Source organism: Temnothorax americanus, unplaced genomic scaffold (genome assembly GCF_048541705.1).
Source record: "Temnothorax americanus isolate GAGA-0224 unplaced genomic scaffold, ASM4854170v1 Scaffold21, whole genome shotgun sequence".
NCBI classification, from domain to species: Eukaryota; Metazoa; Arthropoda; class Insecta; order Hymenoptera; family Formicidae; genus Temnothorax; species Temnothorax americanus.
In genome coordinates, this window is record NW_027509349.1 from 1,128,552 (window position 1) to 2,251,464 (window position 1,122,913).

The 1,122,913-nt window shown below is 39.4% G+C and overlaps 49 protein-coding genes and 6 long non-coding RNA genes across 117 annotated transcripts; 31 read left to right on the top strand and 24 right to left on the bottom strand.

The window, feature by feature from the left end:
• Positions 1-10,267: 10,267 nt before the first annotated feature.
• Positions 10,268-51,174, top strand: Myo10a (unconventional myosin 10A). Its single transcript, XM_077406491.1, has 34 exons — positions 10,268-11,148; positions 16,578-16,669; positions 22,523-22,633; positions 24,838-24,926; positions 25,003-25,066; positions 25,155-25,264; positions 25,987-26,271; positions 26,386-26,563; positions 26,697-26,975; positions 27,187-27,516; positions 27,646-27,933; positions 28,016-28,173; positions 28,405-28,782; positions 29,042-29,385; positions 29,508-29,976; positions 30,050-30,252; positions 30,326-30,597; positions 30,731-30,907; positions 31,253-31,703; positions 31,947-32,743; positions 33,240-33,344; positions 33,606-34,084; positions 34,155-34,439; positions 34,522-34,733; positions 34,823-35,018; positions 35,115-36,087; positions 36,216-36,458; positions 46,485-46,855; positions 47,544-47,847; positions 48,294-48,874; positions 49,366-49,498; positions 49,583-49,787; positions 50,029-50,165; positions 50,261-51,174. Exons 2-34 carry the CDS (start codon positions 16,649-16,651, stop codon positions 50,492-50,494), a joined length of 9,462 nt encoding a protein of 3,153 aa, XP_077262617.1. The 5' UTR covers positions 10,268-11,148; positions 16,578-16,648; the 3' UTR covers positions 50,495-51,174.
• On the top strand, positions 20,357-22,193 carry LOC143897801 (uncharacterized). The gene has a single exon (XM_077406714.1). It carries the CDS (start codon positions 20,370-20,372, stop codon positions 22,191-22,193), a length of 1,824 nt encoding a protein of 607 aa, XP_077262840.1. The 5' UTR covers positions 20,357-20,369.
• Positions 50,838-57,467, bottom strand: LOC143897677 (uncharacterized). Its single transcript, XM_077406492.1, has 7 exons — positions 57,318-57,467; positions 56,516-56,753; positions 55,776-55,902; positions 55,321-55,418; positions 53,884-54,097; positions 52,794-53,301; positions 50,838-52,184 (listed from the first exon to the last, which is right to left on the bottom strand). The coding sequence occupies exons 2-7, from the start codon at positions 56,552-56,554 to the stop codon at positions 51,872-51,874; spliced, it is 1,299 nt and encodes a 432-aa protein (XP_077262618.1). The 5' UTR covers positions 56,555-56,753; positions 57,318-57,467; the 3' UTR covers positions 50,838-51,871.
• A 5,046-nt stretch (positions 57,468-62,513) lies between these two features.
• LOC143897825 (uncharacterized) lies at positions 62,514-249,553 on the top strand. The gene is made up of 5 exons (XM_077406754.1): positions 62,514-62,955; positions 63,861-64,339; positions 64,791-64,991; positions 67,579-68,390; positions 249,413-249,553. The coding sequence occupies exons 1-5, from the start codon at positions 62,748-62,750 to the stop codon at positions 249,429-249,431; spliced, it is 1,719 nt and encodes a 572-aa protein (XP_077262880.1). The 5' UTR covers positions 62,514-62,747; the 3' UTR covers positions 249,432-249,553.
• On the top strand, positions 66,425-89,381 carry Adsl (adenylosuccinate lyase). Its single transcript, XM_077406755.1, has 6 exons — positions 66,425-66,676; positions 85,629-85,832; positions 86,001-86,283; positions 86,553-86,704; positions 86,846-87,244; positions 87,494-89,381. Exons 1-6 carry the CDS (start codon positions 66,521-66,523, stop codon positions 87,755-87,757), a joined length of 1,458 nt encoding a protein of 485 aa, XP_077262881.1. The 5' UTR covers positions 66,425-66,520; the 3' UTR covers positions 87,758-89,381.
• On the bottom strand, positions 68,906-73,916 carry LOC143897824 (uncharacterized). Its single transcript, XM_077406753.1, has 14 exons — positions 73,724-73,916; positions 73,467-73,624; positions 73,258-73,369; positions 72,758-72,970; positions 72,336-72,529; positions 72,113-72,267; positions 71,651-71,771; positions 70,997-71,320; positions 70,766-70,858; positions 70,606-70,681; positions 70,438-70,521; positions 70,246-70,347; positions 69,959-70,045; positions 68,906-69,885 (listed from the first exon to the last, which is right to left on the bottom strand). Exons 2-14 carry the CDS (start codon positions 73,622-73,624, stop codon positions 69,808-69,810), a joined length of 1,797 nt encoding a protein of 598 aa, XP_077262879.1. The 5' UTR covers positions 73,724-73,916; the 3' UTR covers positions 68,906-69,807.
• Positions 74,934-79,421, bottom strand: LOC143897830 (uncharacterized). The gene is made up of 4 exons (XM_077406764.1): positions 79,033-79,421; positions 78,153-78,366; positions 77,496-77,681; positions 74,934-76,143 (listed from the first exon to the last, which is right to left on the bottom strand). Exons 2-4 carry the CDS (start codon positions 78,243-78,245, stop codon positions 75,919-75,921), a joined length of 504 nt encoding a protein of 167 aa, XP_077262890.1. The 5' UTR covers positions 78,246-78,366; positions 79,033-79,421; the 3' UTR covers positions 74,934-75,918.
• Ssk (smooth septate junction protein snakeskin) lies at positions 82,477-85,593 on the bottom strand. Its single transcript, XM_077406766.1, has 4 exons — positions 85,269-85,593; positions 83,597-83,803; positions 83,157-83,276; positions 82,477-82,934 (listed from the first exon to the last, which is right to left on the bottom strand). Exons 1-4 carry the CDS (start codon positions 85,317-85,319, stop codon positions 82,833-82,835), a joined length of 480 nt encoding a protein of 159 aa, XP_077262892.1. The 5' UTR covers positions 85,320-85,593; the 3' UTR covers positions 82,477-82,832.
• Positions 87,856-92,517, bottom strand: C1q-vp (C1q-like venom protein). The gene is made up of 3 exons (XM_077406765.1): positions 92,358-92,517; positions 90,220-90,385; positions 87,856-89,970 (listed from the first exon to the last, which is right to left on the bottom strand). Coding segments are annotated over exons 1-3 (489 nt in total). The 5' UTR covers positions 92,360-92,517; the 3' UTR covers positions 87,856-89,649.
• LOC143897723 (uncharacterized) lies at positions 93,105-103,950 on the bottom strand. Its single transcript, XM_077406572.1, has 11 exons — positions 103,833-103,950; positions 103,076-103,365; positions 101,154-101,297; positions 100,755-100,900; positions 100,356-100,528; positions 99,968-100,238; positions 99,722-99,844; positions 99,333-99,503; positions 99,107-99,267; positions 98,754-99,004; positions 93,105-98,551 (listed from the first exon to the last, which is right to left on the bottom strand). Exons 2-11 carry the CDS (start codon positions 103,131-103,133, stop codon positions 94,257-94,259), a joined length of 5,793 nt encoding a protein of 1,930 aa, XP_077262698.1. The 5' UTR covers positions 103,134-103,365; positions 103,833-103,950; the 3' UTR covers positions 93,105-94,256.
• On the top strand, positions 112,967-118,312 carry LOC143897911 (aconitate hydratase, mitochondrial). The gene is made up of 9 exons (XM_077406880.1): positions 112,967-113,127; positions 114,059-114,213; positions 114,494-114,660; positions 114,738-115,490; positions 115,572-115,774; positions 116,120-116,408; positions 116,520-116,793; positions 117,015-117,363; positions 117,544-118,312. The coding sequence occupies exons 1-9, from the start codon at positions 113,095-113,097 to the stop codon at positions 117,685-117,687; spliced, it is 2,367 nt and encodes a 788-aa protein (XP_077263006.1). The 5' UTR covers positions 112,967-113,094; the 3' UTR covers positions 117,688-118,312.
• Positions 118,448-126,358, top strand: LOC143897914 (B9 domain-containing protein 1). 2 transcript variants are annotated; one of them, XM_077406883.1, is made up of 5 exons: positions 118,448-120,740; positions 121,888-121,999; positions 122,165-122,273; positions 123,579-123,697; positions 124,113-126,358. In XM_077406883.1, exons 1-5 carry the CDS (start codon positions 120,615-120,617, stop codon positions 124,160-124,162), a joined length of 516 nt encoding a protein of 171 aa, XP_077263009.1. In that variant the 5' UTR covers positions 118,448-120,614; the 3' UTR covers positions 124,163-126,358. The 2 variants fall into 2 exon arrangements, with proteins under 2 accessions (XP_077263009.1, XP_077263008.1); XM_077406882.1 differs by having other exon boundaries at positions 124,376-126,358.
• LOC143897912 (trehalase) lies at positions 126,188-150,899 on the bottom strand. The gene is made up of 9 exons (XM_077406881.1): positions 150,564-150,899; positions 143,643-143,759; positions 138,253-138,554; positions 137,296-137,474; positions 136,925-137,106; positions 135,734-135,980; positions 135,057-135,297; positions 132,247-132,446; positions 126,188-127,544 (listed from the first exon to the last, which is right to left on the bottom strand). Exons 1-9 carry the CDS (start codon positions 150,674-150,676, stop codon positions 127,380-127,382), a joined length of 1,746 nt encoding a protein of 581 aa, XP_077263007.1. The 5' UTR covers positions 150,677-150,899; the 3' UTR covers positions 126,188-127,379.
• Positions 173,394-186,802, bottom strand: Asta-r1 (allatostatin A receptor 1). 2 transcript variants are annotated; one of them, XM_077406498.1, is made up of 5 exons: positions 184,527-186,802; positions 181,441-181,570; positions 181,080-181,340; positions 180,726-180,974; positions 173,394-174,691 (listed from the first exon to the last, which is right to left on the bottom strand). In XM_077406498.1, the coding sequence occupies exons 1-4, from the start codon at positions 184,967-184,969 to the stop codon at positions 180,726-180,728; spliced, it is 1,083 nt and encodes a 360-aa protein (XP_077262624.1). In that variant the 5' UTR covers positions 184,970-186,802; the 3' UTR covers positions 173,394-174,691. The 2 variants fall into 2 exon arrangements, with proteins under 2 accessions (XP_077262624.1, XP_077262623.1); XM_077406497.1 differs by having other exon boundaries at positions 181,080-181,358; positions 184,527-186,705.
• On the bottom strand, positions 192,718-221,191 carry LOC143897684 (uncharacterized). 3 transcript variants are annotated; one of them, XR_013256976.1, is made up of 6 exons: positions 214,637-214,904; positions 214,381-214,543; positions 195,352-195,446; positions 194,817-195,046; positions 194,539-194,722; positions 192,718-194,349 (listed from the first exon to the last, which is right to left on the bottom strand). XR_013256976.1 is itself a non-coding variant. In XM_077406501.1 (4 exons), the coding sequence occupies exons 1-4, from the start codon at positions 220,589-220,591 to the stop codon at positions 214,905-214,907; spliced, it is 222 nt and encodes a 73-aa protein (XP_077262627.1). In that variant the 5' UTR covers positions 220,592-221,191; the 3' UTR covers positions 214,770-214,904. The 3 variants fall into 3 exon arrangements, 1 of the variants encoding a protein (XP_077262627.1); XR_013256975.1 differs by lacking the exons at positions 192,718-194,349; positions 194,539-194,722; positions 194,817-195,046; positions 195,352-195,446 and adding exons at positions 214,978-215,113; positions 218,322-219,458 and having other exon boundaries at positions 213,819-214,543; positions 214,637-214,910; XM_077406501.1 differs by lacking the exons at positions 192,718-194,349; positions 194,539-194,722; positions 194,817-195,046; positions 195,352-195,446; positions 214,381-214,543 and adding exons at positions 214,978-215,113; positions 220,419-220,467; positions 220,561-221,191 and having other exon boundaries at positions 214,770-214,910.
• On the top strand, positions 196,000-199,020 carry LOC143897683 (uncharacterized). The gene is made up of 5 exons (XM_077406499.1): positions 196,000-197,176; positions 197,252-197,439; positions 197,595-197,689; positions 197,995-198,224; positions 198,319-199,020. Exons 1-4 carry the CDS (start codon positions 197,165-197,167, stop codon positions 198,033-198,035), a joined length of 336 nt encoding a protein of 111 aa, XP_077262625.1. The 5' UTR covers positions 196,000-197,164; the 3' UTR covers positions 198,036-198,224; positions 198,319-199,020.
• On the top strand, positions 230,255-235,639 carry LOC143897827 (lipase 3-like). Of its 6 annotated transcripts, none has more exons than XM_077406759.1 (11): positions 230,345-230,360; positions 230,671-231,052; positions 231,632-231,926; positions 232,190-232,391; positions 232,911-233,025; positions 233,559-233,802; positions 233,953-234,111; positions 234,317-234,401; positions 234,651-234,793; positions 235,071-235,191; positions 235,319-235,639. In XM_077406759.1, exons 3-11 carry the CDS (start codon positions 231,729-231,731, stop codon positions 235,432-235,434), a joined length of 1,383 nt encoding a protein of 460 aa, XP_077262885.1. In that variant the 5' UTR covers positions 230,345-230,360; positions 230,671-231,052; positions 231,632-231,728; the 3' UTR covers positions 235,435-235,639. The 6 variants fall into 6 exon arrangements, with proteins under 6 accessions (XP_077262882.1, XP_077262886.1, XP_077262888.1 ...); XM_077406758.1 differs by having other exon boundaries at positions 230,671-231,029; XM_077406756.1 differs by lacking the exon at positions 230,671-231,052 and having other exon boundaries at positions 230,255-230,360.
• Positions 235,930-248,572, bottom strand: Ziz (dedicator of cytokinesis protein Ziz). Of its 7 annotated transcripts, none has more exons than XM_077406746.1 (29): positions 248,133-248,572; positions 247,747-247,863; positions 247,272-247,450; positions 247,118-247,187; positions 246,570-247,010; positions 245,969-246,454; positions 245,651-245,817; positions 245,357-245,518; positions 245,175-245,254; positions 244,580-244,833; positions 244,260-244,501; positions 244,024-244,123; positions 243,569-243,940; positions 243,251-243,448; positions 242,938-243,084; positions 242,662-242,848; positions 242,531-242,578; positions 241,993-242,171; positions 241,634-241,845; positions 241,133-241,540; positions 240,659-240,959; positions 240,177-240,336; positions 239,870-240,030; positions 239,410-239,739; positions 239,153-239,303; positions 238,774-239,036; positions 238,340-238,697; positions 237,910-238,201; positions 235,930-237,836 (listed from the first exon to the last, which is right to left on the bottom strand). In XM_077406746.1, the coding sequence occupies exons 1-29, from the start codon at positions 248,325-248,327 to the stop codon at positions 237,602-237,604; spliced, it is 6,495 nt and encodes a 2,164-aa protein (XP_077262872.1). In that variant the 5' UTR covers positions 248,328-248,572; the 3' UTR covers positions 235,930-237,601. The 7 variants fall into 7 exon arrangements, with proteins under 7 accessions (XP_077262872.1, XP_077262873.1, XP_077262871.1 ...); XM_077406747.1 differs by having other exon boundaries at positions 239,162-239,303; positions 244,018-244,123; positions 248,133-248,571; XM_077406745.1 differs by having other exon boundaries at positions 244,018-244,123; positions 248,133-248,369.
• Positions 249,471-250,818, top strand: C12.1 (spliceosome-associated protein CWC15). Its single transcript, XM_077406763.1, has 3 exons — positions 249,471-249,606; positions 250,079-250,382; positions 250,498-250,818. Exons 1-3 carry the CDS (start codon positions 249,476-249,478, stop codon positions 250,738-250,740), a joined length of 678 nt encoding a protein of 225 aa, XP_077262889.1. The 5' UTR covers positions 249,471-249,475; the 3' UTR covers positions 250,741-250,818.
• Positions 250,819-255,489: 4,671 nt separating this feature from the next.
• Gbb (glass bottom boat) lies at positions 255,490-274,001 on the top strand. 3 transcript variants are annotated; one of them, XR_013257041.1, is made up of 7 exons: positions 255,490-257,411; positions 260,626-260,812; positions 264,028-264,179; positions 268,815-269,006; positions 269,210-269,283; positions 269,469-269,803; positions 273,595-274,001. XR_013257041.1 is itself a non-coding variant. In XM_077406930.1 (6 exons), the coding sequence occupies exons 1-6, from the start codon at positions 257,012-257,014 to the stop codon at positions 269,727-269,729; spliced, it is 1,266 nt and encodes a 421-aa protein (XP_077263056.1). In that variant the 5' UTR covers positions 255,490-257,011; the 3' UTR covers positions 269,730-270,019. The 3 variants fall into 3 exon arrangements, 1 of the variants encoding a protein (XP_077263056.1); XR_013257040.1 differs by lacking the exon at positions 273,595-274,001 and adding an exon at positions 269,916-270,019; XM_077406930.1 differs by lacking the exon at positions 273,595-274,001 and having other exon boundaries at positions 269,469-270,019.
• LOC143897932 (uncharacterized) lies at positions 272,306-280,617 on the bottom strand. Of its 2 annotated transcripts, none has more exons than XM_077406929.1 (7): positions 280,283-280,617; positions 277,829-278,109; positions 276,041-276,674; positions 275,715-275,792; positions 275,052-275,185; positions 274,030-274,226; positions 272,306-273,685 (listed from the first exon to the last, which is right to left on the bottom strand). In XM_077406929.1, exons 2-7 carry the CDS (start codon positions 278,027-278,029, stop codon positions 273,610-273,612), a joined length of 1,320 nt encoding a protein of 439 aa, XP_077263055.1. In that variant the 5' UTR covers positions 278,030-278,109; positions 280,283-280,617; the 3' UTR covers positions 272,306-273,609. The 2 variants fall into 2 exon arrangements, with proteins under 2 accessions (XP_077263055.1, XP_077263054.1); XM_077406928.1 differs by having other exon boundaries at positions 275,990-276,674; positions 280,283-280,613.
• A 4,864-nt stretch (positions 280,618-285,481) lies between these two features.
• Positions 285,482-292,336, top strand: Egr (TNF superfamily member 12 eiger). Of its 4 annotated transcripts, none has more exons than XM_077406925.1 (7): positions 285,482-285,861; positions 287,282-287,790; positions 289,592-289,887; positions 290,016-290,321; positions 291,000-291,183; positions 291,292-291,648; positions 291,983-292,336. In XM_077406925.1, exons 2-7 carry the CDS (start codon positions 287,431-287,433, stop codon positions 292,181-292,183), a joined length of 1,704 nt encoding a protein of 567 aa, XP_077263051.1. In that variant the 5' UTR covers positions 285,482-285,861; positions 287,282-287,430; the 3' UTR covers positions 292,184-292,336. The 4 variants fall into 4 exon arrangements, with proteins under 4 accessions (XP_077263051.1, XP_077263050.1, XP_077263053.1 ...); XM_077406924.1 differs by having other exon boundaries at positions 287,321-287,790; XM_077406927.1 differs by having other exon boundaries at positions 287,321-287,790; positions 291,361-291,648.
• Positions 292,337-292,430: 94 nt separating this feature from the next.
• Positions 292,431-302,936, bottom strand: LOC143897929 (armadillo repeat-containing protein 3-like). Of its 3 annotated transcripts, XM_077406919.1 has the most exons (14): positions 302,723-302,936; positions 302,326-302,567; positions 296,258-296,579; positions 296,018-296,185; positions 295,725-295,928; positions 295,440-295,605; positions 295,238-295,356; positions 294,909-295,067; positions 294,228-294,466; positions 293,903-294,067; positions 293,675-293,790; positions 293,482-293,596; positions 293,068-293,392; positions 292,431-292,996 (listed from the first exon to the last, which is right to left on the bottom strand). In XM_077406919.1, exons 1-14 carry the CDS (start codon positions 302,741-302,743, stop codon positions 292,784-292,786), a joined length of 2,574 nt encoding a protein of 857 aa, XP_077263045.1. In that variant the 5' UTR covers positions 302,744-302,936; the 3' UTR covers positions 292,431-292,783. The 3 variants fall into 3 exon arrangements, with proteins under 3 accessions (XP_077263045.1, XP_077263046.1, XP_077263048.1); XM_077406920.1 differs by lacking the exon at positions 293,903-294,067; XM_077406922.1 differs by lacking the exons at positions 295,725-295,928; positions 296,018-296,185 and having other exon boundaries at positions 302,723-302,935.
• Positions 296,586-302,295, top strand: LOC143897930 (uncharacterized). The gene is made up of 5 exons (XM_077406923.1): positions 296,586-297,824; positions 298,776-300,166; positions 300,869-301,106; positions 301,188-301,255; positions 301,490-302,295. Exons 2-5 carry the CDS (start codon positions 298,798-298,800, stop codon positions 301,576-301,578), a joined length of 1,764 nt encoding a protein of 587 aa, XP_077263049.1. The 5' UTR covers positions 296,586-297,824; positions 298,776-298,797; the 3' UTR covers positions 301,579-302,295.
• A 228-nt stretch (positions 302,937-303,164) lies between the features above and the next one.
• On the top strand, positions 303,165-307,101 carry LOC143897920 (transcription initiation factor TFIID subunit 6). The gene is made up of 9 exons (XM_077406897.1): positions 303,165-303,381; positions 303,686-303,912; positions 304,068-304,386; positions 304,547-304,950; positions 305,029-305,232; positions 305,376-305,558; positions 305,991-306,207; positions 306,301-306,707; positions 306,889-307,101. Exons 2-9 carry the CDS (start codon positions 303,763-303,765, stop codon positions 306,982-306,984), a joined length of 1,980 nt encoding a protein of 659 aa, XP_077263023.1. The 5' UTR covers positions 303,165-303,381; positions 303,686-303,762; the 3' UTR covers positions 306,985-307,101.
• Positions 307,102-307,265: 164 nt separating this feature from the next.
• On the bottom strand, positions 307,266-310,171 carry Oxa1l (OXA1L mitochondrial inner membrane protein). The gene is made up of 8 exons (XM_077406904.1): positions 309,986-310,171; positions 309,350-309,599; positions 308,888-309,064; positions 308,653-308,796; positions 308,472-308,557; positions 308,126-308,392; positions 307,794-307,956; positions 307,266-307,531 (listed from the first exon to the last, which is right to left on the bottom strand). The coding sequence occupies exons 1-8, from the start codon at positions 310,049-310,051 to the stop codon at positions 307,371-307,373; spliced, it is 1,314 nt and encodes a 437-aa protein (XP_077263030.1). The 5' UTR covers positions 310,052-310,171; the 3' UTR covers positions 307,266-307,370.
• Positions 310,172-310,492: 321 nt separating this feature from the next.
• LOC143897921 (LIM/homeobox protein Lhx9-like) lies at positions 310,493-396,039 on the top strand. 5 transcript variants are annotated; one of them, XM_077406902.1, is made up of 7 exons: positions 310,493-311,040; positions 311,216-311,262; positions 371,910-372,273; positions 372,449-372,860; positions 388,685-389,211; positions 391,535-391,752; positions 394,388-396,028. In XM_077406902.1, the coding sequence occupies exons 3-7, from the start codon at positions 372,036-372,038 to the stop codon at positions 394,601-394,603; spliced, it is 1,611 nt and encodes a 536-aa protein (XP_077263028.1). In that variant the 5' UTR covers positions 310,493-311,040; positions 311,216-311,262; positions 371,910-372,035; the 3' UTR covers positions 394,604-396,028. The 5 variants fall into 5 exon arrangements, with proteins under 5 accessions (XP_077263028.1, XP_077263029.1, XP_077263027.1 ...); XM_077406903.1 differs by having other exon boundaries at positions 371,913-372,273; XM_077406901.1 differs by lacking the exons at positions 310,493-311,040; positions 311,216-311,262 and adding an exon at positions 357,388-357,983 and having other exon boundaries at positions 371,910-372,201; positions 394,388-396,039.
• Positions 379,072-504,427, bottom strand: LOC143897925 (uncharacterized). 2 transcript variants are annotated; one of them, XR_013257039.1, is made up of 3 exons: positions 503,299-504,427; positions 502,828-502,856; positions 379,072-381,738 (listed from the first exon to the last, which is right to left on the bottom strand). It is a non-coding gene; the product is annotated as an uncharacterized LOC143897925 (long non-coding RNA). The 2 variants fall into 2 exon arrangements; XR_013257038.1 differs by lacking the exon at positions 379,072-381,738 and adding an exon at positions 448,620-448,749 and having other exon boundaries at positions 503,299-504,426.
• Positions 443,752-457,626, top strand: LOC143897923 (LIM/homeobox protein Lhx9). Of its 8 annotated transcripts, none has more exons than XM_077406905.1 (7): positions 443,752-444,996; positions 445,406-445,745; positions 448,416-448,770; positions 450,151-450,324; positions 450,978-451,216; positions 454,542-454,789; positions 455,061-457,626. In XM_077406905.1, exons 3-7 carry the CDS (start codon positions 448,463-448,465, stop codon positions 455,310-455,312), a joined length of 1,221 nt encoding a protein of 406 aa, XP_077263031.1. In that variant the 5' UTR covers positions 443,752-444,996; positions 445,406-445,745; positions 448,416-448,462; the 3' UTR covers positions 455,313-457,626. The 8 variants fall into 8 exon arrangements, with proteins under 8 accessions (XP_077263031.1, XP_077263032.1, XP_077263035.1 ...); XM_077406906.1 differs by having other exon boundaries at positions 445,479-445,745; XM_077406909.1 differs by having other exon boundaries at positions 443,752-444,302; positions 445,479-445,745.
• LOC143897629 (otoferlin) lies at positions 481,088-502,428 on the top strand. Its single transcript, XM_077406436.1, has 27 exons — positions 481,088-481,258; positions 482,019-482,163; positions 482,445-482,598; positions 482,720-482,888; positions 483,096-483,285; positions 483,928-484,130; positions 484,546-484,723; positions 485,183-485,376; positions 485,687-486,001; positions 486,574-486,906; positions 487,214-487,330; positions 488,593-488,727; positions 489,009-489,200; positions 489,899-490,120; positions 490,418-490,634; positions 491,504-491,730; positions 492,424-492,489; positions 492,541-492,675; positions 492,915-493,059; positions 493,504-493,633; positions 494,417-494,751; positions 496,598-496,728; positions 499,838-500,025; positions 500,678-500,913; positions 501,299-501,471; positions 501,632-501,732; positions 502,191-502,428. The coding sequence occupies exons 1-27, from the start codon at positions 481,088-481,090 to the stop codon at positions 502,369-502,371; spliced, it is 4,983 nt and encodes a 1,660-aa protein (XP_077262562.1). The 3' UTR covers positions 502,372-502,428.
• Positions 504,428-505,425: 998 nt separating the features above from the next.
• On the top strand, positions 505,426-680,156 carry Sk (small conductance calcium-activated potassium channel). Of its 4 annotated transcripts, XM_077406894.1 has the most exons (13): positions 505,426-506,387; positions 506,828-506,880; positions 563,137-563,710; positions 569,223-569,493; positions 582,743-582,964; positions 633,042-633,446; positions 653,179-653,274; positions 666,063-666,484; positions 669,643-669,778; positions 672,388-672,498; positions 676,167-676,294; positions 676,401-676,470; positions 676,815-680,156. In XM_077406894.1, the coding sequence occupies exons 3-13, from the start codon at positions 563,181-563,183 to the stop codon at positions 677,460-677,462; spliced, it is 3,039 nt and encodes a 1,012-aa protein (XP_077263020.1). In that variant the 5' UTR covers positions 505,426-506,387; positions 506,828-506,880; positions 563,137-563,180; the 3' UTR covers positions 677,463-680,156. The 4 variants fall into 4 exon arrangements, with proteins under 4 accessions (XP_077263020.1, XP_077263019.1, XP_077263021.1 ...); XM_077406893.1 differs by lacking the exons at positions 505,426-506,387; positions 506,828-506,880 and adding an exon at positions 522,255-522,754; XM_077406895.1 differs by lacking the exons at positions 505,426-506,387; positions 506,828-506,880; positions 582,743-582,964 and adding an exon at positions 522,255-522,754.
• Positions 680,157-691,241: 11,085 nt separating this feature from the next.
• LOC143897671 (uncharacterized) lies at positions 691,242-697,833 on the bottom strand. Of its 5 annotated transcripts, none has more exons than XM_077406480.1 (8): positions 697,476-697,833; positions 695,660-695,865; positions 695,124-695,546; positions 694,728-694,876; positions 694,422-694,629; positions 694,152-694,313; positions 693,912-694,059; positions 691,242-693,822 (listed from the first exon to the last, which is right to left on the bottom strand). In XM_077406480.1, the coding sequence occupies exons 2-8, from the start codon at positions 695,837-695,839 to the stop codon at positions 692,792-692,794; spliced, it is 2,301 nt and encodes a 766-aa protein (XP_077262606.1). In that variant the 5' UTR covers positions 695,840-695,865; positions 697,476-697,833; the 3' UTR covers positions 691,242-692,791. The 5 variants fall into 5 exon arrangements, with proteins under 5 accessions (XP_077262606.1, XP_077262605.1, XP_077262601.1 ...); XM_077406479.1 differs by having other exon boundaries at positions 695,660-695,888; XM_077406475.1 differs by having other exon boundaries at positions 697,169-697,833.
• Positions 697,834-703,258: 5,425 nt separating this feature from the next.
• On the top strand, positions 703,259-708,148 carry LOC143897800 (alpha-tocopherol transfer protein-like). Of its 2 annotated transcripts, none has more exons than XM_077406713.1 (4): positions 703,259-703,512; positions 704,936-705,235; positions 705,537-705,900; positions 706,232-708,148. In XM_077406713.1, the coding sequence occupies exons 2-4, from the start codon at positions 704,952-704,954 to the stop codon at positions 706,490-706,492; spliced, it is 909 nt and encodes a 302-aa protein (XP_077262839.1). In that variant the 5' UTR covers positions 703,259-703,512; positions 704,936-704,951; the 3' UTR covers positions 706,493-708,148. The 2 variants fall into 2 exon arrangements, with proteins under 2 accessions (XP_077262839.1, XP_077262838.1); XM_077406712.1 differs by having other exon boundaries at positions 703,260-703,512; positions 704,923-705,235; positions 706,232-708,147.
• A 529-nt stretch (positions 708,149-708,677) lies between these two features.
• On the bottom strand, positions 708,678-710,851 carry LOC143897641 (uncharacterized). The gene is made up of 3 exons (XM_077406445.1): positions 710,443-710,851; positions 709,695-709,863; positions 708,678-709,646 (listed from the first exon to the last, which is right to left on the bottom strand). Exons 1-3 carry the CDS (start codon positions 710,802-710,804, stop codon positions 708,867-708,869), a joined length of 1,311 nt encoding a protein of 436 aa, XP_077262571.1. The 5' UTR covers positions 710,805-710,851; the 3' UTR covers positions 708,678-708,866.
• A 3,354-nt stretch (positions 710,852-714,205) lies between these two features.
• On the top strand, positions 714,206-720,897 carry Pins (G-protein-signaling modulator pins). 2 transcript variants are annotated; one of them, XM_077406570.1, is made up of 8 exons: positions 714,206-714,573; positions 715,289-715,654; positions 715,834-715,976; positions 716,063-716,302; positions 717,014-717,488; positions 717,754-717,971; positions 718,090-718,234; positions 718,343-720,897. In XM_077406570.1, the coding sequence occupies exons 1-8, from the start codon at positions 714,529-714,531 to the stop codon at positions 718,544-718,546; spliced, it is 1,836 nt and encodes a 611-aa protein (XP_077262696.1). In that variant the 5' UTR covers positions 714,206-714,528; the 3' UTR covers positions 718,547-720,897. The 2 variants fall into 2 exon arrangements, with proteins under 2 accessions (XP_077262696.1, XP_077262695.1); XM_077406569.1 differs by having other exon boundaries at positions 714,207-714,573; positions 715,286-715,654.
• A 1,344-nt stretch (positions 720,898-722,241) lies between these two features.
• Positions 722,242-723,290, top strand: LOC143897835 (uncharacterized). Its single transcript, XR_013257007.1, has 3 exons — positions 722,242-722,255; positions 722,400-722,963; positions 723,040-723,290. It is a non-coding gene; the product is annotated as an uncharacterized LOC143897835 (long non-coding RNA).
• A 261-nt stretch (positions 723,291-723,551) lies between these two features.
• LOC143897834 (androglobin) lies at positions 723,552-727,879 on the top strand. The gene is made up of 3 exons (XM_077406767.1): positions 723,552-723,899; positions 724,154-726,090; positions 726,222-727,879. The coding sequence occupies exons 1-3, from the start codon at positions 723,689-723,691 to the stop codon at positions 726,807-726,809; spliced, it is 2,736 nt and encodes a 911-aa protein (XP_077262893.1). The 5' UTR covers positions 723,552-723,688; the 3' UTR covers positions 726,810-727,879.
• A 3,013-nt stretch (positions 727,880-730,892) lies between these two features.
• LOC143897717 (fibrillin-1) lies at positions 730,893-759,465 on the top strand. Of its 5 annotated transcripts, none has more exons than XM_077406562.1 (43): positions 730,893-731,057; positions 731,445-731,743; positions 732,974-733,283; positions 739,974-740,056; positions 741,054-741,161; positions 741,305-741,439; positions 741,565-741,667; positions 741,827-742,011; positions 742,261-742,509; positions 742,696-742,851; positions 743,184-743,468; positions 743,661-743,783; positions 744,014-744,262; positions 744,523-744,642; positions 744,998-745,213; positions 745,420-745,619; positions 745,959-746,139; positions 746,242-746,547; positions 746,811-747,152; positions 747,496-747,621; positions 747,748-748,081; positions 748,303-748,469; positions 748,684-749,012; positions 749,370-749,796; positions 749,873-750,226; positions 750,431-750,544; positions 750,741-750,899; positions 750,977-751,191; positions 751,505-751,862; positions 751,969-752,114; positions 752,261-752,369; positions 752,454-752,732; positions 753,616-754,041; positions 754,362-754,610; positions 754,720-754,923; positions 755,000-755,125; positions 755,190-755,429; positions 755,709-755,881; positions 755,993-756,187; positions 756,725-756,829; positions 756,944-757,096; positions 757,161-757,361; positions 757,455-759,465. In XM_077406562.1, exons 3-43 carry the CDS (start codon positions 733,144-733,146, stop codon positions 757,665-757,667), a joined length of 8,583 nt encoding a protein of 2,860 aa, XP_077262688.1. In that variant the 5' UTR covers positions 730,893-731,057; positions 731,445-731,743; positions 732,974-733,143; the 3' UTR covers positions 757,668-759,465. The 5 variants fall into 5 exon arrangements, with proteins under 5 accessions (XP_077262688.1, XP_077262687.1, XP_077262689.1 ...); XM_077406564.1 differs by having other exon boundaries at positions 730,895-731,000; XM_077406561.1 differs by lacking the exon at positions 731,445-731,743.
• A 4,807-nt stretch (positions 759,466-764,272) lies between these two features.
• LOC143897642 (galactose mutarotase) lies at positions 764,273-767,191 on the bottom strand. The gene is made up of 7 exons (XM_077406447.1): positions 767,094-767,191; positions 766,707-766,837; positions 766,176-766,369; positions 765,921-766,094; positions 765,171-765,412; positions 764,972-765,073; positions 764,273-764,450 (listed from the first exon to the last, which is right to left on the bottom strand). The coding sequence occupies exons 1-7, from the start codon at positions 767,189-767,191 to the stop codon at positions 764,273-764,275; spliced, it is 1,119 nt and encodes a 372-aa protein (XP_077262573.1).
• A 7,274-nt stretch (positions 767,192-774,465) lies between these two features.
• LOC143897718 (uncharacterized) lies at positions 774,466-779,743 on the top strand. Of its 2 annotated transcripts, XM_077406567.1 has the most exons (3): positions 774,466-776,860; positions 777,092-777,150; positions 778,412-779,743. In XM_077406567.1, exons 1-2 carry the CDS (start codon positions 775,880-775,882, stop codon positions 777,107-777,109), a joined length of 999 nt encoding a protein of 332 aa, XP_077262693.1. In that variant the 5' UTR covers positions 774,466-775,879; the 3' UTR covers positions 777,110-777,150; positions 778,412-779,743. The 2 variants fall into 2 exon arrangements, with proteins under 2 accessions (XP_077262693.1, XP_077262692.1); XM_077406566.1 differs by lacking the exon at positions 777,092-777,150 and having other exon boundaries at positions 774,860-776,860.
• On the bottom strand, positions 779,729-920,235 carry LOC143897719 (uncharacterized). Its single transcript, XR_013256981.1, has 4 exons — positions 920,197-920,235; positions 846,609-846,746; positions 811,681-811,758; positions 779,729-779,928 (listed from the first exon to the last, which is right to left on the bottom strand). It is a non-coding gene; the product is annotated as an uncharacterized LOC143897719 (long non-coding RNA).
• Positions 867,826-913,614, top strand: LOC143897742 (uncharacterized). Its single transcript, XM_077406605.1, has 5 exons — positions 867,826-868,236; positions 879,163-879,434; positions 891,762-891,956; positions 899,442-899,587; positions 910,356-913,614. Exons 1-5 carry the CDS (start codon positions 868,232-868,234, stop codon positions 910,902-910,904), a joined length of 1,167 nt encoding a protein of 388 aa, XP_077262731.1. The 5' UTR covers positions 867,826-868,231; the 3' UTR covers positions 910,905-913,614.
• Positions 920,236-924,511: 4,276 nt separating the features above from the next.
• Positions 924,512-1,008,508, top strand: LOC143897736 (uncharacterized). Of its 2 annotated transcripts, XR_013256986.1 has the most exons (6): positions 924,512-925,241; positions 925,323-925,413; positions 925,705-925,749; positions 995,498-995,652; positions 1,004,701-1,004,748; positions 1,008,369-1,008,501. It is a non-coding gene; the product is annotated as an uncharacterized LOC143897736 (long non-coding RNA). The 2 variants fall into 2 exon arrangements; XR_013256987.1 differs by lacking the exon at positions 1,004,701-1,004,748 and having other exon boundaries at positions 924,513-925,241; positions 1,008,369-1,008,508.
• LOC143897734 (transcription factor SOX-14) lies at positions 983,203-994,486 on the top strand. The gene is made up of 2 exons (XM_077406600.1): positions 983,203-984,748; positions 991,739-994,486. The coding sequence occupies exons 1-2, from the start codon at positions 984,492-984,494 to the stop codon at positions 992,556-992,558; spliced, it is 1,077 nt and encodes a 358-aa protein (XP_077262726.1). The 5' UTR covers positions 983,203-984,491; the 3' UTR covers positions 992,559-994,486.
• Positions 1,008,057-1,020,561, bottom strand: Pex1 (peroxisomal biogenesis factor 1). 2 transcript variants are annotated; one of them, XM_077406582.1, is made up of 16 exons: positions 1,020,345-1,020,561; positions 1,017,129-1,017,344; positions 1,016,936-1,017,050; positions 1,015,680-1,016,066; positions 1,014,997-1,015,600; positions 1,014,596-1,014,810; positions 1,013,959-1,014,115; positions 1,013,523-1,013,685; positions 1,012,920-1,013,079; positions 1,012,290-1,012,612; positions 1,011,899-1,011,963; positions 1,011,753-1,011,812; positions 1,010,957-1,011,143; positions 1,010,699-1,010,872; positions 1,008,344-1,008,456; positions 1,008,057-1,008,232 (listed from the first exon to the last, which is right to left on the bottom strand). In XM_077406582.1, the coding sequence occupies exons 1-16, from the start codon at positions 1,020,435-1,020,437 to the stop codon at positions 1,008,160-1,008,162; spliced, it is 3,105 nt and encodes a 1,034-aa protein (XP_077262708.1). In that variant the 5' UTR covers positions 1,020,438-1,020,561; the 3' UTR covers positions 1,008,057-1,008,159. The 2 variants fall into 2 exon arrangements, with proteins under 2 accessions (XP_077262708.1, XP_077262709.1); XM_077406583.1 differs by having other exon boundaries at positions 1,014,997-1,015,582; positions 1,020,345-1,020,560.
• A 651-nt stretch (positions 1,020,562-1,021,212) lies between these two features.
• Positions 1,021,213-1,027,520, top strand: Cycb3 (cyclin B3). Its single transcript, XM_077406590.1, is given in 8 exon segments — positions 1,021,213-1,021,383; positions 1,022,683-1,022,936; positions 1,023,379-1,023,696; positions 1,023,952-1,024,428; positions 1,024,535-1,024,690; positions 1,024,795-1,024,839; positions 1,024,841-1,025,082; positions 1,025,272-1,027,520. Coding segments are annotated over 7 exon segments (1,503 nt in total). The 5' UTR covers positions 1,021,213-1,021,383; positions 1,022,683-1,022,723; the 3' UTR covers positions 1,025,324-1,027,520.
• A 27-nt stretch (positions 1,027,521-1,027,547) lies between these two features.
• Positions 1,027,548-1,035,316, bottom strand: Rubicon (run domain Beclin-1-interacting and cysteine-rich domain-containing protein rubicon). Of its 4 annotated transcripts, XR_013256985.1 has the most exons (10): positions 1,034,992-1,035,314; positions 1,034,428-1,034,609; positions 1,034,003-1,034,154; positions 1,033,497-1,033,680; positions 1,031,669-1,033,251; positions 1,031,156-1,031,338; positions 1,030,892-1,031,074; positions 1,030,652-1,030,805; positions 1,030,041-1,030,359; positions 1,027,548-1,029,849 (listed from the first exon to the last, which is right to left on the bottom strand). XR_013256985.1 is itself a non-coding variant. In XM_077406587.1 (9 exons), exons 2-9 carry the CDS (start codon positions 1,034,605-1,034,607, stop codon positions 1,030,159-1,030,161), a joined length of 2,817 nt encoding a protein of 938 aa, XP_077262713.1. In that variant the 5' UTR covers positions 1,034,608-1,034,609; positions 1,034,992-1,035,316; the 3' UTR covers positions 1,027,548-1,030,158. The 4 variants fall into 4 exon arrangements, 3 of the variants coding, with proteins under 3 accessions (XP_077262713.1, XP_077262710.1, XP_077262711.1); XM_077406587.1 differs by having other exon boundaries at positions 1,027,548-1,030,359; positions 1,031,156-1,031,335; positions 1,034,992-1,035,316; XM_077406584.1 differs by having other exon boundaries at positions 1,027,548-1,030,359.
• A 991-nt stretch (positions 1,035,317-1,036,307) lies between these two features.
• LOC143897738 (uncharacterized) lies at positions 1,036,308-1,038,479 on the bottom strand. Its single transcript, XR_013256989.1, has 2 exons — positions 1,038,119-1,038,479; positions 1,036,308-1,037,972 (listed from the first exon to the last, which is right to left on the bottom strand). It is a non-coding gene; the product is annotated as an uncharacterized LOC143897738 (long non-coding RNA).
• Positions 1,037,712-1,045,360, top strand: Mtpalpha (monolysocardiolipin acyltransferase Mtpalpha). The gene is made up of 11 exons (XM_077406588.1): positions 1,037,712-1,037,921; positions 1,040,071-1,040,177; positions 1,040,320-1,040,592; positions 1,040,685-1,040,935; positions 1,041,413-1,041,796; positions 1,041,874-1,042,044; positions 1,042,125-1,042,347; positions 1,042,589-1,042,798; positions 1,043,012-1,043,207; positions 1,043,393-1,043,595; positions 1,044,133-1,045,360. The coding sequence occupies exons 1-11, from the start codon at positions 1,037,846-1,037,848 to the stop codon at positions 1,044,334-1,044,336; spliced, it is 2,298 nt and encodes a 765-aa protein (XP_077262714.1). The 5' UTR covers positions 1,037,712-1,037,845; the 3' UTR covers positions 1,044,337-1,045,360.
• Positions 1,045,361-1,050,441: 5,081 nt separating this feature from the next.
• LOC143897732 (uncharacterized) lies at positions 1,050,442-1,054,685 on the bottom strand. Its single transcript, XM_077406593.1, has 3 exons — positions 1,054,402-1,054,685; positions 1,053,522-1,053,722; positions 1,050,442-1,052,899 (listed from the first exon to the last, which is right to left on the bottom strand). Exons 1-3 carry the CDS (start codon positions 1,054,453-1,054,455, stop codon positions 1,051,922-1,051,924), a joined length of 1,233 nt encoding a protein of 410 aa, XP_077262719.1. The 5' UTR covers positions 1,054,456-1,054,685; the 3' UTR covers positions 1,050,442-1,051,921.
• A 7,513-nt stretch (positions 1,054,686-1,062,198) lies between these two features.
• On the top strand, positions 1,062,199-1,064,965 carry LOC143897735 (endoribonuclease LACTB2). Its single transcript, XM_077406601.1, has 3 exons — positions 1,062,199-1,062,556; positions 1,063,316-1,063,955; positions 1,064,112-1,064,965. The coding sequence occupies exons 1-3, from the start codon at positions 1,062,429-1,062,431 to the stop codon at positions 1,064,238-1,064,240; spliced, it is 897 nt and encodes a 298-aa protein (XP_077262727.1). The 5' UTR covers positions 1,062,199-1,062,428; the 3' UTR covers positions 1,064,241-1,064,965.
• A 17-nt stretch (positions 1,064,966-1,064,982) lies between these two features.
• Positions 1,064,983-1,101,065, bottom strand: Nfat (nuclear factor of activated T cells 3). 5 transcript variants are annotated; one of them, XM_077406577.1, is made up of 10 exons: positions 1,100,747-1,101,065; positions 1,075,653-1,075,984; positions 1,073,945-1,074,248; positions 1,072,035-1,072,547; positions 1,071,391-1,071,849; positions 1,070,579-1,071,160; positions 1,070,040-1,070,417; positions 1,069,401-1,069,816; positions 1,068,302-1,068,676; positions 1,064,983-1,068,091 (listed from the first exon to the last, which is right to left on the bottom strand). In XM_077406577.1, the coding sequence occupies exons 1-10, from the start codon at positions 1,100,823-1,100,825 to the stop codon at positions 1,067,486-1,067,488; spliced, it is 4,044 nt and encodes a 1,347-aa protein (XP_077262703.1). In that variant the 5' UTR covers positions 1,100,826-1,101,065; the 3' UTR covers positions 1,064,983-1,067,485. The 5 variants fall into 5 exon arrangements, with proteins under 5 accessions (XP_077262703.1, XP_077262699.1, XP_077262700.1 ...); XM_077406573.1 differs by lacking the exon at positions 1,100,747-1,101,065 and adding an exon at positions 1,087,056-1,087,958; XM_077406574.1 differs by lacking the exon at positions 1,100,747-1,101,065 and adding an exon at positions 1,087,056-1,087,956 and having other exon boundaries at positions 1,069,401-1,069,786.
• On the top strand, positions 1,092,670-1,095,718 carry LOC143897737 (uncharacterized). Its single transcript, XR_013256988.1, has 3 exons — positions 1,092,670-1,095,230; positions 1,095,305-1,095,380; positions 1,095,474-1,095,718. It is a non-coding gene; the product is annotated as an uncharacterized LOC143897737 (long non-coding RNA).
• On the top strand, positions 1,095,600-1,096,336 carry LOC143897630 (zinc finger BED domain-containing protein 4-like). Its single transcript, XM_077406437.1, has 2 exons — positions 1,095,600-1,095,643; positions 1,095,703-1,096,336. Exons 1-2 carry the CDS (start codon positions 1,095,600-1,095,602, stop codon positions 1,096,325-1,096,327), a joined length of 669 nt encoding a protein of 222 aa, XP_077262563.1. The 3' UTR covers positions 1,096,328-1,096,336.
• A 3,117-nt stretch (positions 1,101,066-1,104,182) lies between the features above and the next one.
• On the bottom strand, positions 1,104,183-1,121,008 carry Stai (stathmin). Of its 5 annotated transcripts, none has more exons than XM_077406595.1 (6): positions 1,120,665-1,121,008; positions 1,118,593-1,118,639; positions 1,107,306-1,107,661; positions 1,106,986-1,107,126; positions 1,106,489-1,106,629; positions 1,104,183-1,105,716 (listed from the first exon to the last, which is right to left on the bottom strand). In XM_077406595.1, exons 1-6 carry the CDS (start codon positions 1,120,991-1,120,993, stop codon positions 1,105,606-1,105,608), a joined length of 1,125 nt encoding a protein of 374 aa, XP_077262721.1. In that variant the 5' UTR covers positions 1,120,994-1,121,008; the 3' UTR covers positions 1,104,183-1,105,605. The 5 variants fall into 5 exon arrangements, with proteins under 5 accessions (XP_077262721.1, XP_077262723.1, XP_077262722.1 ...); XM_077406597.1 differs by lacking the exon at positions 1,120,665-1,121,008 and adding an exon at positions 1,120,268-1,120,415; XM_077406596.1 differs by lacking the exons at positions 1,118,593-1,118,639; positions 1,120,665-1,121,008 and adding exons at positions 1,109,744-1,109,833; positions 1,113,460-1,113,758.
• Positions 1,121,009-1,122,913: the final 1,905 nt, after the last annotated feature.

Here is a 1,122,913-nt window from a genome sequence, read left to right on the forward strand (position 1 = left end):
GATGCGATGTATATCCCCTCTTTGGAGCGAAAGCTGAGGGAGCGAGGAGCAGATCCAGATCATACGTATATAGAGGAGCTCGTGTGGTTAAGGCACCGCGATTCGGGCAAATGTGTTTCACGCTCCGCTAAGCGACGGCTCGATTGGAGATCAGAAAGATGTGCGGCGGCACGACTGCCTCTTCCGAATATAAAACCGTGCATACAACCGAAATGAAAAATTCTGTACACTCGCCGCAGAATTTTTCGCACGAGCTTTTTATTCTTGAGATTATATATCATATGCGATTTATATCACGCATCAGTCACTAATATATTACAATAAGATAAAGATTGCATGTGCAAGAATAACTTTATATTCAAATATAAAAAAAGAGTACTATTTTGTGTTGATAAAATTTATTATATAATACATATATATAGATATATATAAAATAAGCCCAACAATAAATTATAAAACTGAAACTGAATAATGTGATCACTAATGTGATTGATTAAGAAAATCGTATTATACGGTGAATTGTATATTGCAAACTTCTCCGAATTTTATTTTTATTTTGAAGTCACTTTGAGGTGGTACATTTAAAAGGAGGGAATGGAAAATTTCGCGCTCGATGCGGGATTTTCTACCGGAACTGTACGAGGCAGGGCCTCTCGGTTATTTTCGCGTATATCCAGACATCGTTTCCGCATCACGTCTCCGCTATTCGCTTCGGTTCACCTGGAAATAAATATGCACTTCTTATCGTTTCTAGCCAACCGATCAAAGAGCAATGATCCTGGAAGTATCGCATCGGGTATCCGATGAAGGGTGGGTGGTGAAAATGTTTGCAGGAACTACGCCCTCGATTACGGTGCGTATTAAGCAAGAATATGAGGGCGAGGCACGACTAATTTTCAGTCTACGAAATAGCTCGACCGCGCTCCAAAATAAGTTATTGCACAAACTAACGATATATATAGAAACATACAGGATTTTCGTTAGAGTTAATTTATTATTTTGAAATAAACAGAGGATTAGGTATATTTTTTAATAAGGACAGCTATAATTGAAAACTAAATTTAAAAATATATTGATTTATTATATGGTTCATTTTAGACTATCACATTAGATAAATCTAAAACTTCAAGATAACGTAAAAATGCATTTATTTTCGGAAAAACCTCGAAAATATATGTCAAATCCCTCGACGTAATCGAACGAAATGTGTCAATAGTACGCGAATAGAGTCGCTCGGTTCGCCATTAAGTTTAAGTTCGCGGACGATCGATCGATCGATCGATCGCTCGGCCGTTTCGACGATGTTAAACACTTACGCGGGCCGTTCGTGCGCGCGCGATACGCGCCGCGGATAGCGATTAATTATCGGTGGACCGTAATCCGGCCGAGTTTAAATGCTGTCGAACGGGGCTTCCCGAATCGCGCTTATACGCGCGCGCACGACGCGACGGCGGACGGTGGCACGTGATTTGTGGCGAACGTTTAGAGGACGAAATTGCGAGCCGCGCGACCGAGCAGGATCGACTCCGCGCCGAGGTGATTAGACGTTATTGATGCCGCGAGATCTGCACGGCGGACGCCAATGAGCTAACTAAATCATTCCGAGCACCACTCCGCGCGAAAACGGGGAATTCCCGTAGGATTTCTTTGCCCGTGATTGTCGGCAAACCAATAATAGATAGACGCTTCGCTCGTACTGAAAAGTTTGTATCGCGATGGATGAAAAATGCGTTTGATAAAACGAGACGTTTGTGTAGGATAAAATTATTTTATACGGTAATTGCTAATTTCTTTAATCGTTCCATCCTGATTTTGTATTTATCCCATTTCTTAAACCATTTATTTACAAGCAACATGACAACGACAAATAATCTAATAATTCAAGATCTTTCGACGAATTTTCTCTAAACATGTAGATATGAACTCAAGAAGAATTTCAACTTAGAAAGATTTTAATTATGATTTTATCACACGTTCTATAATAATAATAATAATAACAGTCATAATAATAATAATAATAAATGATGCCGTCCATACAAGATTATATAAAAAAAAAGGAAGAAGGAAGGAAATTGTACATGCAAATAAGCATGTGAGGTGCTAGAAAGGTTGCTGATGCAACGCCTACTACATATAGAAAGATAATAGAGTGAATAGTTGATGAACATAAAAGAATGTGCATACAGTGTTCTAGCAACATGTATACACACATTTATATGTTTGTACTTACACACTCACACGTATACAAATATATGCAAAGTGAGATATATTGAGCAAATATATAGTAAAATTAAGTTTTATGCACACGTATAACGCTTTATTTATGTCAAAACCAGTACGATAATATAATTATTTCAGTTGGTAAATGAGGAAACATAAAGTTGGAATCTTTCTAAAGTTGAGATTCTTCTTGAGTTTATATAATCTACATATTTAGAGAATTCGTCGAAACGTCTTGAGTTCTTAGATTATTAGATTTATTGCTCGTCCGCGCATTAAGCGGGCATTTATCTCGCTTACGTCATCGCGCCGACACTTCCGTCGTTATTTCAACGTTATTTCGTCGCCATTTCCGACACACGCTTAAGCAAAAGTTACGAGTGCCACGTTAGTGATCCTCGTCCTTCTTTCGCGCTATAAACCATTCGAGTGAACGGGAATTATAAATACTTACTGAAGTAACGTTATGAAGAGCGTGAAACGTTAAGTAACGCACGTACTGCTTTTTAAGTAAATTTTACCTCTTAAAATTTGACGACCAAAAAATATCGGATAGAACTAAAAATGTTCAAAAAACGTTATAGAAACGTCAATATATTTTCTCGGAACGTCGAAAGAATTGTATATATTTAGATTTTATTTATAATTTATTTATTTTTTCATAAAAAGTTTTAACCGTAGTTATATAACAATCGACAAAAATATAAGAAAAGAAGAAGAAAATGTAAAAAAGAGAGAAATAATGTTTCTTCATGCGGTACAAAAATAAAGTTTTTAATTAAAATTAAAAATGCGGATATATGTTCCGTGATTTTTCTATAAATAATATTATTAAAATAAGTGTTATAATAAATATATAATATTTAATGTGCAGACGAGACATTATGAAAAATTTGTGTTAAATATAACATAAATCGCATGTCTCCCAAACGGTCCACTCAAATTTTTGTGTTAATTTAACATAATATAGACGTGTTAAATGGTAACACCAATATACTATATGTTAAAATATTTCAACAGAAAAAAATGTTATTCTAATCATAATTTGAGGTTAATTATGTTTACAATTAACATAACTTTTATGTTGAAGTTAAGATTGCAAGATAAATTCAACACTTTTTTTCTGTAAATTTTTATTCCTACTTCTGTTGTAGAGTAAAATCAACACTCTTTTTCTGTAAATTTTAACACATTTAATAAATACGTTCAAATTGTGTTACTTTAATATATTCTTCAAACTATACTTTAATAATTTTACATTGTAAATTTGTTAAGTTCAATTAACATAGCAGGCATATGTTAAATCTACACATGTATGTGTTGATTATTTTACACAACAATTTTAACAAGGACCTTTTTTAACAAACCTACAAAAATTTTCCAACAGTGCGCATGTATAATAATAACGACATTTAAGAATTTTGAAATTTTAATTAAATAAAGTATTTATAATTAAGCGAAATAAATTAAAGTAAACATAAAGTACAATTTAGCAGTTTGTATAAACATCGAACTGGAATAAAAAAAAGAGAGAAGAATTTTTATTAGGAACGTTTGAAAAAAAAGACACGTTATCCTAGCTAAAGATATTGTGCTATAAATACGAATATTTTATATGAGAGGACGAGAGACGATCCCGATCGAAATAAATCTGCGTGATCGTTCCGGCGCGGCGTGAGGACGCCGAAGGGCTCGGAAGCGGATCGAGAGGAAGCCGCCGCGCCGCCCCGCTTCGGATCGATCGGAATTAATCGAACTCATCGCACGCAACGGGGAGAGAGGAGGATCAGCCGCGAGGGCTGAGATTTCTGACAATTTAATTCCAGGTACGAGTTTCCATCGTCGCGCGCTCGACAGCCGTGGAATCTCCCATTCGGTTCTGCCCGCTCATGGGTCGCTGCTGGGCACGTTCGATCTCGGGGTAAGTCGAGGACGCCGCGGCGGCCATTAGTAACCGAATTAATTAGGCGAATCGGTAGCGGCTGCGATGCAGTTACAATTAATCCGCGACGCCGTTCCGCACGCCGTAATTATCGCCCGCGATACTTGGGATACGCTCTGAAACGGCGTCGGAAGATATACCTCGCTTGCGATATCGATCGTTTTCGATTCATCTTGAATATTGGTTTCCAATAAACCGCGTTCAAGCCAAGTAATGTCTTCCCAAAACATATTCCCAGATTCCTAAGACTTTATGTGATATGTTATATTATTGCAGGAATTTAAAAGATTTTAAGTTTTGTATTATATATCTATTAAAGTTCATCATATATAAATTTTTTTGATATCTTCATTTCTTTTAGGTTTAATATTTATAGGTATACTTTCTTAATTTTTGGAGACAAGCATATCGATGCTACTGATCCCGTCGTGATTGCCCTGTCGTGCAACGGTGGGGGGGGGAGAAAGGAAAGAGAGAAAAAGAAAGAGAAAGAAAGGATTGCATGCGAGCCCGCTTAGCCCTATAATTTTTAGCATCTTTGACTCCTTTCGGAACGGACTTTTGGCTTCGCCAAAGCGTGTTTTCTCGGATGCGTCACGGTGCTCTCGCACGATGCTAATCGATTCTTCACAGCATCCGCGAGACGCCGAAATGAGCCGGTCCCTCAGTAAGGGAGCGGCCGGGCCGCGCGAAGAACGAACAAAACCGCGTCAAGATGGAGATTGCCTCAATTACGGGGATAAGAGAGACGCGCGCAGTATCGAGTGGGAATCCGTAAAGGGCGAGCGTCGAAATAAATTGATATTAGAGTTGTATCGTAAGATGGGATTAGATTGTATCAAGAGAGAATTTCGCCTGAGTTCGAAAAGAGATATTCAATATCGACTCTGTCTCTGTGTGTTGATATCGAAACGCGCTAATTAAATAATATTTCTTCATTTTTACCGATATCTTGTTCTTGTACATCAAAATACCGCAGCGGGATACTCCTTAAGAGAATTTAGATTGGTGATAAATTAAAATTTAGATTATTGATAGAAGATACTGAAAGAGAACCGATCTCGATATATCACGTAAGGGTGAAGGAGGCGAACACAGAGATTGGCTATATTTAGAGTTTTATCTTTATTAATCCCATCGCATATCCTCATTCTAATAAAATTCTTCCGATCAAGGTTTACCGTCACCCTCCGATTATACCTAGGTCCACACCCTCCTTTACGAGATTATTGTCAAAGATGGGCGAGAGGATATCGTCGAAATGAAAACAAATGGCGGAAACAGGCCGGCTAATACGAGGCTGGCGAAATTAAAATAACGATTTGATTTACGGGCGAACTTTCCTAGCGGTCTTCGGCGTACGCAAAACTTTGGAACTTTTTCCCCTCGCTCCGCACCATATCGTCGTCGTCACGAGAACGACAAGGAGGTGGCTCTCTCTTCCCGCGCCCCTCCCCCCCTGACACCCTCTCGGCCGACGTTTTTTATTCAAAGTTGTAATAACGTTTGGCAGATGTTTCTGATATAGTGGCGCTTTATTCCACGAACTTTTATCGAGTCAATTTAAGTTGCGGCGAGGGGCTACAGTGTTAGCAAAAGGGCCAAGCCGCCCCCGCATCTCACCCCCTCTCCGACCCTCTTTTCTCTTTCTGTCGGAATCTTTTCGCTCTTCTTTTTTCTCCTCTCTCCCCCCCCCCCTCACTCCTCTCTCCTCGTCCGAACTTGCCGTGCATATTCATTCCGAAGGAATGCTACGCGAGTCGCGGGACGGAGAATTGAGATAAAGTGAGAGCGGCCGCGTGAGAGCGCCAGCGAAAAGTAGATAAAAGAGGCGGATGAGCAGAGTAAATTGGTTTACCCCCACCGAAGCGGTGTGCGCGAAGATTTCAGAAAACTTGCAGATGTCTTGCGTAATTTGATTTCGTTACTTTCGTATACGTAACATCCCAAGTATAGGACAGGAGTCACGATAAAGACAAAATGATGTCGAAATGATTGCCAATTATTATCGACGATAAAATGACGATTTTTAAGTCAATTTTGTAACTTTCTGTTCTACCTGGAATAGTCTCAACGAAACAATGTGTGTATTTCAGTCAATCAATAGTAAATAAATCTGCAATCGAGAAACGTTCGGTGGTGCAAGTCGGTGAAACATCGTATCGTTTCTCAAACTGAGAAAAACCAGTTACACTTAATAAAGAAAGTTATCCCTAACAATAAAAGGAGTCACGCGCACGGTATTTCGCGTGAATCGCTGGAATGGTCGCGGCACATATTCCGACGCGCATATTGCGCGACAGAAGGCGAAGTGGCATGGCGGTGGCTATATACGGCCCGACAATGTAACTTTATTTCAGCTCACGTGCGAATCCAATCCAGGCATGATTTTCCATTTGAAATCGAGCGTATATCAAAAGTCGAGCCGCTTCATCCATATCAATCGAAATAAGAGAGCGTCGCGTCGTTCTTAGAATTACGAAGGAACCCGGTAGAAAAATCCTTACTCGATACCCTATATGGCACATACCTACTTAGCACCCGTCCCTTTGTTTAGCCTTAAAACTTTTATCCTTATGCGCGTCTCTCCTTCCTTACATGCAACGTTAAAGTAACACAAATAATCGCTATAAGTTTCACTGGAGACTTCGGAAGAATTCAAATTTAAAAATCTTAGAAATCGAATAAAATATTGGAAGAATTTGAATTGAAAAATCTTATCGTAAATTCGAATAAGTTGATTGTTCTTCAGTGAGAAACCGGAAAAGGCTCGGTTTTCATCGAAAGTTTTCAATTTTTTAGTATTGCCCTGACAAGAAACAAAAGCTTGAATTCTTGCTGAGACAAAACCAAGCTTAAATATAACTGACAAGCAAGATTTTATTACGTATTCACTTCTTCTCGTTTCTCTCGACTTTCATTTTTAGCTCGTCCTGTGTGTGCAAGAGTGTTGTTACGCACAAGTTAATAGCACGGCGGCTTGACATCTTTAAACGCGAATGTTTTTGTTTGCCGACTTTACTCGTATCATTTAGCGGCTGAGTGTAATTCGGTGTTGATTTTATCGCACACTCGAGTGACATATGCTCGTCCGTCGCGACCGTTTACGCAACGCTTTGAAAAGCCACCGATAAAAAAAATCATATCTCGCCCTTTATCGCAACTGATGAGTTCTGTCAAGTGTTCCGTGACGTTTTCTCGCGATTTATTAAATAATGGATGGCAAAAGGAGAAGTTACCAATTATTATAAGATATTTTTTACAATACACAAAAAAATTACGTAACGATTCACAAAATTTAAGAGAAATAAAAAATAAAGATCTAATAAAAAACAGGACGTCGATATATAAAATTGTAATATAAAATTTCTAAAAACGAAAAATATAAATGCATAATTAATTTTATTTTTAAGCAATACATATGTTTAACAATAGAAAAGAAAAGATGTCCATGGAGCTTTCAATGATATTCAAAAAGAAACACGCTTTATTACATTGAAGTGCACTCTATTACATTTCATTGACTCTCGATCGCAATAATAAATAACTTATCTTCGAACGTTACATGGTTACGTGATGTTTTCAAAATTTAATAAAGCTGCAACTTACATAGCTTCTGCTAGTAAGTGAGTTGTACGAAATTTGTTTCGTCTACTGACAGTATGACTCTGCTTTATCTGCTGTCGGAAAGTTCCATCCGCAGGACTTCTTTATGCATTAGCGATAAAATTATCTTTTATAACATTGCAATTGTCTTATGTTTCACTTTCATTATATTTTTCTTTACTTAACACTGTTATTTCATGTTGCAAAAAGAGATTAAGGGCCGGTATCACAGTCTCCGATTAACGTGATCCTCCGATTAAACTCACTCTTCAGTCTCTTTGTCTCTTTTCATATAGGGGGACAGTTAGAAAGAGATGCAGAGTGAGTTTAATCGGAGGATCACGTTAATCGGAGACTGTGATACCGGCCCTAATATCAACATTTTCAGTTGAGACTGAAGGCCGTAGCCATCTTGATCCTCGTTGACCATGGCATCCGTGAGAGGCAATCCATACGCACAACTCGCGTTATCCATTACCTTCTACAATGTACTTTCGTTAGAAATTTTGTGTCCGTTATATTTCCCTGCTTCAACGTCGCTCGATGCGGCGAATGTTTTAAACCGTCGTAAACTAGTAAAAAAAAAGCGGGTTAAGCTGTTTTTTTTTTCTGGTTGAAGATGGAAACTGGAAACGCATCGCTGATCACCGTCATTAAGGAATTCCTTCGATTGCCGAAGGCTACCGCGTATCCTTCGCTCGTGAAATCGAAGGAACGGTGAATGGAAAACCTACGGTGCATTGCTCGCATACCTGTGATATTACGGTGCATGCGGTCGCATTGCTGAGCGGCGAACCAGGAGTCTGAGAGATCGATCGGTGGTAGTCAATTAGATTTCGGGCAAGCTAATTGGCAATCGAAACTTAATTACTACTCGAATATTTATTTGTTTTAACATTCGAGATAATGAAGGAATTAAATAGGAATTAAAAGGAAATATAGGTTCAACATCGCTTACGTTTGACTTCGTCCTTGTAAGAAATAATTATCATAATTACCTTCTTCTGTCCTGACTTGGAATTTACAAAACTTTTAATTTAAGTTTAGCAATTAAAACAATATGCATTTGGGATTAACGTATTCCCTCTTTAAATCATCGTTATAATTTGAGTTTGTTGTCAGAGATTCTTTATAGACTGAAGAATTTAACGGTAATTAAAACGTGACGCTCTGAATAAATGTGTAAATAATGTCGCATTTTGTTACTGTGGCGATAAAATTAGTGGAACGTATGTCCCATTACCCATTTCCCCCATTCCCATCACGTCCACGGAGGTGGACTTGGTTTAATTCGCTCGTCACATGATCATCAGGAATGCCTGCTGCAAAAATAACGGCGTCGTTACATTCGCATTAGATAGAAGTTAGCTAAATCCGGAGGATAAGCCTTGAGCAGGTACCTCGCGCGCGATGATAAAATAAAGTGAAACACATACGAAAACTGCAAAAGTAAACAAAACAAACAATTCCGTTTTAGACCGTTAACATAGCGGGATTTCAGGAGGCAAAGCGCCGCTTTTGATAATTTATTTTTACTTATTTTCCTACTGATAGAAACACGCTATTAAGAATAATTCGCAAGGATATCTGGAGAAGTCTATATAGAATATTCTTTATTTTATTAATTATTAACTATATATTAATGTCTCTTAAAACAATAACAAATATATTAATTAAAAGACAGGGTTTTAATATTTTTAAACTATTTTATTCTGCAACATATTGCATTTACATAAGTTCGAATAATTGAAAGCAATTAATAAAGCTTCGCGCTTTGATTATGTCGATTACTATTCAGTCATGAAATATTGTCTTATGCTAAAACTGGAATTTCAATATTAAAACATATAAAACTCCCAAGAATTATTATTAGACATAAAATCCTGTCCGATAATCGACAAGTTCAATATTTATTTATTCTGAATTATATACATATATATTGGTCGCTACTTACTTATTAATAAACGATTATCATTAAGAGATAAAATGTCTTCCGAATTTTTATTTTTTTGTCTTTAGGATACAAATCCAAATCTTTTACAGTTTCAACAATAAAACTTAATTATCTGACATCGGTATGCGTGCGATATATTGCACGACGTATATTGCCTAGGCCAAAGATTCTAAATCACCTATAGCATTTCTCGAGAGATTATTATCGGGTCCCTCCCTTCGCTCTAATTGCCAGGAATTCCATCAGTTTCGTTGACGAGTGGTCAAGACTCGCTTACCACGAAAGTGACGCCGAAGTTACGGAGACTTTTTTATAGAAAGGATTCTCCGTCTCGTTCGATCAGGCTTCGGGGACAACGGCCCCCGGGGATTAGATTGACCTCTTTGAGGGATTCTGGTGACCGCGCGCGCCCAAGCGCGAATCCTATTCGTATATTATACGTTCGTTTTGATTTGGAGAAACGCACACGCAGATGCAATGGGGCGAAAAAAACGCACCTGCAACGTGGCGCACGCAATGTGACGTGCGCGGAGCCAAAAGCGGCGTACTTCGAGGAATCTTCATTGGACCAACGAAACGCGAGATCTCTTTGCAGCCACTTCCTCATCCGAACACGTTTGTCCGCGAATAAATTAACATGCATTACACACAGGCACGTTTCACGCGCACGCATCGCACGCGCGGGCCTATAGATCGTTGATCATATTTGTAAAACGTGAGACAAACCGCGATATGTAAAAAGAAAATTAAAGTACAACGAAGAAAATCAAAAGGTGCGCGTGCACACTCTCTTCGCTGGTTATTTATAATTTTTATGTTAATCTCGAATGGAATTGAAGCGCAGGATTCCGAAAGTGTGGGTACGCTGCTGTTCCGCGTCGGCGATTTACAGGACGTTTCAAACCTCGAGACGGCGGTATACCAGGTAAACCGGTCGCTCCACAGGTTTCCTCCAGGTCTCTGGATCCACCTGTACCCCGATACCGCGTGCGTAACGGTACAAACACGGCGTATGGTGGCTCCTCGTGGTGGCGGCGCGAGCTACCTTCCTCTTAGGCGAGGTCGAGCGGCCGCATACCACGATCCGGAATCGCGTCGTGGAAGCCAGTCGTTGCTCGATCGTCCGCGACGCGCTCGGATAGAAATAAAAAAGAATTGAGAGATCGCGACGACGACGACGACGACGGGGCGGGACCGCGGTTCGCGCGCAGTTTCGAAGCCGTACCCCGCGAAATAACGTGTGCGCGTTCCAACGTACCCTCGCTGAATCGCTGCTCCCGCATTCCTTTCCGGAGCCGCGTGGATCCCCCCCCGTGGAATTTCAGTCACGTCACTCGACTGAAAATTCGTCTCTTCTGCCGGTTCGATCGTTCCACCTGGCTCGTGCTACGATCCTGTCAAAAAGCACGGCGACACACGTCCAGAGGTGAGTTCTCGATGCTGAGAAAGTAGCACCGCGATCGGCGTCGTCGCGATCGATCTCTCTCGCATATAAGCGCGGTGTCGAAGACGCCGCGCCGCGCCGCGCCACGCCGGAGACATCGATGCCCGTCGCGGCGATATCGTCTCGCGGATATACGTGTCCCGCATCATCGCGTTCGTCATCGATATATCGCTGTGATGACACGAGATTAACTCATTTTGAAATCAGCTTCTATAATTTGTGTTTCGTAAAATTTTGCCCTGACGTCAAGTTGAAGCAACGACAATATTTCGGTATAATTCACAAATTGAAGCACTTATTGTAAAAGCAGTCTAATACAATATTTGATATAATAAATAATAAAAAGGTACCTGATATAATATTTGATATAATAAATATTTACGAAGATCTTTTTTATATTTTATCATATTATATTATTAAAACATATTCTCTGTATCTCTCAATATAATAAGATAAATAAAGAAGAATATATACATATATATGATGTGATTTTCAATGTTAGAAGTGGAAAGTAAAATTTATGAATACATGTTCGAAGAGAAAAGACTGTAATATAAAATATAAATTATAAAATGTGTATAGAAAATTTAGAAATATAAAATCTCTGGCATTGTTTTTTTTTTCACAATATGAATTAAACTTGAAACAACGATATGTTGTTTGTTGATAAAAAATGATATAAATATTAATCGTACCTCTGTGAAAATCTACTTTCTAATTTTAATCTTCACGAATAAACTTTTGGATTACATTTTCGATCTCCATTTCGTTAATTGTAAGGAAAGCAAAAGGTTTATCTACTAACAATAAAAAGAGAATCAATGCAAGAGTTGTCTTTTAAATATCTGTCACTAGACACCTGTCAAATTGCTTGTTTTTGGAATTTTAAAAAAGGTGGCATTCAGGTACGTCTGATCTGACTAAACATAATGTGGTATGCGTGTGCACGTAAAAGAGCTTCAGTTCCCGATCTGTATACCTGTTCTGAGCAACGAGCGAAGGTTAGCAGTCGGCTCTTATGCATCGGGAGCTCACCAGGCCAGTTGAGAATCAAGAAAATTTAGCTCGAGCTCCTGGCTTAGCCTTGCGTGTGCGCGTGTGCTCGTATACGTGCGCGGCTCGTTACTCGTGTCCGTTGTTGACCGTGTAATCATGTGAACAGTGTAACAAGAATAAATAGAATACGAGAAACAGTTAAGTTAATACCAGAACAAATATAAATCGATCTCGCAGATCCACGGAGAACGATTTCGGGATGGAATGACTCCTGGTCTAATTGAGGGTACTCGAGTCAACTCGAGTACCGCGACGGATCCCCGTCTCGCTTCGCAAATGTCGGAACAAAAGTTCATGCGGCTGCAGGCTTTAAAATGGCGTGCCGCGGTGCGCGACATTCCGGTCGACGCACGATTAGGCGAAAGTATTCAAGGACAATGCATCCGTCTGGCTACCGTGGAAGACGACGTTCTCCCATTAATGGCGCCTACCCATGTCGCGGAAAATTGAAAAGAATACGAACACTTCTCAGCCCCTGGCCCTCCTTCTACTCTAATACAGAAATATGTGAAAGCGGAAACGAGCGTACGACCACGAAATTAATGCAGTTACATAATATATTTTTGCTTTAGATAGTAATTTCTACATGAGTATAATATTACGTGTAATATCATTAGTAACGCGCTGGAAGATTCAAAAGTTTTTTATGCTGTATTTGCGCAAGTTGATTTACAAAATTTATTTTTTTAAATATGAAACAGTAAAAGGAAGGAAGCTCTTAGTTTCAAGACATGACATAACATGTTGAATTGAAAAATTAAGTAGTGGCATTAAATATATAGTGGCGAATACTAAATTGGAATTTTAATAGATTAATCAAAGTACTACATGTACTCGGTTGAAATGTTACCGGCATGCCAGCAAATGCGAGCGGAATGTTGCGGTAGACTGGCATTAACCGCGTCTGCATTAAACTCATGTTCTGCTGGCGAAGCCTGTCGACACACTCTGTCAGAAGATTGTCAACGGAAACCGAATAGGAGTCTATAATACCCCATTTCGTAAACGTTTAAAACGCATCATTCACAAAATTGCAAAAGTCAAATTGCTCGGTTTCTGCAGAGTCAATCCGATCTCATATTCTATTTGCAAATTCTGTTATATTTTTATCGGCATTCTGCAGACAAAATTTGCGGATACTTTGCAAAATCTGTTTTCGACAGATTTGGCAATTTGGATATACAGGGTGTTAAAAATAGATCAGCAAGATTTTTAAAATCAAATGGGACTTTTTGACATAAAAAGTCGCTTCTAACTTCAAGAGAATTGAGTTTTGGATTCGTGTTTGTTAGGAGTTTTTTATTCTCCTTGAGTGAATACTATCTCACATATGTACTGCATTTTTTTTTTAATCCTGCACATGCTCGAATATTATTTGCAATTTTCCCAAGATTTATTCCTTATCGGATAATAATAATAATAATATTGAGAGATGACACTATATATAGAAAAGATGATACTAAAAATTTAGAAATCCCGACGCTATAACAAATCTCATTTAATTCTAAAGATTCGTAATGGTCTTTTTATGGACAGGCGCGGAAATGATTGACGCCGCGGAAACGCAGTGCAATCGCACGCGAACGGTTCGCCATGGCGTAGCACGAAAGTCCGATTGTGAATGATACGGAGCGAGTAATAAAAAAAACTCGAAGAGAAGAAAGTGCTTCCTAAAAGCTGCTTTCTTATCGGCTAGGTCGGTCGCGGGTTGAATATTGTTCGAGAGACCGTGCCCCATTTGAAACGCGGCGGGTCTCGGTCCGGTCGAGCGGTTTCGGCTGGACGCGACGGTGACTTTGAAACAAGCCGGTTGTATGCACGAGCGACAGGATCACGCACGATTAATCTCCCGGCTGACTCTTGCCTCGATAGCCGCGAGCCGCGAGAGAGGCGCGATTATGAATTACATAAGATCCTTGTATCACCGCGCGCGGCCGGGCTGCTGCTTTCTCTGTCTGACCTGGATAACTTGCATCGCAAAGTTCCTATTCTCTCGCCGCCATTAACGCTCGCTGTAAGATTGTCGCTGCAGAAAAATAGAGAGAGAGAGAGAGAGAGAGAGAGAGAGAGAGAGAGAGAGAGAGAGAGAAGGAGATTTATTATCTCTCGAGATTTTATCCCTTAACTCGCACATAGCGAAGCAATATGCATGCATGCGTTAACCTTAAGAGAGCTTCGCGAGGGGATTTAAGTAAAGCTTGAAATTGTTCGAAAAAAATTATGTATAATTATGTAAATATGTATATGTATTTAAATATTTCGAAAGTTTCATTTGCACAGCATGTACCTTTTAATTAATATACTGTACATAATTATACCCATCAAGTATATGAGCATTATGAGCAACTTTAGAAATCAGCTTTGTACGTATTAATTTTCACTCCAGTATTTTATTAAAAGTAATTAATATGTTATAACCATACAATTATATCTTTTAAGTAATGAAGATTTTATATAACTAAAATAAAAATTAAAAGTAGATATATATATGTTCAAACTTTTTTATCACATTGAAACTGGGCATTTCTAATATATATTTGATACGTAATAGAATTGTTTTGATTTCACATACACATTATATTTCAACTTTCGTTCCAGAGACGGAAGTAACAATTTTTAAAATTCTACGAAGTTCAACATTTTCTCCAATTTTAAAGTAACGCCTAATTCCAATTTTCCTAAGTAATCTCTCTCCAATTCCCGTTACAAACGTTTAGAGACTCTTGCACATGCGAGAAACTTGATCTCGGCACTAAATACACTCATGTTGACAGAAGAAGAGGATGACGCGCGCGGCACGAATATCGTTTCGCGAAACCGGTTAGCATCAGTTTTGCCGTTTCCCGGTGAGCCGGGGTCGCCGAAGGAGCCGACGATAGAAGACATCGCGGCGTGCGGCAGACAATGAACAGTCAGCGGTGTCGAAAGGCCAAATCGCCGTCGCCGCCATTGTCTTCGCCGCGCCGTATCTCGCTCCGTCGAATCTAACCCACGCGCGTCCTCTGCTCGCAGCCGCGCTCGCGAGTCGCGAGCTCGCCGCTGATCGAGCAGGGTGACTAACCAAATTAGCATAAAATTGCGAAATGCATTCCGCGGTGAGCACGCCGGAGAAGGACGCCGGCCGTTTGCTACTTTTACTGGAAGTAGCCTTAGCCGCAGAGATTTATCCGCGTCGCGCTTGACGCGCGCGAGTGTGTGCTCGCTCACACACCGCGACCGGCGCGACCTGCGAAGCGCAGGGCCGAGTGGCTTGCACGGTAGGTTTACGAGCCTGCCGTCTCAAACCTTGAGAATAACATTTTACAACCTAAAAATTTATGTTTAAAAATATATTATAACTATTTAAAAAATAAAGAAACTAAATAATGAGAAAACTTATGACTTTGAAAATAATAATTTTACAGCCTGATATTTACATAATCATCTGAAAATTAAAGAAGTTACAATCACGAGAATGAGAAATGATAATTGTTAGAAGGAGTGGTAATAGTACAATAACTGACGAAGTTAAGCATATGCAGAATGTCAATTTCTAAGAGACAATATAATTAATGGAATTGAGAGAGAAAGTAACTTGGTTTCATGATCTCTTTTGCATTTATAGGGAGGGGAGGGGGGAGTTTCCGCTCCATAATCATTGAAACATTTTTAATGTGTGTAAAAAAACAAGCTTATTTTTGCGCAATTTGCAGCAGCTGAGTGATGTCATGTACAGTGGAAGGTATATATAAATGATATTTCTAAGTATGCATCTTGTACACGTCGTAGACATACAGACACGCGCGTGGTCGTGTGTATCTCGATCTTGCGGAGCTGAATACTCGTTGCGACACTTCCCATATTTCCGAACGTGCAATTATATGATCGATATCAAGCCGCGCTCGCGCGCCGAACTAATGTTTTCTTCGACATAGGCCGGAGTTGTAACATTTATGAAGATTATCTGAATTTTAATAAAAGTTCTTTGTATATCTCGCGACAAGAAAATCTTTCTTTTTACAACTAGAAGTACGACTTTAACTTTACAATCAGAATTGTCCACTCTGAGCAATTAAATAAATATACGATATATATATATGCATCGTTACAAATAAAGAACTCAGAGCTGAACATTAACATTCCTCGAACTGTGCCGGAAGTTGCGGGATCGATTGGAAGGGATAGCTGGACAGCAACACTGGGCGATGTTTCCGTTACAAACACGATTGGCGTAATATTTCTCGGCACGCGCGTAAGATATCTGACATTGAAAACTGATGGACAGCTCGAACGGTATATCGCGTCCAAGTCAGCTGACAATCTATAAGCTGAGACTCAAATGATAATAATCAAACTAATGAGTCCGAATCGTTTAGTTTCAGGACAGACCGATTGACACAAAATGCCGGATACTTTCACACGGAGGTCGATTTAACGCCGTTCCAAGATGTATGCCGACTGGCAAAAGGTGAGTTGATATTTATTAGCTGATGGTGTATCTCGAAAGGCCGGACTTTTCGTGAGTGGTTTTTACGTGGCTATAACAAACACACGCTTGCGGGGTATTGCGTGAATTAAGTACCGAGCGTTTCTAAAGTTACACGATAATCTTATCGAAGAAAGTCTATATAATCGGACCGAATGTCGGCGAAATCGAAGGGAACACGACGTTGTGAAAGAAGAATGGGTCGTTCCCGGAGCTTGTCAATCGTTCGTGTTAAGGCGTTGCGATTCCCACTCGTAGATTCGTAGACTCGCAGACCGTAAGACGGTCACTTTTGGATTGTCATGGCATTGCACAATGTTTACGTGGTCACGACCGCCGCGGTGGGATCTCGCTGCGTGGTCGGAGTCAATGATCTGCGCACACGCAATTGCATCGCCGCGCTCGCAGCAGCCACTTTCCAACGCCTCGTCCGACGGTCTTTCGACGCTTAGTCAACGATCGATCCGCGCGCCGATCGTTTTCGACTTTGCAGAATTGGAAAAAACACTGAAGCCTGAGAAATGAACTTTTTAAGGTTGCTGCAGGGAAACTCTAAAAAGAAGTGAGAAGAATAAAAAACGTGTATATCGACCGTTTGGAGTGTGATGCGCTTTTCTAAAACGTTTCAAGTAAAAGAAATTAAACAAGTCTTGCAAAATTAAAAAATTCACTTTTAAACATAATGTATAAGCATCTTGAGACATCAGTAAAGCTTTCGAAATGCGCTTTTTCGAGTGAGTTTTAACGTAACTGCATGTGTACAAGACTTAATCCGCGTTAGAGCTTCTAAATTTAGCATCATAACCTACGAATGACTATAGCAATGTAGAGGCTAACATTATTTTCTTTTTGCGATGGATGCGTTTGGAATGCATCGCGAGCGGGCTGGCGCAATGGCGGCTTCTCACTTTTACTTCGCTCCCCGCGCATCCAATCGCGGATAATGAGCGGCGGAATAATTAAGGAAGCAATCCTCACGTCGAGGAGCGAGTGCAGTAGAAGGGCATTAACGAAATTGAAATGGATATTAAACAACCGGCATATTATCAAAAATGAAGACATGAAGCCGCCGGAGATTTAATGAGCTGTGCCGTGTGCTTCTTTTATAGCCCGGATATATTTTGCCTTCTATCCGCTGGCCAAGAGAGCAATTTTCAAACGAAACGATTATGTCGCAAGTCCGTTTCCTCTCTTTTTTTTCTTCAATTTTAAGGAACGAAACACTTCAGAGACGTTACGTAACGCCGGGAAATCTGTTTAATGTCGATAAATCAATCCGACATTTCTACAAGAAGATGAAGAAAAGGTAATCGTGTCCCATCTTGCGGTTGCGCTCGCCGCGCTCCGCAATCGACAATTTCTATCGCTCTTCTGCAACTCGCCACGGCCGCTAGGCAGAGTACTTAGCTTCCCTTCGTGCGTTCCTGCGCCTGCGTGTAAGCCACCTGTACGTAATACGCGCGTATACGTTGCATGTGTACATACGGTTGCGCGCGCGCGCGTATTTAGCGCGTAATTTATATAAGAAGAGACGCACGCTTGGTTCCACCCCAAAGCGCTTCGATCCACTGGCGCCGGTAGCTTATGATTTCATCGCGCTAAATCCCGGCGTGACGGGTTTTAAACGCATATATGTATATACAGAGAAGACTCCCGTCCGAGATTGGGCGCTACCGATAGGTAGCGGACAAAACGGCGAACGGGGGAAAGCGCGATATGCGATCCGGCGGCGCGATTAGAGCGACGCGTCCGATCGGGGAAATATGGGCCGCTTTCGGGCACGGCCTAATTAGCGTGTCTCAATTAAAATTGCATATACGCCACTGCGTGTATCCGAGGCAATTGTTGCGGAGAGGGAAGGAAGGCCCCGCAACTTCCAGTGCCGCGTCGAACATCCTAGCGTCCGCATCGCGCGCGATCATCCTCGGCCTCGCGAGGGAAAGGGGGCTTTTCCCTCCCGAGGAACCATTCCTTCCGCGAAAGGGTCGATTTTGTTGAGTCGGCGGATTACGGCCCGGGGGGGACGACCGAAGAGGATGACACCACCGCCGCGGGCACCGTTAACGAATTCCGCGTGTGCCGCAGCGGACTTTTGCCCACTGACCCAATGAGCCCGATAGACGCCTGCGTGGCCTCCTAACTTCTTTAACCCGAATTTAACATGCGCGCGACAGCGCGGGCCTCGTCGAACGACTTAGGCCGCGATCGCCGATCGTGACGGGACTCCTCGATAAAGACCCGGTTGCTGTAAATAAACCCGAAATGCGGGGAAAAGCCCGCGGCGGACGGAAGGCGGAAAACGGTACACGGAAATGCGCGTCGGATGGAGGCTAAACGTGGAAGAATGTGAAGTCTCGACGGACCGGCGATAGTTCATTATAGTTCATCCTGAAGATATTCGACCCCGCCGCAGGTTTCAATTGGAAACGCGGGAAAACTTTATGCGACATATTGTTTCACTGGTCGCAAATGCGACCCTGTAGCCGCACGAAGCAGTTTTCTCGACATAGCTAGATAACAGATAACTAAAGAAGTTTGGGCGATCGCAACCTGCTTGACCGGCTTTTCGCTTTTTTTTCGTATGATAAACGGTGTTAAAATCGTGTTACGCACGAGTGATTAAATTTCACAAAAGAGAAAAGAGAGAGAGAGAGAGAGAGAGAGAGAGAGAGAGAGAGAGAGAGAGAGAGAGAGAGAGAGAGATAGTAAATATTAAATATAATAAATAATATCAATGACTAAGGCACACCCTGTTTACTTGTATTAATAAATCTTTGTTTGACCGAGTAAATTTATAGCTAATAATTAAAATTGTAAATACGTGTGAATCATAAAACGCAGTTGACACGATTTGACTGGGGCGGAGTGATTCGCGGGTTCGCGTGGAGTTTTGTACATTTTCCCGAACGACCGGCCGTCACGTCACGTCAATTTTAAGCGAGGCATCGAATCTCCTGACGATCTCGCGAGTGAAAGACGTGTGTGTCTCGATACCTCGGTGCGGATCCGAGAGAGTTGCGCAGCGGGCATTGACTTGAAACGCTACATGCGTCCATCATCTCCACGACGAGGTTGTTATTTAAATTGAGCGAACTTGAAAGAAGGAGATGCAATCGAAAACTCGACGTTGCTATAACTGAGGAAAAACGCGATCATACTACACGCGATGTTTTAAAAAGAACGAGGGAAGAAGAAAAGAAACGTAAGATATTTGTACACGTAATCGTGCGTCTTGAACTGTGGGAATAGCCGGAACGCCGAGGATAAACGCACCTTTCTGTTTAAAGATTCATACGCGAACGTCCTCGAAGATTGTATTCGGTAGAAATCGCGATTGTGCGTCTGTAATCACGCGAATTGCGTATTATGCAATTATAAGCAAAGGTGAGCATCAGAAGTGAAATATTATTTTCATGGAATACTCAACCAAGGAAAATTAATCACGATTTTGTAAACGGAGATTCTTCCCGAATGCATGTATTATATTTGAGACAACTGTGCAAAGATGAATGTTCGAAGCTAGTAGAAAGTTGGTAAAATCTGGTAGAGGGAACCGAGCTGTCAATACAGGCGACAACGAGATCTTCGGCGCGATTACGCGAAGAGGGAAGTTCTCAGCGAGAAGGCAAGTGGCGCGTTCGCACATGAAGTGCGCGGCTGATCGCCGATATCCCCGGCAGCGATGGCCAATGTGGGATCGAGCGCGAAGCAGCAGCAGCAGCAGCAGCAACGACGACGCTGGTCCGTGGGTCGATCGTCGACCCCGCGGAGTCACTTTTCGCTGCACTCCTCGGAAGCTTTCTACGCGAGCGCGGAACCGTTATCCGCCGGCCGCGGCGGACGCGCGTTGCATAATGCGAGCGGCAGCGGCCCAGACCCAGATACAAATTCCGCCCTGGATTACTGCGCGCCGGAAACGGTTAACAGGCAACAATGCCGCGCTTCCACCTGGCGACCATCTCCGGACGCGGGTGATCGACGCGAGACCTATTACACGGTGCCGCGCGGCCCGGCGGTCTCCAGAAAGGAGATCCTGCGGCGCAGATGTGTCAAGGACGACGACGAGACGCTCCATTCAACCCCAGAGAAGAATCAGGTCGAGAAAAGACCGAGAACGTTGCCGTCGATCGGTAGACGAACTCGTCAAGACACCGAACGTCAAGGCACTTCCTCACTCTTGAAGAAGGTTTCAAGGCAGGATATCCTGCGACGTCACGCGAGCACAGAGGCGAGTTCGCAGTTGAAGGATGTCGCGAGGACGTCATCGGGTTTCCCGAGACCGAGTTCCGGTCGCTCGGTTAAAGAGGATCGTGATCTCCCGCGGCCGTCGACCTTGCCGAAGATCGTGCACGCCTCCAAGACGTCTCGACTGGAGGAGTACTCCTCTTCGAGGACGAGGGAGACTGCCGGAAGGGAAGCGCCGATCTATGGGAGGATTCGGCGACGGAAAATATCGCTACCGACTGGCGCCGCGACATTGCGCGACTCCGCGACTCCCCCGGGCACTCTGACGAGATTTTCCAGGACGAGGGCGAGTGGAGAACGCGCGGACACCTCGACGAAAGTCGTCAGGCATCTGCGAGATCCCGTTCCCGATCCGCTTGATCGATCCAGATGTGCGGACGACGTCACTCGTGACGATATTTATGTCAAGGTCGCCCGCAAAACCTCCAGGCAACCGTCTCACGAAGAGAGACTAGAGCCGATCGACAAAACGATCTCTAGGCGCAAAATAATCAGCAACGTGGATCAAATGGATTCCTTAGAGCGACGGATGCACCAAGATCGAGATCAGGACGTGGTCAGGGTTAAGCATGACGCTATATTAGTCTCCAGAACGGATATCGATCGGCTGCGTAATTTTAAAACGGACAGAAACGATCTCGTGGACGGGAGGACGGCTTGTCGCGCGGACTCTGCCTGGTCCGCGAGAAAGGATTCAAGGACGGACTCTTGGTCCCGTAACAAGTGTCCTCGCAGAGATTCCACGTGGACCAGCGAGAGGCAAGCGAGATGTCGGCCGAAGTCGCAGAGCGAATTGTTGACGAAAGGACAAGCGGAAGGCTCGAAAACGGGGATGAGGTCGACGACGTTACCGAGCTACATGAAGATCGGACGGAAGACGTCGACGGGGAATCCGACGGCGCGGAACGCGGACGAGCAGAGAAGACCCTCGACCAGCGGAGTATTGACGAAGCAGAGCAAAGAGAGGTCGAATTACGTGAGGAAGACGGCGACGCGTGTCCCGACGCACGTCAGAGCGCTCAGCGACGCGAACAGCGCCCGTTCCAACTCTCCGGACACGTCGTCGTCGATATTCGGTTTCTGCACCGGAAAGAGGCGAATGCAAACGTCTTCCGTGGCGCGTGGATCCCCGTCGTGGAACATGAAAACGGTTTGGAATTGTCTATGGATCGATTCAAGAAAATATTCGGTTGTAGCGAAGCTTCAATTAAAAAAATATATATTTTTTATTTCCGCGGCAATATATTTGAAATGCATATAAACACAAGTTATCTTGATTAGCGAGGAAGTTAAAATCTATGAATATTTTTCGAAAGGCTGGTTATTATTTACAATTAAGTGAAATTGCAGCGCAGCGTTCTGAATCAGTTTCTATACTGAAATTTGGACACCAAGAAATTTTCTATTGCAAGTGGAAGTTGATTTAAGTTGTATAAAAGACATAGTTTGATTTAGTATAATATAAAAAGTATTTCTGATATTACGTTTGAAGAAGATTTATTGTAATAATTTCACGAGTTATTGAAATATTAGCAAGCTGCGTTATTAAATCGCTTATTTGAATTTGAAGTACAGTGATATTATTTGCAGGGTGAACTGGTGTGGTTCGACCCCGGTGTCGGCCATGTGCTGCCAGGCGAGGTTCTGGAATACCACAGAGCCGCCAATGTACTTTCGGTCCAAGCGGTGATCGCCGGAAAGGTAAGATAAGACTGTCTAGAAAGCGTTTACTAATCGTCCATATCTTAACCGTGTATAACTACGAACGGTAGACGTGAAAGAACTCAAGTTGAGAAAAGATAGGCCAGACGTACTCTTTCGATTGGTAAACAGACCTTTCTATCGACAATACGCAGCTACCTCGCAGCTCCAGGCAACCAATCACTTTGAATTTTCTAAAAACGACGTCATTCGAGCCAACCTATCTCACGTATGACTCACGTATCTTCGCCAAAATGTTTGCCTAAGTGTTGGATTCCTTATTTTAAATTTGGTTTTTTGAAACAAGTACTTTAACGTATTTAAAGTTGATTTTACCGTTTGATCACTAATATTTGAAAATATAATAATGTACTTGACTCCACTTATCTCCACCAAAGTGTTTAATTAAATGTTGCGTTTCTTCTTTTAATTAATTAATTTAATTTATTTAATTTTTTCCGACTGAAGAGAGTAATCTAAATGTATTTAAAGTTGATTTTATACCGTTCGATTACTAACATTTGGAAATATAATAGTCCAACTAGTTCTCGGAGCTAAATGCTGAAGACAACTTGCGCTTCAACTTGGCTCGACTGTCAAGCGATTAAGGTAATCCAAACGCCGCCGTCAGATCGAGCAGGAACGGAGCAAGTGCGTGGTAGCGCACCGAGTGATCCGCTCGTCGGTTCTTGACTTTCTAGCGCGACCCTCGCGCGTTTGAATTCGTTTCATTAGGCGAGATCGAGAGGGGCAACTCTCACGTCGTGCGCTCGGCGTCCGCGTCAATCTGGTTTCCACGTTTTTCATTCGCTTTTTCGTCCTTCGCACGCGCAATTTTCAAGTTCGAGCTACCGGGCCTTGAATCGCACCGCCGCGCCGCCGCCGCGCCGCACCGGTCATCGATCTCCCGGTCGTGGGTGACGGTAGAATTTTAAAGGAAGTTACGGCGGGGACGATTATTCGCACATACGTCGTAGTTTCCATTAACACGAGGGACCCGCTTCATTATGCAACCGACACCCATCGCGAGTCATTTAACAACGCGCAATTTTTCCTGCCCGCCTACTTTGTGTTCTCCGCGTTGCATTGTCGTGCACCAGTTGCAGCACTGGCACTTCACCGGTGTCCCATTATAGATGACGACTCGCATTTCGCATTGGCGTAATGCACGCCAATCACTTTTAAAAAAATAGGTATTATAGGATGTCTTAACGGGTGTAAAACGGTACTCGCAATCCGATCTTGTGATTTAATGGCATCTTAAGTGTAAATTTCTTAGATGCTTTTAAGATTCCATCCACAGCCAATGGAATGATCACATAGCATCTCGAGAAATCGTACTAGAAATATATTTTGATTCTGACAGATTAGAAATCGATCTTATGAATCCTGAAGTCAACAATATGTCTTTCTGCATCCTGAACAATTTCTTGTAATAAATAATAGTTTTAATAAGTTTAACTTTTCGTATTCCTTTTAGAAATAACAGCTTCGACATTTTGCAACAATGGAGACATCCATTTGTTTAATTAGAAAATCAGAATTATAAAATTTGAGAAGGTTTCATTATTCTCCATTGCCTCAGCTTGCATTACTCAAAGTATCAGCATTCAGCATCAAAGTAATTTAGAGGTTTTTCAAAGAGAGAAAGGAATATCCTCAAAATGGATAGATTATAATTTACACTTTTCTAGTTTATCGCGATTATTTCCCGTAAATAGAACGGTCGCAAAAATCTTATGGTAAATAGTAACACAAAATTTTTTTTTATTTCTTTGAAATATAACGTTAAAATTTCGTTAATCTGCCGGAAATAACTGCTACCGCCGGCGCCAATGGAGAAGCAACTGCAAACGCAGACGGGCTAGTATCCGGTTAAGTCTCACGTGAGTGGCTCTCTCGCTTCTTATGTGAATTCGCACGAATCTTCCTTTTTTATCGGGCGTTCTCCTTAGAAACCGCGGCGAGAAAATGTGGCAGGAACGATCGTAAAATTCGTTTCAGCTGGAAAGTCACGTTTTTAGGCATTTCCCCGTGTCCCTGCGTTGCGCCGTTAGAAATTGGAAAGAAAGTGTCGCCGAGCGATCGCGGGCTCGTGATCTGTCATCAAAATTATACAAATGCATGTTGTCAAGCCCGCCGCGGCCACTCTGGATCTTCGTGCGGAAAAACGACGAATAATTGCATACAATTATGTGTTTAAGCCGCAAATCTTCACTCTCACCAACCTGAGCGGAGTGAAGCCCAGGCAGGACTTGGGTCAAAATGGTGTGGAGGACATGATTCAGTTGACGTAAGTCGCGAAATTATCACGTGTCTAATCGCGTAATTATCACGCACCTGTGTTAAACAAATTGAATAAATTGCAGGGATCTGAACGAGGCGTCGTTATTATGGAACCTGAAGATCCGTTACGACAAGGAATTAATTTACGTACGTCGTGTTTTCCGTCGATTTAATTTATTTATTCCTAAGTGTGTTAATAACTGGCTTTAATAATCGTTCGCGATGAAATTTTTAGACGTACACAGGAAGTATTCTCGTGGCGGTGAACCCGTACAAAATGTTCGACATCTACGGATTGGATCAAGTGAAGCTTTACGAGGGACGAATCCTTGGTACACTCCCACCGTTAGTATATATTAATTCCTTTATCTAATTTTTGAAAAAAGTATATTAATTATTAAAATACAAGGAAAAATATACCAATCTTTATATATAATCTTCTCGTTTTACATGAGCGAAACGTTTCATTAGTTGATTGATACCATCGGAATAAATTTTATTTGATTGTCTTTCAGCCCTATTGCTTCCTTTGCCTTATTTTGGCAAATTTTGTTAAAGATTGATTTATCTTTTCTTTATTTTAATACTTAACCCTCCGTCACCGCCGTTATTTTTACTGCTTTCGTTACCCCCCTGGATCCATTTTGTCCAGCCTGCCGGATCTTGGCGTCCCTTGGCGAGTGAGTTCTCACAACTAACAACTATTTTTAGGGAGAGGAGCCAGACCTCGCCCTCTCTTTATTTCGGAGATATTTGATAAGCTCAAAATTTCGCTTGTGCCCAAAAAAACCCAGGAAGGACGGAGGGTTAAAATACATTTTTTTTTTAAATCCCTTTATTTTTTTAACTTTGTATAAAATGCTAAGACGAAATTAAATACTGACTAATGATTAAGTAAACATCAATTAAGTAAAGACTGTGGCAAACGATTTATTTAGACACATCAACAATACTTAATTTATTACTTTACATTTATCTCGCTTTTATATAAGTCTTGCAACTTAGGTCGTATTTTGATCGACTTACGTCTGAAAAAGTCTTGCTTACCATTTTACTCGATTTTGCAGGCATTTATTCGCCGTGGGCTCTTCCGCGTACAGTCAGGTGACTGCAGCCAATAACTCCAGTGCCAATCAGGTGGTCGTCATTTCCGGCGAGTCTGGCTCGGGGAAGACGGAGTCTACGAAGTTGGTGATGCAATATCTCGCGGCCGTTAATCGCGCGCCGAACAATCTCGTCACCGAGCAAATTTTAGAAGCGACGCCGCTCCTGGAGAGCTTTGGGAATGCAAAAACGCCGCGGAACGACAATAGCAGTCGATTCGGGAAATACCTGGAGGTTCACTTTAGAGAGTGAGTATATAATGTTTAAAAATATATACATTTTAAAGAATAATGAAGTACAAAATTCATCGATTCTGTTTTGTGGCCGCACATCACGCAAACAACACTTTTTCTATTTCTCAGCGGCGCAATCATAGGCGGTAGAATAACGCAATATCTTCTAGAAAAGAGTAGGATAGTAACTCAGGCTTCGGAGGAGAGGAACTACCACGTGTTCTATGAACTTCTAGCTGGACTCGACCAGCAACTCAGGGACAAATACGGCCTGCTTACACCGGACAAGTATTTTTATTTAAACCAGGTATGCGTGCGTGCGAACGTACAACAAAATCCCTGCATCTCAGCTTAGAAAAGGGGATGGTCATATCGCAAAATTAATAATAAGATACTTAATAATGAAATAATATTAAAGTTTTTTTCCGCATTTGTTCCAGGGTGGAAACTGCGAGATCGATGGCAAGAGCGACGTGCAAGATTTCAAGGCGCTCTTGTCGGCCATGCAGGTCCTCGGCTTCTCGTCCGAGGAACAGGACACGATTTTCAAGATTCTAGCCAGCGTGCTGCATCTGGGGAACGTTTACTTTCACCGGAAGCAAATGAGGCACGGCCAGGAAGGCGTGGAAGTCGGTTCCGACGCTGAAATACGCTGGGCGGCGCACCTTCTTCAAGTAAATTCCGATGGCATCATTCGAGCACTCACTACCAAGACGACAGTAAGTTTTCACTTCGGTACACATCTTTCAATCCTTGAATCTTCTTGAATCTACGATTAAATCCATAATTCATGTATACATGTCGCGGAGACATCATAAGGATGTTTAAAAGCAAGTTTACGACGGTTTTAAATATCTGTTAGTAAACATTCTCATTGTTCCGACTATCATCAAATTAACAAGACATAAATCTGTTTGTTTATCGTCGCAGGAAGCACGAAATGAGAGAGTCTTCACGGCTTTGAATATTGACCAAGCCCTCGATGCCAGGGACGCTTTCGCGAAAGCGCTATACAGCTCGCTCTTCTCGTGGCTAGTCGCGCGCGTCAACCATATCGTCTATAAGGGCACAAAGCAGACGGCCGCCATTTCGATCCTCGACATCTTCGGCTTCGAAAATTTCACGGAGAACAGTTTCGAGCAGCTATGCATCAACTACGCGAACGAGAACCTGCAGTTCTATTTCAACAAGCACATCTTCAAGCTCGAGCAACAGGAGTACGCAAAGGAGAAGATCGATTGGACTACCATCAACTATACGGTGAGGTTTATTTGGGCAATATGAATGATTGTTTCGTAGCATAAAAATTTCGCGAAACGCGTTAGCATAAGCTAGCATTAGCACATATGAGTCGTAGAAATAATTTGATTGTTTGTTTGTCTGCTTCAGGATAACTTGCCGGTGATCCACCTGATCGCGAAAAAGCCGGTGGGCATTCTTCACCTGCTGGACGACGAGAGTAACTTCCCTAAAGCAACGGATCTTTCTTTCCTGGAGAAATGCCATTACAATCACGCGCTGAGCGAACTGTATTCCAGGCCAAGAATGAACTCCGCTGAGTTCGCGATCAGGCATTACGCCGGACAGGTCTGGTACAATGTGGAGGGCTTTTTAGACAAGAACAGAGATACCTTGAGACCGGATGTAGTCGAGTTGCTGATCAGTAGCAAGATTTCGGTGAGTTCGTATCTATAGTTTATGCTGTTAAGCTGGAGGAGTCTTACACAGTAATGCGGTAACACGGTCATGATGATTACAGATGGTTAGCAAGATGTTCCAGCATGTCAGAAACACTCACGAAGCTAATAAAACTATGAACAAACCGAATGGCAGATTTGTCACCATGAAGCCGAGAACCCCGACTGTTTCGGCTCGATTTCACGATAGTCTTCAGCAACTCTTAGAATCGATGTCTCAGTAAGCATTCCAGGTTCAAACGATAAATTTGTCGTGCAATATTACAAAAATTGCAAATGTAAATTAATTCGACAAAATAATTTAATAATTTAAAGTAAATAATTTTAAAAATCTCTAATAGGTTTAAATAAAACATCTTAATTGACATTTTTATCAATCTCTTAGAGTTTTGTAATAGTTATATTACTGTCATGATTTGGCTACAGTTACAGTTAAAGTTTTTGCTTGCAGATGTAATCCATGGTTTGTTCGTTGCATCAAGCCGAACACCGAGAAGGCACCGATGAAATTTGACATGCCTTGTGTGCTTGAACAATTAAGATACACGGGCATGCTGGAAACGATCCGCATCAGGAAAACTGGCTACCCAGTTCGCCTTCTGTTCGGACACTTTGTAGATCGGTATCGATATCTTGTCTCAACGCATTTGCCTAGGGGAGCGCCCAACAAGGAACTCTGCAGATTAATTTTGGACAAAGCGGCTCCGAAAGAGGCGCAGTCGCAGTATCAGCTCGGACTTACACGAGTGTTTTTACGCGAATCATTGGAGAGAGCTCTAGAATATAACAGAGCGTTGATTCTGGAGAGAGCGGCCATCACAGTCCAGAGGTATGTGTCAAATTATGCAAGAAAGATGCAGAAGAATATTTATACACACACAATTTTGTAATTATATTAATTATATATAACATATATTTATTAATTATATATATATACATATATACATGATTCTCTGTGACGATTAAATGTCTCACAGAAATAAATTTTTTCAATTTATTTCACTACAGCTGCCTCTTACAAATAGTGAGATTAATGTGAATAAATGTGTGAATCTTTCCCGGACGTTGCTCTAACGGTTTCGTTGCAGATACACAAGGGGCTTCTTGGCACGCAGAAGATTCCTCAATATTTCTCGAAGCACAGTTCTGATACAAGCGGTGTATCGCGGTTACCGTGAACGTAAGCAGTTCCGTGCGATGAAGAAGGGCGTTCTGATGGCGCAGAAACTGTACAGAGGTAGGAAGCAACGAGAGACATTTAAGATATTGAAGGACGAGATGGTGAAGAGAGCGGAAATCGAGAGAGCCAGTAAGGAGCGAGCGAAAGCGAAGCAGCAACGGGAGGAACAGGAAAGAACCTCGCGAGCTGTTGCCGGTGTAAATCATTTGGAAATTCCCGCAGAACTAGCCTTTATTTACAGCAAACTCGATGGTACGTTTTTACCAAAATAAATATTAAAACAATGTTGTGAAACTCATCCAAGTCTTTAGACGTGTTTCATATTATTCACAAATCATTTTTTGGATTATTATATATATTTTTGTAATTTCCAGATTGGCAACCCACGCACACCGAACGAAATCTCCTCAAGGTCGTCGGCCAAGTCATCCCAATGAACTACACCTACAATCTGCCGCCCGACATCGATCAGTATCAGTTCTCGAAGTTCACCAACATTTATTTCAAGAGTCACATATTCGGGATGAAGCGCGAGCCGATTAAGACGCCGTTCCTAGCGAAGGCTCGCGATCAGGATTACACGGACTCTCTGATGATCTTTAAAATGATATTGCGTTTCATGAATGAAAGTAATCTCAACGGCAAACGTGAACAAGCGTTGGGCGACTACATCGTTAACAAAGGCATCGTGAACGAGAAGCTGAGGGACGAGATACTGTGCCAGTTGGCGAATCAAACCTGGAAGAACGAGAACGACGCCAACAAAGAGAGAGGATGGCTGCTGCTGTCCAATTGCTTGTCGGCGTTCCAGCCCAGTGCCACGCTCTTCAAGTATTTTCTGAAGTAAGTGTCTTCGTTGCACACCGGACGCGCGATACATCATTACAATTATCTCTAATTAATATTCTTTAATCAGATACGTCTCCGATCACGCCTACGACGGTTACAAGGCTTACTGTCAACGCAAATTGCTGCAAGGCGAGAGAACGGTGTACCGTATGATGAATAATAATCAGCAGACGGTGCACCAAGTGCCTAGGAATTATCCACCGTGCGTCCTAGAATGGCGGGCCAATAGAAATCGCGTAAATATGGCGCTCAACGTTGGTTTCTACGACGGTAAATCTCGAATTCGCAAAAATAAAGAGTGCTACCATGAAAACTCCATTGTAATCGATAATTTTTCTTATAGGTGAGACAACTACATGCGCGATGGATTCCTGGACCACGTGCGAAGAGTTGGCCAATCTCGCGGTTCGAAACCACGGGGTGGAGAACACCGGCTGGACCATCACGCTCTGGAATCAACTGGACGGCCCGGACGCCATCGTGACGGAGACTAACGGTTTCGACTACGTCCTGGACTTGATCTCGGAGATGGAATTGGCGCCAGCTTTTCCCGCCGCCAAGCACATGTTCTTGGAACAGCGCAAGAACAGTCTGCCATCCATAAAGAAACGAGAAGTAAGAAAATTTTAGCGTTGACCTTAAATAGAGGATTCTTAAGGGATAATGAACTTGAGAATGCAATAGAATGGAAGTAATGGCTGTTAAATTGTTGTTTTTGTATTGTAAATAATAGAATATCTTTTTCCAGCACGTCCAAGTTATTCGGGAGTTGGAACAAGAAATGGAAATTCCTATCTTAAAAACCTTCCAGCCTCTGGAAAGAAAATCAGCGCCAAAACCAGTTGATAAGCCTGTTGAGTTAGAGATTCAGGTACCCAGGCGACCGGCAGTTCCTCCACCGCAGCCACCCGTTGTAAAACCACCCGTATGTATTAGTTTAATTAATCTTGTGATTTTTTACACAAGCAAATGAAGAATTTAACTAATATTTAAATACATAGTTTTTTTTCAAGATATATTAAATCAAATTATAACATTCAATTATTCTAAGATAATTACGTAAACTAAGAAATTTATTTAAAAATATGTTTTTGTTATATTTCTGTTAAGAAATATTAAAAATCACTTATTCTATATTAGTCAATACGTTTGCGTATGAGTGTTGTTTTTATATTTATTTGTCTTTTTCTCTCAATCCTATATTTAATAACTTAATAAATAACTTTTTTACCAAACATAAGTCTAGAAATATGATACATATTACATACAGATACGAAAGCAATCGCACGAGGTCATTTTGGACACCACGACGGAAATGGGGTTGTCGAGGAAATCCGCTTTGAACGACCGCTATTTCGAAAAGGAGAAGCAGCGTAGCCGAAGTTTGGACAATTTACTTCAATCGGAAATCGTATCTTCACCGGTAAAACTCGCCAATCTCGGGCTCTCTTCGTCCAAGTTGAACGAACGGTATCACAGTTTGGAAAGAATAGGCGAAACTCCGGCGGTCAGTAACGTTGAATACATGACGCGTACTGATATCACGCAAGAGAGGAAGTACAGCAGGGTTGCAAGGACAACGGAGCCCAACATCGAGGAGGAGGATCTCACGATTGACTTTGAATACCCGGATATTCAGTCCGTTAGTCAAACCGGAAGATCGGAGGACGATAAGAGCTACATAAGGTCGCAGACCAGGTTCATCAAGTCGCAATATCCTGGTAAGTCATCGGGAAGAAATCTCATTCTTTTTATTATTTTATCTTTTTATTATGTTTTAAGGGATTTTTTTAAAAAAATTTTTATAGCATATACGCATTACGTCATGACGTCAACGATAATTCGCTGTTAATTACGTAAGACGTATTTTACTTAGAGAATTTCTATCGTGGAGAAAGTTGGCAATTATGCAACCTAATTTTTCCGTATCGACCGCGTATTGATTATTCCTCTCGCGTTTACAGGCAAACGCGCGCTGCCGGGAAGCCAGTCTAGTCGCGCTTACATCGAGAAGAGTGAATACGGAGTAAAATCGTCCGCCATGTCGGACACCAGCGAAGCGCCTTCCTTGGCGTCGCACGTGCGACGCGTGAGAGTGCCCAGTCAAGCTTCTGACGTGGATCAGTTTCTGGACGAGCTCTTTATGCCCGTGTTGGACGGCAATCTTGACGAACTATCGGATGCCCGCAGTTTGGCCGCTTCGATAAAAGGTTTACATGACACTAGGCCACCCGGCGACCAAACGGTTCTCGAGAATCTACAGAGAATTGACAGTCGAGCTACCAAAATAGTCACGGTCGATGACTTCGTTGAGGAGATGATAGCGAGAAACGAAAATGTAAATATCAGCGCGAGCGAACTATCGAAAAAGATCAAAGGTGGCGGCAATATGGACATCCCTAATCAGAACGCGGCCTTCAACTTCAGTCCGATCGCGCAGAGCATGATGTCACCGCCAATGATGATGCCCATGTTTAGCCCTACACAGCAGGTCCCCTCCACGCAGAATACCAACATGAGCATGGGCGCGAGTTTCATGCCCATTCCGATCTACAGCATGCAAGGGCTCAACTTACCACAGTACCCCAATTCACCGCCCGGACAGAGCAACGACATGGTGGCCTACCAACAGAATCTTCAGCGAGCCTTCCTGCAGAGTGCAATGGCGCAGAATATTCAAATACAGCAGCAGCTGCTAGCACAGAATCAGGCTCTGCAGCAGTTGTTGGTCCAAAGCCCGCAAAACTCGACACAGCAACCGGTAAGAAATTAATAAAGAAAGATAGAAGGGGGGCAAGAAATATCTGTACAAAGTCTAATATCCGAGGTTCAAGTGATTTAACAGGATGATTAATGGATTGATCTTTTATCGTGATTCAAATTAAGACTACAATTGTTGAACACAATCTATCCAGAAGAGTTTTTCATCTTCTAGATTAAGATTTTAGATATGCTTCATTCTTTAAATATACTTTTGATTTACATTATTTGAACAGATAATATTGAATTCCTGAACATTGAATCACGGTAAATCGATCAGAGGCAGACGTTGCATGTCGAGCACGGTTGCAAGAGGTTCATCGCCGCTCTCATTTCACGGTCACTTAACTATCATTAACTCGATGATCCGTCATCGGTAACTGAAATCGGCGATATGCACGCTCAGTGAAAACTAACTCTCAACGAATCTATCGTCGTTCCGGGCGATGTCCTATGGGTCTCTGAGCCGCACTGCGGTATGGGGTGTGTGTTTCCAGAGCACGGTGTTACCCGCTGGCTCCTCAAGCATGAATCTTGTTCCCCCAGCCCCCTCAATCGGTGCCCATATGGGGCCCAATGATTCTATCGGACGCTGCTCCAAGGTATCTACTGATTTTAACTAACTTACACTGTACCTTGTGGCTTCCCTACGGTATGTACATATTATCATCTAGCAGAAATCGAGGAAGATATTCGGGATTATGGCCAACCTGATCAAACAATGTCGTCTCATTCGTCAAATCGCCGCGGCTTTCTTCCGAATAAATTTTTTTATCTTAAATCAATCCTCCCGCAAATCACCTTGCTGTAAATAATTTTCTAAATTAATCAAGGACTCTCTAATCTAATTTTTCTTGGATTAGGTCTCATTTAGAGAACCCGACGACGGCGAATTATGGTCAACCGAGAAACGGGGAACCCCCTTGCTGACTTCCACTCCAACGACGCGGCAGGAAACGATGACGGTAAAGGCTCAAATTCATCGGTCGCAGAGTCCGCCCAGAAAGAATGCCGAGGCCGCCAGGAAGACGAGCGTCGATTACGCGCGGAAGATCAGCGTGGATCGAAAAGTGGTAGACAGAAAGCCGTCATCGGCACAGGCGGACGTGAAGAGAGCCAATTTAAACAAAAGTAACATACAGAGCAACTTTACTAACGTACTCAGCGAGCTGAAGAACCGGAAGAGCAGCGTTGACAGCAATCCTTCAAGTTTGAGCAATAACAAGGGTGTTCCACCGCCCCCGCCGATGCCTCCACCTTTGGAATCTCACGATCCTTCCGAATCTAGACCGTTCCTCGATCCGTACGGCAGGGCGAAGACAGTGCGTATCGGGAAATGGAGGTGAGTTCAAAATCCAACAAATTGACAATAAATCGCTAATCCAGGCGACTAATTCTTTTTATCTCGATAGGTGGCCACCGCCTAGCGATTCGAACGAGAATCAAGCACAGGATAGCTTCATAGAATTCAAGATGCGCCAGCAACAACAGCAACGCAAGATAACGCCGCAGTATCAGGAGTACGACCAAGGCGATGGTGAAGCTGCGACGGAAGGCGGTGTCGAGTGGGAAGAATTCGAGATTGAGAACATCGTCAGCAACGAAGATCGGTCCATGATCGCGCATCCATCAGCGACCGCGGCAAAACACGAGAACGGGTACAAAGAAGAAGGGGAGAAGAAAAAGAAGAAATCGAAGTAATTAACATCGCGCTTCTTTCTCGGTGTTTATATTCGAGCTGAAAAGAGCGATGATGCAAACTGTCGAATTCTTTCGCAGGTCGGCTTTGGAAGTGGGCGCGCAGAGACCGTCGCCGGGAAGTATAGGGAAGTTGAAACTTAGCTCGGAGATGAGGCAGAGATTGGAGAAAGTAACGGCGAATCATAGCGTGAGATCCACAAAGACGGCTGAGAAACCCGCTCTCCCGCGAGAGGACGGAAAAGTTAAACGGTTGGAAGATAACAGGAAGCTCTTGTTGGAACAACAACTGGGTAATTAGATCTTTTGTCGTGCATTATGAAGCCACAAATGCTATAACTAGGTATAGACATATATCTAATCGAAAAATTCGAATTTTAAGGTGGCAGGTGGGATGATTACGCTTCCACTGTCGATGACACCCAGAGCGTTACTTCTAAGGGCACTACCGATATGATGACGCAAGCTCAAGTGGTGAGGACGCAGATCGAGAGAATGGAACGGCCTGTTCCGCCCCCGCCGCCTGTCACGCCGCCGCAGCCCCCGAGTCCAAGAGGCGGCAGTGTGTACAGTAACAGGTATAACAGCATCAAATTAAACATTATTGGAAATTATTCTAAATTAAAAATAGCAAACACTTTAATCCTTGAAAATCGGCAAATGATTTGTTCCAGCCAATCCGGTGTGCCTCAGCCGCGATCTCCGCCAGCGCCGATCGAGCCGAAAACACGCGACTCCTTCCGCACGTCTCCGGACTCCGAGACCTACGATCACTTCCCGAAGAATCAGATGTTCAGTCAAAGCCGCGACATCTTCGCGTCGCAGCAGCATTTGCGCGACGGTCACGACTACCGAAACGACTTCGACAAGGCTCGCGGTCAGGACAAGTCCAAGGACTTCTACGGCAAGGACAGCACCGATCTCGCGAGTTCGGTGCGCGATCGCAGCTCCGACTTCGACTCGCGCCGCGACCTCAACTCCGAGCTTTTTGACTCCAAGTACGCGTTCGACGGATCGACCGGGAAGCGCGATCCCTTCGGCATGACCCGGGACGTGTCCCCTAAATCCCGCGACAGCTTCGGAATGCCGTCGCCGCGCGACTTCGGCGTGATCCCGAATACGAGGGAGTCCTTCACCGTCGCGCGGCAGAGTTTCAACAATCGGGACGTGGACAGACGGTCGAGCGTAGCTTCAACCCACCGCACCGACAAGATGGAGAGGATCGAGATCGAGGAGTGGCCGGAGTTTCTCAAGCCGGTATTACCACCGGCGGACAAGCCGGAAATCGAGAAGGTCCAGGAAGTGGTGAATACCAAGCTCTACCCGCAAACCTCCAACGCGCATTTCACATATAACAGAGTCACGTGGACCTTGAGAGTCAAGAAAGAGGTTTTCGCGCCTAACGAGACGCTGAATAGCCCCCTGGCATTGCACCTAGTGTTCTGCCAGGTCGCGTACGATGTCCTTGCGACCTCCAGCATAAGAATCACCAAGGAGGACCGGCAAAACATGCTAAAAATGCTGGACAACTATGGCGTCACTCTGGACAATCTCCAGAGCACGCAACATAAAATCACGATCAAGAAAAATATCGTGGATATGGCGAAACAATGGCCGTTATACTTCGCCCGAATATTTCCCGTATCGGTAAGTTCATGCTCGTTCTAAATTATTCAAAAGCATTCTTTCTCTGTCGGTCGATAAACGCTGACCGAAAAACAATCTAAAAATTATTGTCATCATTCTCAGTAATCTTAATTTGAATCCTGCCGCAGATCGGTCCTCAACACCCGGAGACACAACACGTGGCGGTGTCGCATCACGGACTTCGTTTGATCAAGCGCACGCTAAATGGCGACCTGATCATCCTGGAGACCCTGCCGCTGGAGGACATTGTCTCCGTGAATTCGTCCAGGTCGGGAGTGTGCGTACTGCAGATCGCGTCGGGTGTCAGACTGCCGCTGCACACGAATCGCGCCCCACAGCTGTCGGAGATGATCGGCAGATACATCAGGCTGGTGAGCGATGATCCTGTGTCTCCTCCGCGGACGGTCAGAGCCATCGCGCGCTCGTCCACGACCAATTAGCGATGGTCGACCGCGTAAACGATAACGGCACACACGAGGATGTGCCACGCAAGCCTGGATGGTAGTAACGAGGCAATCCGCGGGCAACGCCTAGTGTAAATTGCGTTTCCAGTGAGCGGTCATATGTGCTGGCCAATGCCTCCTCCGCCGTCTCTCTTCATTCTTCCCCGCTTTATCTCTCCCCCTTTTCGCCATCGGAGAACGTCGGCATCAGCGATCCATCACGCCGACGGGCGCCGCGCTCGATACTACCTCTATTCTTTTACGCTTCTTCATTTTTCGACCCAAACTGCGCGATGTCGACATTCCGCGGGAATGCCGTCGGGGATTCCCTGCGAACCGGTATTCTTTCCGTCGTAATCGTTGCCCAAAAAAAAGAGGAGATTTCAATCTTTCGGATGTTTTGATCTTTGCATTCCGATGCTGTCAAAGATGACGCAGGCAACCGCTCTTAAAGGCAAAAGTTCCATCTCTGTCTTAAACGCCGTTCGAGATCGAGTCTATCCTTATAGTGAATCATTAAGTCCGCAGAACGCAGAATGCTTTTTTTGCGCTCGGATGAGAGAGCGCGAGAGAAATAGGAGAGATAGAGACTCTCGTCTTTACGTCTTGTGCAAACGGAGAGATCGGATTTCTTATAACACGCGCTACGCCTGTTCATCAGATACACCTGTGCATGCATCGTCGCCGCACGCGATTCAAGAAGCCGATTCGTTCAGCGTGACGGACGTTCTCCCGAATACCGATGATGACTGAATGCAGAGAGGAGCTCTTCTTGCTGCAGATTCTTGTTGAAATTTTTCGATATATACACATATTCCGATACATTTTTATGTGCATTCAAGATTTCGCTCTTAAATCACACACGGGCGAGATCGTTATTCTTTCGGGGAAAGAGAAAGCTGGAGAGCACAAGGCAAATAACCGTCGAATCGGATTTTCAATCTCTGACATTCGTTGATGATTTGTTACAATGTCACACGTGTCGTATAATTACGTTTCTGGCATTAAAAACCAGGAATGCGAATACCATCCATAAATGACAGCCTAGAAGGCACGTTCGTGTCGCAATTCCCTCAACTCTTTCAATGTTATCTTACTTTCACGTCGTTGACAATCAAGTAATTTTTCCCCAATTATATCTCGATTGAAGTTTTCCGTCAGTCGGGATAATCGTCGAATAAACGAAACCTTTACTGAGGCATGCATGCAATTTAAAATTCCATTACGGATTATATAACGGTAAAAAGAAGAGCTTTGCGCGCGTAATCGCGAGTGCGCTGTGCGCCGTGCAGCAACGTTTCGCGCAACGTTGGAGGACGGACGAGTCTGATGTGTTTCCTCGCGGCGTCTAAAGATGTGGAATGATGTCAAAGGATCGGAACGGAGGAATGCCGCGAGCCGTGCGTAAAAATTCGCGATTCGGTATTCATGAAAACGTATATCGCGTGTGGCGTGGAAACCAGCCGCGGCAGTCGTAGAAAGCCGGTTTAATTAGTCGCATAGCGACTCCCATTGTCCAATGCGTTTCTTGAGGGGAGTTTTTTGCATTACAAAGGAATGATAATTTCATTGCATCTTTGACATTTCTCTTTTATTATTGCTAATTTTAATTGGAAACAAGTATAAGTTTCGCGTAAAATCAAGAGTACTCGAACATTAAAATCTTATACAGATTAATTCTCGTTTCACGTCTTTTCGGAATTAAGTGTGCGACAAAAATAGTGTATTTTTATCTCGCAAAGTAGTTAAACCGCCTGACAATTTCTTAATCGTCGAATAACGCAGCTACTCCAATTTTCTGCATCTTTCTTTACGAGACGAGAGTTTCGATAGAAAAAAAAATAAGGAGAGCGCGGATACTTGGGTTTCTTTCAGGCGATTCTCAGTTCAAGCAACTCGTATTTACCGGAGGCGGCAGCTTGCTCTCCTCACGCCAACACGGACACCGGAAGTTGTTTGAATTGCTAATGCGAAACGGTGCTCATTATTTCTTTCTGCCACGTTAGCCCAAATCTCCTTCGCGCCCTTCATTCCCCTGTAATTTCGATTCTTGAGCAAAGGCACAGAAATGTTGAAACATTCAAAATTGAATTTTTATTTGCATGTTCTCCTATTTGAAGCCTATTAAGAAAGTCGCTGCTGCAGTTATGAAAAGCGCGTTTCGTAACACATTTTTCAACGGTGTTACGCACGCTGCTCTGCGGGATAAACGTTTCTATTCCGCATCAAACATATAATTGACATGTAGTTGTATAATTGAGACTTGTCGCATAAAGTGAGTTGGCTTATTATACGTTATCCTCGGACGACTTATTTTCTGAGTTAAGATAATTTTTCGAGATAAAGTAATTTATCATATATGTTTATATTATAGCAATAATAATTCTGGGGAGATATTTTTAGTTAAATATTTGTTCTGTTGTTTAAATTTTAAAACTTTTTTGACTTTTCTTAATCAGAAAAATACTATAAAATCCTTATACGTGAAAGAAATTTGCGGAAGATAAAAATACTCTCATGTCTAGTGGAGAATGCTTGGCGGATAAAGGTTCGATATAATCGCGCTGTCTTTGCCGAGCCGACCGTCCAATCAAATATCCCGGAGCCAACAAACACCTTTCATTAAAGTAATAGGCATCGTGTTGCAAGCGCGCAAAGTGGAGGACAACAATTTCAATTTCACTGCCTCGCGCGCATTCCGCGTGTCCCCCACGTGACATCTCGTGGCGGCTAGAATTGCGGAACGAAAGAGCAAGTATAAATAGAAAACGTAAAAGCAGGAAAAGTGTTTTCCCCCGCGTTCGCTGTCGCTCGACCGGTCCGCGGTCTCTCTAATTCCGGACGAGCGGGGGGGGGGGGGATAAAAAGAAGAAACGAATCTCGCGACGCAATCCGGATTGCGGAAAATATTTCGTTTCTTCCGCGTGCGAAAAAAATGTCGCTCTGAAAAAAACGGAAAGAACGCGGAGTGAGAAAGTGCCATTTCTCCGGGGACTGATATCGATTCGAGTTTCTCGACACTCGACACTCGATCGAACGCCAGTCTTCGAAAACTGGAACTTTCTTCAACGATTTCTTGAAATAAAAAAAAAACGCAAGCATTTTCGAACGGAAAGTGTTTCGAAAGGAAAGTATTATCTGGACGACGAGATTTAAAAAGAAGTTATAGATATTTATGATAATGAACTGCAGCGAAATTTAGACAAAATAAATCTATTTATGAGTCATTTATAGTTATAGAGAACAATTGTAATTGAAATACCTGAAGGATTGAAAAGACCGAGTACACGCAAAGTTACTTAAGGACTATGGACGACTGGATTTTAAGGGCCCCGCGGATAATCGGTCGTTTCCGTTAGCGGCGCAGGTGCATCGACCGTGTGCACAGCCGTGTGAACTTCAAAAGCGGTTTCCGCGGGACATCGAAAACGTACTCCACGGGTTTTGCTTTTTAATAGACGAGGACACGGGAAAAACTGAAGCCGTATCGCGCGCGGTAGGCGTGGGATTGAAGATTTTGCGGACGGGATCCCCCATTGAGCCGCAAATCACAATAATCCGGTCTAACGAGCTATCGCTTCCGACTCCTTTCCTCCCTCTTCCGGTTCCGATTTCTATTTCATTGCCGTGCGCTCGCGGCGCGCATTGTCGTCGCGTGGAATCGTATGCAGCTATAGAGACCGTACAAAAGATTTCCTCCCATCCGTGGAGCGATCTTTTACCAACAAATTTATTCTTCGGGAGAAATATCTCGAGCGACACGCCGGTGGTTTTAAATTATCGATATAATAAGGGACTTCTCTCATGAGAATATTAAACTCTAGAGACACTGAAATTTAAATTTAATATTAAGAAGACTCTCCCCCTCCCCTCGCCGAGAAAGGTGGATAATAACAGGTGCGAAACTGGGACGATCCGTGTATCTGCATTGCAAGTGTTTTCACTTTATCAGTATTCTTCATTAATTTCGCCGATGGCAAGCAAAAAGGCCGCCGCATTTGGATAAACACTTTCTTTCTTGCCACTCGACATTTACCCGCGACCTCGGGAGGTCCTGTCGTTCAAACGAGGGGTGGGGGGCAGGTCCCGGCGATGGCAAACGCTCCCCTCGAAACGCGCATATCTCGCTCGACAATCGGGAACATAAGTATACACGTTCTTCCGATCGGACAAGATCGAAGCGGTATAAAGAGCGGCGCAGCATGATTTTCCATGCCCATAGCGTATGCGCCACGCATACCGCCGCGCGGCGGGGAACGTGGTGGGGCCCCGACCCAGATATCCGTCTTCCGAAGGGGCATCGGCTAACAGAATACAGCCGGCAGGGAACGGCGGTACCTTGGAATCGGAAGCCTCGCGGCCGCGGCTCTTCAGTTCATCGACTGCCGCCGTGCCGTGCACAGGTGTAGCAGCGTGCCCGCGAGTCTCGCACGCGTGTCCCATAACGGCGAAAGCCGCGCGAGGTCCGAAACGATCGGCGCGAAAAGTCCCGCCGATTCAAATCTGTTCGCAAAGAAACGAATAATCCGATTTTGCTACGCGAAGCGAAACGGCAGGAAATAACAGTGGCTTTCTCTCTCTCTCTTCCGGAGCTAATTTTCCGGAGAGGAACATCCGCTAACTCGAAGATATTAAGGGAAACATGCGCCTTCCTGTTCACAGCGCGCAACGCGTGCTTGAAAAGTTAACGAATATACTTCTGAAACGAAGCTACGTATTTCTTCGACGTTCGTCCTTTAACCAGCGAAGCTGATAATTATAAGAAAACGGGAGCGCAATTTTTTTGAACGGGAGAAGATATTGAAAGGAACATACTTACATGACTTTACAAGATGGACAAACATTGAGAACTTGACTACATTAGCTCTTATATACAGTGGTAAACGACTCGATGATTGTGCCCGTTCGTCGAGAGACTTTCGACTCTCGGCGTCGCACAGCTGTAATTCGCGGATCCCGACAAGGTTAACACAACGATAATGACCGCCGATCGTTAACGCGCAGCTCTCCGCATCGAATGTATAGTTAATCAGCGACGATTATTCCGCCGCGGATGAGACTGTGCCTTTCACGCTCCGTGTAAAAGCAGCGGCGTAAAAAGAAGCGGCGGTGAGTAATGATTATAAACGGAACGGCGACGGCGATCGCACGATCGCTAACGATCTCGCGCGAGTAAGGTCGGAAGGGCCTGGCTCACTTGCGTAAGTGAGATCACGATCGACCTCGTCCGTTGTTTCTTCCTCCTCAGTTGAGATCCAACGGCCGTCGCGCGGCGTTCGTCAATGAGTGTAATCTGGAACTCGATACGAATATCGAAATTCCGGATATAATAAGTGAAAGGTGAAATTCGCGAACAAACCGCCAATTAAAGACGAAAATCCGAGGCACGCGACCACACACGATCGACGCGACGATTCCAAGAAAGCATGAAAGCTTTCTCGTCGTGGCAGAGGGGAGAGTCTCGCTGGCGCGAAGTAATTATAATTAAAAGTGCGCATTGTTTCGACGAGGGTCCCACGAGAGTCTTCTTCTTCCGGGCGTTTTCTCACGATGTTCCGCGGACGGTCCTTCATCCGTGATCTACATCCTTCGGAAGATCCGAGTGAAATTACGATTGTTTGACGTTAGAAAAGGTTGGGGTACAGAATTCGCTAGTCGAACGGCATCGAACTGGCACACGTACGAGTCGTGGCGATAGCTGCAGGCGTTTTCTAAGCGTCGGCCATTCATGCCTTCCGCGCGCCGCGCGCGCGTTAAGGGCTTCTCTTCTAGCTCTATCATGGAGAGAGAAGTGTCCGATACCGAAGGAGTGTTCTCCAGGAGACTCGTCAGCAACTGGGCCGAGTTGCCGACGACGCTGAGACGTCGACAGAAACACCGTCCGGACATTCTGAATCAGTTCACCGACTATTCCGAGTCCTCGGAGAACGAGTTTCACAAGTTCGAGCCGAAATCCTTCAGCAACGTGCAGCGAATCGTGCGTCGTTCGGAATTCCTGCGCAAATTCGAGTTCGGCGATCTCGCGCGGAAGGGCGTCTTGGATCCTCGAAAGGATACGAGAGAACGCAGACCGACCTCCGAGAGTCCCTTCAGCCGTCTGGACGAAGGTTACTGGAAACACGAGGTCCAAGACTCGAAATTAGCTTATCGAAAGAAAGGTAACTTCATAAGCAGGCACGATATAAGGAACCTCTCCGACGAGGAGCGCAAGACGAACTCTCCCGATAGTCTTTTGATGAAATCTTCCGAGTCCGAATTGAGCAGCGACGAATACGGGCACACCGATGATTCCGGAGCGTTTCTGGAGAAAGCGTCTCATTCGGACCGGCAACCCAAGACGAAGAGAAGCAGCTTCGTCAAGTTCTTCGCGAAAGACGGCGGCAGGGAGAAGAAGAAGCTGGATTCCGAACATCTGGACGTGAACAAGAACGTCAGGAAGGAGGCCTTCGGCCAGCAGAAGTTCGAGTACGAAAATATTCCCAGGATAGACGTGTCCAAGCTGGACCAGAAGACCTTCCTGCATCCGAACGTGCGAGCGAACGATCGTCAGCCGACTATCGAGCAGCTCAGGATCGAAGAGGGCTGCGAGCTGAGAAATTCCAAGAATACCGCGGCCTTGAAGAACGCCCGGGAGAAGAAGCCGGTTCAGCAGAAGCCGAAGGATGAGGAGCCAAGGACGAACGATAATTTGACTCAGGAGTTTTACGACGGCGAACAGATCATCGTGCGCACTAACGGTGAACGTAGCAAGGTAGCGAAGATGGAGACCATCACGGAGGAAAACGCGGACGGGAGCAAGCTGAGCGTCCGGGAGATATTGAAGAGATTCGAGGAGCTCAGAACGCAGGCCGACAACGCGACGACGACGCACAACGACAGCAGCGAGATGCAGAACGAGGACAAGACGAGCGACAAGACGCTCAACACCATACAGGAGACCTTGAAGAAATTAGACGAGAAAGTCAAGAGCTATCAGGTCGCGTATATTTCATTCGTCACGTTTATTATTATCCAGGAATCTGAGGCGTTCAAGGCACCGAGAGAGACCACCGTACACGGGATAAATTAAATCAAATGGACTTTTAAATGAAATCAAATGGAGCGCGAATGTTTCGTATTATGGTTAATAGACCCAGGTGTGTACAGCGAGGTACAAGTAAAAAAGCTTGCATTAATCAGGTGATGCAACGGTACTTGACTTTTATCGAGAAGCAACTTGCGTAAATTCCTTAATAAACATCTCGAGGATGTCTCCAACTTTTTTATTACTTATGGTTATAAAGAGAGAAGAAGTTATTAATCATTTTAATTACTGAATAAGAAGCAAAAGAGTGTAAATACTTTTCAAAAGAGACGATTCAAGGCTGCTTCCTCCGTCAACGTATAAGGTGACGATCGAGAAGTTGTTGGAGCTAGATAGTTATTTCGTAACGATCGAGTTGACAGAGTTAAATCAATTATTTATATTATACTACAGTAAAAAAACCTATCATTGTTATTAGCATGTCGTGCAAAAAGAACGTACGTATGTGGAAATTAATATTATAAAATAAAGAGAGAGTTCGGCTGATTGCATAACTCAGTAATATATATATTTTCAAAATGACGATTAGCTGAATTTAACGACACGTTTGAAAAAACTATTGAATATATTCTATATATTTCTTATATATATATTTTGTAACATTTTAATAAATGTAAATGTGTCTTCGAAGAATTCAAGAATTCAAAAATCGTGTCGTAATCTTTTGATCGTCATATATCACTGCGCAGTTAAATTTTGTGAAACATTTGTTTTTACAAGTTCATAAATATACATTCTTCTCGCACGAATTTATGTGCTAATAAAAATGACAAGTTTCTTCTGCGCGGTAATGTTTAATTCATTTTATCCTGTCCACTCATCATTCGAAAATAACAGCTATTCAGTTTCAACAACTTCCCGATTATCATCCAGTAGTCCGTTTTCGCAACGTTTGTCACTCTTTGTACCTCTTCGCCTGCCTGAAACCCCGCCGCTTTGCGCCGTACTTCGCACCTCTTTACATCACGGTTACTTATGCCACGCGATAATAACAGCAGCCGCCGCCGCGGAAATCGTTAGACCGTTGCGCTTATTATCTGTCGCAATATGGCTTACTTGGACGCGCGTAGCAACCGCATCAACGTCTTACGTCGCGTCTCGGTGCATTAAACGATTATGTAGGTCAGGGTCGACGTCTGCTTATATCCCGCTCGCGCATTCCGCTCTCGTCGATTCCGAAGTATCGATATACCCGGTGTGTCACTTACGCGCCGAGACACCGCGTACACCGCTCCCTGTTCAGAGCGAAATCGCGACTCAACATTCCGTTTGATGGATTCTCTCAACTTCGTTCTCGCTCAGAGGAAAAGCGGAATGAAATTGAACGATCGCATCGAATAGGTTGCCCGCTTGTTTTCGCATAAGTCAATGAAAAAATGGCGCACATTTCAAGTCTCGCTGAGAGCTTTTATCAACCTGTCGCTGTTGACCGTCCGGTTTTGCCCCTGGTTCCACCGGATTTCTCTCGCAAAAGCCGTTTAGTGTCGATTTTTTTCCACATTTCCCTCTATATGAATTGATATGACAGGCTCTACCTGTTAGCTATCACGTTGGTGAACCTTTTCCACTTGATATCTGTCCGCGAGCATGATCAATCTTTTCCATTTGCAAGAAAAACAGAAAGAGAGAGAAAGAGAGAGGAGAGAGAGACCTCATGTAACACACGCGAGGCGTCGGGTTTCTACCAGATATATCGAAGAAGCCGTCGCTGTCGTCAACTTACATTCTTGAGGATATTAAGAAATGCAGGATGCAATCACCTACTTTCCGTCGCGTATCTTCGTAATCATAATCAACGAAAGCGGAAAGGAGCTAAAAAAGAGTGATCCGGCACCCCTTTCGCCGAAGTGTCCGGCATCCGCGCGTCGCGGCAAGAACGCTCGAGAAATCGCGCGCGTTGTCTCGAAAGTCGCTGTTAATTTACGCCTTGCATTTACGCCTCTCCCCCCCCCCGTCCTTTTTTTGGTCTTTTTGCGCGGCGAGGCCTGAAAAGAAGGAATCGCCTACACCTGATGATCGTGTCACGTCGCATTCCTGTACACCAGGTTGCGGTACACGACCGGCGCGCGGGGAGAAACCCGTTTACTTGCGTGCTAAAAGATCGATCGTGTTTCGTATCGCGCGCGGCTAACATCGAGGAAAAGAAGGAAACGCGAGCGGCGCGGAAACAGAGAAATAGAGAAGCGCGAAAAATGTATTCGCCTTGCCAGCTCGTAAACGAGATCGCTTCTCGCGATTACCCGATGTATGCGCCTCGAGCGATGCAAAGGGTCTGGTTCGCATCCCTGTATACTTTTAGAAAACGATCCGTCGCTAACGTCGAGTATTTATGAGGGAAATGATAAACGCGATAGATATGAAAAACTAAATGCAGGCAATATACGTAATTGAGTCCAAAAGTTTCCGGCCTAAGAATATGAAAAAAAAGTGATAAAATATAGAACAATTATTTTTATTTTTTTATATAATTATTTATTTCAATACATTTTTAAAGTAATAAATGTATTTTTTAAAAAAATTCTGAATTTTTGTCCTTAAAATGGTTTAACACCGCGGAAATCACTTCTTCATCACTGGTAATTTTTTTCCACGCAAATCGAACTTGAATTTTGAAAATACAAAATAATTACTACGAGTTAAATCAGGGGCTAATGTTAAACTAATGATAAAAATTCAGTATATTTTTTTGGTAATATAGAAAAAGTCATTCATTGTTTTAAAAAATATATTGAAATAAAGGATATATACTGAGTAATAATAAAAAAGATTACGTCGTTGTGTGAGTCAATCAGATGTCGTTTTTTAAAATAATAAATAAGGTTTCCAATTGCTATAACAATCGATATACGAATTGCTCGTTTGATCTGCAGATCGATCAGAAACCACATCAGAGGATCAATCATCACGAGAATCACGTGTCCCAAATCACGAAGACGATACAGTCGCAGGCGAATCACGCGAATCACATTCAGTCCCACAACCATTCCAATCACGTAATCACCGAACACGAGAATCACGTACCGATCGGTCGCGTGCTCAACCACGTGTCGGCCGTCAACCAGGCGAACCATCAGAAAAACCTGCAAAACCAGCAGCTGAGCCCGAGCCAGGAGTGGCGGCAGCCGGAGGATAATGTCCGACTCCAGGACGACGGCATCTACGAGACCGGGCCGGTGGTCAACGACGGCAAGCATTCTCTTTTGCAGTACGCCATGCTGAACTTCCGTCAGAGCACGGAAAAGTGAGTCGATATTTCTGACATAATTTACGCAGCGCGTTTGTATAAAGCGATCCCAGATTGAGAATGCTCTCGGAAAATCGATTTTATTTGAAGGGTGTTAAATATATCGTTAAATGTCACAATTCGAACCGCTGAACAACTCTAATATCCATTTCTACTAATTATGGATTAAATTTAATCTCGGCTTAACTTTACTTTTTTTCTAGTTCTAAGAATTAGAAAAAGAGGTGAAAAGTAAGATTAAAGTTAATCTATATACCCCAACGTATACGTTGGCAGAAATGGACATTAAAGTCATATTTATTACTCATTTTGTTAATTAGGATTAAAAAAATGATAAAGATTTATCTGCTATCGGAGAAATCGCGACGGGGCGAGACGTCTAATTAATTAAAATGTGATCGTTCCTTTCTAAATTCTGGTGATATATTAAGTGCACACGCAAGCTCGTCGATCGTATGGAAATTAATGCGAAACAACTATTAACGGTGTTACGCAAGCGAGTCGTGTTGAGAAAGCATAACGCGGCCCGTCGTGCGATATCATTTCGACCGTGCACCGCGGTGTCTCCTTTTTTTCCGTATCGTTCCTGGTTCCGTATTTAGCACCGACCAGTCGGTGCTTATCGCGCGCGGCACGAGCGAGCGAGCGAGCGGGCGGGCGGATTTAACGAACGCGTCCTGCGCAGATTCGAGATGTTGAAGACCGCGGACGGATCGATCAGCGGATCCCTCAAGGTGATCGAGTCGTTGAAGAGCAAGAAGAAGAACAAGAAGGGCAAGGGCCAGCAGGACGGCACCGAGTGGACCTGGAAGGAACAGGTGGACCTCGTCAAGTATTCCACCGTCCCCATCGAGCAGAGCTTGCTCAGGCTCGACGCGGATCTGAGCGTCCTAGCCGTGGAGTGCTTCCTGTGCCTGATGAGATACATGGGGGATCAACCGTTGCCGCCTGAGACCAGCGAAGTCAAGTGCGTCTACACCATCCTCATGGTAAGATTAAACTTTGAATAGAATTAAAATTATTCCTAGTTTATTTTTGGATGTTAACTGGAAGAAGACCTGGGCAAAGGTTGAAATTGGAGACTTAGAAGTAAATAAGGAATTCAAATAGAAGAAGAATGGAGGCACATAAAGAAAAAAAAGAGGGATTAAAATAGAATTATTTTTGATTTTGCCTCCTTCTAGGAACGTGAATGCGAAACGAAAACTATTCCGTATTTTTCTGAGTGTTGAGTCACTTTCGTACAATGCCGTTTCTTTGTGGATTTACCTTTGAAATCCCTGGGTAAGAAACGGAAATTGTCGATTACCTATTATTATCCGTCATTACCTTTGTCTTCTCGCGCTAATTTTAGCGACCGCGCGCTATATTCTTTCCATCGCGTTGAAGGACGCGATTTTTCTAACAAACCTACATCTTCGCGCACTGTCCACAGCACTGTCACAAATACGAATCGCTGCGCGACGAGGTTTACTGCCAACTGATGAAGCAGACCACCAATAACAAGAGCCCGAATCCGGAGAGCTGCCAGCGCGGCTGGCGGATCTTCAGCATCATCGCCGCTTATTTCACGTGCAGCGACGGCCTCAGGCCCTACCTGACGAAATACCTCGAGACGGCGGCGTACGACAAGCGTCGCGCCTATCACGGCACCGCGATGGTGTGCCTGCAGAACCTGCGGAAGACCGTGAAGTACGGCGGGCGCAAGAACGTGCCCAGCGTGGAGGAGATCATGGCGATCAGCGCGGGCAGGAACGCGAAGAGGCAGATCTACCGGCTGCCCGGCGGCACCGAGCGGGTCATTAACACGAAATGCACGACTGTCGTGCAGGACGTTATTGAGGAGATGTGCAGCGTCATCTCCGTGAGAAATCCGCACGAGATGGACGAGTTCTCGCTGTACTGCATCGTCGACGGCGACGCGTTCACCATGCCGTTGGCCAGGGACGAGTACGTCCTCGACGTGACTACGGAGCTCCAGAAAAACCACCAGGTGTTCTACTTATTATTTTGCAGGTACGGTAAATTTCCGCTGTTACAAATCTCGGAGTATTCTCTTTCCCAAGCTCATAGTAATTCCATAATTTTTATTTATTTAATGTGCGCAGAAATTTTTCTTCCACAGACAAATTTTTTGTTCATACCTATAGAAATATTTTGCAAATTAACGGGATTATTATTATTAAAAAAATAATAATAATAAAGCTCTAAAGTCTAATGTGATTCAAGACGCGATATGTCTGAAGTATAAAGTACAGAGAATAATTGTTTTGGGTTTATAGTGATAAAAATTATTCTGTTTATTATATCATCCTGGTATCAAAATAAATATATAAATAATGCGGAAAAGGTGAGAAAACTCACGGGAAAATATTTATTTTAATATAAATACGACAAACACTAAATAGTCTTTGCTGCTACAAAACCGTTTTCAAAAAATGTAAAATTCTAACAGCATCCTTTATGTGACTTGGTCGAAAATAATGTTATCTAAAAAATCTTTTTAGATCTGTCTGGTACTATCCTTTGCGGCTGGACGCAGCGTTGTATATAGAAGTCGTGTTTAACCAAATCATTCCCGATTACCTGGAGGGACTTTTGCTAGTCCTACCTGGAGAACATTTACCTCAGGAAATAATTGTAAGTACTAACGTCTGCCTGAGAGCTCGAGCTCGACCGCGGAGGAAAATAAACGACGCAGTTAACGACGTGCCTGTTCCGTAGTACGACATGGCGCAAATAACAGCGCTATTACACAGAGCGGCTGACATGACGCACGAGCCCGCGACGAAGGAGATTAAATATCTGCTGCCAAAACCAGCGCTGAGTTTGAGGGAACCCAGGCCGCAACAATGGTCGAACATGGTCCAGCAAGCCTGGAATAACGTTCAGCACTCTTCGGCGGCTGTTTGTAAGGCGCAGGTGCTCGGTAAGTCGACTTCGAATCGAGATTACGTTTCGAGACTGGAAAACTTTCTACCCCATTAAATTAGCTTGTAATAATGTGAACGATAAAAGGAGGTATTACAAATTTACTTTAATATCTATAATATACAAGCAAAAACTCAAACAATAGCAGTTTAAAAAATTGTTGTTTGGCAAAATGGCAAAAATTGGTCGTTCGATTAAGTGCATATATATACATACATATGTGTCTTCTTTTTCTTTAGAAATATTATCTAAGTGGCCACTTTTCGGCTCGAGTTTCTTCGCGGTAAAGAGAGTACCCGAGGGCAAGGAAAAGAGCGCCGATCACATTCTCGCTCTCAATCGACACGGAGTACACTTCATAGATCTGATCACGCATGTAAGTAGCTCATCCGCTCCTTTTGTCTTTTCTCACACGTAACGGTGATTTTCCTCCTCCGCGTGTAATTTAATCGTGTGTCCCGCGTCTTTTAGGAGACACTGTACCATTACCCCTACTCCGAGGTGATCTCCACCAGGAAGGTCAAGTCCGAAGAGGGCACGCTCTACCTCGACATGAAGTGCGGCAATCTGATGCAGCAGCGTATCACTAGGCTGCAGACGGAGCAGGCCCATGAGATCTCCCGCCTCATCAGACAGTACATCACCATGGAGCAGAGGACATCCAACGCTCAAGGTGGTGCCGGTATCGGGCTCGGCATGAGATAAGCATCCTCGCCTAACGCGGCGCATCCTCCTTCGCGACTGATATCCGATCCGGATTAGTCATTCTGCACAGGGCGGTAACCAAGCCCCTCGATTAATGTACCGTAACGTATAGCGTGATGCCGCGAGTGTAGCCAATATGAATCACGGCGTGGTTCTTAACGTGACCTGCGTGAGGTATACCGACCTTGAGTTCAAGCTACATCGGGTACCAAGTGGGATAAGCTCGTTCCAATGTACCAGCCCGTGCCGTAACGGACGACGGTGCAGCTAATCCGTCATCAGGGATATTCGTAGGACTCGCTGGAAGGAAGGATCGTGAAGGGGAAAAGAACGAATGCTCAAGTATCTAAATCGTCCATATCGGGTGACTTGAAACGATGGACTTGTATAGCATTTATTTATACGTTTTAACGAGTTCACACACATGAAGAAAACACAGACAAGGCGTAAACGCGAATATAGAAATTATATCAATCGCGACGGTGTAATATTAACACACTGATATTAACACACGTCCCGGATGAGTGTTGAACGGATGACTAACCATGCAGCGATTATATGTTATCATCAGATTATTAATAATAATTGTACGTATATGCATATAGAAGTATGAGATGTGAACGAAGATATTAACTTTATATTGAAATTTTTACGTGTAAAAAAAAACAGATGTGTTATTCCTTCCCGAGTTATATCTCGCAATCCCGACTATTGCACAGGTCTGCAAAGTAAAACTTTCAAAAATAACGCATATGTAAACTAACAGAAAATATTGAGAGGCTTATTAAGGCTCCGAAATTATTTCAGTTCTGTGATACAGCTATTCTTCTAATTTATTTATAATGAACTATTTAAATATAAATGCGTTGTGGCATCTCGCGTGTTCCCAATACACAATAATTAAGTCCAAAAATCTACATTTTGCTTCATTATCTTGAAATTGGAGCTTGAGTCGAATCAAATGAGTTTCGAGTCAATTATGTACATACAAAATTTTTGTTCAATTTTATAACACCTATTTTACGAGAGTGTGAAATCGTTTTGGACTTAACGAGGTTTGTCTCTTGTTATTACGTCTCTATACAAAAATCTTGTAAAATATCGAAGAGTACATATAATATCAACGATTATTGCATCTTGCTTTAATCCTTTCATGGCTAAATTATTTGTGAAAATATTTAACAAATTAAATTACAGAGATAACAGAATACAGATAATAATTATAAGAGATAGTACTTATTAGTGAAGAAAAAATCTTCAAGTTTTAATTATTAATTTTACTAATTAGAGAAAAAAAATAATTAATGTTCTTACTAAACTAAAATTGGCCAATTAATTTGTAATTAGAGAAAGAGTGCCCGCGTGTGCATGAAAGGGTTAAATTCTCGAGTGTTCCGGGCTAGGTCTCGGCGTGCTCGACTTAACGTCCTGCGGCCAGTTACTTGCAGTGTGCCGAACGTATCCCGGATCGGTCGGCGAGGACGGTGTCCTTGCAGTCTGCGTCCCGGTGGTTCTCAGCACGCCGAAATATTCGTCCAGCATCTCAATGTCGTCCTTGGATCTTTTGGATCGATAATCCTTGGGCGGAGGTGGCACGTTGAAGGGCACGTCGCGTTGATGACCTTTCAGGATCCCGGAATGTCCGCGCATCCTGGTGGGCACGTTGTCGTACTGGCTGTTGTCCGAATATCTGCTCGCCGTTCAAACAAAATTATATTTAAGAGCCGGCACTCTCGGTGCGTCACGCATGCTTGAATCATAACGTCGGAAACGAGGGAGCGCGAGCGATTCTGACGACTCACGTCCGCGCAAGTAATTCTCCATTTCGATGTATCTTAATTCCGAGCAAGATTTCCAGTTCTTAATTGTTTTGTGAATATTGGAGGAAGTAGAGTGAGAAATATGAGACGCGCAACAATTATCTTACACAATTTAATGTCAATTAATAGAGGTCTCCTAGGCATTTTAGAACTGATTTCTCAATTCTCACTTCAAAGATCAAGAATTCATAGCCTGGACGAAATGCGCTCGCAGTTATTTTTTATATATATATATAGTGCACATTTATATAAATATATTAAATATTAAATAAAATAATATATAAATAAATTATATTAAGTATTAAATATAAATTTATAAATGTTACATTAAAAATAAATTATTCGTGCGAGAGGCAAGAATCGTTCGCGTGCGTTTTCGTGGCCCCAACAGCGTGATCCAAGATGACTGACGCCAGGCATTGCCGGCGCTTAAATGAAATTTCCGAACCGAGGGAGTCTCCGTACGCGAGAGAAATCACCTGTTGTAGTTATCGAGCGCCTCTTCGACGTCTCGCTCGACCTTCATGATCTTCACGCTCGGATTGACGATCCTCGCGAAGACCGGGTCGCCCTTTTCGTACTCGGTCGGGAAGCGCGGCGTGTCGAGCTCGTCGATCGGCCGCTGATAGATGTCCCGGCTCTTGTATATTATCCTGGACTCCTCGATCCTGCGATCGGGATCGTACGCGACCGTGCGCGGCACCTCGATCTCCCGGTACCGCTGCGAGTCGCGCAGAGCTCGGCCATTCTCGAAATTCTGCGCGCGTTCCCGCGGCTCCTGATCGCCGCGAAGCTCGCGATCGTCCCGGGTGTCCCGCGAACGCGGACCGGGCGATTCCTGCTGCGATCTCGCGGAATCGGAGCGACCTTCCGCCTTCTGGAAAGCATCGTTCACGCGACCGTTCTCGTCCTCGGGGATCTTGACGACGGTTGGTTTCGACTTTTTCGCGTCCTCGGCGGTCACCACCGGCGTCACCTGACGTTTCTCTATTTTGAGACATATTATTTTTTGAAAATAGATAAATTTATTGAAAAATCTTACTTGGAAGTATAAACAAAGTAGATAAAAAGATTAATAAGCCGCAATAATTGCATTGGGATGTCTTCCATGAACAGAGCGTTGCGTCAGAATTTTTTTGGTATTCAATATATCTTACTAACGGAAATATTTTGCTGAAAGTACTATGAAATTGGTGAAAAATAAGATAAAAGTTGTAGAAAAATTACTGAACATATTTCAAAATAAATCATAATTTTTCTTATGAAATGTAATAGTGTGAAATATAAGGAAAGTTAAAAGTTATACTATTCACACAAAAGTAATAACAAATTTTTTAAAATATTAGATACTATGAAATTTATTGAATTTAACTGAAACCCGAATTTTTACTGAAATATTGATGGAAATAATGAAATAAAGAGAAAATTTCAAGTATATACATTTCAGTAAAATTGCATTATATTTTCAGTCAAATATTCCCATCAAGGCATATATACATATATATTTATGTATAGTCCAATTTAATCTAGTAATTTTTTTCATCAAATTGATTTAATTAATAATCGTACCTTTCTCGAGGATTCGCGCTTCGTCCTGCTTGTCCTTCTGGCGGGGCGGGCTCATCAGCAAATCCCCGATGAACACCAACGCGGTGATCAAGCACAGCGCACCCAAAACCGCGGCATTGTCAACCAGGTCCTCGGGAACGCTGTCGATGGACGCCAACGACAAGGCGCCGACTATCCCGAAGAGAATCACACCCAGGCCGAGTAGGAAAAATTCCTGGGATTCAATCGGGCTTGTTAGATCCGTTACACCTGCGTGATTTTTTAGCGCCGCGCCGACGCGATCTATTTACGCTTGGCGCGGCCGATTGATTATGCATGAAAACTCATTATCCAACAACCTTGCGACGAAAGGAAAAAAAAAGGAGGAAAAGAAGAAAATAATCGGTACGAAGTAAGTATTGCGGGCTCAGGGCTGTTCGGAACGCGAAGATCGGTATATGCGTGCCGTTGCGGTTTTCGAACGATATATTTATTTTGTATTGCGGGACACGGCGGGAATATAGGAAATCTATAACGCACATTATGCAGCCCGTTCAAGATCGGCCGGTCCCAACCTCAGTTATGACTCATTTAAATGAGTTACGTTACGTGTCGCGACTGACCAAGGCTGCGATTACGTGTACGACGGACGTTGCGGCGGGGCGAGTCCCGCACGCGTTGAGGAGAATATTCTCTTATCCTTGGCCCCCTCAATGGCGTGTGCCTTCGTAGTTCGCGCGCGTCGCGCTACCGATTTTCTCACGCCACCGCTATCGCCGCGATTTACGCGGTATATTTTCACTTTGCACACGACCAACCTCGGAATAAATTAAGAGCGCCTGGGAAGGATCTCGGTGCGCCGTCGGCGCGGTCGAGACGAGTCCCGCTCCCGCCATCGCTCTTCTGCAATGCGCTGCACGTGTGGAATTTCTGTCGCTATTCCCGCGGCAAAACGTCTTCGCTCTTGCTGACAGGGATGACTCCGCGCGATTTATTTATTAACGTGGTTTATTATTAACGATAGAAACTGATAAAAAGAAGCGAGATAAATCCTATTTTACTACATAAATATCTTTAGTTCCCCCCTTTTTTAACAAATTCTAGAGAAAAAAGCGTAAATATGAAAAGCTTGTCAGAGCGAGCTTGCGTCAACTTTCTTTTTTCTCAGACGAAGACAGAGACATATCTTGACGCCCCATCTATCAATCCAGAAAAGCAACTTTATCCAAAATAGATTCGTAGCTTTTTGGAAGTACAATATACGCCGCGATTTCTTTTCCTCTCTCTTTTTTTTTTTAACATTTGCTCTCCCAATCTCTCCCGCTCTTCGTACAATCAAAACGCTGCCGCGTCATTATGGTTCCGTTGACACAGTGTTACGAAACGCAGCTATACGACGCATTCCGTGTCACAGAAATGGAGTGAGGAGTGAGAGGAAAAAAAAAGGAAAGCAATTACCGTCTTTCGGCCGCGGAGCTCCCCGGTCGCCGCGGCGATCAAAAGACCCGTCGTTACGATGATGTATCCGCCGCAGGTCGCGGTCGCGAGGGCAGCGCCTGAAATACACGGAAATACGGAAAATGAGTGTGACTCGTCAGTGACTCGCGAGTCCGACGCTCGACACGCGAGAGAGCCAGGATCCGGGTGCCTGAATCATGCGAGTTACACGGAAAAAAAGAGGTGTTAAATCAAAATGTATGGTGTATATTCGTATATGTATACAGGCAACAGTCTATAATCCTGAAATGAGATCAGAAATTATATTGCGCGAAGAAAATTATTTATATTTTAGTTTGGTTTTTGATCAAAAGAAAAAAGTTGAAATTCTTATAAAAAGATTATAGATTGTTGCGTATATACGATCAGTGTATAAGTTTTGATTTGACACTTCCTTTTTTTTTCTACGTAAGTACCTATGCTGCCCCACGTCACGTTGTTCAGCAGTGACCACTCCCTGCTGCGATTCCTCAGGTAATGGAACACCCTTCGGCTCTCATCGTCCGTCACTCTAAGCGCCACGACGCACGCGACGCACAGGAGCTGCAATTCGACGCACACGATTTTTCTTCTCGTCTAATCGTAACTTCGCAGGTGATACGGGCGAATCATGTAATTGACACCGAGGGGTTTCGAATCGATATTGTTTCGATAAAATATTTAACGTTTGAGGCGACGCACGGGAGCTGCAATGTTTGACGCACACGCACACAGCTCTCCTAATTTTATAATTCTGCAGAAGATGTCGGAGAATCATGTATTCGAATCGATAGGTTCGATAAAATATTTGCCGATAAAGTTTGAGTTAACATACAAATATATAGGAAAATATATCTTGCACTAGTCACTGCCTATTATAGTGTCACGGATCGTTACGCAAATCGGTAATTGTTTTAGCACAATTACTGCTATTATAGAAATGTAGACATTATAGACTTAGCTGACTCTCTCTTTAGACTTGGCTATCTTTCCAGAAGCAAAATTGAAAAACTAAATAGAAAATTGATGAGTTTATTTTTTACCTAGTGTGGACACTGTGGACAACTTTAAAATCTGAACGCATTGAAATTCCATTAATTTCAACTCTCAGCAAAAGCTAAATTAATAAATGGGGAAATTAATTTTCACACGTTAAACTGAAGATACATCTACGTACCACTTCGATTATTCTGATGAACACCTTGCGGTTCCACATGATGCGATCACTAAAGACGCGCTACCAGACGAACTAAAGGAACGGTGAACAAGCGGCCGTTTGCGAAAGTGTCGTCTCTTTTCGGCGAAGCATTACGTGATTTCTCAGGCTATTAACAAACCGTTCTCATTTTCCTTTGAAACGCCAGTACTTATTCGCCTTAACAATCAGTTTCTGTCGCGAGGATACGTCGCATTGTCTGTAGGGACGAAAAATTTAGTCACATTCTGATAGGAAACGGGATAAAAATTTCTGTACCAAGCGTTTCTTACGGCAAAGCACGTAATATAAATCAGTTTCGAGATTTACTGTTAAAAAATTCGCAATTTAAAAAAATTAATAGTATTTTTTTTTTTACATCGGCACAATACTGTCCGTTTATCTGTGAACATTACAAAAAATGACAAAATTTTTGACGACAGAAAGTTTACATACACTTCATACATGAAATACGTTTTTAAATTACAAATTTTGGTTTTTAAAAAGAAAAAGATTATTTTACACACAGAAAGTAAATTAATTTGAATGAAATACAAACTTGAAAATTGTATTTTGATGAAAAATTAATTTTCGCGAATTAAATAACGCGCATGTTGTACTGTATAAACTAAACAATACGACCGTGCTTTTTTCACACTTTTTCGAGTGCTAAAAAGTGTTATTTTTACAAATAAATTGATAGTTTTAGTCGCTTGGAACGTTCTACCGTTATCGCTAACGTTCCAGTTGACTGTTCGATAAATGAAAACCAGTATATTATCACCTGTAGCAGTCACGAGACTGGTATAACACACGGAAAAAGAAGGCTTCGCGTCGCGACGCGCTCGAGCGACGACTGACAAGAGAAGATATAGCGAAGGCGCAGTTGCCCAGGTTGGCGGCACCGTGTGTCATGTAATAAGGACTGGCTGCATTTTCGAACGACACAAGTAACAATGCTATTATCACACGGTGCAATGGCGCAGGACGATGCGAACCTGCGGATATGTGTCACGGAGAGGCTCGTCGCGCGCCTCGCACCTTGAACCCGTTCGCAACGCGCGTTCAAGTACCGTCTTCGACGCTCCTTGACACAGTCGACGCTTTACACCTCGCGAGAAAAGGCGAATTAAGCGATTTGAATCTCCTCATTCGCGAGAAAAGACGAGGCGATTTGAATCTCTCGAAGAAAATGAGCAGCGCACCGCGTTTCATAAAACAACTTCATAGAAATTTCATTTATCTAAATGTAAAAGAGACAATTTCGGACAAATAGAAGTATATAAATTAACGTAGAATGTACTTTAATAATTAAGAAGAGTTATTTACATTCACAAATATATTCCCGAGCGATAAGAGTGAGCGATGAAAAGTAATGAGAAATATAAAATTACGCGATCCGATATAGACACATAAAATAAATATAAAGTATTAAAACACATATTACACATAATATCAATGATTATGATTGACCTCTAGATAGAATATATACATATGTATCTATATAAATCAAGAGACACGGTAGTGTCTCGCGCCAAGTACACGCGGAGCGAGACCGACCGTGACTCTTTTACGCGACGCGACGGGTTGCGAGTAGTCGAGATGTTGAGATCTCGATAACGAGTGAACGGATCAAGTTCTAAGTAGGCTTGATCGATAGCTTGGGGTCCAATTAGGGGGGGGTTTCTCTCATAATATTCCGCTACGTGCCCTACGAGCGGAGATATTGCGACGCAAAGTACAAATGTAAAAATTTATTTTTAAGATACTACTTCTAACGCCGACGTCTGATATGATGACGTCATAATCAGAAACGTTACTTTCACTTTTTCGACGCTGGCGGCGCAGGTATCGCCAGTTTCGATATCGCGCGCGTATTTCGAAATTAGGTCGATAGACTTATCGGTCAGAAGGAAGATTTCTATTTAGGTATAAATTAGGTATATATATAAATAACATATATTGAGTTAACGGAAAAGAAGGTGCTCTATGCGTGGCAGAAAATGCCGCTAGGGAATTTTTAAGTCGCTTCGTATGAATCAAGCTTGAATTCGATGTCCACGTGTCCCAGGTTGCCGATGACGAGGTCCACATAGTGCGCTCCGTAGTTTTTGGTGTCTACGTGTATTAATACCTTGAATTCGATGTCTAGGTGTTCCAGGTTGCCGATGACGAAGTCCACATAGTGCGCTTCATAGTTTTCGGTGTCCAGGTGTAATAATACGTTGAATTCGATGTCTACGTGTCCCAGGTTGCCGATGACGAGGTCCTCATAGTGCGCTCCGTAGTTTTCGGTGTCTACGTGTATTAATACCTTGAATTCGATGTCCACGTGTCCCAGGTTGCTGATGACGGGATCCAGATAGTGCGCTTCAGAGTTTTCGGTGTCCATGTGTAACCGTACGTTGAATTCGATGTCTAGGTGTCCCAGGTTGCCGATGACGAGATCCAGATAGTGCGCTTCATAGTTTTCGGGGTCCAGGTGTAATCGTACGTTGAATTCGATGTATAGGTGTCCCAGGTTGCCGATGACAAGGTCCACATAGTGCGCTCCGTAGTTTTCGGTGTCTACGTGTATTAATACGTTGAATTCGATGTCTAGGTGTCCCAGGTTGCCGATGACGAAGTCCACATAGTGCGCTTCATAGTTTTCGGTGTCCAGGTGTAAGAATACGTTGAATTCGATGTCTACGTGTCTCAGGTTGCCGATGACGAGGTCCACATAGTGCGCTTCGTAGTTTTCGGTGTCCAGGTGTAATAATACGTTGAATGCGATGTCTACGTGTCCCAGGTTGCCGATGACGAGGTCCACATAGTGCGCTCCGTAGTTTTCGGTGTCTACGTGTATTAATACCTTAAATTCGATGTTTAGGTGTCCCAGGTTGCTGATGACAAGGTCCAGATAGCGCGCTCGGTAGTTTTTGGTGTCTAGGTGTAATAATACCTCGAATTCGATGTCTACGTGTTCCAGGTTGCCGATGACGAGGTCCACATAATGCGCTTCATAGTTTTTGGTGTCTAAGTGTATTAATAACTTTAAATCTGAATGGGTGCGTTCAGCCGAAACTCCGCTAGCCTAGCAATTGTGAGCAGTCGCTCGTTTTCGCTCGTTTCCTCTCCTTTTAATCCATTAGGTCAAAAGAAGGGAAACGAGCGAAAACGAGCGTCTGCTCACGATTGCTAGGCTAGCGGAGTATCGGCTGAACGCACCCAATGTAGGACACGTAGATATCGAATTCGAGGTATTAATACATGTAGACACTGAAAACTACGAAGCGCACTATGTGGACCTCGTCATCGGCAACTTGGAACACGTGGCCATCGAATTCAAGGTATTAATACACCTGTACACCGAAAACTATAGAGCGCGCTATGTGGACCTCGTCATCGGCAACCTGGGACACCTAAACATTGAATTCAAGCTTGATTCATAAGAATCGACTTAAAATTCCCTAGCGGCAGAATTAGAATTATGTCATGACATAATAAAAATCGCTGAATTAAAATTATGTCTAGACATAATAAGAATTGGACAAAAATTATGTCTAGACATAATAAAAATTGGATGAATTAAAATTATGTCTGACGTAAAAATAACCTCGAAAAAAACAAAGTGGTAGTATTATACCTCCAAATAGCTTTATCCTGTACATACTGTTTATAAAATGCGTAATATACTACAAAAAGGCGTGATATCCGCACAAAATTACCTTTTTTAAAAAAAGGTAAAAAAAGGCGCCAAGTACACGTATAGTAGTGTATATGTTGTTACCTAAAAAAAAATGAAAGTGGTAGTATTATACCTCGAAAAAACCTAAGTAACAAGTGGTAGATTTTTATATCTCGAAAAATCTCGAAAAAATCTAAGCAGTAGTATCTTTATTTCCGAAAAATTATAACCCAAGTGATACACGTCACAAAATTATGTTACCTTATCAAAAAGAAGAGTCGCGCTTCAAGTGATCTATTACAATTACAAAAAAGAAATGATATCTCTTTAAATTAGAGCGCCAATTACAGAGAGAACATGTATATTGCCTCAAAAAATAATTTTTGCATTACTTTGAAAAATCTTTACATTGTGTCAATTAGAAAAGAATGTTTGATAACAATTTTATAAGATTAAAAAATTTTATTTAAAAATTTAACAAGGAAATACAAGATATTTAAATACAAAGTTTACATGTGTAGTTTTTAATGGTCACAAAGAATTACAGAGGTAACAGTACAAAATACAAATATTTTATTAAAATATTTAATCCAACGAAGGAATACAATTTGTATTTAAATATAAAATTTATATATGTATTTTTCAATAGAATAAAATATTTAATCACAAAGAATTACAAAGGTAACAGTACAAAATAAAAATATTTTATTAAAATTCATAAATTTTTCTTGTAAAAAAACTTGGCGCTGTTAGACCTCGAAATTTTAAATAAATAAATAAACTTATTCTATACTTAATTATAAGCCGCATTATCCGCCGTCCCCGTCGTCACGCACACCCATATTATTCACTCCCACATCCACGCTGATAATCATTTAATATTACTCCCATCGCATTTTTCTCTGAATTATTTTTATTTACTGTTGTCCTTATTTATTTAAAATTTCGAGGTCTAACAGCGCCAAGTTTTTTTACAAGAAAAATTTATGAATTTTAATAAAATATTTTTATTTTGTACTGTTACCTTTGTAATTCTTTGTGATTAAATATTTTATTCTATTGAAAAATACATATATAAATTTTATATTTAAATACAAATTGTATTCCTTCGTTGGATTAAATATTTTAATAAAATATTTGTATTTTGTACTGTTACCTCTGTAATTCTTTGTGACCATTAAAAAATACACATGTAAACTTTGTATTTAAATATCTTGTATTTCCTTGTTAAATTTTTAAATAAAATTTTTTAATCTTATAAAATTGTTATCAAACATTCTTTTCTAATTGACACAATGTAAAGATTTTTCAAAGTAATGCAAAAATTATTTTTTGAGGCAATATACATGTTCTCTCTGTAATTGGCGCTCTAATTTAAAGAGATATCATTTCTTTTTTGTAATTGTAATAGATCACTTAAAGCGCGACTCTTCTTTTTGATAAGGTAACATAATTTTGTGACGTGTATCACTTGGGTTATAATTTTTCGGAAATAAAGATACTACTGCTTAGATTTTTTCGAGATTTTTCGAGATATAAAAATCTACCACTTGTTACTTAGGTTTTTTCGAGGTATAATACTACCACTTTCATTTTTTTTTAGGTAACAACATATACACTACTATACGTGTACTTGGCGCCTTTTTTTACCTTTTTTTAAAAAATAAATACTAACGTAAAAGAAAAAAATGTTGACAACTATTCACAGTTCATGAAGAAGTAGGATACTTTTATCTCTAGTATTTCGTTAGTACAATTCGCGATTGAATATCATTAGCTAACAAGACATACATAAAAAGTTACATTTTTTATACGTATAAACAATCTCCTTGGAAGTCGTAATGGCGTAACATCGTTTCACCAGTTTCCCCGAACCTTCCGGATCTATTTGGATTGGAAGCTACTTATGTAATCGTAACGCACGTGCGTGTCGCCGATATACACACAGGCACGTGGCACACAATAATACCGATTGTTTGGTGGCGCGCGCGCGTGTGTGTGTGTGTGTGTGTGTGGCCCGTGGAATCTGGAATCCCGACGTGGCGACGCGATTGACAGATGAAAGTCGAGCCGCCGGCCGGCGATCGTACCCCTACGTTCCCCCTGGGAGCCGGAGGAAGCGAAATAGCGAAGTGCCGCGGGGCGCGGGCGGAGAGGAAGGACGGGACGGGAGACGAAGGCAAATTCTATCCCTTCCACGCCAAATTGTCCGCCAATCCCGATACATCCGAATTTATTTTGTCCCACCTCGACGAGCGCATAATCGGGCATCGGGATCGGGATCGGGCTTATCCGATTCGGCTCGTCTTCTCGCCGGGCTGGCCGGGCAGGATCAGTTCCTCCGGTTCCTTGCATCGCGACAAATAAATCGATTTTACAATTATCACGCGGTCCCGCATCGACGCGCAGAACAATTATATTATGCATATGTACGTTTATACGTAAGCATATATACATATACATACGTATGCATATATGTATATATCGAGATCGTTCTGAAGCAGCTGATATATCGATTTATATTGATCGGGATTGTGTGTGGAGATGGAGAGCGCTAAATCAAGGGATGGCCGCAAAGGAAGTAACCGGAGGAGAGGCGGCAGGAAGGAAGAAAAGCGCGAGCTTCGGCGGATGAAGAACGCGAAGAGCGAGGAAATCGCGTCCTGGCCGCAGTTCTCCGTCGCCGATATCGAGAACGCCGTGGGCATCGGCGAACAGGAGGCGTCCCTGGATCTGGAAAATTTCAACAACGGTAAGTCGAGGTTGTGCTGCTTTGTTCTTCTTCTTTTTTTCGTCTACGTCAATTAGAGAGCGCGTGCTTTTTATTCGCACGGAATATTTATGGACGCACGCCTGGGGCACTTCGAGGTAGCGTTTGTTAATAAAAACAGATCATTTTCGGACAAACCAGATGTGTGTTTTATGTCATTGTAAATTAACAAGGTAATGATATTCTGAAATTGTTACAATTGCGAACTGCCAGAGGTCGAAGGGAAAGTAATGAAAAATCGACGGAGGAAAAGGAAGAGATCCGCTTGTTTCCAGAAGTTTCTTATTTACACTGTTTTCGCATTCCCGGTCGACGTCTCTTTCGTTCTTCATTAGTTCTTCATTCGAAGTGTTTTTCATTATATAGACTCGATCGAATTAAAATGTGCCTTCCAGAATAGCATTTCATGAACGAGTATGTACAATAATGTGCGCGTTAGTTCGAGCAACGTTTCTCCATAGATACAGTGACGCAGTATTTATTATTATCTAGTACATCGTACCGCAACACAAGAGAATCGCCTATTCAACACATTGTATACAAGCCGTTTCATATCTCATTAAAGTTATGGTTATGGAAAAAAAAAATTGTCATTTTTTTATATTTGTGCGTTTCTAAGATATCTAAATTTATTCCATTTTAATCTCAAAAGCAATAATTGCATTGTTATCGAAAACTCATTTTTTTTCCATTGTTTTTAAACAATATTACTAATTTCTAAGATAATGGTTGCATATATTTATGCCTATAAATTGATATGGTTCTCCGGATATCTCTCTCAAATATTTCTTTAACGTAAAAAGAAGTCAATATTCTTTTCTATTGAAATTTATCTCTATGTGTACTACTGATATATTACATTTATATCTTCAATAATGTATATACAGGAAGTGAGAGGATCAACGTGAAGCCGTCGCTTATGTGTCCCGCTTTACGACGGCAATTGCAAACGCACAAGAACGTCCTTCGGCTTCTGCACGAGCACAAGCTGGCCTCCACGCAGATCAACGGACAGAGGATCCTCAGCATCCAGCCGATGCGCTGGAGCGGGCCGACCCCCGGCATAGACTGCGAGATCTTCGTCGGCCGGATCCCGAAGACGATCTACGAGGACACCCTGTACCCGTTGTTCAAAATGGTCGGCGAGGTCTTTCAAATTCGGCTGATGGTCGACATGGCCGAGCTCACGAGGGGATATTGCTTCATCATGTATACAAATCCGGAGGACGCGGCGCGCGCCATCGCCGAGCTGGACGAGTACGAGATCTCGCCGGGCAGGAAGATACGTGTCCTCGCGAGCGTCAACAAATGCAAGCTCTACGTCGGTCCCCTACCGTGGCACATCGGGTCGGAGGAAGTCGTCAGAGTAAGCCTTTTAGTCGTCTTTTATTATAATTTACGTCAAAACAACAGTATATAATTTTATTTATAATTTTATATGCCGTTTATTTTGATGTGCATATTTTAATGCGCGTGCACGCATGTGTATATTGTGTATTTTCATTGTGCTTTCTATATCGCGTGGCACATGAAATTATAATTACAATTCTGTCTTATTTGGCGTGAATTGCAGATGATATAAAGTGGGCAAGTAACATTATTTATGAATAATTAAAGTTTTTTGTGGAAGTTGCATATTTTTTTTAGTAACTTCTCCAAAGATATAAAAGATTGCTTTGAAAAAAGTAGGTTTCACTTTTTATTCCTTTTTTCATACTGAATGTATTATTACGTAATACCGTAATTTCTCTAAATTAATACACGCATGTTGACTCGATTAATTCTTATTCTGGTTTTTTTTTTCATTATGCAATTAGGTGATTTATGCGTCAGCATGGGATATCGAGTACGTATCTATCTATCGATTTCCGAATCATGACGCGGCCTATGCTATAGTTTCCTTCAAATCGCATCGCAACGCAGCCTTGGCGAGACGAAAATTGAGGCCTGAAAGGCTCTTCAAATGCAACGACGTGCACGTCGAATGGGCGCGTGTCGATTGGAATCCTTCTAACGTGGTGAGCAGGAAATTTATAATTATAACTTTTATTTTTCCAATGAACAAAAATGATATCAGATTTCAACGATCGAAATTGAAGCACTTAATTCTACTCCAATTTTTTGCGAGTCTGCTTTTTCGACCGATTTTTATTTGAAAATCAATCATCATTTTTTTTATTAAATTTACGTGCGTGGTAATTTTCATGAATTCAAAATAGTCACGATTTATTTCAAGTTTCTTACGATTATAATTCGATATAAATCCTTTTGCACTGCTTCAATTTAAGTTGTAAGAACGAAGAGGGACAATAATGAATTACGATAAGATTTATAGAATTTTACTTTTTTCGTTGAACTGTACGTCATATTGGGATGCGCATGTCATTGTTATTGCCTTGATTAAAGTGCCGGAACGATGAATTCCTGCCGAACAAAGTCCAATTAGCAGGTGAAAGATTTGAAATAAAAATCTTATAAAATGTATTGTTATCGTCGTTTAGTCAGCTCCGAAATATCTAGTTTGAATTATATCCTGCCATGCGTATTGTCACTTAATTTTATTTCTTTTTTGGGACTGTTCAATTTATATTGTATATAAAACATATACCTGTGAAAGCATGCAATTTGACGTAAACTCTGAATTAACGCCTATAATTTTTTCTTCTTTTTTTATTTGTCTGAAGAGGCTGCAGCCCCAAACTGCTCACTTGGAATCAGCACTATAGCGTTACTAAGGCTGCATTCCGATATTCACTGTCAGTACTGAAAATCTATAGTTTACGTGACGTAAAATACAGAAAAATATATATTTTCAGTACTGACAGTGAATATCGCGGAACGCAGCCAGTAAATATCGCAATGCAGCCATAGGCCGGTATTCATAGTCGGTTCTTGTATTTAAGACCGTCTTAAGTACAATCTTAAGATGTCATTAACCAATCACAGAGCCGTATTAGCATCTTAAGATATTACTTAAGACGGTCTTGAAATAAGATCTGATTATGAATATACCGGCCATAATTTCATTGTTAATTTGTTGCTGCGTTCATTCGTTGCTTGCATTCATTCGTTGTTGGGTTTATTTGTCGCTTCGTTTACTCGTTGCCGCGTTCATTCGCCATCGCGTTTATTGAGTTCATTCATGTAATTAACGGGCGGTGCGGCGGTTATTCATAGTCGGATCTTATTTCAGGACCGTCTTAAGTAATGTCTTAAGTTGCTAATACGGCCATTTGATTGGTTGGACGGAGTCTTCAAATATAAGATCTGACTATGAATACCGGCCTTATATCATAGAGTTAATTCGTTTCCGGGTTTATTCGTTGCTGGAGCATCGGCGGAGCTGAACGGCGACCCGTTTGAAGCAGGTTCGCGTGCCATCCAAGACGAGGCGCGCTCGTACGCTGCATTTTAATCAATCGCCCTCGGTCTCGGCGACTCGGCCAGATGGCGAGGTATCATCAGCTGATCGCACGTAGTTTCATTCACGCGGTCGCGTCAGACGGTTCCTCTTGCGCTCTCTCTCTCTCTCTCTCTTCGATCAACCATGAGTGCCTCGAAAGTGCCGAGCGACGATCATTGCGACTATCGCAGCCCTCTGTCGACCCGGTACGCCTCGAAGGAGATGCGCTACAATTTCAGCGACCGGAACAAGTTCGGCACGTGGCGCAGGCTCTGGGTTTATCTGGCCAAGGCTGAAATGGTACGTGGCTCCAAACACAAGCCGACCGGTCTGTGCCTGTGTCTCTCTGTTCTGTATAGAGTCCCCATAATAAGGAACTCCAATTTTGTTACTGTATTGTTGACATTGCTCGTAGACGTAAGAACCAAGATCGTAGTATTTGCGCGAGCGAACCTTTCTTCTCGTGAACAACCGGAATTTATATTTACACGGTTGGTTGAAAACAAATTTCGATCGTCCGCGGCAAACAAGTATACGGGGCGAGTAGGCTTCGCGAGAAGATTACGAGACTTATTTTTTACCACGTTATATTGCCACACATCTTATCGATTGACGCGCTACATTTCGAAAACACAGTTATCTCGGTCCACGAAGGTTGTTCGCGTATCATTTTTACCATAAGAGAATTATATGATTAATTACAATCTAATGAGTGGCGTGTGTTGAAATGCGTGTCCATGATTTGGATCTTGATATCAATGAGCTACGAGAATTTCAGGAAATTGTGAAACAATGAAGGGCACATTCCAATATGACGTTATTTCACTGTATTATACGTATATAACGTTTTACAATGAAAAAGACAGAAAATATCTCGCAGATGATTTTCACGATGATGATGACCTCTCTCTTCGTATTCTGGCAGACATTTATTCACGCTTCGATTACACTGAAAATAGTTGTCAATTAATTTAAAGTCAAATATTTCTGCTCTTTTTCTGTATTATTTCTATCACGTTTTTCTTTTGTGGAAAAAAAAATATATTCCGTAGACAGTCATACTATCTATATCTATGGAAAATCCAGAATATTCTCCATTAGATATTTTTGTATTGCTTCGGGATTATGTCAGTCGATTCGGCGAATCGGTACATATCTAATTTCTTGTTCGCATGAATCGTAATATCGTGCCGTGTCGTTAGTACGAAGATCGTGGCACGGTCGACGACAAGGGCGACGTGCAGATCACGCGGAAGTACCTGCAGTCCAAGAAGGCCGCGTCCACGCCGCCGGCACCGCCGACGCCGAACGATCCTAATCGCGGCCGTAAGCAAATTCCGCCGATCTGCCCGCCAAACGGCGGCAACGGCGGCAAGACCGACGGCGGACCGTTCAGCAAATCCATCAATCGCAACTGCAACACCACCCGCTATTCCACTATGCTGGCCATGTCGTCCATGGACGATTCCTCGCTGGATGGCGACGACAAGAAGCCGCAGATGGTGTTCATGGACATCAACGACAACGTGCAGCCGCTGAACGGGTATTGCCACTTCCAGGACAAGGCGCAACGGAAGAAGGACGCGAACAGCTTTCCCAACTTCGACATGTGGAACTCGAATCTGGTGCCGCCGTTGCCCAACTCGCCCACGAGTTCCGGCAGCCCGAAGACCTCGGATGAAAGCTCGTTCCTGGATAAAATGGCGAACAAGTCGCCGCGCGATTGGGAGAACGGCACGACGTATCCCATGTCGCAGCCTCCCTTGCTCAACGGATACCAATACTCGGGAGATTCCAGCGTCTCGAATTGCCCGACCTATTACAATTTCTTGGCCAACAAAGTGGCCGATCAGACCCGGCCGATCGCGGCCGTTCGCTATCAGAATTATCCGGCGTGTTACGTACTGCTGCAGCAGCCGCCGACTTATCTCTATTCCAAGGACGTAGTAGCTTATCCGGAATCCTCGCTCGTCTCCCATCGCGCTCGCGACGGCTACGAGTGTCGGTCGTTCGGGCGCAACGAGCAGATCGGCGTCCACGGATCGATCGCGTCGACGGATCCGAGCCCCGTCCAGGTCGGCGAGAAGCTCGGCAGCGACTACGAATTCTGGCGCGCTGGAGTCCTGAAAGCAACGGGAAGCAACGACGCGACGTCGCGTACGATCAACAAACCCGCCGCGTCGTGCTACGCAGCTCAGAATTATTCGCCTCTTCTTTTGAACTTCACGCCGATCTGCGCGAACGCGGAAAACGCGACGTCCTGCTTTTTCCCGCTCGACGGGAACGACGAGAAACGCCCCAGGCCGATCTTGAAGCAGGAAACCGTTCGCGCCCAGCTGTAATTTTTTTTCCTCTCCGCCCCTTTTTTCGTTCCTCACTTTTGAGATTTTACGTAGGTTTTACAGAGAACAGCGGCGTTTTTATGTTTATTTATGTTTACTAATGGGGCACTCATTAGACACAATTTTTCGTTTTTAATTATTGACCTTGCTGCCAAAGAGTTACTAGTAGGTAGCTAGTAAGTAGCACAAAAATTTCTTTTTTTTTTTTTTTTTAGTGTAAGTGTTAAACTCGTCACAGTTTTCTCAACCTACAGCTCAATATGACTCGCGCAATTTTTTTTATTTTATAGCATTTTATCAATGCCATGTTACCATTTTTTTTTTTTTTTTTTTTTTTTAAACCACGTATAATCGTTGGCAGTATCTATTTTTTAACGATCTAATAGCGATTTAAATAGCGGCTCGCTTGCAAGGCACGTTTGCGTGCAAATTTATATTGGATTAAGTGTCTCGCGTTTAAATATTTACTACATTTATTTTGAAAGTGAGATTAAGAAGACCACCCACGTGTATTTTCTAATCGCGTAGTTTTTAATGGGTTTTAGATTTTTTATCGCCATATTTTTTGTTATCGTCACGCGCTCGGAGTGAGAGAAGAGAGATCCGGGATCTCCCGAGAAATTAAACAAGCCGCATCCGAGAAATCACGCTATATTTTAAGAATACAAGACCGAAGACGAAAGATAAATGATAAAATCGACAATTAATCGACAAAGCTAGCGCTACGTTTAAATAATGTTTACAGCAGATTACGCGGAGCGACGCGCATTCCGCCGAAATTTGGCGGCAATTGAGTACATCATGTTTCATGAGGAATGTCGCAAAGAAGTATGAATCATGTTCTTCCGATAGTATTATCTTACACATTAAGTTACAGCTAAATAATCAACAACGCGATCAGCGCTGCTTATTTTTTTCTCAGCATGTTCCGCGCGAGGACGAGTATTCTGTGTGTTCCTTAATCGCCGTTCCTAATGACTATTATTGTAAGGAATAAAGATTTTTAACGAAGCGATCACGGTCGACATTTCCGGTTGTGACACGCGCGATATCGCCGCGATGTATCTGTAAGTTTTAATGGCAACCTATTCACGTGGAGGAGGGAGAAGCCGCGTGTCTTTGCGATCGACCACATCTCGGGCAAGTGTCCGATTTCGGTTTAACATTCTGCGAATGGAAATTAATTTCTGGTCATCGAACTTTAACGATCTTTTATGGAACCATTTATATCGACACTTACAGTTCTGACTCCTCGATCACGGAAATGCAATCGACAATTGGTACACCGTAGCTTTCTTAAATCCGTGCCTTCGAGCCTGCTTGTTATCTGAAGTCATTAAATAGTTTTAATCGAATCAATTTAGTTAAGTAAAAATTCGTTTGCCCTTTTCCCAAACTATGATTCTATGATTTTATTTAGCAAGCTGCACGCAAATAATTTTTTTATTGAAAAAAAAAAATTATATTAGGCAAACACGTGCCTGTGTATGTGTTTAGTCAATTCGTAGTAGGAATAGAGTTATTTACCTTTTTACTATCCAGCGGGGCGCAAAATTCACAAAAGTATTTCCCCCTTTTATCCTTGAAGACGATGTAGCATCTGGAATTGTCCGAAGTTGGCGTTAAGATCTGAAAAGTGCGATTGAGGTATAGTACGAAGCAAAGTACTCGAGAAATGTTTAGAATAGTGAGATTATAGTATTGTCGCTTCAAAATCACCTTCTGTCGTCTACAGAGCGAACAAGCATCGTTCAACTGATCAATTATGGAATTCGGCGATCCAGCCCTCGCTGGATGCTCGCTCTAGAACAGGAACAAAGATTGAGATGCATTGCTGGAATTTACTTTCCAGAACTCAATAGCTCAATAACAGAAACATTTCTATACTTCTTGAGCGGCCTGATTGTCAAGTGTCGTCTTCAATGCTACCTTTTCGAGGGCGCGATCTTCATCGGATGTATTTCTAAATGGCAAGTGAAGTTCGTAAATTAAGTACAAGCTCGCGTCGAAGTTATTATCGCGTTTACGAGGGCTTTTGATTGCTTACGCGTTCTTGATTGGATCCACTTTGTTCGACTTTAAATGCAACAATGTTCGAGGTTTCGTCCTGCTGCTCAGCGGCGTGATTAACGTTCCTCCCCTAAAACGATCATTTCCCGTATATTGAATCATTCGTTTCATCAGACCGTGCAACGACAGTCGATTCAACTATGCGTGTACGAGACGCATGGCTGAATCGATTATCGTATATCGCGTTATGTAAAATGATAGCGCCTACGTGTGCATCGACGACTCCTCCGAGTTTGCTACGCTTCCTTTTTCCGCGCGCATAAATTCTTGATAGATTCTAGCGCAGTGTTCTCCTCCTCCTTTGCTTCTTTCGATCTTCTCGCTCACTCCGATTGTCTGCTCTTCTTCGCTTTCTTTCGCGTTGTCCTTGGTCCTTTTCATTACATGCTCAAAGATCGCCTCTTCGACTGTCTCGGGCCTTTTAGTTTTCGCGATCTTCATTATAGTTTCTTCCGCGAAGTTTCGATCAACGTCTTCGCTTGTCGGCTTCGCCCCCTTCTTTATCTTTGTTGCATCCATTTTTCGTTTGTAGCTAAGATTGATTGGACCGTAGTATAAATCGTAGTTTTCAACTTTTAATTTAGACCTTTGTTACGTATATTTTTTTATTTTAACTATTAGACGATAATAACAATAAATTTCGCAAAAATATTTAAATTAAGAAATTATTTAATTTTAAATTAAATACTATCGAAAGATAGCCTTCAATTTTCTTTAGAGATGATCCAGAAGATAGAAAAAGAATTTCATTGAAGGTGTGAGGAATGTCATCAAAAATCTTTCTTTTACGTTTAGGGGTTAAATACTTTCGGATAGAGTAATTGTTTTCAAAGATTGTCGTATAAATTTATGCCACACGTACACAATATCCGGTACGGTCTGCATTTTCTTATCCGAATCATAAAATGCAGCGACGGTATACGTGGTGATTGGTTGGGTCTTCATCAAGCTCGTAACATTGTCGTTGTTTTCATTTTCGGTACCTTTAGGCGACATATATTTGTAAACGACAGTAATGTCACCGCGCGAAATTCAGAGTCAGATCTGAATTATTGCACGAATGAGACAGAGTAAATCGGGTAAATGTTTACAATTAGGGCCCCACCTCCGATGACCTTGACCTTGACATATGTTGCCAAGGTCAAGGTCATCAGAGGTGGGGCCCTAATTGTAAATATTTACCGTAAATCGGGCTGGAAATCGCTCAAGACAGGTGGTTATTAAAAAAAAATCGCTCCGCTCTTTGAAGCCACAACTTTTCATCACATCTCTGACTCTGAACAATAAGAATTCCACACAATTCCGTATGATGTATCAGATTTACTCGCAACCTGCTGTGTTGTCTCACTCGTCAACGTTTTGCTAGGATTTGACTTCACTTTTGGCGTCAGCCATCCCGTACGTTTTTGCTCTGGTTTTTGCTGCGTTGATTCCTGCTGCTGCTGCTGCGTCTGTGCCGCGTCCGTTCCGCATTTGCATCTGCGGGAGGATCCGTGTCACTTTCCAGAGATTTCCTGGATATATATATATAACAACTAGAAATTTACCCGGGGCAACACGGCACGCCCCCTCCGCGAACGAACTGCACGACGGCGGGGTAACTCCATTGCGATGACGGTTGGTGGAAACAATGCGCACCGGGCACGACAGCCCCTTCGACGGGGAGTTGTATTTGTTGTTGACAGAACTCGCATTTGCTCAACGTCTGCATCGGCGTCTCCTTCGTGACCGCGCTCGGAGTCTGATCTCGTCCGGAAAACACGGCGCGTACGAATTTATAAGAAACGGTATTAGACAACAAACGCCAGGAGCGCTAGGTTCTTCTCCGACAAATCACGACAAATACAAAGTAAATTTACGGCCCCGGGACATCTCTTAAAAATCTCTCACAGGCAGATTTATTTTCGGGTAAAAAGAAAAAAAAATCCGAGTTGATAAGAGTTGGAAATAACGCTTGAATCCGACTCACTTGAATTTCCACGACGGACACCTTTTTCGTTTCCGTTTGAATTTGGGCCTCGCCGAGATTGCACAACGACGGCACACAGGTAGGACAATCGACGTACTCTCGCCGTCGGGCGTTCCCGACTTTGCGGTAACAGTGATCGGGGATTGCGACGTTCTCCAGCTCGCGTGGTACTCTGACGTCACTCAGGCTGGTCGTTACATCGTGCCTCATTATCTACATTTATACTCGAGAGATATGAATTAGAATATGAAACGGTAAGTGACTTTTAATTTACGGTACGGCGAAGTTGAGATAAATTTATTCGATACGCGAAGGTCGCCTCCGAGAAATCAAATTATTTCTTAGAATTTATATGCGCACACACACACACACACACAAAAACAAAATAATTTAATTAAATTAAAAAAAAAATTTTTATTAATTTGATTTGATTAAATTTAAATTCTGTGATCTATAGAACTAAATGTTTTAATTTTACGTTTGTCTCCACGAGTACTCACTTCGGTTTCTGGTGAAATCTCTTTCTTTGGTTCTTCGTTTTTGTGCGGCAAAAGTTCCGGCGCGGTGTTATCACAACATCGTTTACAGGCCGTGCATCTTCTTTTCCAAAATCTGGAAACGCGTATGCTTTTATTATATTATAATTCTATCTCTCTGGGTCTTTTCCTCGCGCCCATCTCTATCTCAAAGATTTAAGGTCGAGACTCACGCGAGTACCATCGTGATGTCAATCAAGAATAACAGCGCCGCCAATAGACACAATGCCATCGCCGTTATTTGCACCACGAGCTGTGTATAGGCGTTAAAAATCATTAAAATCCCGGCAACCCCGAAAAATACGAAGCCAAGAAAGGAGAATATGCCCATCTGAAAGATTTATACAGAAGAAAAATATTTCTACTCTCGTAATTAATAATAATAAATATACTTATTTCTTTTTCAATGAAATCAGAAAACACTACACACTTTATGAAATTATTATTAACATTTATTAATAATAAATATACAATGCGCGCAATAAATATTCTTTCATTCAATTTGTTGATGTATCACGTTTTGGTAAATGTGTTCTTGAATGCGTTTGGTTTGCGTTCTTAAAAGACGCTTAAAATTTTAAAGACGTCAAGTTTCAAGCGGTGTTTCTTCTTACGCGATTCTGATTTCACTGAACGAGTAATGCGCACAGTGCGGCGTAAATTACCGGAATAACGTGCAAGGCGCCCCCGGCAAAGTGACTGATCAACTCGACGGCTAAGACGAAAACGTATACGCCTGATAGGACAATCAGGAGGATGCAGGCGAGGGCGCTTATCGGCATAGGATCCATAACGATCATGTAGATCGTGAACGCGAACACTAGCAGCACCGCAAACTGTCGCGAGGGAGAAAATTTTATAGCGCGAAAGATTATCCATTCTGATATTTTTCTGACATTAATTATTTCATTCAAGCAATTGAATGAAATAACATCAAGATTTCTAATACGCACGAATTGAAATATCCTCAGCGGCTTGATTATCACTGATACGCATCTGCTGGTTTTGTGCTGCAACAGCTTCTGCTGGTTTGAATCATGCATATTTATTTCTGGTAATTTCACCCTCGCCGCTCTGTTCTTTCCCGCTTTGCTTCTTACCATTTTGCCCTTCACGGATATTCAACGTAGTAATATTTATATAACATATGACATTGTGTCACGACATAACATGTTACAACGTAAAACGAGTGCTTACATATACGCACACGTGAAAAGATTCTATTTCAAACTTTTTGACATTTACAAGGACATGTTTTGCATATTTTTGTTTCCTCGATTAAAATTATCGACATGCTATATAGAATGACTAACTTCGTGTATAAGAAGCATGGAGAAGAGAAAGAATGACACTTATGCTTTCCCATTTTTTACTAGATTTTTTTTTATATCCTCTTACATACAAGAACATTTTTACAAATTTTATTACAACATTTTGTAGAAATAAAACACTTTAGGTACAAAAATGGACGGATTTGTGGATATTTTTTTTATCCGAATAGCAAAGAATGTTTCGGCAATCGATATTTCGATTTTATATAACATCTCTTTTATATCGTCTGCATGTAAAACGCACGTTAAAAGACATCCAAAAATTATTCTCCATATAGTTCGATGAAATAAGATAAATATTCAATAAACTTTAATCTTTACACCTTTATATTTATTTTATTTTTATACAAAATACAAGCATTTGATAAAAAAGAAAATACATATAGAACATGAAACTTTAATGAACAGGATTTCGCATGTGCATCATCCTTATCAATGTTGCTGCAAATTTCAAATTTATCAGCTGCAACTTGATAAATAGACATAATTTACATATAGAAAGATGCATAAAGAAACACAGATAAGTTACCGTTAAATATAAAATACGTAGAAAGAGATCCTTTTGATTCCACACTTAAAAACATAGCTTATAGTTTGTATATTGCAACATTTTGTAGAAATAAAAAACGCTCTAGGTACAAAAATGGACGGATTTGTACGCGAATGGATATTTTTTTATCCATGTAGCAAAGAATGTTTCGGCAATCGCAGCTGTTGTGCGCGAAGATTGCAATTTCGCAGTTGGTCTCGTTACTCGATAATTACTGTAACTATACTAATTGTACTAATTGCTAAATCTTTTCTAACGATAATTACACGCATATACACGACCTTACATGCTACTACTGTGATAACAAATATAATATTATATCATATATCATTACTACGTCTAATATGACTTTAGATGAATAATGTGTTCGGTAATTTTACCAAAATAATACTTTTAAAAGAGTTTACAATTCATTTCACCACATATCTCTCCTTGCAATAGACAATATTGAAACCGTGACAAAAAAATTCAACAAATACAATATTTTTTTTATCTTTAATTTTTTTAATTTCTCGATTTATAAAATATTCAAGCATCAAGTTGACGGTCGTTGACGTAAATTTCAGAAAGCTTGGTGAAACACTGCTTATAATAATAATTACAATAAACATTAAGAGATTAAAATCTTTTATTTTTTTTTCTTCTGTCTGTTTTTTAAAATGGACTATCCATAGCTTTGGCGACACTCGCGAGTCCTTCAACTCGTTTCGATCAACGGACTTTCTTCACGCGAGAAGAACGTATTCACGCCGCGTATCTTATAACGGCGATAATTTCCGCGACAAATACCGCCGCGTTCACGAATGTAAACACGGCCGCTGATACAAGCATGTCCATGTACTGCTTGCTGGGATGGATCTCATTGTTGTGCACGTAATAGTAAGGACCGTTCATCTGGCGCCAATTGTGGACCATCAAGCTTCCGGCCACCACGTGCATGAACGCGCCTACGGCCGCGAACATCAGCAACTGTAACAGGTCAATTAAACGTGAATTAAATGCACGTTTTGCATGCATTTGACGTTAGCGTGATGAGAAACTCCGGGGCGACTCGCTCTATGTTTACTTTTTAATTACCGGCGGAAATAAACCGGAGGACGCGCACGCAGATGCGCCAGCATGACGCTGGAAATTTAATTTCGCGATTATTTGCAAATCCTGACAACTCTCGGCAATTTAGCCAACTTTCTTTTAGTAAGTTCAACAAGAAACTTTAGCCTAGTCATTCAAACTGAAGAAAAGATATTACTTTTCACGCCAATCTCTGAAATGTACTACGTTTTTCACTTCTGTGTTATATTAATGCGATAATTTATCAATTTTTTTTTTATAACATCGCGATTTAATTAATCATTAAATCAAATTACGCACATCGGAAAAGCTTGTTATTATTTATCCTCGCGTCTGCGGTTACGAGGCTGAGATATTTTTTTGTTGTTTGTTCAAGATAACGGCCGCAAATGCCATCGATTATGCATGCTGTAATACAACATGTCGGCGCATACGTAACGAGATTTGCATGCGGTTGAAAAGTTCGTAATGATTCACGAGCGACGTATCGCGATAATGTGACCGATCTCGTTGCGATTTTCGCTCGGCGACACATACTTAAACGGCGTGTAAAACGTAAAACAACATTCGAAGCGTAGCGTGCCTCGCGCAACGAGGCCTTGATGCGTCTGCTAATTAACGCACACACCGCGCCGCAGGCCGCCGTAATGACTCAGCTGTACAAATGACTAGGTATCTAGTCGCGGCCTGTGTGGCGTTCTTCGCTATGGACATAATATAACCAGGACACATGTTTACAGTAATAATGCAACAAGGATGTGTTTACAGCATCGGTTATTGTTAATCTTCGCGAGGACGCCTGCAGAAAATTGACGAAAGAATATTCCTCAAGAAAATTCAATTAACACAAGTACTTACGTGCTACATATTTTCCTCGTGGATATTTATTTTTTTGAAAATTATTCTTTACAAAGGAAAGAAAATTCGACGTGTGCGGAGCGAATGTTGAATTGAATCATTTTCAAATCTCATCTACGGAAATTTCACAAATTAATTCGAAATCGATCTCTGCCCTCCTTATAAAAAATGCTGAAATATTCAGAATTGTAAAGATCATCCTTGGAATCATCTTATAGTCTTTTACTCTTATACCTCGCATGTACGAGGATGCGGGGAGTATAAACTCAAGTTTCTTCTTTGCGAGGAGGCCGCGGATGGCAAATGCGCCACAAGGGCGAGGCGCAGAAGTTTAAAGTATATGTTACTTAAATTGTAATGAGGAGTTATGTTTCATAGAGGAGAGGCATTACCGTTCGTTTCGGCACGCGATCGCCCAGCATGTGGCTGATGATGAAGAGCGCATTGATGAGTATATAGCCGGCGACCGTGACGTAGATCGTAGCTGCGTCGTCCAGCTTGAATCGCGGCCTGTTGAAAACGCGCTGGAACGAGTTCATCGGGTCCACCGCCAGACCGATCGCAAAAATGGCCAGTATCTGCATTGAAACGTATTAAAACGTAAGAAAAAGTGTTTTGAACAGCTATTTACGTTGGACGGCGATCGAAATAATGAGGAATAATATAGGACGAGTGATGCATATATAACGAATGAGAAGGAAAATACGTCGCGCGTCATCGTGTTATGTAGATCAAGAGTCGAGATACGAACCAAGAAATCAAGAATTAAAACACGGGGAAACTTCGATGGAAATTGCGATTCCCGCCAGTTAAATCGATACTTTATTGTATTTATCGAAGTTTCGCGCGAAACTTTCAATGGGATACGAAGCGCGTTGTATACTGTTAAATTCGTAGTGTCAATTTGAATCATGTTAATCATTATCGCCGCTGCTCCTAATACTCAATATTTAAAATAATACTGTTTAAATTCCATCCTTTAATACTTTAACAGTGTATAATCTACGCTACTCTCTATTTGAGTTAAATTAAAAAGGTACTCTACTCACCACTTCGAGCACTTTAAGGGCGATGGGTAGATGACTTAGAATCTTGTGCCTTTTGGTAGTCGGCTGCTGACTTTGCTGCGCTTCGTCCGCCATTCTTACCCTTCGATGTTTTCCTCTTCCGTCGCCCAGTTTGAAGGATTTTTCAGTTCGATTTGATGACGATCGATTCTTTCTTCCCTGTGCGTGCCAATTCTACCCCTCGGTCTCAGCGACCCTAAAACGAGAAACGCGCGATAGACATCGTCCTTAGGGGAGCCGCACGTAAATCGGAGGGTCGAAGGCGCGGTGTATACGACGCAAAAGACTATAGCACGGATTATTCGCGCGATAAGATATTTCACTGTGTTTTTCGTCCATTTCAGGTCGATTTTCCTTGGCGAAATGCGTCGTAAATTATATTAAAATCGCAAATCGCTGAATATCGCGATATCTGGCACTAAATATGATTCTAAATTAAGGTGCTAGAGTAATTAAATGTAAAGTATTTATAGTAATTGAAGTAGTAGTAATAAAAAGTAATGACACTCCTCGACACTTGAGGAGTGTCGCAAAAACGAACATTAACATATAGCATAAAATAAGTAATTAAGCGCGATAAAGATAATTCGGTTTTACATATATATTTCAGGTGTATAATAGTTTATCTTCTTCGTAGAGGAACAAAGTGCGACATTAATACGGCGCATTCCTCTACGACGTGTTTCGTAACTTCGGAAAATGGATTCCACTCGTCTAATTTTTTCCCTTTTTTTTATGGGAATGAATACGGAGTTACGTCACGAGTCGTGGCCTGCCGCGCGGCTGAAAACTCGTTGTATCTAAATGGGGCTCAGGCCGCGCGCGGTACGCTGAATAACAAATGCTCCGTCCATTGATTCACCTGACACGCGCTCCGTCCACGTGTACCGTCACCTCCTATCGCCTCGCCAGAGCGATACCCGCGATTTCACTTCGAGTGTCTGCTACACGAGAAACACGAGTCGAGCTGGGTCAAACGAAGTCTTGGATCGTCAGGAATGCGTCGCGTTCTATTTTCTTTCTCTGTTATCTTCTATACTTCCAAGTCCAGAGACTTCACTCTTTCACTCTTCACTCTTCACTCTTCACCGCACGCGGCCGATCGCCGGAAGCGCGAGGTTTATAATAACGCGCGCGGATCGTCGCGCGTCGCGACGCGACGCGTGCGTCGTAGTCGTTGGAGGAAGAGGGAACGTGCCGTGCCCGCGTCGCGCAGCGGTGCAGCTCGGACTGAAACGCGGAGAAAACGTACGGCGAATATACGCGACACTTTACGATAGCTTTACGACTCCCCGCGCGCGCGCGCAGGCGAAGTACATCGGCGTTACGATCGAGTCCCACGCTTGCGAGCAGGTCGTACGCGCCTTGGGCGTGCGGTCGCCGCCGATGGAATCGACGTTTCCGATACTACTAGGCACTAGCCAGCGACGCTGTTATAACTTTCGCTCGTCTCGCGCCGAAGATCACCAACCAACTTTCGGTAAAAATGTTGTCGCGTTGCGCGGTCGCAACCGGGCCTTTTCTCTTTTCCCAACTTGGTATCGGCGCCGGGCTTTCTTAAATGGATTTAAAAAAAAAATGTCACACCTCTCTAAGACGTTATTTGGCAAAGGAAACGCAAGAAGGTCGGGGCTCCTTATTCACGCATGGTAGCATTCCACGCATCGCCATCAGATTTCCGGCCGCGTTTTTGCCTGCCTAAATATTTGTTCCGTATATACCGCCGATGTGTCACGGGCGCGCGCCAAGTATTTTCTTCTTCTCGTGCACGCCCTGTTACGTCATCGATTGAACGTGCGTACTTAATGACGGTGCGTTGTAAAGTCAGGCGCTCATTGAGAAATCTTCGCTCCAGCTTCCTGTAGTGATTTAATCATGAAAAAAAAACAGGCTCTTTAATTCGTATAAAATTCGTATATAACAATTGATTTTTAACGAAACATCAGGGAGTTCCAGACTGAAGCTGGGTAGAAGCAGAGCGTGAAATAATCGCTCGTTATTTAAACAATCTTTTTATTCTTTATCTTTCAATTTTCGAAATGTATTCTTCGTGTTGATACTCTCGATTTTTAACGATTCAGCTTTGCCGTCCATTTTTTAGTAACTGACCATACTCATGTATACTTATATCGAAACGCAGTTGCACGCGATAACAAATACAGCGCGAGCTATAAAATTCACAATGAATTTCCGCGAGAGCGACTTCCTTCGCTGGAAACGCACTCGATCTTATTTCATGACGTTATATTTTGACGTTGCAGCGGTGCAAGGACACACGTAATTCTGCGGGCTGCCTGCCTGCCTGCCTGCCTGGCGTGCGTATCGAAAAGGCTCGCTATCGCATTACACGCGAACGCGCGCTTATTGCTGCTTCGCATAATTATGGCGACGCAGTTATTTTTACCCCGCGTGATTACCAAACATTCCGGATTACTAGAACATTTTGCTGCACTGTAATTGATTAGACTCTTTATTCGGAGCGCGACAAGTAGAATCTCCATGAAATACGACTGGAATGTCAATGATTGAAAAACGTTAATGTTATTATGGTTTTTAATCACATCGAACTTCAATTAATTCGAGTTAACGAATATATCTGAGCAATTGTGTATCGATGCATCGCATTTCGTCATGTTTTATCAGCGCGTGTTGCGTCATATGAAAAATTAATTTCTCAAGAATTGTTACACGCGCTAATAAAGACGAAAAAAGTTAAGGGAAAATTTTAAATAATTTATAAATTAATTTAGAATTAATTGATTAATGTAAATTAATGTACTTTTCATCTAGAATTGAAACCAATCCGCACATTTCCCCAAAATTAGCTTCTTTTTCGCTTCTCGATATTTGCGTTGTCTATAAAAAGAAGGTTATTACAAAAGCGTATATACGACATCAACTTGTAGCTTTTGCAGGCTATACTCACTTTAGCCGCAACATTGCCAGAAACGAATCGCCGTGGTATCGATCCATGGTAGAATGTTGCACGACGAGCTGCAATCTCTGACTTTCCATACATCGCGATTACTGAGTATCTATGTCAACTCGTCCTCAATGAAACATTTACGAAGCGTATGCGATTGCACGGTTACTTTTCGACGGGCATATACAAATGCTGAAGTAGTAATTTATCTGCCGACAATACGCATAATGTCAGTTTTTTTTTTATCGTATTGACTTGTTCATTAGACTACTTTAGAGTCTTCAGACTTACAATGGCATATGGGATACGTAAACCGGAAGAGACGGAAGATTGTCTATAGACATGCTTATGTCTTTAGATTTAATTGTCTTTTATTCCGTTTTTAGTAATGAAAATAATGCAAGTTAATTACGATAGTGGTGTTATTAAAGATTTGCAGGATACCAGAAAAACTTAACAAATTCAATTCTGAAATTCTGTATTGTATACTTAACAGATTGTTTTTTAAATACTGTCCAATATTATTGTAGGAGTTGATTCTTGAAGTCATATTTTATGAAAAAAAAAGTTTAAATGATCTTAAAAGCTTTGTTTTTTGGTGTTAAAAATTCTATAAAATTCTTTAAACAAAAAGAGGTTTTTTTTTTTCAAATTCTACCTAGTAAATGAACAGAGTATTACTTTCGACTATGCAATTATGTGGAATGCAATTTCGAATAATAAAATAAGAATACAAGAAAAATATATTTAAATTTAAGATCTTAGTTAATTTTCAGCACCCTTTTCTCTCCTCTCAGTAAGTAGCTTATTCTTATTCAAGGGATATTTATCCTGTTATATACTAGGTTTACAACTTAGTCAAATTAGGCGTGACCTCCGTAATTAACGTGATTACGTGCCCGGCTCGTGGGTGGGTGTGTAATCGCGCCGGTCATCCGCGACGATCGCCAGGTCAAGTAGATTAATTGGTGCGCACGACGGGATCTTAAAGGGCCCATGATGAAATCATCCGGTGGAACGTTACGGAGCTGTGTTTGCCTCGAAAAGGGCGTGAGTCATATTTTTCGTCGCACTGTCTACGTTTCTTCCTCCGCATTTCTTCCGTTTCCACGATTGAGCCTCGTTAAGTAAAGGAGGGCACGCGCATAATAATCGCCCGATATGTATTATCGGTCGTTAAACGCGGAAAAATGTAACGGACATGTCAAGGAGAAACAAATTTTCATAGGCGTCGCAACGCGAAGATATACCTAAAAATGCTACCCTGAAAAAAGTCTAAAAATGTTTATTTATAAGATATAAATAATAATAATTGAAGAGTATTTCTGTAACGAAGATTTAAACATGCACGAAAAAATGTATTTTAAGCCGTTTTATTACAAATTTTGTATAATAAACTTTATTTCGTATACGTTACATGTATTTTCAATGGAAAGTATATGTCTGTATGAATAAATATGTATAAAAACGTATAATGGGGAAACTTTGTCTCTTCTCGAAGAAGGACAAGGTTACTTGCGTTTTTCGCGAAGAGAGAAACCTCCGTACAGAAACGTGACTAACAATATACCCAGAGACACAATCGAATTTAATCGTAATAGAGTTTTGATACATGAAAACTTCTACTTCTTAGCGTATATTGCTAGTATATTGTAACATGATTTGATGGGAATGAAACGGAAGTTTTTCGTAAATATTTTCGCTATTAAAACGATGTTTATCTCGCAATACTTTCCCTTCTATTGAAATTCATCCTTAGCGTAATGGAGGAAACTTAATATTAAGTCCATCAGGTACGCTGCGCCTTCTAAAACGCACAACGAGCCCACAGCCAAGCCAATCTGGAATTACAGAATTTTTGCGGTTTAAATACGACGCAGTTGGTCGTTGATTTTAGTGGAGAAATAAGATGGTAAACGTATTTCGTAAGACAGATTTCAGCAAATTTGTTTTTCTAATAAAACGGATGTTTATTATAATAACTATCTGGAAATTTACGCCAACAGCTTTTAACTTTTCAGTCATTTTTTTATAATTTTACCTTATAAGTTAATTCGACTTACCTGCCTCTCTGGCGCATCATATACGAATTTCTGCTCAGGTTGATAACCATGCCAGTAATGAAGGGCCGTTCCACCCACGGCAACGAACATGAAAGTCCCGACGAAATTCATGATGATTTCCTGTAAAGATGATGACACGTTTTGATTAAATTGTTTCAAAATTGTTTAAGATTGTTGAACTTTCACACAATTTTGCACGATGTAACACTACCTTTGGATAAAGAAAAAAAATGTATTGTACATTCGATATTTGTCAGAAAGTCTATAAGTTGTGAAAAGAACGCTTCTTCTGATATGTCTTATATAAAAAATGTTATTTAAAACTTTGGAATTGAATGTGCGATACATGATGCATTACTTCGTTTTCACTATATTTAACATGAACTATTCAATCTCGAAATCCGTCGCATCCTGTCAAGTGAAAAGAGCAAAACACTTACAACTAGAGTCTTTTTATGGTCGGTATTGCCAAAACAGTAGCTGATGAGGACGACGCTCGTGTAGATGAAGAACCCGACGAATACGCCGGAAGCGACAATCTCGGCATCGGGATTCTTGTCCTCGTTCAAGTTCCAAGTTCCACCTACGCCTAGAAACTCACCGCCGTATCCTGTACGGTACAGGATGAGGATGATGAGGTTGATAACCTGCGGCAAATAGACGAATTTTCAAAATATATACACAGATACCCCAGAGGTTTGTCGTAAACATCTGCTGCAAATTGTATTAATAGACTGTTAGGAAAAATGTAACAGAATATGCTAATAGAATGTGAACAGATTAACTGCAGAAATCGAATAAAATCTGCCATTTTCATTCATCAATAAAATCGAATATTATTTCAATGATTACGAAATGACAGATTCTGCTGGCATCTGCTGTTAGATTATATCGGTACTCTTCGCTGGCAGAATATGAGCTTGATGCGAATCCAGTTGGTGCCAATCTGCTGCAATATTCTGCTGTTAATAGTGTTAATCTTGCTTGGGTATTTACGAGTGTGTGGAATGTCCCAGAAACTTATGTAATGATAGTGAAGCAATATTATCTATAAGCTTCAAATAAATTTACTTTTCTAATTATATAACCAGAAATGTTTTGAAACGTTAGAAACGAATAAAAGTTTAGGGAAACTAAGTTTTAGGAAGATATGTGAGTGATAATGACTCACTTTTTAAGTAAACGTAGTTTTATATTTGTGTGAACAAGAAACTCTTATCCCCCGAAAGATTGATGTCGAAAATTTAAAATTTTATGGAAGAATTAATCGAAGAAAAAAATTGTCTCAAGATGTGATAGAATCTTATTATCGCCATAGATTTTCTGGGACACTCTGTAGTTCCACGCACTAAAAACGACGGCAACGTAGCGTACGTATCGCTTGCTAAACAACATGCGTTATCGCACGCCGATAAGGGCGATAGAATGATTCATACGTCTCGTAAGAATGTCCCTTGAATGAGTGTACGATGATCTTTTTCAGTCTACGCCTTTTTATTATTAATCGAATACATTGACCGCGTTAATTAAACGATTTATGACATGCGTCACATTGAAACTACGTTTCCTGTGCCGAAGTTTTATTACCTCGTTAGCATTTTATTCTTTTCGATATTTAATTGGACCCGAGGTTTTAATCTCAGACTATTTTATCTCTGCGTATGTCATATCACAAGAAAAAAATATCCGCTTTTACACTTTACATAGCGAAGAAGAAGTTTATCAAATTGATCGTGAAGCTCGTCGAAACTTGTTGATCGCTCAATTTGATAAGTTTTTTGTATTGGTGAATATCCGATTAACAATTCAAAGAATGCCTGCAAATAAATCTCGAGATAAAATCTTGTTAAAAAAAAAATAGCCGTTTAAAATTAAATAAAGAAAAAAGATGATATTATTTATTTACAAATTAATTACTGAAAATTCCTATATTTTGAATTGGTCAAAATTTTATATACACTGGGTTTTATTTCAAATCAAGAATTTGTCAGAATTGATAAGAAGAAGATATCGTCGTTATGGGATACTTTATCGAAATTTTCTTTTTCTCTTTTTTTCTGTTAGATATACACTTTTCACGATTACGATATACGAAAACCAAAATCTTCTCACCAACTTTAGCACTTTGATCACTATACTCGCAATAGTCTGCAGGGAAACCATGCTTGCAGACTTCTCGGCACCTTCCTCTCGCCGTGAAAACGCACGTAACAAAATGAAACTTGCGCCGTGGTTTTGATGATTCCGAAGCGGAACCAAGCCCTCTTTATCTAATCAGATGATACGGGAGAGTACGTTGAAAAGGGGATAAGAATCGTAGAGGACAGCCGCACATGCGCGATCTAAATCTTATCTAAATGATAATTTCAACTGGACGCATCGTAAAATTATCACGTTGTACTTCTTCATTTTCGCAATAATAGTGGTTTTCTAGACGGTGTCACCTAGAAATGTTTATTGACGATTTTTCAGGAGCTCGGCCTGGCGATCAAGCCGGAGCAGATCGCCGAAATGGAGGCACACGTGGACGACATCGACTTCGAAGCCGCCGCCAAGGAGGAAAGGTTGACGAGGCACGATGTGATGGCCCACGTTCACGTATTCGGCAAACAGTGTCCCCTGGCTGCGCCCATCATCCATCTTGGTGCGACCAGCTGTTATGTGGGCGATAACACGGTATACCTCCCGTTAATTCTGTCATAAAAATATTCTCCTTTATATTATCTTGCTAGCAAGATATAATTATATTTTTAATTACTGATAACCGATTGCCACACCTTTCCATGTGTTTTCGCTCAACTAATTGGTAGTTATCTAATTTGTTAACGTTATCTTTTCTTGAAGGACCTCCTGCTGCTCCGCCAAGGTTTCGACATATTGCTTCCGAAGCTAGCCAGTGTAATCCAGCACCTCGCGAAATTCGCTCACGAGTATCGCAGTCTGCCCACTTTGGGCTTCACTCATCTTCAGCCCGCGCAACTGACGACGGTCGGCAAAAGAGCGACGCTATGGCTGCAGGACTTGGTGATGGACGAGAGAGCTATCCGTCGCGCCAGGAACGATCTGAAATTCCGCGGCGTTAAAGGCACTACCGGCACCCAAGCGTCTTTCCTTCAGCTCTTTAACGGTCGGTCCGTTTAGCCTTTCTCTCTGTAACCCTTTGATTTTTACCAGGAAAAAATAGTTCGTGAAACATGATATTGAGATGATTTTTTAGATGATCTTCATTAAAGAACGATTTATTAGCTTCTAGAAAAATAATTACAGAATTTTGATTTGACTTTGAGTTTCAAGAGAAAGCTAAAGCAATTATGACAATTAGATGTCTAGAAATTGTAAAAAGTAAATGTAACAGGCGTGTAGGTGACGTGTAATTTTCAAATTTCACATCAATAGGCGATGAGAAAAAGGTGAAGCAATTGGACGCTCTCGTGACTAAGATGGCCGGTTTCGAGAAGTACTACGCCGTCACCGGACAGACCTACAGCAGGAAAGTTGACATCGAATGTTTGAACGTTTTGAGCTCACTCGGCGCGAGCGTTCACAAGGTGAGCGCGAATTGATTGCATCCGTGCCAGTTATATAACCGTGGCGGTTTTAATATGGGACCCATATTTAAACATCTATTTCTTCCACTGCGAAGAAATAACTCGGTCTCGAATTAATCTTTCTCTTTCTAATTTCCCTAGATTTGCACGGATCTTCGTCTTCTCGCTAACATGAAGGAGATCGAGGAGCCTTTCGAGAGTACACAGATAGGCTCCAGCGCGATGCCCTACAAGCGGAATCCGATGCGCTCCGAGAGATGTTGCAGCGTGGCACGTCACCTGATGGTTCTCGTGAACGACGTCCTCCATACCGCGGCGGTTCAGTGGATGGAACGAACGTTGGACGACTCGGCGAATCGCCGACTCGCCCTGGCGGAAGCCTACCTGTCGGCCGACACGATCCTGATGACTCTCCAGAATATCACGGAGGGATTGGTCGTTTATCCCAAGGTCATCGCCAGGCATGTAGCACAGGAGTTGCCTTTCATGTCGACGGAGAACGTGATCATGGCCATGGTGAAGGCCGGTGGCGATAGACAGGTGTGAAATGCACTTTATTAGATATTTTTGGAGAATAATTTTCATTATTTTTTTTAATCGAGAATATCTAGTCAATGAATATTGAGTTATGAATAACTGATTTTAATCAATCAAAATATGAAATTTTGATCTTCAGTTGATTTTATAATCAATCGTATATTTGACGTAATTTTTTGTGACTTTAATATTTTAAGGAATATTATAGATAATTAATGTTGCACATACATCACTTTAATATATTTGCTTTAGGATTGCCACGAGAAAATCCGCGTGTTGTCGCAAGAAGCCGCAGAGCTGGTTAAACAACACGGTTTGGATAACGATCTGGTTGACAGGATCAGAAGAGATCCGTATTTCGCGCCGATTTTGCCACAATTAGATGCTCTGCTGGACTCGTCAACCTTCGTCGGCAGAGCGCCGCAACAAGTTGTCGAGTTCCTCGAAGAAGAGGTGTATCCCATTCTCAAAAATTACAAGGGATTGGAAAGTGGAAAAGTCGAACTACATATTTGATTGTGTTATAGAAAGTTCCTCATGTTCCTTCCAAAGAAGTTTGTATGTGATGCCGACTTATTATTCGGGTATAAGAATATGATTGACTTTTAACGAAATTTTGTTGGTGATAAGAAATACGTGCACAACTTTATTATTCATCGCGTTAACATTTCTTATTATATTGATACATTTAATAAAATTATAGAAAAATAATTCGCACTGTTCGTCGCAGTTGCGCGCGCGCGCGCGCGTGTTCTCTCTTGTCTAATGAGTTTAATTAATCGGTAATCCTTCTGTTTTATTGCCGCCATCTCTCTCTTCTCTTTTTTCGTTTTCTGCCGATTTCACAGGTCTTCTCTCAGACATAACTGCTGTGATAGCAGGCAATTATGTATATTTACAGTATAGAAAATACAAGAGATAGATAAATAGATAGATAGATTGATAGATAGATTAATAGCTGGATGTACAGATAGATAGACAGATAGGTAAAGACGAAAAGAGAGATAGAGCAACCAATGTATATAGACTAGATTGGAAACCGAATTGAAAATAAAAGGAAACGATATATTCAAATTATAAAGATAAAAATGAAGAGACGAGAGAACAAGGTGAAGAAAATTCAGAAAGAACGATAATATGTCTATTTTTTTTAGAGAAAGAAGACTAGAAAAAAATGAAGGAACTAATAAACGAGAAGATAAGTTTAAAAGAGAAATCTATGACACTGAAATAAAAGGAAATAATAGAAGTAGAAATTGTCGATAAAGCGTAAAGAAAATTTCAATGAAGAAAATGAAAGAGAAAAGATAAGTCAAGACACTGCAAGAAGATAATAAGAAGAAAGATAGTATGTTTCTAAAGATAATAAAGGTGTAATATACCGACGTAAAAGAGCTGAAGCTTGACAGACTAAAAGCATAATATCGACAGAAATAAAGGAAATAAAAGAAGAAAGAGCGAAAGAGATAGATAAAGAAGCAATATATGAAATAAAAATATAGAAACTTTAATAGAAATAAAGAAATGATAAAATAAAAGACGAAGAAGGCAAAGAGGTAGAGGCAAACCGAGTAGAAATAACTAAGAAAAAGAAAGATAGCGAATAGAGGAAATTATAAAGCTTAGACAGTACTAGAAACATAAATCAAAGAAATATAGAGAAAGAGGAAGAAAATAAGGAGAAAATAAGTAGCGAAGAAAATAAGGAAGCGATAAAATATCAAGAAAAACGAATCGAGAGACGAGGTGAAAGTAGTAAACAAAATGTAAAGAAAAAAATGTTAGAAAGCGAACCGAAAGAAATGCGAAGCGAAAGCTAGAAACTGGAGACATTCGTGTTAGTTTACGAAATAATTATAGATATTTTATCATTCTAAAGAAATTATAAAATCAATGAAATTTTAGCCAAGTGAAAATAGCTATCACAGAATGTTAAGTCCATTGAGAAGTTTTAGAACTACGAATTAGAAACTCTATTTCAGCACACAAAAAAGCTCTCGTTTGTAGAAAAAAATCTAGGACTTTGCAAATCCTTTTTTTCTTTTATATATATATACTTTTAAATGCATTTAATGACAATCTGGCGATTTCTCGGTCTAAGAGCATGACATGTTTTAGAATCTTATAATTTCAATCGGGTGTAATATGTGATGATTTTAAAAAAATATAATTAAAATGTTACTAACCAAAAGATAAAAGATGAATCATAAAATATAACAAATTTTTACAATCGTTTCTTGTTAAACATATCTTTTTTAAACTAAAAATGGGGTATTTCAAAATTTTTGATTAAATATTTCAACCTTGATAATCAAGAATCTTTCTAGACTCAGTTTTAGTTTATAATTTCAATTTTGTTTCCTTGAATGGTGGTCCTGAATTCGCCCAAGATTGTTGTTTAATGGTCCTTATCTTTTATAAACGCGGTGACCAGTAAAACTCGCTCCATCGGTAATCTTCCCGGATTCAACGAAGACGGCCAGTTGGTCGCCGGCTTCGACGTCCAACAGAACGAGATTGCTCCCTCCGCCTGGGCCGGCGCTGATAATCGTTCTCCAACTGTCGGATTTGTTCAGTTTGCGTTTCAGTGTCAGCCGCAGATCCGTGCTACCGTATCCGGCGAAGCTGAATTGGTAGAGGCCTGGACAATGCGTGGTGAAGATCCCGGTTTCCGCCGCGTAACCGACTCCTTTGTCCACTAGTGTCTGGGCAAGGACGAGCTTAGCTTCCTGTATACATTTACACGTACATTACAATATTTTCTAAGTGCACGAAAATTATCAAATTTAGAATTATAAAAAAATCAGATCAGTTTTTCCTGTCTGTCGTCAAAATTCTTCTATTCTTATTAAAATTAATATTGATTTCAAAAAGAAACATTCAAATGAAACAAGACAAAGAGCTCTTAGCAATAAAAGTCATATAAAATAATAGACAATCGAATCTTGGTTCGCAGATATATTAATTATTGTACTCACATTCACCGATCCTTGGATGGCAGAGAAAGCGACAAGTCCGGCGCAATCGGCGGCGGTTGCCAATTTTTTGGAGCCGACCGTGGTGATGCCAGAATTTTCCGGTGGATCTGGTACCGCTGCATCGGTCAACACGACCGCTGCCAATATCAGCACCGCCCACACCACCCTGTTTATACAAATGAGCGAATGTGCATTACTCAGCGAAACTTGACTTGATCCTACACAAATGCTTGAATAAAATTCTTGCAAGTTTTATCTAAACAATTTTTACAGAAGTTGCAGGCGCGCGTGATTGATTTTTCCTTAATGATTTATTATGTGCAAATTAATATCTAATATCTATACATAATAAATTAATAAAACCATTGTATATATAAATTTTATTAATTTATTTCATTAATTATTATATATATCTATTATATATATATATATATATATATATATATATATATATATCAATATAAATATTATATATATAATATTTTACGTTATGCTCTTGAAAATTTGTTTTTTATTATTAAATCTCTTGCTAGTTGAGCTCCAAATTAATATATTGCAATAAAAAGTAAATTTATGTAAAGAGAATTCTTTTAAAAGTGAGTTTTAAAAAGTAAACATTATATATATAGTTGTTAAAGATCTCATTTGTTTGATAAGAAAGGAGTGTAAACTAATTAGTTGGATCAGAGTTCTGATCCACAAGTAAATCCAAGGTGAGAAAAGATGTAACTGCGATTTGAAATTACGTGTAATTAGCATCAACGCGGACGAAGCGACAACACGTTATTGCGCAACGCGTCACGTGGGCGTGCAAAGGCGTTTTTTGCGCTCGTATCGTATTCTTTTTCTGCTCGGCTGACGTTTAATCGCCAATGTGACCATTCTCGGTAAAGTTCAGTCGGTGGTTTGCGCTACTTTCACTGCTTGCGGCTACTTCTCACAATCAGCCAAGTTTCCAGGCTCGTCCTCTATCTCCTTTACACGTATCTTTTATTTTTCTCTCTCCTTTCTCCCTTCGTCAAGTAATTGCAAATTCTATCTTTTATTTTCTGTTTTCTGTTATAATGTCTTTCTTTCATAAATGTTTTATGAAACTTTTTTGAAGAATATATTGTAATATTTTAATGAAATTAGAAATTAATTTTAACAATCAATTGCTTTATACGAAACTTAGATGTCTCTACTTTTAATAAAAAATTGTATAGATTACTATTTGCAAATGTAAAATGTTTAGATTATTTTTACCATATTATTTATAATTATAAATCAAATACTCAAATGTTGCGATTATAAATAAAATTACGAGAGATTCAGTGTTTAATATTTAATAGAAGAATAATACTTTCTCGGGTATGAGATATAAAATTTGTCCGCAAGATGAAATGGATCAACTTTCACCGTCATAAGAAAGCGAAATATATTGATACGCGCGATTGAAGATAACATCAGTAAGTTGTTGACTATCAGAACGAAACGCGTAGTTATACTTTGAACTTGCCTTTCAATAACGTGATTACAATATAATGGAAAAACTTAGATCTCTTGTAATAGCAGAGAGGATATCATTTGTATTGATTTACTGCCGGAACTGCAAAGTGAAGCCAGTTGGAAGGTCGTCGATTATCGCATTTTTATTTTCTGCACTTACGTAATGTGACAAGGATTGATTTGCATTTAATCGTATTGCAAATCTATTTACGAATACTTCTTTATGTAAATCAAAATCTTGCTGTGTTTACTAAGTTAATTTTTGCTACAGGAATAACTAACAGAATGTTCGATTAATATTATTTAACGATGTCCATAATTATAAACTATGTAATGAGACAAATATAAATAATATAGTTAATTTTTTAAATTAAATCTTTGTTTATTAAAAGCTTTTAAAAAATTGTTTGTATATGATCGTAAACATTAAAAAACCTAATGTTAGAAAGCCTAAAGATAAAAAGTCTAAATTATTATTTAAAACTTATAAACTGGGAGAATAATATTAATTTTAAGATTGTATGTTTATCAAAATGAAGAAAAAATACGTTCGTTGCAATGTTTAAGAGTAAAATTACAATTAATGCCTAACACAACTGATGGAAAATAATAAATTGTTTATCATATAACAATAAAATAAACAAACTTACATGATGGTAAAATGTGGTGTGGCAGCGACGGATTTTCCCCGCTATCAGGCTGTTCCCTCAGTTGATGTTACGGGCAAATCAGACCGAATCGGACCCCTGTACGCCTTTATATCACCTCCTAGCCCGTACTAATGAATCGCACGTCGCGGCACCAGCCTTTTCTTTCATTTTACGTCTCGTTCCAACCGCGACAAGTGCTCTCTTTCTCGCTGATTGGTAATCGCGTCCCCTCTCCAGTCGCCGATTGGCAAGTTAAATTGGCTGGCTAGGTAGTGACAGAGAGTGACAGCTTCCCACCATCATCAGCGAGAGGAAAGCAAGTTTCGAGAATAAAGAACTATCATTCTTTTTTTCTTTAATACGAGCGATCTAAATATGTAACGGGATATTCGATAAATTGTCGATCGGCGAATTTTGAGAAATAAAACTGAATAAAATGGAATTAATTTCTCCTTTTAAAACAACATTTAGTTAATTATTGAGCTGGAAAACTTTATAAGTAAAGAGGTACAAACACGTAATATAATCTTTTATAAAAAAGGAATATATGACATATATTTTTAAAATAATTTTTTCAAAATTTGCTACGTTTCTAATATATTTTCTAATATTTTTTAAATGTAAGTAAATTATTCTAATTCTAATTAAATCAATTTTCTGATATTATACATTAATAGTTTCTAATATTTTTACTGAAATTGCAATAGAAGGATAAAGGTTAGTTGGCTAATAAATAATTAGGATGCATCTTGATCACGCAATTTATTTTTTATTAAGATTATAACAGTACTCAATTAATCGCTCGACAAGTGCTCGGCACGATATAATTAAAGCGCTGTCAGAACCGTAGAAAGAGCAGACGTTGACATTATCGCTATGTTTTCTTAATAAGCGACGAATAAATTATATTTTGCGAAAATACGAAAGATAAAATAGGAACGGAAAACTCAAGGGGCAAGCGTGCGTGTGTAGTATATAATAAGTAACTTTTGAACAATTATCTGAGGAATGCCAGGAAGTTGTGGGCACCCGGAAAGGAAAGCGCAAAACTCGATCAGGAAGAATATCGCGCAGCACGCGTTATCGATATCGTTACGCCAGGGAAAGGCAATGGACCACCCGTAGTAGGAAATACTTGTTACATGTACAATATAATTCTTGAACACAAAATTTCCATAAGATGAATGACATTTAAAAACGAAGAACAAACGTCATTATATATATATTCATGTCCTTCGACTTTCTTCGCACGTTGTTAATTTTATCAGAGAAAAACATACCGCTAATATATTATTATTTTTATTAGGATATCGAGATGAGCGGATGGATTTTTCTTAAGCGACTCATTCGATATCTTTCACATAAATTTAGAATATAGAAATATGAGTTATATACATTGATATCTCCAGCGGTTTTTCGCGATTTGGATCGACGAGCACGGACTACTTTCACTCTGATGGCGCTTTCCTGTAGTACCTCGATCGCCTTGGATTCTCGGCCTTCTTCTTAACGTCTCAACAAGTTTCCATCTTCCCACGACTCCACTCTCCGACGCTAGAAGATTCACTTCAACGAGATATTTATCGACGCTATTCAATGCAAACGTTCGGGGATCTGGGTGTCAAGATAAATCCCGAAAGAAATCCAAGGCCGGGAGACCAATCCGCGTGAAAGTAACAATCGCTCGTTTATTTAATAACATACCACTGCACTCCGCAACGTTCCATTGTGTAATAGCAAATTGATCTTCCGAAGTGACCGATCTAAAAAATGATTTCAAAATGTACAATTGGACCTTGACTTCTTCTATTTATTATGTACAAAAGAATTTTCGAAGAGACGCCACGAGGATATAAAGAAGACCGCTAATCGACCGATGATAAAAGCCTAATGACGCATTTACACTAATAAGTTATTGGCTTGGCAAGCTGGTCCCTTGCTGGGCCAGTTGCACGCGCCCGCGCTTGAATCGAACGTTAAATGAACCGGACAATTAAAGATGTGAAGGGTAAATTTCTTCTTCCACTGGTCCCAGTGGCAAGCGTAGAACTTATTACAGAGGCCGGGGTGTCTGAAGAGGCCTGGCCTGGCGCAATCGGTGGCACCGTTAATTACTTGGTCAGGATCGTCGTTATAATATTTTTCTTTTTCTTCTTCTTCTTCTTCGTTCTCTTCTTGCACTTCGTACTCCAATTTCTTGCCCATTCGACGACCCGAACGGAGCTCGTTGCTCCTCGCCGATATTCCAGTACCTGTCGCAGGTAAGTAAGAGGACGACGGCAGATTGGTCGAGACGCTCGTCGTTTCGTGTGGACTAATTTTAAAGGGTTGCGCTGGGAAATTATCGTAATTGGTAGAATAGTCGTCCTCTTCAGTAGAGCCGTCTCCAAGATCGACGTAAATCTCAGAAGAGTCGTAGTTGGACAGATCTACCTTGCCCTTGGAAGACTCGATCAGCTTTCTTGCTGGGCCGCGAATATTGGCGAAGGGATCACCCTTGCACGTGCACTCTGCTCCGAGTTTACCCAGAAGAAGTGGATGAAGATCGCTCCACTTGATAATGACCTTGCCTTTGCCTTCGGGCGATTTTGTGGTAACTTCATATGAGAAAGGAGCTCCATATGTCAAGGGACGGACACCGCTTGGCGTTGTGACAGCGAAACCACTGCCGAATCCTGAGCTCGTATAGGTGTCGTATTTAGTTGGCGTGTATTTAACGGTGCCCCTGTCATAGTTTGTAATTAACTTGTCGATCTTATTCCTTGAAATATCCAGGTTTGTCGGGGAGCCGCCGCTAGGGGTTGTCTGTAGAGAAGATGGAGTGTTTGAAAATCCTTGGCCGGGGTAGCTGGAGGGCCTGAACGTGGTGGGCGACTGGAACGTGGAAGGACCTCCGTACGAAACGTCGGGGACCGATGAAGGTTTCTTGTATGTTACCCCGATGAACTCTGGTCGCGACGTTACCGTAGATCCCTCGTACTTCGTGGTGGACGAAATTACGCCGGACTCAGTCGACTTTGCCGGAAGGTATCCCAACGACGGGCTAAAACCTGTCGGGCCGCTTGAATCGGTCCTTTGGAAAGGCACTCCATAATCGTAACTAGACGTGGATACCGATGCAGTTTGCGAACCGCCCGTTCGTTGGGTGAACCGGTTATCAGTTGACACGGACACCGGAATGGCCGTCGAGGAAGTTACCGTCTTGTAACCGGTGTCGAAAGGTCTGACAGTCGATACAGCTACCGGAATCTTCTTCGATTCGAAAAGAGTCGTACTGTAAATCTCTGGCTGTTCAGTGGTGTAAATTACGGGTCTGGCCGTTGACGTTGGTAAGCGGCTGAAGAACGGCGTCGATGTCGTAACCGGTAAATTATTTCCAATTGGTACAATCGGCGTTGAGGAGAACGTGGCGCCGCTAGTTCCGAGTTGAACAGTCGGCTTGGGATACGAATAACCGGAAGTAACTGGTTGTATGGTGAAGCGACCACCTGGTGCGGCTGTCGAGGAGTAGCCAGGTGGAGTCAAGGTGACGGACAAACGGTCAGTGGACGATGTTCTGGTATACCCAGCGACGTTCCCCTCGAATGCTTTTTCGCTGATATTATCGGGACTATAAGTAGGCCGACGATCACCTGTGCTTACCGAGAAGCTACCGCCACCGCCGAGAACAGCGGTGGTTATACCCGTTCTGGTTGGACCAGTCTTCGTGAATCCACTTGGAGTGAAAATGGATTTACTCGAGGAATATCCCGGAGCAACGGTAGTCGAGCCTCCGAAAGTAGAACCAGAAACACCAGCAGTACCTTCTTTTCTATCAGGAACGATTGAGTCGGGACGAATGGAGCTGGTTGGCCTGTAGTCCGGAATGTCGTTTTCTGTATACTTGCTAGTGTCGTAAGCGACGTTGAATGTACCGCGTCCTTTATCGGTTCTGTAACCCTGAGGAGCCGTAGGTATTGGAGTGCTACTCGAATAGGTAATGGAACCGCTAGCAGGGCCGCTGATGCCGTGATAAGTTGATTGTGACTCGTACGTTTTATGAGTCGAGCTCTCGATGGTCGAACCCGGTTGAATGGAACCTCCTATAGATACTCCAGGAGCGGTTTGTCCGGAGATAGCGACGCCTGGGGTGGAGTCACCTTTGAAAAGGACACCGGCTGTCGAAGGACCGCTTATTGAAATCGCAGGACTCGGTGTCCCGTATATTAAAGTTCCCGGACTGGCTGATCCGCGATCTACGGTTTTCACTCCATCGCTGATCGCATAGCCCGGTGTTCCGGAAGAGGTGGCGACATAGCCAGATTGGACTCCTCCGGTTAGGACAGTGCCCTGGCTAATGGCAGGGGTTGATACCGCTCCAGGAACGTTCCCGTGACTGAATACGGTCCCCGAGAAAGAGTCACTGGTAATAATATTTCCGTCCACGCTACTCCCAGTTTGAATCGCACCAGTAGAGCCTCTCTGAACGTCGTAGCCGGTAGGAATCTCATTGCCGTAAATACTGATGTTCAAGCTAGGTTTCGCGAAATCAGGTCTCCCGTAGCCGCCTGTTAAACCGACTCCGCTCGTTCCAGTCGAGGCGTGACCTCTCACTCCGGCTCCTGTTGTTCCAATCGAAGGATAAATCGGTTCTCCGTGCAGTATGAATACAGGAATCGTGTATCCTTCCTCACTGTTGTATTTATAGCCTGTCGAAGATGCGCCTGTTGGTCTAGGAGTAATGCTCACGTGCCCTGTAGGCTGTGAAAATCCTGAGGTTTCCAGTTCGGGTTTTGAAACACCGCTAATGAAATCGGTTCCTGGATCACGACCTAAACTCGTTGTGCCGTACAGATTTGATTCTATCCCAGAACCAGACAGATTAATGTTACTTTCGGTAGAGCTGATGCCGCCCGTAGCTTTGGAGTATCCTGCGCCAGTCGATTTTCCGTACCCTATTGTAGTTGATCCCGCGTATTCTCTATCAGTCGATCCTGTGATTTCAACATTGCCACTAGCGCCGTGATAAGATACAGATCCAAATGATGGGCCAGTTTGGCCGAACGATGGCTGACGTCCAGGTGCTCCCGAATAAATACCGGTGGAAGCCGAATAACCATCGGCATTAAGCGTGCTAGAGCCTGCGTATATATTCGTCGATTCGACATATTTAGGACTAGTAGATCCTACTTGGATATCAATGGATCCTCCTGGAGCTCCTCCCGGAATTCTAGAATAACTTGTATCTATTATCGGATTAGTCGTACTTCCTGTATAGCCTCCCGCTACCGAACCAGGATAGTTTGAAATAGGTCTTCCCGAATAAGTTACACCTTGCTGCGTCAAATGACTTCCAGTAGCAGTTCCGGAATATTCTCCCGTTGTAGATCCGGAAAAACCTCCTGCAGTAACTTCTCCCAATGCTCCCGTATTTCCTGTATAGCCTCCCGAACTAGGATAGCTCGAGATAGGTCTTTCCGAATAAGTTACACCTTGCTGCGTCAGGTGACTTCCACTAGCAGTTTCGGAATATTCTCCCGCTGTAGATCCGGAAAAACCTCCTGCAGTAACTCCTCCCAATGATCCCGTATTTCCAAATCCAGTATTAAATCCACCAGATACGGAGTATCCAGCACCATCTTGACCAGATACGGTATATCCAGTATCGCCAATTTTACCGCTCGATGTAGAATATCTCGTGTTACCTTCTCCCACGACGATCGTACCAGATGGTACCGAACCGATCTGTATACCGGGTGATCCGCTGTACGTCGGAACAGAAGATACCGCGCCTCCATATGGGGTGGATTTAGAATAATCGACACCGGCTTGGCCGGACGATCCTACATGTCCGGGAACTGTTCCAGCGCCGGAAATCGAGATACCAGGACGTCTATCGACATCTCCCGCGGTGGACCCGAAGTAGTTTGTTCCGTGGATACCGGCACCGGTCGTTCTAGAATAGTCCACGTTGGAGTAATCTCTTCCCGCCGTGACGGAGTATCCCGGTGAACCGCTGGTGACGTAACCACCTACTCCACCGCGAGTGGAGGATCCTGCGGTATATCCTCCATAGTTGTATTCCGTTCTGCTGTAGCCTGACCCGGATTCCGAGCAAGCTGGGACCAGCCAAGGCCACTCGCACACCAGCTTCTGCTCGTCGAATACCAAGCCGTACGGACAGCGGAACTCGAACGCCATTAATTCCGGTCCACCTGTCAATACCAATAAAATTTATATCGTACATTTTGTTTAATGAATTTGAATAGAATGGATGAAATAAATATATGGATATTGCAAGGATTAGATAATGCGACATGTTCTGTAATTATAACGTTCTTTTCAATGAATATAATGCATAAGGTCTGTGTATGAATGCATATATGAATAATTCATTACGCAAGAATTGTCGCGCACCTAAATCCATGCAGGCGAAGAACCAGCGGCAATTTTGTGGATTCGCGTAATAGCCGGCTTGAGAGCACTCGAATCTCTTCGGTGCGACAGGCGCAATCTCGCTGCTACCAGGACACGGCGAGCCCTCGGGCAAGGAGCCCGGCCAGACGCAGACCTCCGTGCGCTCGTCGAACGACAGTCCGGCTGGACAGTCGAATTCGAAGACGGAATAGTCTTCTATCGCTTGATTGAATTTTACGCAACGATAGAATCTGTAAAACAAGTTACTTATTGTGTATCCGAGTTTATAATTGTGATTCTTCTGGCTTAATCAGCTTAAATGGTCATTACTGCTGTTAGCTATGTATAATTACCTATTGCAACTCTTTGGATGGACGAAGTAGCCTTGCCGTCTGCAAACGAACTCGGTTTGCGTGCTTTCGCGCACGGCTCTAATGTGCCCCTCGGTGTCTACTACACGAACGACACGGAAGTTGGACGTTTTCGCATGGTTTGGGTACGAAAATTGCATTTGCTGAAATTTCCGACGAATTATCGTAAATATGGAAAAAGTAACTTAATAAAAACAATCTTACATACATGAAGCTCATCTTCCAGCGCGTTAAGCACGGCTTGTCTCGATTTTCTCTTGAACTCCGTGAAGGAATGGTGAATTTCTTGCGCGAGTGGTTCTTCGCACTCGGTCTCCACGTCGTTCTCTATATCTCGCACCGCCAATCCCGCCAAGTCCCGCAGCAACGCGTACTTCCCCTGAAATCAATTCTGTCGTACAGACTAAAAACGTCGCTTGCTTCGATGAAAACTAAATAAACGCTCTAAAAGACGTTCTATTTAATCGCAACTGATTTTTCTGTCGTACAGAAAATAAAACATCGTTGCTTCGACAAAAGCTAAATAAACGCAGAACGTTTGTTCCATTTAATTTCGAATTTTCTTTACATAGAGTGAAAATCCGTGTGTGTACGCACCTTTATTCCGACCGAAATCTTATCTTCGAAAGCGATCCACGTTTTGTTTTGAAACGCGTACGGCGCCGTGAGATCCTCATCTCGTTCCACGGTCCATTCCCCGCTGTTTATGGCTTCGCAGAGCTACGATAAGGATCGGTTAGTTTGCGGATAGACACGCGATATTTAGCGGACACACGCGCCCGCTTTCGGCTAAACTGCTGAAATCGTAAGCGGATTCAATTCGAGAAAACACCCGTCGCACACCTGTTTACGATCGATCGGCACAGGCTCCTTCTCCGTGGTTTCCGATCTCGGGGCGTTCTCGTCTTCGTTCTTCAAAGTGAATTTGTACGCACTGGCCGGCAAGGTCATCAAGATCTTCTGCTTGGGTACTCCTAATCCACTTATCAAGTCTACCAAGCTGTCTGTGTTCAGCATGTCGAAAAGTCCCATCAGACGCGAGGGGTGAAAGGTGACGAAAGCTCCGTCTTCGTCCGTCATATAATCCGTTGGCAGCGTAAACAGATCGATGTACCTAATTAAGAAAAAGAAAGAATTATAGATAAAAAAAAAGAACGGAATAAAGAATTTATCGAACGTTTCATCAGAGAGCGGGTAATAATACGTCACGTCAGTCGGGAACGATATTTACTTTATGAGTTCCTTAATATCAAACTGCTTGGCTAAATCCCCCGATCTACTGGGCAAAGCTAGGAAAATCCTCTTGTCGTAAGATTTGCGGATCATCTCGTCTTTCAGACTCTTGACAAAATTATAAAGGCGCTCTCTCGAACCCGCCGTCACGTTCATCTCCACGCCGTCCACCTTGAACAGTGAGGAAAAACTTAATACCTTCGCGATTTAACATTTGCATTTACATAATTTTGTTTTACGAGTTTGTCTTAACTAACATTTCTTCAGCTACTTAATTATTCATTATTTGTATATTGAAATATATATCCACTTGTACTGTAATTGTTCAATTCTCAAGTCATCTTATCTTCTCGGGAGATAAGATCTTGCTTCAAGATGACAATAGAAAATACCATACCTCTTTCATAACGGCAATAATCCGAGCGATAGCTTCCTGCCGTACCATGGCGGAGTTTCTGAGCGTCATCGCGGGGTCGTATATAGAAATTACAAATTGAAGAGAAGGATGCATCTCTTTCAAGGACTTTCGCAAGTCGGAGATATCTGGAACACCATTTTACTCGTAATTAATAATCCACTTTGGGATAAGTTTAACTCCAATTTGTCGAAAATTCCGTTCAAATCTGTGTCAATCATATTCCTGTCTCGATCATTGATATTCGATAATGCTAATCTTGTCACTTCTATCACAAACTGTCTCGTTGAATCTTATACTTCTAATGGCGATGCGCAATTTCGTAATGGCTTGAATGGCCGAGTTATAGAGTTACGATGCTTCCCTTGCTGTTGCGCTTACCGGAAACCGAGAGATTCCGCACGTCATGATTTTGATGCACCAATGTGGTACAGCTGCACACGGAGCCGGCTAAAAGCTGCGCGTCGAAGGTGGAAGTATAGCAGAGAATTTCTCTGACGGGCGACGTTTTCCTCTTCGGACATTCTGCAACAGATTAAAAAGTACGCGTTATCGATTTCACTTTGCTGTGTAAGAAGTGCGTTTGGTTGAAGAGAGCCAGAGAAGCGGAAGTTTCAACGGTTGACATCATCGGTCACAGTGCGTTATTGTGATCGTGATTATGCCAGTTTTTTTGCATAGTCACGCGAGTTCGCTATATCCACTCTCTAAAAAAGAAAGAAGCAACTCGGAGAAGATGATCCACGGGAGATTAAAAAGCGGATTACACGTGTCTTATTAATATAATAGACAGTCCCGGATACATTAAAATAATAACCGTGCAATTATCGCGCGTATGATTGAGCGTATAAAGTTGCGTACGGATTGCGCGATGCTTGCGAATTCTTTGCATAAACGCTATTTCTCACATGTAAATATTACAAATGTCATTTACGCCACGTGCGCCGGACTCGCGCATTCGTTGAATCAAACGGGGAAAAGCGAAACGAGTTATCTCTCACTGAAGACGGACGCAAAAAGATTTGTTTGAAAGCAAAAGCGTACCGTACATTTTAATTAGTTTTGATAACTCAGGCATTAATTTTGATAAATCGGAGCACGCGCACTCCATTTTATTTGTACGACCGATTTATGTTAATCCGACTTATGTCGGGCTCGGAAGTACGAGAGACACAAAATCTTCGTATCACCGACATGTGATCCCGTTAAAGCGGTTTCTGAATTTCGAACGCACGCGAATGCATACGATATATAAATGGTATCGTCCTTGCGGATGGTCGCTTCAGTTGCACGTGGCGTAATTCAATCTTAAAGGACGCGGCGTATCCGATACGCGCTGTGTAATGCAATCGGCAGAAGATCGCTTTTCGCGTCGCATTCGTTCACATTTCGTCGATGCGTGCTATTTAATTCTTTGAATGTATAATACCATTCAATTTTCACTTTACGGAAATTGTACGCAACGTAATCAAGAATCTATTTTTTTTTTAATATCGACAAATGTATTCTTTAAAATTATATAAAATTACATTATTAAAGAAAGACATTTCGACGTTTATTGATTTCTGTGAAGATTTATTTGCAAATGTATATAATCGAAATGATATGAAAAATAAAACGTTTTGTTCTTCATTTGTTCCGAAGATTTATTTGCAACAAGTTTTTAATTTTCGTTGCATAGAAATGATTTATATCCAATTATCAAGAGACACGGTAGTGTAACGTGTAACGCGTCAAGTACACGCGAAGCGAGACCGCACCGTGACTCTTTTACGCGACGCGATTTTGATTTATATTCAATTAACTTTTCTAGTTAAATTCTGCTTAACAGAAGCATCTAGATATAAACAATTTTTATATACAATTAAAAATAAAAGCTTTTTGTAAGTATAAGACTAGACAGAAAATTTTTTAAGCGATGAGAAACAATAACATTTATTTTATATAATATATAATTTAACATTATTCTAAAATAAACTAATGAATAGATTACTAGCATGGATTAATAGTTTAATTTTATTACATTAATTAATAGATATTTTTAATTTCTATTTAAAAATATATGATTTAATTTTTATTTAAAAATGTTAATTAAATTGTTAATATATAAATTGTCAAAACGCAAAAATGTATTATTAAAATTATTTTATAATCTCTCTTAATATAAGATATAAGCAATGAAAAAAAAAAACAGAAAACATTTTTTCTTTAAAATACTTGAAGATATATTGAGAAGAATTGCTTTAATTCTGAATTTCAAAAATAAAATTAAAAAAAAAATGGTTTTCAAGAATCACACTTACTCGCTGCTCCGAGCGCTATGAGCGCGAACGATACTAAGAGAACACCACGACTCCACATTGCGTTTTCCACAGGGACCCCCGATCAGGAACACCGAAATCGCGACGGATCACAGCCGGGGTCGATGCTGAAGACGCAGGAGATCACACTCGAACTATTGAACGTCGCATATCGGCATCCCGCATGAGTTAACGAGTTAATCTTCTCTTTCTTTCTCTTTCGCACCCTCTCCGTAAAAGTGGAGAAATCCTATGACCCTTCGAGTTCGAGCGCGCGTTTTACACTGACGTATCTGGAGGACGTGTGCTCTCTTAGTAAACCCTGTCAGTCTCGATCGCGCGGATGGCTGCGAGGACCAAAGACCGAAAGGGAAGGCACCGCGAGAGTACAGGCCGTATGGTGAGGCGAAAAAAGAGGGAGAGAGGCCGGAGGCCATCGGGATCGATGGATCGCCGGATCGCGGGTGGGGTACCCGGACTGTGTCCCAGATCGGGACACTTTCCGCGTTACGCGTAACGATGCACGTCGCGAAATAAGGTAACGCACGCACACCGCGCGAGTGCGCGCGCGAAGCGTCTTTCTTCTTTTTCTTTTGTCGGGCAAATTAAGCGGCTAACTATTAGAAATCGCGGATCGCGGACGGTTATGGACAGACAGTTGGTAGCAATTAGCCACTCAATTCGTCTCGTAACGAGCTGTCGTCGAGGCATCGTGGGAGGAACGCTTCGCGCGATAAGATTGATTCTCGTAACCGAATACCGGCCAGCGCGGTCTCGGTGGGCGTCAAGTTTCGATAAATCGAGCGCATCAGGTGATCGCGTCGGAGGATCGCACTCAGCGATTATCAGAAACGCGCGCCGCGGTCGTTCGGATGGAACTACCACCGTGCGTAATACAACTCCGTTCTCCCAATGTAACACGAGAGTCGTCCAGCGGCTTGGTATCCGTGTTGCTATATTAGCACTGACGTATGCTAATCGATGATAAATTCCTCTTAAATCCAGACGGTTGCATCATTGAATCATCGCCGTCGTATGGAAACGCTAAAACTTCCACGAACTTTTATTTTTATCGGTATTTGATCCCTTTGAAGAGAAAACAGCCTGCAAATAAAGTCTGACATTCCAGGGCTATAGAGCGAATTTTTTTATAATTTTCTTATATATTGGAGTAGAAAGATTCTTAATACGACTTAATGAGATACTTAATAAGACCTTTTTCAAGGCTATCTTTTTGCCCAGAAGCCCATTCAATGTATACTGTTTATCTTTAAGAAAATTGTCATTTAATAGTTTCGCATGGCATCATCTGAAAAACTTGTAACAAAGAAGATCGAATGTCAGTTGATTTTGAAACTGATGTATGATCTGAAGTCCAGGTCGGCGAACGAAATCGAAAGGACCACCGAATGAATCAACAATAAGCCTGATTTGCCGATATGCCGTTTCTGCGTATTGCGTCATTGTTGTCAGTGAGCGAAGCTACTATTACAAAGGCATTATTACGATAAAGATAATAAATTACTTTAATTCAAAGAGAGAAAGAGAGAGAGAGAGAGAGAGAGAGAGACACACTCGACGCTGTAACAACGCGCTTCTGCTTTAATGCTTTCATTGTTATCTATGTTGTTGATCACATTTTCCACACTTTATTTCTTCGAGTCTAAGAGTATTCGCCTTGACTCGCGCAATAAGAAAAGAGAAAGATTTAGAATACCTTAAATCTTTTTGCAGTAAAAAGATTATATTATCTATATAAAAAAAGTCCACTTAAAATTACATGACAAATAAATAAAATGTTTATTGCTACTCATCGCTCATTGGTTGCATATAGAATTTTATTTGTAAAAAATGTTTTGTTTCTAATCGCGCATAAAATTTATTTATATCCATCAAATATTCCTGCTAAATAAAAATCAGAAAGAAATGTGTAGATATTAATAATTTTTTATGCGACGACGGGAAATGAAGACCTTTTTGCAAATAAATCTTCGGGACCAGCGAAGAACGAGACATCTTATTTTTCATATATAACTTAGAATTAAGTAGAAGCTTAACGTATAAAGTCCGGATGTAAATGATTTATAACATTGTGAATTAAAGGGTTTACATAATCGGAAAAGCAGCTATCTCATTTCAATAATCATCCGTGACTAATTTATTCATCGCGAATTACCAAGCGGATCGATTATTTTTCCTGAAAGATCTATTTTTAACCGTTGCCACAAGGAAAAGATTTTTATAAATTTGGTAATATATTATCGGTATAGGTATGTCTTTAATAGATCGTAATTTATGATAAAAATTGCATTGTATTTTTTTTGCAACAATCTTAAACATGATTTGACCGTTTTGCAACGTATTGCAAACCTTCTCTGCGACGTACAATCGTTTTGCGAGAGCAAGAAGCTGAACCGGCGACACACGTGGGAAACAATGAAGTGATAATGAAGCGATACGTAATTCGGATTCGCTGCGGGCGATCTGGTGCGATCGTAATGGCTCACGTATATCCCGCTTTTGCGCGATGAGGGAAAGGTACCTTTCTCGGAAAATTACGAGTCGCTCGTAAAAAAGGCAGCGGTCACTTGAAAAGGAGACACACTTGCGTCCTGGTAGGCGTGCGGAGGCCTTTTACAAAAGCGCGATCGTTGCACGCTGACGGCTCCAGAATATGACGCGTGTGCGTTCCTCTCTATGCATTCGCGCATGAGATCGGGGGTACTTCTGCGGTACCTACACTCATACTAAAGAGTTCGTGCATTTCGCCAAATCCGGCGTGGTGCGTCACGCCGACATGTAACAAGAAATTCATTAAAAAAAAAAAAAAATGAACGCAGTACAATATTATCCGGCAATATTATATTCCGTAAGGTTTTTTGTTTACACGCAAATTATTCTTAATATATTCAATGATTCTCATATCATTCTTATCCAATGAGAGTGATTCGTCACGCAGCAGGAGGCTTTCTGAAGAAATCTCTTTCCGAAGTAATCGAATTTGATAAAAAATAACGATAGGAAGGTAATTATATTGAACTAGTTTTTTAAGTAAGTGGTCTGCCGTCCTCCGGCCGTGAATTCTTTCTAGTCTGTGATAGTTGGTCTCTATCATCACTACCGGATCTAAAGGACAATTGAATCACACGATTCGTGAGAAGATTCGTAACCCCGTGATTTAAACGCGCCTAAATCTCTGTGTCAACGACAGACGCCAAAATTATCTGGGAAAGAAATAAGTATAGAATATAGTAAGGTCAAGATTATATATAAAATAACCGTAATTAAAAGAGCGTCGAGCGAATGTTTGTTCCTGAATTGCGAAGGATGTTCTTAGGAAGGCACGGACATGACGGGGGGTTTGATCAGTATTAGAGAAGGAAGAAAAGGCAAACAAAAAATCATGCCTTATGGCCTTATCTAATTTAAGGCATGCATTTTTGTTTACATTTTCTTTCTATTAAGTTTATGCGGTTTTATTTGTGATAAAAGAGCAAAAAAGGGATGAAGCCTGCGTCTATTGCACTCCGCACCTTACGCAACTTAGAGGAGAGTCATATGTTGTAAAATCATATATTGGAGAGTGAAAAAGCGCACGACGTTTAAGTTATAAATAAATAATAATTACATCTGCGTGAGAGGACAGAAACGAGCGAGGACCGTATTTCATGGGGGGCAATATATCTTTGCCTCCGTTTACGTAAGCGACTTTATGGCGGTTTGGCGAAGCCCGAGGGTACAAACTACAACCGCGGGCGTGGTTCTTTTGCCGCGACAAGTGACTGCTATCGATGCGGTGGAGATATCGATCGATTTACAACTGTCGGCGAGAACAAACCTCGCGATTTCTTCGTCTGAGGAATCGCCTTGGTATAAGCAACCTGTTGTGAAAACGCGACTTATTATTAACGACAACGGTTTACACTATATTCCGTCTTCGCTTCATTTCGCTTCGCATCGACATGGATTCCTCTGAAATTCCATGCAAGAGAATTGTAGGAGCTCCTTGTACCACAAATGGTACAAAAACACGTACAAAAACCCACGTTCCCGTATAGTACGACGGCATTCTTTTTGCAGCACGAGAATAGAATGTGTAAAATTTCAAGTTTCAAAGCATCGCGTCTATTTTAGCTTGTTGTCTGAAGGTAACGCGATACAATAAAAAGCTGAAAAAATTGCATATTGTCTTTTAAACTTTCAATTGCGAACTGAGCTTTGAAACTCTCCGATTCCATATCAGGCTATTTTTATTTATGCTGAATTTTAGTACTCAAGAACGAGTAAAATCGTATTTGAAACAGTTTTAATGCGTTTCACGCACGCAACGATTGCTCAACGGGAGTCCGTTAATTAGCGTCACGTGGGTTTTGTAAAGAGAAGCAAAATAGTACTTATTTATAAAAAGGATTTCCCGGTGACTATATGAATTTCTTCGACCTCGACTTTTACCATCCGGAAGTCATTCTTCTCCGCGTTGCTGTTGAAGTAATCGCGCGACAATTTTGTGAATTTTATTGGCCTTCGAGCGAGTACACCGTTATGCGAAACCATCTTCTTCATATCACACGAGCCTCATATCCTGCATCGCGCTTCTGATCTTTTTTGTCAAAGTGCTGGTTACCTGAGGACGGAAGATAATAAGAAATCACAGATGGAAGAAAAGAAAAGCAAAAAGAACTTATATATATATATATATATATATATATATATATATATATCTTATATCTTTGTTTATATGTCTCTTGCTTTAGACATCTAGAATAATTAAAATTCTAATTTCGCTTGTAACAGACTCTCGCGATAAATACACTGGAGATTTAATCTGATCTGCCGTTTTCATAAACTAAGTGGATATTAATGCCGTATTGGCATAATCGCGCGTTCGACGTTCGACAGAATGCCGTACAGGCAGTTATCACGCCGCGGTGGATTACGAATCAGCGAGGCACGCGGCAGATTATCGCATCGGGAGGATTCCTGCCACGCGACGTCATTGACGAAGTCCGGCAGGAATCCTTCGCGGCTCGCCCCGGGGGTCATATGTCTCGCGCGATTATACGCGTCTCCGCGGACACGGAGACTAGTAGGAAATAATAATCCATATAATTGACGGATCACGCGGGAGAGACGAGAGGCCCGTCGCGCTCTTTTTGCGGAGCACACGTCCACGCACGCGCGTCCGCTTTCTCCAGAATTACGTCACACCGGGGCACCCCGGTTTCTTTCGTCCGGTTACGGGACCAGACACGCCCGATCCCGATGCAGTCGCGTGCAAATTCGCCGAAATTCTTTCCGTCATCGGTACAAACTACTTGAATACTCGAGTACTCGTGATACTAAATTATTTATGTATTCAGGTACTCCCCGGTACTCGAGTACTGCAGCACTGCGCAAATCCAAGTGTGTTGTTTTTACACGCATAAACGTGTCTAAAAATAACACGTTAGACTGAAGCGCTTTTTACATGTTTCTTTATGTGTTAACTTACGTCTACATCGTTTAATTGTATTAAATTAAAAGTTAATACGTTCAATCGTGTTAAAATGACATGATTTAAAACGGCTAGAAATGTATAAGAAGAGCTTCATCTAATTTAACACTTTTGGATTTGCATTGAATGCATTTGCATGGTAAGGTGCTTAGTAAGATGCTACCTAAGCATATTTGTGTATCTCAGTTCTCTTTCACATGTTGTTAAAGATATAACGAAGTGTTGTTAAAGATATAATAGTAATTATCTTTTGCGACTTTAATGGAACGTATGTATCCATACTGCTATGAATAGCATTATGCTAATAATGAGGGCTAATAAAAATATTTCATATAATGGAACATGCTTATTCCACAAGTGTTAATGTTCCATTAGCATTGCGATATTTCTTAAAAGACGTATGTACTTTTCTAGAAAAAAATTATGCGCAATCTTCTTTTATGTCAAGTCTTCGTGCGCAAAACTCTGTCATAACAGGCTATATACGTTCGACGACTCGTACGACCTGTTCCTTTCGCGTGAGTCAGTTCGATCTATGGGTTCGATTTTTCGACCGATTTTGTGGCGAAGCTCCGGGCAACGTTTACGGCTTCGTTACGTCGGAACGCTCGAAGGAAATCGCCGCACTATGGCATATGCCAAATAAGGAAATATTGACACTGCGAAGAAATTACTTTTCCGAATCTCTTATTAAATTTTTTAATTTTTTAATTTTTTAATAATTAATTTTTTCTTTAAAAAGAGTGAGAAACGGCGTGAAGTTTTTTTTAGAAAACACATTTGTCTATTTCTTGTTTGTATAGTGAATAAGATACACTTAGAACATGAAAACGATGAACCTGATAATTTAAGAATTAACATCCTTTAAGTATATTATACCTACATATATTTATAGAAAATGAGTAGCAGTAGTGCGTTGTTTAAAGGCGGGGGTGTGTAACGCATAGTGTAGCCTCAGGGAAATTGGAGCGAACCATTACTTTCGCCACCATCGCCCGCGGCGCGTCGTCGGTTGGTTAGTTGAGTAATGTTGAAACAACGGAATAGCGTTGCTAAAAACTTGCTATATATATATATATATATATATATATATATATATATATTAAATGTGAAATATTAATTAAATATAATAATGTAATTAGATCAACTTTTTAATAAAAATCTGATTTATCTTTATAATTTTAATCACGATTTATTAAATTAGTATAATTTATAAAAAAATTATTCTAACGCATTCGCGTCTTTTTCAATTTCTGTTAACATAATAAAATCTTATTTGTAATATCTTTTGTAATCTTTTGAATTCTCGATGAAAAATTCTGTTATTAATGATTACTCTAAAAGATGACTATAAATTAATCTGATGCAGCTTTTTAATGTAAAACGTAAAATCGCAATGCGATTTCAAATGGCTCTGAAATTTGAACATGCCCTAGTTTTACTAACCCAATCAATCACGTCTGCGTTTGACAAATTCACAAGGTCGTCTTCTTTACTTTCATAGACGACCTTCGGAAGATAACTCAGACGCGTGATAAATCCGTTGCACGCGTTTTTATGAGCATACAATGAACAATGAACTCTATTTTATTGCAGATTTAAGACATATGAAGGGATGAAATCGCCCCGCATCTCTCAGGTCTTAAAGCGCATGATTTAAAATAAGCGATCGGCTCTAAAAATTTCAACAATCAAAAGATAAGCATTTTATTTTAAAAGTATAGAAATAAACAGTCGCGCGAAACAAATAAACTTGACAAAATAACAACTCTGATGTAGTTTCATCAATTATCTTCTTATGGGAAAATTAGTTTTAAACTGGTCGAAGAACTTATAAGTGCAAAGGTGTAGTAACAGTTCTGAAACTGTCTATACAGGGTGTTCCGGACTTATCGCATTTTTCTTCTTCAAAAAATATTTTGTGGACAAATCCGAAGTTAATTTTTCTTCTCAATAAACATGCGTTAAGTTGGAGTTATAAATAACAAAAAAACTTTAACTTTTCTTTAAAATGAAATTTTAAGCAAAAATTATCTTTGAGACTTGATTATAAGACATTTGATGTTAAAACGTTAGAAATTGTTTAAAAAAAATAATTTACACACACAACACACAAAAATCAGGGAAAAATCTATGAATCAAACAAAGCGCATTGGACCACCTTATATATAACGCACATTTCTCACAATCAGTAGAAATCTTTTTCTCTCGGAAGAGAACAAGACTTCCTGCTCCTTTTTGTTTTTTATTTGCTTTATTTTAAGATAGAGTTAATCCGTGGATCTCCGGCTAGACTACATTTTTTTTCACTCCGAGAGACACAATGACAGTGTAACATACAGTTTCACCTACGTTATCCGCGATCCAATTTGGCAGAGAGAGAAAGAGAGAGAGAGAGAGAGAGAGAGAGAGAGAGAGAGAGAGAGAGAGAGAGAAAGAGAGAGATAGCGTGATTTTTCAATTAGAATCCCGCTCACCCGAGTTTCTCTTCTGCAATGGCGATTGTTGTCAGTTTGTCGTTGCGTATGTCATGAATAACATTATGTACAGGGAACGTTATGTTCAGGGAACAATATGTCGCCGACCTTCCCGAGTGATTTACCTTGCGAGGGCATCCCACGTAAGACCCGACGACACCTTTAATGGACGATGAAAGTAAATCCCCGTTTGGGACATTTGTTCCGATGTGCCGCTAATCGACAAACGCATCGTTAGTATAAACACGCTCGAGTTCGGCGAGGAGAGCACTTGGTGTCGAAACTTGCACCGGCCCACCTACAACTGATTAATCGTGTCAAGGACCCATCGCGCCCATAATTCTCTTTTCACCTCGTATAATGTTCTTTTAACCCTGCGAAGGTTCCTGTTCAGATAACCAATTATAACATATTGATATAATAAAATTTAATTTATTATTCAAATATATAATATTTATCTGTTTCACATTCGTTTTCAATTATTTTGAAAAGAAAATTATTCAATAGGAATTGACAATGTAATGGCTACATTTAATAAAATATAAACATAAAAATTGCAAAAGTATATAGTTTTATATTGATTGTAACAATTTTGCTACAAGAGAGTGAAATATTATTACTTTCGTGAAATGGCAATTACTAATATTTTTAAAAATAAAAACTGATTTTTATAATAAAATTTTTTTAACAAAATTATCCTTATACATATAGTATATAATTTTAAATAATCTCCTTTTATAATTTAATCAATATTTAATTTACAAAAATAGTTTACTTCTAATTTTTACATAAAATCCAATGATTTTAATCCTGCTAATAAAATATAATTTAATAATATCAATCTACTACATAGTAGTTTACACATCAAGTCTTTATTATCCAGAGCATCTAGATATCTTTTATTTAAAAGACATCGGGCATGCTGTCTGGGTACCGATTGCTGGTAACCACAGTAATAGCTTTAGCAGCAACACACACAATCGTTCTGTCTTGAGTAGGGAACGTTCTAATACAGTTACCGATTTTATTAATTTTAAACTTGGGAATGTAAATAATATAAAAACAATTAATAAAGGTATTAGTATTATGAAAGGTTCTGTTCTAATTAACTAAACAATATTTTTGAATATTGATCAAATAAAATAGAAAATTGTTTGAAAAATATACAATATAAAAATAAAGAGTATTTGATAAATATATATAGTTTGAATAATAAAATTTGTCAAATAGAGAACAAGTTATTCTTTTATTTTAAATATTTTCTACTATATTTTTTATATACAACAAACTATTACTAACGTTTACGCGAGCGTTACTTCTGTAGTAACTTACGATAATTCCTTCGCGTAAACGGGATTTTGTAGTAACCTACGATAATTTACTCCGCGAAAACGAGTAATATATCGTAAGTTACTACAGAAGTAACGCTCGCGTAAACGTATGTAGTATATGACAAACAGAAAGTAAGTTTTATTTAATAATAAAGAAAAATTTTTGTCTTTGGCTTTGTCTAAAACAATGGCAGACGCTTTTAATTGTAAAAAAGATACAAATCAGATGATATCTTTGTCCTAGCTCTCTCTGAATTTTTTCGCCTTTTTAACACCATATGACGGATTTTGGGACTCTAGGGGCCCTAAACGTAATTTGATTCAAGGGTTCCTACAATACCGAAGCGAAGGTCTCTAGTTCTCACTTCGCCGAATGGAAAATTACGACAATCTCGCGTAACTCGTGCAATAATACTCAGAAATCTTGTGTATGTCACTTTTTTATTTTTTTACGATGTGATATCTTTTGCTGAAATTGCGTTTCGGATAAACGATCGACTTTATAAATACGATTCAAAACAAAAGCGCACGATAATTCGTGCGCAAGCGCAAAAATTTAGAACCGACGACACGAAGAACGAAGAGCACTGTGTGGTAGTGGCCTTAGTTTCTCTGTAGTGGCCGGTTCGAGAAGAGCTGCCACGAGGCGAAGACCATCCAGCCTTCCCACACGCGTCTGCGACTTCCAAATTAATCAGCTGATCGCCAATTCGATTCGCCATGTCGTGTTGCACGCGAGTTCTTCGCGCACAGGTAAAAACGGAAAAGAGAAACGGAGCCGAAAAATCTCCGTCGCATGTGACATAAGGGCGCTCCGTGTCTCTTTCCTCCCTCTCCCACGGGTGAAGGTCAACCGATTGACCTCTATTACTCGACGGAGCTCCCTTACATTATAATCGCAATAATTTTCCTCAAAACTGTGCCGCGAGTGGGTAACATTTTCACTGCTTGAGCGTTTACCTACGCGTCCCACTGCTCCGATTTTCTGGAGCGAAGTGAGGGATCGAGCGTGAAAGGGGAAGGGGAAGGGTCCACGCACAACGTGGACGTGTCAGTGTTAAAAGAATGAATGTACGCAAGTATATGGAACGTACGTTGATCCACATGAATCTCGGGAAAGAAATGGACAATATACGCAGAAAGTATAACGCATAACAGCGTTACGTAATGCCAGACTGCATGTATATATATATCGCGGTCATTTTTCGGGGGCGTTAGGTTAAAATCTGCTCGTCATGGCGCAGGTGTTCGACGAGTGCGCGGAATTTAAGCTTGAATTTAAACGTTGGACATTGTATGGGGGAGGGGGGGGGAATAATATAGATAATATAGAGAATTGTTAAGAGAACGCACATTCCGTTCTGCATTCGCACAATGATTGTACTTGTTTGTTTGTAATTCTTATCGCCCCGACGCATTGTCTGAGCGTTATCGGCGTAAATAGATTTTATCTGAACGCATTTGCGACAACGTGTATATCCACGGATAAATACTGCAAGTGTGATGAGCGTGTCACGTATCTCAGACCTAATTACGTAATTGAGATCGCACACAGAAATAAACGCGTATTGCGCAGCATATATTGCAAATTGGCTGACACCGGCCAATGTCATTGTTTCTGGTCTACGCACACACGTCTTTTGGACAATTAGAAGATCAACCGAGTGATTTAATTATCTTGCAGAGACTGTCCGCTTTAACGGCGGATGTACAGCAACGATGCTTCAGCGCGAGTCCGTTGAGCTTCGCCGCGGCGAAGGTGGCGATGTCCAAATTCGATTCGAACAGCTACCTGCCCTACGACAAGCTGGACGAAAATCTTAAAGTAGTTAAGAAGAGGTAAGAACAAAGCTCTCGTTTGCATTATTTAGTGACAAAGTAATTTGAGACGGTCCTAAAAGTAGTTAAATATATTCATGAATGAGAGAATTGTTATTTATATTTCAAAAGGCCTCCTGTGTTTTTCCTTCGCGCTACGTCAAGTAATTATAAACTGGTCAAAGTCTCTTTCAAATGTGAATATTATATAGCCTTGATTTATTTATTCAAGAGAATTTCTGATGCTCCAATTCGATGCGAGCTATCTAGAAATAATCCATCTTCTAAAATGACTTTTCAGATTGAATCGGCCGCTAACTCTGTCCGAGAAAGTTCTATATTCCCATCTCGATGAGCCTGACAAGCAAGATATCGTTCGCGGCACCAGCTACCTGCGATTGCGGCCGGATCGTGTCGCCATGCAGGACGCGACTGCTCAAATGGCAATGTTGCAGTTCATCAGTTCTGGTAAAATAGTCTTAATCATCAAGTCGAGTCTTCTTGATTATATCGCGATGTCAAATAGAGAGAATTCTTTCTTTCAGGTCTACCGAAAGTCGCGGTACCTTCCACCATCCACTGCGATCACTTGATCGAGGCGCAGACCGGCGGTACGGAGGATCTGAAACGCGCCAAGGACATCAACAAGGAAGTCTACAACTTCCTGAAGACCGCGGGCGCTAAATACGGCGTTGGCTTCTGGAACCCCGGTTCCGGCATCATCCATCAGATCATTCTTGAGAATTACGCCTTCCCCGGTCTACTGATGATCGGTACCGACTCGCACACCCCGAACGGAGGCGGTCTAGGTTGTCTGTGCATCGGTGTCGGCGGTGCCGACGCCGTTGACGTCATGGCGAACATCCCGTGGGAGCTCAAGTGCCCTAAGGTCATTGGCGTGAAGCTCACAGGCGAACTAAAGGGTTGGACCAGTCCCAAGGACATCATCCTGAAGGTGGCCGGTATTCTCACTGTCAAGGGCGGTACCGGCGCCATCGTCGAGTACTTCGGACCGGGCGTCGACAGCATCAGCTGCACCGGAATGGCCACCATTTGCAACATGGGTGCTGAAATTGGCGCGACCACCTCGATCTTCCCGTACAACTACAGAATGCAGGATTATCTGAAGGCGACCGGGCGCTCGGAGGTCGCTGGAGCCGCCGATCAATATAAGGAGCTGCTGACGGCCGACTCTAATGCCAAGTATGATCAGATCATCGAGTTGGACCTGTCGACTCTGGAGCCGCACGTGAACGGACCTTTCACGCCGGACTTGGCACACCCGATCTCTAAATTGGGTAATCAAACTACACGGGTGAAGTTTTACTTATTTTATTTCTATCTCTGTACAAAGATATCTATTTTTGCGATTGTTACAGGCGAAGCCGCTAAGAAGAACGACTGGCCAAACGAGATCAAGGTCGGCCTGATCGGTTCTTGTACCAATAGCTCCTACGAGGACATGGGTCGATGCGCAAATATCGCCAAGCAAGCTCTGAAACACGGCTTGAAGGCGAAATCCGCGTTTAACGTCACGCCTGGATCTGAACAAATTCGCGCGACAATCGAACGCGATGGAATCGTAAGTTCTAATTATATTTCTTTTAATGAATATTTTTACAAGAAATATATTACATTCGTATTTTTAATATAAGTGTTCCTTCTAAATGTAGAATGTATCGTTTACACCGATATTTTTCTTACAATTACATACAATATTACCTTAAAACTTCTCAAATTTTTTTGTACAAAAAATTATTTGCAATTATCCATCAACAAAAGATATTTATTTTATAAATAGTTGAAACCATAATAAAAAGAAAAGCGCGAAAGACTATCCATTAACGAAATAAATTTATTCAATAAAAATGTCGAATTGTTTACATTATATAACTTGTTTATACGATAACACTTTAATTTATTCTAGGCACAAACACTTCGTGAATTCGGCGGTACAGTGTTAGCCAACGCCTGCGGTCCTTGCATCGGTCAATGGGATCGCCAAGACATCAAGAAGGGAGACAAGAACACGATCGTCACGTCGTACAATCGTAACTTCACGGGTCGGAACGATGCCAATCCAGCGACACACGCGTTCGTCACAAGTCCCGAGCTCGTTACTGCTCTTTCCATCGCTGGTAAACTTGACTTCAATCCGCTGAAAGACAAATTAAAGGGCAAAGATGGAAAGGAGTTCCTCCTGGACAATCCGTACGGTTAGTCGATAATATTTTTCACATGACTGTGCAGCAAAAAGTACAAGATTTATGATACGTATACAAACGTATATGTTACTAAGTGTTAAGTGTATTTATATGTGTATATAGGTGACGAGTTACCGAATCGCGGTTTCGATCCCGGTATGGACACTTACGACTCACCACCATCAGACGGTAGCAAAGTTAGGGTCGACGTGGATCCCAAGAGTCAAAGATTACAGTTACTGGAGCCCTTCGACAAGTGGGACGGCAAGGATTTGGAGGACCTAACGATCTTGATTAAAGTCAAAGGCAAGTGTACCACGGACCACATCTCCGCGGCTGGCCCGTGGCTCAAGTATCGTGGACATCTCGACAATATTTCCAACAATATGTTCATTGGGTAAGCATCGCTACCTGAAATAATGACTAAAACAGCCAAACATTATTAAGAAACATTACTGAAAAAAAGATTCGAGAAAAAATTAAATTTAAAAAATGTATATTGAAATATTAAATTTTTTAATATATGTAAATGAATTTTTCTCAAAATTCATATTCATAGTAATAATGTGATAATGTCTCAATGATAATCAACCGCATTTGATCATAATATTTTTTTAGCGCCGTCAATTCTGAAAATAGCGAGATGAACAAGATCAGAAATCAACTGACGAATGAATGGGGTGCCGTCCCTGACGTTGCACGTGATTACAAGAAGAAGGGCGTAAAATGGGTTGCGGTGGGTGATGAAAATTACGGCGAAGGTTCTTCCAGGGAGCACGCTGCCTTGGAACCGCGTCATCTTGGCGGCCGCGCTATCATCGTTAAGAGTTTCGCTCGTATACACGAAACGAATTTGAAGAAGCAAGGTCTCTTGCCCTTGACATTCGCCGATTCTGCTGATTACGATAAAATTCAGCCTAACGACAAGATCAGCCTTCTCGGATTGAAGGATCTGGCACCTGGCAAGGTTTGTAAAGTATATTTTGCTTGTAGAGCGAAAATATGTTAAACAAACAAATCCAAAAACTTAAGGAAATACGATACTGTGTATTATTGTACATTTTAATCTTCTTACTTTTAATATTCGGCGTATAAAAATTTCGATTACTCAACTTATCTTTTCTTACGTTTGATATGACTCTTTCAGCCGGTCAAAGCGCAAATCAAACACAAGGATGGCAAAGTGGACACCATCAGTCTGAATCATACAATGAACGAGCAGCAGATCGGTTGGTTCAAAGCCGGTTCCGCGTTGAATCGCATGAAGGAAATATCGAGTGGCGGACGATAAGCTAAATCGCCGATTGGATATCCATTCGATCGGGGTCACCGATTGTCATATAGCGCGTAAACGCAATTGCGAAAATGGGAAAGAAGAACATGCCGAATGTGGGCGAAGCCGATCACGGTAGCGCAATCGTCATCGTGTCTTATTGTCCTCTCGGATAATAAGTGATTGATACGATACGGTGTCTAGCCAGTAGTTCAAACAACGCAAACGTCTAAAATATATAAAAGTACTTAAGATGTACTTCTAAAAAACCTTGGATATACCTTCCTAGGTATATTTTAGATGTGTCGTGTTGTTAGACAAGCTTAGTTCATCGTTGCCTTTTCCCTCACTTTTGCTCGACAATACTAATCGCTCACATGACGCGAAGAAGACGTGCGCTTGTCAAGTTAAAAACTCTGACGGACAGAGCCTTATTCCCCACCAATGCGTAGTCACGGTCGCGTATCGGCCGACGCGCTCATTTCAGAAATCGTGAACAGCTCGAGGCGTTGCTACACATGTACATACAACACCAGCGAGGAAGCGCCATCGTCATTTTCTAGTTGTTAACTCATTTTAGAAGAATGTACTGTTTCGACGAAAGCCAAATAAACTATTAGCGCAACGAGTGGCGCATCCTTAATTGACCTTAATTAGTTCCCCCGTTTCAAGTGTTCTCTTGGAGATAAGCTGAACTGTTTGAATAACTGATTTAAGACGTATTTTGGAAATAGTATCGTAAAAGAAGATTAGCTCTTGGAGTGATTCTTCTTTTAAACCGGTTTTTCTGATAAAGCACCGGCCATTCTTTTACAGACTTAACCGTTATTGCAGTACACTTATTCAGTATTCTTATCTAGGTTCTGTTTATATTTTACTTGATTCATGTTCTGTTCTGCGATCTGTCTATTTTCTTGTTCCACCTTGTTTACTGTGTTTCTGTTTTACGACTTATCCATCTTGTGCTCTGAACATCTTGTTTTTATCAGCTACATTACTGAAGCAGCTGTGCGGTGTTTTTCTTTTGCGTGTACGTTTCTTTCATTCAGCTTTTGTACAATTATTTATATTATATATAAGATAATCTTATATTATGTACGCACTAAAGTTATTATTATTATTATTATTACTATTATTAAAAATATCGGTTAAGCTAAAAATGATCGCTTTAATCTGGAATAAATACTCCAAATATATTCTCCAAATATTTAAAGAAATTTACAGGAAAAAGAGAAAACATCCTTTAAAAAATGTTTCGCACAAGTGTTAACTGTTTTATGCGAGTTGTAACGTAATATTTTGAAGTATTGAGAAAGATAGGATGCAATTTTTTTTACGATTTTTTATTCAGGTAAGATTATATGTATTACAATGCGTCGGATCGAAGATTCTCGTTCACTGTGAGTTATTGACGAGAACTGAGTCTGAACTTACATAAGACGAATTTTCGTTTAATACGCAGAATGTTTTTTTCTTAAAATAATCTATAAATAATCTTAAAATAAACTAAATAATTTGATATGTCCTAATATCAAGAATAAAGAAATTAATTTTGCAGGACAAATTTAAAATTTCTAAAAAAAGGAATAGGAATTGGGATACCAATTAATGATTGAGAAAGACGAGATAGAGAAGTAAGTTCTAATTTCAGAAGTAAGCCGGACGATTTCGGAATAAAATTAAGAAGCTATTTTTATTTTTAAGATTGCAACACGAATAGCGCAATAAAAAAAAAGATCTAATATTATTTAAAGATATAATACTATATAAGGCAATAATGCGCAGTAGGTCGCATAAAAGTTATTGGAAATCGTAAATTAAAAAAAAAAAAGACAATTTACGATTGGCTATTTCGGATATTGCTCCAAACATAAGAAATTATTGGTTCCATGGGAGCACATCTATCTTATTAAATTAAATGAAAATTTATTTGCATCAAATCTTTTAAGAAATCTTTGAATTGGCTTTACAGAATTGCAAAATTCTTTTACAGAATTAAAGTACGCATAAAAATCTAGTTCGCGACACACGATTTCATATCGGGAACGAAAAAAAATTAAAAATTTTACTAATTTGGGCACATACAGCTGTCATCTGACGACAATAACAATTTAAAAATACTGCAGTTTATATTAAAATAAAACAATGTCGGTAACTACTGCCACTATAGGATCCCCTTAATATACAATTTATTTTAACTATAATTATAAAAGCTATAATATGTGTATTTTTGAATATAAAAATGTTATAAAATTTTATGTATACATAAACTAAACGACTAATTTTTAATTTGAAGTTGAAAGCTCTGACAATAAATATTCTCAGGTAATTGGTAGCGGGCTAATTAAGAAGTTCGTTGTCAGCGCAGTAAGTAGTGCGCACATTGTTCTTCTTTGTTTGAAATGTATTGAACACGTTTCGGTTCTATAGTTTTGGACCATCTTCAGCAACTATATCAATGTGATCAAATTAAATTTTAGAATTTTGGTGTAAACTCGAAATACGATCAAAATTACAATCCGAACGATTAAAATTTTAGATGAGGTATATATAGTATAGAGTACAGTGGTCAAATGTACCAATGGTATGATAATTTGTAAAATTATAAATAATTATCCTTTACTTATAAAAATGGTAAAGAAATTAATGGGTTTCGTCCGCACTGCTATTATAATTAAGGCATTATTTATTAGACAATTATCTCGAAGAAATTCGAGAATACTAGTAATCTACATGTTATAATATGGTAGCGACACGTAACATAACGCACGCAACGATGTGTTACCACAATACACATGCGTCATTTCCATGGTAACAACTTGCAGCTCGACCATAAACAGAGGGTTAAGTCTCAGTTGTTCCGCAAATCGCGATTTATTTGAGTATATCGTCGGTCGTAGGCTCGAAATAGGGAACGAAGCTAATTTTATGTTTTCGACGATAGTATGTCAGTGGAAGGACAATTTTTCCTCTCCGTTACCGGCTCCATCGAGCACGCAGAGTTCTACGATGTCAATAACGTTTATTGCAAATATAGCTTTCATTTCGGGCCAGAGTGGAGCGTCGTTGCGGTAAGCCCTCGGTCTAATAAAAGAAACTCGAAAGAAACAATGAAATTACATCATAATTGCCACAAAGGTATCGCTAGCACGTTCCAGCCCCATATATTGGATTACGTGATAAAAAAAGAAAGAACTTTATACAATCTCATCTTTTCATGCTCAAAATATAAAATATATTTCTGAACGATTACGGCGTTTTCTCCCTTATCTTATACACGGTCGTATAATCTCATACTTATTGTTTATATTTCTTGAATTGATAAAATCCTCAATTCATTTTATTTTAATCGAATTTATTATTTTTCTATTATTTATACATTTTATTTCTGCTTTAGCTATAGTGATGGGCATAAATTGATTATTTTATGACTTTTTTCTGAGTTTAATTGTAATTAATAAAAGACCAATAGATTATGCACAGAGTATAATTTTATCCAAAATTACAATGTAATCATATTACATGCATTAGTGTGATTCATTAATGACAAATTGTTTTACATAACGTGCAGCTTTGGGAAATTTAATTAATTATAAATAATACGATTAAATAATACGATTAAATAATGCGATTAAATAATACGATTGACGTCCTAATAATACGTCAAAGCATTGAAATATAATACATATTGACATATTGGTAATTTAATTGTTATCTTTCTGAAAAAGAGGAAAATAATTATTTTTTGTTATTTTCGTTAAATATACTTTTATCGAGTTTCCCTTTTTATTTTATAACAACAATTAATAAAATACAGGTACGAAAAATCAAGACCTCCTATTTTTTGTTTGGCTTTAATAAACAAACAAAGAATTCTCATTCTCCGTTGAATGACTAATGTTTCAATTTCCTCGTTTCTGATGACGTAATATAATGAAGTTCCCTTGGAACGCTTATTGTGAAAGTAACAGTATCAAAGAATATATTACGTCGTATTTCCTTTGCCACGGTAATCTTATTAGAAATTAAAATGTTTGACAGTTAAACTGCTTTATAATTAATTAATTTTCTGCACTGTTATCCCACATCCTTTCCCTGCTCATTCCGTTACGCGAATAAGAAGCCTCTTTCCCCATGACACTCCAGTTTTGAAGGCAGATGATGAATTGAAATCCCGCTTGTTAAACTCTGAATTGAAAGTTGAATGTCCTTTCACAGGGAATCGAGGAGGGATTGACGCAGATGTGCAAGTGCAGTAACGATCCAAGAAATCTAGCAGTTTGGAATTTTCCCTTGGACATTACGTTCAAGAGTACAAATCCACACGGATGTGAGTTGCGCGTAGAGAATATTTTTGTAACGTGCGTCGTGCGTCATAAAGGGAACGATGAAACAAGTGCGAAAAGTGCGAAAGCGTAAAAAGATTTTTCGCGGTGTTTTTTGCTTCGTAAGTACTTTATTTAATCTACAAATAGTGTAAATTTTCGTCGTATAGGGCCGCAGCTTATCATGTCCATATACGGTTTGGATTTTTTCGGCCATGACGTCATCAGAGGATACGGAGTGTGTCATTTGCCTCTGACAGCTGGACGCCACGAGAAAAGGTATTATTCGCCCAACGGCGCGATAAATGAGAGAAAACATACTGAATAAGAGAACATGCTGTTCCAATTATTCACTTGTTATTCATAGAATAACAGACGGGATAACAACCGAAAATGTGATACTAAAAATATGGGTGCACATCATATAAAGTCTTTTATATTCATAACTTTTTCTCGAAGACATTTGTTTTGCGGCCGAGACGAATCACCGTTGAGATAGGTCGCGTTCGCGGTTGTATTACATTATTCATTGATTTATAGAACAGCTCTATTTTTCGTTGTTGACCTTTTGTGAAATTCCTTCAAGCCCCGGCTATCGATCAGCGAGCGAAAATAAATTTCAAATTTTCGGTGGCCCGGAAACGTCACTTTTTTTTCACATTTAAAGCATTTGCAAGTGGCATTATAAAATATCAAAAGTGATATTTTTGAAAAAAAAAAACCCCGGGCTGTATGACAAAAAAATATTTTCCTATATATGCGTGTACTTCAAAAATATCGTAATACCGTAATTCGGACGGTATGTTTTCTCGATTGTGTTACATTTTACAATATTTTCCCGAGTTTCGAACTTACATTCGTCATGATTGAGATAAACATTCCCCATGCATTACATGCACAGCACGTAGCGCGCATTGGAGGAAAATATTTTTCATTCCATGTTGTTCGACCCATGTGTAGACGCATTGTCGCGTGCATTGGCAAGTGCATTCAGAATTTCTCGGGAAAAAAAAACTTGTCCGACGATGCGACAATATAATATACAAACGTAATAAATTATGTAAAACAGGAAAGACACAAAGACGAAGACAAGAAAGGGAAGAAGAGAGAAGGATTCATTGTATTTGTAAAGAAAATGATAGATTTGCCTTAGATTCATGACTTAAAAACGAAACACTAGATTTCTGACTCTGAATTGAATTTTTCACCGGAAAGATGAAAATTGTGATATTTTCTGATTTCAAAAGTATTACATGAAATAATGCTCGACTTCGCGAATGGAAAAATGTGGCGTTACAACAGTCGTGCTCCGACGTATTCAATAAAGGGACCGAAATCCGCGGGAATGTCGGATGATATGTGCGACGCGGAAACGGTAAATCTTTATTTCTTACTCCTGCGCGTCCAAAGGCGTCCAAAGGCGCCCAAAGACTCTCGTGGACAGATACTCGATCGTAATTCCGCATCTACGTCGGTGTGCCACTTGGCATCTACCATCCCCTTTGAAATGGGGCGCGCCACCCTTTGATTGTGCCGCTTTCAGCTTTTAGTCTCATACTCACAAAATCTCAAAAATGTCGAAAGGGTGTCGATCTACGTGCCGGCGTCGTCGTCCATGCTGCAGAACTTCGTGGAGTGGTTAACCGGAAGAAGACCGGAATTAATTGATCCCACCATACTGGCATCCGGCGGCGGCAGAGAACGTAAGGAAATGCATCGAGAGACATTTCTCGTTAGTGGGCTATTGGCGTTAAATTATAATTACATACGGGAGGCTGGAACTGTAATGGAATATTAATCAACGTTGCCGTATTTGCGTATGAAATTAAGTAGTTTTTTAAAGAAATAATTTTTATGAAAGGGACATAATTTTAACGCGTTGACTGCTATACACTGAGAAAAAAATTGTTAATCCCAAAAAATTTTTAGTCCGATACGTTCAACTAAACATTTTAGTTGGTTCAACTAAACATTAGTTGTTTCAACAATTTATTCAGTTTCTTTAATCAAGAATTAATTGATATCAACTAATGCTTATAATTAACTAACTTATTTAATTATATTACACAATATATTATTTATTATCATATGCTTACAATAATGAAAATTCTATTGTAGGCAACGCTGGCGGGCAACGTGGTAATAATAGAAAAGAGAATTACGCGTAAAGATCGATTAAATATGATGAAAACTTTTCGGAATACGGCGGAAAAGGATCTCCCTCTCCACTTGGAGAAAGTTTGCGTGATGTTAACAGCCTTAATGATAACAATACTTTTGAAGTTTACTAACTTTCGGAGCGCTGCTTTCACGCGCGAGAAGTTTCTTCGCTGCCGCTAATGCCTTACCCTCCAAGTCGTATTTATTTCGCAATATTACAGTTACACGTATGAGGGTCGAGGGAGCTGTTACCGTAACGTTCAACGTCGTTTTGAAGGATTTGTTCAAGCTGGGTTACGACAACGGCGAGAAATGGAAGAAATGATAACGCTCTACTGTAAACCTTTCTCTCTCACAGCCTGAAGAGGATTACCTCTCGCCGAGGTGGATTATCTTATCAAAGAGCTACAATATATAATCCCCGCTTTGATAAATAATATTTTGATGAATAAACGAGGTGTGACTTATCTGCCGTCGTTTTCCATTTTCGCCAATGTCAACGGCGGGGAAATGTAGAAGTAAGAAAATTAGAAGCGTATTTTCACGTTAATGGGGATTCCGTGTAAAAAAAAAGGGATGAGCGAACGAGCTAAATCCCTCGCGACGGGCTTATTAAGTTTCCCCGTAGCTTTAATAACAATCCGCGAGAGACGCGAGCTAGGGATGCTTCAGCCAGGGTGACGTGCGGGCGTTTGCGATAAGTGTGTAGCGAAGAACCGGATAGTCGGTCCAGAAAACCCTTCCCTCCACCCCCTTCGAAGGCGGCGGATTAAAAATGTCATTTGCGCGAGACGGCGGCCGTGCCGGAAAAGCCATCCGCCCGCTGCAAGCCTTCGATTTTCCGCGCGATTACAGCTGTACCGAAGCAGCCGTTTTGCATATCGTCGCTGGAATATTGCGCTCGAGATTTTCATCGAGCGGCGCGGCGAGGGGTGCGCTTACGCTTCAGTCACCGAAGACGTAGTCCAGAAAAATTACACGTGACTGCATCCACTCATGTCAGCCATAAACGATAACATATATTGCGAATGGAATATGCATCGAAGGATACACTTAACATTTGCGGACTATGATATAGATATATGTTCTTTGAAAATATATACGTCGTCCCCCGGCGGGAGATTCATCGTCGGAAAGTATATAATAAAGCTGCGACGAGGACGGTTATATCTCTCCCGCAACATTTCAATTTTCGACGTGCATTAATAATAAATTCCCAGATTAAAAAGTGTCAGCCAGAGAGCGCACGGAGTGACGTAATCTCTGATGGGTTTCTCGACTCACCGCGCGCCCGCGCCCCGCGCCGAGACGATAACGCAATTTTATTAATGATTCAATATAACGCGCGCGACGTAAAATCGAGGGTCGAGGTGGGCCACTTTTAATCTAAACGTATCCGCGCGCGCGCGGCACTATACACGTATACGATTGTACCATATCCGCGCAAGCCGGTGAGTGCCCGAGGATGACGTCGTCCGGCGTTTTACGAGCGGCGCGGGCTAAAGGTAGCTAGATACAACTGCAAACTATACGAGCCGTCGTAAACTATACAAGCCGTCGTAAACTATACAAGTCGCGAAATAAGCGCGAGCGACGTCGAGCGCACGGCAATGAAAGGACGCCGCGCTACTCCATTATTGTTGTTTTCTCACGTGAACCGGGAACAAGATCGGTTTCCGGGCGACGATTAAATTATGCTAATACGTGGAGTACCGGAGCGCCTGACTCGTGCTCGTCTCGCGCATGCAGGAATTCTCTCTCCACGATTTGACGACGAGGGAGGAAATATGAACGGAGGGGAGATTTACCAATTTATTCTTGTTTATCCTTGCTTACTTATACTGTTCTTATTAGAAGGCTTACCCTATAATTTTAGTAAACACTCCATCTGTTTACTTATTCGATTTTTCTTATTCGTTCACTGTATATTCGATTCTCGTACAAATTGGTTAACTACAATGACAGTACTAAGATGACATGTGGACTAAGGAGAGGGTATAAACATATATCCGCACAGCAAAATCGACGCAGGGTTTAAAAGCATTATTATTCGTGTTTATTCAACAATTTGTTACATCAATGTGCGATAAAGTGCGACTAACAAGTTATTTGTTTTACCGTCAAACGGAATTAGCGAAGTGGTGTAACTTGACCTAGAAAAAAACGTGCTCTAGCAACACCAACAACACTCGTGCATATAACGACGTGCGACAACGAAAAAGTGACACGCTGCGAAAGAGCAGTAACATTTTACAGTTCTAAACGATTCAATGTCCGGCCCATTGATCTCCGTAACGTATTTCAGCTGCTTTCGGAAAAAAATAGAGATTTTCGATCGCGGGTCGCGCGTGCGACAAACGAGGCGAAAGGTGACGGTCGGCGAGACGGTACGCGCGATACGAGGACGGAAATCCAGCCCTCAACTCGCGTTAATTCACGCGATACAAGTAATTATATATATGCTCGGTACGTAGATGTTTAATGAGATTTAACATTTTCGCGCAGAAAAATTGAAGGAACAAAAAAGGAGATGAAACGCGCGTCCTTGTTAGTTGCAACCCTTTTGCGCCGACCTGAGTGTGTCCTTTGTGGACTCATGGAAACTTACTGTAATTTAGAGTACGAGAGTACTCCCCGCAATGAGAGTACGACGGGTATATCTTTGCGCTGCCCTGGTTTTTCCTCTTTTGTAGACTAGACTCGTTACAAGTTCTCCGCGCGTTGTCTACACGCTCGTCATTAAAAAAAAAAATGTCTAATAAATATTTAATACCTAAATCCCGCTAGGTTCTCAATGTATTTAGATAACTTTTTAGTGGTCTTTAGTAATTTTTACTTTAGCGACAATCATGTTTGCCGTAAACATGGAATTTTAATACAAAAGTAGCTCAAATAAATTGTCCTATACTGTTTAAAGAAATATACAAATTTTTGTTAAGTGTTTGCAAAATAAAAAATCAAATACTGTACCGTGAAAAAGACAGAGGATTGCAGGAGATACAAAAATTCTGTGAAGCAGACTGTTTTGGCGATACGAAGAAAACGTGTTCCGATCGATCTCTAATTTTAAAAGTTAAGAATCCAATTTAGAAAAAACTGGACGCGGATTCCGCGTCAATTTCTCTCAATCCGTTTTATCTCGATTTACTCTTTTTTTTTCTGGAAAGATACTTAACTATAGCTCACTCCTACGGAGTCAATTAGCTACTGATCCGTCCACGTGTATTATCTGTCAATGCCGTTGCCGCCGTCGAATGAGGGGTCATCCGCGTACTTCGCTCCCGGGAAAAGACGGAGGAACTCGAAGACGATGCCGTTCGTCCAACCGAAGCCTTCCTGCACGTTGTACTCGCCGCCGCCGCCGCTCTCGCCGGGATGTATCGCGTTGTACTAGAAAGTAAGAGATTAATTATTCCGTGTAATCGGGCGTTAACCCGGTTCGCAAACCAAATCGTCGGCGCGTCGCGAAAGTAATCAAGACGCACTCCGGATTGTCGCCTCCTTCGCGGTTTCCGCCGCGTCACCGCGCCGCGCCGTGCGGCGGCGAGTTAATTCCCCGCCGGTGGAATACCTATCCCGGGGAAATCTAATTTCTCCCGATCGCGAGAGAACTTGGATGAACTTTCTCGTCAGTTAGTTAAACGACGCTTCGCTCGTCTGAGCGATCGCGCTATATACGAAGGGCTCATCGTCGTGAGCTCGGCGTAAAAGCGTCATTTCCTTTCCGTCGGCGACCGTGTCAAATATAATATTCTCCCGCGAGTCCACGGGCCTTTGTCTCTCTAACCCGTCAGAATTTAATATCGAAAACGCAAAACGCGTAATCCTCCATATATAGATCATTTTATGCTGCCCAACACATTCTCCTTTTGAGAGAATTTTTCACTTCTGCATAGAAAGGGCAAGACAACAGAATATAATTAATAAGCAAGTTTATAAGACTAAATTAGGATTAGAAGTTTGTTGAATTTTTCCGTTAATGAAATAGCGCGGATAACGAGATGCGATTTATCAAACATATAACTTTGTCAATTTTGTCTCGAAAGATTTTCTACACGATGATAGCTGCGAGAGATTTGGAATTCTAACGGGGCATTTTAATTACAATTTATACAATACAATATATTTATATTTAATATATTTATTTTCATCAGTCGTCATATATATCGCGTGTGATAAATCACTGCGCCGAATCACCTCGCGCGGTTGACGTTGTTATAACAATTTCCGATATGAAAGCGATGCGATATAAATCGAATGGGCAGAGAGTAGAATGCTCTTCGTTATTTCCCCGGTTCTCTCTCGTATGACTGGGTGCGGGACGCCGAACGAGACAATAAAAGGATACTCGGTGTACGGCGTACTCTTCTCTTTGTCCGAGACAATGCGACATTTAAATTGTTACCGTTCTTATCGCGCGCCTTACAATGCCGGGAAACAGCTTCTACATACGGATCGCTACTCACTTCGGAGAAGCAATATTATAAAATTAATAATTAATATCAGAGAAAAGTTATATATTTTATACGAGGTTATTTAAATGAAATTAAATATGTAAGAATGTTGGGGGAAATTGCTGCTGATGTGGAAGCGACATTATAAAATTAATATCGTAAAAAATTACATTTTAAAAACGAAAACAATAAGAACTTGATTCGCCAGTGAATAATTAACAATTAGCAAAGGTATTATGCTCGACCCAACCGACCAAATTTTATTATTGATTACAACGCTACGTTTCGACTGCAGATTTCGGTCCTTTTCAAGCGTATAGAAACAGCTCACAAATATTAATTAGTCAGACATAATGCCCAAACTACGGCGAATCTAAAAACTAAACATCAAAAATTGAAGCACGCAACGATAAGTGTAAATCTATAAATATTTATATAAATCAGAAGCTTACATATTTACGGGCTTTTTAGCTCTTTCTCATTACTAAATACGCCATAAAAATGCGATAATAGACTCTACGTGTCTCATTAGATATCACAGTTATTAGTTTCATCAACTGAAAGCAGTTCTACTAATTCTAATGCGAACAGCATGCGAGCCTGTTTACACACTTTGCAGGTTCAATTAATACAATTGTTATGCAAAAATAGTTATACCTATTGTCATACACTCCTTACGTAATAATACGATATGTCGCTCAATTAGTAGCGAACTAATTAGTCGCGCTTTCTCAAAAAGTTAATTATAAAGATCGAGCCGCGGATGACAAACTGTTTCTGCAAATGGAAAATATAATTTCAATTCTCTCATGTCGACGCGCGTAAAATTCTCTCTCGCTCGGATACCTCGAGGGCTCCTTTTCATCCTCCAGTACGCGACAGGCGCAAGAAACCTTGATTGAATCGATTGAGTATATGTTTGTTCAGCAAAATGAACCGGATATTTCCTGGGAGAGAGAGGAGAGCTCGTTACTGATATACCCGGTATCGACACGACATGATTTGTACAGAGTACCGGAGTGTAAATTTCACCCGCCATTCTCTCGTGACGCCCATAATTATTGTGACTTAAATTACGCCATTAGAATAGTTTTATTGAACAGCCGCGATTATCAATATACGGCTACGCCATAAGTATTAGTCGTCTCGTCTCTTAAATCATGATATACGAACACGAGGAAAAGTCAGTTCATTAATATTGGCGAGAAATGCCGGAAGAAATGAAGCAATTTTCTCACGTTAGGAAACATTTATTTTACAAGCTTGGATTCTTTTTTATTTGAATAGCGTTATTAAATTTTCCTGAAAAAAAAAAATACTTGTACAGTGAATTTACATTTTTGAGCGTTGTAATATCATAAACGTTGTATATAGTGATTTTTATTGAATTGTTTAACTATTGAATGTTTTAGCGTGAAAAATTGTGACAAACATAATCATAATTGTTTGCGATGTAATGCCGGGTTTTAAGAGATTAATACGGCTAGTAATACGGCTTTGTAATTAGGTGAATTCAATAATTAAAAGAGTACCTATACAATAAAAAGTAAAATATCTTCGTATATATGAGCATAAATATAATTTGTAAAAGGGTAATTGCCAAACACAATTTGCGGCAAACTACTTAATTACGAATGTTTCAACGTGATAAGTTGAAATAAATGTTATATAATCGTTTGTGATTTAATGTCGAGAATCAGTAGTTTAATATCGATTTGCGATTAGGTACATTCAATAATTAAAAGAGTACGTTAAAAAGTAAATATCCACGTATATAATAATGATAATAAGTACAATTTGTAAAAGGGAAATTGTCAAACACAATTTGCGGCGAACTACTTAATTATGAATGTTTCAACGTGATAAGTTGAAATAATTGTTATTATCGTTCGTGATTTAATGTTGAGAATCAGTAGTTTAATATCGATTTGCGATTAGGTATATTCAGTAATTAAAAGAGTACGATAAATATCCACGTACACAGTAAAAAGTAAAGATTAAAGATTTATAAACAAACACAATTTTCGGCGAGCTATTTAACTATTGAATGTTTCAGCGTAAAAAAAATTGCAATAAATAATTGCTCGCGATATAATGGGTCATCAATAGTTTAAAATAATCTTCGCAATTAGGTAAATTTAATGATGAAAAGACTTCAATATAAAAAATAAAGAGATGTCGTGGACAGAGACGTCGACGAGCGTAATTTAAAAACAAGATCTTTCTCTTTTTATCGCAAAATGCCGACTGTTACGGGCACTCCCTCTTCTCAATATGCATATGAGCGCACCGTCGACAAAGTGTTTTTCTTTTCTTCTTTTTTCCCCCCGACCGAAACCGGGTGTATATACAATACCGTGCTTCTAATCTGTCCTAATCGTACCCGTTCCCGCGCACGCAACCGTTTTGTATTTTCCTCAACCGTAAGCGAAGAATGGCGAAACACAAAATAAGACGGATTAGAATGAGCCACATGCACGCGCGCATACACGCACGCCATATACATTGAACGATATTTTCCCGTGGCTTTTCATCCCTCTCTCGCTTCCCGTTCCGTTGTTCCGGGTATAAGGCAGTCGAGATACGTCAGGGCGACAAAGGAAATGAGCGAGGTCACTCTCGCGCACGTTAGACGCGTCCGAGCCGAGCGACCGTCTCTCGGGTCCATATCGAAATTCGAAACTCTTCTTCGAAATACATACCCCATGTCAAGTTTCCGTATCAAAAAGATACACGAGAAGATGCGGACAGCGCCGCCGGGACAAAAGTGTTTACTGTAGCGGAGTATTAAATAGCGCTCTGTGTCACTATCCGCATTAAGTTACCTGTGTGCACCGCTATTTTTTAGCATCGATATATTAGCCACAAATGTATCGGTATATATTTGGACGCTAATATATATATACAGATAAGAAACGTTTAGCACGAAATAAATTTCGCGTAAATAAAAGAGAGAAATTTTATATTACGGAGAGAGAGATGTGAAATTAATGTTGAAACATAATGTTCAGTTAATTAAAATACTAAGTGTTAAACATTACCTGCGCCGACATTTTTAACATTATATTAGCCACAAACATGTATATGTATCAATATTTGATTGCCAATATTCGATAAAAATATATTAGCACGAAATAAAACAAAGAAATAAAATAAAGGGATTTTATATTACGAGAGAGGTGGGAATGTGAAATTACTCTTAAACATTATTAAATCAATTAAAACGTAAAAAAAATATTGTGATTACAATAGATGACAAATATTAAAATATAAGAAATATTATGAAAGCCACAAAAACATATATAAATACAAACAGTTATGTTTATGTATTTATATATCTTTATGACAGCTCTTTTTTCATAAAAGAGCTTCCTTTTTGCAGACATCCATTTGTACACTTCATTGTCGTGAAAGACACTTCTTTTTGATCGGCGAACTATGTCGATAGAATCCGCCACCGCGCCGTTCCGCCGGAAGATTCAATAGTTCTGACGCATGTAGTTCGTGTAGGACATCAGTCGCGACTTGTCGGCAAGAAATGTCCTCCCTTAATCTTTCAGCTCCGACGGTGAACGGAGAAACGTTTCGTAGAGCGAATATTAGAGTCGGTCTTAAGAGAAAAAAACGATCGAGCTTACCTTCTCGAACATCTTGCCGTACTCGTCGTAACCGAGGTAGTTCGATCTAAGCCACCTGTCGGCCAGTGTCTCGGCCAAGTCGACCGCTTCTTTCACTCCGGTTTGATAGAGACCCAGAATCAGGAAAGACTGCAACGGCGGCCAGGCGTTCGGGAAGTCCCATTGTTCGCCGGTATAGTTCACGGAAGCTGGCGTGCCACCTGCGACGAGACAAGCGTATCGTTTTCTTACGTCTGTAGCGTTTCTAATGCAGCTGGCTGTTGCGCCCTGATTCGGGATACAATCGCGCCCGGGAGATCGGAATCGATAAGCGAGGTCACGCGCGGCGTGAGAAAGTGCGTCTTAACCCTTTCGCACCCGGTGACACCGATTGTGTTCAATTTCCGATTTAGTTGCTCTTTATTCAAATGTTTTTTTCTTTTAGTCGAGATTTCTGACAATTTTCTGACAAATTCTGGCTGGCAAAAAAATATTGGTAATTTGGAATTTTTACATAAGAAATCCGATTGCAGTCAATAATATGATATGCTCAGAGATATTTGAATGACTTTCTTAAGTTATTAACATTTCGCGATATATCATAATATCATGCACATCCTTGGCGCTACGTCTATTATGTAAGCAATTACGTAATTTTATTCAATCAAAGTGAGTCGCAGAGCTAGAGAAAAAAAGAGAGAGGAGAGGAGGGGAATTTAACTTAACTGCATTAATAATGAAATAAGGAAAAGTTACCCCGAATGTAATCTGAAATTCAAATATTCCCTAACAAATCACGATCGCGACGAATTGGAACACTGTGGTTCACTCAGTGTTCCAATTTACCGGAACTTCTTTCATCCGCAATCTTTTGGCGGGTCCTTTCGATTCCAGTCCTAATAAAAATTTCATCGAACATCTCATCGACATTTTTTCTCAATCTCAATTATTCGCGGCTAATCGATACTTCGTAAAATATATAATTAATTCTTTCCGTTGTCTATATTAGACGTGACAAAAATTAAATTTCTCTTTTATTACTTTGTTGCGAAATTTTTAACTCATACTCTCTTCTAGAGAACAGCTCTCCCATTATTTTGCGAGAAAACAATTCTATTGGCTCAGAACCAGTGTTCTAAAAACCGATCCCCGAACTTTCCGGTGTGAAGTTTAAGGGTCGGTAACGCAATCGGGGGTGTGTCTTCTTGGGGTCAAATATCATCGCTAAAATAATTCGCGATATTTTCAAAGTCAACATCGGCGAGCAGTAAGGTGCTTACGCAGAGAGAAAAAGAGAGTAATGCCGCGGCACTTATATGTATACGCACGGCGAAATTCATTTCGCTTCGGATTTTCCGCGAGTCACTGTTGATAGCAGCCGCAATCCGATTGAGAGATATTTTCTACGCGACCGTCCAATTTTCCCGTTTGCGGATCGCGCGCGATGCGAACGATCCGACCATTGATAAATTATAAAATTTCTCAGTCCCGCCTGGCATCCGGAAATCTCGTTCGCCTTCCCACCGCGGCACCTCCGTTATATGCCGTTATTGCGAATTATGACGCTTTTCACTCGATCCAGCTTGTCTTAAACACTCAAGATGTTTGCGTAAAGAAGATTACTCGTAAATAATGATGCTGTTTAGATTCGCATTCGTCACTCTTGACTTCATGTTCAGAAAGTATAACGATATAAAGAATAAAGCACACAATGTGGTCGCTAAATTCTCTGCTAGCAGTTGACAGAAAGTACATTACACAAAGTACTAATTTAATCCAGCTCTCAATTGAAGCTAATTATTATATATTAAAAACAATATAACAGTATATTAATTACAACAATGGCCTGCAACTAATTCAGTATAGTTTGTCGCTTTGCGTGTCTTATATTAAGCGCAGAAATAACCATTATATTGCCGTTCACCGAATCACAATCGAATTGCAACTCTCGCGTATTAAATGCTAATTCGCTGCTAAATAGTTCGGTTTAATTATGATTTTTGATAGTACAAACGTGTTGTGTGGGTTGAATTTATGCGCAACCCCGATTTCCTATACGAATTGCTATAACATTGTTAAGATTCTCTTGACCGCATTCCGTATATTATACGCGGAATACAATATGGCGGTTTGACGCTCATCGTGATGGTTACGTATATAGCCGCCCCCTCGGATTTTCTAATAAAAGCGGATAACTGGCAGAGTCATTGTTTGCTCGATCTAGGAAATAATCGGGAAATAATCTGGGATAGATAGAGAAATTCGCGAACAACTTTAGCAACTTTTGAAAAAAGAAAAATGGAAGACAAACGTTCGGGCGGAGGCATATATCCGTGAAAGAATGTAAGCGAAAGTTAGGATTAACTCGTAAACTCCATCCAGCAGGGAGCGTGTGTCGATCGAGCCGTCGAACATTCTTTCATCTTTGAGTTATCTTCATTTATTTTTATTACTTTTGGTACATTTTTATTTATCCTATTTTTATTTGCTTTGAACGCGAAAAAGCGCTTAAAGGTAATGGAACGAATAACGAGGCGAAATTTTTAGGATTTTCTCGATGAGAAAGTTTTGCATCTATCGGCCGGATTTCAAACGATAATAAAATAGCGAACGGCTTGTATATGCGGAGAGGAAAAATATTTTGTGAAAGTGAGGCGTTTCGAACTCTCAGCTCAAAACATATACTGTTGCAAATAGACTGCACGTATTAAAAAATTCAATTGACATAGTTATAGCGCGTTGTGTGAAAGAGTTTGTTATTCTCTTTAGGCTTTGTGTGGTAAAAAGAGCAACATTTCATCAATCGGTACAAATACAATCGTTCGACTCACCAACGTACGAATCGATCTTGTTTCTTTTGAGATAACGAATGGATTGCATCGCATATTTAACCCTCTTATTCCGATCGTAGCTCATTGTGTACAGAGGCGCCAGATTCGTAGGGTAGAACGAATTCATGGACCGCTTATTTCTCGTGTCGTAATCTAGCCAGGTTCCCTTATCCTCGTTCCACAGCACATTGTCGATGGCAGCTTGATAGTTCGAGGCAATTTTGGTGTAATACCAGACTTTCTGGAACGAGAGAGGAGGGAGAAGTAGCAACAATGTATGTGGACACCGTGGCGTTACGCAATCAATAACAAGCGAACGGAGGCAAAATGGTAAACGGTGTTATATGCCATTTATCTGACCGAGTCCAAGCAATTTCTTTTTCGGGTTCCAGATAATCATTCAAAGTTAACATCTGTGCGATCAATCGATACTTTGACCACTTCTCGCATTACCGAGGCTCACTTGTATCAGCTGTGTAATAAGTAAGGATTGGGAATATTATTGTCGCAATTTGTGAAGCAATATTACCGTATCCCTCTTTAACGACATTGCGGTAATAAATGCAGCATTATTCGGGAATATGTTTGGGGAGCGAATAATGCTGTATTTATTGCCGCATTATTCCATGTTTGAGAAGCGATCGGAGCGGAAGGGCGGTTTAGCGAGAGGCTTTTACCCTCAGGTTACCCAGGACACCGTGAAAGTAGGCGAGTATCCTGGCGTTCCGCTGTAATATCGCATTCAATTCGACGGGTATGACGTCGCTCGTGGAGACGTTGACGAGACTGAGATTGGCGGCCTTGTCAGTCCGTATGCACCATCTGTAGGAGAAGTCCCAGCCGCTCTCCGCCGCGGCTTTCAAGTCGTTGTAAATCGGCCCTCGCGCCTGCTCCGGCACTTGCTGCGCCAGCTGATAATCCTCCCTGTGAGAACACGCACACGTTTCGTTCTTACCTGCTTGGTCCTTTATAATTAACACGATGATGGAAGACCTTTTTACTCCCGGGTGATCGATACAAGTGTCGAAACGGAGCGAGAAAACACGATGGACCGACGACCAGAGTCGTTACGTTTCGCCTTTCGATTAAGAGCTAAGAGACGCGGCCGGCGGAGAACGTGATCCATTAAATGTCAAAGAGAAACAATTGTTTCTTTTTATCTTGAATTTCCCCGATAAAGATCACGCCAATTCCTCCCGGATATATAAATAACTGAATTGCAATTTTTATCTTACATGTATCATGTCAATGTATATCTGTACCTTAGAGGTAAAGAATGTCGTGCGTCTCCATTATTATGAATTCGGAGAAAACAAGATTTAAAGTTTCAAATAGGGAAATGATATATTTTCTTTTTTAGATATATAAAATAAAAGTAGCAACTTGATTCATTAAGTTTTGAATAAGGAAATTTAATGATGTAACTGCCAATAACACGCTGGTTAAGAAATTAGGCACTATAAATATTTTCAAAACGATTTTTTAGAAAAAAAAGAAATGTCAAATCAAAACTTACGTATATACGCAACAATCTAAGAATTTTAACTTTTTATCTCTATATACTTTTTTTTTATTCAACTATATAAAATTTTATTCAGGAAAATTTTCTTTGTTTAACGCAATATAATCTGATTTCCAGATTTCCCTTTGAAAGATATTTAAAATAAAAAATATTCTCTTTTCCTGTGTATAACTTCAAATTTGAACATTTTGCTTCAGACATATTTTGCAATTATACGAAAGAATTTCAACTAGTTAACAGTTCTATATTGTTCAAAATTTTCGTTTTCCGAAACGTTTCGACGGTTGTATCGTTCACTTGGAAAAGCTTCTTGACGGTATCTTCTACCGAAAGAGAATTAACTTACTTGTAACTTTCCGGTCGAGGTCCGTTGCTGTTTACCACGTAACGCGCCATCTTGTACGTCCTACCCTTCTTCGTTACATCCATCGTCTTCTCGTTTTGCCAATATTCAAATTCCTTGTCGAGGAGCGCTATGTTATTTTTCAAAAATTTCCTATCGTTCGTGTACTCGTAATACTTGGCGACCTGAAAGACATTTGCGTCGTTAATGGCAAACGGACTTCGGAGTTCCTCAAGAAATAATTCGGAGATAAAGAGATCGTTCGGGAGAGATATTGGCTATTGGCAGGGATTTCTATATACGAGATACAGAAGACCGACTCGAACGTTTCGAGACAAAAGCAGAAACGGGGACGTTGTTCGGGGGATACGTACCATCGGTATTAACAAGGGCGGTTGGCTTCGCGATAAGTAATAAACTCTACCGCCATTCGGTACGAAGCCGAATCTGTCCACCATAGAGAGGAAGTTCTCGATCATCCCTTTAACGGTGACGGGCATCTCGCATAACAAGAGTCCCTCGATTACCCAGTAGCTGTCCCAATAATAAAACTCTGCGGCAAAATTTGATCCTTTTATTTCGCGAACTCTTTCTCCGTTTCCTCCCGCGCGACACATTGAATTTTGCTTTTAGCTTATTGCGTATTATCCAGAAGCGACACGCATAATATGCGACGGAAAAACAAAGTTTGGAGATCACACAAGCAATTGCGAGGAGGAAATAAATTCTTGTCTTAATTTAAAATTACAATGTCCCTCAGAAATGGATGGGTCGCAAAAGCGGACGAGCGCTTTCCTCGCAATGATTCTTCAAGGATCCGAAAAGTTTTCCCACGCAATGGAGAAGTCTATAGAATTCGCGTACAACAAATGTAAATATCATAAAAATTATTATCGCTTTTTGATTCTTAGCGGCGTAAACACATATAAAAGTACGTAAACGAGTTCTTACTCCCCGCGCTAACAACGCAAACACATAAAAATAGGTGAGCACAATGTGTCAGAAAAATGTCAACATTCCCGCCATCAGGAATACAGAAGTTTCTGCGGGCGCAATTTTTCTTAAAGCTTTACGAGGTACAACATTTTTATGTATGCAAGTCAAAGAAGAAGCTAACTCGAGAATGTAAAAGAGTAAAGCCAAGCTTTTAAGACCTATTGCGTGAAATCCTTTTTATGCGGCAGCAGTAAGAATTTAAGGATATGCAAATCCGAATTGGGGCTAAATATTCATTTCACTTGAACTGACTGAAACATCTTATGGATGAAACATTCAGATGCCATATTGACTTTTAAAGAAACACACATTTTCGCGCGTATACAAACAATCACCTTTAAATCGTCCACCGGGAATGATGAAAGTATTATTCACGTAAATTAAGCTGTGTCGCTGCGGATTGACCACCAAGTCGTTATTTATCTTCCTCGCCAAAGTTTCCCAAATGCGGTTCAAACGTTTCGCCCATTCTTGATACTGAGGATCCTGAATGGATTTTAGGATGGCGGGATTTTCCTTCCAGTCCGGCAACGTTGAATTATCCAACTCGTCCTGCATAGCAAAGTTTTGCGCGACAAACGCAGCTACCTCGCTGCGATTAGGGGAGTTGTTGGTAGCCTTCATCAAAGCATTGAAGCTAACACAAACCGAATCAAATTAGCTCTGATGCACTGTTCCAGTACCACCTATGCCCTTTCTCTCTTTCTCCGGGACGGTCGTTTTACAAGTTTGGCTTTCTAATCTGACCCAATATAACGCGGTACCCGATAAAAATAACGGCAAACATTGAAATAGATCGGCGTCATCCACATGAATAATTGTCCGGGCCTCCTGGATGCGTAACAAAAATGCCTCCGCGTCGCTGCCGCGCTGTCCCGAGAAGTGGAGATTCCACTTCCGCATCAAGTTACATGCCTCGGCCGCGGATCCGCGCGTATTTCGCCGGTCGGTCACGTGCGACGAGTACTCGGTTCGCGGGGTTGGCGCATGCTGGTATTTTCCCCTCGTGGTCTCGAAGGCCTCGATATTGCGACGATCTTACTTGTACGTAGCCTTACAAGGTAGTGCTCGCTCGTCAGCAGCCGGTCGTCCACGATGGCAGGGGATGGTTTCTTGCTCGCAAGCTCGCACGACAGTGCCGATCTTCCGGCCTGGCGGATTGTTCCGATCGGGGCTCCCGTTTTTGCGCATACGCTTCGATACAGCAGATAAGAAAGCGGCGAAATGATATGCAGCAGTAAAATGTTATGGGCGCATGTATTAGCGGTTGGCGCATTGAAGGGCAGGGCGGACACCGGAGTCCGGTTTAGGGCCAATTTCAACAACCACGGTTAGCTTAACCGACGGTTAAAGTTAGCAGTGTTGACCAATACCAAGCTAACCGTGGTTGTTGAAATTGGCCAGGTTAGGTATATATTTATATTTATATAAATAGAAATTAGATTCGCGTATATATATATATATATATATATATATATATATATATGTATATATATTAAATTATTAAAATGGAAAAAGGAGCTATTAGAAAAAGAAAAAATCGAGATTTTCGTTTAGCATGGTTAGATGAGGATAAGGTTTAAATGTTATATTTAATATATATTAGTATACACTACACACACCATTTATAAGTTTGGAACTTACGATTTTCTCGCATTTCATGAAAAGGTTAAATTTCTCGATAAAAAAACTCGTAGAAAAGTTTCAAGAGGAGAGATAGAGCTTAATATTTGTCTTTTATTTTCTTATTCTCCATGATATTTTGTGCTTAATTGAAAATTGACATATATACAAATATATTATTAAATTTATTATTAAGTTTTAAATATCTTGTATTATATATATAGTATATGTAATTTATGTACTTATGTATATATTTATATGTATATTTATATGCAAATATATATTAACATGTACACACATACATGTATATATGTTACATTATGCATTTTTAGCAAATTTTTAAATAATTTGAAGGGGGTGTGAATAACGGTACATCTTTTCGTCCGTGCTAGTTATTGTACTGATATCGTTCTCGCCGCATATGTGCGAAAAAGAAAGCGATCGGAACACTGACCACGCTGGGCCCGCGTGCCTGCGCGCCGGGGTTGCGAGCCCTGATCGCTGCTCAACCCTTCGCGAGCGCTGCGCCCGACTTGGCGCCCCGCGCGTTTGCCTCTACCCTCCGGCGATGGTTTTGAATGCTGTGAGTCTGGCTGCGCACGTCACACTTTTTATCTCGCAACGCATAAAATTATAAATAGAATTTTATGGATATCTAATTCTTGAATTGTATAACAGAAGTTACACATAGTAAACGTGTTATTAAAAGTAAAAATAACTGAGATAATGGGAGCTCATTGCTTCGCGTGTATATAAAACAATTGATAAATATATTTTTAATTTCTATTACGCAATTATAAATATTTATCATGGACCTCTTTAACGCGCGTTATCTCGCAACGGAAAATTTACGTGATAACAGTCCGTGATAGCGGATATTTCTGATATACTGTTAATTTAGTACTTTAATTTTATTAGCTTTATTCTTATATCTATTACAAGCAAAGTATTTGACTCTAAATTGCCGCTCTACTTGCATTTTGTTCTAAATAAATATTTACTCAGCTTTTATGAAAATAGTATATAACACCATTTTGTGTGTGTGGCTTCTTACCCGCAACATGAAGCGAGTGTACGACGTGCGAATTATGAGATTTAGAGGATTTATGTAACACATCTGCAGAAACAGGCGCGAATCCGGTAATCCGAAACTGTACACTCGTAATCCCGGTACTCTCAACTCGTTATCCTTTATCCTCGTTGTCTTCGTTATCACAATCAGGATGAAGTCACGAGGTTCGATCTGAGAGAAGAGAGAGAAAGAGCATTCTCCTGCGCGGCGGAGAAGAATTCCGTAGGTCGAATTGAACGAAAGTAACCGCGGTGTCGTAAAACGGAAGCCATAAATATCTCTACACAGGAAGCGATTTAACGCGGACATTATAGAGCACACGTGCAAGGGTGGTCGACAGATTTATTCTCAACGGGATCCCTTAAAGAATCTAGATGATGGAAGGCGCCGTCGAAGGCGAGACGCACCTTTTTGTCGATTACAGACATAATATACACGTAAAGTGTAAAGTTCATACCTATAGCGTCCGAGCAAAATCTAAAATCGTTCACAAATAGCGCAAACGGTGGAGAGAGGTAAACAGAGAATATTGCATATAGAGTTGTTTTGGACATTATTTGGTCGCAATTTCTGTGTAATAAGCAGCGCGAGTTAATTGGTAAACTTAATTGGTAATTAATTCAACCGGTGAACGTGCTTATGGCAAAATTTCGATCTGTGTAATTCGCTGTCTTTAATCCGTAAATGGCAAAAGATTAATAGTTCGATCTGTATAATTAACAAGTTTATCTATATTAACAAGTTAATCAAGTTAATCAAGATTTACTCGAAGTCACATCGACAATCAAGTTTACGAAAAAAATCCCTTATATAGCAATATGACCATCCATTTTGGCGTCGTGCGAAAATATTGTTCGATTAAATTCCTAAAACTAAAAAGTTTCGCCGATACGCATCGAATATACGAGTTTGCTTTTAGGAAGTAAAGCTACGCGAATTTGCTCTCAGCTGCCGTTGAAGCAATTGAGATCCCCTTCATACGGGCGACCGCGAAATTTGATTATATTCCGTGCGAGGAAGACCTAAAGCGACACCCTCGTGCGCTTCCAATCCAAATGACATGTTTATGAAGATCGAACGTCAAGTGTGCACGAAATTACGGATCTCGTTGAAACTGCGTGGGTATGTTTCCGCATTTCAGATAACAAGATTTTCTACTTCGCCATGTGACGAATCACTTTATGATTCTAAGGATAGAATCTTGTATTTTGTCAAGAAAAAGAGAGAGAGAGAGAGAGAGAGTGGTTTTTTATACAAAAAGTATAAGAATAAGTGACAGTTTTTATTTATTAAAAGTAAATTAATTATTATATCCGTAAAATCCATATTAAAATTTTCCATTTGGTTTTTAATATTTTATCTCTTCAGTTATCTAGATTACCTTGGTTCGTTTCGTTTTTTAGACCATTTTAATATTATTTTAAAATTACAGAGAAGTTTGTCTCTCGAGAAATTACTCTTGACGTTCCAAGTATTCTCGACATTTTAGGAATAAATTAATGTAGGATTAAACTAAAGGGTAGAGAGGAGAGAGAGAGGAGGGAGAACTGTTTTAACAGTCATTTATATATACCGTGGGATCTACTCTTCTTTGTTTGTCGAGACAACATATTAAAAAATAATGCTCTGTCGTCACGGGGTTTACTTTCCACTTTGTAACAAATAATAGCGTTATTTAAACAAAAAGAAAATTGTGGGGGAAGATATTTGACATATATAGAGCTTTCATAAAATACCCACTTAGACATTCTTAAAACAACATCTGCCTAAATTGGTTTGAGACATAACGATATCAATTAATTCTCGACTTGATAATTGCGGTTAAAGTGTTAATCATAATATTATTAGCTTATATACGTAATGACTGCGGCTAATGTAATGACTGCCTGAGAAAAAAAATGGGTATAATATATGGTCAGATGTAAAAATATATGTTATTTTAGATATGAAAAGATTTAATTTTATATGAATTTTATATGATGATATATAATCAGATCCAGGCGCGATATGATCATATCTTTATGTAATCATATTCGACTTGGTCTTATTGCATATGACAACAGATCTGTTACATATTTTTACATCTGACCATATTATACCTATTTTTTTCTCGGCTACGGCTAATATATGACTTAAATTTATTGTAATTAAATTCTTTGCGCTGAAGATGATCCCAAAAAGGGTCGAAACGTACGCTATATATTGTTTTATTAAACTAATATATAATAAATTTATAAGAGCGCATTAATTACCGCGCTTGGCTCTTATTGCCAAATTTAACTAGATTTGATTTTTCATGAAACAACATTTCACACTTTGTGAAAAATATATAGAGAAATTAAATCGTTGCGTATTTCGCAAAACAGATCTCTTTCAAAGAAATATTAATATTAGTAACACTTATGTAAATTTATACATTTAAAATGTGTAAACTATTTTTAATTACGTTTATTTACATTTATTTCTACTTTCTTTTTAGAGCCTTAATTTTCATCATAAATGTAAATGTATATTTATTGCAATTTGTCACATTAAAAGGAAATCAAGAATATTAGAAAGAAATTCGGGTAAAATTTTTTTTCGGATTTAATTCTCTTGTAATTTGTAAAGAGTGGTATATTTATACATTTTATTAATTTCTTTGAAAACGTATCTTTTTTATCTTATTTATCGTTTTCAGTGATTTTATTATACGCAATACGCACACAGATAATTGGCACTGTGAGAGAAAGAGAGAGAGAGAGAGAGAGAGCGAAAGAGATTACTTATCTTATTTTTATCACTTCAACTTACTTGAAGTGATTTCAAGTGGCGCAAGATATTTCAAAATAAGTTCGAGACGAAAACTTATTTCACACATACAGCCGTATATATAAAATACATAAAAGAAATAGACTGCGAGTGCATTGAGGAAGGCAGCACAAAAAGATAGAAATAATAATTGTTCATCTTATTCTTTAAAAGAGAAAGACATTAAGTTTGTTATACGTCTCGATCTTTTTCGTCTTTGTAATACGGATGTCAACTTACTTTCCGACGGTCACATCTGGATCGTGCAGCTGGTAGAGGTCTACGAAGGTTTTGCTGTCGTTAAAAATTCCAGCGAGCTGCACCGTATACAACAGCGGCCCTTCGCAGTAAACTTGGCTGAAAATCAATACAAAAGCGTAACTAAACCTATAATTAACAAACATCGTCAATTAGATAAAAATGATTAATTTAACGTTTGTTTGTACGCGACGTTTGCAGTACGTGATGCAGTATGTGCGTTCGACAGGTGGATAACGTTAAATTAACAGATTTTGTCAAAGTGCATTTGATGTAATTGTGTCAACGTAATTACGGATAGCGGCAAACAGTTGTTGTCATTGAAACAAAAAAAAACAATGCACAAGACATCCCGGAGGGGAATTAACATAAAATCATTACGTCATGCACAACGGCTAACGATTTATTTTGGGGCTACGAATAATTACGGGATAACTTAGCGTCAAGAAACAAACACCTTTGATTAAAATTAAGCCCAAAAGAATGAATAAATAATAAAACTTTGCCTTTCAAATGTGCCGTGCGCATGGTATGGGGTCTCGCTGTTGTAGGTTGAAAATAACACTTTAATGAATTCATGCGCTCTTCATTTGCCGTCCGAACGGATTGGATACTTAAACAAACGCACATAGTCTTTGCGTTCGCAAATTAGATGTCAAACGAATTGTGGATGATTTAAGACCTGGAGGCATGGAACGCATGAATTAACTTTTTACTTTTAAATTTACGAGGCTTAGTTTTTTATCACGTTATTTAACCTCAATGAAACAAACGTGAGAAGAAGAGAACATATTTACATATTTACATTTATTACGTACATATTTACATTTATTTATTTTATCTTACAAAACGTATATAAAATTAAACCCGATATTATTTTTCAAAAGGGTATCTCACACACAACTTACGTACATTTTCCGTTTTACTACGCTTTGTTATAAACTAAGTAAGTAGATAAAACTAAATTTGAAAACTTTCTCCTCTATACACATATTGAAAAAAATTAATCCGGTGGTTTATTATTGAAAATATTATATGATAAACTTTCGATTCAAGTCAGTTTTCCCCGCAGAAGAGCGAAATTATTAAAATTTGCGTCGTAATGCAATTTGCAGTTAAAAAGTTATCCGATAGATGTGGAGTGTTCTTACACATTCTCTCTTACTGTTCTTTAGGAAAATTTTCCAATCAACTGTTTTATCTTAAGATACCAAACGTCGATATTTTCCAACGATGACCAAGGGCCTGTCCCAACAATTTCAAGCTGGACGACAACTTTAAGTGAAACTTGGACGAGACCGTTATTTTTCCGCGACAGCCAACGACACGTCAACGGGCTGATGTCGACGGGACGTAAACGTCCCGTCATTCTGAAACCGACGAGCCATAAAATCAAGCACAAAAATCACGCGCGTTTCGAAAGTCGCGATGAGAAGTTACTCGCAGCTTCATTGCGTGGCTCATTGTTTTCTGGCAGATACGAGAGCATCGAAATACAATGGACGCCTTTGTCTTTGTATCAACAAGAAATAACGTCGATGTGCGCCGAGAGACCACTTTTCATTTTTCACTTCGAGCATTTCTCATCGAACGTTCTCCGATCGAAAAAACCAAACGAGAACTCGGGGAATAATAAAATTCGTTTTGTTTTTTTGTCGTCGGATAAATTCTTTTTAACATTTGATATATGACACTAATTTGATGATAACACTAATTTTCAATGCAGACTCGAAGATTTGTATAGCATAACAATATCGAGGTCTGCTATACCAAAATAGGAAACAAAATTTAAGACTTTGAATTGTTCTTTTAAGACAAAAAAAAATAGAAATCTAAGAATTTTAGAAACCACTTGCATAATATTTATTAAACTGAATTTAAATAATCACATAATATTTACGTATATACTTATGATTTTGATAGATTTTGTACAGAATCCGGCGTTGTGACATAAATTTTACTTTTCCAGCGTCCCCAAAGAAATGAATTTAATGGAGGAAAATCAGAAGATCTTGTAAGCCGCTCAATCGGATCTTCTTCAAAAGATAGTGGATGAATGCCGCGGAATAACATCGGAAATGTTTTAAAATCCATAACAACTTTAAAAATAAAGACTTTATTATTGAATAAAGGCTGATGGAGGACATTCTGAACATTTATTAAAGTAAATTTTTCTGTAAATTGCAAACTTTCAGTTTTACTACTTGGAGACTTCTCGAAAAACACTCACCTAAAAAAAAAGAAAAAAAAAGACAATTGTAAAGATAATTAAAAGAAACCTTAAAAACGATGTTTTACTTGATATTTTGAATAGGCATTCCCAGTGCCTTTTAAGATTTTTAAAAGAGTAGCTAATCTAATTAAATAGGGATAATGAAGAGGTGAAAGAAAAGCACGGTTGAGTTTATCACAACTATACATTTACCTTAAAAGCAAATTTGGTATGTTTCGGCATAATTTGCAGAAATAAGTCGGTTATAAAAAAAGAAAACAAGGTGGAAAATTGTTGTTAGCTCATCCTGCATATGTATATGTACCTACATTCATATGTATACATATGTCTATATATAGAGTGTTCTAGATTTTAACGATCAAACTGTGCCAGTGTACAGTAACTTTTTAATAAAACTCCTATCTTTACATAACATTATTTCTTATTTTTACATAGTACACTCTGGTAACCGTTAAAATCTGGGACACTTTGTATAAGAGAAATAAAGTATACCGACTGGCCATTCCTTCGCTGTAACTAACTCTAGATCGTTAATAGATAAGCAGCGCTTAATTTATCCTGTATAAATACTTTCCAGATACTTCGAAAGTGTTTCTAATTAAAAAAGTTGACTCCAACAATATTCTTTAATTGATTATCCGCTGCAGTGTATTCAGTGGACGCGTTTCACTTTGAATTTATCCGCATTAATCGTCCAAACTGAACGAAAGTCTCAAGTGGCCTGTTTCCTTTATCATAAAATGGCCTCATTATTTCTATGAAAATGCTGTTAATATCCGCTCCCATTTCCTTCTATGTGATTCATGTTGATAATCACTAAAGTGAATCTTATCGATACGTCTTAACCCGAGTCTTAACCCTATCGCGTGAGCTTAGTTTCCCAATGAATTGAATGGTGACGGTGTCCATATAGCTGCACATCGTAGAATCTTATCGGATTAAAGGATATACGAAGGAATCGAGAGAAGTCGAGAGTTTCTCCCAAGAAGAACTGCGATATACATGAGAGAGAAAGAGAGAGAGAGAGAGAGAGAGAGAGAGAGAGAGAGAGAGAGAGAGAGAGAGAGAGAGAGAGAACTGAAAGTAGTAAATCCGTAATTCTCATTTTTCTCGCAAACAGACCGTACGGACAGAGACTGCTCGAACGTTTTCCAAAAGGATAAAACACCATTAACGGACGCCCCATGTTTCCCTCCTCGTGAGTGAGCGGAAAAGAAATTTTGGTTACGTGCCTAGAATGTAACTTTAATGAATCGGAAAATTTCGTGCTTGGTCTTGACGTTGCTGGAAAAATAACTGGCCATCGTCCAGTTTTCTCTCTGAAGTTTGTTTCCTATAAATGCAAAAGATTGATTTCATCCACGTCGACTGAATCCTGTTCCTCTGTTCGTACGGATATGTTTCAAGCATTCTTTTGTTATTGCTAAAATAGCATGTTTGTAAAAGATGCGTTCGAAAATTATTGTTTTCAATATTTCTTCGGTTCTAGTTACTGATACAGTCCAAGAAAAGGCTGTTAAACTGTAGTTACAGTTAATCGACGTTGATGAAGAAGGAAACGTGAGGTATATCCATGATGAAAAATTATATTGTCATTAACTATCGATGAGTCATCAATAAACCATACACGGAAGGTTTCACCTAACCGAAAGAAAGTGAAACAAATGACTTTCGCTCGCGGCTCTATCGATCATTAGAATTGACGGTGGTGACGTGATGATGTGATGCACGCCTACCAAGCGCGAATATATACTTATGCGAACGTTATCAGGTTACTAGCAGAGATAAGCCGTTATCGTCGCTCATTTTCCGGAATAATTTTATTCGACATGAAATGTGAATAGAGAGGGAGAGGAGAGAGGGAACGAGGGGGAGAGCATTATCATCAGAAGGCAAAGATATTATAAATGTTAAAATGCATATATATATGAAGAAAACGAATATCGCATACTTGTGCTGTAAATGCTATACGTTTCTTAAGATAAAACAAATGTGAACGTTTGTTTGTTACATTGCCTCTGAAATAATTAAACGTAAAGTAAGGAGTTAATTTTCAAATTCTACGCTCTAAAGTCTTGAATTACTACAATTTCATTGTATTTATTTATTTATTTGTACTTTTAGAATATTTTAAAGATTATATGTTAAAACGATAGTGCTTTTACTGCCTACGGCTTGATGAGCTAAGTGGTAGACAGAGAGAGCATGATAACCAGAAGTCGTAGGGCAAAGATGGGTTAAAGTGCATATATAAAGAAAACGAATAAAGCATACTTGTGCTGTAAGTGCTACACGTTTCTTAAGACAAAGTAAAGTGAACGTTAGTTTGTTCCCTTTTCCCGTTGCTTCCGAAACAGTTAAACTTTATGGTAATAGTAACCTTATTTTAATTTTAAGACGTTAATTCAAATTCTACGCTTTAAACTCTTTAATTACTACAATTTAATTGTATTCATTAGTACTTCTATCTTACATATGGCTATATAGCCACATATATAATGAGAAGTAAGACCATTACACGAGCATATTAATAGATGTTACGGAAAATTCATATCAAATTTTTATATGTATTATTGTAACACATTATTCCAACTATTCACTGTGCTTTTCCGTAACATCTATTAATGCTCGTGTAATGGTCTTACTTCTCATTATAGCCTTTGCTTCAAACGAGCGAAAAATAAGTTTCTTATTGTTAAAAGACAATAAAAGATTATATTTTTAAACGGTAGAGTGCTTTCACTGTCTACGGCTTGAAGAACTAAGTGGTACTACAGAAGAAGAGAAATTACAGAGAATATAGTAATATTATAATAGGATTAAGTTTCTTGAAAGCGATATATAATCCATTTTCCATGTTTATTACAAATTAGCTAATAATGCTGCTATTATAACGCTTTTAATATAAAGAAGAAATTGTGCAGGGATTTTCTTCGTTTATTCTATACGATAGGTGTATCTTGATTTTAAGAAATACGCATTATATTTTTTAATTTAATTTTTCACATTTAATTAATTAATTAGTTTTGTATTATCGTACGATAATATACTTTATATTATTATATCATAATTAGATATAAAATTTTTTTATTCGTCAGTGAAAAATCCCATACTAAATATATTTCAGTTTCTCGACTTAACTGGCAAAGTTTCGTACATCAAATTTCGCACGACGTTTCGGCCCTTGGTTTGGGCCCTTATCAAGTGACTAAATCATCTATAAGATTCGTCGTAAAACATCACAAGACATCCGTAATATGAAGTTGTTCCAAAAAAATCATAAAAATGTCTTGTGTGTCGAGTGATAAGATATATACAAGTCAACTATAGCCGAACGTGACATGTTCGCAAGAAAGCGATCGACCGACTGTTTATTCCCATACTAAAGATTAGCCGCACATAAATTTGACAATTAAAGTGTTAAAACTGCAAGAAATTTATGTGCGGCTAATCTTTAGTATGGGACAGTAAACTCTTGAGAAGTACACAAAACTAGTGTCGAAACGTTGAATGAATTAATGTAATACTATATACGATATTAAACGTCAGTTTGGTCAAATAATTACTCTTGTCGATATCATAATTACTTTTACAATATCGCACAATCAAGGAGGAGATTAATCAATTAATGGAGCTTGTAACTTCTCGATTAGCCTTTTGCGGCTTATAATCCTCAGCAAACTTAAAATAACTAGCTTAATTCTCTAACTAAATAAGGGACAATGCGTTAACAAAGCACGCAACATGTTCGAGTATTCTCCCATCCGCTTGATTGGCCATAAGTAATTATGAAGAGCGGCGACAAAAGTAGTATCGTAATGTCGAAAGTTGCAGAAGGTGTATGATGTATAAAAGTACCTATATACGTATCGGATAATTTTATACAAGCAATCATCAAGAAGTTATCTCCCGCGGCGTGCGATAAGTAGTCCAAACGAGGAGCACAGTTAGTGGTTGTGTCTACTCGCGACAGACAATGGCGAAAGTTTCACCTACTGAATAATCTGACTGTCGAATACAACGAGAAATTGTTAAAACAGCCCAAGTGACTGCATAAGAAACTTTATAACGGTACCACTTTGCGTGGGCACGTGCCAATTTCGCGTTTGCCTTTGTCGTTCCCAGATAATTTCGAAACAATTTGACCGATAAAAACGATAATTCTTTGTGTGATAAGTCGAAAGGGTTATTACCGAGGAAGAGAAAACTGTTGGATTATTCAGAAATTATATACGCTATTGAATAATGTCAACACCGCTCTTCCTGTAAACGTTTATACGTTTATTGAATTTGCATGTCTATTTTCTATCCAAATATTTTCAGAAGCCTCCTGGTGAAGGAGATAAAGAAAAATATTTAAAGATAAATGTGAAACTGTTTATGAGACCGAAAAGAGATAGGAACCTCCTTTGGAGCCGCCTGAAGAAACGAGATGCGGAACAGGGATCGACGCTGGCGAGGAAGGTGCCAAAAGTGTAATGTTCCACTTTCGAAAAATCAACACGGAAGCGATCGATTGAACAAACGATCGATAAAGCAAATAATGAAGCTTTGGTTAAGTTTATGCGATACGGGACGCGGAGGAGAAGAGACAACAGTCTTCTTCTTTCGCTTCGCGCGAGCGCGAAACACATGTACACGCCGCGCCGACGTCTCGTACTTTCACTCACCTGTGGCAGAGATCGGGTGGTCCAGGGGGAGTGGTGGTGGTGGTGACACGCACGATCGAGGCCGCGTCGATCAGGGCGATCGCGGAAAAGATTATGAAAACCGCGACGCTCATGGTCAGCCGTGTTCGGTTCGACGCGAATAATATATGTCGATCGCGTGGCGCGCGCGCGCGCGCGCGCGGAGAGACGAGCGAGATTCGAAGGATATCGATCGCGAGAGAGCGTCGATCGTGACACGCGCGCTTGATCGACGATCGACGTCGCCGGGCGCAAAAATCGGCCAAGTTCCTGCCCCCGGGACGTATCTCGGGCGCTATAGCCGAGCGCGTACTCGCTGATCCATTATATCTCCGTCGCGTGCTCGCGCGTTCGCCGATAACGCGCCCGTTCGGCGAAGGCGAGTGGGCGACTTCCCCCCCGGCCGGCCATTGATTACGCGCACCGTGCGCACTATGCAAATTTCGGGAAGAAAAGCACGCGCCACCGTGTCGCTCAGCGGCACGGCGCGGCGCGGCGCGCGGTTTATCCAGCGGCAGATAAGCCGCGCCGAAACGAGGCCGATAGCGGCGGCGAATAATGTGGCTCAAGGAAAGAAAGCGGCGCGCGATCGCCGTCAAGATAGCGTCATAAATCATTTAAAAGTGTCATAACAGTAGTGGCACGCGTAAGACCGGAAGTGTGGTCCTCTCTGATACGATAGTTCTTCCCTAGAGAGGTTTATCGCTCCTCAACGGAACGGATCGGGCGACCTCGTGGAGTCGGGACCGTGGGAAAATCTATTTCGTGTATAAAATTAAAGAAAAACAGCGCTAGATGTGTACGCGTTATATCCAAAATGCCCAATTACGCTTATTTCTCGCGATCAGAAGTGGACAAATTCTAAGAGCGTGAAATATAATCTTCAATTATTAATGAAGATAAGTATTCCACACAAAGTGGAAAAACATCAAGGATAAGAATAATAAGTGGAATCCTAGAGCGCAAAATATGTTTAATTATTGATAAAGATAAGCATTTTACTCGAAATAAAAAAATTTCAAGGATAAGAGTAATAAGAGGAAAAATTCTAGAACGCATAAGGCTTTAATTATTGATAAAGATAAGTATTTCACTCAAAATAGAAAAATTTCAAGGAGGGAGGTAATAAACGTGTTGTAATAATAAAAGCTACCTAAATGTTAACATTGTACATTTATGACAGTATACATTTATTTATCCTTAATGCTTTTAAACTTTTATACCAGACTATAATTGTTCTTTTATTTTAAGAAGCGTAAAGACGGGTTTGTGTAACATAAATCTGTTCTTATAAGTTTTATAACAAAGCGATGTTCTGTAGAGAACTTCGACGATTGGAGTTTTCGAAGGACGTTATTAGAAATAACAGAATTTAGTAATGTGTTTTAAGATAAAAATTGTTTACTTAAGCTGTTCTTATCAGGTCAAATGATAAAAATGATTAAAAAGATATAATGTGTTCTCTCATTGCTATATGATATTATTGCATGCAATATTTTTTATTTAATATTTCGATATTAATTTTTATATTTAATACGTGTATCACTTTATGTAAATTGATCTAATTATCGACGTATAAATAATAGGGAGCCAAGCGCAGTAGTTCACGCACAATATTGTATATTACAAAACTAACGAAATTCGCGGACGTTTCGATTCTTTTTTTTTTGGAGTCATCTTCGGCGCAATGTGAACGTTACAACGTATAAGTCAAATTAGATAAAATACAAAAGAAAATGTGTATAAAATACGGATCAATAGTGCGGTCTTTCATATTTATTGCAGTTGTTTCTCAGGTGTCGATCCGTATTTACATCTGTCGAACTTTGCGTATGAGAAACAACTGCAAGTATGAAAGACCGCACCATTGATCCGTATTTTATACACATTTTCTTTTGTATTTTATCTAATTTGACTACGTTGTGACGTTCATGGAATTTATTTTCCGAAAGCTGCGCCCTCCGTGCGAGAAAGACTCTTGTATGCGGAACAAACTGGGCTCCGTCTTTCGGGAAGAAACGTTAAGCCGTTGGTCCAAAGGGTTAAATGAGAGGAGAAGGGTAGTGCGATGAATGAGAATTGTAACTCTACGCGGATCGATTAAAACTTCCATTTTACTCCATTTAACATTATGCATGAATCACTGTGCTTGGCTCTTATTGCCTCCCTATTACGTCGATTTATTCAAGAGAGCCTCGATATACTTTTAATTTGAACTAATTATATATCGTTTCTTTTATAAATATATATCAATAACTGCATTTGTCTTGACCCTCTTTAAACAATTATATATCTCAGCTTATAACCAATTTCGAAACCCAATGAATAAGTATATAATTAATATAGTTAGTGTCAGAGCTTTTTAAAAAAATCAGAACTGCCTATCAATTTCAGTAATTAATATTGAAATAAACAATAAAATATTAATTTTTTAATTAAAAGGTTCTGTTTATATATTTAGTAACTTTATTTGTATGTTTTATAAAAATTATATTTACACATATAGCAATTTTAATTTGTAACATATAGCTTGGCTGTTACATCTGTAATCTTTTCTACTTTGTCATATTTTTGACGGGAAAGAAATAATGTTCTATATATGAAGATATATACTTATCTTTATGAATTGAAGGGTCCCGAAGGGCACTGTTTCGGATTTGATAAAGATCAATTCTTTAATTTGAAATTGATTTCGGAATGTTAAAGGATATATGTGATGGAATATACATTATTATTGAAATACAACGAGAGAAGAGAGAAGCTCGATAGAGCCGCCTGTGCTCTTGGGAGTACACTCATATATTGGGAAGACCGACGAGACCGAGAGGATGGAGAGCGGATGAATAAAAAAATTAATTGGTCGTGGTTCTCCTCCCGCAGGAGGATTACGTTCTTTTTTATCTTCTTCGTGGCTTTACGACATATTTCCGTACACTAATGCGGAATAAAAAAAATTGCAACCCGATAATCCGCGGCGCCGTAATCCCGCGTTTGTCACCAACTTTATAACGAAGTACAGTGGCTTTAGTTGTATTCGTCGAACTTTTTTTGACAATCTTAAACTTGCGCATTATCGTGTTGCTCTTGCCACAAGAAACAGCTTTGCAGTACACTCGCAAAATTAATTAAACAGTCGAAAGTTTTTGCAGTTTTCTTCCACTCTTTTCCCGTATACTGCCGAGCTCACAAATTCTAGCGATCTTTTTATCGTCTATCTATGGACAAACATTGAAACTTTCGGTGAGACGCAACGTTCGCAAGTGTGGGTATCTTCTCATAAATTTTAACGATTTGACAAACAAACATATTGCGATGTTTACGGGTTCGTTTTTATAGATTAAGCTTTTTCAATTATATTTTATTTACAGACCAAATTTTGCATACTAAATTCTTCTTGACATTTTTCCAAGTTTATGAAAAGTTTTTGTAGTTTTCTTCCACCTCGTTCGCTCTCATTTTTCTCGTCATATAAAGTGAACAATATTTCTTATTATGTATTAACGTTTGTAGACTTATCACGACAAATTTATTCTCCACCTTAATTTATTCCTGTCTCTTGAATATGCAGAATGTTTGTCACCCGGAAAAACAAATACGGAAGAACAAAGTACAGGTATGGTCTAATTAGCAGCTGATGTCGGGCCGAAGTTCCATAAATTTCAAGCGGCTGATAATGTGCTGGAGCGCAAAATAATTATACGAGATAACCTGCTTGTGGAAATGCGAAATTCAGAGATTACGGTGATTCAACGGCGAATGTTATCTTTCACGAGTCCCTACGCACGAGTCTAACACACACCTACTACGTATACGCGTATATCGCACATCCTGTAACATCACGTACGTATCACCACGCACTCGTTCTTGCCAAGTGACGCCGTCGTGATAATGCACGCAAAGCCTGCCGCTGAAAACATTTTTCTGTCAAACAGTGTTTTAATCTAGACATATATATATATATATATATATATATATATATATATATATATATATATATATATATATACAATTACATATCGGAATGTGTACATATTAATAAAACGCGTAATTTTCTCACGTGACATTCGCTTATCGACGGTGTCCACGTTCGCGGAGCCGGACGCTGCGGCCGCGTTGCGCAGCGTTCGTTGAGAAAAAGCGAGCTCGTAGCATAAAATATGAAAATAGGAAAAGGGACGGAAGAGAAAAGGAGAGCGAACTTCATTCGAGGCGAACTCATAGTAATATTTTACGCGCCAAGTACAAGGCCGTTCTCCGTCCCGGTGCACAGTGAACAAAGTGTATAGGGAACTAAATTGATCCTCTGTCGGCGGATATCAGGTCCATTGGGACCCATCGCTGTTGAATGCCAGCCGTCAAAGCGTCAATCGTCGTTTGTTTCGTCCCTTTCTCCCCACTTTAACTGCCTAAAATGCCGATCGGGGAGAGGAACTAGGGTAAACAGAACAAACGGCCAGATTCACGCTTTGACGGTTGACATTCGGCAGATTCGGCAGAGATTGGGTCCGAATGGACTTCATATCCGCCGGTTAAACAACATCTCTCTAGCATCAGAACAAGCACTTTAGCGCCGCGCGGTGAATTAATTGAAATCCCACTGTTCCAATCTAATATTTATCTATAACTTTATTCATTAGCTTCCCCTTATTTATTAACTCAAGTGATTGCCAATATTTGTTTACCTTCAATTCGTTTATCTAGCTCCAAATGTATTTGAATAACGACATTCGTGTATCTTATACCTGCTTACAGCTAGACTGAAATTGAATATGGATCACTAAACTCTAACTTATTTGTATTGCGATATGCAAGCGCCAAGTTATCGTACTATTAGTCTAGTTGTTATCACGGAATGATATATAGCATCTCCAAGAAACGGAATCAAGTGTTCCAAGAAATGACCCACATTCAATAACTAAATACTTAGAAAAACTGCTTGTAACAAATTCTTCGCAATTAGTTTGCCCGTTTAAATATTTTATTTTACATATGTACGCGTGGCATACGTTTAAAGAAAAATATGCGAGTTTTTGTCTTTCGGTAAATAAAAAAAAAACTCCCTTATCTAATACCATCTTACTAATTCTCTTATCTCATCTTTTCTCCGATTAAGATTTTATTGACAAAATTATAAAATGTGACAGAAAATCTGTCATTACGTCAATATACGTCACGTATTTCGTGATGTAGAATGCCGTCGAAAGGGCAAATCGCTGTTTTCAATTGTTTTGACAGTTCTGCATTTTCACTGCAGTTTTCAATATTTATTTCGATATTTTAGAGATATACGCACTAAACGGAAATGAAAACACGCGCGTATCGAACGTTCGAGGTATTGTATAAGAGTTTACTTTTTCCATTCTCTTTTTTTTTTCTTTCTGTTCGACCTCGAGATACCGTCTTAGGTAAATGATCGGAAGGTCTGATAAATAAGATTGAATGTGGAAAGACGCCATCGCGTGCAGTCTCACAGAATAGAGCTTCGGTAAGCGGGCTCCAGGGAGATATCGGGGCGCGCAGTGCTTCCTCCGCATGGCTTCGGAGAAATTTAGGACACCGGCTGGATATTGGCCACTAATCATCATTAATGCTTCTCCGCAAAGCCCTCCGAATATATTTGCTTAATAGCTTTCGGGCGAATATAAGCGAAGCTCAGCGAAGCCTACACGGCTATCTCGTGTAAGACGTCACGTCAAAATAATGAGACACATGTCACGTGCCGTATTTACATACAAATTCGACAACCTTTGGCGTCTTATCTTTTACTATTTCTATTGTCATCGCTGTATATATCGCCGCGTGGACGCTTCAAATTAACAGTCTTGTTGCCACCCATTATCTGTTTTGAATGACGGGGAGGCGAGAGGAGGAGACTTTGCAACGTAAAGAGAGAAAACGTATAAGCGCAAGTAAACATGTTCAGGGGCGAAACATAAATTCAACAACGTTGTACGCGCGGCGTTTCGCCGCGCGAATAATTATACGTACTTAAATTTGCGCGAAGTACAATAAATACAAATATATTATATAATAGCGGTGTGAAACACGAGCGCGCCTTAAGTGGTTGACGAACATTCGACCGGAACGTAACTGGAGCGTGAATATAACATAAACGACCCTTTATACGGAGAGTGCGAGTTGATATAAAGCTTAAATGGTGTATATATGCCGCGGTAGAGCGCGGAGCTACTTCACGACTTTAATGATCGCGCGATGTAAGATGTCGCGAGTTTGGAAACAAATATCAAACGAAGCGGCGAAAGAATTAAAAAGCACTCGGAAAGAAACGTATTTTCTCTGAGCTATTTTCGTTAATTCCGAGTAGCTTTTAGAATTGCAGCTGAAAATTCCACATTTGTTAAATATCGCGCTGCGACAGGACAAAATAGACAGTCGGCGGATCCGTTTATTTAATTATTCCTGCCTCTCTCTCTCTCTCTCTCTCTCTGTGTGTGTCTTTTTTTCTCTCTCTCTTTCTCTGCCTCTCGCTCGCTCGCTCGCTCGCTCGCGGAAATTACAGAAATCTCGACTCTCTTGGACAATAATAATTAAAGCTCCGGTGCATATCGATTCGTGCGAGCGCGGTGGCCGCATCGGGTAACTCCGGCTAGCTCGGATTATCTCTCTCCCTTTCCGTAATTAGCCGAGATGTATCCGCGCGGGCATAAACGATGAATTGTAAGCGAAAGGTCGAGAGTCGTGCGCAAGATAATCAGTACATGAATAATTAATGCGGAAAGGGAAAGGTGCGGCAAGGAGCATGCCGTTGATCGATATCCCTTAAGTGTATAACGCGGATACCGGCAGCTTGTTAACATTTCAGTACGTTTTCGTGCGAGCGTGAGAAATCACTGCCGCCGCTCGCGTTCGAGGGGCCACCCTTCCAAATGTGCCAAGTGAAGGGTGAGATACTCGGCAAATAAGGGACGCAGCTAAAGATCGAGCGGCGGGGCGAAGTGAGCTCCAGAGCGACATATGTTTCTTTTAGAAAGATTCCTCTATGAATTTTTCATACGAATTCTATCTTGGGGGCGCTTTTTATGATATTCATGGTGAAAAAATTCAATTCTGATCGATCTTGTCTAAAATTAGTTTTATGACAAATGAATAATTGAAAGAAAATTAAGAGGCAAATTTAAAATTAAATTTATTTAAAGATATGGATTTCATAATAACATATGCTGCTATATTAATAACATATGTATTTAAGTAATAACATATATATTTTTTTTGTCGTATTTTTTTTGTGCGTGTCCTTTGGCTCAAATAACACAGATTGACTCGTAACAACCGCAGTATTTCAATTGCGTAGATATTAATTAGAGAAAATTTAGGATGTATAAACAAAATGTTGCCATAAAATAACTTATAAAATTATGTATTCAGGCTCGTAACTGTGCCTACTGTCTACCGGCTTGTTATCTATTATTGATTTCCGAATAATATCGATTTTTTACCGTTTGGCTGATTTTGTCGTTTGATTTCTTATCGACATTGAGTATAATATAGTAACGTTCAATTAATATATTGACTGCTAACACAAAATTTTAATCACAAGTTGAAAAATCTCAATTGAGAATCGTTATCTTGGGAAACGTTAATGAGTTCGCGAAACATAGCGGAAATAATGCGACAATATAATCTATTTGTCGGAATCAATTTAAAATGGGAACGAAATATTCGTCCTGGATTTAATTTGTAAAGCACGACATATTTTGGAACGGCAACGAATTGGCTGGTGCGCAGCCTTGGTTTTTCGCAGTTTTGTTTCTGCGTCGTGCTTTTGCGTACGTAAATTCGTACGTCGTTTCTCGTTCTTTGAAACGTGATCGTTCATTGTTAATAATTTGCTTTAATAATTAATTAATAATTAGCTAGTTAATAATTGTCGACCCGCGCAATTAATCACCCGCGAATTAATCAACTCTTATTAACAATTTGTAGGCATATCAAGATGATTAATTGTTAGCAACTTCGCGCATTTGAAGCGTGAAAGCGATATAAATTACTTTATTTTTTCGCGCGATATTTATGACAGTTATTTTTTTTAACGATTTGAATTCAAATATATATATATATATATATATATATATATATATATATACGTATTTCGTGTTTTAAACACTTCGAATTTTTCGTTGAAATTAAACGCATTTTTACCATCACTTTTGGTTTGTGAGCACGGAGCAATCATATACTATTACTCGTCGACTGATCCGGCGATTAAAGTACATAACGGAAAATTTTCATGTATTTATCGAACATTTATTAATAATACATATAATCACTTAAACGAAAGTTTTAAACTATTTTTTTTAATAAACACTGTTTTATTAGAGATATTTTGCTTTTTCGCTTATACCTAAAAGCAACACAAGTGACAATATTTCACGAACGACTACCGAAATCGCATCTTATTATTGCACATCATTGAAAAAATTGCCATAAAATATCTTATAAGAGTGTAACTTTATAAAATAGATATATATTATGCCATTAAAAAATGAGATTGTTATTTAAAAAATAATTTGACTTTTGTTGAAACTGTTACATAGTTCTTTGATAACAAAATAACTTTTATTCGAAAAATTTTTCTTCTTTATTATTTAAGAAATATAACTGAATGTACATATTTAAATCAAACACATTATATTTTGCAGGATTTATGCTTTTGAAATGCATATTGAACATATAACATGTAACAATAACTGTAAATAAAGCACTGACATTTTGGAAATGTCAGAGTGTGTGAACTTTTTATTCAATTTTTTTCCCTTTGAGGTGTTTAAACCTTGCAAACAACGAAGATCCAGAGACAAGAAATATTTCTCGTATTTCATCATTGACATAAAATAGAAAAAATATGAAGGTATATCAAATACAATCTGTGATAAATCTATGATCGTTATTATTGAAATATCAAAAAATATTTGCTTTATCTTCTTTTCTCCGTAAGGAAAAGACTTATGGTTTCTTCTTTATACCGAACGGGAAAAGAGAAAAAAAACAGAAAAACGTTACTATATGAGCTTTATTTTACAGAATACATCTGGATTGATGATCGATCTATTAATCATATGAATCGCGATGTATGCTATGAGTCGACATGATTATACTTGTACTTACACCTACTCATTATTCAAGAGGGTGAATTCGAACAAATGTTAACTTCGCTAACCAATAATTATTGTTCAAACTTTAGCCTTTGAACGATTAATTATTGTATGAAGTGTAAGCGTAAGCTTTTGTAAATATGTATGGGTTGATAATATAATCAAAGTTCTCTCTTACATCTTCATCGGTTATTGATATTCACTGTTAAAAAAATTTGGAGACAATGTTATATTAATAAAGTAATAATAGACGACGCAACATCTTTCATGCAGATTCTATAACATTTATCTTTTGTGCATTCGAAAATTAACGGTAGCTTGATATTTTCGAACAAACTTTGATTTTGAATATGTGAAAATTAATCTATATGGAACTTCATTTAATATTTTTATTTTGTGTTGAATATTTTCAATTTTATTTTAAGATTATAATTTGTAACAAAAAGAGATGCCCTATAATATACTGGAAGGGTCGCTTTAGCTTTATTACAAAGTTTCGTAAACTTGAACTTTATCAATGACAAAGTATCTGCTAAGTCCATTCTAATCCCGCTGTAAAGACGAGTACCTGCGGTAAATTCGAAATGCTTCGGAAACATTATCGGGTTTTATGACCGTTCTATCGAAACTTTAGATATACGGGCAAAACGCGAAGGAGCACTTCGTGGATCATTAGGATCATGGGGGATCAATGGGGAGCGTATAACCGAGCGCAAATATCCCAGCGACGGTTTTCCACACACAAACAACTTAAGGCGACCGACCGACGGATGGAAAGTTACAAACACTTGCGGGGATTTACGGTTGGAAACCCTGCGAGGAGAGTCTATCTCACTCTCTTATCTAGCTTCCATTGTCAAAGAAGTTGCTGCGAAAGCGAGAAAGTGAGCGTTAGCAATGGCGGCGAAGCTTTACGGAAAGTCGTTAATGAATTTGACAATTTGAGATGTGTGCCGCTGGTATTATCTGTAAAATATTAAGCGCCTCTCATTTCTTATTATTCAACAAATAAAACTCAAGCTGTAATCGTGTGCGAAATCTCGCGTATACTATTTTATCGGATCGAGTTAGCTACTATTGTTCCGGTCAACGATTTATATAGGAAATCTTTGGTTTATTGTCAAGTCCATAAAACGATAAAACTTATTCACTGTGATTAGAAACACCGAACGTTACCTCGCATTATCTCCAACGATAAGTTTTCCCCAGCTTGCATATTCTTCCGTTCCATAATCCACCTTCGGATACTTCCACGAAGGTTACTCCCGCGAAGTACTCAGCGTCTCTCGATTTCGTGAAATTGAAGACCTCACCTTACAGCATCCCGCTTTTAACATCCCGATCGGCTTACGTTTCAAGTAAAGTTTCAACCTTCGCAAAAATAACTCGAGGGAGCACTAAGTCGCGCGGTGTGTCCGCGAAATTGTATTATTGCGCGGAAGCACGAGGAAAGCAAATGGATCTGTCCCGGGAGACGAGCCGGGAGGAATACACCTCTCTCGAAATAAATCACTGTAATTTATCGTGCGGCGCCTAAACGTCGCGGTCGTTTAAGGCCGCGCGAATATATTTACGATTGTAACATCGTCGCCGATCTGTGACTCATGGCCGATTCGTTTTTATTCACGTCTGGTGAAGGGTCTCTTGAACCGTCACCGACCAATGTCTTCTTTCTGTCGACAGACATCACGCGCCGCCACTTTTATTACTTACCGATCCATGCATGGAAGCCTTATAGTGAGAATTCTACAATTAATTCATTGTACAGAGAACGTAGGTGTTTTCAGTGTAGCAAGAGGCAAGTTCATCTAGCTCTAATCCAATTAGCTAAACGCGTTACAGCGCGGCAACACAGGGATGAGATAGGATGAGAAGCGTCAGCTCTCATATTAATAAAGTCAATGCTTTATTCTAAATCTCAATAGCGTTACGCCGCCGTGACGGTTGCTGGTGCAAGGGTGCCGAACAATCAGGGGAAAAATACACCTCATGATTACATCGCGTCGCGGCGGTATGTTGAGTGCGCCAGACAATGGTCGGGCAACAGTTGAATAGGGATAGAATCCAGGTCTCTCGGGATGCGACGCTAATCACATCCAATTACTGCTGCCGTCTCAGCACCGAAAGAGCTCGTTGCCGAGGCTTGGTTGTGGAAATCGTCCCACACGTGGCGTCGTAAAAGCATTGCGGGAACCACGGCAATATATTCGGGCTGTAGTAAGTATACGCGAGATTCCCCGCCGACGTTTCTCATACGTTGTAAACTCGGGGAACCTTAGCTCTCCGTAAAATCGAGCTTTGGAAATGCTTATTTCTAAAGCGGATCCTGCCTCCCCCGCGGCCTCGCGTTTAAGAGCCGAGCGATATCATCCCCCGCGCACTTCCGATCGACGATGACGAGTTCGAATCGGACGCAAGGAACTCAGCGAATATCAGGGATCGCGTATACGCTTTACGTTTCGGGTCATCGCATCGAACTGAACGCCGACGACCGAAGCTACGTCACTTCCCTCGGTGCTTGTTCCAGCATATGGCCGCTGGTAATCGATCATCGTCCAGGGAAATTTGTCGGTTAATGGAGCGAAAAATTCCATCTCTGTCCCGTGCTCTTTCCTTCTCTCTATTTGTCCCTCTCATCTCTCTCTCTCTCTGTCACTTTCTCTTCTTCTCCCTTCTTCATTTTCTCTCCCGCATCCTCTCTCTTTCTTCTCCTTTCGCCCTACAGATCTTCGTACAGATGAATCAGTTCATGTCTACGAGATTTGTGACTTGTCGCCTCCTACTTCGTGACCTGTCCAATTTAATCAAGGCGAGCATTTGACATGAATTGAATCGGGATCATCGGGATTAATGGCCGCGCGCCATTTTCGGTGCTGTGTGAGCTGAAATTTAATGAGGAATATCGACATTCTTTGATGTAGGCTTTCTCAGTAGTGAAGTATTGATAGTATATCCTACGTACCGCAAGCATCCCCGAACGTGAGGCGGCTCGATAATAGAAGAGGGAGGATTCGGAATCGGGGGGGGGGGGTGTATATGTAGAAGTATCCAAAAATACATCGAGCCGATAACGCAATAACGTGGTCGTTGTCCTCTCCCTCTCTTCAGGGTCTCGGACGGGAGAGAAGAATAAAATTGGCTCCTGGAAAAATAGATAAATGTTTCGATATACTTAAACCTTAAACCATCGTTTTTCTTTTTCGGTTAATCTCGTTTATTGATGGTAATATATATATATATATATATATATTTCCTTGCTCATTTCTTTTTATTGATTTGCCTTCTGGCCGTTTATATTTTTGGCAATCTCTTTTCTCGTTCTTTTATTTTCACACACTCCAAGTAATTTAATGAATTCGTGTATGCGGGCGGCTCTCGTTGCTGAATAGAAGAAGAAAAAAGAAGTTAATCCTATATACTTTTTAATTATGTTTATTCGTGTGATTCCGTTTTTTGTTTGCTCTGTCGGTTTTCATTTGTTCTGCAGAATTTCCTTTTTTTTTTGCAACGCTATAAATCTCTCGCTCGCGTTCTCTGCCCTTTCTTTTGAGCGAAGTATCGAGATGGACAAATATACCGGGAGAGATATGGCCAATCTTTAACCCCCGCGCGTGTTAACGACGATACTTCACCGTGATTTTTTTTACGACGGAGATATAATGGTTTCCGTGACAGCGACAGATTTGGACATTACTTCAGTCTTACAGACCTTTTCCTAATGCCGAGCATCAAATGACCCATTTTCACTCTTCTTTTATATATCGTTCAAGTCCACCGTACGTGAAATCCCGGATACGGGACTTTCGTTAAAAACCGACACCGACAGTGTCTCCTTTTGACCGAGGTAGTCGCGTAGAATGTGTAGATAATGAAGGGGTAAAACAATAGACCATTGTCGGACCATTATAAATTATAAAAGGAAGAGGAGAGAAGCCAACTGGTGTTCTCGCGCGATCGTCGTCGCGTCGATTTCCAACTTTTATTAGATCCGACCTTCGGGGAAACGGCGACCTTCGGGGATGATTGCTGCCGCGCCGGGTAGACGGCCGCAGAAATTACACGACTCATTTTCTCGACTCTTCGTTTTTCGCTGTGCTCTCTCTCTCTCTCTCTCTCTCTCTCTCTCTCTCTCTCTCTCTCTCTCTCTCTCTCTCTCTCTCGAAATCCGACGAATTATTCGAGACGCGCGATTATTCCCTCCGCGCATGGAAATATCTCAGATCGCTACATTGTGCGACGTTTAAGTACGTCACGTTGCGTCTAAGTAGAATCAGCAATCGACTGTCTTAAAATAGAAATGCAAGACGCGTAAGTTTGTATACACGCAGAAAAAGAGAAAATATTCTTGATTTGAAAATATCTTTAGTTTCAACGTGGCAATCCTAAAATGAGATTATATTGCGTTAAACTTGCTTGAAGAAAACTTGCTTGAATGAAGTCGTTTGTATAGTTCAACCAAGAAAAAAATGCTGAAATAAAAAGTTGAAATTCTTCTAAAGCCATCTTTAGATCGTCAAATGATAAACCTGGCGTCAATTTTTATTTGGCAAATTTTCAAGTTTAGACGTTAAATATTTTGTTGATTAGGAATCTGAGTATTAAATGTACTCGAAAAAAATAAGTCTAAAGATCCGAGAATTAAAATTACTCGAAAAAACAGTTTCTGTTGATCGCTTAACTGTTAAATGAATTTCCATGTCGTCGATATCTCGACGAATACAGTTTGCCTCAATTTCACCCGCGCGGCGCGGCGTTCTGCGTAATCGAAAGAATGACATCGCGACGTGTTGTTGTAAATTGTGTAAACAATTCAAATTTATGATAACAATGGAATTCTGAACCGTCAATCTCGAGCCTTCCGGACCCATAAACTCCGGGATTTTCAACTTCGAGCTCTCGAGTCGGAATCCGGCGCACGAGAGCGCTTTATCGAATTCTTGATTGCCTTGCTTGCGAATATTGGAGCGTTGCGTTGCTGCGATAGTCGCGTTCCATTTGCGTCCCTTCGCATCGTCGCACGTACAGCTCGTTAGACGGGGCAGCAAGACATGAACAGCGGTCCACACCTGTAGCGTGTCCGACCGTGGTATCGGCGTTATTAAAGCGGCGCACGTACGAAACGTTCCCGATGTAAACGTCTCTGTCCTCATCCTCGTTGTCGAGTTTGTTTTTCGTATATATAATATACGTAAACCGGAGATGTTATTCGAGATATCCTCGGCCTGCATCTTCGGCATCGCGCGGACTGGATCTATTTGAACGATTTGTGGAAGTTTTTCTCCGAGATTTCTACTCGCCACTGAAAGGAAAATTCAGATAGAAAAGTGGAACGTCTTCAGCATTGGTATTTCTGCTGGATATCATTGTTGCTCCAAGATAAACGCTCGGGGAGATGGCCGCATAAATAACCGGAAATTTATATCGCATGGCACAGCTTTATGCGTCAGTCGAAAAGCTGACGAATTTACGCAGGCGGGATCGCAAGTTCTTCCGATAATGTTTATCGTGTGCTTCTCTCCCGCAGCAAATTTATCGATTCGCCAATTTGTTTCAATGGGATTAGCGCCGCAGTTGCGGCGAGCGGGAGGTAAATATCTATCCGTTTAAGCTCCGTCTCCGCCGTGTAATCTGTATTAATCTATGTTAATCGCAGTTGATTGCCTTCCAATGCAGCGCTCAACTGAAAATATATATCACGTTTTAAATAATAATATATGTTAATTATTAAAAGACTCTTGATAAGCGCGCTACAGGATTTAATACGATCCGCCCGCGCGTTTCAAGTGGCTCTTTCGACCTACGCACACAGAAAAAAAAGAATGTTCTTCATTTGAAAATATCTTTAGTTCCGACGTGGAAATGTTGAAATGAGATTATATTGCGTTAAACGAAGAAAACTTGCTTGAAGTCGTTTTATATAGTTCGATCAAGAAAAAAAAGTTGAAATTTTAAGAAGATTTTAGATTGTTGCGTATATAAGTTAGTATATAAGTTTTGATTTGATCTTTTTTTCTGTGTAGCGAAGTACATCTTGGATGTTTGAATAACAAAATTTCACTCTGAATTCTAAATTATTTTATTTTTATGTTATAATGTATTATCCAAATTGTTAAGGGACACAAAATGTGTTCTCTTAGAGCTTAGAGCCTCCGCACAAGACTTTCGTATCGTAACGTAGTGTAACGAAACGTGGGTCAATGCACAAGAAACGTATCGGTTACGGCGTTATACGTCAATACGTTTCTTGTGCGTTGATCTACGTTACGTTACGTTACCATATACGAGAGTCTTGTATACGGAGACTCTTAAGATGCGTGTCCACCTGCGAGTAAGAACTCTCGAGAGCAAAAAGAGAGAAAGAGAAAGAGACTCTCGAGAGTATCTCTTTCTTTCTCTTTCTTTTTGCTCTCGAGAGTTCTTATACTCTCAGGTGGAGACGCACCATTAGAGATTGATAGGTATACAGAAGAAGTCGATGGACGAAAACAAGTCTCTTATGCAAACATTTTATTTTATTTTATTTTTTAAGCATTTAATTTGTTACGTTACGTTGACATACGTTTTATAACATCGCGGATTCGAGATGCGCGCTCGATGCGTTCTCAAAAATACGAACTTTTTCTATATCTGTGCGCTTACGTCGTTGTGTCAGCATTTAATTTGTTACGTTACGTTGACATACGCTTTATAACATCGCAGATTCGAGATGCGCGCTCGATGTTCTCAAGAATACGAACTTTTCCTATATCTGGGCTTACGCCTTCGTGTCAGCTCGTTGCGATACCGCCGCTCACGTGCTTATTAATTTAATTTCTTACATATGCGTTCTTTGACTACTATCACTGAAGAAGGCCCAATTCAGGGCAGAAACGCGTTTGATAATTTTTAATTTGTTAATATTTTAATGTATTGACTAAGAATTTGTTAATTATAATTTTCGCATATTAGATCCTGCGTTGGCTCTCATAGCCCATTATTTACCTTGTTTTTCTGTTCAGAGCCTTATTATATTTGTTGTTTATTTTTTAAGTTTCTTAACGTTTTGAATATAATGTTAACCATTCAGGATTACGAAAGCGGGATTATTGTGTTGAAATTAAAGTTTTAAGATACGTCCACATGTTTTGCAAACAAGAAGGGGCAAAATTGAATTTCTTTGGGATCTAAAAGACTTCGTATGTCTTGTTGAAAGTCATTAAAACTTAAGACTATAAGACTTGAAAAATTGAAGGCAAAAATGTAAAGTTCGAAATAAAGAGATATGCATTTGTGGAACTTTAGGGACCATCAGTAAGGGAATATGGCAGGGAATATATCGTCCACTTACCTAATACCATTCCGCCATTCCGACTGCATCTGCATGCTGCGCATCTGGGAAATGTACCTATCCTGCTGCACTTGTCCGTTTTAGTAGTCCACCATGTCATAAAGCATGTCACTCCATTTTACTGCGCGAAATGTTATTTTAAGTTTTATCGAATTGCGAGCGATTTAAAACGTGACTCGTCGCTTTCGTTGCTCCTTTTATTACATGATTGATTTAATTGTACTTTTCCAAATCGATGCGCTTGCCGTTAACCATAAATTTCTGACGTCATATCGTCGCGTGACAGTCGTCCTTTATCGGGCGTTCCGTAAATACTCGAGTTTTCTTCCGCGCGGAGCGTCTGGGACTTTTGTTCCCGCAATTCGCCAAGAACTTTTATTCGGATAACGGCTCAGCTCGGTTTAACGCGTTATTTGTTGCCTAGAGGCGCGCGATATATCGAAGCGTTGCACGAAAGAGAAATAAAATTTCATTAACGGCGACGGCCGCGTGCGATATTAGCTTCGTCCCGTTAGCCCTGTTTTCATCAGTTAACCCGTCGAGTCGCTTACGCGCCACGCCGAGAGAATAATTCGCAAGGCGTGTACGTTTATTAGGCTCATTACGTTGGGCTTTTCCTGCAGGACTTAGCGCGTGGGGCAGAGTAATCGTCGAGTGTCCCACGCGCGTCGTAACTTATTTTTAGTTGTACTCGACTCTCGTACGACATCAATACGAGCAGAAGCGCTTCGAAGAATCGAATTATACACGCTAGAAATAATTTACGATAAATCTTAACAAAAGAAAAAAATGCGTATTTATATATATTTAATAAAAATTACGCGTTGAATTTGAAATTAAATTATATTTATGCGTGAGAAATTTTAATTTATATGTATGAAAATGTTATTGAAGATTTGTCGATATCTTTCTCCATATTTTGGATCGCGTGGCATGCTATCGCGGTCAAGAATGTTTTCCAATTTCCTGGGATCTTTTGAATTTTTCGACGACAATCGGCGGAAACTCCTCCTGCAGGAAGAGCATTTGAGTGAAACGATTCTCCATGATAGCAATCTCGGGATTCCTCTGTCGGCTTACTTTCCCGGCGAGCGTTCTTCAAGATCAAGCGTGCGGGAAGATCTTCTATTGCGAAACCTTTACGAGGTGTTTCTTATTCATTAGCAATTACCCAGTTAATCTCCGGCCATTTTTTAAATCTAATTTCCGATATTAGCGTGCCATCTTTTCCCGCGGCTTCTTCATCTCGTCAAACAAAAGTTTCGACTTGAGATTTTAAGAAAGCTTACCTACTTAGAACTAAATAAATGAAGAGAAGAATTTTAGTATCTCCGCCGGTGATACTCGAAACTCTGCAACTTATTTCGTGTGAGATTCTGAAAATTTCGCGCGTAGGAACTTATATACTGACGCCTCGTCGTCGGAGACAAAATAAGATTGCCTATTTGCCGGTTGGTCTAAAAATCCACGTATGAAAATAAGCTGCGGAGGAACTCGGCGCAGAACTCATATAAAGATGATAAAAACCCGCTATTTTTTTTACCCGAAGCATTGTCCCCGCGGACCAGAGCGCGTTAACCGCGCGGGCTAGCTTATGACTTGGAAGAGGGTTGGGCGTCTGGATAACGCACGCGGCCGATGAAAAGCCGCTTTCTGTATACGCGCCTCGCTATAAACGGCCGGGCATTTTTATGCGCTCGCGAGTATGCCGGAACGGGAATTTATGGAACGAGGTCATTGTTACTGCGTCGCGTCACGACGCGTCATCGTCATGCCGAATATAGATGGCTGAAGAGATTAAGCGACGTCCTCTGGGTCGATAAGTCCTGCGGATAATAAAACGGAGGATACATCCCATTCGCCAGGAATCTGCGGATTGTCCCGAATGGATTTCTGGCTGTTTGTCTTTCCTAAAGCATACGGCAACGTTAACAAGTACGTACGAAAGACAAACACAATCATTTATTTCATTAAGATAATGGCTTCAATCTCGCGTTGTTTAATTTCCTTTTCACGATTTCGGCGCCTTTCGGGAGGGAGAAGGAGCCTTAATTTGCTTCAATCAAGATAGAAGCTATAAAATCAATTTTTGGGCGGATACCCTACGTACATAAAGCCGCGCTATGAGCACTCCTGCAATACTGAAACGTGTCGAGATGGAATCCCGTTAACCGAAATAGTCCGATAACTGAATGTATCCCTATATAAGTACTTAACTCTCAACCGCCATCGTGGGCTCTCTAAGAGCCCATTGATTCCTTACTGCCAACGTCTTTGACCGAGCCGAAGATTAGATAATTAAATCTAAAATCTCCGAGTTGTAAGGCAAATTAAGTAAAGAGCGTTTGCAAGAGCAATTATACAGATTTTAGAAGTTGAGAGAATCAACGTCAATTTCAAACGTGATTTATTTCTAAATTAAATAATATTTGTAATAAAAAGCTAATAAGAGTAGAAATCTGACGTAGGAATATATGTGTGTAATGTGGAAGCGAGTGCTGATAATTTTAAAAACGTTATAATTTAAATATATCTTCGTGAAATATATATTTGTTATTACTTATTTATTCTTTTTTTTGGGCGATTTTAGAATTTTTACTTCTAATTGTCCTCTATTAATTGTAACTGAACGTGTAGAAACGTAAAAACCATTATTTCAATATTGAAAGAATTGAAGCAAAATCATTCCAAGTGGCAATAATCGATGCATCTGCTTGACTCTTCCAAGTGCAATTAAGCAGAGATGAAGGACACAGGGACTCGCGCTCCGCGTATCCGCGAGCATCGCCTCAGGACGGGAGGATCATTGCTTTCTGCCACGCGCCCTTCGGAACTCGAACTCCTCGTTTCGCTCCTCGTTTTATACCAGGGCAGAAATCCCGTCCGCCTCCTATTGTTTCACGCGCGAGGACAGGGTTCATCGATCCTCCGACAAAAGGGAACGTGAACGAGCGAATGGATGGAGCGAGTAGGTATTTTCGCCTTTCACCAACGGGAAAAATGTTCCCGACCATTTCAAGTACTCATTCTCCTCTTTCCCCCTTTCTACGCATCTATTTTTTCCTCTCCGTAATCTCTGGCTACTATTCCTTTTTTTTCCATCCCTCTATGCCGAGATGGTCGCGCGCAAACGCATCTTCGCTCAGCACTATCGTTTAACACTTCACAAAGCTCGTAACGGACTCGCGAATTTTCTAACTTGTCATTTAATTGAAAATAATTTGAATTAACCGATTGTATATTCGTGCGTCATAAAATGCGATAACAGAATTTATCTCAAACTTGAAGATATAAAGATTGAAAGGATATAAATCCGTGGAATATAAAATTCTGCGTTTTCACGCTTATCTCTTACGGTATATACTTTTACTTTAATAAACTTGTACATTTCTTCTCGTGTACTAGCTTGTAGTCGGATTGTAGCAAGACGTGTAACCTTCCATTCCTTCGAAGGAAGAAACTTCTACATCAGACATCCACAAGAAATAAGTTTTGTCCGTAAACTTCCAGACTCAATGATAAGGCTCGGCGTTGTATATTTTATTTCCAATGCCAACGAGAAGGTATTCCGATCTCAAAGGATTAAGTCTATTATTCAGTCCTGTTTCGCGACCTAGCCTTAGTCCTTGAAACGTATGTCAAGTTGTATCGAGTCTGCCTCGCGTCTTCATGGTTTGCAGGATGAATTTTCTGCCACTGCACGGACTAGCTTTTACTTTATGACGAGCGAGCTATGTAATTTTGTTCGGTCGTCCTCAAGCGTCGCGATGTATGTATGTATACACATATGTATATGTATTATATATATATATATATATATATATATATATATATATATATATCGTTCTTCCATCTCTCTTCATACGAAGATGAGTCGATATTTTATACGCGTGTTGCACTCATAAACCGTAAAATCCATTTAATTTTACGCGCACTCGTAAAAACGTTCTTTGAGCGGCACGCTGCTATACTCGGCGGAATAATGCCTTTCGTATTATTCACGTATTATCGTGCGCGAGAGCGACGGCGATGGACATATATAATGCAAAAGATTAATGTCTCTTGAGACAAAATGAAATTTAACCGACCGCGGCCGCGAGATAAACGTGCGCGCACAACTTGGATTTTTCTCGTCTCCGTCCATATATTTTTCATTACCGAAAGCACAAAATAATATCTCTCGTATCTGGAAAAAAAAGCTTCTGAATTGACATTATTAAATAGAATTTCTACCTTCTTGAATATAATATATCAATCTGCAGATAACACGCCTGAGAATACGCTTTTTTCTTTTGCTTTCCATCGGTATTATTCAGTAAAAATATAAAAAAACGTCACATTACGTTCTGCCAGTTTAGATTTTTCGAGTAGCTATAATTTCAAATCTACTTCTTAATATTTTTAAATAAAATCCATATCTTTTTCATTTTTAAAAGCAGAAAATAAGATCTCATTGCGTGTATCCGTAAAAATGTTACATAATTGACATTATTAAATAGAATTTATCTCTGAATATATAATATCAATCAAATAACACGTCTGAAGAATACGCTTTTTCCTTTTGCTTTCTGTCGATGTCATTCAATAAAAATAAAAAGGTCACATCCCGCCGAGTTAAGCGTAAGATTTTTCGCGTAGCTGATATTTCAAATCTACTTCTTCTTACAATTTTAGCGGATTCAAAAAGGACAAAACGGAATGAAGATCAGAGCTGAAGATTGTCTCGTAAAGCTCTTTTACTTTTCTTATGAATCTCCACGAGTGCAATATTTCACTTTGAGTGACCGCTCAAAGAAGGACAAAAATAAGAGATAGTCCCGCTATCTTCCGTTGTTGAATGGACGAACATTTTACTGATTCATTTACGCCACTCACCTTTCTTCCACGTAGAACGATCCCTTCAAGATGATCATCAAGACGGAAACCATGAAAATCCGTGAGCTTCTCTATGCAGGAGATCCAGGAGGAATCCATGGAGATCAACGGTCTTACGGGGTGAAAATCCTCCTCAAGAACGACCGGCGGCGACGGTAAAGCGCGACGCCGCCGCCGCTCGCGCATCAATTAACTTTATTAACGTGATTATCGGAAATATTCGCTCGAATCCTCGAGCGTCGAGACACTCCCCCCATAGGGGAGACGCAGTCCTTTTCCAGTACATTAACTTATTCCGGAAAGAAGATCCGGAGCGATTCGATTTCTTCTCGTTCGCCGATCATTAGACTCTTTAACTCCACCCCGCCCAGTCTCGTTAAGCTGCTTACACCCGTCGCTACAGGCGATGTTCTCGCGTTTGCATATGTAACCGAGCGAAGGAAATTCATTACACTATTCGCGACACGACAAAGGGCTGTAGGACGGCATCGAACCGGCGAATACAGGATTATTACGTCGGCGACGAAAAAATTGCGCATTTACTGAATTAGTAAAACAGTGAGACACTTTTTTTTTCTCACGACGTAATAAGTCCTACGTAAAAATTTTCTCTCTGCAGGCCAATTTAAGAGATTAAATTTCATAAATAATAATTAACAATTGTAAAAAGAACTTTTAGTCGACTGTCATATAGTTGCACGCGGGGGAATATGTATATAAGTAAGATACACGCGCGGGTTAAACCCTTGCCCTTTTCTCTCGCCGATAAGTGACCCCATTATTTTCTCGATACGAGGAAGGAAAAGCTCGAATGTTATCCCCCCCCTCTCTCTCTCTATCTCTCTCTCTCTCTCTCTCTCTCTTTCTCTCTTAATATCATCACCCGTAAATCTGCCTCTCGCATGCTGCAGCTCAGGGGAAATATTATTTCGCTTTGTTTGTTTGTCGATCAGCGAAGCATAAATCATACTGCTGTTTCAATGCACCAGGTTATTTGAGATTTCTCGAATCACGATAGCCAGGTTTGAGAGATGACTCACCGCTTTTCATACCTTTTATTAATCCGTTAAGCGATTAATTCCGTTGAAATTTCCTTCATTACACAGAAAAAAAATGTTAAACAAAACTTAAATTAACGCGTTCGTTGCTTCGTATATATACGCAACAATCTATAATCTTCTTATAAAAATTTTAACATTTTATTTCAACTTCTTTATTGATTGAACTATATAAAATTATTTTATTCAAGCGATATAATTTTATTTCAAGATTTCCACGTTGAAACTTTATTTTCAAGTAAAGAATATTTCTTTTTTTGTATATATATCCGTAAACACAAAATAATACGCGACTTAATAAAATTATATCGGACTTAGATCTCTATTATATTTTTATCAGATTTTTTTGTATCGTTTTAATACCCGGTTGTTACAAAAGAGGGAATGTCAAACGTATTCTCGGTTCTTATGGATGCTCGAATAATGTGAACAAACGGCGTGGATCTCAATGTTTTTATTGATACGTTTTACAATATTCGTGGATATAATTTCTTGACAAGGCTCTTTATAACGAGGCCCTTTTTTTTCGAGTTAACAATCGTGAGCGAGCGTCGAGAAAATGCGCGTCCGCTTTTTACATTCAAAGATATTATAACATTTATAACACGCACTTATCACATTTATCAACGTGGGGGTTCGTGTAACGTAATCCGCAAAAGCACGAATCAAAACTGCGAAAACTACCGACGGGCGGCGGAGTCAACGGATTTAAAATGCATACGTGTTTGCGGCGGAATTGTTAACACTAATCCCGCCAACGTTTTTTCCGCCACTTAATTTCTCCAACCATGCATTTTCGCCTGCCTCTGAGCCATAATAGTGGAATGTCAAATTTTTTTTTAACGACAAAAATATTTTAAATACGCTTAAGGGGATCCTAAAGCCGTCTGTAATACGGTTTTTTTCTTAACGCATATCTTTTTATTGGCTTTATGAATTTAAAAATCCTTCTCCGAAGTTAAAGTACGCATCAAAATCTAGGTCATGGTGGTCGAATTTATATAAAAAACAAAAAAAATTAATATTTTTTGTTAATTTTTGGTATACATGACGACAATATTTGCTTTGTACAAAAATTTCACAATAAATATCCACAAAATTAGACCGGCATGATCTAGGGACAACATGTAAGAACAATATCGTGCAATTGGAACTAAGAATAAAAGCCTACAAAAAAAGATTAATTTGTAATGAATGCAATATAACCTATAACCTTGTCTATCCTTGTCTACTATCATTGTCTATACAAGGACAGATATAGAATTTGGTCGGTAATACAAACGGCTTTAGAATCTCCTTTACACAAAAATACATTTCTCACTTACACACAACACTGACGTAATCCTCCAACCATGCACTTTCGTGTCCCAACGCGATTTTGATTCTTTGTCGTTTCGAGAACAAATGAGCTGTGGCTCTGAAATTTTTGCCTGATGTTCCTTACTGCAACAACTTTTTTTAGGGCCGGGGGGGATGGGATTATCTCACGATCGTTGGTTTCCCGGAACGAACGACCGTTAGAAACGCGTGGGACACGAAAGTGCATAGTTGGAGGGATTAGGATTAAAGGATCGGGAATAACATGCGCTCGGCTGTATTTGCCAGGTGACATCAAACATCGAATATTCTATAGACCGTAAAGTATTCGTCGTTTTAAACCGGGGGGGAGGAGGGGGGGCGAGAGCAAGGTTGTGCCAATCAGCTTGATGCCAATCATCGTCATCGGTGAATTTATGTCTGCAACACAGTAAACAACATTTAAATGTGTAAAACACAAAACGTGTTCCTACAAATTGAACTAAATTTTTCCACTCTTTGCTAACTAAACTTTTCAATATTTATCCTCCGTCTTTCTATTTTTTGTTATTTTTCCGCGTTAAACGTGAATCCGGCATTCTCTTCAAAAAAACTCTGTTTAATGTCTTGTCACGCGTAAAACGGGGTGGGGGGGGAGGTCATAAAAAATGCAATCGCTCAAAAGCCTTTTAAATATTCATTTTCCCCTTAAACCGCGGGATCGACCTTTAGGACTTTTATCGCTACCGGTTCGGAAACATTTAAATAATTAGCAGGATTTTATCTCCGAATTTAACATTTCGACGGTTCTCACGGGATTCTTCAGCTCCTTCGGTTCACTGCAGTTCACTGGTCTCTGATCTCTCTCTCTCTCTCTCTCTCTCTCTCTCTCTCTCTCTCTCTCTCTCTCTCTCTCTCTCTCTCTCTCTCTCTATCTATCTATCTATCTATCTATCTATCTCTCTCCCTCTCTCTCTCTCTCTCTCTCTCTCTCTTTCTCATTCCTGTAGGAGGTGGGAAGCTTCGAAAAGTAGGCTACTTCGTGAAACAAGCGGAAGACTTTTCTCGTTCGGGAGAGCAGAATCGAGGCCGGCCGGCGCGTACTTCGATCCTTCCCTTGTCTCTTCCTTGAGCTCGCTTCTCGGCTATCTCCCTTCTTCTTCCTTTTATCCGTCTTTTGATTTCTGGCATCTTCCCAACGCCGTTGATCGACCTTCTCGTCATCGATCTGTGTGCCCCATCGTCGAATTTGCATATCTCTCGCCTTCATCTGCGCTCTCGTTAGATCGTTGTATATGTAAAACACTGCATTTTGAATATTCGAACGTTGCAGTGCGTTCTTGCAAATAATCTTTTTTTTTAACCAGATTTTACACACATTTTATTAAAGCGACATGTTTTTCTATCACCTACTTGCGAAATTTAATTTTTTCAACAGACGTCCCAGTTCTCAAATAATCACGGATACGGTAAAAAGTAAATAATTAAACAAATCGGCACGTTCTTTTTATTTATTTAAGTTGGAGCGCAGCGTGTTATCTCAGTAGGTGCGATAACGCTCTACACATATATAAATCGGAGAAACAATAAACGCGGGAGAAAGAATTGCGTATCATATGAAAAAGTATAAAAATACATAATATTTAAAATTGGAAATATGCTGGTAATAAGATAAGCTTATCCGTTTTTAATCTATTTAGTTTTTAAAAATCCCTGTATTGTGCCGCGGGACGAGATTATAAAATCAATTGAAAACACAGAGAAAATACAGGGAAATTTATTTCTTCGATATTAATCTGAAATATATATATCGCGTTCGTGCGTAATATTAAAATACTTTACGTGTAGAAATTGTGTGTAAATTATCTTCGCTATTTTCCACTACTTTTTTTTGCAGAACTCTTTTATTATAAGACTCAGTTTTTCACCTTGGACATTTGTCAGAGCTCCAATTCATTTCCAGTTTTGCTCTATTTATTGAGATAAGGTCTGCGAAGCGTTTCTTTTGGCAAACATCCTGCGTACCATTTATGAAAATGTCAACTCTATATACATTTGGAAATCCTTGCCAAGCAATTCCCATTTATCACGGCGGCAGCGGCGACAACTTTTTTGGACATATCTTGAAAAATTACGGCACTCAGCGTTTATCCGTTCTTAAACTGAAACAGCGCGATATAATCGCGACCTGTCTGGGAGCTTCTCAAAAGCTAATTGTGCGAAACGATGAATGTGCGGAGTGGCGCGATTCTCGAGATAAGGTAAAAAACTATCGCTCTACATGCGCATTATAGTACTATATAATTAGATTTATATTCATTTCTAATTAATTTATTCATTTAATGTGAGCGGGTTTTATGTTGCAAGAGGACGCCAATGTGCTATTTTTCCATCGTATATCATTGTCAGAAAGGATATAATTATAGCCGCAAATGTGATAATATAACTCGAGAGATATTTTACAAATATTCGAGGTAAAATATCAAATTTTTCAAAGCACAAAAAAAAAAATTATTATTTTACAGACACGAAGGTAAAAATCGTGATGGAAAAGTCGTGTTTATTTATTGGCCGTATTATTTTTAGCTCATTTACAAGTGATAAAAGTCGCCGGTGGAATAGAAGCGCCTCGTCTGAAATTAGTTTCGCTTGAAACACTTTTATCGAAGTCTACCCCAGGTAGCAAGCACTCGTCATTTTGACGTCAATATTTGGTCATAATTGGTCAGTAACGTCATTCGTCGATTAAGTGACGTATATTTAACGTCATGTTTTAATACGTCAAAAAGACTTTGTAAAATGACATTATATAGACGTTTACGTGACTACCCAGGTAGCAGACAGTCGTCATAATGACGTGATTCTTACGTCATTTTATGACGCATGTTACGTCATTTATTCCTAAAGTTTAACGTAAAAATTACGTATTTTTCACAATATTTTTTACAGGAATATTCCTACATTTATAGAGTATTTCGTAACTTTATGATTGAAGTGGTGAATTTATGGTATAAGTGGATCTAGTTGCGTGTGTAATTATAGTTTTATGACAACTATTTCATGCAGTGTTATAACTATCAAGAAAATATCATTACAAGATTTCTGAACACTTCAAAGATGTACCTGTTATAGACAAGTACAGTTAATAAGGAAGCATCAGGGTCAGAAGATCGTCACTGTCCACTGGATCATCGAAGTCAAGCGACACGGGCGCGGTACTGTACTAGGATGGGGGTGAGACCGCCTTGAGAGAAGCGGGCTATACACACACGATATGTAAAGAAACAGTTAAAAATGCGTTTTTTTTCTAGATATAGAAAAAGAACGTTTTTTTATAAACGTTTATCAAGTGGACACTTTTTAACATTTTAATTTCATAAAAAAACATTTCTAGAAACCGGTATGTCGTACATTAGACCTATTTTTGCCGTCAATAAAACGTCAGAAAATGACGTCGTTGGGATGTGCATGACTTGCAATTAGAACCGTGAAAAATACCGTCATTTTTACGTTAAACTTTAGAAATAAATGACGTAACATACGTCATAAAATGACGTAAGAATCACGTCATTATGACGACTGTCTGCTACCTGGGTATTAATAAATATAATAATGCAGGGGATAATGACAATAAGCAGCTTTCGTAGTCGTCACGCCGTCGTGCAACGTGACCGATTCTAATCCCGCGGGGAATAGTTAAGGTGACTCCGTGTATTGACAGCAAATCGCTGGTATTGACGGCGCAAATAGAGTCGTTAATATCGGCACAGAGCTTAGCCGAGATCGAATCGGAACGACGGAGATATCGGATTACCATTACGTTGCTCACGGAATACATCTACTTGATTAAGATTTGTTTGCACTAGTCAACGAGCGGCCATTTTTACGAGCGTCCGAGAGCCGTCGTCGTCGTTCTCGAGCGGCGCCGTCGATTACCGGATCCGCTTATCCTTTTCTAAACGTCTCGTCCGTAAAATACGGCATTTTCGTCCGACTGCGCAGCCAAACAGCTTGGAACTGCCGTCCGCTTGTACGACACGGCCGCGTCGTGTCATTCTTGTGTCATTTCGCAGTTTATACGCGTCAGGATACATTCTCGGAATGACTGGACTCGAGTCATTTAACAATATCAAGTAAATGCATCTGATAACTATCAATGAAATATTTGAAAGATTAATTTTTATTATCTTTGTCTATTTAATTATTGTCTATCTAATTATTGTCACCTAATTACTGGACCGATTTACAAGTGCGCACCCTTATTTACGCGAAAAGGTTGATGCAAATCATTTCGGGTCAAATCTACCTTGGCCCATCTGTTTAACGGACCACGAAGCGAAGTTAAACTGATAATTTCAAACGGTATTGATAATTCCGACCGGTTCAAACGAAACATGCTTAATCTCAAATTTGGGCCATTGTGGTGTAAACATTAAATATTATAGCGGGTCAATTCCAATTAAATACCACGTTGCAGATCCTAAAAGGCCCGTCATCACTGCGTTCGGAATGCAATAAATGCAACGCGTCGACATCGCGCGGTAACTTTTTTCCGCGTTTGTCCGTTCAGGGCGGAAGGAAGGGGTGAATGGAATAGGTGATCGTCGCGGGGGTAAGGGATCAAAGAGCAAACCGTCACAGTGCGAAACAACTCACGGCACCGATAACAAAGAATGGTTAATCGAATTTCCGTCGAGCCGTCAATCTCCGGTAAAAGCGTCGATCTGATTAAGGTTTGTTTGTCACCCGCGACGTGTCACAATGCGGTTTTCCGAGGAAGAGAAAAAAAGTACCTTCTCTCGACGCGCCACGTAAACGATGACAAGGCGATAACGAATCAGAAAGCAAATAGGACAGAATTTTGTTGACGTGACACCCCAATTTTCTTTTATGCAAAACAGAGATCTTACGTAGGTTGTAAAGAAACTTTGCCTGTAAATGTGGAGAAAAAATGTAGACTAAATCAAGGAAGAATTGCGCGGAATAAAGAAGAACCCAGTTTGGATTTATTATTCGATCTTAACATAATCCCGCGGGCAAACACAAGGAACAAAAAAAACTGGAAAATATAGTAATTCTCGGTAATTCTTTTGTAATATTCTTTCTTTCTCTTGCTCGAAAAGATTATTGTCTCACTAAATGTGAATTCTATCCGTTTAATATTCCAATAATAAAGAAACAAATTGATCGCGACAAAGTAAGCTTAAAATATGTTTTAAGTATCTTTAGAATTGTTCGTTATTGCATAAAACGTCATGTAAGACGAGAAGCACAAGAATATTAGTTTATATTTATATATATTTTTACGTAATAGAGTTTCTTGCAGTCAATCTCCCTTTGCAGTTAATCTCTTAAGAAGTATTTATATGAGAAATTTTTGTGAGATTATTATCATGCTCGACCAGATTATCCTGCTACTGCCATTCACTCGAGGTATTCGCGCGATTTAAGAAATCGGCTTTAAATGCAAATTTTCCATTCCACTCCGCACCCGCTCCCAGCGTTTTTTTTTTTGTACTTAACATTAAGTAATGGCAATGCTTTGCGGTACAAGATTGCGTTCGTCGCTATATTTTTGCCCGCTCGCTTTTCCCTCCGTTTTATTACCCCTTTACCGATGTCCGTTTGTAGATGGGAACAGACAAAAATGGCAGTGAGGGTAAACTGGATGTGAAAACGTCACCGTGTTAATGGCAACACACCACGCTGCGTCCAGGGAGTGGTCGGTGAAAGACCGGGGGGGGGGGGGGGGATGAAGGAAAGCGAGCAAGGGGAAAAAGAGGAAAATTTTGTTACGTGTCCGCGTAGCCGTGCCGAACTGTGCCGAACCCGTAAGCCCGGTAAGTAAATCGAGTAACGTCGTTAAGTGCCGGCACGATTCCGCTCGTCATCTTCCGAAGAAAATTACACATTGCTTCGGGAAAGGGCAGAACGCGCGCGGAGATAACGACGATGTCGTGATATATCTCCTGAGGATGTTCCTGATTCTCACCGTCAGGATCCACCGATTAATCCTCGAAATTCAATTTCACTTTTCCATATCCGTAATATCCGTCCTTGATCGTCCTTTTTTGTCATTACTCGCTTAAAAGCCGTCGGATTTTTACATTACCTTTTAATTTAACTTTTTGAAAGCAGGAAGCAAAGATAGGGCAGCGTCGAAAGGCAAAAAATATTTTCCAAATAATTAAAATACTTACTAAAATAAGTAAAAAGAAACACGGGTTCAAACATTTTTTGAATAGCGGGCCGATATTTCAAGGGATAAAAATTGGAGGTGAAAAAGAATATATATATTGAGGTCCTTTGCGCAAGGAGCAATCGCAATATTCGCAACAGTTTATTCGCCAAAGTTTACGATTGATATGAAATATCTCAAAAGGGAGCAGGTCGGTGTATTCTTTGGAAGCTTACGGTATTGGCAAAAAGAAAGATGGTTGTTTCTCACCTAAAGAAACCCCAAATAAATTCTTACCTAAAAATTATTGCCGGAGTTGGTGGCTCTAGTAGTCTTCGTCGGTGGTCCCAGCCGATTGTTCGCCTCCGCCCGCGGCCGCCAATAAATGATCTTGCGGAAGGCTTTGCGGAAGTGATCGCTCAGGAAGGCGTAGAGAAAAGGGTTGATGCAGCTGTTGGTATAGGCGAGGACATGACTCACTATCTGGACCATGATCGTCGCCGTGGTAAGCGGAAACGCCCCCAGGGACTTGGTCACCAGTATTACCTGCAACGTGACGACAACGCGGACGACATCGTGGATGACGGAGTATCGAAAAAAGGGAAAAGAAAAAGAAAAATCGGTTCCCTCCAGAGAGACAGGTCCCTTTACCTGTATGGGGCACCAGCAGACGGCGAAGACGCCGACGACGACGAAGACGAGCCTGGTGGCCCGTCTCCTACCGCGTCGGCTCTCGGCGCTGTCGCGCGCGCTCCGCCACAGGCTGATCAGCATCGACATGTAAAAGATGCATATCAGCACTAGCGGCAGCACGTAGCTCGTTAGGAAGAAGGTCATCTGGAAGACGGTCCAGTCGTACTGCTCATTCAGGAACCGGCAGACCGTCAGATTTTCCGACTGCCCGTTTGGCTTCTGGAACACGTAGGTGATCTACGAATGCGCGATGCATCGGCGAACGACGGGCTGGATTCGCGAGGTCGTGGCGTCGGGGCGCCGCGCGCGGCTCGCTTACCTCGCCGTGAATTATGATCGCGGGCATGGACACTGCCAGGATCAACGCCCACATGATGCAGATCGCCTGGATGGCGTGATTCTCCGTCCTCCACGACATGGACGCGATCGGATGGACCACCGCTAGATACCTGCGAGCAGTTTCTCCTCTCAGCGGATATTCGATTAAACATTACACACAGAAAAATATCATTCTACAGCCGAGGAAAGCAATTATTTATTTTATTTTATTTGTTTTAAGTAATAGTTTTCTTCAACAAAGAATATTTTCTTAATAACAGTTTTAAGATATACTTGGCACAAGTCCTAGAAGAGCTCGACACTTTGTGTTCAAAACAAGAATTTATTATATATTCTTTCAAGAATATTATATATTTAAGTACATGCTTCTCTTCCGTAGACTGTATCTAGTAAGTAAACCATGTAAACCGCATTTCTCGTATTAATTGAATATCTAGTTTGAAGTTACTGATCTTGCTAGCAATAAGATCTCGAATATATTTTGAGTAAATGTGATGCTTGTGATGACTTCACGGTAGATTTGCGGATATATAAAATTATCAAACACTTGGAACAAGTAATACTTACTTGCAGGTTGCAGAAGTTAATTCTCGTTTCGAGCGTCAGCATTTTAAAAATGAACCTGCAGATAAAAGGCCCCGCCTTTTTTGCTCTCGTATTCGCTTTATAAGGGAGAAAAAAGTTAAGGCACGAGGGCGCTGAAAGGCGCCTGCTTTTGCGTCGTAGTTTAGTATCGTTCTGAAAGTAGGATGCAGAAAATGGAAGATCGTTTAACGGCTCTTGCACGTGAATTTTTAACTTGACATCGACGGACGAGATATTAACGAGGATGTGGGAAAGGGTTGCGAGCATTAATATTAGAATACCGTGGTAGTTTTTTTTAATAAAAATGCCCCTTTTTATATCCTCTCGTTTAAACGATACAACGTCGATTTAATCACGAAACCAGCATCATTATTCAACGTTGCATTATACATTATTCATCAAAACGACATATATGAGATTAACAACGCGGTATAGTTTGATCTCGCGATGCAAGATGATATGTTATCACAAATAATATTAGCAATTCGTGTAATGGCATCTCGTGAAGCTGCATCTCCGCAACCGGAGATTGAATAATGAAAATTGAAGTCGCTAATTCAATCGAGTCCTCCGTTACCAGGGGAAACGTATATGGGCGCGTTCGCCAGATGAAATATCGCCGGCAGATATTGGAGCTAGGCGACGAATGTCTACAACGGTCTCTACGCTTGAAATTGGCACGTTCGAATTGCCTGAGATGAATGTATCAAACGGCGTGTATGCCGCGCGTAGTCTCGCAAAACCCGTAAGCATCGCGATTCAAAGCGCAACAATGAATCAAATGTCAAACGAAGAGCCCGGGGCGTTTTACAAAGCTTCAGGAAAGGTCCGTGCTGAAAGGCTGCGAGGGGCAACTCAGAATAAAGATAACAGGAAAGCTTCCGAGGATAAAGGACAACAATATAAGGAAACTATTGCACGCGCGATACGATATATTTTTTTTCGCCTTGTTATCATACATCACGGGGCGAGCGGAAAATTTATATTATCTCATCTTTTAGTCAAAATATAAAACATATTCTTGGAATAATCCTTTAATCTATTTGCAACGAATATCTGCAATGCTAGGAGATCTGATTTTGACATAATTTTAATAAAACAAAAAATTATTTGGTAAAAATTGATGGCAAAATTATTTAATATTAAGATAAAATATACACAGAAAAGATACACCATTACCTGCAAGTAAATATTACTTGTTCCAAGTGTTTGATAATTTTATATATCCGCAAATCTACCATAAAGTCATCACAAGCATCACATTTACTCAAAATATATTCTAGATCTTATTGTTAGCAAGACCAGTACTTCAAAATTAATACGAGAAATGCGGTTTACAGGGTTTACTTACCATGTACAGTCTACGGAAGAGAGAAGCATGTACTTAAATATATAATATTCTTGAAAGAAGAATAAATTCTTGTTTTGACCACAAAGTGATGAGCTCTTCTAAGACATGTGCCAAGTATATCTTAAAACTGTTATTAAGAAAATATTTTTTGTTGAAGAAAACTATTACTTAAAACAAATAAAATAAAATAAATAATTGCTTTCCTCGGCTGTAGAATGATATTTTTCTGCGTGTAATGTTTAATCGAATATCCGCTGAGAGAAAAATAGGCAAAACAAAAATTTTCGAAAATGAAGCGCTCGCGTACGCTCGAATCAATTATTATTTCGCGTTACTCTGCTACACATAATTTCTATCGACAAAATTCGTAATCTATAATTTATATTTTCTGTGAATCGCTCACGTTTATATCAAAATCAATTTTGATCAGTTAATTTAATAAAGCGAGGCGAATGCTTTTACTTGTTGAATGACATACGTCGAAGAAAAGGAAAAAAAATTAAACTGTTTACTACAGCATTTGCGTTTAAAAAGCTGGAGCAAATATGTGACCAACAATAGCCATTCCCTAGGTACATTTTACTGTTTTTCATAAAAAGATCTGCCTTTATAAATCTGCCGTTTGAGAGATTCTTCTCAAAAAGCATTTATATTTCTATAAAAGCATTTCGCATGCTTCAAATACACAAAGTCACCAACATATTACGAATTGTGTGTTGCGATTCTATTCGTTCTTGCATGATTGCAGTATTGATTCTGCCATGACAGCGAAAACAAGCAATATTTACGTAAAAATTCTTCTAACAAAGAAAAAAAAGTCAAAATATACAGAAAATACCTTTGCCCCACGTACAAATGCTTCTGCATCTATATATCTTCCGCCAATAGCGAACGTCTCGCTTTATTCCGGGCTCGTATATCATTTTTGTTCCGTACTTGTTGATAAGCCATTATTGTCTGCACGTCGATACATCTCTGGGCGGGCCTTATCTCAATTTTTACGCGCGACTTACTCCTCTATCACAAACTCTGTTTCGCGACAAAGTCTAATTCTGAAAGTTTGCGTGCAGGCGAAGCGCTATGGCAGAGAACGCGGTCGATATCGTAAACAATGATCTTGGCATACCAACCTGTCGAGACTCATGAGGACCAGGGTGTACACGCTCGCGTAAGCGGTGACAATGATCAGATACTGTACGGTCTTGCACCAGACGTTGCCGAACGGCCAGTACGGCAGGACGAAGTCGGTGGCCGTGAACGGTATACAAAATATAACGAACAGCAGATCGGCGACGGCGAGGTTGATAATGAGGATGTTCGTGGTCGACCTCATTCCGGGATTCGCCGCCACGACCACGACCACGAGCAAATTCCCGGCGAAACCGAGAATGCCGATTATACCGAAGAACAATGGCACCACCACAATTATGATGCTGTGCACCAGTTCGTAGTCGAACCCCAATTCCTGGGTATAAGACCTGCAGGCCCCGACTTCGCCCGCGAGCGAGGTAAGCGAGCTGCAGTTGAGGAACGTGTCGTTCGCGTTAGTCGCGTTCGCCACTTCCGACCTCATGTTCGAATCTGTGGCCCTCGCGATCGACCCGCGATCTCGTTTGCGTTACAGTTAAACTTGTTTAGCCCGGCACCGAGTCGGATGAAATAGGAACTCTGCGGTGATATATATTACAGCGATAATAAAGTCAACGTGGATCGCTTTAGGAGAATTCGCGGCCTCTGTCGGTGCCGAGGATACCGAGAATATCCTTTCTTCCCGCGAAGCTCGTTTTCCTTACCGAACAGCATCGAGTGTTCGCAATTGTCGATTCGGTACATAGCTCGTCGTTTCTTTTTTTCTTTACGGCATTATCTTTCACTTCAAATTTTTCTTCGAATACTGAAAAACTTCAAGAATCGAAAGCTCCACTTTTCGCATGAGAGAACGTTAACACATATTATTATAATACGATATTTTATTTTAATTCTGTCTTCGGTTTAAATTACTAAAAATGCAAATAAAGTATCGGTCCACCGCGATAATAATCTTGATAATAATTTCATTTATTCATTTGGCTGCGAATGAAGGCGTAAACAGCGCGATGGTTATTGACGTTTCATCGAACGCGCCGCGAACCAAATTGAGGAACGCCGCGCTAAGAACTTCGATCGAGGCAGCGGATCAACACGGCGATACGATAATCGATCTCTAAATATATAACTTGGGTCATAAACTTTCCAACATTTGTTTACCGCCGCACGATTGAACTTGACAAACTAAAGTTCGCGCAAATCACGTCGTGCACTTTGTCCGCAAGTGCGCTGGCCAACTTCTTCGAATAAAATGATATCGTAACAAGCACATTATATTCCACCTTGATAGAGTGTCATTTATCTCATTGAAAATAAACGTTTGACAACCGACATTGTGAGTCAATTTAAAATATAGTCTCTAACTGTCTTGTGTTTTCAGTTCCATATGTTGGCGCACGTTAAAGAAGCGCGACTTTACATCAAACATTCAAAGCTCTGTAAGCCACAATTGCACTGAATATTTCGAGCGAGTGTTAAAGTAACACAAAATTACGATAATCGAGTTTTTAAATTGCAGTAGGCATCACGCCTCGCGTTTCATATATTCGCCGCTTACCGCCAAATGAGAAGTTGAATTGACGGACTGAAGTTTGCACTCACATCTCGTCCACTCGTTCTTTAATAAAACAAGCCGTTTCTTGAAACAAATTTCGTCATTTTTAACAACACGCACGAAACTGTCTGGAAAACAATCTTAAATGTTCGTTTTCTAATCGTCGATCGCTAAAACGATGCGCTGAAAAACGCGGCAAAACAAAATCGAAAATTCGCGGTTTGGCAATTCGCGCCTCGACACTTTCGACAAATCTCTTCAATTGAAGAGTAGCTTCACCATTGAAAATGGCACTTCCGGCGAAGTTGATTGATAAAGACGTTGGTAGAGCGTATTGGCCGAGTCGCGGGATGTATCCGCGTACCATCGCCCACCAGCTGGCGATAAACCACTGCTAGCTCCGGGGGTGGTTTTGTACTGAGGATCTCCGATGGTCGACGGTGCGGCGCGGCCAGGAATGGATGGGGCTAGATACGCGCGAACGAAACGGGGGAAATTCGCGGCGCCATCTGCTACGCGTGTCGATGTCCCGAAATAGGGATGCTTACACATAAAAAAAATACATACATAATTAAGTACATATAATACAAGGTAAAAAGATACTTATTTTATAGACAGAGGATTTTAGATAATTAGAGCGAACCGAGGACGATCATTAAGAGTTAATTCTATCACAGTTATAAATGTAAAATATGTAAATAGATACTCCCTTTTTTTATTTAAAACACTAATTTATTTCTATTGTTCCTATTACTTAATTATTTATTTCCGACTTTTGTTGATCAGTTTGCTCTTTCTTTCACCAAATATTAGATGTTAATTATATTGTTATGCTAATTAAAATTATGCATTTTTATGCCTATTTTTTTCAAGTTTATTAAATATTACTTTGACACTACGCGGTGGTTAATTTTTTGGTAGAATTAACAAATAACACACACACACATACATCATATACAATGTTAAATTTAAATGTTAGATTTCTTAGTTTCTCGTTATAGTCTTCGTTTTTAAAGAAATGTGTTTATAATTTGGCGAAACAATTTTTATCGCTCAATTTGTTCTTTCTGTAATTTTATATGTCACAGAGTCTAATATATATATCACCAATTTATTTTTATTCTTTTCGCAATATACAAGAGCCTTACACGTGTGTAACACGTTTTAGTTGATCAGAGAAGGGAGAGATAAAACAAACAATTATTATTTGACATATAACAGAACGGACGGAGTATATCCACTATAGACGAGAGTTAAAATGTAATCATCCGCTGTATAAATGCCAAAGCACTCAAGACCTAAATTCCAAATCATTATAGGCATTTTCACAGATTTACTAATTAGTTAAGACGTATACTAATAATATTACTTTAATAATTACAATTATTATTATAACGGTGTATAAAATGTATAAAAAGCTTGGACCCGTTACACGATAATTTATTCTTTATAGAATTTTAGAGATAGAGAAGATAATTATCTTCTTATCACAAACTTGAAACTGTAGTCTAATTAAGTTTCAGCAAATAAAAGAGCTAAGGCAAATTTGATTTACTCTTTACTTAAACCTAAATAAAGTTTATCTTTATTTTAATCAGTATTTTCTAGAATTTTAATTATTTATTAATAAATAACAATCTATACATATCTTATTAGAAAGTAATTTGACAAAGTTTTGAGTTTTTTAATGTTATTTAGAAATTTTGTGTATATAGATTATTATCAGTTAATTTAATATATAGGGGAGACCGGGGCTACGTATCTACACTTTACGCTTTTTTCAAGTTTACTAAAAAACTAATAAAGATATTTGGCTAAAATTTTAATGGTATAACCTTTCAACCTTGCTATTAAAAAAAAAAACAATTAGAATCGTTGATTTTTTAACATTTTAAAGAGGCGAATTTTTTAAGTGGACAAGTCAAGCGTAGACAGATAGCCCCATATATGCGGGGTTATCTGTCCACATAATAAAAAACACATTATTTATATTAATTTTTATACTTATTTATAATATTATTTAATATTAATATATATATAATATTGAAAAAACTGCCTAGTCGTTGGAGTCAGTGAAGTAGTAGACACTTTGTGTAGATTTTTTGACAAGTTTCCTGCGTAGAGCTGACTTTTCTTTATATACGGTGGCATCAAACTGATTTTGAGTCCGTTGCAAAATCAATGTAATGAGTTTCTTTTGTCCCCTCAATTCTTTAATTTTTTTTATTTGGGGCCTCTACTCATCCTCGGCAGCGTTTGAAATAGAAAATATTCAATAATTTAAGACAAACTTATATATTTAACTTGACGTGTATTTTTAAAATAAAAATTTGGTAACGATTCTTGAACCGCAGGATCAAGTAGTTGCTCGTAGGTCACTTTTTTACAGTAGCGAGTGACAGTTCGAACATTTATTCCAAAGTCTAACACTGTTTTTACGAAAAGATTTTCTCTCAATTTTTATTCTTTTAATCGCTTTAAATATAATTTTATTGGATATATGTCTACCTCATCCGTCTTAAGGAAACTCTTTCATTTGTAGTTACGCATCATTATCTATTTATAAAAGAACAATTCGTTATATTGAAGTGTGGACACGTTGCTCCATCAAAAATAGGACATCAGATAGCCTCGATCACGTTTTTCAGTCTTTAACATGTTGCCAATTTTAGATAATGCGGAATTAAGATTTGACGCTTCTCACACACCTGGTAACTATATATTAATTGATAATATTATGAAGTGCTTACTTTAATTTGAGTTAAACTACTGTCGCACAGCAAATTTTTCGATCGTCAAAAAATGTGAATAATTGTTTTCGTTTTTCTTTTAACGTATATAGCGTTGCGAGAGGCATCGCAAGAAAACAAACAACATTTAAATATCTTAAGTAGGGCATTTTTCAACTACTTGTTACAATGGTAGAGACATCTGTCTCTTAAAACTTGAGATATAGCAGTACTGTGGACACAGCCCTCGTAGACAGATAGCCCCGGTCTCTCCTACGCATATATATTAGTATAAATTTTTATATTTTTATACACATATACAAAGATAAAATATATTTATTGTTTTCCTAAGAAATTACAAACTTGATACACAGTAAATTTACACTCGTATATCCATCCATAAAGAAAAATATAACGATCGTATACTCGCAATATGCAAACGCAAATATCGTGAGCTCCAACATAACAATTTATTTTAAGCAATTAAAAATAAAAACAGAATAATAAATTTCTTTCGCCAGTATAGAATAACAATTAAAGTAATTTAAATCGATTGTGACTGGCAATATATAACGTCTTTCCGATATAAACATTGAAAAACATTGAAAAACTGTGAGACAACTTGGTTTGTCGGATTCACAAAGCACTTTTTTCGGATCCATCATCGAGACATTATTAATTTCGATCATGGGTTTTGGTCAGTTGATATAATTTCTAAATTAAATAGTTTTAAATTTTTATTGCAAAAGAATATTACCCCAGCCAGGGTAAAAATAAAAACGTTCTCATTGCTCTCTATATGCATACCTTGTCGCTCATTTTTAATACGACCTCAGTGGTCGATTATAAATTTGTAAAAACGCCTGTCACGGATTTATATATGTATATTTTTATAATCCTGTAAAACATAATCTGTCTGTCTTCCATCTCCTTTTTTCTTTCCCCTCTCTTCTCTATATTTAAAAAAATTATCCTATATGTCAACATTTCGAATGTATTTACAGTTATCGGTTAAACTTTTTACAAAACCAACTTTCGCGGCTATTGATCGTATATGTATCGTAACGTATCGACTGAATTGTTTTGGGTACAGATATTGCATGCCGCATGTATGTGTATGTACAAGTACCAAGTACTCAGCTAAAATAACATTTTCCGAAGCAATGATTTACGTTCAATGGTTAACACTATGATAGCTAAGAAATATACTTTTTCATTTATCATATAATAAAATTGTACGATTTAACAATGATGCTCGCAAAGAATAGAAAGATTCGGTGAGTTTTACGAGTGTAAATTGTAAATTCAATCATGCTGAATCATATTAATAGCCTCCAATTATACGTTATATAAATGTTTTTTTATTGTATATACATATATTAATTATTAGAAAAGGACCTGGTAGCGCTATCTGACCTATACTTGTAGTAAAATTGAGCTTTGACAGCACCATCCTGCTCCAGGCAAAAGAATTAAATAATACGTCTTCAGTCGGTAATATATAAATGGAATTTATATAATAAATTAACTCTTTTAAATAAAAAACAATTACATAGAAATATAATCTAAATTAATATTTAGATCACCATCTAATAGAAATATTAAGCGCATTTTAGTATTCGACATATTTAGTATCTAATTATTACGAGAAACTTTTTGACATAAATTATCTAAATAAAAGAAGAACCGAGAAAGCTGTTCAATCAATTAATCCTTCTAAAGTTACTAATTTAGTCTCGAACTAATATCATACACGTACACGTAAGTTCTTAATTATAATAAGACTATAAATTATTCTACATTTAACACTGATAACAATTGAAAAAAAACCTTTTATATGAGATAATTGATAGTTTTTTTATTGTGCAAAATAAAAAAGTCTAGTTTCTTCCAAGCAGCTAAAACGATGTTGGTTACGCCATCTGTCAGCTTTCTGTCACATATTTTAAATAAAAAAAATCGGCAAAAACACGACATGAGAAATGGCGAAAGGGTCTGTTTTCTATTGCTGAACTGACTGCACCAATTCGAAGTTTATCTTTTTCCTTCCAATGTGTGGAGTAAAAAAGATAAACTCTGAACTAGTGCAGCCAGTTCAGCAATAAAAAACAGACTCGCAATTGCACTGGTTGTACATATGACATAAAGTTGTCATAATCGAATTTGGCTAAAAAATAAAAATGCAAAAAGAGTTATGTGTACATCATAACGCAAAAGCTGCTAATCCGACAGAATTAATCTGTTCTCGGTCGGTTGCTTGCCATCAACGTGTCGCAGACTTCGATTATCCATAAACTTCTCGATTAACCCTTTCGTCTCCGTTATCTCTCCTCGCACCGACCAAGATCTACCCTATCAACATTTTTTGTCGAAAAAGATGGGAGTCCAGAATGGAGTTATGAAGCTGCGCAGGTGGCAAAAGGTTTTGAAAAAAAAAACATCAATACATTGTTTATTAAGTTTCTTACATATTAAAAAAAGTTTACTCTTTCTTATTAAAAATGTCGACATTTATACTTTTTGGCTAACTTTATAGTTTAATTAATACTCTTTAGCAGATAAGACACTTCAGGAAAATGGCAATAACAAAAAGAGCATAAAATAATATTGAAAATTGTATAAAATTACACATGCAGTAGGTTTATAAAAATAAATGCATTGTTGGCAAACAGCTAATTTTGTCGGAAAGAAAACTCAATAATGATAATCCAGCAATATTAGTAATCGAAATAATAATTAAATAATAATTAATAAATCAATAATGGTAAAGTAATATCATCAATAATGGTAAAACAAAATAATAAAAAGCAATTAAAATTATAATTAGATTCCTCTTTGCTTCAACTTCAGCTCTGTTATGTACTCGACCTTCTATTTCTTGTAGAGGATATGCTGCTTCTTCATTAATCACTAGCAATGCCTCCAGGTCGTTTTTGATCAAACATATGTTGTGCAGTACACAACATGCTAAAAAATAATAAGGAATTTGTTTGACAGATCGACAGATCCCATTGCCAAATAATGAAGAATGCTTCTCCAGCGTTCCTTGAGCAAACCAATAGCTCTTTCCACAACCATGCGAGAAGAAGACAGACAGAAATTATAATTTTTTCACGTTGCGTGAGATGACCGTTGTCTGTATATGGCACCATCAATTGAGTTAAAAAAGGGTAAGCGGCATCTCCCATTAGATGGCTGTTAGGAAATTTAGCTGGGTCTGCGATGTAATTTTGCAATCCTGATAATCGAAAAACACGTGCGTCATGTACGGATCCAACATTTCCAACATATACGTGTGTGAAGAGACGCGTATGATCACAAACTACCTGCAATCAAAAAATAGTTAAAGTATATCTGTATAGATATAAGCGCATAAGCATATGGATAAAGGTCTATTAGCAAATGCATAAGAAAATTGACCAATCCATTTTCTCATGTATATGTTTATGCGCTTGCACAAAAGTCTATGCTCAGAGGCACTCAATTCTTTACAAGTAATAACAATGAAAATAAAAAATATTAAACAATTGGATAACTTGTTAGATCCGCCAGTGCGTAGTTAAAAAATATTAACTTGGGCTTGAATGGAGTGATGGCCTTTCCTATTTACATAAGCCTCAGGATTTTCTTTTGGAGCTGGTATATTGATATGTGTGCCATCAATTGCTCCAATAGTTCTTGGAAAAGCACCAATTTCGGAGAAACCCTGCATAATTCTTTCAATCCTTCCTTCTGACGGCCATTGTATGAATCTCGATGCAAGACAACATAACGTACGAGTAACTCGACGTACTGCTCTAATGGCTGTGGCTTTTCCCACTCCAAATCTGGTGTGTATTGATCTGAAATAATGATTCAAGTTTAAAAAATGACAATAATGTATTAAAATAAATATTAGTAATATAAGTGTAGAGTAGTTTATACCTATATGAATCTGGCGTTGCCATACGCCACAAAACAATTAAAAATTGTTTTTATGGAGATATCATTTCATTCCCACTTGTAGTTCTTTGTAGTTGCTCTGCAATCTCTCCCAAGATGAATTCGAACGTTTGTGGCTACATTCTAAAAAGTAGATGGTGATAATGAAATAATAAGAAATGATTCTTGCATAATGATGATTATTATTATTATTGTACATGAGAAATAAAAGGAAATGAAGACTTTACCTGAAATGACTCTTGAATTTCATTGCACTAAGTAACGGTACAATACGTTCTACGTAACCTTCTATTCTCGGTATGTTGTATCGAGATTTACGTTTTAAAGCTTGCGAGTTTATAAATGCAAGCATAAATTCTTCTAACCTAACCCAAACCAATTGTTGTATGGGTAGGTCAGATTTTTCAAATCTCACTTATTTATAACTCAGTGCACGGTAAGGGAAGTAATTTATTGAATGACCGTGTGTAGACAGTACACAGTACACATGTAAGAGCTACTGTCCCTCTTTCACAAGCAAGAGTGAGTGGGGGTAGACCTCGGTTTACGTGAAAAATTGAAAACCTGAACCGTACAATAATAGACCTGGTTTTGTCCTATATGAAAAATGGGATAAGATTGGGTAAACTTTGCTTCGATCCACCATATATCCTACCTCTGCTTACAGGGCGAAACAGGTCATTGGGGCTGAATCCATTATTGTGCACTTTTACCAAAAAATGTTAATATGTATTATGAAAGATAATAGGGGTACTCGCCTATTTGCATTTTGCCGGTTATGACGGGTGTCATATTTCCTGTCGGTATGACAGGTATAGGACAAAATCACTCCTATTGCACCATGCAGAAGTTAAATTTTACATGTTTGCAATATATGTAGAAAATAGTCACGGCAACAATAACGGGTCCCAATTAACTAGCATAGTATAACCATTGTAAATCTGAAATAATACTACCACTTTGTTTTTTTCGAGGTAACAACATAATACATATACCTATACTATACTATGCGTGTAATTGGCGCATTTTTTTACCTTTTTTTAAAATAGAAGATATCTGCAAGATTCTTCTGTTCATCAAATCTGTAACAATAAGAATCCTCTTATAACTTGATTTCTCAATAAGTAAAACACTTTAGTAACTTACGTCTCGACATATTCGTACTTGACGTATGAAAGATAACCGTTAAGAATAATTGAGCATATTAAAAGTAGACTCAATACAGCGACATAGAAGTATCTGAAATTTATAATATATTTATTCAAGTATACTCGAAGAAGACTTCAACTATAATAGTTGGTTAATTAACATACCTAATTGAGAAAATAAACTACGCCATATCAATTACATAGAATTGCATATCATTAGACAAATACCAACTTCAACTCATGCACTGTATGCAATAAACATTTTATAAAAGTTTTATGCGTCTTCAAGTATAATTTCAAATTGATCGTAATCAAACGTGTTCGTACCATTGCATCCCATCCAAAGAAATTATGTATGTACAAAAGATTTCTCCACCAATATTTCGCACAAGTTTCGTGCGACCTTTCGTACATGTAAAATTGTGATGTTTTTTTGTTCCAAATCGACCTTGATAGCTCTATTAGTAACACCGTCATGTAAACCGGTGTCAGCCTTAAAACAAAAATGTTATTACAGACGCGTATAAAAAAAAAGTTAGTATTTAGCTTACATTGAAATCAATATTCAAATTTCTTTGTAACATACCCTCTTATTTTATTTATTACTGCAATAATTTTATTATATTGTTTGTATTGTTTTTTGTGTTCTTTAAATATATCACACCATATAATAAAAACTTACCGAAAACATTTTTTTAATACGCGATCTCTTAATTTGATTAATTTTTCTTTGCGACCAATCGGCTTCAAATACATATACGTCCCTAAACATCCGCTTGAAAGAAAAAAAATATCAACTGCTATGAATTCAATGTCACCTATGAATTTATAACTCTCAAGGAACCTCCACAGCCATACTTTATTGTCTGTCAATACAAAGCAATTTTCGTTATGCGTAAAGAGTAAAAAAACAAAAGAGCCAAAAATGTCTATTCTACAGATTTATTATAAATTACTTACCGAGAGAATTAAATGTATAATATACACTATGGAACATGATTATCGAACACATGCTTAGAAATTTTAAGCCGTGAATAACGAGTATTGTGCCGGCGTCCAACTTTGGGTTAAATATTTTTCCTGAATTTGTATAAGCGGAAAAGCACATTAATATTTCTCCAATTTTACTTTTCCGAAATAAAGACCGATTTATACTTCTATTTCTATTTCCTCGGAGATATTTTCAGTACCTAAATCATAATTCGACGTCTTTAGTATAGTAATACAAAAATCTCAAAATGCTTTAATTAAGTAAGATTAATATTAAACAAAGAAAATCTATACACGCGAATAAGCCATATGTACACAAGATGTAGCTACAAAATATATTTTATAATTAATTATTAATTACTTAAAGTAATAATTGATTGCAAATTATTAATAATTTTAACATTGAAGACGAAAACTTGATTTGTAGAAAATTGTAGCATATAAAAACAGTAAAAAGTCTGTTGTAATGGAAATTATTTCTATAAGTTTTAGATATGACACTTACCGTCATCATTTTCCTTTACACGTTTTTGATATATAAATTTATCATATATTGTTCCGATTGATGTTATGAGAATAGAAAACCCTATTAAGCCAGCACTGCAAATAGAATATTTCTCGGTTGAAGCTTTATATTCTTTCGGAGGATTAAGATTAAAATTACTTATAATGTTATTAATCTTTTCTGTCATATAATATTATTGTTGCGCTTGTATTGTCAAGTAATTGCAATTTATACATTTCTGGAGACGTACCAGATGTAATACACCCAATGAGGTAGCCTTTTATTATCGTCATTTAGATCTTTAACCTCGATTAGCTGAAAGTCCGCGGAGTATAGGGATCATTGAAGATAACTCTGTCACGACATATTTCCTCCAAAATTAAGCTTAGATTATTTGTAGGGCATGATGCTGGTAAACAGAGTCCGAGCGTAATCACATTCTAAGATAAAACTTTCTGTATATATTTAAATATCAAACACATCCTTTATATCACATAAAGATTTTACAAACTTACCTCGTCAAACATATTTACGTGATATTGAATACTACTGTTGTGTCTCAAATAAGCTACAAAATAATTCATTTGGAAAGGTGGAAAATCCATTCGCGGATCGCGATAATGCGTGTTATTTAGTATTTTCTGCTGTGAGATCTGTAGAGGAGCCGTATTCATTGTATCTAAACACTTATGCAAAAACAATAAATAACTAATTTTTATTTATAATTAATCACGCATTGTAGCTTCCTCATTACAGGAAGCTGTTTCCGTAAACAAATTTTTTTTTTTAGTTTTCTGTGCCAATGTGTTCAGAATGTTCTAAAATTACATTTTTACAAAATGTGTGTGTGTTTAGATATCGGACTCAATTTTTTTTTAATGCAGAATATTATTATTATAAATAAAAATTCGACACCATAATTATAAAGCTCGCCTTTGTACTTATACCTGTGTGATGGTCCCCCTCGCCGGCGACGATGTCATCCCCCTCGCCGTCGAGATTTCCTCGCCCCGCACCCCGCGCGGAGCACCACATATTTATGCCAATATTTAATTTTAGAAATTACATCATTTATATAGTTGTAAAAAAAATCAGTTTATTTAACTCTTTTTACATAATATTTCATACTTCATACGCGACGACCCGGCATTAACTCTTAACTAGCACGCGGGGTGTCAAACACCCCAAAAGTCACCAATGACACAATCCAATACGTTCCACCTGGCAAAGATCGTCAGTTCCCTTCCAAACACAATTCGTATCAGACGTATAGAATTGCTGGGGTGCTAAACAACCCAAGTGTAGAACTTTTTTGAAGCCTCAAAACTAAAAAATTTCATAGTTTAGGCTAATGGGTATCATTTTCCAGTATTTAATGTATGTACTTGGATTTTTTCAAGCCTATTCGAGCCTCCATTTCGCCGTACCCAACGTTCAAAGTGTGTGGGGTGTACAACACACCGTGTGCAGATAACGTTCGCTCGCGGACGTGTGCTAGTTAAGGGTTAATAAAGTAGAAAGTTTCCAATCTGTTTGCGTAAAGATACACGGTATTTGGCGCGAAACATTATCGTGTCTCTTGACATAGTCAGACAAGACATTCACCGGATATTAGACTCCAGATAGACACATGTGGATATTTTTCCTTTATCTGAGCAAAGAAGGTTCCTTTACGGAAATAATTATTGGCTGGGCAGTCGTAGCCAGTGTTTAGATACGATGAATACGGCTCCTCTACAGATATCACAGAAAAAAAAAGAATTATTTTGTAGCTTATTTGAGACACAACAGTACTATTCAATATCACGTAAATATGTTTGACGAGGTAAGTTTGTAAAATCTTTATGTGATATAAAGGATGTGTTTGATATTTAAATATATACAGAAAGTTTTATCTTAGAATGTGATTACGCTCGGACTCTGTTTACCAGCATCATGCCCTACAAATAATCTAAGCTTAATTTTGGAGGAAATATGTCGTGACAGAGTTATCTTCAATGATCCCTACTCCGCGGACTTTCAGCTAATCGAGGTTAAAGATCTAAATGACGATAACAAAAGGCTACCTCATTGGGTGTATTACATCTGGTACGTCTCCAGAAATGTATAAATTGCAATTACTTGACAATACAAGCGCAACAATAATATTATATGACAGAAAAGATTAATAACATTATAAGTAATTTTAATATTAATCCTCCGAAAGAATATAAAGCTTCAACCGAGAAATATTATATTTGCAGTGCTGGCTTAATAGGGTTTTCTTTTCTCATAACATCAATCGGAACAATATATGATAAATTTATATATCAAAAACGTGTAAAGGAAAATGATGACGGTAAGTGTCATATCTAAAACTTATAGAAATAATTTCCATTACAACAGACTTTTTACTGTTTTTATATGCTACAATTTTCTACAAATCAAGTTTTCGTCTTCAATGTTAAAATTATTAATAATTTGCAATCAATTATTACTTTAAGTAATTAATAATTAATTATAAAATATATTTTGTAGCTACATCTTGTGTACATATGGCTTATTCGCGTGTATAGATTTTCTTTGTTTAATATTAATCTTACTTAATTAAAGCATTTTGAGATTTTTGTATTACTATACTAAAGACGTCGAATTATGATTCAGGTACTGAAAATATTTCCGAGGAAATAGAAATAGAAGTATAAATCGGTCTTTATTTCGGAAAAGTAAAATTGGAGAAATATTAATATGCTTTTCCGCTTATACAAATTCAGGAAAAATATTTAACACAAAGTTGGACGCCGGCACAATACTCGTTATTCACGGCTTAAAATTTCTAAGCATGTGTTCGATAATCATGTTCCATAGTGTATATTATACATTTAATTCTCTCGGTAAGTAATTTATAATAAATCTGTAAAATAGACATTTTTGACTCTTTTGTTTTTTTACTCTTTACGCATAACGAAAATTGCTTTGTATTGACAGACAATAAAGTATGGCTGTGGAGGTTCCTTGAGAGTTATAAATTCATAGGTGACATTGAATTCATAGCAGTTGATATTTTTTTTCTTTCAAGCGGATGTTTAGGGACGTATATGTATTTGAAGCCGATTGGTCGCAAAGAAAAATTAATCAAATTAAGAGATCGCGTATTAAAAAAATTTTTTTGGTAAGTTTTTATTATATGGTGTGATATATTTAAAGAACACAAAAAACAATACAAACAATATAATAAAATTATTGCAGTAATAAATAAAATAAGAGGGTATGTTACAAAGAAATTTGAATATTGATTTCAATGTAAGCTAAATACTAACTTTTTTTTTTATACGCGTTTGTAATAACATTTTTCTTTTTAAGGCTGACACCGGCTTACATGACGGTGTTACTAATAGAGCTATCAAGGTCGATTTGGAACGAAAAAACATCACAATTTTACATGTACGAAAGGTCGCACGAAACTTGTGCGAAATATTGGTGGAGAAATCTTTTGTACATACATAATTTCTTTGGATGGGATGCAATATGGTACAAACACGTTTGATTACGATCAATTTGAAATTATACTTAAAGACGCATAAAACTTTTATAAAATTTTTACTGCATTACAGTGCATGAGTTGGAGTTGGTATCTGTCTAATGATATGCAATTCTATGTAATCGATATGGCGTTGTTTATTTTCTCAACTAGGTATGTTAATTAACCAACTATTATAGTTGAAGTCTTCTTTGAGTATACTTGAATAAATATATTATAAATTTCTTCAATTATTCTTAACGGTTATCTTTCATACGTCAAGTACGAATATGTCGAGACGTAAGTTACTAAAGTGTTTTACTTATTGAGAAATCAAGTTATAAGAGGATTCTTATTGTTACAGATTTGATGAACAGAAGAATCTTGCAGATATCTTCTATTTTTCAAAAAAAGGTAAAAAAATGCGCCAAGTACACGCATAGTATAGTATATATGTATTATGTTGTTACCTCGAAAAAAACAAAGTGGTAGTATTATTTCAGATTTACAATGGTTATACTATGCGAGTTAATTGGGACCCGTTATTGTTGCCGTGACTATTTTCTACATATATTGCAAACATGTAAAATTTAACTTCTGGCGCAATAGGAGTGTTTTTTGTCCTATACCCGTCATACCGACAGGAAATATGACACCCGTCATAACCGGCAAAATGCAAATAGGCGAGTACCCCTATTACCTTTCATAATACATATTAACATAGATAATGGTATTGTAATAAACTATTTTTCGGTAAAAATTGAAGCAAAGTTCACCCCATCTTATCCCAGTTTTCATATAGGACAAAACCAGGTCTATCATTGTACGGTTCAGGTTTTCAATTTTTCACGTAAACCGAGGTTTACCCCTACTCACTCTTGCTTGTGAAAGAGGGACGGTAGCTCTTACATGTGTACTGTCTACACACGGTCATTCAATAAATTACTTCCCTTACCATGCACTGAGTTATAAATGAGATTTTAAAAATCTGACCTACCCATACAACAATTAGTTTGGGTTAGGTTAATTGTGTTCAATTTACTATACATAAATAGATGAGTAAAGCAGTTAAAGAATACATTACGTGAAACGTACATGGTATATGCAGAGAATTATATGTAATTTGTGAAAATTCTTTTGATTTTTTTTACGACTGAATAAATGATGTAATTTCTAAAATTAAATATCGGCATAAATATGTGGTGCTCCGCGCAAGGTGCGGGGCGAGGGGATCTCGACGGCGAGGGGGATGACATCGTCGGCGGCGAGGGGGACCATCACACAGGTATGAGTACAAAGGCGAGCTTTATAATTATGGTGTCGAAGACCATTTTTTCTAGGTCTGCGTTCAACTAAAAATCTATAATTTAAGTCACGTAAAATATGGTTTTTTGTTAATTTTTTTTTGTTGAACGCAGGACCTTGAAAATGGCCTTTGGCACCATAATTATTTATTTTTTTATTTATCTTTTTATTTATCTATTTATCTATCTATTTATTTATCTATTTATCTATTTAAAATTTTTCTATTTATCTCTTTATTTTTTTAATTCATCTATTTTTTATTTTAACTATCTATTTTTTTAATTTTCTATTTATTATTCTATTTATATATATATAATTATCTATTTATCTATTTTTTAGAAATTACGCAAGCAAATACAACTCGATCATTTAAATAATGTAGAGCGCGAAGCGGTAGAATAAATCTGCGATGATTATTGCGATGTATTTTATTTAGACGACGAAAAACTGAGCGCGAATACGGCAATAGAGCAAGAAATAAATACACGACCCAATAGCGCGCCAGGGTGAACGTAAAACCATATCGGTTACCGGAGAAGCATAAAACCGAAGTGAAAAAGCAAATACAGAAAATGCTAGACGACGGGATAATTCGCCGAAGCGCAAGCTAATGGAACGCGCCGATAATAGTTGTCCCTAAAAAACCTGACGCGTCCGATAAAATAAAATTTCGAGTCGTGATCGACTTTCGAAAGGTAAACGACCTAACAATGGGAGATTCCTTCCTCATGCCGAACATCACCGACATACTCGACCAACTAGGCAGCGCGAAATATTTTACGGTGTTAGATCTAGCATCGGGATATCATCAAATCCCGATGCACGAAGATGAAATTGTTATCATATATTCTTTTTCTAATTGACACAATGTAAAGATTTTTCAAAGTGGTGCAACAATTATTTTTTGAGGCAATATATATATTCTCTCTGTAATTGGCGCTGTAATTTAAAGAGATATTATTTCTTTTTTGTAATTGTAATAGATCACTTGAAGCGCGACTCTTCTTTGATAAGGTAACATAATTTTGTGATGTTGTATCACTATTGGGTTATAATTTTTTGGAAATAAAGATACTACTGCTTAGATTTTTTCGAGATTTTTTGAGATACAAAGATTACGTCTACCACTTGTTACTTGGGTTCTTTCGAGGTGTACTACCACTTTCTTTTTTTTCGATCATCAAATCCCGATGCACGAAGACCATAAGAGTAAAACAGCATTCTCTACCCCGAACGGACATTTCGAGTTTAACCGAGAATGCCGTTCGGTTTAAAAAACGCACCAGCAGCATTCCAACGGCTGATGTACGCAGTACTAGCCGGACTATTAGGCATGAATTGCTTTTTATACATCGACAACGGTTTGATCTACGGAGCATCGCTGAAGGAGCACCTCAACCGATTAATCGCGGTGTTAATCAGACTCCGGAAATTTAATCTCAAGCTACAGCCAAATAAATGCGCGTTTCTGCGAAAAGAAGTCGTCTATCTAGGGCACGTAATTTCCGAAGGAGGGATATCGCCGGACCCGTCCAAATTACAAGCGGTAAGAGAATTTCCGATCCCGAGAAACGTGAAAGATATTCAGTCTTTCATCGGCCTCGCCGGATACTACCGCAAGTTTATAGAAAACTTCTCGAAAATAGCTAAACCCTTGACAAGGCTCGCGAAGAAGGGCGAAAAGTTTAGTTGGTCAGTAGAACAGCAAAATGCGTTTGACCTGCTAAAAGAAAGGTTAACGACGGCACCCGTGCTGAATTATCCGGATTTCGATAAGGAATTCCTGGTGACGACAAACGCATCAGATTTTGGAGCCGTCCTTTCACAGGGGCCAGTAGGTCAGGACCGACCGATCGCTTACGCCAGCAGAGTGTTATGCAAGGCGGAACAAAATTATACACGACCGAAAAGGAGCTACTAGCAATCGTATGGGCGGTAAAACATTTTCGTCCCTACCTATACGGCGTTAAATTTAAAATAATCACCGACCATAAGCCACTGATCTGGTTATTTAATACTCCTTTCCGCATGTTGAGTTTAGAACATCTGCCTTGGAAGTAACCAACCCCATTTAAGAAATGGCAATTCGACAAAAAGACTAACAAAGATACGCGACGAGGTACTATTACATGACGAGACAGTACGACGCGGACGGTCGAAAAAACTCAAGTCCCAATGGATTGGACCATACATAAGTGTCGAGAAACACAGCGACGTAAATAATACAATTATAAGATCAAACGAAAGACATTACGCGTCCACGCCAATCGTTTGAAAGCTTTTATCGAAAATTAGATAAAAGAAAAGCGAAAGCATCAAAATTTAAAGCACTTATCAAATAGACGCGGAAATACACAAAACTTACCTTACTCATGAAAGGGAGCACCATGCCCCCGACCTGCCATCCGAAGCGCCCGCACGGCGGCCGCAAACTGCGCGCGCCCCCCCCTATTGAATATTGATTTCAAGATAAGCTAAATACTAACTTTTTTTTTATACGCGTCTGTAATAACATTTTTCTTTTTAAGGCTGACACCGGCTTACATGACGGTGTTACTAATAGAGCTATCAAAATCGATTTGGAACGAAAAAACATCACAATTTTACATGTACGAAAGGTCGCACGAAACTTGTGCGAAATATTGGTGGAGAAATCTTTTGTACATACATAATTTCTTTGGATGGGATGCAATGGTACGAACACGTTTGATTACGATTAATTTGAAATTATACTTGAAGACGCATAAAACTTTTATAAAATGTTTATTGCATACAATGCATGAGTTGGTATCTGTCTAATGATATGCAATTCTATGTAATCAATATAGCGTTGTTTATTTTCTCAACTAGGTATGTTAATTAACCAACAATTATAGTTGAAGTATCGAGTATACTTGAATAAATATATTATAAATTTCAGATATTTCTATGTCGCTGTATTGAGTCTACTTTTAATAGGCTCAATTATTCTTAACGGTTATTTTTCATACGTCAAGTACGAATATGTCGAGACGTAAGTTACTAAAGTGTTTTACTTATTGAGAAATCAAGTTATAAGAGGATTCTTATTGTTACAGATTTGATGAACAGAAAAATCTTGCAGATATCTTCTTTTTCAAAAAAAGATAAAAAAATGCGCCAAGTACACGCATAGTATAGTATATATGTATTATGTTGTTACCTCGAAAAAAACAAAGTGGTAGTATTATTTCAGATTTACAATGGTTATACTATGCGAGTTAATTGGGACCCGTTATTGTTGCCGTGACTATTTTCTACATATATTGCAAACATGTAAAATTTAACTTCTGGCGCAATAGGAGTGTTTTTTGTCCTATACCTGTCATATCGACAGGAAATATGACACCCGTCATAACCGGCAAAATGCAAATAGGCGAGTACCCCTATTACCTTTCATAATACATATTAACATAGAAAAATCAAGCAGATATCTATTATACCAAACTATGGATGAGAATAAATCCATATATTATTGGGATAATTACGGGTTACATTTAAAAAAAAATTAAAGAATAATTTTGTTTTAAAAAAGGTAAAGTATTTTTTTGTGTTTTATATAACATATTAAAAATAGGAGATAGCGTACTGTCGACGCTCCCTATAACGATCCCTATAACGATGCGATCTTATAAATATAAATGAAATTTATAAGCTCAAATAAAACAAGAGCGAAAATAAAATCGATCTAAGAATAAGACATACGCTCATCATACACTTACATAGTCTGTTAACAAAACAAGGTCGCGAGATAGACCAAAAACCAAGGACTGTCGCCGTCTCTTATAAAAGAGAAATTGACAATAATAAAAAAACGGATGAGTTACTGGAAGAAGCGATAGCTTGCACCCCCTAAAAATAAGAAAGATGAGAGCTTTACCAACAAGACTCACCAATGAGCAGCCGTAAAAATCGATATCTATATCTAGCTCGCCATAGATAGGCGAAAACCAAAATTGTACAATAAGCGGTGATGCTCACACGTAGAAGCTTATTACCATTGAATTTTACCAAAACTCAAATCTACATCCCGGGTGAGAAACAGCTAATCAACCAAAATCCGTGAAATGGAAACCTGACACATCCTACGACAAAATCCACCATATTAACCTACTGTCATTAACTTAATATATAGTTCTTATCTAGTTTAGTCCTCTACTTGAGCTAACCAACACACCTGCATTTGCTCAAAGCTCAATTTAGGTAGTATTAATTAATTGAATGTCAGTATTAATGTCAGTATTAATTAATTAATCAACGTCAATATTAGTCAGTGCGTCAATATAGATTCTATGCGTAAATTTAATTTGCCAAGTGCCGACAAGACTCTTGAAATCCAGCCTAGGAAGCACATCAAGATTATTTTCCCCACCCTTAAAGTGTACACTTTAAAACCAAAATGTTTAAACTAGTATTTAAGAAGAGCTTACTTACAACTTGCACCAAGCTATATGGTGTAATGCTTATCGGTATATCAGATTTGATCCTTTCTAGAAATCTTAACAAAAATTTATTTCGTTAAACGAAATCTGTTAAAAAAAATTAACTGCAAGTACTCTCCATACCATGATGAGCGACGAGGACGATTTAACCATCGCGGTGTCCTCTTCATTTTTACTGACAGAATTTACAAACAAATTTCTAACAGCCGATGTCCGGCTGATAGAATTTCTAAACAAATATCATCTCACACTTTGTAAGAATTTGTATTTAAGTAAGAATTAAATCACATTGCCCTTGTGTATCCAAGAGTTGTGCGATTCATCAAATGTCAACCATTTCACGTAAACCTTGTCACCCTTCCTGCGCAGTACTTTCTCCATGAATGATTTTATACGATGGAGAACACAGTTGTTGTTATTGTTAAAAAATACATACGAGTTGGATGACATGCCAACAGGATTTTGATTGGTTCTGAATTAAAAGGAAACGCTTTCAGCTGCTTTATCACTCGAAAGTGAGACATTTCGAGATGAGCACAGAGGAACTGTTAACGGCTAGGGCATCCATCTTCGACCAACGGCCCGGAAAATTCAAACTTAGAAAACAATTCAAAGCACGTGAAGGGCGAAAGAGTGAAACCTTCAACGATTACTGCCACCAGAGCAGTAAGCTCTCCGAACTCGCCAATGGATAACCACTAATTATGAATTGCTTCATACGCAAGGATTTTTTGATAACTCGCCAAGAGATAAGCGGAAAACCGAAATCTAAGCCACAATCGGAAGAAAACTCCACCAATCAAATCATCCTAAAGATTAAACCCGCTTTCTTAATTTCCTATAAAAACCGTACTCTATGTACTTCGAGACATTTCCAATCTGAAGCAGTTTCCGTTTTCATCGTACTTTGAGTACACAGTATCATCATTGCCGTCTCGACACGTTGCCTCATTTTAAACTAAATTCTGTGTTTAAAAATTCTATCCATCGCTGAGTGTAAAGTTTTTCGATCCTTCCACGTTAAGCTATATTTTAGCTCATAACCCTTTTATATAACACATATTATCATCAAAGAAGTACCTATCTACAGTAACCAAAAGATAAACAATTTATTTTAGAAAAATTGTGCTACAGAAATGTTGATATTAAAGATTACAAAATATTCAATTGTTATTTTACACACACAAATGTAAGGAAATGATATTTGGAACATATACAAATATTTATATATGTAGGTGACGTAAGCGTTGATGGTGAAAATAGGATTAATTGGAGTTACAGGATAAACAGGCGTCAAAATACGTCACGTCTATTTAGATTAAAATCACCGGTTTTCAATAGTTCTTATTGAAGAGCGTCTTATAAGTAATGTATTAATTTTATATAATATAACATAAGACATATAACTACAACTAATAATGTGTGCTTTTCATTTAGCAACTCAAGTCGACACAAGCGTCATTCTGTCTCTTTTCAACATCTAGTGAGCAACAAAGACGGAGTGATGCTTGTGTCAACTTGTGTCGTTAACTGATGGAAAGTACCTAATATAGACGAAGTGCGAATGTTGTGAGATATCCAAAAATGTTGACGAATTTACTGCGAGTTGAGACCCGAATACGAGCGACTCAAGATTGAAAAGTAGACGAAAGATATATATGATACTGAAACAAACATTTGTGTATAATTATACTCTTGCATTATAAATGCATTATATACAGAATATGTACAAGGTGTCTACAATTTTACTTTTAGATCAACGCCGCTTTCAATGCTGACTTCGACAGATTTCCATAGCCACGACGAAGCGCGCGAAGAGTTGCAAATCTCAATATATCGTCCCTGACAACACGCATATCTTAATGACGCCCTTAAAAAAGATGTCTTTAAGACATTACCAAAAAAAACGTCTATAAGACATCTTAGAAAAATAATTGTCTTAAAAAAACTTTATTAGAGTGACGTTTTTATGACATCTTAGAAAGACGCCTTTAAGACTTTGTTAGAAAGACGTCTAAAAGTTGTCTTTTATGAGACTATTTTTGGAACATACACAAATATTTACATTATCGACTAAAATACATATGACGTGACAATTTGTACATAACATGGCGTTAGATGGCATCTGACGGGATGCCGTTTCTCGTACGTAAAATATGATAAACGGTATATAAGTATATAAGAACTATAAGATATATAAATTACGGTTTGGCACAATTTAATTATATCAGTTATATGTAGAGTCTACTCTTATAATAAAGTGGCATTTTTTTAGATTAATATTATAATTATTATAAGCAACGTTAACTTTTTTTTTTATTTTTCTTTTTGTTAACGCATTTTCCTATTATATTAATTTTCATTTTACAATATACCTAAAAGTGGTCCAAAGTTAAAAGTCTCTGAGATGTTTCAAAAACATAAATTGGGAACATAAGACGTCTTAAAGACGTCATAATGACATCTTTGGTAGTTTTATAAAATGTCTTATAAAATATATAACATTTTTTCAGACGTCTTTGAGATATCATAATGTTTTATAGGATGTTATGCGCAATGAGATATAACCGCACATGATGGATTAGCGTAATCGAGTTTTTTTTTTTTTGTTTTTTTTTTGTTTTGTTTTTGTTTTTTTTGTTTTTTTGCTTTTGTGTTTTTTTTTTAAGTCTTTTTAATCGATACACCAAGTCCATTAACAAATAACTAATATATAAAATTCATTACACTTATTTGCGAAAATATGTACACGAAAAGAACGGTTTTGCTAAAGTATCTAAAAATTTAGCATCTAATAATTTAAAGTATCTAAAGTATCTAATAATTTTGTTGCATCATCAAAATAATTAATTATAGTAAGTCGCTGATATATGATAATAATGTTGTAAAAAAAATTTGACATTTTAGCAATCAGTTCAAGTTTTCTACATAATTATTTTGATGGTCGAACAAAATTATTTTCAGAACTGTTTCCAGTAATTTTCAGATATACTTCAGCAAAACCATCTTTTCCGTGTACTGTGTGTGTATATATATATATATATATATATATATATGATTTTTTAAATAAAAATATAAATTAGATTTCTTCCTTGCTACATGCAGCATTGAGAATGCAGCAACGCAGTGCTGCTTGTTAACCCGAAGGTATACACAGTCTCTAAGACCCCAGCCCAACTTCCTATTTTCACGTTTCTGGACTTTTGTCCCATATATTCTTTTCTTTGTTACTCGTATATCTCGAAACTCTTTAATTCTAGCGACTTTTATACATTATGGGCCTATTTCTTTATCGATTAAAAAAATTAATTAATTAATTAATAAACTACAATCCATTTTTGCTGAAGTTACGATGACAAATGTTGATAAAATCTCCGAGACCGCACAGTGTATAATAGGCAAGATAAGACTAAGACTGTGTATACCTAGGGTACAATATAAGTAGATACAGTAAGTCCACTCCGTGTCGCGTCTTTGATCTAAAGTGAAGTGGTCCGCCATGATGTTGAGGAAATCGTATGTCTGTCCTTTTCCATCGCTCGCAGAGAAAAACAGACATACGATCTTTCTCCTTCTCCATCTTATTGACCGTCATATTGTTGAGTGTGCAAACCATTTCACGGGTTTTGACCTGAGTGAACATACTGTATCTACTTTACTGTGCCTAGGGTTAAAAAATAATATATATATGATAGTACGGGTACAAAATTCGGTTTTGTGAAGCGCAAACGAAAGCCAGAGCCTTATTCACGCATCAAAGTTTCTTACTCACGCATCATGAAAATGTACGCCCTTAATCTGTACACCATTCTTCTGTACACCCTTTACAAATATAGAAAGAAGATATCGAAAGATAAAAATGCGTTAAACCATTACAAAGTTAAATTTACGTGAAAATACATGTACACGGGGAACCTCGAGATTTTTAGAACCTTTTTTTCTCTCTGCGGTAACACAAGCTCACGTTTTCACGGCAAACGTGTACATGATATCGTGTTAAAACTTACAGTAAATGATCGTTTCGGCTAAACAAATTCAACCAAACTTCAACCAATGACATAATGTGCGGTCGATAGCGGCACCAATTTTACGACTATTCGGTCATATCATGTCAGTTGAGGTAGTCTTGATGGTGATTACCCGGATGCAGTCATCTTCATTGGAGTGCATCTTAACCACGCGAGCAAGTGGCCATCGGCTTGACGGGATCATTTCGTTCCGCATGAGGCATAGTTGGCCCTTTTGAATGTCGAGGCTTTTCTTCTACCACTTTGCCTTTGGTTGTAGCCCCTGCAGATATTCGTGTGACCAGAAATAGTCGCGCATCTGTTGGAAGAGCTTCCAGCGGTTCAGACGGTTAGTGGGTACTTTGCTCGACAATGGTTCGGACAGTGCCTTCAACAGGGCTCCAATAAAGGAATGTCCTGGTGTGAGTGCCTCCAAGTTCTCCGGATCGTCCGCAATCACTTGCAGTGGCCTGTAGTTAAAGCATGCCTCTTACCTTGTCAAGGAACATAGCTATATGTGAGTGCTGCCTCGCCAATAATACGCCGAAAGTTAAGCTTCAGTGATTTACCGGCTGCTTCCCAAATGTCGCCGAAGTGTTGTGGGGGATTGAATCGTCATTCATCTCCCTCTTAGGCGACCTTGTCCACGATGTTTCGTGTCTTTGCGCTGGCGACTCGGAACACGTTCCAAAGCGGTGCATAAGCTCCGACAAAGTTTGTACCGCAATCGCTGCGCATTGTTCTGCAAGCCTCGGTGAGACACGAACTTGCAGAATATTGCCACGAATGCGTCTGCGGTATAATAGTCCAAAACAGCCTCCAGGTAGACAGCTCTTGTGGCTAAGCAAACAAATACCGCAAACCCTATGCGGTTCCTTTGTTATCGTCCGGGAGTCATGCGCAGTGCGACATATCTGGCGTAATCTACACCAAAAAAGGGCCGCCCGAGGTGACTCTTTTGTGACGCATTTGCGGATGCGTTGCGTCATCATTATCCTGCCGCATGAGACCCAGAACTACTGTCTCGGCGGTTTCAACATCAACTGTAGAGCGTTCAACGATGGTATGCGCCCACGCACCGTGTGGTAAAGTAGGACTGTGGAGGCAGTATGGCTGGATGCCGCTCGTCAAAGCCCAAAAGAAAGTGCTTCAGCCAACCAACTCGCATGATGCCATTCGAGAAATGGTGTCAGTTTGCTGAATTGTCCGCGGATGCAGTTGGCCTTGCCCTCCTACAACAATCTTACCTCTAGAATGTATGCCCATCTCTGGCTGACGCGAAGCCACTACTTTTGTGCTTCTCAAATCTCGTCGATCGAGAATGGTTACCGGTAGTGCCGCGTCTTTAACTATCGGAGAGCCCAAACTATAACTCTCAATATTCGGTGTAGTAACGAGAGCCGTGTAAACTCTGCTGTCTGCTCGTCAGACTCCACTTTGTTGACGTAGGAAGTGGATCTCGTCTCAGGTTGTTGGTCCAGAAACTTGAAGGAAGGACTTCCATTGTGTTCACGGATCTGCCGCCGATGCCATCCATGGAGGACCATATACCACCAGTGATTGTGTTCGAGTAGGCCACCAGGTGTGTGCTCTTGGGAAGTACAACCGGCGGGATTCTTGTTGTCCCTTACATGGTGCCATCGTGCACTAGGCAGTGTTCTTTGTACCTAGGTAACTCGATTGCCAGCGTAAGTTTTCCAACAACCGGGAAGACCCTGAATCCAACTCAGCATAATCGTTGAATCTGTCCACAGAGTCGCGGTTCTCGGGATCCAACAGCTATAGATACATTTTCTCGATGTCCGTAGCTATAACGAGTTGATATCGTTTCCACCTCATAACGACATCCGAGATGGCCGACCGAGCAGGTTCGGTCCTACTGCAAAATGTCTGTTGAGACTTGCCGTCCATTCTCAGTGAACCGTTGAAGACGACTCTCAACTTGGTTGTGGTGCTGGACTCGTTGAGGGCCCCATGACGCGAGAGGAAGTAGCCACGTTGATCTTTGCTGAGTGGTTCGACAAAGGTCATGTGACCCAGTGCCTCGTGTATTTTTTTTACAAATACTTAGTACTTGTAACGTCCCTAGCGAAACGTCTTTATCGTACATAATAAAAATGTACATCATACGTTATTTGCTAAATAGACTACACTAAAGATCTATCTTAGTTTTACATGCAACAAAAAGCGACTATGAATCTGTGAAGTAGATTGATTGCAAAATAAAAGTTTGTAAACTAATCTTACGTAGTAACACACCAAAGCCGGTATTCATAGTCAGATCTTAAGGTTTGTTTTTTATTGTTGCACATAAGACTACACTAAAACTTCTCTTCTCGTTTTCGTCAAATTTCAAACATATACCTATTTCACTTTAAGTACAGAGAGTGTACACTAAATCAGCTATTATCTCAGATAGTCTCAGGTTTATTTTCAGATATTTAATTCGTAACCAATAAAGCGAGTCGTAGTATCTGAAGATAAACATGAGATCGATCTTCTCTCTCTCTCTCTCTCTCTATATATATATATATATATATATATATATATATATATATATGAGTACCGCTCCAAATCTTCAATTTAACGTATATTAACTCTTATGACACCTTAAACTACACTGTCGCTTTGTGTGTTAAGTTAGGGATTCATCAGCTAGTAATTCCACTGCTGTCCGTTAAGTTGTAACATTTAATAAGCTAGATATCGTGATGTATTGTCCCACTATCTAACAACATTTGCACTTTCTCTACAAATTTGTAAATTATTTAACATGACGTACATATAACTGAATTGATAAGATTTTGTTGACCTATGTTGGGACGTGTGGGATGTTTGGAATAAAAGGTGTGGATTGAGAGAATGGAGATGAGTAATAACATATTTGGGTGTATAAGTGTTACGTCCTGTGGACATCACGATTCTTTTCTTTCGTAAGAACCTATCGTGGGAACATTTCGTAAGAAATTTTTCCAATAAAAATTATCTTTAGGATAAGAACCAGAGCGGTATTTGTCGATCGGCAAGCGAATTATCTTTATAGGTGTAAAATCGAAGAGACGAATTTCTCAGACAAAATTAAGCAAAATCTATTTCTTTTAATTGTTTACTTTATATACTATTATTGTAATGACATAATTATAAATACACGAATTTAAACTTAATTACTTACTCCACATCGGCGCCTTACTACCGCCTACCGTAAAAAATAAGACAATAGAAATAAGTGACATTAATGCGAGCGATACAAAGGCAAAAGTAGCATAAGTACATTATTCTATTTTACATTTGGCCTTTACGCTGCCGATCTGAGCGCTGACAAAGAGTGTGGCGAGCAGAGTGTGGCGGATTGGCTTTTGAGCATTGACGAAGAGTGTGGCGAGCAGAGTGTGGCGGATTGGCTTTTGAGCATTGACGAAGAGTGTGGCAAGCTATAAAATTCATTTTCGAGGATTCGAGTTAGATGATAAAAAAAGGAGGTAGACGAACTCAAATTAAAAGAATTAAGTTCCAGATTAAACAAGCTGTCATTTCTAATCGAGATCCTCTCCTCCTCCTCCAGCAATTGCAACAATTAAAAAACGCACCTCCATTTAAACCTATTCCTGTCGATTTCGACATCGATTATCCCCATTATCATCAGATAAATAAAAGTGATCCTCGTTACAAAGTTTATAAACTCAGATATCTTTTCGGTCCCGAATAACGCTAATAATAATAATATCCTTCACACGACTTGTCCAAATCCCTGGTAAATTGTTTAAATACATTGACCAAAAAACGGACGCACAATAACAGTCAGAACGTGACAATCACAAAAACGTTTCAAACGAAACGAGATCCCAAATTTAACTCTTCTTTCTTTAGGTAAAGCTCTCTCTCTCTCTCTCTCTCTCTCTCTCTCTCTCTCTCTCTCTCTCTCTAAGCCCATAAAATACAAAAAAACACTATCATATAGCCTTGCCTATCAGTGAAGGACAACGGGAAGGCCCGACCATGACTCTCACACAAATCACTGCAGCAATAAAAGATTTACGAAGCACAGCCGACAATTTAAATTTAGAAACACTCAGTATCGCAAAAACAGATTTTGTTAATAACGTACCGTGGAGTAATATCAAATATCTCTTACAACTGACCTTTATCAACTCAACAACCAAATTAATTATATGCAATGGATTAATAAAATATCCTCCTAAAGATCTCCGATCCACCATAATTGCTGAAATGCATTGTTCGCCTACCGGAGGACACTGGGGCGTTACGAAAACATACAATAGAATAAAACACAATTACTACTGGGAAAATTTTAAATCCGATATTCAAAGATATATACAACACAATATTTGCAATGTCAATTGAAAAGGTTAATCAGAGTAAAAACTAAACAACCCATGATAATCACTGATACCCCATCAGGATCTTCTTTTGATAAAGTAGCCATGGATATAGTAGGACTTCTTCCCACCACCAAAAAGAGGCAATGAATATATTTTAACATTTCAAGATCAACTAACTAAATTTTGTATGGGAATACCTTTACCAAATCAAACCTCAGAAACAATAGCAGAAGCATTTATGGACAGATTTATCTGTGTATTGGGAGCACCTAAGGCAATATTAACCGACCAAGGAAGAAACTTTATTAGCGATCTAATGAAAAGAATCGCCAAAATATTTAGAATCCGTAAATTTCGCACAACTGCCTTCTACCCTCAATCAAACGGATCGTTAGAACTTGTGCAAAAGAATTTGTGCATTAATAAATGCATTTGTGTAATAATTTAATTTGTTAATTTAATTTAATTTAATTTAATTTAATTTAATTATTGGTTTAATAATCCAGATATTGAGTTTAATAATAATACAATTAAATAAACTTGTTTTTGGCACCCCGTGATAGCATTTTAATTGAAGCAACAGCTTTTTTTCTCAATGAAATAACTAATTAAAATTAGAAGAAATTAATAAATAAATTGGATAAAAAACACTTTACATATTATAGCTATAAAGATTTACAAAATCAGAATAACAGGTGTACGGATAATATTTCAAAATATAGCTTTAAAGAAACTGGAAAGCACAAGCTTGAAAATATTAAAGTAATAGGGATAAGATAAAAAGAAAGGAGAGAAACGAAGTAAGTATTACCTTAAGAGCACCGTTATACTTGGGCACGGGCAAAAAGATAACAAAAATTTAATTTAATTTAATTTAATTTAATTTAATTTAATTTAATTTAATTTAATTTAATTTAATTTAATTTAATTTAATTTAATTTAATTTAATTTAATTTCCACGGGGCCATTATCGAATCCATTTTTATCGAGTTAATTTTTGTTTTTTTAGGATAAGTATAACAAAAGAAGATTCTACTCGACTGGATGAAATTGCATCCGGAGGTAGCCAGAGGTAGAATACGACAGAAAGGAGAAAGTAAAAACAAAATGGTAAATATTATATACAATTCTTAATATGTATAATTAACACTAAACTTACCGACACTTTACGTCTACCTATTTTTACCGCGACAGTCAAATGACTGGTCTTAAAAAAAGATATATTTTTTACAATTAAATGTAAAAATAATTTAGTACTGGGGAGTCGATTGTGTATCTTGAAACAAGGTGAAAATTACAAAAGTGAACAGATTTTACTAGATTTCAACAAATAAAATCGTAGATACACTAGTGAATTTCCTCACTTTCGTAATTTTCACTTTAACAAAAACTTATTTTACAGAAATTATTTAACTGACCTTAGTCTTCTGATTTCTAAGCTTTCTTCCTCTTCTTTTCGTCCCACCAAACTTCGAACAATTTGAAAGCTGTATTTTCTATTATCTTCTTATTAAAATCCTTCTTTAGAATTTGCTTTAGTTCATTTACAACTCTGCTCAACACTCCATTGACGGTAGGTCCCTAAATAAAAATATTTTAAACAGTTTCCTAATAAACAAATCACGGCAAAATGCAAAGGTCAGTTTTATACGTCTACGTAATAATAAATCTTACCTGTGGATCTTTTGTGATGTTATAGTTTGCCATAGCATGTAACCGAGATTGAAAAGAAGAATAATATAATTTGTTCCTTGATGATTTCCAATTGTTGCCGACAAAGATGCCGTATTAGGTTGATAATGGCTCTGTAAGGTTGTTCCATAAAGATAAGGATCCTGCGTCGGTCGCGGCCAATTATAAACGTCATTAGAGGGATAGCGAGTCAAATGTCCTGGGTAGCCAGTGGCCGGATATAGTTGATTCGAAGGTTCAGTCTACGCTATTACCCCTACAAGAAAATATGATTAAAATAAGCATATATACAATGAATACTACATTTCACATAATAAACTCACTTTCTCGATTTTTTCATCTCCCGAACTTAAAGGACTCAGAGATATTCTGTCGTCGTCAGGTGGTGAAGGCGGAGGTGGTTCTTTGGGTGGCTCCGGTTCATTATCATCGGGTGCTGGACTGTAACTTCCTATCAATCTGCGACAGATTAAATCACACAAAAATTAATAAGTTAAACAACTATATCTTCTACATGTATAAAATATTTAGAGGTTATCCTTAATAAGAACGGTGAGGCTGCTGCATCGCTGCGAGGACTGTGTGGTATTTCTTTCTTTTAAGTAAACATAAAAAATACTTCAGAAAAAATAAATTTCTTAAAAAAAAATGTTTTAAACAAAAGTTATTTGTTTAAAAAAAATGTAAAATAGTGATAATCTTCTGCATTTGATTCAATCCAGATATTGGGTCTAATAATAATACAATTGAATAAACTATTTATGTTTTTGGCACCCCGTAAAGCACTTTAATTGAAGCAACAGCTTTTTTTTCTCAGTGTTTTAATTTAAGTTTGCATATACATTTATGTTAAAAGTATAACTGAATATCCTTTTTATGTAAAAAAAATTACAAAAATTTAAACAAAATGTTTCTAGGAAAAGAAATTTTGTATTATTTACGAAAAAGAATATTGAAACTTAAACATTCTATTGTACAAATTATAAGTCAAAAGTGACTGTCTTCCTCTCTTTTACCTCTCTTTTTTCTCTCTGTATGTATGTTTCAATTTATAAATCTTTGGATTATAAATAAAAATGTATATTGAATTCTTGGAATAATAAAACAGAAATTAATTCCTAGGGGTTTAATTTTATGTATGTACAATGTAAACCATTCTCAAAAAATTTTCATAAAAATTTATTTTTTCTTTTAAATTGCATAACTCTATGAAAAAAAAGATATCGACATTTTTTAAGTCGCGTTTGAAAGCTAAAAAGTTGTTCTTTGAAATGGCTGAATTCGTTTTTTGATCCATTCCAAAAAGTATATTTTTTTTGAACTATGAAAATACCCGTTTTTTTGCGATAGCGATATAACGTTACTTGCTTGATTTATCGAAATAACGCAAAAAATAGTATATTATACTACAAGGGCCGAAAGTTGAATTTTCGGCTTCGCCTCGGGGCATCATGACGAGCAGGACCGAGATTTCAACTTTTGGTCCGCGTAGTGTATACGATTTTTCTTCATAGCCGGTCAAAAGTACGTTATTAATTTTACTTTTTTTAACTTTAAATGTTAATAAGCATGTTTTTGATGCCTGCCCCCGACATTTGCGGCACGAGCGAAGCGAGTGCTGCTGGTCGGGGGGGCAGGCATCAAATACATTCCAAGAGTCAAGTCAATACCAAGGACTCTTTCGGTTTGTAACCTTTAGAGTTATTTTTGACTAAAGCTTTCAAGTTAAGAAAATTACCTATGTTAACATTGTCTCTTGAATTTAATGTGCTTTTCAAAATTGACCAAACACTCCATAAAGTTGACGGCTTTAATTTTTTAGATAGGTCCTTAAAATACACAACCAAATTATTTTCTTCACAGTTTGACAGTGAAGTTTTGTGTTCTATCTGCCATTTTTTATACGTGTCGTAAACAAGATTGTATCGATCAACAGACTTCTTTGGCAACGTATCTGTATTTATTATCAATCGCGCTTCTGCATCGAAATTTCGTATAACTTCTTCCTCGTCTACGGATTCATCAGATGACATATTGACAGAACAATATTGATGACTATTTTTAAGATTAAAGGGCGTTAAGGTTTAAAGTTATAGAGAGCGCGCGTGTACTTTTCACAGGGAGTAAATGTTAAACTTTCGTCCCTGCTATTAGGGACGAAAGTACGTACTTTCGACCGAGGTATAAAGAAAAAATATTTTAAAGTAAAAATAGTTCTTTTGGATGTTGTTGATTAGTATAATATAAATAAATAACAAAAATTGATTATTAAATAAAATTTTTATTGTATAAAATTAAAAAAAAAGAGAATTACACGGTGTTGCACAATGCACAAAAGTATATTAAAAATAGTAAATTATACATACCAGAATACTCTACTGCAGCAAACACTCGAAAAACACAAATTTTTTTTCGGATTTTGTAACGTTCCGTACGGACTGGGTGTAGACTACCCAAGTTCAATTTTCAAACTCGTATACCTCGAGCACCAAGCGTAGACTGACGCTGCCCCTTGGCGCTCACATAGTAGCTACCTCAAAGATTCCCCCCCCCCCCCGGTACGGACCCCCACCATTCACTTCCTTTAAAATAGCGCTACTTTCAAAATTCGCTCGGGTTACGCTGACCCAGTTCGTACCTTGAGGGAAAAATTTGAATTGTTTATCAGTTTTTAAAATTTTTAATTTTTAAATTTCAATTTCAAGTTTGAAGTTTTTATTCTATTGATGCACACTTAATTTATATAATTTTTAGAAATTGTTAAAAATTGAAAATAAAATCTAAAGATCAATAATTTTTAAAACTGATAGACGATTAATGTAATTTAATCCGCGAAAATCATAAATAGAGACAATATAGTGATATATGTAATGATGACTACACTGTTGGAAAATTTGTGTTAAATATAACATAAATCACATGTTTTAACGGTCCACAAATTTTTGCGTCAGTTTAACATAATATGGATGTGTTAAATGGTAACATCGATACTATGTTAAAATATTTTAACAGGAAGGAAATGCTATTCTAATCGTAATTTGAGGTTAATTATGTGTACAATTAACATAATTTTTATGTTAAAGTTAAGATTGTAAGATAAAATCAACATTCTTTTTCCGCATGCAAATTTTTATTCTTACTTCTGTTATAAAGTAAAATCAACACTCTTTTTCTGTAAATTTTAACACATTTAATAAATATACGTTTAAATTGTGTTACTTTAACATATTCTTTAAATTATTTTAATAATTTTTTACATTTTAAATTTGTTAAGCTCAATTAACATAGCAGGCACATGTTAAATCTACACATGTATGTGTTGATTATTTTACCCACAAATTTTAACAAGGACCTTTTTTAACAAACCTACAAAAATTTTCCAACAGTGTATACAAGTATAATCTCTTTCAAGTGTTACACGCTAAATTTTTCATTTTTTGAATTTTGATTTAAGACGTCAGATGATTTTGCATGCAAAAAATAAGGGTTTAAAATTAACCGCGTTTATACACCGCGTTTTATTTTTAATAATGGAATAAAATACTTCAAAAAAAAAAAATAAATTAAAAAAAAAAATGTTTTAAACAAAAGTTATTTGTTTTAAAAAAATGTTCTAGATTGTTAAAATCAATTAGAAGACGCTGTCACAGCACTCGCAACTTTGTACCTTGCAGATTCTTCTCGGTCTCCCAGAACTTCTGCAGCTCGGTAAAATACTTGTCCAATATGAAGACTTTGGAGAGACCGAGCGAGGGTAGCCATTTCAGGTGTTCGAGTCTTAATCCCGTCCAGAATTTTCCCCACTAAGCCTTCCTCCAAAATCCTCTATCTAATCTAACGTTTTTGCGGGTCTAACGAGATAGGACATCTCAGAGTTCCCGCGTCTTCGTATCCTCGGAGTATTCGTCACCGCACTCGCACATTTTCCACCGAAAAAATTTTTCAATACAGAAAAAAACACTCAAATTTACATCACATTACACTGTAAAACAATTATTCGATCCAAGGGTTTATACACAGAAGCATATAAATTAAAATGCTTGAGATTCCGGATAAATACGTCGCGAATTAAATTCTCAAGAGAATCGCGAGAGAATATCGCGATAACCAGATCTCCACGAATAGAGAGTCAGTCGATCAATCCGGATCAATGCACTGACGTCGGCACAATTTTTTAACCGTGTAAACTTAAACCGTGCAAAGTTAAACAGCCGTATGCACTTTTCAACATACGAAGAGTGGCGAGCCGTCGCGTTCAACTGGGCGTCATTGTTGCCTGAGACCCAACTTCTGGGCTTTATTTCTCCTAAGGTCCCTTTGTCCCTTTGCCGTAAATCCGACAGGTAAGAGCCGCGGCGCTTATTATACCTAGTCCACGGGTAGTTAGGTGGAAGACACCACACGGGCATGTCGGGGTCCAGGATATCTGCCGAATGGAATTAGTGGAAGGTGGGAGGTAAGGCGGAGAGAGAGGAACGAGAGAGAGAGAGAGAGACTTATCTCCTTCTGGGGTGCAACTTCCCCTACTTCTTGCGCGCAAGTGAGCCTGTTACTCCCCCCACTCAGTCCGTGATGCAAACTGGGGAAAAGCCCCGCGAGTGGTAACATATATGGAGGGAGGAAGGCTCTGACAGGGGCCGACGACTACTACGAGTGGATCCCTACCACCAAATACGCTCGCTATCTACGAAAGTATGCGAGAAGTTAACTTTGTTCGCTTCGTTACTGTTGCGAAAACGATAAGAGAGTCGGCGATTGCTGATTTAATGTAAATGGCGAATATTTTTAATGAAAATTAATAATTTGTTTTACGCACAATTTACAGTTTGTGAAATGATATTTATTTATTAAAAAGTTAATACAAGGTATTAAATAATAATGCACGTAATATTTTAATGATTTAAATACCAAATTTAATGTCTTAAATTAATCAATTATTAAAGATAATTTTAGGAAGCTAGATTTACGTAGTTATAATGTTTTAATTTTTTATAAAAACAGATTAAAATTAGATTATGTTATAATATTTTAATATTTTGTTAAATTAAAACATTACTTTCTTATTAGAAAAAAAATTAAACAGTTTAAATAGAATTATTAGTATGAAAAACTATATTCAATAAACCTTTATATTTATAAATTATTATATTTTGTTCTTAACAATTTATTCCGAAAAGTAGATAAATTATTGACACAAGAATCCATTTCGTAATTTGAAAAATTTTGAAAATTTTAAGACTATAATTCAAAATTATATAATTATTGGGTTATAATATAAATATTAATAAGTATAAAGAGAAAAAGAATATGAAAATATCAAATCTAGAATGTGATAAAGAAATGTTTAATATATATCTCGAGTGAATCGATTTAAGGCATAGCTCTCGGCCGGAGGAGAAAGAGGATTCGTTCTTAGCAGCGAAATTCAAATCTATCCGTAGAAAACCGGTTTCGATGTGAACGCGATGGACTCGAATGAAAAACAGGACCGCGGGGCCTTTCGCAGGTTCGATTCTCGAGTCAAGATCGTGACTCCGCTTCGTTTGATTCTGTACCGATCTTCGAAATATGGTCTTTGAAAATGTGTTCCTTGCTCGAGCGATTTATTACCGATCATCCGAAAGGTTATCCCAAGATCCTAAATTAGAGCGTATCGATACGCATGCTTGAAGCAAAATCTTATATGAAAATAATTTAATATAAAGTAAAATTCAATTTATTTTATGAACATCTCTTACGTTACAATAAGGAATATAGTACTCACGCCTTCCTTCGCACGTCGTCCGTCGCCAGAGCACGGATAGAGAACCTAGCTAGAACGTATAGATAACGTACTCAATCTCTAGCGTGTTATTAAGATTTTTCCGTTCCTACTTTGCGATTCAACTTGACGCATTGTTCCATACCATTTAGTCTTTTTTTTTGCTGAAATAGCATTTTACGCTATTTTAGCTTGACTCGGGAGCAACGCAGGCTGACCGTAAGTGATGGATCTCACGGACTACGAGTGGCGCCATTGCTATCCGCCACCGCGGCTGCAACGTATATATACACACATCGACGTCGTCAACGAACGCTAGACGGGACCAGAGGCCAACTTCCCGATGGCCGCGGGCCGTGGCGTCGAACCTTGAAAAAGTGAAACTCAGCTCGCTGCGCGTGTAACCTAGAAACGGGGAAGCGGTGCTCAACTCTGCGGGCACCCGTACGTTCGACGCTCGTCGCGCGACCGACGTTGACGGCGACGACGCAATCGACGCGTACGTCTTATCGCGACACGCGTTTTTCTAACGCGACCTAAGCCGGCGCGACCCGTCAGAGAAAAAAAAATGCAGGTATCGACCTGCCACCGTGCCCGATAACGCGCGTTCCGGGATTTGCTCCAAATGTAATACGGATGTAAACCGAAGAATTCAACAATTTTTATGTATCTTTAAATGTAAAATATCTATTTTTGGAAAAATAGATTTCTAAGTTTTGTCAAAAATGAAAAGATGAGCGTCTCAAAATAAAATAGGGTCTTAAAGAGTGCGTGTCGTTTGAAAGTAATGATACGACTGAAATAAATAAAAAATATATATATTTTCTTCTAAAATATTAGAGACATCCAGTTATCCTTGCCCAACTAGAATTAGTCAGATTCTCTCGTGTAATCCCCTGTTCTTAAAGACACGCGATAACTCGCCCGCATACACAGGCAAGGAGCGTACCGCAATCCCAGCCCAGGCATGCCGCTTCGCGCCTTCGGGAATAGAAAAAAAGGGCAACGTGTATTTCGTTATAGTGTCGGACGTGATACAAAGACATGTATCATGGTGTCGGATCTAACGGGACCGCGCGCGCGCGCGCGTGACGCGATGCGGTGAAGAAGCAAAAGCTGGTACCGATTGAGAGCCGTTTCTGTGCTAGCGGTTTCCAACGTGACGGAAACTCTGTGTCTATTGCCTGTGTCACTGTTTATTCTGCATTTATACATGATTTCTGATTTCTTTTCTCTGTTCCTAATTGCCTGTTGCCTAGCATTGTGCGCAAGGGGCTTAAGACGTTCGCCGTCGCTGCCGATATATCGGCACACGGAAGTTGAAAGCCACTGAATGCTGACTGCCGCCGCACTCCGCGCTGCTCGGAGATCGGGCCCGGAGATACACGGACGGATCGAGTCGCGAGTGTTTGTAAAAACAGGATCGCTGGTATGCGGTAGTTCCATGTTCCATACGCTACCGCATACCACCGAGTTCGACAACACTGAACGTATGCCGAGCAAGCGAGAGAGAGAGAATATTATTCTCTCTTTCTCGCTCTGATTCAGCTGATACGATCGACACGGATAGATTTATTTTTGTTTAGATCGGGTATTGCAAAGACTAGAAACGAATATAATTTCAAATTGAATTTTAAAAAGGCCAAATTTTGTTGCTCTGAAGTTCACTTTTCAGGTGTTATCTTGTCACGAGAAGGCATACACGCCCGGATCCTGGCAAAATAATGGCTATAAGAAATTTTAAAATCCCCGCAAATAAGACTCAGTTGCAGTAATTTGGGTCGTGTAATTTTTATAGAAGACTAGAACAATACAGGCGCGCGCTACGCGCCCCTCCCCCCATTTAGCTTTTTCATTTATCACAAAATACTACAAAACACGCGCTTAAACATGAAATAAATACAATACTACTACATTATAGCTTAAATATATACACGCGCGCCATTTATTCTTTAACTGTACATTTTTAATGATATACGTACATAATTATATATATGTCAAAAACTACTTTTATATAAAAATTTAAGAGGAGAAAAATCATACATATATTTCTTTATATACGTAGTTTTTGACTTGTTTATTATTTCGCTGACTGCCAAGATAAATTTTTAATGCTTCCCAAGAACGTACTCGTGAAAAGGCAACATAAAGTTGTCCATGATTAAAAACATCTTTACGAAGATCTATTCCTACTCTGTCAAATGTTTGTCCCTGTGACTTGTTAATTGTCATAGCAAAAGCTAATTTTATCGGAAATTGTCTTTTTTTAAAAGTGAAAGGATATACATTTTCGCAATACAAAGTTATACGATTTAAAAAAACAATATATCTCCTACTTTATCACCCGTTAAAATTTTACATTTCAATAAGTGATCGGCAAGTTTTATAATAATTTAAAAAAATGTCAATAAATTAAATGCCAATAATGTATCAGATAAGCATCTTAAAGCTTATATTTATTTTATTTTTTTCTCTACTCACATCTTTATCAAAAAAATTTTTGGTGATTGTTATTGAAGTGAAAAAGATATACCTGACGTTGAATGTATATGGGGATTTTTTTGAAATTGTTTTATTATGCTTTTGAAAAGTTTTAATGAATAAATATTAGTTTATACCTACAATCATCGTCACGTTAATTGGCGATAATGTCATCTTATCTTTTTCATTATTTTTTTTGTGAAATGTATTCTTATTCTTTTGCTTTCTAGGAGCTCTTCTAACCAAATTTGACATCCGTGATATTTCTGTGGCAGAGAAAAGTGCTGCAAAATGGCTAATCAACAGCTCATGGAGAAAGCAGGAGGATGGTTCTTTTGGGAAAAAGACTGAACGTGTCTCTGAGTCTTTAAGGGAGAAAAAGAAGTCAACATAAAAAATAAGGCTATTTTTCAAAGATTTTATCTGATCATATGAGATTATATGTTATACACAAAAAAGTTGTAAAGATTCTACAAGATTTCTTAGTTAGCTTTCCTGTAAATTGTCTTTTTTTTATGTTAGACAAAGCAAGTTTGAACAATTTTACTTATTCTTTTTTGTCAAATTTTATTTGTATTTCATATATTCATGTGAAATAATGTCTCAATACACCAAGCATTAGTTGCATGATATTTTTGTTATAATTTCCCATCTACTTAAACGAATAATATATAGAAATAATTATTTTGTTTTTGTCTATCTTATAACAAAAATAAAAAAATTAATAGATTTTTGGAAATGCTGCAAATCCTTCCAAGTTTCACAGTCCCCACATTAGCAATTAAGAGGTCCATCTACAGCACCTGTGGTTGCACTGTAGTATATTGAATTCGCACTACTTTTGATATAAAAAATTATTCGAAATTTAGCTGTTTTTGATGTCGAAAATTACTTGAAATCGAGCTAATTTTGATGTCGAAAATTCTCGAAACCATCAGGCCCGTTTAAATCTCGAAACGATGTTGGATTTCGATGTCCATATTTCGATATCATTTCGACTTTTTATTTCTCACTGGGTATTGTGAGTGACCACATTCCAGACGCTCAATGATTTATATCGAAAGCGACGACCGGCCCGGCAGGCCCGGCCTAGCCGGAGGAGCGTCTCTTTCACAATTCGACCATTGAGGCTGATATTTTTAAATTTGACTACCCGGGAAAAAAAGATATATCTATAATTATATATAATTATATATAAATATATATGATTATATGTGATTATATATAAAATTTGATGCTTTATATATCTATATATATGAGCATATATGTATATATATATATATATATATATATATATGTTTTTGGTATATTTCAAGGACATTTAAAAAGACATTTAGAAGCAGTAAATATTGATTAATCAATATAGCTACCTTTAGCAATCATCTATATCGTTTTTCTCAAAGCTATAAATGATTTAACATGTACGGTCTATTTTAAGGACATATAAATATTAATAGGCAATGGGTTGATATGAGGACATATACACATTTTACGTATGGACTATTATGGGGACACGGATATATAAAATTGAAACTTTATATATTTTAATCCACTTTGAACTCAGTAATATTACCTTATAGCTATAATTGATAACTATACCATATTTTGCATAATATCAACAATTTTATATACATGGGTATTTTTGAGGACTTTTAAAATAAATACACAGAGACAAGATTACCTTAACACATAAATTCATGCGCATATTCGGAGTGTGTACTCGTATGTGCATTTGCTTGTATCATTGTTGGTTATTCGAGAAATAGCAATTTAAACAGCTGTTTCAAAATAACTAGAGGCTGACTGACATTTTATAGTTTGATATATCAACATTTGATTTATGTGAAAACATCAGATTTAAAAAGTAACATAGATAATAGATTACTTTATATACTAGGTATAGAGCACATAAAATATTAGTTGCATCAAAGATCAATCCTTTCCCCTCCCCTCCCCTCAATTCCTTATGCATATGTATATGGATTAATTAATTTTCTTGTGCTTATGTTTATGCGCTATGCAAGTTTGTCTAAATATACGATATACCTTTATACCTCCAAATATGTCCCGATACGCGCGAAAAATTTATGTGTTAAGGCAATATATTGTCTCTATGTGTACTTTAAAAGTCCTCAAATGGATATTTATCCATGCATATAAAATTATTAATATTATGCATAATACAGTGTAGTTAGCAATTATAGCTATAAAGTTATGTTGCTGGATTTAAATTGTATTGAAATATATAAGAATTTCAATTTTATACATTCATGTCCCCATAATAGTCCATATGTAAAATGTATGTCCTCATATTAACCCATTACCTGTTAATGTCTATATGTTCTTAAAATAGACCATACATGTTTAATTATTTATAGTTTTGAGAAAAACGATATAGATGATAGCTAAAGATAGCAACATTGATTAAACAATATTTACTGCTTTTAAATTATGCTCCGATATGTGCATGATTCTGTGACGAACGCTGCAAAAACTATTCTATTTTTACTCATGTACATTTTTCTCAATCTTTAAACTTTCTCACCTCACTGCAAATAATGTTTCTTAACGTCTAATATTGAAATCTACATTCTATACAATGTATCAAACATATCTTTTTTTGAGAAATATTCAGGTTCTTACAATGAGAATATTAAAATCGAATGGTGTATGTATATACAGTAGTGCATTAATTTGATGGGTCATAAGCTTAGTTTACACCGATCTCTTGATACGCATATCAAATAGTATATTTGATTAGCCAATAATGACCAATCAAACTAATTTACTAGTTATTTACTATTTAAAACATGTATCAAGTGATTGGTGTAAACTAGGCCATAGCGGCCATAGTAACCTGACTTATTGGCTGCTGGATCTTTAATAATCAACATATGCGCAGTTTATCTCAAAATATTAAAATATATATTGAGAAAAATAAAAATTAAAATAAGATAAATCAATTAGTATTAAAAAAACACATGCTGTTGCGTCTGCAGCATGATGTAAAAATATATAATGCGCTTATACTCGAAAGAAATTTCTTACAGTTCTGCACAAATGCCAGATATGGCAATATTTAAGTGTTTAGATCAAAAGTTATACTAATTGTAAGTGACTAACATATTTGTCTTTTGATCTCTGAGTCCTTAAAAAAAAAAAAAAAAACAGAAATTTGACAGATCATTTGAACATATAACATCACACTCAATAAAGACTTATAAAAACGTTTCCCGAAAAAATTAATTTAAATTGTCGCAATGGCGGTATCTTACATCATTTCTCATTGGCCGTTAGAAATGTTGCATACGCATGAACACATCTTGTATAATTTACATCATGACGTATGGTTTATAGCGGAAAACACAGACTTTTGCATAACCATAAGAAAATTGAAGGCCATCGCACACAAAATTGCGTAGCTTAGCATAAGCGTAACATAAGACCACTAAACCAATGAGCATCCAACATAAAGTCGCCATATTGATTTGCGTAAGATACATCTTAATAAATAAATACATCTTAATATTAAAATGTATTTGGTCTATTATAAGGACTTTTTTCTTGGCAAATTTTATGTCCTTGATTTTTACCAACTAAAAAACTTGTAATTTTAAGGACAGTCCTCAAAATATACCAAATTGAAAAAAAATAATGAGAACGGTCCTCGAAAGTACCATATGTCCTCAAAATATACTGTGTGTTGAAAAATGTCCCTAAATAGTACCAAAAACATACATACATATATATATATATATATATATATATTTATAAAATTGTAAAAATAAATTTTGATTGTAAAAATTTTTATAAGACAGACAAGACTCGCCAATTAAGAAACGAAAATTACTTCAAGAAACATATTCTGCGAACAAATATGCCAAAATATGTTACGCTCTTCGTGAGAAAATGTTCAGTATTAAAGATAAGAAATTAGAGGATGACAGAAACAGAGACATAACGCAAAAGAGTTTTTCATAAAACAAGTGACAACAATTTAAAGATTAGAATTTTAAGGTCCCTTACAAAAAAGTATTACTAGCTGGTTAGTAATAAATACTTATTTTGTGTATTAATAATACTAAAATTAAGTATTTATTAGTACTTGAATCACTGTGATCCAAGTATTGCATAGTATTTTATTACTGGTCAGTAATTTATGAAAGTAGTATTTAATACAGGACGAGTATTGAATACTTAGTATTAAATTTCTGATGAGAAAGCATTTAATACTAGGTGAAAAATACTTGTGTAATAAATACTTGTGTTGAATTACTGATGAGTATTTCAATGTTAGTACTGAAGTACTGAACCAAGGATTCCATGTGTAATAAATCACTGGCCAGTATTTTAATATTAATACTCAAGTACTGAACTGAATATTCTATGTGAAATTAATCACTGACCAGTACTACAATTTGTATAGAAACATTATAATGGGTGTAATTCCTGATAATATTAAGGAAAAGAGATAAAAGTAAGGCACAAATACATTTTATAATATATGAAGGTCTGTACTAATTCGTCGTGATAAAAGTGTACAAGTTTTGAAATAGTACTAAAGATATCATTTTAATATCCAATTCAAAATTTTATTACTCTTTTTAAACTGAATTTGTTTCCTAAGATGATTTTTGAAAAATTATATATTTGTGCTGGTTATGACACATGTAGACTATATATAACACTTACATCAAATTAAGAAGTAGTCTACCACGTAAGGCAGTTGGCTCACGATCCAGAGGTCCCGAGTTCGATCCCACCAAGGTAAGTGTTTTTTAAATACGAGAAAATATTTATAATTATAGACTGCATCTTAAGAAACAAATTTAGTTATAAAATAGCAATAAAATTTCGAAAAAAAAAAAAATTTTTTTTATGCCGGGTAAATATCGGAAATCGAAATATCGGTGAGTAATTCAATACTAAGCACCAGTAGTTCTGTGTAGTATTAATCACTACCTATAATATTTATTACTACCAGTATTTTCTCAGTATTTCCCAAATAAATATTGACAATATTAAATCACTGAGATTTTAAGTATTTAGTCAGTAATACTTTTTTGTAAGGGATTATTTTTGGATTGGACCTTTTCAGAAATTTTAACTCACTTTAAAGCTTCTAAACATATGATTACTGTGGCAAAGAAAGTAAAAGAAGAAAAAGGGATTTTATCAATCATAAATTTAAAGAGAGGAAAGCAATTGAGTGATGCATTAGTTGAAAAAATCTTACAATTTTACGAGTCAGATGACATAAGCCGCATAATGCCTGGAAAGAAAGACTACGTCATCATTTATGAAAATGGACAGAAAATTCATGGACAAAAACATTTAGTGTTGTGCAATTTGAAGGAAGCATTCACAGAGTTTAAGAAACAATTTTCCGATGAAAAACTCGGCTTTAGTAAATTTGCCGAATTAAGATCAAAATATTGTATCTTAGCTGGAGCAAGTGGTACACATACAGTTTGCGTGTGTGCAATTCACCAAAATGTAAAATTGATGCTTGATGGTGGCAAAATTGAAAAATTGTCTCAAAGTATGACCAAACCTATAACAACGTATCGCGATTGCTTAGACCAAATTATTTGTAAAAATGCAACAGCAGATTGTAATTTAAATCGTTGCAAAAAATGCCTAGGAACAACAGATCTTATTAATTCATTACAATCAGCTTATGATGAAGAATTTACTGACACAGTTGTATATAAACAATGGAAAAATAAAAACATTTTTCTTTATATATCGACCCCAAGCTATCGATCAAGCCTACTTAGAACTTGATCCGTTTACTCGTTATATAAGATCTCAACATCTCGAGTACTCTGGTCGAGAATCATTCTAAAATTGATGTAATTTTAGATGCTGTGATGTAAGCATGTTGTCGAAAAAATGAAAGGGATGCGACTCCAGATAATAATAAATATGTATGAGAGACCTCGACGTATCTTACGCGTATCTAACATAGTAGTAAATTTTTCACATTTGAACTTTGCGTCGCAAAATCTCCGCTCGTAGGGCACGTAACGAAAAAATAAAAACATTTTTCTTTATATATCGACCCCAAGCTATCGATCAAGCCTACTTAGAACTTGATCCGTTCACTCGTTATATGAGATCTCAACATCTCGAGTACTCGGAACTCGTCCGGTCGCGTAAAAGAGTCACGGTCGGTCTCGCTCCGCGTACTTATTGGCGCGAAACACTACCGTGATAATTAAGCGCCAGACACTCTTGATAATTAAATTTTATTGCGAAAAAGATTACTTCAGCCAGGTTTCGAACCTTGAATCTCCTTCATTCCGTAAATTTCGAAGCTGTGTTTCAAGTCTGACAAATTTAATCGGCGCGCAGTCAAAATTGAAAGATATGTAAAATAGTAATAAAAATAAAATTTTTGCGCATCAATTTGGGACTGCGACGAAAACAAGGATGTCAAGGACAAAGAGGAAGAGGCAGAAGCATGGCACGACAAGAATAATTAAATATTAAAACCTGTAACAATTAAAAATAAATGTGCACACTAAATTATTAAAAAAATTAATGTGTCTAACAAATTATTTAAAAAATAAATATGTATAATAAGTAATTTAATAATATTTATACGAATATTTATATACTCATTGGCTTCGCCAGACGAATTCACATTGCAGTCATAACGTACGTATGTATATACATTGACCAGCAGGAACGCCTGGACATTTCGATATGTATATGACATATATGTACACTGTTGAAGGTTGGAGGATGAAATTTAAACCAATACCATGAGTTAAATTTATTTTGTTATTTTTAACTACCATGTGCGTCAAAATTTATTAGTTTGAAACAAAATAGGATTATTTTAACTCCATTGATTTAGGCAAATTAACATTGTTTTAGTTAAATTAACTACATATTGAGTAGGAGCAGTGGCGACCTATGGAATAGTTAAAAATTACTCAAAATTGAGTTGAATTTAACCCTATAAATTTAACAGTGTATATGTATATGTATATTGTATATGTACATATGTATATGTAAATTTTATGGCCGGTTTGAGGTTCTAGCTTATTCCCTCCCTCTCTAAGTAATAATAGTATTTAATAATTCCTCTTCTCTTTTCTTTCAATGAAGAAAGAAGGAGAAGAAGAACGCTCCAAAACATTTCTAGCATCAAGTGGACCGCAGCCTAAAAAAGGCGAGTAAAGTCGATACTCGAATATACACTGAGAGAAAAGATCCGTTGTGTCGACTGATAAGTTCAGTAGTTCCAACTGAAGTAGTACAGTAAAACGCATGTTCAGTAACGCGTCAGCAGCATTACGTCATAAATATGACAGAACCATCTACAATAACCACAACTACATGCTTCTTCAGTAAAAACTACTGCAGAATTTATCAGTAGATATCGGAACGCGGTGCTGTTTTTCCCACTCCACGCGCGTGCTAGCGGCCGAGCGCCGCAAGAAGCGGTACCGTGTATGTACGCCGCGCCAGTCTACCAATTTAACTTTTTACTTTTTTCTAATATTATTTGTAATATCAAAAACGTTAAAGTAAAATGAGAAACTTGATTAAAAGTTTTTAATATATATACAACTTTAACTTCAATGTTTACAAGAATAGAACGGCATATACGAATTATATAATACATGTATATGTAGGAATAAATATATATATATATATTTAAATTTTCCATTTAAACAACTTAAATTCCACTGTGTCAGAATATTTTCAACGAATTCGTCCATATCTTTATTCGAAAACACGTACACGAGAAATGTTGTAGCCTGCACTCAAGTGACGTGTCCACGCAGCCTAACTAAGTGCCTTTTCATGCTGACGCTCGACGCTCATTTTCAGCAGCAAGAAGGTCGCATGACGCCGGCGTCAATTGAAATTCATGAAAAGGAAAACAGCGTCAAAATTTCGGTGTCTTCGCGCTGCTTTGGCTTTGACGCTTGAAGTTGAAAATATCCAACTTCTCTTTCTTGACGCTGGCATCGTATGATGTCACGTGACGATGCTCAACGCTGTTTTTCAGCGTCCCATGAATTGGCATTATTGTTGCCTCTTTTCCGCGATGCCGATTTATTCTCTCGCAGCGCTTACTTCGTGAGCAGCTGTGCATTGTATATTTTGACAGTTGTGTGTATCAAGGGGTTTTAATAGTGTAATAGTAACAGTATAATATTAATTGCATACAAGCATACAATGCATTTGTATTCAAGCATTTAAACATTTAAATATTTTAGCATTTACTGCTACGTCAACAAAGATTTCTCTTTTCCTTTTGAATGTATTCAAGATTATTTTCCAGATAAGTTTTATAAAACATTTTTACTTTTTTTATCATTTTTATTATTCTTAATTTTTTAAGAATGATACTTTGTGTTATATTTTATTTTCAGTGAGAAGTATTTGTTTCTCACCTGTGTTAACTTTGCTTATGACATGTTTTTTGTACAACATATACAAATGTTTTACGATGATCATTCTACTTTGAATTATATTTTTGTAAAATGTGACTTTAATAATTCTTATTGGAAAGTTTATAAAAATTTAAATGTGCTTGTGCATATGCATTTTGATTATTATCTTCAAATCCGTTATTCTTCAAAGTTTGTTTGTAGAAATTTTTTAATATTAACTACTTTATCATTTCAACGATGGAAAATTGAAACTCTGTTAAAATAACGTTTTTAAATTATTGTCGATTCCGCACTCATCGCGATTGTTTCTCATTGCAGATCGCATTGCAGGAACAAGTTCCCTCTCGAAAAGTATTTTAAGTGACATTGCCAACAGTTAAGACTTTTTTTACAATCTACTATACAATAAATTGATATGATGACATCAATAAAATTCATGTTGGTTGCATTTTTAATTATTATGACGTTCTCCGAAGGAAGATCGCAGAGCATATCATCATTGTTTCTACAAAACGACATGTTAAATTTTTTCTTCCCTAAGGACACTGGTTTAGTGAGAGTAAGAAGAATAGATCCAGCCGAAAAAATAAACAGTGAAAAAATATTGGATTTTGTGAGTAACAATTGTTTTCGATTTAAATCTTGAATTTACATTTACATGTAGGTATTTTATAATAAATGATATTTATTTTTCTAGTTCTAAGGTGAATATAGATCAAACTATACAATTTTGTCGTCTTAAATTGTTAAGCCAAAAGTGTATTATGTTTGAATATTGTGTAAATATTTTTTTAATTTAGAATACATCGAAATCGAAATAGAGATAAAACGACCTTGTGGATGTTACATATCATATCATGCTATTCTTTAACATAGATTGGCCTCGTAGAACAATATAATTATCCCGCTGAAGAGCACAGCGTCACAACGGAGGATGGTTACAATTTGAAAATACACAGGATACCTGGAAGTCCATTGTTGTCGAACAGCAAAACAAAGAAGGAAATTGTATTTGTGCAACACGGTCTTTTGGTTTCATCTGATTCCTGGGTACTGTACGGTCCTGGAAAAGACCTCGGTACGTATTTATTGATGATATGTAGTTGTTAACGTAACGTGCGAATCAATTCAAAGCATCGTGTAAAATTTTACCATCATAGTGTTTTTGTGAAAAACATTTTTCCTTCAAGTCTTATAAAATTTTGAAAATTACCAATGCTGTGATGTTTTTCGTAAATATGTTATTTTAAAATTTAGTCGAATCTTTTTTTTATATATACAAAAATGTCGAGGCAACAATATTTAATGTTATTTTATCATCCTTCAAGCTACTGAAAATGAAAAGTTTTTTCTTGAATTACATTTTAAAGAAGATTACAAAGACATAATGGAACATTAGTTATTCTTCAATTTGAAATGGAATTGAATAGAATTTGAAGCTTAATCAAATATTAAAGTTTTAAAAATTGCGAAATATAATGTTTATGAAAAACTAATTTTAAATGTTAGCATGCAATGCATTTCGATATGCATTTCGTCGAGTTAATTTATATATTCTACTAATAGTGCACTAGCTTATTATTATCTTATGTTGCAGCATTTTTATTGGCAGATCAAGGATATGACGTATGGATTGGAAATATGAGAGGAAATAATTACTGCAGATCGCATGTGAATATGACGACATACGATCCCAAATTCTGGCAATATAGGTAAAACATTGTCATAAAAATTATTTTGAGAGAACATCAGATCTTAAGTTTAAAAGTCCATATAAAATCGAAAAACGACCTGTCTAAAAATTAGATATTTATGAAGCAAAATGATAAAGTAATTGTTACTTGTGTGTGTGTGTGTGTGTGTTTGTGTGTGTGTGTGTGTGTGTGTATGTGTACTGAATAATGCTAAATAGATATATACTTACCAATAAGTGATACGAATATAAAGTCAGGAATTTCTAAAAGAGTGCATTATATTGCAACGAGGACGTATAAGACATACATGAAAATGAAAGAAGGATATTATATTTATATAACATGTTTTGTAAACGTGTGTGTGTTAAAATTTGCACAGTATTCTTTTCATTAGCAAGATTTAAATCTTTTATTTTTCACTCTTTTTCTCACTGTAAATTGATTTCGTGCATTTGTCAAGTAGGGGGAGAACGAAAAAATATGTTTGAAATATATTATTTTGAGAGAATATGTTGTGAAATATATTATTTATCATAATTTTTATTTTTCAGCTTTCACGAGATTGGAACAAAAGATCTGCCGGCCATGTTTGATTACATTCTCAATTATACAAAGCAAAAAGATTTATACTATATCGGTCATTCAATGGGGAATGCTGTGCTACTCACTCTTCTGTCATCAAAACCGGAATACAATATAAAAATAAAAATGGTCATTTGTCTGGCTCCAACTTCTTTTTGGGTGAAAACATCACCTGCAGTTAACGAATTTGCTAACATTCTTCCAACATTCAAAGTAACTGTCGAAATCTGTGATTTTTTTGCTACAAGTAGTAGTGTTTAAAATACAAGATTAAATAATCATATTTTTTATTATTTAATGCGCTAAAAATATTTGTTATCTAGTATGAGCTAATATTTGAATTCTTTGTTTTACATGTTTCAGGAAGTTTTACGAAAGCGTGAAATATACGATGTTTTCCCACAATCTTTAGCGACTGTTACGGTAGGAAGAACGTTATGTAATGACAATACGATGACTCAATTTATTTGTGTCACTATATTATTCATTATAGCTGGTCCTGATTCAGCACAACTTAACATCGTAAGTTTTAATATATATAACACACAAACGACGAACTTAATACTATGTCCATAATATATGTGCGTGAATACTTTTTATTATATTACATAAAATTTCCAATTATTTATAATTAAATAAATTTACGGCTTTAACCACCCCCTATCCTATTCTTGTTAATTACTCATTGCTTTATGGCTTTTCATCTATAAAATTATTTCTGTTATAGACAACCTTGCCAGATATATTCTCCTATTTCCCAGCCGGTAGTTCTGTACAAACATTAGAGCATTTTTACCAAAATATTCGTACAAGTGAGTATTCCCTCATTTATAAAACAATAATATTTCCTTTTATAAAGTAATATTCCGGTTGATGGTAATGTAGCAATAAAACATTTCTTGTCATTTAAAATAAGATATCGTTAAAAGATCTAAATTAATTTTTATAATTTTCTACAGATTTATTTATAATTGTATGCACATGTAGATAATTATTTTTTTGCAAATATACTTTCAAGTTTTGGATATTTATAAATGTATGATTAATATCGATTGTTGCAGAGGACTTTCGAAACTATGATTATGGAATAGCTGAAAACTATAAACGATACAAACAGGAAACACCCCCAAGTTATGATCTGAAAATGATTACAGCTCCAATAATTTTATTTTACTCAGCAAACGATGTGATCGTCTTAGAAGAGGTAATAGTTCTCCGCGTTAGGTTTTTCATTGTACAATTTTTACTCTGAAATAAAAGCTAGAGAAAGAAATATTTACACAAACATAATGAAATAATGATCATATATAATATTTTAACAATATAAAAGAATCCGATTGAATATAATTGCAAAGTGCGTAAAAGGGAAAACAGCTGATTTGTATAACAATCGGATCTATATATATTTTCTACTCTTCATACATTTAAATCACCACGTCATTAATTAATACCATTTCTTTCATCATGTTTTTAATTTTTAGAATGTATTGGAACTTGGCAAGCACTTACCAAATGTTCTTCTAACTGAGGAAGTTCCATTTAAACTTTTCAATCACTTCGATTTCATGTGGGCAATCAACGCGAAAACTCTTTTATACGACCGTGTGTTAGAACTATTACAAAAGTTTAATGCTGACTAAAATTCATTTACCGTGGCTATCGTAAAAGTGTTGTAAATTTCATATCTTTTTTAACAGTGTAGATATATATTCATGCCTTTATGTTTTAGAGGAGATTGTTGTAGAAAGGAAGCTGAGTTCGGCACGCGAAGAAAGACAGGAGACAAAGGAAGCGAGAGGCCAAGGAAACAGAAAGGGTAAAATGGAAAGGGAGGGGGGATGCTAGTATGTAAGGTCGCAAATGGCCAGGTCTTGCACTCCAAGAATGATTTTGTAAAGGTTTGGGTACGTTCCTGAAAAACGCCAATGTTGTGTTTGTGTAGAGAAGGAGGTGGAGTGGGAGGATTGTTGTAAGGTTTGGGTACGTTCCGCAAAAACGCCCTTTAAGGCCCCTTCGAGGCAAAAATAAAGTACCTTTTGAATGAATGAAATATTCCAGAGCTTATTCTCGTGCGTTTTCAACTCGGTATAATTTTGGTAATCCGCAGATTTGATGAAATTTACTACGAGATTTTTGACAAGATATTTTTAAAAATTTTGCACAAATTTAGACGTTTATCTAATGCTTCTAATTTTCATGCGCGGTCGCAAGTGTTAAACCATTTTAACATCTGTTAGCCACATTGTGTTCATTTTCTACATACGGCTGAAAAAAGAAGATAAAAAATATACTTAAATTAAAGTATTGTACAGAGTAATATATATTATAGGACATTCTGTATATATTTATATTTTCAAACTTTATTTTATATATCCAATTAAAACAGATTATTATAAATGCTACATAAATTTTCGGTTCAATTTTGCGGAATAAGCTGAAAAAATTCTCGCAAAATATTAACTGAAGACACAGCGTTAGATGTTATAATTAAACAAGCTTCTTTTTAGAATTTTTACACTCGTGCATATCCAATTATGACAAAAGAACATTTAAACCAGTACTTGCAAAATATATTCAAAAATTTCTCACTATGTCTCACTATGTATATTGTAATATTTATTCTTAAAGCTGTTACTAAACTACCAATATTCGCATCGATTTTGCTGCTTACACAAATAAATTTACACATACATACTTTTCCGTTCATTCTCACGATTTATAAAATTTTATTTCGCACTTTCACAAATAATTATCAATATGTAACATCACTTTTGTGCGTATTCGCAAGGTATCAAAGTGGTCGGACTTGTTTCCCATCGATAAACTGTGGCCAATGCTACAGCCCTTTCTTCCTCTCTAAAATATAAACAAACTTTCATTTAATTCTCTATAAGTTCCAATAATTGGCATAGAAGTTACTCAATCTGTATCGTCTTTGTACTACTAATTGTGTGCAAGCGCATACGTAAGTTCACATAACTGCTGGATAAAATATTCGACGATCTATAGCGTTAAAGGACCTAATACTTTCCCTTCAATATTTCTAAAACAGCCGACTACACAGCACTTATACGCACGCAAGAAATTAATCAAGTGATATATGTACAAATATCAATTTTTACATAAAGTGTCTAAATACGTATTTGATAAATCATTTATACATATTGCAAGAAGCACTGGGTAAAAAAGCTTATCCCGTACATTCAGTGCTTATGGTTAAAGCGAAAATTTAATGTCATTAGTAAAATAAGCACAAACAGCAATTGAAATCTGTTTGTTAGATTACAAAATAATGTGACAAAAAAAATTTAATCGAGACACGTAAAATATTAATCTTATTGTGTCGATTCTCCACAAGTATCGCAAGTGGATAACTTCTTCTTATTTCGTTAAATTATTTTTGTCGATTAATTAATTAGATTATAGTTTCCTTCTACTAATTGATAAAAGGATAAGGACAAAAATCCTAATAAAGTTGATTATATACGGACATCAAATATAAATGCCTTATGAACTAACACTATCCATAGTGAAAGAACTGAGGTGTACCAGTACATTTTTACTCGCCATAGATATACTGTACAAATGCCCTAAAAGTTGGTATATAAACCAACTTATTCTACTAGTTGAATCGCAACTTATCGAACTACATCATCCATATTGCGAGCTTAATAGATAAAAGCAGTTCTCATTGGCTTTGTCGAAATTTTTGAACAATTACAGATTAACTATAATTTATCCTTACGTATAATCGGGACTTTTCTGGGACATTCGTAAACGCCTCGTCTAAAAGATTTGGCAGTGATTAGAAAGTCTTCTCCATTAGGCCAGTGCAAAAGTTACAAAATTGATACAGACACTTGTTCATAGATTTGTAATTAAGGAGAATAAAAATACAAGGCGATATAAATATTTCGCAAGCTTGTACTTGCGAAGGAAGAACCTTAGACATATTATACTAAAAAATAAAGGAGTCTGAGGTCTGTTGGATGAACTTTCTAAGATTATTGACTTAGGCTGTACTGGTATGATTGTTAGCACCGCTGATAGCGCTGAACAGAGCAGCGCTATTGCGTTTGAAACTTCCTACTTGCTCGTCCGGCCATATTGGTTCCCCGAACAAGGACGACAAACTCTGACACAGTTTTTGGTAATTCTCACGTAACACTTCTTGATATTCGTGTTGGTCCGGCGTGATCAGTTTGCTATTAATTTGTAATGCTGTATAACATATCTTGACAAATTCCCTGAAATCCCAAAAGGACTTATAAGTGATTGCGATATCGTGTACATAAAAAAGTGTAAAATGACAAAACGTACCTAAAGACATCCTTTAATTCTTCTACTTTGTCATCGGGGTATTGTGGAGACAGCGCAGGATCCAGAAATGCGGAGGCATAGGCTAAAGGACCGGCATTTACCGTTACGCAAATGCTACCTTGGAGACGTAACTGCAGTTTCTTCACATCCGTCGGTCCGATCAAAGCCACATCCTCCAATTCCTGAACGCGTTGCCTCATCTCATCCAAAGCGACCTCGATAGGGCTGAGCTCCACTATTCGTTTCTCGGCAATCCCGATGCGCTTCTTCACATACGGAAAAGCATATTGCGCTGCAAGAACAAGCATATACATCTTCATACTTCTTTTTCAATAAAGCGAGATCTAAGATAATCAAATAAATAGGTAATTATCGGATTATTAGAATTTTTAGAATTATTAGAATTATTAGATTTGATGTTTGACAGTACTTGTGAGAATAGTTCTACGTTTCCATTGATCCTCCGGATTGCCTCTTGCCTTGCCTTCCTTAGTAAATGGCGTCTCAAACATGAAGCAGGATACGTTTTGATTCTGCTCGAACTCGGTTTGTCGCACTTCCAACTCCGTCTTCTCAAAGTAGGGTGTGACATGCGTTACTTGAATGTACGCTATCTTGGGATCTAATTCGCTTACGTCGACTGGTACAGAATCCATTATTATCTTAACGTTCTCAGATCCGAACTTTTCGCTATACAAATGCAATAAACGTTCCGATATTTCAGATAACGATGTCACTTTTGGCTCCTTATAAATGTATTCTTGACCATTCTCTTCCTCAAAGTACGCCTAGATAATAATACATGTGTGGATCAAATTTTTTTAATTATAAAAATATACGCTCTCTGCTGATGATATATCTTACCATGCCAAAGAATGCCACTCTGTAAAACCTCCCGAGCAATCTCTTTCCAGTTCGTGTTACCTCTACAATTTTATTACAGGCTTGCGCCAAATGCGAGTAACAATTAGCCAAAGCTTCGTAATTTCTCTTCTTTTCATATATAGGAACAATTAAACGATATAAATGCCCAAGCAATTCAAAGCGCTCGGCCTTCTCCAATGTGTCGGCACAAATTTCCAATTGCTCAAGAAGTAAACTTTCGTTATAGTGAATATCCTGAATGCCTGAAACAAGATCGAAATTTCTTGCATCTGTTCTCAATTCAGATGTATACACGACACGATAAAAATGCAACCAAAATAGTAGAAATGATAAACGTAATGCAATAAAACAAACATACAAATCTCACCAGCATCAAGTTTGAGATTACGCTCGTCCTTCGATATGTTCACAGATATTTGATCGAAAGCCTCTGCACCCCACGGATGAATTTTCCGCAATTTTAGATATTCAGCCATTAATGCCGCGATATGTAGTTGACAACAAGCAGCCTTAGAATGAAAAACGCGTGTTGACATATCCATTATGTAAGAGCCTCAGACAAAATATGTTTATATAAAGTGATTCTTTGTCAAGATAATTCGTAAAAATGAGTACCTCGGAAAAATTGCCATCTCTAGCGTGGTTCCTAGCCATCGTTTCCAGCCAGGTATGCCTCAATTCGGGCGTGCTAGCATAAGAGTTAGCCAAACTATGTTGCAAATCGACCAGCATCTCAGGATCGTTATTATGCTCCCGCATTTGCGCAGTTGCCATTAAAACCGTTCGTATTCTTTTATTGAGGTCCTTCACTTCAACTGGGAAACCTGTGCCCTTCATAACTTTATCAGAAGAGGCGTAACTGTTGATTAACGACAACGATTCTTGAAATCGTGAATTGTTCAGACCGATTACATTGCCCAACATTTGGGACACTGAAATTATCACCTATAGAGAAATAATAAGACGTGTTTAAAGCTTGTACGATTCAATTAAAAATCAACGATAATGATTATATAAAGATAAGTGGCGTTAAATAAACTAAACTTAAAAATTGTGTTCTAGAAAAATATTGTACCTGCAAATGTACTCTAATCAATCCTTTCCTACTAGTAAACTCAAAATTACTTCGCATTAGCAAATACAGCAAAGCGCAGGACTCCTGCCTTATGGAACTCAACTTGCTGTTACAGCAACGCAGCAACTCATAACACAAACGTCCGCAAAGCACAGCATTGCCTGTAAAGAAAAAAAATATATTCAAGCTTTGTGCATGTTTTACATGTGCCTATCATACATGCTCTCTACCATCGAAGAGTAGTTATGTATTCATTCTCATTCTTTACAAATAAAACTTTTTTGAAACTTTGAAAATTAACAATTACCTTGGAAAAGCGCGACGGAATAATTATTCAAAAAAGCTCGGAGTCCAGCGAAAACGTGACGTAATAAAGTTTCGGACTGACCGACTTGAAGAAACGACAAATAAATATTGAAAAACTTTCGCATGACTGCGTTGTCGCCTTCATTTGCCAAGAGAACATCCTGCAAAAAATGAGCTATGTTAACGTTTTATGGTCACAAGCTTCTAGCTATGTTTTGATTGGTTAATTTGGATAAAAAATGCCACGTGCACTATATTTATATTTAAATTTATATATTTTAATCTTCAAAATCTATGTGAACTTATATTGGTTTCTTGACTTTCTTAAGGTCCCTTACTTTAAACTATTCAAATTTTTATTTATTAAAATCTTGTTGCCTAAATTGGTCAATCAATGTTTTAATATCTTATTGTATATTATTATATATTTTACACATAAAATAAATAAAATAAATAAAAGTATGATAAAGTAAACATGATTACTTTAAAATGAATACAGAAGAGACCCAAGCAATCCAACGCAATTAGCCCAACTTCCGTTGCCATATTTGCCTCCAGTAAAGCTTGATATATTTTGCCGCAATCATTTTCAACCAGATTCTCTCTAGTAACTGTATTGTGAGATTGCAACGTGCTGGTAGCGGGACTTTCAGTGGTAAAGTCTGGCGGTGCCATTCTGGCGGGTAAAGTCATTGCTTTGACAGTGCGGGGCTTTCCAATATTACTCGCAGCATTCGCGGCTATTTGTCTCTTACCGATATACTTGAAATGATGTAAACTCATCCTGAAAGTAGAAGAAAACAAGATTGTACATGTAAAATCTAGTATGAGTATATTAAACACACATCAATACATTTTATCATACAATGCATTCGTATAATAAGAGAATATAGCCATATTTTCTCAAAAACAAGCAATATTTATATTATTTACTACACCGTCAGTTTTGCTACTTACTCGATTACTGTGAAGAAGTTCAGTATTTCCGTATCGTTGCACTGTTGCCACCAGGCGATCACCTGATGATCACCCAGATACTTGACAATGAATAGGAAACAAAGTAGTATATCTTTCACTTCCGAGGGCTGCAATTTATCGCACCTGGGCGACGATTGCGTCACACTCAAAGTACGCGAATGTCTGTTTCTCTCGCCCGTTCCGTTTTCCGGCAATTCTCTGACGATGGCGGTCTCTTGGGAAATGTTCGACTGTGACGCACCGGACACCGTTGATGTATCAGATTCAACGCTAGTGCAAGAATATCCATTTACCAACCCTTGACCCGCGATAGCGGCAAAGTAAGTAGAATCTCGCAGATGCATAGACGATCTTATAGGCGATTGAGTGTCCAGGTGAAGAGTCAGTCTGCGTAACATCAAAATTTCTCTTTAACTTTCAATTAATTAATAATTATCTATTGTATTATTAATATTGTTTTATTAATATACTGGCATATACCTGTGAATGGATTTTGGTGTACCCGCGGTAGTGGAACTGGCAACGGTATCCTTCACTGTCAAAAACGAACTGCTGGTCGACACTCTGTTAGTGCCATTCTGTTTGATCTCTATCTTGATCTCGTTCTCCTCTACCGACTGCAGTCGATGCAAATTCTCCAATACAATGCCAAGCCATGGTATGTAAATCGATGCTATTCTGCTCAGTTGACCCTGAAATAATTAGGATTCAAAAAACGTGAAATACCTATCAATAAATTATATGAGAAGAAAAATGATCATTCCCAATTTTTTCCAACAATGCAATTCCTTAAAGACTGCTAGGAGCAGCTTGTAATCATAAACGTTTAAAAGTCGCACCTTATTTTGATATCTATCATCTAACTCGTGTTTCGCCATTAAATCCCGTAAAGTACCAATGGCGACCTTACGGATCTGCACGATTTCGTTGAGGGAAGTTCTAACTTCTTGCATCAGAAGACCAGCCAGGAAGTGGTGCTTACAAAATTCCTCCGTGAGACAATACTCGTTCATTAAATCTGTCATCAAATAAGCACTTCACAGTTTTATCTGCTTTTAATATATACTATCTCTAATTGTGTAATGTAACTGAAAAAATGGTGCTATAAGTGCGTATAAAATACAGATGAGCAAAATATATATATAAGATTTCAGTGCATGATCCTATAAAAATACAAAAAACGTGTAGAAACGTATATTTCGATCTGAGAAACCTCAATCCTTGAATCAATGATGCTTTTAAACTGATTAATTATAAATTATAACTAGCATTAACTATATATTGCTACAAAAGAGAAAATATGTAACGGATATTTGCTATAAACGAGAACATACACATAACACACATACTTGTGTACGAATATAATTATAAACGTACCAACGTCGCATTCTGGTTCACTTTCACAATCAGTGTCATTCTCAGTATCTTTTGAACACGCGAAACAATTAAGTTACAATAAATTAGTATATTTTCACCGTAATCCTTGTATCGCTGATGTAAGAATTTACCTCTGGAAGCAAGACGCGACTGCATCATCGGCAAGTTGAAGGATACATAGTGCTCGTGAGAGCAGATGATTTGCAGAAAAGTAAACTTGAAATCGTGTAGCGTGCGTTGGTCGCCAGGCGAAAAGTTGTCCAGGTAAGAATTGATGAGACGAAATACGAAGCCACGGTCCATGAATGTGAGACATCGCTGTGCCGCGATAATCAAAATCAAAATAGTGATAAAGATATATAGTGTACGATACATACTGTGTGTGAGAGTTATGTGATATTATGTACCTTTAAAAATTGTGCGAGACTCTTGTTCAATTCGTGTGTCTCTACTGGCATTTCTCTGTACTTGGTCATTAAGTATGGCATAATCACGTCTAATAACATCTTGATCTTCTCGTGATAATCTTTTGAGAAACGCTCATTTCTATGCATCTAGGAAAAAATTAACTGCTCAAGTAATTAATTTTTATAAGAGACAAATTGATAATTTATTTTGGTAAATATACAAAACACTTTGAAAAAAGAAGCAATATGTATATCTATGGATATTAATAGTCGCCAAGTTTCAAGTTAAAGTATATAATCTCGAAGAATTTACCTTTATCCTACCAGTACTCAGTAGATATTGCGCCATACTCTTGATCATTATTTCGAAAAAGAAGCTCGAGTGATGCATGAATTTGTTCACAACCAGAAAATCGGTATTGGTCGGTTGTAGCAAAGTTGGCAAATGCTTCGCCAGTTGCTCGTGAACCGCGACGTTACCATTTCGTAGAGGAGGCAGTACAAACACGAACTAGAATCAGAGAACTAGGGTAGAGTCAGACCAAACGCAAAATATATAAACCAAAGTTATTCAAGAGCTAATAAAACTGGAAATTGAATATTTATCTTTCAAACATACTCTAGATCCTACCTTGATGTACGCTTGTAGAATTTCCTTACGCCCGGCTTCGTGCACCATGTTTATAAAATGTATTAAGACCCTGATCACGTATAATCCGACTTCTTGGCTGGTATTGCACGTCAACAACACGAACAGTTGATTCAATATAGTTGGGAGAAACGTGATAACGGTGACTAGTTGAACCGCGTGTGCAGCCTTCAGGATTTTGCACGTTTCCGAATCCGAGGGCGACGCCGAGGGCTTTGTGTCCAAGATGCGTTCAGCGTGGACGAAAAGATTGTGCAGATGAAGGTCCCGCGTGAATACCGTCGAAATTAATTGGAAAGATACCGTGAAGATTGGTCGTTGGGAATCAATCCAAGTGATATCCGGCCCTGCGTTCTACGACAACATACAAGTCACCCTCATGTCGTCCAAATGATGTCATTAATTGACACAATACCAATGATCGATCTTACTCTTACCCCTTTCCCTAGTCCAAGGGGTTGTATGGATAGGTATCCCGACGGTAAATGCGTCGCTACAGGCAATACCTGGATATTCGATTCTATATCCACGTTCAGTCTGCACAAAGTATATAAAATATCAAAAATATATTTTTCTTCTTTCTATTTTCTTACCATCGTTCAAATATTATAAGATACAACAATATATGCTAGTAGTTTAAATGCTCATCGATCATTGATTTATCGAGTCTCACCTTCCTTTATGCAGCAAAGGCGCCCATGCATAGCCGACACAGTTTTCAACGCCGTTCTCTTTCTTTTTGTTCATATCGCAACTTATGTGATAAAAGGAGAATAGTATATGGTGTTTTGCGTGCAATTTCGTGGGTAGCTTAATCTTGATTTCTTCATACCAAGAAGGCACTGCGCTGTGATGTAACACGGCGCACGACGCTCGTAAGCATAGTAACGGCGAACCCGGTCTCCCATAAATCGCCTATTAGAAATAGTAGAAAAAAGATGAAGCCATTTAGATCCATTAATCTTCAAATAAGTTGATTTTTTTATCACATACTCGTAAAGGCTTGACGTTTTCGCCGTCGTCGTCGCGGAGTTCCATGATAGACGCTATGTTCCTAGCTCGGGTAAACATTTTTTGACTGTCGAAATTGAGTGTCTGCGGATACACGTACAGATGATTGACATACGTCGTGTACGGATGCACATCCCTCTCGGAAGTGCTCTCGAATTCGGCGACCTCGATCGTCGGCTCCGCCGTTGGTGGGATCGGAAATGGCTTTAATGGTGCCAGGCAAGTCGACAATGTATCTAGAAATCATATTTTATGTATCATATATCTGGAATCGTTCGAAACTATTGACTACAATTTCTCTTTTCGAAGTGAGAATTATTAAAAGCCTTTTTACTCATTACGAAAAATTCATTAAATTACTTAGAATCAAGTTACAAAAATTGTGTAATTCTTGCATCTTTAAGTCATTATTGTTTCTTCGAAACTTATTCTTAAATCTTCGGCGCGCAGTTTGCCGAGTTATAAGAGTATACAAAATTCACACATAGAAATATTATTATTGGGCTACCACGATCCAGCCCGACCGAAGATGATATCTTCTCTATTTAATTATAAAATATATTATTCGACTACGCACTTTCAGGAATGTCCGTAATAGGCTCTATTTTAATTTTCAGCCAACCAGGTATCACAGTCAATTTGCTAAGCTTCTCAGGCCTGCGAAAAAAATTTTGCTGATATAATGTTTAATAATGCACGCATGTTGAGCTCCATGTTGTATAAATTTTTGAATCATATTAATTTACAATTAATACATACTTTCTATACTCAGAAAGAAGTTTTAGCAGCTCCTCATCTTTTATCTTGTGACCTTCCTGCCTGTATATTGCTGGGAAATCCGAGGATGTATCCAGTTCGTTGCTATACAATCTAAATAGTGGCCTTGCAGCCCATGCAAATGGCATTCTATAATTTCCCAGTCTGGAAAAAAAAAAGAATAATCGTATTGTACAATCAGGCTTATTTGTAATCTTTTAATTGTTAAATATCCACTTAAAACATGAAATTTGCACTTAATATTATATTTAAAAATACTTGAATTTATAATATTACCTTTGACAACATGCTCGGACTTGTTTGTGCACCTTCAAGCCCAATCTTGGATCCTTGGTAGCTCTCAAATATGGCTCTGAGGTCTGATATATGTTTCCCTGGAGTAACTTGTCTATCCTTACGACGAGGAATATATCTGGGTGAGGATTACTAATGTTGAATATAGCCTACAACAGCAATTATCTTTATAAATCCTCATTCTATTAATAAATCCATAATAAATTAAGCGATTAACAAATTCTTATCTTAGACATTTATATGTACTAGAATTATTAACATCTCATTTTTCCTTAGATTTTCGTATTTAAATAATCTTACTTGTTTCGGATATTTGATCCAATCCGAAGGAATGGTCTTCAATTCCCCAGGAAGAGTAATATCCTCTGTTTCTGTTGTAATTCCTGCAGGACTAAGTTCTCTCGTCATATTTCGCACTATTTCATGATTAATATCGAAATGAAAATTCTCTGTAAGTTTTCTGCCATTCCTCGCGTCGAAAAGGCTCAACACTGTATGATAAGGTTCCACTTGACAAAGAGATTCTTTTTCGTCGATAGGTGCTTGTAGTCTAAATTTAAGACTTTCGCACTTGACGATGATCCTGTGGCCGAATTGCTCCTTGTAAGGGTCCACGTTATCGGCAGATTGTACAGGTGTTTTGGCATGGGGTATGTAAGGATACACGCTGAATAGTCTTTTTCGGTTCTCTCTCCTCGCTAAAGCGATGCTGGTGTCAGTCTCTCTAGAATATTTTATTAGTTGGGGATTCATACTCTGCTCGAGACCTTTCAGTGTGCCATAAACCTAAAATCAAGAACATTAACTCCACTTTAACATCAAACAATTATCTTTTATCTTACCATAAATAATTTTTTATTTAAAATAATTTAATAACAATATTAAGATAATTTTGTACTACCTGCATAGGTTGCGGCGATGGCGGAGGTGTATTACAAGTTCGTTCTAGCGATGCAGCGCGCTTTTCTTCCTGCTGTTTGTAATGTTGCAAGACGGAACTGAGCTTCAATAACCAATCTTGCATATCGGCCTCGCTATCAGCAGCCAAAGTATAAGACTTGTGAGTGTCACTCATCCGTAGTTCAAAGCAGAATCTCCCACGCTTCGAATTTCTAACAACTTCCGTGCAAAAGTCCATCACTATTGTCAGTTTCGCCTCGCCCTTCCTCTCGTCTTTGAAAAACTCGAGTATATAAGTGCCATCAACCTCCTGTCTGAGATGGCAGAAACGTCTTTTGAACGATTTCGAGCCGATATGAGCAAACATTCTATCCGTACTCCCAATCTCAGGACCTTTCATCAAGTAACCTTCCTTCGTTATACCGTCATTCTTCGTTAAATCCTATGAAAATACAGATTACACTTAGCTCTAAATATGCAACAAAGTACAGTAACCAAGATGATATTAAACGATCCGAAAAATCTTGTAGAATAAAAGAAGAACATTACCTCGTCTACCTGGTCTACCTCGGTATCGATTTCATACACCTCGTCCTTTAGGTCGTCCGCTTTCGATATTCTGAAAATTTAATGAAATAATAGCATCTATAAAACAGGCAGCTGTCAGAGATTCCAATTAATCTCAAGCATTAAACTCGCATACCTTGGCAACTCGAGATAAGCTCCGCTATATGCCGCGTACTTGTAATGTACAAGATTCCAATTGGATGTATAACTGGATAGACACTCCTTCGTTAGGAGATTCTCCTCTCCTTCCTCACATTCCGTAATATGTTGCGCCGTCGGTACCACACTGCGATATCTCCTTGGCAGAACCACTTGCTGTTGAAAAATGTAAATTTAACAACAATAATAATAATCACGTATCAAATATCATAAATATTTAATAACAATTCTAATTATTCTCTATCTTGGAAAATATAATTTTTTTCAACAAGATATACTTTTAATTTTACTTATTTTTAGAATTAATAAAAATATATTAATTATATTCTTCATGTACTTCACATTTTTATCTCGTATCCTATTGCTATTCTTGCTTTGTTTGCTTATCTATAAATGAAAGGCATGTCGACAACACGCTGATATAGATAAGCGGTATGAAAGCAGTAACTCACAGAAATATCATCCTGGGGGTACAGCAGCAGCTCTCGCTGAGGGTCATTTTGCAACAGCGTCTTATTCTTTAGCACAAAATTCTCAAAGTCAATGGGCTCGACCAAGTGCGGCTTACTCTGCAAAAAACATGTGAATTTTGAAAGACAAAAACTATCGTGGGCACAGAAAATCCTAAAATACTTTTAAGCCTCAATTTCACGAAATCTCGACTTCATATTCGACTGACACTGACGAACACGACGAAATTCCGCGATGTAGGACGACTAGGAATATAAAAGGAACATAAAATCTTCGAGCTCCCAGTGATTGTTTACATCGCGTGTACGTCAAGTACGACGAGCCGGCGTCCTGATTTCAACGTTCCCGGTGGGATCGGTGGTCTCACCTGTACCGTGCTCTCGCGGACGACCTGGGACACGGTCTCCCGCAGCTGTGCCGCCATGCCGGGCTTCCCCAGGCCGCGCGTGAACTTCCTCTCGCTCATCCTGGCCAACGCCGTCGTGCGACGCCGATCGGGCCTCGGCTCGGTACCGCCGTCTGCTGATGCCGCCGTCGCCGCGCCGGCCGCGTCAGGTCGCATCGGTCACCGTTGCCCGGCTAGGCCGGGGGACGATCGGGCACATGCACCGTCACCACCACGGGGGTAACCGCCCCGGCCGCCTCCTCGTCGCAAACTCACAATCGATCAAGATCGCGCGACCAACTCCCGTCGGCCATCACCAATCGCGTCCCGTGCGACGTGCGACGTCTCCCGTCCTGCTGTCGCGCCGGGCCGCGCCGCTCCCGTCTGATTCTTCTTCTTTCAAGTTGCTGGCACCGCGGACGGTACTTCGCCCATAAATCCATAAAAAGATTTAATTGGTAATTTTGAAATTAGTTGTGTATTTATATTTATATGCCGAGTAGTTTGTCCCTCTTGTTCTTTTTCTGATGATATATATAAACGTTATACTTACTTCCTTGCCGACCATATAAGACTGTGTGTGTGTGTGTGTGTGTGTGTGTGCTAGTGTGCTCGCGTCTGATCTCTGAATCCTGTCAATTCCTCGCGGAGAGACGGTTCTCTTTTTTCCTTTTCTTTTTCCTTCTCTTTCAGAGCCGGGACCCGCGCGAATTTTTGCCACGCGCCGCTTTTATCTAGCGCCGATTGGGAAATCGACGCGACGCGTGAAACTGGAGCACGTCAATGTAAAGTTGATAAGGTCGCGATACCAATACGGAGATAATCGGGCGTGTGAAACGAAATCGCATTTTCCCGCGTATTTCCCACGCGGCGGCGAGGTTAATGGCGGATCGCCCGACGGAGATTCTTCGAACGGCGCTTGAACGTCGCACGAAATTAAAGACTCTGAAAACTCGGGGAAGATTCCGTGGAAAGAGCTTTACAAACGGAGATTTATAGATAAGCTCCCACTGTCAACAGTGTCAACGTCAACGAATATGCCTGTCGACTGTCGACAGTTATCGAGAGCTTTTATCGAGAACTTTATCGATAGTATCGAGACGGGCTTTTTGATACTCGATACTCGATACTCTCCTCCACAACCCTCCAACCTCCAACGTCTCCAACTGGCCCAAGGCGAAAGGCCCAATCAATCCAACATTGGCAACAATTGGCAACATTTGGTTGATTTGGTTCTGTCGGTTCGGTCGTTTGGTATCCAGTATCCAGTTGTGTCTGTGATCGATCAAGTTTGGGGTTCGCTCGAGTGATTTTTATGCGAAAACATGACGACGGCGGCAAGACCGACCTTCGAGCCTGCCCGAGGAGGGCAAGGACGGGGCGAGAAGGACCTGAGCGCGATCTCAAAGCAGTACAGCAGTAGGGATTTGCCGTCGCACACGAAGCTCAAATACAGGTACACGAGTCTGGAAGTCGATTTTCCGCGATTAACAACAATTACGTATATCATTTTGGTGTATCGATGCACGAAAAAGCAGAATCCGCACTCCTGCTGTTCATGTTGGCGAAAATTATTTTGAGGTTATGACGACCAAGACTTGTTTAATGATTTTTGAATCTGTCTTCTTCTCTCTTTTTTTCTTTAAAAGATAAACGTGTCTCTCCTGTTTAACAAACGTAATGAGCTTGGTCAGATATTTATATTATTAATTGAAATAGTTGATAATGCCTATATTTTTCAATTATAGTCAGGCTTACCTACAAGATTCACTTGATAATCACGTAAACTTTGCCATAATTGCCATTATATATCATAACTTATCAAAAGACACGATAAAGTATTGCAATATATATGTAGGAAAGAAATTAAAGAATAAGTATATAAATATAATATTTGTGATGTCAATTTTAATGTTGTTTCTCGGCAGGGAACATGGCCAAGGAACAGTCGAGGAATTGCGAAATCGGGACTTCAGGAAGGAATTGGAGGAAAGAGAGCGAACAGATAAGGATAAAGGATCGAGCCGTCGTGCCATTGAACCTTCCAGAGAATCGACTACATCCAGTGCAAAAAGGCAGAAGTTAGACCAGGTTCCTGCGGCCAGCTTAGATGCGGACGATCCACTTGATGATGAAGAATCAGATTCTGATAGTGACGAGGATGATACTGCTGCGCTCTTGGCCGAACTTCAGAGGATTAAGAAGGAACGAGCAGCAGAACAAACTAAGAAAGTAAGTACTGAACCGTACTATTGATTAAAATATCTTGACTTGCTCTGTCTTTCTTCTTTTCACACATCCTTTATGTCTAGAGAATAAAATAAAATATTGTTTTGTATTTTTGCAGGAAATGGAGAAGCGCCAGGAGGAGGAAAGAATACGTATGGAAAATATTCTTTCAGGAAATCCTCTGTTGAACTATTCCTCACAGAGCGGAAGAGTGGATATGAAAGTACGAAGACGGTGGGACGACGACGTCGTTTTTAAAAATTGCGCGCGCTCCGAGCCGAAGAAGAAACATGACGTGTTCATCAACGATTCCCTACGAAGTGAATTTCATCGTAAATTTATGGAGAAGTATGTTAAGTAATCTAGTGATTATAAGCATTAGCGTTGTAAATAATTGTTTCATGCATGTTATTGAATAAAAGTACATTTCCTCTCATCATTTATGTCGCCATTGATTGATCCTAAGCCGACAATTGAGCAAAATTATGTGATAAAATTATCTGTGTGTAATTCTTTGTTATTGTAAAAGAAACAATTGAATACAGATGTTAGACAATTATTCAACTAAATTGAAATATTAAATTATCAAATGTTTTCATTGATATTTATATTCTTTAAATACAGCAGGAATACTGTATTGATATTTTGCTCTTTTCTTTTTTATACCGACACTACAAATATGTTATAGCTTGTGAGAATAGAGAACGATTACAATTCTCACAAAATTACTGAGATATAACGTTATCTGAATTCCTATTATCCTATTATCAACGGAATTTCCGTTTTCGTTCGTCATCGCGTTAACTCTCTTGATCTAACGTGAATCATCCGTTTTGTGAGGATAAGCTCTTAGAGAGAAAATGTTTTCGGAGAGGAAAAACAATTTTTGCTTCCGTAGATCCTTGATTCCATAACTTTTCGAGAGGTACGTACGCAGTTGAGTAATGAATTAAAAATAAGTTAAGGAGCGTATCTCCTCGGTGGTTTATCTGTGTACAAACGTCCGTCTCTGGAGCCGCGAAGTTTCATATATCCCCGACAGTGAATTCCTGCCAATCTACTCCCTCCGCTCTCCCTGTGCCGAGTCGACGTCCACCCGTCTTACCGTTCCTGTGACTTGTATATCTGCGCGATCCGCGCGCCTTCGAGCCGCGCTCGTTGCGTGCGCGTGTGTGTTTTTCGGTAGCGCGGACGGCGCGATCCGGTCTCGGACGCACCGTCCGCGCAACGAATCGCGCGCTGGGTCAAGTATAACCGGTCCCGGGGGTCCTGCGGGGCCCCGCGGGGCCCGCGTGCGGGCAGCAGGCAGTCTACTGGTGCAGCTGGTTATCGCGCGCGCCGGTAGACTTCTTGGCACCAACTTGACACAGACATGGCCCGAACCAACTTGACGCGCCCAGCCATCCCACAAAGAGACGGCGCAGCCCGAAGAGCGTATCCGAAATTAACGCGGATCGACGCGAGCACCTCTCGCTCGGCAGAATACTTAATCGTCCGTAAAAATCGGAAGCACCGCGCGCTTGGGACGACCTGTAATTCGCATCAAGAATTCAGGAATTCGTGTGCTGGAATTCTATTTATCGTTTTATGTGCCGTGTAATAAAACACTTGAACTTGAAGCGATCAAAATATACGATATAAGTATGTAAAATATATATTAAAATACAGGTCGCATAGAATAATATAAATAATAATTGTAATAAAATTACAATAGAATTGTATCCTGAAATGTAGCAAAATAATTGATTGTTTAAAATGCGCTTTACATCTGTAATTTAGGATAGAGTTCTATTTATAATTTTTTTTTATTACACTGTGTAATACGAGAAACATTTTAGAAATCAAAACACACGCACACAATATATTAAAATACACATAGGTACGTCAAAATACATATAAAATTATAAACGGAATTTTATTCTGAAACTGACGCGGATTATAAAATCGCCCAAAGTGTGATTTAAAACATTTGAACAGCTTTCCATCTCTTTCTTAATTCTCCCAACTAGGCACTAGATAATTTATTCAAAGATTTCTCAATTAGACTCTACAATATATCGTGTTATATATTTCGAAATGGATTTCCATATTGGAGATTCTGGTGGAGCAATTCAGAAGATCTGGAAATGGGAAATGGAATCTGAAAAACTGTAAAATTGATCCCTAATTATGAAAATTTAATTTCGCAGATAATTTTTTTAGTCTCTTTAATTGAGTTATAATGCGATAAAAAATCCATTTTCAGACACTCCCTCTGCAATTACGTATTTTTTCAGAAAAACATTATCAGTAACAATCTATTCTCTGTCCTTTGTTCACGTAATCTTTGAATGCGCAGTCTGCTTTAAGTAACTTCCCGCGTATTGTTTTCGCAATGACAAAAGACGAGTCATCGAAAAATGGAAATTGGGAGGGAAAAAAGGAGTTTCCGATAAACTTGAAAGCTTCTTTCTTATTTGGAGTATTTTTTTACACTTTTTGTGTTAGATAAACGTGAGTCAAAATGCAACGTGATGGCAAAAATATGCGATGAATGGATTTTTCTTACAACAGACTTTTCCTGTGACTTATGTGTGCCTAATAAGGCAACAATTTGCTTTAAGATATTATCTATTAGTATATTTCTGCCCATCGTCATGCGTTTTATCTATTTCCACACGCTTCTACAAAGGAATGTACATGGGTCCAATGAAAATATCACTTTTCGAAGAGACTGGAACCTCAAGATCGATTGCGTAACTTTCCCGTGGGTGCGGAAAGGTGAAGTGTGAACATTTCCATACTTATTTTACCGAAATCATATGCCCGACTTTTTTGTACCGTCCAACAATGCGTATAAGATTTACATTTTTAGCTCGCGCACCCTGTTAAATTCGTAGTGTCAAATTATACTCAATTTGAGTCATTGTTAACCATTGTTATTGGCACTGCTCTTACTCAAAATATGTTGTTAATTTAACCAAACCAACGAAGTTAAAATAATACTGTTTTGTGTTATTTAACTTAAGGTATTGGTTTAAATTTCATCCTTTAATATTTAACAGTGCAAGATCGAAAGATGAAAACTAAAGAATAGAAAGTTTGTACGTTTAATTGCTTAATCGTTCGAATTTTATATTATGTCCTATTTTTCAAGTAATTTTACACATTTTTACCAGAAAGATTTTCCAAAATCGCGAAACCATAAAAGAGTGCGCTTTATATCTCAGCGAAAGAAACTTTTAAAATCATTTAACATTTAATCCATCAGGCAGCTTCGACGATCTATATAATGTAATTCGTGTCAAAATTTAAGATAGAATTTTACTGATAGTTTTATACGTCGTGTAATCGCATTGAAGAATTAGAATACATTGCATGTAAGTATAAAATCTATTCGTCGAAGTGCACGAGATCAAAATACGCGCGGCATATAAAATCACGATTAGAACTCCGTCCCGAAATCCGAACGTGGATTGTAGGCCGCCTAAAGTGGGCTTTAAGGTTTTGAGCGCGGTCTTCGACGGGAAGCGCTGACGTACCGGATTCATTTTCGAGGGGATTAATTCGGCTCCGCGGATTTGAATAGACGCCGAGAAAGCTGGCAAACAGGCAAAGTTAACGGGAGTCGATATTTTTATTCGCGCCGCTCATAACGCCTTTATTTGATATTTGCGGCTTGAATTCACTTTCACCACCGGCCACTAATCTCTCAACTTCGCCGTTCCTTTTACAATTTGTCAATTATACACGGCGTGCACACCGTATATGATCCATTGGATCATACTAATCGCGTTCATATAAATATTTATGTAAATATTATCTTCCCTAACAGCACATGTATATAGATTTTGAGAATGTGCGAAAGATATCGCAAAAATATAAAATATAGGGATGTTCTCAGTATATTAGGTGTATTCTCGACACATTGTATAAAGAAGTACTGAATATTCAAATATCACTTGTTAGCTGCGTGATCGGTAATAGTTTCAGTCTGCTATTACTCCGATTTAACGTGCGAGAAACGCCAATAATAACAGACGTAACATTTTCGAAGAGGCGTTTCATAAAAGTTAGCACGTGAATTTTATTGGCGGTTTTATATGTTTATCTTTTAAATTGCTGAACGCCCTAAGATCGACCGCCCTATCTCGCCAATGAAGAATACGATCCGCGAGCTGAAAAATATTAGCTGCCCACGTAGAAAAATCTTTTTCCTGCCTCGCAGAGGCCGCCATCGCGTCCTCTAGTCCTGGAGCACGATACCACCTCGTTAAAGAGTCGAGTTATCGGCGACCAGTCCTGGTTGCCAATACTAACCGCCTACTCGTTCGTCAGGGGCGGTCCTACCTCTATGATCCAGGAACGTGCGAACAACGAGCCAAAAGCTCTCCATTGTTCTTCAAATCAAAATATTCAAAATAAATCCGTATAATATATACTTTATATAATTATGATATGTATTACACAATATATACACATTAAACGTACAAACATGTATATTAAAAAGTTTTTTCTGTTACTTGACAGATTATTTTAAACAAGCATTATAAAATTTTAGTTATCGTACTAACATTATTCTGTATTTAATTTAATATTATGGGCGGATATATAATATTTAATGTTTAATTTTTAATATTATTATAATTAACAAGTATATTAGAAAATAAGTTTATAACTCTCGAATAACGTAAAATTAAATTTAGAAAAAGATAAAAAAGAAGGAAAGAGAAATTGTAAATTAATTTTTATGTAAATTAATTTTTATACTGTTTATTTGTCATCATTATTGTCATTCTTATTATATTTATGTAAATATAAAATCACAAATGTTGAATAACTTCCGCTCAAACTTAAGATTCCGCCTTCGCGGAATTGTCACATTAATAAGACGACAATAAAGCATTTACATACCGAATGTAAACGAGGAGGAGGAGTAGGAGGCCTTGTCCGATGTGCCGAGGGAGAGAGAGAGAGAAGAGAGAAAGGGTCAACGTTGGCGATCGAGCTTCGGGGAGCGGGGGATCGGGCGGGCCTCGGTACGGGCCTGGGAGGCGGTGAGCTCGCTAGAGAGACGACTCGGGACGACGACTGGCATGGGCCAGACAAACAGACTGGCACTGGCATCGCGAGAGTCGCCAGGAGTCACCCGCGGTGACCCACTGTCATTCACGGTCCACCGACGACGGGCGTACGCCGTACGCCGCTGGTTCCCCCGAGTCTGCATCGACAGTCGTTGACAGACGCTCGATCGCACCTATAGCGGGCTAGCGAGAGATCGTCCCGGATCTCGATCCTGGGGTGTCACCGATCCCGACGAGCGCCAATCGTTCCTCGTCACGTCGACGATCGGCGATCAACCCTGGTGTTGTTTGTCAGTTTTGCGAGCACCATACTCTCGACAGACTGCCTCGGAGTGCTGAGCAGTGTATTGCAAAGTTCCAAAGAAGCGCCCGGCAGAAATAAGGATATTCGGGAGAAGTGATCGTTTTGTCTGTATTTTGTTTTTAATATTAGAGATTAATTCGAATTAATAGTTGGATTTTTAAATTAGTAAAGATTTGGACAGTTATTGCGGAGTTTATAGCATTGACGTTTCGTACTGTTTGTTGCGAGTGAGAAGAGCTTTCTTGAAAGGCAAGAAGATTCAAGCTATTAGATCTGGAACCTATAGACTTAGCGGAGTTGTTTCGCGATTCGCGACGTAAACTGGAGTTGCTATTGAGGAAAAACAGTGACCGTACCGTGATTCGACAGAAACGCGCGACGCATCATCGGGGAAAGCGCGATGCACGGCAAATTTCCCGCTTCCCTCATCGAAGTCGTCGAATCCCGGCACAGTCGTAGCGACATAGAATTTCTGGCGCGCGCCGACAAGAGCGACGATCGGGACAGCCGCGGTCACCGAGATTTTCATGGTACCAGCGGACGAAACGGCGGAGCGAGTCGTAGCACGAGGTCACCAAGCCGCTAAGGACACTCGAGGACGAAGAGCGCTGCCTGTAGCCGCGTGTGTGTACGTGTGTGCGCGCGCGCGCGCACGCGATGTCCATTCCTGACAACGAGACCGCAACGCGCGCAATTGCCGTGCCGGGGAGCGTCGTTGATCCAGATCACCGTTCACCAGAATCCGTATCGATCAAGATCACCGTTACTCAAGAATCTCATCGACCGTCGGCTCGCGATGGGATCGTCGAGTCCCTAGATTTTCAGCCACTTTAGATTCTTCAACTTGTTTAGCTACTAAGCACGGACACTCTCCGTCTCGGTGACCCTTGAATCGTTCGCTCGAGGTGCCCGATGACGTTCGAATAGTTCCAGAACTTTCGTGCCGTCGCTGAAGCTGCGGGAAGATACGACGCCGCGGCGTTGAAGAAAACACGGGAAGAGAAAGGTGAAGAGCCTCCCTTCTTTCGCAGATAAATGAGCGGAGGAAAGTGAGGAGAGGAAAAGAAAGAAGAATTTATACGAGACGGAGAAGAGGAGAGAAGTCAGAGAACTCTGTTCAGTGATTAAGGCACGAGCCGAAGTATCTTGCGGAGTGAAAGAGAAGAAGGGAAAAGAAAAGTCGATAGGAAGAAGAGCAGAGGCTCGAAAAGGGAGGCAAAAGGTCGGTTGCGATTAAAAGATACTGATCTCCCCTCGATATAATCATGTCAGTCCAACCCCTTTCCGTCCTGCTGATCCTCGCATCAATCCTCGGCGATTTGACCGTTGGTAGCGCCGAGAAGATGAGCGGTTTATACGTGGACAACGGATACGATCAGACGATAATCCACCGTGTGGTGGATCAGCGTGAGAAGCGCGAGGTGGAGCACGAGATCCTGAATCTGCTGGGACTCCCGGAACGTCCGCGGAACACCGTCGGCAGACCTCCCCAAGTCAGGAGGTCGGCGCCCAAGTTCCTGCTGGACATCTACAAGAACGCCCTTGGCGAGGACGAGGAGGAGAAGCCCATGGCGCATCGTCACAAGGCCGGGGAGTTCGACCTCAGCGGTCAAGATCTGAAGGCGATCGATCAGAGCGATGTCATCATGACTTTCATGACACACAGTGAGTATGAATCAATTCGATTGAGAGGACCTTACCGGAGAGTAACGCAGAGCGAAACTGATAGATTTATTGATTAATTTGAAGTCGATTTCTTCGTAGCTGGAGTGTCGAAGCATCTATTGCTTCTTAATTATATATACTTTATATTTTATATATTTTATCTCGTTTATATATATATTATTATATGTTCATGGCTTTCGTGTGAATTAAGGATGCGTAAATAGCTTTGAAAGCAAAAAATAATTATTTAATCTTAAGCAAACTGTTATCTTCCCCCTTACTTTACTTTGAAGTTTAAGCTAAGTATTATATATGGAACTTTACACATATATTACTAATTATTAACGTGTGTATATATATATATATTTAACGTTGAATATTAAAATATTGAGAATGCAGATCAAATCAGGTTTTCGTCAAGATAGAACCGGCGCTAAATTGCTCGAAGAATCGGCTCGAAGAATTAATTGAAAATGAGATTTTGTGCGATTATGCGATACACATTTCACTCGAATAAATATCTTCTTCGCGTTCGTTCACCTGCAATCGTTCGCTATTCACATCAGGATCTCAAGCGCGAAACAGTTTATTCAACGCGTGGCGATTTCTGCTAAGAAATATGAACATCCGCCATCGTAAAAAGTTGCGCACGTTCAACGCGGAAACATGAAAAACAGGGAATAGATTTCGAATTATTCTCCCCTTTTTTACAAAGGTATCATGATCGTTCCTGCATGCGAAGAACTTTAGGTCGAATTTACTGCTGCACAAAAGAAGGTCCTTTAGACAGCCTTTAAGGTTCTTTATGTTTCAAATGCTAAAACATGGCGCATCTCTTTGCGATCTCCGAATTCCTCGTGCCAAGTAGTCCCCGAGAAATGTCCCAGCGCGGCAAAGTCCTTTGACAAGACAGATTAAAGCACAGGTACATAGTTTTCCATCTCGGGCACGTTCCTGGGGTGTGAAGTCACGAGGAGGAATGCGAGGCGCACGTAACGAGTTCTCGAAAATCGACCGCGTTGTCGCCGTTTCGCGACTCTGCGATTCGAATTAAAAAAAAAAAAAGAAAAAAATCGTCAACCCGATGAGGAATCTAAGAATTCTCCATCTTCCCTTTTTTCCTCCTCGCTCATCAGATTCCCCGGAAACCCGTTATTGCCTCCTACCCTTCCCCCTCCTCTCGTTCTCTCTGCGCGTTCGTATGTCCGGTTTTCTATTTTGCTGTCGTCCTCGTCGGGGAAACGGTGAGGAATGTTCTAGGCTGCTCGACGCGAAATGCGGCGTGCATATAAATCGGTATAATTATACCTGCAAGTGATATCCGCTGTAGGTGCGAGATAACGATGAGAGCGCGAGGTGAAGACAAAGATGGTGGTCAGGTCAACGCGAGGGAGACAGAGGGACAGAAACGGAGGATCGAGATCAGAAAAAACAAGGATAGAAAGGATTGATTTGGAGTGCATCAATCGCCACACGGGTTGCACAACACGCGAGCGCGGACCCCGCGCCGTGTAGGCCCCCATACGTCTTATATGTATATACAAAGTCACTTCTCTCCCTCCGTTCCCCTCTCACCGCCGTGTTTCATGGGATACCCCCCTGGGAAAGACGAGTCAATAAGCATCTTTCTTTCCTCGCGCGCGAAGCCACAGGCAGGTTAAAATGTCTCAACTTGGGGCCCGGGCTCGTCCCCTCCCATCCTTTTGCTCCTTTTTCCCCTCCGCTCCTTCTTCACGCGGACAGCGGGAACGGGCCCGGTTGCCCGGAGGGAGACGCGCGGCTACGAATTATGAAGATTAGGATCCTGCTGGATCTTGGAGATGGATGGATTCGCGGCGGAACTGAATGTGTGTAACGGATCCGTGCGACCGGGGGGATTTTTTTCGGCGCGATGTCGATGGCCGTTTGATCTTTCCATTCATTCGCAATATACGAACGTGTGTCAATTAAAACCCCCCTCCCCCTTCTCCCTAGTTTTGACATCGTATCGAATCTGAACGCATGACGGCAGAAATCTGTTTTAGAATCTCACTTTTAGAAAAGATTATACATATAATTTTTTTCCTTTTCTTTTTTTTTTTTAAAGATTCTATTGAAGATGTGATCAGAATTTCGCCCGCTGTGTCTCAAGAATTAAGAAAATACGCGGGTAAGACTTATTCTACCCTTCTCTCGCCCGGTCTCGCCGTATCGCGTGTACTGACGCACGCATACATACACATTAGGAAGACACGGCGGAGGGGGAGACGACGGGAAGGTACCGCGCGGCGGCGGCGGGCGGCGGCGTAAAAAACAAAAACGCGCCTCGCCACAGAACGCTCCACGGACGGTCCCAAAAGCTATTTGAGACCACCCCGAGAGCCGAGGAGGCCCCGGCAATCTGGTACCGTTGGAATGCGACCGTCGGAACGAAAAAACAAAACAAATTTTTATGTCCCCCCTTCCCCTCCATGCCCGCTCGCCTCGCGTCCCCGTTCAGATCCAAGCCGCCCACTTCAGCGGAGGCATTAGGCATTACTTAGAACCCCCCTTTCCCCCCCCTGAGTCTACCGCGAAGGAAGGGTACTTCTCCCCTACCGCCCTTCCTTCGCTCGCAGGGCGGCAACCACTTTGACGGTAAGAAAAAGCTCGATTTCACGCTGCGAATTGTCCACGGTTCATTTCTAAGGGCCTCCTCGGAGAATTCAGGTGGGACTCACCAAGGGTCCCATTATCGGCCCCGGAGCTCTCTCGTAGAAATTTCGTTTCGCGATAACGGAACGTTATCTCCTCGTTGGGAAGAAGGACTAATTGACCGCCCGATGTTCCCGTAAAAATGGTTCGACCGAAGTTCTGAGTCATAAGTTTCAAAGCTTTGCGCCGATAATCTAGGCTGACCATTTACACGATCGTTCTTGAAGTGGACTGCATTAGGTAGAATCTTCCGGTGAGGACGGAGAGACAATTTGTCAAGATACATACCAAGAACGTGCAAAATACGTCCCTTTCTGAAACCTTGTGCTGTTGTAACTAAATCATTTTCGGATCGTTTTATCTCTGTTTAACTATTTTCAGCAAGAATGAATTTCAGAGCGCCCCATTCAGTAAAACTTAGAAACCTCTAAAATCGAACGTGGATATACGTGAGACATGATTTTTGTTTCGTGATTACTATTGTGAGCGGCCACTCTCCGAATGGTGCCCGTGCTGATCGCAGACTTGTAATTTAAAATAGATCATCACGTCCCGCCGGTGAGACACGAACGTGGGAAGAGGCTCTGGTTCGACGTGTCCGAGGTACCACCTGAAGAATACTTGATCGGCGGTGAGCTTAGGCTGTATCACCACTTACACATGAGGAATCGGAGGATCCATAACTCCTACACAATCACGGTGTACCGGGTGTTGAAGACTGAGAACGGGTAAGAGAAGAATTATCAATTTTCTATACTTCCAGATAATCTCGCCGGAGTATTTAAGCGAATTTAAGAATCGCCAAGTAACGCAAGAAACTGGAGATAGGATTTTAATGAAATTTTTTCAAGAGGTTTAACGAGAGTTAAAAAAACATCTTCGTGTTGCGATAATAAGACCGAAATGAAAGACGCGGTACTCGCGCTGTTCGCCCGTTTTGCCTTGTGCCAAGGACGCCTAAGGTTAGACCAATTTCACGTTCCTCCGGGCATCCTTCGCGGTTTTTGACATCGTCATCGTACCCCTAATTAGGAGGTCCTTAATCCTTCGCCGAAAGAGTCTCAGGCATTTGTTCTACCTGGAACGTTAGGGGGAAAAACTCCGAGTATTCCGCCGAACGTTCTCCCTCGTGTATCTTCGACTTCTCCATCTTTCTCGTTCGTATCGTATACATCTTCCTCGCTTAAAGGACGAGAGAGACGTTTTAGCTTCTTTTCGTATTGTGTGTGTATTGCAAGATGATATTTATCTTGCGGTTTGGCGGTTTAGGAAACAATTGTGCGCGGATAACGCGCAGAGCGGACGAGCGGATAATCGGAAATACATCGTGGATACAGATGTAGCCGTTAGCCGCAGGGCCACCGGCGGGGACCAACCCGTCCCGGGTGGGAACTGAATCGTAAAAAGGAAAGCGTGGTGAGTTAATCCGGGAGGGCAAACCTCCACGCCGGCGGTAAATGGCGACGGTCTGTCTAGTGACGCTCTATCTAATGAACGTGCAGCTCCGTCCTACAAACCGTGAGTCACGAGACGCTCCGTCGCCGCTAATGGCCGTCGTAACTGTGCTTTTTAAGTACACTTTTCAATGACCCTTTTTATTCGAAGGGAATTTAATTCGAAGAGAATTGTCCCTTTTCACAGATCGTCGCTGCACCCGGCATTTCTCGGTACTCGGAATCACGCGCGTCTCTATAGTTGTCTTCAAAGTTTGACATTCCGGAGAGTAAGGAGCTCAAAAATTTCTTAGATTCCAATCAGCGGCTTTTTCGCTGAGAGAGTTAAACGAAGATGGTTCTACAACAAATTTGTGAGACCGCAAACTAAGCCTTCCCTGAAATTTTGCGTCGAAGATCTACGGAGACGTTCGCTTCTGAAGTAGCTTAGCGTAATCGGCCTCAGATCGAGGCATTAGACCCCGCGCTAAACTCCTCTAACACATCAGATACGAAGGTCCATGCGTTATCCGAGGTTTGGATCTTTCGTTTCGCAAGTTTCGGTCACCTAGAACGACCTCTTCTAGCCGTTTGATTTACTGCCGGGGGGGGGGGATTGAGGAGAGTGACAGGCCGAGTGCGCGTCTCGCGTCGTCCCCGTTTCTCTTCCCTCCGCGGAGACTTTTGGCACCGGCGACCTGAGCCTGACCGATATACAGGCCCCGACAGGAAACGCTATTCCGTAAATTGAGGTAAATTAGCCGTGGAGACGGGCTAACAGGCTCTCCTCGCGTGTTTCTTCGTCTCCTCTGCCTACGCAGTTGCGCTCGGCCGCTGCTGCGTCTATCTTCTTCTCACCCTCCTCGCGCCGGCTCTTTCGGCTCTTTCCATCAAAGTCAAACTATGCGTGACGCATTCTCTACCTCCTCCTTTTTCTCCTCCCTCCCCCTACCTCTTCATCCTCGCGAGACAAGCTGGCGACTCGTTGCTTTCGTAATGAAACCTCTTCGCGGCACATCGTTACGAACATGAATGCGGAATTTCAACGATAAACGTCGATAAGCGTTCTCGAAAAGTTACATTTAACAATTGAAACGACAGGATTGATCGTCTGTAAATGGAAGTTGAAGCGAAGCTTCGAGAATTTTAGAAAATTTCTTCTATTGATTCGGAAATAGAATCCTTTTGTTCTTATTTAATTATTTTTTTAATAGATATGTATGTTTAACAATTGTTCATATGTTGCTGGCAAGAGCCATAAATATGTTCGTGCAAATGGATATATAAATCTATCCAATAAAAACCTTATTCATTGTCCAAGAAAGTTTGGATGTTTAATCGAAATTTGGGTTCGTCAAATTTGCAAATCGATTTCGTTCGATCTCGGTTTCGTCAGATGAAGGGAAGCCATCGAGGCTCGACCCCGAAGAAAGCAGGGAATCTCACAGTCTGTTCAATTACGATAATCGATTTGCGGAAAAACGATAAGAGTTAGACGCTGCGAAGATCATTTGCTTAATGAACAATGATCGGCGTGTTTTCTCTGACTGAGGATCTTATTGATACGCGGCACGCGCGCGGCTTCGCGATTAATTAGAAATTACAATACGTGGAATCACGACGAGGCATTCGAGCGACACGTCGTGCGTGACGATCGATGTTGTTGAGCGTACAGCATTGGCTTTACATCGTGTTTACGTGCACGAAGAGTATACGTCTATCTATTCACACTAAAGAATACCTGTCGTTGCACCGTAATCAGTAATGCCTGTGGCGATTTTATGAATGCAGAGACTGAAATTCTCTGCATTTCTTGTGTCCGTTTATTTCTAACAATGTAGATTAACTTTAATCTCGGTTCAACTGCTTTTTATCTTTTTCTAGAATTAAGAATTAGAAAAAGATAAGAAGAGTAAGTTGAACCGAGATTAAAATTAATCTACATTGATGGAAAGAGACATTAAACGAATCGGAGCTTAAAAATATGTTCTAGGATATATCTTACATAAACGTAGTTTTAATTTGAAGAATTTCTGAGTATGAATAGCTATTAGTAAAATATTAGTGCGTATGTGAACATCCGCATTTGAGGATACGTAGTCTTTCGGAATCGCTTATTCATTCGTGTACAATCAGTCTTTGTCGAATCGTCCGAAGTCAACTTTCGAAATAGGCTATTAGTTTATATTACTTACTTTAACTCTTCCTAACTTGTTCGCATTTTGGCCTTTAAACTTCTTATATTGCTTTGCTTCCTATATTACGCACGAGCGTGACTTATTTACTATTTAGGCTGTTGATTGTTGCAACTCTTCGATACTAAGCGTCAAATATATTTTTCGCCATCGCATCTCGAAATAAGATTCGTTGAAATAAGTTCTCGTAAATTTAGACGAACCGTCAATTAGAAAATTCACTACGACGATAAATTCGTACGCATTCCTATATTGTTTGTTGCAAATTTATCCCGGGAGCGGGATAGAGATACAGCTCTCTCGTCTCAATTTCAGGATTCGAGAATTACAGTACATCGATGCCGTAAATGTTACGGACAGCAAGAGGGGCTGGCTGACATTCAACACCACCGAGGCTCTTGATCACTGGATAAACAATCCGGAAGGAAATCGAGGACTGTATCTCTCCGTACGCGATGAACGTTCAGGTAAGCGCTTTTATCTTTTCTAATTTCCTTCCATTGGATTGTTTTGGTCTTGAAAAAAATGCCGCAAGATATTTGTTTGATATTTGAAATTGCAAAATAAAAAATTTTATTCTCATCTACGCTATTCCCGTAAAGACAGATGTAGCTGGATGTATTATTAAAAGACAAAAAGAAGATATTTATAAAGAAAAGAATAGGCGGAACGTCCGAGTAAGAACTCTAAACGCGAATTAAATCGCAAGTCTCTCTTAACGTGTTTCCGTCCGAACTTCTTAGCCCGACTTCTTAGGAACGGCGTGCTAAATATAGAACGGCTTCCGGTTTGATAATAAACACGTTCGATATTTATCGAAATCGGGTCGCGAGCGAAGTATGAGGAAACTCAAATCTTAACTCTTGATTGTCCGGAAATACGCCTTTCATATCTATCTATTTTAGGCGACGAAAGTAATAATAATTAAAAAGAACAATCGATCGATTTCCTATATACGAGTCTCTCGGAAGCCAAGTTAATCAACTCAACTTTTTGCAAATTTTAATATACATTATTAGTTATTTCGTCGATTTTCTTAATCTTTTATTTGAGTCGATTCGGTTTGGCTTCCGAGAGCCTCATAATGGCTGCTTTCCTTTTAGTGACACAAGTCGACACGAACATATCGTTCTATCCTTCTTGGCATTCAATAATGAATAACAAAGACAGAACGACACTTGTGTCGACACTTGTGTCGACTTGTGTCACTAAAAGGAATTAAAGCAATATTTTAAAAATGTAGGTATATAGGCTTCAAGTGTTTTATTTGAATTAGAGGAGCGTATCTCTCCTCGGTTCTCAACTTCTCACACGCCTGGCGGTCATGTGTATTCGTGTGTTTTTTTTGTGTACTATTACCTGTTCAGCGCTCTCACCGCGCCATACCTTTGTGCTAAAGCGCGTGTGCGTGACAGGAAAGATTAGTAGCGAGTTGACAGCTCTTGAATCTCGAATCTCTTCCTAGTTTTTCTGCACTTGCGACTTACGAGAAGAGACGCTTACTCGTACTGCGTCTCATCGCGATTTAGATTGACGAAAAAACGCATTTCGTAGCGTCGAAAATATCGAATCTCCTTAATACCACGAGAAATGACACTTTTCATTAATTCAAATCATTAATTAAAGACTTTATTACATTGAAGTCAATATTATGAATTTGCAAATTTGCAAATTTATAATTGGAATGTCGAAGCTATTTAATTTCGGCGTAAAGTTTTTTTGTAAGTTTTGTGGCTTTGCCGCGCTTTCTTGTTTTTACAGTTTAATATAATTATATTTGAAAAAACTTAAGCTTGTTTTCTATTGCATTTGAGAAGTTAAACGTTGTTTGGCTTCTCTTGATCTTTCTTGCGATTGACTTGCACACTTTGTTACCACACTGCACACATCATCTGCGATGGCGTCGCCTTGTCTTCCCACGCTGATGAGGTAGACTCACTCGAGAGGTGCTCACGTTATATTCAAGAGAACAGCAGTTCTCTTGAGTAGGACAGGAGAGAAAAAAAAACAGAGAGAAAAAGGTGAAGGAAAAAAAAGAGATACGACGAAAAGGATTGGGTTCGATTTTGTCATTGAATTTCTAAACGAGAATTGTTGCCAAGGAAGATAGATGATCTACATCTGTTTGTTAGATTATCACGATGAAAATTCCGCTCGATTTGGTAACACAACACAGCTGCCGAGCAGATCGTAATCGAACTATAGTCATAAGATATTAATCGTTTAGGAATAACATAAAACTATTTGACTGCGAGAGTAACTCTTTATTCATTTAGTTTCAAAAAGATCGTTCTTTTGTTATTCGAATTGTTATTTAAATATTAAAACGCTTTTATCTCGGCATTACGGTCAAAGTATATTAACGCGATTTGCCAACCAAAATGTTCCTACACATTTAGAAATGCTTTTATCGCGATTTCAAAATTTTGCAATAAATAGTAAATGCCAAAATTTTTCAGGAAAAGTAATAACAGTATAAAAATTGAAGAATTTTATGTTTGCAATAACTAAGCTTCATTTGTAATTCAAAAGATATATTAAAATGTTTTGTATATGAATATTTTGCCTCTCGTAAGCTGTTGACAGCTTCTCTTAGAAGAGACCAGTAATAATCATCACTCATCATGTTTTCGTCTCACTATTCTTGATAACGAGTCTCCTCATAATTGATATAAGTTCCATTTAGTCCAAATTTTGTATTGCCAATATATATATATGGCCTAAGATATTTTAAATAGAGTATATTTATTGATTGAACAAAAACAAAATAAGAATTTGTAAACTAGCGTTATATTACATTTTGTATGAAAATTGTAATAAGATAGAGATGGGCAACGTTGGATATTAATGTGGATATATAAATATCGAATCAATCACAAATAGCGCGTACGTATTCAAGCATGTTACATCTGTGCACGTGTGTACGTGTGTACGTGTGGTTTGTTGTTCGCCGCGCCTAGATTATTTCATTACTTGCTCTCTTTCTCTTTCATCTGGCTTCTCTCCTCGTTCCTCTCGTCTCGCTCTTCAGAACCCGCAACCGGTTTACCTTTGATCGTTCAATATAAAACGCAAGATCGGAGAGTCACATGTGCCTCTCACGAATCTTTACGCCTGATTCCTGCCTCTCTCTCTCGCTCTCTCTCTCTCTCTCTCTCTCTACCCCTCTCTCTTTCTCTCGCCGCGTGTTTCTCCGCGTGAGAAACTCCAAGGATACCCCACTTGTGTCCAAATATAAGCTAATTCTAAATATAAACCAACAATTATGCATTCTTTAGACACATCCGTTTCTTCGACCGCACGAATCAAATTGGCAGTGATTCTTTATTGAAGAGATGAAGCATCACCAATGACGCGCTGATTATTTCGGCAAAGTTGTGAGTTCGAAGATTTATTTTAGATAAAAATTCAATCCATCGTCCATGCTGATGGTAACAATTGGAAGATATTCTCGTCAGTTATCAGGTATCGAATAAGACTTCAGTTTCCGAACTCAATTTACCTTGCGCGAAGAGGAATGAACGCGCAAAGCTGAATGAAGAGTTTTATTACTCCGATGTACCCTAATATATCCGTAATCGCTTCTTTTCTCTCTTTTTTTGGTCTTATCCTGCGCGAAACCGCTGAATTCTCTGAATGCGGATTAATAACGAAAGGAGAAACACAGCGAGATCGTCCGCGAATGATCCCGACGACGTTCACCAAGTGTAATCAACCTTTTAATTTGCAGCTACGATCGGCGTCGGCGGCATCGCGTGTCCGCTTTCGAAAACCGTAATTACGTTCCCTTATGCGGCTATACGCGTATATGTACAGGAGGTAGAGCGTGGGTTTAATGGCCATTCATCGCCGCGCCGATGCGACCAGCCGATGCTGGACGGCTGGAGCGTACGGGAAGGATGACAAAATTACTTTTGACACAGAACTTGAAATATACGTCGCCTCGGAGAGGCCATCAGGCAGCCGTGCGCGGCGGTGCCCGGCGCATTCCTCAGGAGCAGCGCAAAGTGCAACAACTGCGGCGGCAGGTGTCCGCCGCAATCACGGCGAATGCGCATTCCTGCCGGTCAATTTACTAGCTTTCTCGGGCCCGCGCGCACCGCGGTACTGCGATACTAGCCGGGGGGGGGGGGACGGTGGACGGTACTCTCCGGGCGCGAGTGCGACCGGATCGTTTGCATGCACGATCGTTCGAGCGGCGACGAGGCGGCCTCTCCTAGGCATTCCCGATCTCGCCGCGATCGGGATCGAGATTTATCGCGGAACTTTTCTTTTTTCTTAAGACTTCATTCGCCGAGAGAGATAGGATCGCGAGGAATAATCCGAGTCCGAGTAAACGGGCGCGATAACTTTCCAAACGAACGAATTATCGGCGTAATGAAGTTGTAATGAAAAAAATATCGAGGGATCCTCCGGACCTCGATCGTGAAAATCAAAGAAAAAAAAAAAAGATGGATAAGCACGCGTGTCCGCTCGATGAATCCGATTCGCTCGAACGGACACGAATTTTGTGCGAGGACCTCTTGTGCAACAATCCTGGAATTTTCCAGAGCAATTAAAACGAGACGACTGAAACGCGCGTTGGAAGTGAACGTCTAAGATAAGCCGGGCTTGACTTTGCGCCGGGATTCTTGAGCGTTCAATATTCATGAAGGTTGACTATTAATAATACCCGAGACGCAGGCCATTCTAATAAACACGTATACCCGATACATTCCACTTACGGAACAAAGATTCGAAATATGTGAGCCTCCTGTTTTCGCAACGCGATTTTCGCAGAACGTCTCTCTCGAGCGCGTCAGGAGTAACGATGCATCGATATTTCTAGCGGCTTTCAACATATTTTCCTTCTCTTTATGTATTTATATATATATATATATATATATATATATATATATATGTATGTATGTATTCTCTCTTGTTTCCTCCTCTATTTCAGATATGGCTCTTTCGTATATCATTATGTTACTCTTCTGTATTGCTTCAGTCGATCGTATCTCTCTGTCCTTTGAAGAAATATATTCCTAGAGAAAAATAAGCTGTCATTGCTGCTACCAGTTTAATGACTTCATCCGTTCATTCCTTCAATTGATGTGTTGCAGCGCACGAAGTGAAACCGGAAGATATCGGGATAGCGGTAGGACTCCGTGGTGATCCGGACAAGCAACCCTTCATAGTGGGTTACTTCAAGAGCTCGGGCGTAAGAGAGGCCAAAGTCCGACAGAAACGCGATGCTAAGAGGAAGAAGAAGAGCGAGGTAACTAGTTGGGATTACCGAAATAATCCTTACACTGGTAAGTATGGGATACAGCAATCCCATTTAACTCTTATATGTACATTTACATATAATTAATTTATATGTGAACATGAAATATAAATTTGATTTTTTTTCCTCTTTCTCTTTCTTCTTTTTCGTTTCTGTTCTCTATGTCAATCGGCAAAATTCATAAATGAAGAAGCTATACGTGTAGTGACGAAAGATAATATGTTTTTGCAGATCCTGGAGCGCAATATTCACGGACCTGCAAGATCCAAACGTTGTATGTCAGCTTTCGCGATTTGCAGTGGCAGGTGAGCCATTAATCAGCGTATTTTAAAGCCTCTGGTTCCCTCGCGGCAGCCGTGTCGGATTACACGGTGTCACAAGCGAGGAATCGTGTTTTTTCTACGAATCCGACGAGTGCGCGCGGTGAGGGACCAGCAGGCTAAGATCATACATGCGTCATTCCTTATATACCTTTTATTTCGTTACGCAGGATTGGATTATCGCGCCGGATGGATATGACGCGTATTACTGCAGCGGGGAGTGCAACTTTCCGTTGAACGCTCATATGAACGCGACCAATCACGCGATAGTTCAGACTCTAGTGCACTTGGTGAGCCCAGGCAAGGTACCCAAGCCGTGCTGCGCGCCCACTAAGCTTTCGGCCATTTCGGTTTTGTATTTCCTGGATGAGAGCAATGTCATCCTGAAGAAATACAAGAACATGGTCGTTAAGAGTTGCGGCTGTCATTAGATTGCGATTTCCCGTTCACAATGGAAATTGAAGAAAACACCACTCTTTGATGCAGAGGCCAGCGAAACCAGACGGTAATTTGGTAGTTGAATAAACAATATATTTCCCGATTGCTTTCGAAATTCTATTATTCGGGTTCGATCTTTCGGACCTTCCGAAGCCTAAAGTTAATGATAATTCTTGAAGGACTAGCAGAAGGTGACGTTAAAGGGAACACGTGACTTCCTGCTTTTGAAAAAAATTAATGAATATTGACGAATGTAATGAAAAAATAATATTCTTGTGTGTTGGACCCACGATTTTACCATTTTACCACAAATCAACGTGCCTGAATAGATTGGTTGTTTAATCGTTATACAGGGTTTCTCATAATTTGCGGACTACCTCTTGTGGGTAGACTCGAAAAGTCCTGTGCTATTTTTGCAATAATTAATGAGATAATAATCAGTAAAGAGCGTGTGTCTGCGCGATTCGGCGAGAAGAGATCTAGTGCTACACAATGATTGTGGTTGCAACGCGTAACGCGAGGAACGTGCGTCTAGCAATCACAAATAATGCGTAACGCTGTCTCTTGTCGTTGAATCACGTGGATGCACATTACACGCTTTTCGCAAGTCTTTGTTAATTAACTTCTCATTAATTATTGAGAAACTCGTAAAATGGTAAAGGGCTTTTCTATCCAGTTTAATCCGCTCTATCTGCACAAGAGATGAGACGGTAATTATCAGACACCCTGAATACACAGTGTCCCATTAAGATTTTCGCAACATTTAAGGATAGATTTTTGTGGTCACTTTGAGACGAAAATCTTAGTACAAAATGTCGAAGCTGTAACAGTTTTTGTGTATAAGTATAAAAATTAGCGAACACAGAGTCGTCTAAAATTTACGCGCTCAAATGTGGTACAATTCACAGTGCTAAAAATGATAGTTAACTGCCGCCCATCTTGTCGAGATAGAGATTACATATGCAAAGATAGTGAGATCGCTCTTACTGATATTTGCACAAATGCATCTTATGTGTGTAAAATAAACAATAAATCTCTGAAAGAAATGTCACCCGACAGTGTTTTTTTCTTCTGTTATTTTTAGTAAGATGTTATTATCTATATAGACTGCGAATTTTAGCAAAAGTGATCTCACTATTTTTGCATATATGTAATCTTTATATCGATATTGACAAGAGAGGTGACGGTCAGTTTTCGTCTTTGATACTGCGCATTGTACAATAAACTGCGCGGATACTAAACATCTTTGAAAAACATACGATCATAGTTTGCTTGAAAATGGGAGTGCTCAAACTATTATTTGAGAAACTCTAGCGAAAAGGCATCAGACGTTTTCTGTACCTGACTGTGCGAACCTTAGGCGACCTGATCATTAATGTTAAATGCTTATAATTAAAAAACTATTACAGCTTCAATGCTTTGATATTAGGATACTCTCAAAATAATTTCAGAAATCTGTCCTTAAGCGTTGTTACGATCTTTACGGGTCACCCTCTGTATGTTTAATTCTATTTCTAATAATATAAAGAACTAGCCGTAAGAGTTTTAGTGCATAGAATGATCAAATCAGTCAGATAAATTTTATAATAATTAAGACACACGCGAGATATAGCGGTTCAAATGATGAAATCTTTTGATATCCCAATTTTTATGACTTGATACGTTAATTTGAATTCAGTTACATCGTATCGATGATACGCGCTACTTCATAGTTTTCTCATCGCAGGTACAATCGAATGACCGTATTACGAAGTCATTAGAAAAATAATGTTCGAACAGTATTCTTATTGCAAAGCTTCCTGTCATCAATCTTATTTTAGTAGTAATGAAAATATCGTGGCATGCTTTTTCTCTCGCTCACTCTCTCATTTTGACTTGATCGTTATTGCAAACGTGAGTATTAAGAGAGCGACGCAAGAGGAGAACATCGCTTATTTACGAGCAGTCAGCTAATTCACGACACAATAAGATATCTCAGTAGATGGATATGTCAACCGTAATTCTGAGTTTACAAATGTCAAACTTTGCACGTGCAGAAATAACGCAAAAGAAAGAGAAGCTGTTTTCGTAAAAAGATTTCTTTAAATAAACCGATTTAATTCTTGACAAAGAATCAGTACTCTCTTGGTGGTACCAACGATTACCAAATAGTTTTTGTATTTATAGTGTAAGTCGTGAGCGCGTAGGTGTATTCAAGTGGCGTAAGTTATTAATGACGAAGCTCGCGTATTAGTCACATAAGCATGTATAAAAGCGTACAATTATTATATACTCATATTAATTCGTAAGTTTTGTATATCGTCATTGTAAATACACTGTTGTATATATACTTCCTACGTTTCTGTAACTTTATATTTGTACGCATAAATATAAATAAATTTTAGAAATGCGGGGACAATCAGAAATAAAATTCGTAATTTTCTTTCTCTCTTTAGTCCTCTAAATAAAATCAGAATAAAGTTCAACAGATCCGTAATGCGCTGTTTGACAAAAAATGTCTTTTTTTAGCATAAGAATGAGGGTAATCGTTTCCTTTAATACAATTTAAATTGTATACGAATAGCATGGGTTCTCTCAATATTTTATTAAAATTCTTTTTACATGCATATTCATTCACTGACAGAATGTCAAATTTAATATTTAGCTATAACATAGCTATAACATACAAAGATAACAAAAGTTTTCTTCCCCCAATATCATTTACAAAAGTATAAAAAATGTCTGGCAGATACCTTAAAATAAGAAATGAGTAAATTTGCGAATATCACTAATTATCAATAATACTAGTAACATCACATCTGTAGAAGATTCCATTTTTGGAGTACAATATGCAATTTATAAATATATTTTCTTGAGAAGAAATATCTTTTATATAAAAATATGTATAACACACCAGAATCTTCCACATAACATAGTGTAAAACTTATGAACGAATAAAGTAATGAAAGGAATTTGCGCATGTTTCCATTTTCACATTTGAAAAACGGCGTATTTGTCTGAGTCAGTATTAAATATTAAAAATATAATATGCCGGATAAAACCTGAGAGTAGGAGTCAATTAATTTATTACAAATATGATTGACTACTATTTCTTATCCTTTGTCTTAGAATAGCATCTTACACTTCATGCTTTTTCAAATGAGTAGAAATGACACTTGTCGCGTTTCATTACATTCTTATAACCTTGATTTTCGGTTATTACAATAATATTCGAACATTACAATGATAATTTATGCTACCACGTGTAACATTCCTGTTAATAAGATACAGTTCATCGAATGTAGCAGCGATATGATATCACATACATGTATGCAGAGTGTTTCAAAATTACCGGACGTCCTTTTCACAGATTCTGTAGATCACTCTAAGACGAAAACTCTTATGCGAAAATGTTGAGGGGCCTTTGATTATAGAAGTATTTAAAGGTTGAGGCTAATCTAATAGTTGTAAATGGATTTTATGCAAAAATGTCAAGGCTATAATAGTTTTTAAATGGGAAGCACTTAAAGTTGACCATTGAATTTGTGAAAATTTATACGCGTTTAAATACGTTACACAGTACTAAAGCGCCAAATTAATTGGTCAACTTTAAGTGCTTCCCATTTAAAAATTATTATAGCCTCGATATTTTCGCATAAAAGTTTTTCGCCTTAGAATATTCCACAGAATCTGTCAGTGAAAGAACGTAATTTTTGGACACCCTGTACACCCTAATATGTATTTTAAGTTACGTCGTAGGCTCAAGATTTTTTATCTTAATTCTACTAATCACAACCGTTGACTTATAATCATTATAAACATTACACTTGTCACTTATATACGGTTGGCTTAATGCGTATATATTTATATCTATTTCAGAAGGTCATATAAACTCTACATTGAGCGTCTTCTATCATTGGCAAGCAGCGTGATTTGTATTTGACTATATCCCTCTTTCATATCAAGTGCTCTAAAAGTGCAAAATGTTATTTTGAAATTTATTTTGCATCCTGAAGGCATCACACATCAATTAATTGCAAAATGAACTGTCTAGATCGACAATTATTAAAGTAAACAAAGTTTCCAAGAATCCCAGAAAGGTTTACAACAATATGTATGTATAAAAATATTAAAAGATTTAAATTGTTCTTGAAATAAGTAAAAAAATATTGGTAGAATATACTACGTATAAACGAACGTCATAAAGATGTCTGAACAAGTGTCCAAACATTTTCAAAACTAATTAATTTTCACATTGTTGGAGTTCTGAAAAAAAAAAAAGATAAGAGTATTTACACACATCTTCATATTTACCTATTCTTCTCCACTTGTTGCAGAGACAATCTGTCTCTTTTCTTTAGATACTTAATTATACTTGTGTAACATGACACTCTGTTACCGTTTTCAGAAGAAACGGCAGAACATGTAATGAGCATTTCTTTTTTCGATGCACCTTCAGATTTTAATAATATCCCATAAGAATAATTTGGCGGTGTTCCATAATAAGTAATCTGTAATAAATATGATTTTTTATTTATGACAAGTAGAAAAATACTTCGATGTGATAGATATTTACATAGATCCATTGAATTATAATAATACTGGCATACGCACCACACACACACACACACACAGTCAATAGGGAGCTTTCAAATGACGATATGTCTCTTTCTCAGTACAATTCCAAGGAAAAAAATTATTTGAACTTTTGCACAGATATTATATAAGAGTCTATGGAATTATTGTTCTACAAATATAGTATTACAATTACATATAGCATAGATAAGCATATAGATGTATATAAGTAGACTGCGTGTTCATAGGCAACATTGAACGACATATATATCTGATCAGATATTTTCTCCGTCTCACAATATACTGGATAAGGACGATGTAAGGGAAATATGAGAATGAGAGAGAAAAAGAAATCCACATTTCTTTAAAAGCAAAAAAATAATTACTTTTTGTATAAACTACTCTTCTTTTTCTGTCCACCAACTACACAGATAAAGACCGATAAGGAAAGCATCTAATTTATTATTGTATTCTTTTTTTATACTGTCTTAACGCCTCTTATACTGTTTTAACGGGAGCATGCAATTTATCCATATAAATCTATATAAAGCTATATAAAGCTATGCATATAATCTAAGCTTATAAGTAACGAAATTTTGATGAGAAATGTATAAATTTTACTATGCAATGAGAATGAAAAGAGACACATCGTGCCCACTGCCCTCTCTTGGCATAAAATTTGATATATTATATAAGGACATATATGGCTAATACTCTTATAATATCTTCCCAATATTATAATTCAATAAACAGGTCTCTACCTGTACAGAGATCATATATAAACCATTTATGGCAACTTCGATCGCCATATTACCCTCCACCAAATGAAACTTTGTGAACTCATATTGATGGTTGTCATGTTCGCTTTTAATCCAAGGCCCGATATTATAGCTATCTAAAAAAGAGAGAAATAAGTTTTTATTTTTAAGATGCAATGTGCAACACGAATATCTCGTATTATATATAAGAAATAGTTCAGTTGTTGAATTATATATATATATATATATATATATATATATATATATATATATGAGCTCGAAAAACACTAGAATCATGAGATTTTGTTCTTTAATAAGAACTATACTAATCCAGACAGTCAAATCTGTTGAAAACAGATCTATTTCCAGAATTTTTATTACAAAATTCGTCGGCAAAATGCCAATAGAAACGTAACAGAATTTGTCAGTGGAATATAACAGTAGACTGACGTGTAACAATTTAAAGAATACATTCCGCTTAAATGGTTACAAAACGACAGATTATGCTCGATTCTGCCGACGATCTGCTGGCAATCTGCCGTCAGATTAAATCAGCAGATTGCCGGAAGAATACAAGTTTAACGTAGGCGATTGGCACCAATTTGTCGTAATATTCTCTTTGAATCTGCTATCAATGCTATCGTACTGCTTTAACATTTTGTTTACCTGTAGGAGTACGTGTTAGATTAAAATCTAGTGTGTCCATTCCACCTTTGAACGTAGCTACTAATGGTAGTAACGGTTCTGTAAGATAAATTGAAATTATTTCTTGGCGGTAGTTATTCCTTTCGTTTTCAGATAAATTGCATTGAGTTAACTCAGCGTTAATCGATTAAGCAAAATCGATTAACCGGCACAACAGTAATAATTCATAATTCAGTTTGTTCGTTCGATCTCACGAATGGAAAATATTAAAATTAATATTGATAAAGATAATATACTCGATCTGTGATTGTGTTTGTGCCCTCTTCTGTTCTGTCGCCGTTTTTCACCTTTTTTCTCGCTCCGTCGCCGTGTTCTATTACTTTTCTCGCTTTGTCGTTTTTCACCTTCCTCCTCGCTCTGACGTTGCTCCTCGCTTTCCTTCCTGCGCCGTGTTTCATTCTTTTCCTCGCTCTGTCGTTCTTCGGTATCTCTTACCATTCTTCGCAATCTTATCATATGCGGTTCATCCCATACGTCACGGTTCAATTCGTGATCGCTGCTTATTTCACCTTCCGACGTTATATAATTTTTCATTTCAAAACGCGGGAAATTTCGCTTGTTGTTGAAATCCAAGAACAACATTTTTATCAATTTACTTATCAATCTCTTTGATCTCTTTGAAAGATTACTCGCATTTCTTTTAATTGTATTCTTTTTATAATATGTTGATCTACTGACATTTCTTTCAATTGCATTATTATCATGAGATGTCGATTGATCCGAAACTGTCTGATCGTAAGGCATTAACGTAACAGTGTCGTTACGTCCATCATCTCTTACTTTTATTTGATTGGGGTGCTCGAATAATGTAAAAAGGTTAACAGAATCGTTATAATCTGTTGCTCGCTGGAATCGATTTAACTCTTCAACACGATTATTTTGATTGCCTTTGTCTTGACACATCAACATGAGAGATTCCACCTGAAATATATATGAAAGAGATAAAAATATTGTGTTAAATACTGAATGTTTTACGCTTTCTCATGATAATAAAACTTCTATTGCAAACATATAAAACTCACTGGACAATATATTAAAGAGACATTAAAAATTACTGCATTAACCCTAGTAAAAAAAATTTTTTAAACTTCATCTTCACACAATTTTTCAAATAAATTAAAAAAATTTTTTAGATTCTGTACATATTAGAACTTTACTTTTCAGAAATACTGCGAAAGTCTATATCTTTACTAGAATTCTTTATATACGTAAATTCTGAAATATTCTAAGATTTCTCGTTCTATAATTTCCGAAAAAGACATAAAATTTGAAGATGTTTAACCCTCGAAAGCTACACTGAAACAAAGTCTCAGGGATCCCAACGAAATTTGGAACTACGTTTAGAACTCATTTATATTTTTTAATCGTGTATTTTTTGGCAATAATTTTTTTTTTTACATATTCTAAGATTACCATCATAATTCTCAGAAAATTTACGAACGATTGAAATAAAAAACACAATACGTTGATTGTTTCGAAAGTTAAAAGTAAAAAATGTTCTCCAGATGTAAGTGTGTAACTTACACGCGGGCAAAAAATAAGCGTGGCCTATACGAGGGGGTTAAGCTATTTCTTTTAAAACTTTGTCAATTTAAAAAATATAAAAAATTCTTAAAAATCTTATGAGGTATAAGATTTTCTTTCAGGAAAGCCATCATTTTTTAAGAATATATATGCGCTTTCGAAAGAAAAGGATAAAAGTTGGAAATTACATATAAAGATGACGTCAAATACTTTTTTACGTCCACGATTTGTTATCTGATACATGATTATGCGCGCTAACGCGATCGCTAAGTAGAGCAGTAGGCTGCAAAATAATTCGTACACGTAATATTCGTCGTATGCACATTTCGCACGATAAAAAGAATGGATGATTAATTCTCAGAGCATGTCACAATATCGCACTATCGTGCTTATTCAGAATCGTTAGGTTTCAGACGCGTTCCATTTACGTAGTAAACATGTAGGTGACACAGAAGCATATATCTATAGAGACAAAGAGATGAAAGGCTGACAATTTTCGACGCAAGGAACATCCGAAAGCGTCTCTTATTACCGAAATAAATGTTTCTCACCTGCATTCGTAACTCTTGCAGTTGTAGCGATATTATCGCTGATACGCCCATCAATAAAACAAATGATGTGATAATTGAAACGTAGAAAAGCTTGGAGAAAAGTTCGGGAACCTTCACGTTGATATTCAGGTTCAAATTTTTAGGATCCGCGTTAATCTTTTCTGCATTGTTTACTGACGGGGAGACGTTTATTAATGTCATCTTTCCCTCAATCGTTTAATCCGTTTTAAATCATGCAGAAATCTCCTTATCGATTACTCAGGAATTACATTAAGACGGGTCTGAAATATATTCAAATGCAAAGTTATGCTAGCAATTAATCGACGACTATGATTAATTTCTTATCAATATAATTCTAACTTCTTACGCGTATAAAAAAATTCTTAGAAGAAATGACATGAACTATATATATATATATATATACATATACGGCATTGTAGATTATAATGTAATTATAATATAATATAATTATTTTTCATATTTATATATAATGCAACGCGATTAGACAACCAAATCTATTAAAAACGGATTGAAATATTGATAAATGTTGGCTAAAAGGCTCATGCGGGATTTGCGTTTATCTGCAATGCGCGGATGGAATTTATTTTAAAATTTTATAAACCAATTATATTTCTCTTCTCTTCTTCTCTTGAAGAGTAATGCTGCATGATATATTCGCAGATGCGGAAAAATGTTTTATGACCAATCATTCTTTTTTTATATTCAGTTAAACGTTAAACCTCAATTAATTATGTTAAGGAAAAAATATAGTTTTTAAGTATTAGATAAATCTTACCGTCGAGTACTATTAAAGCATTCGACACTACTATTATTATTCAATAATTAATAAATAATCTGTCGTACGTTTATTAAACACATACTTGTATTGATGCCTATACCTGCTTTTCTCAGTAAAGACTAAGCCCAAAGAAAAGCTTCTAAGAATATCATGCCTAAACAGAAACGAACCCTAGTTTTCCTTTTTCTTTTCGAGGAAAAAAAAACAATTTTTCACTTTGGGACATTCTAGAACACTTCTATTTGTCATTTCGCAGATATACTGCTATTGCTTTATATTTAGTGTAGTACCTCGGAAAGAAAATCTGTTATTTATTTCAATAGAACCAAAGATCTTTTAAAGAAAAGGGAAAAAATCGAAATAGGAGGAAATTCAAATAAATGCAAAAACATGTGATATTTTGTCCTATCACAGTTCACGTTTTTGTAAGAACCCTCGTATTCAGATTTTAATTGCTTTTTGTTGTTATTTAATTCCCAGAAAGCCTTTTTTACGTTCGATAATTTCGGAATTATAAAATTAATTAAGAACATATAAAATTTCTTAGTAATTGAGTCTCACAGGAGAAAATAAATAATAATAATATATCCCTCGGTTAATTTTAAGAGTATTTAAATAAAATGTTAATTTAATCTCAGTTTCAAAAATATGTAATATTAAAATTTCGAAAATATTATGTTAATGAAATGTTAACGAAAATATATTAAATTGACATATAGTAAAATGAGATACAAAACAGAGGTGTGTGAATTGTGCAGATTGGTGTTGAATTGTAATTTAATCATCAGATTCACTATAAGACGCGATCGCAGATTATTTTTCCTGACCCCAACGCCACATGTAGATCTTACTCTACGAAACTCTACCGGCTGAGTTTACGACGTTCATTGATAAAAGCGACGCGCACGGACATGATTATGCTACTCGGAAACACAGCTGCAACTCGATGTCGCGAACAGGTAGCTCGGATGTTCAAGGGTGTGAGGGACTGTTATCAGAACTCGCTTGGGACGCTCAGCTCGGTAGCAAGCGACACCATGAGGAACGCGTTGCTCGCAGAGAATGTGACACGCTTCCCCCGCTATATTCCCGCCATAAATAAACAAAATCTCATTATATGTCAAGATTAGACCACAATTAGAGACAGTTTACCCGTCTGTTGTATACGTTACTAAAATACGTATACAATTTATTTAAAAAAATATATATTTTTATAAGCTCAGGCATATCGAAATAATTTCTACAAATTCTGAAATATTCCCTAGCTATGTGTAACACCACGTGTTTCATGTTCACGACTTAATAATTACTTAACAATTAATAATCCCTAGAAAATGTTCAAGTTATTGACAATTTGTGTTTTTTTAACTAAAAATACACGTGAAAATTTTTTTAATTTAACAAATTATGAAAGAGGAATTATTATATTTGTCACGATGTGAAAATTATTTCTTCGAAAGTCGAGATTTTTTATTTATTCAGTCAGTTAATTATGCAAAAAATTTATATGTAAATTTTGAGAGTTAGAAAAACAGAGAGCATAATTTAATGGTTTAACTCGAGAACTTAAGAAACTTTAACAATCAGAACAAATTTAACTCGAGAACTTAAGAACCTCAATGATTAAAACAAATGCAAGTGACATGTGTACTTACCTGAAGGACATTCCAGCTTTATTTTGTGGATCATCGATCAGCAGGTATCAGATCCCTCGGAGCCGACCCGCCCGAATGAGAGACGCGCCAGATCTTTTGTTTACTTGTGTCCCTCGCAAAGTTGGGTGACGCTCACGCATGCGTGGTAAAACAACCGCTAGCAGACGCTATTGAAATTTCAGTCGCGTACATATTTTATTTTAATAAGGAGTATCGTCAGAACTTTCATCGAAAAGAAATAAAAATTATTAACGTAACAGTAGGAAATCTCTTTTACGGAGTATATATATCACAATTTATGGATAGAGAAACGATCAAATTTATTAGTTCGTTGCGTTTAACCGGCTTGTCATAAGAACTATACACACATTTAACGCAAGGATTAGAGAAAGTACACGGAAAATTTTCCTAGTGTTCAAGTAAATAATATAAATTATTACAGACTATATAAATTATACATATTTTGTAATTTTAAATATTAATTCAATAAATAGTTTGATAATTTGCAGGGCACATTATGCGTGTGAAAATTAATGTATATAAATAAATTACACACAATACTAATATATAATGTTAGCTAAACATATATATATATATATATATATGCTTAATATAATATTTAATATGTACAAATTGTATATTAAATAATAAATAATACATAAATAATTTATACGATCAAGAAGCACTCTCTGAGCAGCATCAGAGCACGAGTCTGTGTGCTCGATCACGTGGTCAATGATGTCTTCACGCATGCGCGCCATTGCACGGACTGTTGTGAGATTTCTCCCACAATCTTCCAACACTGATAATCTTCCGGTCTTCCGTTATCTTAGCGATGCGATGACAACGCCACACTATATAGTCAATGAAACATTATCACCTCAAGCTTACCAATACTCGCTAATTTCGTGAGATACTGACCACTTTTATGAACAATATGTATAATTTATGTCTATATAATAATATAAAAATATTCTACGTATGTATAATTTTATCTGTGTAACGTGGAGCACTAAATTATTTTTTTAAATAATAAAATTATAAAAAAAAATTTCGAAAATAGTTTTTTGTGTCAGAGAAAATTTATGATAAAGGTTTAAAAATTAATTTTTTTAATATCTTTCATAACTGTGTGTGTGTGTAAAATCTGTTATCTCTTTTTAATAGGGTAATGTATTTATTTTATTGCAGTTTCAATGTATAAGGTATTTTATGACAAATTTAATAATAGCGTAATTTTCGTTGATATAGATACGTATTATTCAATTTAGAAAAATAAAACTGTCATTAGAAACATTTAAAAAAGATAATTTCACACTTTCGTTTGAATCATTATATAGACCTTAAACAAAATAATTTTTATCTAAAATCTTTTTAATTTATTCTTAAAAAAAAATAACTGAGTGTATATATACTTAAGTCAAACACAATATATATTATAATTTATATAACAATATACATATATACATAAATTATACATATATACACAATTTATACAATAATACATGTATATAACACTATTTTACTATTTTATATATATATATTATATGTATAATTATATATTATTATATATATTCTGAAGATGGACAGATCTATCCAATATTGTGTTTACAATATACCTGACCTAAAAATACTGAACGAGAGAGAAAATATCGAATTATCTCCTATTCTTATCTGCGAATTTGCCCCGAAATTCCTATCATAGAATATCATAAAATAAATAACAAAAAGAAAACAACATTCTTACCTTTTTTCTTTCCGTTTCTACGATATGTAACTCAAAGAATATTGCAAAAAATTATATTAAACATCGGTTTTATTGGTTTGTCATATATCGATTAAGGCATGAGTTTTGAAATTATAGAAAATGGGAATTTTATAAGCACGGACCACGCGTGATTCTGTTTTTTAAGTGGTCGATTTGTAGTCGGCATCAGGTACCGGATTCGATCGCGACCCTCATTCCATATATATCTCGAGTCATAACAGGCTGTTTCAAAGAGTTAAAAGATTTCAGATGAAAGAGATCTTAAACCGTTTCTGCAACAATATGGAGCTCGTACATGTTAAATAAAAGTAACAACAACTTTATCTTAAGTCTTAAATTACCAGGCTTTAATTCTTTACAACTATTTCACACGTTGAAATTTTCGTCAATTGACGACACACAATCTTTTGTTACCTATTATCTCCATATTCGAACCGCTCAACGCCTGACTGGCCAAGTGTAATTATCACAAGTCAAAATACAATCCTGGCAATCGTCAGTATCAGTATCATGGCAGATTTCTGTCCTTCTTTTTCTCTCTCCTTCCACCCCCATATCTTTCCTTTCTCTCTATTTTTCTTTTCCTTCTGAGAATACGTTCGCTACTTTTCCGAAGATGATCGATTGTAATCGGTACGGCAAAGAGAATTCGAATGATAATCACAAGAGCCCTACCCCGAACCAAGTTTCCATATTGGCCATTTGTCGTCTCCAAAAGAAAGCAAAAAATAGAAATTATATAAATGGGGTTATCTTTTATTTTCTTCGTTTTCTGTATCAGTCATCAGTATTATTAGACTCATACTTTTTATATTTGCTCCGCTTTTGTTTGGTGGATTTAGACGAACTGTCAATTTTTCAGTATTGAACATTACTACTGAATATCATTACAGATAAATAAAAATAAACAAATAAATAAATATAGTATAACTAGACATTGTCACATATAGTAAACTCCATCATAGCTTCTGCAAGGAGGCATTTTATCACGTTTTTATACTTAAAGTCTCGAACACTCACGTAAGTCCCGTTATTAATATCGTGTCAGAAAAAATTCTACAATGGCAATACTAATTAGTCATCATGCGATGCTCCGAACACGTATTAAGGCTCCTGTTTCCTCAGTAACCATATCAAATTATGACGTCAAAGAAATGAATTCTTTTCTCAGAATATATGTCGAAATAATATTATCATATATGTAACGCTCCGTTTATTGATAAAATATTTTATTGATGAAATATATATCACAAATTTTCTTGTTCACATTATTTTCCAGTAGTAAATTTAATGTGTGTCCCATATTCTGAAAACTATCACAGGGAAAATAACTATTTATTAAACCAACAAAATGAAAATAGAGTTTTCAGGGTATTTTGCTAATTTATTATATCATCCATCGAACATGCATGGTGGAATAAAAAAAAATATTATTTTATGTTGATAAAAAGATTTATATTATTTTTTGTATTGTCTTTTTGCATCTTAATATGGTTACATTGATAAAAGAGGAGTCTTAAATTACTTGTTTAATTATTCAAAATATATTTCACATGTGTTATCCCACACATGCATATCAAAAAGAGGTCCAGAAGATATCTCGAAGATATATTTAGGAGACATCGGATATCTTCGGGACATCTTCTGAACGTCTTTTTGATATGCTTGCTGTGTGGGATTAGAGCGTATGAGTGAGAAACAAAAAGATTTTCCCATCTTTCTTTTCCCGGGTAGCGGGGATATAGTTAAATATGAGACTATAGCTATTCTGTTAAAAAAAAAGCTTAAGTTTATCAAAAATGCAGTATAAATTGTATCTAAAGAGTCCGTATAGTATGCTCAATACATTTATAGAAATAACTGCGGTGGTGGGTAAAATATAGATGATAACGACGATTATATGCAATTACGTTCGTTACTGCCGCACGCTTATTAGATGACTGCCGGTTAGTCATGGGATTTCCAAGTTAATATTATCCGATATTAAGTACTCGAATATGTCGCGGTGTCTGCAGTGAAGATAATTATCATTCTTTTGCCTACTGGAAAAAATTAATTTGGCCAGATGTTCAATTATGCAAATATTGTTTAATCAAATATTGGTTTATCTGCACAAACGTCGTTACTAGTATCCGCTTGTATTGATTAACGCGCAGTATATAAATGCGACAATTTGATAGCTGCAACAATCAACAATAACAAAACGCACCGGTCACGTTTGGCTCACGAGAGTAGCATTAGAGAGTTCTAAGAAGCTTTTATTTTATCGTCTTAATTTACCCTGCGGTAAGCCGCGACTACTAACAATAAGTTTTAAGTGCAGACGCTTGCGTGTGATGTCATGCCTGAATTATTTAATTTTTCAATACAATGAACACAAAAGACAGACAGCCATGTATTTTTTCACCGTGTAGTTTTAATATGATGTCACTGAATACCGAAGAAGAAAAAGAGAAAAGATTTTACATTTGGTGATCTATATATATCTATTTTTTAGTATAAATTTTTGACAAAATTAACTTTATTAACTAATTGAGATATTTAATATTCAAAATGATGAAGAGAAGAAGAAAGGAAAAGATACATTTATAATTAAATATTAAAAAATTATGTAATTATGGGGTAATATTACTCAATGAGACACACAATTCTGTTTGCTCTGACAAGCGTTAATATATAGATAACCTTTAGAGTAAAAGTTATTTAAATCTATTAAGAGAAAATCAGATACAAAATTTTCAAGACAAAAGAACAAAAAGTCTTTCTTTATTCTGAAAATTGAAAAGCTCCTCCCTGTCTTGAAAATTTTTTTTATCTGATTTGTTTTTCTTTAACTGACTCAAATAGTCTCTGCTTAACCCTATACAATATAATATATCTAATTATGTTAAAAATATTATTACGCGAGTAGCTATATCACAACTCGCAGTTGCATCTTACATTTTTCATGTTTATTATTATTAACTCGAGCAGAGTAAGCGTAACTGGAGGCCTGCAGACGTGGTCAGTGCGAAGTTCTTAATTGCGGCCGTCATTGTCTTTATTTCCTCACCTTGCGTTCACTCGGTTCGTCTTGCGCATTCACTTATATTCTCTCTTATGCTTTTTTGCATCTTCATCTTTTGTTCTTTCTTCAAGCTTCATTTTATTGCATTTACAGTTCAATAGTACTTTATTGTAACATACTTTTTATAAATCCCTAGAAAGACTTGTTAGGGCAAATAAAACACATATACCGTGTATATTATTATTACACCCGTTAGTTTTCTATGAAAATACGTCATCAACATATGTAATATATGTATACAAGTTCATTTAAGTTTAACGCTGCATGCGATAAATATATACATATCTACAGCGTATCGTGCCGACTGACAAAAGATGAAGGCGACGCGGTGATAAACACGTATGTGCTTCATTCTGTTCTTCAGTATGCTTGTGTCGATCGTAGGCGACGGATGTACATTGTCGTGCACGCGTTCCTCTGAACTCGAATGCTCCGGATATATTAATAACAAGAAACGAGACACGCTATTTTAGACAAAAATAAATTTTATCTCACGACAGAAATTATTTTTTATTAATCCCGAAAAGTGAATTCTAATTCGCGTTCTACGTTAATCATTGAAATTTACGAAAAGTGAAGTTTATAGAATGCGTGTGTGAAACGAGAAGAACGTATTGAATTAATGGGCCAAAGTGTAATTTAAATTGATAAAATGTGTTAATTATAATATAATAAAAATTCTGGTAGTTCTGTTCGAAAGTTAAATTATAAAGCAAGGATCACCCACACACAGATCAAGATGAAGTACGTTTCTTTCAAAATATTGATAAAAGATCGATAAATAACGTTTTATATATTTATGATAAGATTTTAAGACTTAAAATTATATTAAACTGATTTAGAAAACCGCGTAATTATAGTTAACTATTAATGTGAATCAATAAAATTTTTAATATCATTGAAATAGAAAGATTTGAATTGGAAAGAAATAGAACAAATTTTAAGTAAAAAATCATTAACAGAGATAAATTCAAGATGTTGCTTAACAAATAGATTATAAAATAAATTTTTGCTGCTCTCATATTGCATTTATTCAACAAAAATCATGTATCGTGCAGATAAAAATCTTTATTTGATAGAAAGTGATCTGATTAAATTAGATTTTGTCAGATAAAAATAAAAATTAGATTAGGTTATCAATTTAATTTCAAATATACCAAAATCTCAATCAAATGTATGTTTTATTGTCCAAATTTATTGAATTCTCTCTATATGGAGATTGATACATTCAAGAGTTTTTTCGGGACTAAATCGAGGTTTCCTCTTGACCTTTCTATTTTGATTTCAAAATAAAACGTAATCTGCTCCATGTATCCACTCTCTTACCGCAGGACAGGAGTGCGGAAAAATGATGGGACTCGGAGACAAAAGAGCGAAAGAGAAAGAGTGAGGATAGAGAAGGTCTTCTTATAGTTCTCTGCCTTTAGGGGGGAAAAAAAACTCGCCGGACAGGTTTTAAAGCGGGACAGGACCGGTGTGGGATATTTAACGTCTCCGTACATCGTAAATCTTCGAAAATGTACAATTAAGTAGGTGAACCGCGTCTATTCCGCGAATGCGGAAAGGCTTCTCACGGTTTTCTTTCGGTACTTTTTTTCCCACGGGTATAACCGATCGATTCAGACAGAATCTTTACACCCTTCTACGCGTTACGTCACATCGCAACGCAGAATAAGCGCGGTCACTCGGAGCACAAAACAAAAGACAGAAGTCACATCTCGGCGCTATTATTTCCTATCTGAGTCCAATTGGCTGAAATAGCATCCTCTGCGATGATTAAAGTGTTTATTCGTACAAACGTGCCGTATCACATCGATAACAAGACAAGATCTTGTCAATTGACCGTAATAAAACTCCGATTATTAGAATATCGTTTAGTTAAATCAGGCATACGCTCTCTTTGGGGCTGTAGACGCAATACTTTTTAATATAAATTTGCAATATATAAATTTAAATAAATATAAAACAGATAAGCATTATCTGAATTTAAATACATGAACCATATGACATGTAAGTCCATTGGTTTAATTAAATTAACATTGTTTTAGTTAAATTAACGACATTTTGAGTAAGAGCAGTGATTATAGGAATGGTTAAAAATGATTCACATTGAGTATAATTTGACACGAATTATACGAATTTAACAGTGTAATGTAATTTTTAGATTGCTAGTCTTTAGTAAAAGAAGATGAATTCTCTATAGAGTGGAAGCATCGATGAACTAGAGAGCAAAAGAATTCGACATGTACGATGTCGTCGAATTTGCATAAAGAGTAATAATTCTCCCGCCGAGAGAATCGTTCGACTTCCGCGATGACGTCGATGCTGTCCGGGGAGGAGAGCAACGCGGCGAGGATGAAGCAAAAGCTGATGAGGGACGCGCCTGCGAAGGAGGAGACGAGGTCTTTCCTCAACTTCTCGCGGGAGAACCTGAGCATCTCGCACTCCGACCTCGAGCGGGGCTTCAACCGATCGCGGCTCCTGAGACCGAGCAGGACCACGATTCTGAGCGTGGCCGCCCTTCTGGGCGTCGTTCTCTGCCTCGGCCTTCAGAGCTGGAAGCTGTTGTCGAATACGCGCGAAATCGAGCAGCTGAGAAGAGACGTCGATATCCTGAAGCATCGGTTTCTGGAGCAGGACCTCATGAACGAGTTGAAGGCCTTCGAGGAACAAGTAGGTACCTTCGGCAAGTGAAGCGAGTTGGCTCGCTTGACCGCTGAATCCTTCCTCTCTCGTCATTCGGGAGAAGAAAAAGCAAATTACGTTTCTTTTTGTCTTATTCGCGAATTTAGCCAATGATCGTCGCGACGTGCGCCGGCACGAGAAAATTTAAGTAATGAACGAGCCATTGAACTCTCCATTTTATGTGAATCCTTACGTATATATGTATATATAAGACAGACGTGATTTATCTCTCCGACCTTTACTTCGATCCATCCTTCCCGTAATAACTTTATTCTTTTTTAATTAAAGATAAATAAACAGAGTTGGATTAGCGATTTTCCATAAGATCGGTGGCTTTCGCATTTCGAATAAAATATAAATGCAATGCGCCTCGAATTATTTTGATTTTGATAACAGATCTAAAGTTAGATTTTTTTTACTAATTGTGAAGCGAAACAGATAGTTAAGAAACAAGTTTCTCTCGAAACATCACTTGCTGGCCGATACTGAAGAAATGCATATATGACCAAAGGGGAAAGCGTATAACGGGTTTATTGGACAATTCTTTCTTAACTGTAAAATTGTAAAACAGGAAAGAAAAGAAATCGAGGCTGTGTGCTTACTGGTCCCAGAAATATCGCGTTAATATTTAATTAGTATTAGCTCTCTATATGAATTGAAATACTTTTCAGAAATATTGAAAAAGTCATGTTTTCTAGAATCCTTTATATATGTAAATTCTGAAATATTCTGAGATTTCTTATATTCTATAATTTCCGAAGAAAACTTATAATATGTGTAGAGAAGTTTAAGATATTTAAAGAATCTTTATAAATATTTAAAATATGAAAAACTCTTAAAAGAGAAACTAAAATAAATAACTGAAATAAGAATAAAAAAGTATGAGAATTTCTCGATGATAAACAACTTTTGCCAAAAGTGATGGGTTTTATTTTTTATATCGAAAAAAGAACTCTTCTGAATCGATTAGCCCAGAAAAAAGATAATCACCGTCCCGTTCTCAAGATATTTAATTTGCCAAAAATGTCTGAACAATATATATCGATGGAAAGAGGACACTGTGCGAGGAAACTTATAGTTGAAGATGAACACGATCCACCGTAGTTTTTTTTAAATTAATAATTAAAGTTGAAAACTAGTCAAGCGACGCGTTAACACACACTTTATTTAATCTATTTCAGGCAAAATATTATTCTACAACGTAAAAATTATTTACTAAATAATCTCTTTACGTCGTTACGAAGCTTTGCGATACGTTATTCTATTTTTTTATAATCATAAAAATAAAAAAATTATAAACATTGTTTTGACTTCGGCCTTTCATCATCGAACTACCTTAATATTCGATTCCACTTATTGCACCGATAATAAAAGTTTGATTGATTCACGAGACGCTTTGACTGTATACAAATACATAATTAAATTATTATATGTATAATGTATATATTATATATTAGGTATAGGAAAATTTGCGCAGTTGAAATTGCTTCAGTCAATAACAAAATTTCTATCTTTATCGGGATTCCCCATTACACAGACGCACAGAGCATTGTTCGTGCCGCTTTTAGACGCAGCAATTAATTTAATTGTCTTCCAAAAGGAAACCATACCACAATTGCTTATTATTGATGCATTTCCTCGTATCGGACGTTCGTCACTAATGGACAATACTGATTTAACTATACGCGATCATAATTGCATCGCTCGCGACGGAAAATTTTTGTTACACACATCAGACCCTGAGAACCTCGCGAAACATTTTTACATGCGAATGCACAACGCGTTGCAGCTATACGCCGAAGAGTCTACCGAGGATAATGATCCAGGCGAGACGGACATTGATAACGCCGATTACGACTCTAATTACGACGATGATGGTTCCGCATCGCACGACTATTCCGGCGACTACCGCACTCCGTTGACTTACGGCGCCAGGTCGTCGGATTTCCTCGACGTTACGACCACGTCGATACCGATACCCACGTCCCCGGACCCCGGCGCCAATGAGGACATGGTCAAGCTGCTGGCAGCCTTGCGCAAGGTCGAAGCGAAGCACTTCGAGAGGAACGTACGAGAGAATCACAAGTGAGATATTGGCAATGTATAGTAGCATTTTGTAATAAAACAGGTTGATAGAACGAAGAAGAAGAAAGGGCAGATTTTTGTACTAAGACTTTTAACCAATCGCGTTTAATTACGTTTATCGCACGCAGAAGTATCGAACGGGAGCGTCCTAAGGGAGAACACAAGAGGCAATCGAGTCACGAAGAGAAGACGAGCGACGCAAACAGCACCAGTCACAAATCCGATGTCGCCGTCAGGGAGACCACGAGTTTGGGATACGTCAAAGAGAGTGTCAAATCGAAGCGATCTGTGAATGATGGTTTGACTGACAATCCCATGAGAGACGCAACGAACGAAAGGCGACGTAATAACGGAAGAATCGTTGTATCCAGAACGCGTTCTTATGCGAGCGGCGAGAGCGACGTGAATAACGACAATCCTGGGACGGAATCCCCGTAAGTGCAGGTGACCCAGCAAACACCAAGTAAAATGCAACTTGTGTGCAAATTAGAATTTCCTACTCAATACTGTAAATGCAATATAACACATGTGTTATTTGTTGAGTAGAAAATTCTGACTTGCATGTTACTCGATGCTTGCTGGGGACCCTCGAATAATACGGTAAAAAAATCTTACTTTTTAAAAGTTTTTTTGAATAATTCCTTAAAACCAAATTTATATTATTAGGGATTATATTGCCCAATTTTATATGGTATTTACATGAGCAGATAAAACGTGAGCAATCTTTCGTTCAAATGCCGGCTGAGCGTGACAAAATTTTAACGGAGATGTTGAAAATTCGAGAAATCTCTTAACAAATTCCTTTCAACCTTATTAAGCTGACTGACTTTAATAAGCTGAATTCTTAGAAGTGTATGACGATCGTCAAGATTAAATTAGACCAATTGAACCTTCAAGAAATAGATAGAGAGACCGATGTAAAATTTGACATTTTTGATCAAAGGGCTCCACACAATTCTTATGGAAAATGAGTGACGTTAACTTTTGATCAACATCACATAAACTATAAAATAGCGAAGCTACAGCCAATTTTGCCAAAAGCCATTTTTTTTGTAAGAATTACGCGGAGTTCTTTATTTATCCTGTGTTCAGTCGATCGTTTTCTGCGACAGACATCCCCCGAAAAAGTATCACGCTCTGGAGACGATTCCCTCGGCGCGCCGTGACCGAAACGAAGAGACCACTCAGCCTGACAGTTATGGGAGCGACAGCACGGAAATTGCAGACAACAGAAGAGTCAGCTGGCGAAGTCGCGACGTCTCGAGCAACAGAACCGAGATTCGCCGGCCCGTTCAGGTGGGTAGTAATTGCCAGGGGGTCGCGTCGCACACGGTAGATAAGAGCCGAGCATGAAATTCTTCACGGTGGTCGAGTGAACAACACAGAGCGTTGTGATTGAATTAGAACCACGAAGTGGCTGCACGGGAATATCGCCGGAGATTGACTCGAAGACATTTGCGTGCACCACGGCAGGTTTACGCGATCCACTACGGGGCGGATAGCAGCCTCTTCTCGACGCAGGACGAGCACACCGGCAACGGGAGGGCGCGGCACTACAACGGCGTCTTCAGGGCATGGCAGCCGAGCGAGTGGGTCGCCGATCTCGGCATGAGCAGGCACTTCACGCTCGCCGGCGACGGCAAGCTCACCGTGCACGAGCCGGGATTGTATCTGGTGTACGCGCAGATCCATTATCTGGACGAGCACGACGAGAACGGCTTCCACATGCTGGTGAACGGCAAGCCTATTCTGCAATGCATGGTAAGGATGAAAATGTAACGCTGAGAAAGGTACTTGTGTGTTGCACTGTTAAATATTAAAGAACGAAATTTAATCCAGTACCTTGAGTTAAATAACATTTTGTTATTTTTATCTACCATTGTGTGTCGAAATTTATTATTTTTACTCCATTGATTTAGTTAAATTATTAACATTGTTTTAGTTAAATTAACATATTGTGTAGGAGCAGTGGCGTCCTACAAGATTAAAAATAACAGTGTAGTTGTAATGCGATAAAAATTGGCATAAACATATATCGAATGCTGTACACTTAACAAGATGTACAGAAATACAAAATAACAAATACAATTTTCAGGTGTACAGCCCGGGTATGGGACACAAGAGCCGCTCGTGTTTCTCAGCCCAAGTGACCGTTCTTCAGGCAGGCGATCACTTAATCCTGAAAGATATCGGATCAGCGAGATACACTCTTTTCCAGCATGACAAAAGTTTCTTCGGCTTAGTAAAAATTGGTGAACCCAGACAGCAACAGAGACATCCACCGACACGCCAGTAATTTTAAACGCTGTAGAATTATCAGCGCTAAAAAAGTGATATGCGATTTGTAGTCATTGATTTCCTCTATCTTTAAAAGTTATCTGTGAATTTTCACACAATTTGTAATATAATACATCTAATGTAATATAATACACTTGCGGGTCATACTGTTTCTTATTGTTAGTATAAATTTGTTTCGTATAAGGTTGCATGATCTTTACTGTAGGATTTTTTTATATTTTACTATTACGTTAATTATACTTGCTACGAATTGCCACGAATATGTTTAATTCATATTAAAGGCATTATAAAGTATTATATACGTATATACGACAAGCACTATAGGTATTAAATATTTATATATAAGAGAAAATAAAAAATATATTCTCTGCTTTATATATGTATATATAAAAACGAAATTTTCGTAAATTATACCAATCAAATCCAGAACCTTTCTGTAACTTTCTTATTAAAATATTCTATAAGACTTATAACAATAAACTGCTTTTAAATATATCACTTATTTTATTATAAAATAATAATGTATTTTTAACAGATTTATTAAAATTAAAATATTATTTTATTGAAATATTGTTACAAGACTTATATAGTAAAGTTTTTAAAAGCAACACATTTTATTGTAACTCATTTCTTTAACGCAATATAACTTTGAGCGAGGACTTCCAATCGGGATCAAGTCTCCCGGTGTATTCATCAAATCAACAATGAAATTCAGTCTCATAAGCTTGATTGGGTATATTATCGATCGACAATCTTTTGAGAGAGATATTTTTTCCTCAAATAATCCTCCTTTATTCATTGAGTCTTCCATCTGCAAGACACGAATTGAATTATTATAATATGTAAAAGAAGCAACTTTAACGCAAGTGGTACACATATTACTTGGGGTATGGCTATCTCGATCCACGAGACACCGTACTCTCCGCGTACGAGAGCTGCTGGAAGGCATATCCTATCGGCTATCGCTTTGAAGAGCAAAGCTCGCTCGAGATAAGAGCCTACGCGAAGTTGCCCGAGCGGAATCACGCTCGTTTCCAAGCATTCTTTGATCTGCTTCAAATGAACCTCGAGCTGCCGGTCGATGCATCCAGTTGCCGTTGAATCGGCACCGGACATTTGACGCGCCACGAACCGAGCTAACATCTTTGCGCGCGAGGAAACATACTGGATATTCGTCGATCCAACATCTGTATTTCTCTCTTTTGATCTGCATAAGAGATTTGTTACGTAGAAATAGTAAATGAGATATACAAATTGTCATTTCAAATATATAAGATTTTTGAAAATTCTACTAACACATTTTTTGGTTCCGTTGCTAAAAGAATACTTTTAAAGAGTTCTACGTATTCGACAAAATGTGGATCACGTTGCAACCGACCGAATTTTGAGTCAACCCACGCATTTATGTCTTCTGCAAACAAAGACATTTCTTTTTTAAGAGATAATACCTTTTTCTACATTACTCGTACAAAACATAAAGTCTTATTACTTTCGAAAGTCTCGTTTTGTAAAGTGCTCGACCTTGGTAATCGTTCGCAGTTTACTACATAAATGGGCTCTAAGGGACAAAATTTAAATCGGAAGACGTCATCCAATATGGGAAATCTAGAACAGATAGTTCTACAGATGGAAACAGTACAAACGGTAATGTGTCAATTTCGATTAAATTGGATTGATCATACAACTTTTATTATTAAAAAGTGAAAAATATATGTACGGGCATACGTTGGTTCTTGAGACATAAAATCCATCCTGAGTAAGATCGTGTATAGACAAACGTCCCGTGAGAGCAAATTTAACCGGTAAATGCGATTTAAGAAGAATCTCGATGCAAGTGTTCCATAAAGGAATCACTCTTGAGAATAAACGATTATTCAACATGCTGCAGAATATGAGTTACGTGATCGCTATATATACGAAAACTCAATATAATAATTTTCAATCGGTATATTTCGAAGTTTAACATTAATTATTTCTCATGAAAGAAAGATATCTTTTCCCCAAAAACGTTATAAAACTGCAAGAGAAAGCGTCGAACTTACTGTGAAAGATACTTATTTTCTACGAAGGACTTCGCTACTGTTAAATCTGCAGAAATTGCTTGTACAACCTGTAGCGCAGCGTTTCTTACTGAAATTGGATGGGCGTCAGTAATGAGAGCGAACATTCTTTGGGGTCCATTTGCTTTGAGAAAATAATATCTTCCATTCTGCTCTAAGCATAGTGCCGAAAGTAGATTGCAGCAAGCGATTTTTAATTCGTCGATAAACGGATAGGTCGACTAAAAGATCAATACTTCTTAATACTGTATATGGATTTTAAAATTTGATATTTTTCTGTAAACACCTTGAATGTTATGATTGAATGTTATCATCAATGATCGATGCTGTAACAATGACATACATATAATTGTAACTAATTGCATTTGAACAGTTATATGTATGTAACATGTTACATATTTGTATCAAAATTCGCGTTTATTATACACTAAAAGATACTTAAAACATATGACTAATTGTAAGTCTAATATTGTTTTCAAATTTCTTCAAAAATATGAAAAGTTTTTAAAGAGTTCGAAAATACATAATAATAATTTGTTTCATCAGAGTATTGCCAAAAATATAATCTTTAATTGAGCTTTTAAACGATAAGTCGAAATCAGCGCGGCTATTCAATGTGTTTAAAAAATATCACAAGAAAATAAGATGATATTTATTTTTTACCTCTAAAAGAGAACAAATTGTATCAATAGTGTCAAAATTAATCAAGGTATCTCTGAGAGTTAGATGACGTGCTATAGCAAGCAGAGCTTCAAGAGCGACAATACAAGTTTCTACAGGAACTTGTTCTACCGAGGGTTTTAACAATTGCCACAGATAATCCTTATTAAAGAACGACATTATTATTTATACATTTACTAAATTTAACGCACATATGTTACCCCAGATAGTTATAGAGTTATTTTACAATAAAATATCTCCACTCTAATACTCAATTTAGAAGCTACTCTGAATAAATATTTAAAAAGAACAAATTTACAAAATATAATTACTGGTCCATTAATACTTAAAAAGACACTGCAATTTTTAATATCGCTCATCAATAACCGTTTGATCGCGAAACTTGCGGCGTGTCTTGCGGACCACTGCAAGTCCTCTTTTCTCAATAAGCCTGAAATAGTATTATATCATTTTTTCCAACTTTTTTCTTTACGTGTAAAAAATCCTTATTTATATGTTATTTATTTATGTAACCTAAAATAGTTTTGACAGCCTCCGTGCTCGCGAGTTCTCTTGCAGCGGGACTTGTAAGTAGCGCCATTTCCGCAATTCCATAACAAGTAACTTCCGCAATGTCAGATTGCATTGATTGTTGTAAAGCGTCTATTAAACATTCAACAATCTTGTAGGAATGTAAAACCTATTTTAAAACAGTAATTATAAATCGAGTACAAATATCAGTTTAATGTAATATTTTATTAATTTTCAAAGAAATGCATTGTCTTCTATGTGCACATGTTTTTCATTGCACAAAATTACTTGTCTTCCTTTGGAGGTATTTGCGATATGTACAGCGACTTGGAGCGCTTTTGCAAAAACTGTTGGATTTTCTGAATGTTTTATGTAATTTAATATTTGTAAGATATTTCCACTGTTAATAAGTTCATCCGCGATAACTGGATTCTCGGCAGCAAAACATAATATTTCTAAAGCTTTAATGTGCAAATCATTCCACTCATCATTCTAGATAACAATTGTTAGTATTAATATTTAAAGTTGAATAAGCTTAAAATGTATATTATTATAGTTGTTCCGTATAAAATATCTTTTACTTTAAAAAAATCTAGTAGCGCTTCAACTCCGTTTGTTTCGTAAAATAAAGATTGTATATCTTCATCTTTGTTTCTACCGATCATATCGGCAACTACGTCTAACGCAAGATGTTGAATCTCTGGATACGGTGACTCCAAGTGTTGATACAACAAAGGAAAACTAAATTTCTAAAGACAATGAAGATTGTGAATTGAGCAATCTCAAACTTTTCGTACAGCATTATTGTACGTACAACGAACCTCGCTTTTCGAAATTTTACGCGCAGCTACGGGATCCTGCATTAAATTATGCAGAATCTCGAGATTATGCTTCTTTACATCTGGATCCGGCGATTGTAATCCTTCAAAAAGAAACTTCACGTTCGAGCAATAGTTTGCTAGAAGAGCATTCCCATATGGATCTTCGGATAGCTTCGCGAGCATCGCAGAAAGATATTCTTGCATGAAGGTATCTTTCTCGCTCATTAATAGCTTTGCAAAATGCCTTATACAATCGAATTCGATCAAATAACTCGTCATGTCTGGCACTGCCATCAATTCTGTCAATAGTTTCCCAGCAAATCTGTATTGCAGTATGCATGAATATTAGTTACATCAGATATATTGAGAAAGTTAAATTAGCTTTTACGTTAAGCTTTTATAGTTTTACATTAACTCTATTACACTAAAAAAAAAAAAATAAGAAAGAAGTTAATCGTTTTCCATAGTTTTTGGGGTGTTAAATATATACGATCCTATTTATATATTATCGCTCGAAAAGAAAGTCATTTTAACATGTATTAAGTTTAATATTAACTACATAAACTTAATATTAGAGTTTGAGTATTAGTTTTAGTATTAATTTTTATGTTATAAGGTAAATGTCCCTATATTTGTGAACATGACTCTTTGTGAGCACTCGCGGACTTATTAAACTAGTCAGAAGTTTTAAGTAAGTGATTGATCTTCAAAAAGGATATATATATTTATCATGTTTTGCGATTATCTATAATAAGCCACGGTTTGATATCATGGTTTCAGTGATATTTGACTACACAGAAAATAGAATGTGAATCTTAATTTGAAAATATCTTTAGTTTTAACGTAGAAATTTTGAAATTAGATTATATTGCGTTAAATTAACTTACTTGAAAAATTTGAAAAAAACTTGCTTGAATAAAGTCATATTATATAGTGTAATAAAAAAAATGTTGAAATAAAAAATTGGAATTCTTATAAGACGATATATATAGATTGTTTCATATAACCAAGATCACTATAAATCTTAAATTCTTATAAGAATTTCAACTTTTTATTTCAACATTTTCTTTGGGGAGAGGGGGTTGCACTATATACTTATGAAAATGTGAAATAAGGGGCTCGTGGCTCGTGTTCCATCGGCGTGCACCATCAGCGGCAGCAGAGGAGGATGAGAGTGGTCATGCCCGCGCGTTTTGGCTGTTGCGTTCACGATTTTTTGTTTCTCTTCCGTTAGGTTTACAATTTTTTTTTTTTTTTAATGAGAAGAGAATCGAAAAATCGTGGACATAGCACGGAAGAGAACCACAAAATCGTACACATTACCTACAGGATTCGCTAACAGCCAAAAAGCGGGCATGACCCATCTCGCCCTTCTCTGCTTCTCTCTGCATGGTGGCAGATCGAGCGCATGTTTATTGTTTACCGTCACGTTAGTAGTTTATCACGGCACCGTCAGTACAGTCACAGTTTTGTTACGTTGTCAAAAACAAGTGTTGGAGAACAATTTTGCGCAAGATTATCAGTGAACAATTAAGGAGCGTTGTGCTATTCGCGGATTCTGAAAAAGGTTGGTAGTTTTAAGTATATAGGCGAACGTTACAAAATGGTACAACAAAACACGCATGTTTCCATTTGTGCCTGGCTCAAGAAAATTAGTCATAACAGTAAATTTCACTGCTTAAAAAAAAAAAAATTATAATTAATACTCATCTCCATACGCTTCTAGACGGGTGTGAGTTGTATTTGTACGAGTAAACGGAAAAATATTCGATGTACTCTCGAGGGAAAACTATCGCGACCACGCTATCATTTGGGGTTAGGTTGAGTCACTAAACGTGCGTTCCACTTAACGCCCGCAAACTCCCGCAACATCATTCGTCTTTATTTGACATTTGACAAACAACTAGGATGAAATAATTCTAAGGCCGGTATTCATAGTCAGATCTTATATATAAGATCTGGAGCCCTATTATCGAATCGTTTTTATGTAACTCGCATGCGAAATTCAATGCTTTTCAAATAAAAAGTCACATACGAAAATCATAAGGGCAGGCTCGAGAATACGGTCCCCTTGACTATATGAACTTGACACTTAGAATCATTTTATCCTTGTTGTTTGTCAAATGTCAAATAAGGGCGAATGATGCGAACGTTGCGGGCGTTAAGTGAAACGCACTAACCGTAACTGGGACATCGTGTTTTGTATCGATTTGTGGCCACGGCTTCAAATTACTTACATACTTATTCAACTATTGAGTGACGATTTCTTTATTTATCAAATACAATAAAATATTTTATTCTAACGAGGTCACTTGACCATTCATCCCTAATTAGAAAACAACTAATGTAATAATCCGATTATAGCGCAAAAACGAGATCACTATAATAAGTGCACGAAAAGTCTGTTTTGAAAACATTTTTCATTATTTTGCGTGGAAATTATAACGAAAATGTTTTTTCCTATTTCCGAATTTTGATGGATACTTATATTCACGAGATTTCGAATTCTGATTTGTAGATTGAAGTATCAATTCAGCATAATGGGCAAACTCAGAAAAAAATGGTCAGACGAAGAACTCATAAAAGCACTCGCTGATATTCGTTCTGGACAGTCAATAAATAGTACTAGCAAATCGAGTGGTATTCCTAAATCAACGCTAATGTCAAAAGTGAAAGGAAATCGGCCAATTGGACGGAAACCAGGTCCTCCAACTATATTATCTACCGAGGAAGAGGCAAAAATAGCGCGCTGGATGCTTTATCTCAATCAACGAGGCTTCCCAGTCACAAAAACTCAACTGATTTATAACGTTACTTATTTAATCAAACAATTGAATCGAGAAACACCGTTTACTGATGGACGACCAGGGCGTCATTGGTACGAAGGGTTTTTACGTCGGCATCCAGAGATTTCTATTAGTGCGCCTCAAAGCTTACCTAAAAGTCGAGCGTCAGTGACAGAACTGACAGAAGATATTCTGCACGGTTGGTTCAAAGAAGTCAGGCAGCATTTAGCTGAGAAGCAGCTAATAAACATCGATGGATCCCGGGTATTTAATTGCGATGAGTATGCTTTCTGTCTTTCTCCGAAAAATAACCATGTTAAGCTAGTCAAAAAAGGAGATAAGGCAGTTCATAACTTGACGCAAAATCGTGAGAAGGAATTCTTGACGGTGCTATTCATGACGAACGCTACGGACGCATTGATTTCCCCAATGATAGTTTTTCCGTATGAAAGAATTCCTTACAGCGTATCGCAAAGTGTACCAACTGATTGGGGTATTGGAAAGTCGGAAAACGGATGGATGACAGCCGAAACTTTCTATAAATATATAAGCAACATCTTTGAGCCGTGGTTGACGGCACAGAACGTCGAGAGACCGGTTATTCTGTATGTCGATGGACATTCTTCGCACATGACGTTACCGGTTGTCGAGTTTTGTATGAATCATAAAATAGAGCTTAGAGCATTGTTACCGAACGCAACACACCTGATTCAGCCGCTTGACGTTGCTCTGTTTAGGACGTCGCTTGAATCGAGCTGGAGAGACTGCATAAATGACTGGCGAGTGCAAAACCACAGAAATTTACGAAGAGAAGATTTTGGCCCGCTCCTCAAAATCGCTATTGAACGCGTAAAACTTTCAAGTGTGATGAGCGATGGTTTCAGGAAATGTGGCCTTTTTCCTTTTTCAGCCGATGCACTCCAATGCAATCAATTGCCGCAAAAAACGAAAAAAAGATCTATGACTCCAGTGACAGCGGAAAATCATTTATTGTTTTTTGAGAGTATCATCGATGAAAATTTATTGGGCGAATTTAGACGTGCTAATGAAACTGGAACCTATAGCGGCAACGTTGAAAACCTTGGCCTTTTTTTTTACTGGCAGAAGATTTTGAAATTATCAGGTAAATAAAGATAAGAAAATAAAGAAAATTTGAAAAAAAATATATATATATGTATATATATATATATATATATATATATATAGAGGGGTAAAAACCAGAGTGGTGTAAGTCAAATTTTTAAAAATATTTTCTCGTGTGCATATATACAATTTATATATGTATTGTACAGATTGCATCTATGCACACGAGAAAATATTTAAAAAAATTTGACTTACACACTACTCTGGTTTTTACCCTTCCATATATACACACACTTCTAGGGATGATTATGATTATTCATGAATTTGAGATAAAATTGTCATTGATGACACAAATGAATTATTGGTCAATGTTTATCCAATCTGATTGAATTAGACTGGTCAGCTTCTTCTTTTTTCAAGACTTAATTAAATTAAGCCTTAAAAAACAATCAATTAGGCAGTTACGAATCCACCATGATGACTTGATTCGATGGGGTGAAAATTGACTCATACGCGTGTTGTCTGTCTGATTTGATTTTGAAATAAATTAATTTTTTTATTCGTATTTTAAATTGGTTTTCAAAGAGGTAATTCCAGTGTTCCAAATGCCAAAGATTCTAATTCTAGCGATTAAATCATTCTTGTCATGAGTAACTCAAATCAGAGTCTTGACCCCAATGCTATAGTCATGTAACTTGTGCCTCAAATTCTAGTTTTGATGTTGCATTTTATCGACTACTAGATAATTCAGAGTATCAAAGCATAGAACGCATAGAAGGAGAAGAAAACATTTTGCCGCTAAAGAATCCTGAGAACAACTTGACGGACGAATCACTCTCTCAAGAGTACCCCAGCCTTCAGTTTGCAGATGACTCGATTGATATCAAACCAAATGATTTTGCGCAGATCGTGGTGAAAGACGAAATAATCCCTGCAGAACCCTCACAACTCTACACTGATGAGGATATGACAATGAACGAGTAAATTTTATAAACTTTTCAGCACTATTATTTTTAGTTGTTACACTCAATCGATAAAATAAAATTGTTCTATTTTTTCAGAGCATCCAATGCTAATACCACTGGAGATATGCAACTAGTTTCAGTGTCTGCTATCGTCAATGACAATGGTAGGTACAAGGTACAACTACAGTCGCGGTCAATAATGCCTTCCACCTGAAGTTGCGTTCTATAATACATGTAACGTGCACTATAGAAATCCCCAGAACACAGCTACTTCAGGTGGAAAGCATTATTGACCGCGATTGTACATGTTGAGTGATATTTCATTAAAAAATTGAATATGAATTGTCTAATCTCTATTATCTCTCACATTACTTGAACGTTCCTTCTGTTATTCCCAGATGTTTACAAAAAGACTACATTTTGGCCCCGTATTTTTGCTCCAAAAGTTGAAGTACCTTCAGTGGCTTGTGAAGAATATTATCACTGATTGTGAGTGAAAGAAATGGAGAAGAGCTAACGTCAAATTGCGGTCGAAGAGAGGAAAAAAACGTCAAGAAACGGCTGAGGAGAAAAAAACAAGAAGCAGAGGAAAGGAAAAAACAAAAAGCGTTGCAACAAGCTGAAAAAACCATTAAAAAAAAATTATAAATCGAGCAGGAGAAATGGACATAGAAAATAATGTGCATAATACTTTAATTGTTTTCCAAGAAATAAAAGATGACCTCTGGTACCTACTTTACTTAAGATTACTACGAATGCAAGATAATTTTTTATTTTCTATTTGAGTACCACAAATAAAATATTTATATGAAAGTATAGCTTAACAACTCTTTTCATTATTGATATTGCATTCTTTCCCAATTTTATTCTCTAAGTAGCGAGAAAAGCCAAATTAACTTTACTTCATCAAGATCGAAAATTAAATCTGTCAGTCACTTTAAATGGTACATTTGATCTGATGCACCGATCGCTAATAATAGGGCCAAAATTAAATTAGGTGGTCACTAATGCGTAACATTTACATAGTCTGCAATTTCTCTTTTAAAACTCGAGTAAAACAAGTTTTTCTACACAAAAATGATTAATTTTGAATTTGGTATAATTTTTTCTCGGTTTGAATCAATCTAGAGAGTGCTTTCCTCTGCCTAACTGCCTAATTGATATTTTATTAATGTGAGAATCTTACATGGTCACAAATAGGAACATTTACCTTGGCTTTAATTGCTGAACAAACCTTTGAACAAATATATCTTCATGCTCGATAATAGGAAGAACGTTATTTACGACTCCGAGATGAAGAAGTGTTTTTACATTGTCTTTCGATTTACCAGCGTACTTTGACAGAGCCTCTACGGCTGCCAATAAAGTAGATTTGTCTTCAGATTGTAACAACGATACTGCTGTTTCCGCATCTTTAGCTTCAGATATAGATGAACGGAATGGGACGCTTTCAGCTTTTTCAGCTTGTTCATCATTCTTTTTACATAAATATTATGAGATATTGCAACAAAATGATTTTTTATGTGTGATTTTTTTGAGAGTCTTGCTTGTACATACAATAAGAAGATTGCACAATTGCATTTTATTTCGCTCTTTGAATCCAAACCATAAAAAAATTAACCTGATCTTACCTTTGAATCGCGTGGCTGCATTATGACAATTTATAAATTATATAATTCTGCTGACAATATTATAGCTAATTAAAATAGCTTAATAAAAATAATTATCCAATATAAGAAAATATTCAGTCAAATTTTACTATTTTTCCTCACATTTTTAGCTTTCTTTGAAATCGACGCGTTCAACGCGTCTGTCAGCAACAACTTTCAGACTGAAAATCTATAGTATACGTGACGTAAAATATAGATTTGCAGTACTGACAGTGAATTATATATCGGAATGCAACCAAAGCAATTTTCGGAATTCCGGCGTCCAATAAGAGACTAGGTTTTCTAGAGACTTTTGGGAGATGCATTTTGCTATTGGTAATACTGGGGATTCTTATCTAACGACCAATCAGCACGCTCAACGTACAGCTTGCAACGCGTGTAAATGTCAAGCGGCTTTGTGACTCGCTGGCCATCGCTGGCTGTGACGCCGTGAGTAGTTATGACGCGATTTGTAGTCGGAATTGGTGATGTGGTGCAATGTAACCTGATATAACCTCATAATAATTGTAAAAAAAGTGTTCACTATGTCAGAGAAACAAATTGAAAATAATGCTGTTCCTGTAATTTTAATCATCAAAGATTTGCTGCATTTTGTTTCAATGGGCATTTGCAGATGTGAGGTAATCTTTTGCATCATTGTCATCGTAAATACTTGTGTTTTTAATCGTGTTTGAAAATTTATAGCATTTTTAATTTTTATTGTATTATTTACTGTTTAGTAAATAATTTGTATCTTTTTAAGGTAGCATGTACATTGTCCGTAACGTTCATTTATAAACGAAGTATACCAAGAATTTTGTATCTTATTTATTGATATCTAAACAGGCAGAGAGATATGTTTATGTTATTATTGCGTCAATATTTTCTTAGCAGTAAATATTACTGTATTGCAGTGATATAATATTACGTTGTATTTATTTGTAGGAAGCTGTGAAAGTTAAGCAGTAAGCTTATTTGTGAAATCAAGCTTTATCTACTGATATTCACAAAATAATTTCAAGATGAGCGAAAATGAATCTATGTACGGGACAACCTTGTCTCAAGAATCTATCAAAGTGATAGCGGAGAGTATTGGCGTTGGCAACTTTCCAGATGATGCTGCAAAGGATCTTGCAGAAGATGTCAGTTACAGGCTAAAAGAAATTATTCAGGTTGGTTAAATAAATATGTAAAATACCAAAATATATGTAATATTGCATGTATCCTTTTTTATTTTATTATCGACTGTATAAAAAAAATGTTATAATAGTATGTTGTAAATTATGTATATTGTTATGAAATGGTTATAATAATATGTTTCTTACAGGATGCTGCGAAATTCATGAGACATGGAAAACGTCAACGAATGACTGCACATGACATAGATCATGCGCTGAAGATTAAGAACATTGAGCCGACGTACGGATTTTTCGCCAAGGATTACATACCATTCCGCTTTGCATCAGGTGGTGGTAGGGAATTGCATTTTGTCGAGGAGAAAGAAATCGATCTTAATGAGGTTGTAGCTACGGCTGGCGGACAGTCGTGGCCGAAGTTACCTCTGGAAATTACATTACGAGCCCATTGGTTGTGTATTGATGGAGTACAACCTACCATACCGGAAAATCCACCGCCAGTATCAAAAGGTTTTTATCTGATTCCTTGGGATTCCTATGGGATGCAATTATATATGAAGTTTTCCTTTGTTATTTCTAACATTAAAGAAAAGTTTAAGAAAATATTTCAAAAAATTTGGATACATTTTGCAAGTACTCTTAATTTTCAATCGCTGTAAATTTTTAATAGATGCCCAGAAACTAGAGAGTGTTGATCCGACGACTAAGCTCTCCAGCAAGAATCAGAACATCGGCGTTGGTAAACCAGGCGGCGGTGGCAAAAGTCAGAAGCTACGGAATGTTGAGACCGTTCATGTAAAACAGCTCGCGACACACGAGCTCAGTGTGGAACAGCAATTATATTACAAAGAGATAACCGAGGCATGCGTTGGGTCCGACGAAGCTCGTAGAGCCGAGGCTCTTCAGTCGCTCTCGGCGGATCCAGGTCTACACGAGATGTTGGCGCGTATGTGCACCTTTATCGCCGAAGGTGTGCGGGTCAACGTAGTACAGAATCACCTCGCGCTGCTCATTTACCTCATGCGGATGGTTAAAGCCCTACTCGATAACCCGAGCCTTTACTTGGAAAAATATGTAAGATCAATTTTTTTTATGTATTGATAAATTTGATGTTATTTTCATTTTGATGTAATAAAATATTTCAATGTTTAGCTCCACGAATTGATACCGTCAGTTGCGACCTGTATAGTTTCTCGACAATTGTGCATGAGACCGGAGGTGGACAATCATTGGGCATTACGCGATTTTGCTTCCCGACTGATGGCGCAAATATGTAAAAATTTTAACACTTCCACGAATAATGTGCAAACTCGAGTCACCCGTATGTTTAGTCAAGCATTGGCGAAGAATAATCAGGTAACAACTACGTGAATAATATGGAAAAGTACCAAAATACGAGAAGAAATAATTTCAGAATAGCACAGATTAATTTTGCTATCCGATCAATCTCTAACTCAAATACTAAAGTACCTATTGTACAACATTTTTATTTATTGTAGACACCATTGGCGTCTTTATATGGGGCGATCGAAGGGCTCTGTGAATTAGGACCAGAAGTGATCAAAGCTCTGGTTATTCCTAAAATTAAGTCTATCTCTGAGCGTATCGAACCGTACATCGAGGGTCAAGGGCTACCCAGTGTGGATAAAAATGGAGCAGGACATATCAAAACTCTAATTGTGGTAAAACTAATTTTAAAAGTTATTTGACGTGTATAATGAAATACGGATATGTTCTCGAACCGGGTTATTATTCATCTTGTACTTTTTAATCTGCATAACTTCAACTCTTTAATCAACCTGATATAAAATTGTGGTATATACGTGTGGAATGAGAATTGAAATCAAATTCGGAATCGCTGAGTCGACCGTTTTCGCATATAGCTAAGAGTATACATTCTTTTAATTTCAGCAAAAATTCTCTACGAGTTTTTAAAAAGTTAATTTATTATTTTTTATATCTTCCTGCATAAGAATCAAATCGTTTTAATATATTGTAGCTCCTCTATTTCCGTGGAAGATTAATGTGTCTAATATCTTTTAATAATATTAATTTATATTCAATGCTGTTTCTCTTAATTATGCATACTAAAGATTTATGAAAAATGTATCTAGAAATCAGTTGCTCCAGTCTTGAAAACGATACGATCGCCACCAGACTATACGGAGGAGTACAAACAGGATTATGGATACATAGGACACGCATTGTGCATGGCAGTCGTAAAAGCTCGCACACAACCGGCTGCTTTAACAACCACAGCTACAACTACAGCACTCACCACGAATCAGCAACAAGGTTCTAATTGCACAGGAAAAACACTCGTGCAGACAGGTGAGTGAATCGTCATTGATGATGCATGTGATACATATGTGATATGTGTATTATTCACATATGTGTTATGAATAATTGCATGTTATGTTATAGTAACCAGTTCGAGTCCAGGTCAGCAACCCGGTCGCACATTTATGCTTGGCGCAAGCAGAACTGCTACCGGAACTTCCGCCACCGGTGGACAGAAATTTGTTATCTTGCAATCGCGCTCACAAACACCTACTATCTCCAATATAAATACCACTATCAATACCAATGCAATTCAGCAGCAACAGCAGACACCGACCCAAACACAACAACCACAGCAACCGCAGCAACCACAGCAGCAGCAGCAGCAGCAGCAACAGCAACAGCAACAGCAACAGCAACAGCAACAGCAACAAATTAAATTGACGCAGACTAATGTCGCCCAACAGAAGACACATGTACAGAGTTCTACACCGAAATTAGTCGTAGTGTGTATGCCCACCAGTAGCCACACTAATACACCAGTGACGCAGGTATAATCTATTAAATTTATTCATTAGAATCATGCACATATATATTTTGGTTTTAAAAAATTATAGGGATACTTGATAAAATTCTCTTCTATAATAGTAACAGTGAAATATTAAAGTTAAATAGCGTGCGCGTAGCGCGCGTCTATGATGTCTAGTACATTAAAAACTTCTCTTTTTTTAGCAAGCAAATCTTACGACAAAAACACAAAGTGTCTTTGCTACACAGCAGAGTGTCGAAAGATCACTCAGTCCAGAAGAGGAACAGGTGTTTCAGTGAAAGTATATAAGTGATAAGAGACGAAAATAGAACTTCCAGAACCTTCCTTATACATTTAATACATTCTTTAGAATAAGAGAAAATATTTCTAAACAAAAATAAACTTTTACGAAAATATTGGAGTTTTATATGCATAAATTTTCTGTCTTTTATTTATCCAACTGTGAATTTTTTTATCTATTGATTATATAGTATTTTTATACGATGTATAACACATTTTTTTATTAGGGAAAATATAGAAGATTCATTATGTTTAGCAATTTATATTATTAAAAATAGACTTTTATATTAAATAAGATTTACTTTATTTTACAGTTATAATTACAAATTTAGTTTATTGTGTTGCACGTTGTGTAACCAAATATACATTTTAACTATAAATTCAATTAGTTTCTACTTTTTGTAAGGACCGTTGCCGATTGCTTTTGCTTCGTCGGATCATATTTAAATGTTTTTATTACAGGACCCTTACCAGCGCTATTAAACTGTACTGTATCTGCTCGTTCTCTATCAGATAATTGCTTCGTTATCTTCATGTTTGTCCAAGCTGAAACAAAATTAATTCAGATATTTGTATTATACTTTAGTAAAATGGATATATGTAATATTTTTTTTATATTATTTGCATTTGTGCAATTAAATTATTAGTGTATGCGTTATATATTAACAGACTTTCGCAAAACATTGATTCTCCAACACATGTGATGATATATCTTGATACAACACTATAATACTGTATTATATATATGTATGTACATATACACACACATACATACATATATACATATATGTATAAAGGCATTACTTACATTCTTTGACTTCTTCGACGAAACCTTTTTTGCTTTTAGCTGCTGTAGCATTGCGCTTTATTAGAACAGGTATATTGAGAGCTTTTCTTACACGTGGAATCTTTAGAACACCAGTTTGTAACAGAGATATAAGATTCGCTGTCACCCAATATGTTACAACAGTCTATAAATGTAGAGAAATGCGATAAAGAAAATTTAAAAAAAGAAAAGCAGTATTTAAAATGAAATTATATGTATATATAAATAGTTATTGTTTAGCTTAAATATTCTATGATATATAAGTGTCGTCACATTCATTCTTCTCATAAAAGCAATATCGATATTATACTTACACCAGGAAAGTATATCATGAAAGGCAACGCAACGAATGGCACAGCTCGCAAGACATATCGGAACATGCCCATCGCGTGTATGTTAGCGCCATCCGAGCCGAGCTCGATCGTGATAAACATTGTCAGGCTGGTAACTATCGGCATTATGTAATAAGGATCATATACCGTGAGATCCTTTAGCCACAAAAAGCCGCCATCTTTCAAGCTCTCCACAGGAAAATTTGCCATCTTTTTCAGCGCGAAAAAGAAGGAGATGAACACTGGCGCCTGAAATATTGGGATTATAATTAGGAAATGATTTTACGTCATCCTTTTATGCACGTCTATGAAAGCGTGGATTACACACCTGGATTAACGGCGCCATAATGTTCCTTGCAAGACTAACGTTGTTCTTCTTCATGTAATGCATCATTTCTGTCGCAATCCGTGCACCTGTTTGGAACAGAACGGTTTATTCTACTTTCTATTAATTATAGCGAGTTTGACGAACGCAGTTTTCGTCGATGTGGCAAACCCTTCTAACATACTTTCCATATGGTCCCCGGATTTTCTGGCTTCCGTCAATTTTACGTGCATCTCTTGTACTACTGGCATGTGATTTGTAAGTTGAATCATATTCCTTTGCGCCCTTATCACCAGGGGAAATATGAGAACCCTTGCACAAACAGTACCTGAAGCAAAGGGATTGGATTTGTGCTAATAACCATACTAGAACTGTTATTGAAACAATACTAAATATTGCGATAAAGGAAGAAAGAGTACCTGTGACAATCGCCAACCACCAAGGCATATCTAAACTTATGTGCATAAATTCCAATAATTGCTGTACAAGCCCTGATGGAGTCCAACCACCCAGTCCTAGACTCTGAAACGTTGGTTCTCCATTCGGATGCAATTTAACAATATTTTCCATCAATTCCTGTATCGGTGTGGGTGGATCTACATACATAAACAGGATTACAGATTAACAAATAAATTTCGTGAAATAATTTTTATAGTTTTAATTTTCGTTTTTCATATTGTAATTACAATAATATAAAATTTTAAGAATAAAAGCAAGTATGTTTACTTAGAGAGATATGCCAATTAATATATAATTAATAATTCTAAGTAGTAATTTGTTCATTACAGCAACTAGATACTTTTTTCTCGATATTTATACACAGTAACGTATCCATCAAAAATCTAAGAAATATTAGTTTTAGAAAATGTTTCTATATAAACCTGGTATTTCATCATATGGACTGCTTGGCAGTGGCGTTTCATTTGCGCTAGCATATGGACTGCTTTGCGGCGGTGTTGTATCTGTGCTAGCATGTAGGCTGCTTTGCAGTGGTATTTCGTCTGTACTAGCATAACGGATCGAAGAGATCCCTGTAATTCTGTAATTCCTCTGCAGGTCCAGTAAAATATTGCTTCTAAGAGTCCTTTTTCCTTGAGCGACTACATGAATATGTCTATATGCAACAATTTCCTAAAAAAAAAGAGGATATGCTTCTTCGAGTAAAAAGGTATTTTGAAAAATAAGCAGCTATATCTTCCAAATAAAACTCTTATACAGAGAAAAAATAAAGAAGATTAAGTAAATAAAGAATTATGAAGAAAAAAACAGAAATGTAAAAATGTTTTATAAACCCTATAATACTATATTTGGATGTCAATAAAAAATAAAATAAATGTACTTAGTACAAAATTGTTAATATGCACGCGCATTTTTTTTTTTTTTTTTTTTTTCAGGATTTGTATCATTTGGACACCCATTGGTGACTTGTCTTTCTTTTTCTAGGACGTGGACTTGTCTTATATTTTTCGCCACCAGGTAACAACCTAACCTCTAAAAAGCCGCTAAATGTGCTTTACCTGCGAAATCACGTTTGATTTTAGTAGCGCTTGCCGGCGAACGATTGTGGACGCCCGCATCAACATTTCTGCGTCTTTCAATTAATGTCGCTGTGATTCTTAGCTAATTTATGTATATGAGAACTTCTCATATACGTGGGAGCTGGGACGAAACTCGGCATGGACCATCCATAAACTCCGAACTCCGCAGTTATGTGTGTGGATATATATACATACGTATATAATGTACTAATGTGTATGTATAGATTACACGTGTATGTATAGTGCATACAGCTATATACTATACTTGAACTTATTTCTGTGCACGTCCATTTCTCTGAAAATTACATAGAAAATTAAACCGAAATTAAAATTAATCTACATTGGTAGAAATGTGGACACATAAAATATATGCAATATATCGGTCCAAATTAAGTGCATTGAAGAAAAAATGAGGGAGACATGAAAAAAATGAAAAAAGTTCATTTACAATTAAAAGAGCTAATGTATACTGTTTTATTTCAATATTAGAATTATTAATTTTTTATTGTTTAACATATAAAAAAATTAGAGCTGACAAATTATGCAGTTGGAAATTTCTGATCGGCGCGCGATTAATTCAAATTTTTGCGGAGTTTCGTCATTCTAACGTATGAATTTAGGTGCTTATTGGAAAATACATCTATATACACCGCTTCGATACGCGCATAAATTCATGCCGTGCAGGCAAGCAAAACGGCCAATCACAGTCAGGAACTTTTTTTAGACAACGTATAGCGAATCCAAACTGTTGATTTCCTTACTGCTTAAGTTTTTCTATGTGCCCGAGCCTTTATAGGAGGGTATTGACGATTCCGCGTCATCCGCTGTGCGTATCGTATCTGCAATTGTTTATGCGTGTCAATAATATGTGCGTTTTGCGCAAATTTGAACTCGTTCGACGTGCATCGCGATGAGTGTGTGGTAAACTGGACCTTGCGGTTACTTTTTCGTCAATTCGGCGAATTGTGCAGATCGGTGTGAAGAGGAAAAAGATCTGGGGAGAGGCATCGGGCGCGACTGCGGAGCAATTGCGGGTTAGTGGTTTATTTATTAAATTATTATTTGTTACTCGCAGAATTAATTGTTAACGTTATTCTTTGAAATATCATTTATATTTTGGGTATTAGTTTAATATGATGGATATATATTTGGTTTGTGTTTTATGATATATATATATGTATGTATATATAATGTTTATATTTTTTACAGACCAATGTTGCGTACTACACACTTCCGTCATTACGCATCGCGCACCGGTGAGTGTTCAATTATTTATCTTAATTTTGCTCATATATTGAAATAGGTTTTTCCTACAGACATATATGTCTCTGGTATTTCCCGCGATTATCAATATAATATTTAAAACTTTTGATAATAATGTGCAGCAATAAAATTGCGCACAGCGTTAACTATAAATTTATTTTCTATATTTAAACGTATATAAATATATATTATGAGAATAGAATAAGTTTTATATTAAAATATACATATATCACATATATACATATGTAGCATGCACCGAACATTACCGATTATCGATTATGTCAAAATTCTTGGAATATGTTTAAGTGCCTGATTCGGACTCGCTTAATAATTAAGAAATTTTGCCACAGATTATGATGAGTCTTTACAATATTACAAATTAGTTTTATATAGCTCGAACTAATTAATTGCATCAAGGTTTGTACATATTGCAGAATTTATTGCGAAAGGTGCAAATATATAGTATTTGACTTTTTTTTATCTATCCAATATTTGGTAAATTATCGACATTGGAAACTATTAAGTTCACGATATTTAAATTTAGATGACGCTACTAGAAGGAAACTGGTAGAAAACACGATTTTGTTGAAAATATATGATATTAACTAAATCAATAATTTGAAAAATACATCCGCAATTATAAAAGTTGATAAAAAATAAAACTTTTTCTTACTCTGTCAATATTGCAACACGACAACTGATAATAATGAGTAGATATATTTTTTTATAAATTTTTGAGACACTAATAATATAAAAATATACCAATACGATACGAAAATATAAAAAATATCAAAAAATTATTTAACGTCTTTTTTATTATTTATGTTTATATTTTTTTATTATACTATATTTGTATCAAGCTTTGCTGTGTCTTGCAAGAAATTCAAATTAAAATCAAATTAAAAATAACTATTTGTATAAATAAAACCTAGTAATCATTTAACATTTTTTAAAAAGTCTGTTTACGTGATGTGTTACGTGATGTGTTCTCACAGTATATAGAGTATACAATCTTTTCGCATATATACAGAAATCTGTATGAATTATCAATGCTTCGACCGACGACGAGTGAACTCGTATCACCAAATCGCTCGATCGAATATATCGTCGTCGAACATCTCCCGGTCGCGCGCTATATCTCGCGGGAGTCCAGCACCGCGTCGATCGGCTAACGCCTTCCTGCCGTACGAACAGTGCCGAGTCACGTGATCGAATCTACTGCAATGACATTCAGTTTGGGGCCCGTGTGCGGGACGTGGGTTATTAAGCGAGACCTGTTATTAAAGTCCCTCTCTTCGGTTGCCCTGCCCGTAGGAGCTGCAGGTCGCCCTCTCCCTCTCCCTCTGCTCTCCTCGCGACCTCAAATCCTCCGCTCCCTCTCGCCGTTCCTTCGTGCCTTTCCACGCCGTGCCTTCGCCGAACCACCTTCGAACCGGAGGAGCGGCTTTGTTGATTTAAGGCGATAATACGGGGCTGCAAGAGATTTTACATGAAAAAAAAGGAGCGAAAGCACAAGACCGGCGCGCTTATAATTACAGATTCGCATTGTCCCGGAACCCCCTTTAAACCCTCCTTAACCATCGCTGCCTGTCAGTCTCGCCCCCTCCCCCCTCCCCCTTTGTCCCCCTTTCCCCCCCCCCCTCAACTTGGAAATGATTCTGTAACGTACGTAAGGGCGCGAACACCGCGTCCGCGAGGTGATCGTTAACTACTGCGCGCGCGTTCCTAGCACTTAATTATTTATTCCACCACCATGCAGCAATAGAGTTTTACGATTCGCTCCGAGTGTGCGCGAGAGTAACGTTTAATTATATACGTCTGTCGTCTTCCAGCTCCGATCGCTCGTCTTCCTCTCCTCATTCGTTTACCTAATCGCATTAAATAACGAACAATTCATCCCCGCGTCGCCGCGGATTAATTATTCGCCGTATGCAGGCCACCGATCTTTAATTATTTATTTAATTATCGCGATGTTATTGTGGATCGATAGCGCTTAATTATATTTCTGGACGCCGCGCGCGGTTGCGCGTGCCCGATGCTGGCGGAGCTTATTTATTTAACTCGATTGTAGCGGTGTATTATTGACGATTTCAAAATGACGCAAACCTTTGACCGATATAAAGACCAGAATTTCGAGCAGACGCAAGCTCCGGAGAGGAAATGCGTTTCGATTTTATTCGCATGATCCGCTTTGGAGCTATACTGCATCAGATTGCTATAAACTATCCTTCGCGAGGATAATGTTTAAGTCCATGAAGAGGAAACAAAATTGACTTTCCGGAGCTGAAAACCCGTGGAGGTTTATTGATGAAACGCTCTAAAGAGGATTCACCGAGGGAGGAAGACGACTTAATCCACGCTTGCAATTATCCCCGGAGTGACTTCTCACGCCGAGAGAAATCGCCGAGGCGAACCGAAACACAAATCTCGGCGGCGTGCCTCTTCGGCCACACTAAACCGGCCGATCATAGCTCCATCAGTCTCCCATGGATAAACGCTTAGCCACCTGAGAGATCCCGCAGATACGAGGAAATCACACAGGCACTGAAAAAAAGGCCGTACCTGCTCCGACGGTCGTGTTAACAGCCGGGACTCATAAAGACGTTTAAAGTGGTCCAAGAGAGACGGAGAAAGGGAAGAGTGGGAGAGAGAAAGAGGATGACACTCTTTCGCGTCTTCTTCGTCTTCCTCTATCTCTCATCTCTCTCCGTTTCTTTCTTCATTTCCGAAATCGTCGACTTTATATAGGCAACGACGATAAAAAGGGCATTAAAGGAAACATATATTTATACTGATTGATGCGCGAATATGATGACATGTGATGTATCAAAATCCTTTTTTTTGTCTCACATATATTATAGATCAAGGGAGAAAAAGGTACTTTCAGATAATATAGTTACGTGGTAATTTGACAATCTGTGTACTTGCCGATTGATAAATAGCGAACGAAATAGTAAATCGTAGCAAAAAAAACGAATCGTCTTGATCCTTATATATATATAGAAGAATGAAGATATAAAAAAATGAAAATAAAAGACAAATGAAGGTAAAAATGTTCTAAGAGAGTGACACAATTTCTTAATAGATGTACTAAGCTGCGAATTACGGAAATCATTAATTCTCTTGTCATTTTGAAGAACAGTGTGGATACTTTGCTCGACTTTGGTTCACGATCAGATACCGTGGACAACAACACAAAAATCTTTCGCCGGTTTATCGGTGAGATCAAAGAGCGTGCGATGCGCCATTGACATGAGCCGGAGCTGAAGTACCATCCCTTTTCCTTGACAACTTCACCACTCTCTTCTTCAGGAGGGAGGGATCGATCCCATTATCTACCCAGTTGACCTGTCGGGCGTAAAGTGGGTAGTCCTGTCCAGGAAACGGCACCCCATCAATTTTCAAGTCTCGAGAATCTTTGACGAGTTTCGGTCGATGCGTTATTGTCCTACCATCATCCGTATACGATCTCTATACCGCCGGTTCCTCAACCCTTTCGATACCAGACCGAGAGCGTAATTAATTATACAGCAGTCCTGAATTTCTCCTCTCTCGCGTCTCGCGTATCGAATTAAATGAAAATGTATAAATTTGCGGTCAGTTTATTTTTCCTAATAAATAATTAACACTGGTAGCACAAATATTAATCCATCTATTACGTCGGTTTTGATAAAATTAGTTGAAAATTACAAGATTTGTAATGTTCTTCATAACATTTTATGGCTTTTACATGGATAATTTATATAAGTTTATTACTGTATGTTTTAAGTAGTAACAATAGCTGTGTGCCGATTACGTATATACAGTATCATATTTAAAGAATTAGCGATGGTCACTTTCTGAAAGTTGAAAGTTGCCGGTAAGATAGCTATAACGTCATTTCCGGGCCATGTCCGGTAGATTGCAACTTGCAACGGATTCGATTATCGCAATCGTGTTCTATAAAAATTGCTGGCCAGACTAATCGTGCAAGTTGCAATTAGAAAGTCGCAATTTCTGCTATCAGAACGACGTTTGTCACGCGCTATCGACAGCGAAGATTACTATACTGTTCTGTCGTGCCGCGATATTGCAGATGTGTTAATATATATTAGAAATCATTCTATACAATAATTAATTTAGTTTTTCGCTGCAGAGCAATGTAAGTTCCTACTAATCTAATTAAAATATTTTGCTATTTTATATGTTATTTATAGTATATGTGTTTATGTTTCTCTGAAAAATTTGAATTAATAAACTGAAACTAATCTCGGATAAAATCTTATTCGAAGGAATTAGAAATTTCAGAGAAAGGAACTGATAGTATCGCTTTTTTCATCTAAACTGAACTTTAAGACCAATTTCGTTTTCGCGAATACTTTTGCTGAGATAATTTTTGTTGACAATTAAGTCATTGTTAAAAAACAGATTTCGTGCGTTTTAAAGAGAAAAAACTCACCTTCCATTCGACTAATTTCTATTTTGTTGAATTTTTTTCGACCGTTTTTTTTTGTACGGTACTGTCAGTAAGTAATCATTTTCAAAAGCGGCTGCTTTTTATCTCCTTTTAAACAAAATATGAAAACGGGCAACCGTGGTATCTTAATTTCTTCATCTCTGTCCATCTCGGCATGATCGGAAGCAATTTTTCCTCGTCGCTGACAACCTGTGCTCTTTTCGGCTCGCGTGTCTGGTAATGATACCAACGCGTTGGATAATCTGGGAGATAGCTCGCCAAGCGGCACGGTGTGGGATCATAATGTGTAAAAGGAAATCGCTTTACTTTAAAGTAAATGCTCGACGCGAGCATGCATGCGTGCGTGCGTGCGTGCGTGCGTGCGTGCCGTGCATACGTGCGTGCATGCGTGCGTGCGTGCATGCGTACCTGCGTGCGTGCGTGCATGCATGCGTGCGGCAGCCTCGTGTGAACCGCCGCTAGTTTCCTTTCATTCAGTAGTTTCTTCATCGGGAATGTCGCACGATTTCTGCTCGCGATTGCGTACATCAAGAGCCGATCTCGCTCGAGAAGGGCAGATCGATTGCTCGCTCATCGAACGCGGCCGCACGCGGACGTGTGTGATGTGCGTGAGAGAAAGGATTGTTTTAGGAAAAATTATGTCTGTCTCTCGTAAGGATAAAAAGGACAAAAAAATCCTGTGTCTTATCAAGCGTAATTCGGATCTGTCACCGATGCCTTTATAGTCATTATATGATTTATATATATATATATATATATATATATATTTTGTGTAATATATATATATATATATATATATATATAATATATAATATAAAATATATATATAATATGTATATATAATGTATAATATATAATATGCATATATATATATATATATATATATATATATATATAATAGGTATATCTGATGAATAAATCAATTTTTTAGAAACATTTTCAAAAATCCTGTTTGATTAGAAAAAGAATATTTTAAGATTTAATATCAACGCGATTTTTTCTTTTCTGTTGTTGACAAACGCGGATGGAAAAAATTGCGCGTGAATAGTCGACGGGGACCCGATGGGTGCCCGCGGAGGGCCCGTGAGAGCCGGGGACGCTGACTCGCCCCCGCGTAGTTATCATAATGCTTCCTTAATGCTCGTCGCGAGGAGTTCGCGTGTAACTAGCATAACGCGCTCTCGTGAGACCAACAAGACCTCTTTCGCTCTCTGTCTCTTCGACAGCGATGCACATTAAGGCTTATTTACACGGTTGGCTACTGTGATGTTGCTGTGATTCGAGAGTTGCTTCAATAAACCTCTTTGTATCATGCACAAAAAAAATACTGATAATTTTCCATCTATAATTTGGTCTGATGACCTTATTCTTTATGAAGATAATAATAAGTAGCCAAGATTTTGGAATTTTTTTAATTATATGCAATGATGAAAGTAAAGAATATATATGTATTTTTTGAAACCGTAATATCTATATTGTCATAATTATGCAATTATGTATGTAGATTGAATGGAGATAAAACGAATAAGAAAACAATTTTTAATTTGTAAAGACATTTGAATCCAATAATCGCTGCAAATTTAGAAAAAAAAAAACATTAGCAAACATTTCAGCCGTACTTAACCGCATCGAAATATAGTTTTATCTTGTCGTCGGTCAAAAGTGAACCGTGTAAGTTTGCCTTTACGCTGTACCTGATGCACGGGGAGGAGAAGAGTCGCCTCGTCGGCACGCATCGACGAGAATATTCCCACAAATTGGCAGAACCCGGCCAGATCGAACCGCCGGAAAATATTCCGGCCGGATGAACGCAACGCGGGATTAACGACCGAAAATAGAAGCAATCGTTAGCGGTCGTAATGTTGTTTATCGGCGAGAACGCTGAATCAGTAAAATCCGGTAACAATGTTAAAACGGTGACGGACAGAATTTTCCAGTTTACACGACAATGCTGTGTAAATTCTATTTTCACCTATTTCTAAGTTTGCAAAAAATGTAGATTACTTTTGTTACTGTGTTCTAATTGCTAATTAAATTTAAAATTTAAAATTTTATATTATAATATTGTATTAAAGCTTTATGATATTATAGCATTAAATCTAAATAACCTTCAAGTTTTATATAATAGTTCATAAATATTTTAAATAGAACACTTTTAATTAAAATATTGTACATGAAATATTTTGACATTATTTCAATTTGCATCAAGAAGCACAAATAAATTTTTTTTATGTTAAAAAGCAAGAAGTTCTAAAACCGTTGTTATATATAAAAGAATTCGAGTTTGAAATTTTTAATGAAATATGTGACTATCTGTAATATATAATATTTAAATTGATAGAATAAAATAAAATAGTAATTGTATTATTCTGCGATATCGAATGAATTAAAAGCATGTAGGCGTAATTTTGATTGTTCCACATGAATTTCTATCTCCTTTTCGACTTCGTTTGCATTCGCTCACTCCATCTCGCGTTGCCTGTTTGCGAAAAGAGCTGGTTAAATCTATACAACGTAAAGTTATGTAGATGCTCATTCAAGCCTCTTTATGCTTCCACGAAAGTCATATTTCGTATCGTAATACAGCTACATGGTGCGTTGTCTCACCGCGCGGCGAGACGCCCATTCATTCTCATTTTTTTTTTATACTTTCATGCAAGTCAAACATTTCGCGTATCGTTTAATTCAGTCGTTGGCGCGGTTAGTTAGCGGTTACTATTGTTACTAAGTAACCCGCTCGTCAGCAGTTAATCTAGTTTGCGCTCGTTATACACGGCGCGCAGTGTAACTAGGAGGGGGACGAGGGGGAGACTTATCGCGCCTGGGCGCGCGGGCCCCCGTGAGGCCCCGGCGCGTTGCGCGATGCGACGATGCGAACGCGCGTTATTATTATTATTATTACCGTCAGTGTGCACACACGGCGCGCACATCGTGCGGCAGGTGAGGCGGAGGGGGCGTGGCGCCGGATGCGGCGTGTATCATAGAAACACGTGCATTTCCGGCCGTCAGATCTAGATCGATGCACGTATCGAGAATCGTTGCAACGTTGCTCGCCGCACGCACCGAAAGATCATTGAAGATTGCCGCGCGCTCGCGATAACTCTTCATTGGCAAAAAAAATTGCCGAAAATATTAATCTGTTTCTTATTTATTAAAAATAAGATTATCTTTTATATCAAAAAGAAGATGAAGAAAGACAGGAGAAGAAGAAAAGAACAAAAAAGAAGAAAAAGAGACCGTTTTAAACAGATAAATATTAAATTTTTCTTTTATAAAAAATAGAATCCAGATTAAGATCAAAATTACGAATTGGCAATTAATCGAATTTTGACCGAATTGTTGCAACGCGTCATTGATCAAGACCAAATATATATACTAGAACATTTTTTCATAAAGTGGCTAGAAGATAATTGCTCTCCGTACTAATCCGCACAACTATTATTTTCACACGCGGTGCTGGTGTCGCTATCAGCTCGGGCCTCACGGGCCCCGCGGAGGTCTCATGCCCCGGTCGCATAAAAAGGCAACGCAGACCCATTAGCATATCAGTATATAAGCATATTGTTTCCTGGAGGAGCCGAGGGTCGCTTGCATGCGTCGAGCGCATCAGTCGACGGCATGCACCTTCTTTCAGCCGTCCTCTCTTGCTCCCTCTTACACCTCCTTATTCTTCCCCTTCGCCAGCGCGAGTCGTTGAAATCGCTGGGCAGACACTAGTTGCGTGTCGCCGAGCTGTAAACGCGGCGTTACTCGATTAACGTCGATCGTCCTGGTGGATGGGCACGCGTATCGCGCCATGGATCGATGGACAGGCGATGATAAAGGCACCGCGCGCGGCCATCGAGATGGGCACGCACCACGTTGCCCGGGCAGTCACCGGAGATACCATCGGCTGCCTCGCAATAACGCGCGGCCTTGACTCCGGCTGCGCGATACTCAATTGGACGCGGCGCTTCTTTTCTTCCTTTCCCCGTCTTTTCCTCCCTTCGAGAAAATAGGGGAAGTGCGAATTGCACCCAACAAATTGCACCCAACCAATTTCCAACAGGTACGTGAGGAAAAACGAGATTTAATTCAGCGTAAAGTGAAAGCGATTTGTCCGGAGGAAAATGTGATATAAATTAAACAAAAATCAAAAAACGTGTTATTTATATTAGGGTGTGTTAAATAAATCAATTGATTTTCTCTTCGATTGATTCTCTGCTGTGAGTCAACTTTGCTTTAGATTTAAATTTTTTTTGTGATGTTCTTGGAAGTTATCGTACACATTATAATTATACGTATGAAGGGAGCAAATTAATGGATGCTTTGAATACTATTAGACAAATAATTATTTATTAATTGACTTTTTCGTTTTTTAAATCAAGGATACACGCGTAACTTTTAGAAGATAGAAGAGCATCCTTTCGCTCTGTGCGTGCTGCACGGTAAAGTATTAATATTATAGCGCATAAATCGGAAACAGGATCGAAGGCGCATTTGCATCATCGCCGGCGATGCTCTCGGGATGATCGCGACCGGATGATGGTCAAGGATGCCGACGAGGCGCGTCCTCGTCGCAACGATCCAGACGCGCCACTTTGTCATGGGGTATTACGCTCAGCAGCGGCGCCCGATAAGCCTCTGCTTCGTGGCGGCGCTTCCTTTCGAAGGCGCCCATTACTCGGCTTAATGCGCCGAGCTCGTTCGTTTTTATTATGCGCGCGATGCGTTCGTATACGCATATATATACGTACGTTCGTTCGCGAACGCCACGCGACGACGGCGCGGAGAATTTACGGCGGAATTGGAAAATGCATGGCACCTGACGTCTAAAGACGCTGAGTTTTCGATAATATCGCGACGCTGAACCTCGGCGGATATATTTCTTCACGTCAACTAAACATTTCGAGCTAATAAGACTTTAGCTCGGAGGAATATCGAGCGGAACTTATCGGCGCGTTATAAAGGAAGATGTGGCGAATGTGTCGACCGTGTTAATAGCTGCCGACAGTCGAGTCTGTAAATTGAAACCAGCGTCACGCGAATTAATATTGCTAATGTATTACAAAGACTTTACGGGGTATCGTCATTACGCCCGCAAAATTGATATAACAATTTAGAATGAGAAATGATTCGCCGAATCTCATTTATTATCGTGAAGATGGAGAAAGAGAAAGAGACAGAGAGTGAGTGAGAGAGAGAGAGAACTCTAAGAGATGTTCTCGTCAATGAAATTTCACCTCCCCTCGCACCGGTCGCTCATTTCTCGCTTCTGATGTTCAGTCGAGCCTAAAGTTGCAGCCGTAACTGTAACTGCAGCCATCGTCGTCGGCGCAGTTGGGGTGGCACGAGACGATGAAGGGGAAAAGTGTGACGGTAGCCAAGTCCTCATTAGCGCATTCCGCCGCGACGCCCGCGACTCAAAGCGTCGTAAAAACGGCTGAGATGTAGCGGGACAGGAGCAAGAGAAGCTGTCGTAGGAGGGAGGGAGGGAGAGAAAGATAGTTTCTCAACGAGCGGAACTGTTGCGTACACAGAATATCTACAGATTTCGATCGCACGATGATCCGACTCTCTCAATGGGATTAGTTAATAAAATGCGTGTTAGGAAGCTATTTCTTCGCGAGCAAAAATCTGAATTGAAGTTTGATTGTGAATTCTTTTTCTCGCAGAAAATTATCGATACTTTACATCGCGCGACAATTTGAACAAAGCGAAAAAACTTGTAGTTTATTCCATACGCATTTTTCAAAAATAAACCGCAAATGCTTTAAAAAAAACTAAATATAGTTATATTATATAAAATAATATCACCAAACTCTTCAATTGACTATAACTGGCATATTTATTCACAAAAAATCACAACGTTTCGGTTCAAATTCGGACCCTCTTCAGGTGAACTCTTACACAAGCATTCGACAGGCAATTCACGACACTGTACCCGCAAGTCAGAAACTGAATACTATAGGCAGAAAAAGGATATCGTTTTTGTTATTGCGATCGCTTAAATATTATGAATAACAAAGGAAACTATAAAAGTAAAAAATCTAAGTGACTTACATGATTCGTGCGTTGTCAGTAAAATATAATAATGTCAGTGTTGGTAATGTTATGATGTACTTATGCTAGCAAAACGGAATATTCGAAAAATTACGAAATAGAAAAAAATTGTAAAATAGATTTAATACAAGAAAGACAGAATATTGTCTTGGTTAAACTCGAAGTGTCGTATATATTTGAAGATGTAATATTTTAAACGTTTAATGTCCATTTCAATACCGATGTAGATTAACTTTAATCTCGGTTTAACTTCCTTTTTATCTTTTTCTACTCGTAACTCTAAGAATTAGAAAAGGATAAAAAAACCGAGGTTAAAGTTAATCAGCATTGATCATGATAAATATGGGTGAAAAAATATCTGAGAATCATCAGGTTGTCAAGAGTTCAGATCGTCAGATCTTCAAGCCTTCGGAATCTCAGATTTTCAGGCCCGTATTGGCGTTGAAATTTCAGGTCTCCGACAGTCGCGGTGCAAATTTTTTTCTCCTTTCCGTCAGAAAATCAAAAAATTGATTTCTCAATTTCACCAGATAGAAATCGTACGCGATCGCACGCGGATGACCGGTGCTTTCTAGAGCAAAGGGTTTCTCCGGAGTATTCCTCTACACTTGTCGGACGATCTCGTAACTAAGATTGTAGATGGCTCGGAGAGAAATCCGGGTGATTTATATCGCGCGGAGAAAGAAAGACGAGCGACGGACTCGCGTCGACGACGCGTTGCGCCGCGCCGCGCCGGTATAAGAAGCGCCCGGCGAGAGACGGCGCTTCGTCACCGCGCGACGGCTCAGATTCATGTAGCATGAGAGTGTTTATAAATACGGGAAGGCGGGCCGGATTTGTCAAGTCGCCGGGCGCTCGTTCCTTTGCGGCTCCTCGTCCGAGACGAGGGACACGTGTTACAAACGAGCAGAGATGAGTGTCGCCGGAGAGAAAGCGTCGGCTTTCCGTGATTTTCGATGTGCCCATGTCGTGCCGACAAAAAACGGAAATCCTCCGACTCGTTTACTTTTGAACTTGGAAATCTAATATGGGAATCGATCTCCTCCTCTCCTCTCGCGCAGACAACGAGAAGAATCCGAATATATTTATCTATACGCGACAGGTTCATGTACGAGGCACCTTTGTGAATGTAACGAGTAGACGTGCGTGCATATCTGATACCCCCTAGCTGTTTTCAATATCTTATTTTTAAAATATCTATAAAGGGATGCACCCCCCCCCCGTAATGCCGTTTTCAAGTGGATTCCACGAGAGCATTAAATTCGCGAGCTCACCCTTCTGTATCTGACGGGGGGAACCCCAGCTCCCCCTCGGACGCCTTATTATCGCCTAGGTTTATTTCGGGGACGAAGTTAGCGCTGCGCGCACAAACGTTTGCGGTCATGTTTGTTCAGCCCTGATGGGCAACGTAAGCCAGTTTGATGCTTGGCTGCGTCGATTCGGCCAGATACCAGCGGCGTATGGTCGCGAGGGTCGCCGTGTAATACGCGATTATATGGGCAACCCCTTGAGCGGGGCTCTCTGATATAGCACCCGACTGGGGGTAAACGAACCGGGGGTTGGTACCCGTAAGCCGATGCTCCGAAAGGGAAAGGGGGGCGAAACGCGGCGCAGCAGTTAGCAGTTTCGATCATCCGAACTAATTGGGACGCACAATGTTTGGATAAACGAATGATTACATTTTAACATAATCAAAGATCACGTACGTTGCGCGTAACTCCCCGATAATAATCCCGAAACGAGAAGAGGCAAAACGAAAATTTTACGTATAGGTATATACGTGCGATCTACATATACAAGCGCGCCAATCCGCATACAATCTACAATCACGCATCTACACGCGATCCGCGTACACGGACATTCCATTATTCTTAATTAAAAAATGAAATTTCGTGAAATTGATGGCCGATCCTCGCCGGCGCGGCCGCCGTTTCTCCGGTGAATCTCGTAACCGTCCGTCACGGGCGAGATTTATGACGGCAATACGAAATTCGGGGTTATTATTCCGCGGAATGTTACGGTGCCATGAAACGCACACACGTACGCGCGCACATCCTCGAGAGACGGCATTTCGCCGCGTCCGGCCATAAACCAATAAAACGATCAGCCTTTTCGGCTTTTTGTCCGGCCGTGTTGCCACGGGACAAAACGCGTATTGCTCTCGTCTTTTTGTTTCCCCCAAACAATAATGATCGGCTAACAAACTGACTCGCATCAGGGCGCTAGTATGCGAAACAAGGAAGAGGGATTTACGAGCTGTTACATGCTCGCCGAGACCCGTGCGGAGGAACCCGTTGGAACGCAGCCTAGGCCTGACTATCCGATTCATTCGGGGCTGATTTATTGGGAAACGTAAATATGCATCAAGGTGTAATTTAATGCTTGTAATCTAAAAGTCCGAACGTCCGCTCGAACAGCCTATTTCCGAGTCCTTCTTTCAATATAAAAATTATATATGTGTGAACACTGCTGTTGAGAAATTCATACATAGTGTCAAATTATACTGAACTTGAGTCATTTTTAACCATTTCTGTAGGTCGTCACTGCTCTTACTCAATATATATCGTTAAATTTAACTAAAACAATATTAAATCTAATTAAATCAATGGAGTTAAAATAATACTGCTTTGTGTTAAAGTAATAAATTTCGACACACATGGTAGTTAAAAATAACAAAACGTTATTTAATTCAAGGTATTGATTTAAATTTCATTCTTTAATATTTAACAGTGAACTTATTGAGTCTTTTATAGCTAACACTTTATTTATTTATTTTTTTAATAAGCCCGGTAATATTACTCTTCCGGAGATCTCTTTCGCGTAAAATCCAAGTGCGAAACTTCCATCTTCTTCCGCCAACCGGGTCTTTTTTCTTCGCGCAAATACGCTTTGTAAGTCCCGCAAGTCCGCTCATACCATTCTTTTGTTCGGCTCCGAGGAGTACGCGGGGGACTGGCCGCCCGGTGTGACGTACGATTTCGCGCGGATATTAATTGCGCTGCTAACAGCATCCGCCTTTTTACCCCTGCGCAGCCAAGCGGCCCGTGTAAAGGAGAATTATTGCTACAGGAAATTCAATCGGAGCGGCCGCATATATCGCCGTAGCGACCCGTGAGTAGCGTTGATTTTCCACCGCGTAGGCCAGGGAATTCCCTTCGCCTTCCTCCTTACCTCTCCGGGCCCGCTACATCGCGATATCTGCGTTAAGGCCACTTACATCGTGCCCTCTTACAACGCGTTGCGGGCCCTCTGTGTGCCCAACACGCGTAATTACGCGCAAAAATTGATAAGATCGATCCGTCGCTATCGTGCTGATCACCCTTCGATCTCCCGTGCCGTATCGATTCATCGGACGAGGCGCTTCGGAGAGGGGGAGGGAGAAAAGAACAAGAGAGAAGAGAGAGAGAGAAAGAGGGAACGGCGCGACCATTCAATCGGGGTGAGAATGTGTTCTATGAAAGGATTGATCGGTTCGTTAGCGCGAGAGGCTCTCGGCAATACAGAATTTTGGCGAATGCAAGCGCAATCGGCGATCGACATCTGCGATCGAGAAGATACGTAAGGGTTGTGCGGTGGGAATGGCGGAGGTTTGAAATTTGCGTACCGAGATTCCTGCAATTGATTTCACCGATTTACGATGAACTCTTGATCCTGAATTCTTGACGAAAATAAACGAATCTGACTCATTCATATCAAATCTTAAATCTACAAAACGCGCCTATTTAACGATAATATAAAACGTTAATAATAATATTAATTTCAAGATATGAAAAGAGAACTACACAGTATTTTTAGGGATAGCGTTCTATTTCGTCCAGAGAATTGTATTTCGAATTCATCAACTGATATCAATATCATCTTTTCTTTCTTAAAATCCATCTCGAGATCGCATGACATTCACCGTTCCGTTCTGATCGTCAATAATCAATTGTTTTCAAATACTAACAAATAATTTCTTTTAAAATTCCATGCGTTACGCCTTGGCGTCTTCAAGAATGAAACAACAGCAATTAATTCATCTTTAAAAGTCAGGAACCAAACTCGTGGAAAAGTTCCGAGTCACTTCTCGTTATACATGTTTTCGCCTCCACCATCAAAAGTCACCTCCTCGAAAACTGGATTCCCGATCCCGCGCGACTTCCCTATTAGGTATATACCTGCTCTCGGAGCCGTGTAGGACGCTCGACATACCTGCCTAGATAGGTCTCTACCGGAATAGGTACACCGCACAAAAGCGAACGGGGAGGCTTATTGGGGCGGACGGCTCATCAGATAGCGCTTAGAGGTGAAATCTCTCAAAGAGCCAGCACCCGTGCCAACTTGGCGTACGCGGCCGCGTAAAGCGTGTACGTATACGTGTGTGTGGGGTGTCGTCTGTGCATATGCCAGGCGCGCGAGCGTATGGTAAACGTAGGTAAAACGCCACGCGACCGTGGGGCCAAACCTCCCTGTCGACCTAAAAGCCCCATAGTTCGCACTGGTCGTAGATGTCCGGCGGATAAGGCAAGTTGAATTATATTCACCGGTATGCCAGCGGTATCCATCCGGATGAGTTTCAGGACCGGAGAGATAAAGTTAATAGCTTTATTAACTGTGGGAAAGCCGCGCGCACACGGAGGACACGTCTCTCGCTCTGTCTCCCTTCCGCCTCCCCGGGTCCCGTTTAGCCGCGTCTTCGTGTTATTCCATTCTTTTGAGCGAGGAACACTTACCGTGGACCAAACGGTGACGATGAGTTTCATCTGGACTGTTCGGATGACGCTTTTACGGCTGTAACGGTTGTACGGGCGAGAGCTGTGCATTTTGTGATGTAAATGTACGATTCGAGGATTTTTAGGACGAAATTATTAGAACTTTTAGAAAGAAATCTGATCTATAAATTAAAAATGCTTCAAAACAGCAAGGAAAACATTCAGAAAATTTATGGTAAATCAAACAGCGTAACAATTAAGCAGGAAATACGTTCCAGAATAAGAAGAGCTTTAACGCGTCTAAAAGCAAGAGGCGTGTGTATAACGATAAAGGATCCATCGGCACGAAAGCGGATGCGAATTTGTCGCGGGACAACTCCGCAAGGGGTTGCAAATCGCGGCGGCGAGCAGTGGACGATGTCCTTTTAGCCTTTTCCACTTCTTTCAGCATATCGTGTTCCTTCTAAACGCGCGAATAATCGTTACAACGGTAGCACTCGTAGATCCCCCTAATCCAGCCATTTGCAGGCTGAACCACGAAAATGTGTGCCCCTTAAATGTTATATCCTGGCGTGGCGCGCGGCTCGTTCTCGTTCTTTTCGGCTTCGGCACGGGAGAGAGAGGTGTACTCGTGTGATCCCGGATAATCTCTCTCGCCGCCGGAAAATAGAAAATCGCCATCCACATCGCGCGATGGTTGGCTTATCAATGGGGTCCCGAAGCGATTCCCCATTCTAATTATGGTTACCAGGTGGACCAGGAATCCTGCTCGAATGTGCCGCGGTTAAGAAAATTCCTGCGCGTGCTCGCGGGAAACCGATCGTTACAGTCTTTTTCCTTTCAAAGATTATATAGCGACGGTATGCAAAGCCGGTGACTTATATTAAATTTTCACTCGCCGCGCGCAACGATTCCCGGCACGCACGTCGTGTAAAGCATTAATTATAAATTACATTATAATAAAGATTGGGATCTCGTAGATCCTCGATCGCATTTTCTTCCTCATGGGTTGCAAAGCCCGTTGCTTGTATATCCGACGGACGACAGGCTTTTCCTATCTCCGTAAAAGTTCCCCCTTCGCCTGCGCCCCCCCTCTCCCTTTTCGCTAATACTAACTAATGCTTATCTGATGATGACTGCGCATGTTTAGGTAAAGCGATAGAGGCGCGATAAAAGGCCGCGCTCGCGCAAGCGTGCCTATGTTTTCCCCGCCACGAAAAATTCACTTCTTTCACGAATTAATGGAATAGTTTGTTTGGCTTCGAACAGACGATCTTATCGACCCGGCAGACCATTTTTTTTCTGCTTGGAATCCCACGTGGAGCGCGCTCGCGCGCCTGCGCGTTGCTCGCGATTCTCAATTTTCACGGCGTGGCAACGGACCGATCGGTCGATCGAGACCGGGAGGAAGTGGAGAACCGTTAAAATGTAAACGGAAGAGGGATGAGAGCGTCATAGCTGGTAATTCCGATCTTTTGATTCGCGAGAAATTATTACACGTAAGTACGTTACGTAGTACGGAATGTACAATTTTCTACTTTTTCTCGTATTAGGCAATCGAAAAGTCTGAAAATCTCAATATTTGAGAATGCAAGGAACGAGAGGGCTTGAGGATTAAGCATCTGAACGTATTTATATATCCCAGATAGCACAGCTGATCTTTATGAATTCATAAAGATCAGATTCGGATCTTTTTGAATTCATATAAAGATCAGCTGTGCTATTGCTATCTGGGTACCTACTAAAAAATGATGCACAACTTGGAAAATGGATATCTGACAATTTATAGATATCAAAAATACTGAAAGGGTCGAAGAACTCAAAAATCTGAAAATAATTATAAACGTTGGAAAAAATGCTGATTGCGATGAAAACCAAAACTGTGTATATAATCGATTGTTTTGTTATTTTTGATTTTCAATTGATCACGCTAATCAGTAATAAATCGTGCTGATTGAATAGAAATTCGACGAACACAATGCCAGATTTGAAATATTGAAACGCATGTCTTCCGGTGAATGTATCGTATTGTGTTACGCTGTGATTAATAATTTGATACAATTGCGTGTAATGTAATATTTAACATTTATCAATATAGGTTTGGTATAAACCAGAATTTATTTATTTGTGTAGTTTAATGCTTCGGTTATTTCCTGCCTGTCTAATTGTATCCAAATTATTATTTCCAGTTTGTATAATTGTGTCCAAATTGTTATATCTCTCGCAGAGAGAATGGGTGAATTTATTAATTACAAATATGTAATTTCTCTTTTGACAAAAGATTCATCAATTTTGTAGATTAATTTTTGTCGCTTAGATACCGAGATATTTAAAATGAGATAATTATTAATGAAACTTTGGCGGGAGAAGAATCGAAGTTTCTAAAGGATAAAGATCACTCACCGGATATCTTCTCATACTTGTGCCATCTCGAGCGACGCTTCGACGCCTTTTTTTTAGCGGTCTCACGCGATGTGCAAACTACAGCGATTCGCATAAGCAGGTGATACAGGCCAAACTCGATGATGATCGATCGGCGAGGCAGATACAGCCGGGGCATGTACATAAGCGGGGCTGTTATTTAGTTCTCAGGATGTAAGCAGTTCCCCGTTCCCAGCTCGCCGATGTGCCAACCAACCGCATTCATTAAAAATCCGGGATCTTGTTAAGTTCCCGTGGCACCGATCCGGCAAAGCATGTCGAACAGTCGTTTGTTCTGCGCTTCGTAACAATACCTTGAATTAATCAACAGCTATTAGCTCATTCGGAGCGTCTCGGTACACACACTGGTACACCGGAATCACACTATTTTCACTATCCAGCATTAACTTATCTCGGCAATAAACTTCTCGAGTACTTACAAGTTTTGAGGCTTATGAAGTCTGCTTTGGATCTAGATAAGAATAAAGCCCCTCTTGCAGAATGCTAGGCAATAGGCAATAGGAACAGGAAATAACAAAAAAAATCGTTAATTACCACCTAAAAAATTCGAATGCTATGATATTGGTTGGCAACAGGCAACAGGCACAGAATTGTGTCACTGTTTATTCTGCATTTCTACATGATTTCTGATTTCTAATATTCCCTGTTCCTATTGCCTATTGCCTAGCATTGTGCAAGGGGCTTTAGAATAAGATTAGAAAAAGAGCGGTGCGCAGAGGGGGGGAAATGAATTCGTCTCTCTCCCCGCGGGTACTTATATATCGCGCCGCATTATTTATTCAAATTCACTATTAAATTATGTATCACATATCTAATACGATCTTTACATAATACCTGACTTGACCCACTCTCAAGAATACTTAATTATTCACAAATTTATCTTTATTCTGGAGTGCTACCGACGATGCACGACCGTGCGATGCTCTTTTTTAGCGTTAGGCGAGCTATAAATATTTGTCACAGCCGTTCACCGCGGGAGAACGCATAATTTGCGATGAAATTTGACAACGGTCAAATTCAACAGAATAACCGTTGATTTCTAAAGAACGCACATTATGCGTAAGGCTCGCATGCTACTTGATCGTTTAGTATTAATCGCGTATCGGTTTTGGCAGGTGGTTGCCACTCACGTACCGGATAAACATCTCCGCGCAATGACCGGAACCTGATCTCGTCCGCGTGCAAATGAATAATTATGAAGTTCACCGTATGTGCTCGCCGCGACAAGCGTATCGTCTGTTGGGCGCCGCCTAAATGCGCGCGAAATTTACCCTCGTGTTCCGCTTAAACGTATACCTATACCTGCTTACGCTGGCGCTCGCTATTCGTGCAAGAATAAGCCACAAGTCGCAACAGTTTTCCGTAACACAAATTTATGTTGCGTATATTTATATACTGTCGTTCCTCTTAGTACTACAATTAAGCTTGCAAAACAATCGAAAACAAAATCCACAATCGATGTATATATATATATATATATATAACGTGTTATAATTTTTTAAATATTATTTTAGTATTATATTTGGCTAAACCCGAATTCTCTCTTTCTCTCTCTCGCGTGTTGGTGCTAACTTTGATCACGATTGAAAAGTCTTAGATATTCTTTTATATATTATCAAATTGGATAATCTTTTAGTTACTTTCACTTTACTCTTGTGTGAGATGCGGTTAAATATCTCCGGGCGTCACTTCGCAGACTTTTCTTGCGACTGATCTCGAAATTACGGTCTTTTTCCGGAAGTGAAATAAAGTCGAAAGCGGCTCGAATGATCCCTGGGACAGTTTGTGCAGCTTCGTGTTGATACTGTACGCGTATCGCTTCTTCATCGTCACGGCGCATCATGGCGCGTCACGGCGCGTCACGGCGCGGCAGGTGCCCCGCGATGCGCTACGTGGTACATGGTCCGAGCCGGTCAACGAGCCGTCCACGTATAGGCCTCTTTAATAGAAGCCTTTATGGGGCACTTAATACGGGCAATTTCTCTTTGATGCCCGTTGTTCATTCTATCGAGTCACCGCGTGCACCGACCTTTCCTTCATTTCTCGAAAGAACGCTATTTAATTGCGCCGGCACGTCGCAGATTCATTCATCTTTTCGATGTACGAATCCCTGCTCTATTTGTTTGACGTTAAGCCGAGTTACTTACAACATTGCAAATATCGCTAATAACTAGCTAAATGTAAATTACGTACTTTACCTGATGGAATTTATTTGCCTGGAGAGTCAGCCAAGCAAGTGGAAATTAGGGGGAAAAAAGTAAAACTAAATATACGCGGTGTAAAAAAGTTCATGTTTCTTTATTATATTTTAAATGCGAGGGAAAACTTGAAGAAATTTGATCAAAACTATGGATTTTGAATCTTTTTCGAATGTCCTGCAGAGTTGTAAATTCTGGTCCCTCAAATTTCCGGAAGCTCTGCGACTTCGAATTCAAGCTTCAGACGTTTATGACAGAGTTTTATGTTTTTGAAAACTTCGGATCTTGGAAACTTGGAATCCTCGCGGGCAATTCATTCGTCAGCGCGGCTCGTTGCTGCATCCTGTCGCGTTTAATGCACGTCGGGCATTATAAAACGGCAATTAATTCCGCGGTATGCCACGCGCACTCGCACACGACTCGCTCACTCCATTTTATTATCCATCGATGAGCGCGACGCAATGACTTGCGGCACTTCAAGTTGGCCTGATCCGATTTTCTGCGTTATCGCTATATTCTTCTTCTTCTAGAAAAACTCGCGCGTGTTGCTAGGAATATGTCACGAATCGCATTTCAAGCAACAAGTTATGACAGAGATATTTGTGTCAGTAGTTACCTGATTAATTTTAACCAATAAATCTCACGACGTTTTATCAAAATGCTTTTTTTTCGTCATCAGATTTGATCGATCATTATTTTCCTTGTCAACCGAGCTTACACGAATTTGTATGCGATTTGTGCAAAATGTTTGAGATATAACGCTACACTTTGGCGAGCGTGCGATTTTTCACTGTTAACGAATTCATCATATACCCATAAAGATTACCTGCTTTACAAGGTAATGTATTAAGAGGGCGCGGGAATTAAGAAAATACACTATTTTATCGATCGTAATATATGAGGGACTTATCTCCCCTTAAAACCACCATATATTGGGATACTCGAAGCCACTCTGAGTGCCGCGTATATACACTCGCTTATACGCGGGTACCTGTTACATTTTTCTCCGCTTAATTGCGCGCGTATATGCATTCGCGTTGAGGACGGCCACCGTATCGCGAGGTAAGCGCGGTAAGACGAAAAAGAGGGAGGAAAGAAAGAGGGACCGCCGTATTATACCGACGTCCGGCTTATGCTGGGAATGGCAAAAAAGGGCGGCGCGAGAGATTCCCATCGTGTGTGCGCGCGCGCGAAAATGCCGAAGCATAATATAACAATTTTATTCACGGTGGTCAATGTAAATATGCGAGATTATGAGCGCCGTGCAGCCCGGAACGTATAACCCTAGGCGCGCGTTCGCGACGCGCGTCTGCGCCTAATTCCGCGAGTCCTCGGTCCTTCCAGTGGACGGACCACAAAAATCTCACGTGTGGTTATGCAATGTGTGACGTAGAAGCGAGTCTAAAAAACGACGTTTCAATTCAAGATATCTATACTATTATCTATACTATTATTATAAAGCAACAGGGTTTGCAGTTTTTCTGTTCGCTATGATCTCGAAAACCAATGGACTAAATTTTTACCAAGCATATATGAAATAGGGGTAGAATTTTCCGGGAAGTGTTATAGGGTGTATAATTTTTTGTTACCGATCTTTTTGGAAATCGGTTACGAAATTTTTGTATACTATCTTTACTATTATCTTTACTATTATAATAAAGAGACAGAGTTTGTAGCCTTTTTTTTTTGTTTGATATGATCTCGAAAACCATTTGACCGAATTTTTACCAAAAGTATATAAAATAGGAGTAGAATTTTCCGGGGAGTATTATAGAGTGTATAGTTTTTCGTTACTGATCTTTTTGGAAACCGGTTACCAAAATTTTTTCAATTATTCGGGAAATAATTGACCGAATCTTCCTGTGATGTTATTTTGTGACCCGGGTATTTATTCTTTTTGAGTAGATAGCAATATAGCAAAAGCTATACGCGTATGAGAGCCATGCATGCATATGAGGTCGCGAGCGAAGTCGCGGGGCATGCTAGTTATATTATAATTATACTTGAGAATCACGCGATTTATCTTTAATACGTTTCATCAATACGGTGTATTAAAAGTTTTTTTTTCAGTTAGACAGAATTAAATACAAAATTAAAAGTTCTGAACTGTAAAAGATTCAATCAATTGTTTTTTTCCGAAAAAGAATGATAAATAACGAAAATATAATACGTTTATTGCATATTCGTTAAATTATAACAGATATATACGATTGATAATGTATCTATATTCCCGCGTATGTCTCTTATCTCTTCGACTCTCGCGTCTTCGAGATGGGATCGCGGGACGCCCACGGGAAAGGAAACAAATATACGGCCGCGTACACTTCTTAAAGCGCGCGCTAGTTAATCGCGCAACGCAGGTAGCGCGGAGTCACATCGGGAGCCATAGAAAGAGCTAATCGCGATCGCAGGTGGCATGGGAGACTGCGAGCCGAGAGACGCGAGAGATTCGCAAGCCTCCTGGGTCCCACATACCCACATAATCCCGTTCAACCGTGGCTCTCTCGGGCGCGACTTCGCGATATACGAAGTCGCCTCGATGTGCCGAGTCGCCGACACGCTGAGGGATGGACGACCCTCTGGCGTGCGTGCCTCGCGGCAATTTCCCCACGGAACTCGAGATTCGCTCGAGATTTAATGTGGAAGGAAGCGGGCGGGATCCGCAGGTGATATTTGCCGTGTGCTTTACGCTCGGCGCATGCAAGGATGCAAGTGGAGAGTATACGACCGCGGCGTCTGCGAAGAGTACATGCTCCGCGAGAATCGCATTTGTAGACTTATATAGACGGACCGCGCGCTCCCCCGAAGACAATAATGACGTGATCCATTAGTGGAGGAAAACAATAATGAGTCAGACGCTTTTTTTGCTCGACTTGTCCAGTTGATAGGGAGAAGTAAAGGGAAGATGGAAGAAGCGATCGTTTTTCTTGTTTTTAGAAAGATATATGCATTATCCTCCCTTCTTCACCCTCCCTTTCTCTCTTACTCTCACTCTTCTACTTATGTTCCTATCCAGTGTATGTTAAGGCCATGGCACATAGAAAAACTTGAGCCGTTGCCGTGATTTTAAATACCGTGTCAGAACACATACTGAAGATTGAGGATTACGAATTGAGAATTCAACCAATCAAATCAAAACGGATTAAATTAACAAGCAAATATATAAGCTTTGTGAGAGTACAACGTGGTTAACGGTGCGTTAACGTTATTAACAATTTTTAATTAGTAATAAGATACATCCACTTCTAAAATAATCATAAATCGGTTTCGGCTCTACTTTGAGCCATCATTAGCGATGCCGTAACAGTTAAGTCAAAATAAATTAAGGTTAAACTTGTCTGATTGATCGAATTCTGATTTTCCGTTTGCAGTCTTCAATATATGGACTGATACGAAGGTAACTTAACGAGTTTCCCGCGAGTCTCCTTCAATGTTCCGAGATCGAAAGTATCCGCTTGATCGCGACTTTCGCGTAAAGAGATCGCGGAAAGTTGATGCGCCAGAGCAGAATATTATCAACGGCGAGCGACCACCTCCGTATACAATCAGATGAACGAACAGGATATCCTCGGCATACAGATGCCGATGCAGATAGCGCCGAAGCGCATATGTGTTTTATAGAAATGTCTCTTCTGAATTCCCCTCGAGAAAGGGGCAAAGAATCCCGTTCGCTGATGTACACCTTCCGCGGCCGGGCATCCCGTCTGCATTTATATGAATGCGCGTATTACAAGTGCGGGAGCTCGTATATAAAATGCAAACGCGCGATGCGCGAAAGGACACGGTTCGCACTGCCGTTTAATAGGGAGCCGCGAACTAGATCGGTAACTCCTGGCAGCTCGTATTTATTGCCCGCCGCGGTCATGAAGGATGGCTCGCACATAAAATTAGCGATACACGTAATTGTTATCGCTTGTAACGCTTATATACATTGTGCACCGGACGGCGCCGTGATAGCGGCTAATGTACGCGCGCCTTTCGTGCGAACCCGCGCGTATTTCATATTAAATGGAAAGCAGTGCAAGTGTTCTCCCTAATGTTTTCACGTGCATATATATAGCGCATAAGTTTGAAGCTCAGAACTTGTAAATCCGAAATAAAAATCTCCCGACTTCAAGTCCCGAAATAATGTGTGCGCCCGTGTTCGCTAATAATTACTAAATCTCAAATCTCTAAAATCTCTTCTTTCTTTTCCTATGAGTATCTTATTAAATTATATGCGGTACAGTTTCTATATAAACTATAGATAGGTAAACGAGAACATTTATATATTTTATATCATATGTAAATTAATACCGTACGAATTTCACACTGCGCTAACAAGTGGAAATGTGAAAACGATAAAAATCAGGAAATGCAGATTTCAGTCTGGTCTCCGCTCCATCGTGAATGGCCTGCACGCTCCAACCGCTTTTTGGGCATCGATGAGCACGCGGCTGCTCGCTTTTGGATAAAGAGAACAATTAAGGAAACGCCGACGTCCGTATGCGAGAAGCGTGCGGCATTTTTGTAAACGATAATAAGCAACGCGTGTCGGATTCCCGAGAAGCTGAATAAATTTGTGTTGGTCCCGTGGTTCGCAATTACGCGTCGCCGTTTTCATTTATCGTCAGTTAACCCCCTCTTTCCAAGTCTAGCCTAGTACAGTAACATCGTTATAGGCATACACAGAAAGCGGATAAAGGCTTATTAGAAGCATCGGAAATCGTAAAATTTGCAGCGAGCAAACTTAAAATTTGACATCGTTCACTTAGAAAATTAACGATTTAAAATTTGCAAGAAATTAATTCTATATTAGAAGATCGACGTGCGTATTACGTGATGATATCAAAAATGGCTGGTAAGAGATTTAATGTTAAATACATTGCAATTAAATCTCAAATTAAATTGTCGGGAATAATTACAAGCAAAGGTTTTAATTCGAAAAGAAGATTCGACTAGGAGATAAGGAGAGTGAATAGAAAAGTCATGAAAAAGCAGGCGATGAAAACGCGGTCGGCTGTCATGCGTTTAATTACCAATCAGAGACGCCAGGTTATCGCGTGGTTGATTCCTGCCGCAAGCTTCTGCCGACTTCCTATATATGAAAGATGAATACGGGGTGACTCGAAAAAACCAAGTTGAGGATTTACAGCGGAAATAAATTCTTTCGTGAATTCGAATTCAACTTATTTACTTCTCTTTTTCTTGGGCGGAAGAATTTAATCAGTACTTTCATCTCAGTGAAGTATTTATAATTCAAGATGAAACTTGAAGAAGTGGAGTGTAATGATAAGAGTGCGCCTACATCTTTCAAGCTGACATTCTTTTCGGAAAAAAGAATTTAACAGGAGACTCATTATTGGAAGATATATGTCATTCAATATATAATTTAAAGAATTTTTTCCCAATAAAAAAAGTGTCCGAATAAAAAAAGGACATGTATGATTCTATTTCTTTCTTTCATGTGACTTTTAATTGATATAACATTTAAAATGCGTTCCGTCAAGTTGACAGAGGAAAATCGGAAATCTTCTTCGAGCTTCTCCGAGCCACCCAGTATAACACAATACGTTCACATATAGCGCGTTCGCGGGACGTGCACGCGAATGCAACTAATGCATATTTGTTGGCCGTGCGTTAAGACGCGCCGGCCTTTTTATTATTATACATTGTTACGCGCGCACACAGCTGTACGCCGCTCGCATAATCACCATCAGATAGCGAAACGCGATTCGTCGATGACAGGAACACGGTAGACGCACCCGAGCTGCTTCCCATTCTCGCGTTCATGCTCGGAAATTACCTCTCTGAAAATTACCTTCCTCCCTTTAAAGTCATCCCATCTCGGCTCCCCCTCCCCTTCCCTTCACGGGCGATAATATGATGCGACGAACGGTGTGTGTCTGCTTCGATGACGCGCACCGGAAATCCTTTTGAAGAACGTACAGGAGCGCTTCCGATCTTGATGAGGACTGAAGCGTGCAATGAGAGGTTTAACGTGCAAATTCTTATAAATTTATAGAGAACGTCTCGGTGATTAAAGACTAAAATGAATTCTCCTGAATTAAAGGCTACAATGAATACCTGAGACTATGAATGAATGCTTTGAATACCTTGAGAGTCTATTTAACGAGAGTAGCCAGAAAGAGAGAGAGAGAGAGAGAGAGAGAGAGAGAGAGAGAGAGAGAGAGAGAGAGATTGATGTGGTTTATTTAGCCTCAGCGGCTACTTTAACAATATACATTTTACAAGTTATTAATTGTCGCTTGCGAATTTACATGTGGTCCAACATTTGTTGCAAGGATTGGGGAAACCCAAGAAAAACCCAACCAGACCAGGTCAATTAGTTCAATAAATAAATATTCGATTAACAGTTTGTACAACTCTCTCACACATACACCTCTTTAACATATTTGCTCCCTTTTCTTCTAAATGCATTAACATTGTCAATTGATTTTATATCATTAGGTAAGTCGTTATAAATTTTAAAAGAGGGAGAGAGAGGGAGAGAGAAGGGGGGGGAAGAGAGAGAAGAGAGAGAGAGAGAGAGAGAGAGAGAGGGGGAGAGAGAGAGAGAGAGAGAGAGAGGGGCATGGGAGAGGGAAAGAGAGACCCATTTAATTCATGGGAGTTGGCCTGCTTGTTCGCACTCGGATTCGCCTTTCGGCCTGAAGACGAAATTCGTACGTTTGGCCGTTACGCAGGCCGTTAGAATTCACGAACGCGCGAAGCAGTGTGTTCGCCTAATTAATATCTGCAGTTAAATCTGGGATCTAGATCTGAACGAACCGCTAGTTCACCAGCCAGCCAAGGTGTACCGGCTCCCTGATTCCGTTGCTCGCTGCTGTTGTTTCCAGCGTCGTCGCGGTGCTGTTCGCGTGTGAATGTTCACTGACCCGACCGGCTTAAGTCCGGCTAGATCTGCAAGTCCCTGAGAGATTCGCAATCAGACGACGGAGTATGCTCCGAGACACGTTGATGCGTAAAAAAACGCAAACATGCATGCATTATACGTTAATCACTTGCCGAAGGTACATCTATGAGCTGACTCTTTGAATCCAAAAGTTCTGAAAATATAGGTACTGTAGCTATCATCCTTTGAGCTTAAACTTTCTTCTACATCGAAAACTTCCACGTTTCCCCGGACTTTTGGCTTCCATCCCCGGAGCTTGTAAAGTTCGGAGCTTTCTGAATTCCGTCTTTAAGTTTTAACGAGAACAAGCGAGGCGTCTCTCCCCGGAGTCCAAAGGTAAGGCGTATCGGGGAGAGATCGTAAAAATGTTTCTTTCCAACGTTTTTCGTTTCTTCCCCACGAGGCGGCAAAAAAAAGAGCCGGCCGATACACGCTCCGCCCGTAGATTTCACGGTACAGCTGCAACGAGGCGGTTGTAGACGATAAATCCTCGCCGCGGTTGCAGCAGGAAACGCGCGGATGTATATCCTGCACGGGAGTAAATTCGCGGCGCGAACGAATCGCAACGATTGCGCGCGATAGCTTTTTCTAGCGAGCGAGCTATTGTCGGCGATGGATCGGGGCTGGGAGTTCGCGTTGAGGGATTTCCGGACGACTGAATATTCGAATAATCGTAATATTTTTCCTCTTTCTCGGATTTTCCGAAAATACCTCTCTTCTCGTGTGCTTTCGATCTGTCTGCATTATTTATCTCTCGCTTCGATTTAAAAAGATCAAAAGAAGTCACGAATCGACGTTCCCCAGCCTTGAAAGTTCGAGGAAGCGTTTCGGCGCGATCGGCGAGGGCCCTCATCGGCATCCGAGATGGACCTGCTGAAAAATTCTCCTGCGTAAAATTCAGCGGTATAACACTCCGTGTAATATGTCGCCGACGATACGTCGTTCGCATACTCGGATCGGAGTTGCCGGAGTTACAAACGACACCGCGCCGCATCCGTGGGCATATAATCGCGGCAGCAACAAAATGTGGCGGACTCATTCAGCGCTTCTCAAACCGAAGTGTGTTCGCGCACCTCGCGCGACAAACGGCGAAACAGAAAACGCGGGTCGAAATCAGTAAACTCGCTGCTTTACACTCGGCTAATTTAACTCGACAATTCTCACTGCGTTTTGCAGTAAGTACGCTTCGGGATCTATCTTGCGGTCTTTAATCAGATTACAGTTGCAGAAATTTACGCGGTTTAAGGAAAAACAATGCAGCTGACATTTCTTAGGTAAAGAAATTAAAATTAAATACTTCGACATTATTAAATCCATATCTTCGAGTAAGTATTGCACGTGGAAATTAATTTGGTTAATTAAACTTTTTTTTACCTAAAAGAACAGGTTGCTATAGGAAAGGTATATATATTTATTATTCAGGAGAGATATATAATATGCGTGCGCAACTGCAAATATTTATAATATAAAACAACTAACTTAAAATAATCGACTTTAAAACCTTTAGACTTTAAATTAAAAATTGTTTATAATTTAATCGACACGATTGCGCGTGCAATGTGCCGTTATGCCCAAGTACAGGCGACGTCCGCGCGATTTGAGTATCACTGCGCTATTGGGACCGCATTCCCACCACGGGGCCCCGACGCGGCGTTTGAAGACTGCATTTAGAGCGGCGACGCTCAGTGCAAGGAGATAACCCATATGAAGAGCTGTCGGTCCGACTGGCGGTTATGCTGAATAAAATGTCTGATTTGCTGTACTGCCACCGATTCCGATTCCGTGCTCGGGGCGGCACGATGACCAACATTCCGTGCCGCGCGTTTATGGGGGCCTTCCATGTCGATCACGGATGATCGCTGTCCTCCTCCTCTCACAAAAAGTCGGGAAGATGAAGAGAGAGAAAGAGTCGGGGGTGGGGGAGGGGGGGGGCAGAAAAAGTGAGAAAGAGACGAAAGAAAGGCACGTCGACTGAGAAAGGACGGGAAAACGCGCGTCTGCTCTTTATGGGATATTTAATAAGAAGCCTTATCGTCCAGCGGTGAAGTTAGATACAGAGGCAACGAGGCATCCGCGTCGATATACGACGATGATGCACGTTTAACTGCCACGGCTGTCATCGGGCATTACGTCGACGAAAAATACGACGGGGCCCCGAAGAGATCGGCGCGTTACGTCGTGATTTGTGCACTCGCTCGGGCTTGATGACGATCCCCGTGGCAATCGAGAAATTCCCTCCTCTTAATATCGAGGCGGCAATGTGGGTGCAAGAATCCGAGTATCCAAAAATAATCAAGCTTATTAAATTCTGTAGCGTATATAATAGATAAAAGATAAAAAAAAAAAGAAAAAAGAGAGAGGGAGAAATTTCGACATTTTTCATAAGGATCGACTGATTCTGATGAAAAATCTGATCGTATCTTTCAAATATTTTTACAATCTTTTACAAAAGGATTGATGACTGATCGAGTACCTTAGATAAAACGATCAATTCTTTTCTACTTCCTACGTATCAAATAAGCATTTGACGTTAAAAAGTCATTTTGTTCTGCCTCATCGAAAGGGATATCTATATACACCTTTCACAGTTTGTTTTCGAGCAAGCGAGCAGGCTCGAAATCCAAAAAGCCGTCGAAAAAAAATATGATTCCCGCGCGAGTCAGTGTTAAAGTTAGGGCGCACAGGTATAACGGGGGCATCAAACTCTCAGGTCCCGGACGGCGGACCGGGCCCGCTGCAGGGGGTCCAGTCACGCTGACATGTTTATCACACTCGTTCCCCGGACTCGTGCCATGCGTTATGCGAGAGCTTTGTGTTATATCGGAGTGAGAAAGAGAGAGAGGGAGGGAAACCCATGAGGTTTCACGTTACTGGCGACACAATGACGTTGTACGTGTCTCTTAACATTTTTCATCGCCGGATGAACCGCGGGAAGATGCCGCGCGCGGGATCTCGGGTGATAGCGGGATCTAGCACGAATATATGTGTTATACGAATATATATACGCGAGGACTGGAGGGTTTAAAAATTCAAATTGAGAGAACGGGTGTACCAAAATGGACGAAATTGTCGCGGACGTTATAGCTAAAAATATGTATACTTTTCTGTATATTTTTATAATTATATATATATATATATATATATATATATATATGAAAATAACAATATATAAAATAATTAAAAATAATTAAAAATGTTGCGTTTTCGTCGCAACGTTTTTTTTTTCATTTTGATCGAAGTTTCCTCCGATTTCTCAAATAAAAAGCTCCATTTATCTCTATTCGTTATTGTTGGACAAGCATGTTAATTGCGAATACACAGACCACAAAGTCTGCAATTTCTCGTTCATTATTTAAGCGAAGCCGTGCTAAAATTATTTGTAATTTCGTAATAACAAGGCGAGACGGTTTATGCAATCGCGTCGAGATCTGTCGATGCGCTCTTTCGCGTGTTCGTGTCCCTCGGGTGCAATAAATAAAACTGTATTATTCATTTCCTTATCATCGTCGGCCATCTATATTCCGGTCGCGCGATACTCGCCGCTTATCTTTCTCCTCACTAAAACACTTCTCTAATTCCTTCTTCGAGCTGCTTCGAGCGTTGTCTCGTTCCTCTCTGTCGATCAGATTCTATAAACAGATACAACGTAATACCGCATTAAATTAAAATCAAATTAACTGAGAATATTGCATCGTATAATGCTATTTTTGAAAGACACTATTAATTTTACATACGGTAAAATTGATTTGTGACATTAATAATTTATCTTCTTCGATCAGTTTAGAGTTGTGTGCGAGTTGTGTGTGACTTTTTCTTAACGAAAATCCAATTGGATATCAGCAATTTTCTTTTGTATGTTAATATTTGTATAATTAAGACATATCGTTTGCCTTTGATTCAGCTTGCTACGTGCATTTAAGTTGCAAGGCCTGTGCTTCCGGGAAACGTTCACGGCTAGAATTCTCTCAAAGCGTGGTTATATGAATTATACAGATACGCGGGTATATATATATATTTCAGTCAATGATCTGTGAGGCGAAAGACGACGCAGATAAGCCTTGACAGTCTCGATTCAAGATAGTCACACGTCTCTTCAAAGCTCGCGCACGCTTCATTCTTAGGGCCGTATTTATAGTCGCATTTCCACCGAGAAACTCAGCTAAAACCAGTTTTGAGACACGATACGGTTCAATAGATGAATCTTGATATTTAATTTGATATTCGTCACATATTCGTCACATTTCATCGCATTTCAAGAAGCGAGGAATTCCGATGAAACATGATTGGTCTTGATATCGTACACGATAGCAGTTGTCTGTTTCTCGCGGTTTAAAAATCTGTCTTTGAGAAAAGATCGGATATTAATATACATGTGTACATATACATATATAAATATGAATATACATAGGTACATACAATATGTTTTAAATTTTGAATTATTTAGGCGTATTAAGATGAGAAATTAGATATTGTATATTATTATCTAGTGATTCAAAGATGACTTGTGAAAAAAGATTGCGCTTAAATATAAACATATCTTATAATAGAAATGGTTAGATTCCGATAACTCTGGCGCCTCAATTTGACGATGGTTTCTGGTAGTACTTTCAATGCTGAACAAAAAATTATATTGGTCTTATAGGGCTAACTGCTCTGGTTTTCGAGATATACAGTGTTAAAGTTAAAAATAAATAATATGAATTTTTAAATAATACTGTATATCTCGAAAACCAAAGCAGTTAGCCCTATAAGACGTATATAATTTTTTGTTCAGCATTAAAAGTACTACCAGAAACCATCGTCAAATTAAGGCGCCAGAGTTATCGGAATCTTGCCATAGAAATTGATTTGATTAATTAAAAGATTATAAAGATTATTGACAATTTTTTAGCAGAGTCCCTGCCTCTGTCGGCCCCTGTACCCCCATCCCTAAAAAGTTTTAATATAACCAAAATTTGGAAAGTTGAAAATTTGTGTGCCGGTACTGGGGTCAAGCAGGTCATATGTTTGATGATTGATCAGGGTTATTCACATGTCAAGGTAAGGAAAATGGACTAAATTCCTAATCTTTTGTGTCAAGAATTATCCTGAGTGCAAAGTTCCTTTCACATTATTTTCCTTTCTATTCGGTCACCTTTCTTCATCTACTTATCCGCTAACAAAATATTTTTACATGTTAGTAATGGAGATAATGCTCAAATAATTGTTTTGACATTTCTCCTATGAAAATAGCAAGACGTCTTTTAACAAGTAAGCTAAAACAGATCTCGGTAAAATTGTATAGATGAGGGGGACCACCTTGGATGACCTTTATATTTTAGTATGTTGTCAAGGTCATCCTCCTGAGTGACCTTCAGAAGGTTTCAGCCCGCGCTCGTTATTCGTTAAAAAGTTATTAACAAAAAAAGTTTGGAAAATATAACAGCTATTTTGAATATTAGAAGGCATAAATGACTAATATATATGTCGAAATAGTTCACGCATACACTTTCCACGCGAAACGAGGTGCCACATGTAATGGGTACGTGGCGTGCTTTATAAACTTGTTTATATATATATATATATATATATATATATATATATATATATACATGCTTGAAACGCGTGCTATTCAAAACAAGATCACTGGTTGTTTTGAACAGTTAATGTAGGATAATGTAGGAAAAAAAGCACAACAGTTAAATACTTTTAAAGCGCGTCACTAACCTACATAGGTTAGATGACGCGCTTTAAACAGTTAAATATACTTTTAAGTTTTGGTAAAGCAGCGACTTTCTCGCGAAATAAAGTATTCTCTGCTTTAACGAAAAGACCTCAATTTATCAACAATTTACTGCTTTAAATGTTGTGTTTTGGTAAAGCAGCAACTTTTATGCGAAACGAGATATTCTCTACTTAAAAAAAAAGACGTAATATTAGTCATTTATGCCTTCTAATATTCAAAATAGCTGCTATATTTTCCAAACTTTTTTTGTTAATAACTTTTTATTAACGAATAACGAGAGTGGGCTGAAACCTTCTGAAGGTCACTCAGGAGGGTGACCTTGACAACATACTAAAATATCAAGGTCATCCAAGGTGGTCTCCCCCATCTATATAATTACCCAGATCTCTTCTTGCTTTATTGCAATATTAGAAGATATATAACAATACTTTGATTTTAAAATTCGAAGTATAGGTTTCAATGGAAACCCGCAATTTAATTAGGTGTAGGGGGGGGGAATTTTACTACTCCAACCGGAGCTGTGTATCAAGTCTGACAAATCTAGTCGGCACGCAGTTAAAGGTTGGTAAAATACCTATGTAAAATAAAAATATAAATAAAACTTTTGCACATCATTTACCGCGCCTGGTTCTTAGTTAGCCCGTTTTCTATATTCGTACGGACTTCGATTTTAACACGTTTGGAAATGAATTTTCATTGATTACGCAATTTTTAGGCCACTTCTTTCTTAATCACATAACATTTTAGAAACAAAAATGTGAAAAGAGAGGTAAGAATAAGAAGCGATAAATAGAAATCCAATAATTGGCAAAATCTGATTTCCACGAATAAGAGTTCGCAATCTCTTTTCCAATTAACAATCTATTTTAATTTACCTACTGTCTGCTCTTTAGAATAGTTTCCTCAAAGAAGAAAAAAAGGTGGAATTGTTGCCTATCATTTCCAATAGACGAATAACTTCCGTTATCGTTAATTCAACGATCTTCTTCCAGATCGGATGTTACTCGATCAAGTTGTAAATTCACGATTGCTCACTTATGTCAAAGTAATCTTCGCGACACGTGCACGCAAAACTGTTGAGCGACTTGGCATGATTTTAATGCAGACGCGATTTCTTATCCACGTGATCTGTGACATGCCTAAGAACATAGGAACATGTATACATCGATGTTTAATGGCTTTCAGGCTAGTTGAAGAAGACAGAAAAAGAGAGAGAGAGAGAGAGAGAGAGAGAGAGAGAGAGAGAGAGAGAAAAGGTAAAAAGCGTAGGGAAGAAGGGAAAAAGCGAGAAAGGCCGGTCGTTAAAAAGGATTTCCCTACGATATATCTTCATTTACGCGCGGTAAATAACTCACGTGTCCGCGCGTGTCGCGCCGCACTCTCGAAAAAATTGTGTCAACGCGACGGCTGGCTTACTTTTTCGCCGCCCTTCCGAAGAGGACTTGCAACCGAACGATGCGCGGGAAATGGAACTTATATTGTTTTTATCTTCCTTGCACTTTCTCACTTTTGCTCCTTTTACCCGAGTCTCTCAAAATTTTGGTTTCGAGTTTCTACTACCCAAAATTCATAATCCCAGATACGTATCACGTATCACTGTGACAAAAGAAGAAGAGGTATCTTAAGTCGCACAAAAGAGTTTATATGTAACACGTGCATGGAAAGTGGCCCATTGCGCACGCTACGCGTGTGTGATAGACCACTTTCCACGCACTTGCAACATAAAATAGGGTGTGCAAGCCGTGCGTAATGATGAAAATTCCCGAGTGCGGTGACCGCACCCGGTCAACTCCGCACCCGTGAATTTTCATCTTACAGCACTTGTTGCACAAATAACTATTTCACAACACCTCCACGGAAAGTCCGACTTTCCATGCTTGTAGAGCGGGGCGAAAGTGACTAATTGCTCTCCAGGGCTTTCTGCCCCGTTAATCCCGTATAGCAGACATTATTTAACACCCGTTTGTGGGGTGTGTGGTGTGTTGTATTATATTGAAACATTAAAACGATACTTATACAGTAACACTGTTTAACGAGGGGTAATCCTCAGGTCTCAAACACACTTTCCAGTGACGTTCATAAATAACAACCGCAGCTCCAACGCGAAAAGGGGGACGAAAAGGGAAGGGACGGGAAGGGAATGCCGGCACGCGGGAGAGTAAGAGACATCGCGAGTTGTTCAAGTCACATCACTACCGGCCGTTTGATAAGGCCGATAAAGCGCATAAAGAATGCTTGTCCCCGCGTCTCCCCCTCCCCTCCTCAGCCCCCTTTCGTTGGTATCTTAATGTCCGCGCGGCCGACCTGTCTTCCTCTCGCTCTCTTACTGTTAATCTTCCTCCTTTCTCGCCCTCACACTCCCCCCCTTTTCGCCCCGGCCTCTCCTCGTCGATGCCATAAATTATGCGACTGCAGCGTGCGCGCAGCTGCGCCGATGCCTCGGGAACGATCCTCCCGATCCTCCCGATCCTCTCCTCGGTGTCGTACCGGTGGTCCAAGATCGAGAAAATCGACCGCCGAACCGGATTAAGGGGGAGATTAGAGCCGGATTAGAGAGGCGGATGAGCTGAAAGTTTGGATATGAGATACGCGCTAGGCCGCGGAATTTAATGCCCACGCAACACATCAGATCGCCACATTCTAAAGCGTGTCCTTCTATCAAAACTTCTGTGTATGTGACTTGTCAACAAGGAAGTTACAAATAGAGCAAAAATTTAATTTTAGGAGGTGCGAAGACTAAAAAAAAAAGCGAAAATAACAATTCCTAAATGTCTATATACTCTAAAATTAATATCCATAAACATCTGTATCTAGAATTCATAAATATCTGTATATAAGGGTGTGAAGAAAATGATCTATGCAGATATCTATAGATATACACGCTCACAAAGTATTCAGAAATTCTAAAAAGATTTCTAGATTAGATTTGGTTTTCTTCGAGTCAGCTGGATCTAACGTAATAATTCTCGCATATAAATCGAATATCTTGATATTTCTATCTATATAATAAATCATGTATATGTAATTTAACTATTTTAACGTTCGAATATCTGTGCTTTTACAATTATTCACCAAAAGAGGCTAGCGGAGATAGAAACGTAAACAAATATAATAGAAGCGGGGAAGTATTCGGATCTTTTGTACTTCAAAAACGGACGACAGGTATTTCACGCGTTACACGCGTGGAAACGAACACGCCCCGTTGGATTTTCCACATGGATGACAGGTGTTATTAATGCCACCGTGAAAAGTCTCGGGGGCAGCTGCCATTTTATTGGGGTCGGCGACGTGTCGAAAAAAAAAAACATTTTACGATGCGAGTGGTTGAGCAGCGGATTCTGAATGAGAGAGTTTCCAGTTATGCTCATTTATAGTTCAATCGATGCACACCGCCGCCGCCGGTTCTCGATTGCACTCTATACACTCGTCGAACCCGGGATAAAAATCATAAATCCCGAGTTAGGAATGCGTCAACCGGAAAATAAGCGATTATACGGGGTTTATTGTAAGCTTTATGTCTTTCTCGTTGGATACATCTACACAAAGTTAGGGATGTATGTTATATTTGAATTGCATTGAGTTTTTTTTCCGTCAACAAGCACACACACACACACACACACACACAGTCACACACATCTAATATTTCCGTCTAATCTACACAAACAGGTAATTTTCTATTATTTCAATTCGTCCACTTCTATCAGATTAACGTTTAATCTCGGTTTAACTCACTTCTAATTCTTATATGCATTTCTATTAATGCAGATTAATTTCAATTCTGGTTTAACTTGCTTTTCATTTTTTTCTAGTTCTAAGAGTTAAAGTAAAAAAAAAACATAAAAAGTAAGTTAAACCGAGATTAAAGTTAACATACATTGGTAGAAATGGACATTATATAGAACTAAAAAAAAAAAAATAATATATATATATAAAGTAAGTTGAATCGAAATTAAAGTTAACGCGGATTAATTTTACTCTTGGTTTAACTTACTTTTTATCTTTTTCTAGTTCAAAGAGTTAGAAAAACATAAAAAGTAAGTTAAACCGAGATTAAAATTAATCTACATTGGTATAAAAAAGGACATAAAAGAGGCTTCCTGCATAAATTATCTTGATTGTGTAAACTTTATCTCGAGATGGCCAGTTGACCGAGAAATAAATAAGGAAATAAATATCGGGAAGAGATATCGTTGACGTTTGCATGCATTTTCGTCGGCGTTGCGCGCACTCACGTAACCCTCTGTAACTCTCTCGGTCGAGTGCATCGAACGCGTCGCGTCGCTGCAACCGCGCCGACGAGGATGCGCTCCTCGCGAGGTGCGTCGGGAAGAAGTGCGGCGCAACGTCACCCTCTTCACTCTCTCGAGGGGCTGCGCATCGCGGGCTGGCGTCTGATTGATATACGGACTGTTAAGTGTTTGCAATAACCGACGTTTATATCCACCTCTAATACGTCCATCCATAAATAACTGGCCACTTCGAGGTCCGCCCGCGAAAGCCGTGCCCTCGAGAGATCGAACAAGGCACACCAGCGCGAAAACGTCGAGTTCCTCCTTCCTTTTTTGTCCTCTTTCGCCACGTATTTGCGAGCCAACACCGGCTCGCGCAGTTGAAAATAAGACGAACGTTCCGAACGTAAAGCTGATGTGAATTATGTAAAAGCCTGCGAACTCCTCTAAAAGGTTGTAGATCTTCGATTTTTGGAAAATCGATCCCGGAAATAAATGCTCCCGAATGCTTCCCGATCCCGGGAATAAAAAAAGTAGGCTTTTGTTTCTTCAGGTTCTTGAATCTTTGAATAAACAATGATTTTTGGAACTTTTTGATTTTGGATATTGGCAATTCGGCAAGTTGGAAAGAAAGTGAACAGAAAATAAGGGCTGGCTTTAGGGTTCACAGGTGCGTTGCCGCAAGAATCTTTTAAGAATGGCCGATTTCTGAGATTCGAAACAGCATAAAAGGGCGTGACGACCCGTGTGAACGAATGATTTCACACAAATTAACAAAGCATGACCGCCCATTTAAAAGAATTTCCAACGAGGAATCGGCTCGTGCCCCATGCACTCTGTTATGCTTCTATTATATTTTATGAAAGCCAAAAGGATGAAGATCACTTTCTGAACGTTCGTTGTTGTTCGCCGCAAATAAAAACCTAAAACCGTTGTCTGACTGTCTACCATATCGTCGATCATATATTGCTTATTATATTTGCAACAAAGTTTAAAAACTTAAGAAATTTGTAAAAATTCTTAAAATTTTAAATTTCCAGAAATTATTAAAATATAAAAAAATTTAATCTATATAGATACCACACACACACACACACACACACACACACACACACACACAATTTCCAAAGAATATAAATAATTTACAAATACTATAGCGCATACAAAATTAATTACAGATTTTTCCAAGATTTTAAATTTCTAAAATTTAAATACATAATATCTCTCTCAAAAATTTAACCAGATTATTGTCACTGACATGACACATTTTTTTGCGCAAGAGTGTGGCGGCTTGAGATGTCGGGGTTGGGTTAACTAATTTGATGTTTTATCAATCACAAGCTGCCACGTCGGCGGTTTCATTGCGACGGGGCTTTTTCTGGCATGATGGATGAATCCTGGAAGTCTGTAATATGAAACGGACGGGGTTCAGGACACACGTCCTGTCGCGCACGGGCTGATCGCATTGTTTATGAGATTTTTATAGAGGTGAAATATTGGGGGAAACACGCACCCTCGCGATAAGCCGGATGATAAAACGTCATGGAAACGTCCCATTTTTTTGCCTAAGCGCTCCGCAATTAGCCGCAGATCTAATTTTTGGAAGAGTTATCGCGGCGTACAGGAATAATTAAACTAGAAATAATTAAACATTTTTTAAAACAAAAATAATAATTGGCTGCTTTTAGAGGACGAAATATATGCAGAAAGGATAGCAAATTCTGAAAGCTATAACATTAAACTTCAACGCACCTTTTTTTATATGCCTCATGTGTACGGTATACATAAATTATATGTGTGGAATGACGAACATTATGTTATGCTCCTTCTGTACCCGTTTCTCCCAAATAGCTATATTCGCAAAAAAAATCGTACGAGGGTAGATCGAGCTCAGAATATTGCCGCTTTTCCCACAATAATAGCGCACGTGAGCTCATGGTAGGGCGTAGAGCCCATTTTTTTACGAGTATCCCTTACACGTCAGATCAGTTCTCGTCAACATGTCGTGTTACTTTACACGGCGGATTTAACCGTCAAGCAGCTTGCATCGCACAAAACAGCTTTGCGCGCTTTCACCCTTTTATTTTCATTTTATTTCAATTTTCGCTCGGATTTATCGCCAAATTATTTACCATTCATCAATTATTTTATACATTTTATACAATTGATGATACTCGAGATTTGTGCCATTTATTAATTTTATTTGCAAATTGTGCAACTTGCGCTGTCAATTTTTGAACGTTTTAAAAATTAAAAAAAAATTTTTAAATTTTTAACAATTAGAAACTGATATTTTTTTTTATATATTTATTGGTAGATATGAATCCTATAGAGATTAAGAGCACAGATTTAAAAAAAATACGAATTATTACGGGTGAATAATCAAAATATTAATTGTTTCACTTGTAGCGTCAGATGACAGTCACTTTCCAAGTTTTAATCTCGTCTGAGAATCGAAGCGATTTGTATTCGCAGAGCTCGAAACGCTCTGCATTCGATGCGACGAGGGATAAGGCTGAATTCGGGCTAAATCTGAAATAATAGGCGATCGGAGCCCAGCAATTGGCCCGTGCCGGATTTCAAAGCCGGCGGCGGAAACGTGACGCACGCTTCGAAGTCGCGAATCTATCTTCGAATCTGACGTGCCTCGAATCTCGCTTAATTAATAGCCTTATAGAATCGCGTTGAAGGAACCCTCCTTCGATCTCGTGGAACTAGTCGGCAAAAGGGCACGTGCTAGCCACGTGTCGGTAAGAGGATATCCGTCCGCGCCGTCCTAAGAGAGGACGCTTTCGATACAGGAGAAGGAGGAGGGAGAGAGAGGATTCGAATCGTTACCATTGCCACGAAATCTCACACAGGTGCCATTTCCTTTATAATCAAATTTCCAGCAATAGAGATCCACTCTTAATAACTCATTTTTATAGCCAATGGTATTCCCGATTTCACAAATTTTTAAGATCTCAGGACTTTAATGAACGTATAGCTTACATCTTACACATTTAGATCTTCTATAAATATTTTAAATATAGTCTCAAAGATTTTTTTTTTTAATTCCTTCCGATGCTTTTCATAAACTTATCAAATTTCAGTACCACTCGAAAAATCATTGCGGAAATATGTTTTCAAGTCGAAGACTCTCACAAACTCAAAACAGAAAATTTTGAAAAATATTCTTATTCGTTTCCGAAGTATCTTAGCTCCTTGTCAGGAATCAATTTCATCCCGCCGATGTTTTCCTCTCTCCGCGGATTTTTTCATCCTCTCCGCCGGAGCAAGGACCGCTCCGCAGAAAAAAAAGGCCCCGAGACATCGCGCATACTAATTTCTCGCAAACTGATGCCGGTCAGCGCGTCGAGCCCGCGTCGTGTCGGCGCGAGTGGCCCGACGAGATTTCCAATTTTTTTCGCCGCCGTTTTGTCCGAGCCCTCGCGCGCGCACGGCCCGCAAAAGCACCGCGGCTCGCCGTGCAGTTTATTGCGATTGCGAGACTCGGCGCATACGAATCGCGCGCATTAAGTACCGCGAATATAAACGCGCGCAGAGTTCATTCTCGAGAACACTCATAGACGGGACGGCCGGCATCATAGCCGCTCGCCCGAACGAGCATTTTGCATCGGGACGGCGCCAGACGAAGCGCCGTTTTCGCATCGATAATTTTCGAGGAGCTCTTTGCGAACGATGCGTATATAATGCACGTTGGAGAATTGATTTACGCTTCGGGCAATCGAGCCAAAATGATCGAACGGCCCAGGTTTCGAACGTGTAGGTATATATTAGATAACGAACGAAATGTTTTCGTACTGTGAACAATTTAAAAAAATTAAATCGTATATATAATTTTATTTATTTTACACAAGATGTTTTAATATAAATATATATAATATATTTTGTTACAAATTATATTTAATTATTTTTTTATTATATATTATATTTATTGTATACTATATTACATATTATACGTATTATTATATTTATATTTATTATATTTATTCCATATTAGATTTATTATACAAGAATCCCTTCTGTTTTATAGCTCAGCATATTCAACAGTACTCGCTCGCTTGATATATGTATAATATGTATTGTGAACGTTGTTGTAAACTGAGAGATGAATAAATATTTTGCGCGTGAAAATGAAGCGGGCGAGCGCTGTCGAATGCGCTGAGCTATAGAAGAGAGAAGGGGCTCTTTAGAACCATTCCGTCAGTCGGTCTGGCTCTCCCTTGTAAAGCCCGTCGTCGAGCAGGCACGTGTTACCACGGAACACGTGCCTCCTCGACAACGAATCACCCAGCTCTCATAATCCACGCAGCGCTCATTGATCGGCACGCGCTGCTGCTCTACGACCTGGAAATCCCGCCAATAAAGTGACCGCGTTAGGCGAGAGATGTGAGTCGGCCGGGTGACGTATTATTACAAATAATGGCGCGCAGAACGATTGATTCCGCTCCGGCTTTACAAAGTTTTCGGATATTTCCTCGATTAAAGGTATCGCGTAACGAAATTTGTCCGAAACAAAATAAAAGTGTCTGTGCAATGTACGTGGTGTTAAGGATATACAGGTCAGAGCGGTTCAAGTAGTTTAATAGCAATAATAATAACAGTTTCTGGGATAGAAAAGTGCAGTGCAAGATTAAGATCCGCTTCTAAGTTAGTCAGTAGCTTGAAAATAATTCTAAGTTGGAATAATTCTAGTCCTATAAAACTCAAAACTTTTTGTTAGAGATAGCTTGTCTTGAACTCTACTTTGTACTTTATATTTAGAAAATACAGATACATGATGCATATAAGGTCATAATAGCTTATTCTCCTTTTGAAAACACAAGATTAGTATGCATAGCTCGCAAATTACTTCCTACACTGTATACCGCTTACGAAACTTAAACCAACCTTTTGGATACAAATTTAGTTTCCGACAAGCGGCAAGCAACCTCACTGAAAAATCAGTAAGGGTTTCGTCTAGAGCTGTAGAACATCGGTTAAGGATTAATCGATTGATCCTCTGTGATCCTCCTACGAACTAAAATCCTAGAATATTCTTCATTCGTGAAAGAGGTGCTCGTGAGGATTGACAGTAGTGATCGGCAGCGTCGGCGGTGGCATTGCCTTGAATGTGAGCATGTAATCCCCCGTAACTATTCAGTAGGGTGCGTTTCCGATCCGTCTGAAACATTCTCTGTTCGTTGCTTCCACAATGGGCAAGCGGCGTTTTCTTGCCAGACATTTACGAGTTTCTTGTCCATTGTAATGTCGTTGTCGCCCTACGTATTAGTGTTTCTAGTTTTCGCCGCTCGCACAGAATTCTGCATTCTCTATAATATGTCCATTACAAAAGTTGCTTGGTTCGGGAAGAAAGACAGGAATATCAGTGATGAGTTTGATCTTGAGTATATACGCGTAAGCGTCATGTAAAAATTGACTTGAATATTTTTTAAGTACACAGAAAAAAATGATGTATCAGCATCATTTTTTGTATCAACAGCATCAGTTATTGAGATAAAATTTATCGATGCAACATCAATATTTTAATAAACAAAAAACATCAGATAATTGTTTTAATAATTTGAATATTTCGTCCAATAATATCCAATTGAATTAACTATTTATGGTTGTGGCAGCCCGTGCACGTCGACGTTTAATTGAAGCAACTTCATTTTTTTCCGTGTAGAAACCCATTGTTTTTTATATGACAGTCTTTATCTACTCATGCATAAATCCTAACAAATTTTCAGCCTAACGCGGTCTAAAACTTTACTTTAATTAGTCAACACATTTTCAGATTTATATATATAATATTTTAAATTCATGTGTGTTTGTATCATTCGATTTAGGTATCAATACATTGTGAGCACAATAAATATTCTAGACGTTGCAGAAATTATTTCTTAATATTCTAACGTCACTGAATTTCTTCCTTTTTTCTTATTTTTCTTTAAAAATTGCTATTCTACAATTTAAAACACATTATCTCCTTACCTAGTTTGCAATAATGGTATCATATGTCACCTTGGTAATATCGTGTTTATGTATGTACACCGATTCAATTGTAGACGAAAATATATGAAGATTTATGTCGCAACTGTCACACTTAGAAATCGAGGGTTCTATGCGCACGCCTTGGTTCGTTTGTGCTCCCGAATGTTCGCTGTCCGAACATTTATAAAGTCCTGCTCATTGTAACGCCCGTTGTGGACCCCGCGTGTAACCGGCCCGACCGCTCATTGTCGCGTCCTGCTTCTCTATACACGCACGAGATTCGCGCGTGCCCGCGGCTTGCTAGCCGCAGACAATGGCGACAATGACCACTGGGTGGACCATTTAGCTTAGAGGCGACCCGAGAATGACCAGCCGGACTGCGGAAAGCGCGGACCTTTTCCGCAGCTCAAGGTGCGACCTTTTAAGCGTCGAATTGCATTGCTCGCCAGGCATTGATCTCCGAGACTCGATATTTCTCTGTTCCCTGATGTTAGACATAGAAATGTTCATATAATGCTTGATTATCAATCAAATCTTTAATTCGTAAATTATGCGTGCAGAATTTTATCGCAAATCTTTGGAGTTTGGATTTTTAAGTGTTGGATTTCAAAGTCCTTGAAATCATTGCTTTTCAAGTAACTTTAAGTTTAAATTCAAATTTATTTTTATTTTATAAACAAGTTTTTCCTTTATCGAGTTTAAAAATTCTTGAAAGGTGTTTTGTAATCTTATTTTAGTGTTTTCTGTTAAACAATCTACTCCCAACTTTACTCGATTCCACTCAAGTTTGGAGTTTCCAGTACTCAATTTGAATTTACGATCCTGGTTTCTCTGTCTATGTTACTGCTCGAAGCCGGAAGACTAAAGAGCGAAAATTCAGCAAACGCAAGCCCTTTCAACTAGGATCGCAAGGGTTTTAGCCAGAGACAAAGCTCAAAAGCGCCAGCGGCTCTCTTGAACCTGACCACCACTTTCAATTCGGAAGCTGCTTTACGGTTTACCGCTCGTAAACCATTCCCGGGTTGTGAAAGAGAATAATACCGAAAATATTGGGGAGTTTCAAATGTCCAAGGATATTTCCGCGCGCTATTTTGCGATGGCGAACAAAGGCATATGATCGCGATTTACTGGAAGCAGACAAAGTTCTTTTTAAGTGAAATTTTTAAGTGAATATTAAGCATTTTAAATGAACAACGCGCGCAAAAATTACAAAACAATTTATATGCAATTACTCCATTTCTCATTACTCTATATTTACTCCAAATCTACAAATTATATAAAATCTTCAAATTATACATCTTCGAAAATTTGAACGCAAAGCCATCGACAAATAGTTACATTAAATAATGATTAATTCATATTTATTCTTTCTTTCTCTCCTTTATTTTGCATTATCCTCCCTAGTTGATGCAACACACCTTACGCAATTTTACTTGCGACAATACTGCAGTTTAGATGGGACGTCGTTCATCTCGAGGTTGCTCTTTATCAACGATTCATCTCGCACTAGAATTTGAATACACAGTCTCGCGAGACGCGACGTGGTCCCAGGGAGTAACCTAGGAGTCCACCTCGTGCACGGAGCGACGCCGCAGCGTCGACAGCTCACTTCGTCGACGTGTTTTTCTGCATTTCGCTGGTCGGCCTGTAAACACTCGCCGCGGAATAAGGCGACTGCGAGCAACGATGATGACGACGCGGCGCGGGTCAAGCGGGATCGACGCGAGTGCTGTTTTCGCGGATTCCATCATCGGGACACCACCGGAGCATCGCATCAGGAATTTCTGATCGGAGAGCGACGGTTTCCGTCTACGTTGTGACGAAACCGGTTTCTCTTTATGACGGGATATCGAATGGTCACTCTACGGTCTCTCTTTCTCCCCCTCGGCTCGGAACTTGTCTCTCTCCCCCACTTCCACGTCGTTTTTTGAGCAAAACGCAACCATGATGAGAGGGTAAAGGGTTTAAACATTACGCTGGAACAGAAAAAATGCTGTTTGTTTTTATTGTGTGTATATTTCTTTGTAAGAAGTGCCTGATGTTGTGAAAGCTTAAGGCGGAATTCTGTTTGAGAATCATATAAAAATATGACGATAGTCTCTATCGTGAGTAATGTCCATTGACAGTAATGTCCATTTTTACCTATGCTGACTAACTTTAATCTCAGTTTCACTTACTTTTTATCCTTTTCTACTTTTAAGAATTAGAAAAAGATAAAAAGTAAGTTAAACCGAAATTTTTTAAAGGTAACGCGGATTAATTTTAATCTCAGTCTAACTTACTTTTTACCTTTTTCTAATTTTGAGAATTAAAAAAAGATAAAAAGTAATGTGTTAAACCGAGATTGATGTGTTAATCTGCATTGGTAGAAATGGGCATAAATATAATATCTAAGAAAAATAAGTCATTATTCCGTAGCACCTGTTTTGTGTACTGATGAGAATTATTAAATAGGAAAAGAAAAAGTATCAATTATATTGTATATATATATATATTTATATATATATAAAATACGTATTTGATTTATATATCTGGACATCTTATATCTCTATAAATATATGATTCATTTTTCATATTTTAGAGTAATATTGATTGACATAGTATTAAGTTTTAATATACATATAAATGTCTTCTAAGTTGTCATAAAAAAGACTTTGAAGAGATTTTGGAGGATATAAAACTCTCTTCAAACGGTTATAAAAAAACCTTTGAAAAAAAATTTTAGAAGAAACATTACTGTAGAAAGATGTATTTAAATTCGAGGTCTTATTTCGCTTTTAAAATGTGTAACCGTAATAAAGTTTTTACATGGATATGCAACAAACTTGCTAAAAATGTCAGAGAAAACTCTTTTAATCATAAATTTCACGTTTCAAAGCGGAGGAAAGCTTATTGGAGGAAAGAGATGTTTTTCTTCTTTTGTCGAGGAAGAAAAGATCTTCTGGTATTTCAACACGCACAATTTATGATTACCCTGGAGGTTACGACAATGCGTGGCGCAGCGGCGCCGGCTTCCTTTTCTCCCTCGGTCTTCCTTCTGCCCTTCTCGAAGCAAACCCGTTCGCCGGGAATGAACGCTTCATCACAGCGCGCGCGAGACGCAAAAGGGGTGGTGCCCACATATCGCGCAACGAGTGGGGTGGCGTGGGAGTGGCCTCACGCGTGCCCAGTGCCCGCCCCCTTTCGCGATGTTGCCACTGATTCCGATTTCGTCGCCAGGCGGCGCTGCCAAACACCCGGGAACTGGACTCGGCCTTGCCGGTACCCTCACTCCGTATCGCGGCTCCGGCTCGTCGGAACCGTTCGGAACCTTACCTTGGCGTAGCAGTCGTTCCTCGTCTCGTGCGCATCAAAAGCTCCGTTCGCCGTCGCGTTTTTCTCACGGAGCACATGGTCCCGGAAGATCACCCCCTTACACTGAACGTTCCTCCGGGAGTAAAGGAACAGTTACGAATGGGTGATCCTTCATCAGTGTGACCAGTGGGCGAATTTGTTCAGTGCGAGTGCGCGAACGCTCAATTCGGTGGTTCTTTTTTTTTCTTTTTGGTCGTCGCAGTGCACCGGGGGGCGATATGGGGTATGGACCGCGAAGTACAAATTCTGGATTGTCGATGACACCGATGACGGATAGCGGACTTCAGTGCTAATTTGTGAAGTGGCATGGGTGTTCCTCGCGTATGATAATTCGCGGACTGTCGTCGATTTCGTTATAAAGAATCGCGAGATGCGCCCGTGAGGGTTCCTCCCTCGACTATTTTCAAAGGTGTCACGGAGGGATTCAACCCCCTCTGCGTTAGTGTCGTGATATCAGGGGAGTGTTTGCGGGGGGAGGTAACGCGAGAGAGGAGAGGACTCGAGGGGTGGACGGTAGAGGTGGAAGGAAGAGAGGACTCGAGCCACAGCGGACGCCATCTCCGCGTTATCGGCAAGCGGACCCCTCGGGACTCCCCCCCGAGCAACATCGGCGTCGCGCACCCTCGGCGGGAACTACCCCGCGACAGCGGCCACCCTGATGGGAGTGTATGAGGAGCGCCCTCCTACCACCGGCATGCACTGGGTGAGTGTCATCCCTGTGTCCGCGTTGCCCATTGGCCGCTGCGCACCAGCTGGTACACCCCGCCGCCCGGGGCGGAAGCTCCTCGCTCAGATTGCGAATCTGCGATAGCATCTTTGCCTTCGCCAACATTTCTCTCTATCGAATTCAAAATGGTGAATCTAGGGCTGCTTACGCTTTTGCGAGTGCGATTGAATTTTCAAGAGCTTGCTCTCTAATTCGTAATTTTAATCGGCGTCCAAGTATATCGGGATTTGATTCGTGCAACGTGACAGGGTCACTTCTGATAACGTGCATTGTGAGAATGCAAGAGACACGAAATGACTTATACTTATACGATATAGATATAATCAGAAGAATAAAAACTTAATTAAATTATTCGTTAATATTTTTTTGAGAGGCGAGGAGGGTCTTACTTTTGATTGATGTTTCAATTGTGAGTCGTGTTTAAAAATCAAACGCTATTAGAAAAATGGATGCCAATTCTGAGTTAATTTTATACAGTCAAATAAAACTGACTGCTCGTTCTCCTCTTTGTTTCGGCAAAGATAGCATAAAATATTTTGTAAACATTTGAGATAACGATACAGAAACGGAAAAAATTAATCAAAATTATTTGTTCAACAATCCCTTTATCTCAGTTGATTATTATTGTAAAATTTGCTTTGACATTTTTCAGTTTGATATTATAGGAAATTGGATGACAGATTAATATTGAACATAATTTGTCTAGATTGAGAAATATAATCAATTTTTATTTATATATGTTTTTACCGGTATTTTTAAATATATACTGCCGCAAAACTGTGCAAAAATTACTCATTACATTTTAAAATAATAAAGTAGTGTTTATACCTCGGTTCATATAAGAATGGAAAGTATTCATATATTATTTATTTAATGTGTACAAGTAATTTTTTTTTTTAAAGTAATAGACTGAATATTTTTTCTGGTCTTATCAAATAATTATGAAGAATAGAGCTAGAATTGAAAGAAGAATTATTTCAATAAAAAACTTTGTCATTTTGACTAAAAAAATGTGCATTTTCTTTCACTTCCCAATCTTTACATGAATTGTTTGTATCTCTAATTTCCTAAATAAATAAGAGAATTAACAATTTTACTTTAAACTTACATTGAAATAGTCAGGAAATAAAATTACTTAGCTCAGTTACAAAATAACGTTGCAGCAACAAAATAGTTTAATATAGATTCGCATGAATATAGAAAACGGGCTAACTAAGAACCAGGCGCGGTAAATGATGCGCAAAAGTTTTATTTATATTTATATTTTACATATTTACCAACCCCTTTAACTGATGCGTGCCAACTAGATTTGTCAGACTTGAAACACAGCTCCGCTTGGAGTAGTAAAATCCCTCCCTCTACACCTAATTAAATCGATTCGATTTAATTTTTGATGCTATATGCATCTAAATAACTGTAAAGAAATCATTGTGAAAAATATTACCTCAGCCAGAGTTCGAACCTAGAACTTCCTTCATTCCGTGAAGGTGTCGTACCAATTCGACCACTATAGGCATGTATTATATGTAAAATAAAAATATAAATAAAACTTTTGCGCATTTACCGCGCCTGGTTCTTAGTAAGCCCGTTTTCTTTATTTGTACGGATTTCCATTTTGGAACCTTCAAATTTTAATATAGATTATTTTGACGGTTTTCTGTAGCAATCAAATTATACAATGTAGACAAATTTATGTACAAAATCTTAAATTGTAATAATGTCAGTAATAATACGAACTGTCGTAAAACTGACAGGTCGTCTCTATTAATAGATTGTAGTTTTCTCCCTCTTGATTCTGCGATTTCGCTCAGCTATTTTCATAACATAGTCCACACATATTTTCTGTTTCATCACAGTAGAATGTGCGCGCGCGCACGACTGACATAAAACTATATAATACAGACTCTAATACTTGTTAGGTGTCCATATTTACGGAATGATATATATCAAAAGTCTAAATATAACTTTTAAAACGGCGTCAATTTTAAAATCTATACGTCAATGGAGAAATCAGTAAAACGTCTGAAAATATGATTATTGAGGAAATATCAATTCGGATTAATCGATGATTATTCACGTAACAGCTTTGGAAAAACCGGACTACAGCTTCAGATTCATGTGAGAATATGGTTTTGTACGAGTGTTTGATGAACATATAGATTTTGATGACAACACAGAATTTATGTGCATATAAATAATCTCTCTGATGCCTTTGCCAGCGCTAGGATTTCATCATTATTATCACCATCAATGGTGTTGAAGTCCGATTTGAACCTTGCAGGCCTCCTACAGAAAAAGCTATCTTATGTGGACTTTGGCTTCTTTCTGAATTCATTACAATCGCAATTTTTATAGGAAATTCTCATAAGCATCTTGTGGTTCGATCTTTGAGAAGGGCCAAATTTTGTTTTCGAAACTTATTCGTTATTGCTGCTATTGTTTGAGGGTTTTCTGTTCAGGGACGACGCAATACCGCGATTTGTTTATCCCCAGTTACTTTAAGTTCACATTTCAGGTATTTTCTTAGCGCTGCAGAAATTTACGTGTTTCAAATAACATTTTAAATTTGTATTCACCGAGTTTATTTTACGGTTTGTTATAACAAACCTTATAATCTCTTTGTCGTAACCGTCGCTGCAGTATGTCGAATCAGCTTGATTTGAAAGCATAGGTATATGACAGAACGTCACGTAGGTTGAACTTAGCTCGCACAGGTGCGATTCCGAGATGTGCGACGGGCGCACTCCAAAGTATACATCAGATCTGACCACAAAACGTCTTGGACTTTATAAAATGAATAAACTTTATGATACTATTCTAAACGACATTTTATCAGTATTAGGAGTTGCTCCTAATATTTATATATATTAATAGTTACATATAAATTCTTTTGCAACAAGCTACCATTTAAAATAAAGTCTAAAAATTCACTTTTATTGAACGTGAAATCAATGTGAAATGTTAATTTACGCCACTGCGAGAATCGCAGTAAATATAAACGAATTCGTTATTTTGAGAAGATTATAAACCGTAAACGACTTTAATCATTAATTTATTGAACTGCAAATATAAATTTATGTTCGATATACTGAATTATTGATAATTCATCATTTAGGCACATGCATATCTTCTAGTTGGGACGTGGACTTTAAAGGCGTAATTATATCGCAGTTTGACATTTGGATAGATTATCCAAAGGTCATAGTACGTTATGTAGAATGACTGATTCTGCACAAATTTGATATGATTAATTTACCGCCGGCAGATACACGCTAATTAATATTTTAATCTCTTGAGATTAAAAGACAAAATTACAGATAGGAAAGTAAGATTGTAAATAACTTACGTATTAAATTTTTATGTGGGAGTTGTCCCGAGAAATTTTGACGCCAAAATTAATTCCTATTAAATTGACAAGCGCAACAATAATGTTTTAAAGATATATTTGTTACGATTTAACCATTCTGATGACAAAACTATGATCCAACCGAGTGAACTAATAAGAAAGTTCAATAGGCGATTTATTCGGAAGTTGAAAGCAGCGGGATTACATGGCCAGGTGTGATAACATAGTCCACCTTCAAGTAACATTAATTTGCTCTTAATCAACCGGTTGAGGCCGTCGCAAGCAACGAGTACTGCTTGTAAACAAACGTAATTGATTGTCCCTTGTCGACGATTAATTAAACTGACGCATTAATCACGTGTGCGCCAATGAAAGAAGCGTAAAGTAACATTGCTGAGGAAAATTAATGCGATGTCTCTTCCTTTAAATTACGATACACGAAACACTATTAATCAACGTTCGATGAAAAAAATATTTATGCTTCTTCGAAAATCTCCAAAAATTGTATATTATTAGTATTTCATATTATAAATATAAATTATCGTTTTATATCATGTCGGTCTATTCAAACAATTATGTGGAATTTTAAAACAGAAATTAAACATTATACACAAAAATATATTTGCATTTTATAATTTGGATGTCAAGCTTTTAAAAGCGACATAAGCGATACACAAGAAAAGTATATATGTTAGGCTTTCTGTTGTGGAGCAATAATTTACGAATATTTTCCGTCTTAAGCAAACGGAAATATAATTAGCATAAAGATATTACAGTACGAAATTTCGTGCAAGCCATATATCTTCTCAACTTTTTATAATGCTCTTTCCTTTCAAAAGAAAGTTTTACAATATAAATAAATTCATATTATGATAATAAACGAGTAAATCAATAAATTTATTTCTGCTCGTTAAACGTGCATAAACATAATGAAATTAATAAATACAACTAATTTAGATTTAAAAATGAGTTTATACATTTTCATTGGCAATTAATCGAGGCCGAAATATGTGAGTTCCAAGGACTGGTTTTGAGCTTTCATTATGCATAAGTTACACGCGTTTATCTGGGTTTAAATAATTTTTGTTCGATTTATGTATAATTTAAGTAAAAATAATATTTCTCTTATATTCGACATTTAAGATTTAAGATCATTTTCAGCTTATATAGTTAAACATTACACGCGTTAGAGAGAGATTGGACATACGTGTATGCGTCCATTGAATATTCCATGCACGGATGCTGATAGAGCTTCGCACCGTTCGGAAAATCGTTTAATTCACAGTTGCCGTCTCTTCCGGGAAAGCGCATCGAGCTTATCAACGATATCATTCGATTTGGCGTCGATTAGTCTCACAGCGCGAACTTTTCCGAGCGCGTGACAGCCATGAAGAGAAAGTGAGAGGGGGACGATCGATGTATAGCTTCGACGAGATAAAAGGATATCTTGCTGCGAACGTATCTTAACTGCGAGATAGCGCGCGCCGTTTGTGACGAGTATAATTTATTATATTCCGAGATTATATCCATCGCCCTCTCTCTTCCTATCCTCCCCGCCAGCCAACGCCCGTCGCGGCAACCGTCGTCGCGGCCGAACGCTCGACGTTTAACTTCGCACTCGAAGCTCCAACCTGGTCGGCTTCATCGCTGCACTTGTTGTTGACGTTATCACTTATTTCAGAAATGGATGCACGGGTGTGTCGTTAAGAGAAGCGTTTCGAGCGTTTGAGGAGGCAATCGACGAATGGCGAAAATACTTCGCGCGCTAAAATACCGACGCAGTTCTCATTTGATGATTTCTTTAATTTCCAACGTTACGTAAATCCGTGATATTTATATTTGATAGTTTAAAAAGTGACGCTCGTTTTTCAAGATAAATCGTGTAATATTAGTTGAGCCGATGTATCGAGGGTTTAAGGTCGGAATACTGTTGCAAGCTGATTGACGTAATCGTGGATTCGCGAAGGCAAACCGCGGTGGTTTAAAGAGAAAATTGATGGCCCTCGCAGTAAGTTGCGTTTTTAAATTTTGGAGACGCCATTCACGCTCGCGCCGGCGGATTATTTCACTTATTAATAATATTGGTTCGGAATACCTGCATGCGTATTATACTTTACCACGTTTATTCGGTTTAATTTCCCGGCGGGATAGAATTTCTCGGCCTGATGCGATCTCGATATGGGAATCAACTCCGATAATACAAAGAGAGGAGAAAAAGCTCGACGAAGCGGACGACGCCATATCGACGCGACGAAGAAAATGTCTTACAAAAGTTACTCGTTATTGATTGTATAGATATCGGAGAGAATATAAACTATAAAAAGAAATTACCAAATTCTTTACTTTGTCAGTGAAAAAATTGTATCTTTGACCAAACTGACATTTATACTCAAAATTCTTACATTAGGGGTATTCAAATAAGTTAAAGTTTAACGGTTTGACAGGTTACGTCGGGTTAAAGTCGAGTAAAAAGTTAATTAATTAACTTTGGGCGCGCTACTCTTTAAGGTTATGCAAAATACATAAGTAACTCATTAACCTATCGCATTAATCTTTGGGTTAAAAGTGTAAAAATTAACTTTTTACCCGACTTCAACCCGACATAACCTGTCAAACCGTTAAAACTCTAACTTATTTGAATACCCCTATTAACTCGACGTTTCGACACTGGTTTTGTGTCCTTATCAAGAGATTTCTAAAAGCAGTATACAAAACGAAGTCATTACAAGCACATTGTTACAGGAACGAATGTCGCACGAGAAACAATAAAGGAAATATCTACCTATCTCATACTGTTCGCAAATTGCATTAGCCACTCACAAGGTTTTTGCAGTTCTACTAACATTGTCAAATTTCTTTATTTTAAAAAAGTCGCACTCCAGAGCGAGCCGCAGTCATATAATGTGAACGGAACCGACCGGTGACACGTCGTTTCGAATCGAAAGACAGCGACTAATCGCCGAAGTATAAATAATCGACTAGGTCAAACAAATAAAAATAACGCTTAGAGAGAAATTGTTACGTGGCTCTTATGATTCTATCGTATAGCGGATTGAGATTCTCAGTGTCCTTCTTTAAATTGATCGTGTTCTTTTATTCTTTTTTTATTTAGAACAACTCTGCAATCTCCCTCTTCCTTACATATTTCTCTTTCTATGCATAATCTCCGTATCGGACCATTTGAAATTATGCCCGTGTGTAAGTCGGTGCTTGCTAACCACGGAGTGCTTATTCACATATTTTTTTATGTCAACTGAATGTTCCTTAACACGAGTTTCCAAATGTCTTAGAGTTTGTCCAATATAAGAAACGTTATATTCGATTTTGTAGCTCGTTTTGTAGACCACTCCTGTTTCTTTCATATTTTCGAGCTTGTCTTTGCCCCGTTTTATAATTGAATCCAGCTTTTTGGGGATCGTGTAAAGGACATCAAGGCCACATCGGTTTACAGTACGGCGAATATTCTCACTCAAACCTTTAATGTAAGGAAGCGCAATGTATCACCGGGCATCTCGAAAGTATTGCTTACATTATTACAGTCGGTGATGTTATTGCGATGATTTAATTCTGTTAATCTATTGTTAATTTGCTTATCAATCAGCTCTTCAGAGAAGCAATTATTTCTAAGGATGTCCCTCACAATTTTAATATTAGAACTGTGGAATTGTTTATCATGAAGTAAAATTGCATGGTCAACAAGGCTTGTGATTGTATTATATTTGTATTTTAGTGGATGGTTGGAAAAGTATAAAAAGAAACTTTTCGTTTTAAGAGGTGGTTCAAAACGCGTTGATAATATTGAAGTTATTTCGTATTAAAGTTAATGGCGAATTTTGAGGAACACGTAAAGTTCGGTTTTTTTTTTTAAATCAATTTCGTCTTAATTGCATTTTAAGAGAGATTTAATTTAAAGGTTGCCATGGCGTCAAAAGATTTACCGCTGTAAAGATTAAAAATTCTTGGTGGCCACGTCGAGGGGTCAATGTGATTATCGCGCGATTCTTTATTCTTGTCGATCATGTCATGTCGTGTCACGCATTGCACTTAATTTATCTCGATCCAGAGGGAAGCCAGATTTCGGAACCACAACGTTCGCGTGTCGAAATCATTTAGCATGCAAGCGCGCATTGAATGGCGTCGATGAGCCGCACGCAAATCCACGCTGGCAGCGAAGACACTTAAACTCAACCTGTTTATTAGATGCATATAAAGATATATAACTGTATGACAATAAAAGGGGCAATTCTACACTCGCATCCTCCTCTTTACCGTGGGCAACTTTCGACATCTTGATGCGAATCATGCTTTTTGGTTGACGCAAACTTTTTTGTACGAAGATTGAAATAATTGTCTTTGATTTAAATATTTTTTAGACTATTTTAGAAATACTGAGAGCAAAATTTAAACGTTAACGTTGCTGGGAATGAGTTTTAAACGTTAGCCTCGCCAAGCTCTGTGGGAATGTTAACGTTTCGCTTAACTTTCGTTTAACTTTTCCGATCCACCAAGAGGCCCCGAAAAGCTTATACGCGCCTGACGGTATACCGTTGAGCATAATAATTGAATTGATATAAGCGTCGCTAGCTGCCGGGCGATTCTCGTGGAATGCGAGAGAAGCAGGATGATGCCCATCTAAAGGGGGACCGCTAATCTCCCGGGGTCAGGTCGCGATTCTTGGCCTCCTCGGCATGCGACACTCGCCGCTCCTCCAGCGTGTTAACAGAACTCCGTTTATCAGGGCAATCACGGGATGAGGAGGGGCGAGAGGGAGGGGGAGGGGGAGGGGGAGGAGAGGAGAGGAAGAGGAACGGGTTTAAACCTCGCGGGAACTGGTAACCGACTATTTTTCAAACGCCTCGTGTGTTTTGGCCGCTGCGAGCTTTGAAAATACAGCCGTGATTTATGTATCCATCGCTCTCGTTCGTGATTTATGCAGCGCTCAGAGCCATTTTTACCGACTGCAAATGAGGATGAGGAACAAACAAAGAACAACGACAGTTAAATGTAGAGTAAACAGACGCATAACTGAACGCATAAATTGCATATTTGCAAATCGTCTCTCGTGAAAATACGATTCGTTATTATGTACCAGAAGGCTACGTATAAAATTATTTATATATAAAATTCCATACATATATATATATGTATATTAAATATGTATTAAGTTCTTGGGAGTGAAGTTCCGATTGCTGCACAGTATAAAGAGGAAAACGAACTCACAGGGTGATAAGTTACTTCAAAGTGAAGTTAATTTATGAGCCGCCTGATATATATGTACATTCTATTCATAAAGCCGAAGCTGTTAATTGATTCTCGGTTCAGGAGATATTTTGCGAATAAAATTAGCAGCGCGTAAACCACACTCGCGCGATGCACCATCGATAACTCTTTAGGGCGGTCTAATAATACGCTTCAAAGTGGAGCGCGATGTGGCGCGAATCAACGATCCGGCTAATTTGCGACGTACACACGTCACCGTTCTAGAGAGACAACGCTTCTCGCTTTGGCTTAAGAAACGGTATCAAAGGAGGTTACACCTGCGACACGCCGGGCGACCGATGTGTATTCGCCGAAAATCGCTGGGATAAATTTGACTCCCACAACGCACATCGAATCGCGCCGCGATTATTTAATCTGTCACGTGTCTGGCGCAATTCTAGCGCATTATTGTTCGTCGCCGTCGCTGAAAATAAATTCGCGCGTATGCGGGTATAATGACACGAAAGTTTGGGAAGATATGCTAGAAGTCAATATGACAAAAGTGTCGAAAGTTTTATCACACATTATGTATAAGAGCTGTATACGTTATTTGAGCATCATTAAATTCTGGCAGCGCTGCATCGTGAAAAATCCGCCACCTAATATAGTCAGTGAAACAACCGGTAGCCCTTTTCTCCCCTGACCTTCAGTATCTGCGATCGGCGAGGATTTGGCGACATCCCATATATGGGGCACCAGTAGCGCGCCATCCAATATTCCCGTGGCCGTTCCCGCGATGTTCTCGCCAGCCCGATCGTTTGGTAGCCCGCAACGACAACGCGGAGAAGTGCAGATAGCCGCCGGTTTATCGGCTCTCCGCGGTGTTAAGCGTCGCCCACGCGTTTTCAAGAGCGAGAAAGAGAGGAGAGAAAACCGCGGTCGGCGCGACGGACGAGGCTGTTTATTGTTATCGCTATCGTTCGCCGAGGGAAGCTGATACGCGCGTCACCAGCACACGTGCCGCTCCGCGCGTGCATGAGCCACCGAACGGCGAGACGCGAACGCTTCCAGTTTTAACGTTTTGCTCGGGAACGCTCACCGGTTTTTGCTGTGGAGAAACCTATCGAAGAGATGCTCCGTTTTCTTCTCGCATCTTGAAGAAGACCTTATGAAAGAGAAACTATCGGGAGAGATATCCTCTCTCTCCGCCGGAAATAACAACACGTTTATTCGTGAACAGACACTGTTATTCGCAGTCGAATATATCTAATGTGTTTCTTTTGCGATTTAGATGCTATTAATAATATTAGATTGATCATCAATTTAATAACGTGATGTTACATTTCCAATTTTGTCATAAAACTGCGTTTCGAGACCAAATGATAATTGACGCATTGTTCAATTAAATTTACAATTATTGTTAGGCATAATATTCCGTCCAACCATTAAAAATATATTTTTTGCGTCATGTACTTGTAACATAAATGTTAAAGTACGTCTGAGATTTTGCATCTTTTTAACATTTAAATATTTTTGTAAAAGAAAAATAAAGATACTTTCTTTCTTTTGTTAAAAAAATGACAGAACGTTTCAAAAGCATCGGGCGATTCTTTTTTCAGTCGTCGATACAGAAAGTTATTTGCGATTCGGTATATCGAGGTTCGGAGTTAAAGTCGAAGAACTCCGACGTCGGCGACTGACGGCTGCGCCACTGATATCGAGGACGAGCCATATCCCGATAATTTTTTACCCGTCGCCGTCGTTGTCGATGCTGAAAGAAATTTCGCTGACTCAGCCGCAGCCGAGCCGAGCCGCGGGCTTCTTCTTTGGGCTTGAGCGCTGAAAAAGAGAGCCGAGTTACAATTTACTGCGATAACGCTGTATCTCGGTAGGTCGTGACGTAAGGTTATCGTGCATGCTTTTCCGTGGTCGGAACGCGCGCTCGGTCTCGCGTTTTCAAACAAATTACCGTCCGCGACCGGCACGACGGCTCCATTTTTCAAGCCCCGCCGCTGCGCCAACGTTTTCTAACAACACGTTTGTTCTCCGCTGCGTCGTTCGTCGTTCACCAGGTATCCCGTCGGATGTCCTTTCGATTAGCGGCGGTAGAACTTCACACAAAATTATATAACTTACCTTCGCACGCGCTTAAAATTCGAAGCGTCGAAATCAAAGGATGAACGTTTGACCCTCAATAAAAAAAATATAATAATTATTCTATTATGCTTTTACATTTGACTTTACGCTTTTTACATAAAGTTAATAATATTCGAACGTTTAAAGAAATTAAATTGAATTACGTAAAAATGTTATTTTATATATTCAACTCCACATTTTAAAGTGACACTGTTTTATCGTTACTTCGTTTTTACGCACGGTACTATTCTTTACTTTGTTTTTTTTTTCACTATGAATTTCCTCAGTTACGATAAAACAGGTGCTTTTTCTCGTGTTCTTTCAACTATATCGCGTCGCCGTCGCGAAGTGGCACTCGCGCGGGTCTCGCGCGTAATATATACATATGGGGGAAAGAAAAAAACAAACAAACAAATTCGCGCAGGTACGAAACGGTAGGACACTGCGCTTTCTGCCGGCAGCCGAGCGACATTTCTGACGGCATTCTAACTCGTTTCCGTGCCGGCATTCTCGTGACCGCGGATTCCGCGCACGCGCGCGTTATTTACTCCGCGATTTCGCGAAAATGAGAGGAGAAAAAGGGGCAAGGATGGGAAAAAAAAGAGGAGACAGAGAAAAAGAGATGGAAGGCGAGCACACGTTTGCTCTTGTGCAAGCTTCGCCGGCGCGCCGGGTGAAAGTCTGTTTGCAGTCCGCGAGAGCACGTCGCCGGACCGCTCTCGAGATGGATAAGGATCTCGAGGATCGATCGGCGCTCGCCCGTCGATCTCGTGAGAAAATTTATCGGTCGATCTCACGTCAGTCCAGCCTTTTCCCGTATTGTCTGCTCTCACGTCGCAGTCGCATAGTCGCGGGAGACGCGGAATCTCGGAGACGAGAGCCGCGGATTGGCAACGTTCGAGCTCAAACTGAATCTTTCGGAATCGTTATTTATTTTACGTCTCTCTTGAGATTTTACGAGGGACGTTTGCGAATCGCTCGCGAACGTCGCGTGCGACTGTGACGCACCTATTTTTATTATCTTTTCCGTCAGCCATCGTCGGGGGAATTAGGGATGAGTCACGCCCGCAGTTGAATTCGTTTCCGTGCGGGATTTCCGTAAAATTGCATACGTGCATATCGATTCGCAAATAATTCGCAGCGCGGCTTAACGAGCCCGTTACCGCACACGACGGCGGGTTCATTATATGGGATAGGACAATGCGCGGGGAGACACTTTGAGGAACGCGCATTCCTGTAATGCCTGCGCCGAGTCGATCCGCCGTTACATAAGGATCAACAGCGTGCACGTGAAGATTACGTCGCGTCGCGAAAGCTTGCTGAAATAAAGTCAACGGTTAAGTAAAGCCGGGTCGGGGAATTAGCGATTCCAATCACGTCCCGCGCGGTGGTTAAACGCGATATGATCGCCCTACGTGTGGACTTTTATTCCCCGTTATTCCACACGGAATGCCTTTAATATTTATTAATTAAATCTTGGAGAGATTGGAAACTAATCCTACTCTAGCTGGCAAGGTCTTTGGGAAATTGATTTTTGCGAGATCGGAAGTTGACTCTGTTCGACCGGAAATTTTTGAGAATATACGAAACTTTTTGACTAGGAAAGGAGGCATTGAGGATTTTTGGAAAACTTGCAAGAATCTTCAGAAATTTCACATATTACTAAAGACTTTTACGATTTGTTTAAAACTAATTCAAAATGTTGACGGTTTTTGACATTTGTGAATCTTTGGACAACTTTGAATTGTGTGCAAAGAAATAAGATTTAAAAGAAATTGCAAGTTTTTAAATTTAGCAAAAAATATGATCTATCATACCTTCTTTTCGCATACTATCAGTGTCTCGACCTTCTTGCATTTTTTTTTTACAATTTCTCTTTTTTTCTTTAACGCCTATTTCATTTTAAGTGCGGAAAACGCAATGTAGCGCAGTTGCAAAGAACAGGCTTTGTGTATCGGATTTAAAATCCAGCATTCTCGCAGCGGGACGTTCTGAATCTATACTTTCCCCTCGCGGTCCCAGGAGCTAAAACAAGAAACATTGAATTAAACAAATGGATAAATAAATCGAAAACAGAGTATAGAGAAAAAGGGGGCCAGAGAGAGAGAGAGAGAGAGAGAGAGAGAGAGAGAGAGAGAGAGAGAGACGACAAGGAGGCAGCTCGCAATTTATATCTACGCAACCAGCGGCGGGCGCATTGCGAACACTTGAAACTTGAAACACACGGTGTCTGCCATCGGATTGGCCGCCTTCGGGCGCCTTATAGGGCCCCGCGCACATGCGCGCGGGCGCGCGGTGCGTCTTGCGACATCCATCAGAGGCGACCGGCGGCGGTGGCTACCATCGCCGGTGTGTGTGCTACTCTTTCTCTCCGCGCGTTTCTTCCCTCCGGTGACAGCGGCGGTTGCAACCCGTCGTCACTTCACCTCCATTCCATTCGCGAGCTCCGTCCTCCGTCCGATCGGGCCTCCTTGTCCTCGCCGTGTCGCCATGCACGTCCTTTGTCCTTTTACCTCTCTCTCTCTCTCTCTCTCTTGGCTCTCTTCTTCTTCTAGTCCTGTTGGTCCCTTTAATCCGTTGATCCCCTTCGTCTTTCCAGTCTCCCTAATTGTTTTAATATTTTTGCTCTCTTGATTGTCTTATTTTTATGATGCCTTGGTCCTTCCGTTAAACTTTCACGTCCCTCTTTTTTGTTCTCATTTGCATTTCATCCTACTTGTCGTTTTTCTCTTCCCAACTTCAACAGTATCTTCCCTACATTCATTCCTATATTTTGGTATTCCCAGTTCTTCTGTGCCTAACCCGATTCTCTCTTTTAATATTTTTTATCTTAATATTTTTTATGTTGATAATCTTTTATCTATCACATAATCTCCCTATAATCAACTACAATCTCCTTTCATGGCCTCTTTTTAAATTACACATCTCGATCGCTTAAAGGAAGTCACAAAAGTGCTTAATAACCATAATGTTACTTTTACTCGCAAATTCCCGATAGAGGATGTTACGTATAAGAGGGACTTTTTATTGGTTCTCAATTTCAAGAAAATTGACAAGTCACGATTAATGCGGATTTTTCGCCGAATATAACGTAAGAAATATGTCTCGTACTTGCGTCATACTCAATATTACCGGCTTCACCTCTCGCATGACAAAACACACACGGACACCCGGCCGATTCGATGCGCCAACTAAAGTGTCGATACATCGATTTGTTCCAGCAGCCGCCCAGCTCGCAGGAGCGTGGCAGCGGCTTGGCTGTGGGGCGCCAGGTGGGACCCGGCAGCACGGGAGGGCCCGGCGCGGTGGACCAGGCCCGGGATCTGAGTCCCTGCCTTCCCGCGTCGATGGGCGATGCTGCGCGACCCACCACTCTACCGTGCAGTCCTCCTGCCGCCCATCACCACGGGTCCCATCATACGCCCCTGCATCAGACCCACTGCGGCACCAATAACAACTGTTACGACGGCTCGACCACCCCTTATGAGTCGAGGGACTACGACTCACCCGGAGGTACGATTATCTCTTACCTGTCGGAGGGGGTTGGAACGGAGATGTCAGGATCCATTAAGAAGAAGAGACTCGGTTAATAGAATTATCCATTTTTTTCCTATTCTTCAGATTTTTTGTTGTAAGTCTCTAAAGTCCTTTGAATCTTCTTGGATATCAAGATTAGTTAGTTTGTTAATATGGTACCAATAACGCTGGCGATGAATAGAAACAAAAGATTAATGACGAATTTTTCCGGCGTGCTCCTCAGCGGGCGGACAGGAATACCGAGGCAGCGGTGGGAACTTCGAGAACGCCAATGACCTGAGCATGCCATCGCAGACCGCGCACCATCATCACCAGCATCACCACCACCATCACCATCATCATCCCCATCTGCAGGCGCATTCCCAGGAACAGCAGAACACGACGGAGCAGCACTTGCACGCCATCCCGAAGCTGGAACCGCCGCCCACGCCACCCTCGCAGTCCGAGGACGTTCCGGGGAACGTCGTTTGCGCGGGATGCGGCCTCAAAATATCGGACAGGTTCTACCTCCAGGCCGTCGACAAGAGGTGGCATGCCGCGTGCCTCCAGTGCTCGCACTGTCGCCAGGGCCTCGACGGGGAGGTCACCTGCTTCAGCAGAGACGGGAACATCTACTGCAAGAAGGACTACTATCGGTAAGCGAATATTTTTAAATTTGCGTTAACAATCTAGACGACGTAGGCCTACCTTAGCGCGATTAGCTCTCCTATCTAATCGACGTTAAAAGGGAAAGAAGGATTTTAATAATACCGACGTTAGCCGTGGGCGAGATTCGCGCGCAAACCGATGTTTGACAATAAGAGAAAAACGCGCGCAGAAAAAAGAACGTGCGTGAATCGGCGACTCGAATAGAAGAAGATACGCGAAGTCGCTATTTAACGCGCTCGCAATTGCACTTCAGGCCCGAAGAGGCCCCCTCTCAGCTCGAGGATCGCTGAATACCTTCGCGTAAGAGAGGGTCCCGGCGCTCGAGGAGAGAATCTTGATTTCTCCAACGTGGACGATCTTATCGATGCTCCTCGCGACTGCCTTGAGCGATTTCGTCCTATTTTCGATCGGGACGAGGCCGCGACTCGTTACGAAGTCGTCGAGAATAGCCGTCGCGCCGCTCACGCGAGCAAGTCAAGCGCGAAGTAATTTCTGCCGATTTGAAGAGCCGCGCGCTGAAGAAAAAAAAAAAGGAGTCGCGTCCCGCCTGTTGCGTAACCACGCGTTTCTCCGCGAGCGTGCACCTGTGATTTCAGTCGTTACGAGTGCCCGCAAATTGCGGAGGATAATGCGGAGCGCAATTTTTGAGCGAGTTTGCCTCCTCGAGGCTGGTCTCGCTCCGAGAAATACGCGATTCCCGGAACGTCCTCGAAGCCTCGGGGTTGCGGAGTTTTCCGGAAATTTTCGGATTTCTCGTGAAACGATAAAGGAGTGTGTATATTTAAATTGAATCGTATATATATGTTTATACATGCGCATCTTCTACACTGTTAAATATTTAAGTCAGTACCTTGAGTTAAATAACATTTTGTTATTTTCAATTACCATGTGTCTCAAAATTTATTTTGACTTATATAGGAATTAAAATGATTCAAATTGAGTATAATTTGACACTATAAATTTAACAGTGCAGAAAGAAGAATGATTGACTAAACTCTAACTTAAAGTTTGTAAAAGTAGGCCCGCAGTGAAAGTAACTTCCGTCAGTTTGTCGTAGGGATTCAATAAATGAATTCTGATGCACTCTCTTACAATATATCGACGACCACTTGGCGACGCGTCGTTATGCAGGGCCTGAGACGTCGTCGTGTCGGGATCCAGTCGGGCCTCACACGGTGTCGATTCGCGCACGTTGTCGCTTCGCAGGTACGGGGCCCCCGGCCCCATACGTACCGTGGTCCACGAACTAATGGTCACGACTCGACCATTTACCTCCGGCGGAGCGTCGATTGTTGATAAGTAAATCACCGGCCGATCTACATTTCGCGAGCGGCGGACGTGTACGTACACGTGCATCGGCGTCACCCCCGCCGATGCACTCGATTGGCCGTTTTCGTGTGACCTCTCGGGCCACGTCAATTACCGGCAATTCATCAATCGCCGAGTTTCCAGATCGCTTGGCGGAACGTGACATTTCCTTCGTCCAACGTAGATATTCTCTCTCACGTCACTGACTCGCGTAGTAATTGCAAGAAGAGAAACAATTAAACAGATAATATTATAAATAAATGGATAAGAAGGCTATTAAAATTAACAAGGAAGAAGTGGGCTTTGAGAGTCAAGCGCGATTAGTTGAGGTAACGTTATATGTAACATTTAATTAACAATTTAATATAAAGTTGTAAATCGCACGTTTTGGTTCTACTTCGAGAGAGAGAGAGAGAGAGAGAGAGAGCGGTGACAAATAAATTAAATATATAAGCTCACGCTCTCCGACGAGCATCTTCTATTAGACAATATAATTACTCAGAGGAGATGTATAATTCGTAGTTTGACTCGCTATTAATAAATCCCGCTGCAAATACTGTAAAACTTTGAATTTTTTGCGAGTTGCGGACATCGAGGCGCCTGCCCCGCGTTGCATGGATTTAATTTCGGCGTGTCCGCCATTGCGGCGTCGTCACGCCACGAACTCATCAATTACTGTGGCTTCATCGGTGTCTCCTTAATGTCTTATCGTCTTAAAATCGTCGCGAGCGAACATAACTCGCCCGTTGGTTCTGTCGCAATTTCGGGAACTCGCCTCTCCGCGTTTTCCTCTTCTCGCGCGCCGCGCCTTCCAAAATCGCATTAGCCGATCTTAGAGAGGGTGAACCCGAGATCCTCGGGATAAGCAGCTGGTTCCGTCGTCGCGCGTGCTCCGACTTCGCTTCGCGGCCGAGCGCGCGGGCAAGGAAGAAGGACGAGCGAGCGGTCACATGCACATGCACGCAGTTCGGCGAGCTAAATTAGCCAGCGCTCGTCACTTACGGTGATTCGGTTCGTTGGGTACCTGATGCGATCTTAATAGCATAATAATATAAATAAATATGTAATATGATTTACTTTACGCCTAGATATTCGGGGGAGACGTCGTGCGAGATCCGTTCAATTCTCTCGACGATTCAATCTCGTGTTAATTATGATTAGGCAGCGTCGCATCAGCGATAGCTTGTTTCGCTTCTTCAGGCCAGGTACAACGTTCTCCATGCAGGGAGACGCTCCATGCTCGAGACTTGAGCTTTTTGTTATGTTCGCGACTTTGTACGTTTCTTGTTTGGGAAACGCGACATCCCGGCGCGGAGAAGGCGTGCACGGGTCGCTCCGCGTCGCGTTCACACGTCACGTCGCGCACTCGTGCACGCGAGTTCCGCGGTGCGAGTGCGTATGCGGTGCCGCATACGTATAGCCGACACCGAGGATGGAATAGCACAGACATCCCGTCACGACACGGTTTTAGCCCAAAGCCTTATCTTCGCGCCGCATGCGCGTTTGCGACGACCGGCTGTTATTAGCCGGGGACGTCGCACGTCCGTGCGACGAGCTCGATTCTGCCGTAACATCCATTCGAGTGTTCTCGACAGCATTAATGAATATCTGTTTGGACCATTCACGTTCTCAGACAATATCCCCGAAAGCACTCTTTCCAAACAATCAATAGGGCTCAAAACAGTCTAAAAAATATCTGAAAGAAGTTTAAAAAAATATCTAAGAGTCCGTATATATTATATTTTATATATAATATATACGAATATATATATATATATTTTATATTTTAATTTGAAACCATTAAAAAATTTATCGTCTGTTTACACTGCTGAATTTCTTGTGATTTGAAATTTGGCATAGTTTGCTGTATATATATTGTCACTTTGATATTCCATTATAATAATTTCTTTGTTTCACAGAGAGCAAAAAAGCTCTCGGAAATTTGTTTCGAAATCTTTACCTCGTAAAATCGTAAAGAGATAAGTGATATTAAGCTCAAAATTTCGCCCGAGTCTTCAAACAGATGGCCATTACGATACGATTCACTGATTGTCCGGTCGCCCCGAGGCGATCGCAAGGCCAAGGATGGGCCCTGCGTGTCGACGGCTCTTAAAGCCTTAACGAGTCACTTTCCGGGAGAAGAATACGAATATCGCCGCGTTACATGTCGAAAGTACCTCGTCACCTTGCGTGTTACCTCGGCCCGCCCGGGTGGCTTCGTCGTAAAAATTGCTTGCCCGTAAAGAGATCGTTGCACGCCGAGGAAGTAAGAGCTTCCTGGACTGTTCCGTTCCTTTCTTGCTCCCCTTTCCCCTTGTTTCTTTTTCCGTTCTACCTTCTCTCGCTCTTTTTTTCCCCTCCTTCTTGCCCGTACATTTTTCTCGAGCGCGCCTTCGTCGTGCTTCGATCCACGACGCACGGCGAACTGTACATTTGCTGTTAAGGACGTTCTCTCGTCCTTATACCAAAGAAGATCGATTTTCTTAGGATTTTCTTGAAACTGTGAATATACGTTAATTTAAGTGTGCTTTATGCGTGGTATAAATTTCAGTACCTCTACCGGTATAAAAAATCAAGATACTGAGCTTCAAAATTTAAAAAAAAAAATTTTTAATTTAATTTTTTTTAGTTTTGGCATGTTTTCCTTATAGAACTCGACGAGAGCAACTTTGGTCCTCTTGGCCAACCTCGTATCTCTTACCGTTTGGCCTGGAAAACCTTTTCATTAGTAAAAGTTGAAACTTTGAGTCTCAGTATCTTGATTTTTTATGCCGGAAGAGGTACTGAAATTTATACCACGCATAAAGCACACCTAAATTAACGTATATTCACAGTTTCAAGAAAATCCTAAGAAAATCGATTTTCTCTTAGTATAAGGACGAGAGAACGTCCTTAATCGAGGCGTGAATGAAAGAACACAAAATTGCAAAAATTCACGTTTCCGTGAATTCAGGTGAATGCAACACACATCAAAGTCGGCACATATATACAGAGATCTAGAATTATGCCAGAGAGTACCAAAACGCGAAATTATGTAGGTATATGAGAATTTAAATTTGCTGCAGCTTCAACATTGCAGAATTGTAAAGCCATAAAAATGCCAAAGCTTATAAAAACTACGAGCTTCTACAAGATATAAAGTTCTACAAAATTTATAAAAATCTAAATTTTGAAAGTACCGAGAGAGTAATGGAGATGCTTGATAATTCAAATAGATATTAATATATACATATAAAAATTATGCAAAAATTTTTATGATTTCTTTAAGAGTTCGAGGAAAATTTATATAATAATATATGGATATATAAGCGCGTAGCGTTCTCTCTGAAAATTCCCGGGCTTCCGCGTGTCGGCCGCGGCAGCGCGAAAAACGAGAGGGACGAAGTCGTTAAACTTGCCGACGATTCCGAGTAGCGAAGGATGCGTCGGATCGGATTTGTTAGAATGTAGATTTCGCGGTAGGTTTATTTTCGTTATGGATAGCCGTTGAAGTGATCGCCGGTGTAGGGCGCTCAGCCCTCGCACTTTCCTTCGCCACTGGTTATTTATCGGCCGCACTCTCGCAACCACGTGGGACGCTGGACACGCATAATTTATCGAGCGCGACTCCCTTACACATGGCGGTCGTAAGGAAACTCCACCGCTCCACCCGAGTCGTCGTGAATCCCGATCAGCCTCGCGTTCCCGTTTTACTCTCGATCATCTTTGAATTTGTCGAGAGTCTTTATTTCTTGGATCAATAATTAACATCAATGCCACGGTCATTGCACTCGCTATATAATGATTAAAAAACTGGACCGAACGATTAGTAGATTCGGGAAGCGCCTTAAAAAGCATACTTGATTAGTAAGTGCGCTTAGATATCAGAAAGTTGGGTGTAATCTCTGATGAACCTCCGCGTTTGATCCTTTACCCCTTAATGAAGCCTTTATTGCGCAATGTTAATTTTTCATCGAGATGGACCACGGGGGGGTTGTTATTCGATGATTCCAGTACCTCCCGTACACCATCATAATCATCTGCACTCATTCGTAACTAATTTCACGCAGCACTTAACGTAAATAACGCTCGCAGCTGGTGCATTTACCTTCCCTTCATAAAAAAAGAGAGCATCGAATGGCACACGGAATTCAGGTGTACGTACCACCGGATCTGAAACGTGTATCTGCTCATTCATTAAATGCATTAGCGCGATTCATCAGCGATCAAGAGTATAGACACGCTTCGATTCTCATCCGTCTACAGTTGCGTCGACGAACGGAGCGGAAAGGACGAAAAAAAGTGGAAGAAAAGGGGAGAACAATGTGATTGAGGAATCCGTGGCTTTTCAACTGCAATGTGTTTCTTCGAGCCGCGATTCCAGGCCTCGCCCAGTTTTTGACCCTATTGCTTCTTCATCTTGAAACACAGACCTTCGAATTTTTTTAATCTTTCGAACATTCGAGTCTTGCTATCTTCTGACAATGTTTGAGCCTTTGAATAAGCTGTACTTGAAAGCAAATTTGAGCCACTTGACACTTTTAATAATCCTCCTGTTTAATTACTTTGGAAACTTCCAAAGATGCCCGATTTAGAATCCCAATTCTCGTAATTTTTGTCGAGGCATAAATACTTTTCTTATTAAGCATTTTTAAATGTTTTAGCACGAATAATATAGCTAAATAGTTGTGCTCTGTCATTCAGTATTATTAGGTTTACGAATCCACGTTTGAATTCTCCTTGGTTTTGAAAGCGAAACTGTTTGATCGTTATCAGTAACGGGGATCTTGTTAAAGAGACGGCGAAACAAGTTTCTCGCGCGAATTCTGTCGTCCGCGCGGCGATGATCACCGGACGCTGTTTCCGTTGTGGGAAGTTGCCGTTTTAAATCAACGGCTCGCAAAGGAAATAGCGAGTGGTAATTGAGCCATAACCCTCGGCTGGCGAACACACAAATATTTCAGCGCCGGGAACCCGCTCATAATTTAACCCTTATAATTAAGATGCGCCGGCGACTCGCTGCATCTCGCCTTCGTTGCACTGCGCGAGAATCGCGCTGCTCCGATAAAACGAGGATCAGTATCGCGATACCCTTGCTAAAATAAGCGTAATTTGTGCTCATGAATACTACGTTATTATGGAAAATAAACCGTAGCTTTCCAAGGGTCGACTAACTTGAAGTTCACGATGCGTTCCAAAATTGAAACAGAGCTAAATTCGCAAATACGCAATCTCGAAGCTTCAATAAAAACTCGAAATGAAGACAAACTGTTCTGAATATTACAAATCTCCCTAATCGCGACGCTATATCGTGGCACTGTAATGGACCGTACAGCTGTGAAATCTTGAATTTGTTAATTGAATCTAAAATTATGAAACTTATCTGTCGGGTTCACTTCTAGATTCCAAAGTTTGACTGTGAGTAACGAGTTTCAAATTCCTTATATTCGGAGGCATTTGTCTCTTGAAGACAAAAGACAGTTCTCTAAAAGGGTGTAAAATCCTGAAACTTAATAGACTTCCAGATTTGTACTTATAAAGACACCTTCGGTGATGATTAAGCCTCGATAACGATAACGGTTAAGCTAACGCGCTCGAATCTCCGCGGTGTCTCCCGAGAATTTCAACGTTCTCTCTGGCCCCGAAAGGGTACAGAAACGTGGCCGTGGGACATAAATATGACGACGGAGTCACGACCGCGGCCGGCACACGTGTCGCGGCACCGACGGAACGAGCAGGGTAACATAATACACGCGCAACGACCGGCCGGGCGACTCTCGCGCACCGTAACGCATCGCGGGGACGCATGCATCATCGGTAGCCATTCCGGTGTCGCAGTATCTCTCGACCCTTTTCTTGGATCGCGGTAATCGGTACCGCGCGGCCCGGGCTTATGCCTCCTCTTCGTCATCGTGACTTTGGAACTTTAGAACTTTGGAAATTTTATGGTATAACCCCATCCCCCCTTCGCGCCCTTGGAATTTCCGGGGACTCGATACGGTGAGAAACTGAAGCGTCGTTTTCTACCTGCGAAACTACTTCGACACTCGAGGAAACTGGTGATTGCTTCCTTTTGACATTTCGAAACTTCGGCGCTTTAGAACTTTCGGATATTGCAAATCACCCTAATCGCGACGCACTATATTGTGGCACTGTAACGGACCATAGGTACAGCTGTGAAATCTTCAATTTGTTGAAGTTTAAAGTTATGAAACTTATCTCTGTCGGGTTCGCTTCTAGATTCCAAAATTTAATTGCGAGTAATAGGTTTCAAATTCCTTGTATTTGGAAGCATTTGTCTCTTGAAAACAAAGACAATTCTCTTCAGTTTTCACAAACGGCGGCGTCCAGCTGATTGAGACATCAAGGCGGGGGGGGAGGGGGATCCTCTTGGAAGTCCTCGACGAGTGAATTATATCCGCTCAGTTGGAACACAGCTAGTCTCTTTATTACAGATGACAGGACGCAAGTGATCGGCGCGATACTTCGATGTAGTAGAGATCCCGTGAGATAACAGGCGTATTTGTACAGGCGACACCTGCACGCGCGGGGGCCCCGCTTTACGCATCGCCGAGGAGAACGCGGACGAGGTCGGTCCTTCCCCGTCGGCGATGTACCAGCTCGCGTTATCAGATTCACGGACAATGGCGCCCCGCTAGTATCCGTTTGTCCGTCCGCACCACCGGACACCCCTGCGATATTAATTCGGCGAAACGCGGTGACCTGAGCTCGAACATGCTCAACATCGCCCCGTATTATCGAAGGGTACGCGCTACCTTCCGAAAGAAAAATTCGATAACTTAATTTAACTTTACCTAACTTTACGCGAATTATTGTATCCGGAAAACATCTCACGTGTCATAAAGAAAAATTAATTAGGAAAATTGCCGTTCTCGATATTTTCACAAATACATAAATGAAATTTTTAAAATGTTTTATTTAACATTTAAAAAATTTTTTTAATCAACACCGAATAACAGCAAAAAAATTCAGCTCGAGGAAGAGAACCGCGGATATAAACTCCGTTCTCGCGTCTCGGCGGGAATTCGTTGGTGGTTTTTACGAGCGGCCGGTCGTCGCTCATCGCCGTATATTCATCGGGGATTCGGCGCGTATCTCGGCAGGGGGTGCGGCGGTGCGGCGGTGCGGCGTTCCCTCCGCGAACGGAGGTCCCGGGGGCCGACGGGGGTCTCGCGCCGTTCGCCAGCGGAATCGCGAGCGTCACCGCATAAACCATCCCCTCCTCCCAACTCGTCCTTCTTCACCCGCGAAAGTATCGTGTTACCGTTGCGGTGAGCCACCGCCGCGCAAGATGGACAACTGGAGATTGCCAGCTTGCGTCGCGTGACTTACAGGCCCGCGACTTCGTAATCCTACGTGTGCATGGGTTACATCGCGCTCGGCTCGGCTCAGCTCGGCGCTCCCCCGTAAAACGGGGGCGGAGATTTATGGCGTAAAAGGGCGGGTTACATAAGTGGCGCTGCAGTAGACAACGAATACGAGGAATGCGAGAGGGTCTCCGGCGCTTCGTTGTTCCTCCGGAATGTGGCATCTTCAGTCTTGGGATCCTCGCGGACTCTGAAACTTAAAAGTTTCATTAATTTCGACTCTATTAACGAAAGAAATCTGTGGTCCAAACCTACACGAGCTAAAATGTTTCTAAGCGGATATACACTTCAGATGAAGTGTTTTAAAATGACTCGTAAAATTATCCTTGTGTCCTGCTCTGGAGTGTTCTTCCCGGATAAGAGAGGCTTGGTCATCCTTTTATCAGGTGGAATCATAAATTACGTTTGAAATGCATAGTTGCCATCGGTGGCGAACGCGAGAAGCGCGTTCCGGATAAATTACAACTTTATAATTTCCCGCATCTATTACAACGTCCGATGAGATATGATACAAGATTGTCTCCAATCGCGGAAGCATAAATCCACGCGTCCAGCTCCGTGTAAAGCCATGTACTCGGTGTACGAGCAGCGAGATCGTTCCTCCGCTGGTAGATCGCTACTGACTTTTATTTAATGTAGCAGGTAAGTTAAGTTGGAAGCTGGAGTCACATTTCTGCGATGACTTTGGTAAAGAAGGAATGAAACATTGGCTTCTCCTTATAAAAGGAATATAGCGTGCAGAAATTTGCTAAGATTTGCAGTGATCTACAAGTCGTAGAATTCAGTCGAGTGGAACCAATAATGGAGTGGAAATCTATAAGAATACGAGAATGGAAGAACTCGAAAACGTGAGAAAAGATATAAGGATTGATTTATTATTTAAAAAATTTTGTTAAAAGAATAAGGAACATAGCAAGAAGAAATTGTCTATATTTGCAGGAGTCATCATGGTTAGGATTCAGTCGAGTAAAACCGACAATAGTACGGAAAGAGATCTAAGCATCACAGGAAAATCAAAGAATTCGGAAAGAAGCAAAGATCGACTTGCTAATTTATGAAATGCGATAAAAAATATATGCACGTTTACACAAAAATATTTTAGAAAAAGGAATTTTAATTAATTACTCGCATGTTTTTTTTTCACAATATGCGGAATATTCCGTGGATACCTAATTCCGATCAGAAGATCTGCCAGGAGCAGCCAGGGATTCAGGACCCTGACATAATATAAACGGAATCGAGATGTCGCCGAGGATAGGAACGGGCGTCAATGTCTCGCAATATATTATTTGTACGTTAACCGAAGGGAGAAGGCCCTGCTCATTCGCGTGGTATGCCAATAAGAAGGCGGTCGGGTGATATAGCGCCCGTGATCTAGATTAATGCGAGCACATGCACTGCCGGTAGCGGTCACGTAGAGCGTCCCACGCGCAGCGTGTGTCCGCACTGTGGTTGCGCGCGAAGCGTCCCCGGGCCCCAGGCTGGAACGTCCGCGGGCTGTCGCTACATTATTCATAAAATAAAACGTGCGAGGAGGTAGCGGGGCCGAAGGAAAGGAAAGGGAAAAAAAAAATACTCGAGCGCGTCGAACTCCGCGCAAGCCCCAGCGCCGTGTCGAACGAGTCGCTCGGGATTAACGCTAAAATCATTCATCAGGTGTTCTTTCGCCGAGCACTTCCGGCGAGCGCGTCTGTGTCGTTAATAACGCCGTATACACGCGAGCGCGCCTGTTTTGCCCGCTGTTAAGACTACGTTATTCGCTGACAGCGATTTTCATGCACAATCTTCGATCGTCGCGGGAACGTTAGTTTCTAAATTGATGATTACGCCAAGTAACACGAACATAATGAGGGGATGGATAAGTAAGAGTATCAAAATATTACACATATACGTGACATAGTTCATGCGAATTATCTTTTTGAGGCGCTTGGAACCCAAGGCTCTTGGGATTTTGAGTTTATTCCCCCCTCGGGAATCCTCGTACGAGAAATACGAGTGTGGAAAATACAAATTGATGTTGGAAAACTTGAAGTTTTCACGGGAACTAGATAGGTATTCGCGAATCGGAAATGCTGACGCGTCGTTCTGTTATGTCGCGTAGAGATATGGTCAGCAACCTTGATACAGATTCTGTACGCACTTTATGGTGCCCCGTGTTTCTGGTCGTATTAGTCAGCGCTTGGATATCCAAAAGCAACGAAGGCCTGACGACGTTTATCCGTACATGCGCGGTTCGCTATATACGCAGTGTCCAAACAATGCGAATAGTTCTGCTAATGTATAACATGTAACACAATATAAAATTTAATATATTTGTAGATATTTTATGATGGTAACATTTTTGCTAGCAAACATTTTACTCGTACATATATTCGCATTATGTAATACATATATTACGATTAATATAAATAATTGCCGATATAAATACCGTAGAATAAATTTTGGCTTACATAAAAACTGTCAAAACGATCATTATCAAGACAAATAGTCAGTACTTTCCATGTAAATATCGCCAGCATTATTACAAGAGCAAATATCATCGGGCATATTTTTTGTCACAAATTTTTTCATTGATTAATTTATTATCTTGATGTGATCGGTAATGATGCCGTATTAAAATAATAGGAGCAGGTACCTGGTTGATCCCGCGCTAAAATTCCCTGTCCCTGGGAAAAGACCGGCTCCGAAATCGCGCGTGTATGTGTATAACAGCCGCGAGATCGCATCTCGGGACACCCTGTATCGCGGCCTCCGATATACATTTTCTGCGCGGCAACCCGTTTTCTGCGCGCGCGTTCGGGGATTAAGCGGCTCCGGCCTTGCCTGGCGACACCGATGCCGTAAATTATTATTTCCACGATAAAAGCCGTCGAGAGAGGCAGCGCGGAGCGCTGCTGCCGAGCGGAATTCCCCCCGGCTACACCCGTAATTAATGCATCTGACGATAACCGCGGCCGCGCAGATCTAATCGGGCAGATCCGCCGATTGTGGCGCGGCGCGCGAAATAAATGTGCGCGAGCGGTTTGAGAAATTCGCCGGCGACACACGGGCCGACGTAAAAAAGCGGATGAAACGGATGCATGGGCGTAAGGACGCTAAAGTGTGACATCGATACTCCGGTTCCATTCGCCCGGCATCGCGAATGCGTCAGCGCTAATGTCGCCATGTAAATGGCGAATCTGGACCGCCGTAAGAATCGGCCTCTCGCGGTAGCCAGATGCGGTTGTTTGTCTCTCGCAGCGTCGTCGCGAAAGAATGAGGAAGTCGTTCGGCGATACGCCACACGTGAACTCTGACCGTCAATTATCATACTGTGCTCAAGACTCTCAGGAGTCGCGACACGTCGGACGTTACATGGAAATGCGAATAAGGAGTTTCTGCGGCCGATCTCGCGTGCATGAGAAGAAATCTCTCTCTCGTTGCGCGACGCGCCCCGCTTCCCCTCCCGGAAAACCGGGAGAAAAGAGAGCGACCGTCTCTCTCCGTCTCTTTTTCGGGACCGGAAGAAGAAAGGACTGAAAGAGAAGAAAGAGAGCAAGGCGAGTCCACGTGGTCCGAGTGTGCGAACGCGCGGCGAGCGGTCCGCCGCGCTTGGCGCGAGCTCCATAAAGGATTTCCGCCGCCCTTTTCTCCCCCTTCGGAGGTGAGAGCGACTGTGGCGCGCTTAGAGCGCGCCTCTCTCTCCCGCATTGTATAATAATGTATCGCATATGGTGCATCTTGTAAAACTCTGCGGGCGTTCCTCCCCTCCTCCCCCTGCCTCCACCCCTCTCTCCCGCTCGCCGCTCCGTCTTGTCCCAAGCCGAGAGGATGAAGACCCGGAATGAGATTGTTCGCCGGGGCCCCGGTTCATTCATCCGGCTCGACGGGGCCTTAGAGGTGACGAAAGGTCCCGAAAAACCGCCTCCAGGTCACGTTCGACGGGGGGGCCCCGAAGTCTGCGGATTCCCGGATCGCCCCGGCGAAACGTTTCATTCGGGATGGGCTGGTCGGATCGGTCGGACGCTCGCAAAAGCACGGGGTGTGGTGTTTCATTGAGAGAAGTATAAATAAGGGGGGGGGGATGAATGTTTTATGGGATTTTGAGGGTAACACGGTTGGGTTGCGAGGGCTTTGGTTCGCGTTATATGCGTCATATCGCGACTGTCTCGCACTGTTTCACGCCACGTCTCGTGTTTCCGCTTGTAGTAGCCCCCCCCCCGGGGGGCGTGAAATACACTCCTTCCGGAAAACGCCGATCTCACCTGTTGACGATGGATTAGCGGCAGAAAGTTATCTAGTTGAAACTCTCGCGATGATAAGTCCGTTTTGATTGCGCTGTCTCCGTCACACTTATAGGTTGCAGTCCATTTGATGCTACAAATGCTTTGATAAGAGCTAATCTTCTCCTTCTTTCTTCATTTTCTTCAAAGAAAAGAGAAGAAGAATGCTTCGAAGCGTTTGTAGTGTTAAGTGGACAGCTTTAGTATTTGAATTGTTAAATTGTCTGTCGTTACGGTACCGTTCTTTTGACTTCTCTTCTAATCCTTTCTCAAAATATCGTTAATATTGTTTGTATCTTTTAGAAAAATATTTTCATATACTTATTATATGTATTGGCTCTGTCTATTGGAAGAAACGTTAAGCTATTGTTCTACGCAGCTGACAACTGCTTTGTGTACCTTCCCAGTGCCACCGTGCTAAAGTGGCCTAATTACCCGCATATTTAAGTTTAAAGCGAAGTTAAAACTTCTTAGGAGGCTTCCTCTTAGGATATTCTACTTAGGAATTAAAGGAATCTCTCTCATCATCATCGTGATATATATTGATAAAATATTTTTTTAATAGCTTTGCTTGTTGTGTGTTTCTTTCTTAACTGTACATCTATTGTTACCACGTATTTTTCACTTTCAATTTTCTTCAACCAGCGGTATCTCGCTCGATTAGCGAACAGGGTACGACAGATCCGATTAGGTGAAAATATGCGGTCTTACACGCCGTTGGAGACGAAGCAGCCGCACCCGTGGTCATCGCCCCATTGGAGGGTAGGGTAGTCAATAGGATCAGAGACGATAACAATGTGTCTCGAGTCAAGAGCCCCTCGAAGGAGCGGGAAACCTAGTGCGGTTAGTCTCACACAACACAGCCCTTCGAATTTATACGATTCTCTTTCGTTCTGGAACTGTCAGAAAGAATATCCTATACCTTTATAAATAGGTATCGTCACTTCAAATTACTTCTTTTTGGAAATCTTAATCGTATATGTGTGTATTCGCATTTTCATATATTTTAATTTATTTTCATTATGGTTGCAAAATCCAGAATACATTTTTAGCAGAATAACTATTTTCATCTTATTCGTATTTCCGTCAACGGTCGATTTACGTAACTTTTATTTATGCAGATTATCCTGTTCCAACAGCCGTTTCTCTTGTGCGAATGTATTTGTTCCGCATTTCTTTATTTTCCAATCATGCAGATTCTATCGCGAGCGGCATTTCATACATTCACATCCTCCCTTTGTCCTCATCTAGGTATCTCATTCTCGTCGATCTGTGGAAATTTCACTTGCAACACCGCGAGCGTATCCATCAATCGTTCAAGGGGCTTGACGACGACCGAAAAGTCTGGAGTGAAATCTTCGCGTCGAATAAGATGTGAAAAACCGTAAATGTCAAAGTTTCGAGATTTCAGAATCCATCAATTTGAAAATAAAATCAAGGTCTCTAAATTAACCCGGGAATGGGCGCCTGGGGTGAATTTTACACCCCCAGTATCGAAAAAATGAATTTTTTTTTATTTCTCCTTCCTTTTTTTTCAGAAAATATTGAGTAATTCTATATACATTTTATCCTCAAATACCAACAAATTAGAACAATAAAAAGTATGCAATATGTAATCAATAAAAATGACTTTTAATTATACGGTTTAAAAATTATCCCAAGTGACCACTTATGTAAAAAAAAGAAAAAAAAATCAGGCGTATGCTCCCGGGTTAAGTGCAACAAAATAATGAGGAACATGGAAAAAAAATGGAGGTTTAGCGCACCAAGACAAGATACTTCATCAATTTAAACGTGAACATGTAATGACCCACGAGACTCGCGGCGGAGGTTGAGGACCGCGCGGAGCTTTTCTGCCGCGTCCTTTCTCTCCGCGACGGAACGCGCGTATCGCGCCGCTCGTTCTACCGTCGCGTCCCCGAAATCGTCCATTTCCGATCCGATACCCCGGCACCGGGGGGACGTCGTAAAGGGCCGCGCGCGTCCGCGTACCGGGGGAGGACCGGCTTCGGGATCGGCGTTATAAGATCGGGCCACGTCTTTATCTAGGTTCTTTAGTAGGGGTGCGCGCGGGGGGCGGGGGGTGGTAATATATTTGGAAGGCGCGGAGCGAGATAAGTGGTTAGGTAGGTAGCCGCGGCGTGGTTGTCGGCCAGATAGTCGACCGGCTCCGGTAATGGAGACTGCAGGGTGCCGCTAATGCAGTAGCGATGTCACGGCGTCCGGTGCATCGGTATATTCCTTCCTCTCTCTCTCTTTCTGCCCTTCCGCTCTCCCCCGTTCGCGCGAGGCCACCGGACGTATCTTCGCCGGCCTTCGCAGATCGGCCGACCTGCACGTCCTTCTCCGTTTTTCTCTCTTTCTTTCCCCTTCTCGCTTTTTCTCGTCTTTTTCTCACTGCCCCCGTCGTCTCTCTTTAGCGGAACTCTATTGAGGACATTGGTCGATACCGACACGGGGATATCGCGATAGCAGCCGGACGTGCGGAATGTGTTTATATTGGATAACGCTGCTGGTCGCGATGAGGCTCATTTTCGTGGAGATTATTTTCCTCCTTTTCTCTCGATTAACTGAGCGCGAGAGGTTTATTGAAGGACAGAAGCCCTGCCTGTAGTTTTAATAGTAGGTGTGTGCGCGCGTCGTATACGTTTGTCTCGTCCTCTGATCCCGCGAAGCAGAAGCTCTTTTCGTGGCGTAATTTTTATAATCTATCATCCTAGTCCTCCCCAACGTTCAACTGTGAAAATCAAAGGAATATTAGAAATGTAATCATTAACGTATACTGAAACGCGACCTTCGCTCGACATGGATCCGCGCAGCGTGCAGCGTGCGTTACACGGGTATAATATTGATCTCCGCTCTCTGTGTTCGCAGGATGTTCGGCAGCATGAAGCGGTGCGCGCGCTGCCAAGCGGCGATCCTGGCGTCCGAGCTGGTGATGCGCGCGCGCGAGCTCGTCTTCCACGTGCGCTGCTTCTCGTGCGCGGCGTGCGCGGTGCTCTTGACGAAGGGCGACCACTTCGGCATGCGGGACGGCGCCGTGCTCTGCCGGCTGCACTACGAGATGGGCGCCGAGTTGCATCCGGCCCAGAGCCCGCCGGTCCCGGTCTACCCGCCCGGGCCGCACTACCCCGGCCAGCCCTTCCCCTCGCCCGAGTTCCTCCATCACCATCATCACCATCATCACGCGCCACCGCACCCACATCACTCGATGCACCCCCAACACCCGCACAGCCACGTCAGCCCGGTGCCGTTGCAGCCCTCCACGCCTTCCGACGCCTCCTCGCCGCCGAAGGTGCCCTATTTTAATGGCGCCGCCGCCGTGGTCCCGCCGCCTAGGCAGAAGGGCAGGCCCAGGAAGAGGAAACCCAAGGATCTCGAGGGTATGACCGCGAGTCTTGGTAAGTGCGACTTTTTCTAATTATATTATACACTTTGTATATAGCAATGCGAAATCGAGGAACGCAAAAAGAATTGGTAACGGAGTTTCTCTTTCACAAAATTCCAAAAATCGGAGTCTTGGAATGTCTAATTTAAGTTGCAAAATTTTTAATTCCGGAAGTCTCGTGGTCCCGCAGTTTGGAGGACCATTCGCGAGCCCGAGCACGGCACGATGGTCCGCAGATCGTGAGGTCCAGATACGTCGGTCGTTCTCGAAAAGTGACCTCCGATCGCGTCACGCGGGGGAACGCATGACCGACCCGGCGTGATTTACGGGCGTGCGTGGGCGCGCGACGCTTGCCACCGATTAAGCCTGATAAAAATTTGTCGGCGAGACATAAATTCCCGAATCGAGTCCCCCGACGGAGTGCGCGGCGCGGCGCGTGGGCAGCGCGCCGGTTAGGCTGGGAGAACTCAATTTCCGAGTTGATTGTCGAGAGACCGATCGTGGGAACGAGCCGGCGGGTACCGGCTGGTGGCTTTGGTCCGAAGAACCACGGCGGACGTCGAAACTTTTACTTGCCACCTCCTCGCTGCGCTCTTTTTTTTTTCCCCGTTCTCGCTCCTCGCTGGAGGAGGTCGCTCGATGTCGCCGTGTCGCCGTGAAAAAGGATCGTGGCGGCGCGCAGGTGATCGCCCGGTACCACAAGCTGGTCTCTGATCTATCGTGGATCATGCCGGCAATTTTTCATGGCCATCGCTAAGGGCCGCGACGAACCATGCTTCCGAGACCGAGATAAATGGCCGTGTGTTTAGTAACACCTGAGTTATGGTTGTAGTTCGCAGCGTGCGGTCTTGCGCGGGAACAAATCGTTCGTACAGATTGCTTGTATTAATTGTTTAATAAGCGAAGCCACGGTCGACTGGATAACGAGCGGATTTCGTGTCGCTGGATTGCAACACTAAAAAGCGCAACTTGTTACGACAGAAATAGGAAAGGGCCAGGAGAGATAACTACAATTGAAGTTAGGAAAAAATTAACCCTTAAAGGCTAGTCTATATATAGGCTGCGTTCGCTTGGGGCGCTTTCGTGATAAAAGCGTTATAGTCATCTTTATTGCTCATTACATGTTGAAAAAAGATGGAGTGATGGTTTCAGCACGAAAGCGTCCAAAGCGAAATGTTTTCAAAAATTGATGGTTTTGGAAAATTTAATATTAATTATTGGCAATTACTCTAATTGTGAATGTATTATATACTTCAGTCTCTTCTACCCCTATTTCATATACATATAATTTTTTAAAATTTAGTTGATTATATCCAGAGTTATGCGCGATCAAAGTTGCGAGATCATATAGTGGATAGTGTAGCCTCAAGAGGTTGAGACTTGAATTGTGGCCTTTAAAGAGATAATTTTCCGAAAATTGTCTAAAAACGACCGTTTACTTCACGAATCCATCAAACATCCTGCGTCCGTCACCTTGTCTCGGAGATTCTCCATACAGTCCGTGATTCTCGGCTCGACTCGGATAGAGTTATCGACTAGGTTTGGAGTACGACGATCACGCTGAGTCGACGCCGTCGAAAGCGGGTTCTAACGCTGTTTGATGCGTATCACAGCTCATTAGCTCCTCGAGCGCAAAGAGGCGGATTAAAGGCCTCGGGGGAAGGGGTAAGGAAAACGGCGAGATAGCGTATGCGAAAGGCCGATGGATACACGGCCAATTACAGCTCTATGCAGCAAATAGTTTCCAGGCACGATACACCTCATTCACAGCCACGCCGATCTATCGCGACTCCTCTACCTACAAGGATGATACTGTCGACGTTGCGCGTGCGAGCTCGAGCAAATTGATTCGGTGGGATAAAATAACATGAGTTCCTTCGTATCTGACTCTCGTTCGGTTCTTTTTTTAAATTCTCCTCGAGATAGATCTTAGATGGTTAAACTTTAACACGGCTGATTGCCGTGATACGTCATGCTTGTCGTGCATGACTGGCACCTGATTCAATGACGCCCTGACGGTCATTGGTGATCGAAGGTGTTTAAAACGTTTATCAAAAATATAAATGCCATTTAATATAAAATTTTAATATAAAATCACATAAATATCTAGATAACAATGTAAAGTAAAGAGTGTGCAATTTAACATACTACCCATGAGAATAATAATCTTATTTAATCATATACAGTATTTTTATCATGCATGTTTATAAAAATTTTGTTGTCGCGTAAGACACGTTAAAATTCGCTGGGCAGACAACGTGTTAAATTCTAGAATAGCTTTCAGTCGAACTCCGACCAATCTCGATGACGGTGCCGTTTCTGGATTTATGTTGCAGACCTAAACGCGGACTACATAGACATGCCCTTCGGTAGAGGAGGCCCCGGGACCCCCGGCATGCCCGGCTCCAACAGCCGGACGAAACGGATGAGAACGAGCTTCAAGCATCACCAGTTAAGGACGATGAAGAGCTACTTCGCGATCAATCACAATCCCGACGCGAAGGATCTCAAGCAGCTTTCCCAGAAAACTGGCTTGCCGAAAAGGGTGTTGCAGGTAAACAGAGACCGTCCGACTCATGCCATTCGCGATTCCGCGTTTTCTCTTAATGCGAGCCGACCGCGCGGTGTTGAAACTGGAATTTCCTCGTTTCGATTTCGTTATAGCTCTTAACCGTGTCGCGTTCAGCTCCGAAAGTGGTTACGCGCTGATGTAATTACAAAATTATGACTTTTAGTCGTATCTAATCTCGATACAAATTATATTGCATTGTATATATAAGATCTAATTACGTGCAATTAAAGTTTGAACGAAATCCTTACATGGAATTTTAAACTTTTGAAACGTTGGGTCTCTCCCGTGAATCTCCAAACAAAATATCGGATTTTAGAAACTCTGAGTGTTCGTAACTCTATCTATTTCAAATTGGATTTGATATGACTTTAGATTTTCGTAAAACTGGGTAAAATCCACTATGTAGGATCTTATTAGATCCTTCATATATATAAATCACCGTGAAAAAATAACGAGATCACGGCGACCCGAGCGCAAAAGGAAAATCCAAAGATGGATAACCGGTGGTTCTCGCTCGATCCTTTTGCCTCGCTCGCATTTCGGGAGGGTGCGCCCTATAAAAATATTCACGTACGCGAGCCGCGCGTAGACACGCGCGCTTCTCCCAATTAGTGCGGCGCGTACGGCGTGGCTGCGAAGTTAAAAGAACCGCGCGGAACGGAGCGATATTTCCGTCGACGAGGAGGCTGCGGCCTTTCTCCGTAATTACGAGCCGGCGTCAATCCGGAGACAGTCAAAACCCCCCGGCGGACGACTAAGCTCCGTCGTAACGCGTCGGACCCGCGCTCGCCGGCTCGCTCTCGTTAACCCACTACCGTTAAATTATTAGGTTGTTACGAAAGTTTCGCGCGCCTTCCTTTGTGAAGCGTGCCATAGACGCGCGGATGAAAAGGGAGAACGATTGAGTGCGGGAGATACTGACGATTTAAAGGTAAATGAGGCGAGGCGAAACGCAGCGGCATGGAAACGAGGAGCTTAGGTCAGGCGAGGTTCCCTTCTATATTCGGTTTGACTTTTTACAAATATAGACTTAATTTCAATGAATGTTGAATTTCAGTAATTGTAATGATCGAATGCTAGGGAGCTAGGCTGTAAAGACTTTGAGTCACTCAATCAAGAATTCCAAAGTACCAAAGCTCGAATATTCTTTGAAGTTTCGAAGCTTTCAACTCTCGAGGTCTCACAACGCGAGGTTCCAGAGAACAACAGAAGATTTAATTAGTCACTCTTAGAATATGAAGTTTGTAAAGGGAAAAATCTAACGTATCGAATCATGCATTATCAAAATATGAAAAACAGTTCTATTAGCTATCAATTTTCAATTATTGTATATATAATCATACTTTTTATTTCAATACATTTTTAAGACAATGAATTAATTTTTCTAGACCATTAAAAAATATTCTGAATTTTTGTCATTGAAATGGTTTTAGTCGTTTCATTTAAATGGTCAAATCAGATTTTAATAAAAAAAAGTGATTATTTTTTATTGTTAAAATTGAAACTTAATTGCGTGGGAAAAAATGATGAAGCAGTGATGAAGCAGTGATCTCTAGTGTTATAAATAAGTGATTATATTAAAGAATAAAAAGTATTGTTTTATTTTTTGCATGCCTTGAGGCCTTTTAAATCTTGCTACGTAATTCTTAACGTAGATCTTAAATCTAGTCTGCGTATAATACACCTCTATAACAAAGCTGTCTTCTCTAAAGTACAAAAAAACCCAGCAATTTTAAGAGGAAAATGACGTCATTTAAAACTGATCGCCATGTTTTCTCCGATCTTCCTCGATAACAATCATTCCAGTTGTTACATCGCCTCGCTTCTGCGCCCATTCGCCGAGCCGAAGGAGAGGGTTGGAGGTGGCCGCGCTATTGTATTCGTAGGGTTCTTGGTCGCCATCTTGCTTGATATTGATCGCGAAACGCACGAATACTTGTCCGCCGCGCGCGCACACAGACGCCGGCGCGCGCGCGCACGCTCACGCACTTGAGGGGGGACACGCACGAGTAGTCGGTTCGCGAGTTCTTTCGTTGGAAGTCCGCGGGGGAGGAGACTGTCTTGAAAATGGCGACGTCGGGATCGCATCGTCTTTCATCTATTGTGAACATAGAGAAAGCCTCGCGGAGGCGCGCACGTGAATAATAGGAGGAGGAACTCTTATCTAACGTACCGCACGTTTGCGGATGCATATGAAGAAGCGCTCATTCTTTTCAGCATGGCATAAACGTTGTGTAAACTTAATATCCCTGTTATTCTTCAAAACGTTTACGTTGTGCCTATTAATTAACGCTTAAAGGCTCAATTGCTTGAGACTCTTCAAAAATTAATGTTTTTGGACAATTTAATATTAATAATTGGCAATTTTTCTAATTCTATATTATATTCTTCAGTCTTTTCTACCTCTATTTCATATATAATTTTTTAAAATTTGGATGATCAGACCCAGCTTTATGCGCGATCAAAGGTCCATATGGACCATGCAGCCTTTAAGGGTTAATTAAGATTAATCGCGTCCCCCCCCCACAATTCGATTTCTCGAGCTCGCGCAAATTTCAGCGACGACTCAAGCCGTCGTATACGTAACGGCCGAACCCTCTGCTGGTCTTGTTCCCAGGTCTGGTTCCAGAACGCGCGGGCAAAATGGCGGCGCATGGTGCTGAAGCAGGAGGGCAAGTCCGACAAGTGCGACGGCGGGGTGGACGGCGGTAATCTCGGCGACCTTGAGCTCTACGGGAACAGCACCGGAAGTGGTGGGCCGCCGATGAGTCCGCCCTTCATGCTCGGCGGTCCCCACAGTCCTGCGTCCCTGGCATCCCTGGACTGCGCGTGATCCCTGACGTCCGGATTCGTCCTGTCTGGCTAGCGTCGCGCGTCCACGTCCCGCGACGGGACATCGGTCGATTTGGATGTGCACCCTTCCGGATGGTTTCTCGCACGTGAGTGATAATCGCTCGCGAGTGCGTGCGTGAGGACGATGAATTGTGAATAGTCGGTGAGCGTGTAAAAAAAAAAAAGAGCGAAAGAGGAATAGCGTTTCCGCGAGCGAAAATTCGCGGACCGGATTAGCGACGACCGATCGAGCACCAAGACTTCGAGGAGTGCATTTTTCGAGAGCGCCGAGTTGCGAGTTTTCCTTTCAACCAGTGAAAAGCTTGCTTCTCGTTATCGTTCCGCGAGCCGAAAATTGGCTTCTCGAGGCGCTCGCTTCGGATCAAGACGATTGTAAAATTTGACGCGCCGATGCGTAGATTTGTTTTAATCAATAAAATCGTTGTATTTATTGTAGCTCGAATTGCGACGCGAATTCGCGTCGCGGAACACTAAAGTCGTTCGTTGAGGGCAATGTAATTAGTGAACGAGATCTATTTATTCGCCTAAGTCTAATTAAGGATCGCGAACATTACCAGTGCTGTGTGAAAATCCGGCGTTTCGCGAGTTCTCGAAGAGCTGTCGGTTGCTGTCATCTTTAATTTATTGAGGAGCGTAGTGGCTACATTGGACGGGTCAATTAACTTGTTGAATTATTAATTATTAATTATTTATTTTTTATTTCTCTATATATGTCTTTTCCTTAGTATTTGAAACAGGTTTCTAAATCTTTTGATATACTACTGGTCGATTGACAAATAATCGAGATTTATATTTTTCTGATCGTGTCATGTTTTTTGTAAATAAAAGAGATTTATACCGTCATAAACAAACTTGAAGATCGATCAAAGCTCTATCGAGCGCTCGAGCGAAACGCTGGATTTTAACGGGAGGATATAATTATTTATAAAAGAAAAAAAAATGAGCTGCGAACGCGAGTTATTGTAATTATTGCTCAAGATCAGACCGCGACAGACCCATAAAAGAAGCGACCCACGGTTCTACCTGGTTATTAACTGTAAATAAAGGACGTTCCTCGTGCGTTTCTCTTAAGGCACCGTTATAGGTTGTAGGGCCCTATTAATTGCATTCGGTAGCGGTCGTGCTTCTCTAGGCGAGAGGTAAAAGTAATAGTAAATGAGGATTACGCAGGACACTACTGTTATTATTGCTCCTACTAATTAGTCCTCCTTGTAACGATGCGGAAGGATTGTCCAAACTTTTGCAAGATCATTTTTTCATTGAATATATTTTGACAATATACGCCGCGTGTCTGTATGTGTCTGTATTTCCCTATGTCTCTCCCTCTCACCATCTTCCTTCTAATCGCGAGTTTTCTTTAAAGCCGCAGGTTTCAATTAACACTCTTAAAGTTTCTTCGGTGTGGATTTAAGTTAAAAAATAGCCACTGAATAATAAATAAGAGTTATTGCGACAGTTTATAGGAGAATATAAATGTGACGACGAAAATTAAAAGATTCTTGTATGATTTTTTCGCGCAGAAATGCCGTTTAATGTTTTTCCTTCGGGACACATAAACTGGATCTATTATAGAATTGCATATTTTATTCTTCTATTCGCGCAGATCATAGAATCGGCTCTCGACAAACAGAATCCGTGATTTTCCGCGAAGGAGACGCGATGGAAAGTCGCGCGATATGGCGTGCAATCCACGACGGTGAACCAGAATTTCACCCAACAAAAACCGGCGCGCACATTGTCCGTCCTGTCTTACCAGTTGGCCAACTGGTAGGCTGGATTCACTGACCGGCAATAATGGCGGAATATTCCAACGCGCTCCATTTATACGCGTGCAAAAAAAAATTAAAGAAAAAGAAAAATACGTAAAAGCCGTTTCAACGTAATATAACGCATTTTTAAATCGGTCAAAGAGAAAGACTTAAAACTTGTAACATCGTGTCTCAATGCTTCTATTCACAATTTTAGAATGTAGATCTATCGCTTGGAATCTCACAAAGTATTGAGAAATAAATTCAGACGATATCATTCATATTTCCCATCTTATTTACGAGCTTTGTCCATCCCGGATTGGCGACACGCGGCATTCATCGGATTTCTTCTGGACGGCCGCGGCGCGTCGACGATTTAACGGCACGATTTATGCGGAGCTATGAAAATGCGATGCGTCCCGCGGCTATTAAAGCTGAAATTATATCCCGAATGGCGGACCGAATTACGCAAGACTGGATACCCAACTTCGCGCGTAAATTACGCGCGTCGAGCCACAGAAACGGAATTCTGTACTCGGCCAAGATAATTTTTTTTCCGCCGACGAAGGCTCGCAACGAGCGCCCGTTATGGGACATCATAAACATCCTACTTGCCGGTCTATTATGTCGTGTTATCGATTTATATCTTTTCTTCTCTTTATCGAAAAAATCGTGACGCGAGAAACACGAGTTGACAGATTTAACATAAAAAAAAGCATGCATATAAATCCGCCGCTTTGGTCACACATTCGTAATAATAATGCAAAAATACAATAAATAAATATACATTTTTTCGAAGATTTTTATGGACCAATGACAGGAGTAATCGGTAAATTTAATATTAATTGCGACATAATAGCTATATAATTTATGATACACTAAACCTGACAATCGAGAGAGAAAACAAGAGGTCTCGGTGATTTATTTATTTGCTTCATGCTGAGATTTTACTTGTTCGTTCGGGCCACGATTTCCTGTCCACTCGTCGAGAGCTGTAAAAAAAAGGTCTATATAAATGTTGTTTCACGAACGTCGCCCCGCGTTCTGATTTCTAACAGAACTCCGCGTTCACACAGGATTGCGACGCGATCGAGCAGCAGCGGCGAGCGGCTTTCCTTCGGCCATGCAATATGCATCGTGCTGCATTCAGGACGCATAGCGAGCGCGCCGATGCGATTTCAGCGCGCGATTATTCGTTGAATTTCTATGCCAAAAAAGGACGACGGCGGATAAAAGGAACGGCACTATGGCGTCATCCGCGTCGACGGAGAGAGAGAGAGAGAGAGAGAGAGAGAGAGAGAGAGAGAGAGAGAGAGAGAGAGAGACGGACACCCCCTTCGCAACCAGTCTTAGGTTCCGTTACTTTCGAAAAATAAAACTGCTCATCTAATAGTTATCTTTAACAAAATTTATTATGTTTTCCTCTCTATTCTTTATCATTATTTATCATTAACTTTAAGTTGAAAAATATTTACAATTTAGTCGAGAAAAAATTGAATTCTTTTTTGCTTTATCTTCCGAAAACAGAGCTTTCGGAAACAGAATACGCAAACGTTTTTACGATATTCTCTGCGGCAGTCTTATCCTGCGAGGAACCCACGAGAACACGATCGGTGCCACGAAGGATCGCCCTATATTGCATTCGACGAAGTAAATGAGACGTCGATGTTCGACACCGTCGACACTGTCATCGACGATCTTCAGTCCGCGTAGTCTGGCATCGATCATCCGTGTTATCGGTATCTCGATCCTGGAACCGGTCAGAGGACAGAGGACAGTAAACGAGCCTCTCTCGGCATCGGCCATGGGGATCTAGGAATCCATCGGTCGCCTCCGTCACGCCTCATCGGCTTTCAGAATGAACGATCTTCGAATGTGACTGAAACACGCGCGAGTTTGTTCTCCTCCCCATTGATTTCGATAGGAGATCGAAAATAGCTCACGATTCCCGGCGCCCTTCTCGATCCCGGACTCGTGCGCCTGTGAAACTGATATTTGGATGAATATCGGATGGTCGTTGAGAGCTTCTCGGAATCGATACATATCGATAGAGTTCTGTGGGAAATATAATGAAATCGTCTACAGGATCTGCGGTTTTAATAAATTTTTTAATAAGTTTGATAGCGACCGATACGTATATAGTACAGAATAAATAAATATTGACATATTTTCAGTCATCGGGCGGGATCTTGTGTTTAATAATAATTTGTTTAATAATAATGTTTAATAATAAGATTTAATAATAATTTTTGTGATTTTTATATTTCCCGCCTTTCTACTTTGAACCATGCGTCGATTACTATTCAATTTTGAAATGCAATTTTATGTCAAAGTTGGATTTGATATTTTAAAGTTCCAAAGCATTCCAGATTCAAAAAAGGCCAAATATACCTATATAAAATTTATAAAAACTTATTATGCGTAAGATTCAGCCCGGTGACTGAAAATATATTATTATTTATTCATTTATTTTTCAGTTCAATTTTTTATAACGACTCGTGATGCTTACGCATTCTCAAAACTCGAGAATATGAGGACAGATTCAAGTTGACGAAAATACAAATAATTCTATAAATATACGAAATTTGTTCTCACTAAAAAAAATATCAGAAAAAATATGTGAAAAAATCTCATCAAATTTATCTAAATCGACGAATAATGCATTTATTCCTGCATATGGTATAAAGTATTTAAACTATATCAATGGAATTCTCGTCTGGTTAGACTGTTGGACAGTTTTATTAATGCGATTATCTCTAATACGTCTCATATACCTACTGGTATTTATGTCATCGATGATTTCATTAAATTTTTTGCACGATAAACAATTGCACACGTTTCGATAAGAATGATTGAAGTTGAAATTAAAACCGACGTTTCCAAATTTGAGGAGGACGTAAATTATAAAAATTTATATCCTCGATAAGAAGACGGCAAGTAGCAAGCAGGTGAGTTCGGCACATCAAAGAATCCTAGTCGCCTAGACCGGTGGCGATAAAAAAAAACGCGCGCAAACAATCGTGAATTAATTAAGACTTTATTCCGAATGAGTAAATTCCGATTGCCGATGCCGGCGGTGGGTCGGCATAAAACGCGCGTTTGGTTAATTAATAGCCGCGAACGGCGGTGGGAGTTATGCAAGCTATGTAGATAACGACGAGCCGAGTGATAACGCGCCCGTCGGCATTGTTTATTTTCATCCGCTGCTCTGATTGCAGAAATTTGGCGCCCGCTTCGACAAATCTTTAAGAGCGTCATTCGTTACTTTTAATTGCATGTCTAATTACACCGCTCCTGTATTTTATATTTATGACGTAAATAAGTATATATATATACTTTCGCGAATGCGTTCCGTAATCTCAAATGCATTTCGCCGCGACTGCGTGTCGCGTCTAACTTCTCCTATCTCTCCTCTTCCATCTTCATTTCACTTCGGCTCCCTTATCGCGATAAGAGATTCTGCGAGGCAGGTCTTTCCGCGACCGAGAAAGTGTAAAAACGAGCTCGTCGTTAACACGCCCCCCGCCACGTGACATTATTTCCTGGTGCCGGTCGCTCATTAGATTCCGCTTCCTGATTTTTTTAATGCCTCGTTCTTCCGCCACGCGCGGATACACCTTCGCTCCGGTTTCACTTTCAGTCGGGGCTCGTCTCGTTTCATCTCGTCTTAGCTCGTCTGGTTACCGAGCTCTCCTCCTCGAGCGATACACCGCACTCGCGCGGCCGTTCTTTCGCCGAACCCTCTTTTTTCATCACCCCCGTGCTTGAATCGCCGCGTCACGAGAGACCCCGAGCTTCGACGCGACGCGTTTGTGCGATTTCTCGTGAAGCAGACTCCTCGACGGAGAGGAGTGGTGTTTGTAGTGCGCGCAGGCAGCGAGTCCTCATCCAAGACTTACTGACGCAGCTACCAAAGTGAAACACGCGGTTGTCTCTCTCGCCGGACTTGTGTCGAGCTGCGCTGCGGCAGATCTGATTTCTAGGCTTTTCGTGACGGAAGCTTAAGTTTTCAAAATCTGAAGCTGCTCAACGCAATTATCGAATCTAAAATAAACAACCTGTTGGCGAAGTAATCGTGATTCATTGACGTCTCATAAAACGAAGATTACTCGAGGACCACAAGCGTAGATTCACGGATAATCGATTATTCGTCAACCTGCGATTGTTAATCCAACCGTTGGATCTTTTGGGAAAGATCTGACGTTTCTCGTACACGCTGTTCTTCTCTCCGCGGTTCATCTCCCTCGTCTACTCTTTTTCAGTCCCGCGGAGAAAGGGAGTGCGAGAGAGCGCTCGTGTGCACGCGTTTGTGGGATATTTGCGGGCTCCGTTTTTCTCCGCCACCCACTGGGTGCTGTTGACGTCACGCTCGGATACCATTCGACAAGGGGCGCCGCTCTTCTGGGCCAATAATTCAGACTTCAAGGCGCGGCCGCGAAGATCGCCGTGACGGAGTATCAAAAGCCACGTGCTCACCCTCCGCTCTCGTTCCCTCGCCCTTCGTCCCCTCAGCTGGTCAAAGCGGAGCACGGCGAAGCGAAAGAGAGTCGGAAGAGCAAAGGGAGGCACGGGGGAAAGAAGGAGAGAGATGCAGGAGCACGATGCTATTTATTCATACCCCGTAGCAGCGCAGCACGTAGTCCCCTAAATACGTTGGATAAACTTGAATAGGGTGCACCGTGAAAGCTTATAGTTCAATAGTAGGATCTCTCCAACATCTAAAATTACCAGCACTTTAATAAATCCGCGATTTTCATATTGGCGAGGTAAGATGAATTTAAACATTTTACAGATCAAAATTAAAAAACCCCAAAATTTCAAATTTCAGAAGTCCAAATCCTAAACTATTATTTGTTTAATTTTTAATCGAGCAACCATCGATTTATATAGAATATACTTCTCCTATATTTTATCCCGTATTATATTTAATCTTATAGAAGCGATATATATATATATATATATATATATATATACGGTTCGTTTGGTTTTAACAAATATTACTATCGACAGAGGAAATTGATAAACAGTCAGATGCAAGGAAGACCGCGCGGTAGCCGCAACGGCATCAGACGAAGCGAAACGAAGGAGAGCCGTCACTAAGAACTGCAGAGGAAAAAGAAGGCGACTATACCGATTCTAGCGGCGCGCAGACGGTGTGCGTTAGAGAGCCGCGCGTGGAGAATTCTGGAGGAACACGAGATGAGGTAAAGAAGCAGGGAGAAGAGGCAGGAAGAAAAGACAGAAAGAGAGGAAACTTCCTCCGGGTGACAAATAACCGCGCGGATTCCACGGATCCGCGCGGCGCGCAGAGTCCCCGCTAATTAGCGGCTCGCACGAGCACGCCGAAAAGAGAGACGGCCGGGGCGGAAAAGGAAGGCTGGAAGAAAAAAAAGGCGAGGCGCGAGAGTCACACGTATAGACCACGGGCGGCAAGGGCGGGAGGGAAGGCACTTAGACCGAAGAGAGATGGCAGAGCGAGGGGAGGGCCCCGTCGCAAGATGGCAAGCCGAACGGCGGCGGCGGTCGGGCATTTGAATATATCGGCGCGGGGACAGTGAGCAATGTTGCACCTGCCGCCACGAGTCAGCGTAATAGCTGCGAGATGTCACGCCGGTACAAGCTTGAACAAAATTCACGTGGGGGCAACCAACCCTTTCTCCGGCCGGGGCAAGACCGTCCGATCCTTCGGCGATAATTCTCGTGATGGAGTCGATGAATTCTCCGCGTTTTGCGCTAACGCTGAATTGATGACGTTTCATTAATTTCCAAAAGTGCAGTCTGCGAAGGATTGTCCACCGTTCTGCCCACGCTTCGACTATATTATGAATTAGGATTGCATTTTAAGCGTGAACGCGCCGTATCGCGGGCATTATCGCGATATTAGTTGCTTTCCCCCCCCCCATATTTACATGAAAACTCAGATAATTCTCACGTGTGATATGTTATTCTGTCTTCGTTATTCATTAACTGCCAAAAAGGATAGAACGACGTCACAAGTGAGAATTATCTGAGTTTTGATGTAAATGGAAAGCACCTATCAATATTCAGTATCACGCGCAATTGGTATACCTTGACAAACAAGCGGTATATCGATCATCATTACACGCAGATCGGCCGCGTAATAGTTTGGTAAATCGATGACTGTGAGTACGCAATCGATCGCGCGCGATTGATATCGCGCGTGACAAACGGGCGCGCGCGAGTGCGTCGGTACGTTTCTAATGCGTGACGACGACGACGAGCAAAAAGGACTTTTGCGTCGCGGTGTACCTACGTCGCTCGCGATATATGTAACAGTACGCATCGCTGCCGAGCAAAGTCGGTAGGCGGGACCACGGGAAGACACGCATGGTTGTTGCACTCCCTTGCGTATTTGTCATCGCGATCGCCCACGTGGTAATCTGGGCCAGTCAACGTCTCCTATACCACGCGGATCCTAAGATCGTGAGACTGAACTGCAGATAGAATTTGCCAACGGCGGTAATTGCAACACCCAACTTCGAGTTTGGCGTCAACGAGACGAACGGTTCCCCTATAGTCCTGCGTTTAACATCAATTTCGGTCTTGACGCAACAGGGTAGTTGAAATCGAAACTTTTTGACGAATACTAATGTAAGATCCCGAAATACATTCCAAAGCAAAAATTTTGGAATTATTGTAACGGTACCCAATCGGGTATTCAATTCGGGTTGGGATTTTTAATCAAGTACCCATCAATTTGCAGAAATTCTATATTATTTGATCGTATAAGCGCTACATATTGTTAAATTCGTAGTGTTGAATTATGTTCAATTTGAGTAATTTTTAACTATTCCTATAGTCGCCACTGCTCCTAATCAATATGTCATTAATTTAACTAAAACAATGTTGATTTAACTAAACCAATTAAATTAAAATAATACCGTTTTGTATTAAAATAATGAATTTCGACACACACGGTAGTTAAAAATGTTATTTAATTCACCAGTATTGGTTTAAATTTCATTCTTTAATATTTAACAGTGTACGGTCCGGTTTTAACAAACGTCGCTACAAAAAGAATTGCCAAAAATATAATTTCAAAGTTTTCCCAAGTTTCATCTTTGGTTCAGGAATCGCGTTAGGGGATTGTTTATGAGAATCAAGCCAATCTCCAAGTAACCGGTCGCGATCGGCGACGCGGGATTATGTCATTAAAGCTGTCACGGTTCAGCGGACTGTCATTCGCGATCGATCGCGGTGGCCGGTGCACCTGTGTCGCCCTTGTTATCCGCCGCTTTTGTCGCGTCCCCGATACCTGCGTCGCCTCCTCCGCTGATGCCGAAATAACGCACCACGTGCGCAAACGCCCGGCCACGTGTGACGCTCGCGCACGCTAACGAGCCCACGAGCTCGTTCATAAGCTGCCAATTAACGACGTACGAGTCTTGCGCGGGATCGGCCGTCAATTAATTAGAATTTTTACTCCCTTCGCTCCCCGCCCTGTCCGGGAGGGATCGTCGGGAGCGATCCCTTTCTGTTGGGATGTTGCTGGAGTGCATGTGGTTTTCGGGCGCATATCTCTCTTGCTTCTAATCGATTTATCGGATACGGTGCCGGCGCGATTCGAACGCAGTCTGATATATGGGCTTTTCACAAGTAATGTTTTAATAAAGGAGAGGGCGGGTATTTTCTGGACGTGATATTACTCATCGTTGGCGAGCATCCCGCGTCAATCTCGCGGCGATCTTGGGAAGAAGGAACAATGTCGGCGCCGCGACGGCGCGTCGCAATAACGCATCTCGACATAATTAGCTAATAAGCCGCTTCGTTAAGAATAAACAATGACCGCGACGTTGGTGGCGAGTGGCGACTTCGAGGAGTCACGGGCGGTTACGTCATGCGCGACATTTTTTGCGTCAGTAGAAAAATCGACGATATATGACGTCCTATAAGACGTGCATTGTCGGGCCCCATAGAAAGAAACGCGATGAGGTCAGAGGGGGAGAAGTCAGGCGAAAAAACGTGGAGTTTACGAAATCTGAGATAGATTTATTGTTTAAGGTTCTTAATATATTATTTTTGGAATTAATTAATGTTTTCTCACACAAGTTTCACTAACTGATATTAATTGATATCGTTTTACATATGCCGTTAATAGAGATTTTGGAGTATCATAAATCACAATCTCGAGCTTCAAACATTAATCGGTAAAACAAAATTATTCTTGATTATTCTGAAATACGCACAAATATACAAAATTGTATAATGACATTCGAAAGTTGCAACAGATCAAAGATCTGGCGCTTAGGAAAGTCCAATTGCGAATGTTAGAGATCATTATTTGTAATGTAGGTATCTCGAGATCGTAACAATAATCGGAAAAACACATTCGCGGAATAAACTAGAAAATTGAGATGTTCGAGTTGGAAAATTTCTCGCGGAAATCTTCCGATGGAGAGGGAGGAGGAGGAGAAAATAGATTTCTGCGGGATTGGAGCGCAAATCCGATCGCCCTCTCGCTCATTTACCCGCCACCTCCTTCGGGCAATAAATCCAGGCGAATGGTAAACAGCGCGGTCGACCGGCGAAGTGCATCGAAACCCGAAACCCTAAATCACCGACGACGATCCTCGCGAGAGGATGAGAGAGAGAGGGAACACGCATGTGTGTACGCTTCGCGGTCTTCCCTCGTTGTCCCGATGAATAAACAAATACAGATTAGTTCCGAGGGCGCGAGGTGCGTAAATCATCGCGAAACTTGTTAACCCGCGAGCATATATGCGATACGAGCACGGCCGTGATTTGCTCGCCGATCGACTCATACGCGACGTCCCTCGAAGTCAAGTAAAAAGATTATTGCGAACAGTTGTTGCGTAAGTATATACGTCGAGACACGTGTCGCATCCATCTTCTCTTTTATTATTAATTTGTTTAGAATTACTGATTACTAATCCAATCACTATAAACACATATCGACAGCATTAAAATTCAAAAGTTTTTACATATTGAAGTTGTTTACGCAATTATATTTCCATTGCGAAATAGCGTGAGAGACAGATTATGTAAATCTTTATATACAAATTATATTCACGTCGCGGATAGATTTATGAATTTTGAATAACCGAAATCTGAATGTCGTCGGTATTTTCACATAAAGTATGAAAGAGAAACTTTAATCGAGGAACATCTGTATTTCACCTTGAAGACTGAAGGAAGAGAACACGCTCCACAGTCCGTGGACGTCTTGTCGATACCGAGACTGTCTCGCATCTTCGTGAGAGACAGTCGTTTCAGACGCGTCTCGATCGAAGCCTGCATGGTGTTTTCCTCTTCCTGGAAGCGACCGAGGATCATTAATTCTCGGGCCACATCAATTTCCCGTGAATGCGAGCAGGAGGAGCGCGAGGCGTCGGTCTCTCCCGAGGAAGCTGGTAACCAGATGGCACGGGGACTGCGCCCGGTTGTTCCTCATTAGGTCGTCACCGGACCTTCGCGCGCTTCCTCGGTGTGCCTTGCGCGAGACATCGCTCCCTGGTCGCGCCTACATCTGAAATCCGACGACGACGACGGAAGGGGGAGATATGTGTGAAAACGACGCCGCGCGACAACGAGCCGCGCGTTCCATTCAGGAAGCCGGGGGAGTGCGCTTTCGTGTCGGACCACCCAGCGCGGTGCCACGTCGCCCCCAAGGTGATCATCAGTGGCCCGGTGCCCCTCTCACGCCCCCCCCACCCTACCCCTCTGGAGAACGCGTCGCGTGTGATTAGTCGCGTGAATGAGATACCCGCCTTTTCGAGGACTTACGAGATGTAGGACGCGTCTCATTCTGCCGTATCGCGTGACGAAGTGTTTTCCTCTTGAAAGGGAAATGTACTATGTCTCCATAAAATATATTCAAGTTTCACCCTAATATAATTAATTAAATGGTATATGTGTGTACTATATATGTATACTTGCCGTATAAATATTTTCATCGAATTTCGGTCGATTAACGTAGACGTAATTATTTAAAAAAAAAATCTTCTGGGGATCTCCGCATCCCGTAAATAAAATTCTGTGCCAAATACTTTTTTTCTCAATTTCATCGCCCATCGAAACGCTATCATTGATCACGGGTCGAAACGTTAGTCTCTAGGAGCGCAAGAGGTGAAGATTCGAGAGTGCTCTCGGCCGGACCGTTACCGCTCCGCGCCTCCCTCTTTTCGGTTTAATTAATTGGCCGTAACTCAGGAAAACCGTAAATCTCCGATCGCATTTATACAAGCACACGCGCCGCTGGAACGAAAGAATGGGCTCGTAGGTGGCGATTGTCTCGGGGCCCACGCGACGCCATGTAGGTGTGCAGAAACCGGCTCGACACGAAAAATGTTCGACCGGCCGGGTAAACCTGATGACTACTTTGTTGCGCCGATGCGCCGCCCCATCGAGGAATGACTTTTAAATAAATGCAACGTATATCTTTCTCAATGATACATCTATATGTGTCTACGGATTCTCGGATGCAAATCTGAGAAGTTAACTTTTTAATAATGAATATAAATGAACATTAGAGTCATTTTAGCTTTGGTTAGCAAATAAGAATAAAGAGCTTTTTATGTATTAATTTTTACGTACTTTGAGTAAACTTATAGAACTTATAACGATTAAAAATGTTAACATTTTTACACACGTCTGTATATTAATAATCATCAATATTAAATTGTATTATAATATTAAATATCATATCATACTTTTTTGTTGATCGTTCAAACATTGATCACCCAAGAACTTGTATTATACTATATTCTCTAGCAACACATATTCCAAAAAGATATTTCTTCACGGAGGATGATAAGCGACAGATCGAAAACGGCGAGGGGGAAGTTAGTAGCTGGTTTCATGTCGTCCGGTCCGCGGCACGACATCGTCGATCATATCTCGAGGAACACCGTCGGGAAGAATGAGAAGCAGCACGAAGCGAACGACTAAGTAGGACCAGAAGGATAAGAAGAACTTTTGAAAGTTTCGAGCCGAAGAGAAATATTGTATCACGTGTTTAGTGGACCACACGTGATTTCGCCGACGTCCCTAATATTCAAGAACATTAATATAAAGAGCTATCCATAGCTCTTATACGTTCCACGTTCCACGATGAATCCGGCTTTTGTAATTAATTTGGATTCAAAAATAAATTATCCACGGAATGTTCCCCACATAAATGGATATATATATATATAATTAATATAGTTGATTCAATGTGCCGTTACAATTTTTTTCCAATAAAACCATCACGAAGTATTTAGAAGAAAAAAGGAAAAAGAGGTTGTAAAAATATTTTAATTTAATATATTAAAAATTAAAATCTCGGGTTGATTTAAAGAATCGAATCGAATCGCGCGATACAGAGAGCATGTGTTTTACAGCTGGGAGAGGATGAAATGGCAAGACACATCTATCGGGATCGCAACAAAGTTTCAGTTGAGGCGTGAGCCACATCGATGCCTGGACGATCTCATCGAGGGGGGGCCCTGGCGGGCACACCACGGGGTTCTCGCTACCCGCCAACTTTACAAACCTCTTTACAGATCGTTATTCGTCCGATCACGGGGCCACACATAAATCGGGATCCGAACGAACGGGCTGCAGGAGGGTGGGAAGACGCCTGGTGCGCGCCACGCTTGTAGTACGGTCGGTCGGCGCGTATTGCGAGCGTCGGGATCCCGTGTGCGAGGATATAACGCCTCGCACTCCAACGGAGTAGAAAACTTATTCCGATCGGCCGGAGGTCAAGGCTGTCGTAAATATGATACGCGCCGAGCACCTGCTGGGCGCTTCCCCCGACCTCGAAGGAGGGCCCCGTCGCGCCCTTTACGCGGCGCGGTTTCCCGCGGACGAAGCGTGAAAGACGGGATACGGCGAGGCGAGAACGGGAGCGCAGCGGGTTGGCGCTTCGACGGAATCCAGGAGAGGAAATACGGCCTCGATGCAATAAGAATATAAAAGATATTTCGCGTCCGCGTTAAGTTCTACAAGTACGTATCTTAAAAAACCGACGACTGTCCGAGAATCATAAGACATATGTAACTTGAGAACAAAAATTTGAAAATTTAAACATTTTGGCAAGCGAGAATGTTTGGAATCCGGGAATAAGAAATTCTGTGTGTGTGTGTGTGTGTGTGTGTGTGTGTGTGTGTGTGTGTGTGTGTGTGTGTGTGTGTGTGTGTGTGTGTGTGTGTGTGTGTGTGTGTGTGTGTGTGTGTGTGTGTGTGTGTGTGTGTGTGTGTGTGTGTGTGTGTGTGTGTGTGTGTGTGTGTGTGTGTGTGTGTGTGTGTGTGTGTGTGTGTGTGTGTGTGTGTGTGTGTGAATTCAAGAATGTTAAATAAGTAAAGACGCTGGAATTAAATATCTGAGAGTTAGAAGATCTCAGAGTGCGCGACGCGCGCGCGTCCAAAAAGTAAATCAAGAAATGAACGATATTTTTATTCGTTAGCTTGTAGGAATGCCGTTTTTTATTACTAACACTCGTTTTTGGTTTTGTTACTTCTCCGACGTAGAGTTGATTCGGTATAACGCCAGATACATTTCGTCGCAGGAAATCGTTAGATCGCGGATCGGCGTCGTGACGGTTCACTTGATGCCCGCCGGACGTGTAATGCCTCCACCACCGGGTAAAACCGAATGGACTCATAAAAGTAGAACGACGTAAAAAAGCGAGGAACGCCCACCGTACGCCTCGCTCGCCGGCGAGCGTTTCTTGCCATCATTATTCATAAAATGCTGGACGAGCCTCCGTCGTGTCTTTCTCCTTTTTTAGTCCATCGCCGAGATCCGCCGTGCTGACGCATGCCTCTCGCGAACTTTCCCCTCGTTTCCACATCTGGAGATTCGGAAAATTTTGGTAAACTAGCGATCCAATAACTCGCGGAAATTAACGTGAGGAAAATTGTTTCTTTATTTGTTTCTACGTGGCAGAATGATATCGCGTGATATTGCACGATTTAATAAAAGAGAAAGTGAGAATGCGAAATATTACGTAATATTTCGTATCGCATTACTTAATTCACAAAATTGCACGTGAAGCTTTATACACTGTGATCACCGTCATAAAGTATTTTATAAAAATATAAATTACATTATTTCAAAGTTGCGATAAAGACGAATATACCATAACACTTTACCAACCCCATCAAATTGATTTCAAATTTCTTATTTTAAATTACAGAAATGATTAAGGTGCTTTTGTCGGAATTTACGTTGACTTTTGTCGAGATGAGAAAATAATTATATATGCTGGTTATTCTAGTGTTAAAGGCGTTTTTAAATAAAACACTCGCGAATCAAATCAACGATCTTTAAAAAACACTTTGCTGCTTTAAAATTTTTTCCCATTCATGTCAGGATATACATTCAGACTTGTTGTTAGACCGAATATCGCGATATCGAAAAGCGCGACGAGAAGAGAAAAATAAATTACTCGTCGCCGAATTGGTTGGCTTGATATATAGGAAATATTCACGCAACCATAGTATATTTCATGGCGAAAGTGCGGATTTTTTTTTGTTATCGATGATAACAAGGTACTTGAAGTGAGATATAATACAGAGAAATGGGCTTTTCTTCGGAAACTCCGCTCCGAAATTATCTACTCGAAGAGAAAGCCGATGTGATTCCGACAACTATTATATCGCGATATTTCGTCGAAGAAGCACTCCTTGTTACGGTATTATCAAAAAATCGACGAGACAAATAATAAATAAGGATATGAAATGTAGTTATAGATAACACGATTTCCTTTCCTTATATTGTCCATTCCCGTTACTGTGCGATCATCGGAGGGTTAACGTCATGGAAGTGACCTCGACAGCACGTGTGCCCCGATCATTTTTGCGGGCCGCCACAAAGGGCACCGAAACGGACTACCGCGTGATGATCCTGGCGCCAGCTCATTGCGTGGGTGACACGTGATATGTCTGCGGGGGTGTGAACCCCGTTGGTTCCTCGTGGTCTCACCCAGCTTCATTCCCGCAAGAAGGGCCCTCCTGCCCTTAGGGACGCTAATGACGCGTGGAGGAAAGGAAGGCAGGGCGTGCCGTGGAATCTGAGCTATTTTCAAAAGACGCCGTTCGAGTAAACGGAGGACGAAAAGGAGACCTTCCGTCTGGACGGCTCGTGACTAATCATTTGTTACAGCCGGTGTTGTCGCGATTCTCTCGGAGCGACACCGCGCGAGAGCTCGAAGAGACGGACGAAACTGGGTGTGAGGTGTGAATAATGGAAAATTGATGCACGTGTTTGACAATCGGATTATTGATCTGGCGATTATTGACGTGAGTCACAATGATACAGGTGACAACGCTGACTTTCGCCACTCCTTCTCGTTTATGTAAACCAAGCTATCGATCAAGCCTACTTTGAACTTGATCCGTTCACTCGTTATTGTGATCTCGAAATCTCGGGTACTCGCAACTCGTGGCGTTCGCGTCAAAGAGTCACGGTGCAATGCGGTCTCGCTTCGCATGTACTTGGCGCGAGACATTGCCGTGCTTTTGATATTTCCGTTATACATATAAATACACTACCGTTCAAAAGTTTGGATTTTGGAAGCACTTAAGAAAAACACCAGTGGTGCCAATACTTCTAAAGAAACATGTTTTATATGAGAAATTTTACTGTGTGTTTTAACTATATTAAACACAGCATTATTTGTTTCTAATTTTCCAAGAAAAATTTTGTTTCATTTTTCAAGGAAAAAGTCAAAAAAAAATTTCATTTAAAGAATTTTATTGGCACCACTGTAATGTTTTTCTTAGGAAAATAGTACTTCCAAATTTTTGAACGGTAATGTATACATGTGTATTTATATATAGATACAAAGTAAACTTTAAACAGAATCTTTTTTTTTTTATTAGAAAACCCTCTTGTGTGTGTGATTGAGAAATATATTGTATAAATATATAAATCTTCTTTTTGAAGCGTAAGCAACTGAGATCGGTCTAATTTGAATGAGATAGAAGATGGCCCAATCGCCACCCGTTCCGCCTGTTCCCTAACGCGAGTAGCAAATCTCCGCGTAGCAGATTTGACAAGGTACTTTCGTACAATGACGTGATGATTCCCCCCGGCGCGCGCGATTGATCGTTCATCAATGAACTCCATTTATCTTCACGAAGATAATAATCCTCATCGTGGGCTAGGGACCCTCGTGTCCCAGGTGCGCGACGAAACCGGAACCCGTGTAAGGCAGCATCCTTTTGTTGCAGCGTCGCGTCGGTGGCGATAGATATTAGGGGGGTTCGAGAAGGAAAGTGGAACTCGAATGTCGGATTCTGGGAATTATAGAAATCTCAAAGTGATCTCTGTTTGGTATACCCTTCCCTCCCCCACCCCTCTTAATATCGCGTACACAATCTAAGTGTTGTCTAATTTACTTCCCCGGCAAGAGGTGGAATAACCTCCCGGGTATCTCCCTCCTTATCGTCCCCATCATCGCCCGACAGCCTTGCTTCCACCTTCTTCCCTCCCTTCTCGCGCTCCGCGCCAGAGCGCGCGCGCGTGTGCGCGACACAGCGTTGGACAGAAAATAATAAAAAGTCGTTGTCACGACTGACCATAAATCCCGAGCGTCTCGTAGCGACTCGGGTTGCTTGGTCTCTGAAGGAACCATTACTTTCGTAGCATCATCCCCAAGGGCTGTTCGGAGGAGGTAGCGAAAATAGCGCAATAAAATTCTCCTCTTAACGCCTATGTGTATACATATAGGTATACATCCATATTTTTTTCTTTCTTAAAAAAAATATATATATTTATTATTTATTAACCCGTGTGTGTGTGTATATACATATATTTCTTTCTCTTCTCTCGGAGCGATATATATTTTTTATATGTATGGCGCTTCGGGGAAAAAAAAGGAAGCGACGAGAAGAGTAAAAGGGAAGAGGCACTAAAAATAAAAAGAGAGGGCAAGTTCGATACAGGGGTTGGAACGAGCCGAGTTTCGCGTAACGAAGGTAATTTCACTCTTCGTAAGGAAGGTTAGCTCTGACGGATGGGGAGGAGAGAAAAGGGGGAAAAGAGCGGGAGGGGGTGAGAACCGGCAATGGAAACGGGGTGGAAACCGGGCGAGCAAGAGAGAGTCGCGAGGGTTACGCGATGGGTGGAAGTCGGGGGAGGAGAGGAGGGGGAAGAGGCTATTCTGACAAAGCAGAGGGCTCAGCAGGCTGTGTCGAGTTTCTCGGGATAAAAAGAGACTTCTGCAACATAACAAACTGCGAGGGGAGGAAAATGGCGGAAAAGCTTATAGTGTCGGGGGTGGAAGGAGATGCGCGAAGTTGGCGTTATATAGTAGGATGATAAATTGACTTTATAAACGATAAGATGGCGCGTATTACGACATGTGAGAAACCCTACAAAATATCTGTTTTTAATCTAATTAATTGTTCTTAATACGCGATCTTTCAGTTATTAATATTCAACATCTATTTTTTCTACCGCGATAATGTTGCGGTGATTTATGGTACAATAATTACGTGGACGACTCGATGGTGGAACACACTGTCGAACGACCCTTCGACGTCGGCAGTCACATATTTACAAACACACGTCACCCCGCGTTAACCGTCGGCGCACCTTTTGTGTGTACGCCGAAAGCTTAACATAACACAAAACGCAATAAACCTGAACCTGGGAGCGCGCGATGCGTGCCGTGGGGTGAGAGGAACACGCAAGAAACGTTTCACGCTTTGCCGAGGCTAACGCGTGGACCTAATGCGATCACTTCCGCTATTTATGTTAAGCATTCACCGGTGCAATGGCGAATGATTTTTGTATACGTTTTGAAATACCGCGAAATGGGGCGGAGAGGGTCCAGGGAGAAAAATCGATCCGTCGAACTGAACTGCCAGATCTGTTTTGAAATATACTTGCAGATAATTATCTTGCGATTTATAAAGAAATAAAATGCTATAAAATAGATATAGCAAAAAAATGCGAAGACTCAGAATGCCATCAATTTAATATCTTCGAAAAGAAAACTTCAAAACCGCAAACTTTTATACATTATCCGAGATTTACGAAATTCGAAAATTTTGAAGATCCGGAATTCATAATCATGTTATTAAAAAGCAATTATATTTAAAGGCCCAAAGATTTATATTAATATTTCCGAGTTCCGATAAGCGTAAAGAAGCATTTAATTTTTTTAGATTCCAGAAAACAGAAATTTCGAGCTTTGCGAGTGCAATAAAAAAATACATCGAAACGTTCCAATCTCTGTCTCTCTCTCTCTCTCTCTCTCTCTCTCTCTCTCTCTCTCTCTCTCTCTCTCTCGTTTTTTCAACTTCAAGAGTTAGCCCCTTTTTGCGAGCGTGTCTTCAATCGAAAATCCTATAGAGCGAAGCACGCAATCGGTCACGAAGAAGAGGGTGCTTGAAGAGGACGGTAGCCGGGGATTTCATCCCCGAGCGCCGGTCGCCGTCGCACCCCAATTAGAGAGGAACTTCGCTGAACGTGGTTCAACTCCCGTCCGTCTCTCTTTCCCTCCTTCGCGCGTCTCTTCTCGCGTTCTCTCTTTCTCTCCTTCCGCTTACCGCCACGGTGACGTCGAACGCTCTCGATTTCACTCAAAGCCGACGCTAACGAGCACATGGAAGTCACGTGGAAATACGACGTGAAAAATGTAGGTGGGTGCGACGTATTCGCCCCCGGCGCGGGCGGTCACGTGAATCTGACAGGTGAGCGCGACAGCGACATTTATCCGACGTCGCGATTGGTCTCGCCAAACCAAATGAAAACGACTGCCTGAAAAAGTATCAGAATTATTGTTGCGCGGTTTTCTTCGCTATTCCGTGAAGAAAAGACATACATCAAAACGATAAAAGAATTTATCGAAAATATGAAAAAGAACGTTTCAAATGCTTATAATTCGAAGATAATTTATGCTTCGTGATTTCAAGTCGAAGAAAAATCGATACAAAATTGATTAACTGCTAAAGAATTTTGAATGAATTATTTTCACAGAATAATAATCTCTTTAAAATTTTGGAAAAATAAATAACTGCGATTTATGATATAGCGTAACTATAAGATACAGGTTTATATCTATTACACGCGGAACGAGTTGCTCGTTTCGATAAAAAAGGAGCTAGATGATAAAGACAGAAGGGGAGAGAGAAAAACATAAAAGAAAGAGAGAACCGTGAAGAGCATATGTTAGGGGTTTTCGCCGTCCCCCTGGGGGTTGCGGGTAGAGTGGCCTACCCCCCAATTACTGGCTCCCCTCTGGCCTCGTCTTCGCTATGTTAGGTGGGACTCGACCCTCCAGAAACTACTTCATTACGCAGACAGCCGTGTTGACTTGTATTGTGCCCATGCTCCACGAGGGAGCCCCTTCAAATAATATCTGTGACGAATCGCTTGCACTTCCCTCGCGCCCCTTTCACGCTCCTCGTTTTTACACCGTTGCTATCTGGTCCGTCGTTTTGCCGATTTATCCCGAGGTTGAAGGACGCTTACGTGGATTTTGCAAGGCTTTTAGTTTAGTTACGTAAACGCATTTACGCTTATATTTTTAGCAAAACATATTATTTATCGTATTATGATTAAAAAATATAATAAATTTATAGATTTGAATTTAAAAGCTGCTAAAAGATCAGGATTAAACAACTGAACATATCGCTCTATTTTTGTACAACCAATCTTGTAAAAAATTACTTTCTTTGTGCAAAAAGTTTAATGAAGCTCATATTATACAGTATCAGCGGAAATATAACTTAGGCTTAGGATAACATTGTTATAATCAGTAGAATAATTAAATTCCATTTAAATCCACTACCACGCGATTGCATTTCCTCGCAATCCATCAAGTACAATGCCACCAAATGGCTGCAAAAATCGCTTGTTTATCCCTCTTCCGATATCAAGCCGGCGGATCGTGAGCCGCATTATGCCACCCTCGTGGATTTAATGCCGAAGAGCGACAGAGAGAGAGAGAAAGAGAGAGAGAGAGAGAGAATATGTCGGGCATTTGTCCCAGCGGTCCCCAACCCTTCCCCGATTCCGATCGTCGCCATATGAAGACATTAAGCGAATTTATGGTCGCCGCAATCAGCTGTACACCCCATGTAGGTACTCCGTTTTTTTCCCCGACGCGGACATCCATCGGGAAACCATGATCCTTGATTGTCGCGTTTAGATCCCGCTCTGCGTTTCACCAGCACTAATTTAATTTTACACGCGGGTAAAAAAAATCCGACACCGATTAATATACGCGGAGACGTTTCTCACATTAAGATTAAACGACGGCTAATGAATAAAAATAATCGTAGCCATTTGAAGAGGAGAAAATCAATACGGAATAAGGACAGAATAAGTTCAATGCGTTGACAGGAATCGCGTCCGAAAAAAGGGGAGCGATAGCCATCGCGCCACCTGTTCAGTTTTCAAACAAAATGCAACGCGGAGCGCAGATAAAATCCTTTGAGCTGCGCAAACGGATTGCGTTACGCGCGCGTTGCCCGCCCGAGTCAAATCCTTACAAAACGGCGTCGATCGGCGCATCGAGCAAACAACGGGGACCCGATAAACGAAACACCCCCATCTTAGCGCTACTAGATTAGACGAGCGCGACTAAGTATTTAACCAAACACCGTTTGATCCGCCGTGCAAACATTGGCACAATGGGACTGGTGTGCTCGGAGAACGATTGATGGCGCGGATTGCTCGGGTTCGAGTCACGGATATAGCGAATTATCGTCACTTTCATGGCAACAAAACAGAACTTGTGAGTGTGTGTGTGGGCAAACTTGAGCGGATAATTTTTTAAACGGTCAGGATTGGATGTTTGTTACCTAATATTATTATTTTTGCCAAGGGGAAATAAACGTAAAATTCACTCTAATAATAATATTAGGCAACTAAGACGGCCTTTACCTTAATTTGATTGCTTATCGATCGTATTTCACTTATTTATTGGATAATGTTAACCTCGCACTTTTATTTCGCACATGAAGATTACAATCTTCCGCGATCTCGCATGTGCATCTCAAGCGAAATATTTCCGACGCGTTATCAATCGCATTTGTAACACCGTGGTCGTCGTATCTCGAGACTTCTCTCGTCGTGTCCGTCTCTACGAGACGGTGAAAAATGCACGAGTCGCCCATGGAGATAGAGAGACAGAGAAGAAACGGGTGGGAAAGGAGGCGAGGGGGAGAGCGATCATCAATCATCACTCGACGATTCGGGATTTCGCGAAGCGCGCACCGATTTGCGGCGCGTCCCGATATATAATTAGACCAAGAAAGGACTCAATTCCGTCTCCGGGAGGGAGAGAGAGCGAGAGGGACGGGGTTCCGCGTTAACGTGGCGCGAGAGGTAGCGCGAGACACCCCGCTGATTAATGATCCGCAATCAGAGCCAAAGGTGGAGGTTCGGCGCGGCGCGGCAGCTCGTAAAGGCGGCGTTTAACGTCGCGCATCGCCTCATCATCCCCTCGCTATAAATCAATTTAAGCGCACGCCGAAGCTCTTCCTTTTCGACTAGTTCCGACTAGTCGTGTAGGGAAACGTTCGGAGAGCGTTCGCCGCGCCTGGGAACCAGCCTACCGGGGATTGTTCCCTATTCAAAAAAGCCGAACGCGCTACGTCTCTCCGCTCCGCTCGCTCGTCGGAGGACGTGTCCGGAGGACGATTCGCGATGAATGAGGTAAATCAGGTTTCGCGCTCGATTTTCGATTCTGCGGAAAAGCGACTTTTCCTCGTGTAAAACTTCTTGACGAGTGCCGACAAATTCTGGGCTTCGGTGACTTTTTCTCGCTGTTACGTCGTGGATTAGGTAATTCTCGATCTCGGCTATGTTAAGCGATTGACGATTAGCTAATAACTGAAACTGATTCACGATCAGGCATGGCGTGTATATGCGCGTCTACGCAACGTGCATGACGACGTACGTATGAACATTCGGACGAACAATCGGGGACTAACGAACAGCGGATCCCGAACGCTTGTCGCGGTTATCAGCTACCAAAAGCACGCGTAGCCCGGTACAAAATCGTTAAGAGCATTATGCCGCGGAATTAAGACGTGAGTGTTGCGGCCCGAGAACCGGCGGCGTAGCGGCGACGCATTAATCATTCCGATGCACAGCCGCCAACGATGCGACGATGACGACGATTCTCCTCTCTGTCGCTATTGTGGCGATATGTGGTTTCAATGCCGCGTGATTATACCACGTGTTATTCTCTCTCTCTCTCTCTCTCTCTCTCTCTCTCTCTCTCTCTCTCTCTCTCTGTCTCTCTCTCTCTCTCTCTCTCTCTCTCTCTCTCTCTCTCTCTCTGCACGTGGACACTCTCTCTTTCCGTCGAGAAAAGGCTTGGCTGCTCGTAAGCCGTCATTATCGGCATGAATCGTCGGCCAACTCCGCGCGATAGCGTGATGTAAACCAGCAGGTGGCGGCAAGGGGTTTGTTTCCTTTCGAGGTGTCGGCGATATTGCGAATATCGAATCCCCGAGTGGGAGATTAGGTGTATTCTTTAGGAGCAATGATACGCACCTCCTGAATGCGCCATTTCATTGAACGAGTGATTGCGAACGAAAGCAACGGCTTTTATATTACGCGCTAATTGAAAAACCAAGACAATGATCATTTTTCTCTATATAGTCGGACGCGTTCGCAATAGCCCTATTTATTGAACAATCATTTTATCATTGTCACGGTCAACTTTATAATAATTAGAAGACGGAAGTTTGTGAAGTTTTATACGATTGATCTTCTTTTACGATTGAGTCGTCTTAAAACATTGTGATATTATATTAAAAAGGACAATGAAATACTTAATTTATAATATTTACATCTCTTTTTTAGATATGGAGTGAATTTATTGTATCGAGTTCCACAAGAATATGATTATGTGATATTTATTTGATACATGTGATATTGATTGTCGCTCCATAATGGTCACCGATAAGAGCGATAAAAAAATCAGGGTTAAGGTCACAGGTGATTAATTTAATGTTTGTAGCTTCTTTTGTAATCGACTTGGCGTCGTCCAAAAGATAATACATCTCGCAGGATGGATTAATTACGCCCAAGTAAAAAAATAAATATTTTGCGTAACAAATCTTCAATTTTATACTACTTCCGACGCTCCATTTTTGAATACACGCACATATACACAAATTTCAAATACTATTTCAATTCTATTTTCTCGCATTTTCTCAGCACATCTCCAATGCCACCTGCCACCTGCAAGAGAATCCTTGTCTCCGCGTTATTGGCCGACGAAACGTTTCTCCTTCTCGTTCAGTTCCTAACGAGTGAAGATTAAAATGTAAGAGAGGCCCGCGGACGTGATTGATGCGCGTAGGTAGAGCATCGAGCCCCCGGGCCCTCGATGCGGCGCGCTCGAATCGCGGTTTGTCTCCCCGATTCCGCCTGGATCATGCCGCAACAAAGAACAATGGCGCACGGTGGCCGCGCGGATAGACCGTCATTGTTCCCGCCTGGGAGCCTCGTCCCAGGACTGCCCGAGACGTTCTGACCCCGTCGCGAGATAAGGGGATCGCCGGCGGTCCCTTTGAGTACCAGCCCGGACGCGCACCGGATCGTCCAAGGAAGATGACTGTTCGACCGACTTTCCGGCGGGACGATTTCTCGATTCACGGCCCGCGCGCTCTCGCCGTGGCAGGTCTTACCTTGCAGATATCGATACCGCCGCGGAATTGTTCTTCTCGGTGCGCTCGATCCCGCTGCCGCGAAGGATTGTTCCCTTTATCGCTGACCGAGACGCCCGCCCGAAATCGTCGGCGGTAATCTGCGACTACGACGATGATAATTTCAGATAAAGTTTCACGATCGCGCCGGCCGCCGCGCCGAGCGGATCTCCGTCGTTGCGCGCGGCTTTTAATCTACCGTAGCCCGCGTGCGTCAAATTGCCGGTACTTTAAATGTATTGGTAAATACTTTCGAAACCTGGAGTTGTCTTACGGAGAAGAAACTAGAAACGCTAGAAAATATTATCGATAACAAAAATATCGGAAAAGCTATGCATAATACATTATATATGCGTGTATATCTAATTTATCTAATCGAGTAATAGCTTCATCTTAAAAAGCAGTCGTCATGCCAATAATTTATAGGTATTATAAATTACCCTCCAAGTGTTAGCTTTCAAATTCATTGATTGCAATTCAGAAGACTTGAGTTGTTTGATCGTTTGGAATTTTTATTTTGATTCATACGTAGCAGCTATGCTCTTCTTTTTACTTCTAAATAGATTAAATATATCATATCTAAATTTCTTCGTGCGCTTTACACTCGAAACTTTAATCCTTTATAAAATATTATAATTGTGAGATATATATGCACCATGTATTTTTGAAGTCTGATCTAGTTTTTATGCCATTGTGTTCCAGTATGTGATTTGAAAGTCAAGATATCGCTATTAAACAGTCCCTTTAGAGAAGATATTAATTCTTTACGCACTTTTTCACGTCAGAGTAGGTATAAGATTATTTATTCGACAAACAATTAGGTTTTCAGAAGATTGAACTTTTTACTTGAAGTTTGCCTTGAATAACATAAAATTTTTCAAGATTTTTGGGTCCTATAACGATCAACCTTATCGCGCCTGGCAGAGATGGCACCCAGCTTCCGTTCACGGAAGGTCTCTCACGGCCGACGCGACGGGACTTGCCTAAAATCGCTATCGCTTCGTCACTGTACAGGTCCCGACGGCGACGCTGACTGGCATATTCTTGTCGATGTCAACGGGTCTCAGAGGAAGATTCTTCTCAAGCCCTTCTTCGCCTCTTCTTCGCCGCGGGAGAGAAAGAAAGGCAGGGAGACCGAGAGAGGGAGAAAGAGAAACGGAAACGGAGAAAGAGAGAAAAAAGAGGAAAGAGGAATACAGAAAGCGATCGTCCTGCCGATGGCTGGGGTGTCATGAGTCATCGTCCAGTCATCCTTAAACTGCCTTTTAATATCCCGGCTGCATCCGTGGTGACACGAAAAGAGGTGAGAGGGCATACGGTGATTGTGACGGCGACTACCTGACTCCTCGGCGCTTCGTGCCTGCACGACGCCAACTGCAGCCGCCTCGTTGACTCGCGGGGCACGGCGCGCGGCGGGGAGATGAAACGGTGGAAAGCTTAATAATCGGAGGCTCGAAGATATTACGAGGCGAATTCTTTCGTGGTCCAACACACGCTCGCGGTGTACCGGTCCCGTGATCCCGGTTGACAGTCATCGCCATTGTCCTACCGTCCGGTCTACTGCGCGTGTGTCTCCCTTTAAATCGCCGCAAAGAGCTCTGGGTCCACGACGTTCTCAGTGCGTTTTATTTTGCGCTTCACGAAATTAGCTCGCAGTTCTACATATATATAGTTAAATTTGTGCCAAAAAATTAGATAAGAACGCATTGCATTCAGAAAAATCATTTAAAAAAGAAATGAAAAGATCTTTTTAAGTAAAGTAACTTGAGAATTTTTAATCCAACTAAATAATCCGACGACGCCAGTGAAGAGGAAAGAATCGGACGAGCTGTTGTAAGTTTCGATCGCCTGTATCGCGGCTGAAATGAGCATCGGAAACGTTTTGGAAACGCGGACCCGGGAGCGACCGTGACGGATCGCGTGCGTTGTGGTCTTTAAACGCCCGCCGATACGAAATAACCGCGTCCTCGGAAAAACATTGTACTTATGCCCCGCGAGAGTCAACCTATTCTGTGACAAGGGGGCCCCCGTACTTTTCCGGTTGCACCGGCAATTACCACGCGCCCCCCCGCGCAGCGGCATCGACACATTAGACGCGCGCGCACGCGATGCACCGCGCTGTAATCCCGCGTGTATCATTAGCATCGTCTTTTTTTCTGTCTCTCTCTTTCTCTCGCCTCCTCTCGGCTTGAATTATAAGAACGCGCGTTCCGGGAAGCCGAGCGGGGAGAGAGAAAGAGACGAAACCGGGACCCGGGCAAATTTTCGGGAAAGGAGGCGCCCGGTCGCGTCTTCCTTCGGAGAGGCACGCAACGCCGATTTCGATGGGGGGGCTCTTTCGAGAAGGACCCTTCAAAAAATACCTAAATCTACCGAAGAATGGGCCCCCGCACCGGCTACGATAGATAAACAAACTGCGTCTCGGATCGCGTGCCCCTTCCCTCCACCGCCGCTAATTTGCGAGAGCGGAAAGCGGAAGGGGGGGGAGAGTGACGACTATCGTTATCTACAACAATGTGTGTCGGTTAAGAATAGGGTTACGTCGGCCAGATCGGAAGCATCGCACTCCCTCGAGACGTTCTAGCCGCAGGCTCACCACCGAGATCCATGATGTTCCTAATGTAGGTCACACGACTTCTCCCTTCCGCCTCTGTTCCTGCCACCCCCCCCCCCCCTGCCTCATTCACGGTCCTCGCGCGGAATTGGCTTCGTTACGCGCGATTGCCTCCGAATAACGTTTTTCGATGATTAACGTAATGATTCGTGGAAGGAGCGAATCGGGAAAAAAATATGGCAAAATATGGGTAGAGCGAAATTATTGGCAATCTATAAATTAGAGAGATGTCGTCTCTTTTCTTTATTTATTTATTATTATACGTTATATATTGTACAATACATATATTATTATGATATGTAATACTTTATATATTCTACTTCTTTCAACATTTTTTTCAATTATTTTTCCTAATATTTTATATCTCTAAGAAGTAGCAATATGTTAAATACCAAGTATATTTTCAGTGTATTTGTGAACTGTAAACGACAAATTCTACAGTCTCATGTTATTATGATACAAAATTCACCTTGTTGAATTAAACTCTGCTACTTGGAACAGTTTTTAGTCACAAAATTCTTCGTTTTCTTTCGAATCCACTAAAAGAGAAGCGCTTGGGGGCTTCTCCGTGATTTCTTCTTTCTCCGAAAAGCTCAACCGGCTGCAACAATGTCGGCAAGATAAAAACAGATTGTAACGGAAAGGTAAGGATTAACAGAAATTTGTGTAAATGATGAATCCTCGTCTATTTCTTTGACTCCTGTGCCGGTTCTAATACTTCGCTAAAGCGAGTACTTTAAAGCGAATACTCTTTAGGTGAAACTTTTTTGAATAAAAATATCTCTAATTAAAGAGATGTCAACAAAGATTAGACCCCTCGTCAGTTAGCAAAAAATAATTTAGTCAAAAGATTGTCAATTTAAGTAGATTTCTATAGCAAAAATTTCAGTTAGTTTTTCGTCAAAATTTCATTCAAAATCCCTCAAAGTGGTGACAGAAGGATAATAAGTCTATTCTTCACAGAATAAAACTACAAATACATCTATGCCTTGGTAACTTGAAGAATCGTATCTCGATTATTATAAATTTAAAGAAAAGGATTTAAAAGAAGCATTTTTAGTAATTTCTGAACCCTTTTCTATACGGTTAAAATGTGGTTAAAATTTATATTTATTATAAAGTTCTGTTATAAAGATCAAAAGTTGTTAAGAAAGTTTTTTCTGCAGAATGTGCAGGAGAGGACCTATTGTCCTTAAAATCCTTTGTTAGGAAAATTAATCTTCGTTTTGTTATTAAAAAATTATCATATTTTTTTTATGTTATCCTAGATTTAAACCCCGGTAAGGCCCCGCCATTAGGTTCTATCAACTGCATAACAATGCATGCTTGTATGCTGTTGGTACATGCTTGTCTCAGTACCTATTCTATACTTATTCTTAAATGGTGCTCTATGTATTTCATTTATTTCATTTATCACTATGCGCGAAATATTTTTATATTGTTACTCAACAATTCTGACAAGGCCCATAATGAGGACGCCTCTGTGGCGACACTAATAAGAAGTGTTGATTCGGCTTGGGCTTAAGTTCTTGAGCTCATTGTGTTACTTCGCCGTCATTATTTCAGATTTTAGTGACATCAGTAAATTCCCTGTAATAAGGCCCTCCTCACGAGAGGGAATAGAACGAACGTATGGGGACCAGCGGGATCCGTGCGGATTCAACTTGAAACAGAAATATTATGCTAAACGTTTGCCACTTAAAAAGTATGACAGGAGACAATAGAATCACTCGAATCTGAATACAATCACAATCATTCTGGGAATACAAAGTACTTGGTTTATATCTTAATTGTTAAGCCTTAGGCAGCTATCAGTATAAGAATGATATTCGCAGTGGGTTGTTGCGCCCACGTGATGACAATACTGTGATATTCAGGATATAGTAGACATTTCTCATCTATTCCACTGCCAGCAAGCTTCCTGGATAACGTGCCTGTAACCGTAGAAAGTAGCGATTCGAGTACTGAAGAAAGCGTTCTATAATTCGCACTTCGTCCTGTTCTAATGTTCCTAATTCCTCCCCTGCATTGGCTACAAATTTAAGCTACTGGTTACGTTAATCTTTAACATATGTTTTCGAATAAACCTTATTTAATTGTGTTTAAAAGGGCTCAGAATGGTTTCCTTTCAACACGACATTTTCTAAACATTGTATCTTAACACTAGCTCGCCACGTTCCGGTCCACTAAATGTTTCTGTCTAGTTTTCACACAATCATATAATTTTCCAGTTTCCTTATAATAAGTTCAGTTTAATTTCAAATAATTTTCTTCACCTGATATTATCATAAATATCTTATGCACATTCTGTATTTCCAATTCCTATATCACAAGTTTAAAAATATTAATTAGTAATGAGAATAACGACAAGGTCTAGCGACCGTACGGACTCGAAAATAAATGGCTAGTCAGGGTTAAGAAGTTGTAATAATAAACATACAGTAATAGGACCCTTTACCATTATACAATTTAAACTCTTGATATATTGGAAAAAGTATTGGGTAATTCTAATTTAGACACAAACTGTAGATACGATTCCTTATTTCTAAAGTACAGATATAAGGAAGGAGAGAGAAGAACACGCGATGCCTTTGTTAACGTCCCGATCGTCGTAGCTACCTTATTTACAGTCTTACTTTACTCGCTCGAGGGTGCTCGAAGTCGCTCATTGTTTGCGCCGACGATGTAATAGCCGTCGTTAGACCGCGGTGCTAGGCGGAGGGGATGGCGACGAGAGGGTGTGGACTTGACAGCTCGGCGATGGTGCGAATCGACGCGGCGAGGAAAGACATCGGCCACCCCCGCGGCTGTACAAACACGCCGACGTTTTTCCGCTTGACACCTTCCGCGCGCGACACACGTCGGAGGCGTACGACGCCGATGACGCCGCTCGCGCGGCGTCGGCGTCCTTCTGATGTCGTTCCCCCTACCGTCGTAATGAGCTACGCTTCGCCGACGTGCACGTCGCTACGCAAACAACGATCTTATTTTCAGAGAAAAAATCCACTGTCAGCCAGCTGGATGGATCCCCGAGCATTTACAAAAGTCGCGTACAAAACGTAGAGCACGCGAGGTATAACCTTCGGTTTTCGGTAAAGAGCGGCCAGAAGAGAGTCGTGAGACGAATCGAAAGTGTGTTTTATTCAGAGGTCTGTCCTTCTTTTTCTCAGGACTTTACCAACTGGCGGAGCCACGGATCCTGAATCATCGTGAGTCTCGGTCTTGTCGCGCCGGAGCTTGTCGGAGAACGGAGTAAGAAGCCGCCGAGAGGAACTTCTCGGCCTTCGCCTTCGCGACGAAGACCTGTCAGATCGCGCGGCTTTCGTCCGCGGAATTATCGGTTTGATAATTTTAAGTCGCACGCACGCGCGGTATCCCCCTGGAGATCGTTACGCGACTCGCGCGAGCGTACTTTATACGCGTATGTCGTTATGTTACCTACCGGCGGCCCCCGGTGGAACGGGTTCGGGACGTTATATCCTTCGGCGCGATTAAAGGACCGACGGTTTTAATCCCGGCGGGCATCCTCTCGGGGCCGAGGCGCGTCGGAATACGATTCCGGCATAAAGCGGCGACTTTATGATTATTCGTCGTACGATTCGCTGACGGGCTCACTTTGTGGAAGACAGCTACGAGAAAGGGGAGAGAACGACGACGACGACGCGAGGAAGAGGTGGCGGAGGTGGAGAAGAAGGGAGGATAAGGATAAGGTGGAGAGAACGACAAAATGCGGCAGCCGCGCCGGTTTCTGCTACCTGAATCTTCGCCGAGCGCACGCAAATTTTCTCTTTTGTAACGTGCATGCGAGACGCGGCATGATTAAGTCCTTTTTAGCCATTTGTCGATTTTAACGTACACGTGTTATTTTCGAAGAATTCAGTTTCGGGCTATTTTTACGTATGCATATTTTGGCGCGGCGTCGTTCAATTGTATTTGCAATTAAAATTGAGGAGGGACGAACGATGACTGAATAATAACTCGTTTTAAACGCAGGTTTCACAATTAATAGCGTTTCGTTCAAGCAACAGTTTCTCAACCAAATTATTTTATCACAAATAAAATATTGCAAACAATTTATCAATATAAAATCGCTTTCAAGAGGGACACCAATAAATCGTCGCACACACACACACACATACGCACGCACCCGCGTGACGTCCGTTACGAGGTGTAGGTTGCGGAGAGAACTTGCGGCGTTAGAGAGTTGATGTGTGGCCATTGTGACGGAATTTTGATAACGACAGACGGCACCGCGGGATATCCCGCGGGATTCGGACCTCGGGCATAATTCTCGTAAAATTCTCGGCTTTATGGTAATGTATCTCTCCCTCCCTTCGCCGTCGCGCCTTTCCTCTTCTCTCTCTCTGTCTTTCCTCTCTCGGTCCCCGCAGATCTCACTCCGAATTTTGTTCCTCGTCCGGCGAGCCCTTCGAAACCGCCTGATATTTCTTTTTCTCTCTTATCGCGATCACTAACCGCACGGCGGCGGCCGCCGAGATGGCACGCCGGTGGAGAACGATTTTCTCGTAAGCGGTTGTAATTTTCACGGCGGTATTTGCCGTTACGTCTCGTAAGTTTGTCGTAAGTTTGTCACCGCCGGGGCCCGCCGCGGGCCCCCGATTTTACGTGCTGATTAAGCGCGAGGGTATCGCCACGACGGGCCGCATCGTTATCTTCCCGAATTTCGGACTCGGCACGAAAACGGGATTTTCAAATTTCGGACACAGCTGCAAGACCGACCGAAGACATTCATATATGCGCGTGTGAGACAGACCGAAAAAGAGGAAAAGAAAAAATGGAATAGGAAAAAAAATTTACTTCTTTGTCTGATTATTACGTAGTATACATGCAATCGAGAGAGAGAGTAATTTTCCAGTCAAGCGTACAACAAAAGGCGAGGAAATTGTAATTATTATATTCCGTACTTAAATTATCGTTATAAAATCGGAAGGATGAATCGCGCTTCTAAATTTAGTTTACCCAGCAAGCAGGTCGGCGAAACGATCGCTCGCGTTTCACACGCGAGGATTACCTCGCGTATCTATATCTGTGCTGCTTCTCTCTCTCTCTCTCTCTCTCTCTCTCTCTCTCTCTCTCTCTCTCTCTCTTTCTCATCTCTACCAAATTTCTCACAATCGCTCGTCTACGACGAGCTGTGTTCTCTACCACTGTGTGCACCGTTACCAAGCCCGATAAGATCACTCTCGCGGTGATTACATGTAATGTTGGAAAGCCGCGCGCGCGCGCGTTAGCGGTCTTAAGCCAGGTAGTATCAGCTCCATCTTTATCATCGTCCGCGCGGCGACACCGCGGGATGTCGAGCCCCCTTTCGAGTTCTAATCTCACCGGGTCCTTTTACGTAGAGAGGATCGCGCGGGGCGCGCGGGGGGAAGGCTCTCTGCCCCGACACTCTCACGGCTGCTTCTTCCGGCGAGAAAGCGAGAGACGAAGCGCTACGAAAATTCTACGGAATTTCTGCTCCACGGAATGCTGTAACGCAGGATGTTTCAATCTTTGACGGTTTTAATTTCTGGGAATGTGTTTTTTTCCTTTGTTTTTTTTTTTAATTTTTGAGAGTGTGTATAGAACTGTTTGTTTCACGAAATCGCGCGATCATAAATTTTCCTAGACTTTCGAGATATTTGACGTCTCTATTTCGGAATCTTCACGTTTTTTTCGATCACTAAAGTTTGAAACACGTGCATGGATTTGTGCTATTCATCATAAGGTTTATGACGGAATTTCTTCTCCACGGAATGCTGTAACGCAGGATAATTCAATCTTTGACAGTTTTAATTTCTGATGGGAATGTGTTTTTTTCCTATCTTTTTTTTAATTTTGGAGAGTGTGTATAGAACTGTTTGTTTCACGAAATCGCGCGATCATAAATTTTCCTAGACTTTCGAGATATTTGACGTCTCTATTTCGGAATCTTCACGTTTTTTTCTATCACTAAAGTTTGGAACACGTGGATTTGTGCTATTCATCATAAGGTTTATGAATTAATCATAAGATACAATCACGCACGTTTAAAATAAGCTATATAAATAGCGTGCAGAATCTTGTCTTCATTTTTTTTTCGATTCTTTCTACAAGTATCTCGAGAGAAAGAATATTCCAAGTGAAATGGATCTCGAAAATCAGCAGAAATGACGTTTGCAATTCAGGGTGCCCATTCCGCCACCTCGGATCTTGAATCTCTCGGCCGTTCCGGCGGGGCACGAGGGCTCCAGGACGTCTGGAATCCCGCGCGAAGAGCGCGGAGCACCATATTCCGCATATGGTTTCGTATGTGGCACGAATGGGTCGTGGCGCTAGCCGTGGGTTTTTTGCGTCGCTGAAAGAAGCGGAGCTATTTATCAGTGGGCCCGCTCCGCGCATACAAAACGAGTCTTAATCAGCGCGCCGCTGATTTTCCCGACGCGCCGCGCGCGAGAAAAGGCGTCAGAAATGAAAGAACGACGAAATTTTACAAAAAAGCGTATATGTATATATTCATATCTATGCGTCAAGTGCATTTATGCATCACTGTTATGTCATTAATATTAAAGCAATCTGTATTCTTCCCCAACATCGGCATCTTTCGATAACATTGACTTATTTAAAAAGAACAATAGTTTATTTCAAAAACTTCTTTTTTCTGTAAAGATACGCTATACCCCGCTGCCGTATCTCTTGATTGCCACATCGTACGCGATGACTATATATAGTCCTGAAATCAAGCCGATCTCTTTGTTTAAAAAAATCGACACAAAACCAAATTGATTTTTATTTTTTATTAAGATTATATAAAACTCAAAGTCAAAATCTTTGAAGAACCAGGATTATAACTGTAGAAATATTTGTGCCAGAAAGTTAATTCCCTTTATGTTAATTAATAATTTTATGTCCATGTTATACTTGATTATATTATTTACATTTATAAAGAATGTGAAGGTAAAGATTTAATATACGCAAAGTGAATCGGATTTATTAATATCTATTAATACAGCGATTTTAATTGCATGTGATTGCATAAACGATTTCTAGGAAGTTGAATGAGTTTTTCTATCATTGCGACAGTTAGAAAATAAGTTTCTACTACATAACGTTGAACTTAATATATATAAAAAAATATTAGAGAATTATTATGATGTCTCTATGCTTTTGTTTGAGATCGCGATCAATCGCATCGCAAGGAAATCGCGTTCGGATGCATGTCAGCGCAAGCACGCTTTCTATAAAATACTCGTCTAAATATATAACCGCGTCAAAGGAATAATTTTCGTCACGTTATAGCATGAATCTTTCGTTACATTCCGGAAAGTTTGCTAATTGTTAGCAATAACACAGCCAAGGTTGACCGGTCGCGCAAATAAAGTCAAACAACAACGCTCTCACAAACGAAAGATCCATACTGTAAAACGAAGCAGTCAAAACACGTAACGTTCCCGTCGGGTCGTCACGTGAAAACGGTGACGTTCCACACGATGACGTAGGGCTCCGATGGCCAATCACCCTCCCGAAATTCTGGGAAATCTGCCGGGAGGAGTTTCGCCTCGGAGGTGATAAAAGGACCGCCGCTGCGCCGCGGAATCGATTTCGCTCGCAGATCACCGCTAGTGTACCGCTTTGCTATACCGTCGCGCTTATCACCGCTTTTTTGCAATTCGCACTTGCGTGCATTCGCGCCGCTTGCCGTGCTAAACTCTGTGCGCGCTCGCGGCACTCCGCCTCTGAAATAAACCTGTGGAAATACTTGTAAATACGTTTGAATATACGGTGCTTTATTTTCGTTTAATTCTGGACTTGCTGTTTTCGTTCCTTGTGGTCGTCTTCTACCTCGCGCTATACCGCGCTACCGCGCGTGCGTCGCGTCGCTCTCGAACAGCTTTAATTAATATCGCATCAAATATTAAAATTTTTGAAGGTTTTTTTAAAGCAATACATCTGCATTTTTGTACTAAAGTTTACGGACCTTTAATTATATAAAAAATAATTGTAAAAAATCACATCTATTCTAAAGACGCGGTACAGGGGGGCCGCTGGATGAAGAGGAAATAAGAAAAAAACGAGGACTCGGTCGGAAGACGGGTCAAAATCAAAACGCGTAGAAGTTCACTCCTGCGCAGTAAATAAGCGACGGAACGGGACACACTGGGTCCCACTCATTCCTGCGAGAGGCTCCGAGGCTAATAATTAAAATGCATTCAGCCGAGTTATAAAGCCTTAACGACGTGTGTGCGCGACCGATTTTTTGCCACGTACCGGGGACTTTACGATACAATTTACTGCGTATTTAATTTTACCTTTCCGCTTCATTGATTTAGACCCTGCCGGTAGTATCGGCCGGCGTCTCGAACTTTTAGAAACGCCATCTTCCCTTCTGTCCCCCCCCCCCCCAGGTAGCGTCGCCGGTACTCTCCTCTTTAGAATCTCGAAACCCTTCATCTTTAAATTACCTGCTGATATTTAATTTTAATGTTTCCTCGCAAGAAGGGAAGGAATATATTGCGAGAGCGTCACTCCGGGGCCTCCGCGCACTTTTTTTTTGCGCGCGACGACTTTACGACACGTGAAAAAAAAATACGGCCCGGACGCTTCCGTTCGCTTCCACGAAAGGTCTTTTTCGGAGAGAAGTCGCTTCGAGGAAATTAATACCGAACCCCCTAATCGCTTTCCTGCGGTCGAAAGGACAACCGGCGAGCTCTTAACTTGACTTCGGGCTTAATGGTAAGTTTTTAAAGCTAATTTTCAACTGGACGATTATCAGGCAGCCAAGTCTGTTTAGTCGCCGAGCGGAGGACAACTATTTCGAGCGTTGCGCATTCATTTGGCGATATTAACGCGGCGCCCTCGTTCGCGCCGCTATCTTCCCCGATATATATATTTTTTTCAATTCTACTCGCGCTTGAAGCGGCACGACGCGTAGAATTGCCTTAATGCATTGCGCGAGAAATCACGCGAGCTTTAATCGAGGCCCTTAATAAGCGGACAGATAGGACGGATCTCGCGCTGATATTCCGAAGGAATATGCCACTCTCCGCTTCTTATCTGTATCCTTTATTAGTTCACTGATGCGGCTTAACGTCAGCACGCAGAGCGAAACGCCGCATAAATGAATTCCTCGGGTCGTAATTATTTAAAGGCACACTGTGGATCCGAATCCCGGATAGTGTTTTCTGTGATAATTTCAGATGCAACTTACTTCGACGATTATTTAACTCTCAATATTTCGGTCTTATCTTATTCGTTCTGCAATTCCCGCTTCAATGAAGAGCCTCGAAAATTTCGGCTTGCAAAAAGATACGAGACGATTACGTGTTATAAAACGATACGTAAGAAAATGCGAGAATATGCGAGTTTCGTTATCTAAAAACTCAAGTTAGAGGAATATCAGAATTTCACAGCTTTGAGGCTTTAAATATTTCACAATGTAGATGTTTGCAAGTCTAAAATTATAAAAAATCTGTAAGGTTTACACTGTTAAATTCGTACTGTCAAATTATACTCAATCTGAGTCATTTTGAACTATTCATAAATCGTCACTGCTCCTACTCAATATGTCATTAATTTAACTAAAACAATGTTGATTTAACTAAACCAATGGCGTTAAAATAATACTGTTTTGTGTCAAAATAATAAAATTTGGCGCACGTGGTAGTTAAAAATAACAAAACGTTATTTAATTCAAGGTATTGATTTAAATTTTATCCTTCAATATTTAACAGTGTAAGGTATATAGAGGATTTGAGAATTTATTATGAGATACTAAATATATATACACAGAGATTTGAAGGATTAAATCGAAGTAAAAAATTTGAAGACTCGCGTTTTGAAACATATAACAGTTAACTACCACAGCGCATAGTTCTAATTTCTATGATTACGTGGGCGACCTGTGGCGTGCAGTTATTACGAGCATGCAAAGTGAAACGAAACATCCGAGCTACAAGGATCCCGAGATATAACGACAACGGCTGGCATTGCCGATGCGATGCCCGGGCGTCTCGCGGGATGATAAATCAAGCTGAAAGCCTGATCGATTCGAGAGAGCGGTTGCGCGGAAACACGAAGCACCGATATTCCCAACAGCATCGAACCAGACGAGCCACGTTACTCCGGGGCCGGCTTGGTTTCGTGCTCGTTTTTCTTATTCCTACTGGTCCCCCTGGTGCCTCACCCTCTTCCTGGTCGCCCCGCCTCGATTTCTTACGGATACGTCTTGAGGAAACGATAAATCATCTCGTTGCACGGACGGTCCGCAGTTCGGTGAGCATTTTTATTTGACGGCGGCGACCGCCGCTGGAAGGACTTTTTGAAGTCGACGTTACGCGTACAGTAAATTCTATGTGCACGATTGAACTATGAAGCAATGGCGAGACAAACGTTTCCTTCGATCGTAGAATCGCCATGAAATAAAAGATTCGAGTTTTCTAGGTTTAACATGTTCGAAATTTTTTAAATCTTTAGACTTTTATATAATTTTGTCTTCTTCTGATATTGAATCATTGTACATTTTAACAGCATGGTATTTTTTTTCTAGAAAAATTAACCGCGCAGATTTATAAATTTTGAAGAGAATCGAATTTTTTTTCAAATTCCTTTCCAAATGTTCGTGGGTAAAATTTGATGTTGAAAGAAACAAAGTATCAAGCTGTAACTTCAGAATGGCTAATTCTTGTCAGATTCATCTACGAAGAAGGAAAGTGCTAACTGCACGGTTGTTTCGAGGATGAAAATATATCAGGACGGAATTAGCGGATATCGGCACGCACGCGAGTGTATTTAGAATCGCTTAGGTATGCGTGTTAGGGATGCATGGGGCACGGTCTGCTTCGAATAACTTCTGCGGTGGCGCCTTGCCGCGTGAATGACTAACCTCTGGCCCCCGTGAACCGGGGGTCTTGACACAGTGTGGGTGGCGTTGGCATTTTTTGCGGGAATATTCGTCGGCATCGGTCTCGGAAACTGTGAACCCAGTAGTATAGTTATTGCCTTCCTGCCCCCCCATTCGCCCCCCTTACCCCGACGTGCACCCAGCCCCTTTCAATTCCCACCGCTAATAGAGCATCCTTTTCTTCTTTTTAATGCTGGCGAGAAGCGGCGCGTTCTCAATTTTACGCGAATGCAACAATACAAATAGTGTTCTTGTTCATCTAACCAATTGGATTGAAAGTGAGTTTATTGAATCAATTAAAAAACTGAATATTCTGACAGTTATCGATTATTTTCCCGTAAAGCGACAATTGATTGAAAGAATATCGATGAATTGGCACGTTTGTGAAATCTTTTGTCGCTGAAATGTGCCTCTATATCAGCAATTTGAAGTAACCTTTAATACAGATTCGAACTGCGAGACTTAAAAAAAGTCAGCCTAGCTTGACTATTGCCTCATTTTTATTATCGTCAAAATAAATCTTCCTCGCGCAAATTTTTCGCGACAGCTTTTCAATCCGTGCAGATTTCCATAACGACATTCCCCCTTCACGTCTTTCATACGTGAGCATGAAACAGAAAAAAAGGTACATGAAGAGTCTCGTAAAACGGGCGGAGGGAGGTGGAAAGGGGGAGAGGAGGGATGGGGTGTGCGAGACAGACACGGGAGCCCGAGATCACGAAAGGCAGCGCGGCGCGGAGGCTCTCGAGGTGAAAAGAGAGAGAATCGCGCGGCAGCGCAAAAGTGCCGAGTAAACATGGCACTGGAATGACTAGGAATAGCGCCGGTGTGCCGGCAGTGGCTTTCCAAGCCAACGTGATGAGATGCGAGGCAATCAATGCGCCATCAACTCGCCTCGATTTACGGCTACATCGTCACGGGGCCTATTCCGCCGCGCGTCCATTGCTCGCCTCTCCTCACTGCTCCTCACGCGCGTTTAAAGCACTCCTGCGAGCCCGTCCGATTCCACTTCGGACTGCCCGACGGCTATTCTCCTCGCTAAGAATTATTTCAATTTACTTTCCTACTCCTTGTCCCCCCCGTCCTCCCTCCCGCGGTCCACCGTCCTTCCTTCCCGCCCTCCCTCCCTTCGGCCTTCCACCTTCGGATCCTCGTCAGCGTGCTCGAACCCAACCGCGACCGGGGATGGATTTACTCGCCCTTTTTCGCGATCTTTTTTCGCCCAGAGCACGTCGTGATTTATGGAGACGCGTCTATTAATGTCGCGACGCGCCGTTTTGAATATTAGGTTGTTACGAGGGTCTTGTAGGTTTTTGCACGGCCGTGAAGATTGAATATGGTCAGGGGAGGGGAGGCAGAATAAGGATCGGGCAGATAAGAGACAATTGCTTCGATCTATATATATGAGAGTCCTGATATTTAATTTATAACACAAAATTGAGCCAAGATGACAAAAAGAATCTCTGCAAGATCTCAAATAAAATTTAGAGATTTTAGAGACGTTGCGCTCTGTGCACAACAACACTGTTAAATATTAAAAGATTTGATTTAAACCAATACCTTGAGTTAAATAACATTTTGTTATCTTTAACTATCATGTGCGTCGTTTGTTATTTTAACATAAAGCATCAGTATTATTTTAACTTCTTTGCTTCAATTAAATTAACATTGTTTCAGTTAAATTAACGACATATTGAGTAGGAGCAGTGATGACTTATAAGAATGATTAAAAATGACTCAGATTGAGTATACAATTGACACTATACGAATTTAACAGTATAGAGAGGCGTATTTTTTCGATACAGGCAACATTATAGTGATATTATCCTGCTGAGTTTTAGTTTAGTTTTCCATGAAAAATGTGCCGTGGTCGCTCAGAGAAGCATATCCGAACGACAAACGACAAGCTCATTAGTGAAATTATGCACATATCGCGCGCAACAGAGAAATGACGCTCGCGCGAATGAGGGAGAGTCCGAATGTTGAAGCGGCCGGGGTACCGCGCGAAAAACTCAGTCTCGATTACCCTCCGACGACATAAATAATGGCGGATAGACAAACGAGAGCGAGTTATTTACTTTAGCGATGCTCCTCGTATCGTTTAACTCATTTCTGCATCCTGCCATCAATATTAACCGTCGAACACCCCGACGGTCGGCGCGAACAGGCATCGCGCGCGCACACACGCGCATACGAGCGCGCAAACCCACACGCGCGTGCAACCGCGAGCGTCTAAGCGCCTGTCAGCGTCCTCGCAAAGAGGAATATTTAGTGATAGTCGCCCGGAGCGAGAGCAACGGACGTTAACTAATACACCCCGGGTTCGGCCCGGGACCCAGTGACGTATGGGCCTCGGTAAATAAACTATTAATATTATGGTAACGTCACGCATTCCTATCCATATTGGCTGGCGAGGTCCTCCTCGGCGCCTCCCCCTCGTACCGCCGCGCCGTCGCGGAAGGCCCCGGCGAGATTTACAGGCTCCAAGAACAAATACGTAAATTACTGGGATCCGGAGGTTAACGGCCATGAGTGTGTTAGAATGACCGTTCCGGTTAACCCATTCATACTATATATACCGAGCTGTTAACACACGATCGCGCTTTGCCATCGGCCACTTCCGATCGATTCTACTATTATATTCTCTGATAAATGACGATCGTTGTAATTTGCTTTCATTCTTAATGAGAAATCGTATATACGACTGTGATAGAAACGTCATTTTTGCTTAGCAGGAAGATAGGTTCAGCAATAACACTCGCCTAGTTATTTAACAACGGATCTTTGCGTATAAGGTTCTTAGTACTCGAGAATTCGAAGATATTTCGTGATGCATGTTATATACTGAGCTGTTCCAGAATTATGAAAGACGCGATTACATCAGTACGCGATTTCAAGAATATTGCGGCTGCGTTGAAGATGTCCTGTCATTCGATCTCGGTACACTATTAAATTTATATTGTCAAATTATACTCAATTTGAGTCATTTTTAACTATTCCTATATTTCGCCACTGCACACTGCTCCTAATCAATATGTCGTTAATTTAACTAAATCATCAATAGAGTTAAGAGAATACTATTTGTGTTAAAATAATAAATTTCGACACACGTGGTATTGGTATTGGTTTAAATTTCATTCTTTAATATTTAACAGTGTAAATTTGATCTCAATTAATTAGGCTTCTTGTTACATTTTTTAGAATCCGCAATGTTCAAGATTTTCGCGAGACCGCGTGCACACGATGGTCCATCACTCGATAAGATCGAGTGACATCTTCCACCCATCTCAGATGGGGCTTCCGTAATATACGCGCTCGTTTGCTCGCTCGCGTGATAATCGAACCGAATCAATTACCGGGTCTGTCCTGGTTACAATTATCGCGTGAATTGGCGCAGTGACTACACAACACTTCGGATCGTTCGGCCGAGACTTCGGGGTTCAGGCAGGTGAGACGGCGCGTTACGCGAGGCGTCTCGCTTCATATTAAACGGATAATACGGGCGCCTGCTCGCTCATTTAGACAGAGTGCGATGAGGAGCATGCGATTCGGGAAAGGAATCATTCTAGTCGGCGGATGTCTTTCCTTCTTCCTTCTTCCTTCTCCTTTTTCCCCTCTCGCTTCCTCTTCTCTCTCTCTATCTCCATGCATCTCTCCCTCCTTTTCCTCTTTCTCCTCCGTTCGTTCGTGTCGTTTTTATTGCCTGGCGAGTACTAGCCGAACGCTCGTATCTGCGGATCTCATGAATCTTACATGCACTGTATAATTATTCGTGTGTAGAAATACAGAACGCCCGTCTGATCAAAGATGGCGAACGCCGTTGCCTGGCGAGAGCGATCCGCGATTTCTCCGTTACCGATTAAAGTCCCCCCCTTCCCGGCTGTCTTATTTCCGTGAGATATGGCCGATAGAGATTAATCAGCGACGTAGATCGAATTTAAAATACGTTCAGGCGGCCGATAATTACTTTATTATACCGGCGAACCGATAAAATGACCGTCACGTATCGTTAATCTTGACGTATCGAAACATTGCGACAATTACATTTTCGATTACGATACAAAATTATACCAAGACAGCTTTTTTAATTCTTTATTCGTCGCTCCTTCGAACCAGGTCATCGATAAGCGAAGCGTCCAGGTTTAAATAATAAAATGGAAGTTCCTCTCCCTTGTTTTTTCTTTTTACTCCAATCGTCGCGCCTCTTCTCGTCTTCGAGAAGTCGGGGCGTTAATAACGACAAAATGAAGAGCGGGACCGTGCGTCGACCGTGTGGCATCGTGGGATCCGCGGGCCTTCGAGCATCCCTCGTCGACGTTGACGTGCGCCTCGCTCGCCTTTACCGAGTGTGAGATGCGTTTTTCAGCTTCCATTTGCAGACAATCGACGCGGTAATCACGGGTTGGGCGCCGGAAGCCCGAGAAGATATTCGCGCGCTCCCAATCAGATAACCCTTCCTCTAGCCTGCCTTGCGAAGTCTGACCTACCTCGCTTCCCCTCGCCACCTCCACTTTGCCCCCCTTCCACCGCCCGCTTGTCGATCCTCTCTTCCCTCGCGTGGATTATGCGGGAGTTATGCGAACAATGAGAGACAAAGTTAACGCGATCCCATTCATATCAGCTACCTCACTCTACTTAATTCACTTATTATTATTTTGCATAATACGCTCGTTCTGCCGATCTTTTTTTTTTTAAAGATATGTATTTTTTAAAGATCTTTTGCTTCCTCATAGAGGAAGCTTTGTTTTCGTAAATTCGTATATGAACCTTTGATTGCGTATAAAGTTGGCTCTAATCAACCAAATTAAAAAAAATTATATATAAAATAGGGGTAGAAGAAACCAAAGAGAAAAGATGGTTTTTTGAGTTTTTAATGTCAATATGTTCAGTGTTCTAAAACGTCGAAATATTGCATTAAAAAAATGTCGGTATGTGTGTATGTGTGTATGTATGTATGTATATGTATGTATGTATGTATGTATGTATGTATGTGCCAAATTTACAGAAATTTCTATAACTGCAGAACTGATCAACCAAATCTTAACGAATTATATATGAAATAGGTGTAGAAAAGACTGAAGAATATAATAGAATTAATAAAAATAGTTAATAATAAAGGGGTTACCGACTTCTGTTAAAAAAAAGTTCCAAAATTTTTTAATTTTATTATATTCTTCAGTCTTTTTTTTTTTTTTTTTTTTTTTTATTTCTATTTTATATATAATTCTTTAAGGCCGGTATTCATAGTCGAGCCTTATATCCAAGATCGTATTAGATATAATCTTAAGGCGTCATCAGCCATTCAGAGGGCCGTATTAGCATCTTAAGACATCACTTCCTCTATGAGGAAGCTAAGTGCAAATTTCTAATTTGCACAATTTTTTACATTAGATTGTTTTAAATATATTTTTCTTCATAATTTTGAAGGTACTCACATTGTTGAAGTTCCCAATAATGGCCCTGTTCTGGGCCTTTATGTCCTTTCACAAATGTTTTTAGCATAGAAGTGATTAAATCTTGCAGTGCAATTTCCCGTGCATAACAATTATATCATTTGGTACACAATTTTATCGATAAAATTCTTTCAGATAACAGAAGTCGTTAACATGAAACGTACACGGGTTGCCTTAAATTTTAGATATGGATATTATTTTATATATAATATATGTTAATAACATCTAAATAAATAAAATCTACACTGAAGTAAATAAATTCTATTCTATTATTATATAAATATACTATAAAATAACATTCAAATGAATGTTTATTAATCCTTCCGTATTGGAAAGTCGAGGAAAGCGGTACCAAATATATCGCGCGCTGGACCATGAATTAAAAAAGCTAAAGTACAATTGAAGCTATCGTAGGTTTACGGGATCGCCCTTATACAGCAGCAACAACGCGTGTTCCGGAAGACCGCGGCGACTACCGGAACAGGCCGTCTGACATTCGCGCGGAACGCGCGTCTCGTCTTTTTGACAAGATTCCGCGTAAGAGCGAGGAGGCCGAGAAAGGCGGGCCTTTTTTACGGGTGCGCATGTTCTCGCGATCGTCAATTACCCGGACGACAAGCGGCGCTGTTTTTTGCGAGAGCCAGCCGTGGAAGAGCGTCGCCGCCGCCGCGCCGTCGTCGTCGTCGTCGTCGTCGTCCTCGTCGTCTTCCTCCTCTTTCTCCATGTCCTTCCCCTTCTCCTCCTCCTCCTCCTCCTCCTCTCTTTCTCACTCTTTCTCTCTCTCCCCACGTCCTCGTGATGCTTCCTGAAGATCTCTCGCGGCACGGAGGGCCCGATCGGCTGTTGCACCGAGAGCCCGGAAGATCGCCTGGGCGCGCGTCTCCCGCGGGGAAACGCGCCATTTATCCACGTCAGCCTCATTCACCGACACGCACGCCGGGGCCGGCTCGCAATCTACGATCCTTACCCACGTGACGGTGCCGCGCATAAATACACTTCATGCGCACGCATTTGTGCCTCCTTCTTCCTTCCTTCCGTCCTTTCCTTATTCTTTCTTCCCTTCGCTCTTTCACCTTCTGAGAAGGCGAGGCTTTTGCGTACCGCGGAATAGGCGAGGGGACTTGGGGAAAAACTAAGAATAGATTTGCGGATAATATACGGAAATATTTACACGGTCTCGGGAGGAAACAATATGCTTTTGAGCGCGCACATGAAGCGGTAGGAAATAATTGGGAATGCTGCTAGGATGAGATGTCTGACGCATCGCGAACGTACCTTACTATATATTTTATTAAACGCTGTTATAAATTCCTAGCAAAATACTTTAGAATTTTGTATTATTACTTTCTAAAAATCTTAACATTTCACATTGTGTCCAATCTGATCTGAAACCCGAATTAACCGTTCAAGAATATCGAGTATGTTCTTTCGCATTTTTTCTAAAATATACGTAGAAGTCCTATAAATTTTTTCGATTTTCTCGAGAACAGACGAGAACAAACGTGAACGGGAAACGGGAAAAACCCGGTTAACACCCGTTTCGATTAGTCGTGGAAATTTTCGAGGGCAGTGCACGCGCAGGACGCGCGTTCCGTTTAACTCCTTCTGACGTACCCGCACGTAGCGTCTTCTTCAGGGGTTCCCCTTCGCGCCCCGTCGCGCCGCGTCCTTCCTACGCGTGCGTGCGAAACGACACGCATACGCTGGCGCGGCGAGCACACGGCGAATTCACGGTGGAAGCAGCGGGGCATCCTGCCGCTCGCCGCGCGCGGATAGAGCGTCGCGATAAAACGCGGTTAACGCGGAAATTAACCGTTATATCTTTGCACTTATTTACTCTAACGCCGAGAGATAACCTCCGCGCCGCGCCGTACTTAACATAATGCAATCGAGGGGCGGAGGGGCCGCTTCCCGCCCCCCATCTCGTAAACGCACGCCGAGGAACGATCTTAGGATCCGTTAAAACCATTCCCGCCAGGTGTCTTGAATTATTTTCGTGCCGCGTGCGGCATGAGGGAAAGACCCACTTTTGTTCGCCGAACGGAGACTGTAACGGGGAACCAGAGCCGTTCCCGCGCCGCGCCGAGGCCCCGCTAACGATGCCCGACAGTCTCCATTTTGCGGTCGCGCTAAGTTCCTCCGTTCGGTGTCGTCCCCCGTTCGATGATCGATGGCGTCCGGGGGATTCCGCGGTGACGCGGCCGATCTTTTTAGCGGAGCTAAAATCGGGGGGACTTCAAACCCGGGCCTCAGAACGCTTAGAAATAACTTCGTTTGCGTCACACGGTCGAGCGAATAAACGGACGACGGAGATATATCACACGTCCGATTATGAGTGCGCTGCGCGCGCGAGTTGTTCGCCTAGATTAATTGTCACATCAATTCCGCATCGCGATAGCCCTAAATGATACGGCGACGGGCGAGCTCGATCGGAGTGCTAAGTGGGCCGCCGTAAGCGTAACTGTGGCATTGTTCCGCGTCTTACATTCGTATCTATGATGGTATATCAAAGATAACTCGCGAGCCGCCGGAGTTGCCGAGGCGCTCCGGGAGGACCATCTTTTTTCCGCGCTGGTCATTGCAACTTCTCGAGATGAGGCTTCCACTCTCCATTCAGAGACGAGAGAATCGCGGTCGGCCAACAAAGACCGATCCTCAATCTTACACATTTACTTCATTCATTCATAATACGGCATGTCCCTCCGACACCTCGTCCCATTCCCCTCCTTTCCCGCGTTCTTCTCGACCGGAGAGAACCAGATCAGGTCCTGAATGTCCCAATCAGAAAGGAAGAGAGAAACACAGGAGTATAGGACAGGTCCTAAATGTCCGCCGCTCGTTCGTGCCGAACAGCCGCAGCCTCCGTCAGCGTTCGCCAGATGACTCCCATTTTCGGCAGGATCCTCTCGGTGATGCTGGCGGGAGCGTTACTTCCATCTCCATCCGACTCTCCCGGTCACCCCCCACCCCTGCGATGTCGATGCGAACCGGCCGCGTCAGCCAATGAAGTGACGGCCTTGTCGTCTCACGGCGATCGCTATTGGCCGGCATCGGGCGGGCTTCTATCGAGCGGGCGTCGGAAGGCCGCGCCTCGCGGAGGCTGTTTCCGCCGAGGTTACTGTACCCTTCGTCCACCCCCCCCTCCCCGCGAGATGAAGACAGAGACGAAGAGAAAGGAAGAAAGAGGAGGAGGAGGCCGAGGGGGGCGAGCAGGAGAGAAGCCAGCGCTTGGCTGCTGCTGCTGCCGTTTCTTCTTGTTCTATTACTACCAACTGCTTCTTCTTCTTCTTCTTCTTCTTCGTTAGTATCGCTTCCAGCCGTCTATCCGTCCAGAAAGTCTCTGATCGATATGACAGCATCCTCCTCCCTCGCCACAATGACAGCTCTCTTCCTTGGCGCACTGCGCAACGCGACCCCTTCGCGCCGACTCAACCATCTGTGGACTTGAAGGGTTCTGGCGGGAAAGGGGAGGAGGGCGGCAACTGTATGTGATTGAATTAGGGTGGATTTGATTGAATTGGAAGGCACTCCTCGGAGTCGACCTCTCGCCGGCAGCGGAAAAGGTATTTGCCCCCGGAGATTCTTCAACCGGAAATTATGCACGACATTCAGATCACGATGACTAGTAAGCTTAATTCAACAAAAGGAACAATCATTTGGAAGTGGTTCAAATTAAATAAAATGTAACTTTTAATTAATTCCAAATGTAAAAAAAAATTTAAATGTAAAAATTATGTCTCTCAAAAGTCTAAATAATCCTAAATATTATTCTAAACAGAATAATCAAAGTCAAGACACTGTTTTAATTTATTGCACGTAATGTTGTGGAGTTACGGTTTTTGCAGCTAAGAGATTAACTTGACAAATTCCGGAACGTTGCTCGCGCCTCGTTGCTTACGATCGCGAGTACCGGCGCGGCACGCGAGATTAACGAGAGCTCGCCGTTTAACGGGGGGTTCGATTTGTAGCGACGGTCTGATCACGCCACCCACGGTTAATGAGCCTAATGGGACATCGGAAGCGAGAGAAACGACTTTGTCGCACCTTAGACGCGATGGATTTTCGCTGATTCCGCGCCGTCGGTCGCGTCGCGCGTCGGTGCGGCCAAATATAGTTGACCGCGCGCAAACCAGGCAAATCTAGAAGAACTGGTCGTAACGGACAATGTATCTGACTCTCACTCGCGTTCTTTAGCTGCAATTAAAAGGCGCTTACGCCGTGCGCGGCGAATTGCGCACGCGCGCCTGGAACGGAAGCGCGCCTCGCACAGTCGCGATTTGCAGTAGCATATAATTCACATCGTGCGAATTTGAAGCTATAGAAACACAAATAGTTTTATCTCTCACAGATCTAAAAGTCGCTACGTGAAACTGATGTTGAAAGAGCTTCACGCAGTTCTTAATAAAACTAAAATATATATATATAGATATACAATTTTATATTTTAAGAGTCTGAAGGTCTCATAAAAAATCAAAAGTTCTTAGAATCCTAACGTTTATCTCGTGTGCTGGAAGTTGCAATTACGTCTTTGATGTGATTTCTCGCGCGAGGGAACTCTCGTTAGGAACGAGTCCAATCGACGGTGCTCGAAAAGACGGAGTGACAAACTGGTGGCGATATTAAAATCGCCGCGGGAACACGTTTTTCGCCAGCTGGCGTCGTTTAAGTAATAATTTGTACCTGTACGCGTGACTGACGCGTGACTAACCGCTCGCATGTCACGTCATTTCTCTTGCCGAGAGCGCTTCTCTTCCCATCGGGATACCCCGATTGCAAATTAATTGAGACTGAAATGTGAGCGTGCGCGGGCGAGTGCTTTGCGGGCGAGACGTCGCGGCTAATCATGAATAATGAATGTCGCTCTAGCACCGTTCAGAATGTTTCCGGACGAAATCGATGATGTCACCGGAAGACGAGGATGAAGTGGAAAATTGGGAGGAGAATTCGAGTCCTGTGTGATATCTTTTCGCACAAACGTTACACTGATTTGCTAATTCGACGTGAAAGATTTTTTTCCGAGAGCAAAAATTAATTTTCTTCTCGACATTTTTAATTAATTATTAATGATAAAGAAATTGACGTTTGCAACTGATCTTATTTTCAGAAAAATTCATAAAATTGAAATTTTAAATCAAAATTTCCTTTTTTTACAGAGAAAATATAAAATGCATTTCTAAGTTTCTTCTATCGCTTCTTCTATCCTTGACTTTTTTAATGTTTAAAAACTAAATTGTAAGTAATTCTGTGTTTTTAATAGCAATTTAAAATTAGAAATCCAAATCATTAAACATTGTATTCTCGAAATTTTCATTTAAATAAAATTTCAAAGTAATAGAAAACGAATAATATACATATAATGTGGATAATTATAATAATAACTATAGCAGAATTAAATTGAAAGAGTGAGATAAATTGGATAAAGCAGATTGTACATAAAAATAACAAAGTCCCACAAAATATTTCAATCGATATGTTTTTCAAATCTTTTAAGAAAACGCAGCGATGTACATGACAAACCACATTATCATCAACACCAATGCCATTATCATATATATACATGATATCAACGACAACCACCAGCCGATACCAGTGAAAAAGAGACAGAGCGAACTATTTTCCCGCGGAAGACAAAGAGGAAAAAGAGAGAAAGAGCGGGATTGAGAAAGAAGAAGACACAAAGGGAGAAAGCTGCAAAGGCGCCGGCGCAGCGCGCAGACGCCCGGCGTCCCGACGTCGCTACCCCTCGAGCCGGGATCGAAAACCCCACCCTATCGCCACCCCGGCGAGATCGCGGTACGAGGGGGCCAACCCCGCTTCCCTGTCGCGGCGACGTCCGTCCCTGGCCCTGGGTAGCCGTCCCAGGATCGTAATATTATGCCGACGGGGAGCAGCTTCCATCCCGCACGAGTCTACCGCGTCCTTCGAGCTTTCCTTCTCGCACTTCGGCGAGACGCTTTCGCGAGTTTTCGCGCACCGCGAGTTTCCGGCGCGCCAGTTTTCCGCACGCAGGTTTTCCGCGCGCTCGTGGAAAAATGTCCCTCTCTCTCTCGTCAAATTTCTATTTCGCCGCGGAGACTTCTCACGTTCGCGACTCTCATGCTCCCGTAGAGTTTTGTTTCGATAGTTTTTTCTTCCGAAAGTTTTTCTCGTGCTTGCGAATTTAGAAGAATCCCGTTCTTATCAATTTTTTGACGGTATAATGTCGCTGTTGGCCAGAATCCGTTTAATCGTCAGAAAAGTGTGAGAGAAGTGCTCGAAACCAATAAAACAAAGGTGGTGATTAGTATTGTGACGTGCTAATGACTTGCATCTTGAGATCCGAAGAAAGGAAAGATCAATGTGAATCGAAGGGATCGAGAAGTCTAATGAGGATGCTGTGCCTTGAGAAAGGGATGAACTGTGTGTGTGTGTGTGTGTGTGTGTGTGTGTGTGTGTGTGTGTGTGTGTGTGTGGTGGGTGTAAAATATTAAATAATTAAAAAATTGAGTGGCACAGTTATCCGACGAATCATGCTAATGACGAATGAAACTTTGTTGTGTGTTATTCCTCGTGAAAAAAATCCAGGTTTCGAAGATCAGGAATGTAGAAACCTAAAATATCGTGATTCGAAATATCAAAACAATGACATACGTTCTTCGACTTGAGAATTTAGAAATCTAAAGTCACGACGTCTCATTGTCTAAAGCTCTTAGGTTCTATTGATCCAGAAATGTGAGATAAAAATAGATAATCTGAAGACTTATGGTCTCAGTGATTTGATTTAAAAAATACAAAAATTCTAAGGTCGTAAGATTCTGTAAAGTAGATTTATAGACCCAGAACCGCATAAAAAAATTATGTTTCGCTTTTTTGAAATATTTTCAAGAAACTAATTAATGCATATAATTATAAAAGGGAAAATAATACAGAGCGCCAGGATAGAATTTGCATCGTTGTGCAGCAGATTATATTCGATACGAATGTGCAACGGAAGTTGAATTCGGAAACTCTGCTAACCGCAATTGCGTGATTCAATCAGCAGCTGTCTCTAATTGTAAAAAAGGATTAACCAACAGTTTACTCTAGATGATCCTCGAGATGATCACTGTGGTCACTCTTTTGCTTAACGGCAATCGAAGCTTATCTCATTCGAGCTTTCATCACCCGAAAATACTGCTTTTGTTTCCATTATTTTTAGATTTAAAACTCGGTTTAAATCAGTTTAATATATACATTCCACTTAGGTTTAATATTTTAGAAATGGGTGTTTAAGTTTAATATTATTTAACTTTAAAATCAGACCGTGAGAGTTGAGAATCTATAAGCTAAAGGAATTTTAATAAGAATTAAAGCTTCTCTAAAGAACAGTTTGACCGCGTGTTAAATTTCTTATTCGAAGTAATTCATACGCGAGCGGTACTTCAGAGCAGATACAATAATTTTGCGCTTCTCTCGTCGTGTAGATTCTATTATCGTCGAACCGATGTCACGTAGAGAAATTATCTTCTCCGTCCATGCGGCTTTTCGCTTGTCCAGAGCATGATTGATGACCGCAACGACTGCCTGGTCGGTTCGAGGCAGCCGAGATCGTCGGAGCGCCGGTATATCCGGGGTTGGAGCCGCGCCGCGAGCGAACCGAACTCTGGAAAAGTTAACAGGTCCAAGATGACCACGATTTAGATGAAAATAACCGAGCGGCAATAATTTTGGCCGCGGGTGCTTCGTCGCCGGCGAGCGGAGAGAAGCGAGGGACGGCCGACAGTAGGATTCGTCGTCGCGTTCCAGCTATTTAATCGATTGCAGGTGAGCAGAATATGGAAGATAAATTTAACAATCGTTAAAACTTCTCAATCCAAATATATATTGTATTTATTTGATAGCGTTTTTCACTGGCAGAGCCGGTGCGCACTCAGTGCACATTAAAGCCGTCGTACACAAACCAACGTAAAGTGTATGTTTAATATAATCGGGTTAAATCATAAAATCCTCAATATTCTTTATTGCACTATTTGGTAAAATATGTACTGAGTATTTTATCAGTCGAAATATTTGCATTTTACTTTAAATATTAGAGACTTAAATCAGTGTACAACGGCTTTAATGTGCACTGAGTGCGCACCAGTTCTGCCAGTGAAAAACGCTATGAAATGGGAGAATCAAAGGTTTTTATTTTATTTTGATAAGACATTGGCTGTTTAATAATAGATTTTAGAAACTACCAGTGTTAGAAGTATTAAATGTATAAACATGAATGTAATATGTTAGCAAAAAAAAATTTGAGCAAATTACTGAGAAACTATACAATTATCAATATTTACAGATATAGTATTATTGCGTTGAGTAATAATTTATTAATCGTTTAATTTTACTCGCCGATATGTTATGGTACACACAAATATATATGCAATATATATTACGTTATATTTTATGTATTTTAAAGATTTCTAGAAGTTTTTATGGTTAACCTTTACTTAATAATGTGTAACAATTTATGTATTTAAATGTTTAATAATTATTAAGGTAAATTTATTATCGATACTTATATTATCTTCCAATATTTTAATGGATCAATTTGTGTGATAATTTTGGATATTAAATAACGTCATAATTTTCACATTGCACGATTCTTCAGTCGCTGTAACCTGCAGCAGACATTCTGATACAAATACAGTTGCTGATGTATGTAACTGTATATATATGTCAATATGTGTATTTCTCGCTACGGAGATTCCGTTATCGAGGGATCAAGCGAATCGATTTTATGGAAATATGACTCGCGATAATATCGAATCCGCGTGCTATTGCAGACGTAATGCCACCGCAATGCAAATCTGCGGGGATGGTAAGCACTTCGCTTTTCACCTCAAACAATGCTGTTTTCAAGGATGAATTAATTAACATCGACGAGTCGTATCGTTGCGATCGACGTTGCGTTACGCGCGGGCAATGCTTGCTTGAGACGATGCTTCCGGTACTCGACGTTGAATAGAAATGACAAAATAATGTGTTACATGAGTTGTATATGTTTGTGTGTTTCAATATAAATCCATTTCATCTAAATCTAAATCTGATCAATTTTTTTAAATCAACGATCTCTGAATAACTGACCCTAAAACTTAATTCCTACAAATGCTACTTGGAAGTGGAAAAATTATTTCTATTTGCGCGGAGATAACGAGCATCATCGTGACGATGCTTTTGCAAGCGAAAGGCACCACCTCGCGTTCGCGTAAATCGTGATTCGAAGGCGAGAGTCGTTTGTTAACGGATTCATTACCGTCGATCACGAATTGTTTTCATTCATCGGTTTCTGGCTTTCGTCACCTGGGCAACGTGTCCTGAATGAACTCACCTGCGCGCGGAACGATTTGTAAAGGTTCTGATCCTGAATTTTCGAGCCTTCACCTGGCGATGATAAGAGGAAGGACTTGAGGTTTTTTTTTCTACTCGCGATTATACAATGGGGTTTATTATAGGAGAGGGATTTTAAAGTGCTTGTATAACGTAAACTTTCTTTTATACATGATAAAATTAATCTGTAAGAAACTTGAATATTACAACTTGGCTAGTAAAATTTAATATGTGCAGTCATGTGCAGTATACAAATCATGATGTGATTCTGAAATTCTACGTTTAGCAATTGATATGTTGAATCACATTAGCTATCCCAGTCTACAGATCATTTACAAAGAGAAGTTTTATTGAATAAATAATACAGGTGACGCGTGGCTTTGCGTGAGAGCGGTCGATTAGATTGTGAATGAAAGAGCATGAGAAATAATTCCTGTTTTAGGAACAGATTTCAATAATTTTAATATGTTTCCATAGAAAGAAATTCAAATAGGCTCAAATCTGATAAACATGGCTGGTGGTCAAGCGATCGCACTATCTCTTTTAACTCTTAGAAAAAGTTTTTCACAAAGATTACTCCTTAATACACGATAAACTTTATTTATCAAGTTATATGTATTGTATATAGACATATATGTATACAGAAACTAATATAAGACTGTCAAAGACCTAAGCTTGAATCGCATGGCTTTTGATTCTAATTGATTGTATATTTATTTATCAGATTACAATTCTGATATTTTCTGCAAATTAGTTTTGTCATTTATAGAATGGAGAAGTTGTGATAGTTCAAAGTTGCACATGGATTTTATAACTTAAAACTTAAAGAGTCGACATGCAAAGGACTGGAAAGTGCCATATATACTACTCAATCCTGCGTCAAGGTCGACGACTGCAGTTTCGTCATCCATGAAATTACAATGTAATACAAAACGCTATATAGCTTCCGTCCTATTTTCACGCCAGTATCATTCGGAGAAACTCGAGATTGTCATTTTCAGAAAATTTACTAAATACAATGGTCGATCGCAACTTTCTTCGTACCCCTGAAATCGCGCCTCGTCCATATAACGTCTACGGCACCGTCATACATCACGAAGACTTGCGATAACCACTTTACAGAATGCAACGGCATGCGTCGTAGCGGCGCGCTGCGCGCGTGAAGCGAGATGCTGAAGGAAGTCGGCTGCAGCAGCACCACACCCCCGCCGGGGGACGGAGGCGGGGGGGCGAACGGTCGGCAGATCGGTGCGAACGAGAGCAGCGGCGGCGGGGGCGGCGGGGGCAGTATCACCGAGGGTGTCCTGAGTTGCGGCGGCTGCGGAAGGGAGATCGCCGAGCGTTGGTACCTAAGGGCTGCCGATCGTGCATGGCACTGCGGCTGCCTGCGCTGCTGTCACTGCCGGGTCCCCCTGGCCGCCGAGCTCACCTGTTTCGCCAGAGACGGTAACATTTACTGCAAAGAGGATTACTACAGGTCAGTTGAAGCACGAATGATGTAAAAGAAAAATCGTTGTCTTAAGTGAAAATAGCAATCGCGCAGTTTGAAGTTTATTTTCTAAATATATTTGCCAACAAATTTTTTTATTGTCGGTTTCGCGGAAAGAAACGAATCTGACTTTACGTCAGGATGTTCCGCGACGAATTACTTGAATGACACGTATATGGAACTGATGCAGGACTGCAGGATCCATTAATAGATGCTCCCTTGTTTCGATATTTATTGGGGATAGCGTTGAATTTACATACGAGAAGCGGTTCTCTTCTGCTCTCTTTTACTAAAACGCCTTCTTCCTTAGACCACACAAAATGTCCACTAATAGTCGTTTCCAAATACACAGTTCTAGTCGTTATTCAGGAATTGGACCTTGAATTCCACACTCGGCGCGGCGATATACTCGGCGATAAGGAATGCGGGTAGTCGTAAGAAGAATGAGAAGAAAGCCAATTTCAAAGAATTAAAGACATCCTGAAGACTATTGCTTATTAAGTTATTATTACATTCGAAAGATTTAGTAAACTCAAGTTCTAAAGATTTGACAAAAGTTTCAACATTTATAGCTTTGATATCCCTGTGAAAAGCTGAAAGTTGGAACGCGAGTCGAGCACATAAGCAAGGAAATAAATATTGTTTATCTTGCGAAATAGCGCGCTTACGCGATGACGTCCGACATTTCAGGACGAGAGAGGGTGGAATGAAAGGCCGAGAGGCGAGTTCGTTAGAGCGAGCAGGGGAGGAATTCAACAGCCGTCCTCCATGCAATATGCAACAAGCCCTTTGTTTCCGTCTACGCGAATGCGAACGGTCTGCTTCGATCCCTTGCGAAATTCACCTCAAGCGGGAATTCGCAATACGTTCGGGAGAACGTTCAGGAATACAGAATTCACAGAACATATAATATATCGTTAGATTTCCAAGAGCGTATAGTTTTTCCAATTTTTTAAACAAAGTTAATATAAAATTAGGAATGCAGGCAATAGATAAAATAAAATGCAAAAGACTTTGCAGTACTTTGCAGATTTTTAGTACTTCAGTCAAATCATCATATTGGCGTCAACAGAAAGAATGAACTAAATTATATATATAACATTGCAAATTTAATAATAAAAATGCACATGCAGTTATAAAGTTCATGAAAAGCCATAATTCTTTAGGCACACTTATATATACGTGTCTCTTAGATATTTTGTGTAACAATATATTTAAGAAAAATAAAATATATTTCGGAGAGTTGCGATATGTTTCTTGTGAGATGGTCTTCCCCGACGACAAGAGATATTAAAGAAATTCAGCGACGTTTCCCGAATTTGACGATCTGTATACCGAAGGATAACTCTTTAACTGTTTTGATTGCAGATTATTCGCGGTGTCCCGGTGCTCCCGATGTCGCGCCGGCATTTCCGCCTCGGAGCTGGTGATGCGAGCGCGCGATTTGGTGTATCATGTGGCGTGTTTCACTTGCGCCTCGTGTGGCACCCCGCTGAACAAAGGCGATCATTTCGGCCAGCGTGACGGACTGGTGTATTGTAGGTGAGAAACAGGAGTGTCTGATCATTACTATCTTTCAAAGGCCGTCTCTCCTTGTTATCAACGAGTTCGATGACGAGGTTGACAGGAGCACGAGGCGCTTTGTCGCAACGAGTCATTCTTCCTCTTTTACCTCCCCTACCCCCGCGCTAATGACGGTTGTTGAGTGCTAATGACGGTCATTGGAACGAACGGGATTCGGGTCTCGGGTTCCGGAAAGACGATCGCGACGACAGATATACCGCGAGATGTGAGGATGCGAGAATTTACGAATGCCGAGAGACTTGTGAGAAGGGTTTCGTGATTTCCTCAAACGCTTACGAAATGAAATATTTTAAGATTGTGCGCACTGTATAATAGAATTTTACGACGATCGAAAGATTCCCTGCAACACTCCAAAGACCGAGAGATTTCACCACGATGGAATGAGGAAACCGGATGCCTCGAATTCGTACCACCCAACAACTCGCCGAGTTAACCGTCTTATCCTCTCGCTTAACTTATAATCCCGCCGCTCTCGCTAAATTCCGCCCCGCGTGGTACCCGGTGTACAAGTCGAACTCGTTCATCGAACTCGAACGCATAACGCGGAGGTCAGGTCGTCTATCGACTACTTGACAGAGAGGTTGACGACTGACGAGCACGTCGCTCCCAAGACCACACTACGAGTTGCTGTGCTGCGCCGGCGAATACGGGGGTGCCGCCGGCGGCATCGAGGACCTCGGCTCGCCGGGGGTGTCGCCGCTACCGGCTTACTACGAGCAGAGCGGGATCGCCGCAACCGGCGCGGTGCAGAAGGGCCGGCCGCGGAAGCGGAAGCTGTCGGAAGTCACCGGCTCCGAGCTTCCCGTCACGATGAGACTGGCCGCTGGAGCGCTCGGTGAGTCAAGCCAATGTATGTTCCGCAATCTTGTATCGATCATGATCTTCTTAATTTCGCTCCCCGTTCCTCCTCCTCCTTTCAAAAGAGTCACCTTTAGACTCTTCAGTTTGACATTTGTCTTTTTAAACTTACTAGACTTTCTCTCTCTCTCTCTCTCTCTCTCTCTCTCTCTCTCTCTCTCTCTCTCTCTCTCTCTCTCTCTCTCTCTCTCTTCATCCTTTCCCCATTCTCTCTTTCTCTCTTATGTCTTCTCTTTATTCCACGCTACAGCAAACGAGTTAATCGGCGGAGTTGCATTATTTACCGAGCAACGGGTATAATGGCGGGGCGTTCCTTCGTGCAAACATTTGCTCGGGCCTGCAAGAATCGCAGATGTTATTTCATTTCGCCCGCGCGATTATTCGGCTCGTTAACTGGAGCATTCGACATATATCGGAGAGCGGGATTCTTTGACGAAATCACGCGCGCCACGCAGATGTCTAATTGCTCGATGATTTAATATCCCCGATAACAAAGGCTTATCGTAATCTCGAAGCACACTCGTTTCATCTTTAATAACTTCATTTCTTCGAAATAACAAATGGTAGTGTAAAGTTACAGCGCGATGAAAATCGTCATCGTGCGTGAATGATCGTCGATGCTCCACAAATCCCGGCGGTAATACTATGAGTTTAGACACACGTAAATCGCGAAGTTAATCATCGCACTTATGTCGGCATTACGACCTCAATGAAACGCGGACGGGTGACTCGCGGCACTTCGCGATCGAGAGAAATTAAAAAAAATAGTGATTCTCCGCTCGACTCGTGTAATTTGCCGGCCGGCTCGCACTCGTATCGCGTTTCGATATGATTTCCGCCGGATTTTACGATCGTTTCGGCTTCGGGCGCAGGCCAAGATGGCGATCGACCGGTGATTCCCAGCCGCGCGTGATTCCCAGTTATTTTATAATCGACGAAGAGACGAGGATCACTCTCCCTGGGACTACCGACCGGAATTTACGACCAACAGCCATAAAATCGTCCATGAAGTCCTGCGTGCGCGGCCACGGGTGGGAACGGCCGGCCTGGGAGAGAGAGACCATCTCGCGGTGTTTTATTGTCTTTATATATAATTGGGACAGTTTTTGCGAAAGGGACACGCCGACGACGAACGGAGCGATTCCATGGCGAGACGCCGCGCCGAGCGACCGACGGCGGATCACAGAGGCACTCTCGCGATAATAGTACAGAAGCAAGAAAACGATAATCCGGACTATTCCCGAGCCGCGAGACATGCCGCACATCTAATGCTTGACACCGGAGCAGTTGATGTATTAGATTACGATAAACGGAAAATTAAAGTCATTAAAACTGTTCTAAAGAGTCAAGAATTTTAAGCTTCCCATTTTCTAAAACTCTCATTTATATATGAGAAATTGTAGTATACAAATCCTGAAGAAAAATACATACTCTTTGTTGAATAATAAAAATCAAGAAATTATATTAAATGTTGAAGGATAGGTATACGATGCACTGCGATTATTAATTTCTGTCAAGACAGTTTATAGCGAAAATGTTGGCACAATCCCTTCAGCGAAAACATACGTTAGTATATCTTGGAATTAAGAAGATATTGTCCTTTCTTGCGAGGGAAGGACCACATGCGAGCCCTATAGGAAGTTTCTCTCTCCCGAGCGACTCGACGGCGGGAGGGTGGGTGGGGCAGATTTGGCGGTTTAAGAATGAGATTACAATTTGTCAGGGCGAGTTAGAAGCCAAAATCGCCGTGGACTGAGAATCGACGACGATACGAGAGAGGGATTCCGATGCCGGCGGCGCGGCAAGAAACTCGCGCAGGCGGCATTATAGCGCACCGGTCGGCCATTCTGCTGGCAGCGGCCACGCATTGGCCGCAGCAGCATTCTTTTCCGGGCAGATCGGCCAATCGATGCATCTCCCGGTGCCGATATCTATCTGTCACTGTCCACCGATGCCCGGAGCCGTTTCTCTTCGTACAGAGACAGAGAGACCCCGCCGGAGTCGAGAGGCGCTCTGGGAAAATTCTAATTTCGATTCGATTCGCGTATAAAATCACGCGCCAGAACTGGAGGCTTCTTTTCACCCTTTTTCTTCTTGTTTGATTGCTCTTTTTTTTACATAGATTTTCGTTGGGATGGTAGAACGTTTCATGGTATTTTTTTTTCTTGGCGGATAGACTCGCGAGAAACGAGAATCGAATCGAAAGTATAGGACTTTCCGGGAACAGGAAGAGGCTTGCGACATTTTTCGGACGAAAATTTCCCTCTTTAACTATGGAGGAAGAGTCTTAATTGATCAATTAGCTGTCATGCCATTCCGTATGAATTTAACTGAATTATGATGGACGAAAATAAAGAAGCGCGGAAAGGGAGAAAGAGAGTCGGCGGAAAGACGAGGAGCGTGGCTGCGGTTGTGTGCTCAGTTGCAGTTGTTGCGCGCCGGCGGAGCGAAGGAACGCATCCAATAAATAAGACGACGAGGGTAACCATTGAATTCAATCGGGAGAAGAACGGGTTCCAGTCGACGAAGCGGCCACGCGAGGGGCGAAGGGGTGAGGAGGGATCCCAGAAGTAAATCCCCGAGCACGTATGCGCCATTACTGTTTATTGTTCCGAACTTCCATTCCCAACGGACGACGATCTGCTGGTTCGCCAACGAGAGAGGAAGAGAAAGAGCGAGAGGAAGAGAGAAATGGAGAGAGAAGAGAGGAAAAGGAGAAAAACAGTTTTCGCGAATGGTTCCACGGCACCTTCGGAATTCGTTTTCTTGATCGAGGTGAACGACACGGATTTCGTCTTTTTTTTTCTTGAAGACGATCAGAAAGCACAGTTATGTTCGCAAGATCGGAAAGGACAGCAGGGGTCGACGAAAAGGGGTCGACTTCTCTCGCGCGGACTTCACGGAGCTAAAATTCTTCCAACAATAAGCGTGAATTAAAGAAGACCGCGGAAGTATGGAGAGATATATATTAAGTCGTCGCAGAAGTTACTTCGATTTTTATACATTCTTTTGGACTAGAAAAGGGTGTCTAACGCGTGGCGATCGTAGTGATATTGATATACTTAAAGTTTTGGAAGTTTTTCGCGATTTTTTCAACATCCGATGTCTCCGAGTTTTAAAAATTTCACATTTTTTAATTCCTTTTTTTTTTATTCTGGAGCTTGCGATTCCTGAAAACGCACGAATAAAAAAGGGATTTGATAAATAAATTTAAAATACGATGCGATCCAACGTTGCTCGCGCGCGACATCGATGGTTGAACGCGAAACTAAATTGAAAAAGAAAAGAAAAACTTTCTAGCGGAAATGTGTTGCAAGTCGCCGTTGCAGAACTGCTGCACCCCACGGAGCTGTCCTCGTCGATGGAGTCGCTGGCCGCGTACGACGCGTCCGTGGGCTCCCCGGGACCGGTGCACCAGAACCAGCGGACGAAGCGTATGCGCACCAGTTTCAAGCACCATCAGTTGCGAACCATGAAGAATTACTTCGCGATAAATCAGAATCCGGACGCCAAGGATCTCAAGCAACTCGCGCAGAAGACCGGGCTATCGAAAAGGGTGCTGCAGGTACAAAGTCTTCCGTTTACATGAATGTTTATAAGAAGTTAACTGATCGTTGCTAAACGATTACTTCTTTCCTAACGATTTTCCTTTGACAAAGTATATATACGCAAGAGTATACAATATATAAGTAAAATTAACGACGTCAATTTTTCACATTGTTTCACTCTTTCTACTTCTAATTCTTGAATAGAACAAGTAGTCACACTTCAATTGTGATCGATGTTGAAGAATCAGTTGCGTTTTTATGTGATATCTTGATCTTGCGACTGTTCAGGTGTGGTTCCAAAACGCGCGCGCGAAATGGCGACGGAACCTGATGCGGCAAGACGGTAGCAACGCCGGTAGCAACATCGGCTGTTCCGGCACGGCGGTGTCCTCCAGCACCGGCAATTCTCCAAATGTCGGGCCGGCCGCCATGCTCAGCGACAGCAACAGCATGCCCTCGACCTCGATGGAGGAGTTACACGCCCTTCATCATCTGCACTCAGGCGTCTCCTCTCAGGTCTCCTTTTCCGACATCTACTGACGACGGCTTGAAATGGAAGAGGACGCACACAGTAGCCTCTCCAGCCATCTTGGATGAGGGATTGTCACACGTGAGCCGACGAGGAACTCGGCAAGTCGATGACACGGTGGTCTTAGCAAGAAATCTCTCTGATGAACATTGACGTCGCTGACGTATCGTGGCAGCGGACATTTAAGCCTGGTCTTACTTTCAAAAGTCTAGAGTGTGATTCTTGCTAGTCTTGAGAACAATTACTTAAATTTCGCGGAAGTCGAAATGCGCGGTTTAATCTCGCGCGGGAAATAAACTTTGACCGCGAGATCGGTCAAGATTAAATGCCTGGTCTTCCACCAAGAATTGGACGAAACCGTATTGCCGGATTTAACGAAGGAGAAGGAAGTGACTCGTCCGCGAAGGACTTTCCCGAAGGCAGCCTAGTCAGGTAGAATCTATAGCGGGTAATTTCAAGGACGATTATGGTTAAATAATCAGTGATAATAATCATAGTTCCATGCACATCCGAATTACCAATGATTACTAGACGAGAATAGTTAATAATGTAATCTAGGTACGTATGCAAAGAGGGTGTTTCATTAGCGATTGTATCGATAATTAACGACGAAATTTCGGGCACTGTTCGACATATGGGGTGTTCCAGAAAGATGTATACCAGATACGTGGCAGACATATCTAAAGAAATTTAGAAGAAAATTTTTTAAATAAACTTTTAATGCAATTGAATGTCTAATTTTGATGTTCTATTTATAAGATATTAGATATTATTAGATATATCGCGCACTATTGATACTTGAGGTATGAAGCAATTAAAAATTTAGAATTTTCGAAAGTCTTTTTACATCTTCGATGTAACATTTAGCGAGCATTCTTAAGAATGCAAATTCTTAAAAATTTGAAAATTTAGACGCAGGGTGAAAATATATTTTTAGACATCCAAGTAGTTGTCAAACGATATTTGAGTATTTTTAACAATTTGTCAGTGTTTTTAATGGGATCTGAAAATCTTCGTAAGTTTCGAGAAAATCGCACAAAAAATTTTTTGAACATCGTTCAAATTGTATGTTTTATAAAATATATCAAGGCTTTCTCTCTGGTTAAAATGTAAACTGTAAAATGTTGTAAAAATGTTGTATGTATGCAACTGTTGAGAACACCCTATACGATGTCGCAAGGGCTGCTAAATTAAATGAAGACTCGCCCATGCGGACGGACACGTACATTATATACATGTGCAATCACGTAGGGAAATTATTTAATTTGTCTTCATTGATTTTATACGAGACTTCGCGCGCGACTAACTTTTATCGACTTCGCGCTATTATACTAATTGGCCAAAGTTAATCAGTTGAATACTGATTAATTGAACTTATAATCAGGCGGTGATGATTGGCAACATGTTAAATGTATAGTTTTATAATTTATCATTGCTAAAAGGCAAAAATTGCAAAAGAAAATTGAATCTAATAAATAAAATTATGCGAAGCTCGATAAAATTGTAGGCGAGTGTCTATGAATTTTATATTAGCGGCGTAAACGTACGAAAGTTTTTCTTAAAAAAAAAAAAAAAAAGGGAAAAACGGCGTTCCTCTGCTCGTGCCAAAAGACTTACAATTAGCTAAGGAAAAAAAATTTTTTAACGAGCTGCTGGAATTCAAAGGGCATAATATATTTTTGCAATCCGCGGTGCCGAATTACCGCATGCCATTCGGAGGACGAGATATTTCGCCTTGATCAAGCCTTTCACATTATGCGTTCTTGCATTCACGTTTCCCCTCCAAATCGTCATCTTTGAATTCGAGCAGTACGAAGGCACACACATACGTACATACGTGTTTTGACGCAAGTTTGACGCAATCCCGCGCACGTGGTTGCGTAATGAAGATTAGATTGTTACGAGTTCGCGAAATTTTAATTACGTTGAATCTCTCGGGCGGACATAGTGCGTCATAGGAACTTGATTTAATATTTTTTCTGATATTCAAATATGTGAAATTTGAAATATTGGAGAATTATTCAAGTTAAACATTGATGCCATTGATTAATCATTTTGTTTCTTCCGCTCTTTCTTTCGATCGTCGATAAAGTCTTTATTTTCTGTTTATATTTTTTTAACATTTAATTCGAAACTATACTTGAGGGACAAGGTAACAACAAGGTTTTGCGAAAACTTGAGAGTATGTTGAAAGTATCGGAGTGGCAATTTAATTATATGACCGGTATCTAAACATTAATTTAATAAACTTATTCATAACGTCTATACATAACTTTGTACTCTGCTATATTTATATCCTTTATTTCACCTTTATTTCACGTTTTTTTAAAATAAAGTGAGTCCAAATACTTTACGGGCATCTCTTACGACGTCTCTTGTCATGTAATGCTCGGCAGGGAAAATCGATAGGTCGCACGTTAGATAATGTGTAGCATAGCGATCATTAAGCGTACATGTTAAAGAGCGAAGCAATTATTTCCAACTCTGTAGACAAATTAATGTGCTACGTTCGAGTGCAACTATTATCGCATAATAAATAGTTACATACGTCTCGACTCAAACGCAACTTGCTCCCTTCTCTAATTTGCTGTACTTTCTCTGTCTCCAAACTGTATAGACCAAGAAGAAGAAAGGTAAGTTCGTGTTCTAATTAGTACGAAATATAACACGAGACATGTACGCCTCTCCAATAAATCTCCATGGTTATTTGAGTATTTTGCGAATTAGCTTTGCATATTTTACTATACAACATACCCAAATTTTCAACTCGATAATCGAAGTCCACGTAAAACAATTCAAGATTTTTTATTTTTATCATTTGCATTTATCGAGATTTGAATTGATAAAAAATTTGCAAGCATCTACAGAGGAGCATAACTTTTTAATAAATTTTGTCAAGAACCAACAAAAGAATGATTGTAATCATTTTAAATGGAATATTGAAAGTTAAAGTTTTTCTACAAATTGTCTGGAAGAAGAAAGAAAGATTGAAGATATTGGAAGAATATCATAAAGATGTAAATACTTCAAAGTTAGGTCTCGAAAACTTTCTTACGTTTAATTGCATTTGCATTTTTAATATTTATAATCTAATTTTTTATAAACACTGAAAAATTTAAGGTTCTAAAAATCACAAACCTCAGCAACTGCGAATCGAATTTAGCTTTCGGCCACGATAAACATATATCGTATGAGTGTCGAATATTTGCGAGATTTCAAGGAGCCTCGCAGAAAATCGATGACTCCGAAGTTACAGACACTTCCAAGTTTGAAGCTGAGAAGATTCAACCTGATGCTTCATCGACGACATGTTTCACCATCCATCATACACCACTATCCCCAGCACACCATTAAACCTTCTCGCCACACGCGAGCACACCGTTTGCCGGTCTCTCGCGAGGCGCAAGTGTAAGTTGTAATTAGCATCAAATTAGGTATTTAAGGATTTCACGTTCGGGTCAGAAGTGGATAAGCCGAAAGGCAGATACGACGACGACGACGAGGAAGAAGAAGAAGAAGACGAAGAAGACGGCGACGAAAGAGAAGAAGTAGAAGAGAAAGAAGAAGTAGAAAAACAGGAAGAGGGGCGCCGGGGGGGACGAGGGTTCTACTTAGGGGTTATACCAACATAGCGAGCCCTCGTGTAAATTGTAGGCCTCTTGAGTCGTATAAGTGCACCGCATGCCGTATATATTTTGTCGGCGCTCATATAAGTTAATTTTCAATCTATATGCGGGTTCTCTCGGATGGCGCGCGGCGACTCATCAACGAAATGAAGAAATTGAGACTCTCGTTAATATTTAATGAGCAGAGGCGCGCGCGAGCGCGAGCGCGAGCGAACGCGGATACAATGGCTGTCGGTCCCCGAGGCCCGACGTCGGCGGACCTCGAAATATCACCTCTCCGAGAGTCGCGTCGCGCATTTACATGCGCGCGGCTCTCGGCGGACTCTCGAGCGAATAAGAAGTTTCGGTCGTATCCGTGTGTTCCCGCTGTATTTTCTCCGGCAAGGGAGACCTTCTTACGGTGCCGCAACACGGCAGGTGCGCGCGCGGAGGTATCGCGCTTCTCCTTTTTCGACGGGCGATCGTGAAATATAAGCGATTGGAGCGTTCTGCCGATTCTCCCCTCGGAGCCCATCTCGGCTTTGTTCGAAACGAATATCTCGTTGCCTCTCGTTGACGACAGAAATATTTGTACGCTCTATATCGCGGGATGCGTGGTTGCTTCTTATTTTAACGACGCATTCAACGTGCCTGCTTAAGGCTGAGCGAGGCGTATGCCTCGAATGAGGCTCGCATTAACGTAAATTACGAAGAGAAGCTATTTAAAATTTGTTTGGGAAGATACTGAAAGAAGTAATTATCAAAAATATACGATTGATGTTCTGTAATATCTAAAATTCAGCGTAACAAATATCAAAATATATGCATATCTCTAAAAGACTCGTCGTTAATCGATTATTTTACAAGTGTTTATATAAGTTGTCAGCGTCATTTGAAGATTGCCCGACCTTTGGCGTTTCCATGCACAGATAGCGGCGTGACGGTTGGGAGTAACAGGTTGTCACAGAGCTCGCAATCACTTGCACGCCGTCGAGAGTCAGACAAACGGAGAAAGAACGACCACCTTCCATGACCGATCGAATTTTACGTTAATTAGCCAAGCGTCGTTAAGTCACACGCGAGGCCGTCCGAGTGTCACGAGCAGTATAAAGGGCCCTTTGTAACGAGAAACACGTTCAAGCGAATTGGTATTTCCGTAAAGAAACGGTCCTAATAGAATTAAACGTAATCTTAAAAAAATGCTTGTAAGAAAATGTTGGCGTCTCTAAAAGAATTTTTTGTAAGTAGACTCGAATATATCGAATAAAATATTAAAGTTCTCAAAATAAGAGTTAAAATTATATAATACGAAATGTTAGAATCCCGATGAGCGTCTTTAAAATCATCGTTATAGACCGTCGGATTCTTGTTCGATAATCGACGAAATCCGGTCAAATCTAATGTCCAAAATTACCCGCCGATCCTCGGCAAATTAGTCGCACGAGCCGCTCCAATTTTCTAGGACTCGGAAACTAGTGTTAAATTTCGAAAATCGCCAAACCGACAAAAACGATCTCGCACCCGAGGGAGCCGGGCCGTGTTACCGCGCGCCACCCCGCCGATAAAAAACGCGTCTCGAGGACGAAGGGACAATAGGGAGAAACTATGGCGGTTATACCGACGTCAGGAGGTATCCCGGAGTCTCCTCAAAAAGTGGACCAATTTTCGGTAATTTGTACGCGATGGCTCATTGGATGTGCACGCAGGAGAAGAGAGGTGGTCAGAGGAAAGGCATCCCTCCGCAGTCGTTCTCAACCCTTTCTCTCGTCGAGACGAGATGATAGCCGGGCGAGGACGTGTGGCAGCTCGGAGGGAGCGCAAAGAGAAAGAAGGATTAAAGACGGGGAGAGAACGCATAACGCATGCAGGGGAGGCTCGCGAGAGTCTATTTTTGAGGGAAAAGGAAGGCTCCGAGAGAGAACGAGTCCGGTCGATAGTCTTTTGTTCTGTCAAACGTCAGACGCGCTTGCTCCATGAGGCCGCGAGGGAGCCTTGAGGAGAGAGGAAAACGAGGGAGAAGAAGAGAGAGAGGAAGGACGAAGGAGCGAGAGAGAAAGGGTATGGGAGACGGGCCAACGAGGAACGAGACTAGAGGAGTTTTTATCGCGGCGGTTGTGAAATCGGTAAGACCGCAGCGAGCGTTCATCGTCGGTTCGATACATACAGGGTGTTTGGTAATTGATGGTACAAGCGGGAAGAATCGCGATCGTTCGGTGGGAGAGAAACGGAACGGATTCGGACATGTTTTTGCACGCAAATTCCGTTTTCAGGTCGCGAGCTCGAAAAATTTAAAGCTCCAAATCTCGGGCCGCTGAAGCATCAAGGATCTCGCGGTCGCGAACGGTCATGAACACTAAAAGAAGGAATTCTATCGAGAAGCGCGTGTTAATTACGTATCACTGCACGTACAAATATATATACGTGTATGTGTATCTTTTGATTCCCTGGGCAAAAAGAACAGCCGGGCAGCTGCTACTCAGCGCCATTGCTTCCGCTGATATCATTGGGACGTATTTCTTCATCTTTATTTCTCCTCTTTTCCCTCTCTCTCTCTCTCTCTCTCTCTCTCTCTCTCTCTATTTTCCTCTTCGACTATTTCGTGGATCGTTCCTCCTTTTCTTACACGACGAGCATCAGGGTCGTCGTGATGCGGCCGCTTATACCTCTGCGAATTCGATTGCTCGATGGAGGCTGCTGGACGCGGCAGATGGCCGCCGAGAGGGTGACAGAGGCACGCGTTACCAATGTATGTCGGTACGCAAGAAAATGCGGTGCGCGGAAACTTCTTGTTTCGATGCGGCTGGACCCTCCAGCGCATCTCCCTCGGTGCACGGAACGACGAGGCGGTGCAACGCGCGCTCGTCGTACCTTTTGCTCATAAAATCGGGAAAAAGCTGGGCGCGTTGACCCGGCCCGATCGCCGTTACATTCGGCCTTTTTTGCTCATTCAGGATGATCAGCGCGAGGCAAAATCCGCTCCATTTCGTTCGGTAAAGCCCGGTCGCGACGATCCGAAAATCGATCCACCCAAATTTGTCGCACCAACTGACATCCCGCACACACAGATCGACAGTCTCGAAAAATATCGAGAATAAATACCGCGCGTGTTTACAATAATTGCAATACTGCACATTTCTGAAGCGTCAGGTTTCAAAAACGCGGCGATGTAACTGAAGAAGGTATCGCGAATATTTTTCGATCAAACGTTTCACGGCGCGACAGAACCTTTGACGATCAACGGCGAAATAATAGGGTCTAATGTAGAATATAACGGCAGACGTAATAGTTCGATAATTATATTATCATGCGCATGTATATATTGCAGGGGAGGGAGCAGGTTTAATGGATATCTGCAACGAGAGAGAATATTTTATACACGTGTAATATACGCCCGTCGAAATGGTCATTATGAATATGCATGACATTTTATGTTCGCGTAATTCGCGGCCTCCGGAATACACTTAATAGGCGCTCATGAAGAATCTATCCCGACAGAATATCCCTTCGAAAGGATGGGCGACAGCATCCCATTTTGTTTCTTTGCTTTCCTAAAAAAGACTCTTTCTTTTCTCTCTACCTCGTATATATTATTCCAGGATACAAATTATCATTTATATAAGTATTTATAATTCGAATCACCATTTTATTGGGATGATTAATTAAAATTGCGATCCACATTTAAATATCAATATCAAAGATGAGTCATCACCTCTGCCGTGCCTGCGAACGTTACGATGGACTCGAGTTTTCATCAATAAGAGTTTAATTGGAAATTACGGAATTACTTCGTGGTGACAGTTATTAAGTGTAAGTAATCTGCCTACCATTTTAATTAATTTTACGCGTTACATTCGAATTAATGTCAGGTCTGTTTGAGAAGTGAGATATATCATTCTCGTTATCAGGTAAATCCCTCGAGGGAAAAGATATATTACTTATTTAAATGTTCGAAAGTTAACACGCCAGAAACCCTTTAACTTCGAATCATTTATAATCCAGGTGTTATCGCTATCTTATTGCCATCTTCCTTCATTTCTTCGACTGTAACATCTGCGGTTGAAACGTGCGGCGACAAGTCTGAGTCTTTTTCTTTACGTTAAAATCCGCGGTAGCGGGTAAGGTAAAGTGCATATTATACAAGTAAGGACGTGTTCTTTCTTCGTGATTCTTCGCGAGTTTATGATAACGATAGTGAGCAATGTATGATAGGCTGCTCTTCGTACAATAATGAAAAAAAGAGAACCATACGCAAGAATAGAAAAGCAAGAGAATTTTCTGAAGATATTTCTGCACAAATGGCCGTTCTCTTTAACATTCTAGATAAAAAAAGATAGATTACAGTAAGCAAAATTCCAAATTAACGATGTTCAAATTTTGTTTGAAAGTATATGATATTTATTTATTTATAACAGAAAGAATAAAAAAAGAGAGGAGGGGGGGATAGGAAGGCAGAGCTTCCTGAAGGAACGGTCGCAGCAGATGCTGTCGCATATAGAAGACAGAAAAGGAACGAAAGATGGCCGCGCGGCTACCCGGCATTGTCTACCAGGGACTTCGTTGTAAATAATGCCTCTTCATGGCGGCGAACCAGAAGGTCGGGAGAGTTGGCAAAGTGTACGATCTGGTTGGCCCCTCGCCATCTCACTCTCGCTCTTCCCTTCTTCTCCCGGTTACCCTCTGTCGCTTCCGCGCGTACCCTCTTACCTCCGTCGCGTATCCCGTTCTCTCTTTCCCTGTCCCCTATCTCTCTCCGGAACCTGTCGCGCATAAACTGATTCGATCCCGATGTCTCCTCGCGCGAGACTCCCATTGGCCACCGTATAGTCACGCCGCTCGCCTTGTTCGCCTCATCGCTTCCCTCTGCCCCTCCTGCCACCCCGCGGGACCAAGACCACCCTTTTTCTCGTTCCCCCAAGGTCCCAAATATCCGCGAAAGTTACGTGACCAAACGGTCCTCGACGAGTAAATCCTCGTCGCCGAGAATTACCGAGAGGGAGGGAAGGTAGCGGACTCTCCGGTCCTTTAACGAATCACTCGCCAGACTCGCGGTTCTCCGGGATCCACTTCCAAGATAGCGTGAACCTTCGAAGGTCCGGAACGAGCCCTCGATTCAAGGGGCGCGTGGCAATTAATCGAATAATCGAGAAAACCGAACTGCGAAACGTTGAACAGAGAGTTAAGGTGCCAAATTGAAGCTAAAGCTTCAATATTCGGTGTAGAATAAAGAGATACTTCGCGATATAAGATAAGTTAACAACCCATCTGTTCAAAAATGTCATTAAATATTATCATGGATTCCAAAAATAGGAATTTGTGAAATGCAATTTAGAGCCAACGACCGACTCAAGACATTACGTAAATGTTCATACTCCAGTTGTTAGCAGAATATGATTCGCATCCAACTTTTCGAGCGTCAAACTGCGTTGGTTAATGTTACGAATAATCATGGAGTACTTGCCGATTATGGCACCGTTTGGAAAATCTGTCGTGCGAAAGTACGAGAGTGCCGTTTGGATAACGATACCCACAGCTTCCTTAAACAAATCTGATCTTCGTCGCAGTACCGTTTTGCATATCGTTGAATGCGAATGCATTAAACATGCGGTAGATATATACGCGTCTTTCGTGTTTGTCGTGTTTTACGCTATCGGAGTTTTAACGATGCGCGCGTAGCGTTCAATTAATTCATTGAAGTTAGCGCAGTTAATTTATATAGTCGTCTGTTTAAGTAATCGCCGTAGCATTCTCAGATAAATTGTTTAATCATTTTTCTCGATTGCATTTTGTCTCTGGTCTGTTTTTATAGATCAATCCATCTCCATATCGAAAAAAGGCATGTATTGTAAAATTACCACTGCATAATGATTTTTTTCATCACAAATATTGTATTAGATAAACCCTAATATTTTATGCTAAAATTAAATATTTTCCCATTTTTTATGTATTATGCAAGATTTTTAAGCACTTATTATAATATAAAGTGATTGTAGTATGCACATATAGCTGATTTAACTTTAAAAGTATCATCTAAATCTTGAAATCTGGGTGGGTTTCCGAAGATGCACCCTATATACATGCTCCTATCTCGGATGGTTAGGGACAGGGTGGGCGATGGTTCGCCACAGTGCGAGTTCACGTTTCGCGTCTTTTTTCTCGGATTATCCAACCGGCGCATCGCTTATTCGTGTATCGACCTTTTTCGCCTTTTTGGCCCTTTTCTCTCTCCCGAGAGGGCGTAGGGAGGATTCTTTGTTTGCACCGAGTTTCTCTCCAGGAAGAGCAGGCGAGCCGGTCGGGAGAGAGAAGATAGTGGCCATTGTAGCACGATCTGGACAAAAGTCGCTATAGCGACGGAATTCAAAGGAGCTGAAGAATGGCGGCCGATGCAAATTGAAGCTTTTTTCTCTCCTCGCCACTGGCTGGCACAATATTCATGAGCTTTTCGCGAAGAATGGGCGCGTTGTCTCTAATAAAACGAAAAGGATTCTTTTAAAACTACGATATATGTTATAATATCTCTTATGTTTGCGCAAAAAGTTTGCAGTGTCTGGCATTTTATACTTTGGAACCTAATCTAAAAAATATATATTTGTTTTTGAACTGTGTGAATTTTCAATATCTTGAGTTTTAATTACTCTTAAATTGTTGTAAATCTCTATTATATTTTTGATGTCTTAAATCTTAATAGTTTTAGTAAATGCAATTTTTAAAACTTTGGATTTTCGGAGAACAAAAGGTTTATAAAACGTTTTACTTTTTCGTATTTTAAATTGAATTTGATTTAAACTTAAAATGTTACAAAGAAATTATATTGTTATCCTTATAATACTCGTTTGTTGACAAATGAAATAAAATATAACGAAATATAAAATGCTATTTCTTTTGGATGCAAAGTCTCTTCCGATCGATTTCGATTCTTGAAAGATGCGTTCTATCGGCGAGCCCGTGTCGCTAGGGAGAAATTTTGTGAATGGAACCTCCTAGGAGGCACCATTTATTTCGGAGTTAATTCGCTATCGTGCCTGTCGAACGCTGCCTGACAGTGGTCGAAAGATTTACTCCCGATCGGTTGATAACCCAGCAGTGGCCATGTCTGCTATGTCTACAGGGTGTTTTTCAAGCAACGCTCCTCCGGCGCGAATATACCCTCCGGTGACTCGACCGGCCACTAAACGGACGTAGATAAATATCCTGCATTTTTTCATTCGCCGTTTGTTAATGCGCGTTCGTGAAAGTAAAACAGCAAAACGCATCGCACGATTGTGACACCAATAAATGTCAGTGTCCGTTAGGGAGCTGAGGATTTATGTTAGTACGATTGAAATAGAATTGCAATATATATGTCAATAAGATTAAATGCATTTTGTGCATAAAAATATTATGGATTGATTATATAAATACGAAAAATTGAACCGTGTTTTTAAGTTGGAGATGAAATGAAAAGGCTGTAACATCAAACTAAAAGAACGATCGTTTATTAATTAAGCAAAAAAGGATTTGAAACTTCGATTAAAAATAAAATTTAAAGGCTTAAGTTTTGGAAGGCTTGATAACTCGAAAGTTTAAATTTTTATTTTAAAAACCCCCCTAAAAAATCAACAGTTTAGACAATTAAAATATCAAAATTTTGCTTTAATAAAATATAATTAACATTCCAAAGGGTTATTTAAGATTTAATGATTTGTAATTCAAAGCCGCGATGGTTAAAAGTTTTCAACATTCAGAAGAACAAATTTTCAATTCAAAAATATACATATAAGTATATCTTTGCCAATATCTCTATCAACATCGATCGTTAATGAATCAACAGATTATATCAGAGAATTTTTCATTGATTCTTTGACGCATCAACATTCATGTGATTGATCATACCGCTCGATAACCCATTGACACGTGCAACTCACATATATCAAGAACTCGTGATTCCTTAAGCCAAGACGGGTCAGCTCATTTCCCGTACGAGTCAAGAAATTCAATCTTTCTCTATCTTTCTCCCTCTCTCTTCATTTCAGTCTTTTTTTCCTTGCCGTCTTTCCTTTGAGTGGTTTAAGGGGATCCTAAAGCGAAGACCGAACTTCCTCGATGTCGGTAATGTCAACATTTCTAATCCTGTTTTCTATATGTCATATATCTATATCTGTCCTTGTCTAACGAGAGGCATCTGTCCTTGTGTAGGGAGCAGTCTACACATGTTTCGATTGCTGCGCCATCTCTCGCTACACGCAATATCAACCCGAATGTGCTTTTGCACATATAAAAGTTTATTTAAACTAATCTTTTTTTCTAAGCGTTGAATCTTAGTTCTATTTACACAATATTGTTCCTACATGTTGTCCCTAGGTCATGCCGGTCTAATTTTGTGGATATTGATTGTGGAATTTTTGTACAAAGCAAATATTGTCGTCACGTTTATCAAAAATTTACAAAAATATTAATTTTTTTTGTTTTCGATATAAATTCGACCACCATGACCTAGATTTTGATGCGTACTTTAATTCTAGACAAGAATTTTGCATTTCTATAAAGCCAATTAAAAGATTAGTGCTAAGAAAAAAGCCGGTATTACAGACGGCTTTAGGATCCCCTTAACGAAGCATTTACACGCGGGGGAGCGGTAGGTCATCGACGAGAAGCTATTCATCACTAATTTCATCTCGCCTTCCGACCGGCTTCTTTCGTCGTGGGCGCGATTTGTTCCGAACTGGCGTTTAGGCCCTTTCGAGGCGAGCGGTCCCGAGAAGTTCGGCTTCCTTAACGCGCTATAACTCAATCGGATGATGAAATATGGGACACGCCCCCGACCCTGCGCCTTTCCCATAACTTTGGGACTTTTCCCGATGGTAAATCCAGAAACGCAGCGGTCGCGAACGGTAAATTTCCTGCGCAATTCTCCCTCCCCCTAGTGCATTGATTCTTTCATTGTTGACCTTCTTAATTTTTAATTTTGATGAAATGTGATGAAATATGATGAAATGTGTTTAATCACGATGACATTGTAAAGAGGAAATTATTAAATTCAAGGGAAAACTATTTCGCGAGTCATACTCTTTACTTCGCGAATTACTTAAGATATAAATGAACCAAGCGCAGTATAACACATAATAAATATTTAAATATCGTATTGTCGGAAGTATGCACAAAGGTATGTATATGAAAATTTTCATCCGAGAAAAGTGCAGGAGTTTTTCTTAAACAAAAAGGAATATACATACCGAAAGGATTAACTCGTATAACTAATATTTAAGCAACCTAATGGCAATTTAATGCACTTTCTCCGCTGTTTTTCTCCTCTAATCCCTCTCTAAACGTACACACGCGCATAAAGTATCGCTTCCATGTGTGGTAACCACTTGCGTTCCTTAACCTTCGCCCTTCCTTGCCATCCGAAGGCGAGGTTTCGCGAAGGGGTCAGGGAGAGAGAGTTTACGTCGGTGCCCGGTCGTGATATATACTCGCCGGATGGGTACGGGTGTGCAGGGGCGGAGGTGGTGAGGGGCATGGCAAAAAGGGCGCAGTCCACCATCGTACGGGCGTAGGTTTGTTTTAACAAGGCATTTAAAGCGTACTCGGTAAACATTCGACGAGAAATATTGGTTGTTTATGGCGCGGTGATTTATCACCTCGCGCTTGGACGAGCCTGGCGTATGGGCTGGGAGTGAAAATAAGTTCAGGTATGGTTCATTTGGCGCGAGCGAGCTAGGAGGAACAAGGGGGAGTGGGCGATGGGCCCCGAGGGCGGACGGGGCTCCCTCCCCCCCTTCCTGCTCCGATCTTCCGCCGACGCGTTCACGTTTTAGCGCCGCTTAGAAGCGCGTTTGGGCGCTCGGACGCGCGCATTTGTTTCGCGATGCACGCGAATAAATTTCACCGGGGAGAGCTCTAATAATTGTCCATTATTTACTCTTTCCATTTCCCTCTTCCCCCCTTCCCTGCAGCTATTCAGTTCAAGGTTAATTAAATAGCCAGGTTTTATATAGAGCATTTTATGAGTATTTGCATGCAAAGCACTAAAATGTTGAAGTAAATTCAGAGAATGTAATAAGTGTACTTATTCTTAAATTACAAACAAAAATCTGACAAAAATCTGTCATTTACAAAAAGATCAGTGTTTATAAAATCCGTGATTCTAAGGACCAAAAGCTATATATTAAATTATCCAAATGAGACAATTTTAACAAAGTTTGAATGTACAAACTTGTAATATTACAATATTTATTATTAAGATTTGTGAAGTTCTTTCATTCACTAACAAATATGCATGATATAATACCACCGCGTGGCGTCGGCAAGGGGGTCCTATCAAATAAAACATCTGCTACCTTTCGAAAAGGAATACCGACGCTCTTCTCACCGTGATCCCTTTTCTTCCCAGGATCTCCTTCTGTCTCACGCCCATATTCCTCTCGTTAACTCTTGAGACCGTTACCGCAACCTTATTAAGAGGTTCGCGACGTTTCTGGGCTGAAATATTACAAGACGTCCGATTCCAGGAAGGGACACGAGGAAGCGTTTGAGAGACGTCCAAAAAATTCGTCGAGCTATTAAGAGGAATCCTTCATCGCTACCGTTGAAGATGATAATCTCAGGTGGCTACCGTTGCGCGTCCCGTATCCGTTCCGCGATGACGGCCGCAGGATAAATTTGACCTCGGGGATGGCCAAAGTTTCGCCCTAGGAGGTCCTGCAGGCTTGACACTGTTAGATCCCCGCACGGACAATGGGAGATCCTTGGGTCGCGCAAGAATGCGCGGCGTTGCGGGGTCGTTAGGGGGCAGAGATGTTTTCGAAATGAGGCGAACTCTTTCGCCGCGACCATTCTTAATCTTCATTAGTTCATTTAGGATTTGCATACCGAGGCTCTGGTCGTTTATCTGATCGGGGAACGCGATCGCGCTGAGCGAGGGGCGAGCCTTCGTCGTCGAGCTCTTCTGTTCCCGAAGATTCCCGAAAAATATATTTAAACACATCGGGATAAAAACCGGGAGTCCTGGATCCAAAAATTTCCATGGGACGAGAGAAATGTCGTAATTTTCCAAGTTAAAGACGGCAAGATCTAATGTTCTATATGAAATTTTGAAAACTGCAGAGAACGTCAAAAACTTCAAAAGCTCAAAAATAAAAAGTTAGAATTTAAAAGTTTAAATATTAAATATATAAAAATCTATAAACTTCAATCAAAAGATTCAATAATTAGCAAAGTTCTACGCTTTCGGAGAGTTCAAAATACTACAAACTAAAAAACGTACCAAAAAGACAACTAGATAAATAGAAAACGTTCGATTGTTTTTGCTATCATCGTTCGACAGCTCGATGGAGCAGCCGCATCGGGGACTCAAGGCTCATACCATAGAAAATGGATAATGTTACGCAAACGATCGTAAAATAATTTTTTTCGATCCGTCGCAGGTCGACGTACCCTCGGTGAAAGTTCTGCATACAGTCCCCGGTTATTAGGCCCACCCAATCGGTACTTAATCGTGACCTAACCTCCACAGCTCACAGCGAGGAACGAAGGGGGGCCAAGAAGGTCAAGCTTAGCCCTGAGATGCGGCCACGGCAAAGCTCACCTTATCGCGCTCCTCCGAGCCCGGGTGGCCTACTCGGCCTTAATTGCAGGCCCATATCACGATCCAATATGGCCGCCCACCGCGAGTATTAGACCCCGTGGCGGACGTCAATGTTCGCTTTATGTAAGAAATACGGTATCATGCATCGCGCGCCCGACAATACAGACAGCCAAGGACACGCGTGCATCAACACGGCGATCGTATTTGCGTGCGGCAATAATGCACGGTATATTTCGTCGACGGTGAGATTTGAAAAAATTTGAAGAGAAATTAAAGAGATTTTGAAGAAATTACATTTCCAAATAATTCCATCGGTTCAAAATTATAAGAGCCATAAAATTCAAACGTGGAAAAATTTAAATTAATGATGATAATGTGCAGCAGTTTTGAAAATAATGAAAAGGGGATATTTCTCGCACGCTAATCTAAATATTAATTATTCGCACATGTCAAAATAATACTCAAAGATCTATACATTCAAGTACTATAAAGTTAAAAAAAAAGTTCGAAACGGGAAGTAATCGAGCGCTTTAAAAATGTTCTGTCTTGTATCAGTTGAGCGAGAGGTGGCTCTCAGAAAATAAAAAGAAAGAGGCAAACTCCCAAACATTCCGCGCCGCGTCTCTCGTCGTGCGGAGATTCGCCGACAACTGGTTCGCGGCGGAAAAGGGACGAGTGTCTTGAGCAAATAGCAAGGTATCCTCTGCGAAAATAATTAATCACGGCGCCGATAAGGACCGTCGATGCTGACAGGCGCGGATTGGTTTCACGAGGCATGCCGCATCCTCCGCGCTGATCCACCAGTTATGCCGTAGGGGAAGGAGGAATCGGGATGCCATCTAGAATATGTGAGACTAATGGTCGGCTACCTAACTCAAAAAAGGACGAGAGAGGACGAAAGGATGAACCGGGAGAATCGGCGTTACCAATCTGATGGAAAAGTGACGGGTCACACGTGATCAGCACCGCGGCGGCAGGATGTCTCTCCTTTCTCTCTCTCTCTCTCTCTCTCTCTCTTCCTAGGACGTGGTATAGATTGAGACACCGAGCGGCCAACTGATTGTCGATAGGCCGATGGTAAAATGAACATCGGTGTACCAAGAGTCGACCGCGAGATAAGCATCATTTTTCAGCGCGTTACACGTTGAAGGGGCCCCGCATGATGAATGAACGTGTCGCGACTCACCGCGATTTTCCACGGTGCGAACTTGAGTGACTGGACCGGTGCGCATCGGTCGCGGTGGAATAGAGACGCGGAAGGGCAACGAGGAGTCAAGTTAAACGAGGAACACGAAGGTGTACGAGAACACGAAATGTAAAATACCAAATATCTCGAAGACTGTGCACTCTCAGAGAGAATCAAGTTATCTCAAAGAATCAAGAGATCAACTTTTTTTTAAGAATTTTTTTGAGATACTTAAATCTCTGAAATTTCACCCTCAAACGCTTAGAAAAATTTAAAACGAATCTAATAAGAAATCAAACAATATTATAATTATTATATATATAGATAAATCTTTGCCATTTTCACTATCAATGATCTTTCAGATAACAAATTCAGTTTTAATTTACCTGTTTTGTATTTTTTCTTACCTCTCCTCGCGAATCCCCTGCAATTGTACTTGTCAAGCAAATCACTTAAGTGGAACTTCATTGACCTCCGCGGCGAATGTGAAAACATCTGAGTATATTCTTTTTGTCTTGACACTTCATTTCTTTATCGGAAACTTTTCAACGACGACAAGATTTCAAGTCAAATCTAACGAGGAATCGGAAGACTATTTCATCGACCCTTAATTTTTGTTCCCCAAAATGATTTCGAACGATTAGATCACAAACGGAGATATTGAGGGCTGACAACATACGGATATCGTTTCAAATAGTTTGTTTCACAAACAACCAACACGACCATCGGCACAACCACTACCACCATCTTGAAAACATTTTCCCTCGCACGCGCCGTCGAAGAACACCCGAAGGGAAGAAGGAGGAAGATAGCGAAACGAGCAGAGCGAAGGCGGAGGGTCGCAGGTGCAATTTCGCGCGAATGTCGGCACGCATGTCGGATAGCCGAGAGGGGCGATCAAGGCAAACGCACCCTGGAGGACTGGGCGACGAGAACAAACTAGCCTCCGAGCATCAGTGGTGGCCGTGTTCGCTTCCTCTCCGCGGAGCCGAAGAGAGAAGTCGCCCGGTTATGGCTACGCCTGCTACGCCAGAAGAGGCGGTTAACGAGTCTAATTAGCGACGAAAACGAAAACGAGTTTGACCCTTTTTTCTCTCTTTCTCCGTTCCTCCAGCTCCGGGCTTCTCTTCTCGTCTGTCACTGCCTCCTTCTCTCTCCCGCTCGATTTCCCCCCATGCGTACGTCCTTGTCCGCCAAGTGTCTCTCCTTTCTTCGTTCGTATCCGTCTACTTTCATCCTTCTCTAAGCACTCTTAGGATTTAAGAATTCCAAAGTCCAAATATTTAAGCGAATTGCATTATTTCAGAATCTGCGGATTTGATTATCTAAATAAATTCTAAGAATCAGACAATGAAAAACTTCGAAATCTATAGATTCGAAAGATTCTATGATGACTTCAATGATGATCAGTTTTCAGGAATTTAAAGATTAATGATTGAAATATATGCGCGAGAATGACAATGTAAAGTTTTGAAAATTGTGGAATTTATAGTTTCAAAAAAGAATTCTGGAGCTCTATTCAACAAAAATAGAAAAGTCCGATGATATTCCGGGATATCAAAAAATCCGACAGTTCAGGAAAGCTAGAGATCTATGAGTCTCCTCGGATATCGGTCTTCGCATCTTTTTCTGGTTGTACGATCGTCCCTCCTTCTCTTTAAACTGGATGGATCCCTGACCGACTCGAATCCTTCGGCGTCCTTTTCGCTCGACGGAAGTGAGGAGAAGTGCGAGAGAGGAAATGAGGTCAGTGGGACGCAACGAGGTAGGTCGGCTGACGAGACTTTAATTTGCGTGCTTGGCCTGATTACGCTACTAGGTCGCTACTCGGCGAAGTCTCGCAAAACGCGTAGCTGAAAAGGAAGTCGAGGATGCGGGGAGAAAGCGGGAGAGAGAAGGAGAAGGAAAGACGGAGAAAGGAGAAGGGGAGAGAGAGAGAGAGAATGAGCGGGCTTGAAGAGGGGAACCGAGGAGAGCAGGGGCACTATCATCGTCGACACGAGAGCGAGAGTAAGGACGCGCGGAAGAAGACGAGAATGGCCATTAATTAAGAGGAGGATAACGACCCCTGGATTCGTTAGTATGCCCGTGGGCGGTGTCCTAAGACATTCCATTCGCTATACCGATCTGCTCTCCGTGTACCTTGCTCCTTCTTCTCCGCCTTTATTCTATCATCGCGCCGAGAGAAATTTTTAATTCGACGACGGAGCTATCGTGCTCCTTGCACTCTCGAAATAGAATCATATATATATCTAACGGTTCTCTGAGAGCATCAGTGAGAGGAAACAAAAAGAATTATTTCTTATTAATAAAATATTTGTTTTAATTATTATTATTTTATGGAAATAGAAATATATAATTTAGACTTAAAATAAAACTTTTTCTTTTTATTTCATTTTGAACCATATTTATTTTTAAATTTTATTTTTAATATACAGAAAATTTTACTCTTTTTTTAGGTTTGGAAGTTCAAGATTATATTAAATTATTTTTTTTATTTTGTGTAAATTTAGAATAATCTTGGATATCGTAATTCAAAAATTAAATTCACTTCAGCTTGCATTTCTCCATTCTTTCCTCGTTATGTTACGTTTCAATACGATCCGATCACGCGGTTCGCGCGGGCTCGACCCGTTAATTCTTTATGATCCTAATCGGGACCTAAACCCGTGGCATTTTTCAGGCTACCGTATGGCTTGATTGAGCCTCGGTGAAAAGCATTCGATTTATACGGAGGATATCTTGATCGGCGGTCGAGGGAAGAATGTACCTTCATTAAGGCAACCCGAACGTACACGGTTTCGCTCTCGGTTCAGACCAATAATGACATTTTTTCGTAGAAACATAGCGGTCCCAGGAATCATCCGAAAAATTTGTTTAATCACGCCGGTATAACGTAGGACAAATATACGAGGCGGAATACACGAGGTCCGCAACAGAAGCTAATTCGCGTCTGCAGCGGAAATTCCCCAAATATGTACGACAGCATAATAATCGATAGAATTAAATGTATAAATGAAATAATTGTTTATCTATATTAATTAAAATAATTTATGTTACAATATAAATGTAATAAAAAGATTGTTAGACAATTGACTACTTTTTAATACACTGCCAGAAAGTTTTGTGCATCTTACCGTGTAAGTTTACAGTTTATCCACAATAAAATCTTCATCGTTGTAAGCATATACAATGATAAAATATTATGTAATATGATTAAATAAGACTCTATCTTCATGAGTATTGGGTGGGAGAATAGCGCATTTTTACTTTATATTGTTATCTAATTTCTGGTATTATTAAAATTTTTATACTAGCTGGTGTTTACTGTTTACAAACGTTTTAAAAAATTTTCTGATAGCGTAGTCATCACTGACCACGTCACTGAAAAGTCAGACGTCGATCACAGATGATCAACGTGTCCGGTCAACGTGTTAAGATTATTGCATAGATATTCTAATAATTTTCCAGAACTGTGTTACTATTACTCGTTGTATCCTCAAAAAGGATCGATCGAGATTCGTTATATTGGCGGCCTTGAGTAATCACGTGTTTGCAGATGAACGGGGCCATCAAGTTCATGAAATGACAGACAGCTGGATAGACTGGCAAACTCGTGCGGATAAGATAAGAAGGCGAGATAAAAAAAATATTATATTCTGGGAAAACTAAACGCGATCTTTTACGCATCTTTACTCTGCGTTCGGTACGTCAAGCGTATAAACCTTGATATCGGCTGAAATGTCAGATATGATCCAATAGGTCACCGTGTACATCATTATAATAATGACTGCAGTCACGATCATATCAGAGACATCAAAATAAAAACAGAGATTATGCGAACTATGTAACGGTAATATAACCGCAAACAGTAAAGTAATAAAAGTGATAATAGGAACAATAAAAGAAATGATTTATGCTTGAAGTTTCCAAAAAAAAAATACAAGATATGTCAAGCGAAGAATAGAATGAAATTACGAGCGTTTAAATGGTTTGGATGGAAAGTAGATCGTTGCAAAGAATTTATTGTAAAAGAAAGATTATATATAGTTTTAGTTTGAACGAGATGAGAGAAAGGATGACAGTATTGGAAATGCAAATACAGCGTATTCGTCGCGGGCGCGCGGCGATATATACGCGGAGGCGCAGGAGAAACATTGTCGGCTTGTAGCTGTCGTCGGCCGCGGAGAGCACTCCGTTAGTTCGAGAGCCCGTTGTGTCTGGCTAACAAGTCGACCCTCGTGGCCCCTCGAGGGTGGTCGGCCCCCGGGAGGTCTCCCGATCACGCGCCCGGTATCGGCTACTCGGACACGCCCGCGGTCCGTCATCCCATCATCTGCGTTCGAGCGGCCGTGCACGACACGCCGAGCCGAGCCGTTGCCGAAGTCGTAGGGAGGACGAAAGGGGGTTTACCGACCGAAAGGATCGAGAGACCGAGTGTATGCCACGCGGTGTACCCACCGCGCGGGAGATAGGATAATGTTCCGCTATTTATACGATGCGGCCCACTTCTCGGGGCTGCCTCCAGCCACCCATGAAGAGCGAAGTCCCGAAGAGAAGGCCGCGCTGATGGCTCGCGACCCGTCCGATTGACATGCCATATTGTGATCGTGCAACGGCTCAATTAAATCCGATGGTACATTCGGATGTTCGAACGTGGACGACTGAAATCGATATCGCCGATATCGCGTCTCATAGAGATCGGCGCAATCTTGCGAGTCCAGTACTCGCGACTCGCGACTCTTTTTAGCATACGAATGCGTAATCTCTTTCTATATAAAATATGACGACGTCTTGTTGTACTATAGGGAGCTTTGGACTACCATCACTGGCCGATCTTGAAGAACAAATTTGAGGGAAGCTATATCTAACTGTTTTTAATTTTAGTTTTATTGAGCGCTCTGTTTAAATGCTAATGTTTATCGCTTAATTTAGTAGAATAAGAAAAATGAGAAGAGTTCGTAGGTTTAACGTAATTTAGATATCAGAGCTATCTCCTTTAGGTATTCATGATATTATTATTATATCATAGAAATGGCGCGTTGATGAAGTCATCAAAGTAAGAGAATCGAAAGGGTTAACAGAATTGACGCGCGACAGCCGCCTTCTCGCATCCCACGATGTTCGAGAGAAAAAGCTGTGTCGCGCCCAACAAAAAAAAAGCCACGACGTTTCCCACGTGATCCGTCGAAGCGAGGGAGGCCGAGTCCACCCTCCTGCAGATTGCGAGTGCTCATTGTTTCACAGAACAATAATAACCCGCCGCTTGTAATAATAATCCGTGCGACAAGTGTGCGAAAACTCGACGAACGGAAATTGCAAGGAGTCGAAAAAAGAGGGGGAAGCGCCCGGGGAAGCGAAAGAAAACAAAGAAATATATATATGAGCATAAGAAAAAGAAATTGACAAACTTATTGTACATAATAAAAAGATAACGAGATGTTTTTAGGTAAAAAATAATTAAGACGAGTTTAATGCAGAAGCATTAATACGATGCTTTTTTGCAGCTTAATGCCTTGATTAATTTGTGAGAAAAAATAAGATGTAAAACATCGAGCAGCGTTTTTGTTAAGTGTTTGCAAATTAGTCGCGCTAACGCTGGCTGTAGAGAAAACAGGGAGAGAAAAAAAAGAAAGGTGAGAAAAGGAAATCGACAGGAAAGAGAAGAAATGGAGAATAAGAGAGACGAGAAAAAATATGGAAGGAAAAGAGACGAGGAGGAGGAGGAGAAGGAGGAGAAGGAGGAGGGTGAGGAGGAGGAAAGACGAGACGGATCATGTAAGGGGTGGAAGCGCACAAAGACTGCGCAAAACACACAAACAGACGTATTACAATAATGACCGTGCGTGTTGTACAAATACGATATCGGCTTGAGGGGTCCGCCGCACGGGCACGTGACCCTCTCAAAGGGCTCGTAGCATAACGAACACCCCCAACGGCGAGGGCCCCCCGTCGGGGACGCTCGTGTTCCGCGACCAGTTAGCGGGGTTAACTTACAACCCCGCGGCTAACACGCTTGTCTCGACCCCTGAAAGTTAGCTTTTTTTTCCCTCGTTTTATTACGTTTTTTTCTTTTTTTTTCCCCGTCGCGTCATTGCGACGATTACTCGGTAATTTCGCCCGCTTTCCGCATTTTCGGGGGAACGAAAAATTTACGGCGCGCATTGCGCCATTGTAATTTGGACCTTCGTTAGAGCCAAGTTGGTTTTAAGTTGATAATGATGTTGTAACGCGATAATGAATTCGCCGAGCGAAATCTCAAATAATTGACCCTACGAAACTACTTTTTGCTATTATTTTCCCTATTCAGAATTATGCTTGAAAATTGGACAAGAGACGAAAAGCGATAATTTGATCCGTTATAGGAAACCTTAAAGGAGAAAACTTATTGGCGAGTCAGTTAAAGATTATTTTGACAATTAAGTCAATGTTACCAAAGTTTGAATAAATTACTCTTTACATCCTTCAATTATTATAAATATGATTAATAATTAAAATTTCTCTGCTAGGAAGACAAACTATTTGTTACACGCGGTAGGATAAAATAACTGACATTGGACTTCAAGTTATAATTTTTCACAATTTTCAACTTTTTGTTATATTAAATAAATTCAGAGGATTAATTAATTCGTCGATTATCGTCTTTAATATAAACTTTAACATTGTCAATTTTGGCGAGTTCTTCATAAAGATAGAAAAATTAATTTTGCGGAGATGCGCTTGCATGGGAAAATTTCATGCGCCGAACGAGTATACCTATATATTCACTCTCATTAACAACAATCCGCATTCTCGGCCTTTATCGTTCGTTTTATCGTGCCGAGGGCTCTTTTTCACGCTAGATTTCCATAATAATAAAAAGAAACGCGCCACGATATCGATGACGAACGTCGTCAATACGTTTCGCATAGTTGGTAATTCGTAAGGGAGGAACAACCATTCGAATGAACCAGTAGTAAGGGCGTGTAATGGAGGGTGTATATTCGGAAACTATTACGGGCACGTCTCGTATGTTTCGCCACGTGCTGTTGCAAGTTGTAAATCACTTATGCGTGCGTTTCCTGTAAGTTCAGCCGCAAACCAGTCCCTTTTGTCAAAGGGACAAATGGATAGAAGAACTATTTTACATATTCAATATATCTAAATTAGTTTTTTATAGATTAAATATTTTCTAAACTATATATATATATATATATATATATATATTCTGTGTAAAAATAAAAAATTTCTTGCTTCTAAAGCTTCAAAAGATCCATAAACAGCAAATATTTTAAAGTTCGTACATCTTCAATTTTATGACAATTTTAAATTTTATATGAATAATCTTGTATATTTAAGATAAAATAGTTTTTCAACAAATTAATAAAATATTATGCTGTTCATGGATCTTATTTAATTTGTTGAGGAAATGCATTTATATTACACTGATTGAAATAAAATTGTTTTAAGAAAAAAAAATTTTTAGAAAAAAATTAATAATGTTAATAGCACGCATCACACACACACACAAACACACACACACACACACACACACACAATAAAATGCTTATCTTTTTATGAAAATATATTTATGTATTCAAGGAGTGGTATTCCTAGTTTAATTATAGGTCGATATTTTAGATTACGACTGCATTTCGATTGCTGTCAGAACGTGAGATAAGTACTTTGTCAGGTGAGGCCTGTATTTACACGCACTGACATAAAATTGACGTGTGAAGCACGCACTTGTGTCTGACAGGGTGGCCTTCGACGGGAAACGACGTGGAGTCGGAGCGGAATCTATTTTCCGAATATGCGCAGTTTCTGTTTATAGAAAAATCGTTATGAGATATAGATTACGTGTTACATAGTTCAATCCCGATTCGAAGAAACACTTTAATAAGTTAAGGTCACATATTATCAGAAATTCGTATTTTATAGAAATAGCTCCAGACTGCTTATTTTTTCAAATAAAAGCAGCAAAATTGATAAATCAATTTTGTCTTCAAGTTATTTGCCGTACGGCGAATTGAAAATAGGAATGAAGCAAACTTTCACAATTGTAAAAAAGTTATAAAAAAATTAATATAAGTGACACAGCTAGCGACTTAAATCTCCAGAATCCAAGAAAAGAATTGCACTGCTCTGATCACATACGCATACGCACTGCAGAACAAGTTTCAGATTTAAAAATGGAATTATAGAATTATAATATCGCACGGTAAGTACAATTTTATTAATTTCGAATTTTATTTCCCAAATTTGTCTTTAAACTTCATATATTTAATAATAATACACATTTACATTAAAAAACTTTTTTTTTTTTTTAATTTATATCTAAATTAAATAGTTAGCTATATTTACATAATTTTTCTTTTAGAAATAAAATTACAATCAAATTTTTCAAAATTATAAATGAATTATGAAAGAAGTGGCAAGCGATGGAACTTTTAATCAAGTTGAAGCGAATCAGCAGTAGGTAAGCACGAATAAAAGGACTGCTGTATTTATCGATTACAGTTGAGAGTATATCATCAGTTAGTATTCTCACACTATATATCATCTAAAGATCACTGAATATATCATCTGAAGATATAAATAAAAGTTTAAATCTATAACTGATAAGTTATTTTGTTTGCAAATATACATATGTAAGTATAAAAAAAATATAAGTTTGTGAATTTAATTGCAAAAAAACATAATTATTATAGAAATTATGTAATATATAAGAGAAAGAATTCAAATCATTTTAATAATAGAAAACAATTATTGATCTCGCTATGCAACAAAATATCAAAAAAACTTCCACGGAGAATTAAAAAAGGGAATAAAAAAAGTTTTAACAAAAGAAAGTTTTTATCGAGTGTTTTTATCGCGTTGGGAGTGTTCTCGCATTTTGTTCGCCGCCTTGTATTGCCAGCAAAAAAAAATTTGTAGATATATATTAAATAAAAAACCTATTGAATACACGAAGAAAACATTTCGAACAATTAATATCTGAAAAAGAAATTTTAAGCAAAATATAAAAATAAACTTTCACAAAGAATTACAACAAGAAAGCTTTTATCGAACGCGTTGGGAGTGCTCTCGTATTTTGTTCGCCGCCTTGTATTGTGCCAGTAAAAAAAAATTTGTAGATACATTAAATAAAGAAACTATTAAACACGAAGAAAACACTTCGCGCGATATTTAAAAAAAATATTTTAAGTATCAATAGAACCCACTGAGAGTTACAAAGGAGAATGGAGAAAGGTTTATATTGACGAGAAAGCTTATCGAACGCGTTGGGAGTGTTCTCGTATTTTGTTTGCCGCCTTGTATTGTGCCTGCCGTGCATAAATTCAAAGCCGTCGCACTTGAAGTGTCCAGAAACAAACAAACAGCAAGTTAAACAAATGCGAATCGCATCTGGCATGCGGCCAATATCAACGATCGATTTTGCGGCCCACGATGCCTTTCAAGAAATTCAGGCCGAAGTTCTCCATTTACCAAGTTTGCGTAACTATACTGGAAGTAAAGCACTTGCCGCAAAATGCGAATCCGATGGTCGTCGTCAAAGTTGGAAATCGCAAGAGAAGGACAGTGATACGCGAAAGGACCGATAATCCTATTTATAACGAGGTGAAGTTATTCAGTCTCTCGAAACTGATTTGTATGTAAAATCGCTCGACTGGAAATTATAACGGTTAAAATTTGAAACGTCAGTACGTTTTTGAATAATAAAATATTCCTTTTTAATTTAGGTTTTTAAAATTTAAAACTTAAAATTGAAAGATTAAAGAAAATCTTTCAATTTTAAGTTTTAAATTAGACATCTGTACGTCTTTGAGTATAAAAATATTTAAATCCTTGTTAATGTAAGTTTTTAAAATTTAAAACTTAATACATTAAAGTTTAAAGACTTTAGTTTTTTTTTCCTGGAATTCGTGGATTCTTATAAATGACATATTGTCAATATAAGATATGCAACTCACATATTTTTTAAACTTAAAACATATTCAAAGTTTTGTAAATTTATGTTATGTAAACTCTATCGACATTTTTAAAAATTACTAATTTTTGATTTATAAAAGTCGTTTATTTACCTCAATTAAGTAAAAGTTTATTTATTTACTTCAGGGCATTTACGACTTATAGTAAAAATTACTGATTATTAAAATTTTAAAAGTTCAATGAGTTCTTCAGTATATGTATTCTTATTATAAAGTTATAAATCTCCAAATTCAAAGAAGTACATTAGAATCTATCAAGATTGTAGATTTCAGTCTTTCTAAAATTTCCTGACATTTTGACTTTCGGAATAAACTGACGCTTTTATAACGAATATATTTTATTCGCGTTGAATTGTATGCACATTTACCCCCTGCCCTTTGAAATACAGTACTTCGTTTTCGACTTCACGTGCAGTTTGGAAAATCTGCTAAACACGGGCATCACGATAGCGGTGTACCTGCGGAACTTTCTTCGGCGATTAAAGTTTCACGGAAGCATTTCTTTCGAAGTTGCCACAGTATGGGAGCAACCAGGTTACTAAAAAGAAAAAATGAAAAGAGAGATAAAGAAAATGCGGATGTTACCTAGAGCTTTGTTACAAGTTGAATACGTGAATTAAAGGAAAGAGATAAATTCTTCCTCAATGAAAAACAGCTTAATTATCTTCGCAAAGTATAAACATTTCCGTTTACAAATAAAAATGAAGAAATATGTTAGATATCGGAAAAATATCGTTACCAGAGATGTAAAAGAAACACGTTCGAGTTTTCAAGAAGCATTTGCCAGATATATGTTATTGCTCTTCTGCACATAGATCGTCAGTACTACCACAAGTGGGCTGTGTTGACAGACCCGAAGGATCTGACGGCGGGCCCGAAGGGTTACGTAAAATGCAACATCACGGTGAACGTCAAGGATGAGAAAGTGAGGGTGCATCCAGAAACGTTGGATGAAGACGACATCGAAGGGTAATCCCTCCCGAGATAAATTATCTTATTATTGACATATCCGTAATTTATACTAAATGGCTTGTCAGAATTTCCGTCGTTTGTGCCTGAATCTCATGGGATTGTGTTCAAACATATATAGGAATCTACTGCTTCCTATCGGTGGTGAGAGGCTGCCTTTCAGGCAACGCGCTCGATATATCTTCATCGTTTATCGGGCCGACGGTTTGCCCGATATGAGCAGCTTGTGCAGGAAGACCGACTTCGAGAACGTTAATCCCTATGTACAAATATCGTTCGCTGGAATGAAGGTACAAAAGAGATAATTTCTGAGCTCTCAGTTCCGCGCGATAAAGTTAAATTTTGAAATGCCTTTAGTTCCTACGAGGATGATTATATAACATTACAGACATTTAATGCATCGTAACGCCGTTATTATCGACGAGAACTATTTATTTAGAGCCGATACGGCCTTACGCGGTCGAACACAAAACGATTACAAACTGTAAGGCTTCCAGGGATCGACGAGTGAGGCATGGCAAACCTACTCCCCGAAATTCTACGAGGCCATCATTTTCAAGGAAACGTTTCCCGTTCTCCGCCACCGCGTGAGAATCACCATAAAACACCGTATCGACAGTTGCCGGACTTGCATCGTAGCAGTTCATATCCTGGACACAACGAAGATCTCGAATTCCGGGGAGTACGGTAAGATTGCTAAATAATTCCTTGCCAAGAATAAAAAACGGCGTGGGGGGTACGCAATTGCTTCCGGAAGAAATAAATTTGGAATAAATATCTTTACATGCCTTCCATTTGTTTTAAACTTCTTTATCTCTCACCTCAATATATTTGCTTTAAATTCGATAAACTCATACAATGCATATAATATTGTTTAAGATTATACTTTCCATTTCTTATATGATCATATATAATCATATTTCTACTAATATGAACAAATAAGAGGTATTTTTTCGCGAGTAAATAATCATAAATGCTTATATATGGCCATATAATATTGTTTAAGATTATACTTTCCATTTCTTATATGATCATATATAATCATATTTCTACTAATATAAATAAACTAATGTGAATAAATAAGAGGTTTTTTTCCCGGGAATAGACTCATATATTTTTAAATTATTTTTATATTATGATAAATTCTTCTTAAATAGAGATAAATATTTATACATATAAATTTACGCGTAAGTATGATATCAATCATCTTTAACCTGATTTGAACCAAACTCGCAAATGTGTATAAAATTCAAATAAATGTTAGAAAGTAATAAAGTAAGAGAGCGACGTGTGAGAAATTCCGAAAGATAGCATTTGTCCTGTCAATAGGATTCCTGCCGACTTACGGGCCGTCTTTCATCCACTTTTACGGATCCGGCTCGGTGGAGAAGAACGGCTGCTCGGGCAAATGCTTGACGGCAATGCCTTTGTATCGCGGAAGGGTGCTTCTGTCGCTGAAAACTGAAATGGATGACCCAGAAGCATCCCCCGGAATTGGAGTTGAGACTGTTCCAGTATTTCCCATTATCGAAGTGATTAGATTTATTGTTATGCTCCGATTTCACGATTATATATTTACTTTATTTATAGTTAAATTTCATTTATGGTAAAGTCCAATTTACAGTTAAATTACAGAAAAATCGTTTTTCGGTAAGGATAATTTTTATAATTCTGTCAAAATTTCTAACGTAAATTTAATTTATTTTATAACAGTAAAGACAAATTTTCAGCAAGTTAAAAAAAAATGTCTAAAATATCTTCAAAATCTAATTTATTCTAATAAATTTCTTTTTTTTTAAATAAATAAAAGACTGATTAAATAAAATGTAAAGATTGATATGAATTTAAAAAATTACAAACACTAGAATTAAAAAAAAAATAATAATTTCTTAGTTTGAAATAATTTTTAATAAAAAACCTATAAAAATGTTATTTTAAAAAATTTAGAAAAGCTTGTGGTCGACCGAGGAATATCTTCTGGTCGGAGTTTTGTACGATGTATGCTTGATCGACCGCTCTCAATTCGGATCGAAATTAATCAGCTTCGAACTGAGCTTAGGAAACGCGGGAAATCAACAATTTCCGTATAGTCAATGCGTTGAAAACACTGATGACAGCCAGTCAGGTGCTCCATAAACTTTTATTCTTGCTCATCACATTATCGCGATTGTCGTAAAAACATTTTAGCGCTAAATGTGACTATAAATGGAAACGGAAATGATAAATTAGAAACACTTTGTTTCAAGTACCCAATTATTTTCTTTTACCTTTTGCAATTCCGGCAATGCAGTCGCCATTGATTGCGATTTCTAGAGAATGGTCCTCGACAAGGGAGACAAATTCTCGAGTTTATTGGAGAGACGACTGTTTTATAGGGCGAAATTTATGTTGCGCGACTTGTTACTTTTCCTCCTCAACTTACAACGGCATCTCTACGGATTTGTCGCTGTTGGTTACAGCCACTCTGTATTTGTCTGACGTGAAGTATGCTTTCAACGTCAACGCGAGATGGAAATCAGGAGGTCACATTTAACAATAAAATGATAAAAACATTCTTTTTCTTCTTTATTCTTGACTTCGGCAGAAAACGAGTTGCTGGAAAAGCGATTAAACTTCGAGAGTCAATCAGCTCCGCGAACGACCGGCACTTTGGATGGCAAGTATAATTATGTACCTTTGGGATCCAGAAAGCCCTGTCTGTACGTGAGATCTTGGTGGCCAAATTTGGAATGGCGGATGTACAACAGCAATAATCTACGCTATATATCCAACTTTTTGGTATGCCGTAATTGCGTGACATTAAAAGCGAGTAAACTTTTAATTACTGGTAGACCTTGGAATTTTAATAGCTTCTATTCATTCAAGACAAAATTTCAAAGTCTATCAGAAGTTGATTACAGAGCCTTTAATTTTAACTTGTTTAATTTTCAAAAAACATGTAAAGTTATTATTAATTTATTGTTAAATACTAAAGCTAAAATCAATATAATAATAAGTTTTGATGTATCTTAACTTATCAGAACTTTTTAAAGCATCAAGTGTTATTTGTGCGAATTAAGAACATCAGAAGTCATTTCAATCTTTTCAGGAGATAAGATTAGAGAAACTAGAGGCTCTCATGGTTATGGAGAATCCTATAGCTTTCGAGGCTTACAATGAAACGATTCGCACATTAAAAGCTCACTGCACGCGTTACTTACACGCGTTGGACATCGGCAGGTACGAAAACGAAGGAGGAACCACCCAACTCGATCGCCATCGGGTGAGTTTGTGTCGCAAAAATGTCGAAGACATACTCAAGAGAATTAAGATCAACGGCGAACTCCCTAATAACAATTATATGAGAATCGCGATGATCCACGCATATCAGTATTTAAGAAAATTGAGGAATCTGTGCGATGACGTAAGTTAACAAATGCGTGTCTAACGTATAAACATCCCTTTCGTAAAATTTCAGAATGTTATGAATAGCTAACACGTTGTTTGCCCAGCGATTTTTGTGACTTACCGTGAAAAAAAACCGCAGTAAAATTTTTATTATAAATATATAATGATAAAATATTATGTGTATAATGATAAAATATGACGTAGTATAAATTATATATTTTTTATTTGATGTATTACGTTGTTACCTATTTATGTCATTCAAAGTTTTATATTAAATGGTATTTAATTTTTATACAAACGTTTTAAAGAATTTCGATATAGCGTCGGTTACACTGCAAATCCAAGTGTGTTATTTTAACTGAAGCTCTTCTTACACATTTTTTGCCGTTTTAAATGACGTCATTTAACACGGTTGAACGTATCAATACGATTAAACGTGTTAATTCAACACGCAACAAAACATGTAAAATGAGCTTCAGTCAAATGTGCGTCATTTTTAAACGTATATGCGTGTAGAAAAGTCAGGCGCTGAGACCGAGTGACTTAGTTAAACATTTTCTTAATTCACTTGATGTATTGTTTAATTAGCCCCAACATAGTCTCCCGGACGTCTTCGTCTGGATGATTGCCGGCTCGAAACGGGTCGCTTACTCACGACTGCCAGCCGAGCAGATCATCTACTCCGAGGAAGCGACGGAAATGGGCGGGAAATGCGGTCGGCGAGTAAATCTATTCCCCAGGAATCCGGACGACGAAAGAGAGCCTGTCGAATACAGTGCCTGCAAAATCGAGGCGATTCTGTGGCTCGGCAACGCGAGGTACGCCGCAGCGTGTTGGAGCGCGATTCCGCCTGGATACGAGATCGACCACGGCAGATACGTCGACACCTTCCCGAAGTACATCGAGTACAATCAGTCCTCGGTGAGAGATGGGTAAAAAGATTCGCGGAAGGGCATTACGATGCACGGAAATGCATAACCCGAGACGTCTATGACTTCGCGGGAGAAATCAGATTGACGCGCCTCGACAAACATTACATCAAGAGACACGGTAGTGTCTCGCGCCAAGTACACGCGGAGCGAGACCGACCGTGACTCTTTTACGCGACGCGACGGGTTGCGAGTACCCGAGATGTTGAGATCTCGATAACGAGTGAACGGATCAAGTTCTATCGATATATACGCGCGTGAAAACGACACCGCGATAATATGCGACGTGATCGTTACAGACGTTCCAGTTACGAGCCCACATATTCCAAGGTCGCTTCGATCCCGGAATGGACGCTTCCGGCTTGCTGGATTCGTTTATACGAGTCGCATTTCAGGGACACATGGCTTCCACGCAGGTGATTAATATTTAATAACATTGATTAATATTTTATTATATGCGTATATTCGTCGCTTGTAATATATAATTATAAGCACTAAGAACGAGCTTTGTTCGCTATACCTCCTTTATTAAATTATTTATATCAAGCGAACATGACAAACCAATTGTTTATTAATATTTAACGTTTTAAGGAAACGTGCCACTTTCCCGATTTTTGAATTTTTTAAAAAGTGAAATTTTGAGCGAGCGACGGACAGCGCTCGCGCACACGCCTGGGATGTTCTATCTCCGCCGTGATGATCATATACCGCATGCATATACACGATCATGATACCGTGAAATTTCTGCGGCGTGTATATTCCTATGACATTTCACTTGAAACGCGAGAGAGTAATGACCGATGTAATACGAGCGTGATTAATGTTGCAGCCGCAACATTTCGTACCGTTTCGTGCTACGTGGTTGACAATTATTAATATAAAATATAGTTAGTTACACGTGCTGTGCGCTATACTTAAAAGCGCGCCGTAATACCGTTGGACTCGAAGCCGATTCGTTCCGCATTAACGAGGTAATATTATTCACGCTCGACAAGTTTTAAAATGACGTCGGCAACGTCATTTATTATCGTCACCCCGATATTATGCAATGCGATTAATAAGGCCGGGTTAATGATCAATTAAGTCGTGATAGACCGTTGGAAAATGTATGATTCTGAATTCATCCTGGCGATTTAACTTTATAGCTGACGACAATTGTTAGAAATCAAATCTATTTTTTTTATACAAATTGCTCTACTTTTACTGGATTATATTTACTAAATGTGTCAAGTGACTTCGAATTTTTCTAATTAAATCAAACTGATCGATCTTCAGTTTTAATTTTGAACTGAAGTTTTATTCAGTAAAAACAACCCAACTATTATATATACTTCTGCCGATTTCAAACTTATTATTGCGCATTTTTTAACTTTTTGCCATTTATACAATTTATATTATAATGCATAGTGCAATAATGCATCAAAATGTACAATTGAATTATTTATTGCAATTACATTTATACGTTGTAACTTTTTTAATATTAAGATTCATAATTCTAATTAATCTTTGAGATTTGCATTATCAAAATATTATATACAGTAATCGTATAACAATTGGCAAAAAAAATTATTTGTATATAATCAGACTCAAATTGCTTTGAACGATAAAAAATCTATTTAAAAAAGGAATATTCGAACTTATATTTAGTAAGTTAAATCTAATTTTATAATTTTTCCAGACAATAAGACAAAGTTTAGACCCGTTTTGGGACCAAACGTTAATTTTTCCTCCGATTATTTTGCACGGTACTAAGGAGTATATTAAAATTCTACCACCCGAAGTCGTCTTGCAGGCTTTTCAGCAGGATTTATGCGTAAGCAAAGACCAATAAATTTGTCAAATTTCTTAGTAGTATATATATATATATATATATATATATATATATATTCTCCAAAAAATAAAAATAAAATAAAATAAAATAATATGTCTTAAAAAGGAATACGAGTATGAAATAAAAATGACAAAAATATTGTTGTTTATGTACAGATGTAATTATTCTCAGTGTTTTCAAGTAGAAATTGAAAAAAGAAGATTTAGTAGTGTTCCAACTGAATTTAAATGTTACATATCTCTTGTATACGAAAAATAATGCAGGGCACGAGGGAATTCTGTGGCAGGTGTATCGCGGTGCCATTAGTAAAACTCGTCACGGAAACTTACTCGCCGCCCGATTTCCCACCGAAATTAGAGTGGTACAAATTCGAGTCGCAAAAAGATTGCACCGGCTCAATTCTCGCAGCTTTCGAGCTGATAGAAGTGAGTTATCGACTTTCCTTCTCGACAAATGTCAACGATGTTCCAACAGATGTCATCTCTCGATCTTCTTTCATACAATACATTCTATTTAATGATCTACCTCTGTTTTACTTTGAAAAGACATCGTAAAACTCGATATAAAATGTATACCGAGTGAGCCAACAAAAATTTCCTTCCAATTTTTTTGAATTTTCAATTTTTACTTATTATCGACTTCCAAATGCGACTTTTCGAGAAACACTCGAAAAAAACTTAAATTATAAAAACAAGACTTACACATTACGGGGTGAGCCAACGAAAATTTTTTATCCTGTTTTCTCGTAATCGATTGATTCGTGCGACATGTGCTAAAATATTTATGATAAATTTAATTGTGTTGTACACCTCCTTAATTAGGTAGCTACCCCTACAAAAATTTTAAATGGTAATAAGAATTCTTATGTGTACAACACACATGTGTATTACAACATAGGAGGTGTACAACACAATTTAATTTATCACAAAAATTTCAGCACATGTCGCACAAATCAATCGGTTACAAGAAAACAGGATGGAAAATTTTCGTTGGCTCACCCCGTAATGTGCATGTAAGTCTTGTTAGATAATGCATCGAGTTTTACGATGACATTTCTCCAAAATTGAAAAACAAAAAAAAAATATATATATATATATTACCGCAGACAGAGAACAAAGAGATTTCGGATGTTCCGATGAACATGTCAGCAGAGGACAAGATTTACAGCATCCCACTGGATATCAGGCCGAAAATGACGGGTTACAGGCTGGAGGTAATCTTTTGGGGTGTTCGCGACATGAGGAAGATAAAATATATGCCGGTACGTAAGCCGAGAATTATAGTGGAGTGCGCCGGAGTGCACGTCAAGTCGGAGGTGATGAAGAACGCCAGGAGATTCAGCAACTTCGAGGAACCGCACATTATGATCGAGCTGGTAATTCTGAAATCATCCCACTTCCCAGGAATGGTTAATTAGGGAACTTTGCGCATTATGTGTCCGATGTCTAAGCTATAAATTTCATACACGCGCGATTTAACAAAGATTAATCAAAGATCAATAAAAGTTTGATTGACGTTTAATTTTGGTCGTCAAGTCTCTCAGAGATAGCTTTTAACGTTGATTGTCTGAAATGGTCAGAAATCAGAGTACGATTAAAATAAATCCAACGTGATGTACGTTATTATTAATGGCGAGAAAACGGAAGCGCTCTAAAACGCATTAATCATCAAGGAAATGCCGGAGCTCGACATTTACTATCCGAGCATCACCATAAAGGCTTACGATTCGCGCGGATTTGGCTGCTTCAAGTACGCGGGGATCTGTATTATCCCTAACATTCATGTGTTTCTGGAACAATTAATAACCGAGGAGGATTATGATGCGCAGATATACGAGTCGAAATTCATGCAGAAATTCCGGCTGACGAAACGGCAGACAGCGATAGTGTGTTAGTTGATTTATTATTATTGTTATTTAAATGGTATTCGCATATTATAAAAATGTATTATATTCATTAAAAGAAAGATTAATTCTTCACTTTTTATTATCTCTCATAATTTTCTAGATACTGCAAAGCTAAAGAAAAAAATAAAACTCAAAAAAAATATGAAAAAATGCGTGAATCGAATTTTGACCGAGTTTCTTTTTATTAGATTAGATATATAGGATACTTTATTTTCCCAAAGGGATCTAAAAGGGCGTTTTGTGTAGGGACGTATAATACCCAACCCTGTACACAATTCAATCTTACAACTCTTACAATTCTTTCGCTTATTCTTAGTTTTTGCCTGTACACACATACACGCCTCACACGCCTGTCCTTAACCTTATTTTCGCATTATTCGCTTGCTCGCTTGCTCGCTTGCTCGCTTATTCGCTTATATGCCTATATTTGTTTATCTTCGCTTTTATATCTAATATCTTATCTCAAAAAACCCAATCCGTTTTCCCCCCTATTTGGACTTCCGTTTCCGGCGCTATCGTGAATGACACGTGTGCGAGTGACTGGGCGAAAATCAAGCAAAGAAGAGTGTGTGAGAGGGTGTGTAAAAAAGCAGCGAGTGGGTGAGAGAGAGAAGTGGAGGAGTGAGAGAGCGTGTGTGAGTGGACACAGGTCAAAGGGAGAGAGGATAGGGTTAGATACAGGAAAGAAAAAGTGGCGTAAGGGCAACGGTCAGGCAGGTGGTAGGCTAGGAATAAATCAAAAGAGTTTCTTTTTATTATCATTCGTATTATCATAAATAATTTTTTGATTACCCTGTACACAAATAATTGCAGGATTTTTAATATTGCTTTCAAATTTTATTATTGGTGCAGTACCTTTGCCGATCGATTATAGCCCTTCGAAGGAAGAGAGCAAAGGTCTCATTGCATATAAGAGAATGGCTGCAACGGACGTCCACTCCAAGTTGAAGAGACTGTTCGTAATCACCAAGAGGATATTGAAATTTAAGTTTCTTACCAAGAGAAAGAAGGTGGAAATTTATAAAGAAAGCGATGACGAGACTCTCGATTGGTGGAATAAATATTTCGCCTCCCTCCAGGTTTGTAAAGTTATTTTAAATGTAAAGAATAATTATTGCCGAAGTTATTTCTTATCACTTTGCACGAGAAATTCATTGATACGGAAGAAAGCGTTATATAACGCATTTGTAGTTAAAAACGTTTAAAAAAAATATATATACATATATATATATCTACTTCTTTAAATTCTTCAAACTTAATTATTTTTCCATGCAATCTTTAAGGATTTCCGATACTATAAATCGTGTGAATGTAACTGTGTAATAGATACTAAATTGCTGAAATACTTAGCTGCTTAGGTGCGCTCAGAAATTTAATTAACGGGTCAGGGGCTTAGTAACTTAATTGCTTAGATACTTAACTGTTTAAACGTTTAGCTTATATGATTAGAATGCAGTTTAACGATAGATATATTTGTCTTTGCTTTCTTATTTCTTAAAATTTTATATGGCTTATAAATTGCAAAAAAATTTTAAATTATAGAATTTATAGAACTTCAAAAATCTTTTAAGTTTCTCTTTTATTTTCCTGAATCTTCAAGAAATTTTTAAAAATTTTCCTCGATTCAGCTTTATTTCGCGATCACTGATAAATCACGTTACTGATAAATGAACCGATTCTAAATTGAATGTAAAACACGAGTCTTGATTGACTAGATCCATTCAATCGAAATATTTTATAATGCAAATTATTGAGCGTCGTTGAATCCGTAGGAAGAGAGAAACAGAGAATTGGGAATCACGATAGCATTTCGTCGTAAACCCGTGGCAACGTTCAAGGTACTATTTAATGCACTTGTCAAAACTTGAGTGCTCAGACACTGAAATCAGATCTATTCCACGGAGCTGGAGACGCAGCCGCAATTCGAGGGGTTTCAAGACCAACTCCGTACTTTCGAATTGTGGCGTGGAAGAAAAGGTGAAATTACCGAGCACGCTGGAGATAATTACGCTGGCAAATTCAAGGTTTACTTCATTAAAAAAAATTATCTTTAAAAAATATAGAGACTGATTTTATAGGATAAAAATGACAGAGAGAAAGCTCTTTATCGTGAAAGAAATTTTATCTAATTTTCTTTAAACAAATTATAATTAATGAAGTATGTTAATTAAGTGTAATTAATTAAGTGCGACAAATATCAACGGCGACTGTAAATAAAACCACTCAATTTATTTATGTCAAAGACTGTAAATTGTGATTTTAGGGGTATATTTCTATATACCGATGGCCGCATCCTGATAATTTTCCATGCAAAACGAGAAGCGGGAGAGACGCGGCTAATGGCCTGTGCAACGATTATCCGCCTCAAGAGCCTGTTAAGCTTCTCGTTAGACTCTACGTCGTAAAGGGTTAGTTTCCGCGTTGTACCATGTGCGTCGAAAAAAATGACTTGTTTTAAAAACACTCTTTTCGTTTGCTTTTATATTAACTTACAGACTTCTCAACAAAAGTAAATTCAAAGCTACGCATTGTTGAAATATTTATTCTTAATTATACAACCGTAAATGGTCGTAGATTCAATTTTACCCAATAAAAATTAACCCAAACTTGACGAAGTAATTATGAAGTAATTATGAACGAGAGCGTGTAACGGGATACCTCATTTTCTCCGTGTAAACATCCTGTGTAAACATTTTTTTATTATAAAAAAAGGAAAGTTTATAGAGGGTGGTTTAAAGATCCCTTTCCGTTTTATTCGCGGGATTTTCTGGTACTCCTTATATTCCTCAGGAAAGCTATAGAAAGCCCATCTCTGCGGCATCGAGTCGACAGTAAATTTGCTTTTCGCGCAGGCATTAACTTACAGCCTAAGGATCCCCTCAGCGGCAAGTCTGACCCGTATCTTTGCGTGAAGCTGGGAAAAAATTCTATCAGCGACAGGAAGAATTATAAACCCAATCAATTAAACCCTACGTTTGGTCGGTAAGGTCAACAAAAAGTTACCGTACCTTCTTTCCATATAGCACACCGCGGTATAGCTGCCACGCATGCCCCTCAGGCGCTACCGAAAAATATTTTATCGATATCCATCTGTGCAACCGTGCATTATCGGCTTTTTACAGGTCTCAAACTACATGATCGAGTTTTCGAGCTACTTCACGTAACAACCTAGCGTATAGATGTAACAGGGATCGATATTATTTTGATAACCATGTTTTTCATTTTTAAAAATGCAAAGAAATAAATAGCCTCTTAAGTTTTCTAGCAATAAATAAAATAAAATTTCTTTTTTAGTACCGTGTTACCCAAAAATAATGTGATAACTTAGACCATAAAAAACAAATTGCCCTAGATTTTTTTTCCCAAAGCATATAGTCTCTGTGATTGATTTCGACTAAAAAAAAAGAGATCAATTAGCACGATTTATCCAACCTGCACGATTGGATTTTCTAGCTATTTTAAATAATAACATAGCATAAATATAACAACAATTAAAATTATTTTGTTGATCAATATAATTTTTATTTTTGAATATGCAATATTAATAAAAAAAACAGTCTTAAATCCTTTAAGGATAATAAATGAAATATAAAATTTAACTCTTTCATGCCATATCATTTTTATCTAAAATAATTAATATCTATTCTCTAAAAAATAAGTTGTCAAATATTCTTTTTTTTTTTAAACAGTACTTATGGTCGATTTCGAATAAACATAAAAAAGTATTAGCGCGATTATCTTCAAATAGTAAATATTATCTGGCAGTGTGTTCGAGATCGAGGCGAGCTTCCCGCAAGATTACATGTTAGAGATTCAAGTGTGGGACTTCGACGCTACGACAGCCGATGATCTAATCGGCGTGACGCGGATTGACATCGAAAACCGATTTTACAGTCGGCATCGGGCGCTTTGTGGAATCGCGAGCGCCTACAGCACCGTCGGTTACAATGCTTGGAGAGATCGCGAAAAACCGACGCAGATCTTGGAGTTCCTCTGCAGGAAGAACAATCTACCGCCACCGGAATACGGGGAACGAGAAATTAAGATTGGGAAGCAGTCGTTTCCCTTTCATGCTGTGATCGAGCGCGAAGACGAGATCGGTACGTAATATTTCCATTGATCGAAGATTATCGTAACTGCTAAGTGATAACCCGATAGAGAGAGTTTCATATCCTGACGCAAATCAAACACCAGTCATTTGTAATTTACAATTCAAATAGAAGATTTAGGTTTACATTGATAACCGATACTTGAATCTCATTTCACAAGCGTGACGGATGAGATATTTTCAATAAAAATATACCAAAGAAATTTCTGGTTTGCTTCCTTTTATATAACCCAGTAAGATGACGTCTAAAGACGTCTTAATGACGTTTTATTGACTTTAGAGATGTCATTAAGACGTTATTAATACGTCATTTGACTTCACTCTGCTACCTGGGAAAGAGGCCAAACGCAGATCTTAATTTTCTTAAAATCAACAAAATTTTCTTAAAATTTAAAGTCCCGATTTTAAATAAAAAATAGAGAAAATAATAAATAATATAAATATTAAATTAGTAAATTACTGATTATTTCATTCTTTCTAGACTTCTTTTTCTCTTATTTGTTTATTCCACAGGCACAATGTTTATTGTGAAAATTAGGATTAATTACAATCTCAAATGCCCTAATAAAAATACAACAATCGCGCGGCATTTCCGATATTAATAATGCGAATAACAAAAGAGGCTTGTGCGAATGACAATAAAATAATTGTGTACCTATACATATAGCTGGCGTGTGCCAGCCACACACTGTCTCTCTCTCATCGAAACGAAACATTTAATAAATAAGGAAGCTATAAAATATGAATTAATACATCGTGCAACTGGTATATTTGCAAATTGTTCGATATACTTGCAAATTGCTAATCAGAGTTAATTAATCGAAAACTGAATCGCTAATCGTTTGGAAGGAGAGATCGCGTTTTATGAAACAAAGTGCCTCGCTCAAGTCTCGCTGTGCGAATGATAACGTAGCGAGTAGCGAGTTTGTATATAAACATAGCGCGCTGTACCTAATTGTAAAAACAAGCACCAAGACCGCGTGCCAGCCGATCTGTTATTACCTCGAAATATTTAATGCTATATCAATTCGCAACAAAGATTCGGTTTCTTACATTTCAAATTTTAATTAATTTCAGGTAAATTATAGTTTTTAGACTAAATACTTTTTCGATGAAATTATATATAGATAACTTTAATTCATCTAATAATGTTAGATTTTAAACTACTGATACACAGTTAAAAAATTAATTTTAGATACTCACGTACGCTTATTATATTAATAATTAATATGCAATATAAGAAATTATTGTCCATTATTTATACAAGGATGTAATAACAGTTTCTAGTTGCAAGATTTTAACAATTTATTCTTGAATTTTAAATCAAGTTTTTTTTATCTCAATAATTATTTCATTTTTTAAGTTATTGTAAGTGACCATTTAAGTTATTTAAATACGCAATTTCTTCAACTATTTTTAGAATATATGCTTGAGAAATACGGAATTCTTCCCGATTCAATACATAACTCTGATATGAGGTTAACAAATATAAAACATGTGCACATACAAGTTTCTCTCGGAATCGATTTAGAACTGCAAGAAACAAAGTTCGGTTTACCTCAAGACAAACTCTGAGTTTCTCAGTTGAATCACGATTATATACGAACGTGACGTTACGAATGTTGAACTGACTCTCATGATCCATTTATTAAATCGTATCACGTCGCGTGATTTAGCTTTGGCCGAGTTCTTCTGGATCGGAAACACGACTGTGTAAACACGCGGTCTTTATATAAATAATTATCTAATCACATATAATTAAAAATTTATATTACATGTAAAGTAAAAAATAGTTTATTAAGAAACTTCTACTAAATATTCAATATGTGCGCCGACAGACAAAGAAGAATGCATGGCTCTCAACGTACTTCATCACTGGCAAGATTTTCCTATCTGCGGATGTGCTTTGGTACCGGAGCACGTCGAGAGACGGCCACTTTTCAACGTTAAGAGGCCCGGTCTCGAGCAGGTTGCATGAAATTCATCGTCTGAATATGAAAAGTAACTCCGTTCGTTAGAAAACGTGACCGTGATATATAGACATTGTTGTGCCGCGGAAGAAAAATTCTTTTTATATCTTAATTAAATTTTGCATTACTTTATCAAATGAGCTACATTTCTCTTATCAGATTAAAAATTGTCGCGAAACACTTTTTGCCTATAAATATAATTACAATATTTTCCAACATCTACTGCAATATATGACATAATAATGCAGATATTCTGAAGATTAATTAAAATCGAAAACTTTGATGTAAAAATATTATGATTACAATAGTTTTCAAGAGCATTATAAGCAATCAAAGTGAGTTTGTGATATTGCCTCGAGAGATTTGCACATTAATATATCATAAGCAACTGATTTTTTAAAATTCAGATAATTAATTTTTGCTGCTAAACAGACTTTGTCTGTTCATTTTTTATGTGTACTACGCATACTGTAGTAATCAATAATATTGACAATTTTATTTTACGAAGAAAAATTTTTTATTGTTATATGCAAATTATTTAATCTTTTTTACTAAAAATTATTAATTACTCTACTTTGAAGTAAATTATTAATAACTCTAAATAACAAATATTGAAAATATTTCTGAATATTGCTTCATACGTAGCAGTATGTGAAATATTTACATAATTCTGGAGAAATGTAGAAAAAAATCATCTCAATTTTTCACTAAAAAAATATTTACGAGAGAAAAAAAGGAAAGTATAGAGAAACACATCTAAATATTAATATATTTATCATGTTCTGAAAATAAAATAATTTATTTTATTTTATATCAATCAATCATCACATCATCATACATATAAAAACAAAGCTTCCTCTATGAGGAAGCTTAAAAAATGTATGAACATTTATTTTAATTTTCTATAATATATAAACAATAAAGAAATTATAAAATAAAAGAATTTTTATATTTTAAAAAAATTAGCATTTTATGTCTTATTATAGTGCTATTTTGCTTACTATTTTATTTTTTACTATTTATCTGAACAATAACATCATAAATTTGAAATCAATTATAAATTATAATGTACTCGATATTAAAATTGATATTTTTTCTGTATATTGATATCCTTTCGTGCTATATTCGGTTGCATGCACAATTGAATGACGGACGTTATGCATGTTCCAGAATTAAATATTTTCGCTAATCTATTTTTCAGCCCATCCATTACAAGTAAAAATGGCTTAATAAATTCACTCACAATATTTTTATACTCTTAATTTAAACTCTTAATATTTGTATTTTTTAATTTTCAACTTCTCCATTGCATTCTCCTCTTTTTCTCTCAGATCGTTTTTCCTTTGCCGCTCATTTATTTATGGTATTTATTTATACGACGTCCATTCATGAAAACGTTAATTACGATCGCGGGTACATTAATCATCAGAATATGATGAATCTCCAGTGAAGGATTTGATCAAAGCGATATACATACATTCTAACCAAAATTATACCGCGCCGCATGCAGCAAATATTAGAATACGGAATTAACTGTAATTATGCTTATTAATTAAACACGCCACGACGTTGTTAAATCCGAAATCAATTTGTTCTACACATATACACACGACGTTCCGTTAATAAACGAAAAATTAGCGACATTGATATCACGTGCAGTGACACAACGCGGTAAAAGTCTAGTTAATTAAAGCGCGATGGAACGTTCGAAAATGTCCAATTGGGATTCAGTATTGCACACGTGCAACATTGGACATATAAATCTTGCGAGATACACCAGTATTATTAATAAACGATATATAACACACGCGGCTCTCTCTGTAACTCGAATCCACCGACACGAGTATCTTTCCGTGTTCCCAATGCGAAAATGGTACAGCGAAATTGCATTTAAATCGATGCGAATTTTAAAGCGCGATGCGCGATAAACTCGAATTTGGACTGAAGAAACAATTACCATGCGTCAGTAGCACGAGGCGATAATTTAGAACTCTAGTGCACATAGTCGTTTCGATTTCGACGTCACGCGAATAAATCGCACGAATACGTGCTTGGGATCGGCAACCCTTAACTCCAGCGCGTTTACAAATTGTTAATCGCGGCAGGTTAATTAATAAATAATCGCAAATTATTCGGGGGGATTAATCGTATTCTGTGAGGTGATAATGATAACGCGACGACACGCGCCGCTGCCTACCCGCTCGAGCCTGCGAATGATAGCGCGGCGATCTTACGTATATATAAACACCGCGCGCGCCGTATATACGTCGCGATAACAAATACCGAGCCTGCGTGTCAAACGAACGTGAAATATTTCGATGTTTTACAAAATAAAATCACACCGAATATTCTATCTCGATCAACAGGCGCGCGTTAATTCCAACGCGTTCACTTAAAGAATAGAATTCATGCGAATATAAAAAAGACATTTGCATATATTAAATTATTAGAACACACACATCAACTATTATTATAACACACATCAAATTTTAACGTTTCGTGACGAACGTGAAAACTCTACATGACTGTATTAATTTAAGAATCTGTCTCGTGAGTTTAATAAATTAAAAAATAAGATTAAATCACCTTGTAAAATGTAGCGACTTCTTTTCTTGGTTTCTTGAAGTCACGCAGCTGGATACTTAATAACGTTAATGTCGATACTATAAATGTAGATACTAATAATTATTATTATATTATTTCTAATTTTACTAATTACAAAACAAAGGTACACTTTAAATTTAGATTAATAGTTACATTTAATAATTATTCTAAATAGAGTAATTAATTATTCAAATTTTTATTATAAAAAAAGATCAAATAATTAGTCAGTTGATTACGATAGTATATAATGTTTAGCTAATATAAGAAAATAAGAGACAAAATTATATTTGTAAAAAATATCATATTTTGAAAATCAATATATTATATATAATAAATACGGAGCTCAATGTAATTATAGCATTGGTTACTTTGATTGCTTATATAATTGCTGTAAATTATTGTAAGCACATATTTTTACCTTAAGATCTCTTCAGCATCAATCTGCAGAATGCATTAAGATATTGCACAATTATATGAGTTTCCCGTATAAAAATGACATTTTAGGGCAAGCTTGAAATATGGATCGATATGTTTCGAATTGGACAATTGCCACCGAAACCGGCGGTCAACATTACGCCCCCAACATCGGAGGAATATGAAATTCGTATAATTGTTTGGAATACCGAGGACGTGCCGTTGACCGAGAGCCAATTCCTCACCGGAGAAAAGTGCTCCGACATTTATGTCAAAGGGTATGCCATCGCAAACATGTGAGACCAATAAATAAAAGTATTTTATCGGGCTTACCTAACAATTGCATGTAATACACAAAAGATATAAAAAAAGCGTGATATGAAATAGCAATTGAGTTCGACTAAATTCAGAATTTATTTTATTGTCCGCGGTTAATTATAGCTCCCTTGATTAATTATTCATAAGCGACAATATTTGTCAATTGGCAGATATTTTGCGCGATTTATTCGGTCGAAGCAGAAATCGAAGATAGACAATTGTAAATTATTGTGTTGCGATATTTACAAGCGAGATTAATGACGTTTTGTGCTGGATTCAAATATATCTCGTTTTAAAATTTTCAATTTAAATGTGATTAAAAACATCGCAAATCATATCGGTATTGAACTTTAATTCCACGTAGTTGGCTGCAAATAAATTTTCTTTTTTTTTATTTTATTATCGTAATGAATCCTATATCTGCCGGCAGTAACCTTTTAAAACCACTAAGGCTCTTAAAAGTTATTAAAATCGAACAAAAATTTAATTTTTAATCAATTCTTGGAAATAATCAGTTTTAATTGCAATTAATAACGGATTTAATGATTATAGAGACGATCAATAGATATATGCTATTAACGGGCTCGTTATCTGCTCGAAATAATTACGTAGATGGATTCAATACGAGGATTACCAGAAAACCGACATCCACTATAATTCCCTGACCGGCGAGGGCAACTTCAACTGGAGATTCGTATTTCGCGTCGTGTACTCGAAAGGCGAGAATGTCATGATAGTCCGCAGAAGAATGTCAGTGTTCGCGAAAAACGAGATCGAGGAGAAGCTGCCTTGCAAGCTTCGTTTACAAGTCTGGGACAATGATCATTTCTCTTCGGATGATTTTATAGGTAATTAAAATATACCATCGATCTGTTTCAGTACGGAAACGTTTAAAATGTGAATTGTTGATTGGAAAACTAATAAAATTTCACATGCGATATAATATGGAACAATCGCGTAGAATAATTTGATACTCGATTTTTAGTTATTTTTAAATTAACTGGGATATTATTGTATATATGTAAATTCAATTTGCTATTCAGTTAAACTTTAGAAATTGTATAGTTCATTTAAATCTCAACTGCAAAGACATTTCTAGAAAACAAAAACTATATAACAGAGAAAATATATAACTGAAAAGCTAAATTACGCTAAGATCACATAATTAATTAACGTAATGCGTGACATATTGTAAAGTTACGCGTCCTCTAATTATTAATTAACGTGTTGCAGGAGAGTTGACATTAGATTTGTCGAAAATGCCGCGAGGCAGTGCAAACTCCAAAAACTGTACGCTGAAATTACTCGAACCGCAGTTACCCACAATAAATTTGTTCAAAGTTTCTCGAACTAGAGCTTGGTGGCCTTTTGCACGTACTATTGATGCCGGCAGATATATTCAAGCGGTAAAATATCGCAAAATCATAAAGAACTTTGTCGAAATTTTTTGGATAAACTATGAAGCGAATATATATAATTATATGAGAATAATTCTGCAAAAAAAGATAAAAATAAAATTAGACAATTTTTTTCATTGTCTAATAATTATATCCTCTTTCACTGTAGGGTAAAATTGAACTGGAAATGTCCGTTTTAAAAGCGGTAGACGCGGATAATCAACCGGCAGGAAGAGGAAGGGATCCGCCTCAAAATCTTCCGTCTCCGAGGTTAATCCCTTCTCATTCTGATTCTATCAGTTTATTTCTCATATTAATTTGCAAAAACAAGTTACTTTTTAAAAGAAAATAATCACATAATTTAGAATTATACATTTTGAACTGCCTAGTAATGATTAATGTGACAATTGGTCTTATTCCTTAATTCCAATAAATTAGCAGGGAGATGTAAGAAAATTGTAACAATCTATAGATTATTTCGAGATCTATTGTTGACTATTTTATATTATTCATCTTGTTATTCGTACTACTCTTACATTAATAAAACATGCTATTTTTCTGGCACAATTATTTATATATTATACATAATTGAATATTAAATTAATACATAATAATTAAAAATACGCGGTTAAATATTATTTCTCTAATAATGTTCGGTTTTAATAAAAACATGCTCTTCCCTCATCTATATTTAATATTTCCAATTATTGATTGTTATTGGTTTGCAGGCGACCCGATACCTCTTTCTCCTGGTTCCACAATCCATGGAGAGCATTCTGTTTCGTCGTTTGTCGTTATTATAAATGGCAAATCCTGTGCTGCTTTACGTGTACGCTATTCGTGCTTTTAATAGCATGTGGAATTTACGCTTTCCCCGGATATTTCGTTAAACGTCTCTTAGGTGCTTAGTTCTTGATTAAGTTTAGTTTCTAGTTAAACGGTACGCACAATAAACCTTTATAAGCTTAGAAATTGGTATTATTGTGATTTATGCGTAGAAAATAAAAAAATAACTCGCTTTCAATTATTTAATCAATTTTTGAAAAAATAATGTAGCCAATTAAATTAATAATAAATTATTCACAAAAAATATATGAATATGCATATTAATATAAAACGTATAAGGGCGGCAGTGTGGTCTAGTGGGGGCGCCAGCTTTCGAAAAAACATTCCATGGCTCTAGTGGACTCGAACCTGATGGTTCCTCAGATTACGAGTCTGGCGAGTCTGGCGCTCTACCACTGGAGCACACACTGCCGCCCTATATTTAATATAGTATTTTATATACATAATATATAGTTCTTATTAATTTCCATTTTTTATATATACTTCGGGAATAAAATAAAAAAATTATTTCAAACTTACCGGTACGATGCGCAGCGGAGTTGTCATATCTGTAAAAGAGAGCGTATATTTAAATTACAACTGTGCTTCACAGAATAATTAATATTTAAAAAATAATTATTATCTCGAATTTCTTTATTTTTGGTTTCTTTAAACAGATGTCTAGCAAAATAATTACATAATTCTTAGAAAAATTTTCTTTGTTTAAAAAAATTCAGAAACAATCTAATTATGTAATAATCTCAATAATTATCGATCTTAAAAATGTTGACAATACAGATGTGCACAAATATTGAATTTTATACTTATATAATCTTTTAAATGTATTTCTGTAGATAATATGCGAAAATAATCTAAAATATCGTATATGTATTGTACAGCATTATATTATGTAAGAAAATAATACTTCATCGCTGAGATTAATAATAAACACGTATGAAATAATGTCAGGAGTAAAATAATAAATTAAATAAGTCATAATAAGTTGGTTACCCCACGGTTGCTCTGCCGTTGCCCGATGCCTCCCCGGGCCACCTTCTCCTCCTCTCTTTTCAGTCCGTTGGTACTGATGCGATCATTGCGATCGTTTATGACACACGCACTAGAAACTCGCAAAAATATGATTACTTTGATCGCGCACGCACCGATCAATATTTAACGCAATATTTAACGATGATATTTCGTTGCTTTGTTTGTTTTTTTTTTCGCAATATTTCAACATTTCGCGACTGTGCTCCAGCCTTTCCGCGCGCACTTCCCGCACTTGGAATGAAAATGATACACGCGAAAATGATTTCGTATTGTAACAAGAACGAATAAGTATGCGAAGCAAGATCGATACGAAGAATAAGTACCTACACGTCCGACGTCCGCGTAACGAAATACTGCAAATATGGCCACCGTTTCCTAACGAACGTTCTCGGCGCCGGGTGACGGCCACCTTGGCCGAATGAATCTCGCGAAATACGCAATATATACGCACCTCGACTGATCACCCGACGGACAAGTACGCCTTACGAATGACGAGCATCAAGTCACGCGGCTAATTACGGTTCTACTTACTAATCAAATGCGTCGCGACGGCCGCTCGGCTCCGGAGCGCGATCCGTTTCTCACCCGAGGCGTAACGTGTAAAACCGAAATATTCAATTCCGGTGCAACTTCACATCGATGCCACGGCGACCGGCGACGCGACGCGACTGATTGCCTCACGAAAACGCGACACAAACAATAACTCACCCGCGTGTGAAACGGAAATCTAATGACGGGAGATATACGTTACTCCGGCGCGGCGAGATTCACTCTCGCGTTAAACGTGGGACTTAACTTCTTGAATCCGACGATAAGTCAATTAATTCGACGCCACTTGCGCGAACATCGAGAGACGCGAAATATACGCAACAAGACGATCGACCGTGGCTCAATTCCGACACTCGTTCGCGGACAAAGATTCACGATCTTTCTTCTTTAATTACAATGGCTCCTTTTGGAGCGCGATATAACGGCCAAAAGATTCACGACCGACAGGTTAGAAAACGCGAGAAACACGGGCTGCTGAGCACGAGCACAGCCTCGAATTCGCACTAATTTTACTGTCCGCGAGCGCGAGCGCAACTAGGCAATAGGAAAGGAAAAATTTGGAGAGAGTGGGGGAAGTACGCCGGCCGCGTCGGGCGTCTCGCGATTTCCAGGAAAGCCGAGCCCGAAATCGTAAACAACCTCGGCGACATAATAACGGCAATAGATCCCGCGCGTTCGATTTCTTCCTACGAAATAATAGGTAAATGATAGTTATCTGTGCGTGCAACAAGTGCCGTAAGATTACGCACGACTTGCACACCCTGTTTTATGTTGCAAGTGCGTGGAAAGCGCGCTTTCCACGAATTTATATCGAAAACGAAAAAAAAATTAATATTTTTTGTTATACGTAACGACCACCACATATAAATTCGACCACCACGACCTAATGGATTTTGATGCGTACTTTAATTCTAGACAAGAATTTTGCATTTCTATAAAGCCAATTATTGAAAAAAACCGGCTAGGATCACGGCTTTAGGATTACCTTAAAGCGTTATTTTGATTCAGTTGCATATGCATATTATAAAGGCCGTGTCACATAGAAAAACTTAAGCAGTAAAACTCAAGCGGTAAGCAAAATCAGCCAATCACAGTAAAGAATTTATAAAGCCGTTTTGGGGAGGCCCTAAGGGTTGGTTTATAATAGCCGTAACAGTTAATTTAAGCCGTAATCTTTAAGAAATTGACCAATCACAGTCGATTATTCTTCTCACATTCGACCGTGATTGGTCAATTTCTTAAAGATTACGGCTTAAATCAACGGTTACGGCTATTATAAATCAACCCTAAGCCGTTGCGAATCCATACCGTTGATTTTTTACTGCTTAAGTTTTACCACTTCAGTTTTTCTATGTGCCAAGGCCCTAACTCATTTCTAGAGAAATTTTGCGAGTTTATACTCGTTTTCGCGTAATACCGGCTCGTGTTCAATGAGAAGCCGACGCGGGGCGCCGCTCGCGGCGTAAACGTTTCACGAACACACCTCCCCTCCCCTCTCCTTCCGATTTTTAACGGCTATATGTTATATTCACTCCGAACTCCGATAGCGTAGCGCTCGGGCGGCGCGGGCGCGCGGGTCCAAAGTCCAACGCGACGGCGACGGCCGCGGCGAATTGCGACTGTTACGTGCTTCTCGCGTCTTTTCATCCAGCACCAGATGTGAATCTCGCGTGCGAACGAGGCTCGGGAGTGTCGATCGTTTCGAGCACCCTGATGGTCCGCACGATCGCGATTAACGCGTCTTGTGACAGTTGCGACGCATCGAAGGCGGTGGCAATACAATCATTACAATCTACCTGCTCGACTACTGCAAATGGCGGAATTCCGGTATTCTGGTTCGACGATACGCAAGTGCAAGTCGCAATCGCTTTTTTTGTTCGTCGGAAATGAACCTTGCGTATATAAATAGATAAACGGTACGGAGTGCTATATATTTTTTGATAGACGGTCGGTTATTATTTTCGATTATTTCGCTTGGCTTTTCTGAAAGGTATACGTTCTCGGCGTTCTCGCTTCTCGCCCCGCTCCCCGCGCTCTGCCAAAATTTTTTTTCGTGTATATACTCTAGTGGTCGCGTTATGTTAGCGCGAGATCGTGTCGCGCCTGCTCCGCGTTTCTCACGTGTCTTTTTGCCTGCCGAGAAGAAGTTTTGCGCGCGGACGCGAGTATCCGCATCCGCGAAGTGTCGGAGTCGACGAGTGATCGATCGTCTTGATATACGTATACGTATGTAAATCCATATACTATCGCGATTAACGAGCTTGGCGACGCCTGTTGCTTCGTAAACGGCGTCAAAGTATCGCGTCCTATCGCGTCACTGCACGGTGGGATTTCGAAGGTTTCGATTTCGTGGGACGCGAGTGAATTATACGCGCGGGGAAGCATCCTTCGTAATTAATCGGTTTTTCCGCGAGTGAGTGCGCCCAGCGACGAGGGAAGCCGAGAACCGAGAGGAGAACGAGGTCTGGGGAGGCATCGGGCAACGGCGGAACGACCGGACGGTAAATAAATTATTGTTATTTATGTATACGAATGATGTAACACGATTTGTTGAATTACACATTTTTACTTTTATATTATTTATATATAATAATTCATATAATATATAATTACTTATACTATATATTTATAATATTTTTTGCGGGTTTTTAATCGTTTATTTTCAATTTTTTTTCTGGAACGAATAATTTATTTATATGAAAGTTATAGAAAGAAAGATTTCTATGTATAAGTGTTAAAAGAAGCTTGCATCTAACAACAATTAAGGTTTTTCGTAAAAACTGTATGCAAATATTTTAATAAATATATTCACTTGAAAGAGAATAAAGGTTTTGACGCGCGCAATTATCGTTTCCTGAAATAATCATTGCGCACATATGTATGTGAATATTGATTATCTTGAGCGATGCTATAATTTGATTTGTACATTTGTATTTTACAGATCACAACGTAGCGACGATGCAGTTACGACTCCGCTGTTGCGCATCGGTGCCGGTGAGTCATCTCTTATTTTATTATCTAATTTTAAGAAGTAATGGATTTGTTATTGCTGATACAAAATAATTACATCTTACCGAGCGACATTTATGTATAAATCTATCCGTTATAATCGCCGGTCTACTACTAATAATTATTGAGCCGTCTGACGTCACTGGCTGACAATCGTTAATTGTTTATAAAAAATAATCACATTTTCTTTTAGTATCTATCGTGCGTTTCGAAAGGTAATGCGACCGACGCACAGAGTTGCTCGCATTACCTGCCTTCCGGCTCGAATTTCGTTTTGCGAATAGAACGACGACCTTAAAAATATTCCGCTCCTTGCATTTCAGATTAATTTGCCACATAAATAATATTAGAAAGTAGTATTTAGAGTAATTGGGAGAAAGAGTAATAGAAAAAAAGAAAGAAAAAAAGAGAAAGAAGGAAAGAAAAAAAATTAAGCAAAACTGGAACTACTTGTAATACTTCGATATGCACACGTTTTAAAAATATATATTTTCAGAGTATTGAATATTCAGCAATTTACAGATAAAAGTGTAAAGCTGATTACTCCTATTTCTATGATAATTTATTTTATATTTAATACTCAATTTTTATTTCATAAAAAATTTTATAATTATTTACGTTATATCGTTTTGCTCGACGTTTTTATGACATCGTGCATCTTAAACTAAAATTAATCTCTTTCTTTCCTCTCCTTATCTTTGATTTGCTTCGAATTTGTCTGTTTTGGACTAGTGGACTTCGCATTCAAAGATGCGAAGATGCAAGAAAAATACGTTGGGATAATACTGATAATAGTGCAACTAATAGCAACTAGAACGCCAACCATCCCTTTTACCATTTTCGCTTCTGTCCCTTCTTGCGCGCCGTCAAAGTCCGAGACTCGGATCCCGAAAACCCTCGATTTCATCGTTTTTTGATGTTGCGCCGGTGATTTTTTTTCGTTATTTAAAATAGAATTAAAAATCCCCCAAAAATCACACATTATCTGAAAACTACAAAGAATACTTTTCATGGTGTAACCGATTTTTTAGACCCTTTTTCTTTAGTTTGTATAGCTATGTAAACAAAAAATTTTGATTTTTTGGACTAGTCTTAGTTTTTCGCTGTTTTCAGGCCTTAGAATTTATTTGAGACGAATTTTATCGTATGCATCTTGTTGTGGACAAAATTTGCAACAAAATAGGACCCTCGTATTTTTTTCGTACGACAAACACTGATTTTTTTATTGACGCGCAAAGTTATTCAATATTGCGCACAGGTCGGATAACGTTTGTTTTACACGAAAATAATTATTTTTTATTAAAATTCACGTAATTTTTCGCGAAGCAAAATAAATCCCAATATAGCACCTCAAATCAAAGCGATTCATGATGGTTGCAACCTGGGAAGATTAATTGGAAGGTTCGATGTTTAATATGACTAGCCTATAGTTCTCGCTGGGCTTACCGCGCTCCACCCAAATTTTTCGCGTATACCGTAGTCGCGTTATATTATCGCGAGATCATGTCGCGTCTCTGCGTTTCTCGTGTCTTTTTGCCCGTCGAGAACGAGTGTCCGAAGTGTTGGATCAATGAGCATCTTATAAAAATCAATATTGAGATTTTATGCTCATTGCCTCATTGGTTTAGCGGTCTTGTGCTACGCTTATGCTAAGCTATGCATTTTGTGTGCGATGGCCTTAAAATCGCAACGTACATCGCGCGCGTGACAGAAGTCACACGGAGTAGTGTTTCGCCGTGCGTTTCGCGTTATTTTGTCATTCAATGATTCAATGCGCGCTGTGTGTGCAATAAACGTCGAGAGTGCTGTGGGAAGTGACGGCCGCGCGTCATATATCGTCGTGTTAATTAGTAGTACGCGAGATTTCAATTATCGTGTTTTCCCGATGTGTCCGCCCGATCGACGAGCAGAACGAGCGTCCAACTCGACAATGACGAATGGAGTCAGGTGGGCGCATCGATCGGTGAATCAATTTATCTGTTAACTGCCGCAACTAATTGCTCATTTATTTTACTCGCAATAATACATCGTTTCTTGTTCTCTAAGAACAAACATACAAGCACGCACACATGTATGTATATGTATATGTGTGTAACGGTAGGTCGGAAACATCACATATATATGTAACAGAAAGGAATTAGATTAATTCTCATTCCGCATCAAAGATGCAAATTATTTCAATATAAATGAACGGCCCAGGCCTTAGAAACTAATAATCAGCCTTCTGAATGCGATGATTTCGATGCGTAATTGGTGCATCTCGCGCAGCGAGGCGACGCAAAGTTGCCGTCGTGTCATTCGAAATAATATGGCCAACATCACACGTGTAAATGAGAACGCCGCGTGCGCTCGTTGTGTTTCGCGTAATTCACTCGTTCAAAGTAGGTACGTCGTGTGTGCGATAAACGTCGAGAGTATAATGGAAAATGGCGAGTGAGCGGCATATCATGCATAACGTGAAAATCAGTGATTTAAAATAACCGTATTTTTTCGATCGACAAGTTCGACAAGAACGCCCGTCCGATTCGATAATAGAATCACCCATAGGTATTCCCGGTGGCGCATCATGATCGTCGACGTGTCAATTTATTTGTCGAAAGTAATTGGTCATTTATCATTTATTTCATTTGTATATACAACAACAATTGTGACTTTATATTACATTATTTTCGACACTTGCGAAGAATGGAGAGAAAAAAAGAATATATTATATTCTATTTATATATATGCACACTGCACACGGCGTCATAAATGAGTGAGCCAATATTCCCGGTGGCGCATCAATCGTCGACGTGTCAATTTATTTGTCAAAAGTAATTGGTCATTTATCATTTATTTTATTCGTATAATATTCGGTAAATTATTTCCCGAAAAATTAGAAAAATTTTGGATACCGGTTCCGAAAAAGGATCGGTAACGAAAAACTGTACACTCTATAACACTCCCCGGAAAATTCTACCCCTATTTTATATATTTTTGGTAAAAATTCGGTCGAATAGTTTAAGAGTGTATAAAGAACAGACATACAGACATACAGACATTCTATTTTATTTATATTTTCGACACTTGCGCGCGCGCGCGCGAAGAATGGAGAGAAAAAAATATATTATAGGTATTCTTTTTATATGCACGCACGGCGTCACAAATGGCTTCCCACCTGAAGATAGCCGCATCCAAGTCAAATAATAGATAACTTTTATTATGAGCTCTCTTCAGATGGGAAGACATTTATGACGCCGTATATGTATTTGTAGGTATATGAAAAAAAAATTCAAATTTGTTTTAATATTTAACTACAAGTGCAAGTTATATTAATATATACGGCCGAGTGACGCGCCGCATTATGGGTCTTTTCCAGTCTTTAGAGATTAATAATTAATTGGCAATTAACAACGAGCTTTTTTAATGTTGCGGCTTGTGGGTTTGCTGTTATGCAAACCGCTTTGAGTATATTTTTGTGGAAAATATACACGATTTCTTCGAAGCTCCAATTTTTTTTCCAGGCTTTCAATCTCAATTTCAACGGTACGTTATTGTTTGTGCACGTATTCTGAAGAGTGGGAACATTTCATTTCGTACATATAACTTATACAACTGTTTATATTAGAAAATATGGTTATGAGGTGACAGCATTTTTTATACATTTTTTTTCAATTATCACTAATTTTTTAAGGGGATCCTGGACAGGGGACAATTACCGACAAAAACAGTCAGAAGCTCGTTCTTTGAAACGGCTTTATAGATCGCAAAATCCTTTTACAGGAGTAAAGTATAGGTACTAATGAAGAGTGGGAATATAAAAAATTAGTGATAATTGAAAAAAAAAATGTAAAAATGCTGTCACCTCATAACCATATTTTCTAATATAAAGGCCGTCACTCCAGCATCCCCTTAAAGGATCCCTAATCGGTGTACCTATATCTCGCCCCGCGTGGCGATACGGCGCGACGCGCGACGCGGCGCGGCGGCTTGTGTATCGGCCTGCCGGCGCAAAGTTGCTGCCCGCGCGGTTCGAACGTAACCGACGTCTCAGTGCTGTACTTCGCGCGAGTAACGAAAGTCGGGAGTGTCGCGGCGCTCGTAGCGTTTCGAGTTTATTTACTCGTTCAAACGTTCAAAGCACGTTGCGCGCGAGCAACAAGCGTCGAGGGTGCAGCGCGAGATGACGGACGGGATGTCGCGTCGCGTTAATTAGTGCGTGCAATCCTAATTAGACGCGTTTTCGTGGATCGACTCGTTATTATCCACGCGAACGAACGTGCGGAACAACGATGGAGTCAGACAGAAGGCAATGACGGCGTATCGATCGGTGAGCAAATTCGTCCGTTATATTATCGTTTGGTTATCGCGCAATTGCATTTTTAGATAGCATTAATTTGATTTCTTCGATCGTTATGCGAGAAATAGCAAGAAATTTGTTTGCATTAGTGAAGGTAACGATATATATTATTAAAGAATTATCTGTTTTTTTGCATGCATTATATAAATATAATAAAATAATTTTAGTAAATAAGTATAAACGTTAAATTATATATATTTTTAAATGTAATTTACACACACGCGATATACATATATTTGTCAAAGCAACAAAAATTTCAGACAAACGTTTATTTCTGTTTCTTCTTTCTTATAAAGCATCAAATCGTGATCTACTGTAACAACATTAAATTAAATCTACTGTAAATATTAATTTCAAGTTTTGTAGTAATCGAATGGTGTGCTTCGGTAATTGCTAGGATACATGTTTGTAAATGTTTTATGCAACAGAATATTCACTCCGCAAATAATAATTATTGTTAAAGCTCTCGGACATTATTTGCTTTTTATATTTGAACGCAGCGCGATACACAAAGAGTTCATGATATATGCACGGATAATTATTTGTTTATCCACGGTTAATCGTTTGTCGATGAAAATTTGCAGCCAGACATGCAACGCATATTAATGTTGCGAACAGTATTTGGACGATTTTTATAATTGTTTATAAAATTAAATGACTTCAATGCGTCTACAACTTGATGTATCCTAACAATATATTTAAAAAAAGTGCAAATTACAAACTTGCACATTGCTTCCTCATTATTACAGCTCGCTACCATTGCTCCTATTTTATTTCGCTTATAAAGCTTAATTCTTGAGGAAGCTTTTATTTTATTTAATGTATAATTATTAGTATTTATTTTTTTGGCTTCCTCATAGAGGAAGCTTTGTGAGCAAAGGGTTCTACTTGCACACTTAAAAACTATAAAGAAGCAATGTGAAATTTCTCAATATTTGCGGAAGTTAGAGCAAATTCACCGAAATTTCTATAACTCCAGAACTAATCAACCAAATCTTAACGAATTATATATGAAATATATAGGGGTAGAAAAGACTGAAAAATATAATAAAATTAGAAATAGATTGATATCTCCAAATTCAAATTTACCGAAATTTCTATAACTCCAGAACTAATCAACCAAATCTTAACGAATTATATATGAAATATTGTCATGAACCAATCACAGAGCCGTATTAGCGTCTTAAGACATTACTTAAGACGATCTTGAAGACTATGAATACCGGCCTTAGTGTTGAAAATTTTACGCTTATTAATGATTACTATTGCACATCATTGTTATGTCATGGCGATTTTTGGTCGTGACTGGATAGGGATAGGTATTACATGTCGAGATACCTTTTGCTCCATGAATTAATTAGCAACTCATAATGAATTGCTTGTACTGCCTTATATAAATATAAATAACAAATAACATATTTAATGTGCCCAACTTACAAGCATTGCAATTAAATATATTAAATTCCCTTTTGCGTATTATTGTGTTGCACATTACGCCCTCGCGTGTCTCGTTACTAATTACTGCGCCGTTGATCGATAATAATAGATTAACCGCGATATGATGATGCAATGGATTAGATAGATGCCATTTCGACGTTTAGCAACGAGATTTTAGTTAAATTTACTTATAGAAGCAAATAATCGCAGATTTACCACGAAAGAAATCACATTTATTACATATACATTTTTGAAAGTGTAGTTCTCAATATTACAAATGTAAGTGAATAGTTAATTGTATTAGAAATTTATTTTGTTTTTGTGATTAACTGCAGTTTTTCGCAAAAAATTGTTAACATATTATTTGCAACGATGCAATACATCGTAAGACATTTACAAATTAATTTTTTTACACGCTAATTAATTAGCGTAACTAGCATGTTTTTTAATCCTATAATTAAACTTTGAATCTTTCTCTTCTATGGTTTAAGGACTGAAAGATATCTCACGCAATCGCACTTTTATAAATTAAAAGCCTTTTATAATAATTTCCTATAAAACCGAATTAAATAATGTGTTTTGAGATAAAAACGAAATATTAGAGTGAATAATAAAACGTTTCGTACATTTAAATGCGATACGCAGACAAAAGCTGAATCCATAAAAAATTGATTTTAATTTGACTAATGTAGACAAAAGTTTATGCGAGGAATTTAGGTTACTCTGCATGTAATACATGGAGGCTTCTTATGTAGAGACATTGTATAACTCCAACAGATAACTCCACTCTTTTGGAAGTTTGCTTAAATTGTATACAAATAAAGAAAATTAAAAAATGTAACATGCGATAAAAACATTTGGTAATTACAAACCAACCAGGCATATTGTATTACAATCTATTTTATTAATTATTACTAAATTATTATTATTCCTATTGAATAATAAGAATTAATTAGAGAAAATTTGAACGTCAATTAAAAGGAGAACAGTTGTCAGAATGTTAATACAATAATGAAAATTCGGTAGGCGCGCGCGAGGATTGGTTACATAAAACGCACAATGGCTTCTTTGTTCTACTTAACGTGATTTTCCAACAGCCTTCTTTCCCCCCATTACACGGTTGAATAGGTATCGTTTCCCTTACCCTAACCTACCGTCCTCGTTTTACCTAATCAATTTTTGATGTTTCATGAAGAATTAAATAATACGTCCTTGTCTTCCCCTCGCATCAAGTTGTTTGATTGGCGGTTGAATCAGTGATGTGACGTAACGGGGATCGATAACCCTCTATATCGTACGGTCTTCTATCGTAATTTGTTTTGTACGGCCTAATCGCTGCTTAACATCGCATTAATCGCGTTAAAATATCCGACGTATATATTTTTAGTCGGCACGAAACGCCTTTCGAATGGCGCCCCGGACTATTTATAGGAAATTATATTTGTAATGTCAATCAATTCTGTCCAACCCGCGGCCTACGTCAACATTTGCGGCGACGTCCAAACAATAATTGTCTGTTGGAATTTAATTGCTTGGTGACACGTGCGCAACTCAAGCCTTTTGATTTTGAATATCGCTACATTATCATATATTCATTATGATTATTGAAGATTATCCCATGTACTGTAATTATTCGATATATTTTTATGCTTCTGTTCTCGAAGTAATGAGAATAAATATGTGTGTGCATGTGTGTTAAAATTAAATAAAAATTAAATTTAATTATATAATGTTTGTTTATCCTTGTTTTATAGTATAGGATTGTTTATTCTTTATTTTTATTTAATACATTTAGAGATTAAAAACTTAGGAACAAAGGTTTGTGGGCTAATAATAAAGATATTAAATTATTATTATTATTACATTATTATAATTGTTAAAGTGCTGTTTTTTTGCTATTAGTAAATTATGCAAATGTAATTTTTCTATGTTTCTACTAAAAATGAGATGTGATAAACTAATACATGCTTAAAGATACTACTTTAATTATATATCAACGCATAACTAAATTTATTTATGTAATTAATTTATTTTGAAAATCGTGAAAAGATACCTTAGAATCGATGATTGGTTTTATACATTCGTGCTAAAACTATACCGCGCCGTAATCTCTTGAAAATGTGCATTTACTTGCGTTATTTCCTTTCCACGATAATTAATGTAATTGAAATTATCACGCGATAAATAATTGATCAAGCTATCGGATTTCGAATGGGCATAAATGCAGAGTATTGTCCGTAATGAATAATTATAATAGGATAATGAAGACACACACACACACACACACACACGCGCGCGCGCGCGCGCGCGAGCATAGTAAGTAATTGCAAATCGTTATTTAATTTAATTAATTATTATTGAGATTTGCGTGCATCTTTCCAAATAAGTTATTATTTCGAGCAACAAATGTGTAATGAATAATAACGTATTAGTGCATGAAGAGACATTTCTTATATAAAAAAAAAAATAAGACAATTTCTTTTCTTTTTACTTAAATGAAACATCTCATACGCAAATACTAAAATATTGGTATCTCGACAGTATCTGCATATGAGACGCTTATATTTTATATAAATTATATTTTAACTAAAACACACACACTCAAAACGGCAAGTCTCTGTTAATCTCTGGAATATACAGTATGTGTAAATAACGAATACAATTGTTTTCGAAATAACAACTTCAGAATAGTTGAAAAGCGAAGGCTTTTGTATAGTTATTTAGCGCTGCCGCACGTATACATCGATGTACTCGAATGCACTCCCGGCGGGGGAGTTCGCCGGCCGGGCTTTCGGAGAGGGAGGGTGAAGGACGGGGGGAGGGCATACGAATAGAAACACGAATTCACTTAATACGGGCTGCAGAATCACGCGAATGGATATATGCAGTTCGGAATGCACGGTCTGGATTGCGGCGTGTCCGCCGGAGCAAATTCGCCCTTAGTGCCTCGCGTGTGTCCTATCCGCGCTCGTATCTCGATATCACGGCCGGAGCACTGACCCAACTCGCTGCCTACAGTCTGGTTCACATAATGCTTTGTTACCGCTTGGACTATATATTATATGCGATTCGACGCAAAAACTGGCACCGTTTCACCGGGAGGGAAGAAGGTATTATCAGATGTCGCATAGACATATACCTACATACTATCACAATTAGGCCAATTTATATAGCTAAAGATGTGCTACTATATGTAAATCTACATTTTGCTAGTATAGAGATATATAACATTCTCTAATAAAATAACGTGTGATATTAATTTCTAATAAAATTATTGTAATGTTATATACTCAATTAGAGGATATTTAGATCCTTTCAATTATAGATGAGGATGTTGAAAAGTGATACAGGACTTATTATAGTTTTTATTAAATTTTTATTATGTACCTACACGTTTAACCCCTAAATATATTTCGGAGACAAGTTTTCTTTTTAAATTGTTCTTTGAAGCTGTGCGAAGCTTTTCTGATTAGATTTTTGAATTTTAAATGTATAAAAGTTATTTCTGGCTTCATCAATTTTCTGGTTTTAGGATTCTTTTATTATACGCATATACACATATATGTTAGTTTTTGAACTCTTAATTCTAGTTAATAACAATTTTTTTTAACAAGAATTTTAATTAAAAAAGTTAGATTAGTTTTGAAAAAATTAGTTTAAAGCTTGGATACTGACATGAAAAAGTCTTGAAGAAATAAAGTGAAAGAAAATAATGTTGTGATGTTAATCTAAATCCATTTGAAATTAATTAAAGAGTTTTTCTTCAGGTCTATTAAGTAAAGGTAACAACATTATAGTTTTGCTGCGTTTTTTATATCGTAGTAAACTGATTTGTCGAAGCATTTAAATTATAACGCTTTTTAGCAGTGGTTTTGTTAGCGTGCTAGTTGCTAGTAAATATACCTGATGTGATCCAGTCTTATGAAATGTAACGCGATAAAATCGCGAACTACCGGTATACACATGCGTGACTTACCGTCACCCCGAATGCCCGAGACTTAAGCTCACACCAGTTAATTGACTGCGTTTAAAGGAGAATCGATACATGTCGAAGATTTAACGCCGGAAATGGAGCTTAGCGATAACACTTTACAACAAAAAATCAAGATTTTTATCTAATTGTAAGATATATAGGTATCAAATACGTATAGCAAAGAAAAACTTGAATACAAATAAAAGTACGAGATAATAGTAATAAAGAAAATATAAATTGAAAATTACATGCTCAAAATTTTTGTTTATATATCTAAAACTATTTTTTTTAAACTTTATAAATAATTAAAAAATTTTCAATATTAACTTTAAGTAACTGCAACATAGTTTGTATGAATAAAAAATGATGCTCTGTGATTAATGGCGTGTGTTAAAAATTATTTTATGAACTTTTAATTTAAAATATTTCTTAAAGCAAAGTTGGCTTTATACATTTCTCGAAGCGCCTGCGGCTGACAGGAAGTGCGTTATAGTTCTCTCAGTGATTCTGTGCATTTTTCTTTAACAACTTAATTCGTGCTTTTCTCAAAGCAGACTCCCGGCCCAACTGAGAGAAGAAAGAGGTATTTTTTCATTTTTCTTTGGGCTTCTTGCAGGGTGATTCGTATATTTTTCCGGGAATCGTTGAAAGTTTTCGTGCTTTCGGCTCACTGAATCTGCCTTTTTTAAAGTTTCGCATAATGATGGCTGCGATGTTAGGTTTCCCCACCGCATCTTGTGATTGCGGAGATATTTTAAATTTTCTCCAACATTCATCGAAGCAGCAAAGAATGGGATTAAATTTAAAGTTGAAGCTACAGAATTATAATGTACTTTTGTTGTAGTGTTGATAGCTTTTTGTCCGGAATTATATATAGTGATCGTGTACGAGTTGTAAAACAGAACAAGATAAAACTTGTATAAGTTATACTTTTTAATCAATTTGGAGGCGATTTTTCTTTGGTGAAGGTACCGAAATGCTAAAATCTTTTTAGTCATACCTAATGCAAATAAAAAAGATGAGAATATTTGAAAATAAAAAATGGCTCTTTTGTTCTATTAAAAGATTTAGTCGAGATTAAACGATTTTTACTAAATATATGCTAATTGTTTTATTAGCACTAATAATTTTTAAGTTAAATGAAGAAGAAGAGTCAATGTTTTTCAAAAGTTAAAATTTCCTTCTGTGACTAATGTAAAGCTAGGTTAAAATTAGATAAACTTTAGCATTAAAGGGGGAGTACCGCCGAGATAGATCGTGCCATTCTAGATCGGCGACTCGTTATCCGCACGCCTTTAGCTATGCTTTTAGCTATATACGACTTTAGCTACGACTCCAACTACGTAACGTACAATAATCTATTCTGCAGGCGTGTATTTTTGAGTTTACGTCGCCATGACTACCTGGCAAATCGCGCGCGCATACGGTAACGACGACGTCTGCGATGACGACGTCGACGGCGACGTCGACGACGAAGAGAGGCGGTCGTTAGAGGCGCGCGATATCGCGATATCGCTCGCAGAGGTAGGCACTCCGAGCTGTCCAGTGGCCTATTTCAAACTCGACGGATCACTAAGTTGGCGATTAGTCGAGCGCGTCAATATGTTGTATTGTTCGTTAAAAAAGATATGACAGCAGGTATATAAAAGATTTTTTTTATCTTAATTCTTTTTTTACCTCTTTTTACTTTTTATCGTGACTGATAGGAATATTTTTTTCGCAGTCACAGTTGTGGGGATTTCGAGAAGGTTGACTTTTTTTATACGAAACTATAAAGCTTGAGACCGAACTTGTATATAAGATCAATTGTGACGACTGCGATGCAGTATACAACGGACAGACTAAACGTCAGTTAATAACACGCAATAAGGAGCACCAAAATGATATCAAAAAACATAACAGCAATCACTCATCGGTTGTGAGCATCAGACATCGGGTATCGTGTGGTCACAATTTTAAATGGTTGGAAACCAGCATTATCCATAAGGAGAAAAATACTAAAAAAAGAGAGATTGCTGAAATGTTTTTAATTAAAAAACATACGAAAACAATTAATTTAAAAAAGGGTACAGAAAACTTAAATTTTATATATGACAAAGTAATTTCATCGTTGTAAATATCAATGTTTATACTAACAACCTACTATGTACATTGTCAATGTACGAAAAAAGTTAGTATACCTCTCAACTCCGACATGTGAACACGCGTTAGTCGTCGCTCCTCGATAATGTCCTGCTCCGGAAAAAATTTGTATGTGTTCAATAACGACAGCACTTCATCGCGGTGGTCACTCTCTCATAATTAAACGCATTCTCTGCTGTCACCGACTTATACTTGTAAGTTATTTTTTTGCCTTTAATTGCATATTTTTTTACATTGCTCACTGACTATTGTTCTTCCAGCGATCAATTTATGATTATTTCGGGTAAAATTTTCGAAAATGCCGATGTTTAAGTTCGTGACAAAGAATAGTTACTAGGTATCGCTTTTTATCTATAATGTTTTTCCTTGACTATATATATTAATTTTATCTTGCGGATCTAATTATTGCTATGGATTGTTTGTTTGTTGTTTAGATTGCTTGATAAGGACCCGATCCGAGGGATCGAAACGTAGCAACGTTTCAATTTATTTTGCCAATTGAAGTCGAAATCAATAAACTTTTGCTTCTTTACATAAATCCAGACCTCCTGACATATTCTACGTAGAATGAAATGTTGGGGTAAGGTGATCGAATAGTGAATATTTTACGAGTTATTTTATTCCGGCATGTTGTAACATAAAATATGATAATATATCTCGTAAAATATTCCGTATTTTTTTCCTGCCTTAATATGAATGTACTCAATCGAGAATCCTTGTTTTTTACACAAGTAATTTTAACTTTTTATGAATGTGATAACAAGGTAACACCCTGTAGTCGAGAGGGTATCGCCGTAAAACTGTTCGTTAAATTTGCACGTATAAATTTAGGGTGTGTCAACTCGTAAAATATTAAATAGCTGCTGTTTCGCGGGAATTGTTAAGTCGACGAAATTGTCGGATTTTGCCTGCTGACGCAGAAGTTTTATGAAACTGACACGTGATAAGCTTCCATAAATTGAAAAATGTCTCATAAGCAGTTTGCTCTCAATAATCTCGGAAACTGTCGATCTATAAAAATGTGTTTCAATAATATTTATATTTGTTGTTTTTAATTGTGAAATCGATGTTGACAATCAACAATTGTTTTATTACGCGATTTACTTATTTCATCATCAATGAAAAGCTCTTTAATTGAAATTCTTTGACACACGTGGAATCGATTTTAATTTGTCAAACATTTGGAAAGTGTCTCGACTGAAGAGGTAATGTAAAAAGAATTGTGAGAATGCCGCGCTATAAAAATTATTTTTTCATCAAAAAATACCTACTGCAATCAATCGTTATAAAATAATGTATATGTTCTCAATTTCTATTTGTATGACAATAGAGTTTGGTAACTAAAACAAACGTAATATTTTTTCGACTATTTTTTATTTCTTGATATATTTATTTCAAGCGTTTAAAGTTATTTATGTCCAATCTTTAATTACACAGGTGTCGAATATTTTGGAAATTGTAAAACTATAATCGGATGTAGCCAAAATTTTTCATGAATAATAAATTCTCGTGTCAATAAAATCTATAATTTAACAACGGATGTGAGTTAAAGACGATATACCGTTTTAGTTAAGAATATGGGCTCGGCTATTTATTGTAATGATGAAATTGGCACTCAAGCTCGTATTACAAGTTAATAAAGAGTGTCGGAAGAGTTATGGCGGTATAATGACGGTGTTGACGAGCAATTTCGAGAGAGCTAGAAGGTATTACTGGAATTTGTTGTTTAGAAGGAATTAATCCGTGGCGTGATGGGTTGATCCGTTTGCAGAAGGGCGAGCGAGACGCTATAAAGCGAATGTTTGCGACTGATTCCATCTTTCGAAAGCGGAGGAATTCCGCCGGGAAATCTTCCGCTACGATATGATAATGCCTCGTCGGAGGCATTATTTATGGCACACACCCATAATCGTATTCGGCGTGCTCGCGGGTTTACAGTGGCCTTGCATGCGCTTGTAATTACTCAACCGCGTATTAATTTGGCGAAATTACATTGTCAATTAAAAAAAAAAAAGAGAGTACACGTTCCGTGCAAAACGCCGTTGATACGTAGTTATTTCGAAACGACTACAGTAATTTTGCGAAATTACTTTATCAGCTCTCTAAATTTTTTGGAGTGGGAATACTGCCACTCCAGTGAGATTTCACTCTTTTGGAGCTATTTAGAGCTATTTAGAGCTCTTTGGAGGATTTAGAGAGAGGAGCTTTTAAAAGTTTTTACACGGGAATTATTTTTGTCAAACGTAAGCGATAAATAATTGTCCATTTAGCGTAACGCAATTTAAAACTTTTGAAAGTTATCTCGTTAATTCTCTTCCAAACAAAAATACATTGATTTAGGTAAATCTGTTAAAATATTGAATTATTGAACATGAGGATTGGAGTCGCGCACATCGCGGGATCAATATCTTTTTTTTTTTCCAACCGACGAGGTTCTACGTCCCGACTATTTGTTGAAATCAATATGCCAATATAATGCTTTCAATCGATCCGCACGACTCCGCGACGAAAGTAAGGAATAATATTGGTGCAGACTCCGCGTCTTAAATTAAGGATAGCAATTGCTCGATTAATCATGAGGCAAAGTGAACTGCAAAGGTGGTTCGGAGCGAGGATCGATGTCCTCACTGCGCGATATTCTTGTTGCGTCTATTTTTTCTAGCCAATAAGCTTTCGCGATAAAATCCACGTTAATCAGGCTAATCAATCACATAGATCAAGATGTATTTTTTTCGATGATTTTAATGACGGCCGACAATGTCGATCGCGTGAAACGTTTTTGTCTTTTCTTTAAAGGTTATATATGATACAGAAATCTATTTTATATTTATCTTAGAATAATTTTAAAAAATTATAATCCTCCATAAATTTTTAATTTAAACACAAAATTTATTTCAAAAATTTTTTTTAGCACTTAGAATATAAAAAACGTCTACTTGTTGAACAATTTTGATATTTAGGACTTTCGGAATTGCAAAAAAGCATGCATGACGTCGAACTCCAAGATACTCTGCGATTCTGAAACGCTGCGGCATATACTTTCTCGTCACACGTCTATTTTTACTCGTCTCCGCTGAAACGCGACCGTAGTTCACCGTGGTAAAATCTGAAAATCGAATACTGGTAGTGCGCTAGAGTCAATAATCGATACATCGCGGTGCGGCGCGGCGCTCCGAAAAGCCGGTGACCGCGGCGTGTGGATTGGAAATTGCAGCGCGCGCGCGTGCTGCAACCGCCCCTCTGTCTCACCCCTCGCGCCACTACGGCCGTGCCGCTTGTGCCATGCCGGCCGGGGGGCACGTGACCCCAATGGCGCCACGAACGGGTGCGACGGCCCTGAGACCTCTCTCGTCGCGTCGCGGCTCGTCGGAGCGTGCCGAGGCCGGCCGACGGCGCACGAGGGCGTAGCGACGGCAACCGGGCAACCACGTTTCTACCCTCGTTTTCAGTCCGTCGTGGTGTGTCTCGTCGGTCGCCGGTTCGTCCGACAACCACGCGCGCTGCTCTGTTTTTTCTCTCCCTCTTTCTCTATCTCTCTTTCTCCTCCCGTCCCCGTCCCCGCTACCCCCGCCCCCGCCATTTACCGTGCATCTTTCATTTTTTTAATTCCGTCCACCCGTTGGTTGACCCCCCACCTGTCCCCTTCTTATTTTTTCGAACTGCCGGCATATTCGCGGGGGTCGCGCGCGCGACGTCTGTGTGCCGCGACGCGGAGTGTTACCCCCTCCCCCCCTCGCGCGGAGGTATGTTACCGCGTGACCACCACTCGCCCCGCGTCCCGTGTGCGCCTTGAATACGGATCGGGTTGAACTGCGGGTGAGGAGAGAGAGAGGAGGGAATTCGCATCGCATCGCATCGCGACGGCGACGGCGAGGGGCGGAAGAAAGGACGGGCGGCGATGCAACGCGGCGCGGGGACGTACGTGGTGGCTGCGTGCTGCCGTCGCCCCGACGCGAGAGAACGTTAAGGTAAGAGAGGGTTCAACGAACGCCGGATCGCGCTGCCACGCGCGACTTTCACCCCCTTCCCCCCCTTCTCGCCTCTTTCTTTTCTTATCGCGATGCACTTTGAGGAGGCGATAGGGGTGGCTTTACGAAGTTCCGGGAAACTTGCGAATTGTCCTGAATTTTAATCACCAATGGCAGCGTTAGATCTACTTGATGTTAAGAAATGTCGAGGAGAGAGCGTTATAGCTTGACTGATCTCCGATAGAGAACTATCTCTCATAAGTCTCATTTTGCGAGCAGTCTCTCTTAGTTTGTTATAAGCGAGCCATGGACATAAGCAGAATCTGGTCTATTGAATTAAAAGCTTATATATAAAGGGATCGTAGTTGCTCAAAAAGGTGCATACAGTTCTTAAAACAGTTCTTTTTAAAACTTCGTCCATCCTATATTACTTCCAAGGATATAAAGAATTTTGGTCCAATTTCGGATCCCGAAAACAGGCCTCAGGGACCCTCCTCCTTTGAAAAATTAAACATCTTTTTCTCTCGACGAAAAGACACTTTACTGATAAAAAGACGCGCGACAGTTTTGAGTTTATCTACATTTTTATGCAAAATAAATGTGTGTGTGTATCGTATTTTATCATACAATATATGTATATTAGATAAAATCGATAAATGTTCACTTACAGGCGGACAAGCTCAGCGATAGCAACGCCGAAGTAAGTCGCTAGGGTAATCGACCTCGAAATCATTGCCAGAGCATTCCCCGGCACACATTTAGATACTAACCTTACGATTGCGCGTTTATTTTTCCTCGCCGGCTTATTGCGTGACTTGGAGTTTCGTTGATCGCAATCGACAGTTGATGTTATTAATCACTCAAGTCATTACTGCCGAATTTCTTCGGCAAGTAACGACAAAAGAATAGTTAAAGATAGCGATAAAGACACTCTAAATAAAGATTATACATAATTCAATTATCGTAGTTAGAAATTCTTAGCAAATTCACAAGAAAAACCATTTTCACATTTTTCGAACATAACAGTATATTCAAAAGTTCATGCATCCTATATCTGTATGTTCTCTATAAATAACGTTAGGTGGGCACGGAAAAATTTATGAATAGCCAGTTCCATAAAGAAGTGAAAGAGCATGGCTAAAATAATTCACGTTGTATGAAATTCATGATGTATGGAATTTCTAATATCGCATGTATGTTAAATTAAATATCTATAAGCGGTTAAATTAAATCCCTGCGTATTATTAAGCATATAATACCTATTTACGTAATATAAATCCCCTATTGCTTTATGCTGAAGAAAATATGTATTTTTTATTGTTTTACAAATATATCCTAATACCATTTAGTGTAAGATTTAATGTTAAATATTTCATATTCGGAGTTATATATATGATCATACGAGTGATCATATAACTCCGAATCTTATTTAATAATAATGAGAATTACGTTTAATGTCAACGTGACACGAAAATCAGACAGCTACAGTTAACGTTAAATATGTTATAATAATAAGAATCTTTATCTTCCCTTATATTTATTCCATACATTTATGGAGCAACATGAAGCTATGGTATAATACATATGTCGTAAGAGAAATTAACATTTCTTAAATAACTTTATACGGAATACTTTGCAAATGCAATTTACTCAAAGAAACTAAGATTCGAAGATGATTAATAAAAGATAATAAGTGAAACAGGTCCGATCTTACAATTAGATTATTAATTAGAGAAGATGCCATTTTCGGTCGGACTGGATTATATGGTAGCCTATACTATTAATAATTTCTGGTATGAATTTTGTATACGTTTCTAACTCAGTAGACTTTGCACCGATTATTTGTCGGTCACAGCTTTCTGTAGGAACAGTAAATCCGCATACTTAAATCGATAACTGATAATTTGATGCTAATAAACATTCTTTACAAAATTACTGTAAAGAATTATTGCAAAAATATCACCCCAGATATGATGGTGATATTTTTCGGATGAATTTTGTATACTTTTTCCATTATTTTTCCCCTGGGTGATATTTTTCGCAATAAATTTTTTACAGTGATTTTTCGAATCTGGACCTCTCTATACAACGTGACCGGGCGTCTTTACCAATTGGTCGAGTGTATTTTAAGACCGACAAATAATTGGCGCGCAGTTTACTGAGTTGCAGAAAGTCTACAAAATTCACACAGAAATATTATTATTAGATTAAGATCCAGCCCGACCGCAAATGACACGTTCTCTAATTAATTAATAAAAAAGACAAATTTAACCGAATGCAAGAGTGCACCTGCGTGGGTCATGTGTCCACTAAGTTCTCGAAAAGTAAAACTTTTCAGCAAAAATAGAAATTGGAATAATTCCAGGTTATGATAGTGGAAAAGCTTTTAATTATCAAAATGTAATATAAATGATTAGACTTTCAACATTATATTAAAATTTCAATCTCAATAAAAAATATATACATTTACAGTAACGTCAAAAAGCAAAGTCATTAAAGTCAACGTTATATTTGATCATTGAGCAATGTAATAAATAAATAAATAAACGGTCGCGTATGAAGTCATGAAAAAATTAGAAGATCTAAAATAAATTATCAATCGCATGAATAATAACTGACATTTTTCACAATAACAAATTAAAAAGTAACATTGACATTATCTTTTATTATATACTTATAACCGGTCCCCATGGTCTTATATATCGGATCCTATTTCACATCTTAATGTCAGATACACAAAATGCGTTCCTCCGTTTAGGCTGGAATTGACTAGATATTATTACTTCCAAGGAAGTATAAGGAAGTGATTCCAGCCATTTTGGTCCAATTTTGAAAGATGCCGAAAACAGGCCTTATATAGGGGACCCTCCTCCTTTAAATTACGACTTGAAAAATTCAACGGTAGAATTACGCGCAATTTGCTCTCGTGCTGTTAAGTATGTGCATATGTAAAATGTCTCGTCTACGGTTTTCTCTACGAAATGGTTTCGCGGGTCGATATCCTTTCGCTGTGTAACCACGTGAAATTGGCGTTGCAATTCTCGCGGCTGCCGCGTAAACGAATCCGAGAAAGAATTATGTAGGTTATAGTTGACGCGTTTTAAACCTTCAATTAATCCTTCAATTAATCTGAAATTAATTTAGATATTTTATTGGTTTAAAATAAACATTCAAGCGCGAGTTCGATAAAGAATTTACATTTACAAAGTGATCGTACTCGTCAACGAACTTGGAAACTCGAGCCGCGCCGAGAATGCAGCCATATTTCGTTGCCGCATCCCTGAAATACGTCTGTTTTAATGCATAACCGTGTTACTATTTTTGTTACGTTTTTCCCGAAAAAAATACGTGCTATTTATTTCAGCGATATTAAGTAGCAAGCATCTTTTTCTCCCGGTCAACGGGGGACGGAAGAGTAAGCGGGCGCGTGAAACTCCATTCATTCCACTTATCGATACATCTTTCCACTCCCTGCGCCTCTCGAACAAGAGATATCACGATGTAGGGTACGTCTCGCCCTGAAATTAACGATCCATCGTCCTTTTGTGAAATTTATGGACAAGTTTCAAAAGATTATTTTTAGCAAATGTTTTCAATAGAATAGAAAGTTTTAATCTATTAATAAACATTCGAGCTTAAGAATCCTAAAGAATTTTCTTGTTCTTCGCGGCACGATATACGAGATGTCTATCTTCTATTTGTCTGTTCATCGAATTTACAAATGCTCTCCTCCGCGTTTTTGTATTGATATAGAAATACAATATTTCAACTAATTAAGTTTTAACATGTTACGAACAGATAGTAAAGCTGACAATTGTTTCTAAAGTTGTTAATAAAATCTAAGTGTATTTTATTTTAAAAGAATCTTGATTTGTGGAACGGCTGGAATTTAATTCTGAGAATTAAAAGAGAATTTAATAAGAAAGACTCGAAATGACGATGAAATTCGTATAAAGAGAAGTAGCAGAGTGCTCTGTTTGTAAGTTCTATTCAGAGCAGTTGAGCACTATAGATGATTATCGTTCCCTTTCTCTCGTTTATAAACTATTTTCTACCGGTTTTCTCGGTCTTAACCCTTTGTATAACGTCTCTAGCTTCTCACAATTATGGCCAATTTCTTCACCGTCGGATAACTCTATCCTTCGGTTAACCTCACTCTTCATCGCTTTCTAAGAGTGCAGTTAGAAAGAGATGAAGAGTGAGGTTAACCGAAGGATATATAGAGTTATCCAACGGTGAAGAAATTGACCCTTAGTATCACACCAGTTATTTTTTCGCTGCATTTATTGTAAATTCTATTACATGTCGCGGCGGTTATTAGAGTTTTATTGAGGTTTGTTATCGCGCGAGAATCTTCGTCCAAGACAATTTAAATTCATTTTTCACAACAGCATGTACGTTTTAATTTTAATTCTCCCTGCGGTGTTTTTGCAATGCGAAAGTTTTGGAATTTTGCACGAGAAAGATAGTACAAATGAGACTCGTAACATGTTGATTTTCAACATTTATGAACATGTTAAAAATCCATTAAAATCCAACTGCGCCGTTGCGTTGCAAAGCGGCAACAAATTTTTGCTAATTTTGCTTATAAATTACACATTTTTATTTTTATCCTCTTCCGCTGCCGGTAATTCTTGTAATCGATCTTTGGCAAGTTGCTGATGATCAAACCGCGTGTAAAATACTACATACGCAAGCAATAAAATCGGCTGGCTGCAGATATGACGCACTTTTCCGCGTGCATCCCGTAACATAACATGCACGAGCGGCGAAACTCGGGTTTCTTGTGTCGATTTATTCTTATCGTGATCGCCGCATCCGGGGCTTCTCTTTTTTCACATCAGCGTGAAAGGCCCGGATATGCTCGAGTGCGCGCAAGGGGAATAAAAAGGGAGACACGCAGAGAGAAAAGAGAGCACACCGGAGGAAGGCGGAATATATGTATATGAAAATCTGGCATAGATCTGCTGTTTCTTCCTGCTCGGCTTATCTAATCTCTCTTATCTAATTTACAACTGCGTAATTCGTGTCGAATCCCTGGAAATTTCACGTTTTCTCGTATTTCAAGGTATCTCACCGTACGTTATATTGCGCGACTATCATTAATTAGTTTTTCACACAGAGTATTCGAGATGTTCGAATTGAACTTTAATGGATTAGATCCTCTGGAGTGTGTTCGGAGAGATGATCTTTCTTCGCATAAAGTATTGAAGTACCGATAGTTGGCAATAAGTTGCGAGCAATCGACTCGGATATTTCAAAGTTCGAGTCTTTCGAAACGGAACTTCGGAAATTCCGCTGCGCTCGCGAACTTTCGATGGCCGCGATATATTTGGTCCTATATACGAATTTTTCTACATATTCGGAAGACCCGGTATATAAAACTACATTGTGAATTTATCGTATCGTCGGTATGTATATACCCTAGGCTACGTTTGCGCGAGTGACGATCGTGACGAACACGCGATCGCGTTTTTATCATTAACGTTGTGTACCAAAGATCTTTCCGCGATGGCACGTTTCGAGCCGTGTCTCACGTATCGATCTCGCGCGTTACGGCTTCACAGGCTACATTTCATTTTATGCTATCGCGCTTGTTTTATAACCGGAGTGACACGGTGAGCACTAGACGCGCAGACCCCGGTGACTTTGAGGGAGAAATATATATCGCACTTTCTTGACCGAGACGTATATCTTAATCAACAAGATCGTGCATCAGGCGCGTTCATAAGCCACTTTGCACGATAGGTGCGCAAGGAAATAGCACACGAAACAAGTTCAGATCCGGATTCCGCATATCGATTTTCTCTCTCGCATGTTACGGCTCGGTAGGATCGTCCCTCGTCTAACCCTGTCGCGCGCCATTATACAACAATGATGAAGATCATTGGATAGGTCGGTGGGACACTCTCTTTAAGCTCTTTAAGTCGTTAAGCCCGCGTCGCAAATGGAAGGTTCGCGTGTAGGTACATGTTACAAATGGAGGACACGTATACGTGTTGCATCGCCTTTTCTTAGGGAAGTAGGTAACGTTCTTATCATTAATAGCCAGCAATGTGTTAATTATAGAGGAAACGGAAAAATTCTATCGTAACTCAGGATCCCTCAAGATAATCATGCTGCAAGAATTATTTATTTATTCTCGAATAAATGTTTTTCTTCGTTTGGTTCGGTGGCATATTTGCTTTAGGAAGATAACAGAGTGATAAACGATAAACTTATATGATTAAAAATAAACGATCCATGATATAACGATTACTATATGCTTCAGCAAAATTTAATATGAAATTTATCGTAGGTAATAGAATAAAATAAGATAAAAATAATTACTAAATAATGTTAGTTTATTTCATTTTGTACACAAAAAAAAACGAATTTTTCGCGTAATTGTGAAATATAATATCATCAATCGACAATTCTTCTCATTATTCTCTGTAAAAAAATACTATAAGATATTATTCGAATAGTACATTTTATGACATTTTTCATATTTTATGTCGCAACATGTCCACATAAGATATAAAATAGCTCGTAAAATATACACGGTTCAATAATTTTAACTAAATATTTCTGTGCGCGCACCGGAATAACAAGAACAATCGTAAAAGAAAAATAATACGATTTCGCTGAAAAAGATGCAATTGTGGAAAAAGTGGAAATATTATTGGAAATTGGATATTATTACGTTTTACTTTTTTTCCGTATTCCTGCACTTTTTCTTATCATGAACCGCAAAAGAAATGTGATCTGTTATCTGACTTAATTACCCCGTATTATATATATATATATATATATATAAACGCAATAAAATATTATTTATATAAAATACTCGAGAACAATTTGATTCGCTTACTGATATCTGTGCGTGTAAACGATTTATCTTTTGCACTGAGAGTTTACATATATATCTCAATTCTTGTCAAAGAAAAAGATTGCTTATACATACACACTATCGTCCCTCTCCTGATATGTTATCTTTTCTTTTGATATTCAAACGAAAACTTCGAGGTCTACTTCCTCCCGGTAGGGTAAGATACGGATATAGATATGGGATGATGGGGATAAAGTAATATTCTGGGGGACAAAGTGTAAGCCTCGTCCGTGTATAACGTGTCCCAGGCACGCACGTATAATATACACGTGCAAATAGCGAAAGGTCGCCTCCACGGCGGTTGTTAAAATTATTATGTTTAATCGGGACAACCTGGATGGGTACGGGTTCGGGCTTCGATTGCTGCTTCATTCGCGATTAATTTTTAAACGGTCGCGTGGTTTTTTAAACAGATTATAGCCGTATCGACCGTGTCGGCGAATGACGTTGCTCGCACAATTCAAGACCATCTTCGAGAGCTTGCGACGAATTCATAATGAATCGTCGATCATTCATTATCCGAACATGCGACGGAAGTGCCCGTGCACGAAGTACGTAGGCGCGAAATAACGAAGTTCATTTCCTGCTCACCAAAGACAATAAACGCGATACAGTGCAGTTGTAATATGTAAACAAGATGTTTTAGGTTTGCCGAAATATCCTGTGTTTCATTTCATTTCTAACTCATTATGACAGATCTTGCAACACAGATGATTCTGGCCGTTTTTATATATATTTATGAGCAAATTTTACGAAAGTTTGTTAATTTCAGAAAGGTCAAGTAAACTATGTAAGAATGGGTGACAATTCTATAGACTCTTGGTATATGCTTAAGCTACTATTGTTGATAAGCGCTTGTCATATTGTCGCTTGGCACTCGTTGATCTTGAATAGTGCGCTCTACGTAAATTTTACATAGCATTTTTTTCCACAAAGGAAGAATTCCTGGGTATATTCATTATAGGAAAACTTTTATATATAGAAATATGAATGTGTCTATACAGTAAGTACATATACATATATAAGCACGATACTTTTAAATATGCCCCCGTTTGTAGTTTGACACATACATGTAAGTAATTCGTGCGCGTATATAGATGTGCTAACCTATAAAGATGTGAGATTCTTCAACTTTGGCACTGGCGAACTTTCGCATTATCATAGAAATTGCGGCACCAGTGTTGTCGCAATAAAGAATTTCAAAGGCATTCTTACGACCAACTATACTCAAAAGAAGTTGCTTATCAGATCAGTTTAAGACCGGCACAATTCTTCTCCGGGAGAATTTATGCAGCACGTAATGTAATTAATCGCGGTTATCGCAAAATAGTTTTTCATTATATTCTAATTATCGTGAAAATTTAACAGCATTAATTATTATTTTCCCAGCATATTATAGGGAGCAGTTAAGTATCGTGTTCGAGATAACGAGTTTAATTGATAATACAGTTTCCTGCACGTAAGTTTTTATATATTTTTGAAGATAATTAAGAGTAGTATAAACAAAAGAGTAGAAAAAAAATTATTAATACGATTTGCTTAACCTTTAAAGAATAATTATTGTGCAACGTGTTATTATGTATATTTTTATTCTAAGTACAAAATTTATTTAAAAATAGTGACTTTTGATGTAATAAATATTTTTAATAAACATTTTCATTGATTTAAGAATAAAAACAGTTAACACCGCTTTTTAAAAGTTGCCAATTCGTTTTAAAATGTTTTCCCTACAAGCTGCAAGTTTCAAGATAAACGCGTTATGAAGCGAAGGGTTACAAGTATAATATACATACTAAACATGCAACAGTATGTAGCATATTTTATAGCCGGGCAGCTGAAAATACTCATAAATTTTAGTTGAAAAATACATTACGATGCAAAATGGTAAAAGATAGTTTTCAAAGTGATAAAACGTTTTATCTCTCATTAGAAATTTGTTACAAATTATACAAAGAAACGAATAAAAATGTTGGCAATTAAATTGATTTTATCCAACGTCTGTGACTGTATTTAATTGTTCTTTTATCATTACCGAAAGTTGATTCGTGGCGCTATTGTTTATAATTTCTGTAATTTGCAACAATCGACATCTGAACGTGACTCTCATATGCTTTCTTATACTTGAAATTTTCGATATAACGGGAACATGCAAGACAAAATTGCGCGCGGAATTAAGCCAATGTATTTCTATGCGTGACCGAATTTGCATAATTACAGTTCGTACACACGATGAGTGACTAAGTGTAATGTCCTACCTTAATGAATTCTCGATAATCAATGCGTTGGACCGAAATACCGGTGCATCGTAATTAATTTTTGTATTCAACGCGGTATATTTTACGCTATACATTTGATTGACTTTTCAACGTTCCGTATTTTATACATCTGGTTTGAATAACGTATCATCAAACATTTTGTCTCTTGTAATGAGTTGCAAATTTTTTATGGTTGGTTCCAACAATCGTTGTTGGGAAAAGCGCGCTTCAGGCATTTATTATGTGGTTTATATGCTATTGATAAAAAAAGACTTACGTTGCTCATGCACTTTCAACATAAAAAGTATCTTTCACACTATTTACCGACATAATCATTAAAATCATATTAGTTATGTATACATATATATATGTCAAATATATAGAAACATGTCGAAAACGACTATAAATCATCGATGAAGCTTAATGCAGCGTTGCTATCATTTATCGCCATCATAATCGAACCACGAATACGAAGATATATACAGGTGTACATAGACACATACATGCATATACAAATATTTATACAAAATATCAATTTTATACATGTATTTATTATATTAATTTCAGATAATACAATAAAAATATAATAATTATGAAACTGTGGCTGTGTAATACACCATAATACACATTTAATATCAAATTGATTTGTATTTCTTTATTTGGATTTACGTTTTGATATTTTGTAATAAAGATATATACGAATGCAGATACTCCAATTCAATCACTATCTGTATTCTTGCTTCGATTAAAAGCATTTTTTTTATTAAGAGGTGATAATTCTTTCTAGTGAAGCACTGGATCATGTGACGCGGCGTGTTCTCCAAGGCTCACGATATCAAATAAAACGGAACGCATTCCATGCGGTAATGTTTCTTTGGTTATTCTGCTGGATTCTCGCGCTTTTTTAGTTTTACTATCGACATTCTGTCAGGAGTTTTTTGACGCGAAGAACATTCCACAGGGAAAAGGAAAACGGGAGAAAACGAAATGTATCACGCATTATATTTGAAGATTGTGGAAGCATGAATCAATTGCCGCAATCAATTTTCTTATAAAAAAAATGATTATGCCATTTTAAGAAAATGATTATAACGTTAAATGTTAGATAGAGTCAAAATGTAAATTAAATTTTGACATTTAAAGAGATATTAAAATTAATCAATTAATAAGACAAATTTAATAAATCTTTTCTTATACACATTATTAACTTTAAAGTTTATTTTGAACACAATTTAAACCTACCATTGCTGAATGTTTAGGTATACCTATACCGATACTCTTTTGCAACATTTCTTCTGAGTTTCCTACAAATAATGATCGTTGCAGCATGAATTTATTGCTAGTCTTAATAAGCCCGGCGAACGGGGTCATATGTATCACACGTTAGATATACGCCCGCGGTGTGCATATGCTTCTGTATGCACAGCTACGTTGACGGCGGATTCCGAAACTTCGGTGTAGTTCAGGGCGCGAACGAAATAAACGGTAGCAAAACACACGTGCGGAAGTAACGCGCCTTGAGTCGTACCACAATCCAAATAAGGCTCCCTTAAATTTTTTGACATTCGAGAATATTCCATCAGGCATCAAGAAAAATAATTAATATTTGTAGAAAGTGAACTTTGAAAGTCTCCGCCAAATTGAAAAGATCAACAGATTTTGACAGATTTAAAGTTTTTGATGACCTGATGTATCATGTTTCAAAGTTTTGAAATTGAATGATGCGGAGAATCTGAAACGCAAGGAGTGCAAAGTTTCAGTGGATCCAAGCTTTTCTTTCAAGTTTTGAAGAGTAATAATATTTAACAATCTAAGTTTGCCAAAATAACCCCTAGATCTAACTTGCATTTAACTTTTAAAAGGAATAGGATTATAGGTTTAAAATTATTAAATGTTAAACATCCGCAGCTTTACAAACTTTCGATATTTTGAATCTTCTAAAATAAAAAGTATATACATATAAAACTCCAAGGATCCGAAAAATTTTATTAGAATATTTCAAAGCATTTTTAAAATGGTCTCTTAGACCCTTTTAAGCGTTGCTTAAATAGAGACCTTTCAGTAAGTCCTGATTTTCTGGGTCAATTCGATAGCTTCGAACCTGAGTGACCTCGAGACAATCGTATTTCACCGTAGTGGCGAAGTTAATTTCCATTTCAACACACGTCATGATAAATCCCGTCAATGAATTAAACGGCCTAAAAGACTGACGATAAAAATGTAGGCCGCTTGCTTTTACTATGTTTCATTGTATAATGCTTTATTCTTGCACTTTCGTGAGTCATCAAAACCGGGCGATTGTTAATCGCTTCTAATTGCGCCGAAATACTTCGACGATAAGCTACCTTGGCAAATTAAATGAAACGGTTTCGTCGCGTGACGAAGATTTCGGCGATATATCTTTTGTGCCAAATACTGCAGTTTGTTCCGGTAAAATACATATATAATGTATTGCGGCATATCGAGGAATGCGTACAAAAAATACATTTTACGAGAGACTAACACGATAGTGGCAGTTTTATTATAATGCGTTTAACTTTATAGCCGATACTCTTTATCGAATATATTATTTATTAGTTTTTTATTGATCAATATTGCTTAATTTATCGACACAATAATTAAATACCACCTGTTAAAAATGCAAATTGCATTAATCGTAAAAAAATGAATTATTATTAGGCACTTTAAAAGTAAAAGTAATATCGATTTAAAACAAAACAAACATCTGTTTACCATTAATGTTTTCATACTTGCTGCAAAGAGCAATTGAGTAGTCTATCATATTCACGAATAAAATGACATTTGACGGGCATCTTGCGATTTAGGGATTCAGAGAACATCCGACAGTTTTTATATTTAGGGGAAAAAGATAAGAAAGCAACAACTTTACGAACTACGAGAGATTACGTATTCCACGATTGTTGTCATCCGTCACCGGTATCCCACACTTGTAATTCACGTTTGAGCTAAGGCGAATTTCGGAGTTCGGCCTTTCCCTTTGACCTTCCTTTCACCACGGAGTAAAGTGAGAAATATTCGGCAGGGTATTGTATGTCAAAGCGTTAGGGGTGTTCAGGACGGTCACGCAGTTCGGAGGCATATGGCATCACCACCCCTAGGGTCAAGTAGATAACTTCGGTCGAATAACCCTCAACTTAACTCGGGATAGTATTCAAGGATAACCTGACGTCAGTTCATTAGGTGGCTGATTAATGAAGCGTGTCTCGGGACGCAAAAATTCACATAATCCGATTAAAGTCATTAGGAGTAACAGCGTTCCGTGCAAATTATATCGGAAGTTACGCACTGTAATTACACGGAAGCCGTGCATTATAAAGCTTCTACTAATCGATCCATACATCGAGTTAATAAATAGGTGTACGAGGTACCATTCATGGTTACGTGCGATAATTAATATTATTTTAATTAATACCAATCAACACAAATGTTTAAGAGATGTTTGTTCAATTTTCATAGCAGTTTACATCGTAGAGATAATTTGAAGCTTTCTTTTTAGACAATTTATAATTTGCGTCAGATTTCAAGATGGAGAATTATCTCCTGAAAAGTGTAGAATTGATTAAATAATATAAGGTATACATAATATAAAAATAGTTTTATTATATATTTAATTTATGAAGGATAGATAATGAACTATGAATTAAGCTCTGTACACAATAAAGCACATATTAGGAATAAGAATAAGTATTGAATATTAGGACATATAAATATATGAATATTCTTGTAATAAATATTAAATATTAAGATATGTATATAAATGTAAGAATATTTCTATATTTGTGTTATATTTTATTCTTCTTTATTGTGCATTACGTTTAATTATGATTATTAATTCCGATTCCTAATATTTAACATTTATTCTTATTCTTAATACGTGCTTTATTGTGCGCAGAACTTTACTATTCACAAAGACAGCATTAATTTAAGTCTAAAGAATCAATCATTCTGTTGACTTGTATTCTGTTGATTCGTTTACTCCTTCGACACACTCCTCTATCGTAAAAAATTGCGTTTTAATTCTGTTGGTGCATGGACCTGTAAACTTTAACGTCACGTTCAACTCCATTCGTTATCTGCCTTCGTTAATCTTCGCGAATTTCCCAGGCGGCGCGGCGCCGCGGCGCGTCAATCCGGTCGATGTAACCTCGGTATATGTCGATAGATTTATCGTAGCCGGCGATTGCGCGCAGGCAAAACCGCGTGTCATTTGCGCCTTTATGTGTCACGTCACGTGTAAGCGTCCCCGTGACTCCATCGCGATGGAAACTACTGAAACTCCATTGTGACGATGTGGCGTGGTGCTAGGTCTTGAAATTCTATAATGAATCCACCAGTAAGACATAATTCACCGCAGGCTGATTTAGCTCCTCTCCCCTCTCGGAGCTCCCGAGTTAGAATTCTTATTCCATTCCTACTTAGATTTAAACGCGATTTGAGCGCAGGATTGTATACGCAGAGTATCTTCGAACTTAAATATAGGCTAAAAATGAGTCTAATCTTAATTTTTATTGCAAAAATTTTGAACTTAATCTCTCAGAATAAAATTGTTTAAAATTTTGCTATTTATTGTATCGTAATTGAGAAAATCTGAATTCTACTTTTAACACGTTTATTAATTTTTTAAATACTTTTATTCGTTTTTTTGAACCGCCAGAATGGAGCTATTTTTTTACATTAACGCTGCAACTTTTTACCCGTATTTGCGTTACTCATCATTATTTCCATTTTATAGAATAGCATGGTGTTATACGATATCTTAGGGGTATAAAATCTTTTTATTTTGTGTTCCATCATTCGCCCGTACGATTCTCTTTGAAAGGGGAAACTTTTTTCCTCTCCTTTTTCCCTCTTCTCTCTCTCTCTCTCTGTTTTTAGTTTGTTTTCTTTTGCGTAAACTAATCTTTATTGCTTTGTTAATCAGCATGCTCGATATATGTACATATATTAGTCGGAGCTTTTCGTCAGAGAGCTCTTTATTATCGTATGCCAACGTTATTATTATTATCGTGCCGGAGGAGGCCGGGTTGCACAAGTTTTCGTGAGATTCGCGTATAAAGCGAATTTCTTGTTTTGACGCATCACATATTGCCGACAAAATTGCACGGAAGGCCGGGAGCGAAGCGAAGTTTTCTTTTTTATTACTCGTCGTCTGTGCGGAGAACAATGTTTGAGCAAAATTTATTTTGTTTATTTTTACAGATGAGCATTTTAATTGGCTCGCTCTCGTTCCGCTTCCTAACGCGATTGCTCTTACCATCGATCACACACCACTTATCCTGACAGAGATGAAAATTTGTCGTTCGCGTAGTTTTTCTTGCTTGTGTAGTAAAATAATTGGCGGTTTACATATACATATATACACGTCACATCTACATATATGTATATTAGTAACTATGATAACACAGAACGTATAAATTGCAGTACTTGTCATAAAAATATATAATTTAACGCAACGAGAGAAGAAATTTAAAAACATTAAATGAGACTTTTACGAAGCAAGTTCAATTAAATATAATTTAATTGTCTTGTTACGATTACGGTGGATTAATATTTATATTTTAGATATTTTATGACACATTTATGAGAGAATTTTTCTTAACATTGAATATCTGAGAAAATATGAAAGAGGATTGTGCGAACGAGAAAAAATTGAAGATATATTCGATGAGCTTAATCCGATTATCTTGGATAAGCTTGCAACGTCTTGTAATTATATCAGATCTATCTTGTAATTATCCATCGGATTACAGAAGGGCGTGATAAAATCACGTTCTTCAAGGGTTTGTTTGTTCTTTTGATGAGCCAATCAACGTTTTTTATGCCTAAAGAAACAATCAAACGCGATTGAAGCCCGGAAAACGTCAGTCGTTCCTCACGAGAGTTCGTTGATGCGTTTTTATTTTCTCTGCCATTTTCCCGGGGCGATTTATTCCCGAATGCACACGTGTATTTGTACTCCCTTCCCATTTTCTACAGTATCTCACACAGAAATTTGACACTCAATTTTCGCTTTGTGTTGATCTCTGTTGCCGATGCGCTGTTGTCCCCCACCCCCCCGATCCCATCACGCCCAAGGGATATTTTTCTATTATTTTACCATTATTCTACCCTCTCTCATCTCTCATCTCCCTCTCGATCTCGATGGCCGTTGTTGTTTTCGTCATCTCCGCCATCTCTTCTGGGGATCTCTTCTATGGATTAAAAAAATACAGCCAGGGGCCAGCTCGTCGATTGGCATTTACTTTATCTCGATCGTGCTTTTATCTGATCCGCCGTATATTAGCGAGCTTTCACGCGCGTGGGAGACGTTAAAACAAATGAAGTGCGCCGTTACGTCGTCGACATTAACCCCTTGCCGTATGTTTGCGTTGGGTTAACTGCACGCGGCGCGAATTAATGTTCGCGGTTGCTCAGCCCACAGATAATCTCTCGTGATTACGCTATTAATATTCCTGTAATGTCTAGCCTTACCTAAACATTACACGAGGTCTTGTTTTATCGTAACATCAGCGTTTTCGTAATTTTTCGCGATTTTCTCTATTAATATCGCTCGCAATTATTGACTTCATCTTACTTTCGTCCTCCTCAAACTGCAAACAGCGCAAATAACGAGAAAGCTATTGACACTCGGTAAATTTAGAGAAGTAGTTTCTCCCGCATTTCGTTTGAAATTTGTCAGCTCGAATGAACAAAGTCGTAGAATAATCTATAAAATATACGCATAATTAATGCTCATTTTATCAACATATCTATTGCAAAATAATTAATTTTTCATGTATTTCTTAAATGTATATTTTACGCGTAGCCCCGACACACGACGCGAGCTTTCGTGCAAAACGCAAGTATTTATACATTTGATCGTCGGACAGCTGAAAATTTGAAAAGGGTCTTCTTCGCGCGCATGAATGCGCGGCAATTAATAAACAAGATCCAGCGAGCGCCCAGGGGGAAAAGACTGGGCACGCAATAAAAGGGCAGTTAAGCAAAGGGTAACTCGGGGCATCGTGGTGCATGAGTTGTCTTGCATGTCAATTTCGATCCTCCCAGGGACAATCTATATACGGGTACGCGGTTGTCGCGCGACCGCGAGTTACGGGAAGGGTCTCCGAGGAATTTGATTAGATCTCCAGGAAATGTTGTAACCGACGTGATCGGTTTTTGCCTTCGCAAAGACACTTTTCGCAAAGTTGGTAAAACCATTCTCTCGTCTACAGGGTCGGTGCATGTCCTTCTTGATCTCGAGGTAATTTAATTAAACTCCCGATCGTATTATAACCGCGCACCGAGGTAGATGCATAGCAGCCAATAATCATTTGAATTCCTAAGATGAGAAGACGCGCTGACGTTTTGCGGTAATTTGCATATCTTCGTAGTCATATATGTCTGCTTCGCGTATAGCGACGACCTCGCGAGAGAGATTCGCGGCACTTCGTTATAAGGCTATTTAAATTTCCGACAGATTAACGTACCGACATTGGAGAGACTTGTTAGGATATTAAAAATAAAATCAGAAAAGAAAGAGAACAGAATGATAATATTAATAATGGAATACTCAGCGTTAGTGAATTAACTAATTTACGCTCGCGGACGAGATTACTTGAATTTGTAACTATATGTACCGTGTCTCATTAATCGAGTCCTTTTGGGTAGCGCACCATTTCTAGAACTCCCAGCCAATTGCGCGCGCTTAGAAACGGTGCGCTTATCTACACTAGTCTACACCCGAAAGGACAGTCGATTACAATGAGACGCGGTGTACGTAGCGGAAGGTTAATAAGTAGTATTCCGCGCACGAAACGCGAGTCGCAAAACACGCGTTTGCGGGTACACGCAGGTATATACGACATTTCAAATGCACACCGTCATAACTTCCGTAGGCATAGAATTTATTGCTCCTCAGTGGCGAGCTTGCGCGGAATTTCTGACAGAGAACGACGTTATAAAATTATACGCGAGACAGGACGTTTTCGGATCGGACAGGAGACGCTTGGTTTTTTATTTTATTATTTATGTAGCAACTCGTCTCCAGCGACCCATATAAAATGCCATTGTGCACGAGGGTTGTATGCAGAGAAAACGTTCAACTTGGGACGAGTTGAACAAAAAAAAAACAGAAAGGGAAGAGAAAAGAAAAGCGCGTTACGCAAGATGTTTCCTCCGGATGAATCTTCCCGCGCGACGTCGTCGACAAAAATTCCACCAAGCTTTTATTCGACCGAGCTTAATACGCCGGGGTAAAAGCATTAATTTCTCGATTTATGCCTGAATCCGACAATATGGTCGCTCTCTCGCCGACGACCGCAATCAGTTCTTTTTCTTTGTGTGGATTCTCTTTTTCTCAATTTCTCTCTTGGAATTAATTATAATTGGCTAACGTTAGTTAGTTTAACGTTAAATTTTACAAGAGACAAGCGACAGGAGCGTATTTCTGACAAAAGGTTTGAGCAAAAGATACAAGTTCCGTATAATAACGATCTCAATTTTTCGTCTCAGGCCTCGTGCGAATAATACAGGGAGTCAACGCGCGTGATAGAACAAAGTATTTCGGTCGTATCGATCGGGTCGCGGAAACTGGTTTTCCGATTTTCGTCGTTTCCAATACGAGATATAGACCTACGTGTTTCCCTGCAGCGGGGAATCGGGTCGATGATCGATCGGTCGTCCGGTATAATGAGGTAACTTTTTAAGCAGTTAGTTAGGGTAGGGTCTGACCACAGACAATTCTGGCCGCCCGGTATAAATGATTTAGTTCCTCCGTATATAGACGGCTTAATTATAGACGTTTGTATACAGCAAGCATTGTTAGAGCTCGTGAATTATGGAGATTAAAGAAAATGAGCGGATCGTGTCGCGGAATAGCAAATATTTTTATACGATATTTTTACGTACCAACGACGAAAATCGATTTAAATCGTCTTTCGATCTGGATGAACGGCGAAAATTCACAGTATTTTTTTTTGCAATTAAGGCAAATTGCAATCGATGCTTGTGATTGTATTTGAAGAGTACTGTTGAATAACAAAACCTTTATTTAGTTACTTTACTTCAACTTTTAAATAAATAATCAATGATTTATTGTGATAGTCCTTTATGTTTTTTCAAATATTGAATCCTTTTTATGTGTTTTTAAATATTGAATTTTCTAATGATAATAAAAACAAGTTGTGGATTAAACAATGGTGACGAAATAAATCTCTGACGGTATTTCTCGCAGGCAATAAAGCCCTTTTGTTAAAAGCCTTCACGCACTTTTGCCAGGTACGCAGGGCAATTTCAGTCTCGGCTCTTCGTACCTTTAATTGCCTCGCCGAAAACTAAAGGTACGTGCGTTGCGAGCCGTGCACAGACGCCGTATTGATTTACCCTCGTTATTAATCGGACCCATTTCGGAGCAGGGATTCCAATTGACATTCAATGCTTATTTCACCACCGTTGAGTGCATTTACCGCGGCGTACGATCGCGAATATCTGCGGCACCGATATTTTATATTTGATATTGACTAATTGCGAGTATTGATTCCTGCAAAACAAACGCGCTCGTATGAAGCGCTCGAAAACGATCTCTAAATAAAAACGTTAACAATTTGCACGTATTTGCGACGCTGCATCGTGTCACTGTTCGAGTATTATTATGACTTAAGTTTGCTATTCCGAAGCTTTGATCAGCTGTCCCTTCGGAACCAATATTCAACGAGATAAAATATTCGCGTGAAATTAATAAATATGCCCTTCTTCTTCTGCGTCAGCGAAAATTATGAAAAATTTTGTATGGCCGGATGCTCGAGTCATATGAATGTTTCACAGTCGACAGGAGAACTTCCGCACTTCAGAAACACGTATTTCTGAAACATGGCGAGCTCTTAGCGTGATCTTCAGATTCTTAGATTCTATTAAGAATTCGTATCGTATATTTTTGCCCCCCCCCCTCCACCCTTCGAGAGGCTTGAAAGTTTTAAACTTTGGACGAATTAGATCTTTAAACTAATAAACGGGTTATATTAGATTATAATAGTTTCATCATTTTTTATTTAATCTCAAGTTACGAAACTTTTTTCGTTAATATTTGAAAAGTTGAGAGGAAATTTTAGGCTTAATTAGCAGACGATATTATACTTTGAAAATTCGGAGATGTTGGAATTATTTACGACTTATTAGATTTAGGATTTTCTTGAGTTTTTTTTTCGACTTTTTTCTGAGTCTCTCTTTTTCTCTTATTAATCTCGTTAAACTTTTAATCTTAGTGCTCGGCTCTTCAGCATCGTCGGATGTTGTCTTTATCTTGCAGTATAATGCCAAGTAAACTGTATTATGATTTCACGTTACATCTTGTGCAACAACTTTTAAATTTTATATTTCCCGGGTGACTGCCTTAAATAGTTCAACCGGGCTTATAAAATTACTAATCGATATCGATTTGGCCGTAAATAAAGCGCCAGCGGCAGCGATTGAATTTCAGTCATCCGCAGGTCATTAAATATTTCGTGTCGGTCACCGATATTAATAATTAAAAAAAAAACAGAAATAAAAGCGAAGTATTAATTAACAGCCATCAGCGTTTATCAATACACACTCCGATGAAATCATATAATAACTGACAAATCAATTTACATGTCTAATAATTTAATTTATATTATTAACGATATGCCTAATATTTGTAATAACTAACAAATCCAAATTTCAATTTATCATCAAATATCCGTCGGAGTTTTATAAATAACACTGTCCACGAAATTTTTTTAATATAAATGAAGAGTACAATAAATAGTTAATATTCGAGAACATTAAAATATGCTATTGAAAGTCGATCTAACTGTCAAAAAAAAAGAAAAAAAAAAAAAAAAAATTGTAGCGTCATATATTTTCGAAATTGTCTTTTAATTATATTTTAAACACACGAAACACTGATTTATTGTTATAACGAGGGACAGCGAACCAAAGACCGCGACAAGACAAATCGATCGCAATAATTTTGGAAACAGGAATAAGAGAGTTGAACGACAGCGTGGCACGTTGTTCGCATCGTAAGTATTGTGAATCGACTTTTACATCTGTTCGATTTGTGTTATGGCTCATTGAACGCGGCAACTGTAGTCTCCTCTTTACTCTTTTCTACCAGTCCTCTGGATGACGGGGAATGAAGATTGATATATCGAACTCTCCTGGGGACAGCCAGCGCATATACAGTCTTTAATTCTCATTGATCATTGGGGCTCGTTCGGCTCTGTGTCTATCTCTTTTTTCTTTTTTTATCCTTTTTCGAGCCTTATTGCCGTGAAATCTTTCGCAGAGATTTTCGACTAAAGGTTTTTACATTATTACGAATGGAAAATGTAAAAATCTATTCCTATATAATCTAATCAGACTTAAAATTCTTTGAAATAATTATCTTTCGGTTCAATATCTCTGATATAAATAATTCAAGCAGATAAGAAAGATATTATAAAACTAAAAAATTTGATATATTTTAAATTTATTTTTAAAAATAAAATACGCGAATTTTATATATGTAATTTTTTCTGCGTATAAGTAGCGAATTTTTTCGATCAAAAAGTTATACGTCATGTTATCGGTAATATTCAAAATGATGTTTGCGATCTTTCTGTTGAGAGAGAATCAAATGAGTAATTCAGCAAAAACAAGTGAAGACAGCATAAAGAAGAGGTGATTACGAATGAAGTGTTCGGGAATCCCACCCTCGAAAGAACGTGGCTTCGCGTGCATTTCTGAAATAAATCATTGGTTGCTTTCTTTCGCGTCCGCCTTTTTTTTTTCATCGGCCTGCGAGTGGAAATTGACAAATGGCGTTCCAGCTCGTCGTGGTTCTTGCCGAAGGAGCTCTCTGCGTATACTTTATTTTTCCACAGGATAACGACCGTTCTATCGATATTCTCAGTATTTCTTCGAAATACGTATAATTTGTAATTAAATTGATTAAACTCGCTTTTTCGGAATTGAGTTTACAATTAGAGCTGACAAAGTATCCGTAATACAAGCTTTTCTATCTTAAATTGAACTCTTGATATTTTGCGATATTTTCGAAACTTTTTTATTCAAAAAATTTTTCTATAACTTTAAATATTTTTGTATCTCCGAACTTTCGAGTATACGGACTAATCTTCGACTTGCTGACTAAGTTGTTTGAATGCAGGTAGAATAAAGCGAAATAATCGAGCGGATTAATGCCCGAGTCGATTCTCATTTAGCCGGGAATATCCGACTCTCTAATAAGAGCCAAATGGCACACGTAGAAGACTTTTGTCAGCCGCTCTCAGCAAGCCGTTATCATTATCCCGCGGGCGAAATCTAAAGTCGCGACTGAACGTCGGGAAATTGAATATTGCGTCGTTATTTAGTCGTGTCAGCCGATATACGCTATTTTTAAGACTTAATCTGGCAAATGAAGACAACGAAGAATGGCGAAATTGACAAGTTTCGATTAACTTTTATAGATATATACTATATAAGCCACTAAAACCTGAAAATATTTTCAAGTCAGCAGTTTTTGAATAAAAGACAAGTTAAAGTTAATCAGTTACGATGTCAATCATCTTGGACGTTTAAGATCCTTTTAAATGCGGAAAGCTATTTAATCAACCGTATCCGCCCAACATTTTCGTCTGGTAATGGATGCAAAATTGAATATTGCGCTCTCTTTACGCGGAGCAACCGCTCCGTACCCGTGCCTCCCAAAACCACGTCAGCCACGTCACACTATTTCGGGAGCACTCAGACGCGATGCCTTTAAATAACTATGGACGCCGACTGACGCAGGAACTGACACCGCTTAACGATAAGCGACACGTACGTCGCGCCGTCCGACGATTTGTTTGAAGCTTACCGCGACCGATTCGCATTTATAATTCAGGTCTTTATCCCGTTCACCCCGAATGCAGGGAATAAGAAAAATTTTCGATCGGGAAAATAAAGTTTCAGGAATTAGAGTTTCTCGAGTATTAGTTCCGAGCCCATATGCTCACCCTACGCACATCTTCAGATCTTCGTAGTGTCACGTTGTCACGTTCCCGATTTTTCGAGAGGTCTTTAACACGTTGACTGCCATATGGTGATTTCGTAATCCGTGACTTGACTTTTCAATGGCATCCCAGTGATCACTGCAATATGGTGACCGGCGTTATAAAATTGTTTTAAAACGTTTGTGAAAAATAAATGCCATTTAATATAAAAGTTTAAATCATATAAAATAGCTAGATAACAAAAAATGCGCAATTTAACATATGAGAATATAGTGTTATATAACCATATTGCACAATTTTTTATCACATATGCTTATATGATAATAAAAATTTTACTACAACATATGGCGTAAGACATATAAAACTCGCTTGGGCAGACAACGTGTATTAAGTTATAAAAATCTTTTTAAAGATTCTGACTCTTTTTTAAGATTTTATAATTAAAAAAATTTTTGGCAAAAGAATTTCGTAGAATAAAGAATCAAGAGCTACGCGTGCTTTCTTTAACAATATTTATGATCGTTTACCCAAAATGGGTGAGTTGCTCGAAGCAAACTTTGACCTACATGAAAATTTGATTAAGCCATATGGACCTCACGTACTGTGATAAAGTAATTGCGTGTGCCTATATTGGGGGGTGAACATAATGCATCGAGAAAACGAACGTTATCGCAACGCGTACTTCATGTGGAGCGATCGATTGCCCGCGACACTTGTAACATAGTGTACACACAGCATATATGTTAGGCTTGGCTGACTAATTAATATACCGAGGATTTTGTTGGATCGTCGTGTCGAACCAGGTCATCTTATTCAGCGCCATTCATTCTATAATGGCGAATCTTCCGGCGGTATTTTTTCTCTGGTAGGAAGTAAAAAGAAATACATATGCAAATAGAGATTACATTTTATAATGAATTCTGCAATATATGCGCGGAATGTTTAATAAACGTAAGTCAATTAGAATTTTATTTTTGAAAAAAATAATTTTCTAATCAAAAGATTCATGGTAAAATTTTTCGTAATAAGAAAAAATGTAAATCTTGTCATCGAATCTTTTATCTTATAAGAAATTATAGAATATATATAAGTCTGGATATTTTTATTCTGGATATTCTTATATAGTGTGCATTTTTCAGAAAAATAAAGCGGACAATTTTCATGCTCATGCTTTTCCCGTGATATCCGATCGAGTATCCGATTTAAGTGGTGATTTCGCGAGTAATGCTGTAAAACGAATTATTTAGTACACATTGCGGAATCTAATTTTCGTCAATCAGATTTACCGCGCGCGGACAGAACAAACCGTTCATCGTTCGCCAAACGCCGGGTTTATAAATAGGAGGAGGGGTGCAAAGTTCCAAGAGCGCTTTATCATCCGGATCCTGGACCGACGTGTAAAAATAGATGATCTTTCAACGGCGGCAGTGCTTTCATACGCCGTTACGACGCTTCCATCATCGAATCGCTAAACGCATCGCGCCGGAACGCCATTTTCCGCCCGCGCGGGCGCGAATGGCTACAGCCAGACGACGTATTGCGAGACGCATTTATGATGTTCCCTGCTTGTTTCTCTCTGCAATTCGTTGCCGCCGCCGGCAAAACTTCCGCATCCCGAATAGTAACTTTCCCCCGATTTGTCATTTGCCGCTCTCTTGCTCTTTGCTCAAGAATAATGTTTCCGACAAATATAAAAACCCAAAGTTGTATGAAAATAAGATTCTATACGCATTGCAATGTTTAAAAAAATTCTAAAAAGTTTAGAATATAAACATTTGTATAATGTTTTATGTGGAATGCGCCATTCGAAATCTATTTCGCAAATTTTATGGTATTTCCTTGCTAAAAAAAAAGCACAGAAGTTAAAAGATGCTTTATAATGCGCGCACATCTTCTACCGAATGTTATATATATATATCTTGTTAAGATCGAATTACTTTTTTATGTCTATTATTTCTTAGGGATAAATCGGATAAGTGGTAGAATAAGATAATAGTAATAAAAAGCAATCGGTATCTCAGGAATTCTTAAGAAGTATGGAGCGAAAGAACATCGGAGAGATTTATCAGACAATTTTATTATCTAAATGTTTTCTAGTACCGGGGTATCTGTACGACCATCCATGCGATTTATACGCACTGTGGGTACGCACACGCAAGCATATACACGCACGCACACGCGTTCGCATGATCGTTCGTATTTCCGAGGCGAAGGCCGAAGGGTAAATCGTAAAAAGGCATCGTGGATATGGGGGATAATAGAGGATATATGGAGGACGAAATGCTTGAGTCAGGGATTCGACGTTTCGCCATTCATTCGGAAAGACGACATCCATCCCCTTTGAGCCCTTTAATTCTCGATAAACGTCCACCGCAATTCCGCGGCACGATCTCGCTCCTTTCCTTTCTGACCATGCACGCTCCGCGCCGGAAACATATATATTCGCGCGGGTCGCGCATTGTGCCCGCGCTTTGACCGACGCTCGTTTTTCCACCTCGCCGAACATATGTACGCGCGAAAATGTCCCGCGGAAATAGAAAGCGAAAAGTCGATCCCTGGCGAAGGCAGGAAATTTATAGCTCTCCTTTCTACCAGTTCCGCGCACATTCCAGGTTGTGTCCGGAAAACTTGGCCCCTTTTTTCTTCCTCGAGATAGAGATGTCTTTCTGAATATATATATGCTCGTTTCTCTTTAATGAAAATTTGATTATACGTGTATCAGGAGCATATGGTAAAATGGCGTGATCTATAATTCACTCAAAACATAATAAACTTGGCACGTAATACATTACGGATTCCATTACAATTTTGATAGAATAGTCATTTCCTTCAATTATTTTATCACGATTATTAATTATTATAATTTTTCAATAATTATAGTATCCGTTGCTTTCGTGATAAGATTAAGATAGAATTATTTCGGTGCTACAAATATGCTAAGCGATCCCGTATCTCTTGTCTATAGAAAAATCGATTTAATCAAATAACACTCCACTTCCTCGCCGAATAGCTCCAACGAGGGAAAGAGTATAATATAGAAAGGAAGGCTGATGTCTGTAATTTTCTGAGCGATGATGGAAGTGCTATAAAGGCCATTGCACGTAACAAAGTTTTAGTTTTAATCGTAAGGCCGTAAGAAAATAGACCAATCACACTCGATTATTCTTCAAGCGCGGGGAGAATAATCGACTGTGATTGGTCTATTTCCTTACGGCCTTACGATTACAACTAAAACTTTGTTACGTGCAATGGCCTTAAGAGGAATAACAATCAATCAACGCATGAGGGGGAACAGAAAGTTCTTTCGCGAAGCCGGATTGAATACTATAGAATTAATGTAATGAAGCGACCGACTCAATCGCCGGAGCTAAATTCAATCAAGGCTTCGTGGATCGATGGGAAAAAAGGCCTGCCGGGGTAAAGGATAAAAACCCCGGTCTCTAGCCTGCATGCAATTGAGAATAGGCAATTGCGGAGTGTATTCTGTTCGGTTCGCTGCACACAAACGCGCACCTAGTCAAAGTTTTACAACGGGACACTTGCGACCGATAGAGCTTTTTTTTCAGCTCTCCGCGCCGCATCGCGTAATGAATCCCGCACACTGATTAACTTTCTTCGTTACACGCGGACCTTTGAAGACAGCGATTTATCTGCTTTTGGTACTCTATTTTATTTCCTTTATCGGATTGTCCTGCAATATATATACAATATATACCGGTAGAATGTGAAAGATAGTCATAGCAATTAAATGATAAAATTATTTAAAGTTCAAACAATCCGTGCTTTTTATTATAAAAAAGTTTCGAAGACCTCGAATAGCTTGGAAAAACTCGATACATTTTTAATGTTTTTATCCGCTTATAGCGTGACACACATATATTTATTTCATGTTTCGTGCGATTTCATCAGGTTGAATTTCAGGATTACGTTTATACGTTCGTTTTACCTGTAATTTTAAACGAAATACGTTAATAATGCGCAAATTGTGAATCACAACTCTTTGAGGAGTCGCGTAAAAGTTTGGAGGTTGCGAAATTTTTTCTCTTAATATATATTAATGCACTTTATTCTAATATTGTATGTATTAAAATATTAAAAAATATAAATTTGTTTACATACATTAATTAAAGCGACTAATTTTTAAAATTATAATTATCCTTATATTAGCCTTCCTTTATAAAATCGTAAAAAAATTAATGAGTTGCGTCAAATTTCTATTTGAGGAAATAGGTCTCGCGAGCATATATTATTAATTAAATATAAAAATCTGATAGGTGAAGAGGGTGCTTGCGTTCTGAATTTCACAAACTTTTATGCTCTGTGTGGCTCGATCACTTCATAATTACGCTCGAATTGAGTTCATAAAATTTCCTCGCATTAACGTGATGCTGGCATTCGGCCGACATGTGCGTATTAATGCAAATAAATTCTGAATATTTTATTCTAATTAAAGCATAAGTAGAATTTTATAAAAGGAAGGATTTAAAATATTTGAGATGATTGATTTAGTAGGCTTTCCCGTTGTCATCGCGATAAAATCTCTCCGAGAATTCCTCTCGAAGAGAAACGTTTCACTATCACGGTTGAACGATCAGTCACAATTTAAAGCCGTTGAATTCGTCGCGTTTCGGGAGACGCTCACGCGAAAAAAGTCTCATAATTCCTACCGTGTACAAAGGATACCCGTGTATCCCAAAGCGCGCAAATAACTCCGTCACCTGTATACATGTCGCCTGTGTCAAGATCGCCGGGTCGGCGAGAATTTTTACTTTTTCACGCGCTCAGGAGAAGCACTCGAGCCGTCCTCCTTTCTCCGTGCGTCATCTCGTTCCCTCGAGCTGTCGACCGCTCTTCCCCTTGCAAGCTAGCCCTATACTTGATTCACCCTCCGCACTTTCTTTCCCTCGCCGAATACGCCGTTAACAAGACGAAACCTCGAGCGCATACGACTGAACCTCGAGAGGAACGGCTTGAAAAATAAGGCCGACCAATCCCGATGGCGCGGCCTTTTACGCGATCTTGCGGTCAATATTGACAAACCCCGGAATATTGGTCATTGCGGTGGGACGTCTCGAAGCCAGAGTCCTTGCGGCTGCAACGGTCGTGTGACTCATTAGCAAACAAATTGGCCGGTAACGAGGCCAAGCAAATCGATAATCGGTTTCGATCTTGGTTGACCGCTTTAATTGAAGAAGATTTGTCGGTAATGTCAACATTTCTAATTCTGTTTTCTATGTCATATATCTATATCTGTCCTTGTCTAACGAGAGACATTTGCCCTTGTTTCGCGTGCTGCGCCATCTCTCGCTACACGCAATGTCAACCTGAATGTGCTTTTGCACATATAAAAGTTTATTTAAACTAATCTTTTTTTCTAGGCTTTCAATCTTAGATCTAATTGCACGATATTGTTCTTAAATGTTGTCCCTAGGTCATGCCGGTCTAATTTTGTGGATATTTATTTGGAATTTTTGTACAAAGCAAATATTGTCGTCACCTATACCAAATATTAACAAAAATATTAACTTTTTCTCGTTTTCGATATAAATTCGACCACCATGACCTAGATTTTGATGCGTACTTTAATTCTAGACAAGAATTTTGCATTTCTATAAAGCCAATTAAAAGATTAGTGCCTAAGAAAAAAAGCCGGTATTACAGACGGCTTTAGGATCCCCTTAAGAAAATTAAAATGTAAAGTTGACATGGAGGCAAATATATCGAATTGGATATAAATAAAAAATCTAATCTAAAAGAAGTGTAACAAAAAAATAAGCGTTTTAGGGATCTAATATGTATAATAAAATTTAAATATTTTTTTAGAACACTTGAAATTTACAATTTTATTACAATTTTAGATTAAAATAAAAGAATGAATAGAGTGAATAATTTTTAGTCATTTGATAAATTTATTGGTCTAATATTAATCTGAATTAAATGAATTTTGAATATGCACGCTTGCAAGCTATAATAACGCGTAGTTTTTTCTGTCATTCTATTGAATGAGATTTCGCCTTTGTAATTTTATTGTCTTTTTTAACGATAAGAACCCCTACTTATGAAGCGTGAAGTACACTTTTGTGAAGTCACTCTCCGTAAAGTGATACTTTCTCTGACGCCGCTCTGAAACATGTATATCTTAACAAGATATACATATATGATATATACATTTAATTAAAATAGCGCATTTCTTGAAGAAAATTTCTACCTCTAAATATTAACTTAATGTTAAATATTAACTTTATTCAAGAAGGCGTTTGTAATAAAGTTTTAAATTGCATAAATTACACCAACGTGGTTTAGAAATTAAGAAAAGATATATATTTTTCTTCGGAAAAACAGAATTTCCGCAAATTTTTTATTTCTGTATCTCAGAAATGTCTAGAAATACTTAATAAGGATAAAATATGATAGAGCATGGAAAGAAAACAGGATTTTATTTTATTTTATAATTAACGACGTGCAAATTGGAGCATTCTCCTGCTTCTTTTTTTTATTGTCGTGAAATTTTTTCAAGAACTCGGAGAATAATTTCCGGTGATCAAAAAAACCAAGTTGTGAAATTGTGTATATAATACACTTGATGGAGAGAGGGACACAGATTTATTGAAAACACGACAGATAGGGACGTTGCTAGGCGGTCATATCGAGGCGAATCCTGAGGATTCAATTGTCGCTGGTTAAGCGATGGCCTGGATGAACTCGAGAAGCTGCGATCGTAATCATGGGCGACGGCACATGAATAAAGCAAACACGCGCTAATGAGGGATAAGCAGGATCGACAGGAATAAGCAGGCAAGAAATTTCTGGCTGGAGACCCATTAATAATAATGATCCTCTCGTTGTCACGAGATTTAAATGCGGCGTTTTTTGTGGTATTTTTTGTGGTATATTTTGTGATATTTTAATTCAAACGTTTTGCGATGTATTCCTTCCAGATATTTTCTTAAAATAAACGTAATCGCTCGCGCTGAAACGACCCTTAACTCCGAGCTGAAGCGAGCGGTTATTCCACAGAAGTCGCAAAGCGGTCCGTTGACAACGGGACACTTATCGCCTGTCAGATTTATTTGGAGATTCGAACGGCACGGTCCTGTTCTCGAATTCTCCTTTGTATTTCTCTAATAAACTCGAGATTGCTATAAGTAAGAGAGTGTTTCTTCCTTTACGCGAGTCCGGAAGTGCGCGGCGCGAACGCGAGGGACTGTGTGACTGCGGAGCGCAACAGTAAATTAGCGATAAATAATAACAGTTAATTGTCTCAATAACCAGATAATATATTTAAAATGAAGAATAGTATTTTTTAAACTCGTCGGAATCGTTTGGGGATTTAAGATGGGAAATATATATAAGATGAAACGTTTGGCAGATGTTCCCATCTGTTCCCGTTCATGGCCACTTCTGGTTTGGAGATTTTAATGACTAGGGCGTGACATGTTCAACGAGTTGCCAAACTCTTAGACGCGCAACATGTTTCTGAATCCTACTAGCTTTCGAGTAACTCCAGAGAAGTTCCAGCTGGAATTCAAGATTGTCGACCCAATTTGAAATTTTTATTGCTGCGGGAACTTTGATGCTCTTCGAAATAAGTTCGCGAGGTTTCTAACTAGTTTGAATGCTTGATTCAAACGTTCATCAAAATTTACATGATCATGCTAAGCGTAACGACGTGAGTCAAAGAATCTCCATTTCTTTGGAATCTCCATCTCCAAAAGCTATCCTTTAGGCAAGAAAGGCCATTGAATCAAGCGCAACGTCCAACTTTCTTTTAAATTATCGCTTTTATTGATCTGCAAATCACTGCAATATCTGCAAAATCACTGTCTCATTTACATGTGTTTTATTACCTCCTGTTTTATCGCATTCCTAATTTGATACAAACAACGTTGCTGATAAATCTTCTCCACTGTGTTGATTCGAGAGTTAGAAATTCGAAAGACTCAGACTTTTAGAAGCTCGCTTAGTCAAGCAATGAGAATCCTACTCTTGTGGGAGGCGCTATACTTGGGCCTGCTATTTGCTATAGTAGGCACGCGCGGTAAAACACACAACTCGAAATGACCGCGCTGAAGAACGCATAAAATGTGGCAGTCGGCCGTCAATTGTCCGTCATAACTTAGGTGAAACGCGCGGCTCCGTTTACATTGTATTATTTAGCACGCCCGGCAAGATTTGCTCCGTAACTCCGCGGCCGGAGGGTGTGTTTGTGTGACTGACGCTCTAAATTCTGGTTAATTCCGCGGAGAAATCGATGACGGCCGACGGCTCGGATGGTTTAAGACTGGGCTAATTTATCGTGCGCCTTCATTGCGTAACATCGCGTGACGCGACGCCACTAGATACGCCCGCGACCCATAAAGAGAAACGTGAAATGTTTGTTATTTTTTTGTCGCGCGATACGATGTTTACGAGGTGTTTGCGATAAGCGTTTCATGAGCAGAACGAATTTTTTTTAACGTTTTTTTCTCCTTAACGAGAGTATAAAGTTGGGAGCGATTAGGAAAGAAGAAATTAAGTTTCGTAATATTAACATTAAAAAAAATGTTACAACAAATTTTACATAAATGCGATTACTTATACATTTCAACAAATTAAAGTTAACAACTGAACGATGTTATTACCCAGTTAAAAAATTTACGTTTTATTGGAATTATACAATGTTATCTCGAAATGAGAATCCAACCTTCTGGCGGATTCACACATTCTAAGTTTGTCAGTAGCTAAGCCACCTACCCTACAGCTCGTCATTTATTGCCTGCTATTGTATGCATGGCATAAAGGTTCGTATTTTCCTGATGATATACGTAACACACATGGCGACGGACACAGTCGACATGTATGTCGTTTCCTTCCGTATCGCGCTATCTGCGATGGCGACGACGACGACGACGACGACGACGACGAGAAAAGGTTTGTCCCGATTAGATAACGAACCCCTAGGTGTTTTGAGGTAGAGCGAACTGCGTCGTTGGAATTGACGCGCAATGTTCGATTGATGTCGAATCTCCACGTCAGCAATCATTGATCAAACCGATCCTTTGAGAATTGCGAGAATCGAAAAACGTAAAGGCAAAAATTGGACGAGCGAGAATTTAGAAAGTATACGAAAGGCGGATTTTAAATGGATTATTACAGATTTTTATATAGAATAAATTTTAAAAGTTGAATGTCAAGGTTTGAAGGGGAAAATCAATCTCGCATTATCGATGCGTGGTTGATTACCCAAAGTGAAAAAGGTCAACCGCAGTCAGACGATCTTTATTTAACTTCACTTTAACTCACAAGGGAAGGGCTAATCCTTCGGGTCACCGATTTTGCCGAACTTTTGCAGGAATGTAGTATTCGTATAAAAGTAACAGATGCAATATGTTCGACAAAATCGGTGACCCGAAGGATTAGCTCTCCCCTTGTCAATGTTAAATAGATGAATACACATCGATTATCCGGTGACTAGAAGCGACTTGACAATCATTTTTATATGTATTCATGTTAAATAATGTCTACATTTCACGCTTTTTTCCTGAGTCTCTTTTTCTCTTTTTTTTCTTCTTTATTTAAGCTTTTTTACGCCACCACGCAATAAACGCAGTCGGAATGAAAGGGTTAAGCCAGCGTGATGAATTCCACCTCGTTAACAATCACGACCATCGACCGTCGGCGTATAAATTGCAAAGTGCACACTCCTCGCTCTCTAATTACGAGCTTGAGGGGGTTGCAGCCCCTAACGAGCTCGCGAGCGACGACGTCGTGATCGCTTCCATAAAGTCACCCGGACTCCATTCCACAGAGAATCGAAATATGCGCGTGGAGCGACGACGTCGCATTCGCGTGTTAGGATCAACCACCTATCTATTCGGTTAAATTCGGTGTGTCTCATACCGTGTCGTGGAAGCCACCCAGGGCATGCCCTTGTGCTCCCTCTTTATGAGACGCGCAGAAACTTTATTTAACCCTCGGATTGCATGACCTACCTCACGTATATAGGTATAGCGCAAGTCATCGTGATCCACTTACACCTTTTAATTATTCACGTTTATTCTCCCGAGACTCGAGGGTCCACACTTTTAACGCGATGGGAGGGGCAGAACTCGCGCTAGCGAGTTTTTCGGTCGAGGTGTTGGCAGGAATTACGGATATTGCTTGAACAGGGCGTTGTTGAATTAATGCGCTAGATAATATTTGCTTTTTTTCAATGGTTTACGTATCTTAGGGTATGCTTGCAAAACGTAAGATCAATAAATGTGCATTTTGCGTGTTCACGTTGTATTCCCGTTGCCGCATCGCCGATCTGTCTCTGCGCCCCATTTCATGCTCGCTGTAAGATTATCATGAAAGCACGTCGTCGTTGCATTTATTTGGATATGTATTAATTTTCGGTGGCGTTCTCGCAAAAATGGCAAAAGTGCATCGGGCATCGGGGGAAAAGTTCTATCGGCGCCGACATTCTCTCCTCTCGAAAGATGACGAGTTCACCTGTATTTCGACGGCGAGAAATTACTCCCGGTGCGCGAGAGACGTCGGCTCTCGGGAATATAAAGTAACGAGCGAGAAACTCGAGCGAGGCTTATACTGAAAAATTGAACGGACGAGGAAGGGCGCGCATACATAAGCTTCTTTCTCGCCGTCTTACGCGATGCGTAGTTTCTTATCCTGAATCGAGTCTACAACTAGCGATTGATTCTGCAGATGAGAAAGAGTACTTTACTCTTGAGACTGTTAGGTATCGGGGGTAGTTTTTTATCAAACGGCTGGGGTACAAAATCTGAAACGTTATATTTTCGTAGTACAAATTATACTGAATATAGAGTCTACAAGTAGCGATTGATTCTGCTGATTAGAAAGAGTACTTTACACTTGAGACTAAGAGGACTGAGTTCTATTAGGGGCTGTTTGAAGCAGAAGGGATGAATATATTAAGTTTCTTTGTATGGTACAAATTAGTACAAATTCAGTCCTTCAAATTTCTGTATTTAAAATCCTTTTTTTATTTTTTTGTGGTCTTTCTAGCTTAATTCTAAGGTAGCAGCGACACGATTTTCTCCGAAACGGCACGAGGTACAAAATTGTTACTAGTGGTACAAATTAGTACCTACAAAAAAGTACTAAATATTCCGATAGGTCCGGTTTGATTCTGCCCATTTGGTCCTGCTAGCTTAAAAGAGGTCTCGATATTCGCGTTATACTTGAGAGTCGCTTAACGATTATAACGATTATTAATTTGACGAATAATATGACGGTTAATTATGTGACAGTTATTCTGACGCACGTATATGCTTAGATGTTGTATTAGCGACTGCCCGCCCGATCTTATAATTCGGTGGTATTTATAATGTCGGAGTCGACATTCTGTTGCTAACTCTCGGGGCGTCTCGAGATAGCGTTGACCTCTCGTTGTCAGCGCCTTGCGCTTGACCTTCGCATCAGCGCTTTCGGTCGTCCTGGAGTTGAACGCTCTTGGTTCCGGTGTCGGTTTGCATCGAATGATTGATCGTCCGATGCAATCGTCAGGTTTTTCGGCGGATTTAAGAAATGACATTAGTCGCTAGGGTTAGATTACTTATTTAGGAGGATTTAATTATTCTAGAGAACAGGAGATTAATTTTTGACCTAACATTAATTTTTAAAATGTTAAACAATTTTATCGATAGCCCTGACCTATTAAAAAATATTAATTTAAATATTCCAATCAAGGATCTGAGACAATCCCCCACCTTTTATATTGAATATCACAATACTTTATATGGCGTAAATTCCTGCTTGAATAGAAAGATCATCTCGGCAAATAATTATACTAACGTAGTTAATTTTTTTGGTGGCAATGCGCTTACATTTAAACGGAAACTCATTTGTTTACTTTCATATAATATAACAAAATTATTGTTTTTGATCGTACTTTTTATATCTATTTTATTTATTTATATAATTAATTTTATATAAACTGCATATCTCTTGTTTGTATATATTAAAGGGTTTTTCTCGTAAATAAAGATTATTATTATTATTATCATTATCATTATCATTATCATTATCATTATCATTATCATTATCATTATTATTATTATTATATCTTTGAAGCTGTTGATGTCTGATGTTTAATGCGGTTATGTCTATGCGTATCGCTAAATTTCACGTTGCCTTCGTTTGCTGCAGGTGTCCGATTTTCTCGAAATAAATACCTCTGGCTCATTGATCAATTGCGTTACTTCGTACGGTTGTACGGGCGATGCTCCTGTTGCGAGGTGCTGATAGAGGATGAGCATCGTAATCCTGTAATAGGAATACTTTCTTGGAATTTTTTATAATTCCTCTGGCGAGTCCTTGCTTTAGTCTGCTTCTATTCTTCGAGCAGAGTACATTTTATTTCGCGACTAACTTTAGTGTCGTGTAATTTGCTCGTTACGTCATGCCCAGTCAGTCAAAGTTGCCTGATCTTGAATGGGGTGAGGTGCAAGCACCTGTAGAGGAGCTGCCGCATCGGTTATTATCGATGGAGGGTATGCCGGGGTACCTTGATTGGAACGAGTATTATGATTACCGGATGGACCGGGCCACACGCGCTCTGCTAAGGGCTTTCCGTCGTATCCTGAACCGTCGTAGGCTCAGGTAAGCTCTTAGGCTCTAGTAAGGTAGGGTTGTCTTATTCTTGTTTCTAATTTTCGATAAAAGTCTGTTCGCGTGTACGCGTAACATTTTTCGTTTCTTTTTTTTAATCGTATAATTTACGTCATTCATTTTTTCTATTACTATGTATGGTCCTATCCACTGCGATTCTAACTTCTTTGATCTTCCTTGCCGAACCGTTTCATCATATAATAATACTTGATCCCCTAATACTTTAAATGTTTCTATATTCGCTTTTCTATCATATACTGTCGTTTCGCCTTAATTTTTTCTTGCTTGGTGTGTTCTCTCGCTATTTCGTTCATTGCGCGTATTCTTTCTCGAAGTTCTTGCGCGTAATTATCGTAGGTATACGTAAGTTTTGGAGGTTTTGTTAAAGCTGTCGGTAATATAGCTTGGTGACCGTAAACTAACTCGAACGGTGTAAAACCTGTCGTGGTGTGGGGAGTTGTATTATATATATATAAACATCGCGTAGGGCAGCCATTTATCCCAATTCGTTTGATCTTCATTTATATAGTGTTTTAAAATAATTGGCTAATGTGCGATGCGATCGCTCCAATGCTCCGTTACTTTCTGGATGATAAGCTGTCGTTTGTATTTTTTCAATTTTTAATAATTTACACACGTTTTTGAACATTTTATTAGTAAAATTCGTGCCCTGATCCGTGAGTACTTTCTCCGGTATTCTGTGTTCTAACACGATTTTAATAACAAAAGCTTTTGCGACTGTGGCTGCTTCTTGATTTTCTACGGGAATTGCTTTACTTTTCGTCGAGCTATCTTGGAATGTCAAAATATATTTATTTCTGCTATTTGTAATAGTTAGTGGTCCTACAATGTCAAGGGCGCATTTCTCGAATGGTCTTTGTGGCGTATCTGTAATTGATAAAGGCATTTTCGTTTTTCTGCTCTGTTTATTCTTTTGGCAGAGTATTCACATTTATTTATATAATCTTCGACATCCTTAGTAAGTCCATTCCAATTGTGAGTTAATCGGATTCGATTTAAAGTTCTTGTGACTCCCTGGTGTCCTCCCATAGGTAAGTCGTGATATTCGTGTAATATTTGCAGTTTATCTTCTTCCAAGTATTCTCTCGGCATTTCTTCTTGATGAACGTTATTTACTTGTGAGTCCTCCACTATCGGGTTTCGACTCAATGCGTCTGCGTTCGCATTCATTTTTTCTGCCTTGTGGACGATCTCGTAATCCACTTTCCAGCTTGAGTCTCCATCTAATTAATCTCGAGCCAGGGTCTTTTACGTTAAATAACCATATTAATGGTCTATGATCAGTAATTATTATAAATTTTGTTCCATACATAAGGTCGGAAATGTTTTACGGTCCATACGATGGCTAATCATTCTTTTTCCGTCTATTATAATTTTGCTCCGTTTTGTTTGATACTCTACTGGCATATGCTATCGGTCTGTCTTGTCTTACTGTTCCTTGTGATAACACGGCTCCGATTGCATAGTCGGATGCGTCTGTAGTTACTAAGAATCTCTGACTATAATCTGGGTAATTTAATATAGGTACAGTAGTTAGCTTTTCCTTTAATGTTTCGAACGCTATTTGTTGTTCGGCTGTCCAAAGAAATTTTTCCCCTTTTCTCATTAGTTTTGTTAAAGGTTTTGCAATTTTAGAAAAATTTTCGATAAATTTTCGATAATATCCAGCAAATCTGCGCGAGAAAAGTCTGTACATCTTTTGATCATTTAAGCGTTTTACACCTTATCATTACTTGTATGTTGGCAGGGTCTGGTAGTATTCCGTTTTCTCTGAAATAATGTGTCCTAAATATAATACTTCTTTGCCCAAGAATTCGCATTTATATCGGGTTGAAGTTTGAAACGATATTTTCGTAATTGCTGTAGTACTTCGATTAGACGCCTGTTGTGTTCGGCCAAAGTTGCTCCGTATATTACAACATCGTCGAGATAAACGAGACATTTGATACCTTTTAATCCCATTAGTGCTGCTATTATTGCTCGCTGAAAAGTCCTTGGCGCGTTCTTTAGTCCGAAAGGCATTTGGTTAAATTCGTAGTGTCCATTTGGTGCGGAAAATGTTGTCTTCTTTTTATCTTTCTCATGCATCGGTATCTGATGGTAACCGGATGCGAGATCTAAGGTTGTAAAATATTTTGCCTTTCCTAATTTATCATATATTTCTGCAATTAATATTTGGCAATGGGAATGCGTCTCATATTGTAAGGTAGGTGAGCTTGCGGAAATCTATAACGATTCAAAATTTTATTTTTCTTGAAGCGTCAGGTTTTTTAGGTACCACTAATATTCGAGAATTCCACGGGCTTGTACTAGGGCGGATAATTCAATTCTCTAGCATCTTGTTAATTTGTCGATTTATTTCCTTCTTATTCTTCTCTGGCAGGCGATATGGTCGGACGTTCACCGGCGCGCTATCTGCTCGCGTCGGGATTTCATGTTTCACCGCCGGGGTACACGTTAGCTTGTCATTCTCTAAATAGAATACATCGCAATAAATAATCATCGCATATTTGGTCTAACGCTTTTCTTTCCTCGTTATTTAAATGATCCATTTTTAATTTATAACGTAATTTTTCGCATCGCTCTGTAATTGATTCGCGCTCTTCTGTCGGCTGTAACGTGAGTATGTCGGCCGTGTCAGTCACCGGTACAGTCTTCTATACAGTTACATGCGGTGTGATTATTTCGACGGGCTTTTTAATAACGTTTACTACGCTTATTGGACAGATAAAATCTATCGGTTTTACCATACAGTTACCGATGAATACTCCCGGAATTGTCTCTTCACTCTTTACGATACCTACTCTATTAGTGTTGATTATCGCGGATATTATTGTTTCGCTGCGCGGGGGTAAGATAAACTTTCGATACGGCTGTAGTTTAAACGTTGCGGTACCGATTTTCAATCGATTTTTGGCGTGATTCGGAACGGCTCGATGTTTTTTCAGAAAATCGATTCCCAGAATGCCTTCGTAGTTCATCGGGAAATCGTTTCGTACTACGTACATCGTATGCCGTAGAGTTTCCTTGCCTACGAGTATTGTAGCTCGTATTTTTCCGAAGGTTTATTGATGTCCAGTTACGCCGGTTACCGCTATTCTCTTTTCTCGTATTTTAATCTTATCTTTTAATTTTCCTACTTCTATGAAGGTGATGGCGGCTCCGGAATCAAGCAAAAAATTTAGTTTTTCCTTAGTTGCTTCTCGCATCGGGAGTGACGAGGTCTAGATTAAAGTTCTCATCCGTTTTACCTGTTACTTGAGCTACTCGGTACTCGAGCGCGTGTCGCGTCTTACCCAGTGAGAAATGACCCGTCGAATCGACGTCGATTAGACGTTCGATGGGTCATTTCTCGCTGGGTATACTTTCTTGGTTTGTCCCGGGTTCGAGCCCCGGTAAAGCTAGAAAAATTATATTTGCTCGTTCTTCTCTCGGAAGGCAATGACAAACCACCGAGAGTATTTTTGCTATGAACACTTCTCTAAAAAAAATATAGCCGTTTGGAATCGGCGTTAAACTGTAGGTTCCATATACAATGTGTATAATCTACGTGCGCAACACATGTATATGAAGAGAAGTCACCACGCTCGGACACGAGTAATAGGATTGAGGATGATGATCTTTCATTAATGATATCAATTGTTTTTACAATTAGTTGTAATTTATAATAAAATAAAAGTTTATATGTAGTATTTGTACATTAAATATGCGTGTACAAGATAAAGTGTACAAATTTATGATTATAACTTATTTAAAATAAGACTAAATTATAAATATTTTGTTCTACATTGTTTCCATATTCCTAATTAATTTGAAATTATCTTAGCTTACGTTTTTGCAGAAAAAGACTTCGTGGTGTGATAATAATTAAATTTGTTCGGGAAGGATATCGCCCGTTTAGATCCTCGCAGTAGCGAACCTTCGAGGACTGACTTATTAGAGGCAGTTTTGCTTTTATGGTCGCTCTTAATGTCGGTTATATGGTCTTGCTTGCACAATTGTTCGTTTTATGTACTTAGCGATCGCTTAATTGTACTAATGTGGTTTTATGCGATCGCACTCCATCACGAAGTTTATACTCATAATAGTACTGTTTTGCGACTGTTTCAATTTTTGCGACTGTTGAAAGAACAAAAGTTTTCTCGTACAAAAAGCGCTTACGGTGTTAACGATTCGCTCGAATTAGCGTAAGTAGCCGAGTTTAAAATGAAACCGACGGAGACTCTCCGTCGGTTTCATTTTAAACTCGGCTACTTACGTCGGAGACGCAGGTGATGTTGTCACAGACGTTGTAACAACGTTTTGCTAGCCGCGAATTTTGTCGTTAGTCCAGAGAACCGGGGAGAAGTAAACAACTTTACTTTGCGATTCCTCGGACAATCTGCGGCAGTTATTTTCCACTGAAAGTTATATGAGGGAGCCATCAACTTTTTCCCATTCCAAGCGCGATGTAAAATTTTTACCAAAGCGAGATTCATCCAATATTAATATATTGGTAGCATATCGATTTTGTCTTTCTCGCATCTTTAATTCATACCGGACTCTCGACTGGCAGCGACCATCGTAAATGAATAATCCCGGTGCCATTTACCGTTCGCATCTCCGCGAGGCAGGACGTTTTAAATGGATCACCCTCTATATATTAATGTATGTACGTAGGCGACGAGGCTCGTCAGCGACCTAACTGGTAGCGACGATGCCTGGCTTGGTAAATCTTGCGGCGGACCGCGGCCGGTGCATCTCGCACCGGAAATCTTGAAAGGCCACAAACCCGAGTCGAGTGTGACCACGTCTGCGGTCAATACTTTCGAAGCACTTTCGAAAGGTGATTCTCGAAATTTGCCATGACTACCACTCGGCGGCTGCAGCCCGGAAACCGATATTCACGTAGATCTTTCAAACTCGTGCCTCGCCACTGATTTCGTCGATGCATATATACGTCTTTCGAATTCCCAATTTTGCAGTTTGGAAGTGGAATGAACGGCGAGGCAGGAGTGAACCAAACAGAGATTTTTATAAAACTAACTGTAAACGCAACCTTGCAGCAAGTTTGACGAATTGAATTTTCTCCTCTCTTTTTATTTCTTTCCTTTTTGAGTTCTTTTTATATCTGAACTAAATTAAATGTCGAGTCAAAAGATTAGGATTAAAAAAATAAATTGTTGTTTCCTCGGATTCGCGTGAATTCATTTTGGGTATATATTAATCGCAGGAGCTGAGGAGTTGGAGCACGGAAAGAGGGAAGAAGAAGCGGCCAGGAGAGGGGCCGAAAGAGAGCGATGAGAAAAAGGAGAGGCAAGGTCCGAAAGAATGGGGGAGGGGTACCAGGATGTAAAGGGTCGCACGTGGTCAGGTCGGGTATAAGGGGATTGTATTCTGTAAAGGGTTGGATACGTCACATGTGTTGTATGATGATTGTAGGATATTTGTAAGAGGACCGTTCCTCGAGAAAAAAACGCTTTTCAAACTCTGAGGGGAAAAGTCTATTTATATATTAATCCCAGGTTTGCAGATTAAGTCGAGGGGAATGTACAGGTTTCCTACTCGCGTGCGTGACGTTTTTATTACAACCAGGATTTGCGGATTTGCCGAGAATCTCGTTAAATAATTGTTTTGTTCTCGTTTCAGGAGATGGCAACGTAACGTAGCAGTTGACTATTAACCGGCACGAGATGAACACAAACGGCAACGCGGTCGGGCAGGAAGGTGGTCCCGGTACCGATTATGGGAGTAACGAGGAGACGGAGGCTCTGCTGGGCAGGCCGCCGCCGCCGCCAGTCGTGGTGGCCGTGGCGTCTCAGGGCAAGCCGGTTCTCACGCGGCAGGATCGGGCGACATTCCCCGTCACCTCGCCGCAACTGTCCGTGTCCGGGCTCGGCGGCTCCGAGGAGAGCGGCACCAACGAGGACTCGGCTACCAGATCGGTACCGGACATCGAGCTTCACTGTCGGCTGGACGGGGGCGAGCCGCAGTTACTGCCGCCGCCGCAGATTCAGCAGCAACAGCAGCAACAGCCGCAGCAGCAACAGCAGCCGCAGCCGCAGCCGCAGCTCCAGCAGCCGCAGGTGCAGCAGTCGCAGTTGCAGGCGCAGCCGACGTTCTACCGGTCGTCCAGGCAGTCGCATCAGTACAGATGCAGGTGCGACCGAAGGGATTCTCTTGCGCCCACTTCGGCCCTTCATTTGGCCCGCAGCGTCTCGAGGTAAATTTTAGATAGATAGATAGATGAGAAAAAAAGAGAACAGCAACGCTGCAACTATATGAGAAACGCTGCGTGATGTAGTAAATTACTGTTGAAATTTATGCTACAGAAAGAGAGAAATAAAAATTCAGGAAATTCAGGAAAAGCGAGATATGATATAGCACGGAATGTTCAAATCATTAATTTTTCTCTTTTTCATGGTTAATGGCGTAATATCGTATTCCGTGTGTTGCAATTTAGTTCTCCATCATTATACGATGCTAAACGTACAATGCGACCTTCACCGCATAAAGAAACAATTGATACGACCTCACTCTTTTGCTTCCTCATAGAGGAAGCTTTGTAATGGTGAAAAATTTTTTTTTCGAGATTTTGATGGAAATAGGTTTAGAATGTTCTAAAATGTCGAAAAATCATATTAGTAAAAAATGTCCGGAAGTATGTATGTATGTGTGTGTGTGTGTGTGTGTGTACGGATTTTTGTACACGCATCTACTTCTACAATTTTTTAGATACCAGTTTGAATTTTTGCACACAAATAGAGTATTATAGAAAGTATGTCCTCCTCAAATTTTATTGAAATCGGTCTACCGGTATAGATTTTATGCAGATTTTCCTTTTTTTGAAAAATGTGTTTTACGCTGCCGCTTTCTCAATATTTGAGATAGCGATTTATTTTTAATTTTATTATATTTTCCAGTTTTTTTTCTACCCCTATTTCATATATAATTTATTAAAATTTGATTGATCAGATCTCGTATTACACACATTTGAAATTTCGAAGAATTCGTACATACATAGAAGCTTTATAAAACTTGATCTGATCAACCAAATTTTAACCAATTATATATGAAATAGGGGTAGAAAAGACTGGAAAATATAATAGAATTAAAAATAAATCGCTATCTCAAATATTTATAATATCGGGCTGATTTTTTTTATCGATAAAGTATTGTTTTAGTTTTTAAGTGGACAAGTATTTTTAGTATTTTTTAGTGAATGTATATAATTATTTACGCAGTCCCCAAAAGAGTTAAGTGTGAAATCAGAACCTTTGCTAACAAAGCTTCCTCTATGAGGAAGCCAAAACAAATAAATACCGATAATTATACCTCGAATAAAATAAAAACTTGCACACTTAGGAACTATGAGGAAGCAATGTGCAAGTTTCTACTTGCACAATTAAAAACTACGAGGAAACAATGTGCAAGTTTCTACTTGTTTTATTTAATAGAGATGATATAGATATATAGAAAGAATTGTTTTGTGTGTCTGTTCATCAATATGGTAGTGGCATTTATTTTTCAACCGCTCATACGGCGCACGGTACGTGCGGTTTCACATATGTTAATACGCGTACGTAGGAAAAGTGTAGCCGTTTATTCAGTCAGAAATGTAAAACGAGCGCACAAGCGTAGGTGTATATATTTGCGCGGTTAATATAAACATAAGTAAATGTTTGAAGTAACGAAATATAAAGGCGACAAAAAGAAAGCTCTAAACTATTACTGCAAGCAGCCACATTTATTTTCAAAGAACCATTCAATTTACTATTAAACGACGGCTATTGCCAACAGTACGCCCCGAGCGAAATAATAAAAAGTTCAAATGTTACTCGTTTAAATGAATGACGCCGACCGTGGCTCGTTCACGCGCGTATCGCGACGTGTGCTAAAAACGGACGGTTTTGTTACATAGTTGTTACTTACATTTGCATCGCATGACAAGCGTTAATCTATGAGAATTTAGCACGTGTCGAAAGAAGGAAACGACAGTTGTGCGGCTTTAAACACGCATAGAAAGTTTGGACTTGTGTAATTGGCAAAGTTTAACTACTTCGCGAGCTTTAGTCGACCGCGCTGTCGTATAAATTTGTATTTGTATGTAACAGAATCGGGGATGGATAGTTTCAGACGGTTCTCCATAGAAGAACGCGAAATACGAATATATTTTTCCACGTTTTCGTCATTGCTTATGATTTCGTTGTGTCCTCTTTGCATTTATTATTGAACGCCGTACGCTATTCCCGATATACTACTGGGACGATGATGTCCCAGGTGCGGCACACACATATAGAAAGTTTCCGATATTCATTGTATAGTATATCCAATCGTTGATATTATCCATTACAATTCCGAAATTACATGAAAACATTATCCTTCGCATTAAGAGGATACTTAAGGATGTATGTCAGATAGCTTAGTATATATAATTTTGTTTTCTTGATTAAACAGTGTAGAGCTAATCTCAGAAATTATTCATAAACAACATGGTATTATTGGGACAGAAAAAGCGTAAAAATCGCAATTTTGTCCTATTTTTGTACTTGATATTGTTTAAATAATTCATTAAAAAATTGAAAAGAAAAATATACCTAACCAAAAAATCTTAAAAAACCGTAATTGCAATTCTCGATGTCATAGAAGTGTACCATAAAAATTTCATTTATTTTTACCATTCATGAGCAGAAATACATATTATGATATTTACATGGGAAGTATATATATATATATATATATATATATATATATATATACATACAATTTCTGTAACTTTTAAAGCAAATATCTCAGAAACGGGTCGGACAATTGATCGCAAAAATAACAGGTTTTTGGGATATATATAAGTGCACAATCTCTGTAAATTTCAACTTTATCCTGTTATTTTGACATAAGTGACATACATCCTTAAAGTCCGTGATCTCGGTTTTCTCATCAATTTCCTTTACGCGAGAAGAATAGCTGAGAGTGCCGTTCCTGAATCAAAGAACTTTGTATTTACGTGGATTTTTATCTGGGATTTATCTGGGCCACGAGGAGAAGGGAATCTATTCGTTGCGAATCGGCCACTTTCATCTAAGTACGCCCGGCAATTCACCGCTGGGAATCGCCCATCCTCCCAGAAATGCGTTGCTCTCGGAAAAATGCGACGCCTTTGTTTCCTTGAACGAGGATCGTCCAGGCAGAAGAGGCTTTTCTCTTTGCCGGTCCGGGGGAAATTCTGGCACTCGCCGCCATCGCGAGTTTCTAGGACAATCTCGTTTACCGGGTCAAAAGTTGAGCCGCTGAATTTTATGTTGTCCTGTAACCCCTTCGGAGACCGGGAAAACGTGCACCGGGGATTGCCGCGGGAGGTACGGCATATAAAAAAATGGCATTGCCAGGCATTCCCGACGTGAAAATCGCGTCGTTGACCTTTCATTTTACATTGACCTTTTCCGCCACCGCATTCGTAGCCTCAGCTGCTTAGTACAATTTATTATGTATTACGTTTATTCTCATTTTAATTTTTATCAGACATCGAGCGCATGTTGAATTGAAAGGACAACTTATGTGTTATAATCTCAGAAGATGACATACAAAATAAATTGATGCATTAATAGTTCGATATCAAAGTATTGAAAGGATTGCAATAAAGTTTGACAGGTACAAGAAAGAATAGTAAAACTTAGATTAATTTCAAGTTTACTTTGTGTCAAGGTACCGCGACTTAAGATTCATGCTGTAAGAAGTTTAATAAATATAATTGAAGATTTGTTCCGAAAGATTTCAGTGCACAAAATACGCAACAGATTGCAAGGTCCAGCAAGGTCGAGTGACATCGTTTCATATCGTATTCTGGCTGGTACAGCATTGTCATTGAACGATACCTATCATATTTATTAATTAAGAAAGTTATGTTTCTGTAAATATGTCTTTTATAACTTTGACGTAAAATAAGTATATTGGGAACCATGAATAAAAGATCCATTGTTATCCTAAGGAGCCATTCAGAAGCCAGGGAACTTCAGTTTTCACCGAAGGTCGAAGTGCACGACAGTTAATGATATCTTTAGACGACAGGCTCACCACTTGTCTTATAAGCCAAGGACTCTTGACTTAAGGCGCTTTTAGACAAAGAGTGATATGCCGAACATATTCTAAAACAAATCCCAGTATCCGACAAAATCAAATTAGACGTCCAACCAAGGAAGGGTTCTCCCGCGAAGAAATCTCACGCGATAATTTTATCAGCAATCTCGTGTGTGTATCATGTATTCGAGAGTCTAGAAATACCGCGTCCCTTATGATTTCTTTAAACATCTTTGATTCTTCTGATGACAGAAAGAATTGAAGTTATATAACATTAAGTAACATTAAATGATTAAATATAATTAATTGCAAATGCAACTTTTGTTAAAGTAAAGTATAATTAAAATTAGTTGAAGCTTTGTAAGCGATGCTGGAATTCGGAGAATTAATAATTTGAAATCTGAAAAGTTTCCGTTAATTTCGCTTACAATATAGAAATTAGCCGATACTGGTGGTGTTGAAATAATTATTATTCCTCATATCTGTAGCCGAAAGAGACCTTTGAGACACCAATTGCACGGTGCCACCAATTTAGCGGCGAAACAGTTTTCAGTGAAATTAGTCCACGGACGAGTGGGCCATGTGCAATATTGGATCACGTATTTGAGACTATCAGTTTAACTTTATAGTCCACGCCAGCCGTGAAACTATACCAACCGTACAATTTTCAGACACTATAAACGACACGGGAGCAACCATAACACATCGGTATTATATTTTACAATCAAGTTTTCTCTCTCGCTTTCCTCTCCCTGTTTAATATTCTTTTATAATGTCAACCTGCTATATTAATCACGCCAAGCTAAACGTAGCTAGATATTAACTCACGCTCAATATTAACGTACGGTATCAAAAAATAAAAATTGAGGAAATGAGAACAGCGCGATATTAAAGCTAGTTACGGAAGTTAATTTCATTTTTTATCTACTAGCAGACGGGAATGAAGTGAATAACCAGAAATTAATGGAGTTTCCTAACAGTGGAAACTAAGCGATCAGTTTTTAACTTTAATTCGGTTTTAACATTTTTTTTTATTAAGCGGTATCCATAATTAATGTAGAGAATCTAAGCCGATTTTTAGTACTTTTTGAATTAAAAAAAAAAACCTAAATTTGAGAAAGTTATAGCTTGCTAAAGTTTCTTTGATGACGGCAACTTCAAAAGATTTCGCATATAAGGTATGACGTCACAGCACATTTTCGTGTACTATATTTTCTTCAATTTTGAAGATATTGCAAAAATTCAAAAAGTTTACAAAGAAAGTATGCCATTATCTATCAGACCGCTTAATGAAAAAAAAATTTATGTTAAAACCGAATTCTTGGAGAGATAGATAAAGTTATTCATGATACATGTTACTTTTCTCTCTCTCTCTCTCTCTCTTTTTATCAGACATCTATATATTTTTTTCTTAGAAAACATCTTTGATTATCGCTTATCTATCGATTGCCGGAGTTCTCTCTTCTGAAAATTGGATTATTGATCGCTGATCCTCAAAGGGTTAAAATGTCCGGGTAAACGAGTAATGTTCCCAAGCAAGTTAAAGCGCCCGCTTGGGATTTCGCAAAGAGGGGAAAATCGAAATTTCAGACGTCAAGATCTGATGTGTGTGTGTGTGTGCGCGCGTAAAGCGACGTGTATAATGTTTTCTGTTTCCGAAGAGAGAGCGTGAAGAGCGGCCACCACTGCTGCCCGTGTCAGGCGCCGCCGCCGCCGGTGTTGGTCACCACGTCGCCCAACGCCCGCATAATACGGCAGAGCTCGCAGCCGGAAGCGTCCGCGTGTTGTTGCTCCGGCTGTTGCTGTCCGCTGCACACCGGCGCGGCGCCGAGCGCCGCCTCGCTGCGGCAGCTCCGCGAGCCCGGCGATGGGATTGCCGGCATCGCCGCGGACTCGCTGCGGATCAATGGCGGCATACGACAGTTCCGGCAGGTAAGCCGTGACCTCACCGTCTCGCTGTCTTTCGCGAGTCTAACGCACAACCGACCGCCCTTATCATGCAAGAATACCGCAACGGCGACGCATTTATTAGAATTGAGTGTCTGGCGCGGCGCGTTCTATTTATCTTCTGTCGAGAAACAATAAGAAAAGAAAGAGTTAGTTCCATGAGGTTGAGGTTGCTTTTCCGAAAAGTAAATTTTTTGAATAAGTTGATTATCTAAATTGCATTGGGTTATAAATTTAGGAAAAATTAAGAAGTAATTAGTTTTGTATCCTACATAATTTTTTTGGAAAGGAGAAATTTCGAGCAAAGATTTGGATATAAAAGTTAATTATATATCTAAATTATGAATTACGAATTAGTTAAATACAGAATATTAATATAATCATCTGCAATGAATATCAAGTACCAGGTCGAGGATCGATAAAATTTGTTATACTCTAATCGACATAGAGTATCGGTTACATTACATGTTATATAATTTTGCACTTGACAATGTACATTTAATACAACGCATGTTGTTATATTAAATTTACATTGTTGAGTGCGAAATTCACGTAGAAGTAACTGACGCTTTGTGTCGACTACAACTCGAGAACTAACTATATAAGAGCAAACAAATTAATTACTTCAATTAACAACAAGCCGTCTATCATTTCTTTTACGCGGTACAAATATTATTACCAAACTATTATACTATTTTTAACGAACGTTTCGTGGTAAATAATGTAATAGAATAAACGTGAAATAAATATGCATTTATATATGAATTATTAAAGATCCGAAACGGAGCAAGCGGGACAAATTTATATATCGAGCGGAGCATATAACGGATCCCTCGAGGCTTGAAATTCGTGTTTGAATTGCGGAACAGATGGCTGATTTATCATGTCGCCATTATGCGCAGTTTGGTATTCTTACATCGTGGGCGGCGTCACCTGTGTCCAGCACAGCACCGCCGAATCCTCCCACACGTGTTTCTTCATTTGTCCACCTCTCTGTGTTTCTCTTTTTCTCGTGTATGTCGTTTGTTTTCACTTCCTCTGCTGTTGAGTTGGTTAGTTCTGCGGAGAAGGAGACGGAGAAAGGGTTGTATTTAATTGGCAAACAATTTTGTTGAATGAGAGCCGGAGGAAACCGCGATCATAATAGTAATCATTATTTTGTTCACATAAATTGTAATCTTTATTATATCACTCAACGGTTTCTCCCGAGTTAAAATAATCTTCGAATTTTCTCTTTAGCTGTCTTTGAATTGTTTATTCTATGTACTACCGACAAAGAGAGCCGAGAAATCCGAAAGAAATCCAAAGACTCTCCGGGAGAAAAAGAAGAATACTAAAAAAATCCAAAAGAAATTCAAAAGAAGAAGGAAACCTTCAAAAAAAGATTGTTAGAGTGTCTCCATTGGATGTCATTTCTGGTTTACGTTTGAGTGAACAACAATTATTGTTCTAACGCTAAAGAGACAGCCACAGAGAAAATTCGAAGATTATTTTAAAACTCGGGAGAAACCGTTGAGTGATATAATAAAGATTACAATTTATGTGAAAAAAATAACGATTACTATATGATAACACAATTTCGATTTCTCTTTCTCTTTCTTTCTCGCTCTTGCAGCTTGTCCTCCGTCGCTCTTTTCGTTTCTCTCCACGCATGCATCATTTTCTCTCGTTTCCTCTAGTGTATCATTTACTGTAAGTTGCTCAACTCCTTTATTGGTGTTTCTACACTCGTTACATTCCTATTCGAGAACGTCATGGCTGTGTTCGTGGTGTCGTTTATATGTCGAATGTGTCTTGTAACATTTCGCTATTCTCTTTTATAGTTCGTTTCGAACTCATTTCGGTCTCCTGTGGGAGACAGATCTCTTTCCTCTTCGTTCTCCAGCGCGTCCTTCATATTTACGTTTCACTTATTTCCTCATCGTTTGTGATTTTATCGGCGTAGGCCCGGCGGAATCGTAAAAGCGCGGCGCGAGGAAAGATACGCAGTGTCAAAGCAGGTTTTGTGGGATCCAAATAGCGTATAAGCTTTACGAGATAGTGAATTTACGTTGCCTCATAAAAAGAGATTCGTGGGCGGCTGTTTCCATTCTGATCTTGTCGTTACTTGTTGAAGGCTTGATGATTTGTCACGGCATGCGACAAGGGTTGTTTGTTGAGGTTTCGTTATTGATTCACTAGGTTGCTTTTTATAGTTTCCACGTGCAATTCCGAGTGCAATTCGTTGTTACATTGTTTCGTAGCAGATTTTCAAGTCTCCATATTTATTCATATAAAGCATGCAGACACTTATATCTTCGGTGGCAAGTAATTAACTCATCGCGTTAACTGTGTATCGAAAGATCTGAATACAAAAACCCTAAATATATTTTTAAAAGATCTGCTGCTTAATCTCATTTAATTTTCAAAATTTTTAATTCTTGGATCTTTAAATTTTCGCACTTTTTTGAATATTTGTGTGTTTGTCACCCTAAATATAATATAATGGATATGTCATGATTTAAAAACCAGCAAATCCTGGGATACTTAAATTTATCAAATCGCTGAATCATTAAATCTACGAATTATTGTCTTTATAAGTTTTCAAACAAAATTCTATGATTCTTGAATCCAGAAATCCGTGAATAACAATTTTGTGTATTTATATACGCAATATAATATAATGGATATGTTATGATTTAAAAACCAGCAAATCGATACTTTATCAAATCGCTGAATTATTAAATCTATATACGAATTATTGTCTATATATGAATACGCAAAATTGTTATTCACGGATCTCTGGATTCGAGCATCATAGAATTTTGTTTGAAAACTTATAAAGACAATAATTCGTAGATTTAATAATTCAGCGATTTGATAAATTTAAGTATCCCAGGATTTGCTGGTTTTTAAATCATGACATATCCATTATATTATATTTAGGGTGACAAACACACAAATATTCAAAAAAGTGCGAAAATTTAAAGATCCAAGGATTAAGAATTTTGAAAATTGAATGAGATTGGGCTGCAGATCTTTTAAAAATATATTTATAGGGTTTTTGTATTCAGAACTTTCGATATACAGTTAACGCGATGAGTTAATTACTTGCCACCGAAAATATAAGTCTGCAAAACAACCGGTTATCGATGGAACTCGTCTTCCGCCATCTGGCGGAGGGTGGTAAGAAGCGAGAGAACTACCCTTAAATGGTAGTTAGAGAATACCGGCGGAGACTGTAACTGCCGTGTTTGCTCGACGTTCGATATTGTTTGCCGAATTTTTTGCCTCGTAGAATCCTGACGTGATACAGATGGCAGTTTATGTAAAAACAACCCTCTTGAAGGGATTACTGAGCTTGATCCGCGGTGCCTTAATCCTTTTTAAACCACGTTTGCGAAACTTGTTCCTAATTTTTTTAAATTTATAGTAAAAAGCTATCTCTAACAAAGCTTCCAATTAAGAATTTTTCGTTAGCGAATCTTACTTTTTAACAAAAATGCCTTGCTGAGCAAACTTTGGAAAGAAATAAAATAAAATATTTTTTCTAATGTTTTCACAATTATTAATAGATATTTTAATTTTGCGAATTAATATTTTTAATTATTCCAAATATTGCAATACCAAAGTCAAATTATCTCATCTTTAGAAGAAGATAAAATAAAATACGTTATTTTGTTTTACTTTTTTGGAACAATAAAAGTTATAATTTTCGAATTAATATTTTTGATTATTCCAAATATTGCACCACCAAAATCGAATCACCTCACATCTAACATCAAATATCCTTAATTAAATCCGACATTAAATTTTTTCTAATGAAAACTCGCACACAATTTGCACGATTTTTGCCTTTTCTGGGACACCCTGTGCTCATCAGCCTCGTTCTATTTTTTTCCTGGCCGCATTCGTAATTTGCTTAGTTTCTGAGTGGAAATCCTCTCTCTCGGGCGAGAGCGCAAACCAAAATTTCCGTCGTCATTAAACAAGATTCGCATCATATGAGAAAAGGGGGTCGGGACGAGGGTGGCTCGAGCCAGTTCTCGCGACATTGTTAGTTTAATTATGTCTCCTTGGCGCGTGGAAACGCGCCTGCGCGGGCTAAGGCTTTCGTTGACGTTTTTGGCCGATCGCCAACCAGGGTACCTCCTCATGCATGCCATGGAGATACGCTCGCGACGAGAACCCCTTGACATTTTCCGCGGGTTGAGTAATCGCTGGGAAATACGGAGATGGGCCAATCGAATGCATACGCGATACCGAGTGTGCACAAGTGATGCGTTTGATACCGTTGCACAAACGCATACTCTCAATTGCATACAAACAATTCTATATTGTTTCAATCAACGTGGCAATGTTATTCTCAAATATTTAAAAATCTAAATTATATTCATATATATCTGTCATTGTCATTTATTTTTGATAACCGTTCATAAATATTTATTTTTGAGTTACAATGGTTCACTCGCGCCCGATTGTGTATTGTTTTCTCATTAAGTACTTGGAAACCGTCCGATATCTCTTTGATGTAAAATTACGATAGAGCGACATGTTTTGTTAACCGCGATAGGATTAAAGAGAAGATACCAGCGGAAAAACGAAAACGTTAGGGTGTATTTAGGACAGTGTGGGACAGCGTGTACGTGTGAACGTGTTTACGTTCTGATTACGCTAATACATACGTTTTTTTCCGCTTGTTATCATGTTTTTAATTACAACAAATTTAGACGTGCGGGCAGTATTTTTTCTCATAGCTGCAAGAATTGAATTTTTGCTCGGGATCGTGTATCTCTTTGAAAGAGACTTTTTGCAACGTGGATTTTTTTCACGTTTCGATTTCTTTCTTTTCTGTTTCATTGTTTTAATATAAAAAACGGTGCCAGATGCAGACGTTCCAACGTAGTTATATATATACTGAAAATACATCAATTTGTTATTTCGTTTTCTATCTGGGGTGTTTACCTCGCCTGTTTTTTTTCCACGAATTTACAATCTCGAAATTTTTGTCCTGGAATTTTCGATTCGATTTATTTATTTAATATTTTATATTTTGTGTGTGTGTGTGTGTGTGTGTGTGTGTGTGTGTGTGTGTGTGTGTGTGTGTGTGTGTGTGTGTGTGTGTGTGGAAAAAAAATAAATTTTAAGTATATAACTATAATATTATTAATGTATAAAAAATTGTTTTAATATAATACCAGATAATCATATATTTTTTCAATACTCGATTGTGAATTGATATAGAATAAATTAATCTACAGATCGTAATTCTTTATTTATTATTGAAAAATTAAGATATTTAAAAAAATTTAAAGTATTTTAAAAATAGTTAATTATTTTTCGACCAAAAATGAAACGTTGACAATATATCATTTTTTAATGCTTATCTAAATCAAAATAGAGTCGCGAATTAACTTTTAATATTTTTATATGAATAATAATCTTTTCCGAGTAAATACTTAAAAATTATTAGTTTAAAATGCAAAAATGACAGCAAACACCTGCCGGCGGGAACGTGCAAGATGCTTATCTGCAGTTTGCTCGAACATTATGGAAGGCGCGTATGTGTTGGAACGTATAACGCTGCAGAATTTTCCAGAATTTTCTATCTCTTGCTTATATGTATAGCGACTGGAGGAAAAAGTAACTTTCAAATGGCCTGAGGCGCGAGATTTCTGCTGACCCTAATGAACCCGGTTATGCGATTACACGTGGTTTCTCTCTATTTCTTTCTTTCTCTTTCGGGTTGCTTACTTGCGTTTAGATACGTATATTACACCATAATTACTTTCATTGTTTGAGCAAACACTTGATTTACTTTATTCAACTCATGCCGGTACAAGTTCGTATAGGTAACCACTTGCGCGACAAAAATTAATTAGCTTTTTTAATTGGCAGAATTTAATGTTTTGGGTAATTTTAGTCAGAGTTTTTGCAAACAACTTTTAGATGTGATAGCACTTTAATACTTATTCCGAGACATTAAACTTTAACGAAATTTGTCGCGCGGTTTAATTGCAAAAATATATAATGTTGAAAATTCTTGTTTAAATTCCCAAGTTTCCGCCGAGCAGAAATCGATCGCGAATTAATCGAAGAAAGAGGAATAAATGGTGATCCGCGCATATTAATCTTCATTAGTCAATTAATCATGGAGCAACCGCGCGGAGCGCGGGCTTACGCAAGCGCGCAACGCGAAGCTCGATGTGTTCAAAGAGTAGCGCGGAGGATCTTCCAGCATCGGTTTTCTATCTGTCCCGGGGACGCTTCTCTCATTATGCGAGATTAAGCACAAAGGATCTGGCCGCGAGCTGCTCCCGCGGGATCTGAATCTGAATCTTTCATTGCGCGTTCTGCATATATTAGCTCGCGGAACTTTTAATTTATTCGCGCCCGTTCCGTAAGGATAATAGCCGGCATTTGCATAAGGATAACTTTCAGCCGTTTCGCGTTCCGAACTATTCCACGGGATCACCGACGTGGATAGCCACGTGTCCTTAAGGGGCTATTACAGTGTGACGCCTGAAAAAATGAGCTATTTTTAATGAATTTTCATTTAAAAAGTATTGCATGCATTGGTACAAACTTTTTTTTCAGTGAAAGGTATACTCTAAGAGAATAGAAAACAATTTTTTTCGTTTCATAAAATTACATATTTATTTAACAATAAATTCTAATTCAAGGCCATGAAAAAAAAAAGATATGTTGCTGGTGGGGATCATCTGAGCTCTAAAGGGGGTCTGAAATTAAAAATTTGAAAAGATTCTTAATTTGTAAAAGTGTCGCTATCTCGTCCGTACTAGAATTATTATTTTATATTGTAAATTAACAAAATGGCGGCGTTTTGTGCAAGTGTTCGAAAAAAACGTTTTTTTTCGTCGTAATTTGGGCAAAAATATAAGTTAAAATTAAAATTTTTTAATAATTCTAGTACGGACGATAGTCGCATGCCGAATATGCTGTAAAAAATTCAGCTCGATATTCGCTAAGCCGTTTTTCCGAAATAATCTCCGCCAGGAGAAAAACGCGTTTAAAGTTTTTTTACATGAAAACTTGTATAAAACAGGCACTTACAGCTATAATCGGCGATGCCAGGCCTGTACAAAATTTCTTCAGCTTCTTCATAAAAGTCATCTTCAGGCGATCTGGCATGCAATATTTTTTAAATGAAAATTTATTAAAAATAGCTCATTTTTTCGGGCGTCACACTGTAATAGCCTTAATCGGCGGAAAAATTCTGTCGAGATTATACGACGTAAGATCACGTAAGATGAATTTTATTCCCTAAGTGAAAGAACCGGTCGTGTTTAAATTATAAATTACCTCTCCTTAATTAGCGGCTTACCCTCCGTGTCTTAATAATCATCACTCTCTATAGAAGCATAAACACTATAATTAGAAGTTGATCGAGTCAGTTTATGCGCAATTATCTAGTTTACTAGCATTAGTCTTACGCTTACATCACCAATCATTAATCTGGATTAATTTAGTTCACGTCCGCCTATAAGGATCTATATTCTAATAACTAGGTTTTTTATCTCGAGATGCATTACGTGCGAAGACTCGAACGAAGAAATATTACTCGGAACTCTCAATAGAATTTGCAGACTGCCGCATTTACTCGCTTCTGGAGAGTGGTAAATTGCCGCGGTACTTTTTCCTTCTTTGGTGGATCGCTTTCGAATTGCGGCGACGATCGCGGTGTGTGTGTGTGTGTGTGTGTGTGTGTGTGTGTGTGTGTGTGTGTGTGTGTGTGTGTGTGTGTGTGTGTGTGTGTGTGTGTGTGTGTGTGTGTGTGTGTGTGTGTGTGTGTGTGTGTGTGTGTGTGTGTGTGTGTGTGTGTGTGTGTGTGTGTGTGTGTGTGTGTGTGTGTGTGTGTGTGTGTGTGTGTGTGTGTGTGTGTGTGTGTGTGTGTGTGTGTGTGTGAGAGAGAGAGAGAGAGAGTGCGGAGAGAATTGGCGTGCCAACCGAACTTCTTTTACGTGATCGCTCCCTCAACTTAATTCGTCGATCACTCGATTGGTCCTCGATTGGACCGCGAAAGATTCTCTTTCCTCGCTCGCGTAGAAAACTTAGCGCGCTCGCCCGCAATTCCATGCGACAAGCTATCCAAACTTCGTTGCGCGAAGCGAAGCGAACGGAGCGGTCGGTAATTAGCGAGGCGCGGCTAATTAAGCGAAGAGAAACTTAATCAATGTCTCGGTTTTTTCTTTCCGAGCGCGGTTATTACGCGCATTAATTCTGCGCGCTTAGCGGTAAACCATCGGCAAATGGAGAAGAGTTAGCGGTAATTTTTCATCGTCGGGCATATTGCGAATATTAATTGTTGCAGAGATAGAACGACTGCAGAATTATTTGTACAAGACGGAAGATTAATTATTTATTTAGAATTTAGAACGCTTTTGTGCAGAGTTATGAACCGAACGCGAATTAAATGCTTTTGCAATATAAGGATTGTAAGAATTATCTTTACGGATTCGATTTTGATCCACAAAAACATGTATATAATTGGATGTTGAGTTTTCGTTTACATTCAATATTGATCGCCCGTATAGCCTCTCAGTTCCGAAAAAAGGCTTTGAATCATGATAAAAAGGTACGTGATTCGGGTCCCTTCGATAAGGGTACGGGATGATCTTTCGCGAACGTGAGGCTATTCTTTACTTCGATGTGTCTGATTGTGAAATAAGGACATGGTAATGGTTATTCTTCGTTTGTAGATTTATATTCTTTTCCTTCAACACGACGTTGGTTTTTTCAAAAAATAAATGCTTTTATATAGTTTATACCAATATTTTGTTATTTATACAAATTATTAATCTCATTCAATCGATTAAAAATAAAAATTACAGTATAGTCGAAACTTTTTATTGTTCAAATAAATAGAATTTTAGTAATTTAAATTTCTTTTTAATTAAATTAATTTAAAGTAATTTACATTTCTTTTTAATTAAATTAAAAAGAAATTTAAATTACTAAAATTCTATTTACTTGAACAATAAAAAGTTTCGACTATACTGTAGTTTTTATAACGTTTCAACGTTTTAACGAGGATTTCTATATTGATACAATTTTTATTCAATAAAATAGTTAATCCCTACTATTTTATAATATGTACTTTTAAAATTCGCGTAATATTTTAATTTATTTATTATTATTATTATTTATTTTTAATTTGTGCTGAAGAAAACCAAGTAAGGTCGAAACGTTCACATGTTTTATTGATCTTTGGACAATAAATTATCGAATATTTTTATAACTTATAAACCTTTAATTGTTCAAATTTGATTTCTCAACTCTCTCAATTTGAAAATACTTAATTTTAAAACTTGAAGAGTTAGGCGAATGGATGTTTTATGGTGAATTCGATTTCAAATCGATCAGAAGGTTTATAATTCGGAAAAAAACATGACAGTACCGTAAACTCTTTACGGTAGTTTCGCCTGGTGCGTAATAGATTGCGAGTCTCACATTTCCATGCCATCGCAGCTGATGGGTTTAACTCGAAACTAAATTTGCTCTTCCGGCGCTCAAAGAGTTAATCGCCGGTCCTTCGACTCACGCACGAGCGTGAGCTCAGCTGGCGCGAAAGTGGCGTACCGTCGATAAGATTAGAGACGCCAATCCGTTAATCTGTCGTTATCCAGCATTCCCGGGACCCGGCATCGTAAATCTGCGCGGCGTGGCGGAATTTCAGGTCTCCGTGAAAGTATTTCTCACTCTCTACTCTTTGCGTGGATCAATCGATTTGCCATTTCCGGGACGATCTCTTCGACGTTGTTTTCACACATTATTCTTTTTTTTGTCTCTTTGTCTTTCTCTCTCTTTCTGTCTCTCTCATTTTCTTCCCTACAACCCCCTTGAGCGTGTCCGAGTGCGCTCTCCTCAGCGTTCGTCGTTTGTTTCATCCTCTGAACCAAGCAAACAACCGAACTTTTAGTCTAGCAATCCCTTAGACCGGTTTATACGAAGTTAGTGGAGAGGCAAATTCGATATTAAGATCACTCGTTCGTTCGTCGAAGCGAGCTGGTTAGTGTGTATTTGAGAACGTTAGCATTTGTGAAACACAGGGAAGACGTGAGAAACGCGAGATGGCGATGAAACAATCCTTCAAGTTTGACAGAGATTAAGAGCGATGGCAAGATTTTCGAAGGTACACGTCGCCCGAGACGAACAAATATTGATGGCACGACGGGACAATGTTTATCAGAGCAATCGAGACTTGCCGACTCGTTCACGATCTCGCGAGTGTGGCCCAGCCGTTCGAACGAGTCAAGTGGGACGGATAGGGAGGAGGGATAAGCCGGTTTATACGAAATTAGTGGAGTGACAAATTTGATATTTTAAGATCACTCGTTCGCTCCTCGAAGCGAGCTGGTTAGTGTGTATAATTTGAGAACGTTAGCATTCGTGAAACACAAGGAAGACGCGAGAAACGCGAGATGGCGATGAAACAATCCTTCAAGTTTAACAAAGATTAAGAGCGATGGCAAGACTCTCGAGGGTACACATCGCCCGAGATGAACAAATATTAATGGCACGACGGGACGAAATTTCTCAGAGAAATCGAGACTTGCCGACTTGTTCACGATCTCGCGAGTGGCCCAGCCATTCGAACGAGTCAAGTGGGACGGGTAGAGAGGGGGGATCCTCGCTCTTGAGATATCGGCGTAACGAGGGAAGGTCGAGCATACATCCCTGGCGGTACGAGGGCTTTCCATTCGCTTACTTGCCCGGCAACTTGTCTCCCACTTGACTCGCTCGTTGAACTACGGATGAGCGAGCGGGTGCTCGCGAGTGGCAACTAACTCGCGGCTGACTGGAATATGGTTACACACAGGAAGATAACGATGTCCGTCCACATACGTGTGGAGCTTCCAGGGTATATTCTCGCTACGCCGGTCCATGTCGCTGCACCGAAACAGATGGCTTCCTACGTCGCGGTAAATCATAATAAGTACGCCGGTAGCGAGCAATCGGTAGTGAACAATCAGAGAGTCATATGTGAAATATCTAACGTCTATGCTTGGAGAAAACGAAATTAATTTTGGTGACTATAATGTGACAATTATTTGAAATTTTAATATCCGCAACTAATTTTATAAAGACGAAAATGTAAATTATTTAGAACTACCAAAACGTAGTCACGGCAACAAATGTGAAATAACGATTAATATTTGCAGCAGCAATATAAAAATTGTTAAAGAAACTATGTTGATACAGTTGGATGTTAATATTAGAATTTTATTTAAAATTGTATATAAAGTATTAAATAATATAAATATATATTATTATTATTAATAAAGTGAAATAGCAAGGCAACTATAATAATATACATATAAGCTTTTCTCTTTTTCTCTGTTTCTTTCATGTATAATAAATGTAAAAACGTTCTTCCATTTTAATATGTTCAAACATCTTTTAAAATAAATTATTGTGCTGGTAATGACACATTATAATGTACTTTTTTTATTAATAATAATTTTTCGTTAATGTTGTCATTTTACGTTATTATTTTTTTATAGTTCATCCAACTGTACTTATTATAAACGGCGAAACGATATAAATAACGTTACTATGTTTCTTTAATTCATTATTTTTCTTACCATAATTTTATAATACATAGTTGAAATACTATTTTTTCTTTGTTTTTTTTTCTAATATTGCTAGTGTTACTTTTTTCTCTGAGCGTAATACCGACATTTAATCACATTTTTAAAATCCCTAATTTATTGATATTTGATGATAAATACACAGAAAAAAATGATGATATATTGACAAGTTTAATTGAAAATAACCTTGTCAATTCAATACTAGTATTAATAAAACAGATACATCGTGCTCTTGTTTTAATAAAATGTCATTTGTTAATACATACGTTTTTATTAATACTAATATTGAGTTAACAATTATTTTCAATTAGATTAATGCTCTGTTTACATTATTTTTCCCGTGTAAACTGAAATATCGCGGAGTTAGAATTCTGTAATAAAAGCTTCAAACGGAGACACTCTCTGATACTTTACTTATTGGTTGACGTACCGTGTACAAAGTTCGAAGTTTGGAGAATCTTGCGAAACAAAGATGCCACCAGGCAGTTTCGTTCACGAGAGCGCGACAATTGCTGCCCTTCCGTCGTGTTACGTTAGTGTGCTCGTTAATGTTTCTCATTTGTATATCACAGATAATGCGCGCACTCGAACTTGCCTCTCTGCTAATCTCGGATAGACCAACCACTCATAGTCTAGCAGTAGCGCCGAGCTAGCAGTCGGCGTAGATGACGAGCGCGCTTATTTAGGGGCGACGGAGGTAGAAAGCCGCGTGGGCGTCAGGACGAACTGAGATACGAAGGGAAATAAGAAGAGATATCTCATAGCCGTGGGAGCGAGATCGTTTACTTGTCTGTTATATTTCTGGGCCGGTTGCACCAACGTTGGTTACCGCTAACTGCGGTTGGCTAAATGCTAAATCTCACCTCTATCTATCTGCGTTATAGCGAGAATAATCCGAGGGAGCGGAGAGTTGGTGACAAGAATTAATTAATAGTTAGAGCTTATCTCCAAAGTCTGTCCTGTTATACAGCTAGTTAATACGAATAATTATAACATAAACTTATTTTCTTCGTTTATGACATAGCTAGAGTTTAGGCAGAATTTGAATTTTCTTCCACTTAACAACCTGCTTAAACATTAATCTGTTATCTTTGTGCATTATTATTAACATAATTTTGATTGATTTAATATTCCTTTTTGATATTGTTGTTACATTTTAGTAAGGAATTTACTAATAAACGGTTAGGTGCAACTAATCCTTAAGCCTAATTGCATCGTTACCAGTAAAGTTAGCCAAATTTTCTTTGTCCGTGTCGTAGTTAGACCATCAAAGTCTAGAGAGGGACTAGAGACACCTAAAAGGAGAGTCAGAATTAATCATGCAAGGCTGTCTCGGTTGCCGTTAGGTTCAACGACATTGTCTTGATCGAGTTTACCGTAGTTGACACGTAGGGCGATTGATCTCCAGTCGTAATTAGGCCCGGCATTAGAGAGCCGACCGAAGTTAGTTAAATCCGCGGTGCAACCGTTGGTGCAACCGTGCAACTGATCCCGTGTCCGTCCACGTGTCCGTCTGACGCTATATCTTGCACCTGTGCTGTTTGTCACGTCGTTCACGTGCACCGCGAACACGCATTCCACGAACAGGAAATGGGTGTATTTTATTAACCAACGTTGTTATATCGGCATTAACGCCCACCCAGTTCCCGTGGTGGTGCAAGTTGTCCTCGTCGACGATGGCGGCGGCGGCGGCGCCCTCCTCCATGGCCGTGGCGCCCGGCCCAGCATCCGCCGGCGCCGCTTCCGGCACCCAGGGCGGCCAGGGCGTCGTACTATGTCCACGTACGCTGTCGCAGGTGCGACGGTCACGACTACGCCGGGCCCTCACCGAGGCGACCTCCGAGACCGTCAACTACGTCAAGATGGTGCGAGATGACGATTTTTCGCTATCAAAGTCCTATTATGCGCGTATACCGGGTGTTCCAGACTTCAACACGGCCCCTCGCCACGATCTTGATTCTTGAATTTTTAACGCCTCGGCATAAAAGAGGCATTCCCCGAAATTTTACTGTTATTCCAAATTTGCGCATTAATTAATCAAAAATGTTTCTTCCTTTTTTTTTGCTCATTTATTTACGCTCGTGACAAAACTTGTGTTTTATTATCATTCCATTTAACTGCCCTGTCATTTGTATATTAATTTGAATACATATGTACATAAAATGATATGCGGTTGTGAGGGAAGCACGCGACTTCTGGGATACCCTGTATGCAAATATGCCTTGCATAACATACGCACATGCACGCACAACGCGATTATACTAGTGATGATACTAGCGGGAACGTTCGACGGGAATGTTTGACACCCCGTGTAGACGTTATTAAATAACGACGTCTGGTAGAAATGGTCGATGTTATGCTTCCGCGCGAGCTTCCCATTTATGGTCTTTCACACCAGACGCCGTAATTTCATTTACGTGCACGTAAAACGTAGTGAAAACTGTCACGGACACAGCACAATTTGCAACGTATATGAAAAGATTTGATAAAAATGTAGGAATGCTGTGAAATTATTCTCTCAATCTACGCAGTCATAATGGTAAGTTGTTAGTGATCGAGCATGTATTAATTCGTTAAATCAATGCTTTTTTTTTAACGCATTTTCGCGGGTGAGTTATTTTCGATGTTTGACAAATATTAGCAGGAGTTTAAGCGACAAATAATCGTACCACAGAAAATATTTGTGATTGCTGGAAGAAGTTAAATACATTTAATTCCAAGTTTTACATGTAGCATCTCAGAAATAAATGCGCGCTCTTATCAATAAAAGAGATTTGAGAATATGAGCCTAAGAAGTTATTTAAAAAATAGCTGTTTCTTATTATAAAAAAATCTTTATTTGAAAGTATACTATACTGAAAATATATTCAGTATACGTACTGCAGGTATTATGTTATCATATTTAAACAGTAGAAACGTAGTTGTAAATATTACAATACGCGGAAGCTTACACGGGCGCATAAAAATGCAAAGGCCATGTAAAAAAATGAAAGCATTTGCAATAAAATATCACGAGTTTTCGCGAGCTCGCGTTCGCGTTAAGGAAAGTGCATCTGGCAAATATTGATCGTATAACAATCTGCGCTTTACGTCGCTGTACTTCTCGCGTACGGGACGCATTTCCGTAGTAAACGGCGAAACGGACGAGAGACGGGAAATAAAATAAAATTCTCCCACGAGCGTACTACACGAGCGAACGCCTCCGTATATATGCGCGCGGTCGGTAGCGAAAATCTCGTCTTCGCGCGCGCGAGAACTTTTGGTAGCCAAGCACGGTTTTGGTAGCCAAGAACGCGAGTTGTCGGAAAAGATTGCTCGACCGAGCGTCACACAAAAACTTTCGCGAGTTCCATTCCGCGAGACGTATACACAATTTACAAAATCTCTTCTCTTCCACTGACGCCGGCAGACTTTTCTAATATCGCGAGAATTTTAAAGCAGCAGCGAACTCGACGTGTATTTTTAAATATCCCGGAAGATTACCGCGTCGCAAAGTAACACCGTATTTTATATAAATGATAAAAAATGTTTTGAATAGAAAATTATTTTGAGCAAAAACTGCAGTTTATGGCAAGGCAAGGATTTCTTAATTGATTTTTTTAACTTATTTTTTATCAAATTTTATTTTATAATATTGTTACGTTACATACATTGTATGAAAATATTTAAATAAAATAATAATTTTTGTTATCGCGTGAATTTTCATGTTGGAGTAAAATTAAACAATTCTGATTTGCACGCGCGGTGAAACGTAAAAAAAATGGCGCCGACGCGACGCTGAATTTGGAGTCGATCCAACGATGTTAAATTCCCGTACACCACGCTCGTCGATTGTTATGTGTAACTACGGAGATGTAACTTTTTGATTTTTATCTGCAGAATATAAAAACGCTTTCCGATAGCTGACCTAGCCGTAAATATTTCAACGCCAGCTTTTTGCGCGATCGCTTCCTAGTATTTCGGTTAAAATGCAGATTGGCAGATTTATTATGTTATATATTTTTAAATCTCTTGCGCGTAAATTTTCTGATGGAATTCCCAGCGTACTCCGTTTCAGTTTTTTTTTTACCTAAATTAATAATTAACTTGATTCAATTCACGTATTTATTCTTTTATCATGTTTTTCCGGATTTTAACACACTCGATCACTAACTCATCCTGGAAAAAGGATAGAAAAAAAATTATGACTATTAATTTAAACTATTGGTAAAAATTATAATCTTACAGATCACTCGTGTTGCAGTAACTTTATTTTTAATTAACAAAACAAATATAAAATATATTTATATACAATTGAAATGTATATATGTTGTCAAATTACAACTACATCGCATAAAGGTAATGTTCAGTATGTCCCCCAACAACCACGACGTACACAAGTATCTTGTACCGGAAGTAGAGCAGTCAGCAAGCATGAGCGGACTCACGTAGTTTCGTGTTTTGCAAGCGTTTCGGCGAACTTTCGAGGGAATGCTTGCCGAATGAAAATGGCGTGTGTTTCCGTTCTGGACGTGGAACGCACGATTTCCGCCGGATGTTCCGCAAACATCTGATGCAATGCCCCCTTCGATCTTCCCCGAACGATCCTTGTTCAAACGCCGCTCAATGCGCGTTCCACTGTGTCTTTACAAGATATGTTCTCACCCACGTAGTTAATGTCAGCAACGTGTACAGGACGATCCAGAAGTACCCGCGAGGATCTCTCAATGTGTATCGAGATCGAAAAATATAGAGATATTGTATTACCTTTAGCGTTTATATTAGACTTTTACGATGCTTTTACGATGCTTCAAGAATCTCGAGATTCACGTACATCTGTGAAGATCGTAGATCATATAAATCTAAAAGTCCACATTTTCAATCCCGATAATCTTGAGAATCTCCTTGATGCATTCTTAAATTTTTCAAAAAACTTGCATTTCTATGCTTTTAATTTTTTTTACATTAAAAAGCTTTATATTATTTCTGGTGTTATATAAGAAATTAAATGTTTGAAAGAATTTAACGGTTTCACAATTTCCAAGTCTTTGGATTATTCAGCATCGCACCGCGTTTGCATTTTTAAACGGTAATATCTCAAGCCGTTTTTTTTTTCATGTGTTGGACTCCCGGGTTCTGATATCCCGGAGATTTCGGGATTCTTGAAATCCTCGTGCGAACGTTTCGCCACCTCGGCCACCTGACGCTTGGGCCAAGGCGGTACTTCCGGATCGCTCTGATGTACAGCATGTACTCTCGCACGCCTCGTCGCCCGGTACCACCGGCAGAAGTTAGTTTTGTTTCCCTTCCGCCAACCCCGACTTGCATTCTCAAATGGCCGTGTACATACGTATGAGCGCGAAGCCCCGACCGGATGGAATTCCACCACGGCCGCTTCGCTCGCTCTTTCTGTTGCCCTTTTGCGGATCGGCATAAAGCGGCTTTGCGCGCGTGTCAGTCAATTGACAAACGAGAAGCACGAATTGATCTCAGCTCGATCGACGCGCGAACGAGATCGAAAGCGCGTCAGAACTACCCTACGCTGCCGGCAGCCGTCTTTTTCTTTCTAAATTTTTTATTCGTTAATTCTACATTTTTCGGTCGACTGACGATGTTGAAGAGATCTTGAACTTGTACAGTTCAAGATCTCTTCTCGAATTCTTCAGTTTTCCGATTCTTTTTTCAATATTTAAACGAAGAACGTTTATTCTCAGAATTGTTTTCAAGATATTTGCAATTTTATCGCGGTTTGACCAGGAATGATATAATTATAAATACCCTGCTAGTCAATTCTTAACAATTACTTTGATTAAAACTTCAGATTCATAACATCTATGATTCTTGAATTTTACGAGCGAAAAATCTTGAAATACCACCCTCGCAATCCATCAAATGGCGGAAAAACAACGTGAAACAGCAGATATAAACGGCTGTTCTTGAAAAGCGTTAAGAAAATAGAAATCCGGGCCGTCGTCGTTTAATGGCCGCGTCGAGATTGCGAGAAAAAAAAACAGAGCCAACGGATCAGGAAAAAAAGCCGATCGATCTGCCCCGATGATCGACGAGTACGAACAAATATAGAACAAATCTGAAAAACGGTCCCACGTTTCAGAGTGCAGGTGAGCGTTGATACTTCAACTTAAGTACGGAGTACGTAAGTTTCTACACGAGTATTACCCTTAGATTTCTCCAGGTTTTCTCCCCCCTCCTTGTCTGAAAAGAAGCACTCGTAGCTGCACGGAGTGCACAAGTTTGGTGCGAAATTTTATAGCGCGCAACTTCCCCGCATTATGTGCAAAACATCGAGAGAGGAATTACTAATTTGCAAGCGACGTCGCCGTTACACGTTACAGCGAAGAAGACGATTATAAAATAACGCCGGCAAATTGTTGACATTTATCTAACCTTTTTAAATGTTAGGACGGGCAGGAAAAAGTGCTAAAGTGAAAAATTTTAACGGGAGAAGTTCTTTTATTTATCTATTCTGTCGTTTCAATTATAACGAAAGCCAAACAGGTTCATGTATTTCTCCTTCATATAATAAAGAGCAGCGAGATAGATTGCGCTTTTACAATATAACGAATATTTCACAGGCTTTAATTTTAGTAATTCACGTTTTCTCTCGCTAGATTTTTACACCCACACTAGAATCATAAACAGTTTAATCGATCTATTATAATATTAACCGTTAATTAAATATCTACTACGAAATATTATTCTGCGGCAAGAAATACTACAAGTACATTCAATATCAATTACAAAAGACTCTTGAATTAATATTATATAATTACGAGTCACCAATTTCTAACTGAACCTTGATGTACGCGCTTCTCAAACTATTATTAAATCAATATTAAATTCGCATTTATCAGATTTTAATTAAACCGTTCGTCCTCTAAAATCACACGGCGCAATATAACGTTCTGAATCTATCTCGCAATTTACTCTCGAATGACGTAAAAGTCTTCCGCCATATGTTTCGCGCTTCCTCCATTAAAGCCTGATCTACAATGTGTTCTTTGCTTTCTATTTTCTGCTTTTACCTTTTTGCGACTATCTTGTATTTCGCAATTCCGTCGCGTAACGTGATGTTTTTTGTCTTCTCTGAAGTTCGTCAATTTTTATCTTCGGCGACAGAGAACAAAAAACATCGCGTTACGCGGCGGAATTGCGAAATACGAGATAGTCGCAAAAGAGGTAAGAGCAGAAAACAGAAAGCAAAGAGCACATTGTAGATCAGGCTTAAAGCACTCGTCGAACATCGCGTAAAATACCGCACGAGAGCGCGCGGAAAAGCGCAAATTAGTCGAATGAAAAAGCTGAATAGGATTCGAAAATGTGATGTTTAATCAATTTTTGTCGTTCTCCTTGCGTCGCCGTTTCCACGGCGACTTCTCAGTTACGGCAATTTCTCTTTTCATAAATCTGGTAAAAAATGTTGGATTACCGCCGGTTATCGTCGGGTAACCGATTCGCCGCGGGCTTCGCGCGCGCGCGCGTAACGTCGTAATATCCCAAAAGAAAAGCGGTAAGCGATTTCGCAAACAATAATGCTTCGCAAGATTTCACATTCGCGTCTAATACGAGCGTCACCGCACTGATTATTTCGAGCGACGGGCGATCACCGGCGAACGACGGCGAATGTCGTGATTCCAATTGGAATCGTTCGATTGACGTTTTATTAAAATTTCGAAATCCCGATTTTAATGCAAGCGCAAGCGGACGGAAGTGGGACGCGAGCGGATATTGGTTTCGAGAAGTACGGGCCTTTACGTCTTTTGTTCCCCGCTCCTGCGATTTTTCATCCGTCACGTTTTCCCACGTTCTTTCCTCTTCTCACTTCTATTTCTCTCTTTCTCCCCGTTTCGTTCTCTCGCTCAGGTATTTTTTTTTTCCCGCGTAAACGGCGGCGAATTGGGCGAGCCAGCTATCCGTGAAGTAATGCATTATCTCGTCGCGTGGAGCGGACTAGCCGCTTCCGGCGCCGCGACGTCTGATTTTATACGCCGGACAGATTTCGGAATGAGCCTGTTAACGTTGAAAAATTGCGTGCGAAGAACGTTTGATAGAGGGGAAGCCGTGTTCCCGCATATATGCGAGGACGCACGATAACACGCAACGACTAAAGGGTCTAGGCTAGTGGGAACGAGATAGAGATCGCGCGAAAGCGGAAGTCCGGCTAGCGGAGGAGAAATGTGTCGCGCGATACACACGCGAAATACATTAGCGCGAGGAAAAGTTTTCCGTCTCTCGAGCCACGTGAAAATTTCCGTTTTTATTCTCTTCCTTCGCGACCGTCGTTACGCGAAGACTTCGAGTTCGACTTCAACTTCTAGGGAGAGATAAAAGAAAGCTTGAGATAGTCAGTTGCATAATGACGAGATGGACCAAGAAAACTACTTCTAATTGTAAGCTCAATCGTCACTAACGTTAGACACCAATGTTGGACAATTATTCCCGCGATTATACTTACATTCGAACGAGAGCGATGTTCATCAGCGACGATAATGGGGGTCATTAGGCTTACGTACCTACTTAAATGTCTCAAACTAATTTCTATTAGATCTATGAAATATGGAGCGGGGTCTCGTCTCAGTCCCGAGCGAACGGGTCGCGCTCGATTCTAGACTTCGGAATTATTCAAACGGTTCTTAAGCACCGACGATAATTGTCACTGGGACGAAGGGGTTGTGTCTTCTTAAGAGAACATTTATCTTTAACGAGAACAAGTTTAATAATGCTTCGCATCGGAATCAACCGCTTCGCGAATAAATTGCCAAAACGACTTTGGAAGGGACATACATTGCACCTTCAAATGAAACCGCTCAAATCTGATTTAATTATTGCGCATTTTTGCTTGATCCTTTACAAAGAAATCTGTATACCACATTTTTGCAATTGTTTTTATAAATCATCGGCTTAAATACTACATGGAAAATAATTGAAGGACTAACAAATTATTGAGCATTTTACGAAGAGAGCGGAAGGAAAGGCTCGCGTCGGGGGAAAGTAGAAAACTAATTAATAGATGCAAATTCCGCTCGAGGTATTCTGAATGTGGAACCTAATTAGGACGCCAAGTTGGTGTAACAAAAAGCCGGGAAGCTAGACTGACTAACGCTTCTTGTAGGACGAGTTCTTTTAGGATAATAGTGCGATATGGATCTTCTTCTATAACTTTAGTTGAGTCATTACAAGATTCTTAATCTCGATAAGTTCTATGATGACAAATGTGCTCCGAGAGAAAAAGACGCGCCAACAAAGCCATTGTTACATAATGAATTTATTACATAATACGCAACGTAATTAAAAAAGAGCTTTTTATCAGGTAAAATTATTTATATGTTTCTATATATGATTGCGTTCTTTACGTTAATTTAAAACAGAATTAAAGAAACTATTCTGAGCGATAGTAAAAAAAACCCCGCGTGGTAACGCTATTTCGTGTATCGTCTCTATAACTATATCACTCTATAACTATCTATTGCATACAATTGTATGTATATAAATTTACCTTAAATTTTGTGTATTTATCTATGTATTTATAAATATAAAGATATATTAATGTTTTTATTTATTAATGTTTTTAATGTAAAAATCTACATTGTCAAGATATTATGTACAAGATATATCATGTACAAGATATATTAATGTTTTTATTTATTAATGTTTTTAATGTAAAAATCTACATTGTCAAATTGTCAAATTTCAGCTATTAATTGGGTAATTTTTACATTTTACATACTTTTTTTACAGTATAGATCGGACAGCCAGATATATCAAAATCCTATCCCGCGATCATTCCCGAATTATCGCTCGTCCGGAAATTTGAAGGTGGGTACATTTCTCGGCGAGTGAGGTTGCGGACTGACATAATGGCCGGATGAAAAATGAGGCCGGGAACACAGAGCACCGCGCTCGCAACCGGGCGCCGTCGGACATGCCGGCGTGTTTTACCACTGGCAAGTAGTTGTGTAGCGCGCGCCGGAATGCGGAGGATGTGTTTTCCCCCCTCGGTACCGGCGGCGGCGGGCCAGTAGTACATCACGCGCCATGTCAGCCGCAGCGCACGGTCGCCGTCACTGCCGTCAGCAATGAAAACGGTCAGGCGCATACGGTTAGGACGATTGCTTTGAACGTAATTCCATTTTATGACCTGTTTACATCACAGAGAGAAAGAGAGAGAGAGAGAGAGAGAGAGAGAGAGTTACGGATTGTGCGATGATTTCGCGGTTGGTCACGCGAGACTTCGGGTTTTTCAAAGGACCAAAGGCCGGTTGTTCAAACTGTTGATAAACTAACTAACAGTTAAATCGTATATATGTCTTTGTTTTTCTTTTAAATTAGACAAAGATAGACATATGATTTAACTATTAGTTAGCTTACCAACAGGTTGGAACAATCGGCCCTTAACGAAGACGAGGTATCCCGGTGAACTGAACGGCGAAAGTCGATCGTGCAGTCGGTGACTTCTGATTAAGCGGAAACACGTCCGAACTATCGAATCCTGTTTAGTTAGAAAGTTGAAAGTTTTACGAGAAAGGAGCAATTTCGAGGAATTGGGAAAACATGGGAGGTCGGCGTGAAATTTGTCGAATTTACGAGAATAAGAGTTTGTTAATTTTTGCGTTTGTTAATTAACGCGAATCAACGTAATGCGAATCATAGATCCGCTTAGCGAGCTGCGATTTCCTGTTGACAGGTCGAAAATCGCGAAAGAATTTTCCAGATGACGCGCGTCGCAGCGTATAATTAATTAAACAAAGCGCGTGTAAACGGCCATCGGTCGAATTTTCGTTTATTTACGTCCGATTCTCGTCGATGTGATTGTCGTTTAGTACATAAAATGATGATCAAAACATGAACGATAAAACCTAGCTTGAGGTAAAATATCTGTTTGTTAGTTTTGCGCGCGTAATTTTCTCCAACCGGCGCGACATGCTTTTTCAGACCGCAAACCTATCTTGCGGCGTTTTTCCAGAAAATGATAACGGTGGCGGATAAAATGCCGCACGGGCACGAACTTTGTTATAATCGCCCGAAAAAAAACTGCAAGGTTTTATCACGTCGTGAAAGAGTGGCACGTACATAATATTGTACATTACGGCGGTTGCTTTTTCCGCGCGGGATCTCCGGCCCTGCTCGTAAAGATTGCTGTTAAAATTGCACGTTGCAAATGTCGTTCGACGTCCTCGCGCACCAAGTCCCCGTTTTTCAACCCGTTACATTAAGCCCGGTCTACATAGGCCGCAGTTCGCAAAACGCAAGACATGCACAGTTTACTTGTCAATCTAACCTCTCTGTGTATAGAGGTTAGATTGACATGTGGACTGTGCGTGTGTCTTGCGTTTTGCGAACTGCGGCCTATGTAGACCCCGTAGACCGGGGTTTACACCGGGCGGCGGTTGTATTTTCCCCGCCGTGATTTCATCCCACGCGACTCGGAAGCGAGTTTCAACACTCCGAGTGTCGGAACGTTTCGCGCATCCCGAACTCTATACACTCCCATGTATTATTTTCTCATCGCGTAGGTATATCTGGCAATATTGGATTATTATTGCCGGTATCCAATATTCTATCTCAGCCCCGCAGCGTGATATGAAATACAGCGCTTCGCGAACTGTTCGCGGTGCAGAACGCGTTACGTTAATGGAACAACAATTCACTTCGGGCGCCTTAATGAAACGCGGTTTAGCGGTTGCACTTCCGGTTGTACAGTACTTGTTGTGTTGGTCGCAAGTATCTTGTTAATTATAACGTGTGCTCGTCGGGCTTGTTGAGTAATTGGGAAAACAAGCAGACAATGCCGATCGATCGCGCGACTAATCTAATCGTCACAAACATTAAGAGATTTTTCAGTCCATGTTCCACGGAATTGTGCATTGATGCGTCCGAGTTTATATTTTTAACGACTACTAACAATAAATTTATTTTGGCATTGAATTCAAGGAAACCTAATAGATTCAAGAAATGCGTGACTGTTTATAAAATATACATATATTTAATAATGTAATTATAGACGGAATGAGAGAGAGAGAGTAAAACTATCGCTCACAAATCGACATAATAGATCTTTTTATAATTTAAACAAATAAAATGAATAATTCACATTTTAATCTTTAATTACACGGGTAAGGTCTGGCTGGACCCCAATCCGGCTATTTTTGTTACGTATTTTTTTAGTTGTGCGAAATATCAGTTTTGTTTTGTGACGTGACAAGTCGCGTCCGACACCCGGACGAGCTCGGCCGAGGGGAAACTCGTGGGTGCTTCTTCGCTCGGAGCGGGGGAGGGCAATTGCGCCGCTTCGGCGGATTTATTAACAAACAGTTTAGATTATTTTAAGAGGATTGCTGGTTTGGTGACCGAACCACGTTGTAACGACCTTGAGTCGCTACGAGGGAAGAGACGGAGGACGCACTCAAGGAGGCGGCTGAGGGACATGGCCGTCGGTCGGGTCACGCCCGGACTTCCTCGCAAGCGCAATATAGAAGCCACCGTACGATTGACGATCTTGAGCTCGGACGCCGCGGAAGAAACTAAGAGACCCCGGGGGACGCCCTGACGAAGTAAAATAGGGTGCGACGTTACGGCCCAGGGAACGTGTACGACCCTCTGGCCGCCACCCCGAGGGGCCAACGGTAGGCGTGGCCATGGCCCGTCCAGCCTGGCCCACGTAACGCCGGCCATAATAATCGCGGCCTGGTAGCCGGATTATTTGAAGAGACCGCGGTCGAAGCAGGATTAGTATGAGCCGCGCCGCAGGATAGGGCGGCGTTAGGCACTCAGAAGCGCGCCCGGATCGGCGAGCATTGCATCAAGCTCGGTGCGTCGCTGCGTAAGCGCGGGGAACCGGCGTGTTCCCGGTGGGCCATTGCCCCGTCAGTGCGGGAAGACGGAAGCACCGCCGATAGCCGTTCCGGATCGTCTGCCCCGAAAGACATTTTCTTGTAAGGTCACCACTCCAGCGTCCCCGCGTAAGTGAGGATTCGTTCGAGGCCCCGGTCTATATCGCGTTGTAAGGTACTTTGGATTATCTGGCAATACCTGTTATCTGGAGAATGAGCGTCCACCGTTACCTTGCGCTCTTCTTTGTCGAGAAGTGTGAACTGGAATTCACGAAAGGGCTCCGCCGAGAACGAATCGTCCTGTAAGTAGAGATCAAGTACGCCCTCCCCGGGACACCGTCACGGCCGACAGTCACGTTGCATATTTGGTATTTCGTGCTAAATGTTGTTGATAATTGTGGTAAATGTTAGAGTCGCGATCGCGCAATTCGTGTTGCATGCCGTGGAATCACCGGGTTTCGAAGGAAATCCCGGGATTCGCGTGGCAAGCCGCGGAATCGTCCGCGATTCGAGTCATCTTGCGTTTAGGGATACCTGAGGCATGGACGATCGTCTGTCGGCGCAGAGTCGACACGGCGAGATTGCCCGCAGTTATTGCATTGGTTGCGATTCGAGTAATTCGGGAGTATTACTGCGTTGTTGCGTTGGGTGGGTTGCGTGTGCGTCGTGTTATTCAGATTTGTGAGTATGCGTGAGTATAAGTCGTTGCGTGTTATCCGGTATTTGAGTACTGTGATTCGTGTTTGCGCGGAAGGCGGTTTGCCGCATTTATATTTGTTCTTGTATCTTTCTCAAAGAGCCGAACGAAGCCGACGTCGCCCGAACACCGCCGAGCGCGACGTCGGGAATCTCCGGACCACATCGTTCGATCCCGGCGCCGGCACCGTTCTCCCACTACCCGCGCCGCCGATCCGCGGGGTATATAATCCCGCGGATTTTTAATAATTGAGAGATTCCGCCGTAATCCAGCTACCGATCACACCGATCCTCTCCGCTGACATTACCAGAATCCTGAGCCCAGCTATCAGCCGGGGTAGAGAAACCCCCTACTTCTCTATCTCCGTCGAGAGCGTCTCGATAATCGACTAATTTTTGAATCATCTCTACTGCTATCACAGCCGGGGTAGAGAAATCCTGCTTCTCTGTCTCCGTCGAGTGCGTCTCGGTGGCCAGCTCCATCCAAATTCTTTCCTTCGCCGGGGTGCGTTTCGGCGGATTCCTCGATTCCACCGTCTAACGGAATCTCGCGCGATCTCATCGCCGCATCCGCCTTCGCGCCATTTTTACACGCTCTGATCCGCGGCTACGGGAAATTTAGGCCCGCTTGAACCGACAGATTGTTACGCGATTCGGCCCGCGAACACCCGAAAAACCGGTTTCGCTCCGTACGTACCGCGCTAATAGGCCTATCATAGTATTTACCTCGCGCCGCCCGCGACGAATCGATCATCCGTCACAATCGCATACTCAGCGTACCCGGCCGCTAGTGGTGTTGTGCTTTCTAGGTGCAAGGAATATCTCGTATGTAAGTAACAAATACTTTATTGCTTGAGACGCGTACAGTCGTGCGAGTGTGTCCGAGAGGTGTGTGTCGCAATCGCTCTTACCAACTCGCCGAACTATCGGCGTGCCCCTAGGACTTCTCTATTGAAGCATCGCGCAACATCTTTCTTTTTTTACAACGAAAATCAAAAGTGTTAACTACAGGGTTTAGCTCAAACAAAATCTAAGATTATTTTACAATCTACGAGACTAACCCTTGGTGTATTAATACACAAACCAAACTAACTCAATTAAAACCTCTCTACTCGTTTTAATTAACATATTCTTTATGTCGGTTTCCCTAAATATTGATAGTGCAATTGTGTCGGCAAGCAATGTTGTGGACTACTTTGTCGCAGTGGTTCCGGCTGTTCACCCGGCACTAGTTCTTTATCTGCCTCCTGTCGCGGATGATCTTCATCAGATATTGTTCGCCAATTGTCCTTATCTTCATCATTGTCTTTCGTCGCTCGTTTGGTTGATTCCAGAAAACTCCGGTTACGTCGCAACAAGTTTTCCCGATATCGTACGTCATACGACCTTGGTTCAGTACGACGACGTACAACAGTGCCATATGCTCGCTTGTTTTTTATCCATACCAACTCACCCGGCATCAATTCTGGTAGCTCTCGTACTCGATGTCTCTTATCATATTGCTGCTTGCTGCGAAGCTTTCCCGTTTATAGCTGCTGCCGGTGCGCTTTTAAATCAGGCTACTTAGGTGTTAATGCCATCGCCGAACATGGTATTGGCGTGCGAAGTTTTCTTTCCATGAGCAATTTACATGGGCTCCTGCCCGTCTCCAGAGGAGAAGTACGATATGTCAATAAACCTAACGCGCTCCGATCCGCGGCTACGGGAAACCCAGCTCAGTTCAAACCGGCAGATTGTCACGCGATTCGGCCCGCGAGCACCCGAAAAACCGGCTCCGCCCCGTATATATCGCGCTAATAGGCCAATCATAGTATTTACCTCGCGCGTAATATACTTCATTTTGCAATTCTGAACCCCATGTCTGTTCCTCCGCGCTTTCTTTGAACTCAGACCCGCCGAGAGCTGAATCCGCGCTTTGGAAGACAGGTTGTTTTATGGCGCCCGAACAGGAACCTGACCGTAAGGAACACACCCAGGAACGCGACAAAATGAAGGAATATTATTACCAACTTAGTAAAAGCGACCTAATAAACAAATTACAAATACTCGGGCTCAACACCGAGGGCAGCCTCGACGATCTCCGACGACGATTAAATAAGTTAAATGAGTTCATCGTTGAAAATCCCGAGATGTTCGAAGCAGCCATATTACCCGCTTTCTGCTTCCCGACCCTAACTATACCGTCCGAAAGTCCGGCGTCACCAATAACGATAATACCCGCCAACCCCCCGAGTAATACATTCACGCAGATTATGAATCAAATGAGGAAATGGGGATTACATTTTAAAGGGAAGGATTCGTGGGCATTCCTGGAACGCATATGCTGCTGGTGTTGCAAGCAACGCGGACACACACGCTTCGACTGTCGGCGCCTCGCCCGGTGCTCGCGATGCGGCAAGGATGGCGTCCTGACAAAGGATTGCCATCCGCCGCCGGGAAACGAGACCGGGACCGCGGAAACTCCGGCCGCCCCCCCGGTCCTCTCCGTAAAATTTACTCCCTGCCCGCATTTGCAAACCAGTATCTGCAACCGCTCGCTAAACGCTCTTCTAGATACCGGATCAGAAATCTCGTTTGTCAATGAACACACCGCCCAACTCGCGCAGATTCTCGGCTTTTCCGTAACCCCGGAGGAAAAGGAAGTCTTGTTAGCCAATGGGCAACACATCACCCTGTTCGGTCGCCTCCGGTTACCGATCTGCACGGCCGGCCGAACCATATGGCATTCATTTCCGATTATGCCTAACTTAAAGAGCGCGGTACTACTCGGGGTAGATTTCTGGGCGAAGCTAGGCCACGCAATCCCAGCGCCCAACACGCCGAATTCCCGCGACCGGACACCCGCCACTACAATGACCGAAGGCATCGCACCGCGAACCCCGGCCGAAGGAGAGGCTCCAGGAGTCTCTCAAAGAGGAACTCCCGCTCTTCGACCAAATTACCGGACCAACCGACAAGACCGCCCACCACGCGTAAAGAAAACGCGTAAAAGAAAACGTCGAGCCAATTAAACAGAGATACCGACCGCGAAATCCGGCCATGCAGGCTATCATTAACGCCGAAGTCGAGAAAATGGAGCGGGAAGGGGTAATTGAACGCACGACTGGCCTTGGAGCCGTATTCACGCAAAATTTTCCGGAGGGGGAAAGAGTTATCGCGTACGCAATCCGCACTTTAAATCAGGCTGAACGGAATTACAGCGCGACCGAGCTCGAATGCTTAGCCGTGATCTGGGGTGTCCGTCGAATGCGCGATTATCTGGAAAGGTATTTTTTTACTGTAATTACTGACTATCAGTCCCTCCATTGGCTGCAAAAATTAGATGCACCCACCGGTAGGCTAGGACGATGGGTATTCGGCGAGCTCCAACAATATGATCTCGAAATTAAGTACCGAAAGGAAGCCTTTAACCGGGTCACGGACGCCTTATCGCGTCGACCCACAACCGCCGTCACGACCCTACCCCGCTGCCCATGGTACCGTCGAACTTTGCGCGCAGTGTAAGACGCTTCCCGGGAACATTCGGATTACGACGTCAGGGACGGGAAGTTATTCCGACACGTGCTCCATGAACTCGATTTCAAAGAAATCTCGCCCGAAAATCAATGGAAAGAATGCGTGGCTAAAGAGTATCGCCCCGAAATTCTCCGCCGGAATCACGACGGCTCCACCGCCGGACATCTCAGTATCGCGAAAACTATATCGCGCATCGCCCAATTGTATTACTGGCCCGGTATGTTCCGGGAAATTGCGAAATATGTACGAAGCTGCTCACGGTGTCTGAAACACAAAGTCGCGCAGACCCGACCGGCGGGAACGTTACACGCCACCTCCGTTACCCGACCATGGCAGCAGGTCACGCTTGATCTAATTGGGCCACTGCCACGGTCGAAACAGGGCCACACGTGGCTCTTGACAATGCAGGACCGCTTCTCCAAATGGTTGGAGATGCGCCCCCTACGCTGCGCCACCGCCTCTGAACCACGCATATCGCCGAAGCGATTTTATTATTCTATTCCGCCACGGCTGCCCCGACGCGATACTGTCCGACAACGGCACGCAACTCCGCTCCGGAAAATTAGAGAAATGCTTGCCGCGCATTACGTTCGCCGCGTATACGCTCCGATCCACGCGCCGCATGCATGACAACCCGGTCGAGCGAACGAACCGGGTTGTAAAAACCATGATCTCCCAGTATGTAGATAAGAACCATCGCAATTGGTATTCCCGAGCGTATTCCCGAGCTTCAAATTCGCCTATAATTCGGCACGGCACGAGACCACGGGCTATACCCCCGCTTATCTCGTTTTCGGCCGCGAACCGATATCCCCACTCAATCGGGAGGCCACTCCGAGTACCACCGCTTTCCCGCCCGACGAAACACGACGACACCTCGAGGAAGCCTACGAATCCGTACGAATACACCTGGCGCGCGCTTTCCAGAGGCAAGAAAAATACTATAATTTACGACGCCGTCAATGGGCGCCGAAAATCGGGGAGTGGGTATGGAAACGCGAATCTCCCCGCTCTCCAACAAAGCCGCCGCATTTAACGTTAAGCTGGCGCCGAAGTTCCGCGGCCCCCTCGAGGTGCACCGAATTATATCACCGGTTATCGTCGATCTTCGCGACCGGAGCGGATACCCTCCACCCGACAACGACGAGGACGACAACGGCTCCGACACCGGGGATAACAACGACAACAAAACGAATCCGGAGGACAATGACGAGACGGAATAGGCATAAACAAAATATTTGCCCCCCTCCCCCCCCTCGAATTAACAATCATAAAATCCGGCTCTGCACTATCGACAGCACAGACGAGCCATGACCACCGACATGAGCAAGTCGACGATCGAGGACGATATCTTGGCGGATATAAACGAGTTCCTCGCCGAACCTGGGGAGTACGATCCAGCCTGCCCGGAATTCGGGGCAACCTGTACGAGGCTCTTCACCAAGGACTCCGCCGCCACCGCTACCATCGCCGAGAACGCCAGACCCGCAGTCGCACCGCCGACGCGCACACACGTGCCGATGGTCGGCTGCAGGGTGCAACGATCTGACGAACAACAGCGGCGAAAATTGGAGTGGCTTACCACTTCACCACCTCCACTGGGCGTTCGATGCAAGGCATCAGCCAGACCAGCCACCAAGACGCCGTTATCACCACCGACACCGGCGAGCAACCCGCCGGCATCGGCTATTAGCTCGCTAGCACCACCGCAAGAACCAGCGCTGACGATGGCCAACCAGTCCACGCCACCTCCGCTACAGCCAGCTCCGGTCACCAATCAGCTGCTAAGGGCAGTAGGATTCAAGCTGCCTCCACCGATCCCGGTAGAAGTGGAACCTGGGCACATAATCATGGTGCCCTACTTCCACGCGCACGTCTCCCGGCAACATAAAAAGCGGTCGGGAGGGAAACGGTGGCACATACGATTTAACCGGTCAGGAACCGTACGAAGCATTAGGGAAATCGTAAAGCAACCGTGAAGCGCCGAATTCGCGCTTGTATTCGCTGGGGGGTGATGTAATGATGCGGATAATACGAATTGTTTCGGCGGAACAACTAGTCGATGCCGCCCGGCCGGCCATCCGCCGGGCGAGAAACGGGCACGGCGTGCCCACATTCTTTTTAAAACTTAGAAAACATTGTTAGGATAGTCCTAACGGACTCGCGATCCGCGACAGCGGTTCGAAGAGCCGAACGAAGCCGACGTCGCCCCGGTTACGATTGTCACGCGATTCGGCCCGCGAGCACCCAAAAAACCGGCCCCGCCTCGCACGTACCGCGCTAATAGGCCAATCATCGTATTTATAAATCGCTTGAACAAATTACTTTTCCCGATTACTAGAACTCTAATATTTGCATGTAACTCACACAGTTCTTCGAAAACAAATTTGCACATAAGAATTAAGGGGATCCTGCAGCCGTATATGATTTACCGACATTATCGTTATTAGATGGATCTTTTAATTGGCTTTATAGAATTGCCAAAATCTTTTACAAAATTAAAGTCCGCACAAAAATCTAGGGTGCAAAATGCGATTTTATATCAAAAGCACCAAAAAATTAAAAATATTACTTATTTGGGCACATACGCAGCTGTCACCTGACGACAATATTTGCTTAAAACAAAAATTCTGCAGTTTATACGTACATAATGTTTATCATCCACCCTTGGGAAAACATGTAGGAATAATACCGTGTAAGTAGAAGTAAGATTCAATGCGTACAAAAAAAGATCCATCTAATAATTATTTTAGTAATGCAAAATGCAAATACGGATGCAGAATAACAAGAGGAGCAGCAACAGTAGTTGCCGGATCTTGTGAGAGATGGCGAGCAATCGAAAAAAAAAACAGATGTCATTTCGTTAGACAAAGACAGATATAGGGAAAACAAAATTAGAAAGGTTGACATTATCGACATCGAGGAAGTTCGCCAGTCACTGCAGGATCCCCTTAATTCCATATGGCTAATGTTTAGCTCGCGCATCTCTTATTAAAAAAATTATATCTTGCATATATATATATATATACAAAATATATGACGTTACATCTTATAGATTGTGTCATAGAGAAAATAATGGAGAATAGATTTTAGAATGGATTTGTAGATGAAACACACAACTAAAACTTTTAAGCTTCTACTGCATTTATGCCCTCCGATAAAGACTCTAAAGAGTACTTGCGTTATATACATCTATACAATTCTTATATTCGATTGAATATTACACACAACGGGATATATATATTACATGCATCCCGACACTGTACATTGCGAGCATTAATTACTTTATAATAAACTTCCTTTTACTCTGTAATATACTTTATTTTGCAATTCTGAACCCCATGTCTGTTCCTCCGCGTCTTTTTCGAACCCAGATCCGCCGAGAGCTGAATCCGCGCTTCGGAAGACAGGTTGTTTTAACCTAACAAAATAATTCATAAAATTGCGTTACCTAACTCAACTCAAGTGATATGTATTTCAAAAAAAGATGCAAAATCTTTAAATTGCGCCAATTACAAAGAAAATATATATATTGATTTGAAAAATTATTGTTGTGCAACTACTTTTAAAAAATAAAACTCGAGTGGTACGTATGTTTGTATTCCCATTTAAGGGTCTTTTCATCCCAAACTTTAATTCTTCTTATGAAAATTATAATATTACAAAGAATCATTTTAATCACAAAGAATGAAAGAGATAAATATTTAATTAAAGTAAAATAAATAAATTTTTCTTGTAAAAAACTTGGCGCTGCTTTTTTACTCCCATCGCATACTTCCCTAAATTATGTGTGTGTTTATTGCTTTTTTATTCAATCAAAAATTTGATACTTTCTAAAAATAACGCGTGTACCTAAAGGTTAACAAAACTGGTGTATTATTTTAATGTTTTATTGTTTTTTAATATCTTAAATAGTAAAATTATTCTTAACAGTGAGAGAGACACACATGAATAACGGAGCTTTTTCCTCGAAAACTCACGCGTTTTATCTCGATACGGACAATTTATGTTAAAATATTTAAGTGTGAAAATTTATTTATATTCGAACATCTCGAATATTCGAAGGTCGAAGATTGAATTCAAAGTTTCGACAATTCAGTTTAAACTTAAAAATACTCGGTATATCGTCCTGAATTAAGATCCGGAGTCTCTCAGGAGACTTTTCGAGTTCCGTAGACAAAAGTTTCGTTGATTCCGGACACGTTTCAAACGAACACGGAAAAAAGGATTAGCTACTGTAGCAAATTTCGTCGTGAAATATGGATAATGTTTTGTGTCAGCGTATAGATGTTATTCACATCGACTCTGTCGTTTCGTATATATATAACGTTTATTTATTTTATTTTGATACAAAGGTTTTTACTCAGCGTCACTGTAACTCGCGCCTTAGTCTATGTACTGCCAAAGTAGGTACTCGCTTTTTACTGTTCCGCGCTCGGAACTGAGACCGGGATAACGCCTCAGGACTGTTGTCCTGGATCGCCGGTCTGACGACAACGCCTGGGAGCTATTGCCCTGAGTCGCCTGATGGTATTTCGGACACACGACAACGCCTGGGAGTACCTCACTCTGAGTCGCGTTTGCTCGGACGCACAATTTTAGATACGGACTCGTCTATTGCGTGTGTACTGCACTATGGCTGCGGGCAGAATGAGAGATTTCAGCTGTCGCGATCTCCCCCGTCATCACCGTTCCGTCGAAAAAGATCCCTTATTGGTCACTTCGATTGGTGAGACACGGATGAGGTGATCACGGTGGCGACGGTGTCCTCGCGATCTTCGGCGCTGCGGCTCCCTTTGACTCGAGCCGGTCATGATCGTCGCTACTCAGTCGCTAGATTCGCAGGTGTTTACCTATCCGCAGCGCATATGTGTTTGTATGTCCTATATGTGCGCCCGAGTTGTCCGTCTCTTTATGCAGCATATGCGTATATGTGCATATGTTTATATGTATTTATACACATGTTGTGCACGACTTTAGTTGGATGATACGTAACAGATAACCAACAGTTTTTGCAGCAAGAGCTATAATTTAGCAATAGTAGCAAAACTTTGCCAAAAGGTTTTGCTAAATTATTGTTCTTGCTGCAAAAAATATAGCTTCCTTTGAAAAAAATGTCAGTTATCCATATTTTACGACTAGATTTGCTGTAGCAGCTAATCCTTTTTTTCCGTGTTGCGTTTCGACAGAGCGGAAAAAGAAACAGAAGCCGTATTGACAGCGATTACGCGACCCCGAGAGCGTGATAATTCTGTCATTGAAATTTATTTTTATGCGAGTTCAGCAGCAGGGGCGGCTGCCCGACGGCTTTCGTGCCACGTGTTGCGCGCGCGGATGCAAACGATAACACCGGCGTTGCGAATTCATAAGCCCTATAGCAGGCCACCGTCAACTAAATTTTAGATTTCTCGCTCGCTTCCGACGTTTTAGAGCCGGCCGCTCTAGCGCGCCGCAATTCATATCGCCGGTATTTAACGTTGAACGCGCGCGAGGATTTATTTTTATGCTTCGCGATGATTAGCACGTTGCATACGTGCACGCATACGGCGCGGATAACGCTGATCCCTGACATTTCATCGTGTGCTAAAAGCTTTCGATCTCGGCTTCGCAGCTCGCGATGTTTGGCGAAACGCTTCTCCTCTGCACTTAGAAATAACAAAATGGTTCTGGCAACTATAACATAACAATTCAGAAACTTTAGAGTACTCGCAAATACGGTTTTATATAGTCATGAGAACTACTATATAGTAGTTAGAGTAATCGCGGCAATAAATATAACGTAATATATAATACTAGCATGCCCCGCCGGGCTTCGCCCCAGAGAACATGTGTATTAAGACACGCAAATAGTCTCTCTCTCTCTCTCTTTCTCTCTCTCCCTTTCTCCATATGCATTGCTCTCATACGCGTAGCTTTTGCCATTTTTTAATTTTCAATATTACAAACTTATATTTCAGAAATAAAGCATTTTTGCATATAATATGCCATACCTCAATTTTGTGGCAATACCGCCGGTATATTAGCATTACCCAAGATATACCATGCACGTGGAGGTTGCCTGGTCGGATTTACACCTTTTGTGTATGGTGTTTGTGTTAGTGTGTGTGTTTGTGTTTGTGTGTGTGTGTGTGTGTGTGTGTGTGTGTGTGTGTGTGTGTGTGTGTGTGTGTGTGTGTGTGTGGGTGGGTGGGTTTTGTGTGTGTGTGTGTGTGTATAAAGAATGAATACCGGGTCAAAAAATAACACCACAGGAAAATTCGATCAATTATTTTCCGAAAGCGACTTTCAATATTGATTAATTGATTAATATTTAACATGTGATGTGAATTTAACAACTTATTTAGTCTTGAAAATTCTACCCCTGTTTTATGTAAAATTCTACATAACTATGTAGATTATTAAGTTGAATAACGGCAGTTATAATAATAGAATAAAGTTTATATATTTTAACAATTATATTCTTTCGGATTAAATAAACATTTTTTTTTTAATAAGTCATTATGCCATAATGACACACTATGATACTTCGTATCGACAATATATTTTTTTAACACAAATATTTTCCATTATTTTTTTTGTGGCTCATCCAACTCTATTTATTAGAGAAGTTTTTTATCTTATATAATTCATTCACTTTTTTACTGCAATTTTGGTATCTCGGAATTTTGTACCTTGAACTTTTTAAACTGCCTCAGTTTCTTAATATAATATAACATTTAAAATACTTTTTGAAAGCAAATACTAGGACGTGATAAAGTGTTACCTTTCAGAATGTGTCGGAAAAATGAATCCTTCCCGCAAGTGAGAAATTTTACTTCTTTTATCTTTAACTCCCTCTTAAAGGAAAAGGCGGAACCCGTGAGAAAAAGCCTTTCTTCTTTTGCTCACTTTTATAAACGCTCATCTCTAACCAGCTTTGATCATAAAACCTTTTTGCGAGAAACAGAAAGAAAATGGCCGCGCGCAAGAAAAGAAAAGTACTTTATGGCGATCTGAGTTTTGCTATGATATACTGATGTTTCGCTTTTCTTCGACACCTTTTCCTTTCTATCTGATTCTATTTTATACACCAGATTATTATCGCGCTCGAAGTTCGCTCAATTAAAAAAGTTTTTGCCACTGAAAACTTGAGTGGCAATTTGTTTCATTTCCCGGACAAAATACCCCGCATATCTGATCAATTACAAAAGTATGTAAAACACTATTTTAATAACAAAAATTGAGAAATAAGATATTGAGATAAAGTAAAAGACAAATATATATATATATATTTTTCTCTCTTTTTTTAAAGGTAATTATTTTTAACAGCTCGGACTTTTTCGAAACTTCTGAATTTTCAGCCTTCGAGAAATTATTTCTAGAATTGTTTTCAACGTTCTTATAGACTTGCAGAATTTCTTAGGATTTCCGGGTATTCTTAGGGCTTCTGAAACTAGGGAGCTTTAAATTTTTCGAACCTAAGATTTTGCAAGTTTAGTTTCTTAGAATTTTGGATCTTACTGGAATTTGAACGTTAAATATTTTAGATTTTTGATAAAACACATTTTTCAAACGCGAAATATACTCTGTAAAATTTTAATTGCTTACGCACACACGCTATCGCGCTCCCTATAGGACATATACGCATCATACATCCGTATTGACAGATATAATAATTCGCTTGGATTCGCATAATTAACGCGCTCACCGGATCATCGATACACCTGCGTGCGATTATACGTGATTTATCGCGCGCCTTACATAAATCATCTCGTAATGGACACCACTAATTTCTCGCATAACAGTACCGCTTCATACTGTGCGTTTCGCGAAATCCGCGCGGGATCTAGTTACGGGCGTACCCTCGAATAAGGCGGTATTGTACCTCATGAATTATTGATACCAATATCTCAATATCTAGTCCTCGGAAAATACACCGCGTGCAAAACATAGCGGCACGCCGCATATCGATTTCGGCCTTCGCGTAGAAATTAAAAACCGCCGCAAAGCAATATATATAAGAAGCAATTAATTCTTAGTTCCTCGATCCTTCCGATTTTCGAGGGAGGACTTCGAATCTTTTGGATCCTCGAAATTTCATCGTGGATGTTGTGATTTTTTTTTAACCTTTCAATATTTTGAAGCTTTATATTGTATTTCTGAATCGACGGAACACTGGAGACTTTCTAGGTGCGGCTGAAGTTGAAACTCTAGCGCTTTGAAACTCCAAAACTCAGGTTGCTCTATCTATACGGTTCGGAACTCCGGGACCTGGGGATATATAGCTATTTCGGAATTTCAGAAGTCCGACGCTCCCACGGAACTTTGCGACGAATTCGGGATCTTTGGCGCATTCGGTATATACGCCGGAACATCCGCGCGCTTTGAAACTTGTGAGGATTTTAGAGCTGGAAACATCAGCGGGGCGCGTCATATCGATTTCGGCTGTCACGCGGAAATTAAAAAACGATACGGCAGGCCGCGGCTGCAATATAAATCGCTTTGACATTTATGCGGAATGCGTAACAAGCTTCTACTGAAAAATTCATGAGCAGCAACGTAATCGAGTTGCTCGTCGATTCGCGAGATGCGAGTGTTCATTCGTTGAATTTTTATCGGCGATCTCGCCATTATGAGGGGCGTGTTATTTAAATGTTTAAATAATCACGCGGGTGTTTATATATTATTTTGGACACCCTGTGTTATGTTAATACAGCAGAAATAGTGCCGTACATAAATTCAATAATAGTCCATATTGTAATTAAAAATTTACAACATATACCGCATTCATATCACTCTTGTCATAAATTGTCGCTCAAAATCGCAAAGTTTTTAATTCAGAATTTGTATTCTGAAGGTACCTATTTTTATGCTGAAAGATATCGGGATGGAAAAATATGGAAAAAAGAAATCGTGGTTGTATTTTTCGGAGGAAAGAAAGATTGGCTTTGCATTAAAGAATGCAATCTAGGGCAGCCCCTTGGACACGTATACGTGTAAAGAATACTCAAGTCGAATGTATTAAAGCTTCCCTCCACACCAAATTTACGAGCGTAATCTTTTGCTTCCGTGTTACGAAATGCGCGTCATGCAGCTTCGTTTGCACGTTGCGCGTTTTTCGCCCCCTTCCGGACACGGGATGCTCGTGAATCATAATCGGAGCAGAAGTTATTTCCGCGAGATAAGCGGGTTTTTGTAAACGGGGTCCCATAAAATATAACAAAATATATGCACACATCTGAAGATATGTGCCCGGGAAATCCTTACATTGCCTTCTCGCGAAAGGGAGGGCGATTTTTTCGCGAGTCATCGGTCAGCATATCGAGCGATAGATTGGTTCGCGATTCTCGGTGCATCCTTAGATTATTACGGTTGAGATAACTCCCGCATTCATTTCTGGCGAGCGGTTTAGGTCGTAAAACACGTATATTAGTTGCACGAAACGAGGACTATCGGAGTACAAGGGTTATTGGCAGTTTCCACGGAGGCGCATGGGCGGTATCGGCGCTCGTCGCTTTTATCGAAATTACAAACTTTATAGACTCCACGACAACCGTATCTGTACCGTGTCTCTTGGTGGCCGATATCGCGACAGCGATAAACATTTACGACTAATGCGTCGCTCGTCGGGACGAATACGAATTATCCCGGAGATTTCGATCGTCTCGTTTTTTCCCTGATGGTGAATTAACTTGGCGCATTAACTTTAAGCCACTTGTCGTAAACCTCTTATCTCTCTTACTCGTAACAGCGCGGACATAAATCATAATTCGGATCATGTCTGATGGTGATTAAAAATGCCGAAAGTGAAAGGTTAGCTAATCCCTAGATGGCATCTCTCTCTATCTCGAATTTAGGCTGATTTTTATTCGCGTCACGTGTGTCGCCAATTGCACGAGTCACGACCCGTTTATAAAGCAGACTTGTCGTGATACAGTTCTTTATATCGTCACAGCGACAGCTACGTAGCTACACATCGCAGCTCGTGGCGGCGAGTTGTCGTCACGGTTGATTTTTTTTACCGTCAGTAACTTTATATCGACATTCCGTCTTGACATGATTAACGTTGAGGATAGACAAGAATCGCGCGGTATAATATACGAGTCCGGGAGTCAATGATTACAAGATCTGAAGACATAGAGATTCGATAGTTTCATCAGAAATATATGGATAATATATCTGAAGGAGTCGGGGATTTATCTGCCGAAAATAAAGAGTTGAGAATGTAAAGGTCCGATAATTCAGAATTCTAAGAGGGCAGGGTTTTACAGGTCTAAGAATCGAGAGCCCGGAAGGAGCAGAAAGAGCAAACATTTCATAATTTACGGATCTCTTGTGGAAAAGTTTCGTCAGGAATAATGCTCGAACACGAGAATGGAATTTATCCTGCCGTCTAATCTCATTTCGACATCCTCGTTGGTCGTTGAGCGCTATCGAAGATGTCGTTGTCGAAGACCCTTAAAGACCCGGGCTACATCAGCGTGATTTAGGTCGCAGCCTCTACGACGTGGATTTACTTTGTTTTCACCCCGAAAACTTCTTCCATTTCCCCCTTTTCTTATCCGCGCCCAATAAAGAAAAAGTGACCGCCGCCGCCGTTTACGTCCGCGTATCGTATTCCGGCGTGTTTCGCAGATCGGGAAGATGTTAAGACAGCGATTTTCAAGTCCAATATTCTCGCTCCTGTGATATTGTATTTATCGTTAAAAGTTTGAGAAGTTAGTGCTTCGTGGAATATTAAAAAGTTACATAGAACCTCCGAAAATAGAAATTGCCAAGGTTATTCGATGTTTGAAATTAAAAAGTTAGAAACATGAAAATGTTAATTATTGGATTTACAATACATTCTCCAAAAGAATTAATAGAGTTTATTTATTCTTATAATTTAAAAAAAAAGGAAAAAATTGTGCATGACGCACGGACAATTAATTATAAATAACAAAGGTTAACTGTAATTAATTAATCAATCAATGTAGAAGAAAAATTGATGGCAAACGAAATCGTCGGTTAACTTCTGCCAGCTTGAAAAAATTATTCTGAAATGCCGGCTTGGAACTTTTTTTGAGGGGAGCTTTTGGTGACGTACGCGAAACAAATGGCGGATTATTAAATGCTACGTCAACGATAGTCCTATGTCAGTCCCATTTATTTCTCGTTTCCTTGTCAACCACCCTTCTCATTGTCTTCTATCAACCCCTGCATCAGTAAAATACATTCACCAAAACACGTTGCTGCTTCCCTTTTGTCGTCGCTATTGAAAGCTTAACTTCTTATTCGGATTTTCTCATCAAATTTGTATCCAGATACTTTTACATCTCATAATGGCAATTCTTGAGATTGACAATCAAAATTCAGGGAGGGCTGGAGAGAAATAACTTTTTGTCCCTTTCTTCTCTCTACGAAGTTGTGTCTGTAAAATTTGATATTCTCCCTCGTTCATCAATCTCTACCGATGTATCTGTTCAAAAAACTGTTTCTCTTTCACGCGCATTTTAATCCGTTCAACTTTCACGCTCTCTTGTATTTGATGTCCGAATCATCGCGGATTCCCGTTAATGGACGAGGTCGTCGAAGTTAGGATATGTGTACACCGCAGGCTTCCAATGAAGTTAGCGTCCCAGATTAATCTGGTCACGAAATAGCCGAGAGTTGATGCGCAAGTAACGGGAGACGCGTGCATCTCTGATAAGCCGAACGCAGCTGTAGTGGACAATTGAAGGGAAATGCCCCGTCGTAATTGCTCGAGCCCGGTGTAAACGGCTCTCGTACGACCGGCATCGTGGAATTTTAGGTGGATGTGATCACGACACGTCGAAAATCTCGAGTCGCAATAAATAGTAGATCCGGTCAGTTCCGGCGTTTATCGGAAAGATTTGCCGTTTGCTTTAACGGCCGGATCGATTCGGCGCCCTTTAATCCTATGCGATTTCCGAAACCAAATGACCCTATGCATATTGTGTACAAAGCATCCCGGGGCCATCACCGCACGGATAATCCTAGCGAAATTTATCTATTGATTTATGCAGTTTACGTTATCTGGTGTTGTAATGTTAGCCAACATGATCGATGTGCGAATTTGCTAGCGAGACTGTTGCCCTCATAATTACACTAATTACACGTAGCACACAACTGATTGCGCGCATTCAAATCTGACACCTTAGTCCAGTCACTATGTACATTTAAAAAAGACATAATTCTGACCCAGGATTTTTCTTTTGGGGGGTGTTGGAACCGGCATTTTCGCAGACCGCGCCGAGTTCGAGCGTCGCTATATTATCGATTTTCCCGTTTTCCGTATCAAAGCCGAGCTAGCAGTAATGAGCTTTCCATCAAGACGAGGCTGCGAGGGTAAGAAATTAGTTCTTATCAAGCTTATAGACCTATCTTTTCTTCCTACCCTTTTCTCTTTTTTTTTTTCGGTGCGTGTTACATCACCACGTGTATTTCGTCGAGGAAAGTTTGAGTCGAAACCAATTCCAGACCAAGCTGTAATAGTCCGCAAACTCATTCGCCGGAAGAAGAACTTTAAATATCTCAACGCTTTAACGGCCGCGGTAATCAACAAGTAATCACCGCAGTAATCAAACAATAATCAGGTTATATAAATCGTACACGCGTTTCCTTGGAAACCATGGAATTCGGATAATATAGCTCCTGTTTTCCGCTTAATCCGCATTATTTAACGTCACAATTTTCACGCGAACAAAAATAATTTAGCTTGCAAAATCGTTGGCTTTGACTGTACATTTTATTTGAGACAAACAAATTTCGTCATAACAACCAATTGTTTGATGTTACAGCAAAATCTGTTTTGCTGGAGAGAAAAGGAGAAAATAGGAAAAAGAAATAGAATAAATTTATTACTGGAGAAAAATAATTTGTAGTTCTACAAGACAATTTTAGTAAACAAATAGTTTTCTTAGCAAATCTGCTGTCCATATAATAACTAACGAAATTTGCATATAACATTACACACGTTTGCTTTTTCTATACAATAAAATTAGGCATTATTATAGGGGAGACCGGGGTTAAGTGTCCACACTTTACGCTTTTTTCAAGTTTACTAAAAAATTAATAAAGATATTTGGCTAAAATTTTAATGGTATAACTTTTTAACCTTGCTATTAAAAAAAAACATAATTAGAATCGTTGATCTTTTAACATTTTAAAGAGGCGAATTTTTTTAGTGAACAAATCAGGGGTAGATTTGTGCCCCATATATGCGGGGCTATTTGTCCACATAATAAAGAACACATTATTTATACTAATTTCTATACTTATTTATAATCAATTAATAACAAAGGAGCATCGAGCCGTAACTAGGTGTTAATGTTAATGTATTCACTTATAATTTAAAGAGTTATCTCTCGGTCTGAATCTGTTTCCTCCCTAGCTTTTCTCCTTCCCTCTAGTTTTTTCCCCCTTCTTTGTTTCCCCTTCCTTTCCTTCTGTCTATATATACGGTTCCGTTCTCTCTCCGCCGAGTGTTTTTGGCCATACTATTATAAGAGAACACATCTCCGATAATGCTGACTCGAAAAATGATCGCACGACGAACGAAACGAGCCTTTATGTATGTACGTATAATAATTTTAAATACTGTCTGGTAACACACCGATCTCTAATTTCATGCATAAATCACAATTTACAGCATGACGTACTCCGAAAACAACGAACGTTTGCGCTTAGTTTTTAATTTTTGAACGTGTAATTTCTGTTTAATGTTACTCCGATTTAACAAATTGCGTTTTTTGTACGACACTGAGGATGGTCCAATATGCTGACCGAAACGTATGTTATTTAAATTATATGTGAATATACATTAACGCGTTAACACCTAGTTGCGGCTCGATGCTTCTTTGTTGTTAATTGTTTTTTAATTTTGTGAGCTTTTACTTTTATATTCTTATTTATAATATTATTTATTATTAATATATAATATTGAAAAAACTGCCTAGTCGTTGGAGTCAGAGAAGTAGTAAGGACTTTGTGTAGATTTTTTGACAAGTTTTCTGCGTAGAGCTGACTTTTCTTTATATACGGTGGCGTCAAACTGATTTTGAGTCCGTTGCAAAATCAATGTGATCAGTTTTTTTTGTCCCCTCAATTCTTTAATCATTTTTTTTTTATTTGGGGCCTTTGCTTTATCTTCAGCAGCGTTTGAAATAGAATATACTCAATAATTTAAGACAGACTCATATATTTAACTTGACGTATATTTTTAAAATAAAAATTTGGTGACGATTCTTGAATTGCAGGATCAAGTAGTTGCTCGTAGGTCATTTTTTTACAGTAGCGAGTGAGAGCCCGAACATTTATTTTAAAGTCTAACGCAGTTTTTAGAAAGATTCTCGCTCAATTTTTATTCTTTTAATTGTTTTAAATATAATTTTATTAGATATGTTTACCTTATCCGTCTTAAGGAAAATCTTTCTTTTATAATTTATAAAAGAACAATTTGTCATTGAAGTGTGGACACATTGCTCCATCAAAAATAGAACAGATAGCCCCGACCATGTTTTTCAGTCTTTAACAGCATATTGCCAATTTTAGATAATGCGGAATTAAGATTTGACGCTTCTCATACCTGATAACTATATATTAATTGATAATATCATGAATTTATTTAAACACTGGTAGTTTTGCGACGCAACGAAACATTTTTCGCTAATATCTTGAAAATGGACTCTCGAATTGAGGCAAAACTACGGGTGTTTAAAAAAATTTTATTTCTGCTCCATTTGGTCATAGACATCTGTCTCTTAAAACTTGAGATAGCAGTACTGGTGGACACATAGCCCCCGTGGACAGATAGCCCCGGTCTCCTCTACCTATATGTAATATATTCACAATTTTCCGGTCCAAGAATACAAAAAAGATAATAAAATGAAACAATCATTATTTAATGTAATCATCTTTTATCATTCTTTATCACATTTTATTTTAGTACACATTTGTAAACAACTTTTCAAAATAAAAAAATTCTTATTAAAGACTGTTGATAACTTATAAAGACATCATCTGTAGTATTAAATTATTCCAAGTACAAAAATTTACAATATTTCTTTAGTGGCACAGAATTCATTGTTTTAAAAAATGTATTGAAATAATAAAAATGTTTTTTTCATCTTATCACCATTTTTTATAGCTTTAGACTGGAAACATTTGGATCTTATATACAACGTGATATTCAACTACCATTCGTCGATCATCTTCTCGAGAACTACTGACAAATTGAAAATCTATCAGACAGCTTGTTATTAAAGGGAGAGATGAAAACGGTATTTGAATACTAACGCGCCGCTGTCAGTACAGCGGAAAGCAGTTCTGAGGGATGGAAAGTTCAAGTACGGGTAGTATTCGCTATTTTCACTTTCAAACGAATGCAAAATTCCTCCGCGAATATAGACGAACACCTATGCGACGGCCCAGACACACGCGACCTGCTATTTTTACTTTCGCCGACCACGATCGCGCTCGATTCGCAACGCTATCGCGAGGTAGGAAGCAGCTGGCTTTGATGAACGACGAGTTCAAGTGGCGCCACATGGACACCCCAATTCTTCATCGGTTAAGCCCATTTTTACAACACTTTACATCGAGTTTCAAGGACGGGATTGCAATATCCGGCCGGGATTGTATACAGAGACACTATACATAACATCGGACACTACGTTATTCCACGTCGCCGGGAACACCAAACACGATTGGTTGGACTCCCGAGGAGCCGCAAATATCGTTGTTAAATGCATTGTTCGGAAACAATCTCTGTCGCGGCAGATTGCGAGTATTCTAAATACGTTTCAAACATAGTTGGCCAACAAGTGTTTGGGGTGTGCATTGGACTCAGATAAGGGAATAGTCCGAATGCACGAAGGCAAATTACGACTACATGAATATTCATCATACGACGAATTCAGTAAACTTTACCTTCCTGGAAGCGCTTCTCTAGGATAGAAATTCCTCCGAGTCTCGGTTCCGCCATCTAATTTCCATTATTATCAGCTAATTATCCACACACACAACTATAATTTCTGTATTCACTGAAAGAAAGTACGAAATATTCTTCTGCATCCTCCGACGTACGCGATTTGATGGAGGAAAGGAGTTAAGAAAGGCGGTCGAAATCGTCAATTAAAGCATCATCTTCTCCTCGTCCATTTCCGGAAGCGGAGTGGTATGCAGGAAATTAACCAGCACGCAAATATATTTACACGCTTGCACGCGGCGGAATTGTATACCGCTGCCCCTCTGCCGTGCCGTGGCCGTCGCCGCGCGTGTAGCCGACGAAGCGTGTGCTTGGAGGCGGAAGAAGTGCAGCGGGGTAACTTCGTCCCACTCGCGGTGTGGCGACCAAGCCGTAGGATCGAGAAAGGGGTACGCGCAAGGGTGGCTGCGCCGCGACTGGGGTGGGAAAGAGGCATAAATGGGGAGCGATGAGACGCAGTCCTGTCGGGAGCGTCGCAGCGGGCGGACGCTCACCACTGGCAGCTTCTCTCACTCGCCTCGCCTCGCGCGCTCTTTCTCTTTTCCTCTCTCTCCTCTTCTCTCTTTTTCTCTCTTTTCTCTCTGTCTTTCTTCTCTCCCCACACGTCTCTCTTTCTCTCTCTCGCTCTCGCTCACTTTCTGGCCCTCCCCTCCCGCTCTTGTATCCACCACCCCCATCCTCCTCCCACCAAAAATCAGCATCCTTGGGGCCTAGTCCTGGTGGGTGTCTCTTTCGAATCCTTGGAGCGGGCGTCGCTCGCTCGCCTGTCACAGGCAGTGTCCATCCCTTTGCCTCCTTTTCCTTCTGCCCACCCCTTCCGCCGTCCTTCCCCCGCTCTCATCACGACGATCTTCGACCCCCCTCCCTTTCATCCATGTATCCCTCCCGATGAGCGCGGCGCGCGACAACTTCCTCGCGAATCGCGAGATCCACTGTCGAAGCGGAGGCTGTGGTTTCAATCGATCTCTCTTCGAGACGACGACGACGACGACGACGCCGTCGACGACCACGACCACGACGACGACGACGACGACGACGACGATGACGGCGACGATGACGGCGACGACGACGACGACGACCAGACGCCGTGATCGATGAGCGCCGGCAGAGGCGAAGGGAAGAAGGCGGTTCCGTTGCCGTGGCGGACGGCGATTCCGCCGCGGAATCGACGCGAGTCCGCTTAAGATCGCCGCGCGCGGAGAGTGTCACCGGTCGCGCCCGAGAAAACGACGGAACGTCGACGTCGAAGACGACGACGACGGCGACGACAACGACGATGACAAGAGTACCGCCGCTGCCGCCGCCGGTCGTTCCTCGGTGCCGTTGCCCGGTTGTTCGGAAACACGAAGAGAACTAATTGTGCATCGCACGCGTGTATACGTAGTATATTATACTGGGCGTTCGCAGTCCACGACGACCGATCAAAATCGTCGATCACTGCCTTCGTGTGTGAGGTACCTGCCTGCCCGTAGATCCTTTGTTGAAAGATCAGCGAGGCCAACGATCTCGACGTCGGGGATTGCGCTTTTTCGCGATCCAAGTGCGAGACGATCGTTTTAATTCCGTGAATTGCGTGAAACATATATAGTGACGAGGTCTATTTATTTCGAGAGAAGTCTATTGGGAGAAAAGAGAGATCGCCGCGTATAGGAAATACTTTTGAATTCGAAACTCGTGTTGTTTGAAAACTGCTGGAGATTGCGCTCCCGTTTCGCGCGATGAATTATTCCGCGCGTTGTCGGGGAAGCGGATATTGCATAGTGGATGATTATCACTACCGCGGGAAATGACGAGAAAAATAAATCGGTGTTTTGTCCTCCATCGAGCTCTCTTGGTTCGGTGGGTGTTTTAAACAAAGGGACTGAGATATGAAGCGGTGAAACGGAATATAACGGTACCTGAGGTGACAGAGCGCGAGTAATAAAATCAGGGATGAAAACGGCACAATTATAGTAGATAGGAATAAATAATAGGATTTTATTAAACGCATTAGAGAGTACAAACGGATTAAATATTTTTTAATCTAACGAAATGTGCGCCTTTTGAATAAGTAATTTTCACTGATTTTTTACGAGCAAGGAATTTTTGAGTAAAACAAAAGTCTAGAACTTGAATAATAAATTAAATACTACAAAACAAAATTATTGAATAATGAAATCATGAAAACTGTCAATTAGAAGCCTAGTACAATTTAATAGGGTCTTAGGTAACAAAATTGCAATGAAGGATAGCGGAGATTAATTAATAGGCTTTGAACAATCTGACTAGGATAAAGAATAATCGGATTAAATAATAACGTAACGGTAAATACGTCCGCACAACGAAAACCGATACAATATTAAATAACAGAATGTAAAATTATTGACAATGATATACGTTCTTGCGTAACGCGATCAAAAGTAAGTTAAAAAATAAATAAAATAAGAAAAACTGTGAATAATTAATGAAACTAACGCGAAAATGTTACGAGACAATATAATAGAAGATAAATGACTGAGCGCGATACACTAACTTGATGCATAAATTTATTGTTCATGTATTATGTGTTAGAATTAATTCATATTTATAAACAGTGGAGAGAAAATACGATAATACTATCTCGCAAGATAGATTGTCTACACAATTTCCTTTTTAAAAAGGAAGGCAAATAACCTATACTTATGGGAAATGTTGCTGTACGAGTATATAATATCCCTCCTCTCTCTCTCTTTTTCTCTTTTTCTTACCTTGTAGAAGAGTAAATATTTGAGTAGAGGGACGTAATAAGAAAGCTATTAGTGCCGAGGAATAATGACGTTATAAATATTAATTATGAACCCAACGTTAATTTTCTCAAAAATCGAAGTCGCCCTCCGAAATTATCCATGTTCAAGCGACGTTTCTTCCCCCCCCCCCCCGAAGTTGCGGTGAGAACCTTTTGATCGCCTCGTTAATTATAGGCTCCAAAAAGCAAATAGCTTTCAAAAGTGCGATAAGAATGTTGACCGGCCAATATTGCTGTACAAGCACCGCCGGAATCGCCGTGGTTAGGCAAGAGCAAATGTCTTTTCGCTCGTTGCAAATTCGCTAAGTGTGGAGAAACGGTTCTTTTCTATTTTTTATTTTTTTTTTATTTTTTTTGTAGCACGAGGAATCTCCATTTTACGTATACGTTTCAAAGCTTGAAATGACGAGCACTTACAAAGATCCTTTTGCATTCTTTGATCAATTGGAAGATTTAGAGATTCCTTGCTTTATTTCAAATTATTGAGAGATTTTGCAAACGGAATCTGTAACATCCTAACACAATGGCATTTTTTCCGAAAGCCGTCGTTGCAGAGAGAGAAAAAGCCTTTATTACGCTCTGTGGCACTGTTGAAAAGCAAATAAGGGGAAAAAATTGAAAAGAAATTAATTTGATTGTCAAAATAAAGCAGCGCATAATTACGTGAAAAAAAGGAAGGGTTAATCTAATGGAATAATTTCATTCGAATAACATCCAGATCTCGCTCCCGGATAATTCTCTGTGCGTAAATTAATTTTGTGATAAAATGAAAGAGGGGTGAGAGAGGAAGAGAGAGAGGGAGAAAGAGAGCGACAATGCGGTCACTTGGTGAAGGTATTTGGTTAATTAAAAATTCGCCAAGCGCGTATACACAATTATTACATTGAAAACTGATCGTTTGCTCATTGCGATGAAATTCTTGAAGCAGCCCACCGCGAAAAGGGATATAGAGACGCGAGCAGGTGTGCTGAAATTGCCTTCGTTTTAATGGACCTCTCCGTTTTTTGCGGAGAAAGCGCGGATTAAAAAGAAGCACGTATATTCTACATTTTTTTATCATATATCGAGTAATCGGGTATCCGTGAAATACGATAGAGATTTTTTTTTCGTTTAATCTGATATGGAGGATAAAATGCCGGTATTATTTCGCGTAAACGCTACCGCCGTGCAACGTGTATGTACGTGAGATTATTGTTCGCGATACAAACCGGGACCACATTTGCAAGTGCCATATTATATGTAACAGTTTCCAATTGCGTTAAACTGTTGCGAAGAACTCGCGTATTTTTGTACTACGAATTTGGAATTTGGACGAACACGAAACTTTTTTCCAATCATTTGGACATCGAAAATTATCGGAAATTGCTCGACAATTGAGTTTTTTCTAAAAGTTCATAAAACTTCAGACCTCGAATCGTTTGAGGTAGTCTCGCGTTTCTGACATAAATCATGGAATTTTTACGCGTTAAATTCCAGTTTATTGACCTTCGAATTTTCTCGGTATTTAAAATTGAAAATTTCGCTTCGAGTATTGAGATCGTCAATTCCGAATGGAACCTCGATCGTCTCGAGCTGTCGTTCGAATTACTCGCGTAGTGGCATCTTTTATCTCGCGGCAGAGCTTTTATCACGCGAAAAAATAATAACTTCCTTAGACCTACAACACTACCACATTGAACGGGGACAATGCTTTCGCGGTACGGATCCGATCGCGAGGTTTCCTTTCATGGAAAGAGCCGGCCGTGTTAGCCGCCGCGCGCCGCCGTGATGGAGGAGGAAGAATGCGAGGATGGTAGCAATCGGCCGGCGAGCGGAAGGAAGCGCAGTCGCGAGAAGCCCTTAAGAGGATCGCTAAGAGGATGCACAATGTTGCTGCGATATCGCCGCGATGTTGCTGCGGCAAGGACGCCGAATCAATACGGTGCTATCGGTTGTCAAGTGTTCGCTCGCGTGGCGGCGACGTGCCACGCCGCGATTACAAACGATCCACGTCGCTAATTTGGGGAAACACACGTCGACCAGAAAGCGCGCCCCAGAGGCGTTTATCCCGAGATTCGGACAAGTGAGGCGCACACGTATTTGCGTATGTGAAACGTGATAGATCTCTCCGCGTAATGGAGTGCGCGTCGAGAAGCGGGGAACTTGAATCCGTCGGCACGTATCTCGCACGATCGCTCGTATGATCGCGCTTTAAAATCAGAGCCGATTCGTTCGCTCGCACACGCGTACAATTCTGGTGCGAGGGAAGATCCTGAGAAACTCGAAATCGACATGAACGGCTCGACAACGGTGCCCGAGGAACGATCCCGCGCCGCGACGCGGCGGATCGAGTTCGACAAAGTGCTTCTATTCGGTGACGAACAATCGGAGTTACGCGACAGTGCCGGTGGCACCCCGGAAACGGCGGATCTCACTTGAGGAGGAGAACAATTTTACGTAAATGTCACTAAACAGGTTGGTAAAAGCAGTTGGTGAAGGGTTACTTGGCAACTTCTGATGCAGTTAGCTGAAATATTATTATTATTTATTTTGTAAGATAATTTGTTCAGCTAGTTTATAGTCGATTCTTCTTTAGCAAGCAATTTCGTAACTTTTTGCGCGCCATATAACTTAATAAATGAGCTTTGGATAAAAATTATCCCGTTTGGAGTGAGCTGAAAGACATAATTGTGTTATCCGTTCAACTTCCTTAATGTTTGAAACGCCACGATTGTTCAGGACACTCTGTATACCGCGCTAATTGATTAAATTCGATTATAATGCCTAAATGGATTACAATTTGCGCGTGATGAATGCGATTGTCACGGTCCATTGGAGTGGCTGATTATTAGGCGTTTCTGAAGATTATCAGATCGCATCAGTTATGCCGATACATTAGGTTCAATTGCCGAGGAATAATCTCCCCCCAATTCCCCGATCTCTTCCCGGTTCGAAGCTTTCGCGAAAATTGCGCTATATCTCTCGCTCACTTTCGTTCAATATTGTCGCAATCGGGCGAACGTGCGTCGCTTAAAATCTCGTTCGCGCGCGCACATTCGTCTGTCAAGCGGAAGTCGCGGAACCGTGTCGAGAGAACATGTGCGAAATGCCGGGCGAATAAAATCATGGCGAGCCCCGGCATGGCCCGAACATTCGGAGGAGGCGACGACTCGCAAAAAAAGAAAAAAGAAAAAACGCCGAAGAAAGAAACGGAAAGAGGGGACCGGTGAGCGCGTTCCGACGGTGAACGTCGGTTAATTCGCGTCGATCTTAGCCGAGCAAGCGATGACTCGAATTTTCATCCCGAGCACGTTCGGTACTTTTCTCGCCACCGACGGTTGCCGGGGGTTGCCGGGTGGACGGAAAGGGTGCAGGGAGTAGGGGAGACCTCCATATACCGCGCGAATCAGACAATTGGGACACTTTATCACTTCGCTTCACCGGCTGCATCGTGGATGGATCGCGGCCGAGAGAGAGAGAGAGAGAGATGAGGGGGATGCAGAGGGCGAGGCGTGGAGGGTAGAGCGAACGGGGTCGAGGAAACAATATTACACTTATCGACGAAGGGGCCGCTCAAGCTAGACCGCCGACAGCTGATGGGTGAAGTTTACCGGTAAAATTATCCTCGACGCTGTCCTTCCGCGAAGTTGCAAAAGGAACGGACATTTGCATTCGCACTGGGACCTTCGGGGGGAATGTCGTCGAGAAATATCGCGCCCTTGAATAAATTTTCGTGCAAGCGATTTTCATATTTCACTTGTCAAAAAGTGTAACGTATTTACCTCGAATTACGCGCTTTAAGCATATAAATCGTGCATTTTAAGTGTAAAGCATGAATACTTTTTTCGTCTCTTTGAAACTAACGAAAAATGTTGTAACTGCATGCAAAATTTGTTTTGTGATTTTCGTATAATTGTTTTTCCCCGAATGTGAAGTTGCGAAAACTCGGAATTATGTTCAAATCAATAAAGTTAATTAAAAGCTCATGCAAAAGTTAATTTTTTTTTAAATAATACCCTCTATATATTTCGAGTAGATAAAAAGACACGAAGTCTTGCAAAACTTGTCTAAAAAATACACTTATGACACTTTTCATTAATGACGGAATATATCGTGAAAAAGATAAAAATGTAAAAAATTAATATATAAACAATTCCGGCTATAGTAACTATTTGGGTAAAAAGCCATTTCATTTTCGGCGTGACGTGACCATTAAGTCGAGCGAAAACAATTAATCGAGAGCGCGATGAGAGTTGGATTATGAAAACTATTTTTGAAATTTTCCGGGATCACCGAGAGTTTCACTTCGCTGAAAATCCCGCGAAGTAATCTCGCGTCCGATACGTATAGGAGACAGGCTTCCGGACTACTTATCGTTCGAAGTATATCGCATCATCGTTTCGTCGAGCACGGTCTTTCGATTATCAGAATCCCTCGCGAAAGTTTTTCCGCGTAATCGCGAGGTAATGGACACCACGGCCCAGTTTTATTATAGCGCGCTCGTTCACCGCTTTTTCGAGCTACCAGCAACGTCGGAATTTTCTCTTTTTCGTTGTATAAAGTGGAGGGAGATAAATAAATCGCCGTTGGTTTATTAAAGCTGAAGCAAGATTACGCGAGTGGATTTTATCAGAGTTATAAAACAAAAAAAATCAGTAATTAACTTCCAGAACTAAAACAAGGAAGAAACTGAGAAAAGGATTTGTTAAAACAGACATAAGTAGAGTCATTACAGAAATTTTATTAGAGCAGCAAATTACAATTTTATTGTAACCTAATCAATGATTATTTACCATAACGTGATTATTCACGGTAATTTACTTAAATTATCATTATTAATATATTAATAAATAACGTTAAACTGTAACATTTTAAACCGCAAATACGTATGTTTGTGTGGCTGGTTCGCTGCAATTTTGTTTACATTCTGGCGAAACATTTTTATATATCTCGTGGTTTATTTACATTTAAAAACAATTTTATTTTTTTTTTGAACTTCAAAATTACATGCAAAAAATTGATATTTTTAATTTACATAGAAAGAATGTTAATTAAATTAAAGCTTTGCTTTCTCTCTTTTGCCACTCTTTTTTGCCTTTTTGATATTAAAATTAATAGCGAAACTGAAAATTATGATATGAGATTAAGTCGGTCCCAAGTAAATTAATTTTCTCTATTAATTTTTTCCGTTTGAATTTAATCATCTGGCTGAATCCAAGGATCTAAAAATATGAGTACAAGAATTTCAAAAGCGAAAGATTTGAAAATACTCGAGAACCCCCGAAGTGTCCTATAGAATTTATATTTCTTTCTCCGTGCGAACGCAAAGGATCGCGTTCAACAGATTCCATCGAGAAGTCTCAGAGACCGGGCGTACGCGTTACTAACCGATCGTCCAAGTTCCCGCGTTTGCGCGCGTTATTCCGTGATCGTTGAGTTCCGCGTACACGCTACCGGTTTCCTACGCTTTGTACACCACGTTGACAAATACACTGTGTGAATAATAGTACTTTGTCGTGGCGGTCAAAACACCCGTTCCATCTCTTTTTTTCCTGTTCTCTTGATGCCTCCTGTCTCATATACGAGAGGTCTGCTCGTCAATACTCTCGTCCTCGCTGTTTCCGTTACCGATGACTACGACTTTTCCGGTGCGATTCGCGGCTAATAAGTTATAGAACAAATAACTTACAATTAAATATAGCTATATTGAAGGATAAAATTCTCTTTTAACATCTTTCTCAACGTGCAAACTACCTGAAGAAAAAAAGTTGAAAGAGCGATTTTCTTAATATTTAAAATATCGCACGTGTTGTACGCATTATAATGTTTATTCACAAATATTGTTTAAAAAATCAAGAATTTTTTTGGTTGCGCTAACATAGCTTGTGTCTTACTTTTCGATCTTGCAATTAATTTAACTCGTTATATCGTATCAGACATTTACAGACGCCAGATTGTCAGGCGCAGCTGGAAAATTACAATATTTAATATCTATAGACATTCTATCTAATCTATTCGATCTAAAAGTGATTTAAATAGACAGGCAATATCTAGACTTGATATTTAATTTGACCTAAAAATATTTAATGAAGGCAGATCTAATGAATCATCGCGTCGTATATGACATTCCGCGTGCATACATGTTATTTTTGTTGGAAAGCCGATTTCTCTCGCCGATGTAATTCGGGCGTGGGAACGTGTGTGTTCCCAGGAGCGAAATAATTTATGCAGACAGAGAGAATTACATATTCTCGACGCGATAGGACTTTGTCTATCGCGAGTTAATTGAATTCTTTCATCGTGGCGGCGCTCCAAAAAGTACGCGAGTGTTTTACGATTTCGCGAAAGTAAATAAGTTCCCGTTGACGGATGCGACTATCAGCGCCTAGTGAATTACCGCGAGTTCTCTATTAAAAGTGCTTTATACTCGCTTCCGCAGGCTGTCGGGCGATCATAATTAAGAGACTGTCCTGCCACTTTCTTACATTACTCCATTTGAGATTTCATTTCTTCACAAGAAACTTTACGGTCGAGAAACTTTGCGCCGCGCGTTCCTTTTTCCGCTCTATCGCTCTATCGAGTTACCCTATATTAGCGAGTATCTCGGCGTGGCTCTCTTTATATCCTTAAACGATATTTGCCGCTCCATAATGTCACGTAGTTTTCGCATTTAGTTTGTAATTCCTCGAAAGAGAAACGATTCTTCGACTTTGAATGCCTTCGCAACTTGAAAATCTGAAATTACACGTTGGAAAAGGAAATAAATAAATAAAATAAAAGGCGCGGAAAATTCATGTGGGAATAAGAGATTAGTGCCCTTTAACGTTTTCAGCAACAATTCCTTTGTTTATTAAAAGGAAACTTCTCGTGCCTCATATAGCTGGTAGACGTTTGAGGGATCTCTGTCTCTTTGTCTTTCCGCCTTTCTAGCTCGCCGTTTCTTTCTCCCCTTCGGTCTACCCTTGACACTCGGGATAAACGAGATTAAAAATTTAACAATGCGACGACCTACGGACGATTGATCGCCGGCATTACCTGCTGCGGTCACAAACGGTCGACGCACAAACTCGCTTTCGTCGATGGCTCGATACCGGACAAAGTGACTATTTATCTATATTCAACTGTTGTCGATTTATTTTTTTATTCCGCTGCCACCCTTCAGCGAGCGCTTTAAAGCTTGATCGAAAGGTTTCGTACAAGACACGGACGGAAAACAAATTCGAGTACTCCGACAGGGATTTTAAGCGTAATGCCGTAGAAACTGTAGCTATCTAGTTAAGTACAAAATAAATTATTTTTCTTACGTGATCGTGTGATAAATTTCAAGGTTTTGCCTTTTATTTTTTTGCGATACATTGAATTTTTGAAATTCAATCGTCGATGTAGAAACGAAGATACATGTCGATACGATGAGCTTTTACGACGCGATATAAAATATATAACTTATAGTTTTTCTTTTGTTTCGGCGCTTAGCTATAGCTATCACTATACCGGTTATATCTATCTGCGAAATCGACGCAGAAACAAAAAGAGGGAAAGCAACAAAAGAGAATGTTTGTAACTGGAAAAGCAATAACTGGCGGGGCTCGGCTGGAAATTGCCCTCGCTTTCCCTACTTTTCCCATTCGCGCGAATGCACGCCCCGAATATATTTTTCCTTTAATCCCCAAGTAGATTGGGGCCCCGCGCGGCGCTCGCGCGAGGTAATGGAAGTTGTATATATATAGTAATGTGGTTAGGAGACTTGAGCTTCTAAGGCTTACACAAGCGCTCCGGCTTCGTGAAAATTTAAACACCCGGGAATCCGACATTTGTAAAAAATGCAAGATTTACAGATTCGGAAATTGAAGGTCCGTAATATTTAAATTCTTAAAGATGCAAAAGGATGTAGCTTTACTGCTTCAATGATTTCGGGATGCCCCCGACGTTTAGGATTTTTTCTCTCAGAAGTAGACTCCCCTGGTGACTTAGAAGATCCACGATGCTGTAATCTCGGAGCATCGTGATCTTCAGACCTCCCGTGGTCAACGGAGTCTAAATCCGCCGGGACGGGGGCGAGGACATAATAGTCCAAGGGACGGGCAATCCAATTCAAGACGGAGGTAGATCCGCGAAACAAAAACAACGGAAGTGATATTGGTTGTACGCGAGTGCGGTACACAGCCTGAGCTTAGAAAATATTACCGATAAATTGCAGGAGGCTGATTGGAAGTTATGGTCTCCGTCGGTCCTTGCATTTCACGAGCATTTCCCTCGGAATAATCCTTCAACGGCCACGCTCTGACAGGACAAACGACTGCCGCATGGGAAAAGGCTTGCAGGAAGCACGTATTTTATATCGCGGGATCGTCCCACGGTAATATCGGCCATTTCGTGAAAAGTACCGGCTTCTTGTAAACTTCATTAAATAACGCTCGGTGGATAGATTGTTCTCAGTTTCCGATCTTGTGTCTGTATCGCTACGTGACGGCGGAACTTTAAGAGACGTGAGTTTCTCTGCCTCGGACGATCCGTACGGAATTATTTATCTGCTAATCTCGCGGTTTTTTAATTTCGTTAATTTCTCACCCTATATTGTTGCATGCGCAAAAACTGAGAGAAACATTTATTTACGCCGACTTTTTACAAGTCATACTCTTGCTGTCTCTAAATGGACATATTTTTTTTAATGATGGAATCCATTTCGGTACAAAAACAGTGGCAAATTTATACAAATTCGCTGACATACTCATTTTTAAATTAAACATATATTTTTTTGAGAAATATATAAAAAATATTCTTTCTCGTAATTCTCTTCCATTAACTCAAATATTAAAATGCGGAATAATGACGAATAAAATAAAAATAAATGAAAAAAAGAAAGGTACGAATATGTAGTATAAATTTCGTAGCTTTGAATAACAAGGTGTTCGCGATTAATATCTAACTCCGTTATTAATTTCACGAAGTGATTTATGTAACTTTGAAATCGCCACTTTGAAAGTTACTGCCGGCGAAATTTCCGAACATTTCCGCGGCACACAGCGAAATTAATATAAGCGCACCTTTTATCATATTATATCTTTGTTAAATTCCACGTTTGGGCAAATTTTCCCGACTATTTCCCTATTTCTGAAACGCGAAGCGCATGATAATTTCTGCACAATAATTTTCGACGCACGTTCGCATTCAGTTAACAAGGTTGCGACGCGTCGTGAAATTTCTCGCCGAGCGTATGGATTAATTCTGACTATTTGAACTGGATGATCGTTTAAGGGTGACTATCACATCGAGTATGCTTTGAGAAAAGCATAATTTTGATTTGATAGTAAACATGCGAGATAAAATCGACGTTTTGTCTTGCAAAGTTCTACATTATCCTAGATTTGTTTTACAACTGAATAAGGTATCGAATTGCGGAATTTACCTTGACATTGCCGATCATCGCGATCTTATGTCTAATAACAATTTTTATGCTGCAGTGTGCTGTTTTTCGCAATAAATTCTTTGCAGATTTATAAGACGCTTATTAATAATATTAAATACAATTTAATATTAAATTGATATTAATAAGAGTCTTATAAATCTATAAAGAATTTATTGTGAAAAATAGCGCTCCAGCATAAAAATTGTTATTAAGCATAATTTAATAACGCGATTACGTTTAGCTTTGGCATAATATATCGAGACCGAATAACAATCCGCGCGTTTAAAAACAAAGGCATAATGTATAATATAAAACGTATCAAAATTATTATCATGAGCACGAGATTCTATCCGATGATCAAAAACGTTTTATCGAACATTATTTATTTATTCTGTATTATAGCTTAACCCTTTTCGGTCACATTTCCCGAGAATCCCGTACCGGTCACACTGGGTGAAATACACCCTTAACGTGTTTGCACGTGTATAAAAAATTGTAGGTGACCTTAAAAAAAATATCTTGTTGTAGTTTAAATCTTCCTTAAAAAGACTGTATAGGTTTGATTTGCAAAAAATTAATTTAACATGTAAAAAAATTGTTGAAAAAAAAGTCGGAAAAGTAATTTTTTCACAAAAACTAATGTAACTTTTTCAATTTTTAAGATATTTTAATTTTTCAAACGGTTTTTTTATCCTCAGATGATGCACTTTTCACTGATTATTGCAGTTTATGCGGCCGTTCCAAAAAGTTTATTTATTTTGAGGTATGAAGGTGCGATTTTTTGCGGAAAAAAAATGCCGAGAGAGAACTATAACGGGCCGAAAAATATACCACCGACGGGGATCGATACTTGAAGGTCCCAACTACCTGTAGATGGTGGCATAAGGCCCATTTCCATTGGTTTACTGGGTCGTTTTCGAAGTCAAAAAAACGCTGGGGTGTATTTTACCCAGTGTGACAGAAAAGGGTTAAGCTACCCGGCATTGCCCGGGATTATCACAAAGTGTCAAGAGGATGATATCATAGTGGGGTGTTCAGGTTTTATGATAATTTTTATTTTCCGCAGGGGTCTAGAGAGTAACTATGCAAAATTTGGCTTAGGAGTTAATAGAGAACCTTATACAGATTCTGGTTTATATACATATACAGATTATACACTTAGGTTGTTATTTATTTATTATTTGTTACTTATTTATTAAAAGGAGTTAGTCCTTGTAATCCTCGAGTACATGAATTTTTACGTTACAAAGAATTAAAATTGTACGATTACGATAACAAGCGATAAGGATTCTAAAAAAAAAAAGAAAAGAAAGCTGCGCAGAGACAATCCCATTTTATTAAAATGGATAGCAGTATGGTGTTAGAATACACACGTTGCACACATTTAACAACGTTCCCGAATGTTTGCCGGTATAATAGCACGACAATTTTTCGCGAGATATCAGAAGCAGGAACACGGTGAGTTTGATTTTGTCAATATTGATGCAAAACGGCAACAAGAAATTAAACGAAGTACGGTTATTTTGTGAGAAAACAAGCAGCGCGTTTCGGTCAACGCGATAGCTCGAAATGAACGGAAAAAAGCCCGGACCAAAACGAGGTCCTCGGAAGTATATCGTTGACGATTCGATTTTATCGATTTAACGTCACGCAAAACTTTATCCGTCGAGTACGGATATAAAATCCTATAATATACATTATATATACATATACTCTTGATATCTGTTGAATTATTGGTCACACCCGTTATACACGGAGACTCCCCGCGAAGCACTAATCTCCCTCCGGAGCATTATCTCGCGGTTCCATTAGAGAGATTATGTTCGCGGGTGCGCGTAGTGGGAGCGGATAGAGGGAAAAGGAGGAGGGTGTACGTGCGTTTGTGTGTGCCAGTGTGCCACAATTGCCGAAAACTGGAACGAGAGGCGGGAATCGCGCGATCGGAAACAGCGGAAAGCTGCCTCGCGATTATTGTTACTCATCTCACAATGGGCTTCGACGCGACGTTCTCGCCGAAACGGGCGCTATACAACTCCGTCGATGCACGAGCAAAAGTAACGGGTTAATAACGACCGTTTATCGCCGCGGATTATTGCCAGTACTCGCGGTCGCCGAAATTAAACGTACCGGCGATTATATTGGTCCACATTAACAGGTCCATTCAGAAATCCAACGAACCTTATTGATCCCCTCTCGGTATCAGATTTTTATTTATTAGAGAAAGAATTTCTGTGCTCTAGCGACGGCAAATCATCATCTAAAGTTTTCGGGAATTTTTTTAAATAAATTAACAGAGTCTTTAGTTAATTTGTATTTAGCTTTTGCTTTTATATAAAACGACTCGAAGAGGATCGAATATATTCTCCACTAAGGGAAAATCAATCTCTAATTCATTAAAGAATCTAACGTCGAGACATCGGAGCTTTTTGTGACACGTTGTGTATATAGAGATGTATAAAGAAATTCCAGATGTTTATACGGTATACGGCTTGGGACTTAGGAATACTTGAAATCGGAGAACGTTAGATTTAGTACCAGTATATAACAACTGAACCGCAAATACTAGTACCCTACGTAGTCGACCAATCTCTCTCACGGGTTTTGTGCAACTTGCGCTGCTTTCTTGCCCGAGCCTGAGACTATAATATCAGCGACAACGCACCGAGTCAAGTGTGAAACCCGAGTGCGAGTATCGAATACTCTCGACAAATATGCGACGCGAAGATCATATTCCACCCTATCTCCATCTTCCTTCGTTTTCTCTTCCTACTCTCTTTCTTCCTTCCATTTCCTGCTTCCCCGTCTCCATTTCTCCGTGGTGGACGACAGTTTTATCGCATTTCTCGTACGAAAGGAAGCTGCAAGTCGCCGGAAAAGATTGCGGCTTCGCGGGAGGAAAGTTGACTTTATTAGACGTCGACGGGCGGAAGGGGCGAAGGAGAGTAGATAGATGGAGGGTTCAGAGAGGAAATTAATTCGATTCAATTCAGTGAGAAGGAACCGAGTCGCGGGGATACAGTCCCTTTCAGAACGATGATAAAGTAACACCGTACATAAAAAAACATATATATATATATATGTAATAAGCTAATGAGAGAATGTAGGCCTTTGCCAAAGATAAGGCAAAGACGGAAGTAAAAAGGAAAATTGGGTTGGGGCAAACCAAGAGTGTGACAAACAATGAAAATTACATACACTGTAAAAAAATTATTTTAAATTACAACTATTATAGTGGGTAATTTTGTGACCTACTATAATAGTTGTAATTTTACAAAATTACAGTACGGAAGGAAAAAGTAATTTTGTATTACAATTACACAAATTAAAAGTGTGTGAAAAAGTATAGTATAGTAAATTACAATGTGATTATCATAATTAGACTATTAAGTGCACATCGTTGGTCTAACTTATATAAATAATTTTTAATTGATCTAGTACCTCATCTACTTAAATTTTTATCTGAGATTAAGATTTGAACTTAAGAGCAATATATCGATTTAATTGGATTATTACGGCACTCTACGTGGAGGGTTCGTAACAAAAGCATTTTCCGGTTTTAACATTTCAACTTCAAAGATCGATCTGAGAGAGTTGAAACGGCTTGCAAATACCGAATGGTGCTCTCTCTCTCTCTCTCTCCTTCTCTCGCGCGCCGTTGTTCCGCGGAGAGCGAGATGGTGCGGAAGCGCTGGTAGTCTGTACTGCGCCTCTTTATCGCGGTCGTGAGCAATCGCGAAAGTGAGGGCGAGAAAGAGAGAACTTTATCGGGCATATACAAGTTTAAGATTGCCTGAGCCAATCAAGCTTTGAATTAAGGAAGCCTCTCGGGATGGTCTCCATGGCTACCACCCCGTCTCTGCATCTCCCTTTCCGTCCTCGACCCCCCCAATAACACAGTCTTCTACCCTTTTCCTCCTCCCTCTCATCCCCCCGTCACGGCCGGTTGAGAAAGGTCACGGGGTCATGCTGCGCGAAATTTCCCTGCCGGTGCACGTTCCAGCAACCATCATTCGCCACCCCTACGTTGATTGTTCACCGAATTGACGGATGTCGCCGGGGCGCAGCGAAATGTGCGAACGCGAAGAATGCGCGCGCTCTCAGAAACTCGCGAGCTTATACAGCGACCCGCAATTTAATCGAATGCGCGAGATTTCTCCGTGTTATTGTTATTGTCAGAATTAGCCGTGCCGGAGAATTCTGACGATCGTCATTAAACGCTTTCGAATTACATCCATTCGTCCATTCCCACGGGAGAGATAAAAACAAAAATACCCCACACCTTACGTATGTAAATTGAACGTAAATAGACGGCGTAACAGGGTCGTTGGACGCGGAGCTCACGCACATTACCGTGTCTCTAACCCGCTGGCGAAAACACGCGTTTCTCATAGAAGACACGGCACACGCGGAAAATATAGCGGAGGATCGATAGGTCGCGCGCATAGAGTCCCGTGTACATACGTGCGACCCCCATACACTGGCAGATCAGGTGCATGCGCCTCGTGCGACCGTAATAAGCGCAGTCCCGGTGCACCCGATATAGGTACGCGGGATTGGAATCAGAACGTGCATACGAGACAGACGTTGACGGCGAGTACACGTGCGCGCTCAGATTTCCTTGATCCTCGATAGAACGGAAGTAGATCGAACGAGACATCGTATAGCGGGCAAGACAGTGTAATATTTTCCAATGGTGTGTTTGCCATCACTCGTTCTCTTTAATAATCTCGCGATATCTGTTACAGAGATTAATTAATCGTTGAGGCGTATTTCGACATATAGAGTAACAATCGGAAATTTGCTGAAATTTAATAGCTGCTATTTTATAATAAAAAAATGAAATAAAATAAATTGAACACTAAATAAATTTAAAGTAGAAATCTATCTTTTTTTAGCATATAGTGCAAAAAATATATTTATAAAAATAAACGTTAACAAGAAAGCCGATTCGGCTGCGAATTTTTATTTTAAAAATACACGTCAAGTTAAATATATGAGTTTGTCTTAAATTATTGAGTATTTTCTATTTCAAACGCTGCCGAGGATAAAGTAAAGGCCCAAAATAAAAAAAAAATTAAAGAATTGAGGGGACAAAAGAAACTCATTACATTGATTTTGCAACGGTCCATCCTACGTGTTGATAAATAACGGATTTTTTTTTACATTATAATGTTTAGTTTATTTTATTCTTTTCATTTTTATTATAAAATATATAAAATATAAAGTGACGATAATATAATATTAATAAAATAATTTAATTTTAGGAACTTTGTAATTGTCGTTCTGTACTTTATTGAATGCATATAATTATCCTGCTTGACTCGTGAATTTTACGACGTTGCGTAGCTCAATTTTATTGTTGAAAACTTGCAAACCTTTTTCTCTTTGTCTTTTCTCGTCATGTTAAAGTTCAATCTATTAATAAGATTAATTTATAAAGATGTAAATCTTCTTTTTATCATTCACTTGGTATTAGTAGCCTTACGTATGAATCTAATAATTTTACGTTTAATTTATCAGATATAAAGATAAGTCAAACTACTGTCGTGGTTTAAAGAGCATCTCTGAACCTATTATATAGGACTGAGAATAGAACAGAAATTGCACGTGTAGTCATTTTTATTAGAACGCATTTATTTCGAGGTAATTAATCAATTCGTTAGTGTGGTAGCACGGAGTTGAAAAAAGGCGGAGTGAACTTTTTCCGCTTTTAAGTGGAAAGAAAGGTAATTTTGGCTTTTTCTTTATGCCGAACACTGTAATCTTCGCAGCTTCGTATTTATACCGTCCGAAATCCCGCCCGAAACGTAAAACTCGCAAAAACAACCGTTCCGACTCTCAGTCCTCGGGCTCCCGATGTAGCTGAAAAAGTTGACGCGATTAAGAGCGCGCTTTATTACACAGAAATTCCAAGCTCTCTTCGGCGAGACGACAAATTTTTTAATGAATACCGTACGTCTCGGATTCGCACGCGATTAATCAGCTTTTCACCGTATGTGGAATTCTGCATGCCGTGGGCACTCGTTAACTTCGTATCGTCGTTGGGGTGGCGAGATAGAATAATTCCCATCGATCGGAAGCCGTCACGAACCTCTCGAGAACCTCGGCTAGGGAAGATTTTGTGTGGCCGCCCACGCGCTCGCGCCACGTTTTGTCCGATAAATCAGAATTGCATATCTAATTGCTAAAGATAAATCGAGATTGAGTTTTTGCGACGGTCATTTATTTCGACCCGTTGAGTCGATCCGTTCGCGAAGGAAAGGGGAGCTATATCTGTAAAGACAATCGAAACCTATTCTCGCCAACTTTCGGAATTCTTCTCCTATGCGGCGATAAACCTTTCATCTTTCGAACGTTGAGAGCGCGACTCGGCATAACTCTCAAGCATGAAAAGAAAAGAAACTCAGAGAAAGGATATTTGGAGGAAAGAGAAACTTTTGCGGCTTAAAAGAATTTCGTCGCGGTCAGCACTTTTCTGCATAATCCCTTTGACTTCAATACACTCGGCACATCGCTTTGATTCACTTACACAATGCATATAACTCGCGCGTTCTGTCTGCACTTTCAAGCGCGAGCTATGCCATTTTTTCTCTCTCGATGAGGACAAATTGAATAAATTTCTAAAACGAATTTGAACCCGAGGTGGCAAAGAACGATCACGACGTTATTTTCGCGGTCGCTGCTTTTGCACGCTTTTTCCACGCATCACCAGCGATGCACGACCATCGAGCACGCGCTCGTATAGATATTCTCATTCTAATCGTGCTCCTGCTCGCCGCTGTTCCAGCTGCGGAAGCCAGTGTCGACTCTCTCGATCCCGGGGGCGATGAAGAACAGCGGCGGGGTGGCCGGCGGGGGCAACGCGGGGGCGGCCGGGGCGGCTGCCGGCAGCGCTGTTGGCGCCGGTGCCGGCGAGGACGCCGGCATCGCCCTCGTGGGTGTCCACACCGAGTATCCCCGTTACGTGGACGATCGCATGCTGGGCGGCGGCGGCGGATCCCTGAAGGCCTGCAGCGGCAGCATCGGGCCCGGGTCCAAGCATAAGCCGAACGTCGGCTACCGGCTGGGCAGGCGGAAGGCCCTCTTCGAGAAGCGCAAGCGCATCAGCGACTACGCCCTCGTGATGGGCATGTTCGGCATCATCATGATGGTCATCGAAAACGAACTGTCCAGCGCCGGCGTTTACACCAAGGTAAGCCGTCACTCGTTGCCCATTGCGACACAATTGCTCGGATGAAGCTATATAATATATCTCCCGCGACGGTTTAGTCGCGGTTTCAAAGACATACTTCGCTCGATCGAGGCAGGTATTACGCGAGAGGAGCAAAGAAACCGCATGGCTCAAAGTTAAACTCCTGGGACGACTGTTGATCCCGCATCCGCATAAGTACGATTTTCCTTCTCTCAAGTCTTCTTAGCTTTCCGACATCGTTGTTGATCCAATTTTCTAACTTACGTAATACGGGCGCAATTACAAGACTGAGGATAAACCTCTTATCTCTCGTTCCGAATCTCAGAGCCAAGTTTCTCTAAACTTAGGACGCGCGATTGAAGTTTTGGGAGATGGCGAAGCCGTGAGGTAAAGGCGAGGAACTATTAGCGTTGGCATGACATTATTTTCCGATGGAAGAATATTAGCGATCAATTTTATCTTCTTCCTACTGTATATAGGCGTGAACCTTCGGTTATAATTAACGCAAGGTTTACCAGGCGACAGCGCGTTCGCGATATCTCGTACTTCATCGGGCGTCCAATTAACTCGCACTTGATTTGCTAATAGACTAGTCACACTTTCCCCGAGAGACTCTCGTAAATTCGCTTTGGCTGAATCGTTCACGCGCGGGAAGTAAACTCGTCGGCGATTCAAAAGTTAAACACCCGGGAGCGCTTGTCACGATCTTGGCCAACTTCCCTGGTTTCTGTTTACAAAACGCTGCAAACATGACTGTTCATTGAGGAATTTTGTAATAAAATTAACGCCGGGAGAGAGAAATAGAAGAGGTAGCGCCGCGGTTGCATTCAATAATCCGATTGACGCTGTCTTCGAAGTTTACGTGTCGCACTCTCGACAATTCTGCCAGTTTACATTTTATTTACATAAAGTTTTTATCATTTAGGAAGATTCAAGTATTCGTTGAATGTTAACTTGAAATAAATTGCCGTGTTAAATTAATAGTTCGTCAAGTAAATATTTTTATTGTAAAGAATAACTATTCTTATCAAATTCAGAGACCAAAAGTCTCAAATTCTCTTTAACTACAAATTGCAAAACACAAAACTTCGTGGAAATGTCAAATTGATGAAATTCTCTGTTACTACAAATTGCAGAACACGACACTTCGTGGAACCTAAAATTGAATAACGATTCGTTGAAATGATTTATTGTATTACTCGTAAAGTTAATATTTCAACGAATTGAATAATAAATTTTTTTTTATTAAATTAAAAAACTGAAATTCTCAGTGAGCTACAAATTGCAGAACATAACATTTCGTGGAACTTAAAATTAGTGAATATGGCAAAGTAATAATATATATGTATGGCGGTAAAATAAATATCACAATCGCAATTTGCATACTGCAATTCACATACAGCACACATATTTCACTTCACCGTTAAATAATTAGTCGACATTCGCGCAACGATTGCGTCATTATAGCCCGATGATGATAAACCGGTGGACGAGAGGGATGATGATTCTTGCACGGCACCGTGTACGTTTACATTTTGCTCGGCATTGAGATATACCTATAAATATAAATACCGCTGCGGAGGTTGGCGCATTCTACTTATCATAGTCTATCTCCGCGGGATTCTCTGAATAAATAACTAGTGACTGGTAAATGATAAAAGTGCACAATCACGAAGAGCAAGAAAAGACTGAGAGACAGTTCGCTGAATATTTATCGCCGGTCAGGATGCTCCGTGGCGCGAAACGTTAATTCATTCGCCATCGATCAGAGCCCCTCGAAACCGCGTGAAAAGTGCAGAGCGATGTAGCCGCGTTAATATTACAGGGGCTGGTTCACCGAAAAGGGGCGAGCCGGCAGTGGGATTTTATGCTCCAAAGAATTTCTGTTTCTCTCAGGAATTCGAACGCGTCGGTTATTTTTACTGCAGCTTCTTTCTCTTTAATATTGAACGATTAACATCATGCTGGTTAAAGTGCTGCTGGTACTGGATTGAGGGATGAATTCTCCCTTTATAAAATGCAAGATCACAGTTCTCGAAGAATCGCAAATCATAAGATATATCTCATTGCGGAATCCAAAATTAAATATCGAATTGCTGGAAAGATGATAATTCTGAGGACTTAAAAATTTATAAAACTCGGAGGATTTTATTTCAGATTTTCTTTAATTTCACTTTTCCGTTATAATTTATTTTTTTCTTACCATTAAGACTTAACTTGCCAATTTCCACGAAAGAATAATCGATTCGTAAAAAATATATTTTTTGCGTATCTCGTATTAAAAAAAAAAAAAGAAATTTCCGGAATCTACGGAATCATGGGACATAGGCAGATCGCGGAAACCGGTAAAATCCCGCCGACAGTCAGTCGTCTCGGCTCCTTTCATCCTCAAGGAGCTTCGCGCTTGAACGCGCGCGCGACGTGAGATGTAGAGCTCGACCACGTTGGCAAATATATACGCGATACCAGCATTCGCCGTTTCGAACAATCCTCGCAGACTGCAGATCGACCCCTTTCCCCTCCGGCGCATTGTTATCCTTTCATGTTCAGATGTTCTACCAACGCCGGAGTCGGCGCGGCGTTTCACCGCGAGGATAGAATCAATGCCGTCGGGGTGTTCACGCGCTGTTACGGATAACAACTCTTTCCTTGTACGACAAGGTCCGCCACGTGAATCTGAATGATAGATCCCCGTGCGTTCGTGAGCCAGCGCAGCGGGTTCAAAGACTCGAGAATCGAAGAGATATCCGCCCGAGATTGTCGACGAAGCTCCGTGAAAGCAAAGACTCAGAGAAATTGAATAAGAATTTTAAAGATCCGACTTAAAAAAGTTTTTTTTTTAAGATAAATTAACAGTTAAAGATAATATAAAATAACATTTTCTCACTTCTTTTTTTATATCTTTCTTGAAGGATAAAATTTTGCAGTCATGTCAGAATTTGTTTTTATATAGAAGATTCTTCGAAAGAAAGGATAAATTAAAAATATTAATTTCAACGGAATGTCATCCTTCTTTTGTGTTTTCAGATATCTAAATAATTAGTAGAAGTGTGTAAATCGAATGCATCAAGTACGTAAATTGAAAGTAAGCAATCTTGCCTTATCAACCGATTGCTACGCTCACTATTAGTCACTTCATTCAGTACAGTAGAGGTCAAATTGATTCACGTTACATTGTCGGGTTAAATGATTCGAAGTGCTCGTCGTCGGGCTTTCAGTATTATATAAACTATGGTCTATCGGGGCTGGTCGGATTGTTGATCGATAGACCACTTTCAATTTACCGTCGAGTGACACGGTGATATTGAGTAATCGTGCGTTTTTTTGCGACACTGTCGAAGGGCACTATCAACGCGGGGAGTTTCTCCTCCTCGTCGAGAGAAGCTGGATTTTATTAAAATTCGCTTCGCGCTCCGCCCGCAACAATTTCAAAACTTATAGATGCTCGGCACGCGGAATTCGAGGATAGTTCGGAAAAAGGGGAACGTTTCTCTACGAGCATGCCGACAATTTTCATCCGCACTACAGAAAGTAAGTTTTCGAGTGCAAACAGGAATACGTAATGCAGGAAATTAAGTGGTGATTAAAAACAAGTAAACCTATTAAAAATCAAGAGCTTAATGCTTAAAACAGCGAGAGCTTAAATGACTGATTATTCAGATGTTTGTAAAAAAAAACGAGGATAAGGAATAAACGAGAAAATGTTTTGTTAATAGCTGTAGTTGTTGATTTTTCCTTTTTTAAGACTCTTTTAAAATTTAAATTCTGAAATTTTATCGCGTGGTATACTCGATTCACGAAATATAAATTTTTGTAACTTCTCATTTTTAACGTACAATTATTTGAATAATTTTGTTATTTTAGGAACTTTTCCATCGCTATATTTCTCGGTACGTGATTATTCGGCCTAAGAAAGATTTTTATTTCTTTAAAAAGGACCCAGTTCTAAGGGTCGAAACGTCGTAACGTTTCAATATATGTATTGCCAATTGTCGTTGAAGATAATAAACTTTTCTGATTTATTTCCTGTTGAATAGGATATATTTGAATGACCTCGCGACCTTCGCAAGCGTTATCTCGGCTAAAAATGGTCCGTTGATGTACCGGATATTCAAGGCGACAACGACAAGCGCGAGTCGTCTCGTATATCCTCTTAGTATCGGAGATATACCGCGGTTCGATAATCGCAATTGCGAAGGAGAGGCCGCCTTGACTCGGCCTATCCTCTTTCAAACAAGGAAGCTCGTCCCCAGAGTGCTTTCGGCCGAAAGCTCGCGAGTGTCTTTTCGCTTTTCTTCCCGACGTCCGTATTTATTCCGCCATCCCCGGCCAACGGGGATATTTCTCTCCCGTAAGAAATTCCCCGGGGATCGCCGAATCCCGTTGTTGACTGAGCAATCCGTCGCCGCTTGATCCCGTGCCAAAAGCGGAGCGACGGATTAACAATATCGATATTGCGAGAGCTCGAGGGCAATCGCTTGCCATGGAGACCCATTTCAGAATTGAACGTATAGTCATGCGGGACAATCGGGTGGAAGAGTTGTCCTTATTCATTTAGATTTTACAGGAAGCTTTCGGTATTAACCGCATTTTACAGAGAGAACGCCGGAAATTACTTAGCCGGTTGACTCAAAGAATTCGAACCTTTTTCGAATCTTGGATTTCTATTAAACGTCAAATACATATGTAGAAATTTAGAGCTTCGCAATTTTATACTTGCAATAACCTTCTTCATTTACTTTTATATTCTTAAATTTTTGAACTTTGACATTCCGAAACGTTAAGCTTTCTTTGCGATTCTCAGGACAATAGGAATAATTTAGATTATATAGAATTTAAAAATTTTTTTGAATTATTTTTTTAATATCGTAGATTAAAATTAAAAGTTTTTTGATTATTTATCTTTTTTATTTCGTGTTTTTTGAAATGGCTTATATTTCGAATCTTGAAATTCGTGAGTTCTCGCATTTTTTGACTCTGATTGTGTTCCTCATATTTCAATTTCTTATTGAATTTCATAACTTCCAATTTTACGAATTTCCGAAGCTTTTGCACCTTTTGATTTTTTTCAATCTTCACTCTTTCACATCTGAACAAATGCCACAACATGAAACTGCATGCAGAGCGCAATGCATGCGAAAGCGTTATAGCTCCGAATGATTGGCAATTTAAGGATCGTCGAACGATCCCGCGGTTTGCTCGTGCACGCCCATCGAATTGCAAATTCGACAAACGTCGAGAAATTCTGCGGCGTCGCAAAGTCGAATATATCGACACCGTTACGCGCGTTCGTGCTGAAATTTTTATGCGCAGAGGCGATCGAATTATTTTGACTGAAACTGGCCGAAACTTGTCCAATTCAACTCACCGTTTTCGATAACTCAATTTATTTTAACTTAACAAACATGCGAGATAACGTAGTTTTTTATCGGCAATTGGGAATAAACGCTCGATAAGCGCCGCGATATCGCATTTGTCGCTAAAATTAACATGACATTTTGTTTCAACAAAATTTTTTATTTAACGAGATAATTAATCATTTAGATTATATAGAGTTTGAAATAAGAATTTTTTATTTAATATCACGGTTTAAAAAAAACTTTTGAATATTTATCCTCATCATTTATTGTCTTTATTTCATACTTTTTGAGTATTATATATATATATATATATATATATATATATATATATTACAAAATTGTTTGATTTAATCAAGAAATGTGGAAAATTTTAATTCACTTCGGATTCATTGAAAAAGACATCAAAACTTAATCCATAAAAAGGGTTCTCTTCTTTCGTGTTCCTTTCACTTAATCATGCCGTTAAAGATCTTCCCTGACACGAATTAACACATCAATCTTCAGTTTATCAGAAATTAATGAGAGGATTACGCGATATTTCAATTAAGACCACTTCCAAGGCTTTCCTTCCCTGAAACTTTTTTCATCTCGTGCGGATGACAGTTAACAAACACGTGCAATTATATAAATATCAACGGGCTCACATCACATCGTCTTCCTCCTACTCCTTCACCTCTGCGGATGACAGATCGATCATAGTGACAGCAGCGGTGTGGAATGATAAATTGCACCGTCACGTTGTCTCGGAAATCCCCGAATAACCTCGATGACGCGAAGACCTCAACAGAGCGGAGGAAGAAGACGGCAATTATGCGGCCGTGAGGACTAATGTTATTATAAAGTGGAGCCGTGACGAGACGAAGGCAGCTAGGTCGTCAGGGAAGCCCCGACGGGTCGGAATGGAAAGACATGAATTAACTGGAGAATCGCCACGTCGGCGACGACGACGATGATGACAACGAGGACGACGAGGAAGGAAAGAAAACACCGGCTGCGTTGAACCGTGTCGGGTTGAAGGGAGCGCGAGGTGCATCGTTCATCACGTCTCGTCTGCTGGTTCTACATATATATTATACTTTCGTCATTTGGCGCTAAACGATATCATGCTGATATCGTCGTTTATCACTCCTCATTTTTGCACGCCGAGCACGATATTGTTTAGCATACGTCTCGCTTTGAAACACACGGGGTCTGTAATTTCCGTTTAGATCCCGTTTTTTTCACAAGATCTTGGTTTTCTGGCAGACGACGAGAGGAGAAATCACTAAATTTCTCGAAAGAAGAAAACAGGCTGAAAGGATTGCGCACGATTTACGTGCGGAAGTAGAGAATGGCAAACGACTCGTATAGTCTCCAGCTCGATCGTTTAACGCCGTGGAAGCCCTTTTTTTCTCGGGGCTCGCTATTAAGGGTTTACGACGAAGCTCTAATGCCTGATGCGGCTTTTATGTACCTCCTTTTTTCGTCAGTAACCTTCAGGCCTGGCTGGCTTCGTGTGTTATTCAAAGATTAGGCTCCCTCCCCCTTATCGCGAGATAAAAACGGGTCAGAGTGCTTTTATCGCGGTAAGATTAACGAACGGATCCGCCATGTCGCTTCTGCCGCTTTATCCATCACTGATTCCGTCCGAGATTACCGATACGCTTTACGTATACGATCTGCAAATCGCATTGCATTTATTCCGCAAGATTATCTGTTTCTCTTTGAATTCTATCTGATTTTGTACGATTTGACGTCCAAATGACCACGACACATGGCATTTTCGTCCATTTCAAATTAAGGGGCTATTACAGTGTGACGCCCGAAAAAATGGACCATTTTTAATGAATTTTCATTTAAAAAGTATTGCATGCATTGGTACAAACTTTTTTTCAGTGAAAGGTATACTCTTAGAGAATGGAAAACAATTTTTGTTGTTGCATAAAAAAATATATTTATTTAACAATAAATTATAATTCAAGGCCATGAAAAAAAAGGTATGTTGCTGGCGGGGATCATCTGAGCTCTCCAGGTGGTCTGAATTAGTCTGAAATCAAAAATTCAAAAAGATTCTTAATTTGTAAGAGTGTCGCTATCGTCCGTACTAGAATTATTATTTTATATTGTAAAAATTAACAAAATTGCGGCATTTTGTGCAAAAGTGTTCGAAAAAAACATTTTTTTTTTTCGTCGTAATTCGGGCAAAAATATAAGTTAAAATTAAAATTTTTTAATAATTCTAGTACGGACGATAGCCATACGTATGCCGAATATGCTGTAAAAAATTCAGCCCAATTCGCCAAGCCGTTTTTCCGAAATAATCCCCGCCAGGAGAAAAAATGTCGTTTCGATAAAAACGCGTTTAAAGTTCTTTTTACATGAAAACTTGTATAAAACAGGCACTTACAGCTAATCAGCGATGCCAGGCCCGTACAAAATTCCTTCAGCTCCAAAAGTCATCTTTAGCCGATCTGGCATGCAATACTTTTTAAATAAAAATTCATCAAAAATAGCTCATTTTTTCGGGCGTCACACTGTAATAGCCCCTTAAATCCCAGTTTTCTTTAGCCAGTATTATAACTTTAAAAACATTCAAAATATTAAAAATGTGAAATATTTGAGAAGTTATACACTGCACAAATGCGAAGTATCTCGATTCTAAAACTTTCCAAACTTATGGTTTTATACTCTCGAAGATACGAAATTTCGGAAAATTATCGCTTTAGACATAAAGAATTTTAAAGATTTGAGAAATAAGTTATTATTCACGTATAAATGTCAAAACAAGGACACAGATATTTGTGATATTGTAAAAATTCCATAGACTCTTTATACAGGTTTACACGGTCTCACAAGGCCACGTTTCTCAAAGATACAGAATATTAAAAAATCTATAAAATTATCGTTCTTTAAAAAAAAATTCTTAAATGATAAAGGGTTTCTTTTTCAAACTTAGGCCATTAAATAAACAGAGTATTACCTTAATTTTTTAATTACAGTTACCGTTTTGTAAAATGTCAATGGCGTAAAAACGAGGTTCAGATAATTACTGTTTTGAACTCGTACACCAATGAATAGATTTTTGCAGATTTTTATTAATTTATTACAGTAATTAAATAGCTCAAATAGCTGTTACTGTACAATAAATAGACAAAACACGAAATGAATTGAACACTAAGTGAGTTTAAAGTGGAAATTTGTCTTTTTTATTAGCATGTAAGGCAAAAAGAATATACATTTATAAAAATAAACATTACAAGAAATCCGATGATTTGGCTGGTTGCATCGTTTAGTAATATGTTTATTAGAAAATCTCGGCATGTGGGGACCATTTCCTTGAAAGAAATTTATTTGGAATTCTTTCAAAGGCACAGTTACAGTTATTAATGTTACAAAGATTATTTAATAGTTGTCAAAAACATCTCGATTATTGCGAAATTCAGATGGGTATTACTTTAAAAGTACAAGGTATTTCGATCTTAAGTAATACCATCTAATATTTTAAGAGTTAACTTTTGAGCTCATTTTATGAAGAAAAGTTCACATGAACATGTGGTCACAACTGTCACAAGGACCTCGTTTCAGAGATGAGGGTGTTGAAAATTCTATAAAAGTATCATTTTCTTCTTAATAGCTCTTAAAAAAAAGCTTTCTTTTTCAACTCAGGCTAATAAATTAAGACGGGGTATTACTTTTAGTTTTTTATCTACAGTCGTTTTGTAAAAAGTCAATGACGAGGTTTAGGTAGTAGTACATACTGTTCCAAACTTGTACGTCAAAATAGGCGGAAAAAATTTTTGCAGATTTTTTAATTATTTTATTACAGTACATTTTATTACACTTTAGCTAAAAATTATTTAAAAAAAATTTTTTTTGTTTAAGAACTGTTAAGAAAGAAATGTTAATTTTATAGAATTTTTCACATCTTGAGTCTCCAAAACAAGGTTTTTGAACTATATGTTCATATAAACTTTTCTTTATAAAATAACCTAAAAAAAAACTCTTAAAATATTGATTTAGAATTTTACATTAATGTAAAAAAAAAACCGTTATTTATCAACACGTAGTATGTTTAGTTTATTTTATTCTTTTCACTTTTATTATAAAATATATAAAATGAAATTGTAATATTTAAGTTTTTCTTAATAGCTTTCTCAATTAGAATTTTCAACATCTTGTATCTCTGAAGGCCTTTGACATCATATGTTTATATGAAATTTTTTGTATAAAATGACCTAAAAAATCAACTCTTAAAATATTGAATAATACTTGAGAAACACACCGTATATGCAGAATACTGAAAATGTTCATCTTTCGATGATTTTTTTTTTAGAACTTATTCTCGTGCATCTTTTATCACAGTTACGTTACGTCTGCGCTGCGTATATTTTTTCATTATCCGGCCACGAAGCGTTCCTTTTAACCGCGTAAAGTCGTCGTTCAGTCACCATCGTTGTTACTTGGCATGGTTCCTAAGTCAAAAGAAAGAAAGTATAATTTAGGAGTGAGTTGCTTTACGGTCCGGGGAAGAGATTTCTCGGGGAAGCCTGGTGGAAAATTTCTAGGCGATTCAACCGGCGTTTGCCGTTGCGTTCGCTGGCGATGAGAGTCGCGGGAGGATTAAGGTGCCGTAATCGAGCTTTTTTGCGACGATAAGTTCCGCGCCGGCAAAATCCGGCAAAAAAACCGGGTCTTAAATTCCTGTTCCTGGTGCATCTTTCTCCTTTCTCTCTCCTAAACCGCGAACAAACTTTCCTCTCTCGGTGAAACGAAAGTGCACCGCCGGGAGGTGTCGCAAAATAAACGATACTTCAAGCGTAAAACGGTGGCGGAATTAACGGTCGTGTGGCGTATTTATTTTGCGCGGAAAGCGGATTTTTATGATAGAAGACATTTAGTTTTCTATTTATACTTTTAAACGAATGTGTATTTTGCAATGATGAAAAGTTTATATAAAAATCTCAGATTAATTGTTCGGAAATTGTCACATTTTTAAGCATGAGATAATTATTTAAAATTATTGCCATTCTATTTTCTATCCTGCTTTTATGAATATTACATGAGCATTGTTGAAAAGATTATTTTTGCGATACGATAGGCTTTTTGTGACTGCATTTATCGATTAATATTAATGAACGTACGCTGCGTTCATGAATTCTTCATTATGTATTCATATTAATCGTTATGAAGCATGAATAAGTTTCAGTGCGAAGCCATTATTCCGCTCTACAATTAGCACAATTTTTTGACATTTTGCTGATTGCACATCTTTCAGTATTATATTCTCTCTATATGTATACTATTTTCTCCCTATATTATTTTATTATTATATTATATTATAATTTTCTTACTTTTTAATATACAACTGGTACTCTTCCGTTTTAATCTTAAATTTAATCTTAAATTTCGATATATCGAAGTTATCGAAAAAAATATTTTATGTATTTATTTATTTTTCTCTCTTACTTATTTTATATGATAGGCTAACTCTCTTACCTATTTTAAATTCTTCGCGTATTCCTGACAGGGTTTATATATGCAGGGATAATCGTAAATCGGACACTCATTCATTCATTCGTCATTCCTTATTCTTACTTGAAATCCACCCGTAAATATATATTCGTATATCTCCTGGTATATTCGCAAATCTCCTGGAATCGCGCAATCGCTGTCTCTTCGCGTTCACGCAAATTGTAACAAATATCGCGTCGCGTCACGAATCAAAATGAAATTTCCCATAAATGAAATTTTACGGCAAAATTTCATCCCTTGCGCTAGCTTGATCATCCCGAGAGCGCGAATAATTATTTTTCACCCTCGAGGGCAGTTTGCATCCCCTGGCCGGACGAGCTTTGATGTCAAAATATCTCTGTGATATACAGCCCGTTCTTCAATAAAGATTAATTCTTTATATTTAATCTCTTTTTTTTTATTTAAAAGTATTTCGAAAATTTTTGTGAAATTTAATATTCATGAAGATATCGATAAAAAAAGGAGATTAACTTATCATGAGAATAATAGCTTTGAAGAAATTAAATTAAATGTTATGTAGGTCTTGGAAGCCAATCTCGTAACCTTTGCAGAAGGCTTCTATGTACATAACTCGATCTTTACGCTCTTTACAGCATTGAAGTTTAATTTCTCGGATTTGCTAATCGAAAATTTTTAAAACTTCAAAATCTATCTTTCGAAATCTTTTCTTTAACTTCGTAATTTTAAACATTTGATTTTTTTGCAATTTGATTTAAGATCACGTCATATCCTCAAATATTGTATTTTCTTCATGCTTTCAACTTCTGAAACTATATGCAGATTTCATACTTCAGATTTCGATAGATCGACCTTGGTTTTAATCTCCAGAAAAGTTTCACAAGTTCAGTTTTAGAATTTTTAGATGTCCGATTTGTGAATTATTTTTACTTGTCTTCAAAATCTTCGATCTAATAGCATTTGCGACGGAGCTTTATTTTGTCAATCAAACGCGAGCCTGAGGTTTCCCACCTCAAAGTAGTGGTCGATTCTTTTCCCAGCACACTTTCTATTTTTCTTTATTAACGTTCTTCCCCTATGATGCTGAAGAAACGTTTTCGTCGGGGATTAATTTTTCAAGTGCACCGGAACGCCTGCGGCTTTACTCAAGTCTCCCGTGTTATTTTTCCTTGTCAGACTTCTTCACAAAAAGGCTCCTCCATATCAAGCGGAGGAGGCCGAGCGATGATCGCTTTATAATCTGCACAAGGTGAGAGTATATTCCCGTGACGTATCGCCGGAAGCAACCGTAAGGACGGGAAAATCCTGTCCCGTCACTTCCTGTTACATATGCCACGAAGATTACAAGGAAAGAGCATTAAACGCTCTAAGAAAATCGTTTTTCGTTTTCATTAGGTTCGTCGTTTTTACGACTCGAGAATTAATTCCGATAAATAATTAACATTCGATACGAAATTCATCGAGATTCGTTATTAATTTTTATCGAGAAAAGATTCAGCGCTACGTTTGAAATTTACATAATTCATATCTATTGATGGAATACTTTGTATCGCGCGCGCGCGCGCGCGCGCGAATATTCTGCGAAGAGTAATTTTCAACCGGAGTGATTTTTACTTCCAAAGGTGAAGCGCACACGTGCGTCGATTGAATATCCGACATCAGCTAAACGCAACCTAAATCCAAAATAACTGACTATAAATAGCCGTTCATGTAGTTAATCGGCGTACGGCTTACGCTTGTGCGAGGGATCAAAATACGCGGCAAATTGAAGATCTCACCGGCGATAAATGTGTTTTATTGGTGAATTATAAAAAGCGCGGGTTATAATTCCGACGTGTTAAAGTTCAAGTTCAATGCCGTTTTCCGCCCGTAAAATACTTCGTAACTTTAGGTCTCTCAATTTTTCGACAATTTTAATACCATTAACTGAAAAAAATTCTGGATTTTTTTTTTAATCTAGATTATTTTTAAACTATCTGTCAAATCTTGATAATCTCTACGCTCTAAATTTTACAATCGCAATTTTAAGTACAATTAAAGGCCTTTACAGGCATTTAATTCTTTGAAACAATATAAATTATGCTCCTTTGTAATTTTAATTATAATTTTTTCAATTTTTATTGAAACACCTTTTAAGACTTAGTCCGATCGACATAGAGGGACGATTTAAAGTCCGATGAAAATACTCGGTCACGTTTGCCAGACGGATTTTCCGGGTTCTCATCGAGAACTCGAGAGTCCGCGCGTCGTCCACGTGTTAATACGCGTTCTATATTTCCGCTCTGTCAAGGATAGAGGAGCCCGCGCCATCGAGACTCGTGGCGCGCGTACCCTGGCGCACGCGGTTTCCTTAACGCCCCAGCTCTCTTTTTTTTCGACTGGCAAAAAACGGCAAAGGTTTTCACCGATTTTACAGAGCGTGACCACACAAACCACGCACGAATATTATAGATCATGCCGTCGTTATAGTAACCTCCTTGAACGCGCACATTCTGGTATTCGACAAAGGTATTCGACAAAGGTTTTTAATCGCGTGTCCCACGAGATTATTACGTGGCATTAGCACGCGCGCGTCAGTGCGGGGGCGGATCTCGAATATTTTCCCTCTTTTTTGCAGAAAACTGTATGAAAATTCTAACGGAGGCAAAGTTAAATGAGAAAGTGATATAATTTGATATGCTTGATTATGATATAATATATGTATGCCGCGTAAAAAGTTTCATATAATGCTATATGCAACGCGAATGTTATTTCAGTAATATCTTCTTGAAAGTCTAGCGCACCAGCAAAGCGTGGGCTCATTATAAAACGTTCAATTTAAAAAGAGTAATTTAGAAAAAAAGACAAGAATACTGATGTTCGATCAGAAAGAGTTAAAAATTAAAATGATAATTAGAAGTGTTGTAGAATTTTTAACGGCGAGAAAACTGTCTCGGAGATTATTTGTCGAGAAAATCAAAGAAAACTGTCGAGACATCCACTATGCAAAACCATCGTCATTAAGACATTATATCATAAGACGTCTTAAAGGTGTCTTTAAAACGTCTTATATCCCTATTTTTAACATGCGTGCTATCTGGGAGCATATTGATGGAAATTTTCTAATGTACGGGGGAAGAGTGCGAGATTTTTTATTAAGAAGGAAAGACAGACAGAAGATGGAAATACATAATTGCTGCCGGCCATTTCCGTATGAATGCCGGCGCGAGGAACGGAAGCTAATATAATCGACGTCGGGGGACGAATATGTATAGCGGTCTGAATGCATCCGAGAGCCAGGACGGCATCGGGAGGAGCAGCTCGATGATGCGAAACAAAGAGGGGTCGCGAATCGCCAAGAGGGAAATGGAGGAGGACGGTTTGGCACGGTTCCTCGTATTGTTCTGATCGATCGCTGAGCCTTTGCGGGGATGATTACCCTCTTAAAGTTTCATAGGGAGTCCATTCTCGCCATTGCGAAAACATCTTTCGAGTTCGGAAAGAACGAGAGACGCGACTTCGGTAGAGATAGACGAGAGTACATTACTTCCGTCGTTATGAACGAAAAGTATAGACTTTCGTATTCTTCTCATTTGTTGCATTGCTCCTATGTATTGACATAAACTCTCAGCATTTTTCGACGGCTAAGCCTATAGTTATAAGAAATTTTCGATTTGATTATATTCCCCGAAAGTTTGAGCTGGAATCAGAGAAATTGATATTTATCCACTAGCTTTTTTACGCCTGAAATATACGCCTGAAAAGTTTGTCACTTTTAAATCATGACATCTGGCGCCGCGCCGTTAGCTTCCCCACAAATCGATATTTAATTTTTATCAGTTATTGGAGCGTACTTTATATCAGCTTTAGAATCTCTTATTTTTCGAAAATTTAATAGGAAATTCTTTAATTACCGAGACATTTATAACACTCCGTTTGAAGAAAACGTTCGTAAAAAAACGCCTTAATCTCTTAGACGATTTTTTACACGTCTTGACCTTTTTAATTTTACGCGTCTTTTATAACGGACGCACGGTGTATTCCCGGTATAGGCGAATGAAAAATAAAAGAGAGCTAGATGAAAAAAAGAAATAAGTAAAACAGAAGAGCAGTCTAAAGATATCCCGTGTAAAGATATTTTCCTTTCTCTTCCCCATCCCCGACGAGAGACGCATAAATTCTGCATCGTTTTAGACGCTACCGCGAGAGCTATATATAATCGTTTTTCGAATGGAAACACCGACGCAGTTTATCGAGGCGCGAACTCGCGGCGGAAAAATCCGGCCCCCGTAGATACAATCGCATTAATTCATGGATCACGGCTCGTATAATCCTCCCTCGCCATCTCTTCTTCATCCGTTCCGTATCGATACGACCCTTTAGCGAGAAGCGGATCTCGTAAATTTATTACGGCGCGAAATCCCGGTATATCCGCACGCGTGGACACCGCAAGCGCTCGCGGTTTTCACCTTTAAGGGGACGATAACCGGTAATTATTGGACAATCTCGTCGAAATCTATTTTACGATGAACCCGACTGGTCGGGATTGGATTTTAGACGGGATCATTGGGTGTCAGGATCAAAACTGATAGTTACAATGTTGTTATTTTCGCGTTGTATTCGATACTGCGGTAACTCTCCAATGGAACTTTCTCAGAAAATGTTTACAATTTTCAGATTTTTCGACATTTATCGATTAAAAATGACTTTAGGTAAGACCTTTTAGGTAAAAGGACAATAAAGTATTATAATAAAATACACTAGATTTATTAAAAACAGAATTATTCATTTTTCTTCTTACATCTGCTTTAATCACAAAAAGATATATTATTTCAGTATATTAGTGACAGTTTTATTTATTTTATGTGAAATTATGTTATTAAATATATTATAATATCAATAATATGTGTAATACATATTAATATATAATATATATGTATATTTTTATATTTATTTACTTTTTATTTTTTAATTATTTATATTTATTTTTTTGGTGTGGTTTTTATTTTGTAATTTGACTCTACCTATTTTATAAACACAGTCGTGCATTTCTCGACTTGGACCTCCTAAAGCTCAACTTCGCAGTCAAAGTATTCAATTTCGTTCTAATTTTTCTCTCGATCTCAGAGGAAAAGTGGAGAAACCTCCGTTATTATTTACATGTAATTCTTGTTACAGTTATTCTGCCTCTCTGGAATATTCCGTTCGAAATTAAAATGGTTTAGTGTGAACCGCTAGCCGCTCTTTTCGAGCAATATTTCGCGAACGCTCGTCGAATAGCTTCCGACAAAGTAGTTCCGGCAAAGGGGAAAGTTCTTGCTGGGTAATTATTTTGACCGAAACGCATATGCTGTAATTATTTATCCGCGACACAAACGTATGGCATCGGACGGAAGACTCGGGAACAATTACGGCCTGCACGCGCACGAATTTCACAGCTTGTCACATGGTTGCGCGCCGCATAATATCGCGATAGCAATTTCGCATACCCGCGCGAGCGGACCGTAACACTCGTAAAGTCAGGTCGTAAGGTCGAGCGATAATAAATTTCTCCTTTATATACTTTAAGCGTAATCCCTTAATCCATTTATACAGCGACGAGAAATTTTATCTAACATCTGCAGACGTGAAAACTTCGCGAGAATGTCAGAAACAAAAAAAATGTTATTCGGCGAGATGAAAATCAGTCGAAATGAAAATCATGTTTGACGGAAAAAGAAATTTTGCATTTTTATCTTTATTCTTTAGATCTCTTCTCTTCTATTTACCATTTCGCTTTATAAATTCTGTTCCTCATAATGAGAATATCCTTTTCATGTTTCAAACATGATTACGCGAGTGGCTCATAATAAAATCATTCAACTTTAAATATATTTCGCGAGCGAGTATTGTCTTTGAGATTCGTAAAAGGAAATTTCGCGAAGAGCAGCATTGGCTCTGTTTCTTGCGAGCCCCTAATCCCTTTCCAGGTTACATGGCGGAAAGAGGCTTTGCCCAGCCAGCGCGCTTGTCCTCGTCGTCGTTCTTCCGGAAAGCAGCTCATTATTGCGATCCACAATTCACCGAAAATCTCGTAAACCGCTCTCATATACCAGCATCAAATAAACTATGCATGTGCGGATATGTGTGCAAAAAGCATCGCGGCTATATCCTCCCGAACAGTTTTCTCATTACAGATCCTGGGAAATGCGAACTAACGAGAAGCACAGTTATCCCGAGTAATATATTGTTTCCCAATTACAAATTGTCTACCGTTATTTATTTTTCGGGTCAATTTTCAGTGGGCTTTATACTTCAAACGAATTTTAATCAAGCCCTAATTATACCCGAGATACTTTACGTTGAACTAAAATGTGCCTCGAAATGGTCAAAGAACTCGCGCACATAAAAAGAGGAACGGAGCACCGCGTAAACTTTAAACTCGGGCAAACATTTCGAGCGAGCTTAAATTCGCCCGGCATTACGTATCGCGGGATTACGTCGAGCGGCGTATATAGGCAGACAAAGCGAGTGCATTCGACGATGCACAGCGGAAATTACGCTATACGTGACTCGGGCTGCCGTAAATAACGCGCCGCCGCCTCTATTAGCGAACCTAAAAGCGGCAGCAAACGTCGCGATGTGCCGCGCGCGTCAGGTATTAGCCTTCTTAAACTTTGAACGTTATCAGGGAGCTGCAGCAAATTCAGGAAGATAAAATCGTGAAATTTATTGCGTGCGATATAAAGCCCGCGTAGCACTTTACGTCGGAATTTTTACGAATCTTAATCCTTAACCGACGTGGAAAAAGTCGACGATTGGTGACAAAAGATCTGACAGTACTCTTGCTTTTTTTTTCCTAGACTTTTTCTGATTTTTCTCAGATGATTTCATATACGTAATAATAATTACGTAATTCTTCCGCCGATTATCTAAAAGTGCGTATTTACCGGAAAACAGTTCGCAAATTGTATTGGCGAATTGTATGTAAACACTATTCAATCACTGTTCGCCATAGGGCGAATGAAAGATTCGCGATCAGTTCTCGAACATCTGCGAAAACTGAACGCGCTGTCTACACCGACATTCACTCTGGGTTTATTGCTCTTTTTTCAATCTTACCGCTTTTAGACCGAACGTGTAACTGCTTGCAAACAACAACCGCGCAAATTGAAAATAACTTAAATAACAACCGATCGTAAACTGTTTATTGACAATGATAAATGAAACCGACATGAATATTACAATCAATTAGAGTAGGTACCAATAAGAAATAAAACTGTTCGCGATCTGTGTTTGCAAATTATTAGCCGGTAAAAACACGTTTTGAGATATCCATCGGGAAGAACAGAAGAGATATGTTAAAATTCAACGTTGAAATTAGTCTGTCTACACCAATATTTACTCGGGGTTTATCGCCCTCTTTTTAATCTTACCTCTTTTAGAGCGTACGTGTAACTGCTCGCAAACAACAACCGCGCAAATTGAAAATAACAACCGATCGTAAACTGACAATGATAAATGAAACCGACATGAATCTTACGATTAATTAGAGAAGGTATCAATTAATAATAAAACTGTTTGCGATCTGTGTTTGCAAACTGTTAGCCGCGATGAAAACATTTTGAGATATCCAAGAAGAACAGAAGAGAGATGTTAAAATTGAACGTTGAAATTAGTATCTTTGATTATTTATTCAGTTTCTGTATCAAGATTTCACTCTTCAAGATATAATTAAGTGATCTCGTATACTTCGCTAAAGAGTTATTAAATATGCAGTATACAATCATAAATATATAGGGTAATTTCTAATAACTGGACTGGATTATAGCTCTTTTTAAATAAAGATACAAAATTATAGAGAAAAATTTCTCACTATTTTTAGTATGGTCTATCATTTTATGTTTAACTAGTGACCAACTTGACAACGTTATAAAAAACATAAAAAACGTATTGGAAAATGTTTAGAATGTCACGGTGATATATTTGAGCACTTAATGTGATAAAGTAATTTTATGATATAAAATATGCAATATCTCTTAAAGTATTAACACCTTTCGATAGTATATTTAATAAAGAGCGAATGCCTTTATTCAGTATTTTGATATTTATTGCGCTGCTTTTTTCGCACGTGGTAGGTACATTCCGGTCGATGTCAAAGGAATGAATGGCGCTCAAAATACCGTAAAAATTTGTAGTAGTATACATATATATACAGGGATTTAAAGCGCTTTTAAAGCAATACATTTTATTGCGATATTCCAAGTTTCCTCTCTAGGATATAGAACGAGAGGTACCTAACATAGATTCTATTTTTCTAAAATGCTCTTTTTACGCCAACGTTTTTTACGATCGTTAAAAATGTTTGCACCTTTGCTGGTCGAATCATAAATCGAACGCCATTGTTAGAAGCACCGTTGCTTGACTTTTACGACGCGGCAACAAGGAACTTTACGAAGATGTATGCATATTTCATTATTTCGCGTCTAAGAAGTGGGCAATTAACGGTAAGCTTGGAATTTGTTATTTCTGAAATTAACGGCCGGAGCTCGACAATTCATTCGCCGATAGTCTCGAGTCAGTCCATAATCTATCATCGATAGTAGAATGCTGAAACAATGATTGTTTATCTCGATTTATCTTCCGATCGACATCAGAAATAGCTATAATTTTTAAGACACACATTTCTGTGTGCTATATTAATTTGCACAAACAATATGTGTTTAACGCGTTTCTTTGTTAAGAAAATAACAGAAATAATATCTTATGTCATGTAAAATTAATGTAAAATTAAATGTAAAAAATTAAATATATATGTATAATAATAAATAAAAATAAAATGTATTATAAAATATATTTTATTTTATTATTTTACCATAATAAGATAAAATGTCTTTTATTATAATTTCACAGGTACTTTACACACAAAATGTTTTATGTTTCAGGCCTCGTTTTTCTCGACAGCACTGAAAACCCTGATCTCTGTGTCTACTGTGATACTGCTTGGCCTCATATTTGCTTACCATGCCTTAGAAGTACAGGTATGCATAATACATTCATCTCTCATGGTATAATAAGTGAATATTTGAATAAAGTAGAGAAACCTTCGAACGAATAGTCGTTTAAATTCAAACGGAACACAAGATCACATCCTTTCAATTGGTTTATATATCGGAGGTATAAAGGTTGTTATTCACTCGCGCCGCTTTATTGTCGCAGCTTCATTTTCGACAAAGTTGATGAAGAAACTGGAAGACAGACAATATATTCCCGCGTTTTTAAACTTACGTACCAAATGTTTGTTGGAAGATGTTTGCGCATTATTATTATTATAATTATTATTATTAGAATCTTCTTACACTCTTTAACGAATTATTATCATTATAGGTATATATCTTTATAAATTGTATAGAAGCGTAGATATAAATTATTGGCGGATGCAAAATAAATTTCCGGAATTGCATGAGAGCCTTAGATGCAAAAGATACTTGCGCATTATTATTACTATTATTATTCGATTTTTTAAACGCTGACGAATTATTACTATTATATATTTTTATAAATGGCTAAAATCGCGTATAAATTACCATAAATGGCTGCAAATAATGGGGGGGGGGATAAGTTTCCGGAAATATAAATTGCCGGGGCGCAATCGGTTTTTGCGTTTCGAGGCCGAGCGCGACATTACGCCCCAGTGATTACGGGATTTAACAGCCCGACGATTGTGCCCCGCTCAGGTCGAAATCGCGGGGTAAATCGACGCGACGCTAAGCTAGTCGAAATGCCATCGCGGAATGGCGCAAACGTGATTTTGCAGGTACGCGAGTGTTAATGGGCCGTTAATAAAAGGCCAATTACGTATCGCGCACGCGGTCAAATTTTATCTATTCGGCGCACGACGCCGCGCCCGCACCTGCGCCCGCGCCGCGCGCCGCGCGCCGCGCCGATCGATCGCCGATTATTTATGCGTTATCCGATACCTCCGCTGAAAATCTTTGAACCGTGAGATGAACTGAATGATCGACGGTGTATTTGTGGAGCGAATAAATGTGTAACTCAACCCCTTCGTTGCTTTAGATCAATAAGCAACGTCGTGCAAACTTGAGCGACTTGAACATCCGCAATGGGATATTCGCCAAGAAAGCTGCTGTTTAATATACAGAACATTCAGTATGTGCTCTGCTTTATAGTAGGAAATTTTTATCGCGTCGACTATAAATAAATCTCCTTTTTACTGTCCTTTTTGAAATAATAATTTCAACTTGTTACGCGCTGCGCGAAAAACGTTGAAACGTTCTAGTTGTTTGTAATTTTTCTCATTGCGTAATTTATTATAAAATAAACATACAATATGTATATATTATAATTAAACGCAGGATATAATCTTGTAACATAAGATGAGATTTCGTCAAAATTGTTGATTTAACTAATGACAAATATGAAATATGTGAATTAAGAGATAATGTGACGATCTCGCGTGATAATGACATCAGAAGAAAATGACGGTCTTGAAATAGCTGAAAACTCTCCGATTACGAAGGCAAGAAGGAAATCTCTTTGCTAAGCTTTCGACTCACTTCCGGCCCGGTCAGGACTCATTTTAATGAGACACCAATGGCCGGCAGCGAAGCGAGCTTCGCAAAGTCATCACGGAAAGCCTGGACTGGCTCGAACGTTTAAGCGTCAACTCAAATATTGACCATCTTTCAAGTCTCCTACACCGAAGTTTCTCACGTTATTCACCGGGTGTTCCACGAAAAACTGGCTGTATGACTTAGGGGTAGGTTCCATTTCGATGCAAATTTAATTTACAGTATATCGTATAAATTACTCTCAGAGTTTAAACTATTCTCCGATTAATTAATTTTACGCTATAAAAATACAAATCTGTTTTTTTCCTTTTCTTTATACATATCTATCAAATATACCGTTTCTGAGAAACGTCAAATTTTGATAAATAAAAATAGATTTTGTTATAAATAGTCCATGTTCTAGCAAACTCTCGTGAATGCTTCGTGCCAATTTTACTTAACGGAAAACGGATTAATCTTAAACGGCGGGTTCAGTCAGAAATCAGGATTTATCGCAAATGTCCTCTGGGGAAGTCTGTTGTAGCCGAATGCGACGCGAAAAAAGGAAGAGAGGCGATAGCTGCCAACATCCCTCGCGTATCCCGAAACGGATAATTTCGACTCAATGTGCCGGAAAAACGTTCTCGTCAGGCTCGTAGTCGTTGCGCGATGCAATTTCGCCGCGATATATTGTGGCTCCGATATTGCATTCTTGCGATTCGAGAAGTACCAATGCGGCGACGTTTCAAAACCGAGAAGCAAGTCCTCTCGTGTGCTTTCTGCTTTTCTTTCCCCCATGAAAAGAAAATCGTACGGAAAGCTCGAGTTCAATAAAATTCAATGCAGGATCGCCGTATCAATTTGCTGGATGAGAATAGCGTGTCTTTAAAAATAAAATTATACCGTTTTATACACATACATACGGGTTATCTCGCAAGTCGTAATCTTACAGTATATGGAACGGTGCGGTTGACTTTTCTTTAAGGGAAAGCTTCGAAACGAGTCGTTATTTGTCGAATAAACGGTATCTTGTGACTGAACATCAATTTAAAATTCTGAACACGTAAAATAATAAAGTGCAGGGTTATATTTTCTTTATTTAAATTCGCGATTTACTGTGGAAACACAGTCTCACAATATAGATTCACGATTCGGAGGGAATCGTTTGTGATTGCGCGTTTTATAGAACTGGGAACTTATTGGTGTCCGTAATTGGAAATATTAGGGAACGAAAGATTTTCAACTTCAACTTAATTACCAGTCCGGTTATACCAAGCTGGCTCACGCAATCTTGCGGCAACAACGGGCTGGCTTGGAGCCTAATGGCCTGCTGACCTTTCGGCACCTGTTGATTGTCGTTCATCAACGATTTGCATGCGCAGATTTGCCGGGATTCACCTGGTACTGCGAAACGAAGGGGGTTTCCCTCGGGAGACATCGTCTCGATCAACGTCGCCCGCACAGGTTTCTGATCGTCTTCCCGTTTATCTTCCTCCCTCCTGCCCTCCACTTTCCCTTCTCTCACTACATGCAACTATAAACTTAGATCCCTGCGACGCATTGTCGTTCTTGATACATTAAATTTCTAATGTCACATATATATATTTTTTTTTCTTCATATTTTACAATTAGATATAAAAATAATTTTTATCAATTTTCCCAATTTCCACTCCACATCTAATCAACGAACATTATAAATCGTTAACAATCACAAAGTTCTTTACTTACAAAAATAGAAATGTGATAGATCGCGCAGCGAAATGTGACGAAACAAAAAAGGATCATACCTAAAAAAAACGTAACTTTACCCAACGTTATATATTTCATGAAAACCATTATTAAATATCCTATATTTTTGCGGAATTCTGTAATATTATAGCCCCTCACTTCAACGCTCGTTAGAAGGTATCCAACGGTACTGCGAGCGCTCAGATAACGCAAAGGTTAGAAGCTACGACACTCCTATAGATTCATGGACTCATAAATCATCGATGTTCAAGCCGACCCTACTGTTAGACCTTTAAATACGCGCCCAGCGCACACCCGGCAGTTTGTATTTTTGTCGTCGTCGAACGGTCTTTGTGTCCCGCGTCCCGCGTCCCACGGTTTTTACGGCTTCCCGTTACGCGGTTTTTTTTTCTTTCCTTTTTCTGTTGCACGCGACAATCTTTGCGTCTTCCGGATTATTCCGCCGGATATAAATGGACTCCCACTGCATTATACTAATCTATTCAGGACGCCGGCGGGTCGCATTTTCCGGCGGCCGCCCCGGCTGAGAGATACGAGCTGCAAAGTATCCGCGATGTATCACGGATGAGATATCGCCGAGATAGAAAAGATTTCCGCGCATCTCGCGCTGGATATATCATATCCCCGCCGAGGATTCTGGAGATTCTCAGAGTAGAACAACACCATTGTCGAAGCGGCGAAGTTCAAAATCGCGTGGTTTCTAACCGACGCGTTACAACGCGGAAATTTAAGGGATGATTTACGATACTGCAAGTCCCAATAATCATCTTTCCTTTTCCTCTCTGTGTAGGTTTTGGATAATGCGATATCGCAATTATTCATGAATAATTAGCGAAGACAAGTTGAGTCTGCTAAACCATCGACCCGCGATATCAAGGATTTATAGGGTGTTTCTGAAGTACTGTTCATTATTTTAGAAGTTGATTTGTGAGGTCATTTTATGAAGAAAAGTTTATATGAACATATGGTCTCTGAGGTCTAATTTTGAAGACACGTACCACAAGTAGGTACTAAAAATTCTATAAAGTTACCATTTTTTTTAATAGCTTTGAAACGAAACAAGGTTTAAAAACATTAATTTTTTGTGTTCAATTTTTTCTTAAATATTGATATCAAATTTAGTACAAGTTGTGACGTGACAAGTCGCGTCAGTCACCCGGACGGGCTCAGTCGAGAGGAAAATCGATGGTGCTTCTTTGCTCGGAGCGGGGGAGGGCAATTGCACCGCTGCGGCGGATTTGTTACCAATTTTTATGTAACACGTGCATGGAAAGTGCTCCATTGCGCACGCTACGCGTGCGTGATAGACCACTTTCCACGCACTTGTAACATAAAATAAGCTGTGCAAGTCGTGCGTAAAGATGGAAATTCTCGGGTGCGGTGACCGCACCCTTGAATTTTCACTTTACAGCACTTGTTGCACAAATAACAATTTCACAACACCTCCACGGAAAGTTCGTTTTTCCATGCTTGTAGAGAGGGGCGAAAGTGGTCAATTTCACGCCAGGACTTACTTTCCTTCCTAGGGAAGAAAATTGGTTACTTTTCGCCCGCTATGCCGGGTGGAAAGTATCAATTTTCTTCCCTAGGGAGGAAAGTAAGCCCTGGCGTGAAATTGGCCACTCTCGCCTGTTTCTAGGCATAGAAGTCAAACTTTCCATAAAGGTATTGTGAAAAATATCGTGTGCACCTCGGATCGAAAGTTTTTTCAGACTCGTGTGATTTGCCACCCTCGTCTTCGGCTCAGGCGGCAAACTTCACACTCGTCTGAAGCACTTGGTGCACAATATACTATTAGATTATTTTAAGGGGATCGCCGGTTTGGTGCAACGACCTAGAGTCGCCACGAGGGAACAAACAGAAGACGCACTGAAGGAGACGGCTGAGGGACATGGCCGTCGGTCGGGTCACGCCCGGACTTCCTCGCAAGCGCAATATCGGAGGCCACCGTACAACAGACGACCCTGAGCTCGGCCGCCGAAGAGGAAACCGAGAAACCCCAAGGGACGCTCTAAGAAAGTGAAACAGGGACGACGTCACGGCCCAGGGAATGTGCACGACCCTCTGGCCGCCACTCCGAGGGTAGGTGTGGCCATGGCCCGGCCAGCCTAGTCCACGTAACGCCGGCCATAATAATCGCGGCCCGGACAGTCGGATTATTTGAAAAGACCGCGGCCGAGACGGCGTTAGTACGAGCCGCGCCTCAGGATATAGGGCGCTAGGCCCTCATGACATCGCGCCTGGATCGGCGAGCATTGCCAGCGGCGCTTGTGCCACTGCGCAAGCGCGGGGAACCGGCGTGATCCCGGCATTCCCGGCGGGCTATTGTTCCGTCACTGTTGTGTCGGACGGGAAAACGGAAGCATCGCCGATAGCCGTTCCGGATCGCCTGCCCCGAAAGACATTTTCTTGTAAGGTCACCACTCTGGCGTCCCCGCGTAAGTGAGGGTTTGTTCCAGGCAATGGCCCCGGTCTATGAGTATTTGGAAATATAATTTTGAGATTTTCGCGTGTGATTTATGGAATTTCGGTGCCATACGAAGTGCGTGCCGTATTGAATTTCGGCTGGCTTAGTTATTGAAGTGACTTTGTTTTGTTTTGCCTGCCGTTATTATTTGAAAGCCTCGTGTTTTTATTGTATTTCTTTCGGCGGATTCCTGAGTGTTTGTCACGAGTGGAATGTTGTTGACTTTGGCACACCTCATCCCTCTGATCGACTTTGAAAGCCCTTAGTTTTTGCGTGCATTCCTTTGATTGAGCTAGGCTTTCGGTACTGTTTTTTTCTCTTTTGTGACTGGCATATGTTGACGATCGTGCGGATTATTACGGAAGATTGAAAATCGCGAAATCGGGTATCTTTGTGCGTTGCCTTGCCAAGCCGCGTTTCGTGAAATACCTTGATTCTTTAAACTTGGCAAACCTTAGTTGCGATTAACGAACTCTAGCGCGTGGGGGTGCGACATAGCGTCGAAACCGCGATATGTCGGTAGCTCACCTCACCGCTGGATCGATAAATTATCACTGGTTCACAGGCGCGTCAACAATTAGAGAATCGCAGCTTAAAGACTTGCGGTATCTTGCCTACATTGCGCGCGCGCCTCATACGTTACGAAGAGACGAAGTTACAAGGCATGGACCCTCCACCTTCGTTCGCGATGGACGCCGAGGCTACCGGTCCATGGGATGTCGTCGGTCCGATGCCGTTGAACTTGAGGGAACTGCCTTCGGGAGGATCTCATCCTGGTTTAGGAGCGTGTGTCTTGCTATCAGGTCATAATGAACCGCGTGCGGAAAAATTTTTAGGGACGAATTACAATCTCGCACCATCTCCACGCGTAAGGTTCATACTCTTGAGGATCTAGCCACACGGATGTCTACTATCTAGCGAAACCATTGCCAAGGGAACGGGCTTGGAAAAATTAGCGGGGAAAGAAGACCCTGTTGAGCTTGACTCTAGTCTGGCACAGGTGGCTGTCAGTCAAAAGGCGGGAAAACGGAAAAAGACTTCGAAGGCCGCTTCGACTGCTGCCGCACAGCAATCACCGCAACCGCGAGCGCGTCAACCCCTCAGTCCGGGATAAGTACCGGCGACTCCGGGATGAAGTGCTGGAATTGCGAAAAAGTCGGACATCGTGCGCTTGAATGCAAGGAAGCTCGTCAGATGCATTGCTATCGTTGCGGGAAGCGCGAAATAAGAATCTGCAGTTATATTTTGCATTGATATATTTTTATGTCTATGGAAATCGTTATTCCCCGGTTTGTCCGTCGCAAAAATTTCTTTGAGTGCACGCGCGCGATAGTTTATCGCGTGATCGCATATGCCAGTCGTGATTTATCCAACCCTGAGACGAGGTATTCCGTAACGAAGTAGGAATACTTGGCCGTAGTCTGGGCTATCCAGAAATTTCGACTATATTTAGAAGGGTATAAATTTACGGTGGTCACCGACCATAGGAGTTTGCGATGGCTTCACAACCTTAAGAATCCGACGGGTAGATTAGCTCGATGGGCTTTAGAGTTGCTGGAGTATAATTACACGGTCGAATATCGGAAGGGGGCCCTACACCACGTGCCCGACGCGTTGTCGCGTATATTTGAGAACGGAGAAGAGGGACTCGTAAGTGCCGTCGTAGAGGTAGCGGAAATACCACCGACGCTTGGTATAGAAAGCGGTTTCAGGAGGTAGGCACTGACCGTAAAAGATTCGCGCATTGGAGGATAGTGGACGGTCAATTGTACAATATTTTTTGCGGCTGAGACCCGCATTTCCGATATTGTTGAAGACCTCGATAGATGGAAATTAGTGCTGCCGCGAGAACAACGCGTGCAAGCTCTTAGAGAATTGCATGACGTCCCTCAGGCCGGACATTTAGGTATCGAAAAGACTTATCAGCGCCTTGCCGTCGCGTATTACTGGCCGAATATGTTTAGAGAGGTAACGAGATATAGCAGGACTTGTGATAACTGTGAAAGAACTAAGGTAGAACAGGCTAGTCCAGCGGGTTGGATGGGACGTTGTATGATAGAAGGACCGTGGACCGCGATTGCCGCGGATATCGTGGGACTGATGCCGCGTAGTAAAGCCGGTTACTAGTATCTGTTAGTGATTCAAGATCTATTTACGAAATGGGTAGAAATTAAAGTTTTGCGAGCAGCCATGGGCCCGAAAATTGGGAAACTCTCGAGGATTTAATCGTGTCTCGGTGGGGTACACCGAAAGTCCTTCTGACGGACAATGGGACGGAATTTTTTAATTGAGTTATTAATAGTTTTGCGGAGGAAAATTGAATCACGCACACGACCATACCTCCATATCACCCTCAAGCGAATCCGGTGGAAAGGGTCAATCGCGTATTAAGGACAATGATAGTAGCCTTCATAGAGAAGGATCACAGGGAATGTGGGATCTTTATTTGCCGCATTTTCGTTTTACGTACAACACCGCATTCCACTCGTCGTTAGGCACTTCTCCCGCCTTTTTGAATTTCGGGCGCGAGTTCACGCCGCCCAGTTTCTTGCGCGATCAGAGGGATGAAGCTGCCAACGTGGAGGCGCGAGATCCCGCGGAATGGTCGCAACGTATGACGAAGTTGCATGCCATTAGGGAGTGGGTAGCGGAAAACCTTGACCAAGCAAATCAAAAACAGGGTGCATGCTACAATTTGCGCAGGCGGCCGCGTAGGTTTCGTGTCGGTTATTTAGTGTTACGACGACAACATGTGTTATCTTCCCCTACACAGGGTGTGGCTGGCAAATTGGCACCGAAATTTCAGGGACCACTCCGAATAAAACGAGTGATTTCTGGCAGTTTACGAGGTGTCATCTCAGCCAGATGGATCACCCGTTGGTAAAGTTCACGTGCAAGATCTTAAGCCCTACCACTCTCTTGCTTACGATATCTAGAGATACCTGGTTGAGAAACTACCTGGAGATGCTGCCGAGCTTGATGCAACACTTGTTAAGGCAATTTGGAATTCGCCACCGTCTGGTGATCAACTTTATCAACCTAAGAGATCCCGGCTTTTGGATCGATTTGAGGGAGGTGGCGGTGTCTTACCACAACCTCATGTCGGTGGACGGAGGAAAGCGTCGCGTCCACGAGTTCCCGACGGCGAGGGATACGGCCACGCAGGTCCAACCGGAGACCGGCACCGCCGCTACCCAGGCGGATGTCCCGGAGCGGCGGGACGCCGAAATACAGATCGAGGACCCACCGAAGAGCTGGTGGAGCGAGCGACGGGCACCCCTGCCAGAGGCTCGAGGTCGACGACAACGGACCTGTTGGAACTGTCAGTCGATCTCTCATGAACACGTAGACTGCCCTTTCCCGCGGCAAGTATTTTGCTACGGCTGCGGGAAGAGGGGGGTCACAATATTCCGGTGCCGCCACTGTAATGCAGCCTATTTGAGGACGAGGACTTATATCGCCTCCCGATTACGGGACAGGCCAAGGAGCCGTGATAGATCCGCGACGCGATGGAGAGGAAGCCGTAGAGCCTCATCACCATGTAACGACCTTGAGTCGCCACGAGGGAACAAACGGAGGACGCACTCAAGGAGATGGCTGAGGGACAGGGACATGGTCGTCGGTCGGGTCACGCCCGGACTTCCTCGTAAGCGCAATATCAGAGGCCACTTTACGACAGACGACCCTGAGCACGGCCGCCGCAGAGGAAACCGAGAAACCGCGCGGGACGCCTACCGGCGTGATCCCGGCGGGCCTCGTCACCGTTCTGTCAAATGGGAAGACGAAAGCACCGCCGATAGCCGTTCCGAATAGTCTGCCCCGAAGGACATTTTCTTGTAAGGTCACCACTCTGACGTCCCTGCGTGAGTGAGGGTTCGTTCAAGGCGATGGCCCCGGTCTACATCGCATTGTGGGGTACCTTGGATTATCTGGCAATTCTCTGCGGGGACGCCCGCGTTACCTTGAAATCTCTCAACCTGTTCCGGAATAAGTAAATAAAGGTTCTAATCGGTGGTTCTATTGTGAGCCGCGCGAAGCTCACGCGACGGTCACGCCGCACGGAGATGATTTAATCAGTGCTCGCGCATACCGAAGAGGAGGGTTAGCCCTGTCCTCTCGTCAGTGAGTCAGTCGAGGCTTACGGTTATTGGGCATCCGATCTTTTCCTCACGCTTGATCGCTAGAAAATGTCTTGTGCACCCCGCCGCGTGCTCCGAGTGGTGGCCGGAAATTCTTCAAGCTCCGTCGACTATTGTTCTACTCTCTCGCGCCTTCGCGACGCGTTCTGGTCGCTGCAATTCCGGATCGCGACAAGATTTCCGTCGGTCCCGGAGCTCCATCGGGCTCTCTTCCAGAAGATCTCCGATTCCGATTCATGCAGCCGCGAGAAGCCGGAGTCAAGATTTTCCGTGCGTTTTCTCGCCCCCCTCCCGAATTAAAGTCTATAAACAACCGTCCGACTCGATTCAACAACGTTCAATAAAGCTCGGTATCAACTCAAAAAGTTTATGGTCACTACTCGACTCTTTGTTCCTCCTCCACTCCTGATTCTCCTGAATCTATTTCGAAACATTTGGTCCTTCGAGCCGAATCGGGATTGAGGTTTTTTTTGTTGAATAAAGGAACGGTAGTGACTCGTCGCGTAATTCGAGTGGTTTCATCGTTGTGAGTGGTAGTGGCTGCCGAGATGTCGTCTTTTGAATAGATGATTTACAAGCAGCGGTCTTTGATCAGTTCCGTGACAAACACCATAGCGAACTTTAAAAAACTAAGACATTTGAAGATGACGTATGTGGCTGTAAAGGCGCGAATCGAAACGACGAAGGAGAGGTTCGAGCAGTGTCGAGGGTTGGACGCCAAACTACGGGTCATCGCCGACGTCAAGACCATGAAGTCGCATCCCTACTTTTTCGATCTCGAATTCGTGGAATGCGAGGATGCCTACGATCGAGCGTTGGATTATCTCTACGAAAAGCTCGACGAGGGCTCCTCATCCCCGGACGCTATTCCAGCCAATATAAGTAGTCATTCGACTTTCCGTCTCACTCCGCGCTCAACCTGCCGAAGGTCACCCTACCAACTTTCGACGGATCGTACGAGAAATGGGAGAGCTTCCGCGATCGTTTTTACTCAATGATGATAGACGAAATTAGTTTATCAAACGTTCAGCGATTGCATCATTTGTTCTCGTGTCTAAAGGGTGAAGCGAGCGCCGTCATAGAACATTTAGCATTAACTTCCGAGAAATTTGCCGTTGCGTGGCAAATTCTCTCGTCCCGCTACGAAAATAAACGGCGATTAATTAGTACACACCTTAATAAACTATTTACCTTGCCCACTGTCAACGCGAAATCCGCGCAAGAATTACGCGCGTTACGAGATAAAGTGAATGCCGCGATTGCCGCATTAAGAAATCTGACGCGTCTGGTTGAACAGTGGAACGATATTCTCGTGTTTCTTATCATGCAGAAGCATGATAAGAATAGTCGATAAATCATCGCGAGAAGCTTGGGAACTCAAACTTGGGCATAGCGTCGACTATCCGACTTATGCTGAACTCGACTCGTTCCTTCCTGCGTCCGCGCTCTCGATTCAATATTGCCGTTCAAAATTAACCATTCTATGTTAGTTGTATTTCTTCAAAAGCAATTTGTCCTACATCAATCTACAAAACGGCAGCTATAGATAGAAAATAAAATTAATATCTTACCTATTTGTTAGCCCTAAATCGCATTTTGTTTAGGAGCTATTAAAAAAAGCGATAATTTTATAGAATTTTTTTTCAATACTTTGTGTCTCTAAAACGTGGCTTTTGAGACCATATATTCACATAAACTTTCTTCATAAAATGACTTCAAAAATAAATTCCTAAAATGTTGGACAGATTTAAGAACACTCTATATAATATCGAAGATAAAATAAAGAATCCGTAGGAATGTGTTTGCATCTGCGTGGAAATCTCTCCGATTAAGCAGAAAATGAATGAAATGAAAATGGGATAAAAATCGGAGGCGTCGAAGATTCGCGTAGACAAAAAGCCGTAACTTCAATACGATACAAATTACGCGATACGTGCCTCGAATACGTGTTTGCCGTGTGTAGAGTCCTTTAAGCGCGATTCGTTTTCGATCTGACAGGATCGTTACCGAGTTAAGGTTGATTTGTTGCCGGAATGGCGGAGGTGTGTGTACGAATACAGCGACGCGATCTTTCGCAATGGGATAGACGGCGATAAACAATGAATACATGGCGCGGCGTTTTAATCAAGTCAGAGCAAAGCGGCTGGAATTCATATTAATCAGCGCGCGGGGTCTCAAAGAGCGGACTCTCGTGTATCCGGAATACGTGAGCTCATTTGTCTCGATTGGCAATCTCGCGCGCGATCGATATCAGTCGATATACCTAAAAATTGCTTGCAACCCACGCGTATGATAATGTCGAGGGGTTGAGCATGATTAATTTATTCGTTTATTTGTCCGCGCGGCGATATAATCATGCGAGATGGACGGGTTTAATAGACATTTTTTAATCATGTTTCGCCTCGTCAAGTATCCGAAAGATTGATAATACGTTTCAATTAACTCTCTATCGTGTATATTAATCTCGTGAGATTTATCGATAAAAGCTCACATTAGAATATTCAATATAATGGAGACTTAAAAAAAAGCCTAAAGTAAATATTGAAGAAATATTATATATGTCAAATAATAATAATTATTATATAAAATCTTTTGATCGAATATTTCTCGGGATAATTCTCGGGATATTATTATAGTGCTCGAATACGTCGAGAACAATGTTTAAAGCAATATTATAAAATTGAATGTTTTTCAGGATTCTCGAAGTATTTATCAAGTGTTTTTGAATATATCGAAAATAATATTTGAAACAATAAATTATAGCCTATTACTTCGAATATAATTCTGTGAGAAAAGTGTTCCTCCGATTTAAATATAAAAACTTTGACAACATTAGGCAGGCATGTTTCAGTCGCGGGATCGCCATTTCTTGTTATCTGTCCATTTTTTTTATCGAGCGACAGTTGTTCATGATCGATAACTGCGCGGACGACTGGCGGATCGCGATGACCTGGCAGAGGATCGCGCAGATCTCGTTGGAGTTGGCGATCTGCGCGATCCATCCAATCCCGGGCGAATACTACTTCCTGTGGACGACCAAGCTGGCGAACAGGAACGGCGACATCGGCTCCAAGTGGGTGCCGTACGACGTCACACTCTCGCTGCCAATGTTCTTCAGGCTCTACCTCATCTGCCGGGTGATGCTGCTGCACTCGAAGCTCTTCACGGACGCGTCGTCGCGGAGCATAGGGGCCTTGAATCGCATCAACTTCAACACCAGGTTCGTCCTCAAGACTCTGATGACCATCTGCCCGGGCACGGTGCTGCTGGTCTTTATGGTCTCCCTGTGGATCATCGCTTCGTGGACACTGCGACAGTGCGAGAGGTAAGAGCTCGATCTTGCGACTTTTCTTTTAGGTACAGAAGAGAAGTCACGCGCGAGAAACCGATCTGCTCCATGCTTTCAATTTTTACAATTAACAAAATCTTGTATTACATTCACAAATAGCACCATGTCCCTATTTTGGACATGCGTGCTGTTGATCCTAGTAATGAATTTATCACCTACTTTTATTATCAGAGCAATTAATCAAAATCCTTTAATTTTTCACGTCCAACAGCTTTCTAGCTATCGATGTTATCAAGACAATCGCAATTTTTCTTAGTTTGTTCTTCGATGTCTGAGCCCTTCGTCAGAATAACATAATCTCTTCTTTCACTCACACTATACGACGTAATACAACTGCATGAAGCTGTTAGCAGCGACAGCAGTTGTTCCCGTTTTATTCACACGATCCATTACCCGAAAGCAGGAAGAGCAATTACACACGCATTTCGGAATCATATACAGATCAATGGACGCGACTCATTTACGTGCGATGATTGATTTACGACTTAATAGCGCGTCCATCCGTCGCGCTGTCATGCGGTAATAATAAATCTCAGGGCGTTCTTCCGCCAGTGCAGCGAGGTGGAATCCTCGATTGGGGTCGCCGGTTGACGATCGCAATTTAACGGAGAGACCGGCTGATAATTAAATTCTTCCCGTAAATAGCCGATTTCAGGAGTAATCAATCTTCGCCTCGCCCGGGGTGATGCTAACGCGCCTACCAAGAATCTCTACGACTAGGTAGCTCGAATAAGGAAAGGAATCCTTCTTTCCGCTGTCTTTCCGAAAGCTACTCAGTTCGAAGTCTCCCTCTCACGTCCTTAACTGAAATATTTATTACTCGGCGAAATGTGTGTCGATGTGTTTAAGTATCGGCTGGCTCCGCTGGCATCTGCTGCGAGAGTCCTCGATGCAGAACGCGCGAGCGATTTTAAACCGCGGCAATGGCGGCCGGCTGTTTCAATTGTTGCCCGTAGGGCAATCGTTGAAAACAGGGCTCTCGTATTTGATTTATTGCGCTTCACCTTCGGTCGATAGTCGATTATGATAATACGCCCGATAATGGTAGGAACATTCGGCTTTCCGACACATTTCCGACGTACGCAGGATGAATACGCGAACATCCCTGATGGACTATCGCGATGTCTCGCGGGAAATTCCGCTTAACAAATGGAACGGTGTTTACCAAAGGAATTTCAATTTTCATTCAATGTTTATCCCGGTAATTTTGTTATATTTAATTTTATTATGTAAATATTGAGCGCACGTGCATGGAATAGCGATATATGAATTTATATCAACGATGGAATTTTTCGGATAAGCGGTCAAATATACATGTAATTTTTTAAATGTCTACTTTGCCAGGATTTTATTGGCGATATTTAGCAAATGTGTTTAACCATTACGAGTTATGATTCTATACAAATAATAAATTGCGTACCGTGATAAGACGTCATTAGCAATTTCCATTACTGTCAACTTTATCATACATTATGTAAAATAATCTAGTATAATAGTTATATATAAAATTTATTTAAATCAATATTGTTTTAACGACTTAATAAAGTTTAATGTCACGATTTGCATAACGTAGTTATAAATTATGCTTGACGAATCATTGTTATCAGCTGCCGCCGCTGTTAATTTTATCGTAAGCTGCGTAAAATGTTTATTTATCGAAAATAAATAAACATCTCCAAATTCACTTTGCAAAATAAATAATTAGGTGTAATAACGATGTGCGATATAACACGGTATTCAACTAATGCGCGCGGTTCGAGATTATCGAGTTTTGCGGTCGCGTATTTGCATCTGCATTCAAAATTAAAAAATCGATTTGATAATTTTACTCTCGTGTCAGCGTAAACACCGCCGCGCGCGATGGGCCCCGCGGCCAGTTCTACGGCTTGGATTATAGGACCGCGGAAATTGTCGCGAAATACGAACGATATTTTGTTCAGTGTGCGTCTGCACGTGGCCGTGCGAATTTTCACGACAATAACGCGATTTTCACGGTACGCAGCCGACAATCAGTCATTCAATCAGCGTTGCTACGCGAATAATTCGTTTCATCATGGTGCTTCTATGGAGTGGACCGTTCGCTACGTCAAGCGCGAGTCATGAATTTTATCGGATCCAGGTAGGGCTGGGAAGAATGCGAGAAGGTCACGTTCGTTACACCGGTTAATCTCATCGAAAAAGATTCCTTTTTTTATCGCTGATTTTTGTTACGCTAGTAAAACGTTATCGCCGTTATCATCAAAAGATTTATTAAATTTACTCAGACTTTTTCTCTTATTTTTGCATTTCTTTTTACATCGGGAAAGAAAAGAAATACGCGGGGAACAAAATTAAATATTAGGAGACACGCGTGATTCGTATTTTGTATCGTCTTCACAGAATTTTTCACGCGATTACGATTCGTTGCCGAGCAAAACGGATCGGCTCGTTATAGATATCGAGGGCCGGAACTCTCGATATCTCGATGAACCCTAAAAGATGGTTTTGCCATCCGCACGAAGGCGAAACCGTGTAACATTGGCCGTGTAACGGGGCCGTTAAAGCCGCTTTACGACGTGGATTACAGCCGCGCATGTCGCCCGCATTGTTGCCCCAATCCTCTTTACGCCCGATAATGAATCTCGCGGGGCCGGGGGGCATAATGTTATTTTTCACCCTGCATTACTCGCCCGTAGCCACCCCGGCGAGAGTTTGCTCAGCCCTCGGGGTGAGGATCAAACGCCGGTTACGGCAAAACGGATGTATCGAGCCGCCAATAAAAAGAGGGGCCAAGAAATTCGATTATCCACGCGGTAATGTCCTTCTAATATCAAGGACATTGAAATAGAGACTCTGAGACAGCTTTTCCCATAATTTGATATAAAGCGCGTTTGCGTAATGAAAGAAATTATTACACGGTGTTCGCGGAATCTCATTACTCTTGATACCCTCTGACTTAAGAGGAATTCGAAAAGAAGAGATTATCTGTTTCTACAGAATATAGGGTCTTTCACTCCTTTTTGAGAAATCTAAAACTTTGAAATTCCGAGTATCTTAAAGCTCGAAATCTCGCGGGCATAAAAGTCGAGTTTAAGGATCTTCGCGCGAACGCCCCGTCATTAAAGTAATGCATATGTCGCTTTGCTATACCGCAGGTTCCACGATGAGGAACATGCAAATCTCCTCAACGCCATGTGGCTCATCGCCATTACGTTCCTGAGCGTCGGTTTCGGCGACATCGTGCCCAACACATACTGCGGTCGAGGTATAGCCGTCTCCACCGGAATGATGGTAAGGGCAGAACATAAACTGGAACGAAGCTCGCGACAATTTTCATCGTTCTCGCGAGCTCTTTTTGATCGTCTAATATGTCACCTTACTGCGACCTAGAGACACGTGATAACGTCTTCCGTCAAGCTTACACGACAGTTTCGCAAGAGAGACGTAACGCGTTGCAGAAAAGATCGGATTTGTCTTGAAAATTTCTGTAGTCGTATTTTTCTTTCATTAAAATTACGTTTTTAAACTATAAGGAAATATTTGGATACGTCGCAAAGATTTCATGTAATTTTTTTTGCAAAATCTTTAGGGAATCCACAAAAAACCAGGAGACTGTACATTGTTAAATTCGTAGTGTTCAATTATATTCAATTATACTTTGAGTCATTTTTAACTCCTTATAATAGGTTGCCACTGCTCCAATCAAATATGTCGTTAATTTAAATAAACCAATGAAGTTAAAATAATACTATTTTGTGTTAAAATAATAAATTTCGACACACATGGTAGTTAAAAATAAAAAAATGTTATCTAACTCAAGGTATTGTTTTAAATTTTATTTCTGTAATATTTAACAGTATAAAATAAATAAAAATTATTAATATAAATATAAATACTTACATTTTTATATTTATAAATATAAATTAATAAAAATTTTAATTCACAATTTCTGACAGAACCTATAGGATTTGCAAAATCACCAAGATTATGTAATTTTTATTCATTCCACAAGGATTTCACAAGGTTTCCCAAGGATTTTTCAAATCGAATTACACGAAATTCCTGCGATAGAAACCAAGAAAAATATTTGGAAGTTTTATACAAATCGTTTTAATAAACCTCCGAAAATTAGGAGCGTCGCATTACACGCGTCGTATCACCGATCGCACGCCGGTCGTTAATCCTTATACCGTAGTTACCGCAAACTACGGGGCACATGTACGCGACCGCAACCGAGTCGAGACGCGCGACTCCGCAGGCATGTAACATGTAACTCGATGTAACTCGAGCATTAAGCACCCGTAGCTTCATTACCGCCAGACAGGCGTAATGAGCGGGATACGCGCGCGAACGATCGATCGATCGATCTCTCGCTCGTGTGCCGGCGCGTTGCAGATCGCTCGCTCGTGATTTGTGCGTCCGTCGTCGTGTTTCGGTGATTTCGGGTTTACGGTCGCACCCGGTAACCGCCCGGTAATTAAAGGCAGCGCGGGGACGCAATAAACGCCACACGTCCGTTTGCCCTCACTATGGGGAATGCCCAAGTTGTTCCTTAAAGTCATCACATTTCCCGTACCCTCCTTCGCGTTCCCCGATAATTCCGTTAAGGCCATTGCACGTAACGAAGTTTTAGTCATAATCGTAGGGCCGTAAGAAAATAGACCAATTACACTCGATTATTTTTCGAGCTCAAGGAGAATAATCGACTGTGATTGGTCTATTTTCTTACGGCCTTACGATTATGACTAAAACTCTGTTACGTGCAACGGCCTTTAGCACTATCGTTTCGAGCTTCAAACGCGGCTGGTTCCGGTGATGTGAACTAATTCCTCGTAAAACTTCCGCTTTCCGAGTACGACAGTTGTTTCCGCAAGTCCAGTCGCGATCACAATTTACAATACGCTTCGAAGCCCGCCTTCCCTGCCTTTGTGAGACTCTCTCTCTCTCTCTCTCTCTCTCTCTCTCTCTCTCTCTCTCTCTCTCTCTCTCTCTCTCTCTCTCTCTCTCTCTCTCTCTCTCTCTCTCTCTCTCTCTCTCTCTCTCTCTCTCTCTCTCTCTCTCTCTCTCTCTCTCTCTCTCTCTCTCTCTCTCTCTCTCTCTCTCTCTCTCACGTTAATACTCTCGATGCGTCTCGTAAAATGCGCGAAATTATTCTCCACTTGAAGTTTCGGCTATTAATATCCAACAACGAATGAAAAGCAATCTTATCTAGCAACGTCCTTCCCTTGCATCAACGGATAGAACAGATAAAACAGGCTGGCGATTAATGAGACAGATTTTACTTAAAGAAAATCAGCTAAATAATAATACAATTAATTGTGTGATAATAAACTGATAATTAATAATTGTAGTAAAAATTGCTTCATATTATTTGAAATACATTTCCTTTTGGTATCTGCAATACATCGAATTGGTCAACTAATATGATTGGAACGATTTGTTCCTATTTATTCCCGTTCTATAGCTTCCAAGGATGTGTTGCCTTTTGTAGTTCTCGGATGTCGTTGAAAGCTCTTCCTTACAGCGGCGATCTCAATTTCTATCCAGAAAATAAATATACGCATTTATTTACTCACCGTATTTTTTTTTTATTTGACTGACAAGTTCAATTGTTTTTTACTTTCGAAATCGAAAGAAAGGACTTTTCAAAGATAGTAGAGGACCTGTAAAAGACCGTGAAAAGCTGTCACTGTTACAGGGATGTATCATGAATAAAATAAAATAATTCTCTCTCTTTTCGTTACATTTGACTTGGAGACCAACTTGAGAGATCGACGAAAGTAGGGAAGAGATTTTTTTCTCGAAAGTCGTAAGGTTTCCCGGAGAGCGGAAGTTTCAGAATCTAAAAATTTCACGTGAAAGGCAGCTCACGAGAGATCTGAATTTTTCTGAAATTTCAGGGCGCCGGGTGCACCGCTCTACTGGTGGCGGTCGTCTCCAGGAAGCTCGAGCTTACGCGAGCGGAGAAGCACGTGCACAACTTTATGATGGACACACAATTAACGAAAAGGGTAAGGCCATTGCCCACGTAATTGTACTGTTTCCGCTCTAGCATTGTAACCTTTGTGTTAATAGCAGCCTTGTGTAACCGTAACCGTATAATATACAGAAAAAAGGGAGTTACGCTGCCGCAGCGAAACTCTCGCAACACTTTCGCAACAATATTCCACCTATTAATATATTGTAATACAATAGGAGTCATAATAGGCTTCCTAGTACAGAAATATTCTAATCTGAAATATTAACTGGAAAATATATGTTGAAAAGAAAAACGATTGAAAAAGATTCGCGAGTAATCGGAAAACGTACGTGGAATCCAGAACTATAGTCTATACCGGTCTCATATATTAGTATATACTAATCTATGTCCATAATAGTCCGTACTACTTTTATATCGACCGATATAGCGAAGAGATTTATGCCTGCTGCATGAACTGTACTTCTTCACATTCGAAACATTTTCTTTAAACATTCATTTGGCTTTTAAAATATAGTTTAAATAGCTTCAGAAAAAAATTGCTTTTAATTGTTTATTTGTTGATGTTATCGCAATGTTTTTGCAAAACTTTTCGTAAAGTTTTGTTAAAATAATATTATAATAATAAATAAAGTAATATTACACAATATAAATAAATAATATAATATTATAATATAGAGTATTCTGATTATTGCTAAATAAATAAATTTAATTTTAAAACAGTAATTTGAAATATAGGAAATTAAATAGAATTTATGTAAATGGTGAGTGGTGAGATAACGTGAGATGATTTTTCCTTTTATTTAAACAAATATCCAAGCTATCCAAGTATACTTTTCTGCATTGTATAGCAATTAACTATGCGATGTTCTCGCTGTATTATTTATTTCGCGCAAGTTTCTGAATTGCAACTTTTAATGATATGTATAGCAAATAATAAGTTTCTAAAGTAAGACGACAAGTAGATATTAAAGAAGAAGTTATTCAAATTATCTTGCACGTTGTTCTTAGATGAAACGATATAAGTATCAACGTGTTTTAAATAAAATAGTAGAAGAAATGAAAATTGATAAGTTTGTAATTAACGCATTTATTAACAGAATTTGAGAGATTTTTAATTTACGTTTGTTTAAATTTAAATTGCAAAGTTTCTAATGCTTTTGTGTTATTGTTTCGATATTTACAGTGAAAATTCCCTCTAACGATGATAGGGATAATATTTAGCTTTCAATTAGAGACGATATAGAATTTCTTAAACAAAGAATGATAGGCAAGGCATAATTGCAAGGGTGGTTTCGAAATTACACTCGCCAACAGTATCCCGCAAGAATCAAGAAAGCGAATTAAGCACGTAATGAGAGCATGGTTGACATCACTCTTTATATATATAGCGCGACGTAATTTTCCGGCTGAGCCACGTAATAAGAAAGTATCCCACTGCGAGTAAGGTTGCCTTGGAAATAAACGGATTGCGTGAAGTCGCTTTGACCTTTAGGCAGAACGGACTTCCTTTTCGTCGCCAATCTGACTTCTTAATTTTGATGTCACAGCACCGCGAGTGTGTCGCGATATTAAGAATCACGGCGGCGGGATGTCAGAATTCAAGAAAGAGAGACGGCGAAAACTTGAATTATGATGAGAATGTGAGAGAACGTGACACGAGAATCCGAGAATCTAAAAGTCCGTAATAATCTCGAAAATCTGAGTATTTAACTTAAAAAAAAAAAAAACTTGAAATATTACGAGAACGACATAAAAATGTGTCATCTTAAGAATCACAAAAATTCTGCGATATATAATAGAATTTAAAAACTTTTAGAAAATGTAAATATTCTGAACGTGAAGAAAATTCGCCCAAAATTCTGATTCGAAAACTTAAATGCTCGAACACTTTTTCCCCATATTAGGCGAATAACACAAAGCGCGTGTCGAAGTTGACAGTGTCTTTTCTATCCAGGTAATAGATCGACGTGTGGGATGTAGTCGGCTAATGTGTCATTGTCATTTTAGCCTTTATCATCGCGAAAGGAACGTGACGTCGATCGATTTAATCTCAACAGACTTCTAAATAAATAAAAAGGCGACGCGAAGTAGTCGAGAAGCGATAATAAAATGCCTGCTGTGGAAGCAACTCGGGTTTCCGTGCTTTCCGAAATCGCGCGGAAAAATTCATTTCCAGAATACCTTATAACACTAATAGGCGCCATAATTCACCGCCGCGTTTCATTGAACCTAAATTGCAAGTTGAAAAGTCGGCCGCTTGCAGTTGGGACCTGAACGGAGAGAATATTAGAAACTTGGAAATACAAAAACTTGGTGGAGGAGTTTCGAGCGCTTTGGAATATGAGATTTGGAAGTTACGGCCGTAACGACAATTTAATTTTAAAGAGAAATCGATGAGTTCGCAGATCGTTGCTTGCAGGCTCGGGGAAACTCAGAAACTAACTATTTAGAATCCGAAGAAAAATGCAGAAGGCAAAAAGGTGGGCGATTCCATCGCTGTTCTTTCCACGTGGAGACCCTTGACAACTCGTTGTGCAAGTTTCCGCAGATCGTGACATAATCGATCGGTCGATGTCATCAGAAGTGAAGAGTTAATGCCGCAATTTGTAATTCTTTCGCGCGCGAAGATAGACTTTATTTAAAAATATTCCGGATCGCGTGCGTTTAATCATTAAAATAACACATCAAAATAACGTACACGTTTGAAAATATTTTTTCGTAATATTTCGATCAACCGCGTGAATTAAATCGAGCTCGAAATATTCTATTCGTTTAGGATTTAGATTGGATCGAGCGTTCCGCCCGCCGGCGCCGTGAGCGCGGTTGCATAAGTACGCGGTCGCTTCTCTCTCTCTCTCCACCTCCGGATCGAAGCCTTCAACCATACGGCTACTGAAATAATTATTAGCCAGCGTTTATTTATATACCTTGCAAATATCAAGGAGTGGTAACGTAGAGCTGTACACGTGACCGTATCGACGAGTTTTTTTATGCCGTTTTAAAAACCCTCGGACGCATATATCGCTTTTTTTCACGTCATTGCATAAGCGGAATCGATCTGATTCCATCAGCACGGCAACAAAACAAACGTCAGTCCTCTCGAGAAACACTTCCTTTTTTTCTTCTCCTCGGCCGTGCAAGATTTGCGTAATGAGCGTGGATGCACTTTTTTCTCGATGGCATCGTCGCGCGATGTAACGTTCTCGAAAAACGTGTCTTGCAATTTTCCTTTTAATTGACACCCGTATGAGATGGAAATGACAATGTAATTTCAAATGCACATTTCCATCGGGGCATGAATTATTTCCTCAAGATCTTGACAGGGATATATAACAGACCGTGACATTGAATATCATAGTTAACGAGGCGCGCAATTAATGCTAGGGCATAATGTTTACCAGCGAATGTAAGTTTGAATAATTCTGTCTCCAATTGTCAAGGCACACCGTGTACATCCCACGACCGGTATTCTTTTTATCCTATAAATAAAATTATCTAACCCCGAGGACGTAATAAATGATCTCTTCATCGTCTAGGGTAGAAAACCTTGAAAACTTTTCAAAGTGCCTTGGGCGACAGGGATATATTTCTGATAAAATATTGATATGATCCCAGAGACCATTAGAACCACCGACACGATGGGGTTAGCGTTAAAAGGGGCTTGATGAGTGACAAACGCCATTATTCGCTCTGTTGCAGTTGAAGAACGCCGCGGCGAACGTATTGCGGGAAACGTGGCTGATTTACAAGCACACCCGATTGGTGAAGCGCGTCAATCCCGGACGCGTGCGGACCCATCAGCGGAAATTCCTGTTGGCCATATACGCGTAAGTCGATACCAACTCTCCTACGGGCGCTGCGCCGTATTAGATCACCGATAGTTAGGCCAGCCACGTAATCACGCCCTATCTCGCAACTACCTCGAAATTTCAGACTCAGAAAGGTGAAAATGGATCAGCGTAAATTGATGGACAACGCCAACACTATAACGGACATGGCCAAGGTGAGGGCTCGGTGCTAACGAGGGAAACCGCCCGCTCGTAAAGTTCGATGGAATATTGCAGCGGCATATAATTTCAAAGCTCTCTGGTGGCTGCTTAGATAGAACGGCTCTTCTCAAAATGAAGCTTTTATCAGTTATTTCCTTTTCTGTTGCAAAAAGAAATTTAATTCTATAAAATCAATAACGTTTTATCATTTATTCGCCGTTATTCACTTATCGTTAGAGGAAAGGTACAGTTTTTCACGATAGTAAAATAATCGGTTTACCGCAAAAGGGGATATTGTCCATCGCGAGTAGATAAGCTTCTTGACCTCTCTAACACATTGACTGGTCCATGTCGACAGACGCAAAACACCGTCTACGAGATCGTCTCGGACATGAGCACGCGGCACGACACGATGGAGGAGCGTCTGGAGGGTCTGCAGAACCATCTGGTCGGCCTAGAGGAGAAGCTGACCTCACTGCAGGGTCAGATGGAGCTGTTGCCCGAGGAGCTGACCCGCTGCCTGGCGCAGCACGCCGAGCGGATGGAGCAGCGGCGTAACTTCCTCCATCCGGATACCGCGGTAGCCATGGCAGCTTCCGGCAGCGGCGGTGGCGGCGGCGGCGGCGGCTGCGGTGGCGGCTGCAGCGGTGGCGGAGGAGCGATCTCGTCGGGCACGAGCCTGGGCGTTTCCGGCGGCGGCAGCATCGCATCCGCCGCGCACCACCCCCTCGCCAGCCTCTGCAACTCACCCCTGCTGCCGCACTCGCGCAGCGTCCCCAGCGCGCCCAGCACCACGTCCCTGCATCCGTGGCCGGTCAGCCCGGTCCTACCGCCCGTCTCCAGCCGTACGCCCCACCTGGTGCCGGAAACCGGCAGGCATTACGGCCTCAGTCACTCCGCCACGGTGACCAGCACGACCTCGCAGTCGGCCACCAGGCTCACTTCGCAGGCCGGCATGGGTGGGCTAGGCAACAGCCAAGGCTCGGACACGTCGGCGCACAGCTGAGTCTCGTCTCTGCAGCCGCAGCACTCGTACTAAGGCCCCTCACCGGTTTCGCTCGCGCGATTACACACCGCGTGGCCGTGCCCGGGGAGGGTTGCCGATCGTTTCTGGCACGTCGCCGACAAGACGTATCGCACTTGATACAATACTGCCAGAGATATATGATCGCGCTACGATCGGCTCTTCGCACAAACGAATGTGAGAACTCTCGTCTGGAGCAGTGTATCCTCGTCCGTGTCAGCTACTTGATAGTCCACCGTAATTGGTCAGTTCGTATCTAATCGCCAGAGATCTAATCAGTTCCGTATTCTAGACGAAGCAATTTCAACTGCGAGCTCGTTTCCGGTTGGAAGATTTGTTTTGAAGGGGGCTACCAATCACGCTATCTAACAGCGGATTTCGCACAGATTTATAAATTAATTTGTATATGTACGAATTTTCTTGGAGTCCCCGCAGCGTAGCTTTCTTGCGATTGGCGATTCTTTTGTAAATTCCAAAGTAAGGCAGTTGAAGCATTTTGCGTGGAGCGAAAGTTTTGTACGAAGCAGCACTGTTAAAGTCCGTGATTTGTTTTCTCACGGATCACAGCCTGGAAATATAATTGTCGAGGACACACACACTGCGGCCAAGCGGCAGTTCCGCGATAGCCAGGTCGGTCGGACACGGCCGTCCGTTTCCCGTGCGAAACTTGTTTAACGATGGGCCTTCTTGCGTTCCGCGCGTACCTTCGAGCCCCTCCTCGAATAGTCGGCCAGAGATTCAATTAGGATGGCGCGTCGAACGACCGTAAGAGGTTTCGGATTCAGAAATTTGAACGTTAATTATTCGTGCTTTTCAATGTAGCTGTAAACTATAAATCACTCGGCATTTATCCTTTTCGCACCAGACTCCTCAATTATCTGGTTTTTCCGGTTTTCCGCGAAGGATCGCGATCCGACTTTTGACTCTTCCGACCGCCTACTTCTGTCGATCCCTTCCAATTTCCGACCCTTTACTCGCCAATCTTGGCAGGAGTACGCGATCGAGGGTGAGAGGTCGTGAGAGAGAATTGAGGATAATCGAAAAGAGAGAGAAAGTCCGCGCGATCGATTCGATCGGTCGATCGAACGGAGGGGAAGGAGGAGAAAAACTCTCGAGGTACGCACGGCTTCTTCCACTGGCTGCGCGCTGCTCCCCTGCCCAACTTGCGTGCCTGAATAACTGTTTTCTTAATAATTAAATGTTAATTCGACACACAGGAACTCCACCTTGTATCTCTGTATACCTCGTGAAGAGCGCGGACGGGCATAACGTGCATGTATGACAGGAAGCGCGTGTGCGGACAAGGACTGGCCCGAAGGTGACCCAAGCTGGCTCTTAAAGTCCTCGCGTTTAATTAAGGTAAAGCCGTCCCTTTCCCTCTCACCCTTCTGACGACGGAGGTGTTCAAAGGGCTGCCGTTATATTCGTACCTCACGTCATAGAGCTAAACTAAAGCTGAACGATTCTCAGCCCGAGGTAACGTAACGATAATCTTCGCGTACGGTGATTATCCGGACGCAATGATTTTCATACATTCGGTTTTAAACAATATACGATTTTCATACATTCGGCGCCGTCGGTCTGCGCAACTTATGCGAGGGTTGTTCAATAAGTTCGTATTTTGATTTATATCCGACAGACTGTCGAGCATCTTCTTGTCATCGCTTTTCAGTAGTCCCCTTCTACTTCAATGTACTTATAGCCCATCGATGCTTCAGTGCCTTGATGCTTTTGGCATAGAAGACATCACGTCCGAAACAGATTCAAAGCTCAAATCAATCTCTCAATTTCAACTCTCTCTCTCTCTCTCTCTCTCTCTCTCTCTCTCTCTCTCTCTCTCTCTCTCTCTCTCTCTCTCTCTCTCTCTCTCTCTCTTTCTCTCTTTCTCTTTCTCTCTCAATCTTCGTGAATTTGTTGAGAGGACATTCCTTGTAGCAACATATATTTTGTGACTGCTATTTTATGACTCTAACTTCGGTTTTATTCATTTTTTTATCACGTAGCGCATATCACACTTACAAAAAAGAAGAAAAACTTAATCAATTAGGCTGAAATTTTACAAAGCAGATAGAAAGAATATATACTAAATATCACCAGAGTTTCAAGTCCCTATCTCCTGCATATGGGTCAGAGTACGAACAACTCTTTTTTTAAACAACCCTCGTAATTTCTACATTTGAGTGGCTTGAACTCGCGAGCTTCGCGTTAAGCAAGAGCACTCAAATGAGAGAAAACAGAATCTAGTCTAAATTGCCGGACATGTAATATCGATCGCACCCAATTTGCCAATTGTCTTCGGCTACGTATTGTCGCGCGCGCGTACACGCGTATACCGGTATACATTCCTCCTCTCTATTATTTTTCCGTTAGAAAATCCATCTTTCCCGGCCTGCCTGCATCGCTAAATTCGACGACGAGTCGACTCGTCATTTGTACAACGGCGCGCGTTTGTGTCCAAGCGTCTTGCGTCTATCCTGTTTCTTAGAACGACGTGCTTTTAAGGGCCGGCGCGAAAACCCGACGGGTGTCCATGCAGGAACCGTATATAGAGAGAGAATGCAAAGTGGTCTTATAACCGCTTTAACGTCCGTAGGTTACATAGGATATTATACTGTTAGGTGTATACTTGTACATGGCGCACGGGTAAAAAAAAGCGGCTACGTTTTCACTGAGGGGAAGAGGGTGGGTGGGTGGGTGGGAGGGAGGGAGTTGAAGATTTTTTATAATGGGATCGCGACCGCGCGGGGGTGTCACGGCGCGGCGCGGGGGGGGGGGTGGGCTTAATTAAATGGATTGACCAGACAATGGGGAAACTAATTATTTGCCAACGACTTCCTTTTCGGAGGTGTTCACCAGGCTTCCTTCGTTCGCTGTTACTAATTGTCGCCGCGTTAAGTACGCCTGCATTAATTTACGATCGCTCATGTATATGGAAATTAATGTAGATTATGCAGAAACATCACAGCCATTGCTTTCCTCAGAATTATCGCTCTTAATAATTCTGCGACACTCTCTCTTCTTCTTTTTTACTATCATCTAATTTTCTTCTTATTTTTCTATTTTTTATTGAAAGCGACCAGCGAAATTCGCTCGAACTCAGACAATACGCATGTCCCAAATCGGGACATATAACGTCCTTGAGACGTCTTAACGATGATGTCTTTACGCCCGATCTGGGACATTGTGTTAACTGAGAAGTCTCCGACTATTCGGCGAAGACGAAACGTTGAACGAGAAAGCCTGGGAAGGCACCGAAGGTGTCCCGGAGGGCGCCCCGGGAGGGACACGAGCGCAAACCCTGCACGTCACGCAATTCCGGGATCTGAAGAGCTCCGGGATCCTTGAGATCTAGGATTTATCGAGCGACGCGGTTCGGGGTCCCTTCCGGTGCGCGACGTCTTACCGTTTGCTGTAATTCGCAGCGTTTATTCTTTCCGACGCGATATTTTGTCCCGAAGATGTTCAGATCTCGACGTATCGGCACGACAGTGTCATTGTTAGCGCAACCACAGCTGCACGCGACAAACCCGAGATTATATCGGGGCTCTGCGAGGCAGGCTCGAGCGACTCTCTCGTCTCTTCCAAGCATCCAAAATTGTAGAGCGTATAGAACGCTGAAAATTTATTTACAATTCTGCGAGAGAAAAACAATAATTCACTGAGAGTTGGAGCGAGAATTTATTTGTAAAATTGAATTTGTTTCAAAATTGAGCTTTAAAGACATCAGAGATAAGTTTTAAAGAGTCGTCGAAGAACACGTTTATGAGAAGTGATTCAGTTTAATCGAATATTCTGATTTCCACTTCGCCCAGTTTAATTCAAATTTACATTTGCCCTTTAGCTGCTAATTGATGCGACGTCAAATTCTCAGATTTAGTTAACGTTAATATTATTATTGTTTATTAATGAATCTTGCGGAAAGGAAAGGAGAAATCTCGGTCGGGCCGCCTTCATCCTCGGCCGTTCACAAGGAAAAGCTCATGCGGAAAAAGCTCACTAACGCGGATAAAGTTGGGACCTGGTTTGTCTTGTCCGTCATCGTTTCATTTCGAAAGCGTAGTTTCGCGGCTAATCGCAATGCGAAACGGGACCAAAACAGACATAATTTTCACAACGTTCTCATACTGTCCCCCTCTCTCTTTCTCCTACCTTTTCCTTTTCCCTTCTTTTCCTCTTGCTCTCCTTCTTTTCTCAGTCCAACAGATTTTTCATTCAGATAAAATAGGTGAATGAGAACTGAAATATTATAAAAAGTAGCTCGATAATTATAAATACAATTAATTATCCTTTTGTAGATTGAGAATTTCACAGATATAGAAATGATTTCATTATTTGACAATGACAGATATTTTAACTGATAAAAAAAGATTTTATTCAATCGTATTACTTTCTTATTTTTGTATTCTCACGTAAATTATTTCCGAGTAATCTTTTAAGGCCGTTACATGTATTAACGTAACGTAAAAATTCGCAGAAGTTCTTTTTCCTGAAAAAGATTCCGCCAAATTTTTCTATTTAATCTCATATTTTTCATCTTGATTTGATTTCGCTAAAGATGAATCATTTCTTTGAAGATACGAATGAAAGACAAAAGCTTTTCGTTAAATTCGAAAAATATTTAATATTTAACTTTTTCAATTTTTCGATTTGAAAAAGAAGACCATCGGTGTGTGTGTGTGTGTGTGTGTGTGTGTGTGTGGGTGTGTGTGTGTGTGTTTTCACAGAATGTATTTTTAGTTCTCGAAGGGAATATCTTGTCCGCGTGAATATACGACCGACAGTCGTTTATTCGACTTCTCTCTATCTGAATGAAATTTTCAATCCGAGTAGTGTCCAACTCTGCTTTCTTCCTTCCATTTACCTCTAATTCTCTTTAGACTATTTCCGTCTCTTCCTACTTTCTTCATCTCCCTATTGCTTTCCTATCCTCCTGCATCCTTGTTCAAGGAGCATTCCTATTTCGCGCGCGACTCAACGCACTGGACACGACAAAACTCCACGATATTTTTATATAGATTTCTTAAAAGTGCATTATGGTGCCAGGAAGACCACGCCAAGTATAAAAACGTAAACATAAAGCAGTCTCAATATTGGATTCTTAGGTGATAGACACCGACTCTACGATATATTGTTAGTATACGTAATAACGTGGATATGTAGATGAGAGATTACCGAGCTCTTCGACGTACTGAAGCTACATAACATCACGACGAAGGTAATAGAAAAGAGAAAAGAATTGCAACTGGGAAAAAAATGCGCTTATTGCAAGCTGCATTTGCAGAGTGCATAATGAAAGTTTGATAATAGGTTGATTTCTTAGATATATATGTATCGACTATTTCGTGAAGTCTGTATCAAATTTTCATGGATATTAAGAAATCAACTTTTCCTTTAAAATTATCGATATAATTATGACATAATTAGACCTGAAGCCAACTAAAACTAATTATATTCTGAATTTAATTAATTAAAGTATTTTTTGTTTTAATATAGATTCAATAAAGTATTATCGAGATTATTGTTTTAATTAAAATTTTAGTGAAATAATGTCCACACATGAGATATATTGATATTTAATTATCTATTTAAATTTCTAAAATTTATCTCTTATTATATAATTTATACAGAATCACAATTATGCCTTAGTTTTCAATTTTAGGGAAAAGAAATCAAAATCTGTCAAAGCTCTCCAGAATTTTGATGCAAGCTCAGCAAAATACTCCATATAATATTGTCATTGATCTTATTTACCCCTTGAAAAATTCTGACACGTTGAAATGTTAAATATCTATTCATATACTAGGCTTACGGAACTTCAAATCGTCAGAATCACGAAAGTTAGAATCTCTTTACGAGACTTTGAAAATTTATATATTGGTAATAATGGACCTTTTCAGCTTTTAATACATGGAATCTATTGATTCTTTGAACTTTGATCTATAAAATTTGCATATGTAAATTTTTGGAATAGTTGCTTCAAACAATGGAGATTCTAAGGATTTCCATTTATTTCTCGAAATAGCGGAGATCCTGCGAGCTTCAGATCCTTAGAACTGCGGTTCCTTGATATAACGAAACTTGTTGAAAAAATTAAGAAAACTTTCGATATATGAAAAAACTTCGCGAAAATTACGGGCCCGCGAGACGTTACGTTTTAGGAGAACTTATATAAAACTATGCTTTCTTAAAAGAATATATAGGGTCCTTAGAACTTCGACTCTTGTTTGACGAAACATATAGAGGACCGGATCTTTGCAGCCTTAAAATTTTAAGCCTTGGCACACACGCAAATTTTTTCTCCCTGTGATTTTTAAATTATCGAATTAGCGACAGTTAATTCGAGTTTAACGTGTACGAAGCGTGAGAACGGAACGGTCCCTTCTTTTTTTTTCACGCGCTTTTAATCACCGCCGATTCATTACCGGGATCGAAAAAACGATCGATTTCCGCGCGATGTGGACTATGTTGACCGGAAGAAAGAGTCGCGAGTATCGAAGATCGAAAGCCGGTGATTGACTTAATTCTTTACACGCAGTGTTAACGGTAAGAAAAAAAAGAAAAAATATATTAAACGGGACGCGAAGAACAGAAAAAAAAGAGTTAAACACGCGCGCGCGCGTATTTATATGAGCATTACGGTTATTACTATCTATATTCGTTTATGATTGTTATTGTTATAATTATTAAACGAATTATCGTCACGGCGATGAATAACGGTAGTATTTAAACGGTTTTAACTCTCAGAGAGATACTTTACGGGAGATCTTATACTAAATATTATATATACCTAGAAAAAGCTGGGCTGTCGCCATCTAACTGTTACGTAAAATGACCAACAACTATTAAAGTAACGTATTACCTATTAATCTATAGGGTGACCTAGCGACCATGTATTAAGGGAACGTTGTTTTTAACGAGCCTCCCTTTCCTCTATATCTATCTCTATCCCTATTCCTATATCTCTATTTCTCTTTTTCTCTCTCCCTCTCTCTTTCTCTCTCTCTCTTTCTCTCTCTCTCTCTCTATTTTTTTTACTTGGAGAGCATTAGAAGAACTCACACGCAGCGTAACGCGCACTGTTGTTATATCTACTCGTGCCAGACTGTTTAATATTGTCGCCATCGTCATCGCCATGCACGCGACTTCGAAATTCAATCTGTCACTCCCTTTCGCTCACCTGGACCGATTCGTCGCCTCCGATCTCAACTACGGGAATCCATAATTCTAGCAATTGACTTCTTCCTTATGAAAAGTACACTCAACTTTGATGGTTAACATCCAAATTTGCTTAATACTTTTTGAGATATTCAAGAAAAAATTTGTAACTTTTTCAATATTTAGCTTGTGATATCTTGATGATTGTTTGCCAGAGAAAAAAGTGGTACCTTCAAATTATGGTTAACCTTCAATTGGCGGTCCGAAATCACACCCAACTTTAAGGGTTTTTCTATGGTGTTTTTTTAACGGTTAACACCAAAAGTGTTGAGTGTATTTTTCCATAAGGGCTTAAGCGCACGCATAGGCTTACATTTCTAAACCCACTGAAACTTCCAGCCGCTGCAAATTTTGCATTCACGGTTGCATATATCCAGGAGGGACAGTTGAAACTAGAAATTTCTAAAAAACTTGTCCTTATTAAGCTCCGTTTTTCACCCTTTATTCCCCTTTTGAGTTCCGAAACCTAAAAAATCCCAGGTCCTCTCATCTCTGACTGGCTCAATCGGAGGGTCAAGGTTTTGGAATCGCAAGACTCGAGAAAAAAAATATCCCGTGTTCTTGAAACGTCTCTTTGCCTCATCGCCCTCATCGTCGATTATCATCGCGAGTCATAAACACGTGAGTCATTATGATCCTCCATAATTTTCGCCATTAAAATTCAATGTCGCCGCATACGCGACACTACAATTCGGCCGCATTATAATCTTCGCCATCAATATTCAGCATCGTTGGTCATGGCTTTATATTATACCCTTTTCCCATTTCTATCACGCACCGACACCATTCGACAGCGTTTATGGATTTTGGAACAAAACGGACTACTATTAATGACTATAGAGAAAGTTTTTCTCCTTACAGGTTTAGTATGATAGGTCTATATATATATAAAAAACATATACATAATACTCTCCCCCTTAGATACCATATACATAATATTCTAACTCAGCTAATTATATCGCGTAAGTTGTTATTACTAATTAGTCTCGATTACTTTACGACGACGGACATAGGGCAAGGCACAAATTAGTATACATAATTACGTACGTATGTATACATAAAAAATCTATATAGATATAAAGTTAAAAAGTAAAATACGTATTGAATAAACTGGACACACACACACACACACACACACACACACACACACACACACACACATTTGTTAGAAGAAACGAGGGCGCGCCGTTTAAAAAGGCATGCAAGAGTGCATCTCATTGCGCGGTAGAAAAACAACAAAAAAAAAAGAAACAAATTTGTAGGGCTAAAGTGGTTTTGATACTATACGAAGCACCGAGAGCGAACTTTTTCTTACGACGAGACTTAACGATATTTTTTTAGACTCCGCTAACGAATCGACTAATAAGAAAAAAAAGAGCTATGCTAACTCACGCGCGTGCGCATGCCAATCGCGATCGGAACTTCGCGGCACGTCGACCGGTTAACGCGTTCCTATTCAACGATCCAGCCGATTTTCCCCTGACCTCTCACCCTGATCGACACGCATTATCGACGAGCGCACCCGCGGATCCCCCGAAACCACCCGAATCCCCGAGTAGACCTCCCTCGACTCTCCGGAATGTTTGAAACTCCAAACTCTCGGGCTCGAGAGAATCGAATCTGCGGAATTCTGTCTTCGGATAAATCTGTGAAGTCTCGACACTCCGGATCGAGCGGTAATTGCGATAAGAACTTGGAGTTCAATCACGTTATCTTGAAATTATCAAACCCTGAGGATTCAAGACAGGCGTATTCACAAAACTCGAAATTTTCTGAAGCTTTCAATCAGGCGCATGGCAGACTCCAAAATGTTTGAAACACGTTGGACTAGGAAGCGTTGGATCCTCGCTACTTTCGACTTATCCTTCGTAGGATATCGAATTCTCGTGTTCTTTAGATATTTATCGTTTATAGTACACTTAAAGATCTTATTTTCCAATATTTCCGTATTAATTAGAAATTGATACTGTACCGAGGCCAACACCGAACGTCAATGTTATCATTATCTACTAAATCGAAATTCCAGAGAAGTATATACACGTAGAAATAAAATACGCTTAAAAACAACTCGGAGCGTCTCGGAAAGTTTTTCTACGTCTTTGAGATTTATTATGACGACGTATTGAACGAAATACAAGATACTGCTCGCCAATCTCGGAAGAAACGTATAGTCAGTCCCCTTTTTCACGCAACTGTTCAAAATAACGCGACCTCACTCGGATTTTGCGAACTCGCATTTTGCATTTTTCACAGGAGAGAAATTGTCATCGTCGCAGTTGCTACCAAATGATTTGCGAACCCTCAAGTCATGATTTTTCGAGGTGAGATAGACAAGTGGCTGAAGAAAAAGAGCCAAAGTACTTTTAAACAATTTTACTTTATCTCACAGAATATTTTAAAGAAAGAAGACTATAGAGTTGTTGGAATTAATTGGCTTAAAAAGGATCGATTCTCTTCACAGCAATATTTCTATCGCTTCAATTGTCGCCACCGCGCGCGGCTTTTAATTTCTCACAGGCGTGTTCCCTAAACTGATTCGGACATGCTTTTTGTCCGATTAACGAACGTCCTCTGTTCACGCTCGCTCTTACACAAATGTATCGCCATCAACAATCCTCAGACTCCGATCGTTGATCGGTCTCTTCTTCATCAAGTACGTGTTCGCGCTGTAATCGATAGTTCAAAACCCAGGCGACTCGCAAAACCACCCCGCACGTGGAGGACGTGGGGGTTCCTCCCGAAAGGCTTCTACGCTGCATCTTCTGTGTTAAAGATCCTTTCGATATTGAGCTCCGGCTCAACAGGTCGAGCTCGCGAGGAAGTGGCACACAGGGTGTCGTGTTAAAACCTACACATCGTTGCTCGAGAATAATGCAAGCGCGATATGCGCGGTTGGACGATTCTTATAGTTATAATTATATAATTACAGAAACATAACACTTTCGCATCACGTATACGCGGAGCGTTCCAGGACTGGCAATCTCGTCTTTCATATATGCGAGTCGAATTGGTTCTTTTTGGACTAATTTGGAATCGTAGACGAATGGGGATCTGTTAGATTCCTGGAACACCCGTTATTTATTAAAGACCCTTTTTCTAACAGAGATGTAGTGGTGACTGCGAATGTTAGAACGACGACACGATCTCTGATTTGAAATTCGTATTCCCTGTAATTTCGACCCCGCAGGAACTTGAATTCTTGAAAGTTAGTTCAAGGGGACCCTCTCGCGGCCCCCGAGGTTTTAGCGTAATTTCGAAACATTCTTCAAATAGCGAACAGTCCAAAATGCCATCAGGCACCTAGGACGTACTCTGAGTCCGCGGAAATGTTGAGTGAATCGCCGTATTCCTAGACCTTTGGGCTCTTCGAATAAGATACTTTGCGTAATCTTAGAAACTTTGCGAAACTTTAAGTCCTTAATTTGCAACAACAAAAAAACGCGCGAAATCCCTTTGGAACGTTGATTCCCAAGATCTTTATGATTAAATTATATATACACATATACGCATATACATATATATATATGTATATAGCTCTCGAATATATATATATATTTTTTTTAGGCGTAATATATGATTATAACTATTATGCCTCACGTCTCGAGCTGAGAGACGCGACCCGATGTCGCTTGTCGAAACAGTCAGGCGTTTCTGTGATTCCTATAGACTCGAACGGTGTAACGACACTGAGGTTCTTACACTTGAAAAGAAGAAAAAAAAAGAATTCACGCGGACGATAGCGCTCGTCCTGCGTCGGGATCCGGCGATCCTGGCGAACGGGGTTTACTTTTCATTCATATATAGCCATTCGAGTGCCAACCCGAGACTTGACTCTTTGATTACTAAACGGAGAAGGAAGCGATTCTCATGCGCACGAGATTACTATCTGAATTGCAAAGTCAAAGAAACTTACTTAGAGATTTCGCGCCGGTCATGGTGTTCACGTTTTTTTTTTTTTATAGTTTGATTAACTTTCAATCGATGAAATTTTGTCCTATTTTTTATTTTTATTGTTCATAAAATGTTCATAAAGCTCATTTTTGCATAGTTGCGCCGATATATGCACATCACACATAATTATATCTTTTATTCTAATAAATAAAATGTTGGCAGTGTGCCGGCAGTTTGCCAGCAAATTTGAGTAAACTATTGCAGATTGCCACTATCTATTCCGAATTAAGTTCGTGTTCAGTTGGTAGATCCCCAGATATACTATCTGACAGCAGAGAATCTCCCATTCTGTAACTATTTAAATGGAATGTATGGTTTAAACGGTTACGAAGTAATAAATTTTGTTTGGTTTCTGTAGTCAATCTGCCATCATATCCCAATTATATTTCTGCTGGCATTTTAACGATGAAATTTGTTGCATACACTTTGCGAAAACAGTTTTTGACAGATTAGCTATCGTATTTACGACGGAATTATACATATAATAAACGACGGGACGCATATAAGCGACGAAAGTCTGCATCAGAAAGTATTTCAAGGGTGGGTGTGAAATTCGCTACTAATTATAATTACACTGAGAGAAAAATATTGTAGAATCAACAAAACAATTTTGTTGATTTTTCAATTTATTGACCCAATTATTTATTTTATTGAATTAAGTACACGTCTATTGTTTGAACAAAATGAAATAATTGACTTCTGAAAATGGTATCATACAAAATCATTTTTTTTAAGTTTTTTTTAAGTTTGATCAATTTTGTTAACTCAATAAAATAATTTTTTTGAACCAAGAACATTAACGTTTTTAAAAATAGTAAATTTATTCAAAGAAATATTTAGTTAATGTTATGTTATGTATAATTGATAGTATAAAATATTTAAAAAGAACAAATCAATATAGTCAAATATTTTGTTAAGCCAATCAAATCATCTGCTTGGCAACATACAATTTTTCGGTTTTCTTAAATCAACAAAATTTTTTTTGAAAAAAAAAATTATTTTTTTCAGTGTAGCGTTCACATATATAGGGCGTTATTATAATTACGACTAATAGTTTAAGACGACAGGACGAGGATCCTATCGTCCGCGTCGCTATAAGGAACAAATCCCACGCAACGAATCTTGAAAGTAGTCAATATCTAATCAATTCCGAGGGATAGGATCAACTCTCTTAGGGGATAATTAAATAGAAGGGGATAGGGGACGAAGGGTGGGAAGCACAAACCACAAGTAAATAAATTGCAAATTTATTTACTTGGGGTTATGCTTCCCACCCTTCGTCCCCGTCAAGCGGGAGGACGTGTTTTTCGACGGAGAACGATTAAGTATCTTCCATTATTAGTGACTCGATCATCAACAGTGGGTGAGCGTTACGGATGAGTTTGCCATTAAAATGTGGGGTGCGATTAATACGAGGAAGAGTGTGTATATACGTTACGTGTATTTAATTATAATAGCGGCGACATAAACGTAGCGCATATTTTTAAAGGAGAAGAAAATAATACGAACGCCATGGCACTAAGCAACCGATTAAATTGCGAATCCCGCGTTAAAAATAGGGCCCGGTCGATACTCTTTAAAAACTAGCGTTAATCACGAAGCTGATCGATCATTATATTAACGAGGGACGGAACGCGCGTATGTAAACTTATTACGATATCTATGAACCAACGTGTTTTCATGTCGAGAACAAATAAATTTGCAAATCGGAAGGATTGCGTTCTGAATCTTTTTATTATCCCTTTCTCCCCCCCCCCTCTCTCTCTCATTAATCGATTTTCGCGATTAGCTCACTACAGCGCGAAAAACAAGAAAATTATATTCCAAGTAGAAGAAAAGATCGGTGTATTTGTGAAATCGTAGAATAAAACTATATCTTATGTTCCTTCTTTACTGAGTTAATATATTTGAATCATCTTTGCTTTATTCATTTTTTAATATAATTTCTACATTTTTTTTATGCTTTTTCTAAATAAGTTTTTTCTGAATTTGAATTATGGTTAAAAATCAGCTTTTGTACAATTATTGATAAAATTACAGAAGTGCACTTCAAAAGTTTTGGGACCCGATTCTCTAACGAGAAACGTATGCGCAAACTCTGCTCTAACAGAAAGGCTGCAACGTGATTAGCTATCGCACAGTTTTTAGCCAATAAGTTTGCAGCTTTTCTGTTAGAGCAGAGTTTACGCATACGTTTATCGTTAGAGAATTGGGCCCTTGATGTTGTTTAGAGATGTGTCACAATTTCATATCCCATGTAATAATTTATCCTTTTTTTCTTCATGTATTTCAGGCTACAAGTAAAAGATGTTACACTATAGCTGATAAATCAAGTAATTTAAAATAATTGTTTTCTTTCTTAATAATCTGCTTCTAACTGTTCAAACCACGAGAAAATTATATGTTCAACTTTCTTTTAAATACGTAAACATATCCGAAAATTATCTTATATGGCTCAAAATGTATAAGAAACATTTTACTTTAAAGAATGTAAAAAAATATTAGTATTTTAATCAATTTTTCAAATGCATCCTCTCACTTTAAGCAGAAAAGGTCAAATAAGGAAAAAGTAAGTTTGGAAAAAAATTAATGCAGTTTGTTTGTAATAAACTGTATTTGTCTTTTTAAATGTGTCTAATATGTATGCATGCCATTGGTTTTCATGTGTGTTGAATTGAACACTTCCCGTATCGATATAAATTTCTCTAGAGACACGTTTTACTCCGTTTCTCTCGAGTTTATCTCGTTGCAATTTCAATAAGAGTACGAAGTATAGCTGGCTAATACATCCAACAAGAATTTTTATATACAGAATGATTCTAGTAACTGGACCAGGTTATATAGCTCTTAAGTCGATATAAAAACATGGTAAAATAGAAGCTATTACTGTTTAGTATGATCTACTATTACGTGATTATATTTTTTTCGAATAATACAGTGATGTATATACAAGATGCAACGCACTTTTTTTTTAAATGGAATTATGCTCTTTTTTAACACAAAAATCGATTCTTTCTATTATCTATATATAATTTTACGGGGAGCGCCATGATGTGTATAGTTTTTGTTACCGATCTTTCTGGAAACCGGTTTTTTTTAATGTTTCCAATTTTTCGGGAAATAATTGATTGAATCTCAAAGAATTGTATATGAAGTAGGGGTAGAATTTCCCGGGGAGTGCTATAAAGTGTACTATTTTTTGTTACCAATCTTTTTGGAAACCGGAAGGTAATACTTGTCAGTTATTACACATTTTATATTAGAAAATTACTTTATTACAATAAAGAAAACATCAAGGGGATTTAAATCAGGTGAACAGGGCTAAAGTGTAGGAATACGGATTCAAAATAATTTTTCTTTATAGATTTGTATCAAATATCTAGTCACAATACAATTAGTGACCAACATGACAATTTTATGAAAAATATAAAAAAATATGAAGATATTTAGAATGTCATGGTAGTGTATTTGATGTAATGATTTTATGACAAAATGTGTAATATCCAGCAAAGTATTGACTTTCCGATTCCTAATTCTATTATACAGAATAATGAAAAAAATCGATTTATGTTAAAAAAAAGTATATAATTCCATTTAAAAAAAAGTGCAATTGCATTTTACTAATCCAGTTAGTTACTAAAATTACCTTGTATATGTAAAGATATCTAAAATATTTGAAACAATTACATAATGAGTATATCCGTTTGTTTTTCTGTTCCAAAGTATTTTTAAAAAATCTTTGAATTTTATCGCAAAAATAAGTAATAAACAGAACTTTTTTTTCATCAGAAGATACTTTTTACATATTTTAATGTCACTATTGATTATTTCAGTTTACATTGATTAAATCATCGAAATTAATGTTTTTATTCAAATTAATGCTGTCGTCTAAGTAAATGTATAGAATAAAAACTTTGTTCAAAAGTTGGTTCAAATATAAAAATATACAGAAAAGACTGCATACAACGTAATTATTTACATGTTTTGTACAAGAAGGAAGTTCTATCTACACTCAATGAATTTAGAGATATATTCGCATCATTGCAACAAGTATACTAAAAGTTTGTATTTGATCATTTCCTATATAGCAGTATCTTTAAAAAATTTCTTCTTGACATATTTTAACAAAATCATGCTAAGTCCTATCAATTCGCTTCCTTCTGCGTTTCTTCCTTTTCTGTTGCCTTCGTTGCTTCTTCTTGAACAGGTTTTTCAGGTTCCTTGCTCACGTCTTGCTCGTTAATATTATTTTCGGTTGCAGTTCTCGACCACGAGCAACTTCTACGACCTGGCGACTTTGGCATAGACCAAGAACTACTGCGTGATCTGCGTCTGGGTGACGTGGGTCGTGATTTCGCCCGCGTAACTTTGACGGAAGACGATCTCTCGCCACGCTTGCTCCTATAATGATTCTTGTTGCGGGACTTGGAACGACTTCTGGATCGCGATTTTCGTTTGGATCTAGAACGACGCGTTCTGGAGTTCGACTTTGATCTAGATGATTTCTTGCGCTTTGTTTTAGAGTTCGATCTTGTTCTTGTTCTCGTTCTCCTCTTCGAGACCGATCTACTTGCCGATTTCCGGCGGTTGCGCGATCTAGAGCGCGATTTCGAACGATGCGATCGCGATCTCGATCTGCGCGATCGCGATCTCGATCTGCGCGATCGCGATCTCGATCTGCGCGATCGTGATCTCGATCTGTGCGATCGCGATCGCGATCTCGATCTACGCGATCGTGATCTGGATTTCGACCTTCTCTTGGAGCGCGAATCGCTGCGTCTTCTAGTACGCGATCTGGAGACGCTCCTGGATTTCGACTTGGTCCTCGTTCTTGAGATAGATCTATTTATCGGTTTTCGATTACGGTTACGCACCCTCGATTTTTGCTTAGAGTCCCGCTCGACCAGATGTGTAAAATACTCGTAGTATTGTCCATTATATAAATAAGGATTTGCCAACGCATAGTTCATTTCGTATCGTCCCCGACCTCTACCCATAGGTAACATGGGCTGATGGATCGACATCGAATATCCCGACATTGGCGACCGCATCATCTGTGATCTCGCATACCTCGGCATTCTCAACGTATGGAATGGCGCCATTGACGGCAACATTGGTATCCTGTCCATCGATATCGAATCAGAATAGTCATAAGGAAGATTTGCTGGCACAGCATCTGTAATTAATGTTGGGTTATTTTACTACATCTGTACATTTTTATTTCACAGAATTATATGTATAAATAATATTTTGTATGAAACGTACCTTTAGACGAAGTCGCACCGTCGTTTTTTATCAAGACACTCTTGAGTTTTTTCTTATTTGTCTCTTTATCTGATTCTTCCTCGGTTGTGCTACCTGAACCAGAATTATCACCTTTTTTCCGTTTTTTCTGCGTTTTCTTCTGCTTTTTCTATAACAATAAAAATATTATTAAATGCTAATTCTTAAATAGCGTTGCATTGCAATAATGCAAATTTTACGTAATATAAAACAATTAAACACCTTTTTCTTTTTATCTTTCTTTGTTTTCTTCTTCTTGTCCTTGTTTTTTTTGTCGTTTTCCGAATCTACTTTCTTAGCATTTTCACTTGTTTGATCGTTTTTTATTTCGTTTTTTTTTGCGATGTTTTGATCCAGCTTAATTTCTTTCTTCTCCACTTTCGTCTGTAATTATGAGATACATAATCAGATATGTATTCGTGAATTAACTTTATCGGTTTTATTCAACCTTAAAACGATTTTATCACCAACAATTTATTTTTTGTCACCCACCTTTATTCTGTCAAACAGTTCATCTAATAATCGTATGCTTTCCAACTGCCGTTGAGCTTTTATCAACTTATGTTCTTCCCTAGCGATCTTCATTGAGACCTTGTCCTCTTCTTGCTTACGAAACTTCGTGAGAGCCTTTCGTTTTCGTTTCTCTTCCCGCGTTCGTTGTCGATCTACTTTTGCTAGTGAATCTGCCTCCTCCTTTTTTCTAAGATTAAAGCAAGAATAATTTTGTATCACAAAAAAGAAATACAATACCGTATTTATAGAATACGTCTTAAAGTATTTTCTCATTAAAACGCTTACTTCAATTCCTCTTGCCGTTTCTTTTCTGCTTCTTCTCTTTTTCGAATTTTCTCCGCCGCTAAATTGTCCTGCGCTATTAAACGCCTTCTCTCGAATTCCCGATGCGATACCGAACTGTCGCTCATGTGTTTGGTCTTGTCAAAATCAACCTGTATGGAATTATTTCAATCGTCAAAAGATATTCGATTTAATAATCTTTTTTTTTGTTCTGCTTATTTTGAAAATTATTTGTCGCATATTGCGTTTAGAATGTATGTTATCTTACGTTAAGTTTACAATTATTAACATTCCGGAAAACATATTATATACATTAGTATTGATGCAGATATACAGTCAAAAAAGTTTTAATGTCACAACAGATATACTATAGGCATTGTGTTTTCAATTGAATATTACCTTTATTGTCGCGGTCAATGAATTCTGGCCGTCTTTCTTCAACAGTTTCATACCACGCAAAGCGTCCATCGCTCTGACAAAATCCATATATTCGACATACTGTACGTACACGTCGAAAAATAAGCCGTCCTCGTAACTGAACTTATGAATGTTATTACCGAGCCGCATTCTGGATCTGTAGCGATCCGCGGCAGGCACGTCGATTCTCCTCAACGTGCCCCATTTCTGAAAGATCTTCGTGACGAGCGACTCGCTCGGTACGCTTGCGTTATCCTCGGAGAACCATTTAACTGGCAGACCGGTAATGTGGATAGTGTCCGGTCTCTCGCCGGCCTTCAACTCGTTCATGTGTTTCGCATCCCTGAAATAGGAGTTCCAGCTGTGTTTCGTTGGGAAGTCATCCTTCGTCTCGGCCGCCCGGACCTTAATAAAGTCAAAAATTAATTAACTCCTCCAATGTCACAGATCTCGTTGCTTAAATCTCTGTGTTTAATGCAGAATTGTATTGCGCGATTAAAATTGGTGGCGACATTTACCTTGAGGACGTTGGGAAAGCCGGCGAGATTCAATTGCTGCAGGTCCAGCCTGGCCAACACCCTCGGCAACCTGCATCGGTCCCGCAGGTCGCCCTCCAGCCGAATGAATTCCAGAGTGCTTTTGGCCACTTTCAGGGATTCGAATTCGTCCGGCAGTATAAGCGCGCGTATCTTCTCCATTACCTCCCATGTCGATATTGTTTTGCCTATTTATAGCGCAGTTAAGTTTCTGTAAGAAGCTACCTTTACTAGAGCTGTTGCAAGTGGCTCGTGGCATCGCACGGATCACTTGGGGAATCATGGTTTCTCTTCCAATAGTTGAATGCTACATTATTTCTCCTGTCATTCTCCGCTAGAGACAACGTAAATGCAAGTGCATAGACTTGTTGCGATAACTTTATCTCTCAAAAACAAGTTCGTTATATACAAATTAGCTAATAGAAATAAAGTAAAAAGATCACAAATAAACGGTAAGTATTTTCGTGTGTCAAGTTGAATGATTATCGTTGCTCAAATAAATGTTGACAAACGTTAACAAAGTATTAGACAGTAATAAGAAAGATGCAAAAATATATCTGGAATTAATAACAAATGCAAATTAAGATTAGGTGAATGAAACAAACTCAGTATTTATAATCAAGATTAAATATAAAATAATAAAAAGAAACTTGAAAAATTAAAGTTTATAAGAACTGTACATTATTCTTGTAATCAAAATATTAGAATTACAATATTAATACCAAAGTTATGTGATAACTATAATTTTTTTAGTCTCATTTAAGAGGGAAAGGAAGTTCTGCTCCTCCATTTTCTAAAAATTTATTATCGCAGCATAACTCTCATTTGATTGATATATCAAATGAAGTTAAAGAGGAACGTTAATACCTACACAGCCCTAATTTTATCATACCAATATATCTTAATAAATATGCCACAAAAAGAAACTTTATAGCATGTAGTATAGCAACATATACAATAAGTAGAAGAACTGCTTAACTTAAATTCTCGAAAATTGGAACTGTATAAATTCAATCGACAAAAATATATATTGCAGATAAAATTTCATAAACAGAGAAACGTTCCGTTTCTTTTTTGAAATACATGTTGTAGCATTATTGCATTATTAAAAAATATGAATTATGATCAACAGATCGTTGTTCCAAGATTAAGTATAAGATTTTAAGAGACACAATTAGAAAAAGGAAATTGTAGGACAGAATCCAAAGCATAGTTGATAAAACACGAACATCAGTTAGAATTCAAACATTTGTTTGAGTCCTAGCAGCTGCGCTTTGGCTTCTATTGTCCAATTTTTCTTCTGCTCGTTGTTTCAAATTGACGACAAAAATATGCTGCAATATATAGTTCAGAATCTATTGCTGTACGATATAACAGTTGAGGAAGAATAGACAGAAAGGGGGAAAATAAAGACATAGAGGAGAGGTCCGTCCTCTAGAGAGAGGAGGCCACTTGGTACTGATGACTTGGATGATGATGATAATGTTTTACCTGGAGTCTTCAGTTGGGGCAGAGTGACCGACACGTTAACTTTGGCAAGCGGTTTCAGGTAAAGCGCGTGCGACGGGTACAACGGTACAATGTCGCTCAGATCCCTACAGCTTCGAAATCGGTTAGCAACCTCGCTACTGGGAGTTTCACCTACCTGCTTGTTGTCGCTCATCGCCGGTTAAAGAAAGCTATTACTAGTAAACGGGCTAAGGGATTCGCGTTTTAAATTTTTGGTCAGACGAGTCTCACTCTCTTATCTCTCTCTCTCTCTTTCTCTCTTTCTCTCACACTCGGGCGTCTCTCTTACGACAAGCTGGCGAGATGAGAACACCTCAGTAGGGAGGTTACGAAGATCTTCGCGGGACGATGCTGGCTGCTGCTACTATTGCGGCACTACTACTACTAGCTACCACGCGACCTCGGCACTCGGCGAAAAGTCGCGGAAGCGCGGACGAGTCGAGGAAACGGCGATCTTCGTGGACGATCTTCGGGGCGAACGCATCGCTCGTGATTATCCTCTCATTCATGTGCGTCGACGAGAAGAGGTGTTTCAAGAAGGAAAAAAGACGTAAACACGACGTGCAGCAACGTATGTACGCGAAACGACTCGTCGAAAGCAGTCGAAAGTGGCGTTTCCCTTAACCCAACAACGGTAACAACAGCAGTGTGTCGTCAAACATCCCGGATTGGAGCAGGAAGTTGGATTGCGACCAATACCGTTTTAAGAATCCCGATATCCAATAGGCGAACTTGTATTTTAGGGATTTTGGCTAGTAATATTTTTCTTGCAAATCCACTGAACTAGATACAGGCTCGCACTGGCTCGCACGCACAGAGAAGCGTAATCAACCAATCACCATATTCACCATCGAGAGTTTTACAATGGCGGTCTATTAGGTTACCTAATAAAGTACACTATTATTATATAAAGTACTATTACTACGTTTACACGAGCGTTACTTCTGTAGTAACTTACGATAATTCCTTCGCGTAAACGGGATTTTGTAGTAACTTACGATAATTTACTCCGCGTAAACGAGTGATATATCGTAAGTTACTACAGAAGTAACGCTCGCGTAAACGTAGTAAGAGGTACGTATAACACTACAAAATGAACATCTGTAAAAAAATTTAAATTGAAAAAGAACTCAACAAACTTCTTAAAAATTACCTACTAAGAAAGTTTATATCAAATAAAGAAAACTTCAATCTAAATTTAGTGCTGATGGTCACCATTCTACTCGATAACGGCTATTCTATTGACTGGATTTTTTTATCAAATTAATATAAGATTGTGAAAAAGCGCTAATTTTAATAAATTTGTAACGTCGAATAACAACATTTCTGAAACACTATTGCAACGGAAAATTTGTTACACTTTCTTTCTTAAATTCGGCTAGTGAACTATTAGGTCAGTAATTATAATAAATGAAAGTCTTCAATAGGATGTCGATCGTTGTTTAAACAAGCTTAGCAAATTCATCAAACCCCATAATGATAGGAACTCCTTGATGCTCACAAACAACGATGCGGTTTACAAAAATTAACTGACCCGCATCCTCCGCATTGCATTTGCAGCTTTTCTTTTGCAGTTACGCACTTTACTTTTTCGTAACCGTCTAATCGTTTCTCGCAGACTTTTAACTTGCGCTTTCAATTTCTTATTCTTCATTGTTACTAAATGTTAGGATTGAATAATTAAATTCGATTGCCGCAGAAAAACATTATTATATGTATATGAAGAAACGCAAATAAGAAACACCTGATTACCAAGTAAAAACGTGAAGTAATAAGAAGTAATATAATTAAATTTGTTATTCGTGCATGAAATTATGATATATCTAACTATTATATGCTTAATCTGATTTAATCTAATAAACAATCAGTACAATTGTTATTAGTTGTTACAGTTGTTATTACTATATACTATATTTAATTCCATAAAGATTGGTTAAATATTTAATGTTAATAAACATGAAATAGATTAGTATTTTTATTTTCTAAAACTGTGTGGTTATCGCCGCGTATTTTAAAAATAAAACCAAATAGCTATACCATATATTGGTGTTGCAAAACATTTTTCTCCCTCTTGGAACCAAGCAACGTCATCTACCAATTTTTTGACTTGTTTATCATGTAATTCCTGTAGAGAACCGGCTTGACTGCCTGCGTCATTCGGAAGAATAACTTCGAACGGTATGAATTTCTCCAGAGTGTCGCTCGTGGTATGCATATGAAACTAGAATTTATAGAAACATATACTTAGTTCAAAACTTTTATACTTTTTTCATCGAATTATATTTCGCTCCACGCAATTTTTTCTAAAAATAAAAATATAATTATAATACGTATTTATACATACGTATTATATACGCAGTAAAGAAGTAAAATACAATATTTCTATCTCTTAGCAATTAAAATTATATTTTCGAAGATGCAGCGTTGTTTAATATATAAACAATTTGCTATATCAAATAGGAAATTTGATCTTTTCACTTTTTCACTTTTAATGTATTATTGGATGGACTCATTATGTGGATAATTGATCGGTAATGTGTGTATATAATTCCAATCTTACCATATTCATCAACTGCTTTTTTATGTGAATGGTCTCATCATATATATATATATCTTATTATAGATATATAAAATAACGACATATGATTGAGGAAATAGGGACTATGTTAAATTATATCTATTCGGAAGCTGATCTCGACGAGATCGCGTCCCGATTGAAATGCCGGGATACGCTCTTCAATAAAATAGAAGATTGAATCATGAAGAATTATACAGAGGTAACAGTACAAAATACAAATATTTTATTAAAATACATAAATTTTTCTTGTCAAAAAATTGCTATTCGTGAAATGAAAAAAAAGGTGCTCCAAATGACACCCTAATATATATATATATATAATATATATATATAATATATAAGTAATAATAATAATAAAGATAATGAGTCAATATACTATCTAGTGTACCCATAAAAAATTCAATAAAGTTTCGCGACAAAACTTTTTGACATGCATTCGAGATTATACAATTATACAATTTAAAGAGCAACGCTGCTATTTGTGTGCTAACGATCACTTAATTAATGTCTAGGTTGTCTAACAATTCGATACGCGACTAGTCCTAATTTCTAATGTCTTGTTATCAAGATGATTCATCTGCCTATATTTATATACTGAATTTGGAGCACTTTTTTTGACTTACAAGTTACTTCAGTACTCTTTCTATTTATATGTCTAAAGTCTCTTTTAGGGGCAGTTTTGCTACTTCAAAGAAAATCCTAGAATGCCAATAAAATCGAATAAACATTGGTTATTCACAAAAATATGTTTCAATATATATATAAATTATATATATATATATAATTTATATATATATATATATATTTAAATTATAACGTGTATAATATATAAAGTGTAATATGTTATATATATACAATATATAAAGGAAATACATAGCAAAAAGTAAATACTTACTTATGGCTGTACTTGCTGTGGACTTTAATGCTTCTTTGTGTTTCGCCAGTAATACCTTCGGTGGTGCCATTTTTCAGATATGACGAAACTTTAGTTCCTTATCTAATTGCTATAATTCACAAACATACATATAATTAGTTTATATTTATTATACATAGTTTAATTTATATAGTGCATGATATAATACGGAATGTTTTAGAAATAAATTGTCAAATTTGAGGAGCATATTCTACTAACAGTAAAAATGGAAAATTTACAAATTTTAAGTAACATCAAAGGAAAGGGAGACGTAAAAAGAAGGAAGATAAGAGAGATAAGTGATTTTGAAGTACAACTGATAGTATAAGTGAATAAAAGAAAGAAGAAAGACATGTAAAATGTATGTATATATGAAATAAAAAAAGACCATTTTTATCTTTTTCTAACTCTTAAAACTGGAAAAGAATAAAAAAAATAAGTTGAACCGATAATAATTCCTTTACGTAAACGGGATTGATCTCCTCGGCATCAGCTCCCTGCCGTCAATATATAACTTGCATTCCGCTTCTGCATAATCGATGATACATGCCCATTTCGTGGCATCTAGCCTTAGCATCTTTGTGATATCGTCATCATTAAGATTTTCTTCGTATCCTATTTTCTGAAGAAGCCCATCAAAAATTCTTGATATGTATAACTAGATGGCATTTAGAGCGCTGGGCAAAAATCACATATATATATTATATATATATATATATATATATATATATATATGTTATAGTCAAAGCCCGAAACGCGGGCATTCCTAGGATTGACTAGTCAATCCTGGGGAACGACCAAGCGTCTTCGTCAAAGCCCGAAATAAGTTTTGCGTTTCGGCTTTTAACTAGTCAATCTTAGGAATAACTAATACGGCTGGCCAAAGTTAGAAACTAAGAAAATCACTTCGGATTTTGACTAGTCAATCCTAGGAATAACTAATACGGCTGGTCAAAGTTAGAAACTAAAGAAAAATCACTTCGGACTTTGACCAGTCAATCCTAGATGTGGCTTAATTCGGACTGTGTGACTGTTAACAAACAAAATCAAGATTTTTTTTACTAAATTAAGTTTTTATTGTTAACATAATGTAGCTTTTTATTTAGTCGGGGGTCATTGTTTGTTAAAAAGTTATTAACAAAAAAAAGTTTAGAAAATATAGCAGCTAAATTGAGTATTAGAAGGCATAAATGACTAATATATATATGTCGAAATAGTTCACGCATACACTTTTTTTTGTTTAGTTTTTGTTTAGTTTTGTTTAGTTTTGTGACGCGCTTTAAACACTTAAATACTTTTAAAGCGCGTCACTAATCTACGCGCTTTAAAACTATTTCACTGTTTAAAGCGCGTCATCTAACCTATGTAGGTTAGTGACGCGCTTTAAAAGTATTTAACTGTTTAAAGCGCTTTAAACCAATATTTTACCAACGCTACATTTTTAAACTTAAAAAGAAAAAAAAATGTAATAAAGTAAAAAAGTAAATAAAAAGCTACATTATGTTAACAATAAGAACTTAATTTAGTAAAAAAAATCTTGATTTTATTTGTTAACAGTCACACAGTCCGAATGAAGCCACACCTAGAATTGACTAGTCAAAGTCCGAAGTGATTTTTCTTAGTTTCTAACTTTGACCAGCCGTATTAGTTATTCCTAGGATTGACTAGTCAAAAGCCGAAACGCAAAACTTATTTCGGGCTTTGACCAAGACGTTTGGTCGTTTCTCAGGATTGACTAGTCAATCCTAGGAATGCCCGCGTTACGGGCTTTATATATATATCATTATTTATATATATATCACGCCAAACTGCATATATAACATCATGTTATTTTTACATTTAGGAAAATTATTTCATATTAACTCAATAGGCGTTAAACTTGCATACATAGGAAGCTTTCCAGCAAGTGACACAAGCCGACACAAACGTCGTTCTATCTTTCTTTTTTGGCAATGAGTAACAAAGACAAAACGATACCTGTGTCGACTTGTGTCGCTTGCTGGAAAGCTCCCATACTTACGTCTAAGTATCTGTGTAAAATTTCAGCACAATTCTCTTACTGGTTTAAAAGTTATTATAATTAAGGATGTATTATTGGAAGTATTTCAAATATATTCAGAAAGTGCTGTAAATTGTTTCTAAATTAAATTAAAAATACTCTGTAAAATTTTGAAGTTATTTAAGAGTTATTTAAGTTTAAAGTTGATAAAATTAACATTATCCTTTATAGAGAAGCGACATTTTGCTGTAAATATAAATAAAATATAAATAAACCAGATATTTCTTAAACTTTTTTTATATGTAAAACATACATCACATTGATATTGTATTTTAAGTTTTAAAATTTTTTGCAACAAAACAATTTTTTTAATTGATTAAACAATACTAATTATTTAAATGACAAAAAAACTATACTCAAACTGTTAACGGTAATCCTTTCTAACATATAAAAAATTTTGAGTTGTTTGACATACATGCAAAGTCTTTCTTGTGTATTTTACTTTATTATACACACAACTCTGGTTTGATATATAATATATTTCCGGAGTACACACAAGGATACTCGTCTCAGTGACTCGCGAGATCGCCGGTTGGAGCAAGACGCCGATCCCCGTGTGCTCCGCACACATGTTTAACTTTTAGCAAGGACTGTACAACTATAAATCCTTGTCTGTATCACGTATACTAGCTTCGTGGTATAAAACCCAAATCTTCGTATGGTCACGCATAGTGCTACCTTTTGAAAAGTCGGTGAGTAATAATCGCGTCATATTCCAGTCGAGTGTTAATTAAGCAAGTCATTTCTCGCATGAGAGTTATACGCCTGAGTGAAAGGTAACTTTTTCTATCTTATTTAAACATAATTATTATAAAATATCTATTTATATTATAATATTCTCCAAAATCTAATTTCTATATCGTGGGTTAAATATTCAAAATTAAAGACATTTATCTTTTTTATATTAAATTACGGCATATACGTGATATTAATAATTTCAATTCTTTCATTACTTGTTTAGGACATAAATGACATCTTTATGTAAAAGTGATAACATTTCAATTAATCTCGATAATTAGGGGAGATCGGGGCTATTCGTGACACATTTTTGTTTTGAATTTTTTTCTCGCTTCGTATAAATGTTTAAAAAATGTTTATTAGTGCGATGTAATCGTCCATCTCTCTAGATTATAAGAAAAAAAATATATAAGTTTTTCTCTCACGAGTCTCGAAATATATCAAAAAATGTATCGCTGTGTCATGTGTCACGATTTGCCCCGGGGCCGGGGTAATTCGTGACAAGCCACGGGATAATGCGTAACACTTTCTCTGATTGAACAAACTATATGAATTTCTTTCGTTTTTGCAATTTTTTTCTACTTTGAAAAAGCCTTTATTTGTCAGAATTTACATATATTATATGTATACAAAATTATGAGGAAAAAAGTAACGCCTATTCCATTAATCGCTCTCATCGCTTACATTCGATTACGGGAAACCACTTCTCGAAGGCGTCCACGACCCCTGCGAACTGGTTTTTTTAGTCCGGGAGTCAGCGACCTTTTTTAATGACCAAAACCACAAAAGCTGAAAATTTTTCCTAAGCTTTATTTGGTATCACTAGTAAGTGAATGGACCTCCAGCTGGCGCACTTCCGGGGGGTGTAGCTGCGGCAGCCTCCCACACACGTAAATAAATAATAATAAAAAACTAATACCGCAAAAGCTGAAACTTTGTTAACATGTTGATTATGTTACAATTAAATAAAAAAACGTATCCAGCCAAATTTAGAGTGGGGGATTATGCCCCAGCTTTTCGCGTAAAGAAGTGAAAAATATGCGCTGAGTAAACTGATACCGCAAAAGCTGAAATTTTGTAAACTAATAGTTAAGTTAATAACTTAAACGAAAAAAACATTGAGTGACTGAATACAATTTATCGTTTCGGATCTCTTATTATTTTATTCGGCGAGAAAACAAATTTTCGGGATTTGAAAAATTTTACTTTGAGCACTTGAAATCAGATTTTTTGTCATTGAGAGAGAAAAATGGTTGACACGCAAATGCCATTCCGTTGGTACCTAGAGGACACTATAAGAGACATCTGTGATTAATATTACAGGTTTCTAGCAGCAAGCATTTTAAAATTAAGCCTGCGACAAAATTTCAGCAGTGTCACGAATAGCCCCGGTCTCCCCTACTGCTTAATTCTAATATAAGCGTTAAAAATATTTCTTATATTAATAGAAAATTATACAAGTGAATAGAAGTCAACTATGTCGCTGATCAAGAGGATTTCCTACGAGGAAGAAAAGAAGAAAAATCCCGAGTTGAAAGATTCCGATATACAAATTTTAAAGGACTGGGCCATGAAACAACCGCATCTTCCGAAAATTTTAGACGTTGAATATGTATTGTTCTTGCACAGTAATTACTATCGTATCGAGGCTGCTAAGAACACCATCGAAGAATATTACACTTCCAGGACTCACATGCCAGAATTTTTCTCCGACAGGGATCCACTTGGAACAAAGCAATTGCGAGAGATATTCAAAGTTGGGTGAGTATTAAAAATTTGTTTACGTATTCAAGTAATAAATATTTTAACAATATATCCAAGTGCATGCTGACAGTTAATAGACTTTGAGGTATTTTATGTCATAAGGTTTCATATGTTTGAATATATCCTCATTTTTATTCGTAAATTTCTGAAGTAAAAATTCAAATTATAATAAATAATAAGTAATATAAAGGTAAAAAAAATAAAAAAAAGCTGTCAAGTTAAATATCCATAAGATAATCTAGATATAAAAATAAAATTCAATCCAATTGTGCGTAAAATAATTAAATTTATTTAAAAGGTCGTGTATGACACTGACAATGACAACAAAGGAAGGATACAAAGTTGTTTATTCGAGATTAGTGGATTATGAACCGTCACGTTTTGTTTTTAACGACATCATGAAATACTTTTCTATGGTGGTTGACTTGTGGTTGTACACCGAAGGGACCGCCGAGGGTCATATAATTATTATGGATATGGCAGGTGTTACCTTCGCTCATGCTGGCCGTCTTAGTCCTATGGGATTTAAGAGATATTTTTATTATTTACAAGAAGCTATACCAATCAGACTTAAAGGTCTGCACTTTGTTAACGCCAACGCAGTCATGGATATCATTTTGTCGATGATGAAGCCGTTTATGAAAAAAGAATTAATGGAGCTGGTAAGAACAATAAAAATATTTTATATTAAATATAAAAAAGTTCCACGCATGTAAATAAATAAATAAAATTTTGTCTTTTACTTAATTCCAAAACAATTTTTATTTGAAACTTGTTTACCAAAAATAATTAATATTAAGAGTTAAAAGATCAGTACGCGGTGAATATAATGATAATGTTTTCTCTAAAAAGATACAGATTTAACATTACATTATTATTATTATTATCATTATTATATTTGATTCCTAAATTTTTTAAATATAGTAATGAATAACGAATACGTCTTATATACATACACATACGTATAATAATACATTTTCGATATATTTTCAGTTACATATTCACTCCACGAAGGACACGCTGGCAACGTTTGTGCCACTCGAAGCATTCCCTTGCGATGTAGGTTTAGGTGGAAAAGCTAAACCGTGGAAAGAACAAAAGGAGGAGATATTAAAAAAATTAGAAGATCATCGCGAATGGTTTTTACAAGATGAAGCAACAGGTCGTGTAAACGAAGCATTAAGAGTAAGCAAAAGCAAAACAATGGATTTGTTCGGGGTTGAGGGAAATTTTAAAAAACTAGATATAGATTGACTCGTTTGATTTATGTCGAAACTATAATGAAATTTTGGATAATCGTTATATTTGTATTGTTGTTAATTCTATTGTTATAAGCATCAAATATTTACTTATATTTCGTGCGATTCTCACACGTGAATATAAAAAATTGTATATTTATGAATCAATATAAATCGATATAAATATATTTTATAACTACATAAAATTGCTTAAAATATATTTATATCGATTTATATGGATTCATAAATATACAATTTTTTATATTTACGTGTGAGAATTGCACGAAATAAGTAAATATTTGATGGTTATAACAGAATTAACAATAATACTATATATATGTATCTCGAAGATTACAGAAATTGTTCCAAAAAACGTAATGTTCAATCTATGATAATCACAAAGTAATATATAAGTTAAAAGTTCTCTAGAAAAAAGTAATAGTCCATATTAACTAATATTTAAAACGTTAATAATACATCGTAATTCCAAGTATGGATCTAAATATTGTAATGGAATATTAAATAGCTTTAACACCAACAACCGGCGGAGATGTAATTCTGTAAAATTGTAATGTCATTCTGCTATTATGTTCATAAATTTAATCTAATATACATATAAGCCAAATTTTTTACTCAAACTTTGACATTTTAATCACGGCACTAAAATCTTACAACGCAATCTGTAAAATGCGATATTATTTGAAAAATCAAGAAGTGGGTTTATTTTGATTGTGTATTTCATAATTATGGATCTCAATTAATATAATACGCAATTATTATAGATATACGTAACGCACTTTTGTACGTAGCATGCATAATAGATTTATTCAGTCGCGTTAGTTCTTAGAATCACTAGATGCAATTTTCTTACAATTTATTTCAACCTGTTACGTTAAAAAAGAATAAAAGGAGTTAACATACAATATAATGTAAAGTATTAATTCTCAATTAATACGTTTCGTGCCACGTCTACTGATGTTGTGTTCTCCATTTAAGCCGTCTCTAACATTTTGAAATGTAACATAGTTATCATATAATGTACCATTGTTGTGGTACACGCGGTCTGAATGGATAGTCCCGTAAAAACGGCGCGACATGGATCGTGTTAAAAACAATAAGATTTATCTAACGCAATACAAATGAATTCTACAAGCACATACAACCAATTATAGTGCGTTCTTTATATATAGGGGAGAGAGTGCGGGCACCCTTGAACCACGTTTTTTCAAATCACATTAAAAATGATTTTTAATAACTTCATTATAATATAAATGAGCCTATTCGATGTTTAGAAGAAGAACGAGGTTTGTGAGAAAAGGCTAAAAATAGGGAATTTGTTTGAGTGGATGAGGTACAAATAAGGAAATTTGCTTGTATTAAAGAACAATTCAATCATAATGAAAATCAAGAAGCAATCTTGATATTTAATTGATCGTTTTCTAAATGTATTAATAAAACAAACCGAGTAGATATGATCTGTTCATATAATCTGAAATCATTTCTTTATTGCTGTATACAATTTTCATATTATCTAATATTTGATATAAATTAATAAACTTTATCGTTGTAAATTAGTCATTTTTTTATTATTTCTTTCTATAAATTAATTTTGGAAGTCGACGCCTCTATTACCAGAATTCCTAAAAGCATCCTTACTTCTCACACGAGGATATGGCATACTTCCTTGGCTGCACGAGATTGTCAACCACTTGGACATTTGTGAATAAGCAGAAATCAGAATCATTATTACCATAATTGAGAATTTGCTGAACACCCTAGATAATTCGACGCAGGACAATAGTCATTACAAAACTCTATTATTTAGTATTCTTTTGTTATTACAAGTGCATTCAAAGAATAGAGATAAAGTTCGTGCTAGTTATATTTTCTTGAAATAATTATTTTTGAAAATATGTGTATATTCAAAATTTGAAGATAGAAATGGGAGATAAGTAAAACATTGGAAGTGTATATATATATATATATATATATATATATTATAATAGTTAAATTTTAAGTTTTTAATAAGTTCTAAAATAAATTTTTTTCTTTTTTTGTAACTTAATTTCTTCGCCTTTTTTTTAATTTTTGTTTCTTACCACTACTTAACCCTAGGTATACACACCTATTTACACGTATTTTTCGCATACGTAGATACACTGATGGGGTTGAAAGGACTTCGCTACTTTTTTCCATTATAACTCTCGAGAAAATTACCATATTTTTACTTTCTTTTTTTATTTCAATCGTAAATAAACTGAAAAGTATGTACATTTATTCAGAATTAAAAATCATAATCAGTATAACTATAAATATACACGACGTGTTGGAAACTTGTATCATTCACCAATGGTAAAGTTTCCTACTTTACCTAAAGTCTCGGAAATACTCTAGTATCGATATCTAGCGTTAACAACAGGATAAAAAGTAATAACGAAGACATCCTCATCAATCATATCTGACATGTTATGTTGATGAGTTATTACTAATTTCACCGTTTCTAAATCTTGTAAACTGCGCGGATATTCATTTCCGTTTTTATCCCACACTTTTATTTGGGGCAAGGGCCTCTCGCTGCATATATTCCTTAAAGCGTTAGCCGATATATGTATTTCTTCTATAGGAGTTGGATTTATTCTATCATTGAGCCTGCGCATAGCTAATTGAGCTTCTTCTGTTCGCAATGCCAAATCAGCGACAAAGTCTTGATCAGCTCGTGATAGGAAACCAGCTTTGTCTTTAGAATACTGTCTAGCATATTGCTCGACTGTTTGATAAGGATCATTCTCTGAACAGATCTTCATGGAGTGTCCTCTAGCATGACCTTTAACCGGATAACCTTTTTTGTAGTAATTACTTTCTCTGTTCTCTGATCTGTCCAGGATCGTTTTAGCATGGGCAGGCTCTGTACCTCTGTACCGAGCCCCGCCAATCATCAAGATCATCTTGTCGTTTCTCTCCAACTTGACCTTGTCTATCCATTTGGCCAAATTCTGAAAGTTGTTTTTCAGTTTTAGCACCGTCCATTTACGAAGTTTTAATGGATTCTGCCCAATTTGAAAGCCGATCACCGAAAAGAGACAGCTGTTTAAATCAGTGATAACATTGTCGGGATCTTTGCGACCTCTTAAGGTCCAATGGCCTAGAGAAGGATTAGGAAATTTAATCACCTCTCATTGCTTATTAAAAAATTATGAACAAAATGAAGCATGCAAAACATTCGCGTAAAATTGCAGCAGATTGATACCGATCACGTCCATATTAAGTTTTGGTAGAGCTTGCAAATATAATACGAATGGCATTTTAGCGATAAAAAATCGGATAATCGTCGTTAATCTATATGAATCTGTGTTGCAGATTTCCTTGATCTTTACTACTAATTTATTGCTACATTTTATTGATAAATTTTTGCTATATTTCCGCCTATATAAAATCGACAACAGTATATATACGTACGCGATAAATCCTATTTCAAATATTTAGCTTCTTTGTTGACAAATTTTATAGCAGGTACTTTACAAAATTTATTCACCACATACTTGGTCACCCGAGATAGAAAGTGATGTGTAAACATGGTCTTAATATTTTAAAAAACATGCATGTAATTTTTCTTTTTCTACGAGTAGCGACGGATGTGAACAATAAGATATAGTTAATAGTTTATATATTTTACCGTGAAGCATGTTAAGTTATTTAATTATCTACGCGTCCACAATGTGTTAAAGTCGGGCATATGATGTTACAGAACCCATGATGCAAATTTCATATTTAGACCGAGTTGTTAAGTGAGAAGAATGAGGTATTAAGATACAAAGTTTAACGTAAGTTATACCGAGACATGAAGGTATATTTTTCTCTCTACCGCTTTCCAGTTTTATTCTAAACTAGACTAAAAAGGTGAAACCGTTTTGAAATACACCATAAAAACCTTAGAAATCATAAACTTGGTTCACTTTTTTTGGAAACTATTTAATTAAGAGCTTACCTACTCCTTCGGTCGCATGATATTCTATGTCTACATGATGTCCTGTTTTTCTTCTGCCGATTATTTTGTTTAAACTGCCATTAGCATTCCATATTTTGATGGATCTTTTGATTATGCTACTCAAAACGGCGACATGTATCAAACCAGCTGGCCCACAGCGTTCCAAATCTTGTATAATATTATTTATGTATTTAATTTTCTGTATTTTGTCTTTGTTTTTACGATCAGAATAGCATTGGATAAAATTGGTCGACCGATTTCCGCGCATCTCCCTATCGCGGATTTTTTGAGCTTCAGCCATTTGTGATTGTTCGTTAGTAGAATTAAAAGGACGCTGTGTCATTGTTGAAATAGTTTTTTGGAGTTGCAATTTTTATTTTATCTTCCTCAAGTTTGAACGACTATCTAAGATGGAATAATGTAAAATTTATTTCATTCCGCTTATTTAACGTGAAACGTACGTTTTCTCTTTATAAACATAAAAAAAATGCAGAAATATAGCTGGAACAAATATGAAAAATAGAGAAAAATAATAATAAAAAAGATTAAAGATTACATACATATATTATATTGATAAAAAAGAAATAGATTTTAGAAGAAAGCTAGCAGAATAAAAGGAAGTTGCTTTATCGAGAAGAAAGTCAATCATTTCAAGCAAACCCTTGATCTTAAAAATTAGATTGCGCGATTAGAAAAATGTATTTTTACAATCTTGTCTTACAAGTTTATCACTGATTTTATTGCAAGGGACAAGGGACTCATTCATCTTCCACGGTGTTATAACATTGTTTGTTGTGTTCCAAAGTAATTCGGCCTCAAATAAGTAATAGCTGGGAGAAGTAATTAAGCTTATGATTTGTAAAATTTCCATAATAAAGCAACTAATTGTCTTCCATTTTAACTGCAATTTATTCCTTAATTGTTTGTGTCTTCTTTCGCCTAAAAATGTAGATACGCACGCACGCACGCGCGCGTACACACACACACATATAATTAATATAATTTAAATAATTAACCTAATAAAGTAAAACTTCATCAATTTGATGAAGTTTTAATGATCTTTTTATAACTGAAATTTTATATTAATTTGTTAATACATGTATTTTCTTTTATATATATTATTTACTATAAATATATCACATATATAAATGTAATAATATACACACATATATACAATCATATTTATAATATTTACAGTGTAAATTACATGGTAGGTAATTTTACAGAATAGGGCCTTTTCCGAATTTTGATATTTTTTTGCGGTTTTCTTGGTAAAAACCTTTGTTGTGACTAACTTTTGTGAATAACTTTTTAACGAATAACGAGCGACGGCTAAAACCTTCTGAAGGTCACTCGGGGTCATGACCTTGACAACATATATCAAGGTCATTAAAATCGGTGAGGTCGCCTTTAATCTAAACATTTATCAAAAATAAAGTAAAAATAGGTTAAAAAAAATAGGTAGGGTGCATATTTTTCGGGCTCCCCCAATTGATTATCACTGTCGGAGTCACAACAAAGGTTTTTACCAAGAAAACCGCAAGAAAATATCAAAATTCGGAAAAAGCCCTATTCTGTAGAATTACCAATTACATTAATAAATTATTTAGTAATATAAAGAAGAGGACGAAGGAAGATGAAGGAAGGAAGAAGCGAGAAAGCGCGAGAATGAGGATTAAAGTCACACAAATTATTAAAATTCAAGGAGATCTAAATTAACATACCCATCTGCTGTTTTGTAAAGAATCCATTATGTTATCTCGTAACATTGATAAAGATTTGTATTAAAAATAATGTATGACATTTTTCAAAAATTGATTTTCACTTAAAATTTTCTTCATTTAATTAAACGACATAACGAGATATCTAAAATAACTTTTATTGCTTCGTAATTGTTTTTCTGATATTTGCTGCATTTCACGGCTAATTCGTGATGAAAGTTTCCACCATAGGCTAATTATTATTTCTTCGAGATTGATTTCGATATATTTTCACTTGTTATCAAATTTTTCCAAGTTGAATATTCAGTTTATTAGTGAAAAAATTACATTAAATATCTCAAAGTATTAATCAAGTAATGAAATGTTACTTTGTCAGATTAAAAGATTAAAAAAGTGATTTTTTTATATGAACTTATAAATGGCATTATCAATTTTGTTACTTATACTTATATACCTACATTTTAATAAAAGAAATTTATTGTTAAAAACATTATTATATGTATGTGAATGTAAGAGGGAGTGTGTTGGTATGGGCATGTTTTGACATTCAGTGCTCCTCGCCAGATTTCAATTCAATCTTTGCTCTTTGTTTCACACATAAATAGTTAAACTTATTTGCCATTTTTATGGTTTATATTTAAGTAAACTGTGGTTAGCTTATAAATGCTTATTAAAGGAAAGAGGTCGATTAGTGGATTTAGAGAGTGGCAAAGGGTTAAAATAATTGAAGAAGTGACGTCAACAAAAGTATACATGAATTGTCTTAATATACATTTTTTAAGTTGGTTATAATACAAATGTAAGAATTTTAAAATTTTAATTTAAATAAATAATTAAGGTAAATTTAAAAAACAATTAATTACAGTACTGGACGTTATAATAGCTTATGTTGTGCAATGGGCAAAGTTGCTTTACCAGAAATAGAGGAACCACCAGAGCCATTAAAAAGTTTAATAATAAATGGGTCACATCCATTATCAAAGAATTTCTAGAGAAAATTAGAGAATAAGTTATAAATTCAAAATTGTGTAAAAGAAATTATAAATGTGTATAATTCTGTTAATAAATAAATTATTTTAAACAACAATGGAAATATTAATCAATGTAATCTTTGATACTTGATTATATATATAAAGCATCTCATTTAAATAATTAAATTTATTGCGAAAAATGTTACCTCAGCCAGGGTTCGAACCTGGAACCTCCCTCATTCCGTGATGGGTGTCGTTACACCCATTTCAGGTTCGAACCCTGGCTGAGGTAACATTTTTCGCAATAAATTTAATTATTTAAATGAGGTGCTTATATATAGTACAATATCAAAGATTATACATGACAATAATCGAACCAAATCCTGGTCGTTATTGTCTTGATGGCGATTGTAATGGCCAGTAGAGTCGATTAATATATTTCGATCCATTGTTTATTATTTGACTGGCGAAGTAAAAGTGATTTATTCTGTTATTATGACACGTACGTGCTAATGTCATTGTTGAAATGTGCTCAAATATCTGTTTCAATTTTAAATATTTGGTTATATTATTTTTGCTTTCTTTTAATCATATATGTTATCTGTGTTCTTTTCATTACATATCTTTATTAGCTCCTCTGTCCTTTTACTCCTTTACAGTTTTATTTGCTTTATTATATTTTCAATCTTAATACTTTCTTTATATTTATATTATTTATTATTTTATATTATTAATATCACCATTGTTCTTGTATTATTTATCATTTCATATCATCTATATATATATATATATCATTTAGTCTTCTACAGCATACACTATAAATTATATCTTTTTATATAAAAAATATCTTTTATAATAATAAAAGCTATTTTTACGACTACCTTACTTCATTATTCTTAGACAAATCTTTCTCGAAATATCTAGCTTACTATTTTTAACGTCTACACATATAAATAAAATTGCATCTAAACTACACAAAACCACGCATGCGTACAAAAAATGGTCTAGGGGACATACCCCCCCTCCACGATAACAACGCATGCGTCGAAAAGTTCCACGATCCGGGTTCACTAATACAGTAATACCGACGGCGCCATTTGTTTGGACGCGCTGTAGGGCTTGTAGGCTGTAGACGCTGTAGGATCGTTTCACGTTGGAGTAACTCGTCGCTTCGGAGCAAGAGGATCCGCGGTGGCTATGCCCGGAGAATGTCGCGACTATGAGCTGATTCCCACAATCGGAGTTCCTGAGTATCATGCTGCAGGGAACAATCACAATTATCTCGCGAACCGATAGCAACGTACGGCCGTCTCGTTTTAACGGCGTTTGAACGAGTCGTGTCCCATTCTGCAAAGGGAAGGTGTCGCGAACAAGGATGTCTCTGAGCGCCAGCGCTGAGAATCTGTCGTCCGAGGGACAAGTGAGTGAATCAACGTTCAATTAGTGACGCTGAGCTTTCCACGTGTGACTCACGCTTATCGCTGCCACACCTGTTTCTTCGCGTACCGCAATATCTTGTCCCGTGCATTTATTTACTCCGGTTTTACCATGGTATAACTTGCATTTCGTGGAGCGAGCTCGAGTTATGTGAAAACACTCCACTTTATAAAAGTCTTTGTGTTTTGGAGCAAACTTTGTTACATCTTTATTGAGCACAGTCTGATCGTTCAAGTGAAATAAACGTGGCTTTTAATTTCTTTTTACTTACATTATTACATAATGAAACGCATTCTATATTGATTCTTTCTGTATGCAATAATTAATCCAGTATCAAGTATTAATGTTTTTCCATCTTCAACTCTTCGCCTTCAAGCTTGCTTTACTTTTTATTAGATCCATTTTGTCGGACCCACCTCGTAGAAATGAATTTTATTTGCTCAGCATTCAAAAGACATATACGTATTATATCGTTAACTGTTAAATTGGAAAAGCAAATATTCATTTAATATTATTTTGCAGATAATAGCCCGAAATTATTCTAACTCTAACGTATATATATATTTCAATTCTACAAACGCATCTTTATATGTCAAGCCTGCTTTACGAAGCGACAATTAACACAGTGGTGTTGATGAACAGAAACTTATCTGCAAGAGATAATATCCATGCAACATGATGTTTGTAACATTTAGCAGAATAGCGAGAGATGGAACATGTGTCTGGAACTGGCGCTCGAGGGCGAACGTCTGTGCAAGGCTGGTGACTGCAAGTCCGGGGTGGCGTTCTTCCAGGCGGCAATTCAGGCCGGCACGGACGACCTGCGGATATTAAGCGCGATCTACAGCCAACTGGGCAACGCGTACTTCTACCTGGGTGACTACGTCAAGGCGATGCAGTATCACAAGTTGGACCTGACTCTCGCCAGGAATATGGGTGACAAGCTGGGCGAGGCCAAGTCCAGCGGAAACCTGGGCAACACACTGAAAGTTATGGGCAAGTTCGACGAAGCCATGATATGCTGCAAGAGGCATCTGGAGATCTCCAGAGAGATTGGGGATAAGGTATACTTCGACGACTCTTAAGTCGTCTTCACTTGTTGCAAGTAGCTCGATTTTTAAAAGCCGAGGTTGTACTTTCTACAAATTCATCACTTGTCCGTTGCGTATTTCTTTCTACTTTGTATAAATATTTTGCAGTTTAGTTCATATTTCTAAATCTATAAATTTATAATTCTGTGCAGCTTAGCGAGGGAAGAGCCCTGTACAATTTAGGAAACGTATATCACGCGAAGGGCAAGCAAGCGGGTAGAATAGGTCATCAGGATCCAGGAGAGTTCTCCGAAGATGTTCGACAGTGCTTGCAACAGGCTGTGCGCTATTATGAGTAAGATTTTAATTAATCCGTAATTGCTGTCTCAACTTTAACATTTATATTATATATGACTCTCAATGCCTTTCGCTTTTCTACAGAGAAAATTTGGAACTTATGAGGGAACTGGAGGATTCTGCGGCTCAAGGTAGAGCATGCGGCAACTTGGGCAATACGTTCTATTTGTTGGGCGATTTCCAACAGGCCATTTATTATCACAATGAACGTTTAAAGATCGCCAGAGAGTTTGGCGACAAGCCGGCGGAGAGGAGAGCCAACAGCAATTTAGGAAACTCGCATATATTTCTAGGCGAGTTCGAAAAGGCTGCGCAGCATTACAAGTAAATATTGTGACTTTGCTAAATTAATTGTGTACCTTTATAATTTTACGTTCAAATTTTACGTACAGCACAACCCTTTAACTCTTTAGGGACAATAAACACATATATGCATTTAGTAATATTCCTATTCAAGGTTGATGGACTTATACAAGAGTTTAGCAAATATTTTTAGCTTTTGATAAGTACAAAATTATCAACAATGCGGTGGAGATAATGTAGATACGTATATTCCGAGAGTTATTGAAACTGAATTTTATTAATTTTAACAAATATATCTCGAGTACTCAGATCATTGTTTCTTTCACCTATTTCTCAAGTGCATTCAGATTAATTTTAATTTACTTTGGAAAAAGAAATAAACCAAGAAAAAATATCTAGGTAAAACTACATGTTAGTGGCGATCTCATTGACTTTAACATATGTATATTGTCAAGAACGTGACTCTAACTTGCAAAAGATTTTAACCGTTTGTTGTTTATTAAAAAGTTATCAACAAATAAAATAAATCATACAAATGTTTAAATGCCATAATTTGTGCTTTACCGAATATAAATTCATTATTCGTTGCATAGTGGATCGGTATCTCACACGCGATATATAAAAAAGCCATCACTACTGCGAATCTGACCACACAGTTTCGAACTTATGTACACAGAGGATAAATTTGCAATTTGCAATTATCAAAAATTAAAAGTTTCGTTCAATTTTTAGGAGGACCTTAGTTCTTGCACAGGAGTTGGGAGATCGCGAGGTAGAGGCGCAAGCATGCTACTCTTTGGGAAACACGTATACTCTCCTACGCGATTACTCGGCGGCCATCGAGTATCATTTGTGGCACTTGGGTATAGCCCAACAATTGAAGGATCGCGTTGGCGAAGGACGTGCATGCTGGTCACTGGGCAATGCGTACGCCGCGATGGGCAATCATGATAAAGCGTTGCACTATGCGAATCTGCATCTACACATCTCGAAAGAGCTGGAGGATCAAATGGGCCAGGCTACCGCGCAGATGAACGTCGATGATTTACAGAAAATTCTCGGTCTAGAAAAGAGTCAGCAGGAGAACAATAAGGAAAATCTAAACACGCAGAAATCGACCTCAAACGCGACGTCGAATGTCCCGACAACTATGCCCTGTAGATATAGACTCAGACGACAAAGCATGGACAATCTCGATCTCATTAAGGTTCGCATTATTTTTTCTTTTCTTGAAACTACACTAGAATAATGAAGTTGCGACAAAAGAAATGGCTATATATATTGTATAATATACTGTAGTTTATTTCTGTTAATCTATTTTTTTAAATCTAAAACGCAATTAATATTGAAATAATTTATATTGAAATAAAATTAAATTGACCAAAAAATTATATGGAAAAAATTGAAATTGTTTTATACGGAATATATATTTGATTTAACTAAATTAATTAACAATCGTTATATTCAATTAGCTCACACCCGACGCAAAGCAGAAAGATAAGTCGGAAATCGTGTTAGACAAAGACGACAATGTTGCGTCGCAACCTTCTCAAAAGGAGGAAGATAACTTCTTCGATCTGCTGTCCCGGTTTCAGTCAGGCAGAATGGACGATCAACGTTGCGCGCTCAACACGAAGCGCAATCCAAAATACCGAACAATCACGCCGGAAGTATCAGATATGGACGACAAGTACGTGAAAATATATTAATTCTATTCCTCTGAATAGGTGCTAATCACCGACTCATCATGATAACGCATTATATTATACTTGTTGTATCTAAGGGATATCTGACAATCTTACTTTTAGGGACGGCGAGGATTTGCTGGAATTAATCGCTGGAATGCAAAGCAAACGGATGGACGAGCAACGAGTGACCTTGCCCTATCTGCCAGGACTGAATACCAATCAGGACTCGGACGATTCCTTCATCGAGATGCTCGTTAGATGCCAGGTTTGTATCTAACTTAATACACTGTCATGTTACTTGTTTGCATTGCTTGGAATCTTTTCTCCTGTGCAATGGAAAAGACACTTTATACAAAGGATAATCTGCTTTCAGAGTTCGCGTCTAGAGGACCAGCGAAGTCCTCTGCCGGCTGCATCGACATTGCAGGACGCCGAGGAGGAAAGGGGCCGAAGAGCCAATGGTAAAACTCAATCAGGTTCTACCGTACCCGAGGAGGACCTCTTCGCTCTAATCCAAAGACTTCAAGCTGGTCGGATGGAGGATCAAAGGGCTTCCGGACCCGGCAAGGCATGTTAAACCCGAAAGCAGACGGTGAATTAAGTCCTCACGATACCTTCCATTTACTAAATTCTTTCAGTCACGTATCCTCGATTATATCAGTGCTTTCGTTTGCTCACCTCAATTTTGCTTAATTGATTACTTAATAGAAAAGGGTTGATACTGTACTTGAACGGTCTGGTTCTGATTCGAAAAGGCAACGACTCGAATCACCTAGTTGTGAGAACCAAGCACCGTGCTGGAGTGCGAAAACGTTTTTTTAGATGTTACCGAAAAGATAATGAGATTTCAAAATACTAGCGCTTCGTGTAAAAATGAAATATAGGTCTTTCTTGGCTATAAGATGTTAAAATTTTCAAAATGACATTTCGTTCCTACGCGCACGCTTTCGCACTGATAATTGGAGAAAAATGCCTGAAACGCGACTTACTAAGTACAGTAGATGAGCGCGGAACGATGTTTAAACAGTATTGATCAAATTTAGTGGTGTAAAGGCGAGAAATCCATGTGTCACGTAAAAAATAATTACTTGCTACCCTGTCACTGAAAATATGAAACCAACTGATTGTGAGATACTTTGCATAGACATCAAGACTTAACTCAAGATACTTAGAAAGTACTTAGAAGATATATGCAGACCTTTGATATTTATCATTTGGAGAGCCATTTTTCCCTCTTTCCCTGCAAATGTGGAAATAATTGAAGAAACGAACTCGTTTTTGCACTCAGGTCTTCGATTCCGTTCAGATAGACTTAATTATTCATTCGTGTAGATCGCCGCGTCTACAACGGTAAATAATTGATACTCCTGTAATCGATATTCCGTAGTTTAGCGACTGCTATAGAAACCGGTTTTGCGAGAAAGCATTATAGAACAATGCAATAATGAGTTTTCAGTTGACCGTCTAGTAATAACGACTGCCGTTAGTTTCTGGCTATTTGATCGTGGAAATTATTGCATTGAGTAATACGAAACACATTCGGTAAATAAGTTATTTACCAATCGTGAATAAGTCGCGAGTGTTATAAATGTAATGCGTTTGCACGACGATGGTCGTGATTTATGTGACATGCCAGTAACTAGCATCGGTTTTTAGTATTATCAAGATTTTTATAATGCCTGCTTTACACGGGTCTGTAATTGCGCGTGCGAAAACAGGTTTTTCCGAACACTGCCAGTTCGAGGGCGTGAATTAGGTTTCCGGACGTTCGCGTTCGTGACAAACGCGGAGGGCCTTTCGATATTCACATTCTCAAGAGATTGTAGGTTTATTATTTTATATACACATATATATATATACATATATTTTTCATGCGTATTCCGATTTACTTCCATCTCTATAAGGAGAAGCAGGATTATTTTCTTAAAGAATATATTACGCATAGAGACGTTATACAGTGGATGAGAAAAGTATTCGCGCACCGCCAAATTTCGTTATCAGTAAACCTTTTGATTGCTAAATAATAGATGACACCAACAAACAAATTGTGCATTGTACAAGTCAAAAAGTAAAGGGTGCATATAAACTTTTACGACATAGAATAGAATATTATAGAGCATTTTTTTCGCTCCTCTGCAAAAAGAAGTTTTTAATAATGATTGAAGTCGTATATGCGTCACTTGGCTTTTCTAAAACTTTTAGAAATCTATATTCACGCAAGATTTAGCTATTGCTATCATCAATTGCATTCTACGTGCAAATACACTTTACTTCTTGATTCACTTTCACATGTGAGATATATAATTCCTGGATTAAATATTTTTGAGGGATTTTTTAGATAGAGGGAAAGATAGTGGTTTTTACAAATTACGGTGCATGAATATTAGTTTTTTCTTGCTGTATGTTCAATAGGACGGAAACTTGTAGCGAATATCAGTGCCAAAAATTCTCGATTACTTAAAAAAAAAAAAAAAAAAAAAAAGAATCCGTTAAAAGGGTAAGAAAAGCAAGCTTATATCGACTGAATCTCTATCGCGTCGTTGTCGCACGAATTCTTTCCATGAAGGCTTATTATCGTTGTATTGTAAGTGTACTGACGATCATGTTTAATGTAATGTCTAACATTATTTCAAATTGGCGAGATGTTAAATAGTAATTCATCTCGTTGTACAATATTTATTCTCAGCAGTTAGAGAATTAGCCTCTTGCAGTGTATTTTCAATTTGAGATATGTACAATCACGGAACTTTAAAAACGTCGTATTTGTTACATGTTATATACAGAATAACTGTCATTAGTTTAACAAACTTTTATTTAAGGACTTAAATTGCAGCTGATTAGCCGAACGTGAAGAACGTATTTAGCGCCTTATATGTTCTAGTAATAAAATATATGTCGACTTAACGACGAGCCAAATTGCAACGACGTTGTCATGCGAAAAAGGAGCTGTCGATAATATAAGAAATATAAGTTAACAATTGATTCAACAAGAGTGCAAGAATAGTGATATTTTAATTGCCGAATCGAGATCGCTATCTTTTGCTATATATTGTTATGAAATTATTGTAATTGCAAAAACAATTGTACATACATGGATAGAGCTTTGATTTGACTCAGCGAAGGAAGGACGAAAACTATTACCTAAATGACTATTAACTAAATGACAAATCACGCTGATCGTAGGACTTTCGCGATCCTTCGTGGAATTTCTTTTTTTTTTACCATTATTTTGCTAGAATATATTCTAGATTATAATTACTTTACCTTAATCTTTTTTTATAAATATACATTCGTTATACTAATAGACATTAATGATATATGTTCTTCGTACTAATCGATAAACGATTTGTAACTTTTAGTTTCATGACCATCGAGATATAAATACATTCCATTCTGTCCATATATGATAGTGTATAATATATAAAGGATCAATAAAAAATATATATACTTTTTGCAAAATTGACGTTAACAATTTGTCACCCTGTACAAATCTCTTTATCCCTTGAAGATGCAGCTTTCTGCAGCTTTTTTTCTATTTTTCACAATATGTCGGAAAAGTCTAAAAGCTTTTTCACCGTTGAGACCAATCCTCATCCTGACGCGAACGTCGCATACGCATCGTGGCCGGAATGGAAGGATTCCGATCTGAACAACGAGAAATGGGGAGTTCCTAAAGACGGTCCCGATGGATTCCTGGATGCAGAGCGTGTCGCAATGCCACGGTCCTTAGAACCTGATCACTGGATACGAGCAAAAGATTTGAAGCACTTGACAGTACACTGCCATTTGATATTTTGTGTATTTTGGATAACGAATATTAATTCTTTGAATGTCTTTTCTATGTTATAACTTCTAAATTAAGCCAACAGTAACACGTACGATTTATGCTGTATTAATACATAAATATGGGAAACGAAAATACCTCTACAGGCTCCTCCAACAGTATACATAACGACGGTGGAATATCCTGATTTGATTACGAACAATAAGCATTTGCTGCACAGCGAGGTATTTCTTTAGTTTTCGATGTAAAATTCAACGGCTTGCAAATTGCTGCAGAGCGATAAACAAAGGTAATGATAATGGTAATTTTCAGTTTGTGAGATGGTTTGTGTCTACGCTGGTAAACCTGCAATATTGCGGTCGGGAGGGTTTGGAAATCAGCGGAGAGAGCTCGAATTTCACCTGGACCGGTCGCCATAGTCCCTGGTACGGTTGGATGCACGTGTATTCCATGAATAAAGCTGGGAAGGGCGTTCAGCATCGACCCGTGATAAATCCAAACGGTGAATATGACATTCGGCTCGCAATATTTTTGACATTTACATAGAAATTTTCTAAATCCGTTGTGCACGTTGTTAACTCTTAGATTCGAAAATCGATAATAATTTTTGAAAACGCAACAGATTGACAACATGAACATCTTCTAGGAAAGTATATTGTAAGATTACACTGCATGGGATGCTGGCGTCGCATCTTGGTAGACGACATGATTCCTGTGGATAAAAATGGCAGACCTCTTTTACCGTGCACGTGCAACAACTACGAACTATGGCCAATGCTTCTCGCCAAAGCATTGCTCAAGATTGCTTCGTTATCTTGGACCAAACACCACGAGATCGTCGATTTCCATCAAGTCGCTTGCCTCACAGGTGGACGTCACGTCCACCTTTTTCATTCTATTATTTTGTTTTTTACGAAGTAATGTAATTACTTTAGAGAAAATATCTTTCTTTAAACTTTATTCATTTCCAACGGCTTGCTATGAACAAATTAATAAGTCACATGATTGATATCCTGTTGATGTCGTATCAGAAAAGGTTCGCTATATATATTAATATAAATTTTAATAATAACAGGCTGGACGTGCTTGACAATGAACGTCGCGCATCTATCGTTACAAGACAAGTGGGATTTCCTAACGAAATATTCCGAACATTTCGAGTGGACACCGCAAACAGCGCAGAATCACGTTCCAGGTGTGTCCATCGAATGTACGTGTCCACGACAATCTAATTGGCGTTCCTTCGATTACCGCGTTACGTTATTCCCGTCTGTATTTCCGAGTAGAAAGTTCAGCGAATAAGACCGATGAAACAAGGAAACCCAGAGAAACTTCACAGTCGCTCGCCGCCGAAACCGAGAAACCTCAACCTATCGCGCTGTTCTTTCTCTTAGGCGACACGCGAGCACTCGGAAGCGATGCGATACCCGGCTTGTCGCCCTGCTGGGATCACGTAATCTACATCGTCCAGTCGCGCAATATTCCTCTAGATCCCAAAGATGTAAGAGTGTAAGAGCATTAAGTAAGAGCATTTAGACAAAAATAAAGAAAAAATAAAGTCTTAGAAGAAATAGAATGACATTTCAAATAGCACAAAAGTCTAAAACGCGTATAAAGAATATTAGAAGTATTTTTTGTCTGGATTGTAACTAGCTCCAACTTAAATTGCCTTCCAAGGTAAAGCCGCCATTAGCGAAGTGGAAGTTTCATCGCTGGCTAAAATGGGCCGTTGAACAAAATGTGATTGATCCTGCCGATTATTTCGTTCCGATTCGTTACTTGAGGCTGATTAGTTCTCTCAAGGAGTGCAACGAGAGCGTTGTTCGCGATAGAAGTGACGTGGCAGGAAACTCGATCTCTTCGAACGAGATCGAGCGGTCTGATAAATTTGCTCGGAGAAGAACGAGATCTCAGAGAATATCAGACTTGCCCACCATGTCGAAAGAAGTAGCAACGGAAAATGCCAGTCAATGGATCGACTTCAACAAGATGGCTTCATACGTAACGGAGGTGCATCTGTTCTATAAGCTGGAGTACTTCCAGTGCTCGATTGAAATAACAGGCAACGCATTGAAGAAAACCATCGAGAATCATAAAGCGGAAGCAGTAAAAGCTGTTTCAAAAGAGATGGGAAAGGAGAAAGCAGGTACTTCGGTTTTTAGATAGAATTTAACGCAATATATGCTCTCAATTAAAAGAAAAATAATCGAATATCCATAATTTTTCTTAATGCAGTTTATATAGAACTTTTGTTCCCCCCAAAACATTCAAATATGTAATATGCTAGCGCACTTTGAGAATTAATGCCAGAAATAGATTAAGTTTTTTTTTTATATAAACAAAATGATACACAATGAGATCCAATCTTCTCAATTTCTTTTTCGGTTTGAAAATTTGCAGACTCCTACAACGGTATAGGCAAGATTCTAAAGTCCAGATACAAACCTCTGTATTTGTTCTGCGATTCTCCGAGGAAGAAATTCTTCTTGGTTAGTCTCTGCGCCGCGCTGAAGAAGAAGAATACCGATTTGCACGAAAAAGACTATTTGATTCTGGAAAAGTACAACTGGTTCTTCATATCGGATCCGTCGAATCAATCAATAACTATTTCCACAACCGGCAACAAGTCGACCATTATGGAACTGGAAGCTGGCAGGCAACTTCTGCGAATTCACAGTCGTTCGGACTCCGGTCTAACGATTATTTCCTCGGACACGGATTTCCATCTTGGAGATCGAGCAACCGTGCAACAGCTGATGACCACGGAATCCGACAGAATCGAGCAACTGTCAAGAATAATCAGCGATAATCTCTGCAAAGCTTATCGATCGTTTGGAACAAAGGATTACCCAAGAATGTTGGAAAATTTTTACCGAAGCTACATGCCCAGCTTGAAGTTTATTTCTTCAAAAGAAAATAAGAATTTTCGAACACTGATACATCATTACTTCATGGAAGAACAAGTTCGTTTGATCAGAGAGATTGTTCCCGACGAAGAACACGAAGACATGTTTCACTCTTTAAGGGTATTTTTCCTAAATCCGCATATTAGATCAGAATATTTTAATTTAATGACAAAACAGAAAACTCTTCAAGACTTTACGGTAGAAAAAACTTCGAGAACATCACGCAGCAATAAAGAAGTCTTCGACTATGATCAAGCAGCGACGACGATTCAATCCTTTCTCAAGATGGTTATCGTAAAGGGATATAAACAATTTCACAATCCTGATCACATCCTGCATACGCAGATTCGCGAACGGCTCCTGAAAATATCCGATCTATTTGACTCATCCCTCGCAAGCCGGTTACTGAGGAACGTTATCAATCGACATAGTAGCCTGCGCGACCTGTATCCTTGCTCCGAAGACTTTGTACACGTTCTGAAAATTCAGGAGTTCAGAGACGTCCTGGGAAACGTCAGGCACGAACAGTGGTTCCCGATTGTCAGACTCGTAGTTAATCCTAAGCCTGCGAAGACAAAAGTTCTCGCGGCCTTCGAATTACTAATCGATCTCCCTCGTTTCGCATTGCGTGTCTTCAACAACCAAAATGGCCGCGAGATGACACGTCTCGTGAGCCACGTGGTTTCAGCTCATTACGAGTACCTTCCGGACGGTTACACGGTGTTCGCTTACGGCTGGAGCGACAGACAGCACTTGAAAGAGCTCCATTGGACGATTCGTGTGGTTACTATGAAAGGTGAGCCAATGTTTTATCAACTGGGTGAACAACGGCCTTTGTCCTTGGAGACCAAACCACCCAAGCTGATGGTTGACAAATTATTCGGTACATATATCCCGAATGCGAGAAGTTGTATTTCGCGATGGATACTGCGAACAATTTTGGAGAGAAGCATCATTTCGATAAGATTGGCAACTTCTTACAACCTGACAGAGATCAGAATAAAAGTCACCGATGAAGATGGCAATATTTTGGTCGAAGTAAACGGCGGCTCGACCGTCTTGTTACCCTTAATGATCTTGAAGCATGCTGTCATGAACGATGAAGATTACAAGACCGAAAATAAAAGCCAAGACGTTAACAAAGAGTTCGAAAATGCAGGGAAGAAAAGAAGTTTGTATTACATAGAGGCTTTCGTGCTCAACAACAGTTGGCCTCTCACAGATGTCGAGTGGACGGTCGCGAGCCAGGCAAAAGCGAAGAATGAGAGAGATATCAAAACAAAGATACAATCCGGAAATAAAGATGAGTCTTCAAGGTCTGGTTTGTCGACGACGAAAAAGAACGCGAAACAATTCGCGAGCGATGGCCAAGCTTTGGAAACGCCATATTGGATTCTTCAGATTGTTACTGATGCTCGGGATGCTGTAGAGGTAAGTTCATTGGTTTATGTCCCGCAATACTAAATTTCAAAATCTTAATTTTTCCTGAAACTTTTCGCATTAATTTAATTCTTTTTAAAAGATTGATTTTTGTACGAAAGCATTTGTTCGTTCGTTGTTAGATCTGTGAAGACAAGAGCAGAGAGCAAGAAATAGTACTTCTGAAAGAGTCCTGGTGGTCGAAGGACCCAAATCGACTCGAATACGGAAAGGATTTGAGAGAAGCATTTCTGAAGGCGCACGTCTCGAAAATTAAACCTGACGCATCCTCGAATCGGAACGGGATATTGCTGAAATCAATAGAAGACGAAGACGCGGCGTTTTGTCTGTCGCACGCAAGGCAATATAGAACCCTGAAGCCACCGGAATCTCATCGCCATCTGTCTGCTTTGGACCTGACGAGATACGTGAGAAGAGACGAGATCGCGAAGCATTATCGGATAAAGACAAAAAGCGACGATGAAATACTAAGGAATCAACATACCGCCATCATCATCGATAGTCAGACGAATTATTTCGATTATTTGAGGAACTTGGGTGAGCTGATGAACAAGCAACTGCGGAAATACGTGAAGCGCTTCGAGAAGAAAGATGAGAATTTCTGGCAGAGAAGAACTCTTGTGGACGCTGCTTACGAAACGAGAAAGATCTACGTTAATATTTTGATAGCCGAGAGAGCGAAAACTAAAGCAAAAGGGAAGAAGGATTAAGAAAGCTCTACCTTATAAAATGTGTGATAATTAATCGATTACGTTTACGAACATTGTGATTCAATAATTAAGTAATACATTTACACAAATGACTAAGCAATTTAAATAATATAAGCTACATCGAAGTAATAAATAATATCAGATACATACATATATCAAATTGTCGACTGTTATAATAAGCAGAAACGTGCAACTTGCCGGCAAGATGAGCCGAACGAAATGCTATTTCAGTAGCTGCTATCGTCGAGAGCGCTGTTCACTCGAGAGGCAACACTTGCTTCGCGTTGATGACTGTCCACGATCCACCTTTTAATGACGTCTCTCTGGCCGTCCGAGAAAGAAATAACGGCGATCCGTCCCGCCCATTTTTCATCCGGGACCAGTCCACGCGGTCTAGCAGGATTATTATGAAAACTACGAGAGGAGACGTCTATGAGAGAGGGTGCTCCGAGACGTACAGTGGGCGCGATAAACGGTCTCGAGCAGTACGGGCGATGTACTTATCGTCGAAAATATTATCGTCGCTCTTCTATAATCGGCGAATCAATAAACGAAACCACTTTCGATTTCAACGTCAAACTGGCTACAAATTTCGATCTTAATTTCGATTCCTATTGTTAACTACATTGTTAACATTATTTTCGAGATCTAATTTAATTAATTGCGATCTGATCTTCAATTTCTGTCTCAGTTTAATTTTATTATGAAAACTTTATCTCCTGTGGTTTCGTATAGTTCTTCAGTTCAAATCAGCTTAGGTTTTACATAGTTTTTCGATGCAAATATTGAGACGCGTCGAGTCTATTGTACACGCTATACGCTGCAGCAGCTTACACGCTGATTGCAGGTGAAGCTGCTACTGCATTCAGGATCGGCGTCAGCCCAGCTAGTAATCACTGTCGATCATGTTTGTGTTAGGCGATCTTGTCTGTCGCGCAGCGAATTACAATTACGGCGTATCGCTGCATCACGCACAAGTGTGTATGTACTCGTGTTGAATACTGTACCTGGGTATTTAACCTTCGAACGCATAACTTGAGAACCGATTTGATTCTGTTTCAAGCGTCCTGATGGAACTATTTCAAAAATTAGAGCAACAGATTATTTAAAAAATTTAATGTAATGAAATAAATAACAAATATGACAATAAGTCTGATGATGAAGAAATTAATACATATGACTAATATAAAGCACAATTCTTTCTTTTTTATATATATAATAAATTTTAAAATATTATCTTGATAAAAAAAATTCGAAAAATTTATCCTACTTTTTAATTTAATTAGTTTGACCTTTTTTAATTTGCTAAAAATGTTTCACAATATTGATACGTTTGCAACCCTAAAACTTTATATGCCAAAAAACTATCGAAATATTACACACATTCACAATATCATTAAAAAGCAATCTTCCATCGTGAAGTATCTGATGTCCCGACATTTGACATGACATCGATGAGTCCCTATTTTGCATATAAGAGAAAACGTTCGATTCTCCTGGATAACCCAAGAAAAACGAGTAGCTATGTGCTACTTAGCATGCCTCGTTGACTGTCAGGAATTCGCATTAAAAAAGTTGAATTATAAAGCGTTTTTCCCTCAGTTGCCTAACGACACGCGGCAAGTTGTATTCTTTAATCCCTGTTGTTTTCGTTAAAATAAAACGTTACAATAAAAAATATTTCTAAAAGCGTCAGCATTTTCGTAATATTATAATATTACATAACATATGTGCGTAAAAAGTACTACACATATTTAGAAATACTTTGCAACAGCAATCTAAAAATTCTTTTGGTATACTTTTTAGAACCTAATTAACAATTAACAAATAATATATTTTTTATTTATGATATATAAATAATTAGATATATATAATATATCATAAATAAATAGAAAAATATATTTTATATCTTTTATAAAAAATTATAATATATATTATATTTTAATATACACATTTTTTAAAGTAAATATAATCTTTTTATTTAATAAAAAGATAAAGTTGTGCCAGTTCAAGCCAGTTCAAGCGTCATTGTATACTGACAATGAGAGACGTACGTTCATGAATCTAATGTCTATCCAAGTGTTGCTGATCAAGCGGCTGAACCTACGTGGGTACGATACGCACCCATCGTTCCGCGAGTCGCGAGTCCCATCGTGACGACCTCGCCGACGACAGTTCTCGTCGATGCAGAATGCGTGGATGAGGAGGCGGATTTTACCACGCGGTTCTCTCGCGTTTTATCGAGCATCTCGTGGCCTCTCGACTCGCGCGAGTCGACTTGGCATACCGAGTCGCGCTCGAATACGCTTTACGCGTCCCCATTAGCCGCGCATCTCAGTTCACTCTCCCGGCTCCTTCTCTCCTCGTATGTATATAATAAATATATACATGAGGTTCTCTCACGTACACGCTGTCGCGTTGCTGCGTTCCCACCCGCATATCATCAGACCCCCGACCTCAAGGATCCTAAAGAGCCGCGCTAAACGCCGACAATGGCGATTATGTAATACCGATGAAAAGGACCAATTAATGTGCAACCGATATATAGTTCACGGTTCTTGATATTCCATTAAAAATTGTAATACATTAAACATTAGACTGTACCTATTATTAAAATAACCTATCAAAATTTGAATTAAACAGAAACTGAAGTATATATAATATACTTATAATTTATTCCTTGTAATGTTATACGCAATTCATGTTATTTTATTAAAAATTTCAATTATATATTATAGTATGTCATATTTTTAATGTATTACTTAAATTATAAAAATGTGAATATATTAAAAAGTGTGAAATATGAATTAATCCAAAATTTAATAGCGATTTAAAATTAAAACTAGATAATAATTAAGTAATATGATAAAATATATATATATATCCATACAAAATATAAATAAATAAATATAAAATATGTATATTTGCAAATATATTATATTATTATATGTGCTATATATTACGTGCCCGATTTGAACGGACTCCGGAAGTGTCAGCCCATTTCTGATTTCGGTCCAGTAACCCAAAGTCCAATGTCACCCAGATTTCTCAATCGAAGCTGCAACCTCATTCGATAACGCTAGATGAGACGTACGCAATTGTGGAAGAGTGTCAAACGTTAATGAGACAATCACGAAAATTGTGAAAGATCATCCAATATTAACTATATGAAATTACGAAAATGTAGGTAATGCGCGGAATATCTTAAGTGAATCAAGACCGCTCCTTCATTATATAATTATTCCTGATGTAACTATATGTGCGCACAGTATGATAGATTGCATAAGAAACAATGGAATATATAGAATGCAACTACCCCGAGGAATAAAATGACTTGAGAAGTACCCGCACTGTCCAAAACGATAAAATAAATCAATGTTTTTAAAACGGCATGAGTTGTATTTTTTCGACTTACTGAATTTAATCCGCTAGCCGATAATCAAAATTTAAGTTGATTATTTAATTTATAAATCAAAGGAAATATTCTTATTTTATACTCCTCTTTTTCAGAGAGATTGAAGTATAACAAGTACCGAGAACAACAAAACATTTTCATCAGTTTTAGAAGCAATAAAACTTTCAAAGATAAAGAAAAGAGAGAGAGAAAGAAATTAATTCTTTTTAATTCCGAGCAAAACTCAGCTTATTGCACGGTCTCGTCGAGATCGTATACCAATTAATAAATTGACACGAGCAAAAGAAGCTTACTCCCCTGACTTCCGCCAATTTCGCGCAAATCGCATTCTTGACTGATCGATCGAGCATCGGAGCGCATCCTTACGGAACGTATGCACGCGTGCACGCGCGCGTGTCCGTGCCTTCACACATGCATGGTGTTAACAGCTAAGTAGAAGGGGTGGGCCCGTCTTGTTGTCGTCGTCGTCGTCGTCATCATCGTCTTAAGAGGGGGCGAATGAGATCGACACGATGTGTGGACCAGAGGAAGAGAAGAGAGACCGATACGGAACAGAGAGCAAGAGATAAAGATGGTTGAAGATGTTGAAGAGAAAGAGAGAGAGAGAGAGCCCTCCCAGATGAGTCCTCTCCTCGAGTCCACAATCTACGGCTCCAGTCTCGCGTCAAGTCCCGTCGCGGCGCATCTTTCCGAGGTCCGTCTCCCTTGGGACCGATCGATTTCGAGCGGGCCGAAAGATCGATCGCCGGTCCGCCGGCAAATCGGAAGTCGCGTAGGTGTGTTTTTTCACTTTAATTTTCCCCATTGGTGACGTGGATCTTGACTCGAAAACTGTACGTTGCTTGTCTCCTATAGATATTTAAATTATATGCATCGTTGCGCTTGATAACGCGTGAACATCTCGCGAAGAAATAAAGTAGATAAATTATAAAACGTAAAATAAATATTTGCTTCGAAAAAATAGTCTGTTATAAGCTTGTTTTGATAATTATTATTTATTTAATAGATATTTGAGTTAAATACTTCACGTTTTAAAGCATTTGAATATATATAACCACAGAAAAATTGTCTTGAGTTTCAAATTGATTTAAATATGTGCGTAATCACAACAATAATTTTCAGTTCTTAATCTTTAAATGATCTCTCGAAGATCTTTTCCAGTCCCATACGTTAGATAGGGAAAATTGAGCACCACACGTCGTCGATCGTATATCATACAGATCATCATCCGCGGTACGTGTCATCAGGGATTAGATCGAGTCGCGAATCTGAATTGGGGCTCGATTCGCGGAGTGCTGACCTAAGCGAGCGATTTTTTGAGAATGATCTTTGATCGCGGCACTCGGCTCGTTCACGCGTGATCGCGTGCGCCGTTGGAGATCACAACGAATACAGTTAATTTGCGATATGCGCGATCGCCGACTAGCCCACGCGTGTGTCGCAGATCTGTTAGCGCGAATATTTGCGAGCGACTCGTGCTAGTTATGGAATTATACTAGACTGCTGTTCGTTTAAACAGGTACGTCCGAAAGGGTTCGAGACTTTTTAACTCGTCGCGATGAAAATTTCATTTCTCAAAAGAAGGAGAGAATTCTTGTCTTTTTCAAAAATATTCTCCCCTTTTTTTTAAATAAACTTTCTTGTTTTCGGGGAAAAAACTTCGAAAAAAATCTGAAACTTCTTCGAGAAAAGAGGAAGTGTGAGACAAAAGAAAAACTGATTTTTTTCTTGTTCTTTTATTCTTATAATTTGTTCGTATAAATTATTACGTAACCAAACGAATTTTTCTCGGAAATTTTCGCTTCCACGCAAAGAGAAGCTTTCAATAGGCCCGATAACGCCGTAGTACAGACTTTACGAGCTCATTCGTTACGGTGGTGAAACGCTCAAAGCTGAAACGCTCCGCTCGAGGTCCTGTCTCAATTCATTCCGCTCGTAATAGGACGTGCGAACAAGGCCTGTTCTTTTTTCGCGGGAATCGCTTAAGTTTATGGAAGTTTAAAGATAGCCTTCAAACGCCAGTCACGCATTTGCGTTACGATAACGAGTAGAAGCTGCACGGGTGGCGCGCGATTTTGCCAGATACGCTCCTTTAATTAAAACCTCTTTTTTTTTTTTTTTCTTAAAAAAAAAAAAAAAAAAAAAAAAAAACTAGATAGTTCACTCGGTATCAATCTTTCCAAGAAATAAACAAAAATAATGTTTTTAATAGAAAAATAATTACCATTATTTCTATAGTTTTTAGATCTTTGTAAAAAAGATGAAAAATCTGCACGTCTAGCATAGTAAATTGCTATTTATCCAATTAAAAAGATATTATAAAGTATGAATTCTTAAATATATCACAGACGAGAGAATACAATTAAATAAGTGTTCCTAAAAGACTCGTTGAGTTTATAAATTATTTTCTATATTCTATGACGTTAAAATGATGTAAATGCATTTTAGTAAAGAGATAAATTACTCGCCGCGGCAATGCGAATTTAATCGTAAATTCTCGCTTCTCGCTCGCCAAAACGCAATGGTGGATATTTATATCAGAAGATAGTTGCTTCTATCTCGTCGTACTAATTTGGCGCTTCCGGAAAGACATCACACTCACGAGCGAGTTATCGCATATATATGTTATGTTTCTCGGCGAGAATTCACGCGGTAAAATAGGAAAAGAAGGATGCACAAGTTTCGTATGAAAATTTTTTTTTGCATTTGCGGAGCAGGAGGCGCTAAGAGCTCCAAATTGTCTTTGTAGACGGTGGAATGATCGCGACGACTTGGGATAATTCCTCGAGATCGATCAAGGATCATGCGTGTTAGATGCGCAAGTATCGACGAAACCGCGAGTTAAGAGGATAATCCAGGATAGTGCTGTCGAAGAAGAAATCGGATCGGAGATAGGGAGCTGCGAGTTCCCTGCGCAGGATGTTCGCACTGCTACTACTGACGGCCTGGATCGTCCTGGCATCGCGATTCGTCCAGGATGGGGTAGCGACGGGACAACGTTACACCCCGAGTCCGACCCAAGATCTGGACAATACTCTGCAATCGGTGCCACCCCTCGGGTGAGTATTCGCAATACAAGTGATCGTAAGATCGCGGCGCGAAACTCTATAAGCGGACAAATTTCTAGCTATTTCCTCTTCCAATCACAGAGTCAACGCTGCCGCATGAGAATGTGTCGATTAGAATCTCATAATCAAAATAGTGTCACAAATCGGGAAATAGGTATTTTAATTTATAAAACACGGACGATATTTCAGGATAAGATAATTGTAGGCAGCAAAAGATGTCTCAGTGTAATGACGAAATGTCACATTCAGCGTCCTTGACGAACCACGACCGGTCACTTAAAGAGATTAAATCGTCCCAACGCGCGAGAACGCGAGAACAAGCACAGTACTTATATCGCTAACCAGCGCGGATCTCTCGCGAATGATCCCGATGATTTTCCTCGCGCGACCACCGTCCTCGTGAGTTAAATGACGCGATAACACCTAATTGGGTTATCGGAGTGTTACGTTATACGCGGCGCGCGTGAATTCTGGCTAAGCGATCGCGCCCATTTTTTCGCAACGGGAGTCAAGTCGCGCCGATAAAGTCCTGCACTTGCATGATGTTTTCGCGGCCGTGCGGAAAGCACGATGAGATAATAAACGGTATTAACCACGGTGCGCGCGCGCGCGCACGTCCATCCATCCATTGCAGTCAATTGACAATGGTATGCGCGCGAGTATGGCATCAGACACATTTTTCCCCGCGTGCGTGCCGAGCGCGATTTATCCACAGCTTCCTCCGGAAATTTCTGGTGGCTTCCACGCCCGGAAGTCCCGGAAAATATTTAAGAAAATATTTATAACGAGACCCTGCAAATAAAATATGTGCACACATATGCTTATCTCATAGGAAAGCGTTAAAAGAGAAGATTGCTTGCTTGCATAATTGCGCGAATTATCACAATTCTAATCCGCGTGGGAATATCTGCGGATCTAGTCTCATGAAATAATCTCTCATGGCTGGTTTCGACACTAATTTCCATTACTAATTTTATCGTTATAATATACCGTGACTGGGATGGATACTAATCGCGTCTCGTCGAAGCTCGGACAGAAATTAATCCGCTTACGACGCGCAAGCGACAAATTGTATATGCCGCTACAAAATTATTCGATTTATTCGAATCATACGTTATTTGTGTGTGTGATTACAGCTTCTCCTACGACCTACGTATATATAAAAGCGATATATTTACGATTTTTAATTTGCATTGGCTCTGCCGTGTGACACAGGCTTTAGAAATTATAATCTTGCTAGGCGGAGTCGGGAATATGAATAAGCTCGCTACATTATCTTTACATTTAGAGGAATACAAATGATAAATGACAAAGTTCAACGATTGTAGGGCACCCGTTATCTGTAGTTCGCTGATTACGCGTTTTACGATCCTTCGGCGTGTTTCGTTGAGGCGGGACAAACATCGTTCCATTTTGGTTGTCGCACCTTCTCGTTTAAACTCACACACTTTCAAAGCTCTCGTATTGTCTCGTATACGCCCTACACGCGGCGTATTTCGGATGCCTGCACGATCAAATTCAGACGGATGCCGACGATGAGATGGCAATACGTCGGACGGAGGTCCCATCGGAATTGTAGCTAATTGACATTATGGTATTAATAACGCTCTTAAATGTCGCCGATTAAGTAACGCTATCTGAACAATGCTTTTAATTGCCTCTGACAGAACGCCCATTAATTACGTCTACATTAGCGAGGAGCTCGTTTAACCCTTCCGGTTGCGTATAATGCCCTTTGTCGGAACGTTCAGTTGCGGTTTAAATTGTTTGGAAATTAAAAAGATATTTTTCATCGATACTTTTTGGAGCTTTTTAATTTAAATTCTTGCTACTCTTGTAATTTGTAACTAATAATTTTTAATCCGCACTTTGACCTACAAATCAATCAAAATACTTGTAACTCACATAATTTGAAACCAGCAATTTAATTAGCTCAGAATACTTATAAAAATTTGTATTTATCGAAACTTTCTGAACATAGTTTTGCGCTTTATATCTGAAAAGTAAATCCATCTCGCATAATGTTACGATCAACTCGATGAAGAGCAAAATTGGATTAGAAAATCCGAATATACGATAAAATTGTAAGGGCAGGCACTTCCTTCTCTTCCGTGCGAGCTGCAGCAGCTGCATTATCCGGTTGATAAACGCCGCGTCTCCGTTAATTAATTAACAGCGCGGAGATGGAATATGCGGACGGGCGGGCGTGATAAGGCGGCCGGGCCGCGCGCGGAGCACCCCGCGCGGAATACGATTCGCACGTTTCGCGGCACCGCGGTTTTTATCGGCGCCGCGCGAGATGACCCGTTCACCGTCATCCGGTACGTCTATGAGCGTATTGTGCTGGGCCGATTCATCATTCCGCCGAATGATGAATGATACCCTCGCGCGGAGCCCCGACGTGCCGTTCGTCGTCGTCCCCGATCGTCACTGATAACGCTCCGAGGAAGCCGCGCGAATGATCGAGCCGCGTAATCCGCGAAAAAGACGATCCCCTCGCCTGGGATGGACGCGCTGATGCGCGACCGGCGAAGAAATATCGCCGGGCATTAGAATAATGGAACAATGCTATCGGAGATAACGTTACCGTATAGCAAATCTGAAGCCTCCATCTAGTCTTCCAACCCCCCTTCCCCTTTTTTTAAACGTCGCTCAATTTTATATGCACGTAGCATGGTGGTACGTTCTTAGACGCGCCGGGCGTTCGAGATTGGAGTCCGTAGATAAGAGAGCCTCGCGCGCGCGTCACATCGCACATCATTTACGCGATCTGCTGGAGGACAGTTCAGACGTCTAACGTTGCTGTCGTTTAATGGGGCAACGTGAAAAATAGGATACAAGGTCGGTTTTAAGTCTAACGGGATCACCACTTAAAATTATCCATGGTTAGTTCGAAGTACTTAGACCGATTTAAGCCGCGTATTACGCGACGCCGGCGCGGCAGGAAGTGAAGAAGCAATTCCTAGAGATGTAGAGGCGGTTAGCATTAGAGTTACTGTCGCAACCTTTAGCGCGAATCCGTGACGAGGCGCCGTTCATATTTTATCAATCGTCTGTTAATTGGTTTAAAACGAAAAAAGGAAGACAGAGAAAAAAGGGAAAAAGAAAAAGTGGCTGATAGTTATAAATAAATAAAAGACTTCAATGGCAATCCAATGAACATGATAATCAATTACAGAAAATCTTGGTAGCCTAATAATAAATAATAATGAGAATTTTGTATATTTTTCAAAACTAGATTTATTTTTGTACTTTTTACGTTTAATATTTTTTTGCTCGCCTCGTATCGTCTCCGTTACGCTTTGAGCTTTATTCGGAAATGAGACACTCATATATTTCAACACCTGAAGGCACTAATCCTGGAGAAAATTTTGTTACGAGTGTACAGGAAGCAACTTCGAAGTAATGAAGCTGTCAGCAACCGAAGGTTGTTAAACCTAACCGACATGCACTGTGTAACGATAAGAAGCACGTCACGTATCAAGCTGTTTTTCCGTCGCTCATCGCGCCGACTAATTTTGATTTAGAGCGTAATTTAAGATCGTTACTGTCCGCGCGCGATCGCAATGCAATAATTTCCGACATGAGGAGACAAATGATTACGGCGATGAGTCGCGCCGCGCCGGGGATTGCGATGCCGTGGGCGAAGTTCCACAACCCGGAAGTATTCCGGGGTAGTTTTGCTAACTTAAAAGTTTCGAGATTCCACGATTTTAGAGAGACGTAACGTCACTTGACGCGGGACGTATTTAGGAATATCGCGGTATCGATGTCTTCGAGCACCGATGTAATTGCCGTCGTGTCGCAACACTACGCGTCGCGACTAATTGCACTTGTGACACAACGCTCGTTTAAGGAGGACTGCAAACAATTGCCCGCACCGTGCTTTTTGCGGTGGCGATCCTTCGCGCGTGAAACACTATTGTTTACTCGCCCCTAATCGCGCGATGGGAAAACGACCGCTTTTGATCGCCTTAATTTTAATGGCCCGCAATTCGCGCTATTTGTTTCGAAGCTATTGTTATAGTTTCCAATTGGACACTCTCGCAAGCAGTTAATCACCCGCATTAATTAGGTCTATGTTATCCAGATGCTCGTCGTTTATACGACTACATTATTGTCCACCAACACACTATTAATTCATTATATAATAGATGATAATAATTAATAAAAAATTAATCGATTTATGAAAATATTATGATATTGCATTGATATCCGAAAAAATATATTAATATTTAATCAAGTAGTTTCTCGCGGAATTTAGGAACAGTTTGAAACGTCCACTCGGAAAAATATTGCGATAAATAAACTCAAATCAAATTTTAAACACTAAAAATTTTAAAATTATGAAAAATGAGGAAAGCGTAAAGAAAATGAGACTTGCGTTTCCGTCAGAGAGATGAGCGCGAGCGCGAAAAGATCTTCAAATAAAGATATCGACCGATAAACACACGTTGCGCATTGATTTCAGGGCTCGTTAGGACACGTTATCATTACAGGTGGGTGTTAAAATTACACCCTGCCGACACGGTTATAACGGCACGGCCACGTGTTGATCGGCGTGCGATCGGACACTGCGATACAAGTTCGATTGGTGGGCCAATCTCCCAAGGAGCATCCCATTTACATACAGATTGGATTAAAGCTTTCGGGTTGGGAGGTGATGATCGACCGCGTCCTCGTAATTCCGCCGCCAATTATCGTTATTATTATTATTACCACTCGAGCGCGGGCCTCGCTATAATTTTCCAATTAACGACGCGTATCAAAGTTAGTCATCTCGCCGATTTCGAACGTTTGCCGTTGACGACAACCGGCGTTTTAACGGGATTTTATCGTCGTCGAGGAAACGATAATAAGAGCAAAAATACAAAGGGAGACGGATTCAAGCGGGGTTCACCGGGATTCGCCGGGTGAGAGAGATTTACTCCTTAAACGAGTTTTCGGGAAAGAGTTGAGCAAGCTCTTTACGATACCAAATTACCTAAATGGTGCGGTTGCTTTTCTTTTTCGAAATTCAGGAATGCCACACGAGATCGTTCACCGGCGCGCGTAATCGCGCGTGTAAACATCCGTCAGGTATAACACCCCGAGCAGTTAGTGGGCCACTGTTTGAGCAAGATTGCTTCATCACGCGCTGTGCACACACGTTTAATATCGCCTTACAAGCGCGCCCGCTGCATGTAATGCCCCCGCCCGCGAAGGAAACGATACGCGCCAGGCGTGTAAAACGCGTATGTCAGAAGTCACGGAGGAGATATACGCGCGAAAAGGAAGAGCGCGAAGGAGATGCCGGACACGCGAGACGCATGCGAGTGCATGCATTAATCTCCCTCGCGCCAGCGAAACGAGAAACGAAGCGCGGGACGAGTTGCCGCGTTCTCTCGGGGCCCCGCTAACGCACGAAGGGCACGCGAGGGAATGCAAAGGCCGGCCGTTTTGCAGCTGGAAGAACCTCCGCGCGATCTCGAGGGATCTTAAAATCGCGGAATCTTGGATTTTATCTCCGGAATTCGAGTATTCCAGCGTAATGTCCCAGGCGCGATAAAAAATTCTGGAGGAAAATTCTCTCTACGGTCAAAGAGAATCGTCGAATTGATGGACCTCGGAGTTCAAAGTCCTCCGTCCCGCAGCCCTACAAACCGTGTTAGATAACGATCGCGTTATCGCCGCGCGATAAAAAATGGCGCGACGTGAAAGAGAGCCGGCGCAATGCTTGTAGCGTTCGCGCGATTGCGGCGGTCGAAGGGGCCTTTAAGTGGCGGCGTTTAAAGCCACGGTTAGAAGGCAGCTGACGTTAATTACAAGGCGCCAGATGTGAATGGCCGCCTTGTTCCGAGGTGGCACTCCGCTCTCTTTCCATTCTTCCTTTTTCTTTTTCTGTATCTCTCTCGCTCTCTCTTTTACGCTCATCTCTTCATTCTCTTCTTGCGCGTGCCACGACGCCGCGCGGAAACGCCGCGTTTCCGCCTACGGCGCCTCTTCAAGCCGGCGCCATAAAGAACGACCTATGACTCATGATTAATCCCTGCTTTCGTAACTTCGGAAACTGATAAAGAAGCTCTTCGCGATTTGAGAAAGTTCATAAATTTTTAGGAAATTTAAACAAAGTTAGAAAAGATGTTATACAAGACCAACAGTTCCCTAGTTCTGTAATAATTGTACGATTTACTCATTTTAATAAGTAACAATAAACCTTATATTTGATCATAGATGTGTTAACACGTGACACTGTTTCGTTATTTCTGTTAAAAGTTATATAAGTAGTCCGATTTCTCTTTTTTTTTCATTATTATTTTTATTTAAGTTTATTTATAATAGATATTATATTATTTATAACTTATATATTTAATATATGTATTATATATAATTTTTATTTGAATGTTTAAGGCCCAGTTTCACAAGTGTCGGTTAACTTTTAACCTTAGATTAACTCACTCTTCGTCTCTTTCTAAGGGAGACGTTAGAAGAGTGAGTTAATCTAAGATTAAAAGTTAACCGACACTTGTAAAACTGGGCCTAAGTTTAACATCACTGTTTCCTTAAAAAAAAAAAAAAAACCATTTCTCAATCTCGATTGTAAACTTAATTAAACATTAACATATTTTTCTAAATAATCGAATAAATCTCACATTTATATAGAAACTGAAAAATATACTGAAACATTGAAAATGCTTCTAGGCCGAACGTATGCAGATCGAGGTATAAAAATTATTGCTGTCCGGGATGGTCGAAGAAACTGGAAACAGGCCTGTGCGTCATTCGTAAGTAAAAGCGATAAAATTAAAAATTCACAATATATTGTATCATTGCATGGAGAGTAATCGAGACGGCGACACAATAGGAAAACGTGAAAGAGAACCAGCTATAAAATAAAATTCAATAAAAAAAATAAAGAAAATTGCTTACGAGCTAAATTCACAAGATAAACATACAATTGTTTTATTCTTCCTCAAATTTTATAATAAATTAAAATTAATTAATTACATTGTATCGTAATTACATTATTCTTATAAAGAAAGAAGTAGAATTTAAAATATATAGTAATACCTAAATTTTTTGAATAATAAAGCCACATTATATTGACAATAATAAAGTAAGCAACGATCCAGGACACAATGACCCATATCCTTACGATCGTAGCGCAATCGGACCTCCCGCGAGATACTCACGGGATGAAAAGCGGTTATTAATGGGGGCAAGAGGAATCACCTATCATTACCGATACTGCCCGGGAATGATAACGATCGATGCAACGGATTATGTAACGGACAAATGGGCATTTATGCGACACGAACGATCGCCTCGAATAAAACTGGTTTAATGACCTGTTATGCGTTTCCTGTTGATCGCATTGTCTATAGCAATGTGGCCGCACTTCACGCTCGTGATCTGCATTCCGGTCTTCACAATTTCGGGGGGTCTGACAATGTTATTGACAGAGTAATTGTTAATACATGATACATCTCATTCCGCGGTGTCGCCTTCCAATTAAAATTAAAATTATTATAAATCTATATTACTGAAATGTAACTTTTAGTATAGCAATAAAATAAATAAAGCAGCGCATTTTTTTTGTTTATGTAAAAAATTATAAACGTAAAACAATCCTAATTTTCTGCTTTTAAATATTTTCACTGCAGTTAGTGAGATATCTTTATTAAAAAAGAAAAAAGAAGGTTGTAATAACGTTTTGGAGATACCCTCAAATCAAACTTAAAAAACAAGATTAAATTTTATAAATACTTTTTTTTGTTTCAGCAATTTGCGCAAGACGCTGCGGCTCTGTTGGAAGATGCATAAGGCCCAATATCTGTTTATGCGAGGGCGGCGTCGTCGCTTCCTCCTGTGGCAACGGCCAAAGCAAAGGTGAGACATTACCCCGGATGTCTTTCAGTTTTCTAGATCAAATATTTTTCATAAAATTGTTAGTAATTTTTAAGCATCTTTTAAAACAACGGTGGATTTGTTGTAACTAAAATTTGTTACTCAACCAATATATCATCACCCAGTCATCACCCACGAGAACGGAAGTGGCGGCGATCACGGCGACACCGGCAGATGTAGGGTCCATTGCATAAACGGAAACTGCGTCGACGGCCGATGTCAGTGTCGCAGTGGATACCAGGGAGAATTCTGCAATGAACGTAAGTGGAATTAGCGTAAATTAAAATAAATCTTAGGGCGATCGTTATATATGCTGAAAAAGAGAAAAGGAAACAAAAAAATTATTTCCTTCAAAACAACTGATCAAAAATCATTGTTTAATTAGCAATTTGTCGCGAGCCCTGCTTGAATCAAGGAAGATGCATCGGTCCAGATCGTTGCGCCTGCATCTACGGGTACACCGGAAGACGTTGCGAAACCGATTACAGGTAGGGTAAACCCATATTTATTTGATGTTTTATGGCGAGCTAGCTTGAAAGAACACATTTTGGCCATCTTTCCTCTATGCGGCCATCTTACCCGAATTCAACTAAGATAACAAAACGTATCTCCGTATCGCCGAGTTACTTTCACGATGTACGTTTCAGGACCGGACCCTGCTTCACCAAAGTAAAAAACGGCCAATGCTTGGCGAGCCTTCAAGGGGTGGTTTGCACGCGACAGTTATGCTGCGCCACCGTGGGCAAGGGCTGGGGTCACCCCTGCGAGAAGTGCCCGGTCAGATTGGATTGTGAATTGGGCTACTTAAAGACCAACCAGGGTCAATGCGTCGGTACGTCATGTTGACTTCTAGTTACTTGTAACTAGTTACTTTTGACGTATTATCTTCAGACATCACTTAATCAATGAGACGTAACGCGAAAATTTTAGCGTTACTAGAATAAATCATAATTATATTCGATTATAAATTATATTTGTAATTATGTTATTAATTACATATTATATAATAAATCACAAATTATATTAAAATAAATAAATAATAATAATATTAATAAAAGGATTTCTTGCAATGTGTCTTTAGATATCAACGAGTGCGAAGCGATTCCCGGGCTTTGCGAGGGTGGAAAGTGCTTGAACACTCCCGGCTCATTTACCTGTGAGTGCCCAGAGGGACAAGCGAGGGATCCCGAGACCAATGAGTGCAAGGACAGGGACGAGTGCCAGGAGGAAGGCATCTGCGCGGACGGTCGATGCATAAACACGAACGGCGGCTATTACTGCCACTGTAACCCGGGATTCATACAGAGCCAGGATCGCAAATTTTGCATCGGTGACTAAATTATTATCACGAGAATATTACCGGATTAAATATTATAAATAAAAGTCCCGTCAAAATTTCAGACTATCTCTGGTATTATCCTTTCAATCGTTTTATTTTTTTACGAAATTTCTTGTCTTGAATTCTCTCGCGCCTTCTTACTAATTTCTTAATTGACGGTTAATTATTGCTCATCAGATGGCAGACAAGGATTGTGTTATACAGCGGTGAATCGTAACGGACAATGCAGGAATCGGCTTGCGATGCGATTGAGTAAAAAGGATTGTTGCTGCGGCAAGAATATGGGTCGAGGATGGGGCGATGAATGCTTCATCTGTCCCAATCCTGGCAGTGGTACGTACACGTTTTTAGAAGATCACGCGAAACGATACGTCTTCATACAGTTTCGTAATTTTTTTCACAGTATTTGAACCATTTAAGTTAAAATAAATTTTACCGCGATTTGCGCGGAATTTTGCAAATGGTCTGATCGCGATTCGTTCGACCACGGATATAGCTTTGAGCAAATACTCAGATAGAAAGATCCCTTCATCGAAGAGTCATGCGAAACAAAACTAAAGACGGCTTAAACCCGCGTGACTCGCGAAAAATCGACTAGATAAAAGCGAGCGACTATACGGCGACTGACAAATTCTACAGGATCCACGTTTATTACTCAATTGTAGACGATTACAACAGGCTTTGCTCGCAACTGCAGTCGATCACCGAGGTGAACGAGTGCGCGCTGCGGCCGGACATCTGCGGCGACGGGAAGTGCATCGACACCAAGGAGGGCTACGAGTGCGAATGCTATCCGGGTTTCACGAGAAAGCCCGGCGGTAGATGCGAGGACGTGGACGAGTGTCAGTTGGATTACTGCCAGGGCGGAATCTGTCGCAATTATCCCGGCAGCTTCGCCTGCGACTGCCCACCCGGCTTCGTCGTCTCCGGCGAGGGCAGATATTGCACCGGTAAAAACTATTACTCGAATCCTTTTTCCACGTAATAGTAGTATTGTTAATCATGATAAAAGCAATTATATAATTATGATAATTGCAATAACAATAGCAGTTGTATTAAAAAAAATTTTCAAAATATTACATTAATAAGATAATCAGTAATAGCGTACACAAGGCCTGATGTGGATAAATATATCTTTTCAGATCATGACGAATGCCAAGACACAGGCATGTGCACCAACGGACATTGCATCAACATGAACGGATCTTTTAAGTGCAAATGCAACGATGGTTACACGCTGTCGCCGACGAGGAATACATGCATAGGTAAGGAACGTAAAAAGTAACGTGCAATAAATATCATATTACACATATATATAAGATACTTTGCAAGAGTCGGAGTTTTCAGAAGCTGAAAGATGTTTTATTTCGATTTATCAATCCTCGATTCTGTAAAACAACTATAAATTAAAGTAATGAATAATAAGAAGATGTTTCCGAGATAGCGTAAGAAGTCGTTGCGCGACAATTCGTCCGAACTTTCTTTTTCTTTTCAGACATCAACGAGTGTGTAGAAAATCCGAGGATCTGCCTAAACGGCCGCTGCGAGAACACGCCAGGGTCCTATCATTGTATCTGCCAATCAGGCTTCACTCCCTCGAGAGACAATACGTTCTGCGTGGACATGGACGAATGCTCCACCAGCGGGATGTGCGAGAATGGCAAGTGCGTCAACATGGAGGGCTCCTTCAAGTGCGTGTGCGACTCCGGCTTCAGGATCGGTCCCGATCTGAGCCACTGCATCGGTATTGATCTCATTAAGCGACTAACAATCGCGAAAATAAAGACCTAGAGTTTTACAATTCCGCGTAATCTATAATATAGATTTTCAACGTTTCGGTGATTTAACGTTCGAGAAGTTTAATCGAGCATTTAAATCCTGCGAGATTTCTTAACGACGATAAAATGATATATTATTTGACTTTCAAACATTTAAAGATATAGAATTAAACGTGAAAGATACAAATAACTATTTATAATCGCTTAATGTTATCTGTTCTTCAAGATATCGACGAATGTGTAAATTTGCCGTGCCAAAATGGACGTTGCATTAATACGGCTGGTAGTTTCCGGTGTGAGTGTCACTCGGGATTCAATCTGGGTCCTGACGGAAGGTCCTGTCTAGGTTCGTACGAGTTATTTTCTGTTCCCAATATGATATACAAAATAAAAAATTAATCAGAATAAACTCTCAAACGCTCTTTGTGTGTGAATCAAAGTTTTTTTTTCCAATAATAAAACGTTTATTAAATTAAAATCTGGGTATTATTTCTGTCTCTTGGTTGCACTTTAGATAACTTTGCGATCAAGTCATTAAATGTTTTCCAAAGCAAGATTGATATCAATTTTATCAAGAAATGACAAACTTCACTTATATAGAGCGCTTTTTCTATCTTGCACCACTAATTTAATCAGATAATTCAATATTTGATTGTTTAACGAAAAATTAAATTTCTATCGGATGACTCCGCGCTGGTCAGATACGAGAAGAGATCTGTGCTATTCGCAGTACAGAGACGGCCAATGCTCTAACCCGACGTCCACCGCTGTGACGAAGTCCAGTTGTTGCTGCTGCACGGTGATCCTGGGCCAGCCATTGGGCTGGGGTAGCACCTGCCACGCTTGCCCGCTTCCGGACACCCGGGAGTTTGAAGCTCTATGTCCGCATGGCGCCGGAATGACTTATAATGGCGACGGTAAGACATCGCAACGAACATTTCACTTGAAAACTCGAAAATATCAGTTTCTACGTTTACAAAACACTAATATAGTAACAACTTTACAATTCAAAAATGTTCTAAATAACACAATTTTTTTAAATGTCAATATCCTAAAATTTTGAACCCAATTCCTTTCAATTCTTTTAATTCGATGAATAATTTTTATTTGATTGCCGTTGCAGACATCAACGAGTGCGCCCAGAATCCCAACATTTGCGTCAATGGCGGATGTGAGAATCTTATGGGAACGTATCGGTGTATCTGCGACAACGGATACGAAGTGGATGCAACGGGGAAAATATGCAGCGACATTAATGAATGCGAGCTGGAGGATTCCTTGTGTAGCGGCGGACAGTGTCGAAATACACCCGGTAGTTTCCAGGTAATTATTAATTTAGTTTTCATTAAGTGACAAAGAACGAGAGAAAATTGTCATTTGTCGTTTAAGCTTTTTAGAAGACAAACTGATCAACTGTACGAAATAAAAAGTAAAAGAAATTAATAAAGTTATAAACTAATTATGTGGTTTTTATATTAAAATTAAAAAAATATATAAATGAAGTTGATCAGTTTATAGCTTCTGTAAGGCTCGTTTATTAATTATCTAATTTACACTCCGTTGTATATCCAAATTTTGTTTTAATATTATTTTGCGTTTGTAAATTTATTTTATTTGAAGCATAAATATCGTGAATTATCGACAGCGTCATTTTACTCGCAGTGCATCTGTCCGACGGGCATGAGGTATAACACGCAGAACCAAATGTGCGAAGATGTGGACGAGTGCGACGAATTAGGACCGGACGTGTGCTTCAACGGTGTTTGCATCAACACTCCGGGAGCCTACGAGTGCGAGTGTTCCCCGGGGTACATTCTCGATAACACCGGTCACATTTGCATGGGTACGGATAATTCCAAATAACGATGGGGATACGTCTCTCCCGCTGTAAGTATAAATAAAATAAATATAAAATATAGACGGGGTTTTGGTCCTTCGATTCTAGACAATCGGAAGGGCTCCTGCTGGACCAAAATGATTGACGGTCGCTGCGAGAACAACCTGCCGAAAGTGACTCTGCGCTCGGAGTGCTGTTGCTCGGTCGGGGTGGCCTGGGGCAGCCCCTGCGAGATCTGTGACCACTCCCTCTGCGAGTGCTCGAAGGGCTACGCGAAGGTGGACGGCAAGGGCTGCGCGGACATCAACGAGTGCGAGCTCAACAGCGGGATCTGCAAAGGGGGTGGCACCTGCGTCAACATAGACGGCTCGTATCGTTGCGAGTGTCCCCCTGGCCTCACTTTGGACGCAACGCGTAAGCCGATAATGTCGGATTTTTACAGATATCACATATATCGATCCGTTTCTCATTAAAATCGGATTGTAAAAATTATAAAAATATTACAAAGAAATACAACTATTTAAAACTCCAGAAATCATACAAAAATTTTTAAAAAATATATTTCTTATAAGAAACTGAAGATTTTTCGGGTTATTATTCAATTATTTTCAAACCGTGGAAACCATGGACCTATTTTAAAATATCCTCTATAATTTTTCTCAATATTTCGTTTACAGACACTACTTGCATCGACACCAGGCAAGAAATATGCTACCTGGACTATCGTCACGGCCAGTGTACTAGTCCCATAGAGGGTCACTTTTCCAAAAGCCTCTGCTGCTGTTCCGTAGGCCGCGCTTGGGGCAGCGACAAATGCGAACTGTGCCCTAAACTGGGCACGCAGGCCCATGCCGAGTTGTGCCCGCGGGGAGACGGCTTCACTGAGCGTCAGGATATCAACGAGTGCGTCGAGTTTCCGGGCATGTGTCTGAACGGTAGATGCAAGAACACGATCGGCAGCTACAGTTGCAAGTGCAATCAGGGCTTCGCGCTCGACGAGCACGGTATCAAGTGCAACGGTAAGTAGTTTCTTTGGAGAATCTCGAGGAGAATCTTGAAACTAAGGATTCAAGAAAATCAGATCTCAAACAATAATCCTTCTTTTTTGAATTTCGAGTTCTAGAATTATAAAAAAAATCTATTTCTTATACTGAGATACGTCTTGCACTAGGTCTATTCTCAGTCTAAAATGTCCTTAAAAAATTAATAAACATTTATATAATATAAAACAATGCAAAAAGCTCTTATAAGATATTTCTAAACAACGTCTCTTCAATGATAAATTCTTCAATCAATTTTAAATTAATGTTTTTCTGTCAACATTTGAAAAAATATTCTAAACAAATAACTTGAAATTTTCAGACATCGACGAGTGCGAGATCATGCGTGGCGTGTGTGGTAATGGCACCTGTAGGAACACACCCGGCAATTTTCAGTGCGACTGCAATTCTGGCTATCGCAGTAGTGACATCATGAAAATTTGCATGGGTACGGTAGAAAAAATTAAATTTATAATTTAAATCTAATTAGTTTTTTTAACTCAGAAATTTAATTTAAAATTTTCTGAATTTGAAGAGAGATTATAATTTCGAGATGTAACGCGAAACGTTCCAGACATAAACGAGTGCGAAGAGACGCCAGGACTATGTCGCGGTGGCACGTGTATCAATACTGAAGGAAACTTCAACTGTCAGTGTCCTCCAGGACACGAGCTGGGACCCGACAAGCAGTCCTGCAAGGACATCGACGAGTGCTCGAGAACCAGCGGTATATGCTCGAACGGCGTCTGCGAGAACATGATGGGCACCTATCAATGTATATGCGACGACGGCTATCAGCAGACGGGCCTCAGATCTCATTGTGAAGACATCAACGAGTGCGCGATTGGTAACGGCGGCTGCGAAGACATTTGCCTGAATACGCCGGGCAGCTTTTCCTGTTCCTGCCGGTGAAGGATTATATCTTTTTTTTTTCCAATGCACAGATAAAGTCTCTCAGAATTATCATCTGTGTGAATATTTAAATGCCGATCAAAATCTATGAAGTACTTGCCAGTACTATGAAGAATTATTATCTACACATTATAGTTAATCTAGCTTTCCTAATTATCTATAATTGAGCTAACTGAAATCTTAAAGAGATTATAATTATTTATTATTCGCGAGACAGCACCGGCTACGCTTTGAACCTGGACGGCCGGACCTGCGCGGATGTTGACGAGTGCAAGGAGAATCCTCGAATTTGCAACGGAGGTAAATGTCGGAATACACCAGGCGGCTACGTATGCAACTGCACGAACGGCTTGTTGCCCGGAAGGGATGGTATATCCTGCATAGGTAAACTTTTTATCTATTACTACTCTGGAGGTCGATCATGTATCTTTTCCCCTAGGGCGGGAACGTGAAAAGTGAATGGTGAAGTTTCACCATTGAAGTTAATGGCGAAAATTTTTACTTTTCACATTTCCGCCCTAGGGAAAAAGTTACAAGATCGCTTACCCTGCAAATAAAATCATCCGCTGTGTCGTTTACACGTCGTTGATTTCGTCAGACGTCGACGAGTGCGCGACACAGCCGCGGATATGCGGATACGGTGAGTGCTACAACACAATCGGCTCCTTCAACTGTCGCTGCGAGGAGGGATACTCGGTGAAGCCGGCGGAAGGACCGGCGTGCACCGACGATGACGAATGTCGGCTGAACGCTTATTCCTGTAGCGAGTTCGCCGAATGTCAAAACACCCAGGGCTCATACGTGTGCACCTGTCACGAGGGCTTCACTGGGAACGGGATCGAGTGCTGGGACATCAACGAATGCTCCACGAACAATGGCGGTTGCGACTCCAATGCGCACTGTATCAACACCGAGGGTTCCTTTAAGGTATCTACTGAATTCGTGATGGATGTCGAGACTTCTGATTGCAATTGTAACCATTATATGAATCAGAATCTGCCTGCAGATGCAGGCAACAAATGTCCACTATCAAGATTTAATATTAAAATGTTCGGTGGAATTGTTTTGAATTATTTGGAGTTGTATTTTACGCAGTTTTCTTGATATCACCAAAAAATTTTTAAGACTTCTGATTATTTTTCAGAATATTCAGAAAAAATAACGAGAGGGAAAGAAGGGGGAGGGAAAGAGGGAGGGAGGGAGAATATCTCAACAATATATCTTATGATTTGCCATCGCCAAGCATTTTGGTGTTAATTCGTCTCGCTAAAACTGTTCTCGTAGTGCGTGTGCGACGCTGGCTTTCGAGGCGACGGCTACAGCTGCAAGGACATCGACGAGTGCACGGAGGACAGCACGCTGTGCGAGAATGGACATTGTCTGAACTACCCGGGCGCTTATCGCTGCGAGTGCGAGATGGGCTTCATGCATCCGGATGAACGTAACGAGCAGGCGTGCGTGGACATCAACGAGTGCGAGATGTTCAGTAATCTCTGCGTCTTCGGCCGCTGCGAGAACATCTTCGGCATGTTCCGCTGCGAGTGCAACGAGGGCTACAAGCTCGACGGTTCCGGCGGTAACTGCACCGACGTGGACGAATGCGAGAGCCCGCAGTCCTGTCAGTACGGCACCTGCATCAACACGCAGGGCAAGTACATCTGCAGATGTCCGCCGCATCACGAACTGGTGGAAGCCGGGAATGCCTGCGTTGGTAGGTTTTCCATTCATTCACGCTTTCTTTGCGTTCCTACAATTCTTATCCTTCTAATTTCGCGCTGGTCACGCAGACAGACGCGAATCGCTTTGCTTCACCGGCTACGAGCACGGTACCGGACGACCCCAGTGCATCTTCGACGTGGCATCGTCAGTGACGAAGGCAACGTGTTGCTGCAGCATCGGCACCGCGTGGGGCAATCGTTGCGAGGAGTGTCCGCAGGTCGGCACGAAAGAGTACGAGCAACTGTGCCCCAGCGGACCAGGGTATAGGCCGAACCGCGTTACCGTTATTCTGGAAGACATCAATGAGTGCGAGGAGCATGAGAATATCTGCCAGAATGGGCACTGCACTAACACATTCGGTAGTTTCATGTGTTCCTGTAACGAAGGCTTCATCCTGGACGATTCTAAGACTAGTTGCATCGGTAATGAAAACATATGCATTATTTCAAAGATTATATCAATTTATATATCCTTTTTTAAAAAAAATTAATTATAAACTTGAGTTGTTTTAACTTGATATCCTCAGATAGTTAAATTTTCAAGTTCTCGGAAAGTTTCCAATCTTGTAAATGTTCTTGTGCTAAAATAATAAGATATGTTTAAATAACACACAAAAATTATTACAGACATAAACGAGTGCGCGTTGCATCCGCGGATATGCGGCGTAGGATACTGCATCAACGATCAAGGGAAATACCATTGCGAGTGTCCTGAAGGATACATGGCGATGCCTGGAGGAAGTTAGTACAATAGAAAAAAAATTATTTAATTGTATTTTCTTTATTTTATTATTATTTAATTTAATATAACTAATTGGAGTAACATATTATCGAAAAAATTGTGATAAAAAAACTTCAATTCTAATTTAAAAAATTTCATGAAAATTAATGAAAAGAATCGATGTAAATAATTGACGACTATTGTGCGTTCCCTTAGAGGAGTGCGTCGACATGAGAAAGGAGTTCTGCTACCTTACTTATGATTCTGGACAGTGTCTTAATCCCATGGTGCAACCGCAGACAAAAATGTTGTGCTGCTGTTCCATGGGAGCCGCGTGGGGCAGCCTCTGTGAGAAATGTCCTGGCGAAAGAACCCGTAAGTATCCGAATGATTCAAACAATTTGTACATACCAAATAAAAATTAATGATAATTAATCGTTCGCTATCTGCAGGCGAACACGAGATTCTCTGCGGACTGGTGCCGGGCCAGATCATGAACCCAATCACAAATCATTCTGAAGAGATCGATGAGTGCGCTCTGATGCCGACCATGTGCACTCACGGCCGTTGCATGAATACGCCCGGCAGTTTCGAGTGTCAGTGCGACCGCGGCTACATTTATGATCAGGACTCACATCAGTGTATTGACGAGAACGAGTGTCAACAGGTGCGACTTTTGACGTTTTGACTGAAAGATCCTCTGACTTATTTTAACCCGCGAAGAAAGCAGGATCACTATAATATATGAATCTCTTGGAAACCAAATAATGAACTTTGGGATAAACTCTGATAAACTCCATGAAATAAATGTAGAGAAAATCAGCAAAATTAAAATCATTGTACTCTGATACTGCAAATATTAAGAATTATCAGAAGTGGAGTTGATCAGTTTGACTTCCGAGAAGATAATCAATACAACTAACGAATAGCTGCCATTTATGATAAACTAAATTCCTCAACATTATTTTTATTGTTCTCAGATACCGAATCCCTGCAGCGGAAACGCGCAGTGCATTAACCAGCAGGGCTATTTCGAGTGCGTGTGCCCGGCCGGCTACAAACTCGGGCCCAGTCGACACGATTGCGTTGACATCGACGAATGTTACGAGCGAGCGGGCATTTGTAGCAATGGGGCGTGCAACAACTTACAAGGCAGCTTCCAGTGCATCTGCCATTCTGGATTTTCGTTGACTCGCGACAGGGACAATTGCGTCGACATCGACGAGTGCCAACGCAATCCGAATATATGCAACAACGGCACTTGCATCAACACCTTGGGCTCTTACAAGTGCCAGTGCTATCAAGGATTCAAGCTCAGTCCGAACAACGACTGTGCGGGTGAGTCGGTAACTGCACTTGAAAATACTTTACAGTTCTTTAATTAGTAAAATATTTATATTCGGGCGTGTCTCGATGTTTTAACTTAACAATAAATTGGTTCTAGATATTAATGAATGTCGAATCATGCCGTTTTTGTGCCGAAATGGCCGATGTCGGAACACGATCGGCGGCTTTGTTTGCGAGTGTGCGGACGGCTACGTGTTGGCGCAAGACGGCCAGCATTGTCGCGATATCGACGAGTGTCATGAGGTGCGTCTTACAAATTTTAACAGAAAATATTCCTCAAAAATTGGAGATGGCCAATAAATTTAATACTCTTATATTAACAACCCTAAATAGGCTACAGATTTTTAAATAATCGACACGTATTGATACTAAAAGTTAATATCTTGCAGATACCGGCATTATGTCCAGCTCCAGGGAAATGTCAGAATTTAATGGGATCTTACATATGTACCTGTCCGCTAGGATACGAGCTGGACCATTCCAGAAAGAAATGCGTTGGTCCGTAAGAATTTACATTAAATCGTATTGTGATTACTTGCCGCGTTTTTGGATACTTTCTAAACGCGATTCACATTCGTACAGACATAGACGAGTGCGAAGAGACAAGGGACATTTGTGAGAACGGACAATGCATCAATACGGAGGGCGGGGTGATTTGCGAGTGCCCAGTCGGATATCGGTTGAGCGACAAACCGAACTCGTTGAAGTGTATCGACGTGAGGGAGGAACAATGCTACGATAATTATAGACGAGGCCAGTGCACCTTCCCACGAGAGGGTGGGATGACTAAGAAGCATTGCTGCTGCACGATGGGCAAAGCTTGGGGCCGTTTCTGCGAGCAGTGTCCGCCCGAAAATAGCGGTAAAAGATATTTCTACAAAAGTTAATTATGGTTTTCAGTTCCCTTCGTGAGGTCGCCATTTTGTAGGCTGTTAAAGTGTTCTTAAGATCCAGCCTAAAAAAATTTTTTGGGCCAGATCTTTCAGTCCAGCAGTGATTGGCCATTGGAGCATAATTTGAAAATTGTCGCAATTTATTTAAATATTTAAATATAAAAAATCTATTATGCATAGTAACTTTTGATATCTCAAATAGATTAAGAAATATCAGAAAAAAAGACAAGCCATAATAATATTAATTAACAATTTAAGTTTGGGTTATGATTATACATAATTTGAAAGATAACAGAATTATGCACGAACAATTATATTCATCCAATTCAATGGCTACTCCGCTGTTTCGAGCACGTTTAAGGCTACTATTAGAGGAAAGAATTTGGAGTAGGGGTGTGTAAGTTTCATCCTCCTTCTAGTTCCAATCCCCTACCTGTCACGTTTTAGAAATCCCACACGTGTTTCGAACGAACTAGGTCAGTAAACCAGTGTGACGTTGAAGTTTATCCGGTCCCGCTTAGCCGTTTTTTAAATATGACCATCGTGCCTTCATTCAACTCGGATATAGACACTTTTGTGTTTCGCTGCCCGCGTGTTCAATGGATATTCTCAAAAAATTCAGGAAGAAATTAGAATAATTAATTAAAAGGTTCTTTTATCGTGAAAAAGTTTGTTACATAAAATAAAACAATTCTCAATATCAGAACCAATCTGAGAGACATCAAAGAAAGACCTACATTATTATTAATTAACAATTAATTAATCAATAACTTAAAATGTACGCGTTATAATTAGAAAATAAGATTAATTTAGAAAATAAGAGAATTATGCATGCAATTATATTCATCCAGAGGAGTTCAAGAGGATGTGCCCGGAAGGACCGGGGCGGGACGACACTGGAATCGATCTGAACGAGTGCCTGTTTATGCCGGATGCCTGTTCCGGTGGCGAGTGCATCAACACGGACGGCTCGTTCCGGTGCGAGTGTCCGACGGGATACGTGCTGGACGAAACCGGGAGGCGATGCGTGGATAGTAACGAATGCCTGACCGTGCAGAATATATGCGGTAACGGCACTTGCCGCAACATCGACGGCGGCTTCGAGTGCTCCTGCAATGACGGATACGCGCCCGGAGCTCATCAGGTGTGCGAAGATGTGAACGAGTGCCTGGAGCTGGGTAATCAGTGCGCCTTCCGTTGCCACAACGCGCCGGGTTCCTTCCGATGCATCTGCCCGTATGGATACACTCTGGCACCCGACGGCCGTCATTGCGTAGGTAATTGAAAATCGTCGTTAATTTCTTAACGTTTGACTAAATTCTATTACAAATCGTTAACAAAACAGAAATGCGATTGATTTTAATTTTTAAATTAATTTAGTTTAAATCACGTCTCACCAGCTCACACACGGTGATTTAAATTCACAATTTGATCTCTAGACCAGATAAGATAAAAAAAAAACTCTCCTTTTAGAGCAATCTACTGATAAGGGAATATTTATATCTGCTGTAATACCAACGAGTCTAACAATAAGTTGGACGTTAATACTCGATTCTACATTGCGAAGAAGAAGATTAAGATAAGTTCTCATTTCTAGATGTCGACGAATGCGCAACGCCGGCGAACGACTGCAGATTCCAATGCAAAAATTTAATCGGCACCTTCATGTGCATTTGCCCGCCTGGCTACCAGAAAATAGGGATGGCAGACGAGTGCAAGGACATCAACGAGTGCTCCATCAACTCCGGCCTCTGCCAGCACGGACGTTGCGTTAACTTGGAGGGGAGTTACCAGTGCCTCTGCTACGACGGTTTCGAGCAAAGCGCCGACGGAAAGTCGTGTATCGGTATGAGAAACGCGATAAAGATATGCGATTTTAGATAATAAATAGAAATATTAGAGAACGCGGTCGAGATGCTGAAGACAGAAATATGCTCGTGCTTCCATGTGACCAGACCGAAGAGTCGGCTATTGCTTCCTGCAAACGATCGGCGGGAGATGCACCGCCAGAACCTCGGAACTACGCACGGTTACGAAGGCGGACTGTTGCTGCACGATGGGAGCGGCTTGGGGGCCGCATTGCGAGATCTGTCCGTCCAGAGACTCCGACAATTATAACGAGCTTTGTCTGGACAAAGGATTCTCCGTCGACGGACAAGGTGCGCAATAATATTATCTATCTGGTTATCTTGATTGCATCTATCTGTTTATTTTTAAATTGATATAAATTTTCAGATATCGACGAGTGCAAAACCATACCTGATCTCTGCAGGAATGGCCTTTGCGTCAACACCCTCGGCTCCTACAGGTGCATCTGCAATAAAGGCTACAAGGCCGATAAGTCTGGCATTCGATGTATCGGTAAGTTTCTCCAGCCATTTAAGTAATTAGGCTTGTGACGATGAGTAACGAATTGAAATCGCAGATATTAACGAGTGCGAGTTAACGCTAAAACCCTGCAAGTACAATTGTCAAAACACCGAGGGCAGCTACATCTGTTCTTGTCCATCGGGCTTTATCCTGAATCCCGACGGTATTAGCTGCAGAGATTTGGATGAATGCGCAACCGGAAATCACCTGTGTCAGCAAAATTGTATAAATACACCGGGTAGCTACACTTGCGATTGTCAGGAAGGCTACACTCAACAGGGAGATGCGTGCCATGGTTACGTATCTTCTAATTTACTGTGCTATTAAAAATTAGTATTATGTACATTAGTATTATATATATATAGTATATATTATATATTATAACTTTATAAAATATTTAGAAAAATATTTTATATAGCAAAAAAAACATTAATTATACATATATTAGTACATATATAATTAATTTATATGTATTATTATATATATATAATTAATGTTTATTGCTATAAAATATTCTTCTAAGTATTTTATAATTTTGCGCGCACGCATTTCTTATAATGCAATTATCTTTCAGATATAAACGAATGCGATCAATCAGGCATTTGTCCAAAACCGGGCAAATGTGTCAATACGTTAGGAAGTTTCCAATGTATTTGTCCGAGAGGTTTTAAATTAGATCATAATGGGCGATTCTGCACGGATCATAATGAATGTGCTGACGACACCAATTGTGAACACGGTTGTCAGGTAACAATTACTCACCAGCTCCTCTTCTAAAAAACTTTTCAAAAAAAAAATTTTTTTTTCTAAAACAATTTACATGCTCTGTCCATAATTCATACAACCCAAAATTTTTAGAATCTCATGGGAACTTACCGTTGTGGATGCCCAGACGGTTTCGTTCAGCATATTTATCATCATCAGTGTATAGATGAGAATGAGTGTAATACATCGCCCTGTGGAGACAATACTTGTATCAATACTATTGGGAGTTACAAGTGTGGATGTCCCGATGGATACCAGTTTGACAATAACTTAGCGATTTGTGTGCAGGTAAAATATAAAAAATTCTTTGTTTGAATTCTTTACATTCGAAACTATTTTTCATATATTTCGAATTAATTTTCTCTGTGGAAACTGTCAACCCATAATGCACACTACAGGTGGCAAGGACTCGGTAAATGACGTTGATGGCGACTTCCTGCCAATGCATATTTTTAATAAAAATCGCTAAAACGCTGAATTATTTTACAATGAAGAATATATTTTGATGTGGATTCTTATTTTTTATCCAATTTTATAACATAAACATTAAACATGAAATATAAAGAATATTTAGTTGCTAAGCGTTGATAAAATAAATTCTAGCATCTATTAGCGCATATAAGTGGGCGGGATTTATAGCTAGACAATGACATAGCGTGACTTTGTTATATAGAATGAATAGAACGAACAAAGTTCGGTACCTATAGAAATTAGCAACAAAGAAGATTTAACTTCTTTATTCTTGCTAAAGGAATCCATATATCAGTATATAGAAAATATCACCATTTTTTTAAATTTTGACATCTCTTAACTTATTTTCTCAAGGTGAGCGCAGGATGTCTTGGAAGTCCATGCGCGTTTGGGTGTACTTCCAACGGAGCCAATGGATTTATCTGTGGCTGTCCGACTGGCTATCAGCGAATAGGACAGGTTCGTCCTCGTCTCATGTCACATTAATAACGAGAAATCCCAATATTTTAAATGTACTTTTAAAATATCTAAATAAAATATAGAATTATTTCTTTATCGAAAATATCACTGCAGGGACACTGCCTGTCTACTATTAATCCATCGCACCAAGGACGCTACGACGAAGACATTGGTAACGTGCCGACTTTCCAAATCAATCCCGATCCTTATCACATACCGCCGGCTGACGACAAGACTATTTCCACGGAAGGCTGTTTCTCATGCAAGGTATATGCGTTTGCTCTCTTTTCGTCGCGCGACAATGCGCTAAACACGTTGATTTTCGAATTAGGTAAACGGAAAAGAGCGGCACAGAAGAGGCGCTAGGAACAAATCGGACGGAGGAATCAGGATGAGGAGAGGCGAGATGAAGAAAAAACGTCGAAACGTCAGGCCAAAGAGGCACCATCACGGAACGGAGCACGTGCTTAAGATCAATCTTCGTCAGACGAGACATCGTATGCGGATTATCAAGCTGCAATCCGCCATCGAGGTAATTTTCGCGTGATTTCGATCGGTTTTGAGTAAATTTTAGCCGTGATTGCGAGCTTTTCGATCGAAAATGATCGCGGTTATCACTCCGCAGGACGAGGACGTGGACTACACTATCGCGCGGGGCAACAACGGCGAGCACTTTGAGATCGTCAGAGAACGCGGCGTTTCCGCTCTGCACTTTCGGCACCGGCTGAAAAATCCCGGCGAGTTTCGTTTAATTATCCACGGTCGTCCCAAAACGGCAACGAGAACGGAATGGGAGAAACCGCTAACATTCACGATCCGTCTCATAGTCACGGAATAGACGATCGTCGGAGGAAGGAGATCGTCGGAGGATCCAGCATAATCGAATTGCGTGAAGAGATCACTGCCCGACACTGCGTAACGCTTTTTCTTAGTCAATTTTGCGTAATTATCTCCAAGCTACGGCAAAGTATTAAAAGCACCAACGTATATGTAAGAAAGGAACGCAAATACATCAAGATGGCAATGAACCGGTAAAAGTTCGGAATTTTCTAAGTAAAAAAGGATGATTGACGGTAGTGGAGCGCCTTTTGTGTTCACTTGTGTGCGAATTGCATTATTTAACTGCCAGATAATAAATATATTATTGTTCAAGCGATTCTTTACAATTCTTTACAATTAACTGCCACCTTACGGTGGCTTCGTTATTTCTATACTGCCAATGTTCAATCGAGCTCTAGGAGCGATATTTATAATCCGATGACCTTCTATTCAAAATCTTAACTTTCCGTCTGTATACGTGAGATCTACGGCGTTCGCGTCAAAATAATATTTGCTCGTAATTGTAAAACTTGCAAACCTCCAAGAAAATATGAAATAAACGATGATTATTATCAAAACGATTATAAAATCGTCAACTACAATGTAGACAGATGTTTTGTGAATTTTTTCAGATTTTTCTAAATACTTCAAGGTAAGGAAAAATAGCGCCAAACGTGTGACAGACCCACGTATACAACGGTGCAAAAAGCACGTATGTACAGACGGAGAGCTAAGTCTTATAGAGTTATGATGGTCTTAATTCTTCTGTCAAAATGCACAATGCACAATGCACAATTTTTCCACCTTTCTATCAACCCATATAGAGGTTGCCAGACGTTACAATGAAACCAACGCTTGGCCAATGCTATACGGCAGTTAATTGTCGGCCAAGGTTCTATCAGCCAGTGCTGGGCCATAACTGGCAAATAACTGGATACCCATTCATTGATAGAAGTGTCAAAATTCCAGCCAATGAAACGATCGTACAGCGATTCGAGATCGTACTTAAGACGATCTCGAATATAAGATCGGATTATGAAATCCGCCTTCGATGCTTTAAGGGGTGTCTATATATCCACGTACGAGATTGGCTCGCAAGTACGGCTCGGCTCGGTTTCTATTCGTTCGTGGGTGGGATGTCACGAGCCAGGCTCGGTGTCAGACGAACCGAGTTCGCATATTTTTCTTTCGTGTGTGGTGAAAAAACGTTCGAGTCCGGCGAATCAAGCTCGCCGAGCCGAACTTACGAGTCAAACTCGTACGTGGATAGGCCACCTTACCCTTTTCGACAATCAATAATTTATCGTATCAAAATAATCTTGATAAATATATATCTATCGGCGTTAATCAATCGCCATGTGCATTAAAAATTAATAGTTAAAAATTCACAAATCTCAATAATTCTCTGTGCGTCATCAAAAGAAACAAGTGTTCTCTCAATTTACTGCCTATAACGTAAATATAATACAATTAGATTAGAAGTAACATGCTAGAGATGTACAAACGCTAGATTATTATAGCTTTAAGCGAGCGAACGCACGTGTATACATATATAAAAAAAAAGATATAGCTTTATATATTTATAAATTTTATCTTGAAATATATAATACGCGGCACGAATGTAGTCTCATGTACAAAATCAGTACACCTAGCTGTGTTTAAATATGAAAGAGAATTTCTTATTATTATACATATCGTCGATATACAATCGCTTGATTATTATATGTATGTTTTTACTTTGTGTCTACATCACAGTAAGGATTTTAATTATGTATAATAAGAACATGTCAGTATAATAAAGATGTGAATAGAGTTTATTTAAAGGCTTTCCTCTCTTTTTTCGCACAAAAACGGCAGTTAGTAAAAATCCTCAGATATGTTGTTTCATGTCTTTTTTTTGTATTTACATTGTGCCGCTTAATCACGTTTATAATTGTTTTAGCGTTTAATTAAGTAATGTTTTGCTTACATTTTTATCCATAACATGCAACGGCATTCGCGACGGCTCTATGCCATCGTTATGGATATGGATGCTGTCGCATGTTGTGGGTAAAAATATAAGCAAAACCTTGCTTAACTAAATGCTAAAACAATTATAAACATGATTAAGCGGCACAATGTAAACGGCATGATTAAATGACCTTAATAAAATATATGGCATTATATCTTCAGAATATTGTTTCGAAACGGATGATGCAAAAGAAAGAAATACATTCAAATGTATTTCAAAATTTAAAATATCATCAAATGTAATATCATTAAATACTACTTTCTTTGTTTTCTTTCAAAAAAAAACAGTTAAAATAAACATTAAACACATTTACCTATGCCATTAAGATCACATTACGACAATCTTAGAATAAAGTAATGGTTTAATTAAATTTTTGTAGGATTTTTTAATTGAAATTTTAGTTTTATAAAATAGAGTGTGATATTAAGTACAGTTCCCCTACACACTATGATCTAAAATAGATTCAATAACTGCATGAAGGACTTCATAATTATTCCTTATGCGTTCATGTGCATCATTATGTACTATATTAATTCAATTCGAATGTTAATCTTTTATTCGTATATTAAACTTTTGATCCCACAAGTAAAAATCTAAAGAAATGAGGTTCAATGATCTCGATAGTCTGCAAGCAAAATAAATGAACGTTTTGTAAATGGGTTAAGATTAATGTGTGTTTCAAGTGAGTCATAATTTTAAAAATTAAGAAAATAATGTAGAAAGTTACTTTAACCGAATTACACGCATATGTAGGGGAGACCGAGGCTAAAACGTCTACGGGGTAAATACGTCTAATCAAATATCTCGAAACCTGTATATTGTATGCGAACTCGCTATTAACATCGTAAACGCTGCTTATGGTACCCATGTGGCCGACGGAGTTTCGGCAGGTTACCTGTTATAATTTTTACGAGAGCAAAGGTATTTTTGGAAGGTAAAAGTTACATTTTCTTGCGCGTGGAAATTTTGTAATATCTGCAATAATATTTACTTTCCAAATCTCGAGGTACGTGATTATAAAGAGTAATGCATGCTGAACACGAATCCAGTGTAGTTTTTTCATTATCATTTTTACTCTTTCATTTTCATTTTTACTCTATACCGGTTAAACAAAGCGACGTAGACAGAATTTCCTATATAAATTTTGCAGCTAAAGGTTCACTCTTTACAGTGGTATACCACATTTAACTACAATTATTTATTTTGTTGTTAAAAATCGGCACCAAAAAAAACGGACGGTTTAGCCCCGGTCTCCCCTATGTAAAAATAACATACGTATTGTATAGATTTGCAACTGCATAGCGCAATTATGGCTATAGATGTTCGGTCAAAATTTCATTTGCTCAATCTCAATTCTTGATTGGAACCGAATGCCAGAAACCTCTAAGCATTGGTAATGTACACAGTTTGTCAGAAAAGTTTTTAGTCATCCTGCGCTCACTTTCTAGAATAATTAAATAATAAAGTATCAAATATTGTAAGATATAGGAAAATGTATTTTTTAGTTTTTAACATAAGAATCCTCTCCTTATCCGTGCCGTCGTACAGGCAATAGAAAATAGAAATCCAACACGTCGGAAATTCTGTTCCTATTCCCTATTCCTGTTGCCTATTGCCTGACACTGGTGTAAAGTTGTATCCACAATGTTTTCACCTATTTCCTGTACCCGTTGCCTGTACCTTTGTATTGTGCATCCAGCTTAATGAATAATGCCTATATAATTGTCACTTTTAACTATTATAGAGAAGATATACGTGCGGCCTTAAACACACTATATAATCCCATTGTATCATCGTACCACCGACGAAATGCGTAAACCCAAATCTCCGAACTTGTTGTTTCTCTCGTACCCAGTATTATTATCGCAATGACTATAGACTATAGTTATCAGTAGGGTAAAACTAACCTGATGTCTCTCAGGTTTATTGAAATTTAGCTCTTATGTTAACAGGAATCTTTCTCTAATCTTTTTGTAATTTTTCAGAACATTTACAATTTTCTTTTTAAGAAAAACATTTTCTCGTGATAATCCGAGATTATTCGTTTTCAGGATTAACGAAACTTTTTTACAAGGCGGTCCTCTGTATCCCCCTCTATTTATTTATTCTACCAATGGCAGAGTTTCAAACTTTATCTGGGATCTCGGAGACCCCAGTTGTATACTTAGGGTTAATCCAACAGAGAAAAATCTTTCCCCCACTCTTCGGATAGACGAAGAGAAGTGGCTTTGGAGCTCGAAGTTGACCAAGCCAGCCATAGAGCAACGCCAATCATCGGACTTTCAGGTATTAATGTTGTTCTAGAAAATAAGCTTTTGTACACGCCTTTCGTGCTTGCCATACATCACAGATAGTGTCGTAGATTTTCTAGAATGGCGAGGTCCTATACCTGTATAACAAATAAATTTGGCTTTCTTCCACTGCTAGCCGGAATTAATAGTATTGAGTAAATTGTGTGGTTTAAATATTAACTTTTGCTGAAAAATTTCAGCGCAAAATGCGTATTCTGCAAATAGTAGACACTTAAAAAACGACGTTGTGAACGGCCACAAAACGGCCGATTTCTTGTTAGCCGGGTTCTTTCAAAAATGTATAGTCGTTCAAAGATTGAATTATTTTGCAATTAAAAAAACATTTCAATCAATTCCTTTCTTTCTTTTATTTAATATTATGATAACATAAAAACTTTAAGCACAAGACATGATCTACATTGTATAACTAAATATTGTTTATGCTTCGAAGCATACGGATCATCGGTCGCTTATACTATGACCCGTCACGTGACAACATGACGCTCGGTGGTGTGTTTCGACTGTGAGTGAGACAAACGTGTTTTAACGTGTTCGGATTGAGCTCTTTGTTCAAGAAGCTCAATGAAAACATTAGAGATGTGATTTTAATGTCTAAATTTGTGAATTCTTAATATAAACTGTAGTCTAAATATGTTTTTATTATTTTTTCTATAAGTTTATAGAATATATAGTCAAATCTACCTATATGGTGGATCATGTCTCCTATCCTTTGGAGAGAGATGAACCAAATCTCCCTGAACAATGGCACAAACAAACTTTTCTCCTTTATACGTATAATAGTATAGACATTATACACACACACACACACACACACACACAAAATGGGAATTATTACATGTGCAAATTTTAAAATAAATTGCTCGCATAGTTTCCAAAAAAATTCATAAAAATAGCCTTTTCCCTAGCTTTCGAAACGATAATCCATGCGTTCGTAAGAGTCGAAATAATTAAAAAATCGAATTTGAATGACGACGCCCCTAGGTCTTCGAAATATTTACCAAGATGACAATTCTTTGTATAAGTAGCGTGTCCTTTCCACATTCTAAGCAGAATTTTTTCGGCAAGTATCTTATAGATCAAACAGTTGTGTGCTCCTTTGAACTGCTTGTAACGCCAAACATTAATTATTTTGGTCATTAGGTTACTGCTGTTGCGGTAATGGTATATCCTTTCTTTTCAGCCTTTGTAGGACTTCTTTGCTATTTCAATGGCCTTATTGTATATATTGTCATTAATTCAGAGGAGCGACTTCTACAAACTCAACGCATCTTTCAATAAGACATAGAGAAAGCTTGTATTCCCATATATAGTTTCATACAAAAACAATCGGTATACTTTTTTAATGTAAAATTTCTTTTGTATAAGTGTATCAATCCATTATTTATTAAACGACTCACATTAGATCCTTGTCGGTGGCTTTGCGACTATACTAATGTTTGGAATAGTCATGCTTGATTATAAAGGTAGAAAGTGAATTCCAGACTCTCTCTCCATTGTTCAGCTCAATTGTTATGGCATCACTTTCTTCTCTGACACTTGTTTCGGTATTATAAAAAGAAAACATAACAATAAGAGTATTTGTTCACAAACGTATTTTCAAGAAGTTAAAGGAAAAGGAGTTGAAGAGAAAAGGAAAGTGAAAGTCACAGATATGATCAATCAAAGACGATGGCGACGGTTAATGTCACAAAGTATCAATCAATCTCGTTCCCATTTTAATTGATTCTTATTTTTTCGACTTTATATAAATTTTTCTGGTTTTGCAACAACAATTTCGCGTAACAATCCTGCATATTGCAGAATAACATTTTCTCTCTATTCCAGGCACTGCATTGCGAAATATAGTTTCAAATCACCATTTTTTAATTCATCTTCGAAACTATCCGTGACATAAACTTTCAGCTAAATTTTTTCTTCATAAATTGCACAAATTCTTTTCTTTTCGGCAACGATTTTGCATTGATTAAACAAAAAAAGTGACAAATATGGGTCTTATCGGCTTCCATTTTCAAATCAGCTGAAATTGTAGTTATTTTAGTAATTATAAAATACTGGTCATTCTACCATTCTTATGCAGATTGATTAATATTGACATAAAAATAAAAAGAAACCGAGACATTTCATAACTCATAATTCCATCTAAAGATGAGCAATAAAAACTTTTTCATACCGCCATTTTCTATTTCGTTTAAGGATTTATTTGAAGTATAAAAATTGATTTTCACAAAGCACATTCTCTTCGTATATTGCAAGATAAAAATTAAACATTGAAAAAAATAAATTAAAGTAACAAAAAATATTTTAATCTTCGGAAAGCACTCCAAACTTGTATGTCATGTCATGCATATAAATTTTCCCGGGATACAGCATGCAAGATGGAAAGTATCCGACGTTAACAGTATTAGGATAATTTCGGGGCGATAAAGCAAATCCGCCATGACGTCGATAGGAAACGCCTCCTTTGCCGTAAACTTCCGTTTTTTTTCCTTTCGCGATTTCCTTCGTCTATTAAAAACGTAATATTTTCAATAACTGTTGGGAAATATATTCAAGCTTTTAGTATCAAAAAACATTTAAAAATTTTTGATAAAAATTCAAGACACTATAAAGTTTTTCTTTAAAGCAGATCCAGTCAAATTAGAAATCAATTGGTTTAACTGTTAATAAATATATTAACCGTCGACAATTGATATCTTTAAAAATCGACTAAAAATATTAATTTTTAAATTGTAATACCAAAACCTAGCTCGGCTCATAGGCTCTATTACTTTTCTTTGATTTTTAATCTATTGAGTCCTTAATAAAATTTTAATTTAATTTTATTAATTTATGTGTTTTATTTGACTTCAAATCTGATCTCATTCTTAAAATTATATCACTTTGTTTTAAAAATAAAACACAATGGCATATCATACCGATTTCAAGGAATTAATTTGCACATTTTCACAGCCTCCCCATTCGTGATCTTTCAGATCAGGAGGATAAACGCGTTGATGCGGCAGCATATTTCCCGTATAGACTTGCAATCCAGGATGATTCGAGTAAACTTCCAAAAATCGTCCGGAAGCAGGATGTAAAATTCTTTCCATATAATTCGTGAAACAGATCGATATAAGAAGAAAAACATCTTGCATTATATAGAGCGCGTCATAAAATATCGAAAATTAAATTCAACGTCGGAAAATGCTGGAAGATTTACCGAGCGTGGAAACGGTAACACCAGCAGCTGGGACTGTTGACGCACAAATTGTGATTGTAACCGCCACCCGGTACATCGAATAATCGACGTTGGTTCAACTGTACCGGTAAACGCAGTTCGTACAACGTACCATCCACCGGACATGCAATGCTGGTCGGTAAGTTATTCTTGACGTCCATGGAAATCCAGCTGTCGGCATTGGCCGTGAGAACGTGCTTCTTTAACTCCTTCGAGCCTGTACCCTAACAAATTATCTGAGTGTTGTCTTAGGGAAACTTAACCCGGTATTCATAGTCGGTTAATTCTTATTTCAAAACCGTCTTAATAAGATACTAATACGGCTCAGTTATTGGTTCATGACATCTAGCTTAGGATTATAAGACGGTCTAAAAATATAAGAACCAACTGGTAAATACCGGCCTTAGAGCAAATAACTTAAATCGAAAAATAAATTTCATCTTTTAAATCTAGACGTCTGACCTTCCTCCCCTTACTTCTCTAAACTCTTTGCAATTTCTCGAAAAATGCAGTTCATAAATTTTTTAATTCCAAAAGTTATTAGTATATAAATTGATGCGGTACTTGACGTTCATTTTGTTTTTATTTAAAAAATTTTCACATTTTAAAGACTAAAAAGATAAATCGTATATATATTTTTGTATGTTAGAGGATTGTTTTCTAGATCTTATATACCCGAGATAAATGTTGCCATTTTCGAGGAAATCAAAATGCTTTACATTTATGTCTTACATGTCCGGCGAGATTGAATAAACAATAATTAGTAATGTTGACAGGAGTGGAGCTTGTGCTGGTGGCACGGATGTTAATGTGAAGTTGGTTATCGTCCGTCCAAGTGTACTTAATTTGCGTTAACACATCACCGGGATATCCCTGGCTGTGGCTTCGGCTCAAATGCGACATCACCTCGTCGAAGAACACAATATAAACAAACAATAATTTTAACAATTTTGCGTCTCACTTTCACGGGAATAAGTTACATCATACCACTCGATTGTTCACTATCTGCGACTGCCAATTAGCATTGTCAAACGCAACTGTACCGCCATTGAAACAATCCTTTGCAGCCCCGTCGTTAATCGACAAAGGATAAATTACGTTGTCGAGATGCATCGGACCGCCGGAAACGCAATTGGCAACGCGACCGATGATGCTTCCCATGTATCTGTTCTTCAAATATCCTAATTACGTTAGCAGCAATAATAAATAACCGCACTTAAAATATAAACGTACTTTTTAATATTACATAATTTCCAATCCCTTACAGAAAAATGCTGTAAATGATTATTTGGCTAGTGATTAATTACTTATTTCGAGTATTAAAAGTACTGTTTTTAATGATTAATACTTAAAATAAGTAATTAATTACTAGCCACACAAATAATCACTTACAGTATTAAATTTCTATAAGACATGTAATTATAACAAAAAGGGAAAAGAAAAATATCGTACAAAAATGCGTCTGATTTAATTAATTTGCTTTTAAAAAACTATCCTGTTATCAAGCAACAACCTTACCATCCATATCATCGAATCCTAGAACAACGTCGGCCAGTTTACCATCACGATTAGGAACTTTGATTGACTGAATACTAGCACCCCATGATATCAGACGCACAATCGCTTTGTGTTTATTCGTCAAAGTGTACCTGTCCATATCAGAGATGACGCGTTCACAGTCAGTATAACATATTAATTCAACAGAGGCGGTTTTCTAATATATAAAGCATTTAGTTTTTGCTCATTTTTATAATACATAATTAATACATGTAACATTAATAATTCTCTATTCAAATTTAACGAAGCAAAGAGGTTTTGTCATCTTACACAGCTTCTACAAAATGTCTAATTTTGCCTCAATGATAATTATCAGATATTCCAAGTAAAACGACAATCTTGCAATACCTTCTGACGATCTCGCGTGATTTCTCCGATGTAATACCAGGTGGCCTTGGCACAAATCCAAAGCCGTCCTCTTCAATCAAAGTATCCCCGAAAGACATGATTCACTTCGCTCAAGCGAATATTGAAACTTCAAGAATTATTCATTCTCTCCTCCCACTCTTTAAATTATATTTTACTCGCGCCACACATCCTGACTTATTAATCAAGGAAAAGGAGAATCTAATTGGTACGATTACGCTGAGATTTTGAAGGAAACGTCTAGCCACTCCTAGCCTCAAATGTGAAACATTGAAGTCAGCAGCTTCAAACGCAAACTTCCGTTTTGTTAGTGCAAAACTCTTTCTCTAATTTGCCATCTTGACATTCTTATGCGAATGCGAAATATTTACGAATAAATTAATCGCGCGTAGTTCTTAATTAACATAAAGATAAAGATGTAGTCAAATTTTTTTTTTATAATTTTAACATTCAGAGATTAATGAGATAATAAGAAAGAAAAATTCATTTTTAAGACATTATATTTTAATATCTTAGTTACAAATAAGGACAATACAATACTCATAGGATAGTGCAAAAAAAATAAGTTACTTTTCACTGTACATTGTTATCTACCTATTTATGTCATTAAAAATTTTATATTAAATTAAATTAAATTATATATTAAAATTATATTATATTAAAATTAATTTAAATTAAAATTAAAATTTCCATTATATTAAATTGGCATTTATTTTTACTTAAAGTTAACATTTTGCACTCTCCGGCTTCATTCTTATCGATGGTGCCGTCGAGGGTAGCCGCCAGAAAAAATCGCAGATCGCGGTATCACACATGATTTGATTGTCCTGAGAGATAATCCGGTCCCTTTATCGTCCTCGTCGGTCCGCGCCCTGATCGGGGGGGGGGGGAATACCAACACCCCCCCGCTTCCGCACTGTGCTTTAGAACAGTCGATGGAAATAATTACATTAATGGCGTCGCCGACAAGAGAAGCGCGGCAACAACCCGGGCGCCACCTCTTCCCTCTTCCCTCGCTCGGAAGGCATTCCTCGAATGGGAGCGCGGAGCAGGCACCTCGACGGAAACGTAACGCACCCCCTGTGCACCCCCGCTAACGCCGCGCATCGCGACACGAGTTGTACAGAATGGCGCGCTCGCAACATCATCTCGCGCGGGTTCGGAGCGGGCGCGAGCGAACCCGCGCGAGCTTTCTTCGTCACAATGGTGTAATGCCATTCTCGACGCGGTAACACGACAATGGTGCCGCATCCCGCCGCTGGAAAGTAATTATCTTAATGTTCTGACGAGCCCGGCGCGGAATGGAGACACTCGCTGGAAACGACGACGATGACGACAATTCGTCGCCGAAAGGGAGGGGCGGAGGGGTTTGGTGGTTCCCGGGGCGGATTCGTCTTGCGTCAACCCGTTCTTCGTCGTCGGAAAACAACGAGCGCGAAACGCGATCGATATGCGAAAACCGCGAATCCCAATGGCTCGCTCGTTTGCGCAAAGTGACGCATTTATTATTGTTAGATTAAATTGCATGCACAACGAATTCTGCATACCAGGCAAAGACTGGGAGAAATATTTCATGTACCTCTCTCGTTCTTCATTATGATAGAATTTTCACGTTACGAATGTGTAAAAAAATACGCAAACATATTGCGTATTGGAAATTACAAAATTACTTAGCATTATTCAATCTGTAATTTAATTAAAGACCTAATTCTCAATCTTATCTCAAATGCAAATCAAAATTTATGCGGGGGAGAAGAGGAAAGACTCACGTAATAGACCGCGCTATCGATCAATTCGATTCGTCATGACGTTCACTCGTTTAGGAAAAAAAAAAAGAACGAGTTTCTTCCTCGTTCAACACAGTGTAACGTATTTTCTGGAAACTGGAAACGCTTTCGTATGATACACGTAGGACATATAGGATATCAAAACACATCTGTAAATCCCCGCGATTCGTGCGCCTCGCGAGCACAATCTCACTCCCGATCGATTATACGGAAAATCGTGCAGAATCCGAAGGCCTCGACAGAAAAGGAATCCATAATTCCATTGGTGCGCCTGCAAGCGAGTGATCCTTTACATCCGTCACAGGTCCTAGAACGTTGGAAAGAGGGTAGTACAAAGCCCGCTGGAAAGAGGAAGCAAGCGAGAGAGAGAAAGAGAAAGAGAGAGAGAGAGAGAGAGAGAGAGAGAGAAAACGTGCGTTTTACCATGACCACGCAGCTCGTATTAACCCCCTTCTATTCTAGCAACCCACCCCCTTCTCCCCTTTCTCTCTCGCTCGCCCTTCTCTTTCCGATCTCAATTAGTCATTACGTCTCACGACATAGCGATGCCCTTCTCGAAACTCCCTCTACGTCCGCGCCTGGTTTCCGCATTAATTGCGTCTCGACGACGCTCGCACTCCCTCCCCTCCCCCCCTCTCTCTCTCCTTCCCCCCTCTCCTTTTATACAGGGTGTTTTCAAAAGGATTAGTGTCGACGCCACGAGCCGCATAATTCGACCAAAACCCCACCCTCAGAGAAACAGATCGGCAGCTAATCCATCCTTAACTCAGCACGCGCTCACTAGATCGGAAGGAAATCTCGGGAATCCTTTCTAAGGATTAGCGGGGGCGATATTTGCCGATAATAGATATGCGTTACGTGTTAACGACGTCACCCCGTTTGGCCTCCGCCGAAGACGATCCATGCCGCGACGCGACTAACTGGCGTTGCGTCAAAAACTGAAACAGATCTGCTTTTTTTTCTTCGTTTTTTCGGACGGCTTTTTCGAAAGGGAAAAAAGAGATTCGAGCGCTCGCGTAGGTCGAAAAACTCCGAATTACCGTTTCCGCGTTCCGGCGAAACTAAATCTCGAAGAGGGTCCAATCCATTACGTCGCTTTCGGACGCGCCCTCTAAAGGATTTCTAAAACTTCCGTCCGGCTCTTATACGGAAGAAACACCCCGTATAGATCGCACCCGTGCACGTGTGCTTGCTATATGTGCACGCAGCGCGGATTTCAGCGCAAGTCGCACGACCGGGTTCTAGGGTTGCACTTGGTCGACCCTTTCTGCTGTACTACACCCTCCCGCCCTCCCAACCTCCTTTCTCCCTCCTTCTCTCTCTCTCTCTCTCTCTCTCTCTCTCTCTCTCTCTCTCTCTCTCTCTCTCTCTCTCTCTCTCTCTCTTCGTCCGATCTCCGCCGCTGGATACAACCCACCCACCTACGAAAACCGGGGAGGCAGTCGCTAATTACGCAACGCGTTCGTGCGTGCTCTTCGGGAGTGGCGATGTGGCACCGCGATGGATCCGGATTTCTCTCCTCCGCTCTCTCCCTCCACCTCTCTCTCCTCTCTCTCTCTCTCCGTAGCGCACCCATGATCTCGCACGGGCTCTCCTGAACCCGTGCCCTTACTCTCCCCATCTTGCACCCCCTTAAGCTGCGTCCCCAACAAGCGAGCGCGAAGAGCTCATAATTTGAGTTACCTGTATATAACATTTTTTAAATCTATCGTTATGTATTTTCTATCTCTATACTTTTAGAATACTAAGAGCGATATAAGTTTATTAAATCATAAATAAATATAAAGAATATAAATTAGATGATATCACTGTTATAACGATATAATTAGTTGAATTATCGAAAATTTTGGAACTATAAAGACTTCCGCAGTTTTCGGCGATCTATTTTTTAAATATTCGAAAATGTTTAGTCCTCATAATCCTCAGATTTCTTGCAACATTGAAATTCTCTAGCGCCTCGTAATTGTACACCGATAGTCACTTGCGAACGAAGCTTTATCTGTCTGCTCTCACACGCCTTCGCGATCGCCCATAATCAGCCAAATGCGGCGCTTCACCTGCTGCGAGCGCGCAGGACAAAGCTCCCAGCAGTTCCTGCCGGTTTGACATCTCGCCCCGTCGGTCGAGCAACCAACTTAATTTGCAGGATCAATGTCGGGAACGCTGCGTGGATAATCCCCCGCGCATCCGAATTACACGCTCCGCCTGTGTGCGAAAGACGTTACATCGTCGCGCCGGGATTATTATTAATTAGCTGTACCTTAATTGCCGTCTAAGCGAGATCATCGAATTTTTATCGCTCGTCGTGTAGAGTCGCGAGGATTATTCTGAGTCATTAAAAGCCTCTGGAATTGTAACAATATTAGAATTCTGAATTTTGTAACCAAATCCTTAATAATTTTGCGAATTCAAATACTAGATGTGCGTGGAATTGCGTAACTGATTTTTTCTCATCAATGGATAACAAAAAATTGTCAACTGCTTTAAATATTTATTAAATGGAATATTCGAGTTCTGTATCTCTGCGAGTCCTTTGGAGTTAAATCTAAAATGAAATTTAAGAGCGATCATTAACGCAAGGACAACGAATTTTCATGAACGGGCACGAACGAAGACCCACGAGAGGAAAAGGAGGGGGGGACGCGCGAAGAGAAGGGAGGACAATATCGGGCGCGGGCTATACTTAAATTACCTAGGAAGCATTCATACGTGGGATAAGCATTGTCATCCCAAGGGATTGTCTCGCAGACACCTCACGGGTACGCTTTATACTGATGCGGGGGTGCCGCAAGAGTGGAAGAAGCCTGAGGGGTTGAGAGGGAGGGGGCGAGAGAAACCTTTATTAGGTAGATAAGCGAGATGCGAGTGCGTTATATAGATGCCCATCCTCGTTTTACTCACTTCAATGCCTAATGGAATTGAGTTCTTGCAAGGGAAAGAGCCTCCCCCTCTCTCCTCCCTGTTCTCCACCTCCTCCTTCTCCTCCTCCTCCTGTTCGTCGACCGGGCAGGGAAAGAAGGGAACGGGGGAATGGGGGGTGGCGGACGACGGCGAGGACATGAGATAATTGGTATTTTGTCTCGCCGAATCCTTTGTGCCTCGAGTTTTAATTGACTTCGAGATTTTTCAATACCAATTTGCACCCGACTGCATACGGGCAAGATTGTGTGTACAGGCGGATATACATATACGTATACATACACGTATACGTGCATTTGAATATGCGCGCACGAGGTATTAGCGGAGAGGCCGACGGAATGGCGACCACGTCGCCGGATTTTTTCCGCGACGGAAGAGACGCGCTCCTCGTTTTTCCTTCCGCCACCTTTTGTCGACGCCGCGACGAGGGTGGGTTTTGTTTTTCGGGGTGGCGCACCCCGGCGAGATAATAAATTATTAGCTGACGGACTTGCTTTCCCGGATTTTTTTTTGTGTTCCAATCGTGATGCCGAGATCGATGACGAAGTGATGGATGTTTTCGGGAAATATTTCGCGACAGTGGACCTTATAAAAGCGGATCCGCCCCACTTGAAAAAATAATTTTGCGTCATTTCATCGCTCTCTGTTAAAGTAGATTCGTCGTTATTCTCTTAATTCGATTCTGCTACTGAAATGAATTTATCACACACAATTAATGATGTATATATTTGTTAATCCGATTTGTTAGCAAGATTATTCATACTCATATAAACAATAAATAACAGAATCAGGACTATATATATGTGTCTACAAACAAGATAATTATATTCTTATTCTCCCTGTTTAATTTCTGTATGCTTATTCACGCATATTTATTTTTACAAACAATTAATAAAATGTATATTAAACAGATATGTTATACAACATTAGACAACAGAATTTTAAGTAAAAGCGCCAATTAAGATTTGCTGAGATGATATGCTATCGAACAATAACCCGAGAACAGAAAAGTGTTTGATCGCGGAGGCGGCGAGAAGAGACGTCGAAGAATAAGCAATTGTAATACACGAATACACGCAATACAAGAATACACACAAAGCAACTAATATCACCGAGAAAAAGAGAGAAAGAGAAGCGAACTATTGCAATCTATTCGTTTGCATCACTGAATGTCCTCCGGTAGCCAGAAAGGCGAAGAGGATGGGTCAGGACCACGGAGGGGCGATACGAGATTGGGAAAAGGGAGCAGGGCGCTCTCTCCTTTCGCCGCTTTTCATTCTAATCCAAGTGCCCTGTCGTCGAGAGGATTTTTTGCATTGTACCCGCAGATTTCCCATAGGAGGGTAACCGTCAGATTTCGCCTGGCATTGTTTCACGGAAGCTGTCGCTCTCCTCTCCTCCTCTCCTCTCCTCTCCTCTCCTCTTCTTCTCACTCTTTCTGTGTGCATGCGCGCGCGTGTGTGTGTACGTAAACTAAATAGGGTCGAAACTCGCTCTAGAACGGACTCCCGATTGATTACTCGTCGACGACGAAAAGACGGCGTAAAAGGGGGTTGCGCGATAAGAAAACAACACCAAACGCTCACTCGATCATTTTACGTTTCGCCGATGTATGAGACTGTGCAAATATTGCTTTAACATACTACTTCGTGAACTCGTTCTTTATCCGTTCATCAGAGAAAATTAAAATTAATATTAACAATATTAATTTTTAACCATTAGAAAATAGCAGATTAGTACACATTATAAGAAATATGGATATATATTGTATATTGCCTAAAATTTTTATTTTAAATATCTTTTCCTAAAATATAAAACACAATTGCAATAATTAGAATAATAAATATTAAAATGATTCACATTACACACACAGAATTTTATAATTTGCACCCACCAATTACGATAACGTTATTCCAAAACAAATCAAAAAGTCCTGAATCATTTTCTTTTCTCCGAAGCTTAACTAAGGAGATATTCTTAAATAAATTCCATCCAATCATTTTTCAATCAAACGGACTTACATCTGTGAACTACGTGTTTCGTAGTGTATAAAAATACAGATGAAACGTGGTTCACGAATATCGGTCTAAAGAACGGCGCTGATTGAATAAACTTTAGTTTAGAATACTGCCTTAATTAAACTTCGGGGAAAAAATGATCCAGGACTTCTTTTATTGAGAAATAATACTATATGTATATAATTGATGCGAGTATGAATTATAAAACACACAGTATATTAATTTTTATTATACATATTATGTATGTGTTCTTCTATATTAAGCAAACTTGTGTTGTTTCCTCTTCTCTCCTTATTTTAGTATCTTCATATCTTCAGCATCAAGTGATCTTCACTGTTACTTCACTGCTATATACTTGTACCACCTTGTATATCAGTCGTGAGAAACTTTCGGAGGTTACTGACGAAAAAAACGATTCTTCCAAGACGCGATCTAGCAAGTAACAGAAGCTCCTTGGCAGTTTTATCCCGCCTATAGTTCTTCTCCCTCCACGTGCGTGTCTACGTGATATATAAAAGAGAGGGGAAGCGAAGTGTATCCCACCATTAAATAGCCAAAAGTTAAAAGACTCAAAAAAGAGGTGGCAATGTAGTCACAATTAAAGGGACCTGATAGTTTTAAATTGGCGATTGGTTTTCAGTTTAGCTCTTATCGTTATGCATATAGTTGAAGTCTAAGTGAGAACGATATGGTTCTAATGCGATTCAATTTTACTGTTAATGAAAATAGAAAGAATTTGCTGTCAATGAGATTACACGATACGCACTATTACATATCCCCAGGGACGAAAGGATTACGAAAATCCTTACCCTGATCTTTCTTTTTTTTTTTTTTTAATTGCAATTACTGCGCGACGTATAACCCCGCGGTCGCGCGACGGTACGCGAACGGAGCCTGCAGTCAATAACGGCCGGTCTATGCGCTATTTGTACTTCGTCGTATCGAGGTAATCGATAATAATAATTGCAGTCCGCGCGGTATATCGCGCCGAAGTGGCCCGCTCCGCTCCGTCGTCGCAAGCTGCAAAGTAGGGTGACAGAGGGCGACGAAGTGGGACGAAGCGCAGCGGAGTTACACGAAAACGGGGATCCGAGGACCAATGGTGCACGAGGGGCCGGTCGATGGGTGGTCGACGGATCAGCCGGTCGACCTGCGAACACGACCGGCCAAGCTACGCCCATAAACGTGGATCGCGCGTGGGGCTCGCATCGGACACGACGGAGAGGGAAGAGAGAAGGACAGTGTCGCCAGTGCCGGGACAATGAGTCAGCTGTATGGCACGCTAGGCAGCTCTCAGTATAATTCAGCATCTGGTACACACTTAGTCAACCAAACTCGCGATGAAAACGAATATCGGAGCACAGACAGTAGAAAGATAGTGGTGCGTTTAAGTCGCCGGGCAGTGATTTGGTGGTAGAACACACACACACACACACACACAATAGTCTGTCAAGGAAAATCTAATTTATTATCGGATTTTTATAATTTTAAGTGAGAAAATATTGTTCACTACCATAGTAACAAAAGCCAAAGAGAAGAAATCCTTTCTTGATATTGTGTCCATCGGAGTCGAGAAATCCAGTTGGAAAGAGAATAAAAAGAAGAAACCGAGAAGAATCACACAACTGAAGATCATCTTTGTGGAAGTTTGTGCAATATATATTGAACAAATAAAATAAGACGATACTAATCTGTGATGATTGTTTCTTGAAAAATTACATACGTAATTATTTAAAAACAATTTAAATCTAAGTAAAGGCAAGGCTTGAAAAATAACACACTGGCTGGTTCCAAGAAAACCTCTTATTGTTAGTTAAAAGATAACATTAGCCAATTAGTACGAGAGTGTGAGTTGGAAGAATTGTAAATAAATTAAATCAGATGAAAACTAGCTCGTAAATTGAAATATCCATCAATATTCACCGAATTGTGAATCGTATTAATACCGATACGTTGTCACAGCCCACGATCGATTGTATCATTCATCAGTAGCGCGCCGTGTGTTTGTAAACAGTCATTTCAACGAATCGTTTAAGAATTATTCATGAAGGACGATTTGCGATTAAAAATAACAAAGTATATTTCAAGTGAGCAAATGCCGTACAATCCGTGCTTCAGTTCAAACTCGGAAACATCAGGTTTCAACTACGGATTCGACGTGTTCTCACCTCACCATTTGCACCCGATGTATTATTCATTTCCAAATAAAGTACCATCCGATGCCGCGGACGACACGATGAGAGATGGCCAGCAGACACATGTGCAACACGAGGAACACGTCAAGAGGCCTATGAACGCGTTCATGGTATGGTCCCGTCAAAAACGGAAGGAGATCTCTCAGGAGCACCCGAAGATGCACAATTCGGAGATCTCGAAGATGCTCGGCGTAATGTGGAAGGAGCTCCCCGTCAAGGATAAAGATCCCTACGTCGAGCAGGCGAAGAGCCTGCGCAATCAGCACATGAAGGACCACCCGAATTACAAGTATCGACCTCGGAGGAAGCTCAAGAAGATGTCAATTTCGGCGGACCCGTCCATGTACATAACTTCGAGGCACTGCTCCGGTTTCCCGCTGTCGTCGGTCTACGCTACGTCGATGGTCAATCCCTCGGCCATGCCTCGTCCGGGCTACCATCCGTACCACGGGTCCGTCCATTTTAAGGCGATGAACCCAAGTGCGTCGTCCACGGTGTCGTCGTCGACGGTTTCGGCTGACGGCAACAACAACGCGTCTTTGGACATCAATAGCTTATATCAGTTCTATTCGATGCCACCGACGGTTGGTAATCCAACGACATTGGCGCAGCATCACCTGAACCTGAACTCGTTCTTCCCGACAAGCCAGGGTACACTGGGAACCAACGGTCTCCACTCTCAGCTGATGTTTCCTTCCACGTCCGGATCTACCGGGACCGTCGCGCACAATTATGACACCAACGAATCGCAATCTGCTTCGTTATCGGTGCCATCCACTAGGCCACTGGCTACCCCCACGGATTCCGATTGGCTTCAGAGATATGATCCGGTAAAAATTTAATAAGCAATGATGCGAATATTTACGATTTCTCGAGCAATCCAAAGTGTTCGAAAAGATTGCGAAATCTTTCTTCTCACTGAAGGAAAGATTTCGTTTAATTCTAGTTCTTATTATTTTTGGATTTCCGTTTGCCAAAGAATGTAATTCTGCATTTTTTTTTTGCTTTGTTTTTCTGTTTCTTCAACGAAATAATATATTTCCATTTAAAATTCTTTGCAGGTTACTTATATAGGATAAGAATAGGGATATGAATATATAAATTCGAAATTTTCAAACAGGTATGGACAAGCACTCATTATTAAGCTATATTTATTTCAAAGATTCCATTAAAGAGAGAATATCGAGGAAAATTTTTTTCATGTTCATGTAACTACATACGTATAAAATATGTCCATATGTTTTTCTATCCCAAATAATTAAAAAAGTATCTTTTGCAGTTTTTTTATAAAAAGGAAAATTACGAGAAAGAAAACATATGGATATATTTTATGTAAATATATATGAAAAAATTTTTTCCAGGAAAAAAGAAATAATGAAAAAAAAGAAAAAGAAACAAATCTCTATACAAAGAATATACGTAATGTATTTATTATTAGTCAATTCGTAAAAAAAGAAATTGTTTCCTGCATCGACTGATTCAGTTTCAACCGATCGTTTTTAGGGTATCTGTCGGCAAGGCCGTCTCGCCGTTAACGAAGTGGATATAATTGAATTAGCATATTAATGCGACAGAACAATGAAATCATTTAGGCCCGGATTCGTTTTGTCTTGTTCAATGGGTTTTATTGTAGAGTATGGTTCCTGATGAATAGCCTCGACCTAACCCTCCCGCAATGTCCCGTGGTTGTTTCCAAATAATGTTATCTAATCGCGGATGCACTTTTAACCTAGCAACAAGGGTGCTAACTTTTAGCCGAACGTGCGAAATACTAAAAAAACAAAAACGATATCAATAAAAATAATGTTGTCTATATAGATTAATTACAATATTTAATTTTATGAATTAAGCTGCGCGAATAAAGAATTTGACTGGCAGTTAAGAGTAAGATTTTTAGATCTTGTTCGCTATCACAAACTTTACAAGTTTATTTATTTTTAATTCTTCTTTTATTTACGTTTTAATTACGGTGTAATCTCCTCTATTTACTTATTGTTAGTTGTGAAAAGTAACTCTCTTCTGTAATCTTTATATGCGTATAATATACATACGTATATATGTATTTTTATATGTATATAAAAATATATTTATAAATCCAAACCAACATATTCCTATAGGTATAAACTTTTAATATTGCCTCCTCAGATTTTCTCTGCAAAAATTATTCAGTTTTGATAAAGAAATACTTTTTTTATACTTATAATATTATTAGTATACAATGTGTAATTAATATTATACGAGTGCTGATATATTCAACATGTATGTATAGATACGTCATCTAATTAATTTATAATTCAATAATTTATATAATTTATAATAAGAATAAAATTTGAAATTTTTAACTGAAATAATAAGCTGTGCGTTAACTTTTACTGTTTCAGGCGGCGTATTCACGATAAATATGAGGAAATGCCATAATTACAAGATATGACGCGAATTATCATGTACCTGGAATAAGCAATATATTTGGTAGTAAGGCGATTGTATTTATGAATTATACATGCATTATAAGGAGGTGTAAGACGGACATTCTGCCAAGATGTTGTAAATCACAAATAACAAGGCTTACAATTTTTTTACTCAAATAGTTTTTTTTTCTTAGATTTCAAGAATAAAGGCGGGAAAGAAAGACAATAGAGAGCAAGGTTTTTTAATGCATGCACTTCGATGCAATTGACTATTAAACGATCGATAAATTTAATTCAGATTTAGCTTTTTTTATAGTTTTTTAAAGTATGATACGTCAATGAAAGTAATTTCCACAAATAAAAAAAATTCTTTTAGAAAAGATAATGTATGCATCATACAATATACATATAACATAAAATAAAATGATTCTTTTATATAATAATTTTTATATAAATGTCTCTATATACATTTTATTATATTAATACACTGTAGTTGTATTAATATTTTAATTTTTTTAAATTTTCATTATTTTTTTATTTCATCGTCTAACTTTACGTTTTATTTACATGAAATTATTTTTATCTTGAAAATTAGTCGTGTTATACCTCCTCATAATGATGTAGCATGCACATTTGTACAAAATAACTTATTTTTCATTCTCGCATTTGTTAGTAAAAATTATATGATTGATCAACAGATATGACGAATATATATATTTACATTTAATATATATTTATGTATGTAATATTTATATTATATATATAAATGTAAATATAATTTGTATAAATATATAAATATAAATCATTGTGTTTAAATGTACATATATACATACATATATTTATTCTATTAGTAGATATTATAATTGAATATAAATATATATAATAATTGATGATGTGTAGAAGATAAATCGCATTTCCTTTGTTTGTTCACGTTAGATTATACTGAATGGTCATATTAGTTGATCGATCACACGGACAAACATACGGTTACATGGTTGTCATAGGACAGTTATGCGGATAAAGAATTATTTGCTTTTTCTTTTTTCTACTCAATGTGAGGACAAGGAATGGCATTTGATCTTTTCAAGTTTTTTTTTTTCAAAAGGTTGAACAATGAAAAATAGAAAGAAAAAGCGTAACGAGTGGAACAATATATGCTATTCAGAAAATTGCATAACATTTCTCACTTATTCTTTATTCTTCCAAAGTTCTCTCTCTCTTTTCTTTGACATCTGTTTAAAATTGCCGACTTTGACTGCCGAGAATCATGGAGAGACTATTAGAGAGAATATTATATAAAGAGCTATTCTGGTTTAAAAGGTCTTTAAAAAAGTATTTTTCAAGGAATTTTTTGTTAGTCTTATTTTAAAAGAATATATTTTTATGTTTTAAATAACAAAAATAGTTTTTGTGTTATACCTTAGTCACCAGGAGGTGTAAATGATCGACGGTATCGTCAACGAAATGATTCTAGCTCTTCTATTAGGTACCTGAAACGTAAAAACCAAAAATTTTCTTATTCGGGAGAAGTGTGACTATCGTCTGAACTATAGAATAAACTTTATACTGGTTTTTTATTTTTTTCGAATACTAACAAAATTTTGAGAAAAACTATAATAATTTTAATAAAAAGATCACCATTTTGTTTAGAATGGAAATATTGGTTTAATTCCGGTTCAGACGATAGAATGTAACATAGAAAAAAGAGTATTTTTGTTATTTGAAAAATATAAAAATAAATTCTTAAAATAAGGCTAAAAGAACGTGCAAAGTTTAACGTTATTTTCTTTTTTGTTTACCTACAAAAAATTCCTTTTTTTTACGATTTTTAAAACCAGAATATCTCAATAAAAGAGAATATATTAAGTTACAAATGTTGCTGCCGTGACCTTCGCCGATTATATTGTGTAAAATACGGAGATCTGTGAGATAAGAAATCAACAATAATATTTATACAACAGATTTTAGAAGCGATAATTTTGATCATTTTTTATTAATAAAAAACATTTAAAAAATAATTTACTACACATACACAAAATTCATTACATCACATTTAAAGGAAAAATAAAAATCACCAATTTAATTATTTAATAATTTCTGTGTTTTATAATGTTAACCCTTTCCTCGCGCAATATCTTAATCGTTAATAATCTTCCGTTAAAAAATAGTATTATTTGGACCTAACAATAATAATAAGCTTTTTCTACATATATCAAACAATAAGTAAAATTATTCAATTAAAAAATTAATGTTGATTGGTATTATCGTTACAGTTTAGAGTTTATAAAGTAAACTTCAGAAATATCTCATCTCTGAATAAATTTTTATCGATATTTTATCTCAGAGTTTAACTTGCCTGCACATACATATATGTTGATGACAAAAAACTTAGCAGAAAGTTGTGTCACGACTCATAAGTATAATTAAATATTATCTTTAAATATTTTAGATTTAAAAAATTCAAGTTTGACAATTGCTACAGTGCAATTTAAAACGCAATGCACGAAAGTTAGACAGTTTACTTTCGCCAAGGTTTTTTCTCAAGATTTATGCCTGTGCATTCAGGCAGCTCGATAAATACTCGGCTGCATTGTGTTGCACAATAGTTAAAACAATTAATATGCTCTTTGGTATAAATATATTTTAATGGAAGACGCGCTTAATAGGTATAATATATTATACAATGACTGATCCTTTGGATTCGTTTGTGAAAGCCAAAATATGACCGCCAAAAACTTTCCTGGAAAACTTACAGCTCATCCTTCTTTCTTGATGCGTCATTGTCGTTACTGTTTGAAAATATGTCCGATATGGTTGAAGTTTCCTGTGTAGGAAACAACGCCGTAGGAAACTTTTTTGACGTAACATCTTTATTATACGTTACACAAATTACGTAACTAAATATTATCTTTGCAACAAGTCAAAAATGATCAATAAAAAATCAAATCAATCTGCCCAAAAAGTGCCGAAATTGTTTATTTCCACGTATACACGTACACGTATGTACATCGGACGCTATTTACGGTAAGTAGCTATATAGAATTCATAAAATTAATCGAATAAGACAACTATATATTAAACGCGAATAATATACGCGGAGAAGGGTAAATAATTACGTAACAGCTTGCCGAATACGCTCCACGCGTATAACTCAGACTGCATTTGCAAAAATGACATAGAATGACATTTATCACCTTCATACTGCTTATCCGTATTGGATTAGAATTAGATATGACGCGTGTACGATCTACTCGTATTATTAGTATCATATATGTCTTGATCTCTTTGATCGCGCTACGCATTTCTCTTATTGAGAGCGTTTCAAATGAACCTAGATGGGTTTCCGCGCGCGTATTAATACCTGAACACCGGCGGTGATCAGTTAATTAAATTAGTTTCAGCGATTGAGAGAGAGTCGACATCAGTAATACGAGTGCGCAAGAACCCCTTTCGGTGCGTTTGAAATGCTGCGGTTGCGTCTGAAGTCCGGAAAACCGGAAGCCTTTGTCGTGTCCTTTGAAATCGAACTGAAAAACGAAGGAACTCGGCGCACAGAGCGACAGTATTGCGTTTTCCGCCCCTGCGAATAAATACATGGCGACCGATCGCGCGGAAAAAGGCTAACGATGCAATTATAACGTGTAAAATGTAATTAAAACGTGCGCGTGGCAAATGGAGTTGCTTGAAAAATTCATATTCCCTATTTCTAGAAATTAATAAGACAAAATAATTTAAAAGCTTGGTCTCGTATTTCACTTTCTCTCTACATTGATTAGCTTCCCAAATCTTCAATCGCTGTTTTACGATACTTCTTTTCTTCTTAACCCTTTAATTCTTTGTAATTCTAATAGAGCGTTTCTCCTAAAGCTTTCAGAATATCGGGACAAATGTCTTTGACGAAATAAATTTTGCGCGACACAGAATTGCGGTGATCGTCGAACTTGGCGACTTTTCTATGCCTGCCAAAACTCCACGCGAAGGTGCGTGCCCCTATAGAAGGCGCGCTAAATAATTAAGAAATTCACTTAGGTCCCACATTCATCAGGACGATAAGCCGCGCCGGGATCGGACTGTTCCTCGCCGGGAGAATTAAGTCGTCGGAAACGGACAATAGTCATCGAAGAGACGCTTTTCGTAAGAAGCCTTTCGCGGTGCCACTTCGAAAAACAAGCCTTTCCCATTTCCGACAAAAGTCCCCGGCATCGACTCTTGTCCGCGCTCGAATATCTCAGGGAGAAGCTTTCCGCTTCTGCGATTATATATACCGGAGGCTCCATTCATCGAGGAGCTTGACTCCTCGCGAACGAGAATTTCCAGTCACCCGCCTGGAAATTCAATAAATTTTGCAATGACTCCATTGTAATTATATTATGCGTTTGTCAGCAAGTACTTAATCCACTTCCGATCAATCGATCGAGAATCCGAGAATGTGGCGACGAAGATCTGGATGTCCACAAAATTATTACTATTATTATCCTGCAATTCACAGAATTTAAACTATTTTTCTCGACTTCTCGAGATTCTCCAAAAGAATCTCCGTTTTTCTCGATCTTCAAGCATTATTCCTCGCGGAATCCCAAGATGCTCGTGCACTTAAAAAAATCCTAAACGCTATCCCTCAGTCACTCGTGAAACAATTCTCAGGCGGCAGAACACTGCATTCTGCTGCTCGCCGAGTGAACCGGATGAATGCGCCAGATTTTGTTCCGGTCGAGCCGCGGGGTGTAACTTTCCGTCGCCAACGCGTGTGTCCCGACACAACCCGCACTAAAGGAGACTCGAAGGGGTCTGAATCGAGGGGGCGGAATAAGGGAAGGAAGGAGGATAGTCCGCGGAATGAGATCCTCCGTGGACGTACCGCGAGACTTCCCTTCCAGAAAACATCCCCGCCACGTCCTCTTGACCCTTCGCGCGCGACAGAAAGAAGATCGTGAATGTAAACCCTTTAATGGTCCCGCGGAGGCTTTTTGCCTTCGTCTCTTCAGGAATCCGCTCGCGCGCAACGCGATCGTCATTGAGACCGACGCGTGACATCGAATACTCAAAAAAGTCATGGTTTACTTGCCATTTAGATCGCTAAGGACTGTATCTTAACTCAACACAATCATTCAATTTAAATATATAATTATATGTAAGTCTCAAAATTCCGACAAAGACAATAATTATATAAAGAATTAAATCTGTGAATTCTTCAAATCTGTCGATTCCTCACATTTGACAGCCGTCGCTCAGAGGTCGACGGTACTTTGATGCCAAATCGCAAGAAGCTACGATGATAAAGAAACTTCATATCTCTTGTAATTATAGAATTTCTCAAACAATACATCTCAGGGAATGTTTTTGAACGCAACGCACACCGTCCGCTTTTTTAATTCCTCGATGTCGGCGACGAGAATAAAACTTCTTACTGTTAATTGTGTGTAAGGCATTGAAAAAATAAATTCAAAAGATACGTACATAAATGTTTCTTTCATCTGGCATTGTCGATGTCGCTGCCTAACCACCCCTTTTCTTGCGTTTTTCTCTCTCACCCTTTCTCTCATTTTTTTTTCTCTCCCTCTATTGGGGACACTCGAAAAATCTCGTCGCGAGTCAAGATTACATCGGCTTCGGCATAATGTGACCCAAGATTTCGAGTGGGCCGTCAGTTTCGCCCCTTTCTTCTCTCGCCTCGACCTCGGCATTATGCCATATATACGTATTCTTACGTTTCGCGACGTCGAGTACACGCCAGGCATTGACCTTTGCCCTCGTGTAAAAACGCGAGGGCTCCCTTTCTCGCGGAAGGGGGTTGCTGTCGATCGTGAAACACTCTACTCGTGGTTTTCTGTTATTGCAAAGCGGCACTATCGCCTCGCTGTTGAAAATACCGAAGTGCGCCGATTCTGATTTCACCGGAGAACTTTTTCTTAAAGTCTTTGAGAATTCAAGTCTTTAATTTTGCAAAATCACGCAGGCACGTCGTGCTTACAAGTGTCTCGTAATTTTATAGCATTCCGGTATCTCCGGGGACTCCCCGCAACGACGACATCGCGCGTCAACATCGAACAAATAAATCGAATCAGCGCTCTGATTTACTGCGCGGGGCACCGGCGGGGAGAAAAAAGCGTTCTCGCTCGTTAAACGCCGAACGTATGCCGTACCACCATCGGTCTCAGTGGATGTTGATGTTGAGAGACGCAGCAACAGGGGGAAACGGAGAAAGGAGCGATCGCGGAGGGTCGACGAAGCGAGAAGCGTATGTTTTGTCTCCGACGGTGGGGCGATGATTGATGACGCGGTTAATGATATATTTTATTAGATAGACACTTTGGAGGGTCAATAGAGACAACGCGAGAGGATGAATAATAACTGCATCGCGGCGACGCTTATTAGAATTACTCTCGCTGATGTTATCTGTGTCGGGCCCGCTTCCTCGATGATGATATCTCATTGCTGCGGAGCGACGCTAACGCCTGAGCTCTCGTCCTGATTTTTCGCATGCGTAATTTCCTCTTCTCACGCTTGGATATTAATATTAACGTAACAGTACAATTATGACACTAATAACGAGAAAATGTGAGAATTAAATCACATTTGCCCGTCGAAAATTAAATTTACAACAGCATATATGATTAATTCTTTATTTAACAAAAATCACGCGATATGTCACGTAAAATTTATATCAATAATATACGGGACAAAAGAGGTAAATCGTCGATTGTTAACACGGCCGCGGATTTGTCGAGAAACAAAGGGCGTCCCGATGATGCGTGACAAAAGCCGCACTTTCCGGATTATCTTATTAGCGCGGAAAGCCCATTTTCTTCTGCACGGTAATGCACGCTATAAATATGTGGGGAAGAATCAAGAGGCCTATGCCATGCGCGTACTAATCGGGATCACAATGGTCCGGCGATAGAGATAGATTCCTTAATACATTATTTACGATTATTGCTAGGCTTATTACTCGACTAATTTATCGGTTGGCTAGTTTATTGATCGTCGTGCCTTTTCACGCACGACGGAAATTGTTATTGATCATCGCCAGCCCTCGTCACATTGATATTTAAGTCCGAATTTCTTAAAATATCAACTTGACGTTATATTAGCAAGACATTGATTAAAATTCTCGTGCTAAATAATTCTTCGGTTGACAAAATAAAAAATGAAAAGATGAAATACCTAGATATTCATAAAAGAATTTGCTGTAGAGAGAGAAGGAGGAATAAAAAAATTTATGTTTCTAGCAATATGCTTGATGAATTATCTGATATAAGAAATGGGTCGAACAAAAACTTTCCAACTCGTTTTTTGTTGTAGCCAATTGTTTTTTGCAAAATATGTCGAATCGCGTCAATTTTATTGAGAAATTTATTTTTGTGATAAATTCAATCGTGTTGTTTAATCTCCTTAATTAAAATAGTTATCCTTTTCAAAATCTTGAATGGTAGTAGGAGTCAAGTGATCGTTTTAAGCGACGCGTCCTTTTAATTTTCCTTATAACTATATTATTTTTGTAATTTAAGCGAATGTTTTTCGAGAAATCATATTTGAAAGTCTTAAGTATTAAAAATTAAAAACTCACAAATTACAGAAAAATTTACTTTTCTAAATGTTCTCTATATTTCAGCCTCTATATATATGATAATAAAGTTTCCATGCATTTAAGATTGTTACGGACAGTTTGAAATATTTCTGACGTTAAGGTCATATAGTCACATTTAAGTGACTTACAGCGTTATCTGATTTTTCTCTATTTTATTTTTTTTTTCTTTGAAAAAATTACTTGAAAAGCAAAATCTATGTCGGATTCTGTAGAAAAGATCTATGTTAAAAGTGGTGGATGAGTACCATAGAATAAGAAATGTTTCCGCAAAAATATCTACAACAACATTAGACAGTGACTTTATTATTGTACAGAGATTGATGAACATTTCAAACATTTAGTGAAATAATTTTTTTGTAAATTTTCAATGTTTAATACCTAAGACTCTCAATGCAATTTGTCTGGGAGAAACAATAACTCATAAAAGAAACCATTAAAAAAGACAAGATACGGCTCTAAAAAGGTTTAAAAGACCTTTAAAACAATAGATATCTTGTCTCCTATTGTTATTTAAGATTTTTGGAAGGACAACTACCCTAATCAAGAGTATGAAGTAGTCCGGCTGAATTTCTCACAATTACACATTCCTCTTTAGCAAGTTTCACATAAATCAGTTGATTACAAAAAAAAACTGAGAGGTAGAAAGTTTTTGTTGACTCATTTTGTATAGCTAGAAAAATGCCATTCTACCATGTCATTGCCATATCTAATAGTAGATACTATCTACCACCTAAGCCTATCCTTTTGTTTCTAATTGCTTCGAGCTTCGTCAGTTGACGATTGTCGATGAATATCGAGACGCAAAAAGACGCGAATGCGTTTTGCGGGACGTAGTCGTGGATAGGCGTCATCCAATTAGCATTAATTACTGGTTTCTTTTAATTAGTAAGCTCGCTTGAAATGTCGCACATATCATTTTCGTTCTCCCTCCCGCCATCCGCTCCTCTTCCCCGCGGCGCGAGAACGCATCGCTTTATCGGATATCAGACATCAGACGAATGCTTTCCTGATGCAGGATGATTTTCTTCACGAACGCGATTTTTGCGCTCTTTGGGACACGTAATGTTGCCGCGATCCATCGCGTCCAATCGCTTAATTACGCGGCGATTACGACAGATAGATTTTAATTACCGATCGCCCATTGTTCATGTCTCCAACGCAATCGTGTTCTTATTATCCCCGAATGGCACAAACGTTTCTCTTTTTCCAATTTCCGAGAACATGTACATACGTAATGCTGGATGTTCTTTGTTACGGTTACGCATGTCGTCCTTTTGTTTTCCATGATATGCAGTATATAATATATCCAAAGAAAGGTCAACTGCTCCAAAAGAATACATTGCTCTTAACAACATTTAAAATTCTAAGAACTAATTTTTTTTCTATTTTAAAAGGAAGTAAAAAAGTCCTTAATCCTTGTCACTGTATTTATTATATAGTATTATTAGCATTTTTTCAATTTTACATTTTCGATCAAATTGACATATTTTATTCATGCCCAAATCTGTCACAATGTTTTTTTTTTCTTTAATTGAAAAGGTTTAAGTCCTAATATATCTTTTCCAAGAAACTGGTCATTTCTTTGTGAAAAATTGCCTTTTCCATTTTATTTTCAAGATAATACAAAAACCATAAAATATGTGAAACCTACCTTTTGTAACTTTAAATAGAAAAAGACAAAGGGACTACCCGCTTTTTAGATTTTAGGTCGGCATTATTGTGCCTCGGTTATATAATAAATTAGACACACGCGTTTATCTCAGACCAAAAAAATTAACAATGATTGTTAACTGATTGACCTTGTCATCATAAATACTGAAAAAAATGTTCTCCTCATGCATGGTCTTTCCCGCATTGTATATTGTTTCTTTTATATAGTACATTGTGTGCAAATAACTATCTTTACCGCTGCGACAAATATCCTAATGGCATTTTAACATTCTTCACGGAAAACCTTTTTACCTAAAAAAAAAAAAAAAAAATACAGTTAAGTAGGCGACGAAGAGATTGACGGCGACTGATGCCGCTTACCGAATCTGTACTACGGGCAAGCCGCTGTTTTCCCCCGCGAGTATTTTGACGGAATTAATACCGGAGAAAGGGACAGATCATCCGAGATTAGTTAACGCAAACTGTCGGTGCAACGTGATCTTAGTTAGCCGAGATGGGTTTACAAAAGCAGCGGCTTGGGAGCCGCGGCGGTCCGATCGCTACCGAAGCTCGGTGCTCGCGTGACTGTGCAAACAAGTGGCACGTCGAGAATGTTTGTTAATGATAATGACCATTAGAACGTCGGGGTTCGGCCGCGCGCAGAATCCCCTCGCGATGATTCTTCCACTTAGCGCTCGGCGCGCTCGCCCGAGAGAGCTCCCGTCTTATGTTTGCCCGATGATAACAAAGGACTTCACGATCTCGCCTCTGCCTCCGACACCCGAAAACGAGAGAGAGAGAGAGAGAGAGAGAGAGAGAGAGAGAGAGAGAGAGAGAGAGAGAGAGAGAGAGAGAGAACGGACAATTGTAGCAATTGATCGGTATGTTCCTTTTTGGACAAATATTTTCATTAACTCCGCCGTCGTCCGTCTATTTATCCTAAACTCGCGCCTGTCATCTGATTCTTTCCTTCGAAAGGACTTGTCCGTTTTGAGGGTTTGACATTTTTTACTGCAACTCTCGCGGGTTTAAGAAGAGGCCTTTGCTGATTATTATTATGCGATAGATCTCTCATAGAGTATATGATATTACCGAATAAAGGTGATATTAGAGCTAAAGTTGTATCGATGATAGACGTATCGATAGTTTTGTATCGATAACTATTATATAGCTTTAACCTCAGGTATACACATTTTTCGCATACGTATAGACACCACGCTGAGGTTTGGAGAATCGCTATTCTTTTCACCAAAACCCTCGAGTATATAAATTATCGTATTTAGACTGCCTTTTTTTCTGCCTACCGTAAAAAGTGGGAAAATACGTACATACATTCATTCAGAATTAGTTTAAAATTATAATAAGTACCAATAATGAAGTGTTGAAAAAATGTATCATTCTATGAATGGTAGATTCCAGTTTCAAACTTTACTTGATGTCTCAATCGACACCCTAGAGTGTATGCCTAGATTTAACGCCGCAAAAATGTAATTGTGAAACAAGAATATGAATTATAGCGATATATGATTCTCAAATTAAGAATGATATAAATCTATATGATTTAAATTGACCTAAATTAAGAATATTATATTTAAGAAGTTAAAAACTATTTATTAAACTGTGGAAAATGTTATATTGAATCTTTATTGATTCTTATAACTATATTTCGAAAATCTGAAAAAGAAGTATTTATCCCCCCCCTTTACAAAAATTTTATCATCTCTTTTATGCAAATTTGTAATTTTCATGAGATGCATGGATCATTCATTTTTTTACATATCTAAAGCTGTTTATTAAATTTGTAAAATTAATTCAATTTACTTAATAGGATATTATAACTCGAGGAAATATGCCACACTTGAGAAAAATATGATTTTTTTTCCTACTTCTCTTTCTTTTTGAGGTATCTTTGCATACTGGTCTTCTTTTTCCTTCTTTTATCTGTTATTTATATATAGTTTTAATGAAATATTTTGATTCTTTACTATTAAAAAGAAAGAAATACAAAAGTGTTGCAAAAGGGGCATATTACCCCCATGTGGGGGTAATATGCCACATATACAAACATGTATAGTAATTTAACTTTAGAAGGGCATTCTTGTCTAAAAACATGTAAAAGAATATTTTTATTACAATTTCAATAAAACACTAAGAAAATTCTAAAAAGCACGTTGTTATACTTGTCATACAGTACTTACCCCATAAAAACTATAATACTGACAGGAAGTAAGAGTAAAACTTGGGCAAAACGTCAGATATAATATTTTTAACAATTTCACAGTATTTACAACAACGCTCCTAGCCGTAGTTTTGTTAAACATAACGAGTGGCATATTCTCCACACTGGCATATTCCCCCCAGTTATCCTATATCTGATAATAATAACAATTTCATGAAAAGAGTTTTAAAAGAAATTTCTAACTGGTAAAATTCTCGAATAAGTTCTTATGAAACTTTCATGATTTTGTGACGAATTTTGTTGGGTCGGAACCCCTCGACGCTCGCTCACGGAATTCGTTGTGGATACACGAGATCCCAAGGGGTCCTCCAGTCGCCATTAGTACGTGACGAATTTTACACGTTGGTGAGAATTACATTAGAGCGGATGACTCCGCGAAGGCCCTTCCCCCGCCCATCAAAGGGACACTTCCCGGGCGCGTTTATAAGCGTACGAAATTAATTTCGTTCCACGTATAGATCGCGGCGATCGCGGCCGAGAGCAAGAGAGAGAGAGAGAGAGAGAGAGAGAGAGAGAGAGAGAGAGAGAGAGAGAGAGAGAGAGAGAACGTTTGTTTTCGTTTACTTTTGTTTACGGCGTTTCCCTCTTTCACTATACGCAGCCGCATGATTTCTAATACACGATGTAATCCGGACGATTATTTGTGTTAACGTATGTGTCATCGGCTAACCATCGGCGTTAAATAGAAAATTATGCACCTGTCATTGTCCAAACCAGTCCTAGAGATTAACCGCTCTTGTGCGACGCACAAAGCGGTATACACGACGCTATTTATACAAGCTGGCTTTACACATCATTCGCGTTTCCAGGGAATTTCTGGTAGAGCTGAGAAACACAATAATTGTGTGTGAAGAAACGATACAGCGTTGGGTAAAAATAAAACGTATGTACGTCAGCACGATTACTAATATAATATTTAAAGTGAGACGTTTCCAACGTTACTCGAAATTTTTATGTCAAGTTAGATTGTACCTATACTCGCTGCTGATAGGAAATTTAAATATCTGGACGTTTTTAACTATTAAGAAATTCACGAGAAATGACGCAATTTAAAAAGGAGAAAGTACGCGAACATGCGTGCTCTCTTTTATTACTAATTAATTACTAACTCCAATTCAAATTGCTCTTAACTATATACGTGGTGCTAATAAATTATATAGCTTCCTCCGCCTCTGAATACCTCCGTCTTCCAAGAAGTGCCGTTTCCTAATCAAGTTAGGGCAATAGGATTCCCTAACGCGGAGAGAGACGGAGGTGTTAATGCGATCAAGTCTCGCAAACAAACGTGTCATTAAATCCTCGCGGTGGTTTCGCGGAGGCCTCTCTCGAGGACGAGAGGTTCCAAAGACGACGACGACAAGTCCGCGCTGCCCGCAAAGACGTGCACGCGTGTTCGCGTGTGTGCGCGACGGGGCAACCTTGCCCCGTCCGTGCATAAACAAAATGGCCCATAAAACCTCGAGGCGCTAATCCGCGCAGAATGCCGCCGCGAGGATATTGTCAAACCCTCCTGCGGGCCCGTTCACTCCGCAGGAGGACCAGCTGATTCATGCGGCCATATTTCACGTCTTTATGCATTCGCGAATATTTCAGGGCCCCGTCGTGCCGGGGAGGGCCGGGGGAAGGCAGCCTTCGACTTGGTATCAGCCGCGCAAAATTTCGTATTAAGAGTCTATCGATTCGTTCGGCGGAGAATAGTCTTGTAATAGGCTCATAATTAATTTTAATCTAATTAAATTGAAATAATCAAGATTTCGCTTTTTAAATGCAGCAATGCATAATTCGTAATAATATTTTTACAATTATTCACATATTATCCCAGTCAGAAAAGTATCAATTTCAAATTTGTATAAACGAAAACAACATAATATCCATATTTGTTATAGATATTAAGCTTAAAGATAATAAAATGAGATTATCGATCAAAATTTAATAAAATTATTAAAATTTCATAAACGCGTCGTTGGCACATTGGTCTCTCGTAACATAAAAATATAATATATATAAGCACGACTTTTAGTTTCATTCGGATCAAACCGGTCCCTCGATGGCAAACTACGCAGCGGCCGATAGTAAAAAATTCATAGGCAACCGGCTCAGTGCGCATTCCGGTATCCCGTCAGGAGACAATAATCGCTACCGTGTCCCCCTGGACCCCGTCCTGGACTTCCACTCGATTGAATCACCGCTGTCTTATCCAGTTGCCGATGGTCAGGAGCCCAGGCAAGTGAGAGGAGGGTGCATCGCTATCGTGCATCGACAAAGGGACATGTGTCGCATGATGCGAGCACGGCCATTGTGCCACGATTCGGAACGATTAGGAGCCACTAAATAGTCTGGACTGATCCACTCAGCCCGAGACGAGCTCGTTTCACCTCGGGACACCTCTCTCAATCCCACAAAGGCGAATGCATCGGATAAATAAGCACGGGAATCGAAGGGGGAGGAGGAGGGGGGAAAGGGGCGCAGAAACTGAGAGGGGGGACTGATGTAAGGGACGAGGATTGGGTGTGGAGGAAGATGCGTCGGGAAAGATGGGAATCTCCTCGATGCTTAGATACATCGGGATATCAAAGTGTCGGAGACGCGCGCGATAACTTTTCCTTTTCTCCGATCGCCTTCGATTCGTAACTTAATTATTGCTTTACGAAGGACGCGATATTCTATTTTTTTCACCGCAATTTCACGAACCCGCTTGAAACAGGCGTCTTCATTTGGCTCGACTATATCTGTCCAAAATCTGTCGCCCTAACATTCGACTTTCTAATTTGTCTGTCCTCTCTGTCCGTTCCTCTCCATTCTCAGAGATTTCCTTTTTCTTTCCCCTCTCTTTTCTACTCTCCGTTATTTACGTTTATCCCGCTGATTTATTCGTTACAAAAGAAATTAAACGATTGAGAGTCGGGCGAGGGAGGCGCACAGGGTATGGGAGCCGGTTTCTGAAGAATCCGAAAGATCATAGCCGGCCGCCGGTTCCAGCATCATGGAGCCGGTGTAGCGCGGGTCGCTCCTCCCGGCCTCCGCTAATATCCACACCAGCAACAATCACGGATTAATGGCATTGTCCGCGCGTATCTACTCGAAATGTACGGGCGCGCGCAGGTCTATGGGTGTATATATACGCACATAGAGACCGGTGATGCATCGACAATGGGGAATGGGCTCTGTTCGGCGACCCAACGAGGTATTACCGGGCGAACAAGCATGCAGTTTGTCCCCCATTGTCGCCGCTCGATACAGTGGGAATAACGCACCCACCCGCTGTATTTGCAGTATTCGGTTCGCCGTGTCCGCCCGCTGTTTGCCGTCGCGAGTCTTCTTACCCCCGCGTTATATCCGATTTCAAGTCGGCCATTGTCACGACGTTGTCGCCGTTCGGATGCCTGACGCGGGTATAACGCAATCGTTTCCCCGCTCGCGCGAGAGAAAGAGAACCCGAAGTGTTTCCGCATCCGTGTATCTACCCGGCGCCATTGACGGCACGATTATTAATACACAACCTTGTTGTTCGAAACCACGAATCGCAGTCGCGAAACGGGACGCCTTTAAAGAAACGCCCTTCTGTTATCCTAACAAGATTAGAATTCCGACGGTCTACGGACGTGCTTAAGTATTTGTTCGAGGGAAGACCAATGTTTCGCGATATTTCACGATCAAGGATAAAGCGTGGAGAAACGAAAAAAAGGAACTCGGGGCCCACGGGATAAACGAGGGCACGGAGAGGGGGGGCAGAGAAGCGCCCAGTGCAGCGGCCGGGGGCACGCAGCGCCGTTAGGTGTACACAATCCACGGACAATGGGCGCCGGAGCGCGGAACAATGCGGTATACAAGCGACGTCACAATGCGGGGATCAGCGAAACAACGAACGGTCTCACTGCGGATTACAAGCAGATGCGCGGCCTCGGCGCGCCGCGCGCCGCAGCGGCCGAGAGCCGCTCCTCTTCTCCGGCCAGCCATCAGCCGCCCGAAGCTGAATCGACGCTCCGATCTCCGATCCGTTCGTTTAGCTTCATTAGCTTGGGAATAAATTAACGCGATCAATGGCAAATCCGAGAAATATGTCGATATTAATTCAAGAAAGAAACAGAGGAAGAATAAAGTTCGCGTCGATTACACCAATCTTCGTTTATAATCGATATTTGTGCCGCCGCCGATGCGTTCGACGCTCGCAATCTCTTCTCCGCGACGCTAAACGAGGCGCTTTGTCAACACGTGGACAATCCTCAAGATAGTTTGACAATGCTGCCCCTCTGGACATCCCCGGCTCCCGTTTCCTCTTCCGCCGGCTCCTCCGCGGTCACATAACGCGCACACCCACCGTGCGGCGTATAGTCCACCACCCTCTCGAGCCCGAGGCAATTTTGTCCGCAATTTTGTTCTACGCCGTCTTCGGGTGGCCGACAATCGCCAATAAGCCGCTCAACTGAGATCCAATTTAAACCGTTAATTACTACAGAGCTTGGTTCATTGCCTCCCTCTTCCCCCATCTCTTTCTTCCTCTCTATCGTCATATCACTTCCTCCAGCCACCCTACCACAACCGCAGCTACCGTCCTCCCGCCCCCCTCGCCACCCCCTGACTCGCCTCTATCTCGGCTACCATCCAGCCGCGAGAGCGCATGGAATGGCAATGTATTTTTCCAATTTAAAATCCTATCTCTTAATTTCCTACGTGTCACCACCGCGTCTGGGGATTTTTACGGAAGCGATCGTATCGCCGAGCGGCTCTCACTGTTCCTATGCGAGAGCAACGATACCGATTCTATCTGGTTTATTTTTTCTCTCTCTTTCTCTCTTTCTTTCTCTCTCTTTCCCCCCTCTCTCTCTCTCTTTCTCTCTCTGCTTGCCTTCTGCCTCACCCCCTTCGGCTCCCGCCTTTTTTCAATCGCGCTCGACGCGACGCGCGAGGGAAATTGCGCGGAACGAACGGCCCTTCCATCTTGACGTCCTCGTGATCGTCCTCGTCTGTCGTGACAGTGGGTCGAATCCGCGCCATTACGTTAACATCGAGCTCACATTCATTTGAAGGTTCGGCTCTGAAAGTGGCATACATGCATGACGATCGCAAGTGCCATTCAAAAGTTTCGCGCGCTCGTCGAAAGTAAAAAAAGATTTTCAGGTATTTTGGAACTTGGAGATCAAAACGATCGACTTCTCGAAATTTTTGCGAGCTTGTAGACCTTCTTGATTCGCAAATTCTGCTGCGAAAAGGCAAATTCCCAAAAATGCGAAGCTTCGTAAGTAAAAAAAAAAAAAAAGGAATTTTTCTCCTTGTTTGTTTGTCCATCCCTTTGACAATGCTATACATTTCTTCTTCAGATAAATTCCATCATCCTATTTCATTTCCGCTAAGATGTTAGTTGGCGTGTCGCATGACTCTCTGGATCTTAATTGGTCGCTCGAGAGTTCAGCCTTTGCGAAGAAGAGAACTGTACAGTTTCCTGAAAGGGGAACGTATAGCAACCAAGTCGTCTTCCACCGAGACACACCAGTTTTTTAATCACCGGTCTATCGGGAAACAGTTCCTGATAGCCTTCTATGTTCAACTTGCTCTTCTATACTCGGCTATTCACCCATCCCCCGTCCCGTCTCCGATTCTTCACATTCTCCCTCGTTCGCCTCGAGAGTCGACTCGACTCTGCCCGCGAAAGCCGACCATGGAGCTCGCGGCGGCAGAGGTTCCGGCGAATGCCGTGCCCGGAAGAGAGGACAGAATAGGACGGGCGGGGTCGTCGGCAAAGTCGTTCACAGTTAAGCCCAATCCTATACAAGTTGTTTTTCCTTTAATTCGCCTCGCTCGCCCTCACATGACAATTCCAATTTAACCCGCGCAACCTGTCTTCCCGCTTTCGATCACGCTTTTTCGGCCCCTTTCCTTTTTCCTCTTGCGTTCCTATACGAACGGAACTACAACAACAACGCGGGTCGGGCAGACTTTTCGTCGTTTCAATCAGACATGATCGCCGTCCTCCACGGCGAGGAGAAGAGAGAGAGCTGGCGAGGGGGACGAGGAGAAGGCTGGTTCCTGCCGGGTTCTCTCGGTTTCAGCCAATTCGTCGGCTCTCTCGAATTCAATGCATGTTTTAATGAAACACTGCTGGCCCGCTGCCCATTGTCAGCGCCATTGTTGCATAGATGACTGGTCGATCGAAGGCCCCCGCGCTTTTGTACGAAAACCAACCCTGCTTTCCCGCCACCTATCCCCGACCCTCTCGCGTAACCTGTCTCGTTGCGAACCGGCGCGGCGCGGCGTAGCGCCGCTGTTTTGGAGAAAATCCAAAACAACCTGCAAGAACGCAACCGCGAACGCCTTCAGCGACAATATCAGCCTTAATAACATATTTTCTATTGGATTATTGGACCAAAATAACTACAGTTCGTTCAATGAGAAATTAAATTCCGACTATTGCACTTCTTTCACTATTTCGCTATTTTAGTCGGTACAAAAGTAAAGAATTGACTACTGTTTTTGATAATTTCTTAACTTCGGAATATCCGAGATTAGAACTCTAGATCTTTGAACTCTTAAATCCTTAATCGCTTGAAATGGAAATCTCAACTTTCAAATTTTAATTTGAGCAAGTTTAAGCTTTCGAAATTTTGTTATCTGAACTTTAAACACCTGAAATTTCGTCACTAAGCCTTTTCTGATATAAAATAGAAATTAAAAGCTTTCATAATATGTAAAAATCTATCTTCCTGAATCAAAAAATTGCACTTTAATTTCCAAACCAACTCCAATAATTAGGAATCATTGTTGACATAACAACAGGTCGAATTTTGGATTCAAGCCTGAAATGTTAATATAAAATCTAAAAAATAAATAATTCCAATTCAATTCTCGATTCTCAAATATTCTCACCATAAATTCTGCACCGTCTAGCGCGTCACGCGCGATATTATTATGATGTTATTACAATTAATCTTCAATTGTTGAACGGCGAGAGAACTGCGTTAATGCCGTGACGAGCGGAGAAATAATCTGCTCCCGTCGCGACGTGTGGTCTCGATTAATTTAATTAACATCCCCGGCCGACAATGACGGTGACGGCAGCGCACTCGCGTTTGGGCCGCTAAACGCGACCATTTATTTAATTACGCTCGCTTTGTCGCGCCATATCTCGTCAGGCTGTCTCGCCTTTTTCCGACGCGCCGCGAACTCGGCTCGGAATGCCGAGCGCGGATTGGCGGCGATAAGATACGCGCCTTTTCAACCACCAGCAAAACCATTGACGCGCGGCGCGCCGACTTTTTTCCGTTTATAAACGCCACGAACAGGGAAGGGAGGAGATGGAGGAGGAGGAAGAGAACAGGAGAGGGAAAGGGGAAAGGGAAGGTAGGCGGTCGCCATTGTTGGGGTATCATCGGCCACCCCCTGCGGGAAACGAGAGAGTATGGTGGAGGAAGCTCGTTTGTTTCATCAGCGTTGACGTAGCTCGCCTTCCCTTCCGTGGCGGGATTTATATTCATCGCCACACTCTCGCCAAGCGCACACCCAGAGAGTGCCGCTTGGCGGCAACAATAAAAATTCCGACGCAAACTCGTCAACAGTGAATGACGGTCGGTTGGAGAAGGTTTTATCAGTCAGCGAGGATGGACGTTATAGCGTGCTTGATTTAAACAAATTTATCCCTGCTACTTTGGGCCTCCGAACTTGAAATCTCGATTCTTCTGGAAATTTCAACTGCTCTCGCGATGATTTCGGACGCTGATGAACTCGTCGAAGCGACGAAACTTGTACAAAATCGTTAACGTCACAATAAGAAACGATAATTCGTTGTTGATTGACTGGATAATGGTTAATTATTATTAGATAATCATTGAAAGGATTTGTCAGCAGAGGTTTATCTCTAATTTTATATGCTATTCAAAATTGTATTACATCTTTGTCAGCACCATATGGTGACATAACTAAACTCAGAATTAATAGTTTGTCCCCTAACACAGAATCGCACGGCGTTATTTCGTTACGCATGAAATTATCCATCGCAGTTTGAGAAACAGCGAAGCCATTTATAATTCTTACGAAAGTTAGCATCTTTCCGCAATATATCATACATTTTTACGATCTTAATTAGTTTCTTATGGCTTTGGTTTTTCTTCTTTTAAATAATTTCAAGAGATAAAGTTACTGTCAAAAACAACAATATATGTAAGTTACCTTCTGGAAAAAATTATTACAATTAATTATAATATAATTGTTTTAAAAGAACTGTTAATAGTGCTTTTAATAGTGCTTTTAAATGATTAATCACTAGCCAAAAAATCACTTACAGTATTAAATTTCTATAAGGGTTGTATTTCGTACGTCTGTCTCCTATCATCACATTTTTCTATTAGAATGATTATTATTATCAATATTTCCATCTTCAATATTCTCTCTACTCATTAATCTGGCAATAGTCACTTGACTTTTTTTTAAGTAAACGATTACAAGAGCTGATTTTTACACCCCAATTTAAAAGTCAAATCATTGTTATTAATTATATATTGTATATTATTGATTATTCTATAATTTATTAGTATTTGATGATATTATGTATATAAATTTACTCAATATTTTCTGAAAAAAGAGTAAGGAGAAATCAAATAAGCATCATACAAAAAAATACATTAAGCAACTTATTGTAACAGTATTTCTAAAAAATAAAGATATTAATTAATAATTAATTGCCATGGTTATCTACTGTTTAACGAGAGAAGGGTAAGATTGTGCTTAGAACATATATGTAACCATGGCAACAACGATATGTATGCGCATTGCGGGCGATTAGGACTTCTCTCTCGCACAGTGTTGAGCACAGACTCGTTCCACGGGAGGTATAGGCAATTTTCCTTATAGATATATGTTCTAAGGATTTTAAGAATTCCTTTACCAGCTCAACAAATAGTGTCCCACCCTTTTTCTTTCTTTTTCTTGTCTTTATTTGGTTTACTACTTTTTACATTATTGGAATTTTTACACGGAATGCTACCACCACATTAGTCAAATGGGACACGTGGTGGGAGAGGCGAAGCTTTGGCTTCTGCTATAGGCTACACCGATATGTCAAGCATGCATGTACGGTGTCATCCCAAATGGTTGGAGGCTGAGTTCAATAATCGGTAATCAAAGAGGATTTTATGCCTAATAATGATTTTTATAAGTTTTACATTCCGTTTTTATACTTTCGATTTACTATTCGGTTACATCAATTAATATTCGGTCTTAATACACAGTTACATTTCGCCAAAACGGAAATATAATTTCACATTATTAAATTAAGGTACAATTTTAATATCGCATAATGCTAATAAACAACTTAGAAATTTACAAAGAATTTATCATAAATTTATTAACAACCTGTTATAAATTTCTTGCAAGTTTAAAAAATGTTTATCAATATATTAAAATTGTATATTATATAATTATAATTTAATAATTATAAATTTATTAATAATTTATTATAAATTCCTTGTAAATTGAGGTCATTAAAAAACATATTCATTAGACATAAAATCTTGCTCGATGACAATGAAAATGTCAATTTATTTAACATCTTTTTCTTCTTATATATATAGGGCCGGTTGTTCCAACCTGTTGGTAAGCTAACTAATAGTTAGATCATATATATGTCTCTATTTATCCTTTACATTAGACAAAGATAGGCATTGATTTAACTATTGGTTAGCTTACCAACAGGTTGGAACAACCGGCCCTTAGTCTGTCTTTTTTACCCGAAGGTGTAAAAATGACACAGAGAATTCTATGTTTTACTTTTAATCACTTTTAATCACTAATGTAGTACAAGACTTTTTGCAGACATGATAGTATTGTAGTGTGTGTGTGTATGTGTGTGGATATATGTGTATGATTGTAATAATATTATTAATAAAGTAAATATAAAATTGCAGAAGCTCAAATGATTCAATATTAATAAACTAAAAAAAAATATATATATAAAGAGAAAAAATACAAAATTTATAATTATAAAAAAAAAACAAGTCATTTATATGTGAAAAAGAAGTTACAATAATGTATATAAAACGTGTTAAAATTATTAAATATTTAAGTATTAGATATAATATGTATAATAGACAAACATCTAAATTATAGTCACTGCTCGGCCGTAGCGAGCGGTATGATGAACAGTGACTATAGTCACTCTCCGTACCGAAAGGGTTAAATACAAAAAACTTTGACGGAAAAAAAAGATTAGCTTATACCATAGCAAACCTAGTCGTAATTAAAATATTACAAGGGACGTTCAATAGGTAATGCAACACATTTTTTTGTCATTCAAGATTTGTTTTATTGCAATTTTAAATATATCATATTTTTCCTCATTTCTTTAGCTATCAAAGACCTATTTTTCAAGGTAATTTCCATTAAATATGTGAGAGCCTGTATTCCATTGCGGTACTACTTTAGAGAAACAACAGTTCACCCTACAACCCAAATCTTGCACCTTCTGATTTTCATCTCTTTGATCCTATGAAATTCACGGGAAAAGATACAGCGATGACAAGTCAAAGTAGCCAGTAAGAAAGTGGTTGTGTAGGCTGACCAGCAGAGTGATACGCAAAGACGTATCGGCTCTCAGATCTAAGTGGCATAAGGCCATAAAATAGAATAGAAACTATGTTGAAAAAAAAGTTTTTGTAGCCAAAGAATTGAGAAAAACATGATGTAATTAAAACTGCAATAAAACAAACGTAGAATAAGAAGAAAAATGTGTGTTGCAATTTATATTAAACGTTCTTCGTATATGGCTTTGAACTTTTGTCGGTAAAAATCCACTTAAAGATATTCATTTTGAGATCATTCCAAACAATTTTACCGAAGAATACGTAAATAAGATGAAAGTAGTCTTCAAAAACAGAGAGCTTATTTCTATTTTCCGAGAAAAGAATGCTTCAGAATCGTATAAACTCTAATGGGAAACGCCGGCAAATCTTGAAGTCAACTGACATTCTTTAGCCATTATAGTTCGGTCTCTAATAACATCATGTTGCTAGAGAAAATGGACACACGCATAATTTGTTGAACCTAAAAACTCACCGGAAACTGCCAATTGCGGCTAGTTTCCAGAGAAGAAGGACGGAAAACTGAAAAAGACGGAGATTAAGAACGGGAGGAAAAGTGCACCTGGTCTATCGAACAACGGCTATTATATTTCGCGACAATGGATGAAAAACATGCCTTCTCTCAAACTCGCACCTTTCTTTATTGCACAGATAATGTTCTTTTATATGTCGGCAGGACTCGTTCGGACTATTGTCGTCTCCTCCTCCTCTCCTCCTCTCTACAGACTACATATATCCTTGCGGTCTTTTCTTTCTGTCTTTAAATTGCCGCACGCGGTCGAATAGAGAGATACATTCTAGTGTTGTAAAAGAATATCCGTGGTCGAAAACGGCGAGAACTTGCTGGACCCGTTTCATTGTCACGATTTGAACGCGGATAAATACCCGTTATTATAGCATAAGCGACAATTCTTCATATCGCCTCTCAGTTCTCATGAAACACATAATACACGGATTATATACGAATCGTGGTTGTGTGGCGTGAAATTATATAGATAAATCAAGTTTCTTTTTTCTAAATCGGAATGTCGATTTTATGCTACGTATAGCTACGGTCTATGGCACTTGTTTTAAATGCAGTGATGCTTTCGCCGAAAAATTATTTTAACCGAAACAAATATTTATGTACTGTTCCTTAGAAAATTTTTTGGAACATAAATAAAATTTATGCACTAGACTATATAATTTCTAGAAGTTTCACCCGGAATTGTAAACGCATTGTCTTCTGATAAAAAAAGGGTGTAAATTTTCTCGCGACACTTTAATAAAGGCACTTTGGTGTCCCTTTGTTATTCAGCAAAAAATATGGCCACATCTGTGAAAAACTCGGGTAAAAAAAATAAAAATTATATTTTATTACTTGTGAAACAACATAAAAAACTGTCTGATTTATTTCCAAAGAATATAAAAAATTTATTCTTCAATTTCTCTCTCTTTCTCATTTAATTTCCTTTATATTTATCCGTATCTGTTTAAGTTTATTAAGGCTCGTGATACTTTATTTCACGCAAAAGGCAGAAATGAAAGAAACGCTGTGATTAAGAGCTACCTTCCACCTCCCGCAAATTAACGCGCGAGCATTACTCCCGCACGATGAGGGGCTGGCGGAAGGGTTGCTAATTTCTCTAATTTGATCGCCGACCTCCAGCCAGCCGCGCATAATCAAGAGTGCGGATGCGAATTAAAAATTCAGAGCTTTGTGCACCGCACCACGTCACGCTGTCGTAAAGATCGGAAAAAAAGAGCAAAAGAAAGAGAGAGTGAGAGAGAAAGAGGGAGACAGAGAGAAGCGTTATTTATTAAGTACTTAGTTATTTATTAAGCGTGAGAAGGAGAAAAGAAAGAGAGGGAGAGAGAGAGTCGAAAAAGGTAGAAGTCGTTCGGGGAGAGGAAAGAAAACCTGGCAAACGGCGCTTATAGGACGCTAGACTTCAAACGCTAATTGGCATTGAGGAAAGGTGATGACGATAGCTGTAAATACGCGCGAGAACGCGCGGGGGTTGTTTGTAGGCGCGCCCTTTTACGCGGCGTACATACGTGAACGCGCGCGACGCAACGCGACGCGACGAGCAAAAACTTTTCAGACTCTCAAAGCGCGCCGCGGAAATACCGCCGCAAAAAGCAAAAGGAATGAGTAATTAATTATGGCGGTAGAAAGAGGCGCCGAGCCACGCTAAATTATACGGTATTATGGGCATAATTCCATTTCGAGGGATGACATAACGTGACGACGAACGTTCAACACTAGCCGGGATCAGAGCGGGCTGCGCGGTGGTAAGTTAACTGTATTTAGAGGTATGAAAAGATCAGACCCCCTTCCGATTTCGCCTCTTATTTTAATATTAAATTCTGATGCAACATCAAATCTCACAGATTAAGAACAGGTTGACTAATAGCTATCTTAAGTTTTCGAAAATACTTGATTGGTCAAGTTTCGTCAATTTGCTTACTGCTTAAGTCTTGCTGCTTAAGTTTTTCTAATATGCCCTGATTGATATAAATTTACTCCAAAGACCGCATTTCTTTCTACCCTCGCATTTTTTCTGTTTAGCACTACAGGACCTCTATCCATTGTGATCTCGAAGCACAATCGAAGCACTAATTTGAAATTTTTATTTGTAGAATTTTTTAGCTAGACAGAGAAATAAGCATTTCAAACTTTAGTTGATTTTGACTATCCTCAGCAGTTTCCATTTATGTTTCTGACTGAACAAAAGAGAACAATTGAGCAAATGAGCCACTAAACACTATAGTAATTACCTTATTTTCAAGATCAAAAACAAAAAATTATTTGATATTCTAAGATAAAATTGTATAAACTGAGAAACTAATATATTTATTTTTACAACTGCACACGCCATTGTTTACCTCAAAGTATATCTACTCACGAAGAGTACAGTGTACTTCCACACGCATGAAATGTAACGAAAGATGCAAGGACGGTACCCTGCTCTTTCCTCTTTCACGCGTCTGCAGAAAGAGCAAACAAACTCTCACTCTATCTTCTCATTTCATCCGTCAGTTTTAGAACAGTTTTCCGTAAAGCGCAGTTAAAAGACTCTTTATTAAATCAACTCTTCGAAACATTTAAAGCTTTCTTAGGAAAGGTCGCAGTGTAAATAACGAGATAAACGTGGAAATAACATGGATATATAGGGTGGGTCATATAAAGAGTTACAAACTGTTATCTCTGAAAATCACACCAAAAATTTTACACATAATAAGTGTGAATTATAATAACTATAATTCTTTAAAATACTTGCGGCGATTTTAAATTATTAATTATTAATTTCATGATTAATTTTGATAGCATAACCATGATTATTACTGTAGCTGATAGTGCTGATACATAAACAATAACAGCGGAACCTATATACTTTCTTGCTGTCGCTGCGCGACAATTGCGGTCCGCGATGCAGGACGTGCATGAATTTCTGAAGCCGTTGCATGCTACCGAGCACCAGCGACAAAGCTGGACTTCTAGAGCCAGGTGAACAACAAGCCGGAGTACGGTGCGCACCATAAACAAGAGACGGAACGGCGCGACATTGTCCGTTGTCTCAGCGCACGCAACTGTTAGGCATTTACTTAATTAGAGAAACAATCCGCTCGCGAATTCAGCGAGGCAAGCGTTGCATCGTCGGCGCATCGCATTGACACGCCTTGTTGAATCCGTTACAGTTCGATGGTCGGGGAAGAAGCGATTTCAAAGTCTTTTTGCGCAGTGGAGTCTCTTTAGAATCGCGCGAGTCACTCTTTACATTGAATCACGGCAAAAGCAAACCAAGAAGAGGTGCACAAAGTATTGATCGATGGTTTTACAAAGTACATTTGCTATAATGTCAAGCGATGAAGTGTTTTAAAATTTAAAAAAAAAAGCAAAGTTTTTGAAAATCAGTTATTTAAAAAATCTTACCGTAAAAATTCAAAATTCCGCGGCTTAAAATTGTTTTTTTTTTTTTATTCTGCGTTAATAAATGCACGTAATATATATATATATATATATATATATATATATATATATATATATATAAAAGAGGAAAAAGAGAAAAGATGAACCGTGCAAGAAGTCCAGCTAAAAAGAACAGGCCTCATATATTTTATTTAAAAAAATAAAATAAAATAAAATAAAATAAAATAAATAACAGCAGACAACCTTTGCAATTGTTTATTAATACATAAACCAAAAGAGAGTTCTTGATATTTTTTGCCAATCAATGGGTCTGTGAACTGGCTGCACTGGTTCAGAGTTTATCTTTTTTACTCCACATTGGAAGAAAAAAGATAAACTCTGAACTCTAGGTGCAGCCAGTTCAGCAATAGAAAACAGACCCTATATCGTCGAACAAATATGGTAAAAGCAAAATAAAATTTATGAGAAAGATTAATTTATTAATACCACATACGTAACTTCTAGCATCATATTCGATACGTTCAGCAAGGGGCCAAGATTCTTAATCTGAGAATGGGCGCCTCATTTTTTTTTTACCTGGGGCTACTTTTGCATCCTAATTAAAATTCATTATTATTAATTACATATTGCATATTTTGGATTGTTCTATAATTTATCAGTATTTGAAGACAATATATATATATAGATTTACTCAACATTTTCCAAAAAAAAGCGAGGAGAAACCAAAAAAATACTTAAAAAACGAACGCACTTAAAATTACTGTGATGTGAGCTTCATTTTTTTGACACTGGGATTAGGTTACAGTTAGCCTGCTTTTAAATAGACCCAGGTCCCCAAAAATGTTAGAAGTGCCTAATACAAAGCCATAAAAAATGTAATTTATTTTCTGAACCTACAAGTAACAGTAAGAAACGGTGAGTGGGCAATTTAATGTAAACAAATACAAGAATTTGCAAAGTGACAAAAATGCGGAATTTTCGTTTCGCCGACAATAGGATACAATAGGACCCTGATCAATCGGATATTATACCTATCATTAGGGAAGCATCCGGGAAATTCTGGTTCATAGACGTATATATAATAGACTGCATTTCCAGCAGTGAAAAGCTTCTGGCAAGATCTGAAGGACAATAGCACACAATGGAAATGACAAAGAAGCGACTTAAGTGTCCTGCATAGAGGAACAATACATTATACCCGCGGATATATGACAGATTTCACCAAAGCTGTGTTTCAGAATTCACTGTCAGCGTTGAAAATCTACAGTATATACGTTACGTTCTGGAACACAGTCCATATATCCTTCTGCATGTTACTGTAACGAAAACACCTACTCCGATTTAAGAATTCCTAGATGGCCTTTAGATGACCAAGGAATCCTAGGAGCCCTTAGGCATCAGAGTACGCGTGCTATAAATGACCTGGTGTGTTTCCAGGGGTTTTGTTCCCAGGGACACACACTTTTTATGACACTTGTCATCTAAAGAGCTAGAGTTTTTCACGCAGTTAACTACATTATGTTGTACCGGAAGAAAATGTAAAAAAAATAGAAATATGTTTTTGAAAGATCTCAAATTGTTTCTCATGTCATAAATCAAAATTTAAATAGAAATTTTTTAGTTACATTAAAGTAAAAACTGCGAATATTAGCATTCTTTTAATTTTACAAGTCTTAAAAAAAGTAGGCAAAATACAAATCTCTGTGGCGATACAGGTTCTACTTAGGATATATTGCTTTCTGCGGAATTGAAGTACTCGTAAAACAAATCTTCCCTCCTTCAATTCGGAGCATGCAGTTCTTGCGGCTCTCTATGGCGCACGCACACGTCACACGTATACGCGCGCACACCAGCACGTGGTCTCACGCATAACATTCATACGTGACCCTCTTCGCGCGATATAATGTGTCCTTTCTCTTCACCTCCCATGAAACTAACACTGCGCATTAACATGACAATGGCTAGATTAAAAAGGAAGGGGTGTGGATGCAGGATGATTGTGTGAGAGGGAGAGGCGGGCGAACGACGTGTCTGACACGTATAGGCGAAACAGAACGTTTTACGAGCGACCGAGGTTTTCAAGCGGGGTACAATCCCTTCTCCTTTCAGGTGAACCGATTGCGCGCGTAATCCATCCGTGCCCCGATTGTGTGCGAAGAGAGATCGATGATCTACCTGATATCCATCAAAATACAATGTGATAATGTAGTTTCGGCGATCAACCGTCTAAAAAATTTTATATTTGACCAAATCAAAATTATCACGTAAAAATTAATATGTGTATGTAAAGTTACATATTTATTTTCAAATTCAGTTGTAAAATAATAAAATTTTAAAAGCACAATGTACATACATTAAAAAGCACATGGGCTCGAAAAGAATAATTAAGGAAAAGCTAAAAAAAGTTAACAAGTTAAAAATCTGAAATTAAAATTATTTTAAAAAATAAATTAAAACAATTTAAATATTACAAAAAGCCAAAGCTGCCAAATTGTAAATTTGAATTATCTTAAAATTTAAGAAGTAACTTTAATTCAAAGTACACAAAATTTAGCGATATTTCTTCTTAAAGAAAATGTATATTCGATTTTTTACATGAACTGTTCATACACATACTTTGGTTTCTTATTGTTAAGATACATCGCTTTAAAGTAAGCTGCCTTTTTAAATGTTCTACATTTGCAAAAATTTTGGAAGATTTAAATTTTTCAAATACTAAAATTATCTAACTTTTTTAAAAAATTCTGGTATTTTACATTTTTCCCAATTTTTGTTCGAAAAGATAGTTAAAAAAAAATTTAAAAATTCAGAAATCCAAAGACCCCTAGTTTTGGAACATGAAGCATGGACTTCCTACGACCATATAGAGATCCAAGTTAGTCGTTCAACTCTTCCTCCGATGCTTCTCAGAAACGACCCGTCCCGTCCTACCGCGTATGATTAAATAATCCGTGAAATCGGCCAATTAAACGACGCGATTGTCGAGGAGCTCTCGAGAGATCAGAGAAGCTTAGAAAAGCTTCCACCGACGGTTCTCCTTTGATGCGAGGCGCAGCGACGCGTGCGAGGATCAGCGGTCCTGCATCGGTTGACGTCGCCGTTGCAGAAAAACCGCAAGTGCAGAACGATCGAGAGGATGGGGACGAGAGTCTCGACCTAATTCAAGGAGACAGTGATCTCGGTGACATCCCGGAAAACGATACGCAACCTGGCCGTAGGCGAGTTCGTGTGCCGCGGCGCATCTGCGGATCCATCCTATACGGCGGATGGATATCACAGAGGGTTTCTGGGGTCGCGCCAAAGGGATGGAGAAGGGAAGTAGGGGGCAAAAAGGCCGCCAGGAGCGATGAATGACATAATTGAATTTCACGCCGCGCTGATCCCAGTCTCCGCTTGGACTATACGCGCGCGGCCGGGAACTCTCACGAAAATCTTCTCGAAACTAAAAAACACCGAGGTATCCTGAGGTTCGACGAATTTTATTTGAGGTGCGGAATTTCGGGAGACTTTCGAATAGAATTTTTCCTCGCGGAAAAAAGGAAATGCCGCGTCAAGTTCGTGGCGAAGAAGCCGTTAATTTCGGGCAAACGCGCGCCTCGTTCGATTGCACTCGAATCGGTTTGGCGGAAGGTTTGCAAACAGGCGTCACTCGCATCCGCGCCATTAACCATCCAGCCGGGTTACACTATACTTACACGATGTGTGCAAGGAACAAACGCGGCGGCTGAATAGTGTTTCGTATGTTCCGTCATTGACTGTAATAGCAGGGTGGAACCCTCAATAGACGCCGCGCGTATTCACCGGGATTGAACGCGCGCCGTGAGCATTTAGCGCTTTCCCATTGTCCGTTTGTCCGGATGTCAGCATCACTCTCCGCCAATCGGAGAGTGATGCTGACATCCAATCGCCATTGAAAATCGTTAACTGTTGACTGCGGAGTCAACTCCCTGGCCATTCGCATGCCCCGCGCCGGGTCTTCTCTATGATATTCCTGGCATTTTCGGAGTGAAGTGGCCGGGAAGCATTATCGCGCGCGAGTTTTTACGTAACATAGAATTCGAGAGTTAGAATTGAGTCAAGCTCTCGCATCGTTGCCTCTTTTATTCACTCCCGCGCGATCTACGGAATCTCGACAGCTCTTCCAAAATTTTTACTATTGACTTTCTGAATGAGGAAGAAGGGGAAGGATCTTTAGTCGCTACTAAAATTTTATTTCTAGAAATTAAATTTGGTTAGAAAATAATATTTTTCCAATTGTTAATTGGAATGTATTAGGCGTACCTCTGTATAGCAAATTTAACTTGTTTAATTCATTTGACGTCAAATTAGTATTGCGTCTATATAAGTTGCAAAAGATCTTTCTTATTCTTTGAGTTCTTCCCAAATTCTTCGGAGGCTGTATCAGAGATTGCATTTTGACGATCAATCGAAACTCTTGATTTTCCCACGCAATCGTGTGACGTTTACTCGTAACGGTACACCGTCATTCGTAATAGTGTCCACGGTCGACCATTGTGCCTCGAATGCGCGATAGTTCCGCTTGGGAAGTAGGTAGGTGGGTCTGACCTTGGGTCCGTTGCTCGACCGTGCGACAAATTTGCATCGTGCAGTCTGCCGGTCCTTACGAGATTCCAAAACTAATCACAACGCATGTTAAATTAGTCGTATAGTACCGTACCGTCAAGAAAATAGACATGCAGGTAATTAAATACTCGACGTTATTCGATCTATCGGGTCTCGATCTACGTTATCAAACGCGCATAATTTCGAAGGTGACACTCCTCAAGATAAGCGCGATATGTACATGAATTGCGCGAGACAGGCATCCCTTCGGCGTCTCATTCCTCCCGTAATCTCGGCCGCTGCAGCGTCGCGCGCGATATAGAATATGTCTTTCCATATCGACGAAATCGAAGGGTCGCTTTGGCAATTGTCACCGTCAGGATCCGCGGTCCCCGCCACAATAGGCGGCAATCACAGCAGGCGCACGCACAGAGTGTCAAGTCTCCTCTAATTGTGCGCCTTCCACAATGGCGACGGGAAACGACATGGGCGTGCGCCTCCGTCCGCGGTAACATCTAATGGCCTTTGTATCACATCGATTAACGCTTGCGGATGACATTCATAGCCCTTTCCTCCTCCCCTCCCCACCCCACATCTTTCCCAGAAAAATCATATGACGGGGAGAGGGGGAGATCCGACGCTGCGTTACCTCGCGCTGTCCGAGGCTGCCCCCTGAGAAAAAAAGGAGCGAGAGAAGGGTGCGAGAGAAAGAGAGAAAACCCACGACCGAAAACACGCAACACTTCTCCCAGAAACATTCGCGAAAACTGGTTTCGTCGCCTCTCCTGCCCCGCGATTACCTCACGGTTGTGGCCCCCGGTAGGAAACGGGATATAAGGGTAAGAGAGGCGCATCGGAAACGGGGTGAACAATGAGAATTGAGTTTCATAACCGGGCCACCGCGGGCACAATGAGACGAAATTGCGTTACAACGAGGGTTCGGATTTATTATGTCGACGGCGGTCCACGCCGGACAGGGTGGCGGCATGGCAGGGCGAGAGGGGACGACATGTGTTTTCTTGCGAGCCGGGGAATAATTACCCTGGAACTGACGGCGCGAACGGAGAGAAGGCGATGAAAAAAAGGTGGGAGGGGTGTGTACACGTCGTCGGGTTCTCCGACGACGACGGTGCGCCCCGCCCGATAATGGGCCCATAATTTCCGCGCGACACGACGTCTGTCGCGTCACGCCTCGAGAAAACGTGAGAGATTCCGTCACACATCACGGGGTCGACAGAGAAACGTCGCCAACTTCGGTGAAAAACCCTGCCAAAAATAGATTTCGCGCGAAAACGCTGCTTTTTACAAATTAAAAATCTAAAATTTCAAGAGACACAATTAAAAACTTTCGATATTATGAACGTTCTCCGCAAATTTTATTGATTCCTGAGGTTCTATATTTCGTTGTCGTTGATAGAAGTAATTAAGCAATAGAATCTTGAAAAACTAATTTACGATGCAACTTACACACAATCACTTTAAAAAACGCCATGTCTAATATTAGTCACGTGCCGTGTTATATATACCGACACCTCGGAAACGCCTCGACAAAATGGTAAAACTTTTATTATATTTTGTTGGAGCGGATGATCCATGCCAGGCGGTTAGTCTCTACTCCAATGCCTAAATAGATGCCCAACACAAGGTGGGCGAAGTCCGTTGCAGCTTCTTTATATAAGATAGAGAAAAAAGAGCACAGATGGACCACTCATCGGGGAATGCAAACGTGTACATGCCACCTGAATTAACTTCTGCGAGTTCCTTCGAATGTACAACAAATCGAATACAGTTTAAACCTGTCAAATTTATTATTAAATTTATCGACTAATTATTCAATATTAATTCGTGTTCTATTTCATGGCCTCAAGTAAAAAATGATTATCACATAATTAAAATTCTGTGGGGATCTCTCAGATTTCTTTTATCATGTCCTATTTTGCAAAATTTGAAGTAAAAAATATTAATTAGATTATATTAGTAAACTCCCAGATTCAAAGATCTTAAATTGTTTAGGTTAATTTTTTAGTTACGTATAAAATTTATATTTTAATAAATTTTGGATCCCTTAAAAATTTTCTTTGGTTAATTCCCAAATTTTTAGATTTTCTTAACTTTTCCAAAAAAAATTTAAAGTTATAATAAATTAATTACTAATAAATAAATAATTAATTAAAAAATTATAATTATATCCATAGCATCTTTGAGAGACACAAAGCAAGTCTCTCGCTTTGTATCGTAAACGTATTGTAAAAGTATTACAGTGTATTGTTTGCTAAATTAAACCCCGGGCAGTCATTGTTACAGCTTGTTTCGACTCTATTGGAGTCCTGTGGTCGGTTTTGACCGCAAACCGATAATCCTGCAGCCGTATGCGCGCAAGACGTTTTGCTTCATCTTGCGGACCGAAGATGCAACCCGCGCGAGAGTGTATATCGCCGATCATTTTAGCATTTTAAAAGCATTCCTGAGCTCCTCGTTTTTTTGCCATCACGCCGATTGCCGTCGTGTCGAGGTGCTGCGATTGGGAGATTACGTGTTACTGACTCGCGCGTTACTATTCCAAATGAAAGGAGCCCGATAAGAAGGCGAATCGACGCGAATCGCGATCGATTTTGCGCCCACGCGATGCATACGAAATAGTCCCACCAAGAAATCATTTCCTTTGTGTACTCCGACAATACTCCCTCCAATAATATCAAATATTCGTAAAGTTTTATTTCTGACCTGATATTGCTGTACTGAACTCGATGAATGCATCAGCCAAGTGAGGATGGACTCGTTTACGTATATACGAAGTTTTTTCTGTAAATTGAAAATTAACACACTTGTTATTTGCGAGCATACAAATCTGTTTGACATATACAATGTGATAATTGAATACATGAACAAATTTTTTAGACCTAATTCTATTTGTTTTAACACATTCATTATCATATTTTAGCTGACTTTTCATTCATGCCGGATAGATAATTTTATATTTAAAAAAAAAAACAAAAAACGGCAGAATGTATTCTAATATATACGGGGTGATAAAAAGTCCAGAAATCGAACCCGGATCTTTTGCTTGATAAGCAACTAGTCTTATATAGTATTTGAGGTATTCAGCGTACCCCGCGTAAAGTTTTTCCTTTGACTAAAGAACAGAAGCAGGATGTATTTGTGTATGTTAAACTTTTCTTTTAATGTAAAGAAATATATATCCAAAGCAATATAAAAAAGTCAATGACCAAGAAATATTCATTTTAGATAAAAAGCATTATGCTCTCCGATTACTGCTTTTTATACACGTTCCAAAATTAATGAGCGATACCATGGCTATCCTGCCACCGGTAATGTTTTATAAATTCACCTTCTCGACGCTCGCAATGGACCAATGCGCGCTATCACAATTCGATATCACAACTCTCTTCCCAGGCAGGTGGACGGTTTCCCGATTTTGCGAGAGCAACGTCGCGGAGCAGTGGCGATAATTAATTTCCCTCTTTGTCCGGAGTGTCGCCGGATGTAAATGAGGTTCGTGCGGATACCGGAAGTGCATCTAACTGGTAGACGCGTCGTAATGTACATACAGCTCGCGACGTTAAGAGCGGCGGGGCCGCGAGGGGGCAACGGGGGGAAGGCGGGGGGCGATGCACCCACTCTTGTTCCGTAACGGGGTATAATATATAATGAACATATCAGATGGCCGCCGGCGATGTCTGGGATTACATATTTGGATCCTATGTTAATGCTGCGCGCGCTCTGCCATACATCAACGACGGCGTTATTGTGATTCGGAGATTGAATGCTCGCGGTGCCGGTACGATGCCGCCGCGCGGCCGACTCTCCCGCTCACCGAGAGGGAAGAGAAAGAGCCCCGGATCGATGCACGCGCTCGGTGTTGCGCGCACGGTGACGCATTGTGAAATATACGGCCGACAGTCACGGCATCTCGAACGAGGTCGATAAAATCGGACGACGCGGACGCTAGCGCGCGGAGAGACCACGACATTGGGGGATGCGTGTATCGCGCCATCGTTGAAACCGAAACGTTGCAACTTGCCGAGACAGGCGAGACGCCATTACGGGATGTAGAACCCTTTTGACGCGAAGGGAGGGGGAAATGGAGCAGAGACTTCAATTACAAATTAAACGAAGGCGGTGCGGAGTTCGAGAAGGTTACAAAGACTCGAATCCTCCATCAAGTTCAATTTTTTTCATTAAGATTTTTATATGTTAAGATTTTTAAGTAACTTCAGGATTTTCAAAGCATCATAGTTCGCAAAGTTTGAGCGATTTGATATCTTTAGAAATCAAGCATCCAAGAATTTATTACTATATGTTCGCACACACACACACATGTACATTTTAAGAATTTATTTTACAGTTTTAAAATTCTGATGTTTCTCCAGAATTTAAAAATTATAAAATTAAAGAACGGTTATATATATAAATATCGAAACTTTCGCTCGTTTTCTTCAAAATATCGCTCCGCGTTCGTGGGACCATTGTCCGAGCGACAAAATCGCCGCGTACGAAGCACGCGTAAAAAACTTTCTCGTCGGTCTGTACTTAAGCGTATGCATAAATGGCCGAAAGGGGTCTTGTAAGTCGTCGAAGCTTCGCAGGTGAAGCGAAACAATAGGAGCTGATGGCGTTTGATGGATATAACCCCGTGACCCGGCTAATAAGCCGTGGAAAAATAAAGAACGGCGAGAAACGGCCTCGCCGTTCGCCATACCGAGAAGTATAGATTCAGATTGGATCGCAAAAATAGCCGCTCCGCCGTGTCGTGATTGACGTAATAATTATACGTATCATTCGCAAGCGCGTTCGTCGAAATCGCACAATTAATAAGACGCGCAGAGTTCCCAAAAAGACCAGTATAGACATATATACCCCGTACCATCTATGGCGGAACCTCAACTCAAATTTCGAAAATTAGAATTCGATCCTTTTTATAATCCAATTTTCCAGATACCTATTATCAAATTTCTTAACCCTCCGTAGTCACACCTATTTTTTCGAACAAGGAAATCACTCTGGGTCATTTTGACCCGAGACGAACTTTGGACCGTTCGCCATTTGACCATTTATCCACCGATTGTGTTGAAAAAATTCTCGAATGCACTTGCGATATTGCTAAATTGATTGCTATAAAAAAAGAAGGGCCTCAGAAATTTTTAACATATAAAAAAAATTTGCGAAAAAAAAATTTTTTTTTTATTTTTTTTTGTTTTCTGCACTACAGCTAGAGGGCGTCATGCCCGCCAATTATCAAGTTACGCGCAAGATATTTACGAGCAAAGTTGAGGCTCGGATCAAATTGACCCGGTGTGACTACGGAGGGTAATTTATAGTTTCTCTAGACCTACTTGGAATGTCTTTATTTATAATTTTTCTAGATTTGTTTAGCATTATTATTTTAAAAAACCATTAATAGGAATAATAGTCAATGTCTACTTCGCAATATTTTTTTGGAAAATATTGGTTGTAATTAATTTTATAACTTCAAATCACATAAATATTAGGGGTATTCAAATAAGTTAGAGTTTAATGGTTTGACAGGTTATGTCGGGTTAAAGTCGGGTAAGTTAATTTTTACGCTTTTAACCCAAAGATTAATGTGATAAGTTAATGAGTCACTTAGTATTTTGCATAACCTTAAAGAGTAGCGCGCCCAAAGTTAATTAATTAACTTTTTACTCGACTTTAACCCAACATAATCTGTCAAACCGTTAAACTTTAACTTATTTGAATACCCCCATTGTTGTTTTTGTTGCCGCATTGATTGCTGAACTGCTAATCCGGCTAATCACATCTCCGTCGAGATTTCTTCCGCTTCAAGCGAAGGCATTGTTTCTTTCCACGACGTGCGTCGTGGAAAATGATTTTTGCTCGGATTTTTGTCCAAAACGGAGAATTCAATCATAAGCCAAATCGAGTCACTGTAAGTAGAATGACGTGCCGTTTGGCTCACCTGCCAAGGTGCACAATACTGGAACAATCCGTGGGCGTCGGAGCGAGTAATGCTCGCTGCTATCGTTATTGCTCTTTTTGCTCCTGCTCCTTTCCTCTCTTTTTCTCTCCTTCTCCATTTCACTCTCCGTGACCCTCTCTCTTTATCTTACGCAGTCCACATGCGTGATGCTCTTTTCTCATGTCGAGCCACCCGTGGCGAGCGATCACTGTGCTCGTTCGCTCGACGATTTCGTTGCATTTCTAAGCAAGTCCCATGGAGATGCTTTTCAAACTCCCCCAGATTCAAAACTCCGCGTCCAAAGACGCTAGAATTCAAGTGAATAAACACTCGACGCTTCAAAAAAATTCGAGTTTCTATACATATCGGAACTCGCGAAGGTCCAAACATTTACGAAGGACAAACATGTTTAAATGAATTAGGTATTAAACGGGATATCGAGTCGTTTTTAGGCGGTCTTATGTCCATTTCTATATACCAATGCCGATGAACTTTAATCTCGGTTTAACTTACTTTTTACCCTTTTCTAGTTTTGAGAATTAGAAAAAAATAAAAAATTAAACCGAGATTAAACTTAATTAATCCGCATTGGTGGAAATGGACATTAATCGTTTGACTTGACACTATATAATAACGGCCTAGTTATCGGCTTGGTTAATTACATTTATACATAAATTTTCAGAAATCTTCAATTTTATATTCATCTTTTTCATTTCAAATTTCACAAATACTGCTCCTCATAGATTTTTTTAAACAATCGTCTCGTAACTATGCGCTATGATAGCAATCGTTAAAAAAGGGTCAACTTAAAAAAAAAACTATTAACTTAATTAACTATTAAATATAACACTTCGAATGCCATAACGCAATAGTGACGTCGAGAGGGATAGTAGAGATTCGCCTGATGGTGATTCGAAATTATTTTCTAAAATAACAACAATGACAATAACTAATGAATTGAGATTCGGCATCGTGGCGAAGGCCACGTGCGATACAGCACGATCTTTCTTTCGCGGCACAAAAGATGTGCTACCGTCGTCGCGCGGATGCGGCTCGAGTTAAAAACTTTCGACTTTCGACGAGAGAGAGAAAAACGACTGACGGGAAGGAAGAAAGGAAGAAAGAAGCGTGGCGTGTACAATGTTTTTGTTATATCTGCCAACTCACCAACCGCTTCGTGAGAACGCCTTTGTGATGGACAAACGTCGTTCACAATGCGTAAATTAAAAATCGACGAGGAGCGCCCTGTTTTTCTTCGTACCCGCCATATTTTGTTTCCCGAAATAATTCGCCCCGTCATTTCCTGCCAGCGTCATCAGGATTGCATCGCGCGGCCCATATTGCCGGCTATGAAATCTCGCGTGAAACCTCGCTGGTCGAAACAGAGAAAAGCCCCAAAATTTCACCTCTTATTTTTATGTCTTTATTTGATAACGATCCAATTTACACGAATACCAATATAGCATTTATGAATTCGTCGCTGTTTGGATAAACCAGTTAACTTCGAAATTCGCCAATCTACCGAAAGACAGGAAATTAAATTTAAAAAAAAAAAAAAAAACTGAATGAATTCATAATGTCATTAGTCCGTCATTAGACGGGCATCATGTAAAAGCATGGTTTTCAAGAATTAAAGAGTGTTTTGCTTTAAAACGTGTTCTACTTTACCTAATCGAAAGCAGGCTATTTCAATCGCTCTGAGCGATTATGTGACGATGACCTCGACAAACCCTATCCGCTCTCTATTCGCAATTTTAGGCGTGGAATTCCACGAGTACAAAAGCCATTTTCATTAAACAAAATATTCTCATAATTTGATTCGATTTGTAGGATGTTAAATAACTCAATGCTAGAGGAATCTTTTATTACATAAAAGATATACAAGTTTAATTCCGGAATTTGCCAAAATTTCGTGCACCATCAGAAATTTTGAGTATATATAAGATATCTGGAATATAAATTTTTCTGTTCTTTCTGATTGTTTGTAAATCCTTCTTTGTCAAACAATAAAGAAGTCAGATATCTATATGTATATATGTTCTCTCGAGAGTATGGACAGTATTCGTGTAATTCAATATAATATTTAAAATTATCCTAAATACGATTTCAAGACGCTACGGTCATTTTAATAGTTGAATTTTTGACTATTAGAAGAATTTTATTTTATATACCCCAAGGGGCCTTAAAGGGCGTTTTGATGGGACGTACCCAACCCTAACCTCCAACATCCACTACCTTACTGTTTCCCTCCTTTGGACCAACGGTTTAACGTCTCTTCCGAAAGACGGAGCCCAGTTTTCTCCGCATTTTGCACGGAGGGGCGCGGTTTTTTGGAAAAAAAACTTTTCCATGTTACATGGCTCTAGTGGACTCGAACCTGGTTCCTCAGATTACGAGTCTGGCGCTCTACCACTAGACCACACCGCCGTCCGAATTTTTGACTATTATAATCAAAGGTTTAAATGAACTGTTTACTGACCAGACTTCAGACGATCATATAAAATCCTTACAGGATAATCTTTAAGAGGTTTAAGATATCTAGTCGGATTAAGTTATTCATCACATGCTCGCAAATTCGCTCTTTTCATATATTTTAAACCGGAATAACGTTTGTTTGTTGTTTAGTTAGGTTAAGTCTATTATGATGAAATATTCAACTATAAAAACATAAAAAACGCCGTTTTAGGAAATTCTATTCTTTCAAAAATTAAAATTGATGACACGCAATCCGTATAGAAATCCTTTATATTCTTAGTAGACAAAAGAGGGATTACAATCTTCTTTTATTTCGTTCTAAGAATTTTTTACAATATAAAAAGGAAAAGAAATCCTTCCATTCCTCAAGAATAAGAAAGAAAAATAACTTTTTTTAAAAATTTGACAAATCTATCCTAATCCATATACAAGTAGTTATAATAGAAGTTTTAATAAGGTCGTCAAAAGCAAAGTCACAAAAATAAGATTTAGGACCACCAATGATGACGTCGAACAGAGTGTGGTCAGCCAACACAAGATGTGCGGGATGAAACTGGATGGATCTATTACTCTCGGACCGCGCCGCGCCGGTCCGATATGTATAGCTTGCAGATAATCTTATTGTTAGTCTCCGCGACTTAGGCGCGGCCGGGATGCAGATCGTTTGATTTACATTTTATCGCGCGCGCCACGCAACGAGCCCCGATAATTTCATGATTCATGGCCGTGCAGTGGCAATCAGATCCGTCATGATAATCGATCCGAGAGCTGTACGAGATCTGAGAGATGCGCTGAAGCACTAATTGTATATAAGTGTGATCTATATGTATATTCGAAATCTTGGACTCTTGAAATTCCGCATGCTTATAACTGGAATTTTTTTTTCTTGAAATTCTTTTCAAATTTTAATTAAAAAAATGTAAAATTAAAAATTTTTGAAAGTTTGAGCTGCGATTGCAGTGTGACTTGGAATATATCCGAGCCACCGAATTTTAGAGCAGCTCGAAACGAAATGCGCGGTCCCGGCACATTTCTGTCGCGACACACGCACTTTGCGGTGCACGCACGTGCAATCGCACGGTGCACTTGGAGACGCACAAGCCTCTTCTTTAAAGAGTGCCTCTAATACAGTCGCGCGCGCGCGCGCTTGTAGTAGTACCATGAATCACGTGTCGTTCCCAGTTGACTCAAGTCCATTCGTCGGAGCCGACAATAGCTTTGTGCCGGTCGTCCGGTTAATGGTGGATATATAATGTAAGACCGACCGGGGAGGAATAGTCGTTGTTGCTCTCTTCGAGGAATGCTAATATGACGGACAGTCGTCCTCGTCGCCGTCCACTTGGTCGCTCTTGGTCCCCGCGCGCGCGGCCGAAACCGCGGTGCGTCCGAGGTGCTCGTAAATTTCGGGAGAAACTCGAAAGAGAAAGGGAGAAGACTTCCAAGAAACGCAATTTCATATAAACACCTCGTTATTTACGAGCAATCCTCTTATACCTTCATATATCCGCCTCTCTGGTCCGCCACGACTGCGGGTGTGAAGAGCGCGTACTGGTAATTGCTAGTTCGTTATAGAACTTCGCGGGCTCCAACAGTCGGATACATAAATTAATTTCGATATTTGGATACTTAAAATGAAGTTTGTAAAACCTCTCAGCCTTACGAGGAGATATTTGTGTATGTTCTTCCAAACATTTAAAAAGATCTTAACTATATATTAAACAAATTAAAATTAAATAAATTAAAAAAGCTATAGTATATCTGTATTTTCTCTAAAATTTTGTAATATTTCAAACAATGGTTGCCACGCAAATGTATACTTACTCAACTATATGTATACTTTTTAATTTTTATATATATGTTCGTGAAAAGTCAATTGTTGTAGAGCATACATCTTCCCGCTTACTTCATCGAGATGAAAGGCTCAGAGCGTATTGTTAAGAATGTTATTAAGATCGAAACAATACGAAGTGCTCGGCAACGTAGAAGGACCTCGGCTACTCTCGCAATGCTCGAGAGAGCTCACAAAGCGATTCTCGATTTCTGTTCCCGTTGTTGTTGGCCGGGCACTCCGGACCGCGTCTCGATTTCCCTCCCCTATGTACAGCTCTCTCTCACGGGGCGATAATAAAATAACACACAACACGCTCGACTTCACAGGGCCGACCAGTCGCGTTGTGTGTATATAAAAGTCATTAACGTATTCGGCGGCCTCGCGCATTTAAATGATGCCACAATGGCGCTATTCGCGCGTTACAATGGCGAGCATATACTCGTCCGGCGCAATGGCCGTCGTTGGTCCACTTTGACTTGACGACTCGAGAGCGTAAAGGGAGCGGAGAGGAACAATGCCCACCATCGATACTGATCTGTCTATTTTGCTTCTTTCTTCTTCACTGGCTAACGGAAGTTTCAAGTGACCTAAGAGCGCGCTTTGTGCGCGCTAATCGCGGCGATTGGCTTCTGCAAGAAAAAAAGCAGAATCTGCTCCTTAAATTCTTTTCTCCTTTGTCGCTGATTATCTTTAACCTAGACACTACAATGCGAAAAGCTTCAAAAGGACATGAGAATCACAAAGAGCATGAACATATATCACAAATTCAAACAAATTGGCTGTTTTTCCCCATAAGAATCGTGCGTATTCCTCTTTTCAAGAAGAATATTGTTTAAATAATATAATAAATTATAGATATTTGTTCTGAAATCTTCTCAAGTCACTACAAGTGATAGAACTCTAGAGAAGATCTTTGAAGAAAACGTTTTATCTTAATTTTCGATATCTCGAATAGAAGATCTCAATATGCGATATCGCGCATCAATTAATAACGTGTTAAATAGAACACTCCTCACACTTTTCGTACTCCTCTCTCTTGCCTCCTCTTCGTCGCACAATACCTTATGCACAACGGCCGTGCCGGTGCGCAAGAGGTGCACAAGAAGCACAGGTACTCGACTTTCAATGACCGCCCCTGCCCCATTGTACGCGCAATTTCAAAGGGTATAATTACGCTCACCTATGCCACGCTCGAATATCGCCCGGGTTTTGTGCGCCCGCGTGAATTATCCTCGGTTCGATCGCGTCGATTCTCGATAAGACTCGTCGCTTTTTACCCCCCCCCTCTCCGGTTGTTCCGTTGTTTATCGACGTTCAGGGTGGAAGTCGATTAAAAGCGGAGCGCCAATACGGAGTTTCGAACTAGCTTCCGGACGCGAGGTCCGCTTATGTAATAAAGAGAACGCCTGTAACGCGACGCTTTCAAGTCGCGATGCGATGCGACTTTCTTTCAAATTTCTGATATTACAAAAAAAAAAGAAGAAAAGTCTCGTAACTGAGGAAGAAGAGAGAGAGAAAAAGAGAGAAAAAACAATTTACAACTGACCTATATACTTTTGAAACGTTTTTGTTACAAATTGAGAACATCGCCGACACTGTCATAAAATCTAACAGAGATTTTCTATATAATTCAATACATATTTATAATTTCTACTATCTACAAGATCTAACTTTTTTTTTTAATTCCTAAGCTGCGTTTTCGAAGTTAATTCTAAAATTCCAGACATTCAAAGTTTTAAATAATTATATAATAACGTGATATAATATGCCGCGGATATTCAAAAATGGGTAAAAGTTCCAAGGATAAGAGGCGTGCAGGGAACGGGAAAATCGAGTTCCCATACATCCGGTCGCACGTGCATGTGTTTCAATTAATGCGCGCGGCATTGCCAGGCACGCGGCGCGCGCGGAGTCATATATATAAGAGCAAGGCGAAACGAGAGTTTTTCGCCAACGGACAACCATCTGTCCGAGTTCACAAATCATTTCTGCGTTGTAAAGAGCTATGGCGCGACTATATTATAGGCACGAGCATGGGACGACCGCGATCATTCATGCCGCTCGAACTAGTCCGATCGAGTCCCCGCCGCGGTCCGCGTGCGTGCATCCTTTCGAACCAGTCCAGACATTAAATTCGCGGAGATCGCTCATAAACGTCAGTCTGAGTGAGTTCACGAGCGGTCCTCCGCCGTAATGACTTTCACTGCCCGCTAAAACAATACGGGGTGTACCGCGAAATTCGCATCATCGAAGGTATGAAAATGTTTTTGGAAAGTACTCCCCTCAAACTCTTTTAGATTATCTCATTCCCTATCTCGTTTACAACGCTTTGAGATATTTTAGAATGAGATAATCTCAGAATCTTTTGTTTAAAACGAAATATTTTAAGATACATGTTGGTGACCGAACATTTCTGATAATTTAAGTTTAGACATAAATAATATATTAGAAAATTGATATATGTAATTGTTTTAGAACAAACATATGTATTAAATATCTATTATATCTATATATCTTAATACGAATAAAAAGACAAAAGAAAAAATGTTTAACGGAATTGAAATTAATGATGAAATAAATGATTAAACATTGCACCGTGTTTCCAATTGCGACAATTTTTAATATTTTATATTTAATAAAAAAAGAAAATATAATTTGACAGTATTGTAAATAAGCGGAGTAAGGTAATTTTTCTCAACGATTTGAAGCGGTAATTCACTCGCGTTCACCAGTTTACGTTATACCTATATACCTGCGGCATTTCCGCAACGTATATCTTGGAGCACAATGGCCGCCGGGGAAATTCGCCGACAATGAACCCTCAGGAAACGATTCCGCGGTCTCGCATAGTGGAAACACGCATTCTCCGAACCGAATGCCACTTTGAACGCCCGGCTGAACGTCGAATGGCGCTATATATTGGGCGCTCTCCTCTCGCCGCGAAAAACCCTCCGAATAAATACTTTCGGGAAGCCACTCCGAGGGCCAACTTACCTAAGCGTCTACGCGAATTTGATCTTATAATAGCATCGCTCTCGTTCTCGAGGGTCTATCCGCGGATTTTCGTGAATCTCGGACTCGTGATATGAACGCGTCAAATTATTTTTATGTTGCGCAATATTGCGCAAAATCTCGAGAATATTGCAAAATTTCGAAATATTAAGTAACAGATTGTATTGAAATTTCCGTGTGATTCAACGAAAATAAAACAATAAATTATATAATTTTTACTCTTCACGTATAATTCAAAAAAAAAAAATACTTCTCAATTGAAAAGCGATACGAAAATAAAATTGTGTCAAAAATTCATATCACTAACTTCCTTTTCTAAAAATATTGAAGAAAAATATATTAATAGAGTGCAAGTATTAAAGAAGAAATTACCTGTCTTGGTTGTGTGTGTGTTTTGCAGATATCTTAATTAAATATTTTTCGCTCATTATATATATATATATAAAGTTCGCATGCATTGAAGCTCGAAAACTTCTATTAGTGGTAAGAAAGACAGAGAGGGAAAGAGAAAGAAAGAGAAGGTAGGAGAGTATAAATGTTATCCCTCAATATAGAGCCGCATTTATCAAAACCCGATATAAATTATTTGGCCTCCTGCAGTTATAACGCTTGCTGGCGGCAGAACCTGTCGCGCGTGGACGAAACAGATCCCTGCAGCAGATCAACGTAATATCCTCATACAAACCCGTAGGTTTGTTAAAGGGTTGTATCCTTAAAAGAAGATAACCCAGCGTGAAAAGGGCGGGAGGGAGGTAAGGAGGCAGGGGAATCGAAAAACTGGAAGGAAGCGCTGCAAGGGCGATATTGATATACGACGTTCTCGCGTTATAAAGAGAACCTGATCCGGACAGCGGCCCGCTCATTGTCCCGCCGCGATGTATTTGGACAGTCAGTTGTTAACGGCAATGAGACCCGCCATTGTGGCGCCCATTCGCCGTGGACAATCGCCTATTATGGCGGTGACTGCCTTCCGCGCGCGCACGTCGCGCTCGGCCATAATTACATTACCTACCCGCGTTTTGCGCCACGCCGCACCGGATCCGCGTTAACCCATTGTTACCGCGAACGTGTCTATGGGTGTTCGCTGGCGCGCATAGCTCTATCGGCGGCGGCGAAGGAGCGATCGATTTCGGCCGATCGGCGGGCACCCCGCGCCGACGAGCTTTGAAGCGCCAGATACTTATTAACAGTAAATAACGCATAAAGAAACTCCTTTTCGATATGAGATACCGTTTAAGATCGTTATATGATGTAACCTGTTAAGTGTAGCTTTTTTCGATTTGTGGTAGACAGACAGTTTCAGAAATAGCCGATTCGCGTTTGTGATACTGATACTGCAGCTTTGTCGATACTCACAAACTATATCTCAGAAATATATTTTTTTAAATATCTGTCGATAGGATAGGATAGGATTTTCTGAAAGTACATTCACCACCAAGAAAACTATAACGCGGTATAAAAACCACACAGAAAAAAAAGTTAGCCACTATAGCTAATATAGGTAGTCGTAATACATGCCATATGGATAACTAATATTTTTTGCAGCAAGAACAAAAAATTTTGTTACTATTGCTAAATTATAGCTCTCGCTGCAAAAAAATGTTAATTATCCATATTATACGACTAAATTCAGTTAATTTTTTTTTCGTGCAGTTCAACTTGCTCAATTACGTAAACGTAAACGTGAGTTTAATTAAAAAATTGTAACATTTTTCCATCGATAATTTTCGAAACCATGCGCAGAAATCGGAATGTTTAAACAATTTTTTACCGTACTTGTTCTAATATAACTGGATAATTGAGCTAAGAAAGTGCTGCACAGACGCGTACCTGTAAAGTAGTAAAACTTGAAAAATTTTGAATAGCCTGCAAAATGCTTGGTGCCAGGCCGTCTGATCAAAGCTGGAATCTCCCGAACCCGCCGTCTGGAGCAGAGGAAATACGAAGGCTATTCTAAGAAGTAGGCACCCCGTAGAGAAAATCCACCCTCGACCGGTCTCTATTTTTTCTTCTTCCCTTTCTTTCCTTTTCTTTCTTTTCCTTTTCACAGTACTACTATTGATGACACCATTTCACAAACATCGGCTAGAATTCATGAATGAACTAGTGACCGACTTACCTCTATATATATTATATTAACATCATTCATTCGTAAATTTTAAGCTATCAGTTATGTCAACTTGCCCGGGTTAGTTTACTCTTTACAAGCCGAAATTCGATTTCGGTTTCCGTCCCGGTTTCGCCCAGTTTTAGCAAAAAATCGGAGTTTTGGTTGGCATTCAAGTTCGGACGAAATTATAACACATAACCGAATATTCGTTTTCGGTTTCCGCCAAAATTAAAGAAGATTGTTTTGGTCGGACTCTATTATTGTCATTAAAGTATATATATAAAAAGAGAAGAGATATATTTAAGAATATATATATATATAGAGAGAGAGAAAGAGATAAGAATATATATTTAAGAATATATAGATAATTAAAGAATGATTTAAATTTATAATTTGTTATGCTAGGTAATCATAAATAATTAAAAGATCGTGGATACTGTTGTAATAAGAACACGAATATACACATAATTATTTATCATTTCATAAAATGTTATAGCATTTAATCTTTTATTTGTGGCGCGGTTCAAATAAAATATAATTCAAATAATATAAACGCGTAGAGATATATTTGATTTAAATATAGAAAATTATCATTATTCTAAAAAAACTATTTTCATTTTTATCAATCTTTATAATATATTTTTTACTAATTAAATTAAGTTTTGTTAAATAAAGTAATATACCGATGCATACTGACTCATTCTGGCCGAACAAAATGTATCTTTTTAGTATAAAATTTTTTAACAATACAATTAACCGGAAAAAACATAATAAACTGGAAGACTTGAATATATCGGCAATCTCTGCGAATGTAATAATAACAATGGAACACGTTCCGTCAGTTAACTGAAGTGGCGGGAAATCTGCAAGGAAGGAAGGGAAGTCGCGGAGATTTCTGTGTGAAGTTTTTGTTCCCTAGCGTTTCCCTCTGCTTCAACGGTTTCGTATCAATTACATCGAGTGCAACCCTTTTCTTTCTCCGTAACGTGCTACACTCGCGTGGAAACGCGAGTATATACACATATAGGCATACAGAAAGAACGTTATATTGATTTCGGACAGGTATCCTTTTCAGAGAAACGTCCAGCTAGTAACAGAATTCACGAGAATCTCTTAAGGAGAAATTTATTCCACCAAAGTATCTCTAAAAAAACTGAATCATAACATTCAAAGTATTAACATGTTATTACACAAGAACAGGAATAGAAAAGTCAAGATGTGAAAAAATAACATTCTCATATTATACAATGCTTTTGCAATCTTAGAACTAATTTTCTATATACTTTTGATTCTTAAACTATTACTTGTGAGATTTACAAATGTTTATTTATATAAAACCTCGAAAAAATTTTTATGATGCAGAACATATGAATAGATATAAGAAAATAACTATACAACTTTATATAAAGTTATATTTACATTTCTTCACCAATCATCATAATTGCATCAAAAATCATGTGAATCTAATCATTTATATGCTTACTTTTTGTGAGCATAATTGATTAGATACATGATGTACTATAAAGAAGGGATTAACGTCAAAGAATTGTTGTTTAATGAAAGAAAAGAAAAATATTCCCTGTGGAATCTGATGGAATTTTCTATATTTTGCTCTTTCACTCACCTTTTCTCTCCTCTCTCTTTCTTTTGAAAAAATAAAATTAATTTGAAAATGATTAGAGAAAGAGCGGTTGAGCATTCTAAACACTCTTTTAAAAAAATGTAAAAATTAATATGCATTCCAGTAATTTTCTATAAACTTTCTTCACAATCATCCTTTTTTAAGATACAAAAAGAAAAAAAATCTAACACAATACAAAAAATTTTTAGAAAATTATTTTAACTACTAATACTTTTTGTCTGACAGTTAGAAATTGTACACAAATTAGCTGTGACAATCTAATTAGCACAAACTTCCTGAGATCGATCTTTTCCGGAGTACGTTTTAGGAGATATTCTCAAAAGACTACTCTACACAAGACGTGTATTTTCATTTTTTTTTAAATAAAACTATTTTACACAATAAAAATTCGTTATTTTGACCTATAGTTTTAAGGCCTGTCAAACGTATGTAACCCCTTCGCTTTGCTTTTCTTCTATTATATAATTGTACTTTAACTATTACATTGCTCGCAGCAATTAAAATACAATATTTCAAAGACTGAACAAAGTTTTGAAATGTCCAGAATCTTTTTGGACCAGGATTCTAATCTCCCGATCTTTTTAAGTTCTTGCGTAGTTTAGGTTTTAGTTCCCGAAAATTCCTGCATTTAAAAAATTCCTAATCGTATCTAGTATCGAGTTCTCAAAAATTTTTGAAACACGTCAACATCGAGAACGCGAGAGAGGATCGACGTACACCCAAGTCTCGAGTTACAAACCTGAATGACGCGCGGTTACGTAAGATACGCACAAAGTTCGAGCTCGACAAATAGCCGAGAAAATCTCTCGCGAGAGATCAGACAAACAGCAACGGGATGCTAAACTACATTTTTTTCTTATTTCATTAATCCGCGACGGGGCGAATCCCTGGCGCGAGATGAGATTGCGATACTGTCTCTCCCGTAGACGGGAGAGACCAACCATTGTCCGGCTTATCGCACGAAGGTGTCCCACACGGGTGAAATCATCCGCGAAACAAAGGGACACTAGGGTGTCAGGAGCGTTGTGGTCGCGCACAATGCCAGGTATCCACAAGACGTGGCATAAGTTTCTTCCTTTTTTTTTTATTCAGCAATACTACGGCATAAGTATAATACAAAAGACGAGCGTCCCTTTCTTTCTTTCTTTTCACGGCGTATCGCGACAGTCCTTTATCTTCGGTCGGCGAACATTGAGACCTGAGAGAGGCATGATCGGTATCGAGCCGATCGATTTGTGCGTAGAAGATATTGTTTGCGCGGCCGTTACCAACGCGCGATCCCAATATCTTCATCTTTTCATACTGCGAAGAGAGATATCGATCTCTCGACGTGTCGATGAAAATCCGAAACTTCTTTTCTCAAGACCATTTGCCAGAAAATTTATTTTTCTTTATTCCGTTCGTCAGATTACTTCGATTCGCAATATACTTCGTAAATATTTGTATAGGCTCAAATAATTCACCTAGATATTTGAGAGACTTTGGGAGACTTCTTACGATTTTGAAGACTTAAAATTCGCGATCAACATTTCAACCTGCCGGTGCGAACAGCGTTCGCCGCGCCAACAAGGGAATTAAACTCGCGCGAGTAGCATCTCCTCGTGGAAACGGCTTATCTGTTAATCCATTCAAAACTATCCTAAGCGTATCATCAAGCAGCCGACGATTTAGGCTCAACTCAAGAGAGACGCGCTCTCGTGAGCGGCTCGCAACGATCCCGAAGAGAGAAAGAGCCAATCTCGCAGCTCGCACAGTAGCGCGAAAGAGAGAGATGGAGAAAGAGAGGACACCTTGCGAGTACCGATCTGTGTATGAATACGCCGACTTTTTTTGCGGCCATACGATATATGATACTTTAGCGGGGTCCGACCGGGGGTCCGTTCCGTTCGCGCGCGAGAGATCGAGGCCAGTGGACCATGGATCCCACGAGCGCGGAGAGAGGCTGAGGGTTCTCCGCTTTTCAAGCTGATTGGAATGGAAAAGAAGAAGTAGAAGAAGAAAAGACAGAGGGGCGGCCGACTCGTTACCGGCTCTCCGAAGAAGGGGTTGGATATCCGAACCCCCCTCGACCCGATCGAGCCGAGATAACGTCCGCGCGACTTGATACGTTCTACCGGCTCTCCTCGTGACACTTCCACGTCGGTAGTCCTTCGTCCCGCGCCCTTCGGCAAGATAAAAGGCTAACTAACCGTTCCGAGAAAGTATATTTTGTTCCTCTATCCTTCCACGTTATAGAGAAAGGGCGCTGAATGAGCTTGATAGAACTTAACAAATGTGTCGTGTTTCCGGCCTCCGTATTTTTGAAAAGCGATTTCTACTGAGATGCTAATATATTAGCAGCAATGTCTATGATATATTAGTCCAAGATAAAATATTAATCATAAAATATTAATTCCTTCATCCCCTCTTTCTTTTTTTAATGTATTCCCGCTTTCCATTTAATGTATCGCTTGCTCTCTGAGACGCGGAACAACGAGACAGATCAGGGCTCAAGAGAGCATGATGCCTCCTTGACGAAGAGCCAGATGCTCTCTCCTCACTTAGTCTCCGTTCGCGCGTATGATTATCGCCAAAGCGAAGGAACTCGGAGGACAAGGAGTAACTTTCCGGCGCACCCTTTTGCGTTATGTTTCCAAAACATCTAATATCTCCCGCCCGGTCGAACATCCTGAAAGAACGATCCGCCTTCCCACCCTTCGCCCTCTTCCCCTCTCCGCCGCGGCATAATCGGTGCATCCCCGCGGCAACATGGTTTCCTGTTGCGGATCAACGGCCGAAGGACCGCGCACGTAGGGATCCCGTCGAAGGACTATACGTATAGCGATTGGCAGGCGTGAAGAATTCGCACAATGTGCGGGATCTCGAAAAATACCGCCGTTCGAATAATAGCCGACGAGCGAGATATCCTGAATGGAATCGGCCGATGAGCCGTGATCGCGCGTTTGCCGTACAATTTTCCGGAAAATTACGCACGCCGCGCGCCGCCGGTGAGAAAAATGCACCCTAATCTGCCTATTTAAAAATATATATATCTTATTTTAAACATACATTTTAATTTTCAAAAGCTTAATCGCGAATTTTATTAATGTTCTTGAAGTTCATAGTAATATTGTGAAAAATTCGAAAACAAATATCTCATTCGGTATTTCGTTATTTTCCTCATATGTGCAATAATTTCATAAATATGTTGAAAAAAGTTTCAACTCTTTTTAAAATATGTAATTATAACTCATTCCTTAAATGCTATGCTACCTATATATTTTTTACTTAATATACCTATACCAAATATTTAGAATTTTAATCTTAAATTTTATTTTATTTAAAAGCTACATCCAATATCAACTTTAAATCTTCGGAATGTCTTAAATTCATCCTAATATTTCCCACTTTAAAACTTAACGCACAAAAATATCTTATATATCCGGAATTGGTTTGCAGGTTCACATTCTACCGGCGATTAATCTTCCCATTTCCCGATCCCGATTTATACTTTCAGCATTCCAATCCTCGCTCCTCCCCGTAGAACGAAAAAGGAGGGAAGAAAAGAAAAGGGACCCGAGGAGTAGCGAGGGATCGGTCTGAAACACACGTGCGTTCCAGCATCATCGCCCGGTCACAGAGCCGCGCATTCCGATGTCCGGTGGTAATATGCAGTTGGACGGGTTCCCGGGTTGCCTTTTCTATTTTTACACGCAACAGCACAAACCATCATCGGTCGGCCTCTGACCATCGGCTCCCTCCTCGCCCTCTCACGCCGCGGCCGCCCTACCTCTCTCTCTCTCTCTCTCTCTCTCTCTCTCTCTCTCTCTCTCTCTCTCTCTCTCTCTCTCCCTCTCTCTCCCTCCCTCTCTCTCTCTCTCTCTCTCTCTCTCTCTCTCTCTCTCTCTCTCTCTCTCTCTCTCGCGAGGACCCTACTCTCCGCGGTCGTACATGGTTATGTACACGAGAACGCCCCGACACGGCTGGTTCCCTCTCGAGGCAGACAGCTTGGTGCCGATACCGGTGCGATCACATCCCTCCTGCTGGGCGAAGACCGCAGGATTGCCTTTACCGCGAGCGCTCAACCCTCGGACCCTCCGCAGACTCGCGCGGAGAGTGGCCACCAACTTGCGGGCAAGATAAACTCGCTAGGCAACGTAATACTTACACTATAATCTCTCACTATGAAAGTGCAAGTCGTTTTTTTATTGAAACACAAAAATCTTAATAATCTCACGGAGTGGAAATCACGCAGCCCCGATCTCCCCCATTGACATTGTTATTGTAACAGTCAAGAGGGACGAGTATCGGAATGACGAATGGCTCGAGAATTCGTGTCCTAGCTATTCGTAGACTACACACTTCAAATTCTATAGAGGAAACGAACGAAACGGTCCACGAGAGTTGTTCCACGAGTTCCTAGGTATCCTCAATATGTTAGTATCTCACGCTGGAAACGCTGGAATATCACGTGTCCTATCAATAATATATAAGACAGTTAAGACATTTAGAACTGTACATAAAAGCAGATGTGCATACACAGAAGCTGAATGGATATACAAAGCAAAATCGTCATATTGACAAAACGTGGGTAAACCTTGATCTTAAACCTTGAATCTAATGCTAACTAAATATCCTAATCATGCGGATTAAGGAAATTTAATCTACTTGTCCCTAATGTATCGTAATAATCTGACACTCGCCAAAGGAGTCTTTACTTAACCAGCATTGTAACCAGTAGTCATATAGTGTCAATTCATTTGATTAACTACGAAAATCAAGATTCTACGTTGATAGCGTGGACCATCGCGGAGGATAAATTGGCGAAATTTTAATTAAATCGGTTGATCAAACTTCTCTCGCTTTATCGGGGCCCGGGGATCAGGGACGCGAATCGTCCCGTTTCGCCGCGCAGGGCCCGATAGCCAACGACGGCCGGCCGGCCTAACTCTAACGTGCGGCCGCACAATAATACGTTAACCGTTAAGCCGACTGTCTTCTCAATTCCGGGGTCTGTGTGGTCCGCCATTGAGTCTTAACTCTTTGATGCATCGTGCACATATTCATTCGCTCTCGCGTCGCACAATGCCCATAGTGTCCATACACGGCATTGTGTGACCCGTGCGCGCCGAGCGTTAAACTCTCCGTTACACGCACACATAAATACATACATGCGGGCGCGTGTACGTATATGCACGCATGCCGAATCGCGCGCGCAACGCGTATCGGTGTGCGTAAGCCCATAATGCGGCGCAATAATTCACAACAGGTAAAATATAAACTGCGCAATTGTCTCGGAACGAATTGCGGGGTTGCGAGAAAAGCATTCTGCAAAATTGAATTGGTGACTCTAGACTACTAAATAAATCATTCCGATTTTCGATACATCCGTCTTTGTTATTATCCATCTATTCAATATATATTGAATAATATATATTAATAAAATGTTGCGAGAAACGTTTAAATTGAATAAACAATTTCGTATATACAAATTTTTATTTAAAAAAAAAAACTGAAAACTGCTAAAGTTGGAGTAAAATTTTACAATTAATACAGTATTAATATCTTGAAATCCTTAAAGCCATTACTCATCCTCGAATAATTCCTCGATGTTCTCTCTTTCTATGTTCTCCCTCGCTTTCTTCTTTTCATTTAATTTCCGAGGTCGAGCTGTCACTCATCTCCGCTCGTTTCTCTAATCCCGTTATACTCGCCTTCCACCATTCTCGCTCGCACCCCCCCCCCTTCCTCCCGTAGCCCGATTTCACGAATTCGATTCGCCGTCGCGAATTAAAATTCATCCATCTGACTGGCACGCGTATCGCGCTCCTACACGGCGCGGCGTAACACGGCGGCCTTTTATCGGTAATGAGATCCCGCCCGCGCCGACATGCATTATTCCTTCGAAGGGCTGCAGCGTGAATTAACGAGGCGTCATTGTCGCCGACGATGAAAAATGAACGTGGCCAACTTCCGAAACTCGCCGAAGCCCCTCTAGTCGAAACATTTCCGGAAGCTAACGACTTTAATTCCGCTCCATTAGCGGTGCACGCACGCGCGACGGCACGCACATGCGGCCAACGCAGCACGACTGTGTCTTTGCGAGGTACACGAAACCAAAAATATGTTAAAAAGTGCTGCGCTCTGTCTTGTCTTGAGGCTTTCGGAAAATTTCTTATGACAGCCCGGTCAGGAAACGGATCGCGAAACTTTATCACAGAGAATTCCTAAAGTTTAGTGCACACACAACACACAAAACGTCCGATAGAATTATTTACCATGTTCGAAGTGTATCCTGAAAACTTCTTTATCTCTAGATAACATATGTATACTCGAGTAATTTACGGCCTTTTAACATCAGTTTTAGATAAGTCGGAAATCGTATGATGCGATACATCCCGGGGTTAATTTAACCCCCAGATATATTGTACCCCCAGACGCACGGAGAAATGACGAGGAAGTTTGTTCTCGCGTCGTAAATTTGTTTGACGAGAAGCACCGCCGCATCTCTCTTTCGTTACTTCGCTTTTATTGCCCCGCGAGATAGATAGAAAAGAACCGCGTAATGGCAGTCCACGGCATTAAAAGCGGCTGTAAACCGGCTCGACGAATCTGTTTGGGGCCGAGTCTCGAAACGATATAATATCTCAAAGATCGCACACACAACTTGGCGCGACAGAAGCGGACAATTCTTAAACGTTAATTCGCCTATACAACGCTAGACTATACCATAAAACCCGTTAAAATTCCGGAGATGATAACCGGCCAATTTACACGTCAGGAAACTTTACACAGGACGAATTATTTCGACGCTCCGTGAATTCACAGATAAAACACACAATCGCGTGGACTTTTTTTGGAACAGAGTAATTTTCCTGATAAAATCACGTCGTGTAGAACTTGCGAATCGTATTACAATGTAGAATAATCGTGGTAGGTGAGAAGAGATAGTCATCGGAGGCAAATGTGATGAAACGCGATGAAGCAACGTTGCAGAACAAAATCTCTTTACAACGAGGACCTAACGAGACAAGAGAAAGAACCGCGACGCCGAGGGGCAAAGTCGATTCTTCCTGACCGGTATACCTCCCTCTCGGACGAGTGGTATCTTAGCACGAGAATTCGAGCCCCCGTCAAAGGACGACGTGAGGCTCGCCAAGGAGAAAAGAAAACCGGACGCGGGGTCGCATCGCGTCACTTTTCGGACGTGTTTCGGACAACACGCACACGGTTTGGCGCGTTCCCAAAGGCATCGACAACGGCCCCCTCGTCTCCTCGCGAATACCCTCGCGATTTCACCCCGATTCTGATGCAAATCGGGGTCAGTTACGGCGATGTGTGCCTCCCTCCCTTCCCCCATCCATCTCCCCTCGAGGTTCCACCGCCATTGAAATAACATTAATCTACTGCGGCACCGAGCGGTTGCCACGTTCGATAATTCGTCTCTCCTTGTAGTAGGTAGCTGCAGCAAAGTCTTTGGCGTTTTCTTTCCGTCCACGTCAATGGGTCGACCCCTCCTTAGCGGAGACCTCATTGTCACTTAGGTGCGCGACCCGCCGACGAATAAATTACGCCCGGTCACCTCGAGTGTCGAGTCCAATAATGCATCGCCCGATCGAATAAAGCTCGAGTGCCCACAGTTCGTAATTTTAATGCCCGGCGAGCATTAATGCCCTTTGTGCGCAAGACATTTTTACGGTAATGTGAGATATTATATTGCTCCACATTAAACTGAATACCTCGCTATTGTAACGTTACAATATTCAATTTAGTTCATTTAAACTGGGAAGTTTCTGATGCGACTGTCGCTACAATGTTATAATATAAAATATGTCGTGTATATACGTATATACGGGGTGAGTCTAAATTATTGTCGGGGTTTCCGTGACCTATAAGTTTCAAACCGGAAACAACACCCTATATATATGTACATATATACCGCCATTTTATGCATATAGTATAATGGCGCAAATAAAGTCCACTTTGGACGATTCATTTTTCACGAATTTAAAATAGAATTCTAAGTATAACTTCATATGCCGTGCAATACGAAAAACATTTAAAGAATCAAACATGTACACCAACATAAAATATATGTTGAAATACATACGTGCATAAAACTGATGTATACAATTATAAATAGAGGTCTAATCAACGCGAATTCTAGATTTAAAGTGGGCTTAAACCTAAACTTATACCACATACAACTTGCCTCGTGACTGCAATAATAATCAATATCGTGATAATCCGCCCGTAAAATCGAGCGTCCATAACTTAGAAGTAATAAATTAGTCGTTGCAATTTATAGGAACCGGTGAGCCTCGACATACCACCTAGCGCAGCACGAAAAGGAAAAACGGAGTAGCACAACTCTCGAAACGCGTTTAGCGTGTCGCGAGAGCGGCTAAGTGGAATTTATTGCAACCTCGACAGTCGCATTACCGGCATTATACGCGGGCAGAAACGCGTGTATGCTTAGCGGCCGCGTGTATTATGCGCGCGCGCGCTCGCGCACGCGAACACGTAGGTGTCCGAGAGGTGGAGCAAGAAGGAGAGGATTTATTATATCTTCGGGGAGACAGATTCCGCAGGTACACTGTGCAAGGGTAGAAAGACCGAAAATTATAAGCAGAGACAGAACATATGTATAACATAGTAGAGTTTACGATTTAAACGCGAAATATGAGTCTAAAGAAGAGCGGAGAAAACAGAAATGTAAGAAGTTTCCCAAATCTTCGCACGTGTAACATTTTTTTAAAGGGGGGGAGTCGACGATGTTTCTAATTCACAAGAAAGAAAGATTTACGCATGTTCTGTCATAACTCTTGAGGCCCATAAAACCGAATTAATCGCTTCAAAACTTCAAAACGCTCCAAAACGCTACGGGATACGGGATGCCAGCTACTCTCTGCTGCGAAATTGTTTCATTTTTCTACCTGCATATTTATGCAGTTCTATTCTTTGATTGTCAGTTTTATTCGATTTTCTGAAACTTACAAGACAAACGAGACAATCGTTTTTCTCGCTCGTTTTCATGCCATTCGCGGCCACACAGGAAACCGAAATTTCTAAAGAATACATCACATTACCACGGTCTCAGAGTCTTTTCTTCTTTTGCAAAGTGTTCTTTTGAAGGCAAGGTTTGATCGAGAAAAGAAAAAGAATTCAAAGCCACAACGAAATTTCCACATCACACGGTCGTCACGGAGACCGTTGAACCTTTAAGAAAGACCTGCAGATCTGTATTGCGAAGGGGTTACGCGGATTTCACACGGATCTGGAAAGAAGCGAAAGGGGTGCATTTGCCGAATCTCACCTGCCACTAGCAAGATGACCGTTAACCGACTTGGCACGTCGGGCTTTCAAAAGGGATCAAGAAACAATCTCGATATACTGGGGATGAAGCGAACCCTTTTCCCTTCTTGAGAAAAATTTATCGTATTCGGGAACAATTGAGACCGGCTTAGACGATTTGTTCATCGAGAGCACGAAGCGGAAAAATGTTTCCTCGTTTCTAACTAAAAATATCGAAGATATAAAAGTCAACGTCCTCATCCCAAGTCTGTGTGATCCATACAAAAAGGATCGAAAGATTCAAACACTGTCGCAGACTAATAACGCTATATGAACAATCAGTGAGAAAAACAAATCGTAGACTTTTCGCGATAAATAAATTCCGAATGCATTGAGAGAGAGAGAGAGAGAGAGAGAGAGAGAGAGAGAGAGGGAGATAGATAGATAGATAGATAGTATCGCTATTTATTACGCGCTCCAGGATAGGATCCTCTCAAGCGCAGAAATACAATACAAAAGAGAAAAAAAAATATATATAACTATACAAATAACACAAAGTAATTTAGAATCGAAAACAATCAACGCCCCTATGTGTTATGCAGTATGCTTGTGTAAACAAGAGTACGTGTTTCAGTGCCTGTGTACGCGCGTGTGTGAGTGTGTGTGTATGTATGGAGGACTCACGATTCCGCTCTTAGCAAATAGTCGTATAACATTCTCTTGAAAGCATTTAGTGACTCAGAATTACGTATGTTACACGGAAGGCTATTCCAAAGTTTGGCCGAATGATACCTCTCTAAATGACCTTTTATAGAATTCAGTACGACATAAAGGTAAAGATAAGGTGTCGTTTTGTGCCCTGGTATCTCGCTGAGTCCTATCACATCTAAATTCAAATCTGCTGTATAAGACGCCAGGGACCTTAGGGCACAGAAGAGTAAAAGTCAGATTGCCAATGAAATAATCCTCGTCGTGAACTCAACTTTAGCCACCCCAGCTTTTTGAAATATGGGGTGATATGCTCATCCCATCTCGCCTGACATATAAAGCGGACGCAGGCATTGAAAGCCCGTTGAAGCCTCAAGTTTTGCTCACCCGAGATATCCGTGAAAACTGAGCAGCAATAATCAAAGAAAGGTACTATTAAAGCAGAGACTAACCGCACCCGCAATGGAAGCGGCAGTAGGTGCTTGCACAATTTAATTTGGTGTAATGAGGCATTTACTCTTGAGACTGTCCTGGATACCTGTTTCTCCCACGAGAGAGAGAGAAAGAGAGAGAGAGAGAGAAAGAGAGAGAGAGAGAGAGAGAGAGAGAGAGAGAGAGAAGCCGTTGTACCCGATTTCCTTTGCCACTTTGCGGAAAAATTTACTTTACGTCGCGCGCGCATTCGCAGAAAACACACCGTAAGTCCCGTCACGCGTCGTAACGCGCATTTAACGGCCGACCGAGAGGATAAACGCGCGCGTCGCGACCATAAGCGAAGCGCGCGATTCGCAACACGCGATATATTCCACGCTCCTTTGCATAATACGGATCTTATAGGGGCGCGCGGTACGAACACGCCGGTCCGTGGCCTGAAATATCACGCTTGGCCTGAGCTCAATGGGCCCTCGCGCGCACGCATATAGTTTACGAGCGCCGGCATGCGCTCTCCTTTTCCTTGGGACACCCGATAGAGGTGGGCCCTTTGTCGGGGTCGTCGGGGTCCACCTTTTGCGCCAAACTATCTCGACTTTCGCACTGTTGAAGAATTTAATAGCTATACGCGGCGACTTCCCGAAAGAAAGAAAGAAAGAGAAATCACTCGCCGAGAGAAGAGACAATTAAAAGAGAGAGAGGACAAAAATTTAAATATATACAATATATATCACAGATATAGTCGTTCAATTATCCACTATTCACTTATCTATCCAATTACATAATTATTTATATGTGTTATCACACTTTGTATTTCTCGTGTGTACAATATAAAAAATACCGTGTTATATATAAAATAAATAATCCTCACAGAGAAATTATTTTTCTCAAAATCACTCGGTTCGATCGAGATAAAAACCGTTTGTTTCGCCGATTAGATTTATAATAACAAAACTCTTGTCCGCTCCTTATCTTTGGCCACTGTACAGCATCGTGACTCTTAACGGATTTCACGGAAGCTTGAGTGTATTCCTGACTAGGATAATACTTGTCAGTGGCGAGCCGCTCTACATTGAAAGTCCTCGAAAAAAAAAAAAAAATAAGTTATCTCGAGAGCGAGAGCTCTCTCGTCGCAATAATGGATCGCCGTTCCCCCGCGCTCGTCGGGTATTACGCGCGGCCCGGCATTGATAAGGGCACACAATCGGGGATTCCATTAGAAAGTATCAGGTCAGAATACAGGGCGGGCGAGAGAGCAGCGAGAGGGGTCGACGGGGGTCGGGGAAGGGGTATTGGCGAATTCGGACACGGGCTATCCATTACGAATCCACCGGTAGAATTCTGTCCTATCAATCTTTGCTCGTTTCCTCGTCTTCTCCCTCCCCTCCATCCCCTCGCGCGTCGTCCTTCTCTCCGCCCTCTTTATATAGCATTCGCTATCTACCCATCTATCTATCCATCGGCTGGATGTCCGAGTGCACGAATCAAGCGTTAATGCATGCCAAGCGGCGCGCGAAGAAATTAATAGTCATCCACGTTCGCCGCCTTTCTCACGCGTTTTCCACCGCGGCGGTGCCCGGTCAGGCCAGCAGCGGCTGGAAAAATAAATTTCATGCAGGGTGGGCTGGCGGGACCGTATCAACCGCGATTGCTGCTCATCAGCGCGCCGCCAGTTAGTGACGGGCGTATATCTGCCTCGCAAAAATAGAGTTTTAATCCACGATCTGATTGGTTCTGTTGCGCATTTGGAGAACGACATAACTTTTAATGGGTTAATTTGATCTTAACAAATATAGAGCAATTTATTTTATATTGGCAGAGAATCAATTAAATTCTTTGATTATTTCCCAACTTGATATTTTAAAAATATAATAAAAGATATATAGATGATATACCTGTTTTTTACATATAAAAGACAATTTCTTTAATATTTCAACTTATTTATTCCTTCAAACATTTAACTTATTTCTTTCATACGATTTTTATTCTATTTTTGCTCTTTCAGTTAAAATAAATTTTCAATGTTTTAAAAATACTATAATATTGTAAACTGTGAAAAATTGTTAATCGTGACTGAACTCCTGTATCAAAATTTGTTCCGGATATGCCATATACATACGAATTGATCGTACGTAAAAATGAATAGTCATCCTCTCTCTGAGAGAGTACTTTGTTAGAAATTTATTCACGTTTCCCACAAATTGAAGATATCGCGTTGGTCATCGGTTAAGTGACCGTCCCATTAAATCAGGAGCGTGGAAGCGAAATGGGAAATATCTCCATCAATCCATATCGAGTAAATCAATTTCTAAAAGCAGAACTGGAAGTATTCTGTAACGAATATTCGATCAATATGACCACATGGCAATTGAATATATATTGAGCGTTTCGAAACCTCACCTCTAAAGTGGCGATCAATCATAAAACACAATGAAAAGACACGCGCGAATTTTTACACATCAGATACTTTGAATTTGTAGAAATCCTCCGAATTTTAAGTTTTTATACAAAACGATTTAGGAAATACGTGGACCGAAAGGGAGGTACGAACAGAAAGAGAGGAGGACGGAAAGGTCGCCGGGTCTCGTAAGCGCGATAACGCGATCAGCGCACGTTTTCCTATACGTCGCAATACATAATTACATATGTAGCGCATTACCAGCATCACTGCATTAACGATGGCATATATGTATACGTAGCGCATTATGCGGGCATCCGCGTAACGGCGCCGCTGATGAATATTGCAAATAACATTTAGATTCACACATCCTCCTTCCCTTTCTCCTCCTCACTTCCATTTCCACCCTCAAAAAGGGCTTTTTCTTCCCTCCGCTAGGAACCTACCAATGCCATAACCACACGCGTTTTACATATAGAAATCTTTTTAATGTATCATCCATCCATCCATCCATCCACCCAGCCATTCGCGCACATCCGCTTGAGAGAACGCCGCGGAAATTCCGAGTCTCTCTCTTGGTTCCCATTGCGGCGACGAAGGCGTTCCTGTATGCGCGAATGCATGGGTACACCGCCATAACGTCGGCTTTGTTCCACATAGCTTATAATTAGACTGCCATGGCAGCTCGACTATCTTTCCTATTCCTCGCAAAAGTTTCAAACCCTCGGCAGTCCCTCTTTCCCTCGCTCTTGTTTCGCCTCTTCCAGCTTTTCAGGCATCATGTATCGCGTGCGAAATCCTCATCACCTCCCTCCGTCTCCCTTTATAGAAGTGCTTGTTCCTCCTTCCTAAATTTTTGGAGAGATAGTCGCATTGTTGCGCGAAAATGTTGAAATTAATGAAATCCGCGGATAAATATTCACCGCAGAAAAATCGCGCCTCTCTTAAGCGGCTTTCCGCACAAGCCACCGCTATCGTTCTCTTTAGGAGTTAATCTGTTTTCGACGATTATCCACCCACGTGTGTTATGATCGCGATGACTACAGCGAATTCGTAACGAGGAAATATTGTGTTGCGAGCCCAAGAACGCGTGCATCACAAATACGCACAGCGTACAACCGCGACAAACGCGATTTAATCTACATAAGGGGAATCATAACAAGAGATAAAATTTAAAATGTGAGACTCCGAGAATACAAAAAAAGTTTCAACGTACATTAGAAGTTTCAAGGTTTGAGCAATTAAAAATTTAAGTCTCTTTGTGTAAACGCAGAAAAACTGAAAATTTGACAGATCTCAGGGAAAGATAGGGATTTTAAATGTTTGAGAAATTAACGAGATCCATAAACGACTTATTTTCATTTCGCGACAATCGTAACATCGTATTTCTAGAAAAAAACAAGACCCCTATATAAAACTTCTTAATAATGTGTTTCAAGCTCGCTAAAACTGTTTAATGATCTCAAACCGTTATCGCTTGGATATATCGTTCGACGTGCTCGGCTTCGTGACGTGACCGTGGGTCTCCTTTTTTACCAATCATGACACTATTGGAGTATTACACGCCGCGGACGGTCTCGTAATGCCGGGCGTCACGGCAGACCCCGGTGAGGATCTCTCTCGCCGGCGCTGGCCGCTGATGGCCGCGATGACGCGAGTCGCGCGGGGCCACACAGAGTCCTAAACGTATCGGTTCTACACGTTTTCGAACTGTTGCCACGCTAACGAACGACCATAAATAATGCCGTTCCACGGTGTACCCACCGGGTGAGACGTCGGTTGATTTATTGCCGCGAGCATTCGCCGGTGTATGCCGAACCTGATTGGCGCTCGCAGGTGTTGCACGTTCGCGGGGAACACATGCCGGCTCCACCGCCACCGCCGCGGTGGCTGTCAAGTCCAACGTGTTCCCCTGTCATCCGGAATCATCGATCGCCCCCCCCACCCTCCTCTCACCCCACGGCATTTTTCATGCGCTAAGAAATAATCGCCGTCTTGACATCTGATTGGGTACTTGGGGCTTGGGGTTGCTTCTTGGACGCCGAGGTCTTTGCGTCTTCCTCGAATCTTTACAATCGCACGAGTACCCAAAGATCTCGTGATTCCCAGGCCCGTAAATTCCAAATTACCGAAACCGCTAATCTCTAACTTCTTCTCTCTTTAAATCTTAATTTTTTTTAAATTTGCACCCTCTCGACATCATATAAAATGTAAAATTATTAAATTTTCTGCCTGCAAAAAATTCCGACTATCTCGATACGCCCGCGTCCAATCGAGGCAACTAACGCGTAATTGAAACGAGTCGATCGAATCGCGAGTGAAAACTTGGCCGAATTAACTTATACGTTATCTCGTTAATTGAAAACACGCGTAACAACGTTACGTCGCGGGTGTGTTTCGTGTTCCGAGCAGGCGTTGCAACCGTTGCATCCGTATATGCCGGGTCGGTCGGTCGGCCGCGCCGGTCGGTCGGTTTGACGGGCCGACGGCTGTCAGATACGTCGCGATAGTGTCCGGCCTAGCGGCACTCGATCGGATCTCGGCGCGGGGAAACGATAGCCGCTAATGTACGTCGCGGCTAACAAGAGGAGCCACCCAGGGCGCGCGATAGCAGGAAGACTCGGACGGCCACGCCAGGAGAGACTCCGCGCGCGGAGCTCCGCTTCACTCGTGACGCGCGGCCTCGGCCGCGTCTCACGTAACGTCGTCTTGTACGTCTACTTAAAGCGCGACGCCACGCCGGGAATATATCTGTCGGGGCTGTCGAGTCCATTGGCACGCGTAATATAAACGACCTCGCGAATCGCGCCGCACAATGACGGTGATTATACTGCCGCGCGAGAAAGATTACCGGCGCGTTTGCCCGACTCTGCGACTCTGGAGACACTAAGGACCTCGCGAATGCCAACTGATCCGCCATTTTTAGTCAGCGCAGATAGTCTGCGATATATAATAGTCGATATATGTTTATTATATACGTACAGCTACTTTTTTCAGACGAGAAAATTGCAACGTGCGGTTATTAATTCTTGAAGCGGAAAACCGAGGGTGAAATGTTACATTAACGAACAATTGCGTAATAATTAGATAGTCAAACAAAATTTACATCCGATACGTGCTTGCGTCGTGCGACAATTTTAACAAAACGCGCAGAACGTCGAGAATTATCAACCCCAGGTCTCGTTATGGAACAGGGCAACGGAAACATTATTGATATGTAAGCGTTACGCGTCCCGCTGAAGATATTCGCTATAAATATTCAGGCGCGTTCCAATAATCGGCAGTAATTCCCAGACGTACGTCACACTCTCTCGCTGCAAACAGCGTCACAGTTTGCAACACGCCCGAAGCTCTCAATCACGCGAGAGGCTCCCGCCTCGAAATGCGAAAAGTCGTTTCTAGTATTTCCCCTCGTACTCTCTCTTCCCCATATTCCTACCTCGGATAAGGATCCTTGCAGAAAGATTTACTCCGCCGAGGACCGCGATTGAAATAACATCCAATAAACGTATCGATGCGCCGGGATCGTGGAGCTTAACTTCTAGGAGCGAGCAAAAAGAAGGAAGAAAGAGGGATAGAAAAGAGCGGGCGGGGGGGGGAGAGGGAGAGAGTAGATTCGTAGACGGAGATTCGCCAATAGGAATTCTATACAATGCTAATTAAGGAAAGGGTTTATTCCCAGCCAAAGGGCACGAAAGGGAATTTGTAACACACGTGGGTCACAATAAGAGCGTTTATGGGATACAATATCCTGCATCCCGTGGAAGGCTTCTCGGCGCGCTCCTTACCCCTTTTACCCGTGGCTTCTCCGCCCCTCGCGTCCTCGGAGTTATCCCGTTTCCCCGGGACAATGTGATTTCTTTTTTTATCGACGTGGAGAAGCGTAACGGATCCCGGCGACAGAAGGAGGGAGAGAGAAAGAGAGAGAGATAAAGAGAAAAAAACCGCTCTCTCGCACCTCAATCGATTTCCGCAACGATTATCAGAAAATATTATTTCTGCATAATCGATCTGGGCCACCGTGGCACCTGGGCGAATAAATTCGCAGACAACGAGTTGTCATTCGCAAAAGCGGATCTCGCGCGCGTGGTGTCGAATTACGATTCCCGAAGATATCTGGGAAGATCGAAACGAAAATATCGCGTCAGCGTGAGAAAGGATATCTAACGTGTCGCGATTTTATTCAAAGTTGTCGTAACTGACAGAAATAAAAAACAATATAGATCACTATTTTTATTTAAAATTTTAAAAAATCGTAGTCCCAAATCCTAATCTATAATGTCTGAAAACTGAAAAAACTGTATTTCACCTAAATTACAAAGGACTTAGAGCCATGCAGGATGTTCGTGTCGATAATAATATCAAACAGATATTATTATTGACATAAACATTGCAGCCCATCTCACATCCTGTTATTTTAGTGATTTCTAATCGTACGATCCTTCTTGTATTATACACGTTTTTAAACTTTCTTACTGTTTTTATACACTTTCCTGTTTCCCGTTATGGAGCATTACTGCAGTTTACGCAATCGTCTAAATATTTTTCACGCAGAGAATAAATCCCGATAAGCGTTTCTTTTATATATGGCGGAGTTACATCTGATTTGCGAAACTTCGATCTCTCTGAGAGAAACGACACTGATATTTTTCATTGCAATTTTCAGGAGATATTCTCAAAAGACTTATAATGTATAATATTTTCATTAAAAAAAATATATATACATAATTTTAACCACAATAAAAATTCGTTAATTTTGACCTAGTTTTAGGCCTGTCAAACGTACGTAACGTGATTGTGTGCGAGCGAAAGGAAGAATTTTCTGTCGCAGGCATCGGCCTCCGTCGCGAGAGAAACGGGGGAAAAGCCACGAGAAATAAGGGTGTCGAAAGTCGCGGGGCTGCCCGCCTCCTCTTCTTCGTCCTGGACGAATACAAGTGTCAGGAACACGTGTCACCGAGATGCTCGAGCACTACTTTAAAGACGTCATCAAAATTGCTCCGCGATACGTTCGTTTTATATAAAACTCGCGCGGGTAACGATAACCTACTAATCGGCACGATAATCTGTTCTATTAGAGAAAAATCAACATATCAACGCAACATGTATGAGCAATGTTATTTTTTATTCTCTGCTGCAAATTTAACTTTGCTTTTGCCTAATACTCATCGCTAATAAAGGGATAATTCTTTCGTCTTGCGCAATTCCGTGAATTCGCTTATTACGTCTCCCGCAGAGAACATCTTTACGCCTGGTGGAGAAAAAAAAAGTTATTGTCTGATACGGTAAATACGACCAAGTTCTCCTAACATTCGCGGTTTTCTTTCCCTTGATCGAGACACGAGAGACAAAGAGGGACAGGGACCACTGCGGATTTAAGTATCGGCGCAAACAACATTTTAATTTAAATCCCTGCGCGCGCCGCCATTGTGGAAATCGGCGTGCGGATATGTAAATAGACCATCTCGACCACATCGGATAATTATCCGTTTTTCCGGGCGAGATCTGTTTGTCGGGCACTTCTGCAACCTCGACTCCCAATCGCATTTTCCAATCCCTCCCCGCCCCCTATTTCATTTTATCGGGGCGGTAATCACTTTTATTCTGGACTGGTTCAGCGGAGATTCCATGACAGCATTGATTAAGATATCCAACGACGACGTCGACATCGTCGCCGCGCTTCTTTGAGATATCCTGATTTATTTTCTCCCTCCCGCGACGCCCCGCGTCGATTGTTCGGCGTCCTCTTCGCGGCTTCGACGCGAATTTGCATTCGAGATTGATGCGAAGCCAAGAAGACGACGGGGGCCAAGGAAAAAGAAGACAACCCGCCGCCCTCGAGAACGATGCTGACGTAAATCGGCTAAGCTCGACGTTTAATTTACTCTCGAGCGGGAGTATATATCGACGATTACTGCGCGGATTGAGGATCATCTTGAGAGGAGGAGGAGGAAGAGGAGGAGGGGAGGGAATCCATCGCGAACAATGTGCGAATTTCTCGTCGCCGAATAAGGCCGATCTCGTTCGCAATCATGGTACTTTCGACGCAATCGAAGAAACACGAAGATATTGCGTGAGGGATGTTTTAGAAAAATACCGGTAAATACTATCAGCATCGAGTAATCATGTTTACCAAATTCGACTCAGCAACTGAAAGAAAAATTACCCGAATAAATTGCTTCTCGGCTCAATAAACTTGTCGCTAAAGTAACACGCTTTATCAATAGTTTTTGCAATAGAATCGTAAATATTTTATCTATATTTTATCCATATCTGACATAGAAAAGGTTTCAAATCTAATAGAAGTAAGTATAGCAGAATTAGATGAGGATATTCGATGAATATTTTTAACATGTCGTGCATTTCTATTTGCACGTTACAAAAATTAAATTTGAAAATGGTGACGCATAACTCATTATAAAGGTGACCGAAGGTAGTCGATTTTAAGTTCGAATCTTTGATCGTTAACCCTTTAAGATCACGTGATCCTTAAGATCTATCTTCAGTTGGGGTCACTGCCCTGCGCATAAGGAAATTGATTGATCCATTTCCTTATGCATATGGACTATGGACCAATGTATATAGACCAATCAATTTTCTTATGCTTATGTTTATGCAAGTTTGTCTGGATAGACCCTTAGGTTTACCTTCACATACTCGGTTTTTGCTGACTTACAAGCTTACAATTAGTCCCACCAGCCATCTTACTACTACGACTACTAACTATTAAATTTGAAAATCATTGATTTATTATTATTATTATTGTTATTATTATTTCTAATTTTATCAATCTTATTGTTATAATTGTTTTTATGTTGTTATTGTTACAACGCGCGAAGCTCGCAAATATACAGCCTGCACTTTGAAACCTTTACCCGCATGTAAACTTTTATCGCAATCATTGCAATTCGGCGGTAAATCGCAAATTGGCAGTTCATCGTGCACGCGTGTATGTATGTGAAATGGCATTTTCGCTGCGAAATCAAAAACCGATTGAACGGATTCGCGGGTATTACGGATCGTAAATCGATTAGTAAAAGGATCGGATGTAAAACCAAATTGGGAGGCTTGTTTACTAACGGTTCACCAAACCGGATATTTAACGTGAGTGTAACGATGTAATGGCGTGTAACGAAAACAGCAGCGGTATTACTGGCAGATACGTTTTGCGCGCGCAGTATCGTGATTGCATAAAGTGCACCACACTACAATACAAAATCGCGGTATACAATGCAAATATTTCGAAATATGAAATTTAAAAAAAATCTGGACGTTAAAAATAAATGTTATTTAATTTCACGATTATAAGCGATCTATGGCGTCTCGACGCTTATCAGTGTGAATTATAATTTGCCAGGATAATTTTATTAATCTCTTAATTTTATCAATTTATATAATTACTATTAATTATTAATAATAAAATTATAATTGCTTTTATATTTATATTTATATTTATATTTATATATTTATATATTTATAATTATAATTATATAATATATTATTTTTATATTTATATTTATATTATATTTATATTTATATTTATATTTATATATTTATATATTTATAATTATAATTATATAATATATTATTTTTATATTCATCTCCCTTTTTTTCTTTTTATGAATTGCGTATTTGAAGTATCGCCCTTACATTCGAGCGCTAATAAAACAAAATATATGCCACGCAATCTGAATGACACGTTTTACAAAATGTTCGGCTGAAATGTGTTTGTATAAGCATCTATCACTACTGACAGTAGTGGTAAAGTCACAATGAGTCCAAAAGCGGCCTTCTTTTGAGGGAAGAACTAACCTTGTCAATGGGGGGCGTGTTCTTTAATAGGCTAGCTGTTATCCCAAATCTGCACATTGACGCTTGTGTGAAGTGGAAATTCCATCGACCATTGACCAATGTCAATCCATTGATAGATTCTTCTTCTTGAAAAACCATCTAGAAAAAAAACATCGCGTCAATTGTTGCAAAACACCTGTGAAATTTGTGTTTCTAAAATATTGATATTTTCTTTCAAGTTAATGAATGCAATTTACAAGCGCTCATATACAGGTCAACAAAATTATCGCAACAATCAATTCATAGACAAAAAATTTCGTATATAACTTCAAATAAGCATATCTTCGCGAAAAATTGTCGTATTTAAAAAAAAAATTTTTTTATTCTAAAGAATAAAGTCTGTACTTTAAAGAGCATTCGCTAGATTTTAAATTTATCCTCCCCTCTCCCGCCGTCTTTTCAAAAGTAAGGACATGTTTTGTCTCCAAAAAATTTTGTCTCCTAATAATTTGACGCACTCTACGGAGCGACATAAATTTTTTTCGTAAATATCATGATAAACATCCATCGTGATAATCCATAAAATATGAATTTTTCCTTGCAAATTGCAGAAAAAAGAGGTTTTACGATTTTTTCACAGAGTTACGGCGTGTCAAAGTTACTATGCATTTTTGTTCAGTTACCGCCAGAATTAGCGGATGACCGAGAAGGTTGTTGGTCAGATTTTGCCCATCGTGTTGACGTGTGCGTATAGGTGTGTGTGCGTGCGTGCGTGCGTGCGTGCGTGCGTGCGTGCGTGCGTGCGTGCGTGCGTGCGTGCGTGCGTGCGTGCGTGCGTGCGTGCGTGCGTGTGTGTGTGTGTGTGTGTGTGTGTGCGTGCGTGTGCGTGCGTGCGTGCGTGCGTGCGTGCGTGCGTGCGTGCGTGCGTGCGTGCGTGCGTGCGTGTGTGTGTGTGTGTCAGCAGAGGTAAAGGCCTGTTCCGTCGCACAGTGCGGGGCCAAATCCCGAAAAGCTGATCAAAACCTCTAAAATTTGATTCGAGGAGTTTTGACTGGTGGGGTAGACAGAGAGATGATTGGTGCATCCAACTTTACAAAAGAGACTATCCTCATACCTGCGTCTGTAAGTTTAATTCAAAGTTTAAGGCTTTAGTTCACTTTATTATCTTACGAAATTCATAAAAATTAGCTGCCGAAAGGTGTCTATCTTGCTGTAATGATTTCTTATTGCTTATTATCGCTGTTGCTCGTTTGCGACTTGTCGATTATTTTGTTTACGGACAATGGCTCGAAAATGCTTATGTTCTTTTGTTCTCTTTCGGTAATTCTGTCTCTAGGTACAAATAATACATAATACAATATATATGGGAACAATTTTTTGAACATCATTTCAATCACTTTTGAAAACTCAAAATTACGCTATTAAAAACAAGTTATCTCGATATTATTGTTGTACCATCTTATTACTCATATTCTCATTTATCCTCAAGGTTTTTATTTTTTTTTAAATTCATTAACAGGTTTTCCACAAAAATGACAAAAAGCTTAAGTGTCCGGTACTGGGGCAACATATCCCCTACTGAGAAAATCGAACATTTCATAATGTAGTACAACGGATTGCAATTATACACCTAAAATTTATGAAATTTAATTCTGGCCTAAAAATTATATTATTGCATTATGACTGAAATATAACGTTAAAATGTAATGTTAAAATTTTGATTATATTATTACTCTATACTCCCGCGTGATCGTGGCATAATTTACGATATCGTTTAGCGGCAGTTACGCTTAAAGAGACATACATGATGTTTAAATAACGTCCAAGATTAGTTGCCACTATAGAAAGAACATCTTTATCATCGCGATCCTAACGATATTATTGGCTCCGGAAGCCATTGAGACGACAGGGAGTTAACAAGTCAATCGCGATTCCTTCGACACCGATGCGAAACACACCTACCGATAAATAATGTTTTATTACTTAACGCGCTACCAATCGCTCGCTCCTGCGGGCATATTAAATTAAATCGGCGATATCGAAAGTCGCTCCGGTCGCCACGCCTCGCTTGCCGACGCAGGCGATATTGTGTGCTAAAGGCTGGTTCACACGACGCTATTGCGTCAATCATCATTCATTTATTCCTTTCCGAAATAAAATAAATCCTTTAGAAAAGAGTAACGATTTATGATAACCTATGTGCCTCGTACCACAACATACCACAACTAAAATATCAATTAAGAATTTAATTTGATTCACGATTTGTTGTAGAAAGTTTAAGGAATAATCTGAGTCATATCAGCGTTCTAAGTTACATCAGATTGTTAGCAACGATAAGAATCACACTGAAGAAACGTTCTACAAAAGAGAATCATATAATCCAGGGCTTAATATGCGAATCGTAATTTCTGCCAGCTAATAAATCGACCAGTATCACGCCCAGACCCTGACTGATTCGGATGTTAATGCGAAAGGTGCGACCTAATATATATAGTAGATGGCAATAATAAGCGTCGCCGACGTGGGTTTCGATGTCAATGGCACCGATTTTTCTCGCGAACGAGGAGCATTCGATTGTCAGCGGGTCACTTTGAATTTCATAAGCTAACAGTTAATGTAACAGGCTGTTACATCAACGGACGTTGCAGAATATAAACGTGGCTCCTTGCTTTTGAAAATTATTCACTTAAACCGTTAACGTATCTAGAATTACGATTGTTAAAAGAAAATTACATGTATCGTAATTTCTATAACTACGAAATGTAACCCGTCTACAAAATTTATATATATATTTATTTCTTGTTTACAATTTACTATCATAATCTGAAATAATTGCAGTAAAACTCCGTAAAAGAAGATATTGTTCGATTTTTTTCAATTACGAAACCTATCGTAAATTCAAGATTAATTTACAGTATTTTTAATTACGTTTGTTTTGCTAAGAAGATAAAATGTTAAAAGAAATAAACAAAAACGTGATAGAGAGTGCGGCGAGATTCGTAAGACTTTTTAAAAAAGAATAATAAATCGATGCTCCATCATAATTTATTTAATACATCCCTCTAATGAGAGAGAGAGAGAGAGAGAGAGAGAGAGAGAGAGAGAGAGAGAGAGAGAGAGAGAGAGAGAGAGAGAGAGAGAGAGAGAGAGAGAGAGAGACAACATAACGATTAACATTGGATTTTTCGACAGCAGTACAACGGAACAAGGAGGGCCCCGTGACAAAATTAGCGAGAAATTGGCGCGGCACGAACGATTTGACACCGTCTATTCGGCCGATTGGCGCAGCGCATGTCATTTCGACGTCGCGCTCACGGGGAACCGGGGGTCCACTGTCATGCAAAACCGCGACACGAATCTCGAATCCCGATACGATTGCCATTCGCATTGGCGGCGTTCCTGAGGGGAGCGCCGTTCATAAAAGGGCTGGATTCGAGAAATCGAATCGGACCGAATCGATGTTTCCACCCGGCGCAATACGGCGGTTTCGTCGTCAACGCGGGTACAACGATGATATTTTTTTCTATTTTTTTTCCCTTTTCATCGTTTCGTTCTCACATCTCCTTTCGCGCGACAACAAGTGCGATTTTCAAGCGGTCCATTGAATTTCCGTCTCTTTTCCGAACTAAATCGGCGAGTTAAATCAGCGAAAAATAATTAATCAGCTTAAGTTTCGGAAAAATCGCGAATACATTATTTTTCTTTGAAACAACTTTGATGAATGGCAATATTTATAAAATGTTTAAACCGAGAGATTACATAAATCATGACGAATATACCTCGTTTCAATTTAATAAATTTAATTTTACATCTCCGGTAAAACTATAGCTCCTGAAATTCTTGATACATGGGATAAATTCAATTTTCCAAATCGGATATAATTATTCATAATAATAAACATATTATAAATATATCTCTAAACAAATAATATTTTTATGTTCAAAGACAACTAAATTTAATTTTACATCTCCGGTAAAACTATAGCTCCTGAAATTCTTGATACATGGGATAAATTCAATCTTCCAAATCGGATATAATTATTCATAATAATAAACATATTATAAATGTATCTCTAAATAAATAATATTTTTATGTTCAAAGACAACATTTGTCTGGATAACTATTACTAATAATCAAAAATTTCTGGTATCTCATTTAAGTAAAGATAATTCGTAATCACTGTTTAAAATTTTAAAAGTGCATTCTAGAAATCGGGGTCCTCAATACCACAAAACGATCAAACTCGCGTCTGCTAATCACGAATAGTTGATTTGCACATGACTACAAATCTGGGGTTCAGACAGACCGAGTTCCAGTGAACGGCCTACGCGCAATGACAACAATGTTTTCCGACGTAATGATGCGTTTGCGGCACAAAGTATCAAGCCGCGTACTCACCAACGGAGCGAAAACAAACGAGCAAGAACGAGCGTTTGCTCGTGTTCTATCGAAATGTTCGTCCTACGTCCATATACTGGCACGAAATCGCTTCAGTTCGGATCCGAAAAGTGACGAGCAGATCATAATTGTATATATGCTATTAAATGCTAATAAAACAAGGACTCTTTGTCGTTTCCCTTCTAAATGACGCAAGAAATGATTGTAATATTATTAACGCAATTAATTTTTTTCACTCATCTTATTTTTTTATTTTATAATACCTATATTTATTACTAGCATCCCACAATGCGGAACGGGTTCTGTAAGACGCTGTGAGTTTTAAAATTTTATTATTTGACCATTCCATATTGCTTTCTGACCGAAGAAACGAAATAAATTGCTCGCCGAACCATCGAATTAAATGATGACTAGTCGAAAGGTTATTGAGGTCAACTAGAAGGAACTTTTGGCAGGTAAATTTTTTCCGAAAGAAAATCTCAAAGAAAAGAATCCTAAAAATTAGAGACAAATGGGCCACAAAAGGTGTAATCAAAATAAAGCATAAAGACATTCTTCCTTTTTACAAAGAAATTCATGATGAACAAAAAAAAAGAAAAACGAACAAAAAAATCAACTATTTGAGCAACAGGTAACTATAAAGAAACCGATTCTTCATTCTTTTTTGTAACGTGTGCCCTTTGTGTGACATATTGTCCTAACCATACGTTAAATTCAGTTTTTACCTGAAAATTCCTCTGTTCCACGTCTTGGAAGCTTTTATTTCATATATAGAGGAGACCGGGGCTCGTTGGCACAAAAGGCAAGTTGGCAATGCGTTCCGTTTATGTATTTATAGCGAAAAAAACAATGGAAAAGTTATCACAAAATATTTCTTATATGACATAGGTACTTTTCACAAAGTTTTATTTTAATCAGACAAGTATTACAATAAAAAAAGAGAAAAGTTTGATTCAAGAGATGACAAGTAAATTTTCGAGCGTTTCAAAATATCGTATTAATGTTCTTCAGCTTGAGAAGTAAATCAAAGTGACGTATCATTAGTTAAAAGAAAAATTTCTGTTACTATACGACATGTTATTTTGACTAACAATAGTAATTTATTGTAATAAAACAACTGAAATAAAACGTATGTAGAGATGGGGTATGTTGGCTCATATCAAGACACGCTTAGCTTGACTTGTTGTTGCCGTGCGCGTGAGACCTGTTTGAGCATGTGATTTACTATCTACAATGTCGATAGAAGCTAAATATATATTTATATTAATATTTTTATGATGAAGAAAGCTACATCTAAAATAGTTCACAATTATTTTTCTGCAACAACGTTTTTATATTCGATCATTACAAAATAACTTTAAAAGATACAATCTTTATCAACAAGTACGTATGTGTTACCCGTTTTGTGTTTCTATTACGTATTCATTAATTCAACTTTTGTCGCATAACCAACTTACCCTACTATCGGGGAAAGTTGGCCACAATGCAGCATGTTCATATTTCATTTATTACAAAGAAACTATACGGTATACAGGAGCGTTCCTAGCATGAAAATGTAAAGAAAGGTTCTCTCTATCATATATTAGTACTGTTTAAACATGATAATTAGTTGTATAAAAACTCAAATGCCCCGAAATTGTAAAAACGGTGCCAACGAGCCCCGGTCTCCCCTATCATATATATGATGTTGCAATTATTTGTTATTCAAAAATCTCATCTGTTAAATAAGTGTAGTGGTCATTACATTAATTTTTTAATAATTATTATATTCATGTCATAAAAAATATTCTGTTTTTATAATTAATCCAATTAATATCAAGCATAAGATCCACTTTGTACGAATTCAATTCTGAAGCGTGAAGAGAAAAATAACTAGGAATATAGAAACAGATTAAACCAATAAGTCGCTATATAATTATACATAAACAGTGCTAGGCGAGAAGTTATTTCCAGGAAAAATATAATCTTTTGATCCAACAGTATAGGTACAGAAAGAGCACATAATGTGAATATCCATAGGGTGAATACAATCTCGGCCACTGAATGACCAGCGGGGATTCCTCGCGGCGAAAAGACTGGAAGATCGGCGTCGAGCGGTCTGGCCGTGGTCCTGGAATGCGCGTTTGAATTTTCAAGCCATTAAACCGCGGAGTTGCCCTACCCACGTAGGACTGGTAGCTCCCCCGTTACCCTCAATGAAACCCGACACCTTCCACTCTCTCGCCCCAGGTGTAAGATATGGCGCAGGTAGATAGATCGGGGTAGATGAAGAGAAGAAAGAGAGAGCGCGTATGCGTGTGCATATCTGTATATGCGCCAAGAGGTTCCACACTACTTATATAAGCGGCAGCAGGTGTTAAATCAAATTCACGGTAAAACTGGCAAACGTTCTCGACACTTTGAGGAAAAAGCTTGTATTATTCATCGGCAAATGGCAAAGAATGCCATTTCCTTAGAAAAAGGAATTGGAAAGATCTATTCTCGATTTTGCCGTTCTATAATACAAACGCAAACTATTCAGACTTTTATTTTATATTCTGAGTGTTCGTTTATACTAAATAATTTTTCGATTTCGAATCGATTGCCTATTTTGATCGTTTTATTTATATTTTTTGCACGACCAAAATTTTGTATCTTGTACACATTACAATGATTATTTCTACGTCTCCTGCCAAATCTGCTATATTAGTCATTTTGAATATAGTAATTGTTTGTAATTTAAATCCAAAAAAATTCTAATTCGATTCTTATTCAAACCGATTCGATTCGATTCAATTTGATGTGAAAATTTCAAAATCGATTCAATTCGATTTCGAACCTGTTAGCAAAGATTCGATTCGACCTTGTTGATGCTTGATTCGCACACCTCCAACATTAATGTACATCAATATATTAATATTATATTAAGAACAAAGTTTCTCTTTCTCCTTCTTTTCTGGATCGGTAGATCCATGTAGAGAACAACGTATTCTTAAAGGAATTTTTGGATCTATGAATAAAAAAAATAGCTAAAGCCACAGATGCAGAGATTGATGCATTGTTGGATCCACACAAATATCCAGCTTACGTTAACTCTATTAGAGTTCATTGATCCATAGATTATCGTTCTCTCTTACGCTACCACGCTACGTGCATATTTGCCAATCTCGGAGTAAGAATAGTATCGACGCAAATCTACCGAGCGATCTGGTCCGACTTAAATCCCCCGGAAATAAACGGATTACACTCCTCTCCTTTCTCTCTCTCTCTCTCTCTCTCTCTCTCTCTCTCTCTCTCTCTCTCTCTCTCTCTCTCTCTCTCTCTCTCTCTCTTTCCAATCTGTCGCATCTGTCGAGGTAATAAAAAAAAAAAGAAAAAGGTAAAAAACCATAGATGCGCTCGGGAAACGCCTCGTTCGGTTGTATTTATACGGCCGCGACACAGTGGGCGGTTCTCGCATACTTGCAACAATGTGCGATCGGATTATCTATTCTATACATATACGGATCGCTTATATCATATATACTGGGTGATACGTAACTATGCGCTGTGAGTCGTTACTGGAAACAGAGAACGAAGCACGGTTTCCAGCTTCCACATGTTACAACCTGACTCATGTAAAATACTATGTGAGGTATAGTAAATCTATGACGTAAATAACAAAATAGAGAAAAGGAGGAAAAAAGGCAAGAAAAAGAGAAGAAAAATAAATTACATTTGTTTAAAAATTACTTCCATTAATATAGAATAAAAAATATGATCCACAAAGAGGACATTTTCATATAAAAATTTGTCTTAATTAATTATTTACTGACGCACCCAAATTTATCTCTGCTTCCAGTCCACCGTATATGAGTCTACGGAAGTACGCGCGAGTTTAAATCGTCCACGAGGGCAAGCCCGCCTTACAAAAGGGGAGGTTATTCTCTCGTAGATCTCGTATCTGTCTCGATTCTCGCGGAAAAGCGTGCAACGATCCGACAAAGTCCTCTCTTTCGCTCTTTGTGGCTCTTTGTGGTTGCCGCCCGGATTTTGCCCCTGCGCACTCACGTAATCTTATTTACCAGGATCCACACGGAGATCCAACTCCATGGGAACGCTAATTTCATTGCGCTGGCAATCCGTACAATTTTTTCGGCCACAACTGCCGTGTTTTTCTCAGAGCACCTTACAATATAGTTTTCACAAATTTTTTAAAATAATTTTCAAGTCACAATTGATTTCAAACTTAAAGCGCAGTCAGTTTAAAAGCGTGTACTTTACACTTCAGTATAATTTTATACGAGAACAATAACTTATTGTTAGTTCAATTCAGATTCATGAATTTCAATAATCGCAAGCAATTTGGAAAAATAAAGTTATTTTTAACACAAGGCTATACATGTTTCACACATTCTTAAAAAAATGAAAAATAAATAATCCTTTAAAAATAGAGGTGAGGATACTTTATCATTAACTGGTGAGAATAAATATTTTACTGTCCCTTACGTAAAGTACACGTCTGACAGATTTAAAAATATCGCAAAGGACCTATATTTGGAGATTGGGCCTTTTCTGTCGCGCACCCTCTCAAAAAATTCATCAAAACAGGCAAGGATAATTTGGATAAACTTGCACACAGCAATGCTGTGTATAAGATTCCTTGCAGAGAGTGTGAAGTGGCTTATGTGGGACAAACTAAGAGACAGCTGAAAACTCGAGTTAAGGAACTCCGACCATGATTTCGATTGGGGCAATGCTGCAATGTGGAGATTTTGGACACTGAGCCATCTCTTCGCAAGAGACTTATCTCCGAGATGTTACATATAAAACGACAAACATCTCCTTTAAATAAACAGAAGGATACGGAATCTCTATCGGCAGAATATCTCCTTGTTCTTAGTTTGTTCCCGCCTAGATAATTTCCTATTTCCCCCTCCTTTCCGTCTTTCCCTCCCGCTCCTTCCCTTTTGTAGATATATACGGTTTCGTTCTCTCGCCGCCGAGTATTTTGTTGTTAAACTCTAACGCATCAGCATCGAAATGACGCCGCAATACAAGGAGACATATTCCTAATGTACGTATTTGATGCTCTCTTTCTGTAATACTTTTTGACTTCCTTTTCTACATATATCACAATTTTTACAGTGGTCCTCTTCGCATTCAACACTATTGCGGTTTAGTTGCGTTAATTTTGTCGCGTTAGTTTTTAAGAATTTGTATGCCGACACTGAGGATGGTCCCATGAAGGGCCGAAACGTCTGTCAATTATTTTCAATATAGAAGTTTTCAACACTTACATCCTGTTGCGGCTCAATTGCTCTTTTCTTCCTGACTGATAAATAATCCTTCTCTTTCTCTCTAACAACGCTTCTTTTAAGAATCCACGAGTCGTTCCACTTTCAGGATATAGTCGCATTCTTTCTTTGCAAAATCACCGAGTGATAGTATCGATAGCTCTGCAACGGACGTCTCTTGTCACAATCGCTTTCTCGAGTAAATGCTCGAGAGGAGTTTGCTCGCCCCTCGCATCGGCAGCATCAAATTACGATAGCCGGACGACAGCCCCGTTTCCACGGATAAAGGCCAAGACAACGTATATCCACGCCCGACCTTTTCCAATCCTCCTAATCTGGAAGATGGCCGGATAACGTCAGTCAATTGGCGATCGACTGACTCGGACTGACTCCCTTTCTTTCCTCCAGTCTCCTCTCTATTGTGGGAAAATGTATCAGACAATTGTATATCAGTCCATCCATTGTGTCTTGCTAAATGATAGTCTTCGAGCCGCGTTCTGCGTAGCTCTCGATAACTTTATTCGAGGGATGTTTTAGAAATACGACAGGAATTTCTTCCTCGTGTCTACTATAGATGATGTAACATAGTTAAACAGTCTTCAGTATATTTTAAGAAAAATATAACGAATTTGTTCAAATTACTCAATATACATAAAGAAAAGCTTGAGAATGATTATCTCTACTTGTATTTATGTTGAGCGAATATTTTTCTACCGATACAATAAATTGCAGAGTTGAGTACTCTTAAATTGATTTTTTTCCAATAAATGATTCTCTATCTCACATGCTTTATAATTCATGCGGATGAATAAAATGGTGTATTAGTTATGCATGTTATCCAAAGATTACGCTTGTTCTATGTTGTTAGCAGGGGTTTCTTTGAATATATTAAATTGTTCCAAAAATTATTTTCGTTTTCTTACAAAAAATTAATGCAAAATGTTTAATCCATTTTGAAGCATATACTGATCATTCTGCTCTACCACCTTCCTTCATCTCTTCGAAAGTCTCATGATAACATTTTTAAAGAATGTTTTTGATTTACTGGCTAAATACTGATCGAGATAAATTTTAATATCATTCAAAAAGCCGAATTTTCTATTAAAAAAATTTTTTTAAAGAAAGGGCAGGTAGTAGTCAGAAGGGGCGAGGTTCGGAAAATAAGAGCCTGTTCATACGAGGCGTTTCTGTCGCGCGGCAACCGTAGAAACGACTCGTGTGAACAGGCCTCTAAGGGTGGTTCAACTCGTGTTGAAATTCGTTTTCGAAAAAGAAATTCTCTCATTGGACCATCGGCTGCATATACAAACATCCGACTCCAACATACAACTGATTGTAGGACCGGCCTAAAGGCTAGTCTATATAGACAAAACGTTTTGTCTTCATTCTTGCATGATAAGGTAAGTTTGACAGATAGGACTAACGCAAAACACGCGGCTACACTACTCATGCTTTTGCTCAGTCTCTCCAAAAACACCATGGACAAAGCACTGTTGATTACGATAATTTCATTGCGCTGAGATTGAGAAAAAAGAAATTTGCGTATGGACATGGACACGTACTGCAAATTATTAACGCTAGTAACCCTATAGAAAAACAAGACACTGCCATGAGAAGGGCTATCACCGCTCATAAGAGACTCACCGCAACATTAAGATTTTTAGCGACTGAGAGGAGCTACGAGGACCTTGAGTATAAATTCTAAACAATATAATTCCTAAACAAGCTCTAAGTCGCGGGAATTTGACCGATTAGACGGATGTGCGTCTACATGCAACGACTTGTCGGCCGTCTTTGAAAACGAAGCTTTAGCTCGTTCATATTTTGTGAGGTCATATCTCATTTCAGTTCATTCACAGGCAGCAATCGCACGACAACCGCGCGGCAGAAACACCTCGTGTAAACAGGCTATATATCTATTGTTTTGAATGTTAAAACGCGTCAGAAAATAGAAGGAGATAGCTGTTGTACAATCACGAACCTGTCTTTTTCTAACGACATTGTCCAGACGAAGACAAAATGGTGATACAAAGCATGCTATCTCTGTCTAATATTTGACCACCCCCACTACTCAATATTCGGTCTAGATATACTGCTGCGTAATGCTCGTCGATTCTCCTTTGGAGTAAACCAGTAAACGGCACACGTCAGCGCAACAAGGTATCGTGACACCACGAGAGGCGAGTCGGAGCTTCGACGGGACACCGGAAAACGGAGAATTTATCCGCGCGAATGCACCGGCTTCTCGCAAACCGCGATTTATTTGCCCGGACTAAAAGCTTAGAGAGTCTCGCCGCCTATTGCACGTTGGGAATACCAACCGTCGGCGTCGGTGTATTCGCATTCGCATTCCCGCATTCTCATCTATCAATTCTACGAACGAGCGTCATCCGGTGGTGATCGTCGGACGTGAATGTCGAAGATATCACGCCGATGCGTCGCGCGTTTCGCCGCCGTTGCATCGCCCTAAGTTACGCCACGAGACGATTTGCCGCGTCGCAAAAACAATGAGATCTGCTTCGCACATCCGCACAGTGGTCAAAAACGTGATCAAATTCTATTTATTTATTTATTCAATTGTCATTACGGTTAACAGAAATAAACGTTTCCTAAAACAAAATAAGATAGCGCTGTTGTGTAAGATGTAACACTAATGAGGTATTGCGATTCAAAGTTCCCGTCATAAGTCGGCGCGATGAATCAAACAGAATTTCAAACTTAATTATATATAAAAAGAAATAAGAAAAAGTTTATCTGCGCAAAATTACGCCGGACTACTTTCATTATTGTATGAAGTTGGTAGTTTGCCGTTCTGGACCACCCACTCGGTAAAGCAAATCATGCATGTGTAAAACTCTTTGTAGAGAACTATTGATGGTTTCCAATGTCTAGTCGTACATAAGGTGTTAATCCACGGGGGAGGGAGAGAAAGGCAGAGAATAGAAAAAAACACTAAAGTAGAACTAAAGTCAATAGGGTTGCTTTCGGAAGTTCAGAAAGCCCACACTAAAGATTATCGTTACTTCAGAGACCACCGGACGAGGAAAAACACAAGATTTCACACAAATAAAGATTTATTAGAAATCCTGTCGGTATCGTCACATCTCTTATAGCTTCACACACACACACACACACACACACACACACACAAAAGAATTTATACCATGTTTTAAAATGATCTGAGTATGTACAGAATTTTAACGTTTACGGTTAATTTTGACCACTGTAATCCGGCGCGCCAAAGAAATGGACGATTCTCTTTAAAACAATTTGTCTTGTTGTCGCCACAATGGTAGTCTGAAAAAAACCTCGTAGGAATTCCTATAATGGAAAATTTCTCAGAATCTTCAATATCAACTGTTTCACTGCAAGTTTTAAAAACTTTTTCTCAAAATTTTTGGAAGTCTGTAGAAGCTCCAACGTACTTCTTTTCGGGCGGTATTGTGGCGATAAACAAAAAATCGCCCTTTTTTTTCTTTCTTAAAACATCCTGTCGGTTACATTAGATGTCTTACGCACAACTGCGTATTAAAGGAGGCATTATCCTCGCAGGTGTATCCTTGGCGCATTCTTGACGAGCAGACACGCGCGAATCTAGAAAGAAATCCCGGATAAGCCGATGAGTTCAGGACTCGCACGGGATCAGGATCCCCTCGTTCCTTACCTTATCGGCGACGGCTATCAGTCGCCGATATACGTATGTATACCCTAGACGCGCGTGTCCCTATGCGGTCCGGCAAGGGTCCATTTCAATTCCTCCGTGAAATTAAGCCTATTTCCGCCGGAAGCCTCTTCTACAGAATACCCGATCTCTCTCGTCCATTCAGACGCTTATTCATCCCTACAATTTTTTTGTAGTCACCCATCACTCTTGAATTCAGACGATTTTAGATATAAGATATGCATATGCATATGTTTGACCGTCACACCTAACACGGCATCTTCTTACATATACTACGTTTACGCGAGCGTTACTTTTGTAGTAACTTATTACGATAATTCCTTCGCGTAAACAAGATTTTGTAGTAACTTACGATAATTTACTCCGCGTAAACGAGTGATATATTGTAAGTTACTACAGAAGTAACGCTCGCGTAGTACTTGATATCTTTCGTGATTATTTTTTAATTGACTTGTATTTTTAAACTCGCCCAAATAGGTACGCTCCGCGATTGAACGGAATGTTTCTATTTCGCCTAATGATCAATTAAATCACTTTTTATAGAATACGCGAACAAAGGCGCCACTTTCTTCCGAGGCAGCGATTCGCTTTATGACCAAGGATCCTTGTTTGGCCGCGGGACGATCTCGGTGCAATTTAACGAATAATCATACAGAGCAGGACCCTTCTGTAGGTGCAAATTCGCATGTAAGTAGGCGGTAGGACGGATTCTGCCCCCATCCCTAGGACGCTTTTAAAGAGCTTACCACGAGCATTAGCCGGGCATTAGTCCCCCACTGCTCCTCTTTGATCCCTGTTCAGTTTTGTTCCATCGCGGTAGCTACACGCTGCCAGTTTCGGGATTTGTCGCTCCACCGTTATTAATTATTTGCGGCCGGCTCAATCAGGACACAAATCGTGGAACACCTGTAGGCCACGAACTGATGCACGGCTCGCTGCATCGCTCATAAAGCTGCAGCAACAATGGCATCAGTTTGCACACTGCGCCGAGCCGCCACGCGTGAATACGCATAAATACGCAGATTGTTAAATTGAAACAGTTTTCTCAAATAAGCGACGACGTAATGAAAAGGAATTAGAAAAGCTTTACCCTCAAAATTGAAGGAAATAAAACCGACTTGATTTAAAATTACAGTATACAGCGTGACTCAAAGTGTATATCAAATTATCAAAATATGAAAATAGATTTATTCGTAAAGATATAATGTATTAAGATTCTAATGTAAAGCGTATATCAAGATTTACGATTTTCAAAAACCCAAAAACACAAGGTGTTACGATTAGAAAATTGACATACGACTATAAATAATGTATTATTAGGGTAGACCGGGGCACGTTGTCACATCGGCTTTATTTAAAAAACTAATAACCAGAGGGCAGCACCCGTCATTCCCAAAACGTATTAGTGTATATATGCCCATCTTTGGTGTGTTTACAGTGTTGAGATTGCTCCACCCGCGTGACGTAAAATCAACTTGAAAGTTTTTTGCGACCGTAAGTAAAATTTTATTGTCTAATATTCAACGTACTGGACATGAAGCTTATGTTTTTTTCAGAATAGACTTTTATATTATCTTAAAGTATGTACTTTTACCTACCGCGTGCAATAGGTACCTAACTTTATGAATATCTCAAACGTGTCGGCCATGGGGCTGTTTGGAGTAAAAAAATGCTCTCGGGGCACGTTGTCACAAATTTGATGGGGCACGTTCTCACAAATACAATTTTGATATCACTACAAAAATAATACGTAATATCACAAACTAACAATCAAAACTCGTGATATTTAGTAATTTATAACAATAAATACAAAAAATTAACATTAATTTAAAAGTTTCAATGTCATGGTGCATATCTATGCAATAAAAAACTGTTATAAACTATTAAACATTTTCTGAAAAATATAAAAAAGACTTATGATCGCATAATATAGAATGTGGGTAAAAAAAATGTTAATTCAAAAATTTTAATGTCATAGGTGCAATTGGGTAAGACGAAAACTTCGTGCTTTTTGTACTTTTTTGAAATAAAATAAAGGTTTCTGTGAAGGATTTTACTTTTTTACATTGCAGCGCATTATAATGTATTGATATTTACGTTGAATACAGTTTGGATAACATTTTGCATGCAATTACATTTGATGTGACAACGTGCCCCCCGGTCACGGGGCACGTTGTCACAAGCGACCTGTCGTTATTTATTGTTATGTAACAACTGTAGAGTAACAATCACACAAAATTCGATACTGTCCAATTGAAGCTGAGGGTTCACTCGAAATTTTGGCATATCACAGTACTCTCAAATATTGAATGTAAAAAATACAAAAATATTGAAAAAAATGTGTGACAACGTGCCCCGGTCTACCTTACAATTTTATAGATATAAAATATTTAATTTCTTAAATATAAAAAATTGGATTAACTGACATATTTAGCTTTAGGTCTGACAAAAGTCGAACTGGACTCTGTTTTGCATGTATTAGCTCTAGAATTACCACAGTTATCCAAGTAAATGTGGGTACAATCTAATGAACCATAACTGATTTAATGAGCCATTTGCGGTTTCACCTTAATTCGGCATGCGCACTGACTGAGACATGCATGGCTTAATCTTTGAGACAAGCATATGACTACTAGCAAAATCAACCAGGGACCCGGGCGCTAGTCGCCTGTTAGTGAAGGATTTGGGAGATTAGGATTGTTCAGTTGAACAGTTTTTTTCGACAACAACTAAACTTTGTTGACTTTATTATCATTTGTATAGATTTTACGGCACGAAAAATTATAGCTAACAATGCATACGACGTAGATAAGATGACGAATAATATAATCCCCTGCTAGTTTCGTTAAAAAAAGCGGCAACAAGAAAGACTGAGTCTGTACGTGCTTAAACAAACGCGATGTGCCAAATAAATTTCATGGAATTCGCTGTAATCACGAAACAAATACAACTATAGGGTTTTAATAAAAAAACAGATAGTTCTTAGAAGCTACGGTTGGATTAAGTATATTATGACTATGACTTATTTAAATCAGAAATCAGTTTCTATGCACATAAATATATTTCGTTACCGCTAACTTAATTAATGATAGAAAGTGCAAAAACGTCAGGGACTTCTGCGGAGAAAAACTTAGAAATACAAGAGCCAACAATATCCGCTCATAATCTGCAAATTTAAGATAAAACTGTTGAAATAAAAGCCTATAATAATAGACGGATGAATATTTAAAAAGCTTGGAGAACCTTAAGTGCTGATCTACAACCTTGCTTTAGAGGGTATTTAAGCTCTAAGCCGTAGAAATTAACCAATCACAGTCGAATATTTTCCTCATATTCGACTGTGATTGGTCAATTTCTACGGCTTAGAGCTTAAATACTCTTTAAAGGTCGATTCAGACATAACCGTGCCGTACCCGTACCGTATCCGTATCGTGCACAGACAGAAAAATTAGACAATAGAATTCCTATTACGGTACGGGTACGGCACGGTTATGTCTGAATCGACCTTGAAGCAAGATTGTAGACCAGCACTAATGTTACCCGAAAATACCCGGGACATCGACTATATACCTTCAACTCTGCTGATTTGTCATCTCGTCAACACTCTACGTGATAGCTTTGTTAGTTCTAAAAGTAAGAGTCACATTCAATTATTACTAAAATAAACGAATGTTCTTCGGAACGCCCATTTTTATAGTGCACGCTTTGAAAAAAATGATTTATTTTACTAAACGAGAAGGTTTTATAAAAACCTTTATTTAAAAAATTTTTAGAAGTCAACCTGTAGAACAGTCAAACGACTTTGTCGCGACATACAAGTCGTTCGTCTGTTCTATTATGTTTGGTTCCTATTGTCCGTCGAATCATCAGCAAAAGATAAATTGAACTTTTTGATCTATAAGGCCCCCGCACAATGAAAAATATAAGGAACTATCATGACGAGCCTCTTTCTAGTTTGAGTCCAACCAAAAGAGTACCTTTGGCCAAAGACGTTACTTGACATTTTCATCGCTTTATCTTTTGCCGATGATAATTCGAAATTTGGACCAAAATGTACAAACGAATTATTCTACAATAAAGAAACTATCATGCACCGCGTGATTACCGCGTAGCTGGCTTTTATTTAGCTCCTCTACTATTCATGGATAAATGAGTTATTTTCAAAGAATGTAAGATAACATCAATTTCTTTTTTCAATGATCCGATTATTCAATTGTCTGACGATCCAGTATGTTTCTTCTTATTTTTTCGGCAAATATTTCATTACGCGTTATCACCTTCACTCGAATAAGAATATACCGACAGGGATTTGTTCTCGGGGAACCGCAGGCGTCATTCTAATCGGGAGAAATTATCGCCTGTCACGGCGTATCCTTCTCGCGCAGCCCGAGATTTACACTCGGGGTGTTATTCAGCGGAGGATTCGCCCCGAGTGTAAATCTCAGTTGGGGTGAAGAACCCTCTGCCCCCGTCGAGCATCGGGGACCCTCCAAACGGCCCCGAGGGTGGCGCGCCTCGGCCTCTCCCGAAACAAAACATATTGTCCGAATTTAATTGTGGACGGGGTGCATTAGATATTCATACGCTGCGTGTTCGGCGACGCGTGCGACAATGCGCGCGGCCGGGGTAGGTACGTAGCACGCGCGTGTCCTAGTCGCACCGAGGGAATAAATCTCCTACGGGATAAACAGCTCGCGCGCCCTTCGTGTCCTTCTGGACTTCGGGCGACACTTCCGGTTAATTAGTTTGGAGGCGACGCCTCGAAACAAAGTATTCCGACGTTAAAAAGTAACATATTATAATATAATCTTGCATATGCTAATTAAGTTAATCAAAAACAACGTTAGTCCAAAAATTGAAATTATACCAGGTGATTACAACTGTATTATGTTTCAATCATAAACGTTCTAAAAAGGGATTAGGCGTAGGGCAACTCATTGTCAGGGGAATATGCCACACTTAACAAAAATTTGATTCTTTTTCTCTTTTTCTTTCTCTTTGAAGTATCTTTGCATACTAGTTTCCTTTTCTTTCTTTTATCTGTCATTTGTATATGATTTTAATAAAATATTTTGATTGCTTATTCTTAAAAAAAAAAAGGAATACAAAAGTGTTGCAAAATGGCATATTACCCAACTATATTATGGGTAATATGCCACAGTATAAAATAATATACTACATACAAATATGTAGTAATTTAACTTCAAAAGTTACTTTATTGATAAAAACAAATAATCTTTAAAATAAATCAGTACAAATAGTTTTTAACATAAAAAATAAAATTTTAAAATTAAATTGTAATATTAAAATTATTGTAATATTTGTTGCAACAATTAAAATTAAAATGAAAAATAAATCTTAAAAACTTTAAAACCTTAAACCTTACAAATTTTAAAACCTTATAAACCTTGAATCTTAAAACTTTGTAAATTTTATAACTTTAAATTTCATAACTGTCAGCTACACTTTTTTTAACTAAAATTTTTTTCTTTTTGGTCTTTCTCGTATACATTCGAGGCATTATTGTTTAAAACGTGTGTTTTAAAACGTGTAAAAAATGTATTTTTTTTTACTTTCTTTAAATTTCAATAATATTATTAAAATGAAAACTATAATACCGTCGGGAAATAAACAAAACTTATGCGAAACATCAAATACAGAACTATGAACAATTTCATGGTATTTACAATAGCGTTTTTAACCGTAGTTATACCTAACGGGTAGCATATTCCCCACACTGGCATATTTCCCCGAGTTACTCTATAGAAAATATAATAGAGAGAAACCAATACGAACTGACATTAAAATATTGAACTTGTAAACATTAATTCAATTTTTGATTACATAGCATACATCGTAAGAACGAATTGTTATTAGTGTTATCAATCAGATTCGTGTACTCTTCCGACGAAGAAGACGGAAAAAAAGCGTGGAGCTGGCAAATCGACCACATTAGTGACGAAACGATATCCAAACCCGATCATCCCCTTCGACGAAGTGCTCTTATTGGCACTTGGAAATAAACAAGAGACGATCAATAGGCCATAAAGGATGAAATCGAGTGTCCACATGAAAAATATTGCTCCATAAATATACTCGCAATCGACGCCACTTCACATAACGCCGTTGTTATGCCTTTGCCATTTCGCAGGACGACCAATTCAAAATTGCACTCTTTATATTCTTAAAGATAACAAATCACGGACGGTGTATTGGCACAAAGTAAATAATGTAAATAAAAAACCCTTTTGCATGTTAATATATGATATTCAAAAAAAATTTAATAAAATTTAAATAAATAGAAATTGGATAATATCTTGCCGGTAATATTTAGCAAATTACATCTATGTATTTTTAAGATTAAAAATGTTTTTTTTTTTAATAAGAATTTGGCGTAAAATTTGAAATCTTAATGCCCTAAAATGCGAATTGATACTTAATTATTACATTAATCCTTGTAACTAAATCTTAATTAAAAATTAATTTTAAAAAATCTCTTTATTTTATTTCTCTTACTTATACAATATATGTTGCAATAATGATTATGTTTCTCAAGTTAAGAATAGAAAAGATGCTTGAAAACTATTTAAAGTCCATCGACACAGCCCCTCTTTTTAAAACAGTTAAATTTTCAAAACGAAACAATTGTAACATAGGTCGCAGTTTAACTCTTTTCCATTCTGATTATATGACCGAAACTGAAGGACATCGTTATTAAGTGCAAAGGGTTAACTTTCTGAGAAAAAGCCACTACTTTAGTACCCTTGTCATGAAAATTTCCTTTGCAGAACCCCATAAAAAAATTACGAGTGAGAGAGAGAGAGAGAGAGAGAGAGAGAGAGAGAATGTGAGAGGGAGCGAGAGAGAGAGAGAGAGAGAGAGAGAGAGAGAGAGAGAGAGAGAGAGAGAGAGAGAGAAAATTACCATTTTGTTGCGTTGCGAATCGAATACAATGTCCTACCAAAGAATAAATTGCAAATACAAAATTGACGAAAGAGGAAGCGAGAGAGAAGAAGCAAGAGAGGGAAGGAGAAAAAGGAAGAGAATTGTACAAAAGCAGGGAAGTATACACTGTATACAGGAAAGAAAAGCGCGGTTATAGAGCGGTTAATATCGAAGAAAAGTCGCTTTCTTATTTCCATATTCTTAGCAGCGTTCGAATCCAAGTCTGATACTAGCGTTCACTATTTTGCTCATCCCCACCTATAATACATGATTCTCCTTGCTACCGACTCTTCATGAACTGGGTTTGTCTGCAATAAATTAACTAAAAGAATGATTTTAGAATAATCATAGAAGTCTTTTTATAGTCCTCAATCCATGTTCCTGTCATCAACTTTTCAAAAACGCATAATTCGACCCAGACGTGCATGAATAATTGTAACAAAGAAGTCCTTCGAGAGACAGACAAAGGCAACCTTTAGCTGAATAACTATGTTTACGCCTATCAAATTATAAAAAATTACTAACCTTTGTGAGATAATGTCAACAATAGCATTATAATAGAAGAAGTTAGAAAATAATTTTGATAAATTTAAATAATTATTGCTAAATAACACTGTTCTCTATCGAATGAAAAGTGTTGCTTATAATCGCAAAGTGAAAAAGAGAATCGAAGAGAAGGTGAAACGAAGAGTAGGTATTGAGGAAGAGAGACAAGACCGTACACAGAGGTAGGACGTAGGACTGACAGAACGTATATAGAGAAGTACGACCTATACTTCTTAATACTGACAATTTCGCTACTGGAGGCCAATCAGAAGATAAACCGCTAGCGCGAACCGCCCCCTCGATAAAACGATTGGTTGGTTAGCAGCGGTTGCCACCCCACGTCCGCGCGTTCGGAAGAGGGGAGAGTTGCGCTACGAACCGCGAGCTGCTCGCGTTCCCGGCTTCCCGGCCGACGACACTCCGATGCCATCGTCCGCGGGGCGAGACCGAGCGCGCAGTTCTCCGTCTCTTCGCCACACGTTCGTTCGCGATTTTCGTTCGCTCGAAGATTGAGATCGGCTCAGATATCGAAACGCGTCGCGTGATCTTCTGAGCGCTAATAGATATGGGCTTCAGTGCCGGCGCGACGTTGCGCTATAACGTATGAGGGGACTGACAGGAGGACTAGGACCTGGAGTGACGTGACAGTGAAACGAGGACCCTCAAATTATGTGCATGACGGATTGAGCAGTGCAGTGACCGACCGTTTAATATTGTCCTCTAGTCCCCCTAGTGATTGTTATTGAACACTGTGAGACGAAAGTCTCAACCACGGCAGCAAAATTGAGCTGGAGTTGCAACGGTCCGCCGGCCACTTTATGAGGTGAGTCTAGACGCGGAAGCACAAAAAAGCGCGCTTACTTGGGATTGCGTGTATTCGAGATGTCTGAAAAATAAAATCCACACAATACGAACACAACACACAATATGACTCTCACAAGTCCTAAAGGCTTGCTAGCCTACGTGACATTAGAACCCCATCAGGTAACAGGATGATGTCTAAAAATGTTTTAATGACGTGTCTTATTATTGACGTTAGAGACGTCATTAAAACATTTTTAATACGTCATTTGACGTCATTCTGCTACTTCAAAGTTTTCTTTAACAGATCAAACACTTCATAATATCAAGATTGTTAATATCATAAATCCGTATTGGTGTCTTCGTTAAAAAGATTTATATCTGAGTCTTGTATGTCAACTTATAGCTGCGGAGTCGGTGTCGAAATCGGCATCTTATTATTGTTTAGTCACTTTAATATTTGTTATTGCAATAAATATTACCACATACTCACAAGGAGAACCCGGCAGTCTGTAATCACCGATTTCAATGAGATTTTGTGAGTGTATTGTATTCACACTCATACTTATACTTTTCCAAAGACGTAGGACCTACTATTCAGGAATTCTCGAAAAAATGACTTTTCCATAAGATGTGTGCGGGGTCTTTCATTGTAAATAATATATTTTTTTTTCTTATCGTGTCTGAATCTGGAATTTATTAATACCTAAGACCACACATTAAATTAAATGCAGTATATGATTAAAATATCACATGTATTTTTTTAAAATAAAGTAATCAAAATAAAAAATTTAATTACAAAATGCTTAAAAAAATTGTATATAACAATTTAAAAGTATAAGATTTTTACTTGCGTCGCTACGCCGCCAGCTCGACAACCGTTCTTCCGTAAAGGTATTAAGGCCCTTGATGCGCAATGCCAGAAAACAGGCAATAAATACAGAATTTTCAACGTAACGGAAACCCTATGTATATTGCCTGAGTCACTGTTTATTCTGCATTTATACATGATTTTTTATTTCTATTCCCTGTTTATATTGTCTGTTGTCTGGTATATGCAAGGGTCTTTAGTGTAATTAGAAAAATTTTATTGTCATTTTCTCGAGAATGCCATAATAGAGGGTCCTTACGGCTTTGGCAAAATATAAGTATGAGTGTGAATACAACACGTCCACAAATCCTCATTAAAAATTGATGATTACAGACTGACGGGTTCTTCTTCAGTCAATAGTCAAATGTTTTGACGATTTATGAAACAAAACCAATGATCGTATTGTCTTAGCCAGTTAGGTCGAATAAAAATTCTTTAAAGTAAAAGTGCTAGTACCGAGACACATAAGAGTAATGCGACGAATTTTCTAACTTATAAAGTTGAAGAACCATTCAATTTTTAATAATGACATAGAGTGTGAAAATAGACTATATTTTATAAGTCAAAAGGAAAATATTTGTTGAAAAATTGCTTTCAAACATCAAATTTTATTAAAATTATATTATTAACCAGTTGAAATGACCTAATATGTGGACAAATTAAAAAATTATAGTATAAAAGGATTACAATATCTTCTGTTAAGTCTCAATTTAAAAAAATTGATTGTATATCAATAAGTCACGTTAATATTTACACTTAAAGTTATCTTAAAGAAAATTATTATTCTACTTATGACTTATATTCTATAAATCTATAACACTAATATAAAATATGATTCTCGGTTGTCCACATAAAAAATATTTTTTATTTTAATAAACGTTTGACATTTCCTAGGGGGAATTCCCTAGGTTCCTCCCTAAGGAAGAAAGTAAGCTCTGGCGTGAATTTGGCTACTTTCGCCCCTCTCTACAGGCATGGAAAGTCGAACTTTTCGTGAAGGTGTTGTGAAAATATATTACCAACTAAGGCTGCGGTCATGTAGCATTTGATGCTACAAATGCTCCGAAGCATTCTTCTTTTTCTTTCTTTCAACGAAGAAAGAAGAAGACAAAAAGAAAGCTTCGAAGCATTTGTAACATCAAATTCGCAGTCTTAACTCGCCTATTGGGACCTGTCCTGGTATTCATACCAATTATTGTTAACCCTTCGTGGTCACTGGGGGTCAGCGTGAGACTCCAAAAATTTTTCAAAACAGAACACTAACTTCAAGCTTCGAAATGGGCTTTGTGCCATTTACCGAAAACTGACATTTCTTACTTACCTGACAGTTCTTTAGGCCCGAAGAGAATTGCTTGTTTTTTTTTTCCGAAAAGTACCCATTTTGTATTGTAAAATAAATACTTTTTTTGGAACGTACACTGCCGTATTATTTTCTTTTTTTTTCCAAAGTGTCACATCTCATGAGTACAGTCATAAATTTTTAGCCAAAAATATCAATAATTTAAAAAATTACATTAAGTAAAAAATCACTTTTTATGTACTTTTTATATAACTTTGCTATTTTTTTTCAATATGTTAATAATGAAAATTGTAAATATGGCAGCCGATTAAAGTCGCTGGGATCGTTTTGACCCCGATGTGATCATTATGAAACTGTAGATAAGTGTGACCACGCGCGCGCGCGCGCGAAGGGTTAATTATGTTAAATAAATAGTAAAATTATGTTAAATAAAAATATCGTAAAAATAAATGCAAAAATTGCATTGTTTTTATCTATATTAATAATATCAAAATTAATACTGCGCGGACACCTGTTTTTGGAGCATTCATCCTGGGACTTTCAAGTCCAAAAAGTTTTTAAAAGCGTTTCTGTGTTTCTATACATAGGTCAAAGGGATTGCAATTTTTTTACGAAAGACGTTTTCAATCCATATCTTTGACCTCCCGTAGTATGTGCCTAATTCGACCCGTGAATGCCATGGACTACAAAAACCCTGATGCAATACCGACGAAAAATATCGGGATAACCTTGTATAGTCATATGTTTCTTAGTTGATTGGGTTAACTGTTAATTGCAACCGTATCTAAACTGCAATGTTATAACAAGTTAAGAGATCCCTTTTCCCTCCTTTTCGAAGTTCTTTTGTGCGTAATGATAACGACATTTACTGATTCACACTCGTATTGGATATAGAAGGCACAAGTGCGCCTTCACACGTTGTCTCGAAACTCGAAACTTTCCGTCGGTACTGTATTTTCTAGATTTGGTAACTATATTGTTAATTGTTTAATGAAAATGATAAAATTCTTTACTAGTCTTTACTGTTTGACTATCTGCAATCTATATTTCGTTACCGCATTGTAAACTTTTATTTATAGACAAAAGCATATTTTAAAGCATAAAGCCCATGTACAGAAATTTTAGAAACTTTATCGAAAAATCTCATTTGCATAGACTCGAGCTTTAAATAATTTATCTTTGGAGAAGCATTTATTTGTTTTGATTATAGCGAAATTAACGACTTAATTAAAAATCAATTGAAAAACTTTTCGGCAAATGATACATAAGATTCTTCGCAGTAAATTTGTTTTTAGAAATTTAATCAATTCAAAATGTGCGATCCGTAACATTCAGTGCATCTCGATTGCAAGTAGGATCAAACGCGATTGCATTGAATTTAATATTATTCATCGCGGTTGTTGTGCGTGTATTGCGAAATGCGAAATATAACCTTCTGATTGTTCACAAGATTGTTAAACGCCAAACTTTGAGAAGTAAATAATATTGGTCGAAATAGGCAATAAATTGCGGCTTGCTGCATGTCCCCGATTTTCTCAGTGACCCACGCCTAAACATTCAATTAGCACTTCCTAATCTCTCCCCCGTCGTTGTCAACAGCTATTACTTCCAGCATCTTCTCGATCTCAGTGAGTTACTCTCTTGCTCTCTCTCTTAGAGAGAAAGAGAGAGAGAGAGAGAGAGAGAAGGGGGAGTATTCTCAAAGAGCACCCCAAACACCACGGAACGATGATGACAGGGTGGTTGTTCCACCCCTTGCAACTTCAACTAACCGACGTATCTATTAATCCGCCCTGAATGACACTCGAGGGTGGCACTCGCTCTCTCGTTGTCCCCTCTCCTCCGTACAAGAGAACGAGCCTGACCCTACAAAATCGTAACTACCGCTCCCCCTCTTTTTCTGAATCCTCCCCCGACCACTACAGGTTTTTTTTTAACGAACACTCAAGGAGATTCAGTGCGATAATTGTGTTAGTTCGAGAAATTAGGATTTGGAGTGAGAAGAAGAGGAAGATTGAGGGAGAAAGAAAAAGAAGAGGAAGGCAAGTGAGTCGTTTGGCGTACCCTTTGCCGCAGGGGTGACGGTTAGGGTGGAGGATGAAGAACTGGAGAGCGCGGGGAACGTACCGAGATTGGTTAATGGCTTTGATACGAAGAAAAAGATAAGATTAATTTGTTTACGAATCGGAAAGCAAACGAATATATAAGCAATTATGTGTCGCGAGAAAAGCCCACTCTCGTCTTATTTATTTAAAAAAATGTTTCTTATAAATTATTTATAATAAAAATTAAACTGTTTCAATAAATAAATAAATATTAGGTCCTTGTAGCTGAATACGCACCGACAAGAAAAGTGCGTCCCGCTAAGCTAGGTATCCTGCAGCTAGACTAGGTAAAGACCGCGTGTTAAAATAAAATAGATATATAGTTAAAGTGGGAAAGAGATAGAACGCGTTTAGTGCAGTAGCATTGGCTATTAGAAAAAACCGTATTTTTACATCCCGCCTATCCCACCTATAGCTATCCCGTCTATCCCTTCTTCTACTACCTCCTATTCTTCTAAAATTCCATATACTTTTCCCCAAAATTCATTCTTGTGCAGTTGTGCAGTACTATTCCAGAGTCCAGGAAACTACAGTGTCGAGAAATATATACACTAAAGGTATTTGTACTGAATACGAAATAAAAGTTTAAAAAAGAAAAAAATGGCTCTTATACAAAATAGAAGTTGCCTACATGCCTCGTTTTTGCTTCCTCATAGAGGAAGCTTTGTTTTCGTGAAGTTCGTATATGAACCTTCGATTGCGTTTAAGTTGGGTTTAGTCAACCAAATTAAAAAATATATATATATGAAATAGGGGTAGAAGAAACCAACGCGAAGAGATTGGTTTTTGAGTTTTTTCTGCCAATATGTTCAGATTGTTGTAAAACGTCGAAATATCGCCTAAAAAAATGTCCGTATGTGTGTGTGTGTGTGTGTGTGTGTGCAGATTTAATGTTTGTGGTTGCTCTAACGTCCGCAAATATTGAGATATCGGGCTGTTTTTTTTTTTAATCGATAGAGGCGATAGAGTATCATTCAAGGAAGGTTGGTATTAAATTTGGCGATAGTCGATAAAGGGGGTTTTTTTTTTAATTTTGAATTTTTTTAGAAATGTTCGTGGTTGCTCTAACTTCCGCAAATTTGAAGATATCGATCTATTTCTAATTTTATTATATTTTTTAGTCTTTTCTACCCCTATTTCATATATAATTTTTTAAGATTTGGTTGATTAGACCCAGCTTTATACGCGATCAAAGGTCCATAATTTTGATCGCATATAAAGCTAAGTCTAATCAACCGAATTTAAAAGAATTATATATGAAATAGGGGTAGAAAAGACCGAAATAAAAATTGTTTTTTGAGTTTTCGATGCCAATGTGTTGCTTATGTTCGAAAACGTCAAATTTAAATTTTTTGAGGATCGGTTTTGAGGATTGGCTATCCATTAAATAACTTAGGGTAGATTGAGGCGAATCGGATTAATATAAGTTAAAAGACAATTTTCGTTAGTATTTTATTTTAAACGAGCAATTTTATCATGCTAATTAGTAATCCGATTTGCCTCGGTCTACCCTATACATTTTTTAGGCAGAAATCGGTAACCCTTTCACTAATCTTCGCCAAATTTGAAACAACCTCCCTTTAATGATATCTTATATATAAGATTACGTGTATGATTTGTACACTTTTTCGGCAAAAATTGGTAACCCCTTCATCGATCATTGCCAAATTCAACACCAATATATCTTTAATGATACTCTATCCATAAAAAAAAGTGTGCAAATAGAAACTTGCACATTGCTTCCTTATAGTTTTTAAGTGTGCAAGTAAAAACTTGCACATTGCTTCCTTATAGTTTTTAAGTGTGCAAGTAGAAACCTGCATTGCTTCCTCTATGAAGAAGCCAAATTAATAAATATCTACTAATAATTATGCACACAAAAACAGGCTTCCTCATATAGAGGAAGCAATGTGCAGGTTTCTACTTGCACACTTAAAAACTATAAAAAAGCAATGTGCAAGTTTTTTTGGTAGTTTGATACTAAATAAGTAAGGAAAGTCCCCTATTATGAGATAGGCTCCTAATATGCGACAGCGAGGTTTCTGCTAAACTAATAGGCCCTATCTGTTGGTTCCACCATGAACTTATTGCCCTTGGGGTAAAACCTATTTAGTGGAAAATTCATTGTTTGATCGTGCGTGTAGTCGTTGCAGAGAAAGAAATTATGAAATTGGATGTTGTCAAGTGCCATGGATATGAGAGTCTTTAAACCTTGTTTATTATATAATTAATAAATATTTGGCAATAAGTTCTGCATGCAGCGATAGAGTAAGGTCGTATTAATAGAAAAATACGAGATATGTGGAGTTGCTCAATTGTAGAGATTAGATTTGGTGTGATCGCGCGCGCGTGAAACCGCAAGGCGTGGTGCTCGTAACATGAGATACTCAGGGTACTCCTAGGTTGCTGGAGTATGAAATATACAACTCGAGTGTGTGTATGATTGCGGAAATTCTCAAAATATCACGAATAACTGTTGTGGAACATTTACATATGCTTATGTACGTAAGTCGTGCTAGGGTACCGCATAATTTCTCGGAAAAAAAAACTGATGGAAAGAATTTCCGTATGCGAGTCACTGTACAAACGAAACGAAAATAATCCATTTTTGAAACAAATCGTCACCGGCGATGAAAATTGGATTGTTTACAACAATATGGTGCGAAAGAAGTTCGGGAGCAGAGGTGATAAGGTGAGGAAGCATTTATATGACTCCAAAAGCAAAAGTTCATCCGAAGAAAGTAACGCTTTGCATCTGGTGGGATTAGAGTTAAAATTTATAATTTAAGAGTTAGAAGTTAAAATTTTCAGAAAGTATAAAAGAAATTCCTTTAAGTCAATGCAAAAATTTGAAGAAGCAAAAATTCAAATACTTGATGAGGAAACGAGTACTATCGTCGGCACATTCTCAGTCTAGCGCTTACAAGATTTTGACAGAAACATCACAAATGAGAGGCTAGAAAATTAATAACTAATAGAATAATGTTCAAACCCCAGAAAATAAAAAAAGAGTTATTTATTTACACAGGGAATGTCCCACGACGGCACCAAAATTAGCATTGCGTATCATGCTGGCGACTTACAATATATAAACCGAAATATCACAATTTTCTCGAGCCACACAGCGACTCATGTTCACACGATGGGAGTCAGGAACGAACTGGCAGTTTCGTATGTTAAACATTAACAAGGTTATCAGAGTACCCAACAGCAGAAAAACAACACAATTATACGCTCGAGATGACGTTGTCGTATATGGGATTTAAATTATCCGTGTCTTTTTTTAGATTAATCGTATCTGAATTTTTTTTTATTAAAAACATTTCCGCGATATTTCTCTCTTTTTTCTGTTCTTTTCCCTATGCAATATTTCCACCTCGGACCACTTGAAATCATGACTGTGGGAAACGTGATGTTTGCTGACAACGGAGTGCTTTATTATCTCACGGCGTCTTTCTTTATATCATTAAAATGTTCAGTAACACGCGTTTTTAAGTATCGTTTTGTTTGTCCGATGTATGATGCACAGCAATTATCACAATTTATTCTATAGACCACTTCCGCATTATAGAATTATTCTTATCGAGACGGTCCTTTCCCCTCTTAATAATGACGTCCAATTTTTTAGGAACAGTGTGGACAGTATCGAGGCCAACGTTATTAAGTGTGAGACGTATATCTTCGCAAAGACCTTTGACATACGGTAGTACGTCGCGTCTCCGTGGATCGAAAAAATTAACAGGAGTGCTATTCACGTCAAATCTATGCCGAAGTTGTTTACAGAAAATTAAAGAAAATTACAGAAGATTACAGAAAAAAAAGCGTATAATTGTTTTGTTTTTCTGCTGTTGGGTACTCTGATAACCTTATTGTTAATGTTTAACATATACGAAACTGCCAGTTCGTTCCTGACTCACATCGTGTGAACATGAGTCGCTGTGTGGCTCGAGAAAATTGTGATATTTCGGTTTATATATTGTAAGTCGCCAGCATGATACGCAATGCTAATTTTGGTGCCGTCGTGGGACATTCTCTGTGTAAATAAGTACTCTCTTTTTTATTTTCTGGAGTTTGAACTAGTGGTGCGATTAAAATTCAAATATTCGTGATAACCAGTTAAAATCATTTGTGCTACGTATTTGTTGATTTCATCTTGGTCGAGCGTCTAGTATAGCAGTGTCGTATAGGCGGCATAGGCGCACGACCATTAGCAAGCACTTGGTGTAGGGAGGCCAGTAACAGCCATACAAAGATTTGAAATTTAGTTAATACTATTTCAATCGGTATTCTGGATCGAAAACTGAGCACGCAGCAAAAGTTAGAACATCTGAATCTTTCAGCGATGAGGGAAAGTAAAGTGTGGCAACATTTCATGCCATCAGCCGACAATAGCGAGGCGGCATGCAAGTACTGTGTGTCAAAACTGTCTCATAAAGCTTCCACGACATGTCTGTGGAACCATTATAATGTAAAACACAAAGTAGTGCTCGGAGCTTCATCGTCACGTATTCACAGGTAAGTTTTTTATTTTTAACGCTGCCGTATTTTTGATACCATTCAACGTTTTCTGATGTTTCTGATGACTGAAATAGAATTGTCTAAAAGAGTAAATAAATAAAAAAGATTTTTATTTTCCTTTTTTATATATATGCTAGTCTTTGTTTTTCTTACAGTGAACCTTGTTCTTTTCTGTGCATTTTCTAATACTTGCTGTGACTTGAAAAAGCATGTATGGTCTTGACAACATCTTGACTTTCTGTTCTGCTTGGGTCAGCGCATTGCGTGTATGAAACGCGTACTTGGCGCGAGACACTACCGTGTCTCTTGATATGCGAAACAGTTCGGCCATGTGATCAATTGTCATTTTCGCAAAACATTAAATGACTCTGTGTGAAACTACGATAAAACATAACAAGATATGCGTCTTCATCTGTCCCCACGAGGCAAAGTTTTGTTAATTTCCAGAAGATTAAGGAATCATGGCCCTCTCATTACGTAGGTAAAACAAAAGTAGCTCCTCGGAAGTAGATATAATCCATGTAAAATATATCCTTGTCTCGCAATATATATTAGAGTCCAGCAAAAAAATTGTGAAATACGCTTATTTTTCGACGCTTCAAATGCGAATACCTGAGATATCCAAGATATTCGAACATTTTGTTACAGATTATTTAAACATTCAGATATCGGATGATCCGGATAACGAATATTCGTTATATCCGTTATCCGAATATTCAAATAATTTTTATCCGGATAGCCGTAGCCCTAGTTTGAACATCACTCTATTAGTTATTAATTTTCTAGCCTCTCATTTGTGATGTTTCTGTCAAAATCTCATAAGCACTAGACTGAGAATGTGCCGACGATGGTACTCGTTTTTTCATCAGGTATTTGAATTTTTGCTCCTTAAAATTTTCGCATTGACTTAAAGAAATTTCTTTTATACTTTCTGAAAATTTTAACTTCTAACTCTTAAATTATAAATTTTAACTCTTGACTATGTTATTTGACCTCACGCTGTATTTTTGCTTTGTTAGAACGCTTGATAAGGACCCGAATCCTGGGTTAAAACGTCGTGAAGTTTTTATGTACTTTTGCCAATTGTTGTCGATATAAATATATTCTTTTGAATAAATATTATTGGCGGAACACATACACTTACTTTTTGGTGTAAAATAATTGTGTTCCATCATGACAACGCAAGACCGCATTGTCTTTTTGATCTGTAGAAATTGATGCAGCTTGACTGGCATATTCTACCTCACCCGCCAAAGTTTATACGCTTTGATTACCATTTATTCCGGTCCCTGCAAAACTGCTTTAACGACAAAAAAATTTCACTTCCCCGGAAAGCAAAAATTACTTAAAATAGAACAATTTTTTGCCCAAAAAAGTGAAAAGTTCCATATGGATGGAATCATAAAGCTACCCAAAATGACTAAAGATTATCGAGAAAAACGGTGAATTCTTTGATGAGTAAAGTTACATCTAAATTTTAAAATCGTCTTTCAATTTAATAAAAAAATGGGACAAAATTTCCGTTTAACCCATCTATATGTCTCCGTTTTTGTATTACTCGACTATTGGAGATAGTAATCTCTTGTCAATAATAAAATTATCAGACATATGTATTAATAAATTATAAGTGATTTATGTACTATATTCTCGTGCGTAATTTGCTTCAAGTGCATGAATTATTTCTTCGAAAATCGAGGTGTTTAAAACAGTGCATGTGTTTAAAAAGTGTTTAATTAGTGTGTTAAATATTAAAATGTGTTAAAAATGAATAAATTTCTGACCATAGACAGTAATAAACATTACTTGAATTCTACTAATTAATTAACATCCGATGGAAATAATGCTCGCTAATTCTTCCTAATATTTTGCTTTGCGAAAGAAATTTCAAACATTACCAGAAAGATTATTGAAATGTTGTATAAGAATGTCAAAGAGAAAAAAGAGAGAGAGAGAGAGTAAGAAACAAATTCGATCATTCTTTACTTTTTACTCTGACAATTTCATCTCCCCAAGGATCCCAAAGTATTCCAAAGTTGATTGAATTAATAAGAGTTCCTGATCAATTAATCAGTCTAATTAATTTAATTCGATCTATGTACTCTAAAATTGATCGACATAATAACAGTCCTAATTGATAAATATCTTTGATTTCAGAGCCGGCGGCAATATGTGCGACGGCTCCTTCCCCGAAGCTCTCCGCATGAGCGTTCAGGGGATGACGGGTACATCTCCACCGGGTAGTGTCAGTCACATGGCAGTAGCGGGCCTCGCGGGGGGTAGTGCACTCGGTTCGGCAGGCAAGAAGATGCAGGCGGAGCACATCAAACGGCCCATGAACGCTTTCATGGTTTGGTCACGATTACAACGACGGAAGATTGCGCAAGAAAATCCGAAGATGCACAATAGCGAAATTTCCAAGAGACTCGGTAAGTGAAAATGTTCAATTTCTTTGTTTCCTTTCTACAAATGACCATAAACTTCGAAAAACCACTTTCTTGAAAAGATTGAACCTTGAGGTTTCCCCGAATTCTTTTTATTTCTAAAATTTTGATAATTTAAAAGGAGATTTACATCTTAACAAGTAACAAGGAAAAAGTGGACTTCGAAAATCAAACGCGGTTAGTTATGCATGAGTTAACGTTATGTAACATTTAATTAACAATTTAATATAAAGTTATAAATCGTTCTTTTCGGCCCTACCTACTTTGAGCCATTTTCACGAAGTGGCTAAATTAAATAATAGATAAATTAAATAATTTGAAGCTGTCCGAGAGCATTAAAACGAACATATCAGGATTAAAAATAAACAGTATAATTTTCACTAAATTACTAGTAAAATCCGTTATCATTTATGGTCTAGGCTGTAAATCAATCGGACCAGACAATGAAAGTCAGGCCTAACTATAAGGTTACCATAATAAATTTTCAAAACTATAAGAATTTATAGACTCAAATTTCGCTTCCAAACTTGCAGCTCCAGCCGCACACAAAAATACGGATAAATTAGTAAATTGGTTATAACAATAAATAGATAATTATTTTACATCTTGTTTTTTTTTATTAGTACCTACTTAAAGTAAAATGAATAAATTAAATATGATTTTAATTAAAAAAAAAAGTTGTATTAAGATAGATATTCCCCGCATTATGTAAATGTGTTATACAAATGTCTTATATAAAATGTAAGATGTAAATATATATGTATGTAAATTATCAAAAATTCTAGAAATAGAAAGATAATTTTCTTTAATATAAGCCAAACATAATTTCTTAGAATGCTGCCGAAAACTTAATTTCGACTAAGGACAACTGCTTATTAAAAGACACATTTTATTCGCGATTTTAGAAAAAATTTTCAACGCAGCGAGAATTATTCATTGCACAATCGAGATTATCATTTTGTCGCGACATATTATTTCTCGTCGCTTCCTTTATATGAACGACTTCGCGCACACGTCCGCGTGATTTAGCGTCGACGGAGATATTCCGTCTAGTATTTCCGTTAAATACCCCAGTCAACAAAGGACCTTCCGCAACTCCCTCGAGCTCCTTTATCCGTCATTTTCTTCCTCGCCTCGCACCGTCTATCCCCCATTTTTCGTTTCCCCGGCGACGTCGAATAAGGGAAGCGTCTCCTCCTCCTCCTCCTCTTCTTTCGCCTTCTCCTCTCTCTTCCTCCTCTTCTTTCTCCTCCTTCTCGGTAAAAATGATGCGCACGCTCAAACCTTCGGTGTAGTACCACCCCCTTTCTATTTTCCATTCCCTAGCTTTCACTCCATCCCCCTGCCCAAGCCATCCTTATTCTCCCATGCTTCTTCCTCCACGTTTTCTTTTTTTTGTCGACGCGACACTTTCCCGTCGCTCTTTCGCCGTCAAGCATATTTTTGGATGATACACATCCACCTCGTTGCAGCGAATTTTGTCCCTTTCCTCCCTTGCCCACTGTCGCGAAATTCCCAAGCAGAGCGGCAAAAAGCTCCGGAGCTCATTCTCGATTCGGAATTTAACGGGCGAGCGCGTCACCTTTCACTTTTTTCCGATCCCAAAGGTATGCGGAAGAATGTCATCTTATTTCTCAACTGCGAATATTCTGACTAGCCACAAAAATTTTCAAGAAACAGCGAAGGAAATATTTCAATATAATAAAATAACAATTCTGAAGGTACATTTTATCACAACCACAAGTTTTTCAACGTTAACATCTTATTGCGGCTCTATGCTCTCAATTGATTAATCGTCTGAGCCTTTGATATTTAATGAAATAACAATGAAATATAGTAATACATATATTTATTGGTTTATTTATTGGTTACAAAACCAATTAACACCTATACAAATAGATGTACAAAAAGTTGATTTATATCATCCTAAAGAGTGTAAATGTTACAGATCAAGATGACGAATGTCTACAGTTATTTTATTAGAATTATCTTTTTGTACGCCTATTTGTATAGGTGTTTATTAGTTTTGTAACCAATAAATAAACCAATAAATATATATATGTATTACTTATTTTCTTCATATAAAACAAAAATATTCGAATACATGAAAGATTTTCTGCGTATTATTATAACCAAATAAATAGTTTTTCGCACGCGAGAAGCACGCCTTAAAAACTGTTATTTTAAAATTTGCGGATTTTTAAATTGAGATTTGTATGTGTAATAAAAGAAATCCAATCAAATACTCTTCTCGTCAGAATAAATACTTCGCAAGCGGCTGAAATAATTCCGATCCGAAAATGCGATAAAACAGCGCCCGATTTTATTGCATCAATTAGTAAATGGCGATCCACGCGTTTATCTTTCGAGCCGGCAATTTACCACGTTTCACGACATCCAGAGAATGTTTAGGGGTGGATCCTGAAGGAAGTAATCGTGGCACAAGAGAGGAAGAGAGTGGTTCTTTAAAGTGAGTGCCCTGTCGGAAAACGCTTAGAGCTAATTTAGTTATTGGAGCTTGCTGTAACGTGTTGTGCAAGTTGCTCGTGCGAACCTTGCCCCTTTCGTCTTCGAGACTCCACTCGAGCTGATGCGGTTCAATCCTTCTGAGGATAATAGCAATTCCGATCGAGATAGAAAAGTCAAGATAAAAAGATGCATGATATAAACAATTCAGACTAAACCAAAAAACAATTCAGACTAAATAAAAAATTCATAAAATTATTTTACAAACTTAATATACGCTACTTTTCGATAACAAGTTTCGATAACATTTTTGATAACAAGTTATTAAAACAAATAAAAAGGATTATTGATAAAGATATTAATGATATGTATAAGAAATTATTGTGAAAATAATAAATATTGATATCTTTCTAACAAGGTTTTGACACTTTTGCCACAGAGATTGTAATGGAATTCCATCTCAGTCCCAATCTTTCCCTTTAAAAGTACCTCCGGATATTGCACTGTAAAAACGCACGCATGCGATGCAAACACCCTCGAGAGAGAAGTTCACAAAGAGGGCGAAACGAAAGAGGAGTAGAGAGTATATAAACACACGAGAAAACGGAGGGGAGGGAGGAGACGTAGAGAAGAAGAGACTCGGCAGAAGCTTTCATCGTAATGAAGTATTTCTACCGCTTGCCGAAGCCTTCAAGAGGAGGCACCGGCTTCTTTCGAGCGCGTTAAAGAAACGACTTGTCAGTTTTGCAATCCTCTCCAAAAACAAGAGACCTTACCTGTTCTACGGTGTTTGAGGTTAATCCGGTTTAACTGTTTCGCTAACATCATCTCTCGGATCCATGACACTATCCACGATATTTATCTTGAATAGTGATTACGATCCTCGAAGAAAACAAATTCCTCGAAATTAATTTCGCTCTTAAGTTTCAAAAGAAAACACAGAAAAAACAACAGAAAGGTCCATTCTGTTATTGGACAAGGTTCACTAAAAAAAAAAGCAATGGTTAACAAAACCAAAGCTTACACCTGACGATATCTAAAACTAAACTACGGTTATCCTATAAAGTATTAATCTTATTTTCTTATCATCCACATTACATAATCTTGCAATTTAACTTGTAGCGATATACATTACGACGCTCAAATGCGAGTTGCCGACGGCTTTACTTTTTAAAAATTCAATGGTTAAAAGAACTAACAATTATACAATCGCAATCGATTCAAATGTAATATATAATTCTCAGCTTCCGCTGATGAAAATAGACCTGATCTTGTCTAAGCCATTGCAGTTTCATCGGCTTGCAAGATTTGCGAAAAAAAGAATCGTGAAAAATACCAACGCTATAAGGCGTGCAAAACACACATACGCGCGCGCGTCCGCGTTCCCTCTCATACGGTCGTGTGCGCTGTGCGCGTGATTAAAAATGATCGTCCCCGAGCGAGCTTAAAGCTCCAGCTCCCTTAAAAGCTCCCCGTCACTACTTTGAACCCACCGGCTCTTTCTGCCACAAAGGCGGAATTCTCCGCTCCACTTCGAGACTTATGCGCGAAATCCGTTTTCTCAGCAAATTCTGCAACAGACCGTTCCACCCTTTTCTTCACGCGAAAAGGGTTGGAAAAGATTAAGGAGATACAGAAGTACAGACATGGAAGTTCTCATAAAGTTTCGTTTACCTAACATTTTGAAACACCGGTAGTCTTCAAGTTACAAGCAATTCAAGGTGAAAAGCTTTTTGTAACTTATTGAAACTATCACTTCACCTCATAAGAAATCTAATTAGTTCCTGTAGTAGAAGTACGTTAGATTAAGTATGTTAGAATTAATGCGCTAATTTTGTGTTTAATATCTGATTTTTAGGCTTGGGTAATTCAGGAGGAAATAACGATTGAAGAATTCTGGTTTAACATCAAGTTATCACTCTCATATTCGTTACAATTATATATATTATATAAAATCAAAAGATTAGTATGATAGTTTTTATTAATATGTTTAATGTAATTAAGCATTTTATGTACTTTCAAGAACAATCTCAACAAATTTGATATATCTATAATAGTTTAAATATACGTCAGTAAAGATCGACATATACATATATATACATATATCATCGATACAAGAGTAAAGTGTTAAAATACAAATAGCAAATTAATTCTAGATTTCAAATATTTCTTGATTTATGCGTGCTCTTTGCAAAATATACATAATAAAATTTTGATATTCATACCTTTTGATCGACAAGCTGTACCGGATATGTTCGTATTTAATAATAAATAATTAATGAAAATTTTATTTATTTTATAGAATTCAGTTTAAGAGAGACTTAACATATTGAATGCCAAAACTAACTTCTTTACCTCTACGCATCTAACATAAGTCGGTGTAAAATTTTTGCTATTACATTCGCCTCAAGATATACCTCAATAAAATATTATATAATATAATTCAATTGCAAAATTTTTATTATCCGTACCAGAGCTGGTAGATTTAAGCCTGTGCCCTGAGGTACGTGCTTTCTCTTGATATGTGCATGTCCCGCACCAGCTGATTCTCGAGTAGCTCAAGGCTTAAATCTACCAGCGCTGATCCGTATAATATGTTTATTATTTTAGACTGTTACTTCAATATTAATTATATTTACAAAATTATTAATATTATTTTTTCCATGCATTTTTTGAATTTAATAGCGTTGATCAACAGTGGCCGCCACTTATAAAGTCATTTATAAAAACGTATCAAGATTTGTATTGTATTATCGATATATGATTGATTCAAAATACAATTTGCTTTTTTCTGTCCTTTTCCCCCTTTCTTTTACTTATTTTCCTTCCTCCCTTTCGCTCCTAATGCCGGCTATAGCCGTATTGATACTACAACTCCGCTTATAGCGTATTAAATACAAGATAAGTTTAAAATAATGATAAAATATAATTTTAAATAATTGTTGTTCTTATGTAAATCCCGTTTTATTTTTAAGTTTGGAAAATTATATCTTTAATGCAACAATGAGTTAAAACAGTGGAGTCACTACAGACCCTACAGAGCACCTCGTTGCTCCAAAACAAACGCTAGCGACGCCACCGCGCCATAGCGAAAGGGTTAACCCTTCGAGGTTACAGTGGGTGGCGGTCACTCAAACAAAAATTCAGGCCCAATATTTTTAAGATAAGCCATTTATAATCAGTGTAAAATTCCTTCACCTAGAATCCCTAGTTTTGAGTCCTTTTCTCGAAGATCCGTACAGTATATATAGAGAATAATAATATTTAATAGACTTAAAATTCGGATATAAAATAATATCTTATTGTAAAATAATGATTAATAAAATCATAAAGGATGAGGCATAAGAAATACAACAAAAAAACGAGACTGAAAAGGGCCCATAAGAATCGGCCGTAGCGTAGAGCAATGCCTTAGAGGCATCTTCTTAATTGGCACGAAACAACACCGCTAACGAGAATAACGGCGCCATTGTTTCCGCGTCGTAAGAAAAGACTATTAACGTGGCACGCGAAGAGGACTCGAGGCAAGATTTCCTTTTAACCGTGTTGCTTTATCTAACGACGTAATTATACCACACGTCGTCGAATGAATGTATTTAATAAAATCTCACGCTATTATCAAACATAACACTTATCCGACAGATATATGCCTTCTCGATATAGGCAAGAATTGCGTGCGAACAGCGCAACATTATCACTTATTTAAGACCTGACGTTCTAAATAAGTGCCTGTACAATCTGAAAATTATAAGCATGCAAGGAAAGGCGGATACATAAGTGAAAATTATCCGAGAATATCGCAGCAAAATGTATATATTAGGGGTATTCAAATAAGTTAGAGTTTAACGGTTTGACAAGTTATGTCGGGTTAAAGTCAAGTAAAAAGTTAATTTTTAAACTTTGGACGCTCTACTCTTTAAGAACGTATTTCACCTATTTTCAAAGCGCTACCAAGTGGATAAAAATTTGTAAGAATGTTCTCTTTTAGTCTTCCTGATTTGCTACAAAAAAAGTAGAAACGAGTCCACTAAACGGTTGCTGAGATATAACGATTTTAATTTTCACTGATTTTACACGTATTTTTATGGGAAGAGACGATTTTGACGGATAAAACAGCTAAAAAAATGGTGAAGGAACGCTATCAATATTTTGAATTTTTTTGTACATCTAGTATACGAATAGATGAAAATATCTACCAAGTTTCAATTGTCTTCACTACACCGTTTTAAAGAAATAAATTAATAATTAATGATAATTAATGATTAATTTTATTAATAATTTGACGTTATAAAGTTAAAATCAGGGCATTTTTACTGCCAAAAGTTTAGGCTCATAAATTACAAAAATCGCAAATAATACTAGAAAAACATTTGTAAAGTAAAAAATACCTTTGTAGGAGTAAAAATAAGACTCCTATCTATCATTTGAGTATCTTACATCTAGATTTACTATGTAAGCGTAGGCGTAGATATTCAAGTATTTCAAATTTCATGCACTTTTGTCTAAGATTGTACCAGTGATACATCCTTAAAGTTATGCAAAATACATAAGTGACTCATTAACCTATCACATTAATCTTTGGATTAAAAGTGTAAAAATTAACTTTTTACCCGACTTTAACCCGACATAACCTGTCAAACCGTTAAACTCTAACTTATTTGAATACCCCTATTATATCACACAGTTTTGTGCTGCGGTAGAAACTGAATTATCCATGATAATAACATACACAGTTTTGAAACTGCGCTATTAGTGGAGACAAATTAGACCAAAAAAGTGCGTTATCTCGGAACCGGTTAAAACTACGCGGATTTGAACGTTTTTTTTTAATGTAAGTAATTAAAAACACTACAATGTTATAGGCTAAAAATTAACGCTTTAATTTATTAAATAATGATTCAATAAAAATTTATTAAATAAACAATTAGCGTCAATTTTTAACCCATAAACATTGTAGTGTTTTTAATTACCTACATTAAAAAAAAAACGTTCAAATCCGAGTAGTTTTAACCGGTTCCGAGATAAAAACCTAATTTGTCTCCACTATATCTCAATTCGCACAAGATATCAACAAAATAATAATGAATAATAAAAATAATAAAACATTAATATTTTTATAATTGAAAATCTTAATAATAACCAAAGTAAATTATTTTTTGTAATATTTTATGTATATAAAGTATATAAGATATTTAAAAGAAATTATTCTGTTTTCTGTAACGTTTTTTTTAGAACGTTTTTATATACGTTCTTCTGTTACAGAAATGAATATTCTTTAAATCTATTTAACGATAATAGGTATTAATTAGCAGACTTAAAACCGCATTCGCTGCACTGTAATGATGTTTTGTTCGGCGGTGTATTTTTAATACCGCACGTATTTTCTCGCGTAATCCTGACGATGCAAGTTCGATTTCGAGGCTCCAAGTCGCCAAACCCCCGCGCCAATAGGAAATGCAGGAAACGTTTTCCAATTTCCACGTTTCATCGTCGGGGACAAGTCCGGGAAGGGTTGGAGGGAGAGGCCGATCGATCGGCGGTGCAATAGCTGCATCGCCACCCCTTCGCCGGCACCGTCTTCCGTTGCCAACACTTCGAATCGCAATTCTTTTTCTTCCAAAAATCAACGCGAAATGTGTTAACGCAAGACGTCAAATTAAACTACTATAAAAAACTCGCCGAAACTGTTTCTTTGAGAGTTCATAAAAATAATATACTAAAGTATTCCAAATATAATCGACAAGCCAATCGACGTATTCTTTATCGGATCCCTTTATCGGGATTGATCATGTCACAGAAACGAGGGCGACGTCACAGCCACGCCGGCCGTCCTGCTCTCCTTCCTTTTCCTTCTTTCCCACTTCTCGTCTCTATCTCCTCCCTGCCGCCCCCGTCGTCCATTAATTAACAGGCTTTGTACTTTTAAACGATGTTAAATAAACGGTACTGTCCGCAGGGAAAGGACTGAAAAGCGGGCGCTATTGTGCTTTAAGCTTGCTCCTCGTCCTCGTCGCCGTTCGCGTCGTCGTCGGTAGGTATCAGAAAGAAGGAAAGAGAGGACGAAGGAGTATTGCCCGCGAATGCCAACTTACTAATACCATCAGTGCCGGGAAGTCTTTGTTCTAAACAAATACGTCGAATACCTCGTCTCACCCCCGCCGCCCATTCCCCTCCACTCTTGTTCGACCGTGCCACCTGCCTTTCAGACGGGAAAACGTGTATCGATTGGATAAGCCATAATATAAATAGAGAGGGCTACCCCCTTCACGCGGCCGGAAGTTGCCTCGAGTTCTTGATTCCGAAGGCAAATATACGCGGTCCGTGACATCGTGATCGTCAATTCGGGCCACCATTTCTCAAATAACGGATTTATATTTTTACCACAGAGCGACTATCTCTTTCTATATTTTAAAAAAATTATTTTTAAATTACATAAATGGGCAAACGCGCGCGCGAAAATACCCCTTAATAATATGACAAAAAGTCGCTACAACGAACCCTCGCATTTTAGTCTATCAACAATGATAACACCGTATCTAAGGGATTCCGGAGAGAATATACGTTTCAAGAGATTTTATTTATTAAGGATAGTAGTTCGATCCCGGCACAGGCTGCGCTATCAGTCCCGCTATTGTCTCGAAAGACACGAACGTCGGATTCTCATCCAACGTTTGCCGATACCTTTCTTCGGGGTTCATTGTGGGCCACCACGTATCCGTATTGTCCAACAGCCGACGTGCTCCGTTGTTGTTAGCAGGCAGTAACAACAACGGGAAAAGCAAGGGATTTGTGTGGGGTTCGCTAGGAAACCTCGCGGCACCTTGCGCTCTTATCAGTTTCTCTATATATTGCTTCCGCCCATGCATCTTCTTCTTTATTACTTTCTTTTTCTTTGATTTTTTAATTGCAAGATGATTTTCAAAAGTAATGTTAGTTCGATAATCTCGAGCCGCATATACTCTATATTTTCTAACAAGTTCCGACTCTATTTAAATCTTTACTCAAATTATTCAAGTCTTTCTGACAAATTTTGTTTAAATTTGTCCATTTCTTTTTTCTCTTCTTTCTCTTTCTCCATTTTCTATCGAGAATTTTTATTCCGCTCGAATAAAAGTCCTGGTCGGTCGTTCAGAATATTATTTTGCTTTCTCTCCTTTCTTCCGGCAACTTTTTCACTCACCATCGTGTCCGGTAATCCTGACCAAGCTACATAAAAGGACAGAAAAGGACTCGGAAGATATTAAAGCCCTCGCGCGCGAAACTTGGAGAGCACGAAGAAGTCGCTTTTGACAACTTCGCGACCGGTTTATCTTGAACAAATCCCGGATTCAAACCTCGAATTGAGCCATCTCGTTTAACGGCAACAATAAAAAACACATTTTCTTCGTGCATCCTTATTATCAAGATAATTATAACAACGGCACTGCTCGTGTAATTTATGTCTTTGATCTTTTTCGAATAAGATTTGTATCGCTCCTATAAGAGAGCTAAAAATTTTATTCTAAGTACCAGAATTTAATACATCTGTATAAGAGCGTAAAAGAGATGCATGCTAGATATTTTGAATTCCGTATCCGATCTTTTTATAACGATTCTCGCTACCGAGTTTCTCAGTGAAATCAATCTCCAGTAAATATAGCTGCGAGCTTCGCAGCGTCGCGACACCGACGTCTCGCTGTGGCGGCCATTGTTGGCAGCGTCGCGGTGCAAATCCCGGGCGCATTGTACCGCCGTTGCATCAGCCTCGGCGTCGGGGTCGGCGTCGCACCTCGCTACCAGCGGGTTCCGTTTCCAGAATGCCAGAACCGGGGCTTCGCGCTTTGTGCGCGCCTCGGCGGCCGACAACAAGTGGTAATTAATTCTGTGCAAAACAATCAGCCCGTTGGCATAGTGGAGAGAAACGCGGAGCGAACGGCGAAGGGGTTAAAAACGATTCGCGATTTATCCCTCCCGTCCCTCCGTCCAATGAGGCTCACCGTGAAATCCTAAGAGTGTTTGAACGCGAATCGTGGCAGTGTATATACGTGTGAAATGTAAACCGTGTGTACTAAAAAGCCAATATACAATATAATTAAAATAATAATTTTAAAATCAAATTTTTCAAATCTTTTTATCCGTATATCTCTTTAATTCTATCGACTTTTATACATTATGGGCCTATTCTTTAATCGATTCTCGATCGATTAAAAAAAAAAAAAACTGAAATATACCCATTTTTTTGTTGAAGTTACAATGACAAATGTGGATTAGGTCTCGTACCCTACAGTGTGTAATAGAAGAAAAATAAGACTGTGTATATTTAGGGTTAAACTTGGACCACTGATATAAACATTGTAACATTGTTTATATCATTGTATCATAAATCCTGCATTATTTTAAAGTTTACTTACATTATATAATATCAAAATGCTTAAATTTCCTCGTTCGCTTCCTTTTCTTACGGTTGAATCTTTATTTTTATCAGCTCTGTGTGTAATACATAATTGATAAAATTAATACAAAGCCAAATTTCTCGGCATTTAATACATCACCGTAAATGGTCTATCTTTTTAAATATTTACCAATCAAACTTCTAGAATTGATAGTTCTCAAATATTAACTGTCGATGTGTTAATAATTGTTTAATTACTGGAATTTGTTTTTACCTACAGATTTTACAAATAACGATACATAGGAGTCCCCTATTATGAAAGACTTCTAATGAGATAACAAGGTTTCTCTAGACTTTATCTATTAGTTCCGTTATAAACTTATTGCCCTTATATATAGGGTAAAATCTATTTAGTGAAAACTTCATTGTTAGATCATGCGTGCAATCGATGCAAAAAAAATTTATGAAATTGAAGGTTGTCAAATTTTATTGAGGTGAGAGTCTTTAAACCTTGTTTATTATATAATAAATAAATAATTGACAACAAATTCTGCATGCAGTGATATAGAGTAAGATCGTATTAAATAGGAAAATATGGGATATGTTGAATTGCTTAATTATAAAGGTCATTAAAGGTTAGATTTGATGATCGCGAAATCGCAAGGCGTGAGGCTCGTAATATGAAATACTCAGGGTATACACCTAATATAAGATAACCTATTATGCTCGAGTGACGCTCGTTGGTGGAGTATAAAAGTCTTTGTACAGTAATAAAAAGAGGGAAAATACTATTTTAAAGTTAAGGAAAGGTTTATACGAAATTATAAGAGTGACGGTGATCGCATGCTCATGCAGGGCGCACACTAGCTGCGCTAGAAATATTGTGGATATATATATATATATATATATGTAGGTCCAGAGGTATGTTCCGGGGCTGTTTACGTTTTTTGAAATGTACAGTCCTGGAATATAACGCTATATATGTAATCAGATTCAAAAAACTGTCCCGAAAATTGCCGTAGGACATCAATTTTTTCCAGGACAGTCCTGAAAACTGCCAAATGTCCCGGAATATACCGATATCAAAAATAAAAGTCCCGGAACATACTTCTATAAAATATACTATAAAAATTTAGCTAGATACAGATCTCTGAAAATAATTTTGTTGTATCATCAAAATAATTCTAGTAGGTCGCTGAAGTATGATGATAATGTTGTAAAAAATTTTGACATTTTAAAAATCAATTTGTGTTCTATTTATTTTGATGATCCAATAACAAAATTATTTTCAGATCTGCATCTAGCTAAATTTTTATATACTTCAGCAAAGTGGCTATAGTTCCGCTCTTATGGAAAAGTTCAGTATTTGGGCAGTATTTTGGATCATTTCACGGAATTTCATAAAATTTGGAGGGTGAACCTTTTCGAAACTACAGCCCTTATTATGGTTGATCACGACATAAAAATTGTTACAGGCGCAGAATGGAAGCTCCTCACGGAGGATGAGAAACGCCCATTCATCGACCAGGCGAAGAGGTTACGTGCACAACATATGAAGGAACATCCCGATTATAAGTACAGACCGCGAAGGAAACCCAAGACTTTGCGGAAAGAAGGCTATCCTTACAGTATTCCGTACCCAAGTGTTCCCATGGATGCTCTTCGTGCCGGTAAGTACTTATAATAATCTCATTATATAATAAGATTTGTTACAGAGTAAGCTGAAATAAAACTCGAAAGAAAATGATTTTACGGCTCAAAATAAGTCAAAATGATAGAATAAATTTTTCTCAAATAAAGCTTCCTTTTTGAAAAAAAGAATTTTAAAATTAATCAAGTACGTATTAAAGAAAAAATTATTCTTACATTTGAAGAATTAAAACGAGAAAATACAAAAAACTATTTATTCTAATCTAATTCGCAGAATATAATAATATAATTAAGAGAGGACTCTCAATAATAATAAGAAAATAAAAAAAATTGGCAATAAGAGAGTCGACGCAGTTATTAGTGCGTAATGTCAAAAAACCGTGGATGAAAGGAGTTGAAGATGTTGAGTATAATAAAGTGAATTAAATCACTTGGGACTGTGTGTGTGTGTGTGTGTCTGCGTGCGCGCGCCATTGCTATGTCATCAACATATCTCAAATAGAAAGGAGGACTAAAACCGATCGATCGCAAGGCTTTGTTTTCTAAATCCTCCATAACCATATCAGCAATAATGGGAGACAAAGGAGAGCCCATGGGATTACGAAATTTTTGTTTATAAATCAAATTGTTGAATGTAAAAAAGAGGTAGAGTTAAGAACAAATTCTATAGCTTTACGAAATTCATCTTTAGGCATATGGCAATTATTATATGGCCATCTATCGGAAATACTTTGCATAGCTAATTCAATAAGGATGTTGATGAACAAAGAAATAACGTCTAAGGAAATGAGAACTAATTCATTATCTCTATATGTGTATAACCGTTAAATTTGTTAACAACTTCGAAACTGTTCGATCGATATGGCTTGCAGGTTTAGGTACACTCTTAGAAATAATATTATGTAAAAAATATGCTAATGAGTACGTAGGGCTATCTATATAGACGAAATAATCGCGGAATATAACTTTGTACGACAAAATAGCCAACATTTTCAACAATATCTCAACTAAATAAGAAATAATATTATACTTCGTCTCATACAAATTCACTCGCCTATCAGAATCAACTGATTGAATTAGTTCTGATGGTAAATAAACCACATACAAAATATCTGTATCGAAAACTATTATGTTAAATATCAATCAAATGCACGTACTCAATTAACTTTTAAAGTTTTATTTCTCGAAAACGAAGCTTTACTTTTTAAAATGTTATATTATTTCAATTTATTTTGAACCCTATATATATATACATAGACCCCTTCCTGGTTATACCAAATTCTTCCGCCCATCTTATACATGTATTAATTTTATTGTTCTCGGAATATAAAAATTGTTACATTGTTTTATCTCATAAAGTATATTATTCAGTTAAAGAAAAAAATCGGATAAAACATTTTCGAGACAGGGAGGGACTTTTCAATTTTCAGGATAGAAAGAGACTTTTTGAGTCACAAGGTTTTTTGGCTGTTTGTCTTTAAAATTTTTTACCCGATTTTTTCTTTAATTGACTCATATAGCCCTTCCTTAGCCTACTAATTTTATTCATAATTCCTTCAATGCTCTAATACGATCAATCTATGCGACCCAATGCTATTATTCACTAATATAATTAGCGAGACATGTAATGGAAGAGAATAAAAATTGCACCTAGGACCTGTCAAGTACAAGTCAACCGTTCTTCTCACGAGACAGACTCATACAGTACCTATACTATTATTATGTATCATCTTTGCTATCAAACAATAATTATATTCTGAATAAATGACGAATATACATTAGCGTTTAAAACTTTGGAAACATTCTTAAGTGTGTATTTTTAAATCCATTAATATCAAATTTTTTCTTATCCTAACCACAAACACAATAATAGTATTATCTTTTTTATTATTCTTCTATTTCATTAAAAAATTTAAATGCCTGCAAAAATTAACTTTTATTTTTATTTTTTTTCCATGTGTTTATTTATTCAATAATAATTTTTATAAAATCTAATTATATGATGCAACTTAGGTGCATCGCAGTGCAGCGGTGTATGTATGGTGTTGCTACAAATATCGCACTTCCCACAGTTGCGTAAACACTCGTGGTGAACACTTGTGACTACGCTGACGTCATGTCTGGTTAGTTTATTGTGACAATTGAGCGGATATAATAGAAACGAGCTCGCGTGCAAAAGCGATGGAAGAACACTGCAAATACGCGGTGTGTGTTACCAATTTGTTTAATTAATACAGGATAGAGGCGCAAACGCATTATGCGCGGTGAACGCGGTGAACGCGGCGATTTGTAATTTAATAATTGCAATCTTTCTGTGACGCCGTGACAAAGAACTACATACGAATGGATTACGTCTGCATTACGTGATAATATACGCGCGTGTTTTTCATGTAAACAGACTCGCCATCCACTTATTTATTTGTCGTTCGAAAGTGTATGGATAATTGCATTGTTAAAAGTAACGTTTATGCAAGATATGTTTATACAAGATATTTTACAAATATTGCTACGCGTTTGAATTATTCCAATTTGTATAATAGAGTTATAGATTATACATACCACTGTTATTGTTTAAGGCAGCTCACTGTGGCGTTAGAATATTAATTAATGTTTATCGATGGTCTAAAAAACCTTTAATTTTTTTATTTAATGTACATAGTGTACCAATCTATCATATATTTATTGCGCGAGACGAGAGGACGAGACAAGACGACACGGACACGAATGCCACGCGAGAGGAACGAAGCAACGTATCGGCGCGATCGACGATCAACGATCGCGAGAACCGTACCGATCGACCGTCTCGCGGAGAAGGATATGAAGAGACGAGAAAACCGATGACCGAAAAGCGATGTGGGACTTCAGACACTCAGACAGTCCCACTGGCGCGTCTACTCCGATTTGCTACGAGCAGTACGAGCCCGACGATCGCTGACCGGTCCCCGGTCCCGCGCACAATTAAAATTGTTTTTTCTTATTAACAATTAAAATTATTTTCATGTAAAATGATATATTTCCATATACTCATTAATATTGAAATTATTTCGACTTAATTTGCTACTGCTTCTAGATAATATATTACAAAACAGAATGTTTCAGAAAATTTATGTTTAAATTCAGAAGTATATCTCTTGGGGTAAACATGAGCTGTTTGCTCTTCGTGAAAATGTATAAGGTTTAATTTCAGAACAAATTAGCATTAAAAATTATGTAGGGGGGTAAAAAGGAGCATATAAACTCCACAGAAATTATTTTGTTCGTTGTCACGGAACAGTTATTTTGTAATGCATAACTTCGTATTCGGATTTTGAATAATTTATCTATAATAGTAATAGCCGTGAGTATTACAATTCACAAGATGTCGAGTTAAAAAACTCAAGTAAACGGTAAATTCATCGATAAATATGCTTCGATGCAAACCTAAGGAAACATCCTATATACGATGAAAGCAATATCTATTGTGCAAAGTAATGGAATACTTTTAATACCGCAATTTTCTTACCGCTATATATTGTATCTTCAGCGTGAAAACGATGACGTTCAAATATTCATTGCGACATTATATTATACGCACCCGTATATCTCCACGTAGTGTAATTTATCGTCGTCATGTAATTCGTGTCCGCGTAGGCGAGTTTACGGATATCCTTCGCGAGCGCGCTTCTATTTGAGAAATTATTAATTCTATCAATGGTGATATCGCGATTAAAGCCGGAATTTATCCCGACGCCCACGCGTCCTCGCCGCAAAAAGCGATCGGTAATCTCCGATTTATCGGACACGCGGAGGCTCTCTTGTCCTCCGTTTATATCTCCTTCGAGTTTCGATCGTCTCCCCTTTCTTTTTTTAGGTATCCCTCCCTCACACTTTTCTATTCAAGTTCGGATTGAAATTCCTGCATAGTTTATTAGATGCTCCCAAACAGAGATCTTTAGGATATCTTTAAGATATCTTTAAGATACAGCTTTACGAAAAATCTTTTTCAAATTAAGAGCGTGGATTATATTTGGTCTATAACCATCAAAATTTTTATTTTACTATCATTGTGTAACTGTAATATATAGATTTTACTTAATTTTTCATTCGTACGTTTTAATTTAAATCCGCTATAGACAATATATATTTTCATCAGATTTCAGGATAGAATTCCATTTGATATGCTATCTCGATGTATATATTTTCAAGATATATTAGGTACATATAAATACAATATGTGTATACTCTGAGTCTTAAAATGCTTTTCTTATTACACAGCGCATAAAATTATAAACAGAATTTTATCCTGAATTCTGATGCAAAATATAAATCGTTTAAAGTGAGTTTTATTACTTGTGATTATTATCTCTGCTGAAGTGGCGCATCTCTGTCATATTACACAGTAAAAAATCGTGTGTACATAACGGTCCATATGTTAAAATTGTGTTGTGTCACCAAAATTTGATTATTACTTCAATGTAAAATTAACATACAACAGCTATATGTTATTTCTTTCTTAACATTTTCAAGTGTTATATTTATGTCAACGTGATAACTTAACACTTTATATATATGTCATTTAAAAGTTAAATATTATTTTGAGTTTTTTTAACACAATGTCAATTACTTTAAAAAATCAACACGTCTTAAAGTTATTTTAACACATAAACAAAAATTAAACGTAAATTTTCAAATAATTGTAAACTTTGACAAATTACAAAATAATTAAATTTACTAAAATTCAATGTTTCTATTACATATAATTTAAGTAAAATCTACATATTTAAGTAAAATCTGTAAAATAATTAATATCATGTGTTAATATAACTTAAAAAATAAAGTCAAAAGAACAAATATAAATGTAAAGTATAGTGTCAATTAATTAACATTTCTAATTTGTCAACAGGTAACATGATGAATGAGTCATTTTAACTTAAAATTTAAAGTGGACTTTCTGGGAAAAAAATGTTAAAATTACGTTTTATTTTTTACTGTGTATGTTAGTTATCTTCTGCACGTTTTCAAAAGAAAGCAGAAACATACTTTCACTTTTTCTCTTTGTCCCAAAAACATTATCGCCAATTTCTTCCCCACATTCTCTTTTCCCGACGGTACCCACAGCTCTTTTCAGTTATTTCTGCTACCTCTCGACCGTATTTACACGGTGGCACGCGCATAAGACATTATTTTACGCATTAATAATATAATTCACGAGAAGAAAATCGTAGAGAAAAACATGAAAAACGCGTGTTCCCTAAATTTCACAAATATATCATCGGTTAAACGCGTTTCGGAGCCAGTTGTCTTTTTCTCAATGGATGACGGATTTACGATCGCGGCTATTCGTAGAGTCACGTGCTTTCGGCCCCCAGGCGTGACCGGTGAGCCGCGGACTTTCGCATAATGTCGCGGGAGCTTAAGACAATTCGATAAATAATGAACAAGCGACATATTTATGCGCTCGCGTGCCTATCTTCAATGAATCTTCGAGCGAACACGATCCGCAAAATATATACAGCCCTGCCGCGCCGAAGGGAATTATTCGAGGATTTATTCCATGCGCTCTCTCCCCATCCCACCACCGCTTTACTTCCACGCCTCCGAGATATCAGATCGATTTGCAACGATAAAGTACACACGTACAAAATTAAAAACAAAATTTTTCTAAGATATCCGAGGATCAAAATATAATCGAGTAAAAGTTTCTCATGTTTCAAGCGACATCGAACTTTTTTTCATTCTTTCTCTTATTTCTTTTTGTTTTGTGTTTTAAAAAATCCTTGAAAACTTGAGAATCATTCAAATATGAGTGATGACAGTTAAAATGTTAATCACCTAAAAGTAAAAAAAAAAGATAGTACTTTTCTTCTTTATATAAGAGATAATTTTAAATGTTCAGATATTCGCAGGGGTTTAACAAATAATAGCAAATAAAAAATTCAAACATGTTGATTATTACTCCAAGAAGAAATATGAACTTATAAGCCGAACAGCATCACACGCTCACGTTTATTGTTGAAAAATATATTGCATGTTCTTCATTCGAGTCTCGTGAACACACGAGAAAGACTATGCAATCGTTCGAGCCGGCGAGTTTCGAAACACGAAGAGCTAGATGTGCCAAGCCGAGAAAACGGACGTCGCGCGGCGGAATCTTTTGTGTTTGCGTTTAAATTATTATGCGACGAATTACGACAGAGACGGTCACGACGCGCGTAAAATATTTAGACTCAGTAATCAGACTCCATCTCCCTCGCGCCTTCGTCCAGCGTGGAAATTCAAAATTACGTAATTCGGTACGAGGCGCGAAACAATGAGGACAATAGCGACCCAGGAACGGCAAACAAATCTCTGCAAACCGAGGGGACTCGTTTGCGCGTACCAAGCTCGATTCATCGAACGCATCTGTTCACGAAATTTTGCCGGTGAAGTGAAGGAGATAAGTCAAAATCGGCAGATGCCGGAAGCCATGTCTAATTAACGCCATCAAATTAATCAAAAAGACAAGGATCAAAAACAAAAAGGAAAAGACCAAAATAAAATCTTTGATAAGACGTATCGACCGTAATTATTATTTAAAAGATAATTATTTGATAATCGCTGATTCAGCTAATATTTTTTATGTCAATGTCTGATATCATCTCAATTTAATGAAGAGTCGAAATAGTATATTATTACTTAATCAAATTACGTATCTCATAATTATTCCCGGAAACACATGGAAAAAAGAAAAAAGTCTATACATGCACTTATCTTATCACCCTCTAAGATGCAAGAAATTCTCGATAGAACTTCTGTGATTTCTCGCACCAACGCATCGAGAATCGAGTCTCATCTCGATCCTCAAAATGCTTGTATCGGCTTTTGGCGATCCCCGAGCGTCATCGGCGATCATAAATCTCGTGGAACTCAACGCCAATCATCCTCCTTCGGGTTAGGTACGCTGAAACGAGGCGAATGAGCAACATCTCTTGGTTGCTATCGTCCTCGCACGACAATGGGGCTTCGTCGAAAGCTTTGTCGATGATCGATAAGCCACCCAGTACACGTTCGTCCCTCTTCCTTTCTCTTTCTTTCTATCTAAACGAATGGCAAAACATGCAAAACGGTAGAAAGAGACGCATTCCTGATAGACCCAGATATCAATCTCCTCCGAAATGGCAGCTGATCATTAGCGGTCATTGTCGAGTCTCGAAAGAAAGTGACTCCTCTTTTGAACTAAGAATAATCACTTACTATTCGCTAAATCATTTCGACATCTATTTTCTTCTGATACTCTCCACTCTCAATGCTGCTTTAGGATCCCATATACAAACATAAAAATACTGTTACTTTTATTTTCAATACAATTAGCGTCTTTGTTCTTCTCGAAAAAAACCAGCATCGAATCAGCGTTATTTAATATACGCAAGTCGCGTAACGATTAACGTTGATTCGTATATCGGCAAATGCCGATAATTAACATATCACACGGCTGAAGACGTCACTAGCATCTTATTTATGAATAACTACATGTTATTATGTTACAGGAATGGCCAGTGGCATGGGACAGGCAGCAATGGGGTCCTATTACACCCCAGCCGCAGCTTATGGCTCGCTATCAGCGGCTAGCATGGCTGCAGCCGCAGCAGCGGCTGCACAACAATCCATGAGTAGCCTCGCGGCACCTGCTCAAGTAGGTGCTTCTTATCAATCTTTCTATGATAAGATCTATGGTAACAAAGTAGTAAGCGGCGAAGTAACGAATTATCACCTGGGATCCCAGTAGTAGAAGATTTCCTCAAAAAAAAAAAAAAAAAGAAAGAAGTAACGAATTACAATGTATATAATATACATATACAAAACCTATGATCTTGGATAATAAAAGCTCTCTGCACAAGAATATTACGTAATACGTTACGGATAACTCTGTGCATTGACATAAGTCCAAAAATTTACGTATATAGATTTAAAATATATATATATGTATATATATGATCGGCACTTAAGCTGCATTCGAGAAGCACGCATTAACGCTATCGCACTCTATCTTTATCGCTCATTAGATGTAAAACAAGGATAGAATAAGCAACTAGCGCTAATAGCGCGCTCCCTGAATGCAGCCTTAATGTAACGTAACGTATTACAAATTTCTTGTACGGAGAGTTTAACATTGTAGACGGCGATGGTGCCACTCCACATGTATATGCTCGGATCGCTCTTGCTATCCGATGAGAACGTCGCCTAGAAAGATTCGAAAGTAGGCATAAAGAATTGAATTTCAGAGTACGAATGACAAATTTATCCGAACGTGGACTCGAATTTTTGTGCAATGTTTATACAGAAATTACAACATGTTTATACAATGTTTATCTGAGTTTAAATCCGACCAAAAATTGTCGGTTTTTATTCGATCGCCACCTCTCGGAAGCAGTGATGGCAACCCACCGAAAGTATCTTGCCTCTCTCTCTATATTTAGAGAGGGATCCGATCCCCCCGGTTGGAGGTTAGGCAACAATGAAATAAGTTGAACCAGTTCCTAATATAATTGTTAGAAATAGATCTAATTTTAATAAGTTGTGTATATGCGGAAGTACACTGATGCGGCACGCGGCCGATGCGTGTTCGCATTAAGCGGGGAGGGGGAGCACACACTTCTGCACAACGCATAATGCGTAAGCATAAGCAAATTGATTGGTCTATTTCCTTATGCACATGTGTATGGACCAATCAATTTTCTTATGCTTACGCATTATGCGTTGTGCAGAAGTATGTGTTCGGGCCCTTAAAATCCCTATATATAAGAGTCTGTATGGCCACTGAGACTATTTTGTAACAAAATGACGTCTCGCATCTCATATACAGGGACTCTAGCATTTAGAGTCAAGGACACTCAGAGACTGTATAGTCGCCAGCCGTAACCTAAAAAAGAAGAAGGAGAAGAGGACGGTAGTTGCATTCTAATTGGTTTCGCCATTTTGTTACAAAAGATTGATTGAACCAATACGCGTGAGTCCACTCAGTGGCCAAACTCTTATATAGGGACTCTAGTTCGCATCAGCGTTATTTATGATTGAAGGATTTCGCGACCGTGCGGAGACAAAGCACGCGAAGCTCACTCACGTCGCGGACTCCAGAGCGCAAATGACTTCATTCAAGCAAATTTTCCTTGTTTAACACAATATAATCTTATTTTAAGATTTCCACTTTGAAACTAAAGATTTATTTTCTATATTAAAAATATTCTTTTTTCCTGTGTAGCCCCCCGTAGACAGATACCTAATAACTTTAAAAAAATGTTTCTTTATTGTTGTAATAATATACGTAATATAATATACATGTAATAATATACGTTATACAGAGTGTAACATAAATGTTGGGCTATTACTTCGGGGGTGTATTCTACTCATCGAAATAAGCAAAAACAGTAGAAAATAAAAGTGAAATAAGATAAATACTAAAACAAATGTTCAAAGTGACTGCCCCCAGCCAACTACATTACTTCGCCCATCTTATTAATGATCTTAGACTGTTCGTTTTAGCTGAACTTCCTGCTTCTTTCTTTTACGTTGAAGAGAAAAAGAGAAAAGATGAATTGTGCAAGAAGTTCAGCTAAAACAAACAGACCTCTTCTCACGCTTTCACAAATACCCAACGTATTTGCGTATTTCATTGAATCAGTTCTTAATGCGCTGACGAAGATCATTAATAGGAGCTTTCCATTTACTGACACAAGTCGACACAAGTGTCGTTCTGTCTTTGTTACTTACTGAATGCCCAAGAAAGATAGAACGTCGTCATGTCGACTTATGTCACTAACTATGGAAAGCACCCAAAGTTGTCAACTGGAAATGGACACAATTTGCCTACTAAAAACTTATCTAAAATTGTCTAAAACTCCTACTAAAAACGACGTACCGTTAAAATGACGCATTTTCGGGACATATAAATATATGTCCAAAATATATGAACTTTTTTGCTTATTTTGATGAGTAGAACACGCTCCTGAAGTAACGGCCCATATTTATGTTACCCTATATAGATATATGACTAATGTGAGATATATGACTGATATGAGATATATGACTGATATGAGAACAAGTGTATAAAGATAGATATTATAAAATTATATATCTTAAACCCATATATATCTTAAAGGGCCAGCGTGCGAACGGTGCGTCGTATAGGTCATACACGGCTCCGCGGTTTGACCGACCTTGCGCTAACGTGCTGTTCATTATGAGAGTACAAGTCTGATATTACATGCGTCTCTATCCGATATTCAAAAAATCAGAACGTTTACCAAGTTTGTCGTACGACGTGTGTATAGATAATAGATAGATATCTTAGATTTAGAAACCTAGCGAACAAAAGGGAGTTTTATTACATATACAAAGGTCGTTCAAGTCAAACCGGGACTTTTAGTTGCAAAGGATATAACACGAATGCGATCGCAACGAATTTTTTATAGTGGTAAATGGCAAGTGTCTCTTATCATCGGTATGCGGCGCACTTCTCTCAGGTCAATTGATAATATCAGTTATGCAAAACGGCGAACAACAGTGCTAACGCATATATGGAACATTGAATTATTGCCGAATTCACTCCCCCTTCGCAGGGACACAACTTTCTTCTTTTCTATCACTATCATTATCTTCTATCAATCTATCTTATCATTATAGACGACCATTGCATATCATCAGAATAGACAGAGAAATGAGCGTAAGCGCAATAACCTGTTCTAGTTTATTAATTGATAATAGTCTTCGTAGCGATGTCCTGACGACCATCTTTCATAACCTTTTTGGAGTGACATCCACTGGAGACTGTGGGGACGAGATAGCTGAAAGAACGATGAATGAAAACTTTGCCGTCAATTCTGGAACGACGAATCTGTTTTCACTCGCAGCATATATATAAAGCACGGTCCATCATCCTGGTTTATGACGATCCCTGAGTAACGTCAGACCACCGAATCACGGATATATATAATCAGTCGAAATAAAGCCTCCGCGAAACGTAAACATGTCTCTGTATTCTCCTCACCTAAGTACATCACAGTGGCGACGAGGTCAACAAATTCACGCGTACATAAGAACAGCGTCGATGTGTATCTAGATAACCGAGTAAAGCTCAATGACAGAGAAGAAATCGAAAACGGGAACTGCGTGGATCCAAAATCTCGCTAAAAAAGAGATTTTAGAAGAATTACGCTCTAGGAACATAACCGTAGCAGATAAAGTAAAATTGGAAGAGTTGAGACGAATATTTACTAAAGGAAAAAATAAAAATAGAAATTGAAGAGGTGGAAGAGTAAATAATTCACCAGAAAAAGCAGTTAGTAAGCGGCCAAGTAAGCGACATTCAAAATCAAAGTTAAGCATTAAATGCAAAAGCAAGCAAAATGGAGAAATACGACCAAGCTTAATTACAAGCTAGAAATGATGATTGGGAAGAATTTGTAGAACGAATTGAATTGTACTTTGACGCAAATGACATCACAGACAAAAATAAAAAAAAGATAATATTACTAACATTAACAAAAATTGAAGCAGAAGAAAGTGTGTGCGCCCAAGAAACCGAAAGAGGTTGGACTCAAAGATATAATTTCGAAAATGGAAAATTAAGTAAACCCAAAAGTGAATGAGACAGTTCTAAGGCAACATTTTCGAGAAAAAAGACAAGGAAAAGAAGAAATGGTTACGCAGTGCTTGGTGTGCCTACGCACACTAGCAAAAAACTGCAAATTCGCAGATAAATATAAGAGGAGGCGTTTTGCGATCAATTTATTAACTGGAATTAGTAAATCGGGTTTATTCAAAATCGAAAACTTGACGTTGGATAACACTATCCAACAGGTTACAGCGATAGGAGCGAATAACGCTGTTGACAAATCAGAGTCAAGATCGGGGAAGGAAGAAGTAAATAATATCGAACAAAACCATGGAGAGTGAGAAGAAATCCGATTTTTGTAGCGATTGTGAACAGGATTCCGATAACTTTCAAGACAAGATTTATTTTCAATAAGTCTGAATAAAATTTGTAATTCAATTAAAATAAATCCTCAGCACATAGACCATTAAATAGTTAAAAACAAATCGTTACTTATGGAAAAAGATAGACGGTCAACTATTTCTCTAATTAGCAAAACGGATTATAAAAAATATCTTAAGGAAATAAAATTACAGGCTACCAAAAAAGTATTAACTAATAATATAGGTATTAAGCGCAATTATGATAATATTAAGTAATAATATAAGGTCGGTACCAGAATAGAATTAAAAATTTTTTTCTGTTTTTTTTTATGATTCGCTGAAAAGGAAGAAACGTAGGAAAAATCGACAATCAACATTTAGCATGCCATCATTTTTTAAAAAAATTTTGTAAAAAAATAGTAAAAGATTTAAGTCGAATGATTCACTCATACAGATTAAGAATATGTTTGGTTTTCTTTCTTTAGATACATACAACGTCCGCAACACTGGTCGTCAAACAGAGGTGCACCATTGTGCCCGAATGTACAAAACCACATGTTAAATTTCTTTTATTTTTTTCTTTTTTTTTTACAAAATTTAGACATGTTTTAAAGCAACAATAATTATGTGTTATCTGAAAAAATTCAGAAAAAAAACTCAAACAGTTTTAAATGTATTCTATTCTAAAAATCAGCATTCTCTAGACAAGAATACCCACTTAATTTGCACTCGGTCCTGCTAGAGTTAAAACCAATTCCAAAAGTCTAATGTTTGCGATATTTTTGGTGTTTGCGATTAGATTATAAATTTAATGTAATGAGTCTAAGGAGTTATAAAGTAATATAGTTATAAAATGCTAAGAGCTGTAGACTGCAAATGATATGTGTGTATGTGTGCACGGAAAAAATTTTTTGTTATATTTTACCCTTAAATTCACTACAAACTTGGGACAACTTGGGAACCAAGAAATTGTTAAAATATACAAAAGACATTTTACAAACAACGTGATAAAAATTACCAAGTAGATTGGTAAATTTTTAAAAATTATTGAAATTTCCTATAGATATATTTTAGTTTAATCAAACATATTTTATACTTTAATGTAATAAATATTAATATTTTTTATTATGGTAGATATTAATCAGAATAGCTCGCATAAAATTCTTGGTGGTACATGCCCTACAACCACGATTTCAAGGTAAATTTTGAGAGAAAATTCTCTCCGTGTGCTATTTGGGTTATTTTTTTATATCCTTTCTAAAAGATAGAAACTTGCAGAATGTGCACACTTGCACATTGCTCCCTCATCATTTTTTTCGTTTATAAAGCTTTTTCTATGAGAAATTAGCAAAATTATTAACATATTGTTGTGCTCTGCAATCTCACAGAGACACTCGCGTTCGCGCCGCGCACTCCCGGACTCGCGTAAAGAAAGGAACACTCTCTCTTGAAAAGAATCTCAGGTTTATTCGAAAAATACAGAAGAGGATTGGAGAACAGATCCGAACGGTTCGGAAGCTCCAGAACGAATCTCTAGAGAAATGTTTATAAACAAACAATGGTCGCGTTTAGCAGACCAAGCCGCTCAGTAGTAGCAGTCGAACGTGATTGGCTCTTACTTTTAGAACCAACCAATCAACGCAGAGTGTTAATAAGACGAACTCAACAGTTGTGCAACAGTTGTGTCTGCTGAACGCGCCCAATATTACAACCCATTGTCAAGGCGCGTGCTTCGGTTTGAAGCTACTCGTGAGCGAAGTTCAGCACGCAACGGGTGTCTCAGCACGGGCGCAACAATATAATAGATTCTTAAGACAAGAACACAGAAGCTTCCTCTATAAGGAAGCAAAAAAAGCATGTTAAATCGATACTCGAATGTATCAAAGTCCTCTCGAAAGTCTCGAAGTGTATTGTTGACTCTTTTCCGCGATGCCGATTAGTTCTTTCGCTGCCCTTAATTCATAAGCGACTGTCATGGCATATTTTGACAGTTGTGTGCGCATCAAGGGGTTAATAGTGTAACAGTAAGGGCTGGTCTACAATCAGTTGTATGTCGGAGTCGGCTATCGATTTTTCCTCATTGGATCATCGGCTACGTTCCGACATCCGACTCCGACATACGACTGATTGTAAAACCGGCCTTAAAAAAAGGAATTAACGAGGCAAGATATTTATGTATAGATGTTTGCTATATAGATGTTTCGTAAAGTAAATGTTAATTCAACATTTTGCCCAACGCGGCAAAATTGCGATAATCAGAAAAACATTTATCTCGAAGACAATTGGCAAGTGAACGTATATATAGGATCCACGCGACAGATCATCGGTCACGTAAATATAGCAAAAAGAGGAGAAAAAGAGAATTGCGCGCGCGCGCGCACACAAGAGGAAGAGTCGATTCAGGAAGGAGGTGGAAGGATGAGGGTGGAAGCGCGGAGAAGGTAGCGGGAGAGAGGATGAGTGGTAGGTACGTTTCATTCGTTGTTGCAACAAAGGAGCCCCCGGGTGGCTTCGCAAACAGAAACCGGAGACCGTGGTCTGTGTATGAATTTCCGCAGCTGGCTACGGGAGACAAACAGATAGCTAGTTATTTCTGCATTCAACGGCTGAATGGCCGACGCGTCTGGAACGAGGCACCGGCGCGATACAAGCGACCATTATTGGCGAACATCGGCGGCGAGCGGCACGCTCGAAGAATTCCAGCGTTATCTTCGCCCGGCCGAGTTCGAGCTCTTCCTCCCTCCCTTCGCATTAGCATCACGAAAATGATCTAATCGCAAAATTTTAAGAGAAAAAGAAAACTGTTTTAGAGTACTCACATAATAAAATTTAAATTAGAAATTATTGTAAAAAAAAAGCTTCTCTCTCATTAATGCTTTCTAACATTATATAACATAGTAGAGAGAGAGAAAAAAAGAGAGAAGACAACTTCTTGTGAATCGGTTACAGCTAGAGCCCTTCCAAGAAGGAACAAGCTTAGCAATTGCTAAAGCAAAATAAAACTATGAACACGGTTCTTTGACTAACTTGAGAGCCAAAATCAAGGACAGAGCAGTTAGCCAATTAAACTTTCTCATGCTCGATTTGACTAATAAGAGCTAAATTTTTGCTTCCTCATAGAGAAAGCTTTGTTTTCGTAAACTCGTATATGAACCTTTGATTGCGTATAAAGTTGGCTCTAATCAACCAAACTTAAAAGAATTATATGTAAAATAGGGGTAAAAGAAACCAAAGAAAATATTGTTTTTTGAGTTTTTAATGTCAATATGTTCAGAGTGTTTTAAAACGTCAAAATATTGCATTAAAAAAAATGTCGGTATGTGTGTATGTATGTATGTCTGTGCCAAATTTACAGAAATTTCTATAACTCCGGAACTGATCAACCAAATCTTAACGAATTATATATGAAATAGGGGTAGAAAAGACTGAAGAATATAATAGAATTAACAAAAAATTTTTAATTTTATTATATTCTTCAGTCTTTTTTTTTCTATATTTCTATTTCATATATAATTCTTTAAGGCCGCTATTCATAGTCGGGTCTTATATCCAAGATCGTCTTAAGTATAGTTTTAAGGCGTCATCAGCCAATCAGAGGGCCGTATTAGCATCTTAAGACATCACTTCCTCTATGAGGAAGCCAAGTGCAAATTTCTAATTTGCACAATTTTTATTATGTTTAGATAAAATAATAATTAATCCTTAGAACAGTTAATTTTTTAAGGTTTACATTACAGCTACTGAAATAACGAGAAAAAGAGAACGTACATTATACATATTACTAGAAAAAAATATAACGTTAAAATAGATTCTTATCGCTAATCAAAGTACACGAAAAAAAATTAGCTAAATTTAGTCGTATAAAATATGGATAACTAACATTTTTTACAGCGAAAGCTAGGGTAAACTCGAGTAAGATGGCCACAGGAAAGATAGCCAACCTATGTTCTTTCAATCTATAGCCATGAAACATCAAATAAACATAGGTTGGCCATCTTTCCTGTATGGCCATCTTACCCGAGTTTAACCTATATTTTTTGCAGCAAGAGCTATAATTTAACAATAGTAGCAAAATCTTTTGTTCTCGCTGCAAAAAATGTTAATTATTCATATATTACGACTATATTAGCTATAGTATATATAGCTAATCATTTTTTTCCGTATAACTATTTAAAAAATTAATATCGCATCGATGATCACATCAAATGATAAAATCGCATTTCATCAATAATCTCACAAATAAATTATTTGCAGGAAGACAAGGTCTTACAAAATGTTGAAGCGACTGAAATATCAAGGGCCACGGCACAATGCGGTAATGTGAGGGAGTTGACTTTCTCGCTCTCTGTACTCTCCCTACCGCCCCGAGGCCATTTGGAAAATAAAGTGCGCTCATTCTCTTTCGCTCACGACTTCGACGACACATGGCGCGAAAGGAGAATGCCAGTCTTTTGTAAACGAAAACAGAGGCGAATGGTGTACGGTGTCATTGTCCTTTTTAACAGTGACATCGCGCTGGATAATTAAGTCTCTCAGAACGGCGGCGTAGAATGAAGACGGAGTAAACTAACACGACCATGACGAAGACAGACGGAAGAAACAAATGACAAACATGTAGAACTATGTAGGTATGAGTCTAAAATTGGACACAAGTTATGCATATTGCATAACTGTGTCTAATCTATATAATCATCTTAAAAAATGCAAGCTTATATCGTACAATTTACCCTGTTTCGAATAAATCGAGAAAGTTTGATAAACTATTTTAGAGCATGATTTGGATAAACTTTGGTAGATTATAAAATCACCCAAGACAATGGTACAGAATGAAAACGGAATAAGCTATCACGACTCGATCGTTACGAAGACAGACGAAAGGAACAAATGAAAAACATGTAGAATTGTATATCCCAGGAAAAAAAGATTAGGGGGAGTCCGGGAGACTTGATCATAGAGGAGAGTTGAACCACTTCAAATATCTCGTTCAAATTTTGCGCCAAGCGCGCAATTGTTAAGTTGCTGTATTATATTATATTGTTGTATTATATAAATACAACAGTATAATATAATACAACAATATAGTATAATACAGCAACAATAAAATTTGAACGAGATATTTGAAGTGGTTCAACTCTCGTCTATGGTCAAGTCTCCCGGACTCCCCCTATATATAATTATATATAATTATACAGGCGATTAGGTAATGAGTCTAAAATTGGACATAATAGTTACACAATATGCTTAACTATCTGCATATAACTAACTTCTTAGAACATTCGAGCTTATTTCATACAGTTTACTATATTTCGAATAAATCGAGAAAGGCTTGATAAGCTATTTTAAAAAAATAATTTTGGTAGATATAATTATAAGGAAATATTCATTTTACTCGTTTAGAGCTTATACATTTATAATTATACATGTGTAAAAATTGCTCAATTATCTCAAATCTTCAAACTTAGAAGTTGACCAAGTTATTCTACATTAATTTATAAATTTTCCAGAATAGAATAACCGATTCAAAAATATCAAGAATTTTTTTTGTTGAATTAATCATCTAATAATCATCTAACATAAAATTAATAAAATACATATCGATCAGAGTGGTCGCGATCGAGCAGACTTTCAATGCGGATATTTCAACGTCGCGCGGCGAGAAGAAATTTTTTAATTTCTAGACGCCGCGCCGTTGCGCGATTCGCGGATCGCAGCGAGTGAGGTTTTCGAGGTGAGAGAAGCTGAGCTGTAATCAATTGGTCGTAGCGGGCGGGAGAGACTTAGCATTACTAAGACTGGATGTAAATCATCCGGACAAAGCCGCTTAACGATCCGACAAAGGATCCCGCACGGTCCTTCTTTCGTCCACGAATTATAGAATCGGGAATATGCGCGCTGTTTCCCGCCTCTCCTTTCGCTTCTTTTATTTTTTCTTTTATTTTTTTTTTTTTTTTTTTTAAGCACCAGTCTCTCGAGCCGGTCCCTCTCTTCAACTCGCGGCAGCTTGGTCCAAACGTGCTTGGCCCAACGTGACGAAATTTATGGCCATTGGCAGCGTTGTCTTCGACGTAGAACAAATCTCTGGCTCGGGTCGCGCCGCGGATTCACCGATTTCGCGATTTGCGCGCGCCGACCGAATCGAATGCGTTGACTTTCGAATTTGTCGCTTGCTCTTTTTGCTCATCCGCGACAGTGTCAAGTTTTTCGGCCAGTTTTTTTGTCCATTTTTTTTGGAAAGCCGACGTATATCAGAACCCAGCAAAGAATTGGCGAGAACTAATAACAGAGCGCTTTAGATCTTATTGAAATCTTCGAATATATGTGACACACCGTTTTGGGGAGAATTCTTCTCGCACACGAGACGAATCGATTTGCGTTTATTAGATATATTATTAGATATAATCGGTCTGATTGCTGCGAGATATAAAAATCGAAAAAAACAACAACACACAGTATTTGGACCGCTAAACGTTTTCCTGTCCCTGTTACAGGTTTCGATGGACGCCATGAAGTACTCTATGGAGGCTGACAAGTATCGCGCTGCCTATATGCCGCCCAGCACTCTAGCAATGAGCATGTACCCAGATCCCAAGTACTTGGATTCATCCAATGCTAAGGCCTACTGCCTGGACCGTACCTACTTGGACGCGAAGGCGTACTTCGAGCAGTCGAAGCTGTACATGGATCAGAAACCGAGTATCGAATACAATCGACCCAGCTACGAGCCCAACAAGCTTTACGAGGAATCCAGCCCGGGCAGCATCGTCGGCGGTAGCGGGCCTGCAAGATCACCGCCCGCGGAATCGCCAGACACGAGCAAGCAACACGAAAGGACGGAGCAGGGCTCGTCCAGCGCGAGTTCGACGTCAACGTCATCGGCCGCGAGCCCCGGCGCACCTCTGCCGACGGCTTACTATCCCGGATCGGTCCAACCCGGCGGCTTGCTGGCTCCGCAGATGGGCCAGTACCCTCCCGCGTACCAAATGTCGCCGGCATCGGGAAGCGAGTCCTCTTTTCGACGACCGTTGGTCATCTTGTGACCCGATAGAGCGTAGCTCTGATCTATCTTCGAGGAGCAGTTGCTGTGATGGCTACCGCAGACTCGACGGACCGAAACGACGGTACCCGACGGAAACGCAGACTTTTCCGAATATTATCAGTCGCGGTTCCGATGATCAGAAGAAGGAGATGTGATTCCTCAAGAAGGATAATTTCCACGTGTCTCTCTGTGACCATGATGACCGTGGATTTAACGAGACGAAAGTTGAACGTTACGTATGATAAAATCATTGAGGAAAAATATTTATTTCTTAAAAAATCAAGCCGATTAACTAAAAACATTCCTGGATTCTGTCAAATTTTCCAACAATGACTATTTCCTTATCATAATGGCTATCACGGATTTGACAGAAACTTGCACCAATCATCATCATCATCATAAATTATGAAGTCTTTCTGAATATCCTCGATTCTACAGAAGAATTCTAGCAATTCTTGAAAAAGATTCCGCGGTGGATTGAGTGCGCGATGAATGAAAATCTCACGAATCAATTAAATGGAATTTGAAAAAATGAAAAAGAAGAGAACACCGCGACACTTTCTAAAATGGAGGTATACCTAGGCAAACGATCTAATAAAAAAATTATTATATAGAAGACATTCTTAATCCAACATCTGCCGTTCGAGACGATCAACCTGGAAGAATTTTATCGTCTAAGAAAGATTAAGCATTTTCCTGACGGCAAGATATAATCAATATAGCGTCGCTCTAGCAGCAGAATTAAATCTGGCCAATGGACTACTTCGAGATTCGGAGAGACGACTGACGACAGTAACGTCGTTATAGATGACAACGAAGACCGGGAGGACTTTCGCTGTGTCGTCGGCTGACTAGTCTTGACCGAGACGTGTTGAGAATAAATTGTACATAGCCCCTGTGTAAATAGTGTAGCAAAAACTTTGTTTCTTCGCGATTTCCGCGCGTGAATTCGCTTTCTTACGGTCTCTCCATCCAGGAACGCTAGAGGCTCGTAATCTTTGAAAAGGATGCAGTACAAATGGAATCATATGAATTACAAGAGCTGTGTCGTGAGTCGTGAGTGTTCGATCTCGTGGAAACGACGTAAGAACAACTTTCACTTTAATATTTTTGTCCTTTCTTTCTATTTAATATCAATGAAGGGATAATGCAAAGCGCGAAAATTTTCTTCTTGTAAAAAATTTTATTTAATTTTTATTCGCGTGCTACGCGAATAGAAACGCTCCGTTCTATGGGCAGATGATAAGTAGATAATGAATTTCATTCGTTTATTCGCGATCATGACGTCGCATTTTGCCGGTTAATCATTATCTGCTGTATTAATTTAACTATAATTTTACTGTTAATTGGACGATCAATTTAATGGTTTCACTTGCTTCAATGTGAAACTAAAATGTATATTAAAATGTATATTTATTATTAATTTTTAATATATTCTTCTACAATCGAGCACTTCTACAACCGAACCTTAGCCTAATTTAATTATTTTCTTCCATTCAGCCCTTCGTGTGTAGGCTAAATAGAAGAAAATTATTTTTTAAATTTGTGTGTGGGCTGTTCGGTTTTCTTTTGTTAAGTTTTTCGCAACAATACACGGAAAAAATTATGTTGTATCAACAGCATCAGTATAATTGAGATAAAATCTATTAATTCAACATCAATATTAATAAACAATAAACATCAGATAGTTGTTTTAATAATTTAAATATTTGACTCAATAATATCTAATTAAATTAACTATTTATATTTGTGGCAGCCCGTAACGTCAACATTTAATTGCATGAACCAACTTCATTTTTTTTTAATTGAACATTTTTTTTTTGTAGGTCTTTCCGTGATAAGATTGTCATGTACCCTATGCCCAACCTGGGGAACCAGGCGGCAATCAAATTATTGAATAACAACCAACGATTCTTATTGTTAGTTGGATTTGCGTAACTCGGCTCATTGGAGCAGCGCATATCTTTTTGGGGCATACTTTTATACCCGAGAACGGGCACCTGGAGCTACTTAGACGCCTCAGTGTCGAAAAAAAGAAGCTCACGTCACATAGTAATTTTATATAGTGCTTTTTTTCTTTCGTTTTTAAAATATTTCTTTTACTTATTTCTCCTTACTTTTTTCGGAAAATGTTGAGTAAATCTATATATATACATATTGTCCTCAAATACTGATAAATTATAGAACAATCCAAAATGTGCAATATGTAATTAATAACAACGACTTTTAATTGGGGTGTAACGCAAAAAAATGAGACGCCCGTTCTCGGATCAAATATATCTATTAATTTATTATTAATGGATATATTTAAAAATGTTTTGTCAATTCGATTTTAAGTTTACGAAAAATCAATTAGTTTACGAAAAATATAAAAATATCTAATGTTTTTCTTGTTGATTTTTTAATTATGAGAAGAGACCACGCGCGACTGGTTCTACTCTAGGATCTGATATATAGTTACTTTTAATTTGTTTTTATCTTTATAGTGTCGGTCAAATCGATTTCGCGAGCGGGGAAAGTAAGCTATGGAAAAACATCTCGCTCAAAGAGTGAGACCTTCCTGCTATACGACGTGTAACCTTTGTATTCGTATCGTCACGATGAATCTTAAGCTGTATCGATTATCCGCGTATAACATTACAAGCGACAAAAGTAAGTTATAAATATTGTACCGTAAATAAAAAATAAACGTTAAATATTATCCTTCGAAATGCCGTATATCAATAAATATACCTTTCAATTTCAGTACAATAGCATTTAAGTATAAAATATTTACAGTCAGTCGCTGTCTTTCGATCCGGAACGACGCGTGTCACCGGTCGGTTCCGTTCACATCATGACTGCGGCTCGCTCTGGAGTGCGACCTTTTTAAGATTTGACAATGTTAGTAGAACTGCAAGAACTTTGTAGGTGGCTAATGCAATTTGCGAACAGTATGAGATAGAAATCTCTTGATAAGGACACAAAACCAGTGTCGAAACGTCGAGTTAACGTAAGAATAAATGTCAGTTTGGTCAAAAATACAACCTGTGATAAAATATTTAATTTAACTAAATAATTTTCGACAATTTCTCCTTACAAAAATAAAAATTAAAAAATAATCATCTCGATACTATGGAACTGTGCATAGCATATAAAGCAACGTTCACCGTAGCGTGTGATTATAAAGCATATCTCTTAAGTAATCTTTACAAAACTTTTTTTTTTATACAAATTGACACAGAAAAGTATAGTTTCCATATGTACATCCGGGTTGAAAAAGAGATTCAGAGTTATGCATGAATGAAGAGTTAAAGGCCAGATTTTTGAAAGGATATTTCTAAGATATTATTCCGCTAAAGAAAAGTTTGTCTTGGCGGGAGTCCCTCGATTCAGAAGGACACTGGTGCAGTCTCGTTTCCACGCGACCCATTCAAAAAAAAGAACCTCGGTATTTATCTGCCTGAAAAAGCTTAAGGTGTTTTCACGGATTCGGGGAGTGCGAGCGGTGTGAAGGTGCGAACGAATAAATAGCTCGAGTTTCCAAATGGCTGTCGCGATCGCAGCTGCCGTTCTTTCCGTCTTGACAATGGGCGACGCAACGGCGGTCGAAGCCTTCTTAGTTTTTTCCAGTGTCGGCTGGAGCGTCGAGTTTCGATGCGCATTGTGCATTGGTGCATAACGGCCGCGATTTATTTTAGCGAACAGCGCGAGTAACTTTCGACCATTTCAAATATGAGAAATAAGAAATTGAAATTTCTTAACTCTTTCTTTGTAAAAGAATGTTTAATATATCGAGAAGTATATCTATTATACATATATAAAGATATTCAAAATGTGAAAGTTTTTTAGAAATTAGAGAATACTTTAGAAAAATTAAATATATAACTTCTTAAAAATATTTGAGAATCATTTACAAACTTCCTTGATGATTAATTATATTTCAAGATATTCTTATTTAATTTATTTCAGAAAAGATTTGTGTACGAAGGCATGTTAGATAAAATATTTTTAAAACATTTTGAAACAATTTATTAGATACTAGTACAATTTGAAAAAAGAACATCTAAATAACGTAAAAAAATAATTCCAAATAAAACATAAATCTACTTTATAAAGAGATAAAAAAATATTTTCAACACCTTCTTTTTATCATTCCTGTCGAAAACATATAATCTAAATCCCGAAAGGGTTCATGTCATTTTAAAATGGATAGAGGAGAGTATCTCGCCAAAAGACGTAATGAATAGTTACACGTCACGGCGGCGTCGTTAACCCGCTTGCGGCCGGTGACTGGATAAAAAGAACGCGAGCCACAGTAGCATGCCCCTCGACATGCATGATAACAAGATACAAGCCGCGAGAAGAGTGATTAGGGACCCATGCACGACAAACTGACAATTTTCACCGTCATTATCCTCTCGAGAGGCATGCCTATTGTTTCTGATCCCAGGAGGATCACCTTAAACGCCCTTCGTCAGGCGTGCGCACTTCTGCAAGTGGGAACCGATGAAGAAGGATGCAGAACCTCTCCCCCTCCCCCACCCTCCTATTCTGACCCGATGACCGGGTAAGTCCTGACACGTCGGGGTGCGGAGGTGGCTACCTTCTCATTAAATCCATTATACCAAGTGAACGGCGATGAACTTGACCTGAACGCCGAGCCGTCAGACCGGCTTAGACAGATCGTTTAGGTGGAATCTAAATCATCTGCCGTCCCTCCTTTTCCCACACCCGCGGGCCCGTGAGCGCGCCCGACCGCGTCACAATTCCCGACCGACCTCTCACGACTTCATTAGTACCTGCTGGCCTTGGAATGCACGCCGGGATTTCGGATATCGGAAACGAGGAAAGTATGCGTGGATCCTTCAATTAAATACCACACAATGACCACAAGGTATTCGATATCACCGTCATATAAAACGAGTCAGAAATAATACCGAGTAAAGTAAAAAAAATGAAATAAGTTCAATATTACTAGAAGTATTATAAAATTATTATAAGAGATTAATAAATATTAATAATAAATATTAATAAAATTGTTAAAAGATAACAATTTGTAGGTAGTACCATCTTATTTCTTCTCGAGAGAAAACTTAATTCTATAATTATTATATACGTATACGAGATTGTGTGAAAAAAATATTGATACTTTTAATTACCAATCCCAATTTAGTGCCTACTTTTAATAAACATTCTTGAAATTATTAAATAAACAAAAGCATTTAATTAATTATACTTAAAACGTCTTCATTTTTCACCATCATATTTCTCTAATTGTTCACATTATGTTAATCAACGTTATCAGATATCTATCATCATGCGTCACGAAACCCTAAAACGGTCATTAATTCAATCACTGCTTTCGCGTTTCGCCAACTAAATACTATCAGATAAATTTTCATACAAAAAGACATGCATTTCGTTAATTATCAGCTGCAATTTGTTAGTCAACATTATGGCGTTATCCGATTACATTTACTGTCATTCAATTTCCACAAGAGTCATTAGAATGCATTAATAAAACAGTTATTAATTTCATTACACATTCAGCCAGATTTTCCTCACAATCAGACTCAATGGCTATTTACATGCCTAATAAAATTAATATTCGAGGACAAATTTTCCTTCGGCGCGGCATGCGATTATATTTCGGTTATTATCATATAACGTTAGTCAATACGATATTATTCGATTATCTTTGTTGCCTCTTAAGTCCCCATGTCATCCATCGATCTTTTTTAATATAAAATGGTCACTAATTTAAAAATATAAAAGTTACATTTTGTTATTAAAATAAAATATTTGCTCAATATTAGTGTCTAATGTTAGTATACTTTTTGTATTACTGATTAAAAGAAGATATTAAAACCGTCATCTCATTAAGATTATACAACAAAGAAAAGCCCGCGTTACGAATGGCGAAAGCGAAATTGCTTGGTCGGAATGTGAATCACTTCACGCTCTCACGCTCGTCTTTCAACGCGTAACTTTACTAAGATTATATCGATTCCGAATTATATATTTGGATTAATTCAGTAACTTTTTTCCTTTTAACTTAAAATTATTATCTTGAAGGATTTTAGTGTAACTTGGAATTTCTATCGATTTAATAACTCAATTGTTACTTCAAAGTAATCATGTTTCTTATCTCGCTTCTCCATTTGAAATACTAATCGCGCTCTTAGAGAAAACCCGTATATACTAAACTGCGAATTAAATTCCCCTGTATCCACGAAGATTGGTAAAGCTATACCGACTATAGATGGATCGTTAGATCGATGTATCCACACCGATTCTCCCTGTGTTAGCTTTGTCCCTATTGGGCGCTCGCACTGCTTCCAGCAAACAGAACAGCACACAGAAGCAAACAGAACTGTTCGATTCATAAACTGCACAATGACATTCCGAATTGAAGGTCCGGGTGTGAGAACCAAGGCAAGTTCACTTTTACCAATAAAGAAGTTATTTACCATCTCTTGTGTTCAGTGAATGGCGGCCCATCGATTGATGCGAGAGCACGCAGGCATGTCCAGATAACACGACAATGAGGAAAGTAAAATGGATTTCTGGTTCCAGGTTTATGTGAATCTACGTTGATTGAAATGTGTCATAAACAACAAAAGTGGCGGCGGTGTCAATTCACGTGAATTTCTCTCAACGTTCAATTATGCATAATTATTTATTACATCGATTATACTTTATCAATTATTTCGCCCGTGATACTCTAATACATACAGATATAACCGAAAATCTTGACCCCTTGCGTAAGTGTGCAGTTTACTGATCGTATTGGGAAGTATGTATTTTTAAGATTAAGTACAATCAGAAGTAAGTCATGTTTCGTGTGGCTAACAAATTATCGCTCAATCTCGACACAGGGAACGAAATTCGCCCCGTGTTATTTGCCGAGTAATTATTTTCGATAGAACGAAACAGGTGCCGTTATTTAGACAAGTCAATCGTCGCCGGTGGCGGCAAACCACCGCCGCGGTTGTTACGCAAACATTCGCACAGGGGCCTACGCATTACGGTTGCGAACCGCCGACCACTATATCCGGCATCGCTCTCTGGTCTTGCCATCAGAATTCGTGTTTGCATATATCGATTTCGTGCACGCACAAACGCAAAAGTCATATTCGCAACAGTCAGAAATAACACCGCTATTAATAGCTATACTATTAATAAATAATTATTTCCACAATTCTCTCATCAGCTAGTATTAATCAACATCTTAATAAAAACTTATTTTGTCATTTATTAAGCTGCACGATGTTTCCACTACGGCGATTTATGTGTTCAGAATTAATAAACTATCAATAAAAATGGATAGAAATTAATAATACATAAATTCATTGCGTTTCAGATATGTTAACTATCTAATTATATTATTATTATTATTATTATTATTATTATATACCGCAAATAAACCGATTAACGAAAATAAGGGTCCAAAAATAAGAGTGTAAAAAAAATTAATTGTATATGATCGTACTTGCTTCCACATAAATAAAAGATATGAGAATAATACTAAATCTGCTACTAAATTAATATTTTGTGATTCTTATACTCTGTCGGTTGTACGAAAGTTCCGCGCGGTGCAGCGTTCCGTGAACCAGCTATCGTGCGTAACCATTCGCGTTAGGTACAGAATTTCTCGCGAACCGTCCACGAAAAAGAGTGTCAGTGTCCGCGACCCTGAACAACCTGACGCGGATAAATCAGTTTTTGCCACAATGAGCGATCGTTGAACCGACCTCGTCTCATAAGCGCCACGCGCCCAATCGCCTATCTGGTATATCACACGAGACGTTGCGTTGGATGGAATAGCGTTATAGTAATATAATAATCGATAATAATAAATTATTCCGCCTCTTTCTCACTATGTGCATATGTATAAGATAACCATCACGACTTATGTTTCACTCATCAATTACTTACCATGAATTTGATTTTCGTAACCTCTGCACGCTCTATTTCTCGCGTGCAACATGCTAAATAAAAATATACTTGATCACTTATACATAATATATGCTCTTTTAATGATTGTTGATATAATTGTTTTTTACATTAAATAAATTCATCTTTAATTAACTTTAATTAACTTATGCGATATGCATTTCCCCTATGGAACATTACACTCTTTTCTTTATAAAATTAATTTTTTTATCGCAGTTTTAATATGTCTTCATAAAATAAATTTGATAACTCATAAATATGCATTATTTGTAAACGTGTAAAATGGATTTCAATGATTTCAAGAGCTTTTCCGATTATTAAAATTAATATTGATAAACCGTGCGTGTGTTATTAATAAATAAACTCGTATCACCAAATAATAATTAATTAATTCGTCAATAACTGATAATGCGATGTGCTTCCAAATAAATAAAATTATTTTCAATAATCCACGAATCGCGCTTTTCCAATAAATAAAATTAGCTTCGGTTATCTGACAGCGTCCTCAATAAATAAATTTAATTTAGTTTCCCTGAACACGTTTATATAATGAATAAAATTGATACTGATGCCTGAACGCACATTTTCAATAAATAAACTCCGTATTCGCAACATGTGTGTGAGGAATCGCTTTTCTCGAATAAATAAAATTATCTTCAATAAACTGATCGAGCCTCTCCAATGTAAAATTAATTTCATCTGGCTGACGTTTTTCCAATAAACAAATTTCACTTTAAACCATTGAGCTCTGAGCTTTCCCGATGAATAACGTAGATGTTGACGGCTCTTAACAATACGTTTTCAGTAAATAAAATTATATTGATAATCTCGTCGTGTCTAACAGATAACAATTAATTTGAGTTTATCAAGTAAATTTAATGATGAAATAAATTATTTAGAGAAATACGTTCCATATGACAAAATTAAATATTTTTGCAAAGATATAATTTATCTAACGTAAAATAATAGGTTTAAAAGTATTAGGTAACATTTGCTTTAAAAATATTATTAAAAATAAAAATTATATTATGTTTGATTTTCCTTATTTAATTTGAAAAGACTCTGCGCGACATATATAAATATTATAACAAAATAACACACAAAGTTTCATTGTTATTCTACTGTTTCAAAATTTAATAAATATAAAGTAATTTGAATAAAAGCAATATTTCATTTTAAAATCAAAATTCAAAATTAATTATTAATAAAAACTCATTATCGTTATTAATGATGCATTACCAAGAGACGCGGTAGCGTATTTTTCGTAAAGTAAAATCAATGTCATCAAAAAGCGTTATCTATTGTTTTATCATTCATTTACTATCTTAAAACTACCAAAACATAATGTGACTCACCACACCGATGTGGAATTGAACAGCAAATCTGAAGTAATGATCTGTAAAAAAAATAAATGTTAAAATATCATAAAATATTGTAGTTTTATTGTACATTAAATATATAAATAAAAACAATTCCTACTCTTTTAAGGCATTCTTTATTTTATAAGTTTTTATTTTTTCGTTATAATATACATTTCTTTAAACACACAACGCAAGATAAAAATTAGTTCCTCGAATAAAGTTAGGAGACAATTAAGATATTTTCAATCAACATATTCTAAATAACTAATTAATAAAAAATGCAAAGATTAAATTAATTATATTATTAATCCACCCGCGCGGAAAACCAAATTTATTATCTCATTGTCAATAGAGGTGGAATATAACGGAGATGTATATCCCACTTTTTCTTAGACGTCTAACTCATAATGTATTCGAGTCAACAATGTTAAATGCCTGTCAAGACGCGATGAATACCTGACTCGACGGCGCTAAATCATCCCGAACAGCTGAATAATTAGTCACAAGAGTGTAGCCTAATAAATGGATTTACTCACCAGTCTCCTCAGTCCCGCCGACGCCGACGTCACCGCCCCGTCGTTCTCCTCGTCGCTCCAAACACTCACTCGCGAACACAAATCAATCGGAGCAACACGGCTAATTGCAATCGCGCGGATACTAACTAGCGCGACACTCGATCTTTCGCGCTCGACTATTTGTACGACACTCCCGAACGGACGACGCGAAACGCGAATAAACGCAACCGAGAACACTTTTTGCCAGTTTTTGCACGGCACTCCCGACGTTTACATTCGTTACGCGTTCCATTAAAATTCGACATCCTTCGACATAAAATTCGAAATACACAATATCGACTTTGTGACGGTATAATATACAAAAATTGCTGTGAAATATCGCAGGAAAGTTACAAGGCAAAAAAAAGAAAAAACAATTTCGCGTCTTTTATATTTTTGAATTTATATATTTACACTTTGAGCGATTTAAATAACTTAACATGACCGAATCTGTATAACGATTCGATTCGTTGATTGATTTTAAAAAATGCAAAATATTACGAAATTACTTATTTCGATGCGATATTTGCATTCACATGAATAGGATATTAAATGATTCTAACACTTGTAGCGACTGTAGCATTAACTATATACATTAATCTCGTGCTTCTAATCTAATCTGTCGTACAATATTATACATGAGCACTATGAGCAGTGTGATTGCGGCTAATATACCGAGAATAATCGCGATCACTGCCAATTACTATTTAAATTGACTCATGCATACAATCTTATATAAACGTAACGATCACGATCGTTAACTACAGCAATTTCATGCTACTAATCTACAAATAATGATCAATGCAGAGAAAGACCGCGCTAACCACATTTTAATTAATTCATGCATATACAATAGTTTTATAAAAATTTACTAACGTAAAAAAGTAATCACGACATTAATGACAAAGATTTCATATCTCTAATCCATAGAACAAACATAGAATAAACATCTGACGATGTGAAAGATAATCATTTATGTGCCAATCATCACTATGTACATAAATAGTGCTATTCACTATATATACACGTGTAAATATTGATGAATATCGTGGTTAACTACTACATGTATAATAATTATGAAATATAATTAACTCGTGCACATAATTAAAAAATTTTGGGAAAAAATTTCCATCATCTATAATTTCTATCATGCGAGAATAATGATTTGTTTTCCAAATTATATTACCTACTATGCCACAGTCGCACGAAATTCACTTCATGAAACTGTTACACATATACATTTTATCAACGCGAAATATCGTAATCGCGCACACGAACGCCGCCTGATTTCTCTTTGTATTTTACTATATCGATACATTTTTCCCTGATTTTTTTATGCACCGCGATGAATCGCGATTTTGTAGATAATAAGCGTAAAAACTTTTACAGCGTCACGAATTCGCCTCCTAATCCAAACAATTGCAAGTAGCGATCGTAGCTATAATGCGAAAAGAGGAATTACGAACTGTTGATTACTATGTCGCATAATCTCAACTAATTAACACAATCCGCGGAGAATTCGTCGTATATACGAGTTACGGAAGCTCCGTCGCGATATACTGAATAATTTCAACGCGTATTATATATTAACGCCTAAGCGACATATGTGTTTACCGCTAATTATTACTAATCGCGCCGTCTCGATTAATCCGATGGAACAGCGCGACACTTCCGACATGATCCGTACAAGCAAAATGCCGATGCGACGCGTCTCAAAATGGCGGGGAAGACGCTTCTCGGCTAAAATATGAGAACTAACTAACCTAACTTAAACCAAACCTGTGTACCTGTTACGTGCTATACAACCTCAAGGAGAGGTTGAAGGCACATACTTATCCCTTCACCCAAGGGACATAACCAAAAAAAAATGTACCTGTTACGAGGATCGAAAAATGTCATTAATCCGCAATTGTCCATATGATAATTAACGCACCGCCCCCGATTGCCAGATCGTCAATCTCAAATTTGTATATGCGGCATTCGACTCCGATCGCTAATCTCGCGCCTCGATTAATCAGATTAGATCGCGCGACGCTCCCGACAGTCCCGACAGACAAAGCGAGTGACACGCGCCTTTATTAATAATTCGAATATATCGGAAGAGATATGTTCATCGGTTAAGCGACGCCTCTGTACCTGCTACGAGTCTCGAAGGATGCCGTTAATCGCAGATATCCACGCTAATTACGCGGGTTACGCGGGTATCGTTATCCTGATCGTCCGTCGCCCGACGACGCTTGCAGGCGCTTGTAGGCTTGTAGGCGTCGGTTGAGTCGGTTCCGCTATATAGCTAGATGTATAGTGTAGTGCGAAAAAGACGGCCGTGCAGCCCGCGTCTGGGCCGCCCGCCGCTGGGCGCGCTGATCGCCAGAGGGCAGCGATCACGTAACTTTTATTTCTCGTAGGGCGGATACGTGAAAAGTGAAAAATTTTCATGTAACTATCTCTTTCTATTGGTGTTGAATAGAAAGAGATAGTCACATGAAATTTTTCACTTTTCACGTTTCCGCTCTAAGGGATAAAGTTACATGATCGCTACCCACAGGACAAGACGTCTCCCCCTTCCACCCCACTGTCGAGCGTCTCGATCGAAGCGCGTGATCGCAACGCTCGTGACGACGATGGCGCGAATCACAAACAAAGGCGTCGCTCGAATTGGTAACGGGAATTTTTATATTTAGGATATTATATTCGCGAGTTTGTCAACGCGATATAATATCTTTTAATTATAAAAAGATTGTCACACTTTCGCGTGTCATACTTCAGCTTGACTAGAGCTTCCTCAAGTATAATTCCCGCCAATACGCGATTCGATTTGTATAATGCATATGGCTTCTGCCCACAGGACGTGAGAACCAAAGTTTATTGGCTACTGCGTCGCTTCTTGCCGCGCGGCAAGCGTTTCCGCGTCCTGTGGGCAGAATAAGCCATAATATATATTTAATGCTCGCAGTTATATACGTAACTGATAAATAAGATAGACTTCTCAATAGCTTCTTATTGAAATAAAATCAAGCGATAAACCCTGTTATTTTCGAGAACTGACTTTTTCGTCTCTCTTTTTCTTTTAAAAGTATATTCAAACGAAATTCCATGTATTATGTCGTATCTATAATCTTAAGATACATTATATCGTATCTAATTTAAAGACTAAATATTTTCGATTCGTCGAGATTCATATGAAAAATCTATTCTACTCAATGCCGTGTGTTATCATACTCGATATCGTATATCCAAACTGTGTGAGATACGCGACGCCGAATACGTGAGTATTATATATGCTTTCGACTCGCACGACGAACGATCCGCCTGTTTTATTTTGTGCTCTTTTTTCCAAGTCGCGCGGTTGCTTCAGGCTCCGGGCACATAAAAAAACAGTAAGGATTTAAAGGAAATCAACAGTCTGAATTCGCCACCGCTTGCGTTACGTCTCAAGTTCTTGACTATGGCTGCGTTCGGGGAGCGCGCTATTAGGCGCTATTTGCTTATCCTTGTTCTACACTTGATGAGCGATAAAGATAGAATGATGCAATAGCGCTAATAGCGCGCTCCCCGAACGCACCCAATATATAGGCTGGTATTCATAGTCGGTATTAAGATGTCATGAACCAATCACAGAGCCGTATTAGCGTCTTAAGTCATTACTTAAAGTCGGTCTTGAAATAAGAACCGACTATGAATACCGGCCTTATGATTGGTGATTTGCTTACTGCTTGAGTTTTTCATGTGCCCGGGCCTTTAAGGTGTCGCGTGCGTGACGTATTTACTATTTACATCTGCGCTCTCGCGCTCTGCGCGTTGCTCGCTCGTCTTGACACGGCATCGTTCGCGATCGAGAGTGCGTCGCCGCGATTCTCGGATCAATTACGGTTACAAGCCAACAAAAACAGTAATACTCGTAGAGTAATTAGCGGTCGGACCTGTCCCGTCGCTCGGTGTGTTCGATCGCGCGATCGCGCCGCGCGAAGTAACCTCTCACGCTCTTACTGCCCGACGTTCAACGGCGCGAAGTTGCCGCGCTTCATCGCTCGAAATTTTTCGTCCGTTACGCATATTGAAAGGCAGCGATCGAAGCGAACGCGAGTGCGAAATATCGTTCGGACGTCCGAGACGGTTACGGGAACGCAGATACAAAGTGGCGCGCGTTCGCCGTTCGCCGTGTTGCGTCAATTACGTACAGTGACGTATACACGGTCGTGCGTGATCCGAGATTTTCGTCGTGTATTACGCCAAACATGAGCGTCGCGAGGCCGGAGGTGGAGTAACGGGCGTGCGTCCATCGCGTATATCGCGTCGCGTTTCGCGTTCTGCACCGGTATACCGAAGGTACGGTCCGCGTCGGGAAAGTGCCGGACAAAAGCGACGTGTGATCGTCGTATCGCGTTGTTTAGTACGCGCGGATGTAATTAGTAATTAGTTTCCTAACGACTCGCGTCGCGTCCGTGTGAGCAAACACCAGGGACAATAAACGAGCCTCCAATATCGGTAAGCAGAATATTCGTTTGTCGTCATTAATTTTATATGTATTTAAGAGACATTCGATTATAATTAAAGATGTAATTATAGTTTCCTAACAACTCGCGTCGCGTCCGTGTGGGCAAACACCAGGGACAATAGAGGAGCAGCTATCGGGTGATGGAGAAGCCTCGGCATATCGGTAAGCAGAATGTTCGTTTATCATCATTAATTTGATATGTATTATTAGAAACATTCGATTATAATTAAAGACAAAAAAATGTTGTACGAACATACTTTCAGATATCTTTTATTCATACTTGGCAAAATTTTTGTTTCGATTTTTTTTTTTAATTGTTTTATGCGCATATTAAAGCGACAAATTTACTATACAAATTATTTACAATTTGCTGAAAAATGATTAAATTTTTGTCTGTATTTATGTGTGTGATGTTAATATAATATTTTAAATAATTTTGTATATTTTTGATAGGACCACATTCAATCGGGCACTACAGCTGCAGTCTACGCAATAATGGTGAGTTTTATTTTATACATTTATATTCTAAAATGATTAGATTAATTCCTCAGCTAAAAATGCCGTATATGTATATGAAATGGAGATACTAAACTAGTATCGAAAGTATTGCAATAATAACCTAATTTTAAACTGATTAAAATTCAGTGCGACATTACATTATTATTCCAACATATGCATAGATTTATTTTTGATGTATTAATATTAATTTGGATTTGTTTTATTGTATTACTGCGATCAACTTTATTAATATTTAAATCTCGTTTTAATTGGATTGGAATTAATAATTTATACAATACAATTTATTAAAAACGTACAAAGACGCAATGTACTTTTATTTCATGTTTGTTTCGGTAATTTTGAAAAATTATTTTAATGTAGTGGCCAAAAAATATAAATGTTCATATTGCTATTTTTCCGTGCTCGAATATAGCTTTAAATTTCATTACAAAAATGGTGTTTAAAACTAAATATTAATAAAAGGTTTTGAAAAAAAAAGAAAGATACAATCACATTTTTTAAAAATGTCGATATTTTTTCAACGTGAGGCATTAAAGCGTGTTATTGAGTGAACTTTACTACAAAGCGAAGCAACAATTTCTATTTTGTACATGTACATGATGCTCGAATAACTTTGACTCGTGCATTCGCAAAATAACGAGAAAGATGTCAATTTTTAAGTATGCTGCGGAACGTATATTAGAATCAAATGTGGAAGCATTGTACTTTTTAAATGTATTTAACTATACAAAAATGAATATAACATCCTTTCTCAAGTTTATTTAATCGGCGGGACAGGTAGCGTCGTAAATTTTTATAAATCAGATGTTAAATCGTGCACGGAGTTTCTCACGGCGCCCCGACTTCACTGAACGGTAGCACAATGGCGTTCATTGAATTAGAAACGGGACGGTAATGGCATCATGATCATCCGTGATTCATAAATCCGCACGATCCGCGTATTTATTAAGCCGCCCATAAAACATCCATTTAATCCGGCGTTAAATCTCGCGCCAAGTGTAATGCTCGAGGGTGATCGTGCTAGAAAAGTCGACCCGGCCGGGGCCGAATGGCCGGGGTCCACCGTACGCGCGTCACCGTGTCTAGCCCGGTCGGGCCCGCATACGTGCGCTATAATAATACGAGGTCGGTGTTGGTGGAGGACCTGCCGCATTGTGCAGCTGCATTCCACGATGCCACGTTTCTTCGACTCTATCCTCCTGGCCTTCTCTGCCCCCTCAGTCCCGCCCCCCTTCCCCTCTCCTTTTGCTTTCTCCGATCGCGTTCCCCATATCTTAATTCTCCGCAGCAGCATTCGACCTAAGGTGAGGTTTCACGGCTATTGTAACGTGAAGTCATCTGTGAATGTTGACTTAGTGACGTCGGACCAATATTTGTCTCAGACCCCGTCACAAGCCTCTTCTGACTTGTTTGGTGGGAATGAAGTATTAAATGTTAATACACGATGTGAATCCACGCACGCTCCTACAAATTGACTAAATATACGATTGGCTAATAAGCTCATAGATCTCTTTCTCATGCGTGAAATTTCTCTCTGCACATGTATTGATCAATTCTTCGCCAATCATCATTAATACTATTTGTATAAAAATCTCTTTATTGACACTTCCGAAATGAAAAAATGATCATAAAGAATTTCAATAAATATTATAGAGTTCGTCTCTTGTTTTATTACATTTTCAATTATTAAGAGCCGCTCTAGAGAAGGAGGAAATTTGTAATCGCGATAGAATGACATCTCTGAAAAAGTAGACTGAAGGTAAAGGAGCTGAAGAGGAAGGGTCGATGAGAGAAAAGCACACGACCCTACGATGAGATGGCTTAGCTAATTCGGAACTTCGGTCGCGTTGCTTTGAAATCGACTCCGAACTTGTATCCATTACGACGTTCTCGGATAGGTACTCTACATTGATGCCATAATGTCCTTTTTTTTCTATGCAGCCATAGTATCTAAATAATCTAAAATTCTTTGGATTTGTTTGTTCGATTATTCATGAAATATTCAATCGATTGAAGTTAAATTTTATTCGCTAATATTTGTCTATTTATTTATTTATTAATAAGTAGACGTTTTTGAGAAAGAAGACATAGTAACGGTTTTCGAGTTGTTCTAATTTTTGTATGCTATTGTTGAATAAAAAAATTTTATAAATTGGATACCCAATTTTCTCGATTAATTTGACACATTGCAAAAATACTTTCGCTTTGAAAAAAATCCGCAAAGCTGCTAATCTTTTAGTGCCGCGTATTTTTCGAGCTTCCTTGTGAGTCCGATTCGCACAATTGTACTGTACGTTTAAAATCCTCGGAGGAGGAATCACGTCGCGACGACGATCGTATTTCGCCCCCCAAGAACGCCCTTAATAACGTCGCGCCCCATGGCGAAAGGCAACCCTCGCGTTTTGTCGCGTCGAAAAAGGACGTGGCGGTTTTATCTCGCAGCGAGACGACTCTTGTATAGGGTAAACAGTATAGTTGCGAGGAGCAGCACGATTATAATGAAACGGAGTTATACAGAACAAGTCTCAAGAGAATCCATTTGCCGTTATTTAATAATTCATGAAGAAACGAACGTGAATTTAACAAATTTTTACTTTGTCTTGAAAGTATGGAGCCTCTTCATTTTTATAGAATAAATTATCATATATTTTACGGTGTATTAATGTGTACGGTGTGTTATGTTTAGATATATCTATTATACGTTTGTTTAAATTACTATATGAATCTTAAGCAGTTAATTACAATTGTGAAGCAATTAAAAATTATAATTAATAATGGACAATAATAATGTTCATAATATCATTATATAATATATATTATTGTCATATATATGTATTATTTCACTGTATTGGAGGCAATTTTTATATTTTTTTCCCGCACAAAGCGCGACAGTTTTCTCCCTCGAGGTAGACATAAATCCCAGATTACTCTAATTGCTACGGGACTCATTATTGTGCTATTTATTGTTACTTATCTGATAGATCAGCCCGGGTAGTGGCAGCCCCAATCTGTGGCATCCAGATAACGCGGATCCGCGGTCGTCCGTTGCCGATCATTACTTTATATTCATTTCGCGCGTCCCTTTTCCCCTGGTTCTCTCTTCCCCCCCCTTTTTACGCTCGGACCGCGCGATTTAAAAGCTGTTCGCTCGCGCGCGCGACGCGCAACAATGACGCCCTTCTTTTCGATTGGCCACAACCCCTGCACCCATAGACACCATATCCCGGTATATCCAGGATAATGACAGAGTTCCTGTCGAGTTTCTTCTTTAAAGACGCGCCATTCTTTTGCGAGCACGATCTAAATTAATTGACGGCCGCTCGATTTACTCCGCACTCGAGCGAATCGAGATCTCCGAGCGTTTGCTGCGTTTGTGCATCAGGCAGGCAATCTCAACGATGCAATTACGAAGTAATAATTTATAATATTTGCTAACTTAGATCGTAACGATGATAAAAGTTCTACCGCTAGGAAAGAATGTATAATCGAGGAATCAGAATGCGGTAGTACGAAAAATAGGACTTACAATATATTATACGTAATTCACATTGTTCGAGGAAATTCCTCAACACGTTTTTATCCCCTCTCTCATACGGGTATAGAAAATACAAAGAATGCGGAGGTGCATTCGTCACATTCTGTTTTATAAAAACATATACCCACGGTTACGCGCGTGATGTTTATCTCCGATTTATAGTCTCCCGCTTGTGCAGTTTTCACGGGCGATCCAGGAAAAACACTCGATGTCTCGCGAGACGGTACGGAACGCGAAGTCCTTGATCCTAACCGAAGGTCCACCTCGGAGTTCTGTTCGACGACATTCCCCCTTCCCTCTTCCCTCCCTTCGGACCCTACGATTCGATAGCCCTCAGGTATCCCCGCGTGTCTCCCTCGCAGCTCGCCCGTAGTTTTGCATTATCCCCATTACTGCTGATTCACACGTCCTCCTTTGTGGCCTTTGTGAACCGCGACAATGCGCGACGTAGCTCTTCCTCCGCCTAGCCGCTTCTTCTTGCCTTCGTCCTTTTTTTTGCGTCACGAAAATACGAACGGCCCCGGTAAGAGCCAGGCGGATGACAAACGACGGCATACCCCATCGGCTCGATATAATATGCACCGGTCGAACTTGGTCGAGAATATCGCTTTGACCTCGTCCTAGTCGATCCGTTTTCTTTCTTTCTCCTGCCCCTGCCCCTGCGCTAAGTGTCCCGATGGTCAAGCAAGATGCCTTATACGGTAGCATTAGGGTGCACCGAATAAAGGCTATAATAGCAGCGGACTTATTCACGCACAATGTTCATACAAGTCGACAATTTGTAATAGAATTGTGTATCCGCGCAAAGTCTACTAGATTTCTTCCAGTGTATGCCCATTATAATCTTCCCTTCGATATATCGCGTTGTTCAATTTTGTTTAGGACTTTAATAATACGATTTCCAATAGGATCCTCCAACGTAGTTATCACGTTGAATGCAAACTGTTGTATCGATTTAAACGCCAGAGCACCGTCAAGGAACGAAAGCGCAGTATCCATTCAATTTTTATATCGAGTGCTTCATTTATTTATCGTCGGTTAACATCTTCCGAACGTAACGCTGTCGCAACTTACGCCTCCAGCGCGCATTTATCGAACGGACAAATCAAATTAATCGGGCTCGCGCCGAGCTGCTTGCGAAGAGCCCGAAAGTAGTTCGCTTCCTACGAGAGTATACGAGCCACCTCGTCGCAGGTCTCCAGTCGCGTTCCAATTAAGCCACCTTACGTGAAAGTACCTGGTGATCCGGTCGCATTGTGGCCTCTTTGAAGTCGGCCCGTCCGTTTTCGGATTCCGCAGCGGGACGAGGGGGCCCGCGGGGAAGGGTGGGTAGGCCGAGGGGAGTCCCCCGACGGGAATAAAAGGTGGCCGAATAACACCAGTGGCCTGCGGTAGACACCCACTGAGAGTTATTAAACGGCCTACAATGCTTGTTGCCGCGTCACCCATCTCTACCGGCATCCGCGGCGTGCGCACCCCGGCACCTTCAGAAGCCGTAATCAAATTCGTGGGGCGATAATTCGACTCGAGAGAGGATGCTGCAATGATAGAGCCGCGAGATCTCGCCGCCTTTCTCCCGCTGAATGCCGACTCTGCACTTTGTTCCGTCGAACCGGCCGTACCTCGCGGCCGTACGTCCCCTATACGTCGTCCATAAGACCTGCCGATCATGTGCGCGGTACGGACCAATCAACAAAGCAATTGACGGGTTTCTTTCTCTCTCACTCTCTCTTTCTCTCCCTTCCTTTTTTCTGCTTGCCATTCCGCGAAAGATTACCGTTTGACGCAGTGCGCAACTATAGAAATTCATGTCGCTCTAGATATATGAGAAAATTTGTTAGCTATTTGCAGTTGTTAATATGATTTACTACTTTACGCAATTTATAATAACAAAATTTACGTATTTTAATGAATCAGCGGGTCGATTAGAAGTGTTAATTTTTCCATCGTCGGACAAAGTCCAATATGTAACTATCGAAATCGGTTTGACAGACTAAAATCGCCAGTTGTCAGTAGCTTCAGTGGTGAGAGTCGCAGTTGTTAATATGATTTACTACTTCACGCTATTTATAATAACAAAATTTACGTAATCTTAATGAATTAGCGGGTCAATTAGAGGTGTTAATTTTTCCATCGTCGGACAAAGTCAAATCTATTGAAATCAGTTTGACATCTAAAAATCGCCGGTTGTCTGTAGCTTCGGTGGTGATAGTCGCAGCGAAATCGCGAGAGATGTTACTATATGTTAGTCGCACCGGTAGCAGCTTTTGGCAGCCATATGCCGCGCGCTCTTTTCAGTAGCCCGGGTGTTCATTATCGAGAAGAAAGACGGGAATAAAGGAGGACCAGAAAGAAGACGAGATGCCTTGTGCGCCTTCGCTTCCTTCTGTCTCGATACCCGGGTATACCGGGTGTGTATGCGCGTATCGTTTGTAGCCCGTCGGCCACCTGGGAGCGAGCGATCGGCCGATCGAGAGATCGAACAATCGTAACGCACAGTCACGATTGCCTCGAAAGAGCAGCGGGGAACGGAGAAAATGAGAAAATTGAACGCGCGCGAGAGGAGGACGGGAGGAGACGGCGTTGTCGTTATTATTATCGCGGGTAAGGCCCACAAAACGGGGCCGCTTCCATTCGCGCGGAACTTCGTCGGCGGATTGATCGACTGTTGTTTAACGATACTCGATTACGGGCCCGTCGGCCCCGCCGAAATTGGCGGCTTCGGGACCACCTGTAACGATCGCGGAACGAATCGCGCCACCGGGTAGACGTCTGCCGAAACCTTTCCCGCGGTTGCGTTCATTGATCGATTTTGCATTGATCAACTTTAGTATATACAGCTAACACATCTATATTAGTGTGTGAGAGTATTTTATTATCTTTATTATTCATTCTCTTTGATATTTTATTATTTTTAGAGTCAAACGTCGTGAACTCTTTTATAGTTATTAATATTAATATTATCTAATATTAATGATATTAATATATTATTAGAATTAGTAGAAGTAGTTTTTGCGTAAGATTTAGTTTTCTTCGTCGAATAATTTTACGTAAATATATATGATTTTCTTATATCGTATAATATATTTGATAAATTGTTGCAAAGAGAAAACTCAATAACAATATTGTAGTCATATATTATTATTATCTTGAAAATCTTACGCAAAAATTACTTCTACTCAGTTACATGTAATTGCAGAAAATTACAATGGCAACTGTCATTTTTGAGATAGTCTTCATGACGAAAGTTTCTCGGTAGTTAAAAATCACTGTACGGAATACACAAAATATATTTTCTTTCTGGCTTCTTTTTTTTTAATAATTGAATTCTTCGATACATTTACACGGTAGTTGACTCAAGTTCTTACTATAATGATCAATCCAATTTGGATTCGAATACCCGCGATATCTATGATTGCGAGAAATCTTGTTTCGTGAAATTTCAACGTGTAAAGAAATAGAGAGAGGTCTGATGATGTTCAATGGAAATCCGCGTAGTCAGCGACGTGTATCTAGGCGAAGTAAAAACGGCTATATTCTGTAGATGGAGGCAATCGATATCTCTATGGAGCTGGCGGATGCAAAGGGAGCTTTCCTGATTAATGAACACAGCGGGCAATCCACCCGCATCCTCCGCGGTTTCTTTCTCGACTCTGTTTTTTAAACAATCAAACAGTGACTCGGCCTTAGCGCAACGTAATCGAACCGTAAAACGCCGTATCGATAATAGAACGAGGCCACTCCCCTATCTTGCTTCGCGGAGCCACCAAAGAGACTTGCAAAAAGCGAGAATGCAAAACGCAACGGTGCCATGTATTTCGCGTATTTTTTTGCGACGGTGTGATCGGTAGGATTAATTGGTTGCTGGATGAATGGGATGTCAGTCAGACAATTTTTAATAATTCCCCGTCGGAACGATGATACGGAGTGAAGCAATATCTTGTCAATTTGAGAGATCGCTATAATTAATTTCTACAGAAAATGAACATTAATTTTTTCAATGAGTTTTGACTAACGAGATTTCCTCGATTTTTATTCGAGCCGTTTTTGCGATATATGTATGATATATTCAATGAGCAACGAATTTCTTAGTGAGAACATTGAAATTAAATTTTACAAATTTTAAATATCAAAGTTATACAATATTGTTACTTTCTACATTTATAAAACTCATCAACTTTATTTCTAAACCTGTCTCTCAAAATTCGTGTTCTATAAAATATGCATGAAATGATTATTGTAATAATAATAATGATTCCCACCGTATCCTTCCCTCCAAAAAGAAGTTTCGATTTATCGATTACTCGATTGTTTATCGCGGGATTTGTCGGTGCTCCTTTCGGGAAAAGGGTTGCCCCAGAAAGAAAAAGAAATAATATTTCGCCTAGCGCCCCTTCCGGGTCGTGCACCTCTCTTTATCTCCGTTCTTTCGATTCGCAAGGGACAACGAGACAGGGGGAGGGGAGATCCGGGGCAATGAATGAGAAAAAAGAAACTCAATCGATCGCGGTGGGTCGAAGGGACTCCCGATGTGTCATTGATCGAAATGGAATCATCGACGTGCGTTTTCTTCGACGACAACAATGCGAATGTCGATCGTTCAGAAAGGGTCAGAAAGCGCAGGTAACGCCCGTCGTTGTTTCCTCTTCGTGTTTCCGTCATCGGAAGTGATTGACGAACACTTGGGGCCAATGTCGGTTAAAGCTTACACCACGTTTGTTTAGCACTAAATTTTTCCGGAACGTGCTATGAATCTTGTCAATACATAATAGGCGATAACAATCGCAAGATTATTACTAGTAATAAATACAATAACTACATTATTAACAAGTAAATTTATCGGAACAATAGGGTATATTAGGATCACAATTTATAAAAAGCTTCTTTGCTCTTCAGATACTTTTTCATATTTAAAGTAAAGTTTTATTATGAATTTTATTGCGCGGCTGGCATTTGGAATCCTAAACAAAAAACAAGAGCAATATTATTCAGTTCGTATTTATCTTCGAAAATTTTATGGAAATGGTATTTTTCTTTCAGAGGAGGAAACATTTAAAAATATGATAATTTTGAGATTCAGCGAGCTATAAATGACTCTGAAAGATGTTTCAGATAATAACTGACATTAGCAATAAACGCAGAATTAACGAATACAGTGCGTTTGGAACTAGGAACGTCGATATCGCGCGCGATGTTGTATAATCGAAAGGATATTATCCCACGTGCACCAGCGCACACTCTCTTTGTCCATCGTCGGCGCTAATCCATAATACCGCGCACAATGCGTCCTTTTCTCCATTTTACGGCTGTCGCAGTCGAATTCGAGAATAGAATGTGTGTGCATGTGTCCCCGCTTCTTCTCTGCTTCTCTCCTCGCACCCTACGTCAGCGTCGAATTAAATCCTACCTGGAAATCGTCATCGTCCTTCGTTCGGCGACGCCGCGCGATCCTTTCGTTCGGAATCGCACGGGCGAATTAGCTGGTAATTGTTGTCCTCGAAAAGAGAGAAAACGAATTACTCTCCCCGCGCTCTTCTCCCCTATACTACCTGGCGTGGAGAATTTATTCAGGTATTCACGGGGCAAGCTGAAAGTCCACGGTACGTCATCTAACTACCATCCGGCGTCATTAATACGACATTAATTCGACGTTACATCGCGCGTCGAATGAGATAGAAAACTTTTGAACAAAAAGAATGCATACCTCCACTGGCCGTGAAATTTGATAATGAAATTCTTAGTAAGTTTGGTTTATAAAACCTTTGAAATCTTTCACATTCATGGCTGTAAAATAATTTTCCTTTACTTTAAAATTTATGAACGCTAAAGTCTCTTGAGGTTATATATTTAATTCTGACAATCTCTAAATTCTTAAAATTGAGATTTGTTCAATCTCTTGAATTTAGAACTGTATTATTTAAATCATCCGTGAATAACTGCTAAATCCAACAAACGACAGTAATAAATTTAATAAGATAATTAATTGGTATCACGCGTGTCACACATTTTTTATTCTCAAATTTATATACCATGTTTCTATAGAAAGAAACATGGACTAACGGTCGCCGATGCGAGACTTGCGTACCCCATCAAAACTGAATTAATTAATTCATACAACACGCAAATATCTTCTGACTTTTAGACACACCAGCGAATAAAGGGTTAATTCGAGCTCGAACTCGAGGGCGTGCATAATCGCCTCTTGCTCCGCTCGTCGTCTCAAGAGAGAGAGAAAGAGAGAGAAAAAAAGGGGGGGAAACAGGATCGAGGGAGACTGGACACTGGAGTTTAATTTAGTGTCCGAGTGCACGCGGCCTCGGTATAAATATTTTTATTTATCCGAATGACGCCGGGGCCGCGGAAATAAGCCGGTAATTTACGTCCACGGACGGGGCGGGTGCTCCGGTGGGAATTTTTGGGCGATTTATGGGATTCCGGCGCGGCAGCCTGCGCGGCCACGAAAGTGGAGAATTAAAGAACACATTGTGCACGGTGGCGAGCGAATCATCCGATAAAAACGCGGATTAGGATATTCGAAGGATACCCAGAAGGCTCCGCTCCCCCCCCCCCGTGTCTTTCCTCATCACTCTCGAGCCTTGTCTTCTTTTCCTAATCGGGAGAAGACACGATTTTTATCAAGCTAATATTGAGCCGATTTACTTTCTCGATCTCTAAGCAACGATAAAAATATATCTTTCAGGATGCGTTGACGAATTTAGAATCGCGTTATACTCTCTAAAATGGTCACAATTCGTCGCGGCGAGAAATACGCGCGCGCGCGGCACGCTTTATGCCAATTTACATCGCGCGTGCATTTAAAGATACACCTGTTTAAAGCTCCCACACAACGAGTCATACGCGGGAGATATCCAATTTTATTGTTCGCACGCGCGATTACACGTCGCGGACGACCGGTCAGCGTCCCGCGTCGCCATGTTGTAATGCCGTTTATTGAGAGGCGTGTTATCTCGGACGCATATACGTAATTAAATTGTTTATACGAGCGATTACAGCGTGCGTATAGCTTGTAAATTGTCGGCGCGCATGTGCGATTGTCGCGGCATTGTGCCGCGTATATATACGTGGCTGCGTGCACGCGTGGGTGCGACACGGCGTAAATTCGCGTGCGCGCGCCCACACACATACACACATACGCGGTCAACGTGCTGATAATATACACGTGTCGAGACGCAACCGTATCGCGCTCCGTGTTGCAACATTATGCGACAGTGACGCGCGTCGCGGTAAATTCACGCGGATTTCGCTCGTCTGCGCTCGATCGTCGGAAATTTATTTGTCGCGTTTACACATGCATCCCCTTTGTAAACCGCGTAATGCACCCGCGAGCGCGGGCTGCGTCACTGCGTTTCCACGGGGGGAGGGGGGGTGATGATCGGGTTAAGCTCTCGCGCGCGTTGCATGCATTCGGAACGCATGTTGCATTCACCGAGAATTTATCTATCGCGATGTGCCTCTGTTGTCCGCATTGTCGCTTATTAATACCGGCATATAACTACCTCTATACCCTCCTTCCCTTCCTCCCTCCCTCCCCTCCCTCCCCTCTTTCTCTCTCTCTTTCTCTGAGGTATAATTTCTCTGAAGATATAATTTATCGCGTTAGAAATAGAACAGGCATTCGCTCATACGAAATGCTTGATAACAATTTCGTGAAACATATAGTATATATTTTACAACGAGCTCGTAATTTATTAATGTGCTTCAGTACCCTTTTTCGGGAGCTTATTTTGTAAGAATCATTATAATCCGTTCCGAATTGAACAAAAGAAATATACAAGGAGAAAAAGAAACGAGCAAAATCTGGGACATGAGGACTGGGAGAGAATTTTGCTCGTACCACCGAGACCTAAATTCGTTGGCGATTTATTTAACGTCGACGCGTTATTTACGAATACGAGAATCTCGATCTATTATGTAGGATTCCGCTGAAAAATCCTTTCATCAGAAAACGTGAGCGAGCAACCGACTCCGCGATTCTTTCACGGCGAAACGTCCGTGAAAATTCGGAATTTTGTCCCCCCCCTCTCTCTCTCTCTTTCGCACGCGCGCGGGCACTTTCTCTCTCTCTATCTACTCCTTCTTCTCCTCTTCCTCTCGAAACGGAAAAAATAGGGATAGGACAAGGGGCGGCGAGGGGAAGAGAGGGAGGGTAGTTGCCCTCGTGCGTGCACACAATGCGCATTTTTCCGGGACGCCGAGAATTCCTTCTCTCCGTTTTCCTCAACTCGCGCAATTCCCTCTTTCCTTCCCCCTCCCCTCCTTTCCCCATTCCTTTTCTTTCCCTGGCTTTTTCCCCACGTCGAACGAAGGTTGCTCGACTTTTCGCGTGCTTTAAAGAAAATTCACAGATTCCCGAGTCGGCGAAAGACCTCCTTTGAAAAAGCGAGCGCCCGCCCGCCGCGCGCATTGACCAAGAAAGAAGAATTAATTTCTCACTGCTTAAAGTCCCACTTTTACGTGACGCTAAATGTCGTGACTTTTGTGGTCATGACTAAAGCGTTCATCTTTCTGAAAGAGAGAAATCCGATCGCGAAACGCTTTAGTGCTCTGTTATAAATCGCAGAGGGAGTAAAATATTATTTCCATTAAAAAAAAAAAGTAGGAAATGATATTTCCATTATTGACTTTTGTATTTATATCTATATTTTATCGGCTTTTTGGACCTAGTCGTCGGAACGCTCCATTTCGCGTAAACAAAATAATTATAAATTAAGCCTAATACGGATAACTTTTATGGAAAAGGGAAATCATGGATCTCATCGATACGAGCCTTTTGATGCTTTATGGTCGATCTGGGACTTGTAATCACAACGGTGGGCTCTCATCGTACCTTTTGTTCTCGATGCAGTCGCAATGCTTTCTTGGAAAAAGGCCGCAGGAACGAGATAACGGTTTCTATACCACTCGGTACGTTCTTGTCGCTTTTTTATTAGCGCGCACCTGAATTACTTTTCTCTCTCTCTCTCTCTCTCTCTCTCTCTCTCTCTCTCTCTTTCTCTCTCTCTCTCTTTCTCTTCAATCTTTTCTCTCTCTCTTCGCTTTCTCCTGCGTCGCTGCACGACGATTTGGTCGTCGTTCCTGAATGCCTGTGCCCTGTACTCAATAAGGCGCACGCTTGCCGTTATTCGAAGGGGAGAGGAGCCCTTGGCTCGCCTCTTGTCGGTAATTATTCGCCAAGTGGTAATAAATTGAAAGCCAGGCAGCGATAAGGCGGAGCCGGGAACGCAGCGGTCGCTTTCGGCTGCTTCAATACCGCGGAGAGAGTGCAGCTTTTTTCCAATCTAAGGTGTCGTTTTTAGATCGCGGAAAGTCCCCGGAGAATCCACAAGCCGAGAATATTTTTTCCATTTACGCGTAGCCGCAGAAATGTTCAATAGGATGAATAAAATTTAAAAACCGACTATAATCCGACATGAGAATAATGGTCTTTTTTCTTGAATACTATATTAATATAATTTTACAGGCTTCTTATCTTTATCTTTTCAAATGTAACGATATAATGTTGTTGTTCTTTCTTGTTAAGGAAAAATAGAGATTTTCTAAAAACCAAAATCCAAGATTTATTTTGAAAATGCTTTCTGCTTTTGAAGTTATCTTATTGTAATATACTTTAATTTATATCGATTTATGAATGATATTTACTGTGTTGATTGCTCCTTATCAAATTCCCCTTTGTATAATTTCGTTTTAATCCTTTTATACTGCTATAGGGGCTGCGGTTGGTTCATTACTTCTTGCGTCACGATTCGAAAGCCGGGGCTCGTACAAGAGTGTTTCGCGGATAGAGAGTTTTATTTCCTCGTCGTATCTATTCGCGGCTGCCGGTCGGTCGCCCGGAAAATTCATGCTTAATCGAATTATTCTGAAGCGGGCACGCGATAAGCTGCGTCCCTGCGCGCGATACTCGCCTGAATGCGCCTAACTAAAGGCGGAGAGGCCGATGCCGTCGCTGCCGCCGTCGTTGCCGCTGCCGCCACCGCCACCGCCTCCGCCGATCAAGAGAAATGGTTTTGGCATGCAGATTCGAAGCCAGTCTGTCTCTCTCTGCTCCCTTTCCCTCCCTCCCTCACTCTTTCGCCAACCCTTGTGCGCCCCCACCGCCCCCTCACCCTCTCTCTCTTCCACCCATCCCTTTTTTGCGACCCTATGCAAGGTGTTTTGTACTCGCATGCCTGCTCGCCCGCACGGAAATTCGCGACGTGTCTGGCTTGTAACGGGCGTAGGCGCCGTTGTAACGCAACACGCGTGCAATTGCCCGTTCGAGTAATATAGCGTTGAATTCGTCGGAATATCGGAATATCAGTTCTTTTTTTCCTCTTGCTCTTTTCTTTTTTTTTTATTTTTCATTTTTGATCGCAGGTTTTCACTGAGATTTTTTCGCCGTTCGATACGCAGTCAATAAGTTCATGCACACGTATATATAATTGGAAAGACGAGCGCGCCGCGGAAAATTCGAGTCGGAAGTTTGATTTCTAATGCTGATGTCCCGCACGAACGAGTTTTAAAACGCGATAGTAATTTTATTTATTACACATCCCTAAATTTCTCGAAAATAACTTTTACCATTTACCGCAAAAAGGGAAACAAGTGTCATATCGTGCATAATAAAATAATTAAAGGGTTAACAGGAAGAATTAAATTCGCGAGGTAAATTACTGTACTTAAACGGTATACAGTAATTTGCATGATCGTAATGCAGCACCTAATCGCGTAAGTTCTAACTAAATAAATGTTTGGGAGACTAAACGCTTGCGCGCAGGTGCATCGATGTTCCCGCGTAGAGGCAGGTCGCATTATCATCTTTCCTTCCTTCCTTTTCGGAGGAGCAGCGTTGAGCTTGATGTATGGCTTTATAAATGGCGGATTTACATATTTTCCGCGTTTAAACGCGTCCGTCGAAAACTGGCACGTGTGCAGCCTAATCCCCTCGTGTCAAGTAGCAAGAGCAGGGAGAATCGCAATTATCACACAATCACTTTCTCTACACGTACTACACATGTACAGCACATATTTAATTTCGTTTAATACTTGGAAAAAGTATATGTAGTAAAATACTTCCTTAATTTATGCGACACAATCCTCCGAAGCATTACAGGAATAATAACTTTCGACTAAGCATGATTCATCGCGAGTCAGGGTTGATTCCCGGCCAAGATCTTATTTCGTTTCCTCGATACAGTTCCATCCGATTATGACTTCCCCGTCATTTTATAATAAACGCACTTATCGGATCTCGTGAAAGTTGTAAGAAGAGTAAGGAGCGAATGGCGGTACTCTCGATCGGCTTTACGACGCGACTTTTGCAACAAAACGTTCCATTTGTCCCCGGTGTATCCTCAACGACGACGGCGACGTCTCCGAACCTCCACTTTGCTTCTCGAGAGCTTGCTCGTCGGAAACTTCGGTGCTTCTTTGGTATAACGACCGGGAGTATTCCCGATCGCAAACGAGCTCTCGCCGAGAGAGCATTCCGATCTTCCGGATCATTTCCGCGAGTTAACCGCGAGAAACTCTCGTTGCTCCGCTATCCGTGACTTGGCACACGACCGGTTACCGCATTCACCCTGACGACGCACAGGAATTCCACGAGCCTCTCGAGGAATTATTGCAAAAAGTAATAAAGTAACTGACGTTCATTTTGATCGCAGTCGATTGCACATATAAAATAGCACATATATCTCTTAGTATTTTATTGAATGTATTATTCATCCGCACACAATTAAAACAATTACAACATACATGTATTTTTTTTTAAGATATTAATATCAATCCTCTATTTTTAAACTATGATTAAAAATCATTTTTCTTAAATGACAAAGAGATGAAGACTCGTCTATATTTATAAATAATTATTTATTCGTTTCAAGTGCAGCACATAATGACTTGCTGCACGCATTTTTTACAAAACCACTTCGCTTAAATAAGGTAGAAAAAAAGAGAGGACACGCGACGTAACGTACGCGCACGTATTATACGCGTAACGTAAATCGTCCGCACGGTCGCTCGCGGGCGTTTCCTGATGGCGTTGCTATATACGGGTCGCGCGCGAAGTGAGACGACCGGGAGGGCACGATTTATGCCCTTACATAGGTATGGCGATAAGCATATAAAAGTCCTCGCAAAACGGCTGATACACAACGCATGTACAACCGCCGAGTTGGGGATTAGGACGCGCGTGAATGGGAGAAAATGCGAATTGATACGGTCGTTAAGAAGAACCCTCCCTTTGAGCTCCACTCGGACCTGGACGCGGGAAGAAGAGAAGAATCCGGAGAGAGAACAGACCCTTCGCTGCGGCACACCACCTCGGTTCTATGCCTCTTGAACGCGACGACCCCTCCGCGATTTATCTCGCGTGCGAGATGCGGCGCCTCTCGCAGGTGCGAGACGAGCGCGAGCTCGTTATCGCGCGAATCTTTACACTTAACCGAACTTTTTTTCACTTGATCTTGCTTGACCCATTTTTTCATAGAACAGTGAGCCTGAAAATTTTAATTTACGCGACCTAAATGTCCGAGAAAGTAAAGCAGAGTTCTGTCTCCCAAACCACATTCATTCTGTTCTTCTTGATTTGTTTGTATGTTAGGCATATTCGTATTGAAAATACAAACCACTAGTTTGAACACTTGATCCGTCTGAGCGTCTCTTACGGGACAGCCGGAGTTTTGAAAATCTCATTTGATCGATAATCTTATGACTCATGTCTTAAGAAAAATATCCCTTATTTGGTGTATATCCCATTCCTTGCATTTCTTTTCTTTTCCTCAGCTCAGAAGCGTATGCAAACAAATGTTCATGATACAATAACGCATGACGGTCAGAGCTTTGTTGAAAAGCATCGTCTTTTCACAGCCAACATTAAGCAGGACACCCTTCGGGAACCTCTGTCTCCGATCGCGCACTCTTCTGCATCCGGTGGGGGAAAAGTTTGAAAAGCGGCTGGTGTCTCGCAAGAGAAAGAGAAAAAAGGAAAAGATGGAAGAGGGACGGGGAGGGGTGGAAAGAGAAAAGGAAACGAACTCGGAGAGAGCCGTTCGGGCTTCGCGCCCGACTTTATTTCTCTCCCGGCTAGTCCCGACGGACCGCGGCATAATGCTCGCGGTGTTCCGCGGTTTTCTTGCGAGGCGCGGCTATTATGAGCACGCGAAACAAAGAAAGAGCGTATCTATTATCCCGTGCTGAGTTGCGCCACCGCCGCGTCACCCGGGTAGGATTAATCCATTCCGTGTCATTATATAATGTAGACGACGCCGGCGTTGCGTCCCGCGACGGCCGCGTTGTGCGCTAACTGTGTCTCATTGTTCGCGGCCGAACAACGAGCGCGCCGACGTTGCGCGCCTCGCAAGGGCCTCGCGAGAGAAATACTGAATTCGCGTTGTCCAACTGACGTTCGCGAGAACATCGCGGATTTCAGTTGCGCTCCCCGTATAGCACGATGCCCCCTTACTATCGAAAGAGGGTAAGAGGGTAATAAGGTACGTTAATGAACGGATCGTTATTAGAGAAAAGTATAAAGAGCTTTAAATGTCAAGATACTTTGACTTTTGAGATTTCAGATACTTTATTGGAATTTAAGATATTCTTAAAATTGCTGGGCGTGGTTGGAAGCTATAAGATCTCGATCAGTATGTATATTGGGTCCTAAGATTCTTAAAACTTTGTATGTATTACATATATAGTGTAAATTATAACTAACTAATGAGTATAATCACGTTGATTATTACAAGCCCTGTTCCGGTTGATTCGCGTATAGTTAAGCACATGCGTGCCATGCACATGACAAGAATTATCTGACCATGCATAAGTTAAAAAAAAGTCTGTCATATCGTTGCGTTTTTTCCATTAGACGTGATCAGCTGTTTTTTTTTCTGGACTTTGCATTAAACGAGGCGAGGAAGTCCCGGATAGGCCTTGGTCCACGTGTCGCACGTGCCGCCAACGCCGTTGCCGATTCACGCCGGTAAACGATGTTTTTCCGCGGAACGCGCAAATGTGCGCAAGAAGCGACCCCGAAGAGCGCGTCCTCCCTTTGTCAAGGGGGCTGAAACAAGCGATCGGATCATTAATTACATTGACGTACCGTGACCGTGTTTTTTTTCCGACGCTGATTTTCTGGAACTAATCCCGCGGATCGCAGACTCATGCAGATTCGGCCTTTACTTGCCAGCGACCGCGCCACGTGACGGATCGTTGCACACTTCGAGCGATCTAATCGATATGACACGCCTGATGTCTATGACTCTACCTCTTGACACGTAGCTAGGGTTTCCGGAGTCTTACGGTCGCCTGTAATAAAACTTTTAACCGCGTGACGGGTAAATGATTATAGATTTCACGATTCTTTTTTTTTTATTAATCAGAATGATCAGATAGACGTATAAAGACATACATAGTACATTATCTAATCATTCTGATATGTATAAATGTACTTCTTTTAAGTTCTCGAAGTCGAGAAACGCGCAAATGAAAGGCGCGATAGATCTGGAACAAGTAGCTCCGGCGAATTATGGGTTTCTGATCAAATCTTACTAACGGCAAATTAATTTCCAGTATATTCTAAAGAAACCGTCAAAGTACCGGCAATTTCGTGACAACGGTACAACGTGCGGCATAATCGAGTACGTAACGTAAAATCAGTGATCGGCAAAGGATACGTCACGCGCGCGTGCACGCGTGCTCTCTCTCTCTCTCTCTCTCTCTCTCTCTCTCTCTCTCTCTCTCTCTCTCTCTCTCTCTCTCTCTCTCTCTCTCTCTCTCTCTCTCTCTTTCCCCCCCCCTTCCTTCTCACTGTCTTTGCGAGTTAAGTATTGCTCTCTCACCCGCGTGGCAAGTATATTCGCTCCAACACTCAACACATCTCTGCGAACGATGTCGTTCGGACATACGTGCGTACCCTCGCGTGCACACACCCACATGTATGTATACACTCGCAAAAAGCCAGCAATCATCCCGTCGAGTTACGGGCGCGGTGCCTGTTTGCAGGGTTGAGTTGATACAACATTAACAACAAGTCGTTAGATAGATGAGGTATGCACTCTGGGGTTTGCTGTCGAGTGTGGAAGGGGGGGAATATGTAGGTGGTGGCTGTGGAGACGCGAGCAGAGGATAACACGGAGGAGGACGAGGAAGAGGTGGAAGAGGAGAAGGGTGGAGGAGGAGGAGGAAGAAGGCAGGGGGTTGCGAGTCGTACAGGAGGCGATGTCGAAGCTGTTCGCCTACGCGGAGGGCGGTGGTGGTACCCGGAGCAATGTGGAAAGGGGGAGAGAGTGTGACGCGGGAGGAGGAGAAGGTGGAATGACGATGGAGGTGGAAGAGAGAGTGCCACAATGGTCGCCATGGTAACGCCGCGCTAACGCGGCGAGAGAGAAAGAGAGAAAGAGGGAGAGGGAGAAAGAGGAGGAGAGGAGAACTGAGGGAGAGAGAGAGAGAGAGAGCCGACTCAGGGACTCTATTTCCATAATCTGCCGCTTTGTCGATTCTGAATTATGCGACTACGCTCCTCCCCTCCGCCTCTCCCCCGCCTCCTTTTTCTCCCTCGTCTCCTTCACCTCGCGCATCGGCTTTCCCCTTTTATCCCCCTCCCTCCTTCTCTTTCTCCTCCTTCCTCCCCGCAACGGCGACACCGTCTTCGTCGTCCGCCCCTGAACCAAGTATCCGATTATTTGCTCGAAATCGATTTCACGTGTTCGGCCCGCTTTTGCATTTGTACAAGCGCGCCCGTACGACGAACATCGGCTATTGTGTGCGCGACGTCATGGACGTCTCGTCCTATGGGGCCTGTCCTCATCCTCATTCTTCGTCTTCGTCTTACGTTTTCTTCGTCCTCGTCCTCGTCTTCATTGTTGCTCACCTTTCCGTTGACAGCGCCGATTTGCGGCAATCTTCAAACAGTACCGGAGTAGTCCGTTTTGGACTACCGTTTATAACAGTCGAGCGTAACAATAAGACATTGTCGGTTACTTTACCTTCTATGGTTGTTTGACTTTATACCTGTAATAAGCTGATTGTGCTATTTTTTTCGTAAACCTGTAAACAACATCATTAAGCTATTTAGCCTTTTCTAAATCTATGTGAATAGCTGGTGCTTACAACTCTATGGGCCCTTTCATTTTTCATTTTTTCACTTTTTCACCTGTTTGTTTTGCAGTTTACAATATGCATTTTATACATTTTTTCTTAGCCTAGTTGTCAACACTTTCATACTTTAACTCATTATAATTCTTGAAACATGTGTAAGGCTTTTAAAGATATTTCTCAGGTTTTCAGGTAGTTATATTTATTGTGCTTTTTTTTTGTGTGAACCTGTAAAGAACATTATTAGGCTATTTAGCCTTTTCTAACGAGTCTATATTTAACCGTGCCGATTAATGGGCGGCGATCCTTACACTCTATTGGATCTTTTCATCTTTCATTTTTACAATTGTTCACCTGTTTGTTTTACAATTTTACAACATGTATTTTACACATCTTTTCTTCGTCAACACCTTCATGCTTTAAGTTATTATGATTCTTGAGTCATGTTTAAGGCGTTTAAAATGTTTCTCAGGTAGTTACATTTTCTCTAGGCTTTCGCTTCTAGGAAATCGGTTTTAGAATTTTAAATCTGGCAGACCTTTTCGCTCCTGTTTGTCCCTTCGTATTTCCTTACCCTTGTATTCTGCTTCATGCAGATAATTAATAAAAATGTGAAAATTGTCACATTAAACTTAATCAGACAAACTAATTAATTAAGTCATTGTAGTAAGCCTCTTCGGCATTAAACAGGATCAAAAAAGAACTATTCTTTTGGACCGAAAAGCAAGAACAGTACAATTGTGTGTCTTCTTCCTTTAAGGGAAAACCTTTCGTTAGTTACACTCTCTAGAAGGCGTTTGTTAATTCCGAGGTAATTAGTTTAACGAGAGGAACGGAAGAGAATTCGATGAAACGCGCACGTTGGAAAGTAGTTCGTTCGAAGAGGGCGCTTTTCATCGTCAGTTGAATTTCCAGCAGCTGCCCATTGTTCAGTCTTCATTGTTCTAGTATCTCGAGGGCGGCGCTTCCCTTTGTCTCCACCCTTTGTACCTTTCCGTGGCCGGATCTCTCGCCTCCTCGCGCCAGCGCGAGAGAACGATGATGCCGGCGAGAGATCGAGGGAGAGAATCGGAGGCGAATGGAGGAGGGAACACGGCCGCGGGGTGGAGAGGCGTGGAGATGGTACAAACGCTGGATAAAAAGGATTCCGGAAAGGGTAAGAGACGGCTGGTTTCAAATCGGACGGAACGTCACGCTTCTGTAATTTTTTCCCTTCCATTGTCCCGCGGGAATGCGCGATCCTGAAATCAGGACGCGCCGCTTCGTTAATTAAATTCGAGATACAAGTGTGGCGTGGAATAAAGGCGGGTAGAACGACGGTAGATTGAAAAGTTCGGAGAATTTATGCCTTAACTTTTTCCGATCATTATTTTATTGAAACTGATTTTAAAAAATATATACAATACATGGCAGAAAAAGAGAGAGAAAAATATTTGCAAAAATTTCAAGATGCCTGTATAGTATAAAATGTTGGAAATGGATAATTACAACTAGAACTTGAATTAGAAGAGAACAGAATGTCAGTTAAACTGCTGTTAGAAGTTAGAACTCGACGTTCGCGATTCTTTATTATTTGATTACGCCAATGTTGCATGCATTTCTTTTTTTGTATCAACGGAAATTACTCTTTCATCGACAGAGTAACACACACTTTTCGATCAGCAATTTTATGAATCGGATACTTTCGACAAAATTACTGAGTCGAAGCTATTGCGTTAGCTATCTGTCTCGCGTCGAACCGTCGCATCGGGCAAAACGCCTCGGTTAAATCCCGCTGTTTCTCATCGGGGCGGCGACCTCCCTCGACCTTCTTTCGCGAAAGGCGATGCCTTCAGCCCTTCCGCTCGCCGGACGCAGGAAAGAGAGAAAGCCCCGCCATCCATCTTCGTAGAACAAAGTGCGGCGATCTACTTTCGTAGCCGAATGCGAATCCAATGCAAATTCTGCGCCGGATCCTGACAATGGGCGACCTAGCGATATGGTAATGTCCTCCCACGTCGATCCTGACGAACACACTGCTCCCTTCCGCGCGAATACAGAATGGTATATGTGTGTGTGCGGATGTATGCGCGTGTTCGAAATACAGTGTACACTGTTACCCACACCGACGAATACGTGCCACGGAGAAACTCCGGACACACGTATTATCAGTGCCGTAGTGAGGGTGCATACCACCCTGATATTGACATGAACCTTCTTTCGAACGCAAACTACATTAGTCGGAGATCTCTACAGTTCTGCAAATCGTGGAGGATATACCTTCTTGAAAAATTTTCGCGCCCGTTATTTTTATTTTTAATCTATAAAATTTGGAAGCATTTAGGATTTTTTTCATTTTAATACGCGAATAATTTTTATATTAACTGCATGTGTTTCGAAGAAATCACACACGGCTGTTTTTGTCGATATCGAAACGTGCCGAATCCACGTTTGATCTTCGAGAAACCTGAGCTAGATTGAATTCGAGATTACTTTGGAGATTATATATATACGACGGATCTATATTACCTCCTATAGAGGGACATGTCCAAGAGCGGACCATCTACATATAATCGATACTAACGAAACGTGGATTGTCGAAATCGGCTCCTATATAGTTGCTCCGCAGTCTCCGGATTGCTGCGCGACTCCGATGGAGCTTGCGGCGGCTCTTCCTCCGTCTCTCCTTCCCTATTTCTCTTTTTCTCGAGTATATATATTTTTTCGCGACGATATAGGACTGCGCGCTCGCGCGTCCGCGCTTTCGTGGGGGGGTAGAGAGCGAGGAGGAGGGGGTGGATGGAAGGCCGATACAATGCTGGCCTCTCCCGCGAGTCGACTTTCCTTGATACATCGCCATTGAGCCATTGTCCGCCTCCCAATGCCCGAACGAAGGACTCCGAGGACGAAAAATTCAATTCAGCTTTTAAATTATTCTTCCCCTCCCCTCCCCCCGTCTTCCCTTTTCCCCCCATCTTGCCCCGAGTCGGCTGGCCGGCTTTCGAGAACGGGGAGAAAAAAAAAATAACGTCGGTTACGTCGCCCGTCGTACGACCCCCGCGTCGACGGGGACGATCTCTACCCCTCATAATCGTAACGAGATCCATTCGTTTCCGCGAGCGTAATGAGACGTTCCGGGAGAGAAATGGAAGCGAGTGGAAGACGCGCGAGAGAACGGGCATCATCGGCATCCTGGGTCACTCTCAAATTTTCGACTTACATACACTGATAGATGACACACATCGAGAACAATTGTTATCTTTAGATATACTTTCGTTCCAGGTGTCAAACAAGCTTTAAATTTTGAAATGTTATTAATTCTATGTAAGGGGAACAAATAAAACTGAGCCTCCATTTTATAGAAATTTCTCTATAGATAAATTCAATCAAGATTCAGTTAATATAACAGTTAATATAACATTACATTATTGATATAATGTAAAATTATCCTTATCGTTATTACCGTCTACCAGACCGATGGATAAAAAGCCGCTAACTAAACGCTATTAACGATTGTGATCGCGAGTGCTGTTTGCAATCGCGGGAGGACACCGCCGCGATATCGGGGTGTTGCGGGCATAAAATGGGGGATGATTAAAATAACGAGACTACGCGGAGGGTTGTCTTTCAGAAATCCCCCGGTAAACGGGGAACGCGGAGGAGCGCCGAGCGGCGCTGAGGGGTGACATTGTGCTGAAACAATGTGGCGGCCGACGCCCCTGGTACCTACCGCACGACATCAATTGACGCGCCTGCACCCCCGTACCGCCCCGCTCCACCTCTCCTCCCTTCCGCGTCTATCCCCTCCCGCGTAGGATCGGGGGATGAAATTCCCGCAGGAATTCGGATAAGAACGATGACGATGATGTCGTGGCCATCTTGCCGCGAGCAATCGATGATTTGTAGACGTGCAAGCACAATGTGCGCTAAACTCGCTGACTATAATAATCCACAATAGACATTTTCCATAATCAAGAACGGAATTAAGAGTTAAGTCTCGAGGAAATTTGAATATTAGATTTTTGAATTTTTTGCTGTGTTCGTTCAATCTGCGGGAAGGTAGTTGTCCTGTCGCAAACGAAACAAATGCGCGAGAATGAAGTTTGTAAATACTCTTCACTCTTCTTGCGATGATAAATAATTTCTGATCCATTCGGCATTCTGCTAAAGTTTCGCATCGTCATATTACAAAAAGAAAAATGTGCTGTCAGCCTTCGTCATTGTTTTTACACTTTAAATATTGTATACGTCAATCCATCTCACTGTCTATTTCTGGCTTCCCCTCTCTCCTTCTCTTTTCGGTTCCTCTTTCTCTTCCTCTTCCTCACTATCTCCCTCTCTCTCTATCTATCTGCTGTGTTCTTGGTGGGTCCTAGCAAGCACCCCGCTCCATTATGACATTATGTTCGCAGCATTGTCTACCGCTGAATGCCTGAACGTTAGCTACATTGTAGCGGCACATTCAAGCCAACCGTACAACACTGCGAACGCTAACTCGTTATCGGCCTGATAGGGAGAACGTGAGGTACCCTACTCGCCCTACCTAGCAACGACGGCGTGTAGCCCGTAGCTGGAGTTCCGCGCGTCGCCGACGCGGCAAATTCCAAAAAGTACCTCGGTATTTCAGTATAGCTTTTTGAATTCTATGCAATCGGTGCCTCGAAAATTTTCAGATAAAAAGAGATACGAACGAGTTTACGCGTATTTAAACTTTTATTATTTAAAACCAGAGATAAAATGCACTTGGAGCTTCGCGGATTATAGTATTCAAAATTCACGGGTGCAAAATAATAAAGGTTCAAAAATTTGAAAGAAGAAGCAAAATTTTCAACGCATTCGCTGTTTTAAATAATTAACTTTAAAATATCACTCTGGGTGTAGCACACCTACGCTTTTAAAATGCCTTGCCGTTTCTATATAGTGAAAGTTTAGGAAAGTAAAGTGGTAAGGCAAATAAACTTTTATTTCCCCATAACTTTTGTCACGTCAAAACAATTTTTTAATAAAATCATTATTTCTTATTTTTTTCTACAAAGTTATATCCTTTACCTTCAACAAATAACTAGTCTTTTTATACAATAAGCGTTTAAAAAAAGTAATTTTTAGAAGCAAATAGCGTTTTTTTGTGAGTCAGGAAATGTCTACTTGGGCTTTTTCCGAAATTAACTTTTGTCTTTAAATGTTAATCGTAATTACAGTGACACAGGCGCGTTTCTGACATTCTGGCGTTTAAATAAAAAAAATGTTTTAAAATATTGACTCTTTTCAAAAAGTTATTGATAAATTGAAAGTATACTGAATATCGTACATCCAAGTACCAGTGTGGTGAAATCAGGACTCGCAGAAAGTATGGTAATCTAGGGTTAAAACTGCAAAGGTACCCCTCCAAAAAAATGTGAATACAAATTTAGCTTCTGAAACTTACACAAAAGCTTTCTAAATATTTACAGAAATATGTTACGTGTAATTGTAAAAGTATTCTTTTTTAACGAAACGATCAAGAAAGAGCAAGAGGGAGCTAAGCATAATTAAATATCTTTAAAATAGATTCGTGAGAGAGATGGAGAAGAAAAATAAGGAAAGGAGGCGAGAGGCGGGGAGTCGGGGAGTAAACCGGAAGACAAAGACAAGCTTGTTACGCGAAAGAGGACCTTTGTAGATGGGCTTTGTCTTCGCGCTTTATCGTGCGACAATGTCTCTACAATAGCAAGACAATGCCGACATTACGACGGCTAGCAGGCGACGAACAGAATAGCGCCCGTCTCTTTCCCTCTTTCCCCTTTTCCTCTTCCTCACCTTCTCTTTCTCTCTCTCTTCTCTCTCGCTCTCTCCTTCTCGTTTCTTTCGCCGTCTAGGAGCGTAGGAATGACGTCGGGCGAAAAAATAAGCGTAACAATAGATTTATAATTAGTGGTCTGCAGCGCCGTTCGCGGCGCCGCCATTGTTCGCTTGCCTTTTCCGGCCGCGACGCGGAGTGCCTACCAAAGTCGATTCGGACGAGACGAATCCTGCTTGCTTTGAACGGTAGAAGTAATTTATGTAGAATTACGTGCCGTCTGTAATTCCTCTTGTTCCACTTATTTCTGGACTGCATGCATTATACGTCAACTGAAGTCAGTCAACTATATTGAACTAAAGTTAGTTCCTTTGCTTGAAAAAGATGCAACGAGCTATTTATATAACAGCACGTCTAAGTGCGTTCTTGATAATCAGAGAAATTAAAATTTTTTCGGACAATGTTTAATAATCCTATATTAATTTTATTACTCAAAAACATGAAAAATTTATGAATTTCGTAACTTTCAAATTTAAGTAGAAATGAGCGAATTTGACCATTTTAACTTTTGTATATCTTTAGAAATTTGAATTCTTAAAAATCTAAATATTTCTTTATATCAACGAATCTTTTATTATTATTCCAATATTATTTTTCGTTCTTTAGTTATTATGCAACTTTAAAAACGAGGAAATATCGGCTTGTTTGATGATAGAACCTTCTGAACCCTATTCCACGATGAACAACTATATAAATATCGAGATTAGAGAAATTTCTGGTCTTGTTCCGTAATGCGTTTCTTTCGGTTAATCGATTGTACAAACGTGATAAATTATGCGGGAGCGTTCCGGACTATTCCAACCCCGCCTCTTTGTAATATGTACTTACGTACATAAATGCATGTAGAGCGAGACGATAGTCGACAAAAACTGACAGCACATTGTTAGCCGCGGAATGCAGACAGTAAACAACTATTGTACCAAGCACAATGTGTTACTCCGTCAGTTCCATTCCTTTTTGCGACGGAATCGTGTACCTGTTTCCTGCGTTCCCGCCTTTGCCACCCTCCACCTTCATCGAGCACCGTCGGACAAATCGGTCGCCATAACATCGATTTCTTCCGCCAGTCGACGATTCGACTTCTGTTCAGTAGACGGATATAAAGATTCCTTTTTTTTTTTTTTTTTTTTAATTCAGTAGCACTACATCTTGTAACCTTACTTGAGAAGATTTAGTACAACTTTAATAAGGAATTAATATAATATTTGACATTTAGTTTCTTATTTATTTAGTGTCCTTATTTGCCGAGAGATATTTGAACTCTCGATTTCTTAGTGCAACGTTATTTCCACTGTTATATTTATTGCGATCTGACGATTTAGGGGATCTGGTAGAATGGAGATCTCACTGTCGAGAACGTCGGCCAGGGGAGTGAGGCATGATCTAAAAAAAAGTCGTAAATTGGCACAGATAATAGGTATAGGAATCGTGTCGCTGCACCGGCTACCGTATACCGAGGCCCCGCAAATCTGACCCATTTTCACCCCGTTTCTGACAAGACTACAGACATTTTTAGGATCGGAATTTATAACCGATTTATACGTCGTTCCCCCTCGCACATACACTCGTCTCGTCTCGTGCGCGTTTATTATGTAACCGCCCCGAGCAGCAGCGATTTATCGGCAGCCCGTGCTCTCGGGGTAAGCAAAGGGATACGTTGTCGCGCCGACCCGACGAGAATCGCATAAGCTCTATTACCATATTGCTTTATATCGCGTTGTTACGAATGTTTCGTCAGCGATTGGCGCGGCAATTCATGCATAGCATATACGTAAGCAATGTATTATTGGAATATCCAAGTACCAGACGTCAGAGTTTGAGAGCGAGAAATAATAAAAATATAAAATGCAAACTATTAAAAGTTAAAATAAACCTACGAGTTTAAATATTTATTCTTTTACAATCCGGAGTTTTCAAGATTCGTTAATGCAGACTAAAAGGTTTCACTTATTCTTACTGTTATAGTATTTGTCTAAAATTCTTGAGTTGTGGAAATCTAAAGTTTCAAAAAATTTTAAAGTAATTTTTAAGAAATTTACTCCAAAACCTCTAAAATGTGTCAGAATGAAATTGAAGAAATGAAAAATACTAGAGCTTCGAAACCCCAGTTGATTTGTTTACATCCTCGTATCATTGAATAAAATGCTTCTCACCACGAAGATTAAAAGTGAAAAATAATGTAATTATTATAACAAAATGAATCATTGATCATTGATAGGACTTCGGTTTTCTTCACTATCTCTTTAACACGTTCTTTGCCCCGTTAACATCGGGATGATTTAACGGCAGACGCTTGTGTCACTCACGCGCAACCCCCGCAATTCGCTCCCGCTCGATTTCGAATTACGTTATCGACATTAAACAGCTTTCAACAGATCCGCGACACGCCGTTTCAGTTTGCGTAAATCTCGTGCGCCGTGCAACCACTGTCGAAGCCCCCCCGGGGAGGAGGAGCGGGGCGAAAGGAGGGGGCTTGGTAAAAGGGTGTGCGCTTCGAAATCGAGCCAATATTTATGTAACAGAATCGTGTCGCCCTACGAAGAAAGTCTTCTGGGTAAGCAAGGAGAAAAAAAATCCGTCGCGGAGAGAGAAAGCGCGCGGTTCCGAAAGAGGGGGGTGAGGGGGTGAGAAACGGGAGTTGCCAGGGGGGAAGGGGAGCAAGAGGGGAGAGCGTAGACGCATTATGAAAACTACAATGGGTGAGAGAGCCCGATTGAAACTAGCGCAGTTCTGCTCACACAGAAGGGCGAGAACGACGACGATGGCGGTGGTGGTGGTGGCACAATACCGCGTTTAAATTAAATTTAAAGTGTCATCCCCCGGTGTCATATAAGACGGCCATTGTATCGTCGAAGGCTCGTCGTACCCTCAGGATGTTGGATGGCCGGGGGGGGAGAGGAGGCACACGGTATAGAGGGGTACAAGCTTCGGCTGTCGAACGCCGAAAACTTCGATCGAGGAAAATGCAAACAATTCGTTATAAATCGCGCATAAATACATCGTAAATTCTTGACGGGAGTGCGTGCCCGACGATAGCGCATCGAATGCATATTGCGGATTAATGTTATTAATGATCGCGATCCGAATAAGCAGCCCGTATTAGAACTCACTCGCTCGACATTCATACCGTCCAAATCGGTGATCAAAGTAACTACAAAAAAACATTTCAGAAACGCTCGCGGCGATCCTCTCGAAGTAGGGATGGCCCTCAAACCGATACCAAATACCAAACATTCGAGCAATAGAAGTACCTTTTGTCGAAACAGATTGATCTTTCATACTAAATCATGTAATATGGAGGTTTAATATGTCGCAAATCGATACCGAAGAGTCGAGATTTAGAGACAATAGCAGTTTGCAAGAAAACTGATGCACACTCCGCAAGCATTTGATAACTTGCGCGAGAGTATATCGGCGCCATCGCTACCGTTGTGCGAAACAAGATTATCGGCCGCAGCGGCTGTTTTTCGCACCGGCCAGTATTCGTCCGTAATATCAGCCGTAATATACTTTCACCCTCTCAAGCGGTCCACGGGTTAAGACCACAAAGCGGCTTACTTACCGCGGCTTCGCTTGCAACCCGCGGATCTCGCGTACATTCCGGGATTACTTATCTGTATCAGGATACGTACATTTCGATGTCTTTCGGTCACTCGCGGGTACAATACATTCAAGAACAGCGGATTTGCGCGTTTCGATCGACGACGATTATCGCACTTAATTTGATCTTTGGCCTTGATTCGGAGAGAAAAAAGGATGCGAGTAGATCATACCGAGAGCTTGAAATCTTTCTCGATGCAATCTCTATTCTGGACCTTTACGACGTTCCTCATTCTTTTTCGTCTCTCGATGGCGATTGACGCATTACGAAATCGCATTGATAATGCAGCAGGAAAGTCGAGCTCGTCGATTTCACTCCGTGAAACTCATAACACGAAACTGAAATTGCCACATCGCCAGTTTCTCGCGCCAATATACGCTGAAGATGTAATAAACTAGGCATTAAGAGAACGGAGACAATGCATCCGTTCTCCCCATTCTCTTCGTCCCCTCTTTACATCGAACGATCCTTTAATATTCTATTATAAATTGCATGGCACGTAAGACGGATTTCTCTATCTCGCGCAATCTCTAGACGATCAAAGGTCGCGGTATCCGTTTGTAATCTCGTGATACATTTTTCACGCCGCTTCTTCGAGAGTCCGGAGAGAACTTCCGCTTGCAATTGCATTCGCGATTGCAACTGCTTCCGCTTTCAGACGCTCCGGCTTTTCTTCAGCTTGAAAACTTGGTAAGTGAGAACGTTGTGAAAACTCGAATCGAACGTTTTCGTTCATTTTTTTTCGCGATTCTCCTTAGCTCTCGCACACTTTTTTGCGTATATGGGCCAAAGCACATAACATAGCGTAGCGATATACGACGGTCGTAGTCCCCGACCTGACAGATCAGGATACGCCAAAGCTTGTGCGTTACTTTTTCCCCGTTTTCACTGACCGTGAACTTCGCTCGCGATCTCTTTCGCGAGTTAATCGAATTTTTACTTCGGACACTTTGGAATTTGGGATTTGTAGAATTTTAGAGTTTTACAGAACAACGTTCTGGAACTTATAATATTAAAAATTTACACTTTTATGGCATTGATTTTATGAAATTGTTTTAATTGCAATTTTTAATTGATTTTATTTTTCTGCTAAAATTTAAATTCTTATTTCGGTATTTGAAACACTTTCGTATTATATTGAAGGCTTGTTTGTTTTAAATCTTCAAAATTGAAGGTACATCAGCCGCATCCTTCTTTTCCCATCTAACCCCCTTATTCAACGCGCGTCTTCCTCTCTCTGCTTGTTTTTCCTGTCTGAAAATAATATGCACACCTGCGACAATAAAGCGATGATGAAGGTGCATCGAACTCCGAGTGCATTTCGATGCACAGTGTGAAAGGAAGGAAAGGCGAGAGGAAAAGAGAGAACAGACGAGAAACAAAACCTATCGGGGGAGAATGCGAGACAGGGAACGGTGACAAACAGGGATAGGACGAGACGGTGCGGCACGGGGGGTCGAACGGGGAAAAACAGGCGCTCGGGAAAGTTCTCCACGCGTAAAAAGAGCGAGTCGCGACCGGCACTTGTGTCAATTGCCGGGTGTGCTGTTAGCTCAACATTTCCATTGTTCGTGAAAAGGAGCGCGGGTCGAGTGCTATTTGCTTTCAAATGAGGACGGGCGCATTTCTAATTCTACCGAACAACAAGCGCCGTCCGCCTCCGTCAACCCGCGCTATCGAAAGGACGTTTGTTTCCCGTCGTTAAAATGCGACGAAAAATCGTAAGCTGTCGAAAAAAGGCAAGAACAAAATGTTTTAAATCATCCCACGTGAGATTAGCTCATAAAGCATTTTGACCGTTTCCAAAGCTTCTACAATTTTTACAAGGACCTTGAATTCTTAAATATTAATTCGGTATATAAAACTTTAAACGATTTAACAACTAAAAATTAAAAATCTATAGAATCTTTGGAATTGACGCTTCGAAAATTTGTACATCCGTAGCGCGAATGAGGTTTTCGCGGTACCGCGCAGATTTGTATCCACCGCAGCCTCGTCCATCGTCAGAACTTGGACGACCGCGATCGATCGAGCGAGAGTCGCGGAAACCTTGGATCCGCGGCTCTTCTCTGGGTTGCTTGGGAGAAACCGTTCCTGGAGCCGGCAAAGACGATTTCGCCGGTACTCGAGCTGTATCCAGACGCCTCCGATCTGAAGCACCTGCCGCTACTGTGTTACGTTACGTCTCCGACGCATGGCACTCGGAGAGGCGGGGAATGCAGGCGGCGTAGGAGGGCGTAGGGAGGTAAAGGGTGTTGTGTGTGCCGCTGGCATGTATGGAAATGAACGAGTACATTCCGCCGCGTTTACACGAGTTTGCGGCTCGTGAAGGGGACCTTCTCTTCCCTTTCACCCGCAGAAAAGACTTTTAGATACAATGCTATTACTCTTCAATCTATCATAAAATAGGATCGAAATAGGGCCAATCATATTTAGTATTGAAAGAAAAATATTTTAATTTTAAATAGAGGAATTCTTAAATCTAGAATAAAATAATATTGATGCTATCCCTCTAATTTTCTCAGAAAGATTTAGATAGCGATTTGTAACAATCTCATAATATTCTTGATTCAACTATAGACAGAGATCTGAAGGAAATCTTATTCTATACTCTTGCGGAAAAAATTTGTGCACTGAGAAAAAAATGTTCTGAATTTTAGTAAATATTAGTTTGCATACAACTGTGACTTTATTTATTAAAATGAAGAAAATTTTCCTTTTTATTAGTATATATTTTTCTCAATAACATATATCTACTAATAAAAAGGAAAATTTTCTTCATTTTAATAAATGGAGTCACAGTTGTATGCAAACTAAAATATTTACTAAAATCTAGGACATTTTTTTTTTAGTGCAGATTGTCAGGAATCTTATTCTTCCAAGATCCTTTTTGCAATAAAATAAAGTAAAGGTTTTTGAAACACAGATATTATGAGCGAAAACACAGATATTATTTTTGGTAAACTTTTATTATTCATTATAAATCAGATCCACCACGGGCACGAACACATTACTCGCGTATGGCTGAGAGAACGAGACGTCTGTGTCGTAGCATAGATATTAATTAAGGCAAAGAAAAACGTAAGGCGAAAAAGGTTATTGTATATACAATAGCCTTTCATAACTTACGTTTTATTCTGCCTTACTTTATATCCACGACTATAACGTTGATGTAAACACTTACGCTTCGTTCTCGGTCAATAGCGTATCACATTCCTTTTCTCGTGTCCTCTTCTTCTTCTACATACTCCTCAACTCGTGTTTTATCTTGAAACTCGAGGAATTCACATCTTCAACGACGATTATAGGTACCTCTTTTCGGCTGGGGAGAGAGCGAATGGACCTTTATCTAATCAAGAGATCGAGTTTGTCCCAGGATAATAGCGTAAGTTGTGCACTTACCACACATTTCATGTAAAAATCTGCATTCTCTAGGACTCTTTTCAAAGTGCACGTCTCAAACGTATGTAGGAAAGAGAAATCGCTCTCTCTCCCTATTGCTAAATCTTCTCGAGTAGAAAACATTCTTACGTCATTGGCGCGAGTCGGATGAGTGCATCGAGTACAATGCAAAGCATATACGTATGACAAAACCGAGGGGGGAACGATACGCGTCTCGGGACTCTCGTACTTCTATTTGCCGTTCGTGCCTGAACAAATACTGGTCCTGCCACATGCCACGTATCCAGGCACACTCTGGATACATGCAAAATGCAAACATTTATTATCGCGCGAATTAAAACGCCCTTTGGCTTAAGAAGTCCACGAAATTCAGAGAACCTCTCGTCTGCACGCAGTTCCCTCTCTCGAGATCTGATGTCTCTCTCTCTCTCTCTCTCTCTCTCTCTCTTTCTCTCTCTCTTTCTTAAAATAAATTTTGTGTTTATCAACATTTATGTTTATCACGAATATAGTATTAACACAAAATTGAAAGACAGAATGTTTTTATTGGAAATACCGTAAGATAAATACGTTGCTCTTTAATTCTCTTTTATTCTACTTACCTCCGGCTTTATTTTTCTCTTCACGGTTACAGTTTACCAATGCAATATGTCCAATATGCTTCCCCATACCGTTTCGTGAAAGAAAGTTTTTTAATGTCTGTCTTCCGCTGTCTTCCAATCCCATTAACTTTCTTGCTATTCCACCGATGTTTCGAGTTTAACGTACAAATGCTCGCCGTCCGACACGCGTAATTGTTCGCGCGGCTACGAGCCGCGCGATGACAAGCTCAACGATATCGCTCGTCCACCCTTCCGTGCCGCCGTCATCCATTACGGAGCACTCGGCTTCACCCTCGCCCACTCACCGCAAGGAGGTTCAACAGCGGTCCCGCGTTTCACGGATGACAGCGTGCACGCGCTGCGCCACGTCGCCGTCGTCGCGACGCGACGCGACGCGCGACGCGATCGCGCTAATGGGACCCGAAAGTCAACCGGCGCCACGTGTTCGAGTAGCGGCGGTTCCTCAATTCTACTTATGTCAAAAGACTGGCTGGGGAATAATTGCAACCCTTCTCGTTACGATTTTCTTTCTATTGAACCCGCGGATTCGTAGAGCGAACGAAACCAACTCTGACCCATTTCGTTCTCGTACAAGCTTATTGGAAAACAACTTGTGCACGAGATGCAAAAATGGATATTTTTAAATCTTGGAATTATATTTTAAAATTTTTAAAAATTTTTTCTTTAAAATATCTGATTTTAAAAACATTCAACATCACCAAGAATTTAGAATTTCTATATACATTTTTTAAATTTTTATTATTTGAATCTTTAAAATTAAAATTTTGAATATTCTACTTTCAATCGATTTCAGCCACCATACATTTTCTTAAGTTTCCTACTCCGTTCGACGATCTAAATTTTTATGACGCAAACGAATGATATTAATTTCAATGACGGCAGAATGAATTGCTTTCAGTGCTAATACGGAATCGAAATTTCGATATTCTTTTCCATTCCACTCCAGATAATCTAAATTTTCATAACGCGAACAAATGATATCTATTTCGGTGATGGCTAAATGAATATATAGCAATCGACGCTGATATATGGAACGCAATACAATCTCATAAACATAGTTATGTCGCACGTGGTCCATGATTTATGCATGTAGAAAGAGATCCGCGATACAACCGAGAGCATTCAGATGATTACGATCCGCGCCCACGCGCGCTGCAACGCGCGGTGCGTCCGCATAACACGTGCGCATGCGCGCTAATCGGAATACGTATATTACATAAACCGGAATAATAAGGATATTAGACACGTGCGCGCGATTGCATGGGTGGAACGTGTTACAATTTACATACCAGGAATCGTGAAGAATGCGAACGTAACGTCTTCATAGAGGTACAAGCTATAAATAAGCGCCGTGAATGATACAGATTTTATAAGTCTTTGTAAGAATATCGATGCTTTCTCATACCTAATCTTAGAGAAACTTTTTTCAAAGAAAATTTTACTATACGCGGCTTTCATAATTATTACTATTCGGAAATATTAACAAGTAATATATTGTTAGCAGAAATATAGGTATCACAGAAATGCTTATCGAAATCAAATAATATAAGAATAAATATGTGTTTAATCTAGTCTCTCGATATTTTCGTTCTGAAAAGCAAAACATTTACAATCGACGGCGCGTTATAAGTTATTTTGAAGATTTAAATTATCGAACGGAACAAGATTTATTAAGAGGAAATATGAAAGCTGAAGTCGATAGAAAATTCACGGTATATAGAGTATTCGAAGAGAACGGAGATTTCCATATTTTAGTTTCAAAATTTCAAATACTGATAATTGAAAAAAGAATGAAGTTAAACAAAACAAATAATAGCCTGCTATTAAAAAATGTATAGGAACGAAAACATCTCAAACCCCTCCTCGAATGAAACATTTTAGAGAAAAATTCTTGAGATTTAAAATTTATAAGATCGAGATTTTATATCTTGCGTATAATTTTATAACTTTATTTTCAACATAAAGACTTGAGTGTCAGAGGAAATAATATGATAATGCACGAAAGAAGCAAATATTTTATTGCAGGCCACAGTAACCCGCGGAAAATTAAGCACTTTTTGCGCGTAACACCCCGTGAACGGCTAAACGAGGAGATTAAAGAAATATTATGCAAATCGAGCGAAACGTCCGTTACCAAATTAGGATACCAAAATCCCATTGACGAGACACGGTTGTCTGGTGTGTGTTCGCGAATTAGTATTCCCCACACCCCTTCGCAGCATGCACGGTATATCATATGTCGGACAATGGCCAGATAATGCCATTACGTCCCCGTTAACAGCCATAATATCGAACGACAACGATGCCAACAGCTATGTCGGCTACGTCGAATGATAAATGTCACCGTTGAAGTGGAATGGCACACTCTTGCATTGGGGTGCGGAAAAGGGACAGAGGATATAATGCTCGATCCGTAACTAGTCCTTTGAGTATCCCACACTAAGCTCAACTGTACCTTTTCTAATAATAAAAAAAAGACCCAAAATCAGAGAGATTAAGTGAAAAGAAAAGGACATTCGTTTATAAAATAATAATATATCTAAGAATATCTAAAAAAGTATTAATTCTAAAACCGCGTAATCTACAAACCTTAACATTTAGGAATTAATATCTTGACATTTTAGTACTTGAGAAATGTAATTAAAAATGTACGAGGCTGAAGGGTCAGCAAAATTTTAAGAATTTAAAAACGAGAAATTCAGGAACCCCAAAAGATCGTTGAAATTCAAAGACTCGAGTATCCGGTAGTTACGACATTGCGCTTTTTTCCGGCCAGAAAGAATGACGAAAAGTCAGAGAGCAGAGGGTAAAACCGGGGCAGGGGAGGAAAAATAAATGCGATCCAGTGGAGCGAACTAAACGCCACTAAACGGGGGAAACTGGGATAAAAACATACGTTTCCGCTTTTCTCCCATAATACATCATAAGCGTGCGCGAAAACCGGTCCCCATTGTGCGGGCCATTGTGCAAGGATAACGAATGTTTATTCGTGATCCTTGGGAGCTCCTGTGACGATTATCGTGCCGCAGTGTTTTGATTCCGCGATTTTTCATGGCCCTATCTGCCACAACCCCGATCCGAGTTGACCCTTGCGCGCGGGAGACGTTTGTGGACAAAGTCCCGAACGGAGCGTTCTGACGAATCACCATTGTCGCTTACGTTTATGCTAAACACAGGAAGAAGTTATCGACTCGATCGTCCTGATCTCGGATCTCCGATTTATCCATCAACCCCGATAGCACCAATATCCTATAAATATTCATATAACGTCCATAGGCATTCTGGACATAATATGGACATCCATAGGATATTGTGTGCTGTCTGGGAATGTAAGTTTGCATAAGTCAATGAAAGCGTTTGAAGGACTCTATACAGAAGATACATCAAGTTGTCGCGTTTATCTTTATTACAGAATTTAAAGATCTAAGAATCACAGAAAATCCTCCGAGAGTCTTCAGCTGTTAGATCCTTTACTCCTTACGAATGTATCCCGTAGAGACAATAGCTCTCGATATTGATGTCATTCGTTTAATTGAAAAGCGACAATCGCTCGTAAGGAGGCTTCGCGGGAAGGAAGAGGGAGTAGCACAGGCGAAAAATCGTCCACCGTGTCTAAAAGCCATCCCCTCCGAAGTCACCCCCTCCTCGCCCCGTCGTGTCGAGGACAGGATGGCGCGTGCTACCGCGAAGCCACCGCCCCGTAATGTGTATATTATGTTAACAAATAAGTGGTCGCGGTAATAAAAGCCTGCCATGCTACGACGGCCACCCCTTCTCTCCCTTCGCTTCCCGCCCCCTCCTCGCTTGCGCGCGTAATGTATGCGCGGGATGTCTTGAACAATATTCCCGCGACTCCCGGCTGACATATAATGGCGCGTATAAATAATAACGTCTCCGCTCTCGGCACCCCTCAGCTACTCTCTCTCCCCCGTCAACTTCTACTCGTTCTCTCTACCCTTTCCACCAGGGCCGACGTCTGCACCGCGAATGCCCTATTTCGCCAGGCGCGTTATAAAACTGTTTGATTGATTTATACATTTTTGTAATTCTCACGCTTTACGTTCCCCTTGATAATAATTCTCTTCTTAATTTCAGTTATGTGAAGTCAACTATTAAATAAAGATAATTCTTTAGTTGTGTCGATCCATTATTGATCATTGCTGCACTTAATAATTTTCTCACGACTTTGTTTTTACTGTAATAATAAACAGAAATAAGTCATTTGGACCTCTCAGGACGCAGCTCTTCTTTCTGCAGTATCCGTTCTAGTTGCTCTCTTATAGAATCACGCGTAAGGGAGGTAAGATACCGCTACAAGAGGAAGGTGGAAGCTGGATGGAAGAAAGGGAGAATAACGGGGTGCAGAACGAGAGCAGTGGGATGAGCAGGCTACGAGACTGAAATATGTACAAACTTGCGGCTCCTTGTTATGAGCGGTGATAAATTACACCGGCAGAAAGAGAGCGTGGTCGGAGGACGGGAGCAAGGCTGGAGAGATGGTATCCCGGGAGCGAGGGCGGCAGGGGGGAAGGGGGATAACGCTATTATAAGTATCGCGGATATAGCGATTTCGGCGTGCGCGCTGCCGTGAGAGGGGAATCCACTATGTCGCGTGTCTCGGTGATTTTTCACGGACACCGTGTATCTTTCACGGATGCGGAAAGTGTCTCCTCTTCTCTCCCCTCTCTCCCGATTGGAGATTCTCGAGAGGAGAAGTTTGTGGAATATGTGAATGTAAATATTGAGAAGCGGGTCGCCGACATTTTGTCGAAGCGTTCGGGCGGAGTGCGGGCGACGATAAAAATTGTTAAGGATTGTCGATCAGTTTCAATTCACACACACACACACAATTTCAATTTTTATTGTATCTATGATTAGGAAATCGGCGTTGATACTTCAAGTTTACTAGAAATCGCGCAAACGAAAAGGGATTCAGAACAAATATGAAAAATATACAAATTAGTCTTTCGGACAATTTTTTCGGAACTTTATTCGCGTTCTACAACTGCATTAAAGATACAGATACATCCGAGATAAATGAAAATTAGGATTGAATGATTTCATTAAATTGTTAACCGTGTCTCAAAAAAAGAAAATACGAAATCTCATGACGTTTAGATAGCTTTAAGGCGAAGATAAGTGAATGTTTTTTTTTTTTTTTTTTTATTCCAACGTTAAGCTTCATTAACCTCACGGTGTATCCGCCCCTGATACAAGAATGTGATTTAAGACGCGATTCGGTCAAGCGAATAGGATTCAGTCGGGAATTCAGCCGTGTGGACGCGGCATGATCGTGCGGATCGCGCCGCTATGACCATGAAGAGAGGATGATGACTAGAAGGAAAATCGACGCGTCGGATCTCCCGCTTGATGAAGAATTCGGCGCAGTCGAAGGCAGATGCGGATCGAAAGACTCGGTGAATCGATTTAGGCCTGAATCGATGTAATCAACGGCACGTAAGAGAGGGTGGGAGTCGCTCGCTCGTCATTTATTAGATTGGCGTATAAAACGTCGGATTAGAACAATTCGAATTAGGGTATTCGAGATCGCGTAAAATCGAATCACGAGATTATTTCGTATTAAGCCAGAATTTCACGTTGACAATCAATGATCGTACGTCTTCCCATTATTATACTTTTTAATTGACGCAATAATCTGTTTTCCATGTCTCCCAAACGAAATTATTTTTTTGTTTAATTACTAAATGAGTATCTCGGTACAAGCATTGTGCTTCTCTACCTCCCCTCGCCGAGCATTTGTGGCATCAGCCAAACCGTGTGCTGAAAGGCGAATCACGCCTCAGCAATGCATCTGGGAATTTCGCACAACACCGTGGAATGTCGAGAATGATTCTGGGTTGGAGATTAGACCCTTCCTCGATGCACAACGATAATGCGCCACCACGGGGATATTCCTTCTCAACGAGAAGACGAGGGCAGCTAGGTTCGAATGAGGGTGGATGCACTTCGCGGAACGATCTCGTCTCTATGTGCATGGCACTGACAAGAAATATGACTCTCTCTCTCTAAAACATATAAATTTGTATAAAATATTTCAACCTTTGCGAGCGTACTATATTGAATATTCCTAGAAAACTATATAACGTTGGAAATTTCTAACATAAAATATTCCGTCATCGCACATTCTTATTGACGGTAAGCTTAATATTTTAACGAGGAAAAGGTTTCATATTTTGATATGAAAATCTCTAACTTTCTGAAGATTCTAATTAGGAAATCGGTGCGAACGGTCCGAGTGTTCGACGAACGCACCCCAAGTCGAATCGAGCCGACGGTATCGATTTGCGTATCGGTACCGATCGGGTCTCTCACGGCAGCCTCGTCAGGTATCCACAATGGTCGGGGCTAATGACTATAGGAGACAAGGGGTGACATCGTCCGTCCGAAACTCCCCATCTGTTTCAGTTACTAAATCTTCCCATGCCCGTGCGCGCGGCCTAATCGATTACGGTGTGTACGGGGCGACAGAGTATTGGGGACAGTAGCCCCCAGTAGTCACCCTCCCGGGGTGTATCTTGTCTGGCTTAGCGGCTCTTCTTGCTTCCGGTGAAAATATTTCACCGGGGCGATGCGACAAACAAGCCGGAGAATTGCGCCGATCCCCCGTATCACGTTTTGTCATCTAAACTGAGCTCCGTTAGCGACTAAAGCATTTTAATGGCTACAAAACTTTTCCATCTGCTCGTAATAATAATACAATCTTGGACTCGCGGACGAGGAAAATGATGGAAGTAAGAAAGTTTTGCTTAAAGATAAGCTTGATTAAGATGGAAATTTTTTAGCGGGATTAAGTCATAATCAACGTCATAATTTGGAAGGTAAACAAGAATGAGAAAAAATATTTATTTTACATTCCCGTGCAAATCATTATATACGCGCTGAGTCAGGAAAGAATGGATTCTGTTCTGGCTTTTAACACCAATTACCGAATACTCCGCGCATCAACAAACGCTTATTATACTGAAAGAGCGAAACAGAAGGGGGAGGGAGGTGGACGGCGAGGGGGAAGAGGAGGAGCTGAGGAGAGACGGCGAGGGGGGAATTGTGTGCAGCGGTGTCTTGAACCGTCGGACAACGGCCCTCGTAATAAGAATAGATGGCTCCTCTCGATTCCTGAATAGCCGACTATTAGCAACGAGCCGTGCTGGCGACAATGAGGCCCGACAAACTGATAAATTACGGCACGGGTGTACCCGCCGCTGCACCGGCCGCAGGTAAATAGAATTAATCACACTATAGTGTAGGGGAGGGTAGGGGGGGCAAGGGGGAGGTACACGGAGCAACCGGTACTAGCGGCACGGCGGCCCCCTCGCATCGGCATCGGCACCGCGGCATCGAAGGCGGCTGCGCGCTCTCGCCAAGAGGCTACCGGCCAATATAACAACGTGACTGTACGGTTTTCACGGCCCGTCATTCTTTTCCCTCAGATCCACCCCCGCTGCCCCCCTCCTCCCACCTTGCGTCGCGCCCACATTCGTTTTAGAGGGTGAACGGCGTTGACAGCGGCGACGGCGTTGGCATCCTCCTCATCGGTCTCTCGTCCAGGTACTCTAATGAAGTTACCTTGTTGCCCGGCTTACCTCTGATATCGATGAAATTAATGGAAATTGCATATAGGATTCCCGACAGGTGTGAATAAAGAAAGAGTATTGTCGGCGTCTGGAGAGACTAAACTAGAAAATTTCGAGTCGACAGTTTATACAGGGTAGATTGGAGAATTGTACGAGTCTATAAGTAGCATTCCTAACGAAATCATGATACATCAGCTATACAGCGGTGCTGTAGCCATCAACTTTTCTTAGTGGAGTCTTAACTCAATTTCGATCGAACCGCTGTAAACGACCAAATGCATTTCTACGAATCGGACAAGTCGGGAGCGGCGAGAAGCGAAAAGCATGTCGGGTAGGTACACGTTGAAATTTTCATTGACCTATCTTTTCCTCTTCCCGTCGCGGTCGCCTTCGAGGGGAAGGGGACCGCGACTGAATAGAACAAAGTGTCTTTTATGCTGGCGAAAAACAATTTATTAGCGATTGCGGGGACAATATCAATTTGTTGGGGTCCCCGATGTCTCCCTTCTTCACGCGGATCGCCCTCAGGTAACGCAGACGCGGGTAATTCATGGTCATTCGCGGCTGTATATAGGGGGGACGGTATCGATCACTTTCGATTCGATTTTGTGCGATTAGCCACGGCGCGTCTAGGAAAAGGTGATGCGAAGGGGCAGGCGCATCAGCTTCCGTTGCGCGTCGGTACTTTTGGATTCATGACGCTTTTTTTTCGACAACGCCGCATCCTTCAATCCCCGAGTTGCGACAAAAGGAAATCGGTGGAAAAACGTGGTTGATGCAGAAGGGAGAGAGGATAGCCGCGCGTACAACCGCTGTGAATTGTGATGGATTCTGTCGATGATTGATTAACTATTGACTACTTCTACCGTCGCTGCGAAACAGAAAGACGTCAGATTGACTCGGGCTATAAAAAAGCTTGACTTTATTATATTAAGTGAATATATATTAAGTGAAACTGAGTTTTTTACGAACATGGCGGCTGGTAACTGAAGATATTAGATTTAATTAGGACGTATTTACGATTTTAATATACGGTGGTACTTCTTGATCGTTTTAAGAAATCAATTCCAGTCAGGTTAACGCATCTAGCCTTAACTTTTTATATTAAAAAACCGCGATGTATAGAATTGACGTGCGTAATCAAGAGGTTTTATAAAATTGCGGGCATCAGCTAATCATTCACACGAGACATGGGAAGGGCGGGATCTCTCATCACGCGCACGAATATCGGCTTTGACCCTTTCTCTCTCCGCCATTTTGGCTCGACCTCTTCGTTCACCAAGAAGCGCGGCTTTCCTCATCCGCCTCCTCTTTTTCCCAGTCGTTCCTCCCGCTGTTCCCTTTCTCTCCTCGTAGTCACTCCACCTCCAAAGCACGAGCCCTCCCTCCCATCCTCCCTCCTCTCGTCGGTTTTTCTCTTCTCTCCCTCCTCCACCGTGCTACCTCCCTTTCTCGAGGAAGCCGACGTCTTTTTCTTCCCCGGGGCTGCTTTATAAGACTACAAAAGAACATCGCGGCAGAGTCAAGATGGCGGTGGGGTCCCGACGCGGTCTCCCGTAACCCACCCTCCTCCTCCTTATCCACCTCCCCCTTCCCACCCACCCTTTCCTTCTCCTCCATCTCCCATGCGCGCCATTGTTGCCGCGAGCAGGAGAGACAAAATGAACCCGATTGTTAGTACCGGGCGGCATCATAATGAACGCCCATTCACCGGGAGACACCAAATGAGCTCCCGCGTCTTGTCCCGCGGCTTTGTCCGCGATACTTTTAATTCTCCGCTGGCCCTTTGTCTTCTACGCGGAGACTCCCGTTATCTCCTTTTCCCGTCCGCGCCGCCCCACGGATCTTTCTTTTTCCTCTCGTATCCGTCTTGTGTCTCTCCTTGGTAACTTTGCCTCGCTTCACGCGGAAAACGCGAGAGACGGAGAGAGGAGCCCGCGCTCAGCTCAGAGGAGCGCGCCGGTATTTATTGTCCGTGTTGCGTATTGAAAGAGAGGTAAAAGGCGGTCACGGGTGGTGAGGATTGGATTGAATTAAACGGCGGGTGTTGCTTAATCTTCGTGATCGGCGAAATAATGGCAGAGGGAAAATGGACGATATTCAAATCGACAAGTCGGCGAAGAGAAGTAAGACTAATGAGGAGAACATTGTTTCAATTTGATCCGCGCTATTTTACATAAAACAAATACATAGCGTCCACCTCGTTCGTCAGATTTACCGGCGTATTGTAATAATGGAGTTTTACAAGTATCCCGCTTCCTAAGAGACACATATACCGTCCATAAATTCGTCCGTCTGTTCGTCCATTTGTCCACTTTGCAATAAATCACCGGCAACGCCGGACTTGTCGCACGACCGTTTCGCGACAGAAGCGCGTACAATTCTTCGCGCGGAGAGACACGCGCGGGAGCGTGCAACGTATTCCTCGTCGCCGGGGCGGGACGAAAGGAGAAGGAAAATATTATTGCTCGATTCGCGCGTCATGCATAAATGCATCGATCGCGCTCTCGCGTTTCCTCTCGGCTCGCTCTCGTCCCTTCTCGGCGGCTGAGCAAACAACGATATCCATAATATTAGAGTCACAAGCAACGGGTTATTAACTACATGTCTCCTCCCCCTCTCTCCTTCTCTCACCCTCTGTCTCCTCTTTCGTCTAGTATCGATAAATTTCTCGAGAGGAGGATGACGATTTCGAAAGAATAATTCGCGAATTGTCGACGCATAAAAAGGTATTTAATCGCACAGAAAATATTTGCTGATCTTTTTCTTCCGATAATTTTTTCTAAACTATAGATTGGACTTATCGATTCTCTTCTTCCCTTTTTCCGTTACTCAACTTCAATTAAAAAAAAAACATCACAGTTATTTCGAACTTAAGAAACTATTTTACGAAACTGTTTACAAAGCAATTTAGATCGAAACGAATTGTCGACGAGCTTGAATTTAATTTCTTCATGATCAACATACCGGAACCAGTCCAAACTAATCGATTATTCATCATTCATCCGTGATGAGACAACAGGATTTCGTGAAAATTACACAACGCCATTACGCAACTTTGTCGGTACTCTTTTTTTTCTAGGTATTTTGTAATGATTAATAGCACATGCACATTGCACGACTTGATCCCTCTAAAAGAACATACGCTCAACAAGGCACTGCCACGTGCGAAAATCACTTGTCTGCGATTTCTCTCGCACGTTGGGCGGTATGATTTTTTCCTTCGCACATATTGCCTCAATACGCAGACGCAACCGAAACTAATCTCTCTGAAGACAAAAACTGCCTTTCGCTGATTCAAGCTAACACAAATGGCAGATAAGAAAAAATTTATTGGCCGCACCTTTTGCCGGCCATTACTCACGTGTAAAATTAAAGTCTTTGAGAAAGGCTTTTGAAAGACCTTGGAAAAGAAAGGGCGCCTAAGGTCGCCGGTTGCAAAGCTGATGATCATGTGTGATGGTCGCCATGTTCTCCCGCGGTTAGCGAGCAACAATGAAATACATTTTCTTGACTGCGTGTGGACCATTATTGCGTCATGATACTGAAAGTCTAATCACGCGCAAAATAATTTTTACAAGAGTCAAATCAAGGAACTGCATCAGAGATATTAGCACTTGTACCCCGTTTACATTTATTCTCGTCCTACCTTGTGAAAGGAACGATTTGAACAGACGTTTGTAAAAAATGCTATTAATAGCGATCGAACGCCGAAAGATCGATTCGCCGCACCGCTCGGCTACATATTCTCCCTTTTCGGCCGCACAAAGGGCGATATTTTGTAAACCTCGCGGGTGAGACTATCGGGGAGCCTCTCGTTTTGTTCGCGACTGTTTATTCGTGCGTGCACGAGATTCGCCGATCGCGGGAAGAGATTTACGATCGACGGGAAAAGTCCCATAATAAGACAGCGGGAGAATTTCTGACGGCAAGAGTTTTTCCACCACATCTGCCGGCGCGTCACGTCGGCCGTGCTCGTGACGCCATTTTTCTCCCTTTTCTGTGAAGATTGCTCAATGGACCGACCGGCCGGCCGGCGGTCAATTTGTTTGAATGGACAATGACAGCCCCGGACACGCACAATGGCTGCTGTCAGCCGCATAAATCGGTCTCTGCGAGAGATGGCAAAGACGACGCGGCGCGCCGCGACGGACATGTTGGCGGAAAACGAACGCCGAGCTCCGATAACCGCTAGCGCGAAATAATCAATTAACTTAGCGGGTTTTTTTCAGTCGCGCACGCAATTATTTTGGTGTGAGAGCTATAAAAGAAACTAACAATTTGTATTACGGCATGCCAGCGAAATCGGGGAATCTTTTGCTATACACACTTCGAGAGATTGAATTGAATAATATTATATTTCCGAAGAATTCATCCAATTGATTTATTTTTAAATGTAAATTATTTACTAAAGATATTTTGTTAAATTTTAAAGATATTTTTTATCCATGTTTTCTTAAACCCCCCCCCCTTCCGTATATAGTGAGACGACTTGTATTAATTGTAAATATATCAAAAGTAATTCTGAGAAAAACAGATAAAAACTCTATTTTCAAAATTAAACTCTTACATTCAAAATTTCCATTTATAGTTTCCGCGTAAACTCGTTTATATCGATCGCGTTTGATTGGCGGTAATAAAAATTAACTTGGATTTAATCAACGACACGCGGGACATTTTACACGCCGCACGCGCGTCGAGAAATATTTTTATAGCGAGAGCGCGAAAGCGCGACCATGTCGATTTGTGCCGCTCGGATTGTCTGCGTTTTTTGAATCGCCGGCTTAGCAAACGCCGCGTGAAACGTTTTTCGGTAATCAAGCGCGGAAAATGCGGCCGCTCGACCCGTTCATTCTCGTTCATTGAACGAGCACTGTTCATTGTCGTGCCGACGGATAATGAAATTCAATTAATATAACGAGCCAATTAAACGCGTCGACACACTGACACGGTGGTCTGTCGCGTGAGGGAAAAAAAAGGGAATTCCCTCGGTCGCGCGTGTATACGACACGCGCGGTATATGTGTGTCTCTTTAATTCAGCGCCATTCGCAAATGTAGAAAACTCACCGCGCCTCAAATTGAATAATTAATCCGGCCGACAAATTTGCCTCTGTTTTCGAGAACTTTGATTCGCTGCGTAATAATGGCCGCGCGAATAACGACGGTAATAATAACGATAACGAGAGAAAAAACTGGTATCGATAGAGTATAAATACAACAATAATAATCTTTCGAATTCGTCTCGCTAACGTAAGTTACTTATGCAATTTAATTTATGAGTGTGTGACAAAAAAAATGTACTTAATACTGTTAAATATATATATATATATATATATTTTTTCTAGTTTATTATATAATATATTTTATTTAAAAACGCTGCAATTTTTTGACACTGTATAACAATTTAACGATTATAATAATTATATTATTTTTTATCAATATATTAATTAACAAAAATTACATAAAATGTATTGTACATTGCAATTTGTAATGTTGCAATTTTTTTTATTGATTATTTTAGAATAATGTTGCAATTGTTTAGCTTTGAATTGAGGTGCCATCTCAAAGGAAATGTTCAAGCTCGACGTTACACGATCGATCGACGGCTGGTAAATTCTACACCAATAAAATAATTTTTTGTTTGTAAAAACGCCGGTATATCTCTACAAGCATTTTTCTTTTATTTTATTTTATAAAAATAATGTTAAGCTACGATAGATAATGTGTGAATTTAACACGTACGTAGCTTGAAATTGTAGCGTAAGTTTATTGCAGGACACTGCAATCTTCGTGATATCGTCCATCGGGCAGACTTGTTTTCCGCGCGCGTACGTTGATAAATTCGCATGACTGTCGACAAAAAAGATATTTTTTGATAAATGTCGATTGACAACAAAATAATTTACTTCTAGTAAACAACCGTTATAAAATTAATAAATTTGGAAACAATTAAGTAATGTCTTTAAATCATCTAAATGACAAAAGAGGCTTAGATGTTCATGTCGATAATAATATTTCCATGTAAATTTTTGTATAGGTACTTATTCCAACTCAGTGATATAATTTTTTCTAATTCTTTCAATTTTGTGCGTATTTATCGTCCTTCAAGATTTTGTATATTAATTGTTAATTATTCTATTGTTAATTAATTCTACGAATAAAAAAAGAGAGAAGTTGCTGGAAACGCAGCGAACATTAAATCTTGCAGACAAAATAAAAATCGGTAGAGCAAAATACAAAAGAAAAAAAACATCAAGAAAAGAAATAATAAAAATTAAAGACAAATTATATATATATATATATATATATATATATATATATATATATAAAGAGAGGTCGAATTGTTCAGTCACGAAGATGGGTGGTCGATGCTCTAAAAGGACCAAAGTCTGGCCAGCGGTTGGACAATGGGTGCAAACAGGATTTAAGGATTCTGATAGCGCCATATCGTGTACGGCGGATTTGAATTGGATCCGTATTAGCCACAATAGCACAAAGGGTAGCAAATCCGACCTCATTCTGCTTGTATATATCATCGGCTATCGGGACGGGAGTTAAGATACAGTATAATACCGGCTAGTTATTGTTATTTAGGGGTACCGAAAGAATTTCGGAACGATAGAGTTATTGTATTTTATTGTAAATCCTTTGATCTGAGCATAAAGAAATCTTGGTATTAAAAAAATTGTATTTCTCGTCCCTATCCATGTATTTTTTATTTTAATATATTTTATTACAAAAGATGATATTAAGATAACACGTAACTTATCATAACAGTTAATCTTATATAAACTGTGATAATTTAAAATATATAATTTCTTCGCTTCTTTTTTTGTTCATTGCTTTCGTAATTGCTTAAGAATATTAAATTTGGTTAGATTCTTCGGATCGCAACAGGTAAATGCCGTAAAAATCACAATCGCAACGTGAAGGACGAATCGTGACATGCGAGCATGGAAATTCATAGTGGGCGCAAACTGTCTGGTAATTCCTAAACACCTTGACTGTATCAGATACCGCCTCTAATGTTCCTATGCGGGTATCTGCCGATTCGCTTCATTTCCGCAACGAAACGTGTACAAGACGTTTATGCGCGTCGCAAATTTCTCGGCTTCGACGTAACGCGATTTTATCTATATAGCAGAAAGAAAGAGAGAACTTGCCACCTACGATAAATTTATTTTCTTTTAGTTATTATATTAGTCATTACGACAATATTACGCCTTCTTTTAACAGTTATCACAAGATATTTGATAAGCTTTATTTTTAATATACGGTCTAATGCAATTCTTTCGAATGTCGAGATTGAACATATTTGAGATTTTGAAAAATATTGAAATAGAAATGTTGGTGAAAATTATCTTTTTTTAGATATTTTATTATTTAGATAAAAACAACAGAAAAATGTTTTATTTATCTAAATTGTATTTCGAATATTTTTGTTTAAAAAAAGAATAGGATAAGGAGGGGAAAAAATCAGAAAAAATTTTCAAGCCAAAAAGCTAAAAAACCAAAAAACCCCATGACTAAAAAAAGTCCCTCGTGAAAATTGAAAAGCTCCTCCCTGTCTTGAAAATTTTCTATCGTTTTTTTTTTCTTTAACTAACTTAAATAGCTCCTCTTTAACTTTATTTCAATTTTTTATTTTAATTTTTGTGGCGAGGAATATCGTCACGTATACCCAATACGACCATCACCGGCTATTCTGTATAATATAATTGCACTGCGCTATAATATTGTATTTTCGTGCGAGCAAGAAGCAGTTAGGATTTCGGAAGACGGACTCTGATAGCGATCGCAATAACGAGAACTCCGCAAGCAATTACCCATGCACGTCTGCCGTAGATTGCAATGGCACGACTGATTCTTATATTAAACGCACAGCATTATCGTAACTCGGGCTCTTGCGAGGATAACGGAAATAGAGCTGCCGAGTTCATTTGCGCACAGTTTGTTCAATTATTCGAACGTGTTGCATCGATTAAAAGTCACCGGTGCTGGAAAATCTTTTTGAAATGATAGAATTTTTTGTGATATAGCTATTATTTTTGAAATCTCTTTAGATTTTAAACATATACGTCGAATCTTCTTTGTATGCACAAATGTTATAACTTTCTTACAAAGTAGGATACAAAACTCTTTTACCTAATGAAATTGAATACGATGCGATTTGATTTTTTTTTTGCGGCCTAGGAAGAAGTTTTGTTCTTTTTTTATTCTCGCGATTGCAGGATAATTCGATAATCTGCGGAAGAGGCAATTTTCGCAGGCACCGAACTCTCCCCGGATATAATGCAATAATACAGAATTGTCCTTTTTCCTCGGCCGCGAGGAAAAGGAAAGTTCTTTGGATAACATTCGCCGGTGGCTTATCGCGGCGTAAAGGGACGCGTTATTCTCGAGGAGGAATGAAAGGCGCGGATTCGAATGAGAATCACCTAAGAAGATTTGCCGGGCAGATGATTCGTTGTGCAAATACGTAACTGCCTACGAGCGTAATAACGAATCGATGTTAAAAATTAGATAGAAAGGACTTTCATATAATTAACCGCGATTAATCGGTAATACGGTTGTGACAACACCAGCAAATATAAAAAGTTAAGAAATAATGGGCTATATGAGAGCCGACGCAAGATCAAATATGCGGAAAAATTATATTTATATTAGTCAATACATTAAAACATTAAAATTCAAACGTTTCGGCCCTAAATCGGGCCCTCTTCAGTGACTCATGTATAAAAAAGTTAATACGCATCTCTCTCGACGCGGTATCGCAAATATAAAATATATAGAACGCCCTAATGCCTGCATATTTGAAGCTATATAGAATGATTTTTGGATATGTCTGAAAAAAGAGGTTGAACGCATGTAATCCTCGCGTTTTGAATAGTTAAAAACGAATAATTAAAAAATTACTAAAAAGAAATTGTTTGAAATTTTTATTCAATTTGGTAGCACTCTACTTGTAGTGTTAATTTGAAATAGACGAAGTGAAGGAGGTTAAAACATTGCAAGGGTGCTATTAGGTTACGACGTTGAATAGCATAAGAATGTTTTAAGCACTTTGCTGTAAAATCATATTTTTTTATCTTTATGTATCTTTTTATGTATCCGAAAGCACTGAACTAATTTTTATAATTTTATAATAAACTTTTAAAAAATGAATGGTCCGTAATTTAATCGTTCGGTTCAATCAAGATTACAAAAAATTGACTTTTTCAGATTATAATTACAAATCATCGACATAACTAAAATATAACCAATTATATATAAAAAAGATTATTCGAATATACGTTGACGAATATGACTGAATGATGAGAAAAAAGGACATAAGCTAAGAATATATGTACACTGAGAAAAAAAATTGTTAATCCCAAGAAATATTTAGTCCGATACGTTCAACTAAACATTTTAATTAGTTAACTAAACGTTAGTTGTTTCAACAATTTATTTAGTTTCTTTAATCAAGAATTAATTAATTTAATTAATGTTTAGTTAACTAACTAAAATGTTTAGTTGAACGTATTGGACTAAATATTTCTTGGAATTAATAAATTTTTTTTCTCAGTGTATCTTCACACAGTTCGAATTATTACACTTCTACGAACACTTCTAGTAACTTTCTGAGATTAAAAGCTAGAGATTAAAAAAAAAATTTGGAAGGCCTTTCTCGTTTGGGAGGACTAGATATAAAAAAGCCTCAGTTTTTTACGTTATCGATCTCATGTTCCTTCGAAATCAAATAATCGCTCGTTTCTCTTTAACCTCGATGGTTTTCTTTATAAGAAGGAAGGACAAGCTGCTCGGTCCGTTTATCTTTCCCACACAGACGAACTCGCGATAACGTTTTTACTTTATTGACACTTCCGCAAATCGATTACACGAAGCAGACAGTCCGCGCCAACGGCGATCGAGTTCGAAGGAAATGTAATAAAAAATTTACAATTGCACATTTTATTTTATTTCCATTATTTACGCACAATTGTAGAAACAATCGCACATATATATCTTTAACATTATAACTTTAACATTATCCTAATAAATTATAATATTAAATTGACATTTTTAAAGAGAACTTTAGTTAATCTAACAACTAGAATTATTTGCATAGCTTGCAATATGTGTGTGTGCATGCTTTATTATACATTTATTTCTTCGTTTTATATGTTATAATTTATAATATATTATTCATCTCCCTTTAATGCATTATTTTATCCAAAATAATTAATACAACTATAAAGAATAATAATATTATCCTTACTTGATTAGTTAGGAAGTGAATACATAACCGAAACAAAGGATGAAAAGCGAAAAATCTCCGTAGTGAATCACTATTACTTTCATTCACGGGCAGAGAAAGCGCTATCAATGCCGATTCGCCTTGTATCACGGAGTATCATGGTTCGCATGGTGCGAGAATCAAATGGAAAGGGTCGATCGAGTCGATAATTGGAAAAAGGGCCGTTGTCACAGACAGCCATTCGCGCGTGTATACAGAATCAGATTGATAAAGGGCTTATTTGGACCCTTTGCGAAAAACTCGGCCGTCACAATAGCTGCGTTTATGAACGCGTACATTCGACCGAACGAGCGCGAAAAGGTAAGTACGTTGCAAATTGAAGAATAGTATTTTTTTAACTCAAAAAGGATGACAAAAGCTTAAATAAGAAGCTAATGAAATAAATACATATTTTTGTGAACGTGTAAATATAAAAGTTTTTATCACAAAATGTATTTTTATATTTCATATCTTAAAATTTAAAAAATTGACATAAATAAAGGGAGGGTGAGGTGCGAACATTATAACTTTAAAGGGTCTAAATCTCAAATAACTATCTCTAAAAATTTAAATATATTACAAATTAAAATTATAAAAGATTAACACACAGATTAATGTAGCGACGAAAAATAGCTGTCTTTAGTAAAATTAATTCAAGTAATGAGCTGACTTTTCATTTATCAATGCGTGAGAATGCAGGCTGAGCGAACAAAACGTTCGCTTTTTTGAGACGATGTTGATGCTTCGAAGAGTAGGAAGTGGGTGAAAGGTGGCCGCGCGGGGCGGTTGGCAGGATCTCGATATTGCTGCTTGTATACCCGAGGCAACGGGGCTCATATCGAGCCACGACAATGTCCCCCGTAATGTCGACAGTCCGCCATTGTCCTCTATTGCCTGGAGAGAGTATCTTTGTCGGGTCGCGTGCAGAGTCCGGCAATTACGCGACCGCGTTCTTAGAGGACAGGTTCTTAATAACGCGTTTTTTCTTTCTTATCAAACTCTCACGGCATCATTGCATTCTTACCTAAATTCCAACGCCTTGGTGTCGACTCGTGAATTAATCAAATTTTTTAGTGTCTAATCATTTATTTATATTTATTTTGAAAGATAGCAAAAGCATACAAACTTAATCTGTGTATATCCCTATATACTTTCTTGTGACTACTTACAATTAGAAGATATTCCTAATGGGTTTTACAGTAAAACAAACTATTACGCAACCTACAGCAGTGTCTGGAGCAACCCCCGAATTTTCGAAAAGCAACGTATAGAAGCTCGTCGTAGGTGGTCTCAAAAGACGCGCGGTTCGTCCGCGCGCTCTCGGTTCGGCTTCGCAATCAGAGGATCCGTCGTACCGATAATCGTAAGGATGGATCCCCGGATCGTTAGCACGCGGCCTTGTCCGTCATGAAAGCGTCCGTATGTCGAATCAGCGATCGGCCGACACGCGAGTCGGTCATTCCTCACAATTAGCGGCGATTCACAGCGGCGCACGGTTTGCCGCCCACACACATCGATAGAACCGCCGTCGCTCGGCCCGCAGTCGGATAATTATTTTCCGATTATTATTAATAGTACGAACCACACACATATACACACGTCGACGCGGCGCAGCCATAATCACGGGGGATATCTAGCGCGGGAAGGGAAGAGAAGCGAGAGAGTGTTCATCTGACGGGACACAGGCTGCAAGGTCGGTCGCCCGATGTCTCGACTCTTTTCTATCGGCTTGGCATTCTTACGATACACTCTGTATAGGTATATAATGGACGTTTCGAACGATCACTCCGCATGATACAACGCGTCACGTTCGCATAATGTCCCTCCGCTCTTGCGCGATCGCATCCTTTCTTTAACTTTTTTCAAATTAAGATAAATGGAATCGGAATTATGTATTACAAGCCCGAGTCGTTAAGTCGCTATTAAGTCGAGCGAAGACTGGATCTAAATCACTGGGGAACGAGAGGCTTGAGAGCTCGCGCTGATATTTCCTCGACGATTTTCACGGAAGTCGCTTTCATTGTTCCAACAATATACTCCCGGAAGTGGAATTGGAACCACCGAATTTCCTTTCCCCCCCAGTTCCGAGTCACAACACGGCGAAGGACACTTAGAAGTGCACTTGATCAAACAGCGAATGAAGATTAGTATACGTGCGCCGCCGCCGGGAGGGAGGTAATTCAACCCCGTAGGCTTTCGATGACGTATTCCAGTCACACGCGCGAGTCCCACCCCATCCCATCCCCCACGCCACCCTTTTTCCGCGCGATGTATTCACGGTATGTAACCCAAACGGGACTCTATAAAATATTACCCTCCCGTCGTCCCCTCGCCCCCCCCCCTATATCTCGCGCTCCCGCGCCGCGCAACCTCCCACGATTTTGTTCGGTCGAATAACTTATTGTGCGCGCTCTATTTTGATATGTCGAGGGCCGCGCTCTGAATACCGAATGCCAGTATAGATTCGTCCAAACAAAACGGAATTCGATTTTCGTCCGGCCGCCGGAGAAACGATATACAGAGAGACAATCGAGTCTCGTTTATGACGACATTTATGACGCAATCCCACCGCGGAACTTCTTGACGCCGCGCACCGGGCGTTCCGCGGCGTGTGGCGAGGTGCTTGCTTTTTCTTTTACACAACAGGTTTTTCTTGACGGATCCATAGTCAACACTTTCTAAGATATGATACACTTCTCATAACGGATTTTTTTAACGGATCCATAGTCAACGTTTTTTCTAAGATACGATACACTTCTGTATTACGCCTTATACACTTGTATATAGATATAGCTTTACGATATACAAAATGCAACAATACTGCAGAATGCACACAACAATGGTATGATAAAAAGAATAAATCGACTTTTCGATACCTTGTAAATTTATTCTGCAAACTTTAACTTGTAATTTTTCTCATCCTAATTAGATATACAATTATTATTTTAAGTATATTCCGATTTTGTTATTCTAATCTAATTGATATTCATAATGGTATTCTTCGCTTATCAAACGAAATTTTGATCAAAAATCTCGTTTTTTTTCTTTCTTTCTAAAAAATTGTAACTTTCATACACATTAACGGCATTAAGTATCAAGATGGACGTATCAGCTTGAATGCAGGCTGTAAAAGGACAACAAAAGTCCACGGCGCGTTGCGATTAACTGAAACAACCGGCACGACAATGGAGTAATCAGCGAGCTTTTCGACGCTCGCCAGCGTCGCCTCCTCTCGACTATCCCCAACCGTCTCACTCCCCTCAGCCTCTGTTAACCCCTTCCTCGCGGGGCGCGTTTGTTGTCGCTTCAGCAATCACTGCGATCATGTTCTGCTCTGTACTCACACGCATTGTTTTTACCATTACGTACCGATTTTTATGCTCTGTAATATTGAAAATCAAATTTATATCATTTAATAATATTTTAATACTATTTATATCATTTAATAATACAACATTTTTGTGCGTGTAAAAAGAAGAAGCCTAATCTTGAACCTGACTTTTCCGTGTATAAAAATTGCCATAAATTTATTTAATATAAAATGCAATTACTCTAATTATCTAAATTACAGTATTTTTTCTATGATTATAAATATAGAAAATCTAAAATTTTATGTAATGAAAAATTAAGCATTTTTTTCTGCAAAATGTATGACTTATTATTATAAATTTTTATTACTTTTCCGTCGTTCCGATATATTACAAGATATATTCGATGTAATACGGCATACCCTTGAAGAAAATATGTGCGCAAATAATGAGATTTTGCATATACGCCGCGTCTATTAAACGGACGTTGCCAATTAAAGAGGTAGGGAGAAGATCTTAAGGAGCCGACGATGGATCGTCGAGAAGCTGTCGTTTCATTGATGAGCGAGCATTCAGGTCGAAGCAGACGGGAAACAAGAAGTGGGGGGAGAAGCGAGTACATTAGATGTTACGGCGTTTACGCTCGCAACCCTCTTTCGGACCATGCCAGTCGATGAATGGTATAATCAGCGGTCGCGTGGCATCCCCGTGCTCGAGGAGGCCGTGGGGGAGAGTAAGACGAGAAATGAAAACCCCTCCCATCCCACTCCCTAGCCCCCTATTCGCTCGTGATGCTGGAATCGCGAAAAATCACTTAGTCCACCCCGTGTTTTGTGCTACGAAAGTGCGTATTCCCTTTTTCAATTCTTTTCCATGCAAAATTTGATCCTTGATGCAAAACAATCCTTTCTAAAGAGGAAACTTTTTAGAGTAGAATAATATAAATAATTATACGCCATAATAAGAATTAATAAGAACAGAATCTGAGAGAAGAATTTATTAACGTATAATTGAGCGAAATTTGAAATAAAATTGACAATAAGCGAGTAACAAGCTAATAAACAATTTCACTGTAATCGACTGTTTTTATTAAATAGTCTATCGATTGTATACACACACACACACACACACACACACACACTAGGTTTGATAAAGAAAGTTTTTTATACCTCATCTCAGTAAAATCTTCACTGATTATGAGAAAAAAATATTTAGATTTAAAAAAAATATTCATTTTTGTAAAAATATCTAATTTAAAATAAATATGTGTATTATATATTCAGTAAATAAGCTCTTGGCAGCAATCTAAATAAGTTTTTTTTATCTAAATATTTTTTTCTCAGTGACAGAAGGTCGGAAAATTCGCTGAATACGGCCGAATTTGGAGAAAAGATCGGTTAATTATATTTTGTACAGTATATGAATGTGAGGTATCGTGTCGATTTAACGTTTAATTGCCCGAAAAAAAGACATCGTCACACCCCTCGCTCTAGTCGGCGATGTGCGATAAAAGGCGCGTTCACGCCCCGTGAGTGACAGAATGTTTGACGAAGCGACGAGGGCCGATAAAGGGCCCCCGGAACGACAGTCGATCGCTGTATCTCGCTCATTGACGGGAGACGGGACATCGTTGGAGAGCGAATTTATTGTGCGGTTAATAATGGGGCCCGCGTGACTGCCAATCGCGCCCGTTTATCTACTCCAAAGTAGATATGATTCTTCATTATACTGCCCCGAGAAATACGGTGTTTGTTCCTTGTCACGCCGGACTGACTACCTACAAATTTAAGGCCTGTAATTTAAAAAGAATCGAACGAGCGAGTCTTTCCGATAATTCTAATCTCATAAAAAAATTTGGAAACTAACTTACCTTTTCAAATATCTTAGTTCTCAATCAATATTTGTTTCCCTCTACATATAATACTTTGTTTTATCTTAAATTCGAAAACCATATTTTTTATCTCTTTGAATCAAAAATACATTTTAGAAATTTTAATACGGAAATAGAATTTTTTATTTTACTGAAAAAAGTTGTATTTTCATATTACAACAATTTACTAAAAATTTGTAAAATTTTTGTCTTTAAACATATATATTTCTTATCTTTCAAGGAGTTACATAACGATCGCGTCCGAATTTTTTCGCGATATATTTTATAATTTGTTCCACGAATTATATATTTTGTATATATTGTGTATATATATATAAGAAAATATATTTCGTGCATATTTTTAAATGCGACTCGTTTCTTTCATTCTTTCGCTGAACGTACCAGCTCGATCTCCTTCCGCGGCGTGACACAGATTCGCTTTTCTGCGGCAGATGAATATTCCTGCGCCTTCCGGAAATTCAATGGCGACGGCGCGCAGTCCCCTTTTTATGGCGACCGGGAGATGTTGTCGCCCGCACACCAGCTCCCTTGTCTCGTTTTATACCTTCTCTCTTTATCGCCTTATCACTCGAGACGTCTTCCAGCTCTCCCCCTCCCCTCCCCTCTTCGCAACCTTCTCGTTGCACCTCCTCTCTCTTTCTCGCCCCCCCCTCCCCGTGACAAGACACTGCCGCGACTGATAACATTTATTATAAAACCTGGCCTTTTATGCTCGCCTTCCACGCTCGTGTATCTCTCTGCAAGCGGACAAAGCGAGAAAAGAAATTCTCTGCCTGATGACGATAAAGTCGACGGTTGATCGGCGAACGCATCAACGACATCATTTCGTATACCTTTGTTCAATTCTGCGCCTCTCGGACTTCTTTTATCTCTCGATTTTATTATTGTTAGCGTATAAATCGCTGAGCTCTATTGATAAATACTAATGCGATCTCTCTTAGAGCGGACCCTCATTACTTGCATCTTATTTTGTTTTTATTATAAGTTTCTTAAAATACTGAAATACATATAATTTATCGTGGCCGTTATACATATAACGTTCTCTTCTTTTTCCGATAAAACTAAGTTGAATATAATTAATTGTTTTACTGTGTATAAAGAAAAAAGAGATTTAGGAAACGTAGGGAAGTTTTGTCAGTATATCGAAACAAAAAAATTCGGGCGGCACCTCTAAAGTCCCGTGATTGCATATCTTCAACCCTTTCTCTCTTCGCGAAATCCTCTCGATCTCTCTATCCGCCACCGAGTGCACCTGGCTGACCACCAACGGAAGGCGGAGGAGAGGTCAAAAAGGCGACTACGGCGACGGCGGCGGCGCGATAATCCGCACGACAAACGCACCCATACCCCCGCCGTCGTTGTCTTCGTGAGCGGTGCGGTAGGAGAACAGAAAGAGGGAAAGAAACGGAGGAGATAGAGACGTCTCTCCACCTGTTGCGCGAACGCGCGTATCCGCTCTGGACCGCCATGCCGACGCGGCGGCCAATCGCGGCCACCCATTGGCTGCCCTAAATGGTGGGGGCCGCGCCGCCGCGACCGATTGGCCCGCTGTCTTATTTTACCCCACGTCCCACGGGAGCCGAGCCGAGCCGCACCGGCGAAAGCTCCGTCCCGCGGGTTCGCCCCAGATGCTACGTGCTTCGCGAAGTTCCTGAGGGAATCCCCGCGATTCTCTCTGTCAGTGCACCAAAAGGACTCGTGTCCGTCAGATCAAGTCGTCGCTCGAAAAAAAAAAACATATTACATCACAGAAGCGCAGAACTGTCCTGGAAGAATTGCTGAACTATAACTGTATCGTGACGACCGAAAGAAGACAACTCCTAACAGTTGAAAGAGCCTCCGTTGACAGATTAGTTTAATTTATCGTGAAATTGAATTCGAAGACGTAACAGAAAGCTGCACAAGAAGAATCCAGTGATCAATAGACGATTGCATGGTTTTTTCTGAAAAATTCATCGATTCGAAATGTCGTCCTGATGCAGTTGATGATCCAAGACGTCCATATTTTTGGAAATATTTTGGACTTCTAAAATATGCACGATTTTTTTGGGAAGCACTCATCATCAGACAAAGATTTGTCGTTCAAAGATTTTAAGGAAACGTTGCCGTTGCTCGTGAGCGTTGCATAAAGATTTATTTGTTAACTGAAACGTCTAAAGTCTTCTTCCGGGATACTATATTAAATATTTGAATAAATAGAATCACACGGAGAAAATTTAGACATATCCCAAATCATCGAAAAATGTCTTAATTGTTATTTTCGTGCAGTGAATGTGAACCAACTTGAAAAGTTTGAAGATAGAATTATCTAATCGATCGCGACCAGTCAAAGTTAGTTGACACTTAATGTTGACGATACACCAAACTCAACAAGCTTCGAAAGGTCTTGTTTACGGTAACAGTCAACAGATCAACTTTGCGGGAACCTTCAAGACTACTGAAGATAAATACCTTTAAAATATTTAAAAATATTTTCGGAAATATATATATATACGTTGACAGGATGTACGGAAAGCTATCTTATCCACTTGAGATAGGAGTGTTCTATCAATCTTTTAATCCATCAGAAATCTCGTCCACTCATGAAGAAAGCAATTAGATTAAAGATCGTGGCAGAAAGAGAACGATTCATGGAGATGTCGTCTAAGTCCCTGCATAACGAGCACATAAAACGGCCGATGAATGCCTTTATGGTGTGGTCGCGTGGTCAACGTCGCAAAATGGCACAGGAAAATCCAAAAATGCACAATTCGGAGATCTCGAAGAGGCTAGGCGCCGAGTGGAAGCTCCTGAGTGAGAGCGAAAAACGCCCTTTCATTGACGAAGCAAAGAGATTAAGGTGAGTTTACAAAATACACGTTGAACATATCAGGACACGTTGAACATGCACACAGCACTCTCGAACGCATATTTTCGAATTTGATTATTTTATACTGAGAAATTAATGATGACGTTTGAGAAATGAACTTGCTTCTCTTACTTATATATCCTGAAATTAACTTCCGAAGTTAAATTGATTTTAATGTGTGTATATTTCTCTTATATGTAATCTTAAAAGCATTAATTTATTGAAATTTTTACTTTACTATATATATAGCCATTTTTTATATCATTTTTAAACACTGAAATTTGGTATCTTTTAAACTAAATTTATTATTTTCAGAATAATTTTTATATGACAAATAATTTATATCATATAATAATATAAATATGTATTCTTTTTTAATAATTTTCTTTTTACAAGTGACAAGTGATATGTATTCATTTAACAATAAATTACGAAAATTATTGTCATATATAAATTATGATATAAATAGAATATAATTAAAATATAATTAGGCTATAATCATTAAGATATACGTAGGAGATAATTTAAAGATAACTATTTTTAAATCTTTCTATCAAAATCTCTTCTCCTCTTTCTCGCAATGTTATTTTACTTTTTATTTTCTATTTATGATGTAATAATCTTTTAATAAATTATTGCATTCTCACATTATCTGTAAGTTATATAGATAATAAAATATAGAACGCGATAAAAAAATGATTTAATGATAAAGAATAAATAATAAAATTAATGAATTAAGGTAATTGAAAAAATAGATGATGGTAAATGATAAAATAGATTTTTCTTTATTTCTTCAAAAGTTTTCAATTCTGTGTGTAATTCTGCACAAAGAGAGACTAGCCTGAGATAATAGAATTTTGATAAGACAACATATGTTGAAAATTATATTACGCGTGATAGGAAACTTGTAAATAGACATTCTTATCACCGGTTTCATGCAAGATTGCGATCAAACCTATGGTACAAATTCTACATTTTTAAACGTTGATTCTGAGACGTTTAAGATAGATTTTATTACAGATTGATATATATTTTTAGCTACGATTTGATGACAATATTTTAACATTATTGTCAGTGTACAAATTCATACATATTTTTACAAATCATGAATCAACACAGACCTTTTATTTTTTTAACCAATTATAGTCTTATCAATGATTCAATAACATCTTACGGACAATTGTTTCATCTACAATGAGAAATAAATCTGCCAAATAAATATTGATTTGTAGAATTACTTGCAATATAAATATTATTTATCGTTGAACTTTTCTCTATTCTTTCTCTCTTTCTCTAACATGACACTCATAAATATAAAATATAAAACTAGAAGAAGGAATACTTTTTACGTCATTTTTGACTGGCTTCTTTTCCGCATGGCGGCACTAATTGCTACTCAGTCACGATAATATACTTTAGATGATTGCGTTGATCGGGGTGGGGTCCGTATCAGCAGAGCCGAAGGGATCGAAAACGGCGGGAAAGCGTGCCACGCGATCGTCTCGTACTTCATAATACGGTACATTGTTGCCGAGAAGCTTAGGGGCTATGCTGCGCTTAAGCCCCGGGTTGAAATAGGGGTGAGACGTGGCCGGTATTTATAGGGCGGGCGAGAGAGACGAGCTCTTTATTACCGGCCCTGAATATTTAATCACTGTTATGAGTTTATTTAGCTCGCCGGAGCGGCCGCGCGCCGATTTTTCGAGACCGGCGCGCCCTTAAAAGGGCCCCCTTGAAAAGGAGGTCCCGGCAATCTCGCGTGAATTTTCTCTTCTCTAGAGTCCTCGTAACGTCTTGTATAATTTTTTGCGAGCTTTATTCGCGTAACGTTTTGCAATCTCGTAAACGCAATCTCATCAGAAGGATATCAGTATTAATTTTGCGATGATAATCAACCCGCTTAAAAACATTGGTTGTTTCACTAAACCTTTGAAAGTATTTTGATATTATTTGTTTCTCGACTTTGATTGCTTATTTCTTAGAGTGACAGATATTATTAAAAATTTAATGACGATTATATTTGTAAAGCAATTTATTCTATTCATTCAATAATAACATCCACATATTTTTCAACAAATAAAATCTTGAAAAAATGTCCATTAATGAAGCACATTTAAGTATTTTTTGAGTCTTCTATAGAAATTACTTCAATATTTGTGCCAATTTATTATTGTTTTATAATAATCTTATATTAATTAGATTAATAAATAAACTTGTGCTAGACCCTTCGATAATACGTGTCTTAATAGCAATATAAAGTCTTAATAACAGTATCTGAAATAACAATCGGGGTTAAAGGGGGGCGAGAGGAATAGGTTTGCGCGCAAGGTGCGTGCAGATTAAATTTGGGAACGATTCCCGCTCTCTCGCTTTTCGATCTCGTCTCGGGGAACAAGATTTAAACTGATTCCACGCTCTAACCCCGTGCCCGCATTGCAAAATATCCCGACCTCGATTTACATTTCACCCCGTCGGGGGGAAAAAAAGTAGGAAATAGAAGAAAGCGGGGGAGTCGGGCGGATGTCCCGCGACGCCGCCGAAATTTTCGGCGAAGCCGCGAATACCGAAATCGGCGTCGTCTTAAACGGATCGCCGCGCCGCGCCGTCGCATTCGTACGCGGAAAATGCAATTCCCCTGATTGACGGCAACCGACCGCGTCGATAAACCATAATTAATGGAAATGGCACTCACACCGAACTCACGGCGGCGCAATTTGTCATATTTCAATCAATCGAAATTATTGAATTTACTTGATTTGCGACCAATGCGTTTAACGTTGTACACTTTGCGGTATTTATTATACTTCACATGTAGTAGTGACATGTTTTATTTCAGTATTATACGTTATTAAATTTTCTATCGACCTCCAGCACCCGCTTGGCTTGCTAACGATATACAAAAGCGCAAAACAAAAGGCCATATTTTTCCATCGGAAATTTCTAAGAGAGAAAGAAAACCGTGAAGAGGGCCGTCGAGGGGCGCGGAAGGGGGTGAGAGGTATGGGCAATCCGAGGGAAATTTCGACGCGGACGTGTAACGGCGAATCCGCTTTTCTGGCGGATGGCAGCGACGTCGACGACGAGAGTAGGGTGGCGGCCGTAAAATAAAAGGGGGCGGGAGAGAGGAGGCGGAGGGAAACGGAAGGGAGACGCGAGGGAGGTAAAGTCGTTCCCTTGGAGCGGCGTCCTCGGTAGGAGCGGGTTCCCTTGGACCCGCGCCGTCACTGGCCCGACGTAATCTGTCCGTTCGTTCACGGCGACTCACAATGTGGCCCCCGAGATAACAAATAAAGCCCCATTGTCGCAATTGTGTGGATTTAAAAGGATTTGCCCGGCTTCTCCGCACACCCCCGCCGCTGCCACCGCCGCCGTCCGCGCTCAACGATCCTCTCTCTCTCTCTCTCTCTCTCTCTCTCTCTCTCTCTCTCTCTCTCTCTCTCTCTCTCTCTCTCTCTCTCTCCTCTCTCTCTCTCTCTCTCTCTCTCTCTCTCTCTCTCTCTCTCTCTCTCTCTCTCTCTCTCTCTCTCTCTTTCTCTCTCTCTCTCTTCTTTTTTTTCTTTCACCCGCTCGTCTTCCCTATCCCTCCTTCTATTCCTCTCGTCCCCCGGCCGTTCTACGTACCCACTTCAACCCCCTATGTGTTCCGCAGCCTCTTCCCGATTTCTCGCTTCTCTCATTGCGGTGAAACGGCTTTTTACGCGCTTTGATGTTGCATATGAACATTCCTCTGACATCATGGCGAGAAATCCGTTAATGCGATTAAGTCGCAAACAATTCTGTTAATCGAGTAGATTTTACAGATTAACTGCAAATGCATGAGACACACGAGAATGTCGAAAAGAATTGCTTATTTAGTTCCATTTAATTAAATTATTAACAGTTTGGACGATAAATTCTTGCTTCTTGGATTTGTTATCGAAATTCATTCGTCTTTTAAATAAATAAATTTTTGCGGAAAATTTTAAGATAGTTTAATCATTATATAAGGCAACTCATAAAATTAGAATAACACGTGAGCCACTCTTATCTTTTTGATCGTGGAGAAAATAGAGAGAGGGATACGCGAGAAAAAGGGCCTGTCGCTAAAACTCATCTATATAGTTAATGAAGTCCATCCCCGCGGGCGACGCGATCATTCCGGGCTTTCGGTCCCCGCGCGGTTACAATCGTAACTAATTGTTATTGTTCCTTGTCGCGACGCGGCGAGAGAGCGCGTAGCTTATGTCGTCGCGGGGATGATATAGCGCATTGTTTATCGGCCGCTAGATAGAAGCAACGCGCGGGGGAGAGTAATGGCGGACCAGAGGGAAAGGGGGAGGGATGTGCAGAGGTTGGAATTGTAAAGATTACGGCCGATGTTTATGCATTTATGCTGAGTTATTGTCGGCGCGGCTTTACCGATGTTTATGCTGATTTACGCTTTGTGCTATCTGCCGGGACACATTGTCCCCGGAATTATTATTCCGCGGTCGCGGCGGCGTTTCGCCATCCGCGCGCCCCGCGCGCCAACTCCCTCTCCCCCTCCTTTCACTTTCGAGGTACCCCCTTGAAATTTCGAATTTCGTCACACGGTGAATTCTCCATTTCGTACTTTCGTAGAAAACGATCGGCACGCGTAGACATCGAGGGAATTCTCTGCTATAATTGTTACGACTTCTTTCATCGCTGCGATAAAATGGCTGGGAATTTAACGCGAAGGAAACTGCTGGTCGCGAGCCAAAATAATAACGGCACAGCAATGATAAAACGACTTTGCTTTCGCTAAATTATTATTATGACGTGGTGCGAAGTAAATGCACCACGTTATCACCGTCGTGCCTCCGACTGCATTGTCCTGGTGGTTTCCGGCGAAATTCTTTGCGACGACCGCCGTCACCAAAAAGCCCCCGTATCTCCAAACCTCCCCTCTCGACCCTCGTCTTTTCTTTTTTTTTTATCTCCACGAGGTGAGGCATAAATAAGCACAGCGTTTGTGCGCCTCTTGGGTACATAATGGAGTATTATGTGTCGGAGATACCGCTGTTCCTCCTTTCCCTCCTCCATCGTCGCGCCAAAGAGAGGTGTGTGTACAAGATACTTACTGCAAATACCTATGGTGCCCCGTATCGTGTTCTGGAACGGTGATAATACGTCCCATTGTACGTGGGAAGGCGAGAGAACAATTTATAAAAATTGTAGGGAGGTGTTAGCGTCCGCGATAATCGATAGTCGTGTTGTTACATAAAAAATAATAAAAAGAAAGACATAGATACGAGGCGTTCTAAGAAGGCGCTCAGCTCCGTTTCTTGAGATATTCGTAATTTTATTTATGAATCCCGATTGAAAGAAAACAATTTTTTTTGCTTTCATAGTAATCGTAATAGTATAGTTAAGAATTTCGAAAAAGTCGACAGGGCAAGTTATCCGAGAAACTTAATTAATTGATATGATAATATAAAGATATATACATATAATTATTGGCGAAAGTTCTTATAGGAAATTATTTCGAAATTATTGGAAATCGTAAGAATCATACAACATTTGAAGAAATTTAAGCTCATTAAATCATTTATAATAGAGCTCTCGCTTAACGACTCTTGCCATCGGGATGGTCACGGAATTATGTTGCAGACCCATCGCAGGCTAAACTATCGCGTTCTCAGTTACGAAACTATTCAATTAAGCCGTTCCCTTCCCCTGAAATACGCGTGGAACCCTTCTCGGCTGTTCCTTCCCCTTTACTTTACCGTCGTATAACGACATCGGATTCAGCAGCGTATTTACGATAACGATGAGCTTCAACGAATCCGCGTCGAGTGAGAAAATTGAGCAGAACGAAGTTAAAAGGAAATTAATAATAAGTGCGAAAGATAGAACGCTTTTTTTAAAGAGGGACAATCTCTATTTTGTAAATACAAAGGTTGTCTGTGAAGCAGACTACAATCGTGAGAAAAACTAGCTATATTTTTAAAGTAAGTAAATAATCTTCATAAATTAATCTTTTTGTTTTCGATGAAAAATTTCTTTTAAGTCAATTGTTCCATTTTAGTTGCTCTATTTGCTTGTATCAAATATCCAGCATATCTCCATCAATCTAATATCCACCCTTTCAGCATCTCTCTCTGACGTACTGATTATTAATTAAATAAATAATAATTAGCTCGTTTACAGAAAAATTATAGAAAATTAAAAGAAAATTAATATACAAACGCGGATGTCCGTATGATAATATATACAATTATACATTTTGTGGGCTTTTAATATTTTTCAATTGAGAACTCTATGCACTTCAATCATTCCTGTGAAACTACATATTTTCGACCTTTACTAAGACTTTCCTTAATCAATAAATCAAGAATGAACTACATATTGGTCTTGATTTGATTTTCTATGACACTCATTATCTCTTCAATCCGTAAAAATTAATCTTTAATTCAAAATTTATCTTTTAATTCAATTGTAATGACAATCACTTCCATAATTTTAAAAATTAATCTAATAGCCTTTATTAAAAATGCCAAATAAGTTGTTTAAATAATTTTTTATTCTGAAAATAAATGTTGGAAAAAATAAATTTATAGTATTTAATATTATACTGTAAGCAACAAAAATTAATAAAACAGTAAAACAATTAGATTGACAATTTGTTCAAATGGAACAATTTAAGACCTCTGTATCTTTAATTTTAATTTAGACGTAAGAACATATTTTTTAGACTTTTAACTTTTAAATTACACAAGAAAATATAGACAATTTATGTACCATAGAAAATTTTCTTTTTAATTCGATACATTTAAATACACAATAACGTGTCCAAAACGTATTGTTTAGTTGTATTATTTATTCTATTAATTAGCAGTGGATCACCGCTATATATGTGTATATATAGTGATTTACCACAATGGTGGCCTTAGACCACAATTACACAATCACACCAATACACGAAAGAAATTCTAGTTGGATCTCACAGTACAATGATACAAATTGCCATCCACCTTTCAGAGCTCTTCACATGAAAGAGCATCCCGACTACAAGTACCGGCCGCGCCGGAAACCGAAGTCCCTGGTGAAAAAGGAGAACAAGTTCGGCTTCTCGATATCACCACTGATATCACCGGGCGACAGCTTGACCAATCTACCGCGCGGTCTTCTGCCGTCGTTGACGCCTCCGACGCATCATCTGATGCCGCACGAGGACCTGAAGATCCCGCGCTTCTTTCCGCCGTTCGCCTATCCGCTCTATCCGCTGCAGCACAAGCTGAGCGACGACTTCAACGGCGGCAAGCTGGCCGCCGATCTGGCCTTACAGGCCCTCTACACCGGCAATCCCTTTTATCCGAGCCACCAAACGATGTCCTGGCCGACGAGCCTGTCGGCAGCCGCCTGTCTACAACCCAACTGTAGCTGCCCGAGTCCGCCGAAGGAGTCCAAAAGACCGATTCCGTCGTCCAAGATGGACGGCCCACCCTTTTCGAGCCCGGCGAGGGCCGACGACGATGCCGTCGTCGCGGAGCGAGAAGAATCCCGGTACCGAAAGCTCGAAGTGGACTTCTCCACCAATCTGGAGAGTCATCATCAACATCATCATCATCATCACCATCATCATCAAGAGGACCGTTCCCAGGATCGCTTTTCTTCCTCTTCGTCCTCGTCGCCGCCCACGGAACAACTGGAGAGATCGTCGACGACGACGACAACGACGACATCGTCCTCGTTATCCTCGGCATCGAGCGGCAGGGTCGACAGCGCTTTCTCCGTTCAGAGCCTGACGTCGACCTCCAACAGCTCGAATTCGAGCTCGCAGCGCGGACACGTCATATGAAGGCCGCTCCCGGTTCTCCCGGACTTAAACTTCCGGGGGAGCCTGATGCCGGCCGCGTGGCCGACTGCCGATTGGTGGCGGGTGGCCCCGATGCTCTCCCCGATCCCTCAAACGACAGTCGTGAATCTGAGCACCGGTGTCGTCAAGGAGGACCCCGTCCATTTCCAAGACGAGCAACAGAGGGGCTCGACTACCGTGTCCAGGTCGCCGAGGAACGGCGTGCACATCGCCAATGTGCAGTGATCTACTCGTCTATCGCCGAGCAGTTGTACGCTCTGGATGAACATTTCGGTATCTCGCGACCGGAAGTGGGCCAGTGCTATCCATGTAATTCGGATAAATCGACGAGAGCGCGTCACGCTCTCTCCTTTTAACGGAAAAACCTCTCGTTTTGTAGTTTGGAGATCTCATTCGGAGCAACGTAATCCGCGACTAGCGAAAAAACGACGCGTAGTACGGGTCGGAAAGTGCCCGGCCGAAAAATATCGGAATTGAGGAGTAGAGGCCGTATATCGGAGAAATAGCTTCGCGACCGCAGGCCGAAGCTGGCGAAACAGAAACAGAAATCGATAACTCGGCTATACGGCCCCGAAATCCCACAAAGGATCGGGTGCAAAGGGTCCTCTCGACCGGATCGTGCACGCGAAGCTGGTTGCTAGAAGAGTCCAATTCTGATGAGATAACCAACCCTCTCACATGCCATATATTAGGAGGCGGGCGGGCGCGGGCGCGGGCGCGTTCGGGGGTGGACACGGTAGGGGGAAGGGAGGAAAAAAAAGCTCTTCTGACGGAGGCAAATCTCTTCTTTGAAACGCGGCCGTGCGAAATAAGCCTAAAACGTTCTGAATGCTAACGTAGAGACGCGCACGTACCCCGACGACGCGGTTTCGGTTGTATCTCGCGACCGGCGTCGCGCCGCGCCGCGCTGCGCCCGCTTTTCGCGAACGAAAGTTATCGATACGGCGAAATGGAAGACGCGTGGCTGGCTCTGCGAACACGCGTCGACGCGAATCCTTTTCTAATATTACGGAAAGGCCAGAAAGAGAGACATTTTCGAAGGTTGTCAGATTCATTCCATCTCGCTAAAGGTTGATTTCGTCAATGTTGTCTGGTAGTTCGAATAACGAACAGGATTATGTTCTTAACTTTTCTCTAATTGCTTCGCGGAGCATAATTTACAACGTTGTACGTGTTTATTAATATTTTGGCAATTTAATTTATTGAGATTAAGAGGCTTATTTTTTTTTTTTTTTTCACCCTCACAGCTCGGTGAAGAAATGTAATTTGAAGAATGAATTGAATGAAATGTACATTTTGATTTATTGATGTACATAATTTTACATCTAAAAAAATAAAATGAAGACAATTTTTTTATATCTTCCATAAAATGTTCACGAATCTCTGCATTTTTGGACTGATTGGTGCTTCAAAAGGCTTGATCTGAAAACAAAATAAATATTTTTCTGCATATATGCTATTTATCTCGGCAAGTTTTCCATTCTGTTTATTCTCAAAATTTTTTCACCGAGCCGTCAAAATGAATAAATCTCTTAATTTCTAAAATAAGAGATGCACACATGTTTTATACAATTTCGTTTTTGTTATATGTGTAATGAATTATTGTTGACTTGTTAAGGCGAGTTGTAACATTATTGCTCGTTCGTCGAGAGTAATCCGCTAACTTCTCCTCCTTGTAGAAATTCCCGCTAAGTATTTCTAACGACCGTAGCGAGCACTGATGCGAGTTCATTAGCGTGTACCCTAACGGGAGTAAGATGCAAGTAAACGTAAAACGTATCTAACGTATAGAAAAAAAGCATATTTCCTCTTCCTCTCTCTCTCTCTTCTCTCTCTCTCTCTCTCTCTCTCTCTCTCTCTCTCTCTCTCTCTCTCTCTCTCTCTCTCTCTCTCTCTCTCTCTCTCTCTCTCTCTCTCTCTCTCTTTCTCAATAATCACGCGACGCATTTCGCGAACGCATAGCGACGCTTCGATTAACTCGATTAATTCGGAACAAGAATAACGCGGATGCGCCACGTTAATCCCCGCCTCGACGATTACGATATCATTGTTAATTACTTCTGTAATATAATGCAACGCGTTTGTAAATAAATCTCGATCCGAATTAAGAAATATTGTCCCCGCTTCACCCCTCAAACTCCTCGCATTTTCCTAACATAATTATTTAGTTTAGGAGCACAAGCAGAGGCTTTCTTTTTCTCTTGTTAGTACAGTTTTTTTACGCTTCGATGTACATTTGAGTCAAGATAGATATTCGCAGTCATTTTTGTACGCTCGCAACCTTATCAAACGTCAAATATTAGCGGACAGCCTAAAAGTCTACGTCTGAAAGACTCTCAGCTTATCGCGAGGCTAATATCGCGCGAGTGAATACGAGCGTGCGTGCTTTGCACCACTCTCGTAGTTTTCCAAGGAAAGCCGCGAAATTAATCGGAGAGGCGGCGGGAGGAGGGTGACGACGAGGGAAAATCTCGAGGGCAATGTGAAGTTTCCTTCGTGCCCCCCCCCTCCTCTCTCCCCGCCGGGTCTACACGGGGCGGCTCGTCGTGTTTTATTTCTGATAGCGACGCCTCCGTCGCCGCCACGGGGACATTATCGCCACCGCGAAGGACCCTTTCTTCCCCCATAAAGGCAATCATGCTTTCTCCGCGGTGAGATAACGGCGAGAATGGCGGCCGGGAGACGTTTTCCACACCGTGGCGGCACGTTCCCTCCCTGTGCCACGACAATCAGTAAGAATTCTTCGCCGAGTTCGCGATCGATTTCGCGAGAAACGAAAATTCAAGTCGATACGCGTATAGATTCTTAAAGCAATTTCAGATAAAAACCATTCTGAGGCGATTTAACTTCGAAACCTATAATTTAAATTTACGTATTTATTTTTTTATTAAAAATTGAATATTTTCTCTGAATGTACTCAGGATCTATCCAACTCTATTCACAATCCACTCTAGTCCTGTTTGGGATGGAATATCATTCGCGGGTGGCGAGATTCCATGCGCTTTCGCGAATAACGCCCCATCAGATTGTTCGAAGACGACAACGACGACGACGACGACGACGGCGGGGAGAGCTGGTAAGTTTTACGGGTGGCGTACAAAGACGAAGGAAAGAGGACGAGCGGGTGGGAGAGTGCGGCAACGACTATCCTCTGACCAGGGAAGTCTACGCGCCGCACTCCATTAGTATGCGCGAAAGCGCGCCGCGCTCGATTGTGGCGGGTATTGTCGCCGAAGAATGTCCTCGTTGCGCGGAGCTTCTCGCGACTCCGGACGGTTCCCTTCGGTAAAGAGACGAAAGCGAGAATTCGAGTATGAAATGTAATCACTCTTCGAGAGAGTGAGCGCTGAGAGAGAGAAATCCCGAACCGCCACGGTTAATCCAGCAGCGCGGCTGGAAAAGGACAAGCGACAACGCTACGTGTCGATAGACGCGTGGGTGCGTCTCAGGAGTAAAATTGTCTTCCTGACTCCCGTGTCGTCGTTGCGTCGCCCCGCAATTGAATTTTACGTCAACGTTACCGCCGGGGCACGCGATGAGAAGCTTCATTTAGCCTGGAATTAGCCCGGAGCACAATCCACTAATCCTCGCCCAACACGAGCGCGCGATTCAGATTTTAAGTGATCCCTTTAGCCGCGCGGTACCTAAAATTTCCACGGAGATAAGGCGACGGTAAAATCTGTCTCGCCATTTTACCGAAATTAGCCGGGAACACAGGATCTCTTTGGGAGATTCCCGCGTCCGACGGGGGTAGGAGGGGTGGGACGGACGTTTTAATTGCGTCGCTCGTCCGCGCTCGGCGATATCAGCCGCGCTTTTATGCGCGACGCAAAAAGAGGAGGCGCGATCGTTTGATTGCGGAAAATGACGGGCGGCGGTGGGCGCGCGAGTGGAAGTTTTGAGTGGGCGTCGGTCCCGGCAGACAATGAGGCATTCAGGCGCGGCATTGTACCGGCCGACAACTGCGTTACCCTAGACAAACCCGAAATCACCGGCGCTATCGCCGCTCCAGATCCGATTATGTGAATAATAAAAAGCGTGATGACAGAGCGTGAGCGGGAGAAAGAAAGAATGAGAGAAGGGGGGGGGGGTGGAGAACGAGAGATAGGGGTGGGCGCGCTAAAGGTTAATAATAGCGATGCCACGTGGCTGACGCTTCCCTTATCGTCTTACAACAAACATCGTATCTCGTATATTCTTTTTAGATCGCGCCGCGAGATACGGGTGAACGTTTCTCCGACAAATTTGTAATTAACTTAAATTAAAAACTTCTCGGAAATGTACTAATTGTAAGTGATATTAAAAAAGTCTCTTGCAATATTAAAAATCGAAAATAAAAATGTTTACGGCTATTTGCAATATTCTAATTTTCGACATATTTTATTGTCTCAGCGGTCGGACGAGATTGAACTACGAAGAGTATACGATATCGTTGTCCGTTTGCCTGAACTTCAGCTTGCGAACGATTAGCGGTCTTTGAATTGATAAGTACTTTACGCGCGGCTCATGCCATCTCGTCCTGTTCGCGGGAACGGCCATGAGCGACGCGTAATTATGCATTAGGGGAAAGGGATCGTCAAGTCCGCCCGAAGTTGGCGAACTTGGTTAATTAGGAACGGTAGTCAGACGCTGCCTGCTATTGTCCGGCGCTGTTGACTTCCGGCCTTCACGCCCGTCTCTGTCTCACCTCTCCGACCCCTTGCCGTTCCTCCCCTCCCCCTTCCCTGCCCCCGGCGCGTCCCCTTTCCCTCCTCGTCCCCGTTTACAGAGGGGCCGAGAGCTGATTGTTTCATTGTTTCCGACCCCACTGTCAAATGCCACCGGCCTGAATGGGGTTATTGTTGTTTCAGGCCGCGGCGCAGACAATTCTCGAGGTTTTCAGGGTGCGCGCTAAGGCCGACATCCGAAGCGCAACTTTCACCACCGCTCTCTCGCTCCCTCCCCCCCCCCTCCCACCTCTCCGCTAGCTATACGCGCGATATTTTCATTAGGGACGATACGTATAGTTATTATTTTTTCGTGGTTTTCTTAGGGCGGGATTGAATGGCAGCCGACCCTAAGAATGTCCTGCGGTATCTGAAGGCGATGGGACTTTTGTTTTTTTAATTCCCATCACTCTTACAAGTGACGCGAGCATCATCAGCGAACAATATAATCGAGGCATCAGCAAATTTGGTCAATGAATAATTTTGAATCGAAGAAAACAATCATCGATTTGAGAAGCGAATATACAATTTGAAATTTATAACACAAGGTGTTGGTTTTATTATTATTATTATTATTATTATTATATATATATAAAGTACTTATTAGATATCGATGTGAGTCTTCAGGTATAAATTTTGATACGAAAGCTGCAATGATTCTGAAATTTAATAATTATTCAGACAATCGTTCGCCGTTGCGCCATTGAACCTAGAACGGGAACAGTTTCTGGACATCCGGCGCGTAACGAAAATCCCGGCCAGTTGAGCGTTTTAAAACGGTGAGTCAAGTGCACCGCGAGGATAAACATACGAAAGGATCCGGGACGGCTGTTCGTCTTCGCCCGGCATTCCTGAACGTCGTTTCGCCCCGAAAAAAGAGAGAGCGGGACCGGTAAAATACTGACCGGGGCAACATTTCACGGACGGATCGCGTCCGTGACCGGGGCGACGCGATACGATCGTCGCATTTCCCGTGGACGCTCATATATAAGGCGAACTTATGCCGAGCGTAAATTCCCGGGGCCACGGAGGCCGCTATCTTATCGCGGCCGCGGTTTGCAAGACGCCGATAGAGACCATGCCCAGACATTATGCGAGATTGAAAAACCTGAGAGGCTTCTTTCGACCGCGCGTCGAACTTCCGGTCAACGACGGCGGCAGCGACCGGCGAACGGTCGCTCCTCGATCTCTCTCTCGAGGGTCGTGAGATCGAATTCGCGGATAAGTCATCTCGCGGAGGAAAAGTCAGGGGAGATCGGTGAGATCGCTATTTTATTTTGCATAAAGAATTTTTCCCTCCTCGCGCTTTCCCAGTTTTGTCGAGAAATGTGAATTTCTATAAGTTAAGTCAGATCGTGTACCGACAGAATGGTTTACATCGAGGAATTTTGAATGGTAAAAGGTTCAGAGTTAGCTAATGTTTGGAAAATATCATAAAATAAAATTACATGAATAATAATATAATACATAAATATAGAAAAATTAGTCAACACAACAATTTCAAAAACATAATAATAAAATACAACATATATAAAAACAACATATGTATATATGAGCATGTTGATTCGTATTGAATTTAAATGGAGATCTTCATGCGCAAGAAGAGAAATAGTTCCTAAGAATCGCGTGTCTACCAAACTCGTCAAAAACTCTCTCCATCTTCGAGACAGATCCTCCGACATCTCGCAAGTTAAGAACGACGCTACGATCGTAAATAAAAAAAAAGAGAAAGAGAAGGAAGAGAGTTGAGCAGAAGAAAGCGAAGAGGGGAAGTCCATTCGCGAGACACTTTATCACGATTTAACGCCATAAAAGTCGAATAAGGTCCGAGATGCCGCGTGATGCTTCGGCGCTACCTTCCCGCGGATAGGAAACAAAATGTCGTAAAATATCGAGAAATCGCGACGTCGCGTCTCGTCCCGCTGCCTCTTTCTACCACATCCCGGGTGACCGGGGGGCAACCGCGGGAAGGATGACGGGGGAGGGCAGAGACGTCCCAGTAAATACAAATAAAAATGGAAAGCCGGCCGTAATGGCCGGTGGAAAGCATGACGCATACCTATATAGCCGCGGCTGTTTCAAATTGATATTTCGAAAGTGCCTCCCCATGCACACCCCCTATTTTCCGTGCCGCGAGCACACGCATCAGGGACACATATACATATACACGTATACGTTCTTTATCACGATTGCTCGCGCCTTCTCACGCCTTTCGCATCCTTCGTCGAATGATACTACGACATCTCTACCACTACACTCCTGCTCTTCGCAGTGTTTTCCGGACTCGGATACTTTTTTCTTTTTTATTTTCCTTTCTTTTCTTCTTATCCATTTTCTTCGACTTCCTCCTCTTTCACCCCTTTTCTTCGCCCTTTCTCATCTTTTGTGCTTGCGTTTTTCTCTTTTTCTTCTTTTCCCCACATTCTTTCTTTTTCTATTCTTTGCTTCCTTATGTGTTTCTTTTCCTTTTAATTTTACTTCTTCAAGTTTTATTTTTGTACTTTTCTTTTTTCTTATTATTCTTGTTTTCCTTACATCAATTTCTTCTTTCTTCACTCCTTATTCCTTTACCTCTTTCTCTTCTCTTTAACTTTGTTTTTCATATTTTCCTGTTATCTTATTTCTTCCTTTTCCTTTGCTTCTCTTCAACATTGCTTTCTTCATTTTTTTAAATCTCTTCTTTCCTCTCATTCATTCTTTTTATCTTATACTTTGCTTTTTCCTGGCAAATTTTTCTCTCTCTTTGACTTCTCCACAACTTTTTGTTTATATTTTTCTCATTTTTCATCTTCTCTTCCTTCCTTCTTCTCTCTAACGCATCTATCAAGGTCTACGGCCTGGCCGAGCGTAGTATGGAAAATAGATTTTATTTCCTTTTGCCGATTCTCACCACTTTTCTAAGCTTATCACACACCGCTTCGGAACCGGATTGGGCAATTTCTTTGCCGTCCGCGAATATTGGGCCACTGTTCTTTAGAATTCTGCATGAGCATCAATAACAATTCCACGCGGCTTCGACGATTCGAGAATTCAAAAAATTTCAAACCTTCAAGATGCATGTCGTCTCACAAGCCACACTCCTCACACACGTGTCGTTTCACGTGTAACACGTGCGGCGCAATTGTGTGTATATGTGTGTGTGTGTGTGTGTGTGTGTGTGTGTGTGTATGTGGGTGTTTTCATATATTATATGGTATGTGGTCGCATTTTGATATCCGCGCGCGTGTAAATTATTTTTCACGTAACAGCGAGCCCCGATACAGGCTTAGGAATCCATGCGCCACCGGATATGCATCCGAGGTAAATATAATGCACATCTCCCCCTCTCCCCCACGCTTCCCTATCTCCTCTCTTTCTCTTTCTCTCCCTTTTCTCTTTCCCTTTCTCTTTTTTCTCTGCTCTCGCCATTTTCGAGCGCGACAAAGGGAGGATTTGTCGCGAGGCGAAGCTCGACAAAACCTTACACCCACCCTCCCCGCTACGGGCGACGCTTCGCCGAGCTTTCAGAATATGTTATAAACGCGTGCGTGCACGTGCGATTCGTCAACGGTGTAACGCCGTTCCGCGAGCTGCCATTGTCGTCGCGGCGGATTTCGTGTTTCGTCGATTTTGTGTCATCGATCCGCCCGACGCGACGCGCGAAAGAAAATTCAAGGGGGCCGTATCTACAGTTAAATGCCCTTACTCCCCTAGACTTTTTGATCATGAACGGTGCAATCCATTTATTTATATTATGTTGATGTGAAATTCATTGAAACGAAAGTTTGCAACGTTCGTTACCTGTCGATAGATAAATAGGACACAATAGCGATATTTTGTCTTTAGAACACAGTGCTGTATTATAACCGGTCGAGAATTGAGGGTTTCAGGCAACGTCGTCGTCGTTGTCATCGCCAACGAGAAGCGTCCTCTGCTAAGCTGATTCGCGGCAATTAATCTGCCTGCAAACGAGAGCATTTTCATTTTCGCTGATGCCCACCCTAGCAGACCAGCAGAATAATAATCCATCTTAAATAACCCGCGGGCTGAAGAAGAGACGCTCTCGAGGGAAGAGAGGTAGCGCCGCTGTGCCGCCTCGTCTAAACGCCAGGCGGACGCCTGGAGTAATCTCGACGAAGGATTCAATTACCGGGTGCGAGAGCGAGCGAGATTTAAAAACAGAAATTATGCTCGCCGTGACTCATATTAGTGCGCGATCTTACGCCCCCTTCCGCGAAGGGGGGCTTTTCTCCGGCTCGGGGTCTCCTGCGACTCTCTTTCCCGAAATCGTTCCTGAAGAACGTTGTTAAGTGTCTTCTATAGAGAATCAAGTAAGTATATTTGTGATTTCTATTGGATACTTCATAGCAATCTATTTTCAATTCGCCTTTTTATCTGTAACCCCTTTTTGATCAGCAAATTCAATTTGGTTCTTAATTGTCTAAAATTGTTAATTCATCATATCTTTTCCGGGCCTAGATTGCACGCAATTAACGGCTCACCGCCACCCAAACTGTGTCAGATAGTTTGCAAAGTTAAAGCAAAGTGATTCACGTGTATATATGTATGTGTAGGAAGGTAATAATGCGCGTGATCTCGTGGAGTCTTCTAAAAATATTCTCGAATACAATTCTACAATAATTGTAGGATATTCGATTTATTTATTGTCTCACTTCTGCGAGCTGTATTTTAATAACAAGCTCTTGAACAATTTTAGGAACAATTTTGCTTCAATAGAGATATTTATTGCACTCCGTCACTTTAACTCTATTTAAGATCCAACAGCCTAAGAACTTAACTCAATTACATTTGACTTTATCTTCGTCTACCTCGACTAATTAACCTATTTTCACGCTCCTCCTTCTTGTCATCTTATTCTTATCCCCAAGGAACGGGCAACTAAAAAAAACTGACACTTGTTTTCCGACACAATGGTCATGTTCGATCATTTCGGGTTATTCGCCAACAATTGGCCGCGCATTACACAATTATTTCTCCCATTCTCAGCATGGAGATGTAAAAGGGGCGCTTATCAGCGGAGAGGGACGTGCAAAATGCAGGAGAACGAGGTCCGGAGTGGTTTGAATACAAATAGAGCGGCGGGGTGGAAGTATTTCTCCCGATATGGGTGGCGGCAACGGTGGTGGTGGTGGTGGTGGTGGTGGTAGTGGTGGTAATGGTGGTACGCGAAGTATAACCGGGGAGAAGTTGATATACCTTTGAAGAAGGGGACACGGGACCTTTGAGGGGCTTATCCGCACGTCTGCCTCCGAATAGCACTCGCGGATCCGAATCACATCGCCCGTGCCCGTGTTCTCTTAGACCCGGTCGGACGTGCGGACCGGGCAGGCAAATCATTTCCCGTGCGGGGGAAAAAAAGAGACGCGCTTAATCCGAATGGAAATCTTCTTCCCCCTTCCCCCATGTCCGTCCTTTCGATACTTTCTCGAACTAATAATTCAACCTCGTTCTGTCTTTATTGGAAGCGAAATTTTCAAATCTCCTTGTTCACCAATCGTACTTATGACAAATAGTCTTAAGAAAAGTTTTAAGGTCAGACCTCGATCAAGTTTTAAATTCAAAACTTAAAGCGTAAGTCTCGTCGAGTTTTTCTGCCTCTTACAGATTTCGATCCTATAATAGACAATCTTACAATTAGATGGTCTCGTATTTTTGTTGCAATTGGTTCCAGAATTGGTCACAGATGAATGCAGGCTATAGTTAGAATCCCAAGAAGAACAAAAAGTCAAAGTTATGTCAATTTGTATCAATGAAGATAATTCGTGTCGTACAAAAATTATTAGGCTCAACGTTTGAAGTTCTTTTGAAGATTCTTCTTAGATCGAATATGCATTCTCTAGATCCAAACTCGGCACTTCTAGCGTCGAGTCCGCCAAGTTCCGATATTGAACTCCCGCGCTCTGTAGCGAATTGTATAGCAGCGCGCTACCATCGAGATCGGTAGACAGAGGCGCGGGGATCCCCGGCTTCGGCTTGGGAATGGGATAGGATTGGAGCGTGAAGAGCCCGTTATTGTGGGCGCTGGCGCGCGTCATTTGATCTGGCACAGTAGGAGGAAGAGCCGCGGTTGTGTGTGCACCATTTCCCGGTGGCGCAGTGGTGACGGCGAACGTCACCATCCCCCCCTTCTCTCTCTCTCTCTCTCTCTCTCTCTCTCTCTCCCCCTGACCTCACCTAGAACGCCCCCGACGCCACGTCGCGTCGACCAGGGGGGAAGAAGAGAGCGTCAAAGTTGCGCAACCCTCCACCGAGAGGCAGGCTGGAATTTACCCCGCAGGCCGGCCAACCTAATGGAAACAAGAAATTGCGGCAAACTGCGTTACCCACGCCTCGACGCCCTGGAAATATCGCACCAACGTCGCCGGGCTTTCGAGGCGAGGGGTTCGCCGTTGACGGCGCGGGGCGCCTCGCCTCGCCTCGCCTCATCTCGGCGGGGTTCTCAAAGAGACGCCTCGGTGGATACCTCGGCGGGTCACATCGAGGGTCGCCAAGGGTCGCCGAGGGTCGCCCTAAGTGACGCAAATTGTTTGTGCAGCAATTGCTTGCGCGTTACATCCTTACGCGGAACAATCTCCAAACTGCAATATCTCGGGGGGACATGTCTAATAGAGATATATTAGAAATGAAAAATGCTCTATAAACGGTTGAAATTGATGACAGATAAACTAAAAGATAACGAGAAACTAAAACTCACCCTATAGAGTTTTACATTAAATATATAGAATAAAAAAAAAACGAAATGTCAAACTATATCGAACTATCGCGTGAGGAAATAGAGGGGAAGAGCAACGTCGGGATGCGCTTTGTGAGACACCCAGAGATATCTAAACGTAGAAACGGGTCAGCCGTGGAATAGGAAGAGCGTAGCAATCGCGCGTGTTTACTTAACATCTCTGATAATCGAGTTATCGTTCGCTTGGCGCTGCTTTCTTTCCATTCGATTCGACGATTGTGGAGAAACGCGCGGCGATACTTTCGAGAGACCGGAGCACTCCCGGTGCAATTTATCGCGGCGGGCAGTGGGCACTCAAGGGAATTTCGCGTGTTTGCGAACGTCGTTTCGCTCGCTAACTAACGAGTTCGGCTCTCGGTCGGTGTGCCGATGTATCCGAGAATGTAATCACGAGCGTAATTGATATATTATTTTCTCTGGATACAATGAACGAACAGAGAGAAGTTACTGTCGCCGCTCGTAGCTGATCGAGTTCACTCGCACGTGGTATTCTATCAAGGTTCTGTCTTACCTTTAAGTAGGATTCCTTATTTAATAGACTTTTTATCATTATTGATGCTTAACTCTCTAGTGGACGCGTAAAAATTTGAAACGTAAAAAGGCGCGAAGGGTGTAATATACACTCCACATTATTTATGCTATAAATATTAAACTAATTAATATTTTTTTTGTTTTCTGTTTACAGAATATTCAGCTAGTTGCCGATTTTTTTGGAGGAAAAGATAATTTTATTGTAAGTTTTAATGAAGAAAGAAAATGTGATTATAGTGGCATATTTAATTAACATTGTACTATATTAAGTATAATGTTATACTTAATTATACAATGATAATTAACATGTTAATTTAACATTAATATTCAACATCAATATATCAAGATAAGGCAAATCATTAAAAATTAATGAACCATGTCCAGTTTTGACAATCTACCGGCCAGACATCGTCATCAAGACGTCGATCGCCGGTCGTTCCGTCGAATGATAGCCGCTTGGCTTAGCCGCGCCGAAACAATCCGTTTAGGCCGACAATCTCGTTCACAATTACGAAGTTTGTTGCGCCCGGCGCAAAATCCGCCGCGGGTGGCGCGGGGTGGCCGGCGGCAGGAGAATCGGCGGGGCCGGGGCAGAACAAGGAGGCAAAATCCATCTGGTGATTTCACAGGCAATTATGCCGCGTCGCCGTGGACGGGCGCGGGTGGCTTACTCTTATTTAACGCCAATGTGGGCGCGCGGCGCACGCCTCGCCGACCACCGGCACCAATCGCTCGCTTGCCCGACCGCCATCCCATTTGCGCGAAATTGTCAATGATAGAATGGCACGAGAGATCGAAAACCCCCGCATTCAGCGATCTCTCTCCCTGCGGCATTCTTCTCCTTTTTTTCTCTCTCTCTCTTCGTTTCTCGTCTCATCTCTTTCCGACCCAAAAACCGACCGTGCGACTTGAATTTCTTATTCTTTTATCAGCTTATCGCCGCTACAAGAAATTTTCGCGTACAAATCGTCCGTTTCTAGATTTCGAAGGAACTTATGTGTGATATCTGAAGTTTACAGAACAAAGTGACGTTCCTTGGTTTCAAGAGATATTCAAAGTATTTCAAAGATATATTCTGGAGTTCCAATCTATCCTCTGAAACTATGTTTGCCCAATGATACGTCAAAAACCGTCGAAGATATACATTTCTTTTTTGTTGTTTAGTAAGACCATAAAATTTCAACACAAAACGCTGTTCGATTATCGTTGATTTGACTTTATAATCTAACAACTAGATATCTCGAAAAAGTCTGTCCTTTTTAGATCTATGTAACTCTACAATTGGGAGATAAATAAAATCATAGAAATATCCGTCACCGCGGAGACAATTTTCTGTCTGTCCTATTTTGAAAATTAACAATCGGGATTTTCGTCGCAACTTGCGACAACTCTTGGATTTAATATCAACGCGCTCGAGTTGTGAGATTACATCGTGGCGGAATCGCGACATGTTTCTTGTCAAGTCCTCGTAATTTCGCGTGCGAGTTGTCGCCGTCTGTCGTTATGACGCCGTAGAATTGTGCCTGAGGTAATCGCGACAGCCCCCCGAAGAAGCTCCTTCTTTTGCTATCGCGCGCGAAACTTCTTTGCGTAGCGTGGCTCCTCCGCGCAATAAGGGACCCAAAGCGAACGCAGGCAAACTCCTTCCTGCCCCCCTCCCCCCACGATTATTCTCGAAAGAATTGGCCTGGAAATCATCGTTGTATTGTAGCGATTTCCTTCAAACACAAATTTTCTTTCGCACGAGAAGAATCTCATTTTTCCTCACCAAGTTGTCGAAGGGTGCCAATATTATTCCGCTAATCGGACTTTCGAACGCTTTCATTAGACTCTAAACAATTGTTATTCTCTGTGATTTAGTTTACATAATTCTCAAAATTTCGTTACCGTTTACCGTTGCTCGTCTCTTTGCCTGAAATTCAAGTCTTTTGAGTAACCACACTTTACACTTCTCTGTCTCAAGCGTTATATTTTCTAGCGAAGCTGTGATAGAAGACGCTGTTATAAAAGAAGAATGCCGATCCTCGAGATTACCGTCCGTTTCCAATATGGCCAGCCGACACTTCGCCTCGGGTCCTCACTTCTTACCTAAATAACAGCCTATTTCCTTTATATCCCCGCGCCTATATACACACACACACACACACACACACCTCCCCTACTACAGTCCTACACGGTTTCTTTCTTCCTTCCTTCCTGTCGTCCTTTTTCGAGAGCGGCAATTTGTTGCCAGGCGCGAAGTCGAGTTTTCCCGAATGTCGCCAGCGCGAATGGGATTAGCGCGGCGAGAAGCGGTAATCAGGAATAAAAATGCGTCAACCGGCGGCATTTACGTTATAACTAATCTCCTTCGGCGGGCGGAGGAGGCGCTAACGGAGTTAGCCCGCTTCGTCGCCCAACAGCTCTCACTCTCTTCGTGTCGCTCGACCGTCGCTTGTTAGCCGAGTAATTGGCCATTTTTATGCTAAGCAGAACCTCCTCCGTCGTCGTCGTCGTCGTCGTCGTCGTCGTTGCCGTCATCGCTGTTGCGAGCATCTCCCCATCTTGCGCGTCTTTCTTCCGCCATTTCGCGGCTTAACCCTGCGAATAATGCTCTCCTTTTGGCCATGTTCGCCGCGCAAAAGAGCACATGCTTTGCCCGTGGATGACAAAGGTCATCGCGCGCGATATCGCGATGTATGGACCTCGACGAAACGTGCAACATCCAACGCGGTTTCTGCGCAATGACAATATGGCGACGTTACGTCCTACATTTCCGCGTTTACGCTGACAAACTCATTATCTGTCGCTGCGCTCTTTGCCTCGGTCTAGGTCCACATTTCCTTCCCCTTAACCGAGCGTAAGCGCGAAGCGTAATCCGGATGCTCCGCGCGCGCGCGCGCGGCCTCCCTCCGGTCTGCACCCCCGCGAAACTCCGCCGCGACTCTCCTCGTGCTCTCGCCGACTTAGCGCCGGCAACTTTTCGTATTAATAATCGGTATAATAATTAGTATTTTCACGCGCGACTTAGCAGGAAGGACGCGCCGGCGTCGACGTCGGCGTCTCAGCGTCTCGCGGGGCGAAAGGGGGGTAGGGGGCTGAGAAGTTCGTCTAAGATCTTGATTTTAAGTTCGCCGGGGCGAAGGAGGCGCATATTTCACCGCGCTAATGTCCCGCCAGATAAACTACAATATTAGCTGCCTTCGCCCGTGATTTAATTTAACTTTGCCCCGGCGCGACATCCGCCTCCTCGAGCTCGCGCCTCCCCGCGAGCGAGCTGCCGCCGCGGTTCGCCATCGGATTTACCCGGTAAAATCTCTATCGCGAGTTACCCGTTTGGGTGGGTGTGGATTCTCATTCGAGATCGATTCCTCGAACCCTAAGAATGCACGACAAAAAAGGGGTTTGACTACCGAAACGCATCTGACTCTCGTTTAATCGTCGTTCCAACTATGATACGTGTGTTATGGCATCTCTATTTCACGCAATTTGCATGATTAAGATATTCGAATGAAGATGTAGAGTAGAAAATAGTTTGTTTTAATGTTATTATCGTATTATATTGTTGTGTTTCAGTATGAAAGTATGTTTTTTTTCTTCTTGACAATAACTTTGGCCTAATTTAAGAAAATAATTAATCTAGTGTCGCCTTCTGATTCTTCAGCACGTCCTCCGCAAAGTTGTCCCCCTTGGAAAACCGGGCGTAACTGTAATAGTGGAGCATTATTATTGATTATAATAATACGATTCCAATTTCTTAAGACGGATAAGTTGAATTTCTTATTACTCTAATTTTTTTCGTACACGTGTCCACTTACATCTTGGTGTATTTCAATTTTTCAGCGGTGGACAAGGATGGCCTCGTCGATCTGACAGACTCCTCGAGGTGTGTTTGCGTAACTTTGATGGCGGTCGCATTGACTTTGCCGTCCTATCATTGATAAGCAAAATATATAAATTAACAATGATAATAAATAAAATAGGACCGCTTAGACCGCTATGATATATAATCAATTAGAGAAAAACGTCATTTTTTATCAGGACTGGGTATTTGTAGCTTAATAATAATATTATTCGCGTGAATTGTGCGTGTACAATTCATCGCCTTAACAAATTAATATATGTATTGAGAAAAAATATACATATAAATATCGATTTATATACACTTTTATGTTTCTACTTCAATTGTATTTTCGAAACACATAATCCATACGTCTATGACTATTCGTTGTATCGACCACGTGAAAAAAAAAATTGCCGAGTTCGTCTCAAAATAACTGCAAAAGCTTAATGTTGCGTGCTAACAGCAGCGATTTGAATTAATTATTGGAGTTAAGCACAATCTGCACCGCCTCGGAAGAGGCACCCTCCCATGTTCCTATCCGCATAATCACTTATCACAAGCAAGGCGCTTCTCTCCCTCTCTCTCTATCTCCACATCTTTTCTCGCTCACTCGAGATGCGTCGCGCTCTCCGGAAACTCACTCGCTAATTAGACGCACAGTTTGGATACTCGCGTTCTTCCGGGAGGTAAGTGCCGCCGTATAACTTCGTTTTCTCCGATGCGTATTAATTAATAGCTTCCCGCTGAGCCGCGCCACTCGTTCCCCGTACACCTCGAAGACGCTCCCCGACCTTTTAACGCAAGGGTCCGATTAATATACGGATTAATTTGATCGGATGCAGACGCACGCACCAGTGAATGACCGCTAAATTTACGCTTATCTCCGTAATAATGTAAAATCACGCGGTCTTAACACGTCCACGTATTTTCATCTTCCTAAATAAAAGTTTGAGAATAAGAATTGGGGGAGAGGGGTGAACAGCAAAAAATTCCATCAATCTTTACAAACCGCTAGACATTGGCTAATAAATTAATGACTTCCCGGAAGGTTTTGACGTAAGAACAAAATAAATTATTATTATTATCCACTTCTTGGCATAAGCTGAAGTTAGTAAAGATTGATTAATATTATCCACTATTATCTTCATTCAATTAAAAGTATATCTCCTGCACTAACAAAATGTCACAAACACCTTTATACCTATTTGGCAAAAAAATTGCTAAAATAAATTTTATAAACAAATTAGCGAGCATATGTGACTGGAGGGTTGACGACAGACACGTCGAACGTCGAAGACGTCTGAGGGGCTAACGAGCGCCATAACTAGCGAAATGGCTGTCTGGCTTTCGATCTCGCAGGACCGCTGCGGGCCCTAAACCGTGTATCATTATAACGCATAAGATAATAACCCCCTCGACGTTCAGCGAGGCATAGGGAGGCCGGGGGATGAAGCGAAGCGCCGAAGGGGGTGGCCTGGCCGCCTGGCGCTCTCGGCGCCGTGCGCTAATAAACCTGGTCTACGTTTCCTCGGTTATATCGCGGCACCTACACACCCCCCTTCGATCTCCCCCTACCCTCAGCCCGCGCCCGGGCGCGCCTCTCCCTCCTCCCCCCCCCTGTGTGTACGCACACACCGTAGGGTGCACACCTAACGATATTATCGTCATTACGCACTATCTTACTTCGGAAGCTACCCTACAAATGATTCTCGGGAGTCGCGCAAGAAGCGCTTTTCATTACGGCGTCGCACAGACACTACCACGACAACGGCAACAACAACGAAACGGTTTGGCCATTAGCGATGCGATCTGCTGTTCCGCAAGAGAGTCCGAGTCAACGTAGCGGCTTAAAAGATCGATCACGAGTTGACAACCGAAATTCCGACTACTTAATTTATACATGTGTGGAAATATTTCCCGAATAATCTTTCTTTGAAAGTAATTAGATACACGGAACAAGTAATAATATTTATCTGCTTGTTTACGTCTTTTTGTATGTTTTATATAAATATTATTTTACGTTTCTACTCATTCTTCTATACAGACAACGAAAAACAAAGAGCACGCGATTACAGACAACGAGACTCAGGCAATGATTTAAACGGATAACTTGCGCGAAGTTGTACGCACAGCTTAACTGCAAAATTCGAGTAAAAAAAACGAATGTAAATCAAAACAATTGAAGATATTCCTGTTTGACAAGGTATCGAGGTATAGAAAAGATATAGAAAAGAACCACTGTGTAGTAATGTCACGTCCGAAAAGATCGTTTAAAAAAGAGCCACTATAGTGGTGTGTTATCAAAGAGTTAATGTACAAAAACACTTACCGTCGCAGTCGCCAAGGCGTCCTCGAACGCCGACAGCCTCGCCAAAGTAATCGCCGCGTTGATATCAGCCCCGGTAAATCCGTCAGCGAGCTGGGCTAGTACCTTCAGATCCAGCTCGGTTGTGTCTACATTTTGGGAACCGCACAGAACCGCGAAGATTGCCTTCCTTCCCGACTGAAACAAAAAGCGCGACTATTATTATTGAACAATTAACACGAAGTCGTGCCGAGTTGGCAGGGTTGTCAAAAATATGTTTACCTCGTTCGGTAAAGGGCAGTGCAAACACTTGTCGAGACGTCCCGGTCTCAGAAGAGCCGGGTCCAACAAGTCGGGCCTTGAAGACGCTGCCACGACTGCCACCCCCTCGCGATCTTCGACCCCGTCAAGCTGCGTCAACAGCTGGTTCACCACCCGATCGGTGACTCCGGTGCTGTCGTGTCCGCGTCTAATTAGGATAAAATGCACGCGTTTAGCAAAATAGAAAAAAAATCAATATATATATTTTTTATATACTGAAAATACAAATAGAAGGAAGATTAAAACGAAATGTAAACGGAATTCCGGTAATTGTCTACATATTTTTGTACATATTTGTGACGGCTACAAATATATTTGTCTACTTAATTATCTATTTATTTAATTTTAACTTGAGCTAAGTTTTTAAGTTACGATTACGATTATGAATACACCAAATAGATACAATATTTAATATGTAGAATACTTATGTCATCATATATATATGCACTGAGAAAAAAATATTTAGATAAAAAAAAATATTGATTTAGAGATTCTGGCCAAGAGCTTATTTACTTAATATAATACACATATTTTTTTTTATTTAGAGTTAAATATTTTTATTTAAATTAAGTAAAAATATATAATTCTAAATAAATATGTGTATTATATTAAGTAAACAAGCTCTTGGCAACAATCTCTAAACAAATTATTTTTTTTTATCTAAATATTTTTTTCTCAGTGTGCTTATCATTAAAATACTAACAAATAAAAAATGAAATAGACAAATTCTGTATAGTCATCTGGTCCTATGACTCACCTAGGTGCAAGGCTGTCGAATTCATCAAAGAATAAAACGCACGGCTTGGCGCGACGGGCTCTGTAACAAAATATAATAAATTTTTGAAAATTTATAGATCATAAAATCCAAATATCAACATTAAAAGTTTTGAGAAGCCACTATACCTTTCGAATACATTTCTCACGGACTCCTCACTGACGCCTATATACTTCGACAGCAATTCTGGACCCTGAAATAAAACTCATCATTGTTTAAAAAGACTACCGCATATCGTCATTTAATTGCAGTTACATTACTATTAATTAAGGGATTATGTGAAACTGAAAAACTGAAACACGTGAAATAAAAATCATGAACAAAATATTATTAAAAATTATTGAAAAGTTTCATTTATGCCTAACTAAAAATTGCCAAGCCAGGTTTTCCAAAAGGTGGTAGCTGTTAACTAAATCATTCTCTCCACATTATTTTTCATCATTATAATTTTAACAGGTCCGAAGAGAATCGAGTCTAAAATTCATTTCACATCTAATTAAAAATGAATCTTGGTTCCACCTTGATGCTGATCATATTCACGCCGCACTCGCCGGCGATCGCTTTGGCCAGCAACGTTTTTCCGGTGCCGGGCATTCCATATAACAGAACACCGCTCTGGAGCTTTATCGGAGCTTTCTTGAAGATCTCCGGATACTTGAGCGGCCACTGCAGAATTTCCGTAAGGGAGCTCTTTGTCTCCACTAGTCCGCCGATGTCGGACCAAGAATGACCGCCGCTCTTGTACAACTGCACACCCTGCAGAGACATCGGCGTGCAACCCTCCAGTGCGGTATTAACGTCTTCCTCCGTTATGATAATCGGCACCTTCAATCTTTCTGCCGCTTTGAGTAGACACAAATGCATAAACATAACACGTTGCACAACAATCCCCGTAAAAAAACCAATCAAGTTAAAAGAATACAATTTTCTTGGATTTAAGACAAAGTACTAAGAGCGTTAAATAAATATTGAAATAGCCTAGTAAATCACTGTAAAAATCTATAAAAATAGCCGTTAATTGTCACCGCCGTTTACATTGCTCTTTGCTTTTACTGGTACTATCTTTTTTTTTCTTCCAATCAAGTTCTTTTATTTAAAATTACTGCGATATCTATTAATATTTTTGTGGTAATTCGTCTATCTCGTTACCGTGGCGCTTCCACGCGACGAACCGTGCCTTCTCCGCCAGGTCGACGAGATCCTGAGGCATCCAGCCCTCGGTCTTGTTTCCATAGTAATTCCAATTCATGTCTCCGGGCACGCATAACTTGTCCTCGAGCGTTAATCGCAAAATATCGATTCTATCCACCTGGTTAGCCACGACACGAGTTAGTGTTACGCAGAGAAATCAGTGAGAGAACGTCCCAACTTACACGGGATAGGGGGGAATTTAATTAAGAAGGTGCGGAAATACGAAGGCGCGTTAATCGGGAAATGCACCGACAAACGAGACATCGGTAGTGCAAGAAAGGATAAAAACATGCAAAATAATAAACGTAAAACCTGATGCATTTTATATTTGTCTCTCCATTTCTCGTTACGAACGAATTCCTAAATTCGATCGATCGTTAAAGATTAAAGATAACACAACTAAAAATCAAATTTTGGTCAAATATTTAAATTAAATACAATATTGAGAGAATATACAATAAGCATACAATAGACAATATGAGCTTTTAAAATGAGCTTCTAAATTAATTTATATAAGATAAAAGATCGCAGTAATTAGAAATTAGAATTGATAGATTATACCTTCTCGAGATTCGGAATTTGTAAGACTGTCCTAAAGAACTGCACTCCTCTGGCCGGTCGTAATCCCGAACCGATTTTACTTACGTTGATACAAGTGGCGATGATCGAGATATAATGAGATTCTTGGTATTGCGTGACGGTATTGATCAGCATATCGGTAATTCTAAAATTAATTTAAAGTCAGTTAAAGAACCCTATCAAAATAATCATCGGGTGCTTCGCATTAGAGAATAAAACAAAAAGTAAATTTTTTTAGCTATTAAGATCGATTATAAATAGAAATATATCTTCTTTTTATGAATAATAATTACGCATCGATTTGCAAATCACGCGATTACTAAGATCATGCAGAAATTTTTTACCTCTTTTTTCGATTTGAGAATTAATGATTACGATTACATTCGGCTCAAATTAACCCATAAATCCATCCGTTTACCTGGAAGCGTTGGTCGCGTCTATCGTATTTTCCTCATCATTTAATGACGCATTGGTAATGCTCTCCATATCGTCCAGGAACAATATGGACGGTTGATAATACACGCATTCGTTCATGACGGACGTAATAATCTTCTGCAACGTTTCTACCTTTTTGCCTGATTAATAATTACTATGTTTGGTAAATCCTATAAGATCTGAGTGACTGATATGGCAAAAATTTGACGGAATATAAAGTTGCATTTTTCAATCTTTTTCTAAAAATCTTTTTAAACAATTTTTATTTAAATTATATAACATATAGATATAAAAATTTCAATTTAAATTTGGAAATATATAGCACGGTTTTAATAAATTGTGCTAAAATAAACGAAGTTTATAAATTAAACGTTACAGTAAATATTTTATCTAAATCATAATAAATTGGAATATAATCACTAATTAAATGGACTTGTCGCATGTCTTATTAGAATTAAAAACAAAGAACAGTCAGACTTTTCTATGTATATACATTACAGCAAAAGAAGATAAGAGTGTTTGCATTTAAAGTTTTTTAAATCCGTCGGGAGTCCGACGAAGAATACAATTCATCATCGCAGGTAATTGCGTTAGTTAAAAAAGCCGAGACGCGATATTACCTTTCAGCGACCTGCAATCGATCACATGCGTGTGCACGAAACACGGCGCGTCGCGATAACGCTCGATTAGCATTTTGCAGAAGGTCGTTTTGCCGGAACCCACGTCGCCGCAGATCAGAATGTTTTCCCGATCGTACCGGAAGTCCACCGCTCTTCGCAGACCCAAGCCGAGATCGAGCGTGATCTCGCAATCTTTAAGGATACCCTCTATACATCTGCAAATTTTTTATTATCTACATATTAAAGTTCAATCTAATAATAATTATATTGTTAATCAAAAATTATATTTCAATGATTCGATTCGAATTTAAACTCGAAAATTTTATTCAAATTTCACTTGAAATGAAATTCGATTTGATTCGATTCGACATCAAAAAGCTTTGATTCGCACATCTCATTACCTCGTGGAAAGTTTCTCCATCTCCAAATTTTCGTCGGAACAAATCCGAGGAATTTTCCCGTCGCTCGGATCCGACGACGAAACAAAGAGGACCAAGTCTTCCGCATCCTTCCCGTCTATCATCGCGTAATCGCAATCCGCGGGTGACATTCGTACGACACACCGTTCGCCGCCGTCAAGTAAAATCGTCGCACCCGAATTGAGCAACAGCGGCTCGTGCCTCGAATGGAGTTTCACGTAATTTTCAAAAATTTCCGGCGTTACCAATCCCTCGAATGAAAAAACGTTCACCGACGACGGCCTCGGTCGCTCGTCCTCCTCGATCATCCGCACGATTACTCTGCTACCAGCTTTCAGTCCCAAAGTGATCCTCAAACTCGCCGACACGTACGCGCAAGAGTGGATTGAATTCAGATCGAAATACTCTCTGTCTAATGACGCGGAACACCTGTTCAAAGTATCTTCGAGAACGTAAATTTTCGCGACAAGTTCTCGTGGAGGCTTGGAAGAAGAATCGTCGTCCTTCAAGAAGTTCGTGCTGGTGACGTTGACGTGCTGCCGATTTTCCGGCACCTTTCTAACTCTACCTGCAAATAAATCGACCGCTTTAACCCCAGTTAGAAATCAACAATAAAAAATTAAGCACGCAAATTTTAAGCAAAATATTCATTTAAGTATATTTACACATCATCGTTTCGCTCGGTCTTGCGCCTATCGGCAAACAGCTCCTCGGAATCAGGATGTGACAGGGACATAGCAGAATCATGTCGTGGGCATTCCATTGATCGAACGACTGGAAGTCCGGCAGAGGATACACGCGGAAGACGCGCGGAGGCGCGTTTCTATTACGAAAGCTCTGCAGTAACGCATAATTCGCGGCGTTGTCCCTCGAATCGCGATGATCTTTTCCTTTGGCAAAGTAAGGCAAGATCTTGGCCAGAGGATTGTCTGTCTTCGTAGCTTCCTCCTTAACGACTGCATCTTTTATCGTTGTATTCGCGATTGCATCAAGCACGTGCACCTCCGTGAATTCCTCGAGCAGTCCATACGCGAACTTCGGCTCTGAATCCTCTATAAGGATCACGTACAGGATATCTTTTTAATATCCTTGGCGTTGAAATGTAAAAATACATTAAGACAATTTTATATTAAACTCTGATGGATTTGATGAAGTCATTTGGTATTATTAAATAGTTACAAATATTCTGATACGTCTCAATACATACATCCTATTAAAATATATCTTGATATATTTTACTATTTTAACCTGGGAAGGTCATCTGTGGTGATTTTTACACCCCAGTGAAAAAAGAAAGCTCACGTCACAGTAATTTTAATGTGCTTCTTTCGTCCTTTAAATAGTTTTTTGGTTTCTCCTTACTTTTTTCAGAAAATATTGAACAAATCTATATACATACTGTCCTCAATACTAATAAATTATAGAACAATGAAAAAGATGTAATATGTAATTAATAACAATTGCTTTTAATTGGGGTGTAAAAATCACCTTACGTGACCGTTTATGCCAAAAAAATTAGAAGTGGCCGTTCTCGGGCTAATAATACCAAATGGCTTCATCAATTTTTTCAACTCTATATTTTGCATAATATAACTTTCTACAGTTTCTATTAATAATATTAAAATTAATATGGTAAAAATGGAGTAACCCAATATATTTACATAATTGAGAATAATAGCGCTATTTTTCGGGTAATTTTATATACTCATGTAATATCACGATCTCGCGGCAACAGATGAATTGATGCATAACTTAAATAGCCGATCATTAGCTTAGGCCAAATGTGTCGCATAAACAGTTAATTCTTATTATTTAAGTGAACAAATACTCGTTACATGTGAATTGTAGTTGTATTTATGAACAGTTTATACTGTTGTTTGAACAAAAAAAAATGTAATATCACAAAGAACAAGTGACTTGCCCGCGATGAAAGTCACGGAGGAAAACTTGGAGATCCACGCCACGATCGGCTGTCCTTTCGCGACGATTCTGACTTGACTCAGGAGACTCGATTGCACCCTCTCCATTTGCAATTCCTGCCGCCGAATACAGACGATCGATTGATTAATTAGTTCATTCGCGTAAGTCGAGATATATGAGAATTTATATCGTACCAGAAGCTCGCGATCGTTCGCCGTGCGGGGAGCAATCTTAACGCTGCTTAACGAGGAAACGTTTTTCACAGATGACACAAACACTTCGTCCTCCTCTTGGATGTTCAAGCTTCTCGCGAATGTTGCCCCAATGCATAATGTATCATCATTGTTAGCGCGAGTGACGCAAGTAAGATAGTACTTCCTTCCGTTGTGCGATATTTCGATCGCATTCTCCTGTAATCAAGTCAAGTAACATTATCGAAGAATTAATCCAAAGAATTGCGTTATTATTAATTTCATAATTATTTCATAAGTTGCTATACGGTTGTTGTTGCTAACTAAAATAATTATAATTCACTATAATTGTTTTTTAGAAATCTGAGGAAAGAAAAGATGTATGCACGAAATTTTACGTCTACCCCTGTTACAATCTTATCTTACATAGAAATTGTTATTCTATTATGCTAAATTTGTATAAACAATAAGCGCGATTGTTATTTATCAATTCATAATGTCAATTTGATTAATTTATAAGTTTCTAAGAACTCAAGTTTTCTTTCTTTTTCTATAATTAATATAAATTGGAATTATATATAAAATATATTGTTTTATAATTCAATATTATAATAATTGCAGAAAATAGTATAAAAGAAAAAATAATATATTTTATATAAATTGTAATTTTTTGATGGCAATGCAACTTGATATGCTCAAAAGCAGGGTTGTGCCATAAATTTCAAAATTATATCTATATGGATTGTTTACGTAATGTTTGCATTATTTTTACGCGAATCTTTTTCATATAGACAATATACAGCAATGCATAAGCAATTATTATAAATTAACTGATTGATTAATTCATTGATTTCTTAAATTGTATTTTTGTACACTAAAAAACAGCCCTAAAAATAAAAAATAGTTTTAAACCAACAAGTTAAATTAGATGCATTTCAGTCATATTAATTATACTTATTAATTACCTGTACAGTAATGAAAAAGTACATATGATACTATACTATAGACTATAGAAATATTATTCAAATTGATTTGATTTGCTAATTTTTCGTGGCATGCTAAAAAAATTGTGCCGAATCTAAAATAACAAAATATAAATTCCCGATATTTTTGACGAAATATTTGAATGTTTGATGATTCGCATGAATACTCGTGGTTTACACGTTAAATAAGTTTGCATTAGTTGCTTTCCATTTACATCAAAACTCGGATAATTCTCACATGTGACGTCATAACTCAGTTGAATGCACGTTCTTTTTGCATACTGGCCAAGTGAGATATTCAACTCGAGTTTTTATCCACAATATTGAGACCGTATGCTTTTTAATGAATCTGACCCAAGCGTGATATAGCATATTGAGCAAACTAATGCATTGCATGTGTTGTTATATATTTGCTGGCATCGAAATAGAACACGTTACAAATACAGGTACATACATGACTGCTTATACATGCAATCAGTTGACGCAATTTCGAGAGCAAACTGTCCGCAATTCGGTTTTAACATAAATTTTTTTTATTAAGCGGTCTGAGATAGATCATGGCGTACTTTCTTTGTAAACTTATTAAAATTTTGCAATATCTTCAAAATTGAAGAAAATATAGTGCACGAAAATGTGCTGTGACGTCATACCTTATATGCGAAATCTTTTGAAGTTGCCGTCATCAAAAAACTTTAGCAAGCTATAACTTTCTCAAATTTAGTTTTTTTTTTATTCAAAAAGTACTAAAAATCGGCTTAGATTCTCTACATTAATTATGGATACCGCTTAATAAAAAAAATTTATGTTAAAACCGAAAAAATTTTGGTACGTTATATTGTCTGCAACATGTTAGCAACATGACAGCAATGTATGATTCGTCGTTCGATCTTGAGCATCATGATGCAAACATGATGGCAACAACATATGTCATCAAGCTATGAAGTTTTTTAATTATATCTCGTTGCTAACAAAGTGTTGACAATATGAAATTGTTACAAATCTCTCAGAAATTGATTCTTACTACGTTTACGCGAACGTTATTTCTGTATAGTAACTTACGATAATTCCTTCGCGTAAACGGGTGAATTATCGTATAAGTTACTACAGAAGTAACGCTCGCGTAAACGTAGTATTCTGTCACGTTGCAATCAATTTGCTGTTAATAGAAATATAATTCATATGAGTTTCAACCCAACAGACATAATACTGTCTCATCTTATCCCTAGTTTGTCAAAATTAGTTGCATCAACGATTGTGTTGGCAACATATGACAGCAAACTCGCAGCATTTGGCTATCTGGGTTGAGTGTAAATGGAAAGCAACTATTTGTATACACGTTATTTACGCGTAAACGCTCAACCCTGCTCAAAATATACAATTGTTTTTCTTTTTACTATTTTTATTAGGTAAATGTTTAGTATAACGCTCTCCCCTCCGATTTTCTTAAAACTTTGTAAAATTGTTTATTTCTGTGTGTAAAAAACATTTTGAGAAGGAAAATCGTCGCTCAGGTCTCGTTTTTTTTTAATTTAATTTCTAAGTTTTGATGTCGGTAAGGTAGGAAAATGATAATTTACGTTTTTAAAATACTGCACAACTTCATTTCGTCATGGGTAGCGACTGTGTCACGACTTGAAGGGTTCCACATACGCACGCACGCACGCACACACACACACACACACACACACACACACACACACACACACACACACGCACGCACGCACGTGTGTATGCCCTGCTTTATAGAAGTTGTAATTTTCGTTAAAGCAGGGCATACACACACACGTGCGTATGCCCAAACGTAAATTATCATTTTCCTACCTTACCGACATCAAAACTTTGAAATTAAATTTTAGAAAAACGAGACCTGAGCGACGATTTTCCTTCTCAGAATGTTTTTTACACACAGTAATAAACAATTTTACAAAGTTTTAAGAAAATCGGAAGAGAGAGCGTTATACTAAAACATTTACCTTTTATTAAGATAAAGATTGCGCTTTTATCGACCACATCGAGTTTATCGCTATTATCTACCGTCGGGTTTATTATATCGTCCTCAGATGGCGCTTTTTCCGTCGAAATTTCTCGTCGAGATTTCCTATCAATCAATTACGTAGTTGGCGGTTCACAGATAGTCACGTGACATTTGTTTTGACGACGCGAGACGCGACAGAGAGATCTGATGGGGCTGGGGACGAGGACGAGGATCGCTGTATTATGTAAAACGGGAACTAACCTCAGTTTCCAAACGCCGCAGCCAGATAGCCGACAGATGTGCGAAGCAATTGTTCGCCGTAACGTACTTCACGACAAAACGCTCGCGTTGCATCTCGGCGTGAACGGCACGGCCATAAAATAAATGAGACGGGGACGCAACAATCTGATGACGTGCCTCCCCGAAAAGGGAACCCGGTGAACTTTGGACTAGCTAACGACTAACGACCGTAATTTCTGTACAGCGACTGAGAACGGCGGGAGCTACTTTAGCGAAGCTTTGCTTTACATCGAACTGATAATTTGCATCGAGCACATTGGTTAAACAAATCTGTGTGCAGAATAAAGCAGTATGGCAGTATGCGATATTTGTTTAAAATTATAAGATTAAGAAATACAAGCAAGTTTTTTGAGAAATAATTTATCCATACATAAGAATTTTATAACAAATCTGCAATTAATATAATAAAACTTCATATTTTGAAGAAAAAAAATATATGGATAATATCCCCAAAAAAAATATTAGAATATAAGAAAATATCAACAGTAGGTAAGAGAATTTTGCAAAAATGTTTCTTTTGTATAATAAAGTATATTTATTTTTTATTGAACTATACAAATCTGCTAAAATAAAAAGCTGAATCACAATTAAGAAACTTTTAAAACGCGGTTTAGAGAGAAAATAAATCCAATTCAAGCGTGTCGACTTTTTTTCTTCGAGATCTATACGCGATAACTCTGCGCGCGAGCGGCTCACATAGTCCCGAACGTCGCCGCGAGGTGTCGGCCGCGGCGCCGCGAGCGGCGGCGCGGATTGGCCGAACGGCGCTCAGCGCCGGCCAATCGGCGCGCGACGATCGGCCGTAACTGTGAGTTTGAACCAACGTCAACTCGGAACTCAGTTTAATCACCATCATCGACGACGGATGACGCGGGCGAGACGGCGCGAACGAAAACGCGTCGGTTGCACAGGCACACGGCGCGTGGCATGCGAGGACCTTGTGAACAAGCGACTTTCCGCCGTTCACGCACGTATACACGAGGATCTCGAAGTCACGTAGGTACACAATTATACGCGCGCGCACGCGTCTCCGGCCGGACGAACGCGCTCCGGCAACACGACCGCGGGATGGGTTGACTGGGGGAGGCAGGGAGGCACCCACCCGCGAACATCAGCAGCGGCACCACCGTACACTTCTCGCCCGCATATACTTTCGAATAAATATTTTGCTCGCGACCTTCGTGCCTGCGCGCGGGCCGGCCTCGAGATCGTCTCGGCGATTGTTCTCAGTCGTCCCCCGAGAGCACGAGACCGCCGAAGGTGACGAAAGCTTGACGATCTCGCGACCGAACGAACCCGACGCGGAGCGCGGAGCGCGGACCCTGCTGATTCCCGCGTTTTCCCCCGCGTCCCAGCACGCCGTTGACGCCGTGCCCGAGTACCGAAAAAACCGTAAAATTGCGGGATTTATCACAGAGAGCCACGCGAATTCTTATGTCGGCGGATGGCGGGATAGTTCCACTACATTTCGGCAACGTGCTCGACGATCTCTTCGGTACGGTCCGTCGAGGAACGCATTTCTCGAATCGTACACAACACACGATCGGGTCTTCTGTGCGTGGAACGAGAATCGTACGTTAACCTTCGTGTTTTGTGCCGAAAGCATCTCGAAAGTACCTGGGAGAAATGTAGAATGTTGCCATGATCTTCTTGTGTACTCCTCTTATTGTATTTAATAATGATTTTAGTTTATTGCTTTAGAGATCAAATGGGGATAAAGATAATAAATTAATTTGTTGTTTTCACTTTAGCTAAGACGTACACAGAGAATCACTATTGGAGCACTTATTATTATTATTTTTTTTTACTATAATACTATTTTAAATTAATACTGTAAAACAATTAGTATATAAAACTATAAAGTAAATTTAACCACTTATGTAGGTATTTCTATATAGAATAACTTTGGAAAGAGAGAGAGAGAGAGAGAGAGAGAGAGAGAGAGAGAGAGATCTCGGTTCAACTTATTTCTTTTTCTTTTCCAGTTTTAAGAGTCAGAAAAAGATAAAAATGCTCTTTCTTCATTTCATATATTTTACATATCCTCCTTCTCTTTTTTATGCACTTATACTATCTGTTGTACTTCAAAATCACTTATCTCTCTTATCTTCCTTCTTTTTACGTCTCCCTTTCTCTTGATGTTACTTAAAATTTGTAACTTTTCCATTTTTACTGTTAGTAGAATATGCTCCTCTTTGACAATTTATTTCTTAAACATTCTGTACTATATTATGTACTATATATAAATTAAGCTATATATAATATATAAACTAATTATATGTATGTTTGTGAATTATAGCAATTAGATAAGGAACCAAAGTTTCTCGTCATATCTGAAAAATGGCACCACCGAAGGTATTACTCGGACAAAATCGACAAAACAGCACTGCAACTTTGAGGAAAGGAATAACGACCAGAAGTAAAAATTCTTTACAGAACAATGTATTACGACAACCCAATGTTGGTAGAGAAACTCGCGCCAAGCGAAAAGCGGAAGTTTCGCCATTTAAAGAAAAAACGCATAAAAGATGCGCTTTTGCAAACATCACCAATGTATGTACTCTACACAATTATTATTATTATATATCAAAATTTAAATGTATACTTTGATTTAGTGGTAAGATTTAAATGCAATTTTCAGCTCGATTTTTCTGTCAACGTCCATTCTTTCCTCATAAAAATTAAACCATTATTTTAATTTATCCCAAACATAGCATTGTAATATTTACATTAATGTTTATTATACTTGTATGGCCTAGTTTACACCGACCGTTTGATACGCGTACCAAGTACTATATCCGTATCAAATTCGTATCAAATCTCGGTTTACACCAGGGTAACCCGAGATTTGATACGGATTTGATACGGATATAGTACTTGGTACGCGTATCAAACGGTCCGGTATAAACTAGGCCTATATCTGTATGTGCATTATACATGGTATTACATTTTTTATTATATTACTTATATTTTTTCTTTATTTTACATTTGGTAGGCCATTACCACATCGCTGGCAGGGCAGAATTATTCATCGAAAAAGATGGTTACTCAAACCAAATCAGTTGAAAGTAACGTTGCTTTGCCAGAGAAACCTGCAGACGTTGCTGTATCAAAAATTGTACCGGCAAAAGCAAAACCAGTGCCTCGTGTTAAGCCTATTATCAAAAAAGATGATAAAACGGAGACTGCCAACAAAGTTGTAAATAATAGAATGAGTTCAGATTTGGAGAGATCAGAGGATAATTCGTTGTACGTCAGTGCTTTAGAAGATATTACAGATAGCATGAAAAGGACTCGTAGGAGCAGCAATAAGGTAAGCAGTATATTTTCTGCAATATATTATTACGTACAATATTTTAGAATTTTTTCCTTCAATTTCATTTATTTGAGAAAACTTATCAAAAACTTAGAGATTTCTAAAGATAATTTCTTTAAAAGTTTAAGAAATTAAATTTATACCTTAAACTAAGACAGGTTCATATCGTATAATATACTTTATCATGCAATTTACTATATTTTGTTTTACTTTATTTTGTGTATGCAGTACTAATAGACTAAATATATACAGGTTGATGAAAAAACAAATGAGAAAAGGGAGAAATCAATGGAAAAACAAACGGAGAAAGATGAACAAAGTGAACCATCGCCTTCTGCGAGTGAGGATAAGGTTTCGGCCGCCAGTTTGTTGATCGCCATACCTGTAAGACAATTACCCAAAGGTGTCCAATGGGACTTTGATGTCGAGAATTGGCTAGATCCGTACCAGGTGTCACACTACGCGATGGACATCTTCGAGTATCTCAAAGAACGAGAACGCCTATTCCCCATCGGCAATTACATGGATCGGCAAGTATGCCTCTCGCAATGGATGAGAGCGCTACTGATCGATTGGATGGTCGAGGTGCAGGAGTCGTTTGAGTTAAATCACGAGACCTTATATCTGGCTGTAAAACTGGTCGATCTATACCTAACAAAGATGACAGTCGGGAAAGAGACTCTACAACTGCTCGGCGCTGCGAGTCTTTTCATAGCGAGCAAGTTTGACGTAAGTTTTAGAATATCTCTGCTACACAAATTTTTGCCTGATAAAATTGTGCTCATGTCGAGCAGTAAACCCAATAACAAAAACTTATTTTTAACTTTAACTTCAGGAAAGAATACCACCAATGGTGGAAGATTTTTTGTATATATGTGACGGCGCTTACACGCAAAGGGAGCTGATCAAAATGGAAATAAGTATTTTAAAGATAGTCAATTTTGACCTGGGAATACCTCTCTCTTACAGATTTCTTCGGCGTTATGCCAGGGTAAGATATTCACAAAGTATTTTATTCTCCAATAAAATATTCGTCTTATTTAAATAGAATCTGTATAAACGTATACTAATTCAATCACTGCTATCTGAAAATAGTGTGCCAAGGTGTCTATGCCCACGTTAACTCTGACTCGGTACATACTGGAACCTGGAACATTCTCTGATGAATTATACAATGATCAAGTTTAGCGATAGTAAAATGGCAGCGGCGGCGTTGTTACTCGCGTTGCTAATGAAGGACTTGGGAGGATGGAATCCAACATTAGAATATTATAGCGGTTATAAACTTGACGACATAAGAGATATTTGCAATCTATTAAATCAGAGCTTGCATAGGAAACACAAAGAAGCATTAAAGACAGTCCACAGCAAGTACAGCCACAAGTAAGTATTTACTTTTTGCTATGTATTTCCTTTATATATTAAACATGTTACACTATATATATATATATATATATATATATATATATATATATATATATATATTACACACGTTATAATTTATATATATACATATATTGAAACATATTTTCGTGAATAACCAATGTTCATTCGATTTTATTTGCATTCTAGGATTTTCTTTGAAGTAGCAAAGCTGCCCCTAAAAGAGACTTTAGACATATAAATAGAAAGAGTACTGAAGAGTAAGTCAAAAAAAGTGCTCCAAATTCAGTATATAAATACAGGCAGATGAATCATCTTGATAACAAGGCATTAGAAATTAAGACTAGTCGCGTATCGAATTGTTGGACAACCTAGACATTAGTTAAGTGATCGTTAGCATGCGAATAGCGGCGCTACTCTCTAAATTGTATAATGCGTGAAACAAAGGCGTAAAAAACGTAAAAAACCTCGAATGCGTGTCAAAAAGTTTTGTCGCGAAACTTCATTGAGTTTTTTACGAGTACACTAGATAGTATATTGACTCTCATTATCTTTATTATTATTATTATTATTTATATATACATATATGACACAGTAATCTCTATATCATTTTACAGTCTTTGCTATTTGTATAAGTCATTTTACTAATTTTTTTTCCTTTTTTTATTAAAAATTTATTTTAGCGCCACGCTTTTGTACCTTGCGAGATGAATTCTCAACCCGAAATTTCATATCGGGTTTTTTCAATAAGCGAGATTAGACTGAAAAGTAATGCACATGTGCTCGATCGAATTGCTCGTAAATGAAAAGATGTATGTTTTCAAAATTTAAAGGAAAGAAAATAATAAAATTTATCTGTTTTTTTTTTACATGATTGCCTTATAAACCAAATAAATTCTTGCTAGTGAAAAATTTTTTTATGCGTAACGCCGTTTGCTTAGCTTCACCATCCACGGAAGAGTAAGACACACCTTTTGAGAGGAGAGATGCAAATCCCACGACGGCAGATTCATCAACCTAAATTGAATGTTTTACATCTGTCGCAGCAGGCTTTATTGTCACATGATTTTGAAGCAATTGGCTTCATATTTATAAAATTTTGTTCCGAGGGTCCACCGTGCCTCGAGTAATAATATCAATTCAACACTCTAAACAATGACTAAACATTAAATTGCGTATATTAAATCTAATTAACATAATATGCTTAACTCTATTTAGACATGTACTTTTTGAGAATCATTGAATAGAGCAAATTTTTTGCACATTTATTAAGAGTAATTGAACGAACACAACATACTGTCCCTATCTTGTGCCCACTTGTGCCTCAGGATAGTTGGCCGTGTGCGTTGCTTTTCAGCCTGTCTCCCCGTAATTAATCTTAATCTTTTTTCGATGTCTTTCACGACGAAAGATATTTTAGGATTGTACTACCGATCGCCGATTGATAATACGAACATGATTACACGAAATGATTGTGCGACAGGTTTCACCGAAGATACTGCCATGTAAAGAGGTGTGGCGCGTTGTTATGTATCATTGTTGTATTTACAGTTAGGTCTCCGTATTTTTTCCTCGTCAGGATCAAGCTTGGCTTTTCCTGTCTTTCCTCTTTACAGTCTCCACACATTCCAATATTGACACCCTAATCATTAGAATATTGGAAGTTGAAGAACGGGAGGAAGAACATAGAGAAACTGACTTAATTCCCGGTAAGGAAACGCATAGCGGAAGCTTGACTGTATGTAGACTGAATGAAGCTTATGTTGTTTGATGAGAAACTTAAATTTCTGTTACACGGTCATGCTTAAGAAAAATGAGATATTTAATCGCAGACGATCAGAGGTAAAAATTCAATTCGAGACAGGATATCCTGTGTCTAATCTAGCTTTATTTCTACATTATGGCAATTCGGTTAGATACAATGTAAACTTCCTGTTTTGTACATTTCGCGAAGTAAGATCTCTTTTCCATCGTAAACACGTAATTACTCAATTTCTGAGCGGCAAATGTCAGCCATTTCCGCTGGCAAATGTGGTATTATACGAGACATATCTAAATTTAGGCACCAGTTAAGCTATCTTTAATTTATTATTACGAAGATATAGTTCACTATTCTAAAATTAAAGGAGAAAAGGTTGATTTTTATATACTCTTGCGTGCCGAAACTAAGCGTGATTATAAATTCGAAAAGAAAAACTCGCAATCCATAGACCTGACGTTTCGAAACCTGTAAAAGCGTACTGGGTGACAATTCTATTTTCCGAGAATAATTCAGGTAAAAAAAAAATAGAAATCAATCAATAGAAATAAAAATGAGAAAAAACTATCTGTGATATTAACATTCTCTCATAATGTCACAAAACCGAAACGATAAGTGCGTGTGTCGTGCATTTTTCTCTCCCTAAATGCAGGGTGGCCACGAAATCTCTAACTGAAGGGCTCGATGTAAAAAAATGAAACAAGTCTATAACTTGGACGTTTTATTTCGAATATGATTTTTGCATCTAAAATGAACCTATCACATTCTTGCGTTTGACGGGGAGATTGCTTATCATTTGGCACTCTTACAATATAATCTACTTATATAATCAGTATTTATTTATATTTTGAATAATTTGAAGAAATACAAGATAAAGCATTTAAAAAAATAATATAACAATCTTTTAATGTGTACAAAAAATAAAGTAACTTAGAAAAATAAGAATATATACATATGTAATTAATTACCCGGTAGATCAATATGCTCTCGATTGCTCATAACCCAAATCCTGCGCGCAACACCCTTTGTACTCCTTATTGAATGAAAGAAATGCTCAAATATTCAGTATATGGTGAATATGTAGAGCGTATTTGACAAAAATGAAACAAAGAAATTTTATGGCTACCCAGTATAATACATGCAGTAATTTTTGAGCAGCAAATGCAGCAAAATTACTTATATACAGTATTTATATTAATACTCTTGCGAAAATATAATAATGTAACGCGCACCTCCGGAACATTAACTGTCGTTAGATTTCTTAGTTATCTAAAAAAAAGCGAACAGATAAGTAAAAATTACATATACTGTACATATATAATCAATCGCAGATTTTCATCTGTATATATATTGTACCCCTATTTAATTAAGGCAAGATCAAAGTAAATTGATGTAATGAATATATATATTATATATAAATATAAAAGATACATGCGCGATCACATAAAATTTGGTCTAAATTAGGCTAGTGTGTATATAATTAGTAATATATTTTTCTACTATCGATAAATTGACGTATATTACGCTGAGATAAAAGATATATGTATGTGCATTATAAATAAGATGTAATTTAATAAAATCGTAAGAACACTTATTAGCTTGTGCATTATTTTATCTGGAAGTAATTGGAGAAGGAATCTTATTCCATTGTTAATTCGTTCTTAGTCAAATAAACCGATTATTGAATCACGATTATGTATCACAGAGATCGATATTTGCGAATCAATCTCTATTCTAAAAGTATTATAAATTGCGACTTCTTTTATATTAATAGCAATTGTCCGAATCTTACATGTTTATTTACATGTTTTACATGCTTTTTTTATAAATAATTTTGTTAATAATTATTATATCAAGAATTAGAGCTATGTCGTGTGAGAATGAATGTAACAGAGAGAGAAACGTCAAAATTTCTTTCTCACTAAATCAATTTAATCTAATTTTAATTTTTCGCTTTTTAAAGCTGTCCATAAGTAAACGATACAAACTTTAAATTCAGTAAAAATCAGGTACATACTTACTATTATTAGATTTGATTTTTACATAATAATTTTATATTATTTACAATTACATTATAGGCAAATGAGAGCCAAAACGCCGGTAGCAAGGCGACAAATCTAACAGTATTTAAACACTTATATAACGAACAATCAAACGTTTCGGTCCTTCGCTTTGGACCATCCTCAGTGATGAAATACAAAAATTATTATTTTATATTATTTGTGTTAATTGATAATATCTGCAGCTATAAAATTACTATCGGCTACTCGAGAACCTTATTGCTATTTATAAAATAAATTCAAGGAAATAATACTTTTCGTTCATGTTTGCTATGCTTGAATAAACATGCATAAATATTGTTAAAACTTCTCTATCCAAGTCTATCAAAAGAGTTAACTACATGAATGTATAACAGGTTTGAAGAAAATTTATTACGTATATATATATATACGTATATATAATATATATATATACATATATACATATATACATATATATATATATATATATATATATATATATACACATATATATAAATTATATATTATTCTTTTTAAAAGTTTACTTTCTCTATAACAGTTTATCTTAAAATATGGTGTATCTTGTTAATTTGCTTAGCAAATAAAGTTTTGTGTGTGTGTGTGTGTGTGTGTGTATGTTCTGTAATAAATTACTCGATTTATACATCTAAGATTTTTCATAGATCGATACGTCTCTGAGTATCCACAGAGGATGTCTAAAGACATTCTGTGGACATCTTTCGTTTGCAGATTGTTCGAAAGAAAATTGAAATTCAACATGTATATATCACAATGCTTCAGTCTTCGCTATAATGTATATATACGTCTCGTTCACTCAATATTCTTTTTTCGAGACTGAGGCACAAGTAGTATTTTTAGTTACGTGAGTAGAGGACAAAAAAAATCTGAACTTCTACTACGAGTCCCTACCCCTAGTATACGTTTTTGTCCGATTTACAGTCCGCCCTTCACTAGTCTTGCAGCTTTCTACGAATATGTTAGAAGTCATAATTAAGCTCGAATAAATTGACTTTCACTTTATAATATCTAAAAAATCGTCTAAATACCATATCCAAGATATTTTAATCTCTTGAATATGTGTTGTTAAATATATTAGTAATAACATCTCAGATAAAATAAAAGCCTAAGGACACCTAAAAAATCTAAACGTTTCTTACAATTGTTTATTGCCCGGCATAAGTCTTATAAGATGTCTTCTGGACTTGAATGGCTTGTCGTGCTTTAATATACATATCCTATTCTAAATAGCGTGACAAAGAACGTCCTCGTCATTCGTCAGGGCTTCTCGTCCCTCGAAATTCGTCTGGCGTGCAACCTCATGCATCGAGGACACTCGAGTTTGTCGGAGCTGTGCTTGCAATCGATATGGAAGCACGCGCCACATTTTTCACATCGTGTCACTTTTGACAGATCCCACGGAAATATCACATCCTTAGAACAACATAGCTCGCAGACAAATCCTCTAGCTTGACACAACTGAAAGAGAACACATAAGATATAATTCTGCCTAACAATCAAGTCATTCGGTATCTAAGGATGAACAATTTTATCGATGTAGAATAAAATAAATGAGAAATTAAATGAAAAATCTTATTAAATGTATTAAATATTGCATATTCTGCTGTTAAAAGAGTCTCATTTAAGTAAAACTTGAACTTAAAAGAGTCTAATTAAGCTGTTTTAATATTAATATAATCGTTTGCAAAACTAAATCTTTTAAATTAAATTGAAGATTAAAATAAAAATTAATTTTTGAATTATTGGATACCTCGCAATCTACAATGTGTGCGCAACAAATTTGAACAAGCTCCTGCAGCCTGACGCACAGCACACCGAGTTTGACGTTTATTAGGTCTTGAATCGAGTACACATGTGGATCGTTTATGATGTAATTTGGTTCCTTCTTCAGCACGTCTTGAAGACTATAACATAGAAGTGGATGACATCAAACTATTATATCTATATATTTCACAACATAAATTTCAAAATTGCAAAAAAAAAGATTTACCTGGTCGCGAACCGACATGCGAATAAAAAATCCTTCAGGAAGAATAATTTTGTGCGCAAGAGTCTCGTTTTGTCCAGTTGCTTTATTCGTCTGTATAATAGCGGATTCAAGTAGTTCACTTGAAACAGTGGGTCCGACATCATTTGATCCAGTAATCGATATGAGAAGTTAGATACGGGATACCTGCAGAGCGTCAAGAAACATTAAAGAAACATCGAAACGCGTTCGTTTAGTTTTGGCGAGCAGTTTTTAAAGAGGTTCTACCGGTTGAAATCCCATTTCGATAAAATTTTTCCAGGTATAAATGCCACCTGGTTCGTGTGACAGCCAGTGCAGAAGTATCGACCCAGATACTCGCAGTACCGAAACCGATTGGCATATTTCACGGCGACTTTCATGCCGCAACCCGCGCACCTATAATTCTGCTTTGCTATCAGCATCCGTCTTCTAAAAAAATTTTAAAAATCAAAGCACTGGCTAAGCAGAAAAAATTGTCAAGCAGAGTTGCCGCAAGGAGAAAGAATACAAATAGATAGAGTGAAGATAAACGAGTCTGTATACGCAATGAGATCTAATGTAGATTGCATTGTTACTAGAATTTATATATATTTTAAAGATATTCGCAGAATTCTCATATTTATAGGATCAATCAGTATAATAAAAAATAATAGTAATGCATCTCAATATTCTCATTATCTAAGAATGACAATAAAAAGATAATAAAGAATGACATTAAGAAATTTACAAAAATTACTATTCTTTTCTCTTGGCACTTACACCGGTGGTGGATGAGGTGTGAAAATAATCTGCGGGCGCGGCGGGGCCCATTCGACTGTCCCCCTCAACGGAATAGTCCGCGCGTCTTCAATCTCGACCTCGTCGGGACTGACCGGCCAACTCTTCGGCATCGGCAATAAACGTTGCGGCGCGTCCTTCTCCGAGACCAGCCACTGCAGCTCGCTCGCCCTTGGCAGCTGCTTCTCGCTAAAGCGACTGATCAGGGATAGAGCTACCCCTTCAGCGGACATGCTACTTTCATTAGAGTCCATGGCAAACCTCGCCGCACGCGATTCCGCGTCCGAGAACGACGCAGTCGACGCGGACATACCGCCGTTCCTCAACCTCCGCTCGTCGTCCAGTTCCGAGTCCTCCGTGGACACGTTGTCCGAGGAGCTACCCGAGGACGTGGACAACGGGCTGACGCTCTGATCGGTGGTCGTGGTCGTGTCGGTCCTGCCGTCGCTCAGCAGGTCACCGCGGCTCCAGCCTCTGCCTCGACACTTCTCCTCCTGGCGTTGCCGGCGTCGCAGCCGGATCCGTTGCTTCAGCCGGTTGATCTCTTCGTCGCTCTCATCGTCGGCCGCATCGTCCAGCAGACGACGCTGCAACCGGTTGCACTTGACCTGCTCGATGGCGGCGATCATCGCCTCGCAGACGCTGAAGTGCGCGTTCTCGCGATCCAACTCGGCGTCGTGGGCGCGCGAGAACCGCGCCGAGGACAGAAAGCTGGTCAAACTCTGGCCCTCGACCGGACGCGGGAAGTACCCGGTCGCCATCGGCTGCACGCTACTGCCGCCGTCCTCCATGAAACTCTTCCGCGGCGTACGGATGTCTTTCTGGCCCTCCACTTCCATGCTCCAGGAGCCCGTAAATTCGGGCGCCGAGCCCGCCAAAAAGGACGTCTTTTTGCAAGTTGTCCACTGATCCTGCGTCTTCGTCTCCGCCGATTCCGTAATTGAAATCGGCCGTGTCTCCTCAACCATATTTTTAACGTTCTCGTGAACGCTCGAGGAAACCTCTGGATTTTCAGAAGCTTTCTTACTCCGACCATGTCTAGCTTTTGTTCGATTTCTCGTCTTCCCGATGGGTGTTTTCGGCTTCGCCGTGAGCTTGTCCACGTTGGAATCAACGGGTTGTTTCGAGTCCGAGTAATTAATATTGATGATCTCCGCCAATTCAACGGTGCGAGGTCGATTATTGTTACTGTTGCTATTGCTGCTTTCTAGAATTGTCGGCGAAATCGCGGCTGAATTTACCACGACCGCGCTGTTATGACTCTTGACCAAAGCGGGTAGACTGTTCCACGTTTTCAGAGATACGTCGTCGATTTGAGAATCCCTTTGTGACTCACTATTAGTGATAACTTGTATGGATTTTGACATCTGATTCTCAGTGCTGTCCGTGTCGTGCGACACAGACTGCGTTGAAACCTTCAGTTTGTCCAATTGACATTTAGTTAGAGCACTCATGCTCTTGTCTCGCGCGAAAATATGACTGACGCCAGAAAAATTTACAGGATACGAGGACGAACGACGATGACGCCTGGGGCTCGCTTTAGGGGATATCCACGTCGACGAGAACTGCAAATTAAAATAGAAGAAAAAGAATGATTTCATGCACTGAAATCCACCATAAACAGTATATCGTAATATATTTAAATTAAGTAAATTTCTTATCAAAAGTCTGGAATTTTTAATTTTGGAATTCAAAATTTAAAAATTTTTTATTTTAATGCGAAGAAATTAACCAAGAAGAAATTAATATAAAATTTTTGGCTTACGCAGTTGCTTTGTACGAAACGAAGATATGTTAAAACGCTACTCACCAAGCAGGGGTCGATTTCTGCGAGCAATACAGACTGATTCCTTTCGACTGCTCGTAGATACAAAAGCGTCGCTTCTGCCAAATTCTCTTGACAAAGGAAGGCCCATGGTTCCAGACAAGAAAGCAAGTGTTCTTTATCTGATAGAAGCCATGACAATTTATGTGATAGGGAGTGACCCTCTAAACTGTAAATTAGTACTTTTAGTGTTTGTTTATCGTGATAAGAAAACTCCTCGAGATAGGAACACATTCAAAGATACACCATATTTATATAGAGTGTTTCCTAAGTAAGTACAAAAAATTGAATATTCCGTTGACTCTTATTTCAGGAAAAAAAAAGGAAATTTCAGGAAGACACCCTGTATTTTAAAAACAAAGCAAAGTTTAAGGCATATGTTTATTCCTAAAATAAGCCACGGAATATCCCCTTCAATTTTTTTTACCTACTTAAGAAACACTATAACTGCACATATTATATATTTAATAAAGAAAAAAATAGTTACTTACCTTTTGTACAGCCACAACATGTCCTTCTTGGATGTTATTCTAGTTGGCAAATTGCATAAGTAATCCTCGTTTTCCAACAATACTGGCGACGTTGCCAAAGACGGTTGAAGCCAATTCAGTCCTTGAATGAATATCCAGCAATCTGGTTCACCCTTAAAAAATTTGTTCACAATATGAGCTTTATATGTCAAGATTTTCTTCAAGTAATATGTATAAAGCAATTTGTATCTATATAGTTGAGGTAAATTCTTTTATCATGTAACAACCTTTCAATATTAAACCTGATTATTTAAAAACAAGAATGCTTTAAATTGGCAATACCGACATAATTGAAATCTGATAGAAGTAGTCCTTAAAAAATAATTATAATAAAATCGCGATAATGATAATTCTAACAAACTCTGGGAACGACAAACTCAACTAACATTGGGATCAAATATACGACATCCGTGCTTGAATATCCGCTCCATTACACTGTGCAGCCGGTTCAGGCCACCGTAAACATTCCACACATTGGACACCTCGTCGAACAACAGACCCTCCACAGTGGAACGAAGACTGTGGAGGAGCTGCCACTGCTCCTTGCTATGAGCATTTTCAGCCATTCCTGTTGACAACAAAAATCATCAATATCTTTCGTCTGCAGATACAATCTTCTGAATCTTCCTTAAATTCTCCGCTCACTTGGCTACGATTGACTACAACAACTGAAAGGCGACGGAAGTCTCTACCATAAGGACGGTGCACACGTGAGTAAGGCGATTCCTGCTCATGCCTTTCTCACTCGTCTCCTCCGCGAGAGACAATATATCTTTATAAATAAATTAACGCGTCTTAATCGTGCAAGGAAAAATTAACGCGGAACAGAACTATCAGGACGACACTGTTGAACGTTCAATAATCGCGCCCAAGTGAGGGGGCGAAAGGTGCTGTCACGGTAGCGCCTGTCACCGGAGCATTCACTCGAATTCACTCGTCATTTCGCTCACCGTGCTGGCCGGAGCTCGCGCGCTCCGATACTGCGGATTACGCACTTACGCGCGACCGCCGCCCGCCGTAATCGACAACACGCGATAGCTGATAAAGCCAATGGGCGGGCAACCGGGGCAACTCCCGCCGTACTCGATCATGAACGATCACGATGAGCTGTCATGCGGCTCAGAATCGCTGTTTACAGCGTTTACGCTGGTAACTAACTATAGGTAACTGCAATGACTGCAATCTGCAATCGTGACTGCAATCATCACGGAGAAACGAGGGTCCTGAGGCCTGGAGGGTCCGTTGTCCCACGTTGTCCTTAAGCCCGTGTCACACTACGTATCGCGGACACGGATCGGATTGAGATTGCGGATCGCGGATCGTAATCTAGCCAATCATAGACGAGCAGCTTTGCTAAAATATCATACAAAATTAATTATACGAATGGAGCGATTGAAAATCCCAATAGAGCGAAGCGAGAAATAGTTATTCTACCGAAAATCAATAGGAAATGTTGACTAAACTCTTTGAGATATATTAGTTATGAACAATAGAGCTATTATATTACGTTTGAATATTTCCGCCAATGGCTGCCGAGCCATAGTTACAATAGGCGGCCGATAGTGGCGGCGGCGGCGTTACTTGTAAAATGATTAATTTGTTAATTTTTCAATAAAAATGCAATAAATCATTAAAATTATGATGGAGCAATAAGGAGCAATGAAGGAGCAATCGTTCTATGCCGGATTTAGTTGCATAGAGTTATTATAAATATGTTTTTCAATAAAAATTAGAAATTTTTCGTTTTTATTAAATATCTCAAAAAATAATAATTTTAAAAGAGGAGCAATAATTGTTGATTCTGAGGGAGCAATTAAGGAGCAATCTTTTGAGCTATAGTTCATTAAAAAATTTGAACTTGCAGCGCCAACTTATTTCCGGTGGTCGCTCGCTATATCGAATCGCGATCTCGGCAACTTCAACGCTGTCGATAATCGTGAGTTATCGACGTCGCCGGTTCATTCATGACTGTCTTTTGATAAATAAGATTTTTTTTTATTTATATGTCATTTGTATCGCATTTTGTTACACACTGTTACAGTAATGATAAAAGTTCTTATTTTAAAATAGATACGAGAAAAGAATTTGTAATAAATAAAACTTTAAAAATCGTAATGCTCGAGATTTTTTATTTATTGTGTGTATCTCTTTGCATATATACTTATTCTGTACGTCTAACACTGGTCTAACACTTTACTTGCGATTTATAAAATACTGCGCATATGATTTGATAAATTGATAGTTGATATAAAACATAATTATATACTACAATTATAATCTTAACTTTATTATAATTCAGCACAATTTACAATGGCAACAAAGTATTATATTGAATACATATTTATTGTCTCGCAATTCTTAACATCAGTTATCTAAACATCTTGAGAAAGGCTGACCTTAATGATATTTATAACTCTTACATATAATGGGAAACGAGATATGCAATTGCACTCAAATCAATTGGACCGAAGAGTAAACGGTTTCATCAATAACACAACTGAGAGTTCATTGATAAAATTTCACAATATATGTGACAGAAACAAAATATTTATAAGAAATTTTATTTTCAGCATTTATGTGCATCACAATAAAAATCTTTTAACGCTTTAACTATAAGAAAAAATTAACCATTTTTAATAATATCTTATTTTATTATATATAGCCAAATTAATCATATTAAAAATTTTTATATAATATATATGTGTAACATATTAAAAAAATTGTTTATTTTGTCACGTTTATTATTTGCGAGAGCTTATTGAATAAAGAGTGATCTTAATAAAATACTATAATACAATTACGATGCATATAATTGCAGTTATAAAATTTGTATTATATATAGGTATAGTGTATAATTCTACTACAATTTTCAGTGTAATTATATAATAGTTACGCACGTTATTAACACCTAATTTACAATGTCGTAAAACAAATTCTGTTTATTCGATGTTCGCATTGATACGCAATAAGTTACATATGAATTACTTCGGCGAATTAATAAAGTTAGGATCAAAGTCCGCGCAAGTCGACGGTACACCCCAAGCATTTGCGCGCACACGCAAGTGCGCTCGAGAGTATATATCGATATATATACTCGATATACTCTCGATAAACAATTATATCGACGGAAAGTTCAAAAAGTTTAAAAAATTTTTCTCTTTTTTCATAATAATTAATATAATTTTCCACGTAATAAACATAAAAAAAATGGATCTTCTTATATCGTCACGAACAATAAATGTACGTAGAAATTATTTTTGTGTGTTGACAATATTAAAATCTCTGCTGAACTCATATCGAAATAATATAGGGATGAAAGATAAAAGATAAAAGCAGCCTGTACGTGATTTCGCGTATAATCCAAAAACGCTGGAGCCTTATACTGTAAAAAAAAATCTCTCATTTTAAAGATATTTATAAAAAAAAACCGGTTTTCGATTTCGCGAAGACGAAAAAAAATTACACAATTACTGTAGCTGCAATTTATTATATGTTAATATATTATTGAAGATTAGCGCGTTATTAGCGCAGACAGGATTAAAATCGCGATTCCTCCTTTACCGATCGTGTCTCTCTCGACCGTTCCCCCTCCCCATCATGCGTTCCCCTTTTATTTACCCTCCACCCCGCTGACCCCGCGGTGCCAGTAGCAGTAGACAGGGGCGACAGGGCGACAACTGAACCGACAAGATAGAAGATAGAAGACACGGAGTGTCGTTCGCACGCGGTGCCGCGCGTGACTCGTGGATTCTCGTTTTCCCTCGATGAGAGTGTGTGCCCGTCCGATCCGAATCGACTGAGATCATGGCGAGCTGCAGGCTGTTCGGCGCCCTCGCGCGCTGCTCCCGCGCCAACGCGAATTTCATTTCGAAATGCACAGGTGATTACGTGTCCGCTCCATGAAGAGGAGCGGGTATTCAGATATATGCATCTTCAAGAAATACATAATATCACTTTATACGCCGCCAGGCAATTTCGCGTTCTTCTCGTGCGTGACGTTCACGCCGAATAAATATCGTCCCGGTATCGCGACGAAAGATTGAAAACACCGAAAAGAGTAAAAAAGTTGAACAAAACCTCCGGTCGGCAACCCAGTCTGGAGTAAAGGGAGACGTTCGATGAGAGGTTGCGAACGGCAATGGCGCGTAATTTATGCCGGCTCCGAGACGCGAACTATTCGTCAGGAAGCGTCGTTAAGTTGACAAGGAAAATCGGGAGCCGATTAGCTTTATTTTTGACACTGGATATACGCGAATACGTCAGGCCGGTACATCGGGCAAGATGCCGATAGGTGCGCCGGTGCGCGGTGCGCGTTCGACCTTTGCTCTCGCAATCGAGAGAGGGCTGGCGATAAGGTCGATTAGCGCTAACTTCGCGCTGCCGAGATGATCGACGACGACTGGCACCGGCGCGACCGAATAAGTTATGTTATTTTGAGAAATACCTCGCTATATTCGCATTAGGGCACGGCACGGTGGCGGATCTCCGAGTATTACGTAATCGTGCCTGTACTTTCGTACTTTAAACTTAAAAGTCCAAAGTACGGACGCTCGTAATAACTTCGTTAAAGTCGAACGCGCTGTTCGAAACGATGCCTGGATTGTTCAAACAACACAGTTGAAAAAAGAATTCCAACATTGCATTTACTGTAAAGAGAAATGATGGCTTTTGTTTGTCCCCCCCCCCCCTCGATACGATACATCGCCTAACTTCATTTTGCTATTTCAATCGAATTAAGATTCAAATTATATCGAATAGATTTGAAATTTACGTTCTGAAGTTGGAGCTTTGATGCTCAAATCGTTCGATCGTCGGAAAATTCCGAGAGTGCTTCATATATTTCAAATGAAACAAATATACTTCAGATATAAACAGAGATAAAACGTATACAGGTATCAAATTAATGTGATTTTAGATAATGGAAAGATTAAATGATTATTTATAATTTTTTAAATACTTTCTTGCACTTTGAAAAGGAGAAGAAAATATCCATTAGAAAATTAAATAGAGAAAATATATGAAAATATAACAAATTTCATTAAAAATTATTATAAAGACATTTATAATAATTTGTCTTAAAAATTATATCAAGCTATTGAACTTTGAGAGATCAGATTATAAATGAATTTCGAGACTAAGAAATTAAAAAATTATCACATAACAAAACAGACTGTTCATTTGCAACCATTATTTGACAAAATTCACGCTTGACGTTTGATTAATCAACATATAATGCTTTATTTATGCCTGTGCACTTATGCAGATTTTTGCTTTTAACGTCAAACAACGATGACGAGAATACAGAATATAATGCGAATATATATGAAGCTTTATCACACAATGTAAATGTTGTAGATTAGATATTATACCTTAAAATAGAGGAATTTTGTATATAGTTCACACACACACACACACACACACACACACACACACACACACACACACACACACACACACACACACACACACACACACACACACACACACACACACACACACACACACACACACACACACACACACACATGATAAATGTCACAAAAGTTATTATGTTTTAAAAAAATTATGAAAAATATTACACAAGTAAATATAGAAGTGCCTTTTCAGTCGGGCTAGATCTCTATAGTTTAATTACACTTTTTTATATGAATTAACATACACTTTCCCATTTAGCAAACTGTACCTTGAAACAGTTTCGTTGGAACAGTAAATTCACATTAAATCGATAATGGATTTAACAATAATGCTAATAAGAATCTTTTTAAATCAAAGAATGCAAAGAATTTATTACGAAATTACCTTAGTTAGGGTTCGAACCTCGATTTCTTGTGACGGGCATCTTTACAAATTCGACCATTGAGGCAAAATAAAAAGTGTTTTATTAATGAAATTCTAATTTTTTATTACATTGAAATTGTCTTGTATCTTATTTGATTATGTAATAACTTGGGAAAAAATATTAGCGTATTTTTATACGTATAGTCGATGTTACATTTGATTACTTACGTCTCGCATTTTTATATTTCTAGGTTTGCAACAATCGAGAACATTAGCAACCGTGGCAAATAGGAAATATTTTAAATGCAAAACCGTCGGCGACGTAGCAGTCATCACCATAGATTCACCAAATGTCAAAGTAATATATAGTAGTATATAATTTTGTGTGTGTATGTATACGTGTACACATGATTAAATATAATAATAAAATTATTTTAAAATTGGAAAAGGAGACCAGAGTACGTTAACACAGATTTTTATTTTAATTATTGTTGATATAGGTAAACACCTTAAACAAGGAACTAATGGGAGAGATAGAAGGATTATTGAATGAAATTCAATCCAATCCTCTTGTAAACTCAGCAGTTCTTATTAGTGGAAAACCAGACAATTTCATAGTTGGTGCAGATATTAGTATGTTACAAGCTCTTCCGGATGCAGAAGCTGGTTATCAAGTAGCGAAAGAGGGCCACAGAGTTCTAGATCTAATAGCGAATAGTAAAAAGCCAATTATTGCTGCTATTCACGGTTCGTGTCTCGGTGGAGGCTTAGAGGTAACGTATTTTTACACTTAAAATGAATTACAAGTTATTTAGCTTAGCTGGGGAAATTAAAAACAGATGAAATTATTGATTATTTTGTACAGGTCGCGTTAGCATGCCATTACAGACTCGCCGTTAACGACAAGCAAACCAAATTAGGAACCCCAGAAGTAAAGCTCGGGCTCCTTCCTGGCGGCGGTGGTACTCAACGCCTGCCCCAGCTGATTCCCCTTACCACCGCTCTAGATATGGTACTCACTGGTAAAAATGTTCAGCCTAACAAAGCGAAGAAACTTGGACTAGTGGATATCTTAGTGAATCGTCTTGGACCGGGAATTGGATCGCCCGAAGAAAAGTAAAAATATACAAATAAAAAGTGCACTTTCCTCTAACCAGATGCGTTTAAGCTTTTTACAATTTACACTAATTGCTTTGTAAGAAACTTTAACGATTTTAAGTCATTTATATCATAAATATTTAAAGGCCGGTTGTTCCAATCCGTTGGTAAGCTAACTAATAGTTAAATTATATGTCTGTCTTTGTCTTCGAAGGAAAAACAAAGACATATCTATGATTTAACTATTAGTTAGTTTACCAACAAATTGGAACAACCGACCCTAAATAACAATAATTTTTTTGCTCGCAATAATTTGTATCTGAATTTATATTTTTTATCATCTTACATATGTTCATTCACGAACCCTTCAGAAAATATTTATCTCGTCTCTCATGTTAATTATATATGTAATATCTCTTTCGCTATAGTAAAGCTTTAATATTGCTGTGCATCAAAACTACATCGCATACTTAAGAATCAAATCACGTTTTCCAGTACGATGAGATATCTGGAGGAAACCGCGGTGAAAACTGCGCAGGATATCGCAAGCGGAAGACTGAAGATTGAGCGCGGTCCAAAATCTCTCGTGGACAAGATAACGCAACAGATTCTGTCCATCAACTTCGTCAAGGATCAGGTGTTCAAGAAAGCAAAGGCCCAAGTGATGAAAATGACGAATGGCTTATATCCAGCTCCGCTTAAAATTCTGGAAGTGGTAAGGGTCGGTCTGGACAAGGGCCCTGTTGCTGGATTTGATGCTGAGGCCAGGGGATTCGGTCAACTGTCGGCTACACCGGAATGTAAAGGCCTTACAAATTTGTTCTTTGGCATGACAGCATGCAAGAGAAATCGTTTCGGCCCGCCCAAGAGTGCAGTCAAGTCAGTCTTTCAATAAATCTTTGAGCAAAACTGATCAAAATAATTATCGATATTCTATTGCAATTCAATGTGCGCAGAAAAGTTGCAGTTATTGGCGCTGGTTTAATGGGTGCGGGCATCGTCCAAGTCAGTATCGACAAAGGTTTCGATATCATTATGAAGGATACCAACGAGGTCGGACTGTATCGCGGCATAAACCAAATTCAGAAAGGTCTGGACGGTGCTGTGAAGCGTAAACGAATCTCCAGGTCCGTGTCTCTTCTATAAAAAAAAAAAGAAGCTACGTAAAAAAAAAGACAGATTTTTTTAACGGAAATTTTTTACACAGTATTGAAAAGGACAAGTATTTGTCACATCTCAATGCAACATTAAGTTACGACTCCTTCAAAGATGCAGACTTAGTGATCGAGGCTGTCTTCGAGGACATCGCCATCAAGCACAGGGTCCTGAAGGAGATTGAATCCGTAGTGCCGAATCACTGCGTCATCGCGACCAATACGTCCGCTATTCCTATCACAAAAATCGCTGCTGGGAGCAGCCGTCCTGACAAAGTAAAGTCAATGTTAATTAATGTTTAATTCCAAGCTATTATTAATAATATCTAGTATTTAATAAATATTATTTTAATGTAAAATATTTATGATTATAAGAATATTCAATTTTTTAAATTAAATTGTAATTTGAAAAAGTATATGTGCGTAAGTTAATTAAATGCTATTTAATTTTTTAATTATAATAGCTGCATAAATATATAAATGGATGATGAACTTTTCAAGACATATTTTTTTACAGGTAATCGGTATGCACTACTTCTCTCCTGTCGAAAAAATGGAACTGCTAGAAATTATAACACACAAAGGAACATCCGAAGAGACGATCAAAACCGCTGTAGATGTTGGTTTGAAACAGGGCAAGATCGTCGTCACAGTCGGTGATTGTCCTGGATTTTACACTTCAAGAATACTTTCTACCATGTTGTCAGAAGCGGTTAGGCTAATGCAGGTGAGCTACTATAGCGGCTATTTTTTACAGAAGTACGAAAAATAAATGATATCGTTTAGAATTGATCATTATAATTATATTATTATAATTATATTATTAGAGAGAGTGACCGACCTTATTCTGCAGTATCGCAGTCATGTTGACATTGATTGTTTCAATTCCAAATCGCGAATATAAAATGCGAATATAAATACGATGTAATCTGTTAAACAGGAAGGCGTAGATCCGATGCATCTGGATAAACTGACAAAGACATTCGGCTTCCCTGTCGGCCCAGCCACTTTGTCCGATGAGGTCGGCATTGATGTGGGTGCTCACATCAGTGTTGATCTCCAGAAAGCTTATGGCGAGCGCTTTAAGGGAGGAGACGTAAATATTCTCGGCGACATGGTCAAAGCTGGCTTCCTCGGTAAGGTTTTTATCATAACGTGAAGAAAACTTCCGATGAATACAGTAGATCAATCATTATTTTGCACGTGTTTCAGAAAAATCCGCATAGTTAATAATAGAAGAAATAAGATATCAACGATAGCCTATAAAAATATTAAAATGATAAAATCATACTAAAGTTAGACTTTCACATGTGAATTTTAGGACGCAAGTCCGGCAAAGGTATATTCGTGTATGAAACCGGCTCCAAGAACAGGGACGTAAATGTCGGTGCGTTGGACATTATAAAAAAGTACAGCCTCGAGCCTAAGGGTAGCACGTCCGACGAGGACCGTCAAATGAGGATGGTTTCACGGTTCGTTAATGAAGCAGTACTGTGCTTGGAAGAAAATATTCTAGCTAATCCCGTAAGTTAATATACTTCATGTTTATCTGACACTTTCAACAAGTTATTGAACAGTAAATAACAAAGATAGTAAAATATGAGATAGTAATTTAATTATCCCAGATTTCTATCTGTAGATTGAATTATAGATAACATATTCTATATCAGAATTCTATCTCGGGAAACAATATAATGGTTGCTCGAAATTAACAAATCATCAGTCTCAAAGGAAACCTTGCTTTCGTTTAATGGATAACAAAAGAACAATTCTCGATTATCTAAGTAACAGTTTTCATACAAAAATTTCAACAAAATCTGTTAAATTGTGACGCGTTTCATGCTTATGATACTTTATTAGTTTATTTCATGGAATCACGTCGATTTATAATTTGCACGTTAAATGTTAAATGGATCGTTTTTTGTTATTTTCAAAAACAGTTGCTTTTTCTCAATAACTTTGTTAAATCATTGATCGTATTCTTAATTGAATTAGATAATTATCTAATTATAATTGTTTATATTTTCTTTATTGCGTTATTTACTAATATTTATATTTTAGTTGGAGGGCAATGTGGGAGCTGTGTTCGGCTTGGGTTTCCCGCCATTCACGGGTGGTCCATTCCGTTGGGTAGACGCGTACGGTGCCCATCGTCTCGTTAAGAAGATGGAGGAGTTCCAGAGTCACTACGGCGAAACTTACAGACCGTGCCAGTTACTGCGCGATATGGCGGCCGATTCTACGCGAAAATTCCACTCAAAGTAAAAGTTCGATAAGAATCCATTATCGGCATATCTTCATTGATTGAATGTTCATCCGAGAGCTGTATTATATTTGTTCGCTTCAGAGTCAGAAAGAGAAAATGCATCCGCGAAATAGATGCATAAATTAAGCCCTTTGTTATCCTGCAACTCAACTTGGAGTTCTCACTTGTTATATCTTGTGTGTGCTAATTTGTTGAAAAGTTAATTGGAAGAATGTTTACCATCTTTTTCTAATTACCTATAATAAACACAAACACGATATGCGAAAGAATTTATATATATTTATAGGACTATACACGTATTTATGTAGATGCGATCACACACTGGATCTTTTAGACCTAGTCGAATATTTTTAACTCTGATAGAAGTCCATATTTTCGAATTTTTTTCCAACAGAATACCAAACAGAATATGATTATAAAATCAATTCACATCTATTTGTTAAATTTGTAAATTATAAAGGTATATAATCCAAAAGAAATTTTCAAGAATATTAACGATTTTCAAAATTTTCACCGGGATTCACACTTATGTGTGTAGTCCTAAGATTAATAGTCCTAATAACATTGTTAATTTCTTAACAATGTTATTTCTGATTAATGTTTCAGTGAAAGAATACATTAACAGACAAAGACATTAAATGGTATGCAGCTTTGACTGTACTTAGCACAATTTTATTCGCGCGAGATACAGTATGACGCGTTTCCACGTGTGCAGGTCAAATGGGAGGGGCTATAATGCGTGGCACGCATAATGTGCCGAGGCTGTCGCGACTTCTAGAGTACCATATATTTTTGGACTTGGTATTTACACGTCCCGCGCCCAACGACTTTTCGCGAACATTGTAGATAGACTCGTGCATTTATTAATTTCAGAGAATTTTATATGCCGCAGATATTTGATACCTTTGCAAATACTTTTACAATATTTGTTGTAAGTTAAGCAAAGCCTAACGTAACAATTGTATATCTATTTTTGCAAAATTTACTACAAATAAAGAGTTTCTATACTGAGCTGTTTCTATACTCTCCGATTTTTATTACTTTTTTATTCTTCTTTTATTACTTTTTGATTGAATGTCTATGTCTATGAGTGTCTATAACTCTATGTTATTGAGTGAAAAATCAGAAAAGTTTAACATTCTTCGATATTCCTTCCACGCGTAATATAAATAAATTCTGAGTTGTATAATTATGATTCTTTTTTTGAAATTCCGTCTATTAATCCGCAATTTTTATTGATTTGAAATGTTTCGTTGATCTACCTATGATATTATGACGTCAGCAAAAAAATCACTCGTTTTTGTGCACGATGAACACGATCGATCGTTCCAATTTTATTTAAAAACATCTAATAAATCAGTCCGATAATTAATATTCTCCGGAATTGTGCGCATGCAGACGTAATGTAGAAATGGAAATATTTAGCTTGATGCAACAGTCGAGAGATGTTGCACTCTTATTTGCGCCGATATCATTTCTTCCACTCGATTCTGGAGCAATATAATTAGATACGTATTTTACATCCGTATCAATTTCCTCGTTATTTTCAAATCACCTTTAATAGATTTCCACAATTTCTTAAGCCGTAAAAAGGATTCGTAATATTAGATATTTTCAGAAATTAACACTTTAAGTAATTTTGATAAAGCATATATAATTTAATTCATAAAACAAATTAAGCTCCATTAGATAGGCTTGTTGTAATTTTTATAATTATACAGGATAGGGCAACTAACTCGCACACCTTGAATACGTTCTAAGTGTTTTGTAAAAAATTGTTATGTACACAAAAGTTACATAGAGTTTCATGGGGAGGAGGGCACATTACTTAGAGTCCGTATTTTTTCTGCGAGTAAGGGCATTTCGTAAGAGATTTAGAAATCAATTTTGCTTTTTTAAATAAAACTTTATATTTTTTGTGTCAAAATTCGAAAGAGTTGAATTCTAAATAAAAATGAGTTAACTTTTATTATTCCTACTAAAACAGTTAACGAGATAGTCTGCATGATTGAAACGATATTGACAAAGTCTCTGGAACGTCCATCGAGATGATTGATTTCGTTTACGATATTTGCTAGCTCTTTATGCATTTTCACCGCAAACATTAGAAGCATATCCATCATTTCGCTATTATTAAATCTCATTCTAGATTTTTTCGTTAATTCTGATAATCACATACAAAGACCAATAATGATATCTTCGATATATAACTGAATCGCCAGACATAACAGACGATCGTAAATGATTAAGGTAAAATTAAACGTATTAATAAACATTTTCAATTAATAAGCACTACAGGTGTTATTGAAATCTATGATGTAATGAAAAATCTACAAAACGAGTTTTAATATATAAACACAAACGAAAAAAAGACAAAACTACTTTTAAAAAAAGTATGTAATATATATTTAAAAGTTTATTATTTCTTATATATATATATAAATACGTAAAACACGACTTTGTTTCAAATTTAACTTTAGCGTCTAATAACGCGCAATGCAGCGAATGTCGAACGCGCGAGCAGGCCGCAAGGCCTGTAGTGTCGGTTAGCGATCTCGTTCGAAAATCTCCTTCGTTACACGCGAAAATTCGCGATTCCGTCGAGTGTTTGCGTTCCGTCTCGCGAGAATTGGAATTGGTCGTGCACGTTCGCCAGGTTCTCCTCGCCAGACGAATTTCAATAAAGGCGAACCACACGAAGGGTAATCGCGAGGATATTTTGCGTCATCTACCGGTCCCAGCACACCTGTTTGTGACATTAAACGTCGCCTCAATGAGACCGAGTCCTTGGCTGATGCAAGAAAATCAGAAATTTCGCGAGAGCCGTTATACGCGCGACGACGACCAACGACGACGACGACGCGCGACGGCGACGACGATGACGGGGCGTTGTTTTTGCTCGTCCTGTTTCTGGCGCACAACCCGGCCCGGAAAAGTCCGACAGAGGTGTGGCTAGACCGCCTTCTAAATGGAATGTTAAACACGGGCATTTTCTACAACGTGATAGTTCCCCGCTTATATAATATCTTTCTCACGTGGGACGTCATTTATTAAACATCAATAATCATCTGCGATAAGAAACGTCTCGACGGTGCGCGCGCGAAATGTGGCTTAGATGACGCACGATAAGAAAAAGCGTCTCGAATCATTGCTGATAAACGTATGTCTGGTAGAAATTTGGTAGCAAAAATTCACGCGAGATACGCTAATCGTCGCGTGCATCAAGAGATTACCTTCGAAATTTTGCTTCTTGTATTTCTAGGATGTGTTTTGAAGTCTTGCTCGTTATCTTGCAACTCTACCGAAACGCAGGGTGAATCGAAATTCAGAGTGAAGAATAAAATGGCAAGAACGAGAATATTATATTTTAAAAGTATTTTAGAAATATTTTTTTTAAAAAGACGAGACTTCGATCATTTCTGAGAGGAATATAAGAATATTGTATAATTAATTATGTTTTGTTCATATAATGTTTTTCTTGTGTGCAACTATAATAACTATATAATAACTGCAACATTTTCGTCAGTGACTACCGAAAGCATTCCTGGAAGCCATTTTGTGAAAGCCATTTCAGCTCTAGCCGCTAGAGCCTCGCGTTTTGAATGAAGTTATATAGCCACGCCAATTCCGAAAAACTTATTGAAGCTACTTTATGAAATATTCTACTACTCTATACGAATCAAAAATTTCTACATTTTTTTATCTACTTTAAAATAGAGTATTTTTTTAGATAATTAATTTAAAAATTATCCATTTGGAAGAACAAAAATATTATTTTGAACTATTTAAATATTGTTTCTACGTTTCTTCAAAGTAATTTGTTTTTCTCCCTTTTATATCTACTTCAAATATATTAAATATTTTAAAACGTTATATTATTTTTCCATCGTAGAACAACTTGGATGCGGAAGATATTAAGTACTTCAGTTTAAATTTTCAAATTAAATGTGAAGCTTCTCTCACTCTTCTGTAGGATAAAGCGCTTCTATATATTATTTTTCAAGTGTTATTGTATGATTCGGCCTACTATTCTCATAACTTCATAGGTGTTTGTTTGCATTAGTATGAAAAACAAACTCCTTCACAATAACATTTTCGTCTGCGACGGTAAGAATCTTATCGATGTCGGCGTACTCGCAAAATACATCGGGCGAAATGTAATAATATGCACGTGAAATTGTGCAAATAAATAAGATTTTGCGAAATATATTTACTCTAATATCAATCTTATTTCTGTTAAATTTAGATAAAAAAAGGTTGCATGATATAGTATTTAAAAATATATAATTATCAGATATAAAAAATGTTATTTTATTAATATATAATAAATTACTGTAATAAAATGTTATATTATATTAAAATAATTAATAAAATATTAATCAACATAACAAGCTACATATTATACCTATATCCGAGTAAAAGTTACAAAATTGATTTTAAAAAAGTCAATATTTAATATGTGTTTGTCAATATTCTTACCAAATGGCATGTTGAATGTTATATAATGTGCTAATAAAAATATAATTATAGTTTATATATTATTAAATAGAAATTACATGCTTCCATTGTTCGAATGTGATAAGAAAAACGATAGAGATTATACAATCGAGATAAAACTACCGGTGTGTCTTAGCACGAACTTCCTAATATGAGTTGGTATATTGGCAACGCGAATGATAATGCGTTTAATTGATTCTTATCGGTAAAAGAGGCGATATCGCAAATGTCTAAACAATCACGCGCATTCACGTGATGTGCGTGATGGAAATTTTCTAGAAAACAAGCCTAATTATCTGACGGAAATTCCTCTACGTATAATATAAAATACTTCATTAATATACTATGATGCATCTTAATACCAAAGAGTTTCTACCGCATCTTATAATCCTAACAAATTCAGCAAGTCACGTCTTTTGCAAAAAAGCGATCTGCTACATTATGACTGAAGTAAATTTTATAAGAATCTTTCTCAACGCAGATATCTACATTAGCAAATCATTTTGTTAATTTTCATTAATGCTTATTTTACAATAAATTGTCAAGTTCCCAAATTTTCAAAAGAATATATATAATTAAAAAATAATGTTCAATGTATATAGTGATTTATTCTACATTATTAATTCGTTAAACACTGGCTATTTTTATTCGTATTTTATCTTTAATGCCAAGGCAGTGCGTCACCCAGTATTCAAATTTCGCTGCATCAAATAACACACAAATTATGCGTGTGAAACGAGTATTTATTTTTAATATTCGATATACCTCGCGGAAATGTTTGCAGCAATATCCGGCGTGAATTACAAAAAACATCGCGTGCTTAAACTGATTCTTTGAAAGCGTTGCACTGTCCGTTGTTTTACGGGAATACAAGTTGCAAGTCTTATCTCAGCAAACCCATATCGGGCATCTTGTGTTCACGTGGGCCTGCCTGCGTGTCCCTGAATTGCACGCGCCTCTCGAGAGCGACGTAAGAGAGCAGCGCGACGTGCCTCTTGAGAGTGGCACGACGTCATCGATTCTTTCGCACACAATGCATTTTTTTCCCACGTCGTTATCACTTGGTCATTTTCGAGCGACACGACCTCCCTCACAGAATTTAAACATAGCTTCCGTATGCCCGCACAAAAAAAAAGATACGTTCTTCCGTTGGAGAACAATCACGCGGTTCTTCTACTTGGAATTTTCGGAGTTCTCGAGTTGTAAAGGAAAACATAATTTTTGCATCGAATTTTCCCTTAAATCCGCCTGAAACTTGTACGCAATTCTTATAGCTCCAATTTTTTAACGCTAAAGACATTTTGCGAATATAGAAACTTTTCACGAATTAAGTATATGACAAGCAATATGAGAATCTAAGATTTAATTTGTGATTTCTTTAAGCATTGGTATAAAGGAGTAGTTCGTCCTCATCAAAATAACAACGTAAACTTTGAGGACAATTTAGACAAAAAGAAATTTTTTATTTAAACCAGTTATTGATATCAAGTTATCAACTAATACTTGCAGGATAATCAATTAGATAACGTAATTTAAATATTGATTTAAATATTGACTCACAAAGGAAGTCGCAGAGGGAAAGGACGAGTGAGTAAATATACTCGTAATGATTTATGAAAGTATACAATTTATTTAATTGTAGAAAAACTTTTATACAGTTTAACGATACACTGAAGTCTTATGTCGCCAAGTGAAGTTTCTTCACCTGACTGTGATAGAGATACATATACATATATACATGCTGCGGTCCCAGAAGCGGATGCAACCATTTACAAGTTGTAGCCCAATCATTAATCTCTTCCTTAAAGTAAAACATAAAACATAAAATAAACTCTGTGGAAGAAGAAAATAATATTTCAAGTCGCTAGGATATAAAAAAAAATAGTAATAACTTTTAAAAATCAACAGAATCGATGATGAATCTCCACGAAGTTTTCATTGCATCCGCTCCTACATTATCCATATTCAATATGTACAGCTAGTCTCATTAGCGCGATCGTAATCTTAAAGCTCGCAAATAACCGTTATATACATAACATAAATCAATAACGTCTTGTCTCCTCATAAATAAATATTCTTTCTTTCTGTTTCTCGGTCAACGCGCTCAAACTTGATGCTAAAGAGCTCCATTTACCGAGAGCAGCTATATCCAGTAAGTTGAACAATAGAAAAATCTAAAACAAGTTGAGAGACTAGCCGAGAAAGTATATCGGTAATATCTTTCGAATTTCTGTTAGATTTTTGTATTATTTACAAAGAATCTCCGACCAGCGAAGAATCGAGCGATTTTTAAATGGTACCCTTTTGGAAATCTTTAATTCGTTCTCAAGTCCCATAGCCAGCAGTGTTAAATGCGAATGTTCACGTTTAATTTACTCAACGCGGTGATCACATTCCATATTGTCCCGAACTGAAAAGCGCGCGGCCGCATTTAGCGCTGAACGCACGCTGCAAATGCAGAGTCCGTCTCCTCGCAAGTGACTCGTGAGATAGCAAAACTCTCGAGTAAATGACACACTAATCTTCACGTGTCACAGATCACAGACACATTTAGGTACTCGGTTTGCAGACGGCGACAGTCCTCTGCGCGACGGACCAATCGTCGCCTCGTGTCTTTGCTCCACCTCTTTAACGGCCAACTCTGCCTTTCTCCCCGCTTAGCGCTCGACTTGTTCCATTTCTCTTCCAGTAATCCCATCTTGATTTAAATTCTCTTCATCGCACAACACACCCTTCTAATTGATCAGATTAACGCCAGTAGATGTTTGCCACAGTGTTTTTGCTTGCAACCTAATGCCACTTCATCAGGATGAATCAAACCCTTCACCTTTCATATCTTATTGTTAGATATAATTTTTATCCTAATTAAAGTATCAGGTATTTTAATTATAGTTTTTAACATTTTGTTGAATAAGGCCAGTTTTTTTAAGTAGTATTCTTGATCTTCAATTTATGTGTGTGTGTGTGTGTGTGTGTGTGTGTGTGTGTGTGTGTGTGTGCTAAGAGCAATCCAATCCAATCTGACTCTAATTAAGGGGAACGCGAAATACAACTCTTAAGCGACTTTACTAATCACGAGTGCGTCTTTCAAGCCGCCAGCTGAGGCGGCACCAACTGTGGAACAGATCGCGCTAATCGCGACGTCAGCACCGGCAGTAGACTCACCCTCAGGGGCGTCGGGGCCATCTGGGAGGCGGCAACCTGATTAGAAGAGGACGATGGCGCGGAGGACTTGTCTCTGGCGTGGCGTTTCACGTGCTTCGCCAAGTGATCGCTCCTCATGAATCTCCTCTGGCAGACGGCGCAGGCAAACTTCTTCTCGCCGGTATGCGTGCGCTTGTGCCGCGACAGCTCGTCGCTGCGCGAGAAACGGCGGCTGCAATCCTCGTACGGGCACGGGAACGGCCGCTCGCCGGTGTGGGTACGCGTGTGAGCCTTCAGGTGCGACGACTTGAAGTAGTTCTTGCCACAGCCCGGGTGCTCGCACTCGTAAACGCGGCGCCGTGTCTCCGTCGCGCCTGCATTCGCCGTTGTGGTTGTTGCGGTGGTCATGGTCGTCGGCGCCGCGCTGGCGACTAACAAAAGGGGAGTTCGTGGTAAGACCAGAGGCGAGCCCAGTAAGCCTGCTACCACAATGGATGTGGGTTTTGGCGCCAGGGGTTGCAATCTGGGTAAATGTTGTTGCTGTTGATACTGCTGTTGCTGAAATTGTTGCTGTTGCTGCTGAAGTTGTTGCTGTTGTCGATATTGTTGCTGTTGCTGTTGCTGCTGGCAGCTTTCGCGATCAGTATTCTTGCTGTTCACAATGATCTGTTCCTTGCGCAAGCTCATCTTGAACTTCAGGCTGCGTAGCACGTTCTCCACCGGTCCCGTTACGTTCGCTCGCATGTTCGCCCGCGGACTGGGCGGCTGTCGCGCGGGCAAATCACGTGGCACCGGTTGGCCGCTGATCGTGGGGCACTCAGCGAGATTAGCCGGACTGCAGGTGCCGTCTCGATTGGCGCGCATTATTACCGAAACCCTGGCTAACTCCGGGCTCGGCGGTGGCGTGCCGTCTAGTAACAGCTGAAACGATAAGAAGCAGCTTTGTATTCGAGAAGTTCGGGCAAGTTACGAACACCGCGCATTATAGCCTATTTTGAAGTATATGAAGTATGAAGATACTTCTTTACGCTCGATGAAGAAACAAAAAATCATAGTCTATTCGGAAGGACGTATAAATATTGTGTACCTTAATGTCCGATTTAGAAATAGAGTAAATTTGTAACATATTGTAATGTATTGAATAACGATTTAGAAGAAATAATTTGAAGCTATACGTATATTGAAGAAATATGTTTGAAGCTATATGGCGGATAATGCTATAAATTCGTGTTATCGACTCGCGACAATATCACAAGCCATTTATCAATAGGGGACCGATATATAGCAGTCAGCATTTTATTTTGATGAAAGTATCGTTGGAAGATACGCGTACTCGAAGGATAAAAAAGTGCCAGGAATGAAATGGTGCGCGCTCGAACGGAGTCATGTCACAACAGCTCCGGCCCGCTCTCCATTCCAGTCGATTTAAAACGAGCCGATAAATCGAAGGGAAACTAAGAAAAAAGAAAGGCCAAGAGGGAGACATTTTTGTCACAAAATGCAGCTGTCTGTCGATAAGGTTATCTTGAAAGGGTTTATTTACCTTCGCCAATTCGCATTGCTCGACGCATCGCCGCTTTCGGGGTGGCTCATCCTCCTCCGAGTCGGAGGGCTGGGGAGTGGGCGGTAGAACGGGGTGAGAACCCGCGTCCTCTTCGTCTTTCCTCTTGGATCTCACCGACTGATCCGAAAGCTTCTCCCCCAGCAGAGCCGCAACGCTGAACGATAATTGCAGCGGTTCCATCTGTGAAACAAAAGAAGGCGTGAGCGCACAATTTCGCTAAATGAGATCATATTGTGTAAATGCCCTCTGAATGGAACTATCTATTGTAGCTCAAGACATAATAAGATATTAAAATATATAATATAGTAAGGAATAAATAATGTTTCCATGCAATGCAATATGCGATAACGAAATGCGATTCTCAAGGGTAGAAGAGATAAATAGATATATTTTTCTAACTTATCTTTTTGAAAAGTAATTGCAGTTTTAAAAATTAATTTTATATCTTATTTCATTATGTCATGATTTTTTCGTTTCTGAGGAAAAATGTCGATAATCCTAACAGAAAATGAAAATTAAACAGAAAATAAAATTTATTCTTCAGATAACTCAAAACTAAACTTTAATAAAATTTTAATTTAAAAATTAATGTAATATTTAAATCAAATTTATATTAATGTGAAATAAATTTAGAATATAAAAATATATATAGAACTCATTAACTTTAATATAACCATCCCTGATATCTCTCGTAAATGAACAATTATTATTTTGCTATAAGTATGACGATTTACTATCACAAAAAAGACAGCAAAACTTTCTAACACTTCGTAAAATCAAAATCACGGACAACGTTCGAGTTTCGCGGGCAACGGCGGGCGATGTTATGGCGGTATATTTAATTCGCTGCTGCACTTACATGTTTCAGCTGGGGCGAGGCTGGCGGGGAAAGAGGCGCCTGATTCGTATCCATATTCACGCAGAACGACGAACACAGGTCCACACGAGATAAGATAAGAACGAGCGCGGGACACCGCTCCCGAAGTCAAAGGCAAAATTAAAGGGAAAAAAAACCACAAGAAAGAAAAGCACGGAGTACGCGCGCGCGCGCGCCCGCCGAGCCCACCTCGGCAAAACTGGAGCGACGAGTAGTGAGCGTAAACGTGCGGGCGTCTCACGGGCGTCTCACGGAGCAATGAAGCTCTCTCAGGTCGGCGCGCCTGGCTATGGGACGCGCTCGTTGCGTGTGTGCGTGCGTGATCACGCGGCGCGCGCGGGCGCGACCAATCGCGGCCAGGGGCTCGCCGACGGGCGGCCAATCGGCGCCGCCCGGTCAGCCCGCGACCGCGTGATCGCAGGCGTGCTGTTCACGTGCTCCCGGTCTGACTCGGGCCGTGATCGTGACGTCAGCGCGCGTGGAGAACACGGTCGATACGTCATGGCGTCATGGCGCGCCCCGCGAGCGTCATACCCTCTCCATCCCCACTCCTCCTCGTGCTTTATTCTAATGTTGTGTATCGTCGATTTCGCTCTGTCCAGTCCGCGAGACTCGTGTCTCTTTCCCTCTTCGTTCGCATACCTCGAACGGCCTCGTCTTCTCGCTTCTGTAAATCTCTTCGTCCTTCGCTGCAAACTCATTTCCCTCTCTTTCTCTCTCTTTTTATGTTTGTCTTGCTTTATCCCTCTCTTTATCTCTTCGTCTCTCTCGTCGTTTCTTATTTTATGCGAATGCAATGACCCGCAGCCTGAGCAATAAAGATCTACATATTTTTTGCTTGTATCGGTTTTTTTTTTAATTACATAATTTTATCAGATTTATTTTGTAAAATCGTTATTTTGTTTCTCAATTAAAGAAATTCAAATTCAAAGTGATAGCATATAAGAGCTCTCATTTCTTTCTCTTTCTCTTTTATTTTTCTCATTTTTCGTTTCAATCTTATTAAAGTGGAGGTACACGAGAAAACTTACAATTAAACAAATCGAAATCAATCACAGTCAACAACTTCGGAGAAGTTAGATTTTCAATAAATCAGCTTTTCAAAAAATATATACTTGTCAGTGATTAAATAATTATTATCGCAGTTTTCTTCGTGCTTTTGTACTTATGACTTCTAGATCGTCCGATAAAAATAATGCAGTTTTTGTTCGATAAATAAAAATAAAAGATCAGTTAAAAGTAAATTGTAACGTCGATTATATATCTGTATGCTCTCATTTTGTGTGTATAATCTTTTCTCATCTTTTAACTAAATTTTCTTTTTCCCCACTTACAGGCAAATTATTTCAAAACGTTCTACCTTATCGTGTTGCTTATAACACAACCTGGTACGTCGCGACGAACCCGCATCCGGAGTAATCGGCAGAAACAAAGCGCCGGAAGGAGCCCGCACGGGTCCCTCGGCGATCTATGGAAGTAGCCGATACCTTGAGCCGAACACTTTGTTCTACGTCGCTATTTGCGCATAGCGGCAAAACAATGACACATCGGAAAGTCAAATGCAGAAATATTATATATGTCTCGCATACGAAATGCTGTTACGAAAACTTTATGGGCGACCTTTCAAACGTTAGCCAAGTGGATAAAATAAATGCGATAAATCATAAATATATTGAGGAAAAAAAAAACTGTCGGTATTTTTATTTCGATATATGTCCTCCGACATCGAGAGTTCGTCTTTTTACGTTTATTTGTCAATTTACTCTCGGTAGGACAAAAATGGAAATTCGCGAGAGAGATCGCGAGACTGGCAATCGAACGATGAAGGAGAGATAAATCGCCTTCGCCGGCTGATGATGTTATCTTCCGTCCTTCCTTCGGCGATAACGGATTCGATGGACGCACGTCGTTGATTCATATTGGATGCGTGCAACAATTGACGGTAGAATTTTTCATTGCCGAGTAAATCGGTATGCGAGACACGCATTTTTTCCGGAAACTACGCCGTTGAAATTATTTACGTACGTCCACGTTTCACTGGTTCTTCGTTCAATTTAGTAAGTTTCGTAATTGCATATATTTGCATATATGCATTTATATTTGTAATAAAATAAACTTGCAACCCTTTCTTCTACAACCTTTCTTCTCTTTCTTTTCCTTTATTCAAATTATTTCATTTCCTATACGAAAACGCAGTTTACAAAGGGTACTCGGAAAATTCGGAAAAAACCGGAATCTCCGTTACGGGGAAGTAACGAGGAAAGCTCCTAGGCAACGATTGTGTTAAATATATCGGCCGCCCACTTCGCGGAATGGTTAATTCCACGCCCTCGCTCGAGCTTGTTTTCAATCCATATGCCGTAAATGGATTCGAATTCGAATGCGATTTGCTTAAGAATAGATCGGACAGATCATGTTCCAAAAACATTGCTCGATATTATCACCGCGTATCCACGTGATACTTAACGTTACTTAACGTAACGATTTTTCATTATTTGTAGAATTTTACCAAAAATTTTCAGAAACTATAATACCAACTAAACGTAACCTTATTTGTATTACACTGTACATATTATAGGGTAGACCAGGGCACGTTGTCACAAGCGACCTGTCGTTATTTATTGTTATGTAACAACTGTAGAGTAACAATCACACAAAATTCGATACTGTCCAATTGAAGCTGAGGGTTCACTCGAAATTTTGGCATATCACAGTACTCTCAAATATTGAATGTAAAAAATACAAAAAATATTTAAAAAAATGTGTGACAACGTGCCCCGGTCTATCCTACTGTTATATTTGTATCATTTGTATTATGTATCTCAATAGTCACAACATACAACAATCTATGTAAAGCGACAAACGCTAATCTTGGAAATAAAGTATAAAAAAGAAACTATAATCGTCCGCTGCGAATGAGTTTCGCGAACTATGCGGGCGATTGTCACAAATCCATATTAAGTATGTCAAGTGCACTTCGAACGCAACGCAACTCGGTTGATCGGTGTTGAAGATATATAGGACGGTTATCGTGCTCCAGCCTAAATTAAGCCGTTCGTTTTATTTCTGGTTGAAAAAGCCATGTGTCTCGATACTGTTTCCCATTACGTCTCTCGCGTGCGACATATCGCGAATCAGCCACCGTGCTCGTGATCGCCGATCGCGTGGCGGAGACCTCCGGCGGTCGCTACTTATCTGCGATTGTTAAACAACTCGGCAACGCGCAAAAGTGTCGTTGATCTTGTTTCGCAGGCGCGTAAAAGTATTGGACAGCGAGAATAAATTGCGCGATCGATTCTTACGATTGCCGAAGCTTCTGCGAAGCTTCTGCGAAATGAACGATTATGCTTATCTGGACTTTCAGGAAGCCCCGAAGATCGAGTGTCGACAAAGTTGATGCGCGAAAAAAATTCCATGCAATGTCTGCAGTTGTTGTATCATTTGTTACAATAACAGATACGTTATATTTATCATTGTTGCAAGTAGATAAGGAGTTCCTAGAGAGATGACATTATCACGCGAGTATAAAATCGTATCAAAACTCAAGCGAAATAAAATGGCGCGTTAAAGATCGGTGCCCCTTTTTTGATTTTCTAATTAATGACGATTATTCATTGTGCGTGCGCTTCTAGCTGCGCGAAACTTCTGTTGCAACTTTTAAATCCATTTTATATGTGTTTGGTTTCTATAATATAATAATAATAATATTTTATTAACTTCAGTTTACATGGACTTTTAGTTTACAATATTTACTTAACTCACTCATATACCATCCATCATACTTAGGCTGCGTTCGCTTTGGGCGCTTTCGTGCTGAAAGCGTCAGTCTACTATCTTTATTGTTCATTACATGTTGAAAAAAGATGGAGTGATGCTTTCAGCACGAAAGCGTCCAAAGCAAAGCTTAAATACTACCTAATTCTCCTCTTCCTCACTCTAATACCTAGTCTTTCTTTCTCCATAATTTCTTCAACACATTCCTTTTTACACTATTCAGTTCATCATTCCATAGTTCTAATTTTTCTCTCTTTTTTCTACCTAATTCCGTAAACTAATCTTTGGTCATATCACACATTCCTCTGTTTCCATGCGTTTGGTTTCTATATATCTCTTCTACCTTTATTGTAGGTGTAATTATCGATGATATCGCGTCGGATGGGAATCCGGTTGAATATTCCGCGCGTTTCATTGAGAAGCGTGCAGCCATGCACATTTCCGTTGACATATGGTGTCGCATTAAATAATTCACGAGACGATCAACGCTCTTTGAACGCGACGTGTCTAATGTTTGCGACCTGCAAGTCAAGACGCAAACGACATTTAAGTTGTCTGACGGGGGAGCGAAGGTGGAACGCGTGCGTTTTTAGGGTCGCTTGGATGGCAGGACGGAAGAGGACAATCGATGGCTGATCCATAGATAAACATGTCAGTATAGGTCAGCGTCCATAGATAAACATGTAGCGAAACTCGCATGCATAATACATAAAACCAAAATCACGATGACGCAGGAATAAAAATCGAACCTCAATTTGGAAGTTTAATTACGTTGTTGCTGTAATCGTCTATGACCTAAATTATTTGTTGCTTTGTTGAATAGTCTACACCCACTTCTATATCTAGAACAGTTTCTTTGGAATGTCAACCAGCTATTTAGAATATTGCTTAAACATCTTATTGTTATGATATATCTCGCTTTTCAAAATACAAAAATAGATTATACTAAGAGGGTTATTCATCATTGCTTCACACGTTAGTCATCCTTACATTTTTTATCATAATTTTACACTTGCTTTGCTCGAACTAGTATCACGTTACTTAATTTATTTATATTACAATTTATTTATATATATATATATATATATATATATATATATGTTTCAGCGTTTTATTCACCCTTAATCATCAAATGATTAAGAATTGATTTCGTTCGGCGGTACATATAGGTCTCAATCGTCACGAAATACATTTCATGAAATATTTCTTTATACAAAAGGATTATTAAAATACGAAGTTACGCATAAGCAAGTCTTTCCGCATACACAAAAGAAAGGTGTGATAATAGTATTAGCTAAAGCAGTCGGTTAAAAAAATAATCCTATTAATTCAATAAATATTAATAAAATAAATATGTAATGCTGGACTAAAAAATGTATATAAATTTCACGTAATATATTAGGCACAAAGATCCAGCTCGACCGGATAAGACTTATTTTTAATCTACGTCTGATGTCGTGCTTTTGTTTTAATAAAATGTTATTTGTTTTATATATTAATACTGTTATATTGAATTAATAAGATTATTTTCAATTAGAAAAAAATGATGCTGTTAATACAATATAATTTATTTTTTTCTATATAGAGATATTATATGCCTTGATAACTCTATGGATGAAGCTATGCATTTATCGGAGCGTGTATGCGTTTTCTACGTACGCTTAGATAAGTGCCTAAATTCACGTGGAAGGATATTAACGGTACCGCGTGTACATCGCGTTGCGATATGCCGCGTTCGTTTTCCCGCGTGCAGGCCGGGCAAAACGCGTGCATGGCAATCGCGATGAAGAATTCCGCGTCGGAACCACTCACGATATTACGGAGCGGGGCAGCGGGGCACGCGTAAACGCTCGCGTTACACCCATGTTACACCATTCACCGTTTTGCGAGCGCCGATGACGAAACGGACCACCCACCCGGCGCGGCGGTCCGCCGCGCGCCAAAGCCCTTCATATGAACGACGGTCGAGAAAACTGCAATGGGTGCGTTCAGCCGATACTCCGCTAGCCTAGCAATCGTGAGCAGTCGCTCGTTTTCGCTCGTTTCCTCTCTTTTGACCCAATGGATTAAAAGGAGAGGAAACGAGCGAAAACGAGCGACTGCTCACGATTGCTAGGCTAGCGGAGTATCGGCTGAACGCACCCAATGCCGATCGGCCGGGTTTTCAAACGTGCATGCGAATGTTTGGAGTTAGCGCCAGACTGTGCGCAATTCATGGAGATTCGCGTTCTTTGATTTCGTAAAAAAAAAGAGAAAATTGTTTCGCTGCCGAATTTGCATGGCAAAAAGAATGGTAAACGACGAATACAAATACTTGACGAAAATGTCTATTATTCATATTATTCGCGAATTTCGTATGAATAGCGAATTATGAATCTCGAACTGTCTCGTGTCATTAGAGGCCGATATCACAGTCTCCGATTAACGTGATCCTCCGATTGAACTCACTCTTCGTCTCTTTCTAGGGGGACAGTTAGAAAGAGATGCAGAGTAAGTTTAATCGGAGCTAGGATCTAGGATCACACGTTAATCGGAGATTGTGATATCGGCCCATTGAATTAGAGTGATACAAATTAACATTTTCTGAATATCGGTATTTTTTTATTATTAAAAGCTTCTCTGCCACTTCTAAAATAAAAAAGGGATAAGAATATTGAATTTTATATATATATATATATATATATATATATATATATATATATATATTCTGCGCACCGAACCGAAACAGGCAAGACATTGCCGGCACGCGAATGCTTTTTTAATTTTGAATTGCACGAACCGCACGTGCGGCGATTGTTCGAATTCGATAGACCACGAAGCGCCATCTCGCGGAATCTCAAGCAATGGATTACAATTAAAAACTGCAGATAAAGTTCCGTATATATCCAGTATTTTTCGTTATGGACTGGCTGGTGAATCTAGAGATAATTTGGAAAAGATAAGCGCATTTTTTACTTAATTTAAAATTAAGTATAATTTTATTTAATTTAAATATACATGCATATATAGAACTTGAGTGGATTTCGAATGTATTAAAAGTACACAAGAAATAGAGAATTGTGTTGTTGTACGGACATCTAATACGCTTGCAACCTCGTGCAATTTTAATTTTTAATTTAATTTCTTACAATTTTCTATAAACTCAATTATTGTTTATTTTATTTATCTATTGCGTGTTAAATTTTCGTGACTTAAAACTTTGCAGTTTTAATTGCGCTTTGACTTTTCGGCGCTTATTTCTTTCAGTCTCCATTTTGTTTATCATATACGATTTTGCAACTTACATATTAAATAAGTAATACCTTGATACCTACGTTATCTATATATCTAGGTGACGTGCAATGTAGAGTTTCCGCAAAAATCCATTGTCCATGCATTTAAGGGTGACAGAGTTTTATTTTCCAGATATGCTAATATGATAAGCATCTTTTAAATAATTTAAATCATTGTAAAGAATTTATTGCAAAAAATAATATCCCACCTAAAATTATTAATTTTCTAATTTTTCTGTTTATAGTATATATCCATTTAAATCACAAAAAATCCATTATTTTGGTTTGAAAGAAACAGTTTATTTTTATTTATTGCATCTAAAATTATATTATTAAATATATAATATATATAGATATGTATATGTACGCACATACACTTGTTATATGGGTATATTCTGTAATCTAGGCTGACTCTGCATATTTTATAGACATCATCAGTTGCACTTTATAAACACTTCTCGACTTTGGACCTGCCAGAACTCAATGATGCTGAAATTAACTCGGCAGTCATGGTATTATAGTGATGACGTATTTTAATAGACTACACCGATTAACAAATATATATTTTATATAAATCTATATGTATATACATATGTATATATTATACATAACGCGAGTAAAACACAATTGTTTCGACATATCACAAGAAGGAATAATTCCCGCGATTTATCTCGTCAATGACGTCAATTAAAAATTCAGTATCATGATGAGAAGACAGAAAACTTGGAAAAAAAAATAATAATTTGAATACATTTTATCTTATTGTAAATTGTAAGTGCAGAAAGTGCAGAAGATATAAATCTCTCGGCTCTCGGCTCGCACTAGTCGCACTGAGTGAAGATAACAAACGCGTATTTAATATGAGAACGTGGACCGAGTTTCAACTTTCAAGGTGTGCGCCTGCTCCTTTTGCTTCTTCTGACAAACATTCCGCGAGTGAACGAGTTGCCGAGTGAAAAGATTATGACGTCCTTGACGAATCTGCCGCCGATAGCGAGGCTTTCCAGCAAAGTGATCCGGATCCTAGGATGCAATCCTGGCCCGATGACGCTGCAGGGCACCAACACTTACCTCGTGGGCACTGGACGCAGGTGATGAACGATGACCGTCATTCGCGTTTGGTGGATAGACCTTGATCTTATTATGAAGCGTTTGACAGAAACACTGTCGGAAGTAATGTACTTCCAACAAAGAGAAACTGTATGTCAAGCTAAAGTGTAGTTTTTTTTTTCAACAAATGACGATCGAAATTGTGATATCTTAGGTTTAGGTTAAAAAAGAATGTCAATCGTGCTAATCGAGTTAATAAATTCGAAATTTCCGTGACACTTCGGAAAATGACGCTCTGATATGTGAGGAGGGATACAATATGTTGATCGAAATTGCCACTGTCATGTTCGAAGACCAAAGGGGAACGAAGAGAAATTAAAAAGTTACACGTACAATTTCTTTTTAGGTTAAATTTTACCCTCTAAAATTGTAACACGCGCATGTGCCAGTAAATAGCGCGCCATTTTCAAAACTTAAAAATAAAACAATGACACGTTTTGTTTTAATGTTTAATCAGGCAGAAGGCAGAAGAGAGCGAAAACAATTCTGTCGATTATTAATAAAGTTGAAAATATCTGAGGAAGAGAATAATTTCTAATTATTTTATTTCTAATATGATTAAAATAAGTAATCTGTTAGACATATTTAAACAAAAACTATATTATTTATATAAAGGTTACACTAAGTTATCTATTAGAAATATATTTTTTTAAATTAACAAATATAATAATAAACAAAAATAGATAAATGATAAATTATCGACATTAAAATAACGTGCGTTATAAAATGCATTATTGCAGACGTGTGCTGGTTGATTCTGGAGAAGCAAAAACGGCGGACGCCTACGTAAAACTTCTGGACAGCGTGTTAAGTGAGGAGAACGCGACTATCGAGCATTTGGTGGTCACCCACTGGCATCACGATCACATTGGTGGCGTGGAGCCCGTGCGGAACTTGCTGAAGAAATTGTACCCCACGGATAAACAGCCAATCGTGTGGAAACTGCCACGGTCGCCGAACGACAAAGACAGATCGGACGATGAGAAGTCCGTCCAGTGGGAACCTCTGAAGAACGATCAAGTGGTGGAGGTCGAGGGAGCGAAGCTTCAGATAAAATACACCCCGGGACACACCAGCGATCACGCCTGCCTGCTGCTGCAGGACGAGAATATCTTGTTCAGCGGCGACTGCATCCTCGGCGAAGGCACGTCGGTCTTCGAGGATCTCCACGATTACATGCTGTCGCTGGACAAGATCCTGGAGTTGCGGCCCAAGACGATTTATCCGGGTCACGGGCCAGTTCTCGACGATCCCCTGCCACGCATAAAGTATTACATCAAACACAGGCAGCAGAGAGAAAAGGAAATTTTACGGATGCTGCAAGAGCAGGGAAACGTAAAATCGATGACGGAGATGGATATCGTCAAGCGCATATACAAAGTAAACATTAATTGAGATTAAAGAATTTAGAATATACGCTCTCTCGAGTTGCTGCTTTAATTTGAAATAATGCAAAATACAATAAGTTAATTGCTTATGCAAATAATTAATTTGCTTTTTCAAAGAAATTAATTGAAATTAAAAATATTTTCACAGGATACCCCTGAAAAATTGTGGTTGGCTGCAGCATTTACTGTGGGACACCATCTTCGCAAGTTACAGAAAGAAGGAAAAGTATTGCAAGAAGAAGAAGGTGGCTGGTGGAGAATTAAAGGCAAAATATAAATAGATGTACTATATGAAGAATATTTAAAATTAGATAAAATTGAATATTTGAAGAGCCGAAGTAATTTCGACCGAAAATTTAGAAAATGCCAATCCTGGAAAGGAAAAAATCTTGATTATACTTTATTTATAAATATAATGTAATTTTTAAATATTGTATGAATAAAATATATTTTGATATAAATTCAAAATTACAATTATATATATATATATATATATATATATATATATATATATATAATTGTATTTTTGTATATATATATATATATATATATATATATATATATATATATATATATAAATCTTAAATTTGCATCATGTATGTATATATGTATGTATAAATTCAAATTAAGTTTTTATTGAAATTAGGATAACCTCAGAGCGAGACATGTAGAAAATGGAATGCGCGTGAGAATATCATTGTGAAACATTTATTCAACTTACAGGAGTAAATAATGATACATTGTTACGAATTTCTCTCGAAGTTAGGCTGTTATCAGTGACGTGCGTACAACGAGAAGAGCACACGTTTACGACAATTTCACGAGGTACATATCGCAAGTGGTACACAAGTTATCTTCCCTGTAGAGGCGAACCATTAGTCATTGCGTGCGACTACGGACACATTATAACGGTCAATATAAAATATATCATATATATATGCGTGTATATATACTTGGCTACAAAGGACATGTGGTTGTCGCGACAATAAATGTTTCGTTATATTTTTCGTTATAAAATCTCTCTCTCTCTCTCTCTCTTCTACTAGCTACATAATCTTGGCGAATATTAGCACCGCTCGTCTTGAACATGTGGGGACTACCCCGAAAAATTCGATGTCGCGATATACGTACACGGGATATCGCTAAAGTGCGAAATATTGAAACAATGTGAACTCAAAAAAGCCCATGATTCAAAAATTTTTCAACATCTAGAAATATAGGAGATCAGTAATACTTAAAATTCAAGAATAATATATTTTTAGGATTTTTCTAGGATCCTGAGGAGTGAAAATTAGCAAGTTAAAAGTTAAAAACAAAAAGTTTTAAGACTTCGATAATTTGAGGTTTTAGGAATCTGAAAATCTAGATATATTCTTGATTTGATAATTTTAATGATGTTTGTTGACCTTAAAAATCCGAAAAATTTAAGAATCTGGACGCGATCACGTAATTTTGCATTATCATCATGTAAATGTTCAACCGTAATTGTTCTATGATTCAGAGATTCGCGCGAAATCAGAATAAGCAAAAATTGGAGTTTAGATTACGTGATCAATGTGCCCTGAGGACTTGTATAGGAAATCTAAAAAATAGAAAAGAAAGTATATTCGTGGTAAAAAGCTTAGTGACGCACTTTAGTTACATCCGATATATATAATAATTATATGGACATATATCCTTAATAAGCTCACTTTGTTACTTAGCCCGCTCTCTACTCTATCTCTCTCTCTCTTTCTCTCCCCTCTCGTTCTCTTTGGATAAACGTAAAAAATATATATATTTTATATATATATTTATATATATAGACTACTTCAACATACAACATAATCTCTCATTCTCTCTTTCATTCCCTGTCATTTTGCTATTCCTGTATCAAGTAATGACAACATTAATGCATTCACGTAACTCTATCATCATTATCAATGTACTAGATAACAAAAAGAAGAAAACAAAATAACTTCGATTATCGAACAATATACATATTCTAAATATACGAAATATATACTTGAGACATGTGGAGACCACAGCGACGAGATGATCCATCCTTTCGCAATGAAATCAAGTCAATAATAATTACAACAGCGCATATTTCACATAATTTACGCATGTGTTCTCACCCGTTCCGGCACTTTTCTTCTTAAATTTTGCAAAAACTGAAAATAAAGATTCCAAGATTCGAGAAATTAAACTGGCCAGATTCTTCTTCGCGTATTTTTCAATTAGCTTCTTAATTTCTTTAATCAATATTAAACTATTAATTTTTTAATTAGCTCTAAAAGGCTTTTGTTGGATCCCAATATCTGTATCTGGGATTCAGTTTTGAAACGCGACGTCTGAAGATTAATTAATTATCTGAACATATTTTACAATATATTTCTCTACGTTTGCATTATTCACATACTATTCTGTGAGTCCTGCAAATAAAAAGAATTCAATATAGATCAAAATAGAGCACAAGATAATATGCGACGTATCTAGATGCATAATACATCGTTGAAGATAAATAACGAATCGCCAAGAGTGACAATTCATAGAAAAGATACAATATACAAAGAAAGAAAGAAAGATGTGTGAAAGAGAAGAACATCTGAATTTGTCGCGCTTTCTCGTGCGCCCGTCTTATACTTAAATGTTAATAGTTCTCGACCTATGACGATCTGCTGCTGTGGACTTAGGCGTTTCTTTGCCGTGAATCACAGGATTATCAGGAAGTATCTTTGAAAACTTTGGGTCATTAAGAAATTTCTTATAATGTTTCGAATAAATAGTCAAATAATATAAACACCTTATTGTAAAACCGGATAAAATTGCTAATCCTTTCGGCACAAAGGATGACCAATCTGAAGAGTATATGAAAATATTCTTAAAAAATGCGCGAAATCCTCTGGCGCATATTATAGTAGCTATGCGCTACTAAATGTGCTACTGAACGTGCTACGTCCGTCTAGCAAAAATGCTTTTCAGCTGGATTCTGCTGTACCGAAAGAATTGAGATTAGAAAATCCAATAACTCGCAGATTAAGAATTCTAAAATCCGTAACTACAAGAACTTGAAAGAGGAATCTAGAAAAATATGCTAAGACCCAAAGTTGACATAGTGCACTTCTACTTTCCCTTCTATAAAAGGGGTTTCGCATCACATTACAAATGTGGCATAAAATTGTCAGCGTTGGATCAAGGCAATGGCCTTGTAACCCCGAGTCAACATTAATCCTGCACAGTAACAAATCCAAACAACTCAAAGATCCAAAAAAGAACATTGTATAACTATCTACAAGACGTTTCAATTATTCAAACATTCTTGAATCCTTGTATCCCACGTTTAGCTAGTTACGGTCTAGTCTAAGCTCCATAAAATGTTTTCAAGACTCTTCAATAGGAGGCAAGTGAAATTTGAAACCAGCCGGCTATATTTAGCACCAAATGCAGGACACGGAAGGCAGATTCTTTAAACTTTCATTTGGAAATAAATTCGTTGAAAAAAACTCATCCCCTTTGCTTCTGTTGAGAAACACGATGGTACTACAAGAGAAATCCGCTTTGAGGAAGCTGCTCGAAACAATGGGGATTGATGTAGCTCAGAAGATCATGTTCCGACATGGAGGTGAGTTCTTGAGGCAACATTCCATCCTCGGTCTTTCTGTTGGACGCGGTACTTGCGGCAGGATTGGAAATTGGAGTATTCACAGCCTGGCGATTTGGAGTAACTGGAAGTGCGACTTGCGGTGGCGATTTGCTGGCGACCTGTTCGATGATGTTGTTTTGTGCCTGGGGAGATTTCGGCAGGATTACCTCCATCGTGTTATTCATCAACTGCGCGCTTTGAGTCGCCACGGTATTCAGGATTTTCTTCGTGGCGATGATCGCAACAGCAGTGGTCGCCGTGATCGGCCGATTGTTAATAATATCCTTCGTGGCATTGGTGATGACATTGTTGATGGCTTGCTCCGCTGCGTTGGTTAAACGCTGTTGAGAGGGTTCCTGAGCAGCTCCGCTAGCCAAAACAGAACTAGCTTCGACCACAAAGCCCGCGGGTTGGTTCAACATAGAACCAATGTCTTGCTGAACAGCGTGCTGCATAGCTTGGGACGCTTGAGCCAGTTGGACAGCTTGCTGCACTGCTTGAACCTGAAACATTTTTTATATGACATCAATTATGGTAACCTAATTTGGAACCATAATTTTTAAGAACTAATAAATAATGAAAAAGAGAAGCATAAGAACTCTTTCCAAAGTCAATTTTTATATTTATATATATAGATATATTTGAAAATTTGCATTTATATATATTTTCGTATCTTATATAATAAATTAAATATATATAAAATTACCACTAACCTGCTGCACTGCTTCCTGCGTTGCTTGTTGTACCGCTTGTTGCACTACTTCTTCAGTCGCCTGCTGCACCGCTTGCTGCACTACCTGAGCCGCTTGGACTTGTTGCACAGCTTGCACTTGTTGTACTGCTTGCTGCACTACATGAGCATGCTGCACTACTTGCTGGGCTACCTGTTTCTGCGCCTGATGAACCACTCGTTCCGCCTCTTGCTGCGCATGCGCAACAACTTGTTCAACTTGTTGCTGCGCTTGCGCCACTACTTGTTCCACTTGTTGTACCTGTTGCTGCATGACGGCTACCTCTTGTTGCGTGAGTACTTGCATCTGTTGCTGCATACGATCTGCCGCGACTGCCGGCATCGCATTGCCAGGAACCTGAAAAAAAATAGAAAGAATATATTATATTTATGTTTTATATTCATTCATTTATATTTGCATTAAGAAATTTTACCCTAAATTAAAAAATTTCTGTTTTAAATATTATAAAGCTTTATTTTAAAATTCAAAATTTTATTCTAAGAAATTAGCAACTTTTTTCAGAGATTCTAATCTTTAAGAAACTTATTTTCCGCTCGTTTGAAGCAAAGGCTATAATGAGGAGTAAGACCAATATACGAGCAATAATAGAACAACAAATTCATATTATATCTAACTTTATTGAAATATTAACGTTTTGTTCTGTACTAGGACTTCATCAGAATTGTCAATAATAAGCGAATAATTAAAGTACGAACATATATAGAGGTCAAATTCAACGCAATCGATCAAAGTACGAACATATATAAGGGTCAAATTCAACCCAATCGATCAAACACAGAAACAGTGTTTGATCAATTGCGTTGAATTTGACCCCTAATATATATTTATACTTTAATTGATTGCGTTGAATTTGACCCCTATATATGTTCGTACTTTAATTATTCGCTTATTATTGACAATTCTGATGAAGTCCTAGTACGGTACGAAACGTCAATATTTCAATAAAGTTAGGTATAATATGAATTTGTTGTAACATCTATTATTGCTCGTATATTAGTCTTACTCCTCATTATATTCTAATCTTTATTATTAGATTCCAAATTTTGTTTTTGCTACTAACTTTCTCGTCCAATTTATATCTTTTTTGTTTTCGGATAAGAAATACCGTAGAATTTGACGTGGCGGTTGCCGCGCTAACTTGCGTTTCTGGCAACTGCGGTAATAGTGCTGCGTTGATGGTAGTTAACAGACTGTCGCCTGTTTGTTCTACCGTCGTTGCAGGCGCTACCGACGTTGTACCCGCAATCTCTGTCATTGGCTGCACCGTCTGTGACGGTGACTGGATCAGCGCTTCTAGTATCATCGTTTTCATCGGAATCGGTGGACTAGTTCTAGTTTGTTGGCCGCTACCCATTGACTCGTGTTCTACTGCCACTTGGCTCAACATTGCGGTGGAATTGGGATTCACCGAGTGCAATGGAGAAACCATCTGTTCTGCGGAGTTTACTAAAACATCCAACTTTATTGAACTTTGTCCTAAAAGAGGAGTAAAAAAAATATATATATATATATATATATATATATATATATATAATAATAGTATAGATATATTTTTTTTTACTATATAAAATGTACTTATATTCTCAAAAAATTGTAATTTGATCTTCAAAATTATAATAAAATAAAGAGATTATGCGTTCTCCCCCCCCTTAATAATGGTTTTATTACATAAAGAAATATTTTCTGTGGAATACTGTACCTGTTTTGGCTAAAATTCCTGGGGAAGCCGTCGATTGTTGGCCGCTCCCCGAGATAATGGAAGCCCGCTGCTGTTGAATAGCGAACTGATTTTCTGGATTATCAGATTCCTCGGTGGTGCCAACCGAGGACTCCATATGATTCAGGTACTTTTCCACCACATGACTGTTCGACGCTGACAACGACTGCGTCCCGGAAGCACCGGTGAAACTCGACAGCGTGCCAAAGTCGGGATGATGGTGGTGTTTCATGCGAAGATCCACTACGCCGGCACCTTGAAGGGAAGCTCCATTGGAGCTATTGTCCGTTGACAAGACACTATTTGTGTCCTTAAGGCGATGAGGACTAAGAACTTGGACCTGATTTGACTCATGCATACCTACAACCGACAATTAAGAAATGTATTTTATCAAAAATTCAAGATTTAAAAATAAAAATAATCGGGATTTTACTGTGATTGAGTTTATCGAATATCATCTACTTGCATTCAGATAAATCAAATACTTTCTATTCATCCACTAACCCACGACAGATACGTACCTCTAAACGAAGTCTGATGATGTGTATTCACCATTGACAGAGGATGCTGAGTATGTATCAGATCCACCACTCCGAGAAGACCACTCACAGTTTCTTGCACGGGGCTGTTATTGGTCGTTGCAACGGCAACGGTCCTAATAATATCAGCCTGCGAGGATACAGCTTCTCTGGAGTTCTCATTGACCAACTGCTGAAGGGGAGAAGCGATCGACGTCGGTCCGTTTGCAGCCGTCGTCGGCGTCGGAATGCTTTGCATACTATTTTCACTCAGCATGCTATTCTGACTGTTTTCATCCAGCACTTCTGTTTTTAAGTTATCCGGCAGGATCAGCTGAAGATTGGACGAGGATCGTCGGTTCATTAGAGGATTTGCCACAAGCACCGGGGGTGGCATCATGACATCAGGAGATGAGTTTGAGGATTGTGATGAGGTCCATAGCATCACAGGGGTCACTTGAGACGTTCCCGTCGGTGGTGGACTGGGATCGTTCTTCAGAGCTTCCGGAGAGGCGCTTTGTTGCGACTGAGCCGGTGCATTTGACAGAAAGCTTGCAGCTCCCGCGGCTGTTTGTGTTAATAAACCTGATGAATATCAAATACATCACACTCAGTCATTTCTAAAAATGTCATTAAAAAAAATTTAGAGAGAATAAGGGAATTCAAGATGTAGGAAGTTAAAGATGTAATATTAGATATGTAATTTTAAATATATGTATAAGACTAAGATTTAAAACACCTAGTCATGTAGGATCTTCATGCAAATTTAAGAAATCTAAATCTAGGAATATCTAGGATCCAACAATCAAACTTACTACTGGATGCGACGCCCGTGGTCAACGGCACAGCAGCGGAGGACGTCGCCAGGCTAACGTCACCGTTTGTTAACGGGGGTGAGATGGATTCGACTTTGCCTATGGATGGCTGCGGAGGAGTAGAGGCAGCTGTGTAAAGAAAAGTATGCGGTTCGCTGGTTTTTCCAGAAGACACCGCGAACAATCTGACGCTGATCGTTTCCGTCGGCGCTAGATCCTGCCTGCGATAAGGCGGTATCACGCATACCAAGTGTACCGGATGCAGGTGCTCCTTGTCCGGTAGCACAGCGCGTTCCCAGGGCGGTTCCATGCTACTCGATAGATCGTCGCTGTCTAACTGAAAGACTACTCGGGTGTCCTTCAAAAAGTTCTTACCGAGTATGATGAGTTCTAACCCGCCTGTGCACGGACAAGACGTCAGAGACTTTTTGCAGATCTCCGGAATCCCAGGTGGTTGAGCTGCGAATATACAAGACCAATAATTTGGTGATTTTATAAGAAAACTGAAGAGATCATGAACGTTCTTGATTGAATTCAAACCTCATCTATTTTACAATTTCATCCTCTTTATCTCGTTAATTTATTTTCTTTCTCTGTCTTAATCAATCTCTCTAGTTGCATTGCTATTGTATTAGTTAACTCACTGCAGACTATCGGCTGGGAGCAGACTTGCAGCGTCTCTGTGGTCCCGTCGGTGTGCGTGAGAGTCGTGCGGAACACCATGCGGCATCGCGTGGATTTCTTCTTGCTTCTTCCTTGTAACAATCCGGCCTCTTGAGGAAACCTATGCTCGACATCAACATTACGCTCTTTGAGAATGCCGACGCAGTCGCAGGTAACATCCTTCGCCGGGTCCATGTCAATCTCTATCACAATCGTGCCATCGATCTTCCGCTCCATACAGGGTGTGGAGTTCTTGCCGCTTACTCGACAGGCTTGGTAGAACATGTGGGGCGCCACTCGGCCGAGATCAGTGCCGATGAACACTTGTAGAGTCGTCGACTTCTCGTAACCGATCAGTCGAACGATGGGAAAGCCATTCCCGCTACGATCCTTCACCGCACCCCGCGAGCCTTCCGTTTGATAGCGAGCTCGGTGCTGTTGCTCGGGTTGACAGACGATCTGCAGTTGAGTTTTACCGTCGGCGGAAACGTTGGCTGGCGATCAGACAACACCGTAAACACAATGTTAGATCGGGATGGCTGCGTGGGTTTGTCTGGGGAGTAGGGCAGGTCAAGGAGTAATTTATGCAGGTGTGCGTAAATAAAGACCGTTAGATTGCCGAGATCTTTGGATAGTGAAATGTTTACCATTGGTCTGTTTAAGAAACGCCAAAGGAAGATAGATATATTATGTTGGAAATTATCCAAGAGCAAACTAGACGCGTAATAAATTAGTAGAGATTCTTGACTATTTGGAGATCTAGAAGATATATAGAGATTCTCGAGTCGTCCATGAAATACAAATATTAAATTTAAAATATTCAAACTTCAAAAATTCGGCACAAACTCAAAACAAGTTTTCTACAGAAACTATCAGATAATATTAGATTTCAAAAATTTATGACTGCAAAACTTTAACTTCAAATTTTAAAAGTTTAGAATAAATCACTTTGCAAAGTTTATATCATCATTAACAAATCCATCGTTAAACAGTTTGGTTTTTTAATCAAAAAAAGAGAATAACACATGTCCATTATCTATTTTTACTCAATTGTCTATATGACGAGATTGCTCCAACATGCGCGGATTATAAATAAATAGTTTGACCTATATTTGATATCAAAAACCGAGTATCAAATTTCGCGTATATTAATGTTGTCTTCTTTTCTTATCGCTGCAAGAAAAAGTGAAAAAGAAAGCGTCAGCTCTCGAACTGAAGGAGATAGCTTATCGGCGGTGAAAGCGACAAAATAATAATTTCGCCGGAAATAAATCCACCAATGAGTTTGCTCTTGTTACAAAATATTGAAGGCGACAACGCGGCTTTCGAAACAACAAATTGTTCATCCCTTCTCTCTGACAAGACAAACTTCAAGCAATACAAACTTTTTAGAAGTGGCTAAGGTTATGAGATGCAATAAAGTGCACGAGATTTTTGTTGATATTACCTTAGCTGATACTGAACAGATTCAATATAAACAGGTTGCAGGAGAAAATGCGATATTTTTGTATGATTGCATCAACCAGCGCGGCAAGACTTATTTCTTGAAAATTTTAAGTTGCGCGTAAAGATCGTGAATATATTGCTTAAAAAAATAAAAATTTGGATTATCTCATTTTTAATAAAAACGCATAAAATCGTTAATATCTGAGAATTCGCAGTTGTAAAAGTATAAGAATCGAAAACCCAAGACACAAATCCACGTAATCTTTAAAGAGCAAAGGTTTATAAAGTCAAGAGTTCAGGACTCGAAAAGATTAAAACAATCGCTAGAAATAATTCAGTATCGCCGGTCTATCTTAGAAACCTAGAATTGAATTTGTTCCTATCGCAATATTTAATTAATTTATGATTAAAAAATTTATTTCTACGCCTATATCTAAAGACGTACATAGTTGCGAGACGAGAGTGACAGGTCCCTGATGAGTGATCGGAGTCCTTTTGGTCAACACACCCATGGCGGGTCGAGGTCTGGTTACTCCCACAACTCTGCCTATGGAATTAGCGTTTCCGGATCTATTGCCGGATACTCCTCCCAAACCTATCCCATTAACGGTGGTTCTGACCGTCGGTGATTTATTGTCAGGGCTGGTTCCCGGGGCTACTTCTGGAAATGCGAAGTTTGCATCCTCGGACTCTAATTTGATGTCCATTTTCCTTCTCTTCGAATCCTCCTCGCCGGCGTCGTTCCAGAGCTGATAAAGTAATCACGGAATTAATCAATCTATGTATATACAGGGTGTCTCATATTAAATATTCATTTAAAAAATTATTCTTGATTGGATACATAAAAAAATCAGCAGATGAAAGAGATAGTGCTAAAACCTGAAATGTCATACACACACAAAATTTAGCTATGCTTAACAAGCTAGCGATAACTAACTCGGTATTTTATTTCAATAAATCTTCACTCGACAAAAACATCAAGGCTATTAAACCAAATTAAAATCGGTTATTGAACTGAATTAAAATCGTTGTCACTTTGGCAATAAATCAACGACTACCATTCGTGTTCCACAATCGAACCGTGAAGTAAATTAAATGTATTTGGAAGGAAGATTTTTTCTTTCTTTTATTATTTATTCCTTCATTAATATTAATAATAATAATAGTTTTATTTTAATAATAATAATACTTAACAGTAGTGTAAATATATGAATAGAACAATTATTTAATTATCAACTGAAAAATTTCAATTTACAAACAGTTTGCTTATTTCTGTTTTAATGATTAAAGTGGTTACAAATATATATACTTCAGTTTTATTCTTTAACCTTTGGGTAAAGTAAATTGTTCTTTTACATATATTAAGTAAAATTAAATCATTAAAAAGTACTCGACATTAAATATTTTAATAATGCGGGATCACTTTCCGATACTATGGAAAAGAGCTGAGTGACCGGGAATAACGGGAACACCTCATATGTGCGTGAGCGTCTGTGTGCTTAATTTAACGAATCAGAACTCGACTGGGTTCAACTACCGTTCGAGCGGTCGGCGATCTCCGATGACGATATTGATGATGATCACGCGTACCCTCGTGAACACATTAAATAACTTCATCTGGCTTCTAACGACAGGGTGACTCAGTGCCGTAAACGTAGCAAGAGTGAGGAAAGCGCACGGACCACAAGAGAGGCCCGTCAACTGTTTCATCTTCTTCTTCTTCACTTTCCCATCTTTCAGCAAAGAGAAAAAGAAAACAAAACGAGAGATATATCGGAAGCGAAAGCGTCATTAAATTTCAATTAGTAACTTGCGGACTCTTGAAAATTCTATCAATCTTTTCAAAAGCGTTGGACATTACTCAACACTCTTTCATAGCTTCAGGTTTCCATTATTCTTAAAAATTTTCGTCGTGCTATAAATAAATTTGAAAACAAGTTTACGGGCCCCTGAAATCTTCTAAAAAAACATACTCTACTATACTAGAATTCTATAGTATAGAGCCTAGAGTCCTTTCACAAAAGATACTGGCCTTTTATATATAGTAAATAGTAAATACTCAGACAGTTAATCTACAATATATAATCTAAGCAAATAAGATTAATTAAATCGTTCGGTTTGCAAGATCTTATTTATTATTAGCAGATACTAACATTGACGTTGTTGAAGTGCTGTTGACGTTCCTCGGAACCTAGGCCGGAATCGTTTGAATTGTCGTCTTGCGTCGTACCGGTCCTAAGCCCGTGTTCGTCAGAACTTCTCGCAATTGCGCCACCGAAGGACGATAATGGAAATCTGCTTTGTTTTGATTGTTGCTGTTGTTGTTGTTGTTGCTGCTGCTGCTGTTGCTGTTGTGGGGTTTGCTGCTGCTGTCGCTGCTGATTAGTAACCGTCCTCCTAGTCGCGGAGTGGGCGCGATTACCTGCAGTATTTCTCGAGATGGACGATGCTGTCACCGTTGACGACGCATCTCCTGCATTGCTACCTGCAATAAGTCCAGTCTTTCACCTCTGTAAAGTTAGCACCCCATCTTTAAAAAAATTATTTTTTTCTTTAAGTTCTGAATGCACCCCGAAGAGTTCTAGAGTTTCTTGTCAATTTTAGAAATAGTTCCGACGAATAAAGCTAAAAAAACCGTTGATTAATCTTGGGGGTGCTAACTTCACAAAATGAAATCCCTAAATCAGCGATAACAATAAAAGTATTAAAAATATTTAATTTTGCCATTAGGATTTCTTTTAGAACTCTTGAGATGCTACCCAGAACTCTCAACAAAACTCCCAAAACTTAAAAAAAATTTTTTTTATTTTACTCAAAAACGGAATATATCGAAAACTTTTTATATATCGGTCGTAGCGCCTCGAACATTAATAGTTTTTGGTAGAACTCGTGAGGTGCTACCCAGAACTCTGATAAAATTGCCCGGTTTACGAAACAAAAATTTTATCCTTCGGAACTTAGAAATTTTTCGACCCGACATACGAAAAATCGCGAGAACTTTTTATATATAGGTCGTAGCGTTTGGAGCCTTAATAGATTTTGGTAGAACTCGTGAGGTGCTACCCAGAACTCAAAGCAGAACTTCCAAAATTAAAAAAAAAATTTTTTGATTATACGAAAAATCGCGAGATCTTTTTATATATCAGGGCAATTTTATCAAAGTTCTGGGTAGCACCTCACGAGTTCTACCAAAAACTATTAAGGCTCGAAGCGCTATCGATATATAAAAAGTTCTCGCGATTTTTCACACGTCGGGTCGAAAAATTTCTAAGTTCCAAAGGATAAAATATTTGTTTCGTAAACCGGGCAATTTTATCAGAGTTCTGGGTAGCACCTTACAAGTTCTACCAAAAACTATTAAGGCTCGAAGCGCTACGACCGATATATAAAAAGTTCTCGCGATTTTTCGTATGTCGGGTCGAAAAATTTCTAAGTTCCGAAGGATAACATTTTTTTTTCGTAAACCGGGCAATTTTATGAGAGTTCTGGGTAGCACCTCACGAGTTCTACCAAAAACTATTAATGTTCGAGGCGCTACGACCGATATATAAAAAGTTTTCGATATATTCCGTTTTTGAGTAAAATAAAAAAAAAATTTTTTAAGTTCTGGGAGTTTTGTTGAGAGTTCTGGGTAGCACCTCAAGAGTTCTAAAAGAAATCCTAATGGCAAAATTAAATATTTTTAATACTTTTATTGTTATCGCTGATTTAGGGATTTCATTTTGTGAAGTTAGCACCCCCAAGATTAATCAACGGTTTTTTTAGCTTTATTCGTCGGAACTATTTCTAAAATTGACAAGAAACTCTAGAACTCTTCGGGGTGCATTCAGAATTTAAAGAAAAAAATGATTTTTTTAAAGATGGGGTGCTAACTTCACAGAGGTCAGTCTTTCACTGGTTTTGAAATGAGATGAAGAGAAATTTAAATAGCAGATATGGAGACAAACATAGATACGTGAAATAGGCAATAGGGGTAAAGAGATAGGTCTGTAAATCATAAAATCCTCATAAATTCTTTGTTAGTCTGATTGTCATAAATCTCCTCAAAAGAAGCTACCAAAACCATAAATCCTAAAAATCGTAAAAACTAAAAATCCTCAGATTCTCAAAATCATAAAAATCATAAATCTTCAAATTCTCAAATCCATTGAGTTTTCATAGGATAAAAATGCATTAATTTTTAGACCTTCCATTTCTATAAAAGTAATAATTGCTTGAATTTCAAAATTCCAGCGAATTTCCCCTACTTTCCCGGGATCCAAAACGCTGAAATTGTCGGAGGTATATACTACCGATCAGTGGAATCATTACGGCCCTCAAACGGTCTGCTCGCCACCGAATGAAGTCGAACCACCCCTCTAAAATTTATATGAGAAGCACCGCTCGACGCAGCGTTGACAGACCAAGAGAGCTTTCCAGCAAGCGACACAACTCGACACAAGTATCGTTTTATCTTTGTTGCTCATTACCAAAAAAGAAAGATAGAACGATGCTTATGTCGACTTGTGTCGCTTGCTGCAAAGTCTCGATTTCACGCGTCGGGCGTGAAAAGCCGGAGCGTCGTACGCATCGTCGAGAGGAGCGAGAGAGATAAATTCGTGGGAAGGGGGCGGAGGGGGGGAGGAGATGCGAAACACTCCGAGAACCAGGGTGAAAGAGGGAAAAAAAGGATAGTGAGACGACGGAAGGGAGGAGGGAGGCAGAGCAATGTCGGACGGTCTATCTATAGACCACCTCGACTACTGGAACGGGATAATTGCGTGGGGGTGAAGTTGCAATCGCGGACGCAACTGGTGGCGACGGGGTTCGATTCTCTCCCTCCCCCTCTCTCGCCGCTCCCGTCCCCGTCTCCCTCCACCGCCTGCAAGGGGTGGTGGGCACGTAATCGACGCGTGTACACACGTGCATAAGAGATGCATATGTGTGAACGTCGAGGAAAATCACGGAACGATGTCAACGACCCGGCCTGTCGGTTTCCAATCTCGTTTCTCTCGGCGGCTTTCTCCCTTTCCCCTCGTTCCTTTTCTGATGCCGCTGCCGCCGTTATTGCCGATCATTATGTCATGTCAAGTTGCAACAATTATATACCTTTTCCTCCATACAAATCGCCTCAATACAAATTGGAGGACATATTTAACCAATCTCGTGATTTTCATCTCATCCGGTCATTACTCCGTTTTTATTCGCGTTATTGCATCACCGAAATACGAAGTCGAAATCTAGGAAGTACACTTTTTTTCTTCCGCTTTTCATTTTATCGCTCGAAAGAGTTCGGAGCAAAGGTCAACAAAGTCTATTATCTATAAATTATCTACTAATACGCGTTTACAGTCCTATCTAAAGCAAATACAAATTCTGAGTTTAATTCGATTTTTTCGTAAGTCTTTAATCCGTTTACGGTACGTACACGGAAAACCGATTCTAGGCACTGATAGGCACCCAGGCGTCATTTGTTATAACAACAGGTTTCCGTGATTTGTACGATCCATTCCAAACACAAAGTTGATTGAATTCGACTTCACCGTACGCTCTTCGCATGAAATCTACCAATTTTACCGATAATGTAAAGGACATTGCGAAAAAGAGGCATCTAATGAAACCGCATCTCCAATAGCGAACGCCGGTTTTATTCCACAGACAGACGTTACAAATTCCGCACAGTCCGTTCCTCGCTCGGCTGCATTTTTCTGGCATTTTGTTTCGAGAATCGCGTATAGCCCCACTCATCCTCCCTGCTCCGCGGATGTCTCGCAAATAACCGATAGCGAGGCTCGCCACAATAGCTGCATAATCAAGCGCGGCAATGCCATAAAGATAATAATCGCGAAGGTCTCGTGGGGGGGGGGGGAGGGCGGCGACGCTGGTTTTAATTGCCCTGGCAATCTCGCCAGCCGATAAATAAACGCCGCGCCGTGAGGAACCGTCTCCGTACACCTGCGAGCAGAGGTGAATGCTATATCTCTTTATCGCGCGCGCGCCGCGCGGGACGCGAGCGCGAGCGCGTGGAAGGGTACCCGCCAAGACGAATTAGGGCGCCCGCCCGCCTATTTGCGCTCTCTCTAGCCGCTCATCGTCCTCGAACCCCCGACAGAGGCAGAAAAAAATAGGGAAAAAGAGAGAGAAAGAGAATGTACCCTCGATAACAGGATCGATAAACATCGTTACTATTTTACACGGCAAACAGAGCCGCGAGCGCGCTAACTACGGCGCCTCTCCTCTCGAATCTCAAGGATATATCGTTACCAGGACGAGCGGACGGAAGGACGAGTGGAACGGACGGACGGATGGCCGGATCGATGGCCGGATCGATGCCCGATCGATCCGGGAGGCGCCGTACGAGCCCGATTGATTCGACTTCGGTATTCATTTTGCATGAATTTTCGACCAAAAACTCGCGGAGGATATGTAAAGAACATCGCGAGAGAAAAAAAAAACGAACATTGCAGTTCCGTAACGGAGCCTCGTTACACAGATGGTAAATAATAGGAATTTTATAAATAATATAAGTGACTGAGGTTCCACAATAGAATTCTCGAACTCCATGATAAGTGGCGGATCGAACCATAGATATCACGTTTCTAAAATTAGACATCGTGCGGATGCCCAAAAAATGTGCCGGTTCATAAATAGACGATAGAATTTTTTGATGGTGAATCCAGAATGCGAATGCGACAGCTGGAAACGCGTCTGAAGGGATACTCAAGTTTTCGTTTAGACAGGTATGCTAAGCCATATGGAGATTTTAATTCGACGGAAAAATATCCAGGTAAAATTAACAGAACTGTTATACGAATCTATATTTATGTAACTTCTCTCTCGTTGCGCGAAGACTAGCTACTTTTTTCTCTCACTCATCCCTTTCTTTCGCGCGCAAGTTACTTTGGGACCTCCTCCTTGGATTCTGACGACCGATTCGTTGCGACAATGCAAGCCTCGGTCTGTGTACACTTAATGGCATCTCTGATAGCCTACTTAAGTAGTCGAGATAAGGAGCTGAAGAGTCTCCAGGAGCTCGGCACTGCTTGGCACCAGGACTGAAAGAAATGGAGTAAACAGCGATAGAAGCGCGATATAATTATCAATGCCCTACAATTTCGACAATTCTCGAAAGTAACGAGGCCCGAGAGCAGAAATGCATCCAATATCTTGCAGCGCACATCAATGATATGTTTCAAAATTGAAATAAGGAGACGTTAAAGAGGTTAAACAAAAAAAAGACTAAATTAAATTAGATTAAGAGAGCCTAAAATAAGAGAATAAAACGGAGGAAAAGAAAGTTGAATAAAATTCAGAGTATTAGAATGTTCTTGTGTTAGTAATAACAGCGTGTAACAGCACCTCTATAGCGAAGAAGAAAATAAAAAAGCAAAATATCAATTTTATTGATTACTGATAGCTGATTAGAGGCGCGACGGTGGCTTATCGATAAGAGCATCGTGTATCTATTCGACCGAGGGGAATATCTCGATAAGGGGATAATGATTCCGATGATTGGCGAGCACGATTCTCGTGACGAAAAAAGGGGCCAGACAAGATCCTCGGACGGATAACAGTAAATTACGGCTTATTGATGGATATACTCGATTTACAAACATTGGCATTCCTATCCGATTAATATTCACGATACAGCGTGAATTTTCTGTGACTTCGCGCGGTAGTCTTCGATTTTATCGCGATGTCAGTGACATATGTATACATAAACTGTTGTACCGCGGCCTTGGAGGATCTAAAATCCATAATCAAAAAGAAAACATGATAGGTACACGTCTTTCAAACACGCGTATTCTCTCTACTAGAAACTAAGATTTTTATCAAAAAAAAAAAAAAAAAAATAATGATTAAATAACAGCAATTTAAAGCACGCACATATAACGTAATCTTATATCAGAAACCCTGTTATCGGTTATCAGTCTTCAGTTATATCAGTTTCTAGCAAATACTTGCCCTCTCTTCGTAATTAAATACAAATATAAATAATAAAAGTATAAATAATAAACTTTACACAAGAGTTTATTAAAAAGGTCTTTAAAAAACCACTAATTAAAATCACTGCTTAAAATTGAACGAGAAACGGATGTTGATATCACAATTGTATTTCTCTCTCGAAAAGATAGACGAGAATATCTATCTTCGCGTCCTAATCGACTGCGAAGACAGTAACATTAACCGACTGTATCAATGTAAATATTAATTTATCGCGTTTCGTTTCGGCCCGTGGATAAGTCGTTGGATAAGAAAGCGGCATCAACAAAATAAAACCCTGCACTGATGTGAATTATAAAATGCTCCGGTAAGAATTTTAGGAAGACTGCTCTGCTTCGTTCTGCCGAATTATTTGTAAATAAATGCAAATAAAGATATACATATAAATAATTTCTTAAATAAAATCTCATTTTAAATAGAAATGATATAACACCTTCTCGAAGAGATATCTACATTTTATACATCTCAAAATTATTCAATTCAATCTTTTTCCTTAATAATAATTATATCTGTGACGTCTTTAATTTCAATCATTACAATAGTTATATTCCCAATTAGATTTCAACGATGACGGATCTCGCTCTGGTTGTAAAACCTAGTAATTCGCTAAAAGAAGTTGCATATTGACAATTAACAATGGTATCGTAAATACTCGGCTCTCAAAATAAGCATTCGAGAGCGTTGTTGTCAGTCGCGCGCTAAATATATGCTCGGCTCGAAAAACCAGTTTTGGTTGGTTCGACCTAGTCGAATTTATCAATCCGTCGCCAATTGAGTCAATTGTCGCAGTGTGCGTATGTGCGTGCGTGCGTCAGCTCCGTTATACATATTCAACGAATTGTAGGCGTTATTCAACTATTATATGTATACAGCGTCGCCCGCGCTTGTTAACGAGCTCCCGTATTCATGTTTGCACGCGATTTTAGCGATCATTGAGTACTTACGAGCCGAAGTTCTGGCGTGTCAATTTGAGGTGACGGTCGTATATATGGATCATCGGCGTATTTGGCAACACGCGTACGATGTTTACCGATGTTTAACGCAATTAAAGTTAACGAACTTTTCAGACTGAGCTAATATCCCTCAGTCACTTTCGGATATTTACATAATATCTCTCCAGTACACTCGAGACCTTGGAATATCTTAAATTCTCGAAATCGAATATCTCGGACTTTCCCCTCTCTTATAATAATTCCCGAAGGTCCCGAATTCAGATCCTATTTTCCTTTTCCTCTTATGTTTAATAGATTTCTATTCCCCATTGGGAACGAGAAGAGAAAATATTACGATGTTAATTAATATTTAAGTACTCGTATCTTTTTGAGTTTCGAATTCTCACAGATTGCGAACAGAAATTATTGGGCGTCCGATTTTTCGACACACGAATCTAATTAACCCTCAGTCTGTATACGTTTTTTCTTTTTGCACCCTCGGAGTATATTCATGAGTCTGTCACATTTGACGCTATTGTTCTTTCTTTAAAGTATTTAAAAAAGAATCTGAAAAAATTCACAAAACGTCTGTCTACATTGTAGTTAACGATTTTATAGTTATTTTAATAAACATCGTTTATTTAATATTTTCTGGCGGGCTCTTGCAAGTTTTACAATTACGAGCGGATATCATTTTGGCTCGGACGCCGTATAGAAGAAATCAACAAGTATGTATTACGTTTGTTACTCAACACGATTGCATAAATGTTTTTAATAAGACTTCTTCAGCTTACAAATCTCGTCGGCTGATTGAGACTCAAAGAGGCTAATAAATAAAGTGCATAAATAATTTATCGTTTTTTTTTATTCGTCCTCTTATTTTCTCATTCAACGCTCCATCGAGATTCGATTCCGGCCGAGTGCGATCGCTGAAATCAATGACGTCACTCACGAGCACATTCGTAAACAATGACAGGAATACGACCGCATTAATATTTGCCTTGCAACGACACGTCCGGCTGTCTGGCAGTTGACTTTTCATTATTCAATTCTCAACTCGTAAATCGTGATTTTTTTCAACCATTAATCCTCAATTTTCAATTCTAATTCCTAATTTCTAATACATCTTCAAAGTTCAAAACATTTTTAAAGAAATGCTATCAAGCTTGTCTAACTTTTTAATTTCAAAAGTTACCTTTTTTTGAAATTTTAATAATTGACAAAAACAATGTAAGGAAATTTATTAATTTTCTATATTTTCTTCTTTTTTTTTTAATCAATCATTACCTAATCCGGCGCCAGTTTTATCCGGTATCGACCAATTACCTTCTAATGTCCGCATTAATCGTATTTTGCGCTGCAAATCAACTTCCTCCCGCGCTTATTCCTTGTATATCTCCGCTCTCATATTTCATCGCGTCTCGACCCTTAAGAGCGTATCGAGAACCGCGAAGGTTATCTAGAACTGCACGCGGCCATTTTCCTCGCTGACTGGCCGCGATATTAGCGCGCCGAGTATTTTCAACAATAATAATGCCGGCGGGAGATAGTGCGGGAAAACATTCGTCATAAGTCCATTAACCTCGCAAAAGAGACAATGCGCGCGCGGGCGCAAGCTTTATTGTTTCATGCTTAAAGCTCACTTTGGACGGCCTACAATTTGCGTACAATTCGGACAGAATAGAATCCTATTTGCAATTTTTATACGCCGCGTATTTTAATATATATATATATATATATATATATATATATATATATATACACATACATGTATACAGGGTGTCTGGTAATTACCGTGCCATCTCTCGTGAGCAGGTTAGAGCAGACTGACAATGAGTAGAAAAGTGCTTTACCGTTCTGCGAGTTTCTCAATAATTAATAAGATGTTAATAAAGATTTGCAAATAAACGTGCATTTGCGCGATTCAACGACAAGAGACAGCCATAAGTGTTACGCATTATTTGTTGTTGCTAAAGAGCTACCGAGTATATCTCTTTTATGTTTGTGACTCCAAGTTTACTTTAACCTATAATTCAAGATATTTTAAGATGTTAATTATAATTAACTTCTACTTATAATTACACAGGCCGTGAAATTGCACGCCCCTCCCAAAACCTTGCCGCGCGTGTAGCAACCGCAAACCGTCGCGTATGACGCTGAGCTGTTTTTTTTTTCGCCGAATCAAACCGACGCACTGATTCAGAGATCTTTGTCAATTAATTCTTCATTACTTATTAAGAAACTCGCAAAACAGTAAAAGACTCTTCTATTCAGTTCAAACTCGCTCTACTTACGTACGAGAGATGGCAATTATCAGACACCCTGTATGCGTGATTCCGATTATTTTATGATTTTTATGCCATTAATTTTACGGCACATATGAATTATAAATAGAATTTTATTTCGATTTCTTAAATTATAGATTAAAGTGGACTTGAAGCATAAAAGAGATATACTCTCGGCAGCTCTCTTATACTTTTCTGTACATCTAAAAAGTTAAAAGCAGTGATATTATTCTGCTCCTTTTCTGCCTTTTGTGGTAAATAATTGCATATTCGACTCTATCGCAGGGTAAGAAGAGAAAATATCTATGTGCCTTTTTCTTCGAGTCAATGGCCGTCATGTTAAATTACGAAGTCAGAAATCCGTATATACACACTTCGTTTTTACGCATGACGGCACACACTAGATGAGACGAATATAGTAACGAAGGCAGCTTTCCAACAAGCGACACAAGCCGACACGAGCATTGTTCTATCTTTCTTTTTTGGTAATGAGTAACAAAGATAAAACGATACTTGTGTCGACTTGTGTCGCTTGCTAGAAAGCTCCTAAAAGAAAGCAAACGAGTGAACAGACATGAATAAAAGAAAAAAAAGTCAAAAGAAGACATGAATAAAAAAGGAAGAAAAGTAGACTGGTATGCAAAAATCTCAGGAAGTAAGGAAAAAGTTGTTTACAATTGGAGTTACGACACAAAAATACAAGTGAAAAAATATAAGAAAATCGGCAACCGCACAAATTGATAAATTTGTTTCTGGGGGCCCGCACCTAATAATCTGAAAATAAAATTAAAATTTGCAAATCGTGAAAGTCATGAAAAGCTTCTTGCGCCGAAATTATGAAGTTAAAATGATTATAAAATACATGTAAACCATTTTGTTAACATTTTAATATTTTCACGTTTAACGGGTTAAACGTGTAACAGTTGAGAATTGTCGGAAATATTAAAATACCATTTAAAAATTCTGAGCATGCGATTTTTTTCGCGTGTTTAGTCCTTATGGGGATTGGGTATGGTTGGAAAGAAAATGGAGAAAGAACGTAACCTCTATGTATAAGAGCTCGAGGTGAGAAAAGAATATATTCGCACGTGAGTGACTTGCTGGAAGAGAAAAAATATTTGTCGCTGCCTAATCATCTTTAATAACGCGATATGAACATCGGACAAATATTTTGTTCCGCCGCAAATGTAAACATACGGATGCATACGTATAAAAGTAATATTGTTGCGATTGTTGATTCGTTTCTGGCCCGCAACTGATAATTTAAAGATAATTATTAATAATTCGAAATCGTTGAAATCGTAAGACTTTCTGTGAAAATATGAAAATATGAAATTAGAACAATCATATAATACAAATAAATTGTCACATTTATTATATTTTAATCCTTTCACATTTAATAGAATATATACGTCTAGAATATAAATCTGATATAATTTGTGTCACGTAAGCGGATTAAACTGAATGAAAAAGTTCTTTGTATTGCGAGTTTAATAATAATTAATGAGATCAATATAGGTCTTGTTATATTTTATTTTGCTTAATAAATTGAATTTGTACTTCGCTTACGTTTGCGACCTTGAATGCAACGCAATATAAACTTTCGCGTTCGAGCTTTCGTTACAATTTGCAGATACTATATTTTTTTGCGTTCGTCTTATATTGTATATCCACTTTTGAATTTTTTAAATACTTTTTAATAATATTTTCGTGTTTTAACGACCATAAAAATCCTGTATATATACGCATAAAAAACTTTATTCAAATAGTTTAAAAATATATTATTCAATTCATTCTCTATATTGGATTTTAATTTTAATTGCGTATCTGGTAAATTCGAAAATTTTTAAAAATTATTAAATTAGATGTTTCTCTTCTTAAAAAAGTCAGATTCGAAAATCTTCATATTATTAGGTCAACGAATCTTAAATATCGTCGTTAAACAAATTAAATAATTCTATATAAAAGCAGATTCTTCAGTTTTTGATAAATCAAGTCAACATCGACACATCAGAAATCCTAAAGATATTAAAGGCGAAAGAAACACGAGGGAACCGACTGATTTTTCGTTAACAAAACCGGTTTGGTTCATTAAAAAACCTACTTAGGAGATCTGGGCCCAGACTATATTATAATCCTAATAGCAATCCTATACGAGTTACATGAAGAGTGAACGTAGAGGGGGGAGGGGAAGGAAGATGGAAGAAAATATCGATGAACGGAAGATCGACATCTCCATTGGGAATAGAGTAGATAATTAAATTCAGAATTTCCGAACGAAAACTGGAAAAGTAAATGTTGTAAACATGTAGACGCTCCCGAAAAAACATCACGACCGTATAGCACCTCTAATTACCATGTCGATAAAGATCCGCCGCGCCGCCTGTGCACCTCAGCTGTAAGAGCATGCCCGGATAATCGTTGACATGGTCCAAGGTCCCGCTGCTGCCCCTCCTTAATTCCTGGCGCCTTTTCTCGAGGTCGGGTGCCATCAGGCTCCCAAGGATCTTTTTCGCGTTGGTTATGACCTAACCATCAGGTTTGTGCTTTTGCAGCAAAAATAAATTTCGCTCACAAATCACCGAGTGACCTCAACGAACTATAAAACTCCTCCGTGTTCATTCGCATTCGAGATTATTAAGTCGAATCTTAAATATCGTCCTTGAACGAATTAAATAATAATTCTATAGGGAAAAAAAAAAAGATTTTTCAGTTCTTGATAAATCGAACCAATATCGACATCGCTCTAGAACTCCGAGTCGCTTTAAGATCACTTTTTGCAACAACAGGATGTATCGGATGTTATAAATCGTTCAATCTCCGTTCGCGCATCACTTGACTCTCATAAATTATATCGCTCTTAAAATTGTCCTAAGGTCCACGCCCGTCCCTTTTCATCCCTCTACTCCATACACAAATCGTCCATTGCAGTCACGTGCGTGTCACTTAACGCTCCGAGGCGCAACTCCTAATAGGGGACATTTCGAAATGTTTAATATTTCAGTAGATCATCTTCCTCGTGAATTATTTAGGCCTTAAGGCCCGCAGTCTGTGTTCTCTCCGATGCAAGATATCGACTCCATATCGATTAACGCGATCGTCGTTTAAACTTTTATGAAAACACGTCGCGATGACATCGTTATTAGGAGGAGAACGCGGAAGAGAGCGAAGAGAATGACGAATCACGAAACGAAAAAGCGCACGACGCGCATCGTGCGCCGACTAACGCCACGCCGTTCGCTCGAGATCGGCGCGACCTGCGAATGCGAAGGCCGAAGTGCCGAGGCGCGCGAGTAAATAACCCCCCACCCCCGCATCGCGACGCACGTCGTCGGCGGCGCGGCGTCGTCGTCGGCGAGGCGCAGCGATGACGCGCCGGCGAAGGTGACCAATCAACGGCCGCTAATTACCCCGGGCTACTGGGCGAAGCGAAGGCGCTTGCGTTCGATTGACTATCGATATACCCCGTGTGGCCTACGACGTTTTCCTTTTGCGGGAAGGACGAACGATAAGGTTCCAATTTTAATTAAGATATCAACGTCCGCAAATAGACTCAGACATACGATAACGAATTTGACTCCGGAAAATTTTTCCGTAATTGTCAGTTTGTTGCGATGTTACTCGAAAAAACGTGATAAATAGAGAGGATTATCGCGGGTACGATCCCCGCGTAATTCTAGCGTTGTAAATAGTTACGTAAAAACACAACAAGTTACGTAAAAAAGTAAGCGTAAACCAAATCGAAGCGATAAAATATGACTTCGCGCCCGAAACCGATGGAATTCGCGCCGAAATTTGATTGCGCAACTCGATCAGCGGCGTCTCTGTCGTAGATAAACGTCGCGCGCGCGTATCTTCAAAAGACGATTGGACACGAAACGCGACGCGGCTTTGTCGTCCTTCGCGCGACTCGAGAACAGCTACATGTATGTATATAAATCGCCAATTTTCATCCGAAATAATCTAAATCTTCGCGAGAGCCGTGAGAGAATTCCATTCCGTCACGGCAATTAAATAATCGAGACCGCGGAGCCGTGATCGATTACACGCACGCGCGCGCGCGCGCGCGTTCCGAACCGCGTCACGATCGTGTGGCGTCGAGCGTGTGACGTCAAAGGTCGATTATAAGTTTACAATCCGCGGATCATTTATGACCCGCGTAGAGCGACTTAATGCGAGAGATGTATTCGCGATAGCGCGCGGTTATCAATCTGTTGGATAATCTATTATATAATTGCGATTTATACGTGAAACCATAATTCCGCAGTTTCAGCGATCCGTGGATCTCTCCCCTTCCTCTGCCTCATCCCGCTCCACGATCTTTCCCTCGACGAGGCGCGGAAAGAAAAACCGCGCTTCGAGATAACATCGGAGAGACTCGACGAAGAGAAAGAATTATTCGTAAACACGACGGGCTCTATAGAAAAGTTCTTTTTTTCCCTCCCTTGAATAACGAGCGCTCGAAAGTGAACGTACAAGCTGAAAACTGTCGTTTTGATGCAAAAAGCAACGCAAAATAGCCGCGCTGTCCAAACGTAAGACGGACACTCTGTATGTATAATTCAGCCGAGATGGTTACACAATAAAATAATGATTCCGGTAAATCGACGTCTCCGAGGTGTTGCATAACGATGGAAAAATTGTATACTTATGGTGTACAGCCGCGTTTTTGACCCTCCGCGAAATTGCCACGCGACACATCCAAAGGTCAGGTGGGCAGGAGGGGAGGAGGAGAAGAGGGAAGTAATCCTCCTGTAACCCGCGTTCACAATTTTATATATTTGTCGATCTGGCTTGGCTATCAATTCATAAAGTCCGCATTTTGCGGTCTATTTATACCGGTTTAACAAGACGCCATTTAAATGACGGTTTTTCTCTCCCACGTTTTTTTATTTTCAATAACGATCGGTTCGCCGACTCGCTCGTCACGAAACACCGCGAACATCCGCGATCTGCGCAGCGCGACGGCTCGCACGGATACTGGCGCTCTGCGCCAAGCGTGTGTGGGTATGTTTATTATTATTTATCGTTATATTGTTACCCTCAGTCGTCACGAAAACCCGAGACACACCGACCTGGAAAGCGCGGGAATGCGACGACTAAGAATTATTTATCGGGGGATCGTCATTAAAACATCCACCTGATGCTTTAGCGCGTCTATATGGAGTGTTTGAAAAATCGCGCCCTATCTCCCTTCGAGAGAACTGAATTTTGCACCGTATGTCTGGATTCTTTTATCTTTAATTCTAGTTTCATCAATTAAATATCTCTTTCCGAACAAGGATGGAAATATAATAATATAAAGAGTAATTTTGTACAATAGAGCCCTTCCCGAATCTTGATATTTTCTTGCGGCTTTCTTGGTAAAAACCTTTGTTGTGACTTCGACAGTGATAATCAATCGGGGAAGCCTGAAAAATATGCACCCTACCGATTTTTTAAACCTATTTTTTTCCTATTTTTATACCTATTTTTTCGACATGCCGGAAAACACACACACACCTATATAGATTAGTGACGCGCTTTAAACAGTTAAATACTTTTAAAGCGCGTCACTAACCTCCCCCTCATGTACTTTGATATATTATATAGAATATATTGACGAGTAGGGAAAGGAAGACGAGGAATGTACTACGCGACGAACAAAATCATAACAACGGTATTTATACATAAAAGGGGCACACACATAAACGCGGGGGGGGGGTGCAAGGGGGGCCAATAATCAAGCGTCTTAATTCAAGCAGTTAGGTAAGCATAATATAACTAAACAAACTCCCAGCGTGATACCTAACTGCTTGAATTAAGACGCTTGATTATTGCCCCCCCCCCCCGCACTCCTCCCCGTGTGTGTGTGTGCCTCTTTTATGCATAAATACCGTTGTTTGTTATAATTTTGTTCGTCGCGTAGTACATTTCTCGTCTTCCTTTCCTCCCACTCCTACTTGGCTTCATGTAAACAACAGTACAAGACATTGACTGCTATATTTAGACAATAGAAAATATACCGACCCTTATATAAGGACTACTATATATTTGATCCGAAAAGCCATGTTGGAAAAAAAAAATAAAGTAAAAATAGGTAAAAAAATAAGTAGGGTACATATTTTTCGGGCTTCCCCGACCCCGACTGATTATCACTGTCGGAGTCACAACAAAGGTTTTTACAAGACAGCCGCAAGAAAATATCAAAATTCGGAAAGGGCCCTATTGTAGAGAATTACCAAAAAGAAATAATGACTGATTAAAAATCTTCTTCTATACATTTATGTCGGATATTATATAGATAGTTATATACGCGAGCTTTTTCAGGCTTGCTTAGAGCTGTAAAGCTGCTTGGCTTAGGAACGGTTATCCCAAATTTTAGCCAAATTAATTAACGAATCTCATTAAACTTATGCTCGTTTTAATCAGTAAGATCAGCCGCAAGCTGGTACAGAGCCGGATTTTCCATTTTTGTGTGGCTCTTAAAAAATTTATAATAAATAAAATACGAACTCGCAGCTAAACAACCCGACAGAGGTCGGTAGTGTTACTCCTGTCGACCCTTAATTTTTGACATTTCCGCCCTAGGGATAAAGTTACATTATCGCTACTTTGAACCTTGATGAGTGCCAAACCATATTTGAGTGCACTACGTGTACAAAATATACACCTGCTATTCCGATTTATCAAGATGGAACCTTACAGATATATAAACGTTTTATTAAACCGCCTTATAATCTCTCCTAAAGTATAAATAATTCGAGTTCATCCCTCTCCCGTCTGCCCCACGCGTCGCGTCCCTCCGATTATTTCGTCGCTCTCGCACGGCAAGGCAGCGAGTGCAATGTCCAATGTGCGCAAAACAATCGCGCTCAACGACATGTTTGTTGCTCGTTCTTCTCCTCTTCCTCCACCGTCTCCTTCTCCCACCTCTCTCGCCTCTTTACACGCGCCTACCCGTTCAATTATATTCGTTACACATATAAACCTACGCCCAGATAGCCAAGCGTGATACAGCATATTAAGCAAACTAATGCATTGCATGTGTTTTCATATATTTGCTGTAAACTTGCTGACATCGAAATAGAACACGTTAAAAATGCAGCTACATGATTGATTATACATGCAATCAGTTGACGCAATTCAAGAGCAAACGGTCCGCATTATTGGTACGTTATGTTGTCTGCAACATGTCGTGCTATCACACAAATCCCTCACCAATTGATGCTATCACGTTGCAATCAATTTGCTGTTAATAGGAATATAATTCATATGAGTTCAACCCGACAAGCATAATGCTGTCTCACCTTGTCCCGAGTTTGTCAAAATTAGTTGCATTAATTCGTTGGCAACATGGCAGTAAACTCACAGCATTTGGCTATCTGGGCGCATGGCACGTGTACGCGCGCGCACTCACGAAGGAGGGACTCCTACATGCTCGCTGATAGCGCAATAAACGCGTCTGTATAAGCTCGCCAGTCCCATTAGTCACGCTAGACGATTACCGGTCGCTCCGACGATGTGACGGATCACATGGAAAACCTGTGACGAAGTTTTTGCGAAAAATCGATCGCATAACGAGCGTGTTTCCCCAGATGTTCATTACCGCTTGGCCACACATTGGACGACTTGTAAAATTTATTCTCAATTGAGAGGGAGAGATGCATTATTACGATGCTACATTAAGAGTACCGGGTGACGACACTTTTGTGTTCTCGATAATAACTATCTCGAACATACCTATCACAAAACAAACGAGAGATTAAACGAGTTATCGGACACCACCAGTTAGCAACACTGTGACGAGGTCCGAAATAAAGAAACACATTTTTCTTTTAAATTAGATTTAACGAATATCAAATACTCCATGATATCGATACTTCAATGCTATCGGGATGCTAACGTCGGCGTCACGGTGTCCGCGTGTGCATGAGCGATGGCGATTCTAGCACGGCTCGTTGAACGTGAATCTCGTCTACCATTGGACGATGACCCGTCTTGCTTATTTATCGTCGCGCTTTTACGGCTTAATTGTTATTCGGTGCTTGCACTACGAGACGTTCGTCATACACACACATATATACACACACACGCGCGCGAGCACGCGCCGCTGGCTCGTCGCATCAATCGATCGATACGATCTGGATGATAGACATTTATGCTATGCAAATTATTTTCATTATGACTTTATTTATTCACATACCTTATTTCTAGCTATATACATTTTGCTAGCTGCTTCACGTAAAGAAGAGATATCTGAACTCGATAAATCTGTTTTTCATTCAAACAAAATGTTATGTCCCGTGCAGACGATTGAGATTATCTATAGTCTGATGCTATCTGTAGCGAAGTTATTTCAGCTCCAACTATATTTTCAAGTAGGAACAGACTCGAAAGGACAACCATCTTTGATTAATTACAATCAATTTATCAAATGCAATTCTAATTTATTAAATGTATTCTTCGCGAAGTGTTCAAGTGTCAAAATCCTGTAGGTACTTAAAAATTTTGCTATAATTTGACGCACTAAGATTTCAACGCAAAACGATATTATCTGCTTCACTATTGTTACAATTATTTTCACTATAACACTGCGTAAAACTGCGAAATTATATCGAAACTACGCATTTCCACTGCGTTTCGATTGAGCAAAGAAAACACGCCGTTCGAAAGAGGGAGAGAATAGCGAGAGAGTGGAGCATTATTTCGCGGCGAGCATGCGAGCGAGATGAATACTAAATAGAAACGCATTTTTGTGGACTGGACTCGGGGCCTTATCTTTAGGTGGACGGCCTGCTATCATCGGTGGTTCTCATAGAATGGATGATAACGCACGAGACATAAACGTGAACTGAGATTCTGGGTCTTTTCTCGATTTCTCGCATATTTTTAGAATATTTGAAAATTATTGAAAAGTTCTAAGGATCCTTCCAGCACCACAGAGAATTTCCGCAAACAATGAAAAAAAGCTCTTGAAAGTAATCGTCAAAAATAACACCGTTGAATCTTGCAGAGATTATTAAAAATCTTAGGGATCTCTCAAAATATACATCTGACGAGATTCGAAAACGTTTGAGAAGAAGAGGATCTCTGAAAGTCTTTAAGGATTTCCGAGTAAAAAGTTGGAAAACTTCAAAATTGTTGAAACTTATTGAGTTCTGAAAAATTTCAAAAACGTCTAAAAATTGGAGACTATCTGAGGCACTTTAAGAATGCGTGAAGATTACTGGATAATTTTGAAGTCTGGAGTGGTCTAAGAATTTCTAAAATTACTCAAGGATCTTTGAAGATCTTCGGGCTCTAAAAATATTAATTTGAGCATCACTGCCACGCTCAAACGCTATCACGTTTCGCGAACACGTGCGTCGTCGTGCATTCCTCAAATCATTAGCCCAGCTGCTCAGTCAGCTGAGCACCGCTGATTTGCAAATCGAGTCTGTTCGCTGGCCTCAAAACTGTGTACTTTAAATTTCAAACATCGATCAGCCTTGATCTCAGTCAATTAAGCAGTCGGCTTTTGAATAAAAAAATATTATTATGTAAATCGGTGAAGTTTGGCATGCGCATACATAAGGCTGGGCTATAATAGCTGTTTACAATTATTCTTTTGGGCAAATCTACTAACATATCAGTAAAACTTATGTGTTGAAGCAACTTTACTGACAAATTCAGCAAAATATTATATAATTCTAAAAACAAAATACTGAAATACTAATGCTTCTAATGCATCCTGCATCTAAATATTCTTTTGAATATTCTCTCTTAAAGATAATATAAACAAGTGTAGTTCGCCAGATTTCTAATTTATTAATATAAAAACTATTCCAGTGTCACCGGATACTTAGCTTTTGTTGCCTCATACTTCCAGCCATTGTATTTTTAAATAGAACATTGTATTTAAATTATTATATACCATCTCTCCGCGATATCGAATGCGATATATCGATACAGGAAACTCGCAGATACCGGCGTGACTTCTGATTGGCTATCTTACCCTGAAATGAGTCACGACGAGCGGACGCGACCAACCATCGTTCGCGTTGTTAACACATGGCTAAGAATATCGATACTCGCACGTTCGTGTTCGACCGACGGCGATATCGAATATCGATACTTCTCCACAATATTCATATTCATGCCACTTCTCGAGACTCGAGAGGAGAAAACAGAACGATAGGTTAAGCGTAACGTATCTTTAAAAGAATAGAAAAATCCTAAAAAAAAAAGAGGGAAAACGATATATATATTTATCGCAACCTCTAACCTCTAACCATTAATTTTTCATAATAGTCAACCTCTATTGGCCCTTTGTTATCACATTAACTGCCGTAAATATGCCGCGTACGAGGAAGAACAGGATTTGGCGTCATTTCAAGAAAATAAATGAGAATACGGCGCAATGTAGTTTGTGCACCAAATACACCGTGGTCTCTGACCTGCTACGTCACATGGAACTACACAAAAATAATGCTACGAACAGAAAAGACAACGAGCCGAAAGAATCGTAATCCATGAAGAGGAAGAGGTCTATTGAACACACATATAAATTGTAATAATAATAATACATTTCCTCTTATGCTATACATATTTAACGAATTTTATAAAATCTCCTTTTTCTTGCAGTCACGGGCTGAAGACAAACAACGCTGACACTGAGACTTCAGCTGGAGCTGGAACAAGTTACGAAACTAAAGTTGAGGTACATGTTTTTTGCCATTAATCAATCAGTTTTATACTTTTGTGAATACATTTTTTGAATTCTATGTTATTATTCTTGTTTATGTTGTAATAGGCAATACCACCTCCTATACAAGTGAGTGCATCACCTAAAGTTGCAACTTTTGAAAGAATATCTAATTATGGTAAGATCATGTTCTTACATTGACAATTGGATAATTATAAAAGGGACTAACACAAAATGAGATTAATACATAGATATACATCAATAATAAAAATAATTAAGTGCTTTATTTCTTGTAAATTTTATATAAGTTATCTTTCAGATGATGGCGATTGTCAAGCCCAGATACTGGATGCCATTTTATCTGCGCTGACCACCGACCACTTAATATCGTTCAATGTAAGGGATTCAAGTATCTGATCAAGAAACTGGTGCCTCTTTACAAAATTCCTAATAAAACTGCGATCAAGAGAAGACTCGATATAAAATATGATACAGTAGCCCAGATTTTCAAACAAAAGTTGAATGAAGCTTCACATGTGACTATTACTTTAGACACCTGGTCCGAAGTAGGATCATCCAAAAGTTTCTTGGGAGTCACTGTACATTTTATAGAAGCGAATGGAGTCAGGAAGATAGAATCAGGAAACATTGCAGTTTTCGAATTGCTTGAATGGTGTGTAGATTATACAACACATGCAATCCTGAGTATTCTAACAAAATGGAACATTGATATTGATAAAGTTGTAGCAGTTGTGACCAACAACGAATCAAATATAGTTAGTACTGTCACACAAACATTTAGTCAGAACAAGCACATAATGTGTTTTGCTCATACTATCAATTTGGTGGCAGAGAACTCTATAAAGAACTGCAAAGATCTTTATTACCTCGTTAATAAAGTTAGATCAATCGTAAAATTTATGAAAACCAGCACCGAGCTAACTAACGAGCTGTATCAGTAACAAATCAACTTAAGTACATCCAAAGATGAAATAAAGAAACTCATTTTGAATGCCAATATAAAGTGGAACAGCACAATCTACATGATAGAACGATTTCTCGAGTTATGGAACGTGATCGAAAAAGTTCTATTTACAAACGATAAGGTGGTTTTTTCAAATCCTGAGATGCCGACCGCCGACGAGTTAAAAACGTTGAAGGAGATACTGGATCTGTTGAAACCATTAGAATTCGTGGCGCAGGAATGTTCGACCGAAAACTATATCAAGGTGTCAAAGATAATACCGCTCATCAAGTGCACTATACTCGAGTACCAGAACACTCTGAACACTAAACTGACGATGGCGTTGTCGGCGAATCTGAAAGTAACTATCCTGGCAGAATTGGAGAAGTGGTTTGGACAAATAGAGTTTGACAATCTGGATTTCTATCGTCACCATACTGGATCCCCGCTTTAAGACCGTACATTTTTGGAACGAGAAGGCTTTGGCCAACGCCACGTGCCTGTTGCGCGACATGATAAATAAATTGTCTAATTCATCCGACGAGCTCGATGTCAATTCACAGGAAGAAACCAACTACAATCTTTGGAACCATCATAAATTTTTGACGTACAAGGAAGGAGATACGCCTCCGAAAGATGAGTTGTCTTCGTACCTGGCTAGTCCGCTAGTGTCCTTGAAGGACGATCCTTTAAAGATATGGGAGAGCATGAAGATGCTGTATCCCACATTGTACACATTAACGACAAAATATCTATCAATTGTACTTGCATATTTCCAAAGTTCCAAACAAGTAAAAAAAATTGTCCACACGAGTATCGACGTGACAAATTCAATAATAAATTCAAATATATATTTATATGATGATATTTTTGGTAAAGATGTTCATCGTCATCGATACTTCAGTTTCCTTCAAGTATCAATGACGTAAGCGAAAGCGTTCTGAATCAGGCGTTCTTATTCAGCTTCTGCGATACTTTGCGACTCGCAGATGCCGCTTGAGATCGTTCGAGGAAGCGAATTGCTAAGACCCTGCAGATTGACGGTGATTGAGTCTACATTACAAAGGCCTTGGAGGCGTTTAACGCGCCGGCATCGCGTCGTTTGTATGATCTGCAAAAAGCTTCTCTCGCCATTCGATTAGCCTCCTTGCGGGCATCAAATCTAATGGTTCCATACAGATTTTGGAATTCTTATCTTTACATATTTAATTCTTATAATATATATATATATATATATATATATATATTCTTTATCTATATTTTATATATCTTTATACAATCTCGAAGAAAAGTTGACTTGAAAAAAAAGCACCTTATTTTTCATTCTTTAATTATACTTTTACATTTAAATTATAAAAATATTCAGAGTATTTAAATAATTTGTATCTTTACTGATTAACTGTACTATTAAGTGTACGTTACGTAAATTATAGATTTTCAGTACTTGCAGTGAATATCGGAACGCAGCCTTAGATATATCACAGTCACGTGGTAGCCGACAGAGCCACGTGTTCACCACCGCTGGCGCCGGAAGTGGGTTAATTTCTCGCGTGTCATAAAAGGTTGGCATAACGAGGTGTTTATGATGTAAGATTTTTAATATTACGCCCACTTCTCTCAGGGTATATATCTTTGCTTCAGTAATCTATAATTCGCAGAGTTTCGTAATATATAATTTATATACGTGCTGTCTAATACGAATAAATTTGAATAAGTTAGAGTGAGACAATATTTTGTTTTACTCTTAACTTATTGGCCCCAATGTACATCAGTTCAGGAAGTTCTTCGAAAAAGAACAGATAGAAAATATACATTGAAATATACATGTTGTAAATTTGTTATTTTTCTGTATTTTTTCTTTTCAGCATTTTTTTCCGTCTTTTGCTGATATGTTATAATTATTATAATTATAATTATTATATGCGTACTAAAGGAATCTCTCTAAATCCTATTTATACATAGATAAATAAACGAATGTAACATGTGTATATATTATATTATATGTATTTACGCTATGAAAATTAACGGGCGTCGCCGTCCGTCTCGGACTTGCAAAACCATAACGATTGAATTTAATCGGGCAAATCTATTGCACGTAAAAATTTTCTATTTCTAAATCCTAAATATCTAAATTGTTTCTTAGAGCATCTATTACATCTTTAGATCATCGGAACCGTAAATCCTTCGATTCAATCCTTCGGATCCTGTATATCTCACTTTAAACGCAGAAAGTGTAATATATAATGCAAACAACAGACCTAACGTGTTAGCGCATTCATCTGTTTCCGATAATGACGCCAGTTCGCGAATCATATGTACCAAAGGCACATTGACGCTCCTATTTTAAAATATTCATTTCCCAAGTAGTTCAAAAATATACCTCTAATCTTTCTCTCAATATATATTTCATTCACCGTTTTTATAAACAATCTTCTTATGGAAATCAATATGATTTATGTTGCAATTTACAATTTATTTTATATTTCTGATTGGATATGTCAAAATAATTTTATACAACAGTTTTCCAATATAATAACAGTTTCAATATAACTAACACGTGCACTTGACATTTTTTACCATTAAAAAAAAATTTTTTTTTTATATGCCTCGTACGACGTACATAAAAGGAAAGTATAGAACAGTCGAGAACATCGAACAAGTGTCTCTATTCCGACATTCCAATTCTTTTCGAATCATCAAGAACTGTCGAACGTTCAGGACTATCTTGGCGAATAACAAAATGTATATAGGAAAAGTGCGAGATATGATGTGAGTGAACGATCCGTCATGGCGATCCGCAACGCGCGATTCAATTACACGCACGTGATTCTCTGTGCATTCTCCCCTGTTCGTTATCACATTATACGAGAATCCTTACTTCCCCCCCTCCTCATCGCCATCCGTCGCTCTATTCTTATCGCGGCGCGCCAGGAATGCATTTTCATCGCGACGCATCTTCGAATGACGCTCGCAGGCGGCGAGCTCCGCCGAAATGTCTCCGGGGGATATTTTTAACGGACTCTTATTAACGAATTGCGCACACACCGTCGCGTCCCGGTCGCCGCAAGCGGTTAGCCCACCGGCACCCACCCCGGCTTACCATCGGAAGAAAAATCCGCGCGATCCATCGCGCTCCTTGCGTCCTTCCCTTCCTTATTTCTTTTCTTTGATGTGATATTTTTCGCAATGGTTCCAAAGAGACTTATTAGCATTTATTATCAAATTGATTATCAATTTAATTGCGGTTGTACGGTTGTACTGTTTTAACGTCAGTTTGGAACTGCGTTTTAAAACCGACGATAATCGACGCGTACGCAGAAAGCACGCGTGTCCAAAAATCGGGACATAAGACGTCTTAAAGACGCCTTAGAGATGTCTTTAAAGATGTCCCGATCTTAGACATGACGCTGTCTGGGTAGTTCGCTGGGCCGAGAAATGTATAAATAATTCATCACGCAATAATATTATTAGACACAGACGCATATCCAGCCCGACCGCACGAAGCTCATCTCCATCTACTTGTACCGTCCATTCTGATGCTTTTTCTTTCACTTTTCCGATCGAATTATCGAATCGACGCACACACAGTATGGCAAAGGTTTCGCAAGATCGTTTTGCAGTATAGGTGAAATCACGATCGGGTAAAGTCTTTATCGGCTTCGAAAACGTACTTGGGTCGCCGCGTTTTCCCCCTCAATCACGCTGCGTAACAAACAAACGCGAGGCGATCCGACTCCGGCCGAAACGTCGTCGCGTCCACGACAAAATCGGAATATGGGCCTCTCACCGCCATACTCCATGGATTACATACGCACGCGTGCGCGCGCACGCGCACGTGCGTGTATAGCGTGTATGCGTGCGTAAGAATGGCGATCTGACGGAACTGCTAGATTCCGATTTCGATGCGTTTCCCCCGTGCACACGTCTCGTCGTCTGCATCTTCCCTCTTTCCTAACGATATGTAAACGCGGAGCGCGCGACGAACCGGACGAATTTCGGAAAACGTCCGCGACGCACGTGTGAAAGTCGTGGAACGCAACTGTGTTCCCCTCGCGAGGTCGCGAGTTTGAATCTTGCGCTTGCGTCCCGTCGCGGGATAGATCGCTGATTTATCGCGCGATTGTTGTTGTGCATCGCTCCGGTGTGTTTTGTATATATACGTAGTCGATATCGCGACGAGCATTAAGCAGCAGATCCGCGGGGAGAGGGGAGGCGAAGCGAGCGGGAGCTGAGTATTCATCACGAGCGTGGAGGGGAGAGCGCGGAGGTCGTAGGAGAGCGAAAGAGAGAGCGAGAGAGAGAGAGAGAGAGAGAGAGAGAGACAGAGACACGCACGGAGAGAGACGAGAGACTTGCTAGGAGCGACCGTGCATCTCGCGGAGTTTTTGCGCGTAAACGATCGCGAGGTTGCACTTACCGGCCGCGGACTTGGCACCGCTTTTCCCATGATGCCTGCGGTACTTCTTCGCCGTCGCAGTCCGGCCCTTCAGCAACATCGTACACGCACTCGCACGCGATCGCTCCCGACGGCGGCGCGTCTGCTACGCATTATTATGTACCCGTACGGCAGCCATGTTTGCTTACAATCGACTGTAGGGAAAGTGTGGGGACTGTGGGGACTGTGGGGCACCGCACCGCGATCACATCACACACACGCCGTATAGCGATAGCTCGACTCGACTCACGGACTCACTGCCAGCGACTTGCCGAGCGTACACTGTACAGTACAGCGTACACGGACAGAGGAGGGGTTTGCGCGACAGTATATCCCCTCCCTCCCATCTGAGTAGTTCGGACACGAACCATAGGCTATCATAGCACGGATACGAACCCATGTATCGTTACCGAGCGTAACGACATGGTTGACGGCCATTTTCTCAGAGGGCAGATTAGGACAAGCGTCTCTAATTGTTTTGAATAAAAAATTATCGTAATTATGCATAAAAAGACCAAAAGACCTCACCTGCCGATAACCTTGACCTTGACATATGTTGTCAAGGTCACCCTCCTGAGTGACCTTCGGAAGTTTTTAGCCGGCGGTCGCTATTCGTTAAAAAGTTATTAACAAAAAAAGTTTGGAAAAGAATTTTAGAATTTTCGATAATAAAATATTGATTTTTTTTTTATTATTTTAGATGCCACAGAAAAGAAATTTAATTTTATTTAAAACTTGTTATTTCTTGGGTTAATTAATTATTATCTCCTTTTCGACATCACGAACGCGGAAACTTATTGGAAAATGTTAGAAAAAGTCATCGATAATAAAACATTAATTACTGAATATTATTGAATCGCGGCGTAAATAGTAACAACGCATCCTACTACAGTTTGAAAAATACGTTTAGGGAAAACTTGTTAATTAGTAAATTTTTCTAAAATTTTACGGAGAAGAGTGAGTTCAGAGACAAATGACGGAATAACAAAGACGTTCCTGGTGCGAGTAGGTATGGCCTTTTACTTCACACACGATCAAGTTCTCGTTTGACACACACGCTACCTCGAACAAAAACCGAAAGGATTATATATATATATATCGAAGGCAGCCAATGCAAAACGCGATTAATATATTGCGGCACGATAATCTTATCCCCGCGCGCGCGCTGCATTTATATATATAAATTATATATAAATATATATATATTTATATATATATAAATAAATATGTTCATTTATATATTTATACATATATATTATGTATATATTTTAATATACCTCGATTTTTTCCTCATCACGAGACGATATAAAAGCCCACAAAACACACGTAATATATCGAGCGGGTAGGCTAAAAGTCATTGAAAAAAAAAAAAAGATCTGGAACGATACGATTCGCAATGATACTTTTATTACACTTTATATATCACGACTCGAATGTTTTTTACGATTTATTTCAATTTTCTATAACAAAAAGAGCTTGAAGCTTTTTAATCAATTTCCAGAACAACGACTGTTGGCCCACACCGTACGCGTCGTCAGTTAATACATATTTATACCGGATGTATCTAATTGTAAGTAAAATACGAGGTTCTCATAATACAGGAAATTCGATCGGAAATGAATTCCTGGTATTGTTACCCGCTTTTTTTCCAGCTAATCGGTATATATTGTAACGTAAGTCAAGAGGGGGACATGTCGCGCAGCGTTTATAATCGTTACACGTGGACATACAATTTCTAAAAGATTACAAAAACGAGATGCAAAAATAGACGTTACCCACCACTCGTCGCGACACGACAAGAAAAATTTCTCCTCGGACTCCTGAAAGTACGCCGGAAATTTCTCGTCGTGCACCCTTTCACCACATCTCTCTCTCTCTCTCTCTCTCTCTCTCTCTCTCTCTCTCTCTCTCTCTCTCCTTTCCACTCGTCACTTCCACGCTTAATTAGTATTCGTGCGCAATTAGGCGTTCTGTGAGGCTTCCTTACGTCTTGGAAAAAAACGCACGTTTATTTTTAAGCGTGACTGTAATCGTGTAGCCGATAAATAGCGAGTATCAAAGCTAATTAACTTCTATTTACGTCGAATAAGGTGCAAAATTAACTGAAGACTATATATGTATATATTATGTAGAGTAAAAAAAACAGCGCATATTACAATCAAATTTACTGAAAAGAGGAATTGAGCGAATTGTTTCATCCAAATAGTAGGATGCTTATTAAAATTAAAAAAATTTATTTATACAGGAATTATTTCAAAACTGTTCCCCAAGTTTACGTTCCAATTTTTGGACATCTAGAAACTCGTAAATTCAGAGCTAAATGCACGCCGATAACGACCAGACGTCCCCAAGAATATAATCGACTAACAAGATCTGCTATTCATACGTGAATTATTATAAAGACTAATTAAAGTGCAAAATATACTAAATGTAATAAGTTTATTTAAAAAATAAAAAATATATAGCAAGTCAATCTAATTTATCTATCATGGAATGCGACGATCGATTACTATACTCCTCGAAGAACCTTGGACCTAAGAATCTTCGACTCCTAGATTCTGAAGATATCGCGGTACTTGAGTCTTTACAAGATCTTAGAAAGTAAATTGCTTAAACTTGGGAACTGCTGAGCCGGATTATGAGATGCAAGCTGATGAATATCATGATTATAGTCGCGAATTGTCGTGTTCTAGACCTTGGAATTGCAGCGGCACTGTGACCAAGGCTTAAGTTCTCCAAGCTCCTCATTTTCTTTTTCTTTTTCTCATTTTTTTTTAGATTTCCTTTCAAAGAGTATTTTAGATACTTCGGAAAGCCTCCATGTGGCTCATCGTATCGACTTCTAGGACTCCAAAAGCTTGCGTTTCTTTTGTTTATCCAAAGTTTCGGCGCTTATTAAACTCTAGTTTCTTGTACACAGAATTGTCTATATGCCAAATTTAACACTACACTCTTATTTCTCTATTAATCTTAAAACTTTCTGAAAAACTGAAGATTACTTGGAAGTTGCAAGCTTCAAAGCTCGCTTCAGATATCACCAGAAAATCTTTTGTCATCGCATCTGAAAATACTGTAACGTCCCTATTTTTGCTTTTTTTCATTTGTTTTTATTATTTTTCTGCAAGCATATAAACCAGCGATTGTAGCAGACGCTACTTCGTGTGAGTCGGAATCGGGTCCCAACAAGATTATATTATATGCCATATGTGTTTCGAATCCTCGATGCCATCGAACTTTCCCTGGTCACGACAACCGTGCTAACTTGAAAAAAGTCTTCCATTCTTTTTTTCTCCTCCTATACTTTTCGCACATTCTCCCATTTATTCTTTCTCTCATTCTCACTCTATCGCTCTTTCTTTCTTTCTCTCGCCCACACTTTAACCGTTACACATTTTGACAAATAATTAAAGTCATCACAGAAGCGTCACATTATCATATTTCGTTAGACTACATTTCTCGTGTGAGTGTTATCTCATTTTGGTTAGCGCAGTAATATTACAATGAGTACAAAATGTTTTCTCAAGTTTTTCAAGCCTAGTATAAAGCACTATTATCATTATTGTATTATTATTATCATTAATATATCATTATAATTGTATGTCTATTATATATATAATCATGAGTGTGCATAACACATCGCGCGCACATATATCCTCTTGTGTGTATACACGCACACACAAAGCTGCAGTCGCATCACTTAGTACCTAAGTTGTAGCGATAGTGATAGATTTATAATAATCCATTAATCTCTCTCAAACTGAATCTTCTTTCTTCTCCGGAAAACGATACATTGTGTTGCGATTCAAAATGAACAAGCCGATAATCACGGTTAATCGATCGTTAGCCATCGTAGCGGTCTTTTCTCATACTTTATACTTTTTTCCCATTGAGAACAAGATTAACAAGATTAATATTAAAAAAGAAGACGAATCTAATTAGTCAACGCGCAAAAGTCCATATAAATAACAGATTAAAAAAAGCATCTTTGTATTTTTTTTGTTTTTCCTTGAATATATTTTTAGTCAATCGATCAAAATAAAAAATAAAGATTTCTATTATTATTATTAGCATATTATTGTATTTTGTAGTATTAATAAAGGCCAAGGTTGAATCCCTTAAACGCGCTTTAAAATCTGATTTTTAATTTCATCTTGAATTATATTTTATGTAAAAAAATTGTGTATTTCTCTGGAACATATTTTCTTCGGGTTGCTGCGAGAGTTCTTTGGCCTTTTCATATACTTTTATAATAATCTTGCAAAAAAATTTCTAGTTTCTACAAATTCTCGATATCTTGATCTTGGTATATCGATATTACAGTATCGTAGACTCTTGTAATTTCTATATTTTTAATGAGTAAAAAAATAGAAAAAAGTTCTTGAATTTTGACAATCTTGAACTCTTCTAAATCTTTGAATAGCTCAATCTTGTAATAATTCTTTTAATTCTTACGTTTTTTTTTTCCAGATTCTAGAACTAGGTCCCATATCTTAACGCCTATAACTCTCTCATATGTAAAGCCGAATCAAACTTTCGCAACCTCCTCGAAATAGTTGACTACCCTCGCTTTTTTCTTCGAAAATTTCAGGAAACCATACATTGTTTCAATGCGGAACGTTGACAAAGTGGTAGCAACGTGATGAAGGCAGTATTGTCCATGCGACATTCAGGAACCGCAAGGAAAAACGATCCGGTTCCCTCTACCTCTTTCCCTCGAAATGCGAACATGTCTGATGCGCGGCGATCGATCTCCCGTTTTATTTCGAGTCAGAAAATAATGGCACAAAGCGAAACAGAGCTTTGCGGGGCGCTCGAACGGCCTTGAAGAGAGCGCCGGACACTTAGCCGGAACTGGCGGTCTCGTTCTCCACCGGCATTGGATGCGATAACTCTGTAGAATTACCATCTTTACGCTCCTTCTTATTTTGTCTTACGATTTCGGCGCGCTTCTCCTACAGTAACAGAAAAAAAAGAAAATTTGCAGAATTAGAATGTTGTTCTCTGGTGCGATTCTGTTAAAGACAAAGGTCGAAAAATACGTCATGCTCTCTAACAAGCTGACGAGTGGCTTAAACAGGATGCGTCGAAGTTTTTGGATTTACTCGAATTTCCAGTCATATTACAGGATCCTTAAATCTACGATTTAAACTGATTGACGCCGACTTTATTGCAGGCAACAAAGTCTAATTGTTGCTGAGTTTCCACATAAATTACGTAACAGATAAAATTTAGTATCGGTATATAAGCCTTCTCCGGCACGTCCCGTACATAAACAATTACGTGTGAGCTAAATGAACACAGCTACATACTAAAAAAAAGATAACTATATATCTAGCTACCCGGTTTGTTTTTCTTACTTTTCTCTTTCTTATAAAAGCACGCAAATGCAATGCTTAAAGATTTCAGGTTGTTACGCAACCCTTTGTCACTTTTTGCAATCGTTCTACTGTTTGTTAGAAGACTTTCATTGGAGTTAAACATATTGATATTTAAAATTATTTTAATATTAAGATTATTTCGCGTTTAATTCTACTGATTTTATATTCTTCAATTCCTCATTCTTTAAACAGATTTTTAAAACTTTGACGATTTAAAATTTAAACTTTATTTTTTATTTATCCAAAAACCGACGATGTTTCGTAACAACCTGATACAGACCGACGTACTAAAGCTACTACGAGCTACTAAATTAACTCCGAGAGTTACATTCGACCAAAAACTTACATGATTGCGTAGCTTCTCCTTCTGCTCGCGCTCGATGCTCTCGCGACGTTCGCGTGCCTGCTCCAACTTGCCCTGGATTTGGGACTCCAACTGCTGCACGCGCTCCGACATACCTTGACGTACGCGAGCTACCTGCTCTTCCTGCAAACAGCCCACGAATCAATAACTTATGTCTATTCTTGCCGGGCCTATTATCTACCTATATGGTTTGCCTGTTAAAATATGCAAAACAAAGTAGCAGCCTTGCAGAAAAGAAAAAAGCGACGATATAGTTGCAAATGCAAATTCAGAAGCGTTTCATTGTTGCTTCGCGTTTTCAAATCACTTCATACATAATGAATTTTAGGTAAATAAAAAGATATTGCGTATTATATAATTATAAATAAAAAAATTACATTAAATTTCTCATTTAACAAATTCTGATTTACATCTTATAATCAATTTATCTAATTCTCGTAATTATAACAATGTTTATTTCGATTTTATACTGTACTAACATGCTCCTTGAGACGATCCAGCATTCTCTTGATATTTTCGTCACGCTGAGCCGCGGCAGTCTTCAGTTTCTCCTCGACGGCGCACCGCACTTCCTCGGTTTGTTGCTCGAGGCTCAGGCGAGTCTTCTCAACACTCTCCAACTGCAACAAAAAGTGAAATTAAATATCACAACAGTCATCTAGATGAATGTTCGTTGAATAACCGCTTAATGCGCTTAACCTGCACAACCGAAACTAAGCAAAGTTTAATAAGCGGCAACATCAATTAAAAAAGTGAACATATCGGTCGAAACTAATTCTCGTCTCCGATCTCCACTCACATGCTCCTTCAGTTTGTTCTTCAGTTCGGCGATGTGGGCCTCTCGCTTCTCTTCCGTGTTGTTCATTTTCGCGTCCAAGGACTCGCGGGTGGCGGCGATAAAGGCCGCGCTGAGCTCGTCCTTCTTGCGGGACGCCTCCTCGATCTTGCTGAGTTTAGCGGCGAGAGCAGCGAGCTTGTGCGCCTCGATAGACAGTCTTCGCTCCTCGGCGGCCTTCAACTTGTCCTCGATCGCGGTCTGCTGCGTCGGGCTCTGCTGCGGCGGCGAAGGAGCTCTCTTAGGCACCGTCGGCTCCGCCAGGATCACCTCGTAGCATAGTCCGCCCTTGGACTTCTCCTGGCATCGAATCTCGGTCGCTGTAAAGTTTCCATCGATGTAACGAATGTTCGGCACGACACAATAAACTTTGTGGATCGAAAAATAATAATGGTACATTTTCAATGCGGCATACACAACGATTAATAATTATATTATAATACAGATATTACTATTAATAATAAATAACACAAGCACCATTAATAATTATATAATCATTATTGTTAGATGTATAATGAAAATGTATTACCATTATTCCTCCATCATGTAATAAATGCTATTACATAATAACGTCCTTGTAGAATAATTAATAATAAAATAATTACGTATAATAATAATAATATAATATAATTACGTATAATAATAATAATATAATATAATTATAGAATAATTATATTAATATTACATATATAATTATAAACAATGAAAAAAATAATTTTTATTTTATTTCATAAAAAGAATAGAGCTTCTTTGCCATGTGGTGTCTTCAAGTATCGATATCAATATTGAGAAACCGAAGCATCCGGGGGCTCAGTTTGCCCAAAGATCAATATTTTCCAGTTTTAACCGTCAAGACTGTCCCGCACGGATATCGATGCGTAATCAATCTTCGAATGTTTGGTATCGACACCCCTAATCTATACCGAGCATCGACGCGACGTCTCGGCGCAACAGCCCCAGGCGTGATTCCACGATTTCCGGCGCCGGCTGGTTAGCGAAGCATATGACTCAGAAGCACGAGAGCGGCGCGGCGAGGAGGGATCGATCAGAGGGAACGATCGGCCGTAGGCGCCGCGACGTCTAGCGTCGTCGCACGCACCTCCACCCTCCTCCACCGCCTCCACCACCTCCTCCTCTTTCCTCATTTCGCGCCGTGTACAATCCGCCGCTACCAGCCGTACTTAATTACCGTATATCATACCGTGTCGTGTATAATTTCCCTACCACAGCGATCTTCGGGAATTCTAGCAATTATTTAATTGCAAAAGTGAATCGCGATCTTTCAAATTACATCCTTCGTCTCTATTCTTTCGCCATGTGTCTCGATGGATGAGTTATGTAATGAAGTTCAAACGAACATTTAATCGAAAGATTATCTTATTATATTTTATATTATTTTATAACTAGAGGCTCTCTTCTCAACTTCGCGCTCCCAATATCTGTTTCTCTCCCTCTTTTTCTCGGCGGAATGAGACGACGATAGTAGAACTGCTGTGTCATTGTTATGAAAAGTTGTCGATACCACCGTACATCTCCACGTAATACAAGTTTGCAAATGCTCCCCGCTTTCGATTTATAATTCAGCGGCGACACATTGGCGCGACCATTCTCATGCCGGGGGCATTGCACCGATCTTTAACGCGGCGAAGATGCTCCCTTTTAAGGTTGTATGACCCGTAAGATCTCTGCCAAAAGTTTAAGAAACGTAACATAAAGCTAATTAACATATTTAAGAAGATATTCTTTACTGGAAAGTAATATTTATATTAATATTTTATTAAAATAACGGTTGCCTGTGTTTTTAAGACCTATAGAGACATTTTTATGCGTATTTTCTCGTATGTAAACTTTCACTTTTAATGATTTTTAGGAAGACTGTACCTGACTTGCAACTGACACAAACTAAAATCTGAAAGTGTGAAAATCTTTAAAAAGTAACAAAACATAGTAATTACTGTTTAAAAAAACTAATAAAATTATATTACGTTATTTATTTACGTCATTTATTAATAAATTAAATACAATAGCTCTCATAAAAAAGTATTTTGATCACAATCTAACGCAATTGCGTGATAAAAAACGGAAATATAACAAAATGCATTCTTCTGTAAAACATTCCAGAGAAACCTTCTTAAAAAAAATATATATATATTGAATTTTTAGAGGCCAATTTTTCGTAGAAATTTATCCAATAAAATTTCTTATTTTATATATCGTCGATGATAAAAATCAAGACAACATTTTTATTGGTATAATCTTGGAATTGCGATTCTCTGGAACGTTTAGCGAGAAAGCCCTAGGATTCTAAGGCAATCGATATGATTCGATTGAATGAGTATAAGCGCGTCTCAAGTACGTTCTTCAACGTCGTCTAAAGCCCCCTTAATTATCCGGATACTCACTGATGAACTTCACCTTTTTCGGTTGCTTGGTCCGCGGCTTGCCCTTGCCGCTCGGCTTCTTAAACGGCGCATTATTCCGCCTCTGTCCCGCTTCGGAAATTCAAACACGGTCAAAGCACTCGAAGCGCTTTCCAGAGAGAGATTAACGAGGGAGAAGAGAGGATCGAACAGCCGGGATTGCGCTCTGACCCACTGAGACACCACCGTCATTCGTTTAACGTAATTTCAAATTTGTAATAAAAAATTGTACTCAATTCGAGTAATTTTTAATTAATCTTGTATATCGCCACTGCTCCTACTCAATATGTCGTTAATTTATCAATGGAGTAAAAATAATATTGCTTTGTTAAAATATTAAATTTCGATACACATCGAAGTTAAAAATAACAACAGTTAAAAATAACAAAATGTTATTTAACTCGAGATATTGTTTTAAACGTCATCCTTTAATGCCCGATTTACAATAGCTGTAGTAAGCTGTAGTAAGCTTCAAGCCGTAGGAAATTGACCAATTACAGGCGAATGTGAGGAGAATAATCGACTGTGATTGGTCAATTTCTTACATCTTAAGGCTTACTACAGCTTACTGCAGCTATTGTAGATCGGACATAAAATTTAACAGTGTAGGAAGGCTTTTGAGTCATTGCGGTACTTCAAAAATATAGTAAATATACCACAAACAAAGGTCGAATTTACTTACTCCTTTATTTCGTTTTCTTTGTAAATATTGATCTCGTAAAATTTATGGAGATCTTGTTACGCGATAATCGTAAAGACGGAAGAGAAACGATCATATTTCACGAGGTATAAAAAGCTTCGCTCGAGTTTAAATCAACGCGCAGGCAGGTATTTCAAAAACAGCGAAGCTGTAAAGGGATTAGGGAACAAAATTAGCATCGTGCGTGCCGTCGTGCGGCTCGCACGAGGGATCGATTGGTGTCACAATGGGTTAATTATCGGGAAATCAATGCAACCGTTTCGCCGTGGCCATGTTGGACCGCACCCCGATCATTTCGAGCCGAGCACGTGCGTATCAGCGTAACGAAATGGCAGATTTCTAATTTCTTATTTTAAAATACAAAAATTATTGAGAATGCTTTTATTGGAATTTATGTTATGATTTTTCTCAAGATAAAAAATGATTACGTATGCCAATTTATTTTCCATCAACCACTCTGATTTCGAAATTCTATATATGATAGAATGTCTACATGTAACAAAATAACGCTAGTTGTTCCAACTGATTTTAACATAAACCATCGTTAGTGCGGTTAACAAACAATTGCCGTATTGCATACCTCACTAAAAATAATTCAACTCATAATTATCCTTCAAAAATTTAAAAAAAATTAAAAAAATATGTATTGTAACCAAAAAAATTTTAACGTGAGTGATAAATATTATTAATAAAGTAATCCGAATTTAATTCAATGTATTATATATATAATACATTGATATAAGTATTGCTTTAAATATATTTAATTTATGTATAAAATATAAACACTATAATTTTTTATATCTACAGGATAAAGAGAGGCTTATATTAATTTGTCGAATAAAGCGAGTGTAATTAAGTTTGAAAAAATTGCGAACTGGAAAATTCAATAAAAAGTAATACTTTTTTTTGCAAAAAATACTTTGTGTCACTGCAAATAATTTACTCGATAATTTATTTCAAGTATGTATGTATTTATGTCTCTCAAAATTTTTTTTCATGATAGTGGGTCATTAATTGGATTTTTTGGAGAGAACTTTATTCGCAGATACTCAAAACAATTTTTACGAATTGGCGAAGTTTCGCGACACCCCGTAGAGAGAAAAATGGTGGACTGTGAGTATCGATTCGCGGACGGTCTGAGAAATTGATCGAACTGCAGGTGGCCCAGGATAATGTCACGATACCACCGTGATGTCGACCGTCGTGCACTGCGGTAAGGACAGTGCTCTGACCTGCGGAGGTCACGAAAAAGCATAATTTCTACGCCGAAAGCATTACTGTACAAAATTCTTGAATTTCTCTATGCGATTAAGTATCGATCCAGAATATTTACACGTGCAACTGAGTGATAAAATAAACTACGCGGAATAATTATTTCAGAATGATTAGCAAGAATGTTGAATGATCGAAAAAATCTCGAGTAAATAAAATTATTAAAAATTAATAATACATTAAAAATTAATAATACACATTGAATATAAAACATTGAAGAGAAAGCTGACATAAAAAAATTGGAAAAATAAACGGACACAGAGCATACAATTAAATTACGTTATTTAAACAAAGTATTTGTAAAATTATTATTAATCAAAATTGTATCCATTACGCAATTAAATAAATCTGAAATCAGGGTACGTTTTTTTCGGATATTCCTTGTCAACAGGAGACGGTCGCATTTATTTCGAAGCACCCCCTTCTGTGAGTTTCTTCCTCGAAGGATAAGGTAAGATAAAATAGGACGATTTGTTAGGAGATTTTCCCGAGAATATGTCCAGTCATTGTCGCTTGCAGACCACATTTTACTTCCTTCCGGTTTCAGGACCTCGAATTTTACTTCATAATCATAAAATTTCAAGATAGTCGTGAAAAAAGATACTCGGTATCTCAAAGTTTCTATCCTATAAAGAATGTAAAGAGGCAATCCGTAAAAAGAAGTATTTCCTACAAAAATCCGAGAAATAAACGTCATTTACCTCTATAAAAAAAATATGCACTCTAAAAATATAAATAATTTATAATAATCTCTAGCTTCGAGATTTACTTATAAAAAACTTTAATAAAGGCGCTGTCTATAAAAAGCAACGAATTGTAATTCAGCACCTTATTCTATATAAATAACGTAAAACGTACTTAATCAAGTTTGGCTCGATTAATATTAAATTACTTTACGATTGCTGTAAGAGCTGTTACTGAATAATTCCGTTCAAAAATCGACGAATTATTTAGCAAAAACTGAAATAGATTACCCGATAATTGCTGCATAAAGATTGATTCCGTCGAGAATACTGTCATGAAATCGCTTCTCGGAGAATTATACAGAAATAAGAAATTATATATTCAAAATTTTAAAGCAATTTTTAAAAATCTTTTGCAAGGATTTCTCGTGAGAGACTGCCTCTGTAGAACTTATAGAGATATAAGAATAGAGTGCGCAAGCGAGCTGGAAAAGCGACGATATAGAAATAGAAAGAGAAAGCTGTCTTTTCGCGATAGGAATAGAAAGAAAAAGCTGCAGTATAGGCCCCTTCTGTGAGACAAAGACAGAAGGGGCCCATATACTGCAGCGTTCTTTTTCTATTCCTATCGCAGCCTCTTACGTGCTATAGCATATGACTCGCGCACTCTAGTCTTATATCTCTATGGTAGAACTCCACTCTGATAAAGCACTGTGCTATAAGTGCCGAAATCTCTACCGCAAGTTCTAATATTTTGCTCCTTTAAGTTCCTAAAAATTTTGTAATTTGAAAATATAAAATCTAATACACTTCTTCCATTCTTCCAAGACCGACTATTAAAGTCATGATTGTGAAATGATAATTTAAGGTCATGAAAAATTGAACAGGAAAATGATCTTCAAATACTGTACTAGATCGAGTATCAAGAGCGCTTTGACAGCCAGTTTTTACGGATTTCCGAATTTACGGAGAAACCGGAAGGAAGGCCTCAGCGATGGGACGGACAGGGGGTAGTGGTCCTCGCGCGACAGGGACTCACTCACCTACGACGTTCAGCGGGGCCTTGCAGCTGTGACAGAAGCACTGGAGCACCGAGTCGCGCACGAGACCGATCAGCATATTGTCGTTTCGTTTCGTACGAGGGGAACGTTGTTACGCGGAAGGTCTCGCGGATCTCGGCGACGGGATCGGGCGCGCGAGACTGAGACGCGGGCTTGGAAGGACGAGAAGAAGGGAACCGGACCAGAAAAAAGTTAAGCACGCCGGAAATGTCGCTCAGGTCGTAACTGGGGCGGTGGCTGGAGGGCGACTGGCCCGCACGCTGCGCCGCGACGCCCGGCGTCGCTCAATATTCGACCACCCTCTCTCTCCTCCACCTCCACCTCTTCCTCCTCCTCCTCCTCCTCCTCCTGTTCCTCGCTCTCCCCCGCGCCCTGCAACCAACAGCCTACCCGACGACAAGCCACCCTTCCAGCTAGCAAACTCCAACTTGCGATCGCCACTTAGCCGTCGGAGGGGTGTTATTGGCTATACGGGGTGTCCCGCGAGTAGGCCGCGTTAGGCATGGAAGAGAGGGCTTAATGGATGCGCAAGAGGAAGGTAAGAACGTCAGACAGAGAGATGGTCAAAGTCGTGACATTAAAAAGGAGAATCGGGGCGGTGGTTTGGGGTTAGATATTTTGCGAGTCTTAGACGTTAAAAGGCTGCTTCGTCATGCGGATATTTTACATGCAATATTTAAGAGGATTACATTTTTCTCAGGAACTTTATTCTGAAATACTTCTGAGAGCTGAAGTCTTTCAAAGTTCCGTGATTCATATTTCCCCGAAACCCGACATGCTCATATATATATGTATATATATATATATATGAAATTTCAGGTCCTCAAGATCCCAGAACCCATTAAAATTTCTTTGTTCTTCAGAAATTCTACGTTCTTGAAAAATTTGATTACTTAAAGATTCTTTCGTTTTTCTTTTCGGACACTCGGTATAGCTCGAAGCCGTTGTTAAGGCCTGTGTCCACGATGCTAGAACTTGGTCCAAGTTCTCGGACCGAGAGAAAGTTACTGAAACTTGGATCGTGGACACATCAGTTTTGCATCCAAGTTCAGTGTGTCCATGCGCGATCCAAGTTTTAATAACTTTTCTTCGGTCCGAGAACTTGGAGTTCTAGGATCGGGGACACAGGCCTTTAGACACGTGTGCGGAAACCTATATGCAGGCGTAAAATACCATCTTCTGTCTATCTCCCGTTCTCCTGTCCTCTTCCCGTCCCATCGGAGATGGACCGCTCTCCAGGATTCTCCGAACTGCCGTCACCATCCTAACGAAAAACCGGCTTCAATTTCCGAAACGATTGACGAAAAAATCCGCCTGAGGAAAGTCTGCGTGATTGGCACGGAATTTCGCAAAGTACTGCGACAGATTCGAATTGATTTTGCGCTCTCAGGCTTTCCTCCCGTATGTTTCAAATAATGTGAGATCATGTTAAATTACTAAAATTTAGTGATTTAACACAATCTCTATTTAATGACTAAATATTTAGCTAAATATTACTTTGAGTTCTTGAATCTTTAGATCTCTTAGGCCGGTATTTATAGTCGGTTCTTATTTCAACAACGTCTTAAGTAATATCTTAAGATGCTAATACGGCCCTGTGATTATCAGTTCATAACATCTTAAGATCGTACTTAAGACGGTAATATAAGATCCAACTATAAATACCGGGCGTAGATCTGTAAATTCTAAGGCTTTGCAACTCTGAAGTTCTTAAGTCAATTTTAAAGATCCGGGATCTCAGATCCCAGATATATTCTTCTGTTTAATTATCTTTAATTTTCTCTCTAAATTCGATATTTCAACACTTTGAGATTCTTGTGTGAGTCTTTGAATCTATTAAATCTGTAAATTCTAAGGCTTTAGAACTCTGAAGTCGTTAATTCAATTCCAAAGGTCCCAGATCCCAAGAGATATATTGTTCTCTCTAAATTCCTCTCTTTAATTCTCTCTTTAAATTCGATATTTCGGCACTTTGAGATTCTCGAGTCTTTGAATCTATTAGATCTGTAAATTCTAAGGTTTTAGAACTCTAAAGTCCTTAATTCAAAGATATATTTTTCTCTCTAATTCCTCTCTTTAATTTTCTTTAATATCTCTCTAAATTCGAGTCGTTATTCGCAGCTATAGGATTCGACAAAGGCGTCGCGACAACAAGGGACTGGAAAATATGGGGCACATAATAATTATGCTTTGTGTAAAGTTTTCCACTGAACACGAACGATCGAAGAAGCTGTTTTTTTGGAACTCGCGTTGTGACGCAGAGATGCGTCGTACTGCATGGCGAATCGATTACCCGTAGAAATCAATGAGAAATAAAATATAAAAGTAAAGGCTCACAGGATTAAAAATCAATTAACAACGAAGGAGCATCGAGCCGTAACTAGGTGTTAATGTTAATATATTCACATATAATTTAAATAACAAATGTTTCGGTCAACATATTAAACCATCATCAGTGTCGTACAATAAACGCAATTTGTTAAATCGGAGTAACACTAAAGAAATTACACGTTCAAAAATTAAAAACTAAGCGCAAACGTTCGTTGTTTTCGGAGTACGTCATGATAAAATTTTTTTGCCATATCATTGTAAGAGAGCACATCCCCGATAATGCTGACTCGACAAATGATCGCTCGACGAACGAAACGAACCTTTATCATGACGTATTCCGAAAACAACGAACGTTTGCGCTTTATAGTTTTTAATTTTTGAACGTGTAATTTCTGTTTAATGTTACTCCGATTTAACAAATTGCGTTTATTGTACAACACTGAGGATGGTCCAATATGTTGACCGAAACGTCTGTTATTTAAATTATATGTGAATACATTAACATTAACACCTAATAGTTACGGCTCGATGCTCCTTCGTTGTTAATTAAGAAATAAAATTTTCATGATGCATGATGACCGTATGCCACGGTCGGATTTATTAGAGGGACAAACGAAGGAGAATGTTTTTTTTTAAGTCGGTTCTTATCTTATTAATTGTCTCGTGCAAGAAGTGACGATTTAATCCAAGCGTTTTGAAGCATCCCTTATCATCAAACGGCTCGAGTTAGTTTAAATCAAGACAGGTGAAGACAAGCTAACGATTATCAAAATTTCGTAATATAATCTTACATTAAAAACTTATCTCTCGAGATATAATTCATCCATAACTATAGGGATACATCGTTTAAACTTTGAATTGTAATAGAATTATGATTCAAGTTTTATCTTCGATAAAATTAATTATAAAAAAAATTTAATTAACTTTAAAAAACCCGATAAAAAATAATTGAAATACCCGCCCAAACATAATATGCTTATTTACCAACGAATTTGTACCTATTTATGTAACAGGTAATTAATTTCTTAATAAAACAAGAATTTAAAAAATATTCTAATATTTAAAATTTTATACGTGTCACATATTAATTACTTTATATTAGTTTAATATGATTATTAACATAATAATTATTATATTAATCATGTAATAATTATATTAACATATACAATTGTTATTGCAATTATTAGCTTATATTAATTTAATAAATAATTTAATTTGGTCGTGATATTATACATATATATAGTTTACATCTGGACGTTCGAAAAAGAAAGAGAGTGTAAGAGTCAAATTTCCGAAAAGATTCTCCCTTCCTCAAAACTTCGCCCTATTTCTTTTTTAGAATTCTTCCAACATCTCATCTTCTTTTATCTTCGCAGTTTCATAATCCAAAACAAACAAAAAATAGACTCGTATCGCGGTTAAGATAACTTTCATGACTTATTTTGTTTGGCAAAAAATATCTGGCGCTGAAGTTTTAAGTGCAATCACACAAAAAAAGATGTATTTACTCTGAACGCCCGAGAAATGTCAATCTAATAAGCTCCGTGTAATGAGCCGCATTCGATCGTTACGGTTTAATTGTATCTAAACGACAGCGATAACGAGAAAAAGCGAGCGGAAAGATCGGAGAAAAAATCGAGTTTATCGTCATGTTATCGCTCTATTGACTTCTTCTCAATAAAAGTTTGCCCTAAGGACGAAATTCTCATCACGGGTCTCATTCAACAATCCCTTCCCTCCATGACACATCCTTCACGACTTTCTTTGTTGGATTGACCATAAAAAATGCTCAATTTAAGAGCATATATTGCAATAAAAATTTTTACAAATTTGAAATTTTTTCCTTCACTTTTCTTTTCGTCTTTTATAACCATGAAACTCATTAATTTTCTACATTAGCAAAAAAATCATTATTATTATTATTCCAAAATCAAAACATTTCAGAAATATAATCACTTTTATATTAATTTTATATTGCTCATGTTCAACTCTATTTAGCTCGCTCTTTCGCACGAAGGGAAACAGACGCGAGGATCGAAGAATCGAGTTCCCTCAAGTCCCTCTCCAGGTCACGCTATTGTTCGCAGTCGCGCGATTCGCGACTGGCGATTCCAAGTTGAGAGCCACGGAGGGGACCGACGGGTCGCCGGCGTGCACCACTGCAGCAGTTGTCAGCCGTTGAGGCACAGCCGTCCGATGCAAGCTCGCAAGCAACTTCTTCCTCCGCAGCGCTCATTCTTGCTCGCCAGCCACGAAGTCGCGGCCACCGGGGTCCGGGGGCTCTGACCTCTTGTCCTCTTGCCGCCTCCCGGTCTCGCCGGTCTCGGCGGTGCCTTGGAGTGTATATTCTCCGTCGCGGCGCCGAACCGTCCGGTCGCCTCGGTCCTACTCCCTAATTGCCGAACCATTGTCTCAATATCGTCCAAAGGACACGCAAGACCTGCACCCCCGTATCAAACGTGACCCATTCCACAAAAAACATGGGACGCATCGAAAGATTAGAAGCCGATAATGTTCCATGTACGAATACTAACAAATACTAAAAAAATACATATAAAGCGTATTCGCATTCCGTGCTTTTTGTGCTTGGATATATGTATATATAAAAAATATTGATTTAATTAGAATAAATTAAATCGATTCGAGCGAATAAATATAATCCAAGTTTGAGTATCGCTTGTGATCACTTTCCTGATAACTGTGTTTGACGAACATGTAGGACGAATATGCACATCTATCGATCGCTCAACATTGTTTTACGTATCTTTAAGACGGTTTACTCACATTCGTTGGGAACAGGCGACTCCGCTGCGGTGGCCATAGCGTTATCTCTGCAACAAAAACGTTTCGTAAATATATGTTTAAATAAAGACTGGTTATATCGGATGTTCGAGGAAAAGTACAAATATAGGACTCCTAATATCATCGTAACATCGATCTTTTTCAATTTTATTATATTCTCAGCTCGAAATGTAGCGTTCACCAGCAGATTTGGCAGAGATATAAGAAAAAGAGAAAGAGAGAGAAAGAGAGAGAGAGAGAGAGAGAGAGAGAGAGAGAGAGAGAGAATTATAAATAGAACTGCAGAAAGTGCAGCTAAAAAGAATGATCTATTATTACCGATGTTTTTAGGAGTTCTTGAATTCGAAGGAAGACTCAGAGCGACGATAAGTATAATCGATTTGCTTTATGCTAAACCTGTTTGTATATTAATTAAAAGAATTTGTTTAATAATGCAAGATATAGTTTCTGTTTCATTCTAGATATGTAATATGTGTATAATGTGTTTTTTTTTTGCCTTTCCTTTATTTAGTAAAAAATAAAGCCCTAATGTGTGATATTATATAAATATTATATATAAAGATCTTTATTATTCGTACTCGTTATTAAAATTGTAATTATACGTGTGGAGTATACCTAGTGAAAAAAAAGTTCAATCACGTTTTCTTCTTTATTCCGCTCAAATATATCTTAACGTTGACTATATCTAGACTGGAGCATTTTGATTTTCAAAATGTATTTCATGAAATAATTTATTATTTCATAATTAACAAGAATTTATTATTTACTATTATTATGTAGCAAACAACGACGATGAAAACACTTACAAATTCTTGAAACTATATATTACATAAAAGTAAATGTGCGAAAAATTTTTATCGTTGAACAAAAATTCTCTGGTATTATATTTAAAGTTTGAAAGTCACTTAAAGTCGAAGCTCTAAACTCTAAACGATTTTAAACGACGGAGAGCTCGAAGTTTTTGATAGACAATAAAATAAGATAAATAAGTAAGGAGTAAAATGATAATTAAACGAGTATATATATCGTCTCTTATGCCATTTAATCTTTTGACTACAGTAAAAGTATGTTTTATAAATTTTATTTGATTGAAAAAATGATTCTTTCTTTTCCTATTCTTCTTTTATAAAACCATAGCAACACAAAGTAGCTTTGGTATATAAGATACATGTGATTATCAGAGTGTGTAAGGTCGGTCCAGATAAGTTATATAGCGACATCTAGTGACTATAACGTTATTTACTTGAATTTGCTTTTTCGTCAAAGAATATCTCTTTAAAATCAAATGAGACGTTAGTAAATCTTATCCTTAAAAAAAAAGAAAATTATTTTTTCAAATATAAATTAACCAATTAGTCATAATCATAATAGTTAATGCGTGAATATTAAATATTTTGATTAAATTAGCGTCGATTATTACTAAGAAATAAACTATAAATTAAACTTCCTTGAGAACATGCAAACAGGATATTTAAAACACCCTAATAAATACGCCTTTTTCCATTCCGAATTTAGCAGCGAATAAATAACCACACACACAACTTGTAAATAATATATAATTTAAATTTATATTACATTTTTACAGATCGAAGGTATACAATTATAAAACAAATTAACAAATTTTACGTTAGACGGCGAGATATAATCAGATAAATACCTTAATAAAATTAAACCAAGCAGGCGACCAAGGCCTAACGCTTTATTTACCAACCAATCCAACCATTCCGCCATGATTTCCTGTCCTCATCGCTCAAAAGCCAGTGATAAATAACCGCCGCTTCGCGTTATTCGCGTAACTTGCAAAACAATAACAACGCATTGGCACCTTGCCCCGTCTCAATAATTCAGCCCGAGAAAACGCAGCGTGAGATGTACGAACGACGATAAAATCATGCTCTTCGATCAAACCTCCGAAAAGACGAGCCGACGCGTCGCGTCGTTCTGATAAATCGTGCGGCGCGAAGGTCGGCGGCGTCCCTTTGTTCGTGTCGGCAAAGACTGCCGAGGGAAGAGCAGCCAGAGCAGGTCACAGAGTCACAGCAGGAAACATTTACCTGTGCTTCTCTCTCTCTCTCTCGCGGAGGAAGAAACTGCTGCTCTCGACGATCGTTCGACGACAGGCCCTGGTCCACTCACGAATTTCGGACGTAAACTCGTACGCACGCACGCAGATGCAACGCCGGGACGCGACGACGCAGGACGAAGCGAGTCGCCGTGTGTGTGTACTTATGCCAAACCGGTCGCTTCGCACGCCGCTTTTATCGCGCGACGTCTTTGTGCGGCATTCGAGTCGCCGAAGGCGGCCGAGCGCCGGCGAGGCTGGACGAGCCGTCGCCGCCGAGACCGCCCGATTGGCTCGCCGCCGGCGCCGCGTCGCGGCCATTGGTCCGTTTGAATCGCCGTACGTTGTCGACGCTGTGCCGCCCGTGTGCACTTGGCGAGATCGTTCTCGATTAACTTGGCGGCTGCTCTCCTTAGCGCGTCACACACGTCGCTTGGTCTATTTATCTGTTCTTTTTTTTTTTTTATTGTCTATACCATCCATCCATTCTTGAGAACGTCTCTTTACTTACTTTTCACTGTGAAAAGCGCTGCTTAAATATAATGGATAGATTTATCGTTAATTTTTTTAAACGCCGTATTTATTAGCTGAATTTAAATATCGATTAACAATTTGTTGTTATAACGGGTGCCAATTAAGTGCCAATCTAAATAATATAATTTTAATGTTTTATACTATTTTTTGTTAATCAATAATTTTTTTTTGTAATATTTTAGTACTAAAGGCTTGCTTTTATTTACAGCCTACAGTCTTATAAATTCATGCATGTGTTTTACAAACACATTAATCTATTAATTCTTTCAATGTCTTCCGAAATATTTGAATAAAAATGAATTGCCTTAAATTGCATACGATAAATAATTTCTTGGGACCAATCTCTACTGTCACCAATTTAAATATACAATATAGTAAAATTAAATTGGTAATTAAGTTTAAAATTAAATAATATTCAAATATTATACTGACAAAATTAAAGGAAATATTTTCGAAGAACATCACCTTGATCATCGTTTATGTAATTATCATTCTTTATATAATATTTCTAATTGTGTTTTATATTTTCTTTTTAATCTCTGTCTTTTTTAAAAATCTTTTTCATGATCTTTTTCGGGAAAAATTGTTTTTCTTTTGGTACGTATCGATGGGTCGCGAACGACGCATTGTCTTCGAACGCGAAACCGTTAGAACCGTCTTAAAAAAAAACAGTCATTCCGGATGAATCATATGGCTGCATCCTTCAGGCAGGAGTGTGTGGGACGTCGCGACCGTTGCGCGGTCGCGCCGAGCCTTACCACGTAAAAAAATGTGTCCCAAATATGGGCGGAACATTCGCGACTGGTTCTGTCAGGAACTCGAGACACCGTCGTCTTTCCTCTCCGAGCGGCCTGTTCGCCCGCGAAGTAGCTCGATTTACTTCTTCCGCGGTCTTCGATCGACTTTTCGTTGACGCCTCATCGTGCACACAACGGCGTTACGCGACTCCCATTCGCACGTGGTGCTCGTTTTATTGCGCATTTAGATTGTTATCCGGATCTCCGCACGTATGAGATAAAAGATTAGTGCATGCCTTTTAAACGCCAAACGGAGACTCGCGGAATAACGCGGATTTTAAATATGGATTAATTGAGATAGTCAAAAAAATCTGTCAAAAAGATCTTGCAAATAATATTATCTATTACAAATATTGTTGATATTTTGTCGATAGAATGTTAGCAGAATATGATGGTAAATTGATTGCAGAAATCGAGCAGAGCCCATCCAATCTATTGGCGATACGATCAGAGCGAGCTATATAATAGTTGTTTTTATAGAATCTAATATTTTTTTGCAGCTTGCAATTAAAACTGAATGTTGAATAATATTAAAGTACGTAATTTTAGAAGCGATTGATTCAAGTAAAACGACTTTCGTACTTTGAATTTAATTTATGGGAATTCGATATATGACGATATATACCTCTCAAAAATCGTCGTACGTGAGGTTTGTATAAATATATGTCTGCGGTTGCATGTAAATTTACACAAGTGACAAGTTGAGGATACAAACGTCTCGACTAATAAAATGCTTAGTTTGATCTTTGCGAGAAATAACGGCGTCTCTTAGGCTGACTCATTGATCAAGACGGTTACACGTCGTGCTTATTTATCTACGTAAATTTTATATACAAAAATCTTTAAACTTCTAATATAGTAGATAATATAGTAGAATGTATGATCGCAATTTTTTATTTATTGCAAAAAA

What these genes read in the sequence shown, in the direction of transcription:
- Egr (XM_077406925.1), top strand. Translation starts at nt 287,431, where the DNA reads ATGACGTCGATGCTGTCCGGGGAGGAGAGCAACGCGGCGAGGATGAAG. An exon ending in AACGTACGAGAGAATCACAA is followed by an intron (nt 289,888 to 290,015) that starts GTGAGATATTGG and finishes TATCGCACGCAG; the next exon opens with AAGTATCGAACGGGAGCGTC. An exon ending in AGATTCGCCGGCCCGTTCAG is followed by an intron (nt 291,184 to 291,291) that starts GTGGGTAGTAAT and finishes TGATTGAATTAG; the next exon opens with AACCACGAAGTGGCTGCACG.
- Mtpalpha (XM_077406588.1), top strand. Translation starts at nt 1,037,846, where the DNA reads ATGGCGAGCTGCAGGCTGTTCGGCGCCCTCGCGCGCTGCTCCCGCGCC. An exon ending in ATTGGATCGCCCGAAGAAAA is followed by an intron (nt 1,040,936 to 1,041,412) that starts GTAAAAATATAC and finishes CACGTTTTCCAG; the next exon opens with TACGATGAGATATCTGGAGG. An exon ending in GGTCAAAGCTGGCTTCCTCG is followed by an intron (nt 1,043,208 to 1,043,392) that starts GTAAGGTTTTTA and finishes TGTGAATTTTAG; the next exon opens with GACGCAAGTCCGGCAAAGGT.
- LOC143897911 (XM_077406880.1), top strand. Translation starts at nt 113,095, where the DNA reads ATGTCGTGTTGCACGCGAGTTCTTCGCGCACAG. An exon ending in CCTCCTGGACAATCCGTACG is followed by an intron (nt 116,409 to 116,519) that starts GTTAGTCGATAA and finishes ATGTGTATATAG; the next exon opens with GTGACGAGTTACCGAATCGC. An exon ending in TCCAACAATATGTTCATTGG is followed by an intron (nt 116,794 to 117,014) that starts GTAAGCATCGCT and finishes ATATTTTTTTAG; the next exon opens with CGCCGTCAATTCTGAAAATA.
- LOC143897723 (XM_077406572.1), bottom strand. Translation starts at nt 103,133, where the DNA reads ATGTGGAGTCGTGGTGTTCTCTTAGTATCGTTCGCGCTCATAGCGCTC. An exon ending in GATATTAAGGAACTCATAAA is followed by an intron (nt 100,239 to 100,355) that starts GTAAATATCGTT and finishes TTTCTTAATTAG; the next exon opens with GTACATCGATCTGTTTACGC. An exon ending in CATCCAAAGAGTTGCAATAG is followed by an intron (nt 99,005 to 99,106) that starts GTAATTATACAT and finishes CTTGTTTTACAG; the next exon opens with ATTCTATCGTTGCGTAAAAT.
- LOC143897932 (XM_077406928.1), bottom strand. Translation starts at nt 278,029, where the DNA reads ATGACATTAATAAACGTCTCCCCGTCAGTAAACAATGCAGAAAAGATT. An exon ending in TCTAACACGTACTCCTACAG is followed by an intron (nt 275,186 to 275,714) that starts GTAAACAAAATG and finishes TCTCTTTTTTAG; the next exon opens with ATAGCTATAATATCGGGCCT. An exon ending in TATATATGATCTCTGTACAG is followed by an intron (nt 274,227 to 275,051) that starts GTAGAGACCTGT and finishes TATTTATTACAG; the next exon opens with ATTACTTATTATGGAACACC.
- LOC143897734 (XM_077406600.1), top strand. Translation starts at nt 984,492, where the DNA reads ATGAAGAAAGCAATTAGATTAAAGATCGTGGCAGAAAGAGAACGATTC. An exon ending in GACGAAGCAAAGAGATTAAG is followed by an intron (nt 984,749 to 991,738) that starts GTGAGTTTACAA and finishes TCCACCTTTCAG; the next exon opens with AGCTCTTCACATGAAAGAGC.
- Nfat (XM_077406573.1), bottom strand. Translation starts at nt 1,087,191, where the DNA reads ATGGCACCCGACCTCGAGAAAAGGCGCCAGGAATTAAGGAGGGGCAGC. An exon ending in CTCCCAGCCGATAGTCTGCA is followed by an intron (nt 1,071,850 to 1,072,034) that starts GTGAGTTAACTA and finishes GTATATTCGCAG; the next exon opens with CTCAACCACCTGGGATTCCG. An exon ending in CGCAGGAAGCAGTGCAGCAG is followed by an intron (nt 1,068,092 to 1,068,301) that starts GTTAGTGGTAAT and finishes AAAATGTTTCAG; the next exon opens with GTTCAAGCAGTGCAGCAAGC.
- LOC143897671 (XM_077406475.1), bottom strand. Translation starts at nt 697,340, where the DNA reads ATGAGCGACAACAAGCAGGTAGGTGAAACTCCCAGTAGCGAGGTTGCT. An exon ending in GCTTTCCCAACGTCCTCAAG is followed by an intron (nt 695,547 to 695,659) that starts GTAAATGTCGCC and finishes GACTTTATTAAG; the next exon opens with GTCCGGGCGGCCGAGACGAA. An exon ending in AACTGTTTGACAGAATAAAG is followed by an intron (nt 694,314 to 694,421) that starts GTGGGTGACAAA and finishes TCATAATTACAG; the next exon opens with ACGAAAGTGGAGAAGAAAGA.
- Rubicon (XM_077406584.1), bottom strand. Translation starts at nt 1,034,607, where the DNA reads ATGGCTGAAAATGCTCATAGCAAGGAGCAGTGGCAGCTCCTCCACAGT. An exon ending in CAGAAATCGACCCCTGCTTG is followed by an intron (nt 1,033,252 to 1,033,496) that starts GTGAGTAGCGTT and finishes TTTAATTTGCAG; the next exon opens with TTCTCGTCGACGTGGATATC. An exon ending in GCATGTCGGTTCGCGACCAG is followed by an intron (nt 1,030,806 to 1,030,891) that starts GTAAATCTTTTT and finishes TCTATGTTATAG; the next exon opens with TCTTCAAGACGTGCTGAAGA.
- C12.1 (XM_077406763.1), top strand. Translation starts at nt 249,476, where the DNA reads ATGACGACGGCGGCAAGACCGACCTTCGAGCCTGCCCGAGGAGGGCAA. An exon ending in CACACGAAGCTCAAATACAG is followed by an intron (nt 249,607 to 250,078) that starts GTACACGAGTCT and finishes GTTTCTCGGCAG; the next exon opens with GGAACATGGCCAAGGAACAG. An exon ending in CAGCAGAACAAACTAAGAAA is followed by an intron (nt 250,383 to 250,497) that starts GTAAGTACTGAA and finishes GTATTTTTGCAG; the next exon opens with GAAATGGAGAAGCGCCAGGA.
- Sk (XM_077406894.1), top strand. Translation starts at nt 563,181, where the DNA reads ATGAACACAAACGGCAACGCGGTCGGGCAGGAAGGTGGTCCCGGTACC. An exon ending in CCGTCTCCACCGGAATGATG is followed by an intron (nt 669,779 to 672,387) that starts GTAAGGGCAGAA and finishes CTGAAATTTCAG; the next exon opens with GGCGCCGGGTGCACCGCTCT. An exon ending in TTCCTGTTGGCCATATACGC is followed by an intron (nt 676,295 to 676,400) that starts GTAAGTCGATAC and finishes TCGAAATTTCAG; the next exon opens with ACTCAGAAAGGTGAAAATGG.
- LOC143897920 (XM_077406897.1), top strand. Translation starts at nt 303,763, where the DNA reads ATGAGCGAAAATGAATCTATGTACGGGACAACCTTGTCTCAAGAATCT. An exon ending in GCCTTTACTTGGAAAAATAT is followed by an intron (nt 304,951 to 305,028) that starts GTAAGATCAATT and finishes TTCAATGTTTAG; the next exon opens with CTCCACGAATTGATACCGTC. An exon ending in AAAAACACTCGTGCAGACAG is followed by an intron (nt 306,208 to 306,300) that starts GTGAGTGAATCG and finishes GTTATGTTATAG; the next exon opens with TAACCAGTTCGAGTCCAGGT.
- LOC143897641 (XM_077406445.1), bottom strand. Translation starts at nt 710,804, where the DNA reads ATGACACAGCGTCCTTTTAATTCTACTAACGAACAATCACAAATGGCT. An exon ending in GGTAAGCTCTTAATTAAATA is followed by an intron (nt 709,864 to 710,442) that starts GTTTCCAAAAAA and finishes AATAAAATGTAG; the next exon opens with CAATAAATTAGTAGTAAAGA. An exon ending in TGCTGCAATTTTACGCGAAT is followed by an intron (nt 709,647 to 709,694) that starts GTTTTGCATGCT and finishes AAGCAATGAGAG; the next exon opens with GTGATTAAATTTCCTAATCC.
- C1q-vp (XM_077406765.1), bottom strand. An exon ending in CCATCCAAGGATCGGTGAAT is followed by an intron (nt 89,971 to 90,219) that starts GTGAGTACAATA and finishes AAATGTATACAG; the next exon opens with GAAGCTAAGCTCGTCCTTGC.
- LOC143897735 (XM_077406601.1), top strand. Translation starts at nt 1,062,429, where the DNA reads ATGACGTCCTTGACGAATCTGCCGCCGATAGCGAGGCTTTCCAGCAAA. An exon ending in CTCGTGGGCACTGGACGCAG is followed by an intron (nt 1,062,557 to 1,063,315) that starts GTGATGAACGAT and finishes GCATTATTGCAG; the next exon opens with ACGTGTGCTGGTTGATTCTG. An exon ending in TCGTCAAGCGCATATACAAA is followed by an intron (nt 1,063,956 to 1,064,111) that starts GTAAACATTAAT and finishes ATATTTTCACAG; the next exon opens with GATACCCCTGAAAAATTGTG.
- LOC143897642 (XM_077406447.1), bottom strand. Translation starts at nt 767,191, where the DNA reads ATGTCTTTCGGGGATACTTTGATTGAAGAGGACGGCTTTGGATTTGTG. An exon ending in TCACGCGAGATCGTCAGAAG is followed by an intron (nt 766,838 to 767,093) that starts GTATTGCAAGAT and finishes TGATATGGACAG; the next exon opens with GTACACTTTGACGAATAAAC. An exon ending in TATTCAATCTCGCCGGACAT is followed by an intron (nt 765,413 to 765,920) that starts GTAAGACATAAA and finishes ATAATTTGTTAG; the next exon opens with GGTACAGGCTCGAAGGAGTT.
- LOC143897929 (XM_077406919.1), bottom strand. Translation starts at nt 302,743, where the DNA reads ATGCAGCCACGCGATTCAAAG. An exon ending in GAAGATATATTTGTTCAAAG is followed by an intron (nt 296,580 to 302,325) that starts GTTTGTTCAGCA and finishes ACTGCAATACAG; the next exon opens with ATTTGCTGGGAAACTATTGA. An exon ending in GAAAATAAGTATCTTTCACA is followed by an intron (nt 294,068 to 294,227) that starts GTAAGTTCGACG and finishes CATATTCTGCAG; the next exon opens with CATGTTGAATAATCGTTTAT.
- Pex1 (XM_077406582.1), bottom strand. Translation starts at nt 1,020,437, where the DNA reads ATGCAACGCGAGCGTTTTGTCGTGAAGTACGTTACGGCGAACAATTGC. An exon ending in CGAACGATCGCGAGCTTCTG is followed by an intron (nt 1,017,051 to 1,017,128) that starts GTACGATATAAA and finishes ATTCGGCGGCAG; the next exon opens with GAATTGCAAATGGAGAGGGT. An exon ending in GACGCGACCAACGCTTCCAG is followed by an intron (nt 1,013,686 to 1,013,958) that starts GTAAACGGATGG and finishes AATTAATTTTAG; the next exon opens with AATTACCGATATGCTGATCA.
- Ziz (XM_077406745.1), bottom strand. Translation starts at nt 248,327, where the DNA reads ATGCGACCTGACGCGGCCGGCGCGGCGACGGCGGCATCAGCAGACGGC. An exon ending in TTCCGTCGCGCTTTTCCAAG is followed by an intron (nt 240,031 to 240,176) that starts GTAATTGTTAAT and finishes TTTTCTTTACAG; the next exon opens with GCAATGCTGTGCTTTGCGGA. An exon ending in GAATTAAAGGATGTCTTTAG is followed by an intron (nt 237,837 to 237,909) that starts GTACGTTTTGTC and finishes TTGGGATTTCAG; the next exon opens with GGAATTTGTCAAGATATGTT.
- LOC143897732 (XM_077406593.1), bottom strand. Translation starts at nt 1,054,455, where the DNA reads ATGGATACGAATCAGGCGCCTCTTTCCCCGCCAGCCTCGCCCCAGCTG. An exon ending in CCTCGCCCCAGCTGAAACAT is followed by an intron (nt 1,053,723 to 1,054,401) that starts GTAAGTGCAGCA and finishes TTTGTTTCACAG; the next exon opens with ATGGAACCGCTGCAATTATC. An exon ending in AGCAATGCGAATTGGCGAAG is followed by an intron (nt 1,052,900 to 1,053,521) that starts GTAAATAAACCC and finishes TTATCGTTTCAG; the next exon opens with CTGTTACTAGACGGCACGCC.
- LOC143897825 (XM_077406754.1), top strand. Translation starts at nt 62,748, where the DNA reads ATGGAGAGCGCTAAATCAAGGGATGGCCGCAAAGGAAGTAACCGGAGG. An exon ending in TCTGGAAAATTTCAACAACG is followed by an intron (nt 62,956 to 63,860) that starts GTAAGTCGAGGT and finishes ATGTATATACAG; the next exon opens with GAAGTGAGAGGATCAACGTG. An exon ending in GGTCGGAGGAAGTCGTCAGA is followed by an intron (nt 64,340 to 64,790) that starts GTAAGCCTTTTA and finishes TTATGCAATTAG; the next exon opens with GTGATTTATGCGTCAGCATG.
- Asta-r1 (XM_077406497.1), bottom strand. Translation starts at nt 184,969, where the DNA reads ATGAGGTCGGAAGTGGCGAACGCGACTAACGCGAACGACACGTTCCTC. An exon ending in GTCCTCATGAGTCTCGACAG is followed by an intron (nt 181,571 to 184,526) that starts GTTGGTATGCCA and finishes AACTGCTCGCAG; the next exon opens with GTATCTAGCGGTGGTCCATC. An exon ending in TCTGCTGGTGCCCCATACAG is followed by an intron (nt 180,975 to 181,079) that starts GTAAAGGGACCT and finishes GTCACGTTGCAG; the next exon opens with GTAATACTGGTGACCAAGTC.
- Adsl (XM_077406755.1), top strand. Translation starts at nt 66,521, where the DNA reads ATGAGTGCCTCGAAAGTGCCGAGCGACGATCATTGCGACTATCGCAGC. An exon ending in ATCTGGCCAAGGCTGAAATG is followed by an intron (nt 66,677 to 85,628) that starts GTACGTGGCTCC and finishes ACGATTTTTCAG; the next exon opens with GAGCTCGGCCTGGCGATCAA. An exon ending in AGGCCGGTGGCGATAGACAG is followed by an intron (nt 87,245 to 87,493) that starts GTGTGAAATGCA and finishes TATTTGCTTTAG; the next exon opens with GATTGCCACGAGAAAATCCG.
- LOC143897921 (XM_077406898.1), top strand. Translation starts at nt 357,939, where the DNA reads ATGGGAGTGTATGAGGAGCGCCCTCCTACCACCGGCATGCACTGG. An exon ending in CTACCACCGGCATGCACTGG is followed by an intron (nt 357,984 to 371,909) that starts GTGAGTGTCATC and finishes GATTTGTTCCAG; the next exon opens with CAGCCGCCCAGCTCGCAGGA. An exon ending in CATTAAGAAGAAGAGACTCG is followed by an intron (nt 372,274 to 372,448) that starts GTTAATAGAATT and finishes CGTGCTCCTCAG; the next exon opens with CGGGCGGACAGGAATACCGA.
- Stai (XM_077406595.1), bottom strand. Translation starts at nt 1,120,993, where the DNA reads ATGGCCGCGACGCGGCGCCGGCGGCGAGCCAATCGGGCGGTCTCGGCG. An exon ending in AGAGAGAGAGAGAAGCACAG is followed by an intron (nt 1,118,640 to 1,120,664) that starts GTAAATGTTTCC and finishes TTTTTGTTGCAG; the next exon opens with AGATAACGCTATGGCCACCG. An exon ending in AGGAGAAGCTACGCAATCAT is followed by an intron (nt 1,105,717 to 1,106,488) that starts GTAAGTTTTTGG and finishes CTGTTACTGTAG; the next exon opens with GAGAAGCGCGCCGAAATCGT.
- LOC143897717 (XM_077406562.1), top strand. Translation starts at nt 733,144, where the DNA reads ATGTTCGCACTGCTACTACTGACGGCCTGGATCGTCCTGGCATCGCGA. An exon ending in GGATCGCAAATTTTGCATCG is followed by an intron (nt 742,510 to 742,695) that starts GTGACTAAATTA and finishes ATTGCTCATCAG; the next exon opens with ATGGCAGACAAGGATTGTGT. An exon ending in ATACACCCGGTAGTTTCCAG is followed by an intron (nt 745,620 to 745,958) that starts GTAATTATTAAT and finishes TTTTACTCGCAG; the next exon opens with TGCATCTGTCCGACGGGCAT.
- LOC143897830 (XM_077406764.1), bottom strand. Translation starts at nt 78,245, where the DNA reads ATGGCGGACGAAGCGCAGCAAAGTCAGCAGCCGACTACCAAAAGGCAC. An exon ending in CCCTTAAAGTGCTCGAAGTG is followed by an intron (nt 77,682 to 78,152) that starts GTGAGTAGAGTA and finishes GTTTCAATGCAG; the next exon opens with ATACTGGCCATTTTTGCGAT. An exon ending in ATCGCGTGCCGAAACGAACG is followed by an intron (nt 76,144 to 77,495) that starts GTAATGCCTCTC and finishes GACCTGTTACAG; the next exon opens with TTGCTGATGTTCGCGGCCGT.
- LOC143897914 (XM_077406882.1), top strand. Translation starts at nt 120,615, where the DNA reads ATGTCAGTGGAAGGACAATTTTTCCTCTCCGTTACCGGCTCCATCGAG. An exon ending in CAGAGTGGAGCGTCGTTGCG is followed by an intron (nt 120,741 to 121,887) that starts GTAAGCCCTCGG and finishes GTCCTTTCACAG; the next exon opens with GGAATCGAGGAGGGATTGAC. An exon ending in GAGTACAAATCCACACGGAT is followed by an intron (nt 122,000 to 122,164) that starts GTGAGTTGCGCG and finishes TTCGTCGTATAG; the next exon opens with GGCCGCAGCTTATCATGTCC.
- Ssk (XM_077406766.1), bottom strand. Translation starts at nt 85,319, where the DNA reads ATGGTTTCCCTGCAGACTATTGCGAGTATAGTGATCAAAGTGCTAAAG. An exon ending in TGATCAAAGTGCTAAAGTTG is followed by an intron (nt 83,804 to 85,268) that starts GTGAGAAGATTT and finishes TATTTGCCGCAG; the next exon opens with GTTATCAACCTCATCATCCT. An exon ending in ACCATAAAAAGACTCTAGTT is followed by an intron (nt 83,277 to 83,596) that starts GTAAGTGTTTTG and finishes TCATCTTTACAG; the next exon opens with GAAATCATCATGAATTTCGT.
- LOC143897742 (XM_077406605.1), top strand. An exon ending in CGAAATTTCCAAGAGACTCG is followed by an intron (nt 879,435 to 891,761) that starts GTAAGTGAAAAT and finishes AAATTGTTACAG; the next exon opens with GCGCAGAATGGAAGCTCCTC. An exon ending in CATGGATGCTCTTCGTGCCG is followed by an intron (nt 891,957 to 899,441) that starts GTAAGTACTTAT and finishes ATTATGTTACAG; the next exon opens with GAATGGCCAGTGGCATGGGA.
- LOC143897629 (XM_077406436.1), top strand. Translation starts at nt 481,088, where the DNA reads ATGCCTTTCAAGAAATTCAGGCCGAAGTTCTCCATTTACCAAGTTTGC. An exon ending in ATTACGCTGGCAAATTCAAG is followed by an intron (nt 492,676 to 492,914) that starts GTTTACTTCATT and finishes TTGTGATTTTAG; the next exon opens with GGGTATATTTCTATATACCG. An exon ending in CAAAATCTTCCGTCTCCGAG is followed by an intron (nt 501,733 to 502,190) that starts GTTAATCCCTTC and finishes ATTGGTTTGCAG; the next exon opens with GCGACCCGATACCTCTTTCT.
- LOC143897683 (XM_077406499.1), top strand. An exon ending in CATTGGGTGTATTACATCTG is followed by an intron (nt 197,440 to 197,594) that starts GTACGTCTCCAG and finishes TTATATTTGCAG; the next exon opens with TGCTGGCTTAATAGGGTTTT. An exon ending in TGTAAAGGAAAATGATGACG is followed by an intron (nt 197,690 to 197,994) that starts GTAAGTGTCATA and finishes ATTATGATTCAG; the next exon opens with GTACTGAAAATATTTCCGAG.
- LOC143897923 (XM_077406905.1), top strand. Translation starts at nt 448,463, where the DNA reads ATGCTGAAGGAAGTCGGCTGCAGCAGCACCACACCCCCGCCGGGGGAC. An exon ending in TGCAAAGAGGATTACTACAG is followed by an intron (nt 448,771 to 450,150) that starts GTCAGTTGAAGC and finishes TTTTGATTGCAG; the next exon opens with ATTATTCGCGGTGTCCCGGT. An exon ending in TATCGAAAAGGGTGCTGCAG is followed by an intron (nt 454,790 to 455,060) that starts GTACAAAGTCTT and finishes GCGACTGTTCAG; the next exon opens with GTGTGGTTCCAAAACGCGCG.
- LOC143897800 (XM_077406713.1), top strand. Translation starts at nt 704,952, where the DNA reads ATGTCGCTGATCAAGAGGATTTCCTACGAGGAAGAAAAGAAGAAAAAT. An exon ending in CGAGAGATATTCAAAGTTGG is followed by an intron (nt 705,236 to 705,536) that starts GTGAGTATTAAA and finishes TTTATTTAAAAG; the next exon opens with GTCGTGTATGACACTGACAA. An exon ending in AAAAAGAATTAATGGAGCTG is followed by an intron (nt 705,901 to 706,231) that starts GTAAGAACAATA and finishes ATATATTTTCAG; the next exon opens with TTACATATTCACTCCACGAA.
- Pins (XM_077406569.1), top strand. Translation starts at nt 714,529, where the DNA reads ATGTCTCTGAGCGCCAGCGCTGAGAATCTGTCGTCCGAGGGACAA. An exon ending in CCAGAGAGATTGGGGATAAG is followed by an intron (nt 715,655 to 715,833) that starts GTATACTTCGAC and finishes AATTCTGTGCAG; the next exon opens with CTTAGCGAGGGAAGAGCCCT. An exon ending in AAGGCTGCGCAGCATTACAA is followed by an intron (nt 716,303 to 717,013) that starts GTAAATATTGTG and finishes TTCAATTTTTAG; the next exon opens with GAGGACCTTAGTTCTTGCAC.
- Gbb (XM_077406930.1), top strand. Translation starts at nt 257,012, where the DNA reads ATGTCAGTCCAACCCCTTTCCGTCCTGCTGATCCTCGCATCAATCCTC. An exon ending in CGTACGCGATGAACGTTCAG is followed by an intron (nt 264,180 to 268,814) that starts GTAAGCGCTTTT and finishes GATGTGTTGCAG; the next exon opens with CGCACGAAGTGAAACCGGAA. An exon ending in TTCGCGATTTGCAGTGGCAG is followed by an intron (nt 269,284 to 269,468) that starts GTGAGCCATTAA and finishes TTCGTTACGCAG; the next exon opens with GATTGGATTATCGCGCCGGA.
- LOC143897834 (XM_077406767.1), top strand. Translation starts at nt 723,689, where the DNA reads ATGTCGAAAGAAGTAGCAACGGAAAATGCCAGTCAATGGATCGACTTC. An exon ending in GATGGGAAAGGAGAAAGCAG is followed by an intron (nt 723,900 to 724,153) that starts GTACTTCGGTTT and finishes GAAAATTTGCAG; the next exon opens with ACTCCTACAACGGTATAGGC. An exon ending in ATGCTCGGGATGCTGTAGAG is followed by an intron (nt 726,091 to 726,221) that starts GTAAGTTCATTG and finishes GTTCGTTGTTAG; the next exon opens with ATCTGTGAAGACAAGAGCAG.
- LOC143897718 (XM_077406567.1), top strand. Translation starts at nt 775,880, where the DNA reads ATGAAGGACGATTTGCGATTAAAAATAACAAAGTATATTTCAAGTGAG.
- LOC143897827 (XM_077406756.1), top strand. Translation starts at nt 231,729, where the DNA reads ATGATGACATCAATAAAATTCATGTTGGTTGCATTTTTAATTATTATG. An exon ending in CGGTCCTGGAAAAGACCTCG is followed by an intron (nt 232,392 to 232,910) that starts GTACGTATTTAT and finishes CTTATGTTGCAG; the next exon opens with CATTTTTATTGGCAGATCAA. An exon ending in ATGTGATCGTCTTAGAAGAG is followed by an intron (nt 234,794 to 235,070) that starts GTAATAGTTCTC and finishes TTTAATTTTTAG; the next exon opens with AATGTATTGGAACTTGGCAA.
- LOC143897677 (XM_077406492.1), bottom strand. Translation starts at nt 56,554, where the DNA reads ATGTGGAACCGCAAGGTGTTCATCAGAATAATCGAAGTG. An exon ending in AGCTCCGCGGCCGAAAGACG is followed by an intron (nt 54,098 to 55,320) that starts GTAATTGCTTTC and finishes ATTGAATCCCAG; the next exon opens with GAATTTTTCCTACTCGGCCT. An exon ending in AGCGCGAATCCTCGAGAAAG is followed by an intron (nt 53,302 to 53,883) that starts GTACGATTATTA and finishes GTCTCAAAATAG; the next exon opens with AGAAACGTCAGGTGACGCCG.
- Myo10a (XM_077406491.1), top strand. Translation starts at nt 16,649, where the DNA reads ATGTATGCCGACTGGCAAAAG. An exon ending in CATCAAGTCGCAATATCCTG is followed by an intron (nt 31,704 to 31,946) that starts GTAAGTCATCGG and finishes TCGCGTTTACAG; the next exon opens with GCAAACGCGCGCTGCCGGGA. An exon ending in TCATAGATCTGATCACGCAT is followed by an intron (nt 50,166 to 50,260) that starts GTAAGTAGCTCA and finishes CGCGTCTTTTAG; the next exon opens with GAGACACTGTACCATTACCC.
- LOC143897801 (XM_077406714.1), top strand. Translation starts at nt 20,370, where the DNA reads ATGGCCAATGTGGGATCGAGCGCGAAGCAGCAGCAGCAGCAGCAGCAA.
- Oxa1l (XM_077406904.1), bottom strand. Translation starts at nt 310,051, where the DNA reads ATGTTGATGCGGGCGTCCACAATCGTTCGCCGGCAAGCGCTACTAAAA. An exon ending in AATCAAACGTGATTTCGCAG is followed by an intron (nt 309,600 to 309,985) that starts GTAAAGCACATT and finishes CTTTTTTTTTAG; the next exon opens with GAAATTGTTGCATATAGACA. An exon ending in ATCCGGGGACCATATGGAAA is followed by an intron (nt 308,558 to 308,652) that starts GTATGTTAGAAG and finishes TGTTCCAAACAG; the next exon opens with GTGCACGGATTGCGACAGAA.
- LOC143897930 (XM_077406923.1), top strand. Translation starts at nt 298,798, where the DNA reads ATGGGCAAACTCAGAAAAAAATGGTCAGACGAAGAACTCATAAAAGCA. An exon ending in GAAGATTTTGAAATTATCAG is followed by an intron (nt 300,167 to 300,868) that starts GTAAATAAAGAT and finishes ATCGACTACTAG; the next exon opens with ATAATTCAGAGTATCAAAGC. An exon ending in TGCTATCGTCAATGACAATG is followed by an intron (nt 301,256 to 301,489) that starts GTAGGTACAAGG and finishes TGTTATTCCCAG; the next exon opens with ATGTTTACAAAAAGACTACA.
- LOC143897912 (XM_077406881.1), bottom strand. Translation starts at nt 150,676, where the DNA reads ATGAGCGTCGCGGTTTTCATAATCTTTTCCGCGATCGCCCTGATCGAC. An exon ending in CCACCCGATCTCTGCCACAG is followed by an intron (nt 143,760 to 150,563) that starts GTGAGTGAAAGT and finishes ATTGATTTTCAG; the next exon opens with CCAAGTTTACTGCGAAGGGC. An exon ending in CAAGATCGATTCGTACGTTG is followed by an intron (nt 132,447 to 135,056) that starts GTGAGTCGAACG and finishes GTCTCGTCGCAG; the next exon opens with GTGGCACGCCAGCTTCCGTG.
- LOC143897824 (XM_077406753.1), bottom strand. Translation starts at nt 73,624, where the DNA reads ATGGGCATATTCTCCTTTCTTGGCTTCGTATTTTTCGGGGTTGCCGGG. An exon ending in GGCGTGCCGTGTTGCCCCGG is followed by an intron (nt 72,268 to 72,335) that starts GTAAATTTCTAG and finishes ATCCTCCCGCAG; the next exon opens with ATGCAAATGCGGAACGGACG. An exon ending in CGCTCTGTAGACGACAGAAG is followed by an intron (nt 70,348 to 70,437) that starts GTGATTTTGAAG and finishes CGCACTTTTCAG; the next exon opens with ATCTTAACGCCAACTTCGGA.
- LOC143897684 (XM_077406501.1), bottom strand. Translation starts at nt 220,591, where the DNA reads ATGCTATTTCAGCAAAAAAAAAGACTAAATG. An exon ending in GCAAAAAAAAAGACTAAATG is followed by an intron (nt 220,468 to 220,560) that starts GTATGGAACAAT and finishes TATACGTTCTAG; the next exon opens with CTAGGTTCTCTATCCGTGCT. An exon ending in GACGACGTGCGAAGGAAGGC is followed by an intron (nt 215,114 to 220,418) that starts GTGAGTACTATA and finishes AATCTGTCGCAG; the next exon opens with ATTGATAGGAAGTTACAGTC.
- LOC143897630 (XM_077406437.1), top strand. Translation starts at nt 1,095,600, where the DNA reads ATGAGATTAATACATAGATATACATCAATAATAAAAATAATTAA. An exon ending in TCAATAATAAAAATAATTAA is followed by an intron (nt 1,095,644 to 1,095,702) that starts GTGCTTTATTTC and finishes GCGATTGTCAAG; the next exon opens with CCCAGATACTGGATGCCATT.